Genomic DNA, 874,668 nt, shown 5'->3' on the forward strand with positions numbered 1-874,668 from the left:
GGTTAATATCCAAAATACATAAAGAACTCATAGAACTCAATAGCAAAAAAAATCCAATCTGATTTTAAAATGGGCAATCTGAATATACACTTTTCCAAAGAAGACATACAGATCACCAACGTATACGTGAAAAAAATACTCAATATCATTAATCATCAGGGAAACACAGATAAAAACCATAATGCAATATCACCTCACCCTTCTCAGAATACTTATTATCAAAAAACAAACAAACAAACAAAAAAACCCAAAATGTTGGTAAGAATGGGGAGAAAAAGGAACACTTGTACCCTGCAGGTGGGAATGTAAATTGGTGATGGAACTATGGGGGTTCCCCTGAAAATTAGAAACAGAACTGCCTTGTGATCCAGAAATGTCACTTCCTGGTATTTATCTGAAGAAAATGAAAACATTAAGTGGAAAAGATATATGCACTCCATGTTCATTGCAGTATTATTTGCAATAGTCAAAATAGCGAAACAACCTAAATGTCCATCAATAGACGACTGGATAAAGAAAAAAATATATATATATACACATATATTTGTGTATATATACATACACACACACAACAGAATATGATTCAGCCATAAAAATGATGAAATCTTGCCATTTATCCAATATAAACGGACATTGAGGGCATTATTCTAATAGAAATAAGTCAGACAGACAAAGAAAATACTGTATTATCTCACTGACATATGGAATTAAATACAAAATAACACACACACATACTCACACACAAAGTTTGTAGATACAGGAAACAGACTGATCATTGCCATAGGCAGGGACTGGAGAATAAGAGAAAAAAGTGAAGGGGGTCAAAAGGCACAAGCTTATAAAATAAATAAGTCATGGGGATGTAATATACACCATGGTGACTATAGTCACCGTATTATACTATATTGCATATTTAAGAGTTGCCAATTGAGTATATCTTAAAAGTTCCCATAACTAGAAAAAGACTTTTTTGTAGGCTATGGTTTTTCCAGTAGTCAGGTATGGATGTGAGAGTTGGACTGTGAAGAAGGTTGAGTGCTGAAGAATTGATGCTTTTGAACTGTGGTGTTGGAGAAGACTCTTGACAGTCCCTAGGACTGCAAGGAGATCCAACCAGTCCATTCTGAAAGAGATCAGCCCTGGGATTTCTTTGGAAGGAATGATGCTAAAGCTGAAACTCCAGTACTTTGGCCACCTCATGCAGAGTTGACTCATTGGAAAAGACTCTGATGATGGGAGGGACTGGGGGCAGGAGGAGAAGGGGACGACCGAGGATGAGATGGCTGGATGGCATCACTGACTCGATGGACGTGAATCTGAGTGAACTCCGGGAGATGGTGATGGACAGGGAGGCCTGGCGTTCTGCGATTCATGGGGTCGCAAAGAGTCGGACACGACTGAGTGAACTGAACTGAACTGTAGGTGACAGATGTTAATTACATTTATTGTGGTGATCATTTGGCAATATATACAAATATCAAATCTTATGTTGTACAGCTGAAACTAATATTATAAGTCAATTATACCTCAATTTACAAAAAAAAAACTTTTGAAAAATGGATTATGACACAGACTACACAGACTAAAGGCTGACCACCGGAGGACACAGTGAGAAGGTGGTCATCTGTAAGGCAAGGGGAGAGGCCTCAGAAGAAACTGAAACCATTGACTTCTGGCCTCAAGAACTGTGAGAAAACTTATTTCTGTCATTTAAGCCAACAAGCCTATGGTATTTGTTATGGCAGCCCTAGGAAACTAACACAGCGGTGCTCCTCAGTCACTCCAAGGGAACCCGAAGAAGTGGCAAGGGATGGAGGTCTTTGATCATGCCAGCACACTCACCACATTCTCTCCAGGGAAAGTGACCCTCCCCAATCACACAGGTCAGTCACTACATGCTGACCACGTCAGTATGATATACTCTGCATGTAAGTTAAATAAGCAGCTTGACAACATATAGCCTTTCCCAATTTTGAACCCGTCCATTGTTCCATGTTTGGTTCTAACTGTTACTTCTTGACCCGCATTCAGGTTTCTCAGGAGATAGGTCAAGTGGTCTGGTATTCCCATCACTTTAAGAATTTTCTGCAGTTTGTTGTGATCCACACAGTCAAAGGCATTAGCATAACCAATGACGCAGAAGTAGATGTTTACCTGTAATTCCCTTGCTTTCTCTATGATCCAACCAATGTTGACTGTTTGATCTCTAGTTCCTCTGCCTTTTCTAAACCCAGATTATGCATTTGGAAGTTCTCACCTCACATACTACTGAAGCCTGGCTTGAAGGATTTTGAGCATAACCTTACTAGCATGTGAAATGAGTGCACCTGTATGGTACTTTGAACATTCTTTGGCATTGCCCTTCTTTGGGATTGGAGTGAAAACACCTTCTCCAGTCCTATGGCCACTGCTGAGTTTTCAGAATTTGCTGCCGTATTTTGTGCAGCTCTTTAACAACATCATCTTTTAGGACTTGAAATAACTCGGGGAATTCCATCATTTCCACTAGCTTGGTTCCCTACTCGACTTCACCCTCCAGGATATCTGGCTCTTGGTGAGTGACCACACCATTGTGGTTATCACGGTCATGAAGACCTTTTTTGTATAGTTCTTCTGTGTATTCTTGTCACCTCTTCTTACTCTCTTCTGCTTCTGTTAGGTCCTTACTGTTTCTGTCATTTTTTGTGCCTATCCTTGCATGAAATATTCCCTTGATATCTCCACTTTTCTTGAAGAGATTCTAGTCTTTCCCATTCTATTATTTTTCTCTGTGTCTTTGCATTGTTCATTTAAGAAGGCCTTCTTATCTCCCCTTGATATTCTCTCGAATTATGCTTTCAGTTGGGTATATCTTTTCCTTTCTCCCTTGACTTTCACTTCTCATCTTTCCTCAGCTATTTATAAAGCCTCCTCAGACAACCTTCTTGCCTTCTTGCATTTCTTTTTCTTAGGGATGGTTTTGGTCACTGCCTCCTATACAACTTATAAACCTCCATCCATAGTTCTTCAGAAACCCTGCCTACCAGAACTAATCCCTTGAATCTATTCATCTTCTCCACTGTATAATCAATCATAAGGGATTTGATTTAGGTGATACCTGAATGACCTAGTGGTTTTCCATACTTTCTTCAATTTAAGCCTGAATTTTGCAATAAGGAGCTGATGATCTGAGCCAGAGTGAGCTCCAGGCCTTGTTTTTGCTGACTGTATACAGCTTCTACATCTTTGGCTGCAAAGAATATAATTAATCTGATTTTGGTATTGATCATCTGGTGATGTCCATGTGTAGAGTCGTCTTGTGTTGTTAGGAGAGAGTGCCTGCTATGACCAGTATGTTCTTGTGACAAAACTCTGTTAGCCTTTGCCCTTCTTCATTTTTGTATTCCAAGGCCAAACTTGCCTGTTATTCTGGATATCTATTGACTTCCTACTTCTGCATTCCAGTCCTTTATGATGAAAAGGACATCTTTTTTCGGTGTTAGTTCTAGAAGTTGTTGTAGCTCTTCACAGAACTGTTCAACTTCAGCTTCTTTAGAATTACTGGTTGGGGCATAGGCTTGGATTTCTGTGATACTGAATGATTTGCCTTGGAAACAAACTGAGATCATTTTGTCATTTTTGAGACTGTATCCAAGTACTGCAGTTTGAACTCTTCTGTTGACTATGAGGGCTACTCCATTTCTTCTAAGGGAATCTTGCCCAGCATCAGGCTTTACTTTCACCACCAGACACATCCACAAATGAGCATCGTTTCCACTTTGGCCCAGTCACTTCTTTCTTTCTGGAGCTATTAGTAATTGCCCTCCACTCTTCCCAGTAGCATATTGGACACCTTCAGACCTGGGGGGCTCATCTTCTGGTATCATCTTTTTGCCTTCATACTGTTTATGGGATTCTTGTGTTAAGAACACTGGAGTGGTTTGCCATTTTCCCCTCCAGTGGACTACATTTTGTCAGAACTCTTCGCTATGACCCGTCCGTCTTGGGTGGCCTTGCAAGCCGTAGCTCATAGCTGCACTGAGTTATGCAAGCCCCTTCACCATAAAAAGCCTGTGACTCATGAAGGGGCATGATCACATTAAAGGTAAAAAATAGATGAAATTAATTTTAGTAATACATTTACCTAATCCCATATATCTAAAATATTGTCTGTCATTTCAACATGAGAAATGATTAATGAGATATTTTGGTTTGGCTTTCTGGTGGCTCAGACTGTAAAGTATCTGCCTGCAACATGGGAGATCCAAGTTCGATCCCTGGGTCAGGAAGATCTCCTGGAGATATTTTACATCCTTTTTTTATATTGTCTTAAATCTGGTGTATTTTACATGAACAATACATCTCAATTTAGATGCTAAATTTTCATCAGAAACACTTGATCTGTATTTACATTGTACAAAATTTGAAAGAAAGTGAAAGTGGAAGGTGCTCAGTCATGTCCACTGTTTGTAACCCCATGGACTGTAGCCTGCGTTGCTCCTCTGCCATGGAAGTCTCCAGGCAAGAATAATGAAGTGGGTAGCTGTTCCCTTCTCCAGGGAAGCTACCCAACCCAGGATTTGAGCCAGTTCTCTCACATTGCAGGCAGATTCTTAACCAACTGAGCCACCAGGGAAGTCCAAGAATACTGGAGTGGGTAGCCTGTCCCTTCTCCAGGGGATCTTCCTGACCCAGGAATCGGACTGGGGTTTCCTGCATTGCAGATGGATTCTTTACCAACTGAGCTCAGGGAACCACTGAAAAGAGACTCATATCCTTACCTTGTTTCAAATGTAAAAGTTTTCAGTAACTGAATACAGCACCACTTTCTGATTTCAAATTTATTTAAAGTGACATAGAATTATAGTTCCATCACATTACAAGTGTTCCATAGCCACATGTGGCTAGCAGCTCCAGTACTGGACAGCACAAGTCCAAAGGGCTAGACACATGTTTGCTAATTGCCTCTGAATCTTAAATTGTTTAATGCAGTAGACACAGTATAGGTTCTTGGTACATCATGGCACTGCAGCAGTTAGGAACTTCAAAAAACCTTACGGTTCAGTAGTCCTATTTCCTTATATTAGAAGAAAGAGTACCTAGAATGAGAGAAGTTCAGTAACTTGCAGAAGATCCTACAATTAGACTATTGGCATTCATCTGGACAAGAATTTACGTCTCCTTATTTTTAATCCTGAGGTCTTTCTACCTCATTATGTCAGACATTCTCCAGGAAGAAAGAGGATTTTTAAATTTACTTGACTAATCACTTGAATAACATAGGCAAAGAAAAACATACTTATAGTCTAGTTGCATTTGTATAACCTGATAAAGACAGGGCATGCTAAAGTATTTAAGGCCTTCTTCCACTGTGGTCTGGGGGCCAGGTGGTCTAATCTGTCAATCCAGTTTACCTCTGCTTATCACTGCTTCCTCTGCTCGCAGCCGCCTCACTGCACATCTCTTCCTCCCGCGCCTGGGGCATCCGGCCACATTTTTCTGTCTGCAGCTGTCCTCTCCCAGCTGTCTACCACAATTTGTTTAAGGCTGTGCTTCAGAGAGTACTTTATATTTGCAAATCAAAGTATTCAGTAGAAACTGCCTCAAAGTTGAAAAAGAGCTTCTATCCAGCCACAAACACACCAAACTCTGAGGTCCTGCTTCCTGAGGGTGGGTGTGTGATTGTGTGAGTGTGTGTGTGTGTGTGTGTGTGTGTGTGTGAGAGAGAGAGAGAGAGAGAGAGAGAGACAGAGAGAGACAGAGAGAGACAGAGAGGGACGGGCGAGAAGATGGACTTGTGGTTACGTGTGTGACATCAGACAGACCCGCACTCAAGTCCCAGCTCCACCATTCCCAGGTGTGTGGCCTTGGGCAATCCTCAGTCTTCTCCCCTGCAGAATGAGGACAGTCGGAATAGCTGCTTCCAGGAGATTTCAGTGTGAAAGGGCACACAGAGAGCCCAGTGCCTGACAAGAGGAAGCCCCCACTTCATACAAGCTGCTGTTACTTTCCAGTGGTCTTCAGGCTCCCTGAGGATGAGGACTATGTGTATCACTGCATCTTGCGACTAGCAAAATCCCTGAGACATAGTAGGTCCTAAACGAATATTTGTCAAATGATGTTATAAGATACTTATGATTTCCCTCAAATCTTCTAACTGATGCTAAGAGAGAGAAATGGGGAGTGGGGTGGGGGCGACATGGTGATAAGGAAGGGGGAGAGCGAGGTAGCTGCTTCCTTCTTCAGAATCTACCTGGCAGTGACACCAGGCTCAAAATGAAACGGTAAGTTCAACAAATAGTGACGTCCAGAGAGAGGGTTATGCAAGACAAAAGAATTAGAGTCATAGTGTTCAAAGGGGAAGAGATATGGAGTGGAGCAAGTAAATATAGAGTGTAAAATTGTCATTGACTTGACTTGAGTAGATAAATGTCTACAGGTTCTGTCCAACAAAGCGTCTCCTTTTGTACTTCTAAGACACTTCTTTTACCAACTGCATATTCCGTGAATCTTGACCTGGTGTCACATTCCCTAGAACACATGACAGGTAAGAAATAGTAAAGCTTCCAGGAATCTTTCACTAAGCAAGTCTCTTATAACAAGAAGGCACATGTATAGATAAGGCAGAGCTAACTTTTAACCTTTGCCTCAACTGGCTAAAGGTGACAGCATAAGCATTGAGAAGGCTCATCTACTCCACTAGCCGAGTCCTTTCCTACCATGAAAATGTTGGTAATGTGGGAAATGATAATGATGATCACTAGATACACAAGTATAATAAATGCAAGAGGAGGGGGCTAGAATGATCCATGTGACAATGAATTCATATAAGAGACATTGAGAATATTCAAAGCATCCTTGAGTGTTTTCAGTAGTTAGCCTTCCCTTTAGATTTACAGAGTGGCACTTTATATCTTAATGTAATAAAAGAGATAAACGTATAGAGCTGTTCAGAAACCCTTTAAAGGGCATAGTTTATGAGAAAGTGGGTCTGTAGTTTACTAACTATGAGATTTTGAGCAGGTTATATCATCCCTATGCCTCTCTTTCTTCATCTGTAAAGTATAAATTATAATATGCTTACCCATAGTGTATATAGTAACAATTGATCATAAATTCTGATCCTGGCCCTGTTCTAAATTTGCTCTTTTGGTAAACATTTACTCCTCACACTCCTATGAGTAAAGTGCTATATTTGCCTGCTTTAAAGTTAAGAAACTTCAAGAGACAAGGAAGTTATATACTACATAACTGTAACCTGAGTTACTCGTGGAGTAGTAACAAGATTTAAGCTTACTCTGTGTAAGGCCTTTTACTGCGGATACTATATAACTGTAGCTGTGAACAATAGAGTACAGGTTCTTGGATGTTTAATTCACCTTAGTCACTGGAGTTTTGGCTCTTTTCATTCTTTTGTTTCCACTCATACCTCCATTCCAAAAGTCCTTCACTGTTAAAATAATTTTATAAGTATATAACAAATACAAGAGGAGAAGGGTGTAGAATGATCCATGTGCAATGGATTAGAGTTAGAGATATTGGTATGAACTAATGTTTAGTTTAATATAGATGCAGATGTTTACATATAGATTTATTTATAGATATCTGTGTGTACGTGGGTTAGGACACATATCTTCTTGCTCTGTCAGCTGAGAGCACATAAAAGCAATGACACCCCAAGAACAATAAGTACTCCTCTCACTTGTGTCTTGGTTTCTAATACTGTTCTTCAACAAAAGGAAACAAAGCTCTTTGGAGAAATTGATGCTTCTAGGACTGGGGCAGGAAACACACAGCTGTGCCTGGAACACTGTAGCATGAGAAAGAAGGAAGTGCAAACCAACCAACCAACAAACAAGCGACCACACAATGATGGCGGTGTGTCAAAGGGATTCAGGAGCCAATGGGATAAGCCCCCAGTAATTAAAGCTAGAACAATTTGAGCTATATAATAAAAGAAGTACTAGTGGATTATATACCAAAGTATAAAGTAAATATCTGTGAGTACATATAAACTATAAATGATTGAATAAATAAACGGGAAAGAATAGACAAACCTCTCATGCAGAATTATGTACAGTTTATGTAGCCACTCCACCCTCAAGTTGGCAGAGTCTAACTCTCCACTTCTTAAGTATGGGCTGTGCATAATGACTTTCTTCCAAAGAGCACAGTATGGAAATTGAGAAGAAAAGAGCAACTTTATGGTGAAGACCATGAAAAATAGTACATCAAGCCAGGGGATCAAAGTTAACACCCATAGTTGTAAGTCATTTTGATAATACATACCCATTATTTGATGTAATGCAAATGACATGTTGCCTCTGTGATCTTCTTCCACAAAACCCATAACCCAGGTCAACCATGAGAAAAACAGCAGACAAATCACAGTTGAGAGACATCCTACAAAATACTTGGCCTACAAAATACTTCTCAAAACTGTCAAGGTCATCAAAACACAGGTAAGTCTGAGAAATTGTCACAATCAAATGGAACCTAAGATGAATGATGACTAAACATAATGTGGTGTCCTAGACGGAATCTTGGAGCAGACAAATGACATTAAACAAGAGATAGATAAGAAAATCAGAATAGACTATGAACTTTAGTTAACAGTAATAAATTAATCACTAATATGTCAAAATGTGTCTTACAGGTGTAAGACACTATCATAGGAGACTGGTTGTGCGGTACACTCTGGACTATCGTTGCAATGATTATGTAAATCTTAAGTGTTAGTCATTCAGTCACGTCCCACCCTTTGCAGCCCCATGGACGATAGCCTGCCAGTTCCTCTGTCCGTGGAATTTTCCAGGCAAGAATACTGGAGTGGGTAGCCATTCCCTTCTCCAGGGGATCTTCTGGACCCAGGGATCAAACTCGAGTCTCCTGCATTGCAGGCAGATTCTTTACTGTCTGTAAATCTAAACCTGTTCTAAAATAACAAGGTTGTTTAAAAAAGTAAGTGAATCTGTCATTGCTTATAATATGCAAATTTAGGGAACTGTAGAGTCAGAAATTAGAGTTGGAAATAACCTGTGAGATCAAAGGAAAGGACAAAACCCCACTGAACAACCAAAATAGAGTCCTGCTATTATTTTTGCAGTCTATTAAAAATATCATCATAATAATAATTTGATACAGGTTCTATCCTGTCAACCTTCAAGCAAAATTTCCAAGTCTTGGATAAAAATATATATGTAGATGTAGAATAGGATCCAGAGAATTGTGTGCTTCAATATACTATATATCACCTAATTACAATCACAAACAAATCTTTCATCTAACAATTCTCAAACTGTGTTAGGGAGACCCCAGTACCTTTTAAGGAGTCTCCAATGTCAAAACTATTTTCATAATAATATTAAGATGATATTTACCCTTTTCTCTCTTATTCTTTCACAAGTGTATGGTTTAGTTTTCCAGAGATTACAGAATGTAATCTGTAATCCATTAACCAAAAGGTTAATGGAGAAGCAGTTGTGAGAATCCAACCACTTCCTATTAAGCTAGAAATCAGACAAATTGCAAACATGTAAAATAATACCATCCTTATCACTTCCTTTGTTTTGGGTAGTATAGCTATTTTTCATAAAATATAGGAAAAGGGGTACGTCAAGACTGTAGATTTTAACCCTGCTTATTTAACTTATATGCAGAAACGCTGCATGAGAAACGCTGGGCTGAAAGAAGCACAAGCTGGAATCAAGATTGCCGGGAGAAATATCAATAACCTTAGATATGCAGATGACACCACCCTTATGGCAGAAAGTGAAAAGGAACTAAAAAGCCTCTTGACAAAAGTGAAGGAGGAGAGTGAAAAAGTTGGCTTAAAGCTCAACATTCAGAAAACTAAGATCACGGCATCCAGTCCCATCACTTCATGGGAAATAGATGGAGAAACAGTGGAAGCAGTGTCAGACTTTATTTGTGGGGGCTCCAAAATCACTGCAGATGGTGATTGCCACCATGAAATTAAAAGACGCTTACTCCTTGGAAGGAAAGTTATGACCAATCTAGATAGCACATTCAAAAGCAGAGATATTACCTTGTCAACAAAGGTCCATCTAGTCAAGGCTATGGTTTTTCCAGTGGTCATGTATGGATGTGAGAGTTGGACTGTGAAGAAAGCTGAGTGCCGAAGAATTGATTCTTTTGAACTGTGGTATTGGAGAAGACTCTTGAGAGTCCCTTGGACTGCAAGGAGATGCAACCAGTCCATCCTAAAGGAGATCAGTCCTGGGTGTTCATTGGAAGGACTGATGCTGAAGCTGAAACTGCAATACTTTGGCCACCTCATGTGAAAAGTTGACTCATTGGAAAAGACCCTGATGCTGGGAGGGATTGGGGGCAGGAGGAGAAGTGGATGACAGAGGATGAGATGGCTGGATGGCATCACTGACTCGATGGACATGGGTTTGGGTGGACTCCGAGAGTTGGTGATGGACAGGGAGGCCTGGCGTGCTGTGATTCATGAGGTCGCAAAGAGTCGGACACAACTGAGCGGCTGAACTGAACTGACTAAACTGATGTTGACATAATTGTTATTATTGATATGTAATTGTTAAAGTACTACATCGTTTTAAAATTCCTCTTAATTCATACATATGATAAATATTGATGGAAATTACCTATATAAGCAAAAACTCTTTGAAATCTTTAGTAAGTTTTGAGTGTAGAAAGCTTGAGAACTGGAGATGGAGAACTACTATACCAATCATAGTGACCAGTTTGCTCTTTCAGCTTTGGGACACTTGTCACTCTGCTGTCACCTAGTATCTCAACCTCTCCAGTGTTTTAAGAATTCCTCACCTTCTGAGTTTATAGAAGTGGAAGTGCCACATACTCATGTTTCCAGCCTCCGTTGCAGCTAGATCAGAAGCAATTACCTTAGGTCCTATCAAACTACCTGAACACATTGAGCCTTAGAATCTGGAGAAAGTGAGGCTGGGGCCAGACACAACTTTATAACGGAAGCAGAAGTGGCAAGGAGATAAAGTCCTAGAAGCAGTAGCTTTAATGCCCCTCGTTAGTCCACCATAAGTTGTGTCAACAGCACATATTGCTGTAGAATCCTGTATTTCGGCAGCAGTGGTGTCTTCACCTGAACAATCTACTTATGTGAATCTGGCTATTATTCCTGGTTATCTTGTCCTGACACTGACTCTCCAGCTGGGATCTCTGTTCTATGAGCTGCACAGTATGCTTTAAATAATATTCCTTTTCAACTTCAAACATCCAAAGATGCTTAATGCTTACAATTAATAACTCTGACTATTCTACCAAAAACTGGTTTTTTAGTTAACTTCAATCCTGACCTCTTTCAACATCAGCCTTTCTGAAGTTCCATAAGTGAACCAAGATTAATTAAAGGAAAGAAAAAGCAAAATAAACTTACCCTTTACTTTATCTACTATAGAAAATAAGTAACTACACAAATAAATTTAAATGTTTACCATTTTGAAAGATGAAAATAACTTTTGGCCTTCTACTCTAAACTTTTACCTACATTTTGGAATTATGATCCAACTTTCAACCAGCACAGTATAAGATTTTCATGTGTTACTTCCCAGTTATGTAATTTCTATAAAACAAGCAAGAGGCTCTGAAGAGAATGACTTATGACACCATGCCATGTGCTTAGTTCATTATAAGTCATTTCAAGGACCTCCAGTCATTCTGAGCCAATCAAAACAGAAATGTTCTAACACATTTGAGAGTATCTTGTTTTATAGAGTGCTTAAGAAAGGCAAGAAAAGCACACTAGATTTCAAATGTACCAAATTATCCAGAAAGGATTTTGAAACTGGTTCCTGTTAGGTTACTTTTCTTTATTATTTAATGTGGTATATAAAATATAATGCTTTTCTGTTTGAGCTCCTAGGACCTGGAATGGTTCTGCCTTTTAAAATTTGGCAAGCAAATTATAAAACATTTTTATTCCGCTCATTTTCTTGCTAGATTTCAAAAGTGAGAAGTACAAAGACAAGTTAGGCTCTACAGATCTCCCAATTTCATGCTAACTCAGATTAAGAGGGGCTTAAATTAATTTTGACTAGGAAAAGCATTTTCTACAATTGAAATACTACCTTAGATTAAGGATCCTTTGAAGCAGTGTCTCGAAATAATTTAGCAAAAACATATGGGCGCAGTAATCCATTACTTTTTCCCTCTCATGCTCTTTGTCCAGGTTTGAGTTTAGGGGTCTTGGATCTGAATATTTCCACATTTCACTTCTCAGAGGAAATGTCTGTTTACAGGAGAAGTCAACAGAAAAACATTCATCAGCACACCTTATCTTGAGAATAAGTCGAGGCACTGAAACACAGGCAGATGTAATGACCAATGATAACCTACTTCTCACAAACCTAATTTGGGGGTGCATCTTTTAAAATAAGAGGTTTTTGAGGTTGTATTTGGGAGAAGCTGCAGAGACAAACTCATTTGTCTTTATTTCTTCCTGTCTCTTACCTAGGGTGTATTTTTTTCTCTGCTTGCTAAGAACAGGAAATTGCAGAACAAAGATTTGATCAGTTCTCATCACTTCAATGAGACTTGCTCAGTTTAACTTTGGCCAAGAGCACCTATATATTTGCCCAAATAAATTACACAATGCATCAAAATAGATTAGTTTTATGTAGTTTTAAATTATCTTTTAATCTTCCAAGCCTGGAGTTCTTCTCACTATTAAAAGACTATCTCTGAGAAGGTTGCCCTTTCAAAGTAAAAATAGGCAATACCTTTGAGACATTTTCCATTACTGGTTGACCTAGAAAAATCCCCTTCTTGCAGCTCAGTCCTGAGCAGGTATAAGAAGCTTCCCAGCCAGTCATGCATGTGAACATGGCCCAGGATAGACTAGTATTAATAGCACCTGAAGTCTGGACAGCATTTTAGAGTGAATAGAGAGCTTTCACACACAATATTTTGTCTGAGCTTCAAAAACCCTGCATTTACTGTAAGCAAGGCTAGAACTGTTCCATGTTACAAGTGAGAATGGACTCTGAGAGTGACTTTCCCAAGTGAGGTGAGGGCTCAGCCTAGAACTGCAGACTGTAGACCTGTCTGGGCCACCCCTGAGAGAGAGGACGATCCAGAGAGCAAAATCATCTGACTATTGTTCTCTCCTCTCCCACTCGTGTCGTTTACTGAAACATTACAGGAAGCCCAACAACAAAGCAACCATGAACAATGGAGAGGAAAGGAGAGCCCAAAGGCCAGATGGCAAGGCAGGCTGAGCCCCCGGAGGATGCAGCGCCAGGAGCCCTGGTGTCACCTCAAGCTTAGTGTTCACTTCTCCCCAACTGGCCTGGCCATGTTTATTCCCTGGATTGCCTGAGGTTATTTTGGGTGAGAATTAGGAAAATCAGGAATGATTTATCACCTAAAGAAATAAGATTTAGCACAGAAACTAAGAATTCCAAACCAACAGCCAAGGTTTGAGAAAGAAATTTAAGAGAAAGGAATGTACCTACTTTTAAAAGCTGAAATTTCTGTGGTGAGACTACCTAAGTACACAGGATTTAAGCTTTGTAGTGAAATGACAGGAATGTTCTAAATAAAGCATGGCAATACTTCTTCATGCAAAATGCTAAGTATATATCATTTCATTTAATTCTTACCACCTGCCTTGAGGTCACCATTATTATTCTTGGTTTTCATGTGAGGCAGCTCAGGCTCAGAGAAGTTGAATGACTGGCTTAAGGTCATACAGCTAGAAATGCAGACAAAATCTGAACTCAGATGACAAATCCAATGTCCTGCTCAGTATACTGCACTACATCCCAAGTAGTATGTTACTTGTTCTCATTTTTTATTTCCCTTTGTGTCCCATCTTCGTGACTCATTATATTATACAGATGAGTTTTTAAAAAATATTTTATTTTCCTTGTTTATTAGCTGGAAAAATTTTTATTAAGAGACATTTACAATCATCCATTCTTTGGTTGCCTGCAAGTACAACAAAGTTTATTAGGAAAAGTCAGAATAAATTAAATCTGTAACAGCTTACAAAATAATGAGTTTGTATTACTATAGCAAAAATCTACTTACCTGGTATCTAACTTCTAAGAAACAGGAAGTATGCAAACAACTCTTCTGAGGAGCAGAATAGATGTTACAACAAGCATTCATATGTGAGAAGATTCACTTTGGTGGTGATTATGTCTTTTATGTGTACTCTGTAATTATTTGGGAAGTTATAAGACTTCAATGATAGGATACTGCAGAAGCTTTCCCTCTGATCTTCCAGTGACTGACTTCTCTTCCACTTCCAGTTCTCACCTGTCCATTGCTGCACCCTGTTCTTTACAGCACTTTTTATAATAATTAATAATTAGGGATTTATTTGCTTACTGCCTGTCTTCCCCATGAGACTGTAAACTCCCAACAGACAGGAATCGTGACTGCTTTATTCAGCAGTGTTTCCCCAGCACCTATCATGGTGCCTGGAACATAGTAGCAATTCAATAAATATTGATTCAATGGATGGATAGATGGATGGATGGACGATGGATGGATGAATGGATGGGCAGACGTGTGAATATTCCCAGTTGCCAAAGATTTGAGGAATAGGCAAGTTGGTAATCTGGCCCAGGGAAGGCTGGATAACTTCTTCATCCTTTCCCTAAAAATAGGCCTGAGAGCTGGTGGTAAGAAACTTTGAGGCCAGTATACTGGGGTGGAGAGGAAACGGAAGTCAATATACTAAGCATTTGCCAGGTGCACAGCAATGGGCTCAATACAGATTATCTCATTTCACATAAAAGTACTGCATGAGAAAGGAATTTTTTTCTATTTTACAAATGAAAAAAGTGAGACTCAGATTGGTGAGATTACCCAAGGTCATTAAACAGAATACAGAGAGCCAGAATATGGACATTGATTTATCATATGTCAAAGACCATACATTTTTCCTTCTCAAACAAATTTGCTTTCTTTAAAACATTTTTTAATTGGCCTGTAACTTACATATAAGAATTGATCCTATTTTAAGTGTATAGCTTGATAAAATCTAAATATATATATACATCCTGCAACCATCATCCAGATAAATAACATAATCCAACTTGAATATTAATAAACATTAATTTATTTAAATAATAGTTCCTCATTCTAAGATTGCTTTTCTCTTCATGTGGGTATTAAAATTTATTACATTTTATGATAATAACTGTAAGAGTGTATGATACTTGCAAATTGTTAGCAAATGTTCAACTACATGTAAAGTTCATAACACTAAATCATTTCCCTGCCATCACTAACCACATTTTTCTTTTGGGTTGTATCAGTTCAGTTCAGTTCAGTCACTCAGTCGTGTCCGACTCTTTGCGACCCCATGAATCGCAGAACGCCAGGCCTCCCTGTCCATCACCAACTCCCGGAGTTCACTCAGACTCACGTCCATCGAGTCAGTGATGCCATCCAGCCATCTCATCCTCTGTCGTCCCCTTCTCCTCCTGCCCCCAATCTCTCCCAGCATCAGAGTCTTTTCCAATGAGTCAACTCTTCACATGAGGTAGCCAAAGTACCAGAGTTTCAGCTTCAGCATCATTCCCTCCAAAGAAATCCCAGGGCTGATCTCCTTCAGAATGGACAGGTTGGATCTCCTTGCAGTCCAAGGGACTCTCAAGAGTCTTCTCTAACACCACAGTTCAAAAGCATCAATTCTTCGGCACTCAGATTTCTTCAGTCTAACTCTCACATCCATACATGACCACTGGAAAAGCCATAGCCTTGACTAGACAGACCTTTGTTGGCAAAATAATATCTCTGCTTTTCAACATGCGATCTAGGTTGGTCATAACTTTTCTCCCAAGGAGTAAGTGTCTTTTAATTTCATGGCTGCAATCACCATTTGCAGTGATTCTGGAGCCCTATATGGGGCTGAATTTTATTGCTACATGACACCCAAGTGGGAAAGCCACTGCTTCACACCATTCTCTAAAACTTGGGACCAGAATTTTCACTCTTTTATTCAAGAACAAGCCCAATGTTCTCATCAACATCCTATTTATTAATATAGCAAGAATGTTTGGTGAGTTCATGATAGTGATACATTATTATTAACTAAAGTCCATGATTTATTCATTTCTCCTTGGTATTTAGATGATGTCCTTTTTCCAGTATCCTATCCAGGGGATAAGGCAATGGCACCCCACTCCAATACTCTTGCCTGGAAAATCCCGTGGGCAGAGGAGCCTGGAAGGCTGCAGTCCATGGGGTCACTGAGTGTCGGACATGACTGAGAGACTTCACTTTCACTTTTCACTTTCATGCATTGGAGAAGGAAATGGCAACCCACTCCAGTGTTCTTGCCTGGGGAATCCCAGGGATGGGGGAGCCTGGTGAGCTGCCATCTATGGGGTCGCACAGAGTCAGACACGACTGAAGTGACTTAGCAGCAGCAGCAGCATCCTATCCAGGATACATACCATTATGTCTCATTAAGCTCCTCTTTGAGTGACTATTTCTCTGTTTCTCAGGGTTTTCCTGTTTTTGATAACCTTGATAGTTTTAAGAAATACAGGCCATGTATTTTTTATAATGTCCCTATATTGGAATTTGTCTGTTTTTCTAATGGTTGAACTGCAGTTATAGGTTTGGGAAAGACCACAGAGGAAAAGTGTTATTTTTATCATATCATATCAAGGGAATATACAACCCACATGATTTATGACCATTGATATATTGGCTTGGTCACCTGGCTGAGGTAGTGTTGATCAGGTGGTTTCACTTTAAAGTTTCTCTTCTCTCCCTTCCCTATTCTGCACTGTGCTCTGTGGAAGGGAGTTATGAGCAACCAACATTTAAAGGTGGAGTATCTACACAAATTACTTGGAATTCTCCTGCATGGATGATTTCTCTCTTCTTCATTTATTAATTATTCAAGTATTTATTATCAATATGGACTTATGGATATTTATATGTTGTATTTTAATTCAATACTACTTTTTTTGCTCAAATTGTTCCAGCTTTTTTTGGTTGGCTCCTATATCACTTTGACACACTCCCATTGCAAGTCTTTTTTTTTTTTTTAAGTATTTCCTTACTTTCCAGCACTATAAGATGCACCAGGCTCATCTTGTATGTTTCCCAGAGTCAGTAAGTGCTAACTTCAAAAATATGATTTTAAATATATATGATTTATACCTCAACTAAGGACCTTAACTCAGGACAGGTCAAAGTCAGCTAGGAATCACTAGTTTACTAGTGTGTATGTGTACAACCATCACCACACCCAAACTGTGTGGCTGGTTAGTAAAGATCTGTGCATATACTCCCACCACAAAACTACTGGCATTCTTGCTTGGTTCCAAGATTCAGACAGCCTATTATCTTCATTCCTCCTTAAACATCATTTTGAGTGTTATAACAGACAGTTTAATTGCAGATGAGAGAAAACAAACCCAAACATTTTAGCTCCAAATCATCAGTAGTATTGTATGAGGAAGAGATTCTGATGATATAGACATTGCTTGTCAAACCAATGAGTGCATACCCCAAGTTACCCAATGTCTGGCCAAGGAACAGACAAAATTAAAGTGGTAAAGTACTGAGTCATCACATTTCTTTTATATCTGGGGCAGTGGGCAAGCAGTTGTTATTAAAGCTAATGGGAAAAATCCATATTTTCAAATTAAATCCAAGTCTGATGATATATAAAAGCTTTACTTGAAAGTAAATGAAACATACATATGGTTTTGTGTTGGTGGAGCTGTCTTCAAGCTACATTTCCATATTTGGAGCCTCCTCTGTCACTACTGGTGATTTGATGCAACATTTAAGAAATGTTGATATGGTTTCCTGATTGAAACTGGAATAATAGTAAACCTTCCCTAATTGGTGAATAGTTCCTTAGCAAACTTAAAATGGTTTTGTTCTGTTGTTTTGTTCTGTGAGAGGTAGGGAGAGCATGTGTTGGTAGTGTCATGACAAGGTTCAAGAGTTTGGGTTTGAGTTCCATTTTCCAATGCCAACTAAATACCAGATAGACATGAATTATTATTATGTCCAAGAATGTAGTGTTGCAAGAGGTAGTATTTTATAACAATATTATAAATTATCAAAGAAATATATATTTGACAGAGATTTATGGTTTGGAAATTGCTGGCTTTTCTTTTTAGTTCATTAAACTAGACATCAGCTAAACATCTTTTGACATGACCTATAATAACTGGGCAAATAAAATATGTGAATTTCATTTCTATCAATATATACAATGTATCGTTATTAGATATTCTCATTTCAACTACAGTTCAGTTCAGTCGCACAGTTGTGTCTGACGCCTTGCAACCCCATGAATCGCAGCATGCCAGGCCTCCCTGTTCATCACCAACTCCCAGAGTTCACTCAAACTCATGTCCATTGAGTTAGTGATGCCATCCAAACATCTCATCCTCTGTCGTCCCTTTCTCCTCCTGCCCCCAATCCCTCCCAGCATCAGGGTCTTTTCCAATGAGTCAACTCTTCACATGAGGTGGCCAAAGTATTGGAGTTTCAGCTTTAGCATCAGTCCTTCCAAAGAACACCCAGGACTGATCTCCTCCAGGATGGACTGGTTGGATCTCCTTGCAGTCCAAGGGACTCCCAAGAGTCTTCTCCAACACCACAATTCAAAAGCATAAATTCTTTGGCACTCAGCTTTCTTCACAGTCTAACTCTCACATCCATACATGAACACTGGAAAAACCATAGCCTTGACTAGACGGACCTTTGTTGGTGAAGTAATATCTCTGCTTTTCAATATGATATCTAGGTTGGTCATAACTTTCCTTCCAAGGAGTAAGCGTCTTTTAATTTCATGGCTGCAATCACCATCTGCAGTGATTTGGGGGCCTAAAAAAATAAAGTCTGACACTGTTTTCACTGTTTCCCCATCTATTTCCCATGAAGTGATGGGACCGGATGCTATGATCTTCGTTTTCTGAATGTTGAGCTTTAAGCCAACTTTTTCACTCTCCTCTTTCACTTTCATCAAGAGGCTTTTTAGTTCCTCTTCACTTTCTGCCATAAGGGTGGTGTCATCTGCATATCTGAGGTTATTGATATTTCTCCTGGCAATCTTGATTCCAGCTTGTGCTTCTTCCAGAACAGTGTTTCTCATGATGTACTCTGCATATAAGTTAAATAAGCAGGGTGACAATATACAGCCTTGATGCACTCCTTTTCCTATTTGGAACCAGTCTGTTCCATGTCCAGTTCTAAATGTTGCTTCCTGACCTGCATATAGATTTCTCAAGAGACAGGTCAGGTGGTCTGGTATTCCCATCTCTTTCAGAATTTCCCACACTTTATTGTGATCCACATAGTCAAAGGCTTTGGCATAGTCAATAAAGCAGAAATAGATGTTTTTCTGGAACTCTCTTGCTTTTTTGATGATCCAGCAATTGTTGGCAATTTGATCTCTGGTTCCTCTGCCTTTTCTAAAACCAGCTTGAACATCTGGAAGTTCGCAGTTCATGTATTGCTGAATTCTGGCTTGGAGAATTTTGAGCATTACTTTACTAGCATGTGAGATGAGTGCAACTGTGCGGTAGTTTGAGCATTCTTTGGCATTGCCTTTCTTTGGGATTGGAATGAAAACTGACCTTTTCCATTCCTATGGCCACTGATGAGTTTTCCAAATTTGCTGGCATATTGAGGGCAGCACTTTCACAGCATCATCTTTCAGGATTTGAAATAGCTCAACTGGAATTCCATCACCTCCACTAGCTTTGTTCGTAGTGATGCTTCCTAAGGCCCACTTGACTTCACATGCCAGGATGTCTGGCTTAGGTGAGTGATCACACCATCATGATTATCTTGGTTGTGAAGATCTGTTTTGTACAGTTCTTTTGTGTATTCTTGCCACCTCTTCTTAATATCTTCTGCTTCTGTTAGGTCCATACCATTTCTGTCCTTATCGAGCCCATCTTTGCATGAAATGTTCCCTTGGTATCTCTAATTTTCTTGAAGAGATCTCTAGTCTTTCCCATTCTGTTGTTTTCCCCTATTTCTTTGCATTGATCGCTGAGGAAGGCTTTCTTATCTCTCTTTGCTATTCTTTGGAACTCTGCATTCAGGTGCTTAAATCTTTCCTTTCCTCCTTTGCTTTTTGCTTCTCTTCTTTCCACAGCTATTTGTAAGGCCTCCGCAGACAGCCATTTTGCTTTTCTGCCTTTCTTTTCCATTTCAACTTACTGTTACTCCAAAGTTTACTGTGGTTGACAAATGCTATATGAGTCAGCCTAATATCTGTTTAGAAGAAAATATCTATTTAAAGGGGGAAAAATGTCATTAATAGGTAACATTTTTTGATCAATAAATAGGGGAAAGTACGAAAAAAAACTTTTTTCCAATCCTTGATAAAGGAGTTAAATGCTTTCTGGGTAAAGGATGAAATTTTTTTAAAAAATCAAGAAAGACTTCCTGTAGGTGATTACAATGATAGTGGGAATTGTGCATTGTTAAAACTAAGGTCCGTCTAGTCAAGGCTATGGTTTTTCCTGTGGTCATGTATGGATGTGAGAGTTGGACTGTGAAGAAGGCTGAGTGCTGAAGAATTGATGCTTTTGAACTGTGGTGTTGGAGAAGACTCTTGAGAGTCCCTTGGACTGCAAGGAGATGCAACCAGTCCATCCTAAAGATCAGCCCTATGTGTTCATTGGAAGGACTGATACTGAAGCTGAAACTGCAATACTTTGGCCACCTCATGTGAAGAGTTGACTCATTGGAAAAGACCCTGATGCTCAGAGGGATTGGGGGCAGGAGGAGAAGGGGATGACAGAGGATGAGATGGCTGGATGGCACCACCGACTCGATGGATATGAGTTTGAGTGAACTCTGGGTGCTGGTGATGGACAGGGAGGCCTGGCGTGCTGCGATTCATGGGGTTGCAAAGAGTCGGACATGACTGAGCGACTGAACTGAAGTGAACTGAAAACATTCACCAAGTGAGTTTCAAGTTTTCTTAAAAGAATATAATGAAGGTAGATAAATTTATCATAATGAAAGCACACTGAGGTCAAAGGTTTATAGACAGAACATTATGACACAATAATCATGAAGTCAGTGTCACAGGTTAATCTCTTGCTCTTCTCTTTCAATGACAATATCAAACCAGTTAGTTATAGAAGATGAGTCTTTGCTTTAATTGCTCTTATGTGATATAGGAAATTCATTTCTAGTTTAAAATACATGAGTTTAATGGCACATCTATTTCACAAAAACTTGACATAGATTCTCAACTTAAATGAATGAACACAAATTGGTTTTCAAAAAGATACCGGTAAGCACGCATCATTTTCAAGTATATCATTTAGTGACTATCTACCCTTCCAGCATATATTCACCTTTCCCCATATCTCCTATTAATTGCCATGTCTCAGTAGTATTTATTTGGTCAGTTCACTTATATTACCAGCCAGTCATAAAATAAAATTAGAGTAAATCAAGTGTTCCAAACTGGAAGACCTGCAAGGTAAATGCAACCTACAGATTTATTTGCTTTGAGCCACCCAGTATTAAGGGGCTGCCCTGATGGCTCAGTTGGTGAAGAATCTGCCTCTAATGCAAGAGACCCAGGTTTGATCCCTGGGTTGGGAAGATCCCCTGGAGAAGGGAATGGCTACCCACTCCAGTGTTCTTGCCTGGAGAAGTCCATGAACAGAAGCCTGGTAGGCTACAGTCCCTGGGGTCACAAAGAGTCACTAATGCTTTCATTTTCACCCAGTATTAAAGAGACCTAGAAATACTACAATTTTAGAAATCTAAAGTTTTAGATTTCTGAGTTTCTCCTGACAAATAAACACTGACCTAAATCTTTCAACACTGACCTGAATTTCATGTGAGTAGAATCTGCTGGAGCAAAGGATTACAATGCCTCCTTTAGGCAAACCCACCATTTTCTATTGCTTACACCCAGCTAGTTGCACTCAATAAATACACCCACCTAGATGCTTGTTTTAATATTGTTTTACTTGTCTGGCCCCTGTAGGCTTGTGAATATGTCACCCCTCAATTAGACTGATGTGGGTGGTAGTGGTGGTGGTAGTGTGCATATGTGGTTATGAAATAAGCATTCAACCAAGATGGTTTAGCAAACAGTCTCAACTCATGTGACTTAAGAGATTATGATTTGTGTTAATTCATTCCTTTAACATTAATTTATGCACTACCAAATAGTAAAATAATCTTTTAGGGATAAACAAAATAGATTCCTAATTATAAATATCATGAAAAGAGAACTTCCTGTATCCACAAAGCTGTACACTAATCCCACAAGACCTTTATCCCTACTCTGCTCTCTTTCCTCTTGAGTTTTTTTCCTCCCCAAATGTATCACAGAAAAATCATAATCTATTTTTTTAAAGAAGATTTATTTTGGATTAAGTGATTTCATGATGCAACATGGTTTTAAACAAAAATAGAGATCAGTATGAAAATAAAACAAGTTGTACACATAAAATATCTTTCCCTCAAAGCATTTCAGAATCATAAAAAAATACAACACAAAAGTCAGGGGTTCAGGTAAGGATAAGAATACAGACTTTCCAGAAAACAAACAAGTCTACATTTCAGAGTCCCAGGCTCCATTTAAGACCACCCATGATTCATTTCTAGGATGTCAACAGTCTGTATTATTTGCTTGGAGAAAAAAAAGATGAAATTTAAATATAAGGTAAAATGAGAGCTGTATAATCTCAATGTCAATAGCAAATACTTCCCATTATTGTTCTCTATTAAAAGTAACATTGAATAAATATGAGGCTTAAATCAACTCAACAAAAATAGAAACATAGCTATTAATTGTGACATGGTATAATAGACACAATGGGTGGAATTTGTGAAAAGAAATTTGAAGGCTTAAAAAAATACACCATCTGTGCTCCACTGAAATCTTGGACATAAATGTGGCTTTTTTTCTTTTTACAGAGCCTAAATATTAAAAAGTAATCATTATTATAAAATTAGATTAATACTTTCAGTAAGAGGCAAGAGAGATGCATGTATCTTTATTCATTTACTTTGGAATGCCTGCATCCCTATTATAAAAACATGTGATAATATGCACCTTCCAACATATTAACAGCCTCAATTTTTACTTATGATACCATATAAAGAAAAATAGGTTGTAATACCATCTTTTAGAGCATTAAGGTCCTAAAGGAACATTCAGTTTTGTGTGTTTCCTGGTTAGTCCTTCCAAGGTATTTCTTGAACATTATCCATCCTTTCTTATAGAAGGTGATGGTAACCAGAAGTTTACTGATTCCTTAACTGCATCAGTAATATTTGATTCAGCTTAAATCATACACCTTACCTATCAACATTGCTCAGGGTTGTAATATCCTAAAAGAAAATTGGATAGAAAGATAACACCTGCCCAAGGCCATTCCACATAAAAATTTCATGTATAAGTTTAATTTTCCTATGTTTCCCAGAAACCATACAACTAGGGCCTTCCAGTTCTGCTGAACTGTTTGATCATGAAAGCCAAATAAACTACCTTATAGATTAAATCTAAGCAAATCTATTTCAGCCTCAATTAATTTCTTGAAAAATTGGAAATACAGATTAGATTAGATGGGAATTGCAGATTAGATCTCTATTTGCAATTCAGTAACCCAATTCTTAGGTTTTTTGCTTATACATGACCAGGGAACACATAAGTTACCATTAGAAACCATGAAAAATGTTTTGGAAGTGACTGTAACATCAAAGAATGTCTGCTAAAAAACAAATTAAACAAAGAAATGTGTCAAGCAACATGTGCTCTCTTTTTCCCTAAAGTTCAATTATAGTAACAACAATTAAGTTAAAAGTAATCCACAACCCAATTTAATGCTAAATCGTTGGATCTCCTAATTAAGCTATGGTTAGCTTTAATACTTTTGGACTAAATTCTGTTTTGCAATACAGAAAAATGTTATCACCCTACTGAAGATAAGGAAATCCACTAGGTTGATTACCAAGCAGTGCTCTCATTGGGCAGCACAAAATTCTTTTTCTCAAAGTCAGAAACCAAAGTATATGTTTCTACCCATAGCCACCAAGCCATAAGGTGATCCTTTCACCCTTGTTTTAACGTTCTCCCTGCAACAGTGCTATTGATTGTTCGGATATGGGTAGGGCACACATGTTCAACATATCCTCTGTGCCAGCTTCTTGGAATGCAGTTACCACTCCTGAATCTTGACAGTTGGTCCATAATTAGCATTACATTCTTGGCAGGGGTGGGGAAGAAAGCAGGGGTGGGGGGTGGTCACCACTACTGGTTGCACCTTTTCTGATTTTTTTGTTTCTATCATTCTTCTAGTGGGCAGCAAGTGGTTGGCCTTAAGCCACAATTTAGAAAGCCTGATGTCTCTGACATCCCTTTGCTTCCATATGAGACAGGCAAATCTAGCTAGAAAACACAATCAAATTAGAAAGGCAATATAGGCTTCGCAAAATTAGAACCTAAGTGAAAGTGACATTCTCATTAATTTAAACTCAATTTCATAGAAGTAAGGTGTCTGTGTCTAAGATTTAGAGCATTTTCACTCATCAATTAAATCAGAGAGCAGGTAAGAACACCAAAGGGCCTGAAAGTCAGATTCAGTTTGAGGGTGAGGCCATGGTCTTTATTTGTATTTGTACTATGCAGTGTGTAAGTAGTTTGTAATGATGGTGTAGCATCATTTCATCTTCAGTGGTAGTTTCCAAAACTGGGTTGGATTGGAAAGACTCATTATCAGATGTTTGCCTTAGTTAGAAGTGATCAAGTCATAATTTGTGCAGAAAGAGGAAAAAAAGTTGGATCAATGTGAGGAAGACAAAGAGGAAAAGAACCTGCAGTGATCCCTTCACCCATATCATTGGAACTCAGCTATCAGAGTTTTCCAGATCCATCCTTGTTTAAAATTAAAAAATAAAATCAGGCTTCTGATTAAAGTGCTATTTCATTATCTTGCTTCCAAATAATATTTGAGAAAACTAAACTTACTATAATATAGAAATCCACCAAAAGCAATCAAATTTTGCATTTTGTTTTTAATTTCTCATAATACATAGTAAAATGGAAACATTAAGGATATTGGGAGTTTTTTCTATGAATATGCTAATTTCTTCAAGGATTTTTCAGAAGGGGTCATGTTTTTAAGAGTGTTTGAAAAAATGAGAGTTTGGGTAGACAAGCAGCTTGCAAATTTCAGTGAAACTGGAATAGGCTGGTATACATATTAGTGTCCACATTTCTCAAGATGAAACCTGGAACTGTAGCTGTGAAGTACTGAAACTGAGCTCACAAGCCACTTGTGAAAATCAGCCTCAATGCAGACAGGACTTGATACCTTCTACTCCATCAGATCAAGACAAACTAAGCACCTGAAAGCACTGAGACACTCTAAAGCACTATTTAAACATATTCCACCATTACTGTTAATCATTTGAATGCAGTTTTTAAAAACTTGATTGTTATACAAGAGAAACAAATTTTCCTTCATTTATTACAGAACTTTTCCTTAATTACAAAGTAACAGATGCTAGAAAATTGCAATCACACTTCTTTGGCCAAGATCCATTCATTTTTTTTTTTGCACAAGGAAAAACCTTTTGACCCCAGAGGTGGATGGGCTCAGGAATTGGGATTTTTAACTCTGCAAAGCAAAGGTACTAGGTTGGTGCAAATGTAACTTTGGTTTTGCATTTCTGAACTTTGCCATTTGATGCTGGAATACACTCTTATATGTGGTTACGTTATACATCATTTTAATGTGCATTTCTTGCTTTATGTTTTTTGCTAATGAATTATTACTTGCTGTTTATTTCATATGTATTTTAGGCTATGGAAATTATGTTAGACAAAAGGTAAATTCAAGCAATTTTCTTATTTAAGTTCAAAATGGGTGGTAAAGCAGTGGAGACAACTCGCAACATCAACAATGCATTTAGCCCGGGATCTGTTAATGAACATATAGTGCAGTGGTCGTTCAAGAAGTTCAGCAAAGGAGACAAGAGCCTTGAAGATAAGGAATGCAGTGGCTGGCCATTGGAAGTTGACAGTGACCAATGGAGAGAAGCACTGAAGCTGATCCTCTTACAACTACATGAGAAGTTGCCCAAGTCAAAAATTCTATGATTGTCTGGCATTTGAAGCAAACTGGAAAGATGAAAAAGCTCAGTAAGTGGGTGCCTCATGAACTGACCACCAATCAAAAAAAACACATCATTTTCCCAGTGTTATCTTCTCTCTTTTTTTTATCTTCTCTTATTCTATACAACAATGAACCATTCTTTGACCAGATTGTGACATGCTACAAAAAGTGGATTTTACACAACAACCAGCAATGACCAGCGCAGTGGGTGGACCAAGAAGGAGTTCCAAAGCACTTACTAAAGCTAAACTTGCACCAAATAAAGGGCCATGGTCACTGTTTGGTGGTCTGATGCTGGTCTGATCCACTACAGCTTTCTGAATCCTGGCGAAACTATTACATTTGAGAAGTATGATCAGCAAATCGATCAGATGCACCAAAAACTGCAATGCCTGCAGCCAGTACTGGTCAACAGAAAAGGCCCAATTCTTCTCCACAACACCCAACAGCAGGTCATACAACCAACGCTTCAAAAGTTGAACAAATTGGGCTACGAGGTTTTGTCTCATCTGCTGCATTCATCTGACATCTCACCAACTGACCACCACTTCTTCAAGCATCTCAACAATTTTTTTTCAGGGAAAATGCTTTCCAAGAGTTCATCAAATTTTGAAGCATGGATTTTTATGCTACAGGAATAAACAAACTTATTTCTCATTGGCAAAAGTGTGTTGACTGTGAGGGTTCCTATTTTGATTAATAAAGATGTATCTGAGCCTAGCTATAATGACTTAAAATTCAGGGTCCGAAACCATAGTTACTTTTGTACCAGCCTAATACACCACAGTGCAGATGAAAAGAAACAGGGAAACTATTGAACTTAACTGTGTCATTTTGGGGATAACTTGAAGATCCTTGGGTTGGTCCATCATGGTTCAGTTCCTCACCTTCACACTTTAAACCAGGTGTGTAAATAGACTCCAGGCTGCCATGTCCATGCATGTGTGCACACTCAGCTGTATCTCTTTTGTGACCCCATGGACCATAGCCTGCCAGGCTCTTCTGTCCATGGGATACCCCAGGAAAGAATACTGGAGTGGGTTACATTTCCTTCTCCACTCCACTTCCTTCTTCCACACTTGACCAGTATCATCATACTATTATATGCCATTAGGTATCAACAGAAAGAGCATTTATATATTTTTTTTTAGCCACAGTATCTCCCACATATGAAGTCGTCACTCGAACTCCCAGATGGAACAAGCTGTTCTCTTGATTGTAGAATATATCAAATTTTACTTAAAATATTTTCTGAACCTTGGTATGTATTCCACTAGACTGTAAGCTTCTTGAGGACAGATTCTGAATCTTGTAGCTCAACCATCAACCATAGCAGCTGGCACAGAGTGAATGCCAATGCCTCTTCTATCACCTAAGAGATGTCCACATACATTTGATGCATCATGACTGTCTTTTATAAAACGGTATACTATACGCATCATTTATGAGCATTTTAAAGAAAACAAGACCAGACAGCCAAATTATCTAGGTTCATAGTCCAGAAGAAAATATTCATGGATATTTCTATTTGTAGAGTATATTAAAGTTGAATTTATTCTGTGGAAATGTTATTTAATGTTTTAAATAGTTATTATCAGATTCTTTTGTTGATACAAATGAAAAATAAGAGATCCGTTATCATGGTATTCTGATGTAATAGGTACATCTTGGATAATTTCCAATTCTGAGAATGGTAACAATTAATGATTATACTGGTATTTGGAAATAAATAATTAAAGAGATATATTTTATTTCAAATCGCTTACCTAATAATGCAGACAATGACAACAAAGTGTCACAAACCAAAATTCAAACTAACATGGTCTATGAAAATAGTTTTGAAAGAAATGCTGTATTTTTGAAACCTTCTATCAGCTACTTAGGGAATGCCAGCTCTGAAACATCTTATATACCATCAAAAATGTGTTTTTTAAAAAGTATGTTATACTATTTTCCCTTATAATGAAAAAAATACAAACAAGTAAAAACAGTTTGTAAAATTAAATATATACTTATATTCATGATAAAGTAAGTACAAACTAACATTTCCAGTTAAGCTTTTTTCTTCCCTTTCTTTCCGATACAATTATAGTACACAGATAAATCTTTCCTTCTTACTTCCAGATTGTTGTAACCTTTTTTCCCAGAATGTTTCTCCACACTGCAGTACCTGCCTTTAGTGTAGGAATACAACAAGTAGTATTCCTCTTGAGGGTCCCCATAGTAAATGTAGTTTAACCAACAGTGTAATCGGTTCTTACCATCATCAACAATCTATGAAAATCATGCATTTGACCTCTATAAAACATAAGATTGCTAACACCCTATAACAGGAATTCCATGGCTACTATAAATGTTGTTCTCAAAGAAGTGTTTGGGCAATGCCTGTAATACCATAGGCTGGCAAACCAAATGTTTACTCCAATGCTTTTATTACCCTCAATTTAACTTAATTATATCGAACACCTGGTTAGTTGCGGCCATAAGTCAAGAAATAAACCATGATGGTGAGTAACCCCAAAGTAATAAAAATGAAAAACACCCTCTGATAAACTAAGTAGAGACAACACTAGTGATGTCATGCAGTTTATGAGATATTATAGAAAAACTGTTTCTTAATATTGATAAGAAAATTATGCATCAGTGAAAATGCAGACTTAGAAATATAGTACTAAGACTTTCAATTTGTGATGTCTTCACTGATGAGGGAAAATGGAATTCTTATTACTAAAGAGAGCTGATCTCTTGGGTGTTGCTGATGGCTCCCTAACTGAGCTTAGTGTTTAATGATGCTGTACAAATAAAAAGCAGTGGGGGAAATACGAAATATCTGTATTAAATGCCATCCTGTAAAGTATTTGATGGATGGAAGAGTCTAATGCATTTTAAATAAATGCATATCATACTATCACATATAGTGAGTCTTAAAAAATTATTACTTAGATGCACAGTCCTTGTAGTGGTAGACATGGCACTGTGAAGAAAGTTGGATTTAGAAGCTATTTTCTATTATACTTGTCAAGTGATGGAGTTGTTGTTAGTCATATTATAATGTCCCTTCAACTTTGGTACATTCAGTGCAAAATATTTTGGGGAATTTTTTGTACCTTTATAAAAATAAAAGGCCCTTTTGTTCCCTTGAGAGTGCTTAAAAGGATACATACAAGCATGATGCCCGAATAAGCATGGAATATGAAAATGGAAGAGATGATACATATAGTATGATAGGTAGATTCTTATCTACATCTTAGAGAACATAAATATAATGAAACTATAAAAAATAAACAGAACTCACTGTGTACTTTTTTCCTGATACGCTGTGATTAATTGCTAATTATTTTAAAATTGTTTTCATGCATTATAAAGCATAAAATCTGTCATTAGTAATTCATTGTATAACAGTTTGTCTGCAGCCATAATTACACACATATCACTTTGCATATACATTGTCACAGACCACCTTATTGCAAATCTTAAAGGTTACCTCATATTGACTTGGTTTCATTTTCCACTTGTGTCCCATGAAAGCTGAAACCTATAGTACACACCATGCAGGTACTCATAAGCAAGAAAATGAATATTCTGTTATAACTTAGGGCTTAAATGAACGTATTTTCAGGAAATATATTTGTTTTTATTATACTATTTAACTTGCACTAATTTGGAGATTGGGCCAAGTGCTGCCAGTTTGGCTTGAACCATGTTCAAAGGTAAGTTTCATGATTCTCCTGAGTCTCTGAAAGTTACCATGGAGCTGATCGTGTACAGGTTCATCTTTGTCTTGGAACATAACAAATGGAAAAAAGTTTGGCAGTCAAGAACTGTTGATTGAAAGACTGTTGGGTGGTTCCCTGGGCATCAAGCTCACCCAAATCCTTCCAAGAGGATCATCATCACTATCCAGTACCCAAATGTGGCAGAGCATCTGTTCCTGGAAAATAACAGCATTCAGCTTTACTCTAATGGAAGCGACTCTCGAAACTTCCAACGTTCAGCCATTCTTCAGGAAGGCAGCTTCCGGAATTGCCTGTCTACACAGAGCTGGGCATTTTGCCTCCAGGTCACTCAAGTCCAAAGGTACTGGTCTCTTCAACTGCTGTCAAGAGTTTTTCATAAAGCATGGAGAAGGATGGGTATGGAGGGAGATCCAGACGGTTAAAACAAGTGTGAGCTCTGCAAACAGAAGAAGCAGTACAGAGTTCAGAATGCTTTGAGTGAAATGAGATCCTTTCTTCTGGTGTCTGTGCATGCTTGACTTTCATATTCAAATTGGTTTGTTGCCAATTTTCACACTCCTTTTGGAAACACTTTGAAAATGTTTTGACTTGAACAATTCAGAACTGAATTCTTTTAAGGGAAATAATATCTTTAAAAATTATCTCTTTACATTTTCACAATCATTTAAAATCTATATGACATATATATTACTACTTGTTTAGTTGTCTAAGAATTACAAAGACAAATTTGTATTTTTATTTCTTTTGATGTTAGGTTCCCCCCTACCCCCCCCACAGCCCTGCTAAAAGTCATGAAGATAAGCTCTTGCAAAGTAATTTGTTTTCAGAGTTGGCATTTGCCTGAATGTTTCTTAAAAAGTCAATGGTTTTGCATTTTTTCATTTTGTTGGTCAGGGAAGAGCACTGAGTGTCTCTGAAGACCTCATGGCTTAGAGCTTTGGGAAATTCCCTGGCTGGACTTTCCTGTCGTAGTCAGTAGACCATTGTTACTTCTTTGACTCCTGTGCTATAATCTGATTTCTCCTAATTCATGATGCAAAATAATGGCCATTTAAATCATTATGTTACATTCTTTTTTAGAAATACCTCCCCTTTGGCCAAGATAGGAAAAAATATGCTTTCCTGTTATTTGCACCTGAATCACAATAAAAAAATAGACAACCTCCAAATAGCATGTCTTATCGGGAAGCAAATCTGCACTTTTGACATGAAATAGGAAGCATTTTATTTGGAAGGTACAACAGTTTGTTTGCAGGAGCTAACCAACTTTGCTTTTAAAAACTGCTCCTGAATTAATATGGAATTTTAGGAGCTGTGATCACTAACAGGCTGTTATTACAAAATCACATGGTTTTAAACTGTTATTCTTATAAATAACTTTAATATTTAAGAGATAAATATAGTTATATTCCTAGCTGCAGTGTAGTATTGTGGGAAGATCAGAGGTTTGCAGTTGGAGAAACTTCAGTTTGAATTTCAGCATTATCAACCAGCTGTGTGATTTGCAGTGAATTATTAAAAACCTGCCACTCAATTTCTCATTTATAAAATGAGAATCATATTATTTGTTTCAGAAGGATATGAGGATTAGATGAAATCACAGAAACACTATTATTTGTCTCAGAGGATATGAGAATTAAATGAAATCACAGAAACACACTTAATTCAATGCCTGGCTCAGTGTTTGACCAATTAATAAGAGGTGCATTTTTAGGTACATTTCATTACCATCAAAAACATTTACTCTAATTGCCTTCATTAAATTGCCAAAGGATAATCATGACTTGTGGAAACTGAGACAACAAAGAGATAATAAATAAAGCAGGTGTGTGGCCACATAGCTTATTAAAAACATTAACACAAAGGGCACTGTCATATTAGAAAAATCAGGTCTTCCTCAGCTTATAGTGAGGTTATATACTGATAAACCCCTCATAAACTGAAAATATCATAAGCCAAAAAAGCATGTGATACACCTAACTAACTGAACATCACAGCTTAGCCTAGACTACCTTGTACATGCTCAGAACACTTACATTGGCCTACAGTCGGGCAACATCATTTAACACAAAGCCTTTTCTATAATAAAGAGTTGAATATCTCATGTAATTTATTGAGTTACAGGATGTTTGTATGGGTATGGAATGGTTGTATGTGTACCTTTTTTTTTTTTTTTTTTTTACCCTGGTGATCACATGGCTGACTAGGAGCTGAGGCTCACTGATGCTGTCCAGCATCATGAAGAAGTATAGCACTGAATATTGTTAGCCTAGGAAAAGATCATGACTTTTGAAAACTAAAAATTCGATTTCTGCTGAAAGTGTATCACTTTTGTGTGTGCGCGTTCAGTCATGTTCAGCTATTTGTGACCCTATCGACTGTAGCTCGCCAGGAAATCTTCCTGACCCAGGGACTGAACCCATGACCCCTGCATTGGCAGGCAGGTTCTTCACCACTGAGCCACCAGAAAAGTCTCATATCATTTTCAAACCACTATAAAGTCAGAAAATTCTAAGTCAAACCTTCCTGGGTCTGGGACTGTCTGTACCAATTTTAGGACACAGAAATAGAACTGGCTCAGAGTTTACAAGTTCTTGATATTACAAACTCTAGAATATATTGGGGAAAAATCATGTAATCAATCTTTGCAATCAAATACTTTTTCATAAACTATTTCAAAATTGCATTTAACATAGTACATATTATACCTCCTTATATCAGAGCCTTAACTTGGGTCTCAAGAAGAACATTTTACTTTTTTTAAAGAAACTGAACTAGTGTAGTGAAAGTGTTAGAACTGGTTTAAATATCTATCTTGTGTAAAACACTGGTATAAAAATACTAACTGAAAACTTTAAATCTGTTATAGGGAAAGGGGAGGAAGAAGGAAAGAAATGAAGTACAGTTTGAATATAATTATCATCCAGGCTTTGTGTGTGAGAACCATAACATTCATTATACCATTAGACTAAAAACGGTACTTCTTTTAGATGAAATTTAAACATTTTCACTTCACTGGCTACCAACAAGGCTGAGACTCTTTCCCCAAGTCAGCTTATTTGTAACATTTCCCGTTTCATGATCTACATGTTCATCTACTTTGCCCATTTATTTTTTCTTCAAAAATTTTTATTTTGATAAACACACATCACATCACATTGATAACCACTGTCAAGTACACAGTTCTGTAGCATTAAGTACATTCACATTGTTCTGCAACCATCACCATTATCCATCTCTAGAAATTCTTTCCCTTTCCAAACTGAAAATCTGTACCCATTGAACACTAACTCCCATTTTCTCCCACCCCAATGGAAGCAACCACCAATCTATTTCCTGTCTCTATGAATTTGACTACTCTAAGTACCTCATATAAGTGGAATCATACAATATTCATCCCCTGTGCTTGGCTTATTTCACTTAGCATTTTCCAGGTCCGTGTTATAGCATAAGTTGCAATTTCCTTTTTTCCCAGCTGAATAATATTCCATTGTTTGTATATACTATGTTTGGTTAATCCATTCAACCACTGACTGACACTTCGGTTATTTTTACATTTTGACTATTGTAAAAAAGTATTGCAATGAACATGGGTTCCAATTTTTCTATATCCTCTCCAACACTTGTTATTTTTTTTAATAACAGTTATCTTATGAGTGTGAAATAAATTTATCATATAAAGTTTTAGGATTTCTTATTGACTTGTAAGAAATACTTCAAAATAAAGAGATTTACTCTTGTATTATCTCTCACTAAATTGCCATACATCCGCTGGATCATGGAAAAAGGAAGAGAGTTCCAGAAAAACATCTATTTCTGCTTTATTGACTATGCCAAAGCCTTTGACTATGTGAATCACAATAAACTCTGGAAAATTCTGAAAGAGATGGGAATACCAGACCACCTGACCTGTCTCTTGAGAAACCTATATGCAGGTCAGGAAGCAACAGTTAGAACTGGACATGGAACAACAGACTGGTTCCAAATAGGAAAAGGAGTACATCGAGGCTGTAATGTTGTCACCCTGCTTATTTAACTTATATGCAGAGTACATCATGAGAAACACTGGGCTGGAAGAAGCACAAGCTGGAATCAAGATTGCCAGGAGAAATATCAATAACCTCAGATATGCAGATGATACCACCTTTATGGCAGAAAGTGAAGAGGAACTAAAAAGCCTCTTGATGAAAGTGAAAGAGGAGAGTGAAAAAGTTGGCTTGAAGCTCAACATTCAGAAAACGAAGATCATGGCATCTGGTCCCATCACTTCTTGGGAAATAGATGGGGAATCAGTGGAAACAGTGTCAGACTTTATATTTCTGAGCTCCAAAATTACTGCAGATGGTAAGACACATACTCCTTGGAAGAAAAGTTATGACCAACCTAGACAGTATATTGAAAAGCAGAGATATTACTTCACCAACAAAGGTCCATGTAGTCAAGGCTATGGTTTTTCCAGTGTTCATGTATGGATGTGAGAGTTGGACTGTGAAGAAAGCTGAGTGCCGAAGAATTGATGCTTTTGAACTGTGGTGCTGGATAAGACTTTTGAGAGTCCCTTGGACTGCAAGGAGATCCAACCAGTCCATCCTAAAGGAGATCAGTCCTGGGTGTTCACTGGAAGGACTGATGTTGAAGCTGAAACTCCAATACTATGGCCACCTCATGCGAAGAGTTGACTCATTGGAAAAGACCCTGATGTTGAGAGGGGTAGGCAGCAGGAGGAGAAGGGGACGACAGAGGATGAGACGGCTGGATGGCATCACCAGCTCTATGGACATGAGTTTGGGTGAACTCCGGGAGTTGGTGATGGACAGGGAGGTCTGGCGTGCTGTGATTCATGGGGTTGCAAAGACTCGGACACGACTGAGTGACTGAACTGAACTGAACTGAATCTCTTCTAGCCTGTTCACCTTTTTACTGAGTTGGCCAAAAGGTTTTGTCAGCGTTTTCTGTAACATCACATGGAAATATTAGAACTTTTTGGCCAACCCAGTGTTTAGTTATGCGTTTTATTTATACAGCAATATTAACCTGATTACCTGCTATCCATTTTTAATATATTGTCTTTCTTCAGCATGGTGCTGTGATAAGAAATGTTGAAAAGATAATCTCTAATGTTTACACCTACCAGAAGTTGTTCCTTGTCTTTTTTTGCTTTTGGTAGTGCTAGTGTACCAAAGAGTATGATAGATCAACTTTTGGGACAACTCTTAAAAGAGTAACTCATTTTATATAGGTGTAGTCTCAAATAGATATGTGTGAATTCATTTTTGTGAACTGAATCATACTGGGGAAACTAGGAAATAAAATAATTCAAGTAAACCCTTTCTCTAGTTAAGCAATAATCCCTGAAGTGAAAGTGTTAGTTGCTCAGTCATGTCCAACTCTGTGATCCTATGGACAGTAGTCCAGGCAATTCTCCAGGCCAGAATACAGGAGTGGGTAGCCATTCCCTTCTCCAGGGGATCTTGCTGACCTAGGGACTGAACCTGGGTCTCCTACATTGCAGACAGGCTATTTATAGTCTGAGCCATTCAGTTAAGTTTAGTTCAGTCGCTCAGTCATGTCTAACTCTTTGTGATCTCATGAATCACAGCATGCCAGGCCTGCCTGTCCATCACCAACTTCCGGAGCTCACTCAAACTCATGTCCATTGAGTCAGTTTTGCTATCCAGCCATCTCATCCTCTGTCGTCCCCTTCTCCTCCTGCCCCCAATCCCTCCCAGCATCAGGGTCTTTTCCAATGAATTACTCTTCACGTGAGGTGGCCAAAGTATTGGAGTTTCAGCTTCAGCATCAGTCCTTCCAATGAACACCCAGGACTGATCTCCTTTAGAATGGACTGGTTGGATCTCCTTGCACTCCAAGGAACCCTCAAGAGTCTTCTCCAACACCACAGTTCAAAAGCATCAATTCTTCGGCACTCAGCTTTCTTCACAGTCCAACTCTCACATCCATACATGAACACTGGAAAAACCGTTGGCAAAGTAATAACTCTGCTTTTCAATATACTATCTAGGTTGGTCATAACTCCTTCCAAGGAGTAGGCATCTTTTAATTTCATGGCTGTAATCACCATCTGCAGTGATTTTGGAGCTCAGAAAAATAAAGTCTGACACTGTTTCCACTGTTTTCCCATCTATTTGCCATGAAGTGATGGGACCAGATGCCATGATCTTCATTTTCTGAATGTTGAGCTTTAAGCCAACTTTTTCACTCTCCTCTTTCACTTTCATCAAGAGGCTTTTTAGTTCCTCTTCACTTTCTGCCATAAGGGTGGTGTCATCTGCATATCTGAGGTTATTGATATTTCTCCTGGCAATCTTGATTTCAGTTTGCGCCTCTTCCAGCCCAGCGTTTCTCATGATATACTCTGCATATAAGTTAAATAAGCAGGGTGACAATATTACATCCTTGATGTACTCCTTTTCCTATTTGGAACCAGTCTCTTGTTCCATGTCTGAGCCATTAGGGAAGCCCAATCATTACTAATTATGGTTTCTTAGGACAGGACAGGACTGTAGGTGTAGTATGTCTATCACATGCCTGTTAAGCCTGTTTCTTCCCTCTTGATAACCAAATAATTTCTCTTAACTGAAGGTTAATTTTACCTCATCAAGAATTAACAAAATAATCAAATACATGAGGATGACAATTCATAAACAGTAATGTTTGAATCCTCCAATTAACTTCTTATGCATACTTGGATTGAATGATGAAGTTTAATTCACTGTGGTCTTGTGGTATGAAGAATTCTAACATGATCTGCCATGACCCATGCCTTTGTATAATCCCGATCTTTTAAGTATGACAGGGGACCTGTAATTTGTAACCAATAGAATATGGCAAGGGTGAAGATATATTGAAGATATAATTAAGTCTCACATCAGTTGATTTTAAGTTAATTAAAAGGGTGATGATCCTGAACTTGGGCCTGACCTAATTAGGTGAGACTTTTAAAAGAGCATCTAGAAATCAGAGTCTCACTGTTGCTGGATTTGAAGAGGTAGACTGCCATGAATTCTGTAGATGCAAGCAATAAATTCTACCAACAACCTAAGGGAGTTTGGAAGCAGGTCCTTCCCTAGTTGAGCTTCCAGATGAGAATGCAATCCAGCTGACATTTTGATCTCAGCTTCCAGGTGCTGAGCAGAAGACCTGGCTCAATCGCGCTCAGACTCCTGATTACAGAAACAGTGACATAGTAACCATGTTGTTTTAAGCTGCTAAATTGGTGGTAATTGGTGATGCAGCTTTGGAAAACTGCTACAGGTCTAAATGTAGTAGCGTAGCCTACGAAGAGGTATTTAAGTGTAATAAGTGTAATATAGCAGCATCACCCCTATCAAGGGCAGTGGTGCGAAGCTGGGAGTCAACAGCAGTCCTTTCATCCTCCCAGGTTTCTGAGCAAGAAACAGGAACTCTGAATGTCTCTGCTGTTCAGTAACTTATTCAGTAAATCCATAAGCCTGGATACTCATATTTTTTATTCAGTTCTCAATACAAAAGGAAGGACTGGACAACTTTTTTGATCCTCTTCAGTCACAAGACGTAATCACCATCATTGATCCTTAACCTAAAGCTATCATGGATTCCTAAATTGCACCTGGTTGCACAATATATAGTTACCATAACAGAACTTTCCTTCTGAATAAACTGAACAGCTCCTATGGAAACTGTTTCATGAGGATGGAGAAAGTATGTATTGTTGAGGGGGAAACTGTAGAAAGATTAAATGGTTCCCCCAAAGTCAAATCAAGAATAGACCACAACCTTGGGTTCCTAGGGGAAGTCCAACATTAAACTGAAAGCAGGGAAAGTAATGCTTTGGTTTTTTCAGTTTTGGAAGCCTGAGTGTTCATTTCATCCTACTTCATGATTTTAAACTGCTGGTCCTCAACACCTTACCAGATTACACACATTTTGAGGACAGAAATTAGAAAAATAAAGCTTCAAATATTTTTTAAATGAATGACTCAATCAAAACATACAGGAGCTTCAGGGAAAATGGTCCAGATTTGGTCAGTTCAGAAAAGTCTGGGAGATACCAGGGGATTTTTCGGGTGCTCTAACCAACAAGTTCTATCTCAGGCTCACCACAAAGCAGAGTTATTCAGAGAGATATAGGGGGAATTCACCAGAATCATCCAAGAAACTTGTTTACAATGGAGACTTTAGGTGCACCCTCTGAAATTCTACTTTAGAAGGTCTGGGGTGGGCCTAGGGATCTGCTTTTTAACTATCAGTCTAAATGAGTCTGACGCAGGTAGGCTCCACTATTGGAGAGACATCAATTACATTAGAAATAAGATATCTATATTGGCTATTCTCAGCAGAGTTTTCTGTGCTTGCAAAAATTTCAAAACTCCTTATAAACAAGACAGCATTGCTAATAAGGAAATTGAGGAATCATGTGGTTAAATAAATTGCCCAATATTTACCATCAACTTGCTGTGTGAGCCAAGAACAGGGGAAAAAAAAAGCAAAACAAAACACAATCCTCTGAGGCTTCTCACAACCCCTCTCCCACCCCATTCCATGTCCTAAGAAAACTCTAGCAGAAAATAACAGAAGGGCCCTTGGACTATGTTGATATTGGCAACAAAAGCACATCCAGTTATTCAGTCTCAATAAAAGAACATTTTTCAAATCTTTCAAAGCCAGCCACACTAAGGCTATAATGAGTTTACCTCATTTTACTCTACGCAGGCAGAACCACTCAAGGAGGGCAGGTCTGAACTAGTCTTTGGGAAATCATGCTGGCATTAATATAAAGAAGATTTAAAGGCCCTCCAGACATCTGGTCTGACTTAATAGATCTCTTGGTGCTTTCTGGATTCTTTAAATGTTAACCAGGAGGTCATATGCTTAACCCTCTTTTCTTTCCTATAGATATAGACAAGTCTATTATCCAAATCCAGTGAGCCCAAAGAATCACAATTATATCTGGTTTCATAGATTGATTAATTGATCAATGTGTTTTTGTATGTGTATGCATTTATAAATTGATTCTCCCAGACGTGACTTCTGGAAGCTTATAAGGACTCAAAATATGAGGCAAAGAAGAAATTAGAATCAAGATTCTAAACAGAGAATGAGAAAACCATGGGCTTCATTTTATCTAGTAGATATAGCCCTAGAAATAAAATGTATATAAATCTAATAAATCCTTTTTATTTGCATTATCATTTAGAATGTGTTTTGTCAGTACTCTTTTCAATTGGCAGTGGTGCCTAATCCTTCTGATTTGTTTCCCTACTCCTATTTCAACCTTTTCATCGGGTAATTAATAAATCAAAAACAAATACTTAAAAGCATTCTGGAAAATCCCTAAAGGATATTAGAATATCACACTTTAATGTCATGATTTCTGTGGAAATAGGAGCACTCCTGACCAAGTTTACTTGTCAAGCTCAAATTCTCCCCATCTGAGCCTGGCTTCCCCACAAGGGAATCAGGTGTTCAGGCAGTCTTGCTGGCAGGGCAGCCCGGATGAAGGGACAGAGTCGGCCAGGAGCTGGGCTGTGAGGTGGGTAAAGAGGGGCTCTCTTCTTAGGCTCTCCAGGGACCCTGCACCTTCAGACTCTCTTTGATTATGTACCCCCTTGAAGGCCCCATATTTGAAAGCTTGGCATTCCTATACAAAGTGCCCTGATGAATAAAAATTAATTTTTCAATTTACATTTCAGTTATTTCTTAATTCATTGAACAAACAAGTTCTGAGGTCATACTGCATGCCAGACGTTGAGCTGTCCCTTTGTATATGAGGATGAATAGTCTGGTCTCTGCCTACAAGACGTTTATACTCTGAAAACAAAATGTGCAGGCAAATGGAACCTGCCAAAGGTTACGCAGTCTGTGCTCTATACCAGGGGTCTGAAATGCAGCCTACCTTTGACTCTGCTCACCAACTCACAATCCCTAGCTCAGGGCTGCTTTTCTCCAGAAAACTATAAGAAACCTCTGTCTACTCCAAAAAGATTCCTATGGGCTATTAGTGACCCTGCATACAACGAGTAACGAGTCTGCTCTGTGGAGTCAAGAAAGGCTTTAGAGAGGACACTATTTGTGCCAAGCCTTGAAGGATTTGAAGGTGTGTAGGGTTTTTCTGGTTCAACAACAAAGAGAAGGACGTTCCCAGCAGACTGCCCAGAAGTGAGAGGAAGCACTGCAGGAAACTTGAGAACTCAAGTGCGTGAGTGACAGGAGCCCAGACTGGATGTGAATGCAGAAACCTTTTCCATTCATTCCATGCATTAAAGGCAGCTAGTGAGTGGGTGTGGAGCATGAGGTGGCAGAGGTGCTATTAAACACAACAGGCAATAGAGGAAATGGAGAAGGATGAAGATGATGAATTTAGAGCTTGTAACTGGCATGAGAAATACACAGTTCCCAATCACACAGAGTGACCAATTCAACTGAAGTAATTCAGTGATTGCTTTGTTAGCCCAAATTTATTAACACAAATAAAGCTATAACTTTTATCATGACTTTTATAAATATTCACAATTTCTCTTTTATCCCCACTAACATTTTCTTAGACCATGGGATTTAGGGCAGGAATTCTCACTAAGACAAGTTCACAAGTATTTGTGCAATCCTGGTGGCACAGCACAACCCTGACTCTTACCAGGTGTTCAGTAAATGTGAAACAACGGAAAGGAATTCTATGGCACTTACTACACCCACTACCCGTGTGTGATACACCATCTGGCAATGATGTTGGTTATCTGTTCATTGAAATATCTGTTAGTCCCTTCTCTAGGTTTTAAAGTCCATGTTGACAAGAGATCAACTTATATCTCCCACAAGGTAATTAGTATCTAAAGGCTTATTAAAGGAATTAGATTACTAACTAATATCTTATTCTAAAGTTTTATTAGGTTGCCTGGGTTAAAATGAACTGGATCTATAAATACAGTGTAGAATGTTCCCACAGTGGGAATTCCTGCATGGGGAATAATCAGCAGAAGAAATTCTTCAAACTGTGCCTGGTAAGCAGGTCATGTCTCACCTGTGGGTAGCCCTGGGAAAAGATTAAGAATACATACTTTTCAAATGTAAGAATTTAAACCCATCAGAAGAAAACCCAGTAAGGAGTAGTTCCAGATTGAGAACTCAAACAAAATACAAACATCCTGGCTGGATACAGCACATTTCTTAAATATCTAAAAACTGTAAAATGCCAGGTGAGCTCTGAAGGATAGGGATTAGTGACAACAGTCAAAACATCTGAATTAATTGAACGATGTGTTGCTGCTAAGCCACTTCAGTCGTGTCCGACTCTTTGTGACCCCATAGACGGCAGCCCACCAGGCTCCCCTGTCCTTGAGATTCTCCAGGCAAGAACACTGGAGTGGGTTGTCATTTCCTTCTCGAATGCATGAAAGTGAAAAGTGAAAGTGAAGTTGCTCAGTCGTGTCCAACCCTCAGTAACCCCATGGACTGCAGCCTTACAGGCTCCTCCGTCCGTGGGATTTTCCAGGCGGAGTACTGGAGTGGGGTGCCATTGCCTTCTGAATGATGTGTTAGGCACCATTTTAAGCACTTTGCCCATTGTAAGTGATGGCAAACCTAGATAGCATATCAAAAAGTAAAGACGCCTATTACACAGAGCAAAGTAAGTCAGAAAGAAAAACACCAATACAGTATATTAACACATATATATAGAATTAGAAAGATAGTAACGATGACCCTATATGCGAGACAGCAAAAGAGACACAGATGTAAAGAACAGACTGTTGGACTCGGTGGGAGAAGGCGAGGGTGGGATGATTTGAGAGAATAGCATTGAAACACGTATATCAGCATATGTGAAATAGATCGCCAGTCCAGGTTCGATGCATGAAGCAGGGTGCTCAGGGCTGGTGCACTGGGATGACCCTGAGGGATGGGATGGGGAGGGAGGTGGGAGGGAGGGTCAGGATGGGGAATTCATGTGAATGTATGTCAAAAACACCACAATATTGTAAAGTAATTAGCCTCCAATCAAAATTAAAAAAAAAAAAAGGCAAAGACATCAGTTCGCCAACAAAGGTTCATATAGTCAAAGCTATGGTTTTTCCAGTAGTCATGTATGGATGTGAGAGCTGGACCATAAAGAAGGCTGAGTGCCAAAGAATTGATGCTTTTGAACTGTGGTACTAGAGAAGACTCTTGAGAGTCCCTTGGACTGCAAGGAGATCAAATCAGTCAGTTCTAAAGAAAATCAACCCTGAATACTTATTGGAGGGATTGATGCTGAAGCTGAAGCTCCAACACTTTGGCCACCTGATGCAAAAAGCTGAGTCATCAGAAAAGACCCTGATGTTGGGAAAAGACTGAAGGCAGAAGGAGAAGAGAGCAGCAGAGGATGAGATGGTTAACGGCATCACAATGGACGTGAATTTGAGCAAACTCTGGGAGACAGTGAAGGACAGGGAAGCCTGGCATGCTGCAGTCCATGGGGTGGCAGAGAGTCAGACATGACTTGGCAACTGAAAAACAACAAAACAGCTCACTTCATCTCCAGAACAACTTAGTAATGTAATTACTAGTGCCTATCCCCATTGTTTAGTTGAGGGTATAAAGACATAAAGGTGATTTTGGCATATCTTGTCTGGAATGGTCCAGAGTCATATGTTAAACTTAAGAGCTTACCGAAAATATTATGTGCTATGGTTTAGCATGACAGGCAAAGCCACATTCAATTCAAATAAGCTCCTTGTTCTCACAGGGTTAGATCCTAGAGAGGGGAGATAGTCAATAGGTATACAGTGACAGAACTGAGGTAAGTCCTATACAGTAAACAAGATAAGACAGAATGATAGGTACACTGGGAACAGAAGCCTGCAGGGCCTTTCTGAGCACTGAGCTGAGTCCTTAGGGATGACAAAGCCAGTCACATGCAGAACCAGCAGAGAAGAGATGGGGCAGCAAGTTCTAGAGTCTTGAGGTAGAGTTAAGTTTGGTAAATTTGAGGAACAAGGAGGAGGCTGGTGGCTGTAGCAGGTGAGGGGAGAGTGTATGAGTGGAGGCTGGGGTAGCAGGCCAGACCAGGCCACTCCCCTGGTAGTCAGTCCTCAGCAAGAGGTCTGGATTAATGACTAGAAGTCATTGATGGGTAAAAGTAGGGGAGGGAGGTGATATGGAGATTTCAGCTCACTTTGGTTGCTGAGCACAGAACGAACTACAGTATGTATATAACAGAAATACTCATGTAGACAGCAGGCTATGGCAATAGCCTTGTGGAGAGGGGCTCGTGCGGTAGACTATGGTGGTGGAAAGAGATGAGCCCAAATTAGTTTTTGGTCTTGAAGCCACAGAGAAGGGGATGACCAATTCCTTATCAGCAGTAATGTTTGTCATTCACAAACACATACTTTATGATTTACAGCTGTTGTGACTTGAAAGACTCAGTTCTGTTGGAAGCAACAATGAAAACTATCAATACTTTTACTCCATTTAGGAACTACAAATTATTTCAATAGTAATTTACATTATTTACTGCAGTTCTTTTTTTAGACGAAGTATGCTTTATGAACATTTTATCCATTTCCCAAGGTAAAGACCAATCCAAAAGGTATAGCATATTTAAGCATCTTTAATAAAGTAATATTCCTAGTCATCATGGGTATATCTTTGTTAGCACATGCTGATTCAATGGCAGGATACAATAAAACCTTAAAATATTATTATTAGAGAGCATGAATTGAGTAAGAAGGAAGAAAGGGAAAGGGTGGGAGATGGCCTTATATAAGAGATTAAACCATGGAGCAGACAACTTTATTGTAGGAGAGTCTTCTGCCAATTTCCTCTCAACCAAGGCCCCTCAGCTGACCAGCACGTGGTAAGGAGTTGGGAGACCAGGGAGGGATGCCTCAAGACAAGTACAAAAAGGAGGGGGCACCAAGGGATCTTTACTGTGTCTGTCTCTTGTTCTGAACTTTCTTTTAATTAAAGAGAGTGACATGAGCTCCTCACTTACTTTCCTATTTCCTAGTTTACAGTTCAATTTGCCAGTAGACGATGCTATCTGTACTAGAGGAGGAAGGGCTGAATTACTGATGACACTGTAAAGCAATATTTCATGACACTGAAAGATGTTCATGATTAGTGATATTTGATAAACAAAAAGCAGGTCATAAACAGTATATATGCTCTGATTGTATCTTGTTTTTAAATGTGTGTCGTGTATGTGTACGTTGTGTACAAATGAGTAGAAGTATGTTTAGAGGTTATCTCTAAAAATATGTCTTTATATATTTTTATTATATATTACTATTCTTTAATTTTATTCTAATTTCTTTAACATTATTATATCTTTATACATCTCTAAAAATATATCTTTATATATTTTTATTATACATTACTATAATATTTATTAATTATATTATAGAATATTAATGATATACTATAATATGTACTAATTTTATTATATATTTTATTATATATTACTATATATATATTTATATTATATACCCATCTTTTATTTTTAACTTCTTGGCATTTCTGTGAAAATTTTTCTTTACATGGGTCTTTCCTGGTGGCTCACATGGTAAAGAATCTGCCTGCAATGCGGGAGACCCAGGTTCAATCCCTGGGTTGGGAAGATCCCTTGGAGAAAGGAATGGCTACCCACTCCAGTATTCTTGCCTGGAGAATCCCATGGACAGAGGAGCCTGGCAGGCTATAGTCCATGGGATCACAAAGAGTCAGACATGACTGAATAACTAACACTTTTCACTTTTCTTTACATAAGATTAAAAAGTGAAAAAATGTCTAGCAATACAGGTGTTAGGGAGTAAGAGGTACAAACTTGTGTAAAAAATAAGCTCTAAGGATATATTGTACAACATTGGGAATATAGCCAAAAATTTATAATAACAATAAATGGAGAATAATCTTTAAAATTGTGAACCACTATATTGCACACTTGTAACTTACATAATATTGCATCATCAAGTATACACCAATTAAAAACTTTTTTAATGAAAAATATTTATCTTTAAAAATTATTTTATCTTTTAAAGTTCTATTCCACTGGAAAAGCTGTCTCCCTGAGACACTCATTTCATAATTAACTATTACTTTTTATTTTTTAATTTGGGTCAGCATTGTATTTATAATCATCTCCAGACACAGCCATTTTCTAAAATGAGCGTTTCCCTCCTTTGGCAAAACCAAACACTCCCCCATTACGACAGCAGCTCTCCCACTGCCTACTGGGCAAGAGCCTCTGGGAAGAACATATAAAGTCTACACCACCCTGGGAGAAAGGATCTGACCTGCATTTTCCTGCAGGCATGTGAGCAGCCTGTTTTTCAGAATGTTTAAGAGAGCATTTGCCATAAAGTGAATTTACAGTCTCCGAAGAGTCAGACACGACTGAGCGACTGAACTGAAGCGAACTGAAGCCCATCAGAGCACAGGGGACAGGAAATCTACAGAAATGCAAAATACAGAGCTAACTACCAACCAGGAAGCAGGAAGTGCAGTAATGTGTTCAAGTTAGACACCTCCACAGAGACACCGGCCTGCCTCCATCATTATTTACCATCTGGTCTCTAGTTACTTTATTACCAAAAGATAGAAAAAGAGAGCCACGGATTCAACTTGTTCCGGCTTCAGAGACACCCCTATATACTTTAATACACTTTTCGGCCCACGTTGTGAGTAGCATTATTTACTGCTACTGCAGTGAGGACTAGGAAGTCTGAGAAGAGAATGAGACTCATTTGCTTCCTTGAAAGGCTGAAAGGCCCTCAATCATCCATGTCTAGAATAAGATGCCCTCCCTTCTGCTGGGGCTGCCTGTTCTCATCCTTTACATCTACCTCCACTTCCACTTCTCCAGGGCCAGCCTCCCCTGCCTGACACAAGATGATGCCAGACTTCCTAGGGAATACACATTATAAGGAAGAAGCATATCCATTCATTTTGTATCCAGTGTGTACAATGTCACATTTTTAATGTTAGACATCATCTCACAAATAAGAAAAAGAAATACATGGGGGTTGAATAGCTTGGTACAGACCAGTTCTTTAGTTCTACAACTTAAACCTAGGAGGAAACAGTAGGAATGATGGTTTTAGTGTATCTGTGCTGATAGTAGGAAAAACTGGGCTCAGTCATATATACCATCTCTTTAGACCAGAGCCAATCTTACAGATCTTTTTGGCACTTAACATGCCACATTTCATGATGACAGTTATCAGTGAAGAAATCACTTCTGATAAAACTGTATGGTCATGAGTTGAAGTTCTCCTTTTATGTTTTTCTTCCAATGTACCACTTTTGTGGGGCAGATTTTAATAGTTTCAGCAGTGTGGTGGCTCCCAGAAGAATCATAATAAAAGGTTTAAAAGAACAAAGAAAACATACTATCCTTAAGGACTTTCATGCACATTATTCTCACTCACTTGTCACAAATACTCCTTAAGCATGGCATTGTTATTTCTACTCTTCAGAGATGGATCCAGGCTCTTAGGATCACATAACTAGTGGATCAAAGGGCTTAAATCTGCACTCATATCTCCTAGCGAGGCTATGTAAGTTGATGAACTATGTAAGTTGATGAACTGGTGAAGTAGAATAGTCAAGTAGCCCTTTCCTCCCACTGGACTTAAAACATTAGAGCCTGTTACAGGCAAGGTATGAGAATGGTCTGCTTGCCTGATGTGCCTCATATCATCTTTATGTATGACTTTTACAATCTGGGTAGAACTAGAATCTAGAACCTAGAGTGTCAGGTCACAATGACGAAAGGAAGAAACAACAATGCCTGTTACCCAACTGTATGTATGCAATGCTATGAAGAACCCCACCATTTATGATGAGTCAAGTATATGAACTTCCTGGAACTCCGGGGGAAGTAGACAAGTAAATATGGCCTGACCCCCAAGATTCTTCAGCAAACTGTCAGTGCTACTTATTGATGAACTGAACCTAACAGACCACCCCTTCCCTGGCCATTTAAAGGTGGAGAAACAGGCTGAGAGATCAAGTGGTCTTTTCTGGTCCCAGAGTCAGCTGGTGGCAGAGGTGGGCAAGAAATCCCAACCTCCCAAGAACTCCAGGTCTTCTAACTTCCAGCCCTGCACTCTTTCCAATAAACTGCAGCCTGACATACATTACAGATGATGATGGCAGAAGTCATAATGGCAGCCATCATCAGGTGGGCCAGGGTCAGCAATAAATGTTTTATATGCATGATTTCATTTAATCTTCAGAATTACTGACCTACAATGTAGATGAGGAAACAGAGGTTCAGAAAGATTAAGCAACTTCTCGAAGACTACACTGCAGGCAAGTAACAGAACTGGGGTAGAGCTTAGTCTCTCTGAAGCTAAAGTTTGTTGTTTACACCAAATTGCCTCTCTGCTCACCAAGTCTGGTGAAAATTTCAGTAATTAAATATGAACAGCTGATATATCTTCCTACTATTACAGTTTATTCCATCTACTTTACAAAAGTAAATCTTTACAAAAACAGATTTCAAGAGTAAGAACACAATTCATCTGTCCTTTTGTGCCTCTTTAATGCATCCTTGAGTTTCTCAGAAAGGTGAAAGGCCCTACTCAGAGAGTGTAAATCTGCTTTTGTGTTGCAAATGTGGTTTAAGCAAGAAAAGCCATGTTTTAGACATAAGGAAAATAAAATAAAATTCTTCTTTAAATAATGAAATTAAATCTTTAACATTTGGAACACCAAGTCAGCCAGCTAATACTTAGATGGTTACATGCAAGCACCTCTGTTCACAAGTTGAGATGTACCCAAAGAGGCGGCTCAGGTCAGTCCTGAGTAAGCTCTATTCATTGCTCTCTGTATCTGTATTTTCAGCAACACTTTTTTACATGTTTATGCTTAGAATGCTATTCTTAAAAACCAGTGCCTTACAACTGCTAAGAAGTCAGTCTTCTTAATAAGTTTCTCAAAGTCATCTGTACAGTTGTCTTGGTATCCCCAGGGGATGGTTCCAGAACTCCCTCAGAGATACCAAAATCCATGGATGCTCAGATATAAAATGGCATATTATTTGCATCTAACCTATGCACGTCTTCCTGTATACTTTAAATCATCCTGTGTTCAGTTTTGTATGACTCTTGTGACTCCATGGACTGTAGCATGCCAGGCTCCTCTGTCCATGGAATCTTCCAGGCAAGAACACTAGGTAGGTTGCCATTTCCTACTCCGAGGGATCTTCCTGACCCAGGGACTGAACCCATGTCTCTTGCATCTCCTGCATTGGCAGGTGGATTCCTTATCACTGAGCCATCTGGGAAGCAAGTCATCTCTAGATTGCTTGAAAACCTAGTATAATGTAAACACTAAGTAATGGTTTCCAGCATGTAGCAAATTCAACTTTTGTTTTCTGTAACTTTATGGAAACTTTTCAAAAAAATATATTTGACCTGTAGTTGTTGGGAATCTGTGGTTGGCTGAATTCGTAGATGCAGAACTCATGGATATAGATGGCTGACTGTACTTAAACTCAGGATAACATCATCGGGAACTTAATATCACTTGGGAAGATTTAACCTCCCCAGAAAGCAGTTTCATTATTAGTAAAATGAGAGGCAATCTGAAATTCTTTTTACTCAAAAATTCAATATATTACTGCTGATTGATAAAGGAGTTCTGAAACTAACTCTTCTCTCTTCCTCTTTATTTGCTCCCTGCTTTTCTTCTGCTTCAGTTCCAGGTTGCTCCGTTCAACCCAGTTTTCAAATTCACAGATGCTGCCTTACTAGTCTTTTATATTTACTAGTAGCAGCAGAAAAGCAATTTTTTCCACTCAAGGAAATATATCATTTTATTATGAATGAGAGTACAATGCAGAGAGCATTCACAAGGTGGTAAGGCATGTATGATAGATAGAAGAGACATATTTACATGATTTAATTGTTTTTAGTGAAGGGATTCAAAATAGTTACCAATGATAAACTTAAAACTAGAGCTTCTGAAACATAAATTAGAACTACAAGTATGACAACATTGTTTCTCCTATCACTAACAAATGCTTTGGTTCTGTTGTGTTTTGTATTTTAAGGTATGTACATATGTACTTCAAGTATGATCGGGAATATCTTTCTTTCCATCATTTAGAAAGGTAATCCGAGATCAATTCATTCTAAAAGCTTTTTCTACTCTTCCAAACTTTCAACATAGAAACGGCAATAAGTCAACATACACTTAAGCTAAAGTTCCCCCCTAGAGCACTGTAGTGACAGTAAAGAAATGCTTTCTACTTTACCTGGGAAGAGCAGTGATTTTCCCCCATTTCTCCACACAGAATCTTCTTGGGCCGTTACTGCCTCGGAGAGAAGCAAATCCTTCATAGGGAATGCTGGATGTGCCTGTAACAAACTAGCAACCCAAGAAAACAGAAGGAGAAGGTGAAGCCAAGAGACCAGTCTCTAGGAAAGAGGTCATTCATATACAGAGGTCCTGGGGAAGAGCAGCATGCTGCTCACTGGTGGTAAAGCTCAAAAGATAAAACCATAGAGACACAATAACTATAATGTGAGAATTCTGACAGAGAGCTGGAGAATCCCAAGGAAGGACAGTGCATTATAAAGGGAAAGGGGATGTGGACGGTTTGTAGAAAATACAGCATCCTATACATCCTTTAACTTAGAAGCTTAAACCACGGATACTTTCCATTAGAGATTAATAAAGTGGACGTGTCAATTAACCTAAGTCTACTTAGCATCAGTCCCTGATCAATTTGAGGTGAATGAAAAACAAAAAGAATTTATAGGCCTGCGAATCTGAGACTCAGATCTGTAATCCAAAGGAGCTAAGATCCAGACTACTTGTAAGATATTGTCTGAGCAAACAAAAGGCTTCCTTATGTCTGATATTTCTTTAGCTACAATCAATAAAGAATTTATCTGTATAACTATAACACCATAAGAAAATAATGAGTTAGTCTTCCCAGTATTCTTAAACTTCAATGTTATCTCAAATTTGTGGAAAGTTAGATGGAAGAAAAGAAGGGACTCTCTATCAAGGAACTGGATCATTTCTTGATAAATGAGACTGAAGATTATCTCTTTCTATTGCCAGAGATGCTGGCCTGCAGAGTACTTGGAAGGCCTCTGGATGAAGGAATCAAACTGCCCTGAAGGTGGATGTTGTTCTGAGGACTCTTGGATGGCAGTCGGTACTTCCCAGCTCTAATGAGACACTTGGACTAGTTAGAGATGTTCTGTACAGTGACGGAACCAAAGAACCATGCAATCAGAAGAGTCTGAAAACAGTATACTCAGAATAGGCAGATAAACATGGGATATATTTACTGAGTATACTTATCCATTATTAAAAATATGAAATTCCAACAACAATTAATGCATAAAAAGATTAACTAAAGGCATCTTACCTGTAACAACCTCAGTCGTTGTTCATTGTTGAATCTTTCCACTGCAGCCCAGAACCACCGAATTACAATGTGATTGTCATGATAGCCTATCAAACGAATCATGAAAGCTAGTATTACTTTGAGTTTTCTATCTTAAGTCACTATGACACTGGTATGCCAACAAAAGACTCCCAGACATAAATCATCATCTTGGATTCTTTAAAGGTTATTTACAATTTTAGACCAAGGAATAATACTGTTAATGTGATCACCATGAGTGTCAAAAGTAAAACAAAACACTAAATGGAACCAAGGAATCTGTTTCCATTTAGAAGTCACTAAATGAAACTAGCGAACAGAACAAGTGAGTTATCATTAACCACATCATTTTTGAAAAACATAGTTGCTGGTATTGGAAATGCTTGAACCTTTCATTCCTTCATTTAAGAAATAATTCTCTATAGGAGTCTGAGCAAACTTCAGGAGATAGTGAAAGACAGGGAAGCCTTGTGTGATGCAGTCCATGAGGTCACAAAGATTTGGATACAACTGTGTGCTGAACAACAAACCACTATGCCAAGCACTGACCTACATCTGAGGGTTGAGGGTACAATAGCAAAGAAAATAGACCCTCACAGGGCTTCTGGTAAAGAGAGAGACATAAATTGAATAATTATACAAATAAACATATATTGCAAACTATTTTAAAACTATATATAATGTTCATATTTTAAAATCAAATTACTTTTTGCTAACAAAAAGGGAAAATAATTATACTACTTTCATTCCTTCAACGAGTAAATTTCAAATAATCATCAACCTAAATGTTACTTTTATTCCATACTGTAGTAGAGTTTAATAAAATGTCAATAGTATCATCCCACAGGAGGATTAAGGGAGTAGCAGTGGATTTCAAAAACTCAATGGAGAAAAATTAAGTTCAGAGGAAGGCTGACAAAGATCACGGCACAGTTAGTGATTCAGACCAGCTGACTGACACATTCAGCGTGCAGAGAGAGCTACTCTAATTCTGAATCAGTAGCAGTTAGTCCTGAAGAGAAGGTGGGTAGAAACCATTTTCCTTTGAATTTTTTCTAACATGGGTTTTGAGGGGACTCTTGCCTTAAACTGTTTGACATTTGGTCAGTGATGCCCTTTGGAGAAGAAAGGGAACCAAATGAAGGGTAAATACAAGTAGACTGGCCACGGAAATCCAGAGGCTCGTTGTCCTGCCTTTGGCAAAGGTTAGCTATTTGTGCTGAGAAAAGAGTTTTGTCATCTATAAAATAAGTGCATTGGCTCTTTATAGCTTTAAAGTTTTCTGACCCTTTGAACTGGCCCTTTTATGCCTCTCCTTTGCTGTCTGTGCCAAAACCATTTAGAAAAGGCGGAAGAGTGAAAGTATCTCGTCGTATTCTCTACAAACAGCTGCCCTGTGAATATATGGCAAATGGCAGCAAAGCCGCCCCTTCATTCAGTGCCAACTAGCTGGGTTAGCAAACATGGCAACTGGGTATCTGGCCCTTTTCCTGCCCCTCCCTCCCCCCAGCACTCTCTTCCCAAGGATTTTATTTGATAAGATTGACAATAAGCAAAGAAATAGGTACTTGATTCGTCATACACAGAGAATAAAAGTCTATCCTATGTAAACACAAAACTGGCTGATATTATTGAATGTTATTAGAATCTCCTGGGGGAGTGCATGGTGGGTAAAAGAACGAGCTAATAGTATTTATGGTAACACATAAGTTATGCAGCATGTTGGAGAAATTGTATTTTAGTGAATGAAACTGGTTTAGTTAAAGGTATAACAGCCAAGGCCTATGTGGATTATACAGAGGGCCAATTGGTAAAGACCTATCACAGCAACTGGACTTCAGAAATAGCAGCAATGGACACTGCAGTTTAATCCTGCCTTTCAGAGAAAATGGGCAGGCAAAGCCAGCCCAGGGCAATAGTGATGGACTGGAAGAGCCAAGCATAAGCCAAAATAAAAGCAACTGAGCCAATGTTAAGGTATATTTTTACTCCATAGTTGTAAGGTTTTTTTCCTTTAAATCTCTGTTTCAATTTACCGATAACTGGAGAACTGCTCAGCTCTAATTTTAGTCTGCTAAGTGATTAATTCAGTGACTTAAAGCTTGTATTCTTCACTCTCCAAGTTCATAATTACTGCTCTCCTCTTACGTTCTAAGTTAAAAGACAAAAGCAAAACCCAACTGTCATTTTTCATGACTTTCTGAAGACTTAATAACACTACAATAAATTTCAGAAAATGTATTTGTTCTTTGCTTGAAAGTATTGAATAAAACTAACTCTGGGTTAGCATCAGGTCCCTTTCCAAGTGTATTGATTCAGTAATCAATTAAAATGGCTTTAATGCCAACTGTTAATTGAAAACTTGTACTGATCTATAGAAATGCCAGCCCCAAAGCTTCCTATCTGGTGGTGTGTCCAGTTTTAAGCTGCTTCCCCAGTGGCTCAGCAGTAAAGAATCCACCTGCAATGCAGGAGATGGAGGAGATGTGGGTTTGATCCCTGGGTGGGAAAGATCCCCTGGAAGAGGGTATGGCAACCCACTCCAGTATTCTGGCCTGAGAAATCCCATGGACAGAGGAGCCTTATGGGCTACAAAGGGTAGGGTCACAAAGAGTCAAACATAATTGAAGACACTGGGCACGCATGCAGTTTTAAGCTAATCTTACAGCAGTTTCCTCTTTGGTTGAACCTAATGCTTGAATTCTAAAAGGGCTTGTTCAATAAATTTGAAATCTGAGAACTGTATCTTATTCTATTCATGAGTTTCAACTGTGAATTACAACTGGTAAGTAGTTCAAGTGAAATGTAGAAAAACTATGTTTGCTCATTAAGAAGTTAAGAGGGTGTGCCTCTTCAGGTTTGGGAATGAAGACAGAATAGGTGGAGTTTAACCAGTCGGATATTAGCTCCTTGATGCTTCACTAACAACACCATAAAACAATTAATTACTGTTCCTATGGTCACATTTCTTCCCCAACAATTAAGACTTATGACATCCTCAAATGGTGCATAAACAGTCCTCCTTCCACTTGACAGATGAGACAGCTAGGGGAAGAAGGGCATGTACTTGCCCATGGTCTCAAAGGAGACTGTGTCAGACCTATGATTAGAGTGCAAGTGCCTCTGCTTGTCCTGGATCTGGATCCACGTGCTGAACCACTTGCCTCCCTTTAGTCTGAAACTTAAAATCCAGCCATCAATAAGTCAAATTTCACCTCCTCTATATTCTGTGTTGTTTCTCCAATCACTTAGGTCTATTTCAGCTGTGCCTGCGATGACCAGTTCTAGTTCTCTTGCATCAAAAACAGATACCAGCCTGGCATCCACCACCTGTGGAATAAAAAGAATACAGGACATAGCTTAAGAACCTGGAGAAGCCTCAGCTACAATTAAACTTCATCAAAAAAGGAGGGCACAAGGAGTGTTGGGAATACATGGATGTATTCTGTGGAGGCACTTTGAAAACTGTAAAGTTCTCTACAAATATATTTTTAGTACAAGGTGGATGAAATTTTCAACAGAATTTTTGTTTTATAATTGGTCACTAGTGAATTCTTTTCTTTTTTTTTCCTCTTGGAGAAGATCTAGTGCTCCAGTCATTTTCATAGTTTATTTTTATTTTAGCTATAGGGGCTTTTTCACAAAAGAAGTCACATGAAATACTTGTAACAACTCATTCTGACCCTCAGATACTATCATTTCACATATCAGGCATGAGATTTGATTACCCACATCTAAGCATGAGTAAGATGCATGACTTAAATGTTATTAGTGGTCATTAAACTATTGCTATTTGAATTCAGGTCATTTTATTTCAATGATTTCTTGTAACAGGGCAATAAATTTTTGTGTATTCCTGAAACATATAGGAAAAATTATTTAAGTATTTAAATTGAATTAGCAACAGTAAATACAACAAAAGAGAAATGAGAATATGACACACATATGAAGTAGAATGAGATGGACCAAGGTATAACTGGGGTCAGCCAAGAACCTCACTATAGCTGGTTGTCTTTACCTCATAGAAGCCACGCACTAAGCTCTCTGTCTGCTGCACGACACCCCTCTCAATCCTCCATTTCACCATCCTCTCAATGTACTCTTTCTTGTTCTTCTCTGTGACTGGGATGTTGGCACCCCCTGGTTTTAATTCTCGTTCCGTAATCTGCGATTAAAAAACAAAAAGGCTAACCATAAAGCAATACGGTTGATGATGTAAGACTACTGCTACCAATGAGCTGGAATCAGCCCCTACCTGTCCCAGCCCTGGGAACATCTTACAAGCTGGAGGTCAGCACTAGCACAGAGTTGGGCGTACAGTGGTGCTCAGGGAAAATGGGCAATGAGTTGATGCCTGAGCACCTCTGTGGCTAAATATATATGTGCCACAAGTGCTCCAGGTTAAGCTTTAAATCCATAAATAAATCTTCTAAATGAAAATGAAGAGGTTTCAAATTCTGTGACACTGCTATTTGAATGTCTGACAAGACATTATCACAAATTTCTTTAGGATTCAGAATCAACTACATATAGAAAGCAAATATTTAGGTAAAGGTTTACCTTAAGGAAGCAGAAATACATTCAAGCAAATGTTAACTTGAGACCTACTTTCAAAATATGAAATTCAGGAGACCAGCCAGGTATTAATGTCTAACTAAGAATATTACTTATGAACCAGTACACAATTTCTGAAAGAAATCTTTTAACCAACTCTTTTATCAATTAAAAAAAAAGAAGTGTTTTCAAGCCTTCACCAAAATAGTGTTTACTTTCCCCTAGCTTCAAAACAATCCATTTTAGTTCTTAACCATGAATGAGAGTTAAGTACAAGTGCTAATTGAATATTTTAATATTCAACTCTGAGGTAGCATGGATTTTTAACAACTATATTTTATATCAGGTACATTCTAATATCTTATGAGGATATTTTAGTTGGAAATAAAAAGAAGATTGCTTACAACACACAAATAGTTATCACCATCTATAAATTAAAACATCTTAATCTGAAGCTGGCATTATAATAACCTTTGTAACCAAGATTATTATAACTATACATAAATCTGGGTTTAAACCACCCAACCAGTCACAAATAAATAAACATTTGATTTTAGCCACTGAATTAATCCTTTGCCAACCAACAGTCTTCAATTACCACACACAATCACCATTATTCACACACAGACCTGCCCAAAAACTTCTTCATTCACAGTGAACGTGAGGTCCAGGATGTCATGGATGTCGTTGTCTTTCATCCACTGCAGGCTCTGATGGAACTCCTCATCAAGGTATTCTAGATCACTCAGGTCACAGAGACTAAGATGATAAAGAGAAACAAATATGTAGGCATGGATATTAGCAAAACCCAGAGTCGTGAAGAAACACACTAAGAATTAGTGACAAGTACAGAAAAATAGGCAGTGATTTCTGGAATGTGTTTTGTCAAAGTCAGTAACCAAAGCAGTGAAATAATTCAGAAATGTGTAACATTTTAAAATCCTGATATGTAAAATGCCTTAGGAATCATTCAATTTGTTTTATCTTTTACAGACACAGAACTGGAGGTACAAAGAGTGGCTGCCGTTTGCACAGCCACCCACAAATAATGCCAGAGGTAAAACTGGGACTTGGGTTGACAACTTGGGTTCAGTATCTTTGGCTAGGTTAAACTATTTTAAATTGTCATTTTCCTAATTAGCAATTCTTTGTACATTTCTATACTGTACTTTATAACTTTTTTCCCCCAAAGCTTTCCGCCCCCACCCCCCCACCCCACCCCAGCCAAAGACTAGAATCTATGGTCCACATTCACATATATCCCTTTTTCCCTCATGGTTTTTGCTCTTTCTATGATTCTGAAACCTGAAAGCCACAGAATTGCTCTACAGTTTTAATAGTTTTCTATATTTCTCTCTTCTTTCTTCATTGCTGAGAGACGCTCTACATGAGGTGGAGCTACTATTACATGTCCCTGTTGTAAAGGTGGTAGCAACTGATTTGCTTTATTGTTTTGGAATTTCCTCCCTTCAGCCCAGTTTCAAAGATGATTTTGTTTAGTTCAGTCTACACATGTATGAGACACCAATTATGTGCCAAACATCTTAATAGCTACTTGATAAACAGTTACTGCCCTCAAGGAGCTAATGTAGACCATTGGAGAAACAAAGACACAAGTAGATAAGTTGATTTAAGGTGATCAGTAATAGCCTAGGGTGGATAACACATTATGTGTGCACTTTTTTATATGTATGTTACACTTCAGTTAAAGTTAAAAAAGGTACGTAAGGTAGATACTAGGACCTCCCACAGCAAACGTGCAAGACATTTATTTTGACCTGGAGACTGACTGATTTTTCTGATTATATTTTTCATTTAGTAAGACAAACAAATTTCTATATAATATTTTATTGGTTCCATAATGTTTTCACATATAGGGTCTCCACCAAAATGTTACAGAGTAGGAATACTTATCTCAATTTTACTGATGAGAAACTCTGCTCAGGAATGTTATATAAGTTGCCTGATGTCACACAGCCAGTAGGTAGCTGGGACAGAGCTTGAAATCAGATCAACGTTTTAAAAAACATTTTCTCATTTTTAAGATGAGAAAACTGCAAATCAGTAATTAAGTCAAGATCAAAAGTGGCTGGGGAAAAGCTGTTTTGATCTGATTTTTTGTCCAGTGCAAATTCTATTCCTTCCCCCTCTCCCACAATGGTATTACATTTTCTCCAGCAACAAATGACATCTTCAGTTTACTCTGTACAGTTGATTTAAGACACAGCTCAACCTAATCCATGTAAACATTTGAAGATCAAAACTAATCTTCAGACAGATTTTAAATAGATTATTAATCAAGCACTGTAAGTGCCAAGTGGTGAAGCTATAATATCTGATATAAACAACCAAGCTACATAATCATGACCTGGAGATTTAGAAGAGGCTTTTTGGAGTAGATGATACCTATATTAACGTCTTTAGGATGTTTCAAGCTAAAGAGGTAAAGGAGCATGAACAAAAAAGAGAAAGGGAGAAAAGAGAGGCAGGAGAAGACAACCTGAACGAAGCACAAAGGGATGGAGTATACAGATATTCCAAGCATATGGGCAGCACCAGAAGAGTTAACCGTAAGACAGAATGTCCAGAGAGTGAGGCCGGAAATGTATCTAGAAGCTGGTCTTGAATGTCATTCTAAGGAGCTTGGTGATTCAGAACTACTGAAAGGTTTTAAAACAGGCAGTGACATGATCAGATATGAGGTGTAACTTTAAATTGTTTATCCGGAAGTGGCAGTATAGAGGATTTACTTATAATGGGGGGTGGGGGGTAGGTATCATTGGGTGGAAACCAATTAATAGACCACTACAGTAACCTGTCCAAAGTAAGAGAAAGATTTTAGTTAGAGCACAGCTATCAGGGTAGACTGGGTATGTGTTAGATCGTGCCTGACTCTGCAGTCTCCTGGACACCAGGCTCCTCTGTCCATGGAATTTTCCAGGCAGGAATATTAGGGTAGAGAAGATGAACTTTAGCATTATTTAGGAGGCAAATGTGGAAATGCGTAAACCATTTTAGTGGGTGGGTAAAAAGAAGCATATCTAAAATGAGACAGCAAATGAACTCAAGTTACAAGATAATTCTGATTCACTGCCAGTCTTGAGGGCCACTAGTTGAAAAATCCCTAAGGCCACAAGCTTAGCAGGAAAAACAACCTGAAAGATTCGTGACCTGTACTGTGGGAATGGGACAGGAGGTGGGGAAGAGAAGAAACTACCCCTGTTTAAGGGTGACTCCCAATTTCTGACCACAGTGATTTGAGAATGTTGGCACTATGAACTATGACTAGGCACATGGGGGAAGGTATATTTTTAGGTCAGGAGAAATTGATGAATCTAGTTTTAACCATGTTGGTTTTGAGGTGCCTGTGAGACATACAAGAAGAGACATTAAGTAAAATATTGACTGCTTGAGCTTATAACTCAAGAGAGATCATATCCAAGGGTGCGGACTGGAGAGTCAGTAGATGAGACAGCTGAAGAGATTTCTCATGAGAATATATATATATATATATATATATATATATATATATATATATATATATGTAGAAAAGAAGGGGAACCAGAATGGAAGCTTCAGGAACACCAAGGTTAAAGGGCAAGTCAGGACACCCACAAAGGAGGCATAAAAGTAAAAGGTGAACCCAGAGAGCATAGTGTCATGGACATCAGAAAAGGAAGAACTCAAGAAAAATGGATGGGTCTGGGAGGGATCAATACTATCAAAAGCAGCAGAGTGGTCTATTAAAATAGAGACTAAAAAACATTCTTTAAAAGCTTCCATAGGTTATTGGTGGGAAAAAAGCTAGACTGAAGTGTGTTGAGGGCATGTCAACAGTCAGTATAGACTATTCTTTCAGGAAGTTTAAATGGGAAGGATGAACGATAAGGCAATGAAATGGAAAGATGCAAATGGGCCAGAAGAACCAGAGAGGCAGAAGGCCAGTGTCCAGGTGCTCAGGGCTTCAATGGCCTATATATCAAAAGAGATGACGGCAAAAGTCTTCCTATTGGCCCTCTTTAAGAATCCATTAGAAATACTTTCAGTTGAGGTCTAGTACTCTTGCCTGGAAAACCCCATGGGCGGAGGAGCCTGGTAGGCTGCAGTCCGTGAGGTTGCGAAGAGTTGGACAGGACTGAGCGACATCACTTTCACTTTTCACTTTTCACTTTCATGCACTGGAGAAGGAAATGACAACCCACTCCAGTGTTCTTGCCTGGAGAATCCCAGGGACAGAGGAGCCTGGTAGGTTGCCGTCTATGGGGTCACACAGAGTCAGACACAATTGAAGTGACTTAGCAGCAGCAGGCTTACAGAAAGCAGATACATGGATACATGGCCTTGGTTAGGGAATGAGCTGGTCAGAACCATGCAATCATGCTGCACTTTCTCGTTGCAAGTTTGAGCTACTACTCTCACAGACAGTTGCCTTCTATTCAGTCTTGTAAATGACTACTGATTACAGGACAGAAACTGTTGGCTCTACATTTTACAATAATTGCAATCTTTCACTGTGGTAACAATGAAGAAAAAGTTCTGTGAATCCTAAAGTTTCATCTGCCATCATAAATTACTGCCTTGCATATAGAGAGATTTCAAGAAAAATATGGGACTTGAAAATATGGCCCACCTCTAACAAACAAATGTTAAAAAAGGAGAGTGAAAATTTGAACCAAGAATAAGCAGTTGAACGTTTGCTTAAGGCAAAATGTAAAAGGCATTTTGTGAAAGATGGGGGGCTATGAGTCACCAAGACTAACCCACAACTATTCTATTAATAATTGGCATTAATACCACAGGAATTTCAGCACTGTATTTAAAGTATAACTGTTTTGAAGAAACATGTATAGCAACAAATGAGAATCAGTTACTCAGAGTAGAGCAAAACTAAGCCTTTGGGAACAAGACAGGAATAAAGGATCAGAAGCTGGAAAAATCCAGTAACCATATTTGAAATTAGATTAGTTGATTAGTTTCAGAAATCTAAACCACTATTAAGTAAATAATAATAGATTCGAGATAGTGAGTCAAAACATGACCTTGACCAAAGATTCTTTTGGATAAAGGAAATACTTCATTCTTTACATGCAAATCACACAAGCAATAAAAATACTCTTACATTCTGAGAAGAGCCTTATAAAAGGGCCGTGTGAAGAAGGCATCCAACAAATACTGGTGAATTAGTGCAAGACCAAGGATCCTCCCGCTGAACCGGAACCTGTGAAGGAAAAGCAGGAGATGGTTTACATGTCTTGGAGCAGTTTCTAAATGTTTCTGTTTCCTCTCAAGAATGCCTTCCAGTTCTAACCCCCTAAGATTTTCTAAGATGAACTGCCTTCCAGGTTCATGAGAATTTGTATGCACTGTAGGCTATGTCTTCACTGGTTGATTTTCACATCTACTTATAGAAGAAATCTGTTTCTATCTGATATTCAGAGAGATACTGCTGCACCTTCTCCCCATGTCAGTGATGTCCAGCATGTAGCACTCTACATGAAATCCCTGTTAGCATGACAGTGAAATTTCCTTAAATCATTTGTAAGAAATGTTGACAGAATGAGACCAGTAATGGTGGGGAAAATGTCCCCTTGTAGTTTGCGTGCATGAATATTAGCGGGATTTCTCTAGTGCAAACCTAGTAGTAGCAATTCCCTTTTGAGGAAAAGCCCAGTCTCGGAGTGCGAAAGTTCCTACTTCTATTCTCTCTCAAACCCCTCTCTTAACAGCAACTGTCACCATCCAAGAATTATGCATGTGTACATTTGAGGGAGTTTCCTCATGGGACGGTCTGTTCTCTAAAATTTCAGTGTTCAATTCTATTCTGAATCACTTCGGAAACTTTATTAAATATATCTGTCATGACTGGATTTGCTGAGATGTACATATATTTTCTTTTTCAAAAATATTCAAGTTTCTAGCCTTTTGAAAGCCTGATGCCTTCTGAAAGTGTAAATCCACACTGAGGTTCATAGTGTCCAACTATAATTTTAGTGTTAGGCAACCATCTTAAGATGAATATCCAGCAGCTTTGTTTTTCTTTATTTCCACTTAGGTTAGCATAACTGCAATAGCTACTCTTAGGAGGACTTCTAATTGTAGTTAAACGGAAGTTAATTTGAAGAATAAGTCCTAAACCTTAATGCCCTCCACCCACCAATATTAACCTCATGACTCAAAGAAATTTTTTCCATGGTTCTTATTCTCGTTCTTTTTTGTGTTACTATAGTGAAAATGAACAGAAACAAGCAAACGGGTTATATAGATACTTCAAGACTATAAATGCAGGCTTGTAAAAAATGTCACAGAGTGCAATTTGAGGTTTTAAGAATAAATAATTCCCAGATGGGAATCCTATACCAGCTTTACTTGATTTTGTGTGAAAAATTAGGAGCAGGGCAATTCTTGGCTACAAACTTGAAATAGCGAATGGGATAAGTGGCCACTGCTGTGACCCTACACTCCTGCGTGCCTGCCAGGATTCTCTGCCACCATCGGTTCCTCTAAGCCACTCTGTCTTCCTGTCTTCCCTCCCATTAGAAAACCAACAGGCCCAGCTGCTCTGCCCCTCCCTACATGTTAGCCACTTCCCCAAGGACTGTTCTAGAAGCTGCTTGTCCTTTGGGTCAGGATTCTGCCCTACTCACCTCCACCAGTCCCCTGTCACAGCTCAGAGTCACCCAAAGCTTCACACAAGGATTTAGGGTCTTGCTAAGAACCTAACATCATCTGCAACGTTCTCTCAGGAAAAAACCTTTTGGATTCTACCCAACTCACTTAAAATTGGTCTTACAGAACATAATCTATTCCTAGATTGGAAAGTGCCTGTATGTTAAATTTGATAATGCAAACAAGAGTCAAATGAGATATTTAACGGAAAATATGATTTTCTAAAAAAAACAAAAAACAAAAACTTTTTTTTTTTTTAAGTTTAGGTGCTTATAAAAACTAATATCACAGAAAATCAGCTAAAGAAAAATTTGGGGAGAAGAATACTTACCATTCATGGTGATTGTCTACAAAGGCAGACATGGGACTTATTTGTACTGTGTATGTGTCATTGGCTGAATATTCAAATAAGCCATAATATGGGTTAAAGAGTTCTCTGGATACCAGGAAGAAAAACTCTCTGGAAGGTCCACTGTAATCCAGCCTTTAAAAAATGCACAAAAAGAGCAGTCATTATTTTTTTTCTACTTATTAGGCACGCTTTACATAATGCTCAACTTTCTGTAAAACAGGAAGTCTAATTATCAAGTTTGGTGGTGGTGGTTTAGTCATTAAATCATGTATCAAAAGGTAAATAACTTAAGCGCCCAGAGCCAGGCCATGGGGAGAGAGATTGCAGTGGGAATGCCTTATTTAAGCAGGTTAAACCTGAGGGCATCAGTTAGATACATCCACAGGAACATGGAGTCCTCATGTTTTTCCAAAACACTTTTAAATGGGGGCAAAAGGAGACTTTAGTGAATTGGTGAGAGGGTATTACAGATATAAGGCCTCCTAGGGAGATCAGAGGCAAAAGATGGAATGATAAGGTTCAGACGAAAATTTTAAATTATAAAACACCAAGGAAAATTATAGACAAGAAAAGCGAGGGTGTCTAAAGCTTCCTTGGGAAGGTAGTTGAGAAGAGGCTGAAATTCTAGCACCTGAACAACAGTGTAATTTCCATTTTACTTACAAAGACATCAGGGTCAAAGTAAAATCTGAGAAATGATTGTGTGAAGTTTGAGGACTGACAAGCGGCAAACAATGCTGAGAACAAAAAATGCACCAAGGAGGAGTATGTAATAAAGCAATTTGATATGCTCACTTTAAAATGAAAACTGTAAAGTACATCTATCTACCCTATGGTAAAAAAAACATAAGGGTTCAAAGACAGGAAGGAATTCTGAAGGGGGAATGAAAGCAATGGATAAGGTGGGATTTAATAAGACTTCCTTTGTTCACTCTATTTTTTTCCCTCTATGGAATTTCCTTCAATGGCCACTTCTGTATTTTTTTATGACAAAGAAAAAATTCCACATGTGTGGTATGGAATTGTGTGATAGAGAAAAGGATCTTATTACAGCTAGAAGAGGGAACTGGAATAATAGTAAGGAAAATTAAAAGGCCTTCATATATCTTAGTTGAAAGTTTAATAGAATTTTCTTAAAACATACATCAGCTATCCACATACTAAGTTCTTAATTTTTGCCATATCTGAATATATACGTGCTACTATTTACTTAATATTTCCAGCTTTACTTGCTTTTCCAATGTAGCCTTGTCTTACACAATATTTTGGAATTGTGATGTGTCAGCTTTATTTCTTTTCTAACACACATGAAAATAAACACGTAAATATTAAAATAAAAAATATCAGTCTATGTAATAGGCCAAGGCAGCTTCTGGTGGTTTCTTTCCACTGTCCCAGCTCTGGTCTCTGACATCACCAAGAACAAGTAGATTACTTCTTCCACTTGAACATTCTTCACACATTTAGAGGCTCTCCTTCAACAAATATATGAGTGCCTACTAGGTTTGGGGTACTAATCTAGATGCTAAAGATGCAAAGTTTTATTTTTACGTCATTTTCTACAAGATTCTAAGTCCAGCAGTGTCTATATTCCTGGTGCCTGTCCCCTCCTCACTCATGAACAACCTCCTCTCAAGGCAGGGCACGGAATTTCCTTGTCATGTTGGTCCTCTGCTCTGAACACTCTCCAAGTGTCAAAGTTTGACCTAAGGGGTGTGTCTCTACTGATCACAATACTCAAGGTGTGGTCTTGTCAGCAAAAACTTAGGGCTCTTGACCTCTCTTCTTGGACACTTTTCTCCACTACTGCAGCTTAATGTCACCCTGCCTTGTGGGCAGTCACTTTACTTTGTTGACTCATCACAAGCTAGTCATCAGCTCAAACCTTTCACCTATGTTGCTTTAAACTAGGACTCTCCCACCCTGTCTCTGCACGTCGCTCTATCTTTTTAAAACCTAAGCACTAGACACTAGTATTAATACTTGCCATACTAAATTTCACTTTGTGAGACTGAGTTCATGAGTCTAGTCTACCTAGATCCCTGTGGACGCAAAACTTCTCTCTAAATTTCCTACTGATGATGAATTACATCAGCCGAGCCCTGTGTCTTTTCAGAAACAGAGAATGCCAATCAAAAGTATCTTAGTGGTCATTTTGTCCATCCGCTCACCTCACTGAGGAGATGACTGGGGCTGAAGGAAATCACCAACTTGTATCAAATGAAAGCTGCAGTGGAGGATCCAGGCCTTGACACAGGTTTCCTGACCCTGCGTGTGATGTTCATTACTCTTTACAGTCCACTCTTCAATATATTTAAAGCGTTCATCAGGACTAAACACAACATTGCTTATAGAGGAGAGGTCGGAAAACTGTGACTTGCAGGCCAAGTCTGGTCCAGGCCCTCACTTTGCAAAAAAGTTTTATTGGAACACAGCCATGCTCATTTGTTTATGTGTTGTCTGGGGCTGTTATGATGGCAAAGTGAGTAGGTAATGGCAAAATGAGAGGTACAACATGGAATGGCCTGAAAAGCTGAAAATTTACTATATGGCTCTTTACAGTAAAAGTTTGCCAACCTCTGTTACAGAAGAAAGTAGGAGGAAAATGTTACTTTATTAAAAACCCTAGCTTACTCTAAATCCTCTTCTTTAGTGAAGATCATTTCAAGAAAAGGTAAAATCACAATAATATCCTAGGGTGTATGAAATCTTCAGGAGTGGTCACAGCTACTAAGCAGGAAGCCATGAGCCCTGGCCTGGAGGCAATGTATCTAGGTCTAGGAGGAAAATGTATCTTCCTCAACTGGTCAGGCTTTTATCTGCTCCTTTTTTTCTTTTTTTTAAACTCCAGCAGCACTGATAGAGTTACTCTAAAGTGAAGACATTTTAAAAGTTTGATTTGATTATAATCTGAAATTTAGAACCACATATCTGAGAGCAGGTTGTTGATTACAAATTACATACATCTACCTAATTCAATAAGACCTGTCCCAGCAAGATACCTTATGCATGCGCTTCCTGTAATGTCTTAGCAACCTCTTCCATATAAATAGTTAATATGACTCATATCACAGGGATCATTTGTTACATTCCTGTTTTGCCAGTTAGGTTGGTTCCATAGCTAAAGACTTGGCACGGAAATACAGAAACTCCGGACAACGGGTGTGTAGCCACACAACAGCTGCATCTGAGGGCATTTTGGAATAAGCACAGATGTCTTTAGGGTGGGTCTTCAGCCCCATGAAATGCTGATAAGGCATTTTAAACACCATCACGTTGCTGGGCTGACACCACCCGAGTTGTTAGTGGCATCCAATATTTCTTAAATAATTTTATTCTCTGGTTCTTTATGTTCAACTAAAAATTACCAAAAACAAAGTATCCCAAAGGAAGCAGACTATAAAATGAAAGAGGACAGTGGCATTGGGAAGTCTGACTGTCATTTCCTACACGTTTTCTGGAAGACAGAAAGGTTTTCTTTCTTACAAGCTGGTTCAGGCACACATGGTCTACACACCTTCTGATTCACTCTCACATTTGTAGCAGCAAGGCATTAGTTCTTGAGCCACTAAAGAAGTGATAGGTGAGTAGGGATTTTGTGAGCAATTAATATGACAAAGTTTTACCTGGAGATACCAAGCCAAAGCCTAGAAATAGAAGCACCTTTCTTCAGCATGGTTTGGGTCAGTTAGGTTATCCTGCAAATATCTCCCTTTAGACAAAAACAAGCAACACCTTAGTTTTACTTGAAGCCTTACAAATATTTGAGGAAACATTGGTCAAGGCCAGGACCCAAAACAACTTCTAGATCAGTCAGATGTAAGAGCTGCTGGTTATTTTATAAGTAAGGACTCAAAAAAACCTTTCAGATCTCATCCCCCCCTAGTTTCATGCATTTGCCTAAGTAGAAATACCATAGGAAGAGCTCACCTGTACTTAAATCCCCAAACTAAAACTGTTTGCACACACCCCCTCCCTAGTCCAAGTATGGCTTTGCAAGACGGATGACTAATGTCATATAGAAGGCACCTTGCATATAATGAACTCATTCTTTCTTAAAGAAAGGTGCCTTTTATAGAGTTGGCCATGGAGGACAAAAAAACAGAGGCAATCACAGTGTAAACATCCTCTCTTGACCCAGGCCATTATTTCCTTACTTGTTTTGGGTACTAAGAAGTGAATGTAAACCTGAAACTAACACACTATTATAAACCAACTCTACTTCAATAAAAAGAAAAAGAAGTGAATGGCCCAGGATGTCCTATGTGAACACAATAGTCTACGTAGCTAACTTCTGACACCAACAAGCTTTAGTTGCTGAAACTTTTAATTCAGAAGAAAATAATACACTGAAGAATATGCAGTACTGTGGCTCCCCTCTTAAAGAAGCAATGTCTGGGCAGACAGAAGCCCAAGAGGCAAGCAGACCATGCAATTTCCTGCCACACTCAGTCCAGACAACCCAGTTTCCAAGTCATTCCTCCACTGCTGTTTTCTCCTACTCCCCACTTTGCAAGAGCAGATAACCAACTTAAGCTGAGTGGAAATTTAAATGACTAGAACAAAATCTCTAGCTCTGACCAAATTAAATCACAGTGTTTGCTTAGAAGACTGTATTTCATAAAAAGCCAAGCATAACATGACATTAATTTAGTGAGATATACTAATCACTTGTCAACTAGCATAACTACATAAAAAGGCTCTAGAATTATTTTTGCATTTTTAATTGAATACAGGTATCTCTAATATTCTGGGGTTAATTCTACCTCACATGGAATTCGTAGCTGTCCTATACATTTACGACTATGACACTTCTCATCAATTTCTCTTGACTCAGCTCTTCCATTTCAGGAAACATCTATATATCATGTGTCAAGACCTACACAAAGAAACATCTTAGAGCAGAACTGAAGTCTCTGAGTGAATCTGCTAATTCACACTTTTTTGGAGAGTAGGCAGACACATTATTCTGGAAAGATAAATCCTTTCTCTTTATGCCCTCACTAATCTATTGTAAATAAAGACCCTGATCATGACAGGTAGAAAATATTATCAGTGAGATGGTATCAATAGAAATTGCAACATATTATTCCCTCATAGATAACAAAGTTGACTTTAGCAACATAAAATAGTACTCTATACATACCAATACCTCTACTAATTTGGACTTTCCACAGAATTAACTCTCTCTATAGACTTACTACTCTACTGACCTCAAGTGCAAAAGGAAGCATACATATACCAAAATTACCTGGTGACCCCCATCACGCAACAACAAAATAAGAAAACTTGTTCAGGGAAACAGTTTCTGAATCTCCCTAAATTCTGTCTCTATGCTTTCTTTTACTAAGTGATCTTTTTAGAATAGTTTTTGATTTATAGAAAGGTTACAAAGACAGTAGGGAGAATTCTCATACCACCTCACACCTAGTTTCCCTGTTAACAACATTTTACACAAGTATACTATATTTGTTAGTTAATGAACTGATATTGATAGATTATTAACTAAAACTCACACGTCATTCAGACTTTTTTCATTTTTGCCTAATATCCCTTTTCTGTTCCAGGATCCCATTCAGGGTACCATACAACATTTAATTGCTATGTTTCCTTAGGCTCATCTTAAGCACTTCTTAGGGGCTTCTGGTTTTTGATGACCTTGACAGCTTTAAGGGGCACTGGTAAGGTAATATGGTAGAATGTCCTTCAGTTTGGATTTATCTGATATTTTTCTCCTGATTAGACTGGTGTTACATGTTTTGGGGAGGAAGACAATAAAGGTAGTGTCATTCTCATCGCATCACACCAAGGATATATACTATCAACAGGATATATCACTGTCATTTTTTGATTTTAGCCTTGATCACCTGCCTGTGTGTTTGTAAGGCTTCTCCACTGTAGGCTTACTTCTTTCCCACCCCTTTTCATAGGGTACTGTTTGGAAGGAAGTCACTATGTACAACCCATAAGGAGCACTGAATTATGCAGAAAATTATTTGGAAATCTTCTGCAGAGGAGATTTGTCTATTCTCCTTCATTTAGTTATTCAATTGTATATTTATATCAACATATATACTTCAGGGTTCTAATCCAATACTACTTCATTTTGTTGCTCAAATTGTTTCAGCTTTGACCACTGGGAGTTCTTTCATATGGTTCTTGTGTCCCTTTGACATCACTGTGAATTGTTTTGAGATTCCCTATACTTTCTGGTACAAGATGCTTCAGACACTGTCTTGCACAATTCCTGCCCCTGTCCGAGAATCATCCATGTCTACAAGGAGCTCTAGTCCCCTTTAGTAAAGAACAATATTAAAAGCCAACATCTACACACTAGTTGTATATTATTTTGTAATACCTATTACTAGAGCTAAACATGAACAACTTCCAAAATAACACATTCTGAGGACATTAAAATTAATGAAGGAAAAGGGACAGAAAATTTTCAGCTCCATTCCAGAATTCCACAGAAAAACCTAGGAAACTTTTCTCTTTGGGTATTTATTAGAAACCAGAAAGAAATGTTATGATCTTTAATTTTAATGTAATAAGATGGCAAAGGCTAAAATAACTTCTTAATTTTGTTTTGAGTTAATCTTGCAAAACATATGATGTATTCCTAATGACTTAATAGCAAAATAAATTTGATATCTAATAATACATATGTATGATACTGACATGATAAAGCATATCAGAAATAACCTGGCCCTATTCCAGCCTCAATAAGCCTTATGCAGAGATTGTCCCTGAGGGCTAAGGTCACACCTCAAAATATCTTCTGTCGTATTTTTCTTCTGGGGTTACAAGAAGAAGACAGGTAATAGAGGCAGGAAATATTTGGACATTAGTAGCAATTAAATAAAGAGGTTTCAATCCCTACTCTGTCTGGGCCTCCTCCTAGGAACGGATGTCAGTCCAGATCATGGGGAGACAGCTTTAAGATGATAAAGCATGATAAGCATCTGTTCTATTCAAACCTAAGTAACAGCACTTCCAAAGACTCATGACTACATCTCTGAGATCTCAACAAACTGTGGTCTAACAATTATGGAAGACAGCTGGAGCTCTGAGGGAGGAAAAGTATTCTCATCCAAACTAGGCTGGTTATGTAAGGAAATACTTGGAATCCTATGCATACCTGTGATTAGGCTAAAAACATTTGCCTTCATTTTCAACTGTGCACCTGCATCTTTAAGGCAACTAACAAAAGCTAGAAATCAGCAACAAAAGGCTCAAGACTCAGGCAAGCTTTTCAGACTTTCTCACATTATATTGTTTTCCCATCTAATATTTTATTTTAATCTAGGCACAGCTGGGAGACACTACATTAAGCAAGATAAATTATCAGTCACTAGCTGAAATAGTGAAAAGACCCATGGGTAGGAAAAAATTCAGATAGATTAGAGTTCAAGAAGTGAAGTGAAAATGTCGTGTCCTGCTCTACAGTCCCATGGACTGTAGCATGTCAGACTCCTCTGTCCATGGAATTCTCCAGGCAAGAATACTGGAGTGGGTTGCCATTCCCTTCTCCAGGGAATCTTCCCAACCCAGGGATTGAATTGGGGCCTCCCACCTTGCAGGCAGATTCTTTACCATCTGAGCCACCAAGGAAGCCCAGAGCTCAGGAGTTTTGCCTAAATCCTAATATTGGTCTAAGAATCCTGTATGGAAGACAAGAGGCCTAATTTTGAATTTTAATTTTGCTATTATCTAGTTCGACTAGCACATGAAAATTATTTCATACTTTGACAGCTCCATTTCATCAACCAAATACCACATGGCTGAATTTGTTGAATATTATTAAGATTCCATAATCCACTTTATTCCTGGGCAAGACTGAGCTTGTAGCCTTAGAATGATCCAAATCAATAGGAGTTAAGCAGTTAAAGGGAAGACAACCGGAATTTCAGCACTCATGTGATATTTTTAAAATTCACATTAGTGATGTCTACAAAGAAGGTGCTTAAGACTCCAAACCTAAATCTGAAATGAGGAAAGAGGAATGACTCTAGGAGAGACGAGAGCTGCCATCTTCTGAAGAGTCATAAAACCACTGGTATGCCTATTTGAATGGAATAAACACTGCGTAGGAGTCTTCACTGCATTCATTTCCTAACTTTATCTCCACGAGCATACTCATGGAAGAGTCATAGAAGGCTAGGCTCTCTTTACGGTAGGTAGTTATTTTGGTAGGTGTGCCAAAGAAAGAGAAAAAGTGGGGACAGAAAAATAAGAACTAAGGCCTAAAAGTTACTGCTGGGGAAGTATCCAGATAGAATAGGAGGATTTTTCCCCCTCTTTTCTTTTTGTCTCTCTTTTTAATCAAAGTATAGTTGACATACAATATCAGTGTCAGATGCACAACATAGTGACTCCATATTTTTATACACTGTATGATAACCACCAAACCACCGTGAGTCTAGTTACCATCTCATCAGCACAGAAAGCTATTACACTGTTACTGACAATATTCCTTGCTATATATTACATCCTGTGACTTATTTATTTTACAACTGGAAGTCTGTACTTCTTAATACCCTTTGTCTATTTCACCCAATCCTCCATGCTCACATCCCCTCCCCTCTAGCAAACTGGTTTCTGACTCGTGATTCTAAAACTGAACTTTTTTGACAGGTGAAGTATGATTTACTTTGCATTCCAGTGCACATAACAAGATCATAGATGTTAAAATGCAATTTCTTGCTTTTTCTCTCAAAGTCCATGTCTTGAACCTTCTTATATTGTTGGTGGAAATGTAAAATGGTGAAGCCATCATGGAAAATAGTATGAGGGTTTCACAAAAGAACCAAAACTAGAGTTACCATATGATCCAGCAATCCCACTTCTGGGCTTATAACCAGACAAAACTCTAATTTGAAAAGATACATGCTCCCTATGTTCACAGCAGCACTATTCACAATAGCCAAGATATGGAAACAACCAAATGTCCATCAACAGATGAATGGATAAAGAAGACAAGGCACGTATATACAATGGACTAATACTCAGCCATAAAAAGAGATTATGCCATTTGCAGCAACATGGACCAACCTAGAGATTATATACTAAGTGAAGTAAATCAGAAAGAAAAAAACAAATACCATACGATGTCACTTATATGTGGAATCTAAAAGATGACACAGACGAACTTATCTATGAAACAGAAACAGACTCACAGACATAGAAAACAGACTCATGGTTTCTGAAGGGGAGGAGTTGGGGGAGGGATGGAGTGGGAATTTGGGATTAGCAGATGCAAACCATTAAATATAGAATGGAGAGACAACAAGATCCTACTGTATAGCACAGGGCACTATATTCAATATCCTGGGATAAACCATAATGGAAAACAATTTCAAAAAGAATGTACATATATATAACTGAATCACTTTGCTCTACAGCAGAGACTAATATAACACTATAAATCAACTATACTTCAATTTTTAAAACAAGCACATTTTCCTTTTCAGAGAAAGAGTTAAAGAGAGAAGAAATGAAACTAAGATTCTGCTCTTAAAAATGATCTGTAGTTACGAGCTTTTACCGAAGAATCTTTATGTCAGATGATTTAAAAACCAGGGGAAGCTTTAAAAAATAGCTGAAAGGTTTAAGTGTATGAGAACAGCATTTCCTGCCAGAAGGATTTCCTGTTTTAGGCAACCACAGGGGACGTTGTGGGGAAACATCCGCCTGCAGCCGCAGCCCACGCTTCAGAGGCCACTTCTCTGTGCTACTCACCCTTCCTCCCCGACGAATGTGACGTACAGCTTATTTCTCTGCAGGTCTTTTCTGGAGTAGCCCATAATTTGATTAAAAGCATCTTCGAGCAAGTGATCTCTTCTGATAATTAACCTGTCCGTGAAGAGACAATTTGAAAAAATAGATGATTTCCTAATCCTTATCTTTCCAGAACTGAGCACTTGCTATTTAATTTCCATTTACCACAACTAGGTGAAAAGTGGGATGACTTACTATCATTGCTGTCTGCAATAAAGCACATGTCTGTCTTTAACTCTTGATAGCATTAACAAAAGTTACATCAGAGAATCATTGGTAAATAGAGCATCCTACCTAAGACTTGTAAAAACAATGCAAAAGTTCTGGTGGTCAAATTCATTTATCCCGGGAGGAAAATGATTAAAATCAACACACACACTTACAAAACTTTTGTTTATGAAAGGAAGATTAAACCTAGGAAGTCATGTTTTAAGCACTCTATGTAATGAATGCACCTAGACCAGGAATCAATTCTTAAGTAGCTAGAAAGACGACAGTGAGAACAAGAAAGACAAATTCTTAGTGTGAAAAAGAGGAGTTTACATAAATTTTTCTAACTTTAAAATTAGGTGAGCCTTGAAACTCTCTAGGTGACAGATAAAAATGAATGATACTTGCAGCTGATTAATCTACTTAAGACAATGGCAGTTTAAGTCATTTTTAAACAGGTGTGAATTTGCCCTTAATGCAAATAGTAATGGAAAGGGAGATGACAGGGAAGCCAAAGGCATGAAAGTTTGACCATCAAGATTTTCATAAGTGAGGCTCAGAGACATACAGTGTTTGGAGCAGGTTGATGTTTTTTGAAGGTGAAGAAAGGGGAACCTGCGAGTTCAGTGGAGCAAGCCCTGCACGGGGGCAGTGAGCTGTGCAGCTGTTGGGCTGGGCGTTTTTTCTAGCACACCCAGCTCATGGTGGTGCTACAGCCAGACCTCCTTCTCTGTCCTCTCTCAAGCGGCATAGTGATCTTTAGTGGAGACATGAGATGGGGTGGGGGTGGGGCTGAAGGGAATACGGGTAAGTGGGAAATTCACTTAATTCTGGGCCAAACAACCTGATGATCTTTCAATTTCCCCATTTAAAGGGAGGTGAAGCTTATTTCATGGAAGAAAACAGAGCTAAGCAGTGGTGGTACTATATACTCCAATCAGCCAGGCAGTGATGTGCAACACAGGACTCTGTGACAGCCTTATATCTAGTGAACATGTGAACAGTCAACAAAGAGGTACTTTTCAAGAGAACAAAATAAATCAGCTTTTAATTTTGCTTATATTTTTACATGAAACATGATTGTCACTTTCCTATCTGCTTTAAAACCTTAAGTTTAATTGTGCTTAATTCAACAACTATGTTTTAGGTGATACTGTGATTTATATACACCAAAATAATTATGTTAACTAAACAGATTCTGGTCATCCCAAACCACAATCTATTTCCTACAATCCCCAAAGCATTGCATCCTATTACCATCTACCAATCCTGGGGTTTGTATCATTTTGACTTACTTTAATTTCCCTGGGCCTTGTCCATATCCTTTAGTCTCTAACTTCCTGTAAAAGTTCCTTAGTTTGGCTTCAAAGTCTCGCTTGTAAGGGGCTGGAGCACGGGCATTGGCACGCTGAGTACCTACAGCAAACCACAAAGAGACAGGGAGTGGATTTGATGTTCATCACATCACCATGAAAAAGAATATTACCATGTGGCTGAGACCACAGTTAACAAGTAAAAGGAGGCTATACTTTCGGGTTCCTGCACTTTCACCTCTCCAAGTTGAAGGACATCACAGGGCTTACGCAGGATCTTAAGATGTCTTAGATGTCTTCCCTGTAGCCTTTTGGTTGAGAATAGCAATTCTGTTTGAAGAATTAATGTTGCCTATGTGTTAGTCAAGTATGTTCCTCTTTTCAGCCCAAATTAATATAAGTCAAACAGAATTACTCACGTCTAATGGTGAGATGGTATCATGGCAGTTAGACAGGAAGTTACAATGTGAAAGTACGTGGTACACAAAGCAAGAACAGCGAGTTTCCATACTTGACGAAAAACCTTCAAAAACTTATTTTTGATATGCACTATAGTGTAACTAAGAAATACTGTAGACACATAATTACATACATTTCATACTATAGGGTAGAATAATACTGATCTGAAACAAAATTCAGCCATAACTGCAGAAAGCCCATGTCTCCTGGTTGTATAGAGTAAAAATACTACGATTTGTTGTGTTCTTAATATGTGCCAAGTACTGTGATTACCTACAGATTATCTAAAGATGTTTTACATGTCATTCCACAGCAAGCATAATTAATAAAATATAAAAGCAACATAGTTTGTTCCCCTTTCCATTAAAAAAATCTGATTCTGTGTTACACTGTGATTAACTGACAAGCCAGGATGCAAAACTGATGATGAATATGGGAATCAGCCACCATGACAAAAATATGGGAAATTTCCACTAAATTTCACAACACAATAAAAGACAAAAGAAATCAAAACTTGTGATGTTGTCTTACATTATACACCATGTAAGCTCCTTACATATGTCCTTATGCATGAATCAACTAAGTGATGATTATTTTTGCTAATACTGTTCGGAAACAGATGCTCAAAATGAACAAGGTCAGGTTGCTGGAGTGGATATCTTGGTTGGGAAGACAGAAATAGTACATATCAAACAACTAGAGAATGGTTAAGTCCTAAACTAGATGGTATACAAACTCCTATAAAGTAGGAGGAATAAAACTATAGCCCAGCCCTATAAAATAAAAAGTAAAACTATAAAACTAAAAAATAAAACTATTTATTTTAAAAAATATTAATAAAAACAAGAAAATAAAACTATAGCTTGGGTATGGCCGAGCTGTACCTGGCCTTATCGATCTATTTTGTTTGCCATGTAATATTTTTAAGTTAACTGTCTACATTTAAAATTTAGGAGATTTCAAGTTAAAAAAAAAAAATCTGATTTCTCCTGAAAATTTCCCTAGGAGGACAGTTGCCCCGTGAGGTGAAGCCTGTGCTCCCCACTGAGCCACAGCCTTTCAGTGACAATGCATTTGAGACCAGTGTTACAGAAAAGTAACAGTAAATGAGGATAAACAGAGATCAAAATGTTATATGGCTTTATAAACATGGGAGAACCCATAGGCTATACTGAGGCAGGGCAGCAAGAGCTGGAATAAGCATTGCCTGCATGTTCAGAAGACACTGTGGAGACCCCACTAACCTAGAGCAGATGGGGAATGCTGGAAAGTAGAATATTATATTGGTCAGAAGTTTGATACCAAATTATGAGACTTTTTAAAAACCTAGCCAAGAAGTGTGAGCATGATTCAGCAAGCAGGGGGAACCCTTTTTAGGTTCTTGAGCAAGGAAATAACAAACAAGTGATGCTTTCTTTCAGAAATGATTTTCAAAGGGTGTTGAGTAGATTAAGGACAGGAAGGAGGAAAGATGAGGGAGGAGATTCAGTTAGGAGTAGTTGCGGAAACAGAAGCCCGAGGGGATGAGGACATCCCCCTGAGGGGATGGACTGTGGTGACTCAGAGGGGCTTTTACAATGTGAAATAAGAACTGGTAACCATAGATAAGTAAGGAAGAGAAATAGGAAGCTCACGTGGTAATAAAAAACCTTTTAAACAGTAACAGGAGTTGTCATTTGTTGTGTCTGCTATGCAATAGGGACCATTCACTTCACAAAGCGGATCTTGGGAAATCCTCACAAGCCTAAGAAGCAGGCATTGTTATTACTACCGTCACCACCACTTTGTAACTAAGGAAGCTGAAGGCATATGCCAGTGAATGGTAGATTTAGGATCTGAGCCCTTTCTGACTGATGCTGGAGGACGGGGGCGGGGCGGGGGGGGGGGGGGGATGCGGTGCATGTGAGGCTTTATACGTACTAAGCTGGAGATGACAGCTGTTTAGGTGGATATACCCTATCAGCACTTGAAAACAGAGTACTGGAGTTTCGGTGTGAGATCCAGGCCACACTTGGGGATTAAATGAGTCAGTGTCTGTGTGGTACATCACTTCATGCAGTGCCTGCTGCATCAGCAGCCCCATGTAAATGTTGTTATTGCAATTATCTGCATAAAGGTGAATACTAAACACATGGGGAAATGCAGTGAGATTTGGAGAATGGAATTTTATAAAATCATCTATTGATTAGTAATATGTGCAGAGTTCTATTGGCATAATTATGAATCTTACCAAAAAGCTATGCCATAAAGGAAACAAATAAACTTGACCTTAAAAGGCCTGGGATACAGAAGGCTCCTAGGCAGTAGTTCTCAATCTTGAATGTATATCAGAATCACTGAGGATGCTTTTTAAAAAACCCAGTGTTCAGGCCACAACCAGGACATAACTACATGAGAATCGGTGGGGATAAGACATAGACATACGTGTGTCATGCAGGTCTCCAGATGATTCCCACATGCAGCCAAGGCTGAGAACCATTATCTCCCACAAGAAGGTCAAAACTAACCAGTGAAATCCCTGGGCACCATCCAGGGACAAAGTGGGGGTACTTCCCATGTATTTGTAAGACATCCTCTGCAACATGAAGGAACACAATCTGCAGGAACTCTAGTCTCCTCTCTTGGACAGCTGAGGAGCAGAGCCCTGCAGCACAAGTCGTGGCGGAATAAAGCTGTTGTGGCTGCAGACTAGTAAACCCAGACAGCTCAGAAAGCAGCCATGATGAATCAGCTTTCAAGAGCACAGACATTTATAGGGAAGAAGAAAAAGAGGAACAAAAGACTGAAAATCTTTCCAGACACAAAAGAAACACAATTCTTTAAGGGCTGATTACTTTTTAAAAACAGCACATATTCTACTGCCAAATAATTTGAGATGTTTAAAAGGATGTGGGAAATGCCATAATGCATTCCGTCAATATCAACACAGACACTTACTAAAAATTAGCTCTAACTCCATTTAAGCTCTAGGTAAAGGAATTCAATTATGGAGACTCTGGAGACAGAAACTGTTAAACGCAAATATTCTTTTGCTAATAGTTCTATTATGAAAAAATCATTTACACATTACATCATGGTTTTAAAATTACAGTAAATTATGCTGCTGGCCCTTGTCAAATTCTTAATGCAAGTCAGGTGCAACTGCCAAAAAAATCCATGGCAGAAACAATATTACTTCCACTTTGGAAATAAAGAAAAAAGTATCTTGGAGAGTGAGCTCACAGAACTGAATAAGAATCACAACTGCAAGGGAAGTTCTAGGATATGATTCACTTAGAGAGAGTCATGTCATAGTCTTCATGGTCTTAAAAAAGGAAGTCAAATACAAAAGATCAACATTGCATACAAGAAGTGATCAAATAAAAGGCTGATTTTATGAAGAGTCAGTATTATGTTAATTATTTGCAGGAAAAATTTCAGTAACAGATGTAAGATTTGAAAAAAGAAACCTTGCTAAGCAGTTCTAAAGCACTCCCATATAATGCTGTTAATATTACTTCCATAGACTCTTACAAAACTGCACAATCCTATACAAACTTAAAGAATTCTACCAGACAGAGGATTTCTTTTCTAGGTGATACTAAGAAAAATCTTGGTATCAAACTGCTAAGAAGTCTGGGTCTTCTTTGATGCTGGGTGTGACACCCAGAACCCGGAGTGCTCTGATGACTGGCTCTTGGTCTGTGGTGGAAGAGTGAAGCTCAGCCCAGTTCAGCATGGTTCCAGGCTTCTGAACTGGGATGGCTCAGAAGTGCATTTCTTTTCCGTTCACTTTCTAAAAACAATAAATGCTATGGTTTTCTTTTTTATAATTCCCTGTTAATGAATGAGAATAAGCTGTCAGGCACTAAAATAATTTCTGGAAAACTCTATCTTCTGGAACATAGATCAACAATGGAATTAAGAAAAAACTCAAAAGTAGCTGGTACAGAGCACAAGCAAGGCAGTCCTAGCATTTTTGCTTTATTCTCTACGAGTAATGAAAGGCCCTCACATCACTGTTTTGACCTTGTTGATGACTCTACTTACATACCATTAAAAAAAACAAACAATCATATCTGATTTTTCAAATGTTAGCAAATTAAAAGCAGTTTATTAAAAGAGCAAGGCTGGAGGGCATGCCAGGGACTGGCATCCTCTGAGAACACCAAACAGAAACACAAAAATAAAACCACCTGCCTATTGTGACAAAGATAGTAGTATTTGGTTCTTCTTCAGTCTTTGGAATCTTACCCCCCCATCCCCACCCACTAATGAAGAGCTTCCTTCATTTGTATTGTTTGGTTCCTAGATCATCTTTGTGGGGCTGAGCATAAAGCCCCACAAATATACAGCTAAAACAAGTAGAAAGCTGCTGCTGCTACGTCGCTTCAGTCGTGTCTGACTCTGTGCGACCCCATAGATGGCAGCCCGTCAGGCTCCCCTGTCTTTGGGATTTTCCAGGCAAGAACACTGGAGTGGGATGCCATTTCCTTCTCCAAGTAGAAAGCTAGGATACTAAAACAAAAGCAAGGATAAAACTACTTTTCTAAAAACAAGTATAAAGCTACTTCAGAGACTATGAGGGAAAGGAGGGAAGGGAGAGGGCAAAGGAAAGGTGGAAGGAAGACAAGAGGGAAGGAGGGAGAAGGGGGAGAGAGAGAGAGAGAGAGAGAAACAGGAAAAGAAGTCAGGGAGAAAGGGAGGGAAGGGGGAGAGAAGGGAAGAGAAGGATGGATATTTGTGAAAAGAGCTGACAAGACAAGCAAAAGCTGGGATGATAAGACTTTGGAGGGAAACGGGGAAAGAGGGTCCTTAAGGAGCTGCACTGTGTGTTGGGAGAAATAACTGCCCTCAAGACAGCCTTCAGGAGCGACCCACACGGCTCTTCAGTGCTCTTCGGTCCGGTTACTTCCCTTGAGCATGACCTGGTGCTCTGCTAGCTCTCAGAGGTTCCAGTTCCAGTCAAGTAATAACAGCTCTGTCTGAAGATGCCCTCAAATATGAAACAGCCTCAAGGCACTGAGGATAGGGAAGCAGGGAGAGATATAATGTACTGATTAAAAAGTCTCAGCAAACGGTAGGTGAAACGAATTCTCTGATGTTCAACATTATAGCTTTGGTCACGTGGAAAATTCACATAAGTGAGCTCATCTCCAACAATATCAGATAAATGAGGTGTTCTTGCATTTAAATTCCTAGAAATGTGCAGCTACAAAAAGTTCTGAAATAAACTTCTGGGTCCTATATTTGGCATAATAAACCATACGGTAATTGGAAAGGTCTTTTCCTTCTGGCATAACTAAGGTCAGGACTGGCACTATAATGGACCTAGAAAAACAAACCTTCACATTCCAAAATTTTGACAACTTTAGGTGAACACTATAACAGCTGCAAAAAGCAGTGAGTCAAAGTTTCCAAAGCCCTCTCTCCCCTGCACTTGAAAAGACATGTAAATGTGCTTGGAATGAGGAAAAGCGTGGAAAGTTTAGCAGGTTCCTAGGCATTCCGAAAGATCATTAAAATTTATGACTGTCATAATTTTCACAATATTATTTCTCACACCACTAAAAGGGATGAAATTCTAGTCATAAGAAAGAGTATAAGACAACTTTCAAAAATCCATTTGAAATGTTTTCATAAGAACTTCAGCAGTATTGGTCGAAGAAGAGGCTATTTTGCTCAAAGAAACAGAGATTCTTCCACAGGGTAAATGAGGCTAGTCTTGCCTTCGTATCATGTGGAATTAGTTATAGTTACTTCCGTTGATATCAGGCAGTACATCCCAACTTCAAGATCAAATAAAGCCCACTGAAAGTGAGTAGGCCAAAATATGGAGATGATTCTTCCTGAAAATTAAAACCACCACAAACACTGCAAGCAATTTAGATATGTTTGGAAATTGTATAACTCTCAATCTGCTTCCAGAATGCATTTATTGCCAACATGAATTACGCATGTACATTTGTGATGCTATATAAAAAGAAGAAACAGTCACCATTTAGAATGTTCATAGTCTCAAGAATGCCAAACTCGTCATTGAGAGAATATGCCTTTGTAGGGCCCAGAAGGGACAGAATCTAGAGATCTACCTTTTTCTCTGGGAGGATGGGGCCACAGTAAAGGTCTGGAAAGGAGAGCTTTGACTGGAATGAGCAATACTCCAAAGAGCTTCATTAATTTAACCATAAAGCATGAAGTGAAGGGACAACACATTTAAACATTTAAACATCCCCTTAGGTTCCAGCTAAGATTAAGACCAGTCAGAATGATTAAAACTCTAGGCAGCTAGTTCAGTAAATCAGGAATAAGTAGATTCATACAAACCAGTTATTAGTGGTTCAAATATTAACAAATTATACTTCTCAACTTCCAGAAAGAAAGAAAAAGGGATAAACTAACATTTATTGGATGCTTGTTATGTTCTAGGTACCAGGCAAGGTGTTCTTCTCCAGATAACTATGGGAGGTGATTGTTATTATTTCCTTATTAAAGAAAAAGAAATTCAAATTCAGGAAAGACAGTAAACTGCCCAAAGTCACACACGGTTGGTAAATGACCAAGGCCAGTAACGAATTCCGTTAATCTTTCTCCTACTCCTTTAACTTACCCCTAGAGTCATACAATTTTTTTCCCCATCCTGTATCATCAAAACAGGGTCCCTACTTTGTTCTAAAGCTGGCCTGTGCTTTTGTCTCCAGTGTCCTGCCTTCCCGCAGGCCTGTGCTTGCTAAATGCTGCTGCTTCTTCACCCCATTCAACAAACCACTTTCCTCCCACCCACACTATCTGACCTTAACACATACACAAACACTCCACTTCCACATCCTAAAAACCTTCCCTTAATTCTTCTCCTTCTAAGCATTGCCTTATTTTGCTTTATTTTCACTTCCATGTTTAATGGAAAGAGTGTTTTTTACCCCCTTTTTCTACTTCACATCTCCTATCATCCTGTAACTGGTAACATTCCAGTCTATGACCTATTAATTCATGGAAACTGCTCTGGGAAATGTCATATAAAACTTCATGATCTTTAAATCTAATAGCCTCTTCTCAGGCCTCATCCTTCTTGACTCCTCTGAGCACCTGGCCCTGGGAGCCAGTCCTTCCTCCTTGAAACCTGGCTTCCCTGAAAAGATGTTCCTGATTCTCTTCCAAAATCCACTGACTCTCTCACTTGCATCCTCAGCCCCTTCTTGGATACTGGAGCTGCTCATGTCACCGTCCTTTATTTTCTCTTGTTTTCCACTGACCTTCCTCCCTAGTTCTTCTAATCTACCCTGTGGGCTGCAACTGCCACCAGTAAACCTGTATTCCTAACTGCTAACCTCTCCTGAGCTCCAAGACTGTTTCTCCAGCTGTCTCTGGGCATCTCCAGTTGGGTGGTCCAAAGATTCCTCAATAAAACATGTCCCAAATCAGTTTCCTTTAATCCCCTCCCCCCTTCAGTCTAACCTTTTCCCTTTCTTGGTAAATGGCATTACCATCTGCCAGGCAGTCCATGTGGTGAGGACCTCAGAATCTGTCTTCACTCATCCCCGCCTAGACTCAAAGTTCTAGAATCTACATAGATCCAACACAGTCTTTGAATTAACTTCCTATTCTCCATCACCATTGCATGCTAAGTCGCTTCAGTCAGTCCAACTCTTTGCGATCTTACGGACTGTAGCCCATCAGGCTCCTCTGTCCACGGGATTATCCAGGAAAGGATACTGGAGTGGGTTGCCATCCCCTCCTCCAGGGGATCTTCCTGACCCAGGGATCAAACCCACTTCTCTTACATCTCTGCATTCACAGGCAGGTTCTGGTAAAGAACCTAGCGCCACCTGGGAAGCCCTATAGTCCATCCCTTTATCATGTCGCCTGAATTAATGCAACAGCTTCCCAGATGGATTCTCTAACTCTAGTCTCTCATATTCTAATACATTCTGCGCATGGCCACCAAACTGAACTTTGTAAAGCCAGTTCTGCTCTTCTGTTTGTAAATTTTCAGTGGTTCCACATGGAGTACAAAGTAAGGCTTCAGTAACCAACCAACTCTAGCCTATTTTCCCAACCTGACCTCTGAGAACTTGCCTTCACTTGTATGTATTAATTTGTCCTAAACTGCTTTATGTTTCTGTGGTTTAGCTTATGCTATTTCTTTACTTACAATGTCCTCGTTCTTTCGGACCACCTGGTAAAATCCTATTCCTCATTCTTCAAGGCTTCCCTTCACGCCTGTTGTATCTACCTTTCCCTAAACTCCCCACCCCCACACCTTGAAGGAAGAATCATTCCCACATCTGTGTTCCCAATACATCTCTTCATTACAGGACTAACCACAGAGCTTTCAGTCACTTGTTGACTCACTGCCCCACCACGAATTTTCAAAGGCAGAGATGGTACTATTCATCTTTGTAGCACCAGGGTCTAATTCAGTGCTTGGATCATAGCTGGATGCTCATTATCTCTGTTAAATGAACAAATTAATAGACCTTTTCCTGTTTATGGTATTCAGTTAGTCTGTAGCTTCATTATGATACCAATATATGAAAACAAAAGTTATATGTCAAAGAACACAAAGCAACTTTTAGTGACACAGACAGAGTTTGGATTTCTATTAAAATAGTTTTAAATTCTGATAGCTGCTATGGTGTGAACAACATATAGCTTATAATAAGGATAAATATAGCTGATGTTTCGTCAACATCATGACTACTTTCCTTAAAAAAATACTGATTTACTAAGCTGCATTATCTACTTTTTATTCATTCATTCATTCATTCTTCTGTTTACATCATACCTCTTTCAAAAAGAATTTAAACTTAAATTTTTTAGTTTATTTCATTTATCAACATGTTCTACCTGTCCATGAATCTCTGGTCTTCCTATCTAATGCAATTAGTGAGTACTGAAGGGAAAAAAATTATCTAAGACCATTAAACTGGCTAATTTTAATTCTGTATTATTTCTTGAAACTAGAGATTTCTTTTTATTATTCACTGAATCAATCTCCTAACTAGAATTTTTTAAATCCAAAAAGCTAACACAAAAAATAAAAAATAAAAAAAGAAACAAACTCACGGTTGCCAGGAGGAAGGGATAGTTAAGGACTTTGGGAAGGTCATGTGCACATTGCTATATTTAAAATGGATAACCACTGAAAACCTATTGTATAGCACATGGAACTCTGCTCAATGTTATGTGCCAGCCTGGATGGGAGGGGGTTTTGAAGGGGAATGGATAAATGTATATGTATAGGTGAGTCCCTTCACTATTCATCTGAAACTATCACGATATTGTTAACTGGGCATACCCCAATACAAAATGCTTTTGGTGTTAAAAAAAATAAAAAATAAAATTAAAAAAAAAAAAAGCTAACACAGTATTTTGTGCTCAATATTTTCTAAGACATAGCAGATGCCACATGACATAACAAAAGTAAATTCTGCATCAGTGTATTTCATACTGTTAATATTTATCCTCCTATTTTGGAATGTCATTATCTTCCTGTCAAAATGTTTCCCCATGGAAACAAGCCATTTTCAGAGATAGGAAGTGCCCCAGAAACCCGTGTTAACACTACAGATGTACCCAAAGTGTTCCCTTACTGTCCTTTATGAGGACAGAACATTTGACTTCAGGGCTCATTCCTTAGAGAATTCACTGCACGCAGCAGGTGGACTCACCTGGTGAGTTCTGGGGAGAGGACACAGGGGAGCCACGTGGGGACTGACAGTAGCTGGGATGGAGTAAGGCATGTGGAGGCACATATGACATTATCTCTTCTTCAAATAAACTGGGGAAAGACAAGAAACAAAATGCATACTTCAGCCAAAGATACGGGTAAACGCTTTGTTTCTGCAATGAGTAAGCTGATCTCTCCCTTTGGCTCGTTCCATCTGAGGTCCAGTTCACATCCCAAAGAAAGCATCCATCCCCCTTCTCCTGTGGGTAATCCTTGGGACAAAACGCTGGCTGTTTGCAGCTTCTGTGAAACCTGCGGTTATTTACCTGTTTTCCCATCAGCTTTGGACAACATAATTTCTATTGTGCCACTTAAATAAGTGAGTTTGAGTTTGCGTGTTCATTTGAAAATAGACTGGATTTTTTATTTTTACATTTGAGAATAAGATTCAAACACAAGAGATGATGTTTATTGAGGACCCATAATTAATACACAAAGTATGTTCTATATCTTCATTCCAAGACATACAGAACAGGATCTTGGCCTTCAAAGAACTCAGGATTTCATTGGAGAATTAAAAGCAAAATATAATAAAACACTTTGAAAATAATTACAACTGCTAAATAATTAGCTTTCCTATTTACTCTGACTTTATAATATTTTTCAAATGTGAGGATTTTGATCTTATTCAATCTAGTGTCTTCTTTCTGCTCCATAGTGCAGTTTTTATTTCTAATACTCTCCTAGAAGATCTCAGGAATCTGAGATCTTGAAATCCTAGACTTTAATTAACTGCTATAATAAAGAAACATACTGTTGATTGTCAAATATACAAACACTTGACAAAATAGAATCAACGATCTAAGAAAGAGTACTTGCGCTTTTTAATTAAGAGGTAGAAGTGGCTTTTCTTTAAAGTTAGTCAAATCTAGAAATCTGTTAAATGTGTTTTCAGAAAACATTGAGAAAAGGTGGCAGCAGTTTAGTCTTCAGAGATTTAAGGAAAGAACTCCTGAGGATTATAGAAATGGCTTTCAACTGAGGCAATTCTGCCCTTCCCTGTACTCTTTGAGAATATTGGACAATGTCTGAGGACAGTTTTGGTTGTGGTAACTGAGAAGGGAGTACTTTTGGCATCTAATGAGTGGGGGTCAGAATGCTGATAAACATCTTACAATGCACAGAAGAGTGCCCTGCAACAAAGACATATCCAGCCCGAAATGTTAGTAATTTTAAGGCTGAAACTCCGGGCTATATTAATAACAATACAATAACATCTTGATAGTTATTTTCTGGTCTTCATTCATCTGCACATGTCTGTTAAACCACTATAAACCACTATAGTAAAAGCATTTTTAGATAGCATATTGTTAAGCCATCTATATACTTTTAAACTATAAAGGTCAAAAGATCTAGAAAAAGAAGCAGTAAGTAACTGTATTTGTAATACCAAATTAAGCCCCAAAACAATCAATTCTCTTTCTCAATAAATCAATAACCATTAGAATAATGTGAATTTTAAGTTGATTGCTAAGGAAAAATGCCACATAAAACAGTTGATACCACAAAGGTTTAAAAACTCACACCAAAATTAAGAGTAGCAATTAGCACCCTCTCCTTGAACATCTATATCTGTGTCCTTTGCTCCATGACACCTATCATTTCCTTTAAATACAACCAATATGTGGAAAACTTTCATACCAAGAGAGAACATTTTCTACTTGAAAAATTTAACACAGAGACAGAGAACAATATAAAAACACTCAATACATATCATCCAGGATTAACACATATTTATACTATTATCTTTTGCTTCAAACATATATACATACTTATAGAGGTGAATATACCTATATATAGCTGTATCTATATAGCTGTATAAGTTTTTATTGTGTAGGAAGCCCCTTTTGAGCTCCTCTATCATGATTTTAACATATCCTTCCAGAATTTTAAATTTTCAACATATGTATACAGGAAAAATATATAGTTTTGCCTTATGTGTTACTAGAAATTATATAAATGATTTATAAGTAGATTACATTCTTAAACTATTTCACTCAACAATATATTTCTGATATCCATCTGTGTTACTACATAAGGGATCTACTTTACTATTTCTACCTGCCATGTAATATACAGTCCATTCTATGCATGTTTGTGCATGTGCTCACGCCCTTCTGTTGTATTTGACTCTTTGCAATGCTATGGACAGTAGCCCACCAAGCTTCTCTGTCGATGGGGTTCTTCAGGCAAGAATACCGGAGTGGGTTGCTGTGTCCTCCTCCAGGGGATATTCCTGACTCTGGGATCAAACCCCCATCTCCTGTGGCTCCTGCATAGCAGGAGGATTCTTTACCACTGTGCCACCAGGGAAGCCCTATCTATGAATGTATCCATTTATTTATCCATAACTTTCTTGAACAAATGCTAACTTTTCCCCCACCTGTGTGCTTTTATCAATAATGGTACAATGATTATACTGTATGTATCGTCTTGTATACACATAACAGAGTTTCTTAGTATACATATGAAGTGAAGCGAAGCCGCTCAGCCGTGTCCGACTCTTTGCGACCCCATGGATTGTAGCCTACAAGGCTCCTCTGTCCATGGAATTTTCCAGAAAAAGAGTACTGGAGTGGGTTGCCATTTCCTTCTCCAAGTATACATATGGTATATGTCTAAAAGCAGAGTTTGCTCAGTCATTCGTGTAGGTTTTCTATCCATACAAGATACCGTCAAATTGTTCTTTGAAGAGATTGTAGAACTGAAATACCACCAAATGCAGACAATATGGAGTTCCCATTTCTCACTTGGTATTATCATTTTTAATTTTTTCAATTGAATAACATGAAATAGTGTCTCATTATTTGAAATTGCATTTTATGATTACTATCATCTTTCCATGAGTTTATTGGCTATTCATGCTTTGATTCTTTTGAAGTGCCTTTTTATATCCTTTATTCATTTTTCTTTTGGGTTATTTTCTTTCAAATTGATTTAAAAGCATGCTTTATGTATTCATGATATCTTTGTTTTATATCATGTGAACATAGTCTTCTAGTTTGGTGCCTTTCTTTATGTCTTTATATGTGATGTCTTTCATTACATAAATTAACAATTCCAATGTAGCCAAATTTATCAATCATTTCCTATATAAGCTCTGTATACTTTTTATAATTTAACAGAATATATGAAATAGAATGCATGCTAAGTTGCTTCAGTCATGTCTGACTCTTTTATGACCCCATGGACTGTAGCCCACCAGGCTCCTCTGTCCATGAGATTCTCCAGGCAAGAACTGGAGTGAGTTGCCATTTCTTCCTCCAGGGGGTCTTCTGGATGCAGGGATCAAACCCATGTTGCTTATGTCTTCTGCACTGGCAGGCAGGTTCTTTACCACTAATGCCAAAATAGAATAACCAATAACAAATACAGAAAAGTTATTTTAAAATTCTTAAGTTTATAATAGCTATATTGGAAAAAACTTAACATGGGTTTATTTTGAAATGAATAATTTCCTAGAGCTGTATCATCTCTATATTGCAGCTTGCTGATATTCAAGTCCATTTGTATCAAGCATGACTTTCTTTTTTAAGAAACAGAAAATGTATATACATAAAAAAATAAATCGATATGAGGATATAAAGTACAGCACAGAAAATCTGGCCAATATTTTTATAATAATTTTAAATGGAATACAATAAATGAAATCATTGAATCATTACATTGTACACCTAAAACTAATATAGTTGTGTAAAAATCAATTATGGGCTTCCCTAGTGGCTCAGTGGTAAAGAATATGCCTGCAATGCAGGAGTTGCAGGAGACATGGTTTCGATCCCTGGATTGGAAAGATGTCCTGGAGAAGGGCATGGCAACCCACTCCAGTATTCTTGTCTGGAGAATCCCATGGACATAGGAACCAGGAGGGCGATAGTCCATAGGGTCACAAAGAGTAGGACACAACTGAAGCAACTCAGCACGCATGCACACAAATCAATTATACATTAATAAAAATATTTTTTATTAAAAAATAATTCATGTTCTACAAAGTTCACCCAAGAAAATATTTTTAAATAGAAAGAAAAAATAAACAGACAAAGTATAAAAACAGACATAGAGATTCCATCTATGTAACAAACAAATCCACTGCCTCAGTTTATAGTAACTGATGGAAATGACTCAAACTCCAAAGCAAAATAAACAATAAAGAAATGAGAGTATCCCAAAATGTTTCAATAATCATTAAATATTATTTATTAAGCATGCACATGTAATATATTGTTACAGTATAAAATCATTTATTTGCTAATCCAAATGAAGTAAAAGTCTAGAATTAAATATCATTTATTATATGTATGCAATAATTATAAAGCTATTAATATATAAGTAAATTTCTCATGTTTCTCCAAAGGCTCATTAACTTTAGAAAACATGTCTGTTTTCCTAAAGGTGAAAAAATGTAGTCTTTCTCTATATACAAATCAGTTTTCAAATATTTTAAAATTCAACCACGTAACACATAGAAACTCATGCAAATTATAGTGCTTACCAACATACAAATATTATAAACTATGTTGTAACTCAAAATATTTAGGGCTGTATCATTAAACGTTACTTAACCAAGAGAAGGTATACAATAATTGTGATTTCTGTTTTGTAGTCATTTTTGTTTTTACTAATTCCAACAGTAGAATTCTTTAAATAAAAAAGCCACAGACTTCTATAATGAATCAAAAGAGTCCTATCTCAGCCAGAATTTTGCAATAAAACTTGCTATATTATCAACAACGAAACTATGGTAGAAACATCATATTCCACATTAACTGACCAAGAATCTTCATGAATATCTAGCATGTCACATCCTGCTTTCAGAACTGCCTAAACATCACAGTTGAGGGTTAGCATCTAGCCTGAGAAGTGACCCCTATCCACCAAACAGGTCATGTTCAGGATACAATGAAGGAAAATATCCATGAAAAATGGTTATATCCCTTTGAGTTACATTCTAACTGCAGAGCAAAAGAAAATGAGTTTTTGGCTTTAGTTTTACAAATATGGCAGCAATCAAGCATGTAGCATAAATGGTTAGAGTTAAGATTCTCATGAATAATATGAATGAGACTAGTACTACTTTGGAATAAATAAAACATTGCATGATAATGGCCCAGCATGACTTCCCTTTAATTCTATGGAGATTATAATAGTGGGTGTCCCAACCACTAGGTAAAGCAAAATATTATTTTACTCTGGTCTCCTACATTTGAAAAATAATCAAAACTGAAAAAGTTTCTTAAAAACTTGCCAGGTTTCCATTCTAAACTCCCCTAAAGTTCAAAATCAAAGCCCATCTAACCATTAAAAAAGAAAATATAATTGGTCAGTTTTATGAACGTCTATCAAGTTGGCAGTGAGTACCAGTGACCAAATTTCAACTTTCTTCTCTGATTTCCCAAACTTAAATTCTCAAAGCCATAAAGTAAATAAATGACATCAAATCAGCAAAAGGGGACAAAAGACATTCTGAGAAAAAAATTTTGGAGAAAATACAAATACAGCCTCTCTTTTACTCTCATGCGGTAAGTGAGGTATAACCTTCTGCCTCATTCTGTGATGGGACATTCTACTCATTGGTCTCTTTCCCTTTCCTAATACTGCATCCTCTGCCAGCAGGGTAAAACAAAAATCAAACTGATTCCAGTGATAAGAAATGAAATCTGAAATGACTTATCACTAAGTCAGTATCCTGTATCTCCATCACGAGTATTCCTCAAGTCTTTTAGAATAGAAGAAGCACTTACTGGCTGCCAATACTAGCACATTATTTTCTAAAGCACTCCAGAATGCCTGATGATAGGAGATTTCCCACTTTGAAAAGGCGTTACATACCTCAGCAGCATGACAAGGTCTGCATCACTTGAAAGACGCACCAATCCTGGAGTCCCTTCAGTTCGGATAAATTGAATCTTCTCCCTATTCAAGCAAATAAAGAGTTCAAATATGTGTAGTAAACGTTGGCGACATAATTCAGTACTTAAGGCATGATTTCTTTAAAAAAGAATGGTCACCACATTTTTTTGGTACCTATTGTGTGGTAGCTACTGTGCCCTAGGAATATGCATCCAAGTAAAACGTGGTCCTTGTCTTCAAGGAGGACGCTCATGAGCATCAACGTCACCCATTTTTAACAATGATTAAAAAAAAATATTTCATTGTTCTCATCTTTTGCTACTCAAATACTACTACAGGTAGCAGTACCAACCAACCAATAAAATTCAGTCTCTGCTTTGAGTTAAAGCCTTGTTTTGGGCTTGACTGTAAGTAACAGTCTGGACCATTCAGATTGATTCCTTGTTATTCCAAATAGGATATTCATTTATTTTCCTGAGATATACCTCTACATTATGCATGATGAGCACATTTCTACTTGGAAGTAGGTACTATCTGTAAATTATATATTCTCTATAAAAGCATGTGGCTCTTTCAAATAACTGAAACCTAAAACACCTTCAGTTACTACAGATGGTGAAACAGACTATATGTACACTCTTGCAAATGTGTATATACTTATATATACACATACCAAACACAATTTCGGACCATTATTTATTATAGAGACATGTGATAATACCAGCGTTCATTTGTTTGAAGAGTCACTGTTTTGTTAATCTCAATTCTTTATATGAATATAAATTCAATAAAATTTTTTTTGGTTGTTTCCTTTCATTTACATTATGCCATTTCAAAGTACACTATATCAATTTTGATAAGAAGACAAAAAATAAGAACATAAACTGGGTACTGAAAGCATTGCTTTTGATAGGAACATACAGTCAACACAAATACACAATTTAAGTGCTAAATGATGATATATTCTGATTTCTGTATACTATGAAATAAAGTATCAATATCTGATATAAATATTTGTTTAGATTTAGTTATTTTCTATAGAGTATCTTGTTTTCCTATTTGATAGTTTCATAAAGTTCTAATTAATTTTTATAATCCCAAATTTCAAATTCTAATTTACCTGTAGGCTTGAAAGTAATGAGGTGATGACAAGGTTCAACTGTTGAGATGAAAAATTCCCTGTGTGCTCTTAACCACATAGCTTACTGGGAATGATAAACTGAGTTTAGTCCTAGGCTTCTTCTGCTTAGATCCATTTTAAATAATGTGTTAGTACATGAAGCACCTAATGTTTGATATTTTCAACTTTTCTGCCTTTTATTGCCAGTATAAACATTATGTTTTACCTAATTTTATATAATATTATAGCCATATTATATATACTATACAGCAGCTAGCTATTGGAAATACAGATACAGATATACATATAGGTGAATGGAAGGCATATATATAAAGGAACTACCAGACAAGAAAAGTCAGCCTGTCTTCTCTGCTTATGGTTATTTCAGTCTGAAGTCTCAAACCAAGCAGAACATTTTCCCTCTAGTGTTATAATCATATGTCTGAAGCACATGATGGAAACCAAGGCCCATTATCAAGTAACTTGTATTTTGATAAGAGATATAAAAGTTGGTTTAAAGAAAGGTAAATCAGAAAAAAATTATCTTGGAAAAAAAATGAACTTGACCAAAGAAGTACTCTTATAAGCGTGACTAACAATATGTTGTGATCTTGCAGAAAAAAAAGCTACCTCTAGTCTATCACAATGGACTAGGCAAACAACAAAACCAGAAAACAAACAGGCTGAACTCTCTCTTCTACTCATTTAACTGGAACCACACGGAACAGGTTGAGTGATGAAAAAGATAGCATGCTCTTGACTGTTGCTTGTGTGCATCCTATGATATCCTGTGGATAAGGAAGAGATCATAGCTTCCTGAGTCAGAAAGATGACAGGGTGAGGGAAAGAAAGTGAAAGACAGTGGAGGAAATATGCCAATTGGGAAACTTCTCATCACTTTCCAGATATTAACTATGAGGCAGTGAAGACAACTGCCTGATTCTTTAGGCCAGAAAATATAGAGGTGTGGCTTCCCTGGTGGCTCAGACAGTAAAGAATCCACCTGCAATGCGGGACACCTGGGTTTGATCCCTGGGTTGGGAAGGTCCCTTGGAGGAAGAAATGGCAACCCACTCCAGTATACTTGCCTGGAGAATCCCCATGAACAGAGGAGCCTGGCGGGCTACAGTTCATGGGGCTGCAAAAGTTTGACACAACTAAGTGACTAAGAACATACCAGAGGCAGGCTGAGACTAGTTCTCTACAGGGCCAGCTAATTTATCACAATGACAAGAGACGGGTCATATGCTTCCAGGAACAAGGCACTGGAACGTGTTATTTGATATACATCATATCACTGTTGTTCAGTCGCCAAGTCGTGTCTGACTCTTTGCGACCCCATGGACTGCAGCACCAGGCTTCCCCGTCCTTCACCATCTCCCAGAGTTTGCCCAAATTCATATCAATATTCATTCATTCAGTAAACAATTTCTGAGTACCTACTATGTGCTAGGCATGGTATCATATACTAGGAATCAAATAGGATGTAAGACACTGCCCCTTTCATGGTGCAGTGGAAGAGAGAGAATCCAAGGGCAATGCCAGCATGACATGAATATATTTAAGTTATTCCATTCATTTAACTGAGCCCTGTTTAGGCCTTCTCTTCTATTAACTCCTTCATAGAGTTTTTTCATGTAAAAACAAAGAAGGCATTGGTTTACTGTCAAGAAAGAAGATCAAGGCTGAGGAAGAGAAAAAGTGGGTAGTTATCCTCAGAAATATCACCAATCTTTTCTGATGGGGGGAAAAACAGGAACTATTCCTTGGTTATCAGGTATTTGCCCAATATTCTTTAGTCCAGCATTTCTTAAACTGGCATCATTGCCTACTAGAAATCTACAGACATAATCTTGAATACTAGGAGAATTTTTACATGCTGTGTTTCCACTTTGATGATTAAAACTGCTAATATGAGGTAAGCATATTTTGGACAAGCTGGATGACATTTATGACTAAACATTACAAAGTGACTTCAACTCCCATGTTTGCATTAACAAGACACTTGTTGCCAAGTGATCAGAGGTGAACTTTTAGAGTGTTGATGAGCAGGGCTTGATGTTAAATACGATAGCTGTACCTGTCTGCTACTAACACGCAATTCTTTCACCATTTAAAAAGACAAAACTTTTCTTTGGTAGTATTAAATTGCAGATTAAATGATAATGATGAAATAAGGCAAGGTAACGTATATGTAAATTGCCATAGGCTAAAGAGAAAACAAAATAAATGGATTTAAAAATGCTAAATAAAGCATGTGTTATGATTTTTTCTAAGAACAAAAGTTTATAAATAGTTTATAAGTAGAAAAATGGCAGTAGAATCATCAAAGGATATGTTTAATGATATATTTTCTTCAGTATTATACTTGGGGGTACACAAGTGAATTGGCTCATCACATAGATAAAAGCAAGCTATTTGTTAAGCAAGAAAAATTATGACCAAGATAATGCCACAGATGCATGTGATAGACCGTTAGACACAAAAATCAAAAGAATCAAGTCAAACACAAGTGAAATACAAAGCACAAATATATCTTTCCACTGACACTGGTCTCAACATTGGTGATTTGACTTCTGCAAAACAAAATCTTCTCGCAATATCATTAACTCAAATGTTATATTTTTTGTTTTTACTTAACTTATATTTCTTTTGGTTTTATAGCTTATAAAGCTGTAAGGATATGGAGTTTATGCATGTTTTATATTTGTACACATTTTACGTTTCACTAAATACACATGGTTAAAAATCACTATTGTAGATCTGAAATGTTTGTTTTCCTTTTAGGATGGAAAATATCAGATTGGATCCTAAAAAATTTCCATGAGTCCACCCAGTATCTGAAATAATCATAACAAGTTTGAGAAATATTGTTGAAGATTCACATGACTCTGATTAGAAGGACTTTTGAAAGTTACATTAATATATTTACTCATTTATTTTATAAATTTACAGAGTTAGAATAAATCTGTGGTAATCCTCTAATTTCTTTCTTTATTGCCTTCACCTTAATGAAGAAATTCTATTCAATCTTAGCAGTTTATAATGAGAATGAAGATTATATTGGCTTCCCTGGTGGCTCGGTGGTAAAGAATCTGCCTGCAATACAGGAGACCCAGGTTCAATCCCTGGGTTGGGAAGATCCCCTGGAGGAGGAAATGGCAACCCACTCCAGTATCCTTGCCTGGAAAAATCCCATAGACAGAGGAGCCTGGTGGGCTACAGTCTATGGGGTTGCAAAGAGTCAGACACAACTGAGTGACTGAGCATGCAAGATTATATTCAAAGAACATTTTATCATTGGACCATTTCCTCATGGGCATGTTGCTCACTGTACCCTTTACAACACACTCCAGCACTTCCTCCAGCACTGCACTTTCTCACACAGCCACTCAGTTATAACTTCAGTTCCTTCTGAGTCGTGCGATTCCGGAGGGCAAAAGCCCTTCCTCCTTTATCTCTGTGCCTTCCAGTACCCAGCACTATGCTGTGCACATAAGACGGGCTTAGCAAAATCAAACCAGGCACATGATCCGTTAATACCAAAATACATTTGGCTCCAAACAAATTTCCCTGAGTCTATTCAGTATTTGGAATAAACTTATCTTTATACCATTTTTTGTTGTGGTGGAGAAAAGAGAACCAGAAAGCTAACACTATTTACTAAAACAGAACCCACTGCAGGAAATACAAAACAGGTAATGACAACTTCTTCATAAGAAAACGCAACTGTTATATAACTAAGAGATTCATACAGATACTAGACTATATATATAGTGACATCTCAGGAAAAAGTCGCTGGCTACTACTGTCTCTCAGATGCCTGTCGAATTCAGACCTTGGTAACCACTTCCTCCCAATGCGTAGAATCACCGCAGAAGATCAACTCAAGCAGAAGATCATTTGAGGACAAGGAACATAGTCTCAAGACTGGAATTCCCACAGAAAATAGCCTCACTGAAACCAACCAACATTTTGGTGTAGTTAAAGTAGGGCACGTGATCAAAAACAATCAGAAGCACCAATGCCTCTAAACCACAACACTCTCTGGATTTCAGACTCTGCACACATGTTTCCTGTATGATGTGGTTGCTGTTGTTCAGTCGCCCAGTCGTGTCTGATTCTTTGCAACCCCATGAATTGCAGCATGCCAGGCCTCTCTGTCCCTCACTATTTCCTGAAGTTTGCCCAAGTTCATGTCCATTGCATCGGTGATGCCATCCAGCCATCTCACCTTCTGACACCTTCTTCTTCTGTAAACAGAAGGTTTCTGTATACAGTTTAGTAAACCTTCAAAAATATATATGTTGTGAAAAATTGCCTCAAGGCAATTTTAGAGAAATCCTCATGACTTTTCTGATGGAGTAATGCCAAGAAAGGAAAATCAGTACTAATGATTCATATTTCTGATTACAGTCACAGGGCATGGTCTGGCTTGAGGTAAGAACCAAGGAGTAGAAAGGTCAACTTTTCTTTCTACTTCCCATTACATAGGTAAGGTTTGAAAATATGGATCTATTATTATCTCACAATGCTTATGGACATACAGAGGTGAAATCAATTAGTCATATATTTAGAAGCAATATTTGTTGTAAGTGGATATAAATCAGCTCTGTGCTAAGAATTCAGAGAGTTACTTAACTCTCTCTGCTTGTTTTCTCATCTTGAAATAAGCATAGTTACAGTATTTGCCTCATAGGTTGGTGAAAAGGATTCAATGAACAAATGCAAATAAAAGGCTTAGCATAGAACTATTATATAGTAGCATGTAAAAATTTCAAAATATTGAGTATATTATCAGATAGGTCTCATAATTATTTATTCCTTTTTCAACAGACAGAATGATCTATTGAAAATAGAGCCAAATTAGATGTCTGGTCATATATTCCTTTTTCTGCTTCTATTGTTGGCAAGTTGTTTTAATCTTTGTATTTATCTTGGTTAATTCCACAGATACCTATTGAGTACCTCTATGATATGCACTAGATAAGACTCTGGCCTCTCTGTAATACTGAAATTAATGCTGTGAGGACCAAAGAGATAATACACATGAAGGGTTTAAAATCCTCATAATTTAACAGACAATGGTAAACATTATTCTCAGTAAAGCAAAATAAAGCAAAACTATTTTAACACTAACAAAAGGAATTTAGTTATTACATGCAAAAAACATGTGGCTATAAGACACCTTAGTCAGACATTCTTAACAGCTTGTACCCTAAATCCATCATTATTCTGAAGAATATCTAGGTTATGCTAAAATGTATAGCTAGAGGTTTATATTTTCTTATTAACTATAATAATTTATTATATATTTGATACAAGAGTTTTAACTGAAAAGATATTCAGGAATTGAAACTATGTTATATAGGCATATATTTTATTTTAAAATATATATATGAAAGAAAAAACAAATGGGTTACAATATAACCCATTAACATTAGAATGGATAAGTCTGTTAAACAGTATGTAAAGGAGTAGGCAAGGATACAGCAGTATTTTTTAGACAGTGATATAAAATGTCAAGGTAAATGAAAAAAATAACTTGAGACACCAATTTCCAGAAAATCGTACTAGAAGTTTTCTAGATTTGGCAGTCATTATTTAGAAAACTATAAAAAAAAGTCCACTCATAACAGAAACAAAAACATAAAATACTTTTGGAAAACCTAGACACAAAACATTCAGTGCCTATATAAATAAATAAATAAGAAAAATGCATTGTAAGAAATGCAAAGGTTGAATGCATGAAAAATTATACCTGTAGAAGAAAAAATGGAAAACTGTAAATATCTTAATCATATGCAAAGTAACTTAAGCTTTTTTAAAATGTCCATCAAAATCCCAATGTAATTTTAAAGGTTAATAACATTATTCAAAATTTCATCTTGTTACTTAAAATAATGCTACATGCTAGAGAATTTTAGCCAAGTTTTTAAAATAAATAATTGTTACGCTACCATTTCATGGGATGTAAAGTAATTACTGGAATATACAAAGATATATAAATTGATTTATTAAAAAGAGGGATTCTATATCTTTATATATGTGATCTTGAACACTGGAAATGTAGTTACTTACCCCTTTGAGGTGAATAATTTTAGGGGCTATCATTAAGTCCCAAATATACTGCTATGAAATTGATTAATTTATCAAATATTTCTTAAACACCCCCTTTATACAATATAAGATATGAGGTACTACGAGAAGTTAAGAACTTATAAAATGAGTAAAATACAACTTGATTTCATGTAGCTTATACTTGATTTGGAATATAAGTGTAAGAAAACATATGGTAGGAAAATATAAGATGTTTTTAAACATTTTAAGCACAGATGGTAATATTATACCATTTTTATTGTAAATATAAAATTCAGAAACATATGATACCTGATTTTTGGTATAATGGCACTCTGATGGGTCTGCAAGAATGTTTACTATAAAATGTACCTTCAAGGTACAGACAGTAATAACTTATTCAATGGGATGTACTAATAGTATCCATTTGTATGTAGGACAATGTGCTTGAAATAAGGGCATTTTAAGTTTAACCAAATTAATTTTTCTGAAGATAGTTTCCATAACTATTCAAATTCATTGAGAAAGACAAAAAATACATTGTTAACATAGAGGCTATGTATATTTTATTTGCTTTGTAAGATTCACTAATAATTTTGCAATTAAATGTAGATATAAAAATCAGATTTCATTAAAATCCATTTTTAATATCAGAAGTAGTAATACATTGTTTTCTATGATTAAAGAAATGGTTTATTATTCTCTTGGGTTTAGGGAAAGCATTGAGGATAGAATCCTTCCTGATACTGTACTTTGGTCCACACAGAGATGACATCTGATGAGCAACTGAAGAAGGATGCCATTCTGCTGAACTCGTTTTTGATATGTGCAACAGAATATAGCAAAAATCAACAATAGAACAGACATACCTAAAACATGGTTATTCTTCATGCAAGAAAATGGTTTGAAAACCCTAACTGAATCCTTTGTTGGCCAGAAAATATAATGCTTTGGAGAAATATCCAGTAGATGAACATATTTAAGAGCTTTGTTTATGGAAAAATTTAACAAATACCTGGGTATAATACTTTAAGAGAATCTAAACTAATCTTGGCTACGAGAATTTTTCTTTGGGGCCTTTCTTAACCTTAAGTGATTGACTGTCTAGTTATTTTAAAATTAATAGTTATGAAATTCCACATAGGGAAAGTGTGAAAACTAGACAATTATGTACATTTTGATGTACATGTCAAAAATCTATACACTACTACAAATTGGAACATCCATTTGCATAAAACATAAGTAGCAATTATTTCTTCTGCAGAAGCTGTGGAATAGAGATCTAGGACTAAGGATCTGTGTTCCTTACTATCCTAGGTAACAATATTTCAACCCTCTCATTAGATCTACAAGATTATTGCCTGAGAAAATGAGTATAATTCACCTTTGGATGACTTCTAAAATGTTATGTCAATGACTCTGCCATGATGTTTGGCCCTCAGTAATTTGTACTGAATCTTGAACCAGAAGACTCATTCCTCTGTGCAGATGTGGAGCAGTCAAGGCTGGTTTCATTGCTTACATGTAAAAAATTTTAGAACAAAGTTTCCTAAAGAACATAGAGTAAGCGCAGCACTAGAAAGCTGTCCAACATAGAAATTAGTGATGGAAGGCAAGAGACCATTCCTGTACTTTAACTACGCCCACAGAATTATACAATGGCACTTATACATATGATCCATCTTAAGAAGAGTGCTTTAGAAAACCAGTAAATTTAGGGGAAATTACTTTGAACTGAGTCCTTGTGATATAATCAAGAAGTGAAGGATGGGCTACTAATATAATATTACTTAAATTTACTATATCCTTTCTATTGCTTACATAGTATCAGCGCAGTAAATATACTATCTCATTTAATCTTCAAAAGGACACTGCAAGTTAGAAACTCCTATCCCCATCCAGATGAGGAAACTATGACTTGGAGGAGCTAAATGCCTCATTCAAAGTCTGGTGAGTAAACCACAGAGCCAGAATTCAAACCAGGTCTTTTTGACCCTGAACTCTTAAGATCTATATTTTACTACTTTCTAAGTGTCATTATTAATGCTGATCTCCCAGTTGGGAAACAGGACTCTCCAATAACATTATGTGGTTGTCAGTGAATTATCTTAAGTATTTTAAAAAAATTCAATAGTTAAGCCTATGTAATTTTTTCATAAGAAAAAAAGTTCCAATGGAGATTTCCTGTTACATATAACTTGGTACAACAAAGTTTAGAAGTTTGTCACGTTGGTTCCAGACATCTGAAAGAACAGTAAACAAATGAGGAGAAAATGATGAGAGAGCTAGGCAGGTCGTAACAGGAAACGCATAAGGATTGGCAAGGGGAAATCTATGCTATTTTGAACAAGTAGATCAGATGTTAAGTGAGATTAATATTCTAGCCAATATTAAATGCAGAAAAACTCATCTGTTAGAAAACTGAACAAAAAATAGATTAGAAATTTTGAACACTGGGGTTTGTTTTAAGAAAGGTAGCTTTCGGAAATTTTAACTTTTTATTCCACAAAATTCTGTATTATTTGATAATTTCACAATGGCATGCACTGTTTTTAAAAATGAAAACAAAATTAACCATATAATTTGAACAATAATGAAATTCCAGGGCTCTTAAAATAGGGTTATGGGAAGAAACAGAAGGTCAGAGTCTGCGTTTGCTTCTATTCTGGTGAACCCTGGGACACATATTCATTTGCCTTTTGTAGCTCAGAATTTCTTGACTTCCAATTTATTGATTTACTAGTGACATAAATAGGAAATGGCCCAATTTATTTAGAACAGAAAAAAAGCATCACAGATTATTCTCACGGGAAGGAAATTTTTCAAAGAACATACTCATGGAGGGAACTGACCTATAGTTCGAAATAATTATCATCAATGTTTGAGGAAAGCTGGGTTAGTAGGGAGTAGATCTACTGGTTAAATTCAACTATTATACAAAAGGGAATTCTCAACTCTTAAGTCAGTTTTACAGTACTTGGTTCCTTGTTCATAATACAATATTGTACAAGTACCAACACCAAAATTTTATTGACTTTGCATGCATTCCATTCATCTATAAAATATTCTTAAAAGGTTGTGTTTTTAATTAACAGATTGTCTTTGGATAATATCTTAGAACATTTTGTATCCGTCTGTATTTTAAAGTTATAGAGCTTCTTAGTAGGATTACTCTCTTTCACTAAGAACCAATGTAGTAATCCAATGAGACACAATCCATTTGATGGAACTACAACTTTTGGATGTTGAGTTTTCCGAGCAAATAGATCTCTTTTGAGATTAAAAAAGAGAGAGAAAACAACTTGGTAGCATGTACATTTGCTTGAGAGATGAAGTTAGAGGAAGCAGAATTTTAAAAATAGCAATTGAAAGCAAAAGCTATATCCCAATGATGAAAACCTATAACCTTTCTACAGGACAAGGTACTCAAGGTACGCCTCAAGGAAGAGAAAGCTGTGTACGGATACAAACTAAACAAATTGCTTGCTATCTTCTGGAGGGCAAGGAATCATACGAGAAAAATGAAAAAAACACAAGGCACAGAGGTGTACCTATTTGAATTTCCCAAAGACTGACACTTATTTCCTCATTATATTATGGAGAAAATAAGAAGGAATATTTTTATCTGTACCACCGATGAGGAACAATGTACACACAGCTCAGGACAGGCTCACAGTTACCTTTGCTACTTTTGAGCCATGACTCAGCAGTTCCATTCCATGCATAAATCTCTTATCAAATATATGACTGAAATATGAGATTAAAGAACCCCAGCTTCCCCGCCTTCATTTGTGGGAATGTTCCTTACAATGCAGTTTTTAACGATTTGAAACAGAGTGTTCCTTCAGATGTACAAACTTCCCCATCATGTAGTTACGATAAGCAAAGTGCTGAACTATCAACAGATTTTCAGGCTAAAAGCCATAGTGGCACACACTCTATGTAAGAGCAACATTATTCCACTGATTGAAGTTCCTGCTTCTTCCTACTTGTCATGACTGCTCAAGCTTTCCATGGTCAAATTCTATACACAGTTATAGAAAGTATAAATGGAAATTTATTAATGTTTTGAAATAAGATGGAAATATTTTAAAATCTATCAAATAATATCTTAGCAATAGATTATCACATGAGATTGTCCTTAACTGAGGACCCCAGGCGTCAGTAAAAAATAAAAACCTTCAGCAATTTTTAGGAGTTTAGAGACTTTAAAGACTCTAAAAAGCAGAAGGAATAAAACAAAACTGGAATCTTCCAGTGGGGCCTGTAGGTATTTCCTGTTAGGACCTGTTAAGGTTCAGTCAAGTTAATGGTAATGTGTATTGCCTTGTTCAGGTAGATTATATCATTTAATTTCTCTGACAATAGAGATCTTACGATATGTTAAATTAATAATAATGCGGAGTTGCAGAGCAAAAGTGGAAAATTTTGTGTTTCCTTTTTCTTGTTCTTTTTTGCTGGGACAGGGTTCTTTCAGAGGAATGAATATTGACTATAAGCGGAGGAGCAGGTTGGAGCTGAAGATGGTAAAGAGAGAAAACAGAGTTCTCCCTATTTTCTGATTTGCAAAAGAGGAGGGATTTTGTTTGTATGTTTGTTTGTTTTGCTTTGCAGCCCAGAACCTCTAAGATCTCTCATTACAGAACTGAGGGGCTCATTTCTGCAAAGTTATTTTTGCAGAAGACTCTCTAGAGGCCTGTGGGTTGCTGAGTAGATGCTATAATATAAAATATACACAATGACAGCTTGTATAATTTTTAAAATTTTTCCTGACCGAGAACAGCATGCTTGTCAAGTTGGGGAAAACACTGATACCTGAGTTAGATGTTAGTTAACTATGTGAAACCAGGATTTCTATAGCAACATTAGTAGTATCATACTTGAAATTATGTGAAGTTTTAGCCTTTAGAAACTTTAGAAAGTTTTAATGATGACTTTTAAGATATGAGAGACTAAGAACATCATAAGAAGGATATTTGGTAATTTATCTCCATATCAACATCTACCTACATTCACTATATTTGCAAAATGTTACTAGATATTTTAGCAGTAAGGAAGGAGAACTAATGAATTGGATAAGATCTCTATTTGCAAATAGCTTATAATCTAATTGGAAAATAAAGCATAAGGACTTGAAAAGTCAAAGCACAAAAGTCACATAACCAAAATAGTAGGAAGGACAGCTTGATACATTAAATAATTAGCGATCAAATCAGTGTCTAGACCAGAGGCTATTATACCTGGATGTGCCATTGAAATCATGTGGAGAAGTTTTAGGAAATTAAATGCTTGAACTTTACCTAGACTTCCTGAACTAAATTTCTGGTCAGGGCATGGGAGGATAGAGGGCATAAATTCAGAGAAGAGAGATAAGTTGGGGGAAGCAAGACCTGGCATTTTGGACTTTATAAAACTCCCCAGTAATACTGACAAAAACAGTTCGACACAGCTTAGTGGAACAGTATTTGAGAACTGCTGTCATGGACCAGGATGGCCCCACCGGGCAAACATATTTTTGCCATTAAAAGTGGCATGCAGACTAAATGGGCTTTGAGTTATGTAGGATTTCAGCAGAAACTCCCAATTCTTTCCATCTCCACCTCTCTGATGCTAAGCACACCAAAGTTGAGAAAGACTAGACTACATCACGAGAGTGAGAGTCCACCATGGAGCCGAAAGGCTTCAAGGAGGGGCCTCTTACACTGAATTTAAAAGGAAAGATCTTGCCACACTCAGAAGAGCTTGCCAGGGAAAAGGAACAGCATGTATTCAGGAAAGTAAAATTGGGTTTGAAGCATGATACACTGAAGAGTTGTTTAGAAGAGAGGGGTCATACAGGGGAATGCTGGACTCTGGAGAAGATTAGATTTCTTCTTTGAGCTCCACTGTGTTTTTATTATGGAAAAATGTCAGTACCAAGTCTAAGATTTTATGTCTCAATTCAATAAACATTATGCTACTTTTGCTTATTCACGTTACATCCAAATAGTCAGTGTCTTATTATATTCATTATAATCTACACATCTAGGATGCATTCTTGGCTGTGAAATTTTGTTTGTTTGTTTTTTTCATATTCTTTAAAGATGGTTCTAGGTTCTTTAGTCAAATTCATTCAATTCTCATACTTAACAGTGAAAAGCCAGGACTGCACTGATCTGATATTGGTGACAAAGTATTTGTGCACAAGATGCCTTTGTTCAGAATGCCAGAAAGCAAAAGTGAATTTCCAAGACGATTATCAGTGTTACTGAAGATTTAATGGTTGGGGCTTATGCAACTTGAATCAAATACCAATATTTTGGTTACCTGAGTGAGTGATTCCTGGTAAGATCAGGTTGACGTTCCTGCAGAATTTCAAAGATGTTGGGCTGGCGCAGAAATGCAACAATCTTGTCGTTGTAAGCTGGAAAAATATATATATAAATAAATATATAAATATATATTTATATAAATAAATAAATATATATATATAGTATGTAACAATATTTTCAAATCTGTTGTTAGTTTCATTCACATAAATCCAGACTTCTTTTGTTTTCCTGATTAATATTTCCTGTATTCAAAGTCATAGTTCAGAGCCCCTGTGCTGTGCTGTGCTTGGTTGCTCAGTTATGTCTGACTCTTTGAGATCCCATGGACTATAGCCCACCAGGCTACTCTGTCCATGGGGATTCTCCAGACAAGAATACTGGAGTGGGTTGCCATGCCCTCCTCCAGGGGATCTTCCTAACCTAGGGATCGAATCCAGGTCTCCCGCATTGCAGGCAGATTTTTTACTGTCTGAGCCACCAGGGAAGCCCAAGAATACTGGAGTGGGTAGCCTATTCCTTCTCCAGGGGATCATCCCAACCCAGGAATCAAACCAGGGCTTCCTGCATTGCAGGTGGATTCTTTACCATCTGAGCTACCAGGGAAGCCCTTAGAACCACTATAGGTAACTAAATTCCAACTTGTGTCTGTCCTGCTGTATGAGTATTGGACTTAGATGTTAGGCATGATTGATTTACACACTCATTAAACTCATTTGATGAACCATATTTATTATCAAATTGCAAGATAAGATCGTCAGCAAGATTCTAGATACTGATACTACTACTAATTCTAGACACTGAGACTTATTGCTACTTCTTACTAAAATCAACTCATAAGCAACTGCTAGAAATGGAAAACCATCTTCTGATTAAATGTCAGCCACCTACGGGGGTAAAGAGGCAGAGCCAGAGTTGCTAAAATACAAGAGTTGCCAACAGCAACTACTAAAACGCAGAGGCAAGCCATTCCCAAATTCTAGGTGGAAATAAATGCCACTAAGACACAGGGTAGCTCTTTACCAAATCAACTACACCGACAGCTACAATACAACCAGCATCATCAATTATGTACATAATATTTTAAAAGGAAAATCTATATCTTAGTTAAGGTTGGCTAATGTCTATAGAAATTTTAAATGTAATTAAAATTTATTAAAGGCTCTGCTAATATTCTTTTATCAAGAAAACTAACTTAGCTACTTAAGATAATTCATCTTCATTACATTTCTATTTCTAATCCAAAATATAGATACATTTAAATCACAGAACTGAGTATCTGGATCCTCAAACACCACAGATTCTAGTTCAGTTACTACTCTTGTATTCATAAACACGATCAAGAAACATGCCTTACTTAAAAACATCAGTCAAAAGAAACACAATTCTCTGGTCATCTGCCACTTCAAATTTTAACTACATCATGCTTATTTTAGTTAAATGTGAATGAAATTTTAAAAAATACTATCTGCTAAAATGGAATCTCATTATCAAACTCAACGTGTCCTAACTGCACTTTTCACCACAGATAAATAATAAACATACTTTTATAGTTGAAATCTTATCACTAGATTTTTATATTTCATCTAAGATCAGAGACTAGATAATTTTTAAACTACAATTTTATAGTCCTTAAAAATTCTATGTGTAGTATTTAGCATCAAATTAGTAATTATACAATAAAATATAGACTATTTTATTTCTACTCAGAATTTCTTCTATCAGTGGTTCTCAAACTTCCTTAGGCCATGTGCACTGCATTATATTTCATGGTAAATCTTTCTTTAAAAAATAAAAATTTTAAGATAAAACCAGACAAATAAAGAGCTGCTCAAATTGAAGATGGAACAGCCCATTTGCCAGCCTATCCATTCCATCTACCTTAGGGGCTCCAGGTTTGAAAACTGATCTACTTCAACCTCTTCATTTTACTAACAACTCAAACTGTTCTTTAGGCCTACTGGTCTGTATTCATTTATATTTATTTTACAATTTTGGCGCTTTTGCTATCTTGAATTTGCCACAAAACCCCTTAAGAATGTGCCATCATTACTACTACAGGCTCACACACCATTTAAACTCTGTCTCAAGTACTGGATATATAGTAAATAAATATGTTTGTCCAAATGCCTAATTTAAAATGGCCACACAATCCAGTTGCTTTAACAACCTATTTTTCTTTAACTTCAGGAGTCTAGCATAAAGACTTCACATGGAAAAGGCAGAGTAGTATAAAAATTCTCAGCCTACAGGATTTTATAAGACATAAGTGTTTGATACTCAAATCAGTGTTTTAGGGATAATGCAACTGTTCCTTGGTACAGAGCAAAGGCAGCAGGCTGACAGCAGGGAAGAATCAGCAGAGAACGCATGGTACACACTGACATGAAAGCAACGCTAAGACTGTGGGGAAGAGATGACATACCCACTGGAACCATGTCCTGGTACTGCGGCCTGCTGACTGTATTGAACGTGCTCGATGGCCTGGGAAGAACGGGTGGTCCTGCATGTCGAGAATCTTCTCCTACCTGCAAACACAAGCAGTGTTTATGTTCTACACTAAATCCCAGAATACTTTACAACGGTATCCTAAGCCAAGTTGTTCAGAATACTGACAACAAGCATTGCTAAGTACCAACTGATCAGAACAGAGGCTAGCTTGAAGAGTGGACACAGGACTCTCAAAAGCTCTGCTTCAGTTGCTGAATTGAGGGGAGGAGTTGGGGTATCCATGTCCCTGAGAGGGGCCAGGGCTGTGACTACTGACCAAGCATACAGAAAGAGCTCAATATGCCTGTGGGGATGTGGATGCTGAATACATGTTCCTCTGAAGTAACTTCTACCTGACAGAACACAGATCTGCAACAATATATCAGGGAGAACACTTGGGTGCTTCACTGGGGCAGTGCCAGGATATACCTTCTTTTGGCCGAGCAAGTCAGGGAATCCCTTGCCTCAGCAGAGGAGGAGCTGAAGAGCAGCAGTCTTTGTGAGGGTTTCTGAGTTGGGTATTATCTCCTCAGAAGCAATTTTATGTGCTTATTAGTGCACCCAGAGCAACAGCTCTTTCTGGTTTGAGCCTCCCACACCAGTGAGCTAATCATAGCAGGTGTGGAGGAGCTAAATAGGGTTTCCCCAACCCAAATTAGTTTTTTCACCTACTATAGACTTAGAAACTCATATATACAAAAATGCCCATTAGTAGTCTTACCAGAAAACTCTAACACTGCTTTAGCTTCTGTTTTAGCATTTTCCCCCCACGTTACAAAAGTATTTCACGGCAACAGTAGAACAATCATATGAGGGAGTTAAGAGAACAAGAGGCAAAATAATTTTGTGGATTTATAAATTTGTACATTTATTTTTTTAATGATTTTTTGTTTTATTTTTATATTTTTAAAATTTAGTTAATTTATTTTTAATTGGAGAATGGTCATTCTCCAGCTTACAATATTGTGTTAGCTTCTGCCATAGATCAACATGAATCAACCACAGGTGTATGTATGTCCCCTCCTCCTGAGCCTCCCTCCCACCTCCCACCCCATTCTACCTTCTAGGTTATCACAGAGCACCAGATTTGAGCTCCCTGCATCCTACAGTAAATTTCCACTGGCCATCTAATTTTACATATGGCAATGTAGATGTCTCAAAGCTGCTCTCTCAATTCATCCCACCCTGTCCTTCCCCTCTCAGGTCCACAAATCTCTTCTCTATGTCTGCGTCTCCACTGCTGCCCTACAGATAGGTTCGTCAGCACCATCTTTCTGGATTCCATATATATGTGTCAATATGTGATATCTGTCTTTCTCTTTCTGATTTATTTCACTCTGTACAGGCTTTAGGTTCATCCACCTAACTAGAACTGAGTCAAGCATGTTCCTTTTTATGTCTGAGTAATATTCTGCTCTGTATATGTACCACGACTTTTTTATCCATTTATCTGTCAATGGACATTTAATTGTTTCCATGTCTTAGCTATTGTAAACAGTGTTGTGATGAACAGTGGGGTACATGAGTCTTTTTCAATTATAGTTTCCTTAGGGTACATAGTCAGTAGTGGGATTATTGGGTCATATGGTAGTTTTATTCCTAGTTTTTTAAGGAATCTCTATACTGTATGCAGGTCAAGAAGCAACAGTTAGAACCGGACATGGTACAACAGACTGGTTCCAAATTGGGAAAGGAGTACGTCAAGGCTATATATTGTCATCCTGCTTATTTAACTTATATGCAGAGTACATCATGAGAAATGCTAAGCTGGATGAAGCACAACTGGAATCAAGATTACTGGGAGAAATATCAATAACCTTAGATATGCAGATGACACCACCCTAATGGCAGAAAGAGAAGAAGAACTAAAAAGCCTCTTGATGAAAGTGAAAGGGGAGAGTGAAAAAGTTGGCTTAAAACTCAACATTCAGAAAACTAAGATCATGGCATCGGTCCCATCCCTTCATGGCAAATAGATGGGGAAACAATGGAAACAGTGAGAGACTTTATTTTCTTGGGCTCCAAAATCACTGCAGATGGTAACTGCAGCCATGAAATTAAAAGACACTTGCCTCTTGGAAGAAAGGTTATGAGTAACCTAGACAGTATATTCAAAAGCAGAGACATTACTTTGCCAACAAAGGTACCTCTAGGCAAAGCTATGGTTTTTTCAGTAGTCATGTATGGATACGAGAGTTGGACTATAAACAAAGCTGAGTGCCAAAGAATTGATGCTTTTGAACTGTGGTGTTGGAGAAGACTCTTGAGAGTCCCTTGGACTGCAAGAAGATCCAACCAGTCCATCCTAAAGGAAATCAGTCCTAAATATTCATTGGAAGGACTGATGCTAAAGCTGAAACTCCAATATTTTGGCCACCTGATGAAAATAACTGACTCTCTGCAAAAGACCCTGATGCTGGGAAAGATTGAAGGCGGGAGGAGAAGGGGACAACAGAGGATGAGATAGCTGGATGGCATCACCGACTCGATGCACATGAGTTTGAGTAAGCTCTGGGAGTTGGCGATGGACAGGGAAGCCTGGCCTGCTGCAGTCCCTGGGGTTGCAAAGAGTCAGACATGTTGAGCGACTGAACTAGTATACTAGTATACTAATTATACTAATTATACACTACTCCATAGTGGCTATATCAATTTGCATTCCCACCAACAGTGCAAGAGGATTCCCTCTTCTCTATACCCTCTCCAGCATTTATTGTTTGCAGATTTTTTGATGATGGCCATTCTGACTGGTGTAAGGTGATACTCATTGTAGTTCTGATTTGCATGTCTCTAATAATGAGTGATATTGAGCATCTGTTCATGTATTTGTTAGCCATCTGTATGTCTTCTTTGGAGAAATGTCTGTTTAGGACTTCTGCCCCCCTTTGGATTGGGCTGTTTTTTTTTCTGGTATTGAGTTGAATGAGTTGCTTGTATATTTTGGAGATTAATCCTTTGTCAGTTTTTTCACTTGCTATTATTTTCTGCCATTGTGAGCATTTTCTTTTCACCTTGTTCATAGTTTCCTTTGCTGTGCAAAAACTTTTAAGTTTAATTAGGCCCTGCTTGTTTGTTTTTATTTCCATTACTCTAGGAGGTGGGTCATAGAGGATCTGCTATGATTTATGTCAAAGAGTGTTTTATGTATGTTTTCCTCTAAGAGTTTTACAGTTTCTTTGAGTTTATCTTTGTGTATGTTTTTAGAAAGTGTTCAAATTTCATTCTTTTATATGTAGCTGTCCAGTTTTCCCAGCACTACTTAATAAATCAGTACTTTTAAAATACAGTTTCTATTCCTACCCACTCAAAGCCTCATAATCATTTTATCACACTGCTTCAGTTAGGTGTTTGGTGAGGGTTTTTCTAAAGGCCCTAAAGTGGAAACATTATCCCCATCCTTCACTGCCTGTTTATTCTTCAAAATGTTCTCACTCATTCTTCAAAGTGCAGTTCAAACAGCCTATCCTCAATAAAGCTTTCCCTTCCCTTCAAGCTGATGTCAAATGCCACCTTCTCTGACTGCCATAGCACTTGGGGGACATTAAAGCAGCTGCCATTATTAACAGTCTATAAAGCATTTTTCAATTGTATTGTTATTCATCTGGATTATAGTTAGTTTTATATATTCTCTCCTTAGTAAGAACTCAGGGACACATGTCATTTTTGTGTATACCTCACATTAACCAAGTTTCTACACTACTAGTGTTCAATAAGTATTCATTTGTTGGAAGGAAAAGATATCCAAATTTCTACTACCTGGAATATTTGCTAAATGAGTCTAAGAGAATGGCTGGAAGACTTGTGAATGTCACTAGAATTTTCCCACTGCACTTCTCTTGAGTTACTGGCTTTGAGAAATGAAGCCAATATATATACGAAGCCAACGAACTCTCCTCTTGGGGGAGATTTTGATCATTGACTCTATCTTGTTCATCATTCACCAAACTTATCGTTTCAATCTACCAATATACACTTTCCATTCTGTCAGTAAGGTGCCTTTTGTCATCATTTCCTAGAATAGCCAAAGTTCTTCATGACACCCTGCTTCTTCAAACCAGACCGTCAAACTGTGGGCAAGGCATGATAGATGTGCAGTTACTACAGGATGTGCGTGCTTCCAACAGCTGGGCCAGAAGGCACATTTACCTCAAAGGTTTAACAATGCTGGGGCTAAATGATGAGACTTTATAGGGTCATCTTAGTCCCACTGCTCAGTTTCCATCCATAAGAAGAAAAATTTTCATTCAAATTTTAAGGTGGACCTTAGCATCCTTATTACTAGACCATGAAAATAATTAAAATTCTGAGGCAGAGGAGTTGAAAGAAAATATAAATAAAGTTACTAATCTCTTGCACATTGTTCTGATCAGACTGAACAGTCAGCATCATATGGTGAAGTGGAGATAAGGCAAGTGTCTAAAGGGCACAGGTTGTGTGATAAAACCAGGCACGGCCCTAATATGCTACATATGATGTACAAAGTCCAAAGGTGAGAGGTCTATACTGCTTTTTAGGTGAATGTATTAGCATCGTCCAGGTTACCACTAATGGTTTAGATGACAGCCAGGTAGAGATTTATTAGCTACTCATAAAACATACATATTTTTGTGCATACCTCATCCTGCAATATATTTATATATCATTTTTATATGAGCTTCTTGTGTGTACTCGTCTATGTCTGCACTTTTAACCAGCAAACACATATGATCCTTAGAGCCAGTATGTAAATCATGAGGGGAAATTCCAAGAGTGGAATTCTGCTAAATCAAATCCAGTTATTTACTGCATTCATAATCTTTTCTTATAATAGAAGCTACAAAAATATTTGACATACAATATAATACTGAAGAGATGATATGCTCATAGACAAAACCTGGAAAAGGAATGCAGGAAAAGAATCTTAATTCTACTTGTCTAAGGGAATTTTAGAAACAATGTATATAACGTGATGATACATGACATTCAAAGCATAAGTCTATTGTTGCTGTTGTTCAGTCACTAAGCCATGTCTGACTCTTGCAACTCCACGTGCTGTGTATAGCACACCAGGCTCTTCTGTCCTTCACTATCTCCTGGAGTTTGCTCGAATTCATGTTCATTGAGTTGGTGATGCTACCTAACCATCTCACCCTCTACTGCCCTCTTGTCTTGTACTAAGGAGAAAATATTTGACATAAAACATTCCTCTTTTATTTATTTAACCTGCAACCGAAAAAGGGAAACAGAAAGAGTATTTCTTTTTTCTGTTCTTTTTTGGTTAGGTTATTGGAGAGCCCTCATGTGGTTACCAAGGGTCACTGCAAACCAGCAAAGTAGAGTACAGTAGAGCTTTTAATTCTGCCCATTTTCTCTGGGCATTTCATGTATAGAAATCAACTCTCATATACACCCTAATTTTAAAGAAGATTAGAGAGGATCACAACCTCATAGCCTAGGCCGGAGATTTTCATCTAATCCAGCAGTCCTCACTTAAGAAACTTCCCTACCTTTAATCCAATTTTAATCCCCAATTAAAATCTCAGGGACAGAGAAGCCTGCCAGGATACAGTCGCAAAAGTCAGACACGACTGAGTGATGGAGCAAAAGCTATGTTCATTTCTTCCTATGAAGTTGCTATCAGGTATGCCAAAGGGCTTCCCATCCCCCTCTCTTGAACACTATTGCATTATGAATCTTCTCTCATCACCCACACTGAACTTAAAAAAAAAAAAATCTAATTTCTTCAACCTTTCCTCTAATGTCTTACTTTTAAACTTGCAATTTAGGTTCTGTTTCCAGAGAGAAGCCCTGTCAACATTCCAGTACTTTTCAGCCTCCAAATGATAGTCTCAAACTAGAAAAACAAAGCAATAAGAAAGAGCCAGCGGAATTCAATAAATCCCACATCCTGCATTCCTACCAACCAACAGGTCACTTGCTGCAGCTGGGACTCACCTCGCCTGCGCTGTGGCTGCGCTGCCGGGTCAGGTGTTGCCGATGCACCAGTGCGCTCGTGGGTCTGCTGCTCTGAAGCGGGAGTCGGGGATCGATGAAAGTGGTGGTTCGGGAGTTGTGGTCAACAAAAAATGCCTAGGAAGCAATCCACTGAGTCAACAGTCCATACATGCTACAGACTTGTCCTATCGTTTCACCATTCAGGAAGAGACCCACTTTGGAGCAATAACCTTAGCTCTGTTTTCTCATAATTTCAAATCTTTGGGAGAATTACTCCTTCCTCCCTCAGGACAGACCAGAACACAGGAAGTGACGCTTAGACTGAATTCAGAGTGAAGAGAGCAGGAAAGAACATGGTCCCTGTGTTTAGGAAATACTCTTAAGAGAGAGTCATCAAAGTCAGGATCCTAGAAAAAAATCACCTGATTGGACATTTGGGCTTCTCTTAATTGATGCTAAGTGCATACTATTATGGATATTACCAAGTTATTCTTTCAAACATCATTGACTTCTCTTTTCCTTTTATGCAATCAGCTACCAAGTCCTCCCCCCATTTTCCCAAATATAGAGTCTCCTCTATTTCTCCCATCCCAGCCTGGCTAGCATTCATTCCATTATTTCAGGACTTTCTCTTAAATGTAAAATTATGAATAGTTTCTCAGTTATCTCACATCTCTAACAACCTTGATTCACTGAACTGGCACCTCACTATGAGAATATATTTTCCTAAAAGCTTTGACTATATCTCCACTCCAATCCAAACCCTCTACTGGCTACCTGTTATCTACAACAACAACAACAACAACAAAATTCCAACCCTTTGGTCACTTTTCTAAGACTCTTTAAAGTCTTCTTATTTGCTCTTCCAGTTTAATCATCAGTCACACATCTAAATTCTATCACGTTCAATGACTCTGGGCAAGTCACTTAAGTTCTCTGGGCTACAGATTTCTTATAAAAACATGTCTCCCTCTCTCCCTCATTCATAACAAACATTTCTCCCCCATAATGTGACAGGAGGGAGGAAACCATGTCTGACACATTTACTGCAGAATCCCTAGTGACATGAAATCATGAATGAGCATAAGCCATTTCCCTCAGTTTCGCAGGAAAGTCTGCAAGCAATGTAGAAAGGTCTTTAAAAATTCTTTTTAATTCTAACGCTCTTCCCAAGAGCTATTTTTCATTATCAGTAAGAACCAAATGGTAGTAAGTTTTCAAAGAAAAATTCATTCAAGGCAATAATGAAGCCCATTATCTCAAGGACAATTGAAAATGTAACTTTTCCATGACCAGGTAAAGTTAATTAGGTCGTCAAAGATAAAAAGGACTATTAGGAAAGCCTGGAAACTCATTACTGATTAAAATGTCAGGACACAAGCTATATGTCAAATAACCTAAATGAGCAAAATAGAACTGACAACTCAAATTGATGGAGCTCCTTTAACAAAGTATTATACCTTAAAGACTAGGAAATAATACATCTAGATAAATCCCAGGGGCAGATGGTATATTTATGCCAATTAAAAAAATCACCTTCCCATTATGAAACAAAATGTTTCTGTAGATACAGAATTAGGAAACAGGGCACAATAATTTGTAAGAAGCTCCCAAACAGGCAGAAAATGACTCCTTTAAAAAGTAACTTTCAGCAGAATGTGCACTAGAAGAAACAAAGCAGAGAAATAACCAGAACCAGAATCCTGTTGGCCCTTTTCTCAATGTTTGATTTCTAGGTACAAAGATTAGATTAAATGGAAGTCGTGTAGGAGATGGTGTCATCAACCTTATATCCCTGGGTAATGTTCCCTTTTTTCATGACCTACCAGGTGGAATGTCTTACTTCTCTGATCCTGTTAAAAAAAAAGTACATCAATTGTAAACCCTACACAGGTTTGTACTGATAGGCTCTGGTCTCAAATGTGACACCAGTTCCTGTTTGATTTGAGCTTCTAATCAACATCTGGATATTACTTCTGCCACTATTTAAAATGTCATAAAATAGAAATTCAATTATTTTTATAAGTAGACATTTCAAAATAATATCATATCAATTTCACATCCTCTTTAAGAAGATTAAGCTCTTATTACTTACAACAATAATATGAACCATACTAAGGGGAAAATGCAAAGAGTATGAAAATAGAATTGCCTACTTACTCTACCTAATTTCTTAGGCATGTTTTGAAGGTGCAGGTGGCCATTTAGAGGTAACAATGATGCACTTGTAATTGTAAGGACAAATGGGTGTGTGCATCTAGGTCAGTTGTGATTTACCTGGAGTGTCACAGTATAATTTGATGTTAAGAGGCTTGTCTAAAATCCATTCTCTAAAGAATTATGCTGTGAATGCCTTCAGGGTAGGGACTCCTTACTCACCCTGTTCTCTCTGGTAGCTTTTAGGGTTACGTCTGGGAGAAAGAGAGTGCTCAGAAAATAAACTTCCAAAAACTTGAACAGCAAACTCTTGACCAAAATACAAGAAGACAAATGACAATGAACTAACCAAGTATTAAAAATCGCATTTTTTTAACATAAGCATAGAAAGACTGACAAGTTAGAGAAAAATAAATGAGAGAAGTGTGTGTGTGTGTGTGTGTGTGTGTGTGTGTGTTGTGTGTGTCGGGTAAAACACGCGGAGAACTGAAGACTACAAAACCACAAATAAGATAGGAGGTTTCAAAATATCTCAAATGGACATGTATAAACTACCAAGTTAAAACTTGAGAAGTTGAAGACAAAGTAGTGATTAAATGCTTGCGATCCAGAAAGACAAGCCTGGGTCTGAGCCCTAACTCCACCACTTACTAGTGACATAACCTTGGGCAAACTACTTAACTTCTTTAAACCACAATTTCTTTTCTGTTAAATAGGGACAGTAATGCCTACATCAAACAAAGGTAAAATGCAATGGTTCATATAAATTTTTGAACATAGTCTCTGTGACCCCTTAAATGTGACTTACTATTATTACTATTATTATTACTAATAATAGTTTTAACTTCTGAGACATTTTTCTAAAGATTGTAATTTTTCTCCCTACAGTCTATACACCAAGCTCAAAAAAATGGAGAACCAGTAAAACTACTTCCCAGGCTCCTTCCAGCTCTGTGTGGCCTAGATTAAGTTCTGGCCAATGAGATGTAAACAGCGTGCCACGTGATACTTCCGGACAACCTCCTTTCCAGGAGATTTTCACAAGGTGAAGTCCTCCTTCTGTTCTTCATCCATTTAGCTTCCTAAAACAAAGACGTGAACCATGCAGAGCTCCAGCAGCCGTACTGAACCTTGAAGAGTTTGGCTTTAGTAAGACTGAGTGGCTAAGAAAAAAAACTGTAAGGAGCTAGGGCTCTTACAATATAAGGAACCACCCTAAAACCTACAGGCTGCCTACCTCTGAACTTCATATATGAGAACAAAATCTTGCATTTTAAACTTAGGATAGGTTTCTGTCACAGGGTAGCCAAACCAAATCCTAACTGATGCACTGTCTCAGCACAGATGAACACGTAAGCCAGCCACCACCATTATAAATAAAATTTTTCATTATTTCATAAGTGATGATGTCTTATTGTTGCTCACCTTCAATACAGTTGGGTAATGGTTCGAGGTTTAAGTGAAACGTAGGGCTGGGAAAGTATAAAGCTGAGATTTGAATCCATCTTCCTGACTCCAAAGCCCAGTGAGCAGTGCCTCCTTCCCCTCTCATCTTATTTCTCCTCTTTTTTTCCCCATTCTTTCTTCCTCCTGTTTTTCCTTTTGATATTCTTCTCACTCTCCTCACACCTCACATAGTACTTGAGTTTAGAGAAACATTTACATATTTATTGAATTAGGCCGACAATAACATTCAGCACTGACAAGCCCACTGCTGATGCTGGACAGCAAACGGTGCTTCCTCCGCACAGTCCACGGACTGCTCCCCTGCTGGAGACAGCGCTGTGGGTGGCAAGAGGTGTTAGTCTGTATTCCACAAGGGGCTCAGATTCAGAGAAGATGGAATGTGTACATTGTTTACATGAGTTTTTTAAGTCTGCCAGATACTTGGGGGAAAGTCCCTATTAAGACCTGTATGGAAGCCACGGCTAGTGCACTAGCTCTGGCTGAGGACAGCACCAAGAAGCAGCTTCTCTGAGCATGCGCGGTGCTCTCTCTGTTAGCTGTGTGACCCTGGACAGTGCTTTGCTACATCCACACAAAGGAGATGACTCAAATCCCAACTGAGTTGTGGAAAATGTTTTCTACTTTAACATGAAGAGGAATGCATAAACAAATACCACCCAAAGTTTAGGCTTGCCATTTCTATTTGTGATGCACAAATCAATTATGTCACAAAAGTAGATCAGGTTCCCACAGGATATCCTAAGTAGCTCAAGTCAGTAACAAAGCTGACTGACTACTTTTTTTTCCTTTTTTAAATTTAATTTGGGTCACTTTTTATGTCATCATTCTTGAGTGGTCTGCTTTTATTTATGAAATTTTCTACCAGGTATTAATAAATACTGCCTGAGTAAACAGTATGTTGAGAATGCAGACATTGAAAAAGCAATTGTATCCAAAAATGAATCTTTTTCAGATTAGCCACTAGCTAAGCAAATTTTGATAACATAGAGTCTCAACTGTTAAGTTTCATTAAGGAAATCCACTCAAGCTTCCCCGTGCTGGACCAGCTAGAACTAACAATATAATAAGAAAACTGAAAGGAATGCAAATATCCAAATTCAAATCTCATTTTAAAAACGTCTACCCTTTCACTGCTTCAGGGCATGGTCAGAGTCAGAAAATATGAGCTGGTTGGAGCCAAGTGGTATTTTAGTGAGGCCAAACAAAATATACTTCTCTCTTTACACAATTCTTTTTTTAAGTTTCTATTATTTTAAGAAAAGAAAAAGCCATCAGTATTTGTGAAGAAATACCAACCTCAGGCTCAACAAATCTAAGTCACAGAAGTTTGAATTTGTTTCCAGTTAACATTTTGCCAAACCAGGAATCCATATTAAAAGACCATGTAAACAAAATAAAACAATAAGCACTTGTAACTATGCTACAGAAAGACATCAGATCTTCTTTCTTTCCCTAAAAGAACAACAATTTAAAGATTAGAAGTGCTACATACTGAATCTGTTCTAACTTCTAGTTTATCAACTCTATAAAATCTTAAAATGCTCAAAAAAGTTAATTGTAATCTAATTTCTATAAAGATTTTAATTTACTCACGCATTCTCTCCCTTCCAAAATATAAATCTCCTCTCAGCTCCTGGTCCCCTCTCTAGCATTTCCCCAATTATAAGGAATAAACATGGTATTATTTTCTCTATATTATATCCCAGACAGATCTCTGTTACCAAATGATAGATGAAAAGACCTGAATGACATAGTTTATTATAAGTAAAAAACAGTCATGCTAACATCTTCTACCATTTGGTTCATTTGAAGGAATGAGAGGTCCTAAATATCTCATGGCATCTGTATCAATCACAAAAAAGTTAAAGAAAGTTATTTTGTTAAATTGTTATAATCAGAGAGCTAAAGTCGATAGAAGAGAAAAACAGGGACACAAGGCACTGGATTAGAGTTCTGGAAACAGCTGATCAGTTAGTAGATGTGGATAAGTAAAACATTCCCCATACTTCATGTACAAATGTTAGCTCAAGGCAGGGCGGAGAAGGGGGGAAGCAGATTTTATGTGTTGGGAGTGGTGGTATTTAGGTGTGAAGACATATAATACAGGGAAGCCAGTGACATGCTGGGGATGGCTTGGACCAGATTCCATGAACTCATGGTGAAATTTCAAGGAATTATGGTAGCTGGTTGATGATGATGCTGACAGCCTGAAACTGGCAATGGTGAGAGAATTTACACCATGGAAAATGGCAAACGCTATAGATCAGCTCTCTTCCCCACCACCCCTAAGGAGCTGGTTGCTAAGCATTTACCACTACAGAAAACCAAGAATGAAGTTATCCAAATCAGTATATTTTAGGTAATAAAGAAGGGCATTACCATGAAATCTGAAGATAGTATACTACATTTTTTATAAAGATCCAATGCTGGTCAGAGGACAACTCTTTAAAAGCAAACAAGACTCCATGGTACTAGCATTTTATTCAAAAATACATTTGCAAAACCAAACTCTGCTCTATTCTCTCATTCAGAAAGATATACAGCCTCAGAAGATTCTTCATTTCAGCCTCTGTGTGCATTTGCATGGGTTACTTTTTGGTCTAACAAGTTTGTACCCCGTACAAATACGCAAGAGATCCTCTACAGTGTGCTATTTAAAGGTTAATTTCATTTCTACTTGGAATGCTATGTAATTGGAGGTGATTAAACCAGATCACCGGTCCGTCTAGTCAAGGCTATGGTTTTTCCAGTGGTCATGTATGGATGTGAGAGTTGGACTGTGAAGAAAGCTGAGCACCAAAGAATTGATGCTTTTGAGTTGTGGTGTTGGAGAAGACTCTTGAGAGTCCCTTGGACTGCAAGGAGATCCAACCAGTCCATTCTAAAGGAAATTAGTCCTGGGTGTTCTTTGGAAGGACTGATGCTGAAGCTGAAACTCCAATACTTTGGCCACCTCATGCGAAGAATTGACTCATTGGAAAAGACTCTGATGCTGGGAGGGATTGGGGGCAGGAGGAGAAGGGGATAACAGAAGATGAGATGGCTGGATGGCATCACCAACTCGATGGACATGAGTTTGGGTAAACTCCGGGAGTTGGTGATGGACAGGGAGGCCTGGCGTGCTGCGATTCATGAGGTCGCAAAGAGTCGGACATGACTGAGCGACTGAACTGACTGACTGACTGACTGAAACCAGATCACCACCACAAAGTTGTTAGTTGTTTCAAAGTAATTAAAGAGATGCACCACAAAAATAAGAAATACAGTGCTCTAATAGACAAAAAGAAAGAAAGAAAAACATAGTTTTCTAAGTGTAGAACTTACTCAGCTAAAAGACTTTTGGGATTCACTTGAAACTTCCACATATTATACTCATTAAGATGAACCTGACCTAATAAACTGGCCATGAGCTTCATATAGGATTAAAACCAAAGTCTATGTCATCACTTGGGCAACTTCTCTAGCCACATAGGCTATTAGAGTATGGTAAAATGAGAATCCTTAGGCAGGCTAGGACCGTGGTAACTTTCATGGTACAAATATCTTCTCTCTTCTAAAAATCTGTCCTAACCATAACTGCTACTTGCCATGGTCATTCCATTTGCCAAGGTGAATATTCAGACCATGCTGATACTCAACTCCCCAATCTGACATCCAAAGTCACAATGTCCTAGAGTTACAAAGCTTGGCTTTAGAAAGCTTTGGGAAAGGATGCTTCACATTAAATAGGCAGATGGTTACCATTTTACATTTTTTCTTTAAAGAACCCATAACATTTCTATCACTTTTTTTTAAAGTCCAAAGTTTCTTAGCATTTCAATTTAGGCTCAAGTAGAATGATCTGGGGAAAGCACCTGTGAGAGTGCCCCACAGTACTCTACTGTTTGACAGTACAAAACAAAGAAGCAGGAAAAAGAGTTATTTCATATTTGCCATCTGAAAGGGGAGATAAAAAATAAATAAACTTTTTCCAAAAACTAAACCAAACAATAAGTTCACTATATAAACTTAGGAAATATCAAGCTTTGTCATAACTTTCTAACTGTCCATGTCTTTTGTATCATTCTCTCTGTTATCCTTAACTCTGCAATAGTGCTTCGACAGATTTTACTTCACTGATATTGATCTGTGACGGTTAATTTTATGTGTTAACTGGGCCAGCGGGTGCCAAACAATATTCTGGATGTGTCTGTTGGTGTTTCTGGAAGAGATACCTTTCAATCAGTAGCCAGAGTTAAACAGATGGTCTTCCCCAATGTGGGTAAAAGTGAGAGTGTTAGTCACTCAGTCCTGTCTGACTCTTTGCGACCCCATGGAATGTAGCCCTCCAGGCTCCTCTATTCATGGGATTCTCTAGGCAAGAATACCAGAGTGGGTTGCCATGCCCTCCTTCGGGGGATCTTCCCGACCCAGGGATCAAACACAGGTCTCCTGAGTTGCAGGCAATTCTTGACCATTTGAGCTACCTGGGAAGCCCTCCAATGTGGGTGGGCCTCATAAAATCATTGAAGGTCAAAAGTCTGAGTAAGAGGGACCTGCTTTGGCCTGATTGAGTAGGAACATTGGCATTTTCTTGAGTCTTGAGTCGTGAGCCTGCTGGGTTTTGTATTGGATCTTATACCATCAGCTGTGTGTGTGTGTGTGTGTGTGTGTGTGTGCGTGTGTGTGTGCCTGCTGGGTTTTGTATTGGATCTTATACCATCAGCTGTGTGTGTGTGTGTGTGTGTGTGTGTGTGTGCTTGTATCTAATACAGGGTTTCTCAATATTTTCCCGTTCCTTCTTCAAAGGAACCAAACATACCCACTCAGGATGTTCTTTTATCCATTTCTTTACGTTAGGTGTTTTCCTTCCTTTCCCAGGCCCTGTTTTCTCTCCCCCACAATCTAATTTTATAAAAATCCTACTTATCATTTAGGGTTCAGGTCAAAGCCAGTCTTTACTATGAACTCTCCAGGTTTTCATTCCAGAAATGTCATTCTGCGTCTATACTAGTGCGTGATGCCTATTCTGTGTTTTCATAACACAGATCAGAGGCACTGAAGTAGAACAGTCTTGGGGAGGGTGCCTAGTGGTTTTACACTGGAAGGGCATGATTCCGTGCAAATGCATGGATCTGATTTCAGTTCTGGTTCTAAGAAGAAAGCTACTTCTCTTGTGAAGGATGTTTCTAAAATGCTATCTTCATGACCATAGCTTACAGAGTATGTAACCACCACAGAAGAAGACCAGTAATCTAGCAAGAGACAAATCTAGCAGAGAGACCACAATAACAGAGGACTCGTAGAGAAACTAATAATGCTCTGGGTCATTATACAGGTTTCAGGCAGAAGCAAACACTTGCGGGGAGACTACCCTGCACTGGTCAAGAACAATATGGACAAAAGGAGCATGAACAGTAAAGTGACCCCTACTGTGGCAAAATCATTTTCTTGGACCACCTTGGTTAAGGGAGATCAGCAGGCTGTTAACAGGAGGCATGGGACACTACACTAGTTCTACACTGCATCTTTGATAAGTCACTGTGTATCTCCCATTAGATAAGGATTCAGCCATCAATAACAAATCTTTATCATTTTCATAAAAGTCTAAATTGAAACTGTTTAGTTATTGTTCTAGATAGATTCTTGCTTCTACCTAATCATTAAATCAAGATTTTAGTGAGTGGGTAGGAATAACCAGGTGAGTAGCATTCCTGACTTAGTGTGCCATGTGGTCCATTTTATTCTGTAGGTGTCTGCATAATCCATATTTTTTCCCCAAAACTAAGTAATAAAACTCTAGAGATTTGTAATTGTACTGCTTTTATTTTCTACACTATAAGTAATAAGTCAATTACTGAGTAAATTGTGTTAATTATAATCCTAATTGTTTTTCTTCCATTTGTTATCCCATGATTATCTAAGTGGATGCCAACCACAGCCCCAGGAGCTGGACAGGACAGGTTACTAATGCTCACTTTAGAGAAAACTGAGGTTTGTAGAAGTAGATCAGACAGTGATAGATCCAGGAATCCTGACCTACTGCAGCATAATTTCCTCAAATTCTTCAAATTAACAATGGGAAGGAAGAAAAGAAAGCAGTGAAGAAGGGAGGGAGGAAGAAAAGAAAGAAGAAAGGAGCAAAGAGTAAAAGTAAGGCAGAAAGAACAGACACTACATGTTCAGCAACATTTGGTTTTCCTTATTAAAACTCATAATCGTCTACAGATATATTATCCCCATGAGCACATACTAATGATCAAACCCAGCCAAGAATCAGAAGCATTTTAACCAAGTCACATTTTAATACTACTGACGCATATTTCTTGCATAAATATAAAAAGTTTATATCAACACTGTAACCCAGATCCCAAATTACCCTTTTTTTCCACAGTCCTGAGAGTGTACAAAAGTTTACGAATTATTACAATAGAAGAAAGAAGAGATTTTCTTTCTATACTGGCCTACTTTCTTTGCTTAAATGTTTTGTTTCAAATAAGACAAGTCAAAATGTGTCCTGTATGTTAGTTGAAATCCTAGACTTTAGGTTCAACAGATATGTATACATAGATGTTAATCATAGTCTCATGAGGACTATCCTGAATAAAATAAAACTTGGATTAATTGCTAGGATAAAAATAATTAAGAAAATCAAGTAGTGAAATAAAATACTAATTAAAACACAGTGTGGAATTGTGAACAAGATACCTTTCCAAATGTAATTAAAAGTAGAACTATATCATCTAATCCATAAGACTAAAGAATCAAAGATCTATAAAATCTAGGAGCTAAAAAGGGAAACCTAGTCTTCCTCTAATTTAACCTACTGCTTTTTAAAAATAGTTTTATTGAGATATAACTCGGATACTATACAATTCACCCATTTGAATGGTACAATCCACTGTTTTTAGTATACACATAGTATTGTGCAACCATCACCATAATATAATTTTAAAACATTCTCTCCAGCAAGAGAAATCCCACACCTATTAGGTTGAATTAGAGGAAGACTAGGCTTCCCTTTTTAGCTCCTAGATCTATGGTATTTAAGCATGAAGTCATGAATGTGTTTCTGGTGGAGTGTCATCTGACAAAATACCTATAATCTAATCAAAACCTATTTGTATGACTCAGCTTTGAAGGATACCAGTAAGCCCAACACCTGGACTATAACTCTTCTTCCTCGGAATGATAAAGTATATCTCATTTTCAAAGACAATCCCTCCCAATAGAGTGCAGTGGTTAAGAGACACCCTCCTAAAGTCAGAATCCTGAATTCATCACTTGCTTATTATACACACATTATAAGAACCTGACTGTTGATGCAGGAGACATAAGGGATGTGGATTCGATCCCTGGGTCAGGAAGGTACCCTGGAGGAGGACATGGCAACCCATCCCAGTATTCTTGCCTGCAGAATCCCATAGACAGAGGAGCCCGGTGGGCTACGGTCCATAGGATCGCAAAGAATCAGACATAACTGAAGCGGCTTAGCAGACGCATGCACACACACAAATTTCAATTAAAATGTGAACAATAATGATAATACCCACCTCAGAAACTGCCATGAGGTTGAAATAAAATAATCCATGCACAAATACCTAGTTAAGTGCCTGGCACATGGATTGAGCCCAATAAATGTAGATGTCATCACTGTTACCACCATCGTTATCATCTTACCCAGAAGGCCTGATAGCTGTTCTTACTTTTTAATTCATAGTCAATGCTAAAAGAATATTTTACTTCTCTGCTTTCATGCAAGTCAAGGACATTTTTCACCCTAGAACTTCCCCTAAAAGCACACCAGATCTAGAATTTTGTGAAACCTCAGCCAACTTAAACCCTTGGCCTTCAGTAATTAGAAGAAAAGTCTCTTCCAAACTGGAGACAGCTAAACTGTAGTACAGCATAATCACTACCCTGTTCAAACATGTAATGTGAAAAATCCAAGACAACACATGGAATAAGAAAGGTCAAACCAGGCAAATCCTAGGAGCTATTTCCAGTGAGTGCACTGAAGGAGGAGCAAGTGGCAATGGGGAGAGAGCCTGGAAGCTTGCTTGTTTGTCCAAAGCAGATATCACCGAAAAACTAGGAATCTACAGATAACAAATTTTCATTCCTTCATCAAACCTGTTTTGAGAATCTTCTATACAAATGGCTCTGGGGTTGAAGAGGGAGTGATTTAAAAAAATAAACAGAAGAACTCTCAAGGAGGGGATCATATGCTTGGGAAGACAAAACAAGTTAACAGCAGCACCATGAGACACATAGGTATAGGCATCATGAAACAGTGCAAGAGGGACTGTGGGGACTCACTTATGCCTAGAGAGGCAAGAGCAATCCAGCCACTCTGCTGCCCTTCAATGGCGTGTATGAAAGCCCCCACACTCTCAACCATGGTAGGAGACCATGCCACATGCTCCCAGAGCACTGTTTACTGCCTTCCCTGTAAGAGCTAGAAGATGTGTATTCACCTCCTCCCTGGTGAGAGGCAAGGTGACAGCACAGACTCTGGATCTGGATGGACTAAGTCAAATCCAATTCTACCACACACTAATTATAGGATCTTGGTCAGCTCACTTAGCCATGCTGCGCTTCAGTTTCCTCTTCCAAAAACTATGGATTAAAAATAGCAGTTATGTACAAGGTTGCATTGAGAATGGAAGGAATTAATCTAAATGCATAGCCACATCTAGCACCTATCTAGTGGCACATGCTACATAATACTACACTGTGAGCTTGTAGCATAGTTATCACAGTGGCATGCTTATAGCAGGCCAAAGCAGGAAGTGCGGTGAATGGCAAAATTAATGAAAACACAGGAAGATGGTGCACTTGAGAAAAGAAGATGGAGCCAAATTTCATAGTCCTGAGCAGCTAAATTTGACCACATTTCTCATAAGAACCATGTCTTTTCATGCAGGTGAGGATTTGGTCATCCTATTCCATGTCAATTCTAGAAATTAGTCATCACTCTGGAGAAAAAAAACTCATAGCATTTAATAGCTTCTGATGCTATATTAAATGGGAAAAAAGTTTACTCCCTTTAAACATTATAGAGGTAAAGTAATACATCAAAAAGGGGCAGTTAAAATTTCAGGCTAGTAGAAAACCTGTTAACGGCAAAGGATGGGAGCTATGATTTTTAAAGTACAGCCACAGCAAGAGCCTCTCCCAGATGTTCTTTAAAGGTATTGTTGTTTATTGGAAGTCAGTCATTTGTAAAGAAAGGATGATGGGAAGCACAGGGAGATACACCTGCTTTCATTAAGGTATCCAGCTTAGCTAAAAATCTCATTAAAGTCTAAATGCACAAAGCAGAGGAATCAGGCTAAAGTGATCATCTTTCAGGCCTGTCTGGTAATTCATTCTGTCCATAAGGCCAGGGGTCCTTCCACATCTTCCATGCCACACATCATTCAAAAGGAAAGTCACCAGCAACCTGTGAGGTCAGCTATCTCCCAACTCACACTCAATGCTCTTAACAATGCTTACAACTTTAGGCTGAAACCCCACATGAGTCCAAACCCTCAGGAAAGAGGATAGATGGTTATGTTACCCACACAGTTGAGATAATGTTTACCTCTGTTTAACCATCAAAACTTTTATAAAAGCTATGAGACAGAACTCGTTCTTAAGAATACATCATAACTCATCTTAAATAGTATTCTAAGTTCAACTTGAACTCTTCTCAAGGTTCAGGTGTTATTAATAAGAAGCTCTCTCCTGAAGCATGTCTGGCAAGTTATGAGTGGCAAGAAGGGAAACTTCCCTTCCAGGTCTGCATGATAAGTTCCCGATTCCCTTCAGCTAAGGATACAAAATGACTTAACATGTTAAGTCTCTGCACAGAACAGAAATACATGCAACATTATCTCAGCTTGGGTTTTTCCCTGGACCTGTGGTTTTCTAATGAGTATAGAACCCCATGACATCAGGAAAGAACTGTCAGAGTTGAGAACAGAGCTGATTCTTGGTCTGCTAATGCTCTTATACATGCAGGTATAATACTATCAGTATTTTCCATCGCCCTTTCTTGGACTACCTGCGCATTTCGGCACCAGCAAAGTGACATCCTCCTCAGGAAAGAGAGAGCAAGGGAACTGCCAAGTGTCCCTGCAGGTTCCCCGTGTCCTGGAAAGGCTTCCCTGCCATCCCACCTAACCCTGATATACCACTATTCTACCTGTGGTTTAGGGACCTAATTACAAATCCATTCTCTTTCATCTATTCTGAACTTCATGCTTACCACTTCTAATCTTCTCTGGGCTGAGAATTAGAGGTTTACTAAAAATTTTACAAAACTCAGGTCAGTAGTTTCAGTGAAAGTCTGAGGGTTCCTCCCATGCATTAAAATATATCCATGCAATTTGTAATATCAATTTTGACTGCCGCTAAGTTCTCAGATAAGATTGCTGGAAACTGAGTTCGGGATGAGCAAGATACACTGTGGTATTTTTGCTAGAGGGTACTTTAGGGAAGAATGGAATGCATTGAGTACTTTCCACATTCCACTCACCTTGAATGCTCTTCCCTGGTATGGTTTATTTCTCACTTAATTTACGTCTGTGTGCATGCAGAGCTTAGTTTGTGAGTCCTTCCTCAGACACCCTCTATAAAATAACTCTCCACTCCTGCCTTTTCCTAGACCCCATATCCTGCTTTTCTTTAAATCAAAACTTTAATCAGCTCTTAGCAAGTCTGGTATTTACTTGTCCATTGGCCATCTCTTTCCACCAGAAAGGCAGTTCTATGGAGTTGTTGGCTGCTCTGTTTTGCACAGGTGTTCAATAAATATTTGTTGAATGAAAAAGTCAAGTACAGTTATTGTAAATATTTTGTCAACGTAATCCTCCCCATACTACAAGTCACGTATTTCAAGTATTTTTACAGACAGGAAAACTGTTGGTTGGTTTCTCAATACTTGGAGAGCATAATAGGGTGGTTAGGAGCAAGGACCCTTGAACCAGACTGCATGGGTTAGAGCCCAGCTCAGACATTACCCGTCCCTAATCACTGGGCAAGTCACTGAACCATTCTGCACCTGAACTCTGCATATGTAAATAGCAATAATAACAACAGTACTCTCTTACTGTTATTATTAGAGTTAGAGTTAACTTAGAGTTATTGTGGAGAGCTTAAACATAAAGAACTTAAACAGTTCATGGCTCCTAGTACATGCTAAACAAGAGTTAAATAAACAAAATCTTGGCTGAGAAACACCTTAATAAGAATTACTAACTTTCTCACTTTGATTTCTTACTCATAAGACAACCTCCTGATAGTAATCCGGCTTTCTGATTCATTTGTCTAAGAAGGAAGTGGAGATGTGGTTACCTGGCCTGTGCGAGAGTTAAGTATTTCTCATCAGAAATTAATCAATCTTTGAATCTTGTTTAACATGCTAACAAAATCAGAGTTTTGAACCAACAAGACTAAGGCCCAAACCCGGATGGTGTCACAGACACACCTTGTGTTGTTGCTTAGCAACCTCCTAGCTACCTTCTCCAAACAATGCCACAACTTGTATTCAACTATCCACAACACAGCTAGGAGAGGGAAGTATCATTGCCTAAGAAACCTCTTCTCTAAACAGTAGAAAACAGTTCAAAGAATGTCCATGCAAAGTGGGTGTTTTGCCCATCAAGTGCCCTGACTCCCATACACTGCATATACCATTTCAAAAGAGGGTAGCAACTGCTGATGGTAACAAACAACCTGTTTGTCCAGGTTTCCCTTGAAGCAGGAGATGGAATTTTTCCCCTCACAAAGGACTTTCAGCCCTCACCTGATGGGTAGAGCCAAGTGCCAAAGTCACAAGATCGCACAGTCATGTGGCGGCTTCCCCACGGCCACTCCTACAAGTTACCTTGCCCTGATGATCGTGTTTCATTTCCCAGCCCCTTGGCAGCTCCAGTTGTTTGTTTGCAAACATGTTGAGGAATCCCACGAGGTCCCGGTTGTGCTGGTAGCGTTCAAAGTGGTGGGTGTCCCGCCGGACTTTGGTGATCATGTGCTTCAAACATGTGTTGTTTGTAAACATGCGGTAGGCACTCTGGAGAGAAGGGTGGGAAAGCCATGTTAATCTGCTTTGTGACGTGCAAAAGCAACACATAAACTCCCATGGACATATTCAATCTTCGGACGGTATATCAGATTCAGTGTAACTCTAGACCACATTAGGAGACAAAGCAAAATAATTTTGATTAAATTAAAATAGACTACAGAAAGTCAGGGAGTCTTCACGAATGAATCTAGTTTTCTAAGGAATAAGAACACTGTGGAGTTTCATTCTACAGGAGATGTAAGACCTTAAAGATGGTTTTAGGCAAAGCCCACACAGTCAAAATTACACCATTCAGGAAACAAATATACCACCTCACAGAGAGCCCCAATATAGCCAGGATTTCCTCCAGCACAAGGTCTCTGGCTCTTTGGGTCTATGCCAATGAAACAGTTGGCATATAGTCAGGAGCCAAGTTGTATAGAAAAATGGCCATAAATCTGAATATTAGAAGTGTATCCAATAGGCTGAGTAGTTCTCACTGAGAGTCATATTCAACTGAGACCACAGTAGATTAGAGTTTTTCATCTTACTTGTGCTTAAAAGCATAATCTCAGTAAATAGAATAGCAAGCAGAATTACCTAGACTGTATATCTTAGTATTTTTTAATCTTTTTTTCTTCTCTATTTTTCCTGTACACACACACACACACACATACTCATATACACACATTACCTATATATGGCTAAATTTACATGATTGAAATACACATTTAATAAAACCCCATTATACCAGCACACATAAAAAAGTGATTGTTCTATAAAATGTCATCAGTGTCATCTTCTGATACTTAAAGAAGAGTCCAGGAAAAAAAAAAAAAAAAGACCATAAGCCATGGGCTGTCCTCATGAGTTAGTCAACAGATATTCAACACAGTACCATGTGCCAAGCAGTGGAAAAGGAGTAACTGTATAGGCTATTTCCCTGAAGGAATGTGACATTCATGAACCTGACCCACCGTGAGGATCTCTCCCGGAATGCTATTCTCCTCAGGTAGATTCAAAGGGCTTTGGGTTCCTCCAACCTCAGTATCCCAGGGATATCAGACTGAGTGTGGAGGCCTATAGGCTTTGCGTTATGAGTTTTGTTATTTATTTTCTTTCAGACAGACCAAGGTAAACCCCAAAGAAATCAGAATCTCTGGAAATAACTTCACCTTAATAAACACTTACTGTGCTGGTTATTGAGAATAAAAGTTGAATAAGTAAGGATAGTCGACAATGTTCCTGTCTTTCCAGAGACCCTCAGAGTGTATCACGTCTGGGTGGGACAAGTCATTGCCAACGGGAGTGCCTTCAAGAGCTTTCTTTCCTTTGGCATGGTGAGCACAGCAGCTGGCCATGTCTGAAATGGTGGCTGCTCTCAGTTTGGGTTCCTGGGTTTCTGAAGGACTCCAGGGATCAGAGAACCCTGACAACTCAATTTGGAATGAGAAATAGACCTCTGTTAGCTTAAGCCATTGAGATGTGTTGGTCACCATGACTGATGTATAACTCACACTGCACAAAGTAACTTTTCTACAGTTATTCTGATTGATGCGCTATCATTAACCTTTTGCTTTGTATGGAAATTATTTTTCCCCTATGAAAATGGAAGGCAGGAAGGTCAGGCACATTAAACTCTACTCAAATGCTACTGTACTAGTTCCTTAGTACACCTGAGAAGAAAGTATTTGCGATCACATTTCCACCTGACAGTCTAAAGGAGAGGAGGTTTGACGGCTGTGAAAAATTACAAGGTTCAGAGTACAGAGCACTGCCAAAGCAGGCAGGCCCACACAGGGGCTCTGGGCAATTAGAGCATGAGAGAATAAGAAAGTGATACCATGAAAGCAGAGAAGGAGACTAATAAAAGAAGTCGGAGGCTGTCAGAGACTGACATTAGCTAACTAATAGTTTAGCCTGTGGCTGACCCTGCCTTGGAGTCTTAGGCACAATCAACAAGGCATCTGTTCTCTGTATTTGGCTGCATGTTGCTGATTTATTTTCACACAAGCCATTGCAAGCATAGAGGCCGGAGATAACACTAGCCTCTGTGACGGTGACAGTAATGAACTTTCAAGTCACGCTCCCTAATAAGTTTCTTTGGGAACAAAATATTGTGGGAGAATTCTGTCAGATAAATCATTTCTAAACAGATGTATCTCTTGTCACCCTCCCTTAACCCTCCCCCGCCCCGCATTAAAATAAGTAAATAGGCCACATCCTGATTCTTTATCTGGGGTACCAGAAAGGCTCCTCACTCTGCTAAAGAAAAGCAGCAGAACTGCATTAGGGCAAGAAGTAGTAGTAATTAGGTGAAGGAACCCATCCCAGCCTCGGGCAGGAAGCAATCCCCTGGGGTTGGACAGCTCTTTAAGCACAGGAGTCTTAAGGCTGGTCTCATAATTAATTACGTCCTTTCATCTTCCGCCTCTCCACTCAGTGAGATGTGTAATATAGTGCCAAGTTCAACTGATCTTTGCAAAAAGCATCTACCAAAGTAAATTTAAGTATAAGAAAGATTTCTCTCATCAGTATCTAGCAAACAACCTTTAGAATCATGGCTTTTTCAAGTCTGAATAATATGTACATGATTATTAGGGTCTACATAAAACACATAAGGCAAACAGGAACATCCCTCTAGACTCTGGCTACATGTTTGTAAAGAAATTACATACATACTTACTCACATATATATGTTTACTTAGGTATGTTTATATATGTGTATGTATAACGTATTTATACATGTCTATATTTATATACAGGCTTCCCTGGTGGCTCAGTTGGTAAAGAATACGCCTGCAGTCCGGGAGTCCCTGGGTTGGAAATATCCCCTGGAGGAGGGCATGGCAACCCACTCCAGTATTCTTGCATAGAGAATCCCCATGGACAAAGGAGCGTGGGGTCACAAAGAGTCGAACATGACTGAGCGACCAAGCACACATACATATGCTTATATACATATCCATCTGTTCTATTTTTGATATGTATTTTATGTCTATTCAATATTTATAGTATTGTTTTAAAATGTACATTATATATAGTATATACATATATATGACCAGAAGTGTACTTATTCAGAAAAGATATTTATACTCCAGTTCATACAGAACTATGGTGAGGTTTCTAATCACAGCTCATGGATAGAGACAAAGAAAGTCATTTAATCTCTGCCTCAATTTGCTCAGCTCTATGATGGGATAATAGTAACTGCCCTGATTTCTTCATAGGCATGTGGGATTCAAATCCGGTGGAACAAAGGGTGTAAAAGTGCATTGAAGAGGTAAAAATCACTATAAAACCATAGAGTTGAACTAAGTACAAGAATATATAAGGGATTATGCCAAACTGTGTTCTAACATTAGTAAAACTGTTTTCTACTTTTCAGTCTTTGAAGATCTTGGGCAAGCATTCCACCTTCTATTAAGGGAAGAAGGGTCTCATAACCTCTTATTAATTACATACTAAGTGAAGTGAAGTCGCTCAGTCGTGTCTGACTCTCTGTGATCCCATGGACTGTAGCCTACCAGGCTCCTCCACCCACGGGACTTTCCAGGCAAGAGTACTGGAGTGGGGTGCCATTTCCTTCTCCAGGGGATCTTTCCAACCCTGGGATCGAACCCAGGTTTCCCACATTGCAGGCAGACGCTTTACTGTCGAAGCCACCAGGGAAGCCCTGTTCTAAACCCCGAGGATACAGAGACGAGCAAAACCCAATCACTCAAAAGAATGGAGAGGGAAAATTACAGGGGAAGGTGGGAGAAAGGGGTTCGCCAGAGGCAGAAAGTAGAGCTTGGAAAACAGAGGTCACAGTAGCAGTGAAAATGCTGAAACACACTGATAAAACTAGCAGAGCTAAGAATCAGAGGGATCCAAAGGGCTTCCCTTGTAGCTCAGTAGGTAAAGAATCTGCCTGCAGTACAGGAGACCCAGGTTTGATCCCTGGGTTGGGAAGATCCCCTGGAGAAGGAAATGGCAACCCACTCCAGTATCCTTGCCTGGAAAATCTCATGGACAGAGGAGCCTGGTGGGCTGCAGTCCATGGGGTCACAAAGAGATGGGCACGACTGAGCAACTAACACTAACTTACTAAAGAGCTGAGAAACACTAAACAGGTAGGATTAGGTAGAAAGAGCCTTCATGGAAGCTGACAGGAGAAACTTGTATGTGAAAAGAAAAGAGACATCTTTATTCTCCCTTCTGGGGTGTAGTGGGTCTAACTGGAAAGGGATCCTTTTTTGCGTTTGAGTCACTGTTTTGCTTTGGTCTTGCAGAACAAGATGCAGTAAAGGGATCTGATCTGCTACCTGAAACAAAAGTGGACTTATTTCATAGCAGGGTCATGATAAAACTTCTTGCACAGAGTGATCTCACCTTGGAAGATGCTGCATGTGGATTCACACGGGTTAAGGTGATTTGACAACTGTAAATAGTAAGCAGAGCCCCTTTAAATGATACCTAAAGGATGTAAAGTTTTCTTGCCTGTCAATGTGATTTAAAATGTCCATTTTGGTTATCCCTTCTCTATTCCAAAACTCCCTTTCCCAATCCTCTTGGTTGTTTCTTTCTTATCATTCTGTAAATAAATAAACACTGCACAGTTAGATGAATGATCAACTGAGTATTAACTGAATTTATTTGTGGAATTTCATTAAAATTACACTCCTTAGAGCTTAATGTGTTTTGTATGGTTAAGTGTTTGAAGAGTTAGAAGTGAAAAATATCAAGAAGAACCGAGAGGAAATTATTGCTATTTGGCAACAGAATAAGAAAATTATATGTCTTATCAATCAACCAACTTATCAATTAATTAATCACAATCAATGCAAGTAATAATCAAACCTCCTTTTTTGGGAGCAGGTTTTTTAAGTGTTACAGTGATCGTATGTCCAGGATTACTTGGCCCAGTCTTACTTTACTCTAAATCTGTTATTTCCAATAACACAGGTATTATTGCTAAATAAAATCTTTCATTTTCCAGAAATCCTTCATCAGGAATAGGTATTCTGAATTCATGCTTGGAAAACATCACTGCTGCCATAGTAAATGTATACAAAGGCTCACAAGGAAGTAGATGTGAGCATCTGTATATATTATTCACTAAACAAAATTTATTATAAACAAAATCAAGTAATATTGTTTCCATAAGATATATGATATTATATGGAAATAGTCTTGTTTTATGCAGTTTATCTTCACAATATTTTTAATCATAGGGACTTTATATTTTTCTCATCTGGCTAAGAAGTAAAATGGAGGGAAACTTATTGATAAAACTAACTGTAATTATCAGTTCATCTATTTTTGCACTAGCACAAGTTTCTGACTTATAAGAATATATTTGAGTATTTTAGAACAATACTTTTTTTCATTAAGTAGAAAGGAGCTTATATGATAGAATTAAGGTATTTCTAGAACATATTAAAAGCTAAAGTAGTAATTATTTAGAGCTTTCCTGGTGGCTCACATGGTAAAGAATCTGCTTGCAATGCAAGAGACCTGGGTTCAATCTCTGGATTGGCAAGATTCCCTGGAGAAGGGAATGGATACCTCATCCAGTGTAAAATAATCATTTGGCATGTATGTTGGAAAAATTATTTAGTTGCATATAATAAAATGTATGTATGTTTGATAATTATTAGACAAACACAGTCATCCCAAATATCAACGACATGACACTAAGAATTAAATCTTGAGTTACCAGGGGAAATGGTTTAAGACAATTTTGGAAGCAATCTGATCACAACCAGCAGAGGGCAGTAGAATACATCTTAAAGCAACTACAATGCAAAAATAGTAAAAACAAACACACATACACAGACACACACAAACAAAAAACAGTATTTTGTTCCTCAAGTTTTCCTTTAGAACTATGGCAACTATGTATCTACTTAATTTTTGTTCTTTTCAATAAGAATGATTAGGTATCCACCAATGAACTATTAGAGCTAGTAAATGAATTCAGCAGTCATAAGATACAAGATTAAAATACAGAAATCTGTTGCTTTTCTATTATTCACTAATAATGAGTTAACAGAGAAAGCAAAGACAAAAAAAAAAAAACAATTCTGTTTAAAATTGCCTCAAAAAGAATAAAATACCTAGAATATACTTAACCAAGGATGTGAAAGACTTATGTCTTTAAAACTATAAAACATTGATAAAGGAAACTGAAATGTTTAGAAAAGGAAAGATCCTCTGTATCCTTGGGTTGGAAGAACTAATACTGTTAAAATGTCCATACTACTCAAGGCAATCTACAGTTTTAATGCAATCCCTATGAAATACCCATGGCATTTTACATAGAACTAGAAAAAAAAAATCCTAAAATTTGTACAGAAGCACAAGAGACCATGAATTGCCAAATCAATCTTGAGAAAAAAGAACAAAGCTAGAGTGACCATGATCCCTGACTTCAGAGCATACATAAAGCTACAGTAATCGAAACTGTGTCGTTCAGTTCAGTTCAGTTGCTCAGTCGTGTCCGACTCTCTGCGACCCCATGAATTGCAGCACACCAGGCCTCTCTGTCCATCACCAACTCCCGGAGTTCACTCAGACTCACGTCTATCGAGTCAGTGATGCCATCCAGCCATCTCATCCTCTGTTGTCCCCTTCTCCTCCTGCCCCCAATCCCTCCCAGCATCAGGGTCTTTTCCAAAAGCAGTATGGTACTGGGCACAAAAACAGACACATAGATAAATGGAACAGAACAGGAAGCCAAAAGTAAACCCACACACTTCAAGTCAATTAATCTATGACAAAGGAGGCAAGAGTATACAGTGGAGAAAAAACAATATCTTCAATAAGTGGTACTGAGAAACCCGGACACCTACATGTTAATGAATGAGATTAGAAAATTTCCTCATACCACATACAAAACTAAACTCAAAATGGATTAAAAACTTAGATGCAAGACATCAAATCATAAAACTCCTAGAAGAGAACAAATGCAGAACACTCTTTGACCTAAATCATAGAAATATATATTTTTTGGATGTCTCCTAAAGCAAAAGAAACAAAAGCAAAAATAAACAAATGGGACCTAACTGAGCTTAAAAGCTTTTGCATAGCAAAAGAAACCTACTAAGTGGGAGAAAATATTTACAAATAATATGACTGACAATGGGTTAATATCCTTGATTAGAATATAAATTATATAATCAGATCATACAACTCAGTATCAAAAGTACAAACAACCCAATTAAAAACCATGCAGATGACCTAAATAGAATTTTTACTTACAATTTTTACAATACTTACAGATAGCTAACAGTGTTCAACATCACTAATCATAAGAGAAATGTAAATCAAAAGTACAATGAGATATTACCTCCTACCGGTCTGAATGGCTATTATCTAAATATCTACAAATAAAAAATGTTGGTGAGGACGTAGAAAGAAGGGAACTGTTGCCCACTGTTGGTGGGAATGTAAATTGGCACAGCCACTGTGGAAAAGAGTATGAAGGTTTCGCAAAAAACTAAAAATAGAACTACCATATGATCCAGCGATTCTACTCCTGGGTATACATTTGGGGAAAAACACTGATTTGAAAAGATACATGCACCCCAATCTTTACAACAGTATTATTTACAATACCAAGATACGGAAGAAACCAGTTTCCATCAACAGATGAACAGTTAAAGAAGACACAATTACCCAGCCATAATAAATAATGAAATTCTGCCATTTTCAACAATGTGGATGGACCTAGAGAGTATTAGGTTTAGTGAAATAAGACAAGGACAAACACGGTATGTTATCACATAATACGTGAAATCAAGAAAATACAAAAAATGAATATATATAACAAAACAGAAATCACACAACAAAAAAGATGGTAGCTTGAAATTGGCCACAGTGGGAATATTAACACTACAGAAATCAGTAAGTGCAAACCAAGTCTTAATACTGTTTTATGGGCTGTCTAGACTAGCAATGAGTAAACTAGAGACTTATAGACTGGCTGGCTGTGTTTGCAAACAAAGTTTCATTGGAATATAATCGCATCCATTCATGTACATGCTGTCCTTGGCCCAAAAGCTGAAGATATTTATGCTCTGGCCCTTTCCAGAAAAAGTTTGCTGGCTGCCAGTTTCTAAACATAAGTTTTAGATTTAAGAAATTGATGAAGAAAATAAAATGCTAATAATATGGAATAAAGTTCAAGTTGTGCTGTTAACACTGCAAATAGCACACATACACACAAACAAAATGAACAAAAATAAATCCAATATTCAAAAACTATTATCTGGCTCAACAAAGAAGGTGCTGACCTCATTGACAAAAGTATGTGAAAAGTATCAGCTCTTTCTCCAAGATACATTCTCACCATCTCTACTGCTACTGCACTAGTCCAGGTCCTTTCCATGTCTCACCACAGGGCCTTTTCACTTATTCCCAGATGACAAGTTTGCCTTTTAAAACCTATTTTCAACATAGCAGGTAGAAGAAACTTTAAAAAAAAAAATCAAAACTATATCCCCACATGAACTCCTTTAGGAATAAAACCCACTTAGAATGAAACCCAAACTCCTTGCCAGATTACACAAGCCCTACATATTGAAGCCCTGTTCACCCCTCTGATTATACCATATACTACATCAAACTCATTCCTATCCTCAAGCCTTTGCTCTTGCTTGGCAAGGAAAGTTCTTCTCTAAGACCTTTACCTTCCTAGCTTCTTGAAATTTTATAATATCTTGGAGAAGTCTTTCCACCCACCTGATCTAAACCAGCATCTCCAATAGCCTGGCCCCCTACTCACCCTAGCCCAGTCATCTATACTGTTTCAGTTGCCTCATGGCACATTTCACTGCCTGAATTATCTTTTTGTTCACTAGTTCATATTTATTCTACTCTTGTCTTGTTTACCACTCTGCCTGAGAGTCTGGAATGTACTGGGCAAATTACGGGGATTTAATAAATATTGGTTGAACGAAGGCATAAGTAAATGAACAAGCAAAGGAAAACTTGTGTTATTTGATTCCAAGTTCAAAGCTCTTCCCACCACAGCATGACTTATTGTTTTACAGTGACAACTCTAAATGTTATTCATTCTTCTTTATATGAAAGCCTTCAATCTCCTAGAATTGTTCCATACATGAGTTTAGATTCCTGTAACCTAGCTTCTGAAAAAAATATATATCATCCTGCCAGCAAAGGTCCATATAGTCAAGGCTATGGTCTTCCCAGTGGTCAGTTGTAAGAGCTGGACCATAAAGAAGGCAGAGTGCCAAAGAATTGATGCCTTTGAACTCTGGTGCTGGAGAAGACTGGAAATTCCCTTGGACAATGAGGTGATCAAACCAGACAATTTTAAAGGAAATCAACCCTAAATACTCATTGGAAGGACTGATGCTAAAGATGAAGCTCTGGTATTTTGGTCACCTGATGCAAACAACTGACTCATTGGAAAAGTCCCTGATGCTGGGAAAGACTGAGGGCAGAAGGAGAAGAGGGTGTCAGAGGATGAGATGGCTAGATGGCATCACCAATGCAATAGACATGAACTTGGGCAAACTCCAGGAGATGGTTAGGGACAAGGTGGCCTTGCATGCTGCAGTCCATGGGGTTGCAAAAAATCAGACATGACTAGGCGACTTAACAACAACAACCTGGCTTCTGCCCACCTTTCAAATCTGACTTTTGCTAGTGTCCTATGCTCTCCACATACCAGCAATACCAAACTGCTGCACTAATAATTCAGTTTCAGTAGTTCTACAAATTACTAAGACAGCCTGCAACTTTATGAATCTCTTATTTTGTAAATGATACTCTTTCTACCTAGAGAGCTCTGGCCTGTCTTATTTCTAGGGCAAATTCCTACTCAATCTTTAAAACTATCAGTCTTTTAAACCTTCCACTATTGCCTTTCTACATCCTCCAAATCCAAGAATGTCACTCTGATCTCAGAATAGAATCTAAATCCCCTGCCATGCCCCAAAGGCAGATCTATGATCCAGATCTTGCTGACTTTCCAATGTCCAGTGTAATACCACACCACTCATTCTTTCTATCACCACACAGCAGCCCCTCTGCCCCCTTCTGAGCCCTAGGGTCCATGCATGTGCTATTTCAATTGCTGCAAACACCACTACTCTCCTCTCGGCAGAAAAAAATATACCATGATCTCCCATACACATTTTATATATTTTAAAATATTCCTCTATTTATTGATTTATTTTTTCAGATTACAGCAATGTAACATTTTATATTCCTTTGTTCTTTTGGGGAGCCCGGAATCATGATCTCAAAGCCCAAGCTAACGAATGCCTGCTGTCAGTGCTGAGATATTTGGTTATATTTGTGCAGGAAAAATAAAGTGGTCATTAAGAGTATAGAGAGTCAGCATCTCTCGGATTTTTAACCCTAACAATCTCTTGAGCAAGTTATTTCACCCCTTATGTACCTTGGTTTCTTCATCAGGAAAAGACAGAAGTTTTATCGAACTCATAGGTCTCTATGTTTGGGCTAAATGGTTCAAGACATAGGTAGTACTTAATGCTGAGCTGGAACACATGGCACTTGGTAAACATCAGCTATTTCCATTCTTACTGTCAATACACAAATGAGGATAATTTCCTTTGGCCTATTGCTTTTTTGCTCACATCCTCTCAGACTGGCTACTCACAGGGTTAGAATGCAGCACGGTGAAGAACTCTGGGCTGATGAGGAACTTCACGGGGGGAGACTGTAACAGCAACGTGAGCCTGGATCTGGAGGTAGAGTGGGGCAGGACGCTCTCCCGTCGAAAATCTAGACAGGGCAGACCACAAAGGCGTTCAGGGAAAGCTTTGCACCTGGTGGAAACATACTTATTCACTTGCATCTCTATTTTAAAAGAGCACCTATATCATCTACTATTATTTTAATCCTCAATATATATTTTTTTGTATCTGTAAATTCATGTATAAAACTCAACTGCTCTTTATCACACTAAAATGGAACTCAGTAATGTTCATAGTCATTATTAACATTTTAACGCATCCTGAGATGCAGGTTGCATCTCAGGTGATCAGATTTCAGGTGATCAGATTCTTTTCTTTATTCACTACTGCACAGACCCAGAGATTTAAAGTAATTTATATTCTATTTGGTTTTGTGATTCTTAGTACTAAATAAAAAGTCAAAAATTAAAAGAGGTGTCTAGTGAATTTGACTTTTTGAGTTGGATTGCTAGATCTTAATGAAGATCAGAAATCCTTTTAAAGAAAGCCTCATTTCTTGGAAACCCTTACTTATTTGTTTTCTACTTTTGTGAGATTACAAAACAAACCAACCTGCAGGCTCTTACCTGCACTGGCTTGGTGAAACTCGGCTTCCTCCCCGGCCCCATCAATAGCATTGCTATTTTCCTCAGGCCTCTCGTTGGTCATGGTTCTGCGGATACTCTGGTATCTAAAATCAGGAGCCTAGAGTTAGATCACAGCAGCCTCGAACACATGGGGCTCACTGCTGCCCCAGAACTCAGACGTTTCCCCCAGCTTCCCAGCCTGGGCCATTTCCTCCCCCAAACTCATCCCTCTACCTTCTGGGCCATCTGTTAAGAAAATCATTGAACTTAATGTCTTCTGTTTAAAGTTTGTGGAACATTTTCCTAACAAATTAATAAAACTTTTTTATTTTAAATTGTGGCCTTTAATCAAAGAAAACTAAATTCCCATATTGTTAAGAACAACTTTTGTTCCATAGCAATTCATTTTTGTAAAAGAAGGATAGGTTTTAAAAGCTTAGGCAAATAATAAAGATGCATCACAAATGAAGATTCTAGATATTTAAAAAGCTATTTGGCTTCAAATGACAAATATATATGGTCCATTGTACTAAAAATCAATGCCTTGGTTGATTACTTGTTTCCTCTCTATAGTTTCCAAGCAAGCTGTGGATGTGTGCGCTTAATACTTTTCAACCAAGAGACAGACAGTCAATGAAGTCTATGAATCAAGAGAGGCCATAGCTCCGCCTTAATGACAGGACACCCAAAGATCAAAGAGGCAACCGCGTTTTCCATTTCGCACATGTAAAAATTAGCCCAACCACAAAACTGCCCATCCTCACCGCCTGTTCAGCTGCTCCATTTGCTGTATGGAGTTGGACCTCTGCAGCACCTGCGGGGCAGGAGGAGCTGTGGGCCGCTGCCACGTCGTGGTTCTGTTTACGTGATCCACATAGAAGATCCTGCCGTGGCTGTCAATGCGCGCCTCCCAGTCTAAACAGCAGTAATGCACGGAGAGGGATTAGGAGGAGCAACTGAAGCCACTGATGTGGCTCATTAAGCAGCACGTGTTTCTCTCTCTGACATGCTATAATTTGGGGCCAACAACATATACCTGGCTGCATAATCCAGCAACCACCCCCCACCCCTAGTCTACACCAGAATGTGTTTCACCAGTCAGTAAACAGCTCCTGAGTGCATAACCAAGCCCTTAAAAAACTCCTGATCATGGGGGATCCCCCTTGATCTGCCTCCAATGCTCATCCTTTACATGCAAGTACCAGCATTTAAAAAATATTAGTTGGTATCATAATATTTTAGATATTCACATCAAAATTGGTATTGATGTTTATTTTCACACACAAAAAAATGATTTTTCTGTTTTTTTCCCAACTTGGAAGAAAGATTCATAGCTGGAAATTTCCACATGCACATTTATACACAATTTTAGTAGATGTAGTAGTCTTCAGAAGAAATTGCTATCCTAGTCATCAAACAGTATCATTATCTATGAATTGCCATTTGCACTTTCCCAAAGAGGAATATATTTCCAGAGCAAGGTTAATGACTTGTTTCCAACCTCAAATAAAAACCATGTTTTAAAAGATTATTGAATTTTATGTTTAAGCAATCTCATTAAATGTATTAGTCTTTGCTAATAAACATATAAGAGCACATTCAATAAACACAGCAACCAGACTAGTCTTCAAGGCCAGACATCCCACCTCTGTGAATTCTCTAAGAGGCCATTTTCCTATTAAAATAAGCAGATCATGAGGTGATCTTTACAAAAGGCAATAATTTTTAAGTTGACTGCAGTTGGGAAGGGTAATTTATATAGGAATATATTAAAACAGCAGAGATCTATTCTTTAACCAGGAAAGTTCTTTATATAATGCTATTTCTCTGGCAAATATGTTTTGAAATTAATGAGCACCTTTCTCTTGAACAGCTCTGTTAATATCAAAACTCTCCATGTGATCACATAGTTTATCAACAGAAAACATAGGTCTAAAACTAGAGACCAAGGGGAAAGTATGCTTGCTCCTGACCAGCTACAGCATTTACTCTGTAGGTGAGTGGAACACGTATTCCAACAAAGTCTTTAGGACCGCAGAGCCCGGCATGGTGGACCAGCCAGCACCAGAAGACCACTGAGGACGGCCTCAGCTGGAATTGGAAAGATTTCCTTTTGTTGCTCTCAGCCTGTCATAACTTATGACATATGGCAAGGGAAAGAAAACTTGGGCTGAGGAAAAGCAGAACACAAGACAACAGACAACTCCATGTCGCTCATGCTCCAAGGTGACACGGACTCATGATGAAGCAGGCTGCCAAACCTGCATTATCTGGGGACAGCTACAATCTCATCAGTAGGACAGCTGCAAAAGACCGCATGCTCAGCCTGCCATAGGCGGTCAAACGGTAAGGACATAAAAGCACGTTCAGGAACCATTTTTCAAACCCTTTGATCCATTCCATTGTTTTGCTCTGCTCTTCACATAGTTTCCCAGCTCCAAGATTCTGAGAACAAGTATTCCCACTGCATTCCTCTCTCATCAGAGCCAGGATGATTCAAGCACATGCTGTACGTCAAATCAAACGCATATGGAAACAAATGTCCATTCCTTCCCCCCAGGAATGTTTACATTAGCTTCCAATTTTTTAAAAATGTAGAATAGGTCAATTAGGAATAAAAACAGAATAGAAACCAACGAAAGGAAGCAGACAGAGAGAGAGAAATATGCTGCCAAGCTCCCAAGATGAGGTTGTAACTAAAATTTGGCTCCAAGTTTTCTGGCATTTGAGTTAGAAAAGAAAACACACTGTTGCATACTTTCCATTTTCTGACAAAAGAAAATAAAAAATTAACTTCAAAGGTGGAACTTTTCCCTTGAATAAACTACATAAGAATTTACCCCATGAAACATGACCTGTATGAGGCCCATATGGGTAGCAAAATGGAGGGGAATGGCTTTGAGGGAAAGGGGTAATCTCCAAAGATATTCACCACTGTACCTTGCACACAGCATATAACAAATGAACAAATAATTTAAATAAAGTATAGCTATAAAAAAGAATGAATCTTGTATTCACTTTCCACAAAGGCCAGGAATAACTTTACTTTGTATTTCAGTAAAGATATTTCTATACAATGGGAAGAAAGACTCCGTGAGAGAGGGTGAGGGTGGGATGATTTGGGAGAATGGCATTGAAACATGTATATTATCATATGTGAAACAGATCACTAGTCCAGGTTTGATGTATGAGATGGGGTGCTCAGGGCTGGTGCACTGGGATGACCCAGAGGGATGGGATGGGGAGGGAGGTGCGAGGGGGGTTAGGATGGGGAATACATGTACACCCGAGGCGGATTCATGTCAATGTAGGGCAAAACCACTACAATATTGTAATGTAATTAGCCTCCAATTAAAATAAATAAATTTATTAAAAAAAAGAAAACAATTTCCAAAAATTTGCTTTCTTAGAATATGGGATGCTGGATGTACATTATGACTCTCCCTATCAAATATCATATCTTTGCATTGAAGTTCTTACCTAAATCCCCATAAAGAGAAATGCTATTTACTGGTCTTAAGTGGACTCTTGGCATTGAATTGGGAAAGACTGTTATGCTATTGCCATATTTGCGAACTACACATCCACGCTTACCCAAGTAGTTTGATACCCTTCCACCCAGGCAAAGACAGCAGAGGTGCCTATAGGAAGGTCAGTCCTCTATCATTATATATCAAGATTACTTTTCAGGAGGCAGAGGTATGGTTGCTTTAATATACGTTTTCACATGAGGCCTGGTTTGTTCTTGGTTAAGAAAGTAAATGAGAACACGTTGTCAGACATAAGTTTCATTCACAGCTAATACTCAAATCAGACAAGCAGGGTTAGAAGACTGGGATCTTAGCATTTACTTCCCTGTCTTGCCACACTATAAACTGGGGTATATAATCAGTATGCTGTGTGTGTTTGTGTGTGCACATGCATGTGTTGAACTAGATTAGTAAATAGAAAGCCTGTATCTAGCCATGGCTTTGTCACACTTTTGCTATGTGACGTTCAACAAATTACCACACCTCTATGGACCACAGTTTCTTTACCTGAAAAACTAGAGGACAGAAGTAAGCATTGTTAAGGTTCCTTTCATATCTAAAATAACATAAGTTGGCAAATGACATGCATTTTACTACATTAGGTTCAGTAAGGACCTAGCACCATCTTATGTCTAGGCCAGAATTTCCAATACAGACTCTAAATCCATTCATACTTTTTGTCCAGAGGTTCTGGGGTCCTGAAAACCACCCGCTAACTGCACTTCGGTCACTGCAGCTCCAATATTATCTTTTGTGCATTTTGGTCTTCCACATAAGACTTCATTTCCATAAAGAGCTTCATGGCAATAAAAAGGTTTGAAAACTATTATGTAGAGAAATGCTTCTCAAGGTATGAGGCTCTGAAAGTATGTGTCAGAATCACTGCGAGGATCAATGTAAATGCAGATTCCCAGGAGATATCCCAGCTGTTCAGAATCAGACTATCTGAAGCCAGCATTCAGTTATCTACATGTTTAATAACCTTCCCAGGTGGTTCCTAAGGACACTAAAATTTAAGGAACACCCACACAAATTAATAAAAACTTTAAAATGTAGCTAATTCATTGCACAAACCCATGGAGCTGATGCTGGACTTCTCAGAGGTCATGAAGTACAGGCTCACAAGAAACAAAATTTCAGTCTAAATACTCCAAACTGAGATCCAGGAGCAATGGGACACTTAGATACCCTGAAATTCAAATATATTAATAATATTCCCCTTTAAATAGCTGGACAATAAGGGGAAGTTGCAGAATTAGAAAGCATCAAAATCTGCACCAAGCTGCTGTCACAGCGTCTATCCCAGAGGCAGGAAGGTAGAGCAGGTGAGGCCTTAGATAGTTTCAACTTTTGGAATCAGCCCATATGGGCATGGAGCAGGGGTCAATCGTAAGGCCGCGCTTCATCTCCTCATTCTTCTTCCTCGCTCCTTTCACACTAGACCTTGGTCTCCACTGGACCACCCAGGTGATCAGATGAAGACATGAACACATCTCAGTGAATGCTGAGGCTGGGAAGAATCAATGTCTAGACAGGATGAGTCACATCTCAGGGAAGCCAGTACCGAACTGTCTCCATGAATCAAAGTGGTGAGAGGACTGTGAGCAGGGCCTGACTTCATGATAACTGGATTTAGAAGAATGAAACACCTGAGTGTTGTGAAGAAAACTTATAAGCTCACTACACAAATGATAATAATCCTGGGATCCTCACCAAAATGGTGAGATGACGAAGTTATAATGAACTAACGGTACTTTTAAGGAGATAATTAGGCTTTGTAATAGATGCTACAAATTTTTCCTTATTGAAACAATCAAGGAATTATGATACCATTTGTATAAAGTACAAAAGTAAGTTAAACTTGTCCATGCTTTTGGGAGTCAAGACAGCAGGTGCCCCTGCCCTTTGGCAGTGTGAGTTAGAGACTGCAAGGGGGCACAAAGAACAAGTGGTGTGGTGCTGGTTGCCCAAGTGGGCTCAGTTTGTGGGAATTTAGCAGGCGGAATAGGCTCTTTTCTGCATGCATGTTATGTTCGAATAAAAAGTTAAAAAAAATTAAAAATCTCAAATCTCTTAATATTCAGTTTTTAAGGAAGCAGCTTTTCAGATTAAAAGCATGAATCTTTTTTCTCAAAAATAACTTTAAGGTTCTAGAGACTAAGAGCCCCTAGCTTTAAACAGAGTAGAGATTCTATAAGATGAATTGTACTTTTCAGATTCACTGCCTTCTTTTAAACCTTTATTTCAAAGGATGTTCTAATAACAAAAGTGAACAACCACATAAAAAAATGGTAACCATTCCCCTGTGTCTTTCCAGGGCTACCCATTTGAATCCACCATATAAGTAATATACTAATCTAGATTCTATAAGAGTCCACTGTTCATCAGTGAATTATTCATCCTGAATCTATTCCTATTCCTACCCTTTTTGGTGAAAAATATTTTTCAACAGCTTCCTATTGTCTCCAGTGCAGCCATGGGTTAAGTCACAATTATACTGGAGGCAATAAGAGAAAAATAAAGTAGCTTTTCAGAAGGGGCTGAGCTGACCATTCTTTTTCTCTCACTCATCTTAACGCTAAAAAGACCAAGATTTGTCATGCTGATAACATCTGAGTGGGCTTCAGCCCTGAATGGCCTCCAGCTGCCAGCCTATCAATCATCTCAGAATAAGATACAGCAGATTCTTAAGGCACTCAGTACATATTCAACTCAACCAGCTTCCCTGCAAGGCTCTCAAGAGTGCCATGCGGCTTATTGGAAGGTCTCTCAACCAGTAGTTGGGGTTATATAGCCTGTAAGGTCACAGCACTGGGTCCGTGGCCTAAAGCAAAAATAAGAGTTTGAGAACCAATCAGTAGATCATCATTACAGCTGAGGCAGTCTTTGTACTAAGTCCAAGATCTGCTCCCTGATCCTGAGATAGGAGGAATAAGGCTGGAAGAAGCAAACAAAGCAGGAAACCTGCTTTACATAAAATGAGATCAAACAGATGTTTGGAAACTAAGTTATAACCCTGACATATAGATGACCACACAGTCAGCTGTAAGAGTGAAGAAGCATAGCAAGGACACCTCTGTATCCCCTTAATTGAGTTTGCAAATCTTCAGAGAGAAGCAAGCTCTATTGGATGGTTTCCTCACTGTATTTTAGTACACACATATTTTTAAGGCAAATATAAGCTAAAATAGCAACAATAATAATAAGGAAGAAGGAAAAAGAGCCAAGAATGAGGGGATCATGCTTCAGTACCCTGTCCTGCAGGTGTGGGGATAATGATATACACAGAGGAAAAAACGCTTCTGAGTCCAACACAAATGCTTAACAGACCAAACCCATCTGCACCAAAAGATAGTTGCTAATACTCTCACTGTCACTGCTTTTCTTCTATGTGAACCCAGGGAAAGGCTCTGCTAAGTAACTTCATCCTGGAAAGAAAAGAAAGCTAAGCATCTTTTCAGTCTTCCTAGGTCTGCCCTCAAAACACAATATAATAAAGTTTCAGAGCAGTGCCCAAACTCTCTAATTTCAGGTGTTGCCTGTGCCTAATACCAAAATATGTCACCACTTTGCCACTAACCAAGCTTTCAGAATTTACGTTCATCTACCTACACAATAGTCCCTATCATTATAATCTTAAATCATAGAGGAGGAAAAAATGTTTGAGACTCTGTCTCAACTTTTGTGTGTGTTAGCTGCTCAGTCATGTTTGACTCTTGCAACTCATGGACAGGGGTTCACCAGGCTCCTCTGTCCATAGAATTCTCCAGGCAAGAATATTGGAATGGGTTGCTATTCCCTTCTCCAGGGGATCTTCCCAACCCAGGGATCGAACCCAGGTCTCCTGCATTGCAGGCAGATTTTTTTACACTTTGAGCCACCAGGGAAGCCCATCTCAACTTTTATTGGTATGAAATCTTAAGTTACTTAACTTATCTGGGCTTTGCTTTCTCCATCTATAAAGAATCAGGTCAGTTGATTTTTACCCATTGATCTATAAGTTACAGATAAGACTTTCTTGACCTACTTCACAAAATTGTTACTAATAATTTTTTTAAAAAACATTCAAGATGCACTGTAAACTGTAAAGCACTGCATAAGTTTTAGGTATTGCAATGCATGTATGCATTCTAAGTTGCTTCAGTCATGACCAACTCTCTGTGACCCTCTGAGCCCACCAGGCTCCTCTGTCTGTGGGGATTCTCCAGGCAAGAGTATTGGAGTGGGTTGACAAGCCCTCCTCTGGGATCTTCCCAACCCAGAGATCAAACCCATGTGTCTCTTACATCTCCTACATTAGCAGGCAAGTTCTTTACCACTAGCACCACCTGGGAAACCCCCAGGTACTATAATAAGTAATGTTAAAAGTATAACCCTAACCTTAAAATAATTAAGCCAGGTCATTTAAGAGACCGACCAATCTGCACACTCCAAGTGGATCCCCTTAGCTGAGGCTCCCATGAGATAATATGTGAATGCAGAATGCCATAGCTCTAAGTTAGAAGCATGGCCAGAGACTGCTAGCAGCACAGCTGCCCAGTGAGGAAAGGAAGGCAGAGAACTGGCCAGGACAGGACAGACAGATAACACAGGCAACCAAGTGATTAAATAAACTGTCAGTAGATGAGACAGACTGGGAATAGGAGAGAGCAAAGCAGTGTGGGGACAGAGTTTGAATAGTAATCAGGTATGCTCACACATAATCTATAACTGCTTCATTATAGGGTAAAACCCCACATTTGCAAGTTAATAATAATACATAAGAAGGAACAACTCAAGAATTTTCCTCCTGTTCATCAGTTTCTCATTAAATTGGATATACTACTAAGGTGCTTTTCTCATTTTGGATATATTAAGTTATTAAAATGAACAACCAACTGTTAATGTCTTTAAACCCTAAAATTTTAGTATTATATCTGTGTAATGCAAATACCAGTGTTGAAACAAATGCATGGAAACAGCACAAAGAGTGGACGTAATTTTAGCAGGAAAGTACCTGTCTTTCTTAAATACAATCTAGAGACCAAATTATGAGTCCAACAGAAATCAGATGTAGCCAGCAGTCTACAGCCAAACTACCCTGAATGCACCCGATCTCCTCAGAGGTGGCCAGGAGGGTGCCATTTATCCGTACACTGACGCAACGCCATGCCTCATGTCCAGGTGCCTGAAACTCCAATTATTTATTATTAATCCACGTATGCATGTAAGCAAGTTCTCCCACAATTCTCTCCTGATGTTTCTAATTCAACTTTCTCCAATTATATCTATATATCACCCAGGAATATTTTTCTTTTCTGCTCCTAATGTTTTCTGCAAGGGTAAGTAATAAGGAAGTTTCCCTCCCCCACCTCCAACGTGCTTAAGGTAACACAATGGTTAATTAATCTCTTGGCTTATCTTTTAAAACTGCTTAAAATATGTGTTTCCTATGAATAATCACCCTCAGTTACCCACATATATGAACAAGGGGAGGATTTGTGCACAACAGTATTTCCAAATGATTAATTCAATATTTCTACAAATTGCATATAGGATCTTTCAGCTCTTTTGTCAGAATTCGCCCAAACTAACCACTCAGCATTTTAGCCTTTTAAATGCATACTATCTCTCCCCTCTTATGTCCTACCATTTTTAAAACACAAAGGGCCAAAAGGATCAGCTTCTTGCCATGATCACATATAAGAGAGTGAACAGAGACGTGAATCAGAACGAAAAGCAATAAGGCAGAAAGATGTATTTTCCAGTATGTTCTTAAATGCAGTATTTACTATTATTAATATCATTGTTTACCAAAATGCTTTGCTCTCACAGAATAATATTGCCTTAAGGGATTATAGAAACTTGAATAGAGTTTAAATTACATCCAGCCAATGATTGGCCATGGGCATCACTCAGCTCTCTGAATTTAGGTTGCATAACTTTTCTAGCATCCCTAGTCCTCACCCATGTCTCCTTTAAGTGCTATGTGTTTCTTGAAAGTGAAGGAAATGAAAGATCTTTCAAATCCCCAGATAATCATCATACTCCAAAAAAAATAGTAACTTCTGAAATTAATAACACTTCTCTGGATATCCCAAAGAGAACAACCAGGACCCTGTACTTAATGACTTAAAATGTTACAAATAAATAAAAAACAGTATAACACATGGAGCTAAAGCTTTTCTAAGAGATTCTACCTATTTGTTACAATCTCTATATGTGTAATAATTGAAATATTTGTGTAATAATTAATTATACAATAATTGAATATTTGTGTAATAATTGAAAATTCATGCTGTCAATAGGCAAATTTAAAGTTTTTCTATTGTATACCCAGTTGTCCATAACATCTGAATTTATTTCCCTTTATTTACTTTCCCCAGCTGCCCTTTCATCTGGTGCAACAGTGCCAGTCGGGAGTCGACAGCTAAGCACTTTCCAGACTGTATCTGCTCAGTCGAGTGGCAGTTGCCAGCTCCCTTCTTCTGGGGTCCTGGGCATCTATCCTTTAATTCCCATGGGTCCTATCACCCTTGCACCCTTTGGTCAAGGTAAGCCCTTTAGTTAGCAGTTCCTCACTTGGTGGGAGAGCCTCATCCACCCTCTGGTACCGGCTAACATCCTGGCGAACTGAAGGCAGCGATCGCAGTGGCTGGTGGCCGTTGGATTGACAACCTAGGATTAAAGGTAAACAGTTACCTGGGTATTGTTTTCCCCTTCAGTGTCAAAACAGCCCTTGTTAAAAAAAACACTCTACATAAATCCTGGGGCCAACCACAATTCCCATCCCTCCCCTCTTCTGCCTTTTCCCACGCTGGCCTCGGTCCTAGTCATGCACCAATGCTTTAGGGTCACACAGTGATCTCAAGATAATGAATGGAGAAAAAAATATATGGAGGAAGAAAAAAGGGGATACTTTAGGTAGCAAACAAATTGCAGGATAAGAAAATCATTTCTATTTCTGAGTCTATGCTATTTAGGCATATAATATTATCCTCGGACTTTCTGATGCATCTATAATAAAACAGTTTGAAGGAATCATTCTACCAATCCACATTCACTGAGACAGAAAGCAAATTTTACATGTAAACTTGCATCCTCAGACACTCAAACAGCATATTTTCCACGTGTCAGAACACATCACCTAACTTAGCAGACATTTCTTATACTGCAGAAGGCAAAAAACGACTTTTGACGCAAAGCACACATGAACCTTCTGCTTTGAAGCTTCGTGCAATAAAGAGCGACTTAAGATGTTCCAGAAAACCTCACAGATAATACTGGTAGATGCTGTCAGCCTGTCTGGCTTGGTATCTACACACCTAGAAATTCCTTATTAAACGCCTCTTCACACTGCCCAGATGAGAGAACCGAGCCCTGGGCACATGAATGCAATGGTGCGCAGCACGCACACGTGCAGTTTGCTCCTGTACATCTGCCCTTAGGCACTCTAGGCCTCCAGGGCTGTGTGGACCACAGGCTCCCCCACCCAACAGGCCACTTTCCTAGGGAAAGCAGGTGCTCACATTCATACAGAGCCTTGAAGTTCATTATTTGACAGCCCTCTTATTTCAGCAGTAGAAGATCCATTAAAAAAAAAAAAAAAAAAAAGCTGTTGAACCCAAGGGTGAAGAATTCAGCTAATACTTGACCTGCAGCATAATTTACACTGAGGGACAACCCTCTGAGCAGGTATGCCTGAGACACAGGCCACCTTGTCTTCTACATCATACCTCCAATTGCGCCCTCCTCCTGGGCAGTGGCCCCTTCACAAGCCCCTGGGGTATCCCGAGCAGCTCCCTCTTCTTGGGGCTGGCTCTCAGCAGCAGCAGCAGCTCCCTCCAGGCTCTCCCTCCGCTGCCAGACCTCCCCCACCTCCTCCTGGTCAGGTACAGTGGCCGGTTCTGACCCTGGCCCTTCCTCCTCTCCACTGGGCACCTGCACCACAGGTAAGGAACCAGGAGTGCATATGGAATCCTGGGACCCTTCGGCAGGGCCGCTGCTGGCGGGCTCTGCTGCACAGGCTCCATCTTCCTCCTCCTGAGAAGAAAAGGCTGGAGTTTCAGGGAACCGTGCGCTCTCAAGAGATGAGCACCGTGTCTCCACCGAGGAGAGCTGTGTGGTAACACTCTCATTGCAGGAGCTGTCGGCCCCTTCCAGGTCACTCTCTCCCTCAGGCCTAGTGCTGGCCTCGCTCACGCTCTCTGTCCTGGCAGGGTCGCTGGGCTCTGTTTCTGAGGACACCTGGGAAGGCTCAGACCCCTGATCGAGGGACTCTGTCTCACTGACGGCTCTTCGGCTCCCCCCGGACGTGTCAGAAGTGCCCGTGTCGGCCCCACTTGTGGGCTGATCCACCTCCTGAGAGCCACACAATTCAGTGCTGCCCTGGTCCACACTCGGTTGAGACTCTGGGCCATTCTCGCTTTCATGTGGGACTGGGCCTGAGGGTAAAGAGGTCTCTGCAAGCTCTGGAAGGTTTCCCGGCTTATCCTCAAAGGAAGCAGCTTCATTAATGGAGGCTTCCTCAGTCTCCACTGGGTTGTCCTCTGGCTTTGTCTGAGATGTCAGGCTCCCATCATCAGTTCTTGATGCCCTGCTAAACATGATCAAGCCTCCTTCCTCCTCCAAGGAGGATGGATAGCCCAGGTCTTGCTGGAACTCGTGGTCTTCTTCATCTGAGTCGATATGAAGCATTGCATTGAGTCTTGTGTCAGTGGGAAAACTACTCCTTAGCTTCGGAGAGGCTCCCACGGACCTCTCCGAGCAAGCAGCTGCACTAGAATGGCCATTGTGTTCAATAGCATCTAAATAATCATTGAGTGAATCCTGACGTCCTCTGGGAGGTGAGGTCCTTGAAGAAGTAGAAGTTAATTCTTCTGTGTCTATTTCCAGAGTAGAACTAGTCCTGAGAGAATGCTTGGGCGTCCCATCAGCACTTTCCTCAGAAACTGGTCCATTGGAACAAACTGGGCTGTCGTGATGGCCCCCTGGCATGTCCTCCTCATCAGAAGGGCTTCCTAGGTCTCCGTTCACAGAACTGACTCCAAGTATTGTGCCAACAGCTTCTGGAGAGGCATCTGAAGGAGAAAACAGCATTGATAAAAACAAAGGCGTTATTATGAATTAACTTTTAATATCCTAATTCTTTGCCGCCAATCAGTTCAAAGAATTTAGTCATCCCATTGAGGACTCTTCACAGCAAGGGTCCCCAGCCCCAGGGGCACACACTGGAAAAGTCCGCATAGCAGAAGGTGAGTGGCAGGCAAGTGAGTGAAGCCTCATCTACATTTACAGCCTCTCCACATCACTCACATTATGCCTGAGCTCTGCTTTCTGTCAGTTGCAGCATAATAAATGGAATGCACTTGAATTATCACAAAGCCATCCCCCATATCCCTGGTCTGTGGAAAAACTGTCTTCCATGAGACCAGTCTCTGGTGCCAGAAAGGCTGGGGACTGTTTTGCAGTTATCACAACTTGCTAAGATTCACTGCTCACTACTAAACAGGTATATATATTGCATGACACATGAGGTTTTATATGTTCACTACTGCTGAAAATTCCACATCCCAGTTTCCAAACACAGATAAAAACCTAAGTGAGATTTTTCTTTTTATATAAACAGGCTTTCATATCTGCTTGGAAAACTTTAGCTATCATTCAATAGCTATTTTATGTTTAGAACAGGACACAAACAATTCTATTCAAATGTAAACTGACAACAGAGTAAGATTCAAATGTAAACTGGCAACAGAGTAAGATTTAACAAGTTCTACCTACAGTGATGTATTTACACAGATATCTCACCTTCATGCACAGAAGATGTGACCTCCACTCTGAACTGGAGGTACCCACTCACATGGTCAGCTGGGAGCCTTCTGCCAAGGTTGTAGCTGAGCATCTGGTCACTGCAAGAATAGAAACGGTTCTTTCATCCTACTATTCTGCTGTCAGGCTTCATCTTCTTCCTACAGGCCACCCCCTAAACCCCACATATTTCTCTTAAAACTTTCATACTCATGAGAAAATGAAAAGGCATGTTAGAGTCAACATAATATTATTCATTTGTATAAATGAATACTTATAAACCCAGGGATAAAAGGGAATCTTGTCACAAGGAAAATTATTAATAAATGCAATACAATACAAAATGCAATATAATGTTGTTATGATTTTTTAAAGGGCACTGATTTGTTCTCTCACAGCTAACAGTGATCAGGAAAAGGACATTTTAAAAGCCATCAAGAAGCTGGAAAAGGCCTAAAATTGTGAGTGTTTCCTGACTTAAATGTAAATGAATAGAGGGCCAGGGTCCTTAGCATTTAGCATGAGGCAAGAATACTTTCTCCGGGGGGTCCTCCAGACCCAGGGATTGAACCGGGTCTCCCACATTGCAGGCAATTTCTTACCAGGGAAGCCCCTCTAAAAAGACAGGCACAGGGAATTCCCTGGTAGTCCAGTGGTTACAACTCCGTGCTTCCACTGTAAAGGGCAGGGGTTTGACCCCTGTTTGGGGAACTAAGATATGCCATGTGGCATGGACAAAAGAAAAGGCAAACAGAGGTAAAGGTCATCACATGGAGGGCACAGAGCTGCTACATTCTGAAGAACAGGAGTGGAGAGCTAGGAGAGAGCTGTGTGAGAACAGGCCAGGCTCTGGTAGCTGCTCCCGCTGTGTGAGGGGCAGGAGGCTGCCGCACCTCCCCTTTCTCATTTGTAGAGTAAGGGGCTCGCTCTTGGCCCTCACTTGGTGGGGGTGACTATCACTGATTCTCTGGGCAACTTGTGAGCGATACTGATGGGACGGTTGGAGAAGCTGGCTGCACCACCTGGTGGGGTCTTGTTGCCATGCTGGCAGGTGGACTGGAGGGGCCCACGCAACTGGACCTGCCTAGCCTCTGCTCCATCTTAGCTCCAGGCTCAGGCTATCGGCTTCCTTGAGGATGAAACAGATGATATTTTTCAACTCTGTGTTTATTTCCAAAGTCAAATACGATTACATCATCTCCTTGTCTGCAAGTAACTTTCATTCTGAATCTGATGCATTCTTAATTAAGGAAAATAATCAGAGGGATAGGACCAAATCACACCATCTCTGTTCTCACACTGCCCTCTAATGGCAACTTTAGGAGGAAAACATAAGGCCTCCACCTAATACTTGAACCACTGTAGAGTTCAGAGCCTCTGGTCCCTATTAATTACTAATCTACATGACAATTTCCCTTGTTCTCTACCTCCTCGGCATAATTTTAAATAGACGTTATCTGTTTAAAAGAACACATGCTAACGTAAAATCCCAGCTCAGCTCTTATGAATTTCTTTGGCTTAATACAAAGAATTTCTTAAAACAATAAGATTGTTTCCTTTACTTTTTACTTTTTCTTCCCTATAAATTTTGTAATAAATATTTGACTGATGCTCTTAAAATGCTTTGTTTCCCCTATCTGAGTGCTAATACTGTAATAAGGGCTTTGCATGCATCATCGCCTTCGATCCTCCCTGTGAGCCAGGTGGTGGCCCTGTTTTCCAGAAGGGGAAGTTGAGGCACAGGGAGGATAGGTAATTTGCCCAAGGCCAGACAACAATTAAGTGACAGAACCATGATTAGAACACACATATTTATGACATAGAAGCCCCTGCTCTGTAGGCCCCAGATCATATCTCATTTTATGAGCATGTTCCATAATCCTCGGCTGCTTTAAGTAGCATGGATTTTAGTGATATTTACTCATGGCTCATCCCAATGCAATTGACATCACAATGTTTTGTGTACTTAAGCTGGTATTTTAAGGAAATTTTTTTCTGTAAAGTGATGTTTTGGCATTAACTATTAGATGATACAAGTATGTTAAATGCTATTACAATGTTCTAATAATTCTACAACGACTATAACCTGCATAACAGAAGTGATGTCTTTTTCCTTGACTGCTGTCTTCCAGCCTTTAGACAGTGCCTGACATGCAGAGATGCTCCACCTTTGTCCACTAACCCATGAACCCAGCAGCAAACTACCTGAACCTGCTCTCAACAATGTGGTCCTCATCCATCTCTTTGGACATTCAGTCTTGGAATAATAAAATTTTCCCTTCTTTGCTAAAATCAAATTGACTCTCCTCTCCTCCTCTTTGGGTAATAAAAGTAAAGTGTTGGTGTTGATGATGAAGACTTTAAAAAGTGATGGATTTTAGCTAGGAAGTAAATGTTTAGCAGGGATTCTAAGAATGGGATCCATTCTTTTGCTCATTATCATATTCCCCATACCCAAAACAGTGCTTAACACTCAGTAGATACTATATGTATACACATCCACATATTTGTTGAGTAAATTTAACAAATGAGACTCTTTACTTTGAAAAAAGATTTTTTTAATAGATATTAGTGCTGTTTTTCACCCAAACCGACAAGATACTCAACTCTCCCATCTCTAAGTATAGGAAAGACTCCCTATTCAGAAACTCCAAGTCAGGGGGTTTCATCCTGGCTGAGAGACTGCCAGGGGGTTCACCTGGTTCTTATTCTTCCTCAGTTTCATCTGGCTCATCCTGCCTCTTTCCTGTGATAGATAATTGTGTACCCTATATTATACATTATTATGGTAGATAATTATAAAGAGTAAGTGCCAAAGAACTCCCACTGCCTGACTGAGGCATTTTCTCACTAGTGTAATCAGAGCAAATGACAAAGCATGGGAAAGTGATGTGCTTTTTGGACAGAATGCAAGCCACTCTCTGAAAAAAATGTCACATTCAAACCAGTACTCTTGAAATAGGTAATCAGTAAGGAGTTTCAGCTCATCCTATAAAATTTTGCCACATGAAACTTCAATTGCTTCAGAGAGTTGCAGTCTACAAAACACATAAGTAAAGAAAACTCATTATTTTTCAAGATGTATCAATTACTTGATAGAAAGTAATAATCAGATTAAAAATATATTTAGATGCTAAGAGCAGATACACTAATATGTAGTATCATATTTATTTAATAAAGCAAATCCCTAAGTATCAGGCAATGCTTTTAATAAAACTTATGTGGAAATATTTCATAATTCTGGCATATCGCAAATTCATACTGGACTTCCTTCCAGTACACACAGAATCTATGCCAGGCAGTATTATGTATCCATTCTTTAAAAGACTGAATGAAAGTCAGCAAGTTAACAGGAGATTCAAGCACTAATAAGGCTTTATTTTTCCTTGTTCATTCTTATGGGTATACATAAATGGACACTTCTGTCAAAAATCACAGATATTATATAAATTATATGATTATACTTATGTAAATTAAATTATAAACATATTACATTCCCAATAGTTAATTCTCACCAATTATAATTTTTCATTTTCCATCAATCCTAAAAATAATTTTTTAAAACTTCCCAAAGCTGAAGCTCCAATACTTTGGCCACCTGATGCTAAGAGCCAACTCATTGGAAAAGACCCTGATGCTGGGAAAGACTGAAGGCAAAGGTAGAAGAGGCAACAGAGGATGAGACAGTTAGACAGTATCACTGATTCAATGGACATGAATTTGAGCAAACTCCAGAAGATAGTGAAGATAGTGGAGGACAGTGGAGCCTGGCATGCTGCAGTCCATGGTGTAGCAAAGAGCTGGACATGACTTAGCAACTGAACAACAACAACAACAAAAGAGTATTACCTCCACTAGAAGCAATAATTGCTGTCCTTAAAAATGACTGCAATTTCCCTGTTTTATCAAGTTAAACCAGGCTGCTAGAATTTCAGCATAATATTTCTACTTTACGTGGTCTGGCTCAACCATTGCCTCTAATGGACAGAGAATTAGATTCCATTAGAATCTCTTTAATTTCAGATGTCGAAGGGGTCTTTGAGATCATTTGGTCTAAAGACTATTTTTCAAATGAGGAAACTAATGTCTGAAAAAATCATGACTTGTCAAAATACTAAGAGGACAGTTAATTAGCTGCAAAGTGCCTATGAATGATCAGCCTCTCAGCTGGATGAATATTCCATCACTGCCAGCCTTAAAATGTGGCAGAGAAGTCGAGATTCTGGGACAGACTGATCTGCTCAAATCCCAGCTCCACCACTGGCTTGCTAGCCTCAGATTCCTCATCTCTGAAATGGGTATAACAACACTGTTCACCTCGCAGAGCTGTCGAGATTATAGAAGCAGATGAGTGTAATTTACTTAACTCCTGACATAGAATAGGGCCATACCATCTTTTTTTTGTTTACTTTTGTTTATTATTGCTGCTACCACAACTACAGCTACTGTTTATCACTGATACTGCTGACTACCACCACTGTTATCATACATTCATAATGTTCTTCTAAAATGAAAAGGATGCCCCGTAGTGCTACCTCAGAGCAGCTGTGTTACTGAGTTTGCTGGTACTTACCATGTAAAAATATATACACCATTTATAATACGGAATGGAGGCATGTTATGATTTCTCAACTACTTGATTCACAGCTTACAAAAAGCTAACAGAAAGGAGACAGATGTCAAACCACATTTTAAAATTCTCTCAATGAGTAATTTCTAGTTGCCTAAATGAATGTCTTAGAGCTCTAAGCACATGTCTTAGAGCTCCACACTATCTTAGAGTCTAGGCTCTGTTTTAAATGGCCCTAAAATCAGGTGGTTTTGGTATCTTAGGCATAACAAAAATCTCTGGATAGGGTTAATTAGGATTGGGAGGTGTCAACCTGATACTGGCATCCTGTTCTAGGGAGAGGCTGTTATAGCAAGACTTCAATATACTCAAAAATCAATTGAGCACTGTGACATTTTACGCGGAAATGCTAATAGTAGGTACATCTTGGGAAAGATAGATAACTCAAAAAAGATAAATGAAAATAAAGTCCTTTTTATCCTGCACATTTTAAGGCATATGCCAGCACTTTCATTTTTAAAAGAAGTATGTTACCACTTCTTATCAGTGAGAAAAGCCCTAGGACTTCAAAGTATCATTTCAGTTGCTTCAGTGGAAGCTACTTGCAACAGGATCCCTGATTACCCAATGGCTTGCCGCTCCAGTAGCCTCTGGACTGGAATGGTGAGCTTCCCCAGGAAACGCTTAATGATAGGCCGGCTCTTAGCAAACTTGTCTTTAATTTCAATCTCTAAGACATCAGTAAGGAGTGCAAAAAAGGAGTATTTCTGGAAACAAAACATAACACAAGTCAAAAAAGAAATACAAAATTATGTATATCATTTTATTAATATACATTACTATAAGAAAAAATAGTATCTCTTAAATTCTAATGACAGAGAGAGTCTACATTGCCAGAAAAATCTGCAACAATTGTCAATCTTTTATTCACTCAGAATCATGAACAGTCACAAAGATTAAAAAGCAACAGTTTGGATCTAGATGACAAAGGAAGCACCTTCAATCATCCAACTCTTCCGGGTTGAATAGTTTGAGGAGATGCCATCAAATATTAAATTATGCACAATACAATTTTAGTGCTCACCACATTTATCCTATTTTAACTCCTTAATATTTAATATCCTGTTATATGGTGGCTTAGAATTAACCAATACTCTGATTAACAGCAAACTTAATTCCTCATCCCATGGTATTTTGAAGTTGGACATCATCGTCCTTCACTTAGTGATTAAAACAGAAGCACCTAAGGAATATTATGATTTCCCTGGTTTACAGCAAAATAAAACGATGTTCAAATAGGAGTTACTTAATTTAAAAGGCACACAGAGACATTTCTCCTGGGATAGAAAAATATAAGTATGAGGTTAAGATAAGCTTTGTTGTTTTCAGAATGCCATTGGAAAAAACTGGATCAGATATTAATAAGGATATAAAAGAAAAATAACCTGCTTTACTCATTTGCAAACACTTTCACATATATTACAAAGATAAAGTGTTTCTTTTTATGATGAGTGTCTCAGAAAAACTGAATGATGGAGCCAGAAATCTAACCTGAACCATTTGTCTCTGTCCCTGGTAGTATCTAGGCAACAACAATGACGTCTGACTAGTGCCAGCCAGCTTTACACTCAGGGGTCACTAAGTTTATATAGTCATAACAATTTAATTTCCCCAAAGGGCCATGAAGTTTAGCAATCTGCTTAATGGAAAAAGCACTTGCTTAGAATAAGACAGCAGAATTTAAGTACTACTTCTGCCCCTGAATAGCTAGTTACATGAACATTTTAAACTTTCGTTTATTAATCACAAAAATAGGGAGATGAGAATATCATCCCTTACACACCCCTTTATCAGCCTGCACTGGTAACATGGCTAAGAACTCTGTGAATATCAAATGTTAGAAAAACAAAGTTATTGCTAGTATCATTACTATCTCCACTCTTTGCCTTCTAAGTGATCATCTTGCAATCATCTAACCTTCTAACATGTTACATCAAGTGGTATTCCTTTAAGAGTTATTCACTATCTGGAGACAGTATTTCAAACCAGAAATAAAAAAACTGACAATATTTAGCCACTAACATAACCATGAAAACTGCCCAAGAGAAACATCTTGCTGTGCTGGCAAGTCTCAGACAGCCACAGCTTTTCTCCAATTGGTTTTGGAACTCTTGAAACTCTCTCTCCAATGAAATACTGTTCAGCATTGTTAGAACATATTATTGTCATTAAACATTTAGGGAGTGATTTAATTAACTGTGCAACTCCCATGCCAATATACGTTTGTCTTAGCTCAGTTGGTAAAGAATCCACCTGCAATGCAAGAGACCCTGGTTTGATTCCTGGGTCAGGAAAATCTGCTGGAGAAGGGAAAGGCTACCCACTCCAGTATTCTGACCTGGAGAATTCCATGGACTGTACTGTCCATGGGGTCGTAGAGTCAGACATGACTGAGCGACTTGCACTTTCAGTTTCAGAAACACTCATTAAAACTAGTATGTGAACTGTGTCTTGATTCCCTGAGAAATGGTAGAACTCACACTTTGCTCACTAGAAGAGAAAAAACGTCTCTGTTCAGTCTGTGACAAAAAAATATTTCCAAGGGGAAAACCCTGGGCTTGATTTCACTAATATGGCACACTGCAATGACTGGTAGCATATTGTAGTTATGAGAAAGTCTGAAGTACCATCAGCACAATCTGCCTTCCCCCAGGATGACAACTCCTCAACTGCCTTGTGTAATTAACCAAAATCTAGAAATAAAAAAAAACATTTGCCAAAGCCTGTAGGGAGAGAAATTCCTTTAATTTATATTGAGTATGTGCTAGAACAAAATATAAAAATTTTAAATAAAAATGGGATCAATATTACTGACTTTTCCTTCTGCCTCAGGCTCCCATATGGCTCTGCAAGGCACTGTTACTGATGCTGTCCTTACAAAATTTTGATATTTTGTCCATCATTAGTTTTTGCCTTGATTTTGATTTCTTTAAAAAAATATTGCACTGAAATATTAATTTTGATCATTGAGTCTTTTGAACCCTATAAATAATGCATCTGAGGGAAGTCCCTCATTTGCTTAACCCTGGATCCACCCCTGGTTAGAAGGGAATATCTCATTTTTATTGTACTCTTTTTCTAACAGAACTTCTAGACACCTAGCCATCTTACCCACACCCATGAGCAGCTGAATGATACAGAGACCAGTGGAGAGAGATGGAGTTGGCCAACTTCTTGTCAAGCAGAAGGTCTCTGACGATCATCTTACCTCTCGGTGCCAAATTGGGTTAGTGGTGTTACTGATGATAGTAGACCTCCTCTCCTGCCCATGGTGGGCACAGGTGGGGAAACTGCTCTTCTTCCCTGGCTGAATGGACATCTTAAGATAAGGGTCAGGATTGAAGAACATCCCTTTCTTTAGCCCAACTGCCCTAAGGTCTTTAAAGAAACAGAGAGGAGGAAGAAGGGAAGGAAAGAGAGAGGGAGAGGAAAGAGACAGAAGATAACAGATTCATATACTCTGATTAGAACAAGCAGATCAATGGCATTTCATTCTTAAATAATTACACAGGAAACTCTAAACAGAAAAACAGAAAAACTCTAATTCAGCAAAACAATAACAAAACTAATCACTCTATGATTGCTTAGATAAGTGAGGGCAAGTAGGTTATGACTAACTCCAGCAAAGGGTCCTCTAACAGGCTGCAGAATGAAGCCAAACTTGTATCACCACCTTATATACCTCAAGTGACTTTCCTGGGTACCATCTTGATTCTAATGTGTGCAGCTTCGCCACCTTTTTCTATGTAGCTTGGCAACCAGCACTTCACACAATGTCTTAAGAGAAATCCTTAGTAAATACTATATTTAAAAAGAAAACCAATATGTCCTTTCATGAGATAAAAGTGAATCTTCTACATAAATATACAAAATGTAGAGACTTGAGTTTAATTGGGGATGAAACTTCAGAGCACACATTCAGCTGTACCATATATAAAATGCCACATATATTCTACAAATGAATGTTAGATGAAAAAGAGACCAGGAATATTTCTAAAATTTGATTGATATCTGCTATATTAAATAACTGTGAGGTTATTTTTTCAGCAGCCTGTTAAGTAAGTTAAATATTTGTTAAAAGTCCCATAACTCATTTTAGACTCACCAGTTGTTATTTCACACAATGCGAGCTGCTAAAATTTCTGGCTAACATCTGGTTAGTGAAGAGACTAACACTTTTTAAAATGGTCAAGCTACAGGATGCAAAAATGTCAGGAAATAAAGCTGGCTTCACAGGATCCCCAATGCCTTTCTGAGAATATCAGTTAGGATAAGGCTGGCTTGAGAGCTAAGTGCTCTTGAAAGCTTGTGGAGAACAGACAGTTTCTAGGTAACTTAATACAGTTATGATCAGTGTAGGGAAGTCCTGACCACTGATTCAGAAAAAGAATTCTGTGGATAGGCTCTGAACCCTCAAAGACCTTGTATGTGTGTGCTAAGTTGCTTCAGTGACATCTGATGCTTTGCGACGCTATGGACTGTAGTCTGCTGGATTCCTATGTCCATGGGATTATCCAGGCAAGAATACTGGAGTGGGTTGCCATGCCCTCCTCCAGAGGATTTTCCCAGCCCAAGGATCAAACCCAGATCTCCTGCATTGCAGGTAAATTCTTCACCATTTGAGCTACCGAGGAAGCCCTCGGGGGATGTCTCCTGCATTGACAGGTGGGTTCTTGACCACTGAGACACCTAGGAAGCCCCTCAGAGACCTCTGAATGACCCGAATCAGCTGGGGAAGAAACCCTATAGAGTAACTTCACATTTTTTAAAAGGTCACCAGGGTCATCCTACTCAAGTCCACCATTCCTGAAATACAAAGCCTTTCTCAGAAGGACAGAATTGGCCTGGGGTTGCCCATAGCATCATATTCTCTAAGGAGTGCTCCCTGGAAGAAGTTTACCAATGGCCAAAAAAAACAAACAAACAAACTTGCGGCCTAGATAACATGTGATGAAAACACACCAGGACTGTTTAATGTCTCATAACTGGCAGCAGAGGGAGGCAGTCTAACACGTCAGAGAAGATTGAAAGACTCAACCAAGAGGACCTTATGTTAAGAACACTGCGTGGAAGATAGTAAGATCTTTGATCTAAAAGCCCATGGGAGAAGGGAAAGATTGAGCAAATAACTAGACAGGCACTTCAGAGAAGCTGCTGTAATCTCATTAGCCTCATGGATCCCATCTCTGGCAAGTCCTACAATGGAATCATTATTAATACATCACTTGTATCTTACTGTCAATTTAATAATGCTACATGTTTTCACTTGGTTTTATTTGGTAACTTTGAGAAAAAATACAATTTGAATATTTTCTTATCCTTATTGTTGGGCTTGCCTCAGACTCAAAGACAAATGAATGATATTCTTTAGCTATTAAAGGAATTTTTACTTTTCAAGAAGGGATTTCTTTGCAGTAAACAAGTACATGTACAGAAATGGCTGTCATGAAGTCTGACAGAGCTAAATTATTCATGCAAAACACTCCTTTGAAAACACAGCATCCACCAGAAGATTAAGCCACAGTGATGAAAGATGTCACTGTTAACCTTTTTCTACAAGAGACACTATACAAATAAGTCTTCATTAATAAACATAATAAACCACCAGTTATTTGTAGCCTAATTATACAGTTCACTTTATCCATATCTTGACTTCCTCTTTTATGTTTTACATATTTTATTGCTCATAAATATGCATAAAAGGTATGACAGGTTAAATATCTTTAACTTCTTACTTGGAGAAGAGGTTTAAGACTTTCATCAGAAAACAGTTTTTGCTTTATCTGTAGAGTTCAATTATTTGTGTTCCTACTTATTCACAGATAATCAAGAGCAGAATATTTGCAGAAAGATATTCTACAGAGCTTAAATGCTCTCCATAAATACTGTCATCCACTGTCAATATGCTACACCAGATGAATTATTTAGAATTACCATTGTAAAATTGCTTTCATCTTCTATACTTTTTAGACATTTCTGTATATCATCTGCAAATACTTGATCACATGGTAGGAAATAAAACAGATTTTAGATAGCCAGCCTTCATGTGTACTGCGGTGGATGTTGGAAAAAGTTGTATATAAAGAAAAAGCATCTGGCTATGCCCCAAAGCTTATTTTCTGCTTTTCAGGAAAATATCTTGGGATTTTTCGCTCTCATCTGGTCATTCTAGAATGGTGGGTTAATTAACATCCCCTCTGCGGTCAAAATCAATATGTGTAAGTCATGTTCACAAAAATATTGATCACTTGAAAGCTTAGAGCAGTTATTCTAAAATAAGAAAACTGTGGCATGGGCAAACTAAGTTTTCTGGGCCATGGAGGTTTGTAAAGCTGTTCCTCATCTGTAAAGGAAGGGTTCATTTTTGTTCCTGCAACCCACCTGCACCCCTCCCCTAGAACCCTTAAGCACAGGTAGCCAACTGAAATATATTCAAAAGGAAGACAGATAAGGGGGGTGAGGAGTTTATCACATGCTGCGGTATACTTAGATTTTTAAAACCCTGAGGATTCCAACAAAAATATATCTATTGGTCAAATTTTAACTATTTATAGCCTCTGAGATTTACCAGAGAACAAACGCAAAAAGGTAGTTATGGTAAGTAACTTCATATGGGGAGGAGAAGGAACATGCTAGATCAGAAATGGATACTACAATGGCCTTGGGCCAGTAATGAGCTAACACATGAGCTTCCATCATACATGATAATCATGCATCCATGGATGCATGTTTTCAAGATCAGCCTCCTAACTTTCACTATTAAAAATGTCAATTTTCATGAATAACATTTTCTGCAGTGAAGAAAAAAGTGAATCTATTGATAATTTAAATTTCACAAGTACTACACCAATGGTAAAAAATGAAAACATCTTATGGTGAGAGACATCTGTTAGAATTTATCTTACATGTGCTTCAGTACAGTTGTCTGTTTCAAAAGTCCATTTCAAATATTGATTTCCTTAATCAGTAGTCATATATGGATGTGAGAGTTGGACTATAAAGAAAGCTGCTGCTGCTGCTGCTGCATGCTGAAGAATTGATGCTTTTGAACTGTGGTGTTAGAGAAAACACTTGAGAGTCCCTTGGACTACAAGGAGATCAAACCAGTCCATCCTAAAGGAAACCAGTCCTGACTATTCATTAGAAGGAATGATGCTGAAACTGAAACTCCAATACTTTGGCTACCTGAAGAACTAACTCATTTGAAAAGACCCTGATGCTGGAAAAGATTGAAAGCTGGAGGAGAAGGGGATGACAGAGGATGAGATGGTTGGATGGCATCACCAACTCGATGGACATGAGTTTGGGTAAGCTCCAGGAGTTGGTGATGGACGGGGAAGCCTGGCGTGCTGCAGTCCATGAGGTCACAAAGAGTTGGACACAACTAAGCAACTGAACTGGAGAGTTTGCTTCACCTTTGTTGTTGTTGCACAATTGCTAAGTTGTGTCCTACTCTTTGCAAACCCATGCACTGCAGCACACCAGGCTCTCTTGTCCCCCACTATCTTCTGGAGTTTGCTCAAACTCATGTCCACTGAATCAGTGATGCTATATAACCATCTCATTCTCTGCCACACAGTTCTCCTTTTGTGTTCAGTCTTCTAGCATCAAGGTCTTTTCAGCTGTTAGAATCAGGTGGCCAAAGTACTGGCGCTTCAGCTTCAGCAACAGTCCTTCCAATGAATACTAAATGTTGATCTCCTTTAGGATTGCCTGGTTTGCTTCTGCAGTCCAGAAAAAAATCAGGAGTATTCTCTAGCAACACAATTCAAAAGCATTCATTTTTTGGTGCTCAGTCCTCTTTATGGTCCAACTTTCAAATGATAACAGGAAAAACCATAGCTTTACCTATACAGACTTTTGTCAGCAAATTGACATCCCTTCTTTTTAGTATGTTAGTTATAACTTTCCTTCTAAGGAGAAAGCATCTTTTAATTTCATGGCTGCAGTCACAGTCCACAGTCATTTTGGTGATCAAGAAAATAAAATCTGTCACTGGTTCCACTTTACCCCCATCTATTTGACATGAAGTGATGGGACTAGGGATAGGATTGTCTTCATGACCCAGATAATCATGATGGTGTGATCACTCACCTAGAGCCAGATATCCTGGAATGCAAAGTCAATTGGACTTTAGGAAGCATCACTACGAACAAGGCTAGTGGAGGTGATGGAATTCCAGCTGAGTTATTTCAAATCCTAAATGATGATGCTGTTAAAGTGCTGCACTCAATATGTCAGCAAATTTGGAAAATAAGCAGTGGCCACAGGACTGGAAAAGGTCAGGTTTCATTCCAATTCCAAAGAAAGGCAATGCCAAAAAATGCTCAAATTACCGTACAATTGCACTCATCTCACATGCTAGCAAAGTCATGCTCAAAATTCTCCAAGCCGGGCTTCAACAGTACATGAACTGTGACCTTCCAGATGTTTAAGATGGAATTAGAAAAGGCAGAGGAACCAGAGAATAAATCGTGAACATCCACTGGATCATTGAAACAGCAAGAAAGTTCCAGAAAAACATCTACCTCTGCTTTATTGACTATGCCAAAGCCTTCGACTGTGTGGATCACAACAAACTGTGGGAAATCCTGAAAGAGATGGGAATACCAGACCACCTGACCTGCCTCCTGAGAAATATGTATGCAGGTCAAGAAGCAACAGTTAGAACCAGACATGGAACAGACTGGTTTCAAATCAGGAAAGGAGGATGTCAAGGCTGTTCATTGTCATCCTGCTTATTTAACTTATATGCAGAGTACATCATGAGAAACGCTGGGCTGGAAGAAGCACAAGCTGGAAGCAATATTGTAGGGAGAAATATCAATAACCTCAGATATGCAGATGACACCACCCTTATGGCAGAAAGTGAAGAAGAACTAAAGAGTCTCTTGATGAAAGTGAAAGAGGAGAGTGAAAAAGTTGGCTTAAAGCTCAGCATTCAGAAAACTAAGATTATAGCATCTGGTCCCATCACTTCATGGCAAATAGATGGAGAAACAGTGGAAACAGTGTCAGACTTTATTTTTTGGGGCTCCTAAATCACTGCAGATGATGACTGCAGCCATGAAATTAAAAGATGCTTAGTCCTTGGAAGAAAAGTTATGACCAACCTAGACAGCATATTAGAAAGCAGAGACAATACTTTGCCAACAAAGGTCTATCTAGTGAAAGCTAGGGTTTTTCCAGTAGTCATGTAGGGATGTGAGAGTTGGACTATGAAGAAAGCTGAGAACCGAAGAATTGATGCTTCTGAATTGTGGTGTTGGAAAAGACTCTTGAGAGTCCCTTGGACTGCAAGTCCATCCTAAAGGAAAACAGTCCTAAAGGAACTCAGTCCTGAATATTCATTGGAAGGACTAATGCTGAAGCTGAAACTCCAATACTTTTGGCACCTGATGCAAAGAACTTACTCATTTGAAAAGACCCTGATGCTGGGAAAGACTGAAGGTAGGAAGAGAAGGGGATGACAGAGGATGAGATGGCTGGATGGCATCACTGCCTCAATGGACATGAGTTTGAGTAAACTCCAGGAGTTGGTGATGAACAGGGAGGCCTGGCATGCTGCAGTCCATGGGGCCACGAAGAGTCAGATACGACTGAGCGACTGAACTGAACTGATGGGACTAGATGCCATGATCGTAGTTTTTTGAGTGCTGAGTTTCAACCCAGCTTTTTCCTCTCTCCTCTTTCATCAAAAGGTTCTTCAGTTTTTCTTCACTTCCTGCCATAAGAATGGTGTTATCTGCATACTTGAGGATGTTCATATTTCTCCCAGCAATCTGAATTCCATCTTGTGACTCATCCAGCTCAGTATTTTGAATGATGTACTCTGTATATAAGTTAAATAAGCAGGGTGACAATATATAGCCTTGTCATACTCCTTCCCCAATTTGGAACCAGTCCATTTTTCTATGTCCGGTTTTAACTGTTGCTTCTTTACCTGCATACAGGTTTCCTAGGAGACAGATTAGGTGGTCTAGTATGCCCATCTTTTAAAGAATTTTCCAGTTTCTTGTGATCCATATAGTCAAAGGCTTTAGCATAGTCAGTGAAGCAGAAATAGATGATTTTCTAGAACTCCCTTGCTTTCTCCATGATCCATGAATGTTGGCAAGTTGAACTCTGGTTCCTCTGTCTTTTTGAAACCCAGGTTGTACATCTGGTTCATGCATTGCTGAAGCCTAGCTTGAAGGATTTTGAGCGGAACCTTGCTAGCATGTGAAAGGAGTGCAATTGTATGCTACTTCATTCATTCTTTGGCATTGCCCTTCTTTGGGATTGCAATGAAAACTTTTCCAGTCCTGTGGCCACTGCTGAATTTTCCAAATTTGCTGACATACTGAGAGTGCAGGATTTTAACAGCATCATCTTTTAGGGTTTGAAATAGCTCAACTGGAATTCCATCATCTCCACTAGATTTGTTTGCAGTAATGCTTCCTAAGGCCCATTTGTCTTCACACTCCAGGATCTCCAGCTTTAGGTGAGTGCCCACACTATCATGGTTATCTGGGTCATTAGGACCTTTCTTGTATAGTTCATTTGTGTATTCTTGCAACCTCTTCTTCATCTCGTCTGCCTCTGTTAGGTGCTTGCTGTTTCTTTCCTTTATTGTGCCCATCTTTGCATGAAATGTTCCCTTGGTACTTCCAATTTTCTTGAAGAGATCACTAGTCCTTCCCATTCTGCTGTTTTCCTTTACTTATTTGCATTGTTCATTTACGAAGGCCTTCATGTCTCTCTTTGGTATTCTCGGGAACTCTGCATTCAGTTGGGTGTATCTTTCCCTTTCTCCCTTGTCTTTTGTTTTTCTTCTTTCCTCAGCTATTTGTAAAGTCTGCTTAGACAACCACTTTGTCTTTTTGCATTTCTTTTTCTTTGAGATGGTTTTGGTCACTGCCACCTGTACAATGTTACACACACGCATCCATGGTTCTCTGGGCACTTTGTCTACCGGATCTAATCCCTTGAATCTGTTTGTCACCTCCACTGTATAATAAGGGATTTGATCTAGTTCATACCTGAGTAGCCTAGTCGTTTTCCCTACTTTCTGCAATTTAAGCCTGAATTTTGCAATAAGGAGCTTAAGATCGAAGGCACAGTCAGCTCCAGGTCTTGTTTTTGCTGACTGTTTAGAGCTTCTCCAACTTCAGCTGCAAAGAACATAAATATCTCATTTTGGTATTGACCATCTGGTGATATCCATGTGTAGAGTTGTCTCTTGGGTGGCTGGAAAAGGGTGTTTGTTATGATCAGCATGTTTTCTTGACAAAACTCTGTTAGCCTTTGCCCTGGTTCATTTTGTACTCCAAGCCCAAACTTTCCTGTTTTTCCAGATACCTCCTAACTTTTGCATTCCAATCCCCTATGATGAAAAGGACATCTTTCTTTGGTGTTAGCTCTAGAAGGTCTTGTAGATCTTCATAACTGGTCAACTTCAACTTCTTTGGCATCAGTGGTTGGGGCACAGACTTGAATTACTGTGATGTTGAATATTTTGACTTGGAAGCGAACTGAGATCATGCTGTTGTTCTTGCAGTTGCACCCAAGTACTGCATTTTGAACTCTTTTGTTGACCATGAGGGTTACTCCATTTCTTCTTAGGGATTCTTGCCCACAGTAGTAGATATAATGGTCATCTGAATTAAATTTGCCCATTCCCATCCACTTTAATTCACTGATTCCTAAGATGTTGATGTTCACTCTTGCCATCTCTTGCCTGACTATGCCCAATTTACCTTGATTCATGGATCTAACATTCCAGCTTCCTGTGCAATATTGTTCTTTACAGCATCAGACTTTACTTTCACTACCAGACACATCCTCAACTGAGAACCATTTCTGCTTTGTCCCCTGCCATCTCATTCTTTATTGAGCTCTTAGCAGTTGCCATCCTCTCTTCTCCAGTAGCATATTGGACATCTTGTGACCTTGGGGCAGGGGGACTCATCATCCAGTGTTGTATCTTTTTGTCTTTTCATTCTGTCCATGGAGTTCTCACGGCAAGAATACTGGAGTAGGTTGCCGTTTCCTCTTCCAGTGGACCACATTTTGTCAAAGCTCTTCACTATGACCCATACATCTTTGGTGGCCCTGCACAGCATGGCTCATAGCTTCATTTCACAAGCCCTTTTGCCACAAGCCTGTGATCCGTGAAGGGGATTCTTTACCTTTTATTTTATTATTTTATTATTTTTTAATATAAATTTATTTATTTTAATTGGAGATTAATTACTTTACAATATTGTATTGGTTTTGCCATACATCAACATGTATCCACCACAGGGCCACAGCAATCAGAGCAGAAAAAGAAATAAAAGGAATTCAAATTGGAAAAGAAGAAGTAAAACTCTCACTGTTTGCAGATGACATGATCCTCTACAGAGAAAACCCTAAAGACTCCACCAGAAAATTACTAGAACTAATCAATGAATATAGTAAAGTTGCAGGATATAAAATCAACACACAGAAATCCCTTGCATTCCTATATACTAATAATGAGAAAATAGAAAGAGAAATTAAGGAAACAATTCCATTCACTATTGCAATGGAAATAATAAAATACTTACGAATATATCTACCTAAAAAAACTAAAGACCTATATATAGAAAACTATAAAACACTGGTGAAAGAAATCAAAGAGGACACTAATAGATGGAAAAATATACCATGTTCATGGATCAGAAGAATCAATATAGTGAAAATGAGTATACTACCGAAAGCAATTTATAGATTCTTAACCTTTTAAAAACTGCCAATTTTTTTTTAAAGCATTGGCTTTCAAACTTCTTTTGACAGTGACATCTGTATGAAATCCATTATACTGAAACTCATTTTACACATATACATGTGTGTATATTTTTTGTGTGAATATTTTCAGTTTGTAGAAACTGGTGTTCTATGAAAAACATTTCCCTTTGGTGTTTAAACTCTAATTTTTTTCTATTCTTTTTTTAATTGCTTCCTGGTGGCTCAGAGGTTAAAGCGTCTGCCTGCAATGTGGGAGAACTGGGTTCAATCCCTAGGTAGGGAAGATCCCCTGGAGAAGGAAATGGCAACCCACTTCAGTATTCTTGCCTGGAGAATCCCATGGGTGGAGGAGCCTGGTGGGCTACAGTTCACGGGGTCACAAAGAGTCGGACATGACTGAGCAACTTCACTTTCACTTTTAATTGCTAGTTTCAACTAAATTAGCTTCCTTATAAACCACAAATGAATTCCAAGTCACAAGCTGAAAAGGAGTGCTTTAGTTGTATGATAAATATACAACAATCAGAATATTTTACTAACTAGAAAATAAACAATAAAATATTGTTTTCTTAATTTTCCAATATTTATATGTATTTCTCCATAGAAATAGGAGTATCTCTTGGGGTTTTTTTATTCCTTGTCTCTAAATTTTTCCTTTCTCTAAATGAGGTAAGAACAAATTGTTTTCAATTGTCAAAGCTCTATAGTGGGATTAGCACATATTGCATTATAGTTTTTCTTAAGTAACAGTCTTTTTATCACCAGAAAACTTCCTAGAAGAAATAATTTCTGAATATATACCAATAATTTAATTTTACCTTGGTAAGAAATATGCTTGAATTTCCAGAAATAAATATTACCAAAAAATAATTTGCATATCATATTTAAGAGACTATAGAAAGAAACAACTGTTTCTAAGTTTGAATTGCACACTTGCAAACTAGAAATAGTGTTTAAAGATATCCTTACCTGACAAAGTAAAGCTAACAAGCTTCCGAGAATGCTGATTTCCTGAAGCCCCTCCTTCCATGCCTTCTGCCCCCATCTGCAGAGAAAAAAACACATATCTGAAGTTTCAAAGGAATATAATACCTTCCTGCTGCTAAGTTGCTAAGTCACGTCAGTCGTGTCCAACTCTATGTGACCCCATAGACGGAAGCTCACAAGGCTCCCCCGCCCCTGGGATTTTCCAGGCAAGAACACTGGAGTGGGTTGCCATTTCCTTGTCCAATGCATGAAATTGAAAATTGAAAGTGAAGTCGCTCAGTCGTGTCCAACTCTTAGCGACCCCATGGACTGCAGCCCACCAGGCTCCTCTGTCCATGGGATTTTCTAGGCAACAGTACTGGAGTAGGTTGCCATTACCTTCCTAGGGAACCACATATATTTGCAAATATGATGATTTTTGTATCAAACATGTATTGTAGTACATGACTTCATTTGCTATAAAACTTGACATCGACACACAACAGCAAATTCTCAAAAGATGACAGAAAAGGTCATACCTAAATTTAATCTTTACCCAAAATGCAACCAACATGAACTGTTAAATTCCCTGGGATAGGAATCAACCTACTTTATGTCTTTTTATTTCTTTGTTAAGAATATAGTTGATATGTAGTAAATGTACTTATATTGCTATTATAGTATTAAAGCATGCCCTTAAGTTAAAAATCAAACATCAAATTTCTTCCAATTAGGAAAACCTAGAATAAACTAAATAGGTGATTTATATCAAATTCATTTATATATAGGTAGAATTATCTCCTCCTGCTAAATATTTCTGAGTGACTATGTAGATCTCCCATCATCCTCATAGGCTCCTATTTTATTATGCTACTGGCATATGACACACCCTATTACAATTAGCAACAATAAGAACTTGCAATCCTATTGTATTATTATCACATTGTAAAGCTTTTCCTAAAAGCTTCTGAGTAAGTTATATCTCACTCATTTATAGACCATGGAGCAGATTAAGTCTTTCTCTCAATTCATGTATAATTAGGGCTCAACTCATGGTTAAAAAAAAAAGGAAAAAATTTTTTAGGAAAAAAATGTTTTGTGGTTCTTTAAAATAGAAATCTGCAATACTGTAAGAAACAGAACTGAAGGCAGAATATATTTCGAATAGTTAAGAAATAGAAACCACATTTTAATTCTGAAGGTTAGATTAAACCCTTCCATCTTATCTTTGTGGCACTTCCCACCTCCTTTAAAAGTCATACATTACCAAGAAATATAAATTTCACTAATCTAAGCAAAGTTGAGGAACTTGAAACTAAATTCCATTCAAATAATGAAAAATAGATTTCTTCTTTCTGTGTGCTTTATGTACTTAGTCACTCAGTCTTTTCCAACTCCTTGTGATCACATAGACTGTAGCCTGCCAGGCTCCTCTGTCCATGGGATATCCCAAGCAAGAATACTGGAGTGGGTTGCCATTCCCTTCTCCAGCGATCAAACCCAGGTCTCCTGCACTACAGATAGATTCTTTACCATCTGAGCCACCAGGAAAGCTTCAAGTATAATTAAAAACTCTCCACCCTGCTAGGTAATTCTAGCCAGTTAGTTTCACCTCTGACTTTCTTTCTCTTTTCTGAGGGGGGGCTGTGGTGGGTCTTCCTTGTGGCCACAGGCTACTCCTGTTGGGGAGCATAGGCTCTAGAGCTCATGGGCTCAGCAGTTGTGACTCGTGGGATCTTAGTTCCCCAACCAGGGATTGAACCTGCATCCTCTCCATTGGAAGGCAGATTCTCAAACCCTGGACCACCAGGGAAGTCCCTCATGACTACTGTCTGTACCTTAGTCAAGACTATCCTGTATGACACTTAACTACTTCCTGATTCACATGTCATTTGTAATAGACTAGAGTACCATCCAGACATATTTCCTTCATTCCATCCAATTGCAAATAGTCTTGAAAGAAGTAACTGAGAAACTCTACAGGGAAGGAAATGAGCTTCCATCCTAATCATATGGTCTCCTTTATCACAGATCCTTTTGGAATGAATCAAGATTTCTTTTAAAAAATTGTGTCTTCTCTGTCCTGTGTACTTTGACATCATTTTCATTCATCAGAGTACACAGTGATGTGTGTCACTTGGAACAGGAAATCCTTCACTTCAGGAACAAATAAAAGTGACCATCACTCACTACCATGCACTGTTTCAATAGAATTAATAGTGTTGCTTATGAGCTTTCCTGGGTTAAATCTATGAAGGGAGTTTATTTAAAATCCTCTCTCTAAACACAGTTCAGATGTGTTTATTATTACTGATGTCACTATATGTGGTGGTCAGCTTTGATCTTTCCTGGCTTCACTGTCATGAATGATAAAGTTGAATTCTCTGAGTATTAGCTCATATGAGCATTCGCCAGAGTCCTGGTAAAGGATACTGTTTGCCTATGAATTATGTGAGAATTATTTCATATTAGCCTTTTGCCAGACAGGGAACATATTTAAAAGGAGAATTCGAGGGCATTTTCCTTAGTTTCAATAACATCTTAAAACATTTTGAGTAGGCGTTGAATGATGAGACTATGAATCTTTTCAGAGTCCCATTGATCTCACTTGGCATGAAAAGACATCATGTTTTCAGAGGGGGCACATCTCCCTGGGCAGTGTGGTCCATTTGAGGGAAGGCCATGATTTGTGAGATGCCGGGAGCCAGCGTCAGGAACTCCACCCATGGCAAAGGTCATGAGGAAGGAGGCGCAGCATACGCAAAGGCGGGATCGAGCCTCAGGAAACCCCCTGTTCCCGAGCATCTACCCCCCAAACCAGAGTCTGCCTACTTTACTGCTTTATGCTCTCACCTACACCTCTGACTTTACGGGGGGCTGTCCCCCACCACCTCTCTCGGAGAAGGAGTTAACCTACAGCTCCAGTTAATAAAAATTCCTGGGCGTGACAAGAGTGTTTCAACTTACAAACTCCTCTGAAGGTTCTCTAGCCTGCCTGAACAGGTTCATCTGGCCACATGTGATTGTTTACAGCCTTCCAACCATGAGAGGCATGAGATGTTTTAAACTTTCTAAAGACAGATTCTTTGGGGAAGTTAGAAATTACTAGGATAGTGGGTTGACTAGGAATTATATTGATGAAGGGCTTTTCATTTATTGGGCCAATGTTTGCTGCTAAATCCCCTGCTCTTATACACGTTAATGAATATATAACTAGTATATAGGAGAAATAAGTATTAACCTTTTAAGATTAATCATGTTAAACCTTAGGCTAAGTAAATTCCTTTCTTAATTGTAACCCACTACAACCTCACCCTATAGGAATGCAACTTTATCTGGTACCTTTGGAGGGTGGCGCCTCTGAAGATTTTAAGAAAAAATCACCCCTGGAAAAAATAAGTTTTCTGGTTGACTGACCGTTATCAGAAAGGGCCATAAAATGTCAGCAGGCCTCATGGCCAGAAGATGATGTAAAACCCCTAAGACCTTTGTATATATTTATATGAAGCACCAGATTTTGATAAAGGTCAGGTCTGCTGACCCCGCGTGACTCTGTATTCATCCCTATGTATAACAAAAATTATATAAGCGCACCTGAAAAATAAAGAAAACGGACCAGTTCCTGGAAAGACTGGTTTCCCCTGTGTGGTCTTTTCTCATTCTCTTCTTTTCTGGCTGAATTCCCATCTGGAGCATGGAGGCTCACCATGTCTACTTACTTGCCCTGGCTTCTAAGACCCACGCAAGAGGGAGCCCAAGGTGGGGAACCCTCTGCTATTCAAGCGGGCACCGGTGGCCTATGTAGATGGTGCAAATTCCTTGTCTTAGAGTTTTATTGGTTTTCCACATAAACCAAGTTATTCAGCCTCTTTTTCTCCACTACTATTTCCAACTATCCTTTTCTAATCTCTCTTTATATTTCTAATTAAATAGCTTTTTCCTAGGATGCCGACTCCATCTCCCCTTCAAATTACCCTGGATCCACCGGGGGCTGGACCCCGGCAAGTGAGATGCCTAGTACAGGAGGGACATATGTTGCTGTGTCTGTCTCAGTTGTAGTCCATACTGCCTTGCTATTCACCACTTTGTAGTCCAGCAGTGTGGGGATGGTGAAGGCAGGAAAAAGCACACAGCGATGCTGTCTGGCCAGTTTGATGCTGTCTTTGCTCTATTTAACCTGGGAATGATGAGTCAGATGGATATAACACAATATAATAAACCACAGATGCTTGCTGAGAGCCAATCAACCTCCCAATTTTAGGGCCACCAAGAATTAAAATGTGGTTTCTACCGCCCAACTATTCTTTGTATCTGATTGTGGAACAATCATACTGAAAGGGGCTTGTGAATATTAATGTTGTCAGTCAATCACAATCCCTACACACAGGTCATATACCTAGGTGACCATCATGCTGTCATAGAAACCCAGTGCTCAGCCCACAATGACATGCCCAATGGCACAGCCTCTCAATAATGGATACAGACCCAACATCTCAAGCGTGGTCAGAAATCTATTGACCATCAATTCCATTAGTCAGTCTTCGAACCAAAATGTTCTATTATCATTGTGAGTGTTGTATCTGTGAAGCTTTTAAGCTGGTCTAAAATCTGTCTGAACCAAATTAATTATCTCCAACTGTCCACAGGCTTTGACAGAATAATCTCAATGCAAAATCAATGAAATGAGATCAATGCTCACCAGGCTGTAAGCTCCCCCTGCCATCAGTGATATCTGATCATGGAAATTGCTCCAGTCTAAGAAAATCTGAATCCAGAAAGTCATGTTTGGAAGCTATTATTTAATTTCACACACAGTTAAGCTTTCAAAAGTTTTATTATATACAGCCCCACTTTTCCAGTTTTGTAATTTTTTGAGAATATTAATTACAGCGTGTTCCAGTGCTTATTACTATGTGACATGACTACAGATTTTCTAGTCAACAATTGTTATTCTCTCTGTGAACCTTCAAAGTCTTATATAGTAAATGTGGGTTATTTTTAATGTTCTATACTTTGTTCACTTCAAATAGAAACTCAAATATAATTCAAATGTGAGCAGAGTACTTAGATACTGAAAATTTCACACATATTGTTCCCTCTATCTCAAATGCTCTTCCCTCCCCCTTTTCACCTAAGTAACTTCTATTCATCCTTCAAATTGTCCTGTAAACCTGCCTTCTTCAGGGAAGCCTTCCAAGATCTTCCTGATCAGGATGAATCTTGCTAGTATATGCTCTCATAGCCTCACTTTACTGTCACTAGCAGTAATTATCACTCAAATAAATACAATTTAACTGATGTGTCTCTCAAGCCCTACCAAACAAGACAGCTGTGTTTTTGCTTATCATTTCATTCCTAGTGGTGAGTATAAGCCTGACACTTAGAGCCACCCAGTGAATATCTGTTTGAATGAATTAATGAAAGGGAAAGACTGCTTGATATGGCTTTGGTGGGTCACACTATTTCAAAAGGCCATCTGCAGAAATTACTTTCTGAATTTCAGGGAGTAAACCTGTCCACTTACCTATTTCCAAAAAGACACACATCTGCAAACGTGTACACACACATATATAATATTATGAAGATTTTATACTATGGGATTGATATTTTTCTTCTGAATTTTCATGACCTGATTTTTATTAATGACTTATAAGGACTGCAATAATTTACATATCTGAGACTCTAAGAATCTCCCCAAACTATCTAAGCCCATGTGTGCTGCGTCGCTTCAGTCATGTCCAGTTCTTTGTGATACTATGGACTGTAGCCCGCCAAGCTCCTCTGTCCATGGGATTCTCTAGGTAAGAATAATGGAATGGGTTGTCATTTCCTCCCCCAGGTGATCTTCCTAACCCAGGGATCAAATCCATGTCTCTTACGTCTCCTATAATGCCAGGCGGGTTCCTTACCACTAGTGCCACCTGGGACAGCTATCTCAATCCAACCATCCATATACAGTGGAATGCATTTTGTGAAACTGTTAGATTCTAAAGTTAGTTGGTAAAGTGAAAAATCACAAAATTGTGAAAAGTAATTCTTAAGAAAGTACCATATTGGAAATGGACATACTCTCCTTCAAAAGTCCAACACAATCAGTTTCCTCCAAAGCTAAACTAGAAATCTGCTTCCTTAATTGAGGACCAGTAAAGAGGTTGGCTTCTGTTGAGTAGCCATACTGAAAATATGTGTGGTACCTGTAGGCACTAGAGCTCAACTCAGCATCAAGAGGGATTTGGCACTAAGACCTTCCAAAGGAATAGCACATTCACAATCCCCATCTCACACTCTCTTTGCGGTGAAGCTTACTAAGCTGACTGGCAGGTAGACTCACTCATTATTTAAATTGCTTTTTTTCCCCTCTCTTTTACCCACTGAGTTCATGGAAACTAAATTCACATAAGATGCAATGCCACCATTTCCTACCAATCATCTACCCCAACAAAGTTTAAAAAACTTTCCATGATGGCCACTCACTAATTTCCTTCATAAGAAGGTTCCCTAGAGAGTTGACTATATACAGAATTATTAATCAAGCCATATTTTCCCACTGATTTGTATTATGGAGTTAGTTAAGCCATCCTGTAAGTTATTTCCTTTCCCAAAACGGTGCCCACGCTGTTATGTGTTTCCTTTTTCATTGTTTCCCATAACCTTGCCAGAGCTTCAGAGGCAAAAATAGAAACCAAGGCCTCTGGAACTGAGGCTTGAGGAAGTGGGCATGGAGGGGCACTCACCATCACAGCTGGATTCTTCACCGTGATGCAAGGGGTCGTGGCTCGCAGGGCTCCACTGATGCCGTGGTAATACTTGAAACAGATTTTTATCTCGGCTGCAAGTTGATTGGAGAAAAACAATAATTTAAACACAGAAACAAGTCCTTTGGGCCTCACCTGAGGAAATCCAACAGGCTGCTTCGAGGCAAATCACGTTAAGGACTCTGAATGACCCCTCCTTTTCCAGTCAGAGGCAATAGATTATACCGAGTCTTGTTTGATTTTATAGGCTTCTCTGAAAATTTCTAAGAACAGCCCAAATATATTAGAAAAACAATGCATAAAAACAATATGCCAAATACAGTATAGAGATAAGAATAGAGGAGCGCCTGAGGGACAAAATGCAGGTTGGACCTCTGCACCTGTTATTATTTACCCCTCACATCAGGAGGCAGAAATTCCTGTCCCCATAGTACAGATCAGGTAACTCAAACCAGGGCTCTGCAACTGCCTAGAGGTGTGGCATGGGGAGGGAGGTGGGAGGGAGGTTCAGGAGGGAGGGGGCATAGGTATACCTATGGCTGACTCATGTTGATGTTTGGCAGAAATCAACACAATACTGCAAAGCAATTATCATTCAATTAAAAATAAAATAATTTTTTAAAACAGCGTTGAGGTTTGCTAATGGTCAAAGAGAAAATAACAGAGTCAGGATTCAAACCCCATCTGTTCCATTCCAAAGCCTTCACTCCTATCCTCTACAATAAAGACAGACAGCAGCTGTCAATGGAAATAGAAAGAAACAGACTAAGAAGTATGAAGGAAACCTGTAGGTGACTCTGCAGTGAGAAAACCTGGAAACCTATATTATTTCAATTTTCTGGGACTTCCCTGGTGATCCAGTAGTTAAGACTGTGTACTCCCAATGCAGGGGGCCTGGGTTCTATTCCTGGTCAGGGAACAAGATCCCACATGCCACAACTAAGACCTGGCACATTTCAGTTCAGCCACTCAGTCATGTCCAACTCTTTGCGACACCATGGACTGCAGCACGCCAGGCTTCCCTATCCATCACCAACTCCCAGAGCTTACTCAAAATCATGTCCATTGAGTCAGCGATGGCCATCCAACCATCTCTCTGTCATCCCCTTCTCCTCCTGCTTTCAATCTTTCCCAGCATCAGGGTCTTTTCCAATGAGTCAGTTCTTCACATCAGGTGGCCAAAGTATTAGAGTTTCAGCTTCAGCATCAGTCCTTCCAGTGAATATTCAGGACTGATTTCCTTTAGGATGGACTGGTTAGATCTCCTTGCAGTCCAAGGGACTCTCAAGAGTCTTCCCCAACATCACAGTTCAAAAACATCATTTCTTTGGCACTCAGCTTTCTTTATGGTCCAACTCTCACATCCATATATGACTACTGGAAAAACCCTAGCTTTCACTAGATGAATCTTTGTTGGCAAAGTAATGTCTCTGCTTTTTAATATACTGTCCAGGTTGGTCATAGCTTTTCTCCCAAGGAGCAAGAGTCTTTTAATTTCATGGCTGCAGTCACCATCTGTGGTGATTTTGGAGTCCCCCAAAATGAGGCCTCTCACTGTTTCCATTGTTTCACAATCTATTTGCTATGAAGTGATCGGTCCAGATGCCATGATCTTAGTTTTCTGAATGTTGAGTTTTAAGCCAACTTTTTCACTCTCCTCTTTCACTTTCATCAAGAGGCTCTTTAATTCTTCACTTTCTGCCTTAAGGGTGGTGTCATCTGCATATCTGAGGTTACTAATATTCCTCCTGGCAATCTTGATTCCAGCTTGTGCTTCATCCAGCCTGGCATTTCTCATGATGTACTCTGCATATAAGTTAATTAAGCAGAGTAACAATATACAGCCTTGATGTACTCCTTTCACAATTTGGAATCGGTCGTTGTCCCATGTCTGGTTCTAACTGTTGCTTCTTGACCTGCATACAGATTTCTCAGGAGGAAGGTCTCGTATTCCCATCTCTTGAAGAATTTTCCACAGTTTGTTGTGATCCATACAGTCAATGGCTTGGCATAGTCAGTGAAGCAGATGTTTTTCTGGAACTCTCTTGCTTTTTCTACAATCCAACGGATGTTGGTAATTGATCTCTGGTTCCTCTGCCTTTTCTAAAACCAGCTTGAACATCTGGAAGTTCTCAATTCATGTATTGCTGAAGTTCATGTATTGGTGAATTTTGAGCATTATTTTGTTAGTGTGTGAGATGAGTGCAATTGTGTGGTAGTTTGAATATTCTTTGGCATTGCGTTTCTTTGGGATTGGAATGAAAACTGATCTTTTCCAGTCCTGTGGCCACTGCTGAGTTTTCCAAATTTGCTGGCATATTGAGTGCAGCATCATCATCTTTTACGATTTGAAATAGCTCAACTGAAATTTCATCACTTCCACCAGCCAACCAAAAAAAAAATCTTTTCCCCAGGTGAGTTCAATGCAGTCACTAGACAAGGATCAGACTGAGGAACCACCAGTAAATATACATCTATATTTCCACAGGTATGTATGTGTATGTGTATATATATTAGATATAACTACAGATATATACATATATATGTGCATGTATATATATGTATTTATATATTATATAATTTGGGCTTAATAACAAGACTACAAATGCCAATTATTGTTTTTGGAAACTAAGTACAATTACCATGAAGCCAATGTATGTCAAAGAGTAGAACCGAGAGTCAATGAAATTTTCTGTATACAGAGCATGTGAAACATTGAAGTGTAACTGTGAGATGTCTTTTTCCCAAGGTTTCACTTAATAGAGGCAATAGTGCTGAAGGGCAGAGCCCAGAGGAGAGTCCTAGCCTACCAGAGTGGGATTCCTCTCTCAGCTGAGTCCCCTGGATTATTAAAAAGGGGCTGCTCAATGTGATTCCCTCAGGAAGTTAATCTTGCACTAACTTTACTAATTGCACCAAATGTCCTTGTACAGAGTATTTGGTTTGCTTATTTTAAGAAAAAGATACAATAATTAAAGAAAAACCTTATTTTAGGTCTTTATAGGAATATTATATATACAAATCTAATACTCTATTTCCCATCAGTTAAAAAACACTAAATCTAAAAAAAAAAAAAAAGGTTTATCATGGGGTAAAATATAGACTCTTTCCATGTACATTAATCACAATACAGTAATTCAGAATGCAGTTGGCATTATTAAGCAAAAGCTTTTAACCATGCCCAGCACTATGTTAGACAGTACGAAGGAATCAGAGAGAGGAGTCTGGTCTAGCAGGTGTTTTATGGTGCAGCTGTTAAGATGACAAAATCCAGAAGACAAGCACTGAAAAGGCAGAGTACCGGAGTCCAAGGGTGGAGACTGTGGAGAAGATTCGTGAGGGCATGGTGGAGTCAAAAAGGCCTCACAGAACAAACAGAATCAAATGTTCAGCTGAGAAAAACGAGGGGAGAGAGAGGAGTGAGGAGCAGCAAGAGCAGAGAACCAGGGATGAGCATGCTGACTGGAGGGCCAGCAAGATGACCTTGGCAGGAATTCCCTGGGAACCCTAAATGACTTGACTGAGCACTAACACTGGGTTTTCATGATCTCAGAAACAGTAATAATTGTGTTCAGTTCAATTCAGTCACTCTGCTGCTGCTGCTGCTAAGTCACTTCAGTCATGTCCGACTGTGTGCGACCCCATAGACGGCAGCCTACCAGGCTCCTCCGTCCCTGGGATTCTCCAGGGAAGAACACTGGAGTGGGTTGCCATTTCCTTCTCCAATGCATGAAAGTGAAAAGTGAAAGTGAAGTGGCTCAGTCGTATCCAACTCCAAGCGACCCCATGGACTGCGGCCTACCAGGCTCCTCTGTCCATGTGATTTTCCAGGCAAGAGTACTGGAGTGGGGTGCCATTGCCTTCTCCAATTCAGTCACTCAGTCGTGTCCAAATCTTTGCAACCCCATGGACTGCAGCACGCCACGCTTCCTTATACATCGCCAACTCCCGGAGCTTGCTCAGACTCATAACCACAGAGTCAGTCACCATCCAACCATCTCATCCTCTGTTGTCCCCTTCTTCTCCTGCCCTCAATCTTTCCCAGCATCAGGGTCTTTTCTAAGAGGTCAGCTGTTCACATCATGTGGCTAAAATATAGGAGTTTCAGTTTCAGCATCAGTCCTTGCAATGAATATTCAGGACTGATTTCCTTTAGGATGGACTGGTTGGATCTCCTTTTAGTCCAAGGGACTCTCAAGAGTCTTCTCCAACACCATAGTTCAGCAAATCACTCTCCCATTTGTTTTCTCCAAAAATGATAGCATGTATTCTGCAAGAACAAAGCTAAGTCATACACACAAGACCTGTCAAAGTGAAACAGCCTCGGCAAAAGGTGGGAATTCTGTGGGCATGAGCTCATTAGTATCATGTTCTACATGCTGGGAAACACTAGCATATGAATCTGCCTGCAGCAGTGCGTCACAGATCCAATCAATAGCCAGTAAGTGAGCAGCTTGTTTTTCAATAAAGAGAAGTGCATTTTTACAAGATATCTTCCCCCTGCCTCTCAAGTTAGGACATCACCTCCTCTTTTGTAAAGTTTTAACAGTCAGCTAGGTAACAGAGCTCCAAAAAAACATCTATTTCTGATTTATTGACTATACCAAAGCCTTTGACTATGTGGATCACAACAAATTGTGGAAAATTCTTCAAGAGATGGGAATATCAGAACTTCCTCCTGAGAAATCTGTATGCAGGTCAAGTGGCAGAGTTAGAACCAGACATGTAACAACAGACTGCTTCCAAATCGGGAAAGGAGTATGTCAAGGCTGTATACTGTCACCCCACTTATTTAATGTATATGCAAGTACATCAAGTGAAATAATAGGCTGGATGAAGCACAAGCTAGAATCAAGATTGCCAGGAGAAATATCAATAACCTCAGATATGCAGATGACACCACCCTTATGGCAGAAAGTGAAGAACTAAAGAGCCTCTTGATGAAAGTGAAAGAGGACAGTGAAAAAGTTGGCTTAAAACTCAACATTCAGAAAACAAAGATCATGGCATCTGGTCCCATCACTTCATGGGAAATAGATGGGGAAACAATGGAAACAGGACAGACCTCATTTTGGGGGGCTCCAAAATCACTGATGGAGTGACTGGACTTGAAGCCCCCAAGATGGCGGCTGCCGCCATGAAATTAAAAGACAAAGACACTTGCTCCTCGGAAGAAAAGCTATGACTAACCTAGACAGCATATTAAAAAGCAGAGACATTACTTTGCCAACAAAGACCTATCTAGTGAGAGCTATGGCTTTACCAGTAGTTATGTATGGATGTGAGAGTTGGACCATAAAAACAGATAAGAGCCGAAGAATTGATGCTTTTGAACTGTGGTGTTGGAGAAGACTCTTGAGTCCCTTGGACTGCAAGGAGATCCAACCAGTCCATCCTAAAGGAAATCAGTCCTGAATATTCATCGGAAGGATTGATGCTGAAGCTGCAACTCCAATACTTTGGCTACCTGAAGCAAAGAACTAACTCACTGGAAAAGACCCTGATGCTGGGAAAGATTGAAGATGGCAGGAGAAGGGAACAACAGAGGATGAGATGGTTAGATGGCATCACTGAATCAATGGACATGAGCTTGAGTAGGCTCTGGGAGCTGATGATGGACAGGGAGGTCTGGTGTACCACAGTCCATGGTGCCACAAAGAGTTAGACACGACTGAGTGACTGAACTGAACTGAGGTAAGAGACTAGGAAACTAACAGACAAAAAAAGTAGCTGCTCATTTTTATCTGTAGAATGTTGATAACCAAACCAGCTTTGCCAGCTGACTCGTTTTAAGTGCTATTTTATTCCTTGCTAAAACAACAATCTCCAACCCCTGAGGTAAATTATAATCCCTAAACTATAAAATAAACTCATTCTGAACTGTGCACCGCAGATTTTGTGGACACGGTCACCAAAAACCACAGAACTGATAGCTTTATAATGCTCTAAGATTCGGTGTAAAGACATGGGGACTTACACAGATCACTTGTTACAAAACCAAATGCATAAGCTAATTGCCAGGGAGAAAAACCCAGTACCAGCCAGAACTATCTGTTTGCACCTGGACTGAAACTAGCCACCTCCTTCAGCAGGACAGCAGTGAAGCCTTCTGCCCCTAAAATACAGGAACGTTTCATGCTGAGTGGGAGGTTTCACCTTCACATATTATGTAGTGTTTTGGAGGTCATTCAAGATTATTAAAAATGATGCAACTAAACAACATCCCCTCTTGAGGAAGCGAGAGCAGCATTTTGATAAACGTCTCTGAACATTTTAGTTTTGAGAAGAGGTAATTGGGGAGAACACTTAAGAGGGTAGATGAGAGAAGTTGGTGTTCATGTTTCTATTTTAGCTACTATTTTAACCTCCAACTGCAAGGGGAAACAGAAAGTTATTCCTGGGAAACAGATGCAAGAAGACGTGAAAGCAAATCCAGGCATGATGACAGAGCACCAGATAGGACAGGAGCCACTGGTCACAGGGCCAGCCCAGCTCACAGGCAGTAAAGCTGGAGGATATGAACTAAGGAGCATTCTACCTGAGAAGGGTTTGTCCACAGCCTGCTGTGGCAGCTACATCACTCCAGCATGCTAAGTTACCTCAGTCGTGTCTGACTCTGTGCAAACCCATGGACTGTAGCCTGCCAGGCTCCTCTGTCCATGGGATTCTCCAGGCAAGAATATTGGAATGGGTTACCATGTCTTCCTCCAGGGGATCTTCCTGACCTGAGGATTGAACCCTCATCTCTTGTGTCTCCTGCATTGCATTTGGATTCTTTACCACTAGTGCCACCATTTGGGAAACCCCTAATTGCCTCAAACTCTGGAGAAGGAAATATATACATTTCTATGTACATATATTTTATGTGGTTCCTTTGGATTATAAAAGGCAAAAATATTTTCTTCCAAAAAATCACATCATTAAACATGTTGCCTCAGAGACAGTAAGCCAGGAGAAGAGTGAGGCCTCCCACTTTAACCTATAAGGTCTTACAGTCAGGTGGGCCAGATCTCACCTCAGAGGAAACTGGCATCTTCCTCTCTCTCAGGTCCCCTCTGAACAGCTGAAGCCAGTCATGGCTCATAGAAACATTTTTTGGCCCCTTTTAAAAATCTTCTAGACATGTTTATTTATAAAGTTATGAAAATGAGTTTTAACAGCCTCTAAGTGCTGATAAGACAAAGAAGCCCTCTTATTTTCAAAATTTTACCAGCTTCCATAAATACAAATGAAAATGTCCCCCAGAGCAAGGACATCTCAACTCCATGTCCCCCACAGATGGAAGGGTGATCACTGTCCAAAGATGACACTATGTACTTGTTGGGAGTGGTTGGGAAAGCGGAAAGAACTTAAACCTGTTCCCAAGTAAAGGAGTTTCTGTAATCATGCCATGATGATATTGCATTTTAAAGCAATCATTCTACCATTTGTCTAAAGAAAGAATATACTTCTGAGTTTATATATAAATGAAGTATTTTAGAAAGATCAGGTAAAACTGGTAAAAGTGGTTGTCTTCGGGAAGGGGAAATTGGTAACTGGGGCATGAAGTTGGGAGAGATTACTTTCATTTTTTGTCTTTTTAACATTATACTCTTTTCATCTGTTATCTTTTCAAAACTTATTTTTTGAAAAAATCTCAACTCAGCTACATTAACTCTAGGCATTAGTATAAGATTCCATTTCAAGCTTTCTTTGAAAAAAATGTTCTACAGGCCACTTTCTGCAAGAAATGATTTTGTTTCAAAGACTAGGATCTTTGAAACATCATCTACCACATTAAATACCTTCAATAATTCCTTAGCTAGTAATTAATAGCTTGCTCCGTTTTAGAAAACCTGGATTTCTCTCAAGTTTTAGAAGCTGACTATTTTGAACCATAAAGACGGATGGAAATGTCATTCATTTAGTCATTTCTACCTCATTAAAATGGAATAATTTTTAAAAATCAAGCTAATTCAGAAAACAAGAGTTTAACCACTGCCTTTGTCCTTTTAATAAAGTCTTAATATTATTATTTCTATTGATAGGCTCTTTTATTCAGAGGCCACAAATTGAAAAAGAGTAAACACATTCCAATTCTCATGCTTTTATAGTTCTAGTGACGTACTCACTTGGTTATGTTACAGCATCATCGCCTTTAATGGGAGCAAATGCAGCCAGAAGGCTTCCCTCATGGCTCAACAGTAAAGACGCCCTGGAGAAGGAAATGACAACCCACTCCAGTACTCCTGCCTGGGAAATCCTATGGACAGAGGAGTCTGGCAGGTCACAGTCCACGGGGTCACAAAAGAGTCAGACCAGACTTAGTGACTAAGCAACAGCAGCAGCCTGAAAGAACCAGGGCTTCCCCTGCTCAAGCTCAGAAAAACAGTCTTGAATATCAAAGCCAGACTGCATCAGTGAAATGCGGCACATCCTAACAGGATGAGAGAAGTCACTGGAACTGAAACATAAAGTATGTGCGTAGAGCATGAAAAGAGCCAAAATCTCTCTAAGGGGTGAAGAGGCCCTTCTGATGTTGGTTGAAAAGACTTAGCAAAGGAGTAAGTTATCGCAGGGGCTCCGACAACACAAATAAAGAGGCTCTCCCCTTTCCCCTCACCCATGAAAAAGCCACCCACAAAGGTTCTGTTTCAAACTTTAATGCCAATCAGATGTGAGGCTGTCACTTACACAAGCCATATGCATCCATACTGCACAGCTTCCTAATCCTATCTACTTCCCAGGGCTGAGACAGATAAGATATGTGAAAATATTAGATAACTTATACAAATAACAATGTTCTGTTATCATTAATGATCACAAAGCAGTTCAGTTCAGTACACAGCAGTGTAGTTGCCTATTTCTAAGCTTATACTGATCCAGGATTTAGTGAGTTCTTCAATGGTGCCTGGCAAAAAAGTTGGACTTAACCAAATACTTCATGAGGGCTGGGGACATAATGAACAAATAAATGGAAGGGATGAAGGAAGGACAAAAAGCAGGTCTGAATGAATGAATGACCAAAGTCTATGAAAGACTACACAGAATAAAATAGATGTTTTAAAATGCCAAGACAATTTTTGAAACCTCTTCAGTTCAGTTCAGTCACTCAGTCGTGGCTGACTGTTTGCAACCCCATGAATCGCAGCACGCCAGGCCTCCCTGTCCATCACCAACTCCCGGAGTTCACTCAAAATCACATTCATCAAGTCGGTAATGCCATCCAGCTATCTCATCCTCTGTCATCCCCTTTTCCTCCTGCCCCCAATCCCTCCCAGCATCAGAGTCTTTTCCAATGAGTCAACTCTTTGCATGAGGTGGCCAAAGTACTGGAATTTCAGCTTTAGCATCATTCCTTCCAAAGAACACCCAGGACTGATCTCCTTTAGAATGGACTGGTTGGATCTCCTTGCAATCCAAGGGACTCTCACGAGTCTTCTCCAACATCACAGTTCAAAAGCATCAATTCTTCAGCACTCAGCTTTCTTCACAGTCCAACCCTCACATCCATACATGACTACTGGAAAAACTATAGCCTTCACTAGATGGACCTTTGTTGGCAAAGTAATGCCTCTGCTTTTGAATACGCTGTCTAGGTTGGTCATAACTTTCCTTCCAAGGAGTAAGCGTCTTTTAATTTCATGGCTGCAATCACCATCTGCAGTGATTTGGAGCACAAAAAAATGAAGTCTGACACTGTTTCCACTGTCTTCCCATCTATTTGCCTTTTAGATGTCAAAACTCAAGAATATACATTGCACAGGTGATCCATTCATTTTCCATGAGCATAACCTCATTTGAGAAATTTTGACAGTGACAAGTGAGTGCACATGAAGCTGATCCTCCTCTCCAATGTCTAGGAAGGTCATTTACCTAAAATTAAATCTGTCTTTGTCCTTCAAATTCATCCCAGTGGGCCCTGTAAGTCTGGGTCACCTGCCTCCTCTGGAGGTTTATCCAGATAAACAAAAGCCATCTTTACTTTCAGAAACAGCCTAAATGTGCTCAAATCCAGGTTTGCCCACAAACTTAAGTCAATTTTCAGAGAATTTTACCTTACTTGGACTTCTGATTAGCTAAAGATAAATATTCTTTCTGAAGATGAAAGCAAAAGTTTTTAACGTCATAAGTTTTCAAGATCAGAGGTTGAAAACATAGATGTGGTTAACCCATTCCCCAATCCCAATTTTTTTTTTTTACATTTCATACCATTATCTCCAGAGATTCACGCAAAACTTCATTATGCTGGGAAGTCCCCTTAGATTTGCTCAAGCCAGACATGGAATAAAAAAATTAAAAAATGATGTCTAGAAGACAGGGACTACACTTCTAAGCACTGATATAAATACCACCTGAGATTTTTACATTGAATGGATTTCAAAGGGATAGAAACATGTCCTGGGGGAGACCCCATTCTGATGAATGAAGATAAACTTTCTTACTTTCTGCACTTCCAAAACTTTCTGTACTTCCTATTCACTTTCACTTTAACTTATACAGCTTTACTCAGTCCTTACAAAGGTATTAATGAATATTTCCAGTTTCACAATCATGCTGCACAATACCCTCACTGTGTGAAGAATTAACATGGAAATGCTAAAGTAGAGGAGAAAACCAAAAGCATTCCCAATTCCTAACTTCAATGTCAAGCCCACTTCTGCTGAACATTAACAATGAGATGTAAAGAAAGACATTTGTCAAGACAGAGATGCTCACTATATCCTAATCAGCCAGGACATTACAAATCTCTAATTCACACTTCATGGAGAAAGAAAATCAATCATGGTAAGTGAGATATTTTGTAAATGGGTTTTTTTTTTTTTTAACTCATAATGTTCCAAATTACAGCAGCATGTGGTACTGACCTCTTCCCAGGTGTTCACATGAGCCCCATAATGTGAATCTGCACACTCCATCAAAAGGCAATCATTCCTAGAAGTCTTCAGCATTAGAGCAAACAGGAAGGCTTTCCCTGAAGTTCAATTGGCAATATTCTCAGTTGATCAGCCTCTTAAACCCAGGGATCTTTTCAAAGGAGGAATCACATTGAAAGTAAAGCCAGCTACTTCCCATTCCATTTTTTACCGTATTCTTTTTATCACTTATGCTTCTCATTACTTAGAGACAGCAGCTGGACCAGTGTCAGAAAGTAAAGATGAGAAACAGGCAATAAAAACAAATCGCCCATAATGTCACCTCTCAGATACAACCATTGTTCACATTTTGGTGAATCTCCGAGACTTTTTTGTACATGTTGTATTAGCTAGGAGAGGATGAGATGGTTGGATGGTATCACAGATGCAATGGACATGAGTTTTGTAGCCTCCGGGAGTTGTTGATGGACAGGGAAGCCTGGTGTGCTGCAGTCCATGGAGTTGCAAAGAGTCGGACATGACTGAGCAACTGAACTAATGCTTTATATATCTGCTTCCCGCTCCCCTCACTTACTGTTACATAATGAACATTTTCTCTTAACAACCACATTACACGTACGGTTTAAAGACAAACCAGAAATTGAACTCTGAAGAAAAAGACACTCCTTTCAGGGCACAAGTGGGATTAGAGATAGCTATGAAATGCTGACTTACCAGTAAAATGGTCAAACAAATTATCTGATGTCTTTAATGGTAATTCAAAAATAATAGCTGTTAATATTTTAAATGACTTTTTATATTACAGAAGTTTTACATGCTTCAAAACAGATATGCTTACAGCAGGTTTCCATTTTTAATCAAACTGAGACCCAACTAGTCCATCCTAAAGGAAATCAGTCCTGAATATTCACTGGAAGGACTGATTCTGAAGTTGAATACTTTGGCCACCTGATGCAAATAACTGACTCATTGGAAAAGACCCTGATGCTGGGAAAGATTGAAGGCAGGAGGAGAAGGGGACAACAGAGGATGGGATGGTTGGATGGCATCACTGACTAAATGGACATGATTTTGAGTAAGCTCTGGGAGTTGGTGATGGACAGGGAAGCCTGGCCTGCTGCAGTCCATGAGGTCACAAAGAGTCAGACATGACTGAGCAACTTAACTGAAATGAGCTACCATTCTTAAGTACCAGTATCTCTGGTACTATATTCTCTCTCTTTCTTGTATTAAATTCCATATAGAAAACTTAATTCTTACTATGGAGTTAAACAGCTCAGAAACATTTTAAAGAGCTCAGTTTTTTCTCTACTGCAGAAAAATAAATTCTGTATATGTAGAAGTTAACTTGGACAGACCAGTAAATCATTTATATGTATACATGTGTCTATGTATATATATATAAAACTATATAGAAGTACTGCATGTAGGATGTGTTTATAAATAAATATAACATCAAATCAACTGGGTAATGGTTATTTGCAGCCAATCTCTGATCTCTAGTAAATGACCTCTATGGTAATGTGCCCCATCTCATCTACACTTGGAAAGACCAAGACCCAAAAGCAAAACTTATTCTTCTGTTGGGAAAAATAATAGTGAAGTATCCTAGAGGCAAATAAAATTCTTAAATTAACTGAAGTCTTGAATTATCCTTTCTGCCCTTTGGAATTAATATAGTATTAATTATAAATGAAGAACAAGGGTATATAAAATGTGTACCATATTAAAATACTCACAGAATTTATTTTGCATTTCTCTGATAATGAGTGATGTTGAGAATCTTTTCATGTGTTTGTTAGCCATCTGTATGTCTTCTTTGGAGATATGTCTGTTAAGCTGTTTGGCCCAGTGTTTGATTGGGTCGTTTATTTTTCTGGAATTGAGCTGCAGGAGTTGCTTGTATATTTTTGAGATTAGTTGTTTGTCAGTTGCTTCATTTGCTATTATTTTCTCCCATTCTGAAGGCTGTTTTTTCACCTTGCTTATAGTTTCCTTGTTGTGCAGAAGCTTTTAATTTTAATTAGGTCCCATTTGTTTATTTTTGTTTTTATTTCCAGTATTCTGGGAGGTGGGTCATAGAGGATCCTGCTGTGATTTATGTCAGAGAGTGTTTTGTCTATGTTCTCCCCTAGGAGTTTTATAGTTTCTGGTCTTACATTTAGATCTTTAATCCATTTTGAGTTTATTTTGGTGTATGGTGTTAGAAAGTGTTCTAGTTTCATTCTTTTACAAGTGGTTGACCACTTTTCCCAGCACCACTTGTTAAAGAGATTGTCTTTTCTCTCTTGTATATTCTTGCCGCCTTTGTCAAAGATACAGGATTTATATACCATACATTCATCAGATATATGTTATACACACACACCTAGAGACATACATACACTTTTTTCAAATCATGGTAACATTCTCTAATGAATATTTACCAAAAGAATATATTTTACAGTTTGGGGTGACATGGCATACATTTATAAATAAGAATCAAAAAAACTTTTACAATAAAATTCATAAAAGCCTTCATAGATTTCTGCATATTTCTGAAATGTTCAAATACAAACTTATGTTAACACTTAGGTACTTACGCTCCATGAAATAGGGCCCAGGCTCAATTCTCCATACAATTTGTCCTTTTTGTGTTCCAGTCACACCCCTGTTTTTAGAATCCCAGAAGTTGGCTGGAGAATTCTCATCTGGAAAAACCAAATAAACACTTTTTAAGCTTCTAATTATAACTTCTTTGTCTTTCCTTAGCTCAAAGATGTAGTATGATTTCTAAACTAAATGGAAAAAAGTGAAGAGGGAAATATTAATGAACGCTATTGTTAATGACGGTTGATTATTTAAGATGGCAGAGTAGAAGAACATGAGCTCATCTTCTCCTGCGAGAACTCAAAAATTACAACTCACTGGTGAACAATCACCAACAGGAGAATGTTGGATACCACCAAAAAAATATATCCCACATCCAAGGGCAAAGGAGAAGCCCAAGCAAAATGGTAGGAGGGGTGAAACTGCATTTAGAATCAAACCCCATACGTGATAGAAATGCTCAGAGAACTCAAACTAAAATCTTGTGCATACCAGGAGACCCCACAGAGACTGAGCCAGACCTGTCGTTGAGTGTTTGAGTGTCTCCTGTGGAGCTAAGGGTCAGCAGTGCATTATAGGGTACTGGAATGCAAAAGTAGGAAATCAAGAGATACCTGGAGTAACAGGCAAGAGGTACCTGGAGTAACAGGCAAATCTGGCCTTGAAGTACAGAATGAAGCAGGACAAAGGCTAACAGAGTTTTGCTAAGAGAACGCACTGGTCTTAACAAACACCCTCTTCCAACACCCTCTTCCAACAATACAAGAGAAGACTCTATACATGGACATTACTAGATGGTCAATACCAAAATCATATTGATTATATTCTTTGCAGGCAAAGATAGAGAAGCTCTATACAGTTCAGAGAAAACAAGACCGGGAGCTGACAGTGGCTCAGATCATGAACTCCTTATTGCCAAATTCAAATGTAAATTGAAGAAGGTAGGAAAAATCACTAGACCATTCAGTTATGACCTAAATCAAATCCCTTACAATTTGACAGTGGAAGTGACAAACAGATTCAATGGATTAGATCTGATAACAGAGTGCCTGATGAACTATGGACAGAGGTTCATGACATTGCACAGGAGACAGTGATGAAGGCCATCCCCAAGGGAAAAAAAAATGCAAAGAGGCAAAATGGTTGTCTGAGGAGGCCTTACAAAGAGCTGAGAAAAGAAAAGAAGCTAAAGGCAAAGGAGAAAAGGAAAGCTATTCCCATGTGAATGCAGAGTTCCAAAGAACAGCAAGAAGAGATAAGAAAGCCTTCCTCAGCGATCAATGCAAAGAAATAGAGGTAAACAATAGAATGGGAAAGACTAGAGATCTCTTCAAGAAAATTAGAGCTACCAAGGGAACATTCCATGCAAAGATGGGCACAATAAAGGACAGAAATATTATGGTCCTAACAGAAGCAGAACATATTAAGAAGAGGTGGCAAGAATACACAGAAGAACTATACAAAAAAGATCTTTAAGACCCAGATAATCACAATGGTAGGATCACTCACCTAGAGCCAGATATCCTGGAATGTGAAGTCAAGTGGGCCTTAGGAAGCATTACTACGAACAAAGCTAGTGGAAGTGATGGAATTCCAGTTGAGCTATTTCAAATCCTAAAAGATGATGCTGTGAATGTGCCACACTCAATATGCCAACAAATTTGGAAAGCTCAGCAGTGGCCACAAGACTGCAAAAGGTCAGTTTTCATTCCAATCCCAAAGAAATGCAAGGCCAAAGAATGTTCAAACTACCGCACAACTGCACTCATCTCACACTCTAGCAAAGGAATGCTCAAATCCTCCAAGCCAGGCATCAACAGTACGTGAAACTTGAACTTCCAGATATTCAAGCTGGACTTAGAAAAAGCAGAGGAACCAGAGATCAAATTGCCAACATCCATTGCATCATCAAAAAAGCAAGAGAGTTCCAGAAAAATATCTACCTCTGCTTTATTGACTACGCCAAAGCCTTTGACTGTGTGGATCACAACAAACTGTGGAAAATTCTGAAAGAGATGGGAATACCAGACAACCTGACCTGCCTCCTGAGAAATCTGTATGCAGGTCAAGAAGTAACACTTAGAACTGGTCATGGAACAAGAGACTGGTTCCAAATCAGGAAAGGAGTATCAAGGCTGTATATTGTCACTCTGCTTATTTAACTTCTATGCAGAGTACATCATAAGAAACGCTGGGCTGGATGAAGCACAAGCTGGAATCAAGATTGTCAAGAGAAATACCAATAATCTCAGATATGCAGATGATACCACCCTTATGGCAGAAAGCAAAGAAGAATGAAAGAGCCTCTTGATAGAAGTGAAAAAGGAGGGTGAAAAAGCTGTCTTAAATCTCAACATTCAGAAAACTTAGATCATGGCATCCGGTCTCATCACTTCATGGCAAGCAGATAGGGAAACAATGGAAACAGTGACAGACCTTGTGTTTTTTTAGGTTCCAAAATCACTACAGATGGTGACTGCAGCCATGAAATTAAAAGATTCTTGGTCCTTGGAAGAAAATCTATGAGCAGCCTAGACAGCATATTAAAAAGCAGAGACATTACTTTGCCAACAAAGGACCATCGAGTCAAAGCTATTGTTTTCCCAGTAGTCATGTATGCATGTGAGAGTTGAACTATAAAGAAAGCTAGCACCGAAGAACTGATACTTTTGAACTGTGATGTTGGAGAAGACTCTTGAGAGTCCCTTGGATTGCAAGGAGATCCAATCAGTCAATCCTAAAGGAAATCAGTCATGAATATTCATTGGAAGGACTGATGGTGGAGCTGAAACTCCAATATTCTGGCCAACTGACACAAAGGACTGACTCATGGAAAAGTCTCTAATGCTGGACAAGATTGAAAGCAGGAGGAAAAGCAGATGACAAAGGATGAGATGTTTCGATGGCATCACCGACTAGATGGACGTGAGTATGAGTGAGCTCCAGAGTTGGTGATGGCAGAGAAGCCTGGCGTGCTGCAGTTCATGGGGTCACAAAGAGTAGGACACAACTGAGTGACTGAAATGAACTGATTCATAATGACTTACTTAACGACTTGCATCAGATTTTATATTTTTGGGCTTCAAAATCACTGCAGATGGTGATTGCAGCCATGAAATTAAAAGACGCTTACTCCTTGGAAGGAAAGTTATGACCAACCTAGATAGCGTATTCAAAAGCAGAGGCATTACTTTGCCAACAAAGGTCCATCTAGTGAAGGCTATGGTTTTTCTAGTAGTCATGTATGGATGTGAGAGTTGCACTGTGAAGAAGGCTGAGCACCGAAGAATTAATGCTTTTGAACTGTGGTGTTGGAGAAGACTCTTGAGAGTCCCTTGGACTGCAAGGAGATCCAACCAGTCCATTCTAAAGGAGATCAGTCCTGGGTGTTCTTTGGAAGGGATGATGCTAAAGCTGAAATTCCAGTACTTTGGCCACCTCATGTGAAGAGTTGACTCATTGGAAAAGACTCTGATGCTGGGAGGGATTGAAGGCAGGAGGAAAAGGGGATGACAGAGGATGAGATGGCTGGATCGCATCACTGACTCAATGGCCATGAGTTTGAGTGAACTCCAGGAGTTGGTGATGGACAGGGAGGTCTGGCGTGCTGCTGTTCATGGGGTCACAAAGAGTCGGACATGACTGAGCAACTGAACTGAACTGAACTGAACTGAATGACTTGCATTTACTAGAGAGAACTAGGGAGAAGAGTGGGCAGGTGGAAAGTAAATGTCATGTCTGGGCTTAGCCAGTTTGATCACTAAAGTGCCAAAAGACAAATCTACAAAGAACAAAGAGTATGACTGTTCATCAACCAGCAATGAGATGACACATAAAAAGAGACTGGGTGAGCTCCTGTCCTTTGTAAAAATATATGTAAATAAATAAAGAGCTAAGCTGATAGAACATAAGAGAATCAAGATGGGGTTAAGAGAGGGGATATTAAGCTAGGAAACTGAGTCAAGACACAGCACAGGTTTGCCATGGATAGTGTTCAGGAAATACCAAGCAAGTCAGCACGATGGCTGAGATAATTGTTCACAATGGTCAGCAGTGGGTTACCTTGACACAACATATAAGAAGGAAAGAGGAAGAAGGACAGAAAGGACAGATCCAAAGAACAGGCCTGAAAGCAGTATCCTCTCTAAGCTCTCTGACTTCATGGCACTAAGAAAATGGTCCTATTTGTAGGATACACTGGGGTACATGAAAGAGGCATTGACCACGTAAGTTGACAGCAGGGGTGCTCTGGCTGCCCCAGGCTCTGCCCCACCATGAAGGCAGAAGGGATTCATGTTCTTTAACTTGCTCACCTCACACTAGGCTGAAGCTCGGCCCTAAGGTCCTGGAATAGGAAATGAAACTAAGGATGTGACAAAGGGACCATTCAGAGTTTTACAGGTACACAAGTGTGTGTGCAGAGACACTGGCTCTTAAAGTTAGATACACCTCATTTTCATCCCCAAACCTCTTTCCTAGGAGGGAAGATTAGGCATGCACTTTAACTGAGAGCTGGAATTAAGCAGACAGGGTGAAGTCAGTGATCCACTAAAACAGGAAAGGTAGAAAACAGGTTCAAAGTCCAAGGGAATAGTCCTGAGAATAAAAACCTCAATTCTTGAGAGCATAAAAGAAACAGAAGGTGGTCCACATGAGGGGTCGGATAATCCAGCTCTGAGGGATTTCTGTCTGTGGTTTCCCTTGGAGTCCACTGGTTTTAATGTCCAGTGTCTCACTGACATTGAGACATCAAAGAGGTCTGGGAGGAGTGGTCCTTTCTGCTGTCTGTAATCAAAACAGCATAAGTCAAAGATTCTTTATAGTGAAAGGCCAAGAAGCAGTGTCACCTCCTCTAAGAAAAACAACACAAGGCAATCCATTCCATTCCATCACAGAAATATAATCACACTGACATTTTAAAATATAAATGTATTTATTTTAATTGGAGGCTAATTACTTTATAATATTGTATTGGTTTTGCTATACATCAACATAAATCTGCCACGGGTGTACACATGTTCCCCATCCAGAACCCCCCTCCCATCTCCCTCCCCATCCCATCCCTCTGGGTCATCCCAGTTCACCAGCCCCGAGCATCCTGTATCATGCATCAAACCTGGACTGGTGATTCATTTCACATATGATATTATACATGTTTCAATGCCATTCTCCCAAATCATCCCATCCTCGCCCTCTCCCAGAGTTCAAGACTGTTCTATACATTTGTCTCTCTTTTGCTGTCTCATATACAGGGTTATCATTACCATCTTTCTAAACTCCATATATATGTGTTGGTATACTGTATTGGTGCTTTTCTTTCTGACTTACTTCACTCTGTATAATAGGCTCCAGTTTCATCCACCTCATTAGAACTGATTCAAATGTATTCTTTTTAATGGCTGAGTAATACTCCATTGTGCATATATACCACAGCTTTCTTATCCATTCTTCTGCTGATGGACATCTAGGTTGCTTCCATGTTCCGGCTATTGTAAACAGTGCTGCGATGAACAATGGGGTACAGGTGTCTCTTTCAATTCTGATTTCCTCGGTGTGTATGCCCAGCAGTGGGATTGCTGGGTCATATGGCAGTTCTATTTCCAGTTTTTTAAGGAATCTCCATACTGTTCTCCATAGTGGCTGTACTAGTTTGCATTCCCACCAACAGTGTAAGAGGGTTCCCTTTTCTCCACACTCTCTCCAGCAATTATTGCTTGTAGACTTTTGGATAGCAGCCTTTCTGACTGGCATGAAATGGTACCTCACTGTGGTTTTGATTCGCATTTCTCTGATAATGAGTGATGTTGAGCATCTTTTCATGTGTTTGTTAGCCATCTGTATGTCTTCTTTGGAGACATGTCTGTTTAGTTCTTTGGCCCATTTTTTGACTGGGTCACTTATTTTTCTGGAATTGAACTGCAGGAGTTGCTTGTATATTTTTGAGATTAATTCTTTGTCAGTTGCTTCATTTGCAATTATTTTCTCCCATTCTGAAGGCTGTCTTTTCACCTTGTTTATAGTTTCCTTTGTTGTGCAGAAGCTTTTAATTTTAATTAGGCACTCAAGTATCACCTAAAACTGGATTTGAAAGATGACATGAGGCTCCTCGGGGCAGATGCTGCTCACTGCCTCTCCCTTGAGCCTCTTCCTTGTCAACTGAACCCCAATTCTGTCAAAGGTAACAATGTACACAGTTAAAATAGTTTCCCTTAAATTCAGCTAAGGGTGGCATGTGGCCAGTGCATGTGGGTTGAATTCTACTGGGTCGGACTTCTGGGGGAGCTATAATTATTAAGATTGATAAGAGGACACTCAATAATCTTTTTGCTCTCCCCCTCCAACCTCCTCTCTCCTTAGATGAGAGCCACAAGCTAAGGATGACAGAGAAAGAAGCTAGAAACATCCATGATGATACTTTGAACCCTGAATGGCCCTCAGACGTCTTGCTACTGAGGCAAAAATAAATTCCTAGTTATTTAAGCCCCTGTGGTTGGGTTTCTGTTACTTGTGGCCAAACACAATTCCTAACAGACACAATTACCATCCTGAAAGTCATTCAGTGATTTAGACCCATGAGGCCTGACTTGAACCAGAATCACTGAGACTGCATCACTTCTCCAGTTTAGACAACAAAGGTAGCTTCTTCTCTAAAACATACTTTAATGGGCAAAGTTGCTTGCATAGGAACAGAGACTCTCATGTTTTCACAAACAGATGTGTTGTGCTAGCTGTTGGTCACATGGAAGGCTTCAGAAAGCTGGACCCTGAGAGGAGCAGAACACACGCCCAGAGAGTAGAAGGTGTCCATCCCACTGTTCAAAATGCCAGACAGCGACGCACATGAGAAATTTTCTGAAAACACTGTTGTGTCAGTTTCCTCTTGAGGCCTCAGGAAAGACAGGCAATAACAAAACTCATTTTAGGATCACAATGATAAAATGCAACTTTCACAAAATTATACTTCTTAAAGTGTGACCTCACCGTAAGAGGGTTGGCACTTCTACTATTACTAAATGTTTTCACCCCAAGCCATCAGTTAAGCCAAACCAAGTACACACTTCTGACATATCAACCCTAGGGAGACGGAGGGCTGAAGAGCAGAAACAGAGGGGAGGGTGGGGGTAATGAGATGAGAATTATCATAAGAGGACTCATCGCCACACAGAAGTGATTCCTGGGGCTTGACACAAGCCTTTACATGTTCCCTGGAGGAGAATCGTGTCAGAGAACCAGTACCAGCATCTCCTGTTCCAAGAAGAGCCACTAGTAACTTTGTCTTTGCCTATTATTATTCACTTCGAGGTAGAAATACTGCACTGCGTGATATCCTCCCTTGGTCTCAGAAGCCAGAAATTAGGGAGAACGAGTTACAGGCGCTGCCTCCTCAGACCCTTAACCAAGAAAGAGACCTAGAGTAAGTCGTTCAAATCACCTACCAGCTCATGGGGTTAGCATAAACCAAATATCTCTGACTTTAGCTCCTATCATTGGTTTATAGGCAATGTGGACAACTCCATTTGGTTAAATTTATGATATTTAAAGAAATAAAGGCCAGTCTCTGGAAGCAAGATGTTGAAAATGTACCGTGATCATTCAGACTCATAGGGAACTCAAACATCCCATATATGATGAGAAATGAATCAGAATTAGGAAGAAAAGGCCCAGAGCAGATGCTTGATGGGTCTGCTCTTTTTTTTTTTAAGCCCCAAATGTTACAGTGAGAAACAATCCTGTAAACCTTCATGGGGAAGGTCTTATTCCCCACCACGCATAGTGTCTGTCACGTAGAAGTTACCCAAGTTGGTTAATATTCTGGCTATTCTACATGGAAATTTTTCTCTGATGAGATTATACTTCTGATAATTAATCATCCCCAACAGTAGCACTCTTGTCACAGAATGACAGTTACTCTTAACTAAAGATATAAAACTCCTAGAAATAAGCCAGTGTAGGGTCACAGAGTAGGGTCACAGGATTTTACAGTAGTGTTCACAACCTCCACGGCTCCAGCTCCCTCTGCCACAAGACAGCAGAGCTCTGGCCAGCCTTGGCGGCACCATTCTAAAAACTAAATAGAATGACTCATCCTTTGTCTTTGTTTCAAGAACACTGATTTTAATTTGTCCTTCAGACTAAAACTTTTTAAAGTAGGTAAACACCTTCAATTAGGTTGCAATCCGTTCTCACCTAGCCAAAGAACATCTTCTTAGGGACTGTGTTTCTCTACTCAGATCTACTTTTCATGGATATCTGAGGACAGAATATTTTTTCCTAGATTGTGTAACTTGTTTTTCTTTACCCTCATTTAACATCTATTTTAGGCAATTCAATCTTTCTTAAATGCCCCTACTCCAAAGAAGAAAAATAATTAAGTATAAAATACTATACCAAAGAAAGGGTTCTAAATTTCTTAGATGTATCATATACACATAATATATGCATCTATTTCTTCCATTAATTCAATGAAGATTCTGATAGATCAAATAAATGTCATTGCTCTTTAAAGTCAATTATCAACTGTTTTGTTTTTGCTTGGCCACTTCCCTTCCCCATTTCTCTTAAGAACTGTGCAGATCTGTCCCACAGATATCTGAGGATATCTGTCCTCATATCCTCTAATTTCTACCCTATGACTTAGAGCATAGAACCGTCTGTTCTATGACATCCAGAACATGGACAATAAGAGGCCCAATCTCCCTGGTTTCTCCATCTCCCTACTGTCATCTTTTCTGGTACCCATATCTATTTCTTGCCTTCTTGCCCAGAGTTCTAAGCAATAATGGTGGTGCCCTTGACTCAAACACTTCTATCAGCACCTTCTCTCACTTTGACCATTAGATTATTCCTCCTAACCTAGAAACACATCAGCCTCCATGAGGTGTATTTTCCTGCTTTTGCTCCTTGACCACTGCCTTCCTTGCTGCTTTTCTCATTTCATTCTTATTTTCCTTCCTACCAAGATTAAAGTGTCTATGACAATTACAATGGAGTTTATATTCTTGGAGTGTATATTCCATATATTTAGGTAACTTTCTAGCTGGAATATAATCATAAAAACATTAAACATTAAACATTGGATATGTTTAATGCATGTACCTAAATATCTTCTCTAAATGTAATTTTGTTTGGCAGAGTTTATATAAAGCTTGTCCACTCACAGCTCTTACATATTCTTTGTTATCTTATAAATCTACTTGGTAGTACATTTTCTCTAAATATAAAGGCATAGTGCACACCCCAAAAGCCCTAAAATCCTTCTAATAAAATTTTCATACCTCTTTGTGAATATTGTGGGATCATATTCAAGAAAACTCTTGAAAATATTTATTCTTGCCTTATTTTAGCAATCCATGATACTTTCCCAACTGATTTCACTTAGTGTTTTTTAAAATTACAGTTAGCTCTTTAACAAAGGAAGAGCCAGAGATCAAATTGCCAACATCCGTTCAAAACATCCGTTTGCCAACATCCGTTTTGATCCGATCATCAAAAAAGCAAGAGAGTTCCAGAAAAACATCTATTTCTGCTTTAGTGACTATGCCAAAGCCTTTGACTGTGTGGATCACAATAAACTGTGGAAAATTCTGAAAGAGATGGGGATACCAGACCACCTGACCTGCCGCTTGAGAAACCTGTATGCAGGTGAGGAAGCAACAGTTAGAATTGGACATTACAACAGACTTGTTCTAAACAGGAAAAGGAGTACGTCAAGGCTGTATATTGTCACCCTGCTTATTTAACTTACATGCACAGTACATCATGAGAAACACTGGCCTGGAGGAAGCACAGGCTGGAATCAAGATTGCCAGAATATCCATAAGCTCAGATATGCAGATGACACCACCCTTATGGCAGAAAGTGAAGAACTAAAGAGCCTCTTGATGAAAGTGAAAGAGGAGAGTGAAAAAGCTGGCTTAAAACTCAACATTCAGAAAACTAAGATCATGGCATCTGGTCCCATCACTTCATGGCAAAGAGATGGGGAAACAGTGGAAACAGTGGCTGACTTTATTTTGGGGGCTCCAAAAACACTGTAGATGGTGACTGCAGCCATGAAATTAAAAGACACTTACTCCTTGGAAGGAAATTTATGACCAACCTAGACAGCACATTGAAAAGCAGAGACATTACTTAGCCAACAAAGGCCCATCTAGTCAAGGCTATGGTTTTTCCAGTGGTCATGTATGAATGTGAGAGTTGGACTGTGAAGAAAGCTGAGTGCTGAAGAATTGATGGTTTTGAACTGTGGTGTTGGAGAAGACTCTTAAGAGTCCCTTGGATTGCAAGGAGATCCAACCAGTCCATCCTAAAGGAAATCAGTCCTGAATATTCATTGGAAGGACTGATGCTGAAGCTGAAACTCCAAAACTTTGGCCACCTGATGTGAAGAGCTGACTCATTAGAGAAGACCCTGATGCTGGGAAAGATTGAGGGCAGGAGAAGGGGATGACAGAGGATGAGATGGTAGGATGGCATCACCAACTCAATGGACATGGGTTTGGGTGAACTCCGGGAGTTGGTGATGGACAGGGAGGTCTGGTGTGCTGCGGTTCATGGGGTCACAAAGAGTCGGACACAACTGAGCGACTGAACTGGAACTACAACAAAAGCAGGGGTTAGGCAAACTGTCCCTCTCTGCAGTCAAAAACTCAACCTGTAGTCAGCTCTCTGCATATTCAATGGGTTCCTCCTTATCCACAGGTAGTTTCACATCCACAGATTCAACCATCCATGGATCGTGTGGAACTGCAGTATTTACTGAAAAAAAATCGAGTATTAGTAGACCTGAGTAATTGAAACCCATATTGTTCAAAGATCAGCTGTACTCTTTAGGGCTACTCCTGTTAATTTTGTTTTTAATACTAGAAGTACTTATGTTAAGTCTGTTTCTCCAAGGGAAAAACAAAGTATTTGGGCCCGGGAATAAAGGAGCAGGCGTATATGATTACACTACACAAAACTAATTCTCTTTTTTATTAGAGTACAGTAGCTCAGAGAACATTCTCAGATTTTGTTAATTAGATGAGATACAGTCTCTTTCCCTTAATGAAAACCACATAATTTTACCTTGTCTTAAACAAAATCTCTATATAAGCTAATTTACCAACATCTCCTACACATTTGCTTCCCAAGCGGCTCAGTGGTAAAGAACCCACCTGCCAATGCAGGAGCCACGGGCGACGTGGGTTCAAGCCCTGGGTTGGAAAGATCCCCAGAGGAGGAAATGGTAACCCACTCCAGTATTCTTGCCTGGAAAATGCTGTGGACAGAGGAGTCTGGCAGGCTACAGTCCATGCGGTTGCAGAGTCGGACATGACCGAGCATGCCTGCACCTTTCCCTTCAGCTAACTGATCCTCCAGGGCGATTGCCTAACTCCATTGCTCACAATGAATACCCTGGGATCCTCCAAAACACAGGTTTCTAGTTAGTAGGTTTGAGTCAGGTTTCAGGAATCTGAATTTTAGTAAACACCTCATTCAGTTGTTTCTGATACAGTGCTACAAAAATACCTCACGTGGAAAAAACTTGTTCCATGGTAATCTCCAGGGAAACTGAGCAATCACATCTGCCATGCACATCTCATTAATCACCTTCCTCTCATTTGTCAGGTTATTCCTTCCTCTTTTCTTTCCTTCCTTCACTTGAATGGTTTCTACTGACCGACTACTATGAAAGCCAACACCCCATCTCCTGCCATAAGGAGATGGCAGTGTAGTAGGAAAAGACTGGCATGTAAGGTATAAGGCAATACTAAAACTGCTGGGATAGAGGTGTGCATACTTTACAAAGTATTAAAGGAGAACCAGAGAGGAATGATCAGCATTCCCCGTGACTGTGTATAATGAATATGGGGCTGGTCTCTCAAGCTTGAAACATCTTTGGGAGATGAATATGGAGCTATACTTTTGGAGATCTACACATTTAAGCCAGTCATTAAGGTATTTCAATCCATTTCTCCTTTTCTTCCTTGGAAAGGAAGGTTAATTATATTAAATTACTATATGATTGCAAAGATTAATTTTAAAAAATAAATTTTAATGCCACTAAGACCTAAAATAACATAAGCATAAAGTCTTTCATGCACCAAACTCTTCCTTCCCCATAATATTTCACACAGAGAGATCAGTGTGAAAGTAATATTTTAAAGATAAATTTTTTCTGTATGATTTTTGGATTCCAGAAAATGTGCTATGAATAGGTTTTGAAGATAATAAAAATATATATAGGCGATATGACCAAACATATCAAACATATCCAAACATAATTTGGATTTGAAAATGTTTCTCTGTCTATATTAATATTTCTAAAACCTCCATATAGTACTGGAGATAAAACAGAATAAGAAAAGTATTCAAAGTCCTCACACTTCTATCAGCCAATCTAGGGGGATTGAAAAAAGATGAGAAATTTTGTGAGAAAGATGCCATGTGACAGACTGTGCCAGAGATGAACAATGATGCTGACAAGTTTTCTTTTGCTCTAAAGCAATTGCTCCCTGTATTTTCTCATAAAATGTCATAAACATCTAAATTGATGTAAAATTACTTTAGGATACAAATTGAATATCCCTACATCCTGAGATAAGATCATAAAGGAGCCTCAATTTATTCTAGCTACACTCAGAAATTAGATGCCTTGTGTAGGATTTGGGATTTAGAAAGCAATCCTAAGCTATTAATATAACTTGAAACAAAATGACCATTCTAGACCTGGGCAAAAACACAGCTTCACAGGGCCTGTGTGACTGTTAAAACTCTACAGATTTACCTGCAATTGCTAGGCAAGTTATGTGAGAGAAAAACTCTGATAATGACTGAGATTTGAACTAAACTGCAGGGAAGGGGTGACTCTACCACTGATGGTACCAAAGAGAGCACCAATCTTATTAAGTGCTATGAGAATTCCCTAACAAACTGCCTCATGAATCGGCACACTTTACATCTGTTTTTAACCCAATGTCCCTAGATTCCCAATTCTGTATACTAACACCCTCTCGGGGGGGGGGGGGGAGATAAAAAAGAGTGTGTATATCAGACATATTTAGAGATTGCAATGATGATACCATGTTATCAAATGAGAATGTCCCCACTGGTGACTATGGCTTTGGAACCACTTGAATGGCATTTTTCTTAGAGAGACCAGAAAGTTTTGCTGATTATAATGTGTTGGAGATGAGAGAAAAAGACAGTAGCACATTACAGGACAGAAAAAGCAACAGGGGCTGAGAAGATACGCTTGCAAGAGGGAAAGGTCTGCCCTTGGGGATGTTTGCACTGAAGTCCGTGTCTCACTGCCTGCAAGGAAACAAGGGAGCATTTGGCGTGGGGATAGGGGAGTGGAGTGGGGTACATATACTGATTCAATGCCATACACACCCACAGTATGAGAGAGGTGTGTTACTGTTGTCTCTATAGGAGGCCTCACCAGGAGTAGTAGAGCTCAATCCAAATTCCATGTTTCAGTAGATCCATGCTGGGTGACATAATTTATAACCAAGTCCTAAACCATACCCCTGAGGTCTCCTCAACATTCAGACCTCCATACATGCTGGGCAGAGGCTGGAGGCCCTGCTAAGCAACATCCTATATAAAATACCTGATCCTAAACTAGTCAGTTAAACCCTCATTTTGATAAGGAAGGAGTGAGGGAACCACCAACAGATCAGTGAGAAGAAATATTTGGACTCATTTCAGTAAATACCTCCCAAGAGTTTCAGTCAGAGAGGGTTTATAGAAGAATTCATTTTAAACACAGGCATCCCAGGTGGCGCAGTGGTTAAAGACTCGCCTTCCAATGCAGGACACACAGGAGACACAGGTTCGATCCCTGGGTGAGGAAGATCCCCTGGAGAAGGAAATGGCAACCCACTCCAGTATTCTTGCCTGGAGAATCCCATGGACAGGGGAGCCTGGCGGGCTACAGTCCATGGGATCGCAAAGAGTCGGACACGCATGCCTGCATTATGTCTACATGTGAAAAAAGGATCCCTATTTCTTTCAGAGTAAAATTCAAAGTTTTTACAGAGGTGAACAGTGTCCTACAGGACCTGGCAGCCCCGGTCTCCACCTCTCAAAAAATTACAGCTCTGAGTTCATCTTTCCCTACTCTGCCCCTGTACCCACTCTATCCACTCCAGGCACAATGGACTCCCTGACAGTGAGGGGGATCCGAGTACACCATGCCAAAATAGGCCACTTTGAGCTGAAAGTAATTAGTTTTCTGCTCTCTTCTTTAAATCTAAAAGCAAGACCCAAATTTTCATCTCTAAAGTCTCCCTCTTCCATACTAGAAAGAGTAAAATAACTCAATCACTACTAACCGAAAGAGAAGGAACTAGCTTCAGTCTGCATAACAAGCCTTCCTAAAAAATACTACTGGAAGATATCTTCCAGTAGTTCCCCCTATATATTTACCTTCCCACAATTTACCACCCTTAAAAGCCAACCCCTAGTCTCTGTCTAGTTGCTGCTGCTGCTGCTGCTAAGTCGCTTCAGTGGTGTCCAACTCTATGTGACCCCATAGATGGCAGCCCACCAGGCTCCCCTGTCCCTGGGATTCTCCAGGCAAGAACACTGGAGTGGGTTGCCATTTCCCTCTCCAATGCATGAAAGTGAAAAGTGAAAGCGAAGTCGCTCAGTCTAGTTACTTCTCCACAATTTATTGCCCTTTGTTAAAGTAGCATACAAGCCCAAGTTCAATCACTCTTTCTGGTCTTCATATACAAGAAGGCATCATGTAAGTAGAAATAAAAATTTTAACAGTTATTAAAATTTGTATATCCTTTCTCCTCTTAATCTGTCTTCTGTCAGTCTAATCTGCAGGCCTGGTAGCCAAACCTAAGAGAATAGAGGAAAGTTGTTTTCCTCCTCTACAATATCCTCGAAGTTCTGTTCAGGATTCTGCCTCAGGATCTATTTGTCTGAAACTTTCCCCCATATATCCATTTGGATCAGTCCTCTCCTTAAATCTTTTTTTTTTTTTTTTTTGCTTGCACATAACCATCTCAATGAAATCTACCCTGACTGCCTCTAGCATTCCTGGAGTATCTTATCCTACTCAATTTCCTTTCCAAAACCCTATCACTATCTAAAACACTATATAATCTATATATTTGTAATATTGTCTTTTTCTCCAAGAGGTAAACCCCAAGAGGTCAAGAACTTTTGTCTATTCTGTACGCTGATGTATATTAAGTAACTGGAACAATATCTGGCACATAATAGGTGCTCATATTTAGTTAAATATGAGATGTCTTCATATATTCTTTTAATTATGATGATATAGCATTAAGTGAATATCAGTATTATACTGTTAAAACATACAAAGGAGGAAATAAAATTCTCAGCAAGGGATGCATAAAACCTTTTTTAAAGAGATAACCAAGGACAATATTGCTTAGTTCTATTACACTAACTTAACAAGATCAATTTGCTTAAACTCTCAATCTTTATAACAATAATTTTGTATTAATTCAATCACACTGATACACCTAGTTGACATTCAACTCTGTTTATATCTTACAGTCTGTCACACCAATGCACAAAAAGATGAATTAGCCTTCCTCAGAACACATGCAATTTCTTGCAAAGGTCTTTGAAACATATCAAACAAGATTTTTTCCTGATGAAGACTTTCAGAGCATTTCTAAATTAAAATTTATCTTTTTCCTCAGCTGAATCTTTTCCTATAGGAAACTCAAATTCCTTGATAATATATCAGATGAAAAAAATCACTAAAAGTTTCAGTTCAGTTCAGTCGCTCAGCCGTGTCCAACTCTTTGTGACCCCATGAATCGCAGCACGCCAGGCCTCCCTGTCCATCACCATCTCCCGGAGTTCACTCAGACTCACATCCATTGAGTCCGTGATGCCATCCAGCCATCTCATCTGCGGTCGTCCCCTTCTCCTACTGCCCTCAATCCCTCCCAGCATCAGAGTCTTTTCCAATGAGTCAACTCTTTGCATGAGGTGCCCAAAATACTGGAGTTTCAGCTTCAGCATCATTCCTTCCAAAGAAATCCCAGGACTGATCGCCTTCAGAATGGACTGGTTGGATCTCCTTACAGTCCAAGGGACTCTCAAGAGTCTTCTCCAACACCACAGTTCAAAAGCATCAATTCTTCGGCGCTCAGTCCAACTTCACAGTCCAACTCTCACATCCATACATGACCACAGGAAAAACCATAGCCTTGACTAGACGGACCTTAGTTGGCAAAGTAATGTCCCTGCTTTTGAATATGCTATCTAGGTTGGTCATAACTTTTCTTCCAAGGAGTAAGCATCTTTTAATTTCATGTCTGCAGTCACCATCTGCGGTGATTTTGGAGCCCAAAAAATCAAAGTCTGACACTGTTTCCACTGTTTCCCCATCTATTTCCCATGAAGTGATGGGACCGGATGCCATGATCTTCGTTTTCTGAATGTTGAGCTTTAAGCCAACTTTTTCACTCTCCTCTTTTACTTACATCAAATACTCTATTTTATTTGGCTATTATAAAAATTTATAATAAATATCATTGTTAAAAAAGAATATGCAATTTGTAATAGTTTTAGTCAATTTCATGTTAGAAATATAAGCAGGAATTAGGCACTCTGTGGGGCTTCCCTAGTGGCTCAGAGGTTAAAGCATCTGCCTGCAATGTGGGAGACCTGGGTTCGATCCCTGGGTCAGGAAGATTCCCTGGAGAAGGAAATGGCAACCCACTCCAGTATTCTTGCCTGGAGAATCCCACGGACGGAGGAGCCCGGTGGGCTACAGTCCACAGGGTCACAAAGAGTTGGACACGACTGAGTGACTTTACTTTCACTTCACTTTCACTTTAGGCACTCTGTAAAATTTGAGACTTAAAAATGAAGTATACACTGCTGTCAGTACATAATTTTCCCCAACAGTTTGCATGGCTATATTTCCTGCAGCAATTATACTTTTACAATGAGAATGTAAGCCTAAACTCCTTTAAAGGGTCAAGCATGGTCAGCATATGGTATCTTGGTAAACACCTTGGCACAAGATCCACTTTAGGAATATTATGTAACAATGATACTGAAATACCACAATCCCCTTCCTGGTACTAAAGTTGCCAGGTTAAAGCAAGACTTCCTATTATTAAAGAACTTTCATGAGAAATAGTAGGTAAATTATATTTTTCTAAAGGTCCGTAATTAGAGGCAAGATGATGACAGGCTAACAAAAGTTAGAAGGGAGACTTTAAGGTCTAAAAACAGAAAGAAAACAATTACAGAAGTGATGGTGGAAATGAAATTCAAAATTAATTCAACACATATTTACTGAAAGAAAGCTGAGCACTAAAGAATTAATGCTTTTGAACTGTGGTGTGGGAGAAGAGTCTTGAGAGTCCCTTGGACTACAAGGAGATCCAACCAGTCCATCCTAAAGATCAGCCCTGGGTGTTCATTGGAAGGACTGATGTTGAAGCTGAAACTCCAATACTTTGGCCACCTGGTGCGGAGAGCTGACTCATTTGAAAAGACCCTGATGCTGGGAATGACTGAGGGCCAGAGGAGAAGGGGACAACAGAGGATGAGATGGTTGTATGGCATCACTGACTCAATGGACGTGGGTTTGGGTGGACTCCGGGAGTTGGTGATGGACAGGGAGGCCTGGTATGCTGTGGTTGATGGGGTTGCAAAGAGTTGGACACAACTGAGCTACTGAACTGAACTGATATCTACTGAGCAAACCCTTTCTGGCAGGCCGTATTCTAAGTGACAGGGATTTGAGGGGGAATAGGAGAGTCAAAGTCCCTGTCCTTGTGGAGACTGGTCCAGTGGGGAAAGAGATGAATAATCAAACACAAAATAATGTGCATGCCAGACAGTTTAGTAGATATAATGTGAAGTCAGGTGGTGGTAACATGACTTAAAGAAATACAGCTAGGGAGCAGGAGGGGAGTGAGGTTGGTGGAAGAATACTATTTTCCATAGGCTGTTGAGGGAAACATTTGAACAGGGCCATGAATGAAGTGAGAATGTTTTCAACTGGGAAATTTGCAACAAAGGAAAATCCAAGCACCCTGAAACAAGACAAGCCCTCCATGTTCCCAGGAACAATAAAGCGATGCAGAGTGAATGATGAGGCAGAGAGTAGGAGAAGATGAGATAGAAGAGGTAGGCAGGGCCAGCTTGCAGACATGAACAGTAATAAACACTAGAGAGCTTACCTTGCACTGGGCACTGTTCTACTGTGTTGCCTTATTAACTCATTGCAACCTCTAACAATCCTTTGAGGTATCATTATGAGATTTTTAACAATAGGGAAACTAAGGAATCAAATCCCTTATGATTATACAGTGGAAGTGGCAAATAGATTTAAGGGTCTAGATTTTATGGATAGAGTGCCTGATGAACTATGGAATGAGGTTCGTGACACTGTACAGGAGACAGGGATCAAAACCATCCCCATGGAAAAGAAATGCAAACAAGCAAAATGGCTGTCTGAAGAGGCCTTACAAATAGCTGTGAAAAGAAGAGAGGCAAAAAGCAAAGGAGAAAAGGAAAGATATAAGCATCTGAATGCAGAGTTCCAAAGAATAGCAAGGAGAGATAAGAAAGCCTTCTTCAGGGATCAATGCAAACAAATAGAGGAAAACAACAGAATGGGAAAGACTTGAGATCTCTTCAAGAAAAGTAGAGATAACAAGGGAACATTTCATGCAAAGATGGGCTTGATAAAAGACAGAAATGGTCTGGACCTAACAGAAGCAGAAGATATTAAGAAGAGATGGCAGGAATACACAGAAGAACTGTACAAAAAAGATCTTCATGACCCAGATAATCATGATGTTGTGATCACTCATGTAGAGCCAGACAACCTGGAATGTGAAGTCAAGTGGGCCTTAGAAAGCATCACTACAAATAAAGCTAGTGGAGGTGATGGAATTCCAGTTGAGCTATTTCAAATCCTGAAAGATGATGCTGTGAGAGTGCTGCCCTCAATATGCCAGCAAGTTTGGAAAACTCAGCAGTGGCCACAGGACTGCAAAAGGTCAGTTTTCATTCCAATTCCAAAGAAAGGCAATGCCAAAGAATGCTCAAACTACTGCACAATTGCACTCATCTCACATGCCAGTAAAGTAATGCTCAAAATTCTCCAAGCCAGGCTTCAGCAATACATGAACCGTGAACTCCCTGATGATCAAGCTGGTTTTAGAAAAGGCAGAGGAATCAGAGATCAAACGGCCAACATCCGCTGGATCATGGAAAAAGCAAGAGAGTTCCAGAAAAACATCTATTTATGCTTTATTGACTATGCTAAAGCCTTTGACTGTGTGGATCACAAGAAACTGCGGAAAATTCTGAAAGAAATGGGAATACCAGACCACCTAACCTGCCTCTAAAGAAATCTGTATGCAGGCCAGGAAGCAACAGTTAGAACTGGACATGGAACAACAGACTGGTTCCAAATAGGAAAAGGAGTACATCAAGGCTGTATATTGTCACCCTGCTTATTTAACTTCTATGCAGAGTACATCATGAGAAACGCTGGACTGGAAGAAACACAAGCTGGAATCAAGATTGCCAGGAGAAATATTAATAACCTCAGATATGCAGATGACACCACCCTTACGGCAGAAAGTGAAGAGGAGCTAAAAAGCCTCTTGATGTTAGTGAAAGAGGAGAGTGAAAAAGTTGGCTTAAAGCTCAACATTCAGAAAACAAAGATCATGGCATCCGGTCCCATCACTTCATGGGAAATAGATGGAGAAACAGTGGAAACAGTGTCAGACTTTAATTTTTTGGGCTCCAAAATCACTGCAGATGGTGACTGCAGCCATGAAATTAAAAGACGCTTACTCCTTGGAAGAAAAGTTATGACCAACCTAGATAGTATATTCAAAAGCAGAGACATTACTTTGCCAACTAATGTCCGCCTAGTCAAGGCTATGGTTTTTCCTGTGGTCATGTATGGATGTGAGAGTTGGACTGTGAAGAAGGATTAGCGCTGAAGAATTGATGCATTTGAACTGTAGTGTTGGAAAAGACTCTTGAGGGTCCCTTGGACTGCAAGGAGATCCAACCAGTCCATTCTGAAGGCGATCAGTCCTGGGATTTCTTTGGAAGGAATGATGCTAAAGCTGAAGCTCCAATACTTTAGCCACCTCATGCAAAGAGTTGACTCATTGGAAAAGACTCTGATGCTGGGAGAGATTGGGGGCAGGAGGAGAAGGGGATGACAGAGGATGAGATGGCTGGATGGCATCACGGACTCAATGGACGTGAGTCTGAGTGAATTCCGGGAGATGGTGACGAACAGGGAGGCCTGGCGTGCTGTGATTCATGGGGTCGCAAAGAGTCGGACACGACTGAGCGACTGAACTGAACTGAAGGCACAAAGAAGTTAAGAAATGCACTACAAATCCCAAAACTAGTACGTGCAGCATGAACCCAGGCTGTCTTGCTCCGGAAGCCACACTTCTCAATGTTATGCCACACCATCTATCTAGACCACAGTGAAGAGTCTGGATTTCACTTGGAGGATAATGGAAAGTCACTGGAGAATTCAAAGAAGGGAAGTGACATGATCTGCATCTAATAAAAAAAGTCCTTCTGGCTACAGCGTACAGGGTACATTGTACAAGGATAGAGAGGATCGTGCACCAGTGACCCTGGGAGGTGACTCATCCGCCTCTAAACTCTCTCCAAGCCCAACCATCACCTTCACTAAGTCCACCATTCTCCTCCTTTCCCCTTCTTTATTCAGACAACTCCTGAAAATCCAACTATCCCCACATTCAACCTTAATCAGCCAACACAGAAAGTTCTGATTCTCCATCACTTAGTAATTCAATAAAACCCTTAATGCAGCATATTTAATATGTCACTAGCAGTTAGTCCACAAGGGCCCTCTATTCACCAACAGAAGTATTTTTTTTTTAAGGTACCTACCATTTATTACAGGTGCAATGAAAGTAGTATACTGCTTGTTAACCATGTTACCAGACTGTGGCTGCTAGGTGATGCTAAGATCCTAGAACTTCATAGAATAGCAGACCTAAGTTTAAAGTGCATTTTTCCCATTTACTGTATGACCTTGGGCAAGTCTTAAAATTGCAAATACTCCATTTCTTTCTTCCATAAAATGATAGGACCACTCCTAGCTCAGAACTCTGTAGGGAGGACATATGTATAGAATGTGAAACTAGTACATACTAGGAGCCACATGTCTAGGTTTCTAAATGTATTTCATCCTTTTTTAAAAGAGCTATGTCTTTAATACTCAGAAAGCACAATTTCCCAACTTTATTTAGTTTTAACTTTTTTAATGTATTTCCTTTAAAGAAACTATTTTATTCTGATTTTTCAAAAATACACTTAAAGCAAAAAAGCATACTTATTTATATGTTTTTGGAAATTTTTCTTTCTTAGGCAAAGGATGCCAAATAATCAGGCAGCAAAAATACAGTGATATTAATAGCACATTATGCCATGTACTATGCCATGGAGCACATTCTCCCACATAGAGTATCTGCTTAGTTCTTGGACAGAGAGTCACTCAAAGCTGAAAGCTCTTTCAATGAGCTTTAAGCCTGGCTTTAAAAAAAGTCAGGTAGGGACTTCCCTGGTGGTCCAATGGCTAATACTCTGTACTCTCAATGCAAGGGGTCCATGTTTGATCTCTGATCAGGGAACTAGTCCCCACAGGCTACAACTAAAAGACCCAGCACAGCCAATTAAGTATTAAAAAGAAAGAAAGAAAGAAACAGGCAGAGGCACCCTCATCTCTATACACAGTAAATCCAAGACTGAATACAGTTTCAACTTAGGAATCTCTGTCACCCACTGTGTGACTAAAAAGTCACCAGAAATCGCACTGTTTTGACTACATATCCTCCTTTTCTTTCCTCTGATTATTTTTTTTGAATACACTAAGCTCTCACTCATAGATAATTCCTTCTAATACTAAATGAAGTTTAAAAGCAACCTCTAGATCCTCCAGGATGTTTCTTTTACACCAGACATGATAACTGAAGATCCTGGGAAATGTACCACCATAAAATATAATGTTTAGTACCAAACCATCCTTTGGTTCAGGGTAAATTACTACTTTGATCTTAAGAAGCTCAGTAAAAAGAACTTATAATAGGGACTGGAAACTGTAATAGATAACTTTATTTAAAGAAGGCTATTGCCCTTATTGAAGGGAACCAGATACTTGTCAGAGTTAATCCAAACGAGTTCTGAAAATATGAATTAGAAACATGTGGGAGCAATCTTTCTGGAACAGTTACTGCTACTGATTCTAAAGAATAATTTTGAGGAAGGGGCTACTCCCTTGGGTCCTGCCCCAAAATGGCTTTATCAGAAGATTGATAACCTTCCCAGAAATTAGATTGCTCACCTGAATCTTTACTACATCATCAATTTCCTTTTCATTAAACTGAGCATGTTATTCAATAAGGATGCTCCTGGCATTCTAGAGGATAATTCTTCATAAGTATCTGTCCCTATAGAAATAGTTAAGGATCCCTGGCCCTCAGGCACTAAATGCTAAGTATGCTATATGGCAATAAAAAAAAAAAAACATCCCCAACCCCTTTGAGAGCCATTTTTGGTACATAGCCAAAAAAATAAATTTTTTAATTTGAAAAAATTAAAATAGAATTGAAATTTTGCCCTGCCTTCATTTCAGTTTCTAAACAATTAAAGCAGATTCAGAAGATCTATAGAAAACTGGGCCAGTTTGCCACAGATGCCACAAGAAAATATTTTTTAAAAACATGGTTTTATTCTTGAGTTAAAATTTTCATGTAATATTGTTAAATCATTACTCTCTAGAATGTGAATTCACATGAATGCTTTCCCACAAAAATATTACATTACAAATCAATTGGTTTCAACATCTCATTCCCAGAGAGAAGAGTTTTTAGATCCATCAAAAACACTATTATTCCAGAGGCAGATGACCGGTCATGAAATCTATTTTGACTCAGTCTAATGCCATTTTCAAAGCATTCTTGTAGGTAGAACCTGTACTTAACATCCCAGAAAATAATTCATATAAAACCAGTGAAACTCTAGGAAATTCACATTGAGGGGACTGTATAAATGTATGTAAAAGTTTCCCAAAAGCTTTAATCCCAGCACTGGTCTCTTATGTTGAGATGTCAAATGACTAAATGTGATAAGTGCACCAGATAATTTGTTAATAATTGTTCCTGACCAAGCTGAGAGCAGACAGTATTAAGAATTTTTCAAAAAGAAAGGCAAAGAGAATGTAAATCCCAAGCAGTTGGACATGGAAATCAGAGAGTGGAATTCATTTCATAGAACTTTCTAATACCTTACCTCAAAAAATTCCAAAGAGTTCATCTCTGCTTTCACCAGGGCAGACTCCATCATTTCAAATCAGATTTAGGAAGCAGCAGGAAGAAACATTTCATTTTCCTTAAAACAATGCACCTAGCCTACCCATTGGCAATTTCATTCATAGGAGTGGCCAGAACCGAAGTCTAAGAGGGTCTGGAGTTTTAATGTGGTGGGGAGAGAGCTGCAGGTCCACTCCTGAAGCTCTTGCTGCTCTTCTTCCCCCGAAGTTCTAGAAATGAAATACTGAGCGGGACTCAGGCAGGCCGCTAAGGAGACTTCTGTCCAGCTATGAAGTGAGAGCTGCCACTGCCTTTCATCAAGACTTATCACTGTTCAGGCGTCCAAAGTGAAAAAACAATCATGAACCAGTGTCCCGGAGGCTGAGGCAGCCGTGGCCACACCCCTGTCAAGCACAGGATACAATCGCCCCATCCTCCCCTCACTTCCTTCCTTTGCTTTTCCATGGGAGAATTCCAAAGAGTTCTGTGGGTATACACACACACACACACACACACACACACACACTCGCGCACTCAGTGGCCTAATGTCAATAAGCTGTTATCACAGAGAGGGGGTGTTTCTGTTTGATTTACTCCGAAAAAAGTGGCCACTATATGGGGAACTCTAATTTACGGTTATCATTAATCAGTTACAGCCTTCATTTAAGTTACTGAAATAGGCTCACAGCATCCTAGCCAATCCAGAATGGAGTTTGTGGATTTGTGATTTCAAATTGTAAACAAGTACTAAAACTTTTTCATATATCAAATTGCTTTCATGAAAACCCCTAAATGTGGTTATCAATCCAGAGGTTATTTTCAGACCCTATTTCTAAAGCAAAAATAGATACAGTCACCAATTTCGCTGATGCTGCTATCTTACTCTAGGAAGCAGTTGTGGTGGGAGACTCTCTAGTCAGATGTGTTGTTCTTCAGTGGAGAAATGGGCTTCATAAAACTGTGTGCCCACTGGGCTGTTGTTGCAACTTTTGAAGTACTGGCTGAACTGGGTGAATGCAATCAAAGGCTACAAGACCATCTCTTTCCAGCAAAACTTCCAGGAAAGCAAGATGAGATGCCTCATTTGTCACATGCTTTGCTGTGAAGTGGGCCAGACTAGATTTAAGCTCCATGCTACATTTGGTGGCTGTAATTTCCTTTCCACTGAGACTTAGTTTGCCATGAAGCTTCAGAACTTTGGACTGTTTCTGGAATAGACTGAGTGACCACAGCAAGCTTGGCATTCCAGAACCACTACCACCCTGCCCAGGCTCTACTGGACATGCAAACCCAGTCACATCTTAAGACAAATCATTGTGGACTTCTGGGTGTGTCCTAGCAATAATAGCAAGCAGGTATGGAATGCCTACTCTGTACCAGGAACCATAGTAAATGCTTTAAAAAATAGTCTCTAATGAATGCTCTAAACCATGCTCTAAAACTGAGGTCAATGGTGTTATTAGGTCCATTTTACAGATGAGGAAGGGCATTCCTGGTGGCTCTGATGGTAAAGAATCTGCCTGCAATGCAGGAGACCAAGGTTCAATCTCTGGGTCAGGGAAGACCCCTGGAAAAGGGAATGGCTAACCACTCCAGTATTCCTGCCTGGAGAATTCCATGAACAGAGAAGACTGACGGGCTACAGTCATGGGGTTGAAAAGAGCTGGACACAACTGAAGTGACTACCTCTTCACTTTTCACAGATGAGGAAACTGAGACTCACAGAGAAGAAGTGGTAACAGCCAGGTTAAAGTCAGATCTGAATAGACCCAAACCCAAGCTTTTACAATACACCACCTCCCTCAAATGATACTGTGAAAATACCAGTGTCCTCACTGATTAATAGGTGGCCAACAGGCCCAAGGCAGCCTCAGTCACCATTAGGAGATTAGAAAAAGTAAGCTAGAAAAGATGAATATGTTTCCTATTGTTGGCATGAAAGATGGCTACAGCCTATGAACAAGTCTTCTCAACAATGTCAGCACTTTAGTTTTCATCCCAAGTCTGTTTAACCCTTACCTCCACTCACTCTCAGGTCCCTGGACCCACCTGATGCTCCCATCACTCTGGCCTTCTAAGCCATTATTCTTTGCCTTCCCAATATTGTAACATTTGCCAGATATGCCACTTTAGCTGAACTCTAGGTTCTGGTCCATCCATGTGTCACCGACATTCATGGGTGACAGGTTATTTTCCTATGTAAAGGAAATCTTCTTCCTCACAGCACAAGCCTTTGTCATAATGAAATATAGATTTCCTCAAGTTGATCAAGAAAGAAACTTATAGAATGGAGCAAGGGAGATAAGATGACTGTTACAGCTTAGTCTTAAGGCCATCACATACACTCTTTCATAGCCAGTACCTCTTCACTCACAGTAATTTACTGTAACAAGAAGATACAACCAAAGGAGAATAGTGTTAGACCTTGAAAGTTACATATGCCATTCTTTCCTCACCACACCTTTGAAGAAAACACCAAAAAAAAAAAAAAAAAAACAGCAACAAATAAAATGGTAAAGCATATTAATGTCAATTTTGAATCCATATAACACCTTAGCATTTTTGCCTGTTATGTTATCATATGGCACCAGACACTGGGAAACATATGTGAACAAGGCAGACATAGCTCCTGCTCTTTCTTGCAGAGCTTCTATTTTAGAAAGAGAGAGAAACATAAAAAAAACAAACATAAATTCTTTAGTTGTTATTATGATACACGCTACTAAGGCAAAAGAGAAGGTGGTAAGGAAACGGCTGAGCTGGGGACATGACCCAGGTCAGAGAATAAGAGAAAGCTTCCTCAAGGAGTTGGTGTGTGGACTAAATCTTGAAGGATGACTAGGCATGGGAGAGGGGATGGAAGAAGAGAGAGAGCTCTTTCCAGATAGTCAAGAGTTGTGTAGAGGCCGTCAGATGGGAAGCAACATGACCTTTTCTTTTTCTGCAATTTGTTTATTCATTTATTTTCTCCTTTTTCCCCCCAAGCTTTAAACTTTTTATTTTGTATTGGGGTATAGCCAGTTAATAATGTTGTGGTAGTTTCAGGTGAGCAGCAAAGGAACTCAGCCATACATATATGAGAGCTTAGTCGCTCAGTTGTGTCCGACTCTTTGTGACCCCAAGGACTATAGCCAACCAGGCTCCTCTGTCCATAGGGATTCCCCAGGCAAGAATACTGGAGGGGGTTGACATGTCCTCCTCCAAGGGATTTTCCCGACCCAGGGATCGAACCCAGGTCTCCTGCATTGCAGGCAGATTCTTTACCATCTGAGCCACCAGGAAAGCCCCAGCCATACATATATATGTATCCATTTCCCCCTGCAAACCCTCCTCCCACCAGGCTGGCACATAACATTGAGCAGAGTTCCATGTGCTATACAATAGGTCCTTGTTGGCTATCCATTTTAAATATAGCAGTGTGTACATGAACTTCCCAAAGTCTCTATCCCTCCCCATCCCCACCCTTACAACCATAAGTTCATTTTGAAGTCTGTGAGTCTCTTTCTGTTTTGTAAGAAACTTTTTAGATACCACATACAAGGGATGTCACATGATATTTCTCCTTCTTTGTCTGACTTACTTCCCTCAGCATGACACTCTCTAGGTCTATGCAACAACATGACCTTTTCAAAGACTGAAGGAAGACCAATGTGACTAGAGCACATAGGATGGGGGAAAGATGAGGCCATGGAAAGAGAACAGATTGGACATTTTCAGCATCAGTGTATAGGGAGAGAAAAGGAACCTTAAGAATAAGGGAATGGAAACTGTCCCTTTCCTCTTTCCTAAGCTCTCATTCTGAAAGGCCAATTGATGATCACAGTTCTCAGCATTCTAAGCAAGGATGCTGTGGGTGGAACTGTGATTTGTGGCTGCTGAATGCATTAATCACATAAATTAAATTAAGTGATTAAAGACATTACTTAACTAAAGTAGCTTACTTCCCCAAAGTTCACAGGATATTTATTAAAAGTAAAGTAGAGAATAGCAAAACACAATTCTCAGATTATAATACAAACTGGCAATGGAAAAATTCAACAGTGTCAGCTATCTTTATGCTGGCACCAAAGCACAAAACAGAATCCAGGTTAGCACATCAGGAAGCAACAGCCCCTTTCCTGAAAAGCCCATTATGATTTTCCTTTGTGTTTATGCCTTTTGCATGCCTGAGCCCGACATCACTCATATGCATTATTGAAGTCTTGCAGCAAGTGTCTGCTATCTGCTACAATTTGAACTGCCTGCTTTCTCGTCAACATTGTGTTCATAAAGCAGCCAGAAAAATGCTCATTTCATCATCACTCTGTTTTCCGATTCCCAAAATCTTCCAATGGAAATACACATTGGCTTGTGTACAAATCAGAAAGCTTTTGAAAATAAATTTTAAAGTGAGACAGCTGCTAAAAGATCAGAGGGAGAACCCTTAAATCTAAACTCAAGTAGACATGTATATGAAACATGTTTTCATATATATATATATTTTAAATTTAGCTTAGAAATTGGTAGCAATAAAATACAATAAAAATAATAATGGCTATCATCTGTTATCTATTAAGAAACTTCTCTGTGCCAGGCACACACTCTCTCATTTAATCCTCAAAATAATCTGGAATTGTCACTACAATCCCTATTTCACAAATTAAATGGGGGATAGATTGAATTACTTGCTGTTATTTACATAGCAAGAAACCAGCTGAATTTCAAAGGTAGGGTTTACATGACATCAAAGCTTATCCACACATTCTGCACTGCTATATAATTCCCAGAAATAACTACCTACCACTCACCAATGCCAAGAACTGTGCTGATATTTTAGAATCATTAACTGATAAGAGTTCTCCCAGCAATTCTGAGAGGTGTTGCTATCCCTAATACGAGGAAACAGTTTGGAGAGGTGGAGTAATTTGATCAGGGCACACATGGCAAGGCTGAGAGGCTCAAAGGAAGATTTTCCAATAGCCTGCATAATTTCACACCCACAACATTCCTGGGTTACTCACAGTTCAGTAAAGATACGTATGGGCCTGTTACTTTCTTAGGGTTTTGCAGTTTTACCTGGGAAATTATCATTATGCTTAGGAAAAGAGTAAAGTCCCCAAAGAACTGATTTTCTTATCCTAAATGAATAAAGAAATCTCTTTATCAATGCCCATTCAAGTCAAAATACAAGGATTCTGATTCTCTGCTTTCATAAACAAGAATAAATGACCCTTACTTTTCTGACAAATACACACACACAGTATAATGTGCCTAAAACTCTGAAAGGCATAAACAAATAAGTGTTTCTTTAAAAAAAAAAAGTCATTTCCACTAATGAACTAAAGATATAGCTATAGTGGAATCTCTTTTATTTGACTGATGTGTATTTTAGAGCGCTAAGAATATACTTTTTTTCCATATGGGTTAATTTGGTAATAACACCTAAAAATGTAGTATTTTTCCTTATCAATATATTTTGTATTAAGTTCAGATTAATGCAAAGACAAGTGTTTTTAAAATAAATATTAACATATTATATACAATTACATACAATCCCACAAGTCTCATTCAATTCATAATAACCAGTTAATTACATGCTTACTGGATTCTGTTGCTATGCTAGTTCTTATTCCAAATAAAATTGTATTATTATAAAGCAAGGTGAATTAAAGAATAGATTTTAGGCATGTAAGCTCTGAAAATAAAGTGAAAAAGATGCAATTACTACAACAGAGAAGGATGCAGAATTATTATATTCATGTGTGTTGTGTGTTTCTGTCTATAAAATGAGAACATATGCTTTTTCAATAAGGCTTTGTTAATGCTTGCAATTGGAGGACGGCGTGGCAATCCACTCCAGTATTCTTGCCTGGAGAATCCCATGGACAGAGAAGCCTGGTGGGCTACAGTCCATAGGGTCACACAGAGTCGGACACACTAAGCAAGTAACACACACACACACACACGCTTGAGATAGCAATGAATCCGATAATATCCTGGAGATTCTCTGCTGAAAGCACCTATATAGAGACTCCAATATATTCACATTAGCGGACATTTCAGAATTGGCATTTTAATATATCACCATAGTGTATGATAATGTAGACTCTAACACAGAGATTTCCAAAAACCCTGAAAGAGTACAACTCAAATCCCACTGTGTACTAGAAGCACCTGGTGAGGCTCATGTTTAAACTTCAGACTAAATTTCACAGAGCAAATCAGAGAAATTCTGATTCAGTGGACATAAGATGTTAGGAGTCTTCATTGTTACACAATTACTTGTGCTAACTCTGGTACCAGTGGTCCTTAAACCACACTGACCTGTAATCTCAAAATCAAATAGACCATATATGTGTATGTGTATGTGTATGTGTATGTGTATGTGTATGTGAGGTATACATGTATGTAAATGTCACGTTTGATTTTGTGAATTTGTTTTAGTTAAAAACTGAAAAAGAAATATGCTTCTTTGTACCTTTGCAGTGTTCCCTACCCTAACAATCCTCATGTTAATTATTTCCAATCCATCTTAAGAGGAAAACTATATACGAAGAAGACAAACAAGTACAGGGAAAATGAAGAGACAGGAAGGGACACTAACATGAGAAACAAAAGTTTTTGTCTGCATTCAAATCTAGAGCAGTGTTCCTCAAAATATGGGCCACGGGTCAGCACTGGCTCATAAGCTGGCTGTTAATGACCTGAGAAAAGTACAGAAATCACATACGAGCCTTCAGAAGCTTTTACAGAAATTTGTCAAGAGTAATTTTAAGTCTGTTCAATACAATAATAAAAACGCGGGCTTATATTTTGTGGATCTTATTTTTTACTCCATTTCATTCTTTTAGATTTTTATTCTATTTTACAAATGATCAGTGTCTGTGATAGATCTGACTCACCACAGGTAATTTGAGAAACTCTGGTAAACTCTAGATGGAAGAATCGGTCATGTTTGGGAGCCTCCTAGCCCAGGGTTTGATAAAAAAAGTGGCTTTCTATAACACCATTTCCAAAGGTTAGGGGCCAGAAACAATTTATTGAATGAATGCCTGAACTAACATCTTTAACTTTTCATAATAACTCACTCTGAGTCTGTCAGCAATGCATCAATCTAGGTGCTACATTGAATTAACCATCTTCTTTTAGCTTGTACCACTTCTTAGAATAATATTTTAGTAAAATTCCTAGAAGTTTACTTTCAGGAGCAAAAAGCAGTCCTTGTTTCACTCACGGTAAATGTGTGTCTTTCAACTTGCAAAGAAATCCCTGAGTTTTAATATTTGAGAATTCAGTGATGAACTTTTATCACCACATCTACTGTATAGATATCATATCTGTGAATCTTTGTTGACATGAAACTATTGTTTCAGGCTGTTCTCAAGAAAGCAGCCTGGTCCTCTTAGCATTGGGTCCCTATCAGCTATCTAATGATATCTAAACAGCTATCTAATTGCTATTTTTGGCTATGACAACAGTAATAAGAAGCACAAAATATCAGTACATTATTTCAGTAATAAATATTTACATAGACACAGATCTCATTTTGCAGTTTTCCTGTCTCCTAGTAAAATCTGAATAATAATTCTCTTATTAAAGACTCACATTCTAAACAGAATTGAACCTAAATGCTAGGCATATTCCTACAGTTTCTGTTTCAGGTCAGTATATTCCTTCATGCCCCCTGAGTTGCTACTTTTGCTCTACGAATATTGCCAAAAATAACTTTTCCTCTTCCCAGTTAAATATGGTATTTATAAAAGGTGGGAATGGAGAATTTGGGAGCATGAATCTGTACACACAACAGACAGACTCACAATAATAGCAACTGTACTCCTAGCTGTCAAGATTTCTAGCCAGAAGAGTGAAAAATGAGGGTGTTTTTTTTTTTTTGCTCCAAAGTAATTATGCTCCCTTTTAAAAAGAGAATAAAGCCATCTTTAAATATCTAAGTTTGTTCTGTGTTGCTTAGAAGTTATGTCACACACTAAATTTGTTAACTCTGTTTACTTAACATTTTTAATCCAATTTAAGACATTTTTTCATTTAGTGAGTTTATATGACTAAGAACTTTCTGACAGCTTGAAGGCAGCACAGAAAAGCACTGGTTCTGCTGCCAAAACGGATGCCTGTTAGCTGTGTGACATTGGCCCAATGAGTAACCTTCCACAAACTTTAGCTCGCTCATCCCCATTTATAAAATGGGGATAATAACAATGTACAACCAGCACAATTTTGAGAGGATGGTAAAGCTATAAAAAGCAAGGAGACAGTGTGCCTGGCACAGAGTACTCACTCACTATTGGCAAACTCTCAGATTCAAGTGTTGCCTTTATTCTCAATAGAGAATATGCCAAATCACTGGATTATTTGAAGAAGTTTTCAGAATTTTATTTGGTGACAAATATGAATATTAAGTAGATTAATGACATTCACTAGGAAAGTGATTGGCTAGATGAACTAACCTCAGAAGTCACTTGGAGCCAATGTATCTAACATGACTCAACCAGGCTTCAGTTTAGTATTTTCATTAAAATTCAAGCAACAATGTTGGAGAAAAAGAACTGCCTTTTACTAAAGAAATTAAAATTATGTCAATTCCTTTTATTGTACTACATACATTGCTTCAGCTTCAGCAATTTGTTTGGGAAAGTAGAGTAGATAAAACTAAAATAAAACTAAAATCATAAGACGTATTTGTAAAAATAGATGGCATTCATCCAAAATGCCTTTCCTGGAACAAACTGTAACAACTTGATTCACTGCCGCCCTTTCCTACCAAACTATATTTAAGGATCTGTAAGCATTTCCATTATGAATAGCTATCATCAGGATTTGTCATTTTACCTTCTGTTTTAGAGTTTATGTATAAACATCGTAAATAATCTCTTTGAAGAAAGCTTTTGTTTTTTTAAATTTAACAATTTCCTTCAGTAAAGAATACTTTCAGTACAGCACAGAAGAATTCCTTCAGTACAAGGTGGGGGATACCATAAATAACAGAAAATTACAGATTATTTTATATATGAAAAAATGTTTTCATGAGCAAAATAAGATGTATGGTCAAGAAATATGTGGCATCAGAGATTATATAAATTCAGTGGTGATTGTCTCATGAACTGCAATAATTTGAACCTAGAAAAGTGTACAAAAAGATGAATAGGTAAATTATGACACAGCCATTTTATAGAATATTATGTAGTTATTACACGATGTTCCCAAATAATTTTTAATGACATGGGAAGCATTTATATTAATAATATGTGGGAAAATGTACTGCAGAGTTATATGTATGTGAAAGTTGCTCATTGTGTTCAACTCTTTGCGACCCCCAAGGATTATATAGTCCATGGAATTCTCCATGACAGAATACTGGAGTGGGTAGCCTTTCCCTTCTCCAGGGTATCTTTCCAACCCAAGGATTGAAACCAGGTTTCCCACATTGCAGGCAGATTCTTTACGAGCTGAGCCACAAGGGAAGCCCAAGAATACTGGAGTGGGTAGCCTATCACTTCTCCAAAGGATCTTCCCAACCCAGGAATCGAACCGAGGTCTCCTGCATTGTAGGAAGATTCTTCACCAGTTGAGCTATGCAGGAAGCCCAGAGTTATACGTATAATATGAGCTTCAGTTCAGCTCAGTTCAGGCGCTCAGTCTTGTCTGACTCTTTGCGACCCCATGAATCACAGCACGCCAGGCCTCCCTGTCCATCACCAACTCCTGGAGTTCACTCAAGACTCACGTCTATCGAGTCAGTGATGCCATCCAGCCATCTTATCCTTGGTTGTCCCCTTCTTCTCCTGCCCCTAATCCCTCCCAGCATCAGAGTCTTTTTCAATGAGTCAACTCTTCGCATGAGGTGGCCAAAGTACTGGAGTTTCAGCTTTAGCATCATTCCCTCCAAAGAAATCCCAGGGCTGATCTCCTTCAGAATGCCTTGCCATCCAAGGGACTCTCAAGAGTCTTCTCCAACACCACAATTCAAAAGCATAAATTCTTCGGCACTCAGCTTTCTTCACAGTCCAACTCTCACATCCATACATGAACGCTGGAAAAACTATAGCCTTGACTAGACAGATCTTTGTTGGCAAAGTAATGTCTCTGCTTTTCAATATGCTATCTAGGTTGGTCATAACTTTTCTTCCAAGGAGTAAGTGTCTTAATTTCATGGCTGCAGTCACCATCTGCAGTGATTTTGGAGCCCCCCAAAATAAAGTCTGACACTGTTTCCACTGTTTCCCCATCTATTTCCCATGAAGTGATGGGACCAGATGCCATGATCTTCGTTTTCTGAATGTTGAGCTTTAAGCCAACTTTTTCATTCTCCACTTTCACTTTCATCAAGAGGCTTTTTAGTTCCTCTTCACTTTCTGCCATAAGAGTGGTGTCATCTGCATATCTGAAGTTATTGATATTTCTCCTGGCAATCTTGATTCCAGCTTGTGCTTCTTCCAGTCCAGCGTTTCTCATGATGTACTCTGCATAGAAGTTAAATAAGCAGGGTGACAATATACAGCCTTGATGTACTCCTTTTCCTGTTTGGAACCAGTCTATTGTTCCATGTCCAGTTCTAACTGTTGCTTGGCCTGCATACAGATTTCTCAAGAGGCAGGTCAGGTGGTCTGGTATTCCCATCTCTTTCAGAATTTTCCACAGTTTCTTGTGATCCACACAGTCAAAGGCTTTGGCATAGTCAATAAAGCAGAAATAGATGTTTTTCTGGAACTTTCTTGCTTTTTTGATGCAGATGTTGGCAATTTGATCTCTGGTTAATTGACCTTAAACACACACATGAAATTTATAAAAGTAAAGTTGTAGAAGGAATATTCAAAATATTCAGAGTAGTTATTGTTTGGCAGGAAGACTTAAGGGGCTACCCAGGTGGCTCAATGGTAAAGAACCCACCTGTCAATGTAGGAGAAACGGGAGACTCGAGGTAGATTCCTGGATTGGGAAAATTCCCTAGAGGAGGAAATGGCAATCCACTCCAGCATTCTTGCTAGAGAACCTGGACAGAGGAGCCTAGCAGGCTATAGTACATGGAGTCGCAAAGAGTCACACATGGCCGAGCACACAACCCATGCATGCAGGCAGACTTAAATGTCTAACTTTTCAGAAGGAACTTGCATTACTGTAATGATTAGAAAAGAGAGGCTTCAATCTGGCCTAATGTGACAGAGAAATACAGAAATAGTAATAAATTTAAAAATGAAGTTTCCCTTACAAATCTATCCTGACACTTGAAGATACTACTTATAGCATGAATTTATTAAGTACTCATTCAAAAGGAGTTGTTATTTATCAAATGGAGTTGGCCAAAAAAGTGACCTTGTAGCTAACCCACATTATCCATAAACCTTGTCTCAAGATACTAAAAACCACAAGTATCATCCATCACAAAAATACCTTCAGGGGAAAAAACACAAATTCAAGATATATCTGATAAAGAAACTGTAAAAAAAAAATCAAAGCAAAAGCTGTCACATGAAAACTAGTTTTGACTCTGAGTTTAAAATTATATTTAAAACTCCAAGTACTGAATTTTCAACAACTCAAAGAAATCTGCTCCGAATGGAATTATGACATCAATTTAAATCAAACATAAATTCAGAAGAATTCAGATTTCCAGGCTATTTCAGTGCCACTCTACCTTCTACTGTAAACACAGAGGTGTGTGCACACATATAACCCAACAGAAAAATCATAGTAAAATCAATAACTAAACATTCATGACCATAGATATTTCCAGTTCCTCTTAAAAAATAAAAAAAAAACCTTGAATAAATTTTATTGAAAATACAAGTTTTGCATTTTTCATCAAGATTACATTTTTTTTTTCATTTATATGGTCCATTATATGTCAGCTATTATGCAAAGTATTTTCACTTAAGCTCTGTTTTTCAATGTGTCCTCTTTCACCAATGTTAGAAAATCTGGTCCATGTGGATACACTGTCATATTCAATCCACTCTATCAGTCTGTGTTCTTTGAGATAAGAACACAGAAGATACTTTCTTAATCATCATATTCCAAGAATTATCCAGTGCTGGGAAACATGCAATATACCTTTTAGATTAAATGAATAAGAACTGATTCTCTATCCCAGATAACCACGATAGTGTGATCACTCACCTCAAGCCAATCATCCCAGAATGTGAAGTCAAGTGGGCCTTAGGAAGCATCACTACGAACAAAGCTAGTGGAGGTGATGGAATTCCAGTTGAGCTATTTCAAATTCTAAAAGATGATGCTGTAAAAGTCCTGCACTCAATATGTCAGCAAATTTGGAAAACTCAGCAGAGGCCACAGGACTGGAAAAGGTCAGTTTTCATTCCAATCCCAAAGAAAGGCAATGCCAAAGAACGTTCAAACTACCACACAATTGCACTCAACTCACATCCTAGCAAAGTGATGCTCAAAATTCTCCAAGCTAGTCTTCAACAGTACATGAACCAAGAACTTGAAGATGTTCAAGATGGATTTAGAAAAGGCAGAGGAACCAGAGATCAAATTACCAACATCCATTGGATCACAGAAAAAGCAAGAGAATTCCAGAAAAACATCTACTTCTGCTTTATTGCTATACCAAAGCCTTTGACTGTGTGGATTACAACAAACTGTGGAAAATTCTTCAAGAGATGGGAATACTAGACCACCTTACCTTCCTCCTGAGAAATCTGTATGCAGGTCAAGAAGCAACAGTTAGAACCAGACATGGAACAACAGACTGGTTTCAAATCGGGAAAGGAGGATGCCAAGGATGTATATTGTCACCCTACTTATTTAACTTAAATGCAGAGCATATCATGTGAAATGCCAGGCTGGATAAAGCACAAGATGGAATCAAGATTGCCAGGAGAAATATGATATGCAGATATGCAGAAAACACTACCCTTACAGCAGAAAGCAAAGAGGAACTAAAGGGCCTCTTGATGAAAGTGAAAGAGGGAAGTGAAAAAGCTGGCTGAAAACTCACCATTCAGAAAACTAAGATCATGGCATCCAGTCCCCTCACTTCATGGCAAATAGATGGGGAAACAATGGAAACACTGACAGACTTTATTTTCTTGGGCTCCAAAATCACTGCAGATGGTAACTGCAGCCATGAAATTAAAAAACGCTTGCTCCTTGGAAGGAAAATTATGACAAACCTAGACAGCATATTAAAAAGCAGGGACATTATTTTACCAACAAAGGTAAAATAGTCTAGTCAAAGCTATGGTTTTTTCAATAGTCATGTATGGATGTGAGAGGTGGACCATAAAGAAGGCTGAGCACTGAAGAATTGATGGTTTTGACTGGTGGTGTTGGAGAAGACTCTTGAGAGTCCCTTGGACTGCAAGGAGATCAAAACAGTCAATCCTAAAGGAAATCAGTCCTGAATATTCTTTGGTAGGACTAATGTTGAAGCTGAAGCTACAATACTTGGCCACCTGATGCGAAGAGCTGACTCATTAGAAAAGACCCTGATGCTGGGAAAGATTAAAGGAAGGAGGAGAAGGGGACAACAGAGGACAAGGTGGTTGGGTGGCAGCACTTTCTCAATGGACATGAGTTTGAACAAGCTCGGGGAGATGGTGAAGGACAGGGAAGCCTTGTATGCTGCAGTGCTGCGGTTGCAAAGAGTCGGACACAGCTGAGCAACTGAACTGAACTCTATCCAAGTTTCTTTATTTCCCTCAGACTTTGCTTTAAACATCATAAGTATGAAACATTTTATAACTTTTTGTTGTTGTTGTTAGTGGCTCAGTCAAGTCTGATTCTTTTCAACCCCATGGACAGGTTCCTCTGTCCATTGGACTTTCCAGGCAAGACTACTGGAGTGGGTTGCCATTTCCTTATCCAGGGGACCTTCTCAACCAGGGATGGAACCTGAGTCTCCTGCATTGCAGGTGGATGGATTCTTTACCACCTAAGCCACCAGGAAAGCCTCACTTTATAACTTATTGGTCTCCAAATATATGGATTTTGGAGCAACCAGTAAAAATTTGAAGAGATACTAAGAGTTGAACAGACAGAAAGCAACATCTAAATAATCTCCTTATATTGACTAACAAGTAAATAAGAAGAATCTGACAACAAAATATAAATTCTAATAGTTTCTCATCTTTAGGGGAAAACATAAGTTACAAACTCTATAAAAACTACTATTTGTGGATTACCTGATGGTTCAGTGGTAAAGAATCTGCCTGCAAATGCAGGAGCACAGGTTGGATCCCTGATCCAGGAAGATCCCACATGCCTCGAAGCAACTAAGCCCATGAGTCACAACTACTGAACCTACGCTCTAGAATCCAGGAGTTACAACTACTGAAGCCCACACACCTAAAGCCCCTGCTCCACAACAAGAAAAACCACTGCAATGAAAAGCCCATGCACAACCAGAGAGGAGCCCCCACTTTCTGCAACTAGAAAAAAGCCCTCATAGTAAAGAGCCAGCAGAGCAAAAAATAAATAAAACTATATTAAAAACTACTCTTTGAAGATGCTCAAATTTCATAAGCAGATCAAGGAAGTTTTAATAACATTACTCTCTAAATAAAACAGAAACTAAGTTGAAGCTATACATTCAGTAGCTTGGACAGTCAGTGCTAAAACACTGAATAAGTAATTAAGACCTTAAAGAGAGAGGACAGTCTCAAATACAACCTAAGAAGAAACATATTATGGCTACTTTTAGTTCTTTATGTGCTTAAGTTTATATATTTGGAAGAATTATATTCCTGATTTGTGGTGCTAAAAATTATCCTGGTGTAAATTCTTCTAAATGGCATAAGAACAGTTAATTCACAAATGAGGAAAAGTTTCCATTTTACAAATTGATCATGCAATAACAACTGTAATGTCTGAAATAGCTTAGAATAAGCTTTTCTCCCCACTTTCTTGACAGCAGATTAAATCAGTATGGCTAAATTAAGAGCAGAAAATGTGAACCAAACAAACAAGCAAAATACAAAAGAGAAATGGAAAAGAAAATGAAGAAATTTTTTCTCTTGGGAAGAGTCTATTCGGATGCATTCTCACATAGCATTTATACAGGTCTCTGAAAACCAGCTTCCATTGCTAATTTGTGTTCAGATTACTTTTCTACTCATTACTCTGACAGCAGCAAAGTCAACATATTCCTCCTCTTTGGGGCTATGGGTCAGTGAGACTGACGTAAGTATAGCAGAACAGTTAAGAGCCCAATGTCAGGAGTCAGCCTGCTGGGTTTAAATCTGGACTCTGCCATGTCATCTTTTGCTAATTTTGGCTAAGTTGCCTTAAGTCCCATTGGTGGTGGTGATGATGGTTTAGACACTAAGTTGTGTCCAACTCTTGCGACCCCATGGACTGTAGTCCACCAGGCTTCTCTGTCCATCAAACCCAGGTTTCCTGCATTTCAGATGGATACTTTATCATAAATTCCATTGCATAGAGTCAAAATACTACAGTGTGGTACAGATAATAGATATAGCCTGCTGAACACACACACACACATTTGTCCTCATTTATGAAAAAATATACAGATAAAAAAACAAAGCCACCACAAATGGTTACCTACAGAGACAGTGAAGGAATAAAATACAACACTGCTCTTCAAACACTTTCTTACATAGTTTTATCATTGGCCTAAATGGTACGATTTGAGTATTTTTTTAAAAGCTGCACCCATTAAAACATACATTTTTTAAACACATGAGCTCACAACAATATTAAAATATACATAGCCACTCATCAAAAAGAAGTAAACCTCTTAAACACAACTGGAAATAACTAGGCCACTTATGTCATGCATTTTTTAAACAGTCACTGAAATCAAAGAATTAAGCATTTACCTTGACATTTTCAGTATGAACTGTATTTCAGAGTAACAAAGATGCTGAAGCTGATGGGGGAACATGCATCTTACATAAGCATCCCAGGAAATAAATGTGAAGGAATAAAATTATTAGAAAATATACAATTTTCTAACACCTAAGAAACAAACCTAAGCAAAAATATTATATGACACATCAATGGGAAACTTTCTAATGAGGACATTAAGGTGTCATAATCTGAACCTGCAAATCAACCTTAGCATCAGGAAGAATGGGAAAGCCAGATGTTAAGGATTTAATGTATCTTTTGATTGAATGAATTGTGGAGTATTATAGCACCACTAATGACTGAAATCAATGCTAGTCAAGACCTTTGCATAAACTTCAAATTTACAAGAAATACGGGAGACCATCGAGCAAGTTAAAAGGTACTGCTGTTGTTTTCCAGTTGCTAAGTCATGACCAATCCTTTGTGACCCAATAGACTGCAACACACCAGGCTCCTCTGTCCTTCATTATCTCACGGAGTTTGCTCAAACTCATGTCTACTGAGTTGGTCACGCCATCCAACCACCTCATCCTGTTGCCCCCTTCTTCTCCTGCCCTCAATCTTTCCCAGAATCAGGGTCTTTTCCAATGAGCTGGCTCTTCACATCAGGTGGCCAAAGTATTGGCACTTTAGCATCAGTCCTTCCAATCACGATTCCGGGTTGGTTTACTTCAGGATTGACTGTTTTGATCTCCTTGCAGTCCAAGGCACTCTCAAGAGCCTCCTCCAGCATAATTTGAAAGCATCAATTCTACGGTGATCAGCCTTCTTTATGGTCCAACTATCACACCAGTACATGGCTACTGGAAAAACCGTATCTTTGACTATAGGACTTTTGTCAGCAAAGTGATGTCTCTGCTTTTGAATACACTGCCTCGGTTTGTCATAACTTTCCTTCCAAGAGCAAGAGTCTTTTAATTTCAAGGCTGAAGTCACTGTCCACAGTGATTTCTTGGAGCTCAAGAAAATAAAATCTGTCACTGATTCCACTTCTTCCCATTCCTATTTGCCATGAAGTTATGGAACCAAATGCCATGATCTTAGATTTTGAACGTTTAGTTTTAAGCCAAATTTTTCACTCTCCTCTTTCACCCTCACCAAGAGGCTGTTTAGTTCCAGTTCACTTTCTGCCATTAAAGTGGTATCATCGGTATATTTGAGGCTGTTGATATTTCTCCTGGCAGTCTTATTCCAGCATGTGATTTATCCCATCAGGCATTTCCCATGATGTACTCTGCATAGATGTTAAATAAGCATGGTGACAATATACAGCCTGGTCAAACTCCTTGCCCAATTTTGAACCAGTAAATGTGAATACACATTTAGTTGGGGGAGTCAGAATGCAGTGATAATAAGTAGTATAGCTAGCGTGAGATTGGTTAGGAGGGCTAATATTAAGTTTATTATTCTTTTTCAGATTAGACCAAAACTAACTGATTAGAAGTCAGTTGTACTAATTAATACTAAAAGAATATGAGCCTCATCAATAAATAGATACATAGAGGAAAAGTCATACTATGTCTATGAAATGTCAATATCAAGCGGCAGCTTCAAAGCTGAAGTGGTGGTTGGAGGTGAAATGGAATTTTAGTTGGCGGAAGAAGCAGACAATTAGGAAAGTAGATCCAATAATGACGTGGAAGCCGTGGAAACCTGTAGCTATGAAGAAGGTTGAGCTATAAACTCCATCTGAGATGGTAAAAGGTGCTTCATAGTATTCTGAGGCTTGTAATAATGTGAAATATACACCTAGTGCAATAGTAATAAACAGGGCTTGTAACATGTGGTTCCATGTCCAGTTCTGTTGCTTCTTGACCCACATACAGGTTTCTCAGGAGACAGTTACAGTGGTTTAGTACTCACATCTCTTTAAGAATGTTCCACAGTTTGTTGCGATCCACACAGTCAAAGGCTTTAGCAAGTCGGTGAAGGAGATGTTCTTCTGGAATTCCCTTGCTGTCTCTATCATCCAACAAATGTTGGCAATTTGACCTCTGGTTCCTCTGCCTCTTTGAAACTCAGCTTGTACATCTGGAAGTTCTCAGCTCACATACTGCTGAAACCAGACTTTGCTAATGGGCTCTATGTATATGATGGATCACACTTTGAGCACTCAAGCCTCTTACCACTCTGCCTCAGCCTTTACTTGCTGTTTGCACAAAGACTCGAGATCAGAGAGATGAGAAAAATGGAAGCCTTCTCAGGTCTTTGCTGGGTATAACACAGTCCTGTATATGTGTGTCCCTAGATATATCATCTAGAATATATGCAGGTTTTTCAAAGTTCTGAATATTATTCTTTTACATTTTTTTAGCCAGTCATTTGCATGCCCTAGCAGTATCAGGCAGTTATGTTAAACAGTTACCAGTGATTGCTGTGTGTACTTAGTTGCTCAGTCATGTCTGACTCTTTATGACACCATGAACTGCAGCCCACCAGGCTCCTCTGTCCAAAGGAATTCTCCAGGCAAGAATACTGAAGTGGGTTGCCATGCCCTCCTCCCAGGGATCTTTCTAACCCAGGGATCGAACCCAGGTCTCCCACATTACAGGCAGATTCTTTACTGTCTGAGCCACTAGGGAAGCTCAGTGATTATTTTTTGATTAATATCTTGGAGATACTGTGATTTGCTCTGAGTAAGCTCTGCTGCTGCTGCTGCTGCTAGGTTAAATAAAGAGAAGTTTCATGAATTGGGCCTTTCCAGAGAGCAGCCAGATACATCAAGCAGTGGCAATTCTATAAGTATGAGGCTTTGCAGGGAGCTGGGAACCCATTTTGCTCGTGTTTGTAGCTGTCAAGCTGTTGCTTTTCTAAGTCACCTTGGTCATAAAGCTTTTGGTTTTCAAAGCTACTGTGCAGCTTGGCCTAGGGAGTTCGAAATGAGGTAAGTTAAAACATTGGGAAGCCAAAACCTGTTATTCTAGTTGAGATGCATCCTGTTTCTTGAACAAATGCTCCTCTTGTACTTCAAAACATTCAGCTGATTTTCAGAATGCCAGAAAAGTTAATTTTGAAAATTCTCTTCAATGTTCTCATTATATTTTTGAGAAGACTTCTGAAGATCCTTACTCTACCATTCAGAACCGCTTATCCTCACAAGGATCCCTTGAAGATTACATTAAGTTATTCCTATCGGCCTTCTCATTTCAATGAGTTGTCACTTTCAGGAAGCATATATGCTTAAAGCATGATCCTTAGGGAACTAAAAAGTCCTTTATAGACAATGTTCTTTGACCGCAGACTTCACTGATAGTAACACATGGTTATTGATGAAAGTGAAAGTGGAGAGTGAAAGAGTTTGCTTAAAGCTCAACATTCAGAAAACGAAGATCATGGCAGCTGGTCCCATCACTTCATGGGAAATAGATGGGGAAACAGTGGAAACAGTGTCAGACTTTATTTTGGGGGCCTCCAAAATTACTGCAGATGATGACTGCAGCCATGAAATTAAAAGATGTTTACTCCTTGGAAGAAAAGTATGACCAACCTAGATAGCATGTTGAAAAGCAGAGACATTACTTTGCCAACAAAGGTCCGTCTAGTCAAGGCTATGGTTTTTCCAATGGTCACGTACGGATGTGAGAGCTGGACTATGAAGAAAGCTGAGTGCTAAAGAATTGATGCTTTTGAACTGTGGTGTTGGAGAAGACTCTTGAGAGTCCCTTGGACTGCAAGGAGATCCAACCAGTCCATTCTGAAGGAGATCAGCCCTGGGATTTCTTTGGAAGGAATGATGCTAAAGCTGAAACTCCAGTACTTTGGCCACCTCATTCGAAGAGTTGACTCACTGGAAAAGACTGATGCTGGGAGGGATTGGGGGCAGAAGGAGAAGGGGACGACAGAGGATGAGATGGCTGGATGGCAACACTGACTCAATGGACCTGAGTCTGAGTGAACTCCAGGAGATGGTGATGGACAGGGAGGCCTGGCATGCTGCGATTCATGGGGTCGCAAAGAGTCAGACACGACTGAGCGACTGAACTGAACTGAACTGAACTGAAATTGTCACTTATTGTAAAGATCACTCATCACAAACTCATCCCTTCTAATGAAAAAGCAATTAAGTACAACATACCCTTCTGACCATGGGGACTATGACAGCAGTTTCTATTAAATTGTTATCTTCGTTTCATACTGCTCTGCACCTTTGTTGTTAACAAGTTGTAAACCAGTATAGCAAATGTCCATACACAATGTCCACTAAAAATGAATCAACAATGGAATTTTCAAGGTGTTCACTAGCTTATCATGGTATAAGGGATTACCAAGGGACAGATTCCAGTCTATTAATAGGCAGAAAATATTTCTTACGTCAAAATTAGTAAAAGTAAAAGAGATATTCTGGGAAGTCAGGAAGCAGACACTTACCTCCTACCAGGAGGGCAAGAGTTTCCCAGAAACCAGGCTCAGATGGGGTTGGAGGGGTCATTAGTATGGCAATATCCTTACACTAAGGCTCTAATCCTTACACTAATCCTTACACTAAACCATGATTTGGAAGCTTAGTGTAATATTAAAAAGTGAACTTTCCTAAACTGCCAAGAGTGTACTGTCTAATACAGAACATGGCTGACAATTTTTAACTAGTTTAAAATGAAATAAAAGTAAACATAACCTTAAACAAAACAAAATAATGAAGTTCCTTAAGAGTTAAGATTAAAAAGAGGTAAATGAATGAACCAGTATTCCCCTTTATGATTAGGAGCAAACTTGCTTTAGGATCTTAAATAATTCTTCTAAACCTCAAACCCTTGGATCATTCAGGGTAGATTTTTGAAAGCCATAATAAAAAGTAAACTTTGTATGTATGTATACATTTTATTTTTCCCTGTAAAGAGAGCCCACAGCATTCATCACATTCTCAAAGGATTAATTAAAAGTGGCATAACAGTAACTGTATCATAAATTGCACCTAGCACCATATTAAAAGGATTATACACTGTGGCCAAGTGGGATTTATCCCAGGGATGCAAAAGTAGTTAATATGCAAACATCAATCAATGAAATACACCATATGAAAAAATATGGAAAGAGGAAAACCACCTGATCATCTCAACTGATACAGTAAAAATATATGTGAAACAATCTAACATTGTTGTGATAAACATACTTAACAAACTAGGAATAGAAAGGCATTTATGAAAAACACACAGCTAACATCATATGCACTGGTGAAAGACTGAAAACCTTCTCCTTAAGATCAGGACTAAGATAAGGACATCTGATAAGGACAATGTTCTATTCAACATTGTACTGAAAGTTCTACACACAGAATTAGGCAATAAAGAGAAATAAAAGACATCTAAATTGAAAAAGAAATAAAACTATCCATGGTAACATGTTCTTATATAGGAAATCTTAAAGAATCCACAATAAAAATACTAGAGCTAATAAATCCAGCAAAGTTAAAAGAATGAAAAAGTTAAGTTTTATTTCTACATGCTAGGAAGAAACATCCAAAAAATAAGAAAGCAATTCCATTTACAAGAGCATCCAGAAGGATAAAATATCTAACAATAAGTTTACACAAGTAGGTGAAAGACTTATGTGTACACTGAAATATATATAACATTGCTTAAAGAAATTAAAGAAGACATAAAGATTCAATGCAGTAACTATCAAAAGTCCAATTGATTTTTCTTAAATAAATGATAAGACTGATTTCAAATTCATTTAGAATTTCAAGGAGCCCAGAACAGTCAAAACAATCTAGAAAAAAGACCAAAGTTGGAGACTTTGTACTTCTCAGTTGATAAGTTACTACAAAGCTACAGTAATCAAAACAGCATGGTACTGGCATAAGGATAGATATACAGATGAACAGAACAGAACTGAGAGTACAGAAATAATCCCATACATTTATGGTCAGTTGATTTTTAATAAGGATACTTAAGGACTTCCCTGTAGCTCAAACGGTAAAGAATCTGCCTGCAATGCAGGAGACCAGGGTTTGATCCCTGGGTCAGGAAGATCCTCTGAAGAAGGGAATGACAATTCACTCCAGTATTCTTGCCTGGAGAATTCCATGGACAGAGAAGCCTGGCAGGCTACAGTTCGTGGGGTCACAAAGAATCAGAAACAACTGAGCAACTAACACACACAAGGATACTTAAGACTATATAATGGGGAAAGAACAAGAGAAGCCTGGTGGGCTACAGTTTGTGGGGTCACAAAGAACCGGACATGACTGAGCTGCTAACACACACAAGGATACTTGAGACTATATAATGGGGAAAGAACAGTCTCTTCAACAAATGCTTCTGAGATAGCCAGATATCCACATATAAAAAAATGATAAAGCTAAAACTAATAAGCACTGTGCAGGGCCATCTAGACGGATAGGTCATAGTGGACAGTTCTGGCAATATGTGGTCCATGGGAGGAGGAAACAGCAACCCACTCCAGTATTCTTGACTGGAGAACCCCATGAATAGCATGAAAAGGCAAAAGACATGACACCAGAAGAAAAGTCCCCCGGGTCAGAAGGCATCCAATGTGCCACTAGGGAAGAGCAGAGGGCTTAAGATTACTAATAGCTCCAGAAAGAATGACGCAGTGGGGCCAAAGGGGAAATGATGCTGTTGTGGATGTGTCTGGTGGTGAAAGTTAAGTCTGATGCTGTAAAGAATGATATTGCATAGGAACCTGGAATGTTAGGTCCATGAATCAAGGTAAATTGGTCATGCTCAAGCAGGAGATGGAAAGGTTGAATATTAACATCTTAGCAATCAGTGAAATAAAATGGACGGGATTGTGTGACTTTAATTCAGATGACCATTGTATCTACTACCGTGGGCAAGAATCTCTTAGAAGAAATGTAGTAGCCCTCAGAAAGTAAAAGTGTCAGTTGCTCAGTAGCATCTCACTTTTTGCAACTCCATGGACGACAGCCCTCCAGGCTCCTCTGTCCATGGAATTCTCCAGGCAAGAATACTAGAGTGGGTAGTCATTCCCTTCTCCAGGGGATCTTCCCAACCCATGGATCAAACCCACATCTCCTGCATTTCAGGCAGATCCTTTACCATCTGAGCCACCAGGGACACCCTCATAGTCAACAAAAAGAATCCAAAATGCATTCCTTGGGTTTGAGTTCAAAAACAACCCTATGATCTTGGCTTGTTTCCAAGGGAAACCATTCAACATCACAGTAATCCAAGTCTGTGCCTCAACCACTGATGCCAAAGAAGCTTAAGTTGACTGGTTCTATGAGGACTTACACCACTTTCTAGAACTAACACCAAAAAAAGATGTCCTTTTCATCACTGGGGATTAGAATGCAAAAATAGGAAGACAAGAGATACCTGTAATAACAAGTAAGTTTGGCCTTGGAGTATAAAATGAAGCAGGGCAAAGGCTAACAGAATTCTGTGTAGAAAATATGCTGGTCATAGCAAACATCCTTTTACAACAGTCCAAAAGATGACTATACATGGGCATCACAACATGATTAATATGATTAATTACATTAATTAATATAACTAAAATAGTAATAGGTTATTATTTAACATAATTATTTAACATAACAATTAACAGATTGATTATGTTCTTTGCAACCTAAGTTGAAGAAGCTCTATATAATCAGCAAAAACAAGTTCTGGACCTGACTGTGGCTCAGACCATGAGTTCCTTATTGCAAAATTCAGGCTTAAGTTGAAGAAAATAGGGAAAACCACTAGGCCATCCAGGTGTGACCTAAATCAAATCTTATGATTACACAGTGGAGGTGGCAAATAGATCCAAGGAATTAGATATAATAGATAGAGTACCTGAAGAACTATGAATGAGGGTTCATAACACTGCATAGGAGGCAGTAACCAAAACCATCCCAAAGAAGAAATGCAATAAGGCAAAGTGGTTAGAACCAGACATGGAATAATGAGGAGGCTTTACAAATAGCTGAGGAAACAAGAGAAGTGAAAGGCAAAGGAGAAAGGAAAGGCTATACCCAACTAAATTCAGAATTCCAGAGAAAATCAAGGAGAGATAGAAGGCCTTCTTAAATGAACAGTGCAAAGAAGTAAGGGAAAACAATGGAATGGGAAATACTAGAGATTACCAAGAAAACTCAAGATATCAAGGGAACATTTCACTAAAGGATGGGCATGATAAAGGACAGAAACAATAAGGACGTAACAGAAGCAGAAGAGAAAAAGAAGAGGTGGCAAGAATACACAGAAGAAACACACAAGGTCCTAATGATCCAGATAATCAACATGGTATGGTCACTCACCTAAAGCTGGACATCCTGGAGTCTGAAGTCAAGTGGGCCTTGGGGAGTATTATTGCAATCAAAATTAGTGGAAATGATGGAATTCCAGTTGAGCTATTTCAAATCCTAAAAGTGCTGCACTCAATATGTCAGCAAATTTGAAAACCTCAGCAGTGACCACAGGACTGGAAAAGTTCAGTTTCCATTTTAATTCCAAAGAAGGGCAATGCCAAAGAATGTTCAAAGTACCATACAATTCCACTCATCTTACATGCTAGCGAGGTTATGCTCAAAATTCTTCAAGTTAGGCTTCAGTAGTGGGTGAACCGAGAACTTTCAGTTGTACAAGCTGCATTTCGAAGAGGCAGAGGAAAGAAAGAAAGTGAAGTCACTCAGTCGTGTCTGACTCTTTGCAACCCCATGCACTGTAGCCTGCCAGGTTCCTCCGTCCAGGGATTTTCCAAAATCCTTCAAGCTAGGCTTCAGTAGTGGGTGAACTGAGAACTTCCAGATGTACAAGCTGGGTTTCAAAGAGGCAGAGGAACCAGAGATCAAATAGCTAACATTTGTTGGATTATACAGAAAGCAAGGGAACTCCAGAAAAACATCTACTTGCTTCACTGACTATGCTAAAGCCTTTGACTGTGTGGATCACAACAAACTGTGGAAAGTTCTTAGAGCTATGGGAAGATGAGACTGCTTTACCAGTCTCCTGAGAAACCTGTATGTGGGTCAAGAAGAAACATTTAGAACCAGACATGGAACAACGAACCAGTTCAAAACTGGCAAAGGAGTAAGACAAGGCTGTATTCTGTCACCCTGTATATTTAACTTATACGCAGAGTATATCATGCAAAATGCTGGGCTGGATGAATCACAAGCTGGAATCAAGATTGCTGGGGGAAATATCCACAACCTCAGATATGCAGATGATAATACTCTAATGGCAGAAAGCGAAGTGGAACTAAAGAGCCTCTTGATGAGGGTGGAAAAGGAGAGTGCAAAAGCTGGCTTGAAACTCAACATTCAAAAAATAAAGATCCTAGCATCTCGTCCTATCAGTTCATAGCAAACAGAATTGGAAAAGTGGAAACAGTGACAGATTTTATTTTCGAGGGCTCCAAAATCACTTGGATGGTGACTAGAGCCAGGAAATTAAAAGATGCTTGTTCCTTTGAAGGAAAGCTATGACAAACCTAGACAGCATATTCAAGAGCAGTGATATCACATGGTCAACACAGGTCCATATAGTCAAAGCTATAGGTTTTCCAGTAGTCAGGTACATATGTGAGAGTTGCACCATAAAGCGTGCTGAGCACTGAAGAACTGATGCTTTCAAATTGTGGTGCTGGAGAAGATGCTTGAGAGTGCCTTGGACTCTTGGACTGCAGGGAGTTCAAATTAAAGGAAATTAACCCTGAATATTCATGGGAAGGATTGTTACTAAAGCTAAAGCTCAAATACTTTGGCCACCTGATATGAAGAGTCAACTCACTTGAAAAGACCCTGATGCTGCAAAAGATTGAAGGCAAAAGGAGAAGAGGGCAGCAGAGGATAAGATGGTTAGACAGCATCACCTACTCATCTCCAGGAGAGAATGGAGGACAGAGGAGCCTGGTATGCTGAAGTCCATGAGATCACAAAGAGTTGGACACTATTTAGCAACTGAACAATCACAATACCCATTGGGAGGAAAGGAGACATTTGGAAAAGCAGGAGAGGTTAAAGAGAGACTTTTAATCTATACCCTTTTAAATTTAAAGAAACTTTTGAGCCATATGACTAGATCACTTAATCCAAAGAAGGCCTCTGTTACATGGTCATTCAAATGTGGCAAAATATTTTGTGATAAAATATTTTAACACAACTATTTTAAATAAAATTAGAAACTAGAGACACTTCCAAATTTTGCAAATCACTGTAGTCAAGAGAAAGTTGATGAAGCCCAAAAGGATGGAAGGAGAGTCTGTATACTTGATTGGGGGAGTATGTTCTCTGTTGGCAGCAATGTATATTTTGTATTCATTTATAAATAATCTGGCACTAAAAAGAGATCTACAGAGGTTGACTCATATGGAAACTGCACTTCCATCTTGCTTCACTACGATGGTCTTAAACCAGGGTGGTTGACATGATCATGCCATATTTAAAAAATGTAATTGGCTTCAATATTAAAGAATTCTATTGCAGATGATAGCAGGACTACAAGTAATTTTTATTTTATTCTTTATATTCCCTGTATTTTCTACCTTTCTCCTGAGCTTAAGCTTCATGATCAGGAATAAAATTATGTTTTTTATAAGACAGATGACTCTAGAGGCAGTATGGAGGAGGAACTGCAGCAGGAAGAGACTGATAACAGGAATATCAGTCAGAGTTCCTGGATGGAAAGTAAGGGGAATGATGACAAGGATCTGAATAAAAACAGAGGTAGTGGAGGTACACGGTATAAATAGGTAAGATGAAGAGGTGCTGACCAGGCTAAATGGATAAAATAATGAAGAAAATTTCAACAATAAGTCCCAAATTTCTGAGTTGAACTAAACTCAGCAATATTATTGCTGAACTGCCACTAGCAATATTAGAGAAAAAAAGAGGGGGGCTGGTTGCAGGACCAAGATGGAGGCAAGTTCAATTCAAGCAAGAGTAAGTTTGAGGGATCTGGGCCCATTCCAGTCAAGATGTCAAATCAACACTGGAAATACAGTAAAAGCACTCAGGACTAAATGGATTGGTGGTCTAAATGTATAGATGTTAGCTGAAGCTATGGAAGAAATGGAAGAGATTGTTCAGAGTTTCAGAGCAAAATTAGAAGATAGCCTAGGATAAAAGACAGAAGAACACCAGTCCGTAAGGTGAAAAGAAGCAGTAAAGGAAGGAACAGAAATAAACATAAACAGGTAACTAGGGAAGAATGGACTTATTTTCAAGAAAGAAAATGTAAGATCAACATTATCAAATACTGCAAAGATAAAAGGATAAAGCCTGAAAATGTCATTGCACTTGGCAATGACGAGGTCCCCGGTGAGTTTAGTGGGAGTAGAAACAGTCCAGTGTTGGGTTCTGGAGCTAGACTGCTATGAGTTGACAAGTGAGATGGAAGATAAGTATTCCAACCAATCAAATGTACTCAGTTTTTAACTGAAGGATAATTGCTTTACAACAAATCTAATTATTGAATATCCAGCTTTCACACTGTATATATACCATTCATTGAAAATCTTTAATAAGTGAGACTAGAAAGTTTATCCTCCTTTAATTTGATGACAAAGGTGAAGAAGTTTAGTTCAATAGTTAAATATATCCCCTGTCTATCACTTATTGCTGTGTGACTTTGGACATATAATTTTACACCTCTATCCTTCAAAATCCTCATGGGTAAAATGGAGATGGAAACTGTACAATTTCAAGAGATTGGTGAGGAATAGATGATGTAACTCATGCAAAGCAACTAGCTGAGTATGGGCCCACTCAAGACTCAGATGTATTTCCTAATTCTTATATATGTATAAAACCAGAAAGAAATTAAACCTGGATCTCCCCAGCTGAAGTTCTAATTATTTCATTTAGTACTTCTCATTAAGCTTTCTCATTCACTAGACAAGAAATAGTCACTGAGCCTCTTCCATGGACCAAATATGTGCTAGATCCCAAGACACAAAAATGATTAAGTTTTGGTCCCAACTTTTACAGACCAGAGGCGGCACTGGCTACATTGAATAAAATCACTAATATATATTTCTTTGTGTTAAAAAAATTCACAAGTTGGCAAGTAGAAAAATGGAAGAGTTCTTATAAGGGTTACTTATAAGGGTTGTGAAGAAGCAAAAAGAGAATACAAATTTATATGTACTTACACAATAAAATGATGAAAAGAACACTTGATGTACCCTGTACTTTTTACAATGTTTCCTTACAATGTCCCTAGCTAAGAGTTAAAAAAATTCTAAGCTGCCAGTTGATTAATTTCTTTTGCATGCTTTATAAAATATTAATCACTTATTCTAAATACCTGTGTTTAATCTGTTTTATTTTTCTCTGCATTTCTCAATAACTTCCTGGTATTAACAATAAATCTCTTGACTCACCTGTTGGTTTCTTTTCTGTAACTTATATGCAATAAATCACATGGAATCTTATTAAGATATAAATGTCTTCTCTGCCTTACAAACAGCTTATTTACTTAATCACAATATAAAAGTTATAGTTAATGAAGAGTATTCCATAAACCACTGAAAATGGAATTGAAGCAAATATTTTAATATGATCTCAGTAGAGAGAAATAAATATTTCATCCTGTAAAACACCTTCTTGAGATCCTGTATTACTAGTTACCCCTCTCTCTTAATAGCCTATAAGCTGATACTATAGCCTGCAAGAAAAAAAGCACACTGTTCACCTAGGTGGGACTCTAAAGACCTAGCTTCAGGTCTTAGAAGATCATTTATGGGCTTCCCTGGTGGCTCAGATGGTAAAGAATCCACTTACAATGAATGTGGAAGACCTTCCGTGGGTTGGGAAGATTCCCTGGAGGAGGGCATGGCAACCCACTCTAGTATTCTTGCTTGGAGAATCCTCATGGACAGGGGAGCCCAGCAGTCTACAGCCCATGGGGTCACACAGAGTCGGACAAAACTAAGCAACTAAGCAAACATAACCTGCTAGAAAAAAAGCACACTAGTCACCTAGGTAGGACTCTGAAGACCTACCTGCAAGGTCTTAGAAGATCATTTTTCTGATCTAGGGTTAGTTCTTTATTCTAAACTTCAGTGAAGGAGTACTGAAAATACCTGTTAAGCCTAGCCACGGTTGTTGAAAAAAAAAAAAACTAGAAAGTTTTATCCAATGCTCTTCAAATTCCCAATACTAATACTAATACTAATGTGAAGTATTTTATTGAAATGTAACTTACCTGGACTAAAATAACAGATATAGTAGATTAATTTTGTTTTCTTAATCACTTATTTTAAATTAGTCCAAAGGAAACTAATCTGATGGGAAGTCAATCTCTAAATATCTGCCAAATATGTTTCATTTACTATAAAATACCTCACTTACTGTGGAAAATGTCAGGACAATGCAGAGCTGTGTATCCTGAACTTCTTTCCACTAACATATACAAATGTGCTACCCCCATCCTGGAAACTGTTTGGAAAGAAGAAACATGGGCTATAACCTTATGAAGAATTGGACTAAGGAGAAAGTAGAATGACAAAATTCACGGAACAGTTATTTACTGACTGTCTATTTCACGCCAGAAACAATTCTGGAATACATGCATGAACTAAACAGCAATAACAAAAACTCCTGCCTTCATGGAACTTACATTGTAGCAAGAGACAGAAGAGAGTGATAGACACTAAACAGTAGACATAAGGAAAGTTAGGGAGTGTATTGGAAAGTGTAAAGTGTTTGGGGGAAATAGTAGAACCGGTTAGAGGCTTCAGAACAGGAAAGCAGGATAGAATGCATTCAGGAAGTAACACTGAAGCAAAAGATTGAGCAAGACTGGGGAGTTAGTCTCTATGTCCTGGGCACAGAGAAGGAATGTGCAATGGTGCTTATGCAAGAGCTTGCCAGAAAATGCTTCCAGAGGAGCAAACAAATAAAAGGAAAATTTTTGATGATTTAAAAGGAGCAGAGAAATTAACAGCAATATAAAGAAAGATAGCACCTGTCTGAATTAGCTTTTCCTGCAGCCACTTTACACAGTGTTGATCTGTCTTGGTTGGTAAGCTGGGTACTCCAGCACTGCAAGTTAGAAAAAGGCAGGAGAAATCTCAACCTTCTATGTTCTGAATCTCTTTTCAAGAAAAATGAAGGCCTTGGGGCCAAGACCATCTCCTTCCTAGGCAGTGTTTTTCAAACACAGCTAATGAACGGATTCTTTATACAAAGAGAAAAAAAAATTCTGGCATGACTCCTAGCATAGATAAGTTCTTTTTACTATAATATTAAATATACACAAATATATAACTAAACGCCAATAGTGCCAAAGTTATAAAACAAAAAATTATGCATTAAATACAAGCAAAACTAGAAAACAAATAAAATTCCAATTAACAAAGCTCACTTACTGTGATCGATGATGGTGTTTGCTGTAACTATAATGAGATCATAACACTGACTACTAAAGCAAAAGTTATGTTGAGCTAATTGTGAAAATAATGCATGATGCTGGGTGATGACTCAGTTCTTCTCATTTTTCTTTATTAAAGATACTGCGAAATTTTTGTTTTGGGCCCTTTCTTGGCACAAGCACATTAAGCTTACCTTTTATCTTTCTCATAAGTTCGGACAATTAAAGCAGTATTACATGGTGACAGCAACATTATAAGCACAAATGCTGTAAACTGGTGATCCTAATGAGTCACAATATGTTTAAATATGAATACTTTGGAGAAGGAAATGGCAACACACTCCAGTATTCTTGCCTGGAAAATTCCATGGACAAAGGAGCCTGGCAGGCTATACGATCCATGGGGTCACAAAGAGTTGAACACGACCGAGCAACTGAGCACAGGGGTGCTGGGTCCTGAAGAGGCAGATGATCCCAGGAGCAAAAGCACAAAGTTTAAAATTCTTTGTAAAAAATAAACTCCTGAGAAGATGCTTCATGTCCCCAGGGATCAGTACCTTATGGCCGTATTTCAGCCTACAGCAGAGGAGAGACCACTAAAGCGTGTACAGTGTACAACACAGGCAAGAGAATAACAGGTCAGATTAGAGCATATGTCTTCCTTGCTGTGAGTTTGGGGATATCATTTAGCAACTTTGTTATTTCACTAAAAAGTAGCAGCAGTAGATAATTTTTATCAAAATCAAAGCCTTCCTTTGTTTCAATTAAATAGAGTTTATGAATGCTGAGCTATGAAGAAACATTCCTTAAAATACAATTTCATTATTCTTATTTACAGAAAAGTCATTTTCTAAAGACTAATTTTTTGCTTTTTCATGACTTTCTTTAGGTATATGGATTTGACACTTTATATAGTGTGTATTATCTGTCATCCACTTAGATGCTATTATTATTCCCATATTATAGATGGTGAAACTGAGGCACAAAGAGATTGCATAATGTGTCCACAGGCACACAGCTGGTTAGTAGCAGGGGCACACTTCAATTCAGATGCCTGGCTTCAGAGTAAATGGGTTTCACTACCATGCTATACTATCTGATCCTTACCTATGGGCTTTAAACTACACCTATTTTCTTTTTTCCTTAATGTATTTGTAGCATCTAATCATATATATGATATTCAATATATAAGAAACCTAGAAAAATGTAATGAGGACTGAATTTTTCTGTGTATCAAAAGCAAAATATTCTGGCAGTTTTGCAGAAGTGAAACCATTAGGGTTACTACTTATGTTTATTTCTCAGACTCAAGAGTCACCATCCACAGAGCTGCTTTTTTATTATTATATGTTATATGTTGGCTCCTGTTGGCTGGGAAGACTAGCACTGGGGGCATGGCTACTGCCGTGGTGAAAAGCACCCCTGTGAAAAACTCACCAGAAGTATAAACCTTTCTAGGCAACAGGAAAGCAAGTTCCTAGAACTGGAAGCATGGATAGATTGGTATATAATAAATTGTGATTGAAGTACAATCTGTTGTGAATTAGTCACTTCATGGGCCATTCGTGACAAATTTTTCATCTGTGTCTGGTTTCTCTCTCCATATGGCACAGTGACCTCATGCCATTAACTGAAGAACATTCCATGCATGAAATTAACTGTTGTACTGTGGAACTGTCTGTTGCTGGCAAATGGATGTACTACCAAGAAGCCTTACGGAGAGACATTTCCTTACTGCAGCATTTTCTAAAGTGCGTCTTGAGAAACCTCAGTGCTTTGAGAAGCTACTAGGAAAAGCAGCTCCTGGTCAAATAAAATAGACACAACACGCTGCCCCGTGGAGGTTCATAACATTCATTAGCAAATATCAATATAAATACTCCCAGAAGGCTTCTGACATCCGTGGTATCTTAAACTGACTTGATCAGGGGACTCTTTACTACATATACCTACAAACAGCCTGAGGACTACAGTTTGAGACTGTGACTTAAAATTCCCACTGTTGTGGATCTTCCTCCTGGCTCTGCAAGAAGTTTGATCTTGTGAGGCTCCTAGAAGTTAGTTAGAATCAGAACTGCAGACTACGTTGACAAAGAAAAAAGCAGCTTGAAGGGGGTCTAATTTCTGCATCTTCTGGTCTTCTAGGAAAACTACACAGAAAGTCAACTTATCAGTAGAAGTTTGGTAGCAAGAAATCAAAAGTAGGGGAACAACTTCAGATGTTTAAAAGTCTCTGGCTACTCCCATCTGACACACGTACATCTGGCCCTTGGGACCACACAGCCCTCATCTTGAGCCAGCACATCCTCTCCCTGGACAGTGAATGGATGGACACTGCTCACTCTATGCTTCTGAGACGCCTTCTGATTTTTCATCACCTCTTTGGATTTTTTAAAACCTTATTTCTAGCATAGCCAGAATAATAATGGAATATTGGAATTAGAATAATAATACTTAATTATCCAGTACTTCCTTGGTGTCAGGTATTTTATGAAGTACTTTTATTCATTAGCTCATGATATTTTCCTTACAACTCCATGAGGTAGACCCTACCATGGTACCCATTTTTTTTCATGAGGTACCTGAGACTCAAAGAAGCTGTGTAACTTACCCAATGTCACAGAGAAAATGTGGCCAAGCCAAAATTTAAATCCAGGCCATCAGTTTTTGAAATCTATGCTCTTCAGTAGAAACTTCAGTGATTTAAAGACCTGAGAACTTGACAAGTTCTTTAAGATGACTTGGCATGATCAATATGGCAACTTTAAGTCTAATTCTGAGGGAATTACTTTTACGTTTGGGTCAGAATTCCTTCTACTCCCCTAAACTATCACATATCATGACTTCTCAGCAGCCGCTGATCACCTCTCACACTGAGCAGAACAAGTCACTGCATGGAATACTAAACACACTAGAAGTGACCCCGAGCAGGTTATTAATCTATTCTGTGCCTTGATTTTCTTATCTGTAAAACAAATTATACTTCTATTAATTCATAACACGGCAGGGATTACATTTTCCTGTGAATGCATTTTTAGCCTCCTGGGGAAAATAATGCCATCTAAAATCTTGTTGTTTTTTTAAATTAATACAACACTCTCATACTTAATGCCTATTGGGGCCAATGCATTCACTCTTCTGGAAACAAATACACATTGCTACAAAACCTATCAGTATAAGAAACAAGACACTTGGACAAAAATGGATTAAGACTTCACAATAGGCAAGAATGTTGTTTTTATTTGTGATGAATGGACCAAGTATTTAGACCAGAGAATTTTCTGATTTGAACTTTGTATGCTGTCTAGGAAATTCCACATTGTGATATTCTTACACGCATTGGCATTGGTGATAGATTATCTTCCATTTACCTCACTCCTACTCCCATCCACTTTGCACCCTTTTCAATCTACTCTCTGCCCTGGGACACTGACTTGTATTGACTACATCACTGAACTCCACTGCTTTCAAGATTGAAATTGGATTTAGTCAATAGGCAGTATCAACAAGAAACAGAAAGGAGGGAAAAGAGGAAAGTCAGGATATTAAACCCCCAGTCCTAAATATACAGCTCCTCGGTAGGTTATATGGTTCCTACCAGGTGACTGTCTCCACCTGGCTCTTTTTGTCTCCAAGTTCTGGTAATGGCCCCCTCTTCTTGCATCTTCAAGCCTAGTTGGTAATAGTATACACTCCACTGTTACTAACCATATGTCACCCCCTGCAATTTCCCTACACCCTGCTCTTACCCTTGTAAACAGTCCCTGTATCAAAGGATCTTCAAATTACCTAAACTTAGATGGCCATCTCCATTCTTCATGGACCCTGACTGATACAGAACTCGATCAAGAACACCCTTGTGCCATTTTTGTACTGAATGAGTATTGTTATCATTATAATATTTAATTCTTATGAATGTATGTTTTGGATCATCAGATCTCACATTGGAACCCAGTGTAATCCTATAGAGTTTTCATTTTTGAGCTTTAATTCTTATGTGCTTTCTCTCTCATAGTGCACTGGACTTCTGAGGACCAGAATCAGTTCAGCTCAGTTCACTACAGTCACTCAGTCGTGTCCGACTCTTTGCAACCCCATGAATCGCAGCATGCCAGGCCTCCTTGTCCATAACTAACTCCCGGAGTTCACTCAAACTCATGTCCATCGAATTGGTGATGCCATCCAGCCATCTCATCCTCTGTCGTCCCCTTCTCCTCCTGCCCCCAATCCCTCCCAGCATCAGGGTCTTTTGCAACGAGTAAACTCTTTGCATGAGGCGGCCAAAGTACTGGAGTTTCAGCTTTAGCATCAGTCCTTCCAAAGAATACCCAGGGCTGATGTTCTTTAGGATGGACTGGTTGGATCTCCTTGCAGTCCAAGGGACTCTCAAGAGTCTTCTCCAACACCACAGTTCAAAAGCATCAATTCTTCAGCGCTCAGCCTTCTTCACAGTCCAACTCTCACATCCATACATGTCCACTAGAAAAACCACAGCCTTAACTAGATGGACCTTTGCTGGCAAAGTAATGTCTCTGCTTTTCAATATGCTATCTAGGTTGGTCATAACTTTCCTTCCAAAGAGTAAGTGTCTTTTAATTTCATGGCTGCAATCGGCATCTGCAGCGATTTTGGAGCCCCCCCAAATAAAGTCTGACACTCTTTCCACTGTTTCCCCACCTATTTCCCATGAAGTGATGGGACCAGCTGCCATGATCTTAATTTTCTGAATGTTGAGGTTTAGGCCAACTTTTTCACTCTCCTCTTTCACTGTCATCAAGAGGCTTTTTAGTTCCTCTTCACTTTCTGCCATAAGGGTGGTGTCATCTGCATATCTGAGGTTATTGATATTTCTCCCGGCAATCTTGATTCCAGCTTGTGCTTCTTCCAGCCCAGCATTTCTCATGATGTACTCTGCATATAAGTTAAATAAGCAAGGTGACAATATACAGCCTTGACATACTCCTTTTCCTATTTGGAACCAACCTGTTGTTCCATGTCCAGTTCTAACTGTTGCTTCCTGACCTGCATACAGAAATCTCAAGAGGCAGGTCAGGTGGTCTGGTATTTCCATCTCTCTGAATTTTCCACGGTCTATTGTGATGGAGAAGCTCTATACAGTCAGCAAAAACAAGACCAGGAGCTGACTGTGGCTCAGATCATGAACTCCTTTTTGCCAAATTCAGACCTAAATTGAAGAAAGTAGGGAAAACCACTAGACCATTCTGCTATGACCTAAATCAAATCCCTTATGATTATACAGTGGAAGTGAGAAATAGATTTAAGGGACTAGATCTGATAGACAGAGTGCCTGATGAACTATGGACAGAGGTTCCTGACATTGTACAGAAGAGAGGGATCAAGACCATCCCCATGGAAAAGAAATGCAAAAAAGCAAAATGGCTGTCTGGGGAGGCCTTACAAATAGCTGTGAAAAGAAGAGAAGCGAAAAGCAAAGGAGAAAAGGAAAGATATAAGCATCTGACTGCAGAGTTCCAAAGAACAGCAAGGAGAGATAAGAAAGCCTTCCTCAGTGATCAATGCAAAGAAATAGAGGAAAGCAATAGAATGGGAAAGACTAGAGATCTCTTCAAGAAAATTAGAACTACCAAGGGAACATTTCATGCAAAGATGGGCTCGATAAAGGACAGAAATGGTAGGGACCTAACTGAAGCAGAAGATATTAAGAAGAGGTGGCAAGAATACACAGAAGAACTGTACAAAAAAAAAAAGAGGACCAGAATAAGAAGATATATATTCTAGCTCCAGATATTATATTAGCTTCCTAGGACTGCTATAAGAAAGCATCACAAACTGAGAGAAAGGTATCCTCTCATAGTTCCAGAGGCAAAAAGCTTGAAATCTATTTGTTCAGAAAGCCCGACTCGCTTGCCTCTTCTAGCTGTGGTAGTTCCTGGCAATCCTTGGTGTTCCTTGCCTGTGGCTGCACCACTGCAACTTCTGCCTTTGTTTTCACCTGGATGTCTTCTCCATGTCTTTGACTGACCTCTCCTCTTCTTTTCAGGACACCAGTCATTGGATTTAAGATCCACCTTAATCCAGTATAGTTTTATCTTAATTAATGATACCTAAGATCTAATTTCCAAATAAGGTCATAGTCTCAGGATTCAGGCAGACATGAATTTTGGAAGGACACTATCTAAGCCATTTATAGATATGCTATGTAAATTTGTTCAAATAATTATCTTTTTCAGATTCAGTTATTATCTGTAAAATAGATTATATTAAGATTGGTAATAGAATATAATAAATGGAATAATATTGTCCTTTATCTCCTAGTCATGCTAATTGCTTATACAACTCTTTACAGAATGAAGTCTATATTTCACTAAACATAGTACTTTATGTAACTTCTACTATTCAGTTCAGATAGTAAGATGAAATCTATTTTCTGGGTCAGGGTTATATAATCCTTAAGGATCCTTCTAGCTCTTTGATTTTAAATTTTTAAACTCATCAATTAAAACGCTATGTACAGAAGCTTAAAGAACTGTATCATATAAAAGAAATTTATTCTTTTAATAGTAAATGTAAATGTTCAAGTCAAGGACTTGGGAAAGGAGATCTGTTATTGTTTAGTCAGCAATGAAACACAACATATTCTATCTCTAAAAATCAAAATAGTAGTTTATAAATCTCAGAATTAGGAAAAGTTAATGAAAAAGAATTAATCATTTCCCCTAACAAAATACAAAAATGACAACAGTATGTTTCAGAAATATTTCTGGGAAACATGAAATAAATAAAAGAGCAACAGAAACCAACACTGAGACAACAGTAAATAGTGAAAAGGAAAACATGAAAATATCACTGTTAGCACACAAGGCTTACATATCTAGAAAATTACTCCAGAAAAGACTAATGCAGATAATGAAAGTAAGAACTATAAAGAACTATTTGTTTTCTATTTTTCATTACCTAAGGTATAAGACAAATTAATTAGATAAAGTGAAACTAAATTTTGCCATAACTTAACTAAGAATAACATACTTTCCTCCATCCTTTACCTAAACTTGGGGCTGGCTTTGTAACTATAGTGAGTCAATAAGCACCATCCTTTAGTCCATGAGAGAGTTCAGACCATCTGAAAGTAGACACAGGAGCCAGACAGATGGATGATCCATCTAATATCCTGGATCGGAAAAATCATCTAACTTACCCCAGATCATATAGTTAGTAGCAGCGCTAGATCTAAGCTCAGTTTTTATAATTCCAAAATTCAATATACCAAAATAACTTTCTAAGAGAAATAAAAATGGATTTACAAGTATTCTTTTTCAAATGTTTGCCACTTAATGGGGACAAAACAGTCTTTTGAACAAAAGGGAAAACTGGATATCTACATATGAAAGAATAAATTTGGACTATTACCTTATACCACATACAAAAAATACCTCAAAATGGATCAAAGACATAAGCATAAGAGCTAACACTGTAAAATTCTTAGAAAGCCTTGTAATTCATGATATTTCGTGTTCAATGTAAACAACACACAAATAATTCCATCTCAGTAGCAGACCACCTTGGGCTATACTTTAGAGGCCAGTGTTACTTATCAACCACTACCTGAAGTAGAAATTTTCTGGTAAAAAAAAAACTCTAAGAAGCCCTATTTTAAGTTTCCACAATTTTAAGTTGCCAACTATAAGAACAGCAACTTATGATCAAGCTCTTCCTTCAAGTCAAGTACAGTGATATATGCACTTTACATTTATTGATTTTTTTCTCCAGTCCCATAAGACTTACGGTGCCCATCGGACAGAGGATGAAAGCGTAATTTATATAATGCGCCCAGGTCCAAGCTGCCAGCAGGTGACAAAGATGAAATTCAAATCCAGACTTACTGAACATCAGTGCTGATGTTCTAACCACATAGTCTCCTACGTAAGGCTGAAAGATGTTTACACTTGCAGGCCCAACTGTTCTCAAAAGGATACTTCAAGTTATAAGCAAATGTTAACACATCTTTGAATAAAAGGTTCAATAGCCTTTTAATGCTGTGTCTACTGACATTTTCAAGGCAAGCAAATAGTGGCACTGGATACTGCCAAGCTTTCAGTACAAGGAAAATTCTCTAGAGATTTAAATAAACTCCTGGAGAAGACGCTAATACAGTAGAACTCAATATTACATTACGAATAATTGAACTGCAAGAGTAATGGATAACTGGGAACCACCTAGAATAATAAAAAATGCTAGGATCTGGAAGTATGGAGAATGTGTCTAATAAGAAATTAATTGGCTTTCTCCCTAAGGCCAGTTTCTCAGGAACTTTTTCATAAATCTAAGAACCAAATCTCAGATTTTTAACAATCTTTCTGATCACAGTAAATAGTGTTTGTTGCTTTTGTAACCTTCACTGTGGGATTCTTGATGCCTTTCCAAAAAGGATAACCTAATTTTAACTGCCAACATTGCAGGAGAAATTGCATCACTCCTGTTACATACATCAGTAAGGAAATGGGACAGACAGAGGAAGGAACAGATTTTCAAGTTGGGGGGAAGGAGAGTAGAGCACATGACTAATGCCTGCATACCTCTGAAAAAGATACAGCATTTTCGCTGTCGAGTGAAAAGATAAGCTTGTGCATTGTATTAAAATCAAGGCCTTTGACTGAAACAGGATAGCCTAGAAATAGTTCAGAAGCACGGGATATTTGAAACTTGAAAATGGACTTTCAAAGACGCTATTTTTATAAACCAAATATGCACAGGAAATTCTGTTATTCTACTTCTATTCCATAGCTTAAAGAGTTGTATTGTCCTAGCACAAAGATTTTCTTGGACTCAATCCCAGTCATGTTTACTTAAAAATCATGAAAATCTCACTAAATATATCTTATCCCAGATAGCATCTTCCTGACAGATGCCCCCTCCATCATTTTCCAAGGCTGAATGGTAACTCTTTTGCCCTCTCTCTGAGCCACTAACCCGCATTCTCAGGAAATGTAAATACAAAGTTTAAAATAATTTTCTATTCTTATATTTAACTAGTGTCTACTTAAAATACAATTTTAAAATTTCCATGAAACCTAAAAAGGTATACAACTTTATTTGTGATGCACACCTTAATCATTCAGCAGGCTTGTACCTGCTATCATTTGAGTGATTTCTAATTTCATTTCATAGCTAATAATAGGCTTTAGTGAAATGATACAATGTTTCTGGAAGTATATTTTGCAGTATCCCTCAAATTAAATGTGCACATTCATTGCCTAGCAATTCAACGCCTAAAAAGTAATTTTTTAGAAATACTGATGCAGATGCTCAAAAACATAAGTGTAAGAATATTTCTTGCAGTACTATTTGCAATACTAAATTTTGGCACCAACCCAGATAACCCTCAATAGACTAATGATTAATAAGTTATGGTACAAGTATATCAATGAATATTACAAAGAAGTTAAAAACAATACCAAGGTTGGTGGATGTCCAAGATGCACTGCAAAGTGGAAATAAAAGCAATTTACAGAAGACTATATCTAGCAAGATATATTTTTTGTTTAAAAGTTTATTTTTGCATCTATATGTATATGTGTTCATGTGCATTATTACACATACTCCATCATTAATAGTGCTTACTTTTGGTGGAGAAAGGGAAAAACTGTGTATTATTTGTAATTTTTACAAAAAATACAATATCCTTGTAGCAGTTTTTAAATAAAATTTCTCCTTAAAACCTCTAGCTTTAAAAATATTAATCATCCCCTCCTCTCACCTAATATTTCAAAGTATCACGTCAGGTAGCAATATACCTTTCAGGTAACAATAAAATATTTTATACACACAGATATGAATATATATTCACAGATACTTTTAAATGAAATGAACATTTAAAGAGCTTTATTTGTATCTTAGCAAAAAAGAATTTTGTTAACGGCAATACTTATTCATCAATATAATTTCCAATAGAAAACAAAATTGCCCAGATGAGTGAAAATATTGAATCAAAGGATGGTAACTGTTTACAAAATCATCAAATGGAGGGAGTATCAGTGACAACTAGGCAAGCATCCCAAGGAGAGAAACTTGCCACAAAAACCTTAAATTACTAAAAGGAAATAGCAAGCTTTCATCAGAAATTCAATAATCAAGCCTGTATTTAGTACCTGACCATTTAACAGACCTTGGATTTAATTTGGGAGGGGGTGGTTTGCAGGCAGCATATTTTTTCTTTTACATTCAAAAGGAAACTTTATAACTAGTGCCCAACATAAGAATACAAGTAGAGGCTTTCAGCCCTAAAAGTCACGCACAAAGCACCTGCCCAGCACAGGTTACTTCGGCTACTTCTGCTTTGATTGTTCAGTCCCCCTGAGAGATATTATGCTCCATAATGTTTCCCTGTCAATCATTTCATGGCTTTTTTCAGAATGAATAAAGCAGTATATTGAATAATGTGTTTTTCATGGTACCAAATACAAATTACCAAAGTATACCTTTGACAGTGGCCTGGAACCCTCACCCCAACTCTAGAAAAAGCAAACTGTAACAGAACAGACAAAATTTTTATGGCTGAAAATATAACTTGGGAGACCAAATAAGTACTTATGAGGGAAACTTAAATATTTGCAAATCATATAAAGTAAGAATTACCAACAAATAAGTCTCTTTGTCTTAGGGTTTTTTATTCTTTTGTCACTCTCCCAACTAATAACCAGCTTTAACTGCGCCAGTTTAGGTAGAATCACAGGCAAAGAGACAGCTAGCAAGTATAAAACAGCCACTGGCTACCAAAATGATGCTCAACTAAATGCACTTTCATTCTTTATTTGATAGTTGATGTAAAGTGCAAGAAAACATTTCATAAATATGTTTTGAGGAATATTATCATACTAACAGTGTAACAGATCACTAAAGGTTTCTGTTTTCCACACACACTGGGATTACATATAAACTACTTTTAAGGAAAGGTAGACCCTGCCATTAAAAATTCATCTCATGAAGTTAAAGAGTTTCCGTAAGTGTAAACCTTCAAGTCTTCAAGATGCCATAATTTTCTAGTTGTCCTTTCCAAAAGACATTTATACTATGCAGCTCATTTCTGCAAATGTGACTTTATTACCAAGTCCTCAGCAACTTACGTGATTTATTTTAGGAGACTGACTCATTTCCCTAAAGCTTTACAGCTATCTCTTGTTAGTGAAAAAATTATAAAGCTTAAAAGCGCTCAAGGAAATGAACCAAAACATTCTGGAAAATACATTCTTTGCAGGGAAGATAACAATGGCTATAAGACCAGAAGGTATAAGGAAGTAACAGGGAAGAAGAATGGCAAAAGGTAATAGGACTCAGATCTTTTCTAGTAAATTTAAAAAACAGGAACAGGTCTGTCTCCCATCTTAATATGTGTAACCAGATTGTAAGCCAGGCACTTTTTTAAGTTTTCACAGGTCGTATATCAAGCATGTTGCCCTAATTCAGCACCATACTGTCAATATTTTCTATAGCATCTTGTCTTTCTTTTAAAATTATGTTACAACAGTATAGTTTGGGCTTTATATTCACCTAAGATTAATGTTTTAGGTAGGTGCCACTTGACTTTGATAATGTACAATAGAACCATTTACTGGCTGTGGCTGCCAACCATGTTATATTAGGTTTTGGCCACATGCAGTTAAGTTTTAGGGAAAGTTTTCTGTCTGCATCCATACAATAAACAGCTCCCTTACAATTGAAGGCTGCAGCAACTTGCAGTATCCACTTTAGATAAACCTGATTTTTGAAATATTTGTTGATAAGTGGGGAGGCACATGGTGCTAGAGTAGTCCTGTTCTATGAACTCCAATAGTCAAAACACATAATTCTCCCTATGACTTTCCTTCACGAATGTTTACTTATCTGCCCAAAGCATTAGTCATGCTTCTTTCTGCCATCTCTGCTAGGATAATGTAGGAATAGAGAGTCTTCAAAATCTTTTCCTAAATCTCTCATTTCCCAGCACCCAGTAAACCTGGCTTGAGCAGACAGGAAAGTTTGGAGGGTCTTTGGAGCCTCTTCGCTTTCCCACAGCACACCTTATCTGAGTCATGAGGACTCTGTTGATACCATCTTCAACGCACCCTATACACATTCTACTCCCATCAGTTTCTCCACTATCAGCCCATACTCTCCGTCACCTTCACTGCTACAAGACTGTGACCTACAATTCATTCTCCACCAGCGCTAAAGTGATCTAAGAAATCAAACTTGTTTCTTTGCTTCTTAAAATCCCTCACTGGTCTCCCCTATACTTGGAATAAAACCCAAACTCCTTATGCTGGCTTATAAAGTTCTCTGTGATCCAACTTCTGTCTGTCTAACCCCCATCACGGCTCATGCCCCCCTTATTACTCTGCTCTAGCCACACTGGCCCTCTTTCTGTTACTGAAACCTGCCAAGCTCACTCCTGTTTACGAATTATGCTACAACTATCCCCTCTGCCTATAAGTTTCCAATCTCTGACATTGGCATGGCCTTTTCCTTCTTGTCATTCAGCTTTTAAGTGTCACTTTTCAGAGAGGCCTTTTTTGACTCCCAGTATAAATCTATCCGATCATTCCTATCAGATTACCCTGATTTTCTATTCACATTGTACTTACTCAATAATACTGATATTTTATTGCTCAGTTATTTGCTGTCTTTCCTCTCTAAAATATAAGCTCCACAAAAAGAGATCCACTCTGTCTTATTCACTGCTATATCCCAGGATGGAGACGGATGCCTAGCACTAAGCAGGTGTACAATAAATACTTCATAATGAATGCTTACAAGGAGAGCTCAAAGAATATGAGCTTTCTGCTACAAAAATGCTACATTTCCAAAATGACTATATTGCATGTATGTGGCAGACAGTACTTTCAAACACTTCCACAGTCATTTGTTTAATCCTCCCAATAACCTTTTAGAAGTTCACCATGATTCTTCCTTTCCCTAACACAGAGAGAGATGCTAAGTGATTTAAACCAGGTCATACAGTCAGGCAGTACAGTGCCTCGACTAAAACCTAACTGCTGGACTCCTTGCTCATTGCTCTTCCTACTAAGCCTACGTTAATATATGAAAGCATATACTGAACTGGAGCCTTCTGCCATTGTGTGCTCTGTGTATGTACTGCACTTAGAAGATTATACTGAAGTTATTTGTTCACATCCCCTCTCCCACATGCTATATGTTCTTATAAAACAAAGCTGATGTTTTATTCATCTGTTTATTCCTAGTGCCTAGCACACTGCTTGGCACATGGTAAGCATTTAAATGCCTGTTGGATTTAAATCAGAGCCAAGTGCTCCTCTCTGTGCAAACCAGACAGGTTATTCTCTATCTCAATACTGAAGGTTTCACTCTGAATACATAAAAACCCTTTAATGGTTCTTTTGAAAAGCCTTAGAGTTCACATCATCCATCACCTTCTGAATTTTCTCACTGACAACTCATGTACCACAAGTTGTAGGGTTGAAAGTGAAAGTTGCTCGGTTGTATCGACTCTTTGTGACCCCATGAACTGTAGCCTGCCAGGCTCCTCTGTCTATGGGATTCTTCCAGGCAAGAATACTGGAGTGGGTAGTCATTCCCTTCTCCAGGGGATCTTCCCGACCCAGGGATTGAACCTGGGTCTCCTACATTGCAGGCAGATTCTTTACTGCCTGAGCCACCAGAGAAGTCCAAGATGAAGGGCTTAAATGAGTCCAAATGAGTTCCTCCAAATCAGTACTCCAGTTCACTTTCTATTTCTTAATGGGAACAAAGAGCATAGAGAAAATTTAAGATTTATTTAATCTGAAGTCAGAGGCTAGTGACATAAACTATATTTTTGTCCATGTTCTGAATGTGAGAAAAAAAAAAACAGTCATAATGATTTAATAAGAAGAACACTGAATGGGATATAAAGAATCACAGGTTTCAATCCAAGGTAATGCCTCTTAACAGCTATGTGGATATTTACTTGCAGGTTTCCATCAGTTACTGTTTCCTCATCTATAGTTTACAAATTTTCTATTCTCTTTAGGGCCCTTTTGGTTCTAAAGGCTTCCCAGGAGGTTCAATGATAAAGAATCCATCTGCTAATGCAGGAGATGCAGGAGACTAGAGTTCGATCTCTGGGTTCAGAAGATCCCCTGGAGAAGGAAACGGCAATCCACTCTAGTATTCTTGCCTGAAGAGTTCTATGGACAGAGGAGCCTGGTGGGCTACAGTCCATGCAGTCACAGAGTCAGTCAGGACTGAGCCCACATGCCCCCTCCCTGGTTCTACAGAATCTGCTATTCTCTAAGCTGTCCTGATTATCATGTATTGTCCTCAGTATCTTATTCACATTCCCAGAGTCTCTGAACTCAAAACAGCTAGATGCTATAATTAGACTTAAAAGTGCTATAATTAAATTTGACTGCAGTGGTAATAGTCAAATATATATAATTCAATGAAATAAATGACTGACTGACTAGGTGGATGGGAGGGGTTCCTCACCTTCCACTGGACTTTCTCTCAAGATGCAAAACCTTTTGAATAGCAAAATGTAAATTCCACTTGATTATTTCAAAATGCTGAGGAACCAAAAGAAACATTCCCTCTTAGCACTAAGCATTTACTATCAAACATTAACTCAAGAGGACTACAAAGTCTTATGAAGAGATTAAAATCCAGGGAATGTTGGACTTACTTTAACTGAGCTATCTCATCCTCGGTCATCCCCTTCTTCTCCTGCCCCCAAGTCCCTCCCAGCATCAAAGTCTTTTCCAATGAGTCAACTCTTCGCATGAGGTGGCCAAAGTACTGGAGTTTCAGCTTGGCCACCTCATGCGAAGAGTTGACTCATTGGAAAAGACTCTGATGCTGGGAGGGACTGGGGGCAGGAGAAGAAGGGGATGACCGAGGATGAGATGGCTGGATGGCATTACTGACTCGATGGACGCAAGTCTGAGTGAACTCTGGGAGTTGGTGATGGACAGGGAGGCCTGGCGTGCTGTGATTCATGGGGTCACAAACAGTCGGACACGACTGAACTGAACTGAATCAATAAAATGGGCTCTTATCTTAGTCTTTTATCTCCAATTAGCTCAAGGGGCCTAGCTATCTCACAAAGCATTGATCATTGATATACCACCAGTAATGCCAAAAAGAACAGGCAGAAGAAAACAACTGGTGGTGTATTGGAGCTGGTTGTTCATAGTTTCTGAAACTTGGAAAGCTGGTTGTTAGATAGCTTGAAATTGGCCATGGTGGAAGATCTTTATGTGATAGAAATCTATGAACACTACAAATCAGAGGGTATTTTTTAAAGAGAGAGCCAGGCAATACGCTAATGCAAAGCAATTAGCTGAGCAACTAGCTGGGCTCACTCAAGACTCAGATGCTATATTTCCTAATTCTAGAATTAGGAAAGACTCTGGGCAAAACAGACAACACAAACCAACAGAAAACAGACAGAAGATCTGATTGCTAGCCCTATATTGCCACTGATTGGCCATGATAACTAGAGTAAGTCTATGAACCTCTGTTTTTTTGTTTTTTGTTTTTTTAATTTTTATTTTTACTTTATTTTACAATACTGTATTGGTTTTTTGTTGACTAAAATGCAGAAGTGAAACAAAGATCCCTTTAGAATCTAAAGTTTGTATTTTAAGGTTCTCTATTAGGTCATACCTAACCCAACTCCTGAGGTCTTCTTACAGGAAATGCTCCACGAAACAAAACCTGGATAGCACCAAGACATTGCTCAATCTACCCTCCATTGTGAGAGCTCTACTTCAGTCTGATGCATTGGGCCAATCAACCATGCTCAAACCTGGCCAGAGTTTATAAATTCCCAGAATCTCTTAACTAATGAGCTGCATCCAAAAAAAAAAAAAAAAAAAATCCAGAAAGCCTCCTGCGTTGATTTAAGGATTTCCTTCAGATTTAAGCTAAAGGCTCAGAAAGGATTCCCGGCCATTTTGTCAAGCTTGTGCTACTTCTATATCCTGTTGCCACGGTGAAGTTAAGTAAGGAGCCCTCTGGCAAGCAGGCAGGAATGAAAAGCGTCATGCTGCTAGAATAAGATGTAGAAGAAGCACATAATACCAGAGCTAACATCCTAATACAAGAGCTTCTGCCTTGAACCTAAGCCACCATCCCGAGCCCAACACACAATAAATCCCTTAAAGGCAAAGACTGTGTATTATCCACAAAATCTGGCACGAGAACCATGAAAGATCTGCTACAGTGAATTCCCTGGCTTGGCAGAATCTGAGGTTAATTAACCTGAGGTTGGTATATAGGCAACAAATACCATTTAAACATTTCTCCCAGAGCAGCAAAGGACTCCTCAAAATAGCTGCTCCCTCTTGAGAAGCCAGCACAGATTTATCCCACAATGTAGGATGGCAGTGTTATCCTGCATGATTGGATCATGAAAAGATATAAATACTCTTGTTGCTCTTCCAAGTGTTCTCATTTCTGGATGCAAGGATTTGTAAATATCATCATCATTCTACTGTCTCACTCTTCAAAATAAAAATGCACATAACACATTTGGGGGGAAATATTTAATTGGTAAATAGCAACAGTACAGTTTGGACATAGTCCTAAAAGTGATAAGAAATATATCATCCAAGAGGACCAATTTGTCAGTATACATACTTACCGCCAAAAAAAAATTTTAACATTCAGTCACAGAGAACAGAACTTAAAAATTGAGAGAGTGGCTTAAATTTAGACTGGATTCTAGAAAATGATCATATATATCCAATCTAACTCATAGAAATAGATTTTTGAGAAATTATGGGAAAAGACAGGGAATTGTTCAATATTTAAGTCCATCTGCTGTGTTTAGGTCCAGATAAGTACCTAAGCCATTGAAAACAATTTCTAAAGTTTCCTAGGAATAAAGGAGCCAAAAAATCTTGAAAATCCAGTCCACAACTAAAAGTATTCTCTAAATCAACAATATTCTGAATCTGAATTCTAGAAGAACACTTCAAGTGCAATACATCACTGAATTCAATTGTATGTCAAATTGAAATACAATCTATAGGACACAGAATCAGTTTTTCCCTTTAAAATGCTCTTTGATTCAACAAACTCATATTGAATTTGAATTTGGTACTGGAACTAGGGATCCAAAAATGATTAAGGCATGGCCAGTCTGTGACCTCATAGAACAGAGCAGAAGGCACAGACCCACCAATGGTAAAGATACAGGATGCTGAAAACTGTGATAACAACAGTCCATCCAGATAAATACAGACTCTGGAGCTCCAAATGCCATACAAGGCAATAGCTCAGCTGGAGGCAGCAGCATCTTTTAATTAAGGACCAGGCTCCGTGGTGAATTCAAATAGTGTTCTTTCTTTTAAGTGGGTGCTACCATTTCTAAAGATAACTTTTTTCTGGCTAGAAGAAGAAAAAAAAAACTACAAAGCAGTGGAAGTTTAAAAAAAGCAATCCAGGTTCAATAATAAGGCTTGTGGAAAGGAGGACAGCCCTTTGCATTACACAGGGTGCCAAAGTCCAGGCATCCAGGAGACCTTACATAAAAGGAGACACACCAAAGGATGCCCAGACTCACGATATGATGGTGCTGGGGTGGGACTGGAGGGGGACATTGTCGAAGTAGAGAGAGAGAGAAAGGGCAGCCTGAGAAGGCCTTAAAGCTCTTGAGAAGGCATTTTCAATTCAAAACTCACTTTCGATCAGAATTACATTGGAAGATCATGTTTTTCACTTTAAGAATTCTTGCTTAGTTACATTCCCAGAATGTAAGCAAATACCGACTGTATTCATTTCCTAGGGTCATCATAACAAAGTACCACAAATGGGATATTCTCAACAGAAACGTACTGTCTCAGTTCTGGAGGCCAGAAGTCCAAAATCGAGGTGTTAACAGACTTCTGAGGACAGAAGTCTGCACTGTGAGGGCAGGATCTGCTCCAGGCCTCTCACCTTGGCTTGTAGGTGACTGTCTTCATATTTACATGGCATTCCCCCTGAATAGCATGTCTTGATCCAAATTTCCCCTTTTCACAAGGACAGCAGTCATATTAGATTAAGGTCAATCCTAATGACCTTAATTCTAACTTGATTACCTCTGTGAAGACCCTCTCTGTAAATAAAGTCATATTCTGAGTACTACAGTTAGGCCCTCAGCATATAAATTTTCAGGAGACATAATTCAACCCATAACATCTATATTATAAAAGACATGGTCCCTGCCCACAAAGAGTTTATAAGCTAATTGTGAAGTCGGGAATGAGTCACATGAGACAATTCAAGCAAAAACATTCAGAGGATGTAACCGAATTATAAGCTCTGTGTTTTGGGCCAAAGTCTCTAGGGTAGTGGTTCCTAAACATACATGAGCATTGGCCCCTTCATAATTATTGCCACATCTCAGTAGCACTGCTTACTTGGTGCTTTTTAATTTCTACTCTTTTTACCTAAGTAAGTGTATCATAGTCCATTAATGAAAAGGCAGTATCCTTGCTAAAAATAGCAAGGCAGACTTAAAAATAAGCACACCACTATTAAAATTTTTAAAACAGTCCATAAACTATATAACATCCTCTCACCTTAGTTGTTAACACAGCAGTAAAGGCTGGTACACTGGAGAGAGCTCTTGGAATTGGGAAATCATAAGACAATTTTAATCAAATTTGTTACCATCTATCTCTTGGATAAGCAACTTAACCTATTGCATTTCCTCATCTAGTTTCCACTATCAGGTGGCACAGTTAAAAGTAAGTGGTTGGTTGCCATAACAATTATAGGAAACGTGCCCGAAAGAACTCTCTAAATATAAAAGCACTCTAAACATAGTATCATGGATAAACTGGAAGGGAGACTGAAATCTTAGCCTGAATTCTGCCTTCTTTTTCACTCTAATTTGGAGCTCTCCCTTCATCCTTTGAGGCTTACCATCACTACACTGACTGCCCACACCATCCCTCACTTCTCTCACCTGTCAGTTCACGCTGGTCTCTATAGGAACGCCGAGGCCGTTCAGCAACAGGTGGCCTCATCTTAGTCTCCCTGGGCTTTATGCCCTGAGAACAATGGAGACAGACCTGCCTCAGCTTCTGGTCTGTTGTTGGCGATGAGCACTGCTCTGCACTTCACCTCCGCATCCAGCTGTATCTCACCAAGCACCAAGAACATGGTCCCCTGATTCTCTCTTCTTTTCTGCTTTTGAGTGAAATGCTTTGCTTTTCCACAAATAGTTCAGAGCCTGATGCCACATGCACATTTTCTTCAAAAAAGTGGCTCTCTCCAGGGGACTGGAGCAGAGCTGTCAATCAGCTTGGCTTAGAAGCAAGAGATCAGAGGAAGGCATTTTCCCCAACAGTACCATTTTCCATCCCCTTTACCTGGTTCCAGTCAGCTCAATTTCACCTCTGACCCTCAGCATAAAACCACGCCTATAACATCTCTGTAACCTTCAGTCTTATCACAATTTGCAACTTGAAAATCAAATCTCAAAGTGTCTTCTCCCCCTCAAAGCTATGGTTTTTCCAGTAGTCATATATGGATGTGAGAGTTGGACCATAAAGAAAACTGAGCGCCAAAGAATTGATGCTTTTGAACTGTGGTGTTGGAGAAGACTCTTGAGAGTCCCTTGGACTGCAAGGAGATCCAACCAGTCCATCCTAAAGGAGATCAGTCTTGAATATTCATTGTAAGGACTGATTCTGAAGCTGAAATTCCGATATTTTGGCCACCTGATGCAAAGAACTGACTCATTGGAAAAGACCATGATGCTGGGAAATGATTGAAGGCAGGAAGAGAAGGGGATGACAGAGAAGGGGATGGTTGGATTGCATCATAGACTCAATGGACATGAGTATGAGCAAGCTCCGGGAGTTGGCGATAGATAGGGAAGCCTGGCGTGCTGCAGTCCATGAGGTCACAAAGAGTCGGACATGACTGAGTGACTGAACTGAACTGAAGCCCGTATTTTTCAACATAAATTTTGTAACTGGGTAGTCAATGAGCTATTACATTGAGCAAGCAAGACTCATTGGATACAACTTAGCTCTATTCATATACCCTGCTGCTTGTCCTCATCTGCTCTGGGGGACTAGTTCTTCGCTCACCACTGGATGGAATGAGAATAGGCCCCTTCACTTTTCTGGTCATCCTGAGATAATGAAAAGTTCTTTGGTCACATCAAGTCACAAAAATATTCACTTCTGCAAATAAAATGTCTAGTCCTGTGTCAGATGCAAAATTTCTAGCTTCAGTTAATTACCTCTTCTCTCTTCACGTAAGCCTGCTTCAGGCAGAAAACCTTCAGAGAGAAAAGGAAGCATGGCTAGATTCCACCATGTGGATTGTTTTCCATCAGTTTCTGATTCTCAGGGTAACAGTAAGGTGGAAAGAAGAGAGGACAGGAGGGAAAGGTCTGACTGAGCTGGTATGGCCACAGCCTGGTGCTCGTACTCAGCAAACGTGGAGTAGCTCTCTCTCAAGGGGACCTTCCTGGGTTCTGAAAAGATACCCTGTTTCTGAAGATGTGTGCGAAAGTCCCCCGGTCATGTCTGACTCTTTGTGACCCCATGGATTGTATAGTCAAGTCAATAGAATTCTCCAGGCCAGAATACTGGAGTGAGTAGCGATTCCCTTCTCCGGGTATCTTCCCAATCCAGGGATCAAACCCCGGTCTCCCACATTGCAGGCAGATTCTTTACCATCTGAGCCACCAGGGAAACCTGAAGATTCTCACCTGCAATTTCCTTGATGTGGTCACTAACAGTCCTCTTCCCCCAATGCTGGGACTCCATGAACACACTTGGCCTCTTCTTGCCAAGGTCTTTGGTCCCATTCTCTTGGGTAGCCCCTGGGAGACAGCAGCTTTCGATCAAGTTCTTTGAGCAGATGTGACAATGACCCCACTCCAGCCCTGTTGTGGGCAGACTCCACTCCTGATTCATAAGAAACATGTATTCTTGTGCCAACAACTCAGGCCATGCAGGCCATTGCCAGCAAGCCCTCCTCACTCAGAGGTCCAGCACAGGTTTTTACCTGTAGAGGCCTCAGGAGAGGCCAGACAGCAGTCCGCTGTGTCCCTCACACTGCAGAGGACACTTGTGAGCCTCTTAGAGCAGTTCCTCTGACATCCTTCTCAATTGATTTCTGGTGGAAGGAAGCATATTACCTGTCAGAGAGAAGGAACAGGCTCCCCAGTGCATAGACAATGCTCCTAGAAGAAACCCTTCATCAGATTAACAACTCTGAACATCTGGATGGCCAGGTAAGGGTCACAAGAATGATTCTGGATCACCTCATTCCCAAGTGCTGTTTGGGTGGTCAAGCATTTCACGTTGGAATGTGGATGTGGCCATCATCTTTCACCTGGGGGCCTCTGCTGAGACTGATACAAAACTAGTTCTGTATTAAGATCCTTGCACTATATTGGTGTTTTTCTTTCTGGCTTACTTCACTCTGTATAATCGGCTCCAGTTTCATCCATCTCATCAGAACTGATTCAAATGAATTCTTTTTAACGGCTGAGTAATACTCCATTGTGTATATGTACCACAGCTTTCTTATCCATTCATCTGCTGATGGACACCTAGGTTGTTTCCATGTCCTGGCTATTATAAACAGTGCTGCGATGAACATTGGGGTACATGTGTCTCTTTCAATTCTGGTTTCCTCGGTGTGTATGCCCAGAAGTGGGATTGCTGGGTCATAAGGGAGTTCTATTTGCAATTTTTTAAGGAATCTCCACACTGTTCTCCATAGTGGCTGTACTAGTTTGCATTCCCACCAACAGTGTAGGAGGGTTCCCTTTTCTCCACACCCTCTCCGGCATTTATTGCTTGCAGATTTTTGGATTGCAGCCATTCTGACTGGTGTGAAGTGGTACCTCATTGTGGTTTTGATTTGCATTTCTCTAATCATGAGTGATGTTGAGCATCTTTTCATGTGTTTGTTAGCCATCCGTATGTCTTCTTTGGAGAAATGTCTATTTAGTTCTTTGGCCCATTTTTTGATTGGGTCGTTTATTTTTCTGGAGTTGAGCTGCATAAATTGCTTGTATATTTTTGAGATTAGTTGTTTGTCAGTTGCTTCATTTGCTATTATTTTCTCCCATTCAGAAGGCTGTCTTTTCACCTTGCTTATAGTTTCCTTTGTTGTGCAGAAGCTTTTAATTTTAATTAGATCCCATTTGTTTATTATACTAACACATATATATGGAATTTAGGAAGATGGCAATGACGACCCTGTATGCAAGTCAGGAAAAAAGACACAGATGTGTATAACAGACTTTTGGTCTCAGAGGGAGAGGGAGAGGGTGGGATGATTTGGGAGAATGGGAATTCTAACATGTATACTATCATGTAAGAATTGAATCGCCAGTCCATGTCTGACGTAGGGTGCAGCATGCTTGGGGCTGGTGCATGGGGATGACCCAGAGAGATGTTGTGGGGAGGGAGGTGGGAGGGGGGATCATGTTTGGGAACGCATGTAAGAATTAAAGATTTTAAAATTAAAAAAATAAAAAAAAAAAGATTCCCAACAATAAAAAAATAAATAAGATCCTTGCACTAATGAGGCTATTCATCAACTGAAGTACAACTGCAGTCATCACATTTCCTACATACAGTGTTCAGTTTTATTTTTTAATTCAACAAACACTTTATCCAAAAGTAATGGGAGGTACTTGGCAGTATAGCCAGCAAATGGAAACAGAAAAAATATGCTCTTTGCCTGGCTCAAATATGCAGTTTCATCATTATCAATATCATTACATTCGATACTTCTTATACTCTTATTAAACCAAGTCCTAGGTATAGCACCTTATACATATGCAGAAAAATTCTACTGGGGATTTTATTATTTCCGATGAGATTGCTACTGTTATCAGAGAGGGTATGTAACCTGTTCATGACACAGGAAGCAAGTGGTAAAGCAGAGATTTAAACACAGGACTATCCAACTTCGTAGCCTAAACACTTGATCTCTAGCGTCTATTATGTACGTTGGGAGGTTTACGACAAAAGATAATAGAGCATAAGCTACAAAGTCAGAAAAATTTCAACTTCTCCTTATTCTAATTGAAAACAGCTTGAAAAAGTTAATTAAATTATTGGTCTATTATTTGGGCTATAAAATGAAAATACTAATAACTGCCTCAACTAGACATCTGCTGCACTGCCCAGCATCCCTCTCTCGCCCCATTCTCAGCAGTGCAGCTTTTGCAGCACGATCCCACCCCTACCTCCAGGTGGAACCTGGGTGGTTTAGAGGACAATTTCCATATGCCAGTCTCCTGGCCACAGTCATTTGTTCAGGGAAGGGCTAGATTTGTTTGGCTCTTCTTAATCATGGACAAATCCCAACTGATACACTTACTCCATAGGGTCGTTTTAAGAATTAAATGAGGTAAGATGTGTAAAGCACTTAGCTTAATGCTTGGCAAAAATAAACTTATATTTATTAAATGTTTGGTAGTACTATGGAACATGGATTGGACTAGAGAATGTCAGACTGAGCAGATTACTTATGCAGCTAATAATAAAGGCCTAAACAAGATGAGACTCAAGAGGTGACAGTATAGGACCTCCCCGGTGGTCCAGTGGTTAAGACTCTGTGCTTCCAATGCAAAGGGATGCAGGTTTGATCCCTGGTTGGAGAACTAAGATTCCACAATGCCTGGTGATGTGGTTAAAAAAAAAATGAGGTGACAGTGCCAAGAATCATTACTAAATTAAAACTAAAACATATATATAGCATTTCCACTAACAAAAATAGGAAAATGAAGAAGAACTTAATGGCATGTCAGTCAAATTGTTTTGAACAAGCTGAGTGTGAGCAATGAGTAGGATATTGAGAGAGAAGTAATCTTGAGAGTTGTAAAAAGAGGTTGGGACTCAACTAGTGGTGTGCTGGCAAACTAGCTCTGGGTAAGTGGGAGGAAGCTCTAATTTCAAATCTTTGCCCCTTCCTGTGATGTAACTGCTCTCATCACAGCTGCCTTCATGCTAACTACAGGAGGAACTGGGAAGAGATATGCAGAACTGGCTCTCATGAGCCAGGAAGAGACGGTTCCAGGCACCCTTATTAGAAATGAAGCTTTCTGCTTCGACTGGGAGTAAATCACAGCATTCAAGGACAATATATTAAAAAGAAGAGACTTCATAATAAAGCCTAAAGAATATTTAGAGGATATGAGGGGAAAGGGAGTTTCAGTAAAGAGGAAAAGAAGAATTCCCAGAAAACTGGGGAAGCTGGGACAGCTTCACAGCCAATGAAGCAGCAGCTTCGAAAACGGGGTAGTAGAGAGCCCGTAAGGCAGCAGGTGAGGACTGACAAACAGCTCAGTGTCTGACTTTTAAGAGTTATCACTGACTTGCAAGTGCACAATTTTGGCAAACAACAGGGAGAAAGAGACTATTGTAACCTCTTAAAAATAAGAATTCTCCACATGTCATTATTTCTCCCTATCCCTTTCTTCATAGAGACATTAAAGAAATTTTGTTGAAATATTTCAGCTCATGGAAACTTTCGGGTGTTGGTCACATCTGCCTTTAGAAAACCATTCCAATAGCAACTATTTGAGATATACATGAAACCTGTGTGTGGTAGATGAAAGGTGAAACTTCTGATATGAAAAATGTGTCATGGACTAAATTAAACATAGACAGCATATTAAAAAGCAGAGACATTACTTTGCCAACAATGGTCCATCTAGTCAAAACTATGGTTTTTCCAGTAGTCATGTATGGATGTGAGAGATGGACTTTATAAAGAAAGCTAAATTCTCTAAAGAATTGATGCTTTTGAACTGTGGTATTGGAGAAGACTCCTGCGAGTCCCTTGGACTGCAAGGAGATCCAACCAATCCATCCTAAAGGAAATCAGTCCTTAATATTCATTGTAAGAACTGATGCTGAAGCTGAAACTCCAATACTTTGGCCACCTGATGCAAAGAACTGACTCATTTGAAAAGACCCTGATGCCAGGAAAGATTGAAGGTAGGAGGGATGACAGAGGATGAGATGGTTGGATTACATCACCGACTCAATGGACAGGAGTTTGAGGAAACTCCAGGAGTTGGTGATAGACAGGGAGGCCTAGCATGCTGCAGTCCATGGGGTTGCAAAGACTCAGACATGACCAAGTGACTGAACTGAACTGAACTGAACTGAAACACAAGCAAACTTCTTCTCTGACACTCAAGATAAAATGGGAGTTTGTTCCAATATTGGAAGTAAAGCTAGCAGCACTCAATACTTTTGTAAGTCTCATTGCCTTCCTAGGGGTTTTTTCAAGATTGATCTTGACTATACTCAAAAATCACCTGCAGGATTTGACTTTATAACATAACTATCTTTAAAATGCAACTCCACTGTGGAGGAGATTCTTACAGACACTATTTTTTCTGACTATATCCATGAGTAACCATGAGTATTGACTGCTGAGTGCTAGGTCCCTTCAGTCACGTCCAACTCTTTGCAACCCTATGGACTGTAGACTGTCAGGCTTCTCTGACCGTGGGATTCTCCAAGCAAGGATACTGAAGTGGGTTGCCATGCCTTCCTCCATGAACCTTCCCGACCCAGGGATCAAACCCATGTCTCATGTCTCCTGCACTGGCAGGCAGATTCTTTACAACTAGCGCTACCTGGGAAGCCATATATATAACATAAACATATATAACCTTTATACATAAACTTGTTAATATGCTATGTAACTTATACACATATGAACAACAGTAACCATGAGTATGTTACTTAATCCATCTCAGACCTTAGCTTCCCATTTATGAAATGAGACCAGTGAAGTAAATGATCACTTATTTCCTTTGTAAATCTAAAATCTCTGTAACTGTACATAATACTGTATATTGTCACCCTGCTTATTTAACTCATATGCAGAGTACATCATGCGAAATGCCAGGCTAGATGAAGCACAAGCTGGCATTAAGACTGCAAGAAGAAATATCAATAAACTCAGATATGCCGACGACACCACCATTATGGCAGAAAGAGAAGAAGAACTAAAGAGCCTCTTGATGAAAGTGAAAGAGGACAGGGAAGAAGTTAGCTTAAAGCTCAAAATTCAGAAAACTAAGATCATGGCATCTGGTCCCATCACTTCATGGCAAACAGAAGGGGAAACAGTGGAAACAGCGGCAGACTTTATTTCTGGGGCTCCAAAATCACTGCAGATGATGACTGCAGCCATGAAATTAAAAGATGCTTGCCCCTTGGAAGAAAAGTTATGACCAACATAACAGCATATTACAAAGCAGAGACATTACTTTGTCAACAGAGGTCTGTCTAGTCAAAGCTATGGTTTTTCCAGTAGTCATGTATGGTTATAAGAGTTGGACTATAAAGAAAGCCAACCACCGAAGAATTGATGCTTTTGAACTATGGTCTTGGAGACTTTTGAGAGTTCCTTGGACTATAAGGAGATCAAACCAGTCCATCCTAAAGGAAATCAGTCCTGAATATTCATTGGAAGGAATGATGTTAAAGCTGAAACTCCAATACTTTGCCAAATGATGCAAAGATCTGACTCATTTGAAAAGACCCTGATGCTGGGAAAGATTGAAGGCAGGAGGAGAAATGGAAGACAGGATGAGACGGTTGGATGGCATCAAACAACTTGATGGACATGAGTTTGAGTAAGCTCTAGGAGTTGATGATGGACAGAGAAGCCTGGCGTGCTGCAGTCCATTAGGTTGCAAAGAGTTGGACACAACTGAGCGACTGAACTGAACTGAACTAATGACTGTAACTTTCAAAATAAATTTTAATAGGTGAATAATATATTTTAATGATTCCCAATGACCAAAAAAAAAAAAAAAACACAGTACTTCACGATCACTTCGGGCTTTCCCGGCGGTTCAGCAGTGAAAAATCTGCCTGCTGTGTAGGAGATACAGGAGATATGGGTTCAATCCCTCAGTCAGGAATATCACCTGGAGGAAAAAAATGGCAACCTGCTCCAGTATTCTTGCCTGGAAAAGCCCATGAATAGAGGAGTTTGGGGAGCTACAGTCCATGGAGTCACAAAGAGACACAACTGAGCATGACGAGTGAGTGAGTGTCAACTTCACTTCAGTACTAGCATTCAGTTTTCTTAAATAAGTAACAAGGTTTCCTCACATTTGAATTAAACTTATGTAGGATGAGGAATTCCAGGGTTCTATACGTAAGGATGCTTATCTTCACGATATTGCCATAGTTACAAAGACTGCTACTGCTACTGCTGCTAAGTCACTTCAGTCGTGTCTGACTCTGTGTGACCCCATAGACGGCAGCCCACCAGGCACCCCCATCCCAGGGATTCTCCAGGCAAGAACACTGGAGTGGGTTGCCATTTCCTTCTCCAGTGCATGAAAGTTAAAAGTGAAAGTGAGTCGCTCAGTCGTGTCTGACTGTTCATGACCCCATGGACTGCAGCCTACCAGGCCGTCCATGGGATTTTCCAGGCAAGAGTGGGGTGTCATTGCCTTCTCCAAGTTACAAAGACTAACAAGTAATAATAATAATTTCCAGAAGAAATTTTGTTATTTTCATAGCACTCCATTCAGGCAAATGAATTATGTGATGTACTAGAAAAGTCTAAGTCAGCTGACATATGCTGACTGTACCCCTGCTCAAATCAGCATTTGCAGTGGGTCATGTGCATAGCAATATTCACCTTGTTTATCCCCTTGAAATGGCTCAGGAATGACAGATTTTGGCAGTTAAAGTGAACAAAGAAAAAAATGGCTGTTACACAGCCCCAAAGTAAGAATTTAACCTCCTTCAGATGTTCACTGAATTCTTAAGGCTTTCCCTTTTCACATGAAATGTTTAATTACATCAAAAATAAGCCACAGGACTTACACTTACAGAAAAACCTATCTATTTGGATGCTTTAAAAAGATACATATTTAATACTTAGAATCCTATTAATTAATGTAAATTTTCAGTTGAAATTTCAAGATTTTTTTTAGGTTAGTCTTTCAATAACATATCTGCTTCTATATTACAGCTTAATGATGTAACTATAGTCTAAAAAATTGTTCTTCTTTTTGTAGAATAAAAAGATGATCATTCCTTGATCTACTGATAATCACATAACAGCACTTTTTCATACCAGAAGTGTAATAGTTATATAATGAATATACAGGTACATATTTCTGAATATCAAAAACAGTACAGACATTCTTCATGTGAAACTCACAGTTTTCAGAAAAACATCCAAGTTTGCTTAGAGTGGAAGATGCATGTTTTGAAAACATGGCCAAAAAAGTGAGTGTTTGAAGCAGGAGAGTTCAGGGAGTAAATTTATTTGTATTTAAACATACAGTGCATTCCATATTAAAGATGGAATCCATGGGTAAGGAAAAAGCAATCTAAAGGCCAATATATTGTATAATAATTGGGAAAAAACTAGAATGACAGCACTATATTATCTTAAATATAGATATTTTAAAATTCTTTTCAGATGCCTGCTACACAGTAAACTCCTAACATTGTTGAGCAAACAAATAAATGAATACCAAAAATAATCTTTTGAATAAAATCGTTAAGAGAAAACTACACAGATGGCCACCTGGCACATAAAAAGATGGTAAACATCACTAATTATCAGAGAAATGTACATCAAAACCACAAGGAGGTATCACCTCACACCTGTCAGAACTATCATCAAGAAAACAAAAATGCTGGTGAGGATGTAGAGAAAAAGGAACCCTCCCAAACTATTGGTAAGAATGTAAATTGGTCCAGCCACTAGGGAAAATACTATGGTGGTTCCTCAAAAAACTAAAAATAGAACTACCCTATGATCCATCAGTTCCACTCCTAAGTATATAAACACTAATTTTAAAAGATACATGCACCTCAATGTTCATAGCAGCATGTTCTACAACAGTCATGAACAAATACTCTTAAGTGTATTTGATAGCTACTCTGGAAACTAAATACCTAATGCATAAATTATTCCACATGATTGAATTTCAGATTAAACTGCAGTTTTTCTATCGCCTTAGAAATCATGCTGGTTTAGAACCTACATAATACTCAAATTAATATACTGCATTATTTAACAGTCATGTTTTAGGTGCTTTGTATAATCCCCATAGCTCAAGCTCAAAAGAATGGATTTTGTTTTCTGTAAGTAGAAGTAACCCAGTATGTCATTTTAATCTGAAAATCCCTTCTTCTGGACACAGTGGCTAAATTCATCTGCTGCTTTAAACTACCAAGAAAATGATTTCACTATTATTAACAGTAGCCAACATAAGGATGATAGTTTACAATCAGTAAGCTCTTACAAAGAGCCCAGGCACTTTGCTAAGAATATTATATGCATTATCTCATTTAATTCTCATAATACTAGTATTTTTCTTCATCCTCTTTTTTTTTTTTTAAGATGAGGAACCTGAGATTTAAAAACATTACACAATTCTCCCAAGCTAGTAAGTAGACTTGAATTTACTAGTCTGTCTGACTACAGAGCCTGTGCTCTTAACCACTGATAACCTCAGAATTCCCCAAACTGTGCTGCATGTGACAATCCTGGGTGGGCAGCCCACAGACAAAAGTTATTTATTAACAGTTAATGCATGTTAGAAAGAAAAACAGCTAACACAACAAATCTCTCCCAAACCCTGTGGCTTAGAACAACAAGGTCAGGGTAGATAACTAGTTCATTTTCTTTAATCAGATGGTTTAAGGAAAAGGATAAATAGTACAAATGGTAATCCAACACTGTGAAAATCAAGAAAGTAACAATTAGCTAAAGGTTTAAAAACACTGAACTATATTTTTCAACACACAAGAAGAAAAATGAAGACTGGTTCACAGGACACTTAAGCCCCAGTCTTGACTGCACCCAACTACCAGCATGGTTTCACCATACTGGACCTTAGTCTTTCTTATCTATAAAACATGAGCTTAAGCTTTGGGATCTCAGAGCTCAAAAATACATGATCCTAATGCCTTGGATCATTATTGCAATTTTATTTCAAGAGAAGACTCTTGAGAGTCCCTTGGACTGCAAGGAGATCAAATCAGTCAATCCAAATCAACCCTGAATATTCATTTGAAGGACTGATGCTGAACCTGAAGCTCCAATACTTTGGTCACCTGACACGAAAAGCCAACTCACTGGCAGAGACCCCCATGTTGGGAAAGACTGAGGACAAGAGAAGGGGTGACAGAGGATGAGACAGTTGGATGGCATCACTGACTCAACAGACATGAGTTTAAGCAAACTCCAGGATATAGTGAAGGACAGGAAAGCCTGGCATGCTGCAGTTCATGGGGTCACAGAGAGTTGGACACAATTTAGTAACTAAACAACAGTCTTTAGAGATACAATCAACATAGATGCTGAGAGGTATACTCAAAGGACAGTCCATTAAATTTACCAATTTAATGTTGGTAAATTATCTTTTTGTTACTGATCCATGACAAGAGAATAAGCTGATCCAGAATATGAAATACCTACATCAGTAAGCCCATTATTTAGTTTAGATGATTTTTTTTTCAGCCAAATCTTCTCAATGAAGGAAGCTTCCACATTGATTTACATTCTATAGAAAGTTTCTTACTGAGTCACAGATCAGTTCAAACAGTTCAGTCCATGTACCTGAAGTGGCCTGCACATGAGAAATGGCAAATAAAGCTTCTTGAATGTTTTTCTTTTGAAGAATCCAAAAAACAAGCACAAGATAAAAGGTTAAGGGGAATTTAATAGTGAGCCTGAAACAAATTTAGTATTTTCTGCCTCTCTTTAAAAAGTGTCCATTTGATTTTTCATGGAAAGCTGTTTGTGCTGATTGCCCAAGAGTTCTTACACAATAAAAGCATTTGGCTCTTTTTATTTGGAGAGTTTAGGAGGAGGCAATGAGTAGCACTATTAAATTTGTGAGGGGTCAATTCTAATTTTGGAGACAAATTATAAATCTAGTGATTTCTGGAAGCTATCTGCAAGGTATTCATGGCTATAATTTGGAGATTCAAGGCTATAGGTACATTGCGATCATCTCTGGAAATCCTGGGTGTACATGAGACTTTCTGGAGGGAGGAAATATAATTAGCTTCTGTTTTAAGAACAATGTTCACAGTCAAAGTTTCCCCAGATAGTGATTTGACATTTTCAACTTTTTTTTTCTTTGTATTCCCAACAGGATCTCTACATTGGCCAAAGTGTCTAAAGATTCTTATTTCTGATCCAGAAGGACATGTTTTCCCTCCAGATTAGTAGTGCTAAAAGTCATTCAGAGCAAACTGAACACTGCAAAACATTAGCAATTAGCTAAACAAAAACAAATCACACTTCTAGGTAGGAAGAAAATGTAAGCCAAGAGAATCAACAATCAAAATGCACACTGTGCCAACAAGCCACACCTCCCCAGCCCTATATTCCACCCAAATCCTTCCCCTTTGGGACTTATTTCTATAGAGACCATCTCTCAGTTCCACAAATAAAACTAGATGTTGCTAGGAAACAATCCGGCTTCTCAGGACACAGCTGAAAAGGAGTGGCTGCTTCCTCCTAAGAGGTATAGAAACCTGAAGATATTCCTGCTGTATGTGCGTTTACGAAACTTATTTCACACAGCCCAAGAGAGAACATATTATGCATATTCCTTTAGTCACAACAGCCTTAAATTCAGGACATCACTAAGACTGACACCAACACTCTTTTCCCATCCTAGCCCTGCATTCATTCTTTACCTTCAGGTCTTCTCTAAATCCATCATCTACCCTATCTCCCTTTAACAGGGGCCAAGAAAACTGTTTTGCTTATTTTCAAATTATTAAATACTCATTTGGAAGATTTTTCCCATCATATCATTGATTTTATTAAACTTTTGAAAATTTCCACATAGGTTGGAGCTACTACTTTGAAAATTTTATGTCAAACTTTTGTTACTTCTTTTGAAACAACCAAGTGGTTTTTAGCTATATTAAAGCAGCCCAAACCATCTCGGAAGCAGTAACTACAGAGGTAGCCCACTCAACTCTTCACCTTGCCTTTGGCAGCAGTTGTGTTCCTCTTTTTTCCTTTCTCATCTTAATAGCCATCCCGGCGGCTCAGTTAGGAATGACTGCTGGTACAAGAAAGGCACGCTACTGATGACTTAAACACAGGGGAAGATTTTTTCCTTTGGAGTGCCAGTCCAAGCTCTTTCTTTCTTCTCTGTAATCCTCGGCTCTTAATCTTCTTGACTGATAACTTATGGTGGTTACATGTCTATAACTAGTCAAGATGTCACATCCTTTCACCAGAGTCCCAAGCACAAGAGAAAGTGGGGGCTAAAGACTCTCTTCATGAGGCTCTGGCTTTTCCTTGGAAAAGGAAGTTGCCCCAAAGTCTTCCCTTTACACATTGCTGGCCAGAACTAGGTCACATGTGCACTCTTAGGCTACTCACTGCTTGGACTGCCACATCAGTTTAGCCCTTTCTGAAGTCTAGAGAGGGCCTACTCGCCCTGAAATCAAGGGCTTGCTGCCCACCTCCTAAACCCATAATGAAGCAGGAATCAGGAAATGGCTGTCAGTTAAAGACCATAGAGCTGCCATCCCTCCCTTACCACATGGGATGGCCAAGTTGTCACAGAAGTGAGGCTGTCTCCAGTCTAGAGGTCAAAATAATCCATCCAGAGTGAGATGGACTAGCCCCAGGGAAGAAAGGGCTATCTCTCTTTAAATCAAGGCCTCTTACTCTCACTTTGAGGTCCCAGATAAGTCAATCTTTTAAACACACCGGTGGTTCTGCAACTATATAAATGACCCATGCTTAATATTTCAGATGTTAGTAACTGGGTCTTTTAAAGTCATTTATTGAGGCTGCTACTGCTGCTAAGTCGTTTCAGTCATGTCCGACTCTGTGCGACTCCATAGACGGTAGCCCACCAGGCTCCCCCGTCCCTGGGATTTTCCAGGCAAGAACACTGGAGTGGGTTGCCATTTCCTTCTCCAGTGCATGAAAGTGAGAAGTGAAAGTGAAGTTGCTCAGTCGTGTCCGACTCTTAGCGACCCCATAGACTGCAGCCTACCCCATGGGATTTTCCAGGCAAGAGTACTGGAGTGGGGTGCCATTGCCTTCAAGACCTGTTAAAAACCAACAGTGTGTCTGAGAGTACCACATATCTCATTCTACCTACATGATACTTCTATTCCTGAATGCTTGTCTCTGTGTTCATCCATCCTTTTAAGAGGTCTGAGGGCACTAAGTCCTCACCCCTCTTCCACGCTAGGGATCTAAAACTATTTGAAAATATACTAAGGAGACAAACATAGGGGACTCAAACTACCATTTATTATTTATTCAGAGTTCTCTGGAAATGGCTAGATGGGAAAATTAAGTGGAACCTCTTATCACCCATCCTAAATCAAAAGTAGGGGAGAAACTTCTGCTCCAGACCATATGGTAGTAATTAGTTCCAGACTTGTCTTCCTAATGAAACGAAGTTCCAGACTTGTCTTCCTAATGAAACGACTGTAAAACTAGTAAGCAGTTATTTTATGACACTGCACAATAGACTAAAATCCCAGAGAGAAGGGAAACTTATAATGTGACTCCATGATCATCCTGATCTTATCCGAGGAACAATTTCCTGAGTGCAGCACAGGGAGCCACAGTTCATGACAGTTCTAACGAGCTAAGGAGGCAGCAATCAGAGTTTGGGTCAACTGAAGTGGCTAGAATCTGCAGGCAAGGCACTGGAAAGAGTGATGAGGGAATAAAGGCCAAAGGTCCATGTGGGGATCCCCCACAAGCCTTTGGCCGTGGTCTGGGCTGCATATGTGCAGGGTGAGACCACCAAGGCTTTCCAGAGAGTAGCTGCTCCAGAGCTGAGAGTGCAATGGAATTAAAGTAGTCAAGCAGTTCTGGAGAACACTGGAATTACAGCCCAGCCAGAGAGAATGGTTAATGTTCCAGGAATCTGGCTAAGACATCAGAAATACCATTACTTAGGAATAAGCACAAAGTCCTAGAGTAAAGCCCACAATAGACCTACTCTAACAAAGCCCCAAATCAAGCCCTAACAAAATCCATAAAGGAGACTAAACCTGCAGACTGAATCCCATTAAGTTAGAAGAGCTAGATAACTATATTAGGCTTTCCACAGATACATTCTAACCAAGTGTTAAATCATAGCTAGTAAGTTCAGGGAGAGAAATCATCCAATCAGAATAAAAATAAACATTAAAATTAAAAGTATGCCACAGAACTCAGAATTTCTACAATACAGAATCCTCAATGTCCACTCTAAAGTGAAAAAATGCAAAGAAACAGGAAAATGGGACTCACAGTGAACAGAAAATCAGACAATAAAAACAGACTGTTAGACAAGCCCCCCTCTAAGATTGGATATAGCAGAGAATTTAAAGCAGATGTATTCAAATCAGTTCAAATAAATGAAAAAAGATATGGTCTGATAGAGTTAAGATATATCAGACTCTCATAAAAGAAATTAAAACTATAAAAAGGGAAATGCATAGTTTATCAATGAAAAGTCAAATAACTGAAATTTTTAAATCCACTGAACAGGCCTAACAGGAGAATGAAGAAAAACAAAAAGAAAAGTTGGCAAACTGGGTTGAATCCAAATACTAAAGAGATTAAAGAAAAATTAACCAGAGCCTCAGAACCTTAAAGAACAACATGTAACATATGTGTAGCTGAAGTCTCAGAAAAATAAGTTCTCAGAAAAAAGAAAAAAATATCCAAAGAATTCATGACCAAACTTTTCACAATTTTCATTAAAAACATTTACTTAAAAAGCTTAAAGAATCCCAACCAATATAAATGAAAAGAAAATCACACCTAGGTACATTATAGACAAACAGCTGAAAACCAAGCTAAAGAAAAAAATGTTGAAAGTAGCCAAAGGGAAAAAAAGAGACACATTACATACAGGGAAGCAAAAATATCATGATGATATGTGAGAAAGACACAGAGAAAACTTGAAATTAAAGAAGAATAGCACTTTTCAAGAGATATATTTGCCAAAATATTTTCCTAGCTATATCCTTGGGCTAATTCTCGATTTAGACCTCTGATCTATACTCTAGAAAGTGAAACAAATACAACACCAAGATTTTGTGACTTCGGTCAGTTGGGAATAAGATAAATTTGGCCTTCCTTTCCTTAGTTCCTTCTCAGTTAAATATAGATAAGGAAATAAAACAAGAAACAAAGACGGTGGGGGGAAAACTATAAAGTAATGGGAATCACTGTCTTAAGTGATTCTAGCATCTTACAGATTAAAGTGTTATTGTTGTTTACACTGTCTTAAGTGATTCTAGCATCTTACAGATTAAAGTGTTGTGGTTGTTTAGTCACTTAATAGTCTCCATTTCTTTTGCAACCCCATGGACTGTAGCCATCAGGCTCTTCTGTCCATGGGATTTCCCAGGCAAGAGTACTGGAATGGGATGCCTTTCCTTCTCCAGAAAATCATCCTGACCCAGGGATCGAAGCCACTTCCCCTGCTTTGGCAAGCAGACTCTTTACCACTAAGCCACCAGTGAGTGAGTGAAGTTGCTCAGTCGTGTCCGACTCTTTGCAACCCCGTGGACTGTAGCCCACCAGACTCCTCCATCCATGGGATTCTCCACGCAAGAGTATTGGAGTGGGTTGCCATTTCCTTCTCCAGGGGATCTTCCCAAACCAGGGATCGAACCCAGGTCTCCCGCATTGCAGGCAGACGCTTTAACCTCTGAGCCACCAGGGAAGCCCACAAATTAAGGTATTCACACACAAAAAGAGGAACCACCCTATGCAAGAAAATAAAAGTGTATCCCAAAAAATGTCACATAAAAAAATCATCTAAGAAAACACAATATGCTATTTATAGCTTCATATTAAGCATTACAAAATCTTAAGTGAGAAAAAAAGGAAAAAGTATGAGAAAAGTGAAAAAAAAAAAGTTTCATAAAATCTAAAAGGGCAAAATTACATCAAAACCACAAGAGTTACCTCTAAAGTCACATCAAAACTGCAATATTCTTTTGTGAACAGAATAGATATTAGATATAAACACATAATTTTTAAATCATGTTTCTCCCTCACTATAAACACATTTAAACACACCAGGGAAAATGCTGAACTCCGAAGACTTTTCCTCTCCTTTTTCTTTTTGTCATAAGAGGAAACAGAAAAATTAAAATTCATTGAATTTTTGTTTCCATTTCTTGCTATCTAGCATGATTCAGCAATAAAATTTACATAAGTAAATATAAGTCAATTTTATTTTAGTCAATACAAAATTGTCCAGAGAAACAAGTGCAATGGGTTTAATATTTTAATGCAATTTCAGCAAGGATATTACTTTGCCTCAACTAGGGTTTCTCAACAGTGTGCTGACATGTGAGGATAGATAATTCTTTGTTGCGAGGGGTGTCCTCTGCATCGTAGGATGTTTGGCAGCATCACTGTTCTCCCATTTCCCCTATCCAGTTTTGCCAAACAAAAACATCAGCAAACACTGCCAAATGTCCCGTAGAGGAAGTAGGCAAAGTGCCCCTGGTAGAGAAGCAGTGCATAAACTAGTTTTTCCTACCCTACTCCCACTCTGTTCACACACACACACACACACACACACACACACACACACACACACAAAGTTCTTGGCTTATAATCTACATTGAAAGGAACAATGTCTTCTGATAAGACATCTGTTGTTAATTTTTTTTTTTTTAAAGAACTCCCTTCATTCAGTGATAAAGCTCTCCAGTTTGGGGGAATGTTAAGATTTTCTTACTAGATTTGATTTAGATTTCTTTATGACTGTTTAGTAGGTTTTACTTTTGCTTTTAACTCAAGTAACAGATATTATATTTTCTGGGACATGCTTATTCATCATGCACTCACCTATGAAAAGAGATGCAAATCAGCTAAACAGGGTTGGGACACTTTTATTAAAACAAATAGCAACCTATTTCTAAGTCATTTGTTAGAAGACTATGACACTTTCTTTACCTAACTGATCTAGGACACATCACGGAATTTTGAAATAAAAAGATACTTTAAGCTGCAAGTTATTCTTAATGTAATTCAACCTTCTGAAAATACAGAACATTTTTTATATCAGTAATCTAAATTCGAACATCTTTTTTATTGGTTTAAAAATATTAGTAAATGTTTATAGTCACCTCTTTCCAAAATGCAGCTAATGATCAAGGGTAAAGTGAAGTTTTAAAAAGAAAATACTGCAGGTTCTGACATTTAATTAGGGTAGAAATTAAGCACAGAATTCATATCAGCAAAGGTATTTATGATTGTTGATTCCCTTACCCCAAAGAAGAAGAAAAAATTCCCAGGATATGGCTGTTCTAATTTATGTATGTGAATTTCTTCCCAAGAGAAACAACAGAATAGTATAATGTCAGAGCAAAATGTATGCACTAAGCCACAAGCAAGTCCAGTTCATCTGACTCACCTATGTGATACAGTCCTATCCAATCACTGGGATCCACCTCCTCTTTAATGTCCCAGAAGATGATGAGGTTCTGGGCTTGCCCCAGCGTGTACTCATACATGCTGGCCGTCAAGCTGGAGCGGCTCTCAGATGTCACCAGATCTGTGTCACTGTTGGCCCGCTGTAGGGTCATATTCTCAGTCATGGAGCTCTGGGCAGCCAGGCTCTGGAGGTTCTCTGGACTCAGGGTGTACCGCATCTGGGGATTTCGACGCCTTACAAAAAGCAGGTGCTCCCGGGCTGAGCTAGCCATCCCGTCTGCCTCTCTGAGACTGACTTCCTACAAAGCTGTAGAGACAAACACATACAAAGCATTAGCACTACAATGCAAGGAATTACATTTAAGCTTCCCAGACAATGACTTTATGAGTGTTTTTTAAAGCCTAACCCATGTAATAATCTGCTGTCAAAATAAAACATACTACTCTACTGTCAACTGATGATATCAGAAACAACTTCCATGGACGGAGGTCACATCATGGTAAAGGTAATCAAACACCTGTGGCCTCAATTTCACTACTGGGCACAGTGTCCTCATAGCAATTAAGAAGGGGCTTTCCCTACCATCCCTTTTATGTCTATCCTTCCTCCTTCAGAAATAGCATCCTCCTCTCCTTCACCCAACTCATATATTTTTTTGTTGATGCAATTAAATTTTAAAATAGCAAGACAGAAAATTTTGACCCATGTTAAACAGAGTTGAAATACACCAGTGAGAACAAGTTCATGTGCTCAATTTCCTTCTCATAGGAATAAAACCCACCAAATCCTTCTTCAGGAACTTGCCTAAATGTTACCTCCTCACTTACATATAGTTGACCATTCCATTTAAAACTGCAACATCCAAGCATTTCCCACCCTTCCTTCCTTGCTTTACTTTTCTCAAAAGCAATTACTACGATCTGATGTACCACAGAGTACCATGCACTTATTTTGTTCTTGTGTATTTTCCCCCACAAGAAGGTAAGCTTGGGGAAAGAATAGTCTCCTCAATAAAAGGTGACTGGAAAAACTGGGCAACCATGTGAAAAGAATGCAACTGGACCACTACCTTGCACCATACACAAAAAATCAACTAAAAATGGATTAAAAACTTGAAGACCTGAAACCATAAAACTCCTAGAAGAAAACACAGACCAAAATTTCTTTGATATAAATCATTGCAATATTTTTTTGGTTCTGTTTCCTAAGGCAAAGGAAACAAAAGCAAAAATAAATAAATGGTATTTAACTAAACTTAAAAGTTTGGCACAGTAAAGGAAATCACTGATGAAACAAAAGGACAACCTACTGAACAGAAGAAAATATTTGTAAATGATATGACTGATAAGGAGCTAAATATGAAGAGATAACATATACTGATAAGGAGCTAAATAAACTGATAAGGAGCCAAAATATACAAAGAGCTTATGCAACTCAATATCAAAAAAAAAAAAAAAAAAAACAACCTGATTAGAATATAGGCAGAAGATCTGAATAGACATTTTTCCAAAGAACACATACAGATGGCCAACAGGCACAAGAAAAAATGCTCAAAATTACTAATCATCAGGGAAATTCAAATCAAAACCACAATGAGATATTCCCTCATACCTGTCAGAATGGCTACCATCAAAAACGAAACAAATAACAAATGTTGGCTAGGATGTGGAGAAAAGGAAACTCTCCTGCACTGTTGGAGGAAATGCAAATCAGTACAGCCATTATGGAAAACCATATGGAGATTTTTCAAAATATTAAAAATAGAACTACCATATGATATGAGATCAAATCAGTCAATCTTAAGGGAGATCAACCCTGAATATTCACTGGAAGGACTGATGCCAAAGCTAAAGCTCCAGTATTTTGGTCATCTAATGTGAACAGACAACTCGTTGGAAAAGTCCCTGATGGTAGGAAAGATTGAGGGCAGAAAGAGAACAGGGCATCAAAGGATGAGATGGCTGGACAGCATCACCGATGCAATGAACATGAACTTGGGCAAATTCGGGGAGATGTTGAGGAACAGGGAAGCCTGGCTTGCTGCTGTCCATGGGGTCACCAAGACTTGAACATGACTAGGCAACTGAACAACAACAACAATGATACAGCAATTCCACTTCTGGGTCTATATCCAAAAGAAATGAAAACAGGATCTCAAAGAGACATCTATACTCCCATGTTCACTGTCATTTTATTTGCAATAGCCAAAATATGTAGACAACCTAAATGTCATTATGAATAAATGGATAAAGAAGTTGCAATATTGATATATGTATGCAATACATACAAGGGAATATTATCCAGCTGTGAGAAAGAAGAAAAGCCTGATGTTTGGAACAACATAGCTGAACAATGAAGCATCATACTAAGTGAAATAAGTCAGAGAAAGAAATGTATCATCTCACTTATATGTGGAATCTAATTTAAAAAGAAAAGTCAAACACCTAGAACAAACCAAAAGAGGGGTTACCATGGGCTGCAAGATGGGAATAATGGGGAGGTTGGTAAAGGCTACAAACTCTCAATTTTCAGATGAATAAGGTTTGAGAAGCCAAAGGGAATGATGAATGACTACAGTTAATGACACCATATTACATAATTGAAATTTGCTAAGAGAACAGATAGGAAAAGGAGTACGTCAAGGCTGTATATTGTCATCCTGCTTGTTTAACTTCTATGCAGAGTACATCATGAGAAACGCTGGGCTGGAAGAAGCACAAGCTGGAATCAAGATTGCCAGGAGAAATATCAATAACCTCAGATATGCAGATGACACCACCCTTATGGCAGAAAGTGAAGAGGAACTAAAAAGCCTCTTGATGAAAGTGAAAGAGGAAAGTGAAAAAGTTGGCTTAAAGCTCACCATTCAGAAAACTAAGATCATGGCACCTGGTCCCATCACTTCATGGCAAATAGATGGGGAGACACTGGAAACAGTGTCAGACTTTATTTTTGGGGGCTCCAAAATCACCGCAGATGGTGACTGCAGCCATGAAATTAAAAAACACTTACTCCTTGGAAGGAAAGTTATAATTAACCTAGACAGCATTTTCAAAAGCAGAGACATTACTTTGCCAACAAAGGTTCATCTAGTCAGGTCTATGGTTTTTTCAGTGGTCATGTATGGATGTGGGAGTTGGACTATGAAGAAAGCTGAGCACTAAAGAATTGATGCTTTTGAACTATGGTGTTGGAGAAGACTCTTGAGAGTCCCTTGGACTGCAAGGAGATCCAACCAGTCCATCCTAAAGGAGATCAGTCCTGGGTGCTCATTGGCAGGACTAATGCTGAAGCTGAAACTCCAATGCTTAGGCCACCTCACGTGAAAAGTTGACTCATTGGAAAAGACTTTGATGCTGGGAGGGATTGGGGGCAGGAGGAGAAGGGGATGACAGAGAATGAGATGGCTGGATGGCATCACTGACTCGATGGACATGAGTTTGGGTGAACTCCGGGAGCTGGTGATGGACAGGGAGGCCTAGCGTGCTGCGGTCATGGGGTGGCAAAGAGTAGGACACGATTGAGCTACTGAACTGAACTAAATAGAGCAGAATTCAAATGTACTTATCAAAAAAATAATAAATGAGGTGCTGGTCTTCATTAACTTGATGGTGGGAATCCTTTCACAATGTACACGAATATCAAATCATCATCCTGCTGCTGCTAAGTCACTTCAGTCGTGTCTGACTCTGTGCAACCCCATAGACAGCAGCCCACCAGGCTCCCCCGTCCCTGGGATTCTCCAGGCAAGAACACTGGAGTGGGTTGCCATTTCCTTCTCCAATGCATGAAAGTGAATCGTTCAATCGTGTCCTACCCTCAGCGACCCCATGGACTGCAGCCTTCCAGGCTCCTCCGTCCATGGGATTTTCCAGGCAAGAGTACTAGAGTGGGGTGGCATTGCCTTCTTAGAAATCATCATGATGTAAACAATGAATAGCTTACAACTGTATTATCAATTATACCTCAATAAAGCTGAGAATTTCATTAAAAAAAGAATGTAAGCTTCACAAATGCATCTGTTTGCTCACAGCTTCATCCGCAGCGTTTCCAACAGTGCCTCAGTTCAGTCGCTCAGTTGTGTCCAGCTCTTTGCCGCCCCATGGACTGCAGCACACCAGGCTTCCCCGTCCAGCACCAACTACTAGACCTTGCTCAAACTCATGTCCATCAAGCTGGTAATGCCATCCAATCATCTTATCTTCTGTCATCCCCTTCTCCTCCTGCCTTCAATTTTTCCCATCAGGATCTTTTCCAGTGAGTCAGTTCTTCACATCAGGCAGCCACAGTATTGAAGCTTCAGTTTCAGCATCAGCCCTTCCAATGAATATTCAGGACTGATTTCCTTTAGGATTGACTAGTTGGATCTCCTTGCAGTACAACAGTCTCTCAAGAGTCTTCTCCAACAACCCAGTTCAAAAGCATCAATTCTTCTGTGCTCAGCTTTCTTCACAGTCCAACTCTCACATCCATACATGACTACTGGAAAAGCCATAGCTTTGACCCGATAGACCTCTGCTTGCAAAGTAATGTTTCTGCTTTTTAATACGCTGTCTAAATTGGTCACAGCTTTTCTTCCAAGCAAGCATCTTTTAATTTCATGGCTGCAGTCACCATCTGCAGTGATTTTGGAGCCCAAGAAAATAAAGTTTGTCACTGTTTCCATTATTTCCCCATCTATTTGCCATGAAGTGATGAGACAGGATGCCATGATCTTCATTTTTTGAATGGTGAGTTTTAAGCCAACTTTTTCACTCTCCTTTTTATACTTTTTTACTTTTTTTTACTTTACATCAAAGGGCTGTTTAGTTCTTATTTGCTTTCTGCCATAAGGGTGGTGTCATCTGCATATCTGAGGTTATTGCTATTTCTCGCAGCAATCTTGATTCCAGTTTAAGCTTCATCCAGCCCAGCATTTCACATAATGTATTCTGCATATAAGTTAAATAAGTAGCAAGACAATACACAGCCTTGACGTACTCCTTTCCGAACTTGGACCAGTAGGTAGTACAAAGTAGGTATCAATAAATGTTAAATAAGCAGATCAGTGACCAATAAGCATCCTTCTCCAAGATACCCAATAAGTTCCTAGAAGACACTCCTTACTATCTCCTAGATACTCTTGACTTAACACCTTGAGCCCCTTTTCTGGGCCTGTCCTTTGCCACCCCTGATTTCTAGCTGATCCACAATATTTCTACCATCTAGATCATGATAAGTTATTTCCTTTGGCTCCCATCTAAAAGGACAAAGCCTTTCCTGTTTGAACTTAGATTCAGCCCCCTGCTGGTTCACTTTGAGTCTAGTCATAAATACCCATTTTCTTCTCTATTGCCAGACTCTGACAGAGATTCTTTCCAAGACCTCTGTACTTTATTCCAAAAATGAAGATCATGGCATCTGATCCTATCATTTCATGGCAAATAGAGGGGGAAACAATGGAACCAGTGACAGACTTTATTTTCTTGGGCTCCAAAATCACTGCAGATGGTTGAATGTAGCCATGAAATTATGTATGGCTCTATGAAGAGCCTATGGCTCTACATAGAATGAATATGGCTCTCTTCTTCACTACCTCTTTCATGACTGCTTCATTCACCAATAGATTTATGGATTTAACATTTACTCTGCATCCCCAGTGCGTGCTGGCCTCTTCAACATACTACATTTTTTCAAAAGACCACTCCTATAAGGTGTTCTAGAATGTCCAAGAACTTCCATTAAAAAAAAAATGTATTCCTGGGTTCAATGGTTACATTATTAATTAATAATCTTGGATACCTAGTCTGAGGGAAGAAAAGAGGAGGATTCCCTAATTTTTCCCATCCCCTCATCCATTTTCACAAACACTTGGGTGAAGGGGAAAATTCTACCACTGCCAAGGTCACGGTACTTGCAAATATATTTATTCAATTAATTTATGTGAGAAAGTTGATCTCACACTTTTAGCACTATACTTGAATTTAAAAAATCACTGGGATTGGTGGGCAAGATGTCCTGTGTAAAAATGACAGAAATAAAGTGAAGAGAGAAACTAATACTCCTCTTAATAAATTTAAATTAATACTCCTCTTCATAAATTTAGCTCTTGATTTCTGATGTGGTATATAGTAACTCTGACATCATATAACCCATAACTGTTACACAACTTCAAATCCATGAAGCCTAAAATTCAGGTCAACCTCTAATGTGAGGTTTCATGAAATTTTCATTTTAGTGAATTTCAACAGGCCATTCTTTGTCTGTAAACCCAGAGTGAGCTCAGCACCACATCAGCTTCAACAAGCACTATAAATAATTAACTCCTAACACATTGTAGTCAAATAGAAAATGCAGGCTGTATGTAACTAAGCTCTTTCCCTGGAAGGAACAGGCCAGAACTTTTACTGCTTTAAGCCACAATAAAAAACACCTGAAAATTCCTCTACTCTCAAAAACAAGGGGGAAAGGGATGTATACAAAAACTATTTTATTTTTTAATGACCTCTATTTAATCAGAGAGAAAGGTAAAACACAATGGAAGAAAGAATAAGTTCCAAACTCTATGGGTTTCAGTCATCTCTCTACTATTAAGTTGCTCTGTCATCTTGGAAAATTTATTTTAACTCTCTGTGCTTACATCTTCCCATCAGTATAAGAGAGACATAGTTAACACCTGGTTGCAACATAGAATTTTGGAGAAAACTAAATGAATCAGTACAGGTAGAACATTTAGAACTGTGCCTGGCATATAAGTGCTCAATTGTGTTTAACTACTAATATTAAAAATGTTATGTGATGACATTCTACTTTAATTATACCAAGTAGTACTGATTTTAATACTCCCTTAATCCCCCCAATTATTGGCAGAGTAGATTATCAGCACCCTCAATTATTCAAAGCATAGTCCCAAAAAGAAAAAGAAAAAAAAAGAGCCTTGTAGGCAATGAGGAAAAGCTACTCTGAAGCCCAAGTCTTAGCCCTATGGCAACGGCCTGACAAGGGCCACTCTCTGGTCCTCCAGCCAGAGATAAAGGTTGAAATTTGATTTTCTCATCATTATTGGGTTCATTCATTTATTCACACATTCAACAAACTTTTATTGAGTACCTCCCTTGTGAAAGGCATTAAAAGATAAAATGGGGCAAAAGATCAAATCCCTGCCTTGTGAAGTTTCATGTTTACAAAGAGAGAAAACAATAGACAGGTCAAAAAAATGAATAAATAACATATTTATTTTTAGTGGAAAAGCAAAAACAAGCTAGAAATGTGTGAATTTGCTAGCCTAACTGAACCCTGCAAAAAAAAAAAAAAAAAGTATGAAGCATCTATGACTGGCATAAAACTATAGAGTGTACCAAACAATAAAGAGAGTAAGGTTTCCTTTCAAATTCTTTCTTATCTTTCCCTGAGGCATGTACCATGGCCCTTACTCTTCAAGAACTTTGAGAGGAAAAATCAAATAATTCACATATGAAAGAATTCAACCTGGTATTAATGTCACTTCATGTACATGTACAATTTGTCCCCCAAGTATGTGATAGAACTAGTAAATGCTCATGGGGCATCAGGAAGTGACAGTAATATTTATAAAATATTGTACATTTTCCAAAACACTTTCACTTCTATCATCTCAAGTGAGACGCCAAAATAATATGAATTAAGTTTGAAAAATGCTGTCATCTCTGTTTTCAATGAGAAAACTGAAGATCTGCAAGGCAAAGATTGGCTGAAGGAGATCTGAGGTAAGGCTTAAAGGATTAGAAGAAATGTATGAAAAACATTCATACATCCTAACTGGAAGGATGGTTATGGAGAAGCAGGCAAGGAAGAGGATATGAGAGGGAGAAACAAAATGAAAAACAGAAGTTCTTCAGATATCTGTGTCTCTTTTGCTGTCTCACAAGTAGGGTTATCAGTACCATCTTTCTAAATTCGATATATATGTGTTAGAATACTGTATTGCTGTTTTTGTGCCTGGCTTACTTCACTCTGTATAATAGGCTCCAGTTTCATCCACCTCATTAGAACTGATTCAAATGTGTTCTTTTTAATGGCTGAGTAATATTCCATTGTGTATATGTACCACAGCTTTCTTAACCATTCATCTGCTGATGGGCATCTAGGTTGCTTCCATGTTCTGGCTATTGTAAACAGTGCTGCAATGAACGTTGGGGTACACGTGTCTCTTTCCATTCTGGTTTCCTCGGTGTGTATGCCCAGCAGTGGGATTGCTGGGGCGTATGGCAGTTCTATTTCCAGTTTTTTAAGGAATCTCCACACTGTTCTCCATATTGGCTGTACTAGTTTGCATTCCCACCAACAGTGTAAGAGGGTTCCCTTTTTCCACACCCTCTCCAGCATTTATTGTTTGTAGATTTTTGGATAGCAGCCATTCTGACTGGCGTGAGATGATACCTCATTGTGGTTTTGATTTGCATTTCTCTGATAATGAGTGATGTTGAGCATCTTTTCATGTGTTTGTTAGCCATCTGTATGTCTTCTTTGGAGAAATGTCTGTTTAGTTCTTTGGCCCATTTTTTGATTGGGTCGTATATTTTTCTGGGATTGGGCTGCAGGAGTTGCTTGTATATTTTTGAGATTAATTCTTTGTCAATTGCTTCGTTTGCTATTATTTTCTCCCATTCTGAAGGCTGTCTTTTCACCTTGCTTGTAGTTTCCTTTGTTGTGCAAAAGCTTTTAAGTTTAATTAGGCCCTGTTTATTTTTGCTTTTATTCCCATTACTCTGGGAGGTGGGTCATAGAGGATTCTGCTGTGATATATGTCAGAGAGTGTTTTGCCTATGTTTTCCTCTATGATTTTTATAGTTTCTGGTCTTACATTTAGATCTTCAAGAAATATACCATGTTCATGGATTGGATGAATCAATATAGTGAAAATGAGTATACTACCCAAAGCAATCTATAGATTCAATGAAATCCCTATCAAGCTACCAACAGTATTTTTCACAGAACTAGAACAAATAATTTAACAATTTGTATGGAAATACAAAAAACCTTGAATAGCCAAAGCAATCTTGAGAAAAAAGAATGGAACTGCAGGAATAATCCTGCCTGACTTCAGGCTATACCACAAAGCTACAGTCATCAAGACACTATGGTACTGGCAGAAAGACAGAAATATAGATCAGTGGAACAAAATAGAAAGCCCAGAGATAAATCCATGCACCTTTGGACACCTAATCTTTGACAAAGGAGGCAAGAATATACAATGGAGAAAAGACAATCTCTTTAACAAGCGGTGCTGGGAAAACTGGTCAACCACTTGTAAAAGAATGAAACTAGAACACTTTCTAACACCATACACAAAAATAAATTACATTTTGAATTCTAAAAGGAACTCAACCACAGTTCTTAAGGAATTGTTTCTATTTAAAAACAAAGGTAATTCCAACTTCCAAACCACCCACTTTAAAGGAACTTTTAGAGCCAGCATTTTCAAGCCAGTCACTGCATATAGTGTGATGTGAGACAAGGGAAAGAAGAGAAGATCAAAAGAAACTTGGGCAAAGAGTGTGAAGTAATTTAATTGGAACCTCACCAATGAGCAGGGAGCCATTCCAGGATCTTAAGCAGAGGAACCAAAATATGAAATTTAAGCATGAGAAAGTTAATCTGAAAGCTTATGAAGGACTGATTTTAAAAGTAAGAAAACAGAGATGAGGAAAACAGTTAAAAGCTAACTGATTAGTTAAGACATCTGGCACGGAGTGTTAAGAATAGATTTCAGTAAGAATATAATTCAGTTCATGTAACAGCAGTATTTCAAAGTAATAACACAGTAAATCAGGAATATTTCAAAAAAAGAGCCCCAAAACTTCATGACATATTGAATATAGGGGATAAAAGTGAGGGAGCCAATTAAGACTCAATTCTGGATTTTTAATCTAAGTGCAAACAGAATCCCAGAGGCGTTGATGAGGCTGAGAAAAATCAATACTACTTTGGGTGTTTAAAATAAAAGCAATACATCTCAGTAACTGTGTCCCAAAGACTCTTGTGAAGGTAGGCCTGAGCTGCTGGTTATTATGAGGCCAGGGACAAAACAAACACTCAAATGCAAGTTTCTGCTTAGTAACAGTCTTAGAATTTATTAGTTACAATTGACTATGCCGATATATTTCTAAAAGGATCAGCTCAGTGTTTAAAAACTTCACTCAGATGTTTTACTCTACATAACATGGATTAGTGGGAAAGAAATAAAGCCAAAATGCTGAGATTACAATGAGGCTAATCACTGTAATCGTTACCAAACCTGCTTGGGAAAACTTCATTTTTCCCTTATAATAAAAGTAGTGTATTTTTTGAGTTCATGTCTCCATAATAAACAAGATCAAATACCATGTAGAAATCAATTTGCATAAAAGAAATCAAAGTTGCATAAAAATTTTAAAACTTAAACTACTCTACAGTTAAAATTTTAGTTTATAACTACGGTATTCAATGCAATGTTCTCTTATGGGAAAATCAGTGTTACTCAAACAACAGGTAATGACTGCTTCATATTTTCTATTGATATCTAAGAATTCTTCACTGGTATCTTGGTTTCATACCTATGCTTTTTGCAATAAGAAAGACAAATTTTCTTTGAAATGTAATCCATGAAAACCTTTAGTAGATGAAGCTAATGGTAAGGGAAACTGGTTAGTAGTCACCATATTTATTAAAAAGATAGCTGGTCCTTTAAAGCTCCTTAAACAATCCACCCCACTGTGAGCCTCTTCTGAGGCTCTATGTCCCATTCCCAAATGACACAATTTAACACGATATAACACTCCCTGGGTGGGGGTGGGGGGTGGGGGACACCCTCCTCTTCTAATTATGATTAGGTCTACAATAGGTTGCTCTCTCACATTAACAGACATCTGCTTAAACAACAATCAAAAACAAAATCACCTTTATTCCAGAGGTCGAGAGAGTTATAATTACTACACAAATTGCAAAACGCCTTAGTATATACAGCTTCATTTCCAAAAGCAGCAGATTTTGTTTAGAAGATAAAGACAGCAGCACATGACAAATACATTAAACAAGTGTTTTTATTTAAAATATATTTGTTAATGAATCTGGAGGTCAATTTATTAAACTTCACCTAAACAGCAAACACTGAAAATATTCATTATGAAAAGATGTTTACAGATTGGAAATGCACCCTCAGATTTTAACTTCTTAGACTGAAAAAAAAAAATAATAATGACTAACATTTTTGTTAACCCTTCAAATTTCTTCAAATACACCACATGCATATGCATACACGAAACATATACATATATTATACTTCAAACTCTATTTGTGTTTTACTATATAAATGAGGAAAACAAAGTGGGGTAAATTATATTTATGTCAAGAGACACTAAAAAATATATAATGTGTCTGCAATATGCAGAGATGTGAGAGGCCTGGGAAGAGAAAACAGTAAGCCATTAGTCCCCACAAGGCAAGGTATCACCTGAGATGAAGAAGTGAAAGTCGCTCAGTCATGTCTGACTTTTTGCAACCCCATGGACTATACAGTCCATGGAATTCTCCAGGCTAGAATACTGGAGTGGGGAGCTGTTCCCTTCTCCAGGGGATCTTTCCAACACAGGGATCGAGCCCAGGTCTCCTGCATTGCAGGCAGATTCTTAACCAGCTGAGCCACCAGGGAAGCCGGAGATGAAGAAAGTTATCACCAAATTCTCAACTAAGACCTTATCCCAGCAGCTCTTCACCGTGCCTACTTGCTAAGAGAAAGAATACTCATTATTCATTGTTTATCATATATAACCGTAACCCAATGCTAGCTTACTCAGCAAGACAGTACTAATAAAATCATTAAGATCAGAAAAATCCCTCCTATACAGTCTACCAATAAATGATTTCAGGGCATTCAACAGAGAGATTGCGGTGACTGAAGCTGCCCCTCATATCCTCTTTTCAGGTGTTAAAGTATCAGTTCAGTTCAGTTCAGTCACTCAGTCGTGTCTGACTCTTTGTGACACCATGAACTACCAACTCTCAGAGCCTACCCAAACTCATGTCCATTGAGTCGGCTATGCCTTCCAACCATTTCATCCTCTGTTGTCCCCTTCTCCTTGTGCCCTCAATCTTTCCCAGCATCAGAGTCTTTTGAAATGAGTCAGCTCTTTGCATCAGGTGGCCAAAGTATTGGAGTGTCAGCTTCAACATCAGTCCTTCCAATGAACACCCTGGACTGATCTCCTTTAGGATGGACTGGTTGGATCTCCTTGCAGTCCAAGGGACTCTCAAGAGTCTTCTCCAACACCACACTTCAAAAGCATCAATTCTTCGGTGCTCAGCACTCTTTATAGTCCAACTCACATCCGTACATGACCACTGGAAAAACCATAGCCTTGACTAGACAGATCTTTGTTGGCTAAGTAATGTCTCTGCTTTTTAACATGTTGTCTAGGTTGGTCATAACTTTCCTTCCAAGGAGTGCCTTTTAATTTCATGGCTGCAATCACCATTTGCAGAGATTTTGGAGCCCCCCAAAATAAAGTCTCTCATTGTTTCCATTGTTTCCCCATCAATTTGCCTTGAAGTGATGGGGCCAGATGCCATGATCTTCGTTTTCTGAATGTTGAGCTTTAAGCCAACTTTTTCACTCTCCTCTTTCACTTTCATCAACAGGCTCTTTAGTTCTTCTTTGCTTTCTGCCATATGGGTGGTGTCATCTGCATATCTGAGGTTATTGATATTTCTCCCAGCAATCTTGATTCCAGCTTGTACTTCTTCCAGTCCAGTGTTTCTCAGGATGTACTCTGCATAGAAGTTAAATAAGCAGGGTGACAATCTACAGCCTTGACATACTCCTTTTCCTATTTGGAACCAGTCTGTTGTTCCATGTCCCGTTCTACCTATTGCTTCCTGACCTGCATACAGGTTTCTCAAGAGGCAGGTCAGGTGGTCTGGTATTCCTATCTCTTTCAGACTTTCCCACAGTTTATTGTGATCCACACAGTCAAAGGCTTTGGCATAGTCACTAAAGCAGAAATTGATGTTTTTCTGGAATTCTCTTGCTTTTTTGATGATCCAGCGGATGCTGGCAATTTGATCTCTGGTTCCTCTGCCTTTTCTAAAACCAGCTTGAACATCCGGAAGTTCACGGTTCACGTACTGCTGAACCCTGGCTTGAAGAATTTTGAGCATTACTTTACTAGCATGTGAGATGAGTGCAATTGTGCAGTAGTTTGAGCATTCTATGTCATTGCCTTTCTTTAGGACTGGAATGAAATCTGATCTTTTCCAGTCCTGTGGCCACTGCTGAGTTTTCCAAATTTGCTGACATGTTGAGTGCAGCACTTTGACAGCATCATCTTTTAGGATTTGAAATAGCTCAACTGGAATTCCATCACCTCCACTAGCTTTATTTGTAGTGATGCTTCCTAAGGCCCACTTGACTTGACATTCCAGGATATCTGGCTCTAGGTGAGTGATCACACCAATGCAATTAACTGGGTCATGAAGAATCAGGAAACGCAATTTTCCTCCAGGCTGCTGCCTTTTAGAAAAAGGCTCTTCTCCCCTCAAGTTTAGCAAATATGTTATGATCCACAATGTAATAATAGCCCACCAAATCTGGAAAAGGAGTAGACACAAATAGACATAATTTTAAGTTTCGAAAGTTGTTAATTTTAAAGACTGAGTCCAACAGAACATTCAAGCTGTTGATTTAGTATTAAACCAATGGATATGCAGCCAGATAAGTAAGAGAAAATAATTCAGATTTGGTTTAACTGTTTTGAGATTAACTACAAATACTCTATGCTCCACAGGTATTTTCTTCCATTCCCATTGCCACAACAGCACTAAGTCAAATTCACATCAGACCAAATCTAGGCCATCATTTCTTTTTGTAAAGTTTTTAATGACTTTAGCATATTTTTTATGTATTTATTTTTATTTTTCGTCACACTACTTGGTCTGTGAGATCTTAATACCCTAACTAGGGAGTAAACTCACGTCCTCTGCAATGGAAGCATGCAATCTTAACCACTGGACCACCAGGGAAGTCCTGGCCATCACTTCTTAAAAGACCTCTCCAATGCTTGTAATTTCCCCCAGACAATCCATCTACTCTCTCCCTGTAGCACTCTTTCAGTGACAATACTCCCAATCAAGTAAAATACATAATTAAAGGGCTACAAGAGAAGTGAAAAAAGGGGCAGGAGTGGGACCTGGTTTAGGCCGGGTGAGTAGACAAGCCTCTCACAGGTACTGACAATTAAACTGTTTAGGCCGAGACCTGAAGTTAGCAGGCCATTGCACCAGGTGAAAGGTGAGAACAGCGTGGATTTTAGTGGTGTTTCTGGGGGTTCACGGTGGAGAAGGGAAGGTGGTTTTAGTGGATTTCTTTACACTACCATAAACAAACACAAAGCTCTTTACAAAGTTCCTCCATGGAAGGGTAACTATCTGTTCCTCATGAAAATGCTTATAGTGTGCCCAGCATTGCTCATGCCATCCTCTCCACCTCCTGCACCTACTCCATCTTCAAGGCCTTAGGATCACTTTCATCTTGAAGAACACAGAGACAGAAGGCAACATTCCTACTACTGAATTCTAGTGGTCTCTTGTATACCATTCGTATCCCGGGTACTTCATAATGCCTCAGAATCTAATTATAAATATTCATGTCTTGTCAGATTATAAAACTCTTTGAGGACAAATTACTGTTTCTCTTACATGCTATATCTTCTATAAAATAGCAATTTTTAGAAATATTTTTCAAATATATGAATGGATAGAGTTGACTTCTACTAATGAGAAAATAAGAATATAAAATAAACAACACTATGAATACATGTTGAATTTTCTTTAGATTTAGTCACAATAGCCATCCAAAAAACACTAATACTATATTATCATCTATATGTGGAATCTAAAAAATGAACCAAATTATTAAAACAAAATAAACTCACAGATATAGAGGACAAACTAGTGGTAATCAGTGGAGAGAGGGAAGTGGGGAATGGCAAGACATAGGTAAGGGACTGAAACACAAACTACTATGTATAAAATAAATAAGCTTCAAGAATATATTATACAGTAAAAGGAAATACAGCCATTGTATTGTAATAACTTTAAGTGGTGTGTAACCTATAAAAATATTGAACCACTATGTTATATACCTAAAACTTTGTAAATCATCTATTACTTCAATTAAAAATAAAATAATAATAAAATACCAATACCCAAGATTTCCATGGTATATAGAATGATCTGGAAGAACCAAAAACTTAAATGAACATGTAGTGTGAGGATAAGCAAATAGTTGTATTCAGTATCATGACCCTGCTTATTGATACCAAGCTTAATTTTGATTCAAGTATTAAGATAAAAACTGTTTTGAAACTGTTCCCAAAAGGACTACCAACATTCTCATAGCACTATAGTCTCCAATATTTTTTGACAAAGAAAAAAATCCTTTTTACCTAAGCATTCTTATCCAGGCACACACTATTAAGAAACTGAAGAAGAAACCAAAAATTTCACGAAACAATAAACTGAAGACTTTTTATATCAGTCTCCATTCATTTAAAGTTGACCCCTGTCACTTATCTCTTTCAGTTGGCCCCTCACTGAAATTCAGATGTTCTAACAATAAATTGATGCAAAGAGAAACTGCATGAACTAATAAAAGACTCAGAATTTCATAAAAGTCGATTTAAATGATTTTTAAAAACTAGAATTATATGCTAAACCACTGATAATGAAGGGTCTGGCAAAGTTAGAATAGTTGATAACTGAAGGAGAAAATTTTAAGAGCAATTTGAATGTCATAAGATTAAAAAGAGGCCATGGGAAGGCTGATAGCAGTCTGGCACAGTGCTTATAATATGACTTTCATGATTGGGTCAGTCCATCAGTACAGCCGCTCAGGCATTCCCGACTCTTTGAGACACCATAGACTTCAGCACACCAGGCTTCCCTGTCCATAGCCAACTCCCGGAGCTTGCTCAAACTTATGTCCATTGAGTTGGTGATGTCGTCCAACCATCTCATCCTCTGTCACCCCTTCTCCTTCCGCCTTCAATCTTTCCCAGCATCAGGGTCTTTTCCAATGAGTCAGTTCTTTGCATCAGGTGATCAAAGTATTGGAGCTTCAGCTTCACCATCAGTCCTTCCAGTGAATATTCAGGACTGATTTCCTTTAGGATTGACTGGTTGGATCTCCTTGCAGTCCAAGTGACTCTCAAGAGTCTTCTCCAACACCACAGTTCAAAAGCATCAGTTCTTCAGCACTTAGCTTTCTTATGCTCCAACTCTCACATCTATACATGACTACTGGAAAAACCCATAGCTTTGACTAGATGGACCTTTGTGGGCAAAGCAGTGTCTCTGTTTTTTCATATGTTGTCTAGGTTGGTCATAGCTTTTCTACCAAGGAGCAAGCACCTTTTAATTTCACGGCTGTAGTCACCATCTGCAGTGATTTTGGAGCCCCCAAAATAAAGCCTCTCACTGTTTCCATTGCTTCCCCATCTATTTGCCATTAAGTGACGAGATCAGATGCCATGATCTTTAGTTTTCAGAATGTTGAGTTTCAAGTCACCTTTTTCACTCTCCTGTTTCACTTTCATCAAGAGGCTTGACAAATACCATATTATGCATTATACAATTTTTTTTTGAAAAAATTAACTCACCCAACCCTCTAAAAATATCAACACTGCACTTTTCCTTTTTTCACTCTAGTAAGTAGGCCATGTTTCTGATTATAGAAAAAGCTGTATTGGATCATGTTGGATCATACAAAAAGCAAGACAATGCCAGAAAAACATCGATTTCTGCTTTACTAATTATGCCAAAGGCTTTGACTGTGTAGATCACAACAAACTATGGAAAATTCTTAAGGAGATGGGAATATCAGATCACCTGACGTGCCTCCTGAGAAATCTCTATGCAGGTCAAGAAGCAACAGTTAGAATTGGACATGGAACCACAGACTGTTTCCAAATTGGGAAAGGAGTATGTCAAGGTTGTATATTGTCACCCTGCTTATTTAACTTATATGCAGAGTACATCATGAGAAACGCTGGACTGGAAGAAACACAAGGTGGAATCAAGATTGCTGGGAGAAATATCAATAACCTCAGATATGCAGATGACACCACCCTTATGGCAGAAAGTGAAGAGGAACTAAAGAACCTCTTGATGAAAGTGAAACAGGAGAGTGAAAAAGCTGTCTTAAAACTCAACATTCAAAAAACTAAGATCGTGGCATCTAGTCCCATCACTTCAAGGCAAATAGACGGGGAATCAATGGAAACAGTGAGCGACTTTATTTTGGGGGCCCCAAATTCACTGCAGATGATGACTGCAGCCATGAAATTAAAAGACACTTACTCCTTGGAAGAAAAGCTATGACCAACCTAGACAGCATAAGACCTTTGCCCACAAAGGTCCATCTAGTCAAAGCTATGGTGTTTCCAGTGGTCATGTATGGATGTGAGAGTTGGATTATAAAGAAAACTGAGCATCGAAGAACTGATGCTTTTGAACTGTGGTGTTGGAGAAAATTCTTGAGAGTCCCTTGGACTGCAAGGAGATCCAACCAGTTCATCCTATAGGAAATCAGTCCTGAATATTCATTGGAAGGACTGATGGTAAAGCTGAAACTCCAAAACTTTGGCTACCTGATGCAAAGAACTGACTCACTGGAAAAGACCCTGATGCTGGGAAAGATTGAAGGCGGGAGGAGAAGGGGACCACAGAGGATGAGATGGTGGGATGGCATCACCAACTCAATGGACATGAGTTTGAGCAAGCTCCATGAGTTGGTGATGACAGGGGAGCCTGGTGTGCTGCAGTTCATGGGATGGCAAAGAGTTGGAAACACCTGAGCGACTGAACTGAACTAAATTGTAATTATAGAGTAAATGTTAGGACTTTCCTTGTGGTTCAGTAGATAAGAAACTGCCTTGCAATGCAAGGGACAGCATTCAACCCCTGGTCCACGATGATCCCACATACTGCAGGGCAACTAAGCCTTTAGGCCACAACTACTAAAGCCCATGCACCCTAGAGCCTTTGCTCCAACAAGAGAAGCCACCACAATGAGAAGCCCACGTGCCACAGCTGGAGAGTAGTCCCCAGCCGCCACAACTAGACAGCATGTGGCGCAGCAACAAGAACCCAGCACAGCCAAAAATAATAAATAAATAATTATTTTTTAAAAACCTAAATGTTATACATAAGTTTAACTGATTTCCATAATTTGACCTTTTGTTTGTGGAGCTTAAACCCTTTCCCCTAATCCCTATGAAATCTGGCTTCCCCAGTGTAAATGGAGTCACTTTAAGACTCCTGCTTCTCTGGTATCTCTTGTGTATGCTATGCTACCACACTCACTCTACGTTATCTCCATAACCACCCTATGCTGCTGCTGCTGCTGCTGCTGCTGCTGCTGCTAAGTCACTTCAGTCATGTCCAACTCTGTGCAACCCCATAGACGGCAGCCCACCAGGCTCCCCCGTCCCTGGGATTCTCCAGGGAAGAACACTGGAGTGGGTTGCCATTTCCCGCTCCATTAACCACCCGATGATGGAGCTGTAAATCCAGATTGCATTTCCAGATGAGAGTACCACGCTAGTGGATGACACTGCTGAGGCCCACACTTAGGTCTTTAAAGCCTGGTTCTCTTCCTATATGTCACAGCTCCTTGTGGCAACTATACCTAAGCCACATCATGTGGTACCTATGGTTACCCACAAAATTGTTTGGGGGTAGGGAAGAAATCTTCTATTTACAGGATTTAAAATCACTGCCTTAAATGCAGGTGGCAAGGAGCCTCCAGCTGCCAAAGGAGAGTTCCAGAGCTGACCTGTCATGCTTCACAATGCCTTCTCACTCTCATTTTTCACCCACCTACTATAAGCTTTGCAGACACAGAAAGTCATTATTTACTCATTTGTTATGAGCCACAGATTTATTATAAGTCAACTTCATAAAACCATAATATTGTTAAGGAGCAGCAAGTTCGCTCTCTCAAGACAGTCTCCACGGACTCTGACAACCATGTAATGTGAAGGCATGAAAAAGAGGCCCCACAGAGTGGCTTTGCTGATAGGAGCCATGCCAGAACAGGACAAATCAGAAAAATCAGATCCTTTTTGCTCTTCTCCTCTCACTCACTCATTTTTTAAAAGAATAATGAATATGTTTTAGGACTGTCCTTAAGCAAGCACATGAAAGTTTGTACATAAAAATTCTGTGGTAAGCAGAGATGTAAGGTTCTAACTCCCATGCCAATGTTAGGATTGGTTTTCATGGCATTTCAATATATGTTAAAAGGAAAACAGCGCTGGCTTCTTACCTTGAATATACAGGGAGGAAGAAGGAAATTTGTGATGTCAAGTCTGGGAAGTTTGCCTGTCTAAACTACCAGCTTTCTTCTGCTCAAATGCCTTGATGTATACAACTAATCCTCAGGGACCCTAACAGCTCTCCAGCCAACTTCAGAATGACATGTCATTAAGTTCTTACACAAAGCAACGTGGCCTTTTCCACTTCTTTTCCTTCCTATTAGTTTCACCAAGATGTCCAGTGCAGTATCAGTGACATGGACATTATTCAATGGAAGTGAAACAAATATGGAATGAAGCAAGGTTTAAGTTGGTAGAATCCTCTCAATAGAACAGACAATTCTTACAAAATAATTATAGGACCATTTTAGTTAGGTTATATATCAGATAAAGTTCTATAACTTTAAGTAAAATTGCCAACTTTTTTCTAAAGAGGCTGAAAAAATCATTAGTTTCAATCAGTCAAATTATTTTAACTTATTAAATTTTTAGAAGTTGGATTCCTACTCCAAATTCAATATGCTACAAGAAGCTGCATTTTAATTAATAGATAAAAATCTATTCAAATAAAAATCCATTCAGTTTATAAATATTTACTTTTGCTTAAAATGCAACACTATTAAATTTATAAAAGTATTATGGCTTTATAGTTTCAAACATAAAATCTCATTAAAATGTAAATCAATTATAACTGGTTGTAATTGAGGGAAAAAGCTCAAAACAGTAGGCATTTATTCATTACCTCATTAATCTAATTCTTTTCTTAAAAGAAAGATCCCAGTGTAAACCAAAAACTCACTCTCTGCCATGATCAATCTTTCTGCTGTGATATACAAGTAACTGGGATAAAGAAAAGATTTTGAATCACAAGTATCAGCGCTTCTCAACTCTTTCTCTCCTACTCAAAGAGGAAAGTATTCTCCTCCTTGCCTTCTGGAGGTATGGAGACATTGGTGGTCAGCTGGGCTGAAACCCAGGGAGATAGCTATGTTTTGACTCCAGCCTCAATCCACTGTGCCTGAGAACAGGCTTCCCGCCCCTGGGCTCTTCTGCTACTTTTGTTTTTTTCTCTTTTTGGTTAGGTAAGTTAGGTTGGGTTTCTGTCACAGACTTCAGTTCAGTTCAGTTTAGTCACTCAGTCATGTCCGACTCTCTGCAACCCCATGGACCACAGCACGCCATAGGGAAAAACACTAGACCATTCAGGTATGACCTAAATCAAATCCCTTACAATTATACAATGGAAGTGAGAAATGGATTTAAGGGACTAGATCTGATAGAGTGCCTGATGAACTATGGATGGAGGTTAGGGACATTGTACAGGAGGCAAGGATCACGATCAACCCCAAGAAAAAGAAATGCAAAAAAGCAAAATGGCTCTCTGAGGAGGCCTTACAAATAGCTGTCAAAAGAAGAAATGGGAAAAGCAAAGGAGAAAAGGAAAGATATACCCATTTGAATGCAGAGTTCCAAAGAATAGCAAGGAGAGATAAGAAAGCCTTCCTCAGTGATCAATGCAAAGAAATAGAGGAAACAATAGAATGGGAAAGACTAGAGATCTCGTCAAGAAAATCAGAGATACCAAGGGAACATTTCATGCAAAGATAGGTTCAATAAATGACAGAAATGGTATGGACCTAACAGAAGCAGACGATATTAAGAAGAGATGGCAAGAATACACAGAAGAACTATACAAAAAAGATCTTCACGACCCAGATGATCACAATGGTGTGATCACCCACCTAGAGCCAGACATCCTAGAATGTGAAGTGAAGTGGGCCTTAGGAAACATCACTACAAACAAAGCTAGAGGAGGTGATGGAATTCCAGTTGAGCTATTTCAAATCCTAAAAGTCACAGACTTAGGAATACTAGACAATAAACTGGAGATGTCCCACCACTTAGTTACAAAACCTAGATAATGGGGGAAGCAGGGAGGGGAAAACTGCAAAGTCCAAAGAATCTGAGTTGACTTAAAAAAAAACAGAGAGGGGCAGGAAAAAAAAGATAAGAAAAATACATGATGATGGGAAGGGAGATATATGTACAAATTTCCAGCTATAAAATAAATAAGTAGTTTTGAGAATCTAATATATAGCACAGTGATTATATATGAAACTTTGTAAAAGGATAGTAAATTTTACCACCACAAAAAAGAAATGGTAATTATATCACATGATGGAAGTGTTAGCTAGCTACAGTGGTAATTAATCATTTTCAATATATATCAAATCAACATGTTATACACCTAAATTTACACAATGTTATGTGTCAGTTATATTTCAATACAGCTGGGGGTGGTGAGGGGAGAACCAAAAGGGGAAGACTGCAGGGATTAAGCATGAAGAACATTTTCTCTGGGAGATTAATATGAGGAAGAAGGCAGACAGGAGAGGGAGTTATCAGAAATACAACAATCACAGAATGTGTCTACCATATTCTAGACATCAACCTAAATCCTAACCCACCATGGGATGGGGCCCATGAATCAGATTGTTCACATGTTTCCCAGTTGGTGTTGATGAACGCTGAAATTTGAAAGCTACTGATGTTAAGAATGCTCAAACTACCACACAATTGCACTCATCTCACATGCTAGTAAAATAACGCTCAAAATTCTCCAAGCCAGGGTTCAGCAACATGTGAACCGTGAACTTCCAGGTGTTCAAGCTAGTTTTAGAAAAAGCAGAGGAACCAGAGATCAAATTGCCAACATCTGCTGGATCATGGAAAAAGCAAGAGAGTTCCCAAAAAACATCTATTTCTGCTTTAGTGACGATGCCAAAGCCTTTGACTGTGTAGATCACAAGAAACTGTGGGAAATTCTGAAAGAGATGGGAATACCAGACCACCTGACCTGCCTCTTGAGAAACCTATATGCAGGTCAGGAAGCAACAGTTAGAACTGGACATGGAACAACAGACTGGTTCCAAATAGGAAAAGGAGTACATCAAGGCTGTATATTGTCACCCTGCTTATTTAACTTCTATGCAGAGTACATCATGAGAAACGCTGGACTGGAAGAAACACAAGCTGGAATCAAGATTGCCAGGAGAAATATCAATAACCTCAGATATGCAGATGACACCACCCTTATGGCAGAAAGTGAAGAGGAACTAAAGAGCCTGTTGATGAAAGTGAAAGAGGAGAGTGAAAAAGTTGGCTTAAAGCTCAACATTCAGAAAACGAAGATCATGGCATCTGGTCCCATCACTTCATGGGAAATAGATGGAGAAACAGTGGAAACAGTGTCAGACTTTATTTTGGGAGGGCTCCAAAATCACTGCAGATGGTGATTGCAGCCATGAAACTGAAAGATGCTTGCTCCTTGGAAGGAATGTTATGACCAACCTAGATAGCAAATTGAAAAGCAGAGACATTACTTTGCCGACTAAGGTCCATCTAGTCAAGGCTATGGTTTTTCAAGTGGTCATGTATGGATGTGAGAGTTGCACTGTGAAGAAAGCTGAGCACCGAAGAATTGAGCTTTTGAACTGTGGTGTTGGAGAAGACTCTTGAGAATCCCTTGGACTGCCAGGAGATCCAACTGGTCCATTCTAAAGGACATCAGTCCTGGGTGTTCTTCAGAAGGAATGATGCTGAAGCTGAAACTCCAATACTTTGTCCACCTCATGTGAAGAGTTGACTCATTGGAAAAGACTTGGATGCTGGGAGGGGTTGGGGGCAGGAGAAGAAGGGGACGACAGAGGATGAGATGGCTGGATGGCATCACTGACTCAATGGACATGAGTTTGAGTGAACTCCGGGAGTTGGTGATGGACAGGGAGGCCTGGCGTGCTGCGATTCATGGGGTCGCAGAGAGTTGGACATGACTGAGAGACTGAACTGAACTGAACTGATGTAAGAAAGTGCCAGCTCATCTCTATACAGTTCCAAGTTTAATAACTGAGATGCTCTCTCTCCAAGTATATCCAAGTTTATTAAACTAGTTTTAAAAGAACCAGAAGTCAAACGAGAGATTATAGTCTTTCTAAAATTTAATTTTACTTCCCATAAAATTTAGAGCAACATAATCATTTAAACAATAAAAAAATAACACAAAACCTTTTTTATTCATCTTCATTCTTATTCTTATTCCCAAAGTTTTTCATGGCATGTTGTAGTACAATTCAACATGCTAAAAAGAAGTCAGTGAAGAAAAGCCAAGGGAAGCAAGCCAGGGATAACGTTTACGCCCAGAACTCTTGTCATTCAGCACAACTCAGATACTAGAAATAGGCCATTGATTTGTTTCTAAATTTCCCATTAATAGCATCGCAACCAAAGATTCACAAAGTCAAAAGCCTAATCCACACTGATGACCCCAAAGCTCTAAGGAAAAAAACATGGGCCAATAAACACATCCTGGTATATTTTCAGAGCAGGGCTTACCAGTGGGCCACAGGCCAATGAGATAATCCTATGACTGCAGTAAGTCAGTTCCTGGAGAGGGAATATAAAAACACAACTAAGCCTCATCCACGAGACCAGTGAGGATCCATGATAAAATTGTGACCTCCAATAATGAGCCTATTTTCTGGTAAATTTGCTTTTAACAGTAATTAGTTCTATTCTAAGCAATATGTTTAAGGAAGTCAGGAAGACTTTAATTTATATTACTCTGCCCACAGAAACCACAATTTATAAGCAAATGAATTCACTCACGCAAGAGAGGTGAGGGTAGACTCCATTCCCCTTTAAGAAAACAGACTTTTATGACTGACAACACCAAATCACTAAGACTACCAGTAAGAAACTAGTAATGAATTCTTTTTTCTATTACATCATAAAATTTTAGGATATCCAACTGGGGTGATGCTACAATCTATTGGATAATCAATTACTTCAAAAGAAGATTTTGAAAGAGTATAGCCAATTAAATTAGTTTTAATCATATATACCCAAAGTCTAAGTAAAAAAAAAAAATTGTTCAAAAGCAGGGCATTACTAGCCAAGTCCAAACCCAGTGTGGGGTATGCAATAGAATACACGTTCTGTAATGTTTTTATACCAAGCTAAAATTTAAGAACATTCTAATCAGGATCTGCATATATGATCACAAAGGAAATGTTTGACTGTTTGACAAAAGATTCAGGATTATTAATGACATTAATTTACTTCAAATGCAGCTTTAAGATATTATCTGCTTTAATGTTTAGTAATAGCTTATATTTAGTTATTTTAACAGAGTTCTATCTTTATATAAATTGTTATGGAAAAGCTACATTTAAATCAGGAAGCTCAAGTCAACTAGGGTGGGCTCCCTAGTTTAGGGCACATCCAGAGCTCATTAGCCCCACCTAACGACAGCACATCTAGACCTTGGTGGCAGTTTTAGAGTAAGGAATAGAGAACCTTGGAAGTCGAAACTTCAAAAACCAAACTGTGACATGGAGCTTCAGGAAAAGCTCACATAAAATACTGCCTCGCATTCAGAAAGTACGACACCAAAGTAAAACGTGCCAACCTAATTTTATCACAAGAAAATAAGAGTTGAGGGAATAAGGAAAAGAAATACTTTTTAGGGCTTTTTTTCCCAATCATATAAATGACACATGCTCAATATAAAATTTCAAAAAAGATGAGAAAAGAAAAAGATAAATATCATCTATAATGCCAGCCCACTGCTATTCTAGTCTGTAAACACATGAATAGCTATTTAAATATATAGATGAGATGAGATCATACTGTAGAGTACAAACTGTTTTGCAATATGTTCTTTTCATACAAATTCTAATGTGGACATTCATGCTAATAAACAGCACTATACCATCTTTTTTAATAGCCATATAACATTCTATCATGTAATATTTCATAATTTTGTTAAATAATTCACTCGAGATGGTGGTTTTCTCATTGCTGTAAACCACGGTGTAAACACATCTTCTCACATTCATTAACACACACTTAACTGACTATTAGGATAAATTATTAAAAGTAGAACTTTTGGATTCTAAGGTGTTGAAGAGTGCTTTTTTTTTTTTTCCAAAAAGAGGCACAATAAACATTCCTCACATTTGAAATGCAGTTGAGGTGACTATTTTCCTTCCAGAAACCTTCACCAATACTGAATGTCATCAACCGTGGCAGATAGTTTAGTGAGTAAGGGAACAGTTCAGAGGAAGAGTTCTACAGCCAGGTTCAAATTTTAGCTCTGCCGTGGACTAACTCTGTGACCTCTGGAAAGTGAACATCTCTGCAGATTTCTGTGAAACAGAGACTGTATCATTATACCTACAACAAAGGGTTATTTTTAAGGATTAAATGAGTCGCTACAACACCTGATACACAATAAGGACAAAATAAATATTCACTCATTATATTAGGTAGTGCCCATCTGAAAGTGCAAACAAAGTTCATTTTTTAATTAATTCATTTACTTTAATTGGAGGTTAATTACTTTACAATATTGTACTGGTTTTTGCCAAACATCAACATGAATCAGCCACGGGAGCACATGTGTTCCCCATCTAGAGATCCGCTCCCACCTCCCTCCCCATCCCATCCTCCAGGGTCATCCCAGTGCACCAGCCGTGAGCACCCTGTCTCATGCATCGAACATGAACCGGCAATCTGCTTCACATATGATAACAGACACGTTTCAACACTACCCTCTCAAATCATCCCACCCTCGCCTTCTCCCACAGGGTCCCACAGAGTTCTATATATCTGTGTCTCTTTTGCTATCTCGCCTATAGTGTCATCGTTACCATCTTTCTAAATTCCATATATACGCGTTAGCATACTGTATTGGTGTTTTTCTTTCTGACTTACTTCACTCTGTATAATAGGCTCCAGTTCATCCACCGCATTAGAACTAATTTAAATATGTTCTTTTTAATGGCTGAGTAATATTCTATTGTGCATATGTACCACAGCTTTCTTATCCATTCGTCTGCTAATGGACATCTAGGTTGCGTCCATGTTCTGGCTATTGTAAACAGTGCTGCAATGAATATTGGGGTATGCGTGTCTCTTTCAATTCTGGTTTCCTCGGTGTGTATCCCCAACAGTGGGATTGCTGGGTCATATGGGCAGTTCTATTTTCGGTTTCTTAAGGAATCTCCACACTGTTCTCCATACTGGCTGTACTAGTTTGCATTTCCCACCAACAGTGTAAGAGGGTTCCTTTTTCTCTGCACCCTCTCCAGCACTCACTGTTTGTAGACTTTGTTGATAGCAGCCATTCTGACTGGCGTGAGATGATACCTCATTGTGATTTGATTTGCATTTCTCTGATAATGAGTGATGTTGAACATCTTTTCATGTGTTTGTTAGCCATCTGTATGTCTTCTTTGGAGAAATGTCTGTTTAGTTCTTTGGCCTATTTTTTTGATTGGGTCATTTATTTTCTGGCATTGAGCTGCAGGAGCTGCTTTGTACATTTTTGAGGTTAATTCTTTATCAGTTGCTTCGTTTGCTGTTATTTTCTCCCATTCTGAAGGTTACCTTTTCACCTTGCTTATAGTTTCCTCCATTGTGCAAAAACTTTTAAGTTTAATAGGTCTCATTTGTTTATTTTTTTTATTTCCATTATTCTGGGAGGTGGGTCATAGAGGATCCTGCTGTGATTTATGTCAGAGATGTTTTGCCTATGTTTTCCTCTAGGAGTTTTATAGTTTCTGGCCTTACGTTTAGATCTTTACTCCATTTTGAGTTTATTTTTATGTATGGTGTTAGAAAGTGTTCTAGTTTCATTCTTTTACAAGTGGTTGACCAGTTTTCCCAGCACCATTTGTTAAAGAGATTGTCTTTTCTCCATCGTATATTCTCACCTCCTTTGTCAAAGATAAGGTGTCCATAGGTGTATGGATTTATCTCTGGGCTTTCTATTTTGTTCCATTGATCTATATTTCTGTCAAAGTTCATTTTTTAAATTTGCATTTATTTGATTCTTACTGGGATTAAACATAGGCCCTTTAATTTTAATAAATTATTTTTACTTTATTGGTCATTTTTTTAAGTAGTCAATCATATCATTTACAAATAATGGTGACTTCTGATATCTTCCTATTTTATTTTTCTGGGATAATTGCATTGGTTAGAATTTGTAAAACAAAGTTCAGTAAAAGTTGCGGTCTTACATACGCTTATATATTTGTATATATACGTCGTTATATCCTTCATGACTTTATGGTAACAAAAGCATTTTTAAAGTATTCCAAAATTCAAAAGTATAAAAAAGTGATGGTATAGATAGCTTTTTAAATATAGGATCCTATAAAGTAACTGTTAAATATAAATTCTGCATTATTTATAAATTGTGGCATTTAATCATGGCATTCCTTTGGGAAAAATGTCTTCTTTGATATTTAAAAACAAATCTTTATTAACTAAATTTGAATACACCTTTAATGAAGATCACAGTAATATTTAACACTAGGAACTTGAAACATAAAATTAAAAAATTGTTATATTACTCAAATTAGAGAAGTAAAAGAAATTCAAAAAACAATAATGTAGCTTGCCCAATGATCCCAAATCAACTATATTTTGTTAAATAAATATATAAATAACACAAAAATTTTAAACCACCATTTGTAACCAAAAAATATTGAGCCATTTAACTTTAAGTATCTGCATTTGGATCTAGTATTTTTGACTCCCAGTGTTTTCTCATCCTAAAACATCATGTAAATTTCAAAAGAAAGACTTCATTTCTCACAGTTCACACATACACCCACATTTTGAGAAGGAGCCTGAATTATCTCTAGATATCAAAGCCTTCAGTACAAATTAAGCCCCTTAATTGCTAATCCCCAATTTAGGGCTACTAAAGTCACAGAACATGTTAGTTTTCTTTTTTTAAGTCAAATAACAGAAAAGACACTCTATTAAAACTCAATACTAAGTCAAATATTCTGAAAGCTCTTCCCCAGGTCTTAACAAAATGCATGGGCCTGCTTTCTGTTTAGACTTCCCCAGTGGCTCAATGGTGAAGACTCTGCCTGCAATGCAGGAGTTGCAGGAGATTCAGTTTCAATCCCTGGGTCAGGAAGATCCCCTGGAGAAGGGCATGGCAACCCACGCCCGTATTCTTGCCTGGAATACCCCAAGGACTAAGGAGCCTGGCGGGCTACAGTCCATAGGGTCGCAAGAGTCGGACACGACTGAAACGACTTCACACAGCACGCTTTCTGATAGTCTGAGAGCTACAAACCTAGAAGCAAAATTATGAAACAGAATAAATGCATTATTTACTGAGCACTTAAAATGCGCCAGACCTTATGCTATGAGCTTATACTACAGTCATTATCTCCTTCACCTAGTAAGGAAAATATTGTCATCCCACTGGCTTCACATTGGCTTTGCCACAGAGTCTTTCCAAAGCACCCTGAACACAGACTGCAAATTGTTTTTTGGGAGTCATGACTTACCAGCTGTTCTCTGAGGAAAGAAGAGGAACTATCAGGGCCACAGGCACTGCAGACACACTTGGAGCTTGGAGTGGTGAAAGACTGATTACTGGAGATTACGACAACCAGCAAGTAAGAGTGATCATATCCCAGGGCACAGGACAAGGTAAAATGACACTTAAATATGACCAGACGACCTTCCTGTTCCCCTCCTGGAATACTATCTTTGAATAAGAGTGAGCATGGCTAAGAAACACCGGATTTGCTGTCCTACAGAATGTAAAACAAGGGAAGTTTACCAGGCAAAACACACTAATTCAATGAAGCAAAACCCATAGATAAGTTATAGCCCTTTCAGTAAAAGATGCTTCAAATTTAAACAACCTAAGTTTTCTTTATTCTTTAATATAACAACGCACCTACCATGTACACGGACTGTTCATTTGGAAGAGCCAAAAGATTTCTAAACAATAAGTTCATTGGTTCCTTTGCGTCTATTCACAGTATTCCTATCCTGGCAACAAGCTCAAAACAAGAGATCCAAATTAAGCCAAAGAAATAGAAATCATCTGGAAAAGCATCAATCGTGCCTAATGAATAGATTTGGTATACAATCAAGAAATAAATTCTAATGTTGAGCTATTGACACGTTGGGTAAGACACTAGAAATGTCAGTCTTTACTCTGATTTCATAAAGCTTTGATCATGTCAAGTTCCAAGTGCTTGTTTTTGCTTCATTTTTACACAGAAATTTAGAAATAAAGGGCTTCCCTGATGGCTCAGAAGGTAAAGAATCCGCCTGCAATTCAGGAGACCTGAATTCAATTCCTGGGTTGGGAACACCCTCTGGAGAAGAGAATGGCTAGCCACTCCACTATTCTTGCCTGGAGAATTCCATGGACAGAGGAGCCTTGCAGGCTACAATCCATGGGATTGCAAAGAGTCAGACATGACTGAGTGACTAACACTCACTTCACTTTAGAACTGAAAGGGCTCTCAGAGAAAACCTCATCCAATTCTATCATTTTTTAAATAACACCAGTAGATTTTCTGAGTGCTGTGTGATTTCTGATCCAAGGTCACTCTGTTTGTAATTAATAGACCTAGAATTAGGACCCAGATTTTTCAACTACAAGCCCCAGTGCATAGTATTTCTACCTCTCAACTATGTACTATTTGAGGTCACCTTGCTTCCCTGGTGGCTCAGAGGTTAAAGCGTCTGCCTGCAATGCGGGAGACCTGGGTTCGATCCCTGGGTCGGGAAGATCCCCTGGAGAAGGAAATGGCAACCCACTCCAGTATTCTTGCCTGGAGAATCCCATGGATGGAGGAGCCTGGTGGGCTATAGTCCACAGGGGAGGAGCCTGGTGGGCTATAGTCCACAGGGTCACAAAGAGTCGGACTGAGCGACTTCACTTTCACTTTGTATATAATACTAGCATATGAAAGATCATCTCAAACACTTCATTAAAAAAAGGTACACTTTTAAGAATATATTAGTTTTTCAGTTATCTATCTCCAGAATAAACTGCATTGGAGAGTCAGAACTAAATTGAGTATCTTAACCTACCCTGACCTATGTTGACTTGCACTAACTATAAGTAAGTGTAGTTGCTCAGTCATGTCTGACTATTTGCAACCCCATAGACTGTAGGCCACCAGGCTCCTCTGTCCATGGGATTCTCCAGGCAAGAATACTGGAGTGGGTTGCCATTTCCTTCTCCAGGGGATCTTCCCAACCCAGGGATCAGGAACTGGGGTCTTTCGCATCACAGGCAGATGCTTTACCCTCTGAGCCAGTAACCTTACCTAAATCACTTAACCACACTGGTCCTTGATTTATCTTACCTATAAAAGCTAAGACATCTCCCAAGTCTATAAATTTATATCTGTATCTCATTTATAAATCAGAATAACCATGTCTGTCTCCCACTGCGTTTTCCTTTCCCTCACAACGAACTTTTAAAAAGCACTACTACCACAAAATCTGAAAAGGCCAAGAACAAGAGTCTATGCTTAAGAAGCATGCCAGAATAAGCCAAATTGTTTATCAATAAAACATAGAGTATTTGACCCAAAGAATCAAAAGGGATAGTACTCACAAATCTTTAAAGCCTTAACTTACTAGGAACTGTTTCCCTTTACCATGTCCTCTACAAGTTCTGTTCTATTATATTATATTATATTTATTATATTTATTATATTTATTATATTATATTATATTATATAACTGAGTTACCCAATCTCTGAAGTAAAGGTATTTTAATGCTAGGAATATCTGTTACATCAATACTTCATGGCACCAACAATGGATGAAAATCTGTGACCTATATTGTTAGGTACTAAAATAAATGATACATGCCTTTTAAAAACTCCAGAGTGAAAATTATGAAACCAGATGATGAAGAAGACAAGAATGGAAGCATGTTGACCTAATAACCATATATCCAGGTGACTAAGTACTAGGTGTTCATTAAGCATTTATTTTATGTCCAGTATACCATGTTAGGCACTGTAGAATATACAGAAGAAAAAAAAAGAAAACTTGGTTCATATTCTCTAGAAGCTTACAATCCAGTTAAGCAAACAATATTAAATAAATAACAAGCAGCACAGAACTACAGAAATTAAATGATAAATTCTGCACGAGTGACTGAAGAATTATTGATAATTAGAAATGATATGCAAAATGCCCAAAGAAAGAATAGAATGAGGGACACCAGACTTTTTCATAAACTTTGGATTCTACTCAACCCACTATATTTTTCTTCAGGGCAAATTCTATTATATAATTCAAGATGACAATGACATTTCTGGCTCCATTAATAGTGCTTTCCAGATGGCCAATTCCTGATTATGCTTTAATCAGGTCTTAGCTGAAGAGAATCATAAAACTTAAGATTTTAAGTTTTCACTATGTCCCAGAAATATAACCAGAACAGGTTCTTTTTTATTAATAGGTCTTCCTTTAAGACCATTTATTTATAAAATGGCATACCTGGTGGCTCAGTTGGTAAAGAATTTGCCTGCAGTGCAGAACACTGCCTGCAATGCAGGAGACCTGGGTTCAGTCCCTGGGTTAGGAAGACACCCTGGAGAAGAATGTACTGAATTTTTAAGTAAGTGATAAATTTATATGGGCTTTCCTGGTGGCTCAGTAGTAAACAATCTGCTTGCAATACAGGAAATGAAGGTTCAATCCCTGGACTGGGAAGATCCCCTGGAGAAGGAAATGGCAACCCACTCCAGTATCCTTGCCTGGACAGTGGAGCCTGGTAGGCTACCATCCATGGGGTCACAAGAGTCAGACACAACTTAGTAACTAAACTATTACCACCACCATCAAATTAATATATCTCCAAACCACCACCACCACGAGAAAGAAAAAGAGGCACTGAACAAAATAAATGATCATTCATTATGCTTAACAATCCTGAGTATTACTGGAAATAAGTCAGGTCAAAACAACTGTACTCCTTATCTCAACAACATTAGAAATGTAGACTCTAAGGAGACCCCCAAGTGAACAAATGAAAAGATTAGGAAATAAAATGAAAGGGAAAGCCTTACGGGAGTGACGCAAACAGATGAAACAAATAGGTAAGAGCAGCAGATGGGGGAAAGCAGCTCTCACTGTCTCACTGCTCTCTATCCCCTGTTCCCGGGAGACTTCCAAACAAAAGAGCGATGCCCCCTACTCACACTAGCAGAAGAAAAAAACGCAAATTCTTCCATTCTTCCAGTGATACTAAGGCCAAGGCTTCTGAGCCCTGGAAGAAGTTCAACTTGGAAGTTCTATAGTCGCCAAGTAGCAGTTAGTCACAAGGGTATGTAATAACACAATTCTGCCTTCCATAGTTGATCACCAGCAATCACACCAATAGCCCTGTGTGTGCAGAAAGGGTGTCTCACCTCTCTTGTGAGATCAGAACACAAGAAAAGCAGCAGTGGTTCTTGTAAAAGACATCTGTTCTATTAATTACAATTGTTAGCATGGGTTACTAACTAAGAGATGAAGTCTCTAAAAACTAACAGTGATGCCTGAGTGCCTGGGATGTTTGGCAATAGACTGAAATGAATCCGAAGTAGATTCTTCATGCAAGTCAGGCCGTATGCTCCTCTCCTTCACAACCACCACCCTGACAGGAAAGAAAGCAAAATGTAAAATAGAAATTTTAATAGAAATGAAAGTTCAAAACTGAGGCTGGGCTTCTCCAGAATACTAATATAGACTGACACCAGTCTATGTTATGACTATAGCAGAAATAATTTGTAAAGAAATAGCTAATATTGTTTTAAACTTGCTTATATAATGTCCTATTTAATAAGGTGAAACCATTTCCAAGGTGACTTAATTGAGCTTTCAACCTGATCTCTTCTCTGAATTCTACTAGACAATGGTTCTTTGCAACAATTCGCCTCACCATAAGACACTGTACATTTTATACTGCTGCAATTAGGCAGTAGTTCTTGTCCAGTGACCTCTTCCTCTGAAAATCCAGAGGCAACTGAGCTACCTGTACCCTGCTTAGTGGCTCAGTTGTATCCGACTCTACAACCCCATGGACTGTAGCCTACCAGGCTCCTGTGTCCATGGGGATTCCCCGGGCAAGACTACTGAAGTGGGTTGCCATGCCCTCCTCCAGAAGATTGTCCCAACCCAGGGACTGAACCCAGGTCTCTCTCAATTGCAGGCAGATTCTTTACCATCTGAGACACCAGGGAAGCCCAGTGAACCAACTAGCAATATTCATTATCTGCACTTCATTTTGACCCAAAAAATACAATCAAACTGTGCTGGTAGTTTCATGTAAAGAAACAGAGTACTTCCCCTTCCTCCCTCCTCCACCTATGAGAAGTCAGGTCCTTTTATTTTGCCTTGAAATCTATCTCCCTTCCTTCCTTCTTTTCTCCCTTCCTCTCTCCAGTCCTTCCTTTTTCTTTTTTTCCAGGAGCTCTTTTACCAATACTTCAGGAGAGGGGTACCTTAAAATTGCCACCCACTTTGGGGGCCCTTGTCTTCTCTGCTGCTTCTAATTTCATGTTGGATCTTCCAACATGAAACGTTAAGAAAATGGCACCCAAGAAAGCATATGCTGCCACGGTAGCCCCAGCTGTTACTGCCTCATCTTTCACTTTTAAACATACTTCAGAACTCCCACCTGAAAAATTGCATACATTATACAGAAAAGAAATAATTTTAGTTTAGAGCCACAGTAAAATAACATTGCTGGGACTTAGAGTTACAGCCTAAGTACCATCAGTGTTTCAGCTGTGTTAAGCTTTAACAGTGAGGGCTCCACCATAACTAAAGCAGATCCTATTTCCTTGCAAGACATCAAATGATGGGTTATTGATAACTAACCTCAGGATTTAATCCACTTTCCATTATAAAATTACCCAACAATCAAGAAATGGAAAAAGCCAAAGGAAAACCTGAAGTATTATTCCCAAGATTTTACAAACAAGAGGAAAACACACAGTCTGTAATTATCTCGTTGGCCAAGCTCAAAGCCATAAGCATTCTAGGAGGGCAAAAGGTTAATGCCACAACGATTGTTTATGTGCCAGTTAGGCAAGGGGATGAGAAACCTCCAAAAATAAGAGAAGATTACACATTCCTAAAACATTCACTTAAAGGAGGGGGTAGTAATGCACGCATTTGCCTGGAATCCTAACACCCTCCTGCAGAGGTGGTTCTATATACACCTCAATGGAAGGTAAAGGAGTTCACAGCTTTAAGAGTGAACATGTTTTATTTCTAACTAACACATTAAAGTAGTTGGCAGTAATTTTTTTAAGCAGATGGATTGGAATATTTCGGGAAATGCTAAGGGGCTGATTTTCTATTGCTTTTTAGAATTTCAAGCTATAAAATAAGACTTTGGCTAATCCAGTCTTCTTCTAAATTCAGCAGTGTTTATTAAAGGCACCAAGCTCTAACTTTCTTATCTGGATTATCAGTGAAGCAGTAATTAGCTTTAATTAGGAAGGCAAATTCACATGGTCAAAATAATGCTGGATTTGGTGACTTTATTCTTTCAAAATAAGGAAAGGTTAAAAAAATAACCCTGTGCACAGGACAAAATGGGCCCAAACTGATGCCGAGATTTTCAGGGTGCTCTTAAATTCACTATTTATTCCTCTGCTTTTAAACCTAACCTTGTCTTCATGAACCTGCCTTATCTTTTATCTTTCCACGACAAAGATTAGAACACTTTCTTTACAAACACCTATATTTACATTAAGCTCGAACAAACTCATGTTTCCTGTGTCAGGCAAATCCACGGCCATTCAGGTTGACCACGGATCCAAGAGGACACTAAATAAAAATGAAGCTTTGCAATTTCTTGATTTACATTACTTTATCTGTGTAACTCTACTAAATATTCTACTGGATACAAAGGAATTATTCCTCTTCCTTTGGCTTCTTCCTTAGATCAATCATCTGGCCAATATTTATTGAACATCTGCTATGCACACAGTTTTTCAAAGAATCACTTTCACAGGCTGTCCAAACAGCTATAAATTTTGCTAAGATCCAATCCCATAACCTCTTCATTGGCTCTCTAACATAGAAGCCTGTAAAAATATTTTTTAGTAACTAGAAATTTCATCTAAAGGATAAGAATTATCTTCACCACACCTACACACTAAAAGAATCCAATGAACAAGAACAAATGATCCCCCACCTTGTCCATAAATTGGACAGTGAAAGGAAGCATGTTATTCATATCTGCTAATATTTGGCTCCTGAAATCTGGATAATGAGTTGGCTTAATGATTTAAGTTGTGTGCTAAAAGGAGCTGGCTCTCACTGGAGCAGGCTCTCAGGAGCTGACTGCATGCATTTCTTCCCAACCTCTGGAGACCTCAAGTTGGCAGCCCAAGATAACCAAGAAGAAAATATTTACACCCCTGTGACTATCCTCCAAATATTTCCTTCTCCTGAAAGTTGTCCAAATCTATTCTGCCCCTGGATTCAGACGCTAGGAGTTTAGCTACCAAGGGTTACCTTTTACATTAGGAAACCATCACTTGTGAGAAACAGAAAAAACTAAAAACAGGAAATTATAAGATCCTCAGCCCTCAGGGAACTTGAGGACCCAACACAAAATACTTCTGAAGTTTGCAAGGGGGGTGAACATTTGAAACTGTCAGGAAGAGCTCACAGAGTAAAGGGAAGATGGATCTGATAGAGGTTAATCTGATAGCTTAATTGATGGCTATGATTTGGTCAGCCGGAAAGAGGGCAAACAGTCATCCTGGTGAGATAACTGAATGGCCAGAGGAAAAGAGGTAAAAGAGTAAGGTGAAGGACTTCCCTGGTGACCCAGTGGTTAAGGCTCCGGGTTTCCACTGCAGGGGGCACCGGTTCCATCTCTGGTTGGAGAATTAAGATCCCGCATGTTGGGCGGCATGTCCACAAAACACACACACACACACACAGAAGAGTACGGTGAGCCAGAAAAGTACTGTGGGCCTGTATGCTCTGACCTGGAAAGCTAGAGGTAGAGGGAGCTACTAGGAATAGTCTTTCCAATTTTGCTTGATATGTTGTTTTTCTGATCTTTAACGTCTTTCTGATCTCTGATAATGCCAAGTCCGTTGGTTTTCAGTCTGGTTAGACTAGCACTCACACTAGTACTGAACACAGCACACTGTTGTGTCACTGTGTCACCTGATAACTCTGAGCCTCCTGCTGGGACATAACAAATTATAGCTGATGCCAGCTTGACCTCATAAAGTCAGCTTGGCTTCATAAAGCTCACATTAGGGCTTCCGAAGGCAATGGTTTAGGCTAAATCTCAGCCTAGCTCTTGTCTTCAGCAAGTTGCAAATTATTAGAATTTAAATGAAGGTGATGCTCATCTTCAAGATTTAGAAAAACCATGCATATGTATTCTTTAAGCCATTCACTTGGAGTCTCAAATGTCTCTCCCCTCCTTATCTTTGCACACTATAAATACTATACCACAACTACTATTCTTAGTACTAACCTGTTAGTATAACTTCTATAGACTCTGGAATCAAACTGCCTGGAATGAGGTGAAAGGGAAGGACGAGCGATATGGGATGTGGCAGGGAGAGGACAGGAGGAGGACCTACTATTTATCAAGACCTTTCTCTGGGCCTTTTTGCAGATCCCATTAAATCCTCACAGCAATCTTGTGAGACAGGAAGACACTGAGGCTCGGTTGAATACTTTTATTATTGGACTTCCCATGTTATGACCAACCTAGATAGCATATTCAAAAGCAGAGACCATTACTTTGCTAACTAAGGTCCATCTAGTCAAGGCTATGGTTTTTCCTGTGGTCATGTATGAATGTGAGAGTTGGACTGTGAAGAAAGCTGAGTGTTGAAGAATTGATACTTTTGAACTGTGGTGTTGGAGAAGACTCTTGAGAGTCCCTTGGACTGCAAGGAGATCCAACCAGTCCATCTGAAGGAGATCAGCCCTGGGATTTCTTTGGAAGGAATGATGCTAAAGCTGAAACTCCAGTACTTTGGCCACCTCATGCGAAGAGTTGACTCATTGGAAAAGACTCTGATGCTGGGAGGGATTGGGGGCAGGAGGAGAAGGGGACGACAGACGATGAGATGGCTGGATGGCATCACTAACTCAATGGACGTGAGTCTGAGTGAACTCCGGGAGATGGTGATGGACAGGGAGGCCTGGCGTGTTGCGATTCATGGGGTCGTGAAGAGTTGGACACGACTGAGTGACTGAACTGAACTGAACTGATGCTTGTTAAAATTTTGATTTCAATAAGTGACCACTCTCTTCCTAGGTCCTATGGGCTCAAAGTGAGGAAATGCCTGTGGTGTATATGTATCTCCAGTCTGCTATATGCCCATAAGGGTAGTCAATATGAAACTGATGAATAGAAATAATGTCAGAAATGGTAATTAACTTTCTAGGTTAAACTTGAAAATTTTTAAATAATAATATTGGGTTTTGGCAATACAAATTTTTACAACACAGAAGCAAGAAAAGAGAAGGTCCTTTCCATTTGTGAGCAAAATCCTTGATGCTCCTTTTATCCCACCTGCTATGTCTTCTTCTTACTGAATAAATTTCATGCTTTCCTAGACTTCCCCTTACAACCCTTCCAGTCCAGGCCTAAGACTATCCCCTATTCTTCTCTTGCTAAAAAAAAAAAATAACTTTCATCTCCTTATAAAATAGCAGATAGCAACAAAGTCAAATAATCATCAACATACAAATGACTGGTAACCCCTTCCTTCTCCTAGTTGTTTCTTTAAAGAAGAACATTTAAATTAAGCAAATGAACTAAAAGGAATATCTCATTGGTAGAGCCTCAAGTTGTTTGGCATGTGTACAGCTTTATCAACACCCACCCATTCCCAGGCTTCAGTTACTTTGAAAGAAAACTAGGAGAAAAAAGGGTTCCTTCTGAGGCAGATCAACCTTTACTGAAACTCTATTGTTGAAAGCAAAACTTCTCAAACTTCACTTGTCAAGACACAATTTCTGATTCAGTAGGTTTAGGGTGGAGCCAGAGTCTGCATTTCTTATCAATCCCCAAGTGTTAGAGGAGCTGCCTGGCTGCACACCGCACTTAGAGTAGCACTGCTTGAAGCTATTCCACTTCACTGCTTGCTCTGAATGCCTCCACTTCGACACCCAGACTTGCAAGCTGTATGAAGGCATAAGGTCTTTTTTCAGTCTAAATCTCAGGAAGGCAAGGTCTGTAACACTGGAAACTGCACTTGAGGAGGAAAGAAACAAGGGAGAGGATGACATGCACAAATCAAGACACACATGTCTAGACCAAGCCTGCAGGTATTCAAAAGAGAATCACAAAAAGGCTAGATTGTTGGGTTTTCCTGCATTTATCTGAGTTATCGCCTAGGGAGCCTTTTGGTTGCCTAAGAATGACAGCTTACTTGCACTGTAATGTTACTTTACAGAAGAAGAAATGAATTTTCTAAATGGGAGGGGTCTGATTTGATACCAAACCAGGGCCAGATGTGAGAGCAAAAGCAAAGATCTTTTATTTTTATTGAAGGTCACTGAATCACTGTGTGTGGGGGGGCCGGGGGGGGGGGTCGGTGTATACAAATATGACACCAGCAGAGAAAACTTGGTAAGAAAAAAAAATAGAAAACTGAATAAAATATGTAAGTACTTTACAAAAATAAAATGTAAATAGCCAATAAACATATGATAAAAAGATAAATATTATTTCACATCCATCAAATTGGCAAAACTTAAATAGTCTAATGATACTAAGTGTTAACAAGTATAAGGAGCAAGAAGAATTCCCATATACTCTGGTTTTGAGTATTATAAATATGAAGGGGTGCATGCTTTGCAACATAGCAATTCTACTCCCAGGTATATCCCAGAAAAACACTAGTGGATTTTCATTTTAAAAATCCCACCAGAATTGTTTGTAATAGGGGGAAAAAAACAAACAAACTAAATGTCACTTATAGGAGAATAAACTGTGGCATTTTCAAACTTTAAGATATCATACAGCTGTGGGAATGAACAAACTAGTTATCCAAAATCAACATGTATGGGGGAAGCTATAGAGAAATACATGCAACATATTATAAGTATGTATTGCAGAAAACTGAAAACAAGCAAAACAATAACTCATTGTTTAGGACCCAAACATAGGTCTACAGTTTCATGGAAAAAAAGAAACAACAAATTCAAAAGAGTGGATGGTTCTGCAGGAAGAAGGTAGTGTTTTATTTTTCAAGGTATTCAATAAAAATATGGGCCTTGGTTATACTTTTTGTATGTCTCACATATTTTATAATAAAAATTTAGGACCTTGTCTTCATAAACTGGTAACCATATCCCCTTAATAGATAACTGATAGCAAATGACTGCAAACAAAAGTGAAATTCAAGTCTTATCATTCTAAAGTTTACTAAAAATCACTAGAATTAGGCTATGACTCAAAAGGAGCCATGTGAGTACACTGAATAATCTTCTGCTTTCTAAATCAGTGGTCTCCAAAGTGGGGTACACTGGGCTCAAGAATAAAATATTCAAATTTATCTTTATTCGTAAAAATCCCTCTGATTTCTAGCTCTTGTCCATTACATAATACACATAATCTTGTTGTTTTTCTTCAGTTGCTAAGTCGTGTCCGACTCTTTACAATCCCACGGACTACAGTCATGGACTGTAGCATGACTGATTCCTCTGTCCTCCACTATCTCCTGGAATTTGCTGAAATTCGTGTCCATTGAATTGGTGACACTATCTTAACTATCTCATCCTCTGCTGTCCCCTTCTCCATTTGCCTTCAATCTTTCCCAGCATCAGGGACTTTTCCTGATGAGTCAATAGGCAACTATTCATATTAGGTGGCCAAAGTACTGGAGCTTCAGTTTCAGCATCAGTCCTTCCAATGAATACTCATAGTTGATTTCCTTTAGTCTCTTTGTAGTCCAAGGGACTCGCAAGAGTCTTCTCCAGCATCACAATTCAAAAGCATGAATTTTTTGGCACTCAGCCTTCCTCATGGTCCAACTCTCATACTGAAAGTGACTACTGGAAAAATCATAGCTTTAACCATAGAGACTTTTGTCGGCAAAGTGATGTCTGTTTTTAATGCTATCTAGGTTGGTCATGGGGCTTCCCTCATAGCTCAGTCAGTAAAGAATCTGCCTGCAATGCAGGAGTCACAAATTCGATTCCTGGGTCGTGAAGATCCCCTGGAGAAGGAAATGGCAACCTACTCCAGTGTTCTTGCCTGGAGAATCCCATTGACAGAGGAGCCTGGCAAGCTACAGTCCATGGGGTCACAAGAGTCAGACATGACTTAGCGACTAAACTACTACTACTAGGTTGGTCATAGGTTTCCTTCCAAGGAGCAAGTGTCTTTTAAGTTCATGGCTGCAGTCATCATCCATCGTCATTTTGGAATATAAAATCTGTCACTGAATATAAGAATATAAAATCTGTCACTGCTTCCACTTTTCCCCTTCTATTTGCCATGAAGTGATGGGACCGGATGCCATGATCTTAGTTTTTTTAATGTTTTTCAAGTCAGCTTTCTCACTCTCCTCTGTAGTTCCTCTTCACTTTCCGCCATTAGAGTGGTATCATCTGCATATCTGAGGTTGTTGATATTTATCTCTGCAATCTTGATTCTAGCTTCTGAGTCATCCAGTCCAGCATTTTGCACAATGTATTCTGCATAGAAGCTAAATAAGCAGGGTGACAATATACAAAATTGTCATACTCCTTTCCCAATTCTGAACCAGGAGTTCTTCCAGGTCTAGTTCTAACTGTTGGTTCTTGACCCATTGACAGGTTTCTCAAGAGACAAGTAAAGGGTCTGATACTCCCATCTCTTTCAGAATTTTCCAGTTTGTTGTGATCTACACAGCCAACGGCTTTAGCGCAATCAATGAAGCAGACGTAGATGTTTTTCTGTAACTCTTTTGCTTTCTTCATGATCCAATGAATGTTGGTAATTTGATCTCTAGCACCTCTGCCTTTTTTAAACCCCGCTTGTACACCAGGAAGTTCTCAGTTCATGTACTGCTGAAGACTAACTTGAAGGATTTTGAGCATAAGCTTACTAGCATGTGAAATGAATACATCTCTATGGTAGTTTAAACATTCATCGGCACTGCCTTTCCTTGAGATCAGAGTGAAAACTGACCTTTTCCAATCCTGTGCCACTTCTGAGTTGTCCAAATTTGTTGACATATTGAGTGCAGCACTTTAACAGCATCATCTTTTAGGATTTGAAATAGCTCAGCTGGAATTACATCACCTCCACTAGCTTTATTTGCTGTGATGCTTCCTAAAGCGAGTCATTAAGATCTTTTTTGTATAGTCCTTCTGTGTATTCTTGTCACCCATTCTTAAAATCTTCTGCTTCTGTTAGGTCCTTACCATTTCTGTCCTTTATCGTGCCCATCCTTCCATGAAATGTTCCTTTGATATCTCCGATTTTCTTGAAGAAATCTCTAGTCTTTCTAATTATATTGTTTTCCTCTATTTCTTTGCATTGTTCATTTAAGAAGGCTTTCTCATCTCTCCTTGATATTCTCTTGAACTCTGCATTCAGTTGGGTATATCTTTGACTTTCTCTCTTGCCTTTCACTTCTCTTCTTTCTTCAGCTATTTGTAAGGCCTCCTCAGACAACCACTTTGCCTTTTTGCATTTCTTTTTCTTGAGGATGGTTTTGGTCATCACCACTTGTACAATGTTACAAACCTCCATCTATGGTTCTTTGGCACTCTCCCAGATCTAATCCCTTGAAATTTGTCACCTCCACTGTATAATCATAAGGAATTTTACTTAGCTCATATCTGAACGGCCTAGTGGTTTTCCCTACTTTCTTCAATTTAAGTCTGAATTTTGCAATAAGGAGTTCTTGATCTGAGCCAGTGAGCTCCAGGTCTTGTTTCTGCTGACTCTATAGAGCTTCTCCATCTTTAGCTGCAAAGAATATAGTCAATCTTATGTCAGTATTGACCATCTGGTAATGTCCATGTGTAGAGCCGTCTCTTGGGTTGTTGGAAAAGAGTATTTGCTGTGACAAGCGTGTTCTCTTGCCAAACCTCTGTTAGCCTTTGCCCTGTTTCATTTTGGACTCCAAGCCCAAACTTACCTGTTACTCCAGGTATCTCTTGACTTCCTACTTTTGCATTCCAATCCCCTATGTTGAAAAGGACATCTTTTTTGGTGTTAGTTCTAGGTGTTGTAGGTCTTTATAGAATTGGTCAACTTCAGCTTCTTTGACATCAGTGATTGGGGCATACACTTGGATAACTGTAATGTTAAAAGGTTTGCCTTGGAAATGAGGCAAGATCATTCTATCAATTTAGAGGTTGCAATCAAGTACTGCATTTCAGCCTCTTGTTGATTGTATTGCTTCTAAGGGATTCTTGCCCACAGTAGTAGATATAATGGTTATCTGAATTAAATTCACCCAATCCTGTCCATTTTAGTTCACTGATTCCTAAGATGTTGATGTTCAATCTTGTCATCTCCTGCTTGACTATGCTCAATTTACCTTGATTCACAGACTTAACATTCCAGGTTCCTATGCAATATTGTTCTTTACAGCATCAGACTTTAGTTTCATCCCTAACACATCCACAACTGTCATTTCACCTTTGGCCCAGCCACATCACTCTTTCTAGAGCTATTAGTACTTGCCCTCCACTCTTGCCCAGGAGCATAATGGACACCTTCTGACCTGGGGGGCTCATCCTCTGGCGTCATATCTTTTTGCATTTTCATATCGTCTATGGGATTCTCCAGGCAAGAATACTGGAGTGGGTTGCCATTTTCTCCTCCAGTGGACCACATTTTGTCAGAACTCTTCACTCTGACCTTTCTATCTTGGGTAGCCCTGCACAGCATGGCTCATAGCTTCACTGAGTTACACAAGGCCCTTCACCACAACAAGACTGTGATCCATGAAAGAGAACGTACATAACAGAAACAAGCATAAATTAATTTATATATGTGGTTACACAGTGGTAAGAGTATATCACATATAAAATTTTAATTGATCCATGTTCAAAATTTTAAAAGTTTAGAAGCCAGTATTCAAGATGACCACTGACTTTTAAAATCACCCATCCAGGTAACCTATACCCAAACCCTGAAGTTTAAAAATAGAAATTTTGGAAGAGGACCACATTCACAAAGAGTTTTATTAGTGAAAAATACCCTGAAGTAGATGATTAAAACTACAACCTGGTATCAAACCATGTCTGAAAACTTTCTATAGATCAAATTTTACATCAGGCTTTACAATAAATATTGATACCAATGTCAACCAGTGCAGTATCAAGTCTGGATGTGTTAGTGTAGAATATTCTGTTTAAAAAAGAAAAAAACAGAAATCATTTGGAAAATTCACGTGGAAACAAGACACAATCTAGGAAACCAATTGCCTCTCATTAACACAAGCTAGATAGGGAACTGTAAAGATGGCGGAGGAATAGGACGGGAAGACCACTTTCTCCCTCACAAATTCCTCAAAAGAACATTTCAACGCTGAGCAAACTCCACAAAACAACTTCTGTAGGCTGGCAGAGGACATCAGGCAACCAGAAAAGCAGACCATTGTCTTCAAAAACAGGTAGGAAAAAATATAAAAGATGAAAAAGGAGACAAACGAGGTGGGGAGGGAGCTCCGTCCCGGGAAGGGAAGCCCGTCCCGGGAAGGGAATTTTAAGAAGAGAGGTTTCCAAACACCAGGAAACACTCTCCCTGCCGAGTCTGTGGCAAGCCTTGGAAACACAGAGGGCAACATAACAGGAAGGGAAAAATAAATAAATAATTAAAACCAACAGATTACAAGCCCACCAGTAACTCCCCCAGTGGAAAAGCAGCACAGACACCTGCATCTGCCACAAGCTAGTGGGGGCAAGGCAGGGAGGCGCGGGCTGCAGTGCTTTGTAAGAATCGGTCAGGAACGCCCCACGCGCAACCAGAACGATCTAACTTGGGCTAGCAAACCAGACTGTGGGATAGCTACCGCCCGAAAAGCTCAAACATAAGACACCGCCAGGACCAAGCACAGAACAAAGGACGGAATGGAAAAAGCCGGCTGCAGACCATCCCCCGCCGGGGACAGGCAGCCAGAGCCATAAGGACTGGAAAAGGGCAATTGCAGACCTGGAGAGACTTTACTTACCTAACTGCAAGCAGGCTTCTTTGCTAAGACTTCTGGGGGTGCTGGACAGTCACCATCTGCCTTATGGGGGGCGCCAGCGGTCCACCCAGAAAGCTGAGCAGCAGCGGCAGAAAAGGTGACAAGTCGCGGCGATCGCGCTCGCAAAACTCCTGAGCTACTCGGACCTGGGAAGGGCACAAAGCGCAGTCCCAGCCGAATCTGTGCCTCTGAGGGCTGCCTGAGCGCCGAACCTGAGCAGCTTGGACCGGGGAAGTGCACGCAGCCTAGGGCTGGCCCCAGACTGTTCCCGGCTGAGCATCGTAGAGCCGGAGCGGTTTGTGCGCCGCGAGAAAGGACAGGTCAAGCGGAGCAGAGATACTGTGTGCACACGACAGTGCTATTTGTTTGCAGCATCCCCCCTCCCCACAGCGCGACTGAACTAGTGAGCCTAAAAAACCAGCAAACAGAAGAAGTTAAACAGAGGGAACCACCTTGGAAGTGATCCCACACGGCCCACAACATCAGAGAAGGGCCAGATATATTTTTACTATTTTTACAATCATTCCTTTTTTTTTTTCTTTTTTTTTTCTTTCTCTTTTTTCTAACTTTTTAAAATTGTTAAGTCTTCTAATTCTCCTCTAATTTTTATTTCTATAACCTACTATTACTATTTTTTTTTTTGAAGGCAAACACCATATATAGTCTTTGGATGGTTGTTGGTGGTTTTTTTTTATATAATTCTTGTTTTTTTTTTTTCTCTCTCTCTCTCTTTTTTTCTTTCCTCCTTTTTCCTTCTGCTTCTTTTCTTTAATATTGTATTTTTAAAAATCCAACCTCTACTTTAGATTTTTAATCTTTGCTCTTAGGTTTTTGTTGTCAATTTTGTACATTTAAAAACCCAAACTTCACTACCCAAGTTTACCTGAGAGCGAGATTACTGGCTTGACCACTCTCTCCTCCTTTGGACTCTCCTTTTTCTCCACCAGGTGGCCTCTGTCTCTTTTCTCCCCCATCTCTTCTCTATCCAACTCTGTGAATCTCTGGGTGTTCCAGACGGTGGAGAACACCTAAGGAACTGGTTACTGGCAGGATTTGTCTCTCTCCTTCTCATTCCTCTCTCTTATCCTCCTGGTCACCTCTGTCTACTTCCTCCCTCTCCTCTTCCCCGTATAACTCCGTAAATACCTCTGAGCGGTCCAGACTATAGAGCGCACATAAGGAAGTGACTACTGGCTAGCTTGCTCTCTCCTCTTTTGATCTCACCGCATCTCATTCCAGTTACCTCTAACTACCCCCTCCATCTTCTCCTTGTAACTCAGTGAACCTCTCTGAGTGTCCCTCAATGTGGAGAAACTTTTCATCTTTAACCTAGATGTTTTATCATCGGTGCTGTATAGATGGAGAAGCCTAGAGGCTACTGTAAAAATAAAACTGAAAACCAGAAGCAGGTGGCTTAAATCCAAAGCCTGAAAACATTAGAGAACTCTTGAATTCAGGGAACATTAAGCAATAGGAGCTCATCAAATGCCTTCATACCTACACCGAAAACCAAGCTCCACCCAAGGGGCAACAAGTTCCAAAACAAGACATACCACGCAAATTCTCCAGCAACACAGGAACACTCCCCTGAGCTTCAATATACAGGCAGCTCAAAATTATTCCAAAACCTTTGATGTCTCATAACCCATTATGGGTCACTCCACTGCACTCCAGAGAGAAGAAACCCAGCTCCACCCACCAGAACTCCAACACAAGCCTCCCTAACCAGGAAACCTTGACAAGCCACTGATAGAACCCCACCCACAGTGAGGAAGCTCCATAATAAAGAGAACTCCACAAATTACCAGAATATAAAAAGGCCACCCAAAACGCAGCAATATAACCAAGATGAAGAGACAGAGGAATACTCAGCAGGTAAAGGAACAGGAGAGTTGCCCACCAAACCAAAGACGAAGAAGTAGGGAATCTACCTGAGAAGGAATTCCGAATATTGATAGTGAAAATGATCCAAAATCTTGAAATCAAAATGGAATCACAGATAAATAGCCTAGAGACAAGGATTGAGAAGATGCAAGAAAGGTTTAACAAGGACCTAGAAGAAATAAAAAAGAGTCAAAATATAATGAATAATGCAATAAATGAGATCAGAAACACTCTGGAGGCAACAAATAGTAGAATAACGGAGGCAGAAGATAGGATTAGTGAAATAGAAGATAGAATGGTAGAAATAAATGAATCGGAGAGGAAACAAAAAAAACGAATTAAAAGAAATGAGGACAATCTCAGAGACTTCCAGGACAATATGAAACGCTCCAACATTCGAATTATAGGAGTCCCAGAAGAAGAAGACAGAAAGAAAGATCATGAGAAAATCCTTGAAGAGATAATAGTTGAAAACTTCCCTAAAATGGGGAAGGAAATAATCACCCAAGTCCAAGAAACACAGAGAGTTCCAAATACGATAAACCCAAGGTGAAACACCCCAAGACACATATTAACAAATTAACAAATATCAAACACAAAGAACAAATATTAAAAGCAGCAAGGGAAAAATAACAAATAACACACAAGGGGATTCCCATAAGGATAACAGCTGATCTTTCAATAGAAACTCTTCAGGCCAGGAGGGAATGGCAAGACATACTTAAAGTGATGAAAGACAACCTACAGCCCAGATTACTGTACCCAGCAAGGATCTCATTCAAATACGAAGGAGAAATCAAAAGCTTTACAGACAAGCAAAAGCTGAGAGAATTCAGCACCACCAAACCAGCTCTCCAACAAATTCTAAAGGATATTCTCTAGACAGGAAACACAAAAAGGGTGTATAAACCCGAACCCAAAACAATAAAGTAAATGGTAATGGGATCATACTTATCAATAATTACCTTAAACGTAAATGGGTTGAACGCCCCAACCAAAAGGCAAAGACTGGCCGAATGGATACAAAAACAAGACCCCTCTTTATGCTGCTTACAAGAGACCCACCTCAAAACAAGGGACACATACAGACTGAAAGTGAAGGGCTGGAAAAAGATATACCACACAAATAGAGACCAAAAGAAAGCAGGAGTGGCAATATTCATATCCGATAAAATAGACTTTAAAACAAAGGCTGTGAAAAGAGACAAAGAAGGCCACTACATAATGATCAAAGGATCAATCCAAGAAGAAGATATAACAATTATAAATATATATGCACCCAATATAGGAGCACCACAATATGTAAGACAAATGCTAACAAGTATGAAAGGGGAAATCAACAATAACACAATAATAGTGGGAGACTTTAATACCTCACTCACACCTATGGACAGATCAACTAAACAGAAAATTAACAAAGAAACACAAACTTTAAATGATACATTAGATCAGTTAGACCTAATTGATATCTATAGGACATTTCACCCCAAAACAATGAATTTCACCTTTTTTTCAAGTGCTCATGGAACCTTCTCCAGGATAGATCACATCCTGGGCCATAAATCTAAACTTGATAAATCCAAAGAAATCGAAATCATTCCAAGCATCTTTTCTGACCATAATGCAGTAAGATTAGATCTCAATTACAGGAGAAAAACTATTAAAAATTCCAACATATGGAGGTTGAACAACACACTTCTGAATAACCAACAAATCACAGAAGAAATCAAAAAAGAAATCAAAATATGCATAGAAACTAATGAAAATGAAAACACAACAACCCAAAACCTGTGGGACACTATAAAAGCAGTTCTAAGAGGAAAGTTCATAGCAATACAGGCATACCTCAAGAAACAAGAAAAAAGTCATATAAATAACCTAACTCTACAACTAAAGCAACTAGAAAAGGAAGAATTGGAGAACCCCAGAGATAGTAGAAGGAAAGAAATCTTAAAAATTAGGGCAGAAATAAATGCAAAAGAAACAAAAGAGACCATAGCAAAAATCAACAAAACCAAAAGCTGGTTCATTGAAAGGATAAATAAAATTGACAAACCATTAGCCAGACTCATCAAGAAGCAAAGACAGAAAAATCAAATCAATAAAATTAGAAATGAAAATGGAGAGATCACAACAGACAACACAGAAACACAAAGGATCATAAGAGACTACTATCAGCAGTTGTATGCCAATAAAATGGACAACGTGGAAGAAATGGACAAATTCTTAGAAAAGTACAATTTTCCAAAACTGAACCAGGAAGAAATAGAAAATCTTAACAGACCCATCACAAGCACGGAAATTGAAACGGTAATCAGAAATCTTCCAGCAAACAAAAGCCCAGGTCCAGATGGCTTCACAGCTGAATTCTACCAAAAATTTCGAGAAGAGCTAACACCTATCCTCCTCAAACTCTTCCAGAAAATTGCAGAGGAAGGTAAACTTCCAAACTCATTCTATGAGGCCACCATCACCCTAATACCAAAACATGACAAAGATGTCACAAAAAAAGAAAACTACAGGCCAATATCTCTGATGAACATAGATGCAAAAATCCTCAACAAAATTCTAGCAATCAGAATCCAACAACACATTAAAAAGATCATACACCATGACCAAGTGGGCTTTATCCCAGGGATGCAAGGATTCTTCAATATCCACAAATCAATCAATGTAATTAACCACATTAACAAATTGAAAAATAAAAGCCATATGATTATCTCAATAGATGCAGAGAAGGCCTTTGACAAAATTCAACATCCATGTATGATAAAAACTCTCCAGAAAGCAGGAATAGAAGGAACACACCTCAACATAATAAAAGCTATATATGACAAACCCACAGCAAACATTATCCTCAGTGGTGAAAAATTAAAAGCATTTCCCCTAAAGTCAGGAACAAGACAAGGGTGCCCACTTTCACTGCTACTATTCAACATAGTTCTGGAAGTTTTGGCCACAGCAATCAGAGCAGAAAAAGAAATAACAGGAATCCAAATTGGAAAAGAAGAAGTAAAACTGTCACTGTTTGCAGATGACATGATCCTCTACATAGAAAACCCTAAAGACTCCACCAGAAAATTACTAGAGCTAATCAATGAATATAGCAAAGTTGCAGGATATACAATCAACACACAGAAATCCCTTGCATTCCTATACACGAATAATGAGAAAGTAGAAAAAGAAATTAAGGAAACAATTCCATTCACCATTGCAATGAAAAGAATAAAATACTTAGGAATATATCTACCTAAAGAAACTAAAGACCTATATATAGAAAACTATAAAACACTGATGAAAGAAATCAAAGAGGACACTAATAGATGGAGGAATATACCATGTTCATGGATCGGAAGAATCAATATAGTGAAAATGAGTATACTACCCAAAGCAATTTACAAATTCTATGCAATCCCTATCAAGCTACCAGCCATATTTTTCACAGAACTAGAACAAATAATTTCAAGATTTGTATGGAAATACAAAAAACCTCGAATTGCCAAAGCAATCTTGAGAAAGAAGAATGGAACTGGAGGAATCAACTTGCCTGACTTCAGGCTCTACTACAAAGCCACAGTCATCAAAACAGTATGGTACTGGCACAAAGACAGACATATAGATCAATGGAACAAAATAGAAAGCCCAGAGATAAATCCACACACATATGGACACCTTATCTTTGACAAAGGAGGCAAGAATATACAATGGAGTAAAGACAATCTCTTTAACAAGTGGTGCTGGGAAAACTGGTCAACCACTTGTAAAAGAATGAAACTAGATCACTTTCTAACACCACACACAAAAATAAACTCAAAATGGATTAAAGATCTAAATGTAAGACCAGAAACTATAAAACTCCTAGAGGAGAACATAGGCAAAACACTCTCAGACATAAATCACAGCAGGATCCTCTACGATCCACCTCCCAGAATTCTGGAAATAAAAGCAAAAATAAACAAATGGGATCTAATTAAAATTAAAAGCTTCTGCACAACAAAGGAAACTATAAGCAAGGTGAAAAGACAGCCTTCTGAATGGGAGAAAATAATAGCAAATGAAGCAACTGACAAACAACTAATCTCAAAAATATACAAGCAACTTATGCAGCTCAATTCCAGAAAAATAAACGACCCAATCAAAAAATGGGCCAAAGAACTAAATAGACATTTCTCCAAAGAAGACATACGGATGGCTAACAAACACATGAAAAGATGCTCAACATCACTCATGATTAGAGAAATGCAAATCAAAACCACAATGAGGTACCACTTCACACCAGTCAGAATGGCTGCGATCCAAAAATCTGCAAGCAATAAATGCTGGAGAGGGTGTGGAGAAAAGGGAACCCTCCTACACTGTTGGTGGGAATGCAAACTAGTACAGCCACTATGGAGAACAGTGTGGAGATTCCTTAAAAAATTGCAAATAGAACTGCCTTATGACCCAGCAATCCCACTTCTGGGCATACACACCAAGGAAACCAGAATTGAAAGAGACACATGTACCCCAATGTTCATCACAGCACTGTTTATAATAGCCAGGACATGGAAGCAACCTAGATGTCCATCAGCAGATGAATGGATAAGAAAGCTGTGGTACATATATACAATGGAGTATTACTCAGCCGTTAAAAAGAATTCATTTGAATCAGTTCTGATGAGATGGATGAAACTGGAGCCGATTATACAGAGTGAAGTAAGCCAGAAAGAAAAACACCAATACACTATACTAACACATATATATGGAATTTAGAAAGATGGCAATGACGACCCTGTATGCAAGACAGCAAAAAAGACACAGATGTGTATAATGGACTTTTGGACTCAGAGGGTGAGGGAGAGGGTAGGATGATTTGGGAGAATGGCATTCTAACATGTATACTATCATGTAAGAATCAAATCGCCAGTCTATGTCTGACGCAGGATACAGCATGGTTGGGGCTGGTGCATGGGGATGACCCAGAGAGATGTTATGGGGAGGGAGGGGGGAGGGGGGTTCATGTTTGGGAACGCATGTAAGAATTAAAGATTTTAAAATTTAAAAAAAAAAAACCACAAGCTAAGTTAACATTCTCCAACTGCTTTCAGCTATTGATATTCATTTCTGAACAGGCAGGACACATTTAGAAAATGGCACATCACCAGAAAGTGTGGGTGAGGGTATGTAATTTTGCCTATTACAATGCAGCCAGAATCTTTCCAGAACCAACTTCAAGAGCCAGAGAAGTAAATTTGTTGCATAAAACCTTTACATTGGAGTGTAATCCTCCTATAAAATAAACTATATAAAATTGAGTAGTATCATCTCACTATAAATAGTCATTCATTGAGGATGCATCTTAAAAATCTTTTGGGCCTTTAAGCTAGTGATTCTGGTTATTGACAACTGAATTCATAATTTAAAAGATATAGTTTCACTCAATGTATAATAAAGACTCTACATTTACCTCTTAATAAAAATGAGATGACTATTTATTGACATGTATCATTTATCAATTTAACAATAACAGAAAAATGTAAGAACAGACACATTAGCTATGACAAAGGCTTGACTTTGGGCAGAAGCAGAAACACAGGTAGGTAGATACTAAATCTATCATTAAGCCACAAATTGAGGGAAATTAATCTATTTACTAGGATTAGTGTGCATTTTACTCTAATAATATTGTTTTCATACCAAGTCAAGAAAAGCCTTCTCAAAAGCATTTCTTTGGATACTAATTTGGAAAATCTCACTAAAGGGAAGAGGTCTTTAGTGGTACCAATTTATACCAACATCTACTTCATGACTTGTAAAGGAGGTACACATCTCTTAAGAAGAGACAAAGTTTATACAGAAAACTATTTGTCATTTCACATCTGAGAATAGAAAGAAGTATCAAAAACTTCTCACCCTGTTTCCATTGCTGACTATTTGTTAAGGTGCATCACAGGATGAAATAGATCATGCCAAGACAGATAAGTTTTGATGAAAGCATTTGCTATGATTTCTTATTTTTTCCCACAAGTTCATAAGACAAAGTAATCAATCTAATATCCAGGCTTTTGAAGCAGTGGCCCTTTTTTCAGAGTGTATTTAGTATACAATAAAAAACATGGTATGTATCATACTCCCGCCCCATAGCCTCAACCCCATGGCATAGGGAGAAGGGACTTATCACTGATGCATCTCACAGCTTAACAAAGTTCTCTGATGCACAGCAGTCCACTCGGGGTCCATTGCCCCATAGTTCTGCCTTCTGAAGAGCCTCAATGACCTAAGTCTCTTCTCAGTGGTTTTCTCTGAGAGGCTCAGAAGACTCTGGGCAACACAGCCTCTACGCACCTAGTTTGCTACCCCTGATGCAGTTGAACAGTTCCTCCTTCAGACAAGGGACTTCACTGAGGGGCTGTCCAGGTTGGAGAGGTCCTAACTCTATTCATCTTTTGTGCTAGAACTCTTTCAGCAGTAAATAATGGGAGCAGAGGGGAGGAGTAGAGAAATGAGGGGGAAGGAGAAGGGAGATGAGAGGGAAGGGGGAAGAAAGGAGGCTCACATAACTGAAAACTCTATGGATGGATATGTCATACGTCATATCTTCAGACACAGTTGGATCCACAAGACAGCATTAGAGCTTGATCTCTTTTTCTCCATCTCTCACCTCTGCTTTTCTCTCTGATCCTCATTTTCTACCAGGGTCTAATGCCTTCTGGCTGCTCCAGGCTTACATCTTCCAAGTTTTATTCTTTCTAAAGATTCCCAATAAAATTTCCAGAATGAACACTTATCAGTTCCAGTCAGCCTCAGTTGGGTTCTCTGCTCATCCCTGAGCCAATCACTGTGGTCTGAGAGGTGCAAGACCTTCCGTAACTGACCCAGACTTGGTCATACGCCCACCCTGCAACTGGAAGAAGCATGGTTTCAGAAAGCAAACCCAGGTGCTACTATAGAAAAGAGTATTTAAGTAAACCCACAGTGGATCTCAGGACCCTCCTCATTCTGCCCTGGTCTTCACACTCCATCCCACATTCTCCCAACCTAGGACCCTTCATCCCTCACCATGTCTGTCCAGGATAGGACCTCTCAACATATTTTCCTAACACAGGAAACCCCATGTGGTATAATGACCCTAAAGTCAAACAACCTGACTTCCAGTTCTGGCTCTATCACTTCAGCAAGTTGCATAATGTCTCTGTGCCTCTGCTTCTTCATCAGAGGGAGGAAAAAAAGGTGGCGGTGGGGGGTGGGCAGGGGGGAGGCAGGCGGGAGGCAGGCAAGAGTAGCACATCTACCATTAGGTTGATGGGACAAATAAATAAGATGATACAGGCAAAAGAGTTCCTCACATGAAGTTCTCTCTCAAAATATGTTAGGTATTAATATTCAATGATTGGTTAACATTTCACTAACACTGCCTCATTTTTGCTTATATTTGAGACATCTTATAAATGCAATTTATAAAAAGATACCACTGAAGAACACACGTAAGATAAGCAGGGGGCATATCTGAAGAGTGTTTTCTAAAATTACATTTCCTAATTTATCTTCTCACCATCAATGTATGAATGGAAGCATTTCACTGCATCCTTATGCCAAACTGGGTATTATTTTCTAATCCTTCTCAGAGCCATTATGAAAAAATTTCTTAATAACTATCAATTAGATCTATTTTTATACCACAAGACACTATAAACACCTAAAATATCTAAAAATACATTAATTACTCTACATTTCATCCAAAGCTCTCACTGATTTCATATTGTGTCTATTATCTAATTTGATTACTGATAAACTCAGAAAAGAAGGGACAATAGCCTAAAATTTGAGTGTTTAGGAAACTGGAATTCTGAACCGAAGAAGACTGAGCTTTTTCACCCTAAAAGAAATACAAAAAATCTAGTTAGAAATAATATCATGTCCTCAGCTCATTAAAAGCAAAAGCTAAGTGGATACATGAAAAGAAGAAATTAGTCAATTTTAATGTGTGGAAGAAAGTTTTAATGAATATTTTTCTAACAGTTATCTAATAAGCATTTTAATCTATTCAAATCATCAAATTGCTACTATTAAAAAAATCAAACTCTATTTCCTTATTAAAGTTAAAAATTAATAGGCCATTTACAGGAAATTTTATATGCCTTTTCAGTTCAGTTCAGTTCAGTCGCTCAGTTGTGTCCGACTCTTTGCGACCCCATGAATCGCAGCACGCCAGGCCTCCCTGTCCATCACCAACTCCCAGAAGTCACTCAGACTCACTTCCATCAAGTCAGTGATGCCATCCAGTCATCTCATCCTCTGTCGTCCCCTTCTCCTCCTGCCCCCAATCCCTAGCAGCATCAGAGTCTTTTCCAATGAGTCAACTCTTCGCATGAGGTGGCCAAAGTACTGGAGTTTCAGCTTTAGCATCATTCCTTCCAAAGAAATCCCAGGGCCGATCTCCTTCAGATGGACTGGTTGGATCTCCTTGCAGTCCAAGGGACTCTCAAGAGTCTTCTCCAACACCACAGTTCAAAAGCATCAATTCTTTGGCACTCAGCCTTCTTCACAGTCCAACTCTCACATCCATACATGACCACAGGAAAAACAATAGCCTTGACTAGACGGACCTTAGTCGGCAAAATAATGTCTCTGCTTTTGAATATGCTATCTAGGTTGGTCATAACTTTTCTTCCAAGGAGTAAGCATCTTTTAAAATAAAGAAAACCCTGCTCCGCTTTCTCAGCTTTCAAGTGTTTCAGGAGGAAAATTCTAAATGGCATGCAGAATGCATTTATCATCAAAATCCTCTAAAATGTCCCAGGAAATTTCATTTTCAATAGTGCCATATTTTAAAACAAACTCTATATATGCAATTAATTGATTTTTCTTTAATTCTTTTCAAATGCTTGTTGCAGAAAGAAGAAATCTGAATGAATGCTTCATACTCTTTGAAGTGAAATTTGAGTAAAACTGACAGAAAGATGCTAAGCTCCCACTGCATGCCTGACAGTTTGGAAGGGTGGGGAGCTGAGGACCACCCCTGTCTTGCAGGAGCTGAGCACTTCACAGAGCACACAAGTCTCCAGTGACTCAGTCACTAATCTGCAAGAAACATAAAGAAGTTTGAAACAGTGAAATCAGCGTTTCCTTGGTGACAGAGAGGTTCCAGACAAAGGGAACACCTGACCTAGGCTAGGCTCTGAAGAGGAGTCAGATTTAGACAGACAGAAGCGGGAGGACAAAACATCCCACTGCAATCCCTGGGCAACACACTATGGCTCCCGTGAAAATGGATGCATTTCCAAAGACACGTCTGCTTGCTGCTGGTATGTAACATCCTCATGTTTCCTACTGTTCAATAATGCACAAAGATCTTACATTGCCCCGTAGCTTTGCAGTCACTGTGGTCTGGCCATAAAGTTCTTTAAAGTAAGACTGAATATCCTGTTGCTTATACCCAATAACCAGAATGGGTAAAAAAAGGTATGTCAAGTGGAAATAATTATTGTTTTTGTTATTATCACTATCTGTTTTAACTTTACTCTCAACAGTTGCTTTTTACACATAATTTCCATAAACATTTTCATAGAAGAACAGTATGAAAAAAATTATGCCAGAAGTACCAGAGGAGAGCCAATTCGTAACAAAAGAAGTAACCCAGCCCTGCAAGGGGAACAGGACAGTCTAAGATATTAGAAAGCAGGCTTTGTTGCCACTTGCTCCATATTTGGAAAATTCTGTAATGACCTGTATTGCCAAATAGAGACTCATTCACAGCATCCTGTAAGAACAGCTAGCAGCCAAGGCTATGGCAAAGATGACCTCTAAACTGTACTATATAGAAGAGAGGCTCTTTTATAACAAACTTGATGGTTAATAAATTTCATTCCTAGGGAAAGGTGGAGTCAAGCAACACCTATTAGAACACATGTTGGAACCCCAGTTGGTGAGAAGCAACACAGCCAATATCAGAGCAAACAGAAGGGTACGTACAAGCCTCAAATACTGAGAATTGGCCACAACAGTAGAGCATAAACTCATTCCACTAGGCCACTATTACTCAAGTACAAAGCCACCTTCTCCTTTTCGTACGTAGTGAATAAAGAAGCAACAGTGCAAAAAACTGACCACTGTGGACCTAAGGGGGAAAAAAGTGCATACAAGTTGGTGACAGAATAAGGAAGCAAACCCGGAGCTTTTCAGGTCACTTCCAGCTCCATCTCAGCCATATGTCTCCCTCATATCTCTCAAAAGGAAATTGGGAATAAAATTCCCAAAGTACCAGCACCCCTTGGCATACTATTTGGCCCTCTGTTACAGACAAAACTGTGAGAAATAATTCATGCTTGCCAACAGGATTGCATGCTCTCTGACTACAGTCATCAGTAAGTTCTCAATCTTCTCAACAAGAAGTGCAACTGACAACCAGGTGGAAAAGCTCTTGCTAGTGCAGGGACGTCTCAAATGTCAGCAGCACAATCACAATTGAAATTGCCCCAATATATTTATCAGACTACCTCTGATTGATAGTCACTGAGTCAGGACTTTCCCAGTGGTCCAGTGGTTAAGACTCTGCATTCCCAATGTAGGGGGCACAGGGTCAATCCCTTGTTGGCGAACTAAGATCCCAGATGCCAAACAGAGTGGCCTAAGAGGAAAAAAAATTCCCTGGGTCACTGAGCCATAGCTACTCATTCTGCTCCACTGGCAAGTCTCCATACAATGCATAGCCAAGTACATTACACTGTATTAACAATGCACTCAGTATTTCCAAGGGCAAACTCGGAGTCTGTCTCTTCTTCCTCCACCAGCTCACTCTCTGCTGCTGCTGCTGCTAAGTCGCTTCAGTTGTGTCCGACTCTGTGCGAACCCATAGACGGCAGCCCACCAGGTGCTGCCATCCCTGGGATTCTTCAGGCAAGAGCGCTGGAGTGGGTTGCCATTACCTTTTCCAATGCATGAAAGTGAAAAGTGAAAGTGAAGTCACTGAGTCGTGTCCAACTCTTAGCAACCCCATGGACTGCAGCCTCCTCCATCCATGGGATTTTCCAGGCAAGAGTACTGGAGTGGGTTGCCATTGCCTTCTCTGAGCTCACTCTCTAGACAACCTTATTTCTTTAAATAGAAACTGCCTTAAGAGCTCTGAGTTATCTTTGACTCTTTCTCCCACTCCATTATTTTCTTCTCAATCTTGCCCTGGCTTTCCATTCCTCTTTCCTGAAGGACTAAGATATTCTCCCATCTCATCTCCCTGTCACTGGACAACCTGATCTCCTCCTAGTCTGTCTTAACACAACTCTATTTGCTCATCATTCATGCTTAGAAATACCTGAAGGACTCCCAACTGCCTACTAAATGAAATGCAATGACCCAGCATTGAGAACCTTTCTTAATACGACCCCCAAAAAATTTTCCTGCCACACCAACTATTACTCCCCTCAAAATACCTATCTTCCAATCTGTGCATTCTTCCCCAACCCAGTCCTCACCTCAGCCATGTGCTTTCTGTATTCCTCCCAATGAGAGAGAGGGCTCTTTTTGAAACATCTTTCCACGTTTCTAGCCAAATCAGTCTGGAGATCCTGCTCACAAAGCTTTCCCAACTTCCCCAACATAAGATTTCTTTCTCCTTCCACCCTCCCTCCTCCACACAGTACTTTGTATTTTATTATCCTCATACACGTATTCTGGTACAGATCCACTGAAGTGAGGAATAAATGTTGGTTCTGGACTATTTCATGTATGATAAAAGCTTAATTTCTGTTTAGTGACCTACTGTCTCAATCCACCAGAATTGGATGAGGTCTCCCCCAGGTCCCAAGGGTGGGGCCGAGGATTCCAGAGGTCGTTAATACATCCCATCTGCCAGCCACAGTGAGGGGTTCTGGGATGTAAGTGCACATCATACAAGGCTTGGCAATAGTACTCAGTCAGAATCCAGCCCCCAGCTTTTCCTCAGGGAGCAGGAATCACTGAATAGGGAGGATGGAAAGCTGGATGGGACAGAACTGAAAGGTGAGACACATCACTCGACATCTGCAATACACCATGCCGTGCCTAGTCGTATGCCTGAAGTTTTCAGTTATGAGTAAAAAATACTCTTCTCTTGCTTAAGCAAGTTTGAGGTCCCTCACCACCATAAATCCAACCTAAAACATCCTTTCTACTGTCTGTTGGCTACATAAGCAAAACGTCTAACCCTTAGTCACGCTTCCCCTCCATTCTTAGCTCAACCATGACTCTGCACATTATAAATTTGTACAAAGACAAATGTACATTGTACTACTTTAGTACCTGTACTCAAGAAATCTTTTCCATATGGATTGGAGAGGCAACATTTTAATTAGAAGGAAATAAAGGATTTAATTTTAGCCCTTTGCAGCCTTTCCAGTCATCACCTTATCACCTGTAGTCAGTAGACACTGAAAAGCTTTTATTAACAAGTTTCAGGAAGGTTTTGCATTCATAATTAAACTCTTCTGTAAAAACCCATCTCTGCTTTCAGGATTTCTTAAGTACTCGTGGCATATGGTAAAGCAGGTGTTTGCCAGCAAATGTTTTTTAAAAGATCTTTTGAAGACCACAAACTGGTTTCTCCTTCTAAAATTAGAACATTACGATTTTAGCTTGGATTCCCTGACCCTTCCAATTACATATTAATTTCATCCTATTAAAGAAGGCACAAGCTGATTAGGTGCTGCCACAAGAGGTGCAGTTATGCTGGTTTTCTTCAAGACCTGAGTAAACTTCACAGACATGATTTATGCCAAGAATATATATGCTATGGAAAAATAAGCACATATGTGCCCAGCCACATTGGGATATTGTGGACTCACTTACAGTGGAAATCAGGAGCAGTGCTGAGTTGCTTCAGTCATGTCCGACTTTCTGCAAACCCCTGGACTGTAGCCTGCCAGGTTCCTCTGTCCATGGGATTATCCTGGCAAGAATACTGGAGTGGGTTGCCATTTTCTCCTCCAGGGGATCTTTCCAACTCAAGGATAGAACCCAAAGCTCCTGCAGGTCCTACACTGGCATGTAGATTCTTTCCCACTGAGCCACCTGGAAAGTCCTCAAACTCAGGAGAACATCTCCTAAAAGACATCCCAGTATCTTGCTCCTTTCCAGGATTAACTGACCCTCAGTTTCAAGTCCCAGCCCTCAGGCTTACAAACTCAAAAACACAGGCAGCACTCCACCAAGCTGGATGCATTTTCAAAGATGAACTTTCATAAAACAAGCTTCTGGACCAATACAGAAAATTAAAATGCCAGTAAGTATGATTAACAAATAATAATGATAATAATAACTATCTTTATTAGATATTAGAAAAGTATTGGATATTAGGTACTAAAAAATTTAAAGTTCACCTGAGCACTCTATTCTCTCCCATAGCTAAGCTCATGAAAGACAAATCATAGTCATAAGATTGCTTTGGTAAGCACTGAAATCAAAGCAAAGGGGACTTAGATGTCCTTACAAAATGTACCTCAGACAAGACAGCTAAGGAAATGTCATTCCTACAAGAATCCACGTCAGCTGGCCACACTCCATCCCCATGGAGAGCTAGCTGTGCCATGTCGAAGCCCCCCTCATTCCACATGCCTTCTAACTGCCCTTTCAGGCTTAGCTACATAATTCGCAGAGCTCAATCCAAAAGGAAAATGTGCAGTTCATAGTTCAAAAAGTGGGATAAAAGTACCAGGAAGATTCCAAAATACAAAATCTCCCCCTCTTCCAGTCTCTCTTTTTCCCTCCCTCCTTCCCTCTTTTCCTCCTCAACCCATCATGGTGCTATTTAATTTGCCACTTAAAATCTGCTTCCATCAGTAAAGAGATATTAACAGGGCCAGTACAGACCATCACAGGCACACAAGAGCCTTGGTCCCCTAACTTGGCATAAGTGTGCACCCCACCAGATGGCAGGTTCCCTCTGCTACCAGGTCCCTCCCTAGCTGGACTGACAAGGTCGGAGCCAGGGGCAGTGAAGTGAAGTGAAGTGAAGTCAAACAGGCATCTGCCCTTGCAGTGGGGCATGTGCCCAACCCACGGTGGATAGGCCATCCCAAAGAACTGCAACCCCTGAGTCTGAGCACACTCAGTACCTGGATTGGGACTGGGCAAGGGGTTCACTCTTGTTGCATTCAATATGCCAGCAAATTTGGAAAACTCAGCAGTGGCAACAGGACTGGAAAAGGTCAATTTTCATTCCAAAATCCCAAAGAAAGACAATGCCAAAAAATGTTGAAACTACTGCACAATTGCACTCATCTCACACGCTAGCAAAGGAATGCTCAAAATTCTCCAAGCCAGGCTTCAACAGTATGTGAACCATGAACTTCTAGATGTTCAAGCTGGATTTTGAAAAGGCAGAGGAACCAGAGATCAAATTGTCAACATCTGCTGGATTATCCAAAAAGCAAGAGAGTTCCAGAAAAACATCTACTTCTGCTTTATTTACAAGGAGATCAACCCTGGGATTTCTTTGGAAGGAATGATGCTAAAGCTGAAGCTCCAGTACTTTGGACACCTCATGAGAAGAGTTGACTCATTGGAAAAGACTTTGATGCTGGGAGGGATTGGGGGCAGGAGGAGAAGGGGACGACAGAGGATGAGATGGCTGGATGGCATCATGGACTCGATGGACGTGAGTTGGCGTGAACTCCGGGAGATGGTGATGGACAGGGGGGCCTGGAGTGCTGCGATTCATGGGGTCGCAGAGTTGGACATGACTGAGTGACTGAACTGAACTGAACTGAAAGCCTTTAACTGTGTGGATCACAACAAACTGTGGAAACTTCTTCCAAGAGAAGAAACTTCTTCTTCTACCAGGCCTCCTGACCTGGCTCCTAGAAATCTGTATGCAGGTTAAGAAGCAACAGTTAGAACTGGACATGGAACAACAGACTGGTTCCAGTATATTGTCACCCTGCTTATTTACTTATCTGCAGAGTACATCATACGAAATGCCAGGCTGGATGAAACATAAGATGGAATCAAGACTGGTGAGGGAAATATGAATAACCTCAGATATGCAGATAGCACCACCCTTACGGCAGAAAGTGAAGAGGAACTAAAGAGCCTCTTGATGAAAGTGAAAGAGAGTGAAAAAGTTGGCTTAAAGCTCAATATTCAGAAAACTAAGATCATGGCATCTGGCCCCATCACTTCATGGCAAATAGATGGGGAAACAGTGGAGCAGTGAGAGACTTTATTTTTGGGGCTCCAAAATCATTGCATACAGTGACTGCAGCCATGAAATTAAAAGAAACTTACCCTTGGAAGAAAAGTTATGACCAACCTAGACAGCATATTAAAAAGCAGAGACATTACTTTGCCAACAAAGGTCCATCTAGTCAGAGCTACGCTTCTTCCAGTAGTCATGTGAGAGTTGGACTATATGAAAGCTGAGCACCGAAGAATTGATGCTTTTGAACTGTGGTGCTGGAGAAGACTCTTAAGAGTCCTTGGACTGCAAGGAGATCCAACCAGTTAATCCTATGGAAATCAGTCCTGAATATTCACTGGAAGGACTGATGCTGAAACTGAAACTCCAATATTTTGGCCACCTGATGCAAAGAACTAACTCACTGGAAAAGACCCTGATGCTGGGAAAGATTGAAGGCAGGAGGAGAAAGGGACAACAGAGAATGAAATGGTTGGATGGCATTACTGACTCAATGGACATGAGTTTGAGCAAGCTCCAAGAGTTGGTAATGGACAGGGAAACCTGGTGTGCTGCAGTCATGGATTTGCAAAGAGTCAGACACGACTAAGCAACTGAACTGACTGAAGGCGTTCAAAACCCCAATGAGTCACTATGGTTCTGGCAGCCCAGCGTGGGAATGTCCACCACCATGCTTTATACCAAGACACCAAGGCATGTGTATACTTGGACCCTGACCCTCTCTGCATCTACACTCTCACCCAATCAAGACAGGAGCAGGCCTGGACCACGGTACCAGGAGGTGAAGAAGTAGACACCCAAGCACCTGTCTCAGGGAGGTTGGGCTCCATGCTCTTCTTGGTCATGCTCAGTTGTCCCATCAGACTTCACTTACAAAAACACACACTCAAATGTAAGATCATCCAGAATTTCAAGACAGCAACTACAGAGCACTTCACCCCAATCATGGAGCCCTTCTGGTGGGACCATCTTATATGACTGTAAAGCCAGCCTGCTTTTCCTAACTTCCATTTTCTGTTAAATGTCACTGGGTATGCCACAGCTTCAACTAGAAAACATAGTCTGATTTTGCCTATAGCTACAACTTGATAGCTTACTTCAAGAAAATAAAGGTTCCTCTTTAATTAACCAATTACTTTTTAGACTGGTATTTTAAAGGGTAAGCAACTTCCACAAGACACAGTATTGATTTCATAATTGAACTAAAAGAAGCATTCTTATTTTCCTTATTTCCAAGCCCTTCTATAGGCCCAAACACTGATAATATTGACCACTGGCCAACTGTAGCAATAACCATAGGCTGAAACTGCCTCAAGAATGCATTTATCTCCATTCATTTATTTATTCAATGGACTTAACAAATCTTGTGTGCTTACATATCAGGCATTATGTTCTGTGTTACAAAGTTCAAGAAACACACAGTCCCTTAAAGAGCACACAATGAAACAGAGAAGACAGACACAGAGGTGGACAATGTCATTTGATAAGTGCTATGAGACCATTTGTCATGGAAGCACAACGGCAGGGTATTCAACCCAGCCTGGTGGAGTAAGATGAAGGTTTTCCAGATTTTCCACCAAGGAGTGAGAACATTTTCCCCAAGAATACGGATAGCACCTTGGAGATACACATTCCACCTTGGAGTTGCTGCTGCTGCTGCTGCTGCTGCTAAGTCGCATCAGTCTTGTCTGATTCTGTGCGACGCCACAGATGGCAGCCCACCAAGTTCTGCCAGGGTCCAGCCCCGGTTGGATCCAGGTATCCGAAGCATGGATGGCGTTGGCAATTAGATAAGATTATTTATTTACAGATAGAAAGAGAGATAGGAAAGAATAGTGTAGTGGAGAAAATAGAGGAGAAAAGAGCCTGAAATTCCTTGGTTTACACAGGAAGCTAATAAAGCCCTGAGACAAGGGACTTGCACCATCTACATAGGCCGCAGGTGCCTTCCTGGTCTCCCAAGGGAGTGAAGATGCAGAGCGCCTTCCCGTTCAGGTCTTAGAAGCCCAGGCAAATAAGTAGACGTGGCAAGCCTCTGTGCTCCAGACAGGAATTAGCCTGAAAAGGAGAGAAAGGAAAGAAGACACAGGGGGAGCCAGATTTCCAAGAAACTGGTCCCTCTCTTTTCTTTCCAGGGAAGCTTTTATACTTTAAGTTGTACATGGTTATGCAGGGTCAGCAGTCCTGACCCTTACTGAGACCACACTTTCTTTCTGCATTCCTTCCGATATACAAAGTTCTCAGGTCGTTTACATCATCTTCTGGCCAAGAGGCCTGCTAACATTTTATGACCCTTTCTGATGATGATTAGTCAACCAGAAAACTTATTTTCTCCAAAGGTGATTTTTCTTAAGTCAGGTGCCACTCTCTGAAAGCACTAGATAAGGTTACATTCCTATAGGATAAAGGTGTAGTGGGCTATAATCAAGAAAAGAATTTACTAGCCTAAGGTTTAACACGATTAATATCAAAGGTTATTACTCATTTTTTCCATATGGCAGTTATATCAATTAATATATATAAGGGACAAGGGATATGGAGACTTAGCAGCAAATATTGGCTCAACAATGAAACCCTCCACCAGTACTATTCTAACAATCCACTAATACTACACTAATAACTTCTAACTTCTTGAAAGGCTCCGTATTTAGAAAGTTTAGAGTGTCTCGTGCCTCTCAAGGTTGGGAGGCTGTGAACAATCACACGTGTGGTTGTGAGAGTCCGGATAAACTTGTCAGGCTGGCTAGAGAGCATTCAGAGGAGTTTTTGGACTGAAACACTCTTGTTACGCCCAGGAGACTTATTAACTGGAGCTCTAAGTTAACTTTTTCCAGAGAAAGGTGGCAGGGGATAGCCCCCTGTTAATGTCAGAAGAGTTGGTAAAAGGCATAATACAATAAGGCAGACAGACCCTGGTTTTGGGGTAGATGCTCGAGAAAGTCTGGGGCAGGGGGGTCCCTCGAGGCCTGATCTCGCCTTTGCCCTGTCAGGCCTCTTCCTCATGACCTTTGCCATGGGTGGGATTCTCCATGCTGGCTCCCGGCAAGGTTCCACCATCCCTGGGATTCTCTAGGCAAGAACAGTGGAGTGGGTTGCCATTGCCTTCTCCGACCTTGGAGTTACACATTCCTTTTTCCTCAGAATCTGTCACATGAGGACACACCACCTCCTCCAAAGTACCAAGTAGTCCTGCCCCTCCCTCCCCACCCCTCAAAAAAAAAATCACCCTAGATCTGTTCAAGACTTCAGAACCAACTACCAATTTACAAGTAATACAGGGCACAGGGGACCATATTAAACTGGTCGCAAGGAATGCAGTCAGTAAAATCCTGTGAGAAACTCTTAATAGAACAAATACCTCGATTTCTTCAAAAAATAAACTACAAGAAAAAAATAGGTAGGAGAGCACTCAGTAGATTAACAGAGACTTAAAGGACATATCCACTAACTGTAATATGTCGGCCTTGTGTGGAAGTTGTTGAATCCTCGTAGGGGAAAACATTATAACATTTATGAGACCAAGATATTTAATGAAATTAAGGATCTGTTCATTGTCCAGATGTGATCATAACACTGTAGTTACAGTTAAACAGGCAGGAAAGTATAATGGTTAGGGCTCCAAGCTTTGGGATCACATTTCCTGGTTTCAGATATCTCTTTGGAGACAGGGCAACAAAACTTTGAATAAGATGGCTTACTCAATGGTTGCATGTCCTCATCTCTAACACAGGAAATAATAATGGCAGTTGCTTCATTAAGCTGTTGGAGGATTATGAGATATACCATGAAAAAGCATTCAGTACAGCTTCTGGTTCACGATAATCATCCATTCTGTTTTTATTACCACTGAGGTGATGAAGAACCTTTTTAAAATCTTTCTATTGATTGCCCTCAGCTCAGTTGCTCTGGACTAGATTCCTTCTTCTGCCCACCCAGATGCCTGCAGGACATCACTTAAAGGGAGTTCGCCATTCACATCTGTGCTACTCTCTATTCTATGCCTCCCCTCCCAGCTGCCAAACTCACAAACCATATTTCTTTTCTTTACTGCCCAATGGGCTTGAAAAGTGTAGTCCCAGAAATCAAGGATTCTCCTGAAAATGGCTCTGGTTCATCTCCTTGGTTAAATCTCTTTGGATAAAATCTCTTTCAATTCATCCATTCATGCCCTAATTCACCCTAGTGGGACCCAGGCAGGGTCCTCCCATCCCTGGCAGTGGCAAGCTCATGCTTCTTCCTCCACTCCAGCCTGATGTTGTGTGTCCTGGATTCAACAAACAATTTCACTGTTTGCTGCTTATCACTGCCTTTAGGCTACAGAACCAAGTCTGAAAGTTTTCACCCTCTGCTGCAATTGTGACCCTTTCTCCACTTCAGAGTAGAGAAGGGCAAGCCTCCTGGTAAATCCTTAAGACCAGGGTTGCCTTACACGTAACGCATTCCTCCAAGGCTACTTACTTGGTGCTTTGTACATGTAGACACCCCAAAATTCCCTCCTGTTTTTTATAATACTTAGAAGAAAGAAATAAAGCTAGTTCATATGTCAGAGTCTGGAGAAAATAGCATACAAAGATGGGATGCTATTGGGAAAACAGTGTAGAGAAAGTGATAGTGTTCTTAAAATTTCCCATTCCAAAAGGAAAAAAAAAAGAAAAACTCAATTCTTCCTGACTTCTTAGGAATATATCTGGGCTGTCTATCATAGTTATGCTGCTAATTAGCTGTTCAGGACTCCTGGTAGATGACTTAACCTCTCTAGGCTCCAGCTTTTTCATCTATAATATGAGGATGTTGGATTATAGGAGCTCTTAAAATACTCTCAACTCTAAAGGTATGATTTTAAATATTAGAAATAAAAGTCCCAGATGGAAATGTTGATACAGTGTTGGAAGCAGGTGGACCCATAGTCACTGACACTATTTTCTCAATAACTATTAACCAAAAATGTTTCATGATGACTAAAATGAACACTTCCAATTTGCTTTGATTCATAGACCTGACATTCCAGGTTCCTAGGCAATATTGCTCTTTACAGCATTGAACCTTGCTTCTATCACCAGTCACATCCATAGCTGGGTATTATTTTTGTTTTGGCTCCATCCCTTCATTCTTTCTGGATTTATTTCTCCACTGACCTCCAGTAGGATATTGGGCACCTACTGACCTGGGGAGTACCTCTTTCAGTATCCTATCATTATGCCTTTTCATACTGTTCATGGGGTTCTCAAGGCAAGAATACTGAAGTGGTTTGCCATTCCCTTCTCCAGTGGACCACATTGTGTCAGACCTCTCCACCATGACCCGTGACATTCTAGGAATCAGCGAACTAAAATGGACTGGAATGGGTGAATTTAACTCAGATGACCATTATATCTACTACTGCAGGCAGGAATGCTTCAGAAGAAATGGAGTAGCCATCATCGTCAACAGAAGAGTCTGAAATGCAGTACTTGGATGCAATCTCAAAAATGACAGAATGATCTCTGTTCGTTTCCAAGGCAAACCATTCAATATCACAGTTATCCAAGTCTATGCGCCAACCAGTAACACTGAAGAAGCTGAAGTTGAACGGTTCTATGAAGACCTACAAGAACTTTTAGAACTAACACCCAAAAAAGATGTCCTTTTCATTATAGGGGACTGGAATGCAAAAGTAGGAAGTTAAGAAACACCTGGGGTAACAGGCAAATTTGGCCTTGGAATGCGGAATGAAGCAGGGCAAAGACTAATAGAGTTTTGCCAAGATAATGCACTGGTCATAGCAAACACCCTCTTCCAACAACACAAGAGAAGACTCTACACATGGACATCACCAGATGGTCAACACCGACATCAGATTGATTATATTCTCTGCAGCAAAAGATGAAGAAGCTCTATACAGTCAACAAAAACAAGACCAGGAGCTGACTGTGGCTCATATCATGAACTTCTTATTGCCAAATTCAGACTTAAATTGAAGAAAGCAGGGAAAACTGTTAGACCATTCAGGTATGACCTAAATCAAATCCTTTATGATTCTACAGTGGAAGTGAGAAATAGATTTAAGGGCCTAGATCTGATAGATAGAGTGCCTGATGAACTATGGAATGAGGTTCGTAACATTGTACAGGAGACAGGGATCAAGACCATCCCCATGGAAAAGAAATGCAAAAAAGCAAAATGGCTGTCTGCAGAGACCTTACAAATAGCTGTGAAAAGAAGAGAAGTGAAAAGCAAAGAAGAAAAGGAAAGATATAAGCATCTGAATGCAGAGTTCCAAAGAACAGCAAGAAGAGATAAGAAAGCCTTCTTCAGCAATCAATGCAAAGAAACAGAGGAAAAGAACAGAATGGGAAAGACTAGAGACCTCTTCAAGAAAATGAGAGATATCAAGGGAATATTTCATGCAAAATGAGTTCAATAAAGGACAGAAATGGTATGGACCTAACAGAAGCAGAAGATATTAAGAAGAAATCGGAAGAATACACAGAAGAACTGTACAAAAAGGATCTTCATGACCCAGATAATCACGACGGTGTGATCACTCATCTAGAACCAGACATCTTGGAATGTGAAGTCAAGTGGGCCTTAGAAAGCATCACTACGAACAAAGCTAGTGGAGGTGATGGAATTCCAGTTGAGCTATTTCAAATCCTAAAAGATGATCCTGTGAAAGTGGTGCACTCAATATGCCAGCAAATTTGGAAAACTCAGCAGTGGCCACAGGACTGGAAAAGGTCAGTTTTCATTCCAATTTCAAAGAAAGGCAATGCCAAAGAATGCTCAAACTACCACACAATTGCACTCATCTCACACACTGGTAAAGTAATGCCCAAAATTATCCAAGCCAGGCTTCAGCAATATGTGAACCGTGAACTCCCTGATGTTCAAGCTGGTTTTAGAAAAGGCAGAGGAACCAGAGATCAAATTGCGAACATCTGCTGGATCATGGAAAAAGCAAGAGAGTTCCACAAAAACATCTATTTCTGCTTTATTGACTATGCCAAAGCCTTTGACTGTGTGGATCACAATAAACTGTGGAAAATTCTGAAAGAGATGGAAATACCAGACTACCTAACCTGCCTCTTGAGAAATCTGTATGCAGGCCAGGAAGCAACAGTTAGAACTGGACATGGAACAACAGACTGGTTCCAAATAGGAAAAGGAGTACGTCAAGGCTGTATGTTGTCACCCTGCTTATTTAATTTATATGCAGAGTACATCATGAGAAACGCTGAGTACATCATGAGGACTGGAAGAAACACAAGCTGGAATCAAGATTGCCAGGAGAAATATCAATAACCTCAGATATGCAGATGACACCACCCTTATGGCAGAAAGCGAAGAGGCACTAAAAAGCCTCTTGATGAAAGTAAAAGAAGAGAGTGAAAAAGTTGGCTTAAAGCTCAACCTCCAGAAAATGAAGATCATGGCATCCGGTCCCATCACTCCATGGGAAATAGATGGAGAAACAGTGTCAGACTTTAATTTTTTGGGCTCCAAAATCACTGCAGATTGTGACTGCAGCCATGAAATTAAAAGACACTTACTCCTTGGAAGAAAAGTTATGAGCAACCTAGATAGCATATTCAAAAGCAGAGACATTACTTTGCAGACTAAGGTCCATCTAGCCAAGGCTATGGTTTTTCCAGTGGTCATGTATGGATGTGAGAGTTGGACTATGAAGAAGACTGAGCGATGAAGAATTGATGCTTTTGAACTGTGGTGTTGGAGAAGACTCTTGAGAGTCCCTTGGACTGCAAGGAGATCCAACCAGTCAATTCTGAAGGAGATCAACCTTGGGATTTCTTTGAAGGGAATGATGCTAAAGCTGAAACTCCAGTACTTTGGCCACCTCATGCGAAGAGCTGACTCACTGGAAAAGACTTTGATGCTGGGAGGGATTGAGGGCAGGAGAAGATGGGAATGACCGAGGATGAGATGGCTGGATGGCATCACTGATTTGATGGATGTGAGTCTGAGTGAACTCCAGGAGTTGGTGATAGACAGGGAGGCCTGGCGTGCTGCTATTTATGGGGTTGCAAAGAGTCGGACATGACTGAGCAACTGAACTGAACTGAACTGAAAATGAACAGTAAAAGAACTATTAACAGCATTATAAATTCTAATAATAGTATAACATATATCAGTTGCCTTAAGTTGCATTACTAGAGTCACAGAGTATTAGTCTAACACGTTGGGAAATAGAATCATAATGTTAATATTAATAACTTACTGGCACAGAGTCCAGTGTATTTTCAAATGCTTGATACAGGTAGCCAGTCTGACAGCTGCAGAGTTCATTCATTTAATTAAGAATTTTGCCCTAGATGATGTTCTGTTCAAGCTTTAGAGACTGCATCACGCTAAGGTGAGTTTGCCCAGGTTGAGCTAGAATAATTCTTCGGTTTCTCTTCCTTGCTCCCCTTTTTTCTCTGGAATTTAGGTATAAAATTGAGCTATCAACCACTTTTGTTCAAGGCTGACCCACCTTAACCACCATGTTGGAATGCAGCCAATGCTATAAAAATATATCTAGAGACAGACATATTTCCAAGAAACTGAACAAGACTGAAATAAACATTTGTAAATAAAATCACAGACTCACAGTCGGCACAGAAGTAGGATTTCAGCTAAGTATCCTGCCAGCTGGAATCTGTTTGGGGCCCATATTTTTACCTGTCCTGGAAACTCCATTACAATGAATCTAACAGCCACAGTACATAAACGCAAGGGTTTGTTAGCATGCATAGCAAAAAGCTGCCCCAACTGTATTATGAGCAAAAGGGTGGTCTCAGAAGAAAATAAACATAATCATGTCATAATTTTTCCTCACTGGCTATGGAAACATTATATTAGAAAGGAGGGGATAGGTGTAACTTAAAGAAGTAGTATTTTAGTGATGGAGGTCAAATCATCATTTCAGTCTTTCTTAAAGTTTTTGCTACTGAATGATGAAGCGGAAAAGAAATCTAGACACTTGGGTACAAGGGCCAGCCACAAGAGCCAACCAACCACTAAAAGGAGGATCAAAATTGACAGAAAGTATAGCTGCTATTAGAGAATATGAAAGATGATCTTATGAGCACTGAGCTAAATTTTTTTCATTCTTAAAATATCTCATTGTAAGTACAGCATTATCTTGCATGTTCTTCATAAATCCCAATCCAGGTAAGTTTACAAAATGTCTTTAGGTTGGTTGCTTAACCTTCCAAGTTTGTGTGCTGTGCTTAGTTGCTCAGTCGTGTCCGACTCTTCGCAACCCCATGGACTGTACCCACTAGGCTCCTCTGTCTGTGGCAAAAACACTCCAGGCAAAAATACTGGAGTGGGTTGCCATGCCCTCTTCCAGGGGATCTTCCCTACCCAGGGATCGAACCCAGGTCTCCCACAAGCTGGCAGATTCTTTACCATCTGAGCCACCAGGGAAGCCAAGAATACTGGAGTGGGTAGCCTATCCTTTCTCCAGGGGAATCTTCCTGACCCAGGAATCAAACCAGGGTCTCCTGCATTGAAGGCAGATTCTCTACCAGTTGAGCTATCAAAGAAGCCCTAAACCTTCCAAGTTTAAAGCACCTCATTTTTATCTGAACCTGAAATTATTCTGAGCATATGCAGTTGTATAACACTTCTAAACAATTTCAGGCAACTTGGCTAGTCGATAGAATCTTTAAGAAGCAATTTACAAAGTGACTCACTTTGGTGACCCAGAAGTATTTTCACATCTGGCAAGTATATCATTCACTCATTCAAGTGCACGGCAAGCACGTATTACATGCAAGGCACTTGGCAGAGTCAAGGGAGATCTGCAATTTCAACGGGACAACATCCTCACCATCAGGGAGTCCACAGGCCAATGTATCAGACACATGAGCACATCAGGTAAGTGCCCACCATGGAGATGCTCCCTGAAGCAGAAAAGGACAGCACAGTCTCAGAGCCCAACACCAACTGAAAAAACATTCAAACACACTGGTGAGGATATGCAAAACACTCTCATATCACTCTCATCTTTTGGAAATGAAGATAGAAAAAATTCATAAACAAAGTCAGGAAAAGAAATCAGTGCTTTCACATGTTATTTCAAATGCTTATCATTTCCTTTGTCTAGGTACCTAAACAATCTAAAACATAAATCAATGATCTAAAATGTAAGTCAATGCCTTTAAGAATAAAATTAATTCTCATTACATTTCAATTTAAGGTTTCCAAGCTGAAGCCACTAACTTAGGAAAACAGATTCATAAATAAAAGCAGGCTAGTAGCCAGAAGAAATTCAGGGAGGAAAAAAGTACAAACATATTAATGAAACATATATTGAACTTGAACAGAGGGGAGGGTCTTTGAAGCACAAAGTTCAGCAACCTAAAGCTACGTAAGGGCCCTTCTGTGAGAAAGCATCGGCTTATCTACCGCTTCCTAATTGGATCCCCACTTGTAAGGTTTATTTAAACTTCTATAGAATAAAGAAGGTCATTGCCTCACCATATTGAAAAGTTTTATCAAGAAAATGTCACAACCCAGTCGAAGTCATTCATTAACAGTTATTATTTTTTAAAGTCAGCAGAGGAATTCAAAAGACTATCATTAATTCAACAAATGTTTATGATATACTGTATTAGTTTGCTTGGCTGCCACAACAAAATGCCACAGACGAAGAAATTTATCTTCTCACAGTTTTGGAGGGCAGAAAACTGAGATCAAGAGCAGGAGCATTCGCTCTTGCAGGCCAGCCTCCTTGGCTTATAGATGGTCACCTTCTCCGTCTTCACACGGTCTTTCCTTTGCGTGCCTGTGTCCTAATCTCCTCTTATTATGAGGACGCTTTTCATATCGGTCAAGGCCCACCTTAATAACCTCATTTGAATTTAATTATCTCTTTTAAAACCCTATCTCCAAATACATTCCATTCTGAGGTAATGAAGGTTGGAACTTCACCTGTAAATTTTGAAGGGGCATAATTCAGTCCATAACATACCTAATCTGTGCCTAAGAGAACAGCATTGAAACATGTATGTTACCATATGTAAAACAGAAGGCCAGCGATGCATGAAGCAGGGCACCTGAAGTCAGTGCTCTGGGACAACATAGAGGGATAGGATGGGGAGGGATTTGGGATGAGGGGGTTCAGGATGAGGGGGACACATGTATATCTATGGCCGACTCATATTGGAAAAAAAAACAAAAACGAGAGCAGAACATCAGTGTTTCACCCATCTTGACGGTACTTAATTTTTCATTAGTATCTTTCACATGTTAGTTACACATAAGTAGTAATTTAAGGACTGATAATTAACAGGCATCAAACCTAATGAACCATGGACTATAACTGATAAATCATACAACCATACCGAAAGAAAGAGTAGGAAACTGGAATGAAATGAGAGGTACAGAAAAAGGAATGAGCTACTTTCCACGACTAGACGCTGGAGCTTTCATACAGCACAGAGAATGCGTGACCTTCATTCCAGTCACAGTGACTACAGGTTCCCAGGTGCCCACCCAGAAGCTCATTTGCTTCAACTGCCGTAATGTTGTTGAACAGCACTGAACACATACAATTTAAATCAATCCAAGCAGGCTTTCTGTACTTTAAATCTACTATAATATTGCTGTTTCCCTCTCTTTAACTTCTTGGTCCTGCAATTATCTTTACCAAGTATAGATTTCCAGGATCCAGGAAGAGTCATGTCAGTAATCACCACATTACCAGTCTGTCCAGATCATAAAAATCATGTTAGGTAGCGTCCAATCATCCTCCCAGACTTGCAATCCAAAGCCTTGATCTTCTTCATTTCTTTGGTTCCTCCATTTTGGAGCATGAGTTGTATTAATTGCAGGATCAGAATAGAAAAAAAATAACTTATTTCTGGCCAGAGCTTAAATTAACTCCATGAAAACGAGTTAAGTAGTTTTAAAATATCAGTAACAGCAGGAATGAAGGGCAGGAAAACAGTACAACCCTACAGAAAGGGAATTTAGAAATAAATGTCAAATTCTTTGCCTTAAAATTATACATTTTTGACCCATAATTCCATAAATAGAAAATTTCCCCAAAGATGTACATTAAAATGTGAGTGCCTTTATATTCATTACATGATATATAGCATCAAAATCTGGAAACAACCTTAACACTTAAAGTAAAGAAATTATGGAACATTCAAGACAGAATACTAAAAATGTCTACTAAAAATATTTATGGATATGGAAAATGTTTCAACTATAATTAAGTTCAAAATTTTTAAACTGTGCAAAACAGTGCTATACCATGACCCCAGAGTTTTCAACTATACCACATTTATTTTGGGAATGCACTACATATGAATTTATTTATATCCTGATTTTAGAATTCAATTTTTTCTTAAGATAAAATTACACACAATAAATCTGTTAAAATATACAAAAGCAACACAATATTGGCAGTAAAAAAAAAAAAAAGAGTGAATCCTGGAGGTCAACTAGAACATTTTAAAATTCTCCATACAAGAGCACCTGATGCCACAGCAGATACATACCTTCCTTTCATCCAACTCAGTAGTTCTCCAGATTTCATCTACATAAAAGCCTCTGCCCCATGTAACAAAAAACTCTTCTACACTCTTCTTTATGATTGAGTCAAAGGATTTTTTTATGGGTGCTTTTGAAGGGTTAATAGGGTAGCAGAGATGTGCCTGCAAACGGGTCTCTCTGCTCAGGCTGAGCGTCCTTGCATACGAGGCGTTCTGCCAAAGAGTCTGGACACAGTCTTGAGTTTAATGGTCCCTTGCAAACGAGGGAGCATTCCCTTCTTGAGATAAGGAGATGAGGGCTTTGGGCAGACTCTGCAGTAGACAGAGATTTCACTTCCCTTTGCTGTACGATAACATGTATGCACCTGCACTGTACTGAAAGGGCTTATTCTTACAGTCTGGAATTCTGCCTACGGAGGGCTTTATAATAATAAACGGCAATTAGTTTGCCCAGTTGTTCCTCTGGCCAGAGTGGTGTCCTGTCTGTCTTTTGTATGTCTTGTATGTTCTGTGTCATTTCACTCGTAGTAACCAACATGCTTTGACTTTAACCTCCAGGGACTACTATATGTATATACATATGTATATATATAGTTCTTTAAAAATGCATATTTTATATGTATGCATATAAAATATAGGAGTGTATGTTCCTTAATTATATATTATATATTTTTTTAATTATATATGTATGTTTCTGAAAATGTGTATTTTCTATACATACATTAGTATGTATATATATCCATAAAATATATTTTATAATTTAAATATATTTTATATGTATAATATATGTGGATATGTATACATATATCCTTCATGTACATTTTATATACACACACATATAGCACATATGTGTATGCGCTTATCTGTGTGAGTGTGTGTTCCTTAAAAATGGACTATCTGGATATACACCAGAACAGTGACAGAATTGGTAGGTTAATTTGTTATTCTCTTGTACTTTTCATTCATTTGCAATCAGAAGAAAGTATTACTATTTCAAGAAGATAACAGACAAGGCTTTTTCTCTTCCTTTCCTACATACCTGATCATGTTACAAGGAAATCAAAAAAAACAATGTCTCTTATCTAGCATTTCCCAAGTTAATGATCCAGAACCACTCTACCTAAAATTCGGTCCTCCAACCACAGCGGGTGTTAATTCCTGTCTCTCTTAAGAGGCCTACTCAGAATTGCTTGTCCATACATTAGATAACCTCAAATTATTTTGCTTCTGGAATTCCTTCACTTTTTAGTTTTCTGATCTGCTGCCTCTGAACCTGTTTTCAGTCAACCAGCCACTCCCTCTTCTAGCATGCTGTTTCTATCTGCTTTTTAGTGAGAAACTAGATAATTATGTCATCACTGTTCCAAATTTAAACGTGCCAATGGATGGGGTTTAACATCGCACCTATTGCCTCAACACACGTGCTTTTATTTTAATGCATAAACTTGGAAATACACTTTCCTTTCACAAAGGCCTTCTTTGTCCTCCACATTCTTTAAAAGTTGAGTGTGTTGAGGATAAACTATGTGCCTCGAACTGCCCTAGTGCTCTACAAGACTAACCCTTTGAACTCTCACAACAGCCTTAAGGGGTAAGGAAAAGAACCCCCATTTTACAGCGTGGATTCAGGGTATAAACCCAGGCATGCTGCCTCTCACAGATACGTTATCAGATAACTGGCATCAGAGTAAGCGAGGTACTTTTAAAGAAAATGATCCGCCCAAATTTTCTTATCATTGTGTAAACAGTAATCTTGTATATTCACTAGGACTCAATTTTCATAAAATCTTAGCAATCATAAAGACCTTCAAAGCTATCTCAGTCATAGAGTCAACCCCTTTTGTAAATAATAGATAATTTCCACTTTTCACATTATAAAAATTAACCACTTGTTTCAAAAAGGAAGAGACCCAGTGAGTTTACAATTCTGTTCTCCATTCCCACACTCAAGGCTTTCTTAACATATGAATATATGTTGAATTAATATAATGGTTTAAAACATGTGTTTTGAAGACTGGCAGCCCTGGTTTGAGTTCCAGCTCAGCAATTTATGAGCTCTGTGGCTGTAAGCAAAGCTCCCACCTCGCTGAGTCCCAGCTTTCTTACTGGCCAAACAGAAGTAACTGTACCCACAACCTCTGAGTCTTTGTAAGGATGAATTACATAACACATGTGAAGTACACAGTACCTGTCACTTAGTAAACTCTTTAGAGATGTTCTTAACGTTTATAAAGTTTCATGCCAATTCAGCATTCAGCCCGATGCTTAGTTTCACAAAATAGGCCTTGTATGCAAATCAAGAGTTCATTATAAAAAGCCCTTCAACTACAAACCCCTTCAGAATCACCTATTAGGAAGCAAAATGCAGAATGCTACTAATTACTCTTCTGAAATCAGTAAGTGCTTAACTAGAAGATATTTTTTAAGGTAGGCTAATTTTAACCTCAAAAGATAATTTTTTCTTTGAAGCAAAAATGAGATACTAGGCCTGTTGCTCTTGTTAACCTAGTTTTTCAAAAAATATACACAAATTTTAACTTTTGAAAATCCTACTGTTCTAATTTTTGACTCTACAGTTTCCTATTGTCATCATCCTACATTCGACTGCATACACACTGAGAGCCTGGGACTCAGCCTCTCACCTGTAACAAGGTAATAGCATGGGTCATAGGTCTTGTGGCTATTACATGAGACATCCTAAGGTGCTTCATGTAATGCTTTTAAACAGTATACAGAAAGCACTTGCTGGGCGTAGCAGTTATTCATTAATTTTATAAATCTTTCTTTATAAATTGAATAGCAGAGACCAACTGTTCACATCTGGTAGTCTATGCAATTGTGGAAAGCACAAATCCTCAACTGGGTAATGATTATGAAGAATTATAGATATCACTGTTAAGCAAGTTATCAATATTTCTTAGCAACAAACCTGTACTCCTTCTGGATAAAATAGCACAGGGATTCTGGTAAGAAGGCCAATCACATTATAACTTTGAAATGGCATTTGGAGGCTTTGCATTTCCCTAACAGACACTTGCAACTAACCTCCAAATTTTGGAGTGGTGATTATTTGATGTTTGTTAGGATCAATGCTTCAGTTCAAAGAAGTATAAGACATTCCTTCTTATACAAAGCACAGGATGTGTGTAAGGCAGTGGTTCTTATCCTGGCTGCATATAAAAATCAGCTGGGGGATTGAGGAACAGGTGATCCCAAGGAGGGCGATTCCCTGAAGAAACTCAAGCCAATAAAAACTGGGTCCTGGAATGGGGCCTCAGCATCTGTAGTGTTTTGTTTTAAAGTTGCCCAGATAATTCTAATACACAGTGACGACTGACAACCATATGTGTGAGGAGAAACAAGAGAAGCAGGCAAGAAAATTCTGGAAAAAGCGAGCAGGCCATTTTACCCCATTTTGTAGATGGCCTTTTCACTCTGCCGTTTTCTTTGCTGCACATACGTTTCTAAGTTTGGTGTCGTCCCACTCGTCTATTTTTGCTTCTGTTGTCTGTGCTTTTGGTGTCCTACCCAAAAAAAAAAAAAATCATTGCCAAATCCAATGTCAGGAAGCTTTTCCTCTATGTTTTCTTCTAGGAGCTTCATAGTTTTAGGACTTTACATTTAAGACTTTAATCCATTTTGAGTTAATTTTGGTATATGGTATAAGGTGACCATCCATCTTCATCTTTTCGCATGCGAATATCTAGTTTTCTCAACACTGTTCATTAAAAAAAAAGACTGTCCTTTCCCTAATGAGTAGCCTTGGCACCCATGTTGAAGATCATTTGACTAAATACTTATGATTTATTACTAAGGCCTCTTTTTCAACATACATAAAGCAAAGCTGTGCTCCTTTTGTATATATTATTTTGTAATCTACTTCCTTCATTTAAAATAGATAATTGATGAATACTTTCCCTTGTAATATTGTTTTTTCCTATTATTTTAAAGGCTTTACTCTGAAAGTAACACATGCTCAATGCAAATGAGAAAGGTAAAGAAAAAAGTATAAGTAATCAGTAATTCCACAGGCAAAGTTAACCTCTGCTAGTAGTTTAGTACATTTACCCAGAACATTTTATATTTTGAAAATGAAAATCATTTTTCCAGATGGCAATCCCATATCCTACTATTTTCCACCCACTACACTTTTGGTACCTGACCTAGAGCTACAAATGAAGCTGCATTTAGACCAGTGCCTCACACACAGAGGGCACTCAAATCCTTGTGGAATGAATGGAATGAATGAAGAGATGTGTGACCTCAATTAATTTAGTTAGTCCAGTTAAGAAGCAAACAAGCACAAAAATAACTACAGGACAGAATGGTAAATGTTACAACAGAGCTGTGATAGTGCACCAAAGCACAGAATAATACTCAAAATGTTAGGTCACTTCCTCCAAAAGAGATGGTGCCTACTTTGGGTCTTAGAGAAGGACCACAAGAAGACATGCAGGTGAACAAGCAAAGGAAGAACAAGCAGGAAGGGCACCAAAGCAACAAGCAAAGGAAAGGAGTAAGAGAACAGCATAAGGAGGAAAGAGCAGAGTTCATCTCCAAGGGAAGATAAGAGTGAGTGTATATTTGTGCACCTCTGTTTGTGCCCATATGTGTGTGCATGTGTGATCATGTTTGAGGGACTAAGAAGTGTGTGGCAGAATACCAACTCAGGAAGCTGATAAAGCATGAGGAAGGCAAATCATAGAGGGCTTTCAATGTATCCTCAAGAATTTCAACTTCATCTTGAAAACTATGGGAACAACTAAGGCATTCAAGAATGAAAGTTATACACTCAGTGTGGTACACAGTTCTCTGGCTGTTCTTTGGGTGGACGACAAGACTGGAAGCTGTGAGCAGTTCTACTGCATGATTCTAAGTCAAAAGTGATGTGGGTCTGACTCACCCAGCACAGAAGGGTGAGAGGGGAAAGGAGAGGACAGAGATCAGCTATCAGTTATTAAGGAGGAAGAGTCATTAGGGCATAGTGAATAGTTAGGTTTGGTTACTATGAAGAGGAAGAGTCCAGACAACCCCCAGTTTTCTAAAAAGCAGGGTCACAAGAGAAAAAGCAGTTGAAAAACAAAACAATGTTGAGTTCCACTGGGTACATGTGGAGTCTGAGATATCTGTGATGCGAGGAAGGGGAGGGCTCCAGAAGAGGAGGCATAGAGAAACTGAACTGGGAGCAGAGCACAGAGTTGAGAGCAGGGAGGAAAAAGAGATGAGGCCAAGGACAAAGAGCAGAGAACATGAGCACGAGACAGGGGAATGAGGAAGATGTGTCTGGGAAACAGACTGGGAAGGGAAGTGGCCATGGAGCAATATTCAGGAAAGGAAGGAGACGGCTCACTACCATAACAGCAGAGGTTGTAAAAACTAATCTTAAAAAGAAAAAAGGAGTTTTAAGAAGAAAAAGGTGATTAAAACAATATGACAGAAGAAGATACTTAGAAAAAGAAGAAACTATAAGGTCAGTAAAAAGAGTAGAAAGTAGAAACTCTCTAAACACAGGGAAGACAAATCCCTGAATCACTTAAGAACTAGATGTCTTACATCATACCACTCTATCCTATCTCTTACCAATACCGAATATAGCATCTATAATTTCCCCACCTATATCACACAAAACATGACAAAACTTGTAAATTTCATAGAAGGTGTGCTTGTATTCTAGATTCAGATTCTGGCACCATTGTCCCTGTGATGATTCGACTTCTTTGATGGGCAGAATCCACTCAGATCTCAGTTACTGCAGCCTTTTGTCATCTTGTAAAGGGGAGGGTAGGGGGAGAAAGAGGGAAGAAAGGAAAAGAAGGGAAGGGGAAGGAAAGAATGAAGGAAGGAAGGAAGAGAAAAAGAAAAGAAGGGAGAGAGCAAAAAAGAGAAAGAAAAATGAAAGAGGAGGGAGGGAGCAGGAAAAGAAAGGAGAGAAAGAAAGAGAAAGAAACAACTTAAAAAGAAGGGCAAAGAGCAATTCAGAAAGTGAGAAAATGCTCTTGAAGCTCTACCAGAAGACCTCACACGGGATCAAACATTTCTGTTAGCAAACTAAATGGTATTTTCAGAGCTCTCCAGAGCCTCCCTCTGAGTTGCTTGCCTGTTTCCCGACTTTAATGTTGGCCAGCAGGATTGAGCAATCAGACAGAGCTTCTCATTATGTCAGAGTACAGGGAGGGTGGCCAAGCTTCGCACCATCATACACTGCAGATGCAATCCCCCTAGGCTCAGAGAAAAACTATGATTCTGGAAAAGCCTCAAGCCTGTGCACTCTGCCAGCGTTACACAAATGAGTGTTCATAATAGAAAAATAAACTCAGCAGCAACACTGAGCATCCTCTCAGGGCCCAGGGTGTGGGTGGCAGCCTTCTTCTGGAAGGGACAGAAAGGGGAAGAAAACACGTGGGATGAAGCACCCTTAATTATTAACGCATACTCTGCCCTATTTTTAGACAGGTTTAATGAATGGAATGATATTTTAACTTGGTAACAAAGACTGGGACCCAGCATCCAAAGTAACTATTAAACAAGAATAGAAAACTCAGTGTCCACCCTGGTCCATGTGATTCCAAATATAAGTTCAGAAAAATTTAGCAGCTTTACTTCTACTTGTATCCTCATTAGGAAAGCAGAGCTAATATTAAATCCTCAAACAGAAAATTTAAATAAACAGCTATTATTGCCGAAGCGGTCCCATGAAAGATGGGTAACTATTATTACATCATCAGTCTCTGGTGATAATGTTCAGATTAGCTCATGAACAAAGGCCACGTGTTTATTCTTAGAAAAATTTAACACTATACAGATTTTGCTTATTAATGTACCAATATGCTGATGTTCAGACCTTAGCCCTGAAGTAGAATTGCATGCCACCCACCAGGGAAAGAAAGTGGCCTATTCCATCACCACACCTGCAGAAATGGTCTCCAAATAATTGTCTTAAAATTACAATCCCACGCCAGGAAACATCTTGTCAGAGAATTTGACATAAATGTCTTCTAAGATACAGACCAAATGTTGGACGAATTTAGTCACCTCAAAACTGTAGTATAACTATAAATGCATGACTTAAATAATTTGATACTGTTAGGAGATAAAAATTTTCATATAAAACCACAATTCTATTAGATCAGTGTATTTACTAGGTGGTATTCTCAGGAGTACAGAGCAGTAACATCTATCCAAAATGCACCAGCTTTAACTGAAATCCTTGGATCTTTCACGACACTTGTATTTTTATATTAGCTGGCTAGTAAAATGTAAACAAGACTTAGTTTTTGTTTCATTCTGTTTTTTTAAAAAAGGTATAGTCTGAGAACTACAAACTAACAAATGGAATAGTTTCAAGGACCATAATGTTTGTGAAACCCCATTTACTATGTTTCGTCTTTAAAATGGGAACGTGCACGTACACATTCTAAGATTGGGAAATATCCACTAAGACTACCATTACCACATTGAGCAATAGAGCTCTATGCATGAAAGTCAGTTTGCTCATGTTCTCTAATATAATCCCATCTCTCAAGGGTGTATTATAAGGAACAGAATCAAATCCCTTCTTACATTCAAAATAACAAAACACCCAATTCCCTGCTTAGAATAAACACCAGGAAGAGTTAAGGCATGTCAGATCATAAATCTGACAAATATTTCCTCCCACATTCAAAAAAAAAAAAAGAGCCAAATGTAAAAATAGCTCTTTTAAAGGAGATCAAGAAAGGAAAAAAGTCTCAAAACATAAATACAAAACCATTATTCTGTTTCTTTATATTTCTGAATTGATGGACTAAATAACAATGAGCTTTATTCCCTTTACAATAAGCAGGGGAAACTATTAAAATGATATTATAGAAGAATGTAATGGCATGGGGAAGTGTTCATAACACTACAGATAGTTAAAATAATAAAACGCTTATTTCAAGACAACACATACATTAAGGTCCTAAGTTTATCACAGAGAATACACATACACACACCACATTAAAAAACTCCTGCATCCATATAAACCCCAGAGGAAAAAGGAGCAAAGTTAATTTTTCTAATATGTTACCTCTAAATGGCTGGATTGCTAATACATTTTTGCCTCTTTATTTTTCAAGATTTTCCTATTTTCTACAATAACCATGACATTTAAAGTCAAAGTAGCATCTAATCCATTTTGAATATTGTGAAAACTAAATGATATCATTCTCGAGGTACAGCACAAAACTTAGTACCTACACATAGTAAGTAAGCTGAGCACCAAAAAATTGAAGCTTTTGAACTGCAGTGCTGGAGAAGACTCTTGAGAGTCCCTTGGACTCCAAGGAGATCCAACCTGTCAATCCTAAAGGAAATCAGTTCTGAATATTCATTGGAAGGACTGATGCTGAAGCTGAAACTCCAATATATTGGCCACCTGATGTGAAGAACCAACTCATTGGAAAAGACCCTGATGCTGGGAAAGATTGAAGGCAGGAGGAGAAGGGGACAACAGAGGATAAATGGTTGGATGGCATCACTGATGCGATGGACAGGAGTTTGAGTAGGCTCTGGGAGTTGGTGATGGACAGGGAAGCCTGGCATGCTGAAGTCCACAGGCTCGCAAAGAGTCAGACACTACTGAGCAACTGAACAGCACTGAACTGAAACATTAGTTTAGAATTTTATGTAAAATAAAGGTAGTAACTTTTATTCTTGTAATTTTATTTAAATTCTTTTTTTTTTTAGGTGTAATTATACTGGGAGTTGTCCTCAAGAAACATGAAATTTACAGAGACAGTGAGTCCCTGGTATTGTTTTGCTTTGTTAATCAGAAGACAGTATAATATTATAAACTAGTAGTCTCCTAGACGGGTATACTAAACATACTTTTCAAAATGGTGCTTTGTTTTCATGCTTTGTGAGAAGCTATAAGAAGGTTTCTCGAGGGCTCAAAGAGGGAGATATAACCATCCTATCACCTATGGTCCTCAAAGCTATTTGTTCTCAAAGACACTTATAATTCAGTGGTGTAAGAGTTGGACACGACTGAGCGACTTCACTTTCACTTTTCACTTTGATGCACTGGAGAAGGAAATGGCAACCCATTCCAGTGTTCTTGCCTGGAGAATCCCAGGGATGGGGGAGCCTGGTGGGCTGCCATCTATGGCGTCGCACAGAGTCAGACACAACTGAAGTGACTTGGCAGCGGCAGCAGCAGAAGTATACAGCTAATTTCAACAGGGACTAATAAGTGATCAGGAGAGCAAAAGAACCCACTTCATGGAATCACACAGTAAAGAAAGTTCCATAGAATCAACATATTTAATCCAAATCCTTTCTTTCAAACCATTAAACTAAAAAATTTTCAAAAGAAAATAGCCTTGGGATGTGGAAGGAATAGACCAAAAAGCCAGTGAACACTTTACACACTCAAGCTTGCCACTGCCCTTTCAGGAATCCAGGAGGGCCCACACACTTGGCCCCCAACCTTGGGAAGTGGGTCTTGTAAACTAGCAAATAATCCACAGAAACACTGGAGAGATGGCAGAGCAAAAGGTAAAGAACAGAAATGTACTGTTTCCTTCTTCTAATAGTTGAGTGATACTCTAACCTTTGTTACTATAACTGAAGTTCATCTGCAGAGAAGATTACAAGGAAGGAAGAGCGAGGCAGTCCAGGGGAAGGAGGTGGCTGAGAATTAAGAGAGCCAAAGGACTTACAAGTAAGGGCAGAGACACACTTCACAGCCAGGGCTGACTCCACACAAGAGCTCTTTCTCTCATTCTGTCACCTCCACACTCCACTACAACCACAGCAGAGCAGGAGTTAGCAGCAGCCCTTCTTTCTCACACTCAGCCCACTGAGGAAGATGCCAAAGTGAATAAACACAGGTAGATGAAGATGGTCAAAACGTATAAACTTCCAGATATAAGATAAGAAAGTACCATGGATATAATGTCCAACAGGATTAATATAATTAACACTGCTGTATGGTATATATGAAAGTTGTTAAGAGAATAAATCAAGCTAATCAAACCAGTCAATCCTAAGGCAAATCAACCCTGAATATTCATTGGAAGGACTGATGCTGGAGCTGAAGCTCCAATACTTTGGCCACCTGATGTGAAGACCCAACTCATTGGGAAAAGACTCTGATGCTGAGAAAGACTGAAGGCAGGAGGACAAGGGGGTGACAGAGAATGAGATGGTTGGATGACATCATCGACTCAATGAACCTGAGTTTGAGCAAACTCCAGGAGATAGTGAAGGACAGGGAAGGCGTGCTGCAGTCCATGGGGTCGCAAAGAGTAGGACACGACTGAGCAACTGAACAACAACAAAGAGAATAAATCCTAGGAGTTCTCATTACAAGGAAAAAAATTTTTTTTTCTTGTTCTTTTATTTTTTATCTATATGAGATGATGGATGTTCACTAAATTTATTGAACTTATTACGGTAATAATTTCATGATTGTCAAACCTTTATGTTGTACATCTTAAACTTACACAGTGTTGTATATCAATTATATCTCCATAAAACTGAAGAAAAAAGACACACAAACACACAAAAGACATAGGTATCCAACTGCCTGGAACATCCCATTCACTCTCTAAACTAGGCCCTGCTTGCAAGGATTTTATTTAACTACTCTTGATAAGCTCTAAGAACACCTCAGCCAAAACCAAATAAAACAAACAAACAAAATTAAACAGTATTTGCTCAAAGGCTGAAGGATGGGGGCATTCCTCTCTCTCTTTATTATTTTTGCTCTTTCTTCCCTGTTTCATACTCCCTCACCTGTTGCCCGGGCTTCCCAAGGGGCTCAGTGGTAAAGAATCCACCTGCCAATCTAAGAGAAACAGGTTTGATCTCTGGGTCAGGAAGACTTTCTAGAGGAGGAAATGGCAAACCCACTCCAGTATTCTTGCCTGGAAAGTCCCAGGGACAGAGGAGCCTGATGGGCTACAGTTCATGGGGTTGCAAAGAGTCAGACATGACTGAGGTGCATGACACACGCACCTGTTGCCCAGCAATGACAGGTGATAAACGTGCCCACAAATGAAATTTATTCACAAATCTGCTCTCATTCAATGCAGAGAATTCCTTCAAAGCATTTTTTAACGATTTATTCCAATAAGAACCTTCATATGCAGCTGGTGGGAATGCAAAATGGTGCAACCACTTTGACAAATAGTCCAAATTTTAAATATAAGCATTCATTTACTATATAACCCAGCAAGAGCACACCTAGGTGTCAACTCAACAGAAATTAAAATATATGTCCATATAAAAGCTATATAGGAATGTTCATAACAGCATTATTCATAATAGCCAAAAAGTGGAAAACAACTCAAATGTCCATGCTGGTGAATAGTTAATATATGATATGCCACACAATAGAATACTATTCAGCAATATAAGGAATAAAGTACTGATTATTACTGCAACATGCTGCTGCTGCTGCTAAGTCACTTCAGTTGTGTCTGACTCCGGGCGACCCCATAGATGGCAGCCCACCAGGCTCCTCTGTCCTTGGGATTCTCCAGGCAAGAACGCTGGAGTTGGTACTGCAACATGAATGAACCTCAGAAATACGCTAAGGGAAAAAAGCCCAAACCAAACCAACACATATTGTATGATTCCACTCACATGAAATAGTCAAAAAAAGCAAATCTAGAAATACAGAAAGTAGAATATTTGCTGCCAAGGGCGGAAGATAGGGGAAACGATTAACTACAAATGGGCATGAGTTTTATGGTGACGAAAATGTTCTAAAACTAGATTGTGGTGATGCCTGTACAGCTCTGTAAATTAACTAAAGACTATTGAATTATATAGATAAAATGAATGAGTTTTCTGATAAACTATACCTCAATACAGCTGTAAGAAAAGTGCACAGTGCCTAGACTACCAGAAAAAACAGGGTTTATTCTACTCCTACTACACTCCAAGCCTAGGTAATCCCTATACTTAATGAATTTAAAATACAATGGAATATTACACAAAGTTTTTTTTAAAAAAGAGAAGCTTTAGGGAATTCCTTAGCGGTCCAGTTGTTAAGACTCACTTTCATTGTTGAGGCCTGGGTTCCATCCCTGGTTGGGAAACTAAGAACCCACAAGCCACGTTGTGCAGCCAAAGAAAAATAGAGAGAAAAGCTTTAGCCTTCTGACTGATTTGTTTATTAACCAAGAACTGTGTCTATAATGCAAGAAAACCAACCACAATCAACCAAGACTAATTCTCAAGATGTTATCAGACAGCTGATATTACTTCAACATAGCAAATCATCTAAATATCATTTGCAAATTGTCTCAATTCCAAACTCTTCAGTATGCTAACTGTCCATATATTGGTACAATAAATAAAACAAATTTACTCCAAGTGTACAACTGGCTTCCAAGGTAAACATAATTACAAGAAATAAATGCACTATGATTCCGGATTAGCTCTTCTAAGATTTCACTTAAAGTTAATATGATGCAGAAAGAAAAACACCAATATAGTATACTAATAAAACACCATAGTATACTAATGCATATATATGGAATTTAGAAAGATGGTAAGATAACCCTTTATGTGAGACAGCAAAAGAGACACAGATGTATAGACCAGTCTTTTGGATTCTATGGGAGAGGGTGAGGGTGGGATGCTTTGGGAGAATGGCATTGAAACATGTATATTACCACATGTGAAATGGATCACCAGTCCAGGTTCAATGCGTAATACAGGGTGCTCAGGGCTGGCACACTGGAGGAATGGGATGGGGAGGGAGATGGAGCGGGGTTCAGGATAGGCAACACATGTACACCCGTGGTGGATTCATGTCAATGTATGACAAAACCAATACAATATTATAAAGTAATTAGCCTCCAAAAAATAAATAAATAAAGTGGAAAAAAAATAAAGTTAATATGATCCAAATAGAACTGAGAGACAATTTCATGAATAACTTTTTCAAATGGGTAGAGGTTAAATATCGGAATCTAGGTGGAAATTTTAAATTTCAAGCCTAAAATAAAATCGTGATTTCAAAACATACATGACCATTTGAAATGATATACACTATGATTTAATGCTTAAAATACAGACATGCAAATCTCTTAAGAAAAACTAACAACCAAAAATGTTGCAATGTAAATAGAGTAAAACAAATGTTTGTGTTTGAGAGTAATATTTGTAACAAAATGTGAGGATGAGCACAGAACGTCCCAGAAACAACAGGTACACACTGGTACACACTGGTCAGAAAGCCATTATGCCTTTGTTACCTGACAGGCAGCATACGGGCTGGTGTTTTCCCAGACTACCAGTCCCCATGATGCAAGGCCACTGGACAGAACTATGGTGACTTTCCTGCCCCTCACTAAAAAGCTCCAATGTAAGTAAATTACTCCCACAAACCACTGAGGAAGATGTCCAGAGATATGGCCAAACCTGAGGACAGTTTACAGAAGACTAAATAGAAAATAAAATTACATAGTCCATTAGGCGTCAGGCCTGTTAGAGACTGCATTATCAAACTGAAATTATTAAACTCTACAGCAATTTCATCCTCAGCCAGAAGACAAAGGATTGAGGATTAAAGGTTGGGGATGAGGGGTAGGGGGAACAGAGATGAAGTATATTTTTCTTTCTGATGTGGTAATTTAAGGGTGTTACCAAAGTATTCTCTTTGAAAGAAAATTTGGGTGGAAAAAAATGCATTCAAAAGCAATTAACATCAATAGCAGCAATTTAATGTTGCCACACTTTTTGGATCCTCATCATCTTTAATCTTATATTACTTATTTTTGAAGGTGTCAAAGAAACTGCCCTTCTGGAAAAAAATTTCAGTTAAAAAATTCAATAGATACATTTTACTGACACAAACAACAAAAACTTTTCAAATTTGTAATGCTAGAGAGCAGAGCTATGACCTTGACAAAGATCTTGACTCTTCAAAAAAAAGAAAAATGACAGAAACTCTGCCGTAAAGTTGAAGCAGAAATAGAGATGGTAGATTAAAATAAGTACATTCAAGATATTTCAGAAAAATCTGCTTGAATGTTTCTAATAAATTCAGAAATAGATAAGATAATAAATAAAAATTCAGCTATGTCTTTGCTACTAATGGAAATACTTTATTTTTAAACATTGGGTCTCTGAATATCTGAGTTCTCAATCCAATTATCTTTCAAAGAGTCAATCAGGGAAGTCAGTGTACTAGGTACTGTCCATTCCCTTTTTAAAAATATATGTTTCTTTTGCCTGTCAAAGGTCTTGTTCAGTCGCTAAGTTATGCCCGACTCTTTGTGACCCCATGAACTGCAGCATGCCAGGCTTCCCTGTTCTTCACTATCTCCTGGAGTTTGCTTCAATTCACATCCACTAAGTTGGTTATACTATCAAACTGTCTCATCCTCTGTCATCTGCTTCTCCTTTTGCCTTCAGTCTTTCACTGCCTCAGAGGCTTTTCAAATGAGCTGGCTCTTCGCATCAGGTGGCCAAAATACTGGAGCTTGAGCTTCAGTCCTTCCTATGAATATTCAAAGGTCTGTTGCTCAGTCACCCAGTCATGTCTAACTCTTTGTGACCCCATGGACTGTAGCCATCAGGCTTCTCTGTCCATGGATTCTCCAGGCAAGAATACTGGAGTGTACTGCCATTTCCTTCTCCAATTCAAAGGTCTAATTGGCCGTAATTCAGGCGAGAGACTAGAGGAAGAGCATTTTCTTGGTGCTTTCAATACTTTTAAGTCAGTGAGATTACAAGCAGATTTATACAATAGCCAACATTAGCTCCTAAATATGGGAAGGGTGGGGGAGAAGGTTATTTACTTATTATTCAGAATTAGTTTCCCTCTATAAGCATTTATGACTGTTCAGTGGTTATATACCTAGACCTAGAGTACAAAGACCAGCTGCTCATTATCTAACAAAGGAAAACCAGCATGTAAGCAAATATATTACAATTAAACTCTAAGTTAGAATTGAGTTGGTTAGAGGAGGTAGGGACTAATCCTCCCATAACACCCCTCTTTTCCCCAGTCCATGGCTTCAGCGATGCCTCACAAAAGTCATTGCTTTTGTGTTCAGTCCTTAAGGATGTTTAGGAATTCATCAGGTAGGGAGAGACATTCCAAGCCCAAAGTCATGGACATCTGAGAGCAAGACTTGTCCTGGAAAATGGCCTGAGTAAGCCAAGAGGGTAAAGATGCAAGCTGAGGCTGGACAGAGAATTGGAATCCAGATCATAAAAAAAATACATATGCCATGGTGACAAGTTGGCAGCAGGGGGCTACCAAAATAGGAATTTTCCACTGATGAGGTGATCAGATTTCCATATTAGAAATAGCATTCTAGTAGAAGTGTGGAGGATGGTATTGAGGGAAGAAAACCTGAAGACAGTCGTAATGACCCCAAACGACAGAAAAGACAGTATAGATATTTAAAAGGCAGAATTTCCAGAATTCAATATTCTGTTAGATAGGAGACAGAAGGAGGGCAGTTACGGAAGGGACAAGTTTAGGAACAAGTTCCCAGATGTCTTAGTCCAACTGGGTAGATGGTGCTGCCATTTACAAAAACCAAGCACATGAGGGAAGGGCATGCCAACAGAGTGGTGGATAGGAGTAAGTCCAAGATAGTCTTGGACATTTAAGATATCCAGTACAGAACTAAATATATGAAATCCAAAAGTTTAATGTCACTACAACTTCCCAGTATATTTTTGTATGCAAAACTTTCTTCAGGTGACAGCTAAAGTGGCTCATGTTTATTCATTCCATATATTCTGGTGCATGTTTCCAAGATGCAAGTCTCTCTACTGAAGATTCCATAAGGCTTCTGTATGTGGAGGAAATAACTCTAGATTCAAAGTCAACACTCAGGTTACAAATATTGGCTTTGCACATGCTCTGCGATCTCCAGTGCTTGCCCACTTTTATCTTCTGTAAAATGTAGATGCTTTCTGCTCAGCACTACTGGGAGGGTTAAATAAGGTAAATGCATGGAAAGGTACAGCATGATACCAGGCACACTGTAGATGACCAATCAAAGTTGACAGAATACAACATATATCATTCTACATACTCAGTTTGTGAGTTGGTGGGAAGATAAGATGTGTATAGTAACAATGATATAATGTAAAAGATGATGTATGCCTCTAAGGAGATAAAAAGAGTGACAGCTGGTCAAAGGAGGGAGAGGCCACTTACGAAAAAGATTTAAGGAAGAACATTCATATAAACTGGACCTGAAGAACAAGTAGGATTTAGACATGCAGAGACAGAGAGAGAAGGGCAGTCCTTTCCAGGTGCTGGGCAAAGGCAGGATGGCACCAGCCCAGGCAACTGTGATCCAAGAAGCTGGCTTTATATTAAGGCTCTGACACTCACTAGCTGCATGACTTTGGACAAAATACTCAACCCAAATGAGGGCAATCGCGACTATCTTTTAGTCACCTTAGGATTTTACAAGATAAAACAGGTTAAGTCTCTTAGAGCAGGAGACTAAGAGACGCATGGCAGCTAGCATCATATTTAGCAGAAACACAGGGACAGGAGATCGAGGGAAGGCCAGTTTGGCTACAGCACACAGTCCACAATGCTGAATAGTTTGCATAAAGTGGAAATAGACTATAGAGCTTAAAAAAAGAGAGAAAGAGGATTTGGGACTTTATTCCTCAGGCAAGAAAAGCCACTGAAGGTTTTACAGCAGGAAAGGAAGATGTATGTCTCTACCTTTCCCAATATGACTTTTTATTTATAATACAAGGAAATTTTAATTGTAAAATCATGTGCCTTCCACCACCCATGCTTGACTGCACACAGGAATTCTCAATGGCAGCATCTACAGATTTAAAAGACTAATTCTAGACTAACTTAAAAAAAAAAAAAACTAGCTGAAATAGCAGGTGCTTGCACATATTTTTTTTTAACTTTATTTTGATTTGCATTTCTCTAATAATGAGTGATGTTGAGCATCTTTTCATGTGTTTGTTAGCCATCCGTATGTCTTCTTTGGAGAAATGTCTATTTAGTTCTTTGGCCCATTTTTTGATTGGGTCGTTTATTTTTCTGGAATTGAGCTGCATAAGTTGCTTGTATATTTTTGAGATTAGTTGTTTGTCAGTTGCTTCATTTGCTATTATTTTCTCCCATTCAGAAGGCTGTCTTTTCACCTTGCTTATAGTTTCCTTTGTTGTGCAGAAGCTTTTAATTTTAATTAGATCCCATTTGTTTATTTTTGCTTTTATTTCCAGAATTCTGGGAGGTGGATCATAGAGGATCCTGCTGTGATTTATGTCTGAGAGTGTTTTGCCTATGTTCTCCTCTAGGAGTTTTATAGTTTCTGATCTTACATTTAGATCTTTAATCCATTTTGAGTTTATTTTTGTGTGCGGTGTTAGAAAGTGATCTAGTTTCATTCTTTTATAAGTGGTTGCCCAGTTTTCCCAGCACCACTTGTTAAAGAGATTGTCTTTACTCCATTGTATATTCTTGCCTCCTTTGTCAAAGATAAGGTGTCCATATGTTATGTGTGAGTGTGTATGTGTATGTCCTGAATCACTAAAAAAATACAAACCCCATGGGCCATGACAGCCCCAGAAACTAGTACAATTCTGAACACAAAACTCAGAATATTTATTGATGTTTTGAATAATTTTTCTTTTTATCAATGACAACTGCAATATACTGGTGATGATTATGAGAAACGCTGATTAACTTTTCCATACATACATATATATGTTGACATATACATATATGGAATACATTTTTACATACACACATGTACATATATAGTAATTCTCATACATTTACACTCTATCAGTATGACTAATACAGTATATCAAGTATATCAAGTATTTTTTATACTTGTCACACTCATATTCTTTTTATAGCATTACTGCTACTGCTAAGTCACTTCAGTCGTGTCCGACTGTGCAGCCCCATAGACGGCAGCCCACCAGGCTCCCCCATCCCTGGGATTCTCCAGGCAAGAACACTGGAGTGGGTTGCCATTTCCTTCTCCAATGCATGAAAGTGAAAAGTGAAAGTGAAATCGCTCAGTTGTTCCTGACTCTTAGCGACCCCACGGACTGCAGCCCACCAGGCTCCTCCATCCATGGGATTTTCCAGGCAAGAGTACTGGAGTGGGGTGCCATTGCCTTCTCCTTTTATAGCATGTTTGCCCCCAAATCTTAAGTCCTTAGTCACTCTTCATTTGCCCCTGAACTCCCACTGGAGTTAAAAATCATCAAATTTCCAACTCAGATATGCCTTGGCTTTTACTCCAAGGAGCTTATTTTGCTTTATAATTAGTCTCAAATTTATTAAGTCCTTGCGAGACAGTAGGTATGAAATAATATATAACCTAACTGGCCTGTAAGACAGAGTAAATATTCTTCCTAAAAGTTTACCCCCTCAAGAGCTATGGCACTGAGAAGGCCATGTGTTTTGTATGTCACTCAAATGTTAACCTGATGTTAACATTTGGATGATGTTTCTTCAACTATTCTGTATCACAGTAACTCATTTTTTCCAAGCATTTATTGAGTACCTGCCATTTGCCAGACATTATGAAAGGCTGAACCAGAGATCAAATTGCCAACATCCGTTGGACTATAGAAAAAGCAATGGAGTCCCAGAAAAAAAAAACATCTACTTCTGCTTCATTGACTCTGCCAAAGCCTTTGACTGTGTGGATCACAACAAACTGTGGGAAATTCTTCAAGAGATGGGAACACCAGACCACCTTTCCTGCCTCCTGAGAAACCTGTATGCAGGTCAGGAAGCAACAGTTAGAACCACACATGGAACAACAGACTGGTTCAAAATGGGGAAAGGAGTATGTCAAGGCTGTATACTGTCATCATGCTTATCTAACTGACACGCAGAGTGTGTGCATGCGTGCTTAGATCTGTCCAACTCTTTGCAACCCTATGGACTGCAGCCTGCCAGGCTCCTCTGCCCATGGGATTCTCCAGGCAAGAATACTGGAGTAGGCTGCCATTTCCTGCTCCAGAGGATCTTCCAGATCCAGGGATCGAACCCACATCTCTGGGGTCTTCAGCACTGCAGGTGGATTCTTTACGACTGAGCCACCTGAGAACATCCTTATATGCAAAGTACATCATGCGAAATGTCAGGCCGGATGAAGCACAAGCTGGAATCAAGACTGCCAGGAGAAATATCAATAACCTCAGATATGCAGATGACACCTCCCTCATGGCAAAAAGTGAAGAAGAACTAAAGAGTCTCTTGATGAGGGTGAAAGAGGGGAGTGAAAAAGCTGGCTTAAAATGCAACATTCAAGAAACAAAGAACATGGCATCCGGTCCCATCACTTCATGGCAAATAAATAGGGAAAAATTGAAACAGTGGCAGATTTTATTTTCTTGGGCTCCAAAATCACTGCAGATGGTGACTGCAGCCATGAAATTAAAACACACTTGCTCCTTGGAAAAAAAGCTATGACAAATCTAGACAGCATATTAAAAAGCAGAGACATTACTTTACCAACAAAGGTCAGTATATTGAAAGCTATGGTTTTTCCAGTGGTCATGTATGGATGTGAGAGCTGGACCATAAAGAAGGCTGAGCACGGAAGAATTGATGCTTTTGAACTGTGGTTATGGAGAAGACTCTTGAGAGTCCCTTGGAGAGCGAGGAGATCAAACCAGTCAAGCCTAGAGGAAATCAAGTCTGAGTACACATTGGAAGGACTGATGCTGAAGTTGAAGTTCCAATACTTCGGCCACCTGATGTGAAGAGCCAACTCAATGGAAAAGACCCTGATGCTGGGAAAGACCGAGGGCAGGAGGAGAAGCAGGTGACAGAGGATGAGATGACTGGATGGCATCACCAACTCAATGGACATGCATTTGAGCAAACTGTGGGAGAGAGCAAAGGACAGAAAGCCTGGCATGCTGCAGTTCATGGGGTCACAAAGAGTCAGACACAACTGAGTGACTGAACAACAACGAACAACCACTGATTATTAGTAAAGATTTATGAGTGAATATCAAGTTTGCATTCAGACACTGGAGATTTTAGGCTCTTCATTCTTGTATCTCAAGGACCAGCTTAATATCTGGCAGCATAAATTGGAAATGAGTGGTTCCTGACTTGACTGAGTGAATCACAAAGCCATTATTCAGCAATGACAGCGCCTCAACTCATCAAGAAGGTAGACATACTGGGAACGTCAAGAGCTACTGTCACTCCCTAATAAAGGGAAGTTGTATTAATCTTACAACCTGCGTTTTTCTCCTCAACAGTTTAGCCTAAGTGTTTTCTCATTTAATTCAAACTTTTCAGCATGTGTCAGTTTAGATATATAAATAATTATTGCATGACTACATAATTTTTCTAGCCATTCCCATTTACTGGAATAGCCCAAAGGTCCTCTTTTTGTTCATTTTTATGAATAATATTATGGTGAACATCTTTCTGCATAAAGTTTGTATGTATTTCCAATTATTTCTTAGAATAGGAACCCAGAAGTAGAATTTAAAGGTCACATTTAAAGTTCTGATGCTGTACTGACAAACCGCTTTCAAGAAAAAGCTTGAATTCATTCTGACTGAAGGATATTTCACTGCATCTTTGCCAGCATTAGGCAGTCTTAATTTTTTAAATCAATCCTAGTTTGCTAATTTAAACACATTAGACAAATAAATGAAAATAATGCTATTTGCATTTAAAGGTTTCAAAGCAAGAGATCCTGAAAATACTTGGGAATGCAGAAGAAAATAACCTATTTTGATAGGGGCTTAACTTGGAAAATGATTCTGGGTTTATTATTAGAATCCACAGGCAGTTTCAGACATCTTTTATCTTTACTGCTAGAGATAAGGGCAAAACCTTCTCAAAGTCAAATTGAGAGTCCTTCACTCTAACTTTTCACATTCCACTGAATTCTAGGGCTTATTTCTCAATCTTAGACTCAACAAGATATTAAAAAGCATGCATTCTTTTAAATGGACAAGAATTAAATTTTTTTTAAGTAGTCGATATACACTAAACATCAGTGTTAACAAAATGCCCAACACCTCTAAAGAACTCAAGGAAATCCAAAAAATTCCTTTCCTCAAAGGTTTTATTTCCTTTAACTTCATTATTCTTAATCATTCTGAGTTAAGGATTAAGCTGCATACCCTTTCAGAGAGACCTGACATTGTTACAACGAAGTTCACCTGTGTATTAATTACATTTCTACTATTTTCTATAAGCGTATGACAACAGACAGGATAACTTGCCAATTTATATTATTTCTAAGATTCCATTTTATTTCAAGTTCTACTGTATGTTTTATTTTAACCTTAAGCATTTTTTAAAATGTCAGAGGGAGAGGGAGAGGGTGGGATGATTTGGGAGAATGGCATTGAAACATGTATACTATCATGTAAGAATCGAATCGCCAGTCTATGTCCGACGCAGGATACAGCATGCTTGGGGCTGGTGCACAGTGATGACCCAGAGAGATGTTATGGGGAGGGAGGTGGGAGGGGGGGTTCATGTTTGGGAACGCATGTACACTCGTGGTGGATTCATGTCAATGTATGGCAAAACCAATATAGTAGTGTAAAGTAAAATAAAGTAAAAATAAAAATTTTTTTAAAATAAAAATAAAAAGTCCTTCCTCAAAAACAAAACAGATACAGTAAACTCCTTGCTCATAATGGAATGAGAAAGTCATCTGAAATTCTCAAATGATTCCAAACATTGAAAATTACATGTGAAAACCATCTAAAGAACTATAAAACTTCCTTTCTTCAAGTTTTTTAACTAAGATCCAGCACTTTAAATTATCAACTTTTAGAAAGAAGAAAAAACAGCACATAACTTGATATAACTCAAGATAAAGCAACCTGAAAACCCAATTCCCCATCCCATACCCTAAAGACAACACAGGCATTAGAAGCAGTTTGACCTCCTAAATATATATAGATACATAAAAAACATACATACAAATACATACATGAAATATTCCAAAATTAATTAAAATATGTGAGCATTTCAAATAATAGAAACAATTTCCATGGCTAAGAAAATAATAAAGTATTATTGCTGCTATTAGAAGAGTGAACAGTAGACTTTGTGTTTCACAGAACAATAAAATTCTAAAAACATCCTGCATACTGACATAAAGTACCTTTATATTTTGTCAAACAAAGATATTTAAAAGAAAAAAAAAAGCATACTTAACACCATTTTATCACTATACCATTCAGTTCCTTAGGTTAAATAATCTCAGCTTTAATAAATACTCAATACTAGAAATGCATGCTTTCCTAAACCCACAAAAGTGTCTCAGGAGAACTGGGAATGACTTACCTGGACTGTACCCAAATGAAGGATGGCCACTGTCCCCTCCACACCTCCATTTCTTGTCCACATCCCCGGCTGCTACTTCTTTCTGTCCTCCACCCTTTCTCTGTCAACAGGACAGTCACCTACCCTGGACCCAACACTTCAGAAACTAAGGTCAAGGCACACTTGGCTTGAAGGACACAATGCCCACAGATGGGGGCAAATTTCCAACAGCAAGAAAATCCTTCATTTTCCTGCCCTAATGGGTTCAGTTAAGCCATTTTCCAAAAGTAAAGATTTTTCTCTTTGAAATATAAATGTAGAGACAGATAAGGAGGAAAGATAAAATGAGCGCAAACAACAGCATAATGAAACCACCTACTTATTTTGATATCCTTGTGCAGAAATCGGTAATTAAAGTAACAATATACAGATTTTCCTGTAATAAAAAATAATCCAGCAGGGGCAGAAACACATTTTTTTAATCTCTTTTAAGAAAACCATAAAATAGAATAACTTTTTAAAATTATAAGTTATAAAAGGTGACTAATTTATGTTTTCTTTTCTGTGAAATTCTCCTCTCAAATTTTGCACAGCATTAAAGAGATAGTTGGAAGGGATGCCAGAACAGTAGAAAAAAATAATTTTTTTAGGAACAAACTACCAATTCTCAAATTAGCACTAGCAGTCTAAATCCTCCATGTGTTTTGTATTTATATTCATAAGAGCACAGGATTTCTCCTGCTTTAGATTTTTTTTTTAATGTTCCTTTAAAATGTAAAAGATTCTCAATATTTAAACCCACAAGTACCATCATAGGTCAAAACATTAAGTGACTTACACTTACTTCTAATTAAATATAAAAGGAAAATGATATCTTCTGGTTTGGAAACGTGAATTCTTCCACATTTCTTGAGTATTACATAGAAAGAGTTGTTGCATAATTTTCTGAAGCCAGAAGTAAGATTAGTATATATACCATCTTACTAAGTTTCAGCTACTATACTTTCCTCAATAAAGACCATTACACAGGATGAATCCCACTTCCCATTCTCTTCTAACACTCCCTCAACCCCTCAACCCCACAAACGATTTAGATTACAAGCAAACTTACTCAAGTCACCTTGAACAAGCAAACTTCACATAGTTTTCCTTGAATCTAACTTCCACAGGTTTATTGATCTTGAAAATACGTTCAAAATGAGCGTTAGGACTTACATTTAAAAATAGTCAAAAAATATAATATTCCTATTTTGCTTTAAAATTTAGTCCCAAAGATCAGTAAAAACACAGTGGTTTTTATAATATGCCCTATCTATTTGTCTTCATTAACGAACTCTGGTAGTCAGAGGGATTGTCTATGTTTGTTTTGCTCCTTCCTTCCTTCTTTCCTCACTTCCACCCTTCCTTCCTTCCAAACTAACTGAACTACATACCATTCTATAACGGACATTTACAGTGAAAACGTGAATCCGGACATTATTGTGAAGTTTCCTTCTCTCAGAGAGAAAATATGCTATAGTGATGGTGACTGCAGCCATGAAATTAAAAGACGCTTACTCCTTGGAAGGAAAGTTATGACCAACCTAAGCAGAGACGTTACTTTGCCAACAAAGGTCCATCTAGTTAAGACTATGGTTTTTCTGGTAGTCATGTATGGATGCGAGAGTTGGACTGTGAAGAAAGCTGAGCGCCAAAGAATTGATGCTTTTGAACTGTGGTGTTGGAGAAGACTCTTGAGAGTCCCTTGGACTGCAAGGAGATCCAACCAGTCCATTCTGAAGGAGATCAGCCCTGGGATTTCTTTGGAAGGACTGATGCTAAAGCTGAAACTCCAGTACTTTGGCTACCTCATGAGAAGAGTTGACTCATTGGAAAAGACTGTGATGCTGGGAGGGATTGGGGGCAGGAGGAGAAGGGGATGACAGAGGATGAGATGGCTGGTGGCATCACCGACTCGATGGACGTGAGTTTGAGTGAACTCTGGGAGTTGGTGATGGACAGGGAGGCCAGGCATGCTGTGATTCATAGGGTCGCAAAGAGTCGGACACAACTGAGCGACTGAACTGAACTGAATATGTTACAAGAACACATCATCAAATTCACTTAACTGAGGCTCCCTAAATGATACAAAAAATACTGAAACTTTTTATGTTCCAAGAGGAAGAGGGATACTGAAGAGCAACAGCTGATTCTTCTGTCTGTTACACATAACTTCACCCCTATGATGAAGGGAGACAATGAAGGGAACTTCCCTTCTCATCCCTTTCACTGCTGAATAACTCCCTCCCTTCCACTGCTGCTCAGATCTCATGACTATTCCTTCCTTCATTCAACAAGTATGTGCCAGGCATTGTTCTAAGAAACAATGGAGAGCTGGAGCAGTGATGGTCCCTGCCTAGTGGAGCTTATGTTGGGTGGAGGGGGCATGATCTTTACGCAGCCTTGATGCTGCCAACACCAACAGGCAGTGGTATGTGGGCTGGAGCCACGCTCTTATGCAGGTCCACTGTTAACAGCTGCAGGGTTCAGAGCAAAACTACAAATGGAGGCTGGCTCACCTCCTTACATCTGTCTAAATATTTAAAGGCTATAAATTAAGCTAATGAATATGTTTTATTCTCCTACCTTAACCCTCATAATGGCTTGAAAGGACAGGTCTGAATTGAGAATTCCAGCCAGAATGTGGTGTCAAACGGGACACCAGCTCAATCCAACAAAAGTGGACTCACTCAGGCATACTTGTGGGCACTGAGCCAGTTCATCAGCCTCTATTCACACCTTCTGCAAAGACATCCTTGACACCCCTTGAGCCTAAGCGTATGCACAGTGACTTCCCAGTCTGCCCATAGTGGGAAATCCGCAGAGGTCAAACAGGCTCTAGAAGCAGGTTTGAGGCTTTGAAGCAGGAAATTCAGTACCCAGAGTTCCCAGACGGTATTTCAGAAGGCAGGGCAAGTTCAGGCATAGGGTCCAGGGAGATATATTGCTTCACCCTGTGGACTCCTTGCCCCGTGGGAAGGAAGGGCCTCTTGCCCAGTTCTCAGGGCACAAGTGTGTTCCTGAAGTACAGAGGGCAGGAGATTAAACTGTTCAGTGTCTTCAGTATCATTTAAGAGCTGAAAGAGAGGAAGAGGAGCAGAGGAGTCAGGGGCAAGGGGAAAAAACCCTACTATCCTAATGCCACCAAGTGATCCCACCACTTCCCACCATGGTGTTCTCCTCCATCCAGGTGGCAAACAGCAGAAGGAAGGGGAAGCAGAGAAAGAAGAAAGCCAGTATTCTGCTACTGCAGGAGGCTGTCTCCTGTAATAGTTACGTTGAGAGCACAGCCCAGAAGAACTGGGAGGGAAAAAAAGAAAGGGTGAGTAAGGAAACTGATATTACCAACCAAGCCTCTGCTGAAGACCAACTCTGCCCATCTCATAGGGACAGAAATACAACACAAAGATTTCACCATAAGCAGTGTTTAGTAAGTTTATTAAATTATACCCAATAATTTTAAGTACTTTTCCCTCCTTAGGCTTTGCTCTGCTCTTCGTGAGCCTTCCATAGCAGAGCAAACCCAATGATTCCTGCTGGCAAACCAATCACAGATGTTTCTAATTTGGGAGTAGCCCATGCTTGTTTGATTCAAAATGTCAGAGGCCATGCTATGCCTGGCTAAGCAGTGTGCCGGTACTCTTGTATGGCCACCCCCCAATCACAGAGATGTAGTCTACACTCTCCTGGGCTCCCCTACTGGATGCTTCTTCTACCTGACTAATTCATTCAGTCCCTCCAGGCCAGAGACTCCTGGCAGCAAGTCTGTCTCACATGATCATCTTAGCAGTTAATGCCCCTTCCTCTTCCTCTGTCTACCCACCAGGCAAATGCATGGGCTTCAGGGGAATGCTTATAGATCCATGCCCATGGGTCCACAAACCTCTGCATCACATTACAGTCTATATTGTGTTATCCTTCCACCAAGAGCATAATTCTCCCTTTCTTCCTCCACACCAGCCTTCACCTTATAAGAATTCAAGTTCACTCTCTTTTCTCTCTGACATATCTCTTTTACTTGACTTGAATTATTTATTTGTGAGTTCTTTGGGATGGAGTATATGATCAAACATTATGTTCAGTTCAGTTCAGTCACTCAGTTGTGTCCGACTCTTTGTGACCCCATGAATCACACCACGCCAGGCTTCCCTGTCCATCACCAGCTACCGGAGTTTACTCAAACTCATGTCCATTGAGTAGGTGATACCATCCAACCATCTCATCCTCTGTCGTCCCCTTCTCCTCCTGCCTTCAATCTTTCCCAGCATCAGGGTCTTTTCAAATGAGTCAACTCTTCGCAACAGGTGGCCAAAGTATTGGAGTTTCAGCTTCAGCATCAGTCCTTTCAACGAACATTCAGGACTGATTTCCTTTAGGATGGACTGGTTGGATCTCCTTGCAGTCAAAGGGACCCTTAAGAGTCTTCTCCAACAACATAGTTCAAAAGCATCAATTCTTTGGTGCTCAGCTTTCGTTATAGTCCAACTCTCACATCCATACATGACCACTGGAAAAACAATAGCTTTGACTGACGGATATTTGATGATAAAGTAATGTCTCTGCTTTTTAATATGTTGTCTAGGTTAGTCATAACTTTCCTTCCAAGGAGTAAGCGTCTTTTAATTTCATGGCTGCAGTCACCATCTGCAGTGATTTTGGAGCCTAAAAAAATAAAGTCTGACACTGTTTCCACTGTTTCCCCATCTATTTGCCAAGAAGTGATGGGACAGGATGCCATGATCTTCATTTTCTGAATGTTGAGCTTTAAGCCAACTTTTTCACTCTCCTCTTTCACTTTCAGCAAGAGGCTCTTTAGTTCTTCTTCACTTTCTGCCATAAGGGTGGTGTCATCTGCATATCTGAGGTTATTGATATTTCTTCTGGCAATCTTGATTCCAGCTTGTGCTTCTTCCAGCCCAGCATTTCTCATGATGTACTCTGCATAGAAGTTAAATAAGCAGGGTGACAATAGACAGCCTTAACATACTCCTTTTCCTATTTGGAACCAGTCTGTTGTTCCATGTCCAGTTCTAACTGTTGCTTTCTGACCTGCATACAGGTTTCTCAGGAGGCAGGTCAGGTGGTCTGGTATTCCCATCTCTTTCAGAATTTTCCACAGTTTATTGTGATCCACACAGTCAAAGGCTTTGGCATAGTCAATAAAGCAGAAATAGATGTTTTTCTGGAACTCTCTTTCTTTATGTATCTGCACTCAAATACTGGAGGAGGTTTTGAACATACGTTTTACATTTAGGAACCATGCTTCTTATATATATATATTCTAATGTACTCTTCGCAAAATTTCGCAACTATTATTACTATCCACAGTTTTATCCACTGAGTTCAGAGAGATTAAACAAGTTATTCAAGATGACAAAGTTAGAATAAGTGTGAACATAGCAGAGTTCTACCTGTACCTGTGAAAGTTCAGTCACTCTCTTTACACTGTTTGCTGCCTGATGAATGGCTGCTGACTGTAGAGACTTATGTATTGGTGTTTGGCTACATTTTGCCTTAGATAGGCTATAAAAGACTGATCCACAATAAATATTAAAATAAAGAATAAAATATTACATTAACAAGGCTTTATAGTTTAAAAAGAACTTTTAAAATAATTTTTAAATACCAAGATAACAAAAAGAAAGAATATGGACTAAATAGCAATTAAGGAAAGAAAAAACAACCTAACTTGTTTAATAAAGCAAAATATGATACATTAAAGAGACCAATAGATCATAAAATCACAGGTTAGCCTGGTTTTTAAAACGAAGAAAAACAGAAATAAGCAACACTAAAAGAGAGAAAGAGACTGTTTTGGATTTTTACCAATAAATTTGAAACTCTAACCCAATCTGGGAAAATATAAATATACCAATCATTCAACAAATACTTATGGAGGATCTTCTATATGCCAAGCCCTGGGTGTATCACAGTCAACAAATAAATGAAGTCCCTCCCACTGTAGAGCTCTCCGAGCAGAGGGAGGGGGGATGTTGAGGGATAAAGAGAAATCAATATGTAGTATGTCACGCAGTGATAGGGACCAAAAGAAAAATAAACATGATTCGTGGAGAGAGACAAGGAAAGAGGTTCAACTTTTAATGAAGTGGTCAGGAAAGGACCACTGGGTCAAAGGGGAAAAAAACTGAAACTACTTGACTTGTTCACGTTCTGTGAGGAGAACAAAGAGGTAACATGATCTGATGTCACTTTAAAATAAGCACTACTGCAGAGACCAATAATTCTGGTAGAAATTTGAAAAGTCATTAAAAAAAAATACTACCTCTAAAAAATGGGATGCTTCTAATAGCTTTATAAGTAAACTCTATTTAGCCTTTGAAGAACTGATAACCCCTATATGGGAAGCTTCTGAGCATTTACGAGGCTCACAGGACCTGCAAAACATAGCAGACAAGGCTACATCTAGAGCTCTTCTTGCCACCCCTCCCCTCTTCTCTAGCACCATCCCCTACAACATACACACATACACATATACACACTACTTCACAGGCCAGTGTTTCCCAAACCTCAATCACTCCAGTACCATCTTCACAACTTTTAACATATTCAGATATCACCTATAGTACATTTAAGTATCACTTAACATTCATTTAAACCGATTGGCTACTCTAAAAGATAAATTTCCACCACTATCATATATAAATGGAAAACTAGTATCATTTGTCAAAACTAATTAAAATAACTGCATGCCTATTACAATTTTTAAAATATTCATCTGCAAACTACCTAAGAGGAGGTCACATTCTGCCAGTACTTGGTGCTGGCACATAAACCATATTTTGAGAAACATTGCCACAGGTCAAACTCCCTACGACTCCAGGTATAAAACATTTTAAATATCATATTAAAAAATCTAATACAGAGATTGTTTTAAAGACCAATGTATCGATAAATTTTATTCCAGAAATAAAACAATGGCTCAACACTAGGACATCTATTTATGTGTGCATACATTAAATTTAATATATGTGCATGGGTTTACATACACATAGAGAGACACACATGGATAGACTACATTCAAAACCATTCACTATTACTCTTGAAATAAGTCATACCTGGCTTAGAGAGAAAAACAGGCTAAGAGGGTCTTATAAAATCTGACCAAGGTCTAGCTCATACATTTAGAGCAGTGGTTCTCAACCAGAGGTGACTTTGCCCTCCAGGGTACATTTGGCAATGTCTGGGAACATTTTTGATTGTCATGACTGGAGTGACTGATACTGATATATACTGGGTAGAGGCCAGGGATCAACATTCAATAATTAACACACAGGACAACTCCCATGACAAATAATTAAGCAGTCCAAAATATCAACAGTAGCGAGGTTGAGAAACCTTGGCTTAGAGGACATACAACGTCTAACTCCAAAATCTGGCTGCACGTTCCAGGACTCTTTCCATTGCACTGCGTTTCTATCACTGAATTAAAATATTATTCCTATGGAAAAAAACACATTTTGAATTCTAAACAACCAATTCTAAAACTTACCTAAACATTAAACATACCTGAAGACTCACAATCAAGAGAAAGGACATGAAGATTTGTCTTCCCCCAGTGGAACTACAAATAAGGAATGGTCCACCACCAGGGAATGGTCAGATGGTTTAAGAAAAGTCAACCAAAATGTGCATCCAGCTACTTTTCTCCTGTGACATTAACATTCCTCTTTGACTGCAACGTGCCCTGGAGCCCTGGGTCCATCATTTTAAACTCTCCTGGGAGATTTTATAATAGGCTAGTGTGGTTTAAGTACTGTTTGCTTACACCATTTATACAGTTTAGGTATTAGGGAGAAAAAAGATGGACTCCTTTAAACAAGCAGGTATTTTTATCCCTCTGCAACTGAAAGAGTACTGCTTTCTGAAAAATGGAAAGAGACATAAATATGTTACCTGACTTTTCTTCTGTTAAATCTCCTGACCTCCTTTTTCTAACCTGCTTTCGACTCTAACTACAAGTGCAGAGGGGAGAAAAGAACAGTTAATAAGCCACCCTGTGTCAAACATAGAAACTTGCATCCATCAGTCTCCAGGGATATTCAAGACAAACAAGCTAAATATCTCCACCCTTCCCTGTGATGCAGCTAAAATACAAATTATAAAACTAAACCAGTAAACATTTGCTACAAGATCACAATTGAAGAGCCTGAAAAAGAAAGCTACTGGATTCTTGCTTCAGCTGACGAGTGTGAAGTGTTTTGACTTTCAAAATTCATGGATTATAAAAAGCATCAGTGTGTGTGGAGGGTTATGTGTAGGATGAGTAGGTGGGGGTATAATAAGAAACAGTATTTTGGTTCTTCAGCAGATTTAATTCCTTCATCCCAGCCTCCCACTGGTATATGAGGATATGCAAATTACCCCAGAATGAGCCTCTCCATCTTCCTCCTTCTGCCTCTTTGCCCTCCATCCCCTCATCCCCTAAAGACATCTTATTAGAGAAGGAGCACTTGCTTCTTTCACTTTTCCTCCATCTTCCCCATCTCCAGAGAGAACTCCATGATTTCCTAAGGATTTATTTTTATGAATATTTTTATCTTGAGTTTTCAAATAACCAGTTATTACTCTGTAAGACATATTTCTACCAAAATCAGGACAAAAAATAAACTGTTAAATGTTTAAATTAGTTTCTGACTTAATAAATATAAAAATAAATATAGAAAATGTTAAAGGGTTAAATAGAATTTTAACATTTTCTTTTAAAAGATTCCCTTTGTTACACAGTACTTTATAATATATTTTTTAAAAAACCCTTCCAGCCCTCCACACTAAAGACTTTTAAATATTTTTAAGTGGGATTTTAGTAGTACTTTCCACAAATGTGGAGATATTTTTAAAACTTAGGCATCTATTTTTTTTTAATTGTATGACCAAAAAACCCCAAAGAGCTTATGGACAAGCAGTTGTAGTAATTACGTAGCACTGCAGTTTTAATTATTATGAAACTAATTTAATAGTGACTTATTTTTCCCCTCAGAATTATAACCACAAGCAATTAATAGTAAGAACTTCTCTCTTATCCTCCTGAAAATCTCTAAAAATTAGACTCTGATCTCTGATAATCAATACAGGTACAATAAATAAATTATTTTTAGAATTTAAAGTATTACTGCATTCCCAAATGTGAAATCACAAGTAGCAGACTGTAATTAATAAGCTTATTAAAACATCAATCAATACTTCCATTCATTTTCTGAAATAATTCAAAAGAAATGGGTTTTTAAAGCAGGACTGGCTGCCATATTGCACACTGCAGAGGTGCAAATTAATTCCACAACCCACCCTCAAGCCTACTGCGCCAATACCTTCATCTCATTTATCCAACAAATACGTGAGTGCCTGATACATGCCACACACAATAGCAATGGTTGAAAACCCCATGATGAACAAGCAGAGACGGCCAGTCATAGAGCTTACAGCTTGGTATTAAATAAGTAAACACATACAGAAGTTTATGATTACAAACTATAAGTGCAACTGAAGAAACAAACAGGAAAGACGATGCTAGAATAAGGAAGACACTGTTTTGTAAGCTTAGCATTGCATGAGAAAACTGTATACTTCAAAGAATAAAGCTGTAAGAGGCAAGTAGACAGAGGATGATACATGAAGGTTTCTAGAAAGGTCAGTAGGGGAGTAGAGGGGAAGGAGCATGAAAGGCAGGGTAAAGAGAACAGCAATCATTCAGAGCAGGCCCTGAAAATCAGGGTAACATGGGTTATGACATCACTAATACAGCAACCTGATTGGTTCCCTCACCACAGGCTGCTCACTAGACAATCTGTGAAGCAGGAGAGGTTCTGATACATTATTCTGTATGCACAAGCTTCCATACCCCCAAAGCGCTAGGCAGGTAAGGAAAATTGAGCCAGCTAGAAACACACCTCATGAGAAAGATGGGGATTGTGAAGACACTGGTGGAAACCTGGAAAACAAGCAGCCAGCAACTGCCACTCTTACCCATGGGGCCAAACATTAGGAATTTTTTTTAAAAGATGCTAGAAATATAGATTTTTTTTCATGTGACATATCCCAGTTTTTAAAGATAATATGGGCCAAATAAAGTAAGTTTGAGGACCACCACTCTGTAACCTTCTTGCAGTATTTTATGTTGCTTAGATACAAAATTCCTAAATCGTCAACTGTTTTTACTTTTTAATCTACAATTAACAGTGTCTCAGACCAAGAAAACAAACCAAAACCTATAAGACAATCCATTCCACTATTATTGTCCTTCATTCTCTTTTTTTAACTGGCACATAACTGACATAAAAACTGGCATTAGTTTCAGGTGTACAGCATAATGAGTCAAGGTCTGTATTTATTGCAAAATGATCACTATAAGTCTAATTAACATCCATCACTATACATAGTTACAAATTTTTGTTCCACAGATTTTCAGATATACTCTCTTAGCAACTTCCAAATCCACGTTACAGTACTATTAACTATAGTCATCATGCTGTACATCACACACCCAGGACTTGGAAGTGCTAGTCTGTACCTTTTGTCCCCTTATACCCATTTCACCTTTGTTCTTGAAATCTAAACACTTCATACATATTTTAAGCATAGATAACAGTGAAGATATAATAGCATATCACATATCATTCTATACTTGATACGTAAACTTTGCTGTCTTTAAATGTTCAAGTCTACCAAATGGTGGTTGTGTTTTACCCGTTACAGCAGTCCACCTAAAGAATACTTAATAAGCATTTTCAGCACAATGCTAAATCTCCATTCTCAGAATGCTTATAATACTGTTAATGAGAAAATGATAGCAAAAAAACAACTAGAAGACAATGAAAACCAGTATATAATTAAATCTGAATGTATAGAACAAATGAACACAGTAAGAAGTCACAAAAATGAGATTCTGAGAGTCTGGCTTACCAAGGAGGATTTGGATAGGCACAGAAGAAGAGAAAAAATAAATCATACAATAGAGAGATAGAATAATACTTGAAGAATGTGTATTATTCAAGAATAATACTTGTTTGCTACTGGTCTATGAAATAAGCACAGAAATGGAAGTAAGCAGTCAGAAACTGCTAGCATCTTGACACTGCCCTGACATCCAAGCTTGTAGTCAGTGGACTTTTCTCGCTGGACAACTCGTAGACCAGTTAGAGCACCATCAAACTGACAGGCAGGGTCACGTGTGGCACAAGCTGCACGCCAGGAACACACACTAGGTCTACATCACAACATGTTAACACTTTCACACTTGTGATCAACTATAACCCAACAGTGTATAAAACTCAGAAATCATTTCTTTCTTCAAGAGGCCAATTATTTACCTCAGAATTGCTGAAATCAGTGACTGATAAAAGATGCAAGGTCAGTTTGAAAATAATAGGATGACTTGCTTCACTTTGGATAAAAGATTTAAATAAATATCCTGAGCTTGCTAAAATTGCTTTAAAAATCTAGTCTTGCTTTCCTGTCAACATAGGCTTTACAAGAATGGTTTCTCTACTATGAGTGTTATCAAATCAAAACCTAAAACACTTTAGGTAGACATTATGCCTTATGAGTAGCGTGTCATCAGCCCTGTAATTTTTGTAATTTTCTTTTTTTCCTATGTTACATTTGCTATTGTTTACTGAAATGTCATTTTGTCTGTTGAATCTAATAATAAAAAGTTTGGGCTTATATTTTATATGTATGGTTCCTGTTTTATTTTGCTAGTTAGTAATTCATAGTATCAGCCCATAATGTATTGACAATTAAAATTTTAAAAAAAGAAAAACTGGCCCTTCTGCACAGATAATTTGAGAAATACTGACCTAACCCCAGACTGTTAGAAAAATAAGCCAGAATTATGCAAATATAGCTTTCCCAAGGGCTGTCTTTTCTAAAATTCTGAATGTGCTGCTTGGTAATAGATTCGGTATCAAATCACACGGAACCAGAGAGTAAGAAATTTTCTGCAAGATGCCCTGTTTGGAAAAGGCTGGAGTCTTTTAGTAAGAATCGGTTAAGCTAGGTACCAGCTATATATTCCATTCCTCATGAGCTTCTTGACAGGGAATATGTTATAAAATCAAGTCACAAACTAACTTAAGCCAGAGGTACACTTATTACTGAGCAGGCACCAGACTTGTTTTGCAATTCAAGGAAGTCCCACATTCTCCCTGTGGTATTTCCTACTAAGACAAAAGACACTCCCAGAAAGACATCAGGGCATCCTGATGGCAGGACAAACCAGCACTCTGGGGTCGCTGACCCAGCGGTGACTCCCAGGCTTCCCATAGCTCATTTATACAAGAGGCATTCATTTCATGGCTGAAAACTTACACCCAGCATCCCTTAGGGTAATGAAATTCTCTGGTGTGGATTTCTATAGTAATACTTGAAGTTCTAAATAACTAATACAGAGGTGTATTAGGAATAACCTTATGTAGAAGTGTTAGTCACTCAGTCGTATCCAACTCCTATGACCCCGTGGACTGTATGCAGCCCACCAGGCTCCTCTGTCTGTGGGATTCTCCAAGCAAGAATACTGGAGTGGGTTGCCATTCCCTTCTCCAGGGGATCTTCCCAACCTGGGGATCGAACCCAGGTCTCTTGCACTGCAGGAAGATTCTTTACCATCTGAGCTACAGGGAAGCCCCACCTGAAACAATAGGCTCTAAGAAGAAAATTAGGCAGGGATCATGCTATTTATTCTGAAGCACTTTTGAACTACATTGACACACATACAACAGAAGGATTTTAAAGGCCCATTTAGTCAAAGCTATGGTTTTTTCAGTAGTCATGTATGGACGTGAGAGTTGGACCATAAGGAAAGCTGAGCACCAAAGAATTGATGCTTTTTAACTGTGGTGTTGGAGAAGACTCTTGAAGAGTCCCTAGGACTACAAGGAGATAAAGTCAATCCGGAAGGAAATCAATCCTGGGTACTCATTGGAAGGACTGATGCTGTAGCTAAAGCTCCAATACTTCAGCCACCAGATGTGAAGAGCCAGCTCATTTAAAAGGCCCTGATGCTGGAACAGTTGAAGGCAGGAGGAGAAGGGGACAACAGAGGATGAGATGGTTGCATGGCATCCCTGACTCAATAGACATGAGTTTGAGCAAGCTCCGGGAGACGGTGAAGGACAGGGAAGCCTGGTGTGCTGCAGTCCACGGGGTCGCAGAGAGTCAGACACAAGTGAACAACTAAACAACGACAGCAAATTCCAGTAGTTCTACTGAAATAAAGTCTCTCTTTGATGCCGAGAATAAATCAACACTTGCTCATCTCCCATTTCAACAAGGAGCATAAATTTGGCTTTAGAATCTTTGGCAAGTATCGTATCAGACTAGAAGTTAATTGCCTTGTTTTGTTTTACCTTTCATTTGTTTTCAAAACAATTTCATTCATTGTTTTGTTTTCATTTCATTTGTTAATTACCTTGTTTCATTGCTACCGTTACTTTCTCTTAATCATGTAATAATGATATAGTGCTACCTTTTAAATTAAATTTCCTTAAGTTAAATTAAAACCAAATTTAAGACCGAAATGGTAATGGCTTACTTTAAAACAAGAGGCTTCTGTGTATCATCTCAGAGAAGTCCCTTAGAGAGTTCTCATTTAGTAATGTCAGACGAGCCTTGGCTTGTTGCCTGCTGCCTTCGTGTCTACCTCTTGTCCTCTCTGTATTTCTGCCTCTCCTGGTCATGCCTCTCTGGCTCCCCAGTCTTCCCACTCTGCCTGTCCCATAGCATCCCATGTGTCAGCTTATGTCTCCACTACTACCTGCAGCACCCTGAATACCAGGATATGTCATTTCTCTGTGTCCCTAGTGCCGATCCCCTATCTTAGGCACAGAGAAGGAGCCCAGTAGATGTCTGCCTCGGAACTAGGACTGATTCCATTTACAACCATTAAAAAGAAACGGAAAACATATTTAATATCAATAATTTACATAAGTGCTTTATACACCATCTCAGTTAATGCAGCCTTCAGTCTTCTGAGGCATTTATCATCATCCCTGTGCTATGCTCAGATGCTCAGTCATGGCCTATGCTTTGCGACCCCTTGGGCTGTGTAGTCCACCAGGCTCCTCTGTCCATGGGATTCTATGGGCAAGAATACCAGAGTAGGGAGAGGAAATAAGGTGGGAAGAGGCTAAGTTCCTGTCTGTTCTCAAACCCTTAGCAGGTGGCGGATTCAGGATTAAAACTCCCGCTTCATGTGAAACTGACTTTTCTCTGCCACCCAGGCCCACTTTCACAGGTTCACCAGTATAGCAGACATGCAAAATCACTATCAACAATTTCTCCCACAACCCCGTCCGTAACTCAACAACTGTATCAACTTCCCTCCAAAACCAAACAAACAGGAAAGAAAGATCATCGGCAGTTTGGTTCAGCTGTGATATCAGCATCTTAATCAGTCTATGTTCTGAAGAACATTCATGCACCTTCTTATTTCTTGAAAACACATGAGTGTAAATCCCACAATAAACTCTGCTTTAAAAAAGGAGTAATTCATGCTAGGAAGCATTTTGTCTGATTGTTCCTCAGTTCTTGAGATCAACCCAGCCCACTCCTGATGGCAAAAAGGCAAAAGCTTCCCTGAAACACTCAGAGAAAGAGAGATGCAGATTCACAGGCCACGGGTATTCTGACAGTTTCCTTGTTTTTCACCAGTGTCAGGAGTAATCGGATTGAAGGGAAACATTTTACATTCAAGCCAAGAAAGTCAGAATGATGAGAATTATGTGAATTAGGCATATTTACTTTTTTATGCTCTTCTATATTTTCTGTAAGTCTTACAAGTGAACAAAAATACTACTTTTTATATTAGGGTGGAAAATGTTATAATTTTTAAAAAGAACCAAAGATTTCTTCTTGCCAATAACCTATGACATGTATTAACTTAAACCAAACTTGAGCATAAGCTAAGTGTTATATTATCTAGAATTTACTTTTAAATACTATAGCAAAACAATATGAAGTGTATGTACGTGTTAAGTTTAATCTCCCATCTTAATTGGTACTGTACATTCTTATGGCAGTCAACTGACACTGACTCAAAAGAAGCACTCTACCTTCCTCTTCAATCAAAATCAGTAATTTTGATCATAGGTCTTTAGATATTAGAGACAAGATTCCACTGTCAAGTTAGTGGTGCTGAAGATGAGCTCAAAAATATAACAATTAAGTGCAGTGTGTTATTCTGGATTGGATTCTAGAATTAGAACAGGATATCAGTGGGAGAAAGTCTGGAGTTTAGTTAACATTGGTATGCCAGTGTTCATACTCAGTCCCTGATAGCTCAGCTGGTAAAGAATCCACCTGCAATGCAGGAGACCTGGGTTTGATTCTGGGTTGGGAAGATCCCCTGGAGAAGGCAAAGGCTGCCCACGCCAATATTCTGGCCTAGAGAATTCCATGGACTGGACTGTATAGTCCATGGGGTTGCAAAGAGTTGGACACGATTAAGCAACTTTCACTTGACTTCACTTCTTCAACAACTAGATCATGGTAATGTGGAAGGTTTAACAAAAGGAGAAATCAGATAAGGGGAATATGAAAACTCTGTATTATCTTTGCAATTTTCCTGTAGATGTCAAATTATTAACATTACCAAAAATAAAAACCTATGAGCTTATCAGTTCAGTTCAGTTCAGTCGCTCAGTTGTGTCTGACTCTTTGCGACCCCATGAATCGCAGCATGCCAGGCCTCCCTGTCCATTAGACCATGACATAGACTAGCACCTTAGGCTTGATTCTTCAAGGCCCTATGGACAGCCTCTGTTTCACCGGATTCCTGTCCATACCAACAGTAGGTAGCTAGCTAACAAAGTATTCTTGCTAGAATATTGTTGCGATAGACCCCAGGAAAACCTATCATGCAAAGTACAACTGAAAATCACCAAAAAATGAGAGACTGCTGGGGATTCACAGAGCTTACAGAACAGGTGGTGCAGTTCTTTTGTATAGTCTTGCTAACAAACATCTTTATGTGCAATGAAATGAAGTCTGAAACTTGCTTTCATTACTACCCAGTAAGAAAGCTGCTCCTAAGTGTTGGAGGTTAGTGATGTTTTACAAATAAGTCTAATAGTTGTACATAACCAGAATGGCTTAGATTGTTTTGTAATACAATACTCAAAACAGGTTTTTCAACTGTAGCTTTTAATGGTGGATATGCATCCATGCCCCATAAGAAAGCAGAACAAAGACAAGGAGACAAGGTAGGTCTGAGGAAATTCAATCAGGTCTCACAGGAGGAAATACATGAGTAATAATTCACCATAGATTAGAAAAAATTACAAGGTCACAAAAACACACCTAGAGCAGCACAAAACTAGCTAAAACATAGAACAGTATGGATTTAGGATGTACAGTTGAGAGTATAAAATTAAAGCAAGTTTCTCAACCATTCCTTAACGCTGCTCATACTCCTGCCAAAATCCAACGAACATGGGGCAAATGAATACACTGGACAGGAACAAGGGCAAGAAGAAAAGCCGGATTTCATCTTCTCAACAATCTAATGCAGTAGATTAGATGTTACCATTCCATTTTACATGTGGAGAACTGACATTCTCTTGTATGTAAAATATTAACTGGCCCAAGCTCACAAAGCTAGAAAGCAGTGGGACAGAATGAGACCCAAGCCTGTCATTTCCAAGCACTTTCTCCAATCCTGCACAGTCTCCCTTCTATCTGACCACTACTGTGAAAAGTGAGCACCAGAAAGAAACACCCATGATTAGCTGCCAACTCACAACTGACTTTATGCAGAAAACATCTAACAGAGATAATTGTAAAATATTCTCTTCACAATGTTTCAGAGATGTATATATGAATATCAGTGAACTATTTCTACCCTTTCATTTTTAACCCAGTCACTGTCCACAATGTGAAGTTGTTCTTACCAAACTTGGAAGCTCACCCAGAAGATTTGAGGCAATGCTAAGAGCACTGTGAATGCCAGGAAAACTTTCTCAGAATTTCCAAGTTTACTTGAAGTGAAGTAATGTAAAATAGTATTTCTATGTTAAAAATAAGAAGTATGTATAAATTGGAATGCTACATCTGCGTGAATATTAAGAACAATGCCTTTCAGAGAAACTTCACACTCTCAACACACTTTGAACTGTACCTTCAAGCTTCCCGGAGTTTACAATTCTCATAGAAGTATTTCAGTGGAAATTTTTAAGAAACATCAAATGATTTTTATGTCCAGGTTAAAATTTCACATGCAGTCCTCTAATTTAATGCTTAAAGAAAGTTCAAGGACATGATGACTCTTGGGCTTCCACTTTTCAGTATTTCAACATTTTTTTTTAAAATATTGATAAAGATTCCTCAATTTTTTGTTTACAGAGACCATAAAAGGTTGAGTGAATTACCTTCCTCTCAAAGTTTCATTTTCCTCTTTTAAAAAATGAGTCCCACAGCAAGGGCTCAATAGATGTTGATGATGAAACTGATGGTATCTTTGATTAATGTTCACCTACATCTTAAGGAGATGTATATGCCGAATTTTCCCTAATAAAAATGACATAAGACTTTTAAATAAATCACTTTAAATGATCCAATGTATTACCAAGCAATTAATTAAATATTAAGGCAATATTGGTGCCTACATGATTGGAAATTGACTAATTAATGGAAAACAAAGTTAAGCATATTACTTTTAAATTACCACCATTTTGTCCTCTCTATGGGAGGCAGAACACACTCAGCCTCCCCCATTTAAAAACAACCTGTTGCCTGAGGCAACCAAAAGCTAATCGATTTCCATAAGTCAGTGTGGAGAGTCAGTGGAAAAAACACCAAGACTAGAACCCTGGTATCCTAGCATTATAATCCTAGGCTCCACTGACCAGAACATGATGCTCCTTCAAAAAGCACAACAAAACAAAACAAAAAAGAAGGCTTTTCTATTGTGCACATCCAAGGCATTGTCAATACATCACTGCTTCATTGTTCTGCCCACTCTTCATCAGAGCAGTCACAATTATGTGGTCATGCCTGGTTCTTTTCCTAATTCTAATAAGTCAGAAAAGAGAGAATTTCATATTCCTACAACTTTTCATTCTTCTCTGGAACTCCAAATTCACTATTTAAATGTTTCATTCAATGACTTGAGTAAAAATGAAAGAGGACGGTCAAGTATCTAGAAACTCTGTTGTGTCTCTGATCTGTATTAGTGAAATGCCTCAAAAACTATGGGATAAGATACTACTTATCTGTGCAGGCAGCTGTGGTTACCCAGAACTAGAAGACTGATTTGACTAATGAGAACAACTCTAGTGAAGACACTCTCTAAGAGTTTTCTCAGAAATAAAAATTGAATGAGGTTGAGGGTTATAACCACATGCAGAAATCACACCATAAGGAATCAATGTTCCTGCACATAATTAAATTGTAACATTTAAGACAAAAGAATTTTCTGGTACTGCCAAAGCAAAACCATCCCTCTAAGCACTCAACTGGCTGTTGGCTTTTGTAGATTCCCCTCATCTGATGCCAGGAGTGATTAAGGATGGTAATTTGGAAAGGGAATATGATAACACATCCAGAAGGAAAATTATGTATTTTTGCCATTTCTCATCACACTTTGACAAATGACTAAATTTTATTTGGTAATAGGAACTCAAACAAGTTGAGTTATATTTTAAATATTTATTATAAATACATCTAAAAGGCATTTTATTATTATTAAAAACTCAGCCAAGATCTATTCTAGTCCTGCCACTAATTCTCTTTATGATCTTGGGCAAGTCACAACCTATTTGAACCTCATTTCTATATCTGTCAAATAAAAATAATAACCTATATGCTAGGTTCAAAAGTTTAAAAGGATTACAAAATTAATAGGAAAGTACACTAGGAATATATATATATATATATATATATATATATATATATATATACTAAGAGATTTTATGAACACATAGCCAGATTTAAGACAATGGGCATGCCTCAATCATGCTCTCTTTCTCTCTTTATGAGGACTGGAATCCAGGCATGATGACCCAATTTTAACCATGCAGATGAACAACACTACACTTGGGGATGGCAAAACAACAATTTGGGAAGAACCTAAATGATCATGAAGAGCAATGATGTCCAGCCACCTGTCCAAACAAACTGGAACTGTCTAATGAGAAACAAACATCTCTGTTCTTTTGGGCACTATTTTATTGGATTTCTTTGTTACAGCAGCCTACCCTACACCAACTAATATAATTTTTAAGGAAAAAAAAAAAGAAGAACTAAGCACAAAAACGAATCAGTACAAACCAAATCCTGTTAACAGATATTTTCTGCTTGGTCCTTATGACCTTAGTCTGCACAGTACTTTGCTTGTATGTTTGTTTAATTTTTACTTAGATGTCAACATTTAAAAAAGAGACAATTTTGTATAATGATCCAAAAGTCTTTAGAAAAAAGGGAAAAAATTAGAAGATCTGGCAACAATGACAAATGGCAACACTTGGAACTGAACAGACATGTCTCCTTCAGAGAGGACATGTGCTATTCCCATAACCTCCAACCATTATAACAGGCCTGTTTTATTCAATTCATTTTCCTATTCTCAAGCCCAAGTAAATAATGGACTTTGCAACTTCTCATTAAATAAAATTATGAACCTAGATAGCATATTCAAAAGCAGAGACATTACTTTGCCAACTAAGGTCTGTCTAGTCAAGGCTATGGTTTTTCCTGTGGTCACGTATGGATGTGAGAGTTGGACTGTGAAGAAGGCTGAGCACCGAAGAACTGATGCGTTTGAACTGTGGTGTTGGAGAAGACTCTTGAGAGTCCCTTGGACTGCAAGGAGATCCAACCAGTCCATTCTGAAGGAGATCAGCCCTAGGATTTCTTTGGAAGGACTGATGCTAAAGCTGAAACTCCAGTATTTTGGCCACCTCACGAGAAGAGTTGACTCACTGGAAAAAACTGTGATGCTGGGAGGGATTGGGGGCAGGAGGAGAAGGGGACGACAGAGGATGAGATGGCCGGATGGCATCACTGACTCAATGGATGTGAGTCTGAGTGAACTCCAGGAGTTGGTGACGGACAGGGAGGCCTGGTGTGCTGCGATTCATGGGGTCACAAAGAGTCGGACACGACTGAGCAACTGAACTAAACTGATGAACATTTAAACTTTGGGGGATTTATATAATGCTATGAATTTCAGGTGTGGATAGCAACAGATTAAAATAGTTAATTTCTGCTAAACTCTCCTCCATGATATCCTGCCTATGAACTACATTATGCCTAATAGATATCCATCCTTATAGAGTCCATATCACCACATCCTTTCTCCCCTGAATTATAGCAATAGCCTACCAGACTTGCAGCCTTCCATCTTGCCCACATATTCATTCAGAGCATTAAAACAAGAGCCACCTTTTCAAATTACAAACTTAATTCCCTTCTTTCCATGGGTTTCACAATTACCTTTGGATAAATCCTGAATTCCTTATCATAGTTTGTGAAGCTGTCCTGTAATTTACTTTAAAATACAGTGAGATGATGAGATATATAGTTAATAGTTCAAGTTCCCGAAATCAAGAACTCACCCCTCTTAGCATTACCAAGATCCTATTCAGATATCCGCCCTCCTCTAGAAGCTACTGTAGCAAATCCTGACCGTTCTATGGGAGGTATATAAACTTCAACCTTGCTTGAGTTATTATAATTAGTGGCCTCTCTGTTGTAAACACCTGAAACTATTTGCTAACTAACTATAGCCAGCGTTTTTCAATTCCTTAAATACACCATATTCCCTCTTACCGTGAGTTCTGTGCATATGTTCTTCCCTCTGCCTGGAACTTTTCCAACTTCTAACCTTCATATGGCCAACTTTTATTTCAGTTCTCACTTCCTTTGAGAGATTATCCCTGGATCTTAAGACCAGCTTCCATTCCCCTTGACATGTATTCCAATAGCAGACTTCTTTCTAACTCTGAGAAACTCTGTACAGAGTGGTTCACTAAACAGAAGGGACACCAAAAATAGTTTTTCATTGTGAAGTGACTGATCAAGAAAAAAAAAAAAAAAACCTGAGTTCCAGAATGACCTTCAGAGCAGAGCTTGTCTGAGCTACCATAACATGAGCTGATTCTGTTATAGCAGCTTAGCTTCTACCTTAGAAATGCCTTACTGTGTTTAATGTTTGTTGAGTCTATGAAGAAAACACATTCTCTCTCAATTCTGAGTCTATACACACGCTAAGCCTTGTACCTGGAACACTCGACAGCTTCCTAACAATAACCTAGCTAACTATTAGTCTCCAGATAGCAGCTTAAGATCATCTTTTTGGAGAAATCCTCCCTTTGTGTCCATCAGATCCAACAGAAGACACTACAGCCCTCTCATCGTTACATCATATTTACTGACCTTTGTTTTGTAATAGTCTCTTTCCTTAGATACATTATAAGCTCCTTGTGGAGGGGCCACTTCTGACGTATCTATTACTATACTGGCAACACCTAGTACTGTGTCAGGCACCTATCATGAAGACCCAGGTCACATCCCTCCATTTTGGCCACAATGCCATTATCTTGCTATAATCTACATATATCTCCACACTTTATTTTACTTATAGTAACACTAATAAAGAGAAGGAAAGATAGGAGGACAAACAGGAGGAAAACAAGAGAGAGAGGAAGAAGCAGAGATGAGTTTGGTAAACTTGGCACAGCTTAGTGAACCCTCCTGTCTAGGCTACTCCCCAAAACATCTTGTTTAAAAAGAAATACATTCAAAATATGTAGAGGTTGAAAAAAGGTGGATAACATATATTTTCTTTAGCTATAACTTTAACAGGCCCATAGCATATCTGGTGTGGAGACAAACCCAACTGGATGCCTTCTTACTATTTTTTCTTTACCTTGGATAAAACTTCAACTGCATCTTAACCATGTTAGTCTGGAGACTAAGATATGATGCTTCACTAGTGTGTTTTAATTCTTCCTGGAAACCAGGAACTGGGAGGCTGGTCAATCTTTTGGTAAACAAATAAATGGTAATGTTGTGAAAATGTCCAAACTGATGCCACATACTCCTCCCAGGAGAAACTGTGAGCAAGCTCCCTACACTGGTTGGGAATTACCAATCAATGGCCTCTATTTGCTTCCAAAATACTGTTTCTAGCACACTCGTGTCTATCACTGACATGGCCCTGCCATAATATGAAGCAGCCTCAACCACCAGAGATAAAAATTGCTTTTTAAATTATTTTGAATCACAGCACCCAAGAGACAATTCATCTCTCTTCTGTTTTCTCACCTTGTATGTATCTCACTTCCCTTTCCACCTTTAATGTGCAGGTTATGAGACAGAAGAGCTTCCCTGGCGGCTCAGACGGTAAAGCGTCTGTCTACAATGTGGGAGATCCGGGTTCGATCCCTGGGTTGGGAAGATCCCCTGGAGAAGGAAATGGCAACCCACTCCAGGACTATTGCCTGGAAAATCCCATGGATGGAGGAGCCTAGTAGGCTACAGTCCATGGGGTCACAAAGAGTCGGACACGACTGAGAGACTTTACTTCACTATGAGACAGAAAGGCTCCTATTCCTTAATTTCAGCAAGATCATATGTATCCTTGTCCTGGCACCAGAAAAGGAACATATAGATGTAATTTCATTCTTGATTCTCCATCAGTAATGTGTTTAATTAGGCAAGTTAGTCTGCTTTGTTTTCAGTTGTTACGTTGTGTCTGACTCTTTTGTGACCCCGTGTACTGTAGCCCACCAGGCTCCCCTTGGAGGAAAACATATGTTATATAACTTTGTTCAACCACCACATATTTTGAGAAAAGTTAAATTGCCAAGTCCAAGGGATTTCCCAGGCAAGAATACTGGAGTGGGTTGCCATTGCCTTCTCCAGATCTTCTCAACAACCCAGGGATCAAACCCACATCTCCTGCCTTGGCAGGCGAATTCGTTACCACTGAGCCACCAGGGAAGCCCAGGTAGTCGTTACTGTCACCTTAAATTAGGCTGCCTTGTTTCTGGCTCAGCTCACCCTACTATCAAACAGTATAATGTCAATACTTAGATTCCAGAAATTGATGAAATGCCTCAGATGAAACCTTTACAGTCTCTTCCATTTTTACTTTGCATGAAGAACAAGAAACCAAATTTTGCTTTAGGCTGAAATATAACACTAGCCTTGTGCAAAATGATTATTGTACATAATTTATATCCTTATTCCCATGAACTGTCTAACCCAGTGCATCTTCTATCTTGATACTGTTCATGAGTTATCAGCCGGTTAGGGGATTTTATTTATTTTTTTATTCTTGCTCTTCGATTTACTATCGCACACTATTCCCAGAATTCTGATTTCATTTGCTTTCATTGATAATATGAATCTGCTAACAAGTCCCTTCTCTGTGTCCTAGACTAAAGGAGATCAGACAATTGGAAAGTAGTACATACAAATGTTAATATCCAGCTATTTATTCTCCTACTTCCCAGGTGTATTTCCTGACCACAGGAAAGGTTCAGTCTGGCTATAAATGAGTCTTCAATATGTGTCAGAGCCTCCTGTCCTTGTGCCATAAAAAATCTTTACTCTGCTTTGTTCTTAAATTATTCAGCTCTTCCCTACCACACACACTAACCACTCATATGTCAGTATTAATAAACAGGAATAAATTATTAGTGGCAACATATTCTGAGATCTCAGTTCAGGGAGTGTGAAACATCATGGGAGCATCTGTTATTTTTCTTTTCTTTAAATAATACTCTCAAAGACCACAGAAGAATCTTTGCAGCATTAGAAATGGAACAGGGGTTGAAATTATGGCTAAATCCTCTCCTATTCTCCTATGCCTCACTCCACCTCCCATAAAATATCAGAAGAGAGGCTGCATATTCTGGGGAATGTAGGCCAGCTGCTGTGACGTAGGAGGGAGATTTGGGGCTCGGAGATATAAATTTTTCAAAGAGCTAAAAGTAGCTCCCAAGAGCCTACTAACACAACCCCCTGCCTCAGCTTCAGACAGCATTTCCATCGTCAGTCCCTACTTTGAAACAAGATGGTGCTCACTGCCTCCCCTGGTGGCTCCACCTGGCTGGGTAGGGTTAACTGGGATGAACAGGGCACTTTGTGTGCTCTTCTTGCTTCAGATCGTTTTAGGGGAAAACCATCTTGCTACAAGCCAAGATACCAAAATCAAATTCTATTTCAACTGCCACAAAGCTCCTCACAACTAAATGGGGGGATTTTTGAAATGGCAAATACTAACTTAACAAAGCCACTAACTCCCAAGTAATACCGTCTCCTTCAATCTACACAGATTTGTACAACAAAATGACTAAAAAGAAAACAAACTGTCAATATAACTAAAAACAAGCTTCTTCAACTGCTAAACAAACTAGCTTCTAAAAAGCCATATTTAAGGCTTAATTTTTCACAGTACTCCCAGAACAGGAAAAATAGATATTCCAGTCTGTAAAAATCAGGGCTGCTTTCAGAACATGGGTAATGACTCCAATTGAAGAAACACAAAATCAGGATCAGTACTAAAACAAACATGGGTTGGTCCTTGCCACCACTGTGAGAAACAGACTGTTTACCATGCTGGTTTTGTTATTATCTTAAGTACTGCTTCCAATGGTACTTTGGAACAGTACTGCCAACAGCACTTCCCTAGGCACAGGAAGGACAAAATTTCAAATATATCAGTGTTTAGAAATTTTATACTGTCTGACATCAAATTTACCTGTCATGGCAGAGGTTGGTTGGGTTTGGTATAAGGCCTTTTGTGACACACTGAAAGATAAAAGAGACTGGCTAAAGGCAAATTCCAGGGCAATCTAATTAAAGTCTCAGGCACACTGCACTTAGAGCCTACACGTGAGAATACTGTACACCCCCTTACCATCAACCTTTGTAGGTCCAATTCCTGTGGAAAAATCAACCCTATTTGTGGCTATTCATCCCCTCCCCCACCTCACCTGTTCCTAATCAGTAGTCACTTTGGAAATGCAGAGATGACATAAGTTTGAAAGAGCAGAAGTTCAAGAAGCAGAAACAGCTTGGAAAATAGGACCTTAAAGACAAACAGTCATAAATTATGTTGTCACTCTGCTTTTGTCCAGAATGTCAGAAAGTGGTCATTTCATTATGCTTCACGTCATCAATTAGAGATTTGAGTTAACAAGCATTGTTTGTTAAAAGAAAGATCCAACTACCTCCAGGGGAATCACTAGACTATGAAAATTTTAATTCAATTTCTTTCCACTCTAACACCTCTCGAAGAATAGTTTCAGAGGGGAAAAAATGGATGATTGTGAATTCATAATTTGGGAGCACTTTAGAACAATCTGGAAAGGTAAAGTAAACCCTTAGGAACTGTATGACATTCTAAAAGCTCAAGCTCTATTTTTCTAAGTGGCCAGGGTTGGATACAGAGGACGCATTGAATAAGTCAGTGATTAACAGAGCTCATGGAATAGTAACCTGATATTGTTACCAAAACACAAGTTTCTGTGCCTGATGCACACTGAGGCCAAACAATATCAAAATGATGAAGTTTGGAACAGAGCAAGGTTTACTGCAGGGCCATGAGAGGAAACGGGTGACTCATACCTTAAAAACCCCAAACTCCCCAAAAGCTTTCCGCAAAGCCCTTTTATAGCAAAGGTGAAGGAGGGGTGCGGTTAAGTCAGTTATTGCAAACTTCTTGGTGTCAGAGCCTTTGTTCTTGTGATCAGGTCATAGTCAGGTAATAATGTTCCTGTAAATCTCCACCAAATGTTATTCTCTGTTCTGACATGAAAGGGCAAGGTCCCAAGGCTCAACTTTCACCCTCCAAAGTCCAGGTCCTGGCTAAGAGGAGGCAGATCTCAGTTGGTGGTCCCTTTAGGACCAGGTCCCCAGGCCCTGGCCAGCTGTCATCACTGAGGGAGCCAGGTGCTCAGGACCCAAGCAGGACCCAAACCCTGAAGAGGTCCTGCAGACTGTGTCCTATGCAGACTGCTGCTGCTATTAGGTGGTAGAGATAGGGATGAGTGAGAGTTTCACCACTGCCTCAAGGCCTGGGTCCAGCCAGTGGGTGGCTTTGGTGAGGGCTCTGGAGCCCTGCAGGACAGAGCCCTGAGCCTGTTCCCTGGGCCTCTCAGTTCACTCCCTGGCCCAAGACGGGGTAAGCTGGAAGGGGAGAAGGCTGGGATCCGCCTCTTACTCACTCTCCTCCTGATGACCACCACTCCACAGACCACCACTCCACCTACACTGATTGAACGTACTCACTCAGTCGCTCGCTGACAGCTGGTTGCTTGTGGGCAGGACCCACTGCAGCACCGACCAGTGGCTGAGCAAGACCACTAATGGTCCTGCAGGAGGTAACCTTTGCCTGGTAATAGGGTTGGGGTGTGGAATGACACACAGGAACCACTGAGTGCTAAGGAGGCTGCACTCAGCTACACTCTATTACAATATGACACCACTTTGATGCTTCTATAAAATGTATGCAAAACCTCTGGCTTTGTCCAGTTCTGAGCCCATCAGTCTTCTTGGTTCACCTAGCTGCATGGTTTGCCACTCTGAACTGTGACAGCTGTGGCAGCATTCTGCATAAGGGACGACTGTTGGGGGTCACAGGACTACATGAAAGAGCTAGACTAGAAAGATCAGAAATGTCACTAGGCACTCACTTTCCAGAGAATGTGTCTAAATTCATAAATTTTAAAAGCTATCATGTTCAGCCTCACAAAACTCCTACTGTCTCTGCATCTATGTCCGCATCAATTTCCAGAATTTTTCTATTGATAAGCAAAAAAAGGAACAATGAGAAAAAATAATTTCTTGATATCCACTAGAGTTTGTCATTTGGTGCCTTCATCCCAACCCAGGACTAACCTCATCTTGAAGAGGGAAAAGTAGTTACACGGCAAATGATTTTCAAGAGGCACAAAATCCAATCTTCTGGATAGAAACTGAGAGCTGCAAGTCGTTACCTCCAGTATTAGTCTGCCAAGTGGCTATCATACTACATGAATAAACTGAGCATTGATTCAACCAAGACAGAAGCTTCTGAAACTCACTGGGTCTTTGATGGCCTATAATTGAACAGGCCCAGAACTCCCCACAAATCATCCATCTAATGTGTGGGACACACAACACCCATCTCATAGCTAGATCACCTAACTCCAAACACAGAAGCCAAGAAAATGGAATGAGTGAAAAGGAGGGAGAGGACAAAAATCAATTCCTATTTAATTTTGCCTAAAGTCATTCCTATCTAAGAAGAAAGAAGAAAACTATTCTGCTTTCTCTCTCCATATCACAGGCCTCCTGCTCCTAGGAAAAAGCTGAGTTACCACATACCATAAATCAGCTTCAGTGGAAGAACCTGAACACCTTAACACCTTAACACCATTATAGAATTTCCAGGAGACTGTACTCCTAGACATAAACAAAAACAAGGAAAGATACTGGGAAAATCTGCTGGGAATGTAGAATGTGCTATGTATTTATGCAGTCAGGGTTGGAGGTGGGAAGACTGAAAGGCTGTGAGTGGAAGGCAATAGATTCCAGAGGAATTCAAACACCCAACCTAAAGACAGCTAGCTCGATGCAAAGATGGAAAAACTGACCAAATCTAGGATCAGGACATGGCAGAGTTCTTGGCCTACCAAGCAGACAAGACAGGACACAGATAAATATAATTATGAAAAGATTTCTCATAAAACCAGGGATGGCCAGAGCCAGGGTGGAGAACAGCCCAGCTGAGGTGTGGCTGAATGGCACTCAGTAGAAAGACTGAGGAGTCCGAAAGAGATGGCCAAGAGCTTCATTTGTTTCTTCTCTACCATATAGAGGTCCCTCCCTGGCGTCCTCCATGCCACTTCCACAAAGTGACCTGTCTGAGTGTATCTCAACTGCTCATGATAATGACTAACAAGGGGGATGAGAAAGGAGCAAGCAGTTGTCAAATTTTAGAATATCTATGAACACTTGAGCTCATTAAAAATTAAGAATCCTAGGCCCCACCCCAGGAGAATCTGATACAGGCAGTTCTAAGAAGTTCTAGTTATAGTTAATAAAAAAAAGCCAGCACAGCAGCCTCAGATTCATTCTGGCAGCGAAGAAGGTACCCACACATTCCATAATTCTCAGAGAAGTTACTGCAAAGAAGTTCTACAGGATTACCCACATTACCTTTAAGGGAAAGTTGTGGCTCCAACTTGGATCACATTCTATTAGGCAATCACCTCATAGCTCAGTTAATCCAGAGTTAGTCAGTGCCCCTCCACCCCCAACCTTGAGCATTAAAAAAGAAAAAAAAGACTTTTGTCTTGTTGAAAACTTTGAGTTTGTAAAACTACACAAAGGAATCATGAGCAAACATGTTCTGACACTTTTCTTTTTGCTTGTATCAGTTTTACTCTCAGGTCCCTTCGCTTTTACATGAAGAAAAGCCTGGCAATGTGAGAAAGAACATAGACCAGCTTGCAAGCTTCTAATCAAAGCTTACCAGAAAGAAAAGCTGAGTAACCTGCCTGGGTAACAGCTGTTGCTCTGCACCAAATCAGCCCACTGCCACAACAGGTTCCTTAGTGCCAAAGTGTTCTTTGAAAGTGGAAAATATATCTCTGAACAAAGAAACCAAGTCCTTCCAACAATGAGAAGTAGTAGTCTGAAAAGGAAGAGCCTACTCATTTTTTTATTTTTATTTTTTGTCCTAAAAGCAAGGAACTATTGTCCAAATGGCATGAATATCAGCACAAGTCTAGAAGTACCCAAGAGTCTCAAGCTGGAACGAAATGGATTGTTATAGAAACTCTGAACACTCCTAAGTTCTTGTCTGAGGAACTCAACCACTGTAGGACCTTAGGTGAATCAATTAACCTCTGAGGCTCATTCTATAAACATGCAAAGTAGGGGTCACATCCCCTGCCATCCCTCCTCATAGGAAGTCTTATGGCTTGGAAGGCAGAAAACATGCAAGAATTTTGTGTAAAATGTTAGTCAACAAATATTTTAACATAATTTTATCACCATAATTGCTATGCCTTTAAGACTTCAAAAAATTGAAAAAGCAACTATTTGCTCTATCCATTAATGACCTGGGGCTTCCCTGGTGACTCAGATGGTAAAGAATCTGCCTGCAAAGCAAGAGACCAGAGTTCAACCCCTGGGTCAGGAAGATCTCCTGGAGAAGGGAATGACAACCCACTCTAGTATTCTTGCCTGGGAATCCCCACAGACAGGGGAACCTGGCAGGCTACAGTCCATGAGGTTGCAGAGTCAGACACAACGGAGCGACTTTCACAGGAACAACATTAATGATCTACTCATTAATATTTAAGTTATGATGCTAATCTGTTATCATGAATGAAATTGTTCAGAACATAGTAATAATCAAGTATAGGAGAGAAGGAATATATTTGTGCCTAAGGAACTTCTGGGTTCAATCCCTGGGTGGGAAAGATCTTCTGAAGTAGGAAACAGCAATCCACTCCAGTATCCTTGCCTGAAAACTCCATGGACAGAAGAGCCTGGCAGACTACAGTTCATGGGGTTGCAAAGAGTGGGATGCAACTGAGCATCCTACTCTTGAAGAGACTAGTGAGCTTCTTTGGTGGCTCAGTGGTAAAGAACCCACGTGCCAAAGTAGGAGAGGCAGCTTCAGTCCTTAAGTGGCTGACAGAGGACTGCATCAAACTAAAAGTTTTCTGTGCAGCAAAGGAAACAACAGAGTAAAGAGACAACCTACAGAATGGGAGAAAATATTTCCAAATAACACATCTGATAAGGACTTAATATCTAAAATATATATATACATAAGGAACTCAACTTGATAGAAAGAAACCTGGTTTGAAATTTGACAAAGGATCTGAAGAGACATTTCTCAGATGACGTAAAAATGGTCAATACGTTTATAAAAAGAGGCTCAACATCACTAATCATCAGCAAAATGTAAATTATAACCACAATGAGATCCCTCACACCTGAGTGAATATCTGTTATCAAAGAGATAAAAGATAAACATTGGTGAGGATGTTGAGAAAAGGGAACCCTTGCACATTGTTGGTGGGAATGTAAATTGCTACAGCCATTATAGAAAACAGTAAAAACAGTATATGTATAATGGAATATTACCACAGAATTTAAAATGAAGGAAATCTGTCATTTATGATACGGATGAAACTAAAGGATATTAGTTTCATGGGGTGGCCGTAAGGAGATAGCCCTCGTCCAAAGTAAGGAACAGTGGCAGCACTTAGCTGGAGCAGCCAAGATATCCCACGTCCAAGGTAAGAGAAACCCAAGTAAGATGGTAGGTGTTGCTAAAGGGCATCAGAGGGCAGACACACTGAAACCATAATCACAGAAAACTAGCCAATTTGACCACAGCCTTGTCTAACTCAATGAAACTAAGCCATGCTGTGTGGGGCCACCCAAGACAGGCAAGTCATGGTGGAGTGGTCTGACAGAATGTGGTCCACTGGAGAAGGGAATGGCAAACCACTTCAGTTTTCTTGCCTTGAGAACCCCATGAACAGTATGAAAAGGCAAAATGATAGGATACTGACAGAGGAACTCCCCAGGTCAGTAGGTGTCCAATATCCTACTGGAGGTCAGTGGAGAAATAACTCCAGAAAGAATGAAGGGATGGAGCCAAAGCAAAAACAATACCCAGTTATGGATGTGACTGGTGACAGAAGCAAAGTCCGATGCTGTAAAGAGCAATACTGCATAGAAACCTCGAATGTCAGGTCCATGAATCAAGGCAAATTGGAAGTGGTCAAACAGGAGATGGCAAGAGTGAACATTGACATTCTAGGAATCAGTGAACTAAAATGGACTGGAATGGGTGAATTTAACTCAGATGACCATTATATCTACTACTGCGGGCAGGAATCCCTCAGAAGAAATGGAGTAGCAATCATCGTGAACAAAAGAGTCCAAAATGCAGTACTTGGATGCAATCTCAAAAACGACAGAATGATCTCTGTTCGTCTCCAAGGCAAATCATTCAATATCATGGTAATCCAAGTCTATGCCCCAACCAGTAACGCTGAAGAAGCTGAAGTTGAACGGTTCTATGAAGACCTACAAGACCTTTTAGAACTAACACCCAAAAAAGATGTCCTTTTCATTATAGGGGGCTGGAATGCAAAAGGAGGAAGTCAAGAAACACCTGGAGTAACAGGCAAATTTGGCCCTGAAGTACGGAATGAAGCAGGGCAAAGGCTAATAGAGTTTTGCCAAGAGAACGCACTGGTCATAGAAAACACCCTTTTGCAACAACACAAGAGAAGACTCTACAAATGGACAAGACCAGATGGTCAGCACCAAAATCTGATTATATTCTTTGCAGCCAAAGATGGAGAAGCTCTATACAGTCAGTAAAAGCAAGACTGGGAGCTGACTATGGCTCAGATCATGAACTCCTTATTGCCAAATTCAGACTTAAATTAAAGAAAGTGGGGGAAACTACTAGACCATTCAGGTATGACCTAAATCAAATTCCTTGTGATTATACAGTGGAAGTAAGAAATAGATTTACAGGACTAGATTGATAAGAGTGCCAGATGAACTACAGACGGAGGTTTGTGACATTATATGGGAGACAGGGATCAAGACCATCCCCATGGAAAAGAAATGAAAAAAAGCAAAATGCCTATCTGGGGAGGCCTTACAAATAGCTGTGAAAGAAGAGAAGTGAAAAGCAAAGGAGAAAAGGAAAGATATAAGCATCTGAATGCAGAGTTCCAAAGAATAGCAAAGAGAGATAAGAAAGCCTTCTTCAGCAATCAATGCAAAGAAATAGAGGAAAACAACAGAATGGGAAAGACTAGAGATCTCTTCGAGAAAATTAGAGATATCAAGGGAACATTTCATGCAAAGATGGGCTCGATAAGAACAGAAATGGTCTGGACCTAACAGAAGCAGAAGCTATTAAGAAGAGGTGGCAAGAATGCACAGAAGAACTGTACAAAAAAGAGCTTCACGACCCAGATAATCATGATGGTATGATCACTCACCTAGAGCCAGACATCTTGGAATGTGAAGTCAAATAGGCCTTAGAAAGCATCATTATGAACAAAGCTAGAGGAGGTGATGGAATTCCAGTTGAACTATTTCAAATCCTGGAAGATCATGCTGTGAAAATACTGCACTCAATATGCCAGCAAATTTGGAAAACTCAGCAGTAGCCACAGGACTGGAAAAGGTCAGTTTTCATTCCAATCCCAAAGAAAGGCAATGCCAAAGAATGTTCAAACTACCACACAATTGCCCTCATCTCACACGCTAGTAAAGTAATGCTCAAAATTCTCCAAGACAGGCTTCAGCAGTATGTGAACTGTGAACTTCCAGATGTTCAAGCTGGTTTTAGAGGAACCAGAGATTAAATTGCCAACATCCACTAGATCATGGAAAAAGCAAGAGAGTTCCAGAAAAACATCTATTTCTGCTTTATTGACTATGCCAAAGCCTTTGACTATGTGGATCACAATAAACTGTGGAAAATTCTGAAAGAGATGGGAATACCAGACCACCTGACCTGCCTCTTGAGAAACCTGTATGCAGGTCAGGAAGCAACAGTTAGAACTGCACATGGAACAACAGACTGGTTCCAAATAGGAAAAGGAGTACGTCAAGGCTGTATATTGTCACCCTGCTTATTTAACTTATATGCAGAGTACATCATGAGAAACGCTGGGCTGGAAGAAGCACAAGCTGGTCAAGACTGCTGGAAGAAATATCAATAACCTCAGATATGCAGATGACACCACCCTTATGGAAGAACATGAAGAGAACTAAAAAGCCTCTTGATGAAAGTGAAAGAGGAGAATGAAAAAGTTGGCTTAAAGCTCAACATTCAGAAAACGAAGATCATGGCATCTGGTCCCATCACTTCATGGGAAATAGATGGGGAAATAGTGGAAACAGTGTCAGACTTTATCCAAAATCACTGCAGATGGTGATTGCAGCCATGAAATTAAAAGACGCTTACTCCTTGGAAGGAATGTTATGACCAAACTAGATAGCATATTCAAAAGCAGAGACATTATTTTGCCAACAAAGGTCCGTCTAGTCAAGGCTATGGTTTTTCCAGCGGTCATGTATGGATGTGAGAGTTGGACTGGAAAGAAAGCTGAGCACTGAAGAATTGATGCTTTTGAAGTGTGGTGTTGGAGAAGACTCTTGAGAGTCCCTTGGACTGCAAGGAGATCCAGACAGTCCATCCTAAAGGAGATTAGTCCTGGGTGTTCACTGGAAGGACTGATGCTGAAGATGAAACTCCAGTACTTTGGCCACCTCACGTGAAGAGCTGACTCACTGGAAAAGACCCTGATGCTGGGAGGGATTGGGGGCAGGTGGAGAAGGAGACAACAGAGGATGAGATGGCTGGATGGCATCACCGACTCAATGGACATGAGTTTGAGTGAATTCAGGGAGTTGGTGATGGACAGGGAGGCCTGGCATGCTGTGATTCATGGGGTCGCAAAGAGTTGGACACGACTGAGCGACTGAACTGAACTGAACAGAAAGGACATTATGCTGAGTGAAATAAGCCAGGCACAGAAAGACAAATACTTCATGATCTCACTTATGTGGAATGTAGAACAAATTCATAGGAGCAGAGTATAGAATGGTGGTTACCAGGGGTTAGGGTTGTGGGGATGAAGAGGAGAGATAAGGAAATGTTAGTCAAATGGTATAAAGCTCCAGTTATTTAGGATGAATAAATCTAGAGATCTTATGTACAGCATGATGACTATAGTTGCTAACACTGTGCTGAATATTGGAAATGTGCTAAGAGACTATTTCAGGTGCTCTCATCACAAAAAAAGAGCTATGTGAGGAGGTGGTATATTAACTAGCTTGACTGTAGTAATCAATTCACTAGGTATATGTATATTAAATTATCATATTTTACAATTTTTAAATGGCTTGTAGAGATTAGTAAGCTTCCTTGGTGGCTTAGTGGTAAATAACCCACCTGCCAAAGTAGGAGAGGCAGCTTCAGTCCTTGGGTTGGGAAGATCCCCTGGAAAAGGAAATGGCAACCCACTCCAGTATTCTTGCCTGGGAAATCCCGTGGACAGAGGAGCCTGGCAGGCTACAGTCTATGGTGTTGCAAGAGTCAGGCATGATTTAGTAACTGAACAACAACAAGGTAACTAAATCTCAAATATCATCTTCTTTTATCATACGTATTCCTGAAACAAAAAATAGAAACAACTACGAGGAAGTACAATATTTTTAACCATTACACTTGGAATGATCCCACAAAGAATTGATTGGTCACCCTAATTATATACCAGACAGTACCAGGAACCAGAAAGGAAAAAGAGAAAAACAAAGAAACTACATAAAACTACCCTCAGCTCATCTGTGTTCTTCCATCCCTCGGTATCTTTACATTAAAATCTCTCTTACCAACCTCCTCTAACCCAGGCTTCACTTAATCAATCATCTCACATAGCCAATGCTCTTCATTTCCTCTGTGAAACACACTAATGCCCTTGGACCTCCCAGGGGGCTGCCCTCCAGCCTTCCTCTGCGCCTCTGCTTTGACCAGTTAAGTTGTGTGCCCCTAAAAGCCAACTGCGTTTGTTCCTGACCTGCTTACGCCAGTTCTACTTGTCATTATAATTATATAATTTAATTTAATATTATGTAAACCATAAAAATTCAAGCCCATAAAGAAAGACTGGTTGTATCCATGGAAACCAAGTTAAATGCTTTAGAAATATTTGGTAAAGGCAAATAACTAAAAATATTTCCGTCAAATTAAGAATGAGTAGGGGGTTCTGCAGGGAAGAATTCTGGAGCGTAATGGCCAATACTGGTTGCCACACCCTTCTAGAGCACTGTATTTCCTGCTGCCCTAGCCGTCAACTCCCCTGAGTACCTGGTGCTGCCAGAACCCCTGTGATCCAAGCAGCTGCACCACCTCCACACCTGGCCCTCACAGAGGCAAACCCAAGTCCTCCAGGGCAGCCTCAGGAGCAAACCCCAATGGATGACCCCCATGCAGAGGTGGAAATAAAACCACAATTGAAACCCTGAGGCAGTACGACAAAGGAAGACCCAAAACCCTCTCACCAGCTATACAAGCTGCAGATTAAATACACATAATCAACTAGGCAGACTCTGTGACTATAGTACATATAAATGATCATTGAGAGCTCCCACAAAAGAAAACTCACTACTTCTGATAGCTGTGGACATTGGAGGCAAAAACACAGAGGAGTAGGACCAAATTAGAATCTAAGCTGCCCCCACAGCAGGTCCAGGGATGAGCACAGTGTTAGAGGACATCCTAGGGAGGTGAGGTGGACTGTGACTCCCAAAGAGGGAAAGGACTGTGACAGCAGTGACTCAAGAAAAACATTTATTATCCTTATGTTTCGACGTGTTCGGTAGATTCTTTGGGCTTCCCTGGTGGCTCAGCTGGTAGATTCTTTTGAATGTTTTTTCTCCTTTTTTCCCCCTCTGTTGTAGTTGTCAATTTTATTGGCACTATAAAATCTAATTAAGTTTTCGAGATTTTTTTTTTTTCCTTTTTTTCTCAGCCACATTTTTTATTGTTGTTATAAACCTCTGCCTCTACGTTGGGCTTTTGCAGTTCTGGGGAGTTTTCCTTTTTTTTCTCTCTCTCTCTTTTTTTAAATTTTAATTCTCAATTTTTTAAACCTATTATTTGTTTTCTACATTTATTCCCTTGTTTGACTTCCCTGGTGGCTCAGACAGTAAAGCGTCTGCCTACAATGCAGAAGACCCGGGTTCAATCCCTGGGTTGGGAAGATCTCCTGGAGAAGGAAATGGCAACCTACTCCAATATTCTTGCCTGGAAAATCCCACAGACGGAAAAGCCTGGTAGTCTACAGTCCATGGGGTCGCAAAGAGTCGTTCACGACTAAGTGAATTCCTCTGTTTGCTTTTCCTATTCTTCATTTCCCCTTGCAGTTAATCTTTAATGTATATAAATTTTCTTTAACCATCTCTATTTAACTTTGCATATGTTTTCTTTCCTTCTTTTCTTTCATTCCTTTCCTCTAAACTTATTTGTTAGTTTTATTTTCATTGCTTTACTGCCCAATTGGCACCTTGCTTTAGTTTTGTTTTCCAGTTTGTGCTTTAGATAGTTTTATTCTGGTAGACATAATTTTTGGTGCCCTTTGTTCACCAAGTCAATCTATTGTACATTATTTATGTTGGACTCTTTTGATTTTGCTTATGGGTATATATGTATATCTGTATATTAAGTCACACTTTTTATTGTTGTTATAAACCTCTGCATCTACACTGGGCTTTTGCAGTTCTGTAGAGTTTTCCTTTTTATTCCTTTTTTCTTTCTTCCTTCTTCCATTTTTTTTTCTCTTTTCTATTTTTTATAATTTTAACCTTTAAAGTTTTAAAATCTATTATATTTTTTTCTACATTTATTCCTTTGTTTGCCTTTCCTACTATTCTTTTCCCCTTGCAGTTAATCCTTAATGTATATAAATCTTCTTCATCTAACTTTTTTTAGCTTTGCATAACTATTCTTTCTTTCCTTTCCTCTCAACATATTTGTTAGTTTGGTTTTCATTGCTTTATCCCCTACTTGGCACCTTGCTTTAGTTTTGTTTTCCAGTTTGTGCTTTAGGTAGTTTTGTTCTAAACTGGTATATATAATTTTTTATTTCCTTTGTTTGCTGGGTCAATCTATTGTACTTTATTTTTGTTGGACTGTTTTGACTTTGCTATACATTTGACTATATATATTTTTTAATATATTCCATTATTTTAATTATTATTTAACTGATTTTATAACTGCTATTTGTCTGAGGTTCATCTTTGGTTTCTCATTTTTGGATATTTGTTTTAATCTCACTCAATACCATAACAAACCATTTGTGGAATCTTCCTTCCTGACCAGAGATCAAGTCCTGAGCCTTTGGAGTGGGAGCACTGACTCCAACACCCTAGACTACCAGAGAAGTAACCCAAGAGGGTATCAAATAGTGAGAACTCACACAAAGGAAACCACTGGAATACAAGACACAACATCACCCAACCACCCTGTGCAGGATGCTTCATCTAAACAACAAACAAAACAAAAATACAAACCCAATCATCAGCAGACAGGATTACCACCTCACTCAGCCTTGCCCATCAGAGGAAAAACAAAAACTCAGCACAAATCTCACCCTATACAAAGCTTATACAAACCACTAGACCAACCTTAGGAGGGCAGAAAGCAAAAAGAAGAAAGAATTCAACCTTGAAGCCTGGGAAAAGGAGACCTCAAACAAAATTTTAAAAAATAAAAATAATAATGAAAAAGCAGAGAAATACTACACAAATGAAGGAACAAACTAGAAACACAGATGTCCAAATAAATGATGAAATAGGCAAACTACCTGAAAAAGAATTCAGAATAATTATAGTAAAGATAATCAAAAACCTTGAAAACAAAATGAAGAAAATGCAAGAATCAATTAACAAAGACCTAGAAGAATTAGAGAATAAACATGCAAAGACAAACAATACAATTACAGAAATTAAAAATCAATAGCAGAATATCTGAAGATAAAGAATGAATCAGTGAGCTGGAAGATAAAATGGTGGAAATAACTTCTGAAGAACAGAATAAAGTAAAAAGAATGAAAAGAGTTGAGGACAGTCTCAGAGACCTCTGGGAAAATATCAAACGCACCAACATTCAAATTATAGGGGACCCAGAAGAAGAAGAGAAAGAGAAAGAGTATGAGAAAATTTTTGAAGAGATTATAGTTGAAAATTTCCCCAACATGGAAACGGAAGTAGTCAATCAAGTCCAAGAGGCACAAAGAGTCCCGTACAGGATAAGCCCAAGGAGAAAGACGCCAAGACACATATTAATCAAACTAACAAAGACTAAACACAAAGAAAGAATATTAAAAGCAGCAAGGGAAAAACAACATGTAACATACAAGGGAAACTGCATACGTTTAACAGCTCATGTTTCAGCAGAAACTCTGCAGGCCAGAAGGGAATGGCAGGATATATTTAAAGTTCTGAAAGGAAGAAATCTACAACCAAAATCACTGTACCCAGCAAGGATCTCATTCAAAATTGATGGAGAAATAAAGAGCTTTTCAGACAAGCAAAAGTTAAGAGAATCCAGTACCACCAAACCAGTTTACAACAAATGTTAAAGGGACTTATATAGTCAAGAAATACAAGAGAAGCAAAAGATCTACAAAATCAACCCCAAGCAATTAAGAAAATGGCAATAGGAACATATATATCAATAGTTACTTTAAATGTAAATGGATTAAATGCTCCAACCAAAAAACACAGGCTGGCTGAATGGATACAAACACAAGACCCATATATATGCTGTCTACAAGAAACCCACTTCAGACCTAAAGATACATATAGACTGAAAGTGAGTGGATGGAAAAACATACTCCATGCAAATGGGAAGCAAAAGAAAGCTGGAATAGCAATCCTTATATCAGACAAAATAGACCTTAAAATAAAGAAGATTACAAGAGATAAGGAAAGACACTACATAATGATCAAGAGGCCAATCCAAGAGGAAGACATAACAATTATAAATATCTATGCACCTAACATAGCAGCACCTCAGTATGACAAACACTAACCGATATAAAAGGAGAAATTGACAGTAACACAATTATAGTAGGAGACTTTAACACCCCACTCACACCAATGGACAGATGATCAAAACAGAAAATTAATAAGTAAACACAAGTCTTAATTAAATGATGCATTAGATGAGATGGATTTCATTGATATCTTCAGGACATTCTATCCAAATGCAGAATACATCGTCTTCTCAAGTGCACATGGAACATTCTCCAGGATAGACCATATCCTGGGTCACAAATCAAACCTCAGTAAATTTAAAGAAACTGAAATCATATCAAACATCTTCTCTGACCACAATGCTATGAGACTAGGTATCAATTACAAGAAAAAAACTGTACAAAACACAAACACACGGAGATTAAACAACATGTTTCTAAATAACCAATATGTTACTGAAGAAATCAAAAGGGAAATAAAAAAATTTCTCGAAACAAATGACAATGAAAACATGACAACTCAAAAACTACGGGATGCAGCAAAAGCAGTTCTAAGAAGAAAGTTTACAGCACTACAATCCTACCTCAAGAAACAAGGAAAACATCAATTAGACAACCTAATTTTACACCTAAAACAACTGGAAAAGGAAGAACAAAAAATCCCCAAAATTAGCAGAAGGAAATAAATCATAAAGATCCAAGCAGAAATAAATGAAAAAGAACTGAAAGAAACAATAGTAAAGCTTAATAAAACTAAATGCTGGTTCTTTGAGAAGATAAACAAAATTGACAATCTTTTGTCAAAATTGACAAAATTGATGAGTCTTTAGGCAGACTCATCAAGAAAAAAAGAGAGAAGAATCAAATCAACAAAATTAGAAATGAAAAAGGAGAGGTTACAATAGACAATGCAGAAATACAAAGGGTTATAAAAGACTGTTATGAACAACTACATGGCAATAAAATGGATAACCTGGAAGAAATGGACAGATTCTTAGAAAAGTTCAATCTTCCAAGACTGAACCAGGAAGAAATAGAAATTATGAACAACCCAATTAACAAGCACTGAAATAGAAATTGTGATTTTTTTTAAAAAAATCTCCCAAAAAACAAAAGCCCAGGACCAGGTGGCTTCACAGGAGAATTCTAGCAAACATTTAGAGAAGAGCTAATGCCTATCCTTCTAAAACTCTTTCAAAAAATTGCAGAGAAAGGAACACTTCCAAACTCCTTCTGAGGCCACCATCACCCTGATACCAAAAACCAGACAAAGACAACAAAAAAAGGAAAACTACAGGCCAACAGCACTGGTAAACACAGATGCAAAAATCCTGAGCAAAATTTTAGCAAACAGAATTCAGCAACACATCAAAAAGCTCATATACCATGATCAAGTTGGGTTTATTCCAGGAACGCAAGGATTCTTCAATATACACAAATTAGTCAATGTGATATATCATATTAACAAATTGAAGGATAAAAATCATACGATAATCTCAATAGATGCAGAAAAAGCCTTTAACAAAATTCAACACTCATTTATGATTAGAACTCTTCCAAAAAATGGACACAGAAGGAACCTACCTCAACATAGTAAAGACCATGTATGATAAGCCTACAGCAAACATTATTCTCAATGGTGAAAAACTGAAAGCATTCCCCCTAAGATCAGGAACAAGACAAGGGTGTCCACTTTCACCAATATTATTCAACTTAGTTCTGGAAGTCCTAGCTACAGCAATCAGAGAAGAAAAAGAAATAAAAGGAATACATATCGGAAAAGAAGAAGTAAGCTCTCACTATTTGCAGATGACATGATACTGTACATAGAAAACCCTAAAGATAGTATCAGAAAATTACTAATCAGTGAATTTAGCAAAGTTTCAGGATACAAAATCAATACACAGAAATCACTTGCATTTCTATATAATGACCATGAAAAATCAGAAAGAGAAATGAAGGAATCAATCCCATTTACCACTGCAACAAAAATAATTAAATATCTAGGAATAAACTTACCTGTCCATCTAGTCAAGGCTATGGTTTTTCCTGTGGTCATGTATGGATGTGAGAGTTGGACTGTGAAGAAGGCTGAGCGCCGAAGAATTGATGCGTTTGAACTGCGGTGTTGGAGAAGACTCTTGAGGGTCCCTTGGACTGCAAGGAGATCCAACCAGTCCATTCTGAAGGAGATCAACCCTGGGATTTCTTTGGAAGGAATGATGCTAAAGCTGAAGCTCCAGTACTTTGGACACCTCATGCGAAGAACTGACTCATTGGAAAAGACTCTGATGCTGGGAGAGATTGGGGGCAGGAGGAGAAGGGGACAACCCAGGATGAGATGGCTGGATGGCATCACAGACTCAATGGACGTGAGTCTGAGTGAACTCTGGGAGATGGTGATGAACAGGGAGGCCTGGCGTGCTGCGATTCATGGGGTCGCAAAGAGTCGGACACGACTGAGCGACTGAACTGAACTGAAGGAGGCAAAAGAACTGTACACTGAAAATTATAAGACACTGATGAAAGAAATCAAAGACAACATAAACAGATGGAGAGATAATCCATGTCTTGGGCAGGAAGAATCAATATTGTGAAAATGACTATACTACCAAATGCAATCTACAGATTCAATGCAATCCCTATCAAATTACCAGTGGCATTTTTCACAGAACTAGAAGAAAAAATTTCACAATTCATATGGAAACACAAAAGACCCCGAATAGCCAAAGCAGTCTTGAGAAAGAAGAATGGAGCTGGAGGAATCAACCTTCCTGACTTCAGATTATACTACAAAGCTACAGTCATCTAGACAGTATGGTGCTAGCACAAAAACAGAAATACAGACCAATGGAACAAGATAGACAGCCTAGACATAAACTCATGCATCTATGGGTACCCTATTTTTGGCAAAGGAGGCAAGAATATACAAAGGGGCAAAGACAGCCTCTTCAATAAATGGTGCTGGGAAAACTGGACAGCTATATGTAAAACTATGAAATTAGAACACTTCTTAAACACCATACACAAAAATAAACTCAAAATGGATTAAAGACCTAAATGTAAGACCAGAAACTACAAAATTATTATAGGAAAACATAGGCAGAACACTCAGTGACATAAGTCAAAGCAAGATCCTCTATGACTCACCTCCTAGAGTAAATGGAAATAAAAACAAAAGTAAACAAGTGGGACCTGGTTAAATTTAAAAGCTTTTGCACAGCAAAGGAAACTATAAGTAAGGTGAAAATACAACCCTCAGAATGGGAGAAAATCACAGCAAATCAAACAATAGAAAAAGGAGTAATTCCAAAATATACAAGCAGCTCATACAACTCAATGCCAGAAAAACAAACAACCCAATCAAAAAGTGGGAAAAAGACCTAAACAGACATTTCTCCAAAGAAGACATACAGAAAGATGCTCAACATCGCTCATTATTAGAGAAATGCAAATGAAAACCACAACAAGATATCACCTCACAGTGGTCAGAATGGCCATCAACAAAAAGTCTACAAACAATAAATGCTGGAGAGGGTGTGGAGAAAAGGTAACCCTCTTGCACTGTTGGTGGGAATGTAAGTTGATACAGTCACTATGGAAGATGGTATGGAGATTCCTTAAAAAACTAGGAATAAAACCACCATATGACCTAGCAATCCCACTCCTAGGCATATGCCCTGAGGAAACCAAAACTGAAAAAGACACAGGTATTCCGTTTTTCATTGCAGCACTGTTTACAACAGCTATAACATGGAAGCAGCCTAGATGTCCATCGACAGATGAAAGGATAAAGAAGCTGCGGTGCATATATACACAATGGAATATTACTCAGCCATGAAAAGGAATGCATTTGAGTCAGTTCTGATGAGGTGGATGAACCTAGAACCTATTATACAGAGTGAAGTGCATCAGAAAGAGGAATAAACATCATATTCTAAAGTACATATACAGAATCTAGAAAAATTGTACTGAAGAATTTATTTACAGGGAAGCAATGGAGAAACAGACATAGAGAATAGATTTATGGACATGGGGAGAGGGGAGGAGAGCCTAAGCTGTATGGAAAGAGTAACATGGAACCTTACATTACCATATGTAAAACAGATAGCCAACAGGAATTTGCTGTATGGCTCAGAAAACTCAAACAGGGGCTCTGTTTCAACCTAGAGGGGTGGGATGGGGAGGGAGGTTCAAAAGGGAGGGAATATATGTATATCTGTGGCTGATTCATGTTGAGGTTTGACAGAAAACAACAAAATTCTGTACAGCAATTACCCTTCAATAAAAAAAGAAAAAGAAAAAAAGAGCAAAGGATTGGGGGAAATCTTAAAATTCTAGAATTTGTCAGTCGGACTGCCTCACAAGAGTCTAAGTACTTTCTCCAGTGAAGAAACTGGGATTGGAAAGCATGGAGGACTCATTGTAGGTACAGCTTATGCAAGAAAGCCTATGAGGAACTGAATATACTGGAAGGTGGTGTTTCAGAAAGTTTTATTTTTATTTTTGCATCAGTCCATGTTTTCCAAATTCTGGTAATCAAATATTGCTAGAGTCAGAAACTATTTTAGACATTTAAGAGTTAAATACAAATCTACAAGTGAAGAGTGTTACAAATTAAGATGCACATGAAAGTGTGAAAGCGTTAGTTGTGGCCCACTCTTTGCGACCCCGTGGACTCGAGCCCACCAGGCTCCTCTGTCCATGGGATTTTCCAGGCAAGAATACTGGAGTGGGTTGCCATGCCCTCCTCCAGGGGATCTTTCTGACCCAGGGATTGAACCCAAGTCTCAAAAAAAATTATTTCCTACATAAAACACTCAAGATACATGTTAATTATCAGCCCCAAAAGATAAATCTAGAAATGTTATCATACATTTCATGTAAAATGTACATAAAAAGGAATTACTTACCCAACATTAAATGCTCTACACATAGGTAAACTATTAATATTTCTATTGATAGCCCATGTGATGACAGAAATTTAGCTTTTATGTTGCTCTCCTCAGTATTTAATTTGACCTTTGTGTGTTACTCTTCATATTCTAAGATGCTGTTAGTGACGTTTCTTCAGAAAGCCAGGTAAATTGATAATAAAATATCTGGAAAGCCTTAGGCAGACCTTATCATAGCATTCCTGTCATCTGTCACCCCAGCAGCTCCATGCCCCCAGATTTCAGGATGCTAGATGCTACTAGGCGGAAGGGAAACAGATATGAAGGGGGCAAAGCAACTACCTCAAGAGCATTCAGAGCAGGCACAGCCACTGAAGCCAGCCTGAAAGGAAAGACACTGGTTTCCCTCAAAAGAATGCACAGCTCCACCAAGCACGACCAGAAGCACAACCCTGCCCCTCACCCAAGCCCTAACACAGGGCAAACCTCCACTCGGTCCCCAGAAGGATGAATCACCCAACTAGAGCTGGCCTCCATCCTGAGCCTCATGGGACCTTGAAAGACCAGGTGAAAATGTTTACCATCTGGGGCAGGCAAGAGTGGTTAGTGAAGTCCCGTTTGTTCTTGAGCTGAGAAACAGGAGTTCTCCACTGTCACAGGGACAGGAAGGGGAGAAACAGGGAGATGCTAGGGATGAACAGTTACCACCCCCTTCTCTCCCAGCTTGCACACCAACTCCCCCTCAGCCTCACCCCCACTCTCCCCTCTAACAACTCCGGCTAACAAACACCCAGAAAGTCTCAGCCCACTGTTTCAAAATTACTTCCTGATTCCACAGGTACCATTTCTGGAAGTGATTTCCATCCTGAGTCATATTTGCACAGCATGAAGTAGAAACAGGAAAAATAATAGTACTATTTCCCAAAGAGCAAGTCAAATCAGAGGTCTCTAGAGAATATTTACATTAAGTACAAAGTTGGCTGCATGGCAGGCCTGATCTGTTGTGGCAATTCCCATCTTTCTGTGGCCATGCCCTTTTTAAAAACTGGCATACCACACATGCAAAGTGGTAAATGGTGTGGGAATTCAAAAGGAAAAAGTAAGGGAAAACAGCAGGGGAAAGGAGACCTCCACAGGGTTTCAGACCTCAGACCTCATTTGTCCAGGACCAGACTTACTACATCAGTCTGGAAAACCCTGGAGTCTGATTGCCCGGTTGCCACATTCAGAGTAGACCCTTCTCTCAGGGGTAAATTCACCTTATTGTGATTCATAAGATTCCTATGTGTTGTGTGTGTGGCGGAGGGGGTGCATGCGTGTAAACACATACACACAAAAAAAATGTCACTGTATTAATTTATGGGGGGAAACTGTCAACAATTAACACAGAGGCAAATGCATTTCTTTCTACAGGCACATCCCATGGAAATAAAATAATAGAGCAACAGAGGAAAACTGCCATCTCTACCAATCCAAATGTATTCCTCTTTACTCTTGATTACTTCTGGGAACAATACATTCCTATTAAGAGAATCTAAGGTTTAGATGGCTGGGTGGGCACATGTCTTAGGTCTGGCCAGTCATGGGGCTCAAACTGCCCCAGTAACTAGTGAGATTGCTAAACCATGAGAATATGAGCTGGGAGACGCAGAAAGCCACCTGAAGGAGAGAGCAGTGACTGAAGATGAAACCAAACGGTGAGCAGAACAAAGAGATGGAGAGAGACACTGTCTGACAATATCGTTAAACATGAGAGTCAACCAGGAGCCTCCTTGAACTTTTCATTTAGGAGAGACAGTGAATTCCCTCCTTTTCTTGAGCCACTTTGAGGTGGATTTCTATCTCTTACAAGCAAAAGAAAGTCCTGATTAACACATAAGAGTTTTGACAAAGAAAATGGAGTTGGACTAAGAAGAATTTATGACTTGAATGCTTAATCAACATTCATTTAAAGTAGTTTAATGCATCTGTGTCTATGCCAGGGCAGCTCATCCTTGGTCATTCTTCTGTTCTTTGACACCTGACCAACCCCACCTGCCCTGACACATTCTTTTCAACCATGCTCATACAGCCAATCCACCTGGCAGGTCTGCAGTCATTCTGTCTCTGCTCCATTTAACTCTCAGAGGGCAATCCTGAGAGTTCCACAATCCCTTGTTCCCAAGTCCTTAACTGGATGCATCAATGAATCCTAAGAATTGAGGGTAATCAAAAACCACTTAATAAATTGTTAATCCTATGGCACCCAAGAGAGCTACTAAATCCTCCAAGTTAAATGCTACAGACTCCTCCCAGGGAACTCTAGCATCAAAAAATCATTTACTGAAGCAAAACTACAGAGACAAAAGTTTCCAACTATTAGGCTATATCAATGATATTTTCAACTAACATAAACACATAGTTCTTATACTCTAGTTAAGGTGGGCTCTTTAAATCCACATTATCTTGATTATAAGGAGTTTTTCATGTGTAATTCTATAAGAAGTTCAAGGACAAGACAGAATTGTATATCTTTGTAAGTTAAACTCCTATTATAGTTATTTTTTGTACAAATAAAGGCTGTAGAATACTACTTCAACTCAGATACAAACTCTGTCTGTGGTTAGATTTGTTGATGGCCTCCCCCCAGTGCCACTTGCCAGTTCTTTGTCCTCATTAACCAACGCCTTGCAGAGAAGCAAACAGCTGTTTTCTCATCCGGCTGTTGTCATCGTTTGTTTCTACGTCTCTCCACTAAATTCAGCTCTTTGGAAGACTTCATGACTAGTCTAGCACTGTGTCTAGCAGATGCTCTATAAACATTAGTTGAGCGGATTTAATTAACTACATTTGTCAGGCTTTTACCAGAATATCTGGTTTACAACCTTTATGTCACTGTTCTGTTTCAGGCATCAAGGAAAGACTGGACAAGAATCATAGAGGCTTGGTGTCTGCTCTCCCTTCAAGGACAGGGTAGAGATAGAGTTTCTTCCACACAAGCTTTCAACCTTTGTAAAATGTATGCTGCAATCTGCCTAAAACTATCTGGACCAGGGTTTGGTGCCTGATTTAAAGGTGTCAGCTCCAGACTGGACATGAGAAAGGCCATTGACCTTCAAGGTAGCCAGCTATGAAAGTTCAACCTGAGGAGGGATAAAATGTACTGAACATTGATTAAGCACCTAAATAAAATGCTTTCTCCGGGTGTTTGAATGCATCCTGTACAGCAGAAGTTGTCATATAGTAGAAAGACCAAAAAAAAAAAAAATCAACAAAAAATAAAAACAAACTCTAAAACAGGAGACGCCAAGAAAAATCCAAATCTATGAGGATTCTAGGGAGAAGGAAATATCTATAACTTCAGAGAATGAGCAGGAGACAACACAGCAAGAAGCTAAGTATCAGGAAAGTACTATAGCTACTATTATGTGGTCTGAAATTTCCTTTACAATATAATAGGAAGAGCCAATTTATCAAAGGGCCTCGTTAAAAGACAGTAAGTTTTCCAATAATCTTTACTCACGAGCTGAGGTTGTCTGCTATCAAAGTGGACATAAGACATCAGTTTTTATTCTTGAAATTTGAGATGTTCAAGACTTGTGCACTGTCTACAAATATTTCCAGCATACCCCACAATTCCATGAAGGAGTATAACCTAGCACATTCACAAGGCTGGACTCAGAAACCCAGCCTCAGGCTGGATTCTGCACTCAGCGACAGTTTACTGGAAGATTTTGGTTGCCCAATGCTAACTCTCAGTTTAACTGAATTCTGCCTCTACAATATTATCATATTTTCCTCAAGGGAACCTCGTAAGCAAAGGGAGCAACACCTGAAAAGGCAGAGACATAGACTCTATTAAACTTACAAAATAGGTGCTAGGTGTATTTTTATGCCCTCTTACAAATTAACATTTGTTTCCATATCTGGGAGTAGGGGGCACTAGTGAGAGACCTATGGCCCTCACCTACCTCTATCTACTGGAGTATGGTAGTTCGGGATATAGAGTCAGGTGCTATTACACAGAAACTGAAAAGGAAAGTGGCTTAAATAAGAGCCATATCTGTGGCTTAACATTTAACAGTCCAGAGGTAACCAGGCCAGGTAGGAAGAGCTTCTGCTTCTAATTCCAAATGGTTAATTTCGATTCTCAGCATATCCCAGTCAGCAAGAAGGAGAAAAAGAAATGGAGAGCACACCCTTTCCCCATTGGCCAGATTTTGTCACATGATCATGGCTAGCTCTGAGGGCTGCAAGGAAACTAACCTCTACACCAGCAACTGAAGGCCAACTGAGTGGAATTATATTGCTGTACAGGGCTAGCCAGGTGCTTCGGAGGTAAAGAATCTGCTTGCCAATACAGGAGACACAGGAGACGCGGGCTCAATCCCTGTGTTGGGATGATCCCCTGGAGGAGGAAATGGCAACCTAATCCAGAATTTTGCCTGGAGAATCCCTATGGACATAGGAGGCTGGTGGGCTACAGTCCATGGGGTCACAAAGAGTGAGATACAACTTAGCAAGTAAACATACACACACACACACACACACACACTGTTGTACATCACTTAGAAGTCTCCTTCCCTTTGCAGCTCCCATCACCTAAAGGAACTTGCATGATATCTGTCCTTCATAGTAAAGATTATACAGGAATGCAACTCACTGCTTAGATAACACCAATAATAAATCCACTATGAAGTCATTGCAGAAAGCAGACAGATGTTTACGAACAGAGAAAAGGCAAAAAAATAGTCAATGCCCTGACAGATAATTAGGTAACTATTATATTAAACAAGAGCTGGATGACCTGAGACTAAAACACATCTCTGTTCCCAGCATTTTTCAATTAATTAGAGTGTGGGGCCCTAAATGGGAAACCTTAAAAAAGATGGGTTAGCTTTGCAGTTGGAAACTAAGATGGCACCTGGCGAAGAGACAGGGGCGTGGTCTATGTTACAGTTTTTGATTGGCTCTCGATTTCCATGCACGTGGACAGCTCGTGATCACCATAGACTCCCGTTATAATGAAGGCACATGACGATATGACCTTTAACATGATTGGTGCGACTATGGCATATTACGATTTGACCTTTAACATGATTGGTGCAACTATGGCATATTACGATTTGACCTTTTTAACTGCTTAGATGGAACCCCTGTCGCATCTGATTGTCTCTCGCTTCCTGAGGGGCTGGGTTGGCAAACAGCAGGCTCACCTCTCCTCAGAACCCCTCAGCTTTGCTGAGGTAAGTTCCACTGCCTCTCTTTTTCTGTGGAGCACCCCCCGCATTAGAGATTCTTGACTCGCATGGGAAAAGGAGCCATCCCTGCTCTACTTTGAAAGGCCCCCAAACAGGTCACTGGGTTAAGTAAAGCCACCAATTAAAAGATACAGTCCTTGTTAGTCTCCCAAACTGTATTTGTATTTGTTAGAGCTGCTGTAATAAAGACCACAAACTTGGTGTTTTAAACCACAGAAATGTAATGTCTCACAGTGCTGGAGGCCAAAAGTCCACAGTCAAGGAAAGGGGTGAGCAGAGTGGGCTCTTTCTGAGGGCCAATCTGTCTCTGGCCTCACTCCTTGACTTGTGGTTGACCATTTTCCTCTCTGTCTCTTCACAACATTTTCCCTCCAAGTGTGTCTCTGTGTTGAAATTTCCTCTTATAAGGACATCATCCAAACTAGACTAATATTCACCTTAATCACCTCATTTAACTTGATTACTTCTGTGAAGACCCTATTTGCAAATAAGGTTACATTCCCAGTTACTGGGGATTAAGAATCCACCTACAATGCAGGAGAACCTGGGTTCAATCCCTGGGTTGGGAAGACTGCCTGGAGGAGGGCATGACAACCCACTCCAGTATTCTTGCCTGGAGAATCCCCATGGACAGAGGTGTCTGACAGGCCACAGTTCCCGAGGTAGCAAAGAGTCGGACATGACTGAGTGACTAAGGACAGCATAACTGGGGGTTAGGACTTCAATATATGCATTTAAGGGTGGAGACATGATTGATCCAATTCATAACACAAACACAAAAGCCCTTTAAATCTGAGACCATACTTACTACAATAGTCATTACATGCTTTTTAAACTCTTTCTATTGGAAAATATAACAGATACAGAAAATGCATAAGATATAAATATACACCATAACAAATAATTATAAAACAAGCACCTGTGTAATTGCCATTTGAGTCAAAAAGAGCAATGTCAGTAGCCAGGAACCTCTTGCTGATCACAAATCTTTCCTTCTTCCAAGTGTCATTAGCATTAGTTTTAGGAAAAAGATATCCTTTTTTCTTTACTGTTTTTATACTTCTGAATACATCCCCAAACAATATAGTTTGGACCTGTTTTTGGACCGCAAGTAACAGTAATTCCAGCTGAGCTATTTAAAATCTAAAAGACGATGCTGTTAAAGTGCTACACTCCAAATGTCAGCAAATTTGGAAAACTCAGCAGTGGTCACAGGACTGGAAAAGGTCAGTTTTCATTCCAGTCCCAAAGAGGGGCAATCCCAACAAATGCTCAAAGTACCCACACAATTGTACTCATTTCACATGCTAATAAGGCTATGTTCAAAATCCTTAAAGCTAAGTAAGCTTCAGCAGTACATGAACCAAGAACTTCCAGATGTGCAATCTGGGTTTAGAAAAAGCACAAGTATTAGAGATCAAATTGCTGACTTTCACTGGATCATAGAGAAAGCAAGAGAATTCCAGAAAAACATCTACTTCTGCTTCATGGCATCCGGTCCCATCACTTCATGGTAAATAGATGGGGAAACAGTGGCTGACTTTTTATTTTTCTGGGCTCCAAAGTCACTGCAGATGGTAACTGCAGCCATGAAATTAAAAGACACTTACTCCTTGGAAGGAAACTTATGACCAACCTAGACAGCTTATTAAAAAGCAGAGACATTACTTTATCAACAAAGATCCGTCTAGTCGAGGCTATTGTTTTTCCAGTGGTCATGTATGGGTGTGAGAGTTGGATTATAAAGAAAGCTGAGCGTCAAAGAATTAATGCTTTTGAACTGTGGTGTTGGAGAAGACTCTTGAGAGTCCCTTGGACTGCAAGAAGATCCAACCAGTCGATCCTAAAGGAGATCAGTCCTGGGTGTTCATTGGAAGGACTGATGTTGAAGCTGAAACTCCAATCCTTTGGCCACCTGATGCGAAGAGCTGACTCATCTGAAAAGACCCTGATGCTGGGAAAGATTGAGGGCAGGAGGAGAAGGGGATGACAGAAGATGACATGGTTGGATGGCATCACCAACACAATGGACATGGGTTTGGGTGGACTCCAGGAGTTGGTGATGGACAGGGAGGCCTGGCATGCTGCGGTTCATGGGGTTGCAAAGAGTCGGACATGACTGAGCCACTAAAATGAACTGAGCTGCTTCATTGATCACACTAAAGCTTTTGACTGTGTGAATCAAAACAAACTGTGGGAAATTCTTAGAGACAGGAGTACCAGACCATCTTACCTGCCTCCTGATAAACCTGTATGTGAGTCAAGAAACAACAGTTAGAACAGGACATGGAACAACTGACTGATTCAAAATTGGGAAAGCAGTATGACAAGACTGTATATTGTCATCCTGCTTATTTAACTTCTATAAGTTAAGTACAGAGTACATTTCGCAGAGTACATCATGCAAAATACCGGGCTGGATGAAGCACAAGCTGGAATCAAGATTGCTGGGAGAAATATTAAGAACCTCAGGTATGCAGACGATATCACTCTAACGGCAGAAAACGAGGAAGAATTAAAGATCCTTTGATGAGGGTGAAAGATGAGAGTAATAAAGCTGGCTTAAAACTCCACATTCAAAAAAAGAAGATGAAGATCATGGCATCCGGTTCCATCACTTCAGGGCAAATGGAAGGGAAAAAATGAAAGCAGGGACAGCTTTTATGTTCTTGGGCTCCAAAATCACTGTGGCCCTGAAATTAGAAGATGCTTGCTCCTTGGAAGGAAAGCAATGACAAACCTAGTTGTTGCTGTTGTTCAGTTGCCCACTCGTATCCGACTATTTGTGACCCCATGGACTACAGCACAACAAACCTAGACAGAATATTAAAAACAGAGACATCACTTTGCAAACAAAGGTGCATATAGTCAAAGCAATGATTTTTCCAGTAGTCACGTATGGATGTGAGGGCTGCATCATAAAGAAGGCTGCGTGCCAAAAATGCTTTTGAACTGTGGTGCTGGGGAAGACTCTTGAGAGTCCTTTAGATTTCAAGGAGATCAAACCAATCAATCCTAAAGGAGATCAACCCTGAATATTCATTGAAAGGACTGATGCTAAAGCTGAAGCTCCAATACTTTGGCCACCTGATGCAAAGAGCCGACTCACTGGAATAGATCCTGATAGTGGGAAAGACTGAGGGCAGAAGGAGAAGGGGGTTGCAGAGGGTAAGATGGCTGGATAGCATCACTGTCTCAATACACATGAATTTGAGCGAACTCCAGGACATAGTGAAGGACAGGGAAGCCTGGCATCCATGACATCACAGAGTTGGACTCAACTTAGTGACTGAACATAAACAATATTATTTCTTCTATCCCTTAACATATTTGTAATATTTATCCTCATATTGTACATTTCAATGGTTTCAGAGAATACTTCATTAACCTAAACTCAATTTTGCCCATTAAAACTCTATTTTCTGCGTTTTACCACTTTCACATATTTTTAACATCTCCACATCTTTCAATGTATACATCAAAGTCATACCTGTAGATAGAAAACTACTCTGACTAAAACTTACTTTTATAGTTTTTTCCTTACAAAAGGAAAGAAACAAACAAAAAAAAACCACTGGTTAAAGGTTCTATCTATGCAGGCAGATTATAACACAAGCAATTTTCTTAAATGTTGCTTCTACAGACACTTTCCCAGTAAGACTGAACAAGAAATGATAAGTAAAACATATTTACCAGATGACCTGCTTTGTTTCAGGCAATATTATAATACTGTAGTTTGAACCAGCCCATGGGCTATTTCTCACAAGGTACATTAGCTGCCAAGGAAAGGCAAGAGAAGGCATGATTCAGCAGTTTGAAGGGACAGTCATTTGTCAGGGTTTAGTTGACAGGCTTCCCTAGTGAGCGAAGAACCTTAAAGGAATGATGACAATGTAACCTGCTGGGCTACACTGACCTCTGAGGCTTGCCCAATGCTTGAGTTTTCAGTAGTAAAAGATTTGTTTTCAGTTCTATTTGAGAGGTGCAGTATTCTGACCTTCCCTCCCTGCTTACCTATCTGAACTGTATCTCATTCATAATCTCAGGCTGGACTCTGACTCTAGTCTGATTTACTCACCTCTGGGTTAGCACCCGGGCCGTGCAGAGGTAGACAGACTGCTAAGATGCAAACTCTTGCTTAGCATTCTCCATCTAGACTTCACTTCCTGGTCCTTATCATCAGTCTTATTGTTCGATCCCACTTAAATTCCAGTTCTAACAGTGGCGTAACTCCTCTCTAAACTGAATCACAATTGGGAAGTTGCTTTCTGTCACTCTAGATGTATCTCTATGAAGTAGAAGTGAGCTAAATAAAAAAGGAAATTAAGAATACTACAGACATGAAGTTTTCATGTTTAAGTTCTTTAAATAATATAATAGCTTTTCCTTTCAAATGTATTACTAATTTTTAGTCTCTATAAATGTTATTAGCTGGCAAGCCACTCTTATTTCTAGCAATCAGAGATAATCACTATTGTTCTGGCATATATCCTTCCAGACTGTTCTTTTCTATTCATAAATACACAGGTAAACAGGCATTAAAATGAGATCATGATATAATTTATACTACTATTTTGTTACTACTTTTCTTGCTTTAAAAATATATTGTAGAGACCATTTTGTGACAGTAAGTTTTTCTTCACAGCATGACTTTTAACTGCAAAACAGAATTCCACTGTAAGAATGCACCATAGTCTATTAGCGATCTAATATTTAAACAATCTTTTTCATGAATGTGTATGCTTGATCAAGAACACCCAGTTCTTACCTTCTGCCTTGGTAATCTGTTACACCTTAAGACCAAATACAGTCAATTATAACAAGATGCTAAAGGAACTTTATTTACAACCAAGAAAATTAATGACTAAAAAGAATTTCTAGTAAAATCAATAAAGATTTTAAATCTGTCATGCCTTATTGCTTTCACATAAGCAAGACAGTGCTCAACATCAAAATATTCAATTAGGATAAAATCTAAGTATTTGGCTTTCTGCCCAGTGAAAAGTCCATTGTCTGCAAGGGCAACTAGGAAATCCAATAAAACCCAAATGTTCTCATCTCCATCACAGCAGACCAGCTCTATCTTCTGGGTAAGTTAAGATAAACAGTTAAGTTAACTTACTCTATCCACTGAGTAAGTTAAGCAAGAGTCAAAGAAATGCAATACCACAGAGACCAAAAACATAAGTCTCACCATGAAAACAACCAAGAGACACACCCACTTCATTTTACTAGGAAGAAACACAATAACTCGTATAGCCAAGGGCAGGGGCAGGAAGTTAGATGCTTTTCTTTTTTTTTTAGAATTTTTATAATTAGATGCTATTTTTTACAAACATTTATATAAGATCTTAAAAGATCAAAAATGTTCAAGCTATTGTTAAAAAGTGACAGACTACAGAAAACACAACTATTTTGAAACAATTCACGCTAGGAAGTAAAAAGACTGATATTTGTGGACTCCACCTAACAAAAGTTGGCTTCTGTTTATTGCTAAAACTATTTCAGATGATGAATCAGAATACACAAATGCTTGAATTCAATATGCTTTTTTATATGTGTGTACATTTTCCCCACACTATATAAAGATTTACATTTCGGCAGTACTATACTAAACAGAGTATCCAGTAATTTTGCTTAAATGGTAAACATGATTATGAATTTCTCTTAAACTTAGATATATAATAATTATTTCCTGCTTTGCAAAAGAACCAATATGAATTGAAAATTACACTAAATTCTGAGGAAAAATTCCTTGGGCTTCCCAGATGGTGCTAGTGGTAAAGAACCTGCCTGCCAATGTAGGAGACTAGAGCGGGTTTGATCCCTGGGTTGGGAAGATCCCCTAGAGGAGGGCATGGCAACCCACTCCAGTATTCTCGCCTGGAGAATTCCATGGACAGAGCAGCCTGGCGGGCTACAGTTCACAGGGTCACGAAGAGTCAGACACGACTGAAGTCACTTAGCTCACATTCGTGTATTCCTTTCATAACCTTCTGCAATCTGACTTCAGGATTCAAATCCTGCCTGAAACCCTCTTCTCCATGGTCGTTGGTGACCTCCCTCAATGGATAAGCAATAATTCTCATTCTTGAATTTCTTTTTCATAAAATTTTTTACTGTTGACTATCACTCTTTCTTGACATGCTTCACTGTAAAGTTAATTCATATACTGAAAACAGAGATCAACCCAGAGGTCCTGCCCACATCACAAATCTAAACCTAAGTCAGCCTGCACTTACAGAAAACATCTGCCAATAAACCCTAACATACCTCAATCACAATTCTCCAACTTAGCTTTAACTAGCTTCCCTTACCTTAGAAAATTGAATCTACCACCTTATAAGGAAATACTCAACCTCCCAGCCAATCATTCCTTGCTTCTCTGCTACCTCCTCTAACTCTTTATAAAACTACCTCCTGCCCCAAATCCCTCAGGAACAGTGCTCAACAACTTGCGGGGAACTCCCACCATCCATGAGTTATTTCCCTTGAACAATGGACAGCAAACTCATTACTAAAGTGTATTATTTTTTCCATTTGACATTACTCTCCAGCTTTCATAACCATACACCATTCTGAACCACTCCTAACCCTTCTCTTACTTTTCTGAGTTAATTCAAATATTACCCAGAGCCTCATGAGATGGACATAGAAAAAAGTCCTATAGGTGGGCTTCCCTGGTGGTCCAGTGGTTAAAAATCTGTCTTGCAATGCAGGGGACACCAGTTAGATCCCTGATTCAGGAAGATCCCACATGCAGGTGGCAACTAAGGCCATACACCGCAACTACTGAGCCCACGTGCTGCAACTACTGAAGCCCATTCACCTAGAGAGAAGCCACCACGATGAGAAACCCGGGCATCACAATGAAGAGTAGCCCCTGCTCGCCATAACTAGAGAACTTCATGCACAGCAACAAAGACCCAACAGAGACAAAAATAAATAAATATTAAAAAATAATGAATGGTTGTTATAAAAAAATGTCCTACAGGCAAAGACAGAACAAGGCATGACCTATCCTTAAGGAAAGAGATACAAGAAACTAATATTTCAGCCAAAAATGACAGGAATTATAAAATATGGCCAGACTGATGGAACAGTACCAGGAAGAGATATTTAAGCCATAAATCAGATTTGAAGATTTATGGTCAAAGAAGGCTTCTTGGAGAATGTGATGCTGACCAACCGGGTTTGTGCCAGACAGATTTGTATTCCCCAAAGTAGCCATCAGGCCCTCAGCTGCCTGGAAATCCTCCTAAGTGCTCCCTAGGCAGCTCTCTGGTCTACTTCCCTGATAGCTATTTCTTTCTTATTTTCTTCACTCTCCTCAAAATGTCCAGATAGCCTCTACTGTCTCACTCAGACAGAGAAAGTCAGAGAAAACCCGCAGCTTCAGAGAAAACAGAAATACAGCCTATTGGCAGAGAATTCTTAGTACTAAAAAATGAGGCACAGAGTTCAAAGGCTGGTACAAAGAGTTATTTTATTATTCCCTAAATCACCATTTCCAGACATGACCACTTTCAGAGGCACAGGGAAGTCCTTCCTCTCTTCTGCTTCCTTGTGGTTTTTGAAGTGTCTTCACTCCTCGGTCAGAGCCCCAGACTCCCTCTCACCCTCCTCTGCTGCGGGCCCAGAGTCTCCACCATTCCATTCCATTCCATTTCTCCTTCAGGAGGAGCAGATTAGAGGCCAGAATGGTAGTGAAGGGGACAATCTTTCCATTTCAGAGAATCAGGGAAAAGGAATTTCCAGATTCAGCTGAGACTGAAGTCTCTGGGACCCTCTCAACATAATGCCAGATCTAAAACTCCAAATCTCCATCCCACCTTACCAAAACATCCTATTAACCTAGCTTGGTCAAGGTCCCAGACGGGAGATGGTTATGCTCCAAGTCCCAGGAAGGTTAAATGTGGCAGGGCCAAAGGGATGAAAATCCCATTCCTTCTCATGGGCTTTTATGTTTTCTATGAAGTGAAATCTCTCAGCTGTGTCCAATTCTTTGTGACCCCGTGGACTATATAGCCCACCAGGCTACTCAGTACCAGAGTTCTCCAGGCAAGAATACTGGACTGGGTCACCATGCCCTTTTCCAGAGGATCTTCCTGACCAACGAATCAAACCTGGGTCTCCTGCATTGCAGGCAGTTTCTTCACCATCTGAGCCAACAGTTTCTTTAAATCAATGCTTTTGAACACTGGTGCTGGTGAAGACTCTTGAGAGTCCCTTGGACTGCAAGGAGATCAAACCAGTCAATCCTAAAGGAAATCAGTCCTGAATATTCATTGGAAGGACTGATGCTGAAGCCGAAGCTCCAACAATATGACCACCTAATGTGAAGAGTCAACTCACTGGAAAAGACCCTGATGCTGCAAAAAAGTGAGGGCAGGAGAAGGGGCTGACAGAGGATGAGATGACTGGATGGCATCACTGACTCAAGGATCATGAGTTTGAGCAAACACTAGTAGATAGTGAAGGACAGGGAAGCCTGGTGTGCTGCAGTCCACGGGGTCACAGAGTCAGACAAGACTTAGCAACCGAATGACAACAATACAGCTGCTTTCTAGGAATCAAATTTAGGTAAGCTAGAAGCTAACAATTGTTTTTGTAAGTCATCAGGAAATGTATTTCACATGCAAATAATGATTCTTCTTCAGGAACACCATTTTGTTCAAATTCTGCTCAACAGTATGGACTACATACAGTAATTCTACTATACCTAAAAGAGTTTTGAGATCCAGTTAATTGAAGTTGTGGGTTAGCCAAAGAAAGTCGAAAACAAGTTTATAACTCCCCCATAACTGAAGGTACTGAAACTCATTCAAGTTCTTCATTCATCCAGCAAATATGAATGAAGCATCAGTCTCATGTCTGATACTACACTAGGCTCTGGGCACACAATGGAGAACAAAACAGATGTGTCCACTGCTTAAAGACAAAGGAGGAGCTAGATAAAAAACAAGTAAATAGAGCATCACAAATGGTAATAAATGTTTGCATTACACCCTGCCACAATATTATACTCCAAGGCACAACACAACTGCCATCAGGCTCTTCAGCAGGGTAAAACAGTGACCAAGAAAAAGTGGCAGAAAATTGTTCCAAATTGTTGGTCTAGAAGACATCTGCATTTAACTCTGATTTGCAAAACAACAGTCTGGAGAAGTCTACAGGCTGATGACTCACTGGACCAAAGAGAACCAAATTGATGCCCCATATACACATGCGTTTTTAAACAAAGGTACCATTAACATGGAAGGCTTCCTATGTGGCACAGTGGTAAAGAATCCACCTATCAGTGCAGCATATGCAAGAGACATGAGTTCAATCCCTGGGTCAGGAAGACACCCTGGAGTAGGAAATGGCAACCCACTCCAGTATTCTTGCCTGGAAAATTCCACGGACAGAGGAACCTGGCAGGCTACAGTCCATGGGGTCACAAAGAGTCGGACACCACTGAGCACATATGCATGCACCTTTAACTTAAGCCCCAAACAATATCCAACCCACACAAGCTTCAGAACACATTTACATGACAGTTGTAATTTCCAGTAAAGTCTCTTCAGTAGTAACCACAACATCTCACTCAAATGACCCAGCCCCAAATGGACAGAAGCCACAGAGTGGTTCACTAGGAAGGGTACCTCGCAGACATCTCAGAGGGAGGTGGGAGGATTTTTTAAAAGACTTCTTAATTACCATGGCAGAAATTAAGCAACTCTTGATCTACACTCCTTGTCTCACTGTCTTCTCAATGACATTTTTATGGTCCTGGAAGCTCTACAAATGTCTCAGTGGCTTATCAAAACAATGGCAGAGGACTTTCCTGGTGGGACAGTGGATAAGACTCTGCCTGCTAATGCAGGGGACATGGGTTGACCCCTGATCCAGGAAGATTCCACATGCCTCAGGACAGCTCAGCCTGTGTACCACAACTATTGAAACTGAGCTCTTAAGTCCGGGAGCCACAACTACTGAGCATATGTCCCACAACAACTGAAGTCCCCACACCCCAGAGCCAATGCTCCACAATAAGAGAAGCCACTTCAGTAAGAAGCCTGCACACCGCAGCTAGAGAGTAGCCCCTGCTTGCCCCAACTAGACAACTAGAGAAAGCCTGAGTGCAGCAATGAAGACCTAGCTCAGTCAAAAGTTAATTAATTAATTTTTTAAAGCTGGAGAAACATCTCCTATCTAACCCCCATTTGATTTGCAATCTAAACTGAAGAAGGAGGGAATAATCAGAATTTCATCTCCAAATACATGTGCCCCCTGCAACTCCAATCTGGGCTTTGCACATGAAGGGAACAAACTTCTCCCTCAAACTGCTTTCAAAGGAGCTGGAAGCTACTCTCTTACACCAATACTTCTTTTTTCATACCAATTCCACTTTAATGCTCACAAACTACACTTCCCAGAATGCAGTGAGGTTGAGAGGAACTTTGATCCATAAAAAGGAAGTCAATCAATTGCAGAAGTTCAGTAGAACAATAACCAAGTAGTCTCTGTGGTATACAAAACTTCTGGCTTGGAAATTATTTGCAATGTTTTCAGATCATCCAAGAATAAATTCTCAGCTATATAAAAAGATAACAAGGACAAAGAATCAGAAAATTCCTGTTTTGGACAACAGATCCACAAAAAATAGAGACCATGGTAACACAGCACATAGCATTCAACCCTCTAGCTTAAAGCCCAAAAGGAGATTATAAAACCTAAAAGGTAAACCCAGAATAAGGATACCAAGAATAAAGATAGGCTTACATCAAGAAAGAACTGACTTCCTCTCATATAAGACTAAATAAAGGAGAAAAACCAATATGGTTCTATCAAAACATCTCACAGCATAAAAGGCACAAGTTATAAATAAAATTTGATTAGAGGATACAATACACTTCAGATCAATGGGAAAAGGAAGAATGGGATAATAAAATAATAACAATAATAATAATAATAGGCACAGAGATTATGATTAACTACTTGGAAAGAAAATTCACAGACTCCATAAAAATACAGGCACATCTTGCTTTATTGCACTTAGTAGATATTGCATGTTTTACAAATTGAAGATTTGTGGCAACCCTGCCTTGAGCAAGTCTATTGGCACCATTTTTCCAACAGCATTTGCTCACTTGGTGTCTGTGTCACATTTTAATAGTCCTAACAATTTTTCAAAGATTTCCGTTATTACTGTATTTGTTATGGTGATCTGTGATCAGTGATATTTGATGCTACTATTGTAATTGTTTGGGGGAACCATGAACTATGCCCATAAAAGACATGGTGAACTTAATCGATAAATACGTGTGTGTTCTGACTGCTCCACTGATGGGCCATTCCTCTGTCTCACTCCCTCTCCCTGGGCAGATCTCTTTTCTGAGACACAACAATATGAAATTAGACCCCTTAACAACGTTTCAATGGTCCCTAAGTGTTCAAGTGACAATGAAAGTCAGGTGTCTCTTATTTTAAATCAGAAACTAGTAATGATAAAACTTAGTGAGGAAGATGTGTCAAAAGCTGAGATAGGCCAAAAGCTAGGCCTCTTGTGCCAAACAGCTGGGCAAGTTGTGAACACAAAGACAAAGTTCTTGAAGGAGATTACAAGTGCTACTCCACTGAACACACAAATGATGAAAAAGCAAAGCAGTCTTATTGCTGATATAAAGTTTTAGTGGTCTGGATAGAAAATCAAACCAGCCACAACACTCCCTTAATCCAAAGCCTAATTCAGAACAAAGCCCTAACTCTCTTCAAGTCTATGAAGAACGACAGGGGAGGAAGCTGCAGAAAAAGAGTTGAAGTTAGCAGAGGTTGGTTCATGAAATTTAAGGGGAAAAGCCATGTCTATAATATAAGAGTGCAAGGTAAAGCAGCAAGTGATGATGTAGAATCTGAAGCAAGTTATCCAGAAGATCTAGCTTAGATAATGAACGAAAGTGGCTACAATAAGCAACAGATTTTCAGTGTAGACAAACTAGCCTTACATTGGAAGATACCATCTAGAATATTCATAGCTACAGAGGAGAAGTCAATTTCTGGCTTCAAAGCTTCAATAAACAGGCTGACTCTCCTATTAAGGGCTAATGCAGCTGAAGTTGAAGCCAATGCTTATTTACTATTCTGAAAATCCTAGGGCCCTTAGGAGTTAGGCTAAGACTACCCTGCCAGTGCTCTGCAAATGAAACAAGAAAGTCTAGATGACAGCACATCTGTTCACAACATGGTTTACTGACTATTTTAAGCCCATTGTTGAGACTTACTACCCCCACCCCAAAAAAAGAAATATTACTGCTTATTGACAATGAACCTGGTCCGCCAAGAGCTCTGATGGAGCTGTACAGTGAAATTAAGTGTTTTCATGCCTGCTAATGCAACATTCCAGGGCTTCCCAGGTGGCTTAGTGGTAAAGACATCACCTACCAATGCAGGAGACACGGGAGATTTGGGTTCGATCCCTGGGTCAGGAAGATCCCCTAGAGAAGGAAATGGCAACCCATCTCAGTATTCTTGCCTGGGAAATCCCATGGACAGAAGAGCCTGCCAGGCTACAGTCCATGGGGTCACAAAAGAGTTGGACATGACTTAGCAACTACACAAATGCAACAGCCATTCTGCAGCCAATGGACAAGGAGTAATTCTGACTTTCAAGTCTTATAACTTAAGAAATACATTTCATAAGGCTGTAGCTGCCACAGATAGTGCTCTTCCTGTGTCAGATCAAGGCAAAGTAAATTCAAAACACCTGGAATGGATTTCCCATTCTAGGTGGCATTAAGAAAATTTGTGAGTCATGGGAAAGGGACAAAATATCAACATTAACAGGAGTTTGGAAGAAGCTGACTCCAACTGTGACAGATGACTTTGAAGAGTTCAAGACTCAGGGGAGGAAGTAACTGCAGATACAGTGGAAACAGCAAGAGAGCTAGAATTCGTAGTGGAGCTTGACGATGCAACAGAACTGCTACAATCTCATGAAAAGATTTGAATAGATAAAGAGTTGCTTCTTATGGATGAGCAGAGAGTAGTTTATTAAGATGGAATCCACTCCTCACGAAGATGCTATGAAGACTGACGAAATGACAACAGATTCAAAATATTATAAAAACTTAGTTGATAAAGCAGTAGCAGGGTTTGAGAGGATTAGCTCCAATTTTGAAAGAAGTTCTGGTGTGGGTAAAATTCTATCGAACAGCAGTGCATGCTACAGAGAAACTGTTTGTGAAAGGAAGAGGCAGTCGACGTGGCAGAGTTCACTGTTGTCTTAATTTAAGAAATTGGGCTTCCTTGGTGGTCCAGTACTCTAGCCTGGAAAATCCCATGGACAGAGGAGCCTGGCAGGTTACAGTCCATGTGGCCCCCAAGAGTCATGCATGACTCAATGGCTGAGCACTTGGTAGTCCAGTGGTTAGGAATCTGCCTTGCAATGGAGGGGACAATGCTTCAGTCCGTGGTTCGGGAAAATTCCGTATACCGCAGGGCAACTAAGCTTGTGCACCACAACTCGTGGGCCTGTACGTGGAGCCCACAAGTCTCGCAGCCCGCGCTTCACAACAAGAGGAGGCAGCACAACGAAAAGCCCATGGACCACAGCTAGAGAGTAGCTCCTGCTCTCTGCAACTAGAGAAAGCCCATGAGCGACAACAAAGTCTCAGAGCAACCAAAAATTAAGAGGGGAAAAATGAGAAGAAAGTGCCACAGACACTCCAACCTTCAGCAACCACCACCCTGATCAGTCAGCAGCCATCAGCATCAAAGTAAGACCCTCTAACAAAAAGATTACAGTTTGCTGAAGGCTCAGATGATTGTTAGCATTTTTAGCAATGAAGTATTTTTAATTAAGGTATGTGCATTATTATTTTAGACATACTACTACTACACACTTAATAGACTATGCTGTAGTGTAAACATTACTTTTATATGCACTGAGAAATTTTTAAAATTCATGTGACTTGCTTTATAGCAGGATTTGATTTACTCTGGTGTTCTGGAAACTAACATGCAGTATCTTTAAGGTACGCTTATAAACTCCAAAAGGACTCAAAAGTTAATTAAAAAAAAAAAAAAGAAATCATCATGTCATTTACTTTAAACATTCTGTTTAAATTGCATTAGTAGCTTTCCACTGCTCTTCCAATAAAAGACCCAAATCCACAAAAAGACTTGGAAGTCTATACACAGTCTGGCTTCAGAGTCTGGTTTCCTCTCCAACCATAAACTCGACACAATCACACTTCCTCTTGATCTCTGTGCTTCAGCAACAATGGCCTCAGCCAGGGCCCAAAATGCCTTCCTCCATCACCTCCTTACTGTGATTTAACTCTAATCTTACTTCAGAGTTTAGCTTGAGGTCACTTCCTAAGAAAAGCCATCCTGGACCTTCCCAAGCAGGTCAGTTACCTTCACCAGACATTTCTATATTACCACTTACCTCTCCTTCATAAATTAAGGTCTATTATCTACTAGACTGAAACTTCACAAGGGTGAGGATTTTTTTTTTCCACACAATTGACTTATAACCACCATGTAAGATATTCAGTAAAGATCTGTGAAACAAATGTGAATAAAGAACTAAACTAAAACATTGATGATTATATAAATAACCTTGGTGTGGAAGCAGACATCCTGAGCATAACTCAGAGGCAGAAACCGTAAAGGAAAAAAAATGATCAATTTGACTAACAAAAAAATGAAAATCTCTATCAAAATATTTTGAACAAACTTAAAAGTCAAATTAAAAACTGGGGGAAATATTGGCAATATCACTGACTAGAAGTTGATAGCCTTAAAAAACAAAAAGCTATTTACAAATCAATAACCCCCCCCCCAAAAAAATGTGCAAAAGACACAGACAAGCAGTATCAGAATAATAGTCTCTAAACATAAAAAAGTTTAGTATCCACAGAAAATCCTTCAGAATTTTATACAAAAATGATATTTATCTACCAAATTGACAAGTTTTTAAATTCAATTTTCATCATTAAAAGAAATGAAAACCAGATTTCATATATTCTAAGTGGGAATATAAAGTTGTGGAACTTCCTTGGAAGTCAGCTTTATATAGCCTTTGATGCAGCAATTCTTCTTTCAAGGACTTAGTCCAAGGAAAAAAAATTCACTAGAGAATTATTTATAAATAATGAAAGACTACAATAATGAGATACCACTACACATCTATTAAAATGGCCAAAATCCAGAACACTGACAATACTGAATGCTTTGAGGATATGGGGCAACAAAAACTCTCATTCAGTGCTGGCTGAAATGTAAAATGGTACAGTCACTTTAGAAACAGTTCGGTGGTTTCTTTTTCTCCTTCAAACTTCAAACTTTTTATTCTGTATTGGGGTATATGGCAACCCACTCCAGTACTCTCGCCTGTAGAATCACATGGATGGAGGAGCAGGGTAGGCTACAGTCCATGGGGTTGCTAAGAGTGGGACATGACTGAGCGACTTCACTTTCACTTTTCACTTTCATGCATTGGAGAAGGAAATGGTAACCCACTCTAGCATTCTTGCCTGGAGAATCCCAGGGACAGAGGAGCCTGTTGGGTACCATCTATGGGGTCACACAGAGTCGGACACGACTGACGTGACTTAGCAGCAGCAGCAGCAGCATAGCCAACTAACAATGTTGTGGTAGCTTCAGGTGAACAGGGAAGGGACTCCCCCATACACATTCATGTACCCATTCTCCCCCAAACACCCCTCCCATCCAGGGTGGCACATAACATTGAGTAGAGTTCCATGTGCTATACAAAAGTTTGGTGGTTTCTTATAAAACTAAACAGCTCTTTATATGACTGAGCAATCATGCTCCTTGGTATTTATCCAAAGGAGTTGAGAACTGGTATCTACATAAAAACCTGGAAAAGGATCCTTATAGCAGTTTTATTCATGACTGCCCAAACTTGGAAGCAACCAAGTTGTCCTTTGGTAGGTGAATGGATAAACTGTGGTACATCCAAACAACGGAATATCATTTTGTGCTAAAAAGAAATGAGCTAGTAACCCATGAAAAGTCATGGAGGGGGACTTCCTCGGTAGTCCAGTGGCTAAGACTCCATGCTCCCAATGCAGGGGGCCTGGGTTCAAACCCCAGTCAGGAAACTAGATCCCACATACTACAACTAAGAGTTTGCAGGCCACAGCTAAGACCCAGTGCAACTTTACATATATATAAAATGAAAGTCTATGTGACATTCTCGAAAGGCACAATTACGGAGACAAAGAGATCAATGGTTGTGGGAGAGGGGCAGATGAACAAGTGGAACACAGAGGATTTTTAGGGCAGTGATATTATAATGATGGATATACATCATTATACATTTGCCCAAGCACACTGAATATACAATACCAACAGTGATGTTGATTATGGACAAAGCTAAGCACATGTGAGAGCAGGAGCTATAAGAGGAACCTCTGTGCTTTCCTCTCAATTTTACTGTAGCTAAAATATGCGCTAAAATATTTGTCTTAATAAATGAAAAATTGAAAACAGTAGAAGAAACAAATTTTAGGACAAAAAAATGCCAATAAAATCATGTAATAGAAGAATATTCAACAACATGAGAAAATATTAATAATATAATAAGAAAAAAGGTGGGTTTCAAACAAGGTCTTAGATTTATATTCAGTATCTTTTGATAAACCATAATGGAAAAGAATACCCAAAAAATATTTGTGTGTGTGTATATACATATATATATATACACACACATACGCATGCATTCTAAGTCACTTCAGTAATGTCCAACTCCTTGCAATCCTATGGACTGCAGCCCACAAGGCCCCTCTCTCCTTGGGATTCTCCAGACAAGAAGACCGGAGTGGGTTGCCATACCCTCCTTCAGGGGATCTTCCCGACCCAGGGATTGAACCCATGTCTCTTACATCTTCTGCACTGGCAGGCGGGTACTTTACCACTAGCACCACCTGGCAAGCCGTATATACATACACATAAATATGTATAACTGAATCACTTTGCTATGCAGTAAAAGTTAACACAACATTATAAATCAACTATATTTCAATAAAACAATTTTTTTAAAAGATGGGTTTCAAGCCAATGTAGTTTTGGTTTCCCATGTAAAACAAGTATATAGGGAAAAATTAAGACTGGGAAGATATACTAAAATGTCAACATCAGTTTTCATTAAGTGAAGAATTTATGGTGACTTTCATTGTTTAATTTTACATTTTCCACAATGAACATTTCCATTCTGTAACTACAGAGAAACTAGTAACAAAAATTAATAATAATATTTGCCAACTAAGGTCCGTCTAGTCAAGGCTATGGTTTTTCCTGTGGTCATGTATAGATGTGAGAGTTGGACTGTGAAGAAGGCCAAGCGCCGAAGAATTGATGCTTTTGAACTGTGGTGTTGGAGAAGACTCTTGAGAGTCCCTTGGACTGCAAGGAGATCCAACCAGTCCATTCTGAAGGAGATCAGCCCTGGGATTTCCTTGGAGGGAATGATGCTAAAGCTGAAACTCCAGTACTTTGGCCACCTCATGCGAAGAGTTGACTCATTGGAAAAGACTGTGATGCTGGGAGGGATTGGGGGCAGGAGGAGAAGGGGACGACAGAGGATGAGATGGCTGGATGGCATCACGGACTCGATGGACGTGAGTCTGAGTGAACTCCGGAAGTTGGTGATGGACAAGGAGGCCTGACGTGCTGTGATTCATGGGGTCTCAAAGAGTCAGACACGACTGAGCGACTGAACTGAACTGAACTGAACATTATTATACAGAGAAGGCAATGGCACCCCACTCCAGTACTCTTGCCTGGAAAATCCCATGGACGGAGGAGCCTGGTGGGCTGCAGTCCATGGGGTCGCACAGAGTCGGACACGACTGAAGCGACTTTGCAGCAGCAGCAGCAACATTATTATAAAATTGCTTACTGTGTGCCAAGTACTATTCTAAGCACTTTATATATTACCTCATTTATCCTATGAGGAGGGCTTCCTGGGGAAGCTCAAATGGTAAAGAATCTGCCCACAATGCGGGAGGTCTGGGTTCAATCCCTGGGTAGGGAAGATCCCCTGGAGAAGGAAATGGCAACCCACTCCAGTATTCTTGCCTGGAGAATCCTGCGGACAAAGAAGCCTGATGGGCTATAGTCCGTGGGGTCACAAAGAGCTGGACAAGTTCATGGAGGTCACAGAGTAGGACACAACTGAGCGATTAACACTTATCCTATGGGGAAGATAGTAATGGTGTGAAAACAGCTACTATTCTTATCCCCATTTTACAGAAAAATAAAAGTAATTTAAATGAAACAACAGCTATTTGTTTGCTAATTTTCTTAAATCTGATTAAGAAAACTAACATTTTCCAAACAGCAACTACTCAAAAACAATCAAGACACTACATCAATATTAAAATCATCAAACTTGGGGTGTGGGCTCAGACTCAGGGAGAGAGAGAGAGGAGAGAAGGAAGAGGCTATACAGTCAGCCACAGTGAGAACACAGAAGAATCAGGAATTTTGTGCCACTTTTTCTAGCTTCCTAATGTAAGCAGAGTTCTGAATTCAGTTACAGAGCTTTATATTGAACTTTACATCCTTTCCAAACTGTAAAGAAATCTTGCCTTTCCAGGGGTTACATGAGCACACTTTCTGCAATCAAGCATCACATTTCACAGTGTTCCTCATGAAAAAGAACTCCACATTCAAACATGTCTAATTCACCAAAGCTCTTTTCATCCCAAGTCAATGAAATTGCTTTATACACATCCTCTTTTCTTCCCAACTCTGACTACATGCTAGCGTATCCTGCATGTAAAATGGAAGATTCTCAGCTCTCTGGACATGTAATCCCTGCTAGCTATGATCCAGCTAATGAACCTGCCAGGCTGAAAACACTGTGCCTCTGAAAGCCAACATCTGCAATGGTGGTAATAACAAAAGATGACAAACGCTCAAATATATTTCCAGAATCACTTGGAAATATATTTGATGGACAAAATTACCATAAGCTATACAGTTTAGCTGAGACTGGCATGAAAAAAACTGAAACATCTACTTAATATTCCAAATGTATACTGTAATGCATAATTACCATTCAATGGGCACGGGACATGGTATTAGGCTCATAATATATCTCAGAAGGGCCTCACAACAACCTTAGGGGGTATGAGTCAACCCTACTTTTATAATTATGGAACTCAAAAATCAGAGATTAAATAACTGGTTCTAGTTCATAAAACTAATAAACTGAGATTCAAACCTACATCCCCCTAATCCCAAATCTAATGCCTTTTCATTGCACCATACTGCTGCCCTCCATCTAGCAGTTCCCAGTGGACCGTCCACCTGAGGGGCCAGTAAGATGTACCTGCAGTCTACCATTGGCTTGAGGTATTCATTTCAACAGAACATTTATTAGCTTATCAGAGTCACATCTGACTCATCCATCACTCAGAAATATCTAGGGATGTGAGGGAGCCTCGTACAAGTAGAAGAGAGTCAACTCCTTCACCGTCACCCCAGATACAGTGAAAGATCTGGACATCTAAGAAAATTATATAAAAATACTTATATCAAGTTGTCATCAACATTACTAAAGCTAATGCTGGTCTATGGAGAGATATCCACATCTCGTATTCAGCTGATTACTTCCCATGGGGATATGCAGTAAGTGGGCCCCTCGGCCCCAACCCTCCAGTGTAATAGAACCAACAGGCCATCCCACACTGCTTAGAGAGCCCAGCAAAGTTAGGATGCATACACCAAGGCATTCTAAAGCCTTTCTTCACTGAGCTTTCCCTTCACTTTGAAGCATGAATTAAAAAATGTAAGCACCTAGTAATACAGTACAAAAAATATATATAAAGCAGAAAAAGGGAGGGAGGTATTTGAGCATTCTAGCCCATGACTAAGAAAATCACCTTTTAAAAACATCAGTTTTTAAAAATAATTTTCTTGGTCTTTGGGAAACATCTCTTTCAGTCTTCCCAGAAAGAACAGTGTGGAAAGGTTACTATCTAAAAACTATACCAATGCAAGAGTTTACAATAAATATCCAAAACGCTTTCACTGTAAGATAACTTCTAAATATGCTATCGAGTATCTGCAGGCGTACTACACAATATGAGTCTTGATCACTCAGCCAGTTAAGGTACAGAGGATAAGTCTCACAAAAATGATTCCCAGTGCTTCCCAAACCTAATTTGTATATGAACCACTTGAGATAGTGTCAGAATGCAGATCCTAAGTAAACAAGACCATAACAAAATCTATGGGTCTGCAGTTCTACCAAGCATCCAGATGGTGCTGAAGTGCAGGGTCCACCCTGTTGGAGCATAGGTCTCAGCGACTGTTGCTTCAATGAGATCCCATATGCCTCTGCTACCCAACCCTGCCCTGGAGAACTGAGCTTTACAGAAAGTATTTATTGCTGTTTAGTCATAAAATTGTGTCTGACTCTTTGAGACCCCATGGACTGCAGCACACCAGGCTCCTCTGTCCTCCACTATCTGCTAGAGTTTGCTCAAATTCATGTTCATTGAGTTGATGATGCTATCTAACCATCTCATCCTTTGCCATCTCTTTTGCTTTCAATTTTTCTCAGCATCAGGAACTTTTCCAATAAGTCAGTTCTTCACATCAGGTGGCCAAAGTATTGGAGCTTCAGTTACAGTAACAGTCCTTCTAAGGACTATTCAGGGTTTATTTCCTTTAGGATTGACTGGTTTGATCTCCTTGCAGTCCAAGGCACTCTCAAGAGTCTTCTCCAACAAGTACTTTAAAGTCTACATACTTTAAAAGTATATAGAAGTAAAGTCACTTACATCAGAACTTTATATAAAGATTCAATTTCACTATACTTTGAAAAACCACCATTGATAAAGTCCTAGTACTTAAAATTTAATGACATTTTCTCTGTATGAGTTAATTATGTATTTCAACTGTTTTCAATGGAAAATTCAGTGGTCATGCATAAAGAGAGGTTGGAAATAGAAAAGGAGGTAAAGTGGATGGCACAGAAGCAGTAGAGGTTTTTCCACTCAAAATATGGGTAAGATAATGGATGCATTATCAGGTCAAGAAGCAACAGTTAGAACTGGACATGGAACAACAGACTGATTCCAAATTGGGAAAGGAGTATGTCAGTGCTGTATATTGTCACCCTGCTTATTTAACTTCTATGCAGAGTACATCATGCGAAGTGCTGGACTGGATGAAGCACAAGCTGGAATCAAGATTTCCAGGAGAAATATCAATAACCTTAGATATGCAGATGACACCACCCTAAAGGCAGAAAGCGAAGAGGAACTAAAGAGCTTCTTGATGAGGGTGAAAGAGGAGAGTGAAAAAGCTGGCTTAAACTCAACATTCAAAAAACGAAGATCATGGCATCTGCTCCCATCACTTCATGGCAAATAGATGGGGAAACAATGAAAACAGTGACAGACTTTATTTTCTTGTGCTCCAAAATCACTGCAGATGGTGACTGCAGCCATGAAATTAAAAGAAGCTTACTCCTTGGAAGAAAAGCTATGACCAACCTAGACAGCATATTAAAAAGCACAGACATTACTTTTCCAGAAAGGTCCATCTAGTCAAAGCTATGGTTTTTCCAGTAGTCATGTATGGATATGAGAGTTGGAATATAAAGAAAGCTGAGTGTAGAAGAATTGATGCTTTTGAACTATGGTTAAAAGCATGGAAGACTCTTGAGAGTCCCTTGGACTGCAAGGAGATCCAACCAGTCAATCCTAAAGGAAATCCATCCTGAACATTTATTGGAAGGACTGATGCTGAAGCTGAAACTCCAATACTTTGGCCACCTGATGTGAAGAACTTACTCACCGGAAAAGACCCTGATGCTGGGAAAGATTGAAGACACGAGGAGAAGGGGATGACAGAGGATGAGATGGTTGGATGGCATCACCAACTCAACAGACATGAGTTTTAGCAAGCTTCCAGAGTTGGGGATGGACAAGGAAGCCTGGCATGCTATAGTTCATGGAGTCACAAAGAGTCAGACATAACTGAAATGAAGATAATGGAAAACGGGCAACAGTATATTTCCAAAGTATATGGGGTGGGGGGTGAAAGAGCAGATATACATGTGAGGAGGGCTGTCCCCTTTAAGTATCCACATTATTTTGCATCTATGGGGCCACAGAGGGTCCCAGGAGGTAGCACTCAGAAGTTTTCATTTAGAATCATAAATTAGAAAGGGACCAGCTTTGCCAAATACACCAAAAACTTGTTTCTTGATATGCTTTACAATCTTCAGCAAATCAAAGTTATCCCCACATCACTAAACTACAGGGAAGCAGAACATTCCATCAGAGAATTTAAATAGAGGAAATTATTTTAACTATCCAGGATATTTTTATTTACTTTATTATAAAATAAACAGTATTAACTTTATTTTACTCACTTAAAATATTCATTCCCCAAAGCAGAGAAGTGCTCAAATAGTACAGGAGTCATGTGTAAAGAACAAAGAAGCCAGTCTGAAGGGGCACCAGATTTAGAACAACTAAAAGTATAATCAATCATAAAACATTTACTTCTAAAAATCCATAAATACATATAAATGGGGGGAAGGTTGTGAGAGAAGTTCTTCTTGAAGAATGTCAGCTGCTAGATGAATGAGAACAATAGAATTAGAAAATAATCCCTTTGCACTCCCCAGTGTGTAATTGATTCAGGCAAGAATGACCTATGAATGTTACACGCAGTTGGGAGAAAATTTTTAGAAACAGGATATTTGCACAACATTGTTAATCATCTATACTCCAATATAAAAATAAAAGGTTAAAAAAAAGAAATAGGATATTCACATGATATCAAGAATGATCTCACGAATTACGTACTAATCATAAATGTACTTTATATAAAATATGTGCTTAGCTGCTCAGTCGTGTTTGATTCTTTGCGACCCCATGGACTGTAGCCTGCCAGGCTCCTCTGTCTATGGGGATTCTCCAGGCAAGAATACTGGAGTGGATTGCCATGCCCTCCTCCCAGGAATCTTCCCAACCCAGGTCTCTCGCATTGCTGGCGGATTCTCTATTGTCTGAGCCACCAGGGAAGCCCTAATTTCCTTCTAGTTCTTGTTTTAAAAGCAAACGAAGACCTAGCATAAAATGTCTTCAGATTTTGATAGGGCAGCTCTGCACACATTAAGAAGCTAGGCAGGCTGTTTTGGAATCACCATCAGCCCTGCATCCTGCCCTACTCCCCTTGGGCCCTGCTCTGGCCTCTGGAAAGACTGGTACCCACTGCCCAGCTCAGGCCTCTCTGGCCCCACAGCCTGGGCCTGCTGCTGGGAGAGGAGAAAGGGAGAAGAGCAAGCCCATAGAACTAACCATAAATGCACTTACACATGAACAGCTATGGTGGGCACCACCTACCCAAGTGACTCCATTCCACAATAGCCAGCAGAAGAATGATCAGACCTCAGCTGCCTCCTGGCAACATGAGTAAATGGCATCGCCTCAGCTGTCTTCTTGCTAAAAATGCTTAACCTGAATCTAAAAACTGGGAAACAAGCAGACAAATCCAGAATGTGGAATATTCTACAACTGGTCTAAGCTCTTCAAAACAATCAAATCATAAAACAAAACAAAAGGAAGGGACATAACAATCAAATGTAATACATGAAACTTTACTGCACCCTAAATATTTTAAAAGTTGTAGATAATTTCAACATAAAATATAGGTAAGATAATATTATTGGTTTATGGTTAAGTCTCTTAGGTAAAACAGTGATGATAATATTAGAGGTGGTAAGAGAATGTCTTTATTCTTAGGAAACAAGAAAGTATTTAGAGTGATGTGTCATGGTATCTACAACTTATCTTTGAAAAGTTCAGAAAAATATACACAAATGTAGAGAGAGAATGGGCTTCCCTGGTGGCTCAGATGCCTGCAATGCAGAAGACTCAGGTTTGATCCCTGGGTGGGGAAGATCTCCTAGAGAAGTGAATGGCAACCCACTCCAGTAGACTAGCCTGGAGAATTCCATGGACAAAGGAGCCTCGTGGGCTATAGTCCATGGAGTCGCAAAGAATCAGACACAACTGAGCAACTAACACACATACACACAGAGAATAGAACGTGATAGGACGTTAACAACTGATGACAAAGAGTATATGAGTGTCTTGCTTTTTATTTCAAGTTTTTATAGTTAGTAATTTTCGAAAAGTTAAAGGTTGAAGGAAAAAGAAAAAATTTTAATTTAAACATTATTAATTTTTTAAATTCCCCTTCAGTCTTATTTTCTCCATAAAAGTTTATGTTCCTTAACCTCTTCATGTCCCTTACGATAGAAATTTCCAATATAAACTTCTCCTTAGAGGCTCGTAATAATTACAGTTATCTCTGACCTATGCGTTCAATATTCCAAATGTATATAGGTCATAAAAAAAGGTATATTTAAAAATAAAATAAAGCATCATAAGTTTAATGAACAGAGTCATTCAGTAGCAAATACATTAAGAGTTATGTGCTAATTTCTGTGCTTTCAATTTTTTTCAAAGCAAGATTTCAACTGTTTCTTCAGAGAAAGTTAGGGAAATCCTGCAGTAAAATTCAAAGCTGCCTTTGGTCCAGCGCTTCCCACCCAGTTAATAACAAAGTCCAGCCTAAGTGTTTACAAGACGGATAGCTGCATAACCTCATGCATCTTCCTGCATGTAAAGGTCATCTTCAACTCACCCACAAAATAAGCCAGTGAATCCAAAGACCAAGAATAAAAAGCACCAAAAGCTTCCTGTTAAATCACTGGGAACACAACCTAAATTGGAGGAATTTAATCTACATTGATGATGACAAAGCAGATGGCATACATATTCTCTTTTGGCACTCGGCCCCAAGAAATAGCAAACCAAGCAAGAATTCTTATGGAACAAATGAACACATTTTAGAGATTTTCAAAAAAAAAAAAAGTTCTTCACTTTTTTTATTTCTTATGTCCTTATCATCAAAGAAAGTAGAGGATTAAACAAGCAAAGAGAATTAAAGGTCAGCTTTCTCAACTTTAAAACTCACTTCCAATGGAAACAGACGTTACTGCAACCAAATTAACATTTGATTTCACAAAACTAAGGAAAATCCCTCAAAAACTGACTCCTCACTTTTTAATCTTTATTTTCTGACCAAAAACTACTTCCTGCTAAGAACAGCTTCAAATATGTTAATGAATGATCTTCAACAACTGACCTTAAAATTAATAATAAGGAAACCAAAATTCAAAATAAAGTTAACTTTCTTTATTCAAAAATAGTAACAACTGGCTGTGAACAATTAAAGATAAATCTGTTATAGATTTAAACATTTCTTTCAAGCTAGCAAGGGCAAATGATACATAGTACATTCCAATAGTCACAATACTATATTATACTGTGATATGTTGAATTACATTCCCTACTTTCAAAATCAAGCTGTTTAAAAACTACTTTTATATATATTTCAAAATATCAATAATAAATAAAATTTATTTTCTTTAAATAAAATTTAAGCACTTTTATAGTTTATTTCCCCCAGCAAATATCAGGAAAACAAGTTTTAAAATTAAAGAAGCATTTTAGAATTCTCACTTTTGCAGTAAATCCATATGCTAAGAATATCCTGCCAAATAAATGAATTGCTTCTAGTGATGACCCATTTTAAAAGAAAAATCTAACTAAAATTTGTGCAAGCGAAATTAAGTGGACTCTAATGGACTACTTACCTCAAAACCTACTTATGTGTTATCTACATTAAAGCTATTCTAAGAAATAGCATGAAATACTATTCCATAAATACTACTTTTTAGGGGACTTCCCTGGTGGTCCAGTGGTTAAGAATCTGCTTGCCAGTGCAGGGGATGCAGGTTCGATCCCTGGTTGGGGAACTAAGACCCCACATGCTGAGGGGCAACCAAGCCTACACGCCACAACTGCAGAGAAGCCCGTGCCCAGGGACAAAAGATCCCTCATGCCACAGCAAAGATCCTGATGCAACCAAATACATAATTTTTTTTTTATAATAATACTTTAAAAAATAAGCTAAAATACCTGTGGTCTTCATCTATTTAGCTAAGTATCTTTTATCATTTCAGATAAAATAGTGTATTTTCCTGAAGTAAAATAATCATTGCTTAAGAGTTCTGGCTTCCCTCATAGCTCAGTTGGTAAATCATCTGCCTGCAATGCAGGAGACCCAGGTTTGATTTCTGGGTCAGGAAGATCCCTTGGAGAAGGAAATGGTAACCCACTCCAGTATTCTTGCCTAGAGAATCCCAAGGACAGAGGAGCCTGGCAGACTACAGTTCATGGGATCGCAAGAGTCGGACACCACTCAGCAACTAAACCACCACCAAAACCACTGAAAAACAAGAAAGCAACACTTACTCTTATTTTAAAAATATCTTCGTAATCAATGTTTACCGAATATATTTTATGTACTAGAAACTGAAAAAATAATTTATATGTATTACACCTTACCTAACCCTAAGACAACCCTCTGAGGTAGATACAATTACTGTCACCATTTTAGAGATGTGAAAACTAAGACTCAGAGAAGTTAAGTAACTGTGGCAGATTGCCAGGCACTGCCCCAAACCCTGTAACAGAAGTGTAGCTGGGCACATAGCCATCCAGCCCCCATTTAGTTTGGCACAGTCATGGACCAAGCTCTCACCAGTGGTTCTCACTGGTGAGCTAAGTTTCCTCCTGAGTGGAGGTGATACACGCACTTTCCGTGTCATGAGCTTCTCTGCCTTCTCTCAGGCTGGAACACAAGCATGGAACTGAGGCAGCTTCAACCATGCAGATGATGACAGCACCTTAAGGGATGCTGCTGCTGCTAAGTCACTTCAGTCGTGTCCGACTCTGTGCGACCCCAGAGACGGCAGTCCACCAGGTGCCCCCGTCCCTGGGATTCTCCCAGCAAGAACACTGGAGTGGGCTGCCATCTCCCTAAGGGATGGCAGGCTACCAAAATAAATGAGCAGTGTTCAAAGTGCCTGTCCATCCTAGACCACTATCTACCTGTGAAATAATAGGAAATACATATACAGTAGTCTCTGGCCCTGGTTCCTGACATAGGGCTCCTGAACCCTAATAATTTCCAGGTGTGAGGTGAAGTGAAGTCACTCAGTCGTGTCTGACTCTTTGCGACCCCATAGACTGTAGCCTACCAGGCTCCTCTGTCCACGGGATTTTCCAGGCAATACTACTGGAGTGGATTTCCATTTCATCTCCAGGGGATCTTCCCAACCCAGGGCTCGAACCCAGGTCTCCCGCATTGTAGACAGGCACTTTACCGTCTGAGCCACCAGGGAAATCCACCTTTTGTTCTAATGAGGTGACTCTGGGTGAGCTCCAGGGTGAGGGCTGGTCACCAGAAAGAACAGCCATGATTAGAAGCTTGAAATCATCAGCTCTGCTTCCCATTCTCTTGAGAAGGCAGAATGGCTAAAAATGGAGTTAATGACCTATCACACCTACATGATAAAGCCTCCATAAAAACCTGCCCTCAGGACCCTCCTAGCCCTCACCCTATATATCTCTTCATCTGAATGCTCATCCATGCTAAGTCTCTTCAGTCGTGTCTGATTCTGTGTGACCCCATGGACTGTAGCTGACCAGGCTCTTCTGTCCATGGGATTCTCTAGGCAAGAATACTGGAGTAGATTGCCATTTCCTTCTCCAGGGGATCTTCCCAACCCAGGGATCGAACCCGCGTCTCTTAAGTCTCTTAAGTCTCCTGCATTGACAGGTGGGTTCTTTACCTCTAGTGGCACCTGAGAAGCCCCTGTTCATCTGTATCTTTTTCCACATCTTCTAATAAACTGGCAAACAAAAGTAACTATTTCCCTGGGTTCTGTGAGCTGCCCTAGCAAATTAATCTAATCCAAGGTGGAAGGAGGTTAATAGGAACCTCTGATTTGTAGCCAAGTTGAACAGAAGTTGTGAGTAACTTGGGGACCTACTTCTTGCCCTTGGAATGCAAACTGAGGAGCAGAGTCATGGGACTGAGCCCTTAGCCTGTGAGATCTGATGCTGTCTCCAGGTAGATAGTGTGAGAACTGACTTAAGCCATAAGACACCCCACTGGTGTCCCAGAGAATTGCTTGTTGGGGAGGGGGAACCTCCAAATATTTAGTAAGTAGAGGTGTCCAAAGTGTTATGTGTGAAAGAAAAGGAAACACATGGAGGGAAGGAATGAAGTTTTTCTAAAACCTACCTTAAGTCAAAATAAGAGAGAAATATTAAAGAAAATGTTACCAGCAACGAGCTTCTAGCTTTAGAGCCTTTGTTTTGGGGAAGTGTCCTTTACAACAGCTTAGCTCATATTCTATCTTAGAAACTGGTAACAGAAGTGAGATGCTGATATTATATAAAAGATGAGGCAGTGGCTTAGCAATTGGGAGCTAGGGATTAAGAAAGAAGATACTGCTAACTGAAAAAAGTTGTAAACTAGTGATCCTTGTTTGTCACAGTAAAATAGTTGGTCTTCTGTCATCTGGAGAAGGCAATGGCACCCCACTCCAGTACTCTTGCCTGGAAAATCCCATGGACAGAGGAGCTGGTAGGCTGCAGTCCATGGGGTCACGAAGAGTCGGACACGACTGAGCAACTTCACTTTGACTTTTCACTTTCGTGCACTGGAGAAGGAAATGGCAACCCACTCCAGTATTCTTGCCTAGAGAATCCCAGGGATGGGGAAGCCTGGTAGGCTGCCGTCTATGGGGTGGCACAGAGTTGGACACGACTTAGCAGCAGCAGTAGCAGCATCTGAGACAACCTGTAGGGCAGCTGAGCAACAAGCCTACAGAATCCACTTCTGTAAGAAAAGCAGACAGAAAGTTCAGAAATGGGATATTTCTGTAATTTCTACATATTCAACCAGGATTAATTCTCTAACTTTGATAGGGCTATTGTCAGAAAGATCTCCTGGAGCTAGCTGCATACATTCTTTAGCAAAAAAGTGAAAGACTTTCTTACCTTATACAATAAAATTATCAGTGGTAAGACGCCTCAATACGTCTACTTCTAAATTAGTTTCATCCCTCCTTCAATGAGAATTGAACAGAAAACACTAAACAAAATCTTCTCACATTCGGAAAACTGAGAAATGGAATACTTCATTTCTCCCAAAATTTATTTGAGAAAAACAAATTTTAAATCTTATATACCACAGTCACCCAGTAAATCTTTCATTTCACTTTAATATTACACATATCTAAAAATAAAACAATTAGTAAGACATATCATTTTAAAACACACTTCCTTTAGAAATGTTTAATTATTTTAATTGGAGATTTTGATATTTTACTTCACTTGTTCTCTCTCTCTCTTATTAGCTTCCATTTCGAAATTTATCTAAGGATTTGTTAGAATTTCATTCAAGGTCAAATCATGTGTTTCTTCAAAACCTGGGAATCCTTATACATGGAGAAGGAGAAGGAAATGGCAACTCACTTCAGTATTCTTGCCAGGGAAATCCCATGGACAGAGGAGCCTGGTGGGCTACAGTCCATGGGGTCACAAAGAGTCAGACATAACTGAGCAACTAAATCTCCCCTATATATATACAAATGCAGTGTTATGTTAGTTATTATATGAAACATTAGTTCCTAGAAGTTTCAGTTAGCCAATTTAAAGACTCACAGTACTTAGTTTCATATACCTCCACCTATAGAAAAATGGAGACTAGATCTATGAATAAAATCAACTGGAAGAAAACAAAAGAGTCCAAAAAAGCACTAGTCAAAAAACTAAGAAAAATTACAGAAATAAACTTTGTCTAAGAATCGTCTGATACTTTCTATCCCTAAACATATTTTCCCAAGAGCTTATTTATTTATCAGTGAAATTCAGACCACGATGCTGTGTTGTTTGCTTATTCAAAAGAAAATACAATGATTCTTATCCCTACATCCTTCTTTCTTTAAACACATAATAAATTTAAAAACACAGAAATTCTAGATTTCAACCAGGAATTAGAAGTTGGATTCCATTTAAGTTTGCAGTTTAGATCCTAGCCCCTGACATGGCTTCAAGTCATTTAAAATTTTTTAAACTGAGCAGCTTAAAAATGGGAGATAGTGGTGTCTGAGTAGAATCAGAAAATAATACTTAGCTGTGCCTAATGAAACTGTATTATATAGCAAAATTTGAGACAGTCAGTAAAAAACTATTAATTTGGATATCTCTATAGATGCTTCCATTCAAAAGAAAAAAAAAAAATTACACACTCAAGAGAATTGAAGCCAGGGTCTCAAAAGAGATGTCTATACACCTATATACACAGCAGCACTATTCATAATTGCAAAAAGGTTTAAACAACTCAAGTGTTTATTGATGGGTGAATGTACAAACAAAATATGATATATCATACAACAGAATATTATTCAACCTCAGAAAGTGAAGAAATTCTGACAGATGTACAATGTGGATGAATCTCAAAAACATTAAGATAGATGAAATAAGCCAGCCACAAAAACATAAATACTATATAACTCCACTTATATGCGATACCTGGAATAATCAAATTCATACAGACAAATGGAATGGTGTTTGTCAGGAGCTAGGTGGAGAGGGAGAAATAGGGAGCTTTGTTTAATGGATATAGATTTTCAGTTTTTCAAAATGAAAAGCGTTCTGGAGATTGTTTGCATAAAAATGTAAATGTACTTAATATTACTGAGTTTTACATTTAAGAATGATTAATTAAGATGGAAAATTGTTATGTGTATTTAACCTCAAGTAATTTCTGGATGCTGGGAAAGATTGAAGGCAGGAGAAGAAGGGGAGAGGATGAGATGGTTGGATGACATCACCAACTCAACGCACACAAGTTTCACTAAACTCCGGGAGTCGGTGATGGACAGGGAGGCCTGGCATGCTGCAGTTCATGGGGTCGCAAAAAGTTGGACACGACTGAGTGACTGAACTGAACTGAATTCCTTTAATCTACACATGGATTTTTTTTAAGTGTGTACCTAAGGGAGAAGTGAGCAAAACAAAGATAACAAGGAAAAAAAGATAACAAAAATTAAGTTTGACAATCTTGAAAGTAAGAAAGAAGCCAATCAAATAACATCAGAAGAGTAGCAGGCAGCTGTAAAATTCAGTAGAAGGAGGAAGCACTGCAAGAATGGCTAAGTAAGGACCTCCAAAAACCTAATCCTCCATAAAAACAATGAGAACACTGGCAAAAACAAAAAACTGTAAAACTCCATTTTTTCACAATTCTGGAAATCAACAATAGGATTACCACACTATGAGAATGATTAAGTCACCAAAAAATGGTTGTGTCACAATAAAAACAGAGAACTTAGTGGCATTTTCATTTTCCCTATTTCCATCACTCTCTCCCCAGCATCGCAATATACTTTAAAATCAGCATCCTTGTAGTCACAGTGACTGCAAAAAACAGTACTCTAGCAGGCAACGGGGAGGGCAAATTGTGTTTGGAGTTCCGTGAAATGGCTCTATGCCAGTAACCTGTCACTACCTGACCTGGAAGTTATGTTGAAAAGCCCTATTCCCAAGGCTTGTGTTTACTGGATGTAATTCAGAGCTCACTAAATGGAAAAAACTCTAGCATCACAGCATTTGTTGAAAATGATAGCTGCAATTGTTTGATAATGCAGATGTCTATGGCAGCAATACCAGCTGAAGGAAAAGAGAAGCTGGCTTAAAAACTTAAAAGAGAGATTTGGAGAATTAAATGGCCAGAGAAGAATCTGAAAGGCTCCAACATATTGTTTATGATTGAAAAGGCCACATTCATGTGTAGCACTATACCCATAGCCAAGAAATACCTGGAAAGACCCCATTCTTTCTCTGGCTGATCTTGAGGCTCTGTGCATACAGGAAGTGAAGGCTAAGGCAGAGTTGTCAACTACTTGGCTACTTACTGAAGGTGTGCCCCTACATGCACATAGAGCTCTTAGCAAAGACAGAGATACTTATTCAGTTCAGTTCAGTTCAGTCACTCATCATGTCCGACTCTGTGACACCATGGATTGCAGCACACCAGACCTCCCTGTCCATCACCAACTCCCACAGTTTACTCAAACTGATGTGCATTGAGTTGGTGATGCCATCCAATTTCATCCAAGCTCATCCAATCTCATTTTCTATCGTTCCCTTCTTCTCCTGCCTTCAATCTTTCCCAGCATTAGGGTCTTTTCCAATGGGTCAGCTCTTCACATCAGGCGGCCAAAGTATTGGAGTTTCAGATTCAGCATCAGTCCTTCCAATGAATATTCAGGATGGATTTCCCTTAAGACTAAATGGTTGGATCTCTGTACAGTACAAGGGACTCTCAAGAGTCTTCTCCAACACCACAGTTCAAAGCATCAATTTTTCAGTGCTCAGCTTTCTTTATGGTCCAACACTCCATACATGATCACTGGAAAAACAATAGCTTTGACTAGATAGACCTTTCTTGGAAAAGTAATGTCCCTGCTTTTTAATATGCTGTCTATGTTGATTATAGCTTTTCTCCCAAGGAGTCTTTTAGTCTCATGGCTGCAGTCACCATCTGCAGTGATTTTGGAGCACAAAAAAATAGTCTTTCACAGTTTCCATTGTTTCCCCATCTATTTGCCATGAAGTGATAGGACTGGATGCCATGATCTTAGTTTTCTGAATGTTGAGTGTTAAGCCAGCTTCTTCACTGTCCTCTTTCACTTTCATCAAGAGGCTTTATAGCTCTTCTTCACTTTCTGCCATTGGGGTGGTGTCATCTGCATATCTGAGGTTATTGATATTTCTCCCAGCAATCTTGATTTCAGCTTGTGCTTCATCCAGCGCAGCATTTCACATGATATACACTGCATATAAGTTAAATAAGCAGGGTGACAATATACAGGCTTGACATGCTCCTTTCCTGATGTGGAACTAGTCCATTGTTCCATGTCCAGTTCTAACTGTTGTTTCTTGACCTGCATACAGATTTCTCAGGAGGCAGGTAAGGTGGCCTGTTATTCCCATCTCATGAAGAATTTTCCACAGTTTATTGTGATGCACACAGTCAAAGATGCTGGCATAGTCAATAAAGCAGTAGTAGATGTTTTTCTGGAACTCTCCTGCTTTTTTGATGGTCCAATGGATGTTGGCAATCTGATCTCTGGTTCCTCTGCCTTTTCTAAAACCAGCTTGAACATCTGCAAGTTCACAGTTCACGTACTACTGAAGCCTTGCTTGGAGAATTTTGAGCATTAATTTGCTAACCTGTCATATGAATGCAATTGTGCAGTAGTTTGAACATCCTTTGGCACTGCCCTTCTTTGGGACTGGAATGTAAACTGACCTTTTCCAATCCTGTGGCCACTGCTGAGTTTTCCAAATTTTCTGGCATATTGAGTGTAGCACTTCCAAAGCATCATCTTTTAGGATTTGAAATAGCTCAACTGGAATTCCATTACCTCCACTAGCTTTCTTCGTAATGATGCTTCCTAAGGCCCACTTGACTTCACATTCCAGGATGTCTGGTTCTAGGTGAGTGATCACACCATTGTGGTTATCTGGGTCATGAAGATCTTTTTTGTATAGTTCTTCTGTGTTTTCTTGCCACCTCTTCTTAATATCTTCTGCTTCTGTTAGGTCCATACCATTTCTGTCCTTTATCGAGCCCATCTTTGCATGAAATGTTCCCTTGGTATCTCTCATTTTCTTGAAGAGTTCTCTAGTCTTTCCCATTCTGTCATTTTCCTCTATTTCTTTGCACTGATCACTGAGAAAGGCTTTCTTATCTCTCCTTGCTATTCTTTGGAAATCTGCATTCACATAGGTATAATTTTCCTTTTCTCTTTCGCCTTTTGCCTCTCTTCTTTTCATAGCTATTTGTAAGGCATCCTCAGACAGCCATTTTGCTTCTTTTCATTTCTTTTTCTTGGGAATGGTCTTGCTCCCTGTCTCCTGTACAATGTCATGAACCTCCGTCCATAGTTCATAAGGCACTCTGTCTATCAGATCTAATCCCGTGAATCTATTTGTCACTTCCACTGTATAATTGTAAGGGATTTGATTTAAGTCATACCTGGATGGTCTAGTGGTTTTCCATACTTTCTTCAATTTAAGTCTGAATTTTGCAATAAGGAGTTCATGATCTGAGCCATGGTCAGCTCCTGGTCTTATTTATGCTAGCCATATAGAACTTCTCTACCTTTGGCTGCAAAGAAAATAATCAATTTGATATCAGTATTGACAATCGGGTGATGTCCATGTGTGGTCTTCTCTTGTGTCATTGGAAGAGGGTGTTGCTATGATCAGTGCCGTTCTCTTGGAAAAATTCTGTTAGCCTTTGCCCTGCTTCATTTTGTACTCCAAGGCCAAATTTGCCTGTTACTCCTGGTATCTCTTGACTTCCTACATTTGCTTTCCAGTCCCCTATGACGAAAAGAACATCTTTTTTGGGAGTTAGTTCTAGAAGGTCTTATAGGTCTTCTCAGAACCGCTCAACTTCAGCTTCTTCAGCGTTACTGGTTGGGCATAGACTTGGATTACTGTGATACTGAAAGGTTTGCCTTGGAAATGAACAGAGATCATTCTGTCATTTTTGAGACTGCATCCAAGTGCTGCATTTCTGACCCTTTTGTTGATTACGATGGCTACTCCATTTCTTCTAAGGAATTCCTGCCCGCAGTAGTAGATATAGTGGTCATCTGAGTTAAATTCGCCCATTCCAGTCCATTTTAGTTCACTGATTCCTAAAATGTCGATGTTCACTCTTGTCATCTCCTGTTTTACCACTTCCAATTTGCCTTGATACATGGACCTAACATTACAGGTTCCTATGGCACATTGCTCTTGACCACACTGGACTTCACTTCCATCACCAGTCACATCCACAACTGGATGTTGCTTTGGCACTGTCTTGTCATTCTTTCTGGATATATTTCTCCACTCTTCTCCAGTAGAATATTGGGCACCTACTGACCTGGGGAGTTCATCTTTCAGTGTCGTGTCTTTTGCCTTTTCATACTGTTCATGGGGTTCTCAAGGCAAGAATACTGAAGTGGTTTGCCATCCCCTTATACAGTGGACCACGTTTTGTCAGAACTCTCCACCATGACCTGTCCTTCTTGGGTGACCCCACACAGCATGGCTCATAGTTTCATTGAGTTAGATAAGGCTGTGGTCCATGTGATCACGTTGGTTAGTTTTCTGTGACTATGATTTTCATTCTGTCTGCCTTATAAGGGATAAGGATAAGAGGCTCATAGAAACTTCCTAATGGGAGAGACTGACTCTGAGGGAAACTGAGTCTTGTTCTAAAGGGTGGGGCCATGCTCAGCAAATCTTTAACCCAATCTTCTTTTAATGGGCGGGGCTGTGTTCCCTCCCTGTTGTTGAGCTGAGACTGAACCATGGTGGAGGTAATGACGATAATGGCGACCTCCTTCAAAAGGTCCCATGCACACACTGCTGCACTCAGTACCCCAACTGGCGGTGCCCAGCAGGCAACCACCGACCCACATCTCTGGCAGAGACTCCTGGACACTCACAGGTACCTGGTTTCAGGTATTTGAGGAAAATCTTTCTAATCATTAATCAACCACTAAGGGAATCAAGCAAAAGTTTCAGTAGCCACATGTGACAAAGAATGTATACTACAGAATTCATTCAGGAATGGCAGTAAGCAAACCAACAACAGCAACAAAAAGCAGAAACACCAAATCTTAGAGAGGGAGGAAATTTTGATCTTCAGTGTTGTCATGTGATATTATTCGAAATTCCCATTTTTCAACAAAAACTGAAAACATACACAAGTAAACAGAAAAGCATGGTCAATACACATGAAATAAAGCAGATTAAAAAAATATGTCCCTGAGAAGCCCAAATTTGGGACATCCTAGACAATGATTTTAAATTACTAAAACTATGTTCAAATAATTAAAGGAAACCATATTTAACGAATTAATGGATAATTTTAAAACAATGTTTCACCAAACAAAGAATATCAATATAGAGATGAAAATTATTTTTAAAAAGAACTAGATTAAAATTCTGGTGTTTAAAAGTACAATATGGGAAATGGAAAATTCACTAGAGGGGTTCAATAGCAGATTTTAATTGGGAGAAGAAAGAATTAGTGACCTTCAAGATATGTTTATTAAGATTATCCAGATTTAGGAACAGAAAAAGAGTGAAAAAAAACTAACAGAGCTTCAGAGGCCTGTGAAACTTCAGATACTGTATCAATCCATGCACTCTGGGAATTCCAGAAGGAAAGGAAAGAAACAGAAAGAATATCTGAAGAAACAATGGCCAAAGACTTCCCAAATTTGATGAAAACATTTTTTTATACATCCAAGAAGCTCAATAAACTCAAGTAGGATAACTAAAAAGAATCCACATCAAGACACATCATAGTCAAAATGTCAGAAGACAGAGAAATCTGAGGACAGCCAGAAAAAACCTCATCACAAGCAAAGAATTCTCAATAAGATTAACAGTTGACTTCTCATCAAACACTATGAAGGCCAGAGGGCATCAAAATGACATATTCAAAGCAGGGAATTTTTTTTAAGTTAACCAAGACTTCTATAGCCCACATAATTATCCTTCAAAAATTAAGACAAGCAAAACCAGAAAGAATCTGTCACTATCAAATCTGTCTTATAAGAAATATTAAATGGAGCTCTTAGGCTGAAATGAAAAATCACTAAATATTAAATCAAATCCATCTGAAGACACAAAGAGAACTGGTAAAGCTAACCACATAGTTAAATACAAAATACAGAATGAATGTATTTTTTAATAATCCTTTTCTATTTAAAAACAACTGCATAAGACAATAATTATAGAAATGGTAATGATGGGCTTAAAACGTATAAAGCAAGGAATTGACCCATACTGAAGTAAAGCTTTCATATACTTTCGAAATTAAGTTGAAATTGATCAACTTGTTTTAAATTAATCAAATTGTTTAAATTAAGAATTTCACTGTAAACCCCAGGCAACAACTAAGACAATAATTCAAAAATAATCAACAATATCATCAGGAATGACAGAATAAAAGCCTATGAAAATTATCTTCTCCAGAAAAGCAACAACAAGAAAATTTAAATGGTACGCTAGAAAACATACATATTTAATATAGACAGGTAACAGAGGAATTGAGGAACAAAAAAGACCTAACACAACGAAAACCAATAGCAAACAAGGTGAATATATCCATCTGATAAACAGCAATTATATTCAATGTAAATAAATACTCAAGTCAAACATTCTAGTTAAACACTTACAAAAGGCAGAAATTAGCAGAAAAATGATTCAACTATATGCTGTTTTAAAATTTAGATTAAAAGACAAAGGTAGGTAAAAGTAAAAGGATGAAAAAAAGATATATCATGGAAACATAACTTAAACAAGAATTACTGTGACAATGTTGAAAACAGGCAAAACAGAACAAAAATGGTAACCAGAGAGAAAGCATATTTTATAATGATAAGTAAGTCAATTCAAAAGGAGGACATAAAGAAAGATTATGACATATATGTTATAAGGGGCTACAAAATACATAGGCAGAAACTGACAGAGCTGAAAGGAGAAATAAACAATTTAACAACAATAGTTGAAGATGTCAATACTCCATTTTCCATACTGGATAGAACAATTAGGAAATCAACAAGGATAGACATGTACCAAAAGAAAAATAAAAGATAATTGAGCTTTATCAAAATTACAAAGTTTGTGCTTCAAATGACACTATCAAAAGAGTGAAAAGGCAATCCACAGAATAGAAAAAATTTTTCAAGTCATACATCTCATTAGGCTCTAGAATCCAGAATGTCAAAAAAAAAAAAAAGAAATTATACAACACAAAAATTTACAAATAAAGAACCTTATTATAAAATTACAAAGGATGTGAATAGATCCTTCTCCAAGGAATATACACAAATGGCCAAAAATCACACAAAAAGATGCTCAACATCATAAGTCATACAGAAAAGCAAATCAAAACCACAATGAAATACCATTTCATACCCACCAGAGTGGCTAAATTTAAAAAGTAATAATAAGTGTTGGTGATTACATAGAAAAATTGGAACCCTCAGACATTGCTGCTTAAAATGTAAAACGGTACATTCACTTTGGAAAACTGTTTGGCAGATCCTAAAATGATAAACATATAGAGCTACCATATGACCCAGTAATTCCACTCCAAGGTGTACACTCAAGAGAATTGAAAACATAAATCCACACAATATACATCAAGGCTGTATATTGTTACCCTGCTTATTTAACTTATACGCAGAGTACATCATGAGAAATGCCGGGCTGGATGAAGCACAAGCTGGAATCAAGATTGCTGGGAGAAATATCAATAACCTCAGATATGCAGATGACACCACCCTAAAGGCAGAAAGCGAAGAGGAACTAAAGAGCTTCTTGATGAGGGTGAAAGAGGAGAGTCAAAAAGCTGCCTTAAAATTCAACATTCAAAAAACAAAGATCATGGCATCCGGTCCCATCAATTCATGGCAAATAGATGTGGAAAGTATGGAAACAGTGACAGACTTTATTTTCTTGGGCTCCAAAATCACTGCAGATGGTGACTGCAGCCATGAAATTAAAAGACGCTTGCTCCTTGAAAGAAAAGCTATGACAAACCTAGACAGCATATTAAAAAGCAGAGATATTACTTTGCCAACAAAGTCCACCTAGTCAAAGCTGTGGTTTTTCCAGTAGTCATGTATTTCTGTGAGAGTTGGACCACAAACAAGGCTGAGCCCGAAAGAACTTGCTTTTGAACTGTGGTGTTGGAGAAAACTTCTGTGAGTCCCTTGGACTACAAGGAGCTCAAACCAGTCAATCCGAAAGGAAATCAATTCTGAATATTCATTGGAAGGACTGTTGCTAAAACTGAAGCTCCAATATTTTGGCCACCTGATGCAAAGAGCCAACTCATTGGAAGAGGCACTGATGCTGGGAAAGACTGAAGGTAGGAGAAGGGGATGGCAGAGGATGAGATGGTTGGAATGGCAACATAGACTCAATGGATATGAATTTGAGCAAACTCCAGGAAGGACAGCAAAGCCTGGCATACCGCAGTCCGTGGGGTCACAAAGAGTCAGACATAACTGAACGACTGAACAACAATCCACACAAAAACTTTTACACAAACATTCATAGCAGAATTATTCATAATAGCCAAAAATTGAGGACATCTCAAATACCCATCAACTGATAAATGGATAAACAAAATGTGGTATATCCATACAACACAATTTTTTTTGGCTATACATAAGAAAAGCATGCTAACACATGCTACAATATGGATAAATTTTGAAAATATTATGCTATGTTAAAGATGCTAGTCTCAAAGGGCTACATATTATATAATTCCACTTTTATGAAATGTCTACAAGAGGCAAATCTAAACAGATGAAAACTGGAGAGATGGTTGCCAGGGGCTGGAGGCAGGTGAGATGAGGAGTGACTGCTAAGGTATCTTGTCTTCTTCTGAGGGTAACAGGTTCTGATATTATAGGGTGGTGTTGATTGCATAACTTTGTAAATATACTAAACCCACTATATGGTACAATTTCAAATGACGGATTTCATGGTATGTGAATTGTATCTCAGACAAAGCCATTATTTTTTTTTTAATCAGTGAGGAAAATGAATACCTCCAGAATGACTCTCCAAGACAGAAAATAAACCATATTTTGTCTTATAATCATTACAGATCATTGACCTAGACTGTACTACATGTAAAGATGATAATAATGTAAAGATAAATAATAAATAGTACTAATCCTTAAGAAATTTAATTTTTAACAAGAAACAGAATTAATAAATCTTTGAAAGAATTTTGATTCTCACACCTATTTTTACTGTCAAAATACATAAACTGCTAATTTTAACATGAACTTTATTTGAAAACTCAATTCCAGCAAACTAAATATTAGCCACCACCCATATTCAACAACCAAATGCTAAAGATAAATTAACTCTAATTCCATCTCCAGTCACACTTCTCTCCAGCACAATAAGTTCCAAGTTGTGGTCCAGTCTCCCAGCTCTGTTGCACTGTGTGATCCTAGGTTGAGGGTGCCAAGAAATCTCCATGACCTCATATCTTCACCATTGTCCCATGTTCACTTCTCCTTCAGATTTTATAGAACCTAAGTTATATGCCTTTAAGCATCAGTTCAGTTCAGTCGCTCATTCGTGTCCAGCTCCTTGTAACCCATGGACTGTAGCACGCCAGGCCTCCCTGTCCATCACCAACTCCCAGAGCTTGCTCAAATTCATGTCCATTGAGTCAGTGATGCCATCCTAATCGTCTCATCCTGTCATCCCCTTCTCCCACCTTCAATCTTTCCCAGCATCAGGGTCTTTTCAAATGAGTCAGCTCTTCGCATCAGGTGGCCAAAGTATTGGAGTTTTAGCTTCAACATCAGTCCTTCTAATGAATATTCAGGACTGATTTCCTTTAGGATGGACTGGTTAGATCTCCTTACAGTCCAGGGGACTCTCAAGAGTCCTCCAACACCACGGTTAAAAAGCATCAATTTTTCGGTACTCAGCTTTCTTTATAGTCCAACTCTCACATCCACACATGACTACTGGAAAAATCATAGCCTTGACCTTTGTTAGCAAAGTAATATCTCTGCTTTTTAGTATGCTGTCTAGGTTGGTCATAACTTGCATCACTTTCCTCCAAACACCATTAGTTACTGATGTCCTTTGAAGTGAAGTGAAGTCGCTCAGTAGTGTCCGACTCTTTGAGACACCATGGAGTGTAGCCAACTGGGCTCCTCCGTCCATGGGATTTTCCAGGCAAGAATACTGGAGTGGGTTGCCATTTCCTTCTCCAGGGGAACTTCCTGACCCAGGGATCAAATCTGGGTCTCCCACATTGTAGGCAGACGCTTTACCCACCTGAGCCACAAGGGAAGCCCCCTTGTGTTCTCTAGACATGTATTTTATTGATAAACCAGGTCATCAAAGCAAGCACAACTCCCTTCTTCATGTCTTTTTATTGCTTTTACTTAGTAAAGATCCAAAGCGGTCCTTACTAGAACCAAAATGCCTCTACCATGTTTGGTGTCCTAAACTAAAAAGGTCAGATATTCACATCACCACATATGTTTTGTTGCTCTAGAAGAGGGGTTACAAAACAGATGCAGGCAGCATATGAATTTTGTTTGGACTGAGCTGTTCTAAAAACATTTTAATTACCAACATATTACCCTCAAAGAGGTTTTGTATATACAAACTTAGATTTTTAGCTTTATTTGCTGAACACAAATTCCCATGTGGCAACAACTGGGTAAGCTGAGTAGTGACACCTCCTTCTCCTCTGATGAAGAATACCTCTCCATTCCACAAGGTTTCCATGCACAGCACTTTAAGCCATTTCATTTGTGACCGCCTGGCTCTGGAGGGGTGGGAGGGGGAGAACAGACCTGAAGTCCAGAGAGTTGGAAGTTGCTTCTAATCATAAGGAGAAGGAAATGGCAACCCACTCCAGTATTCTTGCCTGGAAAATCCCATGGACAGAGGAGCCTGGTGGGCTACAGTCCATGGGGTCGCAAAGAGTCGGACACGACTGAGCAACTTCACTTTCACTTTCACTTTCTAATCATAAAGGGAAGACCTCTTCCCTCACCATTGGTTTCAGGTTTCATGGCCATGTTCCTCTACCTTTGCCAAGCTCTCCGAGTTTCTCACTCCAAATGCTTCAAGTTCCTGTAATCATCACATCTAACATCTAAGAACCACTCTCATACTTAAATTACCCTGGGGCATTCCTGCAGAGGCATTTTCCGGCCTGGCAAGAAGCAGTGTAATTCCAAGCCACATGACAGAAAACACTGAGGACCTCATCCACAGACCAATGAAATCGTCATTTCCAGACTCACATCTGTTTGAAGATAAATGCTCCTCTTAAATTTCTGACGTTTGTGTTAAAAATAAAATGCTTCTCAAACCTTACTGTGTATAGAAAACATATCTGAAGATCTTGTTAAAATGCAGATTCTGACTCAGTAGGCCTGGCTTCTGGGTGATGCTGATGTCACTGCACCAGTGTAGTCTGTAGACTACACTCTGAATAGCAAGGAGTTAGAAGGCTTACAAAGGAAGAGTTTTCTGAGATGGGAATTATCTCAATGAACCGACCTCCAAGACTTGACTTTCTGCCATTTTAGAACTACAAAAATGTTCATCTTTTAGTGTCTGTACCAATTTAATACCTGATTTATAGAAATGACAGGTTTCCATAATGGTTCATGAAAAAAAAACACATGGTCTCTTCAGCCATTAGCCATTGATTATTGTATATGTATTCATTTCATGATCAATACTGGGCACTATACAGAGGCATCAGCCAAGTTCTCATATCTTCAAAGTACTTAAATCTAGTTAGCAAAAACACTAATAGCAAACAAAATAAGTATGCATCACTTAAAACAGCAGATGATTAACATCTTAATTGCTATAAGATAGTGATTCCCAAGAGTGGGGCATATCAGCATCTAGGGGATAGATATTAAACTAAACACACTGTCTTCAATCCCCTCCCAGAGTAGGATACTCACTCTACTCCCAGTCTTACTCCCAGTCACAACAAAGGAAGCTACATTTACTTCCAGAAATGCCATATTCTTCATAAGGGTAAGACGGGGGGTGGGGAGGAAGAAATGATGCAAAACACAGTTTTTAAATGACACGCAGAGAAGCAGATAGAATTGGTGGGTGTTCCAGATGGGAAGTACTTCCTGTGGTAAAAGTACTGAGGTGGAGATGAGCTAGGGCATCTATGGAATGGAAAGAAGACCTGCCTAACTGAAGCAGACAAGAGTGCCCCACCCGCCACCACCCCATTCTAGGTGGAACAAGTATGAAAATGGTCTGTAAGAATTTGATGACCACCTATTAACAACATTGAAGAGATACCTCTTTGGAAGAAGGTTGAACTCATTTGCCCTTCAGGTCCTTTCCAATGTTTCTTCAACTAGAGAACAAAATTCCAATTTTCCACTAACACATAATTCTAACCTGCATCACAGCCCTTGCCTGATGTTGAACAAGAGAAATGAGTGGAGAGAATGTGGAAGTGTACAAGTGGATGGTGTATAAATGCAAGAAAAAGAGATCCTAAGTCATGGCATGGGGTTAAATTCCACAGGTGTTCTACATCCCTGGTTCTTTGAGACGTCTCGTAGGTCTTATTTTCAACTCAGCCATCGATCAGTCAATCAGCTGTACAACTCTTCTCTGAGCCCTGTCCAAATTAGCCTCATCCCTCTCACATAGACAAGTGATGAATTACACTCCAGGTCTTGCCTGCCTGGAAAAGAAGTCTCACTTACACCTCCTTCTCTAGCCAGCTCCTCCTCTACAAAGCACTTAAGACACTTCCAACTATGTGCTTTTTTTTTTTTTTTTCATTTTCTACTTACAAAATATTTCAAAAATACATTCAGAAGACCATAAAGTTCAGAAGTTAACATAAAAGTAGCCCAAATACCACCACCCTAAGGTAAAAATTAAAAAGCAGAGATATTACTTTGCCAACAAAGGTCCATCTAGTCAAAGCTATGGTTTTTCCAGTGGTCATGTATGGATGTGAGAGTTGGACTGTGAAGGAAACTGAGCACCGAAGAATTGATGCTTTTGAACTGTGGTGTTGGAGAAGATTCTTGAGAGTCCCTTGGACTACAAGGAGATCCAACTAGTCCATTCTAAAGGAGATCAGCCCTGGGTGTTCTTTGGAAGGAATGATGCTAAAGCTAAAACTCCAGTACTTTGGCCACCTCATGAGAAGAGTTGACTCATTGGAAAAGACTCTGATGCTGGGAGAGATTGGGGGCAGGAGGAGAAGGGGACGACAGAGGATGAGATGGCTGGATGGCACCACCGACTCGATGGACGTGAGTTTGAGTGAACTCCGGGAGTTGGTGATGGACAAGGAGGCCTGGCGTGCTGCGATTCATGGGGTTGCAAAGAGTCTGACATGACTGAGCGACTGAACTGAACTGAACTGAAGGTAAAAATGTTCACCTTTACAATTTCTGCCACATTTGCTTTGCAATTACATGGTCCTTTGTTTATTCATATCTCTGTTGCTATTGCCTATTTCCTAACTCAGTTCTCTGTCTTATCTGGTCAGGGCCATGTCTGAATATTGACCTCTTTTAACCTATCCCTCAGAAGACAGCCTGGTACATATAAGGCTCTCAATGTTTATTCAATGAATAATGCATGAATGACTTCTGTCCTAGAATGAAATAATGGCCATCACTATAGAAGAGTTATCAGACAAAAGACAATGACTCCATCTTTATTAAAATCCAAATAAATAAAGAATTGCCTTTTTTTTTTTTGGCCTTGCCACCAGGCTTGCAGGATCTCAGTCCCCCAACCAGGGACTGAACTCCAGCCAAGGCAGTGAACGCCTGGAACCCTAACCACTGGGCCATCAGGGAACTCCCTGGGAAACAGATCTTTACTTAAGGAAGAGGGTTCAAATTTAAGTGTGTGCTATAACTGGATACTCCATATTAGAGTGGGTTAGCTGAACAAGGAATAGAACTGCCCTAGAGCCCTGATCCTTCTTGCCCTGGACAGCACACATATCTGCCCAAAGACATGGAAAGAACATAAGCCCTCAAAGCATCTCCCAGTTTCAAGACACCAACTCAACAGCTTAAAGAGGGAAAGAACAAAAGAAGAGACAGAGGTAGAGGAGAAGAGAAGGGAGACGACAGGAGGGTTGGGAAGAGGCAGGGAGGGAGGAGGGGAGAATGAGTGGAGTCCTATGCAAAGAATCCTAAAACACTAGAGAACATTAATTTTTTTTCTAGGTTACATCAGGGGCAATACAAATCCTGTTCTAAAAATGAAGTCAAGTATCAAGTCCATCTGTCTGAAATGAAGCCAAGCCTAAGGCAAAAGTATAAGAAAGGTCAAGTGCAACTGTCAGGCTTCTCCACCTCCTTTTACCTGCACTCCTGGCCATCCAGCATCTTAACAAAATCCTTAAAGCCTGGGTTCCTCCCACTGTGGTTCTCTACATGCTCTCAAACGTTATATACATATACACTTGTAGTCTCACCCCATCAACTTTATTGGATCTAAGTTCTATTTCTTTGTGCTCTTATTCTTCCAATAGGTCACCGAAAGATAATATGCTTCTGATTTAAAGGACTGTCCATTACTGAAAATATTACTTTCTTAACTCTTTATAGCCAATGTGGACCTCTAACTCTTTCTAATGAAAAAAATATGTCTTAGTCCCTGTGATTGTAGCAGATTGTTTTGTTAGCAATTCTCCCTTTCTTCCCTGTCCCTGACATGGTTCCATGTGGGCAGAGTATAGTACTGAGGCTTGACACTTGATATAAGAGAAATCATTTCTAATTGTGATGTCATAAAGAAACATCTTTCTTGCTCTGCAGATATCTTAGAGCACAGGTAAAATACCATATGAGCACCTTTCCCCTAAACAGCCAGAGTACATTAGTGCAGAGAAGCAGCTTTATACTCCTTGCCCATCACTTTGCACAGCACACACAGATACACATGGGCCATAATTTACCCAGTTTTCACTTTCTTTCAGTAGTTCCTCAAGATCAGAAGGTACTACATCTTCACTGTGAATGGAAGAACATGTAGATTGGGTTCCAGGTACAACTTCTTTTCTTCATGAAGTCACAACCTTCTTCTCTGTACATGAACCTAATGCTCTGTCAGTTCGGCTTCCTGAGGACTTTTTCTGTCTCATATACAATGGTTAACCAAAAGAAAAACCTCTTCCTCTATACCACGGGTTTTCAGTGATAAATGAACAAAGCATCACCAAGTGCTCCTCCCTGAACAAATGCCAAAAGCTGATTCATCCTCTGCATGACATCAGTGGTTTCATCCATCCATAAAGTGAAATATCTGCTAGTGTGTACTTGATAGTAATCACTCTTCCACACTCTACTCCACTGATAATATGCAACAGCCAACTGTGTCATTTGACAAAGGAATTCTGACAATAACTTCTGGTTTCTCTCTGCAGATAATGTTTGTCTTTAACTTTCCAACTGATTTTCCAAGTATCTCTTCAATAAAATGACTTATACTTACTTTTGTTACAAGGATCACTTAATGATGCTACTAAAGTTTTAATCTCTTTCCTACTGTTAGAAGTTTAACACATTAATTTTGTAATGGAAAATATCATTGGGTTCTTGTCCTGGGAAACTTGAATGGTCTAACAGAGAAGCCACTGTGCTTTGTTTGAAAATGACACCAAAACATCTATGGCTTCACAGAAAAAGTTTCACAACAGGTGATGACTGAGGACTAGGAGCAAATGGATGGCAAACCCAATAAAAAAGCAGTTTTGAAATAGTCATCATCTTATTTCCCTTTGCTTTTTTTATAATTTTCCATTTCAGCTACTGTTTTGAAATCATTCCTGTCACAAACTCCCTTGTTTTTACACATACAGATTCACGTTTTATATTTGGAATGGGATTTAGTTCTCTAAGCATGTTTGTGACATTTTGAACTGAAGCATTTTCATTACTGTTTTCATCACTATTTTCACACTGCAATGAACCACTTTTGAGCCTCTGATCTATTTTTGCGCAATGGAGATACAACTTAAGACCAGCAACAATAAACTATGTTATTTTAACAAGTAAACAATGAGCAAATGACATAAAAAGTATAATACCTAAGATGAAGTGCACCATATATGAAATGCAAGTCTTCAGAGCACAAACACAATTAATACCAGAATACCTTTTAAGAACATAATGGGATCTCTGCTGGATTTATAGTCACTCTCACATCTCAAGATCCTACATGCTCTGCTACTCCTACATCATCTTTCTGATTCACATTTCCACGTCCCCCCCATCACTCCACCCTCTTGTGTTGGTTTTCTCACTAATCTTTGAACACATCCAAACATATTCTCACCCTCACTCCTTCACACTGACTGTTCTCTCTGCCTGAAACACTCCCCTCTGGTATCTGTATGAGCAACTTCTTTCACTTCCTTTAAGTCTTTGCTGAAGGTTTCTTCATGAAGGCTACTCAACTAATTTATCTATTCTACTTTCTTCCAAAGCATTACCTCCTTCTAGAATGCTACATAATTCACTTATTTATTTGGCTTATTGTGCATCTCCCACTCCCACGTCTTCACCCTCAATAAAATGAAAACTTCATAAGGGCAGGGATCTTTGTTTTATCCATTCAGCGTCTAGATTCATGGAAGGTGCTCAATAAACAGTATGAATAGTTGAATGAATAAATGAATGAGGGAGTAAGTAAAATTTTTTCATTGCTTTTCCTCTCTAACCACCAATCTGTCTGTGGATCTTACTTGAGAATTAAACAGAAAATGGAGAACCATCAAGTGATTTAAGCAAGAGAACTGCACAAGGTCAGAAGATGACTTAAAGTGTGGAGAGGCTGGACTTGTTTTTTTTTAGTTAAAAGTCAATCTATGAAAGGAATGATGAAAGTCACAGTTTTCCAAATGACTAGGTCTTCTTAAGCAGTTAATTTCAATCCCATAATACAATATCTATAGATATATGGGCAATGTCTGTGTATATATACACATACGTATACAAATGCACACATTAAACATATGTTGAACAAATCTAGAAGTTAAGGACATTCTTCTACCATACGGATATTCTTCATAGAAAAGCTAATGACTTAGGTAATAGTTAAAACTATCATCCAACATAACTTTCCTGACACAACAGTATAAACTGTTTGATATGGTGCCCCTTCCAGTTAGTACCTCTTTTCACTCTCAAGGGGCTTCCTTGGTAGCTCAGACGGTAAAAAGTCTGCCTGCAGTGTGGGAGACCCAGGTTCGATCCCTGGGTTGGGAAGATCCCCTGGAGAAGGAAATGGCAACCCATTCCAGTATTCTTGCCTGGAAAATCCCACGGACGGAGGAACCTGGCAGGCTATAGTCCATGGGGTCACGAAGAGTCAGACACGACTGGGTGACTTCACTTTTCACTTTACTCTCAAGAGCGTCCTTGTCTGAACAAAAATAACTATACAGTCTTCCCACTTATAAAGAAGATACATACATTTCTTCTTATTCAAGCATGCTGACCAAGCTTTTGAGGATTTCAGTGGAGTGGGTGTGGAAAAAGTGACAGCCATAATTATTTGTAACACCTACTGGCCAGCACTGCGAGCGAACTCTTTCAAACAGGCAATTCTTTAGCAAAGAAGCACAGCCATTATTGTAAAATTATATGCCACAAGCTCCATATATCTAGTGTTCAAACTCAAAGCCCCGTCAGGTCACCTGCACAATCTCTAGTCCTGTGAGAATGTTCATGTGGTGAGAGGGCACATCACATTCTTCTCTGCAAGCCTTTTGTCTGAAAAGCTGAGACCCAAACCCAAGACTCTTGTCAGAAGAGAGGGCAGAAAACAAAGGCTCTTCTATTATTCTCATGGCCCAGAGGGCTTGGAAACTAGGAGAATGTGGAGTCAAAGTCTTCACAACAACACATGTGTTTTGGTCTCTCAGTGAATTCCAAGAAGTTGACCAAACACCATATCTTGAAATTTGCATATGTGCTAAGTCATTTCAGTCATGACAACTCTTTGTGATCCTATAGACTGTAGCCCACCAAGCTCCTCTATCCCTGGGATTCTCCAGGCAAGTGGAATAGGTTGCTATGCCCCCCTCCAAGGGATCTTCCCAACTCAGGGATAGAAGCTGAGTCTCTTAAGCCTCCTGCATTGGCAAGTGGGTTCTTTATCACTAATGCCACCTGGGATGCCCTTGAAACTTGCATTCCAATCTGCAAAAGCCATGCAGCCATTAGGTCTGCAAACAGGTTTTGTTGAAGCTGCTGTCCCGAATCATAGGAGTTGTCCCAATTCGTGTCAGCCCTAGGTAAACAGGTGTTAATTCTCATTGTGCTCAAAGACAATAATAGCATGGGCTTAGATCCAAAGTCAGAGAAGGCGATGGCACCCCACTCCAGTACTCTTGCCTGGAAAATCCCATGGACGGAGGAGCCTAGTAGGCTGCAGTCCATGGGGTCGCGAAGAATCAGACATGACTGAGCGACTTCAGTTTCACTTTTCACTTTCATGCATTGGAGAAGGAAATGGCAACCCACTCCAGTGTTCTTGCCTGGAGAATCCCAGGGACGGGGGAGCCTGGTGGGCTGCCGTCTATGGGGTCGCACAGAGTCGGACACGACTGAAGCGACTTAGCAGCACCAGCAGCAGCAGAGCCAAAGTAGACACTTAACACCTCAAGCATAAAACTTTTATTTCTTGTATGTGTAAATAGATGACAAGCAACCGAATACCTCACTCCTTCATCTTTCATCATTTTTATTATTTCTTTTTTTCTTTAAGCATTTTTTTGTTTAATTTTTTTTACTTTTTTAAATCTTTGCATTTAACAAATTAAAGACTGAAATAAAGCCAGACTCAAAATCTGAAGTCAGAAGAAGGTGGAGAAGAAAATAGTGAAGATTCCTGAAAATCCAGGGTGACCATACAATTTATCATCCAAACCAGGGCACTTTTAAATATGAAAGGGGATGCATTTGATGATTCAGATAGGGCAATAGGAATAAACCAACTGAGAAGGTGTGGTCACACGTCTAATCTCTCATTCATTTTCCCATACAAAGGCCATCCTGTGTGTAAGGAAGCAATTCTGCCTCTGCTATGTCAACCAAACACACTTCAAATGCAGTCCTCTCTCTTTCAGGCCAGGCCGGCCTTTCCACAATGGAGCTGGAAAGGTTTTCACTCCACCCTGCATTCCCTATGTGTGTAAAACTGGTTCCATTTTTACTCAGGAAAGAATGCAGTAACACACAAGAATGTGGATGCAGGCCAGGGGCCCAGCAAATCCCAGGCCTGGTGCCTTGGGTTTCTCATAAAGGAATGCTTCACAAGAGAGGAAGCAACCTACTGAGAAGGTACACAGATATCAACCGCACATTTAACAATCCAAATTTGAATGTTAGACCCTTTTTTGATGCCAAGGCACATGCAGAGCCCAAAAGCCACTTCTCCAGCAACACACATTCATCCAGAAAAAATAGCTAGGGTATCTGTCCTCAGCTACAGGTAACAACCTTAGTTCCTTTGCCTTTTGCTGAAATCAGTGGTGCAGAAGGATTTGGAAAAAAGTAAAGACATATATTTTTTTTTCCCCAAGATCAGCTTCCAGGCTAAACAGAGCCAATGCTTACTTTTACCCCATACTTCCTGTTTCAAAGGGTCAAACATTGCTCATGTTCTTCATAAAATTTAGTCCTGTAGCTAGTGACTATGAATTTATTGGAATATTTTCCCTCACATGCATACAAAGGGCAGACCAATTTTGCAATCTAGCTGGAATCTACAGCCCGTAAAGAATCTATAATGATGGTAGGAGCAGAGATGCTCCAGATGGCTTATCACAAATGTTCAGAATGACTTTAACTTCTTCACAGACTTCACAGTCATTCAGAATGATTCACTGCCCAAGGTTGTTCAATGCTGTGATGGAGCTCACTGCTAAAGCAAAAATCTTAGGCTTTTGCTAAGTGTAGGGGACTAAGCAAAAGACTGATGACCCAACAGTCTTAGGCTGTTAAGTCTTATAAAAGTAGAGTACTACCCACAGCTGAGAATCTGGGGACAAACGCTAGCAGTCAGGAAACCACCTGTCATGGAGGTAGTAGAAGAAATTCCTTTTGAATTCATGCAGGTTGGACTAAAGTCCTTCCGGGTAGGGGACACTATAAGTCCAAGGGGCCATTTGTACTCAAGAACTACTGTTTTTCCAAGCAGTACGATAATCTTAAATTCAAAGACATTTTTGTTAATATAACTGTTTAAACTGCTTCACATAACAAAAATTGAGGCCAAAATGTGCCAAAGGAATAATCAAAACAAACAGCTCAATAATGACTTTTTAAATGTTCAAAAAAAGAAACTCACTAGTCAAGCTGCTGGATGATACGGTTATAATGTCTTCTTTGGGAGATGAAAACTATGTCTTCCCCACTGTACCCCATCTCCCAACAGGGAAGTGGATAATTTTTGAAGAATACAATGACTCTTTATGCTGGGCTTCTCTTGTCTGCTGGGAATGCCATCTGTCTCCCACACTGTATAAACAATCCCTGCAGGAATCTTCTGAGGCCCAAACAGATTAGCAAACTCCAGATTTTCACACCATCAATAGCATCCCCATCCAGATTAGGGTTCTTGCTTTAACAACTCCAAGGATAAGCCTAACAACTGATCCTTTCTTGTTTATAGGTAATGTGAGTGTCATTTTAAAGATAACCTCTCAGAACATACAGCCATCTATTGGGGGGGGGGGGGGTGGGGGTGGGTGCGGTGGAGCTCTCTCTAGGCAACAGAAGAAATGAGCCCTTGAGGAAATAGGAGAAATAGTAAAATGAAAATCATACTTATGAGACAATACGAAATCATGAAATTTCACCAGGTTCACTCTACTAATTATGTTTAAATCTTTTTCCTCCAAATTACAAACTATAGAAAACTATTTAAAAAAAATAAAAGACAAGTTTCACACTTTGACAAAGGTATACGTGCAATGAGAATTCATTTTGCTTGACTCCAAGACAGTGAAAGCAGAAATCGTACTGGGAGGGCTAAAGGCCCCCAGAGAAGTTTGCCTAAGGTCCACTTCTACCCTCTACCTACAACGGTTGACGATGCCTGCCTTCTCCAAGTTCAACAGCGCTTGATCCCCTGTAACTGTGAGCTCTGTATTGTCTCCAAAGACTTCCAACTCTAAAAGAAACAAATGTGCCTGTAAAGATGTTCCTAAATTAATAATGATAAGCAAGGAAAAACACCTGAGCTCTGCTAATAGAGAAAAACACAAGGCATGGAAGAGCCAGACCTCTGCAGCTGCACGTCCTCCAAAACGTCTACGTCTAAATCTGCAGCCCCAGTTTCCTCCAGGCCCCAAGCCGCGGCAGAGGATGTTCACAACACATTCCAAACCAAAAGAAAATGAAGCCTCTGCCCCCTCAAGAGATGCTCAGATGGACCCAAAAGTCTCAGCTCCCTGGGAGGATCAAACCTGAAACACGTCCCGGTGCCTCTCACCCGCGTCTCGGGGCAGCGGAAGCCGAAATGTCAAATGAATGACCGCGCCGGGGCGCAAGGGAGGAAAACAAAGCCACCTCCCGTCGTCCGGCTTGCGGAGCAAGGGCCGGGCGAGGGCCGCACACTCACCTGGAGCTCGGCGCCTACCGCCGCCGGCTGCGGGTGGGGATGGGGCCGCCGGGCGACTGGGCGCCCCGGCAGATGCCCGGACCCGCGGCCCCAGCGCCCTCCGGCTGGTCCGCGCGCCGCGCGGAAAGCAGGCGCGTCGCATGCAGCTCCCGGCTGCGGCGGCCGCTGCCACGGGACCGAGGGACCCTGCGCGGCCGTCTCCGACCCGGCAACCAGAGGCAGCGACGAGAGACGCAGCACGGTGCCGAGCGCGCCCGGCGCGCCCCTCAGCGGCTCTTCCCGCCGCCCTCCGCAACGGGCTGGGTCTCGGCTTGCCTTTGTGTTGGCATCCTCCTTCGCTCCCAGCGACGCCCCGAGCTCCCCGGGCGGCTCCGCGCCACCGCCCACCCCCGGGTTACGCCGCGCCCCTCGCGCGGCCCGCCGATTCTGTCGAGTCAGCGGCGGCGGGGACGCGCGAAGCCATGTCTTCCGCCCGCGCTCGGGAGGGCACCCGGGGGTCCGGGCATCCCGGGGAGGTTCACGCCGAGCTCCGCGGCCCGGGCGCGGCGCGTCCCCGAGCGGCCCAGCAGCGCCCGGCTCCCCGCCGCTCGCTCTCCAGGCGTCGCCCGCGAGCCGCGCGCCGGCCCGCCCGCGTGGCCCCCTCGCCGCTCCCGGCGGGCTCGCCCAGCCTCCCGCGCGCCGCCACCTTCCTCGGGCCCGGCGTGCCCGGTGCCCTTCCCTGCCCCGGCGCCCGGGCCCTCGGGGGCGAAGGGTGCGGGCCGCTCACCTCCGGCGGCGCCGGCGCCCCTCCCGCTGGACGCCTGGGCGACATGTGCCCGCACCTCCCTGCAGGGCACTGGGCTGGGGGCTTCCTGCACGTCGTGGACCAGAGGGAGGGCAACGGGAGGGGTGAGGGGAGAGGACGGGAGAGACTCCAGACCTTGTCCAGTTGGAGGTTCCCGGGGAAGGTGCAGGAGAGCGGGGCGGGTGCAGCCAGGAGAAGGACGAATCCCGAGGCTGCGGCGGAGCCTGAGCTGCTCTCCTTGTGCGACGCCGGAGGACATGAGGGTTCCGAGAGGCGCAGCGGAGGAAGGAGACCCTCTGATATCAGGCAGGCTGGACTCTTCCGAAATGCCCCCGGAAGGCTGAATGGAGGAATGTCATGCCTCGATTTCCCCAACCGCAAGGGCAAGACGGTAATAGTCATGTCACCTACACGGGGTGTGGTCACGATTTAAAATGGATTGATGAAAGCGCTCCCAGCTACTTTGTCTAAAGAGGGCACTCAAATTAAAAATTACCGTATTAATACTTTAAGCTTTCTGTTTACTTTTTTTGCAGCGTCTTCAGTGACTCAGTCCCGCTTAGAGGAAAGAGTAAAAATGCGGAAATGTTAAGACTCATCCCCCATGCATGATATCTATCCAGATAAGGGAAAGATTTGCACGCTTTTACAGTTAAACTACAACCCAAAACATTTTTTCCCCAAATAACAGATATCTTTATTGAGGGATTTTTGAGTGTGTACTGTCAGTATTATCCATTTCTTCCCCTTCTCTGATAACAGTTATTCATTTCCCTCCGCCCTACCCCCCGGGCCCAGGAGTCTTTGTGGTGGTTCCAGAATACTGACACCTCCCACCCTCACTCCCCAGAACTGGCCAGTCATCATATTCCAGACCACAGTGGTTGGTACTGCAATGGGCTTATTGGTCCAGAAATTCAATCTGGATCTTTTGCTGAATCAGTTCAGAAAAAGAAGTCCTTCCAACTAGGATAACTAATTTAGAAGGATATAAGCCACCAAATGTAGATATAAGTACCACCAATGCATTTGGACAAAGTCAACTTTAAGGAAGGAAACCTGAGGGGGCGGGGATGATATCTTTCGAGAGTTAGGAGGCAAATATGTCTAAGTGAACTCTACCCTTGAAAGCAATGAATCCACCCCCTCCCCCTTTTCCTCAAGGCAGTTTCAGTTGTGTTCTGTCAGGGGTCACAAAAAGCCCTGACTCATTGTTCCTCTGACCCATCACACACACCGTTGCTCAGCTGCTCCAAAGAACTGATAACCCCACACATACACCACAAAAGAAACAAGTTCCTATTCTTGTACCTACTGGAAGAACAGGGATCCCAAAGGATCCCACATGATGTTCTCTTTGTATAACTTGCTCTATACCCAGCAATCACATATCTGCAACCTTTAACATCCTGTATTAATTAACCACCGTCTTACAATCTAACTTTAAACAAAAAAGCATAGAAAGAGCTAAATGGATCATTCTTGCTGCCCTTAGGTTTGAAAAAAAAAAAAAAGCCAAACGTTTTTCTCTGACCTTAAAAGCAGTCCCATCTATCTTTAAAACTCTATATATATCAGGCATTAAACCTGAGGCTGAGGATTCAAATAGAATTAACAGCAAAGTCATCCTAAAATCTCAGATTTGCAAGTGTGTAAAGGTTAGCTTCTTTCATACTGCACTCCCTATCCTTGTCACCAGCCCCAAACTGGGGTCTCCCCTTCAGAGGATTTCTGACTGGTTCTCATTTAGCCCCTTCTTGAGCTCTTTTTCACAAGTTGGTCGATTCTGTGTTGAAACTGGCCTAACATTAGACAGTGATTCCTTATATTGAGTTGAAATACTTCTTTCACCTCAACAAAACTACAAGGACTAAAGACAGACTTGGAAACCACTTGAATTGTCTATTCCAAGATTTTAACATGACCCCTAGCTGCAACAGCTGCTTATCATAAGGCAAGGTGTCCTGACTCTTCACCACCCTTCGTTACCTCCTTTCAGTGAATGTACTCCTCCTGAAGCATAGCATTCAAATCTAAACCCAAAGCCAGATCCCAGTGTTGAGGCCTGATAGAGGCCATGACTAAAATAGGCTGGAGCAAGCATCCCAAAAACAGCTGAGACACTGCCCAGGCGGGATCAAAATTACCTCCCATCGGTGACGGGAGGACTCAGCCTCTCAGCATGCTCCCCGTAGCCCAGTCTGTGCCAATCGGGACAAGGATAGAAATCTCCTAAGAAAGCCCGTGCGTGTGAAAATCTAGCCAATTAGTAGATGCAAAGAAACCCTTGTAACCAATCCAACCTTGCCAGTTCCCTGTCTTTGTCCTAAACCTATAAATACTACTGTAATCCAGGGCTCGGGGCTCTGGCTCTATTCCACTGTGTTGGATGTGGCCGGGGCCCTAGCTCGAGCTAGCAATAAATTCCCTTTTTGTGTTTGCATTGCCGTGGATGTCTTGTTCTCTCAGTTCTGGGGATTTGGACCTTGGGCATAACATTTGGGGGCTCATCCGGGATCCCCTGACTGAGAAGAACAACACCTTCCAGGCATAAGGGAAGCCTCACTAGGAGGAAGTATATCTGGACGCGGGCATCAGGTCAGGGGGCGAAAGAGTCGCCCGGCCAGCGTAAGTCTGAGGCCCAGCATTCGAGCTGGAAGGCAGATGGTTCTGTGAGCCGTTCTGTAAAGGAACGGGGAAAATGTTTCTCCCGATCCTGAGTCTGGTGGGCAGTGGACACCCTTCGGTAAGGTAACTTTGGGGAACAGGACAACAGCAACCAGGGATAAACCTAGTTCAGTGTTTTCGGCTGATATTTGTTCGTCTACTGTCTGTCGTTTGAATTTGTGTGCCGGCGCCATGCTTGCTTTTTGTGTGCTTATTGTGGGTGTTGCCGTCATGGGTCAGAGTTATTCTACACCACTATCTGTAATGACTGACCATTTTTCCGATTTTTAAATCCAAGGCTCAGAATCTATCAGTGCTAGTAAAGAGGAAGCTAAGAACCCTATGCTCATCCGAGTGGCTGACATTTCAGGTCGGCTGGCCGCCGGAGGGAACTTTCGGCCTGCCGGTCATCCAGGCTGTTAAAGAAAGAATAATGGCTCCTGACCCTTGGGGCCATCCAGACCAAGCTCCTTACATCCTGGTCTGGGAAAATTTAGTAGAAGACCCTCCAGTTTGGCTGAAACTCTTTAGTCACAACCCCCCCCCCAGTGCTTCTGTTCCACAGGTCCTGGTCGTGGAGGCCCCCCAGGAAGAAGACTGTGAGGCACGGGAGAGCCGCAAAAAACCGATACTCCAGCAATCTTCTCTATACCCTAGTCTGATTGATTTAGACACTGAAATCTCACCTCCCCCATATATCCCACCACCCTTGCTCCCACAGGTACCTCAGGTGTCCTCCGGAGAACAAAGGGGGAACCCAGAACCCTCGGCTCCACAGCAGGAGGCGGGGCCAGCCCAGGGAACTCCCGGAAGGACCCGAGGGGGTGGAGACTCGTCCGACTATGGGAGCCTAGAGGCACCTTCGTCCACCATTTGGGCGCTTCCTGTCCGTGTTGGGCTGGCAAATCCTGACGGGGAATGGACCTACCAATACTGGCCCTTCTCTACGAGCGACTTATATAACTGAAAAGCTCAAAACCCCTCTTTTTCTGAAAAACCCCAAGGCCATATTGATCTTTTAGATTCTATCCTGTTTACTCATAACCCTACTTGGGATGATGGTCAGCAGCTGTTGCAGGTGCTTTTTACTATGGAGGAGCGGAAACGAATTTTGTCGGAGGCATGAAAACATGTCTTAGGAGTGGATGGAAGGCCCACAATGCAGCCCCACCTGGTCAAAGAAGTGATCCCCTTATTGCAACCGAACTGGGATTTTGAACGCGCTGAAGGTAGGGAGCATCTCCGAGTGTACCGCCGGACTCTGATGGATGGCCTCTGGGCAGCCACCAGGAGACCACCTAATTTGGCTAAAGTAAATCAAGTAAGGCAGGAGCCAAATGAGAGCCCGGCAGCCTTTTTAGAGAGGTTAATGGAGGCTTTCAGGCAGTATACGCCCGTGGACCCTCAGGCTGATGAGTCACGTGCAGCAGTTTTACTAGCCTTTGTTAATCAGGCAGCTCCGGATACCAGGAGGCAGTTGCAGAAGATAGAGAGGCTGGGAGAACAGACAATACAGGATCTGGTAAGGGCAGCTGAAAAGGTGTTCAATAACAGAGAGACCCCTGAGGAAAGGGAGGAACGAATTAGATGGGAGGAAAGGGAATATGCAGAAAAGATCAGACGGGAAGAAAGGGAATATAGAGCTGAGGAGAACCAGACGAATCAAAAAGAACTGGCTCAAATCCTTTTTGCAGGGACGAGAACGGGGCCTGATTCCCAGAGAACTAGAGACACCCAGTCAGGAGGAGGGGAGAAACCAGCTAGACAGGCCCTAAAGAGAGACCAATGCACCTACTGCAAAGAGCAGGGACATTAGAAAAATGAGTGCCCCAAAAGAGACCTGAGGAGAAAGACTACCAGAAAGGAAAAATCTCCATCGGGGACTCGCGTCTTATATGCAGGAAAAGATAGCGACTAGGGGGGTCAGGGCAGTAACTATTAATGTGGAGGGGAAACCGGTCAGCTTCATGGTGGATACGGGAGCCCAGTACTCAGTTCTCAATCAAAAATTTGGGCCGATGTCCAAAAAGACTAGCTTGGTCCAGAGAGCCACCGGGACAAAGAGATATTACTGGACTACTAAACGAAAAGTGGACTTGGGAGCCCAACGGGTGTCCCACTCATTTCTGGTGATCCCGGAATGTCTGGCCCCTTTATTAAGAAGAGACCTATTGGCCAAAGTCAGTGTGCAAATTCACTTTGACTCTGGGGGGATATCAGTCACAGACGGGCTTGGACAACCAATTCATGTTTTATCCCTGGCACTGAGAGATGAATACAGACTATATTCACCGAAGCCCCCTGCAGCTGTGGATCCTGCTATACAACAGTGGATTCAGAAATACCCTCTGGCCTGGGCAGAGATAGTGGGAGTAGGACTGGCTAAACAAAGACCGCCCATTGTTGTTGAATTAAAAGCAAATGCTACTCCTGTGAGGGTGAAACAGTATCCCATGAGCCAGGAGGCCCCGCAAGGAATTATGCCACACATACAGAGCCTCCTAAAGGCAGGAATTCTCAAAAAGTGCCGGTCCCCATGGAATACTCCCCTATTACCTGTGAAAAAGCCCGGGGGGAACAGACTTTAGACCAGGCCAGGATCTTCGTGAAGTCAACAAACGGGTGGTGACATTCATCCCTCTGTCCCTAACCCGTATACCCTCCTGAGCAGCTTGTCACCAGACTATGTTTGGTATACAATCTTGGACTTGAAAGATGCCTTTTTCAGTTTGCCTCTGGCTCCCCAGAGTCAGGAGATCTTCGCATTCAAGGAAACGCCAGATTAACTCTCCAACAAGTAACCGGCGGGGGGCCTTTGCATAGAAAATGTCCCCCAAACCTATCAACACCTCTGCAAGTCTATAAATTCTACAGTGACAAACAGGTACCTGGTGCCTCCCCAGGACAATTGGTGGGCCTGCTCCAAAGGCTTAGCCCCTTGTGTTCACGGGCGGGTGTTAAATAATTCCAAAGATTTCTGCGTATTGGTACTATTAGTCCCCCGACTGTTCTATCACTCCAATAATGAAATCCTCCCGAAACTAGAGGCTTCACACCGGTCTAAGAGAGAGCCAGTCTCAGCCTTAACCCTCACAGTCCTACTGGGGTTAGGGGCAGCCGGGGCAGGAACTGGGATATCCTCTTTAATAATGCAGAATCAACACTATTCTAGCCTAAGAGCAGCCATTGATCTTGATATCGAAAGATTAAAAAGCTCAATCAGCCACCTTGAAAAGTCCCTTACTTCACTATCAGAAGTGGTTTTGCAGAACAGGAGGGGCCTAGATTTGATCTTCCTGCAACAAGGTGGATTGTGTGCAGCCTTAAGAAAAAAATGTTGCTTCTATGCAGACCACACTGGGGTGGTAAAAGAGTCTATGGCAAAAGTGAGAGAAAGATTAGCACTGCGCAAGAGAGAGCAAGAAGCCCAACAGGGATGGTTCGAGTCCTGGTTCCATCAATCTCCTTGGCTAACAACACTAATTTCTACCTTGCTCGGACCGCTCATTATACGCCTACTCATTCTTACCTTCGGCCCATGTATTTTAAACAGATTAATAATCTTTGTAAGAGAACGTATCAGTACAGTTCAGGTAATGGTATTAAGACAACAATACCAGGCAGTGAATGGAGAGGAGGATTCCTCTCCATGATCAAAGGACAAGGAGGGAATGTTGAGGCCTGATAGAGGCCATGACTAAAATAGGCTGGAGCAAGCATCCCAGAAACAGCTGAGACACTGCCCAGGCGGGATCAAAATTACCTCCCACCGGTGACGGGAGGACTCAGCCTGTCAACATGCTCCCCGTAGCCTGGTCTGTGCCAATCGGGACAAGGATAGAAATCTCCTAAGAAAGCCCATGTGCACAAAAATCTAGCCAATTAGTAGATGCAAAGAAACCCTTGTAACCAATCCAACCTTGCCAGTTCCCTGTCTTTGTCCTAAACCTATAAATACTACTGTAATCCAGGGCTCGGGGCTCTGGCTCTATTCCACTGTGTTGGATGTGGCCAGGGCCCTAGCTCGAGCTAGCAATAAATTCCCTTTTTGCATTTGCATTGCCGTGGATGTCTTGTTCTCTCAGTTCTGGGGATTTGGACCTTGGGCATAACACCAGGAAACAAACTTGGAGCCTCTTCCAGCACAAGAAGGGTCCTAGAAGTATGTTCACTTGCTATTATGTTTCTGTCAGTTTCAAATATAAAATATTTTTATCTCAAAAGATTGCTGTCTTTTTATTCTAACTTTCCTTCCGTCATAATTTTCCTTGCGTCCAACAGCACTGAAGTTATTACAAGCATTTTGGGGATCTGGCTAAGGGGAAAGTGAAAGTGAAAGTCCTTCGGTCATGTTCAACTCTTTGTGAACCCCACGGACTGGTCCATCAAATTCTCCAGGCCAGAATACTGGAGTGGGTAGCCTTTCCCTTCTCCAGGGGATCTTCCCAACCCAGGGATCAAACCCAGGTCTCCCACATTGCAGATGGATTCTTTACCAGCTGAGCCACAGGGAAGTCCAAGAATACTAGAGTGGGTAGCCTATCCCTTCTCCAGGAGATCTTCCCCAAACAGGAATCAAACCAGTGTTTCCTGCATTGCAGGTGGATTCTTTACCAACTGAGCTGTTAGGGGAGCCCCCTGGCTAAGGGGAAGTTGAGTTAATTAACTGGAATAAGTTTATGTGGTTCATAGATATTGCAACCCATTGTAACAGTAGCATCTATTCCGGCTGTCCCAAGGCCTACCATTACCTGGGTCACTTGATATTGTGACACAAAGGTGGATAGACAGAGACCAATCAGCAAATGGATGCTTTGGGACCCAGCACAGAAGTGTGCAGTTGATGGAATAGATGATGTTTGAAATGTATGGATCCAGAACTAGAATTGGAAAATCCCACATCTTATTCTGTATATGTTACACAAATTTGATAGAGATTTTCCCAAATTTGTTCACTGTCTTAAAAATGAATATGGCTTTCCCAATAATAAGTTGTTGACTGGAAAGAAGCTCTTCTAAACTACCAATAATAAAAAATAAATTTCAATCAAATCTGCTAGTGAAAAGACTGAGCTATCTTTTAAGTCTATAGAACAAAATGTGACAAAATCATTTTCATATGAAGAAAAAGGAGTATACAGTCAAGATATGTAGGATAAAGTATTGTAAAGATATGCTAAGCAATTAATTTAAAACATCATGATATTTTTCTCAATTTGGTGATGTCTGTTGCTTGTAACTTTTTTCATCTGTAATTTGTTGTGATTTTTATTCTGAATAAATATTTTTTTGAAACTTTTTTCATACTGGTGGGTTTTGTTTTGTTTTTTTCTTTAAAAAACCTTTGGAATGTGTAATCTTCAGACTCCACAAAACGTGCATCTATCCTCTAATGAACCTGGTACTCTGAATGTAGTCTAATCAATGTAGCATTCAGGGAGTGGGAGCTTCCAATAGAAGAAATGACAAATTATGCACAAAAATAGCTGAGACAGCCATTACTGTCCTATTTTATCTATCAACCATTATAGATGAATGAAGGACTAGTTACAACTAGGGGATTTAGGGCATGACTGAAAAATGTCCATTTGAATGAAAAAAAAAAAGCTTTCTTAAATGTATTACAATTTTTCTTTTTAAAAAATTTTTTGTCTTTTTAAAGAAAGTATTAATATACCAAACCAAATTGACTCATCATAGTGGCTGTGATTTATTTACTATGCTATGATTCAGTGATACCCAAGCCCCACTTTGATTTCCCTAAGTCATATAGCAAATTCCCATTGGCCATCTATTTTACATATACTCCAGTACTTTGGCCACCTCACTCGAAGAGTTGACTCATTGGAAAAGACTCTGATGCTGGGAGGGATTGGGGGCAGGAGGAGAAGGGGACGAGAGGATGAGATGGCTAGATGGCATCACTGACTTGATGGATGTGAGTCCATGAGCTGAATGGAGTTGGTGATGGACAGGGAGGCCTGGCATGCTGCGATTCATGGGGTCGCAAAGAGTCGGACATGACTGAGCAACTGAACTGAACTGAATGTAACTTCCATGTTACTCTCTCCATACATCCCACCCTCTCATTCTTGCCCCCTCCACCATGTCCATAAGTCTGTTCTCTGTCTGTGTCTCCATTGCTGCCCTGCAAATAATTTCATCAGAAGCAAATTTCTAGATTCCATATATATGAGTTAGTATATGATATTTATTTTTCTCTTTCTGATTTATTTCACTCTGTATAACAGGCTCTGGGTTCATCCACCTCATTAGAACTGACTCAAATGTGTTCTTTTTTATGGCTGAGTTAATAGAGCTTTGTCTAAAATGGCCTGTGGGAGGGAAGAGGTTCAGTGAATAGTATAGTTGCATACATTTCATTGTATGTATTTTGGTTGCTTGGAATTCTTTATTATTTTCTTCCAATTTCTCACTCACTAGTAATGGTAAGAAGCCCTGGATTCTCCTTTTTACATATTCTCTAAGTAAATATTTAATAACTATTTACTATGAGCCATGCATTCTTCTAGACTTCCCTGGTAGCTCAGACGGTAAAGTGTTTGTCTACAATGTGGGAGACCTGGGTTCAAGGCCTGGGTTGGGAAGATCCCCTGGAGAAGGAAATGGCGATCCACTCCAGTACTGTTGCCTGGAAAATCCCATGGACAGAGGAGCCTGGTAGGCTACAGTCTATGGAGTTGCAAAGAGTCGGACACGACTGAGTGACTTCACTTAGGCATTCTTCCAAGTGTTAAAGATACAGAAGTGAAGGGAACAGACAAAATCCCTGCTCTTATGAAGCTCATATTGTGGTGGAATAGGGAAGGAGAGGCCAAATAATAAGATGTGGCAGAAAGTCTTAGTGCTTGCAATATTAATATGTTCCTAAACGTTTTCCAGTCTTTGCATTTAGGAGAGCTATGTGACTACTGGCAAATAGAATTTAAACAGTAATACTGAGAATCACTTCTAACAATGGAGTTAAAAGTCCAATGTGACCTCTCTCCTTCTCTTCATCTTCACTGGATGATACCACCGTCACTAGAGGCCATGTGTTGTTATGGTGTCATCCCAAGATAGAAGAAGCCTGAATCCCTGAACTATCACTTGGAGGAAAGTTAGTTAACTGATAGAAGACTATGATGAGAGTAAGAAATATAGCATTAAGCTACTTATTTATTATAGCATACAGTATTAATGATCCTGACTACAGTGGAAATGAATACCTTGAAATAGAGTATTACTATAATTAAAACCTAAAACATGAGGCATTTACTTTGGTGTTCAGTAGCAAATGCAGGAGACCTGGGATTGATCCCTGAGTTGGGAAGATCCCCTAAGGAGGAAAATGGCTGCACATTCCAGTATTCTTACCTGGAGAATTGTATGGACAGAGGAGTCTGGCAGGCTACAGTCCATGGAGAGGGGTGGGGCTCACAAAGAGTCAGACATGACTGAGCGATTTTAAATTTCAACTGCAAGTAGCAAAGAACTAATATTGGAAACTAGAAAGATGGTGATGAAAGTATTCTGTGGCAAAACAATTAGTAAAATGTTATTCTTATCGCATAACTTATCTTATGCCATTGAGTCACAGCAGTAAGATAAGTGATTGAAAAAAATCAATTAGTAAGTGATAGAAACTACTGGTTGCATGTGGCAAAGTATCACAAAAAAGATATGAGTTCAGGAAAGAAGTCACCAGTTTTCAAAAATAAATGAAAGATTACAGAAAGTCTAGAAATCTCAGTCTTTGCAGACTCGGAAAAGCTGACGGCTTTTACATTCCAAATAGTAAATGGTAGAATTTTAAAAAGCTTTGATAGACGCCCCAGTAAAATTCAGCCAGAGAAAAGATAAAATTTGAAGGTGTGGTTTCAAATAGTGTTATGGTTTTCATTAAGTTGAAATAGTTTTAAATCTTTTATTTAGAAAAACAACGGGTATAGATACTGGCGCAGAGAAACGACTGGAAACATAAAAATCAGAAACCTATTTATTTTAGAAGAAATTATATTACCAGAGAAACTATCATGCCAGTGTGTGTGTGCTGTGCTAAGTTGCTTCAGTTGTGTCAAACTCTTTTCAACCCTACGGACCATAGCCCGCCAGGCTCTTCTATCCATGGGATTCTCTAGGCAAGAATACTACAGTGGGTTGCCATGCCCTCCTCCAGGGGATCTTCCCAACCCAGGGGTCAAACCCACTCACTTACTTGTTTTCTGCATTGGTAGGTTGGCTCTTTGCCACTGTTGCCACCTGGGAAGCCCAGACTAAAAGGTTATCAGTTTAAGATTTAGAACAATTATCCATATGAGAAAGCAGGTTTGGAATTCTATACACCCCCTACCAAGGAGATCCCTCATTTTATATAAGGCCAGGAAGAATTGATGCTTTTCAACTGTGATGTTGGAGGAGACTCTTGAGAGTCCCTTGGACTGCAAGGAGATCCAACCAGTCCATCCTAAAGGAAATCAGTCTTGAATATTCATTGGAAGGACTGATGCTGAAGCTGAAACTCCAATACTTTGGCCACCTGATGCAAAGAACTGACTCATTTGAAAAGACCTTGAAGCTGGGAATGATTGAAGGTGGGAGGAGAAGGGATGACAGAGGATGAGATGGTTGGATGGCATTACTGACTCTATGGACATGAGTTTGAGCAAGCTCCGGGAGTTGGGGATGCACAGGGAGGCCTGGCATGTTGCAGTCCATGGGGTGGGTCGCAAAGAGTTGGACATGACTGAACTGAACTGAACTGAGGAAGAGTAATGGGAAAGAAAGAATCTCACAGAGGAGAAAAAGGAATGGCTGGAGGTAGAGGGAACAATATACAATTGTTATACATTGTACATGTTCAGAATCAGAATTTAATCATGAAGCTTCTCAGACTGCTAGGGCAGGTGGGGATATAACGCAGTGCCTATCCATAGAATTTTTGAATTTACTCTGGATAAGAGACAGCTATATGTCTTCCATTCTTTTCTTTTCCAAATGTATCTATTGTTGAGTGTTTTTTATCTATCAGATTTCAGAGGAGGCAGATCTCTTGTCCTTTAGACCGTGGGTTTCTAGCTACCCTAAGTTTTTAGTGATGGAGAGAACCCACATCACCTAGAATTCTAGGGGAAAAAATGACTATATTTTCTTAACTAGTGAGAAAATGAATGTTTTTTTAAAATACAGGAATGTATTAGTTTTTTTTATTGTTGCATAACAAATTACCACAAATTTATTGGCTTAACACAGCATACATTTTTTAATTTCACAGTTTCTGTGGGTTGATAATCTGGGCACAGCTGAGTAGGAATTTCTGCTCATGTCTCATGAGGTGCCTGCTGGGTTATATTCTCATCTGAAAGCTTGACTGCAGAAAAATCTACTTACTCAGTGTATTATCAGAATTCATTTCCTTATGGCTCTAGAACTAATGGCATCTTGCTTCTTCAAAGCTAGCAGGAGAATCTATCTTTCCAATCTTCTAAGACAGAGTCTTACATAATATACCTTAATTGATGGAGTAACATTCTATCATTTTTGCCATATTCTGTTGGTTAAAAGCAAGTCACAGATCTTTTAGGAAAAGTATTTTATAAGGAGACTTAGCTCATTATCTGCCGCAGGGAAAAGGGAAACAAATAGATATTTGGTGATGAGAAGGAAAATACATTGGTTTTACCAATCACTATTTGTTCCTATATTTTCCAGGCCATGTTATGATTAAGTGGAACATGTGACTAGTTCTATCCAATGAAATATGAGCAGAACTAACGGTGTTCATTTATAGACTGAGATGATTAGTTGTACAATGTGCCTTCCTTGTCTCCTCTTCCCCTTTCCCTAGAGCACAAAGGCCACATGTTGAAAGACGACAGCATTACAACAAAGTCTGGTTCTCTGTGCAATGTTTGACACAAGCCACCCAGGAGAATAGCACTTATACCCAGACCGAGACAGAGGTAAGAAATAAACACTTGTCATGATACAAACAACTCATTTGGGAGTTATTTGTACAGAAGGTTTGACGGGTGTGGAATATTATGTAGTGGAAGAAGATAGTCTCCCTGAGAAAATGAATCAAATGAAGACCTGAAAGAAGTAAAGGATCAGTCACCCAGGCATTTGGGGGACAAACATTCCAGGAAGAAGGGATAACTATACTTATTATTCCTGGATAAATTGTATCTTACTGTATCAGAGGTTAAGTCAATAATCACCTTGTTGTTAAGATATTTTACAGTAGTGTTTCTCCATCACAAATTTATCTTAATTTATTATTTTTATGAGCCTCATTCATTAATTCAAAAACAGTTCAGTGTTTTAGGGACTAATATAAAATGTGAAAGTAAAATGTGAGCAAATTTGTGATTTTATTGCAAAGATATTACTATCATTAATAATTTTATATTTCTATTTTTTGCCTTGATGTCATTGTTTCTGCCTGGTAACAAAAATCTTGTATTGCATTTAAGAAAGAAAGCCTACCTGGTAAATTACTTTGATAAATTTAAAGAGTCTCTTTAGATTAATTCTGCCCTTTTGATTTAACAGGCTGTTTCCCACCCCCACCCCCAAGACGGTGCCAGGAAGAGAGGTGGCAGTGAGGGATTATGTGGTGATGTGACGGCAGCTGGAGAGCTGGATCCAGAAGCCCATGTGGCATCTTCTGGGTCTAGGGTGGCCTCTCATAGGGAGCAGCCAACCTGACTGCTTGGGCTGTGGAAAGTCAGCTGGTCCCACCTCTGGGGATTGAGCTGGTGGAGCTGCTGAAGCCCGTGGCTGCTGTGACTCACCATCTGATCTCTCAGCTTCCTCTGGGCCCAGCACTGCTCTCTGGCTGATTGAGCCTCCTCCCAGCTGCTGCGGCTGCTATAAACACCTCTAACTGTCTGATACATGTGCTGCCTACTCCATGGCCTAGGCCATGCCTTCCTTGAGCTCTGCCATGGCATCATCTCGTCTTTCATCACCCCTGGCCCAAGATAGTCTCTTCATTCTCAGAGCAGCTGTTGTCTATATTCATCTCATCAATATGTGGCTAGTTCTGAGGTCTATCCACAATAGGGAAACTGAGGTAGGTTCATTAAACTCAAGGTTTCACTCTCACTACACTGTACCTCTGAATTTACTTTGATGCAGCTGCCCTCATGTTGTTGTTAGGGCAACTTGTGAGCTTACTAGAACTTACTAAACCTTAGACAAAAAAAATAGAAGATTCTGGAAGATAGTAGAATAGGAAGGACCAGGAATCTGTCTTCCCACTGTAGACAATGATTGTACTATCAGAATCTGTATGATGTATTAATAGCTATTTTAGAACACTGGAGTCTCCTGAAGACTTACAAGCTCCAGGGGAAGATTTGGATGGTAAATTGTGGTTAATTTTGGCCCATTTACGCTCTTAACACAATAGCACCTATCCAACTCCCACACCCAGCCATGTGCCTGGCAGCTATAAATGTGTTCTTGGAACAGCTTGCACACAGCTTATGGGAGACCGTGTGGTCAAAAAGAACACTGTCCTCCAAATATCAGGTATCCGTGTAGCTGACTGCTACTTCTGGTCACAGAGGTGCAGACAACGAGGTTGGTAGCCACTGTTGCTGCACTGTTACTGCTGCTGCTGCTTGGTTGCTTCTGTCGTGTCCAACTCTGTGCGACCCTGTCTGTGGACTATCGCCCTCCAGGCTCCTCTATCCACAGGGATTCTCCAGGCAAGAGTACGGCAGTGGGTGGCCATGCCCTCCTCCAGGGATCTTCTCAACCCAGGGATCGAACCCGAGTCTCCTGCCTTGCAGGCAGATTCTTTACCAGGGAAGCCCTGTTGCTGCGCTACCCTCTTCTTGATGCAAGTCCCTCGCCCTGCAGCTGAAGTGATTTCCATGGGGTTGAAAGAGCTGATGTCCTTTCCCCCTTTCTTTTTCTTTTCTTTTTGTTTTCCTTTTTAGGAGGCAAACATTAAAGACTGGGACACTCAAAAACTACTGCTTTATGAAGTAAATTAGAAGTTGACTGTGCATTCCCAGGGAAAGGCTCAGAAAGAGCTGAGAAGACCTTAAGTTTACACCTCAGGCTGATCCTTGGCAGAAAGACAGCCTACAACAAAAGAATTAAAAGTGCGGTCTCAAAGAAATATTTGTATTCCCATGTTCATAACATAATTAATCATAATAGCTAAAATGTGGAAGCAACTCTTTTGACACTGACAGGTCAATGGATAAGCAAAATGTACTATATGCATAGGATAAAATATTATTCAGCCTTAAAAGGGAAGGAAATTCTACAATATGCTGCAACATGGATAAACCTAGAGGACATTATGCTAAGTGAAATAAACTAGTCACAAAATGACAAATATTATAAAGTGAAGTCGCTCAGTCGTGTCCGACTGTTTGCAACCCCATGGGCTGTAGCCTACCAGGCTCCTCTGTCCATGGGATTTTCCAGGCAATAGCCCTAGAATGGATTGCCATTTCCTTCTCCAGGGGATCTTCCCAACCCAGGGATTGAACCCTGGTCTCCCGCATTGTAGACAGACGCTTTACCGTCTGAGCAGGATAAAATATTATTCAGCCTTAAAAGGGAAGGAAATTCTACAATATGCTGCAACATGGATAAACCTAGAGGACATTATGCTAAGTGAAATAAGTTAGTCACAAAATGACGACTATTATGATTATATGATATTGTTATTATGATTATATGATTTCACTTACTTGAGGTACGTAAAATAGTCAAAATCATGAAGAGAGAAATGAGAACAGAGGTTGCCAAGGGTTAAACGGAGAGGAGAATGAGGAGTTATTGTTAATGCGTATAGAATTTCAGATTTCAGGATGAAAAGAATTATAAGGACGGGTGATGGAGATGGTTGTAATACAAAAATGTGGATGTATTTAATACATAAAATGATTAAGATGGTAAATTTTATGCTATGTCATTAAAATAAAAATAAACACATAAATAAAATAACAAAGCAAATGTCCCTGTCCTAACATGTCCACCCCATTGGGGTCATGGAAAAACAGACTGGTTCCAAATCGGGAAAGGAGTACATCAAGGCTGTATATTGTCACCCTGCTTATTTAATTTAAATGCAGAGTACATTATAAGAAATGCTGGGCTGGATGAAACACAAGCTGGAATCAAGATTATAGGGAGAAATATCAATAATCTCAGCTATGCAGATGATACCAGCCTTATGACAGAAAGCAAAGAAGAATTTAAGAGCCTCTTGATGAAAATGAAAGAGGAGAGTGAAAAAGCTGGCTCAAAACTCAACATTCAGAAAATGAAGATCATGGCACCGGCCCCATCACGTCATGACAAATAGATGGGGGAGCAATGGAAACAGTGACATGCTTTATTTTCAGGGTCTCCAAAATCACTGCAGATGGTGACTGCAGCCATGAAATTAAAAGACACCTGCTCCTTGGAAGAAAATCTATGACCAACCTAGAGAGCATATAAAACAGCAGAGACATTACTTTGCCAACAAAGGTCCATCTAGTCAAAGCTATAGTTTTTCTAGTAGTCATGTATGGATGTGAGAGTTGGACTATAAAGAAAGCTGAGCACTGAAGAATTGATGCTTTTGAACTGTGGTGTTGGAGAAGACTCTTGAGAGTCCCTTGGACTGCAAGGAGATCCAACCAGTCCATCCTAAAGAAAATCAGTCCTGAATATTCATTGGAAGGACTGATGCTGAAGCTGAAACTCCAATACTTTGGCCACCTGATGCAAAGAACTAACTCATTTGAAAAGACCCTGATGCTGGGAAAGATTGAAGGTGGGAGGAGAAGGGGATGACAGAGGATGAGATGGTTGGATGGCATCACCAACTCAATGGACATGAATTTGAGTAAACTGGGGGTGTTGGTGATGGACAGGGAGGCCTGGCGTGCTATAGTCCATGGGGTCGCAAAGAGTTGGACATGACTGAGCGACTGAACTAAATTGAACCAAACTGGGACCACAGCCCAGAGAGGGCATGTATTTTGAGAGATACATCTGTCACACTATGGGTTGCTCCTGTCTGTCTGCCTTCTTTTCCTCTGACCTGCTGGCACTGGAAGAGATGTTTTCCTTTCAACTTCTACTTCCTTATTTCTTACTTTCTTATTGCTTTCATCTTTTTAGCATCTTCCTTAAGACTGCTGCTGATGCTGCTAAGTCACTTCAGTTGTGTCTGACTCTGTGCAACCCATAGATGGCAGCTCACCAACCTCTCTGTCCCTGGGATTCTCCAGGCAAGAATACTGGAGTGAGTTGCCATTTCTTTCTCCCTGCTTAAGACTACCACTCCTTATAGGATTTTTAATAATATTCATATAGGAAGAGGTCCAGTTAGCATGTTAAATGAATATATATCTTCACAAACTCTTGAGATGAGAAGCTAAAATGAACTTAATGATATAGAAAGATATCTATCTCCCAGAAGGATAATATTTTTGTTATGTAAAAAATATGATGAATCCTTTAAAAACCCAAAATATTTTTCTTGTTGGCACATTTTTCATGTTGATGAATGAATATGTCGGATAAACCCAGCATTTCCACTTGGCTCAAGATTTCAACCCCAAACAAGACTCTGTTGAGATTGAAGGCTATGAGTGATGCTGTAGCTTTTGGCCAAAGAAAGTACATCATTCCCAGAAGCTGTATCATTATTGAAACTTTGCCAAGGAGTTTATGTTGTGATTTAGTTCAAGGTGACTCAGATGAAGCAGGTGATGCAGCAATTAATCTAAGAAGACTTAAAGTGAAATAGAAGCCTGGAAAATACATTGTGAAATTAAAATCAAGGATGGGGTCCTATAAAATAATATAATTTTTATTTAAAGTTTGATTATCGTGTCTTTTTTAGTGCTGTTCTTGTCCCATGTCCTGAAGTCAATGATATACGACATGCAGCTTATTCTTTTATACTGGTTTTCTTTGTATGCCAAGCAACTTCCTCTGGAGACCTATGCTCCTCCCTTCTCTGCCCTGCTTTGTTTCTTGGAAGACTGACCCATGTGGACTGCCCAAGAGGTTCCCTTGCTCCCTGGCATTGGAAGAGATGGGAGAGTAGGACCGCAGAGGAGTTGGAGTATTTTCTCCTCAACTCCCTCATGGACTTGGTGATGCAATTCCAAGGTCCCCCAATAGTCACTCATGTTCTGCTACTCCAGCCCTCACTGGACTACAAGACATCATTGCCCTTTCTGCTGATGGACAAAGAGCAGCTTCCCACTGGTCTCTGGCTATCTCAACATTCCTGTTAGTTTTCTTAACTCTACCCAAACCTCTGTGAATAGATTTTTCATAACATTCTGTACTACAGTCCAACTCAACCTATGTTCTTCCTGCTGGTCTCTCAACTGGCATTCTTTTCCAGGATATCAATAACCTCAGATATGCAGATGACACCACCCTTATGGCAGAAAGTGAAGAGGAACTCACAAGCCTCTTGATGAAAGTGAAAGAGGAGAGTGAAAAAGTTGGCTTAAAGCTCAACCTTCAGAAAACGAAGATCATGGCATCTGGTCCCATCACTTCATGGGAAATAGATGGGGAAACAGTGGAAACAGTGTCAGACTTTATTTTTTTAGGATCCAAAACCACTGCAGATGGTGACTGCAGCCATGAAATTAAACGACGCTTACTCCTTGGAAGAAAATTTATGACCAACCTGGGTCATAAGCAATGACAGAGACATTACTTTGCTGACTAAGGTCCATCTAGTCAAGGCTATGGTTTTTCCAGTAGTCATGTATGGATGTGAGAGTTGGACTGTGAAGAAGGCTGAGTGCTGAAGAATTGATGGTTTTGAACTGTGGTGTTGGAGAAGACTCTTGAGAGTTCCTTGGACTGCAAGGAGATCCAACCAGTCCATTCTGAAGGAGATCAGCCCTGGGATTTCTTTGGAGGGAATGATGCTAAAGCTGAAACTCCAGTACTTTGGCCACCTCATGCGAAGAGTTAACTCACTGGAAAAGACTCTGATGCTGGGAGAGATTGGGGGCAGGAGGAGAAGGGGACGACAGAGGATGAGATGGCTGGATGGCATCACTGACTCAATGGACATGAGTCTGAGTGAACTCTGGGAGTTGGAGATGGACAGGGAGGCCTGGCGTGCTGCGATTCATGGGATCGCAAAGAGTCAGACACGACTGAGCAACTGAACTGAGAAGGACAATTTGCCTGGAAAATCCCATGGGCAGAGGAGCCTGGTAGGCTGCAGTCCATGGGGTCGTGAAGAGTTGGACACAACTGAGCAACTTCACTTTCACTTTTTACTTTCATGCATTGGAGAAGGAAATGGCAACCCACTCCAGTGTTCTTGCTTGGATAATCCCAGGGACGAGGGAACCTGACGGGCTGCCGTCTATGGGGTCGCACAGAGTCAAACACAACTGAAGCGACTTAGCAGCATCAGCAGTAGCAGAATAAGGACATTTAAAGGAAACAGTCTTTACAGTTCAGCTCAATAGGGTTCAGGTCAACAGAGCTCAGATCAACTGCCATCAGGTAATTTTAGATCTAGACTCATTGAGAATTTATATCTCAGTTTTGACTGGTAAAAACCCATTTTATCAACTCACCTGGGGATGACAGAATCATAGGGAATATGTTCATGCCAGATAAACTCACAGGACACCGAGTTTTATTTCTAGACTTACATTTATTAACTTGCAGATGGGAATCTTTGGCACCAGAACTGTTAGACTATCAGCCCAGGGTTCTCCTTTCAGATGGATAGAGTCATGCAGAGTCTCAAATTACAAATTGGAGGTTTGCATCATGGTATGTACAGAGTTAGAATTAGAGACATTGGGTGCTTTTAAGGGCTTTTTCCATGAATTTGTATCAACACAATGAATTGTTCTTATATATTTCAGGTATTTGCCTAACACAAATGCAACAAAAACCAAACAGTAGTCACATGGAATACTATAAAGTAATGAGAATAAACAAGTTGCAACCAAATAACATGAGTGACTCTCACAAACAGAAAGTTGACTAAAAGTAGGCAGACACAGAAGAGCATAGATTATATAATGCATTAATTGGTGCCATTTAGAAGTTAGTGGTTAACTTGGAGTGGGGTGGGAGGTTATGACTGGAAGAGAGCCATGAGGTGGGATTCTGGGAAGTTGGGGAGGTTCTCCTTTTTAATCTGGGTGCTGGTTACACAAGGGAATCAATTTGTGAACATTTATCATCAAGCTATACATTTATAATAGGAGTGCACTTTTTTGTATTTGTATTATGCTACAAGAAAGCTTTTCAAAATTATCAGTACCCCTCCTAGGAACAGAGGTTGCCCTCTATTGGACGATGCTGTAGATCTGCTGACCAACAGGCATCAGTCTTGTGTCTCTGATGGAGTAGTCATTGTCAGTACTAAAGCTTCTGTCATGACATTATCTCAAACAATATAGTCCAACATCACAAATATTTTACATCAGCATCTAATACTTTTTGGATGTCTTCCAGATGGAACATAATGATAGCATTCTGGTTCCATTCACAAAAAAATTCTTGGAAATAATTTCTTAGATTAGGCTATTTCTGGAGAGAGTTCCATTGATCTCTTTTAAAACTTTTATCTCAATTTTTATGTGCCTTCCTGATGCATCAGAGCAGTGATGTGTAATACGATATGTGCCTTGGGATCTCATCCGACACCTACTGAGTCAAAGCCTCTATAGTTTCCCACTTTCTTGTCATATGTATTTTGAAAATGTGTCCTGGATGAATCAGATGCACTTCTCTATTTATAAACCACTTTCTTATTTGAACAGATATTTGGTTCATCACTGTTCATAGCTTCATTATCTGCAATAGCCAAAAGGCAAAAACAACAAATGTCTGTCAACAGATGATTGGATGAACAAAACTGGTATAAACATGCCATGGAATATTATTCAGACTTTAAAAAGAATGAAATTCTGACACATTCTACAATATGGATGAACCTTGATGACATTACTGCCGGGGTCCAGCCCCGGTGGATCCAGGGTAATTCGAAGGGGAGACAGAGTCAGGATCCTAGGAAAAAGCTATTTAATTAGAAATATAAAGAGAGATTAGAAAAGAATAGTGTAGTAGGAAAATTAGTGGAGAAAAAGAGGCTGAATAACTTGGTTTACATGGAATACCAATAAAACCTCAAGACAAGAGGTTTGCACCACCTACGCAGGCCACTGGTGCCCGCTTGAATAGCAGAAGGTGCCCCGCCTTGGGCTCCCTCTCTCATGGGTCTTAGCAGCCAGGGCAAAATTAGCAGCCTTGGTGAGCATCCACACTCCAGATGGGAATTCAGCCAGAAGGGGAAAGAAAGAACAACACGGGAGAACCAGTCTTTCCAGAAACTGATCCATTTTCTTTATTTTCAGGTTTGCTTATATACTTTTTGTAACACATAGAGATAGAATACAGAGTCATGCGGGGTCAGGAGACCTGACCCTTGTCAAAATCAGGTGCTTCATATAAATGTATACAAAGGTCTTAGGGGCTTTACATCATCTTATGGCCATGAGGCCTGCTGACATCTTATGGCCCTTTCTGATAACGGTCAGTCAGCCAGAAAACTTATTTTTTCCAGGGGTGATTTTTTCTTAAACCAGGTGCAACCCTCTGAAGGTACCAGATAAAGTTGCATTCCTATAGGGTGAGGGTGCAGGGGGTTATAATCAAGAAAGGAATTTACTTAGCTTAAGGTTTAATATGATTAATATCAAAGGTTAATACTTATTTCTCAAAAAAAAACTTATTTCTCTTATATGCTAGTTATATTCATTAATGTGTATAAGGGCAAGGAATATGGAGACTTAGCAGCAAATATGGGCCCAACAAATGAAAACCCTTCACCAGTATAATTTCTAACCAACCCACTATACTAGTAATTTCTAACTTCTCAAAAGAATCTGTATTTAGAAAGTTTAAAGAATCTCATGCCTCTCACGGTTGAGAGGCTGTAAACAATCACATGTGGCCGGACAAACCTGCTCAGGCAGGCTAGAGAACCTTCAGAGGAGTTTGTAAGTTGAAACACTCTTGTCACGCCCAGGAATTTTTATTGACTGGAGCTGCAAGTTAACTCCTTCTCCAAGAGATGTGCTGGGGGACAGCCCCCTGTAAAGTCAGCGGTGTAGGTGAAAGCATAGAACAGTAAAGTAGGCAGACTCTGGTTTGGGGGGTAGATGCTCAAGAACAGGGGGTCTCCTGAGGCTCGATCCTGCCTTTGTGTATGCCGAGCCTCCTTCCTCATGACCTTTGCCACGGGCGGAGTTCCTCACGCTGGCTCCCAGTACATTACCCTAGGTCAGGTACCAAAAGACAAATCGTGTATGATTCCACCTACATGAGGAACTTAGAGAAGTCAAATTCATAGAAACACAAAGTAGAATGACGATTTCCAGAAACTAGAGATACAGGGAACAGACAGCTAGCATTTAATAGTACAAAGTTTCAGTCGGGGAAGATGAAGAAGTTCTAGTGATGAATGGTTACGGTGGTTGCATAACATTGTGAATGCATTTAATGCCACTAAAGTTAGTGAAAAGTGAAAGCGTTAGTCATTCAGTCATCTCTGACTCTTTGTGACCCCATGGACTGTAACCCTCCAGGCTCCTCTGTCCATGGAACTATACACTAAAAATGGTTAATACAGTCAATTTTATGTTACATATATTTTACCACACAAATAAAACTAGTCTCCTGGAATCTTATTTAGTTTATTTTATGCCAAAATAAGCTAAGGTTTCACATTATTTGAGGAAGATAATAAAACAAAATTCAAGAGCCACCTTAAATGGTACCAGTAGCCCCCTACTTGAAGACCAGAGTTCCCCACAGCCTTGAATGTAGACAGATATTTGTACAGTGCCATTTTGGTTCTTGTTTATTTGATCTGGATGATGACTAGTGGGAGCAAGCATTATGTACTCAGCCTACAGACTACATATGGTTCCTCTGGCCTGTTGATTAAAAACAGCCTCTTATCTCATTGAACTCCTTAGGAAGCTAAGCCCTACGTGGCAACAGTTGCCATGCCAGAGGGACTTTGTTTAAACATTGTTCAGAAATGTCACTGATGAGCATTAAAGAAATCTTGCAATAAGGAATTTTATTCCATTTGTCTTGATTCTTCTAAAGAAAATATCACTTTTCTTTGAGTACTATCATATAATTGTTTCTAATAACAATAGTAGTTTGTTATTTTAAGCATCTGATTGCTTTGGTTTAGTTTGTCTATAATAAGATTTATTTCACCCACCTAGCTGTCAAAAGAAACCTTAAAATCCTTCATGGATTTCATAAGAAGCTCCTTTTGTGGACAAATTCTGATTCATTACAATCTCAATGAAGATATTCACTATATGAAATATCTCCAAATGTTTAGTATGTATCAACAACACTGGAAAATTACACCCTGATTAAAATTGTCCAAATACCCCTTTTGTAACCATTGTTTGCATAACAACCAGACTTCCAACACTCTAATCTACTTTTGGAAATCCAGTTGCAAATATGCTCTTTTTCCTTTAGTTAACTAAAGCTGTTGCAAATATAGGTGCTCTTAACCCTCTCTCTCACCACCAAAAAAAAAAAAAATACCTTTTATGAGCTAAAGATCTGACGAAATGACAACATAGAACTTCTTTTCAGCCAGTTATGATTCCAAATTAAAGTGCGTCGACTAAGGCACTCTTTTTAGATGAACCATAGTTCTATGATTAGAAGAATGCAATAGTTAATTGTCTTGTAAACTGGCTGTACTCAAGCAGCAATGGATTCCAGGAATGCCCAACACTGCACACATTTATTATCTCCCATTCCAGCTGAAACATGGAGCATATGTCCTTGGTAACAGAACATGGACTTCATCTAGAGTATTGTATTCGTTTCTTATGGTTGAGGTAACAAATTACCACAAATTTAGTGTCTTTAAAAGCACGAATGTCGTATTTTTCAGTTCTTGAGGTCAGAAGTCTAAAATCAGTTTCACTGAATTAAAAAGCTAACATATCATCAGGCCTAACTTCTGGACACTCTCAGGGAGAATCTATGTCCTTTGCCTTTTCTAGAGGCTGCCTATACTCCCTGTTTTGTGACTCATTTCTCCATCTTCAAAATTCTTCATCACTCCAAACTTTCCTTCCATTTGTCCCATCTCCTCCTGCTTTGAAACCTCTTGCTTCCCTCTTATAAGAATCCATGAGGATATATTGGACCTACTCGGAAAATTCAGGAAAATCCCCGTCTCCAGATCCTTAATGTAATTATATCAGCAAAGTCCCTTTTGCAATGTAAGGTAACATACTTATACAGATTTGAGAAAGTAAGGGGACCATGATTCAGTCTGTGGGAAGCTATAGCTTCAGCTAAAATACTGATGTTATACTTACAAGCTTCTCTTACAGGTACAATAATAAGGTTAAAATTTGGCCAATGAAAGGTAATAAGTGGACCTTCCAGGGAGAACAGTTAAAGGGAGCTGATTTAATTGGAAGGTTTTACCCCTTTGTTCTTCCTCTTTTCTTTCGCTCTTCTGCCTCAAACACAGACATGTTGGCAGGAATTCAGCAGCTACTACAGAAACTGAGGTTAACACTGGAAATACAATCTATGACTAGGATAATGAACCAAAAAAGGTAGAATAAGCCTGAGCATTTGCAGGGTCAGTGTACCAGCCTGAAATGCCAAACTCTGTTCCTGAGAGAATAAACCCTTGGATATAGAACTTATTGTTTGTGTCTATTACTATCATTCAGATACAATTTCTTCCTAACTGATTGTGACTCTTTGCCTAATTTAGCAAATCTATCTTGTTAGTTGATCAGAGGCTATTCGTTAAGAATCACATGAAACTATGTGTCTCTGCATTAGCTTTCAAACTGAATTTAAGAGGAAGGAAAAAAGAAAGGGAGAGAGGGAAAAGGAGAGGAGAAGGAAGGAAGGGGAAGGAGGAGGGGAAGGGAAGGGAAGAGTGAGTAAAGGAGACGAGATGAGAGGAGACAAGAGGAGAAGGGAAGAAAGGAAAGTGTTAGCCCCCATAACTGAAACCTTCATTTAGGGTTGGCACCAGGCGCAGCCTGACTTTAAGCCAAACTGGAACATTAGGATCATGTTGTCTTGTTAACTTTGCCTCCTCGGGGACTTCATCATCAAGTTGGTTCCTCTTCTGATAGCAAGATGGGAGCAATTCCATCTTCCTCATAGCCTCATTTCCCTAAATCCAGAGGAAGGGTGAAGGCCTCTCGGTTCTTGAGGTCCCTTCAAGGTCTTATTAGGTCCCACTGACTCTGATTAGATTATGTGCATGTTCTTGAGCTGGTTGCTCTAGGGCTGAGGGTTGGGATAGCCTAACTGAATTGGTTTAAGCCAATCAGGACCTGCCCTTATGGATGGGAGTGGGGTCCATCCTTCACAGACAACAAGGCTGAGAATAAGGGAGGCTGTACATTACGCAGACAATGAGTATTCAGAGGCAGTCTAGAAGACTTTTTTCCATGATCCAGTGGATGGCAATTTGATCTCTGGTTCCTCTGCCTTTTCTAAAACCAGCTTGAACATCAGGGAGTTCACAGTTCATGTATTGCTGAAGTCTGGCTTGGAGAATTTTGAGCATTACTTTACTAGCATGTGGGATGAGTGCAATTGTGCAGTAGTTTGAGCATTCTTTGGCATTGCCTTTCTTTGGAATTGGAATGAAAACTGACCTTTTCCAGTCCTGTGGCCACTGATGAGTTTTCCAAATTTGCTGGCATATTGAGGGCAGCACTTTCACAGCATCATCTTTCAGGATTCGAAACAGCTCAACTGGAATTCCATCACCTCCACTAGCTTTGTTTGTAGTGATGCTTTCTAAAGCCCACTTGACTTCACAATCCAAAATGTCTGGCTCTAGATTAGTGATCACATCAGCATGATTATCTGGGTCGTGAAGATCTTTTTTGTACAGTTCTTCCATGTATTCCTGCCACCTCTTCTTAATATCTTCTACTTCTGTTAGGTCCAGACCATTTCTGTCCTTTATCGAGCCCATCTTTGCATGAAATGTTCCCTTGGTGTCTCTAGTTTTCTTGAAGAGATCTCTAGTGTTTCCCATTCTGTTGTTTTTCTCTATTTCTTTGCATTGATCGCTGAAGAAGGCTTTCTTATTTCTTCTTGCTGTTCTTTGGAACTCTGCATTCAGATGCTTATATCTTTCCTTTTCTCCTTTGCTTTCCACCTCTCTTCTTTTCACAGCTATTTGTAAGGCCTCCCCAGACAGCCATTTTGCTTTTTGCATTTCTTTTCCATAGGGATGGTCTTGCTCCCTGTCTCCTGTACAATGTCACAAGCCTCATTCCATAGTTCATCAGGCACTCTATCTATCAGATCTAGGCCCCTAAACCTATTTCTCACTTCCACTGTATAATCATAAGGGATTTGATTTAGGTCATACCTGAATGGTCTAACGGTTTTCCCTACTTTCTTCAATTTTAGCCTGAATTTGGCAATAAGGAGTTCATGATCTGAGCCACAGTCAGCTCCCGGTCTTGTTTTTGTTGACTGTATAGAGCTTCTCCATCTTTGGCTGCAAAGAATATAATCAATCTGATTTCGGTGTTGACCATCTAGTGATGTCCATGTGTAGAGTCTTCTCTATTTCTGCTTTATTGACTATGCCAAAGCCTTTGACTGTGTAGATCACAATGAACTGTGGAAAATTCTGAAAGAGACGGGAATACCAGACCACCTAACCTGCCTCTTGAGAAATCTGTATGTAGGTCAGGAAGCAACAGTTAGAACTGGACATGGAATAACAGACTGGTTCCAAATAGGAAAAGGAATACATCAAGGCTGTATATTGTTACCCTGTTTATTTAACTTATATACAGAGTACATCATGAGAAACACTGGACTGGAAGAAGCACAAGCTGGAATCAAGATTGCTGGGAGAAATATCAATAACCTCGGATATGCAGATGACACCACCCTTATGGCAGAGAGTGAAGAGGAGCTAAAAAGCCTCCTGATGAAAGTGAAAGAGGAGAGTAAAAAAGTTGGCTTAAAGCTCAGCATTCAGAAAACGAAGATCATGGCATCTGGTCCCATCACCTCATGGGAAATAGATGGGGAAACAGTGGAAACAGTGTCAGACTTTATTTTTGGGTGCTCCAAAATCACTGCAGATGGTGACTGCAGCCATGAAATTAAAAGACGCTTACTCCTTGGAAGAAAAGTTATGACCAACCTAGATAGCATATTGAAAAGCAGAGACATTACTTTGCTGACTAAGGTCTGTCTAGTCAAGGCTATTGTTTTTCCTGTGGTCACGTTTGGATGTGAGGGTTGGACTGTGAAAAGGCTCAGTGCCAAAGAATTGATGCTTTTGAACTGTGGTGTTGGAGAAGACTCTTGAGAGTCCCTGGACTGCAAGGAGATCCAACCAGTCCATTGTGAAGGAGATCAACCCTGGGATTTCTTTGGAAGGAATGATGCTGAAGGTGAAGCTCCAGTACTTTGGCCACCTCATGCAAAGAGCTGACTCATTGGAAAAGACTCTGATGCTGGGAGGGATTGGGGGCAGGAGGAGAAGGGGACGATAGAGGATGAGATGGTTGGATGGCATCACGGACTCGATGGACATGAGTCTGAGTGAACTCCAGGAGACAGTGATGGACAGGGAGGCCTGGCGTGCGGCGATTCATGGGATCGCAAAGAGTCGGACATGACTGAGCAACTGAACTGAACTGAACTGAACTGAACTAGAAGCCTTAGTGTGTCTGTCTACCAGTTTCATAAGAGACTTCTCCAGGGCCCTAGAAAGAGAATTTGAGCCAAGAATAATTAACATACATGCTTCTATCTCAGAAAGTGAGAATTTAAAGCAAATACCTTAGATTCCTAGTCCCTGGCCATCCTCACAGTCTTCCAGTTTGCTTACACTATTGCTCATGGACTCTTTCCCTCCTCAAACCAAAAGCTTCCAGAGCCAGTACAGATTCTCTTTGTGGTAGCTTCAAGATTAAATCTATTCCAGGTTTATCTGCACATACATTTTGCAAGAAATTATGTGGTCCTGAGACACTGTTTCCATGAGAGCTCTAAGATGGGTAATGTCATCACACCTCCCAGGAACAATAGGAACTTATCTTTGATAAGTTGTGTGTATAGACTCAACTGGTTTTTTGTGTGCAATTCAACCAGTCTAGGACCTTCAATGTTCAGGCATTGATTCCCTTTTCTTTAGTGCATGAACACAAATCTGCATTCATCTGTACACGTAACCTGACTCATAAAGTAGATTCTTTTACAGAGGTTAAACTTAGAATAAGGTAATTTTTACTTCATTTTTTATTTTTCAAAAGAATCAGAAAAAAGACGTCCACATGTCCATGACCAAGATTAAACAAGCATTAATTATTTGCCATACTTATTTTAGCTTTTGTTGTTACTGTTAAGTATTATTTTCATAACTAAGACAGTTTAGAAATAGTTTTAAAAACAGAAATCTTAACTCGTACTTTCCTCTTCTCCTCTCTTCTTCAAAAATAATCACTACTCTGAAGCTGATATATATCATTCCCATTCTGTTTTATTTTTTGGGTGGTTGGTAACATTTTTCTTCCTGTGTGTATATCTAATATAAGATACAGTATGGTTAAATCAGTTAGGATCCCAGGGAATTCCCTGGTGGTCCAGAAGTTAGGACTCTGTAATCTCACTACCAGGGCCAAGGTTCAACTCCTTACTAGGGAACTAAGATCCCACAAGTCCACAAAAATAAATTTTTAAATGTATTTAAAAAAAATCAGCATCCCAACAAGAAAGTGAAGGCACACTCAGAGGGGTAACTAGGGAGAGGTAATAGAGGGGTAAAAAGGGACTATTTATAAGAGGGATTGTTGTTGTTTTAGTGGCTGAGTCATGTCCTACTCTTTGAGACCTGATGAACTGTAGCCTGCCAGGCCTTTCAGAGGAATGAGCAACTTTAAAGAAAAACAAGATGTGATGAGGCAGCCAGGAAGTTGTAAAGGTGGGAAACCCTGATCACCTGTACACTTAAAAGGATGAAGAGTGGGTGTCATGTTTCCAGAAGCTGGTGTGAGTTGCAACTTGGGACAGAAGTCTGATGGGGCATTGATCTACAGTAGAGGAGTTAGGGGATCTCAGCTGTTGCCTAAACCAAGACCTACTGTGTGTGTGTGTGTGTGTGTGTGTGTGTGTGATTGTCACTTAGGTATGTCCAACTCTTTATAACCCCATGGACTGCAGTCCACCAGGCTCCTCTGTTCATGGGATTCTCCAGGCAAGAATACTGGAGTGGGTAGCCTTCTCCAGGGATCTTGTTGACCCAGGGATCAAACCTGGGTCTCCTGGAATGCAAACAAGCCACGAGGGAAGCCATAATGAAAATCAATGTCAGGCTCTCTTTCCTTCCTCTTCTGATCTCTTGCCTACTCCTCCTATTGGCCACAACCAACTAAAAGCCAAGAGGGCTTGTCTGATGCTCTCCATAAAGGTCAATTTCTTGTGGCACAGAACAGTAAAGAGAGGGATAGGAAATGAGATCTGGACAGTCAAACAGGTAACACAATTGTTCTGTATCTTAAAAAAATTAACATAAAAATTATCACAGGGTACATTAACTTCAAAATGTTGTATAAACTGCTTCCTTCAGCCGTAAGTTAAAAATTCAAGTTACTAAAGTTTTATCTATGAGCACTACAGTTGTTCATCAATACGTATTTGGCAATTAGAAAAATAATAATAAAGAAAGAAAAAAGAGAAGAAAAAAAAGAAAGAAAAGGGATTATGGTGGAGGGAGAGAAGAGAGGGAGGATGAGAGAGGGGAGAACGTGGTGAGAGGGTACAGTAGGACAGGGTAGAGAGAGGTTGATTAATTCCAGAGTTCACTGAAGAAAGGGGTAGATTTGTTTATCCTCTCCTTCGGCTTAGAGAAGCAGCAAGGGCCACAAGTTTCTGATTTCCTGTCATGGGTCATTTTAGAATCACTCCATGTTCCACTTCTCACCTTGCCCTAGCGGAGAATAAAGATATTTGTTGCTGTTTTTCAGTCGCTCAGTTGTGTCCAACTCACTGAGACACCATAGACTGGAGCAAGTCAGGCTTCCCTGTTCTTCACCATCTCCCGGAGCTTGCTCAAACTCATGTTCATCGAGTTGGTGATGCCATCCAACCAACTCATCGTCTGTCATCCCCTTCTCCTCCCACCATCAATCTTTCCCAATATCAGGTCTTTTCAAATGTGTCAGTTCTTTGCATCAGGTGGCCAAAGTATTGGAGCCTCAGCTTCAGCATCAGTCCTTCCAGTGAATATTCAAGACTGATTTCCTTTAGAATTGACTGGTTTGTTCTTGAAATCCAAGGAACTCTCAAGAGTCTTCTCTAGCACCACAGCTCAAAGGCATCAATTCTTCTGCGCTCAGCCTTCTTTATAGTCCAACTCTCAAATACATATATGATTACTGGAAAAACCATAGCTTTGACTAGATGGACCTCTGTTGGAAAAGTAATACCTCTGCTTTTTAATATGCTGTCTAGGTTGGTCATTGCTTTTCTTCCTACGAGCAAGCGTCTTTTAATTTCATGGCTGCAGTCACCGTCCACAACTATTTTTTGCCCAAGAAAATAAAGTCTGTCACTGTTTCCATATTTTCCCCCCATCCGTTGGCCATGAAGTGATAGGACTGGATGCCACGATCTTCGTTTTCTGAAAGCTGAGTTTTAAGCCAGCTTTTTCACTTCCCTCTTTCACTTTCATCAAGAGTCTCTTTAGTTCTCCTTTGCTTTCTTCCATAAGGCTGGTGTCATCTGTGTGTCTGAGGTTATTGATACTTCTTCCTGCAATCTTGATTCCAGCTTGTGCTTCATCCAGCCCTTTTGCATGATATACTCTGCATATAAGTTAAATAAGCAGGGTGATAACATACAGCCTTGACGTACTTGACAAATAAAGATATAGCAGCTGGAAAAATATTCTCTTAGCAAAGAAATACCATTCCCCATCTTAATTTAAAAAACAAAATTAAAAATGCAGAACCTTTATTGAGATATAATACAAATACTATGCAATTCACCCACTAAAACTGTACAATTCAATTGCTTTTAGTATGTTCATAGAGTTGTGAACCCATCATCACAACCAATTTTAGAACATTTTCATTATCCCAAAAAGAAGTCCATATCCCTTAGCCATCATCCCAATACTCTCTCTTTTTCAACTTTTTAGGTTGCTTGCTATAGCATTGCAAAAAGTAATACTGTTATCTAATTTCTGCAATTCTAATTTGCACAATCTACAATTTTCCTGTAAATTCTGAAGAACTAGATCAGATATATTATGGTAACCTATTGAGTGTAATGGAAACATTGTTAACATTCTTCTCTTATTTATTACCCTTCAACAGAGATGCCCAAATTAATCTGTCGAAAATGTCAATAACTATATACTGCTTCTTACTCTTTTAAATTACTATTATATGTTCTGAAGTTTTTAATTACTTTGAAATTTCAATTACTTTTTGCTTATTTCAATATTGTCTTCAGTAAGTGAAATACCATTTAGGATACAACAAATTATTTAAAAGTTTTAAATGATATTAATTGGGACAAATAAAAAAGATTGTGAAATTCCCTGGAGGTAGTTCTGCTTTGCTGGGAATTAATTATAACCTTTATTAATACACTGCCTCTGATTTTAGTTCCTTCTTTCAAGCATAATATGTGAAAAGAAGTGAATGTCCAGAGCAGAACAATGGAAATAAAAGATTATAAAAGGGAGTAGGTACAGAGAAATTAGAAGTGGGTGTTGGGCATTGTTTCACTTGGAAAAGAGGAAGGCTGAGGAAGAAGCTGGCTTGTCCTCAAGTTTAAAGAGAGGATATTAATTCACCTCCTTCTCCACAGATGCCTACATCTGCTCTGCCCACACTCCACTTGCAGTTTCCATATGCATCTTGCTTTTCAACACAAACATACTTGCACCTGTTCCTCCGACCTGGAGTTCCCTTAAGTCAACAGGACAATTTCTACTCATCTTTTTTTACTTGACTTTGGTGTCATTTTCTCCAGAAAAATTTCTCAGACCTCACTATCTGGATCCATGTAAGATGCCCTTCCCATGTGCTCTCTGAGTCCTAATGGGCTTGATCACAGCAGATGGGTTATTTGTTTGCATTTCAATCTCTTCTATGAGATAGCAATCCCCTTATCTGCTGGATTCTTGCCTTATTAATTTAAATGCTCCTCCTGTAGTTAGCATTGTGTTTGACCCAAGCAATAAATGGTTGTTTAATTAATGAATCAATAAGCTTGCACTTTTAAAATATATGGCAGTTGGCGGTGAATGTAATTAACTGCACAATGAGAAGATATTGACTTTTATGAGCAAGATGTGAAAGAGAAAAATAGCCTTATTCTGCCCTCAGCTCAAGGTTAAGCTCCCATGTCTAAGGCATGTGCTTCACAGACACTTCCATTTTTGCAGAGAGTGGTGATGGGGGATTGAACATGGTTCCTAAAAATTCATTCTTGGCTCAACACATTTCTAAGATCTTTGAAGCATTGGCAGAGATAGTAGAAATTGGGGGATAGTGTAAAATGTCATCTCAGAGCCATAACCAGTCTCTGAGCATCAGAAGTCATGGCATCTGGTCCCATCACTTCATAGGAAATAGATGGGGAAACAGCGAGAAACTTTATCTTTGGGGGGCTCCAAAATCACTGCAGATGGTGACTGCAGCCATGAAATTAAAAGACGCTTGCTCCTTAGAAGAAAATCTATGACCAACCTAGAGAGCATATTAAAAAGCAGAGACATTACTTTGCAAACAAAAATCTGTCTAGTCAAAGCTATGGCTTTTCTAGTAGTCATGTATGGATGTGAAAGTTGGACTATAAAGAAAGCTGAGCACTGAAGAATTGATACTTTTGAACTGTGGTGTTGGAGAAGACTCTTGAGAGTCCCTTGGACTGCAAGGAGATGCAACCAATCCATCCTAAAGGAAATCAGTCCTGAATATTCATTGGAAGGACTGATGCTGAAGCTGAAACTCCAATACTTTGGCTACCTGATGTGAAGAACTGACTCATTTGAAAAGACCCTAATGCTGGGAAAGATTGTAGGCAGAAGGAGAAGGGGGCAACATAGGTGGAGATGGTTGGATGGCATCACCAACTCGATGAACATGAGTTTGAACAAGCTCCGGGAGTTGGTGATGCACAGGGAGGCCTGGCGTGCTGCAGTCCATGGGGTCGCAAAGAGTCAAGCACGACTAAGTGACTGAACTGAAGAATTGAAGACAGATTTCATACCAGTTATTTTTTAATTTTAAAAAGCCACCCAAATAGAACATTTAAATACACAGAAGAAAACTAGAGCCCATATAAAACCATGTAGAAATCAAGAGTTCTGTGATTTTCAGTTTGAGTTTTCCCTGTATCTGAAACTGAATCAAGACCTGGGTGTAGGTTGTTTATTTAGAAGGTGAACCCAGGAAGCTGAAATAAAAGGGTGGAGAGAACAAGCTAGAGAAAGGAGGACAGCCAACAATGAATGCCTCGTTGACCTGTGGGCAACCAGGGTTTGATTCCCATGGGAACCTTCTGAAGAACCATATAGAATGTGCTCCAGAATCATTCCACTGAAGAACTGGTTAGTCACCTGGAGCTCAATCTGGTGCTCTGTGACAACTTAGAGAGGGTGGGGTGGGGATGGGCTGGGAGGAGGGTTCAATACAAAGGGGATATGTGTATACTTCTGGCTGATTTACCCTGTTGTATGGCAGAAACCAACACAACATTGTAAAGCAATTATCCTCCAATTAAAAAACAAAAATAAGAACTGGTTATTTTCCAACCTCCCTCCACCTTGCCCCCAGGGCTGTTAACTACCTCTCCCCCAACTTTCCATCTGAGCTTGCTGGGTCTGGGTGGCCTTCTGTAGCTTCAGAGAAAATCCTGAGCTAGAAAGGTGGAGAAATTCCACTGCCCACAGTGAGACTGGACACTGGCACTGTGCTTGGAATTGTCCATCACCTCTGTTTTGGAATCACATGAGCTAACAAGATATCATGTGAGACACCCAAGTGTCTGCTCTGTGTTTAAGAAGCTGAACCTTTTGCATTGGGGATTGTGAATGTCCCTTTGTTCTAGTCTGAACTGAACCTCTGCAGTTTGTGCCCTCTTTGAAGACATGTTTGCTGTGACTGGAATTAAATTGCACTAGGTGTGTAGAAAGTTGCTAGATTTTGTTGAGGTGGTTGTGTTCTAAATTGAGTGGTCATCACGGATAAGACTCTGTCATCCTAAGAATGGCAGGAAGCATGTACGTACATCTTCATCTCGCCCTGGAGAAGAGATCATGACAGGAACTAGCTTGGGTTTGACAAAGTTCATCTCAGACTGAATTGCTGTTGTCCAACGTATATTATTTGAAATATAACAACATAGGGTTATGAAGCATTTTTTAAAACCTGTCTCTCTGTTATTCGGAAGTAGGGAATTTAAGGTTGCAATCCTACTGCTATTGAGAGTGTATCACCTGTACTGTACCAGATATTGTGCATTGAGGTCATTTCAGGGAGAGTGTTCAAGCTGTTTTAAAAGGTGTGACTATCACTGTCAATCATCTTAGGAAGATAAAGATCTTCAATAGGGTGAGAAGGAAATTTCTCCTGCTCTCCAGGACAGAGAGGTGAAGGTAACTGTCCTCTACCATGGAAACAATGTGGTAACTAGTTAGAAGAGCAGCTGCATTATGGATGAACCAGGGTTGTGAAAACAGCTACACCAGGTAGCCAGTAGTCTATACTGGGTTTCCCTTCCTTCTCCTCTGAGACTTCAGTAAAGTTTACTTTTTTTTTTTTTTTAATAGCATAGAGCCTAACTTCAAGCTCAGCTTTGAGGATTTAAGCTTCTGCTTGATATAGAGTGCTTTATCCTAAAATTCAAGGGAAGAGGGTATGCCCAAGAGCATAAGAGTGATAATGGTGTCATCTGCAGAGAGGTTAGGAGGAAAACAGGCAAATAAAACATCATTGGACTAGAGTCAGACATTCTGGAATGTGAAGTCAAGTGGGCCTTAGGAAGCACCACTATGATTAAAGCTAGTGGAGGTGATGGAATTCCAGTTGAGCTATTTCAAATCCTGAAAGATGATGCTGTGAAAGTGCTGCACTCAGTATGCCAGCAACTTTGGAAAACTCAGCAGTGGCCACAGGACTGGAAAAGGTCAGTTTTCATTCCAATCCCAAAGAAAGGCAATGCCAAAGAATGTTCAAACTACCATACAATTGCACTCATCTCACACACCAGCAAAGAAATGCTCAAAGTTCTCCAAGCCAGGCTTTCATTGTCATGAACTGCAAACATCCAGATATTCAAGCTAAATTTAGAAAAGGCAGAGGAACCAGAGATCAGATTTCCAGCATCTGTTGGATCATAGAAAAAGCAAGAGTGTTTCAGAAAAACATCTACTTCTGCTTTATTGACTATGCCAAAGCCTCTGACTGTGTGGATCACAACAAACTGTGGAAAATTCTTCAAGAGATGGGAATACCAGATCATCTTACCTGCTTCCTGGGAAATCTGTGTGAAGGTCAAGAAGCAACAGTTAAAATTGGACATGGAACAACAGACTGGTTCTAAATGGGAAAGGAGTACATCAAGGCTGTATATTGTCACCCTGCTTATTTAACTTATATGCAGAGTACATCATGCAAAATGCTGGGCTGGATGAAGCACAAGCAGGAATCAATATTGCAAGGAGAAATATCAATAACATCAGATATTCAGATGACACCAGCCTTATGGCAGAAAGCAAAGAAGAACTTAAGAGCCTCTTGATGAAAGTGAAAGAGGAGAGCGAAAACGTTGGCTTAAAGCTCAACATTCAGAAAACAAAGATCATGGCATCCAGTCCCATCACTTCATGCACATAGGATAACAATGGAAACAGTGACAGACTTTATTTTGGGGGGCTCCAAAATCACTGCAGATGATGACTGCAGCCATGAAATTAAAAGACACTTGCTCCTTGGAAGAAAAGCTATGCCCAACTTAGATAGTATATTAAAAAGCAGAGACATTACTTTGCCAACAAATGTCCATCTAGTTAAAGCTATGGTTTTTCTAGTAGTCATGTATGAATGTGAGAGTTGGACTATAGAGAAAGCTGAGCACCAAAGAATTGATGCTTTTGAACTGTGGTGTTGAAGACTCTTGAGAGTCCCTTGGACTGCAAGGAGATCCAACCTGTCCATCCTAAATGAAATCAGTCCTGAACATTCATCTGAAGGTCTGATTCTAAAGTTGAATCTCCAATACTTTGGCCACCTGATGAGAAGATCTGACTCATTGGAAAAGACCGTAATGTTGGGAAAGATTGAAGGCAGGAGAAGGTGACGACAGAGGGTGAGATGGTTGAATGGCATCACTGACTCGATGGACATGAGTTTGAGCAAGCTCTGGGGGTTGATGATGGACAGGGAAGCCTGGCATGCTGCAGTCCATTGGGTCACAAAGAGTCAGACACAACTGAGCGGATGAACTGAACTGATTGGGATTTTGCAAAATGGAGGTCAACAGTGCTATTCCAAATAATCATTACAGGGAAGTATTGAAGCTGATCACCAATTTACAATACCTTTCCATTACAAACTAAATAAAATAATGGGTTCATTTTTAATTAAAAATTATTCTAACTTTTACACTCTTAAATTCAAACTCAGTCTCAGATGATGACTTCCCAAAGTTGCAAATCTAGAAAGTTTTTCTCCCTCAAGTTCAATTATTTTCCACTAGCTTTCAGGAAATAAGCCCGTGTCTTGAGAACCAGGCTATGTGACTATATTCTTTTCAACTGGGTGTGTTTAACTTCCAGGGAATCTCTTTAGAAAGGAGATGTGCCCCCTTTTTTATTCCTTCCTTTCTGCCTTCTGGAATACAGATGATGGCTAGAGCCTGAGGAGACACCTTGAACTATAAGGTGGAAGTTCTTTCTAAGGATGGTGGCTAAGAGAGGAAATTTCCAGGCCCCTAGGGACCAAGGAGCATTTGCCAGGCCTGAACTGTCTACCTCCAGGTTTCATTTACATGGGAGAGAAACATTCCTCCCCTGCCCCACCCCCCATCCTACAAACACACACACAGTCTTATTTAAGCCACTGTTATTTTCAGCTTCAGTTCAGTTCAGTTCAGTTCAGTCGCTCAGTCGTGTCCGACTCTTTGCGACTCCATGAATCACAGCACGCCAGGCCTCCCTGTCCATCACCAACTCCCAGAGTTCACTCAGACTCACGTCCATCGAGTCAGTGATACCATCCAGCCATCTCATCCTCTGTCGTCCCCTTCTCCTCCTGCCCCCAATCCCTCCCAGCATCACAGTCTTTTCCAATGAGTCAACTCTTTGCATGAGGTGGCTAAAGTACTGGAGTTTCAGCTTTAGCATCATTCCTTCCAAAAAAATCCCAGGGCTGATCTCCTTCAGAATGGACAGGTTGGATCTCCTTGCAGTCCAAGGGACTCTCAAGAGTCTTCTCCAACACCACAGTTCAAAAGCAACAATTCTTCAGTGCTCAGCTTTCTTCACAGTCCAACTCTCACATCCATACATGACCACTGGAAAAACCATAGCCTTGACTAGACGGACCTTTGTTGGCAAAGTAATGTCTCTGCTTTTCAACATGCTATCTACGTTGGTCATAACTTTTCTTCCAAGGAGTAAGCGTCTTTTAATTTCATGGCTGCAGTCACCATCTGCAGTGATTTTGGAGCACCCAAAAATAAAGTCTGACACTGTTTCCACTGTTTCCCCATCTATTTCCCATGAAGTGATGGGACCAGATGCCATGATCTTCGTTTTCTGAATGTTGAGCTTTAAGCCAGCTTTTTCTCTCTCCTCTTTCACTTTCATCAAGAGGCTTTTTAGTTCCTCTTCACTTTCTGCATAAGGGTCGTGTTCTCTGCATATCTGAGTTTATTGATATTTCTCCCAGCAATCTCAATTCCAGTTTGTGCTTCTTCCAGCTCAGTGTTTCTCATGATGTACTCTGCATAGAAGTTAAATAAGCAGGGTGACAATATACAGCCTTGATGTACTCCTTTTCCTATTTGGAACCAGTCTGTTGTTCCATGTCCAGTTTTAACTGTTGCTTCCTGACCTGCATATAGGTTTCTCAGGAAGCAGGTCAGGTGGTCTGGTATTCCCATCTCTCTCAGAATTTTCCACAGTTTATTGTGATACACACTGTCAAAGGCTTTGGCATAGTCAATAAAGCAGAAATAGATGTTTTTCTGGAACTCTCTTGCTTTTTCCATGATCTAGTGGATGTTGGCAATTTGATCTCTGGTTCCTCTGCCTTTTCTAAAATCAGCTTGAACATCTGGAAGTTCACAGTTCACGTATTGCTGAAGTCTGGCTTGGAGAATTGTAAGCATTACTAGCGTGTGAGATGAGTGCAATTATGAGGTAGTTTGAGCATTCTTTGGCATTGGCTTTCTTTGGGATTGGAATGAAAACTGACCTTTTCCAGTCCTGTGGCCACTGATGAGTTTTTCCACATTTGCTGGCATATTGAATGCAGCACTTTCACAGCATCATCTTTCAGGATTTGAAATAGCTCAACTGGAATTCCATCACCTCCACTAGCTTTGTTTGTAGTGATGCTTTCTAAGGCCCACTTGACTTCACATTCCAGGATGTCTGGCTCTAGGTGAGTGATCACACCATCATGATTATCTTGGTCTTGAAGATCCTTTTTGTACAGTTCTTCTGTGTATTCTTGCCATCTCTTAATATCTTCTGCTTCTGTTAGGTCCATACCATTTCTGTCCTTTATCGAGCCCATCTTTGCATGAAATGTTCCCTTGGTACCTCTCATTTTCTTGAAGAGATCTCTAGTCTTTCCCATTGTGTTGTTTTCCTCTATTTCTTTGCGTTGATCGCTGAAGAAGGCTTTCTTATCTCTTCTTGCTATTCTTTGGAACTCTGCATTCAGATGCTTTTATCTTTCCTTTTCTCCTTGGCTTTTTGCTTCTCTTCTTTTCACAGCTATTTGTAAGGCCTCCCCAGACAGCCATTTTGCTTTTTTTCATTTCTTTTCCATGGGGATGGTCTTGATCCCTGTCTCATGTACAATGTCACGAACCTCCGTCCATAATTCATCAGGCATTCTATTTATTCAGCTTACTCTCACTTAAAGCAAAATTAATATTAACTGAGCATCTGGTAATATGGACAAGTGAGTGTAGCCATGCTGATAAAAAAGAAGATGGATTGCGGTTTTAGTTTGTAATCTCCATGGAAATTCAGATTTATGTATTTTTTAATATAAATTTATTTATTTTAATTGGAGGTTAATTACTTTACAATATTGTATTGGTCAGATTTACGTATTGACATAAAAGTTGCTGTGGCTGTGCTGGGTCTAGCTGGTAGAATAACTAATTGTCATGGACATTTGTTCCCTTTGTCTGAACTGTATCACTTTCCCCTTTGGAGAATGTTACTTTTTTCACGTCTTCTAGTGAGACGGCCATTTCAATAACCCTCCACCTAGTTGGTTGGGAGGGGTCTGCAGGTGACTCAGGCAGCTCTCGCTTATCATTATGCCCTCTTCCACGTATTGGGATAATTGGTTCAATAGTTGGACACTTGACCCAAGCCAGGCCAATTATAGTTCTTCTCTGAGATGGTTCTAAGGGGTAGTGGAGAGAGAGAGAGAAAAAGGGAGGGAGGGAGTAGGGTTGTAGCCTTGATGACATAATTTAAGTTAATGGATCCATTTTGTGGCTGAGATAACCAGATTAGTTTCCTATTGCTGCTGGAAAAATTGCCACAAATTGCCACAAATTTAGTGCCTTAAGATGATATAATTTATTACCTTACATTTCTGAAGTTTGGAAATCCAAAATCTGTCTCACTGGACTAAAATCAATCTCACTGGAATAAGTCAGGACTTATTTCCTGTGGAGACTTCAGAGGATAATCTGGTTTATTGCTTTCCCCAAATTCTAGAGGCTACCTGAATTCTTTGTCTCAAGGCCTTTTCCTCCATCTTCAAAGCTCTCTCTTTCTCTGGCCCCTGCTTCCATTATGTCATCTTCTTCTATAATTCTGACATTCCTGCCTTCTTCTTTCCCTTATAGAGAGCCTTGTGACTATATTGGGCCCAGATAATCCAGGAGAATCTCTCCATGACAAGGTCTTCATCTTGATCTCTAAAGTTCCCTTTGCCATGTAAGGTAACACATCCACAAGTGCTGGGGATGAGGATGTAGACATCTTTGGGGAGTCATTCATCTTTTTACCATACCAGCTCCACCCCATGTGAAATGTTGGGCTGGATGAAGCACAAGTTAGAATCAAGATTGCCAGAAGAAATATCAGTAACCTCCAGATATTCAGATGACGCCACCCTTATGGCAGAAAGAGAAGAGGAACTAAAGAGGCTCTTAATGAAAGTACAAGAGGAGAGTGAAAAGGCTGGTTTAAAACTCCACATTCAAAAAACAAAGATCATGGCATCCAATCCCATCACTTCATGACAAATAGATGGGGGAACAATGGAAACAGTGACAGACTTTATTTTTGGGAGTTCCAAAATCACTGCAGATGGTGACCACAGCCATGAAATTAAAAGACGCTTGCTCCTTAGAAGAAAAGCTATGCCTAGCCTAGACAGCATATGAAAAATCAGAGACATTACTTTGCCAACCAAGGTCCGTCTAGTCAAAGCTATAGTTTTTCCAGTAGTTATGTATGGATGTGAGAGTTGGACTATAAAGAAAGCTGAGCACCAAAGAATTGACGGTTTTGAACTGTGGTGTTGGAGAAGACTCTTGAGAGTCCCTTGGACTGCAAGGAGATGCAACTAATCCAACCTAAAGGAAATCAGTCTTGAATATTCATTGGAAGGACTGATGCTGAAGCTGAAGTTCCAATACTTTGGCCACCTGATACAAAGAACTGACTCAATGGAAAAGACCTTGATGCTGAGAAGTATCGAAGGCAGGAGAAGGGGATGACAGAGGATAAGATGGTTGGATGGCATTACTGACTTGATGAACATGAGTCTGAGCAAGCTCTGGGAGTTGGTGATGGACAGGGAGGCCTGGCGTGCTGCAGTCCATGGGGTTGCAAAGAGCTGGACACAACTGAGGGACTGAACTAAACTGAACTCCAACCCTGGACTTGTAAAAAGTTATTTTCTTCATCTCTTCCTTTTGTCACTTGCAAATAAGACTCCTGGCCTCACTGACTGACTATACAACTCTCCATGTTAAATTTTACAGAATAGTTTGAGTCCACTTGGATTTCTCATTGTCTGTAGACCTCTTTACCCAGGCCAATAATGATTCATCACAGGAATTCATTCAACTGATACATTCTAGTATAAATTCTCAAGATTCATGAGGGTTGATGGTTTTGAGTAAATTAAATATGATATTGCCTCTTATATATTCTGAATCCCAAGAAGTCTAAGATTTTAGAGAAAAATTATTACAAAATAGTGGTACTGTATATGGATTATTAAGTGCTAGGATGTATTTATGCCCTAGAAATATCAATGCCCTAATTCTATGCAGAAGCTAAAACTTTATACAAATAAAAACCAGTATATAAACAGAAACTACTTGGGGACTTCAGGGAGAAGAATAACAGATAAACCATGGAGAGAACTCAAAACTTGAAGAATGGCCTGTACTGGGGTTAATTTTCCTTTTTTTTTTTTTTTAATCTGCTGGAGTTGACCTAATAAAAACTCTGGTCGTGTGTAACTGTGTAGTAACATGGGCAACTATGTCTGAGAGAAATAGCATCTTTCTATCCAGAATATTGGGGAAAGAGGACCTCAAAAGTTGGAGAGAATGATGGAAATATCCAAGAGGAGAGAGCTGAAGGATAGCATTTGTTCTGTGTATGAACCAACATAAATGACAGGCTTATTCTCGAGCTGTGCATACATAGAATAGATATAAAATATTACAGCAAAGCCTTCAAAAACTGAAATGACATTGGAAATGCTTCCCATAAAAACTGAGACAGAACTTAAAGTGTGAACCTAACTAGGTTGATTTCTGTTTAAACCAAAAGTAATCAACATTCTCCAGAGGACTTTAACAGAAACCAGAGTCTCACTATGTATTATTCAAAGTGTCCAGAATGCAATCCCAAATTACTCAATGTACAGAAAACTAGGAACATGTGACAATTTTTAAAGGAAAAGACAATTAACAGATGCAAAGCCTGAGCTAATCGAGATCAGGAGCAAACTTTTTTGTAAACAGGCAAATGGAAAGAATATTTTGGGTTGTATGGGCCATATGGTCTGTGTCACAACGACTCATCTCTGTCATTGTATTATAGAACAAAAGCAGTCACAGACAGTATGTAGATGAATAAGCATGGCTGTGTTCCAATAAATTTCCATTTTTGGAAAGTGAAATTTTAATTTCGTGAAAATTTCACATCACAAAATATTGGCCTTTAAAATTTTTTTCCCAACCATGTAAAAGTTTAGTTTTGGCTAAAACCATAGCGTGAAAAAAATTCTTTGCTCATGAGCCAAGCAAACCCAGGCAGCTGGATTAGGTTTACAGGTTTTAGCTTGCTAGCTCTTGATACAGATATGGAAATTATCAGACAAACAGTCTAACGTAGCTATTATACCAATACTCCATAAGGAAAAGGTAAACACTTGAAATGGATGAAAAGATAGAGATCCTCTCAACTGAGAAATACAAACAATAGCAATAATAAAAAAGAATCAAATGGGATTTTTAAAACAGAAAATTACATATTTGAAATAAATGTTGAGAAACTAAGCAAATCCTTAAATATTATTAGGATATCTCTGCTCTACAAGAGACCTGGCAGGATAAAAATGTACTGTATAATTATATGGGTGATTATGTGGGATGAAACACATCATTTCTGAAGCAGAATGAAGTTGAGTAGTGGCAGCAACTAAGACCTAAAACTTCTAGATATTAGATATACTTTATTCTTATGTATACTGGGGAAGAGAATGGAAAATGAGTCATCAACTAAAAAATACCTGGAAGATAAAAACATTTTTGGCATTTTCTTTTAGTAATTTTTCTTATCATTTTTTATTACAAAACTAATACATAAAGTGCAATGTGGAAGGAATTTATCCCTTGTCTTGCAGTATCAGTCCTGAAGTTTCAGTCTCTCTATCCATATCTGCATCTACTCAAGGTCTTTATTTCTATCTGTATCTACTCAAGTTCTTCACTGTCCATATAAAATAAATACATGTATTCAAAGGTTTTTCTTTTAAGTAAAAATACCATTGTATGCATATCTTGCAATTTGTTCCTTTTATTTAAATATATTGTGTACATTTTCCATTTTCAGTTCAGTTCAGTTGCTCTGTCGTGTCCGACTCTTTGCAACCCCACGAACCGCAGCATTCCAGGCCTCCCTGTCTTGCACCAACTCCCAGAGTTCATCCAAACCCATGTCCATTGAGTCGGTGATGCCATCCAACCATCTTATCCTCTGTCATCCCTTTCTCCTCCTGCCCTCAATCTTTCCCAGCATCAGGGTCTTTTCAAATGAGTCAGCCCTTCGCATCAGGTGGCCAAAGTATTGGAGTTTCAACTTCAACATCAGTCCTTCCAATGAACACCCAGGACTGATCTCCTTTATGACGGACTGGTTGGATCTCCTTGCAGTCCAGGGGACTCTCAAGAGTCTTCTCCAACACCACAGTTCAAAAGCATCAATTCTTCAGTGCTCAGTTTTATTTATAGTCCAACTCTCACATCCATACATGACCACTAAAAAAACCATATCCTTGACTAGACAGACCTTTGTTGACAAAGTAACGCCTCTGCTTTTTAATATCAGGACATTCAAATTTACTCATTCTTATTGATGTCTGCTTAGCATGAACATACTGTATTTGGTTAACCCCTGTCCTATTAATGATTATGGTAGGGTAAATTGTGGATCCAATTCTTCATTATCCTATAGTACGTCACACATCTTAACCATGGCTTCATAGTGGTCTTGGTATGATTTCTCGTGTCTTGACTTTGGGCTTGGCTTGGTTATGTTACTTTCTTTGACCATTAGGATAGCATCAGGTATGACATAAGCAGAGACTTAAAATGTGCTTGTGTAATTGGGCTTGCCCTCTTGTTCTTCTATCATGCCCAAGAAGAGCATGCCCCCAGCTAGTCCCTCCTTGCCTTTTGCCTGGGACCTAGAAGAGGACACATGGAGCAGAGCTTTCCCAGCCAATCTGTAGACATTGCAAGTGTGAAAATAAATGCTTGGCTTTATGACACTAAGGCTTCTCTGATGGCTCAGACAGTAAAGAATTCACCTGTAATGCAGGAGACGCCAGTTTGATCCTTGGGTCAGGAAAATCCCATGCAGAAGGGAATGGCTATCCACTCCAGTGTTCTTGCCTGGAGAATTCCTTGAACAGAGAAGCCTGGCAGGGTACAGTCTATGGGGTCGCAAAGAGTCGGAAACACCCTAGCGACTAACACTTTCACTTTTGTGACATGAGTTTCAGAATGGTTTTATTTGATGGTATTACTGTGGTGATGGCATTCTTATAGGATGGTTATTTAAGCTTATTCCAATTTTTATTATCTAAAAATTTACAATTAATATTTAGCACTTTATACATATCTCACAACTTTTAGCCAGATTCCCAAAAGTATAACTGCTAGGTCTAATAGTATTTTAGATGCTGAATAATGCTGATGGTGATAAATATTAAGAGTTGTTGAACATTTTCTACATTCCAGAATCCAAGTTGGCCACATGTGTCAAAAACTGTAAAGGATCTTGGATTTTACCCTACTTTCAAGCTAGCAAGTTATCCTGCCACAATTTCATGGATGCTGACAGACACACAAGACACCTGGGTAAGAGACAAAGGACTTTGTTACTCAGGACACAGTAAGCAGCATAAAGACCAGCAAATTTGCCTTAGTTCCCTTTTTCTCGAAGTATCAGAGGGGCCTCATGGCACCTGAGGTGGATTGTGTTACAGGAGGGGATCCCTGAGCTTAGGGAATCCAAGCCTTTTATAAAGGATGGTAAGCAAGCCTTCCCCTTGCAGACTCTATCTCTTTTTTCCCCCTAGAAAAATATTCTTGAAAAGATAGTTCAGAGAAAGGGCAGTCAGTGCTTTTCCTCACAAGCCATAGAGAAATGCGAGAGACCTATGGACAACTGTCTCCTGAAAGTATTATTAACTTACTTAACCCTCTTTACTTTACAAATATGGAAGCAAAAGCACAGAGAATCTAGTAGCTTTCCCAAGATCATATAGCTAAAGAGTCAGACATTGGGAAAAAAAGTCAGGTAAATTGGTTAATATTTCTAGGATAAAGACAGATTTCTGTTTAAGAAAAACTTCAATATTATAATTTAAGAATAAGGAATATATGAATTTAATTTCATTACCATGTTAAATATCAGTCAGTTTAGTTGCTCAGTTGTGTCCAACTCTTTGTGACCCCATGAACTATAGCACGCCAAGCTTCCCTGTCCATCACCAACTCCAAGAGCTTGCTCAAACTCATGTTCATTGAGTCAGTGATGCCATCCAGCCATCTTATCCTGTGTCATCCCCTTCTCCTCCTGCCTTCAATCTTTCCTAGCATCAGGGTCTTCTCCAGTGAGTCAGTTTTTCGCATCAGGTGGTCAAAGTATTGGAGTTTCAGCTTCAGCATCAGTCCTTCCAATGAATATTCAGGACTGATTTTCTTTAGGATGGACTGGTTGGATCTCCTTGCAGTCCAAGGGACTCTCAAGAGTCTTCTCCAACACCACAGTTCAAAAGCATCAATTCTTCAGTGCTCAGCTTTCTTTATAGTCCAACTCTCACATCCATACATGACTACTGGGAAAACCATAGCTTTGACTACATGGACCTTTGTTGGTAAAGTAATGTCTCTGCTTTTTAATAGGCTGTCTAGGTTTGTCATAGCTTTTCTTCCAAGGAGCAGGTGTCTTTTAATTTCATGGCTGCAGTCACCATCTGCAGTGATTTTGGAGCCCTCCAAAAATAAAGTCTCTCACCATGTTAGTCTTTGACATATTCAGCTGTTGAGTTTATATAAGAAAAGAAACTATATCTTCATAACACTCTATCTAGAGAGAGTGTTTCTCATGTACACTTATTTTAAGAAATTAGGATACTTTCCAGAAAGAAGATAACAGGGTTAGAAAACGAAACAAGTCAAACTGTCAAAGGTTTCAAGAGATACTACAGACGTCAGAGCTAATACAGAAGCTTGATTTTATGATCAGAATGTTTGATCAAATTTCTTACCTTTGTGGGTCTTCAGTATTGATTTTTATGAGAGAAACAAGGAAAAAAGTAGTGTGAATATGTATTTTTCTATTTGTTGGGTGGCAGAGGAGTAACTGTTCTACTTTGTTATATAATCTTTTTGAACATTTTATGAAGATTTAGCCTTTTACCATTTCACCAAGATATCTAAGTGATACCTTGATGTCTATTTGAATGTTTTTAGTAGAATGTATATATTTATATTTTGTAGGGATAATCATTATTTTAAGAAGGTACCATCTTTGTCTAAATAAAATTATGAGAGGCCTATAAAGAAATCACATAACTTTAGAAATAAAGGAAAAGATTCTGAGAAATAAGATCTATAAGTTGGTTGTTTAGAATTTAGTGTCTGGGTGAAACATTATTTTGATTTCCACTTTTTTCATCCACCTGAAATTTCCTATATTTTAGATGAGACACATTCCTGTTGTAATGTGATCTGTAACTTATTCCAGAGTTCTGTGTTTTGAAGGACTGAGTTAATTTTTGATTATTAAAAATAGAAGCATTCTTATTACTTACAGGAAACGTACCTGAATTCATTACTTACATTTAACTTATCAAATCAGATCTCTAAGAACCTTTTTTCACTTCATAAATACAAATTTTATTCTATTCATATGATTTATTGATTCATGGAAGTCAAGGATATACTGAATATACAATAATGCATCTAAATTTCAGAAACAACAGAACTAAGGTCCTGATTGCAGTTGTAACATTTTACCCATGCAATTCTAAACAACTACTTTATAAATTTTATTTTTCATCAGTTTTCCCATTATTGTATAGTTTCTTTTGACCAAAAATTTTGTGGGAAAATTCCGTACACTGGAGATATACATCCAGAACTATGTGTGAAGATGGAAATCCCCACAGTAACCATGGAGATGAGGCACAGGTCTTGAGGAAAAGGAGCAGAGCCGAGGAAATTCCTCTGCAGGATCTCAGTGATGCCCTCAAGGATGTCTCTTTCTTTTCTCCTGCTTTTCCACAGCAAATTGCAGTTCATTCTTTCTTCACGTGTCAGTTCAGTTCAGTTCAGTCACTCAGTCGTGTCTGACTCTTTGTGACCCCATGAATCGCAGCACGCCAGGCCTCCCTGTCCATCACCAACTCCCGGAGTTCACCCAGACTCATGCCCATCGAGTCAGTGATGCCATCCAGCCATCTCATCCTCTGTCATCCCCTTCTCCTCCTGCCCCCAATCCTTCCCAGCATCAGAGTCTTTTCCAATGAGTCAACTCTTCGCATGAGTTGGCCAAAGTACTGGAGTTTCAGCTTTAGCATCATTCCTTCCAAAGAAATCCCAGGGCTGATCTCCATGCTTCAAATAAATTTTAAAAGGCAAAGATAAATATAAATTAGATACAAATAATAAATAAGAACAATCCAACCAAGTCTAAGATGATAATATTCATATCACCAAACCAGGTGGCACAAGTGGTAAAGAAACCGCCTGTCAACGAAGGAGACATAAGAGACATGGGTTTGATCCTCGGGTAGGGAAGATCTCCTGGAGGAGGGCATAGCAACCCACTCCAATTTCCTTGCCTGGAGAATCCCATGGACAGAAGAGCCTGGAGGGCTACAGCCCATAGTGTCACAGAGTGTCAGACACAACTGAAGTGACTTAGCACACAGCCCACAAAGCTGCAGGTTAAGAATACAGAGAAAACTAATTAATCATTCATTTCTGATATATTTGTTGCAGGCTTTTAGAGTTGGATGTATAATGATGACCCCATTTTCTCCAATGAAACTCAGGTAATTACCAATGCTAACTGATCAACTGATTCATTTATTTATTCAACAGCATATGTTAAGCTCTTATTATATGCCAGGAATTATGCCAGGTATTTAAAGAGATATATTTATTTTAGTTTTAATGGGTTATACACTTAACGATCTAAAATAAAAATAAGACTAACAGGTATATACTGTAAAGTTTTATTCCCACAGAGGTTCTTATCTACCACTTTCCCTATACCTCATAATCTGTAGGTAGGGTGATCATACACCCTGGTTTTTCTGAAACGTTTCCAGTTTGTGCATTTTGTCTTGATTTAGTTATTAATAGTGTCCCTTTTTACTCTTAAAATGTTCTGGTTTAAATAATAAACATGAGGCGAAAAAATCGATAAATTTGAAAACAGAAAATCAATAGAGAAAATCAATGAAACCAAAAGCTAGCTCTTCGTAAGAACAGTTAATAAAATTGATAAAACTTTAGCCATACTGACCAAGAAAACAAAGAGAGAAGATAAAAATGACCAGTATTAGGAGTGAAAGAGGAACTATCATAACAAATCACCATAGAGAATAAAAGGATAATAAAGGAAGACTATAAAAACTCTATACCCATAAATGAACTACTTAGATAAAAGGGTTCAATCATTAAGAGACAAAAACTACTTAAACTCACACACAAAAGATCCCACTGCAATATGAAAAAAAAAAAAAGTAGTCCTATAACTATCAAGGAAACTGAATTTGTAGTTAAAAGCTTTTGAAAAGAAAACTCCAGGCCCAGATGTGCCACTGACAAGTTTTAAAAAACATTTAAGGAAGAAATAATATCAATATTCCAAACAATTGCTTCCAGAAAATATAAGAGAAAACACTTCTCATGCATTTTATGTGCCTAGGATTATCCTAATATCACAACCAAACACATTATAATACAATAAAAATAAGGCCAGTATCCCCCCACAGACACAAAAATACTCAATAAATAAACTACTACCAAGAAGAAGTGGGACATATATACAATGGAATATTAGCCATAAAAAGAATAAAATAATTCCATTTGCAGCAACATGGGTAGATCTAGAGATTATCATACTAAGTAAAGAAAGTCAGACAAAGACAAATATCATATGCTATCATTTACATGTGAAATTTTTAAAAATGATACAAATGAACTTATTTACAAAGCAAAAGCAGACTCACAGACTTAGAAAATAACCTTATGAGTACCAAAGGTGAGAGGCATAAATTGCGAGGTTGGGATTAACATATGTATGCTGCTGCTGCTAAGCTACTAAGTCACTTCAGTCGTGTCCAACTCTGCGCAACCCCACAGAGGGCAGCCCACCAGGCTCCCCCATCCCTGGGATTCTCCAGGCAAGAACACTCAAATGGGTTGCCATTTCCTTCTCCAATGCAGGAAAGTGAGAAGTGAAAAGTGATAGTGAAGTCGCTCAGTCGTGCCCGACCCTCAGCGACCCCATGGACTGCAGCCTTCCAGGCTCCTCTGTCCGTGGGATTTTCCAGGCAAGAATACTGGAGTGGGGTGCCATTGCCTTCTCCAATACGCATGCTACTATATATAAAATATGTAATCAACAAGAACCTACTCTATAGCACAGAGAATTCTATTATTCTGCAACAACCTATATGGGAAAGTGATCTGAGATAGAATAGATATACGTATATGTATAACTGAATCACTTTGCTAAACACCTGAAACTAGCACAGCATTATAAATCAATTATACTCCAAAATAAAATAAAAAATTTAAAATCTATTAGCAAATCTAATCTAGGCATATATAAAAAGGATAATACAGAATGACCAAGTTGGGCTTATCCTAGGAATTCAAGGTTGATTCAACTTTTGGAAAACCAATGTAATTCACCAGAGTACCAGACTAAAGAAGGAAAACACTCACGATTATTTCAATAGCATTTGACATAATTAAACATCTCTTCAAAATAAAAAACTCTCAACAAGCTAGAAATGGTAGAAAAACTCCTTAACCTGATAAAGGACAACTACAAAGAAACCCCAAACTAATACTGAACATAATGGGAACAAGGCAAAGATAATCTCATTTTACTACCCCTACTCAACATCACAGTGAATGTCCTAACCATTATAATAAGGTGAGAAAAATAATTTCAGGTTATAAGGGAGGAAAGTACTCTATTTGCAGATGACAGGATTCTGTATATGGAAAATCCCAAGAAATATGCTCCCAAAAGTCCCTAAAACTACTAAGTGAATTTAGCAAAGTCACAAGATAAGAGATCAAAATATAAAAATCAATTACATTTCTATAAATTGACTTTGATTTATAATTTTTAAATACAATATTATTTATAATAGCACCAAAAATGAAAACATCGATACAAACATAACATACTATGTATAAGATCTACATGCTGAAAATTATAAAATGCTGATTAAGGAAATGGCAACCTACTCCAGTATTCCTACCTGGAGAATCCCCATGGACAGAGGTGCTTGGCAGGCTACAGTCCATGGGGTTGCAAAGAGTCGGACACAACTGAGCAACTAAGCACAAGCACAAATAAACCAAAGAAGACCTAAATAAATAGAGAGATATAATATATAATGTTCATGGATTGAACTCACTCAATCATTACATTCACTTACTCATTATACTCAATAATGTTAATACTAAATTCTTTCCAATTTGATATAAATATTCAGCATATTTCCAGTCAAAATCTTAGCAGAACGTTCTGTAGGTATCAACATGTTGATTTTTAAGTTTCTACAGAAAGGCAAAAGAATTAGAGTAGCCAAAATATTTGAAAAATTAGAACAAAGTTGGGGGACTACACTTTCCGAATTCAAGAAATACTATAAACCACACTGGTCAAAAACAGTGTAGCACTAGAAGAAAGGATGGTTAATCCTTCCAACCACAGTGTTAGAATAAGCAAAACAAAATACCTAAAACCTCAGAATCTATATCTCACACCTTATTTTTTTAAAGGTCTAAATAGATCATAGATCTAAAGGTAAAACATAACATGACACAACTGCTAGAAGAAATAATAAGAAAAAAATCTGCATGATCCAAAGTTAAGCAAGAAATTTTTCTGAATGACACCTAAAGCATAATCCATAACAGGGAAAAAAAAAACTGTGTTAATTTGAATTCTATTAAAAGTAGAAAATTTTGCTCTGCAAAACACCATTCAGAGAATGAAAAAACAAGTGGCAGACAAGGAGAAAACGTTGTCAAATCACATTTGACATGTAGCTCAAAAAAAATCATCAGGGAAAAAAATCCACTTCATTTTAATTTTTGTTTGTTTGTTTGTTTTATTTTGGCAGGAGAGGTTTCCCAGGTGGCGCTAGTGGTAAAGAATTCACCTGCTAGTGCAAGAGACCCATTCCATTTTTTAAGTGGGCAGTAGGTATAAACAGACACATTATTATAAAAGATACATTCATGTCAGATAAGCATGTGAAAATATGTTCAACATCCCTAGTCACTGAGGAGATGTGAATTAAGCCCCAAGATATCACTAAATATCTACTATAATGGTCAAAGGGGAGAAAAAATTTCTGACACTATCAAGCATGGATAAGGATGAGAAGCAACTGGGAATGCCATACATTGTGGATGTACATGCAAGATGGTGGAGCCACTAAGGAAAGCAATTTGGCAGCTTCTCACAAATGTAAACATATAGCTACTATATAATCCAGCAATCCCAATTCTATGCACTTATCCAAGAGAAATAAAAAATTTATTTTTACACAAAAACTTCTATGCAAATATTTATAGCTGCTTTATTAACAACCCTCCTCTCTGCCAACTGGAAATAACTGAGATGGCCTTCAACCAGTGAATGAATAAGCAAACTGTAATACACACACTCAGTGGAACACTACTCAGCTACAAAAATTAATTATTGATCCATGCAATAACATGGACAAATCTTAAATGCATTTGCTAAATAAAACTGGTCAGACCCAAAAGGGTATGACTCCATTAATATGACATTTTGAAAAAGAAAATTTATGGATATGGAAAACATGTCAGTGGTTGCCAGAGGCTGGGAGGTGGGAGAAGGGATTCACTATAAAGGAGCAGCATGATAGAATTTTGAGGGTGAGGACATTTCTGTATACAACTGTGATGGGAGAGAGAAGACTCTGTCAAAATTCTTTCATCTGCACACCACAAAGAGTACATTTTACCATATGTAAATTAAATAAAATAACATGGATTTGCATAGAACACAAGTTGGAATGCAGACTGGGACACATACATCTAACTGTATTACAAACACATCAAACAGCCATCCTGAAACAGGTGGAGAAGAAAGGATTGACTCTGGAAAGTGGTATTTGGACTTGGTAGTATAAGGCTACCAAGGCTTTCCCTGGTGGCTTAGAGGTTAAAGTGTCTGCCTGCAATGCGGGAGACCCGGGTTTGATCCCTGGGTTGGGAAGATCCCTGGAGAAGGAAATGGCAACCCACTTCAGTATTCTTACCTGGAGAATCCCACGGAGGGAAGAGCCTGGTAGGCTACAGTCCACGGGGTCTCAAAGAGTCTGACACGACTGAGCTACTTCACTTTCACTTTCAGTATAAGGCTGAAGGCAAAAAGAACTGTGCCCAAGTAACATGCTTTAACTTTAAATATGTTTCTTATCTGGTTTGGACTTGCAGTTTTTAAAACTGCTTTACATGTGTACTAGGGTTGAACAAACAAGTAGATAAATTGTAGAAAATGAGAGCCAGGTTTTTTACAGTCACAGAAAGAAGTTAAAAGAAAGGGTCAAAAGTTATAATAAATTGTGGTGCTGGATTTGAGTGGCAATGTCACTATGAACTTATGTTCTATTTATATATCCGTGCAGTTATATACATGTAAAATATATATATGGGCTTCCCTGGTGGTTCAGTGGTAAAGAATGAAGGAGACTCAGGTTCAATCCCTGGGTTGGGAAGATGCCCTGGAGAAGGAAATGGCAATTCTTGGCTGGGGAATCCCATGGACAGAGGAGCCTGGCAGACTACAGTCCATGGGGTTGCAAAGAGTCAGACATGACTTAACAACTAAAGAAAACAACATATTACATACAGACACACACACACATAAATATACACAAGTAGATACAGAAATATAGATAGGTATGCAGATGACACCACCCTTATGGCAGAAAGTGAAGAAGAACAAAAAAGCCTCTTGATGAAAGTAAAGAGGAGAGTGAAAAAGCTGGCTTAAAGCTCAACATTCAGAAAACTAAGATCATGGCATCTGGTTCCATCATTTCATGGCAAATAGATGGGGAAACAGTGTCAGACTTTATGTTGGGGGGCTCCAAAATCACTGCAGATGGTGATTGCAGCCATGAAATTAAAAGACGCTAGTTATGACCAACCTAGATAGTATATTCAAAAGCAGAGACATTACTTTGCCAACAAAGGTCCGTCTAGTCAAGGTTATGGTTTTTTCCAGTAGTCATGTATGGATGTGAGAGTTGGACTGTGAAGAAAGCTGAGTGCTGAAGAACTGATGCTTTTGAAGTGTGGTGTTGGAGAAGACTCTTGAGAGTCCTTTGGACTGCAAGGAGATCCAACCACCTCATTCTAAAGGAGATTGGTCCTGGGTGTTCTTTGGAAGGAATGCTGCTAAAGCTAAAACTCACATCCATGCATGCAAAGAGTTGACTCATTGGAAAAGACTGTGATGCTGGGAGGGATTGGGGGCAGGAGGAGACAATAGAGGATGAGATGGCTGGATGGCATCACCGACTCGATGGACATGAGTTTGAGTGAACTCCAGGAGTTGGTGATGGACAGGGAGGCCTGGTGTGCTGCAATTCATGGGGTCGCAAAGAGTCGGACACGACTGAGCAGCTGAACTGACTAACTGATTAATATATGCATGGCGTGGTATTTATACATATATTTTCTATTTCTACCTTCAGAGAGGAACTAGAGGCAGTGATACACAGCATTCAGATTTTAAATACCATTCTTTAATTTAAAAAAAGAAAGAAAGAAGGCTCCTTGCAGAAGTGGTTGAATCCAGAGATGAGCCAGGAAAATATAAGTTGAGCCTGGAAATTTTGCAATGATAGACAGTAGGGAATTGCTTAAGAAGAAAAAAAGGAAAGACACAGAAGCTCCTTAATGGTCTCTGAATGACCAAAGCTGGAACAATTTCAGCAATAAAAGAATGATTTAGTTTAGTTTAGTTCAGTCACTCAGTCGTGTCTGACTCTTTGCAACACCATGGACTGCAGCAGACTTCCATGTCCATCACCAACTCCAGAGCTTGCTGGAACTTGTGTCCATTGAGTCAGTGATGCCATCCAACCATCTCATCCTCTGTTGTCCCCTTCTCCTCCTGCCTTCAATCTTTCCCAGCATCAGGGTCTTTTCCAATGAGTCACTTCTTTGCATCAGGTGGCCAAAGTATTGGAGTTTCATCTTCAGCATCAGTCCTCAAATGAATATTCGGGATTGACTTCCTTTAGGACTGACGGCTGTGATCTCCTCGTAGTCCAAGGGACTCTCAAAAGTCTTCTCCAACATCACAGGCCAAAAGTACTCAGCTCACTCAACTTACAATTCTTTAGCACTCAGCTTTCCTTATGGTCCAACTCTCACATCCATGCATGACAACTGGAAAAACCATAGCTTTGACTAGATGGATTTTTGCTGGCAAAGTAATGTCTCTGCTTTTTCATATGCTGTCTAGGCTGGTCATAGCTTTTCTCCCAAGGAGCAAACATCTTTTAATTTCATGGCTTTTAATTTCATGCAGTGATTTTGGAGCCCAAGAAAATAAAGTCTGTCACTGTTTCCATTGTTTCCCCTTCTATTTGCCATGCAGTGATGGGATCGGATGCCATGATCTTAGCTTTTTGAATGTTGAGTTTTAAGCCAGCTTTTTCACTCTCCTCTTTCACTTTCATAAAGAGGTTCTTTAGTTCCTCCTCTCTTTCTACCATAAGCATGGTGTCATCTGTGTATCTGAGGTTATTGATACTTCTCCTGGCAATCTTGATTCCCACTTATGCTTCATCAAGCCTGGGATTTTGCATGATGTAGTTTGCATATAAGTTAAATAAGCAGGGTGACAATATACGGCCTTGATGTACTCTGTTCCCATTTGGAATCAGTCTGTAGTTCCATGTCCAGTTCTAACTGTTGCTTCTTGACTTGCATACAGATTTTTTTCAGGCGGCAGATAAGGTGGTCTGGTGTTCCCATCTCTTGAATAATTTTCCACAGTTTGTTGTGATCCACACAGTCAAAGGCTTTGGCGTAGTCAGTAAAGGAGTAGATGTTTTTCTGGAACTCTCTTGCTTTTTTGATGATCCAATGGATGTTGGCAATTTGATCTCTGGTTCCTCTGCCTTTTTGAATCCATCTTGACCATATGGAAGTTCATGGTACACATACTGTTGAAGCCTGGCTTGGAGGATTTTGAGCATTACTTTGCTAGCGTGTGAAATGAGTGCAATTGTGCAGTAGCTTGAGCATTCTTTGGCATTGCCCTTCTTTGGGACTGGAATGTAAACTGACCTTTTCCAGTCCTGTGGCCACTGCTGAGTTTTCCAAATTTGCTGGCATACTGAGTGCAGGATTTTCATAGCATCATCTTTTAGGATTTAAAATAGCTCAACTGGAATCCCATCACCTCCACTAACTTTGTTCATAATGATGCTTCCTAAGGCCCACTGGACTTTGCATTCCAGGATGTCTGGCTCTAAGTGAGTGATCACACCATTGTGGTTATCTGGCTTGTGACGATCTTTTTCGTATAGTTCTTCTGTGTATTCTTGACACCTCTTCTTAGTATCTTCTGCTTCTGTTAGGTTCATACCATTTCTGTCTTTTATTGTGCCAATATTTGCATGAAATGTTCCCTTGGTGTCTCTAATTTTCTTGAAGAGAGCTCTAGTATTCCCATTCTATTATTTTCCTCTATTTTTTTGCATTGATCACTTAGGAATGCTTTCTTATCTCTCCTTGATATTATTTGGAACTCTGCATTTAGATGCTTTTATCTTTCCTTTTCTCCTTTGCCTTTCACTTGTCTTCTTTTCTCAGCTATTGTAAGGCCTCCTCAGACAACCATTTTTCCTTTTTGCATTTTTTTTCCTTGAGGATGGTCTTGATCAATGTCTCCTGTACAATGTCACTAACCTCCATCCATAATTCTTCAGGCACTCTGTCAGATCTAACCCCTTGAATCTATTTGTCACTTCCACTGTATAGTTGTAAGGAATTTGATTTAGGTCATACCTGAATGGTCTAGTGGTTTTCCCCACTTTTTTCAATTTAATTCTGAATTTGGCATTATGGAGTTCATGATCTGAGCCACAGTCAGCTCCTGGTCTTGTTTGCATAGAACTTCTCCATCTTTGACTGCAAAGAATAAAATCAGTCTGATTTTGGTATAGACTATCTGGTGATGTCCATGTGTAGAGTATTCTCTTGTGTTGTTGGAAGAGAGTGTTTGCTATGACCAGTCAGTTCTCTTGGCAAAACTGTGTTAGCCTTTGCCCTGCTTCATTTTGTACTCCAAGCCCAAACTTGCCTGTTACTCCAGGTATCTCTTAACTTCCTACTTTTGCATTCCAGTCCCCTATGACGAAAAGGACATCTTTTCTGGGTGTTAGTTCTAGAAGGTCTTGTAAGTCCTCATAGAAACATTTAACTTCAGCTTCTTCAGCATTACTTGTTGGGGCATAGACTTGGATTACTGTGATATTGAATGGTGTGCCTTGGGAACAAACAGAGATCACTCTGTCATTTTTGAGATTGTACCCAAGTACTACATTTCAGACTCTTCTGTTGACTATGAGGGCTACTTCATTTCTTCTAAGTAATTCTTGCCCACAGTAGTAGATATAACGGTCATCTGAATTAAATTTGGCCATTTGGGTCCATTTTAGCTCACTGATTCCTAAAATGTCGATGTTCACTCTTGCAATCTCCTGTTTGACCACTTCCAATTTACCTTGATTCATGGATCTAACATTCCATGTTCCTATGCAATATTGCTCTTTACAGCATTGGACTTTGCTTCCATTGCCAGTCACATCCTACTTTTGCATTCCAGTCCCCTATAATGAAAAGGACATCTTTTTGGGGTGTTAGCTCTAAAAGGTCTTGTAGATCTTCATAGAACTGTTCAACTACAGCTTCTTCAGCATTACTGGTTGGGGCACAGACTTGGATTACTGTGATATTGAATGGTTTGCCTTGAAAACGAACAGAGATCATCCTGTTGTTTTTGAGATTGCATCCAAGTACTGCATTTTGGACTCTTCTGTTGACCATGATGGCTACTCCATTTCTTCTAAGGGATTCCTGCCCACAGTAGTAGATATAATGGTCACCTGAGTTAAATTCACCCATTCCAGTCCATTTTAGTTCACTGATTCCTAGAATGTCAACGTTCACTCTTGCCATCTCCTGTTTGACCACTTCCAATTTGCCTTGATTCATGGACCTGACATTCCAGGTTCCTATGCAATGTTGCTCTTTACAGCATTGGACCTTGCGTCTATCACCAGTCACATCTACAGCTGGGTATTGTTTTTGCTTTGGCTCCATCCCTTCATTCTTTCTGGAGTTATTTCTCCACTGACCTCCAGTAGCATATTGGACACCTACTGACCTGGGAAGTACCTCTTTCAGTATCCTATCATTTTGCCTTTTCATACTGTTCGTGGGGTTCTCAAGGCAAGAAAACTGAAGTGGTTTGCCATTCCCTTCTCCAGTGGACATTCTGTTAGACCTCTCCACCATGACCCGCCTGTCTTGGGTTGCCCCGCGGGCATGGCTTAGTTTCATTGAGTTAGACAAGGCTGTGGTCCTAGTGTGATTAGATTGTCTAGATTTCTGTGAGTATGGTTTCAGTGTGTCTGCCCTCTGATGCCCTCTTGCAACACCTACCATCTTACTTGGGTTTCTCTTACCTTGGGCGTGGGGTATCTCTTCACGGCTGCTCTAGCAAAGCACAGCTGCTGCTCCTTACTTTGGATGAGGGCTATCTCCTCCCGCCGCCCTTCTTGACCTTCAACGTGGGGACTGGAATGCAAAAGTAGGAAGTCAAGAAACAGCTGGAGTAACAGGCAAATTTGGCCTTGGAATATGGAATGAAGCAGGGCAAAGACTAATAGAGTTTTTCCAAGATAATGCACTGGTCATAGCAAACACCCTCTTCCAACAACACAAGAGAAGACTCTACACATGGACATCACCAGATGGTCAACACCGAAATCAGATTGATTATATTCTCTGCAGCAAAAGATGGAGAAGCTCTATACAGTCAACAAAAACAAGACCAGGAGCTGACTGTGGCTCAGATCATGAACTCTTTATTACCAAATTTAGACTGAAATTGAAGAAAGCAGGGAAAACCACTAGACCATTCAGGTATGACCTAAATCAAATCCCTTATGATTATACAGTGGAAGTGAGAAATAGATTTAAGGGCCTAGATATGATAGATAGAGTGCCTGATGAACTATGGAATGAGGTTCGTGACATTGTACAGGAGACAGGGATCAAGACCACCCCCATGGAAAAGAAATGCAAAAAGCAAAATGGCTGTCTGGGGAGGCCTTACAAATAGCTGTGAAAAGAAGAGAGGTGAAAAGCAAAGGAGAAAAGGAAAGATATAAGCATCTGAATGCAGAGTTCCAAAGAATAGCAAGAAGAGATAAGAAAGCCTTCTTCAAAGCTCAATGCAAAGAAATAGAGGAAAACAACACAATGGGAAAGACTAGAGATCTCTTCAAGAAAATTAGAGATACCAAGGGAACATTTCATGCAAAGATGGGCTTGATAAAGGACAGAAATGGTATGGACCTAACAGAAGCAGAAGATATTAAGAGGTGGCAAGAATACACAGAAGAATTGTACAAAAAGGATCTTCGCGACCCGGATAATCATGATGGCATGATCACTCATCTAGAGCCAGACATCCTGGAATGTGAAGTCAAGTGGGCCTTAGAAAGCATCACTACAAACAAAGCTAGTGGAGGTGATGGAATTCCAGTTGAGCTATTTCAAATCCTGAAAGGTGATGCTGTGAAAGTGCTGCACTCAATATGCCAGCAAATTTGGAAAACTCAGCAGTGGCCACAGGACTGGAAAAGGTCAGTTTTCATTCCAATCCCAAAGAAAGCCAATGCCAAAGAATGCTCAAACTACCATACAATTGCACTCATCTCACATGCTAGTAAAGTAATGCTCAAAATTCTCCAAGCCATGCTTCAGCCATACGTGAACCGTGAACTTCCTGATGTTCAAGCTGGTTTTAGAAAAGGCAGAGGAACCAGAGATCAAATTGTGAACATCTGCTGGATCATGGAAAAAGCAAGAGAGTTCCAGAAAAACATCTATTTCTGCTTTATTGACTATGCCAAAGCCTTTGACTGTGTGGATCACAATAAACTGTGGAAAATTCTGAGAGAGATGGGAATACCAGACCACCTAACCTGCCTCTTGAGAAACCTGCATGCAGGTCAGGAAGCAACAGTTAGAACTGGACATGGAACAACAGACTGGTTCCAAATAGGAAAAGGAGCACGTCAAGGCTGTATATTGTCACCCTGCTTATTTAACTTCTATGCAGAGTACATCATGAGAAACGCTGGGCTGGAAGAAGCACAAGCTGGAATCAAGATTGCTGGGAGAAATATCAATCACCTCAGATATGCAGATGACACCACCCTTATGGCAGAAAGTAAAGAGGAACTTAAGAGCCTCTTGATGAAAGTAAAAGAGGAGAGTGAAAAAGTTGGCTTAAAGCTCAACATTCAGAAAATGAAGATCATGGCATCCGGTCCCATCACTTCATGGGAAACAGATGGATAAACAGTGGAAACAGTGTCAGAGTTTATTTTTTTAGGCTCCAAATACACTGCAGATGGTGACTGCAGCCATGAAATTAAAAGACGCTTACTCCTTGGAAGAAAAGTTATGACCAACCTAGATAGCATATTCAAAAGCAGAGAAATTACTTTGTTGACTAAGGTCCGTCTAGTCAAGGGTATGGTTTTTCCAGCAGTCATGTATGGATGTGAGAGTTGGACTATGAAAAAGGTTGAGTGCCGAAGAATTGATGCTTTTGAACTGTGGTGTTGGAGAAGACTCTTGAGAGTCCCTTGGACTGCAAGGACGTCCAACCAGTCCATTCTGAAGGAGATCAACCCTGGGTTTTCTTTGGAAGGAATGATGGTAAAGCTGAAACTCCAATACTTTGGCCACCTCATGCAAAGAGCTGACTCACTGGAAAAGACTTTGATGCTGTGACGAATTGGGGGCAGGAGGAAAAGGGGACGACCGAGGATGAGATGGCTGGATGGCATCACTGACTCGATGGATGCGAGTCTGAGTGAATTCTGGGAGTTGGTGGATGGACAGGGAGGCCTGGTGTGCTGCGATTCATGGGGTTGCACAGAGTCAGACACGACTGAGCAACTGAACTGAACTGAACCAGTCACATCCACATCTGGGTGTTGTTTTCTCTTTGGCTCTGCCTCTTCTTTCTGGAATTATTTCTCCACTGATCTCCAGTAGCATATTGGGCACCTACTGACCCGGGGAGCTCATCTTTCAATGTCCTATCTTTCTGCCTTTTCATACTGTTCATGGGGGAGAATGCTGGATCCCACCAAAGAAAGATACTCTAGGTCCAAGGGCAATGGAGAACAGCAAGACAGTAGGAGGGGTGAAATCATGTTTGGAATCAAATCCCATACCTGTGAGAGAGGCTTGGAGGGTTCAAACAAAACCTCGTGTGCACCAGGACCCAGAGACTGAGCCAGACCTGTGTTTGAGTCTCCTGCAGAGGTACCTGTCAGCAGTGGCCTGCTGCAGGGGCAGGAGCTCTGGGTGAAGCTGCCATTAACCTCACCATAATGGCTCGGTGGTGCCATTAATACCACCGAGCAGATGCCCCATAAACTGCAGAACAATTATAGCAAAGAAATTTTCACATTGTTAAGAAAGTTCTAGGACCCACAACAGATTTCCCAACCTGGGGGTCTGGCAAAGGGACTGAGAATCCCTAGGGAATTTGACTTTGGAGGCGAGTGGGATTTGATTACAGAACTTACACGGGACTGGGGAAACAGACTCTTGGAGAGCATAAACATAACTTTGTGTGCACCAGGATCCAGTAGAAAGGAGCAGTGACCCCACAGGCCCAGACTTGCCTGTGAGTGTCCAAGAGTCTCCGGCTGAGGTGTGGGCTGGTGGTGGCCTATTGCATGGTCAGAAGCACTGAGTGTGGCACTGCGTGCATGGGAACTTTTGAAGGAGGTTGCCATTATCTTTATTACCTCCACCATAGTTTGGTCTCAGGTCAAACAACAGGGAGAAACCAGAGCCCCGCCCATCAACAGAAAACTGGATTAAGGATTTACTGAGCATGGCCCTGCCCATCAGAACAAGACCCAGTTTCCCCCACAGCCAGTCCCTCCCATCAGGAAACTTCCACAAGCCTCTTATTCTTATCCATCAGAGGGAAGACAGAATGAAAACCACAACCACAGAAAACTAATCAAACTGATCACATGGAACACAGCCTTGTCTAACCCAATGAAACTATGAGCCACGCCATGGAAGGCCACCCAAGATGGACAGGTCATGGTGGAGAGTTCTGAAAAAACGTGGTCCACTGGAGAAGGGAATGGCAAACCACTTCAGTATCCTTGCCTTGCGAACCCCATGAACAGTATGAAAAGGCAAAAAGAATGATAGTGTTGAATTATAGGGTTTCCCAGGTGGCTCAGTGGTAAAGAATCTGCCTGCCAATAAAGGAGATGCAAAAAATGTGGGTTCAATACCCGAGTTGGGAAGATCACTGGAAGTAGGAAATGGCAACTCACTACAGTATTCTTACTTGAAATATTGCATGGAGAGAGGAGCCTGGCAAGCTTCAGTCAAAGGTGTCGTAAAGTGTCCAACATGACTGAGCATGGCACACATAGGCACCCCACCCCCACAGTACTGAATTATAACCCAAAGAATAAAATAAATATCCATAAGCTCATACTAATATAAATAACTGAATAAGTAAATAAATGGGAGAAAACATAGAACTCTTCTCTACACAAGAATTCCAAATAAGAAACGAGGAAAGAGAAAGCTACCATTAAGACAGCATAACAGCTAAATCAGTTCAATTCAGTGGGTGACAGTTTGAGAAGAAACAGGATATTTGCATAGCCTCAGAGTATCTCTCCCTAGTTCCTTATTAGTTACAGAGAGGAACACAGGAAGATTAGTGGAGAAATCTAACAGACTTCACCTTAAGAAAGTGATAAACAACAGTAATAAGACAGATATATCATATATCTCCAAATATGAGGCATCAAGAAGTATACAGTATCACTTGTGTGTTATTCTTTCCAAACTGCATAACCTCAATCTAGCCATGAAAAATCATGACAAACCCAACGTGAGGGACATTTTACAAAATAACTGACCAGTAGTCTTCAAGACCCCAAGGTCAGGAAAGACAAAGATCAAGGAAAGAGACAGGACAAGTAAACACATAATAGGATCTTGGATTATATCCTGACACAGAGAAAAAGACATTTGTGGGCAAACTAACATTTGATGAGATCCAAATGAAGTTTGATGTTTAGTAATTGTATTGTACTGGTATTAATTTCTCAGTTTTGATCATTGTGCCATAATCACATAAGATATTAATAGTAGTTAAGCTGGGTGAAGCGCATATAGGAGCTCTACGTACTCTTTTTGCAACTCTTCTGTGAATCTAAAATTACTTGATAATACAAATTTTGTAAAACTTACCTTGGTTGGGATGAAAAATTTTAGTCACTTTTATTGATTCCTTATGTATCCTCCCAGTACTTATTTACACATATATAAAATTTTTATCCCCTCTATTATCCCATAACACCTTGTTTTTTTCACTGAATGTGTACCTTGGAGACTTTCCATGTAAGTACATATATATTTTCTTTTCCAGTTTTTGATTATCAATAAAATTTTAAACATAGAGAAAACTGGTAAACATATACCATCACCTCTATTCCCTCATTTTTTTAAATAAATGTGTGGTATCCCATTCTGTGGAGTAAACTCATGTATATATCATCTCATAGTTAGATGTTGAAATCTGTCTTGATCTACTATTGTCAGAATGGAGTAGAAAATGAGTCAGAGATGGAATCAAATTGAAAATCATGGGCTTTGAAACCAGATAGATCCAAGCCCAAATAACCATTCTGTTACTGTCTGTATGGCTCTAGGCAATCTCACTTCCTCAAATCTCAACTGCCTTATCAGTAAAATGGGAATGTAACTACTACATCTTAAACTTACAGTTGGGATCATGTGAGGCAACATACAGTCAGCTCTCCATATCCATGAGTTCCACATCAACGGATTCAACCAACCTCAGATATAAGGGGTTTTTTTTGGGGGGGGGTTGGGGGGAATTCCTGTAAGTTACAAAAAGTAAAACTTGAATTTGCTGCAGAGAGCAACCATTTACGTAACATTTACACTATGTTAGGTATTACAAGTAATCTAGAGATGATTTAAAGTATAGGGAGGATGTGCATAGTTTACATGCAAATATTATCCTATTTTATACAAGGGACTTGAGCATCCTTGGACTTTGATATCCTGGGGGTGGGGGAGTCCTGGGAACAATACCCTGCAGATGGGAAGGGATGACTGTATATAAAACATCCAATTCAAAAGATATTCAATAGATCATATTGTTATTTTGATTCAATCGGAAAATTTCAGAAATACCTGGCAGCTGATTTAAGTCAACTTCAAAAACACCCATGCTTCTTCCTTCTGTTGATTATATCATCCTATTAATACCAAGAGTACTCTTAGGAAATGTAAAACAGAGCTCCAGCAACATCCCTATAACCTTGACTTTATTCTTAAATTGGATCAACAACACAGTGTGAAAATCTACTTGACCACACAATTTAGTTGCTAAAGCTAAGTGACAGAGACCTTGTAAGAAGCACTGCTACCCTAAACTGATTCAACTAATAGATTTATATATTCAACTCTGGGCTGATCACCAGTTCATTAAAAAGTCAGAGAATCCTCCACGTTTTAATTTCTATGGGTGAGTCATGTCTGACTCTTTGCAACCCTATGGGCTGTAGCCCTCCAGGCTCCTCTGTCCATGGGATTTTCCAGGCAAGAATACTGGAGTGGGTTGCCATATCCTCCTCCAGGGGATCTTACTGACCCAGAGAAGATCTTTTATGTCTCCTGCACTGGCAGGTGGGTTCTTCACCACTAGCGCCACCTGGGAAGCCCTTTAATCTTTAATAAACCTGAAGCCAATACTTCATCAGACTGACCACAGAAGGTGAAGAACCAGTTAGTGAATTTGCCATTCTCATTCCTCCATACTACCACCAACATATGAAAACTTTAATTTTGTGTATGTGTTTGCATTTCTTTGTCCACAGAGTACATTTCCAACTCTAAGGGGAAGTGGTTGCAGCTAACTTTGCTGCTATTTGCGTAACTGCAACATCAAATCATTCCCAGGTGAGGAAAAAAGCAGATACCTTCTCCTGGCCTACAAATCAGAGAAGGCGATGGCACCCCACTCCAGTACTCTTGCCTGGAAAACCCCATGGACAGAGGAGCCTGGTAGGCTGCAGTCCATGGGATCGTGAAGAGTCAGACTCAACTGAGCGACTTCACTTTCACTTTTCACTTTCAAGTATTGGAGAAGGAAATGGCAACCCACTCCAGTGTTCTTGCTTGGAGAATCCCAGGGACAGGAGAGCCTGTTGGGCTGCCGTCTATGGGGTCGCACAGAGTCGGACACGACTGAAGGGACTTACCAGCAGCATGCCTACAAATAGGATACATAAACAGTCAGGAAAGTGTAGACGCTTTCTGTCTGTAGTAGCATTAAAAATTTATTCATTAATTCATTCACTAAACAAGGATTTACCAAGCTTCTGCTGTCTGTGAGGCACTGTGCTCACTGTTGAAAAATCAAAATGAAGAGAACAAAGGTCTTGCCCTAGAGTAACTTACAGCCCAATCCAGGGGAGGTAAGACACACTGACAATTATAATGCTGTGAAATAAATACTTTGGGAGGGAATAGACTGCCTTTACAAAAGAGGTAAATCTTTACATTTGCCTTGAGTTCACCAGCGTGAGGGCATGCCTGGCAGAGCAAGCAGACCCTGCAGGGGCAAAGACATGCCTGTAGGCTTGAATTCAAGGTTCCATTAGGGAGGGGATCAGGTGCATATGAGGCTTGTGGATGAGGCTGAAGCTTTTAGCAATCTGGGCTTCATACTTTTCAGTGGAAAATGACAAGTTTAAGTGGAAGCTATTAAATGTTTTTAAGCAAAAGACTAAGATAATCATGTTACTTTCTCAAAAGACCATTTTGGCAATTATATGAAAGATGCTTTGGGAAGAATGATTGTAATCCCAGTTAGAACGCTATTCCAGTACTGTGATGAGAGAGAAAGTGGTCCTCATGGAATCCCTAGGATTTCCATGGCTGAAAAGACCTTACTTTTTGAATGAGGTCAGCAAGTATGAAAACTATTGAGTTGGCCAAAAGATGTTACAAAAAACCCAGATGAACCTTTTGGCTAACCCAATATTTATCATTTGAAGTCAAAAGGGAAATCAGGAAAAAAAATCAATAGGTTTAGGCACTTAGAAAAAAGTCTTTCAATATAACAAATTCTCAGGTGTCCAAAAACTGATGAACTAGTTTATTGAAGACTTCAGATTTTTTTTCTCTAACTTTGTAATTGCTAAAGTTTTTCTATGGTATGCCAGATGGTAGACAGAGGAAAATAAATTAAAAACACTAAATTTAAACAATTTGGCTCCCTGACTACTGCTTAATATGGAGATTCAAGGAGAAGGTGAAAATTCTCATTACACTGAAATGTGCAGATTATCTGTGTTGTGCATACATATACCCCTTACCTCCAAGCATAAATCAGAGGTCACTGCAAGAGAAAACGTAAGAGAAAATGACTGTATTGACGCTCTAAAATACTCTCCCGCTTTTCAAATTAAAAGCTTTATATGGTCCCTTCACTTGAATAATATATGAGGTGCTCATCTCTTTCACTGGATGGGCTTACAGTTTGATGAATATGTTTTACAGCTGTGGTCTGATGGACATTCATCTCACGCGGGGCTCAGCTATCTCAGAACAGCGAGATCAGTTCAGCCAGCCACTCGCTAGGCAAATGAGGACTCATCTCGGATCCGTCTGCATTCATTTGAGGGCGAAAATTATCCTCAGCTGCAACCCCAGGGAGACGAGAAGAATGGCTTAACTGCCCTCGCGCTGGTAAAAGGTGTCCTGCCCAGCTACTTAAAGCAAAATCGCAGTCTTTTCACTGTAGAAGAAGACATCGTTAAGTTTGAATTCCCACTCTTAAAACTCAGAAACGACAGCAGTTTTATTCTCAACGCTCCCTCTCGTTGAGAAATACCTACTAATCTGTACACAAGGCAAGAAATAAATTACGCTGACGAGATCAAAGACGAGAGAGCGGATCCCCGGTGTTTTACTCTCGATCTGGCCATCATGATCAAGGATGAAGAGAGACTGTTTTTTTCTTTATTGGGAAAAATGTTTGAGCTCGGTTTTACCATTTTTTTTTATACTCATTTAAAAAAATCTTATTTTCCTATTGTTCAGGAAATTTTGATACTTTCCGTCCTTCTAAAAACATTTTCTTTTCTTGGACTCTGGTCTGCTGTGGGGTGTCAAATAACCCAAAAGCACACGCTCACCAAGAAGAAAAGCTGAACTCTGCAAAGCGGGCGCCGTAGGACCTCCGGGAGGTGAGTGGGCGGAAACTACCTATCCCGGCGTGCCTGGCTCGCGAGCACAATGGAGCCCTGTCGTCGTCCGGGTCACTGGGCTGTGCGTTCCGTGCGCGCCGCTGGATTCCGGCCTGGATCCCGCCCGGGGCGGAGGGCCCTGTAGGGCCGGGAAAACTGCGATTCCCGGCATGCCCTGCCACGGGTGCGCCTGCGTACGGGAGCTACCGCGCCGGGGAGCGGGTAGGTAGAAAGTGGAGTCTTAGTTCCATGGAAACCAGCCTGCCTGATGCCCGACCGAGCCACGGGCGGCAGAAGGACTGTGAGGCGCTGGGAGATGCGGGGTCATCGGAGGCGAGTCGGTGGCTCAGATAAGGCCCCCGTCATCTCTCCCTGCCGCCCTCTCCCCTCGCTGGCGGAGTTTAGTCTCGCCCTCTTGACCTCAAGATCCTGGGGTTTATGGCACTTCTGCACTGGATTCGGTTAAAAACCGTTTAGGAGCGAGGTTTGCATTGACCTGGCTCCAGCGAGGGAAGGATAGCCACCAGAGAGGGTCTGCCGATAAACCTCAGTACAACTTTTCTTTACATGTTAAGTTGGCGTTATAGGTTCCTGGGAAAACCATTTCGACGTTAATTATTTCTTAGTTTTGCCACCTGTTATCTTCCTTCGCTTGCTTGTTAGCTACTAATTATGTTGGAACAACTTAATTTTTGCTCAACTATCCCCGTTTGCTACCCTCAATATCCCATGTACTGTCCGGCTCTGGAGATAGAAGCGGTTAAGAATCTGACCTTAGGTGAAGCTCGAGTTAATCAGACTTGAAAGTCTCACGGAGCGCCCAGGGCTAGGTCTTTGAATCTTTTCTGTTGTCATCCAGTCTCCACGGCTTTAAAAGCCATGTTGACCACTTCAAAATGTATATCCCTATTCCACCTGTCTCTGCTGACTCTATATCTACAAGTTCAGTCATGTATTGGGCATCTTTCCTGTTTTAAATTTAACATTTCTAAAACAACTCTTGATCTTTCCCCCAAAACTTGTTCTTCCTAATAGACTTTCATTGTCTCAATTAATGACACCACCCTCCTTCCAGTGCTTCCTTTCCCACCTAATCTATGAGCCAAACTTGTCTTGAAAATATGTTTGGACACTGACCTCTTCTTACTTCTTACTGTTCCGTTGCTTGAACACCCTGGTCCTAGCCCTCAGCATCTCCCCTGGATTATTGTAGTCGCTTTCCAGTGGGTTTTCCTACACCCGTTGTCTTTCTGCCATCTTTCTGTTGTCTTGGCTACCATCTGGGCAGAGTGATCCAGTTAAAAGTTAAGCTAGATCCCAGCACTTCTCCATTCTAAAACCTCCAAGCGCTCTGAGAATAAAGGCAGACCTTTACAATAGCCTATAAATCACTGTGTAACACAGTCCCTCTCACCTCATCTCCCAGTATTCTGTCCTTCACTTTGTCCTCCCCAGTCAAACTAACCTTACTGTTTTCAGACCCATCAGACATTCTGACTTAAGGTCTTTGCACTATATTCATTTTTTCTGGACTTTTCTGTCCCCAGATATCCACATTCATTCCTGCACCTCTGTCACAGGTCTTTCCTTAAATAACATCTCAGTGAGGCTTTCTTTGAGCACTTTATTTAAAATGGCAGTCTATACCACAGCCTCCATCCCATCTTCTTTCCAACTTTTTCATCATTGTACTTACCACAAATGAACAAACTAAACATTTAACTTATTTCTTCATATGGAATATAAGTTCCAGGAGAGCAAGGAGTTTGTCTGTCTAGATCATTGCTGTATTCCTTGGTGTCAAAACAGTTTCTGGTTCATGATGGGCATTCAGGAGATGTTTGTTGGACATATGAGTTAATGAAGACAATATTACTTACCAAATTATTTTTTAGTGATTGTGATAAGCAACACTGAGTCCCTGGCCTGTTTTTGGAACCAATAGCATATAGTTGTAGTTATTGCCACATAGAAGAATGGAGCTCATGTCTGCAAAAGCAAATGTTGCCTTTTCAGAATCACCTGACTTACTAGATATTGCTTATGACATTTGTCTTATTGAAGCCATACTTTCAGTGAGGTAACCTGAGCTTTTTGAAAATACTTTCCCTAAACATAAGGACAGAACTGTATTAATTTGATAATGACATATTTGTGAAAGTAATTGTGAATTAACTTTTTTAAAAATGAAAGCTTATATCTTAGTGTTTTTATTATTGTCGCTTTCAAACTTCAAGACTTTAGGATCAAGGCTGCATTCAATGATATTTACTCCTTTTCAGAAATAGCATAGCACAGATATGTTCAAGCTATATAGTCTCTTTGTTAGAATGTTAGCAGTTAAAGCTCTTTTGTTGTAAGAGAAGTTATGGCTTCTATTCCCTTATGTTAAAGAGTTGAAAGTCTATTATAACTTAATAACTTATAGAATTGCAAGTCTACTGAAAATAACGTCATAAAGTTCTGGCCAGTGGCCTCCAGGTAGCCTGTGGATTGTGTATGAGGGCATGGTATCTCTGTTGCCTTTGCTTGGACCTGCCCGATAAGGGAGGACAGGCAGGGGTAGGAGTATCTGCAGTGAAAGTGAGAGTCTTCCCTGACTCTAAACCTGAGCTCAATAGTTTCACTTGATCTCAAGTCCTTCCTTTACCCTTACTCTAACAGGCTCTCAGGGACTTCTTGGTGGATGTTAACGCTGTCTTTGCTGTTACTACTGGGCCATCATTGCTGCTTTGTTTCTGAGTATTCTCCTGACCTTAACATTGTTTGTTTCCCCATGTGGAGAGGGGATGGGGAAGAAGAATTTTAAACTAACCCTGAGACCTGTTTGTAATAAATCCTCCAAGGGATAATTGGCTTGTTTAGTTTTTGAATCAACCTCTTAAATGACCTGAACCTCAGTGATAGACTAAGAATATTTTGGGGACAACGCCGTATATTTCACACAAAAACTAGATCCCCTGCACACCATCAGTTGGTGGCCCAGGCATCTCGATCTCTCCTTCTTTAGGATGAGTTTTCTATAAACCTCCTGTCCCTCAGAGGCTGGGGGCCAAGTTTATTCTTCCTTTTTGTTTGAGAGTATTTTTTTCTTTCCAGAAGCCTGAGAAGCTCCAGTATAGTTCAGGTTCAGGTGGGTGTGAGCGATGATGCCAATCAAATTCTTATCTAAACGTATATAGACTTTTCTCTTTCCTAAGCAAATGAAGCAACTTGAGTTGTTTTTCATCTTGTTTTTTTGGCTGAATGCATGCACATCCTGTAAAGTAATGTAAGCATTTTGTACATACTATGGGTACCTTGAGGAAATAGCAGCAAAACTATGACATTTCAATAATTACATGAAAACAATTTAAGTGGAAATCTACATCCTACTAAAACTAGATGGGGAACTCATAATCCATTTTCTGTATTTTTTTTTTCCAAAAATGAACTTTTATATCTGTGTTAGTATTTTTGTCTGACTTCTTTTAATCAGACAATCCTTTTTATTATAACCAGCTCCCTGGGCATAACAAGTTGCCCCCAAAATTGACCTTCCCTCCCATCTCAGGCACTGCTTGTCATTTCCTTTATCTCCTCCTCCTCCTCATTTGTCTACCAGCTATTACCTGGGACTACTGTGTATCCCAGGAATACTATTGTTGCAAGAAACAGGAAAGAATGACTAACGAAAGTTTATATTTCTCACATAAGCAAGGTTCGGAGGTTACTACTTTTAAATGTCAGGTTAATCTGAGTTACTGTGGACTTTTCCATGTTCTAAGATGCTGGTGATCCCTGGCTTTGTTTATATTTAACAGTGAGGCACTGCATGGCTGACTTTTCTGAGAGCCTTCAGAGCTCTGGGCTTCACACAGGAGGAGGAAAGGACTGGTGCCATCATTTCTGTTCTTTTTATCAGGAAAAAAATATCTTCCCAGAAGCTTCTTGAAAACTGCCTAAAGCCTCACTGGCCAAAACATGTCACCTGGATGTGCCAGCTATAAGGGAGGGTGAAGATGTGAACTTTTCAACTTCTTTTGGAGAGAGAGGACAAAGGAGCCAGCTGTCTATCACAAACCAGATTAAACACCCTTTTCTTACTTTATCTCACAACCCTTTGTCTGGTTTATTTCTATGTTGGCAGTAGCCAGACAGCAGGTGAAAGAACATGGAATGGAGGGTAAATCCATGTTGTGTTTTTCATTGCTACTCCTCCATTTTCTCCCCACCCTCTACTATTGTCTCCCTGGCCCTCGTTTCGTGGCAGTAGAACCAGTCCTGGGGTTTGTCTTGTGGTTCTTCTATTATCTGAGGACCACTGTCCTTGCTCATGTGGGACCTGAGCAGGAATCTCGAAATATGGCTTTTCCCTGGAAATGTAGATAAATCTCACTTCATATCTTTGTGTATCCAGAGACTCCACTGATACCTGCCTGTACTTTTGTCTTTCCCTTTAAGAATGCATTGAAAACATAAAAGCTTCTTTATGCCATATCCTTAAGCTGATTCTTAACGGAGAATTTGTTAAAGAATTCAGAAAGGTTATGTGTGTGAGAAACGCATTATGTTTTATCAGTTCAGTTCAGTCGCTCAGTCGTGTCCGACTCTTTGCGACCCCATGAATCGCAGCACGCCAGGCCTCCCTGTCCATCACCAACTCCTGGAGTTCACTCAGACTCACGTCCATCGAGTCAGTGATGCCATCCAGCCATCTCATCCTCTGTTGTCCCCTTCTCCTCCTGCCCTCAATCCCTCCCAGCATCAAAGTATTTTCCAATGAGTCAACTCTTCACATGAGGTGGCCAAAGTACTGGAGTTTCAGCTTTAGCATCATTCCTTCCAAAGAAATCCCAGGGCTGATCTCCTTCAGAATGGACTGGTTGGATCTCCTTGCAGTCCAGAGGACTCTCAAGAGTCTTCTCTAACACCACAGTTCAAAAGCATCAATTCTTCAGCACTCAGCCTTCTTCACAGTCCAACTCTCACATCCATACATGACCACTGGAAAAACCATAGCCTTGACTAGACGGACCTTAGTCGGCAAAGTAATGTCTCTGCTTTTGAATACACTATCTAGGTTGGTCATAACTTTTCTTCCAAGGAGTAAGCGTCTTTTAATTTCATGGCTGCAGTCACCATCTGCAGTGATTTTGGAGCCCCCCAAAATAAAGTCTGACTCTGTTTCCACTGTTTCCCCATCTATTTCCCATGAAGTGATGGGACCGGATGCCATGATCTTTGTTTTCTGAATGTTGAGCTTTAAGCCAACTTTTTCACTCTTCTCTTTCACTTTCATCAAGAGGCTCTTTAGTTCCTCTTCACTTTCTGCCATAAGGGTGGTGTTATCTGCATACCTGAGGTTATTGATATTTCTTCTGGCAGTCTTGATTCCAGCTTGTGCTTCTTCCAGCCCAGCATTTCTCATGATGTACTCTGCATAGAAGTTAAATAAGCAGGGTGACAATATACAGTCTTGACGTACTCCTTTTCCTATTTGGAACCAGTCTGTTGTTCCATGTCCAGTTCTAACTGTTGCTTCCTGACCTGCATACAGATTTCTCAAGAGGCAGGTCAGATGGTCTGATATTCCCATCTCTTTCAGAATTTTCCACAGTTTATTGTGATCCACACAGTCAAAGGCTTTGGCATAGTCAATAAAGCAGAAATAGATGTTTTTCTGGAACTCTCTTGCTTTTTCCATGATCCAGTGGATGTTGGCAATTTGATCTCTGGTTCCTCTGCCTTTTCTAAAACCAGCTTGAACATCAGGCAGTTCACGGTTCACGTATTGCTTATGTTTTATAGAGGAGCACAAAGGAGTGAAATCTTGATCAGAAGCATAAAATGAGACTAAAAAGAAAATTTGTACACTTTGACCTTCATCATTCCATTTCCCTTAGCCCCTGGCAACCACCATTCTATTCTGTTTATATGAAATTGGATTTTTTTTTTCCATTGGTTTGGTGTTTAGATTCCGTATATGAGTGATATCACACACTTTTCTTTTCCTCTGTCCAGCTTAGTTCACTTAGCACATGCCCTCCAGATTCATCCTGCAAATGGCAGGATGGCCTCTCATGTGGCTGAATAACATTATAAATCGCATCTTTATTCATCTACTGAAGGACATCTAGGTTGTTTCCATATCTTGGCTGTTCTAAATACTGGTACAGTGAACATGGAAATGCAGATACTTCTTTAAGATACTAATTTTATTTCCTTCAGATATTTACCCAAGAGTGGGATTGCTGGATCTTCTGGTAGTTCATTTTTAATTTTTTGAGGAATTTCCATACCGTTTTCCATTATGTCTGTACCAGTTTACAGTCCCACCAACAGTGCATAAAATTCCCTTTTCTTCACATCTGTGCCAATGTTTGTTGTCTTTTGTTTTTTAAAAAAATAGGGAGGGGGGTTCAGGATTGGGAACTCATGTACACCTGTGGTGGATTTGTGTCAATGTACGGAAAACCAATACAGTATTGTAAAGTAAAAATATATATATATATATAAAAAATAATAAAAATTAAAAAAATAAATATCTAAAAAAAAATAGCCATTCTAACAGATGTGAGCTGCTATCTTGTGGTTTTGTTTCCCTGATGATTAGTGATGATAAGCATCATTTCATGTACCTGTTCGCCACCTGTAAACCTTCAATAGAAAAGTGTCTTTTCAGATCCTCTGCCCATTTTTTAATTGTATTGTTTCTTAGCTACTCCACTATATGTGTTCTTCATATACTTTGGATATTAGCCCTTTAATATGGTTTGCAAATATTTTGTCCCATTCTGTAAGTTCAGTTCAGTTCAGTCGCTCGGTCGTGTCTGACTCTTTGCGACCCCATGAATCGCAGCACACCAGGCCTCCCTGTCCATCTCCAACTCCCGGAGTTCACTCAGACTTACGTCCATTGAGTCAGTGATGCCATCCAGCCATCTCATCCTCTGTTGTCCCCTTCTCCTCCTGCCCCCTATCCCTCCCAGCATCAGAGTCTTTTCCAATGAGTCAACTCTTTGCATGAGGTGGCCAAAGTACTAGAGTTTCAGCTTTAGCATCATTCCTTCCAAAGCCTTTTCAAATAAGAGGATCTAGTGTATAACATGGTGGGGAGAAGGCGATGGCACCCCACTCCAGTACTCTTGCCTGGAGAATCCCATGGACAGAGGAGCCGGGTAGGCTGCAGTCCATGGGGTCGCTAAGAGTCAGACCCGACTGAGCGACTTCCCTTTCACTTTTCACTTTCATGCATTGGAGAAGGAAATGGCAACCCACTCTAGTGTTCTTGCCTGGAGAATCCCAGGGACGGTGGAGCCTGGTGGGGTGCCATCCATGGGGTCTCACAGAGTCGGACACAACTGAAGTGACTTAGCAGCAGCAGTGTATAACGTGGTGACTATAGAAATGAGATTGTATATTTGACAGTTACTGTGAGAAGGTCTTTAAGCATTCTTGCCACAACAAAAAAGTTAGCTACATTAACTATACAAGGTTGTTAATTTTGTGGATGTAATTATTTTGATTTTGGTAAACATTCTGCAAAGTATATGTATGTCAAATCACATATACACTTTATATATATTCCATTTTATATTTGTCAGCAATGATTTGAGCAAATACCAGGTGATAATGAAGGACAGAGGAGCCTGGCATGCTTCAGTCCATGGGAATCACAGAGTTGGACATGCGTTAGCAACTGAACAATAACGTTCCTCAATAAAGTTTTTTCCTTTTATTTAAGTAAAAAGAAATAGAAAAGCCATTCTCTGGGACCTGTAGGGGAAAGATAGAAGGTAATTGAAGAGCTATTCCATGATGAGAAAATGTCTTTAATGGCTATAGCAATATTACGTTGGCAGGAAGCTCAGCCTTGCCACAGTGCTCCCCCACTCCCACCATGGTTCTTAAATCCTGCCATCAATTTTAAGACTTACTTAATTCCTTCATTGGTTCCGGGGGACCATCTTCAGTGACTTGAACCTGAGGTAGTCCCCACTTCCATTGCCTGGGAGGTAAGGAGAAGAGAGAGTAATTACACACCAAGTTGGGGAGAAAGATGTGTTAATAATATCCCAAGTGGGGCCTTTGTGAGCACATTCTCATAGGTACAGTATTGCTAGTGATGGTTAAGGTTTACAGTTTGTTTAGTGTAGAAATGTCTGTACAGGATGGAGTTACAGGAAAATGTTCTTAAAGTTTCCACCGCTGATCTTGTCATTGAACTTTGGAAATGTGATTCAGTGGTAAGAATGCTTTTAAGCTAATTCTACTTCTGTAATTAATACGTGAAAGAGTAGTGTCGCTACTCCCACTTACTCTTGTGTGTTCTTGAGGGAGGAGTCTGGTAATTTGATGTCAGTAGCTGTAGAAGGAAATGGCAACCCACTCCACTGTTCTTGCCTGGAGAATCCCAGGGACGGGGGAGTCTGGTGGGCTGCCATCTATGGGGTCGCACAGAGTCGGACACGACTGAAGCGACTTAGCAGCAGCAGCAGCAGCTGTAGAAGAGTCTTTGCTATGAAGTTTGCAAGTTATTTTTAAAAGTCACTGCTTCAAGGTATTTGATGAATCTATTTTATGGCAACTGCTCAGAGGTCCAAGTACTGCAGAATTGTTTTTATCAGAAAGTTTGGATGGCAACATGTTAAAATGAAAATGGCTGGTAATGAAAGAGGTAATAACTCCCTCAGCCAAGTTATAGATCCTAATGTATGTCTAATAGTAGCAGACAAGATAGACTGTGATCAGTAGCAAACTACCCAACAATCTGTGGATTATAACAACATAAGTTTATTGCTCACTCACACTGTGTGTCATGGATGGGCCATGGCTCTGCTCACGTCATCTTTACTCTGGGATCTTAGCCTATGGAGAAGACCCTATCTGGGATGTTGCTCATCTTACAGAGAAGGGAAAAGAAAGAGCTGATGAATGACAAGTTGGCTCTTAAAGTTTCTCTGTGTCTGTTCAGTTGCTTCAGTCGTGTCTGACCTTTGTAACTCCATGGACCATAGCTCACCAGGCTCCTCTGTCTATGGGATTTTCCAGACAAGAGTACTAGAGTGGCTTGCCATGCCCTTATCCAGGGATCTTATTGACCCAGGGATCTTCCTGACCCAGGAATCAAACCCTCATCTCCTGTGCATCTTCTGCATTGCAAGTGGATTCTTTATCGCTGTGCCATCTGGGGAAGCTCCTTAAAGCTTCTGCCCACGTTTAATTGACCAAAGCAGGACACATGGCCATTTCCAAGCTAAACAGGGCAGGGATGTATAATCCTCCACAGAAAGCGGCAGTTGCTATCTTGAACAATAATATAATCAACTACACTAATATTGTAACTTTATTCTCAGGTGCATATGGAAACTACAATGTCCAGACCAGTCCTCTCTCCAACCCGCATCAATGCTACAGCTTCTGAAACATTCACAGTGCTTCAGCAAAGGATGAGAATAGTTGAAGAACAGACCAGTTCTCTGAGGGATGACCTAATAATGTTGGACTTTGGTGACAAAAGGTAGCAAATGAAAAATGAACACTGTAGGTTGAGTTTTGCTTCACTGGTTACAATAAAGAGTCACAGTATGGATGGTTTGGCAGTTGAAATAAGTATTTAGAAAATAATTGAGAAATATCCATTTTGAGTAGAATATTAATTAGAAAATATTTGCAAGATAAAGGGTTGTCCTCCTATAATAGAACTACTACCACATGTAAACAGGTATTCAAAGTGTGTTATATTCAATACTTGATTAAAAACAAATGTAATTATTTACATAATTAGAAAAAAATTTGATCCTTTTTGTAAAAATAGACTTTTATATTAGTTAAGGTTAACATCTCACTTGATTCATGCCATTAATATGCCATTAATATGCCATTAATTAATTCTCCAGATTTATTGTAAATTAAGAGAGAGGTTTTAAGTCTTAAAAAAAAATTCATAGTTTAGAATGCTGCTGCTGCTAAGTCACTTCCGTCATGTCCGACTCTGTGCGACCCCATAGATGGCAGCTCACCAGGCTCCCCCATCCCTGGGATTCTCCAGGCAAGAACACTGGAGTGAGTTGCCCTTTCCTTCTCCAATGCATGAAAGTGAAAAGTGAAAGTGAAGTCACTCAGTCGTGTCCAACTCTTAGCGACCCCATGGACTGCAGCCTACCAGGCTCCTCTGTCCATGGGATTTTCCAGGCAAGAATACTAGAGTGGGGTGCCGTTGCCTTCTCCAAGTTTAGAATGAAGTACTCAAAAAAAGAACTGTGTTTTTCCTTTGTGCTATAGAAGAAGTTATTCCCATTAAAAGTTAGATTGTTAAAGGCCTGAAGAATATGGGTGCTTACACAGCCAATATTGAATTTACTGGTATGATTTTCTTTAAAATTACCAGAGAGATAATATGGGGTGGGAGGTGGGAGGGGGGTTCATGTTTGGGAACTCATGTACACCCATGGTGGATTCATGTCAATGTATGGCAAAACCAATACAGTATTGTAAAATAAAGTAAAAAATTAAAAAAAATTACATATATATATTTTCCTGAATGTCTGTTATGAAGATCAAAAATTAGTATGATTGGTGTTATAGCACCTATAGAGTAAATAACTGTTCAGCAGTTAAAAGATTAAAATTGTACCAATGTTGAGTATGTCAGAACAAAATAGAAATTTTTATTATGTCTTTGTTTAAAAATTTTCTAAGAAGGATGTGAGTATATTGCCTCCATGCTAACTAATTCTTAATTTTCTATTATAGAATTATCATTTAGCATGTTTTATGTATCACTTGTTTTTACATACAAAGCAAGTTTATGAAAAATTCAGATTAAAATAACCATTAAAATGTCAGTAACTTTTACCCATCCCACACTGGTCTCATTCTCTTTACCTAGTTGTTGTCATTTAGTTGCTGAGTCATGTCTGATTCTTTGTGACCCCATGAACTCTAGCCCACCAGGCTCCTCTGTCCATGGGATTTACCTAATAGTTCTCTCTATAGTTAAATTTGCAGAGGCTATCAGATATTTGTTAACTAAAGAACTTACTGTTTATTCTCAGTAGAAATGCAACATTGACTCAGTGGTTTCAGTTTCAGTTCAATCACTCAGTCATGTCCAACTCTTTACGACCCCATGGACTGTAGCACACCAGGCCTCCCAATCCATCACCAACACCCGGAGTTTATTCAGCCTCATGTCCACTGAGTTGGTGATGCCATCCAACCATCTCAACCTCTGTTGTCCCCTTCTCCTCCTGCCTTCAATCTTTCCCAGCATCAGGGTCTTTTCAAATGAGTCAGCTCTTCACATCAGGTGGCCAAAGTATTGGAGTTTCAGCTTCAACATGAGTCCTTCCAGTGAACATTCAGGACTGATTTCCTTTAGGATGGACTGGTTGGATCTCCTTGCAGTCCAAGGGACTCTCAAGAGTCTTCTCCAACACCACAGTTCAAAAGCATCAATTCTTCCATGCTCAGCTTTCTTTATAGTTTAACTCTCATGTCCGTATGTGACTACTGGGAAAAGCATAGCCTTGACTAGATGGACCTTTGTTGGCAAAGTAATATCTCTGCTTTTCAATATGCTGTCTAGGTTGGTCATAAGTTTTCTTCCAAGGAGCAAGCATCTTTTAATTTCATGGCTGCAGTCACCATCTGCAGTGATTTTGGAGCCACAAAAAATAAAGTCTGTCATTGTTTCCACTGTTTCCCCATCTATTTCCCATGAAGTCATGGGACTGGATGCCATGATCATTTTCTGAATGTTGAGCCTTAACCCAACTTTTTTACTCTCCTCTTTCACTTTCTTCAAGAGGCTTTTTTAGTTCTTCACTTTCTGCCATAAGGGTGGTATCATCTGCATATCTGAGGTTATTGATATTTATCTTGGCAATCTTGATTCCAGCTTATGCTTCATCCAGCCCAGCGTTTCTCATGATGTTCTCTGCATAGAAGTTAAATAAGCAGGGTGACAATATACAGCCTTGATGTACTCCTTTTCCTATTTGGAACCAGTCTGTTGTTCCATGTCCAGTTCTGACTCAATGGTTGGGATTACTTTATAATATTGTTACATTGGCATCTTTGTCCAGGGGCCAGTTGGAAACTCCAGAATGTTTAGAACAACCTGTGAGCCAGAACATCACTAGACCTATCCAGAATGAGATAATTTGTTCAGGAAAAACAAATATTTTGTGGAAGAACTGTGAGTTCCTGGTCAATCGAATGTGCCGTCTGGAAAGTCTCATCCAGTCCTTGAAGATGAACATCTTCCGTCTGCAAACTGAAAAGGATTTGAACCCACAGAAAACAGGTACAGAGAGAAGAGAATCACCAGAAATTTGGTCCTGTGTGGGTGCTTGATGAGTTTGTGATTCTTTTCCTCACCTTCTTTAAGCTGCTTGATGACCCTTCTGTCCTGTCTGGTAGATTTTCTGAAGGAAAGACTGAATACAATACAGGAGGAGCATTCCAAGGACCTCAAGCTGTTGCAACTGGAAGTGATGAATTTGCGCCAGCAACTGCGAGATGTAAAAGAGGAGGAAGACAAAGCACAAGATGAGGTGCAGAGGTTGACTGCGACTCTGGAGATTGCCTCTGAGACAAAGGTTTGCGTCCAAAGTTCTGGATAACAAATTCACCATTATGTGTTAGCTGGAGGAGGCAACAGACCCAAAAAACTGACTTTTAAAAATAGGTGATGTTGATGTGAGAATTCTTAACATTTGAAATTTATCTCCATTGATAGTGTAAAGCATTGTGTGCTATTAGTAACTGAATATTTATAGATCTCTTCTATGTGACTTTTGAGGACCCAGAGGTGTGAGGGAGTCTGAGTTCTTCAAAAGCTTATATGCTTACTGGGAGAACAAGGCATAACAGGAAACTAAAGAGAAAAGATAAGAGTATAAGAAATAATATTAAAGGATAAATGTAAGCCAATATTGCCAGCTAAGTGTTTTATGTTCAGGCAGATTTAAGAAGATGTACATGTCTTGTCTAGAACAGATTAGGCTAGGCTTCAAAGAAGAGACAGGACCTGAGCTGAGCCTTTAGAAGGTAAAGTGGAGAGGTATGGACATTTCAAAGAGCACTCACAGAGGCAGCAAAAAATAAAGACTAAGGAAAGAAATTTGTCTTCCCTCCATAGGCCAGGCAGTATAACAGAGATTGTTTTGTTTAAAACATGTTACTTTGCTTAATCTCTGCAAAACCTCAAGGTTAGGGTATTGTTGTCCTTATGTTAGTGATGAGAGGACAGGGGCCCAGAGAGAGGTCACTTCTCTGAGGTCACACTTCCCTGTATTCTTCCTGTAGCTCAGATTTGAACCTGCATCTTTCTACTGGATGCAGTTAGGGGGAGATGCATAGGCTAGCCTGACCAGAGTGAAGATTTGTTTGTGTGAAGTAAGTTGGAAATCAGCTAGGGCTAACTTCATAAAGGATCTCAAACTCAAGAGTCATCAAGTAGTTGGGCTTGGTCTTTGAGGGAGTGACTAAGATTTTTGATAAGAAAGTGAAGTCGTGTCCGACTCTTTGCGACCCCATGGACTGTAGCCTACCACACTCCTCCGTCCATGGGATTTTCCAGGCAAGAGTAATGGAGTGGGTTGCCATTTCCTTCTCCAGAGATAAGAAAGTGACATAATGAAAATAAGAAAACTAATCCAGAAATAGTATAGGACAGCAGCCCCCAACCTTCTGGGCGCTAGGGAATGGTTTCCTGGAAGACAGTTTTTCCATGGGGATGGTTTCAGGATGATTCAAGCACATTGATTGTGCTACTGATCATCTGTATTTGCAGCTGCTCTCCATTGTTAGCACCACTGCCTCAGCTCCACCTCAGATCGTCAGGCATTAGGTTCTCCTAAGAAGCACGCAGCCTAGATCCCTTACATGTGCAGTTCATGGTAGGGTTCATGCTTCTTTGAGAATCTCATGCTGCCGCTGATCTGACGGGACACAAAGCTCAGGCAGTAAGGTGAGTGATGGGGAGCGGCTATAGACACAGTGGAAGCTTCCCTCCCTTACCCAATGCTCACCTCCTGCTGTGCAGCCCAGTTTCTAACACCCCACAGGCCAGTACTGGTCCATGGCCCCAGGGCTTGGGGGTCCCTGGTATAGAGTATCAATTATAGGAAGAGAGACTGGAGACAGGAAAACCGGTTAGGAATCCATTGCATTATTTGAGGCATAGACCTTATTAGGTCTGAACTACAGTTGTGGCATGTTGAAAAGAAAGGTATGCTGGAATATGGTATTGGGCAGGGGCTCAAGGTAGGGAAGAAGGCATAGATGACCCTATAAGTGTAGCTATATCAGGAACATTCTCTTATGTGAAGTGCTTTATTTATCTGATGTTTTACATCTTATGAAAGAATGACTAGGGAAAGCTGTGTTTTTCATCCTCAACTCCTAAGCATATTTGAGGCTAGAAGAAATGATGTTTGTTATTTTAGCCTCCAAGTTGTATCTGACTTTTTGTGACCCCCATGGACTGTATGCTGCCAGGCTTCTCTGTCTGTGGGATTTCCCAGACAAGAATGCTGGAGTGTGTTACCATTTCCTTTTCCAGGGGATCTTCCTGACCCGGGGATCGAACCCATGTCTCCTGCCTTGGCAGGTGGATTCTTTACCTTTGAGCCACCAGGGAAGCCCTAGAAGAAATAGAGTACTTAAAAAAACAAAACAAAACAAAAACAAAACAGGAATACATCCCATAAGAAAAATATCTAGCAGTTACCAGGTTTTCCTCTGATGATTGAATTTTACACAGGAGGTACCTGTGACTAATCATTTTTTAATGATCTAAAAGGGAAAATGATAGAAGTCATGAATCAAAGTAATAAAATAACTTTAAATATCTCATTGTAATAATTTCTTTAGATTCATATTAAGAAGTATTTATAACTGTAGTCAGAATAGCTTTTATGGATTTCCCCCAAAAGTCTAGATTTGATATACCTATGGACAGTTTTGGAGAAGGCAATGGCACCCCACTCCAGTATTCTTGCCTGGAAAATCCCATGGATGGAGAGGCCTGGTAGGCTGCAGTCCATGGGGTTGCGAAGAGTTGGACACAACTGAGCGACTTCACTTTCACTTTTCACTTTCATGCATTGGAGAAGGAAATGGAAACCCACTGCAGTGTTCTTGCCTGGAGAATCCCAGGCACAGGCCAGCCTGGTGAGCTGCCATCTATGGGGTCACACAGAGTTGGACACAACTGAAGTGGCTTAGCAGCAGCAGCAGCATGGACAGTTTATTCCTATCAGATTTTAGAACCTTTTCTACTTCTATTTTTAGAAGAATGCAGCTATTATTGAAGAGGAACTGAAGACCACAAAACGTAAAATGAACCTTAAAATTCAAGAGGTAAGGTAAAAAGGATGCTGAGGGGGTGGAGGGGGCATTGGAATTGTAGAGGGGGAAGTGAAGAAAGTGAATAGAGTGAGAAGAAACCACTGAAGAAGAAAATGTGACTCTCAGGAAGATTTTTAAAATATGCTGCTTGAAGTTATACCTGCGTTTATATGACATTAAGACTTCGTTTTACCTCAGTAATGCCATAAAACCTGAAATAAGAAATAAGGGCTCTCTGAGTCAGGAGGGAACAGTAACCGTGGAACTCATGCAGTTGCCCATCCACTAGAGTTAGTGGGCCCCTGCACACAAAGACCTTTCACATTAACTGAACGTTTGAAATAAAAAGCTTTTAATAAGTCTGCTCATCTAATTTTACCTTATAACTTTCAGCCTCTATTTAAGTAGATAACAGATTGGAATTATGAAGTAGGTGGCTACTAAAAGTTGTTGGACTAAAACTTTGCAGCTGAAAACAGTGGAAAGAGTCAGAATTACTAACTGAATATACCCTGACAGTGTCCTAAAAACCTCAGTATTCCCTGACAGAATAGTTGACATTAGTCCAAATCAAAAGGATCAAATTATATTTAAAATATTCTGTTCTACAAAACAGAAATAGATATAGTATTTTAAAAATTATAAATTTTAGTGTGCTTAAGGTGGTAAGTGTAGCTATATCTGGAACATTCTCTTATGTGAAGTGCTTTATTTATCAGTAATTGCTGACAAAAGCATTATTGTTCATTGCTGGAATATATTGTTTCACATTAAAAAAAATACTTCGGATATTTTAATAGACTTTTTTGAGCTGTTTTAAGTTTTTAGAAAAATTGCACATAGGCAGAGTTCCCATATACCCTTTCTCCCCACCCCCCGAGTTTCTGTTATTATTAACATTTTGTATTAGTCTGATGCCTTTGATTTGTTATATTTGGTTATGAACCAGAATTGATACATTATTACTCAGTCCACAGTTTAGATTGTTTCATTTTTTAATTTATTACAGTATACAAAAGAGTTCCACTTCACTGCCCTAAAAATACCCTCTGCTTTACACACTCAGCAACACCACCCCCTTTTCCCCAAGCACCTGACAACTACCAATCTTTTCACTGTCTCTGTAGTTGGAATCATACAATATGTTGCCTTTTTGGACTGCCTTCTTTCACTTATTTAGCATATGTATTTAAATTCTCCATATCTTTTCATCGTTTGATAGATCATTTATTTTTATCACTGAAGAAGAATCAATTGTCTGGATGTACCAAAGTTTATCCATTCACCTACTGAAGGATGTCTTGGTTCCTTCCAAGTTTAGCAGTCATGAGTAAAATTACTATAAACATTCATGTGCGGGTCTTTTTGTTTTTTGGACATGTTGTTAACTCATTTGGATAAATACCTAGGAGCATGATTGATGGATCATATGGTAAGCTTGTGTTTAGGTGTCTAAAAAACTGCCAACCTGCCCTGCAATGACTGTACCATGTTGCACTTCCACCAGCAATGAATGAGAGTTCCTATTGTCCCACATCCTCACCAGTGTTTTGAGTTTTTACCATTCTAATAGGTGTATGTATAGTGGTATTTTGTTTCAATTTTCAGTTCCCTGATGATGTGATATTTAGCATCTTTCATATGTTAATTTGCCATCTGTTTATCTTATTTGGTGAGGTATCTTAGACCATTTCCCCATTTTGCAGCTGGGCCTTTTTTTTTTTTTTTTTTAATCTCATTGTTGAGTCTTAGGAATTCCTTTTATATTTTGGATAACAGTCTTTTATCCATATGTGTTTTACAAATATTTTCTCCCAATCCATAGTTTGTCTTTTCTCTTAACAGTGTCTTTTGCAGAGCAGAAGCTTTTCATTTTAATAAAGTTCAACTTACCACTTTTTTCATGGATTATACTTTTGGTAATTATATCTAAAATATTGCTTTAAACCCATAGTCACCTAGATTTTTCTGCAGTTTTATCTTTTAGAAGTTGTATAGCTTTGCATTTTACATTTAGGTTTTGAATTGCTAACTTTGTGAAAGGTGTAAGGTCTGTATCTAGATTCTTTGTATGAGTTTGTGTTTGTCCAGTGGATCCAACACCAATTTGTTGAAAAAACTATCCTTTCTCCATTGGATTGCCACTTAGTGTTGTTTTTTATTGGTAAAGTCTTAATTCTTGGTGCTGTGGTAAAATCTTAATTTTTGTTATACTCATTGAGGACCTGAAGAAGGACAGTATGAGTCAAACATGAATGTCTTGAGGGTATGTGGAGCAAGGAAGGTGTATTCTGCTGGGGCTACCACACATTGCCACACACTAGGCTTGAACAACGGAAGTTTTTGTCTCACTGTTCTGGAGGCAACAAGTCCAGGATGAAGATATCAGCAGGCTGGTTCTCTCTTGAGTCCTTTCTCCCTGGCTTGCAGACGGCTGCCTTTTTCTCTGTGTCCTCACATGGTCTTTTTTCTGTGCACACATCCCTGGTGTCTCTGTGTACAGATTTCCTCTTATAAGGACACCAGTCACGTTGGATTAGGGCCCACCGCAGTGACCTCAGTACTGAAATGACCCTTTAAAGGCTTTATCTCCATTTATGGTCATATTTTGAGATACTGGGGTTATGGCTTCAACATATGAATTTTGGGGGGATACAGTTCAACCCATAACAGAGCTATACAAAGAATAGAATAAATGCAGTATATATCCTAAGAGATAAATATATATATATAAAGTCTGATTCTGATAAACATGAAATAGATTAACTGATTGCGCTTAATAAAGCTTTAGGAATGAGTATCTCAGTAGTATAATTATCAAGTAAAGATTCCTTTTGTAAGGCACTTAAATTATATCCTGAGCAAATTATACTGTATAATTTGATGTAGAGCTGAGAAGAGTGTATGATGCTTCTCTTAAATTATAAAGTGATTGTAATCTGATACTGAAATAGAACCTGAAAAATACAGCCAAAAGCAAAAACTATGACTCATTCTTAAATAAAACTAATATTTAACTGATCATTGGTTAAGGAAGGAATTTTAAAACTTGAACAGGATTATTAAAAGCTCAGTTGGTTTGACTATATAAAAATTTAAATCTTATACATGTAAAAAAAACAAAACAAAGAAAACATAATGAAATTAGACAGTTAATAATCTACCTTTTAAAGAACTTTAAATGACTTTGGAAACCTCAAAATCAGTGGGCAAAGGATAAGCACAGTTCAGAAAATATGATGAAGAACAAATAACCATATTGGAAAATTTTAATCTCACTAGGAACCAAAGAAATGAAAAAAATATTAAGATATTGCTTTTTATTTATTAGATTAGCAAAGATTTAAGAATGTGATAATCTCTAGTGCTGATGACATTTATTCAGACACTACTGATAAGGAAGTAAGATTGGAAGAATAATTACAAAATGTATGAAAAGTTTAAAATAGTGTTTATACTTTTAACCTAGTAATTCCTTTTGTAGGATTTATCTCAAGGAAATAATGAGAAATTCAGTGAAACGTTTATTCACAATCATGTTCAGCAGAGCAGTATGGAATAGCAAGACACTGGAAATGTCCAGATGTTCAGTATTAGGTGTATGGTTAAGAAAATCATAGAACATTTCCAAAACAGTTTATCTTGTAACAGTTTCATGTCAACATACTTTTCATCTTTTCCACTTTTAAAAACTTTTTAAAAACTGAAAAATACACCATCCTTCAAGAAAACACATATAAATTACATATGTACAATGTAGAAAAGAGTTATAAAATAAACTCAAGTTGTCTTTACTGGGGTTTAAAAATAGAATTTCTTTCAATTTAATATCAGTTTATAAAAGAAATGCATGCATGCTCAGTTGCTGCAGTCATGTCTGACTCCTTGCCACCCCATGGACTGTAGCCCCCAGGCTCCTCTGTCCGTGGAGATTCTCCAGGCAAGAATACTGGAGTGGGTTGCCATGCCCTCCTCCAGGGGCCTTCCCCACCCAGGGATTGAACCGGAGTCTCCTGTCTGCTGCATTGGCAGGTGGGTTCTTGACCACCAGTGCCACCTTCAGTTTCCACTTAAATTGGAAAGAGGGAAAAAAACCTAACCTTCTTTGTATCTTTATCTGACTGATAGTCATTTATGGATAGAAATAAGGTCAGTGTACCCAAATTCTTTAATGTTATTTTTGTCTGCTAGTTAACAACTACTTCATTATTTGTTCTGATCTTTAAATTCTAACAAAAAAATCCAATACATAATTAAAACAGCTTTCAGAGAAATGTTTATACTATTATGGGATAAAAAAAATATATATACACATATATAGATGAAATCAAATTATTGAAAAATAGAGTTAAATACAGAAAATACATATGCTAAGACATATTTGTGTTTTTCAGACTTCCAACATATTTTACACAGCAGCAGTAGCATACACAGACGTTTCATGAAGTGGTACTCACTACTTGCTGTGTGCTCCAATATTTTCTTTTGTGTTCTTTTTTGCCCCTCTTTTCAAATGCTTCTTACAACTTACAAATGAGTCTGCAGGTTGGAAAACAGACTTACCTAGTAGGAACGTGAGGGTAACAAATTTGACTCTGCATTTCTTAGAAAGTTAACCATTAGGGAGAAACAAAAAACATGTTTTGGGGTAGTCATAAACGTATGAAGGATGGGAGTGAGATGATATGTCTGTAAACTTTTCATGGTGACTTTGATCTTTGTTAAACTGCTGGGAAGTTCCCTTGGTCTCACCTAACTGCAGTGTTATTCTGTAGCTAAGGAGACAACTGTCCCAGGAGAAGCACCTACGGGAATCTCTTGAGAAATCTGGATCAGCCTTGCTACTGAGAATACAAGAAATGGAAGCAACAGTGGAGGTGGAACGGAAACAGGTAATGAGATTTTCTCTCCTTGTTTATGTTGGGGAAGTGAAACCAAAAGGGAAAAGCCAGTGTTTTGGCTACAAACCTATAGTTTTGCTAATTTCCTCTAGATTTATTAAATTCTTTTCTTTAGTAATCTTCTATTAACATTCTTACTATGATTTAAATAATTTTAGTCCAAAATAAGGACTCTGATGCCATTCAGTCCAATACTCTTACTTTATGAATGGGGAAGCAAAGGACAAAGAAGTTATTATGTGTCAGGGTTTATAGACGTGAACTCTTAGCTCCTGGGAGGGAATCATTCCCCTACCACATACTCTGTGTTCCAGGAATTGATTTTGGAAGGTATTGCCCTAGTCTCGTATTATATGTACATGATGTAGATAGAAAAGAAGGATTAAACCGAGCTGACATTTGAAGCAAAGAATACCAGTAAGTCAAGTAATCAGGAACGTGTTTACATTGCTGTTTTCAGTTCTTATTATTTTAGCATAATATTTTTGCCTCCAGAAGTTGTTACTTGAAGTACCTATATGTATGGCTCAAGATTGTAAACAATCTGCCTGCAGTGCCAAAGACCCAGATTTGATCCCTGGGTGGGAAGGATTCCTTGGAGAAGGGAATGGCCACCCACTCCAGTATTTTTGCCTGGATAATTCCGCAGACAGAGGAGCCTGGCAGGCTCTAGTCCATGGGATCACGGAGAGTCAGACATGACTGAGTGTGTCACTCAAGTTCACTCACTCTAAGCACCCAAGGCAATCAGTAACTTCAAATCCTAATACCTATAATTAGATTATGTTATGTTTATTATTTTAAGCAGTACTGTCCCTAACAGTGGAATTATTAAAAGGATTCTACTTAAGGAATTTTGCAAATGATCCGTTATTGCTATAATTTATATTGCCGGTATAGAGGCCATTAACCATATGTGGTTATTTAAATTTAAATTAGTTAAAATTAAAGGTTCAGTTCCTCATCCTGGCCACATTTCGAGTGCTCAGCAGTTGGTCCTGAGCTGGTGCCTGTTGTGTTGAGTGCACAGACGTCTCCTGGATGGCCCCACTGTAGGACACTGTACTTTGCTGAGATCTTGAACATAAAAACTCTGCTTTTTCCTCCAGTAACATTCAGAAAATCTGCTTTACACATGTGCTGTAAGATAGCTTAAAAGGAGGGGTTTTTTTGCACAATTTCAGGTGCAAATTTTGCAGGAGAACTGCATTGCCCTACGCAGTTCTATTCAGACCACCCAGGAACTACTGGCACAGGAGCAGCAACAGAAAGGAGAGTTGGAAACTGCTTCCTCACAACTCAAGTCTGACCTAGGTATGAAAATAGATGCTAGAAACTACACTTTTGTGTGTTGAGATTTTGTGCAAAAGCTTTCAAGATTCCAAATTCTTGTAGTGGCCAGTGATACTGGTATTCCCACAGAATGTAAAAAATTGCTGACTTTCTTTCCATCCATGGCACTGAGGGGGAAAAACTAGAATTTGACCCTCTTAATTTTAAACTAATTATTTAGATTTTTACCAAGTTTATTTAATTTCTTGTGGACTTGGGACTGTTTGGGTTCTATGGGAATGAGGCCATTAATCCTTGCTGAGTTACTGATTCTAACCATTTATCATGTCAGACTCTCCATTCTTCAGGTTATCAGTCTGTTTTGGTTAACTTATATTTATAGAAATGGATGGTTGTAAGGTACTATAGACAGCTTAGATTAACTCGTTTCACATTTTTTTGTTTTTGTTTTTTAAAGAGTCCTTAAAGATGACAAAGCTAGAAACTGGAAGTGTCTTGCCTGGAGAATCCCAGGGACAGAGGGGAGCCTGGTGGGCTGGCGTCTCTGGGGTCGCAAAGAGTCGGACACGACTGAAGCGACTTAGCAGCAGCAGACTTGATCCCAGGGTGCTTGGAGACATGTTTCTTCAATCCAACATCCTTTGTCAGACTGCTGTTCGTTAATATATAATTATAAAGGCAGTTTTCAAATAGATCTCACTGTAGAAATCAGAGTTCCAGTGCAGTGCCTCACAAGTGAATAACCCTTCATGGTTTAAATAGGGCTTTCACAAAAATTATCTCAGGTAATAACATAAAACTACCTATACTTTGCAGAGTTACAGGATGAATAAACAGTGAAGTGAGGCTTAAACTGGATCTTCTAACTCCAAACTCAGTGTTCTTGTCATTGCGGCTTCTACAGTGTGGCTGCAGTGAGGGCAGGGAATACTGAGAGAGAAATGAAATTAAAAAAAAAAAGCAAAGAGTAATCCATTTAATGGTTTTACTTGCTGCTTTTAGCAGAAGGTACTCTTTTGCCATATAGTTATCAAGTAGTGAATTATTCTGTGAAGTTCTCACTGATAATGCCCCAGGATAAGTTTCTGTCTTCCTGTGATTGCATACTTACAAAAACACACATTACATTTTATGATACTATGACAGTATCCCATTTGAGCCTTACAGCAAACTTGTGAGAAAGATAAAATATACCCCATTCTAAAGAAGAATAAAAAGATGTATATCGAAGGACCCCCAATAAATAGAATAGCTGGGACTAAAATACAGATCTTTCTGTTATATTAGGTGTCCTTCTGATTAAGTGATTTTTTAAAAAATGTTTCTTTCTTGATAGATTAATGCTTTCCTTTTGAATTTTTAAAGAATTTATGAAAGACCATTGAAAACATTAAGATTAGAACAACAGTAATTCAAACTAACATAAAGAAAAGGAGACCTGTCTCAATACCAACTATATGCTTCATATTGAATAATAGGTGTTCTACACGCATGCAATTTTATTACTTAAAAAATACAAATATTGATAGTTATTATAACTAGATTAGTAAAAGGAATGCCTTTAGATATTTACTTCAATGAATTTTAAAATGTACCTTTTTATTATTAGCAATAAACATGTATATATATGTGTGTGTATATGTGTGTGCATAAATACACACACACTAAAGTGATTACATTGTTCTCCTAAATTGAATAAACTTTCCCCTTTGATTCTTTCTTTGAGTAGTGGAATTTCCAAGATAGATCATATAGTTTACCTTCTTGATCCTTCAGTTCAGTTCAGTTGCTCAGTCGTGTCCGATTCTTTGCGACCCCATGAATTGCAGCACGCCAGGCCTCCCTGTCTATCACCAACTCCCAGAGTTCACCCAAACTCATGTCCATCGAGTCAGTGATGCCAACCAGCCATCTCATCTTCTGTCGTTCCCTTCTCCTCCTGCCCCCAATCCTTCCCAGCATCAGAGTCTTTTCCAATGAGTCAACTCTTCGCATGAGGTGGCCAAAGTATTGGAGTTTCAGCTTTACCATCATTCCTTCCAAAGAACACCTAGGACTGATCTCCTTCAGAATGGACTGGTTGGATCTCCTTGCAGTCCAAGGGACTCTCAAGAGTCTTCTCCAACACCACAGTTCAAAACCATCAATTCTTCGGCACTCAGCTTTCATCACAGTCCAACTCTCACATCCATACATGACCACTGGAAAAACCATAGCCCTGACTAGACGGACCTTAGTCAGCAAAGTAATGTCTGCTTTTGAATATGCTATCTAGGTTGGTCATAACTTTCCTTCCAAGGAGTAAGCATCTTTTAATTTCATGGCTGCAATCACCATCTGCAGTGATTTTGGAACCCGAAAAAGTAAAGTCTGACACTGTTTCCACTGTTTCCCCATCTATTTCCCATGAAGTGATGGGACCAGATGCCATGATCTTCATTTTCTGAACGTTAAGCTTTAAGCCAACTTTTTTACTCTCCTCTTTCACTTTCATCAAGAGGCTTTTTAGTTTGTCTTTACTTTCTGCCATAGGGTGGTGTCATCTGCATATCTGAGGTTATTGATATTTCTCCCAGCAATCTTGATTCCAGCTTGTGCTTCTTCCAGCCCAGCGTTTCTCATGATGCACTCTGCATATAAGTTAAATAAGCAAGGTGACAATATACAGCCTTGACGTACTCCTTTTCCTATTTGGAACCAGTCTGTTGTTCCATGTCCAGTTCTAACTGTTCCTTCCTGACCTGCATACAGGTTTCTCAAGAGGCAGGTCAGGTGGTCTGGTATTCCCAGCTCTTTCAGAATTTTCCACAGTTTATTGTGATCCACATACGTTAAATTAGAGTTTATTTAAAATAAGTCTTGGACTCATTTTCAAGAAGTATACTTTTCCTGAGTATATCATAAATGTGAATTTTTATGTGTTTTATAATTTTTCTGGCTTTAAATACTTAAGTGACAAAACTAATAGATCTTTATGAATTTTCTGTGAAGCCAAATATTAATCTCAGAAGAGTTTACATCTTTTGGCTACTAGTATGAAGGGCTTCCATGGTGGCTCGGTGGTAAAGAATCTGACTGCTGATGCAGGAGACTCGGGTTCCATCCTTGGGTTGGGAAGGTCGCCTAGAGAAGGAAATGCCAAACTATTTCCCTATTTTTGTCTTTGGTTTTCTTTTCACTATATATAAGACTCTCTGAGTGGTTTCAAATCACCCCCCCTACCCCCCGCCACCTCAGATCATCCTCCTGAGTTCCAGATGGTATCTTACTGCCAACTAATCATCTATATTTAGATACCTTGCAAATACCTCAAGACACATGATGAAAGCTTAAGTGTTGGAGTCACTATTACTCATTATATATCTCCCAAACCTGCTCCTTGCCTGAATTCTCTCTTTTGTTAGATCCACCATCCACTCCGCTGTCCAAGGCTGCACACTATATAATTTTCTTGAATCATCTGTTGCCTTCACCTCACTGGTCAGTCACCAAGTCCTGACAACCTTCTGCTTACTTTTCTGCATTCCCATTGTCATTACTTCACAGCCAGCTTTCATTGTTTTACACTTTGGTTACTGCAACAGCTACTAAACTGATCTCCCTATCTTTATGGAGCCTTCATCAGAGTAATCTAACAAACAGCTTTTGGTCGTTTGCCTCTGCAGCTTGAAATCCCTCAGAAACTTGTTTATTATCTGTGTATTGAACAAAATGTGACCTCATTTACCACTACGTGTGACTGTGGACTAGTTTTCCGTGACTTAGTTTCAAGTCTATAAAAACACGATAGAAATACTGGTGTTCTGCTTATTTCTGCAAAATACAGACTAAAAATCTTTTTTTAAAAATGAAAATTTCTCAGGGGAAAAAATGCCATGTGATTTCAATATAGTTGTAAGCTATGAACATCTTAGTTATGTGAATTTTTTGTCTTTAGTTTCTAGAGATGACATCATTTCCAAGTTGGTTGAAGAAAATAAGGTAAATTTAGAGGTGTAGAGTACAGAGGTTTTCTTTCATCTCTTCACTATGTAATATTTCCTCATTCATGTTGGTTTATAGACCTTCTGATTCTTCTAAAATCTTTATTAAAAGTTTCAGTGTATATGAGTTTATATCCAGAACTGTTATCAACTGGATATTATGAAATAAGTTATTTCACGCAGATTATTATAATTTGGGAAAAGGTAAATTGGCAAAAATAAGATGTATTTGCATTTTACACCTATTGTCAATGAACTGTAATGAAGTTTTTTTAAGTAATGTGTAAGAAATATTAACTCTTTTTGTTGATGGCTGCTCAGTATCATGAATGTATGTACTTAATACTGCTGAACTAAACAAACTTAATATGTAAATATTTTTAAGTGAACTGTACACTTAAAAATGGTAAAAATGAGTATAGTTCCCTGTGCTATATATAGAGTAGGTCATTTTGGGTTGTTATTTTATGTTAATCCCAACCTCCTAATTTATCCCTCCCCACCCTTCCCCCATAAGAGAAAATAATCTAAAAAAGAATGTATATATTATTATATATATTCTTATTATATATGTATATATTATTGTATACATAATAAATACACATTATATATACATGTCACTATATAATGTATTATGCATATAATATATATTAATATCAGTTCAGTTCAGTTCAGTCGCTCAGTTGTGTCCGACTCTTTGTGACCCCATGAATTGCAGCACAACAGGCCTCCTTGTCAATCACCAGCTCCTGGAGTTCACTCAGATTCATGTCCATCAAGTCAGTGATGCCATCCAGCCATCTCATCCTCTGTCGTCCCCTTCTCCTGCCCCCAATCCCTCCCAGCATCGAAGTCTTTTCCAACGAGTTAACTCTTCGCATGAGGTGGCCAAAGTACTGGAGTTTCAGCTTCAGCATCATTCCTTCCAAGGAAATCCCAGGGCTGATCTCCTTCAGAATGGACTGGTTGGATCTCCTTGCAGTCCAAGGGACTCTCAAGAGTCTTCTCCAACACCACAGTTCAAAAGCATCAGTTCTTCGGTGCTCAGCCTTCTTCACAGTCCAACTCTCACATCCATACATGACCACAGGAAAAACCATAGCCTTGACTAGACGGACCTTAGTCAGCAAAGTAATGTCTCTACTTTTGAATATGCTATATATAATATATATTATGTATATAATATATACAGTAACATTATATATATAATATAGTGTAGAATGTTATATATAGAATTATATATATAATTAACCATTAATATATAATATAGAATGTTAATATATATTAACATTTTTGTATAACTGAATATATAACTTTTATATATAACTGAATAAATATATAACATATATAACATTTATTTATAACCAAATCACTAAAATTAACAATATTGTAAATCAACTATACTTCAATTTTAAAAAGACATTTCATTAAAAAGACTTTAACAGTGGTTAAAATGATAAATTTTGTTATGTGTATTTTACTACAATAGAAAATGAAAGATAGAAATAAATGTTACTACTTTTATATCTTAAAATATTTCTAAATCAGTCTCATGGTGTAGATGTTATATGATGTTTACTTTTCTTAATGCTTCTTCTGGAAAACTAGAAAAGCGAAGGAAGAGGACTTAGACTTTGTTCATCCCCATTTGACTTAAGTACTGGTTAGGTAAACCATCCCACAACTCACATCCCTATCACCTTCCCTCATCTTAAAGGGAACTTTTTTTTTCACAGAATGAAGGCACTTTCTTCTGCTCCACAGGTATTCCGTGATGAAAATATTTTCCCCTACTTATAATGTGAAAAGATCCTTGCATCTGTTTCTTTGAAATAATAAGATGTTACTGCTACTTGGAAGAAATGTATATGTAATTAAACTAACAAATATTTCATGTTAGTATAGTTTTCTTGACATATGAATACTAGGTAAATACCAAGGTTTGTTTTCTCTAATTCAGATTTCTAGGCAAATTCTTTCTAATTGGAATCCCAGTATGAAAATATTTTTAATAAATCTTTTTGATAACTTATAAATATAAGTTTGGGAATTGAAGATACCAAAATGTCAATGTATGGCAAAACCAATACAGTATTGTAAAGTAAAATAAAGTAAAAATAAAAATTAAATAAATAAATAAAAAGTCCTTTTCTATGTATATCATTAGAACTTGAACTGGTACTGGCCACAGTATAGAACGGGTATTTTGATAGAGGTATATATAATAACTCTTACACATAGAAAATGAGAATTTTTTTTTCCCCTATAGAATATACAGATGTCTTTCAATAAGGAACATGAAGGAAATGCCTATTTGAGGTCTGAAATAGTGTCTCTTCATGAAGCATCAGAAAAAGCACAGGTAAATCTTCCCATTTCTCTAATGTTTAGATGTTAATTTTGTTTAGTTAAGTAACCAAGAATAATCCTGGTTACATAAATTCATACCATTGCCATCATCTAAAATTTTTATTTCCTTAAGAGTTGTTTCATTTATGAAGCATCATCAAATTAACTCCAGTTCCCATTTAGGAATTCTCTAAATTCCTGTGATAGGTAGGTGTCTGAGATACACTGTTAAATCATTCACTAGTCTATACTTTGTGTGCTGATTTACTCATTAAATATAGACCTTTTATTTCCCCCGTTGAACTTCTAAACAGTTCAGTGCCAAGGGCTATGTCTTATTGTTTCTTTATGTCTTCTTTGTCAAAGTACAGTAAGAACCTAATAAATAATTGCTGATATTGGAGGTGTATGAAATCATTTAATGTGGGATGGTGGTCCCCAGATTCAGCTAATGTTTTGTGTATATGCATGTGTATGGAGAGGAGTCACCACCTATACAGGACACCATGTTATTTCTCATAGGGCCCAATGAAATAGTGTTGATCAATTGAAAGAACTTTTTGTTAGTACAATTTGATGTTTTAGTGTTAGGATCATAGTGTTGCTATGCTCTTTATGATAAAGAAAATACAAAATGTGTCCTTTGATAAAATAGTGATAACAATAACTACTAATGTGTTCAGTCATAAAGTCACCTCTGACTCTGTGACCCCATGGATTGCAGCACCCCAGGCTTCCCTGTCCTTTGCTATCTCCTGTAACTTGCTCAAACTCATGTCCGTTGAGACAGTGATGCCATCCCACCATCTCATCCTCTGGCATCCCCTTTTTCTCCTGCCCTCAATCTTTCCCAGCATCAGGGTCGTTTCCAATGATTGGGCTCTTTGTATCAGGTGGCCGCAATATTGGAGCTTCAGCCTCAGCATCAGCCCTTCCAGTGACTATTCAGGGCTGGTTTCCTTTAGGATTGACTGGTTTGATCTTGCTGTCCACGGGACTGTCAAGAGTCTTCTTCAGAACCACAGTTTAAAAGCATCAGTTCTTAGGTGCTTAGCCTCCTTTATGCTCCAGCTCTCTACTACTACTCTTACTATAAATGATAGTTAAGATTTACCGAACCCATACTGTATACTGTTACTAACAAATTGTAATTCTCTCAATAACACTACTACAGAAACTTTTTTCTTATTTTAAAGATAAGAAAGCTGAAATACAGAGAGGTTTAATAATATAACTAATAAGTGACACAGTTGGAATTTGAGCCCAGCAATCTAACTCTAAAGAAAATTAGCTATTTCTTTTCAAAAAGTAAGAGTTCTCCTCTGTCTCACCTCTCAAGTGTTCCTCAATGAATAGTTTGTACGTCTGGTTATAACTTTAAAATGTTCCTTAGTGTATTTCTACCTACTTTGCTATACACACTACTTATGATGCTGTTCACATAGTCTTTCATATATCTCTCCCTTCTTGTTACTAATTTTTGAAGGTTTCTTCTATTAATTCTTCAGAGTTATTTGCCCAATCCTTAAAGAACTTGTATATTAAAACATAAGATCCTTACCAAATATACTTTGCAAAAATAACTGAGAATTAAGATAAATATTTTCCATAGGAATACAAATTTAAAAATACCAAATGGACAAAAGAATTATTAACTACATATTTAATAGATGTGTTGCTCAAAAGACTTCTGTTTCATTTTGGAAGATTAATCCTGTGAAATGGTACAGGCATCTGTATTTTGCTTTTTTGAATACTATAATTGGTGATGAAGGAGCTTAGCTATTTTGTGTTATCAGCTAAATAATTCTAAAAACTCATCATCCAATTTTGGGAATGGATTTGTATAACATTGACCATGCATCTACATTGTAAATCCCATTCTGTAGATATCTTGCTCCGATTGACCAGCATGCAAAATGCAAAAGAACAAAAGATTGGTAAACTGCCAAATGCTTCAGTTGTTCTACCAAATCAACAAATTTGTCCTTTTAATTTAGAATTACTTAGGATGGCGATTACAAATATTTGAAAGTATTTTATAATTAAATATCCATTGGGTTAAAGTTCACATATATAGTGAAATAATATTATGCAATACTATGTAATTGTAAAAAGAATGATGCATAAGTAAAAATAATTATTTATTGGAGAGATCTGTGATTTGCTATATATGTCGTCTTAGATTTTGAATGACCAACTGACCAGAAAGTGTTCAGAATTGAGCAGCATGCTTCAGACTGTTAAAATGGAAAATACCAGAATCATTGCTGACCACCAAGCCATTCTGCAGGTATTTATTTTTATTTTTTTCAATAGTAAAAGATGCTTATTCATTTCCATAATCAATAGCCAGATTAAAAATGTAATAACAATTGCAAGCGATAATGGAAACATGATCAACCTAACAATATAAAATAATTACATACAATTTGGGGGAGTCAAGCAGAGTTATGTGCACATGTTTTCTTCCACCCAGTGTCCTTTGGTTAGTGCATTTAATCCATTTACATTGAAGGTAATTATCGATATGTATGATCCTGTTACCATTTTCTCAATTGTTTGGGGTTTATTTTCTGTAGATCTTTTCCTTGTCTTGTGTTTCCTGCCTGGAGAAGTTCCTTTAGCATGTGTTGTAAAGCTAGAATTCTCTTAACTTTTGCTTGTCTGGAAAGCTTTTCTCCATCAAATCTGAGAGTCTTGCTGGGTAGAGTATTTTTGGTTGTACATTCTTCCCTTTCATGACTTTAAACATATTGTAGCATTCCCTTTTGGCTTGTAGGGTTTCTGTTGAGAAATCAGCTGATAATTTGATGGGAGTTCCCTTGTATATTATTTGTCATTTTTCCCTTGTTGTTTCTAATATTTTATCTTTGTCTTAAATTTTTGTCAGTTTGAATACTGTGTGTCTTGGTATTTTCCTCCCTGTGTTTATCCTGATGGGGACTCTCTGTGCTTCCTGGACTTGATTGACTATTTCCTTTCACATGTTAGGGAAGATTTCAGCTGTTACTGCTTCAAATATTTTCTCACGTCCTTTCTCTCTCTATTGGTGAGAGAGAGTGTTTAATGTTGTCACAGAGGTCTCTGAGGCTGTCTTCCTTTTTTTTTTTTCATTCTGTTTTCTGTATTCTGTTCTGCAGCACTGATTTCCACCATTCTATCCTCCAAGTCATTTATCCATTCTTCTGCCTGTTACGCTGCTATTGATTCCTTCTAGAAGGTGTATTTTCATCTCCGTTGCCTGTTCTTTAGTTCTTTTAGGTCTTTACTAAACGTTTCTTGCATCTTTTCAATTGTTTTCCTGATATCCTGGATTATCATCACTATCATTGTTCTCAATTCTTTTTCTGGAAGGTTGCCTATCTCCATTTTATTTAGTTGTTTTTCTGCCATTATATCTTGTCCCTTTATCTGGAATGTAACTTTCTGCTTTTTCATCCTGATTAACTTTCTGTAATATGAATTTTGTTCTATCTGATGTGGGCTTGTGGTTCTTCTTGCTTCTTCAGTCTGCTCTTTGATGGAGGAGGCTAAGCTTGTTAAGCTTGATGATAGGAGGGACTGGGTCTTGCTCTGGTGAGCAGGACCATGCTCAGTTCAGTTCAGTCGCTCAGTCATGTCCAACTCTTTGTGACCCCATGCAGCATGCCAGGCTTCCCTGTCCACCACCAGTTCCTGGAGCTTATTCAAACTCATGTCCATTGAGTCGGTGATGTCATACAATCATCTCATCCTCTGTTGTCCCCTTCTCCTCCCACCTTCAATCTTTCCCGGCATCACAGTCTTTTCCAATGAGTCAGTTCTTCACATCAGGTGGCCAAAGTATTGGAGTTTCAGCTTCAGCATCAGTCCCTCCAATGAATATTCAGGACTGATTTCCTTTAGGATTGACTGGTTTTATCTCCTTGCAGTCCAAGGGACTCTCAAGAGATTTCTCCAACACCACAGTTCAAAAGCATCAATTCTTCGGCGTTCAGCTTTCTATATAGTCCAACTCTCACATCCATACATGACTGCTGGAAAAAACATAGCTTTGACTACATGGACCTTTGTCGGCAATGTAATGCCTCTGCTTTTTATTATGCTGCCTGGTTGGTCATAAGTTTTCTTCCAAGGAGCAAGCATCTTTTAATTTCATGGCTGCAGTCACCATCTGCAGTGATTTTGGAGCCCCCAAAAATAAACCCACTGTTTCCATGTGTATTTGCCATGAAGTCACGGGACCATATGCCATGATCTTAGTTTTCTGAATGTTGAGTTTTAAGCTGTCTTTTTCCACTCTCCTCTTTCACTTTCATCAAGAGGCTCTTTAGTTCTTCACTTTCTGCCATAAGGGTGGTGTCTCTGAATATCTGAGGTTATTGACATTTCTCATGGCAATCTTGATTCCCACTTGTACTTCATCCAGGCCGGCATTTCATGTGATATACTCTGCCTAAGTTAAATAAGCAGAGTGACAATATACAGCCTTGACGTACTCCTTTCCTAGTTGGAACCAGTCTTTTGTTCCATGTCCAGTTCTAACTGTTGCTTCTTGACCTTCACAAAGATTTCTCAGGAAGCAGGTCAGGTAGTCTGGTATTCCCATCTCTTGAAGAATTTTCCACAGTTTGTTGTGATCCACACAGTCGACAGCTTTGGTGTAGTCAATAAAGGCAGAAGTAGATGTTTTTCGGGAACTCTCTTGCCTTTTCTATGGTCCAGTGGATGTTGGCAATCTGATCTCTGGTTCTTCTGCCTTTTTGAAATCCAGCTTGAACATCTGGAAGTTCATGGTTCACGTACTGTTGAAACCTGCCTTGGAGAATTTTGAGCATTACTTTACTAGTGTGTGAGATGAGTGCAGTTGTACGGTAGTTTGAGCATTCTTTGGCATTGCCTTTCTTTGGGATTGGAATGAAAACTGACCTTTTCCAGTCCTGTGGCCACTGCTGAGTTTTCCAAATGTGCTGGCATATTGAGTGCAGCACTTTCACAGCATCATCTTTTAGGACTTGAAATAGCTCAATTGGAATTCCATCACCTCCACTAGCTTCCTTCATAATGATACTTCCTAAGAACCACTGACTTTGCATTCCAGGATTTCTGGCTCTAGGTGAGTGATCACACCATCGTGGTTATCTGGGTCATGAAGATCTTTTTTGTATAGTTCTTCTGTGCATTCTTGCCACCTCTTCTTAATATCTTCTGCTTCTGTTAGGTCCATACGATTTCTGTCCTTAATTGTGCCCATGTTTGCATGAAATGTTCCCTTGGCATGTCTAATTTTCTTAAAAAGATCTCTGGTCTTTCCCATTCTATTGTTTTTCTCTATTTCTCTGCATTGATCACTGAGGAAGGCTTTCTTACCTCTCCTTGCTATTCTTTGGAACTCTGCAATCAAGTGAGTATATCTTTCCTTTTCTCCTTTGCTTTTCACTTCTTTTCTTTTCTCAGCTATTTGTAAGGCCTCCTTAGACAACCATTTTGCCTTTTTGCATTTCTTTTTCTTGGGGATGTTCTTGATCACTGCCTCCTTTACAATGTCATGGACCTCCATCCATAGTTCTTCAGTCACTCTGTCTGTCAGATCTAATCCTTGAATCTGTTTGTCATTTTCATTGTATAATCATAAGGAATTTGATATAGCTCATACCTTAATGGTCTAGAGGTTTTCCCTACTTTCTTCAATTAAGTCTGAATTTAGCAATAAGGAGTTCATGATCTGAGCCACAGTCAGCTTCCCATCTTGTTTTTGCTGACTGTATAGAGCTTCTCCATCTTTGGCTGCAAAGAATATAATCAGTCTGATTTAAGTATTGACCATCTAGTGATGTCCATGTGTAGAGTCTTCTCTTGCATTGTTGGAAGAGGGTGTTTGCTATGACCAGTGTGTTCTTGTGGCAAAACTCTATTAACTTTTGCCCTGCTTCATTCTGTACTCCAAGGCCAAATTTGCCTGTTACTCTAGGTATCTCTTAACTTCCTACTTTTGGAATCCAGTCCCCTATAATGAAAAGGACATCTTTTTTTAGTGTTAGTTCTAGAAGGTGTTTTAGGTCTTCATAGAACCGTTCAGCTTCTTCAGCACTACTGGTTGGGGCGTCAACTTGGATTACTGTGATACTGAATGGCTTTCCTTGGAAACTCACAGAGATCATTCTGTCATTTTTGAGATTGCATCCAAGTACTGCATTTTGGACTCTTTTGTTGACTATGATGGCTACTCCATTTCTTCTAAGGGATTCTTGCCCATAATAGTATATATAATGGTCTTCTGAGTTAAATTCTCCCATTCCAGTCCATTTTAGTTCACTGATTCCTAAAATGTCAGTGTTCACTCTTGCCATCTCCTGTTTGACCATTTCCAGTTTACCTTGATTTATGGACCTAACATTCCATGTTCCTATGCAGTATTGCTCTTTACAGCATCGGACTTTACCTCCATCACCAGTCACATCTGCAAGTGGGCATTCTTTTTGGTTTGTCTTTGTCTTGTCATTCTTTCTGTAGTTATTTCTCCACTGTTCTCCCGTAGCATATTGGGCACCTGCTAACCTGGGGAGTTCATCTTTCAGTGTCCTATCTTTTTGCCTTTTCATACTGTTCATGGAGTTCTCAAGGCAGGAATACTGAAGTGGTTTGCCATTCCCTTCTCTAGTGGACCACATTTTGTGAGAAACATGTCTGCTCAGTAAAGCTTTAATCCAGTTATCTTCTGATGGCTGGGGTTGTAGTTTGGCCTGAAGCAACCCAGCCCTGGTGTCTGAGGGTCTATAGTAGGGTTAATGGTGACCTCCAAGAGGACTAACCCAAGGGGGACCTTCCAGGACTGCTGCTTCCAGTGACTCTGTCCCTGCAGTGAGCTCCTGCCAACCCACACCTCCACAGGAGACCCTCCATCACTAGCAGGTAGTTTTGGTTCAGTCTCCTGTGGAGTCACTGCTCCTTTCCTCTGGGTCTTGGTGTATGTACTATTTTGTTTGTGCGCTCCAAAACTGGAGTCTCTGTTTCCCCCTAGTCCTGTGAAAGTCCTATAATCAAATCTCACTGGCCTTCAAGGTCAGATTCCCTGGGGATTCCTAATCTCTTTGTTTGATCTCCAGGCTGGGAACCCTGACGTGGGGTTCAGAACCTTCACAACAGTGGGAGAACGTCTTTGGTATTATTGTTCTCCAGTTTATGGTTGCCCACCTGGTGAATATGGGATTTTATTTTTATTGTGATTGCACCCTCCTACCATCTCGCTGTGGCTTCTTCTTTGTCTTTGGACATGGGGTATCTTGTTTTGGTGGGTTCCAGCGTTCTCCTGTGGATGGTTGTTCAACAGCTAGTTACTATTTTGGTGCTCTCACAGGAGGAGATGAGTGCATGTCCTCCTACTCTGCCATTTTGAACTGGAAGTTCTGCTCATTCTTTAAGACTCACTGTGATACAGAAGCTTGATCACTCCAATCAGAAAAGATCAGTTTTGTCTTTCAATTTTTACTCCTAGGACACTAAGCAGACTATAATCACAAGGTTCTCTCGCTCTTTTTTTTTTTTCCCCAGCATACTTATATACCAAGCATGTGCTAAGGATTACATATATTACCTCCGTTAATCCTAGCAGCTGTTATGTAAAGGGATATTTGCCATCCTTATTTTACAGATAATAAAAAAGCTTAGAGAAGTTAATCAACTTGTCCAAAATCACCCAGCTAGTACGGGATGAAGCAGATACAAATCTAGGTTTGACCCCAGACTTGGTGTTTAATAATTTATGTTATGTTGCCTTTTATTCTGCATTCTGTAGTAGTACTTTATGTGTCTGACTCATTTCCTGTACTACATTGTGTTCTTCCTGGGACACTGTCTTATGTGTCTTTGTTATTACCCATAGTGCTAAGTGTATTTTGCATCTAACAGATACTCGATAAATATTTTTCATTATTTCAAACATTGTGTGTTTACCCCATGTAAGTATTGTTATGATACTAGATCTGGATAGAATTATGGTAGTGAACAAGACAAATCCCTACTTTCATGAAATTGACCACTGAGTAGACTGAATAATGTGACTTATATACATAACACTTTAATAAGCATTTTAAAACCTTGGAATATGACACAAGTGAGATCCCATTTTATCAAGTATGAAGCTGTGAGGATTTGCCTTGTAATCAGTATTGTTCAAAACAATGTATTTTAAAGTATGCTTACAAAAGCAATTATTAGCATGTACTATATTTATAAAAGCTTTATAAATTGTGGATAGAGGGAGTATGCATAAAAATGGTAAGCCAGAGAAAAATTAATTGTGCAAAACGGTTACAGACTTCTGCTCTCACAGTATCTGAGCACAGTTTCAGATAACTGTCAAAAGAATTTACACTAAACTGTGAAACATGCTTGTCCCTGGAGAGTGGAATTATTGGGAAGAGGTGTCAAGGAGTTAGAGGTGGAAGAATTTTTTTACTTTGTATACATTCATATTGTCCTACTTTTTAAAGTATAGTACCATGTTGAAATTTTAAACTACCAAAATATACCTAATACAGTTCTGTATCCAAAAATTTGTTCATGTTAGGAATCGTGTAAATTTTGCAGCAAGCTGGGTAAATGATGCACCTTGATTGTTGCAAGAAGAGCTGTAAAGTGATAAAATTGTGGTCAAGTCAGGGTAGAAACAAAGAGAAAACTGGACATTAAGATAAATTCTTTCAAAAAGAGGTTTTATTTATATAAATTAAATTTTACTTTTGTAAGTATCAGTATCTTTGATTAGTTATTTAGAATGATATCCTATCAAATGACTTCTGGCATCTCAGCTTTTAATATTACTTCTAACACTCAGGAGGAACAGAAAATGATGACACAGACATTTCAAGAACAAAACTTACTGCTGGATGCAGCCCATGCCAGTATCACAAGTGAGCTACAGACTGTTCAGAATGAAAAAACACAACTCCAAGTACATCTGTAAGTAAACTGTAGGCAACTTTTGCGTTTTTTGCTTTTGCACTTGTATTTCATATCTTTAACGCAAAGGTTTTGATTCTGCATTTGCTGGGCCAGCCATAAAAATAAAGACACTGCTCTCATGGAACTAATTTTGTTAGAGAACATTTTGGTAATTGCTCTCAGGCAGGATATACGTTCTATAAGAACATTTAGTCATAAAGAAGAGCTCCCATTTAGCTTTCATATCTCCTTGTTCTCTTCCTGCAGGGACCATTTAATCCTTGAGCATAACCAATGTATCCAGAAAGCACAAGAGGCTGAGAAGAGGGCAACAGTCCAGAAAGAGCTGCTAGAATCCACTATTGCAAGATTGCGAGGTGACCTGGAAGCATCAATGCAAGAGAAGAAGTCTCTGCTAGAGGAGAAAGACAGACTTCAGAAAGAGGTAGGTGGAGGCAGATTTGTTACCTCGTGGTTGTGGGCGGTGGTCTTGTTTTAAAATTGTATTTTAAGTGCAAAAGACAAGAAATACAACCCAGATGGAGTTTGTCTGAGTTACCCATGAAAGAAGTCTTTGGGTGGGTAATCTGTCTTTTAGCCATGTGAGTAGTCTGTGCCAAATAGTATACCCTTACATAGCATTAGTGAACGTTAACTAACCATTCACACATCCTCATGTTAGTTAAGGGGTCAGATTTTAAAAATCAGTTTTCCCCAGTGGGAGTGGGACAGTGTAGCAGAAATAGTGTAAGGGGACACAGCCCTGTCTTCCTAGTTAGGAAGGAACCAGCAGAGTCTGACATGCAGACGTGTCTTTCTAATTTCAGGGCTATTTGTGAAGTCTGCTCTGCCTCAGAGACTCCCTGAGTGGCCCCTTTTCTGAGAGGATGTGCTATCTCTGCAGTGTAGGTATTAACTCACATGCAGGGTGTGTCTGCTATAGTAGAGCCTGTCAACTGTTTTTAAAAGACTGGTTTCCTTTTTTTCCCCCCCTTCTTGGGCAGGTTAATAAAACAGAGAAAGAAGTAGCAGAAGAAAAATGCAACTTGGAAAGAGAATTAGCTAAAAGCAAGGTATTCCACATTTTCTTTCTTTTTGTGTCATCATGTTTTATTTCCTTCTGTATTGCTGCCTGCTGTATCAGCTTATCTTAGTGAGGAGACAGGTTATATTGTTGAATAGCAAAAAGTAGGGGAGAAGAGAAGCTACGAAGCTGGATGCCCTCAGAGCACTTCAGTCACTTCAGCATAAGGCTGCTTCTGGGAAAGGATTGCTTGCTGAGCGTCTTGTGTTTGCCAGTGAATTATCACTGCCTCTGACCCTAGTGTTCACCAAGCAGTTTAGCTAGGAAGACTCCCAAGAGTGAGCTTATGGGCCTGTGGGAAGCAGAGGGATGATTGTTGACAGTGGTTTTTTTAGAAAAAAAAAATAAATAAAGCTAATTTAGGCTTATTAGTTCTTGCAGTTTTGTGAGGTACCCCTTTCTAGGTATTAAGGTAGAATGGCCAGGGAAATGAATACAATCCTTATTGAAATAGAGCAAAAACAACAACAACAACAACTTTAAAACATTGCTATTTGCATTTCAGAATTTAAGAGAGTAAGGATTATATAGCATTGTCGTCTGGAGTATATCTGGAGCACCAAGGACTATGAGGCCACCCTACTCAATAAAACCAGCAACAGGTGTCAGATATAGTCATCAAGCCTTGACTGTTTGGCTTCTGGCTCAACTAAATAGCATTCATATTACCTACCATATATGTGAACTTTCTAAAAAACTAATTTTTATTTATCTTTGGCCATGCTGGGTCTTCGTTGCTAAGCAGGCTTTTCTCAAGTTGCGGTTGAGGGGAGGCCGCTCTCTAGTGGGGTGCATGGGCTTCCCATCACAGTGGCTTCTCCTACTGCAGGGCGCAGGCTCCAGGCACCCAGGCTTCGGTAGGTGTGGCTCCTGGGCTCTAGAGCACAGGTTCAGTAGCTGGGGAACACGGGCTTAGTTGCTCTGCAGTGTGTGGGATCTTCACAGATTGGAGACTGAACCTATGTCTCCCACGCTGGCAGGTGGATTCTTGACCACTGAGCCACCAGGGAAGACCCATCTATATGAACTTTTAGTTTAAGAACTACAGAGAGAAAAAAAGCTAAATTCTGTACTAGAGCTCCAAGACAGTTCACCAAGCTGGCAATACCTTCTGTGGTTTACTCACTCATGTCCAGTGATTCAAAAACAGTCCACCCAAAAGATTTTAAATAAAGCTGACTTCCTGTGGCTAGGATTTTGCTGGTGTCAATGTGGCCTCAATATGCTTTTTAACATTTGGAAAATTGGTGGATACTATTAATTCATTAATACTTTTTGCTTTAAAATTCTAGTGAATATTTCATGGCTGTGGTGAATGGCTATGTATGATTACAACATAGCATTATTATTTTGCTTGTCTGATTTCATTTGTCTTAATGTAGACTAAGTGTATGCTCATGGGGCTGAAAGATATTAGACTTTCTTGTTTGCTGTTGTTCAGTCAGCAAGTTGTGCCCAACTCTTCACAACTCCATGGACTGCAGCACGCCAGGCTTCCCTGCCTCTCACCATCTCCTGGAGATTGCCCAAGTTCATGTCCATTGAGTCGGTGATGGCATCCAGCCATCTCATCCTCTGTCATCCTGTTCTCCTTCTGCCTTCAATCTTTCCCAGTATTAGGGTATTTTCCAATGAGTCAGCTGTTGGCATCAGGTAGCCAAAGTATTAGAGCTTCAGCATCAGTCCTTCCAAAGAATATTCAGGGTTGATTTCCTTTAAGATTGACTCTCCTTGATGTCCAAAGGGACTCTTCAAGAGTCTTTTCCAGCACCACGGTTCAAAAGCATCACTTCTTTAGCACTCTGCTTTCTTTTGGGCTTCCCTCATAGCTCAGTTGGTAAAGAATCTGCCTGCAATGCAGGAGACTCAGGTTTGATACCTGGGTCTGGAAGATCTCCTGGAGAAGGAAATGGCAGCCCACGCCACTATTCTTGCCTGGAGAATCCCATGGACAGAGGAAGGCTATAGTTCATGAGGTCTCAAGAGTAGGACATGACTTAGCGACTAAACCATTGCTACCACCTTCTTTATGGTCCAGCTCTCACAAGCATATGTGACTACTGGAAGGATTATAGCCTTGCCTATATGGACCTTTGTCAGCAAAGTGATGTCTTTGCTTTTTAACACACTGTCTAGGTTTGCCATAGCTTTCCTGCCAAGAAGCAGTGGCCTTCTAATTTCATGGGTGCTTGTACATCCACAGTGATTTTAGAACCCCAAGAGAGGAAATCTGTCACTGCTTCCACCTTTTCCCCTTCTGTTTGCCATGAAGTGATGGGACTGGATGCCATGATCTTAGTTTTTTTAATGTTGAGTTTTAAGCCAGCATTTTCACTCTCCTCCTTCACCCTAATCAAGAGGCTCGTTAGTTTTCCTTCACTTTCTGCCATTAGAGTGGTATCATCCATTTATCTGAGGTTGTTGATATTTCTCCCAGAAATCTTGATTCCAGCTTGTAACTCATCCAGCCTGTCATAACTTATATATGATGTGCTCTGTGACAAGGTGATAATAAATAGCCTTGTTGTATTTGTTTCTCAATCCTGAACAAATCAGTTGTTCCATATAGGGTTCTAGCTGTTGCTTCTTGGCCCAATTACAAATTTCTCAGGAGACAAGTAAGAAGGTCTCGTATTTCCATCTAATTAAGAGTTTTCCACAATTTGTTATGATTCACACAGTCAAAGGCTTTAGCATAGTCAGTGAAACAGAACTAGATGTTTTTCTGGAATTCCCTTGCTTTCTCGATGATTCAGCAGTTTGATCTCTGGTTCCTCTGCCTTTTCTAAGCCCAGCTTTAACACCTGGAAGTACTCAGTTTCCATAATGCTGAAGTCTTGAATGATTTTGAGAATAACCTTACTAACATGGGAGATAAGTGCAGTTGTCCAGTGGTGTGAACATTCTTTAGTATTGCCCTTCTAGGGAATTAGGATGACAGTTGACCTTTTGAAGTCCTATGGCCACTGCTGAGTTTTCCAAATTTGTTGACATATTGATTGCAGCATTTTCACAGCGTCATTTTATAGGATTTGAAATAGCTCAACTGGAATTCCATCACCTCCTCTAGCTTTGTTCACAGTGATACTTCCTAAGGCCCACTTGACTTTACATTCCAGGATGTCTGGCTGTAGGTGAGTGATTACACCATCATAGTTATCTGGATCATGAAGATTTTTTTTTGTATAGTTCTTCTGTGTATTTTTGCCACTTCTTCTTAATATCTTCTGCTTTCGTTAGGTCCATATTATTTCTGTCTGTTATTGTGCCCATATTTGCATGAAATGTTCCCTTGGTATCTCTGATTTTCTTGAAGAGATCTGTAGTCTTTCCCATTCTGTTGTTTTCCTCTATTTCTTTGTATTGATCACTAAGAAAGGCTTTCTTATTTCTCTTTGCTATTCTTTGGAACTCTGCAGTCAGATGGGTATATCTTTCCTTTTCTCCTTTGCCTTTGACTTCTTTGCTCAGCTATTTGTAAGGTCTCCTCAGACAACCATTTTGCCTTTTTGCCTTTCTTTTTCTTCGGGATGGTCTTGATCACTGCTTTCTGTACAATGTCACAAACCTCTCTCCATAATTCCTCAAGTACTCTGCCTGTCAGATCTAATACCTCAAATCTGTTTCTCACTTCCACTGTATAATCATAAGGGATTTGATTTAGGTCATACCTGAATGGTCTAGTGGTTCTCCCTAGTTTCTTCAGTTTAAGTCTGCATTTGGCAATTAGGCGTTCATGATCAGAGTCACAGTCAGCTCCTGGTCTTGTTTTTGCTGACTGCATAGAACTTTTCCATCTTTGGCTGAAAATAATATAATAAATCTGATTTCAGTATTTACCATCTGGTGATGTCCATGTGTAGAGTCTTCTCTTGTGTTGTTGGAAGAGGGTCTTTTCTATACCAGTCCGTTCTCATGGCAAAACTCTATTAGCCTTTGCCCTCCTTCATTCTGTACTCCAAGGCCAAATTTGCCTGTTACTCCAGATATCTCTTGGCTTCCTATTTTTTCATTCCAGTCCCCTGTGATGAAAATAACATCTTTTTTTGGTGTTAGTTCTAGAAGGTGTTGTAGGTCTTCATAGAACCATTCAACTTCAACTTCTCCGCATTAGTGCTTAGGGTATCACCTGGGATTACTGTGATATTGAATGGCTTTCCTTGGAAATGCACAGAGATCGTTCTGTCATTTTTGAGATTGCACCCAAGTACTGCATTTTGGACTCTTGTTGACTATGAGAGCTACTCCATTTCTTCTAAGAAATTCTTGCCCACAGTAGTAGATATAATGGTCATTGAATTAAATTCGCCATTCGGGTCCATTTTAGTTCACTGATTCCTAAAATGTTGATGCTCACTCTTGCCATCTCCTGTTTGACCACTTCTACTTTAACTTGATTCGTGGATCTAACATTCCAGGTTCCTATGCAATACTGTTCTTCACAGCATCAGACTTTACTTCCACCATTCATCACATCCACAGCTGGGCGTTCTTTTTGCTTTGTCTTCTTCTTTTCATTCTTTCTGGAGCTATTTCTCTACTGTTCTCCAGTAGCATATTGGGCACCTACCAACCTGGGGAGTTCATCTTGCAGTGTCCTATCTTTTTGCCTTTTCATACTGTTCATGGGGTTCTCAAGGCAAGAATACTGAAGTAGTTTGCCATTCCCTTCTCTAGTGGACCACATTTTGTCAGAATTCTCCAGCATGACCTGTCCATCTTGGGTGGCCCTCCACGGTATGGCTCATAGTTTCACTGAATTAAAGAAGGCTGTAGTCCATATGATCAGTTTGGTTCAGTTCAGTTTGGTTGCTCGGTTATGTCCGACTCTTAGCAACCCTGTGGACTGCAGCACACCAGGCCTCCCTGTCCATCACCAACTCCTGGAGTCTACTCAAACTCATGTCCATTGAGTCGGTGATGCCATCCAACCATCTCATCCTCTGTTGTCCCCTTCTCCACCTGCCCTGGATCTTTCCCAGAATCAGGGTCTTTTCAAGAATCAGCTCTTTCTATCAGGTGGCCAAACTATTGGAGTTTCAGCTTCAGCATCAGTCCTTCCAATGAACACCCAGGATTGATCTCCTTTATGATGGACTGGTTGGATCTCCTTGCAGTCCAAGGGACTCTCAAGAGTCTTCTCCAATACCACAGTTCAAAAGTATCAATTCTTCAGTGCTCAGCTTTTCTCATATCCATACATGACTACTGGAAAAACCATAGCCTTGACTAGAAGGACCTTTGTTGGCAAAGTAATGTCTCTGCTTTTTAATATGCTGTGTAGGTTGGTCATAACTTTCCTTTCAAGGAGCAAGTGTCTTTTAATTTCCTGGCTGAAGTCACCATCTGCAGTGATTTTGGAGCCCAGAAAAATAAAGTCTGTCACTGTTTTAATTGTTTCCCCATCTATTTGCCATGAAGTGATGAGACTGCATGCCATGATCTTAGTTTTCTGAATGCTGTGCTATAAGCCAACATTTTCACTCTCCTTTTTCAATTTCATCAAGAGGCTCTTTAGTTCTTCTTCACTTTCTGCCATAAGGGTGATGTCATCTGCATATCTGAGGTTATTGATATTTCTCCCGGCAATGTTGATTCCAGCTGTGCTTCATCCAGCCCAGCGATTCTCATGATGTACTCTGCATATAAGTTAAATAAGCAGGGTGACAATATACAGCCTTGACGTCCTCCTTTTCGTATTTGGAACCAGTCTGTTGTTCCATGTCCAGTTCTAACTGTTGCTTCCTGACCTGCATACAGTTTTCTCAAGAGGCAGGTCAGGTGGTTTGATATACTCCCATCTCTTGAAGAATTTTCCAGTTTGTTGTAATCCACACAGTCAAAGGCTTTGGCATAGTCAATAAAGCAGACACAGATGTTTTTCTGGAACCCTTCCTTTTTCAATGATCCAACGAATGTTGACAATTTGATCTCTGGTTCCTCTGCCTTTTCTAAAATCAGCTTGAACATTTGGAAATTCACAGTCCATGTATTGCTGAAGCCTGATTTGGAGAATTTTGAGCATTACTTTGCTAGCTTCTGAGATGAGTGCAATTGCGCGGTAGTTTGAGCATTCTTTGGCATTGCCTTTCTTTGGGATTGGAATGAAAACTGACCTTTTCCAGTCCCTTGGCCACTTCTGAGTTTTCCAGAGTTGCTGGCATATTGAGTGCAGCACTTTCACAGCATCGTCTTTCAGGATTTGAAATAGCTCAACTGGAATTCCATCACCTCCACTAGCTTTGTTTATAGTGATGCTTCCTAAGACCCACTTGACTTTGCATTCCAGAATGTCTGGCTCTAGGTAAGTGATCACACCATTGTGATTATCTGGATCATGAAGATCTTTTTTATATAGTTCTTCTGTGTATTCTTGCCATCTCTTCTTAATATCTTCTGCTTCTGTTAGGTGCATACGATTTCTGTCCTTAATTGTGCCCATGTTTGCATGATATGTTCCCTTGGTATCTCTAATTTTCTTGAAGAGATCTCTAGTCTTTCCTTTTTTATTATTCTCTTCTATTTCTTTGTACTGATCACTGAGGAAGACTTTCTTATCTCCCCTTGCTATTCTTTGGAACTCTGCATTCAAATGGTATATCTTTTCTTTACTCCTTTGCTTCTCACTTCTCTTCTTTTCTCAGCTTTTTGTATGGCCTCCTTAGACAGCCAGTTAGCTTTTTTGCATTTCTTTTTCTTGGGGATGGTCTTGCTCCCTCTCTACTGTATAATGTCACAAACCTCCGTCCATAGTTCATCAGGTACTCTGTCTATCAGATCTAGTCCCTTAAATCTATTTCTCACTTCCACTGTATAATCATAAGAGATTTGATTTAGGTCATACCTGAATGGTCTAGTGGTTTTCCCCACTTTCTTCAATTTAAGTTTTGTTTTTTGTGATTGTGGTTTTCATTCTATCTGCCCTCCGATGAATAAGGGTAAGAGGCTTATGGAAGCTTCTTGATGGGAGAGACTGACTATTGGGAAAAGTGGGTCTTGTTCTGATGAGTGGGATTATGCTCAGTAAATCTTTAATCCAATTTTCTGTTGATGGAGGAGGCTGTGTTCCCTCCCTGTTATTTGCCCTGAGGCAAAACTGGACCAGTGCCTCCACCAGAGACTCCTGGACCCTCACAGGCAAGTCTGGTTCAGTCTCCCACTGGACACCAAAGTCAAATTTCCTGGGGGTTCTCAGTACCTTTGCCTGATCCCCAGATTCGGAAATCTGTTGTGGGTCCTAGAACTTTCTTAACAGTGCAAGAATTTCCTTGGTATAATTGTTCTGCATTTTGTGGGTCATCTGCTCAGTGGTTCTATGTTGGAGCTAATGGCGACCTCCTCCAAGAGGGCTTATGCCACATGCTGCATTATGCCAAATCCTCCTCAGACAACCACTTTGCCTTTCAGCATTTTTTTTTCTTTGGGATGGTTTTGTTTTCTGCCTTATGTACAATATTTCAGACCTCTGTCCATAGTTCTTCAGATGCTCTGTTTACTAGATCTAATCCTTTGAATGTATTCATCACCTCTACTGTATATTCATAAGAGATTTAAGTCATTCTTGGCTGGTCTAGTGGTTTTCCCTGCTTTCTTTAGTTTAAGCCTGAATTTTGCAATGAGGAGCTGATCATCAGAGCCACAGTCAGCTCCAGGTCTTTTTTTTTGCACACTGTATACAACTTCAACTCCATCTTTGGCTACAAAGAATGTAATCAATCTGATTTTGGTATTGACTGTTTGATGATGTCCATGTGTAAAGTGGTCTCTTATGTTGCTGAAAAAGGGTGCTTGCTATGGCCAGTGCATTCTCTTGGCAGAATACTGTTAGCTTTTGCCCTGCTTCCTTTTGTACTCCAAGGCCAAACTTGCCTGTTACTCCAGGTATATCTTGACTTCTTTTGTATTCCAATCCCCATGATGAATCCCAAAGAATGCGCAAACTACCGCACAGTTGCACTCATCTCACACACTAGCAAAGTAATGCCCCAAATTCTCCAAGCCTGGCTTTAATAGTATGTGAACCGTGAACTTCCAGATGTTCAAGCTGGATTTAGAAAAGGCAGAGGCACCAGAGATCAGATTGCCAACATCCACTGGATCATCAAAAAAGCAAGAGAGTTCCAGAAAAACATCTACTTCTGCTTCACTAACTATGCCAATGCCTTTGACTGTGTGGATCACAACAAACTGTGGAAAATTCTTCAAGAGATGAGAATACCAGACCACCTGATCTGCCTCCTGAGAAATCTTTGTGAAGGTCAAGAAGCAACAGTTACTACTGGGCATGGAACAACAGACTGTTTCCAAACTGGGAAAGGAGTATGTCAAGGTTGTATATTGTCACCCTGCTTGTATAACTTACATGCAGAGTGCATCATGCAAAATGCTAGGCTAGATGAAGCACAAGCTGGAATCAAGATTTCCAGGAGAAATATCAATAACCTCAGATACGCAGATGACACCACCCTTATGGCAGAAAGCAAAGAAGAACTAAAGAGCCTTTTGATGAAAGTGAAAGAGGAAAGTGAAAAAGTTGGCTTAAAGCTCAACATTCAGAAAACGAAGATCATGGCATCTGGTCCCATCACTTCATTCCAAAATAGATGAGGAAACAATGGAAACAGTGAGAGAGTTCATTTTGGAGGGCTCCAAAGTCACTACAGATGGTGACTGCAGCCATGAAATTAAAAGACACTTGCTCCTTGGAAGAAAAGCTATGACCAACCTAGACAGCATATTAAAAAGCAGAGACATTACTTTGCCAACAAAGGTCTGTCTAATCAAGGCTATGGTTTTTCCTGTGGTCATGTATGGATGTGAGAGATGGACTCTAAAGAAAGCTGAGTGCCAAAGAATTGATGCTTTTGAACTGTAGTATTGGAGAAGACTCTTGAGAGTCCCTTGGACTGCAAGGAGATACAACCAGTCCATTCTGAAGGAGATCAACCCTGGGATTTCTTTGGAAGGAACGATGCTAAAGCTGAAACTCCAGTACTTTGGCCACCTCATGCAAAGAGTTGACTCACTGGAAAAGACTGTGATGCTGGGAGGGATTGGGGGCAGGAGGAGAAGGGGACGACAGAGGATGAAATGGCTGGATGGCATCACTGACTCGATGGACGTGAGTCTGAGTGAACTCTGGGAGTTGGTGATAGACAGGGAGGCCTGGTGTGCTGCAATTCATGGGGTCGCAAAGAGTCAGACGCTACTGAGCGACTGAACTGAACTGATGCTTTATTGTTCCTCTGTTTCTCCATTACTGTCTTCCTTTGTATTAAGTAGATATTTTTTGTTAACTGTTTTAATTCCCTTAATCTTTCTTTTACTGTGTATTTTTGATTTATAGGTAACAGAGTTACAAGCAAAAATAGCTGTACGTTATACCTATATATTGCTACATTTGCTGATACCCTTTATTTCTTTGTGTAGATTTCAGTTATCATCTAATGCCTTTTTATTTCATCTTGAAGAGCACCCCTTAATATTTCTTGTAGGGTAATTTTTATAGCCTCACAGTCCAGACCCCATGAAAGAATGGACACTGGTAAATTACCCCACACAATTTAAATTGATATAGAGAGAACTGAAATCTTAGGAATATTGAATCTTCTCATACAGCAATGCAATATATCTCTCCATTTTATTTAGGTTTTTTACTTATCTTGTCAGTATTCTAAGTCAAAAACCTAAATAAAATGGAGAGATATATTGTGTTCCCGTATGAGAAGGTTCAATATTGCTAAGATTTCAATTCTGTATTCTGTCAGTATTCTGTAATTTTCAGCATGTGAAATATTGGATTTTTTTTTTAGATTTTTGCCTAAAAATTTCATGGATTTTGATGTTATAAATGGAACTTTTAAGAAATAGAAATTTTCCAATTTCTTTTCTAATATATAGAAATGCAATTAATTTGACCTGTGACCTTCAACCTTACTAAAACTCTTATTCAGGTATCTTTTTTGTAGATTTTTTGGGAATATAGAAAATCATGTCTATTGTAAGTAGAGACAGTTTTATTTCTCCCCAGTTTCTATGCCTTATATTACTTTTTCTTACCTAATTGTACCAACTAAGCCCTCCTGTTTGATGTTGAATAGAAATGGCAAGAGCAAATGTCCTTGCCTTTTTCCTAGTCTTAGGGGAAAACATTCAGTCTTCCACCAATATTGGTATTAGTTATAGGTTTTTTATAGATACACTTTATCAGGTAGAATTGATTCCCTTTTGTTTCTGGGTTACTAGGTTTTTATCATAAATTCATACAAATTTTGTGAAATGCTTTTCTTTTATCTGTTAAGATGGTTATATGATTTTTCTTCTACAGTCTATTGGTGTGAATTATACTAATTAATTTTGAATGTTGAACATGCTTTGTATTACCAGGATAAACTTCACTTAGTCCTGATTTGTTATCCTTTTATGTATTGCTGGATTCATTTTGCTAATATTTTTTGGAGGATTTATTTTTACATCTGTATTTATATACTTGAGTTAATATTTATATAAGTACCAAGTACCAGAAGGACTTCTGATAAATGCACGCTATGCAGTTGGTTATAACCCACCTGCTAAAGACAACTAGAAAAGCAGGGGAACTTGTTCATAAGATACCATTTATTTTATGGTTAAAAATGTCATTTTAAAAACAAGACAGTATTTTTGGATCTGCATAGATTTCTTTTCTCCCTTTGTTTTTCAAAGGTAGACATAAATGCATTAACCCGCAACGTGCAGACTCTAGAGGAAAAGAATAAACAACTGACAGATAAGATTGCTTCCCTAGAACTTGAGCAAGCATCTTCTGATTACCATTGGGTGGGTATAAAAAGGTCAGTCTAAAGTAGGAATTAATGACTAACGAGTTTTTTACAAATCAGAAATTAGGAGATGGGTTTCTTCATTTGTTTGTATTTTGATAATTATCACAAGTCCTCAATAACTAAGCAGGCCAAGTATGTCAGAGAGCCCTACAGTATTCAGGCAATAGAAGATTTAAGAGAACGAGAATTGAAAGCAGCTGTTAAACATCTGCCTACACAGATAATCTGTAATGATGAAAAGTACCAGTATTTCTAACATTTTAAAATGCTTTCTTTTCCATAAATTGTGAGAAAGAAACTTGTATTTTTTTTTCCCCTGACAGTTCTATCTGTTGGGAAATCAGTAGTAAGTTAGATTTCTTAAAGCTGTTTGACAAGGTCATTGCCTTACAAATAAATGAAAAAGAAAGTGAAAGTGAAGCCGCTCAGTTGTGTTTGACTCTTTGTGACCCCATGGACTGTAGCCCGCCAGGTTCCTCCATCCTTTGGACTCTCCAGGCAAGAATACTGGAGTGGGTTGCCACTTCGTTCTCCAGGGGATCTTCCCTATCCAGGGATGAACCCAGGTCTTTCACATTGCAGGCAGAACCTTTACCATCTGAGCGACCAGGGAAGTCATTACAAATAAACATTTAAGTCTTACAACATCTCCAGGTGAAGGAGACTTAAAGAGATTGTTCTGTTAAACAGCTAGTAAGTTTTCTGTGTGATTTTGAATACTTCAGTTCAGTCACTCAGTCGTGTCCGACTCTTTGTGACCCCGTGAATCACAGCACGCTAGGCCTCCCTGTCCATCACCAACTCCTGGAGTTCACTCAAACTCATGTGCATCGAGTCGGTGATGCCATCCAGCCATCTCATCCTCTGTTATCCCCTTCTCCTCCTGCCCCCAGTCCCTCTCAGCATCAGGGTCTTTTCCAATGAGTCAACTCTTCACATGAGGTGGCCAAAGTATTGAAGTTTCAGCCTCAGCATCAGTCCTTCCAATGAACACCCAGGACTGGTCTCCTTTAGGATGGATTAGTTGGATCTCCTTGCAGTCCAAAGAACTACCTATTTCTCCTATAGTTTGGAATTCAGCTTTCAGAATTCCAAAGAAGATGTGAAGTCTGTCTTAATCTGAGCTAAATTCTTTCAAGCTCTGTCATAAGCTGCTCATTACTTCAACTATGAAAAATTACAAAAGCTAAATCTAAATCCTGTTAGTTTTCATGCCCCTGGAGCCAGACTATTTGTGTTTCAATTTTGGCTGTGACCTTGGGTGTGATCCTTAACGTTTCTGAACCTGAGTTTCTTAATCTGTCAAAATGGGGATAATACTATTATTAGGAGGTTGTTGAGATTAAGTTAATACATGTACAGCATGTAGCACATTGCTCACATTTATTGAATTCTTAGTATCTCATCTGTCCCTGGAAAAAGCCTGTTAAGTTCCTTTCGGAGCAACAGGGTGTTGTAGCTCTAAATCCTGGGACTATCTCAGGCCATCCCTCCCTCCCTCAAAATTAAAGATTCATCCTTGTCCTTTGCTAGTTGGCCAGACCTCAGCTGGGCTTCTCTACCCACCAGGTTTGTGTCTGTCAGTGTGCATGGTTCTTTCATGCCTGTACTGCCAGTGAGCAGACCTGTGGCCTTATCCTTTGAGTAACTTTGACAAATCTTGCAGGTAACTTGGTCAGTGTTGATTCTTGCCTGTTTACCATACCTCTTGATTAAGGTCTCGCAGTAATTACCCATACCTCAATTCCAGCTTACATGTCTCTACATAGAATCTTCTCTAACCAGGCCTTGTTGCAGTTGGCTGTAATGAGTCTTGAGGAAAGAGGTAGAGATTTTACAACTTTTATTTTTTTTATCTGAGCAATATCATTAAACCTATTGCCATTCATTGCTGGCAGTATATTTTTGTTTTTTAAAAATGTACGCTTAATCCTCAAAAACTACCCTCTAGCATAACCTCTTAGAGAAGGCAATAGCAACCCACTCCAGTACTCTTGCCTGGGAAATCCTGTGGACGGAGGAACCTGGTAGGCTGCAGTCCACGGGGTCGCTAGGAGTCGGACACGACTGAGCAACTTCACTTTCACTTTTCACTTTCATGCATTGGAGGAGGAAATGGCAACCCACTCCAGTGTTCTTGCCTGGAGAATCCCAGGGATGGCAGAGCCTGGTGGGCTGCCATCTCTGGGGTCGTACAGAGTCGGACACGACTGAAGTGACTTAGCAGTAGCAGCATAATCTCTTATTTTTAGAGATGTGCATATGAGTTTGTGTCTTATATGCCACACCATAGATTTAAATTCAGATCCAGTTTTAACCCATGGCTTCATTTACTGTGTGACCTGGACAGATTCTTAACCTCTGTGGCCCTCAGTACCAAGGGGATCGTCCCTGTGGAACTCCCCTGAGGGTTCCCACAGCCTGCTGTGCATACTCATTAAAATAGTTACTGTTACTTCATAAATTAGAAATTGACCTGTTTCATGCCTCTGCTTTCATACTGTTATAATGTAAGAATAGTTACTTATTTCTATACTCCCTTGCCCAGCATAGTGCCCATACATAATAGGTGTTTAAGTAACCTTGGTTGGGTAGAACACAAAGAGGGTCATGTGTATCATGCCAGGCTGTGAGACTCAAATGTGATATTGTGAGTAAAGTGCCAGTTACAGGGCCAACATACAGTATCCTTGTATAAATATCATGCTCGTTTTCTTTTCTCACACTTGCTTATGTTAGGTTTATGTTTGCCATTTCAGCCTTTAGTGACAGTGTAATTTTAAAAAATTTTTATTGAAGTATAGTTGATTTATAATGTTAATTTCTGCCATACAGTAAAGTGATTCGGTTTTACATATATATATTCTTTTTCATATTCTTTTCCAAATTACAGTTTATGACAGAATATTGAATATAGTTCCCTGTACTATATAGTAGGACCTTGTTGTTTATCCATCCTATATATAATAGTGTGTATCAGCTAACCCCAAACTCCCACTCCGTCCCTCACACTCTCCCTACTCCCCTTTAACAACCACGAGTCAGTGAATGATGGTGTAATTTAAGTCCATTACCACAGGCCATCATGAAGGGAACCACAGTGAGAAAAGATCCAAATGTGGGAAGTTTACTCTTTCTGGGTTCAAATTAAATGACTAGTTTCTCCACTTTTTGTTGGTGTTTTAAACATACATTTTCAGATGGTAGCACCAGAAGGAAATAGAATTATTTCCATATACAACTAGGATTTTAATGACTTGAAATTAAACGATGTATTAAATATATTAGTTCTTAAAACTCGGATGACATTTAGTCAGTATACACTTGTGAGGGTGACAGAATTGGTTCCCTCTGCATGGGCTCATGTCATACTGGTTGTTAATAGCATAAAATTCTTACTTACCCGTCTGCTTATAAAATAGCTTTGTTGTTGTTGTTCAGTCACTAAGTCATGTCTGTTTGTGACCCCATGAACTGCAGCACACCAGGCTTCCCTGTCCTTCACTGTCTCGTAAGAGTTTGCTCAACCTCATATCCACTGAGTTGTTGATGCCATCCAGCTATCCCATCCTCTGTCACGCCCTTCCCCTCCTGCCCTCAGTCTTTCCCAGTATCAGGGTCTTTTCCAATGAGTCGGGTCTTCACATCAGGTGGCCAAAGTATTGGAGCTTAGGCTTCAGGATCAGTCCTTCCAATGAGCATTCAGGGTTGATTTCCTTTAGAATTGACTGGTTGGATCTCCTTGCAGTCCAAGGGACTCTCAAGAGTCTTCTCCAACACCACAGTTCAAAGGCATCACTTCTTTGGCATTCAGCCTTTTTTTATTGTCCAGCTCTCACATCAATACATGACTATTGGAAAAACCATAGCTTTAACTATACAAACCTTTGTCGGCCAAGTGATCTCTCTTCTTTTTAATATGGGGTCTAGGTTGGTCATAGCTTTCTTCCAAGGAGCAAGTGTCTTTTAATTTCATGGCTGTAGTCACCATCTGCAGTGATTTTGGAGCTCAAGAAAATAAAGTCTGTCGCTGTGTTCATTGTTTCCCCATCTATTTGCCATGAAGTGAGAGGACCAGATGCCATGATCTTAGTTTTCTGAATGTTGAGTTTTAAGCTAACTTGTTCACTCTCCTCTTTCACTTTCATTAAGCAGCTCTTTAGTTCCTCTTTGTTTTCTGCCGTAAGGGTGGTGTTATCTGCATATCTGAGGTTATTGGTATTTCTCCCAGCAGTCTTGATTCCAGCTTGTGCTTCATCCAGCCTGGCATTTAGCATGATGTACTCTGCATATAAGTTAAATAAGCAGGGTGACAACATGCAGCCTTAACATATTCCTTCCCGAATTTTGAACCAGTCCATTGTTCATGTCCATTTCTAACTGTTGCTTCTTGACCTGCATGTAGGTTTCTTAGGAGGCAGGCGAGTTGGTCTGCTATTCTCATCTCTTTAAGAATTTTCCACAGTTTTTTGTGATCCACACAATTAAAGGTTTTAGCATAGTCAATGAAGTAGAAAGAAGTAGATGTTTTTCTGGAATTCTCTTGCTTTTTCTGTGATCTAATGAATGTTAGCAATTCATTCTGGTTCCTTGTATATTGCTAAGATTATTTAAACAAAGGATAGTTTGAGTTCAGCATTCCACAACTCAGAATCTGAGATATTCACTCATTTAAATGCTCTCTTTCTAATTTCTGGTGTCCCATCAATTTTCTTAAGTATAGGGCCTGTTTAAATGGTAATTTAAATTACTACCTTAACATTTACCTTAAGTTAGCAAAAAAGGAGGACATTATTTCCAAAATTTACTTAAAAAATTAAAGAATTATTTATGCCTTTGCCTAAAAAAGGAAATTTTATTGAGGAAAATATTGCCATTATTTAAAAATTTTGTATAAGAGACCCAGACTCTCCAAGTTCTTTTGAAAACATAAAAGTCTTCAACATTCCAAGAACACAGAGTATTTTTGAGTGTTCTTATGTGTAATAGCATATTTTTCGTTAAATCCAGCTCTTGATTTTTATAAGCTTTATGTATAGTTTGCAATGCTTTGGGCACCTTGATTTATAGAACTTGGAACTGAATTTGAAATTTTAAATAGTTAAGCTTTTATTTCATTAGTTATATGGTGTAGCTTTGTTTTTGTAGTGTTATCAGCCATCCTTGTAATATATTTTCTGCTGAAGACTTGATCAAAACATAGCCCCAAATGTTCATTTGTGGGATGATTTTACATTTTTTACATCATAGTTTCTAAAATGTTGTATTAAAGGAGGGCTGTATGTCTTCCATAGACAAAAAAATTAATGTTATGATAATATATCGTTACTGGCCTCCTGTTTATTGCTAGCAGTCTACATTTCTGTTAGGTTACTTTGAAACCGATACTTAATTGGTCTTAATGCTTTAAAAAAAAATTGCCTTGGTGGGAGCAACACACAGTGATTACAAGTGAAACTTTAGAAAACTGAAAGTGTGAATCTGTATAAGTAAGTATGAAATGAATATCTGATGTGGCAAATGCCTGGGTGGCCATGCTAGTTAGTAACCCACTGACCCCTAATGTTGGGTGTACATGTTTATATCAGATGTGCATGATTTCATAGCAGAACTATCACTATAATTTCTCCATCTCTTTTTTTTAAGTCTAGAATGTCTAAAATGGCTTAATTCTTCTAGTCAAGGGAACTACCAAGAAGACGATGCTTCAGACTAATGTGATTTCTTGTATGCTGTCATGAAAATATTTGAACAGGAAAAAATGGGTTACATGTTATATAGTAATCTAGTTTGGAATGTTTTTTTACTTTTATTTGGAAAATATTCACAATATTTAAGATGAAATAAAGTATACCACAGATTGGCTGTGTTGAAGACAGTGAGGAGCATCTCTTGTGTAAATTAATATCCCAACATATATGTTTTTATCTTTAAAATTTGCCTAAAGTTGAATATAAATTCTTTGGCTTTAAATGCTAAAAAGGAGCCTTGTTCTGTTATTCACAGATTAAGCAAATATAAGCCAGAAATAATGATTTTGTCAGCATAGGATATTTACCAACATCAACAAGACTTTGAACTCAAAATTAACTGCAAATGATCCATAGTGCAGCTAGTTGGCCTCTGTGATTAAGAAGTTGTGTTCTTAGTCACATTTGCTTTTGTGTGTATTATCCCTACCATGAACTTATAAAGGTGATTTTGGCTTAATGGCAAATATCAGTATTTTCTGTTATTAAGATACAATAGTGAAACTGATTGTGGAAGGTGAAAATTTCCATCTTCCAATCACTAGTAGTGTTCCTCAAGTATACCAGTAAGGTCCAAAATTTAATCAAGAGAATCTACTTTATACTTATATCTTCTGAAAAGGTGAGCAAAAAGGCATAGGAAAAAAATAACTGTCATTATTAAAGGTTGTTTTAATGCCTAAATATGTGATTTCATGAAATATAGAGGCTTCAGTAATATTTGTTATAGGTAACATTGTGTTGAGTACTTTGTCAAACAATGTTTCCAACAAGCATTTCTTTTGCTTTTTCAGTTTTTTTTTCCCTAACTGCCTTTTAACTATGGTAACTGAAGTGTCTCCAGTTGTCCAAGTAGTTGTGACCATTTTCTTAAAGAGCTACAGTTATCCCTCAGTATCCATGGAGGATTAGTTCCAGGACCCCTGCAGATACCAAAATCTGTGGATACTGGAGTCTCTTATATAAAATGATATATTTGCATATATTCTACACACATCCTTCCATATCCTTTAAATCATCTCTAGATTGCATATAATACCTAGCACAATGTAATGTTATTGTAAGGAGTTGTTAGTTGCCCATATGTGGCAAATTCAAGTTTTGCTTTTTGAACTAGCTGGAAATTATTTTTTTCCTGAATATTTTCCATCCACAGTTGGTTGAACTATTGGATATGGAACCCTATGGATACTGTAATCCTCAAACTGCATATCTGTAACCACTAGTAAAACCATCTACATCTGGCTTAGATTGCAACTACAAAGGGATAATTTATGTAACAAAAATAGAGTTAGGGAACAAAAACAAACTCTGTGACTCTTCAGGCACTCATACTTCATTAGAATTTTCCCTATGTGTTGCCGGGCTTCCTGGGTAGCTCAAACAGTAAAGAATCTGCCTGCAATGCGGGAGACCTGGGTTTGATCCCTGGGTCAGGAAGATCCCCTGGAGAAGGACATGGCAACCCACTCCAGTATTCTTGTCTGGAGAATTCCACAGACAGAAGAACCTGGTGGACTACAGTCCATGGAGCTGCAAAGAGTTGAACACAACTGAGCGAATAACACACACATAAGTGTTACATATTACACTATGATCAGCTGTCTAAAGAAGGACAAAGATGTAGCAGTAGCAAATAAATACGAATCCTGGATTCATTACTGTAGAAATAGTAAGGGTGTAAATGCTTGTTTAAGAAGAAAAATAATTATTCATTCTATGTCTAGAGATACTGATACCTATGTTTGTTTTATTAGCTTGCCCAACAACAGGTGGAAAACGTCTTGGGAAAAATTACTGACAGTAAAAATAAACTGGCCTATGAAAAGGGAAAACTTCAGGTATGAAATTTCATTTTCTGATTTTTTGTCTCATTTTCTAATGCCAATTGTGAAGCTAAATATTCCTGGACTTTGAAGAGGACCTAGCTCGGTCATTTACCAGTTCTGTAACTTTGGACAATTTTTTAAACCTCTGTAAGCCTGGTCCCTTATTCACATCCAGCTGACCTCTATTTACACCCTTATAATATAATGCTGAAACCTAAAAGTGTGATCCCAAGGTTCATTCTGTGACAATATGAAACTTTATTATAATTATTTTAAACGCATGAAAGAATTAAAGATTTTAAAATTTAAAAAATAAAAAACTAAAAAAAAATAATTATTATTATTTTATGCATAGTCATTTGCTGCCAATGTAGAAAGCCTATGTTCTGTCTCTTTTTATTGAAGTTTTGTTGATTTCCAATATTATATTAGCTTTGAGTATACAGCAGTGATTCAGTATTTTTATAGATCATATTCTAAAGTTATTATAAAATATTGGCAATATTTCCTGTGCTGAACAACAGAGTCTTATAGCTTATTTTATCCATAGTCAAGATTTACAGTTTCAGCTCCTGCCCCACCGCTTTTACACACACTGGTTCTGGTTACCCTCACTCTGTTCAGGCACAGGGCTGGGTTTGATCCAGCTCCATCTCCCCCCGTCGCTCACTCTCCTTGACAGTGCCAGCCTTTGCCCTAGTGGGGAGCTGCTCCAGAGAATGAGGGTCTGGAGCTGGTATCTGGTGTGGGCTCGGTCACCTGTTGGGGCCCCAGCCTAATTTCCACTGGTTTCCTCTGCCTTGTTCCTAGGAGTAAGCAAGCCTGTGTGTGCTCTTTAGGAGTGGGGTCTGTTCCTTACAACTCTCTGATATGTCCCACTGATTTTCAAACCAGGTAATGGGACTCATCTTTCCAGTGTTGGTCCCCAGAACTGCGATTCCTAATATGTGGCATGAGCCCCAAAATCCCCAGGGAGGATCTCTGAACCTATGATATCGCTTTTTTTTTCTGTGTCTCTACTAGGGGCACAAATCCTGACCGGATCATGTCTCCCTACCAAACTGTGTTTGTCTTTCTTTAGAGCCTTGGTTGTAGACATCTTTCTCCAGGTTCATTTGTTTTTAATAAGAGCTGCTCCACATATAGATGTATTTTTGATTTATGTGTAAGGGTAGATGAGCTCAGTGTTGTCCTACTCCACCATCTTGGTTTTTATCACGTATGTTTTCTTTTTTGCTGAATTTTTCTAACATTCCTAAAAAGAAATAATCCTGGAAATTAGGTCTCAAGGCAATGGAATTGACTTGAATGCATAAGACGATTCTTTAATTCCATGTTCTTTAATTTTATTGTTTTAATGTAGGTTTTGCCTCTGTAGTATCTACAGAGCAGGAAACTTGCCACTGATATAACTAAGTCTGCCTTAAACCGACTTTGGTAGAAACACTGAAGTCTGAATTAATGGTTCTTAGCTTCAGGTACTGGAGAAGGCAATGGCACCCCACTCTAGTACTCTTGCCTGGAAAATCCTATGGACGGTGGAGCCTGGTGGGCTGCAGTCCATGGGGTCACTAAGAGTCAGACACGACTGAGCGACTTCCCTTTCACTTTTCACTTTCATGCATTGGAGAAGGAAATGGCGACCCACTCCAGTGTTCTTGCCTGGAGAATCCCAGGGACTGGAGAGCCTGGTGGGCTGCTGTCTATGGGGTCGCACAGAGTTGAACACGACTGAAGCGACTTAGCAGCAGCAGCTTCAGCTATACAGTAGACTCCTCTGGGGAATTTTAAAAACACCTCATGCTGGGAAGTGTATGATGTCTGCCATTTACTTTCAAATGAATCATTAAAAAAATATTAGTTTTTTTACATACATAGGAGAAGTGATAGATGGATATATGATAAGCAAGTATAAGAATGTAATGGTTAGGGATTTCCCTGGTGGTCCAGTGGCTAAGACTCTGAGCTCCCAGTGCAGGGGCCCGGGTTCAATTCCTGGTCAGGAAACTAGATCCCACATGCCACAGTGAAGATTGAAGATCCTGTGTGCCATAACCCAGAAGAAGCCAAATAAATAAATAAATAAAATTTTTTTTAAAAAAAGAATGTAATGGTTAAATTTGGATGGCAAGTGTCTGTATGTTTAAACATTTTCAAAATAAAAGGGGAAAAATCCCCATGAAAAGGCTTGCACCCCAGAGCAATTAAATCAGAATCTCAAAGAGTACGTTATATAGGCTTTAATACTTTTTAAAACTCCTCAGTGATTCCATGGTGCAGCCATTGAGCACCACTGGACTGAATGCTATGAAGCAATGTCTGGTTAGGCTTGGCAGCTATAGAGCTGATAGAATGAGTAATCTCACTAGAGGCTTGCCATGTACCTCAGCGTTAATCTTATCTATTCAAGGGACTTAGCCATCAGGTTAGCAGACATGATCCAGGACAGAAGCAGCAGGAGAGCTGTTTGACCACTATTTGCATGCTTTTAATTAATATTTTCTGGAGGCAATGATACATTTAAGTATAATCTATACCTGTGTAATCTTGCACAAGTCTTAATTTTCTTGAGTTTCATCTTAACCTATGAAGTGAGCTGGGGAAGCACACCTCTCTTACTTTCTCACTAGAAAAGACTGTGTAACAGGCTGGATATATAGATTATTACAGGCACAAAAGAACTTTCTCCTTTGTGAAACTAATGGTCTCATAGAAACTATGGCCCATAATATTGACCTTCTTTTAGCTTTCCCAGGAGAAATGAAGTATATATTTTTGTGTGTGAGAAAAATCACAAACACTCATAGGCAACTTGAAGCCAAATTTTTTCTGGGCATGGAATACATTTTAAGGTTTGTTAGTGAGTCTGATGTTACTTTTCTAACATTTTAAACCTCAGTTACACATTTGAGATTATCCTTATAATCTTAAGGAAAATACGTGCCTTTTTTCTGCCTGTATTCCTAGGGCCAAAGTGTTTTGATAGTCTTTGAAAGCTGAAACATTTTTGAAACTATTGATTCACTGGTGTTTTTATGTCAAGCTTTGTGTTGAAACATGGCAAAGATACTGATCTCATCAGCCCAAGGGAAAGTGCTCTTATATAGCATATTGGTGGTGGTGGTGGTGTGGCTATCATTACCCCTGAGCCACCAGGGAAGCCCATATAGCACATTACTCTTTTTAATTGAAATATAGTTAATTTACAACCTTGTGTTAGTTTCTGGTGTGCAGCAAAGTGATTCTGTTATATATTCTTTTTCATATTATTTTCCATTATACTTTATTATAAGATACTGAATATAGTTCCCTGTTCTGTACAGTGGGAGCTTGTTGTTTATCTGTTTTACACACAATAGCTTGAATTCTCCAATCCCAAACTCCTAATTTAGCTGCCTCCTTCACTGTCCCTTTTGGTAACCAGAAGTTTTTTTATGTTTTCATGCCTGTGAGCCTTGTTTCTGTTTTGTAAATAATGTCATTTATATCATATTTGGCTCAGACAGTAGAGAATCTGCCTGCAATGTGGGATGCCTGGGTTCGATCCCTGAGTTGGGAAGATCTCCTGGAGAAGGGGAAGGCTACCTACTCCAGTATTCTTGCATCGATAATTCCATGGACAAAGCAGTCTGGCAGGCTATAGTCCATGGGTTCTCAAAGAGTCGAACACAACCAAGTGACTTTCACTTTCATATCATATTTCAGATTCCACATATAAATATCTGTTATTTTTCTTTTTCTGTCTGACGTCATGTAGTTTGATAATCTCTAGGGTGATCCATGTTGCTACAAATGGCATTATTTTGCTCTTTTTATGACTGAGTAATATTCCTTTGTGTGTGTGTGTGTGTGTGTGTGTGTGTGTGTGTTCGTGTGTGTGTATGCATGCACTATATTCTTTATTCATCTGCTGATGGACATTTTGGTTGCTTTCATGTCTTGGCTATTGTAAATGATACATTATTCTTGCCAGGTAATGTAAAGAAAGAGCTGCATACTAAGCATAATCAAAATAGTCTGTTTTCTCTCAATTGGATTATAATTAATTAAAATATTATGTATCAACCATATTAGAAAAGATTGCATTTTTTTAAACTAATAATATAAATACTGGGTTTCAGGTGTTAATGTAGACTGTCAGAAACTGCTGCCTCACATTCAAACTTGATTTTGATTTGATATTTGGTGCTGTATACTATTACATTATCTAAATATGTCCAAATGTATTTATCCTTTATGTTGATGGATATTTAGGCAGTTTGCAATTGCTTACAAACAATGCTTGTATGATGAATTCTTATACATGTCTTTGTACACACATCCAAAGAGTCTCTAACTATAATTCTTAGGAGAATTACTGGGTTGTAGCTTGCCAATGCAGGAGACATAAGAGACACCAGTTCAATCCCCGGGCCAGGAAGATCCCCTGGAGAAGGAAATGGCAATGCCCTCCAGTATTCTTTCCTGGAGAATCCGATGGACAGAGGAGCCTGGTGGGCTACAGTCCATAGGGTCACAAAGAGCCTGACACAACTGAAGTGACTTACCATGCATTCAGGGTGTGCATAAATTGAATTTTACTAGACTCTCTCAAATTTCTCCTGAAAGTTTAGAAAGCAGTCTGTATAAGAGAATGTAGAATGACAGTGTTACGAATCTTATAAAGTAGATGAATCTCATAAAATAATACTACATGATGTTTTAAAAGTCAAAGCGTTAGTCACTCAGTTGTGTCTGACTCTTTGTGACCCCAGGCTGTAGACTGTAGCCTGCCAGGCTCCTCTGTCCATGGCTGTTTAGGGATACATTTATAGTAAAATTATTTAAAAGGAATGTAGCAAACTCTAGAATGGGAGGAAGATATTTTTTGGATTAGGCTACACAGAGGTATATTTGTATGTTTTATTCTTTCTCAGTTGAGTGATGGATAGATGGGCTGTTACTATATAGGTCTGAAAGATTTCTATCACTTTTTTCCTTGTCTTTAAACATATGTCAGTTAGTGCTTTATACTCACTCTAATCTACCATCAATCCCATCACTCTTATACCAGCTGGATTCAAATATTATCTTAGCTACTTGGCCCCTTATTATAAGCAGCTGCTTTTATGATCTTAGTTTAAAGATTATTTAAGAGTTTTGTTTCAGTAAATCTTATTAAGCTATAACATACAGAAAAGTACACAAGGTACAGCTCATGAATTTTCACCAAGTAAAAGTATCCATGTGACCAGCACTCAGAATAAGAAACAGAATGTTCCTAGAACTCATTTCATAACCTTTTTCAGTCACTGTCTCCCATGATGTTACTGTCCATCATCTTGACTTCTATAGCCAGATTAGTTTTACCTGTTTTGAACTTTATATAATTGTAACAGAATATACTTTTTGTGTCTTGTTTCTTTCACCCAGCATTATAATTGAGAGATTCATCCATGTTGTTCATTGTATTAATGCTTCTTTGGCTTCAATTACTGCATGGAATTATATGAATGTTATTAAGAGTGCTGTGCTGAAGTTATCACAGTTTTATGACTATATTATCATATTTCAAGTCAAAATACATAACTTTGGCAGTTCGGGTTGTTTCAGTTATGAAACTCAATCTAAACTATGAAGGCGCTAACATTATAGGCTTGTCCTACTTAATTTCTGATTTATCATATGTACTAAAAAAAAAAACCTAGGAAATTTCTTAATAGCATTCATTTAGAATGCTTGCACTAGGAAACACATAAAAATAAAAATAAGTTTTTCTTTTCATCGATATCTTAGGTGTCTCACAGTTTCTTTTTTGTTTTGATCTGTCCTGTGCAGCATGTGGGTATAGTTCCCCTGCCAGGGATCGAACCTGCGCCCCATGCACTGGAAGCATGGAGTCCTAACTGCTGTTATATTTTTTTAGTTTTATATTTCAAAATATATATAACAGGCAGTAGTGGGGTAAGGAATTGAGTGGCACAGACTACTGTGCATAAAATAAGCTACAAAGATATATATTGTATATCACATGAAATGTAGCCGATATTTCATAATAATGAAATGGAGTGTAATCTTCAAAAATTGTGAATCACTGTGTTGCACACTTGAAACTTACTGTAAATCAGCTGTACCTCAATTTTTAAAAATACATATCTCTATATTTAAATCATTTTAAATAATAGGAGGAAATGACCTTGACCTAAATACTGCTTTTTTTGAGACTGCCTAATAAGCTGGGTATGGAAGCTATTTTTCCTGGATTTAATGACATAGAAACATCAGATCTCTGAGGGTAGCAGGATTTATTTGCTTCTATGTTCTTCCCCATTTGAATGTCCTGAATTAAAAATCGTTTTAAAAAGAGACCCACTGCAAAAACTAAAGTGGCTTATAGATGCTAATATGCCATCTAACAAGTTTCAGAGCATTTTACTGAGTACCTTGAGGCTGAGGGTAGGGTAATTACCTGAGAAAAATTACCCACAAAAAATGATGTGTGTTTTGCTTGAAGAGAGGCAAATTTAAAATTCTTTGGGTGTTTATCAGTGCTTTTCCACAGAGTTCTAAGATTAACAGCGGTTTGCTTTTATTTAGAATGAGAATAATTGTTGCATCGAAACACACCTTTAGAGGCAGCCATTCTAATTCTGAACCTTAAGTGAAAACCACTTAATGGGAGCCACGCAACATGTTTTATACTGCGTTGTTCAGTCACCAAGTTGTGTTCTACTCTTCATGACCCCATGGCCTGCAGCATACCAGGCTTCCCTGCACCCCACCATTTCCCAGAGTTTGCCCAAGTTCATCCAACCATCTCATCCTGTCACCCTTTTCTCCTGCCTTCAGTCTTTCCCAGCATCAGGGTGTTTTCCAGTTAGTCAGCAGTTCGCATCAGGTGGCCCAAAGTATTGAGCTTCAGCTTCAGCATTAGTCCTTCCAATGAACATTCAGGGTTAATGTCTTTTAGGATCAACTGGTTTGATCTCCTTGCTGTCCAAGGACTGTCAAGAGTCTCCTCCATCATGGAAGTTTGAAAACATAAGTTTTTTGGCATTCAGCATTCTTTATGGTCCAACTCTCACATCTGCACATGTCTTACTGGAAAAACCCAAGCTTTGACTGTATGGACCTTTGTCAGCAAAGTGACATCTCTGCTTTTGAATACACTGTCTAGGTTTGTCATAGCTTTTCTTCCAAGGACCAGGCTTCTTTAATTTCATGGCTGTGGTCACTGTCTGCAGTGATTTTGGAGCCCAAGAAGAGAAAATCTGTCACTGCTTCCACTTTTTCCCTTTCTAATTGCCATGAAGTGATGGGACCAGAAGCCATGATCTTACGTTTTTTTAATATTTTAAACTGGCTTTTTCATTCTTATCCTTCACCCTCATCAAGAGACTCTGTAGTTCCTATTTGCTTTCTGCCATTAGGGTGGTATCATACGCATATCTGAGGTTGTTGATATTTCTCCCGACAATCTTGTTTCCAGTTTGTAACTCATCCAACCCAGCATTTCTCATCATGTGCTCTGGTATAAATAAACAGGGTGACAGTAAATAGCCTTGTCATCCTCCTTTCTCAATCCTGAACCAGTCAGTTGTTCCATACAAGGTTCTAACTTTTGCTTCTTAACCAGCATATAGGTTTCTCAGGAGACAGGTAAGATGATCTGGCATTCCCATCTCTTTTAAGAGTTTTCCACAGTTTGTTATGATCCACACAGTCAAAGGCTTTAGCATTGTCAATGAAACAGAGGTAGATGTTTTTCTGGAATTCCCTTGCTTTTTCTATGATCCAGCAAATGTTGGCAATTTGATCTCTGGTTCCTCTGCCTTTTCTGTATCCAGCTTGGGCATCTGGGAGTTCTCAGTTCACACAATGCTGAATCCTAGCATGTAGGATTTTGAGCCATAACCTTACTAGCATGAGAGATGAGGGCAGTTGTCCGGTGTTTTGAACATTCTTCAGTACTGCCCTTCTTGGAAATTGGGATGAGGATTGACCTCTTCCAGTCCTGTGGCCACTGCTGGGTTTTCCAAACTTGCTAACATGTTGAGTGCAGCACTTTGATAGCATCATCTTAACGCTCTGCTGGATTTTGATCACCTCCACTAGATTTATAGGTATTTTTCTGGGTTTGGGTGACTGACCACACCATTGTGGTTATCTGGGTCATTAAGATCTTTTTTGTACAGTTCTCTGTATTCTTTCCATCTCTTCTTGATCCTTTCTGCTTTTATTAGGTCTTCACCATTTCTGTCCTTTATTGCGCCCATTTTTGGATGAAATATTTCTTTGATATATCCAATTTTCTTTAAGAAATCTCTAGTTTTTCCCCTTCTGTTGTTTTCCTCTTTTTCTTTGCATTGTTTATTGAAGAAGGCTTTCTGTCTCTGCTATTCTGTGGAGCCCTGCATTCAGTTGGGTGTACCTTTCTCTTTCCCCCTTGCTTTTCATTTCTCTTCTTTCTTCAGCTATTTGTAAATCCTTCTCAGACAACCACTTTGCCTTCTTGCTTTTCTTTTTCTTTAGGATGGTTTTGTTCGATGCCTCTGTACAATATTATGGACCTCTGTCCGTAGTTCTTCAGGCACTCTGTTTACTAGATCTAGTCCCTTGAATCTATTTGTCACCACCACTGTGTATTCATAGGGGATTTGACTTAAGTCATACCTGGGCTGGCCTAGTGTTTTTTCCCACTTCTAGTTTAGGCCTGAATTTTGCTATGAGACACTAACGATCTGAGCCACAGTCAGCTCCAGGTCTTGTTTATGGTGACTGTCTACAGCTTCTCCATCTTTGGCTACAAAGAATGTAATCACTCTGATTTTGGTATTGACCATTTGCTGATGTCCATGTGTAAAGCTGTTTTATGCGGTACACTGCGGAAGAGAGAAACAGAAACAGGCAAAGATGAGAGAAAGGATTCTGCTGATGAGACAAGAGAGACTTCCTGAGACAAAATGTGTTTCCATGTAGCCGTTCCCAAAAAAGTTAATATTAGCACTCAAATTTTAACAGTTGCTAAAAATTATCAGTACCTACAGCCAAGAGGAGTATGCCCTTCACATGTGGGAAATAAAAGATTCTAAGAGAGGAAGAAGTTTGTTTAAAATTTTAGATGAAACTTTTTCTGATTCAGAGATAGGCTCAGTAATGTTATTTGCATGAAAGGATTGGAAATAAGAGGAAGAAAATATAGAGAAATACACAATTTGGAGATTTGTATGTAAATAATAATGATTCATTTCCCAGGTGGCACTTAGTGGTAAAGAACCTGCCTGCCAATGCAGGAGAAGTAAGAGACTAGGATTCAGTCTTTGGGTTGGAAAGATCCCCTTGGAGGAGAAAATGGCAACCCACTCCAGTATTCTTGCTTACGGAGAATCCCATGGATAGAGGAGCCTGGTGGAGGTCCATAGGATCCCAAAGAGTTGGACAATACTGGAACAACTTAGCATGCACATTCCCCCAAATAATCATCATCTTTAAAGATATGAATAGTCAGCTTTATGAATTCATTTTCAAATATAATTCAGCCTATAAGAATTCTGTTAATTCAGCTTTTGTAATTCTCTGTTGGTAAAACACAAAATTCTGTATCCTCCTTACATACTGACAATTCTAATTATTTGTACTCAGAAAGGTTTCAGAGTGCTAGATACCACAATTCCTTTAAAATAGATATGAAAATACATTGCCCACAAAGTCTCACTGTCATGTTCATGAACTGTGTTAATTTGGAGTTTCCGTAAGTGCCATAAACCAAATGAGTTATCTCAGTACTTGTATATGGCTACAGCCTACTTTTATTTGTTGAAGTAACTATTTTAGTTGACATAGAATCATTGAAAAATGTAGGCTTGCTTTCTTAAGAATTTGCTGTGATTTTTTTTTTTTCCCAAAAATTCTTGGCTTTTTTTTTTTAACTTTTTTAAAGTGTATATATCTATCTATTTCATCAGCAAGGCTTGTTTTATTGCTCTTCTGTTTTTTTCCTCTAGACAAAAGTTAAGCAGCTAGAAGAACAACTGCATTCTCTTACTGAAACGAGTTCACAGAATGATCATCTACGCAAGTTGAATAAGGCACTAGAAGGCAAATATGCTCAGGTGTGATTAATAGCTACAAAACAGATTGCTTTTATGTTTTCATTAGCTTTTAAGAAACAGGCCTTTCTTCCCACCTTACCATACAATCCCAGGAAGATGAATATTCTCTCACTGTACTCCATTTAACAAACATTTTTTAAAACACCCTCTAGGTACAAAGTTCCACTTAATCCTAGAGGATTTCAGAAAGATGCCAGAATCAGGATTGGGACATTCAGCTTGCTTATGCTCTAACTGGAGGATTAGGAATGTACTCAGTAGATTTTATTATAGAAGATTACAGCTTTCGGAAACAAAATAGATTGTATTGGGAGCATCCTTAGGGAGTGTTATTATGATGAAAGCATCACAAATCATGTTGTTCATAGAAGAAGTGGGTTTTTTTGATGTGAGCCTTAAAACTTTTGGCAGATGCGAGGAACAAGTATCTTTGATTTTTTTAGTTATAGGCAAGGACAGAACTTGGTGCCAGCACGACCTACAACAGCGCACTTGAAAGAGGTATTAGTAGTGAAGGTGCTTACTTGTCAACATGGTGGCTCTTGAGACTGAAAACCTTTCATAAGTCACATAATACTTTAACAGATGAAGAGAAAATTAGACAAATAAGGTATATAAAACATTTAGTGAAGAAAACAATCCAGGAATACGTTAGTAAAAAAAAGTGATTCATTTCAGTGATTTACAATTTACCACATTATCTGTTTATTTTTAATTCTTAACACTCAGTGTTAGCATGTGTAATGTTTGTGTCTATAACACTTGTGTATGTTATACCTCTGGTAACCAAGGAACTAGAATGTATCTTCAGATGGAATGCTGCTAGCGTTCTAACCATCCGACTACACCGGAAAAGGGGGCTTCATTAGATTCGCTTTCTTTCTTCACTAGGACGTACTTCATTCTGGTTATTTTTTTTTCATTCTGAAAGCAAAGGAACACATTTTTAAGTCTATTTCCATCACAGCCTTGTTCAGAACGTTGTGTTGTTTCTCATAGTAGACGGGGCACTGATTGAACAATACTCCCAGGTTTAGTTGGTTTGTTTTCCTCAATTGGTGATGCCTCCAAGAAGAAGGAAATCTCCAGAGAGGCCTGCTTCGTCTAAATTCCTTGAAAGCTATAGGCCTCCTGTCAACAGCGTAAAGGAACGAATTTCCTCAGGTTTGCCCAGTGTTGTGCCAAACCCCACACGCCGTGTGACCTTTGCACCTACCCTGACTTCTGTGAGGTCTTCTCAGGAGATTGGAGACTCTAGGATCTCTCTAAAGACTCTCTTGAATGCCATTAAAACCATGGAGGGAAGACTAGAAGGTAAAATAGACATTCTTGCCTCAAGACCATTAATAAATGATGAGTCACCAAATTTTCTTAATCGAGATTCGGTAAGTGAAGACCAGAAATCATAAAGAAATTTCAGATTTATACAACAATGAAGAAAAGTAGTAACATCTAGAGAGATAAAGTTTAGAGATGTGCATACTAACAAGGAAACAAGCTTCTTCACAAACAGGATAGACTAATGTAGATTGAAACCATCATTCTAGCTATCTCATACTTTTGGACACAGAAATGTCCAATTTGGCTTAACACTAACCATTGAGATTTTTTAAATCTAATTTTCTATTTCTTAAAAATTAGTATGTTAGTAATCTTAACATTTACAGTAAAACGTGTGGATAAAGGTTGATTTTAAAGTAGAAGTACATAAATAGGAGCCCTAATATCTTGCATGCTGGCATATATTTCGCCCAAAAAACTTACTAGAGCACCTATCTTTGTTTCCTATTTAAAAACAGAAAGTACTATAACTTGTCTTAGAGATAACTGATGTTTAGATACTTTTGTTAAGTACTTTGGCTAGCGGCCTTTTCAAATTTATATAAACACTGGTAAAACTGTAAACACTATGTTCTTCTAATGTACTTTTCCCATTCAATAGGTTTTCAAAACGTCTAAGTTACTATTTCTGTACTATGCTTGGATCCCTACAGAAAAAGTATTTTAAATGTTACACGTTAAAAGTTATAGGGAAGTATAATATTGAGGGAGATATGGGGAAAAGGCATTCTTTGTTGATGTTTGGAGTGCCCTCTTCCCACAAAGGACAATTTGGCTTTGTTTACGTTTATTTCTTGGGCTTCCCTGGTGGCTCAGATGGTAAAGAATCTGCCTACAATGCAGGAGACCTAGATTCAATCCCTGAGTCTGATCCCTGGGTTGGGAAGTTCCCCTGGAGAAGGGAATGGCTATACCCAGTCGAGTATTCTTGCCTGGAGAATCCCATGGACAGAGGAGCCTGGCAGGCACAATCCATGGGGTTACAACACAAAAAAAACAGAATTGAGTGACTAACACTTTCACTTTTTCACAGAGGAGCCTGGTGGCCTAGTCAATGGGGTCGCAAAGAGTTGGACATGACTGAAGGGACTTAGCACACACAAACACAATATATAAGATGTATTAAGATATATAAATACATATTATATATATATATATCTTCAGATACATAAGATATATAAATATCTTTAGATATTTAAATATACAATATATAAATATCTTTAGATATTTAAATATACAATATATAAATATCTTAATCATAACATAGGTTAAAACAAGGTTCAGAAGAGTGTACAAAATATTTCACTATTTGTATGCAAAAGGGTTGGGAGGATGAAGAATATATAAATATGTGTTCACCTTTGCAAAGAGTATCTCTAAAATGAATTATAATAAATTGGGAATGTTATTTTCAAGAAAGGAGACTGGGTGGCTGGGAGATTTTTCACTGTATCAAAAGGATAAAGTGAAAAATCTCCCAGCCAAAGCAAAAGTGGACAAAGGATGGTCTTTTCAGCAAGCGGTGCTTAAGCAATTGTATATCACATGCAAAAACAAAAACCAAAATACCTTTGATCTGTACCTCTTACCGTATATAAAAATTATCTCAAAATGGATGAGAGCCCTAAAGGTAAAACCTAAAACTATAAAACTTCCAGAAGAAAACATTGGAAGAAAGCTTTATTATCTGGAATTACACAAAGATTTCTTAGATTTGACATCAAAAGCATGATCCATAAAGAAAAAAAAAAGAAATGACGGCTTATGCTCTTCAAAGACATTGTTAAGAAAATGAGATAAATTACAGGCTGGGAGAAGAAACAATTGCAAATCACATATGTGATGAAAGTTTTGTCTCCAGAATTTATTAAAATCACAAAACTCAGAAGGAAGCAATTTGGAAAAAGAAGAAAAGTATTTGAACATGTATTTCACTAAAAAGATACATGGATATAAGTAAGAATTTGAAAAGATGTTAAACATCAGGCATTAGGGAAATGCAAATTAACACGCAGTGAGATACTGCCTCACACTATTGTGTGTTTGTGTTCAGTCATGTCCGACTGTTTATGACCCCATGAACTATAGCCCTCCAGGCTTCTCTGCCCATGGAATTTTCCAGGCAAGAATACTGGAATGGGTTACCAGACAGTAAAGAATCTGCCTGTAACATGAGAGACCCAGGTTTGATCCCTGGATTGAGAAGATCCCCTGAAGAAGGAAATGGCGGTCCACTCCAGTATTCTTGCCTGGAGAATTCTATGGACAGAAGAGCCTAGTGCGGGCTACAGTCTATGGACTCACAGAGAGTCAGACACAACTGAGCGACTAACACTTTCACCTTGAGGGGATCTTCTGGACCCAGGGATCAATCCACATCTCTTGCTTCTCCTGCCTTAGCAGGCGGATTCTTTACCACTAGTGCCACCTGGGAAGCCCACCACATACTATTAGAATGTTTAAAATTGAAAAACTGATTGTACCGAGTGTTAGTGAAGATATGGAGGCGCTCTCATACATTGTTGAAGGGAGTGTAAAATCAACCATTTTGGAAGAGAGTTTGGTAGTTTCTTTAAAAGTGAAACAGGGGACTTCACTGGTGGTCCAATGACTAAGATTCTGCAATCCCAATGCAGGGGTGCTGGGTTCCATTCCTGGTCAGGGAACTAGATCCCACATGCCACAACTAAGACCTGGTGCAGCCAATTTTTTTTCAAATGAAACAAATTACTACCATATGACCTATCTCTTCCACCCCTATGTATTTACCAAAGATAAATGAAAGTTTATATCTACACAAAGATTTGTATACAACTACTCAAAGCAGTTCTATTTGTAATAGCTTAAAACTATCACTTCATGGCAAATAGATGGGGAAACAGTGAAAGACTTTATTTTCTTGGGCTCCAGAATCACTACAGATGGTGACTGCAGCCATGAAATTAAAAGACGCTTTCTCCTTGGAAGAAAAGCTATGACAAACCTAGACAGCATATTAAAAAGCAGAGACATTACTTTGCTGACAAAGGTCCATACAGTCAAAGTTATGTTTTTTCCAGTAGTCATGTACAGATGTGAAAGCTGGACAATAAGAAAGGCTGAATGCCAAAGAATTGATGCCTTCGAACTGTGACTCTTGAGAGTCCCTTGGACAGCAAGGAGATCAAAACCAGTCAATCCTAAAGGTTATCAACCTTGAATGTTCATTAGAAGGACTGATGTTGAAGCTTCAATACTTTGGCCACCTGAGTGAAGAGCCGACTCGTTGGAAAAGACCCTGATGTTGGGAAAGATTGAAGGTAGGAGAAGGGAATGACAGAGGATGAGATGGTTGGATGGCATCACTGACTCAATGGACATAAGTTTGAGCAAGCTCCAGGAGATGGTGAAGGACAGGGAAGCCTGGCATACTGCAGTCCATAGGGTTGCAAAGAGTTGGACACGAGTGAGCGACTGAACAGAACAGAAAACTGGAACAACTCCAGTATCTAGCAGAATACTGTTCAGCAACAGGGAGGAAGAACTGCTGATACATGCAGAAGATTGAGTGAATCTTAACCGTGCTGAATAAAACAAACCATTCAAAAATGAGTACAGTACATCCTCTACATATGAACCTTCAAGTTGTGAACTTTCAAACTTGCATTCACATGTCCAGTCATGAAGGTTAGTTCTATTTGAGACGGCACAGGATTCAAATGTAGACTGGTACTGGAAGTCTGCAGCAGCTGTTCAGAATACAGTTCAGTTCAGTTGCTCAGTCATGTCCAACTCTTTGCGACCCCATGGACTATAGCATGCCAGGCCTCCCATCCGTCACCAACTCCTGGAGTTTACACAAACTCATGTCCATTGAGTCGGTGATGTCATCCAACCATCTCATCCTCTGTCATCCCCTTCTCCTCCTGCCTTCAGTCTTTCCCAGCATCAGGGTCTTTTCCAAAGAGTCAGTTCTTCACGTCAGGTAGCCAAAGTATTGGAGTAGCAGCTTCGGCATCAGTCCTTCCAATGAATATTCAGAACTGATTTCCTTTAGGAAGGACTGATTGGATCTCCTTGCAGTCCAAGGGACTCTAAAGAGTCTCCTCCAACACCGCAGTTCAAAAGCATCAATTCTTTGGCGCTCAGCTTTCTTTATAGTCCATCTCTCACATCCATACATGACCACTGGAAAAACCATAACTTTGACTAGAAGGACCTTTGTTGGCAAAGTAATGTCCTTGCTTTTTAATATGCTATCTAAGTTGGTCATAACTTTTCTTCCAAGGAGTAAGCATCTTTTAATTTCATGGCTGTGCTACCAAAGAGTCCAGTGCTGCCAAAGAGCTATATGACCCTGTAGCTCAGACAGTAAAGAATCTGCCTACAATGCAGGAGACCTTGGTTCGATCCATGGGTCAGTAAGATCCTCAGGAGAAGGGAATGGCAGCCCACTCCAGTATTCTTGCCTGAAGAATCCCATGAAAAGAGGAGCCTGCTGGGCTACAGTCCATGGGATCACAAAAAGTTAGAAACGACTGAGGGACTAACACTACCCAGATGTCACTGGATCATTTTTTCAAGAGGGTAGCTGGAAATGAATCTAGCAAGTAACCAGAACTTGTGCCATCAGTGTCCAGCATGAGTGAAATTGCAGTGTGCCCTCAGTCTCCTCTTGCTGGTGATCCTTCAACTCTTAACCATCTCCCACCTCCATTCCCTCTTCCAATCAGTTCTCACCTGTTCACTTGATGCCACTCAGCCCCTGTATGCCAGCTGTTGTACTGCTGTACTTTTCAAGGCACTATACTGTAAGGTTAATAGTGTTTTTTGTTTGCTTGTTTTTTATGTATTGTCTGAAAAGTGTTATAAACCTATTAAAGTACAGTATTACATAGCTGGTTGTGTTAGTTGGGTACCAAGACTAACAGACTTAAGAACAAATTGAACTTATGAGCACGTTCTTAGAACAGAACTCATTTGTATGTAGGGGACTTACTGTACATAAAATACCTCATTTATATAAAATTCTAGGAAATAAAAATGAATTTATTGTGACAGAAAATAGGTCAGTGGAAGCCTTGCGTGGACATGTAGGAACAGGGAGAGAAAACGGTTTGATTACTAAAAAGGCATAGGGGAAGTTCCGGGTAATGGAAATTGTTCATTATTGTCATGATTTTAAGAGTTTATATATATTTCAGAGACATTACTTTGCTGACTAAGGTCCGTCTAGTCAAGGCTATGGTTTTTCCAGTGGTCATATATGGATGTGAGAGTTGGACTGTGAAGAAGGCTGAGCACCGAAGAATTGATGCTTTTGAACTGTGGTGTTGGAGAAGACTCTTGAGGGTCCCTTGGACTGCAAGGAGATCCAACCAGTCCATTCTAAAGGAGATCAACCCTGGGATTTCTTTGGAAGGAATGATGCTAAAGTTGAAACTCCAGTACTTGGGCCACCTCATGAGAAGAGTTGACTCATTGGAAAAGACTCTGATGCTGGGAGGGATTGGGGGCAGGAGGAGAAGGGGACAACCGAGGATGAGGTGGCTGGATGGCATCACCGACTCAATGGACGTGAGTCTGAGTGAACTCCAGGAGTTGGTGATGAACAGGGAGTCCTGGTGTGCTGTGATTCATGGGGTTGCAAAGAGTTGCACACGACTGAGCGACTGAACTGAACTGATACATATTTCATAATTGTACATGTTAAATGTACACAGTTTACTGTATGTCAGCTATATCCCAGTATGGCTGTTTCTAACATGTATACTATCATGTAAGAATCGAATCGCCAGTCTGTGTCCGATGCAGGATACAGCATGCTTGGGGGTGGTGCACAGGGATGACCCAGAGGGATGTCATGGGGAGGGAGGTGGGAGGGGGGTTCATGTTTGGGAAAGCATGTACACCCGTGGTGGATTCATGTCAATGTAGGGCAAAACCAATACAGTATTTTAAAGTAAAATAAAGTAAAAATAAAAATAAAAAAAAAAAGAAATAAATAAATAATATAAAAATATAAAAAATAAAAATAAAATTAAAATGTTAATTTTTGTATAAGTAATTATTTTAAAGTATTTAAAATGACATTCTTGAAATGACAAAAACAATAAAGATAGATAACAAGTTAGTGGTTGCCAAGGAACATGGAATGGATTTGGGGAGGACATGAACACAAAGAAATAATACAAGTGAGTTCTTTGTGGCAGTGGAGCAGTTCTGTATCTTGACTGTGGTGGTGGTCACCAGAATATGTGCATGGGATCAGATTACATAGTTATATGTATGTGTGCATACACAGATGAATGCAGGTTAAAAAAATGGTGAAAACTGTAACTTTTGTAGTCCAGTTAATCTGATTAACAATCATGTAAGATTGTGAAGATGTAAAGATGTCATTATTAGAAGCAGGGTGAAGAGTGCGTGGGACTGTCACTAATTTTGTGACATCCTGTGAGTCTAATTATTTTAAGATAAAATCTTTTTTTTTAAGAGTAGTATTTAAGATAGTATGATGATCTGAAATGATTGTGTAGATACACTGAAAGTGTTTCAGGGGTGTAAAATTGTAATAATTTTAATTAGGATTAGAACACTATTTAGAACACTTTTATAACTATTTTCTTGATACTATTTGATACTTACCTGCTTTTATTATGTACTTTGTTAATTTACATCATATTTTCAGATTCTGTGATAACCAATTTCTCCCCCAGTTTTCGTCTTACCATCAGAGGGTTTTTTTGTGTGTGTGTGTTTTTTTTAGTGTTTTTAAGTTTTTATTGGTATATAGTTTATTTACAGTGTTATGTTAGTTTTTAGTGTAAGCAAAGTGAATCAGTTATACATATATCCACTCTTTTCCCATATAGGTCATTACAGAGTATTGAGAAGAGTTCCTTGTGCCATATAATAGCCATCATAATCATAGTCTTATCTCCCATATCCCTCATTCCAGGCCTTTCATATTGACATATATATTAGAGATTTGCACGTATATATTAACAGATTTATTTTCCTTTGTAGTTTTAAGGGGAAAAACAGCTATTAGAGCTAGTTTTTTTTTTTTTTTGCAGTTATAGATAAGCATATTTAATTAAACATTTTAAATTTGGCTTCTAAATTGCTATGTCTTATTCTAACCAGAGCTTCCCTTATGGCTCAGATGGTAAAGAATCCACCTGCAGTACAGTAGGTCTGAGTTTAATCCCTGGGTTGGGAAGATCCCCCAGAGAAGGAAGTAGCTACCCACTCTAGTATTCTAGCCTGGAGAATCCCCATGGACAGAGAAGCCTGGCAGGCTAACAGTCGATGGGGTCGTAAAGAGTCAGACAAGATTGAGCAACTAAGCACAGGACGTTGTAACTGCTGATTGATTGTGCTTTAAGAAAGTCATTTATTATCGTTTCTTTCTTTCTGCTAAGGTGAAATCCCTTCTTGAAAAGAATGAAGCGGAGCTTTCACAAGCAGTGAAGGGTCGTGATGCAGCCCTGAAAGAGAGTCAGAAGTTGAAAGGGGACCTTGAAACTCTGGAGGACAGGGAGAACAAGAAGGTAAGACATCACCCCTTTGTGAACTCTTTAACTGACATGAAGCGCTTCTGAAATTTTCATGAGCCACATTCTTTCATTTCTTGTTACCTTTAGTTTAAAAAAAAAACAAAGAAGATTGATCAGATGAGAATTTTCTTTTCTAAAGGAAAGATAACTTTAGAAAAACTTTAAAATACTTCCCTTAAAAATAGATTTAACTCACAATGTGTTTTTTTTCTTTCTTAATCAAAAGTCTACTTTTTTTTGTTGAAACACATCTGACCTTGGTAATAATAACCACCTACTTATGTCTTATTAATGTGATAAAACATTGTTATGATTCTGTGTTAAATCACCAAATGCTTTCTGCTTAACAGTGTGTGTTCTCGGTGGGAGGAGAGGTCACATCCCAGACTCCTTCCCCTCTGAAGAGGGCTGTGACTTACACCATTCTTCAGCGGCTCCCACTCTCCGTTATGTTCTTTTTTCCCTCAGATAATTCTGATGGGCTTCGGAGGTGTTATCTTCTTCTGAGCCCATTATAAGATTAGCTGAGCAGGGCCTGTATGGGCCTCCCTGGGACTACCTCGAGATCCAAGAAGTTGTCAGTCTTTATGTCTCTGGTTAATACTGATGTGTGTGCTGGGATATGACAATAGTCAGGAAGCACTGCAGAGTTTTTCATTGGAGCCATAGGATCTGGGTCTAGTTTTCTTTTTCTCAAAGTCAGAATAACTTAATAGACAAAATAAAAATAAAATATACTTTAAAGCAATTATCCTCTAATTAAAAATAAAACATAGTAGAAGCATACCTCACACCTATCTACGGAAAATCTCTGTGGAATTGTAAATGAATTTAAGAAGAATTTTATATTCTCTTGTTTATTTAAAACTGCTTTGGTTAAAAAAGAAAAAATATATATTTATATATACACACACACTGAATCCTCTTAGCATTGTACCAGACCTGGTTTCGATACTCTTCTAGCAGTCACAGGACTCAGCAGCAGCAGAATAATTAGACCAGATCAAAACATTGTCTTATTTCGTCTTCTGTTAGGTGGGAAACTTTCAGCGACAACTGGCAGAAGCCAAAGAAGACAACTGCAAAGTGACAATCATGTTGGAGAATGTGTTGGCTTCTCACAGTAAGATGCAAGGTGCTCTGGAAAAAGTGCAGATAGAGCTTGGCCGGAGGGATTCAGAGATTGCAGGCCTCAAGAAAGAAAGGTACCAGAGATTATTTTTTTCTTTGTACTTGTATTTTTCTGCTGTGTTGTAGTAAGGAATAGTGTGTGATCAAGAAACAGTCACTTTATGTTACTTCCTTTGTGAAAAAAGTAGTAAAATGGTATTTAAAGAATTAGCAAATTTGGGAGAATCTGGAATTATAAAAATGATATCCAAAAATTCACATATTTTGTAGTGGTGTAAATGAATATGTATTCCAGCAATTCATGTGATAAATGCTGTCTTGTCCTTGCTGTTTTCTACACCATTTAAACCTGCCCTTGGGTCTACAGAATAGTAATCGTCAAGATTATTAAAGCCAGGCATCTACTTTATTTTGAATAAATTATCCATTTATTAGTATACTATTTAATAAATTATTTTAGAGGAATCATTCTGAGAACTGCTTTCAGTTATAAGAAAACTCCTTTGAATGTTTCAAAAATTGCATGCACATTTCCCATTTAGGTTAATGAACAAATGGTTTGAGTTTAATAAGGCCTCTAAGTATAATGTATTACTGGTACATATTGCCTCTGTGTTAAGGGAGAATTAGTGACTTTTATATTCTTCATCATGCTGATTTTTTTCTTTTTTTTTTACGTTATGAATCAGTGTTACCTCTGAACTTAAATCAAGGGGATGGTATTAAAAAACAGTTTACTGTTCACAGTAAAATTCTAGGTAAAAAGCAGAAATCTCAAGAGTAAGCCAGTCCATCTAGAGGTGATACATTTTTGTGCCAGTGATATATATAGAGAGAGAGTAGAAAATGCCAGCTTTTAACTTAGTCATTAACATGTACTGATAGTTTAATATACCAAGCAAAATTGAATCATAGAGATGGGACAAATTTTTAATTCCCAGGAGAATTAGTCTCTTACTCTGACGCTGAGGCTGCAGATTTATCACCTGCCAGTTCTCAGATATTCTGAGCATCTGTAGCCCATGATCTAATGCCATTTTGGCTTCCTGGAAGAGTGCCCTGTACATCCCAGTGGTATCATTTCTAGATGGTTCTTTCCATTTCTAGAAAGTGGTCACTTTCTCTGTGCTCTCCATCTTTAGGGCTCTAAATCAACAGCGGGTACAGAAGCTGGAAGCAGAAGTGGACCAGTGGCAGGCCAGAATGCTTGTTGTGGATGCCCAGCACAACAGTGAGGTAGAAGCCAGGTGTTTATAGATGGTAATGTTAGTAGTTTTTTTTTCTTTTTTTTATTGGGATATCACTGTTTTGGAAAAATGGAGGAAAATAATCAGGTAAATTTCCTTCCCATTCAAGTCTGAGTTTTGAACAATACATATTCCCAAATGGGAAACTGGTTTATAATCTTGCAGTGAGTCGTTTAGCAAACCAGCACCATAATTATGCCTAATTCTTTTTGTCTTATATGGTCTACATTCTTTTCATATGTTAATGCATAAGGGATTGCAAATGTTAACATTCAATTCAGTTCAGTTCAGTTGCTCAGTCGTGTCCGACTCTTTGCGACCCCATGAATCGCAGCACGCCAGGCCTCCCTGTCCATCACCATCTCCTGGAGTTCACTCCATGGGGATGGTCTTGATTTGCATAAGGGATTGCAAATGTTAAAGGGCTTAGAAAGTAACTTCAGTTAGAAGTAGGGTAGTCCTACTAAATAAGGAAACACATGCGTTATAGGTATGTGAATGTGAACTTGCTCAGTCGTGTTTGACTCTTTACGGACCCTGTGGACTGTAGCCGACCAGGCTCCTCCATCCATGGGATTCTCCAGGCAAGAATACTGGAGTGGGTTGCCATTTCCTTCTCCAGGGGATCTTCTTGACCCAGGGATCGAACCTGGGTCTCCCACATTGGAGGCAGACGCTTTAACCTCTGAGCCACCAGGGAAGCCATAGGTATATACATATATATATATATATAAGTTCATAGGTACATACATATATAAATATGTATCTACACATATGCACACATGTTAAATACATAGGGATATTTCATATGAATAAGCTTTTTTCTAGAGAAATATACAAGGAGCAGTTGCCAGTTCTTATCTCTGTAGGCAGTGAGGTTAAAGAATCCAAAAGGGGAATTTAACTAATTTAAAATTTTAGAAATTAGGATAAATAAGTTGGTTCTGTTTTCAAAAACTCTCTAGTGACCAGCGGAGCCTACCCTTCCCATCACCTTCTAAGAGTCTGCTAAGCACTGTCTGTAATAGGTTCTCACATACATATCCCAGGCATCTGGAGTCTTTGTTTCTGGTTCCAAATAATTATTGTTTCAAAGTTTAAAGAGGGAATATACAGTGTTATGTACTTCTAGTATCTTTTACAGTAGAACAACAAGATTAAAAACAATCTTCTCTTTCAGATGGAACCTCTGCAAAAAGCTCTAGATGTAGCTAGAGAAGACAACAGGAAACTGGCTATGAGCCTGGAGCAAGCTCTCCAGACAAATAATCACCTACAAACAAAGCTTGACCATGTTCAAGAGAAATTGGAAAGCAAAGAACTTGAGCGACAGAATTTGGAAACCTTTAAGTAAGAGCAGTATAGTCACGGTGAAATTAGGGAAGAGCCTCTGGGAGAGTAAGTCTGGCTCATTCACATAAACCAGTTAAAGCTATTTCCCTACTTTGAGCTGGTCCTCCTGCAGAACCACGTGAAGGAGACAGGCGTAGCTAAACAGCGGAGGATGCTGGCTGGGATACGCTCCTCTTCAGCTCTTCCCTCATCTGGTGTCAGTCTTCTGTATATGAAGGTTAAACCAATTCGGGAGGGACACATACACATTTTTGCCAAACCTTTTCTATCAGAAGCTTATGTATCCTTCAAAGGCATGATTTGGAAAAGGAACAACAGAAGCCTGGATGGAAATAACCCCTCCAGGAGTGGGATAATTCCATTTAAGCAGATGCTCGACCATTAATTGTTTTCCATTTTGCCCTGAGATTAGTTAGCTCAAATCCTTCTAATTCAAGTCAAGCCACTAGAGTTTTTTTCTTAAACTGTATCTAGGCAGATATGATTTAGATATTAACAACATCCCATGAAAATTTATACCCAAGGGAAATATATTATGCCCATAGGTCTTTATTGCTTTCAGGTAGTGAACATATTGATATAGCAGAGCATGTTTATATAAGCTAAAGCTAAGAGGGTATTTTTCATGTTTGTAATCTGTACAAATTGTATATTCTGGTGAAATGCTGCTGGCTCCAGACTATTCAGTATTGGTTAAAAGAATATGTGTTTTCACTCTTAAGGGTGGATCTCTTTATATTAATGACTTTGTTTTTTAAGGCTGTAGGTAAATGCTTATTTTTCTTTTTTTTTTTTTTTAAATTTTAAAATCTTTAATTCTTACATGCATTCCCAAACATGAACCCCCCTCCCACCTCCCTCCCCATAACATCTCTCTGGGTCATCCCCATGCACCAGCCCCAAGCATGCTGCATCCTGCGTCAGACATAGACTGGCGATTCAATTCACATGATAGTATACATGTTAGAATGTCATTCTCCCAAATCATCCCACCCTCTCCCTCTCCCTCTGAGTCCAAAAGTCCGTTATACACATCTGTGTCTCTTTCCCTGTCTTGCATACAGGGTCGTCATTGCCATCTTCCTAAATTCCATATATATGTGTTAGTATACTGTATTGGTGTTTTTCTTTCTGGCTTACTTCACTCTGTATAATCGGCTCCAGTTTCATCCATCTCAACAGAACTGATTCAAATGAATTCTTTTTAACGGCTGAGTAATACTCCATTGTGTATATGTACCACAGCTTTCTTATCCATTCTTCTGCTGATGGACATCTAGGTTGTTTCCATGTCCTGGCTATTATAAACAGTGCTGCGATGAACATTGGGGTACATGTGTCTCTTTCAATTCTGGTTTCCTCGGTGTGTATGCCCAGAAGTGGGATTGCTGGGTCATAAGGTAGTTCTATTTGCAATTTTTTAAGGAATCTCCACACTGTTCTCCATAGTGGCTGTACTAGTTTGCATTCCCACCAACAGTGTAGGAGGGTTCCCTTTTCTCCACACCCTCTCCAGCATTTATTGCTTGCAGATTTTTGGATTGCAGCCATTCTGACTGGTGTGAAGTGGTACCTCATTGTGGTTTTGATTTGCATTTCTCTAATGTTAATGAGTTCCAGATCAGTGATTTTACATAGTGACTGATCTGCTCAGTTATAAATCATACTGCCTAAGATGCTTTCTAAAGGTGCTTTAACATCTCTCTGTTTCAAAACAGAGAACGGATGAGTGAAGAATCCAAAATAGAAGCAGAATTGCATGCTGAACGCATAGATGCTCTAAGAAAGCAGTTTCAAATTGAGAGAGAAACTGCCAAGAAGGCAGCACAGCGGGAGGTGACTGAGGTATGGAGGCACACGACAAAAGACATATAACATCCTTCCTCTAGGTGGTTGCCAGCCGGAGGATTCCTGAGAATGGCTGCAGTTGGTCTTCAGCGCTTCTAATTCTCCTTTCACCAGCAAGTGGGATGCAGCTGTAAGCTGTTTGATATACAGTTATCTGCCCAGTGAAGGAATGCCTTGATGATAGTCTTCCCCTTGGAGAATAGTAACTTGAGTGGTAAAGAGAGGGGAGGAGACTGCCATCTGCTATACAGATAGCAAGTCACCTATCTCCTCAGTCCACTTCACTAGCATCCATCATGCACCTACCTTCTCCTGAGAGGCCTATCTAAAAACAGTAGAAGACGTGGTCTATACTAAATGACCCCTTATTTGTCACCTCCACTGTTACATGAGACAAGTAGGGAAGACGTCAGAAGACTCTCTGATATTTAGAAGCTATGTACAATTTTAAATGAATGCAGAGTAAGGGAAAGTTTGTTTTAGGCTGGCTGGGTGATAGGAGGAGGAGGGAAGCTTGACCAAAGTACAGGACTGAGACTGGCAGAGCTTGCAGGGATAGGACACGCTATGTAAGAGGATAACCAAATGAAAAATGAACAGCATATGTGAGCAAAGGAAAAGCATTTACCTGTCTTGATTAAAGCAGAGACTAGGAAATTTCTGAGAAAGAAGGGCTGTTGTTGCTGCTGCCGCTAAGTCACTTCAGTCGTGTCAGACTCTGTGCGACCCCATAGAAGGCAGCCCACCAGGCTCCCCCATCTCTGGGATTCTCCAGGCAAGAACACTGGAGTGGGTTGCCATCTCCTTCTCCAATGCATAAAGTGAAAAGTGAAAGTGAAGTCGCTCAGTCGTGTCCGACTCTTAGCGACCCCGTGGACTGCAGCCTACCAGGCTCCTCTGTCCATGGGATTTTCCAGGCAAGAGTACTGGAGTGGGGTGCCATTGCCTTCTCCGGAAAGAAGGGCTAGCCTAGAGGAAACCAGCTGATAGACGGTCTTAACTACCAGAATATTGGCTGGAAATTGTTAGGTAAAAGTAAAGCACTGTAGGTTTCTGAGAAGGATGTAAGCACAGTTTTAAGTAGGTTAGTCTGTTGGCAGTGGAAGGTAAGTAATAATGAAGATAAACCGGAAACATGGAGGCTCATGGGAACTAGAGCAGTTACTTTCAGGCTTCGATGATTAGGGCCAAGAAAAGCAGTTCTATTGAAAGTAGAGAATAATTAAATAAAAAAGCCATTTGTAATAGAAAAATCAAACATACACAAAATGTATCATAAGCAAAGGGGAGGGAGTAATTAAAATAATTCCAAGACTTAGCTGGAGTGGCTGGTCTGTATTTTGCCAGATTGAGTGCATTGCTTTGCAGTTTACAAGGAGCAGTCACAAAAATCAGATTCAACTTTTTATATGGTACTACGTAAATTGCAAAAGCACTGTATAAATATTATAATAAAAACAATTTCTGTGGGAAACAAAAATGGACACTGAAATTAAAGATGCCTTTAATCAGAGATAGTTGTTCAGAATACTTAGTTTAAACCCTTTTAACAGGAATCAGTGAAGATCATGAACTTGTGCAGGAGACCAAAGAACAGTAGTATGAGTGTGCTGTCTTGAGCAGTTAGCCTGAGAAGTGGCATCAGGGTGTGCTGTTTAAGTGCCTCAGCTCTGCCTCTTGAAAGCAATGTGGTAATTTACTATCTGTGCAGATGACTGAACTTTTGAGTCTGTTTCCTTGATCATAAAATGGAACTTCTGAATGTTTCTTTGATCATAAAATGGAAAGTATCACAACTACTTTCCTAGGTGGTTTAGAGGATTAAATTGGAAAATATATGAAAAGTAATTACTAAGATCATGGCATCTGCTCCAATCACTTCATGGAAAATAGATGAGGAAACAGTGGAAACAGTGTCAGACTTTATTTTGGGGGGCTCCAAAATCACTGCAGATGGTGATTGCAGCCATGAAATTAAAAGACGCTTACTCCTTGGAAGGAAAGTTATGACCAACCTAGACAGCATATTCAAAAGCAGAGACATTACTTTGCCAACAAAGGTCCATCTAGTCAAGGCTATGGTTTTTCCAGTGGTCACATATGGATGCGAGAGTTGGACTGTGAAGAAAGCTGAACGCCGAAGAATTGATGATTTTGAACTGTGGTGTTGGAGAAGACTCTTGAGAGTCCCTTGGACTGCAAGGAGATCCAACCAGTCCATTGTGAAGGAGATCAGTCCTGGGTGTTCTTTGGAAGGAGTGATGCTAAAGCTGAAACTCCAGTACTTTGGCCACCTCATGCGAAGAGTTGACTCATTGGAAAAGACTCTGATGCTGGGAGGGGTCGAGGGCAGGAGGAGAAGGGGACAACAGAGGATGAGATGGCTGGATGGCATCACCGATTCAATGGACGTGAGTTTGGGTGAACTCTGGGAGTTGGTGATGGACAGGGAGGCCTGGTGTGCTGTGATTCATGGGGTCACAAAGAGTTGGACACGACTGAGCGACTGAACTGAACATAAGTACAAAGTAAGTGATAGTTTTTAAGGCTTACCCAGTTTTGACAAAGCTGTGATTGAGGTAATGGTGGAATGTCTAACAGAAATTTGGTTGAGTGATAAAAGACTAACACTGCAGTGTGAATTCAGGAGCTGAAGGAATGAGCTGGTATAAAGAGAAAAGGTAACATTATTTTGGTTCTTTCTTTGACGTGTTAAACACTTACCAGCCGTAGAGAATACCACCTTCCTATCTTCTCCCTTCTCAGCTGCCTCCTCTTCCTAAAAATCAAGTGGTACTTTTTAGGTGCTTCTTCCTAAAAATTCAAGGATCCAAGAGGAGGAGAGGAACTCTGTAAAATGATTTAAGTAATGTTAAAAGATAAATTGAGGCATAATAAAATTGAGTTTATTTGAACAAAAATCTGTTTGAATTGGACATTATGCCATTGATTGCAGTAGAAGGCACTCCGAGGAGTTGTACGAAATGGAAGACTCTTATAGGCAGAAGGGAACAGGAACAAGAGAGTTAAACTAGGCAAAAAACTAGATGGGTTACAGCAAACTTACTTCCTTTAGTGGATGGCAGGATTACCCAACTAATGCTGATCAGATGATTCCTGATTGACTGGTTTGAGAGTGCATTTCTGGGAGAGCCAAAACTAATTAAGTTTGGTGACAATAGGGCTTAGCATAGGTCATTTTGTTTGGGGCCTGTTGTATTGTTTTTTTGTTAATAACCACTATTATTTTACCATAAGACAAGTTTCCTAAAATTTCTAAAAGCAGTAAGTACAAATTATTATGTAAAATAAATAAGCTATAAGGGTATATTATACAGCACATGGAATATGGCTGGAGTATAATCTAAAAAAATTATAACTGGAGTATAATCTATATTTTAATCACTCATATACCTAAAAATATTATAAATCGACTAAACCTCAATAGAAAGGCAATAATAAAAATATTTATATTCCAATTAAAAATGAATGCATGTAATAGTCAGTAGCTGATAGGTATTTACATGTGTGCTTAGTCACTAGGTCATGTCCTGCTCTTTGCTGCCCCAGGGACTGCAGCCCACCAGGCTCCTCTGTCCATGGGGATTCTCCAGGCAAGAATGCTGGGGTGGGTTGCCATGCCCTCCTCCAGGGGATCTTCCCAACCCAGGGATCAAATCCAGGTCTCCCACATTGCAGGCAGATTCTTTACCAGCTGAGCTACCAAGGAAGTCCATTACAGAAGCTATGATATAATTTATTTCACTTCTCTAAACATGACATCACAAGTGACAGAGATGAGCTTAATCTTAAAAAAAAAAAAAAAAAGCTTTAAAGCATGGTAATGATCACTGAGCAATTACTGTGTGTCAGGCTCTATATTCTTTTTCTACCTTGTTTTACTGTTACATGACTCCTATGAGGTAGCCTATTCACACAGTTCTCCAGCGATGAACCCAAGGTTTACGGATATTATCTGAAATTACTTGACTAGTGACTGGTGAAGTTGAGATTCAAAGTGTCTGATACAAAAGCCAAGCTCTTAATATATGATGAAGATATATTTATATTGTTTATGTGTTCTAAGAAAGATTGTGTTTTTTAGTGTTAAATCACTAAGAGTGTTTCTCCACAAATCTCTTCAGTTCAGTTCAGTCGCGCAGTCGTGTCCGACTCTGCAACCCCGTGAATCACAGCACACCAGGCCTCCCTGTCCATCCACCAACTCCCGGAGTTCACTCAGACTCACATCCATCAAGTCAGTGATGCCATCTAGCCATCTCATCCTCTATCGTCCTCTTCTCCTCCTGCCCCCAATCCCTCCCAGCATCAGAGTCTTTTCCAATGAGTCAACTCTTCGCATGAGGTGGCCAAAGTACTGGAGTTTCAGCTTTAGCATCATTCCTTCCAAAGAAAGCCCAGGGCTGATCTCCTTCAGAATGGACTGGTTGGATCTCCTTGCAGTCCAAGGGACTCTCAAGAGTCTTCTCCAACACCACAGTTCAAATGCATCAATTCTTTGGCACTCAGCCTTCTTCATAGTCCAACTCTCACATCCATACATGGCCACAGGAAAAACCATAGCCTTGACTAGATGGACCTTAGTCGGCAAAGTAATGTCTCTGCTTTTGAATATGCTATCTAGGTTGGTCATAACTTTCCTTCCAAGGAGTAAGCGTCTTTTAATTTCATGGCTGCAGTCACCATCTGCAGTGATTTTGGAGCCCAAAAAAATAAAGTCTGACACTGTTTCCACTGTTTCCCCATCTATTTCCCATGAAGTGATGGGACCGGATGCCATGATCTTCATTTTCTGAATGTTGAGTTTTAAGCCAACTTTTTCACTCTTGACTTTCACTTTCATCAAGAGGCTTTTTAGCTCCTCTTCACTTTCTGCCATAAGGGTGGTGTCATCTGCATATCTGAGGTACTGCCTTACTTAAACCTCCTTTTTAAAAGGATAGTCCAAGGAGAACAAAATATAGGGACACAGCTAAACATAACCTTCTCTTACTGAATGGAAGGTTAAAATGTTCTCATTCTCCCTTTGTGTCCCACAGATGAAGAAAGCCCTTGATGAAGCCAACTTCAGATCAGTGGAAGTGTCCCGGACTAACCGAGAGCTGCGGCAGAAAGTTACAGAGCTGGAAAAGCTACTGAACAGCAGCAAGGAGAAAATAAAGAATCAAAGGGCCCAAATTAAGCTCCACTTGTCCGCCAAGGCGAATAATGCTCAGAACGTAGAGAGGATGAAGGTTGTCTGAGAAACCCTGTTTCCCCTCACCTCCTAGTATCGATGAGGACCCAGGCAGGCAGTGGTGTTGGAGGAAGATGGTCTCAGAGCTCTGACACCGCCCTGTGATCTCTGGGAATTATAGCTACACCTGGGACGTGGGCAGACCACCTTGAAGGGGATGGGTACTCTCTTTTTTTCCGGCAAAGATACTGCTGTGTGAATGTTTGGCTGCTCATTAGCTGCCAGTGTCCCATCCTGGCTCCTAGCTGTCTCTCCCGCAGTGATTGTATAGGACTTGGCTCTCTTGGGGTCGGTGGGCTGGATGGAAGAAGATCCCAGCAAGAACTGATAAAACTGGGTCTCATGTGGGATTCTTTCTGTCATCCTGTAGGCAAAAAAAAACAAGCCCTTTTTTTCCACTGATTATCTTTCTATGTTATTTCCACATTTACTTTCAGCAAATAGAAACAGAATTGAGGCAAATGGAGCTAATTAAGGATCAGTATCAGAAAAAAAACTACGAACAGGTAGATGATGTCCACACACTGTTTACCATTCATGTAAAATCCCAAACTTGGGCAGGTTCGCCAACCGTCTCCCTCTTCATGCCCTACAGTCACTGAGTATCCAGAAATTTGTATCTGAAATGACTAACCTGCAGAAGGAGATGCAGCTGTTGGCCAGGAGCCAGTATGATACCTCAGCACGGAATAAACAACAAGAGCTGCGCCTTGAGGCCGAGCGGAAGCTGAGGCAGGAGCTGGAGAATCGGTGCCAGGTGAAAAGGCTTCCTAGGATTCCTCTCAGAGATGACCAGCAAGTGCCATGTGCTGAACCCAGTATTAGGGCATATTGCTTTTCTAGGCTCTAGAGAAGAAAACAAATTTCCAAGTTGTTCATCTTAGCTAAGACCCCAGAATCATATCTAGGAAGAGCCTGTAGCTTTGAATATGGCACCTCATTGTCATTTTCAATGTAAAAAAAAAAACCTCATTTTTAAAGAAAAGCTAAGTTCATGGGGTTCTCAGGCAAGAATACTGAAGTGGTTTGCCATTCCCTTCTCCAGTGGAACACATTCTGTCAGACCTCTCCACCATGACTCGCCCATCTTGGGTTGCCCTGTAGGCATGGGTTAGTTTCATTGAGGGAGGGATTGGGGGCAGGAGGAGAAGGGGACAACAGAGGATGAGATGGCTGGATGGCATCACTGACTTGATGGACGTGAATCTGAGTGAACTCTGGGAGTTGGTGATGGACAGGGAGGCCTGGCGTGCTGCGATTCATGGGGTCGCAAAGAGTCGGGACACAGCTGAGCGACTGAACTGGACTGAAGTGAAGGCTCACATATGCAAAGTACTAGTTACTGAGTAGGACTTCTGAATTTCATAGTCTCTCAGGAACTTTAGACTCCTTGGTTCTTCCCATAGCTCAGATCTATCTGTTGCCATTGCAGTACTTTTGCCTATCCCCAACCTAATGAAAAGCATATTTTATTCCTGAAAAGGGACTTCAGGAGAGCATCAAGCTCTTGCCTTCCAACAGAGATTGTCTGCTACGAATATTATTCCCTCAGTTCTAGAAAGAAGTGTTAATCACCTTTCCTCAGGAGAATCAGTAAATCAATATCTTTCATCATGTACAAATGTGTATACAGTCAGTTAAACTGAAAACAAGTTTCTAGCTTGTAGTCTGGTAGCACCTGGTATTAGAAAGTATCCCATCATACTTTCATAATTTGGCTTGTCTTTTATTACAATATTGAAGGTTTTTCTCCCATATATGGCACATTGGGAGTTTGTAAAAATCTTTGTATCACATTTTCAGGAATTGGAAGAAACAATCAGACACCTAAAGAAATGTAAAGAGGCGACGGAGAATAAGCTGAAAGAAGCCAGTGTGGAATCAGAGCAGGTGAGCCAGACACACGAATGACCCTGAAACACAAAAGTCTCTGTAAAATCCTCCATTAACACAGTTGTCAGAAGTGCAAAAGGCAAGAACCAATACCTTACTCACTGTTGCCTCTGACATGTTATAAAGAGCAAATAGTTTTAGATTAAGATTCTGTGTCTTGATGAGCGATCATAGAATATTGAAATACTGATATTAACTTGATAGTCCAAGTCCCTACCACTAGATATAAGGGAAGACCAGCATGTGTTTGGATTTTAGTGATTATTGTTTGACACGAAAGCAGAGATATTACTTTGCCAACAAAGGTCCATCTAGTCAAGGCTATGGTTTTTCCAGTGGTCATGTATGGATGTGAGAGTTGGACTGTGAAGAAAGCTGAGCGACAAAGAATTGATGCTTTTGAACTGTGGTGTTGGAGAAGACTCTTGAGAGTCCCTTGGACTGCAAGGAGAGCCAACCAGTCCATCCTAAAGGAGACAAGTCCTGGGTGTTCATTGGAAGGACTGATGCTGAGGCTGAAACTCCAGTACTTTGGCCACCTCATGCGAAGAGTTGACTCATTGGAAAAGACTCTGATCCTGGGAGGGATTGGGGGCAGGAGGAGAAGGGAACGACAGAGGATGAGATGGCTGGATGGCATCACCAACTCGATGCACATGAGTTTGGGTGAACTCCAGGAGTTGGTGATGGACAGGGAGGCCTGGTGTGCTGCGATTCATGGGGTCGCAAAGAGTCGGACACGACTGAGCGACTCAACTGAACTGAACTGAATAAAAGTAGAAACACTTTACCACCAATAACTAGAAATATAAAGTAGACCTTATTAATTTGTGAATTTGATTTCTCTTAAATAGGCCTTTTTGAAGGAACTTAAAATCATAATTTTATTAAAATATAGCTGATTTATAACATTGTGTTCATTTCTGCTATGTAGCAGAGTGCTTCTGTACATATATTCTTTTTCACTGTGATTTATCACAGAATATTGACTTTAGTTCTCTGTGCTATACTGTAGGACCCTGTTGTTTATCCATCCTATGTATACTAGTTTGTATCTGCTAATTCCAAACTCTGAATCCTTCCCTCCCTGACTTCCTTCCCCCTTGGTAACCACAAATTTGCTCTCTATGTCTGTGAGTCTGTTTCATAGATATGTTCATTTCTGTCATATTTTGGATTTCATATGTAAGTGCTATCATATGGTGTTTTTTTCTTTCTGACTTACTTCGCTTGGTATGATAATCTCTAGGTCCATCTGTGTTGCTGCCAATGGCATTATTTCATTCTTGTTTATGGATGAGTAATGCTCCATTGTGTATGTGGACCGTATCTTCTTTATCTGTTCGGCTATCGATGGACATTTGGGTTGTTTCCACGTCTTGGCTCCTGTGCATAGTCCTGCTATGACCATAGGGGTGCGTGTGTCATTTGGGATTATAGTTTTGTCCAGGTGTATGCCCAGGAGAAGGATTGCTGGATCATGTGGTAACTCTGATTTTTTCAGGATCCTGCATACTGTTCCCGTAGTGGCTGCACCAGTGTGCGTTCCCACGAACAGTGTAAGTGGGTTCCCTTTTCTCCACACCCTCACCAGGATTTGTTATTTATCGACTTTTTAATGATGGCCATTCTGACCAATGTGACGTAGTATCTTCTTGTAGTTTTGATTTGCATTTCTCTAATAATTAGCAATATGGTGCGTCTTTTCATGTGCCAACTGGCCATCGGTATGTCTTCTTTGTAGAAATGTCTACAAAACAAAAACCCACTTTTCAGTTGGGTTTTTTGTTGTTGATTTATAGGAGCTATTTGTAAAATCCTACATTTTTTAGAACTGGAAAAGATCTCCGAAATTATTAGTCTACCACGACTACCCCTCATTATCCAGATAAAGGAAGAGATTCTTTGGCTAAAGGTAGCACAGTGACATTGCTGCCAGCTTGTCCCTTTTATAGCCATTAAATTACATGACAGTATGACTTTCAGAATGGTTTATTAAACGGATTATGGACTCCTGTTGTGAGTTTGCCAACTGTGACACTTACTATGCCTAAGTTACATTTACATTGTTTAACTCATCAGTTACCACATCTGTAGTAGGAAGTGGTTACCTACCATTGTTACTCTGATAGATGGCTCGGAGTAAGTTTGAATGTACGTTAGCGCCCTTCTCATTCACCATGCAAGAGGAAATATAATGTATGATGCCATTACAAGTATCATTCCCTCCGCTTCTGATAGAGTGCCGGAGAAAAGCGGGGTTTCGTTTGGGTGGGAGAGGTGTCTACCATCAGGATGCACAGACTGGAGAACACTTAGCTTTGTGGCTTTCTAAGAATTAAAGACAAGGGGAGCTCTGTTTTCTTATCTCACACTTGTACCCACACCGTGCCCTAGTTAATATGAGACAGGTACATTACAGCACAGATTTGAGGACCTGTTACATGGCTGTGCTAGGTGCTGGAGATTAGAGGGTGAACAAGCCAGATGAAGCCTCTGCTCTCAAATTTGCCTTCTCAAGCAAGAGAGAAATATACTGCTCTCTGAGAACTGAGTCAAAACATGAAAATGCTGTCTATGAAACATAAATAATCAAGAGAGGGAAGTTAGTCATTTTACTTTTTATTCTAGAGGATATGTTGTAGAGCCATTTTGAAGCAGCCTTTATATAAAAGCCTGTTGGCTCCATGTTCAAAATATTAGAATATCCCAAATACTTAGTGGAGTGCCAGGCACATATAGGCAATCAGATATTTGTCAAGTAAGTGAAACTGATTCCAGATCATCTTCAAAGGCAGACTAGTAGAGGGACTGTTTTCAAGTCTAACAAAGATAATTTGGAAGTTTGTGCTTCGGGGCTAAAGTATAAGATATTTTGATAAAGGAAATAAAGAGTACAATTTACACTAAGCTACTCCAGTGTTCTTGCTAATCTATTCTATTACTTTCATAAAACACAGCAGAAAAAATCTAATCTTTATAGTTTAGGGACTCTGGAGAAGTATTTAGTCTTAGAGAACAGAACTCAAATTCTGAATGTGGTTCACACCACCACGTTAATTTTCAGTGCCATCTGACACTTTCATGCCTGCCTTAATTTGAGTCCTCTCTCACCTCACTTCACATCCAGGAAATATTAACAATATTTTACTAATGCAGGGCTGCATGTATTCTTTAACTTCACATTCTAAAATAATTCTCTCATCTATAGGAGGATGTGTACATGCAAATAGGTGGCAAAGACCATGCAGTCAGAATGTGAGTCTTTAATAGCTAGGTAAAAAGTCTCTCAAACTGGCTATAGTAAGAAAACTTTCACACTAATGCGAAACCCACTTGGGGGGAAATAAAGTTTTTACATTATACAGTGTAAAAAGAGTCAAAGTAGCACACAAAAAAACTTACAATTGTTTATTTATTGTAATTTTTAATAACATTTGTGCATTCAGATAACAGCTAACCTAGAAGAAGCTCACCGCTGGTTTAAGTGCAGATTTGACGGTCTACAACTTGAGCTGACCAAAAACCGGTTGCAGAGGCTTCCCCGGGAAGACAAGTGGCAGGAAGAGGTAGGATATTTGTCTTAAGCAATTCTGGATTTGTTCCTTCTCAGATTTCTAATTACACAAGTTATCTCTTCATCCAGTTACTTGCTCCACTAATTTGTAGATTTCTTTACAGTACTGCTTAGAAAACCAGTGAACTGAATTTCTTTCTTAAAAGTTCTACTTCTCCCATGCTGTCTAGATTAGAACTACCTATATTTATGAAAAAAAAAATCTTCATAAAGACAATATAGGTCCTCAGCTCTGCAGTTGTTTTGAACAGTTTGGGGTGTGTGTTCTTTCCAACAGGACCAAGATAAAAGGCACAACAGCATGTCAAACCAGTCTGCTCTGCATCGATGGGAGAATAAACGAAATAGACTTGTGCCCAAGAAATGCCACTCTGAACAAGAGAGAAAGTGATGTCCTTGACAGAGCAGCTTCTTCAACTTAGAACAGCTTCATCACCCTGATTGCCTGAGTCCAGCAACTAGGGCTTGCCTGTTTCCACAGTCATCACAACATGAAGTCTTTGATGTGGGCTGAGGATTTTGGACCTAAGTTTATCCTTTTTTGAATTATTCAATATCAATTCAGAACCATCCCATCTTTTTTGTCCCTTTCCCTATTTTCCACCCAATAAATTTATATTCATGTGTTTTATGATAGGAGATGTTGTTGCATGATATTTGGCTGTTTTTCCTAAGTAAATTTCATCAAAAAGCATTTAATGAGGTATGGATGATAGACTTTCAGTGAAATGTTCTAGTCTAACATCTAGTAGATAATCCCTGAAAATACAGTAACCTGTAAAAAGGTAAAAATTTTCCCACTGTCTAGTAAGCATATATTTTTCTATGTGAGGTAATTACTAGCACACCTTTAATAAAACCGTGTCTCTTTTTATATAAGATATTTCAGAGATGGTATTTGCAGCTTCCTTTAACATTTACAGAGTTACTGAATTCTGCTCCATGAGATTATGCCAAGCTCTCTCTTACCATACAGTAAGCAATAAATTCAGCTTTACCTTTTCATTTCAGATAGAGTAGTGGATTAGTTAATCCAGACCTAAAATATGTAACTAGCTGGCATAATGCCTCGCTTAATTGATGTTAAGTAATGATAGTTGCTGGTAATAAATAAATCATAATAAATCAAGTGACCAATTATGAAACTGGAGAGAATATCAAATACAAAACTCAGAGGTTGATGAGCCTACCACTCCATAGCTGATAATAAAAAAAAAAAAAACGCAGCTGAGTTTACTGCTGGATTTGTTTTACTATGGTAGGGAAGAGCTTTGTTGGTCAAACAGAGTCCTCCCTGATCAGAGCCAGCCTCTGATCTTATATAGGATTTTAAGGGAGCATGGAGTTAAAGCACTGGAAGACTTTCAGAAGCTTAAATGGGTTCACATTGTCTGTAGAAGTGTAGTTACTTGGGTAAGACCATTGTTGATTAACTGACATTCAGAGGCAAGTTTATTGGAGTGTGTCCATTTCTGTATCTGACCCTAAAGTTGTCTAACTCCTCCGGTGTTTATCTCTTTGGGTTCTATAAGCATGGGGCTTCCCTGGTGGCTCAGACAGTAAAGAATCTGCCTGCAATGCAGGAGACCAGGGTTCAATCCCTGGGAGATCCCCTGGAGAAGGGAATGGCTACCCACTCCAGTATTCTTGCCTGAAGAATTCCATGGAAAAAGGAACCTGACAGGCTACAAGTCCATGGGATCACAAAGAGTTGAACACTAGTCAATTTGACAGTACTGGGGAGTCAGAATCTTAAAACAGCCTAGGAGCCCCACAGAACAATTAACCTTGGTCCTGGGATGGCACTGAAAACCATGGTCCTGAATTCTGCATAGGAATAAGGTCCCAATTACTGCACAAGAATGATCACCCTTAATGGGCTGTAAATACATTGTCCCTGAGTGTTATGATTACTTGCCAAGAATACTAACATCCTCATCCAGAACAAGAGAGAAGAATTAGATTGGTGATCATTTCTAGTCAGGTTTATAGTTAAAACTGCCTATTTAGTGTGATGATTTTGTTAAAGTATTTCTGTGCTATTTTTATTAAAGTGTTTCTATAGTACTTGAAGAGTGTCTATCATACATACTACCTTCTATTATGACCCTCTACTTTCATGTGAAATAACCAAAAACCAGACAAAAATATGACACTGATTTTTAAGACACTGAACGTCATGCAACAAAGCCCTGTGATACTTTGAGAGAAAAGAAACAAGTGAAGTGAGCTTTTCTGTTGCTTCAGCTTACAGCCTAGAAGGTGAAATCAGGGCAGGTCCCTGAGTTAAAGAATGAGAACAGAGTCCAGGGAAGAAACTGGCTGCTAGGGTTCCAGGACAGAGTATGAGATAGGAGAGAGCTGCACAGAGGGGAATCTCAGAGATGTCCTAAAGGCCCCCACTGAGTATTCAACTGACTACTGGTCAGCAGATGCCTGAGAGAGACTGTCTAAGGCTGGAGACAGGGCCACCCAAAAGGGCTATAAGTGACAATGCCCAGCACACACACACACAGTACTGGTTCCCACCAGCCAGAATCAGACACCTTATGGTTTACAAGCTTTGGGTAGCATCTACAACAGGGTCTCGCCTCAGCAGTAGAGACTAGTGAACCCTAGAGTCAACAGTGCTGTGCTCCTAACTTAACACCATGACCCCAAATGACCCACATCCAAGTAGCTGCATTTCAAAACAGAGCTTAAGAATATTTAGAATACAAAAATATACACATCAAGCTAAAATCATGATTTCTGGCATCCAAAATTATCAGACATGCAAAGAAGCAGGAAAATAGGACCCATAATGTAAAAATCTAATTGATCCCAAACTAATACAAACCACTTCAGCATTCTTGCCTTGAGAACCCCATGAGCAGTATGAAAAGGTCAGAAGAGATCCAATATGCTACTGGAGAAGAGTGAATAAATTGCTCCAGAAGGAATGAAGAGGCTGAGCCAAAGTGGAAATGCCCAGTGTTGAAGATGTGTCTGGTGGTGAAAGTCTGATGCAGTAAAGAACAATATTGCATAGGAACCTGGAATGTTAGGTCCATGGATGGTCAATTGGAAGTGGTCAAACAGGAGATGGGCAAGAGGGAACATCACTATTTTAGGAATCAGTAGACTGAGATGAACTGTAATTGTTCTGAAGCTAGGAATCAGTGGACTGAGATGGACTGTAATTGTTCTGAAGCAAAGAGACTAAGCTATGGCTACTGCTGATTTAGAGACAGGCAATGCCATGTTGTTAACACCCCAAGAGCCCAGCCTAACCTTTCCATGTTACTATGAAAAGAGAACTATGAAAATCCAGTAAAAGTTCATCTGATCTCTGTAATGAACTTTAGCCCATGAAGTCTTTTACCCTTGGGTATTCTGTGACCATAGCCAAAAGAAACTTGGCAATTTTTTGGTTAGCTTTATTGACCTGAGTTCAGTCCCTGGGTTGGGAAGATCCCCTGGAGCAGGGAATGGCTACCAATATTCTTGCCTGAGGAATTCCACGGACCGAGGAGCTTGGCAAGCTACAGTCCATAGGGTTACAGAGTCGGACACTACTGAGCGACTTTCACTGAGGTAAAACTGACAAGTTGTAAGAAATTTAAAGTATGCATTGTAATAACTTGATAAACACTGATTGTTCTCATCTAATTGACACATCCATCACCTCACACCTTTAAAAAATATCTGGTGACAGCATTTAATTTCTACTCCATTAATAAATTTTAGTTATATAATATCCTATTATCAACCACAATCATCATGGTATACATTATTCATCTTATAACTGAAAGTTTGTACCCTTTTCCCAACTGCACCCTATTTTCCCCTACCTCCCAAAACCTGGAAATCACTTTTTCTAAACCCTGTTTCTGTGAGTTTGACCTTTTGGATTCCACATGTACGTATCTTTGGTAATTTCTTGAGTCATTTCTTTAGTGCAGATATTCTAATGTTACATCAACTATGATCATACTGCAGTATATTTTCTCTGAAAATAGATCCTGCCTGTTAAATCTGTAGGTATCACAAAGAATAAAATAATATTTCTCCAAGAGTGATCCCAAAATATCAGATGTGAGTGGAGACTTAGAATTGTTATAAATTCCCATTTTCAAGAGTGGCTCCAGTAGACCAAATTAAGTTTATTTATTCTCAAGCTTCTGTAATAACATTTTCAAATTCATCATCTTTTTATCTCAGTCATTTTTACATTAAGACAAAATTCCTCTCTCACTCTCACTGCAAGTTAATTTGCTGTTCTTTTTGCTTTTTACACAACTTCAACACTTAGGTCTGAAGATCTGATGTTCCAAAGTGATGGGATTGTGAAGTGAAAGTGTTAGTTACTTAGTTGTGTCCAACTCTTTTTTACCCCATGGACTATAGCCCCCAAGGCTCCTCTGTCCATGGAATTCTCCAGACAGGAAAACTGGAGTGGTGGGTGGCCATTCTCTTCTCCAGGAGATCTTCCTGACCCTAGGATTGAAGCTGGGTCTCCTGCACTGCAGGCAGATTCTTTACCATCTGAGTCACCATTAAGAGTGGATAACACTAATACCTACGAATGTTATATTATTCCACTTGGGAATTTAGAGGAAGGATGAGGAACTGTTGTGGAGATTCATGTCTTCCTCAGAGCAGCCATGATTAGACAGATTTTGGGTTGTCTTTCAGGTTCTTAGCTAGTATTGGATAATTGTTATTTCAGTGCCCCTTTTGCTTGCACCATCTGTCTCCTGGTTTCTTTATGTATAGGCTTCCAATTCTTAACAAAAATTTTTGTTTAGTTTTTACTCAGGGGTCAATTTTATCTAGAGACCTTGTTTACTTTACCTTGTTTACCTTGCTTACTTTCTAATGCTCTCTAAAAACATCTGATCACATATTTTCTAAAAATAGTTTCACATTAATTTTTTCTTACTATAACAAATTACCTAGTTTATATTTGACCCTATATTTCAGCCTATTAAAAAAGGGAAGACAAAACCGCCTTTACTTCTGCCATGGGGCCTACCCCAAAATACTTCTGAAAATTCTCAACTGCACACAGAACCTTCTCCAGGATAGATCACATCCTGGGCCATAAATCTGGCCTTGGTAAATTCAAAAAAATTGAAATCATTCCAACCATCTTTCCTGACCACAATGCAGTAAGATTAGATGTCAATTACAGAAGGAAAAAAAAACTATTAAAAATTCCAACACATGGAGGCTAAATAACACACTTCTGAATGACCAACAAATCAAAAAATCAAAATATGCATAAGAATGAATGAAAATAAAAACACAACAACCCAAAACCTATGGGACACTGTAAAAGTAGGGCTAAGGCAAATGTTCATAGCAATACAGGCTTACCTCAAGAAACAAGAAAAAAGTCAAATAAATAACCTAACTCTACACCTAAAGCAACTAGAAAAGGAAGAAACGAAGAACCCCAGGGTTAATAGAAGGAAAGAAATCTTAAAAATTAGGGCAGAAATAAATGCAAAAGAAACAAAAGAGACCATAGCAAAAATCAACAAAGCTAAAAGCTAGTTCTTTGAGAAGATAAAATTGACCATTAGCCAGACTCATCAAGAAACAAAGGGAGAAGAATCAAATCAACAAAACTAGAAGTGAAAGTGGAGAAATTACAACAGACAATACAGAAATACAAAGGATCATAAGAGACTACTATCAGCAACTATATGTCAATAAAATGGACAACTTGAAAGAAATGGATAAATTCTTAGAAAAGTGTAACTTTCCAAAACTGAACCAGGAAGAAATAGAAAATCTTAACAAACCCATCACAAGCATGGAAATTGATACTGTAATCAGAAATCTTCCGGCAAACAAAAGCCCAGGACCAAACGGCTTCACAGCTGAATTATACCAAAAATTTAGAGAAGAGCTAACAGGTGTTAGCTCCTGCTCAAACTCTTCCAGAAAATTGCAGAGGAAGGTAAACTTCCAAACTCATTCTATGAGGCCACCATCACCCTAATACCAAGGGTGTTAGGCCACCATCACCCTAATACCAACCAAGTTGCCACAAAAATAGAAAACAGGCCAATATCACTGATGAACATAGATGCAAAAATCATTAACAAATTTCTAGCAAACAGAATCCAACAACATATTAAAAAGATCATACATCATGGCCAAGTGGGCTTTATCCCAGGGATGCAACGACTCTTTAATATCTGCAAATCAATCAGTGTAATACACCACATTAAGAAATTGAAAGATAAAAACCATATGATTAATCTCAATAGATACAGAGAAAGCCTTTGACAAAATTCAACATCCATTTGTGGTAAAACCCTCCAGAAAGCATGAAGAGAAGGAACATACCTCAACATAATAAAAGCTATATATGACAAGTCCACAGCAAACATTATCCTCAATGGTGAAAAATTGAAAGCATTTCCCCTAAAGTCAGGAACAAGACAAGGGTGCCCACCTTCACCACTGCTATTCAACATAGTTTTGGAAGTTTTAGCCACAGCAATCAGAGAAGAAAAAGAAATAAAAGGAATCCAGACTGGAAAAGAAGAAGTAAAACTCTCACTGTTTGCACATGACATGATCCTCTACATAGAAAACCCTAAAGACTCCACCAGAAAATTACTAGAGCTAATCAATGAATAAAGTAAAGTTGCAGGATATAAAATCAACACACAGAAACCCCTTGCATTCCTATGCACTAACAATGAGAGAGAAATTAAGGAAACAATTCCATTCACCATTGCAACGAAAAGAATAAAATACTTTGGAATATATCTACCTAAAGAAACTAAAGACCTATATATAGAAAACTATAAAACACTGATGAAAGAAATCAAAGAGGATACAAATAGATGGAGAAATATACCATGTTCATGGATCAGAAGAATCAATATAGTGAACATGAGTATACTTCCCAAAGCAATCTATAAATTCAATGCAATCCCTATCAAGCTACCAACGGTATTTTTCACAGAGCTAGAACAAATAATTTCACAATTTGTATGGAAGTACAAAACACCTTGAATAGCCAAAGCAATCTTGAGAAAGAAGAATGGAACTGGAGGAATCAACCTGCCTGTCTTCAGGCTATACTACAAAACTACAGTCATTAAGACAGTATGGTACTGGCACAAAGACAGAAATATAGATCAATGGAACAAAATAGAAAGCCCAGAGATAAATCCACACACCTATGGACACCTTATCTTTGACAAAGGAGGCAAGAATATACAATGGAGAAAGACAATCTCTTTAACAAGTGGTGGTAGGAAAACTGGTCAACCACTTGTAAAAGAATGAAACTAGAATACTTTTTAATACCACACACAAAAATAAACTCAAAATGGATTAAAGATCTAAACATAAGACCAGAAACTATAAAACTCCTAGAGGAAAACATAGGCAAAACACTTGCTGCTATAAATCACAGCAGGATCTTCTATGACCCACCTCCCAGAATAATGGAAACAAAAGCAAAAATAAGCAAATGGGACCTAATTAAATTAAAAGCTTTTGCACAACGAAGGAAACTATAAGCAAGGTGAAAAGACAGCCTTCAGAATGGGAGAAAATAATAGCAAATGAAGCAACTGACAAAGAATTAATCTCAATAATATACAAGCAACTCCTGCAGCTCAATTCCAGAAAAATGAACGACCCAATTAAAAAATGGGCCAAAGAACTAAACAGACATTTCTCCAAAGAAGACATACAGATGGTTAACAAACACATGAAAAGATGCTCAACATCACTCATTATCAGAGAAATGCAAATCAAAACCACAGTGAGGTACCATCTCACGCTGGTCAGAATGGCTGCTATCCAAAAGTCTACAAACAATAAATGCTGGAGAGGGTGTGGAGAAAAGGGAATCCTCTTACACAGTTGGTGGGAATGCAAACTAGTACAGCCACTATGGAGAACAGTGTGGAGATTCCTTAAAAAACTGGAAATAGAACTGCCTTATGACCCAGCAGTCCCACTGCTGGGCATACACACTGAGGAAACCAGAGTTGAAAGAGACACGTGTACCCCAATGTTCACTGCAGCACTGTTTATAATAGCCAGGACATGGAAGCAACCTAGATGTCCATCAGCAGACGAATGGATAAGAAAGCTGTGGTACATATACACAATGGAATATTACTCAGCCATTAAAAAGAATACATCTGAATCAGTTCTAATGAGGTGGATGAAACTGGAGCCTATTATACAGAGTGAAGTAAGCCAGAAAGAAAAACACCAATACAGTATAATAACACATATATATGGAATTTAGAAAGATGGTAATGATAACCCTATATGTGAAACAGCAAAAGAGACACAGATGTATAGAATAGTCTTTTGGACTCTGTGGGAGAGGGAGAGGGTGGGATGATTTGAGAGAATAGCATTGAAACATGTATAATATCATATGTGAAACAGATTGCCCATTGAGATGTGATGCATGAGATAGGGTGCTCAGGGCTGGTGCACTGTCCCAACCCAGAGGGATGGGGTGGGGAGGGAGGTGGGAGAGGGGTACAGGATGGGGAACGCATGTAAACCCATGGCTGATTCATGTCAGTGTATGGCAAAAACCACTACAATATTGTAAAGTAATTAGCCTCCAATTAAATAATCTTTTTTAAAAAGCTGACAATATTTGACTATGAAAAAAAGAAAAAGGAACAGATTTAAGAAACTTGACTATTTGGTAATATTTGGCATCTCAAGAGCATTTACTCCAGGCTCTTATCTCTAGTGATCTCTCACCTCATTTACTAAGATGGCTCTTATTTTAGCACTGCACTATATTATAGTATCTTCTCCAACATGGATTGCTATAGGCAGTAGAGATTCTAGAAACCATTTGCTAATGTAATCCATTTTAAACAGACTGTGGAATACTTCCTGTGGAATATTTTCTGGGGAATACCAACCCTAGAAAGAGCTGTTGATTAGAAAGAGTGCTTCTCTTTTCTTATATAGTTCAAATAGGAGATCCAGGGTTGAATCTCTTTGGAAGGACTAATCCCATGCCCACCCTCCACCCATCACTGTGACTTGAAAGATGAATTTATATAATGACAGGTTAGGTCTCTGTGTGAGATGTGTCCATCTCTGAAACTGAAGGTGGTTCCCCAAAGGAAAACTAAGTGATATTCTCAGAAGAAAGGGGAAATGGAAGTGGACCAAATCAAAAGTTTGTAATACACCAAGGTCGCTGGTGAACTTCATATATACTGCAGCCAGAGTCTGAGAAGGGAATCAGTCAGTTCAGTCGCTTAGTCATGTCTGACTCTTTGTGACCCCATGGATTGCAGCACGCCAGGCCTCCCTGTCCATCACCAACTCCTGGAGTTTATCCAAACTCATGTCCATTGAGTCAGTGATGCCACCCAGCCATCTCATCCTCTGTTGTCTCCTTCTCCTCCTGCCCCCAATCTCTCCCAGCATCAGGGTCTTTTCCAGTGAGTCAACTCTTTGCATGAGGTGGCCAAAGTATTAGAGCAGGGAATAGGGTCCTCATACTAACACTCCTTTTCCTCCAGAGCATTGATATAAGACAGCCACAAGCAAGCTGTCAAGAGCTTCCTGATGGTTTTAAAACTGATTCATCAGTTACCTATGCATAATAAGGGCTTTTGGGTAACTAAAGACATGTAGCTGCTTAGCTATCTGCCTCCTAGTATTTCCTTCACAAGCAATATGAAACAAGAAAAGTCACTTCTACACAAAACTATACTATATAACTCAAAGGCAGATAATGTCAAATCTTCAAAATAAGTAAAGATGAGGAAAAACAATCACCAAATTCCCATGCATGCTCTCTCACACTTCTCCACACCTCCCTCATTAAAACACTCCGTGGCAGACAAAGGAAGACCAAAATAACTGCAGTGAAGACAGAAAAAGGAAACTAGAGGAGTCTAAGGCTGATGTGGAACTGCCACCACAAAGACTAAATGCATCCTAAATCTGGAAATACTAAAAAGTGTCCAGGCAAATGAGAGCATGAGATATAGGAAAGGAACTTCAAAGTATACATGATTTAAAAGGGACAGGCATGATTCAAGGGGGCACTCATCAAAATGGATAGATTCTAGGGGAGTTTTAAAAAAAAAGGCAAAAGGAATCGTTAAGGAGAAAAGAGAAGAAAAAAAAAAAGGAAAATTTGGTGCCAGTAAGAAAAATTAGAAGTATAAACAACCATACATGTGAACAAGAGGAAAATTAAGTCCATACAGAGCTACTGTAGAAGGTCAGGAAGTGAAACTCCCTGCATCGCAGATGAGGAAAATTTCCCTCAATAAACATTCATGAAGACATGAAAAGCGAATTTTCCAAGCAAATAGAAAAACTTTTGAGGATACAAACCACTGTGAAACTAATTCAAAATCTAAAGTCAGAAATGGACAAAAATCAGAAGTGAAAGGAGAGTTGTTTAAATGAAATAAATGAAATAAATAAATAAATATTTATAAATATAAATAAATAAATAAATTTATTTCATTTAAATGAAATAAATGAAAGAAAAAGGCAAAAATAACTCAGAAATGAGGAACAAGTTACAGGATACCCAAGAGAGAACAGATTCAGATGAAAATAAGTCATTGATGAAAGGCAGGAAAACAACCAAGAATATGAAAGTGGCATAAAGTAAAAAAAGTCAGAGAAAAGTTAAACAGAATGGAAGATATGCAAAGAAGGAATAATATTCATGTTATTGGAGGCACTGAGGAAGAAAAAACAGTAAAATAGAATATTTTAAACTACAACCCAAGCACACTTACCAAAAATAGAAAAAAGAATGTATATCTGAATCTACGTTGTAAGGCCTCTGAAGGTACCTGGGGGAAACTGATCAATTTTGATATACTAATAAATTATCAGATATCAAAAACAAAATGTTATTGAAGTCTATAGGCAAAAAGATCAAATAAATAGCAATAGAAACTGGCAACAGACATTTAAAAACTAACACACCAAGCAAGGTAACAGTTGAGCAGCAGGATAAGCAATATTCTAAGGCCATGAGATTTCCTGCCCTGTGATACACACACCCACATCATTGCTGGGACTGTGAAAATGGTGACTTTACTCATGATTAGATGATATATTACAACTGACTAAGAAAAGAAGATTATCCTGGTCTAATCACATGAATCTTTTAAAAACTGGTGTCCCCACATGGTTATGAGGCAGGAGGTCCATGTCCCATCCCTCCACCCCCAAGATAAAGTGATTGGAGATTTGTCCCCTGTGGACCAATATCCCAAGACGAGAATAGCAGGACAGTTGAGAGAAGAGTCTGGGCCCTGACCAGATAGAAAGTAAGAGATCACATATTTCTCATTCTCAGAGTCAGGCAACCTCCCCCACTATACATGCACAGAAAGCTCCTTGGAGGTCTACAGGGGAGTGAGGCTAACTGATGCCAAGCTACCCATAGGCCTTTTTGGTGGAATCCATCTTGGCTAAGGAGATGTGTGCATACACATGGAAGGATTCTGGGATATACCAAATATGGACTCTGAACCAGGTAAATAAAACTGACTAGCCAAAGGAAACCCAGAAGAAATTCAAACTACCATGAGGGTGTGACTCAGTGACTCTCTCTCTCCTCCTAATAAATATTTGCTTCACTACTTTCCATCTTTGTGTGAATTCTTTTTCTGCAAAGCTGAAGGGCCAGGGCCTGGTCACTGACCACTGAAAGGTCTAGTGGCTATGATTCAGTGCTCTCACTGCCACAACCTGACCACAATCTCTGGCTAGAAATCAAAGTCTAGCTTCAAGCTACTGTAGGCTGAGGCCGCCCGAGATGAGATCAGTTACAGAAGGGAAAGTCAGAGATTTGAAGCACAAGATTTCATATGCCCTTGTTGGCTTGAAGATGGAGTAGGCACATGGCAAAATATACTTGTGGCTTCTAAGAGCTGAGAGCAGTCCCCGGCTGAAAGCCAGAGAGGAAACATTGACCTCAGTCCTAAAAGTGCAAAACAGTAAAACAAACAAACATGCCAAAACTCTGGATTCTGCCAACAACCAGGTTGAGCTTCAAGGAAAATTCTTCCCCAGACCTCCATAGAGGAACACAGCCCTGCTGACACCTTGATTTCAGCCTGTGAAACCCAGAATGAGACTCTAGCCTCAGAGAAACTATGAGATAATAAGTGTCTTTATTATTTTAATGGTTTATCATAGCAGCAATAAAAGTACAAGTAGCATTTTTTAAAAAAAAACTCTGAGAATGTGTATAAGAAAAAATAAAACTTAAAGAATATATGTGAACCAAGGATTTTATACCCAGCTACATTGTCCTTTAAATATCAAGACTAAGAAAATTAATTATAAAAATATAAAAATATAGAGAATTGTGTACCTGTACCCAGCAGCCCTTCTTAAGGAATTTGTAAGAGCAGAGGTCAGCAAACTTTTCTATAAAAGGCCTGATAGTAAATATGATTTTTAAGAGTCATCTATGGTTTCTGTCACGTCTTATTCTTTTTCTGTGTGTGTATACATGTTTTTAAAAATATAGAGTAAAATTCTTAGTTCATAAGCCATACAAAAATGGGTTGTGGGTCAGATTTGGCCTACGGGCTTTATCTGAACAATCTCTGTATTAAACGATTAGCCTCATCCAACCAAGTGATAACTGGGAAATTTTCAGGCAAAAGGCTGATTGGGTGAGTATTTAAAAACATAAATATATATAGCAACATATGAAGCAAAAGACAGAATAAGAATGAAAAACTGATGTACAAATGTTACATATTATGACAAAGCAGAAATGCAACTACAAAAATGGTAAAAGGAAGAAGAAAATATAAAAAAAGATTAGTACTATTGCTATGTAGGCCATAGTGAAGTGAAAGTGAAAGTGAAGCCGCTCAGTCGTGTCCCACTCTTTGCCACCCATGGACTGTAGCCCACCAAGCTCCTCCGTCCATGGGATCCTCCAGGCAAGAATACTGGAGTAGGTTGCCATTTCCTTCTCCAGGGGATCTTCCTGACCCAGGGATTGAACCCAGGTCTCCCACATTGCAGGCAGATGCTTTAACCTCTGCACCACCAAGGAAGCCCTTAAATACAAGAATATCTCAGGATTTTTTTCAGAAAACCTCCTATAGAGACACAGAACTTCAGATCCAAGTACTAACATCAAAGATTCCAAGGGAGGAAAAGAAGCCAGGTTGAAAGAAGAAGGGGGAGGAGGCAGGAGAGGGGGGCTGAAAGGGGTGGCCTTACAGACATCTCCTGCCACCTACAGATACTTAGGTGCTGGGAGCCAGCATGGGAGATCCCACCCATGACAAGATCATGCGGAGAAGACCTGACAGGCAAGGCAGATCAGGACTCGAGGGACTCCCTGGACCTGTTCGAGCAACTACCCCAAACCAAAATCTGTCTACTGTATACTATATTATGTCTTTCACCAACTCTTCTGACATTAACAGGCCACCATTCCGACCACCTTTCTCTGGAGAAAATCAACTTAGGACTCTAGTTGATAAGTCTCCTGGGCATGAAAGGAGCATTTCAATTCAACCCCCACTGTTAGCATTCTAGCTTGCTTGGCAGGTATATCCAGACTCTTGCAACTACGCATATGATTGTTCACAAACCATGACACGGGAAGCCTAAGCATTGTAAAAATATAGAGCCCTTTGAGGGGTGAAAAAGTTTTATTAAAATAATACTGGTGAAGTGTTTCATTGCAATGCTTGCTGCCAAGTTCCCATATCCCTTATCCATTGTGTGCCTGGGAGTACATTAGTTAATATAGTTGGAATGTAAGAAAAACAAGTAGTAGCCTTGGTATTAACCACATCAGACCTTTGAGCTAATAAGTTCTTTTTTGTAACCCACTGTACTTTTGCTTCATGAGAATGTAACTGTCTTTAGTACTTTCTGAGGCTGACACAGATTAGAGGTATAAAGAAAAAACACTTCAAGGGAAAATAAGTTTTCTGGTTGATCAACCTTTATCAAAAAAGGGTCATAAAATGTCAACAGGCCTCCAAGGCCAGAAGATAATGTACACAACATAAGACCCTTGTTTATGGGAAAGGTATGCAGAAAAAATCCTGGTTTCGATAAGGGCAAAACTGATGGAATGTTGAGCTGACTCTGCATGACTCTGCATCTTTCACTTTGCTCTATGTACAACTCAGGGTATAAAAGCCCCCTTTGAAAATAAAGTTACGGGCCTGGCTCACTGAAGCTTGGTCTCCCCGTGTCATTCTTTTGTTCGCCAATGCTGTTCATCCTGAGGGTATCCCCTGGATCCTGCTGAGGCTAGACCCCAGCACCCAGGCATTATGGAACTTTTCCCTGGGCCTCCAGAGAAGGGAGGACTGGAACTCAGCCCTACCAAATCAGACCAGACCAGAACCAGAATTCGAGTTCTCTGCCAAGAGGAGGTGATCGGTCTCCAATCCTCAGCTCAGGCTGAGGGCCCTTCGACCAGATTCCTGTGTCCAGGACCGGGGGACTAGAAAAACAGGGAAGGATAGGAAAGATTAAGGAGAGGAAAGAGAGAGGGAAAGGGAGAGAGGTCAATAAAGTCTCTTGTTCCTTACCAATCGGGGCACTCTGGCCAGTTGTCCACATCAGGAGGAGACCACGGACAAAAGGGTCCCAGTTGCAGCCACTGGGTCTGGTCCATTGGCAGGCAAGCTGGCCCCTGAGTACCCCGAGTGGTCAGGATGTCAGTCTCAGCAAAGAAGAATCCCACCAGAGTTGCCATTTTTTGCAAGAAGGCTGACCCCTTTCCAGGCGCCGAAACCGGGCTCTTGTCTAATGCTCAGAAATGAATTGTCGAAGGAGACACATGTGCTGACAAAGCAAGAGACTTTATTGGGAAAGGGCACCTGGGTGGAGTACTCCAAGGCACTGTCAAAAGATGGAGGAGTGGATGGTTCCCCAGTGGCTGGGATGATCCTCTCACTCATTAGCATATGAATTCACCCCCCTTGCAAAACCTAGCCAGACATTCAGTTCAGTTCAGTCCAGTCACTCAGTCATGTCCGACTCTTTGCGACCCCATGAATCGCAGAATGCCAGGCCTTAGGAGGGCATTAAAGGAAAAACAAAAGCATGATAAACCAGATAGCCAAAGGTTAAATAAAGAAACCAGAGTAAGAGTTTTTTAAAAAGTATAAATAAGGGAAGCAGTTTAAGATAATGATGTAGGAAGATTCTGAACTCACTTCTTCCCACAGACCCACAGAACATATAGCTAAATATGGATCAGTCAGTCAGTTCAGTTGCTCAGTCATGTCTGACTCTTTGCAACCCAAATGAATCGCAGTACGCCAGGACTCCCTGTCTATCACCATCTCCCAGAGTTCACTCAGACTCACGTCCATCAAGTTGGTGATGCCATCCAGCCATCTCATCCTCTGTCGTCCCCTTTTCCTCCTGCCCCCAATCCCTCCCAGCATCAGAGTGTTTTCCAATGAGTCAACTCTTCACATTAGGTGGCCAAAGTACTAGAGTTTCAGCTTTAGCATCATTCCTTCCAAAGAACACCCAGGGCTGATCCCCTTTAGAATGGACTGGTTGGATCTCTTTGCAGTCCAAGGGACTTTCAAGAGTCTTCTCCAACAACACAGTTCAAAAGTATCAATTCTTCGGTGCTCAGCCTTCTTCACAGTCCAACTCTCGCATCCATACATAACCACTGGAAAAACCATAGCTTTGACTAGATGAACCTTTGTTGGCAAAGTAATGTCTCTGCTTTTCAATATGCTCTCTAGGTTGGTCATAACTTTTCTTCCAAGGAGTAAGCATCTTTTAATTTCATGGCTGCAGTCACCATTTGCAGTGATTTTGGAGCCCAAAAAAATAAAGTCTGCCACTGTTTCCCCATCTATTTGCCATGAAGTGATAGGACCAGATGCCATGATCTTCGTTTTCTGAATGTTGAGCTTTAAGCCAACTTTTTCACTCTCCTCTTTCACTTTCATCAAGAGGCTTTTTAGTTCATCTTTACTTTCTGTCATAAGAGTGTCATCTGCATATCTGAGGTGATTGATATTTCTCCCGGCAATCTTGATTCCAGCTTGTGCTTCTTCCAGCCCAGGGTTTCACATGATGTACTCTGCATATAAGTTAAATAAGCAGGGTGACAATATACAGACTTGACGTACTCCTTTTCCTATTTGGAACCAGTCTGTTGTTCCATGTCCAGTTCTAACTGTTGCTTCCTGACCTGCATATAGGTTTCTCAAGAGGCAGGTCAGATGGTCTGGTATTCCCATCTCTTTCAGAATTTCCCACACTTTATTGTGATCCACACAGTCAAAGGCTTTGGCATAGTCAATAAAGCAGAAATAGATGTTTTTCTGGAACTCTCTTGCTTTTTCCATGATCCAGAGGATGTTGGCAATTTGATCTCTGATTCCTCTGCCTTTTCTAAAACCAGCTTGAACATCTGGAATTTCACGGTTCACCTATTGCTGAAGCCTGGCTTGGAGAATTTTGAGCATTACTTTACTAGCGTGTGAGATGAGTACAATTGTGTGGTAGTTTGAGCATTCTTTGGCATTGCCTTTGTTTGGGATTGGAATGAAAACTGACCTTTTCCAGTCCTGTGGCCACTGCTGAGTTTTCCAAACGTGCTGCCATATTGAGTGCAGCACTTTCATAGCATCATCTTTCAAGATTTGAAATAGCTCAATTGGAATTCCATCACCTCCACTAGTTTTGTTCGTAGTGATGCTTTCTAAAGCCCACTTGACTTCACACTCCAGGATGTCTGGCTCTAGGTGAGTGTTCATACCATCGTGATTATCTTGGTCATGAAGATCTTTTTTGTACAGTTCTTCTGTGTATTCTGATCACCTCTTCTTAATATCTTCTGCTTCTGTTAGGTCCAGACCATTTCTGTCCTTTATCGAGCCCATCTTTGATGAAATATTTCATTGGTATCTCTACTTTTCTTGAAGAGATCTCTAGTCTTTCCTATTCTGTTGTTTTCCTCTATTTCTTTGCATTGATCGCTGAGGAAGGCTTTCTTATCTCTTCTTGCTATTCTTTGGAACTCTGCATTCAGATGCTTATATCTTTCCTTTTCACCTTTGCTTTTCACTTCTCTTCTTTGCACAGCTATTTGTAAGGCCTCCCCAGACAACCATTTTGACAGCTGACAGAATGTGGTCCACTGGAAAAGGGAATGGCAAAGCACTTCAGTATTCTTGCCTTGACAAGCCCATGAACAGTATGAAAAGGCAAAATGATAGGATACTGAAAGAGGAACTCCCCAGGTCAGTAGGTGCCCAATACACTACTGGAGGTCAGTGGAGTAATAACTCCAGAAAGAATGAAGGGATGGACCCAAAGTAAAAACAATACCCAGTTGTGGATATGACTGGTGATAGAAGCAAGGTCTGATGCTGTAAAGAGCAATACTGCATAGGAACCTGGAATGTCAGGTCCATGAATCAAGGCAAATTGGAAGTGGTCAAACAGGAGATGGCAAGAGTGAACATCGACATTCTAGGAATCAGTGAACCAAAATGGACTGGAATGGGTGAATTTAACTCAGATGACCATTATATCTACTACTGCGGGCAGGAATCCCTCAGAAGAAAGGGAGTAGCCATCATGGTCAACAAAAGAATCTGAAATGCAGTACTTGGATGCAATCTCAAAAACGACATAATGATCTCTGTTCGTTTCCAAGGCAAACCATCACAGTAATCCAAGTCTGTGCCCCAACCAGTAACGCTGAAGAAACTGAAGTTGAATGGTTCTATGAAGACTTACAAGACCTTTCAGAACTAACACCCCCAAAAGATGTCCTTTTCATTATAGGGGACTGGAATGCAAAAGTAGAAAGTCAAGAAACACCTGGAGTAACAGGCAAATTTGGCCTTGGAATATGGAATGAAGCAGGGCAAAGGCTAGTAGAATTTTGCCAAGAGAACGCACTCGTCATAGCAAACACCCTCTTCCAACAACACAAGAGAAGACTCTACACATGGACATCACCAGATGGTCAACACCGAAATCAGATTGAGTCTATTCTTTGCAGCCAAAGATGGAGAAGCTCTATACAGTCAGCAAAGAGCGGGAGCTGACTGTGGCTCGGATCATGAGCTCCTTATTGCCAAATTCAGGCTTAAATTGAAGAAAGCAGGGAAAACCACTAGACCATTCAGGTATGACCTAAATCAAATCCCTTATGATTATACAGTGGAAGTGAGAAATAGATTTAAGGGACTAGATCTGATAGATAGAGTGCCTGATAAACTTTTGACTGAAGTTCATGACATTGTACATGAGACAGGGATCAAGACATCCCCATGGAAAAGAAATGCAAATACGGGATAATTTCCTCTGAAAAAGATCTTGAAAACTAGCTGAGAATCTCCTTCATATGCAGAAAATGAGGAAAAGGCCACAGCAAAGCAGTAAGAGAGTCTGAGACCCAATTTCACCATAAACCCCATCCCTGCTTCCTGATGCTTCCTGGTACTTTGGCCACCTGATGTGAAGAACTGACTCATTTGAAAAGACCCTGATTCTGGGAAAAATTGAAGACCAGAGGAGAAGAGGATGACAGAGGAAGAATTGGTTGAATGGCATCACCAACTCAGTGACATGAGTTTGAGTAAGCTCCAGGAGTTGGTGATGGACAGGAAAGCCTGGCATGGGGCAGTCCATGGGGTCACAAAGAGTCGGACATGACTGAGCAACTGAACTGAACTGAACTGCTTCCTGAGGAGCAAAGGGTTTGTAGCCCAAAAAGGAATCCCAACTTTTAAGACTTGCACATGAAAGATGATCCTCCAAGACTCCTGACTTTGAAATCCAACAGGGCTCATGTCCATGAGACCCGAAGAGCTGCAGCAATCTGAGAAATGGCCCAGAACTAATTTGTCATGGAGCCCAGCCCAGAAATAGCCATTTGAAAAGCACCCAGACTTCATGGGAAAGGAATCCCATTGCTAATCTTAGAGCATTCACCAGAGAGATGAGACATGCTGAAATACTCTCCAGGGATGGAGGGTGGTGGGAGCCCTTTTCACATTCCTCTTCTGCCTTGCTAAACCCAGTGAGTGCCTTTTTCCTCACCCCTCAGCAAGTACCATCGCTACCCTCCAACCTTGCTAAACCTAGTGGTGTCATCTTTTTTTCTCTACCCTGGATCTTTCCTCTTATTAGGTGCCATCTTTGTGCCTTCTCTCTCTCTCTGCTGTGCTCCAGAGTGTCAGTATCTCCCAGAGGGGAGATTTTATATGCATCTGATAGCTGGTTTTAGGCACTGATGCCCATTGGATGCCCTTTGGAACATCACTTGGCTTTGGAAGCCTAGGAGCTTGCATTCCTGGGTCCCAGAGGGCTATAACAGTCAGAGACAGCTTTTATTATCAGAGGGCACTGCAACTTAAACATATTCATGGTCTTTCTGAAAAAGAGGCCTATATTGTTTGTGCAGGAGCTCTGGTCTGAGCAGCAGGCTTCTGGTCTGGTACACTTCTAGGATGTACTCTTGAGGAAGGGAGCTGGTGGGCACAGTTTTGTGTCTCCCCGTGCCTCACTCCAGTTTGCTGATTATCTTCCAGAAAGCAGCTTATATACTTGTCTGTGCCCTAAGTTTTTCAGCTGCCACCAGGGAACACCTCTGCATTGCCTGGCTCAGGCGGCCAAGGTGGCTTACGCTCATGGGTCCTACAGAACTACAACCAGGAGAAAAACAGCTATACTTAGAGCACAGCAAGAGGTAACAGACCCAGGAGCTCAGTCTTCCTGTGAAAGAGGCCTAAAAGCTTACCATCACTGACAGCAAGCTTTGGGGGAGTCGGGGTGGGGGAGTTGGTGGCAAAGCTTCTCATTAAAACCATACCAACAGCTGATTGTGAACCTTTCCAGAGACTGCAGAGGGCAGGCACCACCTTCGTGCTCGCCCTCTGCACACTCCAAAATGCAGGTATATCTTGGAGAGGAGCCTTACACATGTTCAGTGCCCCTGGGTTTTATCTCTGGTGCCTTGTTTTTTTGTGGCTGCCATGGAGAACACCCCTTAATTACCCGGCTCTGGTAGCCACAGGGACTCACATTCCTGGGTTCCACAGAACTGTAACAGTTGAAAGGATGATTCTTGGCAGACTGCTACTGCAGGGTACTCCACAAACAGAAGACTGAAACACATCCCTGGTCTTTCTGCGAAGCAGGTATTCACTTGTCCTGGCACTTTAGCAAGGATTCAGGTATAGCATGTGTTTAGAACCATGTGGAGGTGCTCTCAAGGAATATAGGCAAGAAGACACCATCTATGCTCTCTTCTGTCTCATTCCCAGAAAAGGAGCTAATACACTCCTCTGGAGCCTTGATATTTTCAACTGTTGCCCAGGAGACACCTCCAGATCACAGTTCCAGAGAACTGTATATATCTGCATGCTTCAAAAGTTGCTGCTTAAAGGTCCGGCCTCCAAATCTGCCTGAATCTAGGTACTGACTGACACATGCCCCTTCAGAACAAGGACAGATCTTGACGCACACTCAACTACTGGGAATGATTAAAAATAAAATAGGCTGTGTGGACAGTCACAAAGGATGGAGAGACAATGAAAAGTTGGGGATGGGCTGAACAATAAGGTTCATCTCTACACAAGGCCACTCCTTGAAGACTGAGTCAGTTCAGTTCAGTTGCTCAGTCATGTCCAACTCTTTGCAACCCCATGAACCACAGCACATCAGGCCTCCCTGTCCATCACCAGCTCCCACAGTCCACCCAAACCCATGTCCATTGAGTCGGTGATGCCATCCAACCATCTCATCCTCTGTCGTCCCCTTCTCCTCCCATCTTCAATCTTTCCTAGCATCAGGGTGTTTTCAAAAGAGTCAGCTCTTCACATCAGGTGGCCAAAGTATTGGAGTTTCAGCTTCAACATCAGTCCTTCCAATGAACACCCAGGACTGATCTCCTTTAGGATGGACTGGTTGGATCTCTTTGCAGTCCAAGGGACTCTTAAGAGTCTTCTCCAACACCGCAGTTCAAAAGCAGCGTCTCTTCAGTGCTCAGCTTTCTTCACAGTCCAACTCTCACATCCATACATGACCACTGGAAAAACCATAGCCTTGACTAGACGGACCTTTGTTGACAAAGTAATGTCTCTGCTTTTCAATATGCTGTCTAGGTTGGTCATAACTTTCCTTCCAAGGAGTAAGTGTCTTTTAATTTCATGGATGACCTTCTTTGTAAGGCAGAAAGAGAGACACAGATGTAGAGAACAAACATATGGATACCAAAGGATGGTAAGGAGGGGGTAGGATGAATTAGGAGATTGGGATTGACATACATGCCCTATTGATACTATGTATAAAATAGATAACTAATGAGAACCTACTGTATAGCTCAGTAAGCTCTATTCAATATTCTGTGGTGACCTAAATGGGAAGGAAACCCAAAAAACAGGGGATACGTGTACAGCTGATTAATTTTGCTGTACAATAGAAATTAGCACATTGTATAGCAACTATATTCCAATAAAATTATTTTTAAAAAAAAACAAAGAAATGAAAAATATAAGAAATCACTGAATAAAAATCAGTAACTGTAAAGAACACAGTTACTGAACTGAATAATAAACTAGACGGGTTCAACAGCAGAACAGATGAAGCAGAAGAAAGGATCAGACAACTCAAAGGTTAGACGGTGGAACTCACACAATTAGAGCAGCAAAGAGAAAAAGAATGAAAAAAAATATGTAAGGGACTTAATGGACATGAAGCATATTAATTATTCACATTAAAGGAGTCCCAGAAAGAGAAGAGAGAGAAAAAAAGACACGAAACTTATTTTAATAATAGTGCCTGAAATTTTCTCTAAGCTGGGGAAAGGAATAGACATCCAGATTCAGGAAGTCTGAGTTCCAAAAGAGATGAGCCCAAAGAGAGCAATACAGAGTCACATTATAATTAAAATTTCAAAAGTTAAAGACAATGAGAAAACCTTAAAAGCAAGGGAAAAATAATTACATATAAGGGAACCCTCTCATTAGATTATGAGCATATTTTTCCACAGAAACCTCACAGACTAAAAGATAGTGACACAATATATTCAAAGTACTAAAAAAAAAGTTCTAACCAAGAATATTCTACATGGAAAAAGTTATTATTCAGAATTGAAGGAGAGATGGAGTTTTCCAAACAACTAAAAGCAAAAGGAATCCATTACAGTGAATAATAATATAACTATTATCATAAATAACAAATAACTACAATAATTAATAATATTAATATATAATTAATAATTATAATTATCATAACTATAGCAATAGCTATTAATTATAAATTAATAGGATATTAACTGCAATATTAATAAATTTAATTAATAATTATAATTAATAATATAATACTTAATCAACAGTGAAATAACTATAATAGTAGTTTTAACTATAATAATAAATAGCTATAATAATTATATCAATAGCATTACTTATCACAATTAATGACTATGATTATTAACTATTAATAATTATAATAATTAATAACATATAAGATTTAATATGTGACATCAAAAATATCCAACTTTGGGGGTCCAAAATATAGAACTTCAAAATATGTTCAAAAGTATTATCAACTTATTGACTGTGATAAGTTGTTATATTAAGCCTCATGGTAGCCACAGGTTAGAATCCTATAGGAGATATACAAAAGACAGTAAGAAAAGAATTTAAGCATACCACTAAAGAAAGTCATCAAACCACAGAGATAAAGAAAAGAAGAAAGAACAGAAAAAAGTACAAAACAGCTAGCAAATAACAAACAAAATGACAATAACTACATCTCTATCAATAATTACTTTATATGTAGATAAACTAAATCCAAGAGACAAAGAGTGGTTAAATTGATTTAAAAAAAAAAAAAAGACCCATTTAGACTGCCTACAAGATACTCCACCTGTTAAAAACAGACTGAACATGAAAGCCTGAAAAAAGAGATATACCATGCAATAGAAACCAAAAGAAACTGGGCTTGCTGCTGCTGCTGCTAAGCGGCTTCAGTCGTGTTCGACTCTGTGCGACCCCATAGACGGCAGCCCACCTGGCTCTCCCGTCCCTGGGATTCTCCAGGCAAGAATACTGGAGTGGGTTGCCATTTCCTTCTCCATTGCATGAAAGTGAAAAGTGAAAGTGAAGTCGCTCAGTCGTGTCTGACTCCTAGTGATCCTGTGGACTCTACCAGGCTATCAGCCTCCTCCATCCATGGGACCTTCCGGGCAAGAGTACTGCTACGCTTATATATATCAGACAAGATACTATAGTCTTTAAAACAAAGACTGTAATAAAAGAAAAGAAGGGCATGACTTAATAATAAAGGAGGATATACTAGTTATGCAGATATTTATGTTCCCAACATCGCAGTCTTCTAAGGATCTGCCCACAATGTGGAAGACCCAGATTCAATCCCTGGGTCGGGAAGATCCCCTGGAGAAGGGAATGGCTACCCACTCCAGTATCCTTGCCTGGAGAATTCCATAGACAGAGGAGCCTGGTGTGTTGCAGTTCATAAGATTTATATAGCAGCCAACCATATATATATATATACATATATATATATGTATATATATATGTGTGTGTGTGTGTGTGTGTATGTATGTGTATATATAATATATATATAGCAAATAATAGCAAATATTAAGACCAGAAAAGGAGAACTAGACAGCCATGTAATAATATCAGGGTACTACCATATTCCACTTAAATCAGTGGATAGATCATACAGATCTATCTGTATGAAAACATACAAAATCAGTAAGAAAACATAGGCCTTAAATGACATACTAGATCAAATAAACTTAACGGATACATATAGAACATTCCATCCCAAAGCAGCAGAATACACATTCTTCTCAAGTGCACTTGAAACGCTCTAGGATAGATATGTTAGGCCACAAAACAAGTCTTAATAAGTTTAAGAAGACTGAAATCCTATCAAGCATCTTTCCCAACAGTGGTATAAAACTAGAAATTAATTATGAAAAGAAAACTGGAAAACTCACATATGTGTGGAGATTAGCAACACACCACTGAACAAGCAATGGGTCAAAGAAGAAGTCATAAGAGAAATAATACCTGAGACAAATGAAAATGGAAATAAAACATACCAAAGTCTATGAAAAAGTGAAAGTATTAGTTACTCAGTCATGTCTGATTCTTTGCAACCCCATAGACTGTAACCAACCAGGCTCCTCTGTCCATGGAATTCTCCAGGCAAGAAAACTGGAGTGGGTAGCCATTCCCTTCTCCAGGGCATCTTCTCAACCCAGGAATCAAACCTGGAATTCCTGCAATTCCAGGAGTCCAGTAGTCAGATTCTTTAACAACAGAGCCACCAAGGAAGCCCACCAAAATCTATGGGATATAGCCATAGTAGTTTTAAGAAGGAATTTTTAGCAATAAATGCCTACCTCAAGACATGAGAAAAATCACGAACAACCTAAAACTGTACCTTGAGGAATTAGGAAAAGAAATGTTAGTAGAAGTAAAGAAATAAAGAACAGAACAGAAATGAATTAAATAGACTAAAAAGACAAGATAAAAGATTAATGAAACTAAGAGGTTGTTCTCAAAAAGATAAACTGACAAAACTTAAGTTAGACCCACCAAGAAAAAAGAGGATGCAGATAAATATTGAGTTGGCCAAAAAGCTCGTGCCGGTTTTTGAAGAGCTGAAACGAACTTTTTGGCCAAGCCAATAAAATCAGAAATGACAGAAGAAATGTTACTACTGATACCACAGAAATACAAAAGATCATAAGAGACTACTATGAAGAATTATACACTAACAAATTTGACAACTTATAAGAAATGCATAAATTCTTAGAAATATACAGTCTTCGAGACTGAATCATGAAGAAACAGAAAATCTGAACATACTGAATAGTAATGAGGGGATTGATTGAACAAGTAATCAGTAACTGAAAACCTCACAACAAAATAAAGTCCAGGACCAGATGGCGTCACTGATGAATTCTATCAAACATTTAAAGAACTGAGCTTCCCTGGTGGCTCAGTGGTAAGGAATGCACCTGCCAATGCAGGAGACATGGTATTGATCCTTGATCCGGGAAGATCCCACATGCCTCGGAACAACTAAACCCATGCTCCACAACTATTGGGCCTGTGCTCTAGAGCCTGGGAACTGCAACTGCTGAGCCCATATATCACAACTACTGAAGCCTGAATGCTCCAGAGACCTTGCTCTGCAACGAGAGAAGACACTGCAATGAGAAGCCTGCACACCACCACTAGAAAGTAGCCTCGCTCGCCACACCTAGCAAAAAGTTCGCACAGCAGCAAAGACCCAGCACAGCCAAAAATAAATAAAACTTAAAAAATAAAAGAATTAGTACTAATCCTTGTCAACTCTCCCAAAAAATAAAAGAGGAAGGCATACTTCCAAAACTCATTTTATGAGGGCAGCATTACCCTGATACCAAAACAAGGACACCATAAGAAAATTACAAGCCAAAATCTCTGATGATAAAGATGCAAAAATTCTTTACAAAATAGTAACAAAGCAGTGATCAGAAGAAAATTCACAGTACTAAACATTTTTATCAATAAAAATGAAAATCTGAAAACCAATAAATCAAGTTCCCAAAAATAACTGCTGAAAGAATAAAGTAAATCAAAAGAAAATACAAAAGGAATAATAAAGATTAAAGTAGAAAATGTGACAGAAAATGTTAAAAACAGACTTAAATAAATTAAAATATTGTTTTAAAAAATTAACGGGAAGAATGGAGCTGGAGGGATCAACCTTCCTGACTTCAGACTATAAAGTTACAGTCATCAAGACAGTATGGTACTGGCACAAAAACAGAAATATAGACAGATGGAACAAGATAAAAAGCCCAGAGATAAATCCAGGTACCTATGGGCACCTTATCTTTGATAAAGGAGTCAAGAATATACAGTGGGGCAAAGATAGCCTCTTCAATAAGAGTACCAGAAAACTGGACAATGATGTGTAAAAAAATGAAATTAAAACACTTCCTAGTACCATACACAAAGATAAACTCAAAATGGATCAAAGATCTAAATGTAAGACCAGAAACTATGAAACTCTCAGAGGAAAACATAGGCAAAACACTTGATGACATAAATCAAAGCAAGATCCTTGATGACCCACCTCCCAGAATAATGGAAATAAAAACAAAAGTAAACAAGTGGGACCTGATTAAACTTAAAAGCTTTTACACAGCAAAGGACACTAAGCAAGGTGAAAAGACAACCCTCAAAAGGGGAGAAAATAATAGCAAATGAAACAACTGGAAAAGGATTAATTTCCAAAATATACAGGCAGCTCATACAACTCAATACCAGACAAACAAACACCACAACCAAAAAGTGGGAAAAAAAAACCTAAACAGACATTTCTCCAAAGAAGACACAGATGGCTAACAAACACATGAAAAGATGCTCAACATCACTCATTATTAGAGAAATGCAAATCAAAACCACAATGAGATATCACCTCACACCAGTCAGAACAGCCAACGTCAAAAAGTCTACAACAATAAATGCTGGAGAGGGTATGGAGAAAAGGGAACCCTCTTATACTGTTGGTGGGAATGTAAATCAGTATAACCACTATGAAGAACAGTATGGAGGTTACCTTAAAAACTAGGAATAAAACCACCATCAGACCCAACAATCCCACTACTGGACATATACCCTAAGAAAAATCATAATTTAAAAAGACATATGTACACCAATGTTCATTACAGCACTATTTACAATAGCTAGGACAAGGAAGCAATCTAGATGTCCATCAACAGAGGAATGGATAAAGAAGTGTGGTATGTATACGGTGGAATACTAGCCATAAAAAGGAACACAAATATCACATATTAACACGTATATATGGAATCTAGAAAGATGGTATTGATGAACCTATTTGTAGAGCAGCAATGGAGATACAGATAGAGAACAGACTTATGGGCATGGAGGGTGGTAGGTGGGGTAGTAAGGAGAGGAGAGGATGAATGGAGAGAGTAGTACAGAAATACATACGCTAACATATGTAGAACAGATAGCCAGTGGGAATTTGCTATGACTCAAGGACTTCCCTGGTGGCTCAGACGGTAAAGCATCTGTCTACAATGCGGGAGACCTGGGTGTGATCCCTGGGTCAGGAAGATTCCCTGGAGAAGGAAATGGCAACCCACTTCAGTACTCTTGCCTAGAAAATCCCATGGACGGAGGAGCCTGGTGCAGGCTACTGTCCATGGGGTTACAAAGAGTCAGACACGACTGAGCGACTTCACTTACTTACTTACTTAAGGACCTCAAATCAGGGCTTTGTGACAACCTACAGGTGTGGGATGGGGTGGGAGGTGGAGAGAGGCAACATATGTATACCTATGGCTGATCCATGTTGATGTATGGCAGAAACCAACACAATATTAGTCTTTAATTAAAATAAATTAAGAAAAAATAACAAAATAGACAAACCACTAGTTAATTTGATCATTAAAAAGGGAGGAGGCATAAATGGCAAAAAATGACTAGGTGGAAATAACCACTGAAACAGAAGAAATTTTGAAAGTCATAAGAGACTACTTTGCACATATTTCTGCAAATATGAAAACTTAGATAAAAGGGGTAATTTCCCAAGGAATAAATATAGATGACCAAAATTGATCTGCCTAGGTTACAGAAAGCTTAAACAGATTGATTTCTGTAGAAGAAACAGAGAAAGCTATTAAGAAACTAACAGGAACACAAAATTCTACCAAGCCTTCAAAGACTGGTACCCAAATGCTTCATTATTCCAGGGCATTAAAAGAAAGGGAAACTTTTTTTTTTTTTTTTTAGTTTTTTATTTTTTAAATTTTAAAATCTTTAATTCTTACATGCATTCCCAAACATGAACCCCCCTCCCACCTCCCTCCCCATAACATCTTTCTGGGTCATCCCCATGCACCAGCCCCAAGCATGCTGCATCCTGCGTCAGACATAGACTGGCGATTCAATTCACATGATAGTATACATGTTAGAATGTCATTCTCCCAAATCATCCCACCCTCTCCCTCTCCCTCTGAGTCCAAAAGTCCGTTATACACATCTGTGTCTCTTTCCCTGTCTTGCATACAGGGTCGTCATTGCCATCTTCCTAAATTCCATATATATGCGTTAGTATACTGTATTGGTGTTTTTCTTTCTGGCTTACTTCACTCTGTATAATCAGCTCCAGTTTCATCCATCTCATCAGAACTGATTCAAATGAATTCTTTTTAATGGCTGAGTAATACTCCATTGTGTATATGTACCACAGCTTTCTTATCCATTCATCTGCTGATGGACATCTAGGTTGTTTCCATGTCCTGGCTATTATAAACAGTGCTGCGATGAACATTGGGGTACATGTTAAGGCAAGTATAACACTGATATCTAAACCTGATAAAGATGGTACCCCCCCCAAAAAAACCCTACAGGACAATATTACTCATGAATAGTCAGGCAAAACACTAAAATACCAGCAAACAGACTCCAACCCTGATGCTGGGAAAGACTGAAGGCAGAAAGAGAAGGGGACAACAGAGGATGAGATGGTTGGATGGCATCACTGACTCAATGGACATGAGTCTGAGCAAGGTCTGGGAGTTGGTGAAGGACAGGGAAGCCTGGCACGGGGTCGCAAAGAGTCGGACATGACTGAGCGACCGAACAATCACCACCACCACCACCACCACCACCACCACCACCAAGTGGGGTGTATTCCAGGAATGCAAGTAATGTTCAACATTAGGATGTCTGTTTATATCATATAACATTAAAAATCTAAGGGGAAAAAATACTAAAAAATCTATGGAAAAAGTCATAAAGATTTCCATAGATGCTGAAGAAGCCTATGATAAAAATCAACATCCACTGAAGATAAAAATACTCAAGAAAATAGAAATTGAGAGTTTTTAATAAGAACAAATATATATATATAGATTTCATTTTACTTATATATAAATAAAATACATAATATGTATTCACACAATATGTATATTATAAAATGTATAATATAAAATTATATATATGTTGATCCTTGAACAACATAAGTTTGTACTGTACAGGTCCATATATATGTAATTTTTTTCAACAGAGCACCTGTATTTTCATTTTATAAATCTTTAAATGTGGGGGAAAGTTGTGTTCAATTAGAGACTGCGGTAAATGGAATTTAAAAATCTAGGGTTTGGGTCCTGATTCTATCCAAACGGTTTTACCTTCCTGACCTTGAGTGGGTCATCTATTAAGTCCTTTGTTTTTGAGGCAGAGATAGTAGAACATAGATTTTCAATTTTGTATTTATTTTTTAAATTATTTTTAATTGAAGGATAGTTGCTTTACAATATTTGCTCGTTTCTGCCACATATCAAACACATGGATTTTCTAGTGCAGCGGGATGAGAGTTAGAGGAACAATCAGCTGCACACATAAATTATATACACACATAATCTTATTCCAGGAGCCAAGGCAGGGATGTGCACACTACTCAACACTGTTCTAACCGAAGTATTAAACAGTGGAATTAGAAAAATCAGAGCTCTAAGAATGGGTAAAGAAAAAGTAAAGTTATCTCTTCTTGCAGATGATATGACAGCACACCTGGAAAACTCCAGGGGATAAATGATAATGCTAACTCAAACAGTGAAAGAATTAATAAATAAGCAGGATATAAAAGAAACCTACAAAAATCAATGTCCTTCTTTATAGGTTTAATTAAGAAAGTTAGAGTCACTGAGTTGTGTTAAATAAGGAAGGAGACCTCACACAGTGCAGGACAATGGAGGGAAGTGACAGTCCAGAAGGAGCTGGAGAATCAGAGCAATCATTCCCCAGCCTTGCTGAACCCCTGAAGTGGTTTGCATGGGAACATCGAAAGTCTTGCTTTTTCAGTTGCCAGGGTGAAAACACAGGAGGGAAGCTGGTGAAATCTGCTGAAAGCTGTGGCATGTGTTGGAGGTTTGCTCTACTTTTGGACAACAGAGCTGGCAGTTAGAAAGAGGAGCTGGATGCAGAGCAGAAAAGAGCAAGCATAAAATGAAACCCACCTCTGTGTTTGCCACCATATCTAACCACAGTGATCATCAGAGCAATGACTGCTACTTTGCTTTTACCTTCCAAATCTCATGCAAACTCCCCGGGCCACCTCTAACATGGAACTATTCAGAGAAAGATATTCTTGAAAATGTAGCTCCAGCTTAATCAAACTGACAGTTCAAACCGCACAGGCATTCTGACCAGCAATGAGTACCAGTGGCCCACAGGGGAGCTGGTCATGTTCTGTTTCTTGATTTGGGTGGTGATTTCACAGTTGTATTCACTTTGAAAGAATTCACTGGTCCCTACACTGATGATCTGAGCCCTTTTCCCTAAATATACTTCCAATAAATAGCCATTTTTAAAAAGGAAAAAACGTGTTGTAAAGTTATAAACATTAAAATAATTTGGTACAGGCTCAGAAATAGACAAAGAGTTCAACGGAACAAAATATAAGACATACAGATGGCCATAAAGGACATGAAAAAGTGCTCAACATCACTAATTATTAGAGAAATGCATATCAAAACTACAATGAGGTATCACCTTACACTGGTTAGAATTCAGTTGAGTTCAGTTCAGTTCAGTCACTCAGTCGTGTCCGACTCTTTGTGACCCCATGGACTGCAGTATGCCAGGCTTCGCTATCAATCACCAACTCCCGGAACTTACTCAGTCATGTCCATCAAGTCGGTGATGCCATCCAACCATCTCATCCTCTGTCATCCCTTCTCCTCCTGTCTTCAATCTTCCCCAGCATCAGGGTCTTTTCCAATGAGTCAGTTCTTTGCATCAGGTGGCCAAAGTACTGGAGCTTCAGCTTCAGCATCAATCCTTCCAATGAATATTCTGGACTGATTTCCTTTAGGATGGATTGGTTGGATCTTCTTGCAGTCCAGGGGACTCTTAAGAGTCTTTTCCAACACCACAGTTTAAAAGAATAAATTCTTCAGCACTCAGCTTTCTTTATAGTCCAACTCTCACATCCATATATGACTACTGGAAAAACCATAGCTTTGACTAGACAGACCTTTGTTGGCAAAGTAACGTCTCTGCTTTTTAATATGCTGTCTAGCTTGGTCATAGCTTTTCTTCCAAGGAGCAAGCATCTTTAATTTCATGGCTGCAGTCACCATCTGCAGTTATTTTGGAGCCCAAGAAAATCAAGTCTGTCACTGTTTCCATTGTTTCCCCATCTATTTGCCATGAAGTCATGGGCCTGGGTGCCATGATCTTCGTTTTCTGAATGTTGAGTTTTAAGACAACTTTTTCACTCTCCTCTTTCACTTTCATCAAGAGGCTCTTTAGTTCCTCTTGGCTTTCTGTCATAAGGGTGGTGTCATCTGCATATCTGAGGTTATTGATATTTTTCCCAGCAATCTTGATTCCAGCTTGTGGAACCCAGTCCAGCATTTCACATGATGTACTCTGCATATAAGTTAAATAAGCAGGGTGACAATATACAGCCTTAACACACTCCTTTCCCAATTTGGAACCAGTCTGTTGTTTCATGTCCAGTGCTAGCTGTTGCTTCTTAACCTGCATACAGATTTCTCAGGAGGCAGATCAGGTGGTCTGGTATTCCCATCTCTTTAAAAATGTTCTACAGTTTGCTGTGTCCCGTCATTTAACATGGCTGAAATTATCATGATATTTTTACATTTTGATAATCTGGCAATGAAAAGTCAGTGTGAACCATTCTTCACTCACCCAAAGCTGGTTTTAATCTGCGCCTTGAGAATGACACGAAAGCAGTGTTTTCACACCTTTTCTGCGTCACAGCGCACTATAAATGGCACTGTCTGTAGGGCACACAGCGGCTCTGGATTCTCTGGCCTACCCAAAGTCTGCCCAGCTAATTCACCAGGCTCCGGCCCAGAGAGTTCGCGAGATTTTGGGAAGGTCTGTGAATACCGTGCTCCCTCTAGTGGGGTCGCACAGAGTCGGCCACGACTGAAACGACTTAGCAGCAGCAGCAGCAGCAGCAGCAGCAGCAGCAGCAGCAGCAGCAGCAGCAGCAGCAGCAGCAGCAGCAGCAGCTCTAGTGGTCAGAATCACTACTTTTCCTCCTCCTTTAATCCCTGAAGAGGAACACCTGAAGTGGGGAAAAGGCGCCTCACCCACACACAAACTTATCAAAGCATCTCAGTCCGAACAAGGCAGAACTAATTATGCAAAGCGTTTGTTAGAAAAATACCTCTTTCAACTGCCTATAGGTATGCAGGTGGGCCTAAATAAGAAACTTGTTTGGCTGCATTCAAACTTCTCTGAAACTAGAAACTGAAATTAATCTACACCACTACATAGCTCTAGAAAGAGGCAACAACTCACATCCTTAGAACTGGCTATTCCAGGACTGACTCGGCAAAGCTGTGGGCCCCTGAGTGGAGGTATCTTTAATCAGCTTTCTCTTTCTTCGCTTGCTTGAAGGCCATTTTCTAAATAGAAACACATTTGCGTGTCTTTACTAAAATGCCAAGTGTTGCTGCTAATTCTCACTCTGATCCTAGTTTGCTTGAGTCCAAAAATCAGAAAAAAATGTATCTTGTATGATGTGTGTAACTTTGATAATTCCTAGACATTCTTTTGCTCAGGGCAGCACGAAACACAGGGCTCCAGCTGTCCTCTCCATGCTGACGGAGAGCAGTGCAAAGGGACAAAGCTTTTGGGATATGATATAAGCCCAAATGTGGAGAGGAATATTGAAATTTTTTCTTCTCTAATAAAAATAGTTAAGTTTATTTTGGAGGAAAAATGTTAAAAGCTGGCATAATTGTATTAAGACAATGAAATGATGAAATAAAATTTCCAAGTTATAGAATGTACTGCCATCTACTGCATATAAAAAAATCACTGTTCCTCCTACTGAAATTATTATAAATCAAGCAATCACACACTTTGAAATATAAATAAATTTGTAAGATCTGGTAACTGCCACAAAGAACTTATAATTTAGATGTTCTATAGCTTTTAATTTTCACATCTGAAATTCTCTCTTCAATTTTCCCTTTTATCTTTTTAAAATTCTATTTTTCCCCAACCCTTTCATGGCACTAATTCTGGAAGTTACATTTTTAATTTGATATTTTATTTTTTGAATATGCTTTTTATAGCATTTTTCTCTTCAGTTCAGTTCAGTTGCTCAGTTGTGTCCAACACTTGGCGACCCCATGAATCGCAGCACGCCAGGCCTCCCTGTCCATCACCAGCTCCCAGAGTTCACTCAAACTCACGTCCATCAAGTCGGTGATGCCATCCAGACATCTCATCTTCTGTCGTCCCCTTTTTCCTTCTGCCCCCAAATCCCTCCCAGCATCAGAGTCTTTTCCAATGAGTCAACTCTTCACATTAGGTGGCCAAAGTACTGGAGTTTCAGCTTTAGCATCATTCCTTCCAAAGAACACCCAGGGCTGATCCCCTTTAGAATGGACTGGTTGGATCTCCTTGCAGTCCAAGGGACTCTCAAGAGTCTTCTCCAACACCACAGTTCAAAAGTATCAATTCTTCGGTGCTCAGCCTTCTTCACAGTCTACCTCTCAAATCCATACATGACCACTGGAAAAACCATAGCCTTGACTAGACGGACCTTTGTTGGCAAAGTAATGTCTCTGCTTTTCAATATGCTGTCTAGGTTGGTCATAAGTTTCCTTCCAAGGAGTAAGCGTCATTTAATTTCATGGCTGCAATCACCATCTGCAGTGATTTTGGAGCCCAAAAAAATAAAGTCTGACACTGTTTCCACTGTTTCCCCATCTATTTCCCATGAAGTGATGGGACCAGATGCCATGATCTTCATTTTCTGAATGTTGAGCTTTAAGCCAACTTTTTCACTCTCCTCTTTCACTTTCATCAAGAGGCTTTTTAGTTCCTCTTCACTTTCTGCCATAAGGGTGGTGTCATCTGCATATCTGAGGTTATTGATATTTCTCCCGGCAGTCTTGATTCCAACTTGTGCTTCTTCCAGCCCAGCGTTTCTCATGATGTACTCTGCATTGAAGTTAAATAAGCAGGGTGACAATATACAGCCTTGACGTACTCCTTTTCCTATTTGGAACCAGTCTGTTGTTCTATGTCCAGTTCTAACTGTTCCTTCCTGACCTGCATACAGGTTTCTCAAGAGGCAGGTCAGGTGGTCTGGTATTCCCATCTCTTTCAGAATTTCCCACACTTTATTGTGATCCACACAGTCAAAGGCTTTGGCATAGGCAATAAAGCAGAAATAGATGTTTTTCTGGAACTCTCTTGTTTTTTCCATGATCCAGCGGATGTTGACAATTTGATCTCTGGTTCCTCTGCCTTTTCTAAAACCAGCTTGAACATCAGGAAGTTCACGGTTCACATATTGCTGAAGCCTGGCTTGGAGAATTTTGAGCATTACTTTACTAGCGTGTGAGATGAGTGCAATCGTGCGGTAGTTTGAGCATTCCTTGGCATTGCCTTTCTTTGGGATTGGAATGAAAACTAACCTTTTCCAGGCCTTGTGGCCACTGCTATTTTCCAAATGTGCTGACATACTGAGTGCAGCACTTTCACATATACAATATTCTTTCATCTGAGAATATTAATTACATTTTCTGTATTTCTCTACTTCCTCCACTGGTTCTATTCCCTGAGTTCCCTCAGTCCCCCACCCATTTGTTTATGTGAATGCTTCTCATTTCAGAGGCTTTCCTCAAATGTCTAATGATCATTAGCTGCCTGTTCAGATGAATAGCAAAGTACCTTGGAGCTGACTGGGGCTTAGTTAAAGTGGGAGGGGTGTGTGCACTGGCGGAGGCCGCAGCTGAGAGAATATACAGGTCTCTTTTCCAGGATTTTTGAGAGGATTTTCTCTAATCCCCTGCTTGGAGGATGTTAACTTTGTTGCCAGTTTTCTGGGAGTTTAATAGGAGGAGGCTGAGATCACTGTTAAGTGTGTAGACTTTCATTTAATCCCCTGCTTTCAGTGTAATACTCTGCCTTTAAAGGCTATGCCTGGTATTCCAGAATCCTATGATCCTCATTCAACAGCTCCAGAAAATTAACCACTGGTGTTCTGCAGGGCACGGGTGAAGTGGGAACCTACCCTAGGTGAACATGGCAACTAGGAAAATCTAGCAGCTTCTTAACAGATTTACAACTGCTTCACCAGTTTTTAGCCCCACCTCAGGCTAATTCTAATGCCTGAAGAATTATGGACAGAGGTTCGTAACATTGTACAGGAGACGCTAATCAAAACTATCCTCAAGAAAAAGAAATGCAAAAAGGCAAAACGGTTGTCTGAGGAGACCTTAACAAATAGCTGAGAAAAGAGAAACAAAAGGAAAAGGAGAAAAGGAAAAATATATCCACCTGAATACAGCATTCCAAAGAATAGTAAGGAGAGATAAGAAAGCCTTCCTAAGTGATCAATACAAAGAAATAGAAGAAAACAACAGAATGGGAAAGACTACAGATTTCTTCAAGAACAAGGGAACATTTCATGCAAAGATGGGCACAATAAAGGACAGAAACAGGATGGCCCTAACAGAAGCAGAGTTTTAAGAGGTGGCAAGAATACACAGAACACCACAAAGAAGATCTTAATGACCCAGATAACCACGATGTTGTGATCACTCACCTAGAGCTAGATATCCTGGAGTGTGAAGTCAAGTGGGCCTTAGGAAGCATCACTACGAACAAAGCTAGTGGAAGTGATGGAATTCCAATTGAGCTATTTCAAATCCTAAAAGATGATGCTGTGCAAGTGCTGCAATCAATATGCCAGCAACTTTGGAAAACTCAGCAGTGGCCACAGGACTGGAAAAGGTCAGTTTTCATTCCAATCCCAAAGAGGGGCAATGCCAAAGGATGTACAAACTACTGGACAATTGCACTCAGTTCCCATGCTCAAAATCCTTCAAGCTAGACTTCACCAATACTTGAATTGAGAAATTCCAGATGTACAAGCTGGGTTTAGAAAAAGCAGAGATCAAATTGCCAAAACTGGCTTAATCATAGAGAAATCAAGGGAATTCCAGAAAAACATCTACTTCTGCTTCACTATGTAAAAGCCTTTGACTGTGTGGATCACAACAAACTGGAAAATTCTTGAATAGATGGGAATACCAGACCATCTTATCTGTCTCCTGAGAAACCTGTATGTGGGTCAAGAAACAACAGTACCAGACATGGAACAACTGACTGGTTCAAAATTGGGATTGGAGTACAAGGCTGTATATTGTCACCCTGTTTATTTAATTTATATGCAGAGTACATCATGTGAAATGCCAGGTTGGATGAATTACAAGCTGGAATCAAGATTGCCAGGAGAAATATCAACAACCTCAGATATGCAGATGGTTACACTCTTAATGGCAGAAAGTGAAGAGGAATTAAAGAGCTTTTTGACAAGGGTGAAAGGGGAGAGTGAAAAAGGTGGCTTGAAACTCAATAGTGGATGGTGACTGCAGTCATGAAATTAGAAGACACTTGCTCTTTTGAAAGGAAAGCTATGACCAACCTAGCCAGCATATTATAAACCAGAGACATTACTTTTCCAAGAGGTCCATCTAGTCAAAGAAATGGTTTTTCCAGTAGTCATGTATGGATGTGAGAGCTGAACCATAAAGAAGGCTGAGTGCCAAAGAGTTAATGCTTTGAACTGTGGTGCTGGAGAAGACTCTTGAGAGTCCCTTAGACAGCAAGGAGATCAAACCAGTCAATCCTAAAGGAAATCAACCCTGAATACTCACTGGAAGGACTAATGCCCAAGCTGAAGCTCCAATACTCTGGCCACCTGATGGAAAAAGCTGACTCACTGGAAAAGACCTTGATGCTGGGAAAGACTGAAGGCAAAAGGAGTAGAAAGGGCAGCAGAGGATGAGAGGTTGGATAGCATCACGAACTCAATGGACACAGACTTGGGCAAACTTTGGGAGATAGTGAGGAACAGTGCAGCCTGGCATGCTGCAATCATGGGGTTACAAAGAGTTGGACACGACTTGGCAACTGAACAATATATAAGACAGACAGTCAACAAGGACCTACTGTATGATACAGCAAACTCTACTCCATATTCTATAATAACCTATTGGGAAAAGAATCTGAAGAAGAATGAATATATATATATAACTGAATCACTTTTCTATACACCTGAAACAAACACATTATAAATAAATCAATATTAAATTTAAAAAAGAAAAACAAAAACCTTTTTTTAATTAAAAAAAATAGAAGCCCTGAAAGATAGAAAAAATAACCGCCCATCTCCTTTTTCTTTCTAAAGTAAACTTATGTTCACTTTTTATGTCGTTACTCTGAACTGCAGGAAGTGCATTCCTAGAAAGGAACATCTCTGAGAAAGGAGTAGCTTGCTAGTGATCTTCAGCATGCTACTTAATCTCTTTAAATAAAAGTGGGATGATAATCAGTTCAGTTGCTCAGTTGTGTCTGACTCTTTGCAACCCCATGAACCGCAGCAGGCCAGGGATGATAATAACTACAACAATAACATCTACCTTACAGGTGATTCTCTGAGAGAATCAGAGTTAAGGTATCTAAAATATCCTACACCATACTTAAAACACAGTAGCATAGTGAAAACACTCAGCAAATGGTAGTTACAGACTTAAATGATAAACAAACTCATCCAATTATCAGCTTTTTTCCCCTTACACGACTACTAGAGAGATTTACTGTGTCTGCCAAGGCTATTTAGCAGATCCTGGAGTTACAGCACAGTGAGTTTAATTCAAGAGAGAAACTCTGAATGCAGAGTGCTCAACTCCACAAGGATTCCAAGTCATTAATCTATCTGAGCACTCTATCACAGTCAGCTTTATAATTATCTGCAAATGGCATGAAATAAAACAAATATATATAAACATATGAAACAACTTTAATTATAAAAATAAAGTTTATTTAAATTCTATAAATATACACACACACACACACACACAGAGTACCATACATTTACTTATTACATACAAATTCTGCTTCTCAACTACAAAATTATATATACAGTGTAAATAGTGGTAAGAATTCTTAAAGTCCCCTGTACTACTTTCATCCTAAGTCATATACTTGTTTTCCATCCACAATTGGACTGGGACTTAAAATCCACATGGACATTTACTATAGCATTTGTTTCCTCCTAAAAAGAAACTCTAAAAAGCTATTATTAAACCAACAGTATGTCTAACAAATACTATTACCTTAGATCCAATAATATACAATATTTGAGATAAGCAAAAGGCTTTTAATCTGCTTCTACTTCATCAGTTCAGTTCAGTCGCTCAGTCGTGTCCAACTCTTTCTGACCCCACGAACTGCAGCACGCCAGGCCTCCCTATCCATCACCAACTCCTGAAGTCCACCCAAACCCATGTCCATTGAGTCGGTGATGCCATCCAACCATCTCATCCTCTGTCATCCCCTTCTCATCCTGCCCTCAATCTTTCCCAGCATCAGGGTCTTTTCATCAGCAATACTTTATTTCATATATAAAATTCCCTAGTCTTCCTACATTCCTAGTGATCTTAAAATGGAAACTAGGTCATGTTACTGAATCTAGTTCTCTTTTTTTCTTTTGGCCAGAAAGCCAAACACTGAAAATGCATTTTTAAAAAAAATTTTGCATCCCAATAGGTTGCTATGAATTAAGCCCAGCCTCCCAGGCCTGTCTTTATATAGCTAAGATACATGCAGGTGAAAAATAAAAGATTAGCTCAATTACTTGTCTTCCTACCACATAACCATTTAAAACAATTTTCCAAGGAGCAAAGTGAATTACATAATTGTGCTGACATCAGAGTCCCAATTTCTTTCCTTTAGCAACCTCCTTTTCTGTATATCTCAAAGACTACTGGTGATAATAACAGGGCACTAAGAAATGGATGACTGACAATGATGTATGTAGAAATACATATGTAGCAAATACTTCTTTCAAATAAACATATGCTCAAGGTCTGTATTTAAAGAACTGTATTGAGCGGTAACATCTCTCTAACTACTGTATTCCAAACACAACTAATACAGTGCCTGGTATACAGCAGGTGTTTAATATGTACTATTACATACACAAATGAATAAATGGTGTGGAAAAAAAGTAGTGTATTCAACTCAATGCTGGTTCAATGGCTACTAATGTCCACTTCAGTTTGGGGGACAACTTACAAAAAACTGATAAAGGAAAATGACAGAACAATATAAAATTCTTGTAGGAGTGATAATTTTGCAAATCTATCAAAAGATAATTATCATATATTAAAAATGAAACACAGATAATCGTGAATTTATGTCCATCTTGGGGTTAATAATAAGCCCTGAGACAGAAAATATTGGTCCGTGCACAGCAGCTGCCCAAGCTCCTTCCCCAGCTGAGGGACTTTATATAGAACAGTAAGTAAATAAAAGTTTCTGAGCCATTCCAGTATTCCCGCTGTTCTGATATATGAGAGACAAGTTGTAGGCAATATCTCTTCGTAAGTCTATCTGGTCAATTTCTATACCCTAGAGGGGAAAATACAAAGATGAGTATATTTCAAACTGACAACCTGGACAATTTTATGGCAACTAAACAGCTTTTGTTAAGTGTTCAAAAAACTATTAAAATTCATATTACTGAAAAAATTTATAAAACTAGGCATATACCTTGAATATGCATTTTTATCAGGTAATGCTGACTTCAGTTAATTGTTATAGTAACTGTTTCATCAAATATTTTAAAATGTCTAACCAATAAGTTAAAGAAAAAAAGTTTCATTCACAAGACATAGCAGAATAAACACCAAATGAATTAGGATTTAAGAGTAAAAAAATGAAACCTTAAATACAGTTGAATAATAATATAACCTTGGTAGGAAAAGCCCTTTTAAATATAATAAATACCAAAGGTAGGAACTAGAAAGACTGATATGACTTCATAAAAAATGTAAAACTTCTGCATGTGGAAAAAAAATAACACAAATGACCAGATGAGAAAAAAAAAATCTGTACTATATAACAGAAAGGCATATAAAACACAGGTCTAGGAGGGCATACACCAAATTGATTATAATGACTACCTATGGGTGTTGTTACTTTTTTTTCCCCTACTTAAATAATCCAACCAATGACCTCAATGGAGTAGATTAAATCTATGTTCCTATTCTTCTCCACACAAAATTTTGGAGTCAACTAAGAACATCTGCACCAATGAAAAATGTTGCCCTATAAAGCTTAAGGAGCAATACATAAATTATTTATGAAGTTAAGAACACAAAAGTATATGTATTTCATCAGGAGAACTATAAGAGTAGGTATTCATTTGCCTAATGACTAAAGTTGAACAAGGGTAACAGAAGAGAGTTGTGAGGGAATGTGGGATGATGAGTGCAACTTTTAAAACTGAAAAATGATAACATGCTTCCTTCAGAAATTAGGCTTTAAACACAGATTACACAGTATTGGCAACACTTCACCCTATATTACATTAACTTAAAACTACGTTTATACTGATCTTTAATCTCTCTAAAGAAGTACGTTAGCTACACTTTTGAACTTGAAAATGAATAATGGCTACAGAACTCAATACTCAGGGTTCCTGTGCACCAGCTCACACCTGTAAATCACAGGGGCTATCTCAGGATAACTGAAATGGTTATAACCACAAGTCATATGTGTCCACATGGTCGCCTAGGTCAATAGGTGACTTGTTGCCGAACATAATTAAATAAGTGCATTCAAGAAGGGGAGAATACATTTTTAATATATAAGCTATGATTAATTTCACTGTCTGGACCACAGTACTGAGCTAACTGCAACTTATTGATAGATGAAGTGTCTCCTCAGTTTTTCAAAGTAAATCATACAGTACCTCTACCACAAGTGGAGGGAGCTCCAAGGCCTTCTGATAATAGTGGATTGCAAGATGTTGCAGCCCCAGTTGGTGCAGGGCACGGCCCAAGTTGTAGAATGTCTCCTGGCAAGGCCCACGTAAACTGAGGTATCGATTAAGAAAGGAAAAGCCCTACCAAAGAAAAAAGATAATAATTCAATAGTTCAGTCATTTGACAAGCAAATGCAGGGGCAGGAATACAATTTTCTATTTTTGGCTACGCTGTGCAGCATGTGGGATCTTAGTTCCCCAATCAGGGACTGAACCCGCATCCACTACATTAGAAGTGTGGAGTCTTAACCAATGGACCACCAGGGAGTCCCCAATTTTTTTTTTAAGACAGTCTCACCCTAAAAGAATATATGTCTGTGGTACAGTGTCATATCATAACATAGTTCAGATTTCTTCTGAAGGCGAAAAGGTGGTATTTTTTTTAAACTAAAGAAAAAAAAATTCACAGAAAACAAAGCCAAATGTTACAACTAGCTATCAAAGACCCATAATCTAAAACAGAGAATATATATTTTTATGGTTTCAAGTTGGTTTTTGTGGCATTAGAGGCTAGTAAAAGTTTAGGTTTGAGATACATGTCTAAAAGCTTGACCAAAATATAAACCCCAAGCTCTTATGATGATAATTTAGAAAGTTGCATCCTCAGGAGCAAACTCATTTGAGTATATCTGACCTTTCTGGTTACATACCTCTCAGAGCCTTAATAACTTCTTAATGTTAAAAAACTTGATTTTCTTTTTTCCCCTCTGAAAGCTTCTGACTCAATAGCTTTATGGAGAAACTGATTATTTCAGAGCATAGCTATAATGAAGCAGCCTCCCTGTGTGTCACAGCATCCAAAAAAGCAACTTGCTTCTTCACTTCTTCCTGTATTCACTTTCCCGTTCAACGCAACTTCAAGTTCTACCATGCACAGAAAGCTACAAATTGCAAGATGCCAGTAACTGATATAAGCAATTAAGCAAATATATTACCTGAGAATTAAATCAACAAATTTGTATGTATAAAAAATAAAATGCAGTTATTTCCTGGGTGATCTGGTATGTAATAATAAATGGTCACAAATTTTTCTTCATAAATTAATAAATAATAAAAATTAAGGAATTTGTTAGAATTAATGCATTCTAGGAATAAAAAGTATGCTCAATAAACATGTCATATTTTCTGCATGATAAATGAATCCATTTGAGTACATGAATATGACTTCTACTGAAAAAACATGGTTCTCTGCTAAGTAATAGCAGACAAGCTATTAATCTCAGAAGAATCAAATCTATGTGTTTAAAAATGAGAAATTCAAAGACAAATATCTAAGAAAGAACATTTACTTTCCTTCCCTAATTACTTAAACAGGTATATACATGCATCAAACATAAAAACTGAAATAAAAGCAAAAGTTTTGAGGATACAGTGTTGAATGAGACAGACCAGATCCCTGATCTCTTGGGGTTTATATTTTCACTAGAGGAGACACGTTATGTTAAGAAGGTAAACAAGAAAACAAAAAGGTAGCACTAACTGCTTTATGAACTAAGACTTTAAAAGAGCAATTTGTGGTGATGACGTAAGGAAACAGTCACACAAGCCCGAATCCAAACATTATTGCATGTCTATATTATTTTTAAAAACTAATTAAAAAACTCTTTAGGACCTGGAAGGTTGGAAGCCTCTGAGGCTCCAGAATACAAGAAAGCCTTCACAGGATTCCCTAAGATTCTGCCTGAGCCTTCTCTTCTGATCTGGCTGTGCATCCTTTCCACATGGCTGTGTAAGTCTTGGCCAGGAGTACTCCTATATGTTGATCCATGAGTGCTGAACACAGGAATGGATACTCCCAACAAGTGCACTAAGCAGATACTACTTTTTTTTTTTTAATGTTGAGGGTTTGGGGTTTTTTTTGCTGTTTATTATTATTTTTTTTTTTACAATACTGTATTGGTTTTGCCATACACTGACATGAATCCGCCACAGGTGTGCATGAGTTCCCAACCCTGAACCCCCCTCCCACCACCCTCCTCATATCATCTCTCTGGGTCATCCCAATGCACCAGCCCCAAGCATCCTGTATCCTGTATCAAACCTAGACTGGCAATTCGTTTCTTACATGATTATATACATGTTTCAATGCCATTCTCCCAAATCATCCCACCCTCTCCCTCTCCCACAGAGTCCAAAAGTCTGTTCTACACATCTGTGTCTCTTTTGCTGTCTCGCATACAGGGTTATCATTACCATCTTTCTAAATTCCATATATATGAGTTATTATACTGTATTGGTGTTTTTCTTTCTGGCTTACTTCACTCTGTATAATAGGTTCCAGTTTCATCCACCTCATTAGAACTGATTCAGATGTATTCTTTTTAATGGCTGAGTAATACTCCATTGTGTATACGTACCACAGCTTTCTTATCCATTCATCTGCTGATGGACATCAAGGTTGCTTCCATGTCCTGGCTATTATAAACAGTGCTGCAGTGAACATTGGGGTACACATGTCTCTATCAATTCTGGTTTCCTTGGTGAGTATGACCAGCAGTGGGATTGCTGGGTCATAAGGCAGTTCTATTTACAGTTTTTTAAGGAATCTCCACACTGTTCTCTATAGCGGCTGTACTAGTTTGCATTCCCACCAACAGTGTAAGAGGATTCCCTTTTCTTCACACCCTCTCCAGCATTTATTGCTTGTAGACTTTTGGATCGCAGCCATTCTGACCTCATTGGTACCTCATTGTGGTCTTGATGTGCATTTCTCTGATAATGAGTGACGTTGAGCATCTTTTCATGTGTTTGTTAGCCATCTGTATGTCTTCTTTGGAGAAATGTCTACTTAGTTCTTTGGCCCATTTTTTGATTGGGTCGTTTATTTTTATGGAATTGAGCTGCATAAGTTGTTTGTATATTTTTGAGATTAGTTGTTTGTCAGTTGCTTCATTTGCTATTTTCTCCCATTCTGAAGGCTGTCTTTTCACCTAGCTTATAGTTTCGTTCATTGTGCAGAAGCTTTTAATTTTAATTAGATCCCATTTGTTTATTTTTGCTTTTATTTCCTGTATTCTGGGAGGTGGATCATAGAAGATCCTGCTGTGATTTATGTCGGAGAGTGTTTTGCCTATGTTCTCCTCTAGGAGTTTTATAGTTTCTGGTCTTACTTTTAGATCTTTAATCCATTTTGAGTTTATTTTTGTGCATGTTGTTAGAAAGTGATCTAGTTTCATTGTTTTATAAGCGGTTGACGAGTTTTCCCAGCACCACTTGTTAAAGAGATTGTCTTTCATCCATTGTATATTCTTGCCTCCTTTGTCGAAGATAAGGTGTCCATAGGTGTGTGGATTTATCTCTGGGCTTTCTATTTTGTTCTATTGATCTATATTTCTATCTTTGTGCCAGTACCATACTGTCTTGATGACTGTGGCTTTGTAATAGAGCCTGAAGTCAGGCAGGTTGATTCCTCCAGTTCCATTCTTCTTTCTCAAGATTGCTTTGACTATTCGAGGTTTTTTGTATTTCCATACAAATTGTGAAATTATTTGTTCTAGCTCTGTGAAAAATACCGCTGGTAGCTTGATAGGGATTGCACTGAATCTGTAGATTGCTTTGGGTAGTATACTCATTTTCACTATATTGATTCTTCTGATCCATGAACATGGTAATTTCTCCATGTATTAGTGTCCTCTTTGATTTCTTTCATCAGTGTTTTATAGTTTTCTATATATAGGTCTTTAGTTTCTTTAGGTAGATATATTCCTAAGTATTTTATTCTTTTCATTGCAATGATGAATGGAATTGTTTCCTTAATTTCTTTTTCTACTTTCTCATTATTAGTGTATAGGATTGCAAGGGATTTCTGTGTGCAGATTTTATATCCCACAACTTTACTATATTCTTTGATTAGCTCTAGTAATTTTCTGGTGGAGTCTTTAGGGTTTTTTATGTAAAGGATCATGTCATCTGCAAACAGTGAGAGTTTTACTTCTTTTCCAATTTGGATTTATTTCTTTTTCTGCTCTGATTGCTGTGGACAAAGCTTCCAGAACTATGTTGAATAGTAGCAGTGAAAGTGGGCACCCTTGTCTTGTTCCTGACTTTAGGGGAAATGCTTTCAATTTTTCACCATTGAGGATAATGTTTGCTGTGGGTTTGTCATATATAGCTTTTATTATGCTGAAGTATGTTCCTTCTATTCCTGCTTTCTGGAGCATTTTTATCATAAATGGATGTTGAATTTTGTCAAAGGCTTTCTCTGCATCTATTGAGATAATCATACGGCTTTTATTTCTCAATTTGTTAATGTGGTGAATTACATTGACTGATTTGCAGATATTGAAGAATCCTTGCATCCCTGGGATAAAGGCCACTTGGTCATGATGTATGATCTTTTTAATGTGTTATTAGTTCTGACTGCTAGAAATTTGTTAAGGATTTTTGCATCTATGTTCATCAGTGATATTGGCCTGTAGTTTTCTTTTTTTGTGGCATCTTTGTCAGGTTTTGGTATTAGGGTGATGGTGGCCTCCTAGAATGAGTTTGGAAGTTTACCTTCCTCTGCAATTTTCTGGAAGAGTTTGAGTAGGATAGGTGTTAGCTCTTCTGTAAATTTTTGGTGGAATTCAGCTGTGAAGCCGTCTGGACCTGGGCTTTTGTTTGCTGGAAGATTTCTGATTACAGTTTCAATTTCTGTGCTTGTGATGGGTCTGTTAAGATTTTCTATTTCTTCCTGGTTCAGTTTTGGGAAGTTGTACTTTTCTAAGAATTTGTCCATTTCTTCCACATTGTCCATTTTACTGGCATATAATTGCTGATAGTAGTCTCTTATGATCCTTTGTATTTGTGTTGTCTGTTGTGATCTCTCCATTTTCATTTCTAATTTTATTGATTTGATTTTTCTCTCTTTGTTGCTTGATGAGTTTGGCTAATGGTTTGTCAATTTTATTTATCCTTTCAAAGAACCAGGTTTTGGCTTTGTTGATTTTGCTATGGTCTTTTGTTTCTTTTGCTTTTATTTCTGCCCTAATTTTTAAGATTTCTTTCCTTCTACTAACCCTGGGGTTCTACATTTCTTCCTTTTCTAGTTGCTTTAGGTGTAGAGTTAGGTTATTTATTTGACTTTTTTCTTGTTTCTTGAAGTATGCCTGTATTGCTATGAACTTTCCCCTTAGCACTGCTTTTATAGTGTCCCACAGGTTTTGGGTTGTGTTTTCATTTTCATTCATTTCTATGCATATTTTGACTTCTTTTTTTATTTCTTCTGTGATTTGTTGGTTATTCAGAAGCATGTTGTTCAGCCTCCTTATGTTGGAATTTTTAATAGTTTTTCTCCTATAATTGATATCTAATCTTACTGCATTATGATCAGAAAAGATGCTTGGAATGATTTCTATTTTTTTTAATTTATCAAGGCTAGATTTATGGCCCAGGATGTGATCTATCCTGGAGAAGGTTCCGTGAGCACTTGAGAAAAAGGTGAAATTCATTGTTTTAGGGTGAAATGTCCTATAGATATAAATTAGGTCTAACTGGTCTATTGTATCATTTAAAGTTTGTGTTTCTTTGTTAATTTTCTGTTTAGTTGATCTATCCATAGGTGTGAGTGGGGTATTAAAGTCTCCCACTATTATTGTCTTATTGTTAATTTCCCCCTTCATACTTGTTAGCATTTGTCTTTTATATATTGTGGTGCTCCTGTATTGGGTGCATATATATTTATAATTGTTATATCTTCTTCTTGGATTGATCCTTTGATCATTACGTAGTGGCCTTCTTTGTCTCTTTTCACAGCCTTTGTTTTAAAGTCTATTTTATCTGATATGAGTATTGCTACTCCCTTCTTTTGGTCTCTATTTGTATGGAATATCTTTTTCCAGCCCTTCACTTTCAGTCATATGTGTCCCTTGTTTTGAAATGGGTCTCTTGTAGACAATATATATAGGGGTCTTGTTTTTGTATTCATTCAGCCAGTGTTTGTCTTTTGGTTGGGGCATTCAACCCATTTATGTTTAAAGTAATTATTGATAAGTATGATCCCACTGCCATTTACTTTATTGTTTTGGGTTCAGGTTTATACACTCTTTTTGTGTTTTCTGTCTAGAGAATATCCTTTAGCATTTGCTGGAGAGCTGGTTTGGTGGTGCTGAATTCTCTCAGCTTTTGCTTGTCTGTAAAGCTTTTGATTTCTCCTTCATATTTGAATGATATCCTTGCTGGCTACAGTAATCTGGGCTGTAGGTTATTTTCTTTTATCACTTTAGGTATGACTTGCCATTCCCTCCTGGCCTGAAGAGTTTCTACTGATAGATCAGCTGTTATCCTTATGGGAATCCCCTTGTGTGTTATTTGTTGTTTTTCCCTTGCTGCTTTTAATATTTGTTCTTTGTGTTTGATCTTTGTTAATTTGATTAATATGTGTCTTGGGGTGTTTTGCCTTGGGTTTATCCTGTTTTGGACTCTCTGGGTTTCTTGGACTTGGCGGGTTATTTCCTTCCCCATTTTAGGGACGTTTTCAACTATTATCTCCTCAAGTATTTTCTCATGGTCTTTCTTTTTGTCTTCTTCTTCTGGGACTCCTATAATTCGAATTTTGGAGCGTTTCACATTGTCCTGGAGGTCTCTGAGACTGTCCTCATTTCTTTTAATTCGTTTTTCTTTTTTCCTCTCTTATTCATTTATTTCTACCATTTTATCTTCTATTTCACTAATCCTATCTTCTGCCTCTGTTATTCTACTATTTGTTGCCTCCAGATACTACTTTTGAAGCAGGGTAATAAAAGCATTAAGTATATTCATTTTTAAAGAACACAAAATCAAGTAATGAGGAATCCAAATGAATTACCTGCACAATAAGAGCATGTCTCTTCAATACATACTTCTGGGATGCCATGTGAATAAAGGTTAGGCCTATACAGAGGTTATAGAGAGGTTCCTGGGGATGGGTGCGAAAGGCCTGCACATACTGTCCTGAAAAATGAGCAGTGATATTAGATGACAGGACAAAAACACAATTCCTTATTTCTGCAACACTTACTCAAAAATAGTTTAAGGTAAACAAACATTACTATCACTTTAACAGATACAAAGGTTATATTCCAAAATATCAACCAGATGCATATTAATAGGAATTTTAAAATATATAACATGTAACAAAAAGAGAAGGATTTATCCATCAATGTAATTTGACCATGACGATCAAAACTGAGTACAAAAGTAACTTTTCTAAAGGTACAGTTTGACATTTCCAAGTAGAGTAGTACTTCAAAAATAAACAATTGAATAACTGTGATCATAAATCTACTTTACGATCTCAAATCTTTTAAAAAACTAATGGGGGAATGTGTCCGTTGGTGAATTCTTTCATTAAACTAACTGAGACCTGTCTTATAGATGCTAATGTGATAGAACATGGAGGTGAGAAAAATAGTTTTGTTTTTTAAGTTTATGGGTATTATTGTCTCAAACATAGCAACTGTTTTTCCTGAGAAGAGCTAAATGTATCTAATAACAAGATAAAAGCTCAGGGTTTTATGAATTCCATATACTCTAAAAAACTATCTCATGTCAAAAGCCTAACTGTATGAGAGAGGAATTTTAGCAAATTTTTCTTGTAAAGGAATGATCTATAATTTATCATACAGATAAGAAAACTTCTATTCCAGAAGAAACAGCACTGTAAAGTGTCCTTAGCAGCACAAATGGTAGACTACCATTTGGACTTTCTATTCTAATCTCTTTTATATATAGTTTTCTTAATATTAAACTAATAATTCCAAAAAAGTATATACAGCAAAGAAAAGCTTCAACATCTGATGTTCAAGATTACTGGCTGAACAACTATAAAAACAGCAACCATACACAAGAAACATTAAAGCATGAAACAGCCAAAATCACAGTATACTCAGAAGTGAATCTGGCAATATATTTTATTGCCAGCAGCAGGAGATACATGCCTCATTTTAAGTTTAAACTTTTGGTTAAGTATTTTTCTACTTGCTTGCTCCTGGTTCCTTATTACAGAAATTTCCTATAAATGGGTAATGAATTTTCCCTCTGTTTAATTATTAATAAGAATTATAAAGACTTCTCTCACACTAATCAGAATGGCCATCATCAAAAAGTCTAAAAACAATAAATGCTGAAGATGCTGTGTAGAAAAGGGAACTCCCCTTCACTGTTGGTAGGAATTACATTTGTTCAGCCACTATGGAGAACAGTATGGAGGTTCCTTAAGAAAACTAAATATACAACTACTATATATGATGCTGTGAAAGTGCTGCACTCAATATGCCAGCAAATTTGGAAAACTCAGCAATGGCCACAAGACTGGAATAGGTCAGTTTTCACTCCAATCTCAAAGAAAGGCAATGCCAAAGAATGCTCAAACTACTGCACAATTGCACTCATTTCACATTCTAGCAAAGTAATGCTCAAAATTCTCCAAGCCAGGCTTCAGCAATACATGAACCGTGAACTTCCAAGTGTTCAAGCTGGTTTTAGAAAAGGCAGAGGAACCAGACAGCAAATTGCCAACATCTGCTGGATCATGGAAAAAGCAAGAGAGTTCCAGAAAAACATCTATTTCTGCTTTATTGCCTATGCAAAAGCCTTTGACTGTGTGGATCACAATAAACTGTTGGAAATTCTGAAAGAGATGGGAATACCAGACCAACTGACCTGCCTCTTGAGAAACTTATATGCAGGTCAGGAAGCAAAAGTTAGAAGTGGACATGGAACAACAGACTGGTTCCAAATAGGAAAAGGAGTATGTCAAGGCTGTATATTGTCATCCTGCTTATTTAACTTAGATGCAGAGTACATCATGAGAAATGCTGGGCTGGAAGAAGCACAAGCTGGAATCAAGATTCCCGGGAGAAATATCAATAACCTCAGATATGCAGATGACACCACCCTTATGGCAGAAAGTGAAGAGGAACTAAAAAGCCTCTTGATGAAAGTGAAAGAGGAGAGTGGAAAAGTTGGCTTAAAGCTCAACATTCAGAAAATGAAGATCATGGCATCTGTTCCAAACACTTCATGGCAAATAGATGGGGAAACAGTGGAAACAGTGTCAGACTTTATTTTGGGGGGCTCCAAAATCACTGCAGATGATGACTGCAGCCATGAAATTAAACGACGCTTACTCCTTGGAAGGAAAGTTATGACCAACCTAGACAGCATATTCAAAAGCAGAGACATTACTTTGCCAACAAAGGTCCATCTAGTCAAGGCTATGGTTTTTCCAGTGGTCATGTATGGATGTGAGAGTTGGACTGTGAAGAAAGCTGAGCACTGAAGAATTGATGCTTTTGAACTGTGGTGTTGGAGAAGACTCTTGAGAGTCCCTTGGACTGCAAGGAGATCCAACCAGTCCATTCTGAAGGAGATCAGTCCTGGGTGTTTTTTGGAAGGACTGATGCTAAACCTGAAACTCCAGTACTTTGGCCACCTCATGAGAAGAGTTGACTCACTGGAAAAGACTGATACTGGCAGGGATTGGGGGCAGGAGGAGAAGGGGACGACAGAGGATGAGATGGCCAGATGGCATTACCGACTCGATGGACGTGAGTCTGAGTGAACTCCAAGAGCTGGTGATGGACAGGGAGGCCTGGTGTGCTGCAATTCATGAGGTCGTAAAGAGTCAGACGTGACTGAGCGACTGAATTGAACTGATGATTCAGCAATCCCACTCCTGGGCACATATCCAGAGCAAAACACAGTTTGGAAAGGTACATACACACTCACATAGCCAAGATTTGGTAGCAACCTAAATGTCCACTGACAGATGAATGGATAAAAAATCTGGTACATATATTCAATGGAATATTACTCGGCCATTAAAAAGAATGACATAATGCCATTTGTCACAACATGAGTGGACCTAGAGATTATCATACTGAGCTAAGTAAGTCAGACAAAGACAAATACCATATGAGATCACTTACATGCAGAATCTCAAAAAAAAAAAAAAGAAAAGGATACAAATGAATGTATTTACAAAACAGAAACAGACTCACAGACTCTAAAAGCAAACATGGTTACCAAGGCAGAAAGGTGGTGGTGGTGGGGATAAACCATGAGTTTGGGATTGACATACACACTACTACACTTGAAACAGATAGCCAACAGGGACCTACTGTATAGCACAGGGAACTCTACTCAATATTCTGTAATAACCTAAATGGGAAAAGAATTTGAAAAAGAACATATATGTATATGTGTAAAAAAAAAAATCAATGCAAGAATAAAAAAGACGTCTCCTAAAGGAATAAACTATCAAAGAATCTTAAGTCCCTTTTTATACTATAGCAAATTAAAATCATTTAGCAAAGCATCTATAACTAATGAAAATTACTTTGAGAACAAACAAGCCTAAGTCATGCTTTAAAGTCCTACTTCAAAGACCTACTTTAAAGACTTTCTTTAGCCTTTTGAAACCAAAGCATCACAAGAAAAATAAATATTTATTATAATTACTGTGAATACTTAAAACCACTTACTATATGTACTAGACATTATTTTAAGTACTTTATATTAAGTCATTTAATTTTCACAATAATCTACCAGGTTATCTCCATTTCAAAGATACAGAAACCAAAGCAGAGGGAGGGAGACAAAGTCATGTGCCAGGACACTCACCAAGTGCATGCTTAAAACTACCAGATACAAATGCATTGTGTCCATTTAAGACACACAGGGCATGATTATCTGGGTTTTTCAGCATTAAACGGAGACAAAAGCGATGATGTCTTACTTCTTGGGAATGCATGGTAACTTGATTGAAAATGTTCCAGAGCTGGGGTTTATTGACGTTTTCCATTACCATTATTCTAAAATTGCAAAAAGAGAATGAGGGTAAAAAATAGCGTACAGAGAAAAAACATCTTGATTTTTAAGACTGAAACCCTTCAGTGCTATCCTATCAACACTGAAATTCACCACCCTCAATAAGGGGTATGTAGTGTTTCTCTATCTTGTTTCTGCTTTTCAACAAACGTTTAAATCAAAGAAACAGAATCAAGAGGTTTAAGTTTTATCTCTTCTCCCAACCCACTCATAGCTGCAATACAGTGAACACTGAATAATAATGTATATCAGACACTGGACAACTCATTTAACTCTCACAATAACCTATGAGGTGGTAATATTATGATACCTGTTTTACCATAAAAAATGGGGAGACTGAGGCACAAATGTTTAAGTAAACCTCTTATGGGAGTGTATGCTCTCTTATACTGCTTCCAAGAACCACCAATGAACCGAATTAATCTGTACGCAAGAGTTACAGAGCTTACTAAATCTTGAGCATGTAAAATTAAGTCAAAGTAAATATACATGCTTCATCAAAGAATCTGATTAAAATAAGTTATTGGAAAATCACCTGATATAGTTGTATGCCTTTCTGAAATTTTTGTCCAGAATTGCAGCAGACAGACCAAAGTATTCTAACTCTTTGCGTTTTGGCTTGTCTTCATAAAATGAGCAGTATTCCAGTGAAGAATCAACAAGTAACTCAGCCTCCTGGAACCGGGATAGGTCACATAAGGAGTATATGGCCTTCAAAAGCAGGTTCCACCAGTCATCTTTTGTCAAGACACTCGTGAGTACAGCAAATATTGCTAAAATGAGACCAATGAAGATCAGTTAGGATACTATATTTACAGAAGTAGCAGTATCACAAAGAAAATTAACATGATCTAGTCTAAAGTTAAATTAAGTTGAATAACCATGGCCCTAGAGGACTGAATTCTTGCCAACATTCTTCTGACAATAACGAGGAGGAGGGACTGCTTTTCACTCCCTCAACATGAGTCCTTCTGCTCTACCTGAAACAATCTGCAGTCCCAGGTAATCCTCACTTCTGATTCATCCTCGGTAAAGTCCAGCTATATCATTTGTGTTTTTCAGCGCTTGCTTGGATATATGTACCTTCAGGCCAGAGCAAGGGTGCTTTCCATGACTGAGGTCAGATATGGGAATGTGCACATACAAGGCATTCAAATGTTTACCAAACAAAGGATTTCAAATTCATACTTAATCTTCTCTTCCTTATTTGTCTATAGAAGCCTTCCTTTTACAGCCTATGAGAAATACCAAAAGCCATAAAAAATTTTTTTACCACCTTCAATTCAATAATTATCTGAGACTCTATCCTAAATAACTACTCAGAAATACGGATAAATCTATAGGCATAAAGATGATCACTATGGTATTACTTAGTCGGATGGCATCACCGACTCAATGGACAAGAGTTTGAGGAAACTCCAGGGGACAGTGAATGACAGAGAGGCCTGACGTGCTGCAGTCCATGGGGTCACAGAGTTGGACACGACTGAGTGACTAAACAAAAACAATGGTATTACTTAGAAAAGAAAATTATCAAAAGCAACCATATAATAATTTAACAAAAGGGAATGATTAAACAAATTATAAAACTACTATCCAATGGAATATGACACATTCCTTAAATATAACAGGTACAAAGAGACTAGAACATGAGAAAATATTGAGTGAAAAATTAGTACAAAGATGTATGTGTGCGCTCAATCATGTCTGATTCTTTTGCAAACCCCATGGACTGTAGCCCACCAGGCTCCTCTGTTCATGAAATTTTCAAGACAAGAATACTGGAATGGGTTGCCATTTCTTTCTCCAGGGGATCTTCCTGACCCAGGGATTGAACTCACATCTCCTGCATCTCCTGCACTGGCAGGCGGGTTCTTTACCACTGATCCACCTTGGAAGCCCCAGTACAAAGATACATGTAACATCAAGTGACCGAGATAATCCTACCATGATGCACTGGTATAATGCGATCCTCATCATGACGAAACTATTAATAACAAAACAAAGACCTTATGAGCTTGAGAAAAACCAACAATAACCCTGAAATGAGGAAACAGTGAAAGAGGAAACAGGCAGGATCAGATAGAGAAAAATATAACTTGAGGAAACATAGTCCAAAATAACGTGGGCAGACACTGGGTTAAGTACAGAATCAATGAACTCAAGAGACAGCAGGGCTCTAAAGCTAGATTACAAGCATCTGAGCCCACATTCCTATCCTCTGACTCTCTTCCCCCACAATATCTTGCTTATGTCCTTATATTGTGCTTAACAGAGATTCAGCTCATCTGGATTCTAAAACTTTGTCCATTGCAGACTGCCATGTCGGTAACAACGGTTTAATTAATATCTGTGGACATGATTAACAATGAAATAACTTTCTGCTAGACTGGTAACTCTAGTTTATAGCCTAGGTCTTTTTCCAAAGTTCTCCTGAGTAATAATGTCACCCAACATCCTTGATCCTTTTCCACCTAAAAATAGATGGTTTTAAAGTCACATATTTGAGATTGGGCCAAAGCAACTTATTTGCAGAATTTCTATGACTGTTGCTACATTTGTCAAAAATGAATTTAACAGAGACAAATTCATTTATCTTAGAGCTTAACATATGCAGTTGAAGTAATCAGACAAATAAAGCAATCTGTATTATCATCTAATTATCACAAATTTCTTAAAATAGGGTATGGTTTATTCTTATAAAGTCAAAATCAAAAGATTATTTTAGTTTTTTCACAGAAGGATCTAAGTATACACCTGCTTTTACATTTTCTTACACTGAAGTATATACATACAACCTTTCTTTCTTTTTTGAAAACACCAAATGAGTTTATTTTTCCTAAGGGATCTAGACTAGAAAATATAATTTTCAATAAGATTACTGTCATGTGCTACTTCATGAGTTTTTTTTTTTTCCAACTCAGCCAAGTTTTACACAATAAAGCAAATGAAAGTAATTACCTTTTGCATCACAATTTGCTGACTCTTGGTCATTGTTGTCTGATATTTTGTCTCTTGACACTTTAATAAGGTAGAGATGCCTCTCTCCAGATTTGGAACTGGATATCAAACAGACTTGGGCTCTATTCATTGCTACCTGAATTAAAGATAATTGAAAATTTTCAGTCATGTGTGTGTATGCTAAGTTGCTTCAGTTGTGTCTGATTCTTTGTGACCCAATGAACTGGCCCACCAGGCTCCTCTGTCCATAGGGATTCTCCAGGCAAGAATACTGGAGTGGGTTGCCATGCCCTCCTCCAAGGGATCTTCAATCCAGGGATCGAATGCATGTCTCCTGTGGTTCCTGCACTGCAGGTGGGTTCTCTACCACTGAGCCACCAGGGAAACATTTTTAGTCCATAATTTTTTAAAGAAAATCTATGGGAAACAAGTATCACAAATGTGTCTGAAAGCTTCTTTAGTACGGGGAATAAAACACCAAGTATCATGTATATGAACACCTAAGAGAATGAATAGATTTATTTCTTCCTTGATAAAGGAGTCCAAGTCACACTACCCACCTTAGTAAGGAAAAAGAAAGCCATTCACATTATGTTTATCTTACACACACCCACAGACAGTTAACTATCTCCCTGTAAAAAGCCAGACTCAGAAAAGATGTCATACCCAGAAAACATCTTTGCAAAGTAAACAATATTGCCACACAGTAGTGTCCACAGGGCCAATAATGGACACCATGATGGTTCTCATTTTTCTAAATATGTACTAGCAAAGATTTTATTTTACAATCTGTAGTCAAGTTCATACTTTCATGTAGACTTTCAATTACATACCATTAATCTCTAGGTTGTCTGCCTTTTATCTGACTTTAACTTTAAAAAGTTCAAGAGTAAAAGGGAGTTACAAAATAGTTATGATCTATGTTTAAACCAAATTCTAAACACTTAAAAAGTCAACAAGGCTAATATAAAGACAGATTACTACCTACCTTTAAAAGCATGGCTAACATGGTAAGCAAGGTATCCACATAACCATACATTTTGCCTTGTGAAAATAACAGAGTAGAACGTTGAAGCAGTAACTTCAGTTCCTAAGGAAATAAGCATAGGATAGTGCGACAAGATTCTTCTGTTTCAAGTTGTTTGGCTTGCACAGGAAAGCTATGTCTTAGAAACTAAACCTTAAGAACATCTGCTTTGTGATCTCCCACAAAAGTTAAAACCCAACATTTTAAAAACTATAAATTACATTAATAATTACAATGTTAAGTTGTTGTAACTTAAGATTCAAAACCATTTTTCAAAAACCTGAATGTAATACACTAAAATTAAACTTGGTTATAAGCTGGAGAGACATCCCTAAAGTCTCTAAAATATAAGAAAATTCTAAAATATAGCCCACCGAGAAAAACTTCCACATTGCATGGCCTACCTGCTGCGCTGCGTTTGCATCTTGTGCTAATGTATCTGGATCATACATTGGTTCCAGGGCTTCCAGAGCTTTCTCGGGACGACCCAGCTGCTGCTGAAGGGTGGAAAGTGAAATTCTTGCATCCAAATGTAGAGGGGCCAGATCAACCACTTTGCTATAGCTTTCGGCAGCACGCTCCATGTAGCCTAAGGCCTTTAAGCATTCTAAAACGATGTTAAAATAAAGATTTGTAAGAGGGCCAAAATTATTTCTCCATTTTAAAAGAAATGTTACAGCAATATAAAAATTATAACAAGAAGGAGATTAATGCATATATCTGTATTTTAAAACAACTATCCCTTCCAATCTCTATGCTATAAGTATGTGATCATTATCTAAATACACAATTTGGTGTTCTGCTTTATTTACTTATATTAGGCTTTCAACATTTCCCTGTGCCTTCACTGGCATTCTGACTGGTTACAATATTCAATTAAATTTATTATTTACTTAACCATCAGTTCAGTTCAGTCATTCAGTTGTGTCCGACTCTTTGCGATCCCATAAACTGCAGCATGCCAGGCCTCCCTGTCCATCAACAACTCCTGGAGTTCACTCAAACTCAAGTCCATCGAGTCGGTGATACCATCCAGCCATCTCATCCTCTGTCATCACCTTTTCCTCCTGCTTCCAATCCCTGCCAGCATCAGAGTCTTTTCCAATGAGTCAACTCTTCGCATGAGGTGGCCAAAGTACTGGAGTTTCAGCTTTATCATCAGTCCTTCCAAAGAACACCCAGGACTGATCTCCTTTAGAATGGACTGGTTGGATCTCCTTGCAGTCCAAGGGACTCTCAAGAGTCTTCTCCAGCACCATATTTCAAAAGCCTCAGCTCTTCGGTGCTCAGCTTTCTTCACAGTCCAACTCTCACATCCATACATGACCACTGGAAAAACCATAGCCTTGACTAGATGGATCTTTGTTGGCAAAGTAACGTCTCTGCTTTTTAATATGCTATCTAGGTTGGTTACAACTTTCCTTCCAAGGAGTAAGCGCCTTTTAATTTCATGGCTGTGGTCATCATCTGCAGTGATTTTTGAAGCCCCCCAAAAATAAAGTCTGACACTGTTTCTACTGTTTCCCCATCTATTTCTCACGAAGTGATGGGACCAGATGCCATGATCTTCGTTTTCTGAATGTTGAGCTTTAAGCCAACTTTTTCACTCTCCTCTTTCACTTTCATCAAGAGGCTTTTGAGTTCCTCTTCACTTTCTGCCATAAGGGTGGTGTCATCTGCATATCTGAGGTGATTGATATTTCTCCCAGCAATCTTGATTCTAGCTTGTGCTTCTTCCAGCCCAGCGTTTCTCATGATGTACTCTGCATATAAGTTAAATAAGCAGGGTAACAATATACAGCCTTGACGTACTCCTTTTCCTATTTGGAACCAGTCTGTTGTTCCATGTCCACTTCTAACTGTTGCTTCCTGACCTGCATATAGCCTTCTCAAGAGGCGGGTCAGGTGATCTGGTATTCCCATCTCTTTCAGAATTTTCCACAGTTTATACTTAACCATACTGCTTGGCATTTAGGTTATTCCTCAATTTTCACTCTAATAAATAACCCTACAGTAAACATCTTCATGTATATAAGTCAGAGTTCACAAACTGGGAGACCAATTTAACCCACAGGGACACTTTGTTGGGCCACAGTACTGTTAAAAACAGTAAACTGTCTACATCTTTAAAAGTTGGTATTTTTTTAAAGAAATCCAAGTTACAGCATTCTTTCAGAAAATCTGGGTTTGGCAACAGTTGAGTCCCTTCATTCCCACATGCTGCATCAGCCAAGCCAAGAAACAGTGGTACCCTTTAGACAGGGCTCTCCAGTTCCCCACCTGCCCTGGGCCTCTCACTTACCTACTTCATTCACTTCTGTTACTTGCCAGGCTCCTGAGTTTTGTGATCTCCAATATAAAATCTCTCCTCGCCTCATTCAATTACTTCCTCAGAATAAGTCCTTAGAGGTGAAGTTATTGGGCCCTATTCCTCATACTTTATGCCAATCAATCATTAAGTCCTACAATTCGATGATGAATTCCCAGTAAGCATTTCTTCTTCCCACCCAAACAGCCACAGCACTTACAAACACAGGCCCTTTCATGTCTTTCCTTCTCACTGCGCTGATCTCCTAAGATGGTATTTTGCGTCCTACTATTTTCTCAAACCTCAAATTTCTCAAATATCTCCTCACCACTATCTTCAGGTTAAACTCTGGTAATGAAGGAAGGCTACTAAATATGGGTGAATCACCATGATGGAATTACTCATAATTTTTCACTTATCACTTTGAAAGATACTTAATTATGCTACAAGCATTAAATTCCTCTAATCATGTTTCTTCTCTAGTGTTCCAAATTTCCTTATGATTTTTAGACAATACTGAGGTTCTACCTCGCACTCATGTAAAGCTACATATGTTCAACATAGAAAAAGCATTTATTAGTATCATGATTATAATTAAAGAGGATTTAAAAACATCTACTGCTAGTAACAAGAGCAGGTTCAAAACCACAGCCCTACAGAAGGCAATAAAAAATTTAATTCCCTGTTTATGTCTTTTAAAATTAAAAACCTACAAATTATGTAACTTTTTATGTAAACTTATGTATGTAAACTTTTACATCTGTATTCCTGTTCAGTCATCCAAATAAAGTGTTATCTTAACCATTAAGTGCTCTGTTATTTCATATCTGTGATATGGTCCACTGGAGAAGGGAATGGCAAACCACTCCGGTATTCTTTTGAGAACACCACGTACAGTATGAAAAGGCAGAAAGACAGGACACTGAAAGAGGAACTCCCCAGGTCGGTAGATGCCCAATATGCTGCTGGAGATCAGTGGAGAAGTAACTCCAGAAAGAATGAAGAGATGGAGCCAAAGCAAAAACACCACCCAGTTGTGGATGTGACTGGTGATGGAAGCAAGGTCTGATGCTGTAAAGAGCAATACTGCATAGGAATCTGGACTCTTAGGTCCATGAATCAAGGCAAATTGGAAGTGGTCAAACAGGAAATGGCAAGAGTAAACGTTGACATTTTAGGAATCAGCAAACTAAACTGGACTGGAATGGGTGAATTTAACTCAGATGACCATTATATCTATTACTATGGGCAAGAATCTCTTAAAAGAAATGGAGTAGCCAACATAGTCAACAAAAGAGTCGGAAATGCAGTACTTGGATGCAGTCTCAAAAATGACAAAATGATCGCTGCTCATTTCCAAGGCAAGCCATTCAATATCACAGTAATCCAAGTCTATGCCCCAACCAGTAATGCTGAAAAAGGTGAAGTTGAACAGTTCTATGAAGACCTCCAAGACCTTCTAGAACTAACACCCCAAAAAGATGTCCTTTTCATTATAGGGGACTGGAATACAAAAGTAGGAAGTCAAGAAACACCTGGAGTAACAGGCAAATTTGGCCTTGGAGTACAGAATGAAGCAGGGCAAAGGTTAATAGAGTTTTGCCAAGAGAATGCACTGGTCATAAAAAACACCCTCTTCCAAAAACGCAAGAGAACACTCTACACATGGACATCACCAGATGGTTAACACTGAAATATGATTGATTATATTCTTTGCAGCCAAAGATGGGGAAGCTGAATACAGTCAACAAAAACAAGACCAAGAGCTGACTGTGGCTCAGATCATGAACTCCTTATTGCCAGATTCTTACTTCAATTTCTTAAAATTGAAGAGTAGGGAAAATGACTAGACCATTCAGGTATGACCTAAATCAAATCCCTTATGATTACACAGTGGAAGTGAGAAATAGACTTAAGGGCCTAGATCTGATAGATAGAGTGCCTGATGAACTACGGAAGGAGGTTTGTGACACTGTACAGGAGACAGGGATCAAGACCATCCCCACGGAAAAGAAATGCAAAAACGCAAAATGGCTGTCTGAGGAGGCCTTACAAAAGAAGAGAAGCGAAAAGCAAAGGAGAAAAGGAAAGATATACTCATTTGAATGCAGAGTTCCAACGAACAGCAAGGAGAAACAAGAAAGCCTTCCTCAGTGATCAGTGCAAAAAAAATGGAGGGAAACAACTGAATAGGAAAGACTAGAGATCTCTTCAAGAAAATTAAGAGATACTAAGGGAACATTTCATGCAAAGATGGGCTCAATAAAGGACAGTAATGGCATGGACCTAACAGAAGCAGAATATATTAAGAAGAGGTGGCAAGAATACACAGAAGAACTATACAAAAAAGATCTTCAAGACCCAGATAATCACAATGGTGTGATCACTCACCTAGAGCCAGACATCCTGGAATGTGAAGTCAAGGGGGCCTTAGGAAACATTACTATGAACAAAACTAGCCGAGGCAATGGAATTCCAGTTGAGCTATTTCAAATCCTAAAAGATGATGCTGTGAAAGTGCTGCAACTCAATATGCCAGCAAATTTGGAAATTCAGCAGTGGCCACAGGACTGGGAAAAGGCAGCTTTCATTCCAATCCCAAAGAAAGGCAATGCTAAGAATGCTCGAACTACCAAACAATTGCACTCATCTCACATGCTAGTAAAGAAATGCTCAAGATTCTCCAAGCCAGGCTTCAACAGTACGTGAACCGTGAACTTCCAGATGTTCAGGTTGATTTTAGAAAAGGCAGAGGCACCAGAGATCAAATTACCAATATCTGCTGGATCATCAAAAAAAGCAAGAGTTCCACAAAAACATCTATTTCTGCTTTACTGACTATGCAAAAGCCTTTGACTGTGTGGATCACAACAAACTGCAGAATATTTTTCAAGAGATGGGAATACCAGACCACCTGACCTGCCTCTTGAGAAATCTGTATGCAGGTCAGGAAGCAACAGTTAGAACTGGACATGTAATAACAGACTGGTTCCAAACAGGGAAAGGAGTACGTCAAGGCTGTATATCGTCACCATGCTTATTTGGCTTATATGCAGAGTACATCATGAGAAATGCTGGGCTGGAAGAAGCACAAGCTGGAATCCAGATTGCTGGGAGAAATATCAATAACCTCAGGTATGCAAATGATACCACCCTTAAGGCAGAAAGTGAAGAAGAACTAAAGAGCCTCTTGATAAAAGTGAAAGAGGAGAGTGAAAAAGTTGGCTTAAAGCTCAACATTCAGAAAAGATCATGGTATCCGGTCCCATCACTTCATGGCAAATAGATGGGGAAACAGTGGCTAACTTTTTTTTTTGGTGGGGGGCGGGGGTGGGGGCTCCAAAATCACTGCAGATGGTGATTGCAGCCATGAAATTAAAAGATGCTTACTCTTTGGAAGGAAAGTTAATACCAACCTAGACAGCATATTAAAAAGCAGAGACATTGCTTTGCCAACAAAGGTCCATCTAGTCAAGGCTTATGGTTTTCCCAGTAGTCATGTATGAATGTGAGAGCTGGACTATAAAGAAAGCTGAGCACCGAAGAGCTGATGCTTTTGAAATATGGTGCTGGAGAAGACTCTTGAGATCCCTTGAACTGCAAGGAGATCCAACCAGTCCATCCTAAAGGAGATAAGTCCTGAGTGTTCATTGGAAGGACTGATGTTGAAGCTGAAACTCCAATACTTCGGCCACCTAATGTGAAGAGCTGACTCATCTGAAAAGACTCTAATGCTGGGAAAGACTGAGGGCAGGAGGAGAAGGGGACAGCAGAGGATGAGATGGTTGGATGGCATCAGCGACTCAATGGATGGGTGTGGGTGAACTCTGGGAGTTGGTGATGGACAGGGAGGCCTGGAGTGCTGCGGTTCATGGGTTCACAAAGAGTCAGACACAACTGAGCAACTGAACTGAACTTCTTGGAAGAAAAGTTATGATCAATGTAGACAGCATATTAAAAGCAGAGACATTAATTACTTTGCCAACAAAGGTCCATGTAGTCAAGGCTTTGGTTTTTCCAGTAGTCACGTATGGATGTGAGAGCTGGACTATCAAGAAAGCTGAGCACTGAGGAACTGATGCTTTTGAATGTGGTGTTGAAGAAGACTCTTGTGTGTTCCTTGGACTGCAAGGAGATACAACCAGTCCATCCTAAAAGAAATCTGTTCTGAATATTCATTGGAAGGACTGATGTTGAAGCTGAAACTCCAATACTTTGGCTACCTGATGTGAAGAAGTCACTCATCTGAAAAGACTCTGATGCTGAGAAAGACTGAAGGCAGGGGAAGAAGGGGACGATGGAGGATGAGATGGTTAGGATGGTATCATTGACTCAACGGACACGAGTTTGAGTAAACTCTGGGAGTTGGTCATGGACTGAGATGCCTAACGTGCTATGGTCCATTGGGTCGCAGAGTCAGACATTACTGAGCAACTGAACTGATACTGATCTGTGATATATCTCAAAATATCAATCAGTGCTCCTCTATTTATAGAGAACTTTCTGCTACTATATAGTACTTCAAAATATTTTAAATATTAAAACTGTGTCATTATACAATATTTGAAACAGAGACTATTCAAATTTTAAGGTATCTCTTATGTTGATTCAATAGGAAATCCTATTAGAATATTTTTGCTTTTCATACATTTCTGGAAGAGATTTAGTAGTTTTTCTCAAGCTGTTTTTCCCACTCTCAACAATTTATTTCAGATTACTCTGGATTTAGATGCACTGAAATAAATTGACAGATAAAACCCAATCTTCATTGGACTTGCTCAAAAAACACTGAAAATATATTAACTTTTCCCTCAAAATAACATTAAATATAAATCCTTAGAAGCTCTTCAAAAATTAGATTGCACTCTAAGTCTGACAATCTATTACTAAAAATCAGAGCCTAAGGTTAAAACAGCTAAAAGATAGGTATTTACAGTATGTTTTAATAGAGACATGTTAGTCCTTTTATTTCACTCAGGTACCATTAAGTGAATCATTCCCCAATGCATTTGTGAGGGAAAATCAGTTAGTGGTGAATCCAGACAATTTAAAATACTGACTTCCAAAAAACTGCCCTGAAACCAGAAGTATTTTCACAAAGACATTAACATTTTATAATAACTATTACCATCTTGAGGAAGTAAGTTCTGGCCTGCTTATGTGATTAAAACTTTCCCTTCCTACAAAAAAGAATTACCTGCATGCCGAAGCCAAACCACTGCGAGGTTGTATCTTTCAGAGCAGACCAGTGCACTAAGGAGGGGAAGTGCAGAATTATATTCACCAACATCCAGGAAAGCTTCAGCAACATCAAGATAGAGGTCTCCCATGTCTTCAGGATTCTGTTCCACTAGTGTTGTCAACAGAGGCTAGACCCCAAAGTAACAGTCTAAAGTCAAGCATTCATTACAAATAAACACATCTACTTGTATTTCTTTTTAACATATACACCAGTTATCTGAGGTGAATCTAAAAGGAGCAAGGCTTAATAAAAACAGCTTAACATGATCATTTCTTAAATCATTACTGTGTCTCTATTATAAAGAATTCATACTGCCATCATTCATTCACTCAACACATTACTTCTGAAGACATGTTATAAGGCAGGCATTGCAGGAGCTAAGACAACACTGATCTGCTGTGCTCCCCCTCAAGCAAGTCAAGCAAGCCCATATCGCAGGGCTTCTGTGTTTGCTGTTTCCCCAGAAAGCCGTTCCCTCCGTTACCTGCTTGGCCTATTCTTCACTTCCTTCATGTCATTCAAATGTTACTTTCAGGGGAGGCTTTTCTTCACCAATTTAATATAACTGCAACTCCTCCCACCCCCAATATTTCCTATTCTTCTCTGATTTTTCTCCAGAGCACTTATCACCAACTAGCATTCTATATTTTATGTATTTATTACCTAATCCCATTAAATCAAAAGATCCATGAGGACAGGGATTTGAGTATTTTATTCAACATTTTATCCTAAGGTCTGTAAAGTAGATATCCAGTATTTTTTTTATTTAATAAAATACTTAGTCTGAAGTCAGCAAAAGAGAACAACTGTCAGAAACTGCCAACTGTCTAAAAGGCCCAATCTCACATTCTAATCTCTGGATTATTCTCAAGAAAAACAAATCATTATAAGCCCAGTTCCAAACACTTAGCTTTTAAAAGACATTCACACAAAAATAATATAATGCTTACTGTGACTTCCTGGTTATCAAAAAATGTGAAATCTAGGGTCAACTTATAATTTCCTGCTATCTAAAGAAAAACATTATAGATCTGATCTAAAGTATCTCAAGTGCAAATCTTAATGCTACTTACATTAAGTGGTTCAAGAATGTTGAGATGTACAAGGCAGACCATCAGCTTCACTGTGATGTCTATTGGCACACCATCAGGTATAGCACAGATAACATTGTCACCAGCTGTGCATCAGACAAACAGAAAGTTCCTTATAATCTTAGAAAGTGGAGCAAATGAAGCAAACTATACCTTCTACCTAAGACCTCATTTACTTTACTCAAAGCAAATGATTCTACAGTCAGTTCTAAGTTTGGCCAACTCTGGTTCTAGGCTCTTAAATTTCCTTTGGTCTGTCTTTTGATTAGCAATTATCCTTCCTATTTTCCTAATACTTTATCCACTTGCCAAAAATCTACATAAACTCCCACATCTTCTATCAAAACCACAAAAAACTAAAAAACAAAAGTGACAAATAAGGATATATGAACTTTCTCTTTTTCTTCTTGAATCCAAGAGCCTTTTTTTAGTCTTCACTACAAAAGAGACTGAGAAAGGGATGATGTAATATTGTGCTTAAGTTTAAAGCAGAATTTTAAGTAATGCTTAAGTTTGAAACAGAATTTTTTCAATATTTAATAAGTTTGAAATAAATTAGTAGAGAGCATTTTAAGCCCTTTTTAAAAAGCAAATTGCTTTAGTTTGAAAGGTTTCTGATAAGCTGCTCCATACTTCATTCTTTTTTCACATAACACTATCAAGGCCCTGTGTCAATGACAAATGCCAAGTTCAAACAGATGTACTGAGGGGGAAAAAAAAGGACTAAAACCAAGTTAAAAAAAAAAATCATTTGTCAGTGAATACTCACAAGAAAATGATATGGAATCTTTGTTAGGAAAACATGCTTCTTGGGAAAACTTGCTATGAAAACACTACTAATTTCAAAATACCATGTTATAAACAAAAGGATTATGCACTCTCTCCTATGCAGAGGAAATTACAACCTTTATTCTCTTCCGAAGTGCCTTCGTCTGTAGTTCTTTTTTCCAGCACAATTCCAGAAAAATCTGTAATTACCTAAAAGTATGGGGGCGGGGGGAGAAGCAGGAGCCAATGTGATACATTAACATTTTTATATCATATTAACTAATGATTCGCTAAAAATACATAATTTCTCTATATCAAACCAATCTAATTTTCCCAAAAGATTAAGAAATGAATCATAACCATTAGTCTGCTGCTGAGTCCTGCTATGCTGAAGTACAGGCGTACCTAGCATCTGTGAAAACAGCAACAGCTTTTATCATATGGTAACTACATTTTATATTTCATACAGGATTATTACAGAACTTAAGTGTGTCCATACAAACTTTAAATGTATAGTTTAAAATAAATAATATATATAATTTAGATGAGGAATTGTCAATTTGTAAGAATTTCTAAAACAAAAAAAAGTGCATGTTCAAAACCTAACAGAGAAACACATAAATATTCCTACCTCCAAAGCTCTGTCATATTGTTTATTAGAAATGTATAGTTCAGCTGCAATGTTAACATCTTCCATGGAGACTAGGCCCTGGTGTTTTGAGAGAGCTTCTTCAATTATGTTAATAGCTGAAGTAACATCATTGGCTTCATAGTAACTCCTAAAATATTAATGGCAAAAATTGATCAGTGCTTATTAATTCAGATCATAAAACTCATTTTCCTACACAGGCCCTCTATTAACTATGAATCTCATTTTCTTAAAATTTGGGAGGAGAAAACTCTTCTTTAAAATCATAATCAGAGATGATCCAGAGAAAAATGTGTACTGTCAGTATAACCATGTCATAACATCAAGCATCTCTCTCTCCCAAAGCTACCTCGTATTATTCTAGCTCACTCCCTTTGTAACTCAATACCAATAACTTTCCTACCTCAATGGGATCTACAAAACATTCATCCTACCACTTTTTACTGTGGCTGCCATTCCTGTCCTCACTTTTCTCCTTCTCTGTCTTCCAATATTACAATTACTCCCTTGTGCATCTCAGTTCTCCTGCACTTCTCTCCCTTTATCAAGGTCATCTGATAAAACTCCAACTCTGATTAATCCAAATATGCCTTCCCCACCAGCTGCCCATGCTACTAAACTCTAAATTAATGACTAATGTTGGTAGCATGTGCCAACCTAAAGGAAAGTTTTCATCTTAAAACGTCATTCTAGTACAGGCTCAAGATAAAACGACTATAGATCTCAGAGCATAAATATTTCACTAGCACATTTGCAATAACTTAGTGTATACGTACATAATTTATGAAAACCTGGGAATCTAGTCATCCTTCAGAACATGTTCCATTTTTAAACTTCTGGGCACATGAAAGATAATCAAATATATAATACAATTTTTTCTAAACAATCACACAGTCAACTTGGAAATAAAAGAGTACTGGGGGAAAAAAACCTCTGTATTTAAGCACAATATTAAAATACAGGAATTCCGCAAAACACTTTCCTAAACCTCAATAAAAAGTACATTCACTTTAAATATATCTTTTGATTTCAAAAATAAGATGATTAATAAGAAATTTGTGTATATTTCAACTTGAAACTTACTTTGCCATATCTCTAGTCAATTGCATAAATCGTTCACCATCAGATGGAGACAAAAGGTTTAAAATACGCCTATAACCATCCATTGCCATTTTGTGATCTCCCATCTGTTCATAAAGGCTTGATCGCTCCCACAGGTAACGGACATTAGTAGGTTCATATTTAAGTGCTAAAAAGAAAATAAGGAATATAAGTTACAGATTTATTATATAAGGGGGTTCATGGTACCTGGATGTGACCCATCTTTTCAGAAAATCTATTAAACACTCTAAGCTAATTTGCCAACAGAACCAATTGGTTTATTCCAGACTAAATCTACCTTCATAGGAATGCTAGATTATGCTCGACCAAATAGAAGCCTACTACTACTACTAAGACTTCAGTCGTGTCCGACTCTGTGACCCCATAGATGGCAGCCCACCAGGCTCCCCCATCCCTGAGATTCTCCAGGCAAGAACACTGGAGTGGGTTGCCATTTCCCTCTCCAATGCATGAAAGTGAAAAGTGAAAGGGAAGTCACTCAGTCATGTCCGACTCTTCGCGACCCCATGGACTGCAGCCTACCAGGATCCTCCATCCATGGGATTTTCCAGGCAAGAGTACTGGAGTGGGGTGCCATTGCCTTCTCCGAATAGAAGCCTAAAATCTCCCTATTAACCTAAAATCTCCCTATTAACCTTCATTTGGTCACTGACGTCTAATATTAACTCTCAAGAAACAGCTTGGAACCAACACTGATCTTGGCAGGAAAACGAAGGTCTTGTCTTCAACCAATGGTTTTACTGTATTAGCTCAAAATATAAACAAAGTTGCTGATAAATGTGAAAATACAGGGAGCCCAAATACTTACCTCCAGTATAACAGAATACAAGGAATAAATATATTTCAACTAACAGCACCCCAGAATAGCAAGTACATTGATCAGAAAATCTATTATATAACATTTTATCAAACAAAGCAAGAAAAACATTTTTATTACCTTTTGTGTAGCAAAATATAGCCTGCTTAATATTGTCTTGTTCCAGGGACATTTCTGCCAATCTAACCCATTCTTCAGTGTCACTGGGATTTAAATGTGCAGCAATCAATTCAAACTGCAATGATTTCTCCATGTCACCTTGGTCCTCATATATCATAGCAAGAGTGGAAAATGGCTCATAAGCCAAAGGAGCTATAATGAATAGAATAAAAGAACAAATTTCATTGGCTGAGGGAAGACACTTATGCTAATATCAATTTCATGTTTCAAACTATGGATTCTTATGCTTTTTAAAATAATTTGAATAGAATTATACAAACAGTACATTTGCTTTAGTGTATTTTCATATACTCTTAGGATTTAAAAACTATTCTTTTCTCTAAGCAAAGTGTAATTTCATAAAAAACCCTACTCTCTACCACATTCCCCTCATGAAAAGTCCTCTTTGATAAGGCTAAACATGGCTCATTAATTCAGCAAGTTCATCCCAATGAGCATCAGCCACATCAGTGGGGTTAAATCATCAGGATCCAGCTTCCACACTGAGGAGTATGGGATTAATGGAGAGAAGATATCTAACTAGCACCTAAATCCAGATTATCAAAGTGAAAGGTTAATCCACATTTCTGAAATAATGTTTCTGAATTAAGGTTCTAAGAACATGAGGGATTAAAATCAAAGGTAACTGTCAAAATAAACAATTATAAACTAATAAAGGAACAGATAATACTGAAAAGGACCCTAGACTAAATGAAAGGAAATGCCAAAATATGGAAAAGATAAACTGAAAGTTCACTGTAGTAGACTGCTCAAGCCACTATGCAGGGCATCACTTGGCAACACACCAGGAAAACAAAATAATAAATGCAAGTGATTAGTCAAAAAGTGACTTCTAAAGATATCTTTCAATATGCCTGAGCTTTGCAGTTTAATGGAAAGATAACAAGTATATATTGTCTTTTATCAAAAAGTAGATCAAAATAATCTAACAGTGTTGATTTGGAAAATGGTAGAAAAAGAACACTCCTCAAAAGTGGCTTTAAAATAATGTGTTTGCCATATTTTAAAAAGACATATTATAAACATATAAAACTCCTAAAATGAAATGTTCAAAAACAGATTTTTTAAAAGCCTGTTAAGAGTTCAATATATATTAGTGATATTTCATTGAATCATACTCTGTGATTATCATTTTCTTGGCAATGATTCCTATTCAATTGGTAATTATATCACTGTTATTACAATCACCTCCAAGCTCCTGAATATATTTTCCAAATAGAAGAGTGAGGTACTCCTCCCTTTGTTTTAAAAGTCAGACTATTAAAATGCTATTGTCAATAATCCCCACATTAAACACCTTGTCTTATGATTTCCATGCACATCAATATCGCCTCTTCACGTTCTCCTCGAGCAAAGCGAATGTTGGCTTCACCCATGAGACCTCTCAGAGCTCTGGGAAGTTTACTCCGAGGTCTTTTCTCCTACAAAACAAAAATGACATTTAGACTCAAACAGAAAACAAACCCAACCCAACAAAACTTTCCTACAGTAGCAAGTTCAAAGTACAATAAAGTATTTAAATAAAGCAAAAATCAAACTGGTCAGGCATTACTAAATTACTAATTAGACCAAATGTAGAAATGGATGTTGCAAAATGGATTTATATGCCAGGAGATTTATGATGCAATCTACTGAATATTCTTCTCTCAAATTTATCTACTCAGAATGCTACTGCTGCTGCTAAGTTGCTTCAGTCGTGTCCGACTCTGTGCAACCCCATAGACTGAAGCCCACCAGGCTCCACTGTCCCTGGGATTCTCCAGGCAAGAACACTGGAGTGGGTTGCCATTTCCTTCTCCAATGCATGAAAGTGAAAAGTGAAAGGGAAGTCACTCAGTCGTGTCTGACTCTTCGCGATCCCATGGACTGCAGCCTACCAGGCTCCTCCATCCATGGGATTTTCCAGGCAAGAGTACTGGAGTGGGTTGTCATTGCCTTCTCCCCTACTCAGAATAAATTAGATTAAAAAAAAAATCAAGGTACAATATAAACCTTTTAATAGCAAAATTATAGTAAATTTTGACATTTATAATAATAATTAAGGTTTAACATTTTAAAATCTCTAAAAATGAAACATAAGAAATCAGTTGCAATCTCACAGTATTTCCTTTCTTACAGTTGAATTCTTTCAGTATAAATGTATAAAGACTTTTTTTTTTCAATTTCTATGTCACATTTTTACATTCTGTTTATAAATACCAAAATAAGAAACATTTTACTTTCATCATTTTCTTGGTTTCACGATTGAGAACCATCTCCAGTACAAACACGTCGCCAGCAGTGGGTTGCTCAGGTGTTTCTTCCTCCTCCTCTTCCTCCTCTTCTTCCTCTTCCTCCTCCTCATCTTCATTCTCTCCAAGCATGGAAGCAAAGACCTTGTGAACTGACTTACTGACTCCATCTGACGTTTCGCCTAAAGAAAAAGACATTGAGGTAGGAAACAAAAGCTTTAGCATACTCAGCACTTGAAAGAAAAACAAACGGTATTTTCTGGAATATAAATTTCTACCCCAGCATTACCAAACTTGAAAGTAAAAGACAAATGAACATTCCCAAAAACAATCCAAAGAAAGCTGTCAAAAAGGCCATGTTTTTTACTTTGTAGGAACTGCTGACTCATCCTTTAGGCCTTATCCAGACATACAGGCAAAATTAAGTAGGAAATCAGAAACACACAGAGTAATAGTTAAAAGCAGAGAGGAAAAAAAAAATTAGGAATTTCAGGACACAGACCTAAGAACTAACTAACCTAAGACCTAAGAACAAGTCTGGTGGTACATAATCAGGGCATATAGCACAGGGGTTTAAGGTGAGGCCTCTAGAGTCAAGCTGTCTGGTTTCAAACTTTACCACTATCTATTGCCAGCTGTTTTACCTTGGGCAAATTACTGAAGCTCTCTGTACCTCAGTTTGCTCATCTGTAAAAGGGATCAATAACGTCTGCCTTACAGGGTTACTCTGAGTCTTCAAATACACATACTGAGAAAAATGCCCAACATACAGTAAGAGCTTAATAAATGCTATTATTATTAAAACAACATTATTATTTTAGGAACAAAATAACATATTTCCTCTGTATCTAAGGAGATCACTACAGTAAAATTATTTCTCTAAGTTTATAATGATTATCTTGAATAATAAAGAAAAGTTTAGAAGCCAATTTGTTGTTAAAGCAGAGATATGGCATATTTCAGAAAAGCTACAATGAAACAGTTAAAATAAATGTACATAAATATATTTATTAAAAAATCCTAAAGCTTATTCACTTATGTAAAATAACCTCAAACTGCAAGGATGCTAGACAAATAAGACAGTCAATATATTTAAGGAAGAAGAGAATAAAAAAAACCCACGTTTTGAGAAATAAATATTATAGTAATACTTACTATGACATCATAATGATCATCTTCAAGAATTCTAAACACCCAAAATAAATATAATGTTGTAAAACAAACCAATAAATTTATTACAGTAATACAAAAAAGAGAAAAGTCATACAATCATCGTGATACACAGAAGCTTTTTTGGCCATGCTGCATGGCTTGCAGGATCTTAGTTCCCCAACCAGGGATGAAACTCAGGCCTTGGCAGTGAAAGCACTGAATTCTAACCACTTAACTGCCAGCGAATTCCCCCAGAGAAGCATTTGATAAAATCCGACACCTATTCCTAATAAAAATTTTTAGTCAAAAGAAATATAAGAGAATACCTTTAACTTGACAAAAAGTACATACAAAAAAGGTTCCACAAACACAGTTAATGGCTAATTATCCAAAGATACTGGCAATGAGACAAGCATGCCTACTATCACCATTCCTTTTAAGATTTTACTGGAGATTCTAGTCAATGTAATAAGGGAGGAGAAATAAAGGCATAAAGATTAACAAAGAAATAAAACTGTCATTCACAGATTACATGATGATACATAGAATATCCAAAAGAATCTATGCACAAAAACTGTCAGAATTTATGAATTTAGCAAGGTTCCTGAACACAAAGTCACTATACGAAATACATTCCTAGGAAACTGGGAGCTTAATATCTTAAAATGACTGTTATTATTTGAGCTGAGGCTAGTATGCCTGACTACTCATGGTAAGCAGAAAGCACTGATTCAAGTAACCACCTTTTTCGGCCACCTCTTAGTATTCTGGCCTGGAGAATCCCATGGACAGAGGAGCCTGGTGGGATACAGTCCCCAGGGTCACAAAGAGTTGGACATGTCTTGGCAACTGACTCTTTCACTTTCACTGGCAAGCATCCCATGGTGCCTGCTACTAACAGTTGCACCTCAAAGACAATGTTATGGCGGAAGAGCAGCTCTTCCTCTGAGCAGATAAGGAAGGACTCACAGATTTTAGAACAAGTTCAGCCCGCTTTTTCACTCCACTTGCCTAGCAAAGAATCTATAATCCTAATTTTCTCTCCTCTTTGTCCTTTCTTCCCCACTTGGTCCAAGGAGGCAGACAAAACCTGTTCATTTTCTGTTCACCTGACTAGTGTTTTCTCTGTGTAAAGTCTTACTTGTTTGGAAGAAAAACAATCAGCCTCCATTTCTACCCCCTAAGGGCCAGACAGTTTAGCTTAGTTCTCAATTAGACCTTATATGTGAAAATGATAGCTGCTCAGTTGTGTCCAACTCTTTGTGACTCCATGGACTGTGGCCCACCAGGCTCCTCTGTCCATGGAATTCTCCAGGCAAGAATACAGGAGTGGGTAGCCATTCCCTTTTCCAGGGGATCTTCCCGACCCAGGGATAGAATCTAGGTCTCCTGCACAGTATCCATTTCTACCCAGTAAGGCAAGAAAGTTTAATTTAGTTCTCAGTTAGACCCTATGCTCACAGTTAAATTCTAATTGATAGTTCTGCATCCCACATTACTTGATATGAATGACTGGATACCACAAACTATCATTAGTATTCTAATCAATCACCAGAAATTAATAATTTGCCTACTAATTCATCACTTAGGCTCCCATAAGTTTAACTGTTCTGGGTCCAGTAACCAAATTTAGTATCTGGTCATGCGGAGCTGAGGACTAAATCCTGGAATGAGGTAACACACCAAGATATCTATGCTGTGTCGAAGGTCCCATGTGGACAGCCAACTGGCCTTCCACTCTGACATTTCTACCTCTCATAATTAAAGAAGCGATTTGGAAGACCTTTGTATAGAATTATAATTCATTACAATTTGGGGGAGTCCTGGAATAATTAGCAACCACATGAGAGGGTCAATTTAAAAAACTGTGATCCCAAAAGGCTCCCAAACACTGATACAGATTTGAAACCCTTCTCCACAAACACAGCCAACTAAGCAGCACCATAATCAATAATTCAACAAATACATATTGAGCACCTATTATATACCAAGCACTATGTTCCTAAAAAGCCAGATATCAACAACAGAATACCACAGCAATTTAAAAAAAAATAACACTTTCACTAAATTATTAGATACCGTTAAAATTTAATGCAGGCAGTGATCTTAACATACCTTCACTGGCATCTTTGCCCTGAGATTTGGTAGAGTTTATTCCTGATGATGATGGAACTTCAGAGTCATTTGGATTTTCTTCAATTGATGACTTTCCTTTTTCCTGAAGACTCTGGGATTGAAAATTAATTAATGACTCCAAATACAAATGCACATTTAGCTCTTTCCAGCTGAGAATAGAACATCTGTCTCATTTTCTATTTCTATAAAACTTGAGCTCTGAACACATACATTGTAGGTGAAATCTAAATTTGAATACTGTCAAGCATTTCACTGTACTTGGGTCTCATTTTTCAGTCTGAATCAGCCATTTGTAAAAAGTAATTTTTAAAACCCTGATAATTTCATTAATCTACACATTGCAGTCTTTCTTTTTTCAGCCTTCCTTTTTAAATGAAAAGAGATGGGGCACTATTGATTGCATGATTTAGGAAAGAATCCAACAGCTAACCTCAAAAGGTGCAATTACTTTTATTTTCCCTCCGATTTCAAGTGAAGAGACATGAAAAAGTCATGTATTTCCTCATCTACCAGAGAAGTTTTTGTTATCAGACACAAAAAAATCACTGTTTCTGTGGATTACATCACACCATTGGGAGACTACTCAAAAATGGGAGCTGAAACCACTCCGTCCGGAAATGGACACTGAGGCCTCAAGAAGAGAGGTGAATTGCGCGTTCAAAGTCACAAAAATAACAGCGGCAAAGCTAGAACTTGAAGCAGATACACACCGACTCCAAACTCTACTGCCCACACCCCACCTCCATCCCCACACCATTTAATCTACCAGCGTTAAACTACTCTCAAGTAAAAAAAAAAAAAAGTACTATTGACAACAGTAAAAAGAGAAAGAAGTGGTTCCCACCGAGACAAAAGCTTTCTGGTGAGTGAAATGTTTTAAAGAGGAGCTTAGCACAGGGATAATGTGAGAACCGGAGTTTCGGTAAAAAGGGGAAGAAACTGCTAGAGGTACGCGGCCCACCCCATAAGGGTGAATTTAGTGGGTCCTTCAAATCTCTTAAGTGTATTAGGGCGACAAGACAGTGACAGCATCCAGGCCTATCATCTCCTCACTTTCTTCTCGCGGGTTTTTCTCTCCTCTCTTCTCCTTTCGAACTCCTCAAAGGAAATCTTCCCTTCCAGATAGTCGATGAGCTCCGGACTGAACCCCGACATGCTTGCGGGGTTCTGCTACGCAGTTTCAGGAACGAGGACAGACGAACGGAAGAGCAGAGGCTGCCAGACGTTAGCCCCGCACCGAGCCGCTAAAGGCAAGGACCCGAAGTCCTTCTGAGAAACTGGCTCGGCCTGCGCCGCAGCCGCCGCGCTCAGGTTCCGCAGGAGCCTCTAAGCCAGGCTTCTTCCGGGAGGCGTGAGTATGAGCGCGGGAGTAGGCGGGACCTGATCTGGACCCTCCCAGCTTCCAGGACTTGGAGCTTGCAGTCGGGCTCAAGCCTCTGGTTTAAGCTTGTTAAGGAGTTGGGGAATGTGCTTGAAGAAAATGTTCCTTCGTCTACAGTATTTCCTTCAAAAATATTTGTTCTTTAATTTGATCTTTGGTTGTTCAGTGGCTTAGTCGGTCCAACTCTTTGTGACCCCATGGACTGCAGCACGCCAGGCTTCCCTGTCCTTCACTATCTTCTGAGTTTGCTCAAACTCATGTCCATAGAGTCGCTGATACCATCCAACCATCTCATCCTCTGTCGCCCCCTTTCCCTCTTGCCCTCAATCTTTCCCAGCATCAGGGTCTTTTTTAATGAGTCGGTTCTTCGCATCAGGTGGCCAAAGTATCAGCTTCAGCATCAGTCCTTCCAGTGAATACTCAGGACTGATTTCCTTTTAGGATTCACTGGTTTGATCTCGCAGCCCAAGAGACTCTCATTGTCTTCTCAAACACCGCAGTTCAAAAGCATCACTTCCTCAGTGCTCAGCTTTCTTTTTAGGCCAACTCTCACATTCATACATGACTACTGGAAAAACCAGAGCTTTGACTATCTATATGGGCCTTTGTCAGCAAGTGATGTCTTTGCTTTTTAATACGCTGTCTAGATTTGCCATAGCTTTTCTACCAAGAAGCAAGCCTCTTTTAATTAGTAGCAGAGCCAGGATTCGAAGCCTGGTCTATCTGACTCCAAATCCCATACTTGGAATTAATACGCTGTCTGTCCTTGAGGCTTCCCTGGTGGCTCAGCAGTAAAGAATATGCCTGCCAATTTAAGCCCTGTGTCGGGAAGATCTGCTGGAGAAGGAAATGCCAGCCCACTCCAGTATTCTTGGCTGGGAAATCCCATGGACAGAGGATCCTGGTGCACTGCAATCCATGGGGTCACAAAGAGTCGGACACGACTTAGGGACTAAACAACAACTGCCTCTCCTCAGTGTAACTCTTCGTCAACCTACACACTCCTGTGCTTTATATTTTACACTGAATTATAACTTTCTCTATTTCCTATTCTAGAGACACTTGCTGTCAACATCTTGAGAACAGCACTACATCTTAATGAACTTTCCTCTCTAGGCTAGTAATCTGTGCTTAAATCACATTGATGAACTCAACTGGATGGAACTGAAAGTGCCTTTGGGATGGGCAAGGGAGTAGAAGTATGAAATGCAGCTCAATATGAAGCTGAGGTTGCTGCTGCTGCTAAGTCGCTTCAGTCGTGTCCGACTCTGTGTGACCCCATAGACGGCAGCCCACCAGGCTCCTCAGTCCCTGGGATTCTCCAGGCAAGAACACTGGAGTGGGTTGCCATTTCCTTCTCCAATGCATAAAAGTGAAAAGTGAAAGTGAAGTTGCTCAGTCATGCCCGACTCCTAGCGACCCCATGGACTGCAGCCTACCAGGCTCCTCTGCCCATGGGGTTTTCCAGGCAAGAATACTGGAGTGGGTTGCCATTGCCTTCTCCGAGGTTAGGGACAAGTTACAGGGAGCCTAACACCTGACTTGGCCACTAGTGCCTCCTAATGACAATCCAGATGCACAAAAGCCACAGTTTGATGGCAGAATGAGGACCAGGACCAGCAAGAGGGGAACTCCCAGGTGAGAGAAAAATATCTCACAGGTAGAAGTCATTCATTTCTCATGATAAAGGATCCCCAGGGCCCTATCTGGGTATAAAATATGGGAGGCTAGCAAGGTAACTCACAGAAATTCCTAACAGGTAAATTCTCCCCTGAGTTTCTCCAGGCATCCAGGGAACTGCACTTGAGAGGAAGTCAAGAGTCTCTAGTCCTAAGTCTCCTAGGGGAAAAGAAGGAAATCAAAGGGAGAAGAGCTGGTCATCTGGTAACGAGAATGTTCTCCTGAGACCCAGATGGCCTGTGTGCTCAGTCACTCAGGTGTGTCCAACACTTCGTGACCCCATGGATTGTAGCCTGCCAGGCTCCTCTGTCCATGGAATTTTATTTTGTTATTGGATGCCTGGAATATGGGAGTAACAATTGCGAAGATACAGATTCACGCCACGTTGTGGAGAACTGGAGAGGGAGCAAGGGGGTGACAGTTTTTCTGCTATGGAATACCTTGATGACCATTCTTTTATAGGTCAGAATATATTATAGCAACATGTCTTGAAATTGTAATCTTTCTGCTTTTCCTTTCTCTACTTCCTTGTAAGTAATGTGTCCACTGGTGAGTCAGAGGCATCCGCATTACCTTGAGATGAAGTGGAATTGTTACAGCAGTAATGAAAATAGCAAGAAGAAACTTTTCAGACTTTCTGACTCATTTCTGAGAATCAAAATGAAATGTCTGAGGAAAGGAGAACACTGAATTTATACCATGACCAGAGCATGAAGAGTACACAGGGAGGTAGTGACTCCCCTTTCTCAAGTGGAGTCAAGATGGGGTATAATGCTTTTGGGGAAGCAGTTTTTCCATGGTTGTCTTTTCTGCAAAAGCTTTTCACTGCTTTCACTCTGGGCTATCTTTTCAAGGATGTCTGGAGAACAAACAGCCTTGAAAGACAGAAATACTGTCTCCCTCTGGGGCAGAGGACAGATTTATTTCCTGACCAGTATAATAAAGATGTTTCCCTCTGGGACAAAGGTTGGGCATGTTTGGGCACGTAGCCCCCTTATAAGAGTGAGGATTTCCTAAGTTTGGGGTTCCTTGGCTGTGGCACAAATCAACTCATACCCAGTGAACACCTGGACCCACCCCCACAGGGCCCCCGTGATACTTGGGGGACAAGGAGAACCAATCTGAGTGTAAAACTCAAGCTGCTTCCTGAGCCATGAATAATAAAATCTGTTGCCTCAGACCCAGGGATCTCAGGGTCCACCAAGATGTGTGAAATTATAGCAGCTACTGTGTAGCTTGCAAATTGGACAAAATCTTGCACCCTTAATAGTTCTTGACCACACTAGACCTGGGACAGGGGCCAACAGGCCATGTCCTGGGGACAGGGAATGGGATGCTCATCAAAGAGGAGCAGAGTCAGTGTTGAGAGGCTGTTAGGGACCTAAGAAAGAAGGACTACAGACCCCTTGGGAGCCTAGATCACCTGCAGAACACTTAGTATTTTCATTGCAGGAAACAGTACTCTTCTGCTGATGACAAAATCAGTGAACAAAATCACTTCCCCAGTGACCTTTTAGAAACACAACTAGGGAGGTTTTGGTTGTCAAAATAATGGGGGAGGGAGAGGGGGGAATCACTAATATGCCACTATATATTGTCTGGGGACCAGGTGTGCTAAATGGTCACCATGAAGACCTGTCCTTCCCCAAATGACAATCCCATCACTGTTAAGAAACTCTAGCCTAGTGGAGTGTAGGCCTCCCATCGCCAGCTAACTGCCAGTTGTGGGGAATTTTTCAGCAGAAGGATGCATGCTGCTTCTCTGAGACTTTGCAAGCTCACAGGTAAAAGTCCCCTGTGGATGCTCTTCCTTTTCAAAGACCTTGAAACTGATAAAGCATTCCTATTTTGGAGGTCTTGACAACCAGAGCAGGAGTGGTGAAAGGAAAAGGGAAAGCCAGTCCCTTTGGTATTTGAGTGGAACTAGACAGTGGTGAAGGATCCCCACTACTCTATCATTTATCTGAATAGGCTATATTTTTATGAGGAATAATATCAATAATTACTTACATCCTTTAAATGGTTAAACAAAAAATCTTGGCATTAACTAGAAACAGCTTCCATTACTGTGTGACTAATAGCAAAATATCACACATTTAGTTCAACTCAACAAGTATTTTTTGAGTGATTGCTACATGCAAGGCATTGTAGTAGGTGCTGGAGAAATAAAAAATGGCTTAGATATGATCTTGGCTCACAAATATCTCACAACTCTCCAGGGAAAATAGACACTTATATGACTACTTACGTAGAACATACTGAACCAGATATATAACCTGTTCCTGCATATTTTATTATTTATATTCAATCATCCACCAAAAAAGCCACATAAAACTACTTTGGAATGTACAGACTAGCGTCATTAGGATTACAATGTTTGCTTCTAGCACAATGTATGTGGTTTGTTTGTTTGTTTGTTTTTGCAGAAATCAGAAAAAATGATATAGCCCTTCATAAAGAGAAGTAGTTGTTACAAATAAGAATATGAGAATCAGACTAATTCAGCCTGAGTTGGGGAGGGGTGGTGGAGGAAGAGGACTGGTTATGAAAGAAGGGAAATCTGCCTGTATCTACCCTCCCTTCATATGGTTGTAGGTTCCTAAGATATCTGCTGTGGGGTTTCCCTTGTAGCTCAGTTGGTAAAGAATCTACCTGCCGGGGTCCAGCCCGGGTGGATCCAGGGAATTCGAAGCATGGATGGCGTTGGCGTGAGAAAATCTTATTTATTGATTGATATAAGATTAGATTAAGAAACAACAGTGTAGTAGGAAAATCAAGTGGAGGAAGAGGGCTGAATAACTTGGATTACGCAGAAGACCAATAAAATTCCAGACAAGGAATTTGCACCATCTACATTGGGCCACCGGCTCTCGCTTGAATATCTAAGGGTGCCTCGCCTTAGGCTCCCTTTCGCGCGGATCTTAGCAGCCAGGGCAAGTAAGTAGACTTGGCGAGCCTCCGATGGGAATTCAGCCTGAAATTAAAGAGCAGAGCAGAGGGAGGGAAAGGGAGAAAAGGAGAGAGAGAGACACGGGGGAAACCAGTCCAGCGACTGGCTCCGGCCCCTGTTGTTCAGAAGACCTTTTATACTTTTGATAAAACATGGAGAGCAGTGGGTAACACAAAGTTATGCAGCATTAGCAGTCCAGACTCTTATCAAAACCAGGCTTTTCTCTCTGCATACCTAATTGTATACACAAGTCTTAGGTGATTTACATCACCTTCTGGCTAACAAGGGCCAATTAACATTTTACAGCCTTTTTTCTGATAAGGGTTTATCAACCAGAAGACTTATTTGTGTTGATCTTCCCAAAGTCTGGTGCCATTCTCAGAAAGCACTAAATAAAGTTACATTCTTACATAGCAAAGATACAGCAGTTTATAACAAGTGAAAGGAGTACAGTGATTTATAACAAAAGAAAAGTAATTAACTCAAAAGTCTAGTGTTGCTAACATCAAAACTACTATACTCCTTTTTCTATATCCCAATTACATTGATTAATATCCTTCAGGTGTTAAAAGATAAAGAATATGGAGGCCTGGCAACAGTCATTGACTCAACAGTGAAAACCCATCACCAATATGATTTTTAACTTTTTCGAAAAGGCTCTGTATCTTTAAGATGCTTTTAAGCTGTGTGCCTCTCGCGGTTGGGGGGCTGTAAGCAATTCACAAGCTGTAAGAGGTCTGGGGAACCTGTTAGGCAAGCTAGAGAGCAATCAGAGGGGGTTTAACTGAAACATCCCTTTCAAATGCAGAAGGCTAAAGCCCTGAGTTGACTTTTTCCAGAGAATATTAGAAGAGTGGAAAAGCAGGCAGATTCTTATTTTGGGGGGGGTGGGTAGATGCTCAGGAAATTCCAGGAGGAAAACCTGAGGTCTGATTAGTCTTGCCAGCAGAGCTCTTGCCACATGACCTTGTCACAGGTGGAATTCCTCACGCTGGCTTCCAGCATCTACCTGCAATGCAGGAGACCTGGGTTCGATTTCTGGGTTGGGAAGATCCCCTGGAGAAGGAAATAGCAACCAACTCCAGTATTCTTGCTTGGAGAATCACATGGACAAAGAAGCCTGGCAGGCTACAGTCCATGAGGTTGCAAGTCAGACACGACTTAAGAGACTAAACCATGATATCTGCTGTAGCACAATGTCCACCTCTGAACGTCATGGCAGAGAACATCTCCCAGAGGCCCGAGCAACTCCTAAAATCCCGTGTTTCTTTGTCTTCTATTTCAACTTAATTGTGGATATTCATTACCTACTCTCTCTTGATATGAAACTAAGACTGTGGGGTCTTTTAATAGCATATGCTGACAATAGAAATGTATATTCTTTTTAGGAAAAAGATACATTTTAAACCCAAATTCCTGTTACAGATAATTAACTAAAATAAAAATGATCAATGTCCCTTTCAACTGATGATAAAAAAGAAACATAGAACACAGCTGAAAGGAATTTCCTTTGACTTTATGGTATTTTTGTAATCCTTCCAAATATATGCAGTGCTATATTGATATCTATGATTATTGAGTGAGAAAAAAACCATGCACATAAGTCACATATGTCCCAAAGCTCAAACTATTTACATGTAGATCTGGAAATACAGAATAAAATCATTACAGACTGATAAAAGCGGAGAGGGGAAAACACAGACAAAAGCTTAGCCATGATCAAGACTGAATTTTTCTAGTGAGAAGCTTCATCTGTAGTTTTAAAACCACCAGACTTCTGAAAGAAAAAGAAAACATTATAATGAAATAGAAAAAAGATTATACAATTAACACAAAGACCCAAAGATCAACATATTTCAGTGAAAACTCTTTTTTGTCTTCATTTCCTAATCAGAGTTGTTAGGACTGGAAAGCTTGCAATTATGAAGTATTCTCCAAATCAGAAATTTTGCTTCTTTCACAAAGTTGAATAATTCTTTTTTTAAATAAATTTATTTATTTTAATTGGACGTTAATTACTTTACAATATTGTATTGGTTTTGCCATACATCAACTTGAATCCGCCACAGGTATACATGTGTTCCCCATCCTGAACCCCCCTCCCTCCTCCCTCCCCGTACCATCCCTCTGGGTTGTCTCAGTGCACCAGCCCCAAGCATCCTGTATCATGCATCGAAGCTGGACTAGCAATTCGTTTCATATATGATATTATACATGTTTCAATGCCATTCTCCCAAATCATCCCACCCTCGGCCTTTCCCACAGAGTCCAATTATTATATTACAGTACCACTAATGGTGCTTTTTTTCCCCTGCCCTTAAACATTATCTCATTTTGTGCTCACATGAGTATATGTACTTGATGTTTTCTCTAAAACTTTGAGTTAGAGATCCATATATTCAATTTATAGATGAATAAACTAAGGCTTAAAAAATAGCTTATATGTAATACTGTCCCATACTGAAATAGATACTTGGCATTAATAATTATTCTCTTTTTAGTGTATGTTACTCTTAGGGCTGAGTGTGAAAAGTAGTCAAGGGAAGCCTTCATTGATATACTTGTTTGTCTTCTATCTTATTTTCTCATTGTAGGACAGTTTTCAAGTTCATATGCCACATAGTAAATTGCATCCTCTTGTTAGAATAACAATTATTATTTTTTTAAATCATCACATTTAAAGTAGCTAATCATCAAAATCCTTTCATAATCATAATGAAGTGCAACCATGGTTTGCTTCCTCATAATTCCATCCATATGCCCATGAAAAAAATGGGAGTAGATTTTAATTAGTATTCGGTTCCCTCTACTATTCAGCAAAAGAGAAAGTTAATAGACTAGAATTATAATGTATTTTCTTTGCACCATACCTGTTCCTTTTAAAATGGTAGGTATTTATTTGATAGGGATGCCAAAGCAATATGAATAAAAATTAAATCTTAGACATAAATTTCTAAATTTTTTCCTATGATAAAGTGCCATCTTTACTAATATTCTACCTTTTTCTCCCCACAAGGTGAGGAAGTTCAAGCTCAACTATATGCTTAATAATTCTCCCCAAAGAAACCATTCTTTTAACTTTTTAATTTCCATTTAATCTAACTGGACAATTCAATATATTTCTTTACATATGATTTTCCACATAATTTAGCTATATGACCTGGTCTGAAAAAAGATATAAGAATAGGTGGTTTTTCATCATATTTCATAATTCTGTTTTCTACCATTTTAATATATCTCTTCTCCCCAGAAAGCTATCCTTTGAAAATTACTGTCATTTCTTTTTAAAACCAGACTGTAAAATATATGAACCAAATCTGAGTATTAACAGTGACAAGTATGATCAGAACTGAGCACTTATTTATGTAAGGAAATAAAATCATTTATTCAAATATATATTTTCAAACCTATTTATGAATCAGTTATATGTTTAGAGAGATCTAGAGATAAGGGATAAATTTTACCTGCACTCAGAGGAAACAGTCAGCCTTTGAGGTAATTGGAGAGGGAGTTTTTCTGTTCTTCATAATCTGCTAATGCAGAAGCAATAAGTTCTGACTGGAAAGAGAGAGGCCTGGGATTCTCGTTCATGGAGAAAGTATCTGAAAACCTCCCAAGGTCAAGACCTCTTCCTTTAAAATATGCCTGAAGAGTTCTAAAAAACTGAAGAGAGAAAGAAATGTTCAATGTCATTTATAACTTAAATACCCTAAGCACTCAAAGGTGAGTACTTTTTCCCTTATTTTTCCCCCTGAACCCTACAGTGCTCAGAGCTCAGATGCCTCCTCTCTGACTGATGATGAAACAGAGCCAGTCGTTTTGGATGTGGGATTTTCAGCTGTGTGTTCTGCAAATATACAGAAGCTATGCAAAGTGCTATTAGATTATTTTGATACTATATTGTTATATTTTACATAATTTTCTTTAGAAAAATAGTATTCTGAAATCATAAAGTCAGCATATTTGCTATATTTGGCATATTTCTTAAGTGAGAATTTTTACTGATATTTTGAATTCTATTTCCTAGATAACTTTATGTTGAAAATAACACCTAGCAAATTGACAAGAATACAGGTAAACTTTCAGATTTTGCAACTGGGCTTTGCAAGTATTTGTTATATGAAAATCTGTTTTGTTATCACTTCAACCTAAGCTGTGCAAAATGCCCTGTTACACTCTTAATTTTGTATATTTATTAGAAACCAAGGCTATAAAGTCAATATGTATATAAGATCATTTACAAATGTAATGTGCCATGTGTCTATAAAATCATTTCTAAATATAAATTTGTTTCTCCATGCAGAAACAACTGTGAATTGGCTAGAGAAACAATAGGAGCACTGGTTACCAGGCTAGCAAAATTCACCTCCAGTCCTGCTGGGCAATCTTCTCAACCCTTGGCAGCCTCATCTCCACTGTTCTCTAGCAGAGTGCGGTGTGCTTAACTCCAGGGAGGTGCTGATTTCACCCCACAGCCCAGAATGTCCCAGTGGCTGTTCTTACCAGATCTCGGTTTCTAGGAATGTTGAGGGGCTTCCATTTTTCTTCATTTCCCAGCATGACTCCTTGCACAAGCCCAGGTAGCACCAGGGCACCAGCCAGCAGCAGGAATGCTTTGGGCATGATGGAAGGAAGCTGAGTGAAAGGAAGGATCAAGGAAATGTCGATGACCAGAGAGGGAGTAACTGAAGAAAAGAAAAAGAGAAGGGAGGAGAAGGGAGGGCAGAAGTAGAAAAAAGAAAGAGGAAACATTTTTAAAGGGAAACAAAGAAGAAGAAGTAGTATATTGATTCACCTGAATTTTGCAGTCTTCTTTTTTTCCACATTCATTTGCTAATGAGGTCCCCCCAGAACCAGTTGATTAGCTTAAAGGAGTCTATGAGAATGAGAATGTTATACAGTGACAAACAAAGCAATTATTAATACAACCTAGAAAATGAGTATGCCTTTTCAACTGAAAAAAAAAAAAAAAGCACTTGTCCCAAAGAAAATGTAATTCTTAATAATAACAACAGAACCCAAACCAAACAACAACCAATCTTAACTTACTTCAAGTGGTAAGAGAGCAGTCTCGAAGAGAAGAAAAAAAATGTATACCTTCCACACACATCTGAGATAGACACACCACACCAGTGTTAGTAGAGATTGTCTCCCATCCCAACGTATAAAATGGAAACGAAACTCAACAGAAAGAGCTAATAAAACTTACCAGGAGTTTGGTTTTGCCTGACTCTGGTTGGCTACACTGCCGGCAATCTGCAAGTCGATTCATGGCTACTTATAACCAGCAGATCAGTTGCAGGTGGGAGTCACTGACGTGAGCAGGAAGAGTTCAAAAATAATGATTCCATTTGCTTCCACAGCGCAAAGACCCTTGAAAACCACATCTTCAGGCTTCTTCGGAACTAACAGAGAACCTATTTGTCCTAAATACATCAGATTCTCCTCCAACCACTGAACATTTTATTTTGATGTTATAAAATACTCAAAGCACTTCCACACAGCAAAATGGCTTTCTCCTTTTTCACTTCTAAGAGAAGGTATATACACAGCAGCTGGGAATATGATGATGACTGTCCCACCTAAGTGAATGCTCTTTTGAAGTTATTAGCCTTTCAAATTAAACAGAAAATTCTATTGCAAGAGATAAAATTGCTCTTTGTAACCCATAACTTATATTTCTTCTGGGAATCTCAAGAAACTTTAAAAGTTTTAAATAGTAGCATGGTTTATTATAATACCCCTTCAAAATAGAGCAAAAAGATAGCATACATTTTTGTGGAGAAAAAAAAATGTTACCTTATCTACCGCATCGTCTTGCTAAATAAATGGCATCTGCAGAAAATGGTAGGGTTGAGTAATTGGACTTGATGAATTGAAGTTGCTTTGGTTCCAATAATTCAGAACAATCCAGGACAAGCTCTTTGTTGAGAAGGTTAGTAATCTGTATCCCTTGGAGAAGGGAATGGCAACCCATGCCAGTATTCTTGCCTGGAGAATTCCATGGACAGAGGAGCCTGGAGGGCTAAGGGTTGCCCGTAGGGTTGCAAAAAGTCAGACAGGACTGAGTGACTAAACTTTCACTTTCAGAGTAACTGTACTGGAATTCAGAGTACCTGGCTACAATCTTAGTCTTGCCATCTTGACCTTAGGAGGGTCATTATGACCTTCATTTATTCATGCCTTTTTTCATTTATTCAACAAATTTATATTGAATGCATACTATGTGCCAGGGACTGCACAGGATTTTTGAGAATAAAATGATAAGAATTATAAATCTATTTATTTAATCTGTTAATTCAGTAAAGGCACTTGCCCCAGTGACTTAACAGATTAGTGGGCAAGACAGACATTAATCAAACCTTTATACAACAAAATGTATAAATATCAAGGATGACAGCTTCTACTGAGATTATGGTGCTATGAGTGTAGAACAGGTGGATTTGATGCAGTATGAGGGATCAGGTAAGGTTTCTGTGAAGAACTGACCTTACATCTGGTAGATGAATGGGAGTTACATAGGCAACCTAGGGAGGACAGAGAGAGAAGAGTTGTTCAGAAGGTGAGCAACTCTGCTAGCCCTTGTGACCAGAAGAAACATGGCATTAAAGCAACTGAAATTAAGTTAATATCTGAGGAGCAGAGGGAGCAATGTGGGGAGCTGATGCAAGATGGGCCTGTGGAAGTGGTCAGATTATAATCTTTCTGCTGCAAGCAGTGCTAAGTAATAGAAAAGTTTTAAGTATCCAAGTGACTTGATCAGACTTGCAACCTAAAGAGGCTATTCTGGTTGCAGTGTGGAGCACAGACTGAGCTAAAAAAGAGAGAGACCAGTTGCTGACTACTGCAATAAGCCAGGCAGGAGAAGATGTAAACTTGGATTAGGGTGGTAGCACATATGCAGAATAATGGATAGATCTGAGAGGTGATTAGAAGGTACTGGTAATGTATTGGATACTATGGAAGGCAGAGCTAAGGGGAAGAGAGTTTCGAGACCAATCCCTAGGTTTCAGGATAATGTAGCTGAGAGAACTACAATGCCATTAGCTGACATTTCAAATACCAGCATAAAGAGATGAGGATCATAAGTTCCAGGTGGGACATGTTGAGTTTAAAGATCCTCAGAAATATCTAAGAGGGGATGGAGAGTATACAGTTGGATACACAAGTCTGAAGTTCAGAGGACAGATCTAGGAAGGAGATGCAAATATGAGAGTTGTTGGTATATAAAGGATAGATTACCTCAGTGAAGATTATAAATGAGAAGAAAAGGTGACCTACAACTTGAACTTTGAGAAATTTTAACATGAACCAGCCTTATATTGGAGAAGGAAATGGCAACCCACTCCAGTGTTCTTGCCTGGAGAATCCCAGGGATGGGGGAGCCTGGTGGGCTGCCGTCTATGGGGTCCCACAGAGTCGGACACGACTGAAGCGACTCAGCAGTAGCAGCAGCAGCCTTGTATTGGAATCTATACCAAGGAGTCTGGTGGGTTGCAAAGAGTTGGACACGACTGAGTAACTAAACACAAATACACATACAAACGAGACCCTGGAGACTGGGGAAAAATCAGGAGAGGATGTGAGCAAGAGAAGAAAATGTTACAAGAAGGGACAAATGGAGTAAAATGAGGACTGAACATGGAGCATTAGAGATGTTTAGGTAGATGGAGATGAAAGATTAGAAGCAAGTGGATGGAGGGACTTCCCTGGCAGTCCACTGGTTAAGACTCTGAGCTTCCTCTGTAGGGGCCACAGGTTCGATCTCTGCTCAGGGAGTTAAGATCCTACATCCTGCATGGTGCAGTCAAAAAAAAAAAGTGAGTGATGGATGCAGATGAAAGGAAAGATAAAATTAATACATCAAAGTCTTGAGAAGTTTACCCGTATGTGCTGTGGCAGTGGGGGTCGGGGTGGGGGACAGAAGGGAAAAAAGAGTGGAAAGAGAGAGACAGTAGCTACAAGAGGAAATAGAATCAAGAGAAGGTGTTATTATCATTGACCTTATTGTAAGACTTTAGTCTGTTTAAATGTCAGTGGTCAAGTGAGTAAATGAACACCCTGGAATTTTATTATACTAACTCTCCTTAAAACTCTAGGACTTTAAAGTTAAAGCACCCAATAAAATTGGAATATTAACAAGATTATTAATACTGCAAACTCTCACCCTTACTTTCTCCCAGTACCAGCACTGAGCCCAATCCATAGACAATGAACTTTTTAAATGGAAAAGACTGAATAAATTAGAGTAGATTTGCAAATCCATTTATCTCTGAGTAATTTCTAATTTTAGTTCCATTTATATCAAAACACAGCTCATTTGTTCTCCCTTTTAAGAGCTCCTCATTTAAGAAATATAGTTTCTCAAAAGAGCAATGGACTAAAAATAACGTAAATATTATTATCTTGTTCACTAAGACTGGAGTTTTCCTGATTGTTAAAAGAAATTATATATTTAAAAAAATATTTTTTTTTCTCAATTTCAAATCTCTGCCTTGAAAGGAAGATGGTATCATTGATAAAGCTGATGATTTTTTTTCAGTGTACGAACACAGCACTACATAGATATTTTTCAATTATTGAGTTGAGAAATTCAATCAAAAGAGAGAGAAAAGAAAAAACCCAAGATAGTTCAGGTTCTCAAACCATTAATTTCTCATCTAATTTGCCCCATTTGGCCTCTTCATTAAAGAGAGCATTTAAAAGCAGTGGTTGGGATATTCAGCCTTCCATAACTAGATTCATCTAAATTAAGGTCTTTGCTGGCATTTCTCAACTAGAAATTAGGAGGAAAATAGAGTACTCAGCATAGGGCTACTGCATAAAAGAAATCTAATAAATATATGTTGACTGAATCGCAAACTTAATTAGATTAGAAATTCAAACATAATGGTAAAATGAGGTCTTGAGAATCCCTTGGACAGCAAGGAGATCAAACCAGTCAATCCTAAAGGAAATCAACCCTGAATATTCATTGGAAGGACTGATGCTGAAGTTGAAGCTCCAATATTTTGGCCACCTGATACGAAGAGCCGACTCACTGAAAAAGACTCTGATGCTGGGGAAGACTGAAGGCAGGAGGAGAAGGGGACGACAGAGGACCAGATGGTTGGATGGCATCACTGACTCAATGGACAGGAGTTTGAGCAAACTCTGGGAGTTGGTGATGGACAGGGAAGCCTGGCGTGCTTCAGTCCTTGGGGTCGCAAAGAGTCAGACACAATTTAGAGACTGAACAACAACAAAAATGAAGAGAGGAATAAAGAGGACATTGTAGGAGACACGGAGAAATTTTAAAACTATTGGATTGCTGTACTGTATCACCTATTCAAACCCTTCCTGTCTTTATTACGGAAAACAAAACAAAACAAAACAGAGGTAGTATAGTTATTTAGCTGTATCATGAACAGGGACAAGAATTATATCTTTTCTTCCCTCTGGTCTGAGTAAGGGAAAGGAAAAATGACTGTTTATAGACTGCTTCCTCAGTGATGATGAGAATTTCAGAGGGAATGGAAAGCTTGCTCACGTGACTAAAAGAGTATGCCAGGCAGCTTTCTGCTCACAGCAATCATAAATGCTTTCTGTGGTAGTGAGCAGATTTCAGTTTGAAAATAGACTAAAGAGAAGAGGGGAGAAGAGGCATAAGCCTCTTGTCAAGCACAGAACAGAAGAAAAGAGAACCCACCATGACCTCGATGGATGGGAGAGGTTCACTTCTCATATCCTGGGGCTACATAAAGTTTCCAGATCCTGTGAGACCCTGGGGAAGGGAGGGAAGGTCCAGAAACCACTGAAATTGTATGGCTATTCCCAAATTTCAGTCAGAAAGGGGCTTAGACTCAGAAAAGTTGGTTTTATAAAACCCGTGACCTTCTTGAACACCTCCACGATATGGCTGATTGCCTTTTTTTTTTTTTTTTTTTGGGCAGTATCAGTACAGTGTAAACATATCTGACTGTAGATAATTGATTCTCAGAATTCTCTAGCCATTCACTATGGAAAAAATCTCTTTTATTCTTTGTTATACTCTGTTTTGTTTAAAAAGATGTGAAAGGAGTATTTTGAAGAGAAAAAGAGATCTTCCTCTAAAACCATGTTACAGCTGTTTAGGGCCAGGGTGTGTGCCAATCCTAGAAGCCAAGGCCAAGTGAGGTGGCCATCCTTCCCTGAGAGCATTTGCTTTCAAGCCCAGCTTGGTCTCCTGACCTCCGCTTTAATCAGCCCTCTGTTATAATCTGCTGGGGCTTCAGCAGCAATCCCCTTCCCCTCAAGGTCGCTCCCCAATCGGTCTTCCTCCCTGCCACCAGCCTTCCTGAAATAAATGCCAAATGCCACAGACTGGGCAAAGAGGGACAGCCAGCATGTATCTTCTGATGCTGCCATGAAAGTGAAAGTGAAGTCGCTCAGTCGCTCAGTCGCCTCCAACTCTTTGCAACCCCGTGGACTGTAGCCCACCAGGCTCCTCTGTCCATGGGATTCTCCAGGCAAGAATACTGGAGTGGGTTGCCATTTCCTTCTCCAGGGGATATTCTCAACCCAGGGATTGAACCCAGGTCTCCCGCATTGCAGGCAGATGCTTTTAACCTCTGAGCCACTAAGATCAAGCTATTTCTCCTGCAACAAAGATGAAGGAGTAAAGGTAACAAAAGGTAAAAATTATGACAATCATGCATGATCTGAAACCAGCTCAGAGACATGGAGCAATAAAATGGACATCTAGATTCACAAGGTGACTGGGATGTACATCAAACTCTTTCAGCTGGGTTGGAGAAGCAGGTCTCTATACCCCTGCCACCTCAGGCCACATTGGTACCTCCAAAGCTGTAACAAGTGAGTGAAGGATTTTTCCTAAAATATAAAAGTTAAATCTTTTCTTATGACTTTACAAAAAGCTTTCCAGCAGTCAGTCTGCTTTTGCAGCAGAGAGCCTGAGGTAGCTGGTAACAAGCTTGGCTTTGCAACTGACCCCGAAGGAGACGCAACAGAAAAACAAGGTCACACGGCTCAGAAAAAGCTTATTAGCATCACATCCAGCTCTAGTGGCTTCGGGATGCCCATAAGATAAAGTCTAAGCTCTCAACCCTGATGTAAAGACCCTGAATATGACCCTGTCCTACCAACCCAGCCATCTGACCTCTCTAACGAACAACACCCACACATACACTTTGGTGCCTTTGAACACACTGTTGCTTCTGCCTGGAATGCCTTCTCTAACCCTTGTGTGTTCTCAGAACTCCTCCCTGTCCTTCAAGGCTCACTTCAAATATCACGTCTCCTGAGAAAAATTAACAACTTCATTACTTCAACAGCTTTCACCTTGAATTTGGATAATGATATTTGCTTCCACATCTCATTGTTCCAAGGTGAGCTCCTTAAAGTCAGCATCATGTCTTTTTTATCATTGATTCTTCAGAGCTTACATTAATGCCTGGCATAGAATAGGCCAGCATATCACAAATGCTTATAGAATTAATCACTGTTTGGGTAATACTTGAGTTTAGATTCTTATCATTTTCTTTTGAAATTTGAGCCTTGTTACATGTCTATCTTGTTATGTTCATCTAAAGATTTACATGATGCCATAATTTAATAAGGAGGGGAGATATAACTGTAGGTAGGCAAAAAATATTTTTTTTTATTTGACGTGACTATTCAGGGGACTAGTAAAGTGTAAATTAACATTCAATCTAGTTGTTGCACTAGTCAGAGGACTAGTAAAATGTAAATTAACATTAAGCCTAGTTACTGCACACAAACCAGTGGAAATTGGAGTGTGGCACTTTTGCGACCACACATACGTTTCCATTTAAGTCGTTCTGGAGCTGAGGTCACAAGCAGATTCTTCCCTAGAGTCTTCAGAGGGAAAGTGGTCCTGACCGTACCTTGATTTTGGCTTAGTGACACTGATTCTAGACTTCTGGCCTCCAGAACTGTCAGAAGATAACTTTCTGTTGTTTTAAACCACCCACCTTTTGTCAGTTTGTTACAGTAGCCATAGAAAACTAATACAAGGCATGTCAAGATCTCACTCCACTCACAAAGGAGAAAGATCCATAACTGCTTTAGCCTCTACTGAAACATTGAACCATGGAAAGCCTTAGAAACTGGATATAAATTCTTCATTCTCTTTTGGAAAAAAGTGAAGCTTCTACTGTTATCCAATTCACAATACAACATGGATTTGATTTGAATTGAAATGTCTATTATGAACCAGAGGTTCTACGTTAGTGAAACTATACTATAAAATGTCTTTTTATACAAAAAGGATGAGGAAAGTTTCCACCTTAGACTATTAAATAAGACCCTCACCCCTGAGTCATATAATTTGTAATGCACCTCATATTTTAACCCATTGATAAAACTATTTAAACACATGGGGAAAAAAAATACCATTCTTAAAATACTACTAAATTTCCAGGAACATATTTTGTATGATAAAGGGAGTAGTGTCAGTTAAGGGGAAAATTTGTGGATGATTCAGATGGGTATTTCTTTGAATATTTTTGTGCATAATGGGCAAAGGATTCCCTTTCTTAGTGCTGTTCATCAATTGTAAGTTCTGAAATAGAGTGAGTTTTTATTTTTTAAAAACCAACAACTCCTCTCCCTACAACTCTCCCCCCCCCGCCAAATTGATGGTTAGTTCTTACTATTCTGGGAGTTCTTAGGTGCATAAAGTATTATACAATTATATTAAACACAATAAAATAAATAACATACTTTTACTCTTCAAGAATACATTCTGTAGCCTAGCCCTGAGGAAGTTTCCAAGAACTCTCAGTAGTAGAGATGATGTCATCTTAATTCTCCAACAGTAATGTGCTTCCAAGTGGCAGTGAGTATGTTTTAGGTTTCTGCTAAAAATACTACCTTCTGAACTTTTGTCTTTAAAACGTCCACTTCTAAAAATTGGGTTATTTGTACTGAGGTTTTATGAGTTGTATAAGTATTTTATATATCCTAAAATCAAATCTTTTATCAGAAATCTGTTTCTTTGTCAGTGGTTTGCCTGTATATTTTCTTAATGTTGACTTGATGAGCAGAAGTCTTTTTAATAATGATGAACTATAACATCAACTTTTAAATTATTGTTGCTTTCTTTGTCTTAACTATGCATCTTTGCCTAAAATCATATTGCAAAGCTGTCTCCTGTATTTTCTTCTAGAAGTTTTATCACTTAAGTTCACTTTAGTCGCTCAGTCATGTCCAACTCTGCGACCCAGTGAACCGCAGCATGCCAGGCCTCCATGTCCAACACCAACTCCCGGAGTCCACCCAAACCCATGTCTATTGTGTCAATGATGCCATCCAACCATCTAATCCTCTGTAGTCTCCTTCTCCTCCTGCCCTCAATCTTTCCCAGCATCAGGGTCTTTTCAAATGAGTCAGCTATCCACATCAGGTGGTCAAAGTATAGGAGTTTCAGCTTAAACATCAGTCCCTCCAATGAACACACAGGACTGATCTCCTTTAGGATGGACTGGTTGGATCTCCTTGCAGTCCAAGGGACTCTGAAGAGTCTACTCAGACACCACAGTTCAAAAGCATCGATTCTTCTCGGCCCTGCTTTCTTTATAGTCCAACTCTCACATCCATACATGACCACTGGAAAAACCATAGCCTTGAATAGATGGACCTTTGTCATCAAAGTAATGTCTGCTTTTTAATATGCTATCTAGGTTGGTCATAACTTTCCTTTCAAGGAGTAAGCGTATTTTAACTTCATGGCTGCAATCACTATCTGCAGTGATTTTGGAGTCCAGAAGAATAAAGTCAGCCACTGTTTCCACTATTTCCCCATCTATTTCCCATGAAGTGATGGGACCAGATGCCATGATCTTCGTTTTCTGAATGTTGAGCATTAAGCCAACTTTTTCACTCTCCTCTTTCACTTTCATCAAGAGGCTCTTTAGTTCTTCTTCACGTTCTGCCATAAGGGTGGTGTCATCTGCATATCTGAGGTGATTGATATTTCTCCTGGCAGTCTTGATTCCAGCTTGTGCTTCCTCCAGCCCAGCGTTTCTCGTGATGTACTCTGCATAGAAGTTAAATAAGCAGGGTGACAATATACAGCCTTGACGTACTCCTTTTCCTATTTGGAACCAGTCTGTTGTTCCATGTCCAGTTCTAACTGTTGCTCCCTGACCTGCATACAGATTTCTCAAGAGGCAGGTCAGGTGGTCTGGTATTCCCATCTCTTTCAGAATTTTCCACAGTTTATTGTGATCCACACAATCAAAGGCTTTGGCATAGTCAATAAAGCAGAAATAGATGTTTTTCTGGAACTCTCTTGCTTTTTCCATGATCCAGCAGATGTTGGCAATTTGATCTCTGGTTCCTCTGCCTTTTCTAAAACCAGCTTGAACATCAGGAAGTTCACAGTTCACGTATTGCTGAAGCCTGGCTTGGAGAATTTTGAGCATTACTTTACTAGTGTGTGAGATGAGTGCAACTGTGCGGTAGTTTGAGCATTCTTTGGCATTGCCTTTCTTTGGGATTGGAATGAAAACTGACCTTTACCAGTCCTGTGGCCACTGATGAGTTTTCCAAATGTGCTGCCATATTGAGTGCAGCACTTTCACAGCATCATCTTTTAGGATTTGAAATAGCTCAACGGGAAACTTTATAGTTGAGCTTTTACATTTAGATTTATGAGTCACCTAGTTAGTTTTGTATATAATCTGAGGAAGGGTTCCAAGCTTGCTTTTTTTTTCCAGTATGAGTATCCAGATATCCCAAAACTAAACATTGAGATTTTCCTTCTCCATTGGGATGTTTTGGAACCTCTGTCAATAATCAATTGACCATAAACATGTGGCTCTATTTTTGGAACTTTTTGTTCTCTTCTGTTGATGGACTTATCTATCCTCTTGCCAGTATCACACCACCTTGATTACTGTAGCTTTATAGTAAATCTTGAAATCAAATGTTGCTGTGATTCTTTTCCAAAATTATTGTGACTATTTGAAATTGTTTGCTTTTCTATAATTTTAGAATCAGCTTGTAGAGTTAAAATAGACTGCTGGAATTTTCACTGAGATTTCATTTAATATACTTATTGTTTTGGAGAAATAGGACATTCTAAAACCAGTGAAACTTCCAGTCAATGAATATTTTCTCTCTCTTTATCTTAGGGCTTATTATTTTTAAATTTAATTTTGTATTCTTATTTTTTTTCGCTTTCTTCCCCATCCTTTTTCTTTTTTCCTTTATACTGTCCTAATATGGTTCTTTATTACTCCTTTAACTTTTATTTTTTATAGCATACTATTAAGAATGGGAAAGACTAGAGATCACTTCAAGAAAATTAGAGATACCAAGGGAACATTTCATGCAAAGATGGGCTCAATAAAGGACAGAAATGGTATGGACCTAACAGAAGCAGAAGATATTAAGAAGAGGTGGCAAGAATACACAGAAGAACTGTACAAAAAAGATCTTCCCGACCAAGATAATCAAGATGGTGTGATCGCTCACCTAGAGCCAGACATCCTGGAATGTGAAGTCAAGTGGGCCTTAGAAAGCATCAGTACGAATGAAGCTAGTGGAGGTGATGAAATTCCAGTTGAGCTATTTCAAATCCTAAAAGATGATGCTGTGAAAGTGCTGCACTCAATATGGCAGCACGTTTGGAAAACTCAGCAGTGGCCACAGGACTGGTAAAGGTCAGTTTTCATTCCAATCCCAAAGAAAGGCAATGCCAAAGAATGCTCAAACTACCGCACAGTTGCACTCATCTCACACACTAGTAAAGTAATGCTCAAAATTCTCCAAGCCAGGCTTCAGCAATACATGAACTGTGAACTTCCTGATGTTCAAGCTGGTTTTAGAAAAGGCAGAGGAACCAGAGATCAAATTGCCAACATCTGCTGGATCATGGAAAAAGCAAGAGAGTTCCAGAAAAACATCTATTTCTGCTTTATTGACTATGCCAAAGCCTTTGATTGTGTGGATCACAATAAACTGTGGAAAATTCTGAAAGAGATGGGAATACCAGACCACCTGACCTGCCTCTTGAGAAATCTGTATGCAGGTCAGGGAGCAACAGTTAGAACTGGACCTGGAACAACAGACTGGTTCCAAATAGGAAAAGGAGTACGTCAAGGCTGTATATTGTCACCCTGCTTATTTAACTTATATGCAGAGTACATCACGAGAAACGCTGGGCTGGAAGAAGCACAAGCTGGAATCAAGACTGCCAGGAGAAATATCAATCACCTCAGATATGCAGATGACACCACCCTTATGGCAGAACGTGAAGAAGAACTAAAGAGCCTCTTGATGAAAGTGAAAGAGGAGAGTGAAAAAGTTGGCTTAATGCTCAACATTCAGAAAACGAAGATCATGGCATCTGGTCCCATCACTTCATGGGAAATAGATGGGGAAATAGTGGAAACAGTGGCTGACTTTATTCTTCTGGACTCCAAAATCACTGCAGATAGTGATTGCAGCCATGAAGTTAAAATACGCTTACTCCTTGAAAGGAAAGTTATGACCAACCTAGATAGCATATTAAAAAGCAGACATTACTTTGACAACAAAGGTCCATCTATTCAAGGCTATGGTTTTTCCAGTGGTCATGTATGGATGTGAGAGTTGGACTATAAAGACATTGGGCCTAGAAGAATTGATATTTTTGAAGTGTGGTGTTGGAGAAGACTCTTGAGGGTCCCTTGGACTGCAAGGAGATCCAACCAGTCCATCCTAAAGGAGATCAGTCCTGTGTGTTCATTGGAAGGACTGATGTTTAAGCTGAAACTCCAATACTTTGGCTACCTGATGTGAAGAGCTGACTCATTGGAAAAGACCCTGATGCTGGGAGGGATTTGGGGTAGGAGGAGAGGGGTACAACAGAGGATGAGAGAGCTGGATGGCATCACTGACTTGATGGACATGAGTTTGAGTGAACTCTGGTAGTTGGTGATGGACAGGGAGGCCTGGTATTCTGCAATTCATGGGGTCACAAAAGTTGGACAGGACTGAGTGATTGAACTAAACTGAACTGATTACCATTCTAAAAAGAAAACCTCATTTTTAAAATAAATACCCCATTAAAAAATTTTTGTGTGTGTTCTATTTTTTATATTGTACCTTTGAGAGTCTAATCTCTAAGCTAGGTTTTTAATGTTTGCTTTTTGATATTTGTAATCAATATTATATCTTTAAGAATCTAATTTTTAGTATCCATTTACTCTTAAGGATTTGATAAATGGCTTGATTGTTGTTATCCCTTTTGACTCTCCCTTTTCTCCTCCTGATCACTTCTCCATCCCTCCTCTCTCTTCTTTTCTCTGCAAAACTCTGTGAATCTCTTTGGGTGTTCCTGGCTGTAGAGAGTTGTTTCACCATTAACCTAGAGCTTTTGTCTTCTGTGCTGTGTGGACAGAGAAGTCTTGAAGCTACTGTAAAAGGGGGACCAAAACCCAGAGGCAGGAGGCTCAGCTCCAGAGCTTTGGACCATCACAGAACTCCTGACCCCAGAGAATATTAATAGATGAGAGCCCACCCAAAAGTATCCATACCTACCGGAAGACCAAGCTCCATTCAAGAGCCAACAAGCTCAAGTGCAAGTCACCCCATGCTAATCCTCCAGCAAAACATAAAGACAACCCTGAACAGACAAGCTACCCAAAGTCATGTCAAACCAACAGACACCCCAAAACTCACTACTGGACACTGCACTGCACTCCAGAGAGAAAAGATCCAGCCCCATCCACCAGGACACAGACACAAGTTCCCCGAACCAAGAAACTTTCACAAACCACTGGTCCAACCCCACCCACAGGAGCAGACTCCACAATTAAGAGGAACTATGACCCTCCAGCCTGCAGAAAGGAGACCCCAAACACTGCAAACTAAACAAAACAAAAGGCAGAGAAATATCCAGCAGGTGAAGGAACATGATAAAAACCCTCCAAACCAAAGAAGAGGAGGAGATAGGGAGTCTACCTGAAAAAGAATTCAGAATGATAGTTAAAGATGATTCAAAATCTTGAAAACAAATTTCCACTGTGTAAAATATGTATTGCTAAGTGTGGGACTACAAAGAGATATATGGAGAGGGACAGGAGCAGACACTATTTGGAGAAACAGCATGGTGCGGTAGAGTTTCAGAACTAAATTTAACTATGTTCAACATTGGACTCTGCCATTCCCCTGGGCAAATTTTATTTAATCTCTCTACACCTCATTTTCCTCATCTGTGAAGTAATCCTACTTTTCAGTGTTGTGAGATTTAGAAATGATGGATATAAAGGGTCCCAAACATGTAGATGCTAAATAAATATTATTATTAAGAACAGCACATAATGTAACCTAACATGATGGCTCCCATAGAGTATGAAACTATGACAGTTTCATAGTTTCACAGTTTCATAGTTTTAGTTCAAGAGCTAGAATTAGGGATAAGAAGATCAGTCCTGACTGGCCATTGGTAGATTTTTATGGAGAAAATTCTGATAGCCAAGATGTGAGAGAAAAAAGTTTTTGAGCAATGGCAGAGAAGTAGCAAAAGGGAGAACAGAAGTCAAAGGGGATGCAGGCTTGCTTCTGTGGCAGACTTGGCTCACTGCTTCCTTATGTCCTTTTGTTATGGGCTGATAGTGTTCTCCTTGTCCCATTTCATAGGCTGAAGTCTTAACTCCCAATCAGGCATACTGATCTTGGACTTCCCAGCCTCCAGAACTGTTGTTTAAGCCATGGAGTCTGTGGAATTCTATTATGGAAACCCAAAAAATACACCTTTCTTCTTAGACACTGTTTGGGATAGCACATAAAGTGAAAGTATTAGTCATTCCGACTCTTTGCGACTCCATGGACTGTAGCCTGCCAGGAATTCCCCTTACAGGGAATTCTCCATGCAAGAATACTAGAGTGGGTTGCCTTTCCCTTCTCCAGGGGATCTTCCAGACCCAGGAATTGAACCCAGGTCTCTGGCATTGCAGGAAGATTCTTTGCCATCTGAGCCACCAGGGAAGCCCACATGCCCAGCTTAAAATCTTGCTCTGCCATCTTCCTTGCAGATGTGATATTATTCTGGCCTGTGTATTGTAAATGGAAGTCTCTGAGAGTGGGAAAGGGAGAGGAAAGAGGGCATCCTTCCAAATAAAAGGTAGAATTCCTTTTGCTCCTTTCCCCTCCTTCTTCCTGGAATGGAAGTATCATGTAGCCATGGTCTTGTTATGAGAGCCACACATGAAGGATGGACAACAAATGAGATAGAGGGAATTCTGGTTCTTGACTTAATGGAGTCTTATCCTGAACTTTCAAATAAAATTTGATTGTTTAAACAACTATCTCTCAGGCTTTCTGTTTCTTGCAGACAAATCCTAAATGAAACAGCCTGTGTGAGGAGATGGGTGTCTTTGGTAAATACCAGGAAAGAAGACTGGCTATGGGTCAAACTGTCAAGGAGCTTGGACTGTTTCCTATAGAACATGTACTTAGTCACTTAGTTGTGTACAACTCTTTGCAATGCCATGGACTGCAGCCCACCAGGCTCCTCTGTCTGTGAGGAGTCTCCAGGCAACAATACTGGAGTGGGTTGCCATGCCTTCCTCCAGGGGATTTTCCCAACTCAGGGATCAAATCCAGGTCTCCCACATTGCAGGCAGATTCTTTACCATCTGAGCCACCAAAGGAACCCAAGAATGCTGGAGTGGGTAGCCTATCCCTTCTCCAGGGGATTTGCCTGACCCAAAAATTGAACCGGGGCCTCCTGCATTGCAGGTGAATTCTTTACCAGCTGAGCTACCAGGGAAGCCCATAGAATATGAGGGAAGATTAAAAGGTTTTGAAAAATAGAATAATTATGCTAAATTGCTGTTTTAAAAAGGATAATGGGAATATGCAGGATAAATGGGAAGTGAGACAGAAGGGAGATCATTTGTGAAACTGCTTCAAAATGAGGAATACTAGTAATGACGGCCTGAACCAGAGTGGGAGGCAGAAAGAGTGGACCAATGTAAGGGTGACCCTAAAATATTGGACTCTTTAGGACTCACGGTATGCAAAGGAGGAACTGGGTGGTAGGCAAAGGAGACATGATCAAAATGAATGGAGGTTCAACTTTTATAGTTGGAGGATTTCATAGAAATTTGAAACTAAAGAGAGCTGCTAATTAGGGAGGGAGAGAAATTGCAAATTTCAACAGTGAGTTGTAACTGAATTTGCTTAATCTGGAGAAAACTAGAGATTGGAGAACTAGGAAGAAAACAGCTGTCATTTCTTGAACATAAAGGTGTCAGCTGCATTGGGTCCATCATCTCACTTAATAGTAATATTTAAGTTAATATTATTGCCATAATTTATGGATGAGGATACAGTCTCAGGGAAGCTAAATATATTGCCACTGATTCAGAGACACTTAGATATGGAACTGAGGGATATTCATTGAGACTGTCAGACTCGATGAATCATCCACCAGGAATATAACATTGAAGTCATAGATGAAGTCTCTAAGGGAAGTATAGAAAGTAATAAGGAAGGCTGTGGGTGTATCATTGGAAACATTTTCTCCAAAGCAAAAAGAATAGCTAGTATGGTCAGAAAGGATTTTCAGACAGTAGGAAGAGATCAGTATTGATTATTATACATTGAAGGTCTTCTGTGGAAGAACTCTATTAGACAGTTTGGTTTGAATTCTATTATGGGCAAATAGAATATTGATAGAATTAATATTGCTTAATTTCTCTGAGACTCTTTCCAGTAATGTGGGGATAATAAACTTCCCTCTAAAGGTTTTTATGGAGAATGAAATGAGAAGCGAACATTAATGTGTCTGGCATAGACTCTGGTACAAGAGGTACTTAGCGAATGTCTGCTAGAAGAAGAAATTATAGATGACAAGGCAGTCTGTACAAACCCCACAATATGGCCTGGAATGTTTTTATTAATAGAAACTGCTTATACTGTTTAGGTTTTCTATGTTTTGTTTCTTTTCCTTCGAAGTTGAATTACAGCATACATTCCTGATTGAATATTCCTGTCAGTCACATTTTGGCACCTAAAGATCTTATTGCATTTTAGTCTCACTGAGACAGTAAAGAAAAAAAAAAAGGTTAATTTAAAACTATAGTGAGCCATCCTTGTGGCTCAGCTGGTAAAGAATCTGCCTGCAAAGCAAGAGACCTGGGTTCGATCCCTGGGTTGGGAAAATCTCCTGGAGAAGTGGCTACCCACTCCAGTATTCTGGCCTGGAGAATTTCATGGACTGTGGAGTTCATGGAGTTGCAAAGAGTCGGAGACGACTGAGTGACTTTCACTTTCACATAAGGTATTGCAATAAGATGAAGAAAAAACAAAATGCAGACTTAGAAAATCCATTCTCCACTCCCTCCGCCTGTAGTTAAGGTAACTAGGATCTTAGGGATAATGAAAATTAGATAGGCTATTGGCTAGCAGCAACCTAAGACATTTTAACTGTGTTCATGATATACCACACATCAGGGAATCAGGCAAGGTCCCAGTTAAATCTAACATAGAAAGAGGACTGTCTACCACATCCCATTAGTTGGTAAAACCTTGAGTCTGGACTTTAGGGTCACCTTTAAATTGGTGCACTCTTGTCTGGCTTCCAACCTAGTTTAAATCATCATTACTAGTATTTCAAATTTTGCAGCTTTATAAATGATCTCCTTCTCCTTGTCTCACCTACTTCCTTTCTATCCTTCATGTTTATATTTTTTTTTTTTTTTACACACACAGATTGACAAACTTCAATATTAGAAAAGAACTCCTCAATGCTGGTTCTACCAGTTTCATTCCTGCCTATCCTACCCAATAGATCACAGCTGAAGGATTTTAAGTCATGACATTTAAGGTGCCTGACTCAATTCATTTGGTCATTAAAATGTTTCTAACAGTAATGTCAGCACAGAGTGAGGCATAATTCATTTCTGTACTCCAAGAAGTCCATCAGGGAAACAATGCCTCATGTATATTTCCATGTTTCTGTGTGGTTTGGTTTCCTGAGCAAAGGAAATTGACATGCTATAATGGCATGTCTCCTTTTCCCAGAAACATTTAACTGTCCAATGCTCTTTTTCCGCTTATCTCCTGTCCAGTAGAGTCACACAAACATATTTTATAGGGATTTGAAACCTGGAACCATTGGTTTATATTTTAAAAGACTGTACAATATTCGCAAACAAAGGCTTTACTTCCTCTCTCAGGAGGGGAAGAGGGAAACATGTCGTTTATATAAACTTCCAGATTTATAACTTTAGAGTTCCTCTCCTGTAAACCCCATCTGAATATTCAGGGTGAACATACACCTGGCTCTTCTCACATTACTCTCAAGGAGGAAGAATGGGACAGGGGGAACCGCAGTGGTTACTGCTTTAAATGATAGTTCCTGATCTAGAAACCTAATTTTTTTGCTTTCAGGATAATATAAATTTAAACCTATCAAAGATAACTTCAAAAACTTACAAAATATATTCTAAACTAAGTTTCTCCGAAAAGGGGTTATGGACATTCTAAGTGGTGTACAAGGCAACATATTGGGGTGTGGGAGAAAAACATAATTCATTTTCATGTTTTTATGGGAATACCAGACCACCTGACCTGCCTCTTGAGAAACCTGTATGCAGGTCAGCAAGCAACAGTTAGAACTGGACATAGAACAACAGACTGGTTCCAAATAGGAAAAGGAGTATGTCAAGGCTGTATGTTGTCACCCTGCTTATTTAACTTCTATGCAGAGTACATCATGAGAAATGCTGGGCTGGAAGAAACACAAGCTGGAATCAAGATTGCCAGGAGAAATATCAATAACCTCAGATATACAGATGATACCACCCTTATGGCAGAAAGTGAAGAACTAAAGAGCCTCTTGATGAAGGTGAAAGCGGAGAGTGAAAAAGTTGGCTTAATGCTCAACATTCAGAAAACAAAGATCATGGCATCTAGTCCCATCACTTCAGTTCAGTTCAGTTGCTCAGTCATGTCCAACTCTTTGCAACCCCATGAACTGCAGCACGCCAGGCCTCCCTGTCCATCGCCAACTCCTGGAGTTCACCCAAACTCATGTGCATTGAGCTGGTGATGCCATCCAGCCATTTCGTCCTCTGTCGTCCCTTTCTCCTCCTGCCCCCAATCCCTCCCAGCATCAAGGTCTTTTCCAATGAGTCAACTCTTCGCATGAGGTGGTTAAAGTATTGGAGTTTCAGCTTCAGCATCAGTCCTTCTAATGAACACCCAGGACTGGTCTTTAGGATGGACTGGTTGGATCTCCTTGCAGTCCAAGGGACTCTCGAGAGTATTCCCCAACACCACAGTTAAAAAGCATCAATAGACAGGGAAACAGTGGAAACAGTGGCTGACTTTATTTTTCTGGACTCCAGAATCACTGCAGATGGTGACTTCAGCCATGAAATTAAAAGATGCCTACTCCTTGGAAGGAAAGTTATGACCAACCTAGATAGCATATTGAAAAGCAGAGACATCACTTTGTCAACAAATGTCTGTCTAGTCAAGGCTATGGTTTTTCCAGTGGTCATGTATGGATGTGAGAGTTGGACTATAAAGAAAGCTGAGCCCAGAATAATTGATGCTTTTGAACTGTGGTGTTGGAGAAGACTCTTGAGAGTCCCTTGGACTGAAAGGAGATCTAACTAGTCCATCCTAAAGGAGATCAGTCCTGTGTGTTCATTGGAGGGACTGATGTTTAAGCTGAAACTCTAATACTTTGGCCACCTGATGTGAAGAACTGACTCATTTAAGAAGACCCTGATGCTGGGAAAGATTGAGGGCTGGAGGAGAAGGGGACAAGATGAGGATGAGATGGTTGGATGGCATCACTGACTCAATGGACGTGGGTTTGGGTGAACTCTGGGAGTTGGTGATGGACAGGGAGGCCTGGTGTGCTGCAGTTCATGGGGTCGCAAAGAGTTGGACACAACTGTGCGACTGAACTGACCGACTCTAACAAATTAACCTACTAGCGTTTTATACATGGATTGATACCAATGAGCTCACTTCCTGAGCCTTTTTCATAGCTGATCATGTACTGTGTGGGATATATTCTGAGAGACGAGTGAGTACTCTACAGCCTGTTGGAGGATGACAGAGCATGCCACTAGTTTTTTCATTCACTTGTTTATTCTAAGCATTTTATGACACTGCAATATCTGTGAGCCAGTTAAAATTCATGCACTATACTATTTACCATATTATCTAGTTTTAACTAACATAACTATCACAAACTAAAGCAGCTTAAAACACACAAGAAACTATTCCTTAAAACAAAATTTAAAAATAATACCAGTAATGCAGGTACAAATCAACAAAATTTATCAGTGTCTACACTTCTACTCTTTTGTCAGGCTCATTAAGAATTAAAAATGATAATTTTACCATATCTGATGTTATTTCTATATTAAAATTACAAATATCATATACAATAGAATTACACATCAAAATTGTATATCATTAAACTTTATGCATTATTATAGTAGTATTACATTTATGGGGGCAGAGTTCAAACTTTTTAAAAGGGTGTACAGCCAAAACAGTTTGGTTATCATTGTCCAAGACAACCATATTTCATTTTACAGTACTCTGTGGATCTGTAATTTATAATTGCAACTAAACTTTTTTATTCCACTTAAAAATTAGCTAGAATAAAGATTTTTTAATGCAGTGAATATTACATATTCCTAGTTTAAAATGCATTTTAAAAGTCCTAGTTTAAACTAAATTTATGCATCTAAATGCATTTACATTCCTAGTTTAAAATTATATTGCATGCCTTGGTTTTCTACAAAGAGTAAACCAAGATCCTTTATTAACTAGATTACTTTTTTGTCCAGTAGGTCAAACCTTTCACGGAAAGGTCTTCTTCCTTTCTCCTCTATCCCAATCCTGTGTCACTTTCTTAAGAGCAACCATCTCTGTAATGTCTACCAGGTAAAATGCTGTCATTTCCTGTTAAGCCAGGGAACAAAAAGAGTATGATTCATGAAGTTTCCTGCTCAAATGGGTTCAAACTAAATATGAGCAACTCCAGAGTAAAAAGGCCTTTATTGTTTCAGTCAAATCTTACACTTCAATCTCTAGATCATTCTAGCTGTTTTTCTCCTAGCTTGCTACCGTTTTTTCATAATCAGAATGGCACAAATGTTGTTTAGTTGCTAAGTTGTGACTGACTCTTTTGTGACCCCATGGAATGTAGCCCGCCAGGCTCCTTTATCCATGGTATTTCCTAGGCAAGAATACGGGAGTGGGTTGCCATTTCCTTCTCCAGTGGATCTTGCTGATCCAGGGATTGAACACGTCTCCTGCATCAGCAGGTGGATTCTTTACCACTGTACCACCAAGGAAGCACTAATGCCACAAATACTAAAGGTAAAAAAGCATAATGATTGAATCTTTTTTAGCATGTGAATATACCTCATAGAACGATTTGATACTGAATAGGTTGAATTATACCCACTCCAGTGTTCTTGCCTGGAGAATCCCAGGGATGGGGGAGCCTGGTGGGCTGCCATCTATGGGGTTGCACAGAGTTGGACACGACTGAAGCGACTTAGCAGCAGTAGCAGCAGCAGGCTGAATTATATACATGGATATTCAAATAAGCACTTAACTGCAAAACCTTAAGATTTTCATTTACACAATATACTATGACTTAAGTACATTTAGGAATTCTGCTGCTAAGTCACTTCAGTAGTGTCCAACTCTGTGCGACCCCATAGATGGCAGCCCACCAGGCTCCCCCGTCCCTGGGATTCTCCAGGCAAGAACTCTGGAGTGGGTTGCCATTTCCTTCTCCAACGATGAAACTTAATTATTTTTCTAAACATATTCAAGAGAAAAGCAAATCACTGTATTTTTAAAAGCTCAATTTTATGCAATTTTGAGTTATTAATCCTGACCTATACACAATATGAAATCATATCTATTGAAAGTAAAGTAAAATGTTTCCACTCACTTGATAAGGCAAACTAGTCTACTAATCCTTAATTTCAGACCATATCTAAATTCTAACTCTTCAAAATAAACAGGAAAGAACAAAACCATCTCTAAACTAATTATAATCTCTCTCTCTCTCTCTCTCTCTCTCTCACACACACACACACACACACACACACACACACACCCAAAAATAGGAGACTGTTTTCATCTTTTCTAAGGGTTGTTTAAAATTCAATCCAAGAATGGAGGGGCTTTTCTTTCACTGAAATATTTTGTTTATCACCTCTTTCAATTAAAACTATGGCATAAATATCACTTAAGCATTTGTTGTTGTATGGTAGGCATACTTCTAAAATGGATTCTCACTCTCTAGTGTACACACCATGCCTCTTGAGTGTGTGTGGAATTTGTATATGGGAATTTGCTGTTACCTTACATGGCACAAAGGATTTTGCAGGTATAATTAAGGTTGGCTTTGAGTTAATGAAAAGAGAAATCATCTCAGTGGCTCTGAGCTGCTAACAAGAGACCTTTAAATCTGGGTCTGAAGGTCAGAGACAAACTAAGTTGAAGAGATTCAAGATGCCAGAGGAATTCTGCTGGTCTTGCAGGAGTAAACTGCCACTGCGTCAAAGGCTCCACAGTAGGGAGCTCAGAAGTTGATTGAGCTGACTGTAGAGCTTCTTCATCTTTGGCTGCAAAGAATATAATCAATCTGATTTTGGTATTGACTATCTGGTGATGTCCATGTGTAGAGTCGTCTCTTGTGTTGTTGGAAGAGAGTGTTTGCTATGACCAGTGCGTTCTCCTGGCAAAACTGTTAGCTTTTGCCCTGCTTCATTTTGTACTCCATGGCCAAATTTGCCGGTTACGCCAGTTATCTCTTGACTTCCTACTTTTGCATTCCAGTCCCCTATGATGAAAAAGACATCGTTTTTGGGGTGTTAGTTCTAGGAGGTCTTGGAGATCTTCATAGAATTGCTCAACTTCAGCCTCTTTGGCATTAGTGGTTGGGGTATAGACTTGGATTACCATGATGTTGAACAGTTTGCCTTGGAAATGAACTGAGATCATTCTGTTGTTCTTGAGATTGCTCCCAAGTACTGCATTTTGGACTCTTTTGTTGACTATGAAAGCTACTCCATGCCTTCTAAGGGACGAAGTTGACAGCCAGCAAGAAAACAGGAACCTCCACCTGTTAACAATCTGAATGAGTCTCAGATGGGACCACTGACCTCACTGATACCTTGATTTTAGAAATGTGATTCTGAGCAGAGAACCCAGCTGGTCTGTGCCCAGACTTCTGACCTACAGAATTGTGAGTAAATAAATAGGTGTTGTTTTAAGCTGTAAATTTTGTAATTTGCTACACAGCAATAAAAACTATAAAATATATCTCTTTATGGAAAGAAAGTGAAGATAAAGTGGAATTAAAAAAAAAAAAACTGATGGGAAAGGCCTTTGAGGCTTTCATGCTGTACACTCCAGTGGTTTCCACATGGGGTATTTCAAGATAATTCTCAAAGTATCCAAGGAAAATATTAAAGCTTCTAGATGTCTATTTCTCATCTTTAAAAATTATCCTTTGGGGGTATATTTAATAATATATACAATGTTAACACAAGCAGATAATTTATAAATGTTCATATATTTAGAGATGCTGGTTAAAATAATTTAGAAAACACCACTCTAATCATTATGTAAGAAGACATGTATCCTTCAAAAATGTCCTATCCCATCTGACTCCTGCCATCCATTCTATAATCAAGTTTCTTATTTAGTTGCTAAGTCATGTCCAACTCTCTGTGACCCTACTGACGCTAGCCTGCCAGGCTCCTCTGTCCATGGGATTTCCTAGTCAAGGATCCTGGAGTGGGTTGCCATTTCCTCCTCCAGGGGATCTTCCCAACCCAGGGATCAAATCCATATCTCCTGCACTGGCAGGTAGATTCTTTACCACTAAGCCACCAAGGAAGCCTTATATGGGAAGCTACAAAATACCAAACTGGGAAATACTAGAAATTTTCATATTTCCTATGTTTACTGTGATGTACCATGTTTATCATGTTCCATGCTTAGGCATTTAAACTTCTGAAATGCTAGACATGCCATAAAGAAATCATTTTTAAGGGTTTTTCCTGAGATGGTATTGTGGAGTATGTGAACTGGTAAGCAATTCTGCACCATGTGTTTTTGTTCACCAAATTTATTGTTGAACATTCAGAACATTAAATTATGACAGATTAAAAAGAAAGCACCAAATAATGCTACACATTAATACCTGAGCAGAGACTGAAGGCAAATATTCATCTATTAAACCCTAAACCATAACGTTGAAACACAGAGCAAAACATTCACAACACTCTATGGAGTACAATAAATAGCACTTTTTGTGAATTACAACTAGTTAAATGTAATAATGTTAATTATACCATACAAAAAGTACACACAAAATTACACATAAATGTATTTAGTACACCATACATTGTACAAAGTACTGGAGAAGGTCATGCACGTTTCAAAGGAAAAATCTGCAAGATGACAATCATTTTTCAGTATATATTATAGGATGAATTGTTTTGTACTGCTAAGTATTATCATGTGCTGCATTTTCTGAAGGAGAATAAAATTACTGACTTGCAAGTTAATGATGACTGAGTCTTTCTCAGTGTAACACATAGTGCTCTATAACACAAAGTCCTCTATAAACTTTTAACTATAATATAGAAACTGATGTAGGTTGACATGACAGCCATGAATCTTACTGTATTACATACCCTTGCCCAAACTATTTCCATCTCAATTTGACCATGCTTTAAGGAAAGACGTTTCCTCTCTACACACTTTCAGAGAAACCTATATTTTTGTCTTTGATGGGAGGTAGTAGAGATTAAATGAGAAGAAAGAAAAATGCTGAGTTTATATTCAAAATTATAAATAAAAAATACACAAAAAATTCTGAATACACAGAGATATGGGCATCTTTCAGCAGAGACCATGAACATCCTATGAATGGAATGATTTGTTTTGACTGAAATTATATCCATTATTATAAATAAGCATAATAAAAATGTAAGTCTTTACACTGAAAGAAAATCCATAAAAAACTGGGGCCAGTTTTCTCTTGATATCTAAAAGAGGGAAAATAATGTTTAAATGTATACATGAATCTGAGTTTATATTTAATGAAAAATCATTATTGGCTAAACTAACTTTGATATACAAGGCTCAATAATCTGAGGAAAAAAATAAGTACATGTCTTAGAGAAGAATTCATGTCTTTGATAGATTATACATTAAAAAGACAAAAAAATACATTTGCAGGTTACATTTGCATGTGTATTAAATCTCAGAAATGCCACCATCCTTTCCTAAAATAAATTTATTTTCAAAAACTGTAGCCAAACTTCGTTTTCTACATCTATGAAGTTTAAGTTAATTTTAATTTGAAATGGGAACTATGGAAATTAAGAAAGGCCTGTGGAGCAATAGTTCAGCTTATACTAAGGGAAATACTGATTAACTGTTATTTAAAAATTTTTACTTCACCAGCCTCAAAGAAAAGGATTTGGGGCCAATTTGAGAAGACCACCAATAATAAAATATATAATTACAAAACTTCAGGGCATTCTTTCAGCATTTTAAGGCACGGTCTATTTTATCCCAAACAACTATAAGTTCAAGGTCACAGTGTTAATATGCATTCAATTTTGGTCTGGTTTTTCATGGGTATGTTGCTACATTTATAGTTAGCAATAAGCTTAAGACATGGTAATACAATCACTTCAAAACAACATATCTAAATCATTTTTATATTTTTAAAAATGTAAATATACAACTTCTTAATTTATATACACTAAAAACTGGATTTTTCTCCTTCTACAGTAGAGGCAGAGAAGATTATTTGTACCAATATTCCAACAAATACATACCTGATTATAAAGAAAACATGGTTATGTTAAATACAGGCATCTCCTATTTAGGATAAAATTATTCAACACAAAGGACAAACTCATTCCAAAAATAATGTTCACTGAATTTTTAGATCTTATACATCATTTTTTTATTATCATCTATCCCCACCAGATAATTGGATAATCAAGACCAAACATTTTAATATTTGGCTTTATCTGTTGCTTCTTTACTTCCAAGGCTACTTATGCAAACTGCATCAACATGACTGGGCAGAGAAACAGTTAACTGACATTAAATTATGGGAAAAACCGTAATATGAGGGACTGAAATTCCCTGTGAAAATTTCTATAGGAGAGAAATTAAAGAATTTCAACAATATAAACACAACAGTTTTTAATCTATCATATTCCGACTTTTCTCTCATGAGTACACTACCACATCAATGTTAACACTTCAGCATTAACACCTTGATTGTCTTTACATTTTCCTTTAAGATGCATTTTACAATGCTTACTTCATTGTACTATGTTGCGTTCCAGTGGATAAATTTCCCCTGTGTGACTGTATAAAGGGAATGAATGGAAAAACAGAATATAAAAGAAATTCCACAAAAAACTTTCTATTACATAAATGAGAGACACCTGTACTAAAAATGATCAGGGCAATAGAATTTAAAGTTCTACAGAATGAATATGAAACAAGATTACCTAAATGATTTCTTCAACTGATACTGGAAGATCATTATCAGGTAAACCAACTTTCATCCAATAAAACCAGAAAACACTACTTCAGAAAGCAGACAAAACAGAATACACTATGCTATAAGCTTTATATATTTTCAAAGAAAAATCAGGATACAGAATATAAATTTTGATGATTTGCGTATTTAATATAAGTCCTAGAAGAAAAATACTGAAAAGATTATTTTTGCTTTAATCCCAATATGGTAAGAAAAGTTCATTGGCACAGATATCTGGAGGTATTTTAAAATTTCATTTAGCTTTGGTGGCAAAGTGTGTTTTGCTAACCATATGAATACAGTTCTATTTTCAATGCAGAGCTTTATGCTAAAAAAAAATTCAAATGTGGTTTTTTCCCCTAAGAAAAGGGATGTAAAAAGTCCAATATGAAACAAAACAACATGAAATACAAAACATGCCTATTATTTAGGCTTTTGAACAATAGTTCTATGCTTTGTCTATAAATCTTTTAGTAGTAACATTTCTACTATATAAATACTAAAAACCAAAATAACACGAAAAAAAAATAGCCTATGAACTTTACAAAAATGGCTACTTCTAGAGTTCTTAAACTATGATTAGGGTTCACATACGCAAACAAATCTGCACTACCTAATCAAACTACATCAACAGATACAGTTTTTCAGAAGTGTTCCAAGTTACAATGTACAGAATGAGCGCAGAGTAAGTCTGACTCATATATATCAAGTCCCATACAAAGTCATTAGAAATTAACTGGTATTTCAAAACAGTCATTTTTGGCGGCATAACATGCAAAACACTTTTAGAAAGTACTGCACTTGATTAAAAAAATTTCAGCTAGAGACAATGTAATCAAGATGTATCAATAGCTTAGAATATCACCTAACTTTTTAAAGTGATGTTACCAATTCAGGTATATTGCTACATTTCTACTATAAATGAAATAACGGTTTATTATATTTCCAAATTCTGTTCCATTCTTCAGATTAAGTTACTAATATATAAAATTCAGTCATCTGTAATCATAATATAATTTATAAAAAGTGTGAATTCTTGAGCATTTAGAGTACACATACTCAGATTTGGATTACTGATTTGACTTTTCTTTCCTATTATTCTTATTAAAAGTAAAGAACATAAGTAGCCTTACAAGCTTTCTATTTCCTCAGGCTGTTAAAATATACTGTGAAAGAATGCATGAGTAATAATGTATAAGCAAAAGTTCATTACAGAACTTGAAACGTCCTTTGTTCCAAAAGACTGGGATAAAGTTTCAGCTCCTAATCATCTTAGCATTTTGTAAAAGTATCTTCTACATTTACCTTACATGGCAAGAAGCTTTCTGTCTGGGTCTAATTTCAAAACACAAAGACTTTTATTGCTTCTTTTATTCCTGGAGGAGTGCTATACTCTTCAAATTGACACCCCCCCCCCAAAAAAAAAACTTCACAAGGTTTTCTTGTTTCCTGTAATTTCATAAATCTAAAACACAGAGAAAACACAAAGTGATGATGAAAAATAATAAACAAATACCTTAGTCACAGAAGTCCCTATACATTAAAAAAATTCTTCCCAACTAGTTTTAATAACAAGTTACTAAAAAATTGCAAATGTGGCACTGTAAGGCTTTGCTCTAAACCTCACAATAAAGCAAGATATTACATTAATTTACACCTAATTCTTAAGATGAAAATACAGGCCAATTGAATGGTCTGGGATTCAGGAATCAACAGTTCTAGCTTTCCTCATCATCTCTGTTTTCCTGTTTCTTCAGAGCTTTTAAGAATAAACTGAAAACTGAGTTTCACCTTTAATTGTTTTATTTCCCTTGACCACCTTCTGTAAGAGATGCTAATCAACAGTGAGGTGAAAAGAACACACTATGCTGTAAGTGAAAAACCTTAAGAGTTAAGAATGGGAACTAGATAATGAACAAATCAGATAATCTGTCTCATGAAAGTATGTGTGTGTGGTGGAAATGTGTAGCGTCTGCATGAGTGGCAGAATAATCAACAAAAACCATTTACTAGGCCTATTATAGTCATTCATTTCTTTTCCTTACTGTATAATCATGCAGATATTATAGTGTAGTTCAAATGAGAAGTATTCCATTATATACATAGGAACTTATCTGAATTGAAATATTAAAAAAATTAAAGATTAATCAATACATGATCAATATATACTGAAGAGACACAAAGTCAGTGTTAATCAGGCACAAATGGGTTGTTTGTTTGTTTGTTTTTTTAGGACTAGTGTTTTAAATACTTTCATTCTGGTAAGAATCAAGAAAAGAGCTAGCAGAAATTGTATACTTTCTAACATGAAAAAGATAAAGAAAAAAGTGTTAATAATTTCTATCATATTATCTGCTCCAAATTGTAACAGTAGTAACTCCAGAGGATTAGAAACACTGAAAGTACTCAGTGTTTATCCTGTCCAGGCTATATTTGATCTAGGTATCAACAATAGGGTCTAGGAGCAATTTTTATAAGTTAAAAGCTCAAAAAAATCTAAATAAAGATGTTATAACAACAAAGCTCAGAAGTTATCTAAATGAGACAATCCCTAACTGCCAATAGTTTCACTTTTAGTAACATTTCTGATAAACCTGTGCTGTTTGGCCAGCTAATAATATAGGTATGCTTGAAAGAATGTGTAATTTAAAGACAAAGGACTTTCCTTTTCTCAAGCAATAGAAACATTAGTTTTACTAATCTTCAGAAAGAGACTATCTTCTCATCTCTGATAGTTATTTGGGTTTAAATTACATTAGGACTTGATGAAGACCCTCTGAAAATGAGTGTGTATGTGTGCGTCTGTGTGTGTGTGAATTATGTATAAGAACCCAAACTACTGCTGTTTATACATGCTTAATTAGAATCCTTTAGTGGTCCTAAAATGAAATATTTTGCTGGAATAAGACTTTAGGACTACATGCTAACTACCATCATGTGAAAATATTTTCATGAAAATTAGTGTGTCTAATCTGCTGCTTTAAAAAGCTAACACACTACCCACAAATGAGAAATTTAAGCTTGTTACATTTTACCGATGAGCAGAAATGACTAAACAAGGAGTCTTTAGATCACATAAACACAATGATTAGAGCTGTCAATTGTGATGAAAGTACAGGCCAAATTAGACGATTCTAATTAATGAATTTGTTTAGGTTCTGTATATGGAATTAAGTTCAAATTTACAAATATTTAAATGATATATTTAACCTGCAACTTGAAATACAACTACACCTGAGTGAAAAAACAAAAGACATCCTATGTGTAAAAGTTGCTATGAGCATCTGTATAGCTAAACCTAGGCATACGTATCCTTGTTTAAATATGTATGTGACATGTCATGGGAAAGTGCACTCTTTCCTTTCAGGTTTATATTTTAATCCCTTTTGCTACTTTTAGCAAACAAACAAGAGCCTGGTATGCCTGCCATGTCTATTATAAGGTTATCACTTCCCTTTAATGATCCCAGTAAGTGAAAATATGAATACTGAACATAAAGCTGAGAAAGAGAATAGAATAAAAAAACTTATAACTCTTAGACATGACAGCAAGATCCTCTTCAACTGATAACAGTAACGACATGAGGAACAACTGAGAAAAGAAGTGAGGTAACCCTCTATAGGCAGTAAAATGGGGGTGACTCTCTAAAAGGCAGTAACAGCTGAGAGGTTGTAATGGAATTCAGTTGCAATGGCAGGTAAAATGAACCTGGTACTCTTGGACATTCCTTGGCACTAACAAGGACACAAGTTCACAAGTGCAACTGTGAAGTTACTGGAACATAAGGACTACACTTGATTACATCTACTTTCTAAAAACAAGCTGAAATCTGGAATGAAATGTAATATTACTCTTATCTGTCAAATAGTAATTACCTTGGCAAATTAAGATTCTACTATTGAACCTAATGACTAAATACGCCAACTTATTCAGGTATATTGTTGATACTTACGCTATTAATGGAATAACAGTTTTCCACTGTTATTCCATTAATAGTTTAATTCTATACATTAAATAGTTTAATTCTATACTGCACTTGATCATGCTGATTTTTTTCCCTATAGGAGACAAAAACCTGTGCAAATGCAGGTTTTTTTTCTGACTACTGGAGTTTAGTTATTTTAATGATCCATCATGACCCGAGACACTGGGCAACCATGGGGTCAGTGAATTAAATAAAATGGTACAGACTGAATGAATGAACTGCTCCAATGCCTATCGGTAAATATCTATGAGAATTTGCTTCAAATTTAGCAATACATCTCTTCAATAGTCTCCTGATAATCACTAAGAACACAAAATAAGATTCTTATTTAAAAAGCAAGAAGAAATTTTCACTAAGTTTTAAATTTGAATTATGTTTCTATTCACCAATCTTGCTTGGTTATCAAGAAAACATGTCTCCTTTGAACTTAAAGCATATTTTCATAGATGTAAGAAACAAAAGATCTATTTTGTTCACTCTGGCTGCCAAAAACTAAAGATTGTGGCTATTTTATTTCTGATAAAGCAGTTTAAATTTCATTTATCTTTTAAGACTTATTTTTCAATATATATAGTGTAGCAAATACAAACTAACCCACTTTTCAGAAGAAAGCTTGATGAAATGAGCAGAATGTCTGAGGTGATGAGACAAAAACAATGCTACATTTACTGAGTGTTTAGGAGAAGATCCTGGCATGGCCAATCAAGCAGACTAGCTTTGCAGAGAAGTCCTCAAAGACAGTGACCACCATATCCTTTTACTAATTTTTCAAAAATGACTAGTACACAGATGTCATACCACAAAACAAAACCATGCTTCAACTACTTTCCTCAAGCATTACAAAACTAATTTCCTGTCTTCAACATTGTAAAAATAGACTTGTCTTCTCCAAAGGATCTTGCTGTTGACACTGATGGATCTGTGTTGTTCCCACTTAATACTGGCCCTAAAGGCATAAATCATCTTTATCATTCCTTAAATCCAGTCTTACATAAAGTTGCATAATGCATGGAGTAAAAGAGGAATGAAGACAAAGCATGGAACCCTGTATAAGTGTGACGACCCAAAAGCAATCACACCAACAGCCAGAAGAAGTGGAAACTGTGAAGTAGTCTTCAATAATTTACTGTAGAGAGACAGAAATATACATTATAATGTTAACTTACTCAGTGAACAAAAACTGAGTATGTCAATCTTTTACACAGTTTTGTAAAGTATTCTATGTGATGTTTAGATAAAGTAATTTTTCACATAAAGAATTTAACAGTCCATATTTTTAAAAAAATATCAGTACGAATAAATTTTGGCTGGGAAAGAGAAACATATTCTATTAAGTAAATAACCAGTTTTGCTTATTCTTTTAAATTTTAAGCACAAAAAAATACTAGTTGGACTTATATTCAGCAATTTGACTTTTTAGAAATTTATCTTAATGAAAAAAATCAATAATGTTTACTACAATATAGCTACAGAAATATTTATTTTCAACCTATTTAATATCAGCAAAAAGCTTCAACCAAAAAAAAAAAATCCTTAATTCCTAACAGGAGCATATAAGACAAGACACTAAATATTAAAAAATACTCTGAAAACAGAGAAACTGAGGGATTAAGAAATTTACCGAAGAACACAAAGCCTTAGATTTAAACCCCAGATCTGCCTGATTTTAGAATATCTGCAACTATCTGCCAGAATCAACTGAAAACACTCTCAGAGAAAATAAGCAGTCAATGAAAGGTAAAATTTTATTATGAAAAATCTTAAACATATATACAAGTAGATTAACAGTACAATGAACCTCATGGACCCATCCCCCAGCTTCAGAAATTATCGAGTCATGGCCAATCCTACTTCATCTATATTACTACCTACTTTCAACTTCTGTATTTTATTGGAAGCAAACTTAAATATCAACTATTTTAAGGATTAACTTTTTAAAGAAAAAAATCATTATATACTAACAAATAAAACCCATAATTAAGAAAACATAATACATCTGCACCTAAGCTGTATATTTACATATAAACCTAATTACTATTAAGGGATCACCTTTAGTATTGTCCATGTAATTAGGAATGAAAGGTATGATCCAGATATAAAATACCAGGAATAGATGAGAGAAAAAGAAAGATTAAAAGACTATACCTTGATTTTATTGAAGTAGTGTAAGTATTTCCAAGAATTGCCATAGTTGGAATAAGGATAAATGCCAAAGGTTTACATGGATCAGGATTAAGTTTAAAGTAATACCTAGATCAGAAAGAAAAAAAAAAACATAAATCAACAAAGCATAGCCCATCATTTTAAATTATCAAAATCAATCAATAAATTTCAAAACCTTACAATCACAATGTGAATATAATAAAGCTCTAAAGTGTTCATAAAATCATTAATAAATAAATTTTGCTCTACATCATCTTTATACTCAAGGTTTTAGATGGAGAATTATATTCAGAAGCTACTAAAGGAAATGAAAATATCCAATATGGAAGCACTTCCTTTCTGTTAGTATATGCCTAAAAGGTCATATACAGATATTTCATAAAACAAATTATTTAAAATATATTTAAATTGTTTTATTTAAATAAGATAAAAAAATAAAACTTTACACAAAGTAACTGTCCCTTATTTTTTCTTTAAATTTATTGTCCCTTATTTTTTAAAATCCAAATTCTCATCTCTTGCATTGAGTGAGATACCTACAGCCTTTCAGAATCATAAATTTGGGCTCCTGAAGTGGTTTTCTCCCCAAATCTGTGATCAAAAATCTGGACCTTGATTAAAGTAAGGGACTCACTAAGTCACTTCAGTCATGTCTGACTCTGCATCTCTATGGACCGTAACTTGCCAGGCTCCTCTGTCCAAGGGATTTTCTAGGCAAGAATACTGGATTGGGTTGCCATACCCTCCTCCAGGGGACCTTCCCAACCCAGGGATCGAACCTGCATCTTTTAAGTCTCCTGCATTAGCAGACAGGTATTTTACTAACACTACCTGGGAAGCCCAAAATAAGGGACAGAGGAAGGAGATTAACATCTGGTAACCAGTGATTTAATTTATTGAACTTGTTTTGATTCATCTGACTTTTCAAAAAAAACCACCTCCAATATGTAGATAATCTGAAAACTTTATATCATTTCTAAAATCTATATTAATCAGGAGTTCACTATTAACTGAATAAGGGAGCTTTTTTAAAAGACAATTTAATAAAAACTAAATATTCTAGAAATAATCTTAGGCATTTTTAGGCTTCATTTAACCTAGCACGCAAATGAGTTTTCAGTAGTGAAATACCTGATCACTTACTTTAGCTCAATGTGTAGGACACATCAGAAAAGTACACACTTCCTTCATTATTTCTATTATTTTAAATGTAGCATTTATCTTCCACTCAATTTAATATAAAATTGATAAGTTGAAAAATTAAAGCACTAACATTATGAATACATTAACTCAGCAAAATAAAGCACATTTTCACATATTTCTAGACTTAAAAAAGGTTAAAGGAAAAGTAAATAAAATAGAATTCCCCCCTACTGGGCAGATTTTTGGGAAGTTTATATTCTCATGGAAAAAAAGAAAATGTGAATATGTTAAAAATATATTTCAGGTAAAAGCTTCTTGTTCTTGTGAAAGTTTTATGAATCATTAGGGATCTTGCAAGCTCTACTTACAGATATTTATCATTTAAACCACATAAATTATAACTATATAAATAAAACTTACCTAAGATTCTTTAGCCAATAAATTAAAGATGGCATGCTGAGTAATACAATCCATGTTAATAAGTTAATCAAAGTACTGTGCATGCGAAGACTATCTTCAGCATCACTGGCAGATAAACGGAGATGGTGTACTACAGAGTCTTTATGGTGATTGGATTTTTTTTCACTTCTTCTAGAGTGTTTGGGATTCTATAAAGCAGTAAAGCAAAAATATTGAGATATTAAGTAAAATTATGTATTACTTTATTTAGAATCATACTCAGTTATCGAACAGCTGAATACAGTTTTTCATTACCAAACTGATATAAAATACTGAAATTATCTTATTTGAAAGTATTTTAAGCAGTTGTCAGTTATAAGACTTATTCCATTGACTTGATATTTCCACTGCTAAGAATATATCCTCTAAGTAATTACTTAAAATAAAATTTAAGAGATAATTGTAATAACAAAGGCAACTTAAGTACTAACATCGAATTAAATGATAATCTCTAAGTCTTATTTTAAAAATCATTAGGTTCCATTTTCCTAAAGCTATTTAAATTCAAATATTGTAAACTTCTAAATATTGTAAAATTCTAACTTTTTTTAAATAAACTTTTATGTTTTTCCATGTTCTATAAGGTTATGAAAATAAAACTTACCACAGTCTGGCTGTTTTTAAAAGTTGTTAGGCTGGCTTGCAGATGAACAATCTATGAAGAAGAAAAGACATTAATTTTACTTTTATTTTGAAACAAAAAACAACCATTTTTATAGAAATTGAGAAGTATTATAATTTGAAATTTTTAAAATCTAAATAAATAAAAATCCATTTCAACATTTAAAAACATTCTTTTAGAAAAGATAAATAATAGCTACATGTGCTTGCTATCATGGATTAAAAATCAGAAACAAAATAAAACATCACAGAGTATGTTGGGGCTAGAATATAATGTTAATCTTTCCACACTGTGTGACACTATGCTTGAATGGTGCCTTGCTAATGCAACTTAAAATGTTATGTCAGTCAAAAATTTGACTATATTCAGCACAGTATAAACATCTTAACAAGTGTTATATAATCTAAATCTTTGAAAATCGAAACTCAATTATATAGGATGGTAAAACGTTTACAAGACCCTGGGAAAGTCTACAAATTTATTAGGTGTGCTTAAATATTTGAGAAAGTTTTTCTTACTGTGTCAGTTGTTTGAAATATTCACCTAAAAAACTAAAAATATTGTATTTATAAATCAAATTAATTTATATTTATAAATAAAACTCTGAATAGTTTTTTCTGATGGTCTTACTTTTCCTCTGAAAACTGAAAGTAATCTATAATGGCATATATTTAGTGTAAAGTGTTAGTCACTCAGTTGTGTCTGTGTCTTTGTGACCTCATGGACTACATACAGCCCATCAGGCTCCTCTGTTCATGGGATCTTCCTAACCCAGGATGGAACCTGGGTCGCCTGCATTACGGGTAAATTCTTTATAGTCTGAGCCACCAGGGAAGCCCATTTGTATTAAATGCATATACAAATAAGTCTTTGCTAGCAAAAAAAAAAAAAGGAAAGAAATTATTATCCTTTCTGATATCAACTAACTCTATATAAGGTTAATGTGGAGCTCATGCAATTATATTATCCTGAATTTTCCTGAAAAGCTGTCAGTCTTTTTAGAAGTGTTTTTCATTTCCTCAGTAAAATTACCAGCTTAATTATTTTTATCATTGTCTTATGATTCTTCAGCAACATTTGTAACATTCTGCATGTTTCAGCATGACCAACAACTTGATCCAATTGACATAACCAATTATTATGTCTATTATCCATGTTCAAAGAAAAGTTATGAACAAACTGTTCTGGGAGAATGTTTTTCAAAAAGTTAACATTATTTGCCAAAGTATCAAGTAATGTGAAACAGATTACATCTCCTCCCCTCCCTTTGTTTTTAACAAAGAAACTCAATTCAGATAAGTAACTTCAGTTCTACAGTTAACTTCATATATCTGAAATATTTCAGTTCAGTTCAGTCGCTCAGTCGTGTCCGACTCTTTGCGACCCCATGAATCGCAGCACACCAGGCCTCCCTGTCCATCACCATCTCCTGGAGTTCACTCACTCACGTCCATTGAGTCCGTGATGCCATCCAGCCATCTCATCCTCTGTCGACCCCTTCTCCTCCTGCCCCCAGTCCCTCCCAGCATCAGAGTCCTTTCCAATGGGTCAACTCTTTGCATGAGGTGGCCAAAGTACTGGAGTTTCAGCTTTAGCATCATTCCTTCCAAATCCCAGGGTTGATCTCCTTCAGAATGGACTGGTTGGATCTCCTGGCAGTCCAAGGGATTCTCAAGAGTCTTCTCCAACACCATAGTTCAAAACCATCAATTCTTCAGTGCTCAGCCTTTTTCACAGTCCAACTCTCACATCCATACATGACCACAGGAAAAACCATAGCCTTGACTAGACGGACCTTAGTCGGCAAAGTAATGTCTCTGCTTTTGAATATACTATCTAGGTTGGTCATAACTTTCCTTCCAAGGAGTAAGCATCTCTTAATTTCATGGCTGCAGTCACCATCTGCAGTGATTTTGGAGCCTAAAAAAAATAAAGTCTGACACTGTTTCCACTGTTTCCCCATCTATTTCCCATGAAGTGATGGGACCGGATGCCATGATCTTCGTTTTCTGAATGTTGAGCTTCAAGCCAACTTTTTTGCTCTCCTCTTTCACTTTCATCAAGAGGCTTTTTAGTTCCTCTTCACTTTCTGCCATAAGGGTGGTGTCATCTGCATATCTGAGGTTATTGATATTTCTCCTGGTAATCTTGATTCCAGCTTGTGTTTCTTCCAGTCCAGTGTTTCTCATGATGTACTCTGCATATAAGTTAAACAAGCAGGGTGACAATATACAGCCTTGATGTACTCCTTTTCCTATTTGGGACCAGTCTGTTGTTCCATGTCCAGTTCTAACTGTTGCTTCCTGACCTGCATACAGATTTCTCAAGAGGCAGGTTAGGTGGTCTGGTATTCCCATCTCTTAAAGAATTTTCCACAGTTTATTGTGATCCACACAATCAAAGGCTTTGGCATAGTCAATAAAGCAGAAATAGATGTTTTTCTGGAACTTTCTTGCTTTTTCCATGATCTAGCGGATGTTGGCAATTCGATCTCTGGTTCCTCTGTGTTATCTAAAACCAGCTTGAACATCAGGAAGTTCACAGTTCACGTATTGCTGAAGCCTGGCTTGGAGAATTTTGAGCATTACTTTACTAGTGTGTGAGATGAGTGCAACTGTGTGGTATTTGAGCATTCTTTGCCATTGCCTTTCTTTGGAATTGGAATGAAAACTGACCTTTTCCAGTCCTGTGGCCACTGCTGAGTTTTCCAAATGTGCTGGCATATTGAGTGCAGCACTTTCACAGCATCATCTTTCAGGATTTGAAATAGCTCAACTGGAATTCCATCACCTCCACTAGCTTTGTTCATAGTGATGCTTTCTAAGGCCCACTTGACTTCACATTCCAAGATGTCTGGCTCTAGATGAGTGATCACATCATCATGATTATCTGGGTCATGAAGATCTTTTTTGTACAGTTCTTCCGTGCATTCTTGCCACCTCTTCTTAATATCTTCTGCTTCTGTTAGGTCCATACCATTTCTGTCCTTTATCGAGCCCATCTTTGCATGAAATGTTCCCTTGGTATCTCTAATTTTCTTGAAGAGATCTCTAGTCTTCCCCATTCTATTGTTTTCCTCTATTTCTTTGCATTGATCACTGAAGAAGGCTTTCTTATCTCTTCTTGCTATTCTCTGGAACTCTGCATTCAGATGCTTATATCTTTCCTTTTCTCCTTGGCTTTTCGCCTCTTTTCTTTTCACGGCTATTTATAAGGCCTCCCTAGACAGCCATTTTGCTTTTTAAAATTTCTTTTCCATGGGGATGGTCTTGATCCCTGTCTCCTGTACAATGTAACAAACCTCATTCCATAGTTCATCAGGCACTCTATCTATCAGATCTAGGCCCTTAAATCTATTTCTCACTTCCACTGTATAATCATAAGGGATTTGATTTAGGTCATACATGAATGGTCTAGTGGTTTTCCCTACTTTCTTCAATTTAAGTCTGAATTTGGTAATAAGGAAATAGTTAAGATGTTTAAAAAAAATCTTTACACATAAGCCTGTTATATAACAGAATGTTACTGCAGCAGTGATTGAAAAAGAGTTTTTCACAACTATGGGTAATTCAATGCCTGCCTGATACACAACTCAGGCCTTCTTGCTTTATTTATTTGACATACCTTAAACACATAGTAAAGATAAGTAAGAAGTATGGCAAAAGCTCCACAAGTTGTCCAGCTAATGAGGATCAAAACAATTGTCAAAATGGGCAAGTCTGGTGATATTATCTTGATATCTTTAGGAAGTTCGGAGGGCCTGGAATAACAAGAATAATATTTTAAAAGCATATTAACAGTCACAATTAAAGAGAAAACAGTATAGTGCTCTGTCAGCTTCTCCTTATTAATCTGCAAGCATTACTATAAGGTAAGTAGTAAAGCTTTTAAAAATAAAGATGACGGTGTCACATATTTTAAAATTCTGTTATATACTGTGATAGTTTCTCTTGCATTTAGATATACTATGGATAGTGTCAGAACTAAAAGAGAAAAAGTATTGTTAAAGATAATTATTACTTATAGGTTCTGTACCACACAATTCCAATCTTGACATGAGAAGAAATCATTTTCTGTTTTTAAAGTCTCAAGGTCACTCATACATCTCATGATGTTAATGTCAGAAGCAGTTTAGAAGAAATGGAGGAAGAATGTATCATGAGGAGAGTTAATTAACAGAAACTACATCACTGGTTTACCTGAAAAACCTCCCAGCAACTTCAAACCATGTCTTCGGATCATAATAGAACCCTAGGCAATGCTTTTGGAACTCTTACACATCTCAGCTAATCTGATCCTACATATTAAGACTGGAGTCTCTTGCTCTCAGGTGTGACTGAAAACCACCACGTAAAATCATTGCCAGAAAACAAACAATTCCCCCTTGAAAAGATTTAAACAGTGAAATTTAAAAATACTTGTGCACTCTGTTAAACTTTTTTGATTTTTTTACCATCTTAAACACTATGGTCAAAATCAAATGTAGCATTTAACTTGAAATAAATCATTATCTATGACAGAAATGTAAGTTTGAACACTAACCCCATGTTTTGCTACTTATACATTTTTCCTTAGATATTATATTTTAGTGAAAGCAAAGTAATCTTAAGGTTCTCTATCAGAATATGATTTTTTTCTTACTTAAGAGCAATAAGCAAGCTTTTAGTCACTCATTCTTTACCTTTTCAAAGCTAGCCACAATGAAGAAAGAAGTCTCACAGATGTAGAAGAGAGTAGGCCACCCCAGTAGGCAGTACATGTTCCAAACAGAAAAAGAATCAAAGATACAAGGGGGAAACACATACTCTGACTAGTTAAAACGATGGCATCTAATTCTGGTAACAGTAACATATCCCATAATTCTTTAAACCATTTATATCTGTGGATAAAAGAAAACAAACAAACAAAAAAAAGCAAATGATACAATAAAAGCAAAAAAATCAACAACTCTCATTCAAGGATTTAACATTTGAAGCGTTTGACCATTCACTAGAGTCCTCAAAGTTCCGTGGTATTAAATTTGCAATTATCCTGAAAAAACAAACTTCAATTCCTTGTAAGGAACTAGTGAGTCTACTGATCTTCAAAGATATGAGTCTTAAGTTTCAAAGCAGTTTAACTCTTCTCTTGTAATCCTTGTATTGAAGTCATATTTTTTTTAAGTTAGAAAGACAATAGCTAATTATAATGACAGAAGAAAAGATATCTAAGCAATGCTTCTTAATCCCCCTCCCCCAAAATCAGAATAAATTAAGAATGCAATGTTAAGTAGGGTAAAGAGATCTAAAATATACTTTGGATGGGAAGTAATAAAAAGTGTTCTGAGGCACTGTTTCATCAGTATCTTACAGCACTTACAGTTCATAAATCTGGTACACCCGAAGATCATGGACTGTATACATTCTTTTGGAAATGTTAAAGTCCTGGTATATTTACAAGTTAAGTTTACACTGTAATAATTACTTTTCAATAAATACCTTTGAAATGGTTAAACTACTGAAGTAAACGTTGATGTGCTTATTAGGCCTTTGCCTAAGAGAAAAATTCCATTTAATAAAACAAGTCAATTGTTTTATTTGTATGAAAATTTATGCTCCATATTTGAGCCAAGCATAATATTCTATACATAAAATTAAAATCATTACCACAGATAATAAAACTTACCCCAATAGAAACTTAACCATAATTACAAAAGGATCAACTTTGTATGGTTTGGCTTCTTTATCCAACAGAGTAGCATATTCTAAGCAATGACCTAGTGATTAAAAAAATATATATGTAGTAGAGAATCCACAGTAATTAAATATGAGACGTATTACATCCTGCATTGTTTACAAGAATACCATATTACATGTGAGAAAGCAAGAGTCTTTATTATTCTAATTTGAAATGCAATCAAAACTACAATGAAGTCTGGTCAAAATGGCTATGACTAAAAACTCCACAAATAATAATTGTTAGAGAGGATGAAATGGAGAAGGAAATGGCAACCCACTCCAGGATCCCTGCCTGGGAAATCCCATGGGCAGAGGAGCCCTGCAGGCTACAGTCCAGGGGGTCACAAAAAGAGTTGGACATGACTGAGGGAACTTGCACTTCAGAGAGGCTGTGGAGAAAACAATGTACCTTCTACACTGTTGGTGGAAATGGAAGTTGGTGCAGCAACTATGGGAAACAGTATGAGGTTCTTTAAAAACTAAAAACAGAACTACTCTATGATCCAGAACCATAAGCAGAATGTATGCAGGTCAAGAAGCAACAGTTCTAACAGGACATGGAACAACGGACTGGTTCCAAACTGAGAAAGGAGTATGTCAAGGCTATACATTGTCAGCTTGCTTATTTAACTTCTATGCAGAGTACATCATGTAAAATGCTGGGTTGGATGAAGCACAAGCTGGAATCAAGACTGCTGGGAGAAATATCAATCACCTCAAATATGCAGATGACACCACCCTTATGGGAGAAAGTGAAGAGGAACTAAAAAGCCTCTTGATGAAAGTGAAAGAGGAGAGCGAAAAAGCTGGCTTAAAATTTAACATTCAAAAAAGGAAGATCACGGCATCTGGTCCCATCACTTCATGGCAAATAGATGGGAAACAATGGAAACAGTGACACACTTTATTTTCTTGGGCTCCAAAATCACTGCAGGTGGTGACTGTAGCCATGAAATTAAAAGATGCTTGCTCCTTGGAAGAAAAGCTATGACCAACCTAGACAGCATATTAAAAAGCACAGATATTATTTTGCCAACAAAGGTCTGTCTAATCAAAGCTATGGTTTTTCTAGTAGTCATATATGGATGTGAGAGCTGGACCCTAAAGAAAGCTGAGCACTGAAGAATTGATGTTTTTGAACTGTGGTGTTGGAGAAGACTCTTGAGAGTCTGTTGGACAGTAAGGAGATCAAACAAGTCAATTCTAAAGGATATCAGTCCTGAACATTCACTGCAAGGACTGCTTTTGAAGCTGAAGCTCCAATACTCTTGGCACCTGATGCAAAGAACTGACTCATTGGAAAAGACCCTGATGCTGGGAAAGACTGAAAGTGGGAGGAGAAGGGGATGACAGAGGATGAGATGGTTGGATGGCATCACTGCCTCAATGGACATGAGTTTGAGCAAGCTCTGGGAGTTGGTGATGACTAGAGAAGACTGGTGTGCTGCAGTCCATGTCATCACAAAGAGTCAGACATGACTGAGCAACTGAACTGATGATCCAGAAATCCTACTCCTGGGTATATAGCCAGACAAAACTCTAATTCAAAAAGATACATGCAACCCTATGTTCATAGCAGCACTATTCACAACAGCCAAGACATAGAAATAACTTAAATGTCCGTTGACAGATGAATAGATATGATACATATATACAATGGAATATTACTCAGCCATTAAAAAGAACAAAAATGCCATTTGCAGCAACATGATTGCAGCTAGAGATTATCATACTAAGTGAAGTAAGACAGAAAAAGAAAAACAAATATCACATGATAGCACTCATTTGTGGAACCTAAAATATGACACAACTGAACTTATCTACAAAAGAGACTCATGGACACAGAGAACAGACTTGTGGTTGCCAGGGAGGAAGGGGTTGGGGGAAGGATGGAGTGGCAGTTTGGGTTTAGCAGATGTAAGTTTTTATATAGAGAATGGATAAATGACAAGGTCCTACTGTATAGCAGAGAGAACTATATTCACTATCCTAAACAAAATGGAAAAGAATATAAAAAAAAATGCACATATGTATAATAACTGAATTACTTTGCTGTATAGCAGAAATTAGCATATTATAAATCAACTATACTTCAATTAAAAAAATTTAAAAACATAAATATACCATACAAATATTAATTTAGTGGTTCTCAGACAAGAGTACATATTCAATCATCATTTGCGAAACAAATTCAGGAAGCTGAGGCTATGGTTTCATCATTTGTATTTTTATAAAGCCCCACAGGTGAGCTGTTTTTTAAAAACAATTTTACTGAGATATAATTCTCCCAACTCAAAATTCACCCATTTGAAATATATGCAATTCAGTGGTTTTTAGTACATTCAAAGAGTATGCATTCACCACTCCAGTCAGTCTTAAAACATTTTCATTTCTCCCAAAGAAACAGTTCCTCTTAACTGAAACCTCCAATACATCCCCATTTTAGGCAACCAAACTAAAAGACGCTTACTCCTTGGAAGAAAAGATATGACCAACCTAGATAGCATATTGAAAAGCAGAGACATTACTTTGCCAACTAAGGTCTGTCTAGTCAAGGCTATGGTTTTTCCTGTGGTCATGTATGGATGTGAGAGTTGGACTGTGAAGAAGGCTGAGAGCCGAAGAATTGATGCTTGTGAACTGTGGTGTTGGAGAAGACTGTTGCGAGTTCCTTGGACTGCAAGGAGATCCAACCAGTCCATTCTGAAGGGGATCAGCCCTGCGATTTCTTTGGAAGGAATGATGCTAAAGCTGAAACTCCAGTACTTTGGCCACCTCATGCGAAGAGTTGACTCATTGGAAAAGACTGTGATGCTGGGAGGGATTGGGGGCAGGAGGAGAAGGGGTCGACAGAGGATGAGATGGCTGGATGGCATCACTGACTCGATGGACGTGAGTCTGAGTGAACTCCGGGAGTTGGTGATGGACAGGGAGGCCTGGCGTGCTGCGATTCATGGGGTTGCAAAGAGTCGGACACGACTGAGCGACTGAACTGAACTGAACCTACTTTCTATCTCTATAGACTGGCTTACTCTGAGGATGTCATAAAAATGGAATCATACATTATGTGGTCATTTGTGACTGGCTCCTTCAACTTAGCGTATTTCCAAGATCCATCAATATTGTAGCAAGCATCAGCACATTTATCCATTCATCAGTTGACGGACATTTTGGTTGTTTTCATTCTTTGACTATTATAAATAGTGCTCCTCTGAATATCCATGTACAAGTTTAGTATGGATGCATGTTTTCATTTATCTTAGGTCTATACACAGGAGTAGAGTTGCTGAGTCATATGGCAACTCTCTTTAACCTTTTGAGGAACTGCCGGATCACTGTCCAAAATAGCTGTATCATTTTACATTTCCACCAACAGTGCAAAAAGATTCTAATTTCTCCAAATCCTCATTAAAATTTGTTATCATCTGTCTTTTTTATTATAGCCATTCTAGTGAGCATGATCTACAGGTGATTTCTGATAAGCATTTGTGGTTCAGAACTACTTCTTTAACTGGTTTGAGACACAATCCCATACTCAAATCCTCTAATCAGTATCATATATCCTTGGGGTCTCTGTGGACTACCTAGATATAAGTCCTAAATGGTTGAGAATAAATTTTCAAGTCACTTGAAACTAAGAAGAATGAGGTGTCTCTTGAAAAAAAATTATACTCAACTATAGGAGATGTAATATTGCCAGAATAATCTTTTAATTAAAAGGTTGGGTCTGACTAGATCACACTAAATGTTGCTTCCTTTGTCCTGGAAGATAAGTTAAATCGGGTTAAAATGAACACTAAAGGCAGATTTAAAATGGTAAAAAGTCACTGAAGGGAAATGAGTAGCTGTGAAAGGATTTGGCAATACGGAAACAGTGGAGGGGACTTGGGGACTGCTTTTGTATGTTTCAGCCCCACTCTGTTTTCTTCTCTTTTGCTTTCTTGGATTATTACTGCCCAAGCCCAGCAAGTGCACAGGGCTCCTGGGAAACTGTTCTAATTGCTGTACTCTGTATGTGAAAGTTGCTCAGTCATGTCTGACTTATGTGACCGCTTTGTGACCTCTGTAGCCCGCCAGGCTCCTCCCTCCATGGGATTTTCCAGGTAAGAATACTGGAGTGGGTTGCCATTTCCTTCTCCAGAGGATCTTCCCAACCCAGGGATTGAACCTGGGTCTCCCAGATTGCAGGTAGACTCTTTACCGTCTGAACCACCATAGAAGCCCTTTTTACTGTACTCTACAAAGGATTTTGTCCAATATACTGTACAGTCTATGTTTTCTTCTCCAGATCCATTTTCTACCCTTTACTTTGCTCTGAATTCTGAGAGGCTGACTTTTATGAACCGGCTTCTAGTTGGGTTCAGTGAATGACAAGCACTAGCAGTTAGGAGGAGAGAAGGAAATAAAATTAGTGCATTTATTTCCCTGCCTGCTCCCTGCTGAGCCACACACTGACAGCAGCTGCGGCATTTCGGTACCTAAGGCTCAGGTGCAGTACTGTTCCTTTTTCCTACAGCTCTCGAGGTTTGCTCCCTCATTCGTCCTGGTACCTAGGAGTATCAGATGGCTTTGTTGCTAATTTGGTACTTTATCATTTGTTGTTGGTTTCCCTTTTCCTTACCTTTGGAACAATCCCTTCAACTAAAATCTCAGTTATTCCATTCAATGTACCAGGACCTAACTGATATAGTTGATACAGTCCAAATATTATGCTGACTGCCAACTATGTGCCTGGCCCCAGTCAGGCACTGGGAATAGAATGGAGAACAAAAGCCCCATCAATGAGTTTCTATCTCTTAGGAGATCGTTAGAACAGAGAGAATAAACTTTAGACAAAAGGGTATAAAATGCAGAAAACAAGTAAGTAATTTTCTTGGGCACCTCTTAAAACTTAAAGAGGATCTTAAACACCTGTAAACTTGAGAGAGAAGGGTTGTGAAATCTTCAAGAAACTGATGTTGACATTACACACTGCTTTATTTAAAATAGATAACCAACAAGGACCTACTGTATAGCACAGGGAACTCTGCTCAATATCATGTGACAACTTAATGGGGAAAGAATTTGCAAAACAATAGCTACATGTGTATGTATAACTGAACCACTTTGATGTATACCTGAAACTAACACAACATTGTTAATCAACTTTACCCCAATAAAAACAAGGAAATTGATGTGTCCTCATTAGCTACATGTAGGATAAAAAAAATTAGTAATAAACCACTAGGGAAGGAAGAGAGGGAGAGAGGAATAGAAATATTCTTACCTGTTGAGAAAAGAGAGTATAACTGTCCTCCATAAGCGAGAAGGATACTAGATATGACATAAGCAGGAAGCGCTCCACCATGAAATCTAACTACCTAGAAAACAGACAAATGGGCAATTTCTGAATGTTAATGTTAATGATGTAAGTATACTTTTACATGAAATAAACTTGTTCTTCACTTTATACATTTTCTGACACAACCACAAAGATATCTCCAGTAATGGGCATAAAAGTTCTATGTAAAATAAATGCTAAGAATATGTGGTATATTAGAAATGTTTATCTAAATTTTTATCAAATGCATAAAAGAGAAAATATAAATTGTGTAGCAATTTTTTGCAAACTTTTTTATAAGATATGTTTATTAAGCAAATCAGGAAAAGAGTACATCAAGGCTATATATTGTCACCTTGCTTATTTAACTTATATGCAGTCTATATCATGTGAAATGGTGGGCTGGATGAAGCATAAGCTGGAATCAAGATTGCTGGGAGAAATATCAATAAACTCAGATACGCAGATGATACCACCCTTTTGGCAGAAAGTGAAGAGGAACTAAAGAGCCTCTAGATGAAAGTGAAAGAGGAGCGTAAAAAACCTGGCTTAAAACTCAACCTTAAAAAAACTAAGATCATGGCATCTGGTCCTATCACTTCATGGCAAATAGACGGGAAACAGTGACAGATTTTATTTTCTTGGGCTCTAAAATCACTGTGGGCGGTGACTGCAGCCATGAAATTAAAAGATGCTTGCTCCTTGGAAGAAAAGCTATGACAAACCTAGACAGCATTATAAAAAGCAGAGACGTTACTTTGCCAACAAAGGTCTGTCTAGTCGAAGGTATGGTTTTTCCAGTAGTCATGTATGGATTGAGAGCTGGACAATAAAAAAGGCTGAGCACTGAAGAATAGATGCCTTCGAACTGTGGTGCTGGAAGACTCTTGTCTTGACAGGAAGGAAATTAAACCAGTCAATCCTAAAGGAAATCAGTCCTGAGTATTCACTGGAAGGACTGATGCTGAAGCTGAAGTTCCAATACTTTGGCCACGTAATGCAAAGAACTGACTCATTTGAAAAGACCCTGATGCTGGGAAAGATTGAAGGTGGGAAGAGAAGGGTACAACAGAGGATGAGATGGTTGGATGGGATCACAGATTCGATGGACATGAGTTTGAGCAAGCTCTGGGAGTTGGTAAAGGACAAGGAAGCCTGGCATGCTGCAGTCCATGGGGTTGCAAAGAGTTGGACACAACTGAATGACTGAACAGATAGTTATAGAATTAAATGACTTAAAAATTTTGTTATGCCTATACTGCAAAACATTACAAACCAAAAAATAAAAGTAATGATACAATAAAATTTTTAGTGAATTTTAAAACTATAATTTCTTTGACAGATCACTATTACTTATGTCCAGATTGTGCAATTTTGCAAATTAAAATGATGTTGAATAGACTATAGTAGTTCTATGACTTGATATGTTATTTTTGTAAAACTATTTGCCTATGAATCATACAAAGTGTTAGTCGCTCAGTTTTGCCCAACTCTTAATGACCCCAGGGACTGTAGCGTACCAGGCTCCTCTGTCCATGGGATTTGTCAGGCAACAATACTGGCGTGGGTTGCCATTTCCTTCTCCATGGGATATTTCCACCCAGGGACCAAACCCAGGTTTCCTGGATTATAGGTGGCCTCTTTACCACCTGAGCCACCAGGGAAGCCACAAATCTTATAAAGAAACTCCCCAAATATATTTTTCAATATGTTTATTTTTAATATAAATTACCTTTACAACCTGAGCATGCACAACATAAAAAGTTCTTGAAAATGTTCATTTATATGATAGAACTTAGAGATTTTATTGGGATATGAATACAGCATAGTATGAGAAACAAGAAATTTTAATATAACATTCATTTAAAAATTAGGAAGAAATTTTCATTTTTAGGAAGTATCAAACATGAAAACATCACCTTAAAGACAGGGGTGGCCAACTATCAACTGTGCGCCAAGAATGGCTTTCAGATTTTATTAATGTGAGAGAAAAGAATAAAAAAGTAGCTGAAGTAGTGGCAGCAGCAGCAGCAGCAAGAGACTATATATAATTTGCCTAAATATTTATTATCTGGTCCTTTACAGAAATGCTTACAACTTCTGTCTTAGAGTATCTATTCACAAGGCAATAAATAACTGACAAGAAGGCTCTCTTACCTGTCCAAGTATTTGTGAAAAGGAAGTCTTAACTGTCACCTAGTTTAAAAAACAATTATTTATAAAGGTTATTTTTCCTATACTCACATTTTATTAAATGAGCACTCTACAACAATCATAATCACTACTTTGTTATAATGATGAATCTAAAGGTACTCAAGATCTGAAAAGAATTCTCCAAACCATCAACATTTAATTTCTATCAACTGCAGTTTACTGTTGAGAACTTTGCCCTTAATCAAATTATTTCTGATTGGATGAATGCTATGATACATGAGTAAACTTTTACTAATTAATATAGTTAATTAATCGGGATATCTTATGACCAGATCATACAAGCTAAAGGAATTCATTGAATGATTGAATCTAGAATTTATACATTTATTTGCTGAAAAATTAAGCACAAATTAATCAATTTTCTATGTAACTTGTACTTTTAAATCTCAAACCTACAATTGTATGGTACTAAAAAAAGCTAAGCAAAACCACTGAATAAATTTAATAAAAATAGGTTTCACATGATATAATCCCAGGAACAAACAGAGCACATATAGTAAAATTTGAGCAAAAACAATATTGTAAAAAGAAATTCATCATTCATTAATTATCTCTACCATAAATATACCTCCTTATATATTAGAAAGTCTGGGAAAAGGGAATATATCTTTCACAGAGAAATTGTAAAATATCTAAATTTGGACTTTTTTGAAAATAAAATATTTGTTAAAATATGGACATCCTGACAGCATGCAGTATTTGGAGCCAAATTACTAATGCAGCTCTTTCTATCTCTATAGTATCAGAAACATGAAGGCACAAGTTGAAACCATTGCATCCCTGCAGAATCCTTCAATGCTGGAAACATAAAGCAAGATATCAAAGCACCAATAACTTCCAAAAACCAAAATAACTCATAGTATAGGTCAACTGAAGCTTGGTTGTAGGACAGATTCTATTCACTTGACCTACTAATTCTGGTTTACCCTAAGAAAGTTCTAAAAAGGAATCCAAGTATTTCCAGTTTATTCTATAACTAAATCTTAAAAATTAAGCAAACATATAACTTACCTCATATTGACAGTCTGATGATGTGTACATTTTTAGTAATGCTACATGGCTATCATTATCGGGTTGAGCAATATGGAGTTTCACAGAAATTTCAGTGGACGATGGAACCCTGAAAATATAAACAATGCATTTTCAAATACAAAATGCTGTGAAATAAACATGGCTAAGTCAATACTCAGTACCACACAATGAAATACTGTAAGGAAGCTAGATGACACACACAGGAGTTGGGGGAGAGGGTGGAAAGGGGTTCCTGTTTGATGCAAGTAAGGTTAAATTCTACACTGCTTAAATAAGAATACAATATGTTATAATATTATATGTATTAACTTATGAGCACAATGCTACATAAAGGAAACCTATATTTTACTAAAAGGCACTATAATAATTTCACTAAAATTTTACTATGATTTAAATAAACAAAGTAAAATATGTATTATTCAAAAACACCGAAGTTTAAGGTAAATTCTTTGATTTACTTACTGTGCAATGGTTAGTGAATCTTCATAAGACCAGGGAATATGGAGTTTATAGATACTAGTAATTTCTTCTGTGAAAACATAAAGGAAATATATATTACTAACTTTATATTACTAAATGTTATCTAAGCTACTGTGATACACAACTATAGATGGGCTTTCCGGGTGGCGCTAGTGGTAAAGAACCTGGCTGCCAATGCAGGAGACATAAGAGATGTGAGTTCCATCTCTGGGTTGGGAAGATTCCCCGGAAGAGGGCTGGCAACCCACTCCAGTATTCTTGCCTGGAGACTCCCATGGACAGAGGAGACTGGTGGGCTACAATCCATAGGGTTGCAAAAGAGTCAGCCGTGACTGAAACTACTTAGCATGCACACAGGCATGCTGATATCTGCATTTATACAATTACTCATTTCATTAAGAAATAATCAGTAAGAGTTATAGCACATGATAAGAAATTAGGGAGAATTCATTAATAATAATGTTTAATTAGGCCTACAAAAAGATATTAGAACATATGGGAAGTACTAAGAAATTAGAAAAAATTAAACAGCTAAATGTCAATTACTATTACAATAGGACAGCAAGATATTCAGTATTTTTTAAATGTAAATATTTAAAACCGAGCAATATTTTTACTGTTAAAAAGGGTCTATGTTAAATTAATTGGAAATATAAACAGCTTTTCTATTATCATATATTAAATATTAATTTACATATATGGAAAAATAAGTATTACAGAAAATTCCAGTGAAGAAAACCTAAAGATTCTTCAAATGACAAAACTATTTTTTCAGAAAATGTACTTACCTTTGACTCCTGAGCACTTGCTTACCACGTTGATTTTAAAAGCTTGGTATATCTAATAGAGTTTGACCACAAAGGAAAAAACAAAAAAACAGGTTTGTAAGTTTAACTAAGCAGTAAAGTGAAATCAAGTCCTTGTTATTGTCAAGATAATTAATTACCTGTCCAAAGTTCAGAAGCTCTATATTATAGAACAGACCACTTGTATTTAATATCACTTTCCTTGAAGATAATCCTGTTGAATCAAAAGACTGTATTACTTAGAATACCAAAAAAAAATTTTTTTTAAGTACAAAAGTAATGACTTTAAATAATGTCTAAATAATGCCAACATATTTTTGATATTAAAAGAGTTTATAGGTTCTTGCTTTTGGTATGGAAGAATGGACTCCTAAAAATTCAATCCTCATTAAATAAATTCTGGACTAAAACAGAACATTTATAATGACTTTATTCACTTAAAAAATTTTATTATTGGAGTATAATTACTTTATAGTATTATATTAATTTTGCTGTTGTTAAACAACCAAAGTTTATCAGCTACATGTATACATATGTCCCCTCCCTCTTGAACCTCCCTTCCACTCCTCTTCTCAAACCTACCCCTCTAGGTTGAGTACCAGATTGAGTTTCCTGTACAGCAACTTCCTACTAGCTATCTATGTTACATATGGTAACATATATGTTTCAATGATACTCTCTCAATTTGTCCTACCCTCCTCACTGTGTCTACATGTCTGTTCTCTATGTCTGTGTCTCTATTTCTGCCCTGCAAATAGGTTCATCTGTACTATTTTTCTAGATTCTGTATATATGTGATATTATTTAATATTTGTTTTTCTCTTTCTGTTCCTTACTTCACTCTATACAACAGACTCTAGATCCATCCACACCACTACAAATGTCCCAATTTCATTCCTTTTTATGGCTGAATTATTCCATTGTGTATTATGTGGGATTCCATTGTGTATATGTACCACATCTTTTTTTAAATTTATTTTTAAATTGAAGGATAATTGCTTTACAGACGTTGGTTGTTTTCTGTCAAACATCAACAAGAATCAGTATACATATGTCCCCTCCCTTTTGGCCTTCCCTCCCATCTCTGCATCCCACCCTCTAGGTAGATACAGAGCCCCTGTTTGAGTTCCCCGAGTCATACAGCAAATTCCCACTGGCTATCTATTTTACATATGGTAATATGTTTCCATGTTACTCTCTCCATACATCTCACCCTCTCTTCCCCCCTCCTCCTGTGTCCAAAGTCTGTTCTCTATGTCTGTTTCTCCATTGCTGCCCTGCAAATAAATTCATCACTAACATCTTTCTAGATTCCATATATATGCGTTAGTATACAATATTTACTTTTTTCTCTTTCTGACTTACTTCACTCTGTATAATAGACTCTAGGTTCATCCACCTCACTAGAACTCACTCAAATGTGTTCTTTTATGGCTGAGTAATATTCCACTGTATATATGTACCACAGCCTCTTCATCCATTCATTCGTCAATGGACATCTAGCTTGTTTCCATATTCTAGCTATTGTAATAGTGCTACAATGAACACTGGGGTTGCTGCTGCTGCTGCTAAATTGCTTCAGTCGTGTCCGACTCTGTGCAACCCCATAGACGGCAGCCCACCAGGCTCCCCCGTCCCTGGGATTCTCCAGGCAAGAATACTGGAGTGGGTTGTCATTTCCTTCTCCAATGCATGAAAGTGAAAAGTGAAAGTAAAGTCACCCAGTCGTGCCTGACTCTTAGTGACCCCATGGACTGCAGACTACCAGCCTCTTCCGCCATGGGATATTCCAGGCAAGAGTACTGGAGTGGGTTGCCATTGCCTTCTCCAGAATACTGGGGTACAAATGTTTTTTTCAGTTTTGGTTTTCTCAGGATATATGCCTAGGAGTGGGACTATTGGGTCATATGGTGCTTTTATTCCTAGTTTTTTACAGAATCTCCATACTGTCTTCCATAGTGGTGGTATCAATTTACATTCCCACCAACAGGACAAGAGGGTTTCCTTTTCTCCACACCCTCTCCAGCATTTACCATTTGTAGACTTTTTATCCACTTATCTGCCGATGGGCATTTAGGCTGTTCCCATGTCCTGGCTGTTGTAAACAGTGCTGCAATGAACACAGCAGTACATGCGCCTCTCTGAATTATGGTTTTCTCAAGGTATATCTCCCATGGTAACAGGTCATGCTTAAAATCTTGCATGCTACCCTCCAGCATTACATGAACTAAGAACTTTCAGATGTCCAAACTGGGTTTAGAAAAGGTAGAGGAATCAGAAATCAAATTGCCAACATTCACTGGATCATAGAGAAAGCAAGTGAATTCCAGAAAAACATCTACCTCCATTTCATCAACTATGCCAAAGCCTTTGACTGTGTGGGTCATAAAAAATTGAGGAAAGCTCTTAAAGAGATGGGAATACCAGACCACCTTACCTGTCTCTTGAGAAATCTGTATATGGGTCAAGATGTAACAGTTAGAATCCTGTATGGAACAACTGATTGGTTCAAGATCGAGAAAGGAATATGACAGGGCTGTTTGTTGTCATCTTGTTTATTTAATCTATATGCTGAGCATAACATGAGAAATGCCAGGCTGGATAAGTTACAAGCTAGAATCAAAATATGTGAGAGAAACATCAACAACCTCAGATATAAAGATAATATGACTCAAATGGCAGAAAGCAGAGGAGCTAAAGAGCCTCTTGATGAATGTGAAGGAGAGTGAAAAAGAGTCAGCTTAAAACTAAATATTAAAAAAACTAAGATCATGGTATCTGGCTCCATTGCTTCATGGCAAACAGAAGTAGAAAAGGTGGCAGCAGTGACAGATTTCCTCTTCTTGGGCTCTAAAATCACTACAGATGGTGACTGCAGCCATGAAATCAGAAGATGATTGCTTCTTGACAGGAAAGCTATTACAAACCTAGACAGTTGTGTGGAAAAGCAGAGACATCACTCTGCCGATAAAGGTCCATATAGTCAAGGCTATGGTCTTCCCAGTGGTTACATACAGTTATAAGAGCTGGACCATGAAGAAGGCAGTGTGATGCCTTCAAACTGTGGTGCTGGAGAAGACTCCTGAGAACCCCCTGGACAGCAAGGAGATCAAATCAGTCAATCTTAAAGGAAATAAACCCTGAATACTCACTGGAAGGACTGATGCTGAAGCTGAAGCTCCAGTATTTTGGTCACTTGATATGACAGCCAACTCACTGGCAAAGTCCCTGATGCTGGGAAAGATTGAGGGCAGAAGAAGAGGGTGTCAGAAGATAAGCTGTCTGGGTGTTATCACCAACGCAAGTGGACATGAACTTGGGCAAACTCCGGGGGATGGTGAGGGACAGCAAGGCCTGGCGTGCTGCAGTCCCTGGGGTTGCAAAGAGTTAGACACGACTGTGCGACTGAACAACAGGGTGTGTGCTCAGGAGCGAGATTGCTGGGCCATATGGTAGCTCTATTTTTAGTTTTTTTTAAAGACTTTCAATAACATTTAGTTGTTTTAAAAAATCACTACAGATTTCCAATTTCAAAAAGGTATGCTTTCTTGGTAGCTATTTTCTCTATTTTTTAAGAACATCTTAATCAATTTAAAAAATTACACCCACTTAGATGTGAATGCCTTTGGATAAGAATATGCAAATACAAGTGTTCAGATGCTTCTTTGAAAAGAGAAAACAATAGGACAAACCACCACTGTGCAACAGACAGAAAAGGCTTGAAATAATTACCAAGTATATCACTAAAATTCTAATAATCAAAAAATAAATACTATATGATGTTAAGATTCTGTCAGGCACATTTAGCACCAGCTAAAACACATAACCAGTTTTTTCATAATGTTGCATTCTCATAACTATTATACAGGATCAATAATTGAATTTAGGAAAACAGATGTAAGAAAATTTGATCAACATGTAAACAAATTTCTTAAATAGAAGGTGTACCATCAATTTGGGATTAATAAATCACTTTGAAGACACACTGCTTAGACATTCAACTACAAACCATTTTAATGAGTACCTGCTGTAACCAGTATTTTAAAATACAGTACTGAATTTAAGGCAACTCAAAATGAACAATAGGAGAAAAACTATTAGATATGAAGTGTCCTTCACACTTTACTTGCTCTAATTTGAAATACCATTCACTGTACTAACCTTCTTTACAAGAAAGATGGACTATCTTTTGCATGTTTTACAAATTCTAACAAGAGGTAAGAAATAATTTAAAATTTTGCTTTTCACTATGGCAAAAAAAGAAATCAGAAGCTAAACATTGTACTTAACTTAAAAACTTTTTTAGTCTGAGTCACACCCTAAAGATTTTAGAAAGAACATCTTTATTATTAAAATGTTGATAGGCCCAACACAGACAGACTGTTAGAAGAGACAAGGAAGGATACTACATAATGATCAAGAGATCTATCCAAGAAGAAGACATAACAATTGTAAATATTTATCCATGCTCATAGGAGCATCTCACTACCTAAGGCAAACGCTAACAGCCATAAAAGAGGAAATCGACAGTAACACAATAATAGTGGGGGGTCTTTAACAGCCACTTACACCAATGGACTTTTGAACTGTGGTGTTGGAGAAGACTCTTGAGAGTCCCTTGGACTGCAAGGAGATCCACCCAGTCCATCTTAAAGGAACTCAATCCTGAATATTCGTTGGAAGGACTGATGCTGAGGCTGAAATTCTAATACTTTGGCCACCTGATGCAAAGAACTGACTCCTTAGAAAAGACCCTGATGCTGGGAAAGATTGAAGGCAGGAGAAGGGGACGACAGAGGATGAGACGGTTGGATAGCATCACCAACTCAATGGACTTGAGTTTGAGCAAGCTCCAGGAGATGATGAAGGACAAGGGAAGCCTGGCATGCTGCAATCCATGGGACTGCAAAGAGTTGGACACAAATGAGCAGCTGATGAACAACATCACCAATGGCCAGACAGGAAATTACAAGGAAACACAAGCATTAAATGACATATTAGACCAGACAGACTTAGTTGATGTGTAAAAATGTTTCATTCAAAAGTAACAGAATACCCTTTCTTCTCAAGTGCTCATGGGACATTCTCCAGGGTGGATCACGTCTTGGTCACAAATCAAGCCTCAGTAAATTTAAGAAAACTGAAATCATATCAAGTATCTTTTCTGACCACAATGCTATGTGATTAGAATACAGGAAAAAAAAAACAACTATAAAAACGAAATACAAACACATGGAGGCTAAACAGTATGCTACTAAATAACCACCAATGGATCATTTCAATATATATGAATTAATCAATGTGGTACACCATACTAACAAACTGAAGAATAAAAACCATATGATAATCTCAACAGACACAGAAAAAGCTTTTGACAAAATTCAAAATCTATTTATAGTAAAAACTCTCCAGAAAGTGGACACAGAGGGAACATACCTCAACCTATAAAGGCCATGTATGACAAACCCACAGCAAAATATGAAGAACTGAAAGCATTTCCTCTAAGATCCCATTTACCATCACAACAAAAGAATATAATACTTAGGAATAAACCTATCTACAGAACTTAAAGACCTGTACTCAGAAAACTACAAGATACCAATGAAAGAAATCAAAGACAGCACAAACAGATGGAGAGATACAGCATGTTCTTGGATCAAAAGAATCAATACTGTGAAAATGACTATACTACTCAAAGCAATCTACAGATTCAATGCAATCCCTATCAATTACAAATGGTATTTTACTCAGAAATAGAACAAAAAATTTTACAATATGTGTAGAAACACAGATGACCACAAATAGCCAAAGCAATCTTGAGAAGCTGGAAGAATCAGGCTTCCTGACCTCAGACTATACTACACATTACAGTAATCAAAACAGTATGGTTCCAGCACAAAAACAGAAAAATAGATCAATGGAACATGACAGAAAGTGCAGAGATAAACTCACACTCCGACAGTCACTTAATCTGTGAAAAAGGAGGCAAGATTATTCAATGGAGAAAAGACAATCTCTTCAATAATTTATTCTGGAAAAATTGGCCGATATTGATACATGTAAAAGAATGAAATCAGAACACTCTCTAACATCATATGCAAAAAAATCTCAAACTGGATTAAAGACCTAAAAGTAAGGCTGGACACTATAAAACTCATAGAGAAAACCATAGGCAGAACACTCTTTGACATAAACTGCAGCAAGATTTTTAATCTACCTCCTAGAGTAATGAAAATGAAAACAAAAATAAACAAATGGGTAATTAAACTTAAAAGCTTTTGCACAGCAAAGGAAGCCATAAACAAAATGAAAAGATAACCCCCAGAATGGGATAAAAATGTCTGCCAACAAAGCAAAACAAAGGATTAATCTCCAAAATATACAAACAGCTCTGCTGCTCAATAAAAAAAAAAAAAAAGATGGGCAGATGATCTAAATAAGAATCAAACCACTGAGTCACATCATATGGTTATTCTAAGAACTATACTAGAAATACACACAAAAAATGTTACAAGGTTCTGTATTATTATAACTAACTGGCAAAATAAATCAACACTCTCTCAAAAAGAAAAACAATTCTTAAGGGTTCCAAAATCCAGCTTCCCTGTTGGCTCAGTGGTAAAGAATCTCCCTGCCAATGCAGGAGACACGTTTGATCCTGATCCAGGAAGATCCTACATGCCTCAGAGGAACTAAGCCCATGTACTACAACTATTGGGTCTATGCTCTAGAGCCCATGAGCCACAACTACTGAAGACCGCACACCTAGAGCACACACTCCACAACAAAGACGCCACCACAATGGGAAACCCATGCGTTGCAACTAGAGAAAATTCCATGCAGCAATGAAGAGCCAGTGAAGCCAAAAACTGAAAAAAAAAAAAAAAAGAAAGAAAGAAAAAAATTTCCAAAATCAAAGTACTTACCAAAGGAAAAAAGATGAGTTACAGGAAGCTGTATGGATCTTGTCTCTTTTTTAAAGAATTCACAATCTACAACAAACTGGAATATAAAACATTGATTTATTAGGAAAAAATAGAATTAAATTTATAGTAAAATATCTTCATTTGATATTTGAGTAGAAAATAAAAATCTATAAACTTCAGTTTTGAAGAAGGTATTCTACTGTCTATTATAGTCCAACTCTCAAGCTATATTTAAGGGGCATGAATTCCTCAAGGAGATATGCTAAGCTAAAAAAATTTGGTGAAAAATCTTAATAAATTATTAGAGGGTCATATCTATAAAAGCAGATGTACAGCACAGTTTTCTTGTAGTTAGTCTTAGGTGTTTGTAGAAGAGGGACCATAAACGATGGATAAAAACATTAAGAGCAAAAGTTAATTCAAGATTAATTAGGAATTTAGATAATATATCCCTGAATACTTTCAGTCAAAATAAAATGTGATTTTGTTCCATCTTTTAAAAATATCCATATTTATTATGTTTCTACAGTCTAATTGGACTACAAAAGGCTTTTGGAGACATACTGCCATTCATTTATAGATGCTTAATGCTATTCATGTAAGATTATGTCTAATCTTACATGAGGCTAAACAGTGATTATAGTAAAGAGGTTCACTGGGTACAAAGAAAAAGAAATGCTATCTCAAAAAAAAGTAACCTAAAATGTGACATCTCCATCACTGCAATTTCCATAATGACATTTCTTGTCTAATAACATTTCCACAGTGGCGTAAGGATCTTCATTCTCAGCTGTCTATAACAGAACAGTTTCATTAAAATTGTTTCCACAATCCAACTAAATGACTCTAATCTATACGAGCTGAGGAAGAAATTAATCTGATGCCTAACTGTAGCTAGCAAGTAGTTTGCAATGCACAGTTAAGTAAAAAGCCAGTGGGGTCTATCTTAGGCTTTTCTAGTAACTATACCTTGGACTGTATTTTAAGTTGTGTTATTTTGTTTGGGTGGAATTTTGATTGTTTTCAAAAGTGAAAAACAGATGAGGGAAGATGCTATCAGAATGCACACACATAGGGAAACAAAAGAAAAAAAATTTACTAAGGGGCGCTGCTTTTATTTTTCCCTCTTTAATTAGGAGGCAAAGAATACCATCAGATATTTCCATTATAGAAAACAGCCGTTATAAGATTAGAGAAATCATTTATTGAGCACAATTATTCATTATATTTTTATAGATGTTTTTAGCTGAGACACTGCCTGAGATAGTGAGAAATTTTTAATCACTTTAACAGGTAAATAAAATAATACAAATTTTATTATTACTTTAAAAAATTGGCCATTTCTTTATGGTATAAACCTTTATCCAAGAAAGAATTCATGAGTCTGTCTCTGAAATATACAGGTAAGTAAATTTCTAATGGGGTTAATTTTGTTTTCTGTAGTTAAAAAATGCAGGTAATTCCATATTTACATTCGGAAAACTATATTAAGACAATCAGTTGACTCAAAAAGTTTTTAAACTGCCTATTTAAATATATGTATCCTTCTGGTGATGGGTTGTAACAGACACATAGAAATCACGAAAGACCTAAGTTACTATCCTTGTGAGACTGAGTGTGCAACAACTAGAGTCAGCAGTGTTACTTTCCAAAGAGTGTCCACTAAGTATTTATCAGGCTGTTAAGACTGGCTATTTGAGAAAGGCTCATTAATTTCTTGGAATAACCAGAGAAGGCCTTGTTTGGGAAGATGTTAAATTCATTCAAAACCAACTTACCTGAAAGAAAAACCCTTAAAGAGAGCTTTTAGTACTGAAGATGTTGAATTACCTCTCACTTGAGCTAAGCAAAACAAAACAATGAATCCATTACAAGGTACTCGTGAGACTCAATCTTTGAGATGACTCCTAACTACATCCTCTTTTCTTTTTTCCTTTAAATATTTCTAGTGATTTTGGCCCCAAATCTCATTAACTTTTTTATTCAAGAAACATTTTGAATGTATGTGTGGTGGTCACTAAAGATTTCACTTCACTAAAGGTTTAGGATGCAGAGTAAAACCCATGTAGTCCTTACTCTCAACATGGTATGGCAATAAAGACATAAATTATAATTCAGTGTAAAATATTCCTCAAAGAACTTATGAACAAAATATGGGACTAAGTAAGAGGTTATTGGAGTAATCTAGCAAAGAAAAACAGGGCATACTTAGGTTAGATGTTGAAGGATAAGTTTGTTGGGTAAAATGTGGCAAACGTCTTTTACCTCCACCTTCTTTCCCTGCCTACTTCTCTCAGAAATTACTATCCTTTCATTTCTGCTCCCACTGCACGATTACAAGCATGCAAAACCCCTTAACAGGTGCCTGGTCTGCCTTGTTTCTAATCCATCCTATACAAAAAATATATTCACTGTCCAAAACAAACAGCTCTGATCCATTACTACCACGGTGAACAATCTTTTGGTTCCCTTCTGGCTTCTGAATCTCCCAATGAAGGACTTCCACAATATGGCCATGAGCTACTTTTCCAGACTTTTCTTCCACTACTTTTCTTCTATCCATGGTAGCTCTCCTTTTAAAACTATTTACTTATTCACTATTTTCCAAACATACCCTACACCTTCCATGTTCTGATTTTACTATTTATGTCTCAAAGGTGTTGTTCATTATAACTTTCTGCAATAATGTTACTATTGAGCATCTGGAATATGGCTAACACAACTAAGGATCTGAATTTTTACTTTTATTTAAGTTTAACTGATTTAAATTTAAATAGTCACACGTGCTAATGGCTCCCAAAGTAGATAGCCCAGGTCTGGAATACTCAATCTATCTATAAACACAACTATCCTTTAAGGTAATTTTAAATATCACCTGAAACTAACGTCTTTTCTGATTTCATCAGTCAGCAATATCTCCCCTTTTAATGCTTTTCAAGGATTTCCAATACGCTGATTTGTATTATACATTTTTGGGTACCTCTTTCATTTTCACCCTTCCCCTGCCTATCAAATATATTTCTATCCCTCTACCAACAAACAGTGGCTCAGATGGTAAAGCATCTGCCTACAATGTGGAAGACCAGGGTTAGATCCCTGGGTTGGGAAGATCCCCTGGAGAAGGAAATGGCAACCCACTCCAGTATTCTTGTCTGGAAAATTCCATGGACTGAGGAGCCTGGTAGGCTACAGTTCATGGGTTTGCAAAGAGTCGGACACGACTGAGCAACTTCACTTCACTTCACTTCACCAACAAACAGTAGGTAAGCTTTTTGAGAACATGGTTCATGTCCTCCTCTTTTGTGTGCCTCCTATGATTCCTGGCACAGAGTTTTTGCACATAAAAGGGTATTCAATAATTAACATATTTTGAAAGACTGATAAAGTAGGAATAATTCCCACTTGAAACAAAGAGACTTGGATTTATTCTGCTTAGTTCAAGTCAGAGTAGATGATCCCAATGATTTAAACAGTCGTAGGTGGATCACCACTCCAGCCACTATTTTAGATGTTTTAGATAAGTGCTATGCTGAAGAATGTATCACAAAATTACTTAAATATTAAGCATAAGTATCCCAGAAACATTCTGATAACAGACTCTTGCTTGTTACCTTACTTCCATGAATAGATGGTACATAAACAACAAGATGAGACAAAGATGGATAGTCTTGAAGTCTTAACGTCAGAAACTAAAAAAAGATGAAAAAAAAAGCTGATTTTATTTAGGATATACAGAGCTTAAAGCATGTTAAAAGATAAACTACAAACCCATATCTTATTCAGTATGTTACAAAAAAACTGACTTCAAACATTATGTTCAGTACTTCATAAAATGCCCATGTTTACATTTTCAGGTCAATGAACCTGCTGAATATCAAATTTCTAATAATTATGTTAATATGGACTGCCAAAAATACTCCCTGAACTATATCGCTTCAAGTACAACAAATGAAATGTAACACTAAATTTAATTATTTTACAAAATTATTTTCATATGTGATTTCTTATAATTTGTCTACTTGTTTTGTATAATACTACAGTATGATTTCTACATTGATTTTGGTGGTATATGACAAAGAGCACTCAATAGTTGAATGGATGCTCAATATGACAGAACAATTGCAACTTAATCTGAAATGATTCTGATCTAGCCCACGTAATAAACAGTTGCTGGCTAATGATGTATGAACATCATCCCCGGAACTTATTCAGTAAGTGACATGAATGAACTATGCAAGTCTAACAACACACGTCACCAAATGAGCATCTTTTCTGTTCTCAAAGCTAAGGCCATATCTTACAGTCTATAGTTTGAGGAATGACTAGATAGGAGACTGGTCTATTTAATGAAAAGCTAGGCCACCAAACATAGTTTCCAAGTTTTGGTTTTTTTTCCTGACAACAGATGTCAGGACAACAGATGTGGGAAATGGGAGTAAGTTATATGTTGCAACAATCTTATGCATTAAGAAATTTCTGCACTTAACATTCTCCACTCTTCTTCAGGAGCACCCTTGTGGGCAATCTGGAGTGAGAACCTGAAGCACACTATCACGAGTGGTCCTCAAACAACCTGACAAGATTCACCTGGGAGTGTTTATTAAACTCACGGGCTGCATCTCAGCTTACTAAGGAAAGTCTCTATAGCTGACTTACATATTCTAATATAAATTAAAAGGTGACAGGGGCTTCCCAGGTGGTGCAGTGGTAAAGAATTTGTCTGTCAGATGCAGGAGATGTAGTTAAATCCCTGGGTCAGGAAGATTCTCAGGAGTAGGAAACGGCAACCCACTCCAGTATTCTTGCCTGGAAAATTCCATGGACAGAGGAGCCAGGCAAGCTACAATCGCCAAGAGTCAGACACAACTTAGCAACTGAACACACACACAGGTGTGCTTGCGTGCTCAGTCATGTCCAACTCTTTGCAACCCCAGGGACTATAGCCCGCCAGACTCCTCTGTCCATGGAATTTTCCAGGCAAGAACACTAAAGTAGGTTGCCATTTACTACTCCAGGGGATCTTCCGACCCAGGGATCAAACCCAATCTCTTGCACTGGCAGGCAGATTCTTTACCACAGTGCCACCTGGGAAGCCAGAGCATGTGCACACACACAGACACACACACGAAAGGACCACACAAGCCAAAGCTCCAGGCAACTGAAACCAACCAGATAAATGGTAGGCAATATGAAAGATAAATTAATTAGAAAGAACCACGGTTATCTGTGTAGCTATCCACTCTGAGAGCTTTCGTTACTCTCAAGAAAAATTTTTTGTCTCAAGAATTTTTTTTTTCAGGTCAGTCAGTCAGTTCAGTTGCTCAGTCGTGTCTGACTCTTTGTGACCTCATGGACTGCAGCATGACAGGCCTCCCGGTACATCACCAACTCCTGGAGTTTACTCAGACTCATGTCCACTGAGTCCATGATGCCATCCAACCATCTCATCCTGTCGTCCCCTTCTCCTCCTGCCTTCAATCTTTCAATTTTTCAGATCAGAATACTTTAAAAAGATATCAGAGTGTCAAAGTACATTTACTTATAAAGTTAAGCTCCTATATAGTTATAAAATCAGTAGGAATTTGGCAAGATACTATTTATGAAATTGCTACATTGACAGGTAAGGTTAATACAAAGTTTGAAAATTTTTCAGTGTTTTAAAAATAAAATTTACCTTAATGGTAAGGCAACACACATAAAAAATCAAATACCAGTGTTTGGATGTCAGAAACCCTTCAAGTTCTGCTGCTGTGTGTGGGGCAAAGCTGTGGTGCTACATTTAATTTAGGCAAAAGAGTGACAAGGCAACTTTTCTCATATAACTTAGATTTCTTTCCAAAGGTAATTGTTTTGTTTTTAGCAATACGTCCATTTGGGTTTGCGAAATTGTTGGTGTGCGCTGGTTTGTGTGTTTTTAGAAACTTCTTCACTGTACCATGACAGAAAAGCTCCATATGATTGGTGCTCTGAAGGCACTAAACTGCTTTGCTAGAGGATTCCATCTATTTGCTAACAATTCAGTCAGCAGAGGTGCTCAAAATGGTATGATTCTCATGTGACATTACCCTTATTGAGAAGATACAAATAAGAATAGAACTCACAAAATTATTTTACTTCGGTCTTTCAACTTCATGTCAAAGTAACTTTGTGTTTTTTATAAATGGCTAACACACACAAATGTATACATGTAATTTTGACTTTCATTATAATGGAAAAGTTTACTTGTATTTAATAATTACAATCATCTTCAACTGAGAATAACTAAGATAGAAGAAGATTATAATCCTTCCTTTCTAACTTCTCTCTTCCACTTTTCTCCTCAAATCTAGTGGGCTTTTAATGCCGCCCAGCACTTTCTTATAGCATCCTCTATAAAAAGTAAGCAGCGAGAAGAACTTGCTCTCCTACTGCTCAGCCAGCTGTTTCTTACATTTAGAAAAAAATAACACAGGGGACTAAAACTAGGTAAATACATTGTTTAATCTTTGAGACTAAAAAATAATATAAAAATATTATGATTTAAGAGTTAACTTAAAAAAAATAGTAACAAAATAACACTTTATCAGGTTTTTAATCATTTCTTTTTTTAAATATAAATTTATTTATTTTAATTGGAGGCTAATTACTTTACAATATTGTATTGGTTTTGCCATACATCAGCATGAACCCGCCACGGGTGTACACGTGTTCCCCATCCTGAACCCCCCTCCAAGCCCCCTTCCCATACCATCCCTCTGGGTCATCATTTATTTCTTTCTAACTCTTAAGTTGGGCTTCCACAGTAGCTCAGTCTGCTATGCAGGAGCCAAAGGAGACATGGGTTCGATCTCTGAGTTGGGAAGATCCCTCAAGGGAATGGCAACCCACTCCAGTATCCTTGCCTGGAAAATCCCATGGACAGAGGAGCCTGGTGGGCTACAGTCCATAGGGTTGCAGGGAGTCGGACATGACTAACGCAACTTAGCACGTACAACTCTTAAATTATAGGCTGAAGAGGATATCCAAACTGAAAATTGAAGGAAATATTTAATATACCTTATGAATGATTTGTTAGGAAGTACGTCCTATTACTTTTGTTTTTGTTTTGCTCCTGAGAAGACAGTTAGGATAGAACTAGTGAGAGACCTTAAAAATGTTCTTGTGAGTGAAATCAGTTACTTGTCACATCAAAACAAAGCCACACGAATAAATATGCACAAAGTAAGATTGACCAAAGCGACAGAAAATAAATCACTGCAATCATTCCAAAGTCAAGTGTAAGTGACTTGCAGTTATTCACTCTGTCATCATTCCTCTCCTTGGTATAGTACAGACTTGACTATATATACAGATAAACAAACATTCACGAGGACAAACAACTGGAGTTGGGAGATGACCAAGACCAACCAGAGGACTTCACATTCAACTGTATGAATACAGTATTCATTATGACAATATATTTTAAAGTATAGATTTATTTGAAGACTAAACCTACCAATTCTGGCACATGATTATCAGTGTAATAAATACAATGTGGAAATTAGAACAGACCTTTTCTAATATCAAATTTTAGAACTGTTCTATTTTTCAACAACAGATTTTGTTGAGTATGCAAATTAACCTTTTGTAAAGACTGCTGACCTGCCACAACTGCTTAAGGAAATCACTAGCAATTATTAAATAAATTCTATGGAACCTCAGATAAAAGGAGATAGTTACTGAAGGGCTTAGCCACAGATAATAGTGAAATTGAAATCTGTTTTGTGTCTTTTTGTGATGCTTACTTCCCAAAACAAATTCTGAGTATACTCAACTTAGTATTTTAAGACAGACCATTCTAAACAAACTCTCAAATTAAATCTTAAAATTTATCTATCTCTTGTTATGATCCTATAACATATAGATTTAATTTTATTTAGGAATGGTGACTTGTTTTCATCTATGAAAGCTAAAAAAAACAAAAACAAAACACATGCTATTCTCAATATATTAAGTGTATTTCTAGAGAAAATATTTCTAAAATGTACATTAGCAAATCTCAAAATTTATTACCTAGATGAATTTAATCAAATAACATACTGTATATGCCTATATGTTCAAATATTTTTTTCATCTGGATATTAACATTCTAAAGCCATAATTTACCTTAATTGTTGGCAGCAGTTCAGCTTTCCATGATAAATCAACCCCTTGCCGGCTTAGAAATACATATGAAAATATAATTAAAGGACAAATATATTAAAGTATTATAAATTATAAATAAACATCAGAACAATAAGAAAACATCTATGGACCTATCGGAGACACTTCTAATGAAGTCAAGCCTGATAAGTCTAACACGATACCTTTATCCACATAGTCCTTTTGGGCACAGAAAGTAGTTTTTCCCAGCAACCAATTACCAATGTTTGCAAAAATTACTAGTACGTTAATTTTATTTTTAATTTTAAAATCAACATTATAATTCAGTATGGTAGCAAAATGACAATAAGTATATTTGAAGCAATTCTGAAAGTATAATTTGAGTATATCTTATGTTAAGAAAATGAACATCAAAAGGCCTTTTGTTTAAAACACTTACCACATGGATGTGCTGTTTATGCAGCCAAAAATCCAACTATTTGTATCCTATTGATTAATAACACAAACACAACACAATATTATAGAAAATAATTATATAAAATAATCATTTCACTGTTTATGATACAGGGTCAGTAGGCATAATGAAACATAAAATAATAACTTGCTATTCAGGAATGTATTCAAAATGGTCTCAAAAGTCAAACAGGTCAATGGTAGGCAAAGAAGTCCAAAGCTAACACAGACAGATAAGCAAGTAACCTGGAGCAGCAATACGAGAGATGAAATGATGGGTAATCTTTACACAGCATATTGCTAAGCAAGTCTAATTTCTGAACAAACATTTAGAGTTCAGCAATGTCCACATTTTAATTAGACAGAAATTACAAAGAAAGTAACCTACATTTTAACAAAAAAACAAGAATGAACTACAAGTGGACTTTCATACAAAGAGGGGGGAAAAAAGCCAGAGTCAAGCCAAGTAATTAAAAACAATAATCTAATAGAGCTTTTTAGTTTATCATCTGAGTTCTCATTTGATTACAAGACAGATAACTTTTATGCAACTGAGACTGTGCTTGGATTGAAACACAATTCCAAGAGTTTAAGACTAAAGCTTAGTTGTTACTTTATTAGTGCAGATTGGGAATACTGCAGAGATGGTTGTGGTATTTTAACAATATTACATATTCAGCTTCAGTTATTTAAAAGCACTATGACCAAAGATTGTCACTTCAACTTTTAATGAAGTAGTAAGAGCAGTGCTCCAAGATCTAACAATACTAAACTCCTACCAGGGCATAAGAGAATAAGAAACACTGCTGAGACAGCACAACTTTTTCCTTAGTATCCCTTAGTATATAGACAGGGCAATAAAAGTATCAACCCTTTCATTCTACTAGTATTTATAAAACCTAATCCAGAGCCAAGGAATTATGCTAAGCCCTCAACAAAAATGATGAATCAAGCAGATTGAGTCTCTGCCCTCATGGAGTTTAAATAAAATTTTAAGATATTTTTCAAGAATATAGAAAAGGAAGTTGAAAGAAAACAAGAACAATGTGGTACTTCTCTACTCTCCACTGCTGACAAAATACTTGTCTGACTTCTTTATCAGTTATCTGTGCTTTCCAGTACAAAAACATGACATTACAAAACAAGGCAAGGGAAGAGAACTACATGGGCCTAGACAAAGAAAACCTAGCAACCTCTCGATCCAACTCATTTGTACGATCGGTTTTCGCAGCTACTAAAGGAGCCTATATCAAAGATAGCCTTTATTATGAAAACTGCCAATATTCCAAACTACTTACTTTGATGTCTAGGGAATTCTGATTCAGTCACTAACAGATTGAATACAGTGTTATTCAAACCAACCCTAAGACAGTGTTGTTAAAACCTAGAAGGTATCAAAAGAACAACTTCAGGTTATCTAGTAAACACTCTTACCTCAGCTAATTCTAAAGCTTGTATTAAAAATCAGAGAAAAAGTCACTCAGGATTTGCTAAATCCTGAAGTATACAGAAAAGAAAATGCTACTTGATCATAAAATTTATAGATCTAAAAAAAAATCTATCTATGGTAAAAAAAAAAATGACATCTTCAACAGCTGCTAAAATCATTAGATGAAGGACTGACTAGGAACTTTATAATGGATCATGCCAGTAGGACCTGAGTTCACTGACAAATCAGTGCACTAATTTTTTTTGTCACTCGATGTGGTAAGTATGCAGCTCTACTTATAAAACACTCCCATCAAAAAAAAAATTATTCAAGATTCTAGATCTACCTACCTACCAGTTTACAGAAAACATAATGGATAGAAACATGTTAAAAGATACCACAAGAATACAATCAACTAAACCCAAAACAAATACATGGCATGGGAGGAAAGAGGAGGGGACTGTTATAAAATAGACATAAGATCTATGAATCAAATGCCATGCATGTACTTTTTAGATTCCGATTCAAATAAGCCAACTTAAAACTTAGATGAACAAAGGAAAATTGAACATGGGCTAGATACCAAATGACATTAAGGAATATGTAATTACTTCTGGTGGATAAAATAATGATATTATAATAACGTGTAAAATTCTTATCTGTTAGAAAGACTGAAATATGTATGTATAAAATGATAAAATACCTGAATTTTGCTTTAAAAATGCTTCAGTCAAAAAAAGTGAGGAAGGATTAAATCAAATTAGAATGGCAGAGTGTTGATAACTGTTAAAGCTGTGTAACAGTCATATTCTACTTTTATATGTTTGAAAACTTCTATGACAAAAATTGAAAAGATTTTTTAAAATTCTCCATATATCCATGGATTTTATTACAGAAAAGGGATCCTCCAATGAACCAAATAGATAAATCTGCACTTTGGCAAAGATTTTTCTCAATATAATATTGCCATTTTTATTTGGAATAGTGTGGATGTTTAAACCATCACCCTCAGGGCCAGATTCTCTTGGGATAAACTGTTCATCCAGATTTTAGGCTGAGAGATGCATAACTGTGGCAAATCCACTAAAATTAGTATTCACTATTATCTAGCCCACAATGCCTGCCTACCAACTCTTCTCAAGACTTTACTATATATCAAATGGCAGTATCAACCAACCAAGCGACATATTAGCTCCTAGTCCTAAAAAATACAAATAATCCAACAAAAAGAAATGAGGGAACTTAAATTCTGAAAGATGTAAATATAAAGTGAAGAATCCTAGGATACGAGGGAAAAAAACCAGAATAGAGAGCAAAGCACCCAAATTGGGAGACAAATTCCTGAAAGCAAGAAGTGTTGATAAATTATTAAACAGTCCTAATATAAGAAAAGATGCTAAAGCATCTAACATGTTTGTAGCATAGTAGGTACTCATTAAAAAGAAATACACAAACAAAATAATCATACTGACACTGTAAATCTGGGTCACACTGTAACACAAAGTTACTAAACTACTTTAGAGAAAATTTGGTATAAAATGTACTCCAAATTTCAGTATGGAAATCAATGGAAAAACAGGATTTACTTTGTAAAACAGAGAACAGTTTTGCTTAAATGTATCTATTCTATAAAGTACTAACATAATTTTAGAACTAAAGAAACTCTGAACTGAATTCCTTCATCCTAAACACAATGAAACTAAGGTAGAGAGGGTGAAAAACCTAAGCTGGAGGCAAAGTACAAGCTAACAGTATATACCAGTTACAGAAACATTCTGATCAGCACTTTTCAATCAATACTCTGTCCCAGTTAATTTTCAATTAAATGGGTTTAATAATAGTTCATAGCTAAAGATGAGACCCATTAAGCTGAATTTTTAAATTAAACAATAGTCAGCCTTTAAAATGTACATAAAAGTGTACCAATTATCTTACCAGCATGGTGCTCTGACAATGGACATGAGTGTAGATTTTTCTATGATTTGCAAGGGGAAATGTAAAATATATCTTATCAGATTCCTAAAAACAAGAGGGAAAACACAATAAAACTATTGCGAGAGTAATTTCATAATTCAAAAATTCAGACAGAGTAATAAATAATTATTCTAATGAATTATAATGAATTATTTTAATTCTATCATTCTTGGTGTTGAGAACCATTTCTCTAGGAATGAAAAGAAGATATAGATGCAAAACAATACAAACTCTGTACACCTGAACTTGTCTTGGAAGCATCAGTATGAATGCATGCTTTTTCTGTTTGGGTTTGGTTTTTGGCCTTATGACCGGACATTGCTTAGCTCTGTTCACTGGAAAGGCCTTAGAAATGATAACTCACTACTCATAACACCTGTAAGTGCCCAAGTTACAGTTTTTAGATATTGTTCACCAAAAACTAGGGAGAGCTACTTTGAGAAAAAGCCAGATTCAAGGTCTGGGACAGGAAATGTTACACATGAGCTGAAACACTATCTCATACTAGAGTGAGGAAAACATCAAAGACAACTAGAGAGCAGCTATATCAAAAAGATCCAGGAGCCTACATTGAAATGGCTTCCACTGGTCAAAGACAGAATAGTTTTAATAGCAATTTTAGTATCAAAGATAGGACAATTTCAGTATTTTAGTTTAGACAGAAACACAAAAATGTCTGAGCTCATAATAACACTAGAGGAAACCTCCCCCCCCCACAAAAAAAATATTATGATCAGTGATGGAGGGTGTTGGTGAGCCAACTCACTATTCTGAAAACCAGTAAATATAATATCCAAAGATAAAAAGAATTATCATTTTTTCCCTCATAAACTATTTGCTCCACTCTAGATAAATTTAGTAGATGAGAAATTTTCTATATAGTATTTCAGTTAATAAAGAAGGAATAATCAAACCATAGTCTTATTACTTTTGCAATAAATGAATTAATGACTCTATGCCTTCTTCATCAATAATAGCTTCTAACATCACAAAAAGAGAGTCTAGTAAAAAGAAGAGCAAAACAAAAACGTGAATCTCATAAAGCATCTAGACTCAACTACCAAGTCACAGGAAGGGGTAGGCAAAGGATTATACGGAATGACACTACAAAATCAAGACTGTGAAACTGGGAAAAATGACTTTTTCTTTCAACAAGTAAACTGCAAGGGGAAAAAAGGGTAAAGGAGATATTAGAAATTTAAAGAGGAGTAAGAGATATATCAACAAATGACATGTAGATTTTGTTTGTACCTTGATTTAAGCAAACTGAAAAACAAGGAAACAATTTAAAAAATTGACAGTTAAGATAAAACTAGAAAATTGAACACTGACTAGATATTAGGGAATTATTACTAAACTGATTTAATATGGGAAAAGACAAGTGGTTATCTTCTTTAAAAAGTCTAACTTTGAAACAGAAATACTAAAATGTTTTGGAAAAAAATTGTTAAATCCACTGGTGGTGTACTTACATTGTAAGCCACATATGTCCATTTGGACACTTTTACTGGAACCCACATAGATGTCCCTAAGGTAAAAGAAATTATTTGGCTTTAAAAAAAATATTAAATAATTTCTTTTACTGAATACTTCTCAATCATAACAGGATTTGAAAAAAGCATCTCCCTGAATACTGGCTGTTTTAAAATATAAAATCCAAGGAGATGTTCTCCATATACTCATCACCAGCACTCAGATCAAATGAAGCATTTAAAAACTATTTGGTGTGTAACTCTAAGAAGTATCAACAGAAGTAAACAAATATTTTCCAACCTAAGTAGAGTATGACATACATATTAAAAACAAAATTTACCAGCAAAAGATATGCTATTAAACTGGAAGACTAAAGAATGATACTAAGAAACTAAGTCAAGAATAATGTAGCATTGATTTTATGCAGCTGTCAGGAGAACAGGCAATTAACTCTTTTAAACCTAGCTACTGTCATATTATCTTCAGTACAAAATTTTTATCAGCAATATGTTACACATCACTTTTTAATCTTTTCCCTTAGGAACCTCATAAGAAATCAGCACAGGGAAACTAATAAAATATAATAAGATTATAACACCGGAAGCATTACAAAGAGTTTGTTTGCTAATGACAAATTTACCTAAAATATCCAAAACTATACTTAAAATTAAAATGTTATTACTACCAACCTGTTAAGTCAGAAATTATTGATGGATTTTCCTCAAAGTGTTTTGCCGGGTGTCTTATAAAATGGTGATTCAAAACCGACAATTTCTTCTTGGGATTTTGAGTTATCTAGAAAGAACATTGATACATTCTGTATCCTTTTATATCCAATGTGATGACCTAATGAAACTTTGTTTCAAGTGTGGATTCTTTACCAGCTGAGGCACCAGGGAGGTTCCAATAATAATAAAGTCAACAGTTAACTCTGGTCCAGGCACTCTTCTAAGTGCTTGCTGCTGCTGCTGCTAAGTCGCTTCAGTCGTGTCCGACTCTGTGCAACCCCAGTGGGTTGCCATTTCCTTCTCCAATGCATGAAAGTATCAAGTGAAAGTGAAGTTGCTCAGTCGTGTAAAATTCTTTGCAACCCCATGGACTGCAGCCCACCAGGCTCCTCTGTCCATGGGATTTTCCAGGCAAGAGTATTGGAGTGGGGTGCCATTGCCTTCTCTGGTTATAGGTGCTTAACCTGAGACTAATTACGCTTTGAGTTAGAGTTCCCTTGTACGTATGTATGTATGTATGTATGTTTTTCTTCCTAAACTGAATGCTTCTTGAGAAGCAGGGAAACATCCTAACATTTTAGTGTCTAATGTTTAGTAAAATATCCTAACATTTTATTGTCAAATATTTAGTTTATCATATATATGAGTTTGTGGGGAAAAATACTATGAGTTTCATAGTATTTTGATTCTTAACAGTATTAGTCAAAATTTTCTATTTGTCCCTTAAAATGTGTCTGTAAAACACTTACCCATCCAAAATTATAATTTATTACATGCCAGTATTAGGGTTTTCTCATCTTAGAATTTAATGGAAAATAAGATATGATTTGTTAAAATTAGTTTGGTATCATTTTTAAAGTATATACCTGTCTGAAACTCATCTGTTGTTAGCTGAAATGGGATTTTTCCTAAACATACTGGTCATAGCTAAAGAGTCACAATTAAAACAATGTTGAAAAGCAAAAAATGTTTGCATTCCATGATTATAAAATCACAATATTAACAATGTTAAACCTATAAAGCTGATTTACTTTAATACACTAACTTAAATATGGCATCTTGTGATTTAAAATGTGGTAAAACAGATCAATTTGTGTCTTTCTTTTATCAATCATTCTCTCTGATAACAGTTATGCAGCTTTCTGAAGGAGTAAAGGAAAGAATACATTACCTTATTCCTAAGAGAAAATGCTACAGGAGCAAGATTAAGACACAATAAAAAGGAAAGTATTACCTAGAGAACTACTGAGAAAGAAACCACACATAATAGTTTCTCAAAGAACTGGAGCCTTCAGGGGAAAGAACTCTCAAAACCTGCCATAATGACAAATATGAAAAATAAAAGTAACTTTTTTCTCCAAAGAAAGTGAAAGTGAAGTCGCCCAGTCATTTCCAACTCTTTGTGACCACATGGACTGTAGCCTACCAGGCTCCTCCATCCATGGGATTTTCCAGGCAAGAGTACTCGAGTGGGTTGCCATTTCCTCTTTCAGGCAATCTTCCCAACCCAGGGATCCAACCCAGGTCTCCCACATTGCAGGCAGACGCTTTACCATCTGAGCCACCGGGGAAGCTGGATCCTCTGTCTATGGGATTTCTCCCAGGCAAGAACACTGGAGTGGGTTGCCATTTCCTTCTCCCTCCACCTCCCGCCAAAAAGAAGGACATATATCAAATGTTAAACAGTAAAAGGGAAGAACTGAGGAAGATTTATGGTATCTTTCATTCTTTCAATTTTACTGCATTTTTAATTATTACTACTGATCAAAGATTACACATAAACAAGGATATTTCCATTTGAAACTAATCACAGTCAATATAAGGTGTAGGCTTCTACTATCATCCAAGTAAAAAACTATTAAATTTTTCACTGCTCTAACAAAAAGTTTTACTTCACTGAAGTAACTTTTAGTTTAAAAATACATACTTGTTTAGTATCAGCATCAATAAGATCAAAGAATGCTCGAATTGTAGTCAACTGCAACTGTTTACACCTGAAGAATAAAATGTTACAAATGAAACTTTCTTTAAAAATATACTTTTGATACAAACATAAATATACTTTGATAAAAAACATAAAAAATTAATGGAATATAGAAATTTCCTTTAATGCTGTGAACTCTAAAATTATTTAACAAATCATTATTATTAAGCATACATCTTAAATCTGAAACCTATCTAAATAAAGTAAATTTAATCTTCCCAGATATTTCAGAGTAGAAAAGTATCTGGCTGTTCTGTCTTCCCTAAATATCCATGTCTACCCCAGACACAGGCATACTGTCTGTCCCATCTTCACATGTCTGAGTGGTTGTGTTCCCGACACCACTGATTGCACAGCCAGAGGAAGGTGAAAAGAGAATCTTTAAGCCAATGGACACAGAGATAAGATACTAGGGTTTATGTATTTCCTGACCCTTATTTACTCTATTTATTTATATTAAGCATAAATCTAATTCCCATGTGCTGCTCCAGAATAATCAGTGCTGCAGTAATCGAGTCCCTGAGTTTGGTGATTGGACAAGGGTCTTTGATTCTGCCCAACCATGACAAATCCCAAGATTTTGACATTTGACATTAACTTCATTTGAGACTAATGCTACTGGTTTTTCAAGGGATGGTTTTATAGGTTGTCAAGGACATCTTGGTCAAACCAAGACAAGAACAAAGGTTGAAGTTCTAACCCCCTAAATTAATCTTTCTCCCAAACCCTTATTTACTTATAGATAAAGTTCTAAGAAAGATAACAAACCAATCAATTCACTCATGAGAAAAGATGACCGCCACAAACTGCCAAAATAAGCTAAATTAACTTACCATACAATGGAGAGGTGGTCTGTTGAGACCCACGTCTTAGGCACTGCTGAACTCTAAAAGGAAAGAAACAAAATCATAATTAAGAAAAGCACATTTGTTATTCTTCAACAGGCTTGAAATTCTTATACGCTAATATTTAGAAACATGTAACACCAGTTTCACTATTTTATGATGCACAGACATTTAAAAATATCTTATAAAAAGGTGACCCCCAAATATTAAATATTTTCTGCATAAAACAACTATCTTTGTCATTACTACTTAGTCAAGCTTAAATTATTCTTTAATAATTATTCTTCAGGTTACTTACTGAAGTTTAATGTCTAACTCCTCATTACTCTAATAAGAGGTTGAGTTTATGAATTTTTAATAAGTCATAGAGTATGTATAAATTATAATAGATATTTCAGTCACTTTAGTTCTGACTAGACTAACACTTAATAGATTCTAAGATGTTAATTCTAATCAGCATATATCTGAGAGACACCTAGGCCTGGTGAGACTTTATTCAAAATAAATATGCCTAATCACAAAACTACCAAATCAGACTTTTATAAGTGGGGTACAGACTTTCATTAAAAAAAAAAAATCTCTAGATGATTAGCAATATATACTACTGGTTAGAGACAGAAGGGCAAAAGCCTAGTAAAAAATATAACTATTTTCAGAAGGTTTCCTAACAATGATCTGCAACCTCCAAGAACTAGAGAATTTTTTTATACAAGGTAATGACCTCCTCGTGAATGAACACCATCTTACATACAATGGGGGAATATTAAGTAAACCTAATATTATTTTTCATATCATCTCTCTCTGTACTGTCAAAGACACAATGAGATGCTCTCCCTAGAATTGTCAAAATAAAATGAAAACAGGAAACTAACACTGCTATGTGTGAGAAAATTTAAAGGCCTAACATGCCTCTCTAGTTAAAAAAAAAAAAAGGTATTTGTAACTTCTAAGGAGTCATTGAGTCATTGTAATCCTGATACTCTGCAAATAACAATGTATATTTGGGTTCCAGGCTCTACAGTTGAAAGAAAATCTACAGCTTACTAAATGAACTTATAAATGTTAGATATTTTATTTAGGAATTACTGCTGGCAACTTACTTTAAAAACTGAGACAACCAGAGTTCACTGTGGTTCTAAGGTTTCATTAGATTCTCAGTAAAGTAAGAGCTCAGTGTAGACATCATTTACTATTAACTAGGACACAAAGCTAATTTACTTTCAGTCTAATATCTGTGTTAGAGCTAAAAAAAGGAAAGTCAACACAAATAATAAAGGTAGCTGCTCATAATCTTTGTGGTAAAAACTGCTGAATGTCCACCAAAATCTTCCATTTTTACACAGTTAGCTAGAATGCATATTTAAGTCTCTACATTAAGATGTGACTAAGTACTCTGCTGCTGCTGCTGCTGCTGCTGCTGCTGCTGCTGCTGCTGCTGCTGCTGCTAAGTCGCTTCAGTCGTGTCCTAACAGTATGTAAAAGAGAGTGATATGTGCCACTGCCAGGCCTGACTGCTCTCCCTCCACGCTCTTTCTCCTCCCTTCCTGTGGGCTGAAACAGTGATGATTAAAGCAAACTTTTGGGTAAGGCATTCAAGAAGGGGGAGCCTGAGTCCTTTACTGAGCCTCCTTCATAAACCACCCACCACTTAAATGCACACCTAGGGGAGTTAAATGAGTAAAATGCAAAATTCTACTGTTTAAGTGCCATTATCTGCATAAGTGAATATTATAGACATTTGGTCTACCATACTAAAATAACTAAGGTCTCTAACTTGAATGGTTTTTTAGTCCCAATGGGTTCAATGTCTTTTAACTGGTCTTGAGATAATCATTAAAAAATTACTTCTTAATAACTGTTTTTTTTTCTTAGGAGAATGTACATGTAGATATATAAAAGACTAAAGATTATTTGGGAGCTAAAAACTAAATAACAAAATATTTAAAAGCTAAATAAAACTCAGATTATACAATAACCAGCTTTAAGTTCCATAATAAGTAAAATATATTTTCGTTAGAGACACAGATACACAAGTTGCCTTAAACACAATACATTAACATATTGATTAGAAAAGCACGCGTACACACACCACTAAAAAAAACAAAATTTTTAAAAAGCTGCATAAGAGGGTATCAATACAGCATAATGCTCCAGATCAAGTCTAGGAAATAAGTTATATCCAATTTTACCTGACTAAAATATCTATTTTTACTAAGAATTTCATATTTAGAGTTTTGAGAACTAGAATATATCTGCCCAAAATATTTCAGCAGCAAAAAACGAGATTCATACCAACAATGAGGTTAGAGAGGTTTACCAATTAGTAAATTAGTACTAATTAGTTCCAAAGCTATTATGGCTATATCATAGCTCCTCCAGTAGTAAGAAAATGGTGGATAAGGGCAGAACAGCCTAATAATTTTTGTTCTATCTAGTATTTCATTCAGTATTTACTTAATGAATAGCAATCTAAGGAAGAGCAATAGTAGCTAAGCCGAGCAAAGGCATATTTATGAAGAGAACTAGGAAACAAAGAACTATCATCTAAGAAGCAAAAGGAATGCAATGAATTTTCTTTGTAGAAATTAAACTGAGTTATATTTAGAGACAATGTGTATACTGAGTTTAAAAGTTAAGCTCTTAACTAAAGACTTCAAAGTTAAAAAAACATGAATAATGTAAGTCCTAAAAAGGAACCTGAACTTAGTTTACAGAAACTATGTATCCCAGTTAAAGATCAAATACCTGATGTGCTAGCAGGGAAGAATAAGTAGCAAGTTAATTAATCAAGTCTCTATCTATACTTTGATGCTCTATCAAGTATCAGTCCCTCAGTCCTGTCCAACTCTTTGCAACCCCGTGGACTGTAGCTCCCCAGGCTCCTCTGTCTATGGGGTTCTCCAGGCAAGAATACTGGAGTAGGTTGCCATTTCCTTCTCCAGGGGAATCTTCCCGACCCAGGAATTGAACCCTTGCCTCCCATATGGCAGGTAGATTCTTTACTGTCTGTGCCACCAGGGAAGCTACTACCAAGTATCAAAGCTAATTTTTAAAATTTAAAACTAGTAAACCTTCATTCAAGTATAAAATTCAAGAGTATGTGAAATGTTTGATCTTCTACTACTGTTGTATATAGCATACCACTGAGATACACAAAGGGCCCTTGGACATCAGCCCACACTTTCCTATACTTAAAACTCTAATCAATGGATAGGCACTTACTTTGAACAAGAAACAATCTGATTTGCACAAAGTTTCTAATATTCTTTTCACTTTCCATGGATTTAAGTATCCATGCCTCTGCCTTCCCAAAATAATAACATACATTTTTTCACATCTCTCTCCTCTCACTCACACACATGCACACATGTACACACAGGACACTACACCAACTCAGCAATCATTTCCAACCAACCACATATCACTTCTTTCATGCCCCGTTGTGACCATTATGTTACTACTTCAGTAGAATCTTTAAAAAAGATTACCACAACAGATAAGGCACTGGTATGATGGCTTAATTTTGGTAGAAAAGTCAGTCCTGAACGAACTTGGTAATCCCGGAATCCTCCAGCTACGGAAAGTGTGGTTAAATTTATCTGTCTAGCATTTAAAATCCAATAGTTGTTTACAGTCATATAAAAGTCTGGTGGGAAATAAAAAAGACATACATTAAAAGTTAGTAACCATTCCCTGAAATAATAACCTATCTATGATACTAACATTAAACTGAATTTCTGTTTAAGCCACCTGAATTGTCTATAAACAATGCCATCCACATTTCTCTACTTTGACTAAAATCAGTTATCTTTACACATATTCTACTTTCCCCAGCAGTACAAATACTGAGGTAGCAAACATATCAATAAAGAAAAAAGATAACCCAATTTTACTAGCTTTGACAAGTCTATAGCAAACAGGTCTCTACATTCCACAAGGATGCTTTTTGTTCATAAACCACATAATATAGAAACACCCCAAATTCTTTCAAAGATACAAGTTTCCTATGCGAAGGAGCTGCAGATCTTCCTAATCATGGCTGTATCCTTGTTTATAAGGGCTCAGCAGCTTTTTACTGCAGCCACTATAGTACTGGTGACCACACAGAGCGCTATTTAAGTTCTTAAAATACCATCTATCAGGGCAATGACAGTCAAATTATTCTTGGGACTCTCTACTGTAGAAAATCTGATGTTTAAAAGATTCTATTCATTTAGTTTAACAAGCAGTTTCAAAGGGAACTACTTGGGGATAATTTTTCCACTTTATCAATGGAAGATGAGAAAAATTTAGTGTCAAAAAATCTGAGGCCAGGGCAGGGAGTTCTCATTTCCTGTTCTGATTATCAAAACTTAATGCATTTTTTATCTTGGCATTTGATCACTTTTAACATTTTGGAACAGCAAACTTATCTCATTAACTCTCAACCCTATTTACTTAAGACTGCAACCAGGCAGACCCATTCCTAACATGTCCAGGGCCTGGGATAAGAGTTACCAATAGGGGTATACATGCCATATGTCTAAATACCAAAGTCAAAATTTCAGCTAACAAACTTAAATCAAACATATTTTCTCTGCCTACATATATATCATGATATATATATATATATCACTGAAATAACATGAAAGGCCAGGTTCAAATTAAGAATTCCAGGCAAAAGGAGAAGAGGGCAACAGAGCATGAGATGGCTGGATGGTATCACAGACTCAGTGGACAGGAGTTTGAGCAAGCTCTGGGAGATAGTGAAGGACAAGAGAGCCTGGTGTGCTGCAGTTCATAGGGTTGCAAAGAGTTGGACAGGACTGAGCAACTGAGCAACAGCAACAAGGACACCTCGGAGTTGGGCACTGGCTGATGGCAGCGTAGGGAGAACATATCTCTGTACACATCTGCAGCATAGGGAGAGCAGATCACTGAGCTCTCCTCCTTTACTGCCCACACATATTCCATCCTGCATCACAAGGACCTCCTGTGCACATTCAAGGTCTGTCTGTACTTCAAGCAGAGCCACCCCTGGCCACAGTTCAAGCTCAGGATTGCACATACCTGTCCTCAAGACAGATCCAAGAGAGAGGCTAAGGAAGTGAGCTTGAGGCATATGGACAAGAAAAGTCTGAAAGACTGGTTACCTGGATCATGGTCCAAAAGTAAAGGTACAACCTCCAAGTGGGTTTGCCCTGTACACTCCACACCCTGTGTGCATATGGCAACACCAGAGCAGGGCCTTGTAAAGAGCAGAGCCCAGTGCAAGGCTTCCTTTCTCCCTATTTAAGGACAGTATTTCCAACAAGTACAAACAGGGAATCTACTTCTGCACATAATATGGGTCTCCTAAAAACTTAAAAATCTATCTTCCTTTGAACTTTTGCTTTTTCATACTAATTATGGCTTGATGCAATAAAAAATAAATACAAAATAAATGGCAAAGTGAAAGTTGCTCAGTCATGTCCAACTCTTTGTGACCCCATGGAATGTATAGACCATGGAATTCTCCAGGCCAGAATAATGGAGTGGGTAGCCTTTCCCTTCTCCAGGGGATCTTCCGAACCCAGGGATCAAGCCCAGGTCTTACGCATTTTGGGTGGATTCTTTGTGAGCCACAAGGGAAGCCCAAGAAGCTTGCTAATTACTGGAGAGGCACCTTGATCCTAAGAAGCAACTTTCAGCCTAAGGCAGTGGTCCCCAACCTTTTGGGCACCAGGGACAGATTTTGTGGAAGACAATTATTCTATGGACCAGGATGGGGGAAGGGGGGGGCGGTGGTTTCAGAATGAGTCAAGGGCATTACATTTATTTTGCACTTTATTTCTAGTATTATTACATCAGATTCACCTCAGATAATCAGGTATCAGATCCCAGAAGGTCTAAGCCATTTCGAGACAGACCATAAGCATCCTTTAAAAACACTAAAACCTGACTCTCTTAACAGTTCTTTCCTCAGAGAGATTTTTAAAAAGGATTTTGAATAATTCTAATATAACTTGCAGGGCTTATCTACATATACCACATAAAATGCAGTAAGAGAAAGAAATCTTGATTATGATGACAAGTATTATGACTATGTCTTTAATTTTTTCTAAACCTATTATAAAGAATAATTTATAATTATTAGAATCAGGAAGGCATATTTAACTTCAATATAAAATTAAATTTTTTATTCAAAGAGTTTTACAGGCAAAGTTTTAAATACAATAAGAAAAAAATTAATCTTCTCTTTAAGTACTACTGCACCAGATATCTCAGCAAATAAATTACTCCCTGGCAATGTTATGCTTAGATGGGTGTTTTGGAAAGCTACTTTGGTTTGGAGTCCTTAGGGTATGTGTCTCACTAATCTATAAAAAAAATTTTCAGCACAATTAAGATGATACAAATTTTTATAGAATAAAAAGTTGTGCAAATTTACTGATCAGGAAAAATAATTATTTCTTTCTAAAGATTTTCTTCTACACATATAGTATTCCAATAAGCCATGAAGACAATACTTGACTTTAATAAAAAATTAAGAGTTGGCATTTAATTCTTATTCGCCAACATTATCACTATTTAATTAGATGATAGCAATCATAAACTCCTGTTCTTCACTCAAAATTATCTGCAAAATTACAGTATTACCCATAGTTTTATTTCCTCTGTTATCATAATATAACTCAATTCAGAGGCAGCATATGCAAAGGGTAAAATCACAGACCCAGAAACAAGCTTGCCAGTGTCAAATACTGGCTCCACTATTTTCTTGCTATGTGATTTTGGGCAAGAATTTATCCTGGCCTCTTTTTTTCTATCTGTGAACATGGCTATAATAATGGTATCCACCTCAAAGGACTGCCCTAAAGATCAAATGACCTAACAGTCATGTAAAGCTCTTGCCACAATATCCAAAATATAAGAGCTCTATAAATGTTAGCAATCCTAACTCATCCCATCACATAAAGTGCTAGCAGACCTATTTGTTTTTAAAAAAGGCACTTCTACTATTTTACCTAAATACAAGTTTATTTTGAATAGAGTAGCCATAAGAGTTAACAAAACAGAGAAATATAAATACACTGGGAGTCAACATTCAGAACAACTAAGCTGAAGCTCAAATGCCTAGAGGCTGTAGGATGCATGTTAAGATGCAACAGGCAGAGAAGACTAACAGCAGTTTCAGTTATGAGTCTTAAGCTGAAAGTCACAAAAAGAGATGCTCAGAATTCGAAGTACTGATTTAAACCTAAGCTGCTTCACACACGGATAAACCTGTAACACACTCTAAAGGGAGTAGCTGCAAGGATTTGTTTAATCCTAACCAATGATTAGTTAGTGTTTATGTAACAGTACTCACCTGTAATGAAACGATCTAATGGCATCACAGGAGCAACATGAGGTGTGGCTTGTGTAACGAGAAGATTGATCAGATCTTGTTTAAAATTTTTCAGTGTAAGCAATGCTCTTGCAACAAGGCCACCCATAGAATGACCAATTATTGCCACACTTTTTGGAGCGAATTCTTGACCCTAGTAAAAAAAAAAATCATCAAGGCATGATTAAAGATTAGAATCACAGTAAACATAATAAATACTTCTCTGTACATATAAGCAATTTTATTGAAAAAAGAAGAATAAACTATTTCTACAATCTCCCTTAATAAGACAGAAATACATTTTCATACACTTGTAATTAGTATATTCATACTGTTTTGTGTTCTGCAAGCATTTTTAAAAGTTAGGCTTTGGTTTTTTAAACCAAAATCACAACCCTTGGTCTAGCAAATCGTGTTTTCCCATTTGTTATACTGTATGTAAGAGGTGTGATTACATTAGGTGTATATCAGAATATTAGATTTTATAGGGTATATAAAGTCAGATCACTTATTTGAAAGTGGAGGTATCACAAAAAAGCCACAACTATTCCAGGTACCATAGCAATGTACTATTGAGTCATATTGATATACCTTATCTCATCAAATTATTTCTCTATTGTGGGCCTGGGCTTAAAAAGTAGTCAGCAATCCACAACATTTATTCACTGATGATTACATATTTTAATTTTTAAAGTATTTCTTTTTAAAAAATCTCTTCTATCTCCATATAGTATCAACTGTTTTTGAAGAGTTTTGCTCTCAAGGGGCATATAAAGAAAGATGTGGTTGTTAAAGTAGAAGTAAAAATAAAGTTTTTACTTTTTAAGAGAGAATAACAGTATATTTATATACTAGTGAGAATGATCTAGTAGTTGTTTTTGCTTAGTTCTCAATTGTGTCTGACTTTTTGTGACCCTTTGGACTGCAGCCCACCAGGCTCCTCTGTCCACTACCAAACTTCTGTTCATCACTTTCTGCACTGATCCTTCATCCATGCCTTCTCTCCTGTTACTATAATCTGGGCCTCATGCAGAACCAGAATGAAAAGAATTGACCTGAGACTGCTATCCTTATAACTGACTGTATTCAAGGTTGGCTCTGGTTTGCTGTCTGGGACCACGGACTTTGGAAGGGTTCCCATCATTTCGAAAATGATAAAAATGGCTCATTATACCAAAACTGCTTTGTAAACATGGTTTATGTTGAATACCTTCAGCCTTATTTTTGTTGGGATTTTAGCACATGGGAGGCATAGGCACAAGGTGTCCAGGTGACTGGCCCTCAAGAAAAAACCTTGGCTACTGAGTCTCTAATGAATGTCTCTCATAGATGACACTTCATGCATGTCACAATCGTTGCTGTAGGAATTAAATGCATCCAGAGTGACTTTCCTGTAAGGGGATATTGGGAAGCTTTCACCAGGTTTCTCTGGACTTCACCCCATGCACCTTTTCTCTTTGCCAATTTTGCTTTGCATCCTTTCACTGTAATAAATCATAACCATGAGAACAACTATATGCTGAGTCTTGTAAGGCCTCCTGGAGAATCATCAGCCTGAGGATGGTTCTGGTGATCTTCCGAAACATACTTGATCTTAGCAAAAGCCAAACCCTACACATGCGCTCTGAAACCTATCCCCTTTGGCCTTCTCAAGGACATCACTCTGGCAATTCTTCTCACTTTCTTCTTGCATTATTGTTTCTGTCTACTAGATCATTCTCACTAGTATATAAATATGGTCTTCCCCACTGGCTAGAGGGTAAAGAATCTGAAATGCAGGAGACGCAGGAGATGTGGATTCAATCCCTGATCAGGAAGATCCCCTGGTAGAGGAAATGGCAACCTACTCCAGTATTCTCCTCTGAAAAATCCCATGGACAAAGGAGCCTGGTGGGCTACAGTCCAAAGGGTCACAAAAAGTCAGACACAATTGAGAACTAAGCAAAAACAACTACTAGATCATTCTCATTCGTATATAAATATACTGTTATTCTCTCTTAAAAAGTAAAAACTTTATTTTTTACTTCTATTTTAGCAACCATGTCTTTCTTTATACACCCCTTGAGAGCAAAACTCTTCAAAAACAGTTGTCTGCACAGTACTTGCTGTCTCCAATTTCTCAAACACTGTTAAACCCATTCTGATCAGGTTTTCCCCTGCAAAACTCCTTTAAAACTGCACTTATCTGGTCACCAAGGAATCTAAAGATCAATTCTCAATCCTCACCTTACTTGACCTATCAATGGCAATACACAGTTGATCACTTCTTCCTCTATGAAAATGCTTTGCTTGGTCCTTGATGAGATACTCTTACAGTTCTCCTCTTAACTCACTGACTCCTCCTTTTTAGTCTCTTGCTGGTTCCTTCCCATCTCCCCTCACCCCTTAATACTGGTGTGACTCAGACCCACTCCTTAGATATCTTCTTTCACATCTTGAACCCATTAGTGATCTGATTCAGTCTCATGGCTCTAACTACATCACAGTTCTGTTCAGCTCAGTCATGTCCAACTCTTTGCAGCTCCATGGACTGCAGCACGCCAGGCCTCCCTGTCCATCGACAACACCCAGAGTTTACTCAAACTCATGTCCATTGAGTCAGTGATGCCATCCAGCCATTTCATCCTCTGCCGTCCCCTTCTCCTCCTGCCCTCAATCTTTCTCAGCATCAGGGTTTTTTCCAATGAGTCAGTTCTTCGTATTAGGTGGCCAAAGTATTGGAGTTTCAGCTTCAACATCAGTCCTTTGAATGAATATTCAGGACTGATTTCCTTTAAAATGGACTGATGGGATCCCCTTGCAGTCCAAGGGACTCTCAAGAGTCTTCTCCAACACCACAGTTCAAAAGCATCAATTCTTCGGTGCTCAGCCTTCTTCACAGTCCAAATCTCACATCCATACATGACTACTGGAAAAACCATAGCCTTGACTAGACAGACCTTTGTTGGCAAAGTAATGTCTCTGCTTTTGAATATGCTATCTAGGTTGGTCATAACTTTTCTTCCAAGGACTAAGTATCTTTTAATTTTATGGCTGCAATCACCATCTGCAGTGATTCTGGAGCACCAAAAATAAAGTCTGACACTGTTTCCACTCTTTCCCCATCAATTTCCGATGAAGCAATGGGACCAGATGCCATGATCTTCGTTTTCTGAATGTTGAGCTTTAAGCCAACTTTTTCACTCTCCTCTTTCACTTTCATCAAGAGGCTCTTTAGTTCTTCTTCACTTTCTGCCATAAGGGTGGTGTCATCTGCATATCTGAGGTTATTGATATTTCTCCTGGCAATCTTGATTCCAGCTTGTGCTTCTTCCAGCACAGCGTTTCAGAACCAGTCTGTTGTTCCATGTCCAGTTCTAAGAGTTGCTTCTTAACCTGCATACAGATTTCTCAAGAGGCAGGTCAGGTGGTCTGATTCCTATCTCTTGAAGAATTTTCCACAGTTTGTTGTGATCCACACGGTCAAAGGCTTTGGCATAGTCTAATAAAGCAGAAATAGATGTTTTTCTGGAACTCTCTTGCTTTTTCCATGATCCAGCAGGTGTTGACAATTTGATCTCTGGTTCCTCTGCCTTTTCTAAAACAAGCTTGAACATCTGGAAGTTCATGGTTCAAGTATTGCTAAAGACTGGCTTGGAGAATTTTGAGCATTACTTTACTAGCGTGTGAGACGAGTGCAATTGTGTGGTAGTTTGAGCATTCTTTGGCATTGTCTTTCTTTGGGATTGGAATGAAAAGTGACCTTTTCCAGTCCTGTGGCCACCGCTGAGTTTTCCAGAGTTGCTGGCATATTGAGTGCAGCACTTTCACAGCATCATCTTTCAGGATTTGAAGTAGCTCAACTGGAATTCCATCACCTCCACTAGCTTTGTTCGTAGTGATGATTTCTAAGGCCCACTTGACTTGATATTCCAGGATGTCTGGCTCTAGGTGAGTGACTACACCATCGTGATTATCTGGGTCATGAAGCTCCTTTTTTGTACAGTTCTTCCGTGTATTCTTGACACCTTTCCATAATATCTTCTGCTTCTGTTAGGTCCATACCATTTCTGTCCTTTATCGAGCCCATCTTTGCATGAAATGTTCCCTTGGTATCTCTAATTTTCTTGAAGAGATCTCTAGTCTTTCCCAATCTGTTCTTTTCCTCTATTTCTTTGCATTGATCACTGAAGAAGGTTTTCTTATCTCTTCTTGCTATTCTCTGGAACTCTGCATTCAGATGCTTATATCTTTCCTTTTCTCCTTGGCTTTTCGCCTCTTTTCTTTTCACGGCTATTTGTAAGGCCTCCCCAGACAGCCATTTTGCTTTTTAAAATTTCTTTTCCATGGGGATGGTCTTGATCCCTGTCTCCTATACAATGTCAGGAACCTCTGTCCATAGTTCATCAGGCACTCTGTCTCAGATCTAGTCCCTTAAATCTATTTCTCACTTCCACTGTATAATCATAAGGGATTTGATTTAGGTCATACCTGAATGGTCTAGTGGTTTTCCCTACTTTCTTCAATTTAAGTCTGAATTTGGCAATAAGGAGTTCATGATCTGAGCCACAGTCAGCTCCAAGCTTGTTTTTGCTGACTGTATAGAGCTTCTCCATCTTTGGCTGCAAAGAATAGAATCAATCTGATTTCAGTGTTGACCATCTGGTGATGTCCATGTGTAGAGTTTTCTCTTGTGTTATTGGAAGAGGGTGTTTGCTATGACCAGTGCGTTCTCTTGGCAAAACTCTATTAGCCTTTGCCCTGCTTCATTCTGTATTCCAAGGCCAAATTTGCCTGTTACTCCAGGTGTTTCCTGACTTCCTACTTTTGCATTCCAGTCCCCTATAATGAAAAGGACATCTTTTTTGGGTGTTAGTTCTAAAAGGTCTTGTAGGTCTTCAAAGAACCATTCAACTTCAGCTTCTTCAGTGTTACTGGTTGGGGCATAGACTTGGATTACTGTGATATTGAATGGTTTGCCTTAGAAACGAACAGAGATCATTCTGTCATTTTTGAGATTGCATCCAAATACTGCATCTCAGGCTCTTCTGTTGACCATGATGGCTACTCCATTTCTTTTAAGGGATTCCTGCCCACAGTAGTAGATACAATGGTCACCTGAGTTAAATTCACCCATTCCAGTCCATTTTAGTTCGCTGACTCCTAGAATGTCGATGTTCACTCTTGCCATCTCCTGTATGACCACTTCCAATTTGCCTTGATTCATGGACCTGACATTCCAGGTTCCTATGCAATATTGCTCTTTACAGCATCAGACCTTACTTATATCACCAGTCACATCCACAAATGGGTATTGTTTTTGCTTTGGCTCCATCCCTTCATTCTTTCTGGAGTTATTTCTCCACTGATCTCCAGGAGCAGATTGGGCACCTACCGACCTGGGGAGTTCCTCTTTCAGTATCCTATCATTTTGCCTTTTCATACTGTTCATGGGGTTCTCAAGGCAAGAATACTGAAGTGGTTTGCCATTCCCTTCTCCAGTGGACCACATTCTGTCAGACCTCTCCACCATGACCTGCCCATCTTGGGTGGCCCCACATGGCATGGCTTAGTGTCACTGAGTTAGACAAGGCTGTGGTCTGTTTGATTAGATTTACTAGTTTTCTGTGAGGATGGTTTCAGTGCCTCTGCCCTCTGATGCCCTCTTGCAACACCTACCGTCTTACTTGGGTTTCTCTTACCTTGGACGTGGGGTATCTCTTCACACCTGCTCCAGCAAAGTGCAGCCACAGCTCCTTACCTTGGATGAGGGGTATCTCCTCACTGGCTGCCCCTCCTGTCCTTACGTGTGGAGTAGCTCCTCTCAGCCCTCCTGCTCCCGCGACTACAACTTCATGCTAGCTACACTTGGGATGTCTACAATGTACCTTAAATACAATCTGACTAGAACCGAACTCTTAATATCCTTTAGATCTGTTCCTCCTACATTTCTCCCCATCCTGGTTAATGATAATTAAATTCTTTTAGTTTTTCTAGTTTGAAATGAAGTAAAGTGTTAGTCTCTCAGTCATGTCTGACTCTTTGCGACCCCATGGACTATAGCCCACCCAGCTCCTCTGTCCACAGAGTTCTCCAGGCAAGAATACTGGAATGGCTTGCCATGCCCTTCTCCAGGGGATATTCCCAACCCCTGGGTTGAATGTGGGTCTCCTGCATTGCATGCAGATTCTTTACCATCTGAGCCACCAAGGAAGCCCTTTTTCTAGTTTGGGTCATCCTTAACTCTTCTTTTTCTCTCACATTACACCTCCATACCTGAACTGCCAGCAACACCTGTTGCCTTTGAGATTTATACCAGTATGACCATTTCCTATCATTTCCACTGCTATCAACTTGATCCAAACCAAAATTATCTTGCCAAAATTACTTCAATAGCTTCCTAACTGGTGTCTCTGCTTCTACCTTTACATCCCTTCAGTTTATCCTCAAAAGCACACTGACACCAGAATGATACTGTTATAACCTAAAAGAGGGCTTCCCAGGTGACTCAATAGTAAGGAATTTGTCTACCAACAAAGGAGACACAGGTTAGATCCCTAGACCAGCAAGATTCCACATGTTGCAAAGCAACTAAGCCCGTGGGTCACAACTATTGAGCCTGCACTACTGAAGCCGGAATGCCTAGAGCCCATGCTCTGCAACAAGGGAAGCCACTGCAATGAGAAGTCTGTGTACTGCGATGGAGAGTAGTCCCTGCTCTCAACTTCTAGAGAAAACTCCTGAGCAGCAACAAAGGCCCAGCAGAGCCAAAAATAAATAAAAATTAAAAAGAAAAAACCTAAAACAGATCATGTTATTCCTTTGTTCAAAAACCTCTTTAGTAGCTTTCTGTATCATTTAATAAAAGGCAAAATTCTTAAAACTGCCTGCAAGAATCTATAAACTGCCTTCCTCCCAAACTTTCCTTCTACTAACTTACTGTTCCAGCCATACCAGACTCGTTTTTCCTGAAATACAGGACCCATGTGTTTGCCTCATATATTTGTTTCCTCTTCCTACAGTACTTTCCCTAGGTATCTAAATAGGTTAAGTAAGTAAGTGAAGTCGCTCAGTCATGTCCAACTCTTTGAGATCCCATGGACTGGCTGTAGCCCACCAGGCTTCTCTGTCCATGGGATCTCCAGGCAAGAATACTGGAGTGGGTTGCCATTTCCTTCTCCAGGGGATCTTCCCAACCCAGGGATTGAACCTGGGTCTCCTGCATTGCACGCAGATGCTTTAACCTCTGAGCCACCAGGGAAGCCACTCCCTCATGTCCTTAGTTTGTATCAAATTGTCTGTGTCTCAACAGAGGTCTTCACTGGGTGCCCTTATTTATAATTGTAGTCTACCTTCAACTACCTATCTCCCCTTTCTGTTTTTAATTCCTGGTATTTATCACAAGATAGTATGTATTTTTCTTATTTATGATGTTTTCTGCCTGCCTCTCCCTATTTGAACATAGTTCCATGAGGGCTTAGATTTCTGTTTTATTCATTCCTATATCTGCACGCAGACTCACATGATGAACGAATGTGGTTTCTTCCATCTAAAATGTCCTCTCACTTTCCCATACCCAAGAATATCCATTCAACAAGACTGAGTTGTCTCTTAATCCCTATTGTACTTGCTTGTAACAGAAATAATACTTTCTAAAAGCCTCAATTTTAAAAAAAGTACATTAGTTCTATTAAAAGTGTAACATGTATTTGTTAGAGAAAACAAGACAAAAAAAAAAAAGGAAAACAAAGCACCTAATACTTTGCCAACTAAGGTCCATCTAGTCAAGGCTATGGTTTTTCCTGTAGTCATGTATGGATGTGAGAGTTGGACTGTGAAGAAAGCTGAGCACCGAAGAACTGATGCTTTTGAACTGTGGTGTTGGAGAAGACTCTTGAGAGTCCCTTGGACTGCAAGGAGATCCAACTAGTCCATTCTGAAGGAGATCAGCCCTGGGATTTCTTTGGAAGGAATGATGCTAAAGCTGAAACTCCAGTACTTTGGCTACCTCATGCGAAGAGTTGACTCATTGGAAAAGACTTCGATGCTGGGAGGGATTGGGGGCAGGAGGAGAAGGGAACGACCAAGGATGAGATGGCTGGATGGCATCACGGACTCGATGGACGCGAGTCTGAGTGAACTCTGGGAGTTGGTGATGGACAGGGAGGCCTGGCGTGCTGCAATTCATGGGGTCGCAAAGAGTCGGACACAACTGAGCAACTGAACTGAACTGAATTGAATACATAACATTAGAGACACAATTGCTTTTTGGGAAAGACATTTATGGGATTAAATCTCATTTTGAAATCACATCTAATTTATCTTACTTAATAACTATCAGATATGTAAAAGGTTCTGTTTGATCTTACGGCTTGTTTCATCCTACAATAAGTGTAGATTTAAGCTAAAAAATATTTGAAGTAATTTTAAAATGCTGACTTAGGCAACGAATCAAGGCACCTAAGTTTCATTTTCAAGATACACAGGATTACCAATGACTGGATGACTGTAGCTTTACAGTTAAGTCTTGAATCAGGCAATGCAGAACCTCCAACTTTGTTCTTTTCCAAGGGGTCTTTTTTTATTTGTTGCTTTGATTCTTTCCACATAAGCATATCAATTAAAAAAAAAGAATGACTGGTATTTGATTTGTAGAGCATTAAATCTACTGGTCTATTTGGGGAAAATTTACATCTTAATCTTGAGATTCTAAACCATAAAGTTGGTCTGTTCATTTATTTTGGATTTCTTTAATTTCTACCAGCAGGGTTTGCAGTTTTCAGTGACTAGATCTTGCACATCATTCAATAAATTTATCCATAAGATTTTTTATACTACTGTAAATGCATTTCAAAACTTCACCTTCCATTTGATCACTGATTTCTACATATTGACCATTTACCTGTGATTCTGCTAAATTCACTTATGAATCCTAAAACTATACTTCTACTTTAATCTTCAAATTCTGATGACATGTTTTCATTTTAATTCAATTCAAAACATTTTCAAATTTCACCTGTGATTTTCTTTTTAACCTCTGGGTTATCTAGAAGTCATTTCCAAACATTTGATGATTTTCCAGATATCTTTTTGTTGAGATTTCTAATTTAATTCTGTTATGTTCAGAAAATAAACCCTGTATGACTTCAATCCTGACACTGAGACTTGTTTTATGGCTTAACATATGGCATATCTTGGTAAATGTTCCATGTGCACTGAAAGAGATCACAGCTTGTTCAGTTGTTGGGTGTTGGCCTATAAATATCAGTAAGCCCAGCTTGTTTCTACAGTTGTTGGGCACGTTCTATAAATGTCAACAGGTCAAGCTGATTAACAGTGTTAAAATCTTGTACACTTTACTGGTTTCCTATTTATTTCATCAATTATTCAGAGAGGATTGCTCAAATTATCAACCTTAATTGTGAATTTACCTATTTTTCCTCTGGTTTGTTAATTCTGCTTCATCAACTTGGAAGCTCTGTTACTAGGTGCATACTCCCTTGAGATTCTTTGGCCTTCTTGATGAGCTGACTCTTATCACCAAGAAATGTCCCTCTTTTTCAGTGTAATGTCCTTTGTCCTAGAATCTATTTAATTGATACTAAGATTGCCATGGTAACTTTCATACTATCTGTATTTGTATGTGTATTTTTTCCATTTCTTTACATTTCTTAATAAGGATTTTTACATCTAAAATGGCTTTTGCTTTCCAGTACTCAGATTAGCATATAGCTTGTTGGGTCTTGTTTTTTAATCCAGTCTGACAAGATCTTTCTTTTAATTGGAGTGTTTAATCCATCTACAATTAATATAATTATTGATAGCTGCACTGAACTCTATCATCTTGCCATTTGTTTTCTGTTTGTCCCATCTGTCTTTCGGTTCTTTCCTTTCAGACTGAATACATTTTATCGTACTTCACTGATACCGCATTTTTTACAAATCAAAGGTCTATGGCAACTTTGCACTGAGCAAGTCTACTGGTGCCATTTTCCAATAATATTTATTCACTGTGTCACATTTTTTGTAATTATCGAAATGTTTCAAACTTTTCCATTTTACTTGTTATGGTCAGCTGTGTGATCACTGACCTTTGATATTACTACTATGAAGGTTCAAATGATGGTCAACATTTCTTAGCAATATTTTAAAATTAAGGTATACACATTTTTAAAAACATGACACTATCGCACACTTAATAGACCATGGTATACTGCAAACATAACTTTATATGAACTAGACCCCCCAAAATTCATGAGACTTGCTTAATTGCAGTATCTGCTTTATTGCAGCAGTCTGGAACCCAACCTGCAGTATTTCTGAAGTAGATCTGTATTTCTCCTCCATTTGCTCTTTAGCTGCATCTCCTTCTTTGTTGTTGTTACTCTAGAAATTACAAGGTACAACCTTATCAGTCTATCATGAATTAATATTATACTTCTCACTACAGTGGAATAATTCTATTTATTCCTCTTCCTATCTTTTTACCATTAGTATATATTTTCCTTCTAAATAAATTATAAACCTCAATGAATTCATTACTGGAAATAAATTTTTTAACCTTTTAATTCTGAACGAATTAGACACTGGCTCTCTAATCCTAACCCTTCCTCCTTGGTATGGTATTGCCTTGTATTGCCCTGTGCATACGTATTGTAGCACTCAAAGACTGAAAGAATCAAATTTCTAGAGCTCCTATCTATGCCTAGTTCTTAGTTCTCTTCTTCTCCTACTCTGACCACAAATCTAGCCATTTCTGTAGTCCCAAATGCCAGCCTCTGCCTTCTTCAGCTTAGTGATGTCAATTTGCTGTTTCATCTCTAAAACTTAACCCCATGGTCTAGAAAATGCTTCCAGGCAGAAAGCTGGGCCCTCATAGAGCTCACATCACATGTTTTCCCTCTTTCAGTGATCATAGTCCTTTACTATTTGGTTGTCCAACATCTGAAAACATGTGCCTCAGATATTTTCACTAGTTTTATAATTGTTTATATATGGAGGTGGTCTACTCTAGTACCAGTTATTTAGACAATTAGCAGAATTAACAAACTAGAGGAAAAAATAGGTAAATTCACAATTAGAGCTGATAATTTCAACAAATCCATACTAATGGATTTAGGAAATGCACTATACTCCTAATTTGTATATAAAGGAAAAAAAAATCTGTTTTCCCAAAATTCACAAGAAAGAGTTCTTGTAAACTGAATTTGAACTTTAAAACCCACGACTGAATTCAAAGCAATAGAATTTCACACAAGAAAACCTTTGTGCCACCTTTGCTTCAACTTCTGTGTGTGTGTGTGCGTGTACACACAACTCTTTGGACCTTATGGACGTAGCCTGCCAGGCTCCTCTGTCCATGGAATTTTCCAGGCAAGAATACTGGTGTAGCAGCCACTTCCTACTCCAGCAGATCTTCCCGACCCAGGGATCAAACCTGTATCTCCTGCAGTGGCAGGCAGTTTCTTTACCACTGAGCCATCTGGGAAGCTCGTGTAAACAAATAATTTAAAATACGCTGAGTCTCTTCAACAAACAAAAAAAGATACCAGTAGGCTGATCACTATTGATTTGCATGATTATCTCCTACCTTATAGAGCTTGAGAATTGTTTTAATGCATTCATGCACAAACTTGGTCTGCTTCTGAAGACTTCCACCATACAGTGCCACCAGTTCTTCATTGAAATTCACGCTAAAGAAGTCAAAGTGGTATTTGAAGTCAATGTCTTCGGCTTTTCTAAGTGCAATAGAACCAATAGAACGAACTGCAGAGGAAAAGGATTAAGTGTATATGAAACAAAAATTTTTAAAGTTTCTTCTATTCTAAAGCTTCAAAATCTCTTAACAAATAACTATCTCACACTCTGAATAAAACCTATTTCAGGGTGACATCCTTAATAATATCAATTTAGAAGAACAAACCCACCTAGCAATTGTGTGTCTTGTTCTATAAATTTTTAAAAATTAAATATAAAGTGAATGGTTCATTCATTCTCTACCTGTTTCCCCTTCAGCAGGGGCAACAACAGCTAAAAGGGAAGAAAGGAATCCTTGCACAATAAGAAGTATGAACTTTGTCAAACTTGAGGATTTTAAGACAGAAAATCCTACAAGAAATGTCTGCTCATTATAGCTTATCACAGTGGTTTTAAATACTCATGGAAGATTTGTCTTTTTTTTCTTACACATGACATCACTGTAAGTAAATCTTGTCATGCTCTACCTTCTAAATATTTCCCCAATCAAGCTTTCTTCACCACTTCCACCACTACCTTCCTAATCCAAGCATCATCATCTTTTGCCTGAACTACTCTAATAGTTTCCTAAACAGGCTCTCTGCTTCTACTGTTGAACACTGTGATAAAGCATATATATGTATATAAGTAATATACATATATTGTGATAAATATGTGACATATACTATACATATATAGTGATAAAGTATATATATATAAAAACAATTTTTTAAGTTGCTGGTCTCTTAATTTCAAATGAATTCCCATTTCCCACAATTATACTCTCTAGGTTTTGGGTTTAGCAAACAAAACATTTGTTTGCCACTCCATTTTTTAAACATATTCACAAACTATGTAACTCATTGTGCAAAGCATACAATTTAATGATATTTTGTATAGTCACAGAGGTATACAATCGTTTTCTGCAATCTAACTTCAGACATTTTTTAATCACTCCCAAAAGAAAACCCTTTACTCATTAGCAGTTACTCATTATTCTCTTCCTCCTAATTCCTAGAAAGCACTAATATATGTGTGTGTGTGTGTGTGTATATAAAACTGAATCACTTTGCTGTATACCTGTAACTAACACTGTAAATCAACTATTCTTCAATTTTTTAAAAGATCTAAGATAAAAAAATCAGTAAAAGTTACTTTCACTAGATTAAAAAAAAACATGTTAAGCGGAAGAAGCCAGTCACAGAATAATACACACTGAGTGATTACAGTGAAAAGTTTAAAACAGCCCAAAATTGGGACTTCCTTGGCGGTCCAGTAGTTAAAACTTGGTGCATCCACTGCAGGGGACACAGGTTCAGTCTCTGGTTGGGAAACTAAGATTCTGCATGCTGAGTGGCAAGGCCAAAAGTAATAATAATAATAATAAAATTAAAAATATCAGTTCCTCTTTAAAAAAATTTTTTCTTAATAGCCCCAAATAAGTAGAATGAATTAGAGATGCACACTAAGATGCTAAAACTATTAAGAAAGTAAAGAAAATGACTACCTTAAACTTAGGATTGTGGCTTCATTTAGAAGGAAGGGAGGGAGTTTTAATCAGGAAAAGGCACATAGGGGCTTCCAGGGTGCTGACGACCTTCTACTTCTTGACTTGAGTATGGCCCCTGGGTACTCACTTTATAATCATTTTTAACCAGATAGCGACAGTCTACATATTTTTCTGTTCATGTGTTATAGTTCAAATACAATGATTAAATTTTAAAAATCAGAGTTTATAATTTCCTACCCAAACTCTCCAATAGTAATCCATCACATTTAAATCAAAATTCTAAGTCTCTTCCACAGCTTTTATGATACAGCCTGCGGCTACTTTTCCATCCTCATCACTTTTCACCTTCTCTAGTCTCAGCAGCCTTGAATGCACCAAACATGTTCCTGCTTCCACGTCTTTCTTGCAACAGTACCATAGCTTAGTCTCTTCCCATACTCAAGCCTCTGCTCAAAATGTCATCTCCTCACAGTGGCCACTTCATCTAGTCACCTCTTGACCCTGTTTATCCTTTATCCCTTACTCGTTTATTTTTCTAACTTTTAACATTACTGGCACACTAATATCTAGAATATCTAGAATACTGCCTAATATCTAAAACACTGCCTGGCTCATGGTAGGTACCCCATAAATATTTGCTAGCTAAATAGATAAACATGTAAGTAATTATACTTTGTTGCTGTTCAGTCGCTAAGTTGTGTCCAACTCTTTGCAACCTCATGAACTACAGCACACCAGGCTTCCCTGTCCTTCACTATCTCCCAGTTATACTAAATGTTGAAATAATTCTATTCTCATTATATGAAAGAACACATCATTTTTTTTTAAATAACAATAAAAAATGGATTTTAGCTGAAAATGCTTCTACATTGCTTGACTATTACACTAGGAATAACTGCTCTATTTCAATTTGGAATATGTACACAAATTTTCCCCAACCCCACCTTTCTGTGTTTGCCTCTGTATTTCTAGACCTAATTTAAATAGCTCCAAAAGAAAGAAATCAATCTCCTCTCTTGCTCAGCATAACTTAAACCACCGATTTACTTCTCTAGTCAATGCTTTAGGTTCTCTTTTGTGTACCCTCAATTTCTAACATAAACCTCTTACCTCTGCTGATTCCCAAATCCCCATATCACCAATTTATCATCATCTTATCTTCTCCTACTTATTCTCTGCAAAGTGGCTTTCAACTATTTTTTTTATATACTTGTCACATACTTCTCTCAGATAAAATGTTATATATTTGCGACTCCCAGTATGCGTGGTGAAGTAGTTAATGCAGAGTATGTATCTAAATTAATTCTTAAACTGAATTTCACAGCTTTCAAAATTTATTTTTGAGATTTACCTTGCTTATAACTTCCAGCATTACCAGGAAGAAAGAGAACAGGAATACCCGTTAAAGGGAGAACTTTGTGTTCTTCAGCATAGGACCCTTCTCCATAAAGATATAATTCATAAGCAGGATAGCGTTTTGCCAGTTTCTTTGGAAGTTCAATTTTCTATAGGAAAAAGAAAGCAATTTCACTTTAATCTGTTTTAGTAATACAATTCAGTCTCACTATACCCAATTCTGAATTATACAAATCTGAAACAGAACAATATAAAAACGTTACTGATGATAAAAACTACATTTAATGAACAACAAAGTTCTACTTTTAGTTTACACATATGAAGCATCCGTGTTGAATTAAGTGAGTTTTAAACCATGTAGTCTTCAAGAAAACATAAAATGAGACTACTTAAAATTCTAATAAATAGAAATTACTCAAAATAGCTACTGACAAGAGAAAAATACTGGTTTATGTCAGCATGCACCATGTTAACATAATTGAAAATGCATTAAATTTAGTATCACTTATCAATTATACTTAGAAATGATAAAAGCTTTCCATTATTAAATGAATTCTTTTTTGCTATTTTAAACTGTTTTGTAATGTCTCTCTCCTTTTACTCAGGACCTAATATTTACTCCAAGCTGCTGTATCATTCAAAGGAAAGTAACTTTGTTTTATAATGCAGCTTTCCTACCTCTCAACTTAATACGTACTTAACAAATCAATCTGAATTGTACAGGCATGACTTGGTCAAGACATGGACAGTCTTCTCACCACAAACATTCCAATGAATTAGCATCTGTTTCAGTTTTCATGGACCTGGTGCACGGTTTGTCTGCAAGCCTAAAACTACTCTGCAATTCATATTATTATTTACCAAATGAGCCAGTAATTGACATTTCTTTCAACAAAATATGAACAAAGTCTTAATGTCATCCCCAAAACGTAGGCATCTATAAAATTAGTAGTAAAGCATAAAATCTTCTTCTGCTCCTTTTTTTTCCCTTTTTCTTTTTTACCCCTAAGGGATAGAGACCATTAAGGGCTTCCCTGGTGGCTCAGACAGTAAAGAATCTGCCTGCAATGCAGGAGACCCGGCTTAGATCCCTGGGTTGGGAATATCCCCTGGAGAAGAGAATGGCAACCCACTTCAGTATTCTTGCCTGGAGAACTCCATGGACAGAGGAGCCTGGCAGGCTACAGTCCATGAGGTCACAAACAGTTGGACACGACTGAGTAGTTAACACTGAGACTAACTGAGAGACCATTAAAAATGAAACCAGTTATACTGAACAGTAGATTTTATTTAAAGAGACATCAAGAGATTTAATGATCTAGCAGTTATAGATCCTCTGGAGAAGGAAATGGTAACACACTCCAGTACTCTTGCCTGGAAAATCCCATGTACAGAGGAGCCTGGTAGGCTACAGTCCACGGGTTGCAAAGAGTCAGACACGACTGAGCGACTCAACTAAACTAGTAACGTACACATGCTTGGTGAAAATTTCAACTACTGAGTGAATTTTGAAAATTGTAAATGGGTAATGACTAGTGAAAAAAATCACTGTTCTAAAAAGAATAATTCTGATCATTTATGCAAATTCCTGGATATTTGAGGATGGTACCATAAACAATCTGTGCCAGTAACACCATGAAAACAACTTCAGAGACTGTGAGCCTGTTGTTTAAGTTACTAGCAACTTTATCTCCTCAAATATTCAAAATACAGAGATATCAACTATTTGCTTTAAGATGTGTGTATGTACCTCAGCTCAAATTAGTCCCAATATTAATTACACACAGTAAATAATCAAAAATAAAAAGGATGCAATATTTTGTTCTTTAGGTGTAAATTATGCAAGGAAAAAAAAAAGGAGAACAAGGGAACAGTTATCTTAACTCCTTATAATTTAGCACACTATTTGAGATAGTAGCACACACACAGTAGGTTCTTTTTAGGACGGTGACTAAACAAAAGTTTTGAACGAGTTGAAAACTAACTAAAAAGGATAAAACAATCAAATATGTCCAAAAAAGTATTTAATTCCCTGGAGACAGAAAAATAAGCAAAAGAATATTATGTGATAAATTTCACAATCTACTATTATAAAAGCAATTTTATAGTGAGACAATGTACATTTTAAAATATGACTGCATATAATATGGAGTAGAAAAAAGCATAAAGATGGAAAAAAAGACAGAACAAAAACATAAAGTGGGAATCGTAGGCAATGGCAAAACTGTGTTTCAACAAAATTCAAGTTGGGAGTAAGTGGCAGGAAAAGACAGGAAGGGTATTGCCTAGATTGAGGACAGAAAAGATATAGGTATACAAAAAGGATGATGATTAAAAAACAGAAGGTGGTCAAGGAGTTTAAAAAAAGAAAACATTTATAGCAACAGGACTCCAATATATTTTAAATTGATTATTTTAAATGAGAACCCTCCCCCACCAAAGGCTAACAATCCATAGTCCATACTGCTGTCAAGAAATAACCTTGTTAAAACATACAGCTTATGAGTTTCTTCACTACACACACAGATGATAAACACTTGAGAGGTCCTTTAAAACCTGGTTCTAATTATTCTTACTAACTTCCTTATAATTTATATATGCCATATTTTAAATGTTTTAATATGTTCCAAAACTCAAGATTCAACAGGGTATATACTGAAAAAGCTCTACTATCCTTGGGTTCATTAGTTATCCAATTACCTACTCAGAAGGCAACCAATGTTAGCAGTTTGTGCCTCCAAAAGTAGTTTACATGTACAATATACACAAATATAAGTAAATGTGTCTTAGGTTATTTTCTTCTTTTCATAAAAATAACATACTATAAATACTACTTATGGAATGTATCCTGGTGCCTTCCTACCTTCACAAATGTTCTTTATTCCTGCAATTTTCTTGTTTCTACACTGTGTGAACTACATACATATCCTACATTGCCCAGTATACAACCTCTTCTCTATAACTGTTGACTGCCCAAGATGAACATGACTGTTCTTTTCTGTGAAGAGCCTTGTACACACTCTTACAGTGATATGATAATGTTCAATACATTATATTGTGCCTATTCATTTCATTCCTGTCTCCCTCATTATACTTTAAAGACAAATTTAAAGGCACAAGTCTGATTTATCTCTAATTCCTCCTCACCCAAATCTCGCATCTAAAATTTACTTAGAGAAGTCATTAAACGATATACTAAATAAACATCACACTTAATAACAAGTGATTTGCATTTTCCAATAACAGCATTTCCTTTCAGAGAGCAAGTCACATATCTATAGCCAAATAAATTATTGTATGAAACACACACAGATGTTTTCATCTCAAATTCTACAATCTGGCTAAAATGTAAGGCAAAAAGCTTTCAAGGATAATGTATATTTTGCCTGGTAGGTTTGTGAGATGTTCAACTAACTCTGAATAAGTGAATCTAGGAAAACCAAAGGTAGCGGATTAAGAGATATTAAAAAAAATTTAAATTCAAAACAATTTTTAGAGTTTCAAATTCCTGTCCCACATTTTATTTTTAAAATGGAAAATAAAACTGAGCATGTTTCAACCAACCTTTTAAATGCCTCTAAAATTCTGCTAAAGAATATGTAAACAAGAAGTAAAAAAAGAAGAAAAGCATCAAGAAAGAGGAAAAAAAAAAAACCCCAATAACTAGGATATTCCATACGCTGGATACCAACGTGTGAACAATTAGTGCTTACTATAAAATATAACTAAAAGCAATATAAAAATATGTTTAGAACACTTTAAACAAATAATTGGTTTTTAATAGAAAGCCCCCAGTTATCCAGAAATCTCACTTATTATACTCAAAATGACTCATTTCTTAGGCAGCTTCTGCAACCTAGTGTGCACAGTAAAATGAAGAGTCAAACACAAATACTGTAATGAATAAACACTTTTTATACCATAAAGATAAATTTATTGAAAATGTGTATCAAAACTCCTGCCACTCTAATATTACAGTACTAACGTATTATGAACAGAAGTACAAAACCTCAAAAATAAATAAAACCTCAAAACAGCAAAAATAAATAAGACTATTCAATAACAACAAAAAACCCCAAACAGCTCTTTTGCATTAGCTATACTAATTTTCTGTGTCTTGCCAGCCAATATTACGCTGCTTTGTTCCCAACAGTAAGTGATTTCTACTACTTGAAATTTTAAGATAGCTTCAATAATTGTGGATAATCCAAAAATAAATGGGAATTAGTACTGTACTGTTTCCATTTTAACCAAATTCTTCAATGCAGTACAAAACTAAAACGACCTACTTCAATCTACTGGGAGTTTTCTAATTAAACCAAAGAAAAATAAAAGATTATAAAGGCTCTGTTTTCAGTGTTTTAAAGAATCTAAACTAAAAGCCCACATATTTAACTATATGCAGCTTCTGATAAACATAAACCAGCATATTCATTTAGAAATTAAAAGACCACTGTAATATGCTAAAATCTGTTCCCTCAACAGCATCTGATATCAAAAGCTTCCATTTCCATATAAGCACTGATCCAAGGTAAAGATCTCAAAACAAGCCAAATCTCAATTCCAAGCAAGGTAAAGATATCAAAACAATCTAAATTTGAATTTTGCCCAGGGGAAAATGGGTAAGAAATGAGAAAAGAATGTCTTCAGCAATTTAAACCTTAAGTAGTTTTAAGATCTAAATAATAGCAAGATAATCAAATAATATTCCTCCATAATGACCTATACATGGAAACAACCAGGATCTGCATCCCTCACCTCAAAGAATAAATTTTCTGTGGTTTTCAATGCATTTTATCAGTATGTTGTAGTACACACACTTTTTACGGTAGGGAGTTATCATTACAATACATATCCCATAATTAGGGGAGATGCATTGAGAAAGGAAAGGATCATTCCGGTGAAATTTCTTTGGATGCCTGTGTAATTTGTCACTCTTTTTACAGCTGGTCATGAATGAAATTCTAGAGTCTACTATGCTGAACCGATAAAGCAACTGTGACTGAAAATATCGAAAACAGAAAGAAAATGGGGGCGGAGAGATAGAAGGGCCGGGTCTTTTTAAAATTGCAAACACAGTGAGAAAACAAAAACATCACCAGGAAACAGACTTTACATTCAACTGGTAAGGGACGACACGCCCCTATACAGGATGCAAGCACAGGCACCGACCCAGGACCTGCAAGACTAGGGGGCTTCGCAAAACCTTCCCCGGAGAGAACTGAGTTAGTTCCTGGTTTATTTACTCATCAGGTTAGCCTTTCACATAGAGGTAAATCCCTGAAGTCTCTAAAGCAGACCTGGGAACTATCTAGGCAATATATACTCTGTAGAAGCTTGGACTACTGGGCGGAAGGGGAAGCATTTCGGCGTGTGGGAAGCAGAGGGCTCGGAGCACCTGTTAAGGCAGGAAGGCTGGGAGGAGGCATTTGGGGAAAGGGACTGGAGCTGAGTCTCCGGGGATGAGGGGCGTCGGGCCCGGCCCTTCTCTGCTTGGGATTCGGGACCGCGAACCGGGCTGAGGAACTGGGAGCAACCTCGAGGGGGGCGGGGAGGATGCTCCGGGAACCATCTATCAAGGACCCCACCGAGAAGAGAGGACACAAAGGGCAGAAGAAGAGGACCGCGGGGGCTGCGAAGTATTCTGGGGCCAAGAAAGCAGAGACGCAGCAGGGGTAAGGGGAAGGGAGAGGCGCGGGGGGCCGAGGCAGGGGAAACGCACCGAGGGGTAAGGCTGGAGGGGCCCGAGCCTCGGAGCGGCCAGCGAAGGGAGGGCAGAACCTCACCTGATACTCCGGGTACTCAAACATGTAGCTCATACTGCACTTATTTTCCTCAAAGCCGAAGAAGACGTCCCATAGCCCCAGGGTGGCCATGAAGACCATGAAGGCATAAAACGCCAGGTTCCAAAGATTGACAGAGTGGAGTAACATGATGCCTCCCCCACTACAGTCGTGGGGCCCTCAGCCCTGACTAAGGGAACAGAAGAACGTCCCGCTGCCCGCGCGGGAGCGAAACCCGAGCAGCGCGCGCCTGCGCGGACGCCCGGCCTGCCCGCGCGCCCACCGCGCGTTGCGCCTGCGCGCAGCCTCTCCGAAAGCGTCCAGCCCAGCGTCTCCCTGGGAGAGCGGAGGCGGCGTTGGCCGCGGGAGCGCGAATCTGAGGACTGAGAAAAGAAAGCGCGGAGTGGGCTGGGCTGGAGGGTGAGAGGAGGGAGGAGAGGGCGCGAGGAAAAGGAAAAGGAGGAAAGCGGAGGGGAGAGCAATGAGAGGCAGGCTAGAGAGAAAGAAGAGCGGTAAAGTGGGGACGAGAGAGGCATGGGAGAGCGCGGGAGTCCTGGAGCCGAGGAGAAGGAAGGATTGAGAGTGGGCGTCTGGTGGGCTAACCTGGAGAGAGAGAGAGAGAGAGAGAGAGAGAGAGAGAGAGAGAGAGAGAGAGAGAGGCGATTAACGATGGTGAGCCGACCAAGCATGGGGAGGGGAGACATCAGAGCCCAGGGACCATCAGTTGTCACGTCGCGAACATCTGTCTCCCTGTGCAGCTTAAAAACCCTAACCGTTCAATTTTGAAACGCCTCAGGCCTCCGCAATTTCGGTTCTCCCAGCGGTGGTGGAGTACATCCACAGCTCTCTGGACCGGTTAGCTTAAACTGGAATCACACGGCGTTTTCTCCCCATCCTTGACCGCCGATGTCGGCCCAGTAGGCAACAGTGCTTAAAAAGCACGGGCTCATAAAAAGCCACCAGCAGGTCGACGAGATTCTAGTCTTGGTATAAGATAAAAGACTGAATCAAAAAGCATCGTTGGTCTTTAAATAATGTTAACAAATTTTTCCATTAATACTGATGCAACCGATAGGTATCTGTGTGATCAATTTGTCCCTAACTTGCCTTACTCCTCAGAACCTGGACCTCTTCGGAAATTGGTTCCACATTAGCATATGGAAACAAATTCCCTCAAGCTTCCACTCAGATTCCTTCAAGTGACTTAATTCATTTAAATGAATTTCAGTTTGGTTTTGCACGAACAGGGGGTAAGAAAGTAGCTCAGAAACCATTCATAATCACGTATAGTAGCTCAGAAACCATTCATAATCACGTATAGCAGCTTCAAAACGCTGAAATTGTTAGTAGTTAGAAAGACAGAGTAGCACCCTCTAAAGCTGACCCAAGAGCAGATAGATGTGTGTGTGTGTATGTGTGTGGGGGGGGGGGGGCGGGGGGAGGCTAACTACAAAATTATTCTTATTATTTTTGGTACTGACTGAATTTCATTCCATTTGGGCTGATTTTCTGTGCAAATGAAGTGTGGCTATGATACATAAAATAATTTTAAAACTAAAAGGAAGCTTATAGTTTATCTCATATGATACCGTGATATTCATATGTTCAGAGCACCTGGTGTCTGGGCTGGAATTAGGATATAAGGAGTCATTTGGGAAATAATTTAAATTATACATTAAAAACGGAGTGCTCAATAGCCTGGGATCTAGAGAACATCACAGGCAGGATATCTGCTCCTTGTTTTCCCTAGCATATCATGATCAGCACAAATAAACCAGGGGTGAAGCTGCACTCACATCTGTTTATCCCAGTGCCTCAAACTTAATGTTCATATGAGTTACTTGTAGATTATAGAGCAGATTCTGGGCTTCCTTTATGGCTCAGTGGTAAAAAATCTGCCTACCAATGTAGGAGACGCAGATTCTAGCCCAGGAAGATCTGATGTGCTGTGGAGCAACTAAGCCACAATTATCATTGAACCTGTGCTCTACAGCCTGGGAACCACAAATACTGAGCCCACACACACTGATGTCTGTGTGCCCTAGAGCCCATGCTCCACAATAAGACAAGCCACCACAACGAGAAGCCTGCACACACCATAACTAGAGAAAAGCCCCCGCAGCAACCAAGAACCAACACAGCCAAAAATAAATAAATGAATAATTTAAAAGCAGATTCTGATTCAGTTCTAGAGTGAAACACAGATTCTGCATTTCTAACAATCTCCTGGGTGATGCCAGTGATGCTGGTCAGTAGACTACACTTTGAGTAGCCAGGATTTATCCTTCCGGAGAGCTTGGCTCTGCAGAGAAAACACTGAACCTGAAGATGACAGAGCTTACTGTTCCGATGGCTTACATGAGTGGTGGCAACCTGCTATCTTGATTATCTTCTAAGAAAAGAGAGGCAAAGAGACTCAAGTAATTGTTCTAGCACTATACCTTTTAACTTTCTTTTTTCCTATTACAAAATTATCCCCATCCTGGCTTCAGTTCATTTCATGTCTAACCTAACCCAGACTATCACTTAACCACCCTCTGCCAGTGCTGTCAACTTCCTGAACTCTTGTCTTTCAATCTTATTCTGTTTATAATCCAACCCTAAATTGATATAATCTCTGAGCTCTGACTCCAGTGTATCTGAGCACTGCTGGAGAAAATGACACAATCAGTGGAATTACTGTTCAGAAGTATTTTTATATGTTTCTGGTCAACTCCCTCTCCTAATCCTCAAACCACCTCTTTTTAGGCTGCCTACACCATCTTTCTGTTTCAGCAGATTATCAGTACATAATTTTATCTTCGTATTTACAGAGATGATTTTTATTTTCACGTATACATTCTTTCAACTCTTTGTTTCCAAGTTCATTATCTCCATCCAGTCCTAATTCAGTTAATACATCTGAAGTAATTGGAACAATGCCTGGCAAATAGTAAGCATTATTATCATTATTATGGTGTCATTAGAGGACATCAAAAGCAAATCCCTCTAGTTGTGTTTTAGTTCCCATTGCCTCCTTTCTCTTTTGGAAATCAGTTCTATCAAATTAGTCTCTGTCAGTCTCTTCAACTCTTCTCTCTTGAAGCATATAAATATGCTCAGATCATACTAATGTTATTCTTCCAGTTTTATTGAGATATAATTGACAATTTTAAGCTGTAGAGCATAATTATTTAACTTACATCATGAAATGATTTCCTAAGAAGTTTAGTGAACACTGATAACCTCATATAGAGACAAAATTAAAGAAACAGAAAAAAATTTTCCTTGTTAGGAAAACTCTTAGGATTTACTCTCTTAAGAGCTTTTATAGATAACATACAGCAGTGTTAATTATATCTATCATGTTGTACATTATATCCCTAGTACTTATTTATAACTGGAAGTTCTTTACCTTTGACCACCTTTGTCCAATTCCCCCTCCCTCTACCCTAGGCTCTGGTAACCACAAATGTGGTCTCTTTTTCTGTGAGTTTATTTGTTTCTGAAGTATAATTGACCTACAATACTGTTAGTTCCTGATGTACAACATAGTAATTCAATATTTCTATGCATTTCAAATTGATCACTACAATAAGTCTAATTACCAATCCATCACCATATAAAGACATTATGGTATTATTGACTATATTCCCCACACTGTACATTTAATACCTGTGACTCATTCATTTTGTGACTGGAAGTTTGTACCTCATAATCTCACTCACCTATTTCTCTTATCCTTGTACCCCACCTGCCTTCTGGCAACCACTTGTTTGTTCTCTGTATTTGTGGTTCTGTGTTTTGTTGTGTTTGTTCATTTGTTCTGTTTTTTTAGATTCCATATAAGTGAAATCATACAGTAGTTTTCTTTCTCTGTCTGATTTATTTCACATAAGCTAATACCTTCTGGGTCCATCTATCTTGTTGCAAATGGCAAGATTTCATTTTTTATGGTTGAATACTGTTCCATCATATATACACATACACGTGTGTGTGCACGTGTGTGTGTGTGTGTGTGTATCACAACTTCTTTATCCACTCATCTATTGATGGGAAGTTGGGTTATGTCCATATTTTGGCTATTAAGAATAATGCTGCAATGATCACAGAGGTACATATATCTTTCTGAATTAGTATGTTTATTTTCTTCAGATAAGTACCCAGAAGTAGAATTGCCAGGTCACGCATGCATGCTAAATCATTTCAGTCATGTCCAACTCTTTGCCACCTTATGAACCATAGCCCACCAGGCTCCTCTGTCCATGGGGATTCTCCAGGCAAGCATACTGGAGTGGGTTGCCATTTCCTTCTCCAGGGGATCTTCCCAACCCAGGGATCAAACCTGCGAGTTATGTCTCCTGCATTGGCAGGCAGGTTCTTTACCACTAGTGCCACCTGGGCCAGGTCATAGGGTAGTTCAATTTAAAATTTTTTGAGGAACCCACTGTTTTCCATAGTGGTTACACCAATTTAAATTTCTACTAACACCTCCACCTCACTAACATTTGTTATTTTTTTTTTCATAATAGCCTTTCTAAGAGGTGAGAGGTGACTTCTCATTGTGGTTTTGACTTGCCTTAGCTCTTATTAAAATAAAAAGACAAATCTTCCCTGCAACTATTGCCTTAAGATAAGATAACTCTTATCTTTTCATCTCAGTTAGGATTTTTTAAAGGTATGACTTTTTAAATTTGTGTGTGCTTGCTAAGTTGCTTCAGTCTGTCTGACTCTTTGTGACCCTATGGACTGTAGCCCACCAGGCTTCTCTGTCCATGGGATTCTCCAGGCAAGAATACTGGAATGGGTTGCACTTAATGCAAATTTCATAAAGGAAATGACCATATTATAATCATTTGACAATCAACTGAAATATTTACTAAATTCATTAATATGTCAGTTTTTTTAGGAACCAGAGATCAAATCGCCAACATCCATTGGATCATAGAAAAAGCAAGAGAGTTCCAGAAAAACATCTACTTATGCTTTATTAACTATGCCAAAGCCTTTGACTGTGTGGATCACAACAAACTGCGGAAAATTCTTAAAGAGATGGGGCTACCACACCACCTTACCTGCCTCTTGAGAAATCTGTATGCAGATCAAGAAATAACAGTTAGACCTGGACATGGGAAAATGAACTGGTTCCAAATAGGCATAGGAGTACATCAAGGCTGTGTATTGTTACGCTGCTTATTTAACTTCCCTAGAGAAGGAAATGGCAACCCACTCCAGGATCCTTGCCTGGAAAATTCCATGGATGGAGGAGCCTGGCAGGCTATATAGTTCATGGACTTGCAAAGAGTTAGACACGACTGAATGACTTCACTTTCCTTTCACTTTCATGCAAAATGCTGGGCTGGATGAAGCACAAGCTGGAATCACAATTGCTGCAAGAAATATCAATAACCTCAGATACGCAAATGACACCACCATTATGGCAGAAAGCGAAGAAGAACTAAAGAGCCTCTTGATGAAAGTGAAAGAGGAGAGTGAAAAAGTTGGCTTAAAGCATAACATTCAGAAAATGAAGATCACGGCATCCGGTCTCATCACTTCATGGCAAATAGATGGGGAAATGATAGAAACAGTGACAGACTTTATTTTCTTGGGCTCCAAAATCACTACAGATGGTGATTGCAGACATGAAATTAAAAGATGCTTGCCCCTTGAAAGAAAACCTATGACCAACCTAGATAGCATATTAAAAAGCAGAGACATTACTTTGCCGACAAAGGTACGTCTAGTCAAAGCTATGGTTTTTCCTGCAGTCGTGTATGGATGTGATAGTTGGACCATAAAGAAAGCTGAGTGCCGAAGAATTGATGCTTTTGAACTGTGGTGTTGGAGAAGACTCTTGAAAGTCCCTTGGACTGCAAGGAGATCCAACCAGTCAATCCTAAAGGAAATCCATCCTGAATATTCACTGGAAGGACTGATGCTGAAGCTGAAGTTCCAATACTTTGGCCACGTAATGCAAAGAACTGACTCATTTGAAAAGACCCTGATGCTGGGAAAGACTGAAGGCAGGAAGCGAAGGGGACAACAGAGGATGAGATGGTTGAATGGCATCACTGACTTGATGGACATGAGCTTGGGCAAGCTCTGGGAGTTGGTGATGGACAGGGAAGCCTTGCAAGCTGCAGTTCATGGAGTCGCAAAGAGTCGGACAAGACTGAGCAAATGAACTAAACTTTCTTAGGAAACCTTTTAGGCTTGCTTAAGCTCCCCTTAGTTTTTGTCTATTTTATTTACTGGAGGCAAAAACTATCCTGTCAATGCATGGTAACCACCCTCATATTACCTGATTTGAAATATAGGAAAAAGAATGGTGCTGTTTGGTGTGGGAATCTATTTGGTTTCTAATATAACTCATTGAATTATATTGATACCAAAGTACTACACTCATGTGACAGGTTTTTAAGTAAGCTTTATTTCCCTTGTTTCTTTATACATACACACACACATAAATATATATATATATATATGTATATATGTACTAGATTGGCTTTTAGAAACTAAAACTTATTCTACTCAATTTGTTTAAAGCTTTTTCTCAAACTTGTTAGTATTTGCCTCCTAGTACCTTATATGCACAGCTTCCCCAGTGGCTCAGCAATAAAGAATCCACCTGCAAAGCAAGAGACATGGGTTTGATCCCTGGGCAGGGAAGTCCCCCTGGAGGAGGAAATGGCAACCCACTGCAATATTCTTGCCTGGAAAATCCCACAGACAGAGGAGCCTGGTGAGCTGCAGTCCATGTGGTCGCAAAGAGTCAGACATAACTGCAGCTGAGCACCTTTTCTGTAACAGGCATTCAATAACATTTGTTTTTAATTTACTTGAAAATAAATCAGATTCTACAAATTACAGTCATAAAGCCTCACCTTTTTCTCTGATGTTTCAAAGCTTGAAAAGAAAACATAATGCCAGCAACTCTGTGGCTGCTAGCTCTGTTTCCAAGGAAACAGAGAATAAATCATCAAAAACAAAATAAGGATTTTCAACCTGATTACCCTTGTCTCACCAGTTCAGTCTCCATTGCTGAAAAATGAAAGGCAACATAACCTCAGCCCTGCAATCCAGATTTTTAATACTGTTTGTGCTGTCTCTCACTATTAAAACCAGGAGAAAAATTTAATCTCTTGGGTTATATGTTGGTTTTCTCCTAGAGAGTTAAACTCATTCACAAGGATGAAGAATATCTTTTGAATATAAAATACCATGTACATTTGCTGAATAAGTTAATATGTTTTAACATCAAAACTGTCAAATGTTTAAATTATTGAGTCTCAGATTTAACATTTCTTGGGAATAATATAAATAATGAGACTTTCTAAGAAAAGGATAAAGAGTTCTAGGATGAAATGTTTTATTTAAAGAAATAAGAAAGAGGAGAGGATGAAAAAATGATAGGAATCAAGGGGGAAATAATTGCATTTTCATTTCACAGAGCAAAATACCATTATAACATTGTTCTTTTTTTCTGCAGATTTGTATCTATTGTGATAAAAATCATGATCTGGAACAATATAGATAGCTATAGATAACAAAACTTTGATTTATCATTGTCATATTACCTAGTGGTGCTATGTGTTTTAGAAAGGCAGTGTTCCTTTCAAATCAACACATTTTACATCTTAAATTTACAAAATGTTATGTGTTAGTTAAATCACAATAAGGCTGGGGGAGTAAAAAGCAGTATTCCTCTATTTTAAAAATGTAGTTAAAACCAGATTCTCTTTGGGGTAAAGTGCACAATAGAAATTTGCTTTAATGGAAGTACAGTTCAGGAGGGTCTAGGTGGCATATTAATATTTTTTAGATAATGAATACTGAAATTCAGATAATAGCACTAATAGGAAAGAATGATTCATATCACCATTATTTGGGGACTTCCTTACATCAGTTTTCCACTTATATATCTACTTCCCCCAAAGGATTCCAGCTTTTTAAAGGCCTGTCCTACACGAGGGTGTTGGTCATTTTTAATACTTAAACTCAGTATCGAGTAATTGGAGGTATTCTTCCATGTTTTTGAATATATATATTCAATTTTGAATATATATTTATTTAATAATACCCTATACTTTACATGAAGGTTTTAGCTACATCTGGCCTTTTACTATGAAAGGCAAAATTTGTGGTATTCAAACACATTTTAATTATAAACACTAATAGTCAAAGTAGACTACTTTTTGTGAAACAACTCTCAATATTTACAAAAATTTTTGAAAAAGACTTGGAGAATAAAATATTAATCTAGAAATTTAGCTAACATAAAAACCTTAATGTTAAGAGAGAATATATAGTACCAACATGTGAAACACACACGCACTTATCTTGAGAACAGTAAGGCATATAGGAAAAAATGGTGAGTTCTGGCTAAAGGACATGTTCATTTATTTAAGTAAAGTATGGAATGTGATAAGACCTATAGAAATATTAGCAAGAGATCTGGAAATGTACCCTTATTTGCATACTGAGGAAGTTGCACTAAATCAGAAGTCACCGAACTTTCTATAAAGAGCCAGATAATATTTTCAGCCTTGTGGGCCATAAAGTCTCTGTTACAGTTACTCAACTCCTGTTGTAACATGAATGGACATGCAGATAATAGGTAAATAAATACGATTGTGTTCTAATAAAACTTTATTTACAAAAATAGGCAGGGGATCAAATTTGGCCTCTTGGCCACAGTTTGCTGATCCCTGGGCTAGAAGATTCTCCCAATATTCCAGATTCAATATTCTACACCTGTGAATATTAACGTTAGCCAATGCCACTTTTCTGATTTTCCAAACTCATTAGACATTGGTCAAGAAGTGCAACTAATGATAAAAGAGTAGAAAACTTAGCTTTTAAGCGTTTTTCAAACTTTAGCTAAATGTACGTCAATTTAACCAGAGTTGTATTTAATATCACTGTGCATATGCATGAAATATTGTGACATTGCTTGATATAGTATTATGACTAATTTTATTAATAGATCTATTTAAATTAACTACCTAATATATTTTATGAAGCATATTCATATATATATATGGATATAAGAAATCTCTCTAAGAAACTTTAAGGCAAAATAATCACCACTAATTTTTTTTTTTTTTGTATTTGCACCATTAATTTTTATGAATCATAAGTTTCCTTTTAGGGGGCTAGGGGCCAAAGCAATAGTCACTCATATGTTAGGTCAGAAAGCTAAGCCTACACAAAGTTCTACAGTTGCCTTTCTTACCATATGAGTGTTTCATCTACAAAATTCTTAATGTATGCCTCCCCTGATCCTGGTGATAGACCACAGAGAAAAAAATCACATGTAAATATTTGTAAATTTTTTTTTATGCTAAAAGCAGGGTAAGCAGAAGGTTTCTACGGAACTTGAGGGACAAACACCTGTTTAAGATAATCTCAGTAAAAATGAGATAATGGTGGAAGCAAACTGACATTTCTAGGAAGAATTGCCATGGGTGGATTTCCCTGTTGGTCCAGCGGTTAAAAATCCACCTGCCAATGCAGGGGACTCTGGGAAGAGTCCACATGCCATGGAGCAACTAAGCCCATGTGCTGCATGCGTGTGCCTAGAGCCCATGCATAAAGCCCATGCTCCATAAGAAGAAAGGCCCCAGTGATGAGAAGTCCTGCACACCACAATGAAGAGTAGGCCCGGCTCGCTGCAACTAGAGAAAGCCTGCACGTAGCAACAAAGACCCAGACAGCCAAAAATAAATAAATAAAAATGTTAAAACAAAATGGTTATGGGTATCTCGTTTTCCTTGATCAGTTAGCCTTTTAACGCTAAATTACTTATGACCGGATAAGAAGCAGAGGGAGTTTCCAAGGAGTCCAAACTTCAAAATGAACTTTTATCAGCTAAGAGTTTAAGTAAGGAGGCCTGGTTCGGTTTTTATCTTTGACCCACAATTTTTAATGATTTGGGAAATTAATTATCTTGAGCCTCAGTTTCCTCATCTGAAAAACAGGAAGAATAATTCTACTCTGAGGATTGCTGGGAAGATTACAAATATCTGTGTAAAGTATGATATGATAAAATAACTGTGATATGTATTAGAAACAAAAAATGTAACTAGTATTACTATGAGCTTCATAGCACTTGGCTACTTAGAAAAGCTAGTAGTAGACCCAGTAAACTCAAAAAGACTTGCCTGGTACCAGAATGAAAAATAAAAAAGAAAGACTAGTGGTTCACAAGTAACAGAACACAAGGACCACCATCTTTTTAATCTGTCAAAGAGGCTAACAAGATATATGGCACCAAATTGACATTCAGAAATACCAACTAAATTAAAAGAGGTGGGAAGTCCTTTAAAGGGGAGATGAATACACTTTACTAACAGGCAGCAGAAAGATGCATGATCTTTTAGTATTTTTAGGAGCTGGATAGTTTCCCCAAGGGAAGCACATTTCAGTGAAAGCACAGAGCTTCTGTGGACAGTTGATTTCAGATCCCTGTCACACCTATGGTCCAGGGCAGCATCCAGCATGTGTCTGTTTCTCTGTTCAGTGGCTCTTCTTAAAGCTGTGTGACACTTTTCCCCTCTGTATTGCGAGGTTTGCTGCAAACACATGGCTGCTATTATGCTTCTTAAGCCCTTTCTGCTGGGCAGTTGCCAGCTGCTAAAGCCCTGCTTCAAAGACCCCAAGAAATAAAACATATGCCAAGATCCCAGGCTCACTTGCTCGATGTTGCGGAGGCCAGTGCCAAGATAAGCACAATAAGGGTCCCTGACTCTGCTGTTCTGAAAACCCTCAATTCAGTGAGTCACATTATAAAGCTCTAGGAACTCCCCTCCAAGAGGTTCTGCATAACTAATACCCATTTGGTTCTTTGGGCAGAGACAGAGCCAGCAGGCAGAGTCTGTCTGGGAGGGGTTAGCTTGATTTTCAACTTGTTATATCTTTTCCTGTGTCTTGTGGGTGGGTCACATGCCGTGAGTTTTAAGCAGACAGGTATGTACTGGCGCCCGTGTCTTCTCAGTCTAGCCTAACAATTCCTACTCCAGTGCTCCTGACTTACCCTGATGGCTATGTGTTTGGAAGATAATGCGTCCTCCTTTCTCCTAACTGGTGCCAAGATGGGTCCCTCCAAGCAGTCTGTTAAAAGAATCCAAAAAAGTAAGGGTAAGACTGAGGTCAGAAACTGAGGAGGTGACAAGTTGCCAAAGTGTAAAGAAGCCGTTGTTGTTGCTATTGAGTCACTAAGTCATGTCCGACTCTGCGACCTGATGGACTGCAGCACGCCAGACCAAACTGTCCCTATCTCCCAGAGTTTGCTCAAACTCACGTCCATTGAGTCAGTGATGCCATACAACCGTCTCACCCTCTGTCGTCCCCTTCCCCTTCTGCCCTCAATCTTTAAAGCAGAGTGAAAATCAGAACAAAGTCAATGTTTCAAGACAACAACCAGAGGTTCCAAGTCTGAATAGAAGAAAAGGCGAGAGTCTAAGGAGCAAAATTGCTGGGGGGTGCCGGCAGAGAGACAAGAGCAAGGGAACTCAAAATCTATCATAGTTAAATTGACTATAGAGCATTCTTCTATGGTCAGATGCCAACATGCCTTGGAGGCCCCAGATATGCTTCTATGGACCTCCCTGTTTCCTCTCATCCATATCTACCTCTCCATGCTAAATATAAGCATCGTGGCTTAATGGTACTAATATTATGTGAAACTGGGTAATGGTCCTCATCAGATATTTGTACACCCATGTTCATAGAAGCATTATGTGTTCATGACAAAATGTAGAAGCGACCCAAGAGTCCATATATAAATGAATAGATAAACAAAATATGGTCTGTGTGTACACAATATATGTATTTATACAATGGAATATTACTCAGCTTTAAAGAGTAAGGGAATTCTGACACCTGCTATAACATAAATGAATCTTGAAGACATTATGCAAAATGAAATAAGCCAGTCACAGAAAAGATAAACCATATGAATCCACCTATATGAGGTTCCAAGAGCAGTCAAATTCATAGAAAGGTGAACGTGGTTATCAGGGACTGGGACGGGCAAGAGTGGGGAGTTATTGTTTAACGAGTACAGAATTTCAGTTTTGCAAGATGAAAGAAGTCTGGAGATGAAAGGTGGTGATGGTTGTATAACAATGTAAATGCATGTAAGACTACTGAATTGTACACTGAAAAATGGTTAAGATAGTAAACCTTATGTTTTATATATTTTACCACAATTTTTTCAAGGGGTGATTGCCTTGGAGGATTATCACTTTTCGTAGCAGTGGTGACTGGTGTGAACCATACACGAATTCTGTCCTCAATGCGTTTTCAGTTTAGTGAGAAATACAATGATTCTTGTTCTTAGGAAAGAGAAAATATCAAAAGATATTTTTAGGAATCTTTAGACTAACTCACAAATAGAAGTATCTTCCTTTTTGTACCACCAAGAAGCGAATATTTTGCTGCCAAGATGTTAAGTTTCCTGAGGAGTAATTAATAGCCCATCCTACTATGAGAGAAAGTAGGGGATGAAAAGGAGGCAGATTAGGATAAAGTGTTATGTGGAATACAATGTGCTCAATAAAAATCAGAAAAAAAAAAGAGAAAAGGGTGGGGAATGAAGATAACAGAAGTGAAAAGTAGAAAGAAACATAAATCTGAAGAAAAAGAAAAAAATGTAGCGGTGCTGTGCTTAGTCGCTCAGTCATGTCCGGCTGTTTGCAACCACATGGACTGTAGCCCACCAGGTTCCTTTGTCCATGGGATTCTCCAGGCCAGACTACTGGAGTGGGTTGCCATGCCCTCCTCCAGGGGATCTTCCCATCCCAGGGATCAAACCCAGATTTCTGACATTGCAGGTGGATTCTTTACCAGCTGAGCCACCAGAGAAGCCCTCTACTAAACTAGCAGTGAGCATGATAACAATGGCATTGGAACTTTAAGGCACAATAATCTGTCAGCAGAAGAGCTCAACAGTAAAGACACTGTGGAACAAATGGGAGAACAAGAGAAGACTCTGCACCTGGACATCACCAGATGGTCAACACCGAAATCAGATTGATTATATTATTTGCAGCCAAAGATGGAGAAGCTCTATACAGTCAGCAAAAACAAGACCCAGAGCTGACTGTGGCCCAGATCATGAACTCCTTATTGCCAAATTCAGACTTAAGTTGAAGAAAGTAGGGAGAGAGAAACTGAGTATGGACCTCAGCTCTGCTCAACCTGTGAGTTGTTGTAACCCTCTGTAGGAGAAGGGAAGCCTAAACAACATCTATAGGCTTTCTCTGGAAGAGTGCTCCTACAACTTTTGTAAGCATCAGAATCCTCTTGAAGGCTTATTAAAACAGAGATCGCTATGCCCACACCCAGAGATTCTTCTTTAGTAGATCTTGGTTGGGAACTAAAAATTTGCATTTCTAACAAGTTCCCAGGTGATGCAGGATGCTATTCATTTGGGGACCACACTATAAGAACCACAACTCTAGAATTAAAGAGGTATAGAATATTGCATTAGTTTTTGGTTTTTTTAATTGCCTAACAAGGAAGGCCCAAAGCAATAACTGTACTAAGGTACAGTTAAATCCAGGTAAACCTAGTCCATTCAATATCACAGTAATCCAAGTGTATGCCCCGACCAGTAATGCTGAAGAAACTGAAGTTGAACAGTTCTCTGAAGAACTCTAAGACCTTCTAGAACTAACACCCAAAAAAGATGTCCTATTCATTATAGGCGACTGGAATGCAAACTTAGGAAGTCAAGAAACACCTGGAGTAACAGGCAAATTTGGCCTTGGAGTACAGAATGAAGCATGCCAAAGGCTAATAGAGTTTTGCCAAAGAACACACTGGTCATAGCAAATACCCTCCTCCAATAACACAAGAGAAGACTCTACACATGGACATAATCAGATGGTCAACACCGAAATCAGATTGTTTACATTCTTTGCAGCCAAGATGGAGAAGCTCTGTACAGTCGGTAAAAACAAGACTGGGAGCTGACTGTGGCTCAGATCATGAACTCCTTATTGCCAAATTCAGACTTAAACTGAAGAAAGTAGGGAAAACCCCTAGGCCATTCAGGTATAACCTAAATCAAATCCCTTATGATTATACAGTGGAAGTGACAAATAGATCTAGAGACAAAGGGACTAGATCTGAGACAGAGTGCCTGATGAACTATGGACAGAGGTTCCTGACATTGTATAGGAGACAGGGATCAAGCCCATCCCCATGAAAAAGAAGTGCAAAAAAGCAAAATGGCTCTCTGAGGAGGCCTTACAAATAGCTGTGAAAATAGCAGAAATGAAAAGCAAAGGAGAAAAGAAAGATATACCCACTTGAATGCAGGGTTCCAAAGAACAGCAAGGAGAGATAAGAAAGCCTTCCTCAGTGATCAGTGCAAAGAAATAGAGAAAACAATAGAATGGGAAACATTAGAGATCTCTTCAAGAAAATTAGAGATACCAAGGGAACATTTCATGCAAAGATGGGCTCAATAAAGGACAGGAGTAGTATGGACCTAACAGAAACAGAAGATATTAAAAAGAGGTGGCAAGAATACATGGAAGAACTGTACAAAAAAGATCTTCATGACCCAGATAATCACAATGGTGTGATCACTCACCTAGAGCCAGACATCCTGGAATGTGAAGTCAAGTGGGCCTTAAAAATCATCACTATGAACAAAGCTAGTGGAGGTGATGGAATTGCAGTTGAGCTATTTCAAATCCTGAAAGATGATGCTGTGAAAGTGTTGCATTCAATATGCCAGCAAATTTGGAAAACTCAGCAGTGGCCACAGGACTGGAAAAGGTCACTTTTCATTCCAATCCCACCAAAGAATGTTCAAACTACCGTACAATTGCACTCATCTCACACGCTAGTAAAGTAATGCTCAAAATTCTCCAAGCCAGGCTTCAACAATATGTGAACTGTGAACTTCCAGATGATCAAGCTTGTTTTAGAAAAGGCAGAGGAACCAGAGATCAAATTGTCAACATCTGCTGGATCATGGAAAAAGCAAGAGAGTTCCAGAAAAACATCTATTTCTGCTTTATTGACTATGCCAAAGCCTTTGACTGTGTGGATCACAATAAAATGTAGAGAATTCAAGAGATGGAAATACCAGACCACCTGACCTGCCTCTTGAGAAATCTGTATGCATGCCAGGAAGCAACAGTTAGAACTGGACATGGAACAAAAGACTGGTTCCAAATAGGAAAAGGAGTATGTCAAGGTTGTATATTGTCACCCTGCTTATTTAACTTGAATGCAGAGTATATCATGAGAAATGCTGGGCTGGAAGAAGCACAAGCTGAAATCAAGATTGCTGGGAGAAATATCAATAACCTCAGATATGCAGATGACACCACCCTTATGGCAGAAAGTGAAGAACTAAACAGCCTCTTGATGAAAGTGAAAAAGGAGAGTGAAAAAGTTGGCTTAAGGCTCAACATTCAGAAAACGAAGATCATGGCACCTGGTCCCATCACTTCATGGGAAATTGATGGGGAAACAGTGGAAACAGTGGCTGACTTTATTTTTTTGGCCTCCAAAATCACTGCAGATGGTGACTGCAGCTATGAAATTAAAAGATACTCATTGAAAGGAAAGTTATGGCCAACCTAGATAGCATATTGAAAAGCAGAGACATTACTTTGCCAACAAAGTCTGTCTAGTCAAGGCTATGGTTTTTCCAGTAGTCATGTATGGATGTGAGAGTTGGACTATAAAGAAAGCTGAGTGCCGAAGAATTTATGCTTTTGAACTGTGGTGCTGGAGAAGACTCTTGAGAGTCCCTTGGACTGCAAGGAGATCCAACCAGTCCATCCTAAAGGAGATCAGGCCTGAGTGTTCATTGGAAGGACTGATGTTGAAGCTGAAACTCCAATACTGTGGCCCCCTGATGCAAAGAACAGACTCATTTGAAAAGCCCCTGTTGTTGGGAAAGATTGAATGCAGGAGAAGGGGCAACAGAGAATGAGATGGTTGCATGGCATCACTGACTCAATGGACATGAGTTTGAGTAGACTCCGGGAGTTTGAGTGAACTCCGGGAGTTGGTGATAGACAGGGAGGCCTGACGTGCTACAATTCATGGGGTCACAAAGAGTTGGACACGACTGAGCAACTGAACTGAACTAAAACCTTGTCCACCATTTGGTCTCTTAATACAGTGGTTAAGAGTGTGAATACTTGAGTCAGACAGATTTGGACTGTGTCACCTTCTAGAAATGTGGCTTTGGGTAAGTCTATTAAAATTTACAACCCCCTATTTTTCTCATCTTTAAAATTAGAATAATATAGCACCAACTTAATGAGGTTGTGCAAAGATAAAACTGTTGATGCCTGTACAAGGAGTTAGCACAGTACCACGGCACGTGGTAAATGTAGCAGGCATCTGTTCAGGGCAATCCTGCATCCATCTCTGCTACTTTTGCACCAGTCCCAATCACCTCTCCCCACTGTGTATAGCTTTTTAAAATCTGAATCTTAGGAAAAAAGCCAAAATAATAACCTGCCACACTGATCTTCTCAGTTTACCATGAAAACCATTTCACCCTCTGGCAGGTAATTTATAGGTAAACGTATAAGGATATATATTGTCTTTGTGGAAATGTTTAATCTTTGAGTATTCCCTCTAGTGGTTACTAGAGAAGGAGAACAATAACTCCAGAAGTTTCCTGAGTCAATTAATTATTTTCAATTACAATATTTTTTATCTTGTATTCATAGTACTGTGCCAGAAGTGTTCAAGGGAAGCAAAGAGTGTCTATTAATTAATTTGTGATGAAAAGCTGAAACTAGCTGATACTATGAAATGCAACTTAAAAAATTATCTGCAAACTCAGTAAAGATTATTAATTTGGGAAGAGAAGAGTTTTAATTGCAATAAAATAAATGACTAATGTTAGGTCTCTTCTGTTCGAGGATGTGCTTATAATCGTTGAGAAATGACCAGGTTAATCATTTCTCTTGGATATACGGTCCTCTCTCAGTATACACAGGAATTGGTTCCAGGATGCTCTGCAGATATCAATATCTGTGATGCTCAAGTTGCTTACAATCAGCAGGACTGGTTGAATCCAAGGATGTGGAACCCACAGATAAGGAGGGCTGATGTATCACGAGGGAGCATTCTGGGCTGTGGCTTCAAGACAAGTTTATATGCTATAACCTCTTAGAGGAATGTATACCTTTGCCCCCTATGTCGAAGAAAACAAGAACTGGACTTCCCTCGTGGTTCAGTGTTTAAAAATTCACCTGCCAATGAAGCATACATGGGTTCAATTCCTGGTCCAGGAGGATCCCACATGTTGCAGGGCAACTAAGCCCATGCACTACAATTACTAAAGCCTGCACCTAGATCCCATGCTCCACAACAAGAGAAGCCACCACAACAAGAAGCCCGCACACCCCAACTAGGGAGTGGCCCCCCTCGCTGCAACTAGAGAAAGCCCGCATGCAGCAACAAAGACCCAGCACAGCAATAAATAAATGAATAAATATTTTAAAAAGAATTAGCAACCAAATAGACTTTAAAAAAAGAAAACAAACACTGACATGGTTCTATTATGTAAGAGCACTCCCCAGGGACACACAAGCAGGATATATGCTTTAAGGGCTGAAGATTGTTGGGATTTTTTTTTTTCTTTTTAAAAAAAATGGCTCCTCTTTTCATTATGCGTTTTGGAGGACTTCATGTAGCAGATAGCTTTAATTGCTACCTGTAATCTTCTGCTTCTTCCCTTGGAAGCCATCACTTCTCTTCCATATAACCCAGTCCTTCAGGGAGGCCAGTCCCAGATCCAGCTCTGTGAGGGGAGGGGAACGGGTGATACTTCTTATCTTAGACTGGCATGTGATAAGGGTTTATGAAACAATTCTGGCTATGATGAGATGAGGGGAAGTCTGCTGGGGACACTTCCTCACTCTTAAAAAAGGGCACATGAAAATAAGGTGAGATCTTCTGCTGGGCTTGTTTATGTCTGCATCGGAACTGAGATAAGGGGCTGCTGCTGCTAAGTCGCTTCAGTCGTGTCTAACTCTGTGTGACCCCATAGACAGCAGCCCACTAGGCTCCCCTGTCTCTGGGATTCTGCAGGTAAGAACACGGGAGTGGGTTGCCATTTCCTTCTCCAATGCATGAAAGTGAAAGTGAAGTTGCTCAGTCATGTCTGACTCTTCACGACCCCATGGACTGCAGCCTACCAGGCTCCTCCGTCCATGGAATTTTCCAGGCAAGAGATAAGGGGCAGCCATCTTGTAATTAGGAAGGGAGCTAGCCTTGAGATGAAAATCTCAAGAGCTTGGTGATTTCACTGAAAAGGCTGAATTCAGTAGCCCTAGAGGCATCTTTTCTAAGGGCTCTTTGTTAAGTAAGATAGTAAAATGTCCCTATTGTTTGACCCATTTTTATCTTAACAGTCATCTCAGTTCAGTTCAGTTCAGTCGCTCAGTCGAGTCCAACTCTTTGTAACCCCGTGAACTGCAGCACACCAGGCCTCCCTGTCCATCACCAAATCCTGGAGTTCACTCAAACTCATGTCCATCGAGTCAGTGATGCCATCCAGCCATCTCATCCTCTGTCGTCCCCTTCTCCTCCTGCCCACAATCCCTCCCAGCATCAGAGTCTTTTCCAATGAGTCAACTCTTCACATGAGGTGACCAAAGTACTGGAGTTTCAGCTTTAGCATCATTCCTTCCAAAGAAATCCCAGGGCTGATCTCCTTCAGAATGGACTAGTTGTATCTCCTTGCAGTCCAAGGGACTCTCAAGAGTCTTCTCCAACACCACAGTTCAAAAGCATCAATTCTTCATTGCTCAGCTTTCTTCACAGTCCAACTCTCACATCCATACATGACTACTGGAAAAATCATCGCCTTGACTAGACAGACCTTAGTCGGCAAAGTAATGTCTCTGCTTTTGAATATGCTATCTAGGTTGCTCATAACTTTCCTTCCAAGAAGCAAGCGTCTTTTAATTTCATGGCTGCAATCACCATCTGCAGTGATTTTGGAGCCCCCCAAAATAAAGTCTGACACTGTTTCCATTGTTTCCCCATCTATTTCCCATGAAGTGATGGGACCAGATGCCATGATTTTCGTTTTCTGAATGCTGAGCTTTAAGCCAACTTTTTCACTCTCCTCTTTCACTTTCATCAAGAGGCTTTTTAGTTCCTCTTCACTTTCTGCCATAAGGGTGGTGTCATCTGCATATCTGAGGTTATTGATATTTCTCCCAGCAATCTTGATTTCAGCTTGTGCTTCTTCCAGCCCAGCATTTCTCATGATATACTCTGCATATAAGTTAAGTAACCAGGGTGACAATATACAGCCTTGACGTACTCCTTTTCCTATTTGGAACCAGAATGGAGTATTGAGGGAAAAACTGAATACGGAAATATGAGTGTACCTAGAGACATCAAATAGGAGGAGGAGACAAATGTAGAGAGAAATAAAGAACCAAAGCACAGGAAATTCAGTCTGAAATTAGATTTTCCTCATTTTAATATTCTTTTCCAAATCACTGTCTAATGTCAATATATCTTCAATGCCTCTTCCTTGCATATTGTTTTCTAGTTGTTTTTCTTCAGAGTATCACTGAGAAAAGGCATAGTAGGTGGTGTTCACAGGGGTGGGTACACAACAACCTTGCTTTTCTTATATGAGTTTTGATGCAGTAGGCATGGAATAAGATAGATGGAGATTGACATATCATTTTCAACTACTGATAAAGCAGATATTGGAGAATGTGGTTTATGTCTGTGAGTTATACTGAACCCCAGAATTAGATACACCCCATCCAGGTATGGACCCCTACTCCATAGGGGCTAATCCTGTAACAATCTGGCTTGGACACACAGATGCTTCCTGTGGCCACTGGCCTCCAAGAGGAGGGGAGGAGGAACAGTGGTGTTCTGATTGCCCAGTTCTGGCTCCCCAATTCATGGGCAGATCACTTCTTTTCTTAGGGCAGAGTATAGGGATGGAGAGAATTGCACTAACTGATTATCCCCTCACTAGAATAAAACACCAAGATGGGGAATAAATGTTCTTGCTAAAGATAACCATTTTATAGTTAAAGCAAAGTCAGTTACTCCCACAATGGTATAATTATTTTTACAGGGAAGGGTAGCCAGCATGTAGAGTAATTTTTATAGTAACAGTAGATTACTTGAGGTTTACTGGCACCATAACCAAGCAGGTTCAACTTCAGCAGAACAGAGAAAGACATCTGTTAGAAAACAGTATCTATTCACTCTAGAGAAACATTCTAAATATGTAATTTGGCAGTTATTTCTACTATTTTTAAGCTAAAATAAATCTTATTGGGAGAATAATTATCACATGCATGTGGTCCACAATGCATGTATATAATGCGTGTATGGTGAAAGTGTTCGCCCTACCCTGGCAATTACTTTTGAAGATGATGTTTCTAATTATATATCATCAAATGTGTGTTTCATTTCACTTGCCCTTTCCTCCTGATGTTATTAAAATAAAGCCCTCAATTTATAAATGAACTTTGGGAGCAAAATTTGCTTACAAGTCCTTTTGAATTCAGACTGCATGATAAATTTCTAGTTTCTTAACGAGGCTCACTAGCTTTTGATTACCACTCAAATGCAGCACACAAACTCGTATAAAATCTAACATATTCAATCACATAGTTTCTATGCTAAATTGTGCTCCTAATTCTAACCTGGACTATCGGAAATATATCTAATTCCCTGCCATTTAGCCCTAGTCCCAAATCCCAGGAGACAGCATTCCTCTTTACCCTCAACCTCTAGGCTGAAACTGTTATGAAAGTGGAAACAAAAAATGTCTATGGTGGTAGATGGGGTAGTGATGGAACTGGGGAGGATAAGAGCATTCACCATGGAAATTCACCTGCTGACTGGGGACTGGGCAACTGGACCACAATGGCACTGATGGCAACTTAGCCACTGGAGGGCACAGCTTTGGGGTCTCACATTGTCTGGAGTATAGGTTCAGAGGTGGCAACAACTATTGGGCACAAAAGTATCTTAAACTTAAAGAGACAGCTGAAAAAAATGGCAACCTGTTTAATCACATACAAGTGGTACCATGTAACTTGAAAATGATGTACATTTCAGTCATTTTTTTCTATCTTATTTCAAAGAAGTATGAATATTCTTTTATAGTATGATTCAAAACCAAATCAGCATCATGATACATAACAAATATTTTGGCTAGGAAAACCAGAGTAGAGATATTTACAGTCTCCTACTCCAGAAATCGAGATAGCAACTGTCAAGTAATTAAGCCAAAACATTATCTTTTCTCTCTCATTCTATTGACCAGACACTCTAGGGCAATGCTTAGAGGGGAGTCAGACCATCTTATGGGATGAAGCAGAGTAAGGTTCACAGAGTGATATAAAGAAGGAAATAGTAAATTTATCTGAAGCTTGATAACCTTTATCTGAAGGTTAGAGCTGGAGAGAGGTGGGCACTTAAGATGGGTGCAATTATCCTTCAATTAAAAAATAAATAAAATTTTTAAAAAGATAGGCTTCAGTGAAGGTGATACTTGAAAGGAGACTATCTCCTGTGTTTGCCCATCACGTACATAGTAAAGGAATGAAAGTTAAATAACCTGCGGTACCAGGGAACTGCAGTTATGTGGGGATTTGCTGGTATAAGGGATGTGGCAAGAAGCAAGTCTGAAGGCTTCAGAAGCAAGTCTGAAGGCTTTCTTGATTCTTTTCTTACAGCTTTCAGACTATCCAGGATGTAGATACTACTACTGCCTTGTATTTAAGCCCATCCTCACAATCTGACTTCCCTCATGCTCGGTTAGTAAAGAATCCGCCTGCAATGTGGGAGACCTGGGTTCAATCCCTGGTTGGGAAGACACCCTGGAGGAGGGAAAGTCTACCCACTCCAGTATTCTGGCCTGGAGAATTCCATGGACTATATAGTCCATGGGGTTGCAAAGAGTCGGACACAACTGAGCAACTTTCACTATCACTCACACAATCTTCTGGAAACTTTTTAAAAAAATGAGTTATTATTACTTCTATTGCTATAAAAAAATCCTGTATAAACTTGTTCATAATTCAAACAGAAGGTTATATATATATGATGAAAAGCCAAAGTTGCTCTCTCTACCTCCATTCCTACTCAGTCCTTTTCACCTTGGAATTTCTTCAATCACAGACTGTATTACAAGAATTTCTCAGCAATACATATAGGTGTCAACTATTTCTTTAAATTTTATTTGAGATTGGTAAAATCAGAAACATCTGCCACATCCTCAGGAACCTGGTATTTTTTCCCCTAGTGTGTACATATTTATAAATACACACATATAACACACCCAAGTCACTTATCAGTAATGGAATCTGGCATTTTAAAAAAATCTTATTTTATGTAACTTTTTCAAACCTATATACAAGCAGAGAAAATAATATAGTGAACTTTTATATTCTCTATATTCTAATCATCCTGCTACAACAATTAGTAATATTTTCCTTTCTTAATTTACACTCCACTTTGGAGAAGGAAATGGCAATCCACTCCAGTACTATTGCCTGGAAAATCCCATGGACAGAGGAGCCTGGCAGGCTACAGTCCATGGGGTCGCAAAGAGTCGGACACAACTGAGCGACTTCACTTTCACTTTCACTTTTCCTTTTCTGCTGGTCTTTTAAACAAATCTTGACTATATATTATTTCACTAATAAATACTTCTATTTATACCTTTTACAGGTAAATATTTTGATATATTCATAATACCATTATCACACAAAGGAAAGTTAACACTTATAATCACATAGCATTTATTACACATGCAGTTTTTCTCCATTATATCAAAAATGTCTTTTACCTTGATTTGTTTGGATTGGAATCCAAGTAAGATCTACATGTTGCATTGACTTGAGACCCAACTAGTATCATTTCTTAAATTTCATTTTCACTTGCATCTATTTCTGGGTTTCCTTCCAATTTCTACTAGACCCAACTAGTATCATTTCTTAAATTTCATTTTCACTTGCATCTATTTCTGGGTTTCCTTCCAATTTCTGGGTTTCCTTTCCAATTCTGTCTAATCATGTACCAAGATAACACTGTTTCAATTATGCAGATTCATAATATATACATTTTTAATATTTGGTAGTACTTTATCCCCCCTTGATTCTTTTCTTACAGCTTTCTGATTCTATGTGGTGTTTGCACTTTCAGTTACATTTTGTAATCAACTCATCTGGGAGAAGTGGGTCAGCTGTGGCCTGCTGCAGGGTTGGGGGCACTGAGTGCAGCATGGGACTTTCTGAAGAAGGTCATCATTATCTTCATTACCTCCACCATAGTTTGGCCTCAGGTCAAATAACAGAGAGGGAACACAGCCTCGCCCATCAACAGAAAATTGGATTAAAGATTTACTGAGCAAGGTCCAGCCCATCAGAACAAGATCCAGTTTCTCCCTCATTCAGTCTCCCCCATCAGGAAGCTTCCATAAGCCTCTAATCCTTCTCTTTCAGAGGGCAGACAGAATGAAAACCACAATCAGAAAACTAACCAATCTGATCACATGGACCACAGCCTTGTTTAACTCAATGAAACTATAGAGCCATGCCCTGTAGGGCCACCCAAGGTGGATGGGTCTTGGTGGAGAGTTCTGACAAAACATGGTCCACTGGAGAAGAGAATGGCAAACCACTTCAGTATTCTTGCCTTGAGAACGCCATGAACAGTATGAAAAGGCAAAAAGATAGGACACTGAAAGATGAACTTCCCAGGTCTATAGGTGCCCATATGCTACTGGAGATCAGTGGAGAAATAACTCCAGAAAGAATGAAGAGATGGCGCCAAAGCAAAAACAACACCCAGTTGTGAATGTGACAGGTGATGGAAGTAAACTCTGATGTCATAAAGAGTAATACTGCATAGGAACTTGGAATGTAAAGTCCATGAATCAAGGCAAATTGGAAGTGGTCAAAGAGGAGATGGCAAGAGTGAACACTGATATTTTAGGAATCAGTGAACTAAAGTGAACTGGAATGGTTGATTTTAACTCAGATGACCATTATATCTACTGCAGTGGGCAAGAATCCCTTGCCCACAGAGAAATGGAGTAGCAATCAAAGTCAGCAAGAGAGTCCAAATGTAGTACTTGTATGCAATCTCAAAAATGACAGAATGATCTCTGTTCATTCCCAAATCAAACCATTCAATATCATGGTAATCCAAGTCGATGCCCCAACCAGTAATGCGGAAGAAGCTGAAGCTGAATGGTTCTATGAAGACCTACATGATCTTCTAGCTATAAAACACAAAAGAGATGTCCTTTTCATTATAGGGGACTGGAATGCAAAAGTAGGAAGTCAAGAAATACCTGGAGTAACAGGTATTTAATGGGTTATAGAGCCATGCCCTGTAGGGCCACCCAAGGTTGATGGTCTTGGTGGAGAGTTCTGACAAAACATGGTTCACTGGAGAAGAGAATTTATATTTTCAGTTATAACCTTGGATTATAGAATGAAGCAGGCAAGGCTAATAGAGTTTTGCCAAAAGAACGCACAGGTCATAGCAAACACTCTCTTCCAGCAACACAAGAGAAGACTCTATACATGGACATCACCAGATGGTCAACACCAAAATCAGATTGTTTACATTCTTTGCAGCCAAAGATGGAGAAGCTCTATACAGTCAACAAAAACAAGACCGGGAGCTGACTGTGCCTCAGATCATGAACTCATTATTGCCAAATTCAGACTTAAATTGAAGAAAGTAGGGAAAACCACTAGACCATTCAGGTATGACCTAAATCAAATCCCTTTATGATTATACAGTGGAAGAGACAAAAAGATTCAAGGACTGGATCTGATAGAGTGCCTAAAGAACTATGGACAGAGGTTCATGACATTGTACAGGAGGGAGTGATCAAGACCATCCCCAAGAGAAAAGAAATGCAAAAAGGCAAAATGGTTGTCTGAGGAGGCCTTACAAATAGCTGAGAAAGGAAGAGAAGCTAAAGGCAAAGGAGAAAAGGAAAGATATACACATCTGACTGCAGAGTTGCAAAGAATAGCAAGGAGAGATAAGAAAGCCTTCCCCAGATATCAGTGCAAAGAAACAGAGGAAAACAATAGAATGGGAAAGACTAGAGATCTCATCAAAAAAATTAGAGATACCAAGGGAACATTTCATGCAAAGATGGGCACAACAAAGGACAGAAATGGTAGGGACCTAACAGAAGCAGAAGATATTAAGAAGAGGTGGCAAGAATACACAGAAGAATTATACAAAAAAGATCTTCATGACCCAGATAAACACGATGGTGTGATCACTCACCTAGAGCCAGACATCCTGGAATATGAAGTCAAGAGGGCCTTAGGAAGCATCACTATAAACAGAGCTAGTGGAGGTGACGGAATTCCAGTTGAGCTATTTCAAATCATAAAAAACGATGCTTTGAAAGTGTTGCACTCAATATGCCAGCAAATTTGGAAAACTCAGCAGTGGCCACAGGACTGGAAAAGGTCAGTTTTCATTCCAATCCCAAACAAAGGCAATGCCAAAGAATGCTCAAACTACCACACAATTGCACTCATCTCACACGCTAGTAAAGTAATGCTCAAAATTCTCCAAGCCAGGCTTCAACAATATGTGAACCGTGAACTTCCAGATGTTCAAGCTGGATTTAGAAAAGGCAGAGGAACCAGAGATCAAATTGCCAACATCCGATGGATCATCAAAAAAGCAAGAGAGTTCTAGAAAATCACCTATTTCTTCTTTATTGACTATGCCAAAGCCTTTGACTGTGTGGATTACAACAAACTGTGGAAAATTCTGAAAGAGATGGGAATACCAGACCACCTGACCTGCCTCTTGAGAAATCTGTATGCAGGTCAGGAAGCAACAGTTAGAACTGGACATGGAACAACAGACTGGTTCCAAATAGGAAAAGGAGTACGTCAAGGCTGTATATTGTTACCCTTTTTATTTAACTTATATGTAGAGTACATCATGAGAAAGCTGGACTGAATGAAGCCCAAGCTGGAATCAAGATTGCCGGGAGAAATATCAATAGCCTCAGATATGCAGATGATACCACCCTTATCGCAGAAAGTGAAGAGGAACTAAAGAACCTCTTGATGAAAGTGAAAGAGGAGAGTGAAAAAGTTGGCTTAAAACTCAACATTCAGAAAACTAAGATCATGGCATCCAGTCTCATCACTTCATGGCAAATAGATGGGGAAATGACAGAAACAGTGACAGACTTTATTTTTTGGTGCTCCAAAATCACTGCAGATGGTGATTGCAGCCATGAAACCAAAAGATGCTTACTCCTTGGAAGAAAAGTTATGACCAACCCAGATAGCATATAAAAAGCAGAGACATTCCTTTGCCAACAAAGGTCCTTCTAGTCAAAGCTATGGTTTTTCCAGTGGTCATGTATGGATGTGAGAGTTAGACTATAAAGAAAGCTGAGCACTGAAGTATTGATGCTTTTGAATTGTGGTGTTGGAGAAGACTCTTGAAAGTCCTCTGGACTGTAAGGAAATCCAACCAGTCCATCCTAAAGGAAATCAGTCCTGAATACTCATTGGAAGGACTGATGTTGAAGCTGAAACTCCAATACTTTGGCCACCTGATGTGAAGAACTGACTCATTTGGAAAGACCCTGATGCTGGGAAAGATTGAAGGTGGGAGGAGAAGGGGACAACAGAAGATGAGATGGTTGGATGGCATCACTGACTCAATGAACATGAGTCTGAGTCAGCTCCGGGAGTTGGTGATGGACAGGGAAGCCTGGAATACTGCAGTCCATGGGGTCACAAAGAGTTGGACATGACTGAGTAACTGAACTGAGCTGAACTGAACATGTAGATTCAGAAAAAAACTGATGATAATGACTTAGGGAGAATTCACATCTTTACAACATAAGTCTTCCTGTCCAAGAATGTATCTTTTTATTTTTTTAATCTATATTTTTGTTATCAAGAGTATCTGATAGTTTTTCTTATATAGAGTTTACCCATTTTTAAAACTAATTTTGTTTCAGTATTATACTTCTGTTATTCTAAATACAGACTACTCCAATCTTATATATACAGGGCAGAAAATAAACACAGATGTAAAAACAGTCTTTTGGACTCTGTAGGAGAAGGTGAGGGTGGGATGATTTGACAGAATAGCACTGAAACATATATAGTACCATATGTTAGTAGATGACCAATGGAAGTTCAATGCCTGAAGCAGGACACCCTAAGCCAGTACTTTGGGACAACCCAGACAGGGAGGGTGGGGAGAGAGGTGGGAGGGGATTTCAGGATGGGGGGACACATGTATATCTGTGGCTGATTCATGTTGATGTATGGCAAAAACCATCACAATACTTTAAAGTAATTATCCTCTAACTAAAATAAATAATTACAAAAATAAATACAGTCTATTCTTCCATTATTTCTTTTATCTGCTTATTGTTTATATGAAGCTATTGACTTTATATTAATTTTATATACTATGTCTTCAATAAATTGTCTTACTATAATTTCTATTAAATTTTACATATAGTTTTTGTTTTCTACTTAATCATGTTATCTGCAAAGAGAGTTTTTCATCTTTCTTTCAATTATTATGTAATTAAATGCTTTCTCTTGTCTAACTGTATTGGCTAATACTTCTGCTTCTAATGTTGAATAGTAAATGGACATAGTGGTCATCTTTGTCTTTTCCTACTTTTAGTGATGTTTTTCCATTAAAGAAGGAGCTGGCTTATGGGCTAAGCTATCCTTCAATTCCTTTTTAATTGAGTATTTTCAACTTGAATGGATGTTGAATTTTATCAAATGCTTTTCTGAAGGCAATGATCTGACTTTTCTCATTAGTTTTATTATGTTAGTGAATCATATTAATTGATGTCCTACCCTGCTTATTTAACTTATATGCAGAGTACATCATGAGAAATGCTGGGCTGGAAGAAGCACAAGCTGGAATCAAGATTGCCGGGAGAAATATCAATAGCCTCAGATATGCAGATGACACCACCCTTATGGCAGAAAGTGAAGAGGAACTAAAAAGCCTCTTGATGAAAGTGAAAGAGGAGAGTGAAAAAGTTGGCTTAAAGCTCAACATTCAGAAAACGAAGATCATGGCATCCAGTCCCATCACTTCATGGGAAATAGATGGGGAAACAGTGGAAACAGTGTCAGACTTTATTTTGGGGGGCTCCAAAATCACTGCAGATGGTGACTGCAGCCATGAAATTAAAAGACACTTACTCCTTGGAAGGAAAGTTATGACCAGCCTAGACAGCATGTTAAAAAGCAGAGACATTTTTTTGCCGACTAAGGTCCGTCTAGTCAAGGGTATGGTTTTTCCAGTGGTCATGTATGGATGTGACAGTTGGACTGTGAAGAAGGCTGAGTGCCGGAGAATTGATGCTTTTGAACTGTGGTGTAGAGAAGGCTCTTGAGAGTCCCTTGGACTGCAAGGAGATCCAACCAGTCCATTCTGAAGGAGATCAGCCCAGGGATTTCTTTGGAAGGAATGATGCTGAAGCTGAAACTCCAGTACTTTGGCCACTTCATGCGAAGAGTTGACTCATTGGAAAAGACTCTGATGCTGGGAGGGATTGGGGGCAGGAGGAGAAGGGGACGACAGAGGATGAGATGGCTGGATGGCATCACTGACTTGATGGACGTGAGTCTGAGTGAACTCCGGGAATTGGTGATGGACAGGGAGGCCTGGTGTGCTGCGATTCACGGGGTCGCAAAGAGTCAGACACAACTGAGCGACTGAACTGAACTGAACTGAACCATGGAAAAACTTTTATTCTTGGAGTACACTTTATAAATATATATTATTTTAAAATACACTGTTGGTTCTCTTTGTTAATATTTAAGATTTTTTTGGATCACATAGTAGGACTGGTTTTCTTTCTTTTTCTCTGCTCTAGACTGGATAAAATAGCATTGAGATGATATCATTTTCTGTCATTTATTTAATATGAAAGTCGCTCAGCCATGTCCGACTCTTAGTGACCCCATGGACTATACAGTCCAGGGAATTCTCTAGGCCAGAATACTGGGGTGGTAGCCCTTCCCTTCTCCATTGAACCCAGGTCTCCCTCACTGCAGGTGGATTCTTTCCCAGGTGAGCTACAAGGGAAGCTCCTCATCTTCTATGGGTTGACAAAATTCCCCTGGGAATTTATCCTTTTTTGTTTCTAATGAAAATTCCTTACCTTTATCCTAGTTCTACAGAGTGTGGGGTCCAGAAAAAAAAAAAAAGAACTGAAAGCATTGCCCTCCTACCCTTACTCCCAGAGATACTCACCCATAGAATTTGCACTCTGGAACCACCAAAGTACATGAGGATGCTATATTTTTTTAAAGAAACAGGTATAATATTAATATAAAACAATAAAAAATCACATACAAAGAAATTTATAGACCAATCTCATTTATTCTATGAACATACTAAAACCCACCAAATTTTATGTACTACAAATGATCAATTTTATCTCAATTAAGCTGTTTTTAAAAGAAAGATCACTATAGCATGATTCCTTGATATCTCACTTAGAGGACTGAATGAATGAATGGTGTCAGTTACTAATACTGGGAGTGAAGACAGACAAATAGGTTTGGAAGAAAAGTTACTGAATTCAGCTTCAGTCAGGCCATAAAAACCATCTGAAGCTACAGAAGGGGATAAAATTACATAAGATGGAGACAAGCACATGAAGTTGCAGAATCAAGGGCATATTCACTCTCCAGTATATTTCTTAAAACTGTATATGGAAATAAATTGAGCATCCAAGTTATTAAAAACAAGCAGAAACTTCCTTGAAATTTTATTGTCTAAAAGATATATGATTATCATCACCAATATTCAATGGAATGTTCATTTGAACTCAGTATCATGGTCATTGTCAGATGCTAAAACAATAACAAAGTTTAACTTTCATAAACCTTTATCTGAAAATTAATGTTAAAAAAGAGTCACCTCTGACAATAATGAGAGGAAATGACATCTCCTCTATGACTGATTTTCCTCTGAAGACTTATAAAAGTATCAGTTATTTGTAGGAGAATGGCTGTGATAATATAGGCTATATATTAGTCAAGGTGAATGAATGTAAAATTAAGTCAGGTTAGAATCCCAGCCTCACAATGAATCAGACAAACAATAGAGGATAACTTTTCTCATGGAGCTATAGCATTTGTCATTTTTTTTTTTGGTTAAGACTTCAAATTGACTTCTCACAAGGAGGCTACAAGCAGATTCTCTAGCAAATTGGCATCCTGGGGAGAGTCAGGTACTTTGAAAATTTCTAATTAGGAGAAGTGTTAGCCCAACTATCAAATTGATTGCCTAACCTTAAAAGCTAAACAGAATACACCTTCCCTTCCTTTCTTCTCCTTATCTAAGGACTTGGTCTAGATACAAATTTTAAAATATAAACACAAAGTTCTGTGATAAATCAGATCTGAGAACTATTAGAAGGGAGCCTGTTTAACAAGTTTAACAGACTCTGGTGACTATTCAGTCTTTATATCTGAGCACTCATAGTCGACTAATTGAGAGACAGGACAAGCTATATTGTTCCATTCAGCTAGCTATATTTTTTCCATGCAACTTTTGTCCCTTAGGCATATTCTTGAAAGCAGAATAAATTCAGTCTGAAGTTATAGATACTATTGCCTATAGAAAAATCTAATCAAAGACCACTACCACACAGACACTGCTCAATTTTATAAATGATGTTATTCTTGGGGAAAAAAAGCATGAATATCATCTATTTAATACAAATTGTTCTAGCAATTGTGGTTTAGAAAATATTCCTAGCCTGATTTTCACATGTCTTTACTAGCCTATAGATACAAATGTAGTCACACTATAGCTATGCATAAATTATAATGGATCCAAATTCCACCCATTTTAAACAGGAGCTGCTCCCTCCACCCACCCCCGCCAAATGATTCTCATTATTTCTGAGAGTCCCCAAACAAGTGCCTTCTCCATATACAAAAACTCATCTTTCAGTTTTCATCACTGTATTCATTCATTCAATTAATACATATTGGGCTCCTACTGTATGTGAGGGGAGAGTAGCAGAATTGTACAGGCATCTCTGTCCTGGTGCTCCTGGGGCATCCGTAGTGTTGTTCATGGTCTGCTCCAGTTCTCCTTTGTCAACCATCATTGCTGGCAAGCAACTGGAAGAAAAGTTTATCACTGAGTCCGCTGAGGAAGTTCACTTTGCAACACTTGGCCAAGAATGTGCCAAGAATGCTGTCTCCCACTATTTCCAATGCCTCCAATCTTATGCGCCAGAATGATGCTGGATTCCATGAGGAGGTGGACAAAACGGCCCTTCTCAATTTGGTGCCACTCTTGAACATCTGGGTCCCAAAGCAGGGTGCTTCTTCATGAAGAAAACTGTCTGTAGCTCTAGAGGCTCAAAACCAGTCCAAGGCACTCACTGTTATAGTTTCATCTATATAATCCTATCATCCCTCTTTCCTGCCTCAACCTCAGTCACCAAACTAAAGTACCCAGACATGTCAACAAGAGGAAACACTTATTGGGTGTTGGCGATTGTGTTTGTATTAGGAGTCTCTGGACCCAGCTGCAATGGCCTATTGCAAATGCAGCATACTTCAAAATCTTGGCCAGCAATCTAGCATATAAACTGCAACCACTTGAGGATTTTGCCCAGAGCCATGACAGAAAAAGCACACTGCAGCTTAGTGAAATTTATCCATTCTTTTCTTCCCTTTACTTTCGGCCATGCCATGCAACATGCAGGATAAGGGATCTTAGTTCCCCAACCATGGATCGAACCCATGTCCCCTGCATTGGGAGCAGGAAGTCTTAACTGCTAGATTGCTAGGGAAGTCCCAACTTTGTCCATTCTTCAGCCTGCCCAAATTGAAGCTGATAGGACCAGAGTTTGGTGTCAATTGCTTTAATTATTTGGAGGTAAATATGAATGGTAGGGTCCTTTAAGTCACCAGAGCTCAGTATGTTGGGTTGAAAGTGGCAGCTAACTTTTATGGGAACTGAAAAGAACTTGACGTGATTACCTTTGGAAAATCCAAAGCAAAATGGAAAATGTGATCAGGAAAAGGGTTCAATCCTAAATTACTGAGAAATCATATTGTCAGGGAGAATATGTGGAAATTTCTAAGGGCAAAAACCAGAACAAACAAAAGCCAGATACCAGACCAGTAAGAAACTGTAACTGAGAGGTTTGCTCTGGGAAGACTGAGTATAAACTAAAATGAATCCAACCATCACCAAATCTTGCCTATCACATGAATATCCACTGTCACCATGCACATGTTAAACATTACCTAATTCAAAAGTTTCTAAACTGTTGTCAAAATAATCCAACACAGGGCTATGATATCTATAACACATGACATCAGAAACTATTAATGGAGTGCAGATCAGATAGCTCAAATTTTGAAACAGCTGGAATTCTGCTCAATGTTGTTCCTTCCATCATTCAAATTATCACAAAAGGAAATATTTTTGTAAATAAAACCTTTCTAAGACCCAAGAGTAGGTAAATTCTCAACCTAGGACTTAAAAATGTAGCAACTATTGCTTTTCCTTTTAAAATATTTATTTAAAAGGTAATACATGTTTGCTATAAATAATTTTTTAGATACAGGAGTAAATACACAATATTATAAAGACATCTTCTACCCCTACTCTAATCCCCAATCCCCAGAAATAGCCACTGTTAAACTTGCAGAATACCCTTCCTGTCTTTCTCCTATGCATACACATCTTCTTTTCAGAATATGGAGTCATACTATGCAAAGTGTTCTAAAATTTGGCTTTCATCACTAAATAATTTAAACTGGATATCTTTGCATGTCAGTAAATAAAGGGCTATATCCTTTTTAAAAAGTCCTGTATCATATTCTGCTGTATTGATGCAACATTATTTATTTATCCAATTCTCTACTGATGGACATTTGGATTATTTCCAATATTTGATTATTACAAATAGTGCTTCAATTAACATTCTTATATTCACTCATATCTATGCACTTATGCAAGTAATCTGGGAAATAAAACCCTGGAAATGGAATTGCTTGGTCAGATGGTATATGTATTTAGAATTTTGATGAATAATCCTAAAATTACCTCTAAAATGTTTGCACCAATTTACACTCCCAGCAATAATGTCTAAGAGTACCTGTTTCTCAACCTGCTCCCCACCTGTGTACTTAGGCCCTGACTAGTGAAATTAGGGAATGTGTCTCTTCAAAAAGACTTTGTCATGAGAGACTTACCTCATGCTTTTATTTTCTCTTTACTTTTCATAACTGAGTTTTAGTCCTAAGAAAGGAAGAAAAGGAATATGCTTCTTTAGTTTTCAGGCTATTCCTCAGAGATAAAGGCATTCTCCAAGTTATGAACACCTATCTTATAAGCATTTACACCTTACAGATAAACTGCTCATCTAGATTAAAATATAACCTCCCTGAGGTAGAAACATGCTCCCTTCTTGATTCTAGAGATGGAAAAACTACTTTTCCTATGTCTCCTTATGACTCTCATTCATGCACTAATGCTTGAACAAGTTTATGCATTAGTTCCTCCTTGTATTCATTCATTCACCCAACATTTACTCTAAGTCTGAATTCTGGGTACCATGCTAATCATTGTGGCTATATGGATGAAATAGAGTCTCTGCCTTCTAAGACGCTCACAGCATAGTCTATAGGAAAAGACAGAAAAGAAAACCAACAGTTACAACAGAGTGGGATATTGTGTTAGTGGTGCTAACAAGCAGAGTGTTGCTTGTGTGTTAGTACAGGGTACCTCAGGTGATGGAGTGGGGTGACTGCACATCCCAGGGTGAGAGCTGCAGAGAAGACCAGGGATATGGTTTTGGGAGGACACGCACAACTATCACCTCTCACTCAGGCAGGAAGTGAGGAAAAGGCCAGGGACTTGGTACTCTGAAGGACAATCTTTGGTAGGAAATTGATAGCACCAGAAAGTTACATTTCGTAAATATACTTTTATCTTTCTTTTAGTTTTTTAGTGAAAAGTCTTGAGCCAAAAAAATCCCCTCATCCTTGCCTTTGGTGAATCAAGGAGGAATATAAAAGATAAAGGGATTATTATCCTATCTATTAAAACTGGCAAGAGGCTCAGTGCTTCTGTCCCTGTGGGTAGTCAGCATTCACCTTGTCGACCTTACGCGAATGCTATGGGAGAGTATAGGAAGGCGAGAAGGCGAGAGAGTCAGCTCTGGGATTAACAGTAATCCCATTTCATGGTATTTATCCTAAGAATGAAATTTATGCTAGGTCAGAGCAGTGGGCAAATATGTCAATTGGTAACTTACCACAATCCAGCTCGGAAATAACCTACATGTCTGCCCATGGGAGATATATTACATAATACCTGATGGTAAGTCCATGAAATGGAATAATATATAGTCATTATTGCACCTGTCTATATTGTATCTTCTTATATTAAAATTTTATTTTCAAAAACTATATGATATGGAGGGAAATTTTTATAATAAAATATTAAGTCTAAAAAGGAATACACAAAATATGGAAATATTCTGGCAGCCCAGTGGTTGGGATCCCATGCTTTCACTGCCATGGGCCACACACACACATACACACACACACACACACACACACACACACAGAGTATGAACACATCTTCATAGTAACAATGAATTTTATGTATTTGTGTTTATTTTTTTCTCTGCACATGCATACACACAGACACACACCCCCCATACAGTTGCATTTTCATACATATACACACAGATATCTCTTTTGTCAGTTAGGATAAATTAATTTATGCTTCAGCAACAACTTGAAAATCTCCATCACTTACATCAGTTAATAAAACAGTTTATTTCTTCCTCATGCTGCCTGTCCATTCCAAGTCACCAAGATTGCTATATTCTTCACAGACACTCTGGAACCCAAGAAGATGATAGAGGCTCCATCCTGAGACGAGCTTCCATGAATGCAATGGCATGAATAAACACTTAAACCTTCTGCCCAGAAGTGACACACATGATTTCTGCTCATATTTCATTGGCTGAAGGAATATGGCTTCATCTGACATCAATAAGACAGAAAAAGTCACCAAGTGTTTGTGAACAATATTATAGCCTACCACATCTATGCATCGAAATATTAGGGGAGGGCAAAGAGTTGGGAAGGAAATTCACCAAACGAAGTGGTTCTCACAGGGTGGTGAGACTAGAAAGAACTTGATTTTTTCAATGTGATTTTCAATATTCTCTGATTTTATAAACAAACATATATTGCATCTATTTTTATTTATGTAAGCAGTCCATGAATGTATTCTGTAAATAACTGAAATAGGTCTAGAAGTATATCAACTATATATCATCTGCCTCTAACCCCTGGCCCTCCCAGCCCACTGTCAGAAGTAATCACTGTTTACAGTTTGGTGCTTATCCTTCCAGACTGTCCTCACATATACATTCACAAACATAAACATTAATTGTTTTTATGAATTACAAAAATTTAGACAGCATATAAATTAAATATGCTTACTGTTTAGATATATTATTTTCCTATAGAACATACATAATTCATGCATGTCAGTTCACTGTCCTTAACCTCTCCCTCCCAACTTGTGAACTTATCTGCAGACCATTCATGCTGTCTACTTCCTTCTGTTCCTCCTTTCCTTCTAGTTTTTCAGCTTTCTGCCTCTGTCCTTCACTGCTTTCCTGCCTTCCACAGCTGACTTTTCACGTTGGAGCTTCTGTGCACTCCATATTTTTACTTACCTGGCTCCCTCACCCTGAGTGGGGGCAATGATCTCAGTCTCCCTATTTTCTTGTTGGCCTACAGTTTCCAGCCAGCACTGCCTGCTCAGAGCCCTGGTTTCAATGTCACCAGCCCAGCAGCTCACCTACCTGAGAGAAGTATATAGGGAGGTTTTTGAACTTAACTGATAAGACTGCCAACTATTTGAAAAATGTTCAAGGAAACTTGGAATACTGACTCTCAGCGTGGGGTGTTGGAATTTAGTGGTTTGAAAAAGCATATTCACTATTATGATTTTAACTTGGAAAGTAATAAATAAACCCATTGTTTTTACATTAGAAACTTTAAAAGTAAGGCTTACGAACAAGAGTAACACAGTGGTATGAACAACAGGGAAAGCTGGATGTGAGATTGACAGGAACTCTCTATAACTCGTGCAAGTTTTCTGTAGGTTAAAACTATTCTAAAATTTAAAGTGTTTTTTTTTTTTTAATCCTAAAGCTTACAAAATATTATTGTCTGGTGGCGGATAATCTTAAGTCATAGAGAATGTCAATCAAGAATATAGTCTCTGAAATTCTCGGTAGGAACCCAAATCAATAATGTGAATGCCAACATTAAATTAAACATTCAGAAATAATCAGAAAAGTAACCTGAACTGGAATATACACTGATGGGAGAAATTTCATGTGTGAACTAGATCCAGATGATAGGTTTCTACAATGCAATATATTACTCAGGTCCACTTCCTTTCCAAAGAGGTAAAAAAAAAAAAAAATTTGCTGATAAAAATACCTCACTCAGTTGAGTGATTAAAATGAAAATATGAGAACAGACAGAATAACATCTTTCAAAGTTTCATAGAATCGGAATAAGTGCCATGTGAAAAAGTTCTGTGTTTAAATAAGCTGGAGAAACGTTTAAACAAAACAAAACAGTGTCCCCTCCTTTCAAAACTTTGCAGAACCTTTAGATGCTACTGAACATGGAGAATAAGTGAGAGGAGAAGGGGAGGAGGATGTTGGCAAGCTTCCCAGACTGCAGATCCCTTTCTGCAATGATGAAAATATCCTATCATCTACTACCCACATTTGGGCTGTTGAGCACTTCAAATGTGACTAGCATGACTGAGGGACAAAATTTCAAATTTTATTTAATGTGACTTTAAACAATCACCTGTGGCTATTGGATACCATATTCGATACTGCAAAATTTGAGCATACCAAAGGCCAGACTGCCAAAGAACACACTTTGGGAAGTGTTTATATAAAGCAGTTGTTTTCATACTTTTGGTTTCAGGATCTTAAAAACCAGTTTGCACTCCAGAGAGTCTTGTTTATGGGGGTTATGTGCTGTGCTTAGTCGTTCAGTCGCGTCTGACTCTTTGTGACCCCACGGACTGTAGCCCACCAAGCTCCTCTGACCATGGGGATTCTCCATGGAGTGGGTTGCCATGCCCTCCTCCAGGGGATCTTCCCCACCCAGGGATGAAATCCCAGAACTCAGGTCTCCCGCATTGCAGGTGGATTCTTTACCACCTGAGCCATTAGGGAAGCCCAAGAATACTAGAGTAGGTGGCCTATCCTTTCTTCGAGGGATCTTCCTGACCCAGGAATTGAACCCAGGGTGGGAGGAGGGCAGTGGTCCCTCCTGCACTGCAGGCTGATTCTTTACCATCTGAATCCCCAGGGAAGCCCTATGGGGGTTAAGATGCTTTTTCATGGAAAACCACTTTTATTCGAAAAGTCAACTGATGAGATGAACCACAGTTATTCAGACTCGGCTATTTAGCAATAATTTTCTTGAAAATGGATGCAGTGACCCCATTACTTCAAGGAATACAACTTGACCGTATGTTTAAACAAATTAATTGTATACTTTAAAAACTTTTCAGTATTAATTTTCTGATGTAGTTAAAGGTTTTTTAAAGTATGCAGTTAATTCATTTAAACATATGGTCAAGTTGTATTCCTGGAAGTAAAGGGCTCACTTCATTCATTTTCAAGAAAATTATTGCTAAATAGCTGAGTCTGAATAACCATGGTTCATCTCATCAGTTGACCTTTCAAGTAAAAATGGTTTCCATGAAAAAGCAGCTAATTCAGTTAGTAGCTGTAACAGTCACACAGTGCTCAAACCATCGTACTTCAGTATGCAGTTCAAGTGCTTTATGCCTACTTTCATTTCTTCAAGTACTGAGGGCTAGCAAAATTGATCATTTTTATTGTATCATTCTTCTTTTACTGCAAGTATGTGACAGTGGAGAATACAGTAACAATCAACACAGTTCCAGTGGTGCCAAGGCACCAACGGCTCTACTATGAAACTTGTCAGCCCCATCAGTGAGAAAGGGAGTCAGAAATATTATGAAAAGTTTTGTTTTTTTTAAAATCTTATGGACCCTTGAAAGGGTCCCTGGGATGCCAAATATTTGCAGACCAAACTTTCAGAAAAGCTGATAGAGAAAAAGAGTAAGAATAGGAGAGGGGAGTTTGACTAGAAGGGGATAAAATGCAAGAAATTGGGCCTTTAACTGAGATGGATCAGAAAACTGGTGAGAGTGTCCAAACTGTTAATTATATATACTTAAATTAGAGAGAAATGGAGAGGTTTAAATAGAATCCTTATTTTGAAGGGGGATAGGTGGACAAAATAAAAAAGGGGGTAATAACCATTATAAGAGAAGCAAAAAGCAAAGGAGAAAAGGAAAGATATACCCATCTGAATGCAGAGTTACAAAGAATAGCAAGGAGAGATAAGAAAGCCTTCCTCAGATATTAGTGCAAAGAAACAGAGGAAAACAATAGAATGGGAAACACTAGAGATCTCTTCAAGAAAATGAGAGATACCAAGAGAACATTTCATGCAACGATGAGCTCAATAAAGGACAGAAATGGTATGGACCTGACAGAAGCAGAAGATATTAAGAAGAGGTGGCAAGAACACACAGAAGAACTGTACAAAAAATATCTTCACATCCCAGATAATCACCATGGTGTGATCACTCACCTAGAGCCAGACATCCTGGAATGTGAAGTCAAGAGGGCCTTAGGAAGCATCACTACGAACAAAGCTAGTGGAGGTGATCTAATTCCAGTTGAGCTATTTCAAATCCTGAAAGATGATGCTGTGAAAGTGCTGCATTCAATATGCTAGCAAATTGGGAAAACTCAGCAGTGGCCACAGGACTGGAAAAGATCAGTTATCATTCCAATCCCAAACAAAGGCAACGCCAAAGAATGCTCAAACTACCGCATGATTGCACTCATCTCACATGCTAGTAAAGTAATGCTGAAAATTCTCCAAGCCAGGCTTCAGCAATATGTGAACCATGAACTTCCAGATGTTCAAGCTGGTTTTAGAAAAGGCAGAGGAACCAGAGATCAAATTGCCAACATCTGCTGGATCATGGAAAAAGCAAGAGAGTTCCAGAAAAACATCTATTTCTGCTTTATTGCCTATGCCAAAACCTTTGACTGTGTGGATCACAATCAACTGTGGAAAATTCTGAAAGAGATGGGAATACCAGACCACCTGACCTGCCTCTTGAGAAACTTGTATGCAGGTCAGGAAGGAACAGTTAGAACTGGATATGGAACAACAGACTGGTCCCAAATAGGAAAAGGAGTACGTCAAGGCTGTATATTGTCACCCTACTTATTTAACTTATATGTAGAATACATCATGAGAAACGCTGGGCTGGAGGAAGCACAAGATGGAATCAAGATTGCTGGGAGAAATATCAATAACCTCAGATATGCAGATGACACCACCCTTATGGCAGAAAATGAAGAAGAACTAAAGAACCTCTTGATGAAAGTGAAAGAGGAGAGTGAAAAAGTTGGCTTAAAGCTCAACATTCAGAAAACTAAGATCATGGCATCTGGTCCCATCACTTCATGGCAAATAGATGGGGAAATGATGGAAACAGTGACTGACTTTATTTTTCTGGGCTCCAAAATCACTGCAGATGGTGACTGCAGCCATGAAATTAAAAGATGCTTACTCCTTGGAAGGAAAGTTATGGCTAACCCAGACAGCATTTTAAAAAGCAGAGACATTACTTTGCCAACAAAGGTCCATTTTAGCCAAGGCTATGGTTTTTCCAGTGGTCATGTATGGATGTGAAAGCTGGATTATAAAGAAAGCTGAGCGCCGAAGAATTGATGCTTTTGAATTGTGGTGTTGGAAAAGACTCTTGGGAGTCCCTCAGACTGCAAGGAGATCTAACCAGTCCATCCTAAATATGTCCTGGGTGTTCATTGGAAGGACTGATTTGAAGCTGAAACTCCAGTACTTTGGCCACCTGATGTGAAGAGCTGTCTCATTTGAAAAGACCCTGATGCTGGGAAAGATTGAGGGTAAGAGGAGCAGGGGATAACAGAGAATGAGATGGTTGGATGGCATCACCAACTCAATGGACATGTATTTGGGTAGGCTATGGGAGTTGGTGATGGACAGGGAGGCCTGGTGTGCTGCAGTTCATGGGGTCACAAACAGTCAGACATGACTGAGTGACTGACCTGAATTGAACTGAATTATTATACGCCCACAAATGTGACTGCTATTAGTTATTCATTTAAGATCATTTAAGAATATTTTCATAGTATAAATTAGCTAACATGGGGCTCCCATGTTAATTCTTTATGGATGATATAAAACTGGATAATGAAAGAAGGGAGAAAAAGAGTCTCATTTTCCTTAGTGTTGGTCTGCAAAGTGTGGCACTTGAATTTTGTATAGCCCAGAACTCATTTCAAATTATGACCACATTCTCTCCCATGCTCACTCCTGAGTTTCCACTGTCTGATTTCTTTCCTGTCTTATCGTTCAGGACAGGATTTATTTCTCCTTCTCATATCAGTGGACTTCATTTCCATCAGGCACATTTTTGTTGTTTTTTTTTTTTGTCTCCACACCATACTTTTCTTCCCTCTCTTTTAATGTGTGTTTTGGGGCTCCCATTTTGATCTGTTTCTCCTACCTTTCCATCTTCCCTGCTCCCTCTCCCTTTCTGTCCAACAAGCAGTACACCACAGGAAATGGGGGACAAAGGTAATTTAATCAGAGACTGATTTTTTTTTTTTTGCATGCCTTTGACTCCACCCTCATGGCAAAGTTCTTTTATTACTCAGTGATTTACAGCATTGAGCCTTTTCATAAAAAAGGCTATGCTTGGAGAATTATTGATGACAGGAACATAATTTAACAACAAAAGAAATGGCTTGTGTTCTTATAAAGTGCACCCTAAAAGAATTCCAAAGTGCTCTAGAAATCTTACTCAGTTCTAATTTTTTAGGCAAGCACCCTTGTCTTCTATTTTAAAAGTGGAAGGGGAACTATTAGTACCTTGCTGCTGCTGCTGCTGCTGCTGCTAATTCGCTTCAGTCGTGTCTGACTCTGTGCGACCACATAGACGGCAGCCCACCAGGCTCCGCTGCCCCTGGGATTCTCCAGGCAAGAACACTGGACTAGGTTGTCATTTCCTTCTCCAATGCATGAAAGTGAAAAGTGAAAGTGAATTTGCTCAGTCATTTCCAACTCTTTGCGACCCCATGGACTGCAGCCTACCAGGCTCCTCCGTCCATGGGATCTTCCAGGCAAGAGTACTGGAGTGGGTTGCCATTGCCTGCTCCCAGATAAAGGGTGAATGCTCCCAGGCAGGAAGGGTAAGGAAACTCACTGCCCTCCCCAACCACAGTTCCTGCAGCTCCTGCAGAGTGTAACCCTTTGCATTCTGTGGCTGGGATAAAGCACGCTCCAATTCGTAACTGTTCCTTCAGGGCTCCTGTTATACAGTTGACCATGTTCTTGGGTTCTGAATGGTTAACAGCTTGGGTTGCTGTTTAAAACAATGAAAGAAAGAAAAGAAAAAGAAAATAGGTAATTATATTAATTTTCTCAAAATGGGAGATGAAAAATACTCAAATGTGGAAAACACATACAGAAACATGACATCAGTGCCTGAATTTAAATTGATGCAAACTAGATCTTTAAAAACTAACTACATAAATAATTGCATGCAATGAATAATATAGAACTCAATTTTTACAATGGTAATAAAAGCTGAGCCTGCAATACAATTACACTTATTGAAAAAGAAATTCAATATATTGAAAGGGCTAAAATTAAGAACCTGAAAAACAATTCTCACAGTTTTATGTAGCTTCCTATACTAAGGTAATAGTAATTTAAAAGACTTATCCCAGAAGGGAAAGTAACTAAGGAAGAATACAAAAGATTGAATGTGGAAATGGAGTTGGTTGACTGAGAATATTTGATTTCTTCAAGGATCCTACTGAAATTGGTTCTAGGAACTGGTCCCACAAGGACCACAAGCTGGAAAGGTAGAAAACCAAGCAGTTTGTGTCTTACTTGAGAGATAACATTTATTGCATCATATTTTTTCTTTTTTTTTAACCCCTGAAAGTGTGTGACAGTGGATAATACAGTATCAACCAGTAATTTTCCAGTATGCTGACGTGTGGCACCTCTAAAACCACTCAAAAACTTGCTTTGGATACTCTGACATCTTGTCCTTCCACCCTGGGCTTTCACCCAGATCTCTATGCCTATATTCCAGCCAATATACAGTCCTTTCCTCTGCTGGCCTGGTCTCAAGGACCACTAGTGTTTGAGTATTCAGCAAAGTAAAAGTGACACCACTTAGAAATGTTCATTATTGTTAACTTGGAAATCTGTGGCATTTTCTTAGAAGAGCCAGATACAATTCATATATTTACTTATTAAGTCATTGGTATTGAAATAATGTACTGTCCTAGGTACTGAAACAAATATGAAGTAGAGTTAAGAGACAACAGATATAGGTAACTTAACTAAATGCTAGGGCTCTATGTGGCCTAGACTGTGTGGGAAGCATAGTCTAATTTCCAAGTAGTAATTAAAAATACATTTCAATCTTTATGTTTTTCATGTAATGTTAAAGAAGTCTCAATTTAATTCACCATACTTACAGACTTTAACTACCCAGAGCCTCACATGTTTTCAGCCCTGATGGCGACACTACCTTTCTCAGAACTCTTTATTGATTTCTGCTCCCTTTTCATTCCAGTTTTTAAGCCACTCTTTATTCTTTTACCCAGAAAAGATCCAAACTGTCCTTTCATATGTGGCAGGGAAGAGATGGGAAGTGAGGAACACAAACACAAAATATTTCATCTTTATCATATATGTAATCGCATCATTACAATGGCAGGTAATATGATCAACATCACTATTGGTATATTTAGGGTGTCTTGGAAACACAGAGGAAGGAATAATTATTTCTGCCTCTTGTTTATAGATAAAAGCTTAGGAAACACTTGATAAGAGGTGACATTTGATCTGGGCTTCAAAAGTTGAGTTCAAAAGGCATGAAAAGGAAGGAGCATTCTAGGTAAAAGGACGAACACAAACAGAGGCACGCATGTGTGAAAGGAGAAGACCTCAGGCCTTCTAAACTGTCTATAGTCTAGGGTGGACAAGCAGTGCAAGTGATGGAAATAAAGATCGAGAGATGAGGCCGATGGTTCTTCAGCCTGAAGAAACTCTTCAGAGCTGTATATTGTCACCCTGCTTATTTAACTTCTATGCAGAGTACATCATGAGAAATGCTGGGCTGGAAGAAGCACAAGCTGGAATCAAGATTGCTGGGAGAAATATCAATAACCTCAGATATGCAGGTGACACCACCCTTATGGCAGAAAGTAAAGAGGACCTAAAAAGCCTCTTGATGAAAGTGAAAGAGGAGAGTGAAAAAGTTGGCTTAAAGCTCAACATTCAGAAAATGAAGATCATGGCATCTGGTCCCATCGCTTCATTGGAAATTGATGGGGAAACAGTGGAAACAGTGTCAGACTTTATTTTGGGGGGCTCCAAAATCACTGCAGATGGTGACTGCAGCCATGAAATTAAATGATGCTTACTCCTCGGAAGAAAAGTTATGACCAACCTAGATAGCATACTGAAAAGCAGTGACATTACTTTGCCAACAAAGGTCCGTCTAGTCAAGGCTATGGTTTTTCCTGTGGTCATGTATGGATGTGACAGTTGGACTGTGAAGAAAGCTGAGTGCCGAAGAATTGATGCTTTTGAACTGTGGTGTTGGAAAAGACTCTTGAGAGTCCCTTGGACTGCAAGGAGATCCAACCAGTCCATTCTGAAGGAGATCAGCCCTGGGCTTTCTTTGGCGGGAATGATGCTGAAGCTGAAACTCCAGTACTTTGGCCACTTCATGCAAAGAGTTGACTCATTGGAAAAGACTCTGATGCTGGGAGGGATTGGGGGCAGGAGGAGAAGGGGATGACAGAGGATGAGATGGCTGGATGGCATCACTGACTCGATGGACATGAGTTTGAGTGAACTCTGGGAGATGGTGATGGACAGGGAGGCCTGGTGTGCTGTGATTCATGGGGTCGCAAAGAGTCGGACACGGCTGAGCGACTGAACTGAACTGAAAGAGACTGAACTTAAAAAAACACACACAGATTTTGACAGCAATTTTGAAGAAAGATTGAAGGGCAAGACTTAAGGCAAAGAGATTAATTAGGACACCACCGCAGTGTTCTATAATGAGGGTCTGAAATAGGAGTAGTGGATAAAGAAATTAGGTAACTTGTTCAAAAGACATTTAAAAGACTCAAAAGGAAAAGGACTTCCCAACCAATTGGTTAAGGATAACAAAGGAGAGGAATCTAGGGTGTCTGTTTTGTTCTTATCTTGGGGATGGAATGGATTTTGATGGTACAGAACATGATAACTTACAGGCTGTTCAAGGAAGAGAGGACATACATTTGATTATCTGTGAAACAAACTGGTAGAGATGTAGTACATGGTGCTTGAAAGAGTTTTAAGCTATGGAGCACACTGGCCATCTGACATCTCTCTAACACCATCCTGGAGTGATGAGTACCCACCTTGATCCTGAAAGTCTCCAGGGAAGGGACTTGACAATCAGTCTTGTATGAACCGCATCTACATTTACTACACATGTTTTCAGATAGCTTTTCATGATGCCAAATTCATTCTGCTGTAGTTAAACCCTATTGATTTTCTTGCTCAGAGGAGGAAGGGCATATGCCCTTAATCTCTTTCATCTAAAAGGAATTCTTCATCTGATGGAAGGACTATTAGTGTAGTCAGCCTACAGTCAAGTTTATTCCCAAGCATATGCATACGTGCAGTTTACTGCTTCCGATGCTGCAGGCAATTGGCAGTTACTCTGTTGACTCACAGATCTAAGAATTTAAAAATTCAGAGCTGAGAGGGTATGAAAAATTACTGAATCGAACCTCCATATTTTACAGTTAAGGAAACTTTTAAGCTGTTTAAATTCAGTTCCTTTTACTCTTCCTCAAAGGATGTATTCTTCAATTCTTAATGTATCTGTGGTTTTTATCAGAGCATCTTCAAGGGTCTTTCCTTCCTCTTTAACTAGGGAGTTTAGAGCTGGTTCTAATGAACAGAATTAACCCAGCACTAATTAGAATGAGGAATTTACCTCCCAGTCTATTTATGCATCCCAGTCTCCTTTTGTTTTAAAAACTTTATTGTAAGAACAATAAGCAACATAAATTCAAAGTGAAAGTTGCTTACAAGTCTGTCATTTAATTAAATCAATGTTTTAATTTGTCTATGTTACCTTCTACCTCTCACTTATAAACATATTCAACTTTAACCTATTTTTTGGTAATTTTTTATATTACAATAAATATAAATTAATATTTTATATTTTTATATTACAATTTTCCAATTAGCTACAATTTCACTACTTCCTTATACCTTCCTGCTTTAACACTATTGGGTTAAGTCCTGCCACATCTTTGCCCATGATCATACAATATATAGGCACCTATAAACACATATGTGAATTTTAACAGATATTCTCTGCTTTGCACTACCCAAGTCTCTATAGATTATGAGGCTGACAGCAAGGAAAATAAGACTGGAATTAATATACACTGGAAAATATGGTTTTATCTTTGTGAAATACTCTTAGCATCATGAAAGGCTTTTCTTTTTCAATATCTGAAATGTAGGAAATTAATTAGTTTCCTCAAACTAACTTCTAGTGTCAACTGTGACATCACAAATCAAGCTTCCAGATGGTACCAACTGAGCCCTTTATCAGCTTTTGGTAGCATTAATGCCAAAAGGAAATAGGCCTAGCAGCCTAGTCAAAATTTACATGCTAATATGTAAACCCTTGTGAATAAAGTTAAGCAGAAAATCCATCAATTATCCGTTAACAGTCCTCTAACAAAGTTTTTACAGATTTTAAGTAATAATGAAATACCAAGGAATAAATCTTAGGCCTGAAGAACATATTAATAAAACATGTCAAGCAACATAAAATTATAGCATGGACTTGGAAATGGAGAACTCATTTCTGAAAAGAGAAATTCAGAGGGGAATTATAAGCCCAAATTAACATTTTTGTTGTTGTTAAAAATTGAGATTTCAGGATAAGTTAGTATTTTAAAGCAAATTTAGTTTTCACTTACAGAGCAGTACAGAATTCCAGTGAATTTAGTCTTTTGTCCTCTGTGGAAGGCCCACTGGGAAGTATTCAATTTTTCTTTGTGATCACTAAGACGTTTGTTCCACACACTTCTTTTGTTCACTCTGCAGCTCTTAGCCATCTGTCCTATTTTCTGAAGAGCCTCATAAACACATTTAGGTTAAACCATATGGTCATAAAATCTGTCATTGTATTCCAGTCAAGGTCCGGTTGTTGTTTTTTTTTGACAGAAATGCATTACACCATTCTTACTTTAACCAAACATCAGTCTGATAATAAATCAGTTTTGAGTGTGTATTAAAGTAAAAGATCTGAATAATAGATATTTTGAAGTGGCCAAATTTTCTCATCAATTCTGCTCAAATTCTATGTTAAGTGGCTCTCAAACCATTTATTATGGTGGCCTCTTCAGTTTTTCTTCATCTCCAGTGGTTTTTCCTTCTATCATTCTCAACCATCCATTCCTTTGATTATGTTCCTTACTTAGTCAATATCAAAAAAGTACCATTTCTAAAATCTTTACTTCAAGCACCTCATGTCTAGCTTACCAACTCTGGTGCTACAATTCAACAATTCCTCTGTTTTACCAAGACCTTCAATCCAGCGGTGGGCTACTTTTTCACCATCCATCAGCTCCCTCATGTCTTCATTTCCCTCCTTACCCAGTTTAGAATCCACGATCTATATAATCATGTCTACTGAATGCATCTTAGTTCCGTAACTCCCCTTGCACTCATCTGGCAGAGCTCTGTCCCTGTTTAAGTTCCACTATCTACTTACTCTGTGCCTGTGCCAACATTGATGAAAAAAAACCTACCAGGATTACTGATAACCATTTAAATTCATGGTCATAAATCTCAAGTGTACTAAACCCTACTCAATCAGTTTTCCTCTGCTGCTCTAAAATGGTTTTTCTAAAATAACTTTCCCATCCCTTCTTGCACCTTCTTCCTACTCACTCCCAGACATTCCCCTTAGCACTGACATATTACAGCATCCCCTGTCTTAAAAGACACTCTCTCTAGTCTCCACATCCTCCTCCAGCTACTGCCTCATTTTTCTTCTTTTACCTTCTCCTCTTTCTTTCTCTCCTTAAACCAGCCTCTTTGGATTGTTGTCCTCACCACTCCAGTGCATCTATTCTTGCAAAAGTCACTAATAAACTCTATGTTGCCAAATCCAGTGGTCTCACTGTGTCATATCTTATTTGACCTCCCAGAAGCAATTGAGACAGTAGGTACAACTGACCCTCCTTCCATACATTCTTTATTTTCTAGGGTTCAGGGATATCTAGATCTCCAGCTTTTCCTCCTGCCTCACTGGCCACTCTCTCCTGGTCTTCTCGGCTAGAACGTCTCTTCCCAGCGTCTAAATGTTGGGAGTGCCCAAAATTCATGGTTCATCTCTCTCTACATTTACTCCCAAGGCAATCCTCTGCTCCTCATAATTTCATATGACTTCAGCCACAGCCTCTCCCCCAAACTCTATATTGTTTACTTGATATAAAACCATCAGAAAGGTCAATCAACTCTACCTTCAAAAGTACCCAAACTGTGCCACATTCTATTTCTCTTGTTGCTGTATCAATCCAATCCACCATGTTTTTGCTCATCCAGAGTATCGCACTAGCCACCTAACCAGTCAGTTGGGTTCCTCTCTTGCCTTCCTTTAGCAGTTGGGAGTGATCATTTAAAAATGAAATAGGACCACAGCCATTCTTCTGCTTACATTTTTTCAGTAGATTTTTTTATCACATTAAGAATAAAATAGAAACTCCTTCTCCTAGCTCAAACAATTTTATAGGGTCTGGCCTCAGACCACTCATGACCTCATCTCATACCACCATTCTTTACCCCATGTCTTTGGTCATACTGGCCCATTTCTGTTTCTGGAACATGCCACACTCATTCCGGCCCTTGGTTCTTGGCACTGTGCCCTCTCCGTTTTCTTTTCTGATCGCTATATGGCTGGCAATATCTTGTCATGCAGATTTGAACCTAGATGTTTGTAATTATAGAACCCAACTATAAGAAATATGAGTTGTTTCAGGTTTTCAAATTGCTGGGTACTTTATCAACTGAACATAGACACAGGTGAGATTTTTATGCTGTAAGTACTGCTTCAACATTTTTACTTTTGAAAACTAGAAAGCTCTTCTAGATATTAAATATGCTCATTAAATTGTCCTTTAAAGGTAGAAAATGGTATTTAGAAACTGTCCACCAAGCAGGGCTCAGAGAACCACACGAGTCAACAGTGCTGTTGCCAGATCCTGCTATGAATTGTGGGCCAAAATGTTTCTGTCCTTATAAGCAGGGTTTTCCCACTTGTGAAGAGGATGCAATCATTCCTTGCTTAAGACAAGAAACATACATGTGCAGGCATGCATTTGAGTGTTTAATAACAAAGGAATTAAATACCTGTCTCAGATCTGTGTAGCGCTTTTCTCCACTCACCTACATCCAATCTCACCTAGAAAAGGACACAACCAGGGAACCTGTACTTAACATTGCCTTCTGAAGTCCTTTTTCTTAAGCTTGTGAGCACTCTTTAGGAGGGGATGTATATTATAGCATACTTATGCAATTCCCTGTGAAGACAGATTTTAAAATATGGCTAGCTTCACAAGTAATAAAGTGATGGAGATATGGTTCAGAAATGGGAGGAGAGTGAGTAGATGAGCAGCGAGGTGGGGGCACAGTGGCATGGGGGGTGGGGAGTTGAATGTTGGGATGAATGGGACATGTGGCATCCCTGGCCCAGCAAATTCTGACACAAGTAAAGTAAATGCTAGTAGCAAGCGCTCCCACCCCCTAGTCAGTGTGCCAACTACTAAGACCTACACATTTTCAATCACCCCCTGGAGTGCTTGAAAATGAATGAATGGCACAGCCATTATCTTGTCTGCTTTATATTTTATAGCAAATGTACCTTCAGTATGAAATTTGCTAGAGACAATTCATACAGTACTTTTATCTACAATATTTTATGTTGTGTTAATAGCCTTTTAGCTTAATGCCTTTGTGCCTTGCAAGCTAAGTCTGGAACACATTAAGTGTGCAAAGTGAAGGATAGATGTACAGGGATTTAAACCTACAGAATGGCAGACATTTTGGAGACAAAGTGCCACATCACTCAGTTAGAAACCATTATTCCCTTTCTGCTTGCTTATAAGAGCACAAGTGAAATTAGGAGATCCTTATGTATCTCTTGAAAGGGTGAATTTATGAAGTCAAGTAAACAAGCTCCTTAGTAATGACTGGGAAAAAGTGATCCTGGTGTGAATTTACACTCTTGAAGGACACTGTAACAGAGCCAGGGTGGTGAATAGCTTCCAAAACAGCTCCCAGTGATTCCTGCCTTCTGCACCTCACACCTTTTGGTGGGATATGACTGTGCATGTGGGATGGACCTAGTGACTTGTTTTAATGAATAGCCTATGGAAAAAAAATGACGGAATGTCACTTGAAGATTCAGTTATAAACCTGTGAGTTCTGTCTTGCTCTTTTTCTCTCTGGCTTATCTCAGTTTGCTGCCATGTTGTGAGTTGCCCTATGGAGAGGCCCATCTGACAAGGCACTGAATCCCTCAGTCCAACGACCCATGAGGAATCCTGCCAATAACCACATATGCAAGCTGAGAAATAGAGCTTTCCCTAGCCAGCACTGTGATTATAACCTGTGAGGGACCCTGCGACAGAAGACCCAACTAAACTATGCCTGGACTCCTAACTCACAGAAACTGTGACATGATAAGCATTTATTGCTTTAAGTCACTGAGTTTTTTTGTTTTTGTTTTTAAATTTTTATTTATCTGCTTCAGGTCTTACATGTGGCAGGTGGGATCTTCATTATAGTGCATGAACTCTCTAGCGCTGGCATGCAGGTTCCAGAGCATGCGTGCTCAGTAGTTGCAGCGCACAGGCTTAGTTGCCCTGAGGCAAGTGGGATCTCAGTTCCCTGACCAGGCATCAAACCCATGTCTCCTGCATTGCTAGGCAGATTCTTAACCACTGGACCACCAGGGAAGTCCCTAAGTCACTATTTTAAGTCACTATCTATGCAGCATTGTTCTTTTTGTTCAGTCTTTCAGTTGTGTCCGACTCTTTGTGACTCCACAGGCTGCAGCATGCCAGGCTTCCCTGTCCTTCACTATCTCCCAGAGTTTGCTCAAACTCATGTTCATTGAATTGGTGATGTTACCCAATCATCTCATCTCCTGTTGTCCCCTTCTCCTACTGCCTTCAGTCTTTCCCAGCATCAGGTTCTTTTACAATGAGTAGGCTCTTCACATCAGGTGGCCAGAATAGTGGAGCTTCAGTTTCAGCATCAATATTCACTTTCCAATGAATATTTAGGGTTGATTTCCTTTATGATTAAATGAAGCAAGGGTTGATCTCCTTGCTGTCCAAGGGACCCTCAAGAGTCTTCTCCAACACCACAGTTCAAAAGCATCAATTCTTCAGCATTCAGCCTTCTTAATGGTCCAACTCTCACATCTGTACCTGACTACTGAAAAAATCATAGACTTCTGTCAACAAAGTGATGTCTCTGCTTTATAATACACTGTCTAGGTTTGTCAGAGATTTTCTTCCAAGGAGCACGTCTTTTAATTTCATGGCTAAGAAAATAAAATCTGTCACTGTTTTCATTGTTTCCCCATCTATTTGCCATGAAGTGATGGGACTGGATGCCATGAGCTTAGTTTTTTGAATGTAGAGTTTTAAGCCAGCTTTTTCACTCTCCTCTTTCACTTTCATCAGAGGCTGTTTAATTCCTCTTCCCTTTCTGCTATAAGGGTGGTGTCATCTGCATATCTGAGGTTATTGATATTTCTCCCAGCAATCTTGATTCCAGCTTGAGCTTCATCCAGCCTGGCATTTTGCATGAGGCACTCTGCATATAAATAAGCAGGGTGACAACATACACCCTTGATGTACTCCTTTCCCAATTTTGAAGCAGTCTGTTGTTCCATGTCTTGCTCTACAATCTTCCAAGATTGAAAAACACTAAGGTTTGTATACTTGAATAAGGAGTAAAGCAAGGTAGAGAGCAATGCCTCCCTGAACATCTCTAGCAGAAAAAAAAAAAAAAAAACCAAACCACAAAACATGGTATGGCAGATCAGCATAGAAGAGAGAACACCTACAGACAGAAGTGTGCATTCAGATCACTAAGACACAAAAATTTGAGCATTTAAATAACTTCTCTGGGATTCTGTGTCTTCATGAAAAAGGTGGTAATCGGATTCGGCTAGACTGTGAGAACTGTTAACATTCTAGAACACAGTGATCTGAGGAACTCAGGAAGCTCTCCCCTGTGCCTCCCTCCCCATGTGCCGCTTTTTCATCAGCTGAACACTCCATAATTAGGAATCTGTTTCTCAGTGCTTCTAGGGACTGTTCCTGAGTTATTACCTAAGGAGAGACTATTTGAATGGTGAGACAAATGGAGAGGTAATTCTATGTATATCTTTAAGGACAGTGCTGAAAAGTTGGGTCTTGTGTTACTACGAAGCAATTGAAGAGTAGTAACTTAAGACCCTGGTAGTGGCGGCAGCAACAAAGATAAACATGGTTTATTTCACAACTTTGTGGGTGCCGCCACTACCTAAAGGAGATCAGTCCTGGGTGTTCATTGGAAGGACTGATCCTGAGGCTGAAACTCCAATACTTTGGCCACCTCATGTGAAGAGTTGACTCATTGGAAAAGACCCTGATGCTCAGAGGGATTGGGGGCAGGAGGAGAAGGGGATGACAGAGGATGAGATGGCTGGATGGCATCACCGACTTGATGCACATGAGTTTAGGTGAACTCCAGGAGTTGGTGATGGACAGGGAGGCCTGGTGTGCTGCGATTCACAGGGTCACAAAGAGTCGGACATGACTGAGTGACTGAACTGAAATGAACTGAACGGGTTTCTCCTTTTCCAGTATATGTGATCTATAGACTTTATTATATAGATTACATTATCATATAAATAATTATATATTATTACTAATCACATTTCTCCCTATTACTTCGGATGTAAGAAATTTAGACCAAACTCAAATTTAGTTATAACCACTGCATTAAATTTAGAATTCCTGTAGTTTGAGTTCTTTTTT

General features: G+C 38.9%; 5 protein-coding genes, 1 long non-coding RNA gene and 1 pseudogene across 9 annotated transcripts; 3 read left to right on the top strand and 4 right to left on the bottom strand.

Annotated features, from left to right (window-relative positions):
- The first annotated feature begins 5,651 nt into the window (after positions 1–5,651).
- On the top strand, positions 5,652–10,625 carry LOC138434060 (uncharacterized). Its single transcript, XR_011254626.1, has 3 exons — positions 5,652–6,068; positions 8,337–8,441; positions 9,639–10,625. It is a non-coding gene; the product is annotated as an uncharacterized lncRNA (long non-coding RNA).
- A 14,805-nt stretch (positions 10,626–25,430) lies between these two features.
- Positions 25,431–478,300, bottom strand: HECW2 (HECT, C2 and WW domain containing E3 ubiquitin protein ligase 2). Of its 2 annotated transcripts, XM_069577904.1 has the most exons (29): positions 477,748–478,300; positions 280,677–281,003; positions 189,846–189,953; positions 176,387–176,481; positions 169,656–169,731; positions 159,145–159,314; positions 156,501–156,643; positions 151,307–151,407; positions 149,233–150,576; positions 148,079–148,174; positions 138,752–138,902; positions 137,988–138,091; positions 137,325–137,449; positions 126,512–126,697; positions 111,037–111,171; positions 105,038–105,140; positions 102,611–102,707; positions 89,086–89,169; positions 83,198–83,307; positions 73,071–73,191; positions 71,527–71,640; positions 61,768–61,920; positions 59,890–59,988; positions 55,400–55,529; positions 54,235–54,381; positions 53,432–53,546; positions 50,199–50,284; positions 49,071–49,183; positions 25,431–30,269 (listed from the first exon to the last, which is right to left on the bottom strand). In XM_069577904.1, the coding sequence occupies exons 2-29, from the start codon at positions 280,966–280,968 to the stop codon at positions 30,158–30,160; spliced, it is 4,710 nt and encodes a 1,569-aa protein (XP_069434005.1). In that variant the 5' UTR covers positions 280,969–281,003; positions 477,748–478,300; the 3' UTR covers positions 25,431–30,157. The 2 variants fall into 2 exon arrangements, with proteins under 2 accessions (XP_069434005.1, XP_069434006.1); XM_069577905.1 differs by lacking the exons at positions 280,677–281,003; positions 477,748–478,300 and adding an exon at positions 213,160–213,515.
- LOC138434065 (histone-lysine N-methyltransferase SETMAR-like) lies at positions 25,787–26,796 on the top strand (annotated as a pseudogene).
- Positions 478,301–545,209: 66,909 nt separating the features above from the next.
- On the top strand, positions 545,210–637,360 carry CCDC150 (coiled-coil domain containing 150). Of its 2 annotated transcripts, XM_069577906.1 has the most exons (27): positions 545,210–545,385; positions 554,502–554,665; positions 557,235–557,455; positions 557,572–557,750; positions 560,449–560,517; positions 565,281–565,397; positions 566,591–566,720; positions 570,637–570,680; positions 572,952–573,044; positions 575,217–575,324; positions 581,850–581,974; positions 582,224–582,401; positions 582,961–583,029; positions 593,745–593,858; positions 601,371–601,454; positions 611,426–611,533; positions 620,281–620,409; positions 621,451–621,620; positions 622,689–622,782; positions 623,974–624,143; positions 625,865–625,991; positions 631,055–631,249; positions 631,689–631,757; positions 631,847–632,008; positions 633,055–633,141; positions 636,594–636,713; positions 636,999–637,360. In XM_069577906.1, exons 2-27 carry the CDS (start codon positions 554,508–554,510, stop codon positions 637,110–637,112), a joined length of 3,234 nt encoding a protein of 1,077 aa, XP_069434007.1. In that variant the 5' UTR covers positions 545,210–545,385; positions 554,502–554,507; the 3' UTR covers positions 637,113–637,360. The 2 variants fall into 2 exon arrangements, with proteins under 2 accessions (XP_069434007.1, XP_069434008.1); XM_069577907.1 differs by lacking the exons at positions 545,210–545,385; positions 554,502–554,665; positions 557,235–557,455; ... (12 more) ...; positions 611,426–611,533; positions 631,055–631,249 and adding an exon at positions 612,595–612,918.
- A 37,262-nt stretch (positions 637,361–674,622) lies between these two features.
- GTF3C3 (general transcription factor IIIC subunit 3) lies at positions 674,623–711,456 on the bottom strand. Of its 2 annotated transcripts, none has more exons than XR_011254627.1 (18): positions 711,182–711,456; positions 710,108–710,219; positions 706,829–707,022; positions 705,907–706,030; positions 704,550–704,741; positions 703,574–703,739; positions 702,473–702,620; positions 701,979–702,051; positions 701,056–701,159; positions 699,938–700,109; positions 692,837–693,039; positions 692,390–692,495; positions 691,406–691,537; positions 688,980–689,217; positions 688,353–688,428; positions 684,441–684,565; positions 677,582–677,734; positions 674,623–676,236 (listed from the first exon to the last, which is right to left on the bottom strand). XR_011254627.1 is itself a non-coding variant. In XM_069577908.1 (18 exons), exons 1-18 carry the CDS (start codon positions 711,281–711,283, stop codon positions 676,114–676,116), a joined length of 2,658 nt encoding a protein of 885 aa, XP_069434009.1. In that variant the 5' UTR covers positions 711,284–711,456; the 3' UTR covers positions 674,623–676,113. The 2 variants fall into 2 exon arrangements, 1 of the variants encoding a protein (XP_069434009.1); XM_069577908.1 differs by having other exon boundaries at positions 688,238–688,428.
- An 8,166-nt stretch (positions 711,457–719,622) lies between these two features.
- Positions 719,623–720,762, bottom strand: C2H2orf66 (chromosome 2 C2orf66 homolog). The gene is made up of 2 exons (XM_069579470.1): positions 720,643–720,762; positions 719,623–719,802 (listed from the first exon to the last, which is right to left on the bottom strand). Exons 1-2 carry the CDS (start codon positions 720,760–720,762, stop codon positions 719,623–719,625), a joined length of 300 nt encoding a protein of 99 aa, XP_069435571.1.
- A 30,672-nt stretch (positions 720,763–751,434) lies between these two features.
- On the bottom strand, positions 751,435–822,611 carry PGAP1 (post-GPI attachment to proteins inositol deacylase 1). Its single transcript, XM_069577910.1, has 27 exons — positions 822,303–822,611; positions 816,512–816,665; positions 813,505–813,680; positions 801,918–802,089; positions 798,076–798,233; positions 794,576–794,628; positions 793,686–793,752; positions 791,720–791,825; positions 791,030–791,085; positions 789,519–789,602; positions 786,141–786,187; positions 785,705–785,756; positions 781,192–781,269; positions 777,581–777,656; positions 770,795–770,868; positions 770,637–770,688; positions 769,831–769,897; positions 769,348–769,456; positions 768,280–768,318; positions 766,069–766,162; positions 760,750–760,840; positions 759,767–759,964; positions 758,710–758,845; positions 755,068–755,118; positions 754,425–754,612; positions 752,844–752,948; positions 751,435–751,824 (listed from the first exon to the last, which is right to left on the bottom strand). Exons 1-27 carry the CDS (start codon positions 822,447–822,449, stop codon positions 751,686–751,688), a joined length of 2,769 nt encoding a protein of 922 aa, XP_069434011.1. The 5' UTR covers positions 822,450–822,611; the 3' UTR covers positions 751,435–751,685.
- Between the last annotated feature and the right edge of the window lie 52,057 nt (positions 822,612–874,668).

The sequence above is a fragment of the Ovis canadensis genome, chromosome 2 (assembly GCF_042477335.2).
Source record: "Ovis canadensis isolate MfBH-ARS-UI-01 breed Bighorn chromosome 2, ARS-UI_OviCan_v2, whole genome shotgun sequence".
NCBI lineage: Eukaryota > Metazoa > Chordata > Mammalia > Artiodactyla > Bovidae > Ovis > Ovis canadensis.

Excerpts from the sequence above, each read along its gene's own strand:
- HECW2 (XM_069577904.1), bottom strand. The coding sequence starts at position 280,968 with ATGGCTAGCTCAGCCCGGGAGCACCTGCTTTTTGTAAGGCGTCGAAAT. Across the intron at positions 176,482-189,845 it reads TGGGCCCTATTTCATGGAGC|CCGAGATAAAAATCTGTTTC; the intron begins GTAAGTACCTAA and ends ATCAACTTGCAG. Across the intron at positions 137,450-137,987 it reads GTTTCACCAAGCCAGTGCAG|ATTTTCGACGGGAGAGCGTC; the intron begins GTAAGAGCCTGC and ends TGCCCTGTCTAG.
- CCDC150 (XM_069577906.1), top strand. The coding sequence starts at position 554,508 with ATGGAAACTACAATGTCCAGACCAGTCCTCTCTCCAACCCGCATCAAT. Across the intron at positions 554,666-557,234 it reads TTGGACTTTGGTGACAAAAG|GGGCCAGTTGGAAACTCCAG; the intron begins GTAGCAAATGAA and ends ATCTTTGTCCAG. Across the intron at positions 636,714-636,998 it reads AAGACAAGTGGCAGGAAGAG|GACCAAGATAAAAGGCACAA; the intron begins GTAGGATATTTG and ends TCTTTCCAACAG.
- GTF3C3 (XM_069577908.1), bottom strand. The coding sequence starts at position 711,283 with ATGTCGGGGTTCAGTCCGGAGCTCATCGACTATCTGGAAGGGAAGATT. Across the intron at positions 702,052-702,472 it reads AATATGACAGAGCTTTGGAG|GTAATTACAGATTTTTCTGG; the intron begins GTAGGAATATTT and ends CCATACTTTTAG. Across the intron at positions 693,040-699,937 it reads GGTTTGGCTTCGGCATGCAG|AATGCTTAAAGGCCTTAGGC; the intron begins GTAATTCTTTTT and ends ACATCGTTTTAG.
- C2H2orf66 (XM_069579470.1), bottom strand. The coding sequence starts at position 720,762 with ATGCCCAAAGCATTCCTGCTGCTGGCTGGTGCCCTGGTGCTACCTGGG. Across the intron at positions 719,803-720,642 it reads TTCCTAGAAACCGAGATCTG|TTTTTTAGAACTCTTCAGGC; the intron begins GTAAGAACAGCC and ends TTCTCTCTTCAG.
- PGAP1 (XM_069577910.1), bottom strand. The coding sequence starts at position 822,449 with ATGTTACTCCACTCTGTCAATCTTTGGAACCTGGCGTTTTATGCCTTC. Across the intron at positions 785,757-786,140 it reads ATAAACAGCACATCCATGTG|CCGGCAAGGGGTTGATTTAT; the intron begins GTAAGTGTTTTA and ends TGTATTTCTAAG. Across the intron at positions 769,457-769,830 it reads GATTCACTAACCATTGCACA|GGTTCCATCGTCCACTGAAA; the intron begins GTAAGTAAATCA and ends TTATATTTTCAG.